The sequence below is a fragment of the Bubalus kerabau genome, chromosome 21, assembly GCF_029407905.1.
Source record: "Bubalus kerabau isolate K-KA32 ecotype Philippines breed swamp buffalo chromosome 21, PCC_UOA_SB_1v2, whole genome shotgun sequence".
NCBI lineage: Eukaryota > Metazoa > Chordata > Mammalia > Artiodactyla > Bovidae > Bubalus > Bubalus kerabau.
The window spans coordinates 45962882-47116314 of record NC_073644.1 but is presented as its reverse complement, the minus strand read 5'-3'; the positions used below and the strand labels follow the sequence as shown (position 1 = coordinate 47116314).

General features: G+C 42.2%; 15 protein-coding genes, 4 long non-coding RNA genes and 1 pseudogene across 62 annotated transcripts; 10 read left to right on the top strand and 10 right to left on the bottom strand.

Moving 5' to 3' along the window:
• Nucleotides 1-313813: 313813 nt before the first annotated feature.
• Nucleotides 313814-320085, top strand: LOC129635892 (uncharacterized). Its single transcript, XR_008706519.1, has 3 exons — nucleotides 313814-313989; nucleotides 314981-315069; nucleotides 319508-320085. It is a non-coding gene; the product is annotated as an uncharacterized LOC129635892 (long non-coding RNA).
• A 3549-nt stretch (nucleotides 320086-323634) lies between these two features.
• Nucleotides 323635-405648, bottom strand: LOC129635924 (uncharacterized). 2 transcript variants are annotated; one of them, XR_008706540.1, is made up of 5 exons: nucleotides 405420-405648; nucleotides 401191-401294; nucleotides 376837-376908; nucleotides 333869-334030; nucleotides 323635-324112 (listed from the first exon to the last, which is right to left on the bottom strand). It is a non-coding gene; the product is annotated as an uncharacterized LOC129635924 (long non-coding RNA). The 2 variants fall into 2 exon arrangements; XR_008706539.1 differs by lacking the exon at nucleotides 323635-324112 and having other exon boundaries at nucleotides 333751-334030.
• Nucleotides 386731-387624, top strand: MC2R (melanocortin 2 receptor). The gene has a single exon (XM_055559159.1). The coding sequence runs from the start codon at nucleotides 386731-386733 to the stop codon at nucleotides 387622-387624; it is 894 nt and encodes a 297-aa protein (XP_055415134.1).
• Nucleotides 405649-410862: 5214 nt separating the features above from the next.
• On the bottom strand, nucleotides 410863-411925 carry MC5R (melanocortin 5 receptor). Its single transcript, XM_055559569.1, has one exon. The coding sequence runs from the start codon at nucleotides 411838-411840 to the stop codon at nucleotides 410863-410865; it is 978 nt and encodes a 325-aa protein (XP_055415544.1). The 5' UTR covers nucleotides 411841-411925.
• Nucleotides 411926-428684: 16759 nt separating this feature from the next.
• Nucleotides 428685-454050, bottom strand: RNMT (RNA guanine-7 methyltransferase). 6 transcript variants are annotated; one of them, XM_055559135.1, is made up of 12 exons: nucleotides 453796-453877; nucleotides 452490-452777; nucleotides 447935-448392; nucleotides 445695-445830; nucleotides 442525-442650; nucleotides 439121-439236; nucleotides 437880-438061; nucleotides 437234-437398; nucleotides 434241-434358; nucleotides 433127-433228; nucleotides 432082-432115; nucleotides 428685-429013 (listed from the first exon to the last, which is right to left on the bottom strand). In XM_055559135.1, exons 3-12 carry the CDS (start codon nucleotides 448349-448351, stop codon nucleotides 428976-428978), a joined length of 1434 nt encoding a protein of 477 aa, XP_055415110.1. In that variant the 5' UTR covers nucleotides 448352-448392; nucleotides 452490-452777; nucleotides 453796-453877; the 3' UTR covers nucleotides 428685-428975. The 6 variants fall into 6 exon arrangements, with proteins under 6 accessions (XP_055415110.1, XP_055415107.1, XP_055415109.1 ...); XM_055559132.1 differs by lacking the exon at nucleotides 452490-452777 and having other exon boundaries at nucleotides 447935-448215; nucleotides 453796-454022; XM_055559134.1 differs by lacking the exon at nucleotides 452490-452777 and having other exon boundaries at nucleotides 453796-453926.
• Nucleotides 453961-468305, top strand: FAM210A (family with sequence similarity 210 member A). Of its 2 annotated transcripts, XR_008706527.1 has the most exons (5): nucleotides 453961-454100; nucleotides 459759-460275; nucleotides 464123-464234; nucleotides 466320-466617; nucleotides 468120-468305. XR_008706527.1 is itself a non-coding variant. In XM_055559147.1 (4 exons), the coding sequence occupies exons 2-4, from the start codon at nucleotides 459800-459802 to the stop codon at nucleotides 466551-466553; spliced, it is 822 nt and encodes a 273-aa protein (XP_055415122.1). In that variant the 5' UTR covers nucleotides 453961-454100; nucleotides 459759-459799; the 3' UTR covers nucleotides 466554-468305. The 2 variants fall into 2 exon arrangements, 1 of the variants encoding a protein (XP_055415122.1); XM_055559147.1 differs by having other exon boundaries at nucleotides 466320-468305.
• A 384-nt stretch (nucleotides 468306-468689) lies between these two features.
• LDLRAD4 (low density lipoprotein receptor class A domain containing 4) lies at nucleotides 468690-634207 on the bottom strand. Of its 9 annotated transcripts, none has more exons than XM_055559138.1 (7): nucleotides 634068-634207; nucleotides 598758-598855; nucleotides 531756-532206; nucleotides 522469-522609; nucleotides 488565-488719; nucleotides 478536-478586; nucleotides 468690-477199 (listed from the first exon to the last, which is right to left on the bottom strand). In XM_055559138.1, exons 3-7 carry the CDS (start codon nucleotides 531793-531795, stop codon nucleotides 476663-476665), a joined length of 924 nt encoding a protein of 307 aa, XP_055415113.1. In that variant the 5' UTR covers nucleotides 531796-532206; nucleotides 598758-598855; nucleotides 634068-634207; the 3' UTR covers nucleotides 468690-476662. The 9 variants fall into 9 exon arrangements, with proteins under 9 accessions (XP_055415113.1, XP_055415120.1, XP_055415114.1 ...); XM_055559145.1 differs by lacking the exon at nucleotides 531756-532206 and adding an exon at nucleotides 493248-493312; XM_055559139.1 differs by lacking the exon at nucleotides 634068-634207 and adding an exon at nucleotides 633520-633866.
• Nucleotides 634208-650325: 16118 nt separating this feature from the next.
• On the bottom strand, nucleotides 650326-724542 carry CEP192 (centrosomal protein 192). 4 transcript variants are annotated; one of them, XM_055559087.1, is made up of 44 exons: nucleotides 724404-724542; nucleotides 723963-724133; nucleotides 719830-719997; nucleotides 718603-718728; nucleotides 716384-716559; nucleotides 714356-714405; nucleotides 713404-713524; nucleotides 711808-711956; nucleotides 708472-708832; nucleotides 707900-708043; nucleotides 706707-706771; nucleotides 705929-706138; nucleotides 703922-704048; nucleotides 702677-702795; nucleotides 699250-700081; nucleotides 699024-699150; nucleotides 693554-693725; nucleotides 691807-692722; nucleotides 691022-691170; nucleotides 689206-689436; nucleotides 684668-684793; nucleotides 684333-684476; nucleotides 684169-684232; nucleotides 683610-683749; nucleotides 683420-683512; nucleotides 682855-682973; nucleotides 682036-682212; nucleotides 680680-680770; nucleotides 680356-680532; nucleotides 677691-677951; nucleotides 677343-677458; nucleotides 675700-675812; nucleotides 672805-672955; nucleotides 670338-670513; nucleotides 669690-669813; nucleotides 668239-668344; nucleotides 667627-667831; nucleotides 666580-666659; nucleotides 665642-665737; nucleotides 660547-660666; nucleotides 660040-660161; nucleotides 658493-658622; nucleotides 657993-658051; nucleotides 650326-650756 (listed from the first exon to the last, which is right to left on the bottom strand). In XM_055559087.1, the coding sequence occupies exons 2-44, from the start codon at nucleotides 724070-724072 to the stop codon at nucleotides 650615-650617; spliced, it is 7485 nt and encodes a 2494-aa protein (XP_055415062.1). In that variant the 5' UTR covers nucleotides 724073-724133; nucleotides 724404-724542; the 3' UTR covers nucleotides 650326-650614. The 4 variants fall into 4 exon arrangements, with proteins under 4 accessions (XP_055415062.1, XP_055415064.1, XP_055415065.1 ...); XM_055559089.1 differs by lacking the exon at nucleotides 682036-682212; XM_055559090.1 differs by lacking the exon at nucleotides 705929-706138.
• On the top strand, nucleotides 715148-844702 carry PTPN2 (protein tyrosine phosphatase non-receptor type 2). 4 transcript variants are annotated; one of them, XM_055559092.1, is made up of 12 exons: nucleotides 715148-715157; nucleotides 777008-777194; nucleotides 797224-797314; nucleotides 797858-797974; nucleotides 810666-810766; nucleotides 815858-815956; nucleotides 821529-821666; nucleotides 827637-827846; nucleotides 829059-829211; nucleotides 833966-834147; nucleotides 837847-837948; nucleotides 844334-844702. In XM_055559092.1, exons 2-12 carry the CDS (start codon nucleotides 777126-777128, stop codon nucleotides 844353-844355), a joined length of 1284 nt encoding a protein of 427 aa, XP_055415067.1. In that variant the 5' UTR covers nucleotides 715148-715157; nucleotides 777008-777125; the 3' UTR covers nucleotides 844356-844702. The 4 variants fall into 4 exon arrangements, with proteins under 4 accessions (XP_055415067.1, XP_055415066.1, XP_055415069.1 ...); XM_055559091.1 differs by lacking the exons at nucleotides 715148-715157; nucleotides 844334-844702 and having other exon boundaries at nucleotides 777001-777194; nucleotides 837847-838624; XM_055559094.1 differs by lacking the exons at nucleotides 715148-715157; nucleotides 797858-797974.
• SEH1L (SEH1 like nucleoporin) lies at nucleotides 727380-747234 on the bottom strand. Of its 2 annotated transcripts, XM_055559095.1 has the most exons (9): nucleotides 746984-747234; nucleotides 744180-744230; nucleotides 741073-741219; nucleotides 738651-738862; nucleotides 735026-735124; nucleotides 733023-733163; nucleotides 732158-732315; nucleotides 730741-730891; nucleotides 727380-729767 (listed from the first exon to the last, which is right to left on the bottom strand). In XM_055559095.1, the coding sequence occupies exons 1-9, from the start codon at nucleotides 747092-747094 to the stop codon at nucleotides 729755-729757; spliced, it is 1083 nt and encodes a 360-aa protein (XP_055415070.1). In that variant the 5' UTR covers nucleotides 747095-747234; the 3' UTR covers nucleotides 727380-729754. The 2 variants fall into 2 exon arrangements, with proteins under 2 accessions (XP_055415070.1, XP_055415071.1); XM_055559096.1 differs by lacking the exon at nucleotides 741073-741219.
• LOC129635880 (uncharacterized) lies at nucleotides 777485-797194 on the top strand. Its single transcript, XR_008706509.1, has 3 exons — nucleotides 777485-777549; nucleotides 794311-794328; nucleotides 796561-797194. It is a non-coding gene; the product is annotated as an uncharacterized LOC129635880 (long non-coding RNA).
• LOC129635879 (prefoldin subunit 4-like) lies at nucleotides 836932-837319 on the bottom strand (annotated as a pseudogene).
• Nucleotides 844703-859081: 14379 nt separating the features above from the next.
• Nucleotides 859082-869088, bottom strand: PSMG2 (proteasome assembly chaperone 2). Of its 2 annotated transcripts, XM_055558955.1 has the most exons (8): nucleotides 868939-869010; nucleotides 867800-867874; nucleotides 866329-866500; nucleotides 864479-864537; nucleotides 863109-863227; nucleotides 861644-861817; nucleotides 860174-860294; nucleotides 859082-859380 (listed from the first exon to the last, which is right to left on the bottom strand). In XM_055558955.1, the coding sequence occupies exons 1-8, from the start codon at nucleotides 868993-868995 to the stop codon at nucleotides 859288-859290; spliced, it is 870 nt and encodes a 289-aa protein (XP_055414930.1). In that variant the 5' UTR covers nucleotides 868996-869010; the 3' UTR covers nucleotides 859082-859287. The 2 variants fall into 2 exon arrangements, with proteins under 2 accessions (XP_055414930.1, XP_055414931.1); XM_055558956.1 differs by lacking the exon at nucleotides 867800-867874 and having other exon boundaries at nucleotides 868939-869088.
• Nucleotides 868845-890992, top strand: CEP76 (centrosomal protein 76). 2 transcript variants are annotated; one of them, XM_055558953.1, is made up of 13 exons: nucleotides 868845-869465; nucleotides 870067-870222; nucleotides 871268-871349; nucleotides 871958-872182; nucleotides 873314-873499; nucleotides 875346-875443; nucleotides 876010-876138; nucleotides 877560-877748; nucleotides 879913-880079; nucleotides 881113-881446; nucleotides 883258-883475; nucleotides 883873-883915; nucleotides 887115-890992. In XM_055558953.1, the coding sequence occupies exons 1-13, from the start codon at nucleotides 869403-869405 to the stop codon at nucleotides 887316-887318; spliced, it is 2094 nt and encodes a 697-aa protein (XP_055414928.1). In that variant the 5' UTR covers nucleotides 868845-869402; the 3' UTR covers nucleotides 887319-890992. The 2 variants fall into 2 exon arrangements, with proteins under 2 accessions (XP_055414928.1, XP_055414929.1); XM_055558954.1 differs by lacking the exon at nucleotides 887115-890992 and having other exon boundaries at nucleotides 868863-869465; nucleotides 883873-885822.
• LOC129635783 (cytochrome c oxidase subunit 7C, mitochondrial-like) lies at nucleotides 873510-875069 on the top strand. The gene has a single exon (XM_055558957.1). The coding sequence runs from the start codon at nucleotides 873890-873892 to the stop codon at nucleotides 874079-874081; it is 192 nt and encodes a 63-aa protein (XP_055414932.1). The 5' UTR covers nucleotides 873510-873889; the 3' UTR covers nucleotides 874082-875069.
• Nucleotides 890993-895247: 4255 nt separating the features above from the next.
• On the top strand, nucleotides 895248-1072053 carry SPIRE1 (spire type actin nucleation factor 1). 4 transcript variants are annotated; one of them, XM_055559163.1, is made up of 17 exons: nucleotides 895248-895739; nucleotides 911535-911569; nucleotides 975277-975510; nucleotides 983847-983972; nucleotides 1029437-1029514; nucleotides 1031330-1031494; nucleotides 1039294-1039380; nucleotides 1040472-1040601; nucleotides 1052083-1052255; nucleotides 1057186-1057276; nucleotides 1061460-1061602; nucleotides 1063626-1063799; nucleotides 1067243-1067380; nucleotides 1067925-1067995; nucleotides 1068499-1068526; nucleotides 1068619-1068755; nucleotides 1070439-1072053. In XM_055559163.1, the coding sequence occupies exons 1-17, from the start codon at nucleotides 895463-895465 to the stop codon at nucleotides 1070695-1070697; spliced, it is 2346 nt and encodes a 781-aa protein (XP_055415138.1). In that variant the 5' UTR covers nucleotides 895248-895462; the 3' UTR covers nucleotides 1070698-1072053. The 4 variants fall into 4 exon arrangements, with proteins under 4 accessions (XP_055415138.1, XP_055415141.1, XP_055415139.1 ...); XM_055559166.1 differs by lacking the exon at nucleotides 1063626-1063799 and adding an exon at nucleotides 1044695-1044736 and having other exon boundaries at nucleotides 895249-895739; XM_055559164.1 differs by lacking the exon at nucleotides 1063626-1063799 and having other exon boundaries at nucleotides 895258-895739.
• Nucleotides 1072054-1073424: 1371 nt separating this feature from the next.
• PRELID3A (PRELI domain containing 3A) lies at nucleotides 1073425-1122333 on the bottom strand. 14 transcript variants are annotated; one of them, XM_055559172.1, is made up of 8 exons: nucleotides 1122177-1122333; nucleotides 1100903-1101137; nucleotides 1099532-1099762; nucleotides 1086314-1086482; nucleotides 1085633-1085722; nucleotides 1084509-1084579; nucleotides 1084318-1084420; nucleotides 1075478-1076546 (listed from the first exon to the last, which is right to left on the bottom strand). In XM_055559172.1, exons 4-8 carry the CDS (start codon nucleotides 1086449-1086451, stop codon nucleotides 1076169-1076171), a joined length of 780 nt encoding a protein of 259 aa, XP_055415147.1. In that variant the 5' UTR covers nucleotides 1086452-1086482; nucleotides 1099532-1099762; nucleotides 1100903-1101137; nucleotides 1122177-1122333; the 3' UTR covers nucleotides 1075478-1076168. The 14 variants fall into 14 exon arrangements, 13 of the variants coding, with proteins under 13 accessions (XP_055415152.1, XP_055415150.1, XP_055415147.1 ...); XM_055559174.1 differs by lacking the exons at nucleotides 1075478-1076546; nucleotides 1099532-1099762 and adding exons at nucleotides 1080785-1082004; nucleotides 1083440-1083516 and having other exon boundaries at nucleotides 1122177-1122330; XR_008706544.1 differs by lacking the exons at nucleotides 1075478-1076546; nucleotides 1099532-1099762 and adding exons at nucleotides 1081889-1082004; nucleotides 1082824-1083114 and having other exon boundaries at nucleotides 1122177-1122329.
• On the top strand, nucleotides 1120093-1122149 carry LOC129635931 (uncharacterized). Its single transcript, XR_008706545.1, has 3 exons — nucleotides 1120093-1120167; nucleotides 1121106-1121267; nucleotides 1122015-1122149. It is a non-coding gene; the product is annotated as an uncharacterized LOC129635931 (long non-coding RNA).
• A 91-nt stretch (nucleotides 1122334-1122424) lies between the features above and the next one.
• On the top strand, nucleotides 1122425-1141404 carry AFG3L2 (AFG3 like matrix AAA peptidase subunit 2). 3 transcript variants are annotated; one of them, XM_055559161.1, is made up of 17 exons: nucleotides 1122425-1122683; nucleotides 1126725-1126824; nucleotides 1127206-1127283; nucleotides 1127589-1127695; nucleotides 1127837-1127989; nucleotides 1130002-1130076; nucleotides 1131056-1131177; nucleotides 1132874-1133147; nucleotides 1134582-1134719; nucleotides 1135181-1135334; nucleotides 1135635-1135742; nucleotides 1135843-1135968; nucleotides 1136465-1136575; nucleotides 1136992-1137107; nucleotides 1137482-1137682; nucleotides 1138910-1139104; nucleotides 1140781-1141404. In XM_055559161.1, exons 1-17 carry the CDS (start codon nucleotides 1122567-1122569, stop codon nucleotides 1141018-1141020), a joined length of 2415 nt encoding a protein of 804 aa, XP_055415136.1. In that variant the 5' UTR covers nucleotides 1122425-1122566; the 3' UTR covers nucleotides 1141021-1141404. The 3 variants fall into 3 exon arrangements, with proteins under 3 accessions (XP_055415136.1, XP_055415135.1, XP_055415137.1); XM_055559160.1 differs by having other exon boundaries at nucleotides 1131053-1131177; XM_055559162.1 differs by lacking the exon at nucleotides 1137482-1137682 and having other exon boundaries at nucleotides 1131053-1131177.
• Nucleotides 1141405-1142892: 1488 nt separating this feature from the next.
• TUBB6 (tubulin beta 6 class V) lies at nucleotides 1142893-1151623 on the bottom strand. 2 transcript variants are annotated; one of them, XM_055559167.1, is made up of 4 exons: nucleotides 1151493-1151623; nucleotides 1151162-1151270; nucleotides 1149466-1149576; nucleotides 1142899-1144763 (listed from the first exon to the last, which is right to left on the bottom strand). In XM_055559167.1, the coding sequence occupies exons 1-4, from the start codon at nucleotides 1151547-1151549 to the stop codon at nucleotides 1143700-1143702; spliced, it is 1341 nt and encodes a 446-aa protein (XP_055415142.1). In that variant the 5' UTR covers nucleotides 1151550-1151623; the 3' UTR covers nucleotides 1142899-1143699. The 2 variants fall into 2 exon arrangements, with proteins under 2 accessions (XP_055415143.1, XP_055415142.1); XM_055559168.1 differs by lacking the exons at nucleotides 1149466-1149576; nucleotides 1151162-1151270; nucleotides 1151493-1151623 and adding an exon at nucleotides 1144968-1149378 and having other exon boundaries at nucleotides 1142893-1144763.
• Nucleotides 1151624-1153433: the final 1810 nt, after the last annotated feature.

The following is a 1153433-nucleotide window of genomic DNA, read 5'->3' as shown; positions in this document are numbered from 1 at the left end:
AGTTGGTGATGGACAGGGAGGGCTGGCGTGCTGAGATTCATGGGGTTGCAAAGAGTCAGACACGACTGAGCGACTGAACTGAACTGAACTGAAAGTTCTTTCTCACTTGTCATTTTTCCTATCCTGACTTGAACTTCAGTTTGAACAGTATGCATTAAGCTTCTGAGTGGAGGAACATATTGTTGTTGTTCAGTCAACTCAGTCATGTCCAGCTCTTTGCAACCCCATGGACTGCAGCATGCCAGGCTTCCCTGTCCTTCACTATCTCCACAAGTTTGCCCAAACTCATGTCCATTGAGTCGAAGATGCCATCCAACCATCTCATCTTCTGTCATCCTCTTCTCCTCCTGCCCCCAATCTTTCCCAGCATCAAGTTCTTTTCCAATAAGTCAGCTCTTTGTATTGATAGCCAAAGTATTGGAGCTTCAGCATCAGTCCTTCCAATGAATATTCAGAGTTGATTTCCTTTAGAATTGATTGGTTTGATCTCTTTGCTGTTCAAGGGACTCTCAAGAGTCTTCACCAACACCATAGTTCAAAGAACATAGAAGGATGTCTAAGATTGAGTGTGTGTGTTCAGTCACTTCAGTTGTGTCTGACTCTTTGGACCCCGTGAACTGTAGCCCAGCAGGCTCTTCTGTCCATGGGATCTCCAAGCAAGAATAGTGGAGTGGGTTGCCATGCTCTCCTCCAGGAGATCTTTCCCACCCAGTGATTGAATCCCATTTCCTGAATCTCCTGCATTGCAGATTTTGACTACTGAGCCACCAGAGGAGCCTGTCTAAGGTGAGAGAGAAGTTCAAAGTCATGAGCCATTAATGAAGCAACTGGGGTTTGAGATTTTTGTGACGACAAGACCAAGAGAGAATATAATCATTTATTCAAAGCATTGATAGGTTTTCATTTAGAAGTTTTCCCAGAGAACTAGAAACTAGGACTAATAAAGCAAAAATACTGGGAAAAGATTTCAGTTTGACAGAAGAAGGAAAAAAAAAATACTGGCTAGAAGATCCCAAACTAGAACAGGGTAGTGGCCTTCTCCTTTGTGGTGCTCAGATCAAACTATGTTATCCCCTATTAGGGACATTTTGTTCAGGGGATTCTTAAACTGGTCTGTAGCAAGGTACAAGATTAGACTATTTTAATGATTACTTCTAAATATAAGGCTCATAATGTTAAACATATAGTATAAATAAATATTTTAAAAATTTATAAAAGTAATCCATATTTATGCTAAAATTAAAATACTGATAAAAATGAAGAAAACATTTGTATGAATTATTAAGACTTAAACCCACTTATACTCTGTATAAATCATTCCAGGATTTCATTTCTAAATAACTGAAATTATTTTCATTCATTTTCAAAGAATGGATTCATATTCCATATACCATTCTCCAGTCTGCTCTTGCATCTCATCAGTATAGCATGAGCATTTTCCTATTTCAAAAGATTAGATATGCAACTTGCATAGTTTTATTGTATATGAATCAATTTCTTTTAATTAAACATTAAGGTTAAATCTTACTTTTTCACTATGTAAATAATGGCACAATGAAAGTTCTTATACATATGTGTTTTAAAATTTGTCCAATTATTTCTTTAGAATACCTTTAATAAGTAAAGCTATTAGAAAAACTTTATGTGCATTCTTAATACATAAGATATGAAAAGTTATTGCCCTCCCAAGAAGTGACACAAATTCTAACATTCCATGGCTGTATATGAGTGTCCACTTACCAAAAACCTTGCAAAAAGTAAATATTATCCTTATTTCTGAACTCTGCCAATTTGACAGGTGAAAAATATTTTATTTTCTAATCATTACTTTTAAAAATGAGCATTTTTTCATGTACTTAAAGTCACTTATAATTACTCCTCTATGAATTGTCTATTTATACCCTTTACTCATTTCTTCTGGGGCATTTATATTGATTTATGACAACTGTATATTAATAATATTACTCATTTTTACTTTTGTTCTTGCATTATTTTTATTTTAACAAAATAAATTTGCCTTTTAAATATATATTTTTCCTAGATAAATATTGCATTTCTATTTGTTTTAACAAATATTAGTATTTTCTTTCATAATTTCTGGTTTCACACCATGTTTGGAAAGTTCTTTTCACCTAAATTCTGTTCAGTTCAGTTGCTCAGTCATGTCCAACTCTTTGTGACCACCAGGCCTCCCTGTCCATCACCAACTCAAACTTGTGTCTGTCAAGTCAGTGATGCCATCCAACCATCTCATCCTCTATCATCCCCTTCTCCTCCCATTTTCAATCTTTCCCAGCATCAGGCTCTTTACAAATCAGTAAGTTCTTCACATCAGGTGGCCAAAGCATTAGAGTTTCAGCTTCAGCATCAGTCCTTCCAGTGAATTTTCAGGACTGATTTCCTTTAGGATGGACTGGTTGGATCTCCTTGCAGTCTAAGGGACTCTCAAGAGTCTTCTCCAACACCACAGTTCAAAAGCAGCAATTCTTTAGCACTCAGCTTTCTTTATAGTTCAACTCTCATATCCATACATGACTACTGGAAAAACCACAGCTTAGACTAGATGGACATTTATTGACAAAGTAATGTCTCTGCTTTTTAATATGCTGTCCAGGTTGGTCATAACTTTCCTTCCATGGAACAAACGTCTTTTTTTTTTTTTTTCCAGTCAATAATTTTATTTGTATATTCAAACAAAACTGTTAAAATTAAATCATTGAATGCCATCATCAGCATTATGATTAGGATTGCCAGATAAAGTTTCAACCATAAATAATATTTTATTTATTTCTTTTTTGGATTTGTAGAAGGTTTTATTTAGTCTGAAAGCAGGTTTTTTCCATAACCAATTAGGTCCCCACATTTAATTTCATGGCTGCAATCACCATCTGCAGTGATTTTGGAGCCCCAAAAATAAAGTCTGACATTGTTTCCATTGTTTCCCTATCTATTTGCTATGAAGGGATGGGACCAAATGCCATAACCTTAGTTTTCTGAATGTTGGGTTTTAAGCCAACTTTTTCACTCTCCCCTTTCATTTTAATCAAGAGGCTCTTTAGTTCTTCTTTGCTTTGGGCCATAAGGGTGGCATCATCTGGATATCTGAGGTTATTGGTATTTCTCCCAGCAATCTTGATTCCAGCTTGTGCTTCATCCAGCCCAGCATTTTGCATGATATACTCTGCATATAAGTTAAATAAGCAGGGTGACAATATACAGCCTTGACATACTCCTTTTCCTATTTGGAGCCAGTCTGTTGTTCCATGTCCAGTTCTAACTGTTGCTTCTCGGCCTGTATACAGATTTCTCAGGAGGCAGGTCAGGTGGTCTGGTATTCCCATCTCTTTCAGAATTTTCCACAGTTTGTTGTGATCCACACAGTCAAAGGCTTTGGCATAGTCAATAAAGCACACTAGATGTTTTTCTGGAACTCTCTTGCTTTTTTGATGATCCAACAGATGTTGGTAATTTGATCTCTGGTTCCTCTGCCTTTTCTAAAACCAGCTAGAACATCTGTAAGTTCATGGTTCACATACTGTTGAAGCCTGGCTTAGAGAATTTTGACCATTATTTTGCTAGCGTGTGAGATGAGTGCAATTGTGTGGTAGTTTGAGCATTCTTCGGCATTGACTTTCTTGGGGATTGGAATGAAAACTGATCTTTTCCAGTCCTGTGGCCACTGCTGAGTTTTCCAAAATTGCTGACATATTGAGTGTAGCGTTTCACAGCGTCATCTTTTAAGATTTGAAATAGCTCAACTGGAATTCCATCACCTCCACTAGCTTTGTTCATAGTGATGCTTCCTAAGGCCCACTTGACTTCACATTCCAGGAGGTCTGGCTCTAGGTGAGTGGTCATACCAATGTTATTATCTGTGTCATGAAGATCTTTTTTGTATAGCTCTTCTGTGTATTCTTGCCATCTCTTCTTAATATCTTCTGCTTCTTTATCCCATTTCTGTCCTTTATGGAGCCCATCTTTGCATGAAATGTTCCCTTGATATCTCTAATTTTCTTGAAGAGATCTCTAGTCTTTCCCATTCTATTGTTTTCCTCTATTTCTTTGCATTGATCGCTGAGGAAGGCTTTCTTATCTCTGCTTGCTATTCTTTGGAACTCTGCATTCATATGGGTATATCTTTCCTTTTCTCCTTTGCCTTTCATTTCTCTTCTTTTCACAGCTATTTATAAGGCCTCCTCAGACGACCATTTTTCCTTTTTGTATTTCTTTTTGTTGGGGATGGTCTTGATCCCTGCCTTCTGTACAGTGTCACAAACCTCCGTCCATAGTTCTTCAGGCACTCTTTCAGATCTAATCCCTTGAATCTATTTCTCACTTCCACTGTATAATCGTAAGGGATTTGATTTAGTTCATACCTGAATGGTCTAGTGGTTTCCCCTATTTTATTCAATTTAAATCTGAATTTGGCAATAAGGAGTTCATGATCTGAGCCACAGACAGCTTCTGGTCTTGTTTTTGCTGACTGTATAGAGCTTCTTCATCTCTGGCTGCAAAGAATATAATCAGTTTGATTTCAGTATTGACCATCTAGTGATGTCCATGTATAGAGTCTTCTCTTGTGTTGTTGGAAGAGGGTGTTGCTTTGACCAGTGCATTCTCTTGGCAAAACTCTATTAGCCTTTTCCCTGTTTCATTCTGTACTCCAAGGCCAAATTTGCCTGTTACTCCAGGTGTTTCTTGAATTCCTACTTTTGCATTCCAGTCCCGTATAATGAAAATGACATATTTTTTGAGTATTAGTTCTAAAAGGTCTTGTAGGTCTTCATCAGTTCAGTTCAGTCACTCAGTCATGTCCAACTCTTTGCAACCCCATGAATCACAGCATGCCAGGCCTCCCTGTCCATCACCAACTCCAGGAGTTTATTCAAACTCATGTCCATCGAGTCAGTGATGCCATCCAGCCATCTCATCATCTGTCGTCCCCTTCTCCTCCTGCCCACAATCCCTCCCAGCATCAGGGTCTTTTCCAATGAGCCAACTCTTCGTATGAGGTGGCCAAAGTATTGGAGTTTCAGCTTTAGCATCAGTCCTTCCAATGAACACCCAGGATGGATCTCCTTTAGGATGGACTGGTTGGACCTCCTGGCAGTCCAAGGGACTCTCAAGAGTCTTCTCCAGCACCACAGTTCAAAAGCATCAATTCTTCAGTGCTCAGCTTTCTTCACAGTCCAACTCTCACATCCATTCATGACCATTGAAAAAACCATAGCCTTGACTAGACAGACCTTTGTTGGAAAAGTAATGTCTCTGCTTTTGAATATGCTATCTAGGTTGGTCATAACTTTCCTTCCAAGGAGTAAGTGTCTTTTAATTTCATGGCTGCAATCACCATCTGCAGTGATTTTGAAGCCCCCCAAAAATAAAGTCTGACACTGTTTCCACTGTTTCTCCATCTATTTGCCATGAAGTGATGGGACCAGATGTGAAAGTTGGACTGTGAAGAAGGCTGAGCGCCGAAGAATTGATGCTTTTGAACTGTGGTTTTGGAGAAGACTCTTGAGAGTCCCTTGGACTGCAAGGAGATCCAACCAGTCCATTCTGAAGATCAGCCCTGGGATTTCTTTGGAAGGATTGATGCTAAAGCTGAAACTCCAGTACTTTGGCCACCTCATGCAAAGGGTTGACTCATTGGAAAAGACTCTGATGCTGGGAGGGATTGGGGACAAGAGGAGAAGGGGACGACAGAGGATGAGATGGCTGGATGGCATCACTGACTCGATGGCCATGAGTCTGAGTGAACTCCGGGAGTTGGTGATGGACAGGGAGGCCTGGCATGCTGCGATTCATGGGGTCGCAAAGAGTCGGACACGACTGAGAGACTGATCTGATCTGATCTGATCTGATGGGACCAGATGCCATGATCTTAGTTTTCTGAATATTGAGCTTTAAGCCAATTTGTTCACTCTCTTCTTTCACTTTCAAGGGGTTTTTTAGTTCCTCTTCACTTTCTGCCTTAAGGGTGGTGTCATCTGCATATCTGAGGTTATTGATATTTCTCTTGGCAATCCTGATTCCAGCTTGTGCTTCTTCCAGCCCAGTGTTTCTCATGATGTACTCTGCATATAAGTTAAATAAGTAGAGTGACAATATACAGCCTTGACGTCCTCCTTTTCCTATTTGGAACCAGTCTGTTTTTCCATGCCCAGTTCTAACTGTTGCTTCCTGACCTGCATATAGGTTTCTCAAGAGGCTGGTCAGGTGGTCTGGTATTCCCATCTCTTTCAGAACTTTCCACAGTTTATTGTGATCCCCAGGTCTTCATCAGTTGAGTTCAGTCACTCAGTGGTGTCGGACTCTTTGTGAACCCTTGAACCACAGCACGCCAGGCCTTCCTGTCCATCACTGACTCCCGGAGTCCACCCAAACCCATGTCCATTCTGTTGGTGATACCATCTAACCATCTCATCCTCTGTCGTCCCCTTCTCCTCCTGCCCTCAATCTTTCCCAGCATCAGGGTCTTTTGAGTCAGCTCTCCACATTAGGTGGCCAAAGTATTGGAGTTTCAGCTTCAACATCAGTCCCTCCAATGAACACCCAGGACTGATCTCCTTTAGGATGGACTGGTTGGATCTCCTTGCAGTCCAAGGGACTCTCAAGAGTCTTCTCCAACACCACAATTCAAAAGTATCAATTCTTTGGCACTCAGCTTTCCTTATAGTCCAACTTTCACATCCATACATGACTACTGGAAAAACCATAGCCTTGACTAGATGGACCTTTGTAGGCAAAGTATTGCCTCTGCTTCTTAATATGCTGTCTAGGTTGGTCATAACTTTTCTTCCAAGGAGTAAGTGTCTTTTAATTTCATGGCTGCAGTCACCATCTGCAATGATTTTGGAGCCCAGAAAAATAATATCAGCCACTGTTTCCACTGTTTCCCCATCTATTTGCCATGAAGTGATGGGACTGGATGCCGTGATCTTAGTTTTCTGAATGTTGAGCTTTAAGCCAACTTTTTCACTCTCTTCTTTCACTTTCATCAAGAGGCTCTTTAGTTCTTCTTCACAGGTCTTCATAGAACTGTTCAAATTCAGCTTCTTCAGCATTACTGGTCAGGACATAGACTTGAATTACTGTCATATTGAATAGTTTGCCTTGGAAATGAACAGAGATCATTCTGTCGTTTTTGAGATTGCATCCAAGTACTGCATTTTAGACTCTTTTGTTGACTATGATGACTACTCCATTTCTTCTAAGGGATTCTTGCCCACAGTAGTAGATACGATGGTCATCTGAGTTGCATTTACCCATCCCAGTCCATTTTAGTTTGCTGATTCCTAAAATGTCAATGTTCACTCTTGCCATCTTCTGTTTGACCACTTCCAATTTGCCTTGATTCATGGACCTAACATTCCAGGTTTCTATGCAATTGCTCTTTACAGCATCAGACTTTACTTCTATCACCAATCATATCCACAACTGGATTTTGTTTTTGCTTTGGCTCCTTGTCTTCATTCTTTCTGGAGTTAGTTCTCCACTGATCTCCAGTAGCATATTGGGCACCTACCGACCTGGGGAGTTCATCTTTCAGTGTCCTATCTTTTTGCCTTTGCTTACTGTCATGGGGTTCTCAAGGCAATAATACTGAAGTGGTCTGCCTTTCCATTCTCCAGTGGACCATGTTTTGTCAACTCTCCACCATGACCCGTCCATTTTTGGTAGCCCTACATGGCATGGCTCATAGTTTCACTGAGTTAGACAAGGCTGTGGTCCATGTGATCAGACTGGTTAGTTTTCTGTGATTGTGGTTTTCAGTCTGTCTGCCCTCAGATGGAGAAGGAGATGAGGCTTATGGAAGCTTTCTGATGGGAGAGACTGACTGAGGGGGAAACTGAGTCTTGTTCTGATGGCTGGGGCCATGCTCAGTAAATCTTTAATTCAATTTTCTGTTGAAGGGCAGGGCTGTGTTCCCTCCCTGTTATTAGACCTGAGGCCAAACTATGGTAAAGGTAATGAAGATAATGGCAACCTCCTTCAAAACATCCCATGCACACACTGCTACACTCAATGCCCCCAACCCTGCCACAGGCCACTGCCTACCCATGCCTATGCCAGAGATTCCTGGACACTCACAGGCAAGTCTGGATCAGTCTCTTGTGGGGTCACTGCTCCTTTCTTCTAGGTCCTGGTGCACACAAGGTTCTGTTTGAGCACTCCAAGAGTCTGTTTCCCCAGTTCTGTGTAAGTTCTGGCGTCTCTATGGTGGGGTTAATGGTGACTTCCTCTAAGAGGGCTTATGCTATACCCAGGTCTACTGCACACAGAGACTCTGACCCTGCAGCAGTCCACTGCTGACCTGTACCTTCCCAGGAGACACCCAAACACAGCTCTTTCAAAGTCTCTGTGGCATCTCTGGGTCCTGGTGCATACAAGGTATGTTTGAGCCCTCTGAGCATCTCTGATGGGTATGGGGTTTGGTTCTAAACACAACCTTGCCCCTCCTACCGTCTTGCTGGGTCTTCTCCTTTGCCCTTGGACGTGGCATATCAAAGTAACTCCCACACTTCACAGCCATGGCTCCAGTGCCGAGCACCAGACGTGGGGTATCTCCACACAGTCACTCCAGCGCTGTGCAGCTGCTGCTCCAGCACCACGAATATTAATTTCTAAAGACAAGATCTGTGTGATTTACTTCTTTGTATGCCTTAAAATGCTGCATGCAGTTCTAAACTTATGTTCATTGATTGAGGAGAAGATTATTGATAAAACATACATATAGGCACATAAATAGATCTTTTCCATTTGTACTTTCTAATCTGAGCAGATTGTATTATATATACATATATTATATTTGGGCTTCCCAAGTAGCTCAAGTAGTAAAGACTCCACCTGACAATGCTGAAGATGCAGGCAGGAGACGTGCATTCAATTTCTGAGTTAGGAAAATAACCCAGAGGAGGAAATGGCAACCCACTCCAGTATTCTTGCCTGGAAATCCCAAGGACAGAGGAGCCTGTTAGGCTACAGTGCATGAGGCCACAAAGAGCTGAACATGACTGAACATACACATACATGTCTTTTACATTTACATTCTAAGATAGAAGTTTAGGTAGGCTCGTGAAATAAATCTCCCTAAGAAATTTTGCATCGTTTGAAGAAAAGGGTTTTGTCCAGACTGTGCTTAGTTGTTCAGTTGAGTATGACTCTTTGTGACCCCATGGACTGTTGTCTGCCAGGCTCCTCTGTCCATGGGATTCTCCAGGCAAGAATACTGGAGTGGGTTACCATTCCCTCCTCCAGGAGATCTTCCCAATCCAAGAATCCATTGCAAGTGGATTATTTACTATCTGAGCCACCAGAAAAATCCTTATCCAGACTAGTTTTATTATTATAGGATGAATCGTTCATATTTGTGTGTGTGTGTATTGGTTTTCCTACATGAGCATATGCACACAGATACAGCTATACAACTTACACTTATAATTGTTTTCTCAATGGTACCTCTAAGATCTTTAAATGTTTAAGAACATTTCAAGTTCATTTGTGGTAATCACCTTCATTGATTCCCCTATAATATGTAGGCTTTATTAGTATATCTAGATAGTCACTTGCATTATTTAATAGGTATCATTGAAATTGTTAATAACAAAGTAATTTATTAAGTACCTTTTCTCTATAAGTTATTATGTAGGCCACCATGAAGACAAAAGGAGAAAAATATAACTTTCTGAAAGCAAAGATGAAATATATTGAAGAGGGAATGGCTAGAGGGTATGAAGACACTGGAGTGCTCAGGATAGGAGTGCTGACAATCTGAATCCTACCACTTCCATGGCCATGGGAAAAGGGAGAGGAAACACTCCTGAGCTGTGCTGCCAAAAGAGCAGTATCACACCAGATAATAAGGGTCTTAAAAGGAATAGTATAATGAAAAGTTCAATTTAATTTTTAATATAATTAACTGAATGAGAAAAATGCTCATTTCTTCTCATTGTATTGAATATATTAAAACTAAGATCATGGCATCCGGTCCCATCACTTCACATCAAATAAATGGGTAAACAATGAAAACAGTGACAGATTTTATTTTCTTGGGCTCCAAAATCACTGCAGATGGTGACTGCAGCCATGAAATGAAAAGACGCTAGCTCCTTGAAAGAAAAGTGATGACAAACCAGACAGCATATTGGGCTTCCCAAGTGGTTCTAGTGGTAAAGAGCCTGTCTGCCAATTCAGGAGACCTAAGAGATGTGGGTTCCATCCCTGGGTCGAGAAGATTCCCTGAAGAAGGAAACGGCAACCTGCTCCAGTATTCTTGCCTGCGAAATCCCATGGACAGAGGAGGCTGGCAAGCTACAGTCTGTGGGGTCACACACAGTCAGACATGACTGAAGCAATTTAGCATGGAGGCAGTGTATTAAAAAGCACTGTTGGTGCTTACACTGCTGGTGGGAATGCAAACTAGTCCAGCCACTATGGAGAACAGTGTGGAGATTCCTGAAAAAACTGGAAATAGAACTGCCTTATGATCCAGCAATCCCACTGCTGGGCATACACACTGAGGAAACCAGAAGGGAAAGAGACACGTGTACCCCAATGTTCATCGCAGCACTGTTTATAATAGCCAGGACATGGAAGCAACCTAGATGTCCATCAGCAGATGAATGGATAAGAAAGCTGTGGTACATATACACAATGGAGTATTACTCAGCCATTAAAAAGAATACATTTGAATCAGTTCTAATGAGGTGGATGAAACTGGAGCCTATTATACAGAGTGAAGTAAGCCAGAAAGAAAAACACCAATACAGTATACTAACGCATATATATGGAATTTAGAAAGATGGTAACAATAACCCTGTGTACGAGACAGCAAAAGAGACACCGATGTATAGAACAGTCTTATGGACTCTGTGGGAGAGGGAGAGGATGGGAAGATTTGGGAGAATGGCATTGAAACATGTAAAATATCATGTATGAAATGAGTTGCCAGTCCAGGTTCGATGCACGATACTGGATGCTTGGGGCTAGTGCACTGGGACGACCCAGAGGGATGGTATGGGGAGGGAGGAGGGAGGAGGGTTCAGGATGGGGAACACATGTATACCTGTGGTGGATCCATTTTGATATTTGGCAAAACTAATACAATTATGTAAAGTTTAAAAATAAAATAAAATTAAAAAAAATAAAAAGCAGAGACATTATTTTGCCAACAAAGGTCCGGCTAGTCAAGGCTATGGTTTTTCCAGTGGTCATGTATGGATGTGAGAGTTGGACTGTGAAGAAAGCTGAGTGAGAAGAATTGATGCTTTTGAACTGTGGTATTGGAGAAGACTCTTGAGAGTCCCTTGGACTGCAAGGAGATCCAACCAGTTCATTCTGAAGGAGATCAGTCCTGGGTGTTCATTGGAAGGACTGATGCTAAAGCTGAAACTCCAATACTCTGGCCACCTCATGCGAAGAGTTGACTCATTGGGAAAGACTCTGATGCTGGGAGGGATTGTGGGGAGGAGGAGAAGGGGACGACAGAGGATGAGATGGCTGGATGGCATCACCAAATCGATGGGCATGAGTTTGGGTGAACTCCAGGAGTTGGTGATGGACAGGGAGGCCTGGCATGCAACGATTCATGGGGTTTCAAAGAGTGGGACATGACTGAAGGACTAAACTGAACTGAAGGTGAGTATATAATTGTTAGGATTCTTTATGTATGTGTTTATGTATGTATGTATTGAGATATAGTTGATTTATAATATATTAGTTTTAAGCATACAACATAGTGATTCAGTATTTTTATAGATTATATTCCATTTAAATTATTACCAAAAATGTAGCATATATCCTTGGTACTTAGCTGGTTGCCACTAGTTTGTTCTTTGTATCTGTGAATCTGTTTCTATTTTGTTATGTTCATTCATTTACTTTACTTTTTAAGATTCCACATATAAGTGATAACATATATTGTCTTTTTCTGTCTGATTAGTTTTACTAAACAAATACTTCCTAGGTCCATCCATATCGTTGCAAACAGCAGAATTTCATTCTTTTTCTGGCTGAGTCATATTCAATTACATGTGTCACATCATCTTGTCAGTGAATTATAGTGGTTGTGGTTTATTCAGGCAATATTCAACTTTTTTCTGGCTCCCCAGCAAGGAAGACACAGTAGAGGCTAGATTTACCTTTCTCCATACCAGCTCAATGATTCTTTTAACTTCTCTACTTTGGTTAGCCTCTGTGCCCCTTTCTTTGGTATAAGATCTAGGCTGGTATTCTTTAAAATTCCCTGAGATCTGTGGGAAATCAGTATTGGGATATACAACCCTCCCTGTCTCCTCCATTCCCATCCACATTGAGTCAGGAGATAGATGGCCCCCAGACTAAGCATCTGGAGTCCATCCTCTCTGGACAGATACTCCAAGGTAAAGATAATAGCAGTAGCAGGGAGGAGGTGGGACTTGACCAGATAAAAGATAAAGAGGCTACATATTCTTCATTCTTGAGGTAAAGAAGACCTTCATGACTATATGTGCTCCATGGAAGTCAAAAGAAAGTGAGCATCACCCCATAGTAGATGATGTCAATCTACCCATAAGCCTCTTTGCTAGAAGCCATCTTGGCTAAGAGATGAGCGTGCATACAGGGGAGGACCTTGAGTTAAGCCAAACATGGTATGGAGGCTGAACAACACACTGCTGAATAACCAAAAAATCACAGAAGAAATCAAAATAATAATAATAATACACATAGAAATGAATTAAAATGAAAACACAACAACTGAAAACCTGTGGGACACTGTAAAAGCAGAGCTAAGGGGAAGGTTCATAGCAATACAGGTATACCTCAAGAAACAAGAAAAAGGTCAAATAAATAACCTAACTCTACAGCTAAAACAACTATAAAAGGAAGAAATGAAGAACCCCAGGGTTAGTAGAAGGAAAGAAATCTTTAAAAATTAGGGAAGAAATAAATGCAAAAGAAACAAAAGAGACCATAGCAAAAATCAACAAAGCCAAAAGCTGGTTCTTTGAGAATATAAATAAAGTGGACAAACCTGTGGCGGATTCATTTTGATATATGGCAAAACCAATACAATATTGTAAAGTTAAAAAATAAAATAAAATTTAAAAAAGAAAAAAAAAAAGAAACAAAGGGAGAAAAATCAAATCAATAAAATTAGAAATGAAAATGGAGAGATCACAACAGACAACACAGAAATACAAAGGATCATAAGAGACTACTATCAGCAACCATATGCCAATAAAATGGACAACTTGGAAGAAATGAACAAATTCTTAAAAAACTACAACTTTCCGAAACTGGACCAGGAAGAAATAGAAAATCTTAACAGACCCATCACAAGCACGGAAATTGAAACTGTAATCAGAAGTCTTCCAGCAAACAAAAGCCCAGGACCAGATGGCTTCACAGCTAAATTCTACCAAAAATTTAGAGAAGAGCTAACACCTATCCTACTCAAACTCTTCCAGAAAATTGAAGAGGGAGGAAAACTTCCAAACTCATTCTATGGGGCCACCATCACTCTAATACCAAAACCTGACAAAGATGCCACAAAAAAGAAAACTACAGGCCAATATCACTGATGAACATAGATGCAAAAATCCTTAACAAAATTCTAGCAGACAGAATCCAACAACACATTAAAAAGATCATACATCATGACGAAGTGGGCTTTATCCCAGGGATGCAAGGATTCTTCAATATCTGCAAATCAGTCAATGTAATACACCACATTAACAAATTGAAAAATAAAAACCATATGATTACCTCAATAGATGCAGAGAAAGCCTCTGACAAAATTCAACATTCATTTGTGATAAAAAAAAAAAACCCTCCAGAAAGTAGGAATAGAAGGAACATACCTCAACATAATAAAAGCTATATATGACAAACCCTCAGCAAACATTATCCTCAATGGTGAAAAATTGAAAGCATTTCCCCTAAAGTCAGGAACAACACAAGGGTGCCCACTTTCACCATTACTATTCAACATAGTTATGGAAGTTTTGGCCACAGCAATCAGAGCAGAAAAAGAAATAAAAGGAATCCAAACTGGAAAAGAAGTAAAATTCTCACTGTTTGCAAATGACATGATCCTCTACATAGAAAACCCTAAAGACTCCACCAGAAAATTACTAGAGCTAATTAATGAATATAGTAAAGTTGCAGGATATAAAATCAACACACAGAAATCCCTTGCATTCCTATACACTAATAATGAGAAAACAGAAAGAGAAATTAAGGAAACAATTCCATTCACCATTGCAACGGAAAGAATAAAATACTTAGGAATATATCTACCTAAAGAAACAAAAGACCTATATATAGAAAACTACAAAACACTGGTGAAAGAAATCAAAGAGGACACTAATAGATGGAGAAATATACCGTGTTTATGGATTGGAAGAATCAATACAGTGAAAATGAGTATACTACCCAAAGCAATCTATAGATTCAATGCAATCCCTATCAAGGGTATTTTTCACAGAGCTAGAACAAATAATTTCACAATTTGTATGGAAATACAAAAACCTCAAATAGCCAAAGCAATCTTGAGAAAGAAGAATGGAACTGGAGGAATCAACCTGCCTGACTTCAGGCTCTACTACAAAGCCACAATCATCAAGACAGTATGGTACTGGCACAAAGACAGAAACACAGATCAATGGAACAAAATAGAAAGCCCAGAGATAAATCCACACACCTATGGACACCTTATCTTTGACAAAGGAGGCAAGAATATACAATGGAGAAAAGACAATCTCTTTAACAGGTGGCACCAGGAAAACTGGTCAACCACTTGTAAAAGAATTAAACTAGACCACTTTCTAACACCATACACAAAAATAAACTCAAAATGAACTAAAGATCTAAACGTAAGACCAGAAACTATAAAACTCGTAGAGAACATAGGCAAAACACTCTCTGACATAAATCACAGCAGGATCCTCTATGACCCACCTCCCAGAATATTGGAAATAAAAGCAAAAATAAACAACTGGGACCTAATTAAAATTAAAAGCTCTGCACAACAAAGGAAACTATAAGCAAGGTGAAAAGACAGTCTTCAGAATGGGAGAAAAATAATAGCAAATGAAGCAACTGAAAAAGAATTAATCTCAAAAATATACAAGCAACTCCTACAGCTCAATTCCAGAAAAATAAATGACCCAATCAAAAAATGGGCCAAAGAACTAAATAGACATTTCTCCAAAGAAGACATACAGATGGCTAACAAACACATGAAAAGATGCTCAACATCATTCATTATCAGAGAAATGCACATCAAAACCACTATGAGGTACCATTTCACACCAGTCAGAATGGCTGCGATCCAAAAGTCTACAAGTAATAAATGCTGGAGAGGGGGTGGAGAAAAGGGAACCCTCTTACATTGTTGGTGGGAATGCAAACTACTACAGCCACTATGGAGAACAGTGTGGAGATTCCTTAAAAAACTGGAAATAGAACTGCCTTATGATCCAGCAATCCCACTGCTGGGCATACACACTGAGGAAACCAGAAGGGAAAGAGACACGTGTACCCCAATGTTCATCGCAGCACTGTTTATAATAGCCAGGACATGGAAGCAACCTAGATGTCCATCAGCAGATGAATGGTAAGAAAGCCGTGGTACATATACACAATGGAGTATTACTCAGCCATTAAAAAGAATACATTGGAATCAGTTCTAATGAGGTGGATGAAACTGGAGCCTATTATACAGAATGAAGTAAGCCAGAAAGAAAAACACCAGTACAGTATACTAACGCATATATATGGAATTTAGAAAGATGGTAACAATAACCCTGTATGTGAGACAGCAAAAGAGACACTGATGTATAGAACAGTCTTTTGGACTCTGTGGGAGAGGGCGAGGGTGAGATGATTGGGGAGAATGGCATTGAAACATGTATATTATCATATGTGAAACAAATCGCCAGTCCAGGTTCGATGCATGATACAGGGTGCTTGGGGCTGGTGTACTTGGATGACCCAGAGGGATGGGATGAGGAGGGAGGTGGGAGGGGGCCTCAGGATGGGGAACACATGTACACCCATGGAAGATGCATGTCAATGTATGGCAAAACCAATACAATATTGTAATTAATTAGCCTCCAATTAAAATAAATAAGTTTATATGTAAAAATATTAAATAATAAAATAAAATTAAAAATTAAAAAAACATCAAACATGGACTCAGAACCAGGCAAAGTAAGATGATTGGCCAGAGGAAACCTGGAAGAAATGCTCTATATAAGCAAATCAAACTACCACAACAGGGCAACTCTTTCTCTGAGCCCACCAATGTATGTCTATTCACGTGTTCTTTTTTCCTCCTAATGAGTACTTTACTTATTTCACCACTATCCATCTCTTTGTGGAAATTCATTTCTGCAAAGCTGATGGGTCAGGGCCTTGTCACTGGCCACTTGTTCTCATGGTCCAGTACTTAGGATTCGGTGCTCTCACTCCAATGTCCTGACTTCAGTCTCTGGGAACTGGGATCCTGCTTCAAGCTCCTGCAGATTGAGACCACCCAAGATCAATTTTAGCAACTATAACATGTTTCCTTTATGCTTCACTGACACAAGATGCCTCCATGAACTTCATACTTCAGGAACCTCCAGAGGAAAGAAAACGATAGTTCTTGTGCTTACTAACACATTCTGACTTCAATGAATATGTTCATTATAGTGATCCACATATCTTGTGCTTTGTCCTTGGATGTGGCAAAAGGGTGCTGGAGAATAAGGAAGAGGGGCACTGGTTAATAGTTAATATTGTTACATGAATTTCTAAGTATCCATAATACAGGGAACAGAATATTTATCTTTAGATATCTCTCTATTTTGACCAGAATGCCTGGCAAACATTTGGAATATAATAATTGTTTGTGGAATAAAGGAATGTTCTGAACCCCTGTAAGTGATTTCCTAAGAGTATATATGTCCAGACTTTAAGGGATCTCACTTAGTGTTAGAAAATTTGCCATCAGTGATTGAAGTCAGAGATTCATGTAAAAGAATAAATCTCAAACTTGGTAGTTTTGGAACAATAATGCCAGACTAGAAGTTGGAAGTACTGTGGCTACTGATTAATTAGGGAATCTAGGAAAAAGATTTCTAGCATTTCTTGTTCTCAGCTTCTTTTTTTAAATGAATGATGACATAGGATGATTCGAAGTATCTTTTCAATTTTAACTATTTATGAGTATATGGCACCTTGTTTATAAGTTCTTCTGGCTTTAATGAGTTACTACTGACTCACAATCTCAGGTACTCAATAAAATAATAAACTAGCTGAAGCATGTGTTTACCTATCCATCCTTCAATTCATTTATTCCACAACAATATTTTGTGTGCGTGGTAGAACTTCTGCTTTATAATCCTAACCAAAACAGAAAAAAGTCTTTGTGGGTGTGTCCAACTGGGATTTCTAATGAGGCAACGTGTTCTACTCCTCACTTGTTCCAGAGACTTAGTGACAAGTGGGATTGTTTCAGAAGTAGAACTTTTATAATATGAAAGACTAGGTATAGACTCTAGATTCTATGCCGCAATTCAAAGTTGCTCCACTTTCTTGCAGACCCTTGTGCTTAGAGTCATCCCAGAAGTAATATAATTAGCAAGTTAGAGAGGGGCTCTCAGCAATCTAGACTTTAGCTCAAGGCTTTCTTAATACAGGTCCCCTAGGTTAATAAGTTTCTCCTACAACAGGCACTGAGGGTCTACGAGATCTATCTTTCTGGAACTTGTCAGGGAGAAGTAAAGACACTCTCCTTCATATACCACCTTTCTCACAGGGCTTTTGTTATCAGCTCTTTCTGAGTCAGGTTCATTGTGAACTGCCTTGATCAAATATTTTTTCAGCCTTATTATGTACCAGGTAAGGTATACTATAGTGACAATGTTTTTTAAGTCCTAATTTTACTTCTTCAAGAAGCCCAGTCAGAAATAGAGAAAAATATAAACAAACAACTATATTATAATAGACGAAATGATGTAGTAGAGGTCTGATCAGAGGGTTATAATGATGTAGAAGGCAAGCTCGACTGAAAAAGTGCTAACTTAGTGCTAGGTTTTATTTAAGTAGGAGCTTTCCAGGAAGATTTTTAAGGCCCATTCTGAAGTTGGTGTAAATGTGGGAGCTGAGCGCTTATACCAGGTGATCCCAGCCCAAGGTGGTCAATGTTAGGACCTGAACCCAAGGCTACAGAACCCAGTCCATTAGTCTTATTAGTAATAATGCTGTTGCTGCTAAGTCACTTCAGTCGTGTCCTACTCTGTGCGACCCCACAGATGGCAGCCCACCAGGCTCCCCCGACCCTAGGATTCTCCAGGCAAGAACACTGGAGTGGGTTGCCATTTTCTTCTCCAGTGCATGAAAGTGAAAAGTGAAAGTGAAGTTGCTCAGCTGTGTCCGACTCTTAGCGACCCCATGGATTGCAGCCTACCAGGCTCCTCCGTCCATGGGATTTTCCAGGCAAGAGTACTGGAGAGGGGTGCCATTGCCGTCTCCGGGTAATAATGATGACACATTAATTTCCCTAGTGAGTTTAGCTATAGTTCTACCTGCATTTTAATAGGATCTATTGATAATTGGGATAGATAACAATAGGCCGTCCCTGGTGGCTCAGACGGTAAAGCGTCTGCCTACAATGCGGGAGACCCGGGTTCGATCCCTGGGTCGGGAAGATCCCCTGGAGAAGGAAATGGCAACCCACTCCAGTACGCTTGCCTGGAAAATCCCATGGATGGAGGAGATTGGTTGCCCACTGTCCATGGGATCGCAAAGAGTCAGACACGACCAAGCGACTTCACTTCACTATCACTAACAATAGCTATATTTTATTTTTATATATAATAAGACATGGAAAAAGATTTCAGATTCAAATTCCAAGTAATAAAATGTTACTGCTAAAAGGGGCTTCTTGAAGACTGTCTTCACTAACTCCTTGGTTTTGTTGGTAAGAGCCCTATATAAGGCAAGAAAATTTTAAGAAACAGGAATCATGTAAAATGCTCAAGCTTACACCGTTAACCTAGTGTGCAGGATTCAGGTAATATGATTCTAAGGTCGAGAGATTTCCACTAAACAATCTGCTTCTTTAGGCAGAGGGCTAAACTGCTTCTATTCTAAAGAAAACATTCTTCAAGGTCATATGATAGCAGGAGAACAAATTAAGTGCTGCAAAATGCCTCAGCATTGGCTCTGATTTGGAGAAAGACAAGGGCAGAGCTCAGGGGAGAAGTGGGTACCCAGGAAGCCAGCTCAGGCAGCACCTCAGTGGAGCAATGATGGTTGATATCCCAGTTTTCAAAATCAGCTCTCCTTATCTCCCATCCTGGCCAATAGAGTAGCCAGACAGTAAAGCACTTAATTTAAATTATGTTCTCATCTCAAGGAATATGGGACACAATTCTCTTCTATTTTCTGATAAGGTTGATAATGAAGCGATCAGTCTGTAGGATTCCCCAGTGGCAGTGAACCTGTATTTGCATAATGATATTATAGCATCTGTCAAATCTGCTAGTGATGATCCATCCATATTGGAGAAATATAGAAGAGCAAAGATGCAGCAGCAATGAGAGAGGCAGGGCTGTTCACTTATTAGAGTAAGAAAAGTCTTCTCTATCCTTTAGTACAGCATGGCAGAAATAAATGGAATGGAATAGATCAGAGAGTTCTATTGGCTATTGAACAAAGAGATGCATCAGTTCTATCTCATGGATTACATTCAATTCAAAGTCTACTTAACCCTTTTGTTTCCAACGGTATCCCTTCTATACTTCTTTAGCTCTGAAAAGGTAGCGTGCTATAATAATATTATGAGAGATCAGGATTCTTAAAGGCCCACATTTGATTGAGGAGAGGGTGGAAGATAAGGAAATTAGTTATTATGTTTCTCTCTTGTGTTCCCTGATCTCTAAGATCTGTGATATCTCCATCCCACACATGTTATTCAGTTTTGAACTTTTTATTATTCTATGTATTGTCTTTATTGTCATTTTAGCACCTCATTTATTTGCCATACTTTCCCTGTGTTTTTATTTGTGCTGTGTCTCTAAATCTTGTGTGTAAGATAATAAATCTTCATTCTCTTATTAGAATTGTACATTCACCAGTGGCAAATATCTTGCCTCATCTTTTCCCCTGAAAAGCACTTTCACAGCACCTACTAAGACTACACACATGGAAGGCCTTCTAAGAGTCCATTGAATTGAACTGATGTTATGGTCTTATCATAGAATTAACTACAAGGAAGCAAAGGGATCTTGAGAAATCACTTACAGCATCTTAGACTCAGGCAGTAGTGCAGTGACAACATTTGGGGAAAATGGTAAGATACTTTATCCTTAAAATTCTAATATGATGTGCACATTATTTCAACTAAAAATAACTCTTCTAACAGTTATTTTAACCCATCTTAGCATTTAAAAATGTGTGCTCCATCGGTAACAAACTATATAAATGATCTCTGAAAGTATACTCCTTCGTGCTCCATCAGTATGTCAAGAAACTGTGATTATCCTCTAATGGCTTAATGGTTATCCACAAATGGAAATTGATTTTTATAACTGTGTGAATACAGATGAAGTGCGAGAAAGGATAGTGTGCATAAGAAAAGATATATCTATTGGCACATTCTCTATGTGACTATTGTATTAAATTGACATGCTAAATTACTCTAATGGAAAATACACATTCAATATATACATGCAGTATATATCCACATGCACTTACATACATACTTATACAGTGCTCTCAAGTCACTTTAATTGCAAGGGCAACAGTTTAGAATAACTGGAAGGGAAAACTTCTTGCTGAGAGTAACTTTGATGAGATGATTTTGTGGACAATGATTTGGGGTACAGTGATTAGCACAAGATTGATTTCCAAGGTAAAAATGCTAACCTAAAAAATAAAAAGCAAAGCCCAAACAACTCTAATTTTTGGCTCAAAACTAACAGGGCTGTTTAACTTCAGTTAGCTTGAGGCAAGGGAAAGAACTTGAGGTTTGACCAGTTCCCAGGAATTCTGCAAGCTGGATTACCCCAAATGAAAGAGTTGAATTAGAATGGAATACAAAAGTTTATTTCTCTTTTGGTTTGGACCTCAGTCTTTGTTCTTGATCTCTGATCTTTGGGCTGCCTTCCATCATCTCCAGGCTCTATAGCTCTTGCCAGTCTGGATCTTGGCCACAGACTGGAGTCAATAAAGAAAATGTCTGAACATGTCTGAACCTGGGAACATCCAAAGCCAAAATGTAATAAATCACTGCCACCGAAGAAGAAGGAAATTATGTTTTCCAGTTCTTAACTATGACTGAAAAATTTATGCTGTCTGCCTATCACTCTGAACTATGAGATCATACTTTGGAATTATACATTTTGGCCTCTCCTGTAGCCATTGTTTCCATGGTGGTGGTCAAAGTATTTCAGCTGCCTTTAGTTCAATTTGCTGACCCAGGGTCTGGGGCCTATATCTGATGATAGTGAGCATTTTGTGTGGAATTTGGACAATGCAATTATAAATGTGATGGTTTTGTTTGGAATCATAAACATGCCACCCCTTCCTCTCTTTCCCACCATATTTTCAAAAGAACAATATACATCTGACCATCATGCATACTACAACTATGTGAAACTGTAATGACTATTTCCTTAGTCTGATTGCCTTGTTTTAGAGCAAATGGAGAAAAAAATGGAATTTGAATGCTAGTGAAACCATCTGTTTATTGATCGTCTAAAACACTTAAGTACTTGCCTCAGAATTTTAGATAGAAAAGAAACTTGGAACTTCCTTGTCATTATCTATTGTGTGTCAGAATTTTTGTAGTGACTAAAATGTCGTGATTTTTCTTGGAACAAAATTCCTCTGGCATCATTTGGTTTCTTTATTTTAACTTATGATTTTCATTTCTCATTTTGTATCCAACTACCTCTGATAATGTATCTTATCTAGCAGATAAGAACTTTGTGGGAAATTATTTAGTTTATGGGTCTTTTTCTTATATGATATATTCAGTTTATTTTGAAGTAGAGGGATGTGGGAGAAGAGGATGGGAGTTTGGCTTATTTTCACAATCATTGCCTTGGTATTTTGTAAGATTGCTGGTTTCCTTTCTTCAAAGACATTGGTGGCCTATTTTCACAAGACAGTCAAATCTGACTCAAGACTTAAAGAAATCTCGGTGACTCATTCCACTGCTTCTTGATCATTTTGCTATTATGTTGATATGAGTATCACACAACAACATAGGACAAGAATTTTGTTACTGTTGTTATAAGCTTAACCCATGCTAACTTCATAGTTTATTCCCTCATGATGCAATACTGCTTCACTTCAGATATCTTCATTCTCATCTTCATTTTGATTTGGTATTAGGAAAAAATTTAAAACATTTTTCAAAATCAACTTCTGGAGCAGAAAACATACATTTTATATTTGATCTTAAAACATATTCTTGCTTTATGTAATTTTGTTTGGATTTTTTGAAAGTGGGTGGGGTGAGAGGAACTTTTTGTTTTGCATTGTTTTATATATTTAATTATTTTTAATTGGAGGATAATTGCTTTATAATATTATGTTAGCTTCTGCCAAATATCAACATGAATAAGCCATAGATACACATGTGTCCACTCCCTATTCAACGTCATGGGTTTGAAGACAACTAGTTATGTTACTTATTACAGAATTCAATAGAGTAATTTGTTTATTGCATTGTATTGTTCAATTGCTAACTCATGTCCAACTCTTTGTGACCCATGAACTACAGCCCACCAGGATTCCATGACCTTCATTATCTCCCACAGCTTGCTCAAACTCATGTCCACTGAGTCAGTGATGCCATCCAAACATCTCATTCTCTGTTGCCTCCTTGCCATCTTGCCCTTAGTCTTTCCCAGCATCAAGATCTTTTCTAATGAGTTGGCACTTCACATCAGGTGGCCAAAATACTGGAGCTTCAGCTTCAGCATTGGTCATTACAATGAATATTCAGGTTGATCTGTTTAGGATTTATTTCTTTGATCTCCTTGCCATTCAAGGGACATTGAAGAGTCTCCTAGAGCACCACAATCTGAAACATCAATTCTTCAGTGCTCAACTTTCTTTATGGTTCAACTCTCATATCCATACATGACTACTGGAAAAACCATGCCTTTGACTATATAGATCTTTGTAGGCAAAGCAATGTCTCTGCTTTTCAATATACTGTCTAGGTTTGTCATAGCTTTACTTCCAAGAAGCAAGCATCGTTTAATTTAATGGCTGCAGTCATTGTCCACAGTGAAATTGGAGCTCAGGAAAAAAAAAAATCTGTCACTGTTTCCAATTTTTTCCCATCTATTTGCCATGAAGGGATAGGACTGGATGCTATGATCTTCATTCTTGAATGTTGAGTTTTAAGCCAGCTTTTTCACTCTCCTATTTCACCTTTATCAAGAATCTCTTTAGATCCTCTTTCCTTGCTGCCATTAAAGTAGACAATCAGGTCAGTCACTTAGTCATGTCCAACTATTTGAGACCCCATGGACTGCAACACACCAGGCTTCCCTGTCCAACACCAACTCCCAGAGCTTGCTCAAACTCATGTCCATTGAGTTGGTGATGCCATCCAACCATCTCATCCTCTGTCATTCCTTTCTCTGGCCTTCAGTCTTTTCCAGCATCAGGGTCTTTACCAATGAGTCAGTTCTTCATATCAGGTGACCAAGTATTGGAGCTTCAGCTTCAGCATCAGTCCTTCCAATAAATATTTAGGACTGATTTCTTTCAGATTGACTGGTTTGATTCTCCTTGCAGTCCAAGAGACTATCCATATCCAGAGTCTTCTCCAACACGACAGTTCAAAAGCATCAGTTCTTCAGCTCTCAGCTTTCTTTATGGTCCAACTGTTAAAACTATCCATGACTACTGAAAAAAACATAATTTTGACTAGAGGGACCTTTGTTAGTAAAGTAATGACTCTGCTTTTTAATATGCTGTCTATGTTTGTCATAGATTTTCTTCCAATGAGCAAAGCATCTTTTAATTTCATGGCTGCAGTCATCATCTGAGGTGATTTTGGAGCACCAGAAAAATAAAGCCTGTCACTGTTTCCATTATTGCCCCATTTATTTGCCATGAAGTGATGAGGTTGGATCCCATGATCTTAGTTTTCTGAATGTTGAGTCTTAAGCCAGCTTTTTCACTCTCCTCTTTCACTTTCATCAAGGGGCTCTTTAGCTGACCCTTTAAGTGCCTGATTTGGGGATATACAGAATAGGACCCCAACCAAGGGGGCATCTCTATGTGCCTGACACCCCGAACAACAGAGAAGGAACCCAGGCAAGGGAGCCTTCTAAGTACATTAAGGAGAGGAGCTACAGAGAAACACTGGCCAAAGAGGCCTTCTGATCGCCAGCTACAAGAGGCTCTAAAGAAGACTCTTATATGGCCATAACTCTTATGGTGGAGGCAGTCCATGTCCCTGCATACTTGGTGCCACATGCCAAGCAGCTGTGCCACCTTCAATCTCAACTCTCACTGGGGCAGAGCTGCCACAGGCAAAAAAATGTCTTGTGTGTATGCCCACAGGGTCACTTTGGTAGTGTCCAACTCTTTGTGACCCTGCAGACTGTGGCTGGCCAGGCTTCTCTGTCAGGGAGGGGAGTTCTCCAGGCAAGAATACTGCAACGTATTGGCCAATACTGGTTGTCATACCCTTCTAGAGCACTATATTTCCTGCTGCCCTAGCCGCCAACTCCCCTGAGTACCTGGTGCTGCCGGAACTCCTGTGACCCAAGCAGCTGCCCTACCTCCACATCTGGCCTTCACAGGAGCAAACCCAAGTCCTCCAGAGCAGCCTCAGGAGCAAACCCCAGTGGGCGACCCACATGCAGAGGTGAAAATAAAACCACAATTGATACCCTGGGGCAGTGTGGCTAAAGAAGAAGACCCAAAACCTTCCCACCAGCTGTACGAGCTGCAGATTAAATTCACATGATCAACTAGGCGACTCTGTGTCTATGGAATATATAAAAGGACATTGAGAGCTCCCACAAAAGAAAACACACTAGTTCTGATAGCTGTGGACATTGAACGCAAGAACACATAGGAGCAAGACAATATTAGAATCTGAGCTGCCTCCACAGCGGGTCCAGAAATCAGCATAATGTTGGAGGGCATCCTAGGAAGGTGAGGTGGACTGTGACTCCCAGTGAGGGAAAAGACTCTGACAGCAGTGACTCAAGAAAAACATTTATTATTCTTGTGTTTTTACTTGCTCTGTAGATTCTCTTGGATTTTCCCTCTGTTGTAGTTGTCAATATTATTGGCACTATAAAATCTAGTTAAGCTTTTGAACTTATTTTTTTCAGTCACATTTTTTATTGTTGTTATCAGCCTCTCCATTGGGATTTTGCAGTTCTGTGAAGTTTTCCTTTTTCTTTTCCTTTTTCTTCCTTCCTCCATTTTTAAAATATTTTCTTTTCTCTTTTTTATAATTTTAATTTTTTAAAACCTATTATTTTTTTCTTCATGTATTCCTTTTTTTTGCCTTTCCTACTGTTCTTTTCCCCTTGCTATTATCCTTTAATGTATATAAATATTCTTCATCTCCCTCTATTTTACTTTGCATACCTATTGTTTCTTTATTTTTTTCTCTCCTTTCCTCTCAACATATTTGTTAGTTTTGCTTTCATTGCTTTATTCTCCAATTGGCACCTTGCTTTAGTTCTGTTTTCCAGTTTGTGTTTTAGTTAGTTTTGTTCTTAACTGGTAAATACAATTTTTTATTTACTTTGTTTGCCAGGTCAATCAACTGTACTTTATTTTTGTTGCACTATTTTCACTTTGCACATGGGTATACATGTATATGTGTATGTTCCATTATTTTAATTATTATTTGCTTGAGTTTGTAACTGCCATTTGGGGTTCATCTTTCATTTCTCATTTTTGCATATTTGTTTTAATCTCATTTAATGCCATAACAAACCACTTGTGGAAACTTCATTCCTGAGCAGAGATAAAGCCCTGAGCCTTTGGAGTGGGAGCACTGACTCCAAGACCATAGACTACCAGAGAACTAACCCCAGGGAGTATCAAATAGTGAGAACTCACACAAAGGAAACCATTTGAATTCAATACCCCAAATCACTGAACCACCAGTAGCACCCTGGGCAGGTTTTACTGCACAACAAACAAAAAACAAAAATACAAACCCAATCATCAGCAGACAAGATTACCACCTCACTCAACCTTGCCCATCAGAGGAAAAACAAACAAACAAACAAAACCTCAGCACAAATATCACCCTATACTAAACTTGCACAAACCACTGGACCAACCTTAAGAGGGCAGAAACCAAACCAAAAAACAACAAAAGAATTCAACCTTGAAGCCTGGGAAAAGGAGACCTCAAACAAAATAAGTTAAAAAAAATAATGCAAAGGCGGAGAAATACTACACAAATGAAGGAACAAACTAGAAACAAAGAAGTCCAAATAAATGAATAGGAAATAGGCAAACTACCTGAAAAAGAATTTAGAATAATGATAAAGATGACCCAAAACCTTGAAAACACAATGGAGTAAATACAAGAAGCAATTAATAAAGACCTAGAAGAATTAAAGAATAAACATAGAGACAAACAACACAATTACTGAAATTGAAAATACTCTAGAAGGAATCAATAGCAGAATCTCTGAAGCAGAAGAATGAATCAGTGAGCTGGAAGATAAAATGGTGGAAATAACTTCTGAAGAGCAGAATAAAGTAAAAAGAATGAAAAGAACTGAGGATAGTCTCAGAGACCTCTGGGACAATATCAAATACACCAACATTCAAATTAAAGAGGTCCCAGAAGAAGAGGAGAAAAAGAAAAGTTATGAGAAAATGTTTTTAGACATTATAGTTAAAATTTCCCCAACATGGAAAAGGAAATAGTCAACCAAGTCCAAGAAGTGCAAAGAGTCCCATATAGGATAAACTACGGAGAAACATGCCAAAACATGTACTAATCAAACTAACAAAGACTAAACACAAAGAAAGAATATTAAAAGCAGCAAGGGAGAAGCAACAAGTAATACACAAGGGAAATCCCATACGTTTAACAGCTGATCTTTGAGTAGAAACTCTGCAGGCCAGAAGGGAATGGCAGGATATATTTAAAGTACTGAAAAGGAAAACTCTACAACAAAGATGATAGTGCCTAGCAAGGATCTCATTAAAAATTGATGGAGAAATAAAAAGCTATTCAGACAAGTAAAAGTTAAGAGAATTCAGTAACACCAAGACAGCTTTACAACAAATGTTAAAGGGACTTATAAAGTCAAGAAATAAAGAGAAGAAAAAAGATCTACAAAATCAACCCCAAACAAGAAAATGACAATAGGAACATATATATCAATGATTGCTTTAAATGAAAATAGAATAAATGCTCCAACCGACAGACACAGGCTGGCTGAATGGATTAAAAAAAAAAAAAAAAAACAAGACCCATATACATGCTGTGTATAGGAAACCCACTTCAGACCTAAAGACACATATAGACTGAAAGTGAGGGGATGAAAAAATATATTCCATGCAAATGGGAAAGCAAAAAAAAGCTGGAGTAGCAATACTCATATCAGACAAAATAGACCTTAAAATAAAGAAGATTACAAGAGATAAGGAAGGACACTACCTAATGATCAAGAAATCAATCCAAGAGGAAGACGTAACAATTGTAAATATCTATGCACCCAACATAGGAGCACCTCAATACATAAGACAAACACTAAAAGACATAAAAGGAGAAATTGATAGTAACTCAATAAAAGTAGGAGACTTTGACACCCCACTCACACCAATGGACAGATCACCAAACAGAAAATTAATAAGGAAACACAAGTCTTAAATGATATATTAGATGACATGGATCTCATAGGTATCTCTAGGACAATCTATCCAAATGCAGAAGAATACACCTTCTTCTCAAGTGTGCAAGGAACATTCTCCATGATACACCATATCTTGGGTCACAAATAAAACCTCAGTAAATTTAAGAAAATTGAAATTGTATCAGGAATCTTCTCTAACCTCAATGCTAGATATCAATTACAAGAAAAAAACTGTAAGAAACATAAACACATGGAGATTAAACAACATGTTTCTAAATAAACAACAGGTTACTGAAGAAATCAAAAGGGAAATCAAAAAATTTCCAGAAACAAATGACAATGAAAACAGGACAACTCAAAAGCTATGGGATGCAGCAAAAGCAGTTCTAAGAAGGAAATTTATAGCAATACAATCCTACTTCAAGAAACAAGAAAAACATCAAATAGACAACCTAACTTTATACCTAAAACGACTGGAAAAAGAAGAAGAACAACAACAAAAAACCCAAAATAGGTAGAAGGAAAGAAATCATGAAGATCTTAGCAGAAATAAATGAAAACCAAATAGAATAAGCAATTGTAAAAATTAATAAAACTAAAAGCTGGTTCTTTGAGAAGATAAACAAAATTGACAAGCCTTTAGCCAGACTCAAGAAAAAAAGAGAGGAATCAAATCAACAAAATTAGAAATGAAAAAGGAGAGGTTACAACAGGCAATGCAGGAATACAAAGGATTATAAGAGACTGTTTTGAACAACTATATGACAATAAAATGGATAATCTGGAAGAAATGGACAGATTTTTCAAAAAGTTTAATCTACCAAGACTGAACCAGGAAGAAATAGAAATTATGAACAACCCAATTACAAGCACTGAAATGGAAGCTGAGATGAAAATCTCCCCAAAAGCAAAACCCCAGGACCAGATGGCTTCACATGAGAATTCTATCAAACATTTAGAGAAGAGATAATGCCTATCCTTCTAAAACTCTTTCAAAAGATTTCAGAGGAAGGAACCCTTCCAAGCTCATTCTACGAGGCCACCATCACCCTGATACCAAAACCAGACAAAGACAACACAAAAAAAGAAAACTACAGGCCAATATCACTGATGAACATAGATGCAAAAATAATCAACAAAATTTTAGCAAACAGAATTCAACAACACATCACAAAGCTCATACACCATGATCAAGTTGGGTTTATTCCAGGGATGCAAGGATTCTTCAGTACATGCAAATCAATCAATGTGATACACCATATTAACAAATTGAAAGATAAAAACCATATAATCATCTCAATAGATACAGAAAAGCCTTTGGCAAAATTCAGCACCCATTTATGATTAAAACTCTTCAAAAAATGGGCATAGAAGGAACCTACCTTAACATATTAAAGGCCATATAAAATAAGCCTACAACAACCCTTGTTTTCAATGGTTAAAAACTGAAAGCATTCCCCCTAAGATCAGGAACAAGACAAGGGTGTCCACTTTCACTACTATTATTCAACATAGTTCTGGAAGTCCTAGATACAGCCATCAGAGAAGAAAAAACAATAAAAGGGATCCAGATTGTAAAGGAAGAAGTAAAGCTCTCACTGTTTGCAGAGGACATGATACTGTACATAGAAAACCCTCAGATAGTATCAGAAAATTACTAGAGCTAATCAGTGAATTTAGCAAAGTTGCAGGATATAAAATCAATACAAAGAAACCACTTGCATTTCTATATACTAACAATGAAAAATAAGAAATAGCAATTAAGGAATCAATCCCATTCACCACTACAACAAAAAGAATTAAACATCTAGGATTAAACTTACAAGATGAAAGAACTGTACACAGAAAATTATAAGACACTAATGAAAGAAATCAAAGATGACATAAGCAGATGGAAACATACTCCATGTTCCTGGGTAGGAAGAATCAATACTGTGAAAACAACTATACTACCAAAAACAATCTACAGATTCAATGCAATCCTTATCAGATTACCAATGGCATTTTTCACAGAACTAGAACAAAAGATTTCACAATTCACATGGAAACAAAAAAGACCCCAATTAGCCAATGCAGTCTTGAGAAAGAAAAATGGAGCTGGAGGAATCAACCTTCCTGACTTCAGATTATACTACAAAGCTACAGTCATCAAGACAGTATGGTACTGGCACAAAAACAGAAATATAGACTAATGGGACAAGATAGAAAGCTCAGAAATAAACCCATGGACCTATGGGTACTTAATTTTTGACAAAGGAGGCAAGAATATACAATGGGGCAAAGACAGCCTCTTCAATAAATGGTGCTGGGAAAACTAGATAGCTACATGTAAAAGAATGAAATTAGAACACTTCCTAACACCATACACAAAGATAAACTCAAAATGGAATAAAGACCTGTATGTAAGACCAGAAACTATAAAACTATTAGAGGAAAACACAGGCATAACACTTGATGACACAAGTCAAAGCAAGATCCTCTATGACCCATCTCCTAGAGTAATGGAAATAAAAACAAAAGTAGATATGTGGGACCTGATTAAACTTAAAAGCTTTTGCACAGCGAAGGAAACTCTAAGCAAAGTGAAAACACAACCCTCAGAATGGGAGAAAATATTAGCAAATGAAACAACTGACAAAGGATTAACATCCAAAATACACAAGCAGCTCATATAACTCAATAACAGAAAAACAAACAACCCAATCAAAAAGTGGGAAAAAGACATAGATGGACATTTCTCCAAAGACATACAAATAGCTAACAAAAACAGGAAAAAATGTTCAACATCGCTCATTGTTGGAGAAATACAAATCAAAATTACAAGATATCACCTCACACCTATCAGAATGGCCATCATCAAAAAGTCTAAAAGCAGTGAATGCTGCAGAAGGTCTGGAGAGAGGGGAACGCTCTTTCACTGTTAGTGGGAATGTGGGTTGATACCGGCCGCTATGGAAGATGGTATGGAGATTCCTTGGAAGACTAGGAATGGAGCCATCATATGACCCAGCAGTCCCACTCCAGGCATATACCCTGAGAAAACAAAAATTGAAAAAGACACATGTATTCCATTGTTCATTGCAGTACTATTTATAACAGCTAGAAAATGGAGGCAACCTAAATGTCCATCGACAGATGAATGGATAAAGAAGTTGTGGTACATATACACAATGGAATGGAATATTACTCAGCCATAAAAAGGAATGCATTTGGCTTAGTTCTGATGAGGTGGATGAACCTAGAACCTATTATACAGAGTGAAGTGAGTCAGAAAGAGAAAGAGAAATATCGTATTCTAACGCATATATACAGAATCTAGAAAAATGGTACTGAATTTTTTTTTCTTATGTCATGCTCAAGTTTAATTGGGTGTTTTTTGTTTTTTTTCCAGAACAAAGCCTGGTAGACTCACAGTTGACTTTTTTTTTTTTTTTTCTTTTAAAAACTTTTTATTTTGTATTGGGGTATAGCCAATGAACAATATTGTGATAGTTGCAGGTGGCAACAAAGGGACTCAGTCATACATATACATGTATCCATTCTCCCTTGAACACCCCTCCCATCCCTCAAGGCTGCATAACATTGAGAAGAGTTCCATGTGCTACATAGGAGCACGTGGTTATCCATGTGGTTATCCATTTTTATTTTATTTTATTTTTTAACTAACAGCAATTGACAAACAGACATAAAGAATAGACTTATGGACATGGGGAGAGGGGAGGAGAGGGTGAGATATATGGAAAGAGCAACATGGAAGCTTACATTACCATATGTAAAATAGATACCCAACTGGAATTTGCTGTATGTCTCAGGAAACACAAACAGGGGCTCTGTATCAACCTAGAGGGGTGGGATGGGGAGGAGATGGGAGGGAGTTTCAAAAAGGAGAGGATATATGTATACCTATGGCTGCTGATTCATGTTGAGGTTTGACAGAAAACAAGAAAATTCTATAAAGCAATTATCCTTCAACAAAAAAATAAATTAGAAAAAAAAAAGAGGCACTTTATTTCCTCTTCATTTCCTACCATAAGGGTGGTATCATCTGAAAGTCTGAGGTTATTGATATTTCTCCCTGAAATCTTGATTCCAGTTTGTGCTTTATCCAGCCCAGTATTTCACATGATGTACTCTGCATATAAGTTAAATAAGCAAGGTGACAATATACAGCCTTGACATACTCCATGCCCAATTTATATCAAAATAAAGTTGGTGAATTTTACCAATCACCTGAAAACTATCCCCTTGTGCTATTCAGAAAACAATTTAACATCTGTTTCAGAGTAATCTGAGGATAAAGGCAATAAAGCTAAAGTTCAGGACAGGACAATCTCAGCACAATGGAAATAGGCACCAGCTCCTTACTGCAAAATTCAGGCTTAAATTGAAAAAATAGGGAAAACCACTAGGGCGTTCAGGCCATTCACGAACCTAAATCAAATCCCTTATGATTATACAGTGGAGGTGACAAATAGAGTCAAGGGATTAGATCTGGTAGACAGACCGCTTGAAGAGCTATGGACAGAGGTTCATAACATTGTACAGGAGGCAATGAAGAAAATCATTATCAAGAAAAAGTAATGAAAGAAGGCAAAGTGGTTGTCTGAGGAGGTCTTACAAATAGCTGTGGAAAAAAGAGAAGCAAAAGGCAAAGGAGAAAGAGAAAGATTTACCCAACTGAAATGCAGAATTCAGAGAATAGCAAGGAGAGATAAGAAAGCCTTCTTAAGATAACAACGCAAAGAAATAGAGGAAAACAATAGGATGGGAAAGAGTAGAGATCTCTTAAAGAAAACTGGAGATACTTGTAGCTCACTAGAGAATCTGCATGCAATGTAGGAGAGCTCCACTCCAGTATTATTGCCTGGGAAATCCCATGGACAGAGGAGCCTGGTGGGCTAAAGTCCATGTGGTCACACGATTTGGACATGACTTAGTAACTAAAGCAGCAAGGGAACATTTCTTGCAAAGATGGGCACAATAAAGGACAGAAACAGCAAAGACCTAAAAGAAGCAGAAGATATTAAGAAAAGGTGGCAAGAAATCACAGAAGAACTGTACAGCAAATGCTTTAATGACCCAGATAAGCATGATAGTGTGATCACTCACTTAGAGTCAGACATCCTGGAGTTAGAAGTCAGATAGGCCTTAGAAGCATCACTATAAACAAAGCTAATGGAGGTGATGGAATTCCAACTGAGCTATTTCAAATCCTAAAAGATGATGCTGTGAAAGTGCTGCACTCAATATGCCAGCAAATTTGGAAAACTCAGCAGTGGCCACAGGACTGGAAAAGGTCAGTTTTCATTCCAATCCCAAAGAAAGGCAATGCCAAAGAATGTTCAAACTACCACACAGTTACATTCATTTCACACACTAGTAAAGTAATACTAAAAATTCTCCAAGCTAGGCTTCATCAGTATGTGAAACCAAGAACTTCCAGATGTTCAAGCTGGATTTAGAAAAGGCAGAGAAAGTAGAGATCAAATTGCCAGCATCTGTTGGATCATAGAAAAAGGAAGAGAATTCCAGAAAAACATCTACTTCTGCTTCATTGACTATGCTAAAGCCTTTGACTGTGTGGATCACAAGAAAGTGTAGAAAATTTTTTAAAGAAATGGGAATACCAGGGTACCTTATCTGCCTCCTGAGAAACCTGTATGCAGGTCAAGAAGCAAAAGTTAGAACCGGACATGGAACAACAAACTGGCTCAAAATTGGGAATGGACTATGTCAGGGCTGTATATTGTCACTTTGCTTATTTAACTTTTATGCAGAGTACATCATGTGAAATGCCAGGCTGGATGAAGCACAAACTGAAATCAAGATTGCAGGGAGAAATACCGATAACCACAGATGTGCAGATGACTCCACCCTTATGGCAGAAAGTGAAGAGGAACTAAAGAGCCTCCTGATGAACATGAAAGAGGAGAGTGAAAAAGCTTGCTTAAAACTCAACATTTGAAAAATAAGATCATGGCATCTGGTCCCATCACTTCATGGCAAATAGATGGGCAGCAACGGAAACAGTGACAAACTTTCTTTGTTGGACTCCAAAATCTCTGCAGATGGTGACTGCAGCCATGAAATTAAAAGATGTTTCCTAATTGGAAGAAAAGCTTTGAAAAACCTAGACAGTATATTAAAAAGCAGGGACATTACTTTGCTAACAAAGGTTTATATAGTCAAAGCTCTGGTTTTTCCAGTAGTCATGTATGCATGTGAGAGTTGGACTATAAAAAAGGCTGAGTGCTGAAGAATTGATGCTTTTGAACTGTGGTGTTGGAGAAGACTCTTGAGAATCCCCTGGACTGCAAGGAGACCAAACCAGTTGATACTAAAGGAAAAAACCCTGAATATTCATTGGATGGACTGATTCTGAAGCTGATCCAATACTTTGGCCACCTACTGCAAAGAGCCAACTCATAAGAAAAGACTCTGATGCTGGGAAAGATTGAAAGCGGAAGGAGAAGGGGATGACAGAGGATGAGATGGTTGGATGGCATCACCGACTCAATGGACATGAATTTGAGCAAGCTCCAGGAGATAGTGAAGGGCAGGGAAGCCTGATGTGCTGCAGTCCATGCAGTCTCAAAGAGTTGGACACAACTGAGCATCAACAGAGGTTATTCTACAGGAAGTCATTATTTAATCTTAAGCTGAATGCCAGATAACCCAAAAGCCCAGAAAAATAAAATGGGATGAGCCTAACTCTATTAGGGGCACAGTATCAGGGAGAATAATTTTCAGCTGAGACAAAATGCAAAAGTAGATTTGGAAGACCTGCTATGATACAGCTTTGATCATGGAATAATGACAGCAGTTAAAATTGAATCTCTAGGTTAGGGCTCCTGGATTTGCTCTCATAAGAAATAAAAGGGAGTGGAGAAAATGTAGGAAGACCAGGAAGACAGGCCAATAAATAAGGCTGCATTACTGGGTCACTGTGTGGTGGAAAAGGGAGTGGGTTAAGAGTCTTCCATCAAATGTGGACTAGAAGACAGATTCTACTACTCTGTAAAGTAAGGAATATGCCTCTATTTTTGAATTTATCATATTATTCATGGAATAATTTATCATGATTATGATTATTTTTTACATATTGCTAGATTCAGTTTCTTAATATTTTATTTTGCATCTATATTCAACAGGGATAATGGCCTGTAATTTCTTTTTTGCAGTGTCTTTGTCCCATTTTTATATCAGGGTTGCTGCTGCTACTGCTAAGTCGCTTCAGTCGTGTCCGACTCTGTGCAACCCCATAGACGGCAGCCCACCAGGCTCCCCCATCCCTGGGATTCTCCAGGCAAAAACACTGGAGTGGGTTACCATTTCCTTCTCCAATGCATGAAAGTGAAAAGTGAAAGTGAAGTCGCTCAGTCGTGTCCGACTCTTAGCTACCCCATAGACTGACCAGACTCCTCCATCCATGGGATTTTCCAGGCAAGAGTACTGGAGTGGGATGCCATTGCCTTCTCTGATATGTCAGGGTAATGGTACCCTAGTAGAATGACTTGGGAGTGTTCCATATACTTCAACGTTTAGGAATAATTAGAGAAGGCTCTGGAGAAGGAAATTGCAGCCCATTCCACTATTCTTGCCTGGGAAATCCCATAGACAGAGGAGCCTAGTGGCCTACAGTCTACGGGGTGGCAAAGAGTCAGACACGACTCAGCGACTACGCACAGCACAGGACAGAGAAGTACAGCGCGGTGAGGGAGCAAATCAGCCAAGAGGGCATGTTCAGGCTCTCTCCCCTCATGTTTTGTAAATAATGATGATATAACAGCTGAGATCATCTATAGCACTTTTTCCCCATCTATTTGCCAGGAAGTGATGGGACCAGATGCCATGATATGAGTTTTTTTGAATGCTGAGTTTTAAGCCAGCTTTTCCACTCTTCTCTTTCACTCTCATCAAAAAGCTCTATAGTTCCTCTTCACTTTCTGCCATTAAAGTGGCATCATCTGCATATTTGTGGTTGTTGTTATTTCTCCCAGTAATCTGGATTCCAGCTTCTGAGTCATCCAGCCTGGCATTTCATATGATATACTCTGCATATAAGTTAAATAAGAAGGACAATAATACACAAATTGATGTACTTCTTTCCCAATTTTGAACCTGTCAGTTGTTCAAAAAATCAATCACAAAAATTAAAAAAATATATATGGAATTTGTTTTTTAAAAATAGGGTCTTTTTTTAAAAGTAGGCTTTTATATAATAGGCTATACAGATGCAAGTTTTAAAAATTAAAAGGTTTAAATAGTAAAATTATTTACTATTACTTACCACCCTTATGGTAGAAAGTAAAGAAGAACTAAAGAGCATCTTGATGAAAGTGAAAGAGGAGAGTGAAAAAGTTGGCTTAAAGCTCAACATTCAAAAAACTAAGATCATGGCATCCAGTCCCATCACTTCATGGGGGTGGGGAAACAGTGGAAACAGTAAGAGACTTTATTTTGGGGGGGCTCCAAAATCACTGCAGATGGCGACTGCAGCCATGAAATTAAAAGATGCTTACTCCTTGGAAGGAAAGTTATGACCAACCTAGACAGCATATTAAAAAGCAGAGACATTACTTTGCCAACAAAGGTCTGAAAGGTTGTTGTTGAATCACGCGAATACACCAGGATTCTTGGCTCCCGGAGGAGAAGAATTCAATCCGGGGCCACAGACAAGGCTTGATTGCTCAGAGCTTTTGTGTAATAAAGTTTTATTAAAGTATAAAGGAGATAGAGAAAGCTTCTGACATAGGCATCAGAAGGGGGCAGAAAGAGTACCCCCCTTGCTAGTCTTCAGCTGGATGTTATATAGTCACTAGCAGTCTGTTAATGAAAGAAAGGAATGTCTTAAAATTTAGAATGGCACCAAATGGTTTCTCTTGGGCCATAAAATAATTAACTTGAATCTTAAAGAAGGGCAGACCACCATACAAATAGTTTCATTTACATAGATTAGGGGAACAATATCTGAGTATAACATACTGGTTTGTCAAGTAGGTTTTGTGCCCAGAGGCGGAACTGACTTGGAGCCCTAGTTTGGGGTAAAGGCGTAGTACATTAGCATAGCTTAAGACAAACATTTCCATAAGAAAAAGGCATTGGTTATCTTTAGGCTCAAGAATAGCTAACTTCAGGTGAAACCAGGTGTCATTATGGCAACACAGTATTTTAAGAGAAACCTCTCTTTAAATTTGTATAGAGAAGGAAAAAAATATTGCTAGTTTGTTTCCTCCTGCCGCTTAAGAGAGATAAAAATGTCTGACACTTGCAGGCTATTTCCTCCATTTGGAGACCCCTGGCCTTCCTGCCTGTTACCCTCTCAGGTCCGTCTCGTAAAGGCTATGGTTTTTCCAGTAGTCATGTATGGATGTGAGAGTTGGACTATAAAGAAAGCCGAACACCGAAGAATTGATGCTTTTGAACTGTGGTGTTGGAGAAGACTCTTGAGAGTCCCTTGGACTGCAAGGAGATCCAAACAGTCCATCCTAAAGGAGATCGATCAGTCCTGGGTGTTCATTGGAAAGACTGATGTTGAAGCTGAAACTCCAATACTTTGGCCATCTGATGCGAAGAGCTGACTCATTTGAAAAGACCCAGATGTTGGGAAAGATTGAAGGCAGGAGGAGAAAGGGATGACAGAGGATGAGATGGTTGGATGGCATCACCGACTCAATGGAGATGAGTTTGAGTAAACTCTGGGAGCTGGTGATGGACTGGGAGGCCTGGCGTGCTGTGGTCCATGGGGTCACAAAGAGTCGGACAGGACTGAGCAACTGAACTGAACTGAACTGAACTGTGTGAGGGGGGTTCAGGATTGGGGGGACATGTATACCTGTGGCTGATTTATGTTGATGTATTGCAAAAATGATCACAATATTGTAAAATAATTATTTTCCAATTAAAATAAATTAATTAACTTTAAAAAGAGGTGTAAAAACCCCATAGGCTGCTATTACTATGTTGCTATAATCATTCTAATGGTCTAAAATGTTGCAACTAATTTACCCAAGGTCTGCATACCAGAAATGCTGAAATTTTCTTACAGTTTTATTCTACACCAAGCCACTATGTGAAGGAGGATATATTACTTCTCATTTCTTTACAAGTGTCAGTGCAAATCCAACAGTTGAACTAAAGTTGAACTTAAAAGTCTTTAGATTACAGCAATTATTACTGATTTTACATGAGATAAAAATGTAATTGCTCCATTTCTTTCATTCTTTCTTTTTTTCCCTCCTTCACTGCATATTTTAGACCTTCCTGCTTGACTGCCAGGTCAGACCCAGCACAAGATGACACTGGTCATAAGACAGTGGAACTGGAGTGTTCCTTTTCATAAGAAATGAAATGCTTGAAATTTCCCTCACAAATTGATCACGAACTTTCCATTATCATTTCTGTTTTTAAACTCTATTATGTCTATGAAAACTCATGCATTGCCTATAAAGGAGTATCTCTAGCCATTTGGATAGTTACAGAGAATGCACTAAGGCAGCTACTCCCCACAAGCAAAATCGTACACACATTTTTCTATTCTCTTTCTTTCCTTCTCCTATATTCATTCACTCTTTTAAATTCTTTGAATCTCTTCTAATTTTTCTCACTCATTTCTTCTTTTCTACTTACCTCTATACATTTGTCCCTCAGTAACTCCCTGTCTTCCTTCTCTCTAGAATTGGATATTGGTATATCTGTCCATCATTCTCTTTCACATAGACTCTCTCTCCTGTAAGTTTTAAGATGTCTCCATTTTAAAATTAACTCTATGCTTTATAAGACATATTTATATGCTGCTTGGATGGGCTTCCCTGGTAACTCAGTTGGTAAAGAATCTGCCTACAATGCAGGAGACCAGTTCAATTCAACCCAGGTCAGTTCCTGGGTTGGGAAGATCCCCTGGAGAAGAGAAAGACTACACACTCCAGTATTCTGGCCTGGGGAATTCCATGGACTATACAGTCCATCGGAGAAGGCAATGGCACCCCACTCCAGTACTCTTGCCTGGAAAATCCCATGGACGGTGGAGCCTGGTAGGCTGCAGTCCATGGGGTCGCTAAGAGTCGGACACAACTGAGTGACTTCACTTTCACTTTTCACTTTCATGCATTGGAGAAGGAAATGGCAACCCACTCCAGTGTTCTTGCCTGGAGAATCCCAGGGACGGGGAAGCCTGGTGGGCTGCCGTCTATGGGGTCGCACAGAGTCGGACACGACTGAAGTGACTTAGCATTGCATAGTATACAGTCCATGCAAAGAGTTGGACATGACTGATCAACTTTCACTTTTTGTATGGGAAGGACTATTGCCTAAACTAACAAAGATATCCTTTCAGAAATGTTGATTTTTCACTCTTCCACATACAGGAACAGTGCTATATCCCTAGGATGTGGCAGACCAGGTTTTAAATTATTTTGCCCTTTATTAAGTCTATGACTTTGAACTAGATTTTAAGCTCTTTGTCATTAGTTTCTGATTTATAAAGTGGGGGAAATATTAGTTCTTAATTCTTAGGATTATTGTTTTTGTTTTTCCTTTTTTTTTTTTTTAATTTTATTTTATTTTTAAACTTTACATAATTGTATTAGTTTTGCCAAATATCAAAATGAATCCACCACAGGTATACATGTGTTTCCCATCCTGAACCCTCCTCCCTCCTCTCTCCCCATACCATCCCTCTGGGTCGTCCCAGTGCACCAGCCCCAAGCATCCAGTATCGTGCATCGAACCTGGACTGGCAACTCGTTTCATACATGATATTTTACATGTTTCAATGCCATTCTCCCAAATCTTCCCATCCTCTCCCTCTCCCACAGAGTCCATAAGACTGTTCTATACATCAGTGTCTCTTTTGCTGTCTCGTACACAGGGTTATTGTTACCATCTTTCTAAATTCCATATATATGCGTTAGTATACTGTATTGGTGTTTTTCTTTCTGGCTTACTTCATTCTGTATAATAGGCTCCAGTTTCATCCACCTCATTAGAACTGATTCAAATGTATTCTTTTTAATGGCTGAGTAATACTCCATTGTGTATATGTACCACGGCTTTCTTATCCATTCATCTGCTGATGGACATCTAGGTTGCTTCCATGTCCTGGCTATTATAAACAGTGTTGCGATGAACATTGGGGTACACGGGTCTCTTTCCCTTCTGGTTTCCTCAGTGTATATGCCCAGCAGTGGGATTGCTGGATCATAAGGCAGTTCTATTTTCAGTTTTTTCAGGAATCTCCACACTGTTCTCCATAGTGGCTGTACTAGTTTGCATTCCCACCAACAATGTAGGAGGGTTCCCTTTTCTCCACACCCTCTCCAGCATTTATTACTTATAGACTTTTGGATAGCAGCCATTCTGACTGGTGTGAAATGGTACCGCATAGTGGTTTTGATTTGCATTTCTCTGATAATGAGTGATGTTGAGCATCTTTTCATGTGTTTGTTAGCCATCTGTATGTCTTCTTTGGATTATTGTTAAATAATATATGCAAAATATTTTGTACAGGGTTTGGTCACATGGTGAACACAGTATATGTTATTAAATATTATGTTTCCCTACTCCTATGTAATAATGTGCAGCAGAAATTAATTTCCATTTTCCATTAATGTCTATTTTCCACTGAGTTTACCTGGGTACATTTTCTAGTTTAATTTGCAAACGTGTGGCCACATAACTAGGAACTTCTCTTGGAGTAGGAAATAGCAACCCACTCCAGCATTCTTGCCTGGAAAATTCCATGGACAGAGGAGCCTGTAGTCCTACAGCCCACAGCATTACAGAGAGCCAGACATGACTGAGCACACACACACACAACTTCATTTATATAATATAGACATTTTATATAGTTTCTGGGATGACCCCTTAAATAGAGAAGGAAGACTGTTCTTTCCTCCATTCTCCATCTTGCTTACATAAATGCGTGTATGATAACAGATACTCCAGCAATCATTTTTTATCACTAAAACAAGGGTCTTCTCCTAGGTGAGATGGAACAAAAATAACTCCATGGATTTCCATAGTTGTCCTGAATTGTTTATATTTGGACTATAAAAAAATCTGCAAGTTTTTTCTACTTTTAAAAATTATTGCATTCATTTATTCTATGCAGCTGAATAACTGATAAATTTAGCTTTTCCTAACCCCTGCTCCCCTACCTTCTTATTTTAGTTTCTTGCATTACTTATTTTGTTGTTCCATTTCTACATGTCCCTATTTCTGAGGGTACTTATTTTGGCTTTTGCCAATAGGGAAAGTTTTAGTGTTGGAATATTACTCTTCCTTTCTGTTGGTCTTTTTTTTCCTTACCCAACTAGCCTGACTTCTAGTCTATCATCATTTCTGCTTCTCTGGCTGGTTTTGCTCCACCTCCTTTAATGCCTGTAAGGTATGTCACTAAGTAACACACATACCATTGACCATTGGATCCTGTTTATCCATTTGGAATATTCCTTTAACATTTCTCATATGCAAATCTGAGCTCTTAGTGTCTATTTTTTTAAGCTTAGTGTTGCCTCTTTTACATTTATCTTTTCCTTTGTAAAAAAAAATATTATTTCCCTCTCTCTATTAGTATTTTTTCCTGTGTGCCCTATGTGCAATATTAGCAATCTACTACTTGTTAAGTATAAAAATGCTGAAAATTTTTATTAACATATATTATACAGCATATTTTGCATCTAACAGTTTCACCTTCCTCAGTAATTTTGGTGAATGCCCTTTAAAATTAGAAAGATAAAATTTCTACCTAATTATAGTCATTTACATATGCAAATGTTATCAGATTTAATAATCACATTTCCCTAGAAATGAAGAATAAAGCCACGTATATTTTAGCTGACTCCTGTGTGATTAAGTTACTATCCTGTGTCATTTACTACAAAGAAAATCATTTGAGTTTGAATCTGTAGCTTAGTCTATTGCTTAAGCAGACATTTCTGTGCTTAAATGTGGGCATGGCTAACCAAGAAGAATCATTTCAGGGAAATTTAGGAGAAAATAATCTCTAATCACATATTCTTTTAATTATTGGGAACTTTTACCCTGGTCCAAACTTCATACCTTAACACTATGAGCTCATTGACACTGAAAATAATCTTTAATATAATTTAAGAATGAGGAGAGCTTAATACCTTCTATAGTATGTACTATGCACCTATATATGGGTTGAGAAGATCCCCTGGAGAAGGAAATGGCAACCCACTCCAGTATTCTTGCCTAGAGAATCCCACGGACAGAGGAGCCTGGTGGGCTACAGTCTATGGGGTCGCAAAGAGTCAGACACAATTGAGAGACTAATACTTCGACTTTTCTATTTAATATAGCTGGCTTTATTTTCCTGTGGAGAACATGGACAGCTTCATCAAGCCAAATGAGAAATTGAGGTCTTATATGTATATACATATATATATAATATGCAATATAATATGTGAATGAGAGAGTGAAAGTCACTCAGTCGTGTCCAACTCTTTGCGACCCCATGGACTATATAGTCCATGAAATTATCCGGGCCAGAATACTAAAGTGGGTAGCTGTTCCCATATATGTACATATATGTATGTACATATATGTACATATATGTTCCCATATATGTATGTATGTATGTATATACATATAAGACCTCAATTTCTCATTTGGCTTGATGACGCTGTCCAAGTTCTCTACAGGAAAAGAAAGCCAGCTATATTAAACAGAAAAGTCAAAGTATTAGTCTCTGAATTATGTCTGACTCTTTGCGACCCCATAGACTGTAGCCCACCAGGCTCCTCTGTCCATGGGATTCTCCAGGCAAGAATACTGGAGTGGGTTGCTATTTCCTTCTCCAGGGGATCTTCTCAACTCAGGGATCAAACCCAGGTCTTTTGTATTGCAGGTAGATTCTTTACCAACTGAGTCACCCAGAAAAGCTTGGGTATTAAACAGAGAATTGGCAATAAGGAAGGGGCTGATTTTAGCACTGAAATGCTGCATTGAAAATAATCTAATAAATGTGAGAACAATGGATGTTGAGTACTCCTGGAAAAAATTCAAAAGGGGACATTCAGTTTGAATTAAGACTCATTAACAATATGCCATGTTTACAGTGTGTTGAAAGAGTACATTCCACAGATTTTCTCAATATAACTAACACAAAAACCTAAGGAAAGGTGTAGCTTGTGTATCTTTACCTACAGTACTCTCCTGAAAGTAGAAAGTACTCTCCTGGCATTGGAAAGCAATATCTAAGATAAGAGAATTGAAACCAAGTTTTCAGATCTAAGCACAGTGCTACACAGCCCCTAGACTGAGCAGTCAACTGAAGAAGGCAGTGTGCTTGGGAAGAAGGATATATCATATAAAGGAGGGAAATCAATTCATTCTATATTCACTCTGAAAATCAATTCATTCTGCATTTATTCTGTATTTATAATAATTAGTGGGTAGAAATTACAGGGAGGCTGATTTTGCTATGACTTGAGGAAGAACTTTGCAACAGTTAGTTAGCTGGCTAAGGAACAATTTACCTTGTCAAATGAATAGCCTGTCTCTAAAGACATTTATGGAGAAGGCAATGGCACCCCACTCCAGTACTCTTGCTTGGAAAATCCCATGGACGGAGGAGCCTGGTAGGCTGCAGTCCATGGGGTTGCTAATAGTCAGACACGACTGAGTGACTTCACTTTTACCTTTCACTTTTATGCATTGGAGAAGGAAATGGCAACCCACTCCGGTGTTCTTGCCTGGAGAATCCCAGGGATGGCTGAGCCTGGTGGGCTGCCGTCTATAGGGTCGCACAGAGACGGACATGACTGAAGCGACTTAGCAGCAGCACCAGCAGCAGCAGCAAAGACATTTAAGCCAACATCTGAAGACCACTTCACAGAAATGTTGGAGAAAATATTCCTGCATGGATGACATGAATGACATATAAGAATTTATCTAACAAAGATACTGTGGATGGGGCAGAATGACATTAGGAGGGATGATCTATATCTTTGAGCATCACAGTCTTCAGAGTCATATCTAGACAGCTCTGATGTACAATCGTGTTTGTGTGTGTGTGTGTGTGTGTGTGTGTGTATGTGTGTTGGTCACTCTGTCATGTCTGACTCTTTGTGACTCCATGGACTATTTCCTGCCAGGCTCCTCTGTCCATGGTTTTACCCAGGCAAGAATATTGGAGTGGGTAGCCTTTTCCTTCTCTAGGAGATCTTCCCAATCCAGGGATTGAACCTGGGCCTCCTGCATTGCAGGTAGATTCTTTACCATCTGATCCACCAGGGAAGACAATCTGATGTGCTATGGAACAATGCAATTGTATATCAAGCAGAAGCTCCTTGTGAACAGATTTTCAGTTCAATTGGCATAACCAGAGTGGTTGAACATGATGAACTAGATCTCTACTTTCTAAAATATTTAAGATTTCTTATTATTGATGCTTCCAGATGTCCAAGCTGGATTTAGAAAATGCATAGCAACCAGAGATCAAATTGTCAACATCTGTTGGGTCACTGAAAAAGCAAGAGAGTTCCAGAAAAACATCTACTTCTGCTTTATTGATTATGTCAAAGCCTTTGACTGTGGATCACAACACACTGTGGAAAATTCTTCAAGAGATGGGAATGCCAGACTGCCTTACCTGCCTCCTAAGAAAATTGCATGCATGTCAAGAAGCAACCAGCCATGGAACAGCAGACTGGTTCCAAATTCGGAAAGGAGTACATCAAGGCTGTATATTATCACCCAGCTTATTTAACTTCTATCCAGAGCACATCATGCAAAAGGCTAGGCTGGATGAAGCACAAGCTGAAATCAAGATTGCCCAGGAGAAATATCAATTACCTCAGATACGCAGATGACACCACCCTTATGGCAGAAAGTGAAGAAGAACTAAAGAACCTCTTGATGAAAGTGAAAGAGGAGAGTGAAAAAGCTGGCTTAAAACCCAACATTCAGAAAATGAAGATCATGGCATCTGGTCCCATCACTTCATGGCAAATGGATGGGGACACAATGGAAACAATGACAGACTTTATTTTCTTTGGCTCCAAAATCACTGCAGATGGTGACCATGAAATAAAAATATTCTTGGTCCTTGGAAGAAAAGCTATGACCAACCTAGACAGCATATTAAAAAGCAGAGACATTACATTGCTGACAAAGATCCATCTAATCAAAGCTATGGTTTTTCCAGTAGTCATGTATGGATTAGAGAGCTGGACTATAAAGAAAGCTGAGCACCGAAGAATTGATGCTTTTGAACTGTGGTGTTGGAGAAGACTCTTGAGAGTCCCTTGGACTGAAAGGAGATCCAACAAGTCCATCCTAAAGGAAATCAGTCCTGAATATTCACTGAAAAGACTGATGCTGAAGCTGAAACTCCAACACTTTGGACACCTGATGCAAAGAACTGACTCATTTGAAAAGACCCTGATGTTGGGAAAGATTGAAGGCAGGAGGACAAGATGATGACAGAGGATGAGAAGGTTGGATGGCATCACCGACTCAATGGACATGAATTTGAGCAAGCTCTGCAAGTTGGTGATGGACAGGGAAGCCTGGCACACTGTAGTCCATGGGGTCACAAAGAGTTGGATAAAATGTTATCACTTCTGGAGTAATTAGATGTGAGTATTTCATATACTGAAATAGCACCTCAAGTTATGCTTTTGAATTTCTTGTAAAGGGTTAAAAGTTCTCGTTAGGTACACCTGAAATAACTTACCTAGAAGTGTGGCAGTGGGGAATTGGGTAATTACTTTCACCTGGGATATACAGACTTCCCTGGTGGCCCAGTGGCTAAGGCTCTGCATTCCCAATTCAGGAGGTTGGAATTCAATCCCTGGTCAGGAAACTAGATCCCACATGCCACAACTAAGAGTTTAGATGCCACAAGTAAAGATCTTGCATGCCACAACTAAGACCAAGAACAGACAAATTTAAAACAAACAAACAACAACAACAACAAAAACCTGGGAGAACAAGATGGCAGAGAAGTAGCTGGATGTAGAGTACCTCTCGCTCCACGGAAACATCAGGAATACACATTCAGACACATCAGTGCATGCTCAACACCGGCTGAGAATGGACAGGACTAACTGACCAGCAGAAAAGAATATATAGAACCATGCAAAACTCGAGATCAAGCCCTGAGCCTTTGGAGTGGGAGCACTGACTCCAAGACCCTAGACTGTCTGAGACCTAACCCTGCTGCTGCTGCTGCTGCTGCTGCTGCTGCTAAGTCATGTCAGTCGTGTCCGACTCTGTGTGACCCCATAGACAGAAGCCCACCAGGCTCCTCTGTCCCTGGGATTCTCCAGGCAAGAACACTGGAGTGGGTTGCCATTTCCTTCTCCAATGCATGAAAGGGAAAAGTGAAAATGAAGTCACTCAGTCGTGTCCGACTCTTAGCAGCCCCATGGACTATAGCCTATCAGGCTCCTCTGTCCATGGGATTTCCCAGGCAAGAGTACTGGAGTGGGGTGCCATTGCCTTCTCCAAGACCTAACCCTAGGTAGTATCAAATATAGAGAACTCCCACAAAGGAAACCACTTGAATACAACAATACTGACATCACCCAGCCACCAGTAGCACCCTATGCAGGACGCTTCATCCAAATAAAATACAGAACAAAAATATAAACCAAATTATCAACAGACAGGATTACCACCTCACTCAGCCTTGCCCATCAGAGGAAACACACACACACACACACACACACACACACACACAAAAACTCAGTAAATCTCACTCTATATGAAGCTTACACAAAACACTGCACCAAGCTTAGAGGGGCAGAAACCAAAAGTAAAAAAGAATTCAACCTTGAAGCTTGAGAAGGAGACCTCAAACACAATAAGTTTAAAAAGAAATAATGAAAAAGGAGAGAAATACTGCACAAATGAAGGGACAAACTAGAAATCAGAAGTCCAAATGAATGAAGAGGTAACAGGCAAACTACCTGAAAAAGATTCAGAATAATGATAGTAAAGATGATCAAGAAAAGAAAATGGAGAAAATGCAAGAATACAAAAACAAAGAGTTAGAAGAATTAAATGATAAACACACAGAGACAAACAACACAATTACTGAAATTGAAAATACTCTGGAAGCAATCAATAGCAGAATCTGTGAAGCAGAAGAATTAATCAGTGAGCTGGAAGATAAAATGATGGAAATAACTTCTGAAGCACAGAATAAAGTAAAAAGAATGAAAAGAACTGAGGATAGTCGCAAAAACCTCTGGGACAATATCAAATGCACCAACATTCAAATTATAGAGGTCCCAGAAGAAGAAGAGAAAAAGAAAGGGTATGAGAAAATTTTTGAAGAGATTATAGTTGAAAATTTCCCCAACATGGAAAAGTAAACAGTCAGTCAAGTCCAAGAGGTGCAAAGAGTCTCATACAGGATAAACCCATGGAGAAACACGCCAAAACACATACTAATCAAACTAAAAAGACTAAACACAAAGAAAGAATATTAAAAGCAACAAGTAATACACAAGGGAAACCCCATACACTTAACAGCTGATCTTTCAGAAGAAACTCTGCAGGCCAGAAGGGAATGGAAGGATATATTTAAAGTACTGAAAGGGGAAAATCTACAATAAAGATGATAGTACCTAGCAAGGAACTCACTCAAAACTGATGGAGAAATAAAAAGCTTCTCAGACAAGCAAAAGTTAAAAAGAATTCAGTATCACCAAACCAGCTTTACAACAAATGTTAAAGGGATGTATATAGTCAAGAAATACAAGAGAAGAAAAAGAGCTACAAGATCAAACCCCAAACAACTAAGAAAATGGCAATCAGATCAGATCAGTCGCTCAGTTGTGTCTGACTCTTTGCGACCCCATGAATCGCAGCACACCAGGCCTCCCTGTCCATCACCAACTCCCGGAGTTCACTCAGACTCACGTCCACGGCATCAGTGATGCCATCCAGCCATCTCATCCCCTGTTGTCCCCTTCTCCTCCTGCCCCCAATCCCTCCCAGCATCAGAGTCTTTTCCAATGAGTCAACTCTTCACATGAGGTGGCCAAAGTACTGGAGTTTCAGCTTTAGCATCATTCCTTCCAAAGAAATCCCAGGGCTGATCTCCTTCAGGATGGACTGATTGGATCTCCTTGCAGTCCAAGGGACTCTCAAGAGTCTTCTCCAACACCACAGTTCAAAAGCATCAATTCTTCAGCGCTCAGCCTTCTTCACAGTCCAACTCTCACATCCATACATGACCACAGGAAAAAATGGCAATAGGAACATATATATCAATGATTACTTTAAATGCAAATGGATTAAATGCTTCAACCAAAAGACACAGACTGGCTGAATGGATATAAAAGCAAGACCCATATATATGCTCTCTACAGGAAACCCACTTCAGACCTAAAGACACATATAGACTGAGAGTGAGAGGATGGAAAAATATATTCCATGCAAATGGGAAGCAAAAAAAAGCTGGAGTAGCAATACTCATATCAGACAAAATAGACCTTAAAATAAAGTAGATTACAAGAGATAAGGAGGGACACTACATAACGATCAGGGATCAATCCAAGAGGAAGACATAACAATTGTAAATATCTATGCACCCAACATAGGAGCACCTCAATATATAAAACAAACACTAAAGGACAGAAGGAAAAATTGACAATAAAACAATGCTAGTAGGAGACTTTCTAATACCACACTCACATCAATTGACAGATCATCAAAACAGAAAATTAATAAGGAAACATAAGTCTTAAATGATACATTAGATGACATGGATCTCATTGGTATCTCTAGGACATTCCATCCAAATGCAGAAAAATACAACTTCTTCTCAAGTGCACATGGAACATTCTCCAGGATAGACCACATCTTAGGTCACAAATCAAACCTCAGTAAATTTAAGAAAATTGAAATCATATCAAGCATCTTTTCTGACCACAATGCTATGAGACTAGATATCAATTACAAGAAAAAAAACTGTAAGAAACACAAACACATGGAGATTAAACAATACGTTTCTAAATAACCAACAGGTTACTGAAGAAATCAAAAGGGAAATCAAAAAATTTCTAGAAACAAATGACAATGAAAACAGGACACCTCAAAACCTATGAGATGCAGCAAAAGCAGTTTTAATAGGGAAGCTTATAGCAATACAATCCTACCTCAAGAAACCAGTAAAACATCAAATAGACAACCTAACTTTTCACCTAAAACATCTGGAAAAAGAAGAAGGAAAAAAAAAATCCAAAAATGAGCAAAAGGAAAGAAATCATGAAGATCCAAGCAGAAAAAAAATGAAAAAGAAATGAAAGAAATAGTAAATATTAATAAAACTAAAAGCTGATTCTCTGAGAAGATAAACAAAATTGACAAAACTTTAGCAAGACTCATCAAGAAAGAAAGAGAGAAGAATCAAATCAACAAAATTAGAAATGAAAAAGGAGAGGTTACAACAGACAATGCAGAAATACAAAGGATTATGAGACTATTTTGAACAACTATATGGAAATAAAATTGATAACCTGGAAAAAATGGACAGATTCTTATAAAAGTTCAATCTACCAAGACTGAACCAGGAAGAAACAAAAATTATAAACAACCAATTACAAGCACTGAAATTGAAGCTGTGATCAAAAATCTCCCCAAAGCAAAAGCCCAGGACCGGATAGCTTCACAGGAGAATTCTATCAAACATTTAGAGAAGAGCTAATGCCTATCCTTCTAAAACTCTTTCAAAAAATTTCAGAGGAAGGAACCCTTCCAAGCTCACTCTATGAGGCCACCATCACCCTGATACTAAAAGCAGACAAAGACAACACAAAAAAAGAAAATTACAGGCCAATATCACTGATGAACATACATGCAAAAATCCTCAACAAAATTTTAGCAAACAGAATTCAACAACACATCAAAAAGCTCACACACCATTGTCAAGGATGGTTCATTCCAGGGATGCAAGGATTCTTCAATACAATCAAATCAATCAATGTGATACACCATATTAACAAATTAAAAAGTAAAAACCATATGATCATCTCAACTGATGCAGAAAAAGCCTTTGACAAAATTCAGCACCCATTTATGATTAAAACTCTTCAAAAAATGGTCACAGAAGGAACCTACCCCAACATAGTAAAGGCCATATATGATAAGCCTACAACAAACATTCTCAATGGTGAAAACCTGAAAGCATTTCCCCTAAGTACAGGAACAAGACAGGGGTGTCCACTTTCACCACTATTATTCAACATAGTTCTGGAAGTCCTAGCTACAGCCTTCAGAAAAGAAAAAGAAATTAAAGGAATACAGATTGGAAAAGAAGTAAAGCTGTCACTGTTTGCAGATAACATGATACTGTACATAGAAAACCCTAAAGATAGTATTAGAAAATTACTAGAGCTAATCAGTGAATTTAGCAAAGTTGCAGGATACAAAATCAATACACAGAAATCACTTGCATTTCTGTATACTAACAACGAAACATCAGAGAAATTAAGGAATCAATCCCATTCACAATTGCAACAAAAAGAATTAAATATCTAGGAATAAACTTACCTAAGGAGACAAAAGAACTGTATATTGAAAATTATAAGACAATGATGAATGAAATCAAAGATGACCTAAACAGCTGGAGAGATATCCATGTTCTTCGGTAGGAAGAATCAATATTGTGAAAATGACTATATTACTAAATGCAATCTACAGATTCAATGTGATCCCTATCAAATTACCAATGGCATTTTTTACAGAACTAGAACAAAAAATTTCATAATTCATATGGAAACACAAAAGACCCTGAATAGCCAATGCAGTCTTGAGAAAGAGGAATGGAGCTGGAGGAATCAATCTTCCTGACTTCAGATTATACTACAAAGCTACAGTCATCAAGACAGTATGGTACTGGGACAAAAACAAAACCATAAACCAACAGACCAAGATACAAAGCCCAGAAATAAGCCCATGCACCTATGGGTACCTTATTTTTGACAAAGGATGCAAGAATAGACAATGTGACAAAGACAGCGTCTTTAATAAATGGTGTTGGGAAAACTGGACAACTACATGTAAAAGAATGAAATTAGAACACTTCCTAACATCATACACAAACTCATAATGGATTAAAGACCTAAATGTAAGACCAGAAACTATAAAGCTGTTAGAGGAAAACATAGGCAGAACACTCGATGCCACAAGTCAAAGCAAGATCCTCTATGACCCACCTACTACAGTAATGGAAATAAAAACAAAAGTAAACAAGTGGGACCTGATTGAACTTAAAAGCTTTTGCACAGCAAAGGAAACTATAAGCAAGGTGAAAAGACAGCCCTCAGAATGGAAGAAAATAATAGCAAATGAAACAACTGACAAAGGATTAATTTCCAAAATATGCAAGCAGCACATGCAACTCAATACCAGAAAAACAAACAGCCCAATCAAAAAGTGGGAAAAAGACCTAAATAGACATTTCTCCAAAGAAGACATACAGATGGCTAGCAAATATATGAAAAGGTGCTCAACATCACTCATTATTAGAGAAATGCAAGTCAAAACTACAATGAGATATTACCTCACACCAGTCAGAATGGCCATCATCGAAATGTCTACAAACAATAAATGCTGTAGATGGTGTGGAGAAAAGGGAGCTCTTGCCTGTTGGTGGGAATGTAAATTGATATAGCCACTATGGAAAATGGTATGGAGATTCTCTAAAAAACTAGGAATAAAACCATCGTATGGCACAGCAATCTCACTCCTAGGCATATACCCTGAGGAAACCAAAATTGAAACAGACACATCTATCCCATTGTTCATTGCAGCACTATTTACAACATCTAGAACATGGAAGCAACCTAGATGTCCGTCAACAGATGAATGGATAAAGAAGTTGTGGTACAGATACACAATGGAATATTATTCAACCATAAAAAGGAACACATTTGAGTCAGATATGCAGATGACACCACCCTTATGGCTGAAAGTGAAGAAGAACTAAAGAGCCTCTTGATTAATGTGAAAGAGGAGGGTGAAAAAGTTGGCTTAAAGCTCAACATTCAAAAACCTAAGATCATGGCATCCAGTCCCATCACTTCATGACAAATAGATGGGGAAACAGTGCCTGACTTTATTATTCTGGGCTCCAAAATCACTGCAGATGGTGATTGCAGCCTTGAAATTACTACTTGGAAGGAAAGTTATGACCAACCTAGATAGCATATTCAAAAGCAGAGACATTACTTTGCCAACAAAGGCCCATATAGTCAAGGCTATGGTTTTTCCAGTAGTCATGTATGGATGTGAGAGTTGGACTATAAAGAAAGCTGAGCACTGAAGAATTGATGCTTTTGAACTGTGGTGTTGGAGAAGACTCTTGAGAGTCCCTTGGACTGCAAGGAGATCCAACCAGTCCATCCTAAAGGAGATCAGTCCTGGGTGTTCATTGGAAGGACTGATGTTGAAGCTGAAACTCCAATACTTTGGCCACCTGACGTGAAGACCTGACTCATTGGAAAAGACTCTGATGCTGGGAAAGATTGAAGGCAGGAGGAGAAGGGGACGACAGAGGATGAGATAGTTGGATGGCATCACCAACTTAATGGACGTGAGTTTGAGTAAACTGCAGGGGTTGGTGATGGACAGGGAGGCTTGGCGTGCTGCTGTTCATGGGGTCGCAAAGAGTCATACACGACTGAGCAACTGAACTGAACTGAACACATATGTACAGAATCTAGAAAAATGGTACTGAAGAATTTATTTTCAGGGCAGCAGTGAAGAAACATACATATAGAATAGACTTATGGACTTGGGGAGAGGGGAAGAGAGGGTGAGATGTATAGAGAGCACCACATGGAAACTTACATTAACATATGTAAAATAGATAGCCAATGGGAATTTGCTGTATGTCTCAGGAAACTCAAACTGGAGCTCTCTCTCTATAAACCTAGAGGGGTGGGGTGGGGAGGGAGGGAGGTTGAAAATGCAAGGGATATATGTATACCAATGGCTGATTAATGTTGAGGTTTGACAGAAAACAGCAAAATTCTGTAAAGCAATTATCCTTCAATTAAAAAATAAATTAATTAAAAAAAAAACTAACATATGATCCAGCAATTCCACTACTGAGTGTAAACTTGTTAGGGAAATTAAATAAATAAATAATCTTCTTTAGGGTTCAGAGACAAAGCAGAGCAGCCCTTTGACCTTGCTTCTAACCTACCTGGACCCTTGCTCTGACTGTGAGTGATCTGAATGTCTGATGTGAGTGGAAGAATTGTGGCACCATAGTTAAGATAGGGGACAAATCTTGAAATTGTTGAGCCCTCAGAGGGGCACTGGCCAATGGAGCCCCAGGCTAACAACGTTCCAAATTTTACAGGACAAAACAAACAGCATTAACGTGAAACCAGAGCTGCAATTTGCTCACAGATTGATGATGATATCAGTTTGCACTCTGGGATTATAAACAGGAACACTGAACTGCAATCTTTGAAGTCCCCCACAGAGTTGATGTGCTGTCTGGGACCTTTTCCCACGTGGAACTCTGGACTGCTGTCACAAGAGACTTCCCAGTGCTGTTTAAGTCTGTATGTTGGCAAATTCAGTTTGGTGATGTATGTACTATTGCTCTCCTCTGCTGTTTCCATTTCCCTTTTCTTTTGATGTTATTATATTGAAAGTAAGCTAGACAATTCTCTAAAAAATATATGTATTACTTATTTGTAAAAAAAAAAAAATCTGAAGCATAATCAAATTTAAGAATTTTAGCATGGAATTCTACATTGCTAAAGTAAATCTTAGTCTGCCTACACATCCATTTCTCACTTCTTTTTCTTTGTACCACTGTGAAACACAAAAATTCCCTTATTCATCTTGTACATTTCTATGAGCATACTTTTTTCCTCCTAAGGAGAATTTTGTGTCCTAAAAAAAACTGCATTCATACATAAGAGTCAAACTTTAAAGTTTTTCACTGGTGACCTCATGATGGTATTTAAGTAACTTGTAGGGTCGTCTAAACTGCTGTTAAATTTTATCCTGTACCTCAAGAAGGAAAGTCATAAAATAGTGACTCAAGTCAACAAAACAATTTTAGATCATATCCAGGGAATCATTCTCCACCTATTTTACACCTATTTGATGAAAAGAAGAGTCACATTTATGTCTGATTTTGTGTTGAGTATAACATGTTATATAATAATGTTCTTGTTCAGTCACTAAGTTATGTCTGACTCTTTGGGACCCCATGGACTGTAGCATGCCAGTCTCCCCTGTCCTCCACTATCTCCAGGAGTTTGCTCAAATTCATGTCCATTGAGTCGGTGATACTATCTAACCAACTCATCCTCTGCCATCCCCTTCTCCTTTTGCCTTCCATTTTCCCAGCATCAGGGTCTTTTCAATGAGCTGGCTATTTGCATCGGGTGGCCAAAATATTATAGCTTCAACAACAGTCCCTCCAATAAATATTCAGGGTTGATTTCCTTTAAGACTGACTGGTTTGATCTCCTTGTATTCCAGGAAACTCTCAAGAGTCTTCTTTAAAAAGCTGTAACAAGTGGGAGTCCCTCTCTCTTAAAATAACAATGTGTGGAATTATTGTAGTTAACTATTACCATATTTAGCTATACTTAACTATTATTATAGCTAAATATAAGTTTATTATGTAATATATATTATAATATTTATTATTATTATAATAGTTGAATATAATAGTTTAACCCATCGTTTATAATCCTCATAGACATCTTTTAAGTAGGTTTAAGGTATCTTTTAAAATAGATTTTACCATCCTCATTTTACTAATTTAATTAACTTCTGCTAAGTCACTTCAGTCGTGTCCGACTCTGTGAGATCCCATAGACGGCAGCCCACCAGGCTCCCCCGTCCCTGGGATTCTCCAGGCAAGAACACTGGAGTGGGTTGCCATTTCCTTCTCCAATGCATGAAAGTGAAACGTGAAAGTGAAGTCGCTCAGTCGTGTCCAACTCTTAGCGACCCCATTAACTACAGCCTACCAGGCTCCTCCGTCCATGGGATTTTCCAGGCAAGAGTACTGGAATGGGGTGCCATCGCCTTCTAGCCTCCACTAATTGAGAAAGACCAGATCCAAACTTTTAACAATAAGGATTTTTCTATTATTTCAAGTGAGAGGAACTCCACTTGATAAAATTTTTTTAAAGAGACTTCATCAATGGGAAAGGATGTAGCTGAGCATCAGTTCAGGTGCTAGGGACTTGCCTGCCGCCAATGTCCCCTGTTCTTTTTTATCTCTTTTATTCTGTTTCTTCAACAGTGCCAATGAAATAAATGGGATCTACAGTTTTCTGTTTTAATATTTAGGAATGGGTACAATTTCTTTAGCCCAATAAATATAGGGCTATTCAAATTTCTTTATGTTTTCTGGCAGTTTAGATTAGTCGAAGGGAACTTGTTAATTTAGTGTAAGTTGACAAATTATTATTATAAAATGACTCATAATAATTCTCTAGGATTTTCCTCTAGGATCTTTTGAGTATATTATCTTATATTCCAATATTTATGTCTTGTTTTTGTTCAGTCACTAACTCATGTCTGACTCTTCACTACCCCATGCAGAGCATGCCACACCTCCCTGTCCCTTACCATCTACTGGAGTATGCCCAGGTTCCCATTGCATCAGTGATGCCATCCAACCATTTCATCCTTTGTCACTCTCTTCACCTCTGCCTTCAATCTTTCCCAGCATCAGGGTCTTTTCCATGAGTTGGCTCTTCGCATCATGTAGCCAAAGTACTAGAGCTTCAGCTTCAGCATCAGTATTTCCAGGGAGTATTCAGGGTTGATTTCCTTTAAGACTGACTGGTTTTATCTCCTTGCTGTCCAAGGGATTCTCAAGAGTCTCTTCCAGCACCACAGTTTGGAAGCATCAACTCTTTGGTGCTCTGCTTTCCATATGGTCCAGCTCTCACAACTCTACATGACTACTGGAATGACTGTAGCCTTGACTATGTGGACTTTTGTTGGCAAAGTGATGTCTTTGCTTTTTAACACACTGCCTAATTTGTCATAGTTTTCATGCCAAGAAGCAACTGTTTTCTAATTTCATGGCTGTAGCCACCATCTGCAGTGATCTTAGAGCTCAAAAAAAGGACATTTATCATTGCTTTCACCTTTTCCCCTTCTATTTGACATGAAGTAATGGGGTTGGATGCCATGATCTTAGTTGTTTTAATATTTAGATTCAAGCCGACTCTTTCACTCTCCTCCTTCACCCTCATCAAGAGGTTCTTTAGATCCTCTTCACTTTCTGCCATTAGAGTGGTATCATCTGCATATCTAAGGTTGTTAATATTTTTCCCTGCAGTCTTGATTCCAGCTTGCAAATCATCCAGCCTGGCATTTCTCATGATGTGCTCTGCATATAAGTTAAACAGGGTGACAATAAACATCCTTGTTGTACTCCTTTCTAAATCCTGAACCAGCCAGTTGTTTCATATAAGGTTCTAACTGTCATTTCTTGACCGGCATACAGGTTTCTCAGGAGACAGGTAAGGTGGTCTGGTATTCCATCTCTTTAAGCTTTCCACAGTTTGTTATGATTCACAGAATCAAAGGCTTTAGTCAATGAAACAGAGGTAGATGCTTTCCTGGAATCCCCTTGCTTTCTCTATGATCCAGCGAATGTTGGAAATTTGATCTCTGGTAGCTTCATTGACTGTAGTGCTTCCTAAGACCCACTTACTTCACACTCCAGGATGTCTGGCTCTGGGTGAGTGACCACACCATTGTGGTTATCTGGGTCATTAAGATGGCTTTTTTTACAGTTCTTCTGTGTATTCTTTCCATTTCTTATGTATCTCTTCTGCTTCTATTAGGTCTTTACTGTTTCCTTTATTGTCCCCATTCTTGGATGAAGTGTTCTTTTGATATTTCCAATTGTCTTGAAGAGATCTCTAGTCTTTCCCCTTCTGTTGTTTTCCTCTATATCTTTACATTTTTCATTGAAGAAGGCCTTCTTATCTCTAGTTTCTATTCTCTGGGACTCTGCATTTAGTTGGGTATACCTTTCCCTTTCTTGCTTGCTTTTTGCTTCTCTTCTTTTTTCAGCCATTTGGAAAGCCTCCTCAGACAACTACTTGGCCTTCTTGCTTTTCCTTTTCGTTGGGATGGTTTTGTTCACTGCCTCCTGTACAGTATTATGGAACTCTGTCCATAGTTCTTCAGGCACTCAGTTTACTAGATCTAAGTCCTTGAATCTACTAGTCACCTCCACGCTATATTCATAGGGGATTGATTTAAATCATACCTGGCTGGCCTAATGGTTTTCCACACTTTTTTCAGTTCAAGCCTGAATTTTGCTATGAGAAGCTGGTGACCTGGGCCACAGTCAGCTCCAGGTCTTGTTTTTGCTGACTGTATACAGCTTCTCCATCTTCCACTACAAAGAATGTAATCAACCTGATTTCGTATTAACCATTTAGTGATGTCCATGTGTAAAGTCATCTTTTGTGCCAGTACAAAAGATGGCTTTACACATGGGCATCACCAAATGTTCAATACTGAAAGACAGAAATATAGATCAATGGAACAAAATAGAAAGCCCAGAGATCAACCCATGCACCTATGGACACCTTATCTTTGACAAAGGAGGCAAGAATATACAATGGAGAAAAGACAATCTCTTTAACAAGCGGTGCTGGGAACACTGGTCAACTACTTGTAAAAGAATGAAACTAGAACACTTTCTAACACCATACACAAAAATAAACTCAAAATGGATTGAAGATCTAAATGTAAGACCAGAAACTATAAAACTCCTAGAGGAGAACATAGGCAAAACACTCTCCGACATAAATTACAGCAGGATCCTCTATGGCCCACCTCCCAGAGTAATGGAAATAAAAGCAAAAATAAACAAATGGGACCTAATTAAACTTAAAAGCTTCTGCACAACAAAGGAAACTAAAAGCAAGGTGAAAAGACAGCCTTCAGAATGGGAGAAAATAATAGCAAATGAAGCAACTGACAAACAACTAATCTCAAAAATATACAAGCAACTCCTACAGCTCAATTCCAGAAAAATAAATGACCCAATCAAAAAATGGGCCAAAGAACTAAACAGACATTTCTCCAAAGAAGACATACAGATGGCTAACCAACACATGAAAAGATGCTCAACATCACTCATTATCAGAGAAATGCAAATCAAAACCACTATGAGGTACCATTTCACACCAGTCAGAATGGCTGCTATCCAAAAGTCTATAAGCAATAAATGTTGGAGAGGGTGTAGAGAAAAGGGAACCCTCTTACACTATTGGTGGGAATGCAAACTAGTACAGCCATTATGGAGAACAGTGTGGAGATTCCTGAAAAAACTGGAAATAGAACTGCCTTATGATCCAGCAATCCCACTGCTGGGCATACACACCAAGGAAACCAGAATTGAAAGAGACCCGTGTACCCCAATGTTCATCGCAGCACTGTTTATAATAGCCAGGACACGGAAGCAACCTAGATGTCCATCAGCAGATGAATGGATAAGAAAGCTGTGGTACATATACACAATGGAGTATTACTCAGCCATTAAAAAGAATACATTGGAATCAGTTCTAATGAGGTGGATGAAACTGGAGCCGATTATACAGAGAGAAGTAAGCCAGAAAGAAAAACACCAATACAGTATACTAATGCATATATATGGAATTTAGAAAGATGGTAATGATAACCCTGTATGCGAGACAGCAAAAGAGACACAGATGTATAGAACAGTCTTTTGGACTCTGTCAGGGGAGGGGGGGGGGATGATTTGGGAGAATGGCATTGAAACATGTATAATATCATATAAGAAACGAATCACCAGTCCAGGTTCGATGCAGAATACAGGAAGCTTGGGGCTGGTGGACTGGGATGACCCAGAGGGATGGGGAGGGAGGTGGGAGGGGGGTTCAGGATTGGGAACATGTGTACACCCGTGGCAGATTCATGTTGATGTATAGCAAAACCAATACAATATTGTAAAGTAATTAGCCTCTAATTATAATAAATATATTTAATTTTAAAAAAAAAACTGGAAATAGAACTGCCTTATGGCCCAGCAATCCCACTGCTGGGCATACACACCGAGGAAACCAAAATTGAAAGAGACCCGTGTACCCCAATGTTCATCGCAGCACTGTTTATAATAGCCAGGACATGGAAGCAACCTAGATGTCCATCAGCAGATGAATGGATAAGAAAGCTGTGGTACATATACACAATGAAGTATTACTCAGCCATTAAAAAGAATACATTTTAATCAGTTCTAATTTATTTATTTTAATTGGAGGCTAATTACTTTACAATATTGTAGTGGTTTTTGCCATACATTTACATGAATCAGCCATGGGTGTACATGTGTCCTCCATCCTGAACCCCGCCTCCCACATCACTCCCCATCCCATCCTTCAGGGTTGTCCCAGTGCACCAGCCCTGAGTGCCCTGTCTTATGCATCGAACCTGGACTGATGATCTATTTCACATATGGCAATATACATGTTTCAATGCTATTCTCTCACATCATCCCACCCTCACCTTCTCCCACAGAGTCCAAATGTCTGTTCTTTACATCTGTGTCTCTTTTGCTGTCTCACATATAAGGTCATCACTCTTTTAATCACATTTTTAACACTAAATCTCACTACATTTTCCCAAGGATTCTATCTAATTACACTACATTGGCAAGCCCTAATTTTTTCTGCTTTTTTCCCCTTCTTTGTGAAGTTCCTTTCTTTGATCTTTCTCTACACTGAGCTCTTCCTATGAAAATTCTTTTCATACATTTATAACATGCATTTGTATTCAGCATAATTCAAAAATTTTGTTTTATTCTCATTTGTATTCTTATTAACATATAGCATGGTGCCTTACACACTTATTAGCCACATAGTAAATATTTATTAATTTAATCAACTTGAATTTCAAAGACCTCACTAGAAATCTTTGCACACACACAGGACAAAATCAAGGCATATTTTGAGTGATTTACAAGGGTTGACAGAAAGGAGCAACATCAATATGGACCAATGTCACAAAACAAGTTTCCTGGAAGAGGTGGTTCTTGATGCAATCCTTGAAGGTAGCACTCTCTTCTTACTAAGTAATAAGCCAATTAATATGGTAATACCACAGTTCTACTTCATCAGTGAATATGTTTGTATACCATAGGAAGATTCAGAACAGAGCATATTCATAAGTATTTTGGAAAACATAGGAAGAAGATGGAGAAGGAGAGAAGTCAGTACTATAGAAAGTTGCAGGTAGGAAGAAGTATTCCAAGTATCCACAGCAAGGGAATCCTGGACATTAATTTGAGTCTGTGCCTTCTCCATCAAATCACACTTTCATCTGAGCTTTGCTAGTCACCCCTGCACAACAAATCCATTTAACTTTCTGTCTCCAGGTCTTTCAGCTGTAAGATTTGGGGATTTGCTGATGCCAGCACTGGTTAATAGCTTAAGAGAAAATTATCCCAGGTTTTTTTCTAAAGGGCTAATTAAAGGCAAAACATTAGAGTCATGGAAAGGCATTCACCCCTCTTGAAGTACTCTGAATATTTCCACACGCTTGAGACTTCTGATTTATACAGTATGGGAGTGGAGGTTTAAACCATTATTTGCAGTTAACACATACTGCCTAAGAAATAAAACGATCCCTAACTATGATTTCTGTGTATAAACTCCCTGTAGCTATTATTGGACTCACAATAGGTTCCCCGAAGTTCTATTAAAATATCAATAGTATTTTTCAGAGCTTAAATTGAGCGGTGATTTTATTTCAGGCTGATCGTATAAACCACTTTTCTTCAAAGATTCTCTTGTTGCTAAAAATGAAAGTCATTCAAACGAGCAGTGATTGAAACAGTGGAAAGAAGGGGGGAGGAAAATCAATATCGCATTTTCCAGGGCACTATCTCTACTTTTGAAAAGACACCATTAATAACGTGCTTACAAGAGAAGCAGCCAGTTGCTCAAAGTGCATTCATAGGTAAGCTAAATGGATGGATTTCTGAGAAGTCTCTCTCTCTCTCTCTATTGCTAAGAAGTCAAAACTCACTGATAGAATCTGGAACAAGCTGACTCAAGACACTTTCAGATTTTACATTAGGATTCACTTTTTGTATAAACCTAAAACTTCTCTAAAAAATAATAAAGTCTATTAATTAAAAAGGCACTCTCAGAACCTGAAGCTAGACGGACTGCTCTGCAGCCTTGGAAGTACTTCTCTCTCCTATACTTTGTCTGCACTTTAAGACAAGAATGACATGGGGGTGAAGAGGGAAGAATAGCCATCAATTCCTAGTGATTCATAGGCTTATTGTGCTTCCAAATCTGGTTCATTAAATCAAGACCAAACTCATCAGCAGAGAATCTAACTCTTTAGTGATGACATGATGACCCTGCCTACACTTAACTCCATTTCTTGACAATGTTCCATCTCTGCTCCAGGATATTTCCTAGGCACAAGAAAGAGAAAGTTTTGGACAAGAAAAAATTTGTGGTTACACTTGAAAAATTGACAGGTTTAGGATTAAAATGTTTTGTAACTGCCAACTGATATCTCCCTTCTAGGGAAGGAATTTGAGAAAAGCTATTTGAAAAAAAAAAAAAAAAAAAGCCTGGCTTATTATCAAGCAAGAAGGATTTAAAAACATGAAAGAAGATGCCAAATAAGAATGCTGAAAAGAGGAAGATTTTGAGGAAGTAGAGGGGGATTAAAGCCAAGATCAAGAAGGATAAAAACTCACCATTGGAAGAATGAGTCGTACAAATTCATAGCAACAAGAACTATAATACAAGTGAAGTGAAAGTGTTAGTCGCTCGGTCCTGTCTAATTCTTTGCAGTCCCATGGACTGTAACTCTCTAAGCTCCACTGTCCATGGAATTCTCCAGACAAGAATACTGGAGTGGGTAGCCATTCCCATCTCCAAGAGATCTGCTCAACCCAGGTAACAAATCTGGGTCTCCCATGTTGTAGGCAAATTCTTTACTGTCTGAGCCAAAATGGGACCAAAGAGTGCAATATTCTGGTGGCTCAGACGATAAAGAATCCACCTGCAGTGCAGGAGACTTGGATTCAATCCCTGGGCCAGGAATATCCCCCAGAGAACAGAATGTCTACCCACTCCAGTATTCTTGCCTGGGAAATCCCATGAACAGAGATGCCTGGTCCATGGGGTTGCAAAGAGTTGGACACGACTGAGCGACTAACACTTTCATTTTCACTTTCACTTCCATGCTGTAAAGAATGATAGGATTTAAAGATGCCAGAGAATGCCAAAGCCATTGTTACTGACAACAAGGAAGAGATGTGCACTATTCATGGCCTATATATTTAGACTGTTTTGATTGTAAGACACCTGACACAACTTCTAGTTCAGCAGTAATAAATAGTAATTATTACTATGGGAATGTAATTTTGTCAGTTCTTAACCTGGGCCTGAGAGGTAAAGTGTCCCTGAGTTCAAGTCCCCGATCAGCACTTGTTTCATTAATTAGGTGACGTAATATCAATTTCTTGACCTTTTTAGGTCTTTCTTTGTTCAAATTCAAAATTGGCATAGTGTTAGCACCCAGGTTGTTGAATTGTTAATGAAGATAGATGATATAATGTAGGCTAATATGTCCAGCCACCAATTAATATATTTAAAAATGGTGTTCCAGATATTTTCTATTCCTGCCCCAGGGAAACCAGCTTCTCTTGTAGTCTTGTTCATATCAGTTAATGGCCTCCAGTTTTTGAGGGAAGAGCACACAACAGCAACAATGACTCACCATATCAAAACAAAAATAGCATATAAGCTCAACCTTTAAAATATTGATATATCTATTAATAGATTACAATCACTGCTATAGTTTGGTCCAAGCCATTATCATTCCTCCCTAGTATTTGTTTTTTGTTTTTTTATTTTTTTATTTTTTTCCAACTACAATTTTATTTTATTTTTAAACTTTACAAACTTGTATTAGTTTTGCCAAATATAAAAATGAATCCACCACAGGTATACATGTGTTTCCCATCCTGAACCCTCCTCCCTCCTCTCTCCCCATACCATCCCTCTGGGTCGTCCCAGTGCACCAGCCCCAAGCATCCAGTATCGTGCATCGAACCTGGACTGGCAAATCATTTCATACATGATATTTTACATGTTTCAATGCCATTCTCCCAAATCTTCCCACCCTCTCCCTCTCCCACAGAGTCCATAAGACTGTTCTATACATCAGTGTCTCTTTTGCTGTCTCGTACACAGGGTTATTGTTACCATCTTTCTAAATTCCATATATATGCATTAGTATACTGTATTGGTGTTTTTCTTTCTGGCTTACTTCATTCTGTATAATAGGCTCCAGTTTCATCCACCTCATTAGAACTGATTCCAATGTATTCTTTTTAATGGCTGAGTAATACTCCATTGTGTATATGTACCACTGCTTTCTTATCCATTCATCTGCTGATGGACATCTAGGTTGCTTCCATGTCCTGGCTATTATAAACAGTGCTGCGACGAACACTGGGGTACACGGGTCTCTTTCCCTTCTGGTTTCCTCAGTGTGTATGCCCAGCAGTGGGATTGCTGGATCATAAGGCAGTTCTATTTTCAGTTTTTTCAGGAATCTCCACACTGTTCTCCATAGTGGCTGTACTAGTTTGCATTCCCACCAACAATGTAAGAGGGTTCCCTTTTCTCCACCCCCTCTCCAGCATTTATTACTTGTAGACTTTTGGATCACAGCCATTCTGACTGGTGTGAAATGGTACCTCATAGTGGTTTTGATTTGCATTTCTCTGATAATGAGTGATGTTGAGCATCTTTTCATGTGTTTATTAGCCATCTGTATGTCTTCTTTGGAGAAATGTCTATTTAGTTCTTTGGCCCATCTTTTGATTGGGTCATTTATTTTTCTGGAGTTGAGCTGTAGGAGTTGCTTGTATATTTTTGAGATTAGTTGTTTGTCAGTTGCTTCATTTGCTATTATTTTCTCCCTTTCTGAAGGCTGTCTTTTCACCTTGCTAATAGTTTCCTTTGATGTGCAGAAGCTTTTAAGTTTAATTAGGTCCCATTTGTTTATTTTTGCTTTTATTTCCAATATTCTGGGAGGTGGGTCATAGAGGATCCTGCTGTGATGTATGTCAGAGAGTGTTTTGCCTATGTTCTCCTCTAGAAGTTTTATAGTTTCTGGTCTTACGTTTAGATCTTTAATCCATTTTGAGTTTATTTTTGTGTATCCTCCCTAGCATTTGTATAAGTCTCCTTATTTCCATGCTTCTGCTCTTGCCTACACATTATCTGACCTCAACACAACAGCCAAAATGATTCTGTTAAAATGTGTCAAATCATGTCACACTGTTCAATAACCTCAAGTGGCTTGCCATTTTTAATTCAAGAAGGATGAGGTCCTATTACCTCTCCAACTTTGTTTGCAGGTGTTCTCTCCTCTGTCTTTTATTCTCCAGTCACACTGGCCTTCTTTTCTGTTCATTGACTAAACTGGGCTCATTCTTGCCTCAAGGCCTGTAATAAATAAGTCATCTTGCCAGAATTTTCTTTCCCATAAATCTGCAAGGCTAACTCCACCACTGACTCTAGGTGTTTACTCAGTAGTTCATTACTAGGTGAGTTTTTCTCTGTCTACCTAGCTGCCCAACTAATCATTAAATACTATAAATTCTGCTTTTGTAAATTTTTCCTCCTTATTATTTATTACTAATTTACTGTATTTTCTAACTTATTGTCTCTTTTCCATACTATAATGATAGAAGAAAATATAATTTGTTTCCACTATTCTCAGTGACAAAAAGAGTGCTGACAAATATTAAGTGCTGCTGCTGCTAAGTCGATTCAGTCGTGTCCGACTCTGTGCGACCCCATAGACAGCCTCCTACCAGGCTCCTCTGTCTCTGTGATTCTCCAGGCAAGAACAATGGAGTGGGTTGCCATTTCCTTCTCCAATGCATGAAACTGAAAAGTGAAAGGGAAGTCGCTCAGTCATGTCCGACTCTTAGCCACCCCACAGACTGCAGCCTACCAGGCTCCTCCGTCCACGGGATTTTCCAGGCAAGAGTACTGGAGTGGGGTGCCATTGCCTTCTCCAAAATATTAAGTACTCAGTACATATTTGTTGACTGTAAGTTCCGTTCAGTCTCTCAGTCATGTCCGACTCTTTGCGACCCCATGGACTACAGCACGCCAGGCTTCCCTGTCCATTACCAACTATCTGAACTTACTCAAACTCATGTCTGTCGAGTTGGTGATGCCATTCAACCATCTCATTTTCAGTCATTTCCTTCTCCTCCTGCTTTCAATCTTTCCCAGCATCACGGTCTTTTCAAATGAGTCAGTTCTTTTCATCAGGTGTCCAAAGAATTGGAGCTTCAGTTTCAGCATCAGTCCTAATAAATATTCAGGACTATCTTTAGAATTGACTGGTTTGATCTTGCAGTCCAAGTGACTCTCAAGAGTCTTCTCCAACACCACGGTTCAAAAGCATCAATTCTTTGGCACTCAGCCTTCTTCACAGTCCAACTCTCACATCCATACATGACCACGGGAAAAACCATTGCTTGAGTACACAGACCTTTGTTGGTAAAGTAATGTCTCTGCTTTTTAATAAAAATTTATTTATTTTAATTGGAGGTTAATTATTTTACAATATTGTATTGGTTTTGCCATGTTGATGTATGTCTCTGCTTTTTAATATGCTGTCTAGGTTAATCATAGTTTTTCTTCCAAGGAGCAAGCATCTTTTAATTTCATGGCTGTAGTCACCATCTTCAGTGATTTTGGAGCCCAAAAAAATAAAGTCTGTCACTATTTCCATTGTTTCCCCCATCTATTTGCCATGAAGTGATGGAAACAGATGTCATGATCTTAGTTTTTTAAATGTTTAGTTTTAAACCAGCTTTTTTGCTCTCCTCTTTCATCAAGAGGCTCTCTATTTCCTCTTTGCTTTCTGCTGTGAGGGTGGTATCAGCTGCATATCTGAGGTTATCAATATTTCTCCTGACAGTCTTGATTCCAGCTCGTGCTTCATTCAACCTGGCATTTTGCAAGATGTACCCTGCATATAAGTTAAATAAGCAGGGTGACAATATACAGCTTTGATGTACTCCTTTACCAATTTGGAACCAGTCTATTGTTCCATGTCCAGTTCTAACTGTCGCTTCTTGACCTGCATACAGATTCATGAGATAGGTAAGGTGGTCTGGTATTCCCATCTCTTTAAGAATTTTCCACAGTTTGTTGTGATCCACATAGTCAAAGGCTTTGGTGTAGTCAATGAAGGAGAAGTAGATTGTTTTCTGGAATTCTTTGCTTTTTCTATGATCCCGCAGATATTGAAAATTTGATCTATCTTTTCTAAATCCAGCTTAAACATCTGGAACTTCTCAGTTCACGTACTGCTAAAGCCTAGTTTGGAGAATTTTGAACATTACTTTGCTAATGTGTGAGATGAGTGCAATTGTGAGGTAATTTGAGCATTCTTTGGCATTGCCTTTGGGATTGGAATGAAAACTGACCTTTTGCAGTACTGTGGCCACTTCAGAGTTTTCCAAATTTGTTGACTATATATCTTTTCATTCGGATGATTTGCAACATATAGTAAGCAGTCATTAAATTTTATCTATTATTATAATGAATAAAACATTCTCCTTTACATCTTACTAAGTATTCTATGATGAAGAGGTTCCAATTTGGAAATGCTGGATTAAACAAAAACTTTTAAAAAAATATAACTGACATAAAATATTTTGTTAGTCTTGGTGGTTCATTATTTTTGTATTGACTGAAAGATATCTGCATTTTTGTTTTGGGCATACAAGTCTATTCAGCTTTTCTCAGGTTTCTGTAACCATAGAAAACTTTTTGACTGGAGCTTCTCATGAGATTTGTGATACACTGATTGTACTTTGAAGTGCTGTTCTATAACTTCAGAGTTATACATAAGAAATGAGAGTGTGGGTGAATATTTTGCCTTTCATTTGAAGGCCACTATTTAAAAAGTGAAGGAACTTGGAGTAAACAAGCAATTGGTACATAGAAGGATTTTTGTAGCATCATTTATGAAATCAGGGGGGAAAAAGACGTGTAGGAAGGGGTGGAGGGCAATTTACAAAGACTAAAAGAATGTTTGGCAGAAAGTCAACTTTAAAAAATCAGCAAGAAGTTGAAACTTGAAAGAAAAACAAACGAAAAATTGTTTGAGATTTAACTGTAAAATGGGAATAACATAGGGGAGGAGGAATAATCAAGTAAAAACAAATATTGGCATGACCAGTAGTTCTGAGGAAAAAAAAGAGAGAGAGATCATTTTGACTCAACTGTGTCCACAGATGTGAGTGTGAGTAATAAAGTAACCGGAAATAAAAATTCATACTTCTAAACTTCTTAGCAAAAGGAAGCAAATTCAGCCTCCTGAGTTTACATTAAGTGGTACTTATCGGTAGTCCTAGAATATTGAAAAGAAACAAGTTTAACAGAAATAGAGAGATTAATTAACAATATAAATGTGTAAATAAAAATTCAAATTCAACAACATGAGATTTTTCTTAGAGGAGAGGATTTGGATAGTATGAAAGAAGAGAACATGAAAAACTACACTGTAGGAAGTATATTCTAGGCCGCTAACACAGTAAGTTATCAGCTATGAAAGAAGTTCTCATGGTAGAGGACAGATATATCTTGTGCTCAGACGTAGTAGAACGTGGCAGTAGGAGACTTCTCCAGATTACTGTTGGTAGATTCTCTGCTAAAAGAAAAATTTGATAAATTCTGAACTTTCTTTTTTGGCTCTCAGGAAACTAAAGAGGCAATGTGGAGAAATACTGCAATTAATTCTGACTACTCAAGAAGAACCACCTGGCGAAGTGACAGGCACCCAGGAAGTGACAGGCACCCAGGAAGAAAATGACCATGGCATCTCAGAGTTCATAGTAATCTCAGAAGGGAAGGCTGGGGGTAAAGGACTAAATTATGGATATTAGTCAAAGATATTTCAAAGTATTTCAGAATGAATGATCTGTGAAAGAGAAAATGAATGATTACCAATGTAAGAGTTGAAAGGGGAAAAGTAGGTGACAATATTTATACTAAGTTGAGATTAAGTATACTAACAATTCTTATAAATGCATATAAGTTATATTAGCATATATAGCATATAATGGTTTAGGGTACATGTAAATTTGTTAAATTAAATGATCCTGAAGTATGTATTATTTTTTGCCACTTATAAATAATGTGACTGCAGCCATGAAATTAAAAGACACTTACTCCTTGGAAGGAAAGTTATGACCAACCTAGACACCATATTAAAAAGCAAAGACATTACTTTGCCAACAAAGGCCCGTCTAGTCAAGGCTATGGTTTTTTCAGTGGTCATGTACGGATGTGAGAGTTGGACTGTGAAGAAAGCTGAACACCGAAGAATTGATGCTTTTGAACTGCGGTGTTGGAGAAGACTCTTGAGAGTCCCTTGGACTGCAAAGAGATCCAACCAGTCCATCCTAAAGGAGATCATTCCTGAGTGTTCATTGGAAGGACTGATGTTGAAGCTGAAACTCCAATACTTTGGCCACCTGATGCAAAGAGTTGACTCACTGGAAAAGACTCTGAAGCTGGGAGGAATTGGGGGCAGGAGGAGAAGGGGACAACAGAGGATGTGATGGCTGGATGGCATCACTGACTCGATGGACGTGAGTCTGAGTGAACTCCGGGAGTTGGTGATGGACAAGGAGGCCTAGCATGCTGCGATTCATGGGGTCGCAAAGAGTCAGACACGACTGAGCGACTGAACTGAACTGAACTGACTGATAAATAATGTAATTGATTCTCACACAAATTAAAGGATCAAATCAAGGTCAGGGAGTGTCAAAGTTGAGTTTCACAACTATCCTTCTTGCTCTTGAAAAAGCTTTTCCCTTTCTATAAGCAATATTACCTTTCACATACAATTTTATGATCAGCTAGAGATATTTTAGAAATAAAAGCAACATTTACAAAAACACAAAAGGATAACACAAAATGGTTAAAATTTGTCATAAAGACAAAACTGGAATAAATTTGAGATTATAAATATGCCAAAGTTAATTTTCAAATATTTAAATTTCAAATAGAATAAGAGAACATATAAAAGAGAAAAATCTGTGCTTAAGAATAAATGGTGCCAAGTTAATAAATACCAGAGTAAGCAATAGTCTTTCAACTTGGCCTGCTTTTGTACTCTCAATCTCTGAAGAGGCTCTTGTAATTGAATAAGGAAGAATAAATAAATGATTAATGGTTTAAAAATCAAGGAAAGAGTAAGAAGTGATTTGGAAGCTTTAGGTGAATTCAAGGTTCCAGAGCAAGTGAGTTAAATCTCAGAGTAATTTTTTATAGTTGTAATTGAATGTGATTGAAGATTCTCAAGTAATAACTGAGGTTAGAGTTGGCATCAGAAAACTGGAGTTGGGACCAAAACATCCATATGCCAAAACTGTGGGTGGGGCAAGTTGCTGAATTTTATAAAAACAAACAAACAAAAACCAGGATGAAAAGTTAGGGAAATAAATGAAAATCCTGGCACAACTTTGGACTGAATTTCTAAGCACTTTCAAAGAGTTAGGAAAGGAGTCATGATTATTATCAGTCTTCCTATGTTATCTAAAAACATGATTATCCTAAATTTGTTTCAATTATTAGTTAAAAATAGTTTGATAGAAATTTTAGATTGGGAGATCAGGAAATGCTATTATGGTATTACTCCAAATTTCTGAGCATTTGATATGGTGGGAAAAATTATATTACATATACACAGGTAGAAATAGATATGATAAATAATAAATGGATTAAATGCTAAAAAAAAATTTATTTTGAACTCATGAAAATGATGTTCCCAGGCTATCCGATTCAGTGTGTACAATGAATTAACATTCATAGTTAGCACAGATACTTGGAGTTTTTCCCAATCATACTCTCAAATTTTATTCAGCAACGTTTGGGAGTACTGAGGGGTATCTCATATAAACATGGTAACAACTTTCTAAAATATATATTTTACATTTAATAAAGTATAAAATATTTAGAAGAAAGTTACCAAAGTATAAAACTCAATGAATTTTCCATAATTAAGCACATTTCTTTAATCAGAGAAGTCAAATAAAAACTACAATACTAGACTCCAGAAGCATTCCCTAGGCACCCTCACAATCCCTGCCCCTCTTTAGAGAGGTAATATTCTGACATTCAACAGGAAAAATCAGGGTTGCTTGTTTTTGAACTTAATACACACACAATAATATAAATATACTCTTCTGTGTCTGTCTTCTTTGTTTAATATTATGTTTGGGACATTCAAACAAGTCACTCCTTTGGCAATAGCATACAGTTGTCCCTTAGTATCCATGGGGGAATGGTTCTGGACTCACTCATGGATACCAAAATCTGGGGATGCTCAAGATCTCTTACATAAAATGGCATACGGTTGGCCCTCCATATCTGCGGATGCAGACCCTGAAGATACAGAACCCATGGGTTTGGAGTGTTGACTGAATTTTGTTCTTACTATCATGCAGAATTCTCTCTTACGATTAAACCACAACTTACATCTCCATTGTACTATTGATAGATATTTGAGTTGTTTCTACTTTTGGACTATTGTAAACCATCCTGCTATGAACATATTTCTACAAATAATGAATGCTCCCATGGACGGAGGAGCCTGGCTGGCTATAGTCCATGGGGTCATGAAGAGTAGGACATGACTGAGCAGCTAAAACACACACACACACACACACACACACACACACACACAGGATGAAATATATAACCTCAATAATCTGACACCTAAAGAAATTTAATTCATAATTTGACACTTTCAAAAAACAAATTGAGCACTGATTAACTCAAATAAATATTTAAAGAAGAAATATTGCAGTGGGATTGCTGGGTCGTATGGCAGTTCTATTTCCAGTTTTTTAAGGAATCTCCACACTGTTCTCCATAGTAGCTGTACTAGTTTGCATTCCCACCAACAGTGTAAGAGGATTCCCTTTTCTCCACACCCTCTCCAGCATTTATTGCTTGTAGACTTTTGGATAGCAGCCATTCTGACTGGTGTGAAATGGTTCCTCATTGAGGAAACCAGAATTGAAAGAGACACGTGTACCCCAATGTTCATCGCACCACTGTTTATAATAGCCAGGACATGGAAGCAACCAAGATGTCCATCAGCAGATGAATGGATAAGAAAGCTGTGGTACATATACACAATGGAGTATTACTCAGCCATTAAAAAGAATACATTGGAATCAGTTCTAATGAGGTGGATGAAACTGGAGCCTATTATACAGAGTGAAGTAAGCCAGAAAGAAAAACACCAATACAGTATACTAATGCATATATATGGAATTTAGAAAGATGGTAATGATAACCCTGTATGCGAGACAGCAGAAGAGACACAGATGTATAGAACAGTCTTTTGGACTCTGTGGGAGAGGGCGAGGGTGGGATGATTTGGGAGAATGGCATTGAAACATGTATAATGTCATATGTGAAACGAATTGCCAGACCAGGTTCAATGCATGATATAGGATGCTCAGGGCTGGTGCACTGGGATGACCCAGAGGGACGGGATGGGGAGGGAGGTGGGAGGGAGATTCAGGATGGGGAACACGTGTATACCCGTGGCAGATTCATGTTGATATATGGTGAAACCAATACAATATTGTAAGGTAATTAGCCTCCAATTAAAATAAATAAATTTATATTAAAAAAAGAAATATTGAAAAATATTGTAAAAAATACAGCTAATATTGTTTTTAAAAAAACTAACATAAATTCAGAGACAGAATCACATGATAACTCATTTTATAAAGACAATATTACCTTGTTACAAAATAAAAATGTAAGAATTTTAAAGTAGAATCCAGTATTTTTTTAATTTATTTTTTTATTGAAGGATAATTGCTTTACAGAATTTTGTTGTTTTCTGTCAAACCTCAACATGAATTAACCATAGGTATATGTATATACCCTACCTTTTGAAACTCCCTCCAATCTACCACCACATCCCACCCTTCTAGATTAATAGAGCCCCTCTTTGAGTTTCCTGAGCCATACAGCAAATTCCCATTGGCTATCTATTTCACATATGGTAATGTAAGCTTCCATGTTACTCTTTCCATACATTTCATCCTCTTCTCCCCTCTCCCCATGTTCGTAAGTCTATTCTGTATGTCTGTTTCTCCACTGCTGCCCTGTAAATAAATTCTTCAGTACCATTTTTCTATATTCTATATATATGCATTAGAATACAATATTTATCTTTCTCTTTTTGATGCACTTCACTCTGTATAATAGGTTCCAGGTTCATCCACCTCATCAAAACTGATTCAAATGTGTTCCTTTTTATGGCTGAGTAATATTCCATTGTGTATATGTACCACAACTTCTTTATCCATACATCTGTCGATGGACATCTAGGTTGCTTCCATGTTCTAGCTATTGTAAATAGTGCTGCAATGAACGATGGGATACATATGTCTTTTTCAACTTTGGTTTCCTCAGGGTATATACCTAGGAGTGGGTGGCTGGGTCATATGGTGGTTTTACTTCTAGTCTTTTAAGGAATCTCCATACCTTCTTCCAAAGTGGCTATATCAATTTACATTCCCACTTACAGAGCAAGAGCATTCCCTTTTATCCACACCCTCTCCAACATTTATTGTTTGTAGACTTTCTGATGATGGCCATTCTGACTGGTGTGACATGATACCTGATTGTACTTTTGATTTGCATTTCTCTAATAATGAGTGATGTTGAGCATCTTTTCATGTGTTTGTTAGCCATCTGTATGTCTTCTTTGGAGAAAAGTGTGTTTAAGTCTCTCCCACTTTTTGACTGAGTGCTTGTTTTTCTGGCACTGAGTTATAGGAGCTGCTTGTATATTTTGGAAATTAGTCCTCTGTCAGTTGTTTCATTTGCTATTATTTTCTCCCATTCTGAGGGTTGTCTTTTCACCTTGCTTATAGTTTTCTTTGCTGTGCAAAAGTTTTTAAGTTCAATCAGGTCCCACTTGCTTGCTTTTGTTTCTATTTCCATTACTCTAGGAGGTGGGTCATAGAAATCTTGCTTTGATTTATGTCGTCGAGTGTTCTGCCTATGTTTTCCTCTAAGAGTTTTATAGTTTCTGGTCTTACATTTAGGTCTTTAACCCATTATGAGTTTATCTTTCTGTATTGTGTCAGGAAGTGTCCTAATTTCATTCTTTTACATGTAGCTTTCCAGCTTTCCCAGCACCATTTATTGATTAGGCTGTCTTTGCCCCATTGTATATTCTTGCCTCCTTTGTCAAAAATAAAGTACCTATAGGTGCATGGGTTTATTTCTGGGCTTTCTATCTTGTTCCATTGGCCTGTATTTCTGTTTTTGTGCCAGTACCATACTGTCTTGATGACTGTAGCTTTGTAGTATAATCTGAAGTCAGGAAGGTTGATTCTGCCAGCTCCATTCTTCTTTCTCAAGACTGCATTGGCTATTTGGGGTCTTTTGTGTTTCCATGTGAATTGTGAAATCTTTTGTTCTAGTTCTGTGAAAACTGTCATTGGTAATTTGATAGGGGTCACATTGAATCTGTAGGTTGCATTTGGTAATATAGTCATTTTCACAATATTGATTCTTCCTACCCAGGAACATGGAATATTTCCCCATCTGCTTATGCCATCTTTGATTTTTTTCATTAATGTCTTATAATTTTATGCATACGGGTCTTTTGCCTCCTTAGGTAAGTTTATTCTTAGATATTGAATTCTTTTTTTAATTTTAATTGGATGCTAATTACTTTACAATATTGTGGGGGTTTTTGCCATACATTCACATGAATCAGCCATGGGTGTACATGTGTTCCCCATCCTCAACTTTTTTGTTGCATTGGTGAATGGGATTGATACCTTAATTTCTCTAATTTTTCATTGTTAATATATAAAAAATCAAGTGATTTCTGTGTATTGATTTTGTATCCTGCAACTTTGCTAAATTCACTGATTAGCTCTAGTAATTTTCTGATACTATCTTTAGGTATTTTATGTACAGTATCATGTCATCTGCAAACAGTGAGAGCTTTACTTCTTCCTTTCCAATATGGATTCCTTTTATTTCTTTTTCTTCTCTGATGGCTGTAGCTAGGACTTTCAGAACTATGTTGAATAATAGTGGTGAAAGTGGACACCCTTGTTTTGTTCCTGATCTTAAGGGGAATGCTTTCAGGTTTTCACCATTGAGAATAATGTTTGCTGTAGGTTTATCATATATTGCCTTTACTATGTTGACGTAGGTTCCTTCTATGCCCATTCTTTGAAGAGTTTTCATCATAAGTGGATGCAGAATTTTGTCAAAGGCTTTTTCTGCATCAAGAGAGATGATCATATGGTTTTTATCTTTCAATTTGTTAATATGGTGTATCACATTAATTGCTTTGAATATATTGAAGAGTCTGCATTCCTGGAATGAACCATCCTTGACAATGGTGTATGAGCTTTCTGCTGCTTTGTTGAATTCTGTTTTCTATAATTTTGTTGAGGATTTTTGCATGTATGTTCATCAGTGATATTGGCCTGTAATTTTCTTTTTTTGTGTTGTCTTTGTCTGGTTTTAGTATCAGGGTGATGGTGGCCTCGTAGAATGAGCTTGGAAGGGTTCCTTCCTCTGAAATTTCTTGAAAGAGTTTTAGAAGGATAGGCATTAGCTCTTCTCTAAATGTTTGATAGAATTCTCCTGTGAAGCCATCTGGTCCTGGGTTTTTGTTTTTTGGGAGATTTTCATCTCAGCTTCCATCTCAGTGCCTATAATTGGGTTGTTCATAATTTCTATTTCTTTCTGGTTCAGTCTTGGTAGATTGTAGAAACAAATCTGTCCATTTCTTCCAGATTATCCATTTTATTGTCATATAGTTGTTCATAACAGTCTCTTATAATCCTTTGTATTTCTGCATTGTCTGTTGTAACCTCTCCTTTTTCATTCCTAATTTTGTTGATTTGATTCTTCTCTCTTTTTTCTTGATGAGTCTGGCTAAAGGCTTGTCAATTTTATCTTCTCAAAGAACCAGCTTTTAGTTTTATTAATCTTTACTATTGTTTCTTTCATTTCTTTCTCATTTATTTCTGCTCAGATCTTCATGATTTCTTTCCTTCTGCTAGTTTTGGGATTTTTTTGTTCTTATTTTTCCAGTCTATTCAATGGTTTTCTAGTTTCTTGAGGTAGGATTGTATTGCTATAAACTTCCCTCTTAGAACTGCTTTTGCTGCATCCCATAGGTTTTGGGTTGTCCTGTTTTCATTGTCATTTGTTTCTAGAAATTTTTTGATTTCCCTTTTGACTTCTTCAGTAATCTGTTGGTTAGTTAGAAACGTGTTGTTTAATTTCCAAGTATTTGTGATTTTTATATTTTTTTCCTTGAAATTGATACCTAGTCCTATAGCATTGAAGTCAGAGAAGATTCCTGATATGATTTCTATGTTCTTAAATTTACTGAGGTTTGATTTGTGATCCAAGATGTGGTTTATCCTGGAGAATGTTCCATGTGTACTTGAGAAGGTGTATTCTTCTGCATTTAGATGAAAGGTCCTAGAGATACCAATGAGATCCATGTCATCTAATGTATCATTTAAGACTTGTGTTTCCTTATTAATTTTCTGTTTTGGTGGTCTGTCCATTGGCATGAGTGGAGTGTTAAAGTCTGCTACCATTATTGTGTTACTGTCAATTTCTCCTTTTATGTCTGTTAGTGTTTGTCTTATGTATTGAGGAGCTCCTATGTTCGGTGTATAGATATTTACAATTGTTATGTCTTCCTCTTGGATTGATCCCTTGATCACTATGCAGTGTCTCTCCTTATCTCTTATAATCTTTATTTTAAGGTCTATTTTGTCTGATATGAGTATTGCTACTCCAGCTTTCTTTTGCTGGAATATATGGAATATATTTTTCCATCCTTCACTTTCAATCTATGTGTATTTAGGTCTGAAGTGGGTTTCTTTTAGACAGCATATATATGGGTCTTGTGTTTGTATCCATTTAGCCCATCTGTGTCTTTTGGTTGGAGCATTTAATCCATTTACATTTAAAGTAATTGTTGATATATATGTTTCTATTGCCATTTTCTTAATTGTTTGAGGTTGATTTTGTAGATCTTTTTTCCTCTCCTATATTTCTTGACTATATAAGGCCCTTTAACATTTATTGTAAAGCCAGTTTGGTGATACTGAATTCTTTTAACTTCTGCTTGTCTGAAAAGCTTTTTATTTCTCCATCAATATTGAATGAGATCCTTGCTGAGTAATCTTGCTTATAGATTTTTTTCCTTTCAAAACTTTAATTATATCCTGCCATTCCCTTCTGGTCTGCAGAGTTTCTGCTGAAAGATCAGCCATTAAACTTATGGGGTTTCCCTTGTATGTTACTTGTTGCTTCTTTAAGAATATTAAAAGCATTGCGCTTTTAATATTCTTTCTTTGTGTTTAGTCTTTAGTTTGATTAAAATGTGTCTTGGTGTGTTTCTCCTTGGGTTTATCCTGTATGGGACTCTTTGCACCTCTTGGACTTGATTGACTATTTCCTTTTCCATGCTGGGAAAATTTTCAACTATAATCTCTAAAAAAATTTCTCATACCCTTTCTTTTTCTCTTCTTCTTCTGGAACCTATACAATTTGAATGTTGGCATGTTTGATAGTTGTTCCAGAGGTCTCTGAGGCTATCCTCACTTTTTTCTTTTCTTTTTTTTACTTTATTCTGCTCTTCAGAAGTTATTTCCACCATTTTATCTTCCAGCTCACTGATTTGTTCTTTGCTTCAGAGATTCTGCTATTGATTCTTTCTAGAGTATTTTCAATTTCAGTAATTGTGTTGTTTGTCTCTGTATGTTTATCCTTTAATTCTTCTAGGTCTTTGTTAATTGATTGTTACATTTCCTCCATTCTGTTTTCAAGATTTTTTTTCAAGATATCATTATTCTGAATTCTTTCTAAGGTAGTTTGCCTATTTCCTCTTCATTTATTTGGACTTCTTAATTTCTAGTTTGTTCCTTCATTTGTGTAGTATTTCTCTGCCTTTTCACTATTTTTTTTTTTTCACTCTTGTGTTTGAGGTCTCATTTTACCGGGCTTCAAGGTTGAATTCTTTCTTCCTTTTGGTTTTTGCCCTCCTAAGTTTGGTCTAGTGGTTTGTGCAAGTTTAGTATAGAGTGATATCTGTGCTGAGCTTTGTTTATTTGTTTTTCCTCTGATGGGCAAGGCTGAGTGAGGTGATAATCCTGTCTGCTGATGACTGGGTTTGTATTTTTGTTTTGTTTGTTTTTAGATGAGGCATCCTACAGAGGGTACTAATGGTGGTTAAGTGATGCCAGGTCTTGTATTCAAGTGGTTTCCTTTGTGTGAGTTCTCACTATTTGATACTCCTTAGGGTTAGATTTCTGGTAGTCTCGAGTCTTGGAGTCAGTGCTCCCACTCCAAAGGCTCAGGGCTTGGTCTCTGGTCAGGAATGAAGATTCCACAAGTGGTTTGTTATGGCATTGCTGCTGCTGCTAAGTCACTTCAGTCGTGTCCGACTCTGTGCAACCCCATAGGCGGCAGCCCACCAGGCTCCCCCGTCCCTGGGATTCTCCAGGCAAAAACACTGGAGTGGGTTGCCATTTCCTTCTCCAATGCATGAAAGTGAAAAGTGAAAGGGAAGTCGCTCAGTTGTGTCAGACTCCTAGCGACCCCATGGACTGCAGCCTTCCAGGCTCCTCCATCCATGGAATTTTCCAGGCAAGAGTACTGGAGTGGGTGGGCATTGCCTTCTCAGTGTTATGGCATTAAGTAAGATTAAAACAAATATCTGAAAATGAGAAACCAAAGATGAACCCCAGACAAATGGCAGTTACAAAATAAGGCAAATAATGGAATATACACATATTCATACACACCCATGAGCAAAGAGGAAACAGTTCAACAAAAAATAAAGTACAATAGATTGACCAGGTGAACAAAGTAAATCAAAAGATGCAATTACCAGTTAAGAACAAAACTAACTAAAGCACAAACTGGGAAACAAAACTAAAGCAAGGTTCCCTGTGGGGAATAAAGCAATGAAAACAAAACTAACAAACATGTTGAGAGGAAAGGAAAGAAAGAAAAGAAAGAGTAGATACACAAAGTTAAATACAGGTAGATGAAGAAGATTTATATACATTAAAGATTAACAGCAAGGGGGAAAGAACAGTAGGAAAGGCAAACATGGGGATAAATGTATAAAAAAATAATATGTTTTTTAAATTAATATTATAAAAAAGAAAAAAAAAAAAACGGAAGAAAAAGAAAAAAGCAGGGGGCGGGGGGAAAACTCCACAGAACTGCAAAAGTCCAATGTAGAGGCAGAGGTCTTTAGCAACAACAAAAAGTGTGACTGAATATACATATATACCCATAAGCAAAATCAAAACAATCCAACAAAAATAAAGTACAATAGATCAACACGGTGAACAAAAGAAACAAAAAATTATATCTATCAGAACAAAACTAACTAAAGAACCAACTGGAAAACAAAACTAAAGCAAGATGCCAATTGGGTAATAAAACAATTAAAACAAAATTAATAAGTATGTTGAGAGGAAAGGAAAGAAAGAAAAGAAAGAAAGAATAGATATGCAAAGTTAAATAGAGGTAGATGAAAAAGATTTATATACATTAAAGATCAACTGCAAGAGGAAAAGAACAGGAAAGGCAAACAAAGGAATAAATGTAGAAAAAATAATAATAGGTTTAAAAAATTAAAAATTATAGAAAAAGAAAAATGGAATAAAACAGAAAATTCCATAGAGCTGCAAAAGCCCAATGCAGAGGCAGAGGTTTATAATAATAAAAAATGTGACTGAGGGGAAAAAAAAGGCTCAAAAGCTTAATTAGATTTCATGGTGCCAATAAAATCAACAACTACAATAGAGAGGGGGAAAAGCAGGGTTGGGGGGAAGAGAAAAAGTCCAAAAGAATCTACAGAGCAGGTCAAAACATAAGAATAATAAATGTTTCTCTTGAGTCACTGCTGTCAGAGTCCTTTCCCTCCTTGGGAGACACAGTCCACCTCACCTCCCTAGGATGCCCTCCAACACTGTGCTGATCTCTAGACCTGCTGTGGTGGGCAGCTCAGATTCTAATCTGGCCCTACTCCTATGTGTTCTTGCCTCTAATGTCCACAGCTATCAGAACTAGTGCATTGTCTTTTGTGGGAGCTCTCAATGACTTTTTATATATTCCATAGACACAGAGTCTGCCTAGTTGATCGTGTGGATTTAATCTGCAGCTTATACAGCTGGTGGGGAGTTTTGAGTCTTCTTCCTTAGCCACACTGCCCCTGGGTTTCAATTATGGTTTTATTTCCACCTCTGCATGTGGGTCGTCCACTGGGGTTTGCTCTTGAGAATTCCCTAGAGGACTTGGGTTTGCCCAGTGAAGGCCAGATGTGGAGGTGGTGCAGCTGCTTGGGTCGCAGGGGTTCTGGCAGCACCAGGTACTCAGGGGAGTTGGCAGCTAGGGCAGCAGGAAATAAGTGCTCTAGAAGGGTATGGCAACCAGTATTGGCCAATACACTCCAGTATTCTTGCTTGGAGAAACCCCTCCCTGACAGGGAAGCCTGGCCAGCCACAGTCTACAGGGTTGCAAAGAGTCAAACACTACTGAAGCGACCCTGCATGCACAGATGAAAGAGTTTTTTGCCTGTGGCAGCTCTGCCCCAGTGAGAGTTGAGAGTGAAGGTGGGACAGCTGTTTGGCTTGCAGGGACCCTGGTGGCAGGGACATGGACTGCCTCTGCCGCAAGAGTTATGGCCCTATTAGAGTTATTTTTTGAGCCTCTTATAGATGCTGATCAGAAGGCCTCTTTGGCCAGTCTTTCTCTGTAGCTCTGCCCATTCAGGCCCTTATAGGACTCCCTTGTCTGGGGTCCTTCTCTGTTGTTTGGTGCATCAGGCTCATGAACGGGCCCCCTAGGCTGGGGTCCTACTCTGTAGATCAGCCCATCAGACACTTAAAGGAGCACTCTGGGTAGGATCCCGCTCTGGTTCAGTGCATCAGGCATTTATGGGCCAGGCTCTCTATTGTTCAACTGCTGATGCCGGCCTGTGGGGAGAGAAAGGCTATTGTGATGGCTCCACCCTCTACATGTGACTCAGCAGTATCACCTTGCTTCCATGGCTGCCTGGCTTTCTCAACAGGCATTTCCCACCACAATCTGCTCCCTGACATCCCCTCGATTCGTCTTTCCTTAGTCAACAGCAGCCCTCGCCCTGGGATTGTGCCACAATCCCTAGACTCCAGCTCCCAGCTGCTGTGCCCTCCAGGGGACCTGCATCCCTGTCCAGAGTATGTATGGCTGTGGCAAGGACTGTCTGATTCTCATTCCAATTAGGCTGCCACAGACCAGCTGTTTCACTCTCAGCCTTAAATGTTTCTCCTCTGACTCAGACAATTGCTCTGATGTGGGGATCGGACCCCTGCTTCACTTCCGCCACCCGCCAAGAACAGGTCCAGTCCTGCTAACACTCCTGTTTTTCCCCCTCATTCCTTTATCCTACTGAATTTTGAGTGGTTCTATATATTCTTTTCCTCTCATCAGGTACTCCTGTCTGCTTTCAGCTGGTGTTCTGCATGCACTTCTATGTCTGAAGATGTATTCCTGATGTATACGTGGAGAGAGATGTACTCCACATCCACCTACTCCTCCGCCATCTTGCTCTCCTGCCCAGTATTTCTTGATATTTTCAACTCGATGATATCAATAAAGTGAATCCTCCAATATATATAAGTGAAAACATATCATGACCAGCAAGGATTTTACCTGATAATGTAAGGTTGTATCAACATTTTAAAACTAGTGTAATTCACCATACCAATAAACTAAAGAGAAAATGATCATCTCAATAAATGCAGAAAATACTTTTGATTAAATTCATTATAAAAATTTTCAGAAAACTAGAAATGGAGGGGAAGTTTCTGAAATGAACAGAGGACATCTGTCAAAAACTTTCAGTCAACATCAAACTTTATGATGGCCTGATTGCTGCTGCTGCTGCTGCGTTGCTTCAGTCGTGTCCGACTCTGTGCGACCCCATAAACGGCAGCCCAACAGGCTCCCCCATCCTTGGGATTCTCCAGGCAAGAACACTGGAGTGGGTTGCCATTTCCTTCTCCAATGCATGAAAGTGAAAAGTGAAAGTGAAGTCGCTCAGTCATGTCCAACTCTTAGCAACCCCATGGACTGCAGCCTACCAGGCTCCTCCGTCCATGGGATTTTCCAGGCAAGAGTACTGGAGTGGGGTGCCATTGCCTTCTCCGATGATGGCCTGATTACATCCTTACTAAGACCAAATAAAAGGCCTTTTACTCTCACTACTCCTATTCCAGAATTACATTAGAAATCTTAGTCAATATAGTAAAACAAAAATAAAAGGCATACAGATTAGAATTAATAAAATTATACTTACAAGTGATATTATTTTCTACATTGGAATTCTAAATAATCTATTCAAAATCACACTTGAACTATTAATAATAAGAAACACTGAAAGTGGTGATGCAGGGTTAATATGCAAAATGAGTACTGTTTTTAATATATGAATTGAGCTACTGGAAATGTAAATTAAACAGAAACAGAATCACCACAATACTTCAAATACTTAGGTATGAAATGTAACAAAATATTTTCAAGGTCTCTATATTGAAAATTACAAAACACTAATAAAACAAAGAAAGTACAAATAAATGAAAATATATGCCATGTTTATGTGCTGGAAGACTCAGGGTTGTTAAAATGTCAATCCCCCCTCTGGTGTTTCTATAGATTGAATGCAAATCAAAATCTTAGCAAGTTTCTTATGAGTATCAATAAGCTGATTCTAAAATTTATTGGAAAGGTACTAGTGTAATACTTAAACAATGAAGAAGCAAATTTTGGAAAACACATGGTGCCAATTTCAAGAGCTACTATTAATATAAATTTCTAATAGTCAGCTGGTACAAAATTGCTAAAAGTTAGGCGTACAGATTAATGGAGCACAATATAGCCAGGATATGGACCCACAAAAATGTATTCATATGATTTTTGAAAAATAAGCAAAGGCAATTCAATGTAGAAATAATTTCTTTTCAATAAATGGTGCTGGAAAATACGAATATCTATATGTAAAAAACAAACAAAACAAAAATACTTCATAGAGTACAAAAATATTACCTGAAATTAATAGACCTAAATGTAAAATGTTAAACCATAAGATTTCTAGAAGAAAATTTAGGAAAATCTGTATGACGATGTTTGCCAATGAATTTTACATATGACATCAAATGCATGATACAGGGTGCTCAGGGCTGGTGCATTGGGATGACCCAGGGGTATAGGATGGGGAGGGAGGTGGGAGGAGGGTTCAGGATGGGGAACACATGTACACTCATGACGGATTCAAGTCAATGTACGGCAAAAACCAAAACAATATTGTAAAGTAAAATTAATTAATTAATTAAAAATAAAAATAAATAAATATGACACCAAAAACATAGTCAATAATATAAAAAATTATAGGTTGAAGCTTTCTTGTATAGTTTCTTACAAAGTTAAACATATATATAAGACAATAGGACCCAGCAATTTCTACTATTTTTTTTACCCAAGCAAATTAAAAACTATGTTCACATAAAAACTTGTATGTGAATGTTTAAAGCACTTAACTCATAAACTTCCCAAACTAGAAACTGCAAGATATCTTTCAAAGGTGAATGGATTTAAAAATAAATAAACCTGTGGTACTTCTATAAGTATAGAAAGCTATTTAGCAAAAATATTTAAAGTGTAGAATTTAAACACATTTGCTAAGTAATAAAACCTCAAAAGTACACACATTACATGATGTTATTCATAGGATAATTTGAAAGAGTGAAAATTATGGAGATGAAAATTAAATCATAGTTGCGAAAGGTTGCGGAGAGTCAAGTACAAAAAGGCCACATAGGGAATTTTTATAGTGAAAGAAATATTTTTAAAGTTACTATGATTTAAATATGACTATGCATCTATCAAAACCCACTGAACTTCTATACCAACAGAGTGAAACTTATTGCTTAAATCAACAGTCACCAAGATATGAGAGGAATCCCAAGATGGAATGCACACAGTGCCAAATAAAACTGACTGTATTAACAACTGAAGATATAACCTCTCTGAAGGTGCAAACAAAAAGGAAACTGATTCTTTCCTGGAAAGACTGGCTAAAGACCAAAACAACTGTACATAGAAAACAGCATACCCTAGTTGGTAAATTTGCTTCTCACTAACATATAATTTAACATTTCTAAAACTGATTTACATATATACTGGGGTTAAAAAATCAAATAAATTATAGATAATGGAAACCAGGATTATGTCAGAGGAAAAAGCTACAAATAAGCAGTAAATAAAGGAAAATAACAGAATGGAAAAGACTAGAGATTTCTTCAAGAAAATTAGAGATACCAAGGGAACATTTCATGCAAAGATGGGCTCAATAAAGGACAGAAATGGTATGGACCTAACAGAAGCAGAAGATATTAAGAAGAGGTGGCAAGAATACACAGAAGAACTGTACAAAAAAGATCTTCATGACCCAGATAATCACAATAGTGTGATCACTCACCTAAAGCCAGACATCCTGGAATGTGAAGTCAAGAGGGCCTTAGAAAGCATCACTATGAACAAAGCTAGTGGAGGTGATGGAATTCCAGTTGAGCTATTCCAAATCCTGGAAGATGATGTTGGGAAAGTGCTGCACTCAATATGCCAGGAAATTTGGAAAACTCAGCAGTGGCCACAGGGCTGGAAAAGGTCAGCTTTCATTCCAGTGCCAAAGAAAAGCAATGCCAAAGAATGCTCAAACGACCGCACAATTGCTCTCATCTCACACGCTAGTAAAGTAATGCTCAAAATTCTCCAAGCCAGGCTTCAGCAATACGTGAACCGTGAACTTCCAGAAGTTCAAGCAAGTTTTAGAAAAGGCAGAGGAACCAGAGATCAAATTGCCAACATCCGCTGGATCATCAAAAAAGCAAGAGTGTTCCAGAAAAACATCTATTTCTGCTTTATTGACTATGCCAAAGCCTTTGACTGTGTGGATCACAATAAACTGTGGACAATTCTGAAAGAGATGGGAATACCAGACCACCTGACCTGCTTCTTGAGAAACCTATATGCAGGTCAGGAAGCAACACTTAGAACTGGATATGGAACAACAGACTGGTTCCAAATAGGAAAAGGAGTACTTCAAGGCTGCATATTGTCTCCCTGCTTATTTAACTTATATGCAGAGTACATCATGAGAAACGCTGGGCTAGAAGAAACTCAAGCTGGAATCAAGATTACCTGAAGAAATATCAATAACCTCAGATATTCAGATGACACCACCCTTATGGCAGAAAGTGAAGAGGAACTAAAGAGCCTCTTGATGAAAGTGAAAGAGAAGAATGAAAAAGTTGGCTTAAAGCTCAACATTCAGAAAACGAAGATCATGGCATCTGGTCCCATCACTTCATGGCAAATAGATGGGGAAACAGTGGAAATAGTGTCAGACTTTATTTTTTGAGCTTCAAAATCACTGCAGATGGTGACTGCAGCCATGAAATTAAAAGACACTTACTCCTTGGAAGGAAAGTTATGACCAACCTAGATAGCATATTCAAAAGCAGAGACATTACTTTGCCAACAAAAGTCCGCCTAGTCAAGGCTATGATTTCTCCAGTGTCATGTATGGATGTGAGAGTTGGACTGTGAAGAAAGCTGAATGCGGAAGAATTGATGCTTTTGAACTGTGGTGTTGGAGAAGACTCTTGAGAGTCCCTTGGACTGCAAGGAGATCCAACCAGTCCATCCTAAAGGAGATCAGTCCTGAGTGTTCATTGGAAGGACTGATGCTGAAGCTGAAACTGCAATACTCTGGCCACCTCATGCAAAGAGTTGACTCATTGAAAAAGACCTTGATGCTGGGAGGGGTTGGGGGAAGGAGGAGAAGGGGACGACAGAGGATGAGATGGCTGGATGGCATCACTGACTCGGTGGACATGAGTTTGGGTGAACTCCAGGAGTTGTTGATAGACAGGGAGGCCTGGTGTACTGCAATTCATGGGGTTGCAAATGTCAGACACAACTGAGCGACTGAATTGAACTGAACTGAAAGGACAGAATAAATTCTGTGGTAATGGAATGGAGTCAGAAATACAAGTATAAATGTATATCAATCAAAATTAGTTCAACAAAAATGTTTCAAAAGTGAGAAAATAATTGGAAATAACCTAAGAGAAAAAATCACATGGTCCAATATCTTTTTTTCTTGGTGAGCTTCAGGCAACAGGGCTTGCTTCTCTTTTGGTGTGTCCTTCAGTTTTCAGGGTGCAGGTTCTAGACTCAGGTCTGTGACATACTGCATATGTTTGAAAGGCAGAGATATATGATAGAATGCTCATCTCTTGAGGCCTGTGTTCCAGCCTTTAATTCCTATAGTGGCACTCTTTGTGACAGAGTCTTATGACCTTTATTTACATACTTACTGCTGGAATCTTTCTCGCCATAAGAGCTCAAAGTCAGCTACTCAGACTGAGAAGATGAACAGAAGCCATGCAGTCCCTGCAATTTTTATTGTTCTCAAACCTCTCTTCCAGAAGTGTCCGTGTGCTCATTCCCTTGAATCTCCTGCCAGTAGGGAAAAGATTGTCAATCATTAAACTCATGCAAATAAGCACCAGAAGATGGCATAAGTTCCAGAAGCATCTAGAATATTATATCTATTTGGATTTACCTGAAGCTTTTATTATTTAGTATATTTGTTATTATAACAGCAGCAATATCAAATTCATCTACATTAAAGCAACTCATTTTTTTTTTATTTTAAATGAAAGCTAATTACTTTACAGTATTGTGCTGGTTTTTCCATACATTCACATGAATCAACCATGAGTGTACATGTGTTCCCCATCCCTCCCTCAGGGTCATCCCAGTGCACCAGCCCTGAGCACCCTGCCTCATGCATCGAACCTGGACTGGCGATCTATTTCACATATGGTAATATACATGTTTCAATGCTATTCTCTCAAATCATCCCACCCTCACCTTCTCCCACAGAGTCCAACAGTCTGTTCTTTACATCTGTGTCTCTTTTGCTGTCTCACATATAGGGTCATTGTTACCATCTTTCTAAATTCCATATATATGTGTTAATATATTGTATTGGTGTTTTTCTTTCTGACTTACTTCACTCTGTATAATACGCTCCAGTTTCATCCACCTCATTAGAACTGATTCAAATGTATTCTTTTTAATAGCTAAGTAATATTCCATTTTGTATATATACCACAGCTTTCTTATCTATTTGTCTGCCGAGGGACATCTAGGTTGCTTCCATGTCCTGGCTATTGTAAACAATGCTACAATGAACACTGGGGTTCATGTGTCTCTTTCAGTTCTGGTTTCCTCGGTTTGTATGCCCAGCAGTGGGGTTGCTGGGTCGTATGGCAGTTCTATTTCCAGGTTTTTAAGGAATCTCCACACTGTTCTCCATAGTGGCTGTACTAGTTTGCATTCCCACCAACAGTGTAAGAGGGTTCCTTTTTCTCCACACCCTCTCCAGCATTTACTGTTTGTAGACTTTTTGATAGCAGCCATTCTGACTGGCATGAGATGGTACCTTACTGTGGTTTTGATTTGCATTTCTCTGATAATGAGTGATGTTGAGCATCTTTTCATGTGTTTGTTAGCCTTTTGTATGTCTTCTTTGGAGAAATGTCTGTTTAGTTCTTTGGCCCATTTTTTGATTGGGTTGTTTATTTTTCTGGAATTGAGCTGCAGGTGTTGCTTGTATATTTTTGAGATTAGTTGTTTGTCAGTTGCTTCATTTGCTATTATTTTCTCCCATTCTGAAGGCTGTCTTTTCACCTTGCTTAGAGTTTCCTTCGTTGTGCAAAAGCTTTTAAGTTTAATTAGGTCCCATTTGTTTATTTTTGCTTTTATTTCCATTACTCCGGGAGGTGGGTCATAGAGGATCCTGCTGTGATGTATGTCAGAGAGTGTTTTGCCTATGTTTTCCTCTAGGAGTTGTATACTTTCTGGTCTTACATTTAGATCTTTAATCCATTTTGAGTGTATTTTTGTGTATGGTGTTAGAAAGTGTTCTAGTTTCATTCTTTTACAAGTGGTTGACTAGTTTTCCCAGCACCACTTGTTAAGGATATTGTCTTTTCTCCATTGTATATTCTTGCCCCCTGTATCAAAAATAAAATGTCCATAGGTGCGTGGATTTACCTCTGGGCTTTCTATTTTGTTCCATTGATCTATTTTTGTCTTTGTGCCAGTACCATACTGTCTTGAGGACTGTTGCTTTGTAGTATAGCCTGAAGTCTCATTTTTAAAGACCAATATGTCAATAATAAATGCCAGAAAAAGGATTTTAATATCATAAATGTTACACGTTTTGTAGCTATTTTTAGCAAAAAACTTTTCTGATGTCTTTTATACCCCATATTTATTCTTTTTTAAAAAATTGGAGGATAATTGCTTTACAATCTTGTGTTGGTTTCTGCTATACAACAACATGGATCAGTCATAATTATATAAGGATCCCCTCCCTTTTAAGCCTCCCTCCCCCTTCCCATCCCAACCCTATAGGTCATCACAGAGCACCAGGCTGGGCTTCCCATGTTATACAGCAACTTCCCACTACCTATCTATTTTATACATGATAGTGTATATATGTTAATGCTACTTTATCAATTCATCCTACCCTCTCCTTCCCCCACTGTGTCCACAATCCATTCTCTACATCTGCATTTCTTTTCCTGCCCTGCAATAGGTTCATCAGTATCATTTTTCTAGATTATATATATATATATATATATATATATACACACACACACACACACACACACACACACACATGATATCTGTTTTTCTCTTTCTGACTTACTTCACTCTGTATAACTTAGGCTTATCCATCTCACTACAACTGACTCAAATTCATTCCTTTACATGGATGAGTAATATTCCATTGTATATATGTACAACATCTTATTTTTTATTTCATTTGTTGAAGGACATCTAGGTTATCCTATCTCCTGACTATTGTAAATAATGTTGCAATGAACATCAAGGTACATGTGTCTTTTTGAATTGTGGTTTACTCAGGGTATATGCCCAGTAGTGGGAATGTGGGATCAAAAGGTAGTTTTATTCCTTGTTTGTTAAGGAATCTTGATACTGTTCTCCATAGTGGCTGCATCAATAACATTCCAATCAAGAGTGCAGCAGCATTCTCTTTTCTCCACATCCTCTCCAGCACTTACTGTTTGTCATTCTGATTGGTTTGAGGTGATAATTCACTGTACTTTTGATTTGCATTCTCTAACAATGAGTAATGTTCATCTATTTGTTGGCAATCTGTATGTCTTCTTTAGAGAAATGTCTGTTTAGGTGTTCTGCATATTATTTTGATAGGGCTGTTTGTTTTTCTGATATTGAGCTGTATGAGATGCTTATGGATATTAATCCTTTGTCAGTTGCTTCATTTGCAATCATTTTCTCCCATTCTGACTGTTAACTTTTCATCTCATTTATTGTTTCCTTTGCTGTGCAAAAGCTTTTAAGTTTAATTAGGTTCCATTTGTTTATTTTTATTTCCATTACTCTAGGAAGTGGATCAAAGATGATCATCCTATGCTTTATGTCAAAGAGTATACTGCCTGTGTTTTTCTCTAAGAGTTTTATAGTTTCTGGTCTTACATTTAAGTCTGAAATTCATTTCAAGTTTATTTTTACATATGGTGTTAGGAAGTGTTCTAATTTCATTATTTTATGTTAGCCATCCAGTTTTCCTAGCACCAATTATTGAAGTGAAAGTCGCTCAGTCATGTCCGACTCTTTGCAACCCCTGGACTACACAGTCCACAGAATTCTCCAGGACAGAATACTTAGTGAGTAGCCTTTCCCTTCTCCAGGGGATCTTCACAACCCAGGGATCAAACCCAGGTCTCCTGCATTGCAGGCATTCTTTACCAGGTGAGCCACAAGGGAAGCCCACCAATTATTGAAGAGGCTGTCTTTTCTCTGTTGTATGATCTTGCCTTCTATGTCAAGATAAGGTACCCATAGCTTCATGGGTTTATCTCTGAGCTTTCTACATTGTTCCATTGGTCTATATTTCTGTCCTATGCCAGAGCCATACTGTCTTGATGACTGTAGCATTGTAGTATAGTCTGAAGTCAGGGAGCCTGATTCCTCCAGGTCTCTTTTTCTTTCTCAAGATTGCTTTGGCTCTCCGGGATCTTTTGTGTTTTCATACAAATCATAGGTTTTTGTTGTTGTTGTTGTTCTGTGAAAAATGCCATTGGTAGTTTGATAGGGATTGCATTGAATCTGTAGACTGCTTTGGGTAGTAGTCATTTTCACAATATTGATTCTTCCAGTCCAAGAACATGGTATATCTCTCCATCTGTTTGTGTCGACATTGATTTCTTTCATTAGTGTCTTATAGTTTTCTGCAAATAGGACTTTTGTCTCTTTAGGTAGGTTTATTACTAGGCATTTTAATCTTTTTGTTGCAATGGTGAATGAGATCATTTTCTTAATTTCTCTTTCTAATTTTACATTATTAGTGTGTAGGAATGCAAGAAATTTCTGTGTATTCATTTTATCTTGTGATATTCCTAAATTCATTGATTAGTTCTAGTAACTTTTTGGTGGCATTTTTCTGGTGGCATTACTATCATGTAATCTGCAAACAATGGGAATTTTACTTCTTCTTTACAAATCTGGGTTCTTTTATTTCTTTTTCTACTCTGATTGCCATGGCTAGGACTTCCAAAACCATATTGAATAGTGGTGCTTAGAGTGGGCACTCTAGTCTTGCTCCTAATCTTGGAGGAAACGCTTTCAGTGTTTCACCATTGAGAATAATGTTTGCTGTGAGTTTGTCTTTTGTGACCTTTATTATGTTGAAGTAGGTTCCTTCTATGCCAATTTCTTGGAGCGTTTTTATCAAAAATAGGTATTGAATTTTGTCAAAAGATTTCTCTGCTTCTACTGAGATAATCATATGGTTTCTATCATTCAATTTGTTAATATAGTGTATCACATTGATTGATTTGCATCTATTGAAGGATCCTTGCATACCTGGGATAAACCTCACTTGATCATTGTGTATGATCCTTTTAATGTGTTGCTGTATTCTATTTGTTAGAATTTTGTTGTGGATTTTTGCTTCTATGTTCATCAGTGATACATGCCTGTAATTTTTTCTTTTTTTTTTTTTTTCTTTTTTTTTTTTTGGTGGGGGGTATCTTTGTTTTTGGTATCAGAGTGATAGTGGCCTTGTAGAATAAGTGTGGGAGCTTTCTTTGCTCTGCAATTTTCTGAAAGAGTTTTGAGCATTGTAGATGTTACCTTGTCTTTAAATGTTTGGTAGAATTTGCTTGTGAAGTCATTTGGTCCTAGGCTTTTGTTTGTTGGAAGATTTTTGATTACAGTTTTAATTTCTGTGCTTGTATTTTCTATTTCCTCCTCGTTCAGATTTGGAAGATTATACTAATCCAAGGATTTGGCCATTTCGTTGAGGTTGTCGATTTTATTGGCATATAGTTGCTCATAGCAGTCTCTTAGGATCTTTGTATTTCTGTGTTGCTTGTTATAAATTCTTTTTCATTCCCAATTTTTTTGATTTGAGACTTCTTTTTCTCTTGATGAGTCTGGCTAATGGTTTCTCTTTTTTTTTACCTTCTCAAAGAACCAACTTTTAATTTTATTGATATTTGCTATTGCTTCCTTTATTTCTTTTTCATTTCTGCTCTGATCTTTATGATTTCTTTCCTGCTACTAACCTTGGGGATTTATTGTTCTTTTTCTACTTGCTTTATTTGTAAGGTTAGGTTATTTATTTGATATTTTCTTGTTTCTTGAAGTAGGTTTGCATTGCTATAAACTTCTCTTTTAGCACTGCTTTTACTGCACCCCATAGATTTTAAATTGTTATATTTTCATTGCCATTTGTTTATATATTTTTTATTTCCTTTTTTATTTCTTCAGTGACCTCTTGTTTATTCAGAAATATATTGTTTAGCCTTTATGTGTTTTGTTTTTCACCATTTTTGCCTGTAATTTATATCTAATCTTACAGAGTTATGGTCAGAAAAAAATGTTTGATACAATTTCAATTTTCTTAAATTTACCAAGGCTTGATTTGTGACCCAAGAAATCATCTACCCTGGAGAATATTTTCTGTGCACATGAGAAAAAGTGAATTCTACTGCACTTGACCTGACTGTCCTGCTTAGGTCCATCTAACCCAATGTGTCATTTAAGGCTTGTGTTTCCTTATTAATTTTCTGTATGGATGATCTGTCCACTGGTGTGAGAGGGATGTTAAAGTCCCCCACTATTATCATGCTACTGTTGATTTCCCATTTTATATTTGTTAATGTTTGCCTTATGTATTAAAATGCTCATATGTTGGTTGCATATATATTTGTAATTGTTATATCATTCTCTTGAATTGATCCCTTGATTATTATATAGTGTCCTCCTTGTCCCTTGTAATATTCTTTAAAGTCTGTTTTATCTGAGTATTGTAACTCCTGCCTTCTTTTGATTTCCATTTGCATGTAGTATCTTCTTCTAGCCCCTCACTTTCAGTCTGTATTCGTCCCTAGGCCTAAAGTCAATCTCTTGTAGACAGCAAGGGGTCTTTTTGTATGCAGTCAGCCAATCTGTGCATTTAGTTGGAGTATGTAATTAATTTACATTTATTGATATGTGTGGTCCTATTACCATGTACTTTATTGTTTAGGGTTTCTTTTGTAGGTGCTTTATTTTTCTTGTGTTTTGTGTCTAGAGAAGTTCTTTTAGTATTTGTTGTAAAGCTGACTTGGTGGTGCTGAATTCCCTTAACTTTTGCTTATCTATAAAGCTTTTAATTTCTTCATCAAATCTGAATGAGATCCTTCTGGGTAGAGTAGTCTTGGTTGTACTTTTTTTGTACTTTCCACATTTTAAGTGTACCCTGCCACTCCCTTCTGGTCTGCAGAAATTCTGCTGAAATTTCAGCTTTTAGCCTTAAGAGAATCCCCTTGTATGTTATTTGTTGCTTTTCCCTTGCTTCTTTTAATATTTTTCTTTGTGTTTAATTTTTGTTAGTTTTATTAATATGTGTCTTACCATAGTTCTCTTTGGGTTTATACTGTATCAGACTCTCTGGGCTTCCTGGACTTGGGTGGCTATTTTGTTTCCCATGTTAGAGAAGTTTTCAGCTATAACCCCTCAAATATTTTCTCACACCCCTTCTTTTTCTTTTCCTCTTCTGGGAACCCTATAATTTGAATACTGGTGCACTTATGCTGTCCCAGAGATGTCCTGATGTCTGCAAGTGCATGATGTTAGAGGGTCCTCAACATAATAACCTCTTGCCCCTCTGGCTGGCCTAGTCTTTTTCCTGGACTCCCTCAGCTGTGCTGTATTAGCCCCCTCGGAGTATCTTCACCCCAGTCTTCTCTCTGGGGTCCAACTTCTGAAGCCTGAGCCTCAGCACCCAGACTCCATTTGCTGAAGTGGGTGTACTAACAAGTGTCTCAGGCTGGGAAGTGCTGGTCAGCACTGATCTCTGTGGTAAATTTTCTCCACTTTGCCTTCCATGCACCTGTCGCTGTACTCCCTTCTGAGGGACATACCTTAAACTTTAAACAAAATTAAGGATAATAGGATAAAATATAAAATAAAAACATCATGAGATCCTTCCCAGGAAACAATATTCTTGACACCAAATCATAACATTACGGACTTCAGTTGTTTATTTCTTTCCAGGGCAGCCCCTTGTTTTATATCCCAAATAGCATTTCCCTAAATGCATGAAAAAAAATGCCATTATGATTTCTAACATTCATTTCCAGTGAAGTTTCTGTTAGGTTGCAACTATAACTATGATGGAAGGGGTGGATGTAGAGCACTGTGTCTTCATACATCCAACAAAGGATTATAGGAGTAATATCTACATAGAACAGGAAACTAACTGGAGGGGTAATGTCAGGTTGACTTTAAAATGTCACAGAAAATGATCAGAATTTTCACCTTTTTTTTTCACAACTCATTTTATTACAAATCTGCAGAGTTAGGAAGTTTCTACTTTCGACCAACTTTATTTTTCTTACTGTCTTTTGGTCAGAACTAAAGAGACAAGACACAAAAAAAACCTGAACATTGCAAAGTAATCTATCCTCATTTTTATGCCTTATTCACATGAGATAGTATCATGTTTTACATTGTTTAAAAAAAAAAAGGTCAAGGATAACAATGAACAGTTATCCTATTCACATACTAAAATCACATACCAAATTATGAATTTGGTACCTGGGAACAAGTTCAATCTCTCATGTTATAGGCTTTTCCTATTTTTTAATTTCAGTATGATGTCACCAACTTGAGTGACTATGTTAGGATTGGCGAACCACTAGAAGCAAATGGAAGATGGCTATGAACTTCGGACTTGAAGTAACTATGAATTTAAAAACACATGTACGCAATTAAGTGGTTACCTTTTCAGCCTATATAGAAGACTTTTCCAAAATTTTTTTTAAAAGATCAATTAAAAAAAAAAGAATTAGCAAGCAGGTTTACTTATAAAAGAAAGAATTGTTTGTCTATCTAAGAGTATGCCCTTGCATATTATATATGCATACCCTGCATATTGCAAAGACAGAATACAGAAAAGTAACATCTTTCAAAATATCTGGGTTTTGGTTGGGTAGAGGAGGACTTAAGGGGGAGAAGCTCCCTAAACAAGAAAAAAAAAAAAAGTTGCTTTTAAAGTAATACCCTGTTCTGTTTCATCCTTGATAAAACAAATGCTAATTTTGTTTTTAAACTGCCAGCACACAGGGAAGTGATCCAAATCCTCTATACCTTTGAGAGACTTTCATTGTTTACATATTCCAGTTCAACTTAAAATATTGTGCAATTGCCAAACCTCATATTTAAAATATATGCTTATCACCCAACTCAGGGTAACATTAGCATGCTGAAAACTGCATTCTAATTAATAAATCAGAGACTTAAGCACTGAAACATCATTCACACATATGAGATGGCAACAGTGAGAGCTATTAAATATAGTAGCATGCTGTCGCCCTTACAGGGAATATGGAAATATGCCTTTTGGGGAGATACTGGTCTACATTATTTATCAATGTTTGGCTTTAATATATGGATTTACTCAACAATGAATGAATATCATATTTCTCCTAGAAGACACAGTATTAATTTGTGATCTTGCCAAACTGTCACTCTGATAACAAGCCTACTAAGGCGGGGAGGGCGGGTGGAGGGACATGCAATCAATAATTTGTATCCAGTGATTTCTTCCCTTAGGTTGTTTTAGGGAAATACTGCTTTCCCACTTTTACTCATGTTCATAAGCACAAAGCAAGGGGATACAAAAATTACAAAAACAAACAAACAAACTTTTGATCTGGCTCTATGAGAGTTCAAAAAGCAAATTACTTTTATCAATATATTAGAACTCTGCAGTCAACTCTTATTCTATCTTAAAAAACACCACCAAATAAAATGAAATACAAAGAGAACAAATAAAGACTGATGCTTAGGAAGAGAAATCATTGAAAATGTGAAACCAAATTCAAGACTCAAGATTACACTGTGAACCAGTGCAAAAAAATGCTCAAATTGTAATTCCCTCTTTCCCCTCTCCCCACTTTTCTCAACACCTCTAGACTGTGACAGTATTTTTACTGTCTAAGCTTTAGCCTTAACCATAATTATTTCATCTTCATTTATATTCATGTAACTCAGACAGTTCCCAACACCTGGATATCCAGACTCAATTTTTAATCTCCCATGTCGCTTTGCCCAAATTGTAACCAAGCAGAACTCTGTGGGGTCTTTCTAGAACAGACTCCCACCCCTATGTCTTCTGCCTTCCCCTTGTCTGTAGAAAAACTAGCCTCCTAGGCTTCCCTGAGTTCCAAAGAATAAATTTAATCAAAGAAGTGAGAAAATGCAGAAAGAAAGGAAACAATAAAGCAAGACAAAATATAGTTTAGTCATTAACCAGACTCAAAGACCTTTAGTTCCTCATCAAGGGCTATAGATAATTTTCTAAGCCATGCTGTTTGAGCTGTTTTGCAAATACTGAAACTCCCAGCATGTGGAAGAAGTTAACTATATGCTGCCCTTATGCATGTAGAGCCCACTCTGGTTGGACTCAGAAGGTTGATGATATTGACTGCCAGTTACCTCACCATCAACCATTCAGAGGGGCTTCCCAGGTGGTGCAGTGGTAAATTGCCCGCCAATTTAGGAGATGCAAGAGACGTGAGTTTGATCCCTGGGTAGGGACGATCCCCTGGAGTAGGAAATACCTACTCCAGTATTCTTGCCTGAAAAATTCCATGGACAGAGAAGCCTGGTGGGCTACAGTCTATGGGGGTCACAAAGTCAGACACAACTGAGCTACTGCACCATACATTCATGCAACCAATCAGAAGAATGTCCATGAGCTGATCATACACCTCACAACCCCCTTCCCCTAGCCCTGTCTTTTAGCACTAGCTGTCGAGACCTCTGGCTTGATGCCCTAAAGTAAACTGCATTTTTCTTCACTTCAACCTAGGGTCAGTAAATTGGCTTTATTGTGCACAGGGAAGTGGATTCAGGTTTGATTCAGTAACAATAACATCTTATACTTGTCCATTTTTCCTTATCCATGTGCTTGAATTCAAGCTACCTTTCAGCATGCCTTAGCTTTAATCTCAGTATTTGCCAGAACTAATTCTACTAGTCCGATGCCTGTCCACATATCTGATGGGGTTTTTAGTAAGATTATTCTTTTCATATGCAACTAGAAGAAATCGAAACATCTGCACAAGGGGAAAAAGTCACAACTGTTACAGAGTCTTTGCTTATAAACCCAGATTGAGGAGCATGGTTTGAACTTTAGTCTACAATGTGTGGGTGTCCGAATTTCTTTCACCCCGCACACATAATCTAGGCACTTAGAATCACAGAAGGGAGAGTCAACTTAGCAGGGTAAGGTAGCTTCATGATCCTCCCCCAACCCTCACCCAAACACATAAAACAAATGAGCAGAAAACACAAATCAGGCAGGGAGACAACATGAAGTCCATGACCTTTGACATTTGTTGTTGTTCAGTCACTGTCATGTCCAACTTTTTGTGATCCCATGAGCTGCAGTACACCAGGCTTCCCTGTCCTTCATCATTTCCAAGAGTTTGTGCAAACTCATGTCCATTGAGTGGGTGATGCCATCCAACCATCTCATCCTCTGTCATCCCTTTCTTCTCCTGCCTTCAGTCTTTCCCAGAATCAGGATCTTTTCCAATGAGCTGGCCCTTCATATCAGATGGCCAAAGTATTTAAGTTTCAGCTTCATCATCAGTCCTTCCAATGAATATTCAGGGTTGATTTCCTTTAGGACTGACTGATTTGATCTCCTTGCTGTCCAAGGGATTCTCAAGAGTCTTCTCCAGCACCACAGTTCAAAACCATCAGTTCTTCAGTACTCATCCATCTTTTCTCAGTCAATAAATCATCCGCCTGCAATGCAGAAGACCCAGATTCGATTCCTGGGTCAGGAAGATCCCCTAGAGAAGGAAATGGCAATCCACTCCAGTATTCTTGCCTGGAGAATCCCATAGACAGAGGAGCCTGGTGAGCTACAGTTCATGCGGTCACAAGAGTCAGACACAACTTAGCAACTAAACCACCATCACAGCCATCTTTATGGCCCAATTGTCACATCTGTACATGACTACTGGAAAAACCATAGCTTTGAATATACAGATCTTTGTCAGCAAACTGATGTCTCTGCTTTTTAATATGCATCTAGGTTTGTAATAGCTTCTTTTTCCCAAGGAGCAAGTCTCTTTTAATTTCATGGCTGCATTCATAGTTGGCAGTGACTTTGGAGCCCAAGAAAATAAAATTTGTCACGACCTCCACATTTTCCCCATTTATTTGCCATGAAGTGATGGGATTGGATGCCATGATCTTAGGGTCTTTTTAACGCTGAGTTTTAAGCAAGATTTTTCACTCTCCTCTTTCACCCTCATCAAGAGGTTCTATAGTTCCTCTTCACTTCCTGCCATTAGAGTAATATTATCTGCATATCTGAGGATGTTGATATTTCTCCTTGCAATCTTGATTCCAGATTGTGATTCACCCAACCCAGCATTTCAAGTGATGCACTCTGCATATAAGTTTAACAGGGTGACAACATACAGCCTTGATGTATTCCTTTCCCAGTTTTGAACTAGTCCCTTATTCCATGTCTGGTTCTAACTGTTGCTTCTTGATCTATGAACAAGTTTCTCTGCATACAAGGAGACAGGTAAGGTGGTCTGATATTCCTACCTCTTGAAGAATTTTCAACAGTTTATTATGATCCACACAATCAAAGGCTTTAGCACAGTCAATGAAGCAAAAGTCAATTTTTTTTGGAATTCCTTTGCTTTTTCTACAATCCAATGGATGTTGGCAATTTGATCTATGGTTCCTCGGGTTTTTCTAAATCCAGCTTGTACATCTGGAAGTTCTCAGTTCACATACTATTGAAGCCTAGCTTGAAGGATTTTGAGCATTACCTTGCTAGCACTTGACATTTGATACAGCCCAATAGAGAAGCACAGAGTGTTGAACATCAGTCTCAGGCTCCCTACATTTCACCAGATCAAAATTTGATTCTTCTCGTGGAAAGGAAGGAGTAACAGCAGTATTTTCCTCTACTAAGTACCTTTAAAAGTAGGAAGTATTGATAAATTTTCCTATTTTATTGTTTTAGGACTGAATGAAGACAGAGATTAAGAGCAATTTTCTCAAGCCCCCCAGGCAAATTTCTTTGACCCTTCTGCCTTCTTATTGTCTTGATATTCGTGGGTTTGTTACTACTGGATTACTTCCAACTTGAATTTGACCCCATAGAGATTAGAGAAAGGGATACTCGAAGAGCCAGCAAGATTTCCTCCAAAAAGATTTTTATACCTTAGCAAGGTGGAGACAATCTTCGAATATTTCATAACCTCCGTCATTCACACACACACAGAGTAGATATTTCACGTGATGAAAAAAGTAAAAGATATTTTGATTTTTAGTCAGTTTTGGTGGCAAGTAAAAGAGACTGTAAAGTTTAGTGCCATGAGACACATGTGAAAGTATCACAGGAAAAGCTGAACATCTATACCTATTAAATACTAAAGAACAAGAATCCAGCAAAGTGGAGTTACAGAAAGAGTAATGCAAATAACAGAAACAGATTGTGGTCTTCACTCTGGCACAATGGTTTTAGTGTGTGGTGCCTGATTAGCAGCATTAGTATCACCTGGAAACATGCCTCCAGCACATACTAATGCCCTGACAGCTAAGGTTTGAAAATCACTGCTCTAGTTTACCATCATATTTAGGATGACTTGGCTATTTTCTTTAGATGTGTTTCTCTTGTTTTGATAAAGTTTGCATTTTTATGATGACTGGGGCTATATAAACCACATAGGGAAAAAGGAATATATTTTGGTTTATCTGAATCAGAGAGACTGACATTCTTAAAGATCCTAAATGTAAAGTACAAATATTTTATGAACATTCTTTCCAGAAAGTGTTGCTTTTGGGGTTGATCTCTCTTTGTCCTCTCTTTCCAAATAGTGTGGATAATGACTGTCTCCAATAATTGAATACTGTGGGCCTTGCCTCCATGTAACAGAAGGTCCCAATTCTCCCACTGCAGAGGGCTGTCTCTGGAAGAGGAGCTGCCTTTGATGGGTAGGAAAGAACTGTCCCCGGGGGGAAAGATATTTGACAGGCATATATTTTAGAAATGTTTTTCAGGTAAAATTTTCATCCATAAAATTGTATTAACATTTCAAACATGCAACCCTCCAGAATTCAAAAGTATAGTCTCTAGAGAGATTCTCCATCTTTGTAGAGAGTTATATTTTTATAGGGCAAAGAGAACGTGATTTTCTCCAAATGCTTTAACCATGCCCCTGACCTCCATTTCAAAAGCAAACCTTTAACAAGCTAAGGGGGTTGATATAGGGTAACAATAAAGGGAGGGCAAAGGCCAAAAAATATGCCCTCAGAAATACAACTTCTGTCTGGATGATAAAATATGAAGTGCCTGCCCCCACATTCTGCATGGAATCATTCAGAACACTTGGAAATAAATCATAATTATTGTGAAGCAGAAGACCAAAGACCTAGCAAACCTTCAGCCTCACCAGTCCCCTCTTTGATGCTCTTCAACACTCAAAATTGCCCATCTCGTTTCTTTTGAGCATCCTATAAATAACAAATCCATTCAGCATAGGGATGCTTTGTAATAGATGTGAAGCAACTGAAAAGAATGGATAATACCCAGAAAGTCAATGGATTAGAAAGGAATATAGCACAAGTATGGAGTGCCAGGGCTTAATGGCTGGGGCTCTGAGCACCCTATGTGAAAGAGGCTGCTTTGCTGTTATATATGTGCCTTTGTTTTATATCTCAATGCCAGTTTATTAGTCTTGATACGAATTCTGTTGTTTACCTAATATTTTGTATATACTTTATGATGAGCCCATGTTTGACAAGCCCATGTTTTGATATACAGTATGATGAGCCCATGAATTCAGGAGAGAAAAGAGGAGTATAGTTGAATTTAGTTAAATAAAGGTAAAATTATAATTTTATTATTACTAAATGACAACACTCTCCTCCTAACCAAATATTCCCTTGCTTTAAGTGGCTGATGTGATGCTGTGTGATCCCAATTAAACATGCTGCTGAGAACGCAAAACTGTTCAGGTAGACCACGTTAGTGGAAATAACCATTTTGGCCATCATTCACGGAGTATCTACCATGTGCTAAGCACTGCCAAGAAATTTACATGTGTTACCACTAATCCTCATAAATGTGTGATATTATTTATCCCTATTAATCTACTGGTCTAAACGTCCCCTGATATTTGTTTCCAGTGGCACTCATTCACTGTGTAAATACGTACATTGAGCCTCTGCTAGTTGCCAAACACTGAGGTCCTGCTCTTGCTCAGTTTATGTTATCACAAATAATAAACAAGATAATATCTATTACCGATAATGCTGTCTAGAAAGATTGAGTATATAATTTACAATGGACACAAATTACAATGGACAATAAATGAGTAGCTATGTCAGAGTAGTAAGTTAGGGAAAGACTCTAGGAATGCAATATCCAAGCCAAGTCCTAAATAACTAGGGGGGAAAAAAAACATGCAAAGTACAGAGTGTCTTCTAAGCAAGGGGAACAACTAGATTAATTATTCTAAAGTGGAAACCTCCTTTTGGATATATAATGGACACCTAAGTCTTAACATACTCAATATAGATTTTAAAAAATTTTTTACCATTACTTCCCATCAAACTGACTTTCTCTTAGTCTTTACTACTCAGTTAGAGTAGTACCAACTCTACACACCAAAGGCAGCACCTCTCCCAGGTGTCCAAGGGACTAACAAATACTGATCCTTCCCTCAGCTCCCACAGCTGCTGCTGCTGCTGCTGCTGCTAAGTTGCTTCAGTCATGTCCAACTCTGTGTGACCCCATAGAAGGCAGCCCACCAGGCCCTGCCGTCCCTGGGATTCTCCAGGCAAGAACACTGGAGTGGGTTGCCATTTCCTTCTCCAATGCATGAAAGTGAAAAGTGAAAGTGAAGTCGCTCAGTCGTGTCCAACCCTCAGCGACCCCATGGACTGCAGCCTTCCAGGCTCCTCCATCCATGGGATTTTCCAGGCAAGAGTACTGGAGTGGGGTGCCATTGCCTTCTCCAGCTCCCACAGCTAGTGTGTTTGCAAATCCTACTGGCCAGAATTCTAAAGCATATCTGAAGTCCACATTTATCCATCACTACTAAAGTACTTTGAGGAGATACCACACATCCAAGGGCAAAGGAGAACCCCCAGAAGGACAGTAGGAGAGGCAAAATCAAGTTTAGACTCAAACCCCATACCCAACAGAGGTGCTCAGAGGGCTCAAACAAACCTTGTGCGCACCAGGACCAGAGGCCCCACAGAGACTGAGACAGAACTGTGTTTGAGTATGTCCTGTGGAGGTACAGGTCAGCAGGGGACTGCTGCATGGGCAGGGGCTCTGGGTGCAGAGGACTTGGGTATGGCATAAGCCCTCTTGGAGGAAGTCACCATTAACCCCACCACAGAGCTGCCAGAACTTACACAGGACTGGAAATAGACTCTTGGGCTCAAACAGAAACTTGTGCTCGCCAGGACCCAAGAGAAAGGAGCAGTGACCCTACAAGAGACTGACCCAGACTTGCCTGTGACTGTCCAGGAGTGTCCAGCAGAGGTGTGGGTTGGCAGTGGCCTGCTGCACAGTTGGGGGCACTGAGAATAGCACTGTGTGCGTGGGACCCTTTGAAGGAGGTCGCCATTATCTTCATTACCTCCACCATAGTTTCAGTTCAGTCAGTTCAGTTCAGTCGCTCAGTCATGTCCGACTCTTTGCGACCTCATGAATCGCAGAACGCCAGGCCTCCCTGTCCATCACCAACTCCCGGAGTTCACTCAAACTCATGTCCATCGAGTTGGTAATGCCATCCAGCCATCTCATCCTCTGTCATCCCCTTCTCCTCCTGCCTCCAACCCCTCCCAGCATCAGGGTCTTTTCCAATGAGTCAACTCCTCACATGAGGTGGCCAAAGTATTGGAGTTTCAGTTTTAACACCAATGAACACCCAGGACTCATCTCCTTTAGAATGGACTGGTTGGATCTCCTTGCAGTCCAAAAGACTCTCAAGAGTCTTTTCCAACATCACAGTTCAAAAGCATCAATTCTTCCGCATTCAGCTTTCTTCACAGTCCAACTCTCACATCCTACATGACCACTGGAAAAACCATAGCCATGACTAGATGGACCTTTGTTGGCAAAGTAATGTCTCTGCTTTTGAATATGCTATCTAGGTTGGTCAGAACTTTCCTTCCAAGGAGTAAGTGTCTTTTAATTTCATGGCTGCACTCACCATCTGCAGTGATTTTGGAGCCCAAAAAAATAAAGTCTGACACTGTTTCCACTGTTTCCCCATCTATTTCCCATGAAGTGATGGGACCAGATGCCATGATCTTCGTTTTCTGAATGTTGAGCTTTAAGCCAACTTTTTCATTCTCCTCTTTCACTTTCATCAAGAGGCTCTTTTGTTCCTCTTCACTTTCTGCCATAAGGGTGGTGTCATCTGCATATCTGAGGTTATTGATATTTCTCCTGGCAATCTTGATTCCAGCTTGTGCTTCTTCCAGCCCAGTTTGAAACGTGAAGTTGCTCAGTCGTGTCCAACTCTTTGCAACCCCATAGACTGTAGCGTACCAGGCTCCTCCGTCCATGAGCTTTTCCAGGCAATAGTACTGGAGTGGATTGCCATTTCCTTCTCCAGGGGATCTTCCCAACCCAAGGCTCCAACATGGGTCTCCTGCATTGTAGACAGATGCTTTACCATCTGAGCCACCAAGGAAGTCCAGCCCAGTTTGGCCCCAGGTAAATAACAGGGAGGGAACACAGCCCACCCATCAACAGAAAATTGTATTAAAGATTTACTGAGAATTTCCAAATATCCAAGCTGGTTTTAGAAAAGGCAGAAGAACCAGATATCAAATTGCCAACATCTGTTGCATCACCAAAAAAGTGAGAGAGATCCAGAAAAACATCAACTTCTGCTTTATTGACTATGCCAAACCTTTGACTGTGTGGATCACAATAAACTATGGAAAATTCTGAAAGAGATGGGAATACCAGACCACCTGACCTGCCTCTTGAGAAATCTGTACACAGGTGAGAAAGCAACAGTTAAAACTGGACATGGAACAACATACCGGTTCCAAATTGGGAAAGGAGTACATCAAGGCTGTATACAGTCACCTTGCTTATTTAACATATGCAGAGTGCATCATGAGAAATGCTAGGCTGGATGAAGCACAAACTGAAATCAAGAAATATCAATGACCTCAGATATGCAGATGACACCACCTTTATGGCAGAAAGTGAAGAAGAACTAAAGAGCCTCATGAAAGTGAAAGAGGAGAATGAAAAAGTTGGCTTAAAGCCAACGTTCAGAAAACTAAGATCATGGCATCTGGTCCCATCACTCCATGGCAAATAGATGGGGACACAGTGACAGACTTTATTTTTCTGGGCTCCAAAATCACTGCAGATGGTGACTGCAGCCATGAAATTAAAAGACGCTTACTCCTTGGAAGAAAAGTTATGACCAACCTAGACAGCATATTAAAAAGCAGAGACATTACTTTGCCAACAAATGTCCGTCTTAGTCAAAGCTATGGTTTTTCCAGTAGTCATGTATGGATGTGAGAGCTGGACCATAAAGAAAGCTGAACACCGAAGAACTGATGCTTTTGAACTGTGGTGGTAGAGAAGGCTCTTGAGAGTCTCTTGGACTGCAAGGAGATCCAACCAGCCCATCCTAAAGGAAATAAATCCTGAATATTCATTAGAAGGACTGATGGTGAAGCTGAAACTTCAATACTTTGGTCACCTGATGTGAAGAACTTACTCATCTGAAAAGACTCTTATGTTGGGAAAGATTGAAGGTGGGAGGAGAAAGAGACAGCAGAGGATGAGATGGTTGGATGGCATCCCAACTCAACGGTCATGAGTTTGAGTAAACTCCGGGAGTTGGTGATGGACAGGGAGGCCTGGCATGCTGCAGTCCATGGGGTCAAAAAGAGTCAGACACGACTGAGTGACTGAACTGAAGTGAACTGTATTTTGTCTGAAGAGACCATGAGCATCTTTTATTAAATTCAGTCCTTCTATTCAGTTTTTACAGTAATTATAAACTGTATTCATTTTATCATAATTTGTGAATGGTATTAAGGATGAGTGATTTTGATACAATAACTTTGTATTTAATGGTCTTGCCTAATTTGCATCTATAAACCAATAATTAGCTGTAGAATATTTAATATTATCTACATATCGATGTTACTTTAATAGAGCTGGTTTTATTTATTTGCCAAATGTTTTATGTTTCTTTTTCTTGCCCTATCGCACTGTCTAGGAATTTTCACTGTTGCTACACTAACAATGAATAAGCGCTGGGTAAACTACAAACACGTTTTTTCCCTCAAAATTGTCAGACATCTGAAGTTGTAAGACAGTCTGAAAATGAAGGATAGAGCCTTCACCTCTCTCCATAGAGAAAGAGAGGATGTCCATCTCTGTTACTTATGCTAGAGTACAGGTAGTCAAAATAAATGCCATACAAGTGAGTAAGACTAAATCAGTTAAAATAGTAATGAACTGCTAAAGACTGAGTGTGAGCTGTTGTGATAAGAGATTTATATCCACTTGCAGGCTCTTTTCAAAGTAACTCATGAGAAAAGGCAAAAGGCTGGAAAGAGATTCAATAAATGTGAGGGAGGAGTGAATGAAGAAATCGGTTACCACTGTGGGAAATAGATGAACTCCCACCACCTGCTGCTTCCATCAAAAACTTAAGCTATTGCTCCTAGGCACAGATAAAATCCCATTGTTGCTGAGGAAAAGACAGGAGTGAGAAAAACAGTCATTTAATCCAGCCCATAATCCCCAGTCCAAAAGACCTTTGGAGAAATTTGAATCATATGGTGTATGGGTATAAATCGTATGGGTATAAATTAGGAGTACGTCAAGGCTGTATATTGTCACCCTGTTTATTTAACTTATATGCAGAGTACATCATGAGAAACGCTGGGCTGGAAGAAACACAAGCTGGAATCAAGATTGCAGGGAGAATTATCAATAATCTCAGATATGCAGATGACACCACCCTTATGGCAGAAAGTGAAGAGGAACTCAAAAGCCTCTTGATGAAAGTGAAAGTGGAGAGTGAAAAAGTTGGCTTAAAGCTCAACATTCAGAAAACGAAGATCATGGCATCCGGTCCCATCACTTCATGGGAAATAGATGGGGAAACAGTGGAAACAGTGTCAGACTTTATTTTTCTGGGCTCCAAAATCACTGCAGATGCTGACTGCAGCCATGAAATTAAAAGATGCTTACTCCTTGGAAGGAAAGTTATGACCAACCTAGATAGCATATTCAAAAGCAGAGACATTACTTTGCCAACAAAGATTCGTCTAGTCAAGGCTATGGTTTTTCCAGTGGTCATGTATGGATGTGAGAGTTGGACTGTGAAGAAGGCTGAGCACCAAAGAATTGATGCTTTTGAACTGTGGTGTTGGAGAAGACTCTTGAGAGTCCCTTGGACTGCAAGGAGATCCAACCAGTCCATTCTGCCCTGGGATTTCTTTGGAAGGAATGATGCTAAAGCTGAAACTCCAGTACTTTGGCCACCTCATGCAAAGAGTGGACTCATTGGAAAAGACTCTGATGCTGGGAGGGATTGGGGGCAGGAGGAGAAGGGGACGACAGAGGATGAGATGGCTGGATGGCATCACTGAATCGATGGACATGAGTCTGGGTGAACTCCGGGAGTTGGTGATGGACAGGGAGGCCTGGAGTGCTGCTATTCATGGGGTCGCAAAGAGTTGGACATGACTGAGCGACTAAACTAAACTGACTGACATCAGTTTCTCTCATTCCAATCTATCAAGACAATTGTTTTAAATATTTTGTCTAGTTTTTAATTTGTTTTTGATGGGAGGTCAAGTCCAATCCTTTTTTTTTTTTTTAAACTTTACATAATTGTATTAGTTTTGCCAAACATCAAAATGAATCCGCCACAGGTATACATGTGTTCCCCATCCTGAACCCTCCTCCCTCCTCCCTCCCCATACCATCCCTCTGGGTCGTCCCAGTGCACCAGCCCCAAGCATCCAGTATCCTGCATCGAACCTGGACTGGCAACTCGTTTCGTACATGATATTTTACATGTTTCAGTGCCATTCTCCCAAATCTTCCCACCCTCTCCCTCTCCCACAGAGTCCATAAGACTGTTCTATACATCCTTGTTACTTCAACATTTCTAGAAGTAGGAGACCTATATTGTACCTTTTTTTTTTTGAAGTTATATGATTAGATTCTTAAATTTCTAGTAGGGTCAAATATTATACTGAAGGTACAAAAGACTGGAGGAGAAGTGAGGAGTCCTTGAATTTAAAGCACAAGTTCCAATATATATACTTAATTCCATGGCTTTGGGAAAATGTGATACTGTCTCTACAACTCTGTCTTCTCATCTGTAAATTAAGACAGTTATCCTTAATTTCTTCCAATTATCTTCCTAGTGTGACTATTTAAATCTATTGTGAAAACCACTTGCCAATTATTTGTGGGTAGGTTGACCTTCTTACTGTTTACCTGAAAGCCGATTTTCATCATTACTCTAGAGCAAAACAAAAGACTATAATCTCAAACTGCTGTGCTGCTGCAAGTCCTGCTCACACTAAGAAGGATTACAGACAAGCATCTCAGAGATAATGGAGCTGTCAATCTCTTTTATGAACCATGACAAGTATCCAAAGAATTGTGGATTTCAAAGTAAACACCCAGCATTTTAGGACAGGGTAAGCAAGGCTCAGTTCCAAAATTTTTTCATTATTTTCTCCATCCCTCTTAGACTTAAAATACCCATGAAATGTATCCACATCTTAGGCACCTGTTGATTGACTTTGTTGTGATGGAACTAACAACTGAATAACAGGATAGTTAGGCTGGAAATAAAATCTAAGTGATTGATAATCGTTTTTGGTTTCAGAATCCTGCTTATCAGATAACTGCTGATTAAAGGACTCATTCTATCCTTTTGAAGTCGAAGCAAAGTTATTAAAGTTCCTGTTGATCCTCAGTATGAAATGGAATGTCTCCTGCAATATCAATAAACAAGGATATAACAGCCATCAGTGATTTGGGGCCTCTAAATGTGATTTTCTGAGCCTGGAGAGCTCCCAAGAGGGAGAACAATGCCTGTGATCCAGCAGGTATCAGCTGCCACCACTCTCAATGATGAAGGAGGAATTAAGGATGTGAATAATCAAGAAGCAGGATGCTGGCCCCAGATATGAGATACATATGGAAGAAATTATTTCAGTGAGTCCAGAAGCTTGCATCTTCCCATGCATGAAAGAGTACTAAATTCCTTAATTTGAGATATCTGGTTTTCCTTAATTAACAGCAACCTTTTAATATTCAGATTACCTGCCCTTTCCTGAAAACTTCTATATCCTGACTCCTTCCTCAGCCTCCTTGGAGCAGTTTCTCAGGGCTACTTGAGATGTGGTCTCTGGGGCTTGAAGTCCTAAGAATTCTCACTGAATAAATATATCTCTCAACTTTCATGTTGTGACTATTTTTTCAGTCGACACCAGAGAGGAGACTGAGAGGAAATCTCTGATGTAGATGGTTCTCCTGAGATGGAATTTTCTGGGCAAACTAAGAATTCTTAGAGTCTTCTGACCTTCTGTGTGCCTCAGGTGATCCATGTCTGAACATTTGTCAGCTGTTTTTCTATTACCCTAGCTGAGGAAATTTGTCAAGGTAATATTTTAAATAAACTATTAGTGGAAGCATTGTTTCTAGTAAACACAGTAGAGCACATAATGGAATTCCTCCCATCTCTGTTAGTTTATGATGTTAGATTAACGGACATAAAAATGGAAGGGAATTTAGAGCTAACTTGTCCTATTCTATCACTTTATCCGGATTTGTTTTGATGTTTGGCAAAACTAATACAGTGTTTCAGGTTTAAAAATAAAATAAAATTAAAAAAAAAAAAGTGAGTTGTTGGGTAGTATTATAATTCCTAAGGGAGGAAATCATGTTCATACATTTAAATAAAAGATTAAAAACAAAAATGTTTTCTCAGCTAAAGGAGAAATTGAATTAACCAGCCTCCTTTTTCTTTCCAGGTTACTCCAGCTATATATACTCTAACTCAATGTAGAATTACTAAACAAATCTCAGGAGTTTTGTGGGGCTTTTTGCTTATTTTTTATTTGTTTGTTTTGCTTGCAAATGTATTGTAGGTTGAGATGAATGGATGGTAGCTCACTCATGGGCATATGGATGGTGCTGAGAACTTCCTGAACTTGGATGTAGAGTGCGTCATTAGGGAATTATATGCCTCATCTTCAACCCCTTTTCCTATACACCAGAGGTCAGGAATGATATTTTTTACACATTTTGTAATATTGCCCTGCTCTGGAAAACTAAAGATTACACTTGTTTCAGTTCTAAGGAAGTTGGGTTAGTCTGGCCACTTTTACATATATTGAATTCCAGAGAAAAATCTTTTAGCAGAGATGCTTTTAGGAGAGAAGGCATTACCTCTTCTATATAAGTAAAACTTACAGTTTTAGAGTGATTTGAGATATAAAAACTAAGGTCAAGGGGCATTCTCTATATGCATCATAAGCATTAGAATTAGTTTGCATATTTGTTGTTGTTCAGTCACTCAGTTATGTCCAACTCTTTGTGACCCCATGGACTGTATGTAGCATGCCAGGCTTCCCTGTCCTTCACTATCTCCCAGAGTTTGTGCAAACTCACGCCCATTGAGTCAGTGATGCCATCTGACCATCTCATCCTCTCTCATCCCTTTCTCCTCCTGCCTTCAATCTTTCCCAGCATCAGGGTCTTTTCCAATGAGTTGGATCTTCACATTAGGTGGTCAAAGTGTTGGAGTTTCAACTTCAGCATCCGTTCTTCCAATGAATATTCAGGGTTTATTTTCTTAAGGATTGACTGGTTTGATATCCTTGCTGTCCAAGGGACTCTCAAGAGTCTTCTCCAGCACCATAATTTGAAGGCATCAATTCTTCAGCACTCATCCTTTTTTATTGTCCAGTTCTCACATCCATACATGACTACTGGAAAAACCATAGCTTTGACCATACAGACCTTTGAAAGCAAAGTGATGTCTCTGCTTTTTAATACTCTGTCTAGATTTGTCATTGCTTTTCTTCCAAGTAGCAAGCATCTTTTAATTTCATGGCTGTAGTCACCATCCACAGTGACACATAGTTTGCATTTACCTGTTTGGAAATATTAATACATCTGTTCTTCTTGCTGTAGAAAACTTTTTATATTTTTATTATCTAATTTGGCCAAGAAATTTGGTGATGTGTCTTGGATCAGAAACTCTTAAATGAATGAATGAGAATTTAAATGCAAGTCTGACAGATCACCAAACCACAATGAGATGTTGATACTCTAATAATCTAAGATGGGAAAAGAAGTAAACATAGTTTTGTTGAAAAGTCTCAGTGAAGCAACACTGTCAGCACCTTAATTTCAAATATACTCCAAGGTTTTACTCTCATATTTGTATATACACTTCATAATTCATAAGTTGTGAAATTCAGAAAATGAGAGCATCCCAGGAAGCATATCTCCAAAGTCAAGATTTGGCATTTGGAATTTCTGACTGAACTACAGGATGTTTCAAACGTCCCTGCCAGACAACTCCCTTTTGAAAATACAGGCTTTAGAGCATAAATTAGTTCAGCAAGTATCTGTATTAAGTTACCCTGTACACTTTGTCACTCCCAATTGCCTTGATTTTAATGAATGCAAGGAAGATATTCTATGCATTTGGTGGCATATACTTAATTCAGTTCTAATGAAGCCTTTACTTGGCACCTTTTTGAGAGTAAATAATTCAAATCCAGTATTCGGCTTTAGTGTCTCTCAGACAACACTGTGGTGGTTCCTTGCTCTCTGTGAAAAGTTTGTTAAAATGTTTATCTGTGAGGAATTTCTGTTGCTATCTTGGAACCACTGGCATCCTTAATTACTGCTTTGCTTACTCATTTCCTCTGCTTAAATATTTATGTTCCTCTTACCCATTGATTTTGAAAGAGGGTTACGGCAATTGATTGACAGCACCAGCACATAGCTTATGGGAGAATTTGGCCTCTCTACGATACTTACTAATGACAGAACTGTACTGGTGTGACTAATGCATATAGAGTAGGAGAGCGCTGGGATTCCCTTTTTGCATGCAACCTTATGCAGTATTGATGTCAGAGGCAGGGAGAAGTATCTTCTTCACTACAAGGACTTGAGGATATTCATCATTCTTAGTATTCAGTTGAACATACTATAACAAACCATTAATTTCAAGATAGGATATCTGTATGGAACTCACAGAAGCATTAATTTATTGGAGTCATGTCCAGCACTGGAATAGTTAACAGTCTGGGTTGATAGACTTTCGATAGTAGTAGTATGGAATTCTTGATTACAGGGCTTTATTTTCCATGTGGAGCCAAGTGATCATTTCCTCCATTGAAAACCAAATTGCTTTGCACCTATTTCCCATTCATTTCCTATCCTTTTCCATAGGTTTGGGAAATATAAAGAACAATTATTCTTGCTCATTCACATATGAATGTGGTATCCGTAATATGTGAAAAGTAAAAATTTCTATTTATCAAGAGTTCATTTCATATTGGGACAAGAACAACTTTTAAAAAACTGATGTGAGACACCACAGCCCTACACTAAATTGAAGAATCAATATTCATAGAGTATTTTTTCTACCTTTCAATCACATTCATGTGGTAAGCACTTCACAAATATTTGTTGAATAGGTGAATTAAAAAACACATAAATTTATATATAAATTTGAATTCTCTAAGATAACTAGGAGATAAATTTATGTAGGCAAAGTAAGTGTTGCTTTCTTTACATATGGGTGAAGAATAAAGCACAGGTGAGAATGTTCACATGAGGCCACAGAGGAAGATGATAACAGAGCTGAGTGTCAGCTCCATAAAAGCACAATAGCACATTGTGAGCATGGAAGTGACTAATCTGTTCAGTTGAAAAGCCATTTTTCAGTAAGCATAGGGATACAGCCTATGTGTTCTTAGGGAAACTTTCTACCTTTAAAAACAGTATTGAAAAGGACAGAAAGCCAGCAGGAGGGAGATAAACCCCAGATGAGCAGGAAGAGTAAGGTACAAGAACAAGTGGAAGGACAGGTCCCAGAGAAGAAAGTTAGTATGAGACTGGAGAGTGGCCAAAAGGTAGATAGTGACCACATAGGACTGGAAAAGGAAGAGCTCTTGATCTGCTCCCTAGAGTTGTGAATTCTCTCCTAGAGTTCCTCTCTAGTTCCCAAACTCTCAAGTTCCTCTCAAGAAGCTCTACCAACAGCCTCTATTCCATTGATCACTGGTCTTTAGATAGAGCCACCTCTGGTTTCTTTTCTTCATTATGCCAAAGGATAGAGATTCCAGTATGCTCTGTAAAGCAAAAAGTGAAAATGCCACTATTTGTACTTTAATTTTTTTCCCCTTGGGTAACTAAAAAATTATTTTAGCTTGGAATTTGGGTAGATTTATTCTGTACTATAGACAATTGACTGAACCTTTCTACTTATCTCATGACTACCTGGTATCATTTTCATTCCTTTCAGATTACTGTTATTTTCCAGATAAACAAAGATTTTGAGAATAGGACTACTTATTTTCCAAGACACCCACCATCTCTACTCTGTACCTTCAAATCTAAACCACCAATATATACACACTTTTAAATTCTTTCTGCCTTCCTGCCTGCAACTAAATATACCCACATGAGAGCTCATGTATCTGGTCTATAACAGGAATAGATTTATGAAACATAGTTTCTGATCATCAGCCTCCTTGTATCATAATCTCAGTCCCCATTTCCATGACATCCATGTTAGAGATATGTAAATCCTCCTCCTATTTCCTGGGACATCTCTCTCTCAGTGTGTTTTGTGGTTATGGTCATACTGGAATAAAAAGTATCTTCAAAATCCCTTATATAACTAAGACTGACAATTTGAAAACACAGTGTCAAGTGTCCAAAGTATTACCTGGAAATAGAATGCAGGTTCTATTTCCAAGTTCATAGAGCAAGATTCTAAAACAAAACAAAATAAAATCCTGTCTGCCAATGACTGAGCTTTATCCATAAGTAGAATTAATGCATAAGGTCAAGTTCCGAGCATAATTTTAAAGTAGATAAAATTTGGTCCTTCCAACTTAATCTGGCAAAGTGGGAAAGGGCATTTGCCTTTACATTCATATCATAGACTGCTAATTTCAGAGGCTGTGCCAAATACTGGTTGCTGTTGTGCTGTGCCTAGTTGTTCAGTTGTACCCGACTCTTTGGGAGCCCGTGGACTGTAGCCCACCAGGCTCCTCTGTCCATGGGAATTCTCCAAGCAAAAATATTGGAGTGGGTTGCCATGCCCTCCTCCAGGGGATCTTCTCAACCCAGGGACTGAACCCAGTCTCCTGCACTGCAGGTGGATTTTTACCATCTCAGAAGAACATAGTCAAACATGACTGGGAAGGCAGGCCCAGGTCTCTAAGGTAAGAAGAATGTCCACTTGTAGAAGAGTTGACTGAAGAGTAATGTTGGAGTCAAATTTTAATGGTATTGTGGCTGACTTGGTCCGTGGATGATAACTTGCTTTTCTCTGCTGCTGGGTGTTCTGGGAAGGCCAGCTTAATATTTTCTGGACAACTTTTTGCAGATTTCTGTCATGTGGTTTTCACAAGCATGATACAATTTAAAGAGGTGTTCCCTTAAAGTTTGATCTCCCAGATGTGAATTCAGTTTTGACACATTCTACCTGTGTCACATTGTGAAAAATGCTTCATTTCAAGTCTCATTTTTTAACCTGAGGTCAATAATAGTTTCCATAATAGATGGTAGTGCATGTTAACAATACATCAAAATTTTAAAGGATAGGAATTGTTGTTGTTCAGCCACTCAGTCATGTCCAACTCTTTGTGACCCCATGGACTGCAGCACACCAGGCTTCCCTGTCCTTCACCATCTCCTGGAACCTGCTCAAACTCATGTCCATTGGGTCACTGATGCCATCCAACCATCTCGTCCTCTGTTGTCCCTTTCTCCTCCTGCCTTCAGTCTTTCCCAGATCAGGATCTTTTCTAATGAGTTGGCTCTTTGCATCAGGTAGCCAAAGTAGTGGAGTTTCAATTTCAGCATCAGTCCTTTCAATGGATATTCAGGGTTGATTTCCTTTAGGATTGACTGGTTTGATCTCCTTGGAGTCCAAGGGACACAGTTCGAAAGCATTAATTCTTTGACTCAGCCTTCTTTATGGTCCAACTCTCACATCCATACATGATTACTGGAAAACTATAGCTTTGACTAGATGGACTTTTCTTGGCAAAGTAATGTCTCTGCCTTTTAATTTGCTGTCTAGGTTGGTCATAGCTTTTCTTCCAAGGAGCAAGCATCTTTTAATTTCATGGCTGCAGTCACCATCTGCAGTGATTTTAGAGCCCAAGAAAATAAAGTCTGTCATTGTTTCCCCATCTATTTGCCATGAAGTTATGGGACCAAATGTCATTATCTTGGTTTTTTGAATGTTAAGTTTTAACCCAGGTTTTTCACTCTCCTCTTTGACCTTCATCAAGACGCTCTTTAGTTCCTCTTCACTTTCTGCCATAAGGATGGTGTTATCTGCATATCTGTTCAGTTCAGTTGCTCAGTCATGTACAACTCTTTGCAAACCCATGGACTGCACCATGCCAGGCCTCCCTGTTCATCAACCAACTCTCGGAGCTCACTCAAACTCATGTCCATCGAGTTGGTGATGCCATCCAACCATCTCATCCTCTGTCATACCCTTCTCCTTCTGTCTGTCTTCAATCTTTCCCAGCATCAGAGTCTTTTCAAATGAGTCAGCTCTTCGCATCAGGTGGCCAAAGTATTGGAGTTTCAGCTTCAACATCAGTCCTTCCAATTAACACTCAGGACTGATTTCCTTTAGGATGGGCTGGTTGGATCTCCTTGCAGTCCAAGGGGCTCTCAAGAGTCTTCTCCAACACCACAGTTCAAAAGCATCAATTCTTTGGTGCTCAGCTTTCTTTATAGTCCAACTCTCACATCCATACATGACTACTAGAAAAACCATAGCTTTGACTAGACAGAATAGACAGATAACTCTTGGATATCTCTTCCTAAAGAACTAGTCTCTTATTCTCATAGCATATTTTGCAGTTTTTAAGTTCTCCTTTCTCCTTCCCATAGTTGGATGCTTAGAGACCAGTCTTTACTGCTAAAAATTATTTGCCTTTAGCAGACACAGAATATAGACCAATTCTTTTTAATTTATTATAGCAAGATAATTTAAGTTGTTTAATAGCCTGTGGCATTGTGAGTTGAGGATATGGGTTTCACTGCATGGGATCCAAACATTTATTGACCTGCTTGTTTCTGCTTTTAAATTTTATTTTTTAAATTATTTCTTAGTATTTAGGCATGATCACAATAGTTTTAAATGAGTTTTCCAATTAACAAAGGTTATAACACCACTAATATATTAATTTATTATTAATAAACTAACATTATTTATTAGTTTATAAATGTTATTTATAAACTATAAATGAAATCTGGTTATATGTACCTTAGTTTTTGTTGTTATACTAACACTTTTTATTATTATCAGCTTCCATATATTGAACACTTACTATGCACTAGTCACTGTGCTACGTAATTCAATAATCCTCACAACTGCCTTAAGTTAGATTTTGTTCTAAGAAATTTGGGAGTGGAAGAAGATGGCAGAGAATTAAGATGGGGGGATCACCAGCCTCCCCACAAATACATAAAAAACTCATCAAGATATGGAACAACTCTTACAAAGCAAACTTCAGATCACAGCAGAAGACCCCAGGCCTCCAGAGGGCAGGCTAAGCTCCCTGGAATGAGGTAAGAGAGAGGACACAGTTCTAATGAGGTGGATGAAACTGGAGCCTATTATACAGAGTGAAGTAAGCCAGAAAGAAAAACACCAATACAGTATACTAACGCATATATATGGAATTTAGAAAGATGGTAACAATAACCCTGTGTACGAGACAGCAAAAGAGACACTGATGTATAGAACAGTCTTATGGACTCTGTGGGAGAGGGAGAGGGTGGGAAGATTTGGGAGAATGGCATTGAAACATGTAAAATATCATGTATGAAATGAGTTGCCAGTCCAGGTTCGATGCACGATACTGGATGCTTGGGGCTGGTGCACTGGGACGACCCAGAGGGATGGAATGGGGAGGGAGGAGGGAGGAGGGTTCAGGATGGGGAACACATGTATACCTGTGGCGGATTCATTTTGATATTTGGCAAAACTAATACAGTTATGTAAAGTTTAAAAATAAAATAAAATTAAAAAAAAAAAAAAGAGAGAGGACGAAAGACAGAAAAAGGGAAAAGATAGGGAATTTCTGGATGGGAGCTTGTGCCCCAAGGGAGGTAGGGAGTCCTGAAGCAGGAAGAGTTCCATGCACTGGGAAGCCCCCTCACAGGCAGACCCAAGGGAGAGCTGAGGAATCTTGGAAAACTGGGCAAAGCCAGGACTTAGAGGACAGAAAACAGAGAAATCTGCACTTCTCAGCCCATAAGCAGCTCATAACTGTGGCCCCAACCAGAGGGCAGGCTCGGGGAACTGAGAGAAGCCCACAGAAGCCTTGCAATGCAAAGGGCAGGCCAGGGGTGCTGTGATAGACAGAGAGAGGGGCAGAATACAGACCTCTCCAGCACACACAACCCTCAGAGGAACAGTGGGCAGGCCAAGGGAGCAGAAAGAAGAACACACAAGCCCCACAATATAGAGGGTGGGCTGGTGAGCTGAAACAAGTGCACACAAGCCCTATGATTCAGAGGGCAGGTCCAGGGAGCCAAGGCAAGTGAACATAAGCCCTGAGAAGCAGAGGGTGAGCTCAGGGGGGCTGAGGAAAGCCCACACAAGTCTTTGCGACACTTTTCTCGGTCAGGGAGCTGAGAAAAGACCCACAAAACCCCTACCTGGAAAGCTTTAGCCTGCAGTGCAGGGTGAGGCTGGGGAACAAAAGCACTGGCCAAGATTCCAGGGACAAGTAGGGAGGGGGCTGGTGCCAGTGAAGATATGCTGAGAGAGCCACTTCGACGCAGCTGTGGAAGTAGATGTGTCTAACACTGCCAAAGTCAGAAGGACTGCCCAAAGACATACTGAACCATAGACACCCAAAAACATACTACTGGACACTGCACTACCCTTCAAAGAGAAGAGATCCAGCTCCAACAATCAGAACACAGGCACATACCCTCCAACCAGAAAAACATCACAAGACACTAACCCAACCCCATGCATGGGGACAGACTCCACAACCAAGAATAAGATGACCTTGAGACCTTTTTTCTTTCTTATAAATCACTGTTTATTCCCCCTACATATTTCTACCTTCACATTAACATTTGCAGTGCTGTGGAGTTTTCTTCTTTGCTTCTTTAGTTTAAAAAAAAAATTCATTTTAAGATTTTCATTTTCTTTTTCACCCCCTTTTTTAGGTGATTTTTCTGATTTTGTTTTTGTATATTTGACTGCTTTTCTTAGAGTAGCTATTCCTGAGTATATATAAATTGTTTTCACATATGTCTATTTATCTTTGCTTTTCTATTTTTTATTTTCTCTCTCATTTTTACCCTTTTTTCCACCCCTTCCTTTTCTCTCCCCTCTCCTCTTTTTTTTTCTGTGTTTTCTTCTACCTTTTTTCCTTCACTCTTTTTTTCACCAACTTATTTGCTATATTCCCCAATTAGCACTCTGCTTAGGCTCAGTTTTCTGCATTGAGCATTACCTAGCTCTGCTTTTAATTGGTTGATATCAATTTTGGTTTCCCTTGTTCACCAAGTCAATCTCCTGGAGTCTTTAGAATACTTTGGTTATAACTGTGTGTGTGGAAGTGTGTGTATATGTACCATTATTTCTGTAATTACCTGTGTGATCTCCTCTCACTAGAACACCAGCACAAGTCATCCCTAACAAGAAGTCAACACAAACCCATCAACCAACCTTTACCCCCAAGGGTAAAAACTAAAAGGAAGAAGGAATACAACCCTAAATCAGGAAAAGGAGACCTCAAGTGGAGCAAGTTAGGGGGAAAAAATGAGAAGGCAGAGAAATACAGCACAAATTAAAGAACAAGGTAGAAACTCAGACCAAATAAACAAAGAGGAAATAAGCAATCTACCTGAAAGAGAATTCAGAATAATGACAGTAAAGATACTCTGAAGATTTGAAAATAGAATGGAGAAAATGCAAGAAACAATTAAGACAGTTAATACAATCACCAAGGACATAGAAGAAATAAAGAATACGCAAACAGAGATGAATAACACAAGTACTGAAATTAAAAATACTCTAGAAGGAACCAATAGCAGAATAACTGAGGCAGAAGAACAGAGAAGTGAGCTGTAAGATAGAATGGTGCAAATAACTGCTGAAGAGCCAAATAAAGGAAAAAGAATGAAAAGAATTGAGGATAGCATCAGATACCTTTGAGACAATATTAAAAGCACAAACTTTCAAGTTATAGGGGTCCCAGAGGAAGAAGAAAAAAAGAAGGCACTGAGAAAATTTTTGAATAAATTATAGTTGAAAACTTCCCCAACATGGGAAAGAAAATAGTCAATCAAGTCTAAGAAGGATAAACCCAAGGAGAAACACATCAACACATATTAATCAAGCCAACAGAGATTAACCACAAAGAAATATTAAAAGCAGCAAGGGAAAACAATAAGTAACATACAAGGGAAAACCCATACAATTAACAGTGGGTCTTTCAGCAGAAAGTCTGCAGGCCAGAAGGGAATGGCAGGATATATTTAAAGTACTGAAATAAAAAAATCTACAACCAAGATTACTATACCTGGCAAAGATTTCCTTCAAAATTAATGGAGTAATCAAAAGCTTTATAGACAAGCAAAACTTAAGAGAATTTAGCACCACCAGACCAGCCTTACACCAAATGCTAAAGGGATTTACATAGCCAGTGAACACAAGAGAAAGGAAAGACCTACAAAAACAAACCCAAAAGAATTAAGAAAATGCCAAAAGTAACATATATATCAATAATTACCTTAAATGTAAACATTAAATGCACCAACGAAAAGATACAGACTAACTAAATGGATACAAAAGCAAGACATATATATATATGCTGCCCACAAGAGACCCATTTCACACCTAGAGACACATACAGAAAGTAAAAGGAGGGAAAAAGATATTCCACATGAAAGGAAAACAAAATAAAGCAGAATTGCAATTCTTATATTCAGACAAAATAGACTTTAAAATAAAGAATATTATAAGAGACAAAGAAGGACACTACAAAATAATCAAGGGATCAATGCAAGAAGACATAACAATTGTAAATATGTATGCACCCAACATTAAAAGCAACTCAATACATGAAGCAATCACTAACAGGCATAAGAGGGGAAATCGACAGTAACACAATAATAGTAGGGAACTTTAACACCCCCACTTACTACACCAATGGACAGGTCATCAAAACAGAGAATCAATAAGGAAACACAAACCTTAAATGAAACATGAAACCAAATGGGCCAACTTGACATCTTCAGGACTTTCCATCCAAATGCAGAAGAATACAGTTTCTTCTCAAATGCACATGGAACATTCTCCAGGATAGGCCACATCTTGAGCCACAAATCATGCCTCAGTAAATTAAGAAAACTGAAATCATATCAAGTATCTTCTCTGACCACAAGACTATGAGACTCGATATCAACTACTGGAAAATAAAAACTGCAATAAACACAAACTCATTGAGATTAAATAATACATTACTAAATAATGAAGAGGTTACTAGAGAAATAAGAAAGGAAATCAAAAGATTCCTACAAACAAATGACAATGAAAACATGACAACTCAAAACCTATAGCATTCAGCAAAAGCAGTTCTAAGAGGGAAGTTTATAGCAATACAATCCTACCTCAAGGAACAAGAAAAGCATCAAATAGAAAACCTAACTCTACATCTAAAGCAGCTGCAAAAAGAACAACAACAACAACAAAAAAAAAAAAACACCAAAGTTAGCAGAAGGAAAGAAATTATAAAGATCATAGCAGAAATAAATGAAAAAGAAATGAAGGAAACAATACCAAAGATTAATAAAACTAAAAGCTGATTCTTTGAGAAGACAAACAAAACTTGCAAACCACTAGCCAAACTCATCCAGAGAAGGAAATGGCAACCCACTCCAGTACTCTTGCCTGGAAACTCCCATGGGCAGAGGAGCCTGGTAGGCTGCAGTCCATAGGGTAGCTAAGGGTCAGACATGACTGAGCGACTTCATTTTCACTTTTCACTTTCATGCACTGGAGAAGGAAATGGAAACCCACTTCAGTGTTCTTGCCTAGAGAATCCCAGGGACAGGGGAGCCTGGTGGGCTGCCATCTATGGGGTCGCACAGAGTCGGACATGACTGAAGCGAATTAGCAGCAGCAGCAGCAGCAGCAGCCAAACTCATCAAGAAAAAAATGGAGGAAAATCAAATCAACAAAATTAGAGATGAAAAAGGAAAGGTTACAACAGATAACACAGAAACACAAAGGATCATAAGAGAATATTATGAGAAACTACAGGCCAATAAAATGGAAAAGCTAGAGGAGATGGGCAGATTCTTAGAAAAGTTCAACCTCCCAAGGCTGAACCAAGAAGCAATAGAAATTATGAACAAGCTAATTACAAACACCAAAATCTAAACTGTGATCAAAAATCTCCCCAAAAACAAAAACCCAGGGCCAGATGGCTTCACAGGGGGATACTATCATACATTTCAGTTCAGTTCAGTTCAGTTCAGTTCAGTCACTCGGTCCATTTAGAGAAGAGCTAATGACTATTTTTCTGAAATTCTTCCAAAACATTGCAGAGGAAGGAACACTCCCAAAGTCATCCTACAAAGCCAAAATCACCCTGATGCCAAAATCAGGCAAAGACAACACACACAAAAAAGAAACTTACAGGCCAATATCATTGATGAAAATAGATGCAAAAATCCTCAACCAAATTCTAACAAACAGTATTCAACAACACCTTAAAAAGTTCATACACCATGATCAAGTCAGGTTTATACCAAGGATGCAAGGATTCGTTAATATACATAAATAAATCAATGTGATATGCCATATTAACAAATTTAAATATTAAAAACCATATGATCATCTCAATAGATGCAGAAAAGCCTTTAACAAAATTCAGCACCATTTATGATAAAAAACGCTTAAAAAAAATGAGCATAGAAGGAACCTACCTCAACATAGTAAAGGCCGTATATGATTAGCCTACAACAAACATTATTCTCAATGGTGACAAACTAAAAACATTCCCTCTAAGATCAGGAAGAAGAAAAGGGTGGCCACTCTCACCACTATTATTCAACATAGTTTTGGAAGTCCTAGCTATGGCTATTAGAGAAGAAAAAGAAACAAAATGAATCTAGATCAGAAAAGAAGAAGTAAAACTCTCACTGTTTGCAGACAACATGATACTATACATAGAAAACCCAAAAGAAGCTATCAGAACATTACTAGAGCTAATCAGTGAATTCAGCAAAGTCGTGAGAGTCAAGGTCAATACACAGAAATCACCTCCATTCCTATATACTAACAATGAAAAATCAGAAAGAGAAATTAAGGAATCAATCCCATTCACCATTGCAACAAAAAGAATTAAACATCTAGGAATAAACTTACCTAAGGAGACAAAAAAAAACTGTATATAGAAAATTATAAGACACTGATGAAAGAAATCAATGATGACATAACAGATGGAGAGATATTCCTCGTTCCTGGGTAAGCAGAATCAATATTTGAAAATGACTATACTACCAAATGCAATCCACAAATTCAATGTGATCCCTGTCAAATTATCAATGGTATTTTTCACAGAACTAGAACAGAAGTTTTACAATTCATATGGAAACACAAAAGACCCCAAGTAGCCAATGCAGGCTTGAGAAAGAAGAATGGAGCTGGAGGAAGCAATCTTCCTGACTTCAAAATATACTATAGAGCTATAATCATCAAGACAGTATGGTACTGGCACAAAAACAGAACCATAGACCAATGGAACAAAATAGAGAGCCTGAAGATAAACTCATGCACCTATGGGTGACTTATTTTTGACAAAGGAGGCAAGAATATACAATGGGGCAAAGATAGCCTCTTCGATAAGTGGTGCTGGGAAAACTGGACAGTTAATGCAAAACAATGAAATTAGAATATTTCCTAATAACATACACAAAGATAAATTCAAAATGGACTAAAGACCTAAATGTATGACCAGAGATTATAAAACTCTTATAGGAAAACATAGGCAGAACATACAATGACATAAACCAAAGCAAGGTCTTCTATGACCCACCTCTTAGATTAATGGAAATAAAAACAAAAATAAACAAGCAAGACCTAATTAAACTTAAAAGCTTTGCACAGCAAAGGAAACTATAAGCAAGGTGAAAAGACAACCCTCAGAATGGAAGAAAATAATACCAAAGGAAACAACTGACAAAGGATTAATTTCCAAAATATACAAGCAGCTCACACAACTTAATATCAGAAAAACAAACAATCCAGTCAAAAACTGGGAGTAAGACCTAAACAGACATTTCTCCAAAGAAGACATACAGATGGCTAACAAACACATGAAAAGATGCTCAACATCACTCACTATTAGAGAAAAGCAAATCAAAACTACAATGAAATACCATCTGACACCAATCAGAATGGCCATCATCAAAAAGTCTACAAACAAAAAAAAAATAAATGCTGGAGAGGGTGTGGAGAAAAGGGAACCCTCTTGCATTGCTGGTGGGAAAGCAAATTGATCCAGCCACTTTGGAAGACAGTATGGAGATTTCTTTAAAAACTAGAAATAAAACCACCATATGACCCAACAATTCCACTCCTAGGCACATACCCTGAGGAAACCAAAATTGAAAAAGACCCAAGTACCCCCAGTGCTCATTGAAGCACTATTTACAATAGCTAGAACATGTGAGCAACCTAGATATCCATCGACAGATGAATGGATAAAGAAGTTGTGGTACATATATACAATGGAATATTACTCAGCCATAAAAAGGAACACATTTTGGTCAGTTCTAATGAGGTGGATGAACCTAGAGCCTATTATACAGAGTGAAGTCAGAAAGAGAAATATAAATATCATATACTGATGCATATATATTGAATCTAGAAAGATGGTACTGATGAATTTATTTGCAGGGCAGCAATGGAGAAACAGACATAGAGAACAGACCTATGGGCCTGGGTGAGGGGGGAAGGGAGAGGGTGAGATTTAAGAGAGAGTAACATGGAAACTTTTACAATACCATATGTAAAATAGATAGCCAATGGGAATCTGCAGTATGACTCAGGGAACTCAAACAGGGGCTTTGTGACAATCTGAAAGGTTGGGATGGGTAGGGAGATGGGAGAGAGGTTCAGGAGGGAGGGGCCATGGGTGTACCCATGGCTGATTCTTGTTGCTCTTTGACAGAAAATAACAAAATTCTGTAAAGCAATTATTCTTCAATTAAAAAATAAAGTGGCAAGGAGTGGGAAGAAAAAAAAAGAAATTGGAAGTTCAGAGAAGATATGAGGGAAATACACCCAAGGTCACACAGATAATAAGTGACAACTCCTGGATTTGAACCATGGCCCTAATAACCATGCTCTTAACCAGCATAACTATAAGATCAGAAATTGAGAATTTTTAAACCCAAAAAGTAATGTTTTTCACATCTCCAATTCTTAACTTCTCCTGCATTGTACATTCAATCTTGTCCAATAATTACATGTTCTGTTTGAGTTCTAGAGAGAGGATGAGTTGCATGAAGGAGAGTAGTGGAAGTAGAAGAGAGAGGAAGAAAGAGAAATAGGACATGTGATTCAAGCACAGAACAAAACTTCAGGAAAAAAAGAGACTGAAGGATAAGATATCCTCCAGTTACCTTTCTATACCACTCTCTCCTTTTTGCCTGAAACATATTCTGTGTCCTTAAGTTCTTGAAGATATTTAACCTCAGTTTTCATAAACCAACTACCCACTATGAGCTGTGAGTTTAGAAGTTTCTCTGTCCCCCAGGAGACATTTTCATTTAAGTAGAAGACATTTTGCAGACTAAAAATACATCAGGATCAAAACCAATAAATATTTTATGGTAAGTTTCTGGCACCAAGATAATTTGTGAGGAGCATGTTTCTGAACTAATGGCCAGAAAACACAAGTCTTTTTCTTATTATACTCTTGGCCATAACATTTGGAGCCAAGACCATAAGCAAAGGAAGAGATTTGAAGACAGAGGAAGAAGAAGAAGAATGAATGAATGGAAAGGAAAACTGAGGTCTGAAGAAATTTAGATTGAATGGTCTGACTTTCTTTCTTGGAACTCTAAATACTCACAGCTAAGCAAGCTGGCAAGTGTAGAAGAAACCATTGACTATAAAACTCATTTAGCTCCCTGATTTTTGTAGGAAGGCCCAGAAACCACATGAGAAGAATATTATTGTCCATCAAGGAATTGTTTTCTCCTAAAAAGTTCTTTCCTTGGGAGAAAATGAGATGGTCAGATTCCCAAAGCCAAATTTGGAGACAAGTACATATATTGGAAATAGGACAGTTTTCAAAATTCCAGCAAGGCTACACAAAAATGAATTTATTTTTCTTGAAACATAACACAATCAACTATTTTTTTCAATGTATACAATTACATTCCTGGCCTGGTAAATACTGTTGGATAATTAAATAAAGTGAACTAAACTGGTATTTAGACAAACAATATATTTTAATGAAAGCCTTCAAAGTGTAATTAAGCCATTGCTCAGCTTCTTTGAACAAACATGTATTAAATGAAGCCAACACGTGCTTGCCTTTGCAGAAATTGATACTAGAGCAGATACAATTATAATCAAAGGCAGAGCTCTCACTTGATTTTTTTTTCATCTCAATCCCTGCATCCTAATTAAAGCCATATGAATGGACTTAAGCTATTAATTTTACATAATCTGATATATTTATACTGCTGAATAAATCTAGAGTCCTTTAACCAAATTAGAGAAATTAACTATAATGGATATATTTGTTGGCTGGGCCCTAACATATAATTTACTTAAACTAATATTAGAATGAAAATCAATGTATCTGTATCAACCACATACATTTTCCCAACATACTTGATTGTAACATAAATACATATTCCTCTAGATCATTTCATATTCATGAAACCAGTGAATTAAGTTCATTGAGCATATGTGACAGAATAATCACCCCACTTTCCATTTACTTATTTTTTAAACATAAACTATAAAACATACTTTTGTAAAAGAGGTCATCTAGGGAAACAGAAGAGAGTATATTACAAGGCAAAATTAACGAGGGCACGGCTATCTGTTGGGAGGAACGCTAGACTAGGGGTTAGCAGTTGTTGTTCAGTCGCCCAGTCATGTCTAACTCTTTGCAACCCCAGGGACTGTAGCAAGTCAGGCTCCCCTGTCCCTCACCATCTCCTGAAGTTTGCCCAAGTTCATGTTCATTGCATCGGTGATGCCATCCAGCCATCTCATCCGCTGACATCCTCTTCTTCTTCTGCCCTCAATCTTTCCAACATCAGGGACTTTCCAATGAGTTGTCTGTTCACACTAGATGACCAAAATACTGGAGCTCCAGCTTCAGCATCAGTCCTTCCAGTGAATATTCAGGGTTAATCTCCCTGAAGATTGACTAGTTTGATCTCCTTGCTGTCCAAGAGACTTTCAGGAGTCTTCTCCAGCACCACAGTTCGAAGGCATGAATTCTTTGGCCTTCTGCCTTCTTTACCATCCAGCTCTCACAATGGTACGTGACCACTGGGAAGACCATAATCGTGACTATATGCTCTGTTGGCAGAGTAATGTCTCTGCTTTTCAACACACTGTCTAGGTTTGTCATCGTTTTCCTGCCAAAAAGCAATCATCTTCTGATTTCATGGCTACAGTCACCATTCGCAGTGATTTTAGAGCCCAAGAAGAAGAAACCTGTCACTACTTTCACCTTTTCCCCTTCTATTTGCCATGAAGTAACAGGGCTGGATGCCATGATCTTAGTTTTGTTAACATTTAGTTTTAAGCTAGCTCTTTCACTCTCCTCCTTCACTCTCATAAAGAGGCTCTTTAGTTCCTCTTTGCTTTCTGACATTAGGGTGGTATCATCCAGATATCTGAGATTGTTGATGTTTCTCCTGCTTATCTTGATTCCAGCTTGTAACTCATCCAGCCCAGCATTTCTCATGATGTGCTCAGTGTATAGATTAAACAAACAGGGTGACAGCAGAGAGCTCTGTTGTACTCCTTTCTGAATCTTGAACCAGTCAGTTGATCCATACAGGATTCTAACTATTGCTTCTTCTTTTTTTTTTTTTTTTAATTATAGTTGGCTATTTTTTTTTATTTTATTTTTAAACTTTACATAATTGTATTAGTTTTGCCAAATATCAAAATGAATCCGCCACAGGTATACATGCTTCTTGATCTGCATACAGGTTTTTCAGGAGACAGGTAAAATGGTCTGGTATTCCCATCTCCAATTTTGCAACTAACTTCTATGTTCTAGGACAAATCATTTAACTCATCCTGGCCTCATTTTTCTCATCTGTAAAAATGAAGATAATACTTCCCTAATCATACAGAGCTGTTATAAGAATTAAAAGGAGATAAATATGTAAATGTACTTTGAAGTAGTCTTTTAATCATGGCACAAAAAATAGGCAATATTGTTGTTGGTAATTACCATGTCCTCAGTATCAACAAATGGTTGTCAGTGGCCAGATAGAAGCAGTCATACCAATTCCATTGAATGTTTCTCCGTTTTCTATGACAATCTCAGGTTAGAATGATATTCTGAATGGTCAGACAAGTGCACTGGTTCTATTCCATATATTAAGCCACATTACACTTCTCCTTGACCTCTTTGACTGGCAGGAGTAACAGCCAAGAAAGAAGTATAACTGCTACTTGCTATCCATTGGGTTGGCCAAAAAGTTCATTTGGGTTTTTCATAACATCTTACAGAAAAATGCAAATGAACTTTTTTGCCAACCCAACATTATATTCTTGTGATCCAAATGGGGAAGACAATGTAGCAGGATTTTTTTTTCCTAAACAAGTGAGAAAATAAAGAACATACAGCATCTAAGCAAGTTCTGAGATAAAAGTAAAAATCAAGTATAAACCAATCAGAATTAGAGTCCAGACTTTCTGATGCTCTACTCAAGTAAGTTTTCTACTGTATTATACTGCTCACTTCAGTTGCTCAGTCAGGTCTGACTCTGTGAGACCCCATGGACTGCAGCACACCAAGCTTCCCTGTCCATCACCAAATCCCAGAGCTTGCTCAAACTCATGTCCACTGAGTCAGTGATGCCGTCCAACCACCTCATCCTCAGTTCTCCCCTTCTCCTGCCTTCAATCTTTCCCAGCATCAGGGTTTTCTCCAGTGAGTCAATTCTTCGCATCAGGTGGCCAAAGTATTGGAACTTCAGCTTCAGTATCAGTCCTTCCAATGCATATTCAGAACTGACTTCCTTTAGGATTGACTGTTTTGATCTCCTTGTAGGCCAAGGGACTCTCGAGTCTTCTTCAACACCACAGTTCAAAAGCATCAGTTCTTCAGTGTTCAGCTTTCTTTGTGGCCAACTCTCACATCCATACATGACTACTGGAAAAACCATAGCTTTGACTAGACAGACCTTTGTGGGTAATGTCCCTGCTTTTTAATATGTTGTCTAGGTTGGTCATAGCTTTTCTTCCAATGAGCAAGCATCTTTTAATTTCATGGCTGCAGTCATCATCTGCAGTGATTTTGGAGCCCAAGGAAATAAAGTCTGTCACTGTTTCCATTGTTTCCCCATCTATTTGCCATGAAGTGATGGGACCAGATGCCATGATCTTTTTTCTGAATGTTGAGCTTTAAGCCAACTTTTTCACTCTCCTCTTTCACTTTCATCAAGAGGCTCTTTAGTTCTTTTTCACTTTTCTGCCATAAGGGTTGTGTCATATGCATATCTGAGGTTATTGATATTTCTCCTGGCAATCTTGATTCCAGCTTGTGCTTCCTCCAGCCCAGCGTTTCTCATGATGTACTCTGCATATAAGTTAAATAAGCAGGGTGACAATATACAGCCTTGACATACTCCTTTTCCTATTTGGAACCAGTCTGTTGTTCCATGTCCAGTTCTAACTGTTGCTTCCTGACCTGCATACAGATTTCTCAACAGGCAGATCAGGTGGTCTGGTATTTCCATCTCTTTCAGAATTTTCCACAGTTTATTGTGATCCACACAGTCAAAGGCTAAATTAGCATAGGGCATAGTATATACACATACAGTTAAAAATATTTAAGAATTTACTAGGTTCTACATATTTTCATTTATATTTTTCTCTATTTTCCTGATTTTTTTATATTGTAAAATGCATATTAAAAGTTTAAGTCACACAATCTTTGAAGAAATTTAAATAATGGAAATCAATAAAGTTCAATAAAAAATCTGGACAGAGGTTAGATCTTCCCAGTTATGAATATGCTTATTGTTTCTCCTATATCCACATGATGGTTATTATTGTTGTTCAGTCACTAAGTCATGTCTGAATCTTTGCAAGACTATGGACTATAGTACACCAGGCTCCTCTGTCCTCCACTATCTCCCAGAGTTTGCTTAAATTCATGTCCATTGAGTTGATTATGCTACCAAACCATCTCATTCTCTGCTACTTTCTTCTCCTTTAGCCAATCTTCCAATCTTTCCCAACATCAGTGTCTTTTACAATGAGTAAGATTTTCACATAAGGTGGCCAAAGTATTGGAGCTTCAGCTTCAGCATCAGTCTTTCCAATAAATATTCAGGGTTGGTTTTCTTTAGCGTTGACTGGTTTGACCTCTTTGCAGTTCCAAGGACTCTCAAGAGTCCTCTCCAACACCACAATATGAAAGCATCAATTCTTCAGCACTCAGCCTTCTTTATGGACCAATGCTCATATCTGTACATGACTACTGGAAAAACCATAGCTCTGACTATATGATGTCTATTTGACTGTGCAGCTTTGACACAAAGGTGTCAAAAAATGATGTCTCTGCTTTTAATACACTGTCTACGTTTGTCATAGCTTTCCTCCCAAGGAGCAAGCATCTTTTAATTTCATGGTTGCTGTCACTGTCCAGAGTGATTTTGAGGCCAAGAAAAAAATAATCTGTCACAGCTTCCACCTTTACCACTTCGGATGCTATGATCAAATTTTTTTCAACGTTGAGTTTCTAGTCAGCTTTTTCCACTCTCCTCTTTCACCCTCACCAAAAGGCTCTTTACTTCCTCTCTGCTTTCTGCCACTACAGTGTTATCATCTTAATATCTGAAATTATTCATATTCTCCCAGCAGTCTTGATTCCAGCTTGTGATTCATCCAGCCCAGCATTTTATATAGTGTATTCCACATGTAAGTTAAGCAAGATGAAAATATAAAGCCTTGACTCACTTTTTTCCCCTATTTGACCCAGTCAGTTGCTTCATGTCAGTTCTGTTGCTTCTGACCCACATACATGTTTCTCAGAAGACAAGTAAGGTGTCCTAATATTCCCATCTCTTTAGGTATTTTCCACAGATTTTTGTGATCCACACAGTCAAAGGATTTAGTGTAGTTGATGAAGCAGAAGTAGATTTTTTTCTGGTACTCCTTGCTTTCATCATGATCCAACAAATGTTGGCAATCTGATCTCTGGGTCTTCTGCCTCTTCAACATCCAGCTTGTACAGCAAGAAGTTCTCAGTTCATATACTGCTGAAGCCTAACTCACAACTGAGTTTTTCCAAATTTGCTGACATATTGAGTGCAGCATTTTCACAGTATCATCTTTTAGGATTTTAAATAGCTCACCTGGAATTCTGTCACCTCCACTAGCTTTGTTCACAGTAATGCTTCCTAAGGCTCACTTTACTTCACATTCCAGGATGTCTGGCTCTAGTTGAATGACTACAACATTATTGTTATCCAGTTCATCATGACCTTTTTTTGTAAAGCTCTTATGTGTATTCTTGCCACCTCTTCTGAATCTCTTCTGCCTCCATCAGGTCTTTACCATTTCTGTTATTTTTCAAGCCCATCCTTCCGTGAAATACTCATTAAATAGCTCAAATTTTCTTGAAGAGATCTTTAATCTTTCCCATTCTATTGTTTTTCCACTGTTTCTTTGCACTGTTCATTGAAGAAGGCCTTCTTATCTCTCCTTGCTATTCTTTGAAACTCTGCACTCAACTGGGTATGTCTTTCCTTTTCTCCCTTGCCTTTCACTTCTCTTCTTTCCTCAGATATTTGTAAAGTCTCCTCAGACACCTCTTTTCCTTCTTCCATTTAGTTTTCTTTGAATGATTGTGGCCACTACCTCCTGTACAATGTTACAAACTTCCATCCATAGTGCTTCAGGTACTTTGCCTACCAAATCTAATCCCTTGAATCTATTCATCATCTCCAGTGTTTAATCATAAAGGATATGATTTAGGTCATACATAAATGGTCTAGTGGTTTTCCCTATTTTCTTCAATTTAAGACTGTAATTTGTTATAAAGAGCTCATGATCTGAGCCATAGTTAGCTCCAGTCTTGTTTTTGCTGATTCTACAGAGCTTCTCCACCTTTGCTGGAGATTTTTGGCTGCAAAGAACATGAGCAATTTGATTTTGGCATTGACCATCTGGTTATGTTCATATGTATCATTGTGTCTTGGGTTGCTGGAAAAGAGCGTTTGCTATGAACAGCTTGTTTTCTTAACAAAACTATGTTAGCCTTTGCTATGCTTCATTTTGACTCCACTTGCATGTTACTCTAGGTAAGTCTTAACCTTCTCTGTCTGCATTCCAAGCCCTTATGATGAAAAGGTTAGTTCTAGAAGGTGTTAAGTCTTCATAGAACCAGTCAACCTCAGGCTCTTCAGCAGCATTGGTTGGGGCATAGACTCGGATTATGTGATGTTGAATGGTTTACCTTGAACACACTGAGATCATTTTGTCATTTTTGAAATTGCACCCTAGTAATAGTCATGTGTGGATGTGAAAGTTGGACTCTGAAGAAAGTTGAGCACCAAAGAATTGATGCTTTTGAACTGTGGTGCTGGAGGAGACTCTTGAGAGTCCCTTGGACTGCAAGGAGATCCAACAAGTCCATCCTAAAAGAGACCAGTCCTGGGTGTTCACTGGAAGGACTGATGCTGAAGCTGAAACTCCAATACTTTGGGCACCTCATGCGAAGAGTTGACTCATTGGAAAAGACTCTGATGCTGGGAGGGGTTGGGGGCAGGAGGAGAAGGGGATGACAGAGGATGAGATGGCTGGATGACATCACTGACTTGATGGACATGAGTTTGGGTAAACTCTGGGAGTTGGTGATGGACAGGGAGGCCTGGCGTGCTGCAATTCATGAGGTCGCAAAGAGTTGGACACGACTGAGCAACTGAAATGAAATGAAATGAACTGAACTGCATTTTGGACTCTTGTTGACTATGAGGGCTGCTCCATTTCTTCTAAGGAATTCTTGCCCACAGTAGTACATACAAATTCATGTGAGTTAAAGTTGCCCATTCTCATCCATTTTAGTTCACTGATTCCTAAGACTTCAATGTTCAATCTTACCATTTCCTGCTTCACCATGTCCAATTTGCCTTGATTCATCGACCTAAATTTCCAGATTCTTATGCAATATTGTTATTTTCAGCATTGGACTTGACTATCACCACCAGACACATCCATAGTTCAGCATCATTCCAGGATTGGCCCAACTACTTCATTCTTTCTGGAGCTATTATTAATTGCCTTCTGCTCTTCCCCAGCAGCATATGGGACACCTTTTGCCCTGGGGGCTCACCTTCCAGTATCATATCTTTTTGCTTTTTCATACTGTTCGTTGGGTTCTCCAGGTAAGAATACTGGAATGGCTTTCCATTTCTTTCTCCAGTGGACCACATTTTGTCAGAACTCTTCACTCTGACTTGTCCATCTTGGATGGCCCTGTACAGCATGGCTTATAGCTTCATTGAGTCATGCAAGCCCCTTCACCACAAGGCTATGATGCATGAAGGAGTCACAAGATGGACCAACACTAAATAGAGTATTGTGCACCAAACAGTATAAAAATAAGTGTGGATATTATGAATATTAGGGTCATGAAATTCCTGATAGGATTATTATATACTGAGAACTGGTAGATTCATCATCTTTTAGAACTATTTTAATTTCTTGAATAATTAGAGATATTCAGAATAGTCTCTAAAATACAAACACTTTGGTTTAACTGATAGACTACTTACAATATATAATTTACATAAGTAACTTCATGGATGTTAGCTTAAAGATTTTATATACAGATTTTATATATTTAAAATTAAAGTAAATTTGGAGTAACCAAGATAACTGAGAGACAACACCCTGAGCTCACCTCTTCCCATGGGCACACAAAAATTCAACTATTTACAGAGAAACTATTAATGAGAATGACATGTAGACTAGCAGAAAAGACCTTATAAAGTTTTGAAGAAACCAACAAAGTGGGTGGGAGGAGCAGAGACATGGTACACTCAAGAGTACTACCCTAAGTGGGAAATCACAAATAAGGCATAATTACATTTGCAAAGGTTCTACTCACAAGAGTAAAGGGTTAAAGCCTCACATCAAGCTCCTACATTATGAAGATAAGCCTCCAGAACATTTGGTTTTGAAGGCCAGCAAGGTTTACTTTTGGGATAACCAGACGACTGTTGAAAATAGAGACTCCAACCTTAAAGTGCACACAGAATACATTATGAGATACAAGGAATAGGTAGTCATTTCAAAGGAGCTTGGTTCAAACTCACTTGATGATCTTGGAAAGCCTTCCAGAGAGGCAGTAGGTAGCATTTGGGGGAGCTCTTTCTACTATGAGGGTACTGGTTAGCACCATTTTGGAATTCTATCTCTAGCTTATTAGGACCAGGACTCAGCCCCAACCACCAGCTTGTCAACACCAGTTCTTGCAGAACAGGGATACAGCTCCATCCAAATAAAGCTGTCATAAGACCCCTGAGTTCTCAGCTGCCCTGGGACCATGCCCCATCTACCAGAGAATCCAGAAACTAGCTCCAGAACACCCAGAGGCCTGCATTCAGCCCTATCAGAACTTGACCCAACCAATAAGAGAGCTAGCATCACCCCAGGGTCCCTTGAGCTCACCAATGGGCTAACATCAACCCCATGACACCTTGAGTCCTTCAACAAGCCACATTTAGGTCTAGCTCCACACACCAGTGTGGTGACACCAGTCCTGAGACACCCTGAAACTCACAGCCAGCCATATAATAAACCAGCTCTACCTACCAGCAGGCCACCAGCATCCCAAGAACATTGCCACATCTACCAGCAGGCCAACTCTAATGCTGGGACTTCTGATCCCACAACCAACACCTTGGGGCCTGGACCCATCCACCAGCCAGCCAGGACTAGGACTCCATAGGTTGTGTATCCAGCTGTGCTAATACATTCCCCTGTCCAACAGTGGCTGGTAGCCTCCACACTATGCAAAGACAGACAGACACCAAGACTGGGGACAAGGCATGCCTACCAGTGTATCCACATTAGTCAGCCAACCACAAAAGAAGGCCCTACACAGCTTATATAAAGGGTATGCTTACAGTATATAACTCTGATGACCAGTGGGGAATGTGCTGTTGAGCCCCAAATGATGTATCCTACCTAAGGTCACTTCTTCAAGGTCAAGAAACATAACCAACCTACCAAATACACAGAAATAAAAACAGAGATGTGACATGAAAGAAGAGAGGAATATGTTCCAAATGAAGGGAGAAGATAAAATATAAGAAGAAAAACTAAATGATGTGGAGATAAGTAATCTCATGTGCTAAGTCACTTCAGTCATGTCTGACTCTGTGAGACACTATGGACTATAGCCTACTGGGCTCCTCTGTCCATGGAATTCTCCAGGCAAGAATACTAGAGTGGGTTGCAATGCCTTCCTCCATAGAATCTTCTCATCCAAGGCATCAAACTCATGTCTTTTATGTCTACTTGCTTAGGCAGGTGAGTTCTTTATCACTAGGGCCACCTGGAAAGACCAGAGGCAATCTAGCCATAAAGGATTCAAGGTAATGATCATAAAGATGGTCAGAGAACTTGCGAGAAGAATGGGTAAACACAGTGAGAAGGCAGAATTTTCTAACAAAGTGTAAGAAAATACAAACAACCAAACAGAGCTGAAAAATGCAGTAACATTTTTTAAAATAGAGTAGAAGTAATCAATAGTAGACTAGATTATACTGAGGAATACAGAGAACTGGAATACACAATGGTACAAATAACTCAAATTGAACAGAAAAAAAAAAAGAATTTTAAAAAATGAGGACTGTTTATAGACCTGTGAGACAACATTAAGCATATGAACATTTGCATTATAGGAGTCCCAGAAGAAGAGGGAGAGAAAGGGGCAGAGAATGTATTTGAAGACATGGCAGCTAAAAACTTTCCTAACATGGGAAAGGAAAGACATCTAGGACCAGGAAGCACAGAAATTCCCAAAAATCAGGACAAAAAAAGAACAAAGACACATTATAATTAAAATGGCAATAATTAAAGAGATAATATCATAAACAGAAGGGAAAAGGAACTATCTTCACACAATGGAATTCCCATAAGACAATGTGCTAACTTTTCATTAGAAACTCTGCAGGCCAGAAAGGAGTGACATGGGAGATTTAAAGTAATGAAAGGAAAAATTCACATCCAAGAATACTGTACCTGCCAAGCATATTATCTAGATTTGATGGCCAGATCAGTAGTTTTACAGACAAGCAAAAGCTAAAAGAGTTCATCAGCATGAAACCAGCTTTACAAGGAGTGTTAAAAGAGATTTTCTAAGCAAAAGAGTCTACAACTAGAAATGAGAACATTACAAAATGAAAAATCTCATTGGTAAAGGCAAATATACAATAAATGTAACATATACACCACTTATAAAGCTCAGTCGTGCCTTACTCAGAGTAGCTCTCCAGGCTGCTCTGTCATAGGATCCTCCAGGCAAGAATACTGAAGTGGGTTGCCATTTCCTACTCCAGGGGATATTCCCCTCCCAGGGATCAAACCTATGTCTTTTATGTCTCCTGCATTGGCAGGCAGGTTCTTTACCACTAGTGCCACCTGGGAACCCCACTCATAAAGCTAGTAAATTTAAAATACAAAAGTAGTAAAATAATTTATTAATGTATCTACAATAAGGAGTTCAGGGATACACAAAATGTTAAAAATGTAAAATATAATGTCAAAAACAGTTAACGTGAGATGAGTGGGAAGTAAAAATGAAGGGTTAAAATAAATTCAAAGTTAAGAAATAGGCAGATTAAAATAATCATGCACATATACATATATAGATTGATATCTATAATTGATATATAAACTCATGGTAACAACAAATTAAAAATCTATAATAGACACACACAGAAAGTATGTAAGAAATCCAAAAATAGCACTAAAATAACCATCATATCACAAAAGAAAATGGTAAAAGAAGACAGGACGAAAAATACCCTATAAAAGGGTGAACAAAATGGCAATAAATGCATACCTATCATAATTACTTTAAATGCAAATAGATTAAATACACAAATCAAAAACATGGAATGGCTGAATGGATACAAAGATCAATATTTATGCTCTCTACAAGACTCAATTCAGATCTAAAGACACACAGAGACCAAAAGCAAAGGGCTGGAAAAAGGTAGTCCTTGCAAATGTAACCAAAAGATAAAAGGGGTAACAATACTTCTGTCAGACAAATAGACTTTAAAACAAAGACTGTAATAAGAGACCACAAAAGAATTAAATTAACATCAAGGGGTCAATACATGAAGAAGATATAACAATTGCAAATACATACAAAACCCAAACTTAGAGTACCTAAATACATTAAGCCGGAGAAGGCAATGGCACCCCACTCCAGCACTCTTGCCTGGAAAATCCCATGGACGGAGGAGCCTGGTGGGCGGCAGTCCATGGGGTCGCTAAGAGTTCGACACGACTGAGCGACTTCACTTTCACTTTTCACTTTTCACTTTCATGCATTGGAGAAGGAAATGGCAACCCACTCCAGTGTTCTCGCCTGGAGAATCCCAGGGACAGGGGAGCCTCGTGGGCTGCCGTCTCTGGGGTCGCACAGAGTCGGACACAACTGAAGTGACTTAGCAGCAGCAAATACATTAAGCAAATATTAACAGACATAAAGGGGGTAATTGCTAGTAACGCAACAATAGTAGGGAACTTTAAGATCCCCCCTCCATCAATGAATAGATCATCCAGACAGGAAATCAATAAGGAAACACTGGCCTTAAATAACACATTGGAGCATATTGATTTAGTAGATATACTATAGAACATTCCATATACTATAGAACATTCCATCTAAAAGCAGTTTCACACCAGTCAGAATGGCTGCGATCCAAAAGTCTATAAGTAATAAATGCTGGAGAGGGTGTGGAGAAAAGGGAACCCTCTTACACTGTTGGTGGGAATGCAAACTAGTACAGCCACTATGGAGAACAGTGTGGAGATTCCTGAAAAAACTGGAAATAGAACTGCCTTATGATCCAGCAATCCCACTGCTGGGCATACACACTGAGGAAACCAGAAGGGAAAGAGACACGTGTACCCCAATGTTCATCGCAGCACTGTTTATAATAGCCAGGACATGGAAGCAACCTAGATGTCCATCAGCAGATGAATGGATAAGAAAGCTGTGGTACATATACACAATGGAGTATTATTCAGCCATTAAAAAGAATACATTTGAATCAGTTCTAATGAGGTGGATGAAACTGGAGCCTATTATACAGAGTGAAGTAAGCCAGAAAGAAAAACACCAATACAGTATACTAACACATATATATGGAATTTAGAAAGATGGTAAGAATAACCCTGTATACAAGACAGCAAAAGACACACTGATGTATAGAACAGTCTTATGGACTCTGAGGGAGAGGGAGAGGGTGGGAAGATTTGGGAGAATTGCATTGAAACATGTATAATATCATGTATGAAATGAGTTGCCAGTCCAGGTTCGATGCACGATACTGGATGCTTGGGGCTAGTGCACTGGGACGACCCAGAGGGATGGTATGGGGAGGGAGGAGGGAGGAGGGTTCAGGATGGGGAACACATGTATACCTGTGGCGGATTTATTTTGATATTTGGCAAAACTAATACAATTTCGTAAAGTTTAAAAATAAAATAAAATTAAAAACAAAAACAACAACAACAAAAAAAGCAGTAGAATATACATTCTTTTTGAATGCACATGAAACATTCTCTAGGCTAGATGACATTCTAGGCAATAAATTTCAGTAAATTTAATAAGATTGAAATCATATCAAGCATCTTTTCTGATCACAATACTATGATACTGGAAATCAACAGTAAGAAAAAAAACTGGAAAAAAACACACAAATGCATAGAGGCTATATAACATGCTACTAAACAACTAATGGGTCAAGAATAAATCAAAGAAAAAAACTTTTTTTTTTCTTCCCTCCTGGCTTTTTTTTTTAATTTTATTTTATTTTTAAACTTTACATAATTGTATTAGTTTTGCCAAATATCAAAATGAATCCGCCACAGGTATAGAAAAACACTTTTTAAATAACATGGAAACAAAGGAAAATATAAACACAATGATCTAGAATCTATGCGATAGAGCAAAAGAGGTTCTAAGAGGGAAGTTTAAGTGATATAAGTCTGCCTCAGGAAACAAAAAAATTCTCAAACAGCCTAACATTATACCTAGCAAAAATAGAAACTGTAAAGCAAAATTCTAAGTTAGAAAAAGAAAAGAAATGATAAAAAATCAGAGGTAAATGAAATAGGGGTTGAAAAACAATAGAAAATATCAGTAAAACTAAGAACTGGTTCTTTGAAAGGATAATAAAATTGATTAACATTTAGTCAGACTCATCAAAAAAAAAAAAAAAGTAGAGCCCAAATAAGTAAAATCAGAAATGAAAAAGGAGACATTACAACCAACACCACAGGAATACATTGGATTTTAAAAGACTACTGTTAGCAATTATGCACCTGTAAAATGGACAATCCAGGAAAAAAGAGAAAATCCCTAGAATGCACAATCTCCAAGAATGAGCCATGAAAAACAGAAAATATGGACAGTATGAGTAATGAGTAATAAGTAATTATGAGAAATGAAATTGAATAAGTAATTTTAAAACTCTATAGACAAATGTACATCCAGGAGCAATGGTTTCACAGGTGAATTCCACCTAACACTTAAAAAGAGTTAACAACTATCCTTCTCAAACTACTGGAAAAGTTTGCAGAGGGAAGTAATGTTCCTGAACTCATTCTGTGATGCCATCATCACCCTGATACCAAAACCAAACAAACAATCACAAAAAGATAACTACAGTCAAACACCACTTAACAAAATAGACACAAAAATCTTCAATGAACTATTAACAAGCCCAACTTAACAATACCTTAAAAGGATCATGAACCATGAATTAAGCAGGGTTTATTCCAGGGATGCAAGGATGGTTAAAATCTACAAATCAATCAATGTGATGCACCATACATGGCATTCAGTCCCATCACTTCATGGCAAATTGATGGGGAAACAGTGTCAGACTTTATTTTGGGGGCTCCAGAATCACTGCAGATGGTGACTGCAGCCATGAAATTAAAAGACACTTACTCCTTGGAAGGAAAGCTATGACCAACCTAGACAGCATATTAAAAAGCAGAGACATTACTTTGCCAACAAAGGTCCGTCTAGTCAAGGCTATGGTTTTTCCAGTGATCATGTATGGATGTAAGAGTTGGATTTTAAAGAAAGCTGAGCCCCAAAGAATTGATGCTTTTGAACTGTGGTATTGGAGAAGACTCTTGAGAGTCCCTTGGACTACAAGGAGATTCAACCAGTCCATCCTAAAGGAGATCATTCCTGAATGTTCATTGGAAGAACTGATGTTGAAGCTGAAACTCCAATAATTTGGCCACCTGATGCGAAGAGCTGACTCATTTGAAAAGACCCTGATGCTGGGAAAGATTGAAGGCAAGAGAAGAAGGGGACAGCAGAGGATGAGATGGTTGGATGCCATCACCGGCTCAATGGACATGAGTTTGGGTGAACTCCAGGAGCTGGTGATGGACAGGGAGGCCTGGCGTGCTGCAGTCCATGGGGTCACAAAGAGTCAGACACGACTGAGCGACTGAACTGAACTGAATTGATGACAAAAAGGAAAGAATATACAATGGAGACAGCCTCTTCAAAAGATAATATTGGAAAAACTGATTTGTTGCTGCATTATCATGAATCGTGCCTGACTCTTTTGTGGCCCCATGGACTGTAGCCCACCAGATTCCTCTATCCATGAGATTTCCAAGCCAAGAATACTGGAGCAGTTTGCCATTTCTTTCTCCAGGGGATCTTCGCAACCCAGGGATCGAACCCACATCTTTTACACCGACAGGCAGATTCCTGAGCCACCAGGGAAGCCCAGGAAAACTGAGTTGTCATATCCAAAGGGGTCAAGCTGGAGTACTCTCTTCCACCATGTACAAAAGTAAATTTTAAAAAGGATTTAAAACTTTATTTATTTTTTTTTAATTTTATTTTTAAACTTTACATAATTGTATTAGTTTTGCCAAATATCAAAATGAAAAAAAAAATAAAACTTTAGTAATCTATTTTTTAGCTATCTATCCTTAGTCAAAGGAAAGAAAGGTAAACAATAAGAAAATGGGAGCAAATCAAACTAAAAAGCTCTTTCCCAGCATTGAAAACTATCAACAAAACAAAAACGCATCCTACTAAATGGGGGAATATCTTTGCAAACAATGTATCTGATAAGAGGTTAATATTCCAGATATACAATGAACTCATACTACTTAACAGCAATAAAAAAGCAACCTAATTTTAAAAATTGGCAAAGGACCTGAAAAGACATTTTTCAAAAAAAGACATGTAGATTGTCAACGAGCACATAAAAAGAAGCTCAACCTCACTATTCATCAGAGAAATGCAAACCTAAACCACAACGAGATATCACTTCACACCTGTCAGAATGGCTATCATCAAAAAGACAAGAAATATCAACTGGTGAGGATGTGGACAAAAGAGAACTTTCATGCACTGTTGGTGGGAATGTAAATTGGTGCAGCCACTATGGAAAATACTGTGAAGTTTCCTCAACAAAATGAAAATAGAATTACCATATGATCCAACAATTCCATTCCTGGGTATTTATTGGAAAAGGAAAACACTAATTTGAAAAAAAAAAAATGCATCCCAATGTTCATTGCAGTATTATGTATAATAGCCAAGATATGGAAGCAAAGTAAGTGCCCATCAATTACATAAATGAGTTAAGAAGATTTGGCATATAACTATATACAATGGAATATTATTCAACCATAAAAAGAGTGAAATCTTTCCATTTGCAACCTGGAGACCTAGAGGGTAAAATGAAAATAATTCAAACAGAGAATGATAAATATTGCAGGATTGCACTCATTAGTAGAATCTAAAAAGCAAAACAAATGAACAAACACAAAACGGAATCATGGATATAGAGAAAAAACAGGTGCTTGCCACAAGGGAGGTGGTGAGAATGGGAGAAATAGGTGACAGAGATTATGAAGAACAAACTTTCAGTTTCAAAATAAACGCATTAGTGGTACAAAATATAGAATGCAGGGGAAATAGTCAATAACTATGTAATAATCTTTGTATGGTGCAGATGGTAATGAGTTATCATGGTGATTATTTTGAAATACATAAAACATTGAACCACTGTGTTGTGTAACAGAAACAAACATAGTGTTGTAGGTCATTTATGCTAAAAACAAACAAACAAATTCATAGAAAAAAAGATTAGTATTGTGGTTACCAGAGTTGGGTGTTGAGGAGCAGAGTTTGGATGAAGATAGTCAAAAGATACAAACTTCTAGTTATAAAATAATTACTAGAATTTAATGTGCATGTGTGCATGCTCAGTCACTTCAGTCATGTCCAACTCTTTGCAACCCTGTGGACTGTAATCTACCAGGCTCTTCTGTCCATGGGATTCTCCAGGAAAGAATAATGGAGTGAGTTGCCATGCACTCCTCCAGGGGATCTTCTCAACCCAGGGATTGAACTCAGTCTCCTGCATTGCAGGAGGATTCTTTACCTCTGAGCCACCAGGAAAGTCCCAGGAATTTAATGTACACATGACAAATATAATTAAAATTCCTGTATGTTATATTTGAAAGTTATTAACAGATTAAATCCTGAGTTCTCATCACAAGGATATTTTCTTCTATTTCTTTAACTTTGTATCTATATCAGATGACGATGTTCACTAGACTTACTGTGGTAATCATTTAATGATGTATGTAAAGTCAGATAATTATTCTGTACACCTTAAACATATGCAGTGTTATGTCAATTATATCTCCATAAAACTGGAAGAAAAAATTAAAATAAATGAAAGCAACCTCTTACTGTATCAGGTTGTTGGAGGATTGAGATTATGTGTAAAAAGTGATTATGTAACCTATAAAGAGTTATAAAATGTAAGGTGTCAACTTTACCTAAAGTTATTCCGAGGGTACTGAAGAGCAGCAATGTTTTTCTATTTTGAGATCATGATAGATTTATGGGTATAGAGTGGCAGCTCTTAAAATTGTTATTTTGGCACATTTCACTTAATGACTATATAAGTTTCTCTACTTCCTAAATGTAGATGCTTCATTATTTTCAAACTTATTTTTTAACATAATGTCCCAACCTGAAGGTTTTTACTTATAACTTGTTAATGAAAATTTATCCATGTAAATTAAATCATACTTTCCAAACCAGAGTTCTAGGATATTTCCCCTGGTGGAGAGTTTTGTTTAATTTCAGTCCCATGAAAGGAAGCTTGAAAATAATTGATTGGGCTGGAAATGGGTCCCATCTGTGTCTTTGAATCAGAATTGCTCTTAGGTTTCTCCTCTTTACAAAAGTCAAAGCTCACAAGTACACTTTACAACCACCGTTAGGTAGACAAGACACCTATGTTCCCTCTAGATTAGAGATTAGAGGACAGAGATTTATTATGCCTGCTTTTGCAGGCATATAGAATGTTTTTTTTTTTTTTTGAGGAATAGGAATACAGTTAAATTGTATTTCTTGCATTGGCTTACATACTTCTCCAAAAGTGCATTTGATGATTGGCAGATAAGAGGCAAGCTTGAGAGTGAACTGATCAACAATAACACCCTAGTTTTGCTTTAAGTTTCTCATCTAATATTTTACCATCCAAATTTTCTAATAATTTTTCTTCATTCTTAATTCTCATTAGAACCCTATAATGGGGCAATGTCCACTCCAATAGCATTGGATTTGATTATGCTTTAATTAATTGAAATGGAAAGGAAAGTAAGGAAATTACTTTCTTTCCAAACTCTTTTCCTTTCTTTGTTCCAAGAGCCAGACACAACTGAGCAACTAAGAACAGCACAGCACATATTAAATGCCAGGCTTCCCAGTTGGTGCTAGTGGTAAAAAAAACAAAAACAAAAAAATAACCCGCCTGCCAATGCAGGAGACATAAGAGACACAGGTTCAATCTCTAGGTTGGAAAGATCCCCTGGAGGAGGGTATGGGAACCCACTCCAGTATTCTTGCCTAGAGAATCCCATGGACAGAAGAGCCTAGCAGAGTACAGTTCATAGGGTTGCAAAGACTCAGATGAGACTGAAGCAACTTAGCACATGCATATTAAATGCCTTTAATATGCCAGATATTGGAGTTGGTAAAGGAAGTTAGTGGCTGACAGACACAGTAACTGCATTACAGGGTTTAGCATATGGGAGTTTTTGATAAATGTTAAATATCCAAATAAATATTAATATAGGGATAAAACCTTTGATAAGGCTGAGGAAGGAGAGGCACAAGGGACTATGAAAGAATACACTAAGGGGAAAAATATAGCTGAGAAGTGAAGTCAAGGAAGACTTCTCTGAGAAATGAATCTGAGAACATAATCTAGAGAATGAGAAAGAGTATGATAAACAGGCAGCGGTAAGAGAGATAGAGGGCATACGCAAAGGAACAGTTGTTGTAGTGCAACTGAGATAAGAAGGCTAGGCCAGTAGGAAAGTCGAAAGTGAGGAGAAAATGTTAGCACAGGACTCCAATTTTACCCTAAGAACAAAATGAAGCAATAAACAGACTTTTAAGAGCGGTGGGAATAGGTTTTTAAAATATCATTCCTGGCTGATATTAAGAAAATGGTTTAGAGGAGGACAAGAGTGGATTCAGGGAGCAATATTGTGTCAGACTGAGCAAAAAATGAAGTGATGATAGAGGCTTAGATTTGAGTGGTGACCCTAAAGTTAGAGGGAACTGGATGAACTAAAAATGCACTTTATATATGAAACTGAAATAACATTTTGAAGTATTAGAGTCCTAAGGAAATTTTCAAGTCCTTTCTCTACCCATCTACAGTTTTAAATATTTCTCTATCATCTTTCTAACCACACTCTGTTGTATAAGATCATGATCATCTATATTGGTTTGTCTCCTTTCTCATTCCCATGTGTCTAAAAACAAGATCTAATAATCTCCATTGACATGATTAATCTCTCAGTGTTATATGACCCACATGAGATTTTTAAAAGAGCAAAGATGGCACAAAACAATTCAATATTCAAAGGGATAAATGTCTTTTCAAAATGATATATTCTGTCTGTGAGAGCCTTAAAAACACAACTCTTAAGCTTTAAAACAACTCCTGTTCATAGTAAAATGAGATTAGATGAAAAATGTTTAACATCCCTACCATCATTCTAGGATTTAAAATCGTATGTTTATATAAGACTTAGCTTTAAAAAATTAATTCCTCTTTGTGTGCCAATTTAGTTTCTTTTTGATCTAGTTTAAAGAACAAGAAAAGGCTTTCCACACCAGGTTTCATTATCAATAATGGTCAGCTTGAAGCAACATGTCCATTACCATAGGATTTCTGTCTTACCATTTCAATCCACTTCCCCAATTAGTAAAACAGCCTAATTTTTTTAACATATAATCTTATATGAACACACACCCACACACACACACACATACACAGATTTTCCTGAACAGCCACAGGTTGAAATGACTAGAAATAATACGTTTCCAGTTTAGACCTCAGACCTCAGTGTGCCAAAGATTTTTTTGGAGAAAATAACCATGGAGAAATTTCTTCAAGGATATAAATCAAGAGAGACTTTTACTTTCATTGAAGATGGGATAGTGCCCTGAAAGCTGCCTTCGGCTCTGTTTTATAGCATGCATGTTTTTTCCCCCTAAAAAAAGATGCCCTCCATTTTCCTTTCCATTATCTGTATGAATCCCACCTCTCCTTTAGGAGTTAACCTAGCTTAAGTTTCTCATTTCAAGATGACAGAAGAGTAGGAGGATACAGAGTTTGTCTCTCTTCACAAATGCATCAATAATGCATATAGAGATGAAATAGTGCTCTCAGAGTACCAGCTGAACACAATCAGAAGGGCTTGGACACCAGAAAGGATAGGAAAGATTCCTGTGTAACCAGGTAGATGAAACAAAGAAGAAGGGGGAAAAGAAGAGGAGAGAAAAAGTGATAAGACGAGCCCCTGGGGGTGATGAGGAAAAGGAGAGTTTCCCACATTTGGGAAACCTACTCACCAATTGGGAAATCATTTAGGACAGAAGGGAAGCATCTGAGGCTGTTAGAAGAAGATGAAACAGCTAGTCTGTGGCAGATAGGACAGAGTAAACCTAAACATATAGCCCATGCCACAGCCCTGCATGCCCCAGACCAGGACATGTGTCTACTGGTGTGCATGAGGGCTGGGAGCTGGAGTATGGAAACTGGTGAGCAAAGCCAGGAAGAAGACTGCCATTGACTATGAGGAGACAGCCTGAGGGGATGGGAAGGAGGTAAACTGCAACTGGGAAAGCTTCTAGAGAAAACCTAGACTGCCACAGAAGCAAGGTGCTGTTGAGTGGCACACAGGGGTGGAGCTGCCATTGCAGATGCTCTCACCCCATGTGTCAGTTCCTTTCCCCCAGGCAATGGGAGGGCTCCATACCAGGGTTGATCTTCTCATGCCTGCCACTGGACACTAGGAAAGACCTCTACCAGGGCTGGCCCTCACCCACCTGCAGCTGGGCCCTGGGAAAGTTCCCTGCCAAGGCTCACCCTTGCCTACTGGCCACCATGTAGGAAAGGCCACTACTAGTGCTGATCCTTTCATGGTGGCCACTGGGCATTAGGAAAGGCTACTGCTAGGGCCAGATCTCTCATGTCCATGGCTGCCAGCATCCCCATGGACCTATTCACTGGCAGGACCAGATCATCCAAGACTACTGACCATTCAATGCACCTATCACCAACAAGGCTCCCATGAGGCTCTCAGCAGCCATGCCACCTCCACCCTGTCCTCCCTAGGGCAGACTCAAGTGCTCCAGGGCAGTCTCAGTAGCTCACCCTTATAGGTGGTCCACATGCAGAAGTGGGGCTAAAACCACAGCTAAGCCCCATGGGTGGAATGACTAAGAAAGAAGAATGAAAATCATTTCTTGTAGCTGCACAAGCCACAGATTAAATCCCCACACTTGACTTGGTAAACACTATGTCTATAGAATATCTGAATAGACGAGTGTTCCCAAAAATGAGACCAGTCTTTGGGGGCAAGTACACATGAACATAGAGCCAGATCAGAGTCTGAACTATCCCCACAGTGCCCACAGAGGGCTTGCTTAAAACTCAATATTTAAAAAACTAAGGTCATAGCATCTGGTCCCATCACTTCATGGCAAATAGATGGGGCAACAATGGAAATAGTGACAGACTTCATTTTCTTGGGCTCCAAAATCACTGTGAATGGTGACTGCAGCCATGAAGTTAAAAGACACTTCCTCCTTGGAAGAAAAGCTATGAGAAATCTAGACAACATATTAAAAGCAGAGACATTACTTTGCAACAAAGGTCCCTATTGTCAAAGCTATGGTTTTTCCAGTAGTCATGTACGGATGTGACAGTTGGACCATAAAAAAAGCTAAATGCCAAAGAGTTGATGCTTTTGAACTGTGGTGTTGGAGAAGACTCTTGAGAGTCCCATGGACTGCAAGGAGATCCAACCAGTCCATCCTAAAGGAGATCTGTCCTGGGTGTTCATTTGAAGGACTGATGTTGAAGCTGAAACTCCAATACTTTGGCCACCTGATGCAAAGAGCTGACTCATTAGAAAAGACCCTGATGCTGGGAAAGGTTGAAGGCAGGAGGAGAAGAGGACAACAGAGGATGAGATGGTTGGATGGCATCACCAACTCGATGGACATGAGTTTGAGCAAGTTCCAGGAGGTGGTAAAGGAAGCCAATCCATGGGTTCACAGAGTTGGACACCATTGAGCAACTGAAAAATAACACATTTATATGTGTGTGTGTGTGTGTATGAAGGGGATCACTTCACAGATCACTGTCTTGTTGTGCAAATGGGGTTGCATAACTCAGTGAAGCTATGAGCCATGCTGTGTAGGGCTACCCAAGATGGACAGGTCATAGCAGAGAGTTCTGATAAAATGTGATCAACTGGAGGAGGGAATGCCAAACTACCCCAGTATACTTGCCCTAAGAACCTCATAAATTGTATAAAAGGACAAAAAGATATGACACCAAAAGAGAGTTCCCCAGGTTGGAAGCCGTCTAATATGCTACTGGAGAAGAGCGAAGAACTACTAATAGCCTCAGAAAGAATGAAGCAGCTGGGCCAAAGTGGAAACAGCGCTGTGGATGTTTCTAGTGATGTAAGTAAAATCTGATGTTGCAAATAACAGTATTCTGTAGGTACCTGGAATGTTACGTCTGTGCATTAGGGTAAATTGGACATGGTCAAGCAGGAGATGGTAAAAATAAACATCGACATCTTAAGGATCAGTGAACTAAAATGGACGCAAATGGGTGAATTTAATTCAGATGACCATTATATCTTCTACTGTGGGCAAGAATCCCATACAAGAAATGGAGTAGCCCTCATAATCTGCAAAAGAGTCTGAAAACTGGGTGCAGCCTCAAATATGATAAAATGATCTCATCTTGTTTCCAAGGCAAGCCATTCAACATCACAGTAATTCAAGTCTATGCCCCTACCACTGATGCCAAAGAAGCTGAAATTGATCAATTCTGTGAAGACCTAGAATACCTCCTAGAATTCACACCCCAAAAAAAGATATTCTATTTATCACTGGGGATTGGAATGCAAAAGTAGGAAGTCAAAAGGTATCTGGAGTAACAGGCAAGTTTGGCCTTGGAGAACAGAATGAAGCAGGGCAAAGGCTAACTGAATTCTGCCAAAAGAATACACTGGTCATAGCAAACATCCTTTTTCAACAACACAAGAGATGACTTTACACATGGACATCTCCAAATGGTCAATACTGAAATCAAATTGATACATTCTTCGTAACCGAGGATGGAGAAGCTATATACAGTCAGCAAAAACAAGAATTGGAGCTGACTGTAGCTCAGATCATCAGCTTTTCATACAAAATTCAGTCTTAAATTAAGAAAGCAGGGAAAACCACTAGGCCAGCCAGGTACAACTTAAATCAAATCCCCTATGAATATGCAGTGGAGGTGATGAATAGATTACAGGGGTTAGATCTAGTAAACAGGGTATCTTAAGAACTATAGATGGAGGTCCATAATATCATACAGGAGGCAGTGAACAAAGCCATCCCAAAGAAAAAGAAAAGCAAGAAGGCAAAGTGGTTATCAGAGGAGGCTTTACAAATAGCTAAAGAAAGAAGAAAAGTGAAAAGTAAGGAAGGAAGGGAAACGTACACCCAACCAATGTGGAGTTTCAAAGGATAGCAAGGAGAGACAAGAAGGCCTTCTTCAATGAATAGTGCATAAAACTAGAAGAAAACAACAGAAGGGGAAAGGCTAGAGATCTCTTCAGGAAAATTGGAAATATCAAGGGGTGGAATATCACATTTCACCCAAAGATGAGCATCATAAAGGACAGAAATTGTAGAGACCTAGTAGATGTTGAAGAGATCAAGAAGAGATGGAAGAACTGCACAAAAAAGATCTCAATGAACTGAATTATTGTCATGGTGTGGTCAGCCACCCAGAGCCAGACATTCTGGAGTATGAAGTCAAGTGGGTCTTAGGAAGCACTACAGTTAATAAAGCTAGTGGATGCAATGAAATTCCAGTAAAGCTATTCAAAACCCTAAAGGATGATGCCAACAAGGTGTTCCACTCAATGTCAGCAAATTTGGAAGACCCAGCAGTGGCCACAGGACTGGAAAAGGTCAATCCTTGTCCCAATTCCCAAGAAGGGTAGTACTAAAGAATGTTCTGACCATTGTACAATTGCACTCATATTCTATGCTAGTAAGGTAAGGCTTAAAATCTTGCATGTTAGGCTTTAGCATTATGCAAACCAGGAACTTCTAGATGTCCAAGCTGGGGTAGAAAAGGCAGAGGAACCAGAGATCAAATTGCCAACATTTGTTGGATTATAGAGAAAGCAAGGGAATTCCAGAAAAACGTCTACCTCTATTTCATTGACTACACTAAAGCCTTTGACTGTGTGGATCATAACAAACTGTGGAAAGCTGTTAAAGAGATGGGAATACCAGACCATCTACCTGTCTCCTGAGAAGCCTGTATGTGGATCAAGAAGCAACAGTTAGAACACTGTATGGAACAATTGGCTGATTCAAGATTGAGAAAGGAGTACAACAGTGCTCTCTGCTGTCACCCTGTTTGTTTAATGTATATGCTGAGCACAGCATGAGATATGCTGGGCTGGATGGGTTACAAGCTGGAATCAAGATAGCGGAAGAAATAGCAACAAACTCAGGATGACAACAACTGGATGATACCACTCTAATGGAAGAAAGCAAAGAGGAACTAAAGAGCCTCTTGATGAAGGTGAAGGAGGAGAATGAAAGAGCTAGCTTAAAACTAAATGTTAAAAAAAAACTAAGATCATGGCATCATGGCAAATAGAAGGGGGAAAAGTGGAAGTAGTAAGATATTTCCTCTTCTTGGGCTCTAAAATCACTGCAGATGGTGACTGCAGCCATGAAATCAGAAGACGATTGCTTCTTGGCAGGAAAGCAAATGACAAACCTAGACAGTGCGTTGAAAAGCAGAGACTACTCTGCTGACAAAGGTCCATATAGTCAAAGATATGGTCTTCCCAATGACCACACATGGTTGTGAGATCTGGACCATAAAAAAGGCAGAGCACGAAAGAATTGATGCCTTGGAACTGTGGTGCTGGAGAAGACTCCTGAAAATCCCTTGGACAGCAAGGAGATCAAACAGTTAATCTTCAGGGAAATCAACCTTGAATATTCACTGAAAGGACTGATGCTGAAGCTCCAGTATTTTGGTCATCTGATGAGAACAGCCGACTCAATGGAAAAGTCCCTGATACTGGAAAAGATTGAGGGCAGAAGGAGAAGAGGGTGTCAGAGGATGAGATGGCTAAAAGGTATCACCGATGCAATGGACATGAACTTGGGCAAACTTCAGGAGATAGGGAGGGAAAGAGAGTCCTGGCATGCTACAGTCATATGGTCGCAAAGAGTCAGACATTACTAGGTGACTAAACAACAACAGCAATATATATACATTCTTGATTCCTTTGTTATGGATTAATTGACCATTAAATACATGGATTTATTTCAAGACTTTTTTATCCTGCTTCAGTTCAGTTCAGTCGCTCAGTTGTGTCCAACTCTTTGCGACCCCATGAATCGCAGCACGCCAGGCCTCCCTGTCCATCATCAACTCCCAGAGTCTATCCAAACCCATGTGCATCGAGTTGGTGATGCCATCCAACCATCTCATCCTCTATTTTCCCCTTCTCCTCCTGCCCTCAATCTTTCCCAACATCTGGGTCTTTTCAAATGAGTCAGCTCTTCGCATCAAGTGGCCAAAGTATTGGAGTTTCAGCTTCAACATCAGTCCTTCCAATGAACACCTAGGACTGATCTCCTTTAGGATGGACTGGTTGGATCTCCTTGCAGTCCAAGGGACTCAAGAGTCTTCTCCAACACCACAGTTCAAAAGCATCAATTCTTCGGCGCTCAGCTTTCTTCACAGTCCAACTCTCACATCCATACATGACCACTGGAAAAACCATAGCCTTAACTAGACAGACCTTTGTTGGCAAAGTAATGTCTCTGCTTTTTAATATGCTGTCTAGGTTGGTCATAACTTTCTTTCCAAGGAGTAAGCATCTTTTAATTTCATGGCTGCACTCACCATCTACAGTGATTTTGGAGCCCAGAAAAGTAAAGTCAGCCATTATTTCCACTGTTTCCCCATCTATTTGCCGTGAAGTGATGGGACCAGATGCCATGATCTTAGTTTTCTGAATGTTGAGCTTTAAGCCAACTTTTTCACTCTCCTCTTTCACTTTCATCAAGAGGCTCTTTAGTTCTTCTTCACTTTCTGCTGTAAGGGTGGTGTCATCTGCATATCCGAGGTTACTGATATTTCTCCCAGCAATCTTGATTCCAGCTTGTGCTTTCTCCAGCCCAGCATTTCTCATGATGTACTCTGCATATAAGTTAAATAAGCAGGATTACAATATACAGCCTCGACGTACTCCTTTTCCTATTTGGAACCAGTCTGTTGTTCCATGTCCAGTTCTAATTGTTGTTTCCTAACCTGCATACACGTTTCTCAAGAGGCAGGTCAGGTGGTCTGGTATTCCCATCTCTTTCAGAATTTTCCACAGTTTATTGTGATCCACACAAAGTCTTTGGTATAGTCAATAAAGCAGAAATAGATGTTTTTTTGGAACTCTCTTGCTTTTTTGACGATCCAGCGGAAGTTGGCAATTTGATCTCTGGTTCCTCTGCCTTTTCTAAAACCATCTTTAACATCTGGAAGTTCACAGTTCATGTATTGCTGAAGCCTGGCTTGGAGAATTTTAAGCATTACTTTACTAGAGTGTGAGATGAGTGCAATTGTGCAGTAGTTTATCCTGCTTCATTGATCTATAAACATATATTTGTGCCAGTACCACACTGATTGATTACCGTAGCTTCATATTAAAGTCTGAAGTCAGGGAGTGGAATTCCTCTAACTCCTTTCTCCTTTCTCAAGATTGTTTTGGCTATTTGGTGCCTTTTGTGAAGAAATGTTTTTCTTGTGTTGTGTAAAAAATCCATTGATAATTTCATACAGATTGCACTGAAGCTGTCGATTGCCTTGGGTTGTCTGGTCATTTTAACAATATTGATTCTTCTGATCCATGAACATGATATATCTTTTCATTAGTTTGTGTCATCTAATTTATTTCATCAGCATCTTATGATTTTTAGAGTACAGGTATTTTACCATCTTAGATAGGTTTACAGCTAGATATTTCATTCTTTTGATGCATTGGGAGAATATCCTGTCTATCCGGTCATTAACTTTATCCAGTTGATCACAGCACTATAATTCTAGTGTTTATATTTGCTGCAAAATCACTAGACACAATCCTTATCCTGAAGTTTTACAGCAGCTTATCCTGTTTTCTTTGAAGTTTATATTTCTGCTGTTTACATATACTTTCTCATACTGTTGTTCCACTTATTTTTATATCTCTAAGATTTTCTCAAACTTCAATCTGTTTTTTTTAGATCTTTGAACCAATTCCACACTAATCAAGAGATGAAGAAAACTTAGCTAAAAGGCCATCTGTGCATATTGATTAAGTTTCTCCAGAGAAACAGAATAGGAGATGAATATTGAAGGAGAGAAACAAAGAAAGAAAGAAGAAAGATAGGGATAAAGATTTATGATAAGGAATGCATGAAAGTGTGATTATGAAAACTGACAAGTTCCAAGATTTGTGGTCAGGAAACTGGGTACAGCTAATGGTGTAAATTCCCATCTAAGTTCATGTCTGGGACTCAAGAGAGATGATGGTATAATTCCAGTCCAGCTGGAAGGCTGGAGACAAGAAAAGCTGATGTTTCAATTTGCATCCAAAACTCGGGAAAGTTCCCACTCAACATGTTTGGACAGAAAATTCCCCCTTACTCATGAAAAAGTCAATCTTTGTTCTTTTCAGGCCATAAGTTGACTGGATGGGGCCACTTACGTTAACAGGTGTTCTTATAAAATGGGTCTTAGTAGAGTACCAGAGTAGAAGCCCATATGAACACTGAAGCAAGATTCTATGCTGCTAGTTTTTCAGATAGAGGAAGAGGTATGTGCCAAGAAATACAAGGAATGCAGCTCTAGAAGCTGGAAAAGCATGGAAATGGGATTTTCCCTTTTGAAGCCACTGGACAGACTACAGGCTGGCCAATACATTGATTTCAGCCCAGTGAAACTTATTTGGATTTTTTGCTTCCAGAACTACAAGAGAATAAATGAATGTTGCTTTAAGCTGCCAAATTTTTTATGATTTGTTACAGTAACAATAGAAAATTAGTGTAGCACATTATATAGAAGTACCAGCAAATGATATTCTGTATGTCATTTATTTTATGTAAATATATTGCTTTGTATTTACTACTCCATCCCTGTCTCTTGCCTACCAATTCCTTTCTATCACAGATCAATCTGGATGCCAGGAAAAGGAAAAAAGTGATTCTTTCTACTGATTTGTACGCAGTTCAGTGATTTTGTCTCTATTATGAAAGAATGTAAAACTTTCTATTATCCACTCCATTTAAATAATTTATGTCATAGTATTTTCTTTGTTTTACCTTTTATAAATATCATCAATATTATCTAATTATATGTATCAGTAAAGGTCCTGGCAGGAAACACAGTTTCAACTCTGGTGACTTAGGTGAGTATAACACAGAATTAAGTACCAAAAGGTGAATAGAGTTAAGAGAATTGACAAGAAATATAGAGGCATTTCAGAGAAGGCAATGGCACCCCACTCCAGTACTCTTGCCTGGAAAATCCCATGGATGGAGGAGCCTGGTAGGCTGCAGTCCATGGGGTCACTAAGAGTCGGACACGACTGAGTGACTTCTTTCACTTTTCACTTTCATGCATTGGAGAAGGCAATGGCAACCCACTCCAGTGTTCTTGCCTGGAGAATCCCAGGGACAGGGGAGCCTGGTGGGCTGCCGTCTGTGGGGTCACACAGAGTCAGATACGACTGAAGCGACTTAGCAGCAGCACAGTGGCATCTAGAGATGCAGCAGCAGAGATTAGGAAAAAATTGAAGCTATTGTCAAGCTTGGGCCTGAAGAAACAAGGGGGAAGCTAATGATACCCAGCCCATTATGAGAGATGCAGTTGGGGAATATCTGCTGACTGACATGCACTGTAATTGCCCAGAAACATGACTACTACTAGAAAACATGGCTCTGAAGAGGCAGAGTTTAGGGAAGACATATAACAACATAGCTCTCTCCCCTCCCTTTGAGTTCCTGCTAAGGCCTTCTATCAGTCAAAACCAACTAAAAGTTGATGGCTCAGAAGGTAAAGAATTTGCCCACAGTGTGGGAGACTAAGGTTTGATCCCTGAGTTGGGAAAATCCCCTGGAGAAAAGAATGGCCACCCATGCCAGTATTCTTGCCTGGAGAATTCCACAGACAGAGGAGCCTGGTGGGACACAGTCCCTGGTGTCTCAAAGAGTTGGACATGACAGAGCGACTAACAATTTCACTTTTTCAGCTAGAAGCTGAAGGGTAAGGCATGGTGATGGAGTTTGTAAAGTTTTTCTTTTTGTGTCTCAAAGAGCAAAGAATGTTCTAAAAATGCATCTGGCATAGTGAGCAGAAGAAAACAGCATAACCAACATACTACAGAAATAGAGACTGGTAGAATTCAGAGAAAAACAAGTAAAATTGGGTCCAATTTCTTTGTTTTATAAATTAACAGCCAGAGGTCAGAGAGGTACCTAAGGTCCTGTGCAGAGGCAATGTAGATATTGGACATGCTGAATTATGTCTATATGTAGATTGTCTTCTTATGAGTGAAAGGCACTCAATTATGTCCAAGTCTTTGCAACCCCCATGGACTATACAGTCTATGGAATTCTCCAGGACAGAATACTGGAGTGGGTAGCCTTTCCCTTCTCCAGGGGATCTTCTCAACCCAAGGAGTGAACCCAAGTCTCCCACATTACAAGCAGATTCTTTCCAGCTGAGCCACAAGGGAAATCCAAGAATACAGGAGTGGGTTGCCTCTCCCTTCTCCAGCAGATCTTCCTGACCCAGGAGTTGAACCAGGGTCTCCTGCATTGCAGGCAGATTCTTTACCAACTGAGTTAAGCCCTTTTTAGGCTTGATCTGATTTTCTACCTCAAGAAATTAAAACCTACCTTCGTTTGTCTCTTGGTCAGCTCTTCCTCTGAGACTATCAGAGATGCTGAGATTTCTGAGGTATTTGGAATCAATGAAATGGTGTCTTATTGAATTATGTGAGGAGATCTCAAGCTCTGGGGCATAATGTCTTCATTAAGAGTGTGAAAAGTAAAGAACAATCTATGCAGGCTTTTGTAGATATGTTCATTGGAGACAAAACTACTTTGCCCACAGAGAATTACATAAAGACACAGGGTTACAAAGTGTAAAATGCCAAAAACTGTGATTAACCTAACCTTCAATGATCTGAAAGATCTGAAAGAAGTCAACATGACATAATGACCTGATAACAGTGCTTTAGCATCTGTGCTTGTAGGGATGGTCCCAAGAATGGAAGGCTGAAGATGCTTAGAGCTTAAGAAGCAAGAATGGAGCCGATAAAACATTGAGAGAGAACAGAAAGATGTGAGAGTGAAGAGGTAGGTCTGTGAATTCAGAGATGAAAAGCGATGGTTAGATGAGGATGAAAAGACTCAATGAGTCTAGTAGGAGATTTTGAAAGTGAAGTGATAGGAAATAAGGCCAGATGGAAGTTTATGGTTTTGGCAGTGGTGTGATAAAGGCTCTATTAAAGGAGTTGAGTCCACCAACTCTTTACTGAAAAGACTAGAGAAGAGAGTGCCAGAATAGAGGGAGGCCAACTGAGAGCCTGTTACAATAAACCACTGTTTGTGGCTTAAATACACATAAAAATGAATTGTAAAGCCTTAAAAGCATGCATGCTTCTATCATCTTTATAGCATAATAATCTCATTTTGTTTAAAAGGCAACGGAAGATTTCATAATGAAAGTCCCTCTTGTTAAACTTATACACTCACTTTTTTCTCCAATACTTAATCAAGGAACAATCCATGTAGGCAAGAGGGTCTTAATAAATAGTTCCCAGTCTCCTCTTTGGGTTCCATCTTCTCCTTGTGGTTCTCTTATTGTAATTTCTGCTGCTACTTTCTAGAACATTTTTTCAGGAAGGCACTGTTTCTACTCCTGATTTAAAACTAGGCCAAGCAGAAACATACACCATTCCCTGTCTTCCTATATTTACAGTTAAGATGAGCTCCAAAATTAGAAACAAGAAGAAAACATAAATATAAACTTGACTCAATACCAAAGGCTGAAAGAATAGAGACAATTACCCAAATGCAGTAAAGCTTGCAAAGTTCAAGTTTCTAATCCTGAGGTAACTGAACACTTGGCCTAGAGAATTGAACACTTTTGGATCTCTGGTTACTTTCTTCTGATATCTGGCTTCATACTGTGAGTGCCATCTTATACTTTTCTAACAAACCAAAGACATCTCTAGGCTCAAAACTTATAGGCTCCTGATATACTTCAGAGAAGGCAATGGCACCCCACTCTAGTACTCCTGCCTGGAAAATCCCATGGACGGAGGAGCCTGGTAGGCTGTAATCCATGGGGTCGCTGAGGGTCGGACACGACTGAGCGACTTCACTTTCACTTTTTACTTTCATGCATTGGAGAAGGAAATGGCAACCCACTCCAGTGTTCTTGCCTGGAGAATCCCAGGGACGGGGGAGCCTGGTGGGCTGCCGTCTATGAGGTCGCACAGAGTAGGACACGACTGAAGTGACTTAGCAGCAGTAGCAGATATACTTCAGTTAGTTTTGATATGTTATCTGAAGGTCAATATTATACTCTTTCATCATCATTTGCCAGAACTGTGTTTATTTGACATAAGAAATGTTCTCATATTTTTTTACTCTGACAATTCATGGGAGTCTCCCCTTACCCCATACAAAGCAGAAACTATGATCATGGCAGACCAAATTAATCTATACTTAGACTCGAATGAAAAAACTAACAAACAAATAGCATCATAGAAATAAAATGAATATTTAGGAAGTAACATAAAGCTTTTTATACTATAGCCTCTATTATATTGAGAAACCCAGAGCATAACAGAACTTAGGACTCTGCTGATCAGAGTCCTAGATGCATAATATTGTGAGCTTCCTTTTTTTAATTAATTTTTATTGGAATATAGTTGCTTTACATGAGTTTCTTAATATGGTTATAGATGTGGACAATTTAAATTAAGCATGTCAAATTAAGGATTGTGATTACAGTTTGAATGTCCCCTCTAGAAGTGTGTCATGATAAATAAATTAGCATGTCTTAAGCCCAGTATCATGATAGGTGGGAAATGTGGGTTAATCGCCCAGTCATGTCCTACTGTTTGCAATGCTATGGACTGTAGCCCACCAGGCTCCTCTCTCCAGGGAATTATCCAGGCTAGAATACTGGAGTGGGTTGTTAGTCCCTTCTCCAGGGGATCTTCCTGACCCAGGGATTGAACCCAGGTCTCCTGCATTGCAGGCAGATTCTTTACTGTCTGAGCCACCAGGAAAGCCTGATAGGTGGGAAGGGGAAGATGCAAAGCAAAGAAAATCTTGTCTTCAAACAAATATAGAACAGAATATGGCTTAATGGATGAACTTGTAGGAGTCTGAGGAAAGAGTAATTGCAGAGAGACAGAGACAGAGAGGGACAGAAAACATTCTTGAAGACACTTGATGGAAGAAGGATCTACCCCTGGAATTATGTCATATCACTTTAAGAGCCCTGAGATTTTTCTCATGATTGAACCACTTAGCACAGTGCTTTTTAGATTATAGACACTTAATGTTTAACACTAAGTAGACTGGAAAAATATTTGTGATCCATTCTTCCATACCACCCCACTCAACAAGTAGTTGGTATAGACAGTAAATTCATATCAAGCATATTCTAGGTGCTGAGCACGCTGAAGAAGAAAAATAAAGGAGGGCTATAGCTTCTATTATCAATATCTAGAGGAGTCTATTCACAGGATATATTCAGAAAAACACACAAGTTAGTATATAATTAAGTAGCACATGGCATATGAAAGCACTTTTTAAATGTAAAATATTGTACAAATGTTAGAATTATAAATGTCAAATAGAGTGGTGGAAGCTATGAGAAACTCATTATTTTAGGTCAGTGGGTGAGAAGATTCCCTGAGATCCCACCATTCCATTATCAGTAGAAAAGAAACAGTTTAATTCTCGTTTGCCTGGCATATACTCAGAGCTCAATATATGCAGACAAATTTAGATGCATTGAAATTCACTAATAACAGTGAACAAGACTTCTTGAAAGACAACATTGGATACCTGCTGGCCTTGGAGAATGAGTAGCATTCAGACAGGTCAAGAGTTGAGGGGGAAGCAATCTGGGAAATAACAAATCATGGTGTTTGAATTACATGGAGCAGTTACATCGGAAGAGAATATGTCTTAGGAGCCATAGGGACACTAATTAAACATCTATTGAAATATTTATTATGCTAATTTAGGATCAGTCTAGAAAAATAGAATATCAAATGGAAAAGTGATTACAAGACTCGTCGTCTACAGTTTCTGACTCAATTTGTTAAATGTTTGGCTTTTTGACGCACTGCACCTTCTCTTGTCTCCATTTTTGCTTTCAGCAAGCACTGTGGGAAGGGTTATCCTGGCCAATGGGAATCTCCCAAGATGAGATTCCTTCAGGCTCATTTCAAATGCTTCTGTCATTCCCTCTAGCCAACTTTCCTTTTGACCTTAGTAGTCCCCAGTTTCCTTCTCTGGACCTCCCACATCTTAGCTGAAGGGCTCTGGCATGTTGATTTGGATTCAGCCTCCTCTCTATTCTCACAAAGAGTTTCCCGCCAGAGATGTGTTGGAAATCCGCCAAGTCCTTTTGTACTTGAGCATTGCCCTGCTGCCAAAGAATTCTGCTCAAAGTCATCTCTTCTTGCAGGCAACTGGCCCTTCTTTGGAAGGGTGTTATGCTCGATTCATGCAATCTGCTGTATCTAGCTGTCACACAACAAATCACTTTCATTTGGACAGGTACATTTTTCTAAGGAAGCCTCGAGTAGAGGAAAATACGAGGCCCAATAAGTGAGTTATTTGTCCTACATGTCTCTCCAAAGCACATAAGCTGCCTGTTTTTGCATAGCTTGGACCACAGAACTTATTTATCATCTTAGGGAGAGTGGGCAGGATTTTGTGTTACCTACAGATATGAAATGCTTCTGTTTCTAAATAGCAGCACTTGAAGCTGCTTTGAAAAGTGAAAGCGTTAGTCGCTCAGTCGTGTCTGACTCTCTACAACCCCACAGACTGTAGCCTGCCAGGCTTCTTTGTCATGGAATTCTCCAGGCATTCCCTTCTCCAGGAGATCTTCTTGACCCAGGGACCCAGGTCTCCTGTATTGCATGCAGATTCTTTACCCTCTGAGCCACCAGTGAAGCCCTTGAAGCTGCCTTAGGTCTGGACTTTTCTGACATTATGACTATTTTTCCCTAAACACTACCATTGCCTACATTATCCATTATTGAATGAACCATTTCACCACAATAGAATTCAATTTCTCAATTCTGATAGCAAAATTTGCACTGTCTCCTTCATAAGGTTCTCAGAAGCATGAAATATATTAATAGAGGCTAAAGTGCTCTGCAAGCTATATGTTAATAGTTTTTAATGCAGATGCTCCCTAGGTTGAACAGGTAAGGTTGTTACCTGTAGAATTAGTAATGTTATATACACATTAGTTACATCATTTATTTGACCTCAATAACTTTAATGGCAGAATACTAGATCACAAAATGTCTGATTTTTTCCTCTAACACTAATTGAAAGTTTTATGAGTTTTTCCTTCCATAGAGAAAACATGGCCATAACTAACATAGCATAACTCACTGTGAGACTAAGAATTTGTCCTAATTACAAATTCTCCACCTAAACACTGATTTTACTAACAGCTTCAGAAAAGATTCATAAGATTTTTTGAATACTTAATCTGTGAAGTATTGTGTTCATTCTGTGAGTACCGTAGTGATTAAGACATATTCAGATCATGCCATCAAACATCAGTGAGACTGAGGGAAATTCTGTTATAATTTCCTTAATGTACACTCTATTAGCTGCAGCACCTCACAAATTCTAGATACAAAATAGATACAATTGATCAATGAATCAAGCAGTTGAAAGTTCTGACATCTCTGTAAATGCCAGACTCTCCAAAGCAGGCTAGGCTTCTCAAACATATCAGCCTATGAAAAAGATAAGTAGAAGTGAATACTGATTTTATGTAGATTGAATTGGTCTAATTGGGCTATAGTAAGTTTGAATGCAGAACTAATTAGTTTGTATGACTGTGTAATATAGAAACTATATCATACCTGCACATTTATTTTTATGAAATCAGTTAGCAGTAAATGAAGCCCATTGAAATGAATGGAAACTAATTGAAAGTAATAGGGAATTACCTGAACATATATTGCCAGTAAATTAAATTAATTGTAGGTAATTTATAGTGATGGGAATTAATACAATAATGGAAACACATTGTACTTAATTGAAATTTATTGAAATTGGATTAAACTCAATAATTCAAAGTCTATTAAATTTAATAGATTCTAAGTGATATTAATTAGAGACAATGCTGAATAATAGCAGACCATTCTTCAAGGCCTCCAACTGCATTTGTACCATAATATTGTCTTTAATATGTAAAAATAAATTCTAAGGAAAAAAGCATTCATAAGAATAAAATCCTGCTTTAGAATTTTAGATTTCTCTGGAGTAGCTGAATTTGAATTAGAAGGATTTGATTCTGATAACAGAGCTTTCTCTGAAGACATAGAAAGATAAAAATGGCTTTACTTCTTCTAAGAAGGAAAATTTTATTAGAGTTTAATGAGAACATTTTACCTGTTAAAGCATTAGCTTTGCTCTGATAAATACTCTTGCAGTGCATGTTATATTCATCTTTATAGCTGTGTTGTCAGATTTCTTTATTTGTTTTTCTCCCTTTTTCCCTCCATTACAAAAGATCCAAAAACTCCAAGAGTTTTCATAACTTGTATTGGAAGATACAAAGACTTGCATTTTCAGCTTCTACTTCCTCATTCAGGAGTTGGGGGGGTGGGGGGTGGAAATCCCATGCTGGATTTTCTATTGTGGAATTGTATCAGCTGGATCCCTCCATTTTAGTAACAGTACATTGGTGATGTTTACATCCTTCATGTCTTCACTAACCTTGATGTTTACTGAATGGCATTGTTTGGCCAAATAGTAATTTTCTCTCAAAAGAACTGCATCAAGTTTATTTTACATGAAATATTTACTAAACGGTTAGAGGATTGTAAATTAAGCTCATTATGTGGAGTAGAACAAATGCCAAATCTTTCGGCTTACCTCAGGAGAAGCCCAGGATTCAGTATATAAATCAGTGATTCTCATACTAGCCATGTGTCAGAAGCATCTATGTGACATATTGAAAATGCTCTGGTCAGAGGAAGGGTTTAAGCATCAGTTTTCAAATCTCCAGGTGATTATGAGGCAAAACCAGGGAGAATCACGAGGCTAAATGCAGGTTTGTTTTAGCCTTCTGCCTCTTTTTCCATCTGCACATGTTTACTTTTCCTCAATCCTAGAAACCATGGGCCAAATCTTCATCCTTCTTTATTTTAAAAACTGCTTTTAGAGATTTGATTAATTTTAAAGTATACTAAACTCATAAAATTCTAGACTACATTTACTCTCAAAGAAAACTCAACACAGATCAAAATTTGATGAGAATTTTAGGCATGAAAAAGTAGGATAAGATAAAAGCTCAGGGCCCTGAAAAATTTTGACAAATCCTTCATCAGACACACTATGACTCATGGACACACACTGACTATAGGATTCCTTCTCGTCCACACTTCATTACAACCCATGCTGAGGAAATAATACTGGCCCCTCACTAAAGCATTTGAATTTCATAGGCTTTCTCTTAGGGTAGAGGAACACATAGTTTAACAACATATGTGCTTGATTTCTCTCTCTTTTCTCAAAATTACAAATATTCAAAATCTTTAACCTTCTAGTACAAATGTACACAATTTCAGTTCAGTTCAGTTCAGTCGCTCAGTCGTGTCCGACTCTTTGTGACCCCATGAATCTCAGCTTGCCAGGCCTCCCTGTCCATCACCAACTCCCGGAGTTCACTCAGACTCTCGCCATCGAGTCAGTGATGCCATCCAGCCATCTCATCCTCTGTCGTCCTCTTTTCCTCCTGCCCGCAATCCCTCCCAGCATCAGAGTCTTTTCCAATGAGTCAACTCTTCACATGAGGTGGCCAAAGTACTGGAGTCTCAGCTTTAGCATCATTCCTTCCAAAGAACACCCAGGGCCAATCTCCTTTAGAATGGACTGGTTGGATCTCCTTGCAGTCCAAGGGACTCTCAAGAGTCTTCTCCAACACCACAGTTCAAAAGCATCAATTCTTCAGCGCTCAGCTTTCTTCACAGTCCAACTCTCACATCCATACATGACCACTGGAAAAACCATAGCCTTAACTAGACTGACCTTTGTTGGCAAAGGAATGTCTCTGCTTTTCAATATGCTATCTAGGTTGGTCATAACTTCCTTCCAAGGAGTAAGTGTCTTTTAATTTCATGGCTACACTCACCATCTGCAGTGATTTTGGAGCTCAAAAAAATAAAGTCTGACACTGTTTCCACTGTTTCCCCATCTATTTCCCATGAAGTGATGGGACCAGATGCCATGATCTTCGTTTTCTGAATGTTGAGCTTTAAGCCAACTTTTTCAATCTCCTCTTTCACTTTCATCAAGAGGCTTTTTAGTTCCTCTTCACTTTCTGCCATAAGGGTGGTGTCATCTGCATATCTGAGGTTATTGATATTTCTCCCAGCAATCTTGATTCCAGCTTGTGTTTCTTCCAGCCCAGCCTTTCTCATGATGTACTCTGCATATACGTTAAATAAGCAGCACTGTTGCTTTCTGACTGCATATAGGTTTAAAATAAACAATTCATTGGACTATAAACATAACAGGATTTTTATCTAGGTACCTGTTTAAACTTGAAACATAGAGCTTACAAGATATTGTCTAATTGTTGGTTGTACAATTACAATGAAAATTTTAACATTTCATTGCCAACATCCAAATTTGCATATATATTTAACAAAGCAAAAGAATAGAACCTCAGACTAAAAGTAAATTCATCAATAAACTAGGCCAGATGCTAACAAATGTGATAAAATATTCAAATATTTAGAAATCTTACGGGTGGGCACTGGAGAAGAAAATGGCAACCCACTCCAGTATTCTTGTCTGGGGAATACCATGGAAAGAGGAGCCTGGCAGGCTACAGTCCATGGGATCACACGAATCGGACATGACTTAGTGACTAAAACACCACCACCGTGGGTGGGCACAATTGATCATCCTTGCTTTTTAATGTCACAGTGAGATCCTCCTCTCTGTTACCATTTCTCAGGGAGTAGTAAAGAATGGTTTATTCTTCCCAGAAATGCTAAAAATTATTTCCTAGTTCTTAATTCTTAAGAAGCAGTATCATAGGGGCAATGAGTTTCTTGTTTGTATTTTCAGAGGACAATGGATTCTATAAGTGTGGAATTTCCTAACTTCTAGTGCTCTTTCCTGTGGGGAAGAAGCTGAAGATTGCATCAGGGGAAAAATACCTGATATAGACATATTTGGTTTACTTCTGTGTAATTTTCATTATCAATCAGGTTTAAAGGGGTGAATTTTAGCTTATTTTAATGTATATGTTAAGCTTTGGGCTATTTTTTTTAAATCAAACAATTTATATGATATTTGTTTTCTGTGGTTATTATCCTTATACTACTTGTATACTTATATAATTAATTTATATTATGTGTTTAGAGACTTTATTTTTTACCTAGAGGATGATTGCTTTACAATTGTGCTGGTTTTTGCCATACAACAATGTGGATAGTCATGCTGCTGCTGCTGCTGCTGCTGCTAAGTCGCTTCAGTCGTGTCCGACTCTGTGCGACCCCATAGACAACAGCCCAGCAGGCTCCCTTGTCCCTGGGATTCTCCAGGCAAGAACACTGGAGTGGGTTGCCTTTTCCTTCTCCAATGCATGAAAGTGAAAAGTGAAACTGAAGTCGCTCAGCCGTGTCCGACTCAGCAACCCCATGGACTGCAGCCCACCAGGCTCCATGGGATTTTCTAGGCAAGAGTACTGGAGTGGGGTTGCATTGCCTTCTCTGGGATTAGTCATAAATATATATATATATTTATATCATATATATCAATGGCAAATATCATATATATATATATTTATGTATGTGTATATATATATACACATACATATACACACACATACACCAAGTCCTAACCACTGGCTTGGCAGGGAATTCCCCAGACCTTTTTGGCTTAGATGGTAAAGAATTTGTCAGCAATATAGGAGACCTGGGTTCAATCCCTGGGTTGGGAAGATCCCTGGAGAAGGAAATAGCAGTCCACTCCAATATTTTTGCATGGAGAATTCCATGGACAGAGGAGCCTGTTTGGACAGAGGAGCCTGGTGGGGTATCCCTTCCCTCCTAAGCCTCCCTCCTCTCTCCCCTCCATTTCTCTAGGTCATCACAGAGCACCAGACTGGGCTGCCTGTGTTATATAGCAGCTTCCCACTAGCTATCTATTTTATATATGATAGTGTATATATGGAGAAGGCAATGGCACCCCACTCCAGTGTTCTTGCCTTGAAAATCCCAGGGACGGGGGAGCCTGGTGGGCTGCCATCTATGGGGTCACACAGAGTCGGACATGACTAAAGTGACTTAGAGCAGCAGCAGTGTATATATGTCAATACTATTTTTTCAATTAGTCTTTCTCTCTCCTTCTCTCACTAGAGACTTTGCTGCTGCTAAGTCACTTAAGTCGTGTCCGACTCTATGCGACCCCATAGACGGCAGCCCACCAGGCTCCCCCATCCCTGGGATTCTCCAGGCAAGAACAGTGGAGTGGGTTGCCATTTCCTTCTCCAATGTATGAAAGTGAAAAGTGAAAGTGAAGACGCTCAGTCCTGTCCAACCCTCAGCGACCCCATGGACTGCAGCCTACCAGGCTTCTCCATCCATAGGATTTTCCAGGCAAGAGTACTGGAGTGGGGTGCCATTTCCTTCTCCACACTAGAGACTTTATTATATACCAAAGTGTTGCATGCTCTTTTAATCAATTCCATTTACAAAAGTAAGATTTGTCCTAAAATTTAGTTTTGCTTTAATGTTATCTTGAGACAATCTAGGCCTTCTGCCCTTCTTTCTCATTATCCTTGTTAACAAAAGTTGGATGGCTGGATAAATATGTTCATTCAGGTTCTTTATAAGACAGTACCAAAAACCAGAACAGGCTTCTTGGCCAACCCAATAGATAGATGAGATGGATAAATAGTTAGAGAGATTGAGGTTTTCAAAGAAATAAGAATATGCATTTATCCCTGAGAACTCCAAATAACCAACATTTCAATGAAATTTAAGAATATTAATGAAACTGGAGCCTATTATACAGAGTGAAGTAAGCCAGAAAGAAAAACACCAATACAGTATACTAACGCATATATATGGAATTTAGAAAGATGGTAACAATAACCCTGTGTACGAGACAGCAAAAGAGACACTGATGTATAGAACAGTCTTATGGACTCTGTGGGAGAGGGAGAGGGTGGGAAGATTTGGGAGAATGGCATTGAAACATGTAAAATATCATGTATGAAATGAGTTGCCAGTCCAGGTTCGATGCACGATACTGGATGCTTGGGGCTGGTGCACTGGGACGACCCAGAGGGATGGAATGGGGAGGGAGGAGGGAGGAGGGTTCAGGATGGGGAACACATGTATACCTGTGGCGGATTCATTTTGATATTTGGCAAATCTAATACAGTTATGTTAAGTTTAAAAATAAAATAAAATTTAAAAAAAAATTAAAAAAAAAAAAGAATATTAGCATAAGTTTTCATTTAACATTTAACACGTTACTAACTAGTTAATTTGGGTCATCTTCACTCTCACAACAATTAAATACTTTGGATAAAGTTTTATCAATAAGCTGGCTAGAAAGTAAGAAAAGTTTTAAGAACCCACAAAAAAATGAGGATTACAAATCTAAAACAGTGAGACACTTGCCTAACCTGAACCCTAGTGAAATTGAGCTTTGGTCTTTGCTCCATGGAGCACTGCAGGGACTAAGCAACAAACCAAGGTAGGGATGTAATAGAAGGTCCCTTGTATTAAGCTGAGACTACCAGTGGCCACACCCTCGTTGTAAGAGTGACTAGGAAGTAAATCTTAGAGATAAGCATCTTCATATTTCTCATAAAACTCAGCACTTTGTCATACCCATTATGAATGTTTAGCATTTTTTTCAAATAATCATTTTTATTAGATTTTTACAGAAGGAATTTTTCTATTTTGAAATAGCCATTGAGCATCCTACTGTGCCTGAAAATATGTTCAAGCATATAATTATGATAAAAGATTTCTTATTGGAATCTGAAGGTAAAGAAAAACCAATTTGTCCCTCAGAATTTTCTTTTTAGAAATCAATCTTACAAAAAATTATGATAGAGATTTATGGTACTCATTTATTCATTCAACAATCCAAGAAAGCCAAAGCCAAGAGAATTTTATTTCTCAACATTTTTCATAGAACCATTGTCCTAGGGCAACCAAATGTTTTCTGAGAATCAGTCCCACTGAATCTATTAAGTATTATGACCTGGGTTTTGTGCTAAAAATTTTGGAAGTTTTGGTCTTCTTTGTCAGTTCCTTCAGTCACCTCAGCATATTTGGGGGTTTCATTTTTCTTTCTTCATCAAGTTATAATGTTGATATTCTATTATTTTTTGAAAGCTTCATAGTGCAGCAGAGCAATCCTGATTCTATTACCTCTTTCAAAATATCCTCCACCTCACTCTTTCCTCATTTCTTCTTTTGCCTCTAAAATACAGGGACTGAAATTTTACAGCCCTTGTAGATCTTAATCCCAGTTTTATTTATTTATTTAGCATGATATCATTGTAGCCTATATTTTTCATTCAATGCATAAATGAAAAGTACCTTCTATTACCTGTAATGGGACTTCCCTGGTAGCTCAGTGGTAAAAAATCTGCCTGCCAATACAGGAAAGGGCAGTTTGATCCCTAGGTTGGGACGATCTCTTGGAGAAGGAAACGGCAACTCACTTCAGTATTCTTGCCTGGGAAATCCCATGGACCGAGGAGCCTGGTGGGCTATAGTCCATGGGTCTCAAAAGTCGGACACAACTTTTCAACTAAACAACATTATCCCTAATATGAGGGTCTATTGTTAGTTTTGCATCTTTTCACTGACCTTTCCATCTGACTCCATTATGTAGAAATCCTTTAGCTACAAAACACAGTGCAAGTAATGCAACCTAAATTCTCAAAATTTTTAGCTAGTTTGTGATTCCCTTTCCACATGCTTCAATATAAGATTCTGGTAATGCACAGTGAACTTTCTACCTTTAAATCACCCACTCATCAGGAAATAGACTTAGGGCTATGAAATACAAACTTATTTACCTGTGTGATGATACTATCAAATTTTATTAAGTAATATATGCTGGTGTCAAACTATATATTTTCCTCTTATTTATCAATTTTGTAAGTTGTCCTAGAAGGAAATTATCACTTTTATAAAATCTGATTCTCTATTCTCTTCCTCTAAAATTGAGTTATGTGCCCCCACTGCATCTTTTACGTATGTTTATCACACACCTAAAACAATTTACTTTCTTAATTTTCACATATCTCTTTAGCTATAAGCAGTGTAGGGATATGTGATTAAAATATGAATTCCAGATTATAAAGGCTAGTTCAAAGTCCTATTCCTAACTTATGAGCTGTGCAATGTTGGGCACATTACTTCAACTTTCTCTACCTCAATTTCTATGACAATTACCTATGACATAGAGTTGTTGTGAAAAATTAAATAAATTTATTCATGTAAAGAACTTAGCATGGGGAACTCATGTATACCTGTGGCGGATTCATTTTGATATTTGGCAAAACTAATACAATTATGTAAAGTTTAAAAATAAAATAAAATTAAAAAAAAAAAAGAACTTAGCATGGAGTAAGAACTCAAAAATATAAGAGAAATAAAAAGGATGTTGATCCTCTTGAAGGCAAGGGCAGTATCTGATTTCCTACTGTATTGTAAGCATCCATCTAATCTAAGACCATAATACCCCAGAAACGAGAACTCATCATACCTGAAACTCCTCAGTGGTAGAGGTTTAATGACACTTTCTTGTTCATGACTCCCCGAACTCTGCTGCTGCTGCTGCTGCTAAGTCGCTTCAGTCGTGTCCGACTCTGTGCGACCCCATAGACGGCAGCCCACCAGGCTCCCCCATCCCTGGGATTCTCCAGGCAAGAACACTGGAGTGGGTTGCCATTTCCTTCTCCAATGTATGAAAGTGAAAAGTGAAAGTGAAGTCGCTCAGCTGTGTCCGACTCTTAGCGACCCCGTGGACTGTAGCCTACCAGGCTCCTCCGTCCATGGGATTTTCCAGGCAAGAGTACTGGAGTGGGGTGCCATTGCCTTCTCCACCCCGAACTCTAGTTTCTTTCTTTTCTCACTGCTCACCGAGCCAGTACTTTATATATAATAGATAAACATGATGCAGAGTGATACTACATAAGGCCAAATCTGCACCATATCTGAATCTGGATGACACTAAAATAATTTGATTTAGTAAAGTTAGCTTTATGTGATTTTAGACATAAACATTTTGTAAATTAGCCCAAACAAAAATAATTTTTTAAAGTATTTACTTTCTTATTAGATGTTTTGGTATCACAAAACATGTCTCTGGAACAGATGTTTTTAATTCCTTGATGGAATTCCTTGATGGAACACTTACTTTGTTATTAGAAATCTCCATTTTTAATCCAAATATTTTTGTTACAAAAGGTTCTGTCTTTTGCTGACTGAAATAATTTTATAATAAGACTTAAAACTTTATTCCAATTATTATTCTTAGGCCTTGTTATTCTGTTTTGAATCTTTGAAGAGTATTCATCTTAATGTGAGTTTGTAAAAATTTTTATCTGTATTTCTGCACAGATCAGGAATCTTTAATTACTTTAGCTATAAAAGATTCAGCTGAGTTCTACTAGAACATACAAAATTATAACTACAACCCCAGGCTGGTTGACATTTGATTTACTAATTTATTTTTATTTCAGCCTGGAAATTTAACCACAACTAAACATATTTTCCTCAGATTTGGGTGGATAATTTAAAATCATTTTTTGTTTTCCATTCTTGGTGCCACCAGGAAAAATGTCAATAGCAATCTGATTGATGACTCTCGCTTACCAGCTAGCCAGAGAATGGAAAGCTTGATGCACTGAGTCAACTAGAAATGAGTAGTTCTATCAGATCCCTTTTTCAATACTTAAACCATGCTAAAATCCTAATGCATTTCTGAGCCCATTGGTTTTACAAACTTACTTAGAATGGCTTACGTACTTTCTGAATATACTAGTTAATTGCCATGGATAGCTCAGCTCATTTGAAATGGCAGTTCAAATTTTCTAAACTGCCACATAACATCCTCATCTGAAATATACTTTTGCCCTTTCCTATAAATTTTGTGCAGCAGAATACAGCATTATTCATTGAGTTTCTTTCTCTCTCTCTCTCTTCTTGAGATAATCACATCCTTGGGGGCACTGTAAGGGAAGAGATGTATCCAAGTTCCTAAAATCCCCAGGAGTGTGATCTCCTTGTGGTAATTATACCCTCCTTCCAAGATGTCTTATACTATTATTATGGTACTTTATTGATCACGTGTTGCAGAAATATCTGATAATGTAATTACTTCACTTTATCATCCTTGAAGAAATAATGTAGGAAGAATGACTTTTGCAGTGAGCTTGTCTAATGAGGCCAAGCATCCAAAGGAAAAGGATCTGTAATACAGCTAATGTTAACCTGAGGAGCTTAAGGTAAGCAACAGAAACATTAAAATCCTCTTTTGCAATGAACAATTAAACAAGACAGGGTATATCAAACAAGGCAGGGTATATTAGAGTATAGATCCCTCTTCAGACACTTGAAGAACAGTTTGCCCATTTAGATGTGAACATTTGGCAAGTAAGTGTCTTTTGAGGCATGAACATATACCTGAGATTTGTTGTCTCTCTGTTTCTGGACTTGTCCCTACCCTTGTATCTAATGTAGTTAATATAAAGGTGAATCAGTATGTGTTTGAAATATTGCCTTTTATAAAAAGTGAGCTTCCTATGGTCATTTATTTAGTAACATCTAATGATTATTTTTCTCATTCAATTTCTTAAAGAGTCCCTGCTTATCCCTTTAGCTTTTTATATTTCTAAGGACTGTATTCATTAGTGATTAACAGACTATTCTGATTATAATTAAAAATCATCATTGTATACATGTACAGTTCCTTCTTTTCATGGTAGAGTAACATGCTTATTACCTAATTAAGGAATATTCTTCAGAATATAGCCATTATTGTGACTCCGACTGAGCAAAGAATAATCTAATCAGCCTTGAACTGTGTTCAAAAAAACAAAATGAGTACCTGGATATGAAGTTTCATGGAACATAGTATAAGAAATGAGTTTAGCAATATAGGATGGGGCAGGAACCGGGTACTAAACACTGTGTTAGGTGCTGTGCTTTCCAAATTAGGGACAGTGCCTGCCACAAAATCTGTATTTAAGGTATATGAAACAAATGGATGAATTAATGGACGAGCCAAGCGAGTTAGAAAATCTGAGGAAATTAAACACTAAACCATTTGGAGTAAGGCTACATGAATTAATTCACTAAAAAAAATACAGACATACCAAATGTTTAAAAATGTTAGATGATATTATTAGTTGGTTATTATTTCCTTAATTTCATTATATTGTAACTGACTAAGCAATTTCCCAATAGAAAAGACAGAGGAAATCCAAACTTATTCCAAAATAGAGTTGCAAGGGGAAGAGAATACAAAGAAAAGAAAGTAGAGAGTTGGATACAATTTAATAAAGAATATCCATAAGTAATGTTGGCAGTCCAGATTTTAAAGATGAAAATATTGATCTCTCTCTTCTTCTATGTAGCTCAAGACAGAATATAGTCATTGATTATCTACAATGAACAGGCATAGTGCTAGACCTTGATTTACATAGAAAATAAAGTTGGATGATAACTTGTAAATGAGCAGTGCATTAAATTTCTGCTACTGCTATAACAAATAATTAAAACCACAGTTTCAATTAAACAGCATAAATTTATTATCTTACATTTCTACAAGTCAGATATACAACATAGATCTCATTAGGCTCAAATCAAGATATAAGCAGGGCTGAGGAGAATATATTTCTTTGCCTTTTCCAGCTTCTAGAGAATCTTTGCTCCTTTTCTCCATCTTCAAAATCAACATGGTGGGATTTTCTCATACAACATCACCCTGGCTTTCTCTTCTACTTCACTGTTCTGCTCTTCAAGATTCTTGTGATGACATTTTGTGAATATGAATAATCCAAAATAATCTCCCAAGTTTAAAGTCAGCTGATTAGTAAACAATTTCATCTACAAGTTCAATTTCCCTCTGTTAAATATCATGGTCACAGGTTCTGGCAAATAGGATGTGGATATTGGGAGAAGAGAGATTATTATGACTACCACAAGCAGAATCTCAGTATTTATTTTAAATTAGATAATGAATTTAGGACTTTGTTTTCACATCAGCTAATCTCAAACAAAATAGGACGTTAACATTCAAAGTCTTATCCTGTCTAGTCATTCTTATGGGATATTTTTCAAGATACCGATACCTACAGAAAAAGTACAGTAGGTGGATTATACTGGTTGTGAGATATTCAGATCAGATCAGATCAGATCAGTCACTCAGTCATGTCCGACTCTTTGCAACCCCATGAGTTGCAGCACGCCAGGCCTCCCTGTCCATCACCAACTCCCGGAGTTCACTGAGACTCACGTCCATCGAGTCAGTAATAGCATCTAGCCATCTCATCCTCTGTCATCCCCTTCTCCTCCTGCCCCCAATCCCTCCCAGCATCAGAGTCTTTTCCAATGAGTCAACTCTTCGTATCAGGAGGCCAAAGTACTGGAGTTTCAGCTTTAGCATCATTCCTTCCAAAGAAATCCCAGGGCTGATCGCCTTCAGAATGGACTGGTTGGATCTCCTTGCAGTACAAGGGACTCTCAAGAGTCTACTATATATAATTAGTAAATATGGATTTGTGAAATCAAAATGACATGCTTCAAAGAGAAAAATAATAATAAAATAACTATAAAAATATACTGAAATATTTCAGCAAAACCTAGGAGTTGTAAAATACCAAGAAAAGGGTGGGGGATAAAAGAATTCTAAACTTATGTGCTTTGAGCAATGCCAAAGAATGCTCAAACTACCACACAATTGCACTCATCTCACACACTAGTAAAGTAATGCTCAAAATTCTCCAAGCCAGGCTTCAGCAATACGTGAACTGTGAACTTCCAGATGTTCAAGCTAGCTTTAGAAAAGGCAGAGGAACCAGAGATCAAATTGCCAACATTCGCTGGATCATCGAAAAAGCAAGAGAGTTCCAGAAGAACAACTATTTCTGTTTTATTGACTATGCCAAAGCCTTTGACTATGTAGATCACAATAAACTGTGGAAAATTCTGAAAGAGATGGGAATACCAGACCACCTGACCTGCCTCTTGAGAAATCTGTATGAAGGTCAGGAAGCAACATGGAACAACAGACTGGTTCCAAATAGGAAAAGGAGTACATCAAGGCTGTATATTGTAACTGTGCTTATTTAACTTTCATGCAGAGTACATCATGAGAAACGCTAGGCTGGATGAAGCACAAGCTGGAATCAAGATTGCCAGGAGAAATATCAATAACCTCAGATATGCAGATGACACCACCCTTATGGCAGAAAGTGAAGAAGAACTAAAGAGCCTCTTGATGAAAGTGAAAAAGGAGAGTGAAAAAGCTGGCTTAAAGCTCAACATTCAGAAAACTAAGATCATGGCATCTGGCCCCATCACTTCACGGCACATAGATGGGGAAATGATGGAAACAGTAGCAGACTTTATTTTGGGGCGGCTCCAAAATCACTTCAGATGGTGACTGCAGCCATGAAATTAAAAGACTTTACTCCTTGGAAGGAAAGTAATGACCAACCTAGTGAAAGTAAAAGTGAAGTCACTCAGTCGTGTCCAACTCTTGTGACCCCATGGACTGTAGCCTACCAAGCTCCTCAGTCCATGGGATTTTCCAGGCAAAAATACTGGAGTGTGTTGCCATTTCCTTCTGCAGGAGATCTTCCCAACCCAGGGATTGAACCTAGGTCTCACACATTGTAGGCAGACGCTTTACCATCTAAGCCACCAGGGAAGTCCTTAACCAACCTAGACAACATCTTAAAAAAGCAGAGACATTACTTTGCCAACAAAGGTCTGTCTCGTCAAGGCTATGGTTTTTTCAGTAGTCATGTATGGATGTGACAGTTGGACCATAAAGAAAGCTGAGTGTCGAAGAATTGATGCTCCTGAACTGTGGTGTTGGAGAAGACTCATGAGAGTCCCTTGGACTGCAAGGAGATCCAACCAGTCCATCCTAAAGGAGATCAGTCCTAAGTGTTCATTGGAGGACTGATGTTGAAGCTGAAACTCCAATACTTAGGCCACCTGATGTGAAGAGCTGACTCATTTGAAAAGACCCTGATGCTGGGAAAGACTGAAGGCAGGAGAAGGGGATGACAGAGGATGAGATGGTTGGATGGCATCACCCACTCAATGGAGATGAGTTTGAATAAACTCCAGGAGTTGGTGATGGAAAGAGAGGCCTGGTGTGCTGTGGTCCATGGGGTCACAAAGAGTCGGACAACTGACTGACTCACTGAACTGAACTGAAACTTCCGTGTAGGGGACGAGAGTTATGATAGATAAAAGTCTTTTGTTGTACATGATAATAGATAAATGTAAATGATTAGTAGTGCAAGGAAAGCAACCACAGGAAAGGAGTGTCAAAAAAATTAGTCAAATTTCTGACTTAACAAGAAAGAGTAGGCTGAATAGAAAATAAATAAGCTAAAATGAGGAAAAATAAATGAGGACATAGCAAAGTAAATTAAATGATAGACATTAAATAGTGTGGTATCAGTTTTAATATTACCTGCAAGTAGACAGAACTTTTAGATTGAATAGAATGTAAACATTTGATTATATATTGCCTGCAATGATGCTTTAAGTGGAGCAATAAAAAAGTCTAAAACAAAGGATGGGAAAAAAGATATTAGACAAGTCCAAACAAAACAAAGCAGGAGTATTTGACTTAATACCAGAGAAAGTGAGATTTAAGATTAAAAGCACTGAAAAAGATACTGAAGGATATTACAGAAATATAAAAGGAACAATTTATGAAGAAGATATAAAAAACATAAAGTTGCATGCACCAGTAAGTTCAGTTCAGTTCAGTTGCTCAGTCGTGTCCAACTCTTTGTGACCCCATGAATCGCAGCATGCCAGGCCTCCCTGTCCATCACCAACTCCCGGAGATCACCCAGACTCGTGGCCATCAAGTCGGTGATGTCATCCAGCCATCTCATCCTCTGTCGTCCCCTTCTCGTCCTGCCTCCAATCCCTCCCAGCATCAGACTCTTTTCCAATGAGTCAACTCTTTGCATGAGGTGGCCAAAGTACTGGAGTTTCAGCTTTAGCATCATTCCCTCCAAAGAAATCCCAGGGCTGATCTTCAGAATGGACTGGTTGGATCTCCTTGCAGTCCAAGGGACTCTCAAGAGTCTTCTCCAACACCACACTTCAAAAGCATCAATTCTTCGGTGCTCAGTCTTCTTTACAGTCCAACTCTCACACCCATACATGACCACTGGAAAAACCATAGCCTTGACTAGACTGACCTTTGTTGGCAAAGTAATGTCTGCTTTTGAATAGGCTATCTAGGTTGGTCATAAGTTTCCTTCCAGGGAGTAAGCATCTTTTAATTTCATGGCTGCAGTCACCAACTGCAGTGATTTTAGAGCCCCCCAAAAATAAGGTCTGACACTGTTTCCACTGTTTCCCCATCTATTTGCCATGAAGTGATGGGACTGGATGCCATGATCTTCGTTTTCTGACTGTTGAGCTTTAAGCCAACTTTTTCACTCTCCACTTTCACTTTCATCAGGAGGCTTTTTAGTTCCTCTTCACTTTCTGCCATAAGGGTGGTGTCATCTGCATATCTGAGGTTATTGATATTTCTCCCGGCAATCTTGATTCCAGCTTGTGCTTCTTCCAGCCCAGTGTTTCTCATGATGTACTCTGCATAGAAGTTAAATAAGCAGAGTGACAATATACAGCCTTGACATACTTCTTTTCCTATTTGGAACCAGTCTGTTGTTCCATGTCCAGTTCTAACTGTTGCTTCCTGACCTGCATACAGGTTTCTCAAGAAGCAGGTCAGGTGGTCTGGTATTCCCATCTCTTTCAGAATTTTCCACAGTTTATTGTGATCCACACAGTCAAAGGCTTTGGCATAGTCAATAAAGCAGAAATAGATGTTTTTCTGGAACTCTCTTGCTTTTTTTTTTTTTTCATTTTATTTTATTTTTAAACTTAACATAACTGTATTAGATTTGCCAAATATCAAAATGAATCCGCCACAGGTATACATGTGTTCCCCATCCTGAACCCTCCTCCCTCCTCCCTCCCCATTCCATCCCTCTGGGTCGTCCCAGTGCACCAGCCCCAAGCATCCAGTATCGTGCATCGAACCTGGACTGGCAACTCATTTCATACATGATATTTTACATGTTTCAATGCCATTCTCCCAAATCTTCCCACCCTCTCCCTCTCTCACAGAGTCCGGGTAACAATAACCCTGTGTATGAGACAGCAAAAGAGACACTGATGTATAGAACAGTCTCTTGCTTTTTTGATGATCCAGCAGATGTTGGCAATTTGATCTCTGGTTCCTCTGCCTTTTCTAAAACCAGCTTGAACATCTGGAAGTTCACAATTCACATACTGCTGAAGCCTGGCTTGGAGAATTTTGAGCATTACTTACTAGCGTGTGAGATGAGTGCAATAGTGCGGTAGTTTGAGCATTCTTTGGCATTGCCTTTTTTGGGATTGGAATGAAAACTGACCTTTTCCAGTCCTGTGGCCACTGCTGAGTTTTCCAAATTTGCTGGCATATTGAGTGCAGCACTTTCACAGCATCATCTTTCAGGATTTGAAAGAGCTCAACTGGAATTCCATCACCTCCACTAGTTTTGTTCATAGTGATGCTTTCTAAGGCCCACTTGACTTCACATTCCAGGATGTCTGGCTCTAGTTGAGTGATCACATCATCATGATTATCTGGGTCATGAAGATCTTTTTTGTACAGTTCTTCTGTGTATTCTTGCCACCTCTTCTTAATATCTTCTGCTTCTGTTAGGTCTATACCATTTCTGTCCTTTATCGAGCCCATCTTTGCATGAAATGTTCCCTTGGTATCTCTAATTTTCTTTAAGAGATCTCTAGTCTTTCCCATTCTGTTGTTTTCCTCTATTTCTTTGCATTGATCGCTGAAGAAGGCTTTCTTAATCTCTTCTTGCTATTCTTTGGAACTCTGCATTCAGATGCTTTTATCTTTCCTTTTCTCCTTTGCTTTTCACTTCTCTTCTTTTCACAGCTATTTGTAAGGCCTCCTCAGATAGTCATTTTGCTTTTTTGCATTTCTTTTCCATGGGGATGGTCTTTATCCCTGTCTCCTGTACAATGTCACGAACCTCTTTCCATAGTTCATCAGGCACTCTATCTATCAGATCTAGGCCCTTAAATCTACTTCTCACTTCCACTGTATAATCATAAGGGATTTGATTTAGGTCATACCTGAATGGTCTAGTGGTTTTCCCTACTTTCTTCAATTTAAGTTGAATTTGGCAATAAGGAGTTCATGGTCTGAGCCACAGTCAGCTCCTGGTCTTGTTTTTGTTGACTGTATAGAGCTTCTCCATCTTTGGCTGCAAAGAATATAATCAATCTGATTTCGGTGTTGGCCATCTGGTGATGTCCATGTATAGAGTCTTCTCTTGTGTTGTTGGAAGAGGGTGCTTGTTATGACCAGTGCATTTTCTTGGCAAAACTCTATTAGTCTTTGCCCTGCTTCATTCCGTATTCCAAGGCCAAATTTGCCTGTTACTCCAGGTGTTTCTTGACTTCCTGCTTTTGCATTCCAGTCCCCTATAATGAAAAGGACATCGCAGCTAAATATATAATGCAAAATAATATAAATGCACACTGACTTTGATAAAAATACAATTATGGGAGATTTTATTACACCACACTCAAGAATTGCACAGCTATAATAGACAAGAAATAAGTCAGGGCATAGAGGCATAGAATAATGCAATCAATAAATACATAAACAAATATGTGTGGGCATCAGTTCAGTTCAGATGCTCAGTCGTGTCTGACTCTTTACGACCCCATGAACAACAGCACACCAGGCCCCCCTGTCCATCATCAACTCCCGGAGTCCACCCAAACCAATGTCCATCGAGTCGAAAACGCCTTCCAAAAATCTCATCCTCCGTCATCCCCTTCTCCTCCTGCCCTCAATCTTTCCCAGCATCAGGGTCTTTTCCAATGAGTTAGCTCTTCACATCAGATGGCCAAAGTATTGGAGTTTCAGCTTCAACATCAGTCCTTCCAATGAATACCCAGGACTGATCTCCTTTAGGATGGGCTGGTTGGATCTCCTTGCAGTCTCAAGAGTCTTCTCCAACACCACAGTTCAAAAGCATCAATTCTTTGGTGCTCAGCTTTCTTTATAGTCCAACTCTCAAATCCATACATGACCACTGGAAAAACCATAGCCTTGACTAGACGGACCTTTGTTGGCAAAGGAACATCTCTGCTTTTTAATATGCTGTCTAGGTTGGTCATAACTTTTCTTCCAAGGAGTAAACATCTTTTAATTTCATTGCTGCCTTCGCCATCTGTAGTGATTCTGGAGCCCAGAAAAATTAAGTCAGCCACTGTTTCCACTGTTTCCCCACCTATCTGCCATGAAGTGATGGAACCGGATGCCATGATCTTAGTTTTCTGAATGTTGAGCTTTAAGCCAACTTTTTCACTCTCCTCTTTCACTTTCATCAAGAGGCTCTTTAGTTCTTCTTCACTTTCTGCCATAAGGGTGGTGTGTAGGTATACAGATATATAATATGTACATCATGGCATCCTTTAAGAAGAGGAAAGATACTTTTCAGGGCACATTTACAGTAATCATTCATCTCCTGTGCATAATCTTAAAATATTTTCAAAAAATACAGCCTAAAATATCTAATCATAATCTAATGTAATTTTAATATAAAAATCTTTCATATATTAATTTCTTAACTAAAATTTGTCTGCCTGCATAATTCTTAGGACTAAAGAAAAGTCAAAAGTAAAATCACAGTCTAAGAAATGGAGAAAAAGCAAATAAGCACTTCTACAGTGGTTAGGATTATTTTGATAAAAGTACCAGAGAGAACAGAGTCAAATTGCTTTTATAATAATCTCCTATGACAAGGAATGAGTTGGGAACTGCAACAGTTTTAACAAGGAATCCTGAAGTGGGATGTTTCAGGGGATCCTTCAACTGCTCAAGTACATCTCTAGGACACTGTATTTCTTCCAATTGATCTGCCATGCCATTCTTGGTTTGCTGGATTTATTCTCACTCCTCTCTCCTCACAATTGCAAGAGGGCTGCTTCATTTCCAGGTATGATATTAAAATGTGCTAATATCCATTTGAGTGAAGAGACTATTTCTTGTAGAATGTCTCTTTATAAGAACAAACAAACCTTGCCCAAAATCCCCTCAGTTCAGCTCAGTTCAGTTCAGTCGCTGAGTCATGCCCGACTCTTTGCAACCCCATGAATCACAGCATGCCAGGCCTCCCTATCCATCACCCTGTCCAACTCCCGGAGTTCACTCAAACTCATGTCCATCAAGTCGGTGATGCCATCCAGCCATCTCATCCTCTGTCGTCCTCTTTTCCTCCTGCCCCCAATCCCTCCCAGCATCAGAGTCTTTTCCAATGAGTCAACTCTTCACATGAGGTGGCCAAAGTACTGGAGTCTCAGCTTTAGCATCATTCCTTCCAAAGAACACCCAGGGCCAATCTCCTTTAGAATGGACTGGTTGGATCTCCTTGCAGTCCAAGGGACTCTCAAGAGTCTTCTCCAACACCACAGTTCAAAAGCATCAATTCTGCGGCGGTCAGCTTTCTTCACAATCCAACTCTCACATCCATACATGACCACTGGGAAAACCATAGCCTTGACTAGACGGACCTTTGTTGGCAAAGTAATGTCTCTGCTTTTCAATATGCTGTCTAGGTTGGTCATAAGTTTCCTTCCAAGGAGTAAGCGTCTTTTAATTTCATGGCTGCAGTCACCATCTGCAGTGATTTTGGAGCCCAAAAAAATAAAGTCTGAAACTGTTTCCACTGTTTCCCCATCTATTTCCCATGAAGTGGTGGGACCAGATGCCATGATCAAAATCCCCTAGTGGATATCTATTCACATATCATTACCAAGAATTTGATCATATGCCCAAGTATAAACTAATCACAGGTAAAAGTGAATTTGATTCACAATTAACTGACATTAATTAGGATGACTTGATTGGGTTAAGCAAGCCTAATGGGAGAATGTGTGTTTTAGACACCTCAAAATATCTGTAAAACTTATCATAACTGGTAGAAAACATGCAAAAATTTAAATTTATAATTTAAAGTTCAATAAATTCATGCTAAAATTTTTGAAAGAGTACAATATATAAATCAAAAGACAGCATAAAGATAAAAATAAAATTAAAAAGATGAAACCTAGTGAGACATAAACTCAAAAAAAAAAAAAAAAAAGAAAAAGAAAGGTTAAAACTACCTGAAAGTTATTCTAGAACCAGAGTTTCACAGCTGAATTCTATCTAACAATTGAATTGCAGGAAATTCTAATGCTCTATAAATTATCCCATGCTATGAGTGGGATCCTGAACCTTAATAAACATAATATATAAAAAAGAATTGTATAGATCAATCCTAGTTAGGGATATATATATAAAAGTCCAACTAAAAATGAACAAATAGAATCCAGACTGATATCCCAGAATAATACATTTCACAAAAAGGATGTAATCCAGGATTATAGCAGTCAGCTTGTGTCCAGAAGGCTACCAATATAATTAATGAATAAAAATAAAAAGTATGATTATACTAATAATTGCTAACAAAATTTATCCAATAATTATAAAACAAAACAATTCTCTGCTATATCAAAAGACCTATTAAAATAGAGTATGGAAATATAAAAATAAAAATGATGGGAAAATGCATACTATCACAAAGACATAGGATTTTTTTTAATAGAGCTAACAATTAGAATTCACATGCAGTAGTGTGTGCTAAGTTGCTTCAGTTTTGTCTGACTCTTTGTGACCCTGCAGTCTGTAGCCCGCCAGGCTCCTCTGTCCATGGGGGTTCTCCAGGCAAGAATATTGCAGTGAGTTGCCATGCCCTCCTCCAGGGGATTTTCCTGATTCAGTGATTGAATCCACACCTCTTAAGTCTCCTGCATCGGCAGGCAGATTCTTTACCACTAGCACCACCTGGGAAGCCCCAGAATTCAAATACAAAAGGACTAACCAAGGGAAAAACAGATGCCTTATAAAAACTAAAATTATGACTACCACTGCATCAAATAACAACAGTGACACACACAAATTTAAACTACATGAAATATAGGGAGAAATAAAAGTAAAGGGAGAATAGCACTACTGGTCCTAAACATTATTTCACAGCTTTCACTCCATGACAGAGCATATACTGTAAAAAGAAAAGAAAGGTAAGTACTAATAATGTAATTAATAAGCTGCTGCTGCTGCTGCTAAGTCGCTTCAGTCATGTCCAACTCTGTGCGACCCCATAGACAGCAGCTCACCAGGCTGCCCCGACCCTGGGATTCTCCAGGCAAGAACACTGGAGTGGGGTGCCATTTCCTTCTCCAATGCATGAAAGTGATAAGTGAAAGTGAAGTCACTCAGTCCTGTCCGACCCTCAGCGACCCCATGGACTGCGGCCTTCCAGGCTCCTCCATCCATGGGATTCTCCAGGCAAGAGTACTGGAGTGGGGTACCATTGCCTTCTCCATTAATAAGCTAGATTTATATAATATAATAACATATATTATGAATTTTAAATTATATTTAGTATAATAAATAATATATATGATATATATTTATATTATATAAATAAAATTAAATGTATAAATATACATTTATATTATTATATATAACAAATTTTGTACCATCAAAGTAGAGACTATGGCTTTGTTCTTTCAAATTCATGAACATCGTAATAATTGAATATAAATATATAGTATTCTACAAAGAAAATTATTGTAAATTTTAAAAGTTAGAAATATTAAATAGCATCTTTTGTATTCAAAAGAAAATAAAAATTGAAATTAACAGAATCAAAAAGCCAATAAGACCCTCAAATAGAAATCAATAAATTATATATAAAAAAATAGCTATTCAAATCTTGGGTTAAAGTGGAAAAAGAAATTAACTTTGTGAAATTTCTAAAAAATTGTTATATGTATTAAATATTAATGTCTTCATGTTAATCTGCTTTAAGATGGGTCTATCAAGGTAGGTAAATACCTTTTCTGGAAAAGACGAGTTTTCATTCCAATCCCAAAGTAGGGCAATGCCAAAGAATGTTCAAACTACTTACAATTGCACTCATTTCAGATCCTAGCAAGGTAATGCTCAAAATATTTCAAGCTAAGTTTTAATTAACAGCATGTGAACCAAGAACTTCCTGATGTACATGTTGGATTTCGAAAAGGCAGAGGAACCAGAGATCAAACTGCCAACAGCCAGTGGATCACAGAAAAAGCAAGAGAATTCCAGAAAAACATCTACTTCTGCTTCATCAACTATGCTAAAGCCTTTGACTGTATGGATCACAACAAACTGTGGAAAATTCTTAAAGAGATAGGAATGCCAGACCACCTTACTTACCTCCTGAGAAATCTGCATGCATGTCAAGAAGCAACAGTTAGAACAAAATATGGAACAACGGACTGGTTCAAAATCAGGAAAGGAGTACATCAAGACTGTATATTGTCACCCTGCTTATTTAACTTCTCTGCAGAGTACATCAGGTGAAATGCTGGGGTGGAGGAATCACAACCTGGAATCATGATTGCAGGGAGAAATATCAATAAGCTTAGATATGCAGTTGACACTAGCCTAATGGCAGATAGTAAAGAGGAACTAAAAAGCCTCTTGAAGAAAGTGAGAGTGAAAAAACTGGTTTAAAACTCAACATTCAAAAAACTAAGATTAGGGCATCTGGCCCTATCACATCATGGGAAACACCTGGGGAAACAATTAAAACAGTGACAGATTTTATTTTCTTGGGCTCCAGAATGACTGCAAAAGGTGACTGCAACCATGAAATTAAAAGACACTTGCTCCCTGGAAGGAAAGCTATGACCAACCTAGACAGCATATTACAAAGCAGAGACATTACTTTGCCAACAAAGGCCCATCTAGTCAAAGCTATGGTTTTTTCAGTAGTCATGTATGGATGTGAAAGCTGGACCATACAGAAGGCTGAGTCTCAAAGAATTGATTCTTTTGAATTGCAGTGTTGAAGAAGACTCTTGACAGTCCCTTGACAGCAAGGAAATCACATCAGTCAGTCCTAAAGGAAATCAGTCCTGAATATTCATTGGAAAGACTGATGCAGAAGCTGAAGTTCCAATACTTTGGCCACCTCATGCAAAGAGCCGACTCATTAGAAAAGACCCTGATGCTGGGAAAGATTGAAGACTAGAGGAGAAGGGGACGACAAAGGATGAGATGGTTGGATGACCTCACTGACTCAATGGACATGAGTCTGAGCAAACTTCAGGAGTAGGTGAAAGACAGGGAAGCCTGGCGTGCTGCAGTCTATGGGGTCACAAAGAGTCAGACATGACTGAGCAATAGAACAACAACAATCAAGGTAGGTGACTGGTTGAGATAAGGAAAATTGATGATAATATATTAGGATTGTTGAGAATAATACAATGAGACTATAGAAATGTTTTGATCAGTAAAGTCAAGATCTTGTTTATTAAGCAAAAAGCTCACCTAGAGAAACAATTTATTGTTTATCAAAATAGCTATTTTACAAAGTGAGTAAATTGGATAAAATCATTTACAGGCATTTCTGTAAGCTGATAGTCAAGTTTTCTATTGACTTCTCTTTATATTCCTGGAAAAACAAACTTTTTATATCTACAGTAAAGTCAGACCGACATAGGTAGTCTTGGTTCTCAGTGATGGAAATTAACTGTGTGGAAATAAGTGGATTCAATTCTTAACCAAAACTATTCCAAAAGAGAAAGGAATTCTTACTAGACTTCCTTCCAATTCTGAATGAGAACCCATGAGAAAAAAGCAATATCTTTTATTGGTTTCACATTTAAGGAATAGGTAAACTAATGTTATGTAAAATGCTCCAGAAAATAGAGGGAAAAGCACTCAATTTCTTTTAAAGAGAAAAGCATAGTATTAATATTAGAACCCTAAAACCATAACGGAGAAGGCAATGGCAACACACTCCAGTACTCTTGCCTGGAAAATCCCATGGATGGAGGAGTCTGGTTGGCTGCAGTCCATGGGGTCACTAAGAGTTGGACACGACTGAGCGACTTCACTTTCGCTTTTCACTTTCATGCATTGGAGAAGGATATGGCAACCCACTCCAGTATTCTTGCCTGGAGAATCCCAGGGACGGGGGAGCCTGGTGGGCTGCTGTCTATGGGGTTGCACAGAGTCGGACACGACTGAAGCAACTTAGCAGCAGCAGCAAAATCATAAAAGTTCCACACACCAACCTTACTCATGTATTTGTATAAAAATATTAAGTACAATATAGAAAAACAGAATCTGGCAAAATATTAAAAATGATGATGGAGTATTTATTCTAAGACTATAATGATGATTCAATATCAATATGCCAATTAATATATCTTATCAATAGTCTAAGGAGAAAAGTTATGTGAGCATATGCACAGATGCTGAAAAGCATTTGACACCAAAAATTATTCTAAAAAATTTTAATAACATAGCAAAAGATGAATACTATCTTAATACATCTATCTCATCCTCAAAGTCAACATCATGCTAATGAGAAAATATTGGAGTTTATTAAAATCTGAAACATATAACTGCCATATAAGCCAGCCATTATACTTTTTATATTCTCCCAAGAGAAATGAAAGCAAATGGCCAAAGTGTGGCACCCACTGTCCTGGGAATGTGGAAGGACCACCACAAATACACACCCCATACCAAGGGGATAACAGCCAGCACACACTGAAGAAATAGGCAATAGGTATCCATATTTATAAAAAGCCCGCAATTCTGGACAAGACACTGGAGTAGAAGGATTTGAACTCACCTTCTCACACAAAAACAACAAAATCACTACTAACTGCTGAACAACCATTGATATAAAAGATTAGGATCTACAAAAAAATATATATTTTACATTTAAAGACAAGGTGAAATCACAATAAAATGGTAGGAGGGGCACTTTTATGATATAATGAAACCCCATATCCAGTGGGTGTGTGATCCACAAACTGGAAAATAATCATATTGCTGAAGTTCTCCCTCAAGAGTGACAGTTCTGAGCCCCAGCCTGAGGGTGTAGCATTGGAAGGAGGAACCACCACCCTCCAAAAGCAGTTGGCTTTGAAAACCAGCAGGACTTGAGTGTAGAACTCCACAGGACTGGAGGAAACAGAGACTCGACTCTTGAAGGGCACACACAAAGTTTCACATACACTGGGACCCAACACAAAGCAGTAACTCCACAGGAGCCTGGACAGGACTCACCTACACACATTGGAAGGTCTCCTGGGGAGGCAGGGGTAGGCAATGGCTCACTGCGGGGCAGAGTCAAAGAAGCTGGAGGTAGAGGCCTCAAGGAATAAAGTCATCAGTTGATCTTTCAGCAGAAAGTCTGCAAGCCAGAAAGAGGTAGCACATTATATTTAAAGTGATGAAAGAGAAAAATTTACAATCAAGTACATTCTACTCAATAAGGCTCTTATTCAGATTTTAAAGAGAAGTCAAAAGCTTTACAGACAAGTAAAAGCTAAGAGAAATCAATACCACAACCAACTTTAAGAAAAACACCAATACAGTATACTAACGCATATATATGGAATTTAGAAAGATGGTAACAATAACCCTGTGTACAAGACAGCAAAAGAGACACTGATGTATAGAACAGTCTTATGGACTCTGTGGGAGAGGGAGAGGGTGGGAAGATTTGGGAGAATGGCATTAGAGATTTATATTAAATTATAATAAAAAAAACTAACGGAAATTCTCTAGGTGGAAAACAAAAGTCACAATTAGAAGGAGGAAAATTATGAATGGAAAACTCACTGGTAAAGATAAACATAAAATAAAAGTTGGAAATCATCCAAACACAAATATATCAAAATCAGCAATCATGAAAAGAGGAGAATACAAATGCAAGTATTGGAAATGCATTGGAAATTAAGTAATTAGCAACTTAAAATAATCTTGTGTATGTATACAGTCTGTTACATCAAAACCTCCATGCGAACCACAAAATAAAAAGCTACAATAGATACAACATACACACAGACACTAAAAGCAATCAAACACAACATTAAGTGAACTAAATAGGATGGGACTACCAAAACAAATCAGAAAAAGTTAATAAGATGGCAATAGGAACAAACATATCAAAAAAAATTTTTAATTTGAACTTAAGCAACATGTTTCTAAACAATCAATAGATCACTGAAGAAATTTAAAAAAATACTTAGAGACAAATGATCATGAAAACATGAAAATTCAAAACCTATGGAATACAGGTAAAAGCAATTTTAAAAGAGAAGCTTGGAGCAATACAATCTTACCTCAGGAAACAAGAAAAATCTCAAGTAAACAATCTACCCTCACACCTAAAGCAACTAGAGAAAGAAAAAACAAAAGCAGAAGTTAGTAGAACAAACAAAATCATAAAGATCAGAGCAGAATTAAATGAAATAGAGACAAAGCAGTTACAAAGATCAATGAAACTGAAACATGGTTCTTTGAAAAGATAAACAAAATTGATAAGCTTTTAGACTCGCCAAAAAAGGGGGAGGCTAAATCAAGAAAATTAGAAATTAAAAAATGGAGAATTTACAATGGACACCAAAGAAAGACAAAAGATCATAAGAGAGCGCTACAAAAAACTATATGAAAATAAAATGAAATAAAATTTTATATGAAATATAAGAGAAAATAAAACTTGGAAGAACTAGACAAATTCCTAGAAAGTTTCAAAGACAGAACCAGAAGAAATAGAAAATATGAGTAGACCAATCACAAGTATTAAAACTGAAACAGAGATTGAAAAAATTCCAACAAAAGTCCAGGACCAGATGACTTCACAAGTGAATTCTATCAAATATTTAGAGAAGAGTTAACACCAATCCTTCTAAAACTCTGCCAAAAAGTTGCAGAGGAAGGAATACTTCCAAGCTCATTCTATAAGACTATCTTCATCCTGGTACCAAAACCAGGAAAAGATACCACAAAAAAGTAAATTACATGCCAATACCACTGATGAACACAGATGCAACAATACACAACAGAATACTAGCAAACCAAATGCAGTGATTCATGAAAAAGCTCATAGACCATGATCAAGTGGTATTTATCTAGGAATGCAAGGATTCTTCAATATCTGCAAATCAATCAGTATAATACACCCCATTGAAAAACTGAAGAGTAAAAGCTATATGATCATCTCCATACATGCAGAAATTCAACAAATTCCACACCATTTATGATTAAAAAAAAAAATACTCTCCAGAGAGTGGGCATAGAGGGAACTTGCCTCAACATAATAAAGGCCATATGATTCCTAAATGTGCAAAACTGAAAGTATTTCCTCTAAGATCAGGAATAAAACAAAGATGTCTACTCTGGTCACTTTTATTCAACATAGTTTTGGAAGTCCTTGTTTGTTGTTTAGTCACTAAGTCATGCCTGACTCTTTTTCAACCCCATGGTCTGTCCATGGGATTTTCCAGGCAAGAATACTGGAGTGGATTGCCATTTCTTTCTCCAGGATAGTTTCCTGACCCAGGAATCAAACCCACATTCTTGCCAAGTTTCCTGCATTGCAGGTGGGTTCTTTACTGCCCTTTGTGTTTGAAAAATAACATGTTGCTTTTAAAGAGGGCTTTTCCCCTCTCATTTCAAAAGAATGGACAGAAATCTAGGGCTCTGGTTTTTGCCCTGTAATGTAGTCAGGGACAACTGTAAAGAGTTGACAGTTGACAGCTACTTCCCTTGGCCCTGAATGCCATTCCAAAGGGTCCACAGTGGAACCTGGGCTGGAGTGGGCCAGAGGGAACTTGCCTGTTGCCCTTCATCCCACAGGGCTGGGGTCATACCCCCTGCCAGAACACCCACCTGGTCTGCTGCAAACCCAGGGCCAGACTGGCAGGCTACTGGAAGGGCTGGCAGTGTCACACTGCCTCCCAAGTCTCAGGCCTATTCTAGCCCCATTTTACAGAGAAAACAGAGGCTCCAAGAGGCAAGAAGCCTGTGCCAGCTCCGGAGGAAGCTCTGGAGACCCTTGGGCTCTCCAGCAAGTGCTTGGGGCCACAGCTACAGGGGTCTGGGCCCACAGTCTGGTGGATGTTGCTCCCCAAGGTTGCTATGCAAGGATACAGGCCCACCCCAGGAGTGGTGCCAGCTGCTACACAATCAGAGAAGAAAAAGAAGTAAGGGGAATCCAAATTGGAAAATATGAAGTAAAATTGTCACTGTTTGCAGACAACATGATAATACATATAGAAAATACTAAAGATGTACCAGAAAACTACTAGAGCTCATCAGTGAATTTTGTAAATTTGCATGATTAAAAATTAATACACAAAAATCATCTGCATTTCTTACATTAACAACAAAATATCAGAAAGAGAAATTAAGGAAATAATCTTGTTTTGATTGCATCAAAAATAATTTTTTAAAACCTAGAAATAAACCTACCTAAGGTGGCAAAAGACCCATACTCTGAAAACTAAGATATTTGTGAAAGAAATCAAAGATGATACAAACAGAATGAAAGATATACCATGTTCCTTGATTGGAAGAATCATAGCTGAATATGGGATTTCCCAGGCAAGAATACTGGAGTGGGCTGCTATTTCTTTCTTCAGGGGATCTTCCTGACCCAGGGATTGAACCTGGGTCTCTTACACTGCAGGAGGATTCTTTATCACCTGAGCCAGCAAGGAAGCCCTTGTCCAAATGACTATCACTACACAGGGAATCTACGGATTCAGTGCAACTGTTATCAAATTACCAGTAGCATTTTTCTCAGAGCTAGAACAAAAAATAATATAAAATTTGTATGAAAATACAAAGGACCCTAAATAGCCAAAACAATTCTCAGAAAGAAAAATGACTGAATAAATCCAGTTCCCTGGCTTCCAGCTATATTACAAAGCTACAGTAATCAAAACAGTATGGTATCGGCACAAAAACAGAAATGTGGATCAATGGAATGGGATAGAAAGCCCACAAATAAACCCACCTAAGCAGTATTAAGAAACCTAGATAACTATGTATAAAAAATGAAAGACCTAAGAAAAACATAGAACTCTTTGACATAAATCACAGCAAGATCTTATTGGCTCCACCTCCTACAGTAATGAAAACAAAACCAAAAATAAACAAATGGGATATAATTAAACTTAAAAGCTTTTGCATGGCACTGGAAGCCATCAACAAAATAAAAAGACTACCCACAGAATGGGATAAAATAATTGCCAATGAAGCAGTCGACAAGAAATAATCTTTCAAATGTTCAAACAGCTAATGCAGCTGTATGTCAAGATCAAAACACACAAGCTAATCAAAAAATGGAAAGATGACCCAAATCTACATTTTTCCAAAGAAAGCATATAGATGACTGATAGACACATGAAAAGTTGCTTAACATAACTAATGATCAGAGAAATGCAAATGAAATCTACAATAAGGTGTCACCTTACACTGGTCAGAACAGGCATCATCAAAATGTCTACAAACAATAAATGCTGGAGAGATGGTAGATAAAAGGGAACCCTCCTACACTGTTGGTGAGATTATAAATTGGTACAACCATTATGAAGAATAGTATGAAGGTTTCTTAAAATACTAAAAATAGAACTACCATATGACCTTGCAATCCCATTCCTGGACATGTATGTGGAGCAAGCATAATTCAAAAAGATACATACACCTCAATTTTCACTGCAGTATTATTTAAATGGACAAGACACAGAAGTGACCTAAAAGTCCATCAAGAGAAAGATGTATAAAGAAAATGTGATTCATATATACAATAGAATATTACTCAGTCTTAAAAAAGAATGAAATAATGCCATTTTCAGCAACATGGATGGGTCTAGACAGTATGAAGTCAGAAAGAGAATGAGAAAGATCATGTAACATCATTCATATGTGGAATCTAATTTTTAAAAATTATATAAAGGGTCTTATTTACAAAATAGAGATGGAATCACAGATTTCCAAAACAAACTTAGGACAATCAACGGGGAAATGTGGAGGGAAGCAGTAAATTAGGAACTTGGGATTAACATACATACACTACTGTATATAAAATAGTTAGCCAACATATGCCTACTATATAGCACAGGGAACTCGAATCAATATTCTGTAATAACCATATGGGAAATAATCAAAAAAAGAATTAATATATGTATATGTATAACTGAATCACTATACTTGTACACTTGAAACCAACACATTATCAATTATCAGTTCAGCTCAGTTGCTCAGTCATGTCCAACTCTTTGCAACCCCATGGACTACAGCACTCCAGCCCTCCCTGTCCATCACCAACTCCCAGAGGTTATTCAAACCCATGTCCATTGTGTCAGTGATGCCATACAACCATCTTATCCCCTGTCATCTCCTTCTCCTCCGGCTTTCAATCTTTCCCAGCATCAGGGTTTTTTCAAAAGAGTGAGTTCTTCAATCAGGTGGCCAAACTATCGGAGTTTCAGCTTCAGCATCAGTCCTTCCAATGAATATTCAGGACTGATTTCCTTTAGGATGGACTGGTTGAATCTCCTTGCTATCCAAGGGAATCTCAAGAGTATTCCTCAACACCACAGTTCAGAAGCATCAATTCTTTGGTGCTCAGCTTTCTTTATAGTCCAACTCTCACATCCATACATGACTACTGGAAAAACCATAGCTTTGACTAGATGGACCATTGTTGGCAAAGTAATGTCTCTGCTTTTTAATAGGCTATCTAGGCTGTCACAGCTTTTCTTCCAAGGAGTAAGCATCTTTTAATTTCATGTGCAATCAATATCTGCAGTGATTTTGGAGCCCAAAAAAATAAAGTCTGTCACTGATTCCATTGTTTCCCCATCTATTTGCTATGAAGTGATGGAACCAGATGCTATGATCTTAGTTTTCTGATTGTTGAGTTTTAAGCCAGCTTTTTCATTCTCCTCTTTCACTTTCATCAAGGGGTTCTTTAGTTCTTCTTCGCCCTCTGCCATAATGGTGGTGTCATCTGCATATCTGAGGTTACTGATATTTCTCCCGGCAATCTTGATTCCAGCTAGTGCTTCATCCAGCCCACCATTTCTCATGATGTACTCTGCATGTAAGTTAAGTAAGCAGGATGACAATATACAGCCTTGACATACTCCTTTCCCGATTTAGAACCAGTCTGTTGTTCATGTCCAGTTCTAACTGTTGCTTCTTGATCTGCATACAGATTTCTCAGGAGGCAAGTAAGGTAGTCTGGTATTCCCATCTCTTGAGGAATTTTCCAGTTTATTCTGATCCACACAGTCAAAGGCTTTGGCATAGTCAATAAAGCAGAAGTAGATGTTTTTCTAGAACTCTCTTGCTTTTTCGATGACCCAGCAGATGTGGGCAATTTGCTCTCTGGTTCCTTTGAATTTTTGAAATCCAGCTTGAACATCTGGAAGTTCACGGTTCTTGTACTGTTGAAGCCTGGCTTAGAGAATTTTGAGCACTATTTTGCTAGCGTGGGCTGCTGCTGCTGCTAAGTCGCTTCAGTCATGTCTGACTCTGTGAGACCCCATAGATGACAGCCTACCAGGCACCTCCATCCACGGGAGTTTCCAGGCAAGAGTACTGGAGTGGGTTGCCATTGCCTTCTCCATCCTAGCGTGTGAGATGAGTGCAATTGTGAGGTAGTTTGAGCATTCTTTGGCATTGCCTTGCTTTGGGATTAGAATGAAAATTGACCTGACCTTTTCCAGTCCTGTGGTCACTGCTGAGTTTTCCAAATTTGCTGGCATATTGAGTGCAGCACTTTCACAGCATTATCTTCCAGGATTTGGAATAGCTCAACTGGAATTCCATCACCTCCACTAGCTTTGTTTGTAGTGATGCTTCCTAAAGCCCACTTGACTTCGCATTCCAGGATGTCTGGCTCTAGGTGAGTGATCACACCATCATGATTATCTGGGTCTTGAAGATCTTTTTTGTACAGTTCTTCTGTGTATTCTTGCCACCTCTTCTTAATATCTTCTGCTCCTATTAGGTCCATACCATTTCTGTCCTTTATTGTGCCCATCTTTGCATGAAATGTTCCCTTGGTATATCTAATTTTCTTGAAGAGATCTCTAGTCTTTTCCTTTCTGTTGTTTTCCTCTATTTCTTTGCACTGATCACCAAGGAAGGCTTTCTTATCTCTCCTTGCTATTCTTTGGAACTCTGCATTCATATGTGTATATCTTTCCTTTTCCCCTTTGCCTTTCGCTTCTCTTCTTTTCACAGCTATTGTAAGGCCTCCTCAGACAACCGTTTTGCCTTTTTGCATTTCTTTTTCTTGAGGATGGTCTTGATCCCTGTCTCCTACATGTACAATGTCACGAACCTCCATCCATAGTTCTTCGGGCACTCTGTCTATCAGATCTAATCCCTTGAATCAAATTCTACTTCCACTGTATAATCATAAGGGATTTGATTCAGGTCATACCTGAATGGTCTAGTGGTTTTCCCCACTTTCTTCAATTTAAGTCTGAATTGGCAATAAGGAGTTCATGATCTGAGCTACAGTCAGCTCCCAGTCTTGTTTTTGCTGACTGTATAGTTTCTCCATCTTTGGCTGCAAAGAATAGTCCAATAAAAGTATATCAATTATACTCCAATAAAATTTTTAAAAAGGAAAGAAAAAAGCAAAGAGCCATACAAAGACTTGTGCAAGAATGTTCACAGCAGCTTCATTTATAATGAATTCAAAAACAGTACACAACTCAATAATCCACCTAGAGGTGATTAGATAAAGAGATTATTCTTTCTTTTATTCTTTACCATCAACACTATTAGGTTTATTCTAGGGAGAGAGTGTGCCCATGGAGTGGCAATGAGGATGTTAGAGATTACCTGGTGAGAGCATGCCTAGGGATGGCCATAAGTTCAGGCACAGCAGGGCCTGATTCTCTGGCAAGTTGATAAAGGTCCATGTTCTGACCCAACCCAAAGGCAATGAGGAAGTCACTGGTGTAGCAAATTTGCTTTGTTTTTAAGTTACAAGGCCCACTGATAGCCATTTGAGCAAACTTGATTCTCACACACATAGGCCGTACGCTGGTCTTAGAGCTGTCAGGGTACTCCTGAAGAGCAGCTGGCAGAATGGAAGTTTGAGGGCCCCATAGGCCAGAATCAGCCACCTTCCTTGTTAGGGATGTTGACAGAGTGGACACACTGCACCAGATACTTGAAAGGCTGAAGGGGAGGGAGATGGGTTACATAGGGCATAAGGGTGAAGATTTTACAGGTGTACGCATGTGTGCATGTGTGTGCTGAGTCACTTCAATCGTGTTCGACTCTCTGCAACCCTTTGTACTGTAGCACTCCAGGCTCCTCTATCCATGGGGGTCTCCAGGCAAGAATACTGGAGCGGGTTGCCATTCCCTCCTCCAGGGGATCTTCCTAACCCAGAGATCAAACTGCATCTCTTATGTCTCCTGCATTAGCAGGCATTTTCTCTACCACTAGCAACACCTAGGAAGCCCTTACACATATGGCAAAAGTTATTAAATTGTACATCTTAATTATGCACAAGCTGTATCAATTATGCCTCAAGAAATGTTTTAAAATTTTGTTTAAATATCCACAAACTGTTAGCGGCTAATATATTTGACAGTGTAGCTCAGTGTGTCCAATTCTGCAACCCCGTGGACTGCAACATGCCAGGCTTTCCTGTCCTTCACCATCTCCCAGAGTTTGCTCAAACTTGTGCCCACTGAGCCGGTGATTCCATTCAACCATCTCATCCTCTGTTGTCCCCTTCTCTTCTGGCCTTCAATATTTCCCAGCATCAGGGTTTTGTCCAGTGAGTCAGCTCTTCATATCAGGTAGCCAAAGTATTGGAGCTTACCTTCAGCATCAGTCCTTCCAATGAATATTCAGGACTGATTTCCTTTAGGATTCATTGGTTTGATCTCTGTACAGTCCAAAGGACTCTCTAGAGTCTTCTCCAACACCACAGTTCAAAAGCATCAATTCTTCATCTCTCAGCCTTCTTTATGGTCGAACTCTCCCATTTGTACATGACTACTGGAAAAACCATAGCTTTGACTAGACAGATCTTGGTCGGCAAAGTGATGTCTGTTTTTAATACGCTTCTAGGTTTCTCGTGGCTTTTCTTCCAAGGAGCAAGCATCTTTTAAGTGCATGGCTGCAGCCACCACCCACAGTGATTTTGGAACCCAAGAAACTAGTCTGTCATTGTTTCCCCATCTATTTGCCATGAAGTGATGGTACCAGATGCCATCATGTTAGCTTTTGAACGTTGAGTTTTAAACCAGCTTTTTCACTCTCCTCTTTCACCTTCATCAAGAGCCTCTTTAGTTCCTCTTCTCTTTCTGCCATAAGGGTGGTGTCATCTGCATACCTGAGGTTACTGATATTTCTCCCAGCAATCTTGATTCCAGCTTGTGCTTCATCCAGCCTGGCATTTCACATAATGTACTCTGCATGTAAGTTAAATAAGCAGGGTGACAATATACAGCCTTGACCAATTTTGAACCAGTCTGTTGTTCCGTGTGTGTGTGTGTGTTGGTTGCTCAGTCATGTCAGCAACACATGTTGGAATACCATGGACAGTGGCCTCCCAGGTTTCTCTGTCCATGGAAGTCTCCAGGCAAGAATACTGAAATGGATTCCCTTCTCCAGGGGATCTTCCCAACCCAGGGTTCAAACCTGGGTCTCCCACATCACAGACAGATTTTTTACTGACTGAGCCACCAGGGAAGCATTCCGTTGTTCCATATCCAGTTCTGACTGTTGCTTCATGACCTGCATACAGGTTTCTCAGGTGGCAGGTAAGGTGATCTGGTATTCCCAACTCTAAGAATTTTCCAAGGTTGTTGTGATCCACACAGCCAAATGCTTTTGCATAGTCAATGAAGCAGAAGTAGATATATTTCTGGACTTCTTTTGCTTTTTCTATGATCCAGTGGATGTTGACAATTTGATCTCCAGTTCATCTGCCTTTTCTAAATACAGCTTGTACATGTGGAATTTCTCAGTTCATATACTATTGAAGTCTAGCTGAACCCTGTCTCGTCTGATAAGTGCCTCCAAACCTTCTCTTCTCTTTTCTTCTCTCATAGTTTTTCTCCCCCTTCTTGTCAAATAACATTGCCTCTTTTATATATTGTTATAAAAAAAGAACACCAAGTTAGAATTTTGAATATTTTTGTTTTAATCTCTTTTCCATTACTTATTAACTGTGTCTATGGGAAAGCAGCAACCTCAGCTTCTAAGGTGTAAAATATATGATGTATATGTATATAGCCCTGCCCCACTTATTTTGTAGGTCTGTTGTGAATATGAAGTGAGATCATGAATATAAAAGTGCTTTGAAAATTGTCAAGTGTTTTACAAGAGGAAGGGTTTGTTCTTTGCCTTTATAGAAAACTGTTTTATTTTTAATAGCACTTAGAACAACTTGAATGCTTACATAATAGTAAGACAGTACACTTATGTCAGTGAAAAACAGCGAAAACCTAGACTTGCACTTCCAAGTTCATTTACATCATCCACAGCTCCTTCACTGTCCTGCCTGAAGTGAGTACTGAGTAATTTTTCATTACATAGTTTTGATTCCATGTTTGATTACTGAATGCCTTACTTATGAGATACTTTTTCCTAGATTCTTATAGTTTTAAGAATCTCTTTATGTGAATATGTTAACTTCTAAATTTTCTGGAACTGATCTCCAGTGGCCTCGACCTTCAGTGGCTTGGAGTGGGGCTTGGGTTCCCAGCTGGAGATTGAGGCTAGGCATGGCAATGAAAGCACCAGATCCTAGCCGCTAGACCCAGTGGTCAGTGACAAGGGCCCTAGCCCTCAGCTTTTCAGGAAAGAACTTCCACAAAGAGGGAAAGTAGTGAAGCGAGTAAAGTGTTTATTAGGAAGAAAAGGAGTACAGTACATGTGGACAGACACATGGGCAGACTCAGAGAGAAAATCCCTGAGTTGTGCCCATGTGGCAGTTTAAACCACTTACATGGGGCATTTCTTCCAGTTTTCCTTTGCCCAATCATTATGATTCAGTTTAGTTCAGTCGCTCAGTTGTGTCCGACTCTTCTCGACCCCATGAATCACAGCACGCCAGGCCTCCCTGTCCATCACCAACTCCCGGAGTTCACTCAGATTCACGTCCATCGCGTCAGTGATGCCATCCAGCCATCTCATCCTCTGTCTTCCCCTTCTCCTCCTGCCCCCAATCCCTCGCAGCATCAGAGTCTTTTCCAATGAGTCAACTCTTCGCATGAGGTGGCCAAGTACTGGAGTTTCAGCTTCAGAATCATTCCCTCCAAAGAAATCCCAGGGCTGATCTCCTTCAGAATGGACTGGTTGGATCTCCTTGCAGTCCAAGGGACTCTTGCTGCTGCGGCTGCTAAGTCGCTTCAGTAGTGTCCGACTCTGTGTGACCCCATAGACGGCAGCCCACCAGGCTCCACCATCCCTGGGATTCTCCAGGCAAGAACACTGGAGTGGGTTGCCATTTCCTTCTCCAATACATGAAAGTGAAAAGTGAAAGTTGGCTGGGTTCAATTCCATATTTGGCTTTCTCAGGATCCTTCCATGTGTGCAGATGCATCCCTTAGCCAAGATGGATCCTACCAAAAGACATCTGGGTAGAATATCCCTTGACATGATTCCTCTTTGGACTCTAAGGATCCTTTTCTGTGCATGTTTGAGGAAGGTATCCTGACTTCCAGAATGAGAAATATGTGGTCTGTGCCGAGTCCAGCCTCCTGCCTTGGTAGCTCTTCTTATCTTGGAATTGTGGTCAATAGAGAATGACCAAATCTGCCTCCTGCATCAGGAACTCTTGAAGAATATAGGAATCCAGTTATATATAAAGCCAAAATACTGAGTAAGTGTGTGTGTGTATCTTTAGTCGTGTCTATTTGCAACCCCATGGACTATATGGCTCATCAGGTTCCTCTGTCCATGGAATTTCCCTGGCAAGAATACTGGAGTGGGTTGCCATTTCCTTCTCCAGGGGATCTTCCTGATCCAGACTCCAGCACAAATTTTATTAAATAGCAGACTTTTTTAAATGAAACTTGCAGGTTTAATAAATGAGTTTTCTAACACCTAGATGAGACTGAAGGAGAACTGTGTGTTTGCTTAACTTTCTGAAAAATCTTACAAATGAATTAAAATAAATACTCAAAACACACTAGCTGCATTTGCAGAATCCTTAAAAAGAACCTTATCGATGACCCTCTGAAAGGTGAATTCCTACATTCCCTATAATTCTTTAGAGACAAAACTAAAGTTATCAAGAGTGATTTTGTATTCCCATAACAAACAATCTCTCAAAATGTATAATTTGCCTCTTGAGGGTGGCATATATTTAGATCAAACCTCAAAAAAAAAAAAAAGATGTCCTTTTCATCCTAGAGGACTAGAATCCAAAAGTAGGAAGTTAGGAGATACCTGGAGTAACAGTTAAGTTTGGCCTTGGGGTAAAAAGTGAAGCAGAGAAAAGGCTAACAGAGTTTTCTCAAGAGAACACATTGGTCATAGCAAAACCCTCTTCCAACAACCCAAGAGACTACTCTACACATGAACATCACTAGATGGTTAATATTGAAATCAGATTGAATATATTCTTGGCAGCCAAAGACAGAGAAGCTCTATACATCCAGCAAAAACAAGACCTGGAGCTGACTGTGGCTCAGATCACTTTATTGCAAAATTCAGGTTTAAGTTGAAGAAAATAGGGAAAACCACTAGGCCATTCAGGTCTGACCTAAATGAAATTCCTTATGATTATACAGTGGAGCTGGTGAACAGATTCAAGGGATTAGATCTGGTAGACAGAATGCCTGAAAAACTATGGACGGTGGTTCATAACACTGTATAAGAGGCAGTGACCAAAACCATCCCCAAGAAAAAGAAATGCAAGAAAGAAAATTGTTTGTTTGGGGAACTGTTATATATAGCTGAGGAAAGAAGAGAAGCAAAAACAATGGACAAAGGGAAGGATATATCCAAGTGAATGCAGAGTTCCATAGAATAGCAAGGAGAGATAAGGCCTTCTTAAATGAACAGTGAAAAGAAACAGAGGAAAACAATAGACTGGAAAAGACTAGAGCTCTCTTCAAGAAAATTAGAGATACCAAGGGAACATTTCACGCAAGGACGGACATGATAAAGGACACAAATGTTAAGGTCTAAAAGAAGTAGAAGAGATTAAAGATAAGTGGCAAGAATACAGAAAAGAACTATAGAAAAAAGGTCTTAATGACCCAGATGACCACGATGGTACTGTCACTCACCTCAAACCAGACATCCTGGAGTATGAAGTCATGTGGACCTTAGGAAGAATTACTACAAACAATACTCAGAATGTGATGGAATCCCAGCTGAGTTATTTCAAATCCTAAAAGATGATGTTGTTAAAGTGCTGTACTCAATATGTCAGCATATGTAGAAAACTAGGCAGTGGCCACAGGACTGTAAAAGGTCGGTTTTCATTCCAATCCCAAAGAAGGGCAATGCCAAATAATGTACAAACTACCATACAATTGTGCTCATTTTTCATGCTAGTAGGCTATGCTCAAAATCCTTCAAGCTAGGCTTCAACAGTACATGATCTGAAAACTTCCAGATGTACAAGGAGGATTTCAAAAAGTCAGAGAAACCAAAGATCAAATTGTCAACATCTCTTAGATCATAGAGAAAGCAAGGGATTTCCAGAAAAACATCTTCTGCTTCACTTACTACACTAAAGACTTTGACTGTGTGGATCACAAAAAAACTGTGAAAATTCTTAAAGAGATGGGAATAACAGATCACCTTACCTGTCTCCTGAGAAACCAGCATGTAGGTCAAGAAGCAACACTTAGAACCTTACATGGAACAACTGACTGGTTCAAAATTAGGAAAGGAGTATGACAAGGTTGTATATTGTCACCCTGTTTAACTTATGTGCAGAATACATCAGGTGAAATGCTGGGTTGATTGAATCACAAGCTGGAATCATGACTGCCAGGAAAAATATCAACAATCTCAGAAGTGAAGATGATACCACTCTAATGGCAGAAACTGAAGGTGAACTAAAGAGCCTCTTGATGAAAAAGGAAAGTGAAAAAGCTGACTTAAAACTCAACATTCAAAAACTAAGATCATGGCATCCAATCCCATCACCTCACAGCAAATAGAAGGGAAAAAACTGGGGAGGGAGGAGGGTTCAGGATGGGGAACACATGTATACCTGTGGTGGATTCATTTTGATATTTGGCAAAATTAATACAATTATGTAAGGTTTAAAAATAAAATAAAATTTAAAAAAGAAAGGAAAAAAATAAAACAGTGACAGATTTTATTTTCTTGGGCTCCAAACTCACTGTCAATGGTGAGTGTAGCCATGAAATTAAAAGATGCTTACTCCTTGGAAGGAAAGCTATGACAAACCTAGACTGTGTGTTAAAAAGCAGAGACATCACTTTGCTGACAAAGGTCCACATAGGTAAAGCTATGGTTTTTCCAATAGTTATGTATGATTGTAAGAGTTGAACCTGAACCAAAAAGAAGGCTGTGCACCAAAGAACTGGTAATTTTGAACTGTGGTACTGGAGGAGACTCTTGAGAATCCATTGGACTACAAGGAGATCAAACCAGTCAATCCTAAAGAAAATCAACCCTGAATATTCTTTGGAAGAACTGATGCTGACGCTGAACCTCCAATAATTTGGCCACTTGATGGAAAGAGCCAACTCTTTGGGAAAGACCCTGATGCTGAGAAAGACTGAAGCAAAAGGAGAAGAGGGAGGCAGAGGATGAGACGGTTAGATGGCATCATTGACTCAATGGACATGAATTTGAGCAAACTCCTAGAGAAAGGGAAGGACAGAGAAGCCTGGCGTGCTGCAGTCTATGGGGTCGTAAATAGGTGGACATGACTTAGTGACTGAACAATAACATGTATATTTAGAAACTCCTATTAAAAGTAGATAAAATTTTAAAAACAGGGCATTCTACGTTTCTTGATGAACTGAGTGATTTGGTTTCTCTTCATAATTGAATAGCAGTTCCCAGTTGCCTGTAGCATTTGACAAGATACAGTAGTAACCCAGAGTTTATGTTGCAGAACACAAGGCAGGATTCTAAGTCAAAGCTTGAATTCCTGCTTTTTCAATACCAACTGTTAATTAAAGATGGTGTTTGAAATAGAATTGAGGGCATTTGACTTTCAGTTCTCAGCACTAACAGTTTCATGACCCTTATTCATCACACTACTCAAAATGAGACATTTAATTAAGTGTGCTCGGATTTTAATACTCCACTTGATTGGCTATAAACCCTGGAAAGAGTGCAGATTGTATTGTTCTCTTCTTTGTTATCTTTTGCACCATACATTACTTTCCATGTGAAGCCTTAACTGTATGCATCATTATGAGCTCCTCTGCTAGAGATTCAGGCTTCCTCATTCCGCATCCACAGCAGGGTGCTTGCTACAATCAGACAAGCAGACAAGACTTCCTACATTCCTGTTAACATTGCTCATGAAACTTTGTAATACTGGAGTTTCCTGATAGTACTGAAAATAAAACTCAGAGCTACATTTCTCTTCCTGAGTCTACTATTTTATCTAAAACTCTTTGATTTTTGTAAACTAAGTTTTGAAATGTTCTATGTATTTGCAATTAGAGTAATGTTAGTTCTTTGGAAGGACCACTACTGCATTGTTCTATTGTTAATATTGCTACATGGGATAGTCTATAATGTGGAGGAGCTATCAACCAGCACATAAAACAGTGGTTATCACTGTGGTAGTAGGGCTCCTCTCCTTTCAATATATGTGTCTATTTGACTTGACATAACACAAAGTGACTGTGTGTATGTTTGCAGGTGTTAGTTTTACTGATCTGTATACAACTTAGTGACTGAGCATAGGCACACACACAGAAAGTTGTCTGAACCCCATCTCTGGCACTTACTACCTATGTGATCTCAACAAATTGTTATGTTTTCTAGGACTCAGTTTATCATCTATAACTAAGGAATATTAGTACCCATGTCAATGGACTCTCATAAAGATTATAATATCTTGCTATGTATATATGTTGTAAATATTATTCTTAAGTTATTATGCTTTTCTTTATTATCCAATTTACAGAAACTACCACTCTCTCTTTCTGTAAGATTCCACTGAGCTCAGTCTTGTGCTTATATGCCATCTAACCATTGGCAATGTGTTTCTTGGATACCCAAGTACATTGAAAGTCATTAATATTAGACAAAGATAACATATGGCTCTAACCTGATAAGCACTCATGATTGATCTTGGTTTGTCAGAAAGGTCAGTGTAAGCTGGAATGATACCAAAAGACTCGAAAAACAAGGCTTCCCTGGTGGATCAGTGGTAAAGAATCTGCCTGCCAATGCAGGAGATCTTCCTGATCCAGGAAGATCCCACATGCCACGGAGCAACTAAGATCATGTCCACAACTACTAAGCCTGTGCTCTAGAGCCCGGGAACCGCAACTACTGGGTCCACATGCTGCAACAACTGAAGCCCGTACGTCTAGAGCCCTTGCTCTGCAACAAGAGAAGCCACCACAATAAGAATGAGAAACTCATGGACTGCAATGAAAAGTAGCCCTCACGTACCACAACTAGAGAAAAGCCCATGCAGCAACAAAGAGCCAACACAGCCAAAAATAAATAAATAAATAATTTTTTTAAAAAAATAGAAAATAATACTGGAATTTATACCATATTTTCCCTTTCCCCATCAGCTTACCAAGTTATTGGGTCAATAGTCTACCGTGTTGTTGTAGTCATAGCTTATTTTATGAAAATAAAATCATAGAAACCCCTGAAAAATGAAGATTGCTGCATTCTGGTTTCAGGGGCACAGTAGCTTCAAATGAATGAAGACATGTCACAGTCGGGGCTTGCTCGAGGAAAACTTAATCTTGTGTCTTTCTTTCTTCTACATTGCCTGGGAGTTCCAATACCTGCTCTTGAGTCACTCTGAAGCAGAGAGAGACAGCACTTCTCAGTGCCAGACAGGGATGATGGGTGTGATATTGGTAGACAAGTAGCCTCCATCTGGGACTACAAGCATACAATATGTACAAGAAAATCCACAAATCTCTGTGTATATCTACCATTACCCACTTATTCCTAAGCAATGGATAACTATAAATAAGTCACATGTGAAAAATCTTAGCTCCTGCAGCAGAAGGTAACAAGTTCTCTGAAAGGCAATCACCTGTGGGAAAACATATATAAATGAGATTTAGTTGAGCTCTGACACCCAGTCTTCACTGTGAGGCACAATATGCTTCATTCTCATCTTCCCTGGGCTAACTAAAGGGCTTTCCAGATGGTACAGTGGTAAAGAATCTGCCCACCAATGCAGGAGACACAGGAGATATGGGTTTGATCACTGGGTCAGGAAGATTCCCTGGAGGAGGAAATGGCAACCCTCTCCAGTATTCTTGCCTGAAAAATTCCATGGATGGAGGAGCATGGCAGGCTACAGTCCATGGGGTTGCAAAGAGTCAGACACAACCAAGCACGTATACACACATCCATAGAAGCCAACTAAGGAATTTCAAGATGTACCCTGGATGTATCTTTCCTCATGCATATTAGCAAAGCCCCAGATATTGCAGAGGAATATAAGTTAACAGAAAAGCAAACAACAAACCAAAGAGATACATAAGTAGCACCACTGTTATAAAATGTAAAATGTCATGAAGTGAAACAACTTATATCAAACGAAGAATCAGTTGAGTTCAGTCACTCAGTCGTGCCCGACTCTTTGAGACCCCACTCTGCAACCCCATGGACTACAGCACACTAGGCTTCCCTGTCCATCACCAACTCCTGGAGCTTGCTCAAACTCATGTCCATAGAGTCAGTGACGCCATCCAACCATCTCATCCTCTGTCCTCCATTTCTCCTCCCACCTGCAATCTTTCCCAGCATCAGGGTCTTTTCCAATGAGTCAGTTCTTCACATCAGGTGGCCAAAGTACTGGAGCTTCAGCTTCAGCATCAGTCCTTCCAATGAATATTCAGGACTGATTTCCTTTAGGATTGACTGGTTTGATCTCCTTGCAGTCCAAGGATGCTCAAGAGTCTTCTCCAACACCATAGTTCAAAAGTATCAATTCTTCCGCATTCAGCTTTCAGTTAAAAAGTATCAATTCTGCAGCACTCAGCTTTCTTTATGGTCTAATTCTCACATTCATACATGACTACTGGAAAAACCATAGCCTTGACTAGATGGACCTTTGTTGGCAAAGTAATGTCTCTGCTTTTTAATATGCTATCTAGGTTGGTCATAGCTTTTCTTCAAGAAGCAAGTGTCTTGTAATTTCATGACTTCAGTCAATATCTGACATGATTTTGGAGCCCGAAAAGATAAAGTCTGTCACTGTTTCCATTGTTTCCCCATCTATTTGCCATGAAGTGATGGGTCCAGATGCCATGATCTTAGTTTTCTGAATGTTGAGCTTTAAGCCAACTTTTTCATTCTCCTCTTTCACTTTCATCAAGAGGTTCTTTAGTTCTTCTTCACCCTCTGCCATAAGGGTGGTATCTGTGTATCTGAGGTTACTGATATTTCTCCCTGCAATCTTGATTCCAGCTTGTGCTTCATCCAGCCTGGCATTTCACATGATGTACTCTGCATAGAAGTTAAATGAACAGGGTGACAATATACAGCCTTGACATACTCCTTTCTTGATTTGGAACCAGTCTGTTGTTCCATATCCAGTTCTAACTGTTGCTTCTTGACCTGCATACAGATTTCTCAGGAGGCAGGTAAGGTGGTCTGGTATTCCCATCTCTTTCAGAATTTTCCACAGTTTGTCGTGATCCACACAGTCAAAGGCTTTGGCATAGTCAATAAAGCAGAAGTAGATGTTTTTCTGGAACTCTCTCATTTTCGATGATCCAACGGATGTTGGCAATTTGATCTCTGGTTCCTCTGCCCTTTCTAAATCCAGCTTGTACATCTAGAAGTTCATGGTTCTTGTACTGTTGAAGCCTGGCTTGGAGAATTTTGGCCATTACTTTGCTAGCGTGTGAAATTGTGTGATAGTTTGAACATTCTTTGGCATTGCCCTTCTTTAGGATTGGAATGAAAACTGACCATTCTTCCAAATGAAGAATAAGTAACTATTTTGAGCTAGCATGACAAATGTTCTTAATGAATTCGAGGCACCATTTGGCATAAAAAATGTGTATGAAAATAATTCAGTTTGAGTAGAAGAATGTATAAAGCTAGAGAATAAAATAATAAACTTAAACATCAGATCAAAACAAACTTTAAGATATAAAGAAGGCATAAAAATTTAAAATAAAGAAAAAAAGAAGATATAGGTGACAGAAATGGGAATATCAGTGATTGCAAAATATATTTCACAAAAAGAGAAAAATTCATTTGATGCAGGGAAAGTTATTTGAGAAAATATTACCAATAATTTTTAAGAATTAAAGATTAAGTCTAGACTAAAAGTGTTCAACATTATCAAACAGGAGCTATAAGAAAAAACATTAACTTAGAAATATTTGACTGAAATTTAATAGTATCAAATATAAACAGAGAATTTTAAGTTTCTGGAATAAATGAGTAAATAGTCTATAAGGAACAAGTGTCATTTTGATGATAATCTTTTAACAACACAAAAAACAAAAATAAGATAGAGTAACATATTCAAAATGTTAAGAGAAAAACAGTAACTTATATGTAGAAGATTATATCTATCCGGCTAAACTTTTATTTAAGTTTGAAGGTTTAATAAAAGTATTTTAAGTTCTTCAAAGCCTTATACAAGACCTCATTTGTGAAAAATCTCTGGCTTTATAGGCTTCAAATAAATTGACTTTTCTGTGAAAACTCTTGTGGAGAAGTATTGGTGGCACTAGTGGTAAAGAACCCGCTTGCCAATGCAGGAGACATAAGAGACACGGGTTCAATCCCTGGGTCTGGAAGAGCCCCTGGAGATGGGCATGGCAACCCACTCCAGTATTCTTGCCTGGAGATTTCCATCAACAGAGAAGTCTCGTGGACTACAATCCATAGGGTAGCAAAGAGTCGAACACAACTGAAGCAACTCAGCACACACATAGTCTAACAAGAAGACAACTAAATCCCAGATAATGTCCCCAAACCATATATAAAAATAAATAAACAACTAGAAATTTGTGTGTTTTTTTGAGATTTTTTTTTTTATATAGACCGTTTTGAAAGTCTTCATTGAATTAGTTAAAATACTACTTCTGTTTACCTTTTTTTGGCCTTGAGCTATGTGGTGTCTTATACCCCTGATGAGGGATCAAACCCACATGCCCTTCATTGGAAGCCAAAGTCTTAACCACAGGACCACAAGGGAAATCCCTAGAAATCTGATATAAGCATTAATAACAATATCATTGAGAGAATATGATTTCCTAAATAAAAATATGAATCCATCTATCATGAGATCCTTCTATTAGATAAGAATAAACATGTATAATATCATATATGAAACAAATCGCCAGTCCAGGTTTGATGCATGATACTGGTTGCTTGGGGCTGGTGCACTGGGATGACCCAGAGGGATGGTACAGGGAGGGAGGAGGGAGGGGGGTTTAAGACGGGGAACACATATATACCTGTGGCAGATTCATGTTGATGTATGGCAAAACCAATACAATATTGTAAAGTAATTAACCTCCAATTAAAATAAATAAATGTATATTTTAAAAATAAATAAAGGAAAAAGAAAAAAAGAAAAGCTCCACCTGAATAAATTTCCTATTTGTATGGAACTGAATGGCAGAATTCAAACTAATTTGAAACAAGTGAAAAGAAATTTATATCCTAAAGTGTATCTTTTATACTAGTCATCTTTGGAGGCTCACACTTATGACTGTGGTAGTTTCCTTCAAAGCAGTTAATAGGCAATGAATAGTAAGAACAACAACATTAAAAATAATGTGATTAATACTCTCCATCCTCACTTTTGGATGCAAAATTACATCACCTATTGGAGTCCTTCATTTAACTCTGACATAGCAATGTTTTATTATTTCCCAAAATCAAATTTACCATAAATGGACAAAACATGGAGGATGTCAAAAAGTTTACACATTAATCTTGACAAAATTGTGATGGTGCTAGTATACACAAAACTACATCAGTCGTTCCCATCTCCCATAGTGAGGATACTCTCACTATCCTCAGCTCTGAAGCTTCAGATTCTTCTTCCGCCTATTTATTCTTTTTTTTTTTTTGAAGATATAAAACTGTCTTTATTCTCAGGCAACATGCTCATGTATGTAGAAAATCCTAAGGAATCTATTTTATTTTATTTATTTTTTTTGTATTTTTTTTAATTTTATTTTATTTTTAGACTTTACATAACTGTATTAGTTTTGCCAAATATCAAAATGAATCCACCACAGGTATACACGTGTTCCCCATCCTGAACCCTCCTCCCTCCTCCCTCCCCACACCATCCCTCTGGGTCGTCCCAGTGCACCAGCCCCAAGCATCCAGTATCGTGCATCGAACCTGGACTGGCAACTCATTTCATACATGATATTTTACATGTTTCAATGCCATTCTCCCAAATCTTCCCACCCTCTCCCTCTCCCACAGAGTCCATTTTTCCATGTCTAGTCTACTGTTCCGGCCACATGGCAAATCACTAACAAACTGATTCACATCAATTTGTATATGACAGAAGTTGATATTGCTATGTGCCTTTTATAGGAAAACAATCCTTAATATTAGGGAATTAAAATTTATTTGTGACAGGCATAGTTTACTCCTACGGCCAAGAGGAGGGGTGGATGATATTTAAACAGGAAAGACAGAGCTTCTTGTAGTCTATGATCTCTTTACACACACTTGACTAGAAAGCTGGCTCAGGATTCATTTGTTTCTATTTTCACAAACAAAACCATTATGACATGTGAGAAGCTGGTATTTGTGTCCATCTGTAATCAATCTCAATAGCTTGAGGGGATAAAAATCTAACACATGGTTATATAATTATTAGACTTGAAACATAAGCAAGAGAGTCAGACACTCATTTACCAAAATGGAGCAGAAAATCCCAGACTATTTAATGCAAATGAAAGGGTAAATTTCCAAGAATCTAGGTCACTCTAAGAAAGACAAAGTAATAGGTTCCTGAATTCTTTAATAATATAGTTATCCAGAATAGGATCTGATGTAATCCATCAAGCACTCACTTTTTTAAAATCACCAAAGCAATTCATTGTTAAGAGAAAGCTGAGTTTATTGCTTACTAAGGTAAGGATGACCTTGACCTCAAAAAGGAAAAAATGCAAAGTTACTATATTTATTGAGACTAAGCAGTCTAAGTGCAGAAAATTTAGGATTGAGTAGGGATCACAATTGATGCTTTCGAATTGTCGTGCTGGAGAAGACTCTTGACAGTTTCTTGGGCTGCAAGGAGATCAAACCAGTCAATCCTAAAGGAAATCAACCCCTGAATATTCATTGGAAGTACTGACGCTGAGGCGGAAGCTCCAATACTTTGGCCATCTGATACGAAGAGCCAACTCAGTGGAAAAGCCCCTGATGCTGGGAATGATTGAAGGCAAAAGGAGGAACGGATGGCAGAGAATGAGATAGTTAAGATAGCATCACTGACTCAATGGACATGAATTTGAGCAAACTCCTGGAGACAGTGGAGGACAGAGGAGCCTGGCATGTTACAGTCCTTAGCAACTGAACAACAACAAGGATCATGATATAATTGATTAAGACTGGAAGAAATTTGCAACAAAGTGTTAAAGGTCTATAAATTATCAGTTCATGTTTCCTATTGAACAGTTGATGAATCTTTCCAGAGATTGGGGATAAACAAGTTATTTGATATTTTTATCTTTCTGGAAAGGGTCTCCTGGATTAATAAAGTTATCCTAATGAAAACAAAGTGATATCTATTTATGCAGATACCAAACTGTGTAGGGAATTCAAACATTCAGGAATCTTCCAAATTTTTAGTAACCCACCAATGTCTAATGTATTAGTTTTCCATATTTTTTGACTCTTTTAAAGTTTTTAGCATACAAAACATTTAATAACTGATAAATAAATACAACAAATCAATCAAACTAATACTAGTGTGTACATGACCAATACATAAACGGACTATTTTGAAAATAGATTTTGTCACAACTAGTAGGAGAAAGATTTATGGATCATGAAGAATCAGGGGGGAAATCTCACAGAATAAGAGGAAAAAAGGTTATACAATATTTACATTTCTTCATCAGTTTTCTAAGAAGTCTGTCCAAAACCACCATTGTACTCTAGACACCATTAGAAATCAAAAAAATATTACAAATCTTTGGATACATCTTAAGGAAATAGTGCTTCTGTTTCCCTGAGTCAGAGAAAGACCTGGACTCATTGTACAAACAGGCAATCGCTACTTGGCTTCCCCGCATGGGAATGCAGGCAGATGGTGGTGGAGTTTAAGAGGTACCAGGTGTGGACGTGTAAATAGATCCCCCCATTCTCAATTCAATTTAGTAATCCTTTTATACAAACTAAACTTGCCATCCAAATTCAAATTTTTTTTTTTATTTTATTTTTAAACTTTACATAATTGTATTAGTTTTGCCAAATATCAAAATGAATCCGCCACAGGTATTTATGTGTTCCCCATCCTGAACCCTCCTCCCTCCTCCCTCCCCAGTTTTTTCCCTTCTATTTGCTGTGAGGTGATGGGATTGGATGCCATGATCTTAGTTTTTGAATGTTGAGTTTTAAGTCAGCTTTTTCACTTTCCTTTTTCATCAAGAGGCTCTTTAGTTCACCTTCAGTTTCTGCCTTTAGAGTGGTATCGTCTTCACTTCTGAGATTGTTGATATTTTTCCTGGCAGTCATGATTCCAGCTTGTGACTCAATCAACCCAGCATTTCACCTGATGTATTCTGCACATAAGTTAAACAGGGTGACAATATACAACCTTGTCATACTCCTTTCCTAATTTTGAACCAGTCAGTTGTTCCATGTAAGGTTCTAAGTGTTGCTTCTTGACCTACATGCTGGTTTCTCAGGAGACAGGTAAGGTGATCTGTTATTCCCATCTCTTTAAGAATTTTCACAGTTTTTTTGTGATCCACACAGTCAAAGTCTTTAGTGTAGTAAGTGAAGCAGAAGATGTTTTTCTGGAAATCCCTTGCTTTCTCTATGATCTAAGAGATGTTGACAATTTGATCTTTGGTTTCTCTGACTTTTTGAAATCCTCCTTGTACATCTGGAAGTTTTCAGATCATGTACTGTTGAAGCCTAGCTTGAAGGATTTTGAGCATAGCCTACTAGCATGAAAAATGAGCACAATTGTATGGTAGTTTGTACATTATTTGGCATTGCCCTTCTTTGGGATTGGAATGAAAACCGACCTTTTACAGTCCTGTGGCCACTGCCTAGTTTTCTACATATGCTGACATATTGAGTATAGCACTTTAACAACATCATCTTTTAGGATTTGAAATAACTCAGCTGGGATTCCATCACATTCTGAGTATTGTTTGTAGTAATTCTTCCTAAGGTCCGCATGACTTCATACTCCAGGATGTCTGGTTTGAGGTGAGTGATGGGGAACACATGTATACCTGTGGCGGATTCATTTTGATATTTGCCAAATTCAAATTTTAAAGCAAACCTATTTAAATTAATTTGATATAGATGATACAAGGTTTAATTCTACTCTACCTACTAAGGGATCCCAGACTTTCCTTCAAATGTAAATTGAAAACATTTACCCTATTATCATTGTTTTGATATCCACAGGATTTTCTAAAATGAGTTCATGGTTATAAGGATCAATGGTACACTCCTGGCAAGGAAGCATTTAATTGATTTATTCGGGACCTCTTTTTTTTTTTTTTTCCTTCAGCAAAATGTGAAAATGTTGGTTTTTCACAAAAAAAATCCTGTTTATATCCAATTTCACTACTAAGCACTTAAAGATTTATTTATATTCTTAAAACTTATTTTTTAATCAGGTAAGAAAGATGTGAAATTCAAGTTCTTTAAGGAGAAAATTGCTTCTAATATCCTACTATGCTACATAAATGTACACTGTTTCTGCCTGTTTGAGTGGTTTTACAGAATATATATAATTGCTATTCTTAGAAATTTTCAACCCTTGGAATTTTCTAAATTTCTTAGGAATCCATTTATTTAAAGAAACAAAAGGAGGTATTCCAAGAAGGCAGAGTAGGAAATTCTTGAGCTCACTTCTTAACATGGACACACTAAAATTACATCTATTTATAAGGCAACTGTCAATAAGAATGACCTAAAGCTTAGCAGAAAAGATTTTCCAAAACTATATATAAACAGGAAACCACAGTGAGATGGCAGAAGTGACAGAGACATGGTATAGTCAAGACATGCCGACCAGTAACGCTGGAGAAGTTGAACGGTTCTATGAAGACCTACAAGACCATCTAGAACTAACACACAAAAAAGACGTCCTTTTCATTATAGGGGACTGGAATGCAAAAGTAGGAAGTCAAGAAACACCTGGAGTAACAGGCAAATTTGGCCTTGGAGTACAGAATGAAGCAGGGCAAAGGCTAACCGAGTTCTGCCAAGAGAACGCACTGGTCATAGCAAACACCCTCTTCCAACAACACAAGAGAAGACTCTACACATGGACATCACCAGATGGCCAACACCAAAATCAGATTGATTATATCCTTTGCAGCCAAAGATGGAGAAGCTCTATGCAGTCAGCAAAAACAAGACCAGGAGCGGACTGTGGCTCAGATCATGAACTCCTTATTGCCAAATTCAGACTTAAATTGAAGAAAGTGGGGAAAACCACTAGACCATTCAGGTATGACCTAAATCAAATCCCTTATGACTATACAGTGGAAGTGAGAAATAGATTTAAGGGACTAGATCTGATAGACAGAGTGCCTGATGAACTATGGACGGAGGTTCGTGACATTGTACAGAAGACAGGGATCAAGACCATCCCCAAGAAAAAGAAACACAAAAAAGCAAAATGGCTGTCCGAGGAGGCCTTACAAATAGCTGTGAAGAGAAGAGAAGTGGAAAGCAAAGGAGAAAAGGAAAGATATACCCATTTGAATGCAGAGTTCCAAAGAATAGCAAGGAGAGATAAGAAAGCCTTCCTCAGCGACCAATGCAAAGAAATAGAGGAAAACAGCAGAATGGGAAAGACTAGAGATCTCTTCAAGAAAATTAGAGATACCAAGGGAACATTTCATACAAAGATGGGCTCAATAAAGGACAGAAATGGTATGGACCTAACAGAAGCAGAAGATATTAAGAAGAGGTGGCAAGAATACACAGAAGAACTATAGAAAAAAGATCTTCAAGACCCAGATAATCATGATGGTGTGATCGCTCACCTAGAGCCGGACATCCTGGAATGTGAAGTCAGGTGGGCCTTATGAAGCATCACTATGAACAAAGCTAGTGGAGGTGAAGGAATTCCAGTTGAGCTCTTTCAAACCCTAAAAGATGATGCTGTGAAAGTGCTGCACTCAATATGCCAGCAAATTTGGAGCAATTTGCAGCAAAACTCAGCAGTGGCCACAGGACTGGAAAAGGTCAGTTTTCATTCCAATCCCAAAGAAAGGCAATGCCAAAGAACGCTCAAACTACCGCACAATTGCACTCATCTCACACGCTAGTAAAGTAATGCTCAGAATTCTCCAAGTCAGGCTTCAGCAATATGTGAACCGTGAACTTCCAGATGTTCAAGTTGGTTTTAGAAAAGGCAGAGGAACCAGAGATCAAATTGCCAACATCCGCTGGCTCATCGAAAAAGCAAGAGTTCCAGAAAAACATCTATTTCTGCTTTATTGACTATGCCAAAGCCTTTGACTGTGTGGATCACAATAAACTGTGGAAAATTCTGAAAGAGATGGGACTACCAGACCACCTGACCTGCCTCTTGAGAAACTGTATGCAGGTCAAGAAGCAACAGTTAGAACTGGACATGGAACAACAGACTGGTTCCAAATAGGAAAAGGAGTACGTCGAGGCTGTATATTGTCACCCTGCTTATTTAACTTCTAAGCAGAGTACATCATGAGAAACGCTGGGCTGGAAGAAGCACAAGCTGGAATCAAGATTGCCGGGAGAAATATCAATAACCTCAGATATGCAGATGACATCAGCCTTATGGCAGAAAGTGAAGAAGAACTAAAGAGCCTCTTGATGAAAGTGAAAGAGGAGAGTGAAAAAGCTGGCTTAAAGCTCAACATGCAGAAAACTAAGATCATGGCATCCGGTCCCATCACTTCATGGCAAATAGATGGGGAAACAGTGGAAACAGTGGCCGACTTTACTTTTCTGGGCTCCAAAATCACTGCAGATGGTGATTGCAGCCATGAAATTAAAAGACGTTTGCTGCTTGGAAGGAAAGTTCTGACCTACCTGGACAGCATAGGAAAAAGCAGAGACGTTACTTTACCGACAAAGGTCCGTCTAGTCAAGGCTATGGTTTTTCCAGTAGCCATATATGGATGTGAGAGTTGGACTATAAAGAAAGCTGAGCACTGAAGAACTGATGCTTTTGAACTGTGGTGTTGGAAAGACTCTTGGGAGTCCCTTGGACTGCAAGGAGATCCAACCAGTCCATCCTAAAGGAGATCAGTCCTGGGTGTTCATTGGAGGGACTCATGTTAAAGCTGAAACTCCAATATTTTGGCCACCTGATTCAGAGAGCTGACTCATTGGAAAAGACCCTGATGCTGGGAAAGATTGAGGGCCGGAGAAGGGGATGACAGAGGATGAGATGGTTGGATGGCATCACCGACACAATGGACATGGGTTTGGGTGGACTCCAGGAGTTGGTGATGGACAGGGAGTCCTGGCATGCTGCAGTTCGTGGGGTCACAAAGAGTTGGACACAACTGAGTGACTGAACTGAAGTGACACCCTGGTTAGGTAATCCACAAGTGATAGGATGATGACAATTCTAAAGCAAGAAGCAGAGAACATATTTGATGCAATAATAGCTGAAAACTTCCCTAATCAGGGTAAGGAAACAGTCAAGTTCAAGAAGCACAGAGATATCTCAAACAAAATGAAATCAAATAGTTCCATAAGAAGACAAGTATATTTTTTTGTTTTCAGTGGTTTTTTCATTAAAAAAATTTTTTAATTTTGATAATTTTTATTAGAGTGTAGTTACCTTACATTTTGTTTCTACTGTAGAGCAAACTGAATCAACTATATGTATGTATGTATCCCATCTCTTTTAGATTTCCTTCACATTTATGTCACCACAGAACACTGAGTTCCCTGAGCTATACAGTAAGTTCTCATTAGTTATCTATTTTATACATACTATCAATAGTGTATATATGCCAATCCCAACCTCCCAATTTATCCCAGCTTCCCTTACCCTCTTGCTGTCCATACATTTGTTCTCTACATCTGTGTCTCTATTTCTGTTTTGCAAATAAAACCCTCTATACCACTTTTCTAGATTCCACATATATATCAGTTCAGTCTCAGTCATGTCCAACTCTTTGTGACCCCACGAACTGCAGCATGCCAGGACTCCCTGTCCATCACCAACTCCTGGAGTCCACCCAAACCCATGTCCATTGTGTCGGTGATGCCATCCAACCATCTCATCCTCTGTCATCCCCTTCTCCGGCCCTCAATCTTTCCCAGCATCAGGGTCTTTTCCAATGAGTCAGCTCTCTGAATCAGGTGGCCAAAATATTGGAGTTTCAGCTTTAACATGAGTCCCTCCAATGAACACCCAGGACTGATCTCCTTTAGGATGGACTGGTTGGATCTCCTTGCAGTCCAAGGGACTCCCAAGAGTCTTTCCAACACCACAGTTCAAAAGCATCAGTTCTTCAGTGCTCAGCTTTCTTTATAGTCCAACTCTCACATCCATATATGGCTACTGGAAAAACCATAGCTTCAACTGTGTGGACTTTTGTTGTATAATGAAATAAATGGTTGTTATTAAAGGCCTCGGTATCCCACGATACCTGTGATTCCTGCCCACAGTAGTAGATATAATGGTCATCTGAGTTAAATTCACCCATTTCAGCCCATATATATGTTTATATACAATATTGGTATATATGTGTATATATATGTATGTGTATATACATATATGTATATATACAATATACAATATTGTTGTCTCTTTCTGATTTGGTTCACTCTGTATGACAGTCTCTAGGCTCATCCACGTGTCTACAAATGACACAGATCTGTTTTTATGGCTGAGTAATATTTCATTGTATTAATATATATGTACTGTATCTTCTTTATCCATTCCTCCGTTGCTGGACATTTAGATTGCTTTCATGTCCTGGCTACTGTAAAGAGTACTGCAATGAACATAGGAGTACATATGTCTTTTTGAATTATGCTTTTCTCTGGGCATGTGCACAGGAGTGGATTGTTGGGTTATATGGTAGTTCTAATTTTCATTTTTTAAGGAACCTCCATACTGTAATCCATAGTGTCTGTATCAGCTTAGATTCACACCAGCAGTACAAGAGAATTCCTTTGTCTCACACCATCTCCAGCATTTATTGTTAATTTTTTTAATTATGGCCATTCCGATGGGTGTGAAGTGATACCTCAATGTAATTTTGATTTGCATTTCTCTACATCATGAGAAATGCTGGACTGGAAGAAACACAAACTGGAATCAAGATTGCTGGGAGAAATATCAATAACCTCAGATATGCAGATGACACCACCCTTATGGCAGAAAGTGAAGAGGAACTCAAAAGCCTCTTGATGAAAGTGAAAGTGGAGAGTGAAAAAGTTGGCTTAAAGCTCAACATTCAGAAAATGAAGATCATGGCATTTGGTCCCACCACTTCATGGGAAATAGATGGGGAAACACTGGAAACAGTGTCAGACTTTATTTTTCTGGGCTCCAAAATCACTGCAGATGGTGACTGCAGCCATGAAATTAAAAGACGCTTACTCCTTGGCAGGAAAGTTATGACCAACCTAGATAGCATATTCAAAAGCAGAGACATTACTTTGCCAACAAAAGTTCTTCTAGACAAGGCTATGGTTTTTCCTGTGGTCATGTATGGATGTGAGAGTTGGACTGTGAAGGCGGCTGAGGGCCAAAGAATTGATGCTTTTGAGCTGTGGTGTTGGAGAAGAGTCTTGAGAGTCCCTTGGACTGCAAGGAGATCCAACCAGTCCATTCTGAAGGAGATCAGCCCTGGGATTTCTTTGGAGGGAATGATGATAAAGCTGAAACTCCAGTACTTTGGCCACCTCATGCAAAGAGTTGACTCATTGGAAAAGACTCTGATGCTGGGAGGGATTGGGGGCAGGAGGAGAAGGGGATGACAGAGGATGAGATGGCTGGATGCCATCACTGACTCGACGGACATGAGTTTGGGTAAACTCCAGGAGTTGGTGATGGACAGGGAGGCCTGGCGTGCTGCGATTCATGCGGTCACAAAGAGTCAGACACGACTGAGTGACTGATCTGATCTGATCTGAATAATTGATGAAGTTGAGCATCTTTTGATGTGTTTGTTGGCCATCTCTATGTCTTCTTTGGAGAAATCAGAAATTCCTCTGTAAGGCTCAGGAAACTCAAACAGGGGCTCTGTATCAATCTATAGGGGTGGGATGGGGAAGGAGATGGGAGGGAGGTTCAAAAGGGAGGGGACATATGTATATCTATGACTGATTCATGTTGAGGTTTGACAAAAAACAACAAAATTCTGTAAAGCAATTATCCTTCAATGAAAAAATAAATTAAAAGAAATTCCTCTGATTTCTTTGGAGAAATGCCTATTTAGGTCTTCTTCCCATTTTGATGGGATTATTTGTATTTTTGACATTGAACTGCATGAGTTATTTTGATATTTTGGAGACTGATCTCTTGTTGATTGCTTCCTTGGCAAAAATTTTCTCCCATTCTGAGCATAGTCTTTTCATCTTGTTTATGGTTTCCTTTGCTCTACAAAAGCTTTTAATTATGTCCCATTTGTTTATTTTGTTTTTATTTTCATTACTCCAAGAGGTGGGTCAAAAAAAGATCCTGCTGCGATTTATGTCAAATATTTCTCTGCCAACATTTTCCTCTAAGAGTTTTATAGTGTCTGGCCTTACATTTAGATCTTTAATCCATTTTATCTTTGTGTATGGTTTAGAGAGTGTTTTGATTTCATTCTTTTACATGTAGCTATCCAACTTTTCCAGAACCACTTATTGAAGAGGCTGTCTGCCCTCCATTGTAGTCTTGCTTCCTTTGCCATAGCATAGGTGACCATATGTATGTGGATATATCTCTGGGCTTTTGATCCTAGTCTATGGTTTAAATTTCTGTTTTTGTGCCAGTATCATAATGTCTTGATGACTGTAGGTTTGTAGTGTAGTCTGAAGTCAGGGACTCTGATTCCACTAGCTCCATTTTTCTTTCTCAAGATTACTTTGGCCATTCAGGGTCTTTTGTGTTTCCAAACAAATTCTAAAATTTTCTGTTCTAGTTCTGTAAATTAGACAACATAGTATATGATGGACAAAGTTTAATTGTAAAGGCTAAAAATAAAGAGAAATTTTAAAAGAAGCTAGATAAAAGCAAGCAATTACCTACAAGGGACTCCCATAAAACAATGAACTAATTTTTCACCAGAAACTCTGCAAACCCAGGATTTCCCTAGTGATCCAGTGGTAAAAAATCTGCCTGCCAATGCAGGGGACACAGGTTCAATCTCTGACCCAGGAAGATTCCAACTTCCACAGGGCAAACACATGCATCACAACTACTGAGCCCATGCTCTAGAGCTCATAAGCCACAACTCCTGAGCCCACATGTTGCAACTACTGAAGTCCATGCTCCCTAGAGCCCATGCTCTGAACTAGAGGAGTCACTGCAATGAGAAGCCTATGCACTGCAACTAGAGAAAGTCCATGAGTAGTAACGAAGGCCCAGAGCAGTCAATAAATAAATAAAGGTTTTAAAATAAGAAACTTTGCAAATCAGAAGGGAGTGCCATGATATATTCCAAGTGATGAAAGGAAAACACCTACAACCAAGAATATTCTACTTATCAATGAAGAATATTCTACTCATCAACCAAGAATAATCTACAAATCAGATTTTAAGTAGAAATAAGCAGTATTATAGATAACAAAAAGCTAAAAGAGTTCAGCACCACTCTACTGGCCTTAAAAGAAGTGTTAAAAGTACATCTCTATGCAGAAAAGGCCACAGGTAGAAATACAAAAACTACAAAAGGGAAAGTACCATTGGTAGGCAAAAAGCTTTTACAAATGTTTAAAGACAAAGAATTAAAATCATCTACACCCATAATAAGTAGTTAAGGGATTCACACAAAAAAATGATGGAAGATAAAATGTCAAAAACTTTAAAAATTGGTGGTGAGAGTTAAAATTCAGAACTGTTAGAATGATTTTGATCTTAAGAAATTATCAATTAAAAAATAATCACATATACACACTTGTATGTGAACTTCATGGAAACCACAAGCGAAAATAAAACTATAACAGATATACACAAAAAAGGGGGAAAAAGACTATAACACTAGAGATAGTTACCAAAGGGGAAGAGAGCATAATAAGAAAGGACCAAAAGAGAACTGTAAAAGAAACCCCAGAACAATAAACAAAAGGCAATAGTATATACTGAGTGCCGAAGAATTGATGCTTTTGACCTGTGGTGTTGGAGAAGACTCTTGAGAGTCCCTTGGACTGCAAGGAGATCCAACCAGTCCATTCTGAAGGAGATCAGCCCTGGGATTTCTTTGGAAGGAATGATGCTAAAGCTGAAACTCCAGTACTTTGGCCACCTCATGCGAAGAGTTGATTCATTGGAAAAGACCCTGATGCTGAGAGGGATTGGGGGCAGGAGGAGAAGGGGACGACAGAGGATGAGATGGCTAAATGGCATCACTGACTCGATGGACGTGAGTCTGGGTGAACTCCGGGAGTTGGTGATGGACAGGAAGGCCTGGCGTGCTGCGATTCATGGGGTCACAAAGAGTCGGACACGACTGAGCAACTGATCTGATCTGATCTATCAATAATTACTTTAAATGTCATTGAACTAAGTGCTCTAATTATGAAAAATAAAGTGGCTGAAGAATTTTTTAAAAAAGAAGCCTATATATTTGCTGCTTACTAGATACTCACTTCAAATCTAAAGACACACAAATACTGAAAGTGAGGGAATAAAGTCAAGTATTCATGCAAATTGAAATGAAAAGAAACCTGAGGTAGCAATACCTACATAAGACAGCATAGACTTTAAAAGAGAACTGTAAGAAGTGACAAAGAAACACATTACATAATAAAAAGGAATCAACCCAAGAAGAAGCTACAACTATTGCAAACATATTTGGGCCAAACTTATAAACACCTAAATACAAAGAGAAAGTACTAAAAGACATAAATGGAGAAGTTGACAGTAACACAGTAATAATAAGGAATTTTAACACACCAATTACATCCATGAGCAAATTATCCAGAAAGAATATCAACAAGACAACACTGACCTTTAAAGACACATTAAAACATACTGGAATATGTGTGTGTGTGTATATATATAGACACACACACACATATATATACACATATATATGGCATATATGTATTGCATATGTATATATGGCATATATGTGTGTATATAAATAAATATGTCATCCAAAAACAGCAGAATACAAGTTCTATTCAAGTACCCATTGACATTCACCAGTTTATATCAGATGCTATGCCACCAAAAAAGTTTCAGTAAATTTAAGAATATTGAAATCATATAAGGCAACTTTTATGATAACAATACTAAGAGATTTGAAAGCTACTTTAGGAAAAAACCTGCAAAAACATGAATGATAAACAATATGGTGCTAGTGCCTATAGGTCACTGAAGAAATCGAACAGAAAACCAAAAATACCTAAGACAAATGGAAATGTAAGCATATCAATTCAAAAATCAATGAGACATAGCAGAAGCAGTTAGAAAAGGGAAATTTATAGTGACAAAACCTATTGTGGGAAAACAGAAAAATCTCAAATAAACAATTTAAACTTACGCCTAAACAGGGAAATAACCAAAGCTGCATATCAGTAAAACAAACAAAAAATAATAATAAAGATCAGAACACAAACAAGTCAAGACAAAAAAAAAGTGGAAAAGATAGATTAGAACTAATAGCTTGTACTTTGAAAATATAAATACAACTGATAAAATTTTTACCAATCTCATCAAGAAAAAAAGAAGACCCAAATAAATAAAATTAGAGAAGTTACAAATGACACTATAGGAATACAATGAATCATAAGAGATTATCAGCAATTATATGCCTCAAATGGACAGTAAACATAGATGAGACAAATTCCTAGAAATGTACACTCTCAAAGACAGAATAAGGAAGAAATACAAAATATGAATAGATCAATTGCTTGTAATGAAATTCAGTCAGTAATTTAAAAAAAAAAAAAAGCAAAAACAAAGGTTGAGGACCTAATGATTTCATAGGTTAATTCTACTAAATGTTTAAAGAAGATTAAACAACTATCCTTCACAAATTATTTTAAAAAATAGCAGAGGAAGGAATGCTTCTGTACTTATCAACTCTGGTACAAAAATCAGAAAAAAACACCACAGTAAAAGAAAATTACAAATAAATATCACTAATGAATATATATGCAAAAATCCTCAAAGAATATTAGCACATTAGGGCTTCTCTGCTGGCCCAGGGGCTAAAAATCGATGGTGCAATGCAAGGGACATAGGGTAGATCCCTGATCTGGGAAATTTCCCCATGTTGTTATTCAGTTGTTCAGTCATACCCGACACTTTGCAACTCCATGGACTGCAGCACACCAAGCTTCCCTGTCCTTCACATCTCCAAGATTTTGCTCTAACTCATGACCATTTAGCCATTCAACCATCTCATCCTCTGTCCCCTGTTTCTCCTGCCCTCAATCTTTCCCAGAATCAGGGTCTTTTCCAGTGAATTGGCTCATCACATTAGGTGGCCAAAGTATTGCAGCTTCAGCTTCAGCATTAGTCTTTCCAAAGAATATTCAGGGTTGATTTCTTTAGGTTTGACTGGCTTGATCTCCTTGCAGTCCACGGGACTCTCAAGAGTCTTCTCCAGCACCACAGTTCAAATGCATCAATTCTTTGCCACTCACCCTTCTTTATGGTCCAACTCTCACATTCATACATGACTACTGGAAAAACCATAGCTTTGACTATACAGACTTTAACCAGCGAAGTGATGAATCTATGTTTTAATATGCTGTCTAGGTTTGTCATAACTTTTCTTCCAAGGAGCAAATGTCTTTTAATCTCATGGCTGCAGTCACCATCCACAGTGATTTTAGAGCCCAAGAAAATAAAGTCTGTTATCATTTCCATTTTCCCCAATCTATTTGTCATGAAGTGATAGGACCAGATGCCATGATCTTAGTTTTTTGAATGTTGAGTTATAGGCCAGCTTTTTTACTCTCCACTTTCACCTTCATCAAGAGGATCTTTAATTCCTTCTCACATTCTGCCATTAGGGTGATGTCATCTGCATATCTGAGGTTGTTGATATTTCTCCCAGCAATCATGATTCCAGCTTGTGATTCATCCAGCCCAGCATTTCGCATGATGTACTCTGCACAGAAGTTAAATAAGTAGGGTGACAATATACAGTCTTGACATACTTCTTTCCCAATATTGACCCAGTCTGTTGTTCCATGTCCAGTTCTAAATGTTGCTTCTTGACTTGCATACAGGTTTCTCAGGAGGTAGGTAAGGTGGTCTGGTATTCCCGCCTGTTTAAAAATTTCCACATTTTGTTGACATCCACACAGTCAAAGGCTTTAGTGTGTGTAGTCAATTAAGCAGAAATAGATGTTTTTCTGGAATTCTCTTTCTTTTTTTAGATCCAACGAATGTTGACAATTTGATTGCTGGTTCCTCTGCCTTTTCTAAATCCAACTTCTACAACTGGAAGTACTGGGTTCACATACTGTTGATGCCTAGCTTGAAGGATTTTGAGCATTACTTGGCTGGCATGTGCAGTGAGCACAGTGGCACAGTAGTTTAAATACTCTTTGGCTTTACTTTCTTTGGGATTGGAAAGAAAACTGAACTTTTCCACTCTTGTGGTCACTTCTGTTTTTTTCAAATTTGCTAACATATTGCGTGCAGCACTTTAACAGCATCAGCTTTTAGGATTTTAAATAGCTCAGCTGGAATTCCAACACCTCCACTAGCTTTGTTCGTAGTAATGCTTCCTAAGGCCCATTTGACTTCACACTCCCAGATGTCTGGCTCTAAGTGAATGAGAACCACACCACTGTGGTTAACCAGGTCAGTTTTTTTGTACAGTTTTTCTTTGTATTCTTGCCAAGTCTTCTTAATCTCTTCTGCTTCTCTTATGTCCTTCCCTTTTCTGTCCTTTATTGTGCCCATCTTTGCATGAAATGTTCCTTGGTATCTCTAATTTTCTTGAAGAGATCTCTAGCCTTTCCCATCTTATTGTTTCCCTCTATTTCTTTGCATTGTGTACTTTGGAAGGCTTTCTTATCTCTCCTTGCTATTCTTTGGAACTCTGCATTCAGATGGGTATATCTTTTCCTTTCTCCTTTGCCTTTCACTTTTCTTTTCTAAAATATTTATATGCCCTCCTCAGACAACCATTTTTCCTTCTTGCATTTCTTTTTCTTGGGGATGTTTTTAGTCACTGCCTCCTGTACAGTATTACAAACCTCCATCCATAGCTCTTCAAGCACTCTAGCAAATCTAGTCCCTTGAATCTATTTGCCGCTTCCACTGTATAATCATAAGGGATTTTATTTAGGTCATACCTGAATGGCTTTGGTTTTCCCTACTTTCTTCAATCTAAGTCTGAATTTGGTAATAGGAGTTCATGATCTGACCTCCAGTCAATTCCAGGTCTTGTTTTTGCTGACTGTAAATAGCATCTCCATCTTCGGCTGCAAAGAATATAATCAATCTGATTTCAGTAATGACCATCTGGTGATGTCCTTGTGTAGAGTTGTCTCTTGTGTTGTTGGAAGAGGGTATTTGCTATGACCAGTGCATTCTCTTGGCAAAACTCTGTTAGCTTTCTCCCTGCTTCATTTTACACTCCAAGGCCAAACTTGCCTGTTACACCATGTATCTCTTGACTCTCTATTTTTGCATTCAAGTCCCCTATGATGATGAAAATGACGGGGTTTTTTTTGTTAGTTCTAGAAGATCTTGTAGGTCTTCATAGAACCATTCAACTTCAGCTTATTCAGCATTAGTGATTGAGGCACAGAACTTAATTACTCTGATTTTGAATTTTCATTGGAAATGAACCGAGATCGTTCTTTCATTTTTGAGACTGCACCCTAGTATCACCTTTCCCACATACTGCGGGGCAACTAAGCCCATACACCAGAACTACTGAACCTGGCTCTGGAGCCTGTGAGCCTCAACTACTGATCCCACGTGCAGAAACTACTGAAGCCCACAAGGCCTAGACCTGTGCTCCACAACAAGAGAAGCCACCTCAATGCAAAGTCCACACACCACAACTAGAAAATAGCCTGTAGTCTCAGCAAGCAGAGAAAGCCTATGCACAGCAATGAAGATTCAGTGAAGCCAAAGATAAATAAATAAAGCTAATATGTTTTTAAAATTAGCTAATTGAATTCAACAGTAGTTTAAAAGGGTCATACACCTTGATTAGGTAGGATTTATCCCAGGGATTCAAGTATGCTTGAATCTATAAATCAGTGTGATACACCACATAAACAAATTGGTGCAAAGATTTCAATGATATTCAACATCCCTTTATAAAAAGAAAACCAACATTCGCAACAAAACATGTATGTATAATAGAAGCCATTATGTGACAAACTTATAGCCAAAAGTATACTCAATGGTGAAAAAGTAAAAGCATTTCCTCTGAAATCAACAACAAGACTACAATGTCCACTCTTAAACTTTATTTCAACACAGTACTGGATGTTCTAGCCAAGGTAATCAGAGAAGAAAAGGAAATAAAAGGAATCCTATTGGAAGGGAAATAGTAAAACTGTCATTGCAGATGATAGGACATCATATATAGAAAATCTTAATAAATCAAAAAAACTATTAGAACTAATAAATGAATTCAGTAAAGTTGCAGAATTCAAAATTAATATATAGAAATCTGTTGTGTTTCTACATAAAAACAATGGACTATCATAACCAGAAATTAAGAAAATAATCCCACTTACAATTGCATCAAGAAGAATATAATATCTAGAAATAAATCTAAGCTTTAAGGTAAAATTCTTACTCTCAGAAAATGATATAACTGATGAAAGAAATTGAGGATGACACAGGTGAAATGAAAGATATAACATGCTCAATGATTGAAAGATATTAACACTTATTTTTATAATATTAACACTTTTAAAATGATCATACTACCCAGCGTAATCTACAGATTTTAAAATGCAATCTTTATTCAAGCACCAATGACATTTTTTACAGAAACAGAAGAAATTATTCTACAATTTGTGTGGCATGTACACTCATGGCTGATTCATGTCAATGTATGGCAAAAAACACTACAATATTGTAATTAGCCTCCAATTAAAATAAATTAATTAATAAAAAAATAAACAAAATTTATGTGGAAACACAAAAGACTCTAATAATCAAAAAAAAAATTTGATAAAGAAGAAAAAATGTACAGGTATCACACTCCCTGTTTTCAAACTATAATAAATGCTATCATCATCATCAGAGCATGATCCTGGCACAAAGTAGACACATAAATTAATGGATCAGAACAGAGCCCAGAAATGTGTGTGTGCTAAGTTGTTTCAGCTGTGTCTGACTCTTTGCAACCCTATGGACAGTAGCCCACCAGGCTCCTCTGTCTATGGTATTCCCCAAGCAAGAATACTGGAGTGGGTTACCATGTCCTCCTCCAGGGGATATTCCTGATCCAGGGATTAAACCAGCATCTGTTACATCTCCTGCATTGGCAGGCAGGTTCTTTTCCACTAGTGCCACCTGGGAAGCAGGAGTCTATCTGCAATGAAAGAGACCTGGGTTCAATCTCTGGGTCAGAAAGATCCATGGAGAAACGAATGGCTACCCATTCCAGTATTCTTGCCTGGAGAATTCCATGGACAGAGGAACCTGATGGGCCCCAGTATATGGGGTTGCAAACAGTCAGACATGGCTGAGTGACTAACACATACATACAGAGCCCAGAAATAAACCCACACTACTGCTAAGTCACTTCAGTCATGTCTGACTCTGTGCGACCCCATAGACGGCAGCCACCAGGCTCCCCATCCCTGGGATTCTCCAGGCAAGAACAGTGGAGTGGGTTGCCATTTCCTTCTCCAATGCATGAAAGTGAAAAGTGAAAGTGAAGTCGTTCAGTCGTGTCCAACTCTCAGCAACCCCATGGACTGCAGCCTACCAGGCTCCTCCGTCCATGGGATTCTCCAGGCAAGAGTACTGGAGTGGGGTGCCATCGCCTTCTCCAAAACCCACATATATATGGTCATCTATGACAAAGTTTGCAAAAATACACAATGAGGAAAAGACAGCCTCTTCAATGGCTTTCCTTCTTGGAAAAACTGGACAGCTACATGCAAAATAATCAGACTGCACTACTTTTTCAAAACATACACAAAATAAACTCAACATGGATTAAAGTAAAAGTAGGACCTAAAACTTAAAACCCAAAAGTAGGACCTGAAATTATAAAACTCTCCTCAAACAAGGGAAACAGAAGCAGATGTAAACAAATGGGACTGCATCAAACTAAAAATCTTTTGCACAATAAGGGAAACTATCAACAAAACAAAAAGGAAGATGATATTTGCAAATGAGCTATCTGATAAGTGGTTAATACTCAAAATATAAAAAGAACTCATACATCACAACATCAAAAAATCAAAAAACCTGATTAAAAAATGAGAATTGAATAGACATTTTTTTCCAAAGAAGGCACAATTAGGGTCCACAAGCACATGGAAATATGTTTAACATCACTATTCCTTAAGATCATGCAAATCAAAAGCATGAGATACCACCTCACACCTGGCTATCATCAAAAAGACAAGAGGTAACAAGTGTCAGAGAGAATGTGGGGGAAAAAGGCAACCTCTGTACACTGTTAGGATTGTAGATTGGTCAGCCACTATAAAAAATATCAAGAAGTTTCATCAAAAAATTAAAAATAGAACTGCCATGTGAACTAACAGGGCTTGCCTAGTGGCTCAGGAAGTAAAGAAGCTGCCTGCAGTGCACAAGACCTGGGTTCAATCCCTGGGTCAGGAAGATACCTTGGAGAAGGGAACAGCTACCCACTCCAGCAATTCTTGCCTGGAGAATTCCATGGACAGAGGAGCCTGGAAGGCTACAGTCCATGGAGTCGCAAAGAGTTGGACATGACTGAGCAACTAATAAATGAACTTACAATTTCACTGTTTGTTATTTATCCAAAGAAAACAAAAATACTAATTCGAGAAAATAGATGCACAAAAATATTCATTATTGCATTATTTACAATAGGCCACATATAGAAGCATCTTATGTTTCTTTAATAGATGAGTGGATAAAGAAGATTATATATATACATATGCATACATATTATATATATATATATATATATATATATATATATATATATATATAATGGAATGCCACATAAGAATATGAAATCTTGCCATTTGATCACATGGGTATATCTAGAGTATATCAGGCCAAGTGAAATAATTTAATCAGAGAAAGACAAATACCCATGACCTCACTTACATGTAGGATCTAAAAAACAAAGAAATCCCAACAAAACAAAATACAAACTCATAGATACAGAGAACAAATTGGTGGTTGCCAGAGGGAAGGTCTTGATGGAGATGGTAGGCAACATAGGGGAAGGGGTTAAGAGGTTCAAATCTCTAGTTAAATAAGAAATAATTTTCAGGGATGTAATGTATAGTATAAAGAATATAGTTAATAGTATAATAACTTCATATGGGGTCAGATAGTTACTTGACATGTGGTAGTGGTCATTTCATAAGCAAACATCAAAACACTATGTAGTACATTTGAAACTAACACAATATTGTACATCATCAATATGTCAATGAAAAAGAAAAGGTAGAAATGGATATATGAACTGATTACATATAGAAATATTTGTATATATTATAAAAGAGTAAAATATGTATGTATGAATAAAATATGTATCCCCATAGGCATACACACCCTCATAAAAAAGACACATAAGTAATGGATTTTGCACTAGTCAGTTGATATTGAAGGATCTGGTCCTTCAATATCTGGTTTATTGGAATGACAATAGTTTTTTACATGGCATCTCAATTGCCCTAGTGGCTGCAGTAAGTTCCATGGGCCTGCCTCACTGCCATCTGTATCTCTTGTTCCTGGATGCTTGAGTTTGAGCATTAAAGGCATGTCAAAACACTCATAAGCAATTTAGTGAGTCAATGAAATATATGCTCCAGCAGTTTCTTAGGAAAACAATTTTCTATATATTGCACTTCCAATAGTATTAAAGACAAACTACATGATTTCTACATTTACCAGAGAATAGTCTATCATGAAATACAAATAGATACAATAGACACACACACATGCAGACACACACGGCCATGCACACAAACATAAGACAAACGTACACATGTACACACACAAACTAACATTCTTTCTGTTTCTCAGAATGACATGCTTTGAGTGACGTAAAATCATCAGGGTATGTGAGACATCACAGATGAAAATTCAACTGGTTGTGAGCTTTTACTATATATTCCAATCCATCAGGGGCTAGGGCTATTGAACATTACAATAGAGGCAGACTTAAATAGTTTTCTAGCCAACTGGATTTGAGAGTTTATTGCTGCTTCAGTCCTTGCTCCATTTTCCCACAGGAAAACATACCAACTTACACTATTTCTTACACTATCTCTGATCCCCTGAACCCTGACACAGCCTGTATTCCAGAGCTAGTCATATTTGGATAAATGCTTTGAAAGGCTGACTACATTCATGACTGAAGGGCTGGCTCTTTACACTTGCATGTCCTCATTTGTTTGTGTTGTGGTGTTGGAGAGGACTCTTGAGAGTCCCTTGGACTGCAAGGAGATCCAACCAGTGCATCCTAAAGGAGATCAGTCCTGGGTGTTCATTGGAAGGACTGATGCTGAAGCTGAAACTCCAATACTTTGGCCACCTCATGCGAAGAGTTGACTCACTGGAAAAGACCCTGATGCTGGGAGGGATTGGGGGCAGGAGGAGAAGGGGATGACAGAGGATGAGATGGCTGGGAGGCATCACCGGCTCGATGGACATGAGTTTGGGTAAACTCTGGGAGTTGGTAATGGACAAGGTGGCTGGTGTGCTGTGATTCATGGGGTTGCAAAGAATCAGATACAGCTGAGTGACTGAACTGAACTGAACTGAAGGAGAGTTCTATTACTTTGCAAAAATGAGATCTTAAAACTTTATAAAGGAGAAGGATCTTAGATATCATAGAGATAAGCATTCTTCTTTTAAAAACAATGCAACTAAAGCCCTAAGAAGTGAAGTAACTTTTCCAGGGTCACACAGCATCATAGTAGATGCATGATTTGGTGATTTGATGGACCTCCCACACCTGGACAACTTTGAAACACAATCAAATGTGTTGAGCACCATGATGGTGAATTTCATAATATATGATATAATTTACTTATTACAATAATTTCCTAGGTAGATATAATCCTATTTTAGAGATTGGAAATTGCCTAGCTGGTAAATGGAAGGATATGGACAAGAACCTATGTCTCTACGCTGACCTTCCAGTCATAGATCTGTGCCAAGTCTGCCTCTCTAGAATCCTTGATGAAAATGAAAATACACTTGAGAACTATGGTCTTAGAAGCTAATATCCCAGTTACTAAACCTGGTTCAGGGGGATTAGTTGATAATTGGACTGTGATTTTGTGCTTAAAGGCAGATTTTGATGGTGAAATTGAAACTGTGCAACTCAGGACTCAAACCTGGCAGGAACCCAGACTGGGGACTTGAACCCATGGTCTTTTAACTGAGATCACACACCTGGTCTCAGGACCTAATGAAGCTCAAGTTCTTTATGTCTCATTGCAGAAAGAATTCGGTGAGATATGAAGTGATAGGTAAGACGTAGATTTATTTAGAGAGGAACATAATCCACAGACAGATGTGGGCCATTTCAGAAAGTGACAGGCCTCAAAATGGTTAGTTTTTAAGGACTGGATGATTTCAAAGGCCAATGAGTGGAGGATTATTTCAATAATTTCAGGGAAGAGACAGGGATTTCAAGGAATTGGGCCACCACACACTATTTGGCCTTTTATGGTTAGCCTCAGAACAGTCACTGTGCTGGTCAGTTCAGTTCAGTCATTCAGTCGTGTCCTACTCTTTGCGACCCCATGGACTGTAGCACACCACGCTTCCCTGTCCATCACCAACTCCCGGAGCTTGCTCAAACTTATGTCCATCGAGTCAGTGATGCCATCTAGCAATCCCATCCTCTGTTGTCCCCTTGTCCTCCTGCCTTCAATCTTTCCCAGCATCAGGGTCAGGTTCTTCGCATCAGATGGCCAAAGCATTGGAGCTTCAACTTCAGCATCAGTCCTTCCAATGAATATTCAGGACTGATTTCCTTTAGGACTGACTGGTTGGATCTCCTTGCAATCCAAGGGACTCTCAAGAGTCCTCTCCAACACCACAGTTCAAAAGCATCAATTCTTTGGCACTTAGCTTTCTTTGGGCTTCCCTGGTGACTCAGTGGTAAAGAATCAGTCTGCAAAGCGGGAGACCTGGGTTTGATCCCTGGATTGGGAAGATTCCCTGGATTGGGAAGATCCCCTGGAGAAGGGAATAGCTACCCACTCTAATATTCTGGCCTGGAGAATTCCATGGACTACACAGTCCATGAAGTCACAGAGTTAGACATGACTGAGCGACTTTCACTTTCAGCTTTCTTTATGGTCCAACTCTCACATCTATACATGACTACTGGAAAAACCATAGTTTTGACTAGACGGACCTTTGTTGGCAAAGTAATGTCTCTGCTTTTTAATATGCTGTCTAGGTTGGTCATAACTTTCTTTCCAAGGAGTAAGCATCTTTTAATTTCATGGCTGCACTCACCATCTGCAGTGAATTTGGAGCCCAGAAAAGTAAAGTCAGCCATTATTTCCACTGTTTCCCCATCTATTTGCCATGAAGTGTTGGGACCGGATGCCATCATCTTAGTTTTCTGAATGTTGAGTTTTAAGCCAGGTTTTTCACTCTCCTCTTTCACTTTCATCAAGAGGCTCTTTAATTCCCCTTGCTAAATACATGCTAATGTGTTACAATAAGCATATAATGAGGCTCAAGGTCCACTGACATCTTGGACCCAGTTGGTTCTAATCAGTTTTTGTTATATCATACATGTTATTTTTTATGTTATTTTTTAAAGGTTGTTATGCCTATGTTATTTTTTAAAGGTTGCCCCCTGCCTCCCTGCCTCCTGTTTCAAAATGGCAGAGTATAAATTACTTATTTCATAACTTTGCCTTGAGCTATTCCTATTCCATAAAACTATGTGGTAGTCTAGTAGAGGAGCCAAAGGAAAACCAATTGCCAGGCAACAGATAAGTCTGGAGAAAATGAGTACACCTCCTCTCCATTCCCTTTCAAGAGAGCCCTATTTAGAAATAGCTTTACCCTAAAACCCTCAGAGAAACTCATTTTCTAGTGAACAGGACAAGGTTCCTCCAGGCAGGCTTATCGCTTTTTGGCCTCTATAAAGATCATATATTTGTGCTGAATCCATAATTAACTGGGGAGAGTATAATATTCATTATTTTGCTCAGTTGTTAATCAGTAGATTGTTTCCCTCATGCATCCTTCTCCTTGCACACCAACCTGTCAGACTCTAGTAATTGTTGCTTGAACAGGTTTGGGTAAATGTCTCCAAGGAGGACCAACTCTCTTGTTCCATTAGTGAGAACACATATAGATCATTTGCAGTGCTAATCCAGGGCTAAAATCAATTATGTCTCTTGTATTTAAAAATTAAATTGACTTGCCATGGGAGTAGAATGAAGGAAAAATACATTCCTTCTATTATGTGTAATTACAATTGTAAAACATTTTCCTTTGGAATGTAATTGATGCCTGCAGAGGCTGAAGTGGGAGAACTTGAAATGTTTAGTGGAAATGTTGAGCTTTCTTTCAGGTTTTTCTTTGGGTTTTTATTTCCCACCATTCCCCAGCCTTATTCTTCCTCTTCATGCTAAAGCTAATATAAAATTGTGAGGTTCTCTAAGCCTTCCCAACTTTCAAAGAATCCTAACTGTAATGTAGGGTATAAGGAGCAAAAACCAATGTGAAAAAAAAAGAGAGAGCTAATTATGTCTGTAATCTATATACTGAAAATTTCAATCTCACTAATATTTATTTAGTGTTGATTGTGTGGCAAGGTCTGAGGTGCTATGGGAAAGTGAAAGAAAGTGTGAGTTGCTTAGTCATGTCCAACTCTTGTGTGACCCCATGGACTGCAGCCCATCAGGCTCCTTTGTCCATAGAGTTCTCCAGGCAATAATACTGGAGTGGACTGCCTTCTCCAGGGGATCTTCCCAACCCAGGGATCAAACCCAGGTCTTCTGCATTGCAGGCAGATTCTTTATTATCTGAGCCTCCAGGGTCGTGGGAAATACACACACAAATGACATGGTCTTTGCTACCAAAGTCTTCGGTTTTGATGAATGATGTCAAAATCATATAAATTATATGAAAATAAGCAGTTTTTTTTTTAAATTGAAGAGGTAATATTGACCAAGAATAGACATTCTAATACTTTGGGAGGTCAGTAAATTAGATTACAGAATTGATTATGAGTCTCTCCTGAGACTTAATTCTCATACTTGTCTTATTTCCTTCCTCAGAAATGCCATCACTTCTCATAACTGCAATGATTCCATTTTAGGAGTATTTTGATTGCAAAAAAAAACAGTAACCAACTAACTCTGAATGGCTACATACAAGGTTGCTGTGAGACAGGAAGGAAGGAGGCAGGGCACAACCATTAAAATAATGAGTAGGGGATACAGCTCTTATAAAATAATCAGGATGTAACAAAAACCAATTGGAATCAGCTAAAATCAAGATGGCATCAAGGATGGCTTGGTCATTAGCTCATTATATCTTCATTTGTTAGGGAAATTAAATAGTCTTATTTAGGCTTCAGAGACAAAGCAGAGCAGGCCTCTGACCTTGCTTCTAACCGGCCTGGACACTGCCCTGGACATCTGCTGTGAGTGCAAGTCTTGCAATACCATAGATAAGATACGGACAAAACTTGAAATTGTTGAGGCCCTGGAGAGGGTCTGGCCAACCAAGCTCCAGGCTTAACAACATTCCAAGCTTTACAAGATAAAATAAACTTCATTAACATGAAACCAGAGCTACAGTTTGCTCATAGATTGACAATGATATCATTTGCATCCTAGGTGGGAACTGCAGTTTCTGAAGTCTCACCCATGAAGCAGATGCACTGCCTGGGACCTTTTCCCAGTTGCAACTCCAGATGTGCTATGTCAAGGGACTTCCCAGTGCTGCTTGAGTCTGGATGTTGCTCAGATACAAGGTGATGTATCCTTTGCTGTTTCTATTTCTCTTTACTTTTAATGTTAGTATATTGAAAGTAAGTTAGATAATTCTCTATTTATTTGTATAGAATGAGTGGCTTATTTTGTTAACAAATCCTTTGAACTTGAGACAAAAGTGAAACTTTGGCAAAACATCACTATAACACTAAAAGTCACCACCACTCATGCTATGACAGTTCCAAAGATTACCATAAAAGACCAAAAAGTGGGCAGGAGCCCAATTCCTAGAAATCCCCACCCCTTCACTGAAATACTCCATTCCTCCCACTCAAATTACCCAACCATAAAAACTAACCACTCCCACACCCTGTGGCCACTCTCCCTTTCTGAAACAACCACATTCTGCTTATGGAATGTATATCTCCCTAAATATATTTGCTTTCACTTTACCTTGGTTGCTCTTGAATTTTTTTCCTGTTTGAAGCCAAGGTCTCTCACTTGACAACTTGTCTCAGGGACTAGAGCATGTCCCGGAATGTGACATTTCTCTCTGCTGCAAGAGTTATATAAAATATGGGCTACCCAGTTAAATATGAAATTCAGACTGCTCATAAACAAGACAGCAGGCCCCAAATGGGGTTGTATATGCTAAATCTCATCAAAAAATGCAAAATTATTTACCATTTCAGATCTCCCAGAAATAGAATCTTAAACCATCAGGAAGAATCACCTGATCAGCACTAGTTATATAATTTGTCTGATAGATTCCTGCCAGCCCCTAAAGACAGTAAGCTTGCAGTAACCAACCCGCTTTTTTTTCTTTTTCTTTTTTTTTTTTTTTTTGGTCTCAATAGCTCTTATTATGGCCTTCACTTGTGGCTCAGATAGTAAAGAATCTACCTGCAATGCAGGAGACCTGGGTTTGATCCCTAGTTTGGGAAGATCCCCTGCAGAAAGGAATGGCTACCCACACCAGTATTCTTGCCTGGAGAATTCCATGAACAGAGGAGCCTGGCCAGGCTACAGTCCACAGTGTTGCAAAGAACCAAACATGACTAAGCAATTTAACACTTTCACTTTTTTCATCAGTTCAGTTCAGTCATTCAATAGAGTCCAACTCTTTGAGACCCCATGGACTGCAGCATGCCAGACCTCCCTGTCCATCACCAACTGCCAGAGCCTGCTTAAATTTATGTCCATTGAGTGAGTGATGCCATCCAACCATCTCATCCTCTGTCGTCCCCTTCTCCTCCTGCCTTCAATCTTTCCCAGCATCAGGGTCTTTTCTAATAAGTCAGTTCTTCACATCAGGTGGCCAAAGGACTGGAGTTTCAGCTTCAGCATCAGTCCTTCCAGTGAATATTCAGGACTGATTTCCTTTAGGATAGACTGGCTTGATCTCCTTGCAGTCCAAGGGACTCTCAAGAGTCTTCTCCAACACCACAGTTCAAAAGCATCAATTCTTCCACACTCAGCTTTCTTTATACACCAACTGTCACATTTATACATGACTACTGGAAAAGCCATAGCTTTGACAGACAGACCTTTGTCGACAAAGTAATGTCTCTGGTTTTTAATATGCTATCCAGGTTGGTATTAGGTTTTTTCCCAAGGAGCAAGTGCCTTTTAATTTTGTGGCTGCAGTCACCATCTGCAGTGGTTTTGGAGCCCAAAAAAATAAAGTCTGTCACTGTTTCCATTGTTTCCCCATCTATTTGCCATGAAGTGATGGAACCAGATGCCATGATCTTAGTTTTCTGAATGTTGAGCTTTAAGCCAACTTTTTCACTCTCTTCTTTCAATTTCATCAAGAGATTCTTTAGTTCTTCTTCACTTTCTGCCATAAGGGTGGTGTCATCTGTATATCTGAGGTTACCGATATTTCTCCCAGAAATCTTGATTCCAGCTTGTGCTTCCTCCAGTCCAGCGTTTCTCATGATGTACTCTGCATATAAGTTAAATAAGCAGGGTGACAATATACATCCTTGAAGTACTCCTTTCCCAATTTAGAACCAGTCTGTTGTTCCATGTCCAGTTCTAACTGTTGCTTCTTGACCTGCATACAGATTTCTCAGGAGGCAAGTAAGGTGGTCTGGTATTTGCATCTCTTTAAGAATTTTCCACAGTTCGTCGTGACCTACACAGTCAAAGGCTTTAGTGTAGTCAATGAAGCAGAGGTAGATGTTTTTCTGGAAATCTCTTGCTTTTTTGATGATCCAACAGATGTTGGCAATTTGATCTCTTGTTCCTCTGCCTTTTCTAAATCCAGCTTGAATATCTGGAAGTTCATGGTTCATGTACTGTTGAAGCCTGACTTGGAGAATTTTGAGAATTACTTTGCTAATGTGTGAGCTGAGTGTAACTGTGCAGTAGTTTGAACATTCTTTGGCATTGACCTTTGGGATTGGAATGAAGACTGACCTTTTCCAGTCCTGTGGCCACTGCTGAGTTTTCTAAATTTGCTGGCATATTGAGTGCAGTACTTTCACAGCATCAGCTTTTAGGATTTGAAATAGCTCAACTGGAATTCCATCACATCCACTAGCTTTGTTCGTAGAGACGTTTCCTAAAGCCCACTTGACTTCACATTCCAGGATGTCTGGCTCTAGATGATTGATCACACCATCGTGGTTATCTGGGTCATGAAGGTCTTTTTGTATAGTTCTTCTGTGTATTCTTGCCACCTGTTCTTAATATCTTCTGCTTCTGTTAGATCCGTACCATTTCGGTCTTTCATTGTTACCATCTTTGCATGAAATGTTCCCTTGGTCTCTCTAATTTTCGTGAAGAGATCTCTAGTCTTTCCCATTCTATTGTTTTCCTCTATTTCTTTGCATTTATCATTAAAGAAGGCTTTATCTCTCCTTGCTATTCTTTGGAACTCTGCATTCAAATGGGTATATCTTTCCTTTTCTTCTTTGCCTTTAGCTTCTCTTCCTTTCTCAGCTATTTGTAAGGCCTCCTCAGACAATCATTTTGCCTTTTTGCATTTGTTTTCTCATAGCCCTTGTTCTAACCCTGCTTCCTTCTGCCTATAAAAGTCCTCAGAACGCTAATCTATCTGCTAGATGGTATGCTGCCTGATTAAAAGGAATTTTTGCTCAAATAAACTCCTGAAGCTTTTAATGTCTCAGTGTTTCTTTTAATAAGATGTTGACTAAATAATATACTCAGAACCTGAAAGTAGAGTTATTTTATTTGGTGGGACTATTTAGGACTCTGAGCCCAGGAGACAGCATCTCAGTAACTGAGAAAACTGCACCAAGGAGATAGGAGGGGAAGTCAGGCTATATACAGGTTTGCAACAAAGGGAGCAAGCAGTCTGAACATCAAAGATCAGGTATCAGGCCAAGGAATTTAGCATTCTTTGTATGGGAAGACACAAGCCTTGGGCTCACTGAAATCATTCCTTTCAGATGCATGTTAGCTACCTGGGGCCAATCCCGTTTCCTTGTTCACCTTGCTTCCTACTTTCCCCCAGATCCTCAGCAGTCACCATGTGGGGTGGCAGCATCCACTAGATCGCAATTTGGGGAACCCTCATTCACATTTGGAGGCCAGAAATCACTGATGCCTGTGACATTTCTTGTTTATTAATATGGCAGGAAACATTTTCATTTCGCAAAGATTAACTAGTAGAGGTAATTTTCAAGTATAGTATGCCACAAATATTACATGAGACATACTGAAATAAATGTATTTATTGTTTATATGAACTTCACATGTAAATAGGAATTCTACATATTGTCAAATCCAACAAACCTATTTATGTAAAGAGAGCATTATTAGGATATATGTGTCTCAGTTCAGTTCAGTCGCTCAGTCGTGTCCGACTCTTTGCAACCACATGAACCGCAGCACGCCAGGCCTCCCTGTACATCACCAACTCCCAGAGTCCACCCAAACCCATGTCCATTGAGTCGGTGATGCCATCCAACCATCTCATCCTCTGTTGTCCCCTTCTCTTCTTGCCCTTAATCTTTCCCAGCATCAGGGTCTTTTCCAGTGAGTCAGCTCTTTGCATCAGGTGGCCAAAGTATGGGAGTTTCAGCTTCAACATAGTCCTTCCAATAAACACCCAGGACTGATCTCCTTTAGGATGGACTGGTTGGATCTCCTTGCAGTCCAAGGGACTCTCAAGAGTCTTCTCCAACACCACAGTTCAAAAGCATCAATTCGTCGGCGTTCAGCTTTTTTTACACTCCAACTCACATCCATCAGATCGGATCAGATCAGTCACTCAGTCATGTCCGACTCTTTGCGACCCCATGAATCGCAGCAGGCCAGGCCTCCCTGTCCATCACCAACTCCCGGAGTTCACTCAGACTCACATCCATCAAGTGAGTGATGCCATCCAGCCATCTCATCCTCTGTCGTCCCCTTCTCCTCCTGCCCCCAATCCCTCCCAGCATCAGAGTCTTTTCCAATGAGTCAACTCTTCCCATGAGGTGGGCAAAGTACTGGAGTTTCAGCTTTAACATCACTCCTTCCAAAGAAATCCCAGGGCTGATCTCCTTCAGAATGGACTGGTTGGATCTCCTTGCAGTCCAAAGGACTCTCAAGAGTCTTCTCCAACACCACAGTTCAAAAGCATCAATTCTTCGGCACTCAGCCTTATTCACAGTCCAATTCTCACATCCATACATGACCACTGGAAGAACCATAGCCTTGACTAGACGGACCTTTGTTGGCAAAGTAATGTCTCTGCTTTTGAATATGCTATCTAGGTTGGTCAGAACTTTCCTTCCAAGGAGCGAGAATCTTTTAATTTCGTGGTTGCAATCACCATCCACAGTGATTTTGGAACCCAGAAAAGTAAAGTCGGCCACTGTTTCCACTGTTTGCCCATCTATTTGCCATGAAGTGGTAGGACCAGATGCCATGATCTTCGTTTTCTGAATGTTGAGCTTTAAGCCAACTTTTTCACTCTCCTCTTTCACTTTCATCAAGAGGCTCTTTAGTTCTTCTTCACTTTTTGCCATAAGGGTGGTGTCTTCTGCATATCTGAGGTTACTGATATTTCTGCAGGCAGTCTTTATTCCAGCTTGTGCTTCCTCCAGTCCAGCATTTCTCATGATGTACTCTTCATAGAAGTTAAATAAGCAGGATGACAATATACAGCTTCGATGTACTCCTTTTCCTATTTGGAACCAGTCTGTTGTTCCATGTCCAGTTCTAACTGTTGTTTCCTGACCTGCACACAGGTTTCTCCAGAGGCAGGTCAGGGTGGTCTGGTATTCCCATCTCTTTCAGAATTTTCCACAGTTTATTGTGACCCACACAGTCAAAGGCTTTGGCATAGTCAATAAAGCAGAAATAGATGTTTTTCTGGAACTCTCCAGGAGCTCAAAGGGCAGAGTTGCAGCTTGACCGCAGAAATAGACTAAAATAGTGATTGAGGGCACAGAATGCTCTTTCTCTGCCTCCCATCTCTGTTTCTCTTTATCTGTCTGCTTTATTCTTGGCTTTTGCTCCAGGCAAATTGTCTTTATTTACCAATGCCAGTCATGGAAAGTAGACATTACTATTTCAATCTCATTTTTTTGGAGATTTATACTGGAACTGATAAATGCAACTCCAAATTTCTGGACCAAAATATTGATTGAACAAACTTTTGACAGTTTCCCACTCTTGAAACACTGTGAGGTTAATCTCATATTTTACAAATATGACTACTCCTGTAAAGCCTTTTGTGTTAGTAGGCAATCCTCATAAAAGTGGTGATTGTAGAAGAAAAAAATGGTCACACAAAAAAAAATTGGTGTCAATTACAACTTTTAAAATCAGTGAGTCCCTACATTTGGGGTTGCAAAGAGTCGGACACAACTGAGCGACTGAACTGAATTGAAATTTGGAAAACTCAGCAGTGGCCACAGGACTGGAAAAGGTCAGTTTTCATTCCAATCCCAAAGAAAGGCAATGCCAAAGAATGCTCAAACTACTGCACAACTATACTCATCTCACACGGTAGTAAAATAATGTCAAAATTCTCCAAGCCAGGCTTCAGCAATATGTGAACCGTGAACTTCCAGATGTTCAAGCTGGTTTTAGAAAAGGCAGAGGAACCAGAGATCAAATTGCCAACATCGGCTGGCTCATCGAAAAAGCAAGAGAGTTCCAGAAAAACATCTATTTCTGCTTTATTGACTATGCCAAAGCCTTTGACTGTGTGGATCACAATAAACTGTGGAAAATTCTGAAAGAGATGGGAATACCAGACCACCCTGATCTGCCTCTTGAGAAAACCTATATGCAGGTCAGGAAGCAACAGTTAGAACTGGACATGGAACAACAGACTGGTTCCAAATAGGAAAAGGAGTACGTCAAGGCTGTATATTGTCACCCTGCTTATTTAACTTATATGCAGAGTACATCATGAGAAACGCTGGGCTGGAAGAAGCACAAGCTGGAATCAAGATTGCCAGGAGAAATATCAATAACCTCAGATATGCAGATGACATCAGCCTTATGGCAGAAAGTGAAGAAGAACTAAAGAGCCTCTTGATGAAAGTGAAAGAGGAGAGTGAAAAAGTTGGCTTAAAGCTCAACATTCAGAAAACTAAGATCACAGCATCTGGTCCCATCACTTCATTGGAAATAGATGGGGAAATAGTGGAAACAGTGTCAGACTTTACTTTTTTAGGCTCCAAAATCACTGCAGGTGGTGACTGCAGCCATGAAATTAAAAGACACTTACTCCTTGGAAGGAAAGTTCTGACCAACCTAGATAGCATATTCAAAAGCAGAGACATTACTTTGCCAACAAAGGTCCATCTAGTCAAGGCTATGGTTTTTCCAGTGGTCATGTATGGATGTGAGAGTTTGGACTATAAGGAAAACTGAACGCCGAAGAATTGATGCTTTTGAACTGTGGTGTTGGAGAAGACTCTTGAGAGTCCCTTGGACTGCAAGGAGATCCAACCAGTCCATCCTAAAGGAGATCAGTCCTGGGTGTTCATTGGAAGGACTATGTTGAAGCTGAAACTCCCATACTTTGGCCACCTCATGCAAAGAGCTGACTCATTGGAAAAAACCCTGATGCTGGGAGGGATTGGGGGCAGGAGGAGAAGGGGACGACAGAGGATGAGATGGTTGCATGGCATCACCAACTCGATGCACATGACTTTGGGTGAACTCCGGGAGTTGGTGATGTACAGGGAGGCCTGGCGTGCTGTGATTCATGGGGTCGCAAAGAGTTGGACACGACTGAGCAACTGAACTGAACTGAATATATATTATCATAAAATCTCTTTTAGAATTTCTACTTGCTAGAATAATTTAAATTCTTTGAATAACTTGAAATCCTTTGTCATCTTAAAATCACCCTAGTTAAAAACTGTTATCTTAAAAGAAAAAAAAAACCTGTTATCTTCAGTTTTGTATTAAAATTAGCATTCTCATTTAATTTCTTTTTGTCTGTGACAGTATCACATTCCCCCCATTGCCTTCAAGTCATTATTGACTCTTTTCCTTTACTTCTAGTCTTTCACCTATTTTCAGTTTCCAAACTCTACTAATACTTCCATCATGATACTTTTAAAACTTGATTCTTTTTTCTTCTCCATATTACATAATTCTGTAATTCTACTTGTTCCTTCATCATTTGTTTATAAATTACTTGGGTTGTGTAATGCCTTTCATATTCAGACTCTTTTCAATTCAAAAGAATATACACGTATTAGTTTTAGAATAGTTTTTTGTTTTTTAAGCAGGTGACATATTTCATCTTCTCTAATTCAAGAATAAGTCACTACCATTTACAGACTCCAGAATGGTAAACGGAATAATTCTTACTTGAAGACTTAGCTCCTTGATTTAGAATAAATTCTAAGTTTATTTTCCTTATGTCATAGGGCTGCTATCAAGATTAAGTCCTCCAAATTTATTTGCCTATGGTTTTTAGCACCTTATTTGTGTTTTCCGAATGTATATATTAATATCAATATTCAAAGTTTAAACCTAATTCTTCAAACTGCTCACCAGCCTTTTTTTCTGCTATTTATTTATACAAACTTTCTTCTTGATAAAACTAATCTATGCAAAGTCTTCTAAACACAACTTGGACATTGTTAACTCTGTGCTTTTGCATATAATACTACGGTACCTAAAATATCCTCTATTCTCTTATTGTAGTATTTCCTATTTGGTGAGGGTTACCTGAAGCTCTGTGACTTTCACAAGGGCTGTGACAGTTTCAGTCCTCAGTAATATCTCCTTTCTTCAAGAAATTTTGATATCTACAGTCTTTTATATTTAAATAGGAATCTAATAATTTTACTGTATTAATGATTTTAAAGCACATATCATGTTAATACTAAATATATTTCAGACTCCAGCATAGAAGAGACTACAATTTCTATATCTTTGCATGTTTAATAAAAACAAGTATCTAATTAATTGGTATAATTATAGAACTGAATACAGAATTGAATATAGAATTAAAAGCACAAGACACTAGACAGTGTCAATATAGTTTAATATGCCCTCTCTGAAAATAAAAAGAGGTAGAAACTTTACAGTAATTTGGAATACCTTTCATACCGTTGTCCCATACTTCCTATTTACAAATTTACAGTCAGAAGTCTTTTTGAATCACCCTCCAGAAATTTTATTCTATTGATTTTTTTTATTTTATCAAGAAAAGTGATCAATAAAAACAGATCTATCAATCTCTTTAACAAGTGGTGCTGGGAAAACTGGTCAACCACTTGTAAAAGAATGAAACTAAAACACTTTCTAACACCATACACAAAAATAAACTCAAAATGGATTAAAGATCTAAACATAGGACCAGAAACTATAAAACTCCTAGAGGAAAACACTCTCAGACATAAATCACAGCAGGATCCTCTATGACCCACCTCCCAGAGTATTGGAAATAAAAGCAAAAATAAACAAATGGGACCTAATTAAACTTAAAAGCTTCTGCACAGCAAAGGAAACTATAAGCAAGGTGAAAAGACAGCCTTCAGAATGGCAGAAAATAATAGCAGATGAAGCAACTGACAAACAACTAATCTCAAAAATATACAAGCAACTCCTGCAGCTCAATTCCAGAAAAATAAATGACCCAATCAAAAAATGGGCCAAAGAACTAAACAGACATTTCTCCAAAGAAGACATACAGATGGCTAACAAACACATGAAAAGATGCTCAACATCACTCATTATCAGAGAAATGCAAATCAAAACCACAATGAGGTACCATTTCATGCCAGTCAGAATGGCTGCGATCCAAAAGTCCACAAGCAATAAATGCTGGAGAGAGTGTGGAGAAAAGGGAACCCTCTTACACTTTTAGTGGGAATGTAAACTAGTACAGCCACTATGGAGAACAGTGTGGAGATTCCTTAAAAAACTGGAAATAGAACTGCCATATGACCCAACAATCCCACTGCTGGGCATACACACTGAGGAAACCAGAACTGAAAGAGACATGTGTACCCCAATGTTCATCGCAGCACTGTTTATAATAGCCAGGACATGGAAGCCTAGATGTCCATCAGCAGATGAATGGATAAGAAAGCTGTGGTACATATACACAATGGACTATTACTCAGCCATTAAAAAGAATACATTCAGATCATTTCTAATGAGGTGGATGAAACTGGAGCCTATTATACAGAGTGAAGTAAGCCAGAAAGAAAAACACCAATACAGTATACTAACGCATATATATGGAATTTAGAAAGATGGTAACGATAACCCTATATGAGAGACAGCAAAACGACTGAGCAACTGAACTGAACTGAAGAGAGACACAGATGTATAGAACAGTCTTTTGGACTCTGTGGGAGAGGGCAAGGGTGGGATGATTTGGGAGAATGGCATTGAAACATGTATATTATCATTTGTGAAACGGATCGCTAGTCCAGGTTCAATGCATGAGACAGGGTGCTCGGGGCTGGTGAACTGGGATGACCCAGAGGGATGGGATGGGGAGAGAAGTGGAAGGGGGGCTCAGTATGGGGAACACATGTACATCCATGGTGGATTTGCATCAGTGTATGGCAAAACCACTACAATATTGTAAAGTAATTAGCCTCCAATTCAAATAAATAAATTCATATTTTTTAAAAAAACAGATCTATCATCAAAGGCCAATTGTGGTTGACCTAAACTAATTTAGACAATCTCATCACTTCTATGGTGGTGACAGTGAGGACTATGCTCATCAGTGTATGCGCCTTCTCTGGCCACAGAGATGGGCAGTGAGCTTCAACAGTAGACAATCAGCATGACACCCAGAGACACATTTGATGATCATGAAACTTGACCTACTCTCACCACATATCATGAAATTATTGAGAAGAGAAATGAATCAATTTGCTACTGGTGACTGCTTTGTGACCTGAGGCTACCAAATTGAGGATGAAGCTGACATTCCAAAGATGCCAGAGGCAGTGAGCGAACAACAGAGAAATGAAGTCAAAACCCTGAGACAATTAACCCTGAACTTAAAAATTCTCAACTTTCTATCAAATATGAGCAAATATCTACCTCTTTTGTTTAAATAAGTTTGATGTGAGTTTATTATTACCTGCGATGACAAACATTTAATTACCATACATAAGTGTATCATTTTATATTTTATGTTGTATTTATAGGTTTTATCTATCTTGCTCCTATATTGCAATCTGTGAGCTAAATGCACAGATACTATTATCCTTATTTTACAGAAAAGAATTTGGAAGTTCAAGGAGGTTAGAAGATTTTATTAAAATAAGAAGCTTGCTTAAGGTTTTAGCTCAGGATTTTGGAAATTCATCACAATGTTCTTTGTATATTGTTGCTGTTCAGTCACTCAGTCATGTCCACTCTTTGCGACCCCATGGACTACAGCACGTCAGGCTTCCCTGTCCTTCACCATCTCCCAGAGTTTGCTCAAACTCATGTCCATTGAGTCGGTAATGCCATCCAACCAGTTCATCCTCTGTTGTCCCCTTCTCCTCCAGCCTTCAATCTTTCCCAGCATCAGGGTCTTTTCTAGGTTTATCATAGCTTTTCTTCCAAGGAGAAAGCATCTTTTAATTTCATGGCTGCAGTCACTGTCTACAGTGATTTTGGAGCCCAAGAAAATAAAGTCTGTCACTGTTTCCATTGTTTCCCCATGGCACTATTTGCCATGAGGTGATGGGACCAGATGCCACAATCTTCGTCTTTTGAATGTTGACTTTTAAGCCAGCTTTTTCACTCTCCTCTTTCACCTTCAGCAAGAGGCTCTTTAATTCCTCTTTGCTTTCTGCAATAAGGATGGTGTCATCTGCATATCTGAGGTTATTGATATTTCTATAGATATATTGTTCTATAGAAAATATCATTCTTTCTATAGAATTTGCTAAATTGAGTGGGGGCGGGGCATTTGTTGTTGTTGCTCAGGTTGCTAAGTCATGTCTGACTCTGCGACCCTATGGAAGCAGCATGTCAGGCTTCCCTGTCTTTCACTATCTCCCAGAGTTTGCTCAAATTCATTGAGTCAATGATCCTATCCAACCATCTCATCCTCTGCCACCCTCTTCTCCTTTTGCCTTCAGTCTTTCCCAGCATCAGGGTCTTTTCCAGTGAGTCAGTTCTTTGCATCAGGCGACCAAAGGTTCAGCTTCAGCATCAGTCACTCCAATGAAAATTTAGAGCTGATTTCCTTTAGGATTGATTGGCTACAGTCCAAGGGACTCTCAGAAGTTTTCTCCAGCACCACAATTCAAAGGCATCAATTCTTCAGCTCTCAGTCTTCCTTATGGTCCAACTCTCATATACGTACATGACTACTAGAAAAACCATAGCTTTGACTATAAGGATTTTTGTCAGCCAAGTGATGTCTCTGCTGTTTAATGTGTTGTATAAGAGGTTCATCATAGTTTTTCTTCCAAGAAACAACTGTCTTTTAATTTCATGGCTACAGTCACCATCCACAGTGATTTTGGAGCCCAAGAAAATAAAGTCTGTCATTGTTTCCACTTTTTCCCCATCTATTTGCAAGGAAGTGATGTGACCAGATGCCATGATCTTAGTTTTTTTAATGTTGAGCTTGAAGCCAGTTTTTTCACTCACCTCTTTCACCTTCATCAAGAGGCTCTTTAGATCCTCTTCACTTTTTGTCTTTAGAGTGGTATCATCTGTATATCTGAGGTTGTTGATATTTCTCCTGGAAATCTTGATTCCAGCTTGTGATTCATCCGGCCTGGCATTTTGCGTGATATACTCTTCATAGAACTTAAATAAGCATGGTGACAATATACAGCCTTGTCATATTTTCCCATTTTGAAACAGTCCATTGTTCTATGTGAGATTCTAACTTTTGCTTCTTGACCTGCATACAGGTTTCTCAGGAGACAGGTAAAATGGTCTGGGATTCCCATCTCTTTAAGAATTTTTTGCAGTTATTGTGATCCACACAGTCAAAACCTTTTGCAAAGTCAATGAAGCAGAAGTAGATGTTTTTCTGAAATTCCCTTGCTTTCTCTATGAACCAAGAGATTTGTTGGCAATTTGATCTCTGGTTTCTCTGCCTTTTCTAAATCCAGTTTGTACATCTGGAAATTCTCCATTCACATTCTGCTGAAGCTTTGCTTGAAGTATTTTGAGCATAACCTTACTAGCATGTGAAATGAAGGCAACTGTATGGTCATTTGAACATTCTTTAACATTACCCTTCTTTGGGATTGGAATGAAAACTGACCTTTTCCAGTCTTGTGGCCACTGCAGAGTTATCCAAATTTGCTGACACACTGAGTGTAGCACTTTAACAGCATAATCTTATAGGATTTGAAATAGCTCAACTGGAATTCCATCACCTTGAGTAGTTTTGTTCATAGTAATGCTTCCTAAGGCCCACTTGACTTCACACTCCAGAATGTCTGGCTCTAGGTGAATGACCACACCTTCATGGTTATTCTAGTCATTAAGGGAATGGGAATGGCAAATCAGTCCGGTATTCTTGCCATGAGAACCTCATGAACAGTATGAAAAGGGAGGCATTATTAAGGTCATAAAAAACACACGACTATATTTTGTTGGTAGGGGCCAGAAACGTATTTAGGTTGTTCTAGGCATGATTGGCATAGTCAATAATAAGACTTTGGCATAGTCAATAAAGCAGAAATAGATGTTTTTCTGGAACTCTCTTGCTTTTTCCATGATCCAGCAGATGTTGGCAATTTGATCTCTGGTTCCTCTGCCTTTTCTAAAACCAGCTTGAACATCTGGAAGTTCACGGTTCACATATTGCTGAAGCCTGGCTTGGAGAATTTTGAGCATTACTTTACTAGCGTGTGAGATGAGTGCAATTGTGCAGTAGTTTGCGCATTCTTTGGCATTGCCTTTCTTTGGGATTGGAATGAAAACTGACCTTTTCCAGTCCTGTGGCCACTGCTGAGTTTTCCAAATTTGCTGGCATATTGAGTGCAGCACTTTCACAGCATCATCTTTCAGGATTTGAAATAGCTCAACTGGAATTCCATCACCTCCACTAGCTTTGTTCGTAGTGATGCTTTCTAAGGCCCACTTGACTTCACATTCCAGGATGTCTGGCTCTAGGTCAGTGATTACACCATCATGATTATCTGGGTCATGAAGATCTTTTTTGTACAGTTCTTCTGTGTATTCTTGCCATCTCTTCTTAATATCTTCTGCTTCTGTTAGGTCCATACCATTTCTGTCCTTTATCGAGCTCATCTTCGCATGAAATGTTCCTTTGGTATCTCTGATTTTCTTGAGTATGCCAAAGCCTTTGACTGTGTGGATCACAATAAACTGTGGAAAATTCTGAAAGAGATGGGAATACCAGACCACCTGATCTGCCTCTTGAGAAATTTGTATGCAGGTCAGGAAACAACAATTAGAACTGGACATGGAACAACAGACTGGTTCCAAATAGGAAAAGGAGTTCGTCAAGGCTGTATATTGTCACCCTGTTTATTTAACTTATATGCAGAGTACATCATGAAAAACACTGGATTGGAAGAAACACAAACTGGAATCAAGATTGCCGGGAGAAATATTAATAACCTCAGATATGCAGATGACACTACCCTTATGGCAGAAAGTGAAGAAGAACTAAAAAGCCTCTTGATGAAAGTGAAAGTGAAGAGTGAAAAAGTTGGCTTAAAGCTCAACATTCAGAAAATGAAGATCATGGCATCTGGTCCCACCACTTCATGGGAAATAGATGGGGAAATAGTGGAAACAGTGTCAGACTTTATTTTTCTGGGCTCCAAAATCACTGCAGATGGTGACTGCAGCCATGAAATTAAAAGATGCTTACTCCTTGGAAGGAAAGTTCTGACCAACCTAGATAGCATATTCAAAAGCAGAGACATTACTTTGCCAACAAAGGTTCATCTAGTCAAGGCTATGGTTTTTCCTGTGGTCATGTATGGATGTGAGAATTGGACTGTGAAGAAGGCTGAGCACCGAAGAATTGATGCTTTTGAACTGTGGTGTTGGAGAAGACTCTTGAGAGTCCCTTGGACTGCAAGGAGTTCCAACCAGTCCATTCTGAAGGAGATCAGCCCCGGGATTTCTTTGGAAGGAATGATGCTAAAGCTGAAACTCCAGTACTTTGGCCACCCCATGCGAAGAGTTGACTCATTGGAAAAGACTCTGATGATGGGATGGCTTGGAGGCAGGAGGAGAAGGGGACGACAGAGGATGAGATGGCTGGATGGCATCACTGACTCGATGGACGTGAGTCTGAGTGAACTCCAGGAGTTGGTGATGGACAGGGAGGCCTGGCATCCTGCGATTCATGGGATCGCAAAGAGTCAGACACGACTGAGCGACTGATCTGATCTGATCTGATCTGAGGCATGATTGAGAAGAGACTAAAATGCAGGAAAGCAAAATAAAGTGATGAATCCTTTCAGCATTGTGTGGGATTGTGAAGTCTGTGGAGAAAATCTTTTGCATAGCTTTCAGCAGTCCCTAATCTGTGCTTTTTCTCATCTTTTTTTTTTTAGTAATACATGTATGTTCCACACTTCCCCAAATAATCAAAAGATCTTTTATTTAGCCTTATACCTTCTGTCAAGAAGAAAGTGTCACATAAATTCATTAACTCGGAAGCACTAGGGGCTTAATTGAAATGAAAATTGTACCCCACCAAAATTTGCAATTCAGTGAAGAATAATGAAGAGGATGATATTTACCTTAAAGGAATTGAGTAGTACTTATATTTCAAGCTGAAGAAGAAGATTTTGTGGGGACAAAGAGGTATTATCATCTCTTTACAAACCACAATTTTACATAACTCACTACTTAACTCTTTGTAAAGTCCACTAAAGTAGATGGCATTAATCATCACCCAGAGTTGAAGGCTTTAGAAACTTCAATACACATATTTAGAGATATGGTCGGAGCCCTGCACATAAATGTGAATAGAAGCCGTCTTTGAAAGCACCAGCCACACACAAGATTTCAGGCTATCAGATAACTGCAAGAAAGTAAGTGGGTTTAGATTAGAAGTAGTCCGTTATGTCAATTATATATTAATAATATCTAAGGTTTGTGTAGATAGGCAGCATTCATAATACACAGAACACATAAAATTTTAATAAAATTGTTTAAAAGGTATAGCAAGTTCACAAATTATTTGTCTCAATTTTTTTCTAAAGAATTCATCCAAATATGCATGTCTTCATGATCTCATTTAATTCCCTTTTCCCAGAGATAACCAGGGCTTGCCAGGTGGTGACGGTGGTAAAGAACCAGCCTGCCAACGCAGGAGACATAAGAGATGTCGGTTCAATTCCTGGGCTGGGAAGATCCCCTAGAGAAAGAAATAGCAACCCACTCCAGTATTCTTGCCTGGAAAATCCCATGGATAGAGTAGCTTGGTGGGCTATCGTCCATGGGGTCCCAAAGAGTCGGACACGACTGAAGCAGCTGAGCATGCATGCATGCAGAGATAACCACTGTAAGTTTTTATTTTTTGCTAGAATATTCTTATATTTATGTACAGTAAGTCCCCTACATATGAACCTTCAAGCAGAAAACTTTCAAAGATGCAAACATGCATTCACATATCAGTTCACGTGTCTGATGTACCTTGTCATGTGTGTGTATCCTCTACAAGTGGCTGTGTTCTTGTGTGCTTTACTGTACAGTACTGTATGGAGTAGAGTAGTACAGTATCTTTATTTCAAGCCCAGGATGTCTGGAAGTAAGTGGCTATACAGTAGTATATAGCCAACTGTGTTAGTTGGGTACCTAGGCTAACTTTGTTGCACTTACAAATTAACTTATGAACACACTTTCAGAACAGAATTCATGTGTATGTAACAGACTTACTCTATAAATAGAATATTTACTAGATTTTTAAATATTACAGAAATACTATCCTATTTAAACTTATCACTTAGCTACTAGTTGTTTTTTAGCTTGACATTTGTTTGTATTCCATCACATGAACATGTTATAATTTATATGCTCATTTGCTTTTAGGAGGACATTTAAACTGTTCTAACATTGTATAATAGTGACAGATGCTGCAGTATATACCCTTATGTTCACTATTTTGTGCCACTGCACAGGAGTTTCTCAAGGATACACAGGTAGTTGTACCAATTACACTTTTTTGTATGTGTCTATTAAAATTTGTCTTCCCATATTCTTATCAACACTACTTTATCTATTGCATGTATGGATATATACTTTACTAATTTAATGGGGATATAATTTTAAATTTACATTCCCTGAATACTAATGAAGTTGAACAAGTAACATATTTACAGATGTTCTTATTTCCTCTTATGAATGACCTGTTCATAAATTCATTTTTATTTTCATTTTTATTTTCTGGGATCTCATGATATAGATATAGGCATAGACATAGATATAGATTAGCTATATGGGTAAAAAAGTCTCCTTCAATATCATAGCTTTAATTTTTAAGATGCTTTTTGGCACAAACATCTTAAATTTTAATGTAATGAAATGTATCAATGTTATGATCTCATAGTGTGTGCTTCTTCTATCCTAAATCATAAATATATTCTCATACATTCAATAAATATTTGTTAAGCTACTGCTATATAGCTACTGATATATGTCTAGCATTGATCTTGGAAATGTATAGAGTGAGCAACAAACATAATATCTATTTTTAAGAATCTTACATTCTAGTGAGAGGGGAGATACGAACAAATAAACTATGATAACTTGAAAACAATTCAGATTATTATAAAAAAAAATAAAGCAGAACAGGTTGTGAATAATAATAGAGATACTTACTTTAGGAACAGTAGTCAAGGAAGGAATCTCTGAAGAGATAATGATGCATAAGAAGTCCACCTGAATGGCTGAATTCATCTGAAATGAACCAAGAAAAGTTTAACTGTTAAAGAGTTCCAAACAGAAAGAAGAGCAAGAGGAAAGGAGCTTGTGCGCTTGATCAGCAGAGGCTTCCCTGGTGGCTCAGATGGTAATGAATCTGCCTGCAAAGCAGGAGACATGGGTTCAATCTCTGGGTCAGAAAGATCCCCTGAAGAAGGAAATGGCAACCCACTCCAATATTCTTGCCTGGAGAATTCCATGGGGTCACAAAGAGTCGGACAAGACTGAGCAACTAACACTTAAACCTATTTTTTCAGTCTTAACCCCAATGGCAACAGTCTAATGTTTGCCCTGTGCCCCCCCAACTCACCAAAATTCATATGTTGAAATCCTAATCTTCAAGGCAATGATATTAAGAGGTTGAGCCATTAGGAAATGATTAGGTCATGAGGGTAGGGCCCTCATGAATGGGATTAGGGCTCATAAAAGAGACCTCAAGGAATTTGTTTGCCCCTTCCACCATGTGAGACTCTAACAAAAAGTCTGTAGCTTGGAGCAGGCCCTCACCTGACCATGCTGGTGTACTGATCTTGAACTCCTTGTATCCAGATCTGTAAGCAACAAATGTATGTTGTTTCTCTTACTTTTTTTATAGCACCCAAAATGAACTAAAATACATAGCATTCCTGTACATACAGAGTTTTAGCCTAATCGGATAAATTAGTTTAACATATATTATGATTTTCTATCTTTGTGACTTTATAAATATATATTTTTTATATGACATTCTCTCCACTCTCCATTTCACTTACCAAAGTGAATTTCCCTTAATTATTCATTAAAATGTGTACTATTTGTTATTTAATTAATCATTGATGAAATTTTAATTTTCTCAGCCTTCTGAACTAATATGATCTCTTCTTCAGATCTTCAAAGATGTTGGCAAATATCTAAGCATATTTATAATACTTTTTGCCATATCTCTTCTCCTTTTTAAAAAAAAAAATCTTTCCTTCTACATTAGATTGAAACTATAATGAGAACTGGAGAAGGAAATGGCAACCCACTCTAGTGTTCTTGCCTGGAGAATCCCAGGGACGGGGGAGCCTGGTGGGCTGCCATCTATGGGGTCGCACAGAGTTGGACACGACTGAAGCGACTTAGCAGCAGCAGAATGAGAACAGGACCAAGATTTACTTGAATTTCTATGGAATATCATCAATGCCTAGTGTACTGCCTTACAAAAGTCGATGCTTAAAATATAATTAAATTGAATTCATCACCAATGCAGTAGAGACTAGAACCAGTACTGGGGTAATATTCTGGCCTTCTATATTTACTGGAAATTGTAGATGACAGTTACTCATTAGTTGTTTTGCACCTCTCTAGCCTCCATTTCCATCCTGTTTTAAGCAGTGTTTCTTAGTGTTAAACATTGTGTGTGTGTGTGGTGTGGTGTGTACTTTTCCCTTAGGTTGGATCTTTCTAGCTAAAGTATTTATCTGATCTGTGTTGCTGCTCTTGGGAGAAAGACCTAATTCAAGCATTACAATATCAAATGAATGTCACAATTTGCTAAACATGAAAAGCCATTCAGTGACAATGCCTTTATATTTTATGTTTTTTACTCACTACAAGAGATTTTCCTATGTCATTTAATTTCTGTAATTAAATGCTGACCCTTGCAGTTAAAACTCATTTGAGTTTGGAAAATTGCTTGATTTCTCTTCCTCAGTATTTTCATGTGTAATATGGAAATAATAACTGCACAGAGGTTCTCTCCTCAAGTGATATAATATCAGTAAAGTACCTAGACATGTCTAACACATTGTGTACATGACTAAATATTAGCACTTTCACTTCTATGCCTGTCCAAATAAATCTGCTTATATTTACATAGGGCAGCCAAAATTTTATAAATGTGGTAAGAAAGAGACAAGCCAAAACTTTATGATGAACAACGTGACTTCAATCTCTCAATAGGTGTCACCGAGGCACCTATGTTGTGTGTTGTGCCCTATGCAAACTGAGATAATGTTAAGGCACTGAGGACATTGGGCTTCACAGGTGGCGCTAGTGGTAAAGAATCCACCTGCCAGTGCAGGAGATGTAAGAGACGTGGGTTTGATCCCTGGGTCAGGAAGATCCCCTGAAGAGGAAATGGCACCCCACTCCAGTATTCTTGCTAGGAGAATCTCATGGACAGAGGAGCCTGGCAAGCTAGAGTCCCTGGGGTCAAAAGAGTCCGACACGACTGAGCATCTGAAGATATTATAAGATTGAGTTATCTGATTTGGTCTGTAATTAATTATACTGGACTTTTGGCCTGCCTTGCTGGTTTATATTCCTGTTCTAGTGGGAGTTGGAGAGCCATATTATAAATTAAATTCCACTTGGCCAAGGACCTTCTACTTTGCATTGTCTTTCTATTTTATCTGAGGAAAGGTCTTGATACCAGTGACCCATATTCCCAGGCACACCTTGAGGCACTACACAGATAGGTTCATCTGGAAGACTATTTAAGACCATTAAGCTCTGAGTATTATTTTCAGCAACTTAAACTAACCAAACACATTAGGCATCATTAAGTTTGACAAGAGCTTCACAAATACCTCAGAGGGGTATCTTAATTTGGAATCTCTATAATGAATTGTTGGCTACTACTGTTCAGAGAGCCAGCATAGGGATAAATCTCTTCTGTCTCTAGTATATACTACCTCCTATTTTACACTGGCCTATGATAATTAATCTCTGGGATGTCCTGTAACTAACAGCCTTGGTTTGTTTTTTTGTTTTACTTATGGTGGAATGAGCATATTGCTGCAGGAGTTTCTTAATGTGGCCATCTTTCTTGGCCTTTCTAAGAAAGAAACCTCAAGGATAAATTTATTTTAAGTGGCCATTGTCAATTTAGCTGTTTTCTTCATTCAAGGAAGTCCGAGGAGATTCTAAATTTTCTTTACTAAGAGACATCTTAGGAAAGCCTCTTTCATTAGTTTTGTTGATCCTCTAAAGAGTGCCTTGATTTTGGACTGAACAGGTACAATTTCCCCAAGGGACTCAGTTAAATGTTGATTATGTGGCAAAGGTCAGGAATAGGTTTCTCTGCTGGTAAACATAAGGGAAAGAAAATATCTTCAGAGACAATGGGTGACACTGAATGGAACTACAGCAAAGTCCAAATGGGAAAATCAAGTCAAATACTAGTAAGAGAAGAAGCAACAAGTCTTGCAAGGGCAGAGGCTGGAATCCTGATCTTTATGGAGGATATAAAGCTCCTTGCGTTGTGGTGGTAAGAGAATTATAGGAAAGGCAGGTTGAAAACAGCTGGGTGGGAGAGAAAAAGTAGAAGCAGCAGCAGAGTTCAGTTTTAGTGTCCTTGTTTTGCCTGGCCTATTATACTAGGGGCAAACTGGATACATCTAAAGTACCAAACAACTGTGCTCATTTCACATGCTAGCAAAGTAATGCTCAAAATCCTTCAAGGCAGGCTTCAACAGTACATGAACTGAGAACTTCCAGATGTACAAGCTGGATTTAGAAAAGGCAGAGGAACCAGAGATCAAATTGCCAACAAATCTGTTGGATCATAGAAAAAGCAAGGAAATTTCAGAAAAATGTCTACTTCTTCTTCATTGACTACACTAAAGCCTTTGTGTGAATCACAACAAACTATGGAAAATTCTTAAAGTGATGACCACCTTACCTGCCTCCTGAGAAATCTGTATGCAGGTCAAGAAGCAAAAGTTAGAACCTCACATGGAACAACAGGCTGGTTCAAAATCAGGAAAGGAGTATGTCAAGGCTGTATATTGTCACCCTGCTTATTTAACTTCTGTGAAGTTTGAAACCATCAATTGAAAACATCATGTGAAATGTTGAGCTAGATGAATCACAAACTGGAATCATGATTGCCAGGAGAAATATCAACAGCCTCAGATATGCAGATGATACCCCCCTTATGGCAGAAAGTGAAGAAGAACTAAAGACCTCTTTATGAGGGAGAAAGAGGGGAGTGAAAACGCTGGCTTAAAATGTAACATCCAAGAAACTAACATCATGGCATCTGGTCTGATCACTTCATGGCAAACAGATGGGGAAAAAATGGAAACAGTGAGAAACTTTATTTTCTTGGGCTCCAAAATCACTGCAGACAGTGACTGCAGTCGTGAAAGTAAAAGATGCTTGTTCCTTGGAAGAATAGCTATGACAAACCTAGATAGTGTATCACTTTGCCAACAAATGTCCATATAGTCAAAGCTATGGTTTTCCCAGTAGTCATGTACAGATGTGAGTTGGACCATAAAGAAGGCTGAGCACTGAAGAATTGATGGTTGCACACTGTGGTCCTAAAGACTTCTGAGAGTCCCTCAGACAGCAAGGAGATCAAAAAAGCCAACTCTAAAAGAAATCAACTCTGAATATTCATTGGAAGGACTGATGCTGAAGCTCCAATACTTTGGCCACCTGATTCGAAGAGCTGACTTATAGGAAAAGACCCTTATGCTGGGAAAGATTGAGGGCAGGAGAAGGGGGCAACAGAGAATGAGATGGTTGGATGGCATCACCAACTCAATGGATATGAATTTGAGCAAATTCTGGGAGATAGTGAAGGACAGGGAAGCCTGGCATACGGCAGCCAAAATTTGGGAAAAGTTTACAATTATCATCTGCAATATGAGCCTCATTTCATCTCTGAAACAGCCTAACTATGACAGGTTAGGTAGTATATCTAAAACCCTATATCTGCTACTCATCTTTATAGCCTTTAGTCCTCTACCTAGTGAGTCTTAAGTGAGTCCCTTCATGTCCTCAGCCCACTAAACATATTCTGCTTTTTAGTCTCAATTGTGTCAGCCAAGTTTACAATATTAGTTTTCTCTTCTAGCCTGTGTTGCACTATATTTACCTACTAGGACAAAATTACTGCCCAAAACTCTAGCCCATGACATAAAGTCTTGAAAATTAGCATTTACTATGTTACTTTCTCTAAGAATTGGAACTACATAATTAGTGAGGCTCACTGAAAAATAAAAGCATGGATGTTGTTGTGAAATTATTAACAAACTAAAGACAATCACTGCAGGAGACTCAGGTTCAATCCCTGGGTCAGGAAAATCCCCTGGAGAAGAGAATAGCAACCCACTCCAATATCCTGGCCTGGAGAGTCCCATGGATACAGAAGCCTGGTGGGCTACAATCCATAGGGTTGCAAAGAGTTGGGCACAACTGAGCAACTAAAAACAAACAAACAAACAAAAAAAGATGGTCACAGAAGAGCATTAAACTAACTGCTGATCCTTCCCAGCACAGAACTCCATGCAATTGTCTTAAATAAACCCAAGGCTGCCCAAATTTCACAACCCAGACACTATCTTGAGTCCTTTAAAAAAAAAATAACAAAAGGTTTTTTGTCTTGTAACTCTGAAAACAGATAATATCACCCACCTAATTATACTTAAAGACTTAGTTTCCTCGCAGGTAACCAAATAACTAGATCTTCTGTTAGTGAAACCTCCTGGATCTTGCCCAAGCCCCTCAGAGTAGCTGAAATGATGGCATTCTCCTTAAGAACATGACATCATCCAGTTAGCTCACCCTGACCAGTTCCTGTCCCAGCACTGCCCGTCCCCTCTGCTGTAGGGGCATGTACCATCCTCCACTGTCAGCTTGTGAAAGTGAAAGTGACGTCACTCAGTTGTGTCTTACTCTTTTCGACCCCGTGGACTGTAGCCTACCAGGATCCTCTGTCCATGGGATTTTCCAGGCAAGAGTATTGGTGTGGGTTGCCACTTCCTTCTCCAGGGGATCTTCCTGACCCAGGGATTGAACCCGGGTCTCTCACATTGCAGGCAGACACTTTACCATCTGAGTCACCTGGGAAGCCCTTTTTTCAGCTTATTTTCAGCTTAGCCCTTTTTTCAGCTTATTTTCAGTTTAGCTGCCCATTCTTGCCCAAAAATGGTGCTCCTTTCCCACACTCACCTTTTTGAGTAAACCTGAAAGTTTTTAAGTTTCTGAGTGTGTAGTATGTGGCAGAGCAGATTTCTCATTGAACAGCCACATGATTTAATTCAAGGACTTAAGTGTTTCCACTCAAAAACTATACCTTCAGTAATTTAAACCTTTAAGCATAGGCAGTGTGAATTCCCAACTCACTGAATTGCAGACTGCTTGAGTTGGAAGAATTTGGGCTAAGAAATGTGAGATTTTTCTCTGATCCAATGTGGTTTCTGGGCACTGAAACAGCACTTTTCCCAAGGATCCTTGCTCGACTGTCCTAGCTCTTACACTTCTAAGGCCAAAGATGAACTACAAGGCCACTTTCAGGGATGGGATCCAGACGCCCAATGCCCTGGACCAATCAGTATCTTATAAACTTAATTCTTTCCCTCAGAATTGCTTTCCTGTCAAATCTTATTTCTCCTGTTTCTCTGTCATTCTGAGCTTCAATTCAACTAAATAGCACCTAAGCCCAATGTCCTTTAAAAATATAAATACTAAATAAAAATTATTTGCCCTTCCTCAATGATAATAATGGGCTTCCCTTGTGGTTCAGGTGGTAAAAATTCCGCCTGCAACACGGGAGACCTGAGTCCAATCCCTGGGTTGGGAAGATACTCTAGAGAAGGGAAAGGCAACCCACTCCAGTATTCTGGCCTGGAGAATTCCACGGATTAGTCCATGGGGTCACAAGAAGTCGAACACAACTGCATGACTTACACTTTCACTTTTCTTTCAATGATAATTATGGTTACTAGAAACTTCAGTTCAGTTCAGTCGTTCAGTCATGTCCAACTCTTTGCAATCCCATGAATTGCAGCATGCCAGGCCTCCCTGTCCATCACCAACTCCTGGAGTTCACCCAAACTCATGTCCAACGAGTCGGTGATGCCATCCAGCCATCTCATCCTCTGTCATCCCCTTCTCCTCCTGCCCCCAATCCCTCCCAGCATCAGAGTCTTTTCCAATGAGTCAACTCTTCGCATGAGGTGGCCAAAGGATTGGACTTTCAGCTTTAGCATCAGTCCTTCCAAAGAACACCCAGGACTGATCTCCTTTAAAATGGACTGGTTGGATTCCTTCCAGTCCAAGGGACTCTTAAGAGTCTTCTTCAACGCACAGTTCAAAAGCATTGATTCTTCGGCGCTCAGCCTTCTTCACAGTCCAACTCTCACAACCATACATGACTACTAGAAAAACCATAGCCTTGACTAGACGAACCTTTGTTGGCAAAGTAATGTCTCTGCTTTTCAATATGCTATCTAGGTTGGTTGTAACTTTCCTTCTAAGGAGTAAGCGTCTTTTAATTTCATGGCTCCAGTCACCATCTGTAGTAATTTTGGAGCCCAAAAAAATAGAGTCTGACACTGTTTCCACTGTTTCCCCATCTATTTCCCATGAAGTGATGGGACCAGATGCCATGATCTTCGTTTTCTGAGTGTTGAGCTTTAAGCCAAAAAGGTCTTTTTCACTCTCCTCTTTCACTTTCATCAAGAGGCTTTTTAGTTCCTCTTCATTTTCTGCCATAAGGGTGGTGTCATCTGCATATCTGAGGTTATTGATATTTCTCCTGGCAATCTTGACTCCAGCTTGTGCTTCTTCCAGCCCAGCATTTCTCATTATGTACTCTGCATATAAGTTAAATAAGCAGGGTGACAATATACAGCCTTGACGTTCTCCTTTTCCTATTTGGAACCAGTCTGTTGTTCCATGTCTAACCAGTTCTAACTGCTGCTTCCTGACCTGAATATAGGTTTCTCAAGAGGCAGGTCAGGTGGTCTGGTATTCCCATCTCTTTCAGAATTGTCCACAGTTTATTGTGATCCACACAGTCAAAGGCTTTGGCATAGTCAATAAAGCAGAAATAGATGTTTTTCTGGAACTCTCTTGCTTTTTCCATTGTCCAGAGGATGTTGGCAATTTGATCTCTGGTTCTTCTGCCTTTTCTAAAACCAGCTTGAACATCTGGAAGTTCACGGTTCATGTACTGCTGAAGTCTGGCTTGGAGAATTTTGAGCATTACTTTACTAGCATGTGAGATGAGTGCAATTGTGCAGTGGTTTGAGCATTCTTTGGCATTGCCTTTCTTTGGGATTGGAATGAAAACTGACCTTTTCCAGTCCTGTGGCCACTGCTGAGTTTTCCAAATTTGCTGGCATATTGAGTGCAGCACTTTCACAGCATCATCTTTAGGATTTGAAAGAGCTCAACTGGAATGCCATCACCTCCACTAGCTTTGTTCATAGTGATGCTTTCTAAGGCCCACTTGACTTCACAATCCAGGATGTCTGGCTCTAGGTGAGTGATCACACCATCGTAATTATCTGGGTCATGAAGATCTTTTTGTACAGTTTTTCTGTGTATTCTTGCCACCTCTTCTTTATATCTTCTGCTTCTGTTAGGTCCATACCATTTCTGTCCTTTATCAAGCCCACCTTTGCATGAAATGTTCCCTTGGTATCTCTAATTTTCTTTAAGAGATCTCTAGTCTTTCCCATTCTGTTGTTTTCCTCTATTTCTTTGCATTGATCACTGAGGAAGGTTTTCTTATTTCTCCTTGCTATTCTTTGGAACTCCGCATTCAGATGTTTATATCTTTCCTTTTCTCCTTTGCTTTTTGCTTCTTTTCTTTTCACAGCTATTTCTAAGGCCTCCTCAGACAGCCATTTTGCTTTTTTGTATTTCTTTTCCATGGGGATGGTCTTGATCCCTGTCTCCTGTACAATGCCATGAACCTCCGTCCATAGTTCATCAGGTACTCTGTCTATCAGATCTAGTCCCTTAAATCTATTTCTCACATCCACTGTATAATCATAAGGGATTTGATTTAGGTCATACCTAAATGGTCTAGTGGTTTTCCCCACTTTCTTCAATTTATGTCTGAATTTGGCAATAAGGAGTTCCTGATCTGAGCCACAGTCAGCTCCCAGTCTTGTTTTTGCTGACTGTATAGAGCTTCTCCATCTTTGGCTGCAAAGAATACAATCAATCTGATTTTGGTGTTGACCATCTGGTGATGTCCATGTGTAGAGTCTTCTCGTGTTGTTGGAAGAGGGTGTTTGCTATGACCAGTGTGTTCTCTTGGCAAAACTCTATTAGCCTTTGCCCTACTAGAATCTTAAAGGTCAGCAATTCCTTTTTAAAGAGAGGTCATATGTTTTATTTCCTCTAAATACAACAGAAAAGAAAGTGCTTCGAACCTGGACTGGCAACTCGTTTCATACATGATATTTTACATGTTTCAATGCCATGGGCACGATACTGGATGCTTGGGGCTAGTGCACTGGGATGACCCAGAGGGATGGTATGGGGAGGGAGGAGGGAGGAGGGTTCAGGATGGGGAACACATGTATACCTGTGGCAGATTCATTTTGATATTTGGCAAAACTAATACAATTTTGTAAAGTTTAAAAATAAAATTAAATTAAAAAAAAAAGAAAGTGCTTTATTTTTTGTTTGTATATTTTGCTAAATGAGTAACAAAAACTATATTTTCAAGACTTACTGCACCAGTTTACTCCCCATACTGCTTAAATCCCATGTTTCTGTTGCACATTCTGGCTCTGACCTGTCTCTAAGCATCGATTTAAGGATTAAATGGGATAATATATGTAAAATAGTTTTGAAAGTATAAAATGTGATTTTTTAAAATGGTTATACTTGGAAATTTTATTTTTTACCTGGTATTTAATAAAACTGACAAGATAGTAAAATTCTAGAATGTTTAGAAATGAGAAACACACATATATGAAAATACACACAGAGAGATAACACTTAGTTCAAATGCTTCATTTCATAAGTGCCAAAACTTATGGAGCTAAAACTAGAAATTTGTTTTGTAGCTCCTAATTTCTTTCTTTGATATCTATGTGTTAAAAAGATTTATTAGCATAATTTTGAGCAAACACAAAAGGACAAAAACTGAATTGTTCTTATGTGTAATTTCTTTGGTAAAACCATAAATACTGTATTGCAAGACTATAGGCAAAATATAACACCTGATTTTGTCTCTTTCAGTGATGTTAGGAAAAGTTGACAAGCAATGTCTACATCCATTGCCAGGATTGCAAGATGATGACATTTTAATTATATCATTTTATTTACCCTTACAAGTTATATTAACTTTATAAGAAAATGCTTCCCTCACCTCCTGTCTCTACTATTTGATCACCTGCTACTACAATGCACATAGAAAAGTAGAAAAGTTAGAATAACTGTTTTTTTTTATTTTATTTTATTTTTAAACTTTACAATATTGTATTGGTTCTGCCATATATCGAAATGAATCCGCCACAGGCATACATGTGTTCCCTATCCTGAACCCTCCTCCCTCCTCCCTCCCCATACCATGCCTCTGGGTCGTCCCAGTGCACCAGCCCCAAGCATCCAGTATCGCACATGGAACCTGGACTGGTGACTCGTTTCATATATGATATTATACATATTTCAATGCCATTCTCCCAAATCATCTCACCCTCTCCCTCTCCCACAGAGTCCAAAAGACTGTTCTATACATCAGTGTCTCTTTTGCTGTCTCGTATACAGGGTTATTGTTACCATCTTTCTAAATTCCATATATATGCATTAGTATACCGTATTGGTGTTTTTCTTTCTGGCTTACTTCACTCTGTATAGCAGGCTCCAGTTTCATCCACCTCATTAGAACTGATTCAAATGTATTCTGTTTTATCTTTTTTTTAATTTACTCAATTCTCTTTTCTTAAAACGTGAGATTTTAAAATTTGTCATTAGGAATCAATGGATGTAAATATATTTGAAGAGTTTCAGTACATTGTAGTGCTTATTGTTATTGAAGTAAAAACATTCTAGAAACCAAAATTAAAATTTCTCCACAAAGCTCTGCTTCCCTCCTCCTTTTCCCTTCCTTCATCCACCCTCCCTTCCCCACCCCCTTACTCTCTCCTTCCCCTCTTTCTCCCTCCCTGTCTCCCTTCCCTCCTTCCTTCCTTCCTTCTTCCTGCCTTCTTTTCTTTCTTTCTTCATTCCTTCCGTCTTTTCCACCTTCTATTTATTTTCAAGACCATGCTGCTGCTAAGTCACTTCAGTCGTGTCCGACTCTGTGCGACCCCATAGACGGCAGCCCATCAGGCTCCCCCGTCCCTGGAACAAGGGTGCCATTGCCTTCTCCTTCAAGACCATAGGGATGCTCATTGCTACTGGGTTGGTTATTGTTACTAGGCCTTTTGAGTGGTTAGAGTCAAGCTATTTATATTCATATTTTGAATTCAGTTTGAAAGTGAAAGTGAAAGTCACTCAGTTGTGCCCAACTCTTTTTGACCCCATAGCCTATACAGTCTTTGGAATTCTCCAGGTCAGAATCCTGGAGTGGGTAGCCTTTCCCTTCTCCAGGGGATCTTCCCAGCTCAGGGATCAAACCCAGGTCCCCACATTGCAGGTGGATTCTTTACCAGCTGAGCCACAAAGGAAGCCAGATTGATATTTTTAATTCAAGTTCAGAACCATGGAATTTTGAACTTAACTTCTAGTTTACATTTTCTTTCTACTACACAAAGAATTTCAAGGGCAATTTATTTCACTCAAAGGCATTTGTTTGAACTTTTCACACACAGTAGACTGAATAATTCTAATATTACCACTATTAATAATGATTCTTAAAATGTTTTAACACTTTTTGTTGTTGTTGATTTTCTACTCAGATTTTCCCCATTCTTGTACCATTTTTATGGTCATTCTGGGTTAATATTTTCAAACACTGTATGCTATTTCTATAAGTGGTTTCGTTTTTATTGTGGATTTTCTTGATTTATTGTTTCCATATTTTAGGGGTTTGTTCGTTTTGGATTTTTTTCTCCTTCAAGAGCTCCTATTGTTTGTATGTTGGATCTTCACTGTCTCTCTTCAATATTTGTCACTTTTTCTCAAATACTTTTTATCTCTTTATTATTTTTTTATTTTCTTTTCACCTTCCATTTATTTCAGTGTATTATTTGATGGATTTATTCATTCTTTTGTGCTTTATCTTTCAGTGTAGTCTTCAAAAGTGAGTCTTAATTTTTGTTTCTGTTTCCTGAATTCTATTAACTCGTGTCTAAGTTATTAAAATTATGATTTATTCTAATTTTATATAATTTTAAAATTTTGAAATTGCACATTGCAATTATAATCCTATATTTTAATGGTTCATTGCAGCACCTAAAGATACACTATATATATATCAACTATATCTCAATAAAAATTAAAATATAACACTACATTGCAGTATGTCTTTTTTACCTGATTTTATTTTTTGTAAGAATATTTTTCTATTCCTTATTCTTTTTTTTTCTTTTAGTAACTTTTATGAAATTTACCTTGATATCTTTCTGGTGTCTGTCTGTTATATCAAATCAGTTTTCTTAAAACTTTAGAAAAGAGGCACACTTCAAAATTGCCTTTCTAATCAAAATGAGCTCCCTCTATTGCTTGAACATCATTTAAAATATAAGTTTTTATTTTTTGAGTTTTTTAAGATCCTATTTCCCATCTGACTTTTATTTAGATCTTCATTTTTCTTATCTACCATTTCTGTTATGCTCAATTACTCTTTAACGTCGTGTCACATGCCCCCAAAGGAGGGCACACAGTTTAAAGATTACATGGGACCAGACTGCAGGCTCTGTCGTGACCTATTATTGCTCTGTACAATAATCCTTCCATTTTCAATTGCTATTCTCTCATCTTTCCATGCTTTTCAGTGAATACGTGTTGACAGTGTTTGGGGCTTATTATGACCTCATATACATTAGACATCTCATTCCTTTCTCTTCTGTGCAGATGTTTAGAGAATGTAGACTTTTTCACATTTCACAATTTGCTTCTATCTGCTTGTATTTTAGATCTACAAGGATATCCTATTACCCCATTCTGTCATAAATCTTACCAGTTTGGTGCTGTTATTGTTTTGCTATTTCATTACACTTTCCGGCTTTATATGGAATTTGGGGAAACTAGTGTATTTTCTAAGAACTTTATTTTCCTAGAACTATTTCAACTGTAATTATTCTTGCTTATTTATCAAACTAGGCTCAGTCTGACCACCACTTGGTAAAAATATAATGTTTTTATTTAAAACTATATTTATTGAAGATCTAATACCCTAATGGATCATAATAGTCCTTTCAAATTATTCTGTGTATATCATGAAAGTAATATATGTGTGTGTACCTTCAAAGTTTTCCAAGGTAACTGAATCTAGAACAAGCTTCATTTGAAATTTATTTAGAACAAATATTATTTTTCATCTGAACAAATTTCAGATGATATAGAGTTTCACCACTTTTTTTCCAGTTGATTATCATAGGCAAATTTTGATTATATTTTTATCTTTTTTTATAAAGAATGTTGAGCTTACATCTATACATCCACATTTTCTAGTTTCAAAATTGTTCAAAATTTCAGTGGGAGCCAAAAAATTTTAAAATACTTGAATTTGAGGAAATTGTTAATAGAAATATAGGTTATGGTACTGTTTTATTTTATGTTATTAACTTTACCTAGGCACCTTTATCGGACAAGGCAATGGCACCCCACTCCAGAACTTTGCCTGGAAAATCCCATGGATGGAGGAGCCTGGTAGGCTGCAATCCATGGGGTTGCTGGGAGTCAGACACGACTGAGCGACTTCACTTTCACTTTTCACTTTCATGCATTGGAGAAGGAAATGGCAACCCACTCCAGTGTTCTTGCCTGGAGAATCCCAGGGACGGGGGAGCCTGGTGGCTGCTGTCTATGGGGTTACACAGAGTCGGACACGACTGAAGTGACTTAGCAGCAGCAGCAGCAGGCACCTTTATAAAAGTATAAAATCTTTGGCCACATCATAAACCTAATGTGTCAGATTCTTTGGTAATGTGTATCTTGGAAAATGTTTACATATTATTCAAATGCACAAAAGAGTTGAATACCATGTCCTAGAGACTAGACATTTAGTCAGAAATAGGTCAAGTAGCTAAAGCTACCAAAAATTAAAGGAAAAAAATCAGTAGGTGGACTGAAAGTTACAAAGGAGGGAGAATGGAGTACAACAGAGAGTGAGGAAGACAGTAGCTACAAGAAAACTAATGTAGAGTCAGCAGCCAGTGTGAAAGTTCAGGGAATTTGTTGTACTTAATCAAGGAAGGCAGTAATTTAATACTGTGTCTGTGTCATACAGGATTTCTCATAAAATTCAGGAAAAAGGTGGCTCAGATGGTAAAGGATCCTAATGCAATGCAAGAGATCCAGGTTCAATCCATGGGAAGGGGAAATTCCCTGGAGAAGGGAATGGCTACCCATTCCAGTATTCTTGCCTGGAAAATCCCATGGACAGAGGAGCCTGGCGGGCTACAGTCCATGGAACACAACTGGACTAACTGAGGGACTAACACACACACATATAGCATATATATAACATGAGTGCCAAAATCTAGCCCTCAAGAGCTCAGGGCATACTTTAGTAATCAGTCATAAAACTCTTTCATAGTGTTTTGAATATTGCCTCATATAATTCTTATTTTTAAAAATACAGCTCTGTGCAAATATTTCCAACAGGTTTTAGTTGGCCTCTCAGTCAAGTCAGAAAGAGAAACACCAATACAGTATATTAACACATATATATGGAATTTAGAAAGATGGTAACAATGATCCTATATGCAAGGCAGCAAAAGAGACACAGATGTAAAGAACAGACTTTTGAACTATGTGGGAGAAGGCAAGTGTGGGATGATTGGAAAAAATAGCATTGAAACATATATATTACCATATGTAAAAATTCAATGCATGAAGCAGGGCACTCAAAGCCGGTGCTCTGGGACAACCCAGAGGGATGGGGTAGGGAGGGAGGTGGGAGGGAGGTTCAGGATGGGGGAGACACATGTGCATCTGTGGCTGATTCATGTTGGTATATGGCAAAAGCCATGTACAATATTGTAATTATCCTCCAATTAAAATAAATTATTTTTAAAAAAGAATGATTACATAGTTTTTTTATATTATGAAAAAATATTTGTCATTATCATTTGTTATCTGAGAATTTAATACATACAAAAATAGAAGCCATGGATGAATCTTAGAAAGGCGACAACTGGGTTTAGCTTGAGTAGCTTAAGATACAATGAGGGATATTTTATGAACAAAGACTCAGGGTGCTTGATTAGCATGACCTATAAAGTATCAGACTGATCTAAAGCCTTAGTTGCTTGGTAGTTTGTTGTTTCTTTTTTGTTGTTGCTATTGCTTCTTTTTTACAGAGGTAAGTGTATGATACTATTCAGAATCAGTGGGAAGTGAGCAGAGTCTGGAATATCTACATAGAAAGAGCCCATTCCATTGAAAGTTAAGAGGAGACTGGTTGTGGAATACAATAGAGAGCTCAGATAAACCCATAAATCTACAGTCAATTAATCCATGACAAAGAAGCCAAGAATATACAATGGAGAAAAGACAGCCTCTTCAACCAGTTTTGCTGGAAAATTTGGACAGCCACATATAAAACAGAAGATTAGAACATTCTTTCACACCGTGAACGAAAATAAATTCAAAATTATTTAAAGGCATAAATATAAGACCAGAAACCATAAATCCCTAGAAGAAAACATATGCAGAACAGTCTCTGATATGAATAGTAGAAATATTTCCCTGGACCAGTCTCCTAAGGCAACAGACATAAAAGCAAAAACAAACAAATGGGACCTAATCAAATTTAAAAGCTTTTGCACAGAAAAGGAAACCATCAACAAAATAAAAAGACAACCTATGAAATGGGAAAAAATATTTGCAAATGATGTGAATGATGAGGTTAATATCCAAAATATACAAAGAGCTCATGCAACACAACATCAAGAAAGTAAGCAATCCAATTAAAAATGGGCTGAAGACTTAAACAGACACTTTTCAAAAGAAAGCATACAGACATTCCATCCAAATGCAGAAGAATATACCTTCTTCTGAGGTGTACATGGAACATTCTCCAGGATAGACAATATCTTGGGTCACAAATCAAACCTCAGTAAATTTAAGAAAACTGAAATCATATCAAGCATCTTCTCTGACCACAACTCCATGAGACTAGGTTTCAATTACAAGAAAAAAACTGTAAGAAACACGAATACATGGAGATTAAACAACACATTTCTAAATAACCAACAGGTTACTGAAGAAATAAAAAGGAAAGTCAAAGAAACAAATGACAATGAAAACACAACAACTCAAAACCTACAGGGTGCAGCAAAAGCAGTTCTAAGAGGGAAGTTTATAGCAATAAAATCCTACATCAAGAAATACAACATTGAATAGACAACCAAACTATACATCTAAAACAACTAGAAAAAGAAGAAAAAAACACCTCAAAATTAGAAGGAAATAAATCATAAAGATTCTAGCAGAAATAAATGAAAAAGAAATGAAAGAGGCAGTAGTAATGATTAATAAAACTAAAAGTTGTTTCTTTGAGAAGATAAACAAAATTGATAAACATTTGGCCAGACTCATTAAGAAAAAAAGAGAGAAGAATCAAATCAACAAAATTAGAAATGAAAAAGGAGAGGTTACAACAGACATTGCAGAAATACAAAGGATTATAAGAGACTGTTATGAACAACTATATGGCAATAAAATGGATAACCTGGAAGAAATAGACAGATTCTTAGAAAAGTTCAATCTTCCAAAACTGAACCAGGAAGAAATAGAAATTATGAACCCAATTACAAGCACTGAAATGAAAGCTGTGATCAAATATCTCCCAAAAAAACAAAAGCCTAGGACCAGATGGCTTCACAGGAGAATTCTATCAAACATTTAAAGAAAAGCTAATGCCTATCCTTCTAAAACTCTTTCAAAAAAATTGCAGGGGAAGGAAACTTCCAAGCTCATTCAACAAGGCCACCATCACCCTGATACTAAAACCAGCAAAGACAACACAAAAAAGAAAACTACAGGCCAATATCACTGATGAACATAGATGCAAAAATCCTCAACAAAATTTTAGCAAACAGTATTCAACAACACATCAAAAAGTTCATACACCATGATCAATTTGGGTTTATTCCAGGAATGTGAGGATTCTTCAATAAATGCAAATCAATCAATGTGATACACCATATTAACAAATTGAAAGATAAAAATCATATGATCATCTCAATAGATGCAGAAAAAGCCTTTAACAAAATTCAGCACCTGTTTATGATTAAATTAAAACTCTTCAAATCATGGGCATATAAGGAACCTACCTCAACATAGTAAAGGCCATATATCATAAGCCTACAGCAAACATTATTCTCAATGGTGAAAAACAGAAAGCTTTCTCCCTAAGATCAGGAACAAGACAAGGGTGTCCACTGTCACCACTATTATTCAACATAATTCTGGAAGTCCTAGCTACAGCCAGAGGGGAAGAAAATGAAATAAAAGGAATCCAGATTGGAAAAGAAGTAAAGTTCTCACTGTTTGCAGATGACATGATACTGTACACAGAAAACCCTAAAGATAGTATCAGAAAATTACTAGAGCTAATCAATGAATTTAGCAAAGTTGCAGGATATAAAATCAATACACAGAAATCACTTGCATTTCTATATACTAACAATGAAAAATCAGAAAGAACAATTAAGGAATCAATCCCATTCACCACTGCAACAAAAAGAATTAAATATCTAGGAATAAACCTACCTAAGGAGACAAAAAAACTGTACATAGAAAATTTAAGACACTAATGAAAGAATGGAGCTGGAGGAATCAACTTTCCTGACTTCAGATTATACTACAAAGTTACAGTCATCAAGACACTATGGTACTGGAACAAAAACAGAAATAGAGACCAATGGAACAAGATATAAAGAAAGCTCAGAAATAAACCCATGTATCTATGGGTACCTTATTTTTGACAAAGGAGGCAAGAATATACAATAGGGCAAAGACAGCCCTTCAATAAATGGTGCTGGGAAAACTGGACAACTACATGTAGAAGAATGAAATTAGAATACTTCCTAACACTATGCACAAAGATAAACTCAAAATGGATTAAAGACCTAAATGTAAGACCAGAAACTATAAAACTCTTAGAGGAAAACATAGGCAGAATATTCGATGACATAAAGCAAGATCCTCTATGACCCACCTCCTAGAGTAATGGAAATAAAAACAAAAGTAAACAAGTGGGACTTGATTAAATTTAAAAGCTTTTGTATAGCAAAGGAAACTATAAGCAAAGTGAAAAGACAACCCTCTGAATGGGAGAAAATAATAGCAAATGAAACAACTGACAGAGGATTAATTTCCAAAATATACAAGCAGCTCATACAACTCAATGACAGAAAAACAAACAACCCAATCAAAAAGTGGGGAATACAGTCCTTGGAATTCTCCAGGCCAGAATACTGGAGTGGGTAGCCTTTCCCTTCTCCGGGTTAGGTCCATGAATAAAGGTAAATTGGACGTGGTCAAGAAGAAGATGGCAAGAGAAACATCAATATTTTAGGAATCAGTGAACTAAAATGAGTGGGAATGGTTTAATTTAATTTAGATGACCATTATATCTACTACTGTGAGCAAGATTCCCATAGAAGAAATGGAATAGCCCTTATAATCAACAAAAGAGTCCAAAATGTAGTACTTGGGTGCAATCTCAAAAATGAGAGATCTCAGTTCATTTTCAAGGCAAACCATTCAACATCACAGTAATCCAAGTCTATACCCCAACAACTTATGCCAAAGAAGCTGAAGCTGATCAGATATAGAACAAGCTACAAGACCTTCGAGAACTAACACACAAAAAACGATGTCCTTTTCATCACAGGGGATTGGAATGCAAAAGTAGAAAGTCAAGATATACCTGAAATAACAGGCAGTTTTGGCCTTGGAGTACAAAATGAAGTAGGGTGAAGGCTAACAGTTTTTCCAAGAGGATACACTGGTCATAACAAACACACTTTTCCAAAAACACAAGAGATGACACTACAAATGGACATCACCAAATGATCAATACTGAAATCAAATTGATTATATTCTTTGAATTTGAAGATGGAGATCTATTGTTGTTGCTCTGTCAGTCCTTCGTGTCTGACTCCATGGACTGCGGCACACAGGCTTCCCTTCCCTTCACCAACTCCCAGAGTCTGCTCAAACTCATGTCCATTGAGTTGATGATGCCATCCAACCACCTCATCCTCTATCATCCCCTTCTCCTCCTGCCTTCAATTTTTCTCAGCATCAGGGTCTTTTCCAATGAGCCAGCTTTTTGCATCAGGTGGCCAAATTATTGGAGCTTCAGCTTCAGCATCATTCCTTCCAATGAATATTCAGGACTGATTTCCTTTAGGATTGACTAGTTTGAGCTTCCTGCAGTCCAAGGGACTCTCAAGAAGTTTTCTCCAGCCCCACAGTTTGAAGGCATCAATTTTTTGGTGCTCAGCCTTTTTTTATTGTCCGAGTCTCACATCCACACACGACTATTGGAAAAACCATAGCTTTGACTATATGGACCTTTGTAGGCAAAGTAATGTCTCTGCTTTTTAATATGCTGTCTATGTTTGTCATAGCTTTTCTTCCAAGGAGCAAGAATCTTTTAATTTCATGGCTGCAGTCACCTTCCACAGTGATTTTGGAGTCCAAGAAAATAAACTCTGTCACTGTGTCCATTCTTTCCCCATCTCTCTACCATGAAGTGATGGGACCAGATGTCATGATCTTCATTTTATGAATGTTGAGCTTCAAACCAGCTTTTTCAATCCTCTCTTTCACCTTCATCAAGAGCCTCTTTAATTCCACTTCACTTTCTGCCATAAGGGTGGTATCATATGCATTTCTGAAGTTATTGTTATTTCTCCTGACAATCTTAATTCCATCCAGCTTGTGCTTCATCCAACCTGGCATTTTGAATGATGTACTCTGCATGCAAGTTAAATAAGCAGGGTGACAAAATACAGCCTTATACCCCTTTCTAGATTTTGAACCAGTCCATGGTTCCATGTCTAGTTCTAACTGTCGCTTCTTGACCTGCATACAGGTTTCTCAGGAGGCAGATAAGGTAGCCTGGTATTCCCATCACTTTAAGAATTTTCCACAGTTTCTACACAGTTAAAGTCTTTAGCAGAGTCATTGAAGCAGAAGTAGATGTTTTTCTGGAATTATTTTGCTTTTTCTATGATTCAACACATGTTGGCAAATTGATCTCTGGTTCCTCTGCCTTTTGCAACACCTTTTTACAGTATGAAAAGGCAAAAAGAAGATCTATGCAGTCAACAAAAAACAAGACCTGGGGCTGATTGTGACTCAATCATCAGCTCCTCATAGCAAAATTCAGGCTTAAACTAAAAAAGTGAGGAAAATCACTAGGCTATTCATATATGACCTAAATCAAATCCCTTACGATTATACAGCGAAGGTTAAAAATAGATCAAGGGATTAGATCTGGTAGACAGAGTGCCTGAAGAACTATGGACAGAGGTTCATAACATTGTACAGGAGGCAGTAAATAAAACCATCCCACAGAAAAAGAAATGCAAGAAAGCAAAGTGGTTGTCTGAGGAGCCTTTTACAAATAGCTGAGGAAAGAAGAGAAGTGAAAAGCAAGGGAGAAAGGGAAAGATATGCCGAACTGAATGCAGAGTTCCAGAGAATAGCAAAGAAAGATAAGAAGGCCTTCAATGAACAATGAAAAGAAATAGAGGAAAACAATAGAATGGGAAAGACTAGAGATCTCTTCAAGAAAACTGGAGATATCAAAGAAATATTTAATGCAAGGATGGGCATGATCAAGGACAGAAAATTTAAAGACCTAACAGAGGCAGAAGAGATTAAGAAGAAGTGGCAAGAAAACACAGAAAAAATTTACAGAAAAGGTCTTGATGACCTGGATAACAATGTTGTGATCACTTACTTAGAGCTAGACATCCTGGAGTGTGAAGTCAAGAGAGTCTTAGGAATCATTACAACCAATAAAGCTAATGGAGGTGATGGAATTCCAGCTGAGCTATTTCAAATACTGAATTTGACAATGCTGTTAAAGTGTTGCACTCAATATATCAGCAAATTTGGAAAACCCAGCAGTAGCCACAGGACCAGAAAAGGTCAGTTTTCATCCCAGTTCCAAAGAAGTTCAGTGCTAAAGAATGCTCGAACTACAGGGCAATTTTGCTCACTTCCCATGCTAGTAAAGTTATGCTCAAAATCCTTCAAGTTGATTTCAGCAGTACTTAAATCAAGAACTTCCAGATGTACAACCTTGGTTTAGAAAAGGCAGAGGAACCAGAGATCAAATTGCCAACATCCATTGGATCATAGAGAAAGCAAAGGAATTCCAGATAAAAACATCTACTTCTGTTTCATTGACTGTGCAAAAGCCTTTGATTGTGTAGATTACAACAAACTGTGGAAAGCTCTTAAAGAGATGGGAATCCCAGACCATCTTACCTGTCTTCTCAGAAGCCAGTATGCAGGTCAAGAAGAAAACAGTTAGAACCTTACATGAAATAACTGACTGGTTCAAAATTGAGAAAGGAGTACAACAAGGCTCTGTATTGTCAACTCTGTTTATTTAACTTATCATATGCAGAGTACATCATGTGAAATGCTGGGCTGGATGCGTTATAAGCTGTAATCAAGATTGAAATATCAATAACATCCAGATAGGCAGATGATACCACTCTAATGGCAGAAAGTGAAGAGGAACTAAAGAGTCTCTTGATAAGGGTGAAGGAGGAGAGTGAAAAAGTTGGTTTAAAATTCAACATTAAAAAATCTAAGATCATGGCTTTGGGTCCCCTCACTTCATGGCAAAGAGAAGGGAAAAAAGTGGAAACAGTGACAAATTTTCTCTTCTTGGGCTTCAAAATCACTGCAGATAATGACTGCAGTTATGAAATTAGATATTCAATTCTTGGAATGAAGATTATGACAAACCTAGACAGCACATTAAAAAGCAGACACCATTTTGCCAACAAAGGCCCACATAGTCAAAGCCATGGTCTTTCCAGTAGTCATGCACGGATGTGAGAGTTGGATCATAAAGAAGGCTGAGCACTGAAGAACTGATGCTTTCAAACTGTGGTGCTGGAAAAGACTCTTGAGAGTCCCTTGGACAGCAAGGAGATCAAATCAGTCAATCCTACAGGAAATAAACCCTGAATACTCATTGGAAGGACTGACGCTGAAGTTCCAATACTTTGGCCACCTGATGGGAACAGCCAACTCATTGGAAGAGACTCTGATGCTGGGAAAGATTGGAGGCAAAAGGAGAAGATGGCAGCAGACAAGATGTTTGGCTAGCATCACCAATTCAATGGACATGAACTTTGACAAACTCAGGGAGGCCCGGTGTGCTGCAGTCTGTTGGGTTGCACAGAATCAGACAGGACTTGGTGACTGAACGATTTGAATAAATGACATAGTATTTCACTAACTTTAGACTTAAAAGTGCTTAAATGTACTAATGAGCATTTTAAATGTCTAAGAGGGAAAAATAGTATATAAGATGAAAGGGTATTTGATCATGGAATTCTCCCAGTTCTTATTTTATTTGTAGAGGGATACATAATTGTTGTAAACATTCAAATAATATGGTATTATATGGAGTAAAATATTAAATTCTTTCCAAATTATTCCATCTTCTGTTATCTAACTCCTCTTCCCAGAAAAAAAAAAAAAAAAAACCTTAGTTAAAAGTTTTGTGTGCTTCCTCTCAAGATTTTGTTATTTTCTAGATATTGCCAAATTACCATCGAAAGAAGTTCTTACTAATTATTCTCCCATAACCGTGTGAAGGGCTTCCCCAGTGGTTCAGTGATAAAAGAATCCCCCTGCAATGCAGGAGCCTCAGAAGACATGGGTTTGATCCCTTTTCCAGGGTCAGAAAGATCCCCTAGAGAAGGGCATGGCAACCCATTCCAGTATTCCTGCATGGAAAATCCCATGGACAGAGGAGCCTGGTAGGCTACAGTCCATAGGGTCACAAAGAGTCAGACACACCTGAAGCAACTTAGCACACATGCACACAATTGTGTAAGAAGATATTTGTTTGCCTATGTTCATATTATGCCAGACATCATCAATTATTTACATTTATTGGCAATATTAAGAGGGTGAAAAATTTATCTAAGATGATAATGCATTAAAAATTGTTTCAACATTGTGTTATAATAAAACATTATATGTAAATCAAAACCACAATGAGGTATCATCTCATGCTGATCAGAATGGCCACCATCAAAAAGTCTACAAACAATAAATGCTGGAGAGAGTATGGAGAAAAGGGAATCCTCTTACAATGCTGGTGGGAATGCAAACTGGTACAGCCGTTATGGAGAACAGTATGGAGATTCCTTAAAAAACTGGAAATAGAACTGCTGGGCATACTCAGCAAGGAAACCAAAATTGAAAGGGATACATGTACCCCAATGTTCATTGCAGCACTGTTTACAATAGCTAGGACACGGAAGCAACTTAGATTTCCATCAGATGAATGGATAATGGAGGTTGTGGTACATATACACAATGGAATATTACTCAGCTATAAAAAAAGAACGCATTTGAGTCAGTTCTAATGAGGTGGATGAAACTAGAGCCTATTATACAGAGTGAAGCCAGAAAGAGAAACACCAATACTGTATATTAATGTATACATATGTAATTTAGAAAGATGGTAATGATGATCCTATATGCAAAGCAGCAAGAGACATAGATGTAAAGAACAGACTTTCAGACTATGTGGGAGAAGGCAAGGATGGGATGATTTGAGAGAATAGCACTGAAATATGTATACTACCATATGTAAAATACATGACCAGGGCAAGTTCAGTGCATGAAGCGGGAACTCAAAGCCAGTGCTCTGGGACAACCCAGAGGGATGGAGTGGGGAGGGAGGTGGGAGGAGGGTTAAGGATGAGGAGATACATGTGCACCCATGAGTGATTTACGTCAATGTATGGCAAAAACCACCACAATGTTGTAAAGAAAGTATCCTCCAATTAAATAATTTTTTTTAAGTTATAGAGATGCTTAATGTTCTTGGAATTCTCCAGGCAAGAATACTGGAGCGGGCAGCCATTCCCTTCTCTAGGAGATTTTCCAGACCCAGGGGTCAAACACTGGTCTCCTGCATTGCAGGCAGATTCTTTACTGTCTGAGCTACCATGGAAACCCATCAATAAAGGAATGGTTAATGAAATTATAAATGCATTTATGTTTATAATTTTAGAAAATATAATTGACTTACATAAAAACACCCCTAGGAAAAGACTCCTATAACCTGTACAAGAAAAAAACTAATAGAGCCTTTCCCCTTAGAAAAATAAAACTGGCTACCATCACCATAAATCCAAGGATCTCAGTATTATGTATTTGTTCACAGATAAATATCCAGAAGAATAAATTCCATACTTGAAAAAGTAGTTACCTTGGGGGAAGAACTACAAGATACACTTTTTTTGATGAGTATTTGTTTTTAATTGAAGTCATACAAAAACATTATATTTAATTGCTTTTCTAATTTTCATCTCTCAATTACCAATGAATTTCCCCAACATTAGCCTTAGCATTTTTAGTCTTATAAATTGCCTTTACATTCATTGTCCTTTTTCCTATTGGGCTACCTTTCTTTTTTAATCATTTTCTTTGTCAGCGATTTCCAGAGATTCTTTTTTTATTATGGATTTTTAAACACAAACTATGTATTTGCTCTGCTACCATCCATGCATATTTCATACTACCTCATTGCCTCTATATCTGTACAAATGAAGTCCCTTTTGTGTTAATTATTTCTGTAATGTCCTATATTTATCCAAAGAGATGTAAATACCTTTAACCAATTCCTCAGCCATTTATATAATGAACTTTATAAATATGCACTTGTAAAATAAAGTATATGTATTATATATTCATTGTGTGTGTGCTAAGTCACTTCAGTTGTGTCACGACCCTATAGATTATAGCTAGCCAAGCTTCTATGTCCATGGGATTCTCCAGGCAAGAATACTGGAGTGGGATGCCATTTCCTCCTCCAAGGATTATATATTCACTACCAAACACAAATTCCATCAAATTGCTTATGTGAGTTTATATTTGAACAACTTTCTGGCAACTGTGAATACTGTTCTGTATACTATATACACAAAATCTGATTCATTTGAGTACAGTTAGATTAAAAGGAAATTGTTGATTGCTAATAGAAAAAGGAGATAAAGCAAATGTCAAAAATTTTAATTTTTACCAAAAAGCTTTAAAAAGGAAAAGGAATATGAGGGGAACAAATTCAGAGCCTACAAGAACTCTCTGTGACTAGTTATTTAAGAGCTGAAACAATGCAGAAAGGTGACAGAGGAAACCTGGAAGGTCTGGTATTAGGGCACATAGTGGAATTCGAGGAACAAGAAGGGCCTGCTCTCCAATACTAAAAGATACTAAGGATCAGGCAGACAAATATGCCTCATGTCTTCATGTCTTATCTATTTGCAAGAATTAAAAAACATTTATATTGACCTCTTTAACACTATAGAGCAATCATGAAAAACTTCTAATGAGCCAAGAAATAATAGAAATGTATAGTTCTGTCTACTATTATTTGTGTAAAAAAGCATTGACATTTTCCTATTTTTTTTTTCTATATTGTTATATTATTTTGCTTCTGGGAAGGTACCTGATATTTATAATGGTTTTCCACAAGTTAACCATACACATTTCTTCTCTTAACTGTATTCCTCACAGAAGATTTTAAGTTCATCAATGTCTAATTGTCCTGCCATGGTGGCAGTCAGAAATCTGAACTCTGAAGTTGGGGAAAGTTTCTTTCAAGTTCCAAGCAGTATCTTATGAGGGAATAGAGAAAATTAAGACTGGAAAATAGACTGAGCAAGTCAATGTGCTAGTTGCATATTCTTACCCTTTAACATATAATTAGACCTGGCAGGCATATGGTAAATGCTCTCTCAGTGTTCTCTGTCCACAATGCTCAAAACCGCTTCCAAATGGGGATTTCTGGTCGCTCCATTCAGGTGCACCATTTTCTGTGAGTGTCCTGTGTAATTCTGACCCCTAGTGGTTAAGGAGGCTAATAGACACACTTCTATTAACACATTCATAAGGTGTGTATGTGTGCGCATAAGATGCCATGTACCAAACAGCTAACCTTTTTTTTTTTATTTCACATCTAAATCTGACTTGAATTCAACTTCTCCTCACTGTTTCATGATGCAGTGTGCCTTTTAATCCATCTAACATATATATAAAACCATAAAATCAAAACTGCTTCTTTTCCCAGTTTATAGATGCAAGTTTAATGTAAGGAAGAATGGTTTAATTTTTATGCTAAGTCAGGAGTCATCCCTGCCTAAAGAAAGCTGACAATAAACTATGTTATGACACAAAAGGCCAACCTGTGTCAAATATATTCCCCAGAATTTTCTAATATGAGTTCAGAGACAACTCTTATTTTCACTAGATCCCATCCTGATAGGCACATTTGTACCTTGAAGCCTTCCATTAAAATCCAAATATTCTACCTAGGTTGCATTATCAACCATTAAGTAATTAAGTACCAATCAACACTAATAACACCATTAGATAGCTATGTGATAAAAATAATTAAACCAAAGACGGAAGAAATGCACACAGAACTGAATCATTTCAAAAGATAAATATTCACAAAGGCATAATCTGGAGCATTAAATATAATAGAATGCCTAACATTTAGACATCATCATAGATGTCAAGTGTATTCATAAACAAAAATAAAATTTTTATTGCATTCAATCTTTACAAATTTCTTGTGAGAAAATTGGGAATTTTTACCCCATTTTGCCATTATATAAACTACGGCGCAGAGAGGCTACCAGTCTTATCTAAAGTTACAGAGCTGACTTATGGTAGAGCTGAAAACCAAGTGGATGTTTTTTGATGATAAACCTACCACCTTTTTTATGCTTGATGTACGAGAAGGAGTACTTCCATGGGGTTTCTTGGAAGTTACCTTAATTTCAGGGTGTTATGGAACAACTGGGGTTGAGGAGTTAGAAGAGGCAGGAGACTGGAGTGTGAAATGAGGAAAAATGAACTGAATTATGTCACCACTGGTTTTGGTTAGCCAATTGGATCACACAAAATTCAAAAACAAATGTGGAGTTTTCTGGGGAATTGAAACGGTATTACTAATTAATACAGAAAGGAACAAGGATTGGAATTTTTAATCTTTCTTGAGACTTTGTCATCATCAAAAGATCTTTGAGAATTTTATTTTAGGTATTGTGGGGTGTGTGTGTGTGTGTGTGTGTGTGTGTTAGTCACTCAGTCATGTGCAACTCTGCGACTCCATGGACTGGAGCCTGTGGAATTCTCCAGGCAAGAATATTGGAGTGGGTAGTCACTCCCGTCTCCAGGGGATCTTCCCAACCCAGGGATCAAACCTGGGTCTCCTGCATTACAGATGGATTCTTTACCTCCTAAGCCATGGAGGAAGCCCAGGTGCTGTGTTCCAGTGTGTTAGTTGCTCAGTCATGTCCGACTCTTTGCGACCCCATGGAATATGGCCTGCCAGGCTCCTCTGTCCATGGAATTCTCCAGGCAAGATTGAGAGAGTCATTTCCTAGGTGGGTGATAAGTCTAGGGGTCCTCAAGGAGAGAGGGGTCTGGAATTCTCAAGGAGGAAGAAAGGACAAACTTTTTTTCCTCTACATTCCTTAGGATTATGTATCCTGCCTGAGGACAGTCTATGGATTAAACCTGGCTAATCATGTTATTTCTTCTAAGGGCAGAAATCCCTTAGAAGAAATGGAGTAGCCATCGTGGTCAACAAAAGAGTTTGAAATTCAGTACTTGCATGCAATCTCAAGAATGACAGAATGATCTCTGTTCGTTTCCAAGGCAAACCATTCAATATCACAGTAACCCAAGTCTATGCCCTGACCAGTAATGCTGAAGAAGCTGAAGTTGAACGGTTCTATGAAGACCTACAAGACCTTTTACAACTAACACCCAAAAAGATGTCCTTTTCATTATAGGGGACTGGAATGCAAAAGTAGGAAGTCAAGAAACACCTGGAGTAACAGGCAAATTTGGCCTTGGAATATGGCATGAAGCAGGGCAAAGACTAATAGAGTTTTGCCAAGAAAATGCACTAGTCATAGCAAACACCCTCTTCCAACAACACAGGAGAAGACTCTACACATGGACATCACCAGATGGTCAACACCAGAATCAGATTGATTATATTCTTTGCAGCCAAAGATGGAGAAGCTCTATACAGTCAGCAAAAACAAGACCAGGAGCGGACTGTGGCTCATCATGAAATCCTTATTACCAAATTCAGACTTAAATTGAAGGAAGTAAGGAAAACCACTAGACCATTCAGGTATGACCTAAATCAAATCCCTTATGATTATACAATGGAAGTGAGAAATAGATTTAAGGGACTAGATCTGATAGAGTGCCTGATGAACTATGGATGGAGGTTCATGACATTGTACAGGAGAAAGGGATCAAGACCATCCCCATGGAAAAGAAATACAAAAAAGCAAAATGGCTGTCTGAGGAGGCCTTACAAATAGCTGTGAAAATAAAAGAAGCAAAAAGCAAAGGAGAAAAGAAAAAATGTTAGCACCTAAATGCAGAGTTCCAAAGAATAGCAAGAAGAGATAAGAAAGCCTTCCTCAGCGATCAATGCAAAGAAATAGAGGAAAACAACAGAATGGGAAAGACTAGAGATCTCTTCAAGACAATTAGAGATACCAAGGGAACATTTCATGCAAAGGTGGGCTTGATAAAGGACAGAAATGGTATGGACCTAACAGAAGCAGAAGATATTAAGAAGAGGTGGCAAGAATACACAGAAGAACTGTACAAAAAAGATCTTCACAACCCAGATAATCACGATGATGTGATCACTGCCCTAGAGCCAGACATCCTGGATTGTGAAGTCAAGTGGGCCTTAGAAAGCATCACTATGAACAAAGCTAGTGGAGGTGATGGCATTCCAGTTGAGCTATTTCAAATCCTGAAAGCTGATGCTGTGAAAGTGCTGCACTCAATATGCCAGCAAATTTGGAAAACTCAGCAGTGGCCACAGGACTGGAAAAGGTCAGTTTTCATTCCAATCCCAAAGAAAGGCAATGCCAAAGAATGCTTAAACTACCGCACAATTGCACTCATCTCACATGCTAGTAAAGTAATGCTTAAAATTCTCCAAGCCAGACTTCAGCAATACATGAACCGTGAACTTCCAGATGTTCAAGCTGGTTTTAGAAAAGGCAGAGGAACCAGAGATCAAATTGCCAACATCTGCTGGATCATCAAAAAAGCAAGAGAGTCCCAGAAAAACATCTATTTCTGCTTTATTGACTATGCCAAAGCCTTTGACTGTGTGGATCACAATAAACTGTGGAAAATTCTGAAAGAGATGGGAATACCAGACCACCTCACCTGCCTCTTGAGAAACCTAAATGCAGGTCAGGAAGCAACAGTTAGAACTGGACATGGAACAACAGACTGGTTCCAAATAGGAAAAGGAGTACATCAAGGCTGTATATTGTCACCCTGCTTATTTAACTTCTATGCAGAGTACATCATGAGAAATGCTGGGCTGGAAGAAGCACAAGCTGGAATCAAGATTGCCAGGAGAAATATCAATAACCTCAGATATGCAGATGACACCACCCTTATGGCAGAAAGTGAAGAGGAACTAAAGAGCCTCTTGATGAACATGAAAGAGGAGAGTGAAGAAGTTGGCTTAAAGCTCAACATTCAGAAAACGAAGATCATGGCATCTGGTCCCATCACTTCATGGCAAATAGATGGGGAAACAGTGGAAACAGTGTCAGACTCTATTTTGGGGGGCTCCAAAATCATTGCAGATGGTGACTGCTGCCATGAAATTGAAAGACGCTTACTCCTTGGAAGGAAAGTTATGACCAACCTAGATAGCATAGTGAAAAGCAGAGACATTACTTTGCCAACAAAGGTCTGTCTAGTCAAGGCTATGGTTTTTCCAGTGGTCATGTACGGATGTGAGAGTTGGACTGTGAAGAAAGCTGAGCGCCAAAGAATTGATGCTTTTGAACTGTGGTGTTGGAGAAGACTCTTGAGAGTCCCTTGGACTGCAAGGAGATCCAACCAGTCTATTCTGAAGGAGATCAGTCCTGGGTGTTCTTTGGGAGGAATGATGCTAAAGCTGAAAGTCCAATCCTTTGGCCACCTCATGCGAAGAGTTGACTCATTGGAAAAGACTCTGATGCTGGGAGGGATTGGAGGCAGGAGGAGAAGGGGACAACAGAGGATGAGATGGCTGGATGGCATCACAGACTCAATGGACGTGAGTTTGAGTGAACTCTGGAAGATGGTGATGGACAGGGAGGCCTGGCATGCTGCAAATCATGGGGTCGCGAAGAGTCGGACATGACTGAGCAACTGAACTGAACTAACAATAATGTGTCCTGCCTGAAGGCAGTCTCTGGACTAAACCTTCTGGCTAATTCTGTTATCTTATAATGTAAATTATGGGAGTAGGTCTAGTGAGGTCTTTATAACCTCCAGACACTCTTTGGATTCTTTGGAGAGTATATAACTCCATTGCTAACAGTAGCAAGTGGGTACTTTTTCTACCCACTTATGATGTCTATGTCAGAAGCTTTCTCTATCTCCTTTATACTTTAATAAAACTTTATTACACAAAAACTCTGAGCGATCAAGCCTCGTCTCTGGCCCCAGATTGAATTCTTCTCCTCCGGAGGCCAAGAATCCCGGCATCTTTCCGTGATTCAACAACAACCTTTCAAACATAACAAAAACTGTTACAAAATTAATGTTTTCAGTAAGTCCCCTAAGATGAACATTCAAGTTGCAAACTTTCAAAGATGTGAGCCCGCATTCCATCAATGTCAGGTGTGAATAAAATTGTAGCTTCCTCTCCATCTCCTATTGCTGATGACCCTTCAGCTTCTCCCTCCTCCTGTCCCTCTTCCAATCAGTAACTCTTCTTGCCTGTTCACTCAATGCCAGCTCCTGTATACCAGCTGATGAACTGTACTACTGTACTTTTCAGGGTACTGTACTCTAAGATTTTTTAATGTTTTATTTTTTTGTTTTTTTTTATGTATTATTTGTGTGAAAAGTATTATAAACCTATTACAATATAGCCAATTGTGATAGCTGGGTGCCTAGGCTAATTTTGTTGAACTTACGAATAAATTGGACTTACAAATGCTCTCTAGGGATGGAGCTTGTTTGCATGTAGGGTACTTACTATACTCTTTTATTGAGAGTTCAGTATCTGTTTTAAATAACTTATGCCATGTAATCTTATGACCAGCCATGAGGTAAGTATTATTATTCCCTTTCCATAAATGAAAAGCCTGAGACTTGGAAATGCCAAGGAAATTGTCCAAGGTATTAAATTTATAAATAGTACAGCTTACCTTAATGACCATAACACATGCTGTAAACACATATTAAAATACTGTAACAACAAATACATGAAGATAGGGTGTCCCTGACTCCTTCTAGGGGCTTTTAAGATGTATATATGAAGTACAAGCAGTCCAAATACCACTGCAAGATACTCAGAAATAAATTAGATAAAATATGAAAATAAAGGAGATCAAAACACAGTAACCTTGAATTTCAATGTCTAATAAAATTGGACCATTAAAAGCATATTATGTAAAGAGAGCCATTTTGTTACATCATGCTAAACACTGAGATAAATTATTTTGGGTAAACTTTATCAAAGGAATGGGTACAAAGAGAATAACAAAGGGTTATATTATTTACCATGCATATCAGAAATGTGGAGGATTTCTTGACTCTAATTTCATCATATAGAGGAATTCTGATACAGAAAAGTCATTGGAACAGAAAGTGTTTGTTTATGACCAAACTGATGAATAGGACATGGAGAAAGAATATTATAATGATCTGAGGAGAAAAGAGTAGAAGTAGTTGAGCAGAATAGAGAAAAAGAATCTACTGAGATCACTTTTCATTACCTTAACAAGTGGGTATGGCAACAAACAAACCAAAAAAAAAAGAATGTAAAATCAACCATTTCTAAATCATGCTGATTGAATATTAACCTGTTATTTGGAATTCTGCTGAGTCTTAAGGATCTAGGGATGAAATTAGCAGGATTTTCTATTCTTGAATCGTCAGTAGCACATTTGACATATTATCCTTGAAGAAAAGTTTTTGTTTCTTTATGTACTTAAACAAATACATTGAATTTAAATACACATTTATGTATTTAAATGTGGCCATAATAATTGTTCTCTAGGACTATTTACCTCTAGTAAGATTAGAAGTATATGCCAGAAAATTTGGAAAACTCAGCAGTGGCCACAGGACTGGAAAAGGTCAGTTTTCATTCCAATCCCAAAGAAAGGCAATGCCAAAGAATGCTCAAACTACCGCACAATTACACTCATCTTACATGCTAGTAAAGTAATGCTCAAAATTCTCCAAGCCAGACTTCAGCAATACATGAACCGTGAACTTCCAGATGTTCAAGCTGGTTTTAGAAAAGGCAGAGGAACCAGAGATCAAATTGCCAACATCTGCTGGATCATCAAAAAAGCAAGAGAGTTCCAGAAAAACATCTATTTCTGCTTTATTGACTGTGCCAAAGCCTTTGACTGTGTGGACCACAATAAACTGTGGAAAATTCTGAAAGAGATGGGAATACCAGACCACCTGACCTGCCTCTTGAGAAGCTATATGCAGATCAAGAAGCAACAGTTAGAACTGGACATGGAACAACAGATTGGTTCCAAATAGGAAAAGGAGTACATCAAGGCTGTATATTGTCACCCTGCTTATTTAACTTCTATGCAGAGTACATCATGAGAAATGCTGGGCTGGAGGAAGCATAAGCTGGAATCAAGATTGCTGGGAGGAATATCAATAACTTCAGATATGCAGATGACACCACCCTTATGGCAGAAAGCCTCTTGATGAAAGTGAAAGAGGAGAGTGAAAAAGTTGGCTTAAAGCTCAACATTCAGAAAACTAAGATCATGGCATCTGGTCCCATCACTTAATGGCAAATAGATGGGGAATCAGTGGCTGACTTTATTTTTCTGGGCTCCAAAATCACTGCAGATGGTGATTGTAGCCATGAAATTAAAAGATGCTTACTCCTTAGAAGGAAAGTTATGACCAATCTAGACAGCACATTAAAAAGCAAAGATATTACTTTGTCAACAAAGGTCCATCTAGTCAAGGCTATGGTTTTTCCAGTGGTCATGTATGGATGTGAGATTTGGACTATAAAGAAAGCTGAGCACTGAAGAATTGATGCTTTTGAACTGTGGTGGTGGAGAAGACTCTTGAGAGTCCCTTGGACTGCAAGGAGATCCAACCAGTCCATCCTAAAGGAGATCAGTCCTGGGTGTTCATTGGAAGGATTGATGTTGAAGCTGAAACTCCAATACTTTGGCCACCTGATGTGAAGAGCTGACTCATTGGAAAAGACCCTGATGCTTAGAAAGATTGAGGGCAGGAGGAGAAGAGGATAACAGAGGATAAGATGGTTGGATGGCATCACCGTCTCAATGGACATGGGTTTGGGTGGACTCCGAGAGTTGGTGATGGACAGGGAGGCCTGGCGTGCTGCGGTTCATGGAGTTGCAAAGAGTCAGACACGAGTGAATAACTGAACTGACCTGAAGATTAGAGCATTAGGATACTTTTAAATTCCATTTACAGATTTACAAGCATATATCCCCTCAATGAATTCATTCCAAACCAGCTCTAAAACTCAAAGATGTAATCAAAATTACATATTTAAATTAACATCTTGAACTTCAGATACATGATTTATGTTGAATATGCTTCCTGATTACTTGAATCCTTTCTCTCTTCATTTGTTAACTAGAACAAGCTACTTCAGCAGGGTCTTTGAAAAGAGTGAGTGACATAAACATGTGAAGAAAACCTAGTGCTCAAATGCTACTTGACTCTTGTCTATTCTGTATGCCTCTTACATTCTACTGTGCAGGCTCCTAAGCTATGCATTCTTTATCCCTCACACTGAGAAACTTCTGAATAATATGGGGTTTTGTATATGTCCATCATTATTTTATGTGGACTTGTATAATTTTTTACAGTTTCTGTCAGTCTTTCATTTTTTTCCCCTTTCTTATTTTTCTGTGTGCTTTTTCACCCTCCCCTTTCTGTTTAATTCAGTTCAGTTGCTCAGTCGTGTCCAACTCTTTGCAACCGCATGAATCACAGCACGCCAGGCCTCCCTGTCCATCACCAACTCCCGGAGTTCACTCAGACTCATGTCCAACGAGTCAGTGATGCCATCCAGCCATCTCATCCTCTGTCGTCCCCTTCTCCTCCTGCCCCCAATCCCTCCCAGCATCAGGGTCTTTTCCAATGAGTCAGCTCTCTGCATCAGGTGGCCAAAGTACTGGAGTTTCAGCTTTAGCATCATTCCTCCCAAAGAACACCCAGGGCTTATCTCCTTCAGAATGGACTGGTTGGCTCTCCTTGCAGTCCAGGAGACTCTCAAGAGTCTTCTCCAACACCACAGTTCAAGAGCATCAATTCTTTGGCGCTCAGCTTTCTTCACAGTCCAACTCTCACATCCATAAATGACCACTGGAAAAACCATAGCCTTGACTAGACAGACCTTTGTTGGCAAAGTAATGTCTCTGCCTCTGTTTAATTAGCCTCTTCTAATTTTCTAAAAGCATAAGAAACAAGTTACATACTTGTCAGAGCTGCTTTTGAAATAATGAGCACATATATTTTGAAAGGGGCTTCCCAGGTGGTTTTAGTGGTAAAGAACCCACCTGCCAATGCAGGAGACATAAGAGACACAGGTTCAGGCCCTGGTCAGGAGAGCCCCTGGAAGAGAGCATGGCAACCCACTCCAGTGTTCTTGCCTGGAGAATCCCAGAGGAGCCTGGTGGGCTACAGTCCATAGGGTTGCAAAGAGTTGGACACAACTGAAGCAACTTAACACACACATACAAGTACTTGGAAAGAAGGCTTGAGTGCATCTGTGGATTTCAGTGGCTGGGTGGAAGGGTACCTATTCTTGCCCCTAATAACCATTTTAGCTCATCTTTATTGAACCTCCCCCTTGGGTCATAACTGTGCTCAACACAGATTACTTTTATTATTTTTCTTTTTCTTTGTACATTTCTGGAGGGCAGGAACTATCTTGTAAACCTCTATCTTCTCTGCACCACGCAGTTTTTCTTTTTTCCATAAACAATCTTCAAATACACAAATGAATGAAAGCTTGAATTCTAAAATCAGAAGCCTCTCCTGCTACTGGTTGGGCATCTTTTGCAAAATTGTATCATTGATTATCTCTACTGTGAATCCTCCTGCCAATGAAGGAGCTGCAGGAGACATGGGTTTGATCCCTGGTTGGAAAGATTCCCAGGAGAAGGAAATGGCAACCCACTCCAATATTCTTGCCTAGGAAATCCCATGGACGGAGGAGCCTGGCAGGCTACAGTCCATGGGTTGCTGAGTTGGACATGACTGAGTGACTGAGCAACAGAGCATGAACAGGTTGACCCACACAAAGTTGTGCTTGTATCAACTCAGTAATAAAAAATAAAATGCTGTGTGAAAGCTATTTACATAGCATATCAATTCCTTTGCTTATTTGCTTCTTGCAGATACTCTGTGCTATCAGTGTAAAGGTGGAAACCCACTAACTCACTGAAATGAATTTCATTGTGAAACCAATGATCAGCAACATTAACAGAAATTAAATCAGAAGCTATGAAGAAAAATGACACACTAATTCTGCAATCTAAAAAAAAAAAAAAAAAGTAGGCTGGAATAATCCTGGCAACTACATGCTTCAGCTTCATTTCAGAAATAAATGCAAGGTTGGACTAATGGTAGAGAGAAGCTTAGATGAAGATGAATGTAAAGAAGTGATTTTCTTCAAAAAGAAGCCCCTTCTAACTTTATGATAAGGTCTTTATGATGGAAAATGTACCCCTAAAATGTTTGAAATTTTCTTTCACTGTACTTTGAATGTGATGAATAGTGTAACCTGAAATCTCTGAGGTGGAGGTAACAAGAATCAGAGATTGTCTGATGGCATATAATCCAACTGAATGCACATGTATCAGACCCCTGCTATGCATGTATATGTACAGGACTTCTACCACATTCTTAGAGGTATTTCAAACTCTATAGCTGATAATACCTACAGATGAAACTGATACAAATAAAAGTTTCCTAGGCATTATGTGTAAAGTGTAATGTAAATTGTAAGTTGCCCGAGTAAGCTGTCAAAAGATAATATAGAAAATAAGTACCCTGACTTGTCAAAAATAAGTATCACTTTGAGTTATTAGGGAAATTTTCAGGAAAGAATTCAGAAATTGGTATTTTAAAACTGAAAGGGAAGTTAGAAATCAACCAGATAAAAGCTTTTACATTTTTTCTACTATGTGAAATTTGTCTTTAAACTCATAATTAGAAACTTAACATATAACTGTTACAAATGGATGAAGTTAGGGTAAACAGTATGATTCTCAGTTCAGTCGTTCAGTCATGTCCAACTCTTTGCAACCCCATGAACCACAGCATGCCAGGCCTCCCTGCTGCTGCTGCTGCTGCTGCTAAGTCGCTTCAGTCGTGTCAGACTCTGTGCGACCCCAGAGATGGCAGCCCACCAGGCTCCCCCATCCCTGGGATTCTCCAGGCAAGAATACTGGAGTGGGTTGCCATTTCCTTCTCCAATGCATGAAAGTGAAAAGTGAAAGTGAAGTCGCTCAGTCGTGTCTGATTCCTAGCTACCCCATGGACTGCAGCCTACCAGGCTCCTCTGTCCATGGGATTTTCCAGGCAAGAGTACTGGAGTGGGTTGCCATTGCCTTCTCCAGCCAGGCCCCCCTATCCATCACCAACTCCTGGAGTTTACTCAAACTCTTCTCCATTGAGTTGGTGATGCCATCCAGCCATCTCATCCTCTGTTGTCCCCTTCTCCTCCTGCCCTCAATCTTTCCCAGCATCAGGGTCTTTTCCAATTAGTCAGCTCTTCGCATCAGGTGGCCAAAGTATTGGAGTTTCAGCTTCAACATCAGTCCTTCCAATGAACACTCAAGACTGATCTCCTTGCAGTCCAAGGTACTCTCAAGAGTCTTCTCCAACACCACGGTTCAAAAGCATCAATTCTTCAGTGCTCAGCTTTCTTTATAGTCCAAATCTCACATCCGTACATGACCACTGGAAAACCATAGCCTTGACTGGATGGACCTTTGTTGACAAAGTAATGTCTCTGCTTTTTAATGTGCTGTCTAGGTTGGTCATAACTTTCCTTCTAAGGAGTAAGCATCTTTTAATTTCATGGCTACAATCACCATCTGCAGTGATTTTGGAGCCCAGAAAAATAAAGTCAGCCACTGTTTCCAGTTTCTCCATCTATTTCCCATGAAGTGATGGGACCAGATGACATGATCTTCGTTTTCTGTATGTTGAGCTTTAAGCCAACTTTTTCACTCTCCTCTTTCACTTTCATCAAGAGGCTCTTTAATTACGATTCTCAGTGCCCCACAATTATACACTTCACCTATCCCTCATAGCATTCTTAGTACAACTTTCTGCAGCCCCAGACTTTTCCTCAGTCTAATTTTAAGACCTCTGAATGAAACTGGAGCCTATTATACAGAGTGAAGCCAGAAAGAAAAACACCAATACAGTATACTAACGCATATATATGGAATTTAGAAAGATGGTAACAATAACCCTGTGTACGAGACAGCAAAAGAGACACTGATGTATAGAACAGTCTTATGGACTCTGTGAGAGAGGGAGAGGGTGGGAAGATTTGGGAGAATGGCATTGAAACATGTAAAATATCATGTATGAAATGAGTTGCCAGTCCAGGTTCGATGCACGATACTGGATGCTTGGGGCTGGTGCACTGGGACGACCCAGAGGGATGGAATGGGGAGGGAGGAGGGAGGAGGGTTCAGGATGGGGAACACATGTATACCTGTGGTGGATTCATTTTGATATTTGGCAAAACTAATACGATTATGTAAAGTTTAAAAATAAAATAAAATTTAAAAAAAATAAATAAAGTATACAATTCAATGGCTTTAAAAAAAAAAAAAAAGACCTCTGAAAATAAAGCTGGAAATGCTTCAGTTAATACTAATATTTAATAAGGCCCAAAAAGCTGTACAAGTGTAGTAGTATGTCTCCATTACGAAAAAGCCTGGAAAATTGCTGGAATTAATTCAAATGTTCAACAGTTCCATCAACAATGCAAGATTTTTGTTTTACTTTTGCAATTGTTAATATATTGGGAACTTTTTATTGCCTAACTATCAAAATATGCCTGCTGCATCTCTGGGTATAGCAGCTGTCTTGAGGACAAGAAAAGGGGAAAATAGTAATGTCAAGTCCAAGTGTCTTTTTCTCTCTGCCACAATAAAAAAGCAAAAAATATATCCAGAACAAATAGTAGGTGCTTTCTTATATCTTATTAGCATTAACTTTGCCACATGACCATCCTTAACACTAAGGCATCTGGGAAAGTAAGTTGTCTCCGCTAGTACTGTGTATGTTATATCTCTGGACAAAAGTGGGACTCTATTTGCCAGGAAGCAGTGATGTTGGTTCATCAGTTGAGAGTGTCTGCTCCTCTACACCTAACCACAAATCTTTCTGTAACTGGGAACACCTATGTTCTTTGACTTGGTTAACATCACCAGCAAATTGATTGTGGGGTTTGTATCCACATTTTCAAATTGGACCTTGACAAATGAACCAAATTTTGAAAAATAGAGAGACAGGGAGAAAACATTTCAAGTGGAAGATTAGTGGTTCAAATGAATGGAACTGTACTTTGTGTTCTTGATCCCTTCATATCTAATGACTTACTTTCATTTTCAGGCCTCATTCAAAAATTCATCTTTTCTGAAGTCCATTCATATCTGAGTATGTCTTCAATATTTTCCAGTTTTAAATATCTTAGTGTATGAAAACCCTCTCTCTTCATTCATAAGTATTTAACTTAGCTAAGTTTTCCCCCTTTGGATGGTGATTGTATGAATGTATTTGCCAGAATTACTAAGATTAACTAAATTAGAGAATTTCTTAACAGTCTTTGACTTTCTAAACTCAAATTCCAGCTCCGTATTTTTCCAGGTATATAAACCTGAGTTAAGTTATCTAACACTTTTGTGACTCAGCTTCATCATCAAAAAGATGAGGGTAATAATAGTGCCTTCCTTATAGAGTTAATGAGAGTTATCTCTCATTAACTGTAAGTCTGTCCTTGGATGAATAACAAAGACAGGCACACCCTGTGCACTCACCAAATAGTGGCTATTATTATTGGGTGGTGAGCTTCCAATGTGCTGGAATGTGCTCTTCTAAGGCTTTTTGACAGAAAATATCACTGTTGACATAATACTTTCTAAGGGGAAACTCTGAACATAAGGAAATTTACCTTTAATACAATTATGTCTAATTCTCATGCCGCTTTTCATCTCAGAGAGCTAGTTTCTTTTTCCTGCTTCATTCTCCCTTAGTTGAAAAAATCCATATGATGAACAAGATAACTTCACTGTCTTATTATAGATCACCAGATGTACAAGCTGGATTTAGAAAAGGCAAAGGAACCAGAGATCAAATTGCCAACATCTGTTGGATCATAGAAAAAGCAAAAGAATTCCAGAAAAACATCTACTTCTGCTTCATTGACTATGCTAAAGCCTTTGAATGTGTGGGTCACAACAAACTCTGGAAAACTCTTAGAAGTGATGGGAATACCAGACCACTTACCTTCCTCCTGAGAGAACTGTACTCAGGTCAAGAAGCAACAGTTAGAACCAGACATGGAACAACAGACTGGTTCCAAATTGGGAAAGGAGTACGTCAAGGTTGTATATTGTCAACCAGTTTATTTAACTTACATGCAGAGTACATCATTCAAAATGCCAGGCTGGATGAAGCACAAACTGGAATCAAGATTGGTAAGAGATATATCAATAACCTCAGATATGTAGATGACACCATCCATATGGCAGACTAAGCACATATATAATAAAAATATATTTTGAATTGAACTAAACTGCATGAATACAGTTTACCAGCTGAGAAAAACAGTAACAATTTTAAGGGCAAGAGACTATTTCGGAAATTCAATTTAATGTGTTAAATTCTGGAGAAATTAAGATGAATGAAGCAAAGACCTATTGTTTATTGTTGTTTCATTTTGCTTTTGTCTTAGATTTTTATTTTGAAACCACTCTTTTTGATGTATAGTTAATTAACAGTGTATTAATTTCAGGTGTGCAGCAAGGTTATTCAGATTCTTTTTCAGATTTTTATTGTAGGTTATTATAAGATACTGAATACATATTCCTGTCTACACAATAGGTCCTGTTTATTTATCTCTTTTTTATATAGTACTATGTATATGTTAATTCCCAAATCCTAGTTTATTTCTCCCCCCTCCCCTTTTTGCTTTGGTAGCTGTATGTTTGTTTTCTATGTGTGTGAGTCTATTTCTGTTTTGTAAATAAGTTTGTTTGTGTCATTATTTTAGTTTCCATATACATGTAATATCATATGATATTTGCCTTTGTCTGACTTGCTTCACTTAATCTCTAGGTCCATCTATGTTGCTGCAAAACAATTATTTCATTCTTTATGACTGAAAAATATTCCATCTTACATCCTTTTGAACCATGTTTTTCTCCAGATATATGTCCAGGAGTCAAACTGCTGGATCATATGGAGGCTCTATTTTTAATTTTTTAAAGGAAGAAATCTCCATATTCTTTTTCCATAATGGCTAGATCAATTCACATTCCCACCAACCCAGTGCAGGAGGGTTCCCTTTTCTACACAAGTTCTCTAGTATTTATTATGTATAGAGTTTTTAATGGTGACCATTAAAAAATGGTGTGAGGTGACACTATTTTAGTTTTGATGTGCATTTTTCTAGTAATTCACAATATTGTGCATCTTTTCATGTGCCTGATGCCCATCTGTACATCTTCTTTTGGAGAAATGTCTACTTAGGTGTTCTGCCTATTTTTTGGTTGGGTTGTTTGTTTTTCAATATTAAGTTGTATGAACTGTTTGTTATTTTGGAAATTAGTTCCTTGCCAGTAGCATCATTTGCAATATCCACAAATCAATCAATGTGATACACCACATTTACAAATTGAAGGGTACAAACCATGTGATCATCTCAATAGATACTGAAAAAGCTTTCAATAAAATTCAACACATACTTATGATAAAAAAAAACTTTTTAGAAAGTGGGCATAGAGGGAATATACATCAACATAATAAAAAGGTCATGTATGACAAACCCACAGCTAATATCATGCTCAATGGTGAAAATTTAAATGCATTTCTTCTAAGATCAGGAACAACATAAGAATGTCCACTCTTGTTACTTTTACTCAGTGTAGTTCTGAAAGTCCTAGTCACAGCAATCAGAGAAAAAATAGAAATAAAAGGAATACAAATTGGAAAAGGAGGACATATTCTTAACAGATTCATTATCAAACTATGACAAACAGAATGATAATATAGTGCAATAACATTGGAAGCTTGTAAGTATATCATCAGAGAAGTAGTCAAAGATAGTCACTCTGGTTGCAAATAAAGGCAACTTGAATATAAATAGCTTATGTGCAGAGCTCATTTATTAACTCATGGAACCAAATGACAACCTAACAGGGCCAGCTGGTTTTATAGGATGCTCCCATGCAGAGACCCAAATCTTTTCAGAATTCTCTTTCTTTGTATCTGTATCTTTAGTATATCCCCTGTTTTTGGTTTTTTTAATATGTCAATAAACATGGCTATTAGTTGGTTTAGTGCACATAGTCTAGGTTTATATTAATACATGGAAAGAATGACACTTTCTTTAAAAGTTTTATTTATATTTAATTGGCCATCTTTCATTAGGTGTAACTTAATAGTAGTTGTGAATCAACAATACTCGTGCAAATAACATGTTTGATCCCTGAGTCAGAAAGATCTCCTGGAGAAGGAAATGGCAGCTCATTCCAGTATTCTTGCCTGGAAAATTCCAAGGACAGAGGAGCCTGGCTGTCTACAATCCATGGGCTGGCAAAGAGTTGGACACAACTAAGCAACTGAGAACACACAGTGATAAAATTAAACATGCATATTAGAATCCATGAAGCTGGATTTAGAAAAGGCAGAGGAACCAGAGATCAAATTGCCAACATCTGCTGGATCATCAAAAAAGCAAGAGAGTTCCAGAAAAACATCTATTTCTGCTTTATTGACTATGCCAAAGCCTTTGACTGTGTGGATCACAATAAACTGTGGAAAATTCTGAAAGAGATGGGAATACCAGACCACCTCACCTGCCTCTTGAGAAACCTATATGCAGGTCAGGAAGCAACAGTTAGAACTGGACATGGAACTACAGACTGGTTCCAAACAGGAAAAGGAGTACGTCAAGGCTGTACACTGTCACCCTGCTTATTTAACTTCTATGCAGAGTACATCATGAGAAACGTGGGGCTGGAAGAGCACAAGCTGGAATCAAGATTGCCCGGAAAAATATCAATAACCTCAGATATGCAGATGACACCACCCTTGTGGCAGAAAGCCTCTTGATGAAAGTGAAAGAGGAGAGTGAAAAAGTTGGCTTAAATCTCAACATTCAGAAAACGAAAATCATGGCATCTGGTCCTATCATTTCATGGCAAATAGATGGGGAAACAGTGGAAACAGTGTCAGACTTTATTTTGGGGGGCTCCAAAATCACTGCAGATGGTGATTGCAGCCATGAAATTAAAAGAAGCTTACTCCTTGGAAGGAAAGTTATGACCAACCTAGGTAGCGTATTCAAAAGCAGAGACATTACTTTACCAACAAAGGTCCGTCTAGTCAAGGCTATGGTTTTTCCAGTAGTCATGTATGGATGTGAGAGTTGAACTGTGAAGAAGGCTGAGCACCAAAGAATTGATGCTTTTGAACTGTGGTGTTGGAGAAGACTCTTGAGAGTCCCTTGGACTGCAAGGAGATCCAAGCAGTCCATTCTAAAGGAGATCAGTCCTGGGTGTTCTTTGGAAGGACTGACTGATGCTAAAGCGGAAACTCCAATACTTTGGCCACCTCATGCGAAGAGTTGACTCATTGGAAAAGACTCTGATGCTGGGAGGGATTGGGGGCAGGAGGAGAAGGGGACGACAGAGGATGAGATGGCTGGATGGCATCACCGACTTGATGGACATGAGTTTGAGCGAACTCTGGGAGTTGGTGGTGGACAGGGAGGCCTGGCGTGCTGCGATTCATGGGGTCACAAAGAGTTGGCCACGACTGAGTGACTGAACTGAACTGAACTGATTAGAATCCCTTAAATAAAACATTGGAGGATTTTACTCAACGAGAGAAAAAAAATCTCAAGATAGAAAGTCAAGTTAATATATCACGGTAAAATGTTTATGGGTAAGAAAACAGATAGAAAACCCACAATTTCCTCTTCCCTTACCTTCAATATCTTATCAGATTGACAACCAAAATAACAAAAATTTAAATCAGGAAAAAAATTGTCAAAAGCAACTGTGGGAGTAGGAAAAAACTTTCCCTCTATCCTTTCTAGGTTAGACTGACATGAGTCAGATTAACTGGGGAAAAAAAAATTAGTTACATATGTATGAGAGCTCCACAAGAATATGAATCCCTAGGACAAGTTTGGCAATTGAGGCTATGTGCTACCTGAGAGGACAGGAGGTAGGGGTTTGAGACTTCAAAGAGAAAGGAAATTTACATGGAGATGAAAAACAAATGTTTGGTAAACAAATGTTTACTATGCCATGCAGAGACAGTGGGGTACAGGATGCACTTTGGTCTTCAGGCCCTGCTAGGTTCCCCCTACTACCCCTATCCCACAGTGCTTTTCCTGGAACAGATCCTATATCTAAATTATTTTAGGCAGTTAAGGAGGAGGTAATAGAAAGACCTCCCAAGCGTGCTGTTTCTTAGAAACAATCAATCCAAAATATTTCTCAAGCCAAAAAGACTCACTCTGCGGTGGCAAGTTATATTTCCCTACATAACCAAATAACATCATACCTCATACAACTCACTTTTAAAAGTGTCAGCCTAGGAAATAAAGTGAAAATGCAGGTGCAGCTTAGACAACTATGCATCTTATACCTACTCCCTCTATCCCCATGAAAAAGTACTGAAGAAATCAAGAAAATCCTGAGACTGCTCATGAATAATTCCCAAATTGAAATTAAGTAGAATGGATGTGTTTACACAGTCAGTGGAATGAGTAGAATTGTTTCACTTATACTTCCTGTGATCTTATCAGAAGCAGTAAAATCTTTTAGGACTCTCCATTTTTCAGTGTTTTACAGTAAAGTTGTGGAATAATCTACAAGATTGGATTGTCCCATCCCATTAGATGATAATCTACAAGATCGGATTGTCCCATCCCATTAGATGATATTCTTCTTACTCTACACCTCATTGGATGAATCCCAGTAAAAACATTGACAGACTTGAGAAGAGAACCCAAAAAAAAAAAGAGAGAGAGAGAGAAAGAGAGAGAGCACACGCCAGGCTCTATGACAAAGGCTGCACACTGCCCTAGTGGAATGCACCTCTCATTTCTTTTTTTTTTTTTTTCATTCTCAGGTTTAAAAGTTTAGAGTGAACAAAATTATTCCAGTCCTCAATGTAAAGCTTGGGACATAATACAAAGATTCCCTAAAGTTAAGGATATTATCTTGGATTACCCAAACAAATTATGAAAAAATAAAGCAAGGGCATGGCAACTATCCAAATGTTTTAGGGAAAAAAATTGAAAATGAGAATTAAATAAAAGCACATATCATGTTAATAAAACAAAAAAAAAAGGTCAGTGCAAAAAGCTCAAGTCAAAGAATCTGAATCCAAACTTTCAAAGACCGCTAGATGGGATAATTAGGTATTTTATGTACGCATTTTATTTAAACTGTATTTTAATTAAACAGTTATGTATTTTAAATACAGAATATGTAATGTGTAAAATCAAATACAGAATATGTATTTTAATTAAACTGAAAGAATAACCACAGGAAAAATAATAAAAAAACTACAGCATTAGAGGACATGATAAGATGATAAGGAATAGTTGAAATACTAATATTAAGTTAGTATATTTTTCCCAATATAAATAAATGGCTTTTATAGGTCCAACTGTCTTGTTGACAACTGTAAAATCTGGAAGAAATACACACACATAAAACAAAACCTACTTGAAACAGGAAAGAGTTACCAAAAACAGCCAAATAATGCACAAGGGTCTACACACTGGATAAATTTTATAGTTTCATAGTTTTTACAGTGAGAGTAGGCTCAGTTTGAACCATATGAAGTAAATAAAACTCAGAAAATACAGTTGTTCTTGTGTGTAACACCAAAGAATAAAATAAAAGGTAGCAACAGTCAACAGAAATTGCTGTTGGAAATCCAGGAAAGGGATAACCAGAGAGCAAAATCTCCAAATTTTGTGTGTACATTCTTTCCAAATCTCTTGCTGATGTCTGACACTTACATGAATGACATGGACACTGAAGGAGAGCAGCATAGCCCACCTGAAAGGCTACCAATTTGGCACACTGATTATTTTGAATCAGAATTACTTAAGAAACAACTGGCAAGGATACTCTGACCCTTTTTTGTCCCTTGAAAGGAGGAAATAAATTTCACATGTGATAGCATCCTCCCTATACCTGGAAAGTAGAAAGCATTCTTATCACCAGGGAGGGATTTCAAGGCCAAGAAGGCCATATAAAGAAATTTTGTTACTTCTTTATTAGTTTGCGGCCCCAAACCCCTTTGTTCTGTTAAATCTTCATAAATAAATGTTTCTCTGTCTAAAAGGTATGAAGTCTACCTGCCTTGGCCACCTCTTTGATTTCATATCCATCAGAATTTCATAAACACAAAATTAAATTTGTCTTTCTCCTACTAATCTATTTTATGTCAATTTAATTACTAGATCAGCTAAAGAACTCAGAAGGGAAGAAGGAAAAAGATTTCCTTCCTGAGTTTTTTAATCTGATGATGAATGAACTCAAATACCTTAGTATAAGGAACAGAGAAAAAACTGTTCAAAAAAAGAAAAATATTTTCAAGAGCTCATGAAATAATATAAAAAGATTTAAAATGCATGTATTCAGAGGCAGTTCAGAATAACATGTATTAATCATTCAGTTATGTCAGATTCAGGCCATCTTCCCGACCCAGGGATGGAACCCAGGTCTTCTGTATTGATGGACTTCCCTTGTGGCTCAGATGGTAAAGAATCCTGCTGCAGCACAGAACACTCAAGTTCTATTCCTGGGTTAGAAAGATTCCCTGGAGAAGGGAATGGCTACCCACTGTAGTATTCTTGCCTAGAGAATTCCATGGACAGAGGAGCCTGGCGGGCTACAGTACGTGGGGTCGCCAAGAGTCAGACACAACTGAGCAACTAACACTTTCACTTTTTCAGAATAGAGAGGAGGAGACAGAAAAATACCTGATGAAATAAGGACCAAAAATTTCCCAGATTTTGGCATTGACATAAATATATAGATTTGAGAAGCTCATCAAATTAAACCAGGATAAGCATATAGAACATCATACCTTGATATAACATAATCAAGTTATTGGGATCCAAAAATAAGAAAATAAAATCTTGGAAACAGCGAGAAAAAAATGATGCATTACGCAATTTAAGTCCATTGACTTTTCATAAGAAATTCTATATTGGAAAATGATTATTGCAAAGAGATTAAAGAATCAAAATTCTGAAGTATGGGGAGTAAAAATAAAATAAGACTGTAGTCAGAATATTCTTGGCCTCCTCATTCTTCATCCAATAATCATGATATTCAGAAGTCTATTGGAGGCAAATGAGTTCACATTTTGGAGTTAAGGTTGAATTGGAATTCATAAACTCTAATGGAATTGGTGCAAAATGAAAATCCCACCTTAAGTTTACTCTTGCTACCTATGCCAAACCAACTATTTCCATTTGAACTATTTTCTCCAGTGAAAAACTGATCTTCTCCATTTTTCTTCTGTTATTTTTTTCTTCAAACGTACTTCCCAGTGCTGACTTTGCATTTTCAAGATAATATGGGGATCTTTCAGAGAAGGCAATGGCACTCCAGTACACTTGCCTGGCAAACCCCATGGACAGAGGAGCCTGGTAGGCTGCAGTCCATGGTGTCGCTAGGAGTCGGACATGACTAAGCAACTTCACTTTCACTTTTCCCTTTCATGCATTGGAGAAGGAAATGGCAACCCACTCCAGTGTTCTTGCCTGGAGAATCCCAGGGACAGGGGAGCCTGGTGGGCTGCCATCTATGGGGTTGCACAGAGTCAGACACGACTGAAGCAACTTAGCAGCAGCAGCATGGAGATCTTTATAAAAATATAAAGATATCTTGGGCAAGGTGGTATAGGCAGAAAGAAAGAGAAAGAGAGGAAATAAAGAAAGGAGAGAAAAAAGGAAGAATAAAATAAATGAAAGAAAGACAATGAAATAATATCTGAGATAATTTTAAATGCCAAAACCTGTCAATCAGAATTCTATATTCAGAGAAAACATCCTTAACAAAGAAATTGATAAGTGATTACCACTGAATGGTTGTGTTTGCTGAACCAAGTATAACATCTCTAAAGACCAAATCAATTAATTGTACCTTGTCATCTCAATAGGAACAGGACTAGACCAGGTGCAACATAAATATGATAAATGATTCAGGAAACACCCAGACCTGTGGTTTCATCTTGCCTGGGGGGTGGTGGGAGGGCCGGGAACAGTACCTGACTTTCTCATATATCCAGTTGCCATCTTGAAAAATAGAGAAAGCAGAAGAATCCAAAAGGTTGAGCATTGATCAAACAAAAAGAAACAATATTAAACAATAAACAAGCTATGAGAAAGAAAGGAATTCTGAATTCATTGAATATTTTAACAAATAAATCATTTAATCCAGGGATAATTTGAATATCATTAATAAACAAATTCAAGCTGTCTTGAAGACTGGTTAAGTGGAGTGAGGATTGAAGGAAAGGGCTTGTGAGGGAGATTACACCAGTTAAAGAAAAAAATAATAATAAAATCAACTTTCTTGAGTATAATTGTGTATGTATATTTGTATCTATGATATACATGTTTATAACAAAATATTTTGGGCTTTTCTACTATTAGTGTAACACTATACTTTTCTCCCAAAGCAGTTCTGTTCTCAAGTGTCTGTTTTCCTTAATATGCATGGGGTATGTTATGTTTAAAAATTGGCAGAGTATAGAAGGGTAAAGAAAAAGCAAAACTAAGAGGAAATAAAATGTCTATTCTCTATCAGGTTTTTAAACTTTGTTTTCCATGAAAAGACAGTGGAGAGAAGGATCGTGGGATCTGTTGAGATTCAGGCAGAAGAAGAGCTGTTTGGGGACTTAAGCAAAGAAATCTTGCACAGCATTAGGGGAACAGGCTTCTTCTGGTGCGACTTTTCAGGCCTGACACAATTCTGGCACCCAGAATATTAGAACATTAGAAGCATCCAGAGTTAGCAACCAATCCAGCTACACAAATATTTTTTTGATAGGCAAGATCAGCGGTTAGATGTCTCCAAGTTGTCTCCAGGCAGCAGACTGAGACTGTGTGTTTGTGTGTTAGTCGCTCAGTTGTGTCCAACTCTTTGCGACCCCATGGACTATAGCCTGCCAGGCTCCCCTGTCCTTGGAATTCTCCAGGCAAGAATACTGGAGTGGGTTGCCATTTCCTTCTCCAGGGGATCTTTCTGACCCAGGGATCAAAGCCAGGTCTCCTGCATTGCAGGCAGGTGCTTTACTGTCTGAGCTACTGCTGCTGCTGCTAAGTTGCTTCAGTCATGTCCGACTCTGTGCAAACCCATAGATGGCAGCCCACCAGGCTCCGCCATCCCTGGGATTCTCCAAAGTGAAAGTCACTCAGTCATGTCCGACTCTTTGGGAACCCACGGACTATACAGCTCATGAAATTCTCCAGGACAGAATACTGGAGTGGGTAGCCTTTCCCTTCTCCAGCATATCTTCCCAACCCAGGGATCGAACCCAGGTCTTCCATATTGCAAGCAAATTCTTTACCAGCTGAGCCACAAGGGAAGCTTAAGACTGAGACTAGGAGAGTATAGAAGAGGGTAATGATGCAAAGAGATTGGAGTAGATTAAAAGTTAGTGGTTCTGTGTAAATCTTCCCTTTGAAGATGTTCTAAACATAATTAGATGATATAACTAATTGAAGTCACTCAGGTATGTCCGACTCTTTGCGACCCCATGGACTGTAGCCCACCAGGTTCCTCCGTCCATGGGATTTTCCAGGCAAGAATACTGGAGTGGGTTGCCATTTCCTTCTCCAGGGGATCTTCCCGACCCATGGATCAAACCCAGATCTCCTGCATTGCAGGCAGACGTTTTAACCTCTGAGCCACCAGGTAAGCCAGATAACTAAACAGATAACTAAATTCCTGCTATATGTGTGATGGCTATGGGGCCAGAAAGCATGTAGGACATGTGCAGAATGAGTGAACATATAGAAAAGGAATCCGAAAGTTAGAGAACAAGAATTATAACTGTTATAATAGTAGTAATAGTAGTTTATTCTCACACAGAGAAGGCATATTCTGTTAAAAAAAAAAATTACCTCTGCCCATTTTTTAGATAGGAAGAAATAGGTTCTTAAAGAAAAAATGATATTGCCTTAAATTTTTTCTGTACAGTTTTCAAGTCATGTCTATGTGCATTACATTATGATTTAATCCTCCCAGAAATCCAGCTTTAATGTATCTCTGATTCAGAGAATTGACATGAGTTGCTTGAGACCACTTGATTAATGCAGAGCATAAGCTACACTGGTGTCTGAGCCTCCTCATTCCTTGTCCTGGTCCTTTCTGCTAAGTTTTATCTCTAGGATCATATTTCTCCCTATCATATCTGCCCACAGCCACCTGAGATCTAAATTAGTGTCCTGGAGTTTGGAAACAGGAAGTACATGTTTTTTTATAAAATGCCTCCATTTGTTTATGACTTCAAAGTTTCCTTTCATCATCCACTATTTTATTACTTCTATCAGTCATAGCTAAGAACAACCGTTATCTATCCACTCGATGAAATCTAAACATGTGATTTTCTTCTCTGCAAGAGCAGATCATTAAGAAAAAATTTGAACAATTTTGGGGTTGGGAAGAACACACTAGATTATGAGGACTTTAAAGCTTTCAAATCTTCAGGAGAGAGCAAAGTTTCAGAGTTAGAAAAGAAGATAGCAAAATTCTTCACTTTAATATGACTTCAAGGCTACAAGACAACATTTTACCCTACAAATGCTTCTTATCACATGTGTATAATCTTTTTTTTAATCAGAAGACAAGACCTTTCCTTTTTCAAGAAAGAAAAATTACTTTCTAAGTCTTCCTGGGGAGGATAACACTGGCCAACTGCAGGGATACAATAATAAAGCTAAGGTATTTATTATAACTCTTACTCTTCTCAACAACTTTCTGCTTTAGATTTTATTGTCCTCATCTGTCAGATGAGGAGAAAAGTTAAATGACTTGCCAAACATAATGCAGTTAAGGAGTGCTCAAGTTGGCATTCAAATCTATGTAATTTGGCCCCCAAGTTCTTTTGTTTAAGCACTACACTATATTTTAGTGTGAAAATGTTAGTCACTCAAATAGTCGAACAACCATGGGGTTCGACTATTTGTGAGCCCGTGGACTGTAGCTTGCCAGGCTCCTTTGTCCATGGAATTCTCCAGGCAAAAATACTAGAGTGGGTAGCCATTCCCATCTCCAGGGGATCTTCCCTACCCAGGGATCAAGCCTGGGTCTCCTGCATTGTAGGCAGATTCTTTACCATCTGAGCCATGAGGGACTACCTCTTTACAATAAGATGAAAGAAAGAGAAGCATGTTTCTTGTTCTCAGGAAAAATAGGACAGCAAAAAATGAGAGTTCCTGTTGCTCCACATCTTTGCCAGTCTGCTTTTGTCAGTATTCTAGATTTTGACTTTCTAATAGGCGTGGCATGGTATCTCATTATGTAAATTTACACATTTCTGATGATATATAACTTTGAGTTTCCTTTCATATGCATCTTTTTCATCTGTATGTAGCCTTTGGTGAGGTGTTTATTCAGATCTTTTGTCCATTCTAAAAACTAAGAACTCTTAGATCCCCAAAATAATGAAACAACCTAGTTTTTAGAATGGACAAAAGATCTGAACAAACACCACACCAAAGGCTACATAGAGATGAAAAATATGCATATGAAAGGAAACTCAAAGTTATATATCATCAGAAATGTGTAAATTTACATAATGAGATACCACTCCACACCTATTAGAAAGTCAAACTCTAGAATACTGACAACAGCAAACAGGCAAAGATATTTAGGATATAGTTTTTGTCAGATATGTCTTTTGCAAATACTTTCTCCCAGTCTGTGACTCGTCATCTCATCTCTCAAAAGTGTCTTCTACAGAACAAAGTGTTTTAATTTTAATGAAGCTCAACCTATATAGTATATATTTCTTGGACTGTGCTTTTGGTGCTGTACCTAAAGAGTCATTGCCAAACCCCAGGTCTTCTAGATTTTCTCCTATGTTACCTTCTAAGACTTTTATGGCTTTGTATTTTACACTTAGGCCTAGGTCCATTTTAAGTTAATTTTTATAAAGGATGTATGCAACATCAGCCACCATAGAAGAATTGTTACACTTTCATGAAAACATATTAGTAATTGTTTTCTTAACCAGTTCATTAGTACTTTATATTATCTCACTTTTGCTGACAACAAAACTCACACACACTAGCACAATAGACACACAAGAATTAGAGACTATCTGAACAATCTTACAAGCTATTATCTTAATCTTAATTGCCCTACCATCGTTACAAAGTTTATATGTAATAGACAAAATTAACAATCCATCCCTTACAGTAAAAACTATAAGTCACCAATGATACTGAAGCTACGCATATACAGATTATGAAGACTTGAATTTCGACTCCAATATAATTCCAATATCAGAGTTAAAGCCAGGAGAATTGCGACTATCAGAAGTAGTCGTTTTATCTAAAGAGATAGCTACCCGCATGTTAATTTTCTCAGAAGATGTGCTATACTCATGAGATGTGCCTTCTCTAGGACTAAAAACAGATGCAATCCCAGGGCATCTAAATCAAGCAACTCTTAACCTGATCAGGCCTGTATTATGGACAATGTTCAGAAAATTGTGGATCAAATCATAGTTTTATACCAATTTTCCTCAAATTGGTACTGCTAAAACACTTTGAAAAATGATCTGCATCAATACTATAGACTCATTAAGAAGCTAAGCTAGCACTAGCCTTTTAGGTTGGAGATTGGGAAATAATAGTCCCCTTAATGGTATGCCATATAGTTAGATAACATCAACATGATTTATTACTATTTTATCAGTGTTCTTCATCCTATTTATTATACTTCAATTAAAATTTTCAAAATACAATTACTCAAACCCAGAAGTTACATCTACAAAAACACAAAAACAAAACACCCCTTGAGAAGTAAAATGAATGAAAATTTATTTGCCTCTTTCATTACCCCAACAATTATAGGACTCCCTATTGTCATCCTAATCATTATATTTCTGAGCATGTTTTTCCAAACATCTAACCAACAAATTAATAATCGTCTGATATCTTTTCAACAGTGGTTAGTCCAACTTACATCAAAGCAAATAATAAACATTCATAATCATAAAGGACAAACTTGAGCACTAATATTAATCTCATTTACTGGGTCAATAAATTTACTAGGATTGTTACCTCACCCATTTACACCAACTACACAATTATCAATAAATCTAGACATACGAGCAGGAACTGCAGTCATGAGCTTTTGCAATAAAACTAAAGCATCATTAGCCCACTTTTTACCTCAAGGGACTCCAATCTCCTTAATCCCTATACTAGTTAGTATCAAAACAATTAGCCTATTTATCCAATAAGTATCCTTAGCTGTTTCTAACAGCCAACATTAGACCAGACACTTGCTAATTCACCTAATTGGAGGAGCTACTCTGACACTAATCAGCACCACCCTCATTTCATTTATTATCCTTGCTTTATTCACCATTCTTGAATTTGCTGTTGCTATAATTCAAGCCTATGTGTTTATGCTGTTAGTAAGCCTTTATTTACTTGACAACACATCATGATCCACCAAACCTATGCCTATCATATAGTAAACCCTAGCCCTTGACCACTTACAAGGACTTCTCAGCCCTTCTAATAACATCGGGTCTAATATGATTTCATTTTAACTCAACAACATTACTCCTACTTGACCTATTAACTAATATTCTTACAATATATTAATGATGATGAGATATCATTCAAGAAAGTACTTTTCAAGGTCATCACACACCAATTATTCAAAAAGGACTTTGATATGGAATAGTTCTTTTCATTATTTCAGAAGTCGAATTTTTACAGGCTTCTTTTGGGCTTTTTATCACTCAAGCCTCACTTCAACACCTGAACTAGGCAGGTGTTGACCACCTACAGGAATTCGCCCTCTCAATCTCTTAGAAGTCCCACTTTTGAATACCTCTGTACTATTAGCCTCTGGGGTATCAATCGTCTTGAGTCCATGACAGCCTCACAGAAGGAAATGAAAAGCACAGCTTTTTTTTTTTTTTTATCACAATCACCCTGACATTTATCTCACACCTCTGCAAGCCTCAGAGTACTACAAAACATCATTTACCATTTCAGATGGAGTATATGGCTTGACTTTCTTCATAGCCACATGATTTCATGGATTACATGTATTTATTGGATCAAACTTGGTCGCTTGCTTATGTCAATTAAAATTTCACTTTACATCTAACCATTTTGACTTTGAAGCTGCTGATACTGTTATTTCATAAATGTGGTATGATTATTCCTTTATGTATCTATCTGTTGCTGAGGCTCATATTCTTTTAGGATTAAACAATACCTTTGACTTCCAGTCAGTTTTGGTACAACCAAAAACAAAATAATTAATCTAATATTAACACTATACATAGCTGTAGTCGCATTAATTGTTATTATTGCATTTTGACTCCCCCAACTGTTTACTCAGAAAAAACAAGCCGCTATGAATGTGGATTTGACCCCATAGGATCAGCCCATCTTCCCTTCTCCATAAAAGTTTCCTAGCCATCCCATTCCTCTTCGATCTAGAAATTGCACTTCTTTTACTGTCCTTGGCCATCACAAATAATATAAACACCATACTTATCATAGCCCTCTTCCTAATTCTATTATTAGCAGTAAGCCTAGCCTATGAATGAACCCAAAAAGAGTTAGAATGAACTGAATGATATTTAGTTTAAAACAAAATGATTTTGACTCATTATATGATTAAATTCATAATGCCCAAGTGTCTTTAGTCTATATAAATATTATCATAGCATTTACAATCCTAACAAAGGTATTAGGATTACTAATATACCAATCCCAGCTCAGAGGATAAAGCATCGGCCTGCCATGCGGGAGACTCGGGTTTGATCCAGGGGTTTGATCCCTGGTTTGGGAAGATCCACTGGAGAAGGAAATGGCAACCCACTCCAGTATTCTTGCCTGGAGAATCCCATGGATAGAGGAGCCTGGCGGGCTACAGTCTATGGGGTCGCAAAGAGTTGGACACGACTGAGCGGGTTCACTTCACTATTATGCTTAGAAGGAAAACTATCCTTATTTATTACGGCAACCCTGATAATCCTCAACCCACATTTCACCTTAGCTAGCATAATACCCATTGTGTTATTAGTTAGTGTTTAATGGCTACAGAGTCACTTGGGGAAAATGAAAAGATTCTGGAGATGAATGGTGAGGACATTTTTACAACAATGTGAATGCAGTTAATGCTACAGAGGTGCATACTTAAAATGATTCAAATGATAAATGGTCTATGTTTTTAATCACAACAAAAATGATGCATGTTACAACATGGAAAAGCACTGAAAACATCCTCAGTGAAAGAAACCATACAGAAAAAGCCACCCAGATCACACTCATCTTGTACACTTTAAATCCATGAAGATTTTTAACATGTGGGAAAGCCCCAGTGATGGTTCCAGAAAAAGAAAACTGCATTAGAATAGAGAAAGATATTTGCACAAAGCTTAGGCAGCTGGTGAAAGTTGAAGTGGTCCTGTGGTTAGGATTGTAATGTGGAAACCATAATTATCCCCCATTTAGGGGTTACATGTTGGTTACCTGGAAAAGTGACCCTGTTTTGGGTAAAACTCTGCAGTTTTAGTGTGAATGCAGAAAATTTGTACTGCTATTTAAAGCTGAAACATTTGAAATTTGCTAAAAAGTAAATTACCTTTCAATAAACCATGTAAGTCACATGTCAGAAAATCAGAGATGACATCAAACATTGCAATAGAGGCCAATACTTAACCAGACCAAATTCAACTGAAGTGGTGATGCTAATTGCCTTGTAGGAGTCCACATGGTTTTATAAGTCACCATGGTGGTTTAGTCGCTAAGTCGTGTCCGACTCTTTGCAACCCCATGGACTATAGCCCACCAGGCTCCTCTGTCCATGGGATTTCCCAGGCAAGAATACTGGAGTGGATTACCATTTCCTTAAGTCACCATAGGAAGGGTATATTAGTAGCCACCAAGTCTTGAGTGCTATGGGTGACCCTGATAGAGCCAAAATCATGAGATTTCTGAATTCTAGTTTTCCACATAAAACAACCAAAACAACTGTCAGAACTAAAACATGAATTCAGGGAGTCCCTGGAAGTCCAGTGGTTAAGATTGCATTTCCACTGCAGAGGATATGGGTTTGATCCTTGGTCAGGGCACTAAGATCCCATAGCCAAGTCACATGGCCAAAAAAAAAAAATCAGTAAAATTGCAAGATCATTTGTGATTCTCTATATTAATAATGAACTATCAGAAAGAGAAATTAAGAAAATAATCCCACTTACAATTGCATCACCTGCAAAACAAGGAATTTAAGCAAGGACTTGAAAGACCCACAAGCTAAAAACTGCAAGACATTCATCAATTAAAGTGAACAGACACAAAAAGATATCCTATGGTCATGGGTAAAAATGCCATTAAAATGTCCATTCTAACCAAAACAACAGACACATTCATGCAATCACTACCAACGTTTCAATGACATTTTTCACAGAAACAAAAACAATCAACATTTGTGTGGAGCCACAAGTGACCAAGAGAAAAGAGAAAGCCTGGACACATCTTCCTCCCTAACTTCAATCTACATGACACAGCTAAAAGCACCACAAAGTGTGGAATTGGCCCAGAAACAGGCATAGAGACAGAGAGCCCAGAAGTAAACCTATAGGAGCATGGTCAGTTAATTCATAAGAAAGGAGCGAAGAACATACACCCGGGAAAGGACATCCCCTCAATAAACCATGCTAGGAAAAATGGACACCACACACCAAGGAACAACTTGGACACCATCCTTTACCACAGATAAAAACTGACTAAAAGCCGCAAGTTTCAATATCAAGCCCTAACAGTCCTGGGTCCTCTGAAGACAGACACCCTCATCATCAGCCACCCACAGGAATCTTCTCCCCAATTTTACTCACCTTTTCCTTCAGCTTCACCACCTCCCTGCAAGTCCTGAGGAGACCAGACTCTCGTTAGCATGAACCCCACAATGTCCCAAAGCTGACGCCCTAATGGGTCCTGAAGAAACCAGACTCCTGACAGCAGCCACCCAGAGCCAGGAGCTTGGTCAGAGCGGGAATTTCCCCTGCGGGTCAGGGTAGGGTCAGGGAGGCAGGCTCCTCTTCTTCTGCCAGCCAATGAGAACATGGAGAGCAAGTCTCCCTCACAGCCTAGTGGAGTCTGCCCGCTGAGGGCAGTTCTGCTAGCTCCATTAAACCATGGAAATTCAAACTGAAATAGAGCTAAGTATTGAAAACTTCTCCCAAATACTTAACAATCAACTTGAAACATTAGGGAATGAAATGTAGACACCAAAATCACTCAGATTTATTAACAAGCATTTAAAATTCAAAACTGTCAAATTGTAGACATAAACACGGAAAACATACATGACCTTGGGTTTGGTCTGTATATCATGAATTTTAACACACAAGCTGTCAGTCCACAAGAGAAAAATATTGTGGACTTTATAAAAGTAAAGAGATCTATTCTGAAAGATCTTATTCAGAAAAATCAAGAAAATAATTCCACTTACAACTACATCTCCCCGCAAAACTGGGAATTAAACCAAGGAGTTGAAAGACCTGAAGCTAAAAACTACAAGACATTTATGTATTAAACTGAACAGACACAAAAACATCTCCCATGTTTGTGGGTGAAAATACCATTAAAATATCCAGTCTAACCAAACAACATACACATTCATACAATCACTACCAACATTTCAATGACATTTTTCACAGAAACAGAAAAAATCTTAACATCTGTATGTAGCCACAGAGGACCCAGAAGAGCCAAAGTGACCCTGAGAAAGGAGAACAGGCTAGTGTCATCTCCCTCCTTGACTTCAATCTACATTATGCACTTAAAGGCACCACAAGATGTGTAGAATTGGCACAGAAATAGGCACAGAGATAAGAGAGCCCAGAAATAAACCTACAGGCACATGGTCAGTTAATTCACAAGAAAGGAGCCAAGTACATACACTCCCTTTTATTGAAGGAAAAGGACAGTCCCCTCAATAAGCCATGCTGGGGAAAATGGACACCACACACCAAAAAACAACACTGGACACTGTCCTATATCACAAAAACTGACTAAGCCCATGACCTTCCACATAAAGCCCTGACAGTCCTGGGTCCTCTGAAGACAGACACACTCCACAACAGACACACACAGAAACCTTCTCCCCAATTTTACTCACCTTTTCCTTCAAGGGCACTATTCCCTGCAGGTCCTGAGGAGACCAGACTCCCATCAGCCTGAAATGATCCCCACAATATCCCAAACCTGAATCCCCAGCAGGTCCTGAGGAAACCAGGCTCCTGTCAGCCTGAACTGAACCCCACAATGTCCCAAAGATGAAACCCAAGTGGGTCCTGAGGAGACCATAGTCCTGTCAGTGGCCACGCCCAGCCAGGTGCTCTGTCAGAGAGGGAATTCCCATTGGAGTCGGCGAAGGTCAGGGAGACGGGCTCCTGTTCCCTGCCAGCCAATGAGAACTGGAAATCAAGCCTCCCTCACTCAGGCATGCACAGCTTAGTGGAGACAATTAACTTGAAACAGTAGAGAATGAATGTTAAGGAACAATTAACTTGAAACAGAGAATGAAATGTAGACACCAAATTCACTCAGATTTATTTTTTTTCTTTTTTAAATTTTATTTTTAAACTTTACAATATTGTATTGGTTTTGCCAAATATCAAAATGAATCCGCCATAGGTATACATGTGTTCCCCATCCTGAATCCTCCTCCCTCCTCATACCATGCCTCTGGGTCATCCCAGTGCACCAGCCCCAAGCATCCAGTATCGTACATAGAACCTGGACTGGTGACTCTTTTCATATATGATATTATACATATTTCAATGCCATTCTCCCAAATCATCCCACCCTCTCCCTCTCCCACAGAGCCAAAAGACTGTTCTATACATCTGTGTCTCTTTTGCTGTCTCATATACAGGGTTATTGTTACCATCTTTCTAAATTCCATATATATGCGTTAGTATACTGTATTGGTGTTTTTCTTTCTGGCTTACTTCACTCTGTATAATAGGCTCCAGTTTCATCCACCTCATTAGAACTGATTCCAATGTATTCTTTTTAATGGCTGAGTAATACTCCATTGTGTATATGTACCACTGCTTTCTTATCCATTCATCTGCTGATGGACATCTAGGTTGCTTCCATGTCCTGGCTATTATAAACAGTGCTGCAATGAACATTGGCGTACACGTGTCTCTTTCCCTTCTGGTTTCCTCAGTGTGTATGCCCAGCAGTGGGATTGCTGGATCATAAGGCAGTTCTATTTCCAGTTTTTTAAGGAATCTCCACACTGTTCTCCATAGTGGCTGTACTAGTTCGCATTCCCACCAACAGTGTAAGAGGGTTCCCTTTTCTCCACACCCTCTCCAGCATTTATTGCTTGTAGACTTTTGGATCGCAGCCATTCTGACTGGTGTGAAATGGTACCTCATAGTGGTTTTGATTTGCATTTCTCTGATAATGAGTGATGTTGAGCATCTTTTCATGTGTTGGTTAGCCATCTGTATGTCTTCTTTGGAGAAATGTCTATTTAGTTCTTTGGCCCATTTTTTGATTGGGTCATTTATTTTTCTGGAATTGAGCTGTAGGAGTTGCTTGTATATTTTTGAGATTAGTTTTTTGTCAGTTGCTTCATTTGCTATTATTTTCTCCCATTCTGAAGGCTGTCTTTTCACCTTGCTTATAGTTTCCTTTGATGTGCAGAAGCTTTTAAGTTTAATTAGGTCCCAGTTGTTTATTTTTGCTTTTATTTCCAATATTCTGGGAGGTGGGTCATAGAGGATCCTGCTGTGATGTATGTCGGAGAGTGTTTTGCCTATGTTCTCCTCTAGGAGTTTTATAGTTTCTGGTCTTATGTTTAGATCTTTAATCCATTTTGAGTTTATTTTTGTGTATGGTGTTAGAAAGTGGTCTAGTTTCATCCTTTTACAAGTGGTTGACCAGTTTTCCCAGCACCACTTGTTAAAGAGATTGTCTTTAATCCATTGTATATTCTTGCCTCCTTTGTCAAAGATAAGGTGTCCATAGGTGCGTGGATTTATCTCTGGGCTTTCTATTTTGTTCCATTGATCTATATTTCTGTCTTTGTGCCAGTACCATACTGTCTTGATGACTATGGCTTTGTAGTAGAGCCTGAAGTCAGGTAGGTTGATTCCTCCAGTTCCATTCTTCTTTCTCAAGATAGCTTTGGCTATTCGAGGTTTTTGGTATTTCCATACGAATTGTGAAATTATTTGTTCTAGCTCTGTGAAGAATACCGTTGGTAGCTTGATATGGGTTGCATTGAATCTATAAATTGCTTTGGGTAGTATACTCATTTTCACTATATTGATTCTTCCAATCCATGAACATGGTATATTTCCCCATCTATTAGTGTCCTCTTTGATTTCTTTCACCAGTGTTTTATAGTTTTCTATATATAGGTCTTTAGTTTCTTTAGGTAGATATATTCCTAAGTATTTTATTAATTCCGTTGCAATGGTGAATGGAACTGTTTCCTTAATTTCTGTTTTCTCATTATTAGTGTATAGGAATGCAAGGGATTTCTGTGCATTGATTTTATATCCTGCAACTTTACTATAATCATTGATTAGTTCTAGTAATTTTCTGGTGGAGTCTTTCGGGTTTTCCATGTAGAGGATCATGTCATCTGCAAACAGTGAGAGCTTTACTTCTTCTTTTCCAATTTGGATTCCTTTTATTTCTTTTTCTGCTCTGATTGCTGTGGCCAAAACTTCCATAACTATGTTGAATAGTAATGGTGAAAGTGGGCACCCTTGTCTTGTTCCTGACTTTAGAGGAAATGCTTTCAATTTTTCACCATCGAGGATAATGTTTGCTGTGGGTTTGTCATATATAGCTTTTATTATGTTGAGGTATGTTCCTTCTATTCCTGCTATCTGGAGAGTTTTTTATCACAAATGGATGTTGAATTTTGTCAAAGGCTTTCTCTGCATCTATTGAGATAATCATATGGTTTTTATTTTTCAATTTGTTAATGTGGTGTATTACATTGATTGATTTGTAGATATTGAAGAATCCTTGCATCCCTGGGATAAAGCCCACTTGGTCATGGTGTATGATCTTTTCAGTGTGTTGTTGGATTCTGATTGCTAGAATTTTGTTAAGGATTTTTGCATCTATGTTCATCAGTGATATTGGCCTGTAGTTTTCTTTTTTTGTGGGATCTTTGTCAGGTTTTGGTATTAGGGTGATGGTGGCCTCATAGAATGAGTTTGGAAGTTTACCTTCTTCTGCAATTTTCTGGAAGAGTTTGAGCAGGATAGGTGTTAGCTCTTCTCTAAATTTTTGGTAGAATTCAGCTGGGAAGCCGTCTGGACCTGGGCTTTTGTTTGCTGGAAGATTTTTGATTACAGTTTCAATTTCCGTGCTTGTGATGGGTCTGTTAAGATTTTCTATTTCTTCCTGGTGCAGTTTTGGAAAGTTGTACTTTTCTAAGAATTTGTCCATTTCTCCCACGTTGTCCATTTTATTGGCATATAATTGTTGATAGTAGTCTCTTATGATCCTTTGTATTTCTGTGTCATCTGTTGTGATCTCTCCATTTCTAATTTTATTGATTTGATTTTTCTCCCTTTGTTTCTTGATGAGTCTGGCTAATGGTTTGTCAATTTTGTTTATCCTTTCAAAGAATCAGCTTTTGGCTTTGTTGATTTTTCTATGGTCTCTTTTGTTTCTTTTGCATTTATTTCTGCCCTAATTTTTAAGATTTATTTCCTTCTACTAACCCTGGGGTTCTTCATTTCTTCCTTTTCTAGTTGCTTTAGGTGTAGAGTTAGGTTATTTATTTGACTTTTTTCTTGTTTCTTGAGGTGTGCCTGTACTGCTATGAACTTTCCCCTTAGGACTGCTTTTACAGTGTCCCACAGGTTTTGGGTTGTTGTGTTTTCATTTTCATTCGTTTCTATGCAAATTTTGATTTCTTTTTTTATTTCTTCTGTGATTTGTTGGTTATTCAGCAGCATGTTGTTCAGCCTCCATATGTTGGAATTTTTAATAGTTTTTCTCCTGTAATTGAGATCTAATCTTACTGCATTGTGGTCAGAAAAGATGCTTGGAATGATTTCAATTTTTTTTGAATTTACCAAGGCTAGATTTATGGCCCAGGATGTGATCTATCCTGGAGAAGGTTCCATGTGCACTTGAGAAAAAGGTGAAATTCATTGTTTTGGGATGAAATGTCCTATAAATATCACTCAGATTTATTAATAGACATTTAAAATTCAAAACTATCAAAATTGTAGACATAAACGGAAAACCTACATGACCATGGGTTTGACCTGTATATCATAAGCTTTGAGTTTTAACACACGAGCTTTAGTCCACAGAAGAAAAATATTGTAGACTTTATAAAATTAAAGATGTCAATTCTAAAAGACCTTATTCCGAAAATCAAAAGACAAGCCACAAACTGGTAGAGAAGTATTTGCAAAATTTATATCCGATAAAGGATTTGGACTCAAAATAGACAAAGACCTCCTGAAAAATCCCATAGAAAATGAGCAAAGATCTGAACAGACTTCCAGCCAAAAAAAAAGATACAGATAGTAAAAAACAAAAATATGCTCAATATCATGCACCATTAGGAATTACAAATTAAAATCATGAGATATCACACCACACAAATTAGGACTAAACTCTAAATATAAGACAATACCAATTGCTGGAGGGTAAGGAACAACAGGAACACTCCCTCACTGCTGGTGGGATGTATGACAGCTACTTTGTAACATAAATGGGCAGTTATCTCCAAAGCTAAACAAACCTCACCTTGGGATCCAACAATCGTACTTCCAGTATTTAGGGAATGGCTTTGAAAAATCTATGCCCAAATGCAAGCAAAGATAGACTTACACACAGCAGCACTATCCATAACAGTTAAAAATTTGAAGAAATCAGGACATCCTTCAATAGATGAATGCATAAGTAAATTGGGGTGTATCCATGTCAAGGCAAGTAGAATATGCCATCCCAAAATATGCCTCCCTGGTATGAGGATTTCTTAAGTCTGCTAGGGGGGGAGTGGGGGGTACCAGGGAGGAATCTCAGGAATCTAAATAGCAATTGCCTTTTGTGAAGGACATCTACAGAGAAATCTCTGCATTTAAGGGTTGTCCCTATTTGCACCAGAAATAAAAGGACTCAACTTATCAATGAAGAGGTCCTGGCTTAAATTTGCAAGCAATCATACCCTTCTTTACTGTATTTTGCATGAAAATCTTCCATAACTGGCTTATCCCATAAGGTCTTACTTCAGTTTTTAGCCGAAGATGGTATTTAAGGTGATGGCTTAGGACATTTCAGGGAATGACTCAGTTTTCTTTGGTAGCTCCCTTGTATACAGGAGATATTTGTTGTTGTTTTAGTCACTAAGTCATGTTCAACTCTGTGAGCACATGGACTGTAGCCCACTAGGCTCCTCTGTCCATCGGATTCCCCAGGAAAGAATACTGGAGTGGGTTGCCGTTTCCTTCTCCAGGGGATCTTCCCAACCCAGGGATCAAATCCATGTCTCCTGTATTGCAGGCGGATTCTTTACCACTAAGCCACCAGAGAAGCATACAGCAGGTATGCTTCTGTTTTTTCTCCTGGTAATTTGTCTTTTATTATGGAAAGCGAAAGTTGCTCAGTCATGTCCGATTCTTTGTGACCCATGGAATATACAGTCCATGGAATTCTCCAGGCCAGAATACTGGAGTGGGTAGCCTTTCCCTTCTCCAGGGGATCTTCCAAGTCCAGGGATTGAACCCAGGGATCCCACATTGCAGGCAGATTCTTTACCAGCTAAGCCACAAGGGAAACCCAAGAATACTGGAATGGGTAGCCTATCCTTTCTTCAACGGATCTTCCTGAGCCAGGAATCAAACAGGGTCTCCTGCATTGCAGGCAGATTCTTTACCAACTGAGCTATCAGGGAAGCCCTTTTATTATGGAAGAGCAGAATGAAAATTGTTTTTCCTCCCATACACATGCAGTGAAGTATTACTCAGCAGTAGAAAGGAATGAATCACCAACCCTTGAATATGCTAATATGCTAACCCTTGAAAGACATGGTTAAATCTCACATGCATATTGCTTAGTGAAAGAATCCAGTCTGAAGAGACAGCACACAGTATGACCCCATTTATGACATTTTAGGAAAAGCTAAGCTACATAGATGATAAGATCATCTGCTGAAGGGGGTTGAAGTACTCCTTGTGATGCTTTAGGATGGACACCTGTCACTATGCCTTTACCTATGCTCATCAATATGTATAGCCCAAGGAATCAGTCATAATCTATTCAAGTTTAGTTATTTAGGGTGTAGGCATGTCACAGGATGGAATACACAACGCAACAGAACCCAACTGTATTAGAAACGCTCAGAAAAAAATCTAACTGTAGGAGATGGGGCAAAATGTGTTGACTTTGGAAATGAATGCAATCTATACACAAAAGGCAAAATGGCCTGCACATAAACAGTGGGCTTCATTTTATGGAGTTCTTTCCAGAGTGTGGTAGCTAGCATTTCTGAGACCACTGTACATGCAATCTGAAGAGGAGAAATGAACTGACAATCAGCAGATGGTGGGGGCCAGGCTCCTCACGTAGGACTGGGAAGTTACAGATAAGCAAAAAAACAAGGGAATGGAGCTGAGCCCCTGACAGCCACTCTTTCTGGCTCTGAGTTGCTTCCAACAGGACCACCATCACCTGCACATCAGTGCTATAACCCACCTGCCCCCTCCTGGCCTTTCTTCTTCCTCCCTGCGATGATTTCAGTGACATTTCCAGCCTGGATCCCTCCCCCAGGCCAGATGCACCTGTCCATCCACTGCCTCCCCATCTCACTGTGGGGGCTAACAGGCCCCTCAGAGGACTGTGATCCTGCTGCACCCCACACTCAGGAGGCAGCCCCACCTTCCCCAGCTGCTGAGCCCAGGCATCTGGTGTAACCAAGCAGGAGCCTGTGGAGCCTTCCCAGGGCAGACCCCATTCCGTATCCTCTGCTGTAGCTCCTCTCTGAAGTACAGAGGTAACAGTATCTGATGCACACTCCCTGAGTTGTTTTATAGATGCTAAAACCCCCACCAAACGTAAGAAGTTAACTACTTGATGAGCACGAACATGTAGTCCCCAGAGCTTCCAGTGCCTAAGAATTTGTGATTTTAGCTGCCTGTTACCTGACCAACCAGAGAACTGTGCACCAGTGGATCACATACTCTGATCACCTCCCTCATGTGGCCTGTACAACTGCTTTGCTGAAACCTTTGGGAGAGTTCAGGGTTTAGAGCACGAGCCACCTGCCCTCCACGTATTGGTGCCTTTACAATTAATGCCGCACTTTCCTTCACCCCAACTTGTGTCAGGAGACTGGCTTTACTGCACTCAGGCGTGTAGACTCAAGTTTGGTTCAGTAACATGGAGGCCTCCCAGGCTCGCAGTTCCTTGTGCCCCAGTGACTGTCAGCTCCTCCTCCAGAGCATATGGCCAACCTCCACACCAATTCCCCTCTACACGCACAGCCCTGGCCCAAGCGTAATCCCTCCATCAGGCCCTGACAAAGGTCCCTGCCCCGGTGCATCTCACATCCCACCCCAACATGGTCTTTTTGAAGCCTAAACAAGACCATGACCCTCTCCTCCCTGTGATTTCCCTCACCTGATGAAGCCAGGCCTTGATCTGTTCTAGGTGATTCCAAGGTCCTCATTCTCTCCAGTGAAAGTGAAAGTCACTCAGTCATGTCTGACTCTTTGCCACCTCATGGACTATGGAGTCTGTGAAATTCTCCAGGCCAGAATACTGGAGTGGGTAGCACTTCCCTTCTCCAGGGGATCTTCCCAACTGTCTGTGCCAGTCTATATGGGACTCTGGTGGTCTCCTAAAATGAGCATTATTTTATACACAGAGAATAGGGTGAATGGTGGCCCCAAAAGGTGTGCCCCCCATCCAGAACACGTGAACAGGGCCTTATCTGGGAAAAGGGTCTTTGGAGATGTAATTAAGGATCTCAAGTTAAGTTCATCTAGGGTTAGGGTGACCTTTAATCCAATTAAGAGAGTCCTTATAAGCAACAAAAGAGGACATAGAGGAGAGGCCTCGTGAAGATGGAGGCAGAGATGGGAGGGAGAGGGCCACAAGCCCAGAGACGCCTGGAGCCCCAGAAGCTGGAAAAGGCAGAAAGGATTCTATCCTGGAGCCTGTGGAGGGACCTCAACCCTGCACCACCATGATCTCAGACGTCTGGTGTCCAGGACTCAGGGAGGATGAACTCCTACCGTTTCAAATCACCAAGACTGTGGTCATTTGTTAGAGAAGCCACAGAGCAGTCACACAGACCCTGCTCTGTAGGATCCTAGAAGTGTGGGTCTCACTAAAGGCAGAAGGCGGCCAGAATACAGCCCACCTGGAGTCAGCACCGGGCTCCCACCAAAATCCTAAAGCAGTGGCTGGACACCAGAATGTTGAGCAGTCAAGTCTGAAGCCTGTCCCTAGGGGCATTGGCTGCACACGCCTCCCCAGGTTCTTACACCCGTGCATGTGGTGTAATATCTCAGTCCTGACTGAGGACACTTAATGTCACTGTTCACATTGCTCAATAAGAACCCACCAGTTACACAGGTGAAAACCCAGTTAGGACGCTTGCTACACAGATAAAAATTTTGAAGAGGGTCAGGGATGGGGACTTACTCATGAGCAGCCAGCCCCTCCCCACCCCCTCCTTCCACCCTCCCACCCCCCCTTCACCCTCCCCACTCCCAAGGAATGTCCTCAGTGGGAAGCTGGGAGACCCCACAAAGGCATCTCTAAGTAAATGCTGGCTGACCCCCAGGCTAGCTGCTTCTGAACCTCCTCCACCCTTCCCAGGTAAAAACTCGAATATGTGCAAAGACCTCAAAGGCTGGAGAAAAGGGCTTGGAGCCGCCCCAGCGACAGCACCCTTGCCAAGTTGGCTCCTGCAGGCCAGGCAGGACGGTCCTGGCCTGGATGCTCTTCTGGAAGCTTTCCATTTTTCTGAGTTACCCCTCCTGTTTTCTTGCTTCCTCACCTCTGCCTGGGAAGACTTCCAACAGCAGGTACAGGCGACACAACCTCTTCCTTAGCAAGTGGCAGCCTAGCAACTCCTGTGGAAGGTCCAGCAGAGCCCTATGCAGACAGGACCCCCCCCGAAACGTCATGGCCCCTCACTGTCTCTCTCTCGCCAGGCCAGCCCCGCAGCTTCTGATGGCAGAGAAGATGTCATCGAGTACAGCTGCAGGCACTCTTGCTGCCTCAAGGGGGTATATATAAACCTCAACTCAGGCACATGTGCAAAGGGTGGGCTGGCCAGGTAAGCCAATCATTGCCCATCCAGGCTCGTGGTTTCAGAAAATGGGCCTCTGTGTGCCGGCCAAGTTTCCAGGAACAGGTGTGGGTCCTATGGGTCAGGATGGACACAGGGCCACAGCTCTGGCTTGTTTTCTAATCATTTTATCTGGCCCACAATTGGGAGAGAATTTCAAGAAGACCGTCTCTTAAGGAGAGGAACCTAGGGGTCAGGGAGTGGAGGGGTGGTGGGTGGAGATGGAGGCCCAGTGCCCAGGTGCTATGGAAGCTTCTGGAAGACCCGCTGGAAGGAGGCTGCACACAGTGAAGCCCAGGGTCACAGACCTGTTCAGAAGCTGCTCTTTGTTACCTCAGGTCCTGCTCTGAGGGGCTCAAGGTCAGATCTGTCCAACAGGTAAGCTGGGGGTGCTCTGCAATGAGGGCTCTGTGCATGGTTCCTGGGTGCTGAGCCCTGCAGGGGTACCTGCCCAGGTAAGCCCCATATCCTTAGAGGATTCTGCCCATGAGAACCCCATGCTCCTGGGAGGAGTGTGTGAATGAGCATCCCCTCTGCGCACCCAGCACAGAGTTAACTTAGCGACTCCCCCGTGGGCAGCACTGGGATGAGAGCAAGGACATGCTGGGGTGCCCCTGAACTCCACGTGGGCCCATCCAGAGTGAAGAAGTCAGTAGGTGCGTGCTGGTTCCTGTGCTGGTGTGGGCGGCCTCATGGGTACCTCTTGTTCCTTCCACCTGACACCTGAGAGGCCTCCCCAGGACACAGCAGACAGCCTGCCCAGGGGTGGTGGGAGCTCCTGGTGACCCTGCAGGGGACGTGATTGGGAAGGGCCAGACAAGAGGGGAGAGGGCTCCAGGCAGAGCCGGGGGCTCAGGGCCCAAGCGGACCTTTCTGGCCTGAGCTGGGAGTGGACAAACAGGTGCCGAGTATGATCCAGGAAAGTGGCCCTGGTGACGTGAGACTTGTTGAAGCAGTCTGAGGGTGAGTTGGAAAAGAATTTCCAGACATAGAGCATTTCAGAAGAGAGTAAGTTTTTATTAAGAACAGAGAACAGAGATAAAGCGGGCACTAAGAGCACAGCGGGCTGACCTCCTGACAGACCAGGGAAAGCTGACAATTTTTGTGGGTTAGTATCCAATTTTCATAGCCTCAAGACAAAGAAAATTCCTGCTGGAAGGTTAGTGTTAGGTGATTCGCTGGGGCACTATAGGATGTTTACCGGAGTGGACATCTTTGCCTAGTTGGAAGTCAGGAAGCTTCTTAGTGATGATCAGGGGCTTTTGCCAGCAGTTACAAAGGGGCTCAGCCAGCTTCAGAGGTGACCTTGTTTCTGGGGTCCTCTTCTGTGGCCTTGATGCAAGGCCTCCCACCTGTGACCTTGGGCCAGGACTCAACAAGACCGAACCCTGCTTCAGAGTGACAAGCCTTGTGGATGATCCCAGAGACAGGATGTGAGACAAGCCCTGGTAAAAGGAGGTAAGTGAATCCCCCTAAAGGAGGCTCAGTGAGCTGGCCCCCAGAAGTGAGAAATGTGGACGTGCTGTGAATGGGCAGTCACCTGGGTGGGCAATGGGCACAGACCCCACTCTGTGGCCTCAGTCTGTCCTGGGTGGGCTACTTGGCTTCTCAGAGCCTCAGCCTCCCAGTCTGCTTGTGGGGTGATGGTAGCATGGATTGATGAGTAATTTGCTCAGAACAGGGCAGAAAGAGGTCTCATGGAAATTCCACAGAACACCATCAGTATGGGACTCACAGGCCATTTCCCACAGGTCTGTCTTCAGGATCCGGAGAGCAAATGTGAGCAGACTTGCAGCAGAACCCGGGATAGGGTCAGTTTGGTGGGTCCTCCTGTTTCCTGAATTTGAGAGGGAGCAGGCTCCAGGGGGCAGTGGTGGTTCATCCCACACCCAGAAGCATCCAGACCTCAAGGCCCAGCAGCCCCCCGTGTCACCTGAGTCCTGTTTCTGGGCCCCTAGGAAGCAGTTGGGACAAACCAGCCTCCCCCTCGGCCCTCTTCCCACCCAGAACAAGCGAGGAGAAGGCCGTCATTAGGGAGAAGCGGGGCCAGGGGTTGTCCCGTGTGGGAAGGGGACATGGGGCAACTTGTATACTTGGATGTCCACACGAGGAATGTGAGTCTGTGGGACTTGGGCACCAGGAGGGGCAGACAGTGGGCCTGAGTAAGCAGAGCAGGGCCTGGGGCCCCCATGGAGAAGTGCATCCAGCTTGGCCTGTGCCATCGGCCTTGCCTCTCCTGGGTCCCCAGGGAGGAGGAATTGAGCAGTGTTGGTGGAGTGACCACTCTCGTCCCCAGGCCCTGCCAGCACTGGCCCTTCAGGCTCTGGGTCAGGGATCCCATGGAGTGTGGGTCCCACTGTGCCCAGCAAGGAGGCCTGGAGGACTTGGCAAGGAAGCACTGATGCACACATCACCTGTGCAGAAGCTTCCAAGTCAAGATCCGGTGGGAACTTTTGCCCTGCACATGGATTTCAAGTCCAGAACACACATCAGCTTCTAGCAGCTCAGTTTATTTTCTAGATACAGAGTCTTAAAACCCAGTACGTCCACAGCCTGCGAAAAGGCATGTCTGATCTGGCTCCAAGTGCTGCTTCTGGGTCCCTCCTGACTGGACACCGGCAGCCAGTGTCACCAAGTCAGACTGTAAATGGAGCTGGTGCTGCAGCTGTGGGTGCCCTCCACTCACCCCAGGCAGAGACCACCGTCCCCTCACAGGCTGTCACCAAGTTAAGTCCTATGGACCCTGCTCAGGCCCTACCCTGGCTAGGGGGTCTCTGTCTCAACAGGGAGGGTTTCCTTTTTCCATTCAGGTTCAAGTAGGTGATGATGAAACCAAGGCTGAGACCAACACAACACAGGCTTTATTCAATGGCCAAAGAACAGAGAAGCAGGAACTAAGCTCCCAGCTTAACTTCTTGCCCACCTGGAGAAAGCGGTTTGATTTTAAACAGTAAAGACAGAGGGAGGAGGAGTGAGACTAATGCTGAGGAGGCAGGTACGTCTGAGGGAAGGGCAGGGTTTTTCCGAGTTAGTGGAGTACCACCTCCTTTTTACCTTTTTTTGGTTCTTCATGTTGGGTTATGAAGCTTCCCTGGTGGCTCAGAGGGTAAAGCGTCTGCCTGCAAGGCAGGAGACCTGGATTTGATCCTGGTTCAGGAAGATCCCCTGGAGAAGGAAATGGCAACCCACCCTGGTACTCTTGCCTGGAAAATCCCATGGACAGAGAAGCCTGGTACAGGCTACAGTCCATGGGGTTGCAAAGAGTCGGACATGACTGAGTGACTTCACTTTCACTTTTTTTCATGTTGAGTCATGGCCACCAGGAGATGTGTCTCTTAATATAATGACTGAGTTAGCAGAAAGCGGTGATATGAAGTGAGATCTTAAATTCCCTGCCCAGGAATTGAACCTGGAAAGCCTGGATGAGAACCAGAAATCCTAGCCACCAGACCAACAAGGGCTAAAGGCTAGAAGCTACTTTTCCCTGGATCTTTGCCCCCAGTGAAAAATATATTTATCATAGAGGCAGAAACAGTAAATGCAGGTATAAAATTATTAGAGACATAGAAAAACAACAAGTGGTACAGCACTCAGAGAAATGGTTTGTTAAGAGAGAAGCACAGCAAAGAAAGGGTGTGGGCGAACCCCCTAGTGAGCAGGAACTTCTTCCGGGTCTTTGACTTCCTTCAGGCCAATTACCTGGTTTCTTTTCCCACACCTGACCTACCCTGGGACCTACCCCTGGGTGCACACTCAACCCTCAGCCAAGATGGATCTCGAAGTGAAGATTTCTGGGAGGAGCAAGACTCATCATGGCTTGGCATTATCTTGAGTTTTGAGCCACAAGAAGCCTTTCTGTGCGTGTGTGGTGTCTCCCTTGTCTCAAGAGTTGGGGGCCGAGATCCCTGAATCCTTTACACATACAGGGTTTTGTCCCCTCTCTGTCCTTACCTTGACTTTTACCGTAAGGTGTTTACAAGAGACAAACAATGACTATTTACTCTCTGTTGTTACTTCTATTTCGGAGGGCAACCAGGAGGCTGATTGTAAATACCTAGACTGAAGCCCACCTCTCTCTTCTCTCAGAAAAGCTAACAGTTGTTAAGTATCCACCCTGAAGCCCACTTCTTTGTGTCCCGTGACATGCAAACAGGAGGCCAGTTATAAATGTCTAATTTGGAGCCCATCTATCTCCTACATCAGTAATATAGTAAAATCAACTTACAATGAGACAGGCTGTAAACAAGGACACCCGTATTATAGGAGGGTTCAGAAGCTGCTACAGAACCACCTGATCCATTCCTGACAATACTGAGTGGAGGGAGGGGGGCATTCAGGCAGCAGGGCAGAAAGTTTGCTCTGGGTGCTCATGTGGGGAGCACAGCCACAGGGGCTCAGCCTGCAAACCCCAGAACCACTTGCAGATTGGCTCCAGAACTACTCCTGGAGTGGCAAGGAGAAGGGATGTCCCTTGCCTGCTAGACATGGAGGAAGGGGGGGGGTCTGCTGGGCCACCTCACCTCGGGGACTTGCTGGGAGGCTCCAGGCTGGTGTGCTCACAGCTGAGACAGGCCTCAGGGCGCAGTGGGAATGCATGGGTGGGAGGGGCCCTGAGCCAGTCACTCACGACCCTTCATGCCCCTCCTCCCTCGAGAGTGTCTAGGGTATCTCTTCCCCCAGTGATGAAAGGCAGAACCCTGACAGTCACCCCCGACCCCCAGGGAAGCTCACTAGAGACTTGGCACCCAGCCGGGGGCTTATCACGTGGTGGTGTCTGCCCTCACCCTCCAAATGCCAGTGTCCCGAAGCAGAGCTGAGGCTCAGTGTGAACCTCGTGTTTAGTGCAAATGGCATAGGTGCAGGGGGCTGCCCCTAATGGGAAGGAGGCTTTAGATCAGAGCAGGGCACTTCTCACCAGCTGCATGAGCTTCCTGGGGCAGCTGTGACAAATGAGCACACACACAGGCTCAGAACAAAAGAAGCCTGTCCTCTCTCAGTCCTGGAGACCAGATGTCTGAGGTCAGGGGATCCCAGTGCTGTGCTCCCTCCAGAGGCTCCAGTGGAGGGTCCTTCCCGCCTCTTCCAGTTTTTTGGGCTCCAGGCATCCCTGGGCTTGTGACCGCCTCCCTCCCATCTCTGGCCCATTTCCACCTGGTGTCTCCTCTGTGTCTACATCTGTTAGAAGGATGCCCTCTTTGATTTAGGGCCACCCCCATCCAGGATGACCTCATTTCTACATCCATAATCAATTATACCTGCAAAGACCTACTTCCAAATAAGGTTCCATTCACAGATTCTGGGGTCATGTCGTGGACATAGCATTTGGGAGCCCCCCATTCACCCCCACTATAGCACCCAGTTCCCAGACACCAGCCTGCCTTCCTCAGGACAGTGTTCAGTCTGCTGACATTCTGTCTTCCTGCACGGAGGCATCTTTTGTTTCTTACTGTAACTTAGTGAGGCTGGGTGGGGGACCCTGTAGGCTGACCTCCCAGTGATTCCAGGGACCATGCTGAGTGTCCTCCCGAGAGTGTGGGAGCTTTGCCAGGGCGCCCTGTGCATATTCTGTACTGACCACTTGGTGGTCAGGCACCTGCACAGGCTGGACTGGTCCCATCAACAGCCTGGTGCTCCGTGTGCAGGCCTACATCTGTGATGTGTGGACCCACAAGATCGGTGGGAGCCCTCCTGCCTGCCCTGGGGCCTCCAGCTCCCAACAGACCCTCCAGTCCTGGTGTGGGCACCTGCATCCAGTCATGGACTCCTGTTCCTGCCGTGGACACCCTATCCCATTGGCCCCCAAGAGGGAGGGGTGAGAACTTGGCCATGAAGAAGACAGGGCAGTGGTGGGCTCGGACTCCAGGCCTGGAGATCAACCATCTTCTGTCCCATCCAGGTCAGCTCTAAGAAGTCTACAGAAGCCAAGCCATGGATCCACCTGCACATAAACAAAAACCCAGAGTTAAAGAGCCTGTCAGCAGAGTGGAGAAGACCAAGCAGAGGTCAGCCCAGCAGGAGCAGAAGCACACAGAGAGCAGAGGTCTGTGCCCTCAAGAGTCATGACAGGACTGGGGCGCCCGGGAGCTGCTTGTGGCTTCTGTAAACAGACGCAGCCTCCTGGAGAGTGAGTCAGCCCTGTGTCCATAACACACGGGACCCTAGAGGCTTGGTTGTGTTACCAGTGTTGAGCTGAAACAGCCCATTAGGAGCTTTACACAACTAGAACAAGAAGACATTCATCTTATTCCTACAACTGGATTAATCGGAACTTCCTGCATACAACTTGCCTCACTAGTTCCTCCAATCTGAATTGCCCCTCCTTGCAAAAGAGACTTCTTCTATTCTCCCAAGATAATAGATTCTGTCTTTTTAAAACTTTTGTGTGGGGAAAAAAAAAATCAGTGTTTCTTGTGAAACTAAATCTTCCCCAAAAATGCAAATAAAATATTAATAAAAAAGAAGACGAAGACAGAGCCGGCCCTGACTGCAGCAGGTGTAGACAAGAACTGGGGATGCTTGGATACTTGTCCCCCAAGGGTCCAGAATGTGATGTCTGACCTGTGAGGGCTCTGACTAGAGGGGTCCCCCTCCACCTGGGCTTACCTGGGGGGTCGCTGCAGGGAGAGCGTGTCCTCGGGTGACTTTACAACTTGCCCCACCCCAGCTTCACCCCCCAGCCCACTCCACCCCATTAATAGTCTTTAAATGGTGTCTCTCACCCAACAGGCCTGCGCGGGAGGTTTTAACCCTGAGTGAAGGTCCAATGAACATTGTCCCATGTGTCCTGCATATCTTGGGAGGGGAAGGAGCCTCACTCTCATGATCCTGCCCCATGCACCCGGGGCTGGTGGAGGTGGGGGTGCGGCAGCCCCAGGTTCTGTTCTGACAGAAGCTCCCTTTCTGTGGACAAGCCTTCTCTCACTCCTTATCCTCCCTGGAGACTCAGGAGGCCACAGCATGGGGGCACCTGTGGCACCAGGACCCCACCCTAGGAAATTTCTCAGAAGCAAGGACCAGGCCTGCGGGCTGGGGGGAGAAGGGAGCCAGCCTCTTGGTGATGCAAGGGGCTAGGATGCCTCATACCCAGGAGGGCCTTGGACTCAGCTAACTACCACCTGGGGTCTCCTGGCCCTCCCCTGGTAGAGGGGCTCTTCAGATTCCAGGGACCCAAGACCCCCCACTTCTGACCCCAACTACAGAGTCAAGGTCCCAGAGACCCCCTCCCAGCTGCTTTTCTTGGAGGCTCCCAAAAGTCCCTGAAGCTGTTATACTTGGGGTTAGTTATGGTGAAGGATGCAGATTAAACTCAGTGAGGACAGAGGTGTGGAGCAGGGTCCATCCTCCTTGGCTGTGGCAGCTCAGGAAGATCACCAGAGTCCTGAGGTGCGGGATTTATTGGGGTCTGTCACAGCAACGTGGGGCCACGACGTGCCCAACCTTGGCCTCCAGCCCCCACAGGAGACTCAGGAAGCCCCACCATGCACCACGCCATCAACACAGAGCAGCCTGGAGCAAGGCCCAGGGAGCCGGGGACACGCCTGTCAGACTCAAGGTGAACTCTGGAGCCAAGAGCAGAGGCATGGCCTCTCTGCGGGCAGATGACCCCACACCAAACAGGCCCCAGTGCAGCGCCCGATCCATGTGGCCAGCAGGGGGGCACATGGGTCAGCCAGAGTCCATGTGCCTCAGCCTGTGACCCCTGACCACATTGCCCTGCTCTGCTCACAGAGCGAAGCCAACAGAGGGACAAGAGGAAGGGAACAAAGCCTGCTCAGGGTCAGGTTGGGTTGGAAAGGGTCCCAGGAGCGAGCACCCGGTTGCCCTTGCCCTGAGCTGAGAGCTGACGTCCACCCTGTGGTCAGTCACATCTCCCCACAAAGGGGAGGGCTGCCTTTCCCATGTCCTGTGGCAGGGTCATGACTGCGTATACAGCGGGAGGCACAGCAGTGCACGCAGCAGGCCTGATGCCTACCCTCCTCATGCAGTCGGAGCCTGGTGAGGGTGGACCGACCACACAGGACCCGGGGCCAATCCCCGGGAGGATGTTGCGGTGAAGCGTTTAGGAGCATCTGGAGGGAACCCTCACCCTTAAGCACAGGTGACTGAGGACACGACCAAGGGTGGGCAGGAAGGGGAGCCCAGGGAGGGTCCTGGGTCATCCCTGATTTTGGACGAGCTGGAGGTGAAGGGGGTGGGGGCAAGAAACTGATCCCTCGACAGATAATCCCAGGCAGAGAGGGAGGGGGAAGACTGTGCCCAACGGGAGGACGGAGACTCCAGCAGGTGGCGCTGCAGGCACAGGTGCCAGGGCTGCTCCCTGCTGGGAGGCACCCAGCCCCGCACCCCTGGGAACCACGCGGAGTCCAGCTAGACGCGAGCCAGGAAGAGAAGGGAAGCCCGTCCACACTGCTGAACACAACAGTGTAGGCGTTCCCACTCCTCTTCACCCGGCGCGGGAAAAGGGCAGATGGAGAGAGATGGGGTCGAGGTGGTTAAGTGTGGGCACATGGAGCCTAGAGAGGAGGGCTTCCAAATGAGGCGGTGAGGTCACAGGGAGCGGGAGAGGGGCAGGGTGACGCCAGTGGGACGGTCAGTGAGTGCTCGGCAAGGGAGCCCGTCCGTCCTCCCTGAGGCCAGCCCTCCTTCCCGAAGGCCGCGGGATCTATGAACACAGCCCATCCCCGCCCCCCACCCCCGCCCCGCCCCGCCCCCGCCGCCCAAGGCGGTTTTCTGGCTGCCTGGTTCCCTGACGCTGCATGTTTGTGGGGACACGGGCCAGTCTGGCAGCCCTCGTGAAGACATCGCTCTCTCTGAGGGAGTGAGGTGGACACTCAGCCCCTGGTCTGTGGATGGTCGGGTCCTCTGGGTGTCATGTCTCTTCTTGGGGGTCACTAGGGCCTTATCCTCACTCCGAGGGGTACGGAAGGGGAGGGATGGATCTGTCCCGGCCCAGCTGCGCCTGGGCTCTTGGGGAGGACCTCTCTGGCCAGATTCACAGGCCTCACCACCACTGCCCACTGGATGCCCCGCTCCAGGAAAGGACCTGTCCCGTGAAACTAGGCACCTGGGTCGGGGGAAGAGACTCAGATGGCTACACTCAGGTCAGGAGGTGGGATGGGGGTGGCCTGCAGCCAACTGCCGTGGTCACCACAACACTGTGGCTTCTTTCTGAGGCCTGAGATGCCCGGCGGCAGGGGGTGGGGGGAGAGGTAGCCATAACAGGGATGAGTAGAAGGTTCTTGGACCCTGGGTTCTAACCCCAGGAAGAGTGGGGGTTATGTCTAGAGGGGAAGCGGCCAGTGACTGTCCTGGGTTTCAACAAACACAGCGTCCCTCCCCCACAGGCCAGATATCTGCTTCTTGAGCCCCCATCACACATACCAGACCCTGGGGGAAGTGGGTATTGGAACAGGGGATGCTTGTTCTCAGGCCTGGAGCCTGAGATCCAGGTGTTGGGCACCGGCTCCTCTTGAAGGTTCTGTGGTCAATTGGCCCAGGGTCTCTCCCTGCCCGTCTCTGTCTCCTGCTCTCATCTTGCCTTCTCCCCCGTGAGTTCTGCTCCCTCCTCACACACAGGTCAGTGACCTCATCTCAACCCAGGGGAGTCCGTGATCCTGGGGCCTCTTGAGGTGACAAACCCTGGGGGTCAACACAGCTTGTGGGGACATGTGGGGGAGGGGAGGATGCTCCAAGGCCGGAATCCAGGAGCCTCATGGAGGAAGTGGTGTCCTGACTCAGGGAGGATGGATGGACATGCAGAGGCAGGAGGGATGCCAATGGGGGTGGTCACCCTTGCCCTCTGGGGAGTGAGGAGTCTCTAGAGGGCTGGGCAGGAGCTGGCAGGACAGGCATGTCACAGGAGGGCAGCCTGGGTTGCTATGTGCAGGGTCACATAATGGCAACCATAACCCATAACCCAGCTCTCACGCCACTTCCAGCCCTGATGTCAACCCTCCAAACCAACACCAAGAAAAATCTAATCAAATCACACAAATACATCAGAAAACTAAAACCACACCAGCATACTTTATGAACACAAAAATCCTCCACAAAACTGGAGCAACATGAAACCAACAGAACATTGCATGGATGATGCCATAAGCAAGTATCTTGACACCACAAATGTCAGGTTGTTTCACATATTAAAACTAAGCAATGCAGTGAACCACTGTAAGGGCACGATGTAAAAACAGACTATCATGTCTGTTATTTGACACATGTCATTTTTTGACACATTTGACACATTTGACACATGACATATGACACATGTCAATTATTGCAGAAGAAACTATAATCAAACCCTAATGCTATCTCATGACACAAACACTCAAGAAAGTAGGAATAAAAGAATATTTGTGCAATATTAAAAAGAATAATATACAAAGCTATAGCAAACTTCATGCTCAGTGTTAAAAACTGTAAGATTTACTCCTGAAATCAGGAACAAGGCCAGGAAGCTGACCTTCACCACTGTTACTCAATAGGGTACTGGAAGTTCAACCTAGAGTTTTAAGGAAAGAAACAAAATTTTCAATGTGTGAATGGAAAAATTAAAACTATATGAATTCACAGAATACAGATCACACCATCTTACAGATAAAACTTCCTAAAACAACAAAAAATTATTTGACCAATCAACTAATTCAGCAAAGTTACAGGAAAAAAATATCAATTCATAAACATTTATCTTATACATGTACATAGTAATAAATAATCTGAAAAAGAATTTATGAAAGCAATTCCACTTTAAATAATGTCAACATATACATTTAGGAATATATTTAATCAAGTACAAAATTTGCTTTTATGTTTGTAAAGTTGTCTGTACATTTGAAATTACTAGTAAATTACTTTTCAAAACACCATGTCAAAACCATTCCAGAAAAACAGCATCAAACTTCCAGATAGAGGCCAAGGCATACCCAGATCCAGTTCACCCAAAGTCCACATGGAATTTAGAGGCACTGTGGGAAAATCATATTAGGAGCCACTGTTTTCTGTGTTGTGGATGACCTGGATGTGGTAGTTTTGGAATTCCAATCTTCCACATCATTCCACCAAAAAAATTAGAAATGAATTCAGTAAAGATGCAAAATCAATATATACAAATCAACTGCATTTCTAAACACTAATGTTGAGCCATCAAAAAGAGAAAAACCAAAACTATTTACAACTGCATCAAAAAGAACAAAATACCAAGGAATAAATTTAACAAAGGATGTTAGATACCTGCATACTGAAAATTTTACAATGATGAATAAATTGAAGAAGACACAAATCACTGGAAAGATACCCCTGCTCATGAAATGCAAGAATTATTATTGTTAAAATGTCCATTCTACCCAAAGTATACAGTGAAGGCAAACCCTCCTAAAATTCCAATGAAATTTTTCACAGAAAAAGAGCAAATCCTTCTAAAATTTGTGTGGAATCACAAAGGATCCCAAAGAGCTAAGGGGACCCTGAGAAAGGAGACTAGGCAGGAGGTGTCTCCCTCCCAGACTTCACACTGCACTTGGTGAAGCTACAGTCACCAAAACTGTGAGCAACTGGCACAAGAGGAACACCGCCCAGAGGAACAGGACAGACAGCCCAGAATTCAGCCCACACGATGGGTCTGTTAATCTATGACAGCGAGGCCAATGACTCACCAAGGGGAAGGATAAACAGTGCTGGGAAAACTGGACACCACATACCAAAGAAAGAACTTAGACATCATCTATGCTGCACACAAAACTGACGAAAAACCCAGCTTTCCACGCCAAATCCCTCTGGATCGACTGAGAACAGCAGTCATTCACACAAAGACGCCTCTCCAAACTTCTCCGTTTTCCTCACCTTTTCCTCCCCGGGTTGCCTGGGTCGTCAACAAACGACCCGGCGTGGACGCAGCCCCGTGTTGGCCTCCCTGAGGCCAAAACCCAGGGAGTCGTAAGGAAACTGAGCTCCTGTCGGCAGAGAAGCTGACCCGGGAGTTCCAGGTGGAAGCCCTGCGGTGCCTCAGAAGACACAGCTCCTCTCAGCTGCTGCTGCTGCTAAGCCGCTTCAGTCGTGTCCGACTCTGTGAGACCCCATAGACGGCAGCCCACCAGGCTCCCCCGTCCCTGGGATTCTCCAGGCAAGAACATTGGAGTGGGGTGCCATTGCTTTCTCCGCCTCTCAGCTGCGCTGGGAGCCAAATCCACCGGAAAGCAGAAGCGCTGTGAGTCAGCGCCGCCCCGTGGTCAGTGTGGGAGGTGCAGGCCATGCCTCCCTCACACTTCATGGAAGACAGCACTCCTGCAGGTAGAACTGCTGAATCCCTTAAACTGTGGAAATTCGAACTGAAATGGAGACAATAACCCAAAACTTTTCTAAAACTTAAAAGCAATGAATTGGAAACCATATGAGATGAAAAAAATGTAGGTACAAACTTTACAACTTACACCAAATGCACTCAAAATTATTCATGTTGTTGTTGTTTAGTCACTAACTCATGGCTTTTGTGACCGCATAGACTACAGCCCCCAAGCCCCTCTGTCCATGGGATTCTCCAGGCAAGAACTCTGGAGTGAGTTGCCATTTCCTCCTCCAGGGGATGTTCCCAACCCAGGAATCAAACCCACATCTCCTGCACTGACAGGCAGATTCTCTACCACCAAGCCACCAGGAAAGCCCCAAATTATTCATAGACAAATTTTAAATGCAAAACTATTCAAAATTCTAGAAGAAAATATAAAAGAAAATTGACATGAGCTTGGGTTTGGTCATGTACATCACAAGCTTTGCAGTTTTAAAACACAACACAAAAAAAGCAATCAGAAAGTAAAACAAGGGATTCTGTGGCCTTACTAAAATTAAAGATTTCTACTGTATGAAAGACCTTGTTCAAAAAATCAAAAGCACAATATAACTGGGGGAAAAAATTTGCAAACAAAATATCAAATAATATTTGCAAACAAATATCTCAAAATATACAAAGAACTCTAACACAAGCAACCCCATTAAAAATAGGAAAGCTCTATTCAATGGCTACTCCAGTATTCTTGCCTAGGGAATCCCGCGGACAGAGAAGCCTGGTGGGCTGCTGTCCATGGTGTCTCACAGAGTCGGACATGACTGAAGCGACTTAGCATGCATGCATGCATTGGACAAGGCAATGGCAACCCACTCCAGTATTCTTGCCTGGAGAATTCCAGGGACAGAGGAGCCTGGTGGGCTGCTGTCTATGGGGTCACACAGAGTCAGACATGACTGAAGCGACTTAGCCCCAGCATTCAATGGCTAAGTCAAAGATCTCTCTTGGTAACTGTAACATTGTACTTGAAAATATGTGGTTATTTTCAAATATCTTTTGATAATGATTTTAACATAATTCTACAGTGATAAGAGATAGACTCTGTATGATTTCAATACAAAATCATGAAATTTTTGTACCTTGTTTTGTGGCCCTGGATATGTTCCAATGTCTCCTGGTTTATAGTCTATGGGAACTTGAATAGAATTTGTACCATGCTGTTGTGTGAAAATTTTATAAATCTTAATTATGTTGAATTGGTTCATAGTGCTTTTCAGGTCTACTATATCCTTCTACTTTTCTGTATATTCATGCTATTAATCTTTGAGAGTTTGATATTGAAACTCCAACTAAAATCTGAATTTATCTACTTAAAAAATAATTGTAATATATAGTTGAACTGTATGTAACTTTGTTTTGTATTTTCCAAGTCTCCTATAAATGTATTATCACACTTTAAAAATTTTTTAAATAAAAAAGAAAGAGAAAAAAATAGGAAAGCTCTAAGTGGATACCTGGTCAAAGAAGATACATGATACACAAAACTATGCCCAAGCCTGGGGGGGTGGGGGCAGAGAAATAATGGTACAGTTCACCTTGCTGAGTCATGTGTGACCCTGGACCAGTCCTGTCCTTCCTGGAAGCCTCAGAGAGATGGAGAGGGAAGAAGAAAAAGAGACCCAGTTATGCTTAAACCCAACTCTAACACTGACTGACTGACCATTCTCACCACTTTCATTCAACATGATGTAGGAAGTCCTAGACATAGTAACTAAATAAAAAAAAGAAAAAGAATCCAATGGCAAAGGAAAAAGTAAAACTGTCACCGTTTATAGATGTTTTATATAGAAAATCCTTAGGAAGACTCCCCAAAGCAAATACAACTCATTGGAAAATTCAGTTAAGTTGCAAGATACAAAGTAGTTATTGTTCAGTCACTAAGTTGTAGCTTACTTTTTGCAACCCCAGGGACTGTAGCACGTCAGGATTCCCTGTCCTTTACTATCTCCTGGAGTTTGCTCAAATTCATGTCCATTGAAATGATGCCATCCAATCATCTCATCCTCTGTTGCCCCCTTCTCCTCCTGCTTCAATCTTTCCCAGCATCAGGGTCTTTTTCAACAAGTCGGCTCTTCACATCAGGTGGTCAAAGTATTGGAGCTTCAGCTTCAACATCAGTCCTTCCAATGAATATTCAGGACTGATTTCCTTTAGGATTGACTGGTTTGATCTCCTTGCTATCCAAGGGACTCTCAAGAGTCTTCTCCAGCACCACAATTTGAAAGTATCAGTTTTTTGGCACTCAGACTTCTTTATGGTCCAATTCTCACATCCATACATGACTACTGAAAAAAACCATAGCTTTGACTATATGGACCTTTGTTGGCAAAGTGATGTCTCTGCTTTTATCGATTACATGGCTATACGTTGGCAACAAACAATCAGAATGAGAAATTAAGACAAACAACCCTATTGACAATGACATTAACAAAATTAAATACCTAGGAACACATCTAAACCAGTAGGTAAAAGACCTATACTTGGAAAACTGGAAGACACTGAAGAAAGAAATTAGAAATAACACAAACAAATGGACAGATATAATGTGTTCCTGGATTAGAAAAAATTCGTATTGTTAAAATGATTCCACACCCCATAGTAATCTAGAGATTTGGTGCCATTCCTGTCAAAATATCAATAGAATTTTATGGAAAACTAGAACAAACAATTCTAAAATGTGACAGAAAACACAAAAGAACCTGAATGGTCAATACAAAAAGCAGCACAAACTTGGACATATCATGCTCCCTGATTTCAAACTGTACTACAAATCTAGAATAATAACGACAGTATGCTATTGGGACAAAAGTATTGTCTAGATTCATGGGACGTAATTGAAAGCCCATAAATAAACACATGCATATATTCATCAATGACAAAGGAGGTGAGACTATACAATGGGGGGAAGATAGCCTCTTCAATGAACAGTATTGGGAAAACCGACGGCTGCATGCACAAGAATCAACCTGGAATCCTTTCTCGTACCATCTACAAAAGCACCCTCAAAATGAATCAAACGCTTCAATGTAAGGCCTGAAGCCGTGAAACTCCTAGAAGAAAACATAGGAAGTACACTCTGACATCAGTCTTAGCAATATTTTCTCGCTCTGTCCCCCAAAGCAAGGGGAACAAAAGAAGAATAAACCAATGGGACTCCATTCAACTGAAAAGCTTTTCAATGGCAAAGGAAAGCATCCACAAAATGAAAAGGCAGCATACTGAACATGACAAAATATTTGCAAACAATATATCTGAAAAGGGGTTCCTATCCAAAATAGATGAAGAACTCACGCAACTGAGCCTCCAAAAACCAAAAATCCAGTTAAAAGTTGGAACTGAACATTTTTCCAGAGTATGTACAGCTGGCCAAGAGACACATGAAACTATCATCAATATCACTTATCATTAGCAAAAGAACAATGAGATTATCACCTCACACCTTAAAAAATGGCTACCATCCAAAAGACAACAAATAACAAGTAGTAGCAAGGATTTGGAGGACCCTCATGCATTTTGTTGGGAATATTCACTGGTACAGCCACTATGGAAAACAGTACAGAAGTTCCTCAAGAAATTAAGACTAAAACTACCATATGATGCAGGAATCACACTTGGGGTCTCTTTCTGAGGGAAACAAAAACACAAATTCAAAAATATATACACACCACTATGTTCATGGCAGCTTTACTGACAATAGCCAAGGCATGGAAGCCACCGAAATGTCCATCGACTGACAAATGGATAAAGAAGTTTTCATATATATACATACATACACAATGGTTTAGGACTCAGTCACAAAAAAATGATACCACAACAACATGAATGGACCTAGAGGGTATCGCGCTAAGTGAGATACAGCAGACAGAGAAAGAGATACCTTATGATGTCACTTGTACACAGAAACTACAAAATATAACAAGTGAACAAACACAACATAAATGGACTCATCCCAAGAACATGCTGGTTGACAGAAGGGAGAAGGATAGGGGCATGAGTGCAAAGGGTGAGAAAGGTTAAGGGGTACCGAATTCCAGTTATAAGACAAATGTCACAGGGATGGAATGTACAGACTCAGGAGTAGAGTCCATGACCCCATAATAACATTGTTTGGTGACAAATGGTAACTAGACTTATCTTGGTGATCATCTTATAATGCACAAAAATATAGAAGCACTATGTTGTGTACCAGAAAATTAATATAATATTGCCAGTCAATTATAAAACAATTTTTTTTAAATGGTAGGGGGAGAGAAAAGGAATCTCCTGGAGATTCAGTGGTTAGGACTCGGTGCTTTAACTGCGAGGGCCTAAGTTCAATCCTTGGTTGAGGAATTAAGATCCCACAAGACGTGTAGTATAGCCAAAAAACAATTAATTTTTAAAATAAATTTTAAAAAGAAGAAAAAGTACTATCTTAAAAAACAGAAAAGTGTGCGGTGAGATTAAAAAGTAGATGTCAGATGAAACTTGGAAAGGGTGCAGGTTTAAATGACAATATCTGCTGAAGTTTAACTCTCAAGTGGCCCAGCCAAATTGAGGACTTGAAGAGGAGCAGCCATGGAATACTACTGGGATTGTTTTTGTTGTTTAAATAGGCTTTTTTTTCTTTTTTAAAGAAGTTTTGCATTCACAGCGAAATTGGACAGAGAACAGAAAGGGACTGTGTGCCCCCAGTGCTGCTGTTGCTTCTCCCACCCTGCCACCCCACCCCCTCCACACAGGCGCTCAACCATCCCAACTATTCTCCAACATCCCGGTGTCAGTCACTATGGATGAATCCACATGGATACATCATGATCACTAGAGTCCAGCATTTACATTAGGCATCACTCCTAGCGTCATACATTCTATGGGTTTTGACAAATGTATCTCACCATAAATGTATCACACCCTACGTTCCCTGCCATAAAATTCCTCTATGCTTGACCCATTTATTACCCCCCACCCCTCAGCCCTGCCACAAACTCCTGGCTATGCACTGATTTTTCACCCTATCTATGGTTTGCCAACAAAGGTTCGTCTAGTCAAGGCTATGGTTTTTCCTGCGGTCATGTATGGATGTGCGAGTTGGACTGTGAAGAAGGCTGAGCACCGAAGAATTGATGCTTTTGAACTGTGGTGTTGGAGAAGACTCTTGAGAGTCCCTTGGACTGCAAGGAGATCCAACCAGTCCATTCTGAAGATCAGCCCTGGGATTTCTTTGGAGGGAATGATGCTAAAGCTAAAACTCCAGTACTTTGGCCACCTCATGCGAAGAGTTGACTCATTGGAAAAGACTCTGATGCTGGGAGGGATTGGGGGCAGGAGGAGAAGGGGACGACAGAGGATGAGATGGCTGGATGGCATCACTGACTCGATGGACGTGAGTCTGAGTGAACTCCGGAAGTTGGTGATGGACAGGGAGGCCTGGTGTGCTGCAATTCATGGAGTCGCAAAGAGTCGGACACGACTGAGCGACTGATCTGATCTGATCTGATGGTTTGCCTTTTCCCAAATGTCATATGTAATTGGTACCCCAAGCTTTGCCCCTTTCCCAGATTGGCCTCTTTCAATGAGTAATATGTTAAGGTGCCCCACTTGTCTTGCCAAGACTCCATGCTTTTCAGCACCATTCTGTTGAATGGATGGAGCCCAATCTCTATCCCCATCCACCTTCTGAAAAACATCTTGGTTGCTTCCAAGTTCTGCCGGTGATGGACAAATCTGCCCTACGTGTCCAGGAGCAGCTTTATGTGCAGATATAAGCATTTGACTCATTTGAGCATTGATACCAAGGAATTCAAGGACTGGATCATATGGTAAGATCATGAAGAAAAGTGATGACTATTTTCAAAGACCTATAAGTACTCTGTGTTCTTCTGGAGGCATACTGAAGTGCTCAGCCTTTGAGGGCAGTGATGAGAAGGAATCTGGGCTCAAAGCAATCCAGCACTCACTCCCCAAGGGTGCAGAGGAAGATGACCATCCCTCAGGTGCTGTGGGACCTGCAGTCCCTTCATCACCTGGGACAGGAGGGGCCATACAGGCACCCCACTGCACCAGCAGGGGCATGGGCTGGGTGGCTATAGACCTGTGTCAGAGATATGATTTGCAACAGCCAGTGTCATTTTGGATGGTGGATTATCTTTTTCCTTTCTCCTTTTATCAGTTCAGTTCAGTTTCTCAGTCATGTCCGACCCTTTATGACCCCATGGACTGCAGTATCCCAGGCTTCCCTGTCCGTCACCAACTCCCAGAGGCTGCTCAAACTCATGTCCGTTGAGTCAGTGATACCATCCAGCCATCTCATCCTCTGTCGTCCCCTTCTCCTCCTGCCTTCAATCTTTCAGGGTCTTTTCCAATGCGTCAGTTCTTTACATCAGGTGACCAAAGTATCGGAGTTTCAGCTTCAGCATCAGTCCTTCCAATAAATATTCAGGACTGATTTCCTTCAGGATTGACTGGTTGGATCTCCTTGTAGTCCAAGGGATCCTCAAGAGTCTTCTCCAACACCACAGTTCAAAAGCATCAATTTTTTGTTTTGAGGAAGTCCGATTTATCTATTTTGTCTTTTGTTGCTGGCGCTTTTGGCATCAGGTCTAAGAAATCATGGCCAAATCCAAGGTTATGAAGATTTACTCTCGAGTTTTCTTCTCAAGTTTTATAATGCTGATTTTTATATATAGGCCTTGGGCCCATTTTGAGCTAACCTTGAATATGGGGTGAGGTAAGAGTCCCACTTCATTCTTTTGCATGTGGGTATTCAGTGGTCCCAGTACAAAAATATCTTCTGTTTGAGAGAAGATATTTGCAAATGATGTGACCAACAAGGGTTTAACTTCCAAAATATACAAACGGCTCCTACAACTCAATAACCACCACAACAAAAGACAGCAACCCAATGATTCTCCAAAGAAGATATACAGGAAGACAACAGGCACATGAAAAGAGGCACCATACTGCTCATTTTTGTGTGTCTCTTTCAAGACTGAATCTGAGAGAATTTAGATGCTGTTGAACCTAAAGACTGACAATACGAAAAGGCATTATAGCAAATTTCCAGGATATTCATAAATACCAGTTATACTAGTATTATGTACATTAGATATGTGATTCGCACTATATGTGCTATTGTGATATAATGCTACTATTATTCTAAATTACTTTTCTTAACTACAAGTAAACTGTAATAATATTCCAGGCTTTTGGAACAAAATTAATACCTCATGTTATTTACTCTTACCAGAGCTCTGACGAACTGCTGAAATTTTTGTTTTATTCAATCCAACTAAAAATGAGTCTGCTGCTGCTTTGATGCTATGAAACTGTTTTTTTAGTCAGTTTCTTAATTTTCTTTTATAAATTCAAAAGCCACAAGAGTACAAAAGTTTCTTTTGCAACTGAATCACTGCTTCCAATCATGAATAATGAGAAACAAAGCATGTTAACAGTAAGAGGCTCAGTTAATAAATGGTGACAAAGGGCACGGGAGGCAGCCTAGAATGATTCTACAGAGGGATTGGGGATGGTATGGAAAGATGGTCCCAGTATCCTAAATATTAAATGTGTATTTTAAGACAGTACACGTTGTCCATTTTTATTTTAACAAAAATGTAGATACAGTCTTACATAAACAGGATAAATGGAAAGATAGCCTTGGGTTTATCTGCAAGTGATAAATGCATGGGTTTTCTTGTTTTCGTTTCTTTCACTTTTCTAAATTTGTATGACACGTAAGAAAAATACTTGATGTATCTCTACTATTTTTATTATTGTGAACTTTTATCACTTCCTGAAAAGTGCAAAATATTATCAAAATCCTATCATGATATACGATTTAGGCAGAAAACATTAAAAATGTGATTTGTTACAGGACATGTTGTTAATAAAAAACACACTGGCTGAGGAGATGGGTTTTCTGTTGCTATTCTGAATACTCACAAAACTTCCTTTTTGGTGACACTGAGTCAGCCCTTGGGAGGTGAGATGAGTGGTCCAACATGGGCCTACGTGGGGCTGAAAGGACAAGTGGGACGAGGACCTGGGCCGGCCATTCCCATCTCGGACTCACTGGGCTTTAGGCACATTCACACCAGTGTGTCTCTGCAAAATGCAACAGGGATGTTACTGCAATAAAATTCTGCTTTCTGTTTTGAGTTTCCTATAAAGTGTGGGATTTTTCAACCAACAAACGAAGGCTAAAGTGATCTTGCGAAAAAGTCTGAAAGGCTAACTAAAGCTAGACTATCTTAGCCAGTTTCTCTATTGAGTAAAATTAAGCACCTCAGAGCTAATTTCCAAATGTCCCTATTTTTAACACTGACATTAACAAATCCATTGGAGAAACTGTTGCCACGTGCTCTTGTGGCTCTCACAGCTTTTTAAAAGCATTTTTTCACACTATCCTTGTAAAAAGAAAAATCCTCAGTTTTTTCCCCCTCCTGAGTCTCCTTTGCTCTGTGAACACACTCACCCCCCACCACCCCCTGACACCAGACATGTGATGCCAGCTCGGCATCTCACCATTTAACTCGGTTTTGACACTCTTCTGGAGAGCCCTGTGTCCTCCAGGGTAAGGGCTCAGGTCCACGAGACAGCCCGCTTCAGGTGGCAATCACTGTGAGGTCCCCAGGTGACCCACCACTCTGCCCCACTTGACTGCAGACCAGAAGTTCCCATGCCCTCCTGCCCCTTGGACTCAGTTATTTGCTAGAACAGCTCACAGAATTCAGAGAAATGCCAACTTAATGTTTACTGGTCTGTTACAGGATGTGATAAAGGACGCATATGAGTGTCCAGGTGAAGCAGTGTCCCCAGGGCGAGGTCTGGGAGGGTCCTAAGACAGCAGCTCTGTCCCCATGAAGCTGGTGTCCCCCTCCTAGCATGTGGAAGTGTCCACAGCAAGGAAGCTCTCCCATCCCCTGCTGTTGGGACTGTTGGGGAGGCTTCCTCAGGTGGGCATGACATTCACCCAGCCTCCAGCCCCTCCCACTTCCTGGAGGGTGGAGGTGGGGCTGAAAACCCCAAGCTTCTAATCCCAGGTCAGGCTTTCTGGTGAGCAGCCCTCACCCTGGAGTTATCCAGGAGCCTACCCAGAGTCATCTCATTAGGACAAAAGAAGCTCCTCTCAGGAAATTAAAAGGATTTCAGGAGCCCTGCATCAGGAGGTGGAGAAAGACCAATATACATTTATTACTATAAAATCACAATATCATAATCCTACAGTTACTTATGAACTTCCCTGGTGGCTCAGATGGTAAAGCGTCTGCCTACAATGCGGGAGACCACAGTTACTTATAAACACGTGTGTCCATAGGCCACTTTATCCCCAGCAATGAGCAGGTTCTGGGCATCTAGAAAGAATTCGTGTTTGAGGAAGGCAGAAGGGGCAAAGATAGCTCTTACAAGTTTAGGAAATCTGGACTAAGCAGGAAACAGGGGTTCATACCACCCCTCAAATCCACTATAAGGTTACTTAGACAATTCATAGGAGGAGCTAGAGAGCTGGGTTACTCAGAGAAGAGTAACAGAGAAGAAAGGTTTGCTGCTTGTGTTAGGTCCTTTATAAAAGCAAAATAAATGGAAAAACATCTCCAACATTAGATGAATCAGTAAGAAAGCAAGATAAAGCCACAAGGGAATGATCCACCTCTTTATTAGACTGTATCATTTTTAAAAGTCTAGTCTTGAATTTTGAGCATTATCTTGCTAGCATGTGAAATGAGTGCAATTGTGCGGTAGTTAAAGCATTCTTTGGCATTGCCATTCTTGGGACTGGAATGAAAACTGACCTTTTCCAGTCCTGTGGCCACTGCTGAGTTTTCCAAATTTGCTGGCATACTGAATGCACCATTTTAATAGCACCATCTTTTAGGATTTTAAATATCTCAAAATCCTTCAAGCTAGGCTTCAACAGTACATGAACTGAGAACTTCCAGATGTACAAGCTGGATTTCAAAAAGGCAGAGGAACCAGAGATCAAATTGCCAGTATCTGTTGGATCATAGAAAAAGCAAGATTTCAGAAAAACATCTACTTCTGCTTCACTGACTATGCTAAAGCCTTTGACTGTGTGGATCACAATAAACTGTGGAAAATTCTGAAAGAGATGGGGATACCAGACCACCTTACATGTCTCCTGAAACACCAGTATGCAGGTCAAGAAGCAACAGTTAGAACGAGACATGGAACATCAGACTGGTTCAAAATTGGGAAAAGAGTACATCAAGGCTATATATTGTCACCCTGCTTATTTAACTTCTATGCAGAGTACATCATGCAAAATGCCATGCTGGATGAATCATAAGCTGGAACCAAGATTGCTGGGAGAAAAAAAAAAAAAGATTGCTGGGAGAAATATCAATAACCTCAGATATGCAGATGATACCACCCTAATGGCAGAAAGTGAAGAGAAACTAAACAGCCTCTTGATGAAGGTGAAACAGGAGAATGGAAAAGCTGACTTAAAACTCAGCATTCAAAAAACTAAGATCATGACATCCGGTCCCATCACTTCATGGCAAAAAAATGGGGAAACAATGAAAACAGTGAGAGACTTTATTTTTCTGGGCTCCAAAATCACTGCAGATGGTGACTGAAGCCATGAATTAAAAGACACTTGCTCCTTGGAAGAAAAGCTATGACAAACAGACAGTGTTTTTAAAAGTAGAGACATCACTTTGCTGACAAAGGTCCATATAGTCAAAGCTTATTTTTCCAGTAGTCATGTATAGATGTGAAAGTTGGACCATAAAGAAGGCTGAGCACCAAAAATTTAATGCTTTTGAACTATTAGTGCTTTTGAACTATGTTGAGAATAATTCAGGAATGAGCAATGAATAAATTTTGCTCACTTCTGTCAGCTAGGAGCACTTTTTAGCTCACATGATGCTTGACCCAATTTCTATGCTCTAAGTGTTATGGAGCTAACCACAATCAACCTTCCAATTATCACAATGTCTGAGGGTGTTCTGAAATTTTCTCCAGTTACAGTGTTGCTTTCTAAAGACCACCATTCCAATTGTATGTTATTTTCCATGTTACAGAAGAATACTCTCAACCAACAAGTAACTTACAGCATGGCATCCATTTCCTTTGGGAATTGGTCATGGGGTTGACTGGTCCTCCACACTTAAAACAACCTAATTTGACAGCCCACAAATGAAAAAGGATCTTTTATTGGTAGAAGGCTGACATTAATAAATCCATACAACTGATACATAAAAGCAGTCACCAAGGGAGATTAGACATTTCCAGGATCAGATGGAAAATACTTGGAGATTTCTCCCTGTGTTTAAGAAAACCATCCACCAATTGTGCCCCTTATCATATAAACGTCACAACAGCCCATTACCATGGCAACACATATACAGATAGATGATGGTGTGTGCTGCGAAAGGAGCTCTAGTCACAAGACTTTTTTTTAAGTATAGATATAAACAGAGTAGTGATGCCAGAGCTATGGTTTTATTTTGCATTTTGTTTGATTGGTTATGTGGCTTTAATTTTGTGATAAATCTTCAACAGAATTAATCTTTAATAAACTAGGCAGATTTGTTCAATCTTCTCATGACTTGATCACTATGACAAGACCAAAGTGGAAATCTAGCAATCAAACCACATCCCACTCTATTGAAAGAAAGAAAGAAAGAAGGAACCAAGAGAGGAAGATGAGAGAGAGGGGTGATGACAGAGAGGAAAGAGGTGATTTCTGATAGCAAATCTCACTGATGCCCACATTCCTGCAGCTTTACCATAAATAATATGAAACTATTTTCTCTAACTGTGACCAAGCTTTGTTTCTATGACAAGAATATTAAAATATGAACTTTTAGCTCAACTGTGACTTCTTCCATTATGAGTATACTTATCTTTATCTGCATTTCAATTCCAGGAATAATACACCAGCTTTAGAGGGGAGTCAAAATACACAAAGTAGACAAAACAAACAAAACTGAAAGAAAAAAAAAAGGCAGAAATTAGAACAGGTAGAAAAGCTCATTAGGCAGAAATAAGGATGGAGGCTCAGTAAATGAGTGATTATACTACTAATGAGACCTAGTAAAAAGTAGAAGATAAATTTGCTGGAAACCAAGAATGAAATTCGGAACCATGCCGACAACCCAGTGCTGGAAAAGAACAGCACCTGCCCTTCAGTGTTCCCCACGCATCGAGGAGGAGGGACACCCTCCCTGGTGGGACACTTCTTCACAATACCTGCTCAAAAATGAAACAAAGAACACCATCTGATTCAAGTGCTGGCTCACTGGGTTTTGCAAAGCTATTCATCCTACCTTGTGATGAGTGGTATCTTCTTAAGATCTGCCAAACTCAGCAGTTGGGCTGTAACTGTTTTAGCAGAACAGCCAGACCTGCCGCAGCTGGAAGCAGGGTCAGTGTGGCATTTCCTGCTGCTGTCTCATTTAAACCTTTTCCACTGTAGGGCATATCTATAATTTGTTCTTTTAAAAACTTGTGAAGAGGTTCTGTGTGGTGATGTTGTTGTCAAATAGGGAAAGTATCTAGTCATTTGGTAAGAAAATTGGTTGCTTTCTTTGCCTGGGACGTTACCCAGGGGAAACGGTGGGCACGCTGTGTTCTTGCCTGCAGCACAGTCCCTGTCTCTGTGGGTTTTATATGGACACTTTCCTTCCCAACTTGGATTCCATTCATCCTAGGCTCCCACCCTTATCATGTCACATGACCCGGCCTCCATGGTCTGCATCCTCTTGCAACTAAGCACCTTTGCTACACATCTCTGTGGATGTTTTTTTCTCTCCCTCATCAGGTTATATACATACTGAGAAATATCACTTAGAAACCTCAAAATATTTTCTAACCAACTTGACTTCCTAATTTTCTCCTTGTTCTTTATTTTTTAAAATCAAATCCAAAGGTGATTTTGTAATAAAATGTTTCACAATAAATTAAAATAAGAACAAAGGATATTTATCTTTTTTAAGCACACTAATTGGCAGTAGCTTTAGATTTAATGAAAAACATCTGGAAATTTTTATTTTCCAAGTGCAAAATATCTGAGATTAAACATCATTACACAGGCTCTCTTTCTGGAAAGTCTGATGATAACCCATGAAACAGCAATGGGAGAAAAACATGAAAGGTCTCCCACATTTTTTGTGAGGTCTAATACATACAGCTTGTGCACATCATCTCGGGGGGCCGGGTCACAGCCTCGCCCCTCAGAGGAGCACCTAGGAGAGCCCTGGACAGGTCCACACTGACCCGGGCCAAGTGTGCACGCTGAGGATCAGAGTGAAACAACTCAGTCATAGAGATGGAGAGCCTGCCCAAAGCTTACAGAAGTGAAGTGAAGTGAAAGTCGCTCAGTCGTATCTGACTTTGCGGCCCCATGGACTGTAGCCCGCCAGGCTCCTCTGTCTGTGGAACTCTCCAGGCAAGAACACTGGGGTGGGTCGCCACTTCCTTCTCCAGGGGATCTTCCCAACCCAGGGATCGAACATGGGATTTCCCAGGCAAGGATACTGGAGTGGGCTGCCATTTCCTTCTCCAAGCTTATAGAACACAGGGATTATCTCAGCAAGAGAAGGCACCCATCCTGCCCCTTGTCTCTGCAACTTATCTCTGACATATTCCTACTTCCAAGGGGCTAGAAAATGCATCCTCAAGCAGACATTTAAAAATACTGCCCCCCTGAAACTTCTGTCCACCCCTTCATATGCTGTCTTACATCTGAGGATATGGAAATCTAAAACTTTACATACTGCTTTAGGGGTAAATTCCAGCAGAGACTCCCTAACTTATACCATGAGGCTCACGCCACAAAAAAATAGAAAATTAGAGACTTTCTTTCAATGATTAAAAAAGAAGAAAAAAAGATAAAGAAAGTTTATTCCCAAGCTATAATGTTAAGGCTGATGTGGGACTGTACAGGGAACAAGAAGTAGAGACCATGGAGCAGAACAAAGAGGCCAGGACAGACCCACTTCACAAGAAACATGCCATGTCTCAGGGAAAGATTCATCGGGAGGGGGCTGACTTTTTGAAAAAATGGTTATTTTTTAAACAATTTGCGTTCCATCCATTTTCATAATAGCAAAGCTGGAAACAGCTCAAATATCCCTTAATATTCAACTGGATAGATTTGGGTATGTTTAAAGTTGTTATGGGCCTCCCTGGTAGCTCAGATGGTAAAGAATCTGCCTGCAATGTGGGAAATCCGAGGTCAATCCCTGGGTTGGGAAGACCTCCTGGAGAAGGGAATGGCAACCCACTCCAGTATTCTTGCCTGGAGAAGTCCATGGACAGAGGAGCCTGACAGGCTACAGTCCATGGGGTCCCAAAAAGTTGGACACGACTGAGCAACTAATACACACACGCAAAGTTGTTATCGTTCAGTCACTAAGTTGTGTCCAAGTCTTTGCGACCCCATGGACTCCTCTTCCTCCATTATCTCCCAGAGCTTGCTCAAATTCATGTCCATTGAATTAGTGATGCTATCTAACCATCTCATCCTCTTTCATCCTCTTCTCCTCCTGCCCTCAATCTTTCCCATCATTAGGGTCTTTTCCAATTACTTGGCTCTTTGCATCAGGTGGCCAAAATATTGGAGCTTCAGCTTCAGCATCAGTCCTTCCAATGAATATTCAGGGTTGATTTCCTTTAGGATTGACTGGTTGGATCTCCTTGCAGTCCAAGGGACTCTCTAGAGTCTTTTCCAGCACCACAATTCAAAAGCGTCAATTCTTCCGCACTCAACCTTTTTATGGTCCAGCTCTTATGTACATTATGTACATTCGTAGTACATAACTACTGGAAAAACCATAACTTTGACTATGTGGTCTTCTGTCAGCAAAGTGATGTCTCTGCTTTTTAATATGCTGTCACGTTTGTCATAGCTTTCTTTCCAAGGAGCAAGTGTCTTCTAATTTCATGACTGCAATCACCATCTGCAGTGATTTGGGAGCCCAAGAAAATAAAATCTGTCACTGCTTCCACTTTTCCCCATCTATTTGCCATGAAGTGATGGGACCAGATGCCATGATCTTAGTTTTCTGAATGTTGAGTTTCAAGCCAGCTTTTTCACTCTCTTGTTTCACCTTCATCAAGAGGCTCTTTTAGTTCCTCTTCACTTTCTGCCATTAGAGTGGTATCATCTGCATATCTGAGGTTGTTGAAATATTTGGGGTCTAAAAATGTGGATCCATCCTGTAGTTAATGTCATCAATGCATGCTGTTCTTTTCTAGAGACTTCCTTTCCATATGTCAGGCCAGTTTTCTAGATTGCATCTAGAGAGAGATTGCATCACTGTAATATTTTTCCTTGAACACCCTTAGGGTTTCTTCTCAGAAATATGGCTGTCAGCTTTTTCAACTGAACTTTACTCTTCTTTTCAAAAGAAACTCAACATTTCAAACATTTCTGTCCCCAAGAAAACAACACATTACTTTTCATGCCAGGCTGCTGCTGCTGCTAAGTCACTTCAGCCGTGTCCGACTCTGTGAGACCCCATAGACAGCAGCCCACCAGGCTCCCCCGTCCCTGGGATTCTCCAGGCAAGAACACTGGAGTGGGTTGCCGTTTCCTTCTCCAATGCAGGAAAGTGAAAAGTCAAAGTGAAGTCGCTCAGTCGTGTCCAACTCTTCGCGACCCCATAGACTGCAGCCTACCAGGCTCCTCCGTCCATGGGATTTTCCAGGCAAGAGTACTGGAGTGGGGTGCCATTGCCTTCTCCTATGATGCTATAATTCAGCAGGGGGATCTTTTCTCTAATGGCAACCCTTAGTTGGTCATTCCAGCTTAATAACCAATCAAAGCTGCCCTTTGCTACAAAGAAAAGAGGCAAAGTTCCTCCTTGGCTCCTGATCGTGTATACCAACAGACACAAAATTTCAGAAAACCATTGATCCACCCTAGAAGATTTTGCCACTCTGTCTTGACAGCCATGTGACATTCTATGAGGAAATTGCCTTGTTGTACAGGACTGGGAATTCCACTGGTTCCGTTACACATGCAGTGCTGGATTCCAAAGACAGCAGGAAAATCTGCTCTTAAGGAATCTTCACTGATTGCCTCATTGATGATTCTGCTGTGGAACACTGGATCAGTAAATTGAGTCACAGAAAATTCCACAATACTTGAAATTTCCCTTTAAAATATAAATAAGGAATTGTCCAAATGCCTCATGGAAGTTAATAAGAAATGACTTTTTTTTTAAGTTATAGTAATAATCATTTCAACTTTTGCAATTAAAAAATCACTTAAAAATCATTACTTACTTATTTACAGCTGTGCTGGGTCTTTAGTGCTGCACAAGGGCTTTCTCTAGTTGCAACAAGCAGGGGCAACTCTCTAGTTGTAGGGCACAGACGCCAGGGTATGTGAACTTCAACAGTTGTGGCCTGTGGGTTCAGTGGCCGCAGCACACGGGCTCTGCAGGCTCAGTAGTTGTGTCACAAGGGCTTAGTTGCCCCTCAGCATGTGGGATCTTCCCCACCCAACCAGGGATCAAACCTGGATCCCCTGCATTGGCAGGCAGAATCCTAACCACTGAACCACCAGGGAAGCCTCATAATATTTTATATAATAAACATTATACTTCTCTCTTTTCTCTTGAAAATATTCTTATGTTTCACTGAATAAATAATTACATAAGTTATTTAATAAATAAATAATCGGGGGATTCATCCTAAAAAGGACATGAGTTTGAGCAAACTCCAGGAGATAGTGAAGGACAGGGAAGCCTGGAGTACTGCAGTCCATGGGGTCGCAAAGAGTCAGACATGACTTAAGGGGCATGACAAAGAGTCGGACAGCGACGCGTGTCATCCTTGAAATAACCACCAGGAGGAGCCATAGCCCTTTGGTATTACTATTAGTGGCCAAGGACTATTTCTGGAGGTACAAGCTCCTTGCAACTCTGTCAGCACAAGCTTGTCCATCCACCTTGCATATCCCCATTATAAAACTTCTTATAGTCCGTAGAGTGGCAGAGGAAGATGGTGGAGTAGAAGGACATGCACTCATCTACTCCTGTGAGAACTCCAAAATTACAACTCTCTGCTGAACAACCATCAACAGGAAAATGTTGGATCCCACCAAAAAAAGATACCCCACGTCCAAGGGCAAAGGAAACAAACACCCCAGCAAGATGGTAGGAGGGGTGAAATTGTGTTTAGAATCAAGCCCCATACCCGCCAGAGACACTCGGAGGGCTCAAACAAACTTTGTGCGCACCAGGACCCAGAGACCCCACAGAGACTGAGACAGAACTGTGTTTGAGTATCTCCTGTGGAGGAGCGGGTCAGCAGTGGGCTGCTGCAGGGGCAGGGGCTTTGGGTACAGCAGACCTGGATATGGCATAAGCCCTCTTGGAGGAGGTTGCCATTAATCCCACGATAGAGCCAACAGAACTTACACAGGACTGAGGAAACAGACTCTTGGAGGGCACAAACAAAACCTTGTGCACACCAGAACCCAGTGACCCCAAAACAGACTGACCCAGACTTGCCAGTAAGTGTCCAGGAGTCTCTGGCAGAGGCGTGGGTCAGCAGCAGGCATGCAGAGGCCTGCTACAGGGTGGGGGGCACTCAGTGCAGCAGTGTATGCATGGGACCTTTTGAAGGAGGTCACCATTATCTCCATTATCTTCATTACCTCCACCATAGTTTGGCCTGAGGTCAAACAAAAGGGAGGGAACACAGCTCCGCCCATCAACAGAAAATTGGACTAAAGATTTACTGAGCATGGCCCCACCCATAAGAACAAGACTCAGTTTCCCCCTCAGTCAGTGTCTCCCATCAGGAAGATTCGATAAGCTTCTTATCCTTATTCATCAGAGGGCCAACAGAATCACAGAAAACTAATCAAACTGATCACATGGACCACAGCCTTGTCTAATTCAATGAAACTATGAGCCATGCTATGTAGGGCCACCCAAGACACATGGGTCATGGTAGAGAGGTCTGACCGAATGTGGCCCACTGGAGAAGGGAAAGGCAAACCACTTCAGTATTCTTGCCTTGAGAACCCCACAAACAGTATGAAAAGGCAAAATGAATGATGTGAATGAACACTGAATGAACAGCAAAATGAACAGTGAATAATGATGAACTCCCCAGGTCAGTATGAAGTCCCCAGCCCAATATGCTACTGGAGATCAGGGGAGAAATAACTCCAGAAAGAATGAAGAGACAGAGCCAAAGCAAAAAACAAACAAACAAACAAACACCCAGTTGTGGATGTGACTAGTGATGGAAGTAAAGTCCAATGCTGTAAAGAACAATACTGCATAGGAACCTAGAATGTTAGGTCCATGAATCAAGGCAAATTGGAAGTGGTCAAACAAGCGATGGAAAGAGTGAACATCAACATTTTAGGAATCAGTGAACTAAAATGGACTGGAATGGATGAATTTAACTCAGATGACCATTATATCTACTACTGTGGGCAAAAATCCCTTAGAAGAAATGGAGTAGCCCTCATGGTCAACAAAAGAGTTCAAAATGCAGTACTGGAATGCAATCTCAAAAATGACAGAATAATATCTGTTTGTTTCCAAGGCAAACCATTCAATATGACAGTAATCCAAGTCTATGCCCTGACCAGTAATGCTAAAGAATCTGAAGTTAAACAGTTCTATGAAGACCTACAAGACCTTCTAGAACTAACACCCCAAAAAGATATCCTTTTCATTAAAGGGGATTGAAATGCTAAAGTAACAAGTTAAGAGATTCCTGGAATAACAGGCAAATTTGGCCTTGGAGTAAAGAATGAAGTAGGTCAAAGGCTAACAGAGCTTTGACAAGAGAACATACTGGTCATAGCAAACACCCTCTTCCAACACACAAGAGAACACTCTATACATGGCCATCACCAGATGGTCAATACCGAAATCAGATTGATTATATTCTTTGCATCCAGAGATGCAGCAGCTGTATACAGTCACCAAAAAATACAGGGAGCTGACTGTGGCTCAGATCATGAACTCCTTATTGCCAAATTCAGATTGAAATTGAAGAAAGTAGGGAAAACCACTAGACCATTCATGTATGACCTAAATCAAATCTCTTACGATTATACAATGGAAGTGACAAATAGATTCAAGGGATTAGATCTGATAGACAGACTGCCTGATGAACTATGGACGGAGGTTCATGACATTGTACAGGAGGCAGTGATAAAGACCATCCCCAACAAAAAGAAATGCAAAAAGGAAAAATGGTTGTCTGAGGAGGCCTTACAGATAGCTGAGAAAAGTAGAGAAGCTAACCTAGACAGTATATTAAAAAGCAGAGACATTACTTTGCCAACAAAGGTCCGTCTCATCAAGGCTATGGTTTTTCCAGTGGTCATGTATGGATGTGAGAGTTGGACTATAAAGAAAGCCAAGCACTGAAGAATTGATGCTTTTGAACTGTGGTGTTGGAGAAGACTCTTGAGAGTTCCTTGGACACCAAGGAGATCCAACCAGTCTATGCTAAAGGAAATCAGTCCTGAGTGTTCATTGGAAGAACTGATGTTGAAGCTGAAACTCCAATACTTTGGCCACCTGATGCGAAGAGCTGACTCACTGGAAAAGACCCTGATGCTGGGAAAGATTGAAGGCAGGAGGAGAAGGGGATGACAGAGGATAAGATGGTTGGATGGCATCACTGACTCAATGGGGATGAGTTTGAGTAAACTCCGGGAGTTGGTGATGGACAGGGAGGCCTAGCATGCTGTGGTCCATGGGGTCACAAAGAGTTGGACATGACTGAGTGAACTGAACTGAAAGGCAAAGGAGAAAAGGAAATATATACCCATTTGAAATCAGAGTTCCAAAGAATAGCAAGGAGAGATAAGAAAGCCTTCCTCAGCGATCAATGCAAAGAAATAGAGGAAAACAATAGGATGGGAAAGACTAGAGATCTCTTCAACAAAATTAGAGATACCATGGGAACATTTCATGCATAGATGGGCACAATAAAGGACAGAAATGGTATGGACCTAACAGAAGCAGAAGATATTAAGAAGAGCTGGCAAGAATACACAGAAGAATTATACAAAAAAGATCTTCAAGATCAAGATAATCATGATGGTGTGATCACTCACCTAGAGCCAGACATCCTGGAATGTGAAGTCAACTGGGCCTTAGGAAGCATCACTATGAACAAAACTAGTGGAGGTGATGGAATTCCAGTTGAGCTATTTCAAACCCTAAAAGATGATGCTGTGAACGTGCTGCACTCAATATGTCAACAAATTTGGAAAACTCATCAGTGACCACAGGACTGGAAAAGGTCAGTTTTCATTCCAATCCCAAAGAAAGGCAATGCCAAAGAAGGTTCAAACTACTGCACAATTGCACTCATCTCACACACTAGCAAAGTAACGCTCAAAATTCTCCAAGCCAGGCTTCAACAGTACATGAAACATGAACTTCCAGATGTTCAAGTTGGATTTAGAAAAGGCAGAGAAACCAGAGATCAAATTGCCAACATCTGCTGGATCATCGGAAAAGCACAAGAATTCCAGAAAAACATCTATTTCTGCTTTATTTATTGACTAAATCAAAGTCTGACTGTGTGGATCACAGCAAACTGTGGAAAATTCTTCCAGAGATGGGTATACCAGACCACCTAACCTGCCTCCTGAGAAATCTGTATGCAGGTCAAGAAGCATTTACAGTTAGAACTGGACATGGAACAACAGACCAGCTCCAAATTGGGAAAGGAGTATGTCAAGGCTGTATATTGTCACCCTGCTTATTTAACTTATATGCAGAGTACATCATGTGAAATGATGTAGCTGGATGAAGCACAAGCTAGAATCAAGATTGCCAGGAGAAATATCAATAACCTCAAATATGCAGATAACAACACTCTTATGGCAGAAAGTTAAGAAGAACTAAAAAGTCCCTTGATGAAAGTGAAAGAGAAGAGTGACAAAGTTGGCTTAAAGCTCAACATTCATAAAACTAAGATCATGGCATCCAGTCCCACCACTTCATGGCAAATAGATGGGGAAATAATGGAAACATTGAGAGACTTTATTTTCTTGGGCTCCAAAATCACTGCAGATGGTTACTGCAGCCATGAAATTAAAAGATGCTTGCTCCTTGGAAGAAAACCTATGACCAACGTAGACAACATATTAAAAAGCAGAGACATTACTTTGCCAAGAAAAGTCCATCTAGTCAAAGCTATGGTTTTTCCAGTAGTCATGTATGGATGGGAGAGTTGGACTACAAGGAAAGCTGAGCACCAAAGAATTGATGCTTTTGAACTTTGGTGTTGGAGAAGACTCTTGAGAGTCCCTTAGACACCAAGGAGATCCAACCAGTCCATCCTAAAAGAAATCAGTCCTGAATATTCATTGGTAGGACTGATGCTGAAGCTGAAACTCCAACACTATGGCCACTTGATGCAAAGAGCTGACTCATTGGAAAAGACCCTGATGCTGGGAAAGATTGAGGGCAGGAGAAGGGGACAACAGAGGATGAGATGGTTGGATGGCATCACCGACTTGATGGACCTGAGTTTGAGTAAGCTCGAGGAGTTGGTGATGGACAGGGAAGCCTGGTGTGCTGCAGTTCATGGGGTCACAAAGAGTTGGACATGACTGAGCATCTGAACTGAACTGATAGTCCATTTGACCAATGGTCATATCATTTTTCTCTCATCCTACAACAAATAGTTGTTCACTGTTCTTTTATCCATGACTTAAATATAATGACAGTAAGATAATGATTATAAAAGCTTATAGTTACTAAGTATTAACTATCTTCCAAAAATTGTACTTACATGGATTATATTCAATCCATGTCACAAGGCTAAAAGTTGAGTATATGGACTCTCCACATTCTCTGGATGAGGGCGCTAAGGCTCAGAGGCAAGGACTCCAGGACCAGGACTCAAGCACACACTCCCTCCCCAACCCTGCACACCCTCCCCCCCAGGATTGGTCAAGCACAGAAAACAAATAACTGAGTAAGGTTTCTATTTCAAGTCTCCGAAGGAAAAAATTTTGTACATTTTAGCATTCTCGCCAGAAAAGAAAGAAGGAATACTAAGAAAGCAAGTCATTGAAAGGCCAAGAGATAGTATTATAGACAGACAGATGATCAATAGACAAACATAATGGATGATAGACCGAGATAGAGATATTCACCGATAATAAATGCAATACAGAGATAAATTTGCCAGCAAATCCCACCACAATTACCTCAATGCCAGTAATTTTTTACAGCTCCCTGGAGAGAATATTAATTCTGAATAACCAGCAAATATTTAAACCAACAGACATGAGAGAATATAACTTGTATTCAATTAGTGCCAAAGAAGTGTAAAAAAAAGAAAGAAAGAAAGAAAAACACACTGTATGTTTTAATGCCCTTACATTTTTCAAAAAATGCCAACTCTAGACTTCAACCTGGGCTTCCCAGGTGGCACGGTGGTAAAGAATCTGCCTGCCAATGAGATGCAAGAGACACAGGTTTGATTCTTGGGTCAGGAAGATCCTCTACATAAGGAAATGGCAACCCACTCCAATATTCCTGCCTGGAAAATTCCATAGACAGGGGAGCCTGGCGGGCTACAGTCTATGGGGTCGCAAGGAGTTAGAAAGACTGAACACACACGCACCTACAGACTCACCCTAAAGTTTGCAGCATGCTTACAAGCACACTAAACTGGGAGCTCTAGGACTTCACAGAGAATTTTTTATTTTCCTAAGGAATGTTGCTTCAGAAGCCTCTAAGAGGCAAGGAGAAGGCAGTATTGCATCTGCTATCAGTGGCAGCTTTCAAATGAAGATCCCTCTCATATATGTACAAATATATGGAACAGCCTAACCTTGTTTCAACATGACTGATACAAGTTCATATGTTTATCCTAATTCTCAAGTGGCCTTAGAGTTGTGTCAGGTGCAATGGTCAAAGCTGCACTGCCCATGTGATTTAACCAAATCAGTGTCATGATTATCCAAATCAAATTTAACAATCAATTCTGATGCCAGAAGCCAAGGTGCTGTAGGATCAAAGGGAGGATGACAGGCAGCCCCAGTCTTCTGTCGGTCTCTTGTGCTTTTACCTGTTTTACAGTGCCAAGAACGCAAGGTCTCACTCACTCTTTACCCAGGCCATTTGTTGTGGCAGGTGGTGGTTTAGTCGCTAAGTCATATCCAACTCTTGCGACCCCAAAGACTGTAGCCTGACAGGTTCCTCTGTCCATGGGATTCTCCAGGCAAGAACACTAGAATAGGTTACCATTTCCGTCTCCAAAGACCTGGGACTATAGCCAAAAAACCTTAAGAGATAAGGTAACGTCTCCCTTTAAGACAAAGAACAATCTTGCTTACTTCTCACCACAAAGTGATTAATTCCCTAGGCTCAGGGTTCCTCAGCTGCAATGCAGTAAAACATACAAGTATGGAATCCTGACGAAGAGAAAGACAAAATGGATCAGGAAAAATACTGGAACAAATACTGGCTACAAATTTTTCAAAGTTAATAAGGGATGTCAAACCAAAGACACAAGAATCTCAGAAAATAGCTAGTGGCACAAACAGAATAATAAATCCAAGAGATAAATAGCAGGTATATTTTATTCAAATTTCTAAAAATTAAAAGACAGGAAACTTTGGAAATAAGCAAAGAGAATGACATATTACACAGAGAGGAACAAAGATAAGAATTTAAGGCTTCTTTTTAGAAACCATGCAACTTTAAAGACAATGGAATTACACCTTTTAAGTACTGAAAAGAAAAAAGCTGTTAACCCAGATTTCTATATCCTCCCCCCCAAAATAAAACTTTCAAAAATGAAAGAGAAATAGGGACCATCTCCTCAAACAAACAATAATTGTGGGAATTTATTGCCAGTTGTTCTACTTTACAGGAAATGTTAAAAGTTCTTCAGGTTGAAGACAAATTACTTCAGAGGAAAATTTAGATCTCTACAAAAGGATGAAGTGCACTAGAAATGAGATAAATAGAGGTAAAATAAAATAATTTTTATCTTATTTTTGTTTTAAAGGACAATTGTCTAAAACAAAAAATAGTAGTAATGCATTGTGTGTTTATATGATGCACAGAAGTAAAAGTTGTGACAATAATAACAAAGCTTGAGAGACAGAAAACAGAAAAGTACCCCTGTAAGATTCTTATAGTATATCAAAAATGGTATAATATTATTGGAAGGTGGGTTTACTGAATAAAATATGTATACTGTAAACTCCAGGGTTTAGCACTAAAAATGTTTAAAGAGATACAAATAATAATCCAATAATGAAAATAAAGTGGAATTTAAAAAACAACCCAAGAGAAGGTAGAAAAAGATCAGAAAGAGAAGGACATATGTAACAAAGAGAAAAGGGCTATAAGATGCTAAGTGTGGCAGATGGGATTCTGATAACCCCCTTCAAGATTGCTGTTTCCTGTAATATGTATACCTACTCCCAGTTATTCAATCAAACAGTAATCTAGGTGCTGCTTGAAGGGATTTTGTTGATGTTTCAGTATCTTTAATCAGTTATGTCCAAGTTAGGGAGCCTATCGTCCATGAGCCAGACCTAATGTGATGAACTCTCTAAAGGGATGGGGCTCTTCCTAGTTGAAGATATTTACGTGAGGGAGTCTCCACTGGCGGCTGTAATGATGAAAGGAACTTTGTCAGAAGGGACTGAGGCAGCCTCTCAATGCAGAGAGCAGCCCTCAGCCGAGAGCCAGTAAGGAGTGACTTTAGTCCCACAGTTGCAAGGAATGAAATTCTGCCAACAACCCAAACGATCTTGGAAAGAGATTCTTCACTAAAGAATTTGGGCAAGAATGTAGCCCAGTCAACACCTTGATTTCAGCCAAGACTTCTGAGCTACATAACTCTGGCTAATAAATGGGTATTATTTTAAGTTGCTAAATTTGTGGTAATTTGATATGGAGCATAGATGACATACTGCTGCTGCTAAGTCGCCTCACTCGTGTCCGACTCTGTGTGACCCCAGAGACGGCAGCCCACCAGGCTCCCCCGTCCCTGGGATTCTCCAGGCAAGAACACTGGAGTGGGTTGCCATTTCCTTCTCCAATGCATGAAAGTGAAAAGTGAAAAGTGAAAGTGAAGTCGCTCAGTTGTGTCTGACTCTTATCAACCCCATGGACTGCAGCCTACCAGGCTTCTCCATCCATGGGATTTTCCAGGCAAGAGTACTGGAGTGGGGTGCCATTGCCTTCTCTGAGATAACATACAGCAGATATTAAAACAACCATATAAATAATCACAGACATTAAAAGACAATTTGACTTAACAACAACAACAACAAAACTACTTACTTTCTACAAGAGATCCACCTTTAAAATAAGAACATTGATAAGTTAAAAGTAAAGGATGGAAAAGGTCTACTATACAAATATTAACCAGAAGTCAGTTCAAGTAGTTTTATTAATGTCAAAGTAAGTACAGAAAAAGGATTATTATGAGGGATATGGAGGGATATTACATAAAGAAATTACTTCTTCAGGAAGATATAACAATCCTAAATATTTAAATATATAAATAAATACATAACAATCCTAAATATATTAAATATAAATCCTAAATTTATAAATATATAACAATCCTATATATATTAAATATAAATCCTAAATTTATAAATATACAAACAATCCTAAATACTTGGACTTCCCTGGTGGTTCAGTGGTAAAGAATCCACCGGCCCATGCAAGAGACACCAGTTCAATCCCTGATTCGGGAAGATCCCACCTGCCAAGGGGAAACTAAGCCCATGTGCCACGACTATTGGGCCTGTGCTATACAGCCCGGGAGCCACAACAACCGGAAACACGTACCACAGCTACTGAAGCCTGTGTGCCCCAGAGCCTACGCTCCGCAACCAGAGAAGCCACCGCAGTGAGCAGCCTGCACACTGCAACTAGAGAGCAGCCCCTGCTCGCCGCAACTGGAGAAAAACCCGCACAGCAACAAAGACGCAGCACAGTCAAAAAATATATATATATACACACACGTATATATGTAAACACGCACACACCTAACAACAATTCAAAGTGCATGAAACAATCTGAAGAAGTAGAAAGGAGAAATAAACAAAATGATGATTTTAGATTTTAACACTCCTTTCTCCACAATGGAAATAACAATTAGAAGCAAGTAAGGACAAGGAACATTTATCAAAGTAGACCATATTTGAGGCTAAAATAAACATCTTAAGAAGTTTTAAAAACTAGAATTCATATAAAGTAAGTTTTCTTAGTATAATGATATTAAACTAGAAATCAGTAACAGAAAGCTGACATATTCCCCCAAATACTTGGAAATTATTTATAACATACTTGTAAATAATACATACATTGTATTATATAATTATGTAACAATAATACATTGTAGTAAATGTATTAAATACATGTATTTACTAAATACATTTAGAGTGTAGGTGGAAATTTTAACAGGAAATAGAAAATATCTTGAAGTGAAGAATGGGATGCAGTTAAAGCAGTACCTAAAGCTATTCAGATCAGGAAGCAACAGTTAGAACTGGACATGGAACAACAGACTGGTTCCAAATAGGAAAAGGAGTACATCAAGGCTGTATATTGTCACCCTGCTTATTTAATTTCTGTGCAGAGTACATCATGAGAAACTCTGGGCTGGAAGAAGCACAAGCTGAAATCAAGACTGCCAGGAGAAATATCAATAACCTCAGATATGCAGATGACACCACCCTTATGGCAGAAAGTGAAGAGGAACTCAAAATCCTCTTGATGAGAGTGAAAGAGGAGAGTGAAAAAGTTGGCTTAAAGCTCAACATTCAGGAAACAAAGACCATGGCATCTGGTCCCATCACTTCATGGGAAATAGATGGGGAAACAGTGGAAACAGTGGCAGACTTATTTTTTGGGGCTCCAAAATCACTGCAGATGGTGACTGCAGCCATGGAATTAAAAGACGCTTACTCCTTGGAAGAAAAGTTATGACCAACCTAGATAGCATATTGAAAAGCAGAGACATTACTTTGCCAACAAAGGTCCGTCTAGTTAAGGCTATGGTTTTTCCAGTGGTCATGTATGGATGCGAGAGTTGGACTGTGAAGAAGGCTGAGTGCCGAAGAATTGATGCTTTTGAACTGTGGTGTTGGAGAAGACTCTTGAGAGTCCCTTGGACTGCAAGGAGATCCAACCAGTCCATTCTGAAGGAGATCAGCCCTGGGATTTCTTTGGAAGGAATGATGCTAAAGCTGAAACTCCAGTACTTTGGCCACCTGATGCGAAGAGTTGACTCACTGGAAAAGACTCTGATGCTGGGAGGGATTGGGGGCAGGAGGAGAAGGGGACGACAGAGGATGAGATGGCTGGATGGCATCACTGACTCAATGGACATGAGTTTGAGTGAACTCTGGGAGATGGTGATGGACAGGGAGGCCTGGCGTGCTGCAATTCATGGGGTCGCAAAGAGTCGGACACGACTGAGCAAGTGAACTGAACTGAAAAGCAAAATCTATTACTTTAAATGCTTATTTTAAAATATTAAAGTTCTCAAAATCAGAAATCTAAGGTTTCACCTTAAGAAACCAGAGAAGAAAGACTGGATACAAAATAAGGAAGAATACAATAAAGATGAAATTAGAAGCCAGTGAAATTGAAAACAATAATAATAGAGAATTTCACTAAAAAGTAAAGCAGTTTCTTTTAAAGAAAACAATAAAGTTGATAAACTTCTAGCCAGACAGAAAAAATACAAAACTCAAATCACCAATATCAGGAAGGTAGAAGGTCATTACTACAATCTTCTCAGATATTAAAAGGGTTATAAAGGAATATACAAATGACTATATACTGAAAAACTTGCATGATGTGGATCAATTCTTTTGAAAGACATCAATAAAAAATCAAGGAAAGAGTAAATTGAATAGTCTTATGTCTATTAAAGAATTAAATTCATAGTTGAGAATCTTCCAACAAAAGAAATGCTGTTTGTGAATTCTGCAAAGCACTGAAAGTAGAAATAGTATTAATTCTACAAATCTTTTCCAGAGCATAAAAAAGGAAGAAATACTTCATAACTCATTTTATGATATAGCTACCCCCTCCAGTATTCTTGGGTTTCCCTTGTGGCTCAGTTGGTAAAGACTCTGTATGCAGTGTGGGAGACCTTGATTTGATTCCTGGGTTGGGAAGATCCCTGGAGAAGGCAAAGGCTACCCACTCCAGTATTCTGGCTTGGAGAATTTCATGGACTGTATAGTCCATGGGGTCGCAAAGAGTGGGACACGACTGAGCGACTTTGACATGACCTTAACACCAAAACCAGGGAGTAATATTATAAGGAAAAGCAAAACAAAATAAACACAGGCACAAAAATCCTCATCAAAGTATTAGAAAACTGAGTCCAACAATGTACATAAAGGATAACACAATTTACCCAATTCGGGTTTGATAGATAACCAACTCAGGTTTATCCCAGGAAGGCAAGGCTGCTCCTACATTTGAAAATCAATCGATACAATCCACCATATTAATAAACTTAAAAAGGAAAACTATATGATCAACTCAATTGACACAGAAAAAGCCTGTGACAAAATTTAACATCCATTCCCAGGCAAACTGGGAATAAAAGGGATGGTATCACAGGCGAGGAAAATAGGAAAACAAAGACAAAGCACGGCGCCCACCAGCTCCCCTTCCTGGATAGAATCCCACCAGGCCCCTGCGCCGCAGACCTACACTGTGAGCAACACGACTGGGCCCTGTTCAGGTGGCTGCCCCTGTGCTGGGCCCTGGGGAGGCACTCAGCACACAGCCTGGGAAAGCCATTCCTCTGTTCACCTGGCCCCTCTGGTCAGTCTTCAAACCCAGACACTGGGGGCTCATCTCTCAGAAACAGGTCTTAACAGCTGGCTTCCCGGGGAGAAACTCTGGGATTTGAGTTCCCTCATGGCTGTGAGTCGCTGGGCCACGGGTGGGGTCGGGGGGAGGTGGCGTCTGCCCCTCCTGCCCACTTCTGGGTGCTTTCCCTCTCATTTGCCCAGTGTGGAAGTGTCACTCTGCTTTTGTTTTGGGGGTTTTTTTCAGAGGGAAGTTTTCCTCTGAAAACTTACCGGCTTAGCGCCAATGAGTCTGTGGGAAGAAGTGGGTTTAGTATTTCCTACGCTGACATCCTGAACCAGATCTGCCAGGAGCCGGCAAGAGACATTCCACTCGTGACAAAGGTCATGAGGAAGGAGGCTCGGCATACGCAAAGGCGGGATCGAGCCTCGGGAGTCCCCCCGGATATTCTCGAGCATCTACCCCCAAAAACCAGAGTCTGCCTACTTTATTGCTTTGTGCTCTCACCTCTGACTTTACTGGGGGCTGTCCCCCACCACCATCTCGCTCTCTCTGTCAAAGAGTTAACTTACAGCTCCAATTAATAAAGTTCCTGGGCAATTAGGAGTGTTTAAATCCAAACCCCTCAGATGGCTCTCTAACTCGCCTGACAAGTTTACCCGGACACCTACAGCTATGCATACGATTGTTTACAGTCTCCCAGCCTCGAGAGGCACAGGAAGCCTAAGATATTCATATAGTTTAGAGCCTCTCAGAGAGTTAGAAACTGTCAGAATAAAACTAGTAAAAGATTTCATTGATGAGCCAATGCTTGTTGCCAAGTTTTCACATCCCCTGAATTGTATCCTTGAATGTGTATTAATTAATATAGTTGGTATGTAGAAAAAATAAGTAGTGGCCTTGGTGCTAGTAACTTTAGACCCTTAAGGTAATAAATTCTTTCCTTTGTAAACCCATTACACATCCACCCTATAGGAATGTAATTTTATCTTCGAAATATGGCGCCAAACCTTAAAATAATTACTCTTAGAGAAAATAAGTCTTTGTTGATAAGTCCTTGTCAAGAGTCATAAAATGGTAATAGGCCTTCTGGCCAGAAGATGATGTAAATCACCTAAACCATTTGTATACGATAAATTTGCAGGAAAGAAACCCTGATTTTTGATAAGGTTCAAAGACTGCTGACTTTGCATCCCCTATTATCCTCTATGTGTAACTTAGGGTATAAAAGCCCCTGTTAAAAATAAAGCTATGGGCCTTGCTCACCAACGCTTGGTCTCCCCATGTCATTCTTCCCCTCAATTTTCAGCTGAGTGTCCATCTGGAGCGCGGATATCCTCTGCGACCATTTATATGCCTGGGCTTCTAAGACCCACTCGAGAAGGTGTCTAAGGTGGGGCACCTTCCGCTATTAGAGAGGGCGCCTGCAGCCTCCGTGGTCAGAGCTAACCTGGTGTCACGGGTTATATTGATTTTCCACGTAAACCAAGCCACTTGGCTTCTTTTCTCCACTGAATTTTCCTACTGAGCTATCCTCATTCTATTACTCTTTATTATCTCTAATTAACATTTGAATAGGTTGCCTAGCCGGCTCTCCTTCGAATACCCTGGATCAGCCCGGGCTGGACCTCGTCACAGATCCTAGATAACTCATGTTTCTTAATGTTTCTGAGCCCAAGACTGATCTCCAGATAATCTGATGAACGCTCTGGGCGGCTCCCAGGAGAACACACACACACATCCGTGTGGCACTTCACAAAACATCTCTGGGGTGATGAAGCCCTTGCAGCCCATGCCCCAGCATGAAGCCCTCTCAGCCCCCTCCCCTCCTCCCACTGCCCTGCTTCCGGTATAACCATAAGGCTCTCTGGCCTCCTTTCCACCCTTCAAAGCCCATGCCTGCTCTTGCCTTCCTGAAACCTTTCTAACAATCCCACCCTAAGCTGATCTGCACCCCCTCCAGAATCCTTTATCTGCACAAGCCAGTGTGTATAAAATGATTATAAGACTCTTGCTTTTCTTCCCCAGGACTTAATGTTGTCTCCAGCCCACAAACTTTGCACACAATAGGTTCTCAGTTTTGTCATCTGTCAATATTGTTTGGGTTAATCCCTCAGTTACACTTCACAGAGGCTCAGCTCAGTTCAGTCGCTCAGTCGTGTCCAACGCTTTGCAACCCCATGGATTGCAGCACACCAGGCTTCCCTGTCCATCACCAACTCCCAGAGCTTGCTCAAACTCATGTCCATTCAGTCAGTGATGCCATCCAACCATCTCATCCTCTGTCATCCCCTTCTCCTCTCGCCTTCAATCTTTCCCAGCATCAGGGTCTTTGCAGTCCAAAGGACTCTCAAGAGTCTTCTCCAACACCACAGTTCAAAAGCATTAATTCTTCAGCGCTCAGCTTTCTTTATAGTCCAAACTCTCACATCCATACATGACTACTGGAAAAACCATAGCTTTGACTAGATGGACTTTTCTTGGCAAAGTAATGTCTCTGCTTTTTAATATGCTGTCTAGGTTGGTCATAGCTTTTCTTCCAAGGAGCAAGTGTATTTTAATTTCATGGCTGCAGTCACCATCTGCAGTGATTTTGGAGCCCCCAAAAATAAAGTCTGTCACTGTTTCCACTGTTTCCCCATCTATTTCCCATGAAGTGATGGGGCTGGATGCTATGATCTTTAGTTTTCTGAATGTTGAGTTTTAAGCCAACTTTTTCACTCTCTTTCATTTTCATCAAGAGACTCTTTAGTTCTTCTGAACTTTCTGCCATAAGAGTGTTGTCATCTGCATATCTGGGGTAATTGATATTCCTCTCAGCAATCTTGATTCCAGCTTGTCCTTCATCCAGCCTGGCATTTTGCATGATGTACTCTGCATATAAGTTAAATAAGCAGGATAACAATTATCAGCCTTGACATACTCCTTTCCCAATTTGGAGACAGTCTGTTGTTCCATGTCCAGTTCTAACTGTAAATGCTTCTTGACCTGCATACAGATTTCTCAGGAGGCAGGTAAGGTGGTCTGGTATTCCCATCTCTTGAATAATTTTCCAGTTTGTTGTGATCCACACAGTCAAAGGCTTTGGCATAGTCAATAAAACAGAAGTAGATGTTTTTCTGGAACTCTCATACTTTTTCAATGATCCAATGGATGTTGGCAATTTGTCTTTCAATATACATTTCCATTCAGTTAAACTCTCTTAACTAGCTTGGCTACTCCAAGGTCACCTTCTTTTAATGACATTTCACATGCTCCATGCAACATGGTCCTGAGCTTTGATTACTCTGGGAAATGCTTTTAGGGCTCGGCACAAAAAAAGCCTTTGGGAGGAAAACTAAGACAGCTGGGTAGGAAATCACATCTTTAAGATATTAGAGGCAAGCATTGCCTTTACCCAAAACAGTTTGTTTTTCTTGTATTTTTCTTTTCTTCACACCAGCATACAAACAGGCACATAGATATGTGCTCCCAGTCCCATAACATAGCTCTAAAGCCCAAACTAGATTGAAAGTGGGCAGCCGTGGGTGACCCTTTCAGTTTCTGGATTCTAAAATGCTACTAAGTAAAAGCAATACAAAATGCCAAATGCCAAGAAGCACGTAGCAGCGTCTAGGGAAACCCTTCCTTGATGTGTAAACAGAATAAAGGCCGAGGTGGGGGTCCTAAGATCTACGCACTTGACAGAGAGAAAGTGCTTACCTAGGACACCTGGAACCAGCAGGAAGGAAGCTTTCCTTTGCTGGGAAGCAAGCAAGGAGCAGGCAGGAAGGTTTCCCTGGCAACAAGGAAAGAACTTTGGAGAAGTGTGCGATCACTCTGCTTCACTCTGTTTGGGGACAAGAGCCCCAGTCTTGGTGCCCGAGGCTGGAGGTAAACTCAAGGTGAAAGTAAGAGTTGCCACCTCCAGGAAGCTGACCAAGCTTTAGCACAATGCTGACCTCTCTGCCAGGGGTCCCATGAAAACACAGATTGAGATTACGGCTTCCAGGATGAAGCAGGTCTGGATTTAAGTCTCATTTTTCTATGACTTGACGGTTAGTGATTTTGGCATCGTTCATTGACTTGCTAAAGCCTCTGTTTCATTATCTGTAAATAAAGATCTGAACAGTAACCACCTCACAGGTTTGTGAGGAGCACCACATGAAATAAGGCAAAGCACTGAGCCCCATGCCAAGAATGCTGCAAGGCCTTCCTGTGCATAGGCCACCTTCTCTCATAACAGTCCCAGGCAGTGGTATAGGGGGCTGGACGCTGGCACAGGGATGACACCTCACCCACTGCTCAGAGTTCAGGGAAGTATAATGAAGCACTGGTGGGTCCAAGAATGGTCTCAGACAAGCAGACAGTGCAGACGGCTGAATGGGAGCTTCAAACCCCAGGGGAAAGGACACGCATCTCAGAATGGTGCAAACAATGGATATGAAAGTCAAAGGGGGCAGGGCCACCCGGGGAAGGAGTCCAACCCGGTAAACCTCAGCGGGGCCCTGAGCTGGGGTTGTGAGAGCTGAGACTCCTGGTGCAACCAGGTGTTTTGGGACAGACAGCCCGAGGACAGCCTCCAGGCTGACCTTGGTCGGCATCTGAGGAACAGAGTAGCTAATCAGAATTCTGGTTTTTAGATGGAAGGGATTAGAGAATAAAGGTGTGAGAATTTTGAAATGCTGAGTTTTAGCCACAACTTCCAGCATGTCGTCGGATTGTACTAATTGACTAGAGGTGGAAAGTGAGTCTTGCCTGGTCTGCCAGTAAATCAGAGGGAAAATGTGGAAAAGGCAGGCTTCTGCAGAGCAGCAAACTCAGCTGAGCCCACCACCCAGGTCTCCTGCTCATGGCACAGTCATCAGGGTGTGATGTGGGAAGAGGAGAGGAGACATAGAGGACGCCCCCACCACGTTTGCCTCCAGAACATGTTCCTTCTCCTCAAGACTAAGCTGGCAACCCTGGCCTGTCCTTCCAGCTATGTGGTCTGGAACGTGCCCTCCCACAACTCGGAGCTGTGATGCCTGTGGCAAGCAGAAGATGGCAATGCCTGTGACCAGGGCTCTAGGCTTCCACCGTCCTGCAGGGCAGGCCAGCCAGAGCCATCAGCACCAGGAACCCGCCTGACATGGAAAAGCTGGCCTGGTATGTGAGCTCCCGAAACCTCCCTGGAGGTCTGCCCTGGGAGGCCAAGGACCCTCCCGCAGGAAGGCAATTAGACACAGCAAATGAAAACACAGTTGGCCGCAAGATTCTATTGAGCATGGAGGCATATTGCAGGCTGGTCTCAAACCCCAGCGCAGACCCTGCCAGGCCCTCTGCAGACCCTGACTTCTGTTCATCAACCCAGACTCAGTCCACCCTGCCCACAGCCCTGCCGGTGGCTATGGCAACCAGTCCTGCTCACCAGCGGTCTCGGAATCAGCCCCAAACCTGCCCTTATCAGCAAGCCCTTCCAGTCAGGATGCACATGAGCCCTGCTGATGTGGGGATGGGAGAGGGGGAATCCCCACCCCCAGCTCGGCACCTCAGGCCATGTCCTCTGCCCCTGTTCACACTGGCTCATCTGCACTGCCTCCAAGGCTCAGGCATGACACACTGAAACCTTAAACCAATTGCATTTAGCAGATGAAGACTGATACCACATGCCACCATTGGTTTCAAAGGTGACTGCTGTCAATAGAGCTTGTCAGAGGAGGCCCTGAACCCCAGGACACAGTCCTGAGAAGCCCAGGGAGGCTGGAGCTGTCCTGGGATGTGACAGCCCACCAAGAGGGCTACCCCATCCTCCTCAGATGGAGAGCAGCTGCAAGTTCAAGTCCCAGATTTCACATGGTTCCTCCAAAGGAGACACAATGAAGAGGGAAAAACTTGGGTCAGGCTGGGAGACAGGTAAGGTGTTCCAGCTATGCACATCCAAAGAGTCCCTGAGAAAGCAGAGGAAGCATCACGGGGGAGAAACCATGGAGACCACAGGAGCAGAACAGCCCCACAGAACAGTCCTGGAAGGCTCTTAGACATGGACAGTGGCCTCAGGGATACCCCTCTAGGAGGTACAACCTAGACAGTCCTAAAAATGGGAAAACTGCCTTCCCCTCCATCTCAGGATACAAGAATTACTCATTTTTCAATCAACAAGTGTTTTAAGTACCTTCTGTGTGCATTCAGTTCTGGAGAAGGCAATGGCACCCCACTCCAGCACTCTTGCCTGGAAAATCCCATGGACGGAGGAGCCTGGTGGGCTGCAGTCCATGGGGTCGCTAAGAGTCGGACACGACTGAGAGACTTCACTTTCACTTTTCACTTTCATGCATTGGAGAAAGAAATGGCAACCCACTCCAGTGTTCTTGCCTGGAGAATCCCAGGGATGGAGCCTAGTGGGCTGCCATCTATGGGGTCACACAGACTCGGACACGACTGAAGTGACCTAGCAGTAGCAGCAGCAAGCAACTTCACTTTCACTTTTCACTTTCACGCACTGGAGAAGGAAATGGCAACCCACTCCAGTGTTCTTGCCTGGAGAATCCCAGGAATGGAGCCTGGTGGGCTGCTGTCTATGGGGTCGCACAGAGTCGGGCACGACTGAAGCGACTTAGCAGCAGCAGCAGCAGTGTGCATTCAGTTCAGTTCAGTTCAGTCGCTAGGTCGTGTCCAACTCTTTGTGACCCCATGAATCGTAGCACGCCAGGCCTCCCTGTCCATCATCAACTCCCGGAGTTCACCCAGACTCACATCAATCGAGTCCGTGATGCCATCCAGCCATCTCATCCTCTGTCGTCCCCTTCTCCTCCTGCCCCCAATCCCTCCCAGCATCAGAGTCTTTTCCAAGGAGTCAACTCTTTGCATCAGGTGGCCAAAGTACTGGAGTTTCAGCTTTAAAATCATTCCTTCCAAAGAAATCCCAGGGCTGATCTCCTTCAGAATGGACTGGTTGGATCTCCTTGCAGTCCAAGGGACTCTCAAGAGTCTTCTCCAACACCACAGTTCAAAAGCATCAATTCTTCGGCGCTCAGCCTTCTTCACAGTCCAACTCTCACATCCATACATGACCACTGGGAAAACCATAGCCTTGACTAGACTAACCTTTGTTGGCAAGGTAATGTCTCTGCTTTTGAATATGCTATCTAGGTTGGTCATAACTTTCCTTCTAAGGAGTAAGCGTCTTTTAAGTTCATGGCTGCAGTCACCATCTGTAGTGATTTTGGAGCCCCAAAAAATAAAGTCTGACACTGTTTCCCCATCTATTTCCCATGAAGTGATGGGACCAGATGCCATGATCTTCATTTTCTAAATGTTGAGCTTTAAGCCAACTTTTTCACTCTCCACTTTCACTTTCATCAGGAGGCTTTTTAGTTCCTCTTCACTTTCTGCCATAAGGGTGGTATCATCTGCGTATCTGAGGTTATTGATATTTCTCCTGGCAATCTTGATTCCAGCTTGTGCTTCTTCCAGCCTGCATTTCTCATGATGTACTCTGCATATAAGTTAAATAAGCAGGGTGACAATATGCAGCCTTGACGTACTCCTTTTCCTATTTGGAACCAGTCTGTTGTTCCATGTCCAGTTCTAACTGTTGCTTCCTGACCTGCATACAAATTTCTCAAGAGGCAGATCAGGTGGTCTGGTATTTCCATCTCTTTCAGAATTTTCCACAGTTTATTGTGATCCACACAGTCAAAGGCTTTGGCATAGTCAATAAAGCAGAAATAGATGTTTTTCCTGAACTCTCTTGCTTTTTCGATGATCCAGCAGATGTTGGCAATTTGATCTCTGGTTCCTCTGCCTTTTCTAAAACCAGCTTGAACATTTGGAAGTTCATGGTTCACATATTGCTGAAGCCTGGCTTGGAGAATTTTGAGCATTACTTTACTAGCGTGTGAGATGAGTGCAATTGTGCAGTAGTTTGAGCATTCTTTGGCATTGCCTTTCTTTGGGATTGGAATAAAAACTGACCTTTTCCAGTCCTGTGGCCACTGCTGAGTTTTCCAAATTTGCTGGCATATTGAGTGCAGCACTTTCACAGCATCATCCTTCAGGATTTGAAATAGCTCAACTGGAATTCCATCACCTCCACTAGCTTTGTTCGTAGTGATGCTTTCTAAGGCCCACTTGACTTCACATTCCAGGATGTCTGGCTCTAGGTCAGTGATCACACCATCGTGATTATCTGGGTCGTGAAGCTCTTTTTTGTACAGTTCTTATGTGTATTCTTGCCATCTCTTCTTAATATCTTCTGCTTCTATTAGGTCCATACCATTTCTGTCCTTTATCGAGCCCATCTTTGCATGAAATGTCCCCTTGGTATCTCTAATTTTCTTGAAGAGATCTCTAGTCTTTCCCATTCTGTTGTTTTCCTCTATTTCTTTGCATTGATTGCTGAAGAAGGCTTTCTTATCTCTTCTTGCTATTCTTTGGAACTCTGCATTCAGATGTTTATATCTTTCCTTTTCTCCTTTGCATTTCGCTTCTCTTCTTTTCACAGCTACTTCTAAGGCCTCCTCAGACAGCCATTTTGCTTTTTTGCATTTCTTTTCCATGGGGATGGTCTTGATCCCTGTCTCCTGTACAATGTCACGAACTTCATTCCATAGTTCTTCAGGCACTCTATCAGATCTAGGCCCTTAAATCTATTTCTCACTTCCACTGTATAATCATAAGAGATTTGATTTAGGTCATACCTGAATGATCTAGTGGTTTTCCCTACTTTCTTCAATTTAAGAGTTTATTATTAAATAAATGTGTATTACATGTGATATTGAATAGACATATGCGTGTAAGCTAAGTCGTTTCAGTCGTGTCCAACTCTTCGTGACCCTATGAACTGTAGCCAGCCAGGCTCCTTTGTCCATGGGATTCTCCAGGCAAGGACAGTGGAGTGGGTTGCCAAGCCCTCCTCCAGGGAATCTTCCCAACCCAGGGATAGAACCTGCAACTCTTATGTCTCCTGCATTGACAGGCAGGTTCTTTACCCCTAGTGTCACCTGGGAAGCCCCCTCCACAACACATATTTATTGCTTTAAGACACTGAATTTGGGGGTGGTTTGTTATGCATCAGTAGATAATTGATACACAGCCTGTGCTAAGTCACTCAGTCCTGTCTGACTCTTTGTGCCCCCGTGGACTGTAGCCCACCAAGCTCCTCTGTCCATGGGGATTCTCCAAGCAAGAATACTGGAGTGGGTAACCTATCCTTCTCCAGGGGGTCTTCCCAACCCAAGGACTGAACCCAGGTCTCCTGCATTGAAGGCGAATTCTTTACCACTTGACCTACCAGGGAAGCCTAACTTTTATTGAATTCTAATTCCCTAAAATTGCCATAGGATTACAGTATATGGTACCTTTCTGTTACTTATTGTATCTACATAATTATAATCTTAATATATCATATTCCCCTAAACCTCTAGGCCTCTGAGACATGATTTTTAGGGCTGGTCACATTAGCACAGTATTTATCTATTACTAGAATGGAGGGTCTCCAGAAAACATAATCACCTATGGATACAACTTACTCTGAACGTGCTTCCTGAAAATCTGTCAACATTTTAGTTGCCTTCTAAGTAACATGTTACAGTTCTAGAGCTCACATTCCAGAGCTTTCTCCTTCTCCAGGCCAACCATCAGAAAGTAGCCATGGTAAAGCAGAGACTAACAAGCCACAGCACCCAGTGCTGAACCATGGAGGCCCGTATACAGCAGTGGAACCTCTCATCTCATGGTCCCGTATTGCATCCCTTTAGAATTGGCAGTACAGACCAGGTGGGAGATAATGACGGTCATCTAGAACCTGGACACCACTTAAGTTCTAGCTCTGCCCTCACCACCTCTAAGACTGAGGGCTTCTCACTCTAAGTTCTTTGAAGCTTATAAATGAAATGGTTGAACTTTTCTAGAGACTTCATGATTTAATGTGCTATAGTTTCTAAAACTATATCTTTTATCTTAAATTGTCTTTTTAAAATATTTTAATTTTCCACCAAACTTCCCTATTTTACCAAAGTTCTCTTTCTTGCCTCCTATATTTTTCTTGCACATTTAAAAGGGTGAACATCTGTGCTCGCTTTGGCAGCTCATATACTTAAAAGGGTGAACACCCATGGGTTGCTTACAACAGACACCGTTGCAAACCCATCACATGACCTATTTTCTTCACTCCTCACAACATCCCTAGTAGATCTATTATTATTGTTTAATAATAAGACTATTATTATCATTTCCATGTTATAGGTGAGAACACTGAGGCTTAGAGAAGGAAGTAGTCTGTCTGAGTTCTCACGAACATTTAGTTGCACAAATATATTTTTAAACCAATTAGCATCACTCCAAACCCCAAAATTCACCATCATGCATGCCCCCACACTCCATACTGCCTCCTTCAAGCCATCCCATAAACACACAAGGAGTACCTTGGGGCATTAATTGTCCGTTATTTTAATACCAAGAAGAAGAAACAAGAAAAAAGGAAAATTTCAGTAGAAAGTCTCTTACATGGCTGGAGGGAGATAGAGTAAGACAAGATGATTAATGACAATAGGATAATCAATCCTCAAGCTCTAAAAACAATATTCAGGTAGCAATCAGTATTTTCTGTTCATGGCGTTTGTTTTATCAAATATTTATATACATTTAAATATCATTCTTACTGCACAGAAAAAACCGATATATTTATAGCTCATTGGACAGTGAACCCTTGAGGGCAGAGAACAATTGCGCCCTGGCACCAAGCACAATCTCTGGTACACAGATCCCAGTGAGCGCTGGTTTGGTGAGTGATTCTTTAACCACATCTGCACCTGAAAATAGGGAGACTGGGCATAACTACGCCTCCTGCAGCACCCTTCTTATCCCCAGTCACCAGGGTCTCTAGACCCGCAGCTAGCCTGGGAACTTTTCCATCTATGAAAGGATTTACCAAATGTTCATCATTGTCACTGTCGCCAGCCTGCTGCCAAGGCCACAGTTCCCCCACACTTTTGGTGAATGGTCCCTGCATTTGGTTGCAATTGACAATTAATATTTATGCTAGTTCCCATATTTACTCCTCATTCCTTCTTTTACTATTAAAAAAATAATTGAAAATTTCATAACTATAAGCCTTAGGGTACATGATGAGAGGTTGTTGCTAAACCACAGGATGCCAGGATTCTTGGCCTCTGGATCCAGGGCCAGTGATGAGGCTTGATCGCTCAGAGTTTTTGTGTAATCAAGTTTTATTAAAGTATAAAAGAGACAGAGAAAGCTTCTGACATAGACACCAGAAGGGGGCAGAAAGAGTACCCCCCTGCTAGTCTTTAGCCGGATATTATATAGCTGCTGCTGCTTCTGCTGCTGCTAAGTCATGTCAGTATGTCTGACTCTGTGCGACCTCATAGACTGCAGCCCACCAGGCTCCCCCATCCATGCGACCCCATAGACAGCAGCCCACCAGGCTCCCCCGTCCCTGGGATTCTCCAGGCAAGAACACTGGAGTGGGTTGCCATTTCCTTCTCCAATGCATGAAAGTGAAAAGTGAAAGTGAAGTTGCTCAGTCGTGTCGAACTCTTAGGGACCCCATGGACTGCGGCCCACCAGGCTCCACCGTCCATGGGATTTTCCAGGCAAGAGTGCTGGAGTGGGGTGCCATTGCCTTCTCCGATATAGCTACTAGCAGTCTGCTAATTAAAGAAAGAAAATGTTTCAAAACTCAGAGACTGGCACCAGGCCCCTCACCCACAACATGCATTTTGAGGTAACACGGGCACCAGGTGAGTTGTCCAAGGCCATATAGTGATAGACACAAATCTTAAAGAAAGGCAGGTTTCTAAGCAAATACAGTCTCATTAACATAGCTTATGAGAACATTTGCATGAGTAAAACATACTGGTTTGTCAAGTCGATTCTGAGTCTTAGCGAGAACCTACTTGAAGCCAGAGTCTAGGGTAAATACATAGTTCATTAACATAGCTTAAGACAAAAATTACTTCAGTGCACCCCTCTTTCTGCCTGTCGTATCTTTCACCACACCCCATGTGTGTACTATGCACACTCAGATGTGTGTCTTGAGTACAAACATAAGCAAACCATATGTACTGCTGCTGGCTGCTCCTTGCTGGTGGCCCTTCTTTCAGATCCTTCTCTCCACACCCGTTCAGCCTCCTTCCCAGTCACCTCCTGTGAAACCCATACTGTGTCTCCTGATGTTCACTTCTCTCAGGACACGAGTAATGACAGCAAACTGCAAACACTCCCATGGGGTGTGCCACCACACTCATCACGCCTTGGAAGAAATATGCCACTGATCTAAGACACCATCTCATTACCTCAGAGATCCTAGGTTGTCCAGTAACTGCACACATATGTAAGGAACATGTATGCGTGCATGATAAGTCGCTTCAGTTGTGTCCAATTCTTCGTAATCCTATGGACTATAGCCCGCCAGGCTCCTTTATCATTTAAAAATGATTATATTACTTATGGGATTCTCTAGGCAAGAATACTAGAGTGGGTTGCCATGCCCTCTGCCACGGGATCTTCCCAACCCAGGGACTGAACCCGTGTCTCTTGCATATCCTACATTAGCAGGTGGATTCTTTACCACTAGTGCCACTGGGGAAGCCCCATCACTTATATTCAGGAATGTCTAAATACTATGCAATTTGGTATCTACCTTGATAGCCATTTTCAAAAATACACAAACACAAAAAAAAAAACACACGAACAGCATGTTTCTAAAAGTAAGAAATTTTACAATTTCTTTCTTTTTTCTCCCTTGCACTTACTGAGAGTAATTTTTCTTCCCTGGGAAGCACTTCAGTGGTTTCCTTGGTTACTTAATGAGAAGCCCAGGCCTGGGAGGGGCACATGGAGGAGACAGGTGGGATTAAGCAGCTCTGCAGCTGAGGTTCTTGAAGCTTCAGGACCAACTAGAGGGACTGGGAGACTCAGGTGGCCAGATCCCCGCATCCTGGACACATTTCCAGGTCATGCTTGACAGAACCAAGCAAAGAGGGGTTTTCTTAGGCAGATTTTTATTAGTTGTTCAAGGAGATTGTCTATTTTTCTCTGACTCAGCGAAAATAAAAGAATTGTAGGAGGCCACGGGTCCAGCTACAGAGAGTGTAACGTAAAGAAGTATACCCTGAGGGCCACTCCCACCCCAAGTGGTGTCAGGCAGGAGGGAGAGACAGCGGAGTCTTCCAGGTAAAGACGACCAGCCCTGGAGCAGAAACTCCATGAAGGGGGCCACTGTGTGTATTCATATCATGAACTGCCGGCACCAGCAACACTGCCAGGTACATACAGGAGGCTCTCAACAAATGAGTGAGTAAACAGTGCAGCTTGGCTGATGAACTGAGCTTTCCTGCTTTCATTCTGCTCTTCCCAAGCTTTGTTTCCTGTCACAGGAGCCTTGCGCTGGTGGGATGAGGCCTCTCTGTGCGCGCTCTGCTCCTGGCGGAGCAGGAGAGTTTGGCTCAGGCCTGACAGACAGGCTGAGGCAAAGGTGAGATGCCGAGGGCAGCAGCTCGGAGCCCTCGGAGGCTGGCAGCAGCCCTGGGAACACAGGTTATGAAACCCCAGCAGGAACTGGGTCTGGAAGAAGCCAGACCTCCAAACAGTATTGCAGAATGGTAGCTGTATAGTTTACTTTTAGTAGTTGATATTATTTGATATTTTACATTTGGGCCTCTGATCAAACACGTTAGGTATGAAAGACAGCCGGCCTAACCGAAGGACTCTGGAAGAGCATTTCACCTCCCCCTGGCCTTGGTTTCCTTATCTGCAAATCAACCTTTCTAAACTAAAGGGCCTCTGGGTCCCCTTCAGCTCTGAGGTCTGGGATCTGCGAGAGGTTTTTTATTAAAAGCCATAGTGACTGGCCCTGAGCACATGGACTTGCTCTGCTGCTGCTGCTAAGTCGCTTCAGTCGTGCCCGACTCTGTGCGACCCCATGGGGCAGCCCACCAGGCTCCGCCGTCCCCGGGATTCTCCAGGCAAGAACACTGGAGTGGGTTGCCGTTTTCTTCTCAAATGCATGAAAGTGAAAAGTGAAAGTGAAGTGGCTCAGTCGTGTCTGACTCTTAGCGACACCATGGACTGCAGCCCACCAGCCTCCTCCGTCCATGGGGTTAAGCAAAGTCAAAACCTACATTTCCATTTTTGGGGTAAAAGCCAAAACTGAAAGCAACTAACAGATGCCCATGCCAGAGCCAGGCTTTCCCCAGCAGTTCCCTGTGTCCCTAAGTTTGGGGAACCGTATTGTTCTTCAGTGTAAAGAATAGTACAGGTAGGCTGTGCTTTCTGGTAGGAATTGTTTCTCTCAGGCAAATACAGGTAGCACTAAGAGAAGCATTTCAGACACGTGCAAAGGGAGCGCCCTGGGAGGCTGTGTGACTCAAGCACGAACACTCCCCAAATGTCCTTCAGGAGCAGAAAGCGCCCTGGCCCCAGCTGCAGACCTCTCAGGTGACCTCTGTGATGTTAAGCTATAGGACTGCAGTGCATTCTTGCTACAGAACTGCCTCCTGCTGTGTGATGAAAGCGAGAGAGGCAGACACACTGAGTGAAAGTGGCACCGAAAAAGACAAGTGAGCCCCCGGACCGGGCTGAGATGCAGCAGCAGTGCTGGGAGGCCAGCCTGTCTGGCCGAGGGCACACATCTGACCCCTCTGCAAACCGCCCTGCTCCTTCCCCACGGAGCAGATCAGGGAGGAAGGTGGAGGACGGGTGCGCTCCCAGCTCCTCCCGCGGGGTCACCTTCTGGGGGTGGGTCACCACTCCCTCTGCTTAGCCCTCAGACCTGGGGCTGCAGCAGGCATGCCTGTCGCCAGGCCCTGTGCTTCCCCACGGTTTACTACACACGCTGTAAACGGTCCTTTCACTCAGCTCTTCTCACTCAGTCCATTTGACAGAGACTCCAAGACCCTGGGTGTCTCCCTGTCTAAGGGAAGCTCCGGAATCTGGGAGGGATGTGGGAATGCCAGAAGAGTTCAGGAGAGGAGCGTGAGGGGTGGGAGAGTGGAGGGCTCCTTGCAGAAGAGAAGGTGGGGAGACAGCTGGCAGGCCCCCAGCTTTCCCAACTAGCTCATCAGATCTTTCTGTGAAACTGCAGGTCTGAGGATTGAGGACAGGTGTCTCTTCTTTCTTAGGTGGTTTTGGACACACTGCCCTGCTTTTACATACTGTTCAACTGTGTGGCTCTGGTGGGAAAGAGGCCCTCAGAACAGCCTCCTGTGGGCCCCAGGGTCTATCGTGGGGCCCACGACTGTCCACAAACATGCCTAGACTGGACTGGAGTGACCCTGGTGCTGGCAGCACTCAGGAGAACATGCTTCGCCTCAGGGACAGAAGAGGAAAGGCAGTTTATAAAAATGTTTCCCCAGTTGGGAAATCAAACTCGGTCCTCTGTCCTCAGTCTTCCCCAGACCACCCATGTGGGGACACTGTTCAGCTTGAAGCTAGAGCTGATATTTTCAGAAACGGCCACTAATTTGGACTCAGCCCCAAAGCCCCAGGTCCACCCGGACTTGGCCCCACCCACGCTGCATTTAAACACGCAGGTCCACAGTGCCTGGGAGCAACAGTAGTCCTCTCTTGGAGGCACTGGCAAACAGAAAGCCAACAACACTGTATCTAAAATTAAACAGTTTTGCTGAGAATAATGGGGCTCTGGACTGTGGCTTCTGTGAAGCTTAATGACAGAATTGGCAGCACACGAGGTTTTCTTCTTGCGGCGGCCCATGCTCCGCGGGCCTTGGGCACACAGCCCAGCTCACTGTTCGATCTTGTGAAACTCGGATGATGGGTTACTTCCCCTCTTCTTAATGAGATTAACGAGGTAAGTATTTGCAAGATATCTTGAGTAGTTTGATGAAAATTTTAAAACAAATTCTTCCAAAACCATTTCCCCAAAATCCAACTTCACTGAATTCCTTGATTGAAAACTAACCCAAAATGATGTTAAAAATGAGCAAGGTCACAGTTCTGCAGTTTGCCATAAACCTTGTCGTGAACATTGGAAGCACCCTTATCCAGCTGAGCCCACAGAAATTGTGTCTAAATCTAACGGTTTCTTTCCATTTCTCCCAATTTCACATTACCAGAAGTATGCAGTGCCTTTCGAATGACATTTATCCAAGGTTATGATAACAAACAACTGTCCCTCCAGTGATGCATTTGTTCCGCACCTCCCAGCCCAAGGCCCTGCTCTTGCTTTTCTTTCAAATCTCATTTAGTCTCAGTCATCTCGGCCAGAAAGTTCCTGCTTCAGAGCAGAAGGTAAGTACATTTTTTACTAATTTCTCAGGTTCTTGAGTGCTTTGGACTCATAAATAGAGCAGTTAGGGAAAAACCTTGAGAAAAGATTATATTCAGAATTCCTAGTAGCTCATCTTTCAAATTATGGTCTTTCATCCTCATGTGGAGTACATTATTTTCTAATTAAACTGCAACAACAAAATCTCCTATGTGTGTATCAAACTAAATCCAATTTCCCTCCTGATGAATTTATTCTAAAGTCTTAGTTTTAAATCATCATCGAGCTCTAGTCAAGGCCGACAGGCAGGTTTTCCTAACGGGATTATGAGTGGGAAAAGTCATGCTTCTTTTACCCCTGGAGAGTCACCCTTTTACCTGATTAACCTTCTGTTTTCACTCTGGCACTAGCACCTAAGCATCTCTGCCATCGACATTCACATGTGGACTTTTTGTGATCTGCGGCAATTAACACTTTGCCTTTCCCATCTGTTAGTTCAATGGTCCTCTGCCTTCCTTGGCAAAAATATAGGGTGTAGGATAAACAAGAGTTAAAAGCACATTCCGGATCCCATTCTCCTCCAAAGCCCTAATCACTTGGAGAGCCATGCACCCACTACAGACTTGAGACTCTTTGCTCAGTTGGCTCCATCACGGGAGAAAAGCATTCTCCAGAAAGGATGGCCCAGTCTTTTTATAAAGACAGAGAGTCGTCCTATTTTTATTTCCGTAAACTGCCTTGAGATAATCCTACTATTCATCCTCCTCCTAAACACACACACTTACGCACACATGTACATGCACACACACACATGTATACACACGCATATTCCTGTACACACATAGGCACACATGCAAAGCCAAGGGGAGAAAACCAAAAGAGGGATGCGAGGTGACGCTGAGAGCTGGGCCTTGACCAGGATCAGGATGGGCAGAGGGCTGGTCATGAGCCTCACACACTGACCGGAAAGGGCTGCTCACGCTGAGGAGCCAACCTGCGGCCACTAGCCCACTGTGGCTGGGACAGCAGGTCACACTCAGTCCTCAAGAAGAGCCCCCTTGGGGCTATTCTCTGTGGGAACACAGAGAAGGGGGCGCCCAGCAGAGGGGGCAGGACACCTCCAGCGAGTGGAGGGGACATCTTGGAGCACCCTGACTTTTTCAGTGTCCTGGGTTTTGGGGATTGGTGTGAGGGTAGGGGTGTTCCCTTTTAGCACCATCGCCCTCTCACCCCTCTGGGCAACCCCAGGCAGCTCAGTGTAAAGAAAAAAGCCAATCTACCTTCATCTCACTAGTTTTCCAGGCATGTTTCCCACCTACACACTTAAAGGCCACATTGTACAAACATGGGCAGGTCTGTGCTGGGGGTGGCGTCTGAGGCCAGGGAGTAAGAACAGGCAGTGGGAGCACAGGTAAGGCAGCTCAGGGACAGGGTTTCCAGGAGGCTCTGTGGGGTGGGGGCAGGTGGCCCTGGGGCCCCGGGAGCTGAGAGATAAGGTATGTAAAGGGCGTGAGTGTCATCTCAAGAAGTGTGGCTGATGTTAAAATGATACTAAAATTCAGAAGACAGCTTACACCCAGGGCTCCACATGCACTTGCCAATGTGCCGGCAATGCATGTGGAGCCCTGGAGCAAGATTTAGTGGCTGGAAGACCTTGAGCAAGTTCGTCTCTGAACCTCAGTTTTCTTATCTATGAAATGGGTCCTGGAGCAGGGCACAGGAGTAGAACCTGCCCTCATACTTAACTGAAGCATTGAAGGAGAACCTCTCTCACCCTACATTCTCTCTGACCTATATCATAGAGACAATTGTAAGAAAAGCTTGGTGAAATCAAACTGCTTTTAAAGTACAAATTTTAAGGAAGTACTGATGTACTGGGGAGTTTGCTCTTTTATATGTTAGAATATTAATTCAAAATGCTAATTACATGTTTTGAGCTCTACACTACTGCTGCTGCTAAGTCACTTCAGTCGTGTCCGACTCTGTGCGACCCCAGAGACGGCAGCCCACCAGGCTCCCCCGTCCCTGGGATTCTCCAGGCAAGAACACTGGAGTGGGTTGCCATTTCCTTCTCCAATGCATGACAGTGAAAAGTGAAAGTGAAGTCGCTCAGTTGTGCCCGACTCTTATCGACCCCATGGACTGCAGCCTACCAGGCTCCTCCGCCCATGGGATTTTCCAGGCAAGAGTACTGGAGTGGGGTGCCATTGCCTTCTCCACACAGTAGACAACAAATCAAGGCGACAGAAATCAAGACAAAAGAATAGACAAAGATCAGTTGAAGCAAATAGACAGCCCATAAACAGACCCACACAAACGAAGCCAACTGATTCCAACAAAAGTGTGGGGGCAACCCAAGGGAAAAGGATAGATCTTACAACAGGTGGTGCTGGGAGAAATACTTGCAAAATACATATTGGAAATGACTATTTTTCCCCAAATCTTCAAGGAAATAGTAAACTCAGCAGTGAGAAAACAAAGAATTTTAAAATGAACAAAAGATAAGAACCGATGTCTCACCAAAGGAGATCCACATATGGTAAGTAAACATAGAAAATAATACTCATCACCATTTATCATTAGAGAAATGAAAACTAAAATGATAATGAGATTAGACACTTATTAAAATGGCTGAAATCCAAAATGCTGACAACACCAAAGGTGGTGAAGCTGTGGAGCATCTCATTCCTCACTAGTGGGAATGCAAAATGGTACAATCACTTTGGAAGACACTGTGCTGGTTTGATACAAAACTAAACAGACTCTTTCCATATGATCCAACAATTGGGCTCCTTGGTATTTACCCAAATGAGCTGAAAACTCACGTTCATCCCAAATACCTGCACATGGATATTTATAGCAGCTTCATTCATAATTGCAAAAATCTGGAAACAACCAAGAAGCCCTTGAACTATCTTTTAGCTGCTGCTGCTAAGTCGCTTCAGTCATGTCTGACTCTGTGAGACCCCATAGACGGCAGCCCACGAGGCTCCCCCGTCCCTGGGATTCTCCAGGCAAGAGTACTGGAGTGGGGTGCCATTGCCTTCTCCTATCAAGCCTAAAAAAGACAGGGGTGAAACTTAAATGCATATTACTAAGTGACATAGCCAGTCTGAAAAGGCCAGCTGCTGTATGATTCTGATTATATGATGTTCTACGAAAAGGAAAACAAGACAGTAAATAGATAAGATGTTACCAGTAGTTTGGAGAGGGACTGAGGGCTGTGAATAGATGTAGTACAAGAGGATTTTTGTACCACAGAATAGTGAAACTATTCCGTAAGACACTCTGATAGTGAATATATGACACCATGCATTTGTCAAAACCTATAGAAATTTATGGCATAAATTGTGAATCTTATGTTTTCAAAATTTTTTTGAAAAATCATTTTGGAAGTTAGACCGTCTCAGAATGCAATGTAAGCAAAGAATCTGACTGTACCATCATAAATACATGAAAAAATCTCAATGCATGGGGTGTGGGGAAGGTGCTGATGTAAGTGACCTTGAAAATGAGTGAAAACGGAAAGATACAGACAATCTGCTCTCTAGATGACACAGTTCACCACAAGGATGTGGCCTATTGATTCTGAAAACCACTGCAAGTGTTTCTGTGGTGCACCTGCAAGTGTGCACCTGGACCCAACAATTAAAAGATGCCCTGCACATGGCAGGAGCTGGTTCTTCCCTGTTGGAACAGAAGGTTATACATAAGTAAGGAGAAGAGGCCGGAAGGAGCCACATGGCAACAGACTGGAGCTGGAAACTTCAGGGTGAGCTCGTGCTTATCTTCATATAGACATGGATGGAGAAGTATTTGCAGAGGTGTGTGCACATATGGATAGTGTACACACACATGTCTCCTTGCTCTGAGTGGAAAGGGCTTAGGAGCAGCAGCATGCAAGAAACAACACACACTTTACCCCTCAGATCTTGGTTTTTAAACACCATTTTCCAATAAAAGGAGTCAGTGATCCTCTCAGAACAATGGCTCATTTCATGATGATGGCACAAAAGAACAAAAGTGAGCTGGGAACACTGTGCAGTGCAAAAGATAAATAATTGTTCCAAAAAATCACAGTGGTGAGGGCATGTTCAAAGGACATGTGCCAACTGCAAGAAGTTGGAATGATATAAGCAACAAAATAAGTAAAATAATACTAGGTTATAACCTAAAATATAAATATCCATGTATCCATGGATGACCAGCCCATCTTGGGTGGCCCTGCGTGGCATGGCTCATAGCTTCACTGAGTTATACAAGGCTGTGATCCATGTGATCATTTTGGTTAGTTTTTCTGTGATTGTGATTTTTCGCTCTGGAGGCTGTGGGATGGTAGTTCTTGCTTCTTCTGTCTGCCCTCTGAAGGATGAGGATAAGAGGATTGTGCAAGCTTCCTAATGGGAGGGACTGGCTGTGGAGAAAACTGGGTCTTGCTCTCATGGGTAAATTTTTAATCCAATTGTCTGCTGATGGGTGGGGCTGTGCTCCTTCCCTGTTAGTAGTTTGGCCTGTGGCAACCCAGTCCTGGAGTCTAAGGGCTCTATGGTGGGCTACTGGTGACCTCCAGGAGGACTTACGCCAACACACGGCTGCCAGGACTGCTGTTGCCAGTGCCCCTGTCCTCACAGCAGGCCACTGCTGGCACACATTCCACGAAGATCCTCAGACACTCCCAGGCAGGTCTGGCTCAGTGTTCACTGAGGTCAGAGCTTTTTTCCCCTGGGTTGTGGTGCATACGAAGTTTTGTGTGTGTCCTCCAAGAGTCTCTGTTTCCCCCAATCCTGGGGAAGTTCCGTAATCAAACCCCACTGGCCTTCAGAGTCAGATTCCCTGGGGATTTCCGGTCCCTTTGCCGGATCCCCAGGTTGGGAAGTCTGATGTGGGACCTCACATGGGAAAATGAGTGCGCTGTGTATGGGAACTCACTATACTATCTTTGTAACTTTTCCATGAATATAAAATTGTTCTAAAATAAAAGGTTTATTCTTTTAAGAATGTCCAAGCTCCATCACCCAAATAAAATCTGAAACGTTTTTCAGGGATTTTTCGATTTTTTTTGATGCTTTTGCATCAGTGTGTATGTGTGTATATGTATATATATATACACATATATATACACTCTGCACCACTGAACCATGATTTTAACCATAGAAGGGGGGTCTACCCTATGGGCCTTCCAGAATTTATTTAACCCATTATTTATATGGTTATAATTGGTTTATAATTATTTATAAGGTCACCAGTTATTTACATGGTTTTTCAGTTTTCCACTGAAAAATTTGTATATACTGTGAGCATCATTGTATGTACATCTTTGTTCCTATCATTGACAATATGTTCAGAGCCATTGAGTCAGACTGGTCAGGTTGGCAGATCCTAAAGGCAGAGTGTCACAGTGGAACTCTATCAGTCACCTTCTATTGGGTTAGGGTGTGTGACTAGGATCCTTAGATTTTTTAGTGATAATACACTTTCTAATTAAGGGTCAGTACCTAGATTTTGAACACTTTATATTTATTTAAACAAATAAATCAGCTGTGATTATGATCTTTCACAACACCTTCATTTCTTTTATTAATTTATTTATTTTAATTGGAGGCTAATTACTTTAAAATACTGTAGTGGTTTTTGCCATACATTGACATGAATCAGCCATGGGTTTACATATGTCCCCCATCCTGAACCCCCCTCCCACCTCCCTCCCCAAACGCCTTCATTTCTAACTATTTTTTTCATCTTTTCACTTGTCTCAAGTGTCATTAGTGAGTTAGGCTACAATGTTAATAGAAAACTGTTTGCTTTAACCATGTATTTCTTTTCCCCCTCCAACTTTCACCCCAACCCAATATCAGTATCTTCTCCTGTATGAAAAGGAGTACCAAGTACTGAAGTGAAAATGGACTGACCTGTTTCCAGGAGAAGCCTTTCTCAACTCACCAGACCACCTTTTGATTTGCACCAAATGGAAACCAGGGGATCTGAAATTACAATGATAACAATGGGCTTACACTTTTTTTTATCTTTTTCTCTCTATTTCTGTTTGTTTGTTTGTTTTGGGGGGAGAAGGCAATGGCACCCCACTCCAGTACTCTTGCCTGGAAAATCCTATGGAGGAGCCTGGTAGGCTGCAGTCCATGGGGTCGCAAAGAGTTGGACACAACTGAGCGACTTCACTTTCCCTTTGGGGGGAGGGACTTACACTTTTTGATCAGGGTGTATTTCCTAAGTTTTACTCATTAAATTGATCAGTGCTTTTTATCCTGAGTATCTCATAGAAGTCATGTCTTAAAATGAACCTCATATAACCAGTATGGGTTGTGCAAAAAAGTAATGGTAGAAACAGTCACATGTCTTAATATTCGGATTATATATTCAAGCATAAACCTGCTATGTAGGGGGAAAAGGCTAGTGTCTTCCTCTGGGCTGTCTCCTACTCTGGATGTTCTGTAATCCCAGGGTTTACGGACTCCAGAAATGAGCCAGGAGTCTGGCATGCATCCATCTAGTGCTGTCTGGACTCCTCACTGCCACCTGGTGCCGACATTGGGAACTGCTCCACTGTTCACAGGGGAGCTGGCCCAGATGGGCGTAGCTCCTGGCACAACCAGGGCAGAGCCTGCCTCAAGGGACTGCCAGACCATGACCTATGGTCCTCAGCACTTTTAATCCCATCACAGCCAACCCAGGGTACTAGCCACCTTGGAGTTCTGGGACAAAACTGGATTTGATGTTCCCTTCTCTCTTCCAAGAGGAAGACTGTCCAGAGTCTCTTTCCCTTACTGAGAGCAGACATTCTCAGAGGTTAGGCAATTCTTCCTTCCCGACATTCAAATAAGAGGTCTGATTTCAACTCCTTTCTACTGACAAAGGCTACTCACTTTCCCCTTCTAAGAAAAAGCCTCTTCCTTTCTGTCCTGCACCAAAGGTCTCATTATTTCCTGCTTTTACTGCCCAGGAGAACGCTGGCCCTTCACATGCTCCTGCAGATAAAGCCATGTTCCTGGACTCCAGGGAAGCGGATCCCTTGCCCTTTCTAAGGGGAGAGCGAGGCTGCTCATTTTACAGGCACTACTTCAAATAAAAAGACACCAAGAAATTAATCTTTAGCAGAAGTGCTCATTTTCCCACAAATTCTAACTGAAATTTTGTCTGCCAATGAAAAACTAAAACCACTAACTCTTATTCCTTGCACATTTTATATATCTCTCCCAAACATATCTTTCTAGAAATACAAACTGTTGCTTATTCGATTGATGACATTCACATTCTAACAAACACATCAAAAATAGTTCCTGGACATCTCAGTGAGTCACTAGAGCGGATCAGAGAGGAGGAAGGAGAACCTGCCAGCCCCCACAAGGGGTTACCTGCTGCTCAGGAGACATAACACAAACACCGGAAACTGACCTTTCACACAGGCAGAGGGTACCGCACACCAAATGCAAGAACAAACCACGCTTCAGGACATGAGAGCAGAGCGGTCATATGGGTCAACGGCATGGAGACACTCAAGATGTTTGGTCTTGACTTGGGGCTAAAACAAAAGCAGGATTTAGACAGAGGAGAGATTGGGGAATTCTAGCAGGAAAACAGTAGTAAAAATGTGGAAGGCAAAAATGTGCTAAACTTCCTGGAGACAATAAGAAACCTGGGCTGGCTGGAATATGGATTCTACATAGAATACTGGGGAATATGGCAAGAAAACATTAGCCTGGAACACAGTGTAGATAGCCTGAAATGCCAAGTGACTTAATAATGGGATTTTATCCTGTAGACAATGAGAACTCCTTGATGGAGCCCACACTGCATGATGGCTCTGGGTTGGGTTATTTGCACATAATGTCATATATGACCCAAACCTAATGTAAGAACTCTGAACTAAGTAGTCTTGTTCCCATGTGCATGTGTAGGAACTGAATAGGATAAGGTTTGCTGTTGCTGCTGCTAAGTCGTTTCAGTCGTGTCCGACTCTGTGCGACCCCATAGACGGCAGCCCACCAGGCTCCCCCGTCCCTGGGATTCTCCAGGCAAGAACACTGGAGTGGGTTGCCATTTCCTTCTCCAATGCATGAAAGTGTAAAGTGAAAGTGAAGTCGTGCAGTCGTGTCGGACTCTTAGCGACCCCATGGACTGCAGCCCACCAGGCTCCTCCATCCATGGGATTTTCCAGACAAGAGTACTGGAGTGGGATGCCATTGCCTTCTCCGAGGATAAGGTTTAAGGACATCTATATCTTTGATGCTTTTTCTTGATTTTGATGATTATTTCTCTTAAACTAAAACAAAATTAACTTTCACAAAATGTTTATATTTTCAGGATAAACCAGACATAGGACTCTATAGTAAAACCAAGGAGGTCACTTGTCTCTAATTAAAATCAAACCTTAGTCTGATCTTAATATATCATTTGTCCCCCCTGCCAATCACACACACACACACCACTATTTCTCAGATTTCCCTTCCAAGAATATTGGAAATTTTCAAAGAACATTAGAAATTGTTTTAAAGAGAAAGATAAATGAGCAAAAACACAAAGATATATCATCGCCGAAACCCTGAACTCTTCCAGAGGTCAAGCACCTGGTCATGATCAGATTTAACACTTTCTAGGCAATCCTTCTAGTGAGCATCGTCAACTGTACTCTTATGAACATATCCAGCTCTCTCACCAGAAAAGTGAACCACTTCTGTGGAATATAGTTAAACAAGGCACCAGACTTAAATATCCTACAGGTTCGGCCTTTCCACTTCAGTGACTGTGCCTTTTAATCTTTATTTGCATTGTATTATATAATTTGAGAAAAAAAAAAAAAACCTCATTTAGTTGTATATATAAAACTCAAAATCTCCTACTTTGTTAGTAATTTGAGTTTTCCCTGGCCAGTGAGACAGCATGTTTATATCAAACTCCAAAGTAAATAAAAATGGTAAGGCCAGCCAAATGACAGTTGAGACTATGTGAGATTATTGCTACCTCAAAGGGGAAAGGGGAAGCAAAAGCTATGATAAATAATACAAAGACCTTTTTTACCAATTGATGGGGAAAACAACCCCCGACCCCCCAAAAAAAAAAAACTCAGTGAAAACATTCTCAGCAGCACACCTAACAAGCTTAGGTGTCTCCAAGGCCCTTCTGCCTCAGCAACTCAGTTCTGCTGCTCCCTTTACATACTAATCAGGCTCCAGAGTTCAGTTAAGTCCAGTTCATGTCCAACTCTTTACAACCCCACGGACTGCAGCACACCAGGCTTCCCTGTCCATCACCAACTCCCAGAGCTTGCTCAAACTCATGTCTGTTGTGTTGGTGATGCCATCCAACCATCTCATCCTCTGTTGTCCCCTTCTCCTCCTGCCTTCAATCTTTCCCAGCATCAGGGTCTTTTCTAATGAGTCAGCTTTTCACAACAGGTGACCAAAGTATTAGAGCTTCAGCTTCAGCATCACTCCTTCCAGTGATTATTTAGGACTGATTTCCTTTTAGGATTGACTGGTTGGATCTCCTTGCAGTCCATGGGATTCTCAAGAGTCTTTTTCAACACCGCAGTTCAAAGCATCAATTCTTCAGCACTCAGCTTTCTTTATGGTCCAACTCTCACATCCATACATGACTACTAGAAAAACCATAACTTTGACCAGACAGACCTTTGTTGGCAAAATAATGTCTCTGCTTTTTAATATACTGTGTGTTGGTCATAGCTTTTCTTCCAAGGCGCAGGTCACTTGTCTTTTAATTTCATAGCTGCAGTCACCATCTGCAGTGATTTTGGAGCCAAGAAAATAAAGTCTCACTTTTTCCATTGTTTCATCTATTTGCCATGAAGTGATGAGACCAGATGCCATGATCTTCATTTTTTGAGTGTTGAGTTTTAAGCCAGCTTTTTCACTCTCCTCTTTCACTTTCATCAACAGGGTCTTTGGTTAATCTTCGCTTTCTGCTGTTAAGAGTAGTGTCATCTGCATATCTGAGGTTTTTGCTATATCTCCCTGCGATCTTGATCCAGCTTGTGCTACATCCAGCCCAGCATTTCACATGAAAGGCAATGGCAACCCACTCCAGTACTCTTGCCTAGAAAATCCCATAGATGGAGGAGCCTGGTGGGCTGCAGTCCATGGGGTCACTAGAAGTCAGACACAACTGAGCAATTTCACTTTCACTTCTCACTTTCATGCATTGGAAAAGGAAATGGCAACCCACTCCAGTATTCTTGCCTGGAGAATCCCAGGGACGGGAGCCTGGTGGGCTGCCGTCTATGGGGTCGCACAGAGTTGGACACGACTGAAGCGACTTAGCAGCAGCAGCAGCACTCTGCATATAAGTTAAATAAGCAAGGTGACAATATACAACCTTGATGTACTCCTTTCCCAATGTGAAACCAGTCTGTTGTTCTAGAACTAGCAATTTCAAATCGAAAGTTCTCTGTGCTTCAGGTGATTCTACAAGAAGCAATGGCACAGTGGGAGAGAAAACTTCTCTGATTTTAGTATCAATCTCAGCACTCTTCAGACTCCTCACCACCCCACACGCCACAGCCCAACATGCATCCTTCAAGCCATCTGTCAATCATACAAATACATTAATTCCAGAAGGTTGCAAATAAGAAAGCAGGCAAACCCTTCACAAACCAGTCCACAGCAATTAATAGTCCTTGTGTCTTAAAAGCACCAGCTCAGGGTCCGTGGTGGACATGTGTATACAGGGGGAGACACCGGGGAGTGGGATCCCAGCCATACAGACTGCACAGTTCCATCTCTTACAAAGTCCCTCACAATAAGCAGATCTTTTCAGTTTGTTCACTTGTTCAATTTTATAAGAAGTCCTTCAAAGTGCTCTGCCCTATTCAAGTCAAACTTCTGGGATTGAAGGTATGAACTGGCAGGCACTCAGCTCCTCAAGGTGACTGGGGAACTGCCATGGCAAGATAGCTGATTGGTTACACATACTCCTACTGACTGCCACCCGGACTTCTGCCAGGAACTGCCAGTGCTCAGCGGAGTTGGGTGCAGGCCGAAGGGAAGGTTGTTGAGCTTTCCCCTGGGGAGACAGAAGCTCCCAGACTAACCTACATCCTCCGCCCTGCCCCATTCCCACACCACACCCTCATTTTGGCTACTTGTAATTTATGTAAAAACTAGCCTACATGTTGGTTTTTAAGATTTTACTATTGTTTCCAATTTTTTATCTCTTCTTTTTTTACTGAGTCATCTTTAGCTTGTCTTACTACTCAGCTTTTCTACTCTTTTTCTTTTTTTTTAATTTTATTTTATTTTTAAACTTTACATAATTGTATTAGTTTTGCCAAACATCAAAATGAATCCGCCACAGGTATACATGTGTTCCCCATCCTGAACCCTCCTCCCTCCTCCCTCCCCATACCATCCCTCTGGGTCGTCCCAGTGCACCAGCCCCAAGCATCCAGTATCGTGCATCGAACCTGGACTGGCAACTCGTTTCATACATGATATTTTACATGTTTCAATGCCATTGTCCCAAATCTTCCCACCCCCTCCCTCTCCCACAGAGTCTACTCTTTTTCTTATTGAATTTAAGACCAAGAAACAGAAATACAAATAAGGACAGTTTGTACCCAAGAAGAATTGACTGTTTGAACTGTGGTGTTCTTGAGAGTCCCTTGGACTGCAAAGAGATCCAAGCAGTCCATCCTAAAGGAAATCAGTCCTGAATATTCATTGGAAGGACCGATGCTGAAACTAAAGCTCCAATACTTTGGCCACCTGATGGAAACCACTGACTCATTGGAAAAGACCCTGAGGCTGGGAAAGAATGAAGGCAGGAGGAGAAGGGGACAACAGAGGATGAGATGGTTGGGTGACATCACCAATTCAATGGACATGAGTTTGAGCAAGCTCTGGGAGTTTTGCAGTCCATAGGGTCGCAAAGAGTCAGACAGGACTGAGCTACTGAACTGAACTGTACCCAAGGAGAAAACGGTGGATGTCTCTCTCAGCCACATTATCAGGGGAAGGTAGGTCTGGTGTGTTTGTGGGCACCGGGACAGAAGTAGGAAGCTAAGACCAGAAGGCCCAAGCATCCTGAGAGCACAGGAACGGTAGGGAGCCTGCCCAAGCCAAAACCTACCAGCTGTTCCACTGGCAATAAGCCTCCTTCATTAAGGAGGCTACGTGGGGCAGCGCACCACTGGTAAGGATGTAAACTGGTACAACCCTCCAGGAAGGCAGTTTGACCTTATCTGTGCATATACTGATGCACACACACTCTCACATGCATATATATTTTCTCTCAACAATTCCTTTTCTGTGAACTTATCCAACTCACTAGGCACATGACATCTTACATGATTATTCATTACAGCATTCTTTATACAGCAAAATGTTTGAAACAACCCAAGTGACTATCAAAACACAGATGAAATAACTCAGGACATATCCACCCAATGGAATACATTGTAGTAGCTTTTTTAAATTGGAAAAGGAAATGGCAACCCACTCCAGTATTCTTGCCTGGAGAATCCCAGGGACGGGAGCCTGGTGGGCTACCATCTATGGGGTTGCACAGAGTCGGACACGACTGAAGTGACTTAGGAGCAGCTTTTTTTAAAATGGAAAAATGAGGAGCAGAAAGAATGAGAAAATGATCCATCTACTTTGTGCAAAGTGTCCAAGATGAAATAAGGTACAAAACACTAGGTATAATATACCGACCACTGAACACACAGGGCAGGGGGTATCCTGCTGGCCAGAAATGGGCTGACTGGTGCCCAGTGTTACTGAGATCAAGCCCACTCTGCTTGCCACACCATAGACCAATGAATCTGAGAGACGAGGGGTTGAGGCAAGGGAGAGATTTAATCGAGGAGACCGAGAAGGTGGCAGGCTAGTGCCTCAAAATAAGCATCTTACTGGGGTCTGGATGTCAGGTTCTTTTATACATCAGAAGCAGTGAGGAACTAAAGTCAAAAGGCAGAATAGAGAAGGAGATGCAATGGGGAAGTAAAGTGAAAGGGTCTTCAGTCTGGCAAAACATCTCCAAGGGAGTGGCCAGTCTTTGGAAGGGATGTGTTAATCTCTTCTTTTCACAGGTGGGCAGGGACAAACTATCTCTCCACAAACTGAACAAAGGCAATGTAGTTTACAGTCCAGCAGAGGGGCAGGGCCCTCCAGGCAAGCCACTGAGTATGATTATAATAAAAGCAATGAAAAGCAAGTCAAAGAAACAGTTTCCAACATGAAGCCAGAATTGGCTTTCTCCCTGCAACACAGTGCTCTGTGTCTGGGTCCCCAGCATCTTTCCTCCCAGCTGCCCCCAGTCCATGACTGGGCTCAGTCTACTTCTGCAGGAGCTAGGACTCCTCTAATTGGCAGCTGACTCAAGGACTCTCCACTGACCAGCTCAAAACTTTCCAGAGCTGTGCTGTGGTGAGAGACTGCCTACCCAGTCCCCCTTTCTTCCTCTTCTTTGCCCCAGGAGTCGGGCCTGCCTCACAGCCTGAAGACTTCCTTGCTGCTCTTGCTGCCTCTCCCTTTCACCCTAACAACTGGGAGAAGACGTACACACTCCTATTGTTTTATGGGCATAAAGAAACTCCAGAAGAAGACTGGCCACTTCTTTGAGGAGTAGTAATGGGGCACACAAGATGAAGGGATGGGAGGGAGACTCTTTAATATTTTCATGTATCTATACATACACACAAATACACATATATAAATATATATGACAGTAATACCTATTCAAAAATGAAGTCAAAACGTTACATGCATCTAGTGAACACAGGGAGAGGGGGCCTCACTGAGCTGGGATGCAGGCAGGAGCCCTGTGGCACTGTGACATTGTGATTTATAAGAAGACACATATGCGGTCTGCCTCCTCTTGTCTGGCACAGAGTTCACAAGATCGCTGGAATTCTCTAAGTGAGAAGAACAACCAAGTTGTCTCTTGTTATGTTAATGATGTGACTTTTGGGAAGCCACTCCTAAAATCTCAAGAGGGGGCCATTTGGGAACCCAGACCTCAGTTCCTCACTGGCTCTTTCTGAAGTCTGGATTCTAAAACTCCATCAACTGGAAAAGCCACATGATACAAACCACTCATTCACTCAACAGAAAAATAAGCCTTGTTACCCTCCTCCCCAGCCATTCTCCCCAGAAGCCATACAACAACCCCAAAGCACAGAGAGTATGATGCGGGCTGCTGACTGTCTCCAGGGAGCCTGCAGCCCTTTTACTCAAGGCCTCGTGCCATCTGCCTCCCTCCTGAACTGAAGGAGGGGATTGTGGGGCCACACTCTCCTCTGAATTTCTTTAATATAAGCTTCTAGAGAGAGCTGGGAAAACAATTTGGTCAGTTATATCTGACTTGGTCAGATACACAGGTTTTTTACTTATTTTATTTTCATTTCTACTAAAGCCGATAAAATTTCTTTATCAGATGAATACTTACAGAAGCACTAAGATAAGTGATTTATTTTAGCAGATATTCATCTTTGGAGCCAAAGAGACCTTGATTTAAATCCTAACTCTCAGTATCTTGGCCTTTCCATCCCAATTCCTTAGATGCAAATTGGGGGCAACAGGACTACCTGTATTGTTGACAAGAGGATTAAAATGAGATGCCACGCATAGCACATGGCATAGTACTGCTTGGCACGTAACAGGAATTTCACAAATGAAAAAGCCTTCTCCTTTCTCTCAGAGCCCTGCAAAAATATGAAAATTAGACTTTACATTTTCTGGCCAAAGACAATAATCAGTATAAAAAAACCTCATTTTACAGTTGCCCATGTTCCCTTTTCTTTTGCAAAGAGCATCTGCCAGTTACCCCATGTAACTGTTGTTACAGCCACAATCATTTGCTACACTGTTGGTGGGAATTGGGGGTTCCTTAGAAAACTAAAATAGAGTTGCTATATGATCCAGCAGTTCCACTCCTGGGCACATATCTGGAAATGATGAAAACTCTCATTTAAAAAGAAATATGCACCCTAATCTTCACAGCAGGACTATTTACAACAGCTAAGACATGGAAGCAACCTAAGTGTCCATCGACAGATGAATGAATGGATACAAAATATGTGTTATACACACACACACACACACACACACACACACACACAGAAAGAAAGAATATTATGCAGCCATTAAAAAGAATGAAAGAATGTCATTTGCAGCAACATGGATGGACATAGAGACTGTCATACTAAGTGAACTAAGTTAGAAAGAGAAAGAAATATATCACTTATATGTGGAATCTAAAAAAAAAAAAAATGAAACACATGAACTTATTTACAAAACAGAAACAGGCTCACAGACATAGAAAACAAATTTATGGTGACCAAAGAGGAAAGAAAGGAAAGGATAAAAGGAGTTTGGGATTAACAGCTTTATGTTACTATGCATAAAATAAACAATAAAGATCTACTGTATAGCACAGGGAACTACATTCAAGAATCTGAAAAAATATATGTATACACACATATGTATAACTGAATCATTTTGCTGTACACCTGAAACTGACACAACATTTTAAGTCAACTATACTTCAATTTTAAAAATATATATTTAGGAAGGATTTTTTAAAAGATGAGGGTCCAATAAATTATTTTATTTAAATATTCCACCATTGTATTTTGCAGAGGCAACAGAGCTTCCTCAAAGGTATCATGGCTTGTTTTTATTTTGTGATCTATTTTGTAACTAATATTCCTACATATACTTTTTTACCTCAGATCTTCAGCAAGAACTACAAAGAAGAAAAGATTCTGGAGAATCAATCAAGTTTCCTGTCAAGTTCCAGTAACGTTTCTGTCTTAACTGCACACAGGAAAGATGAAACACATTCTCAATCTGTATGAAAACATCAACAGTACAGCAAGAAATAACTCAGACTGTCCTGCTGTGATTTTGCCAGAAGAGATATTTTTCACAGTATCCATTGTCGGGGTTTTGGAGAACCTGATGGTCCTTCTGGCTGTGGCCAAAAATAAGAGTCTTCAGTTGCCCATGTACTTTTTCATCTGCAGCTTGGCTATTTCCGATATGCTGGGGAGCCTGTACAAGATTTTGGAAAACGTTCTGATCATGTTCAGAAACATGGGTTACCTCGAGCCTCGAGGCAGTTTTGAAAGCACAGCAGATGATGTGGTGGACTCCCTGTTCATCCTCTCCCTTCTCGGCTCCATCTGCAGCCTGTCTGTGATCGCCGCTGACCGCTACATCACAATATTCCACGCTCTGCAGTACCACCGCATCGTGACCCCACACCGCGCCCTCGTCGTCCTGACGGTCCTCTGGGCAGGCTGCACAGGCAGTGGCATCGCCATCGTGACCTTCTCCCATCACGTTCCCACAGTGATCGCTTTCACAGCGCTGTTCCCACTGATGCTGGCCTTCATCCTGTGCCTCTACGTGCACATGTTCCTGCTGGCCCGCTCCCACGCCAGGAGGACCCCTTCCCTTCCCAAAGCCAACATGAGAGGGGCCGTCACACTGACTGTCCTGCTCGGGGTCTTCATTTTCTGTTGGGCACCCTTTGTCCTTCATGTCCTCTTGATGACATTCTGCCCGGCTGACCCCTACTGTGCCTGCTACATGTCCCTCTTCCAGGTCAATGGTGTGTTGATCATGTGTAATGCCATCATCGACCCCTTCATATATGCCTTCCGGAGCCCAGAGCTCAGGGTCGCATTCAAAAAGATGGTTATCTGCAACTGGTACCAGTAGAATGATTGGTCCCTGATTTTAGGAGCCACGGGGATATACTGTCAGGGACAGAGTAGCGTGACAGACCAACAACGCTAGGACTCCAACTGTCCTCCCCTTCCCTAGAGCACGAGGATAATTCCACTGCTCTTGTTGTAATAGCTCAATTCCACGTGAACAGCCTTGCTATAGGGTACAACTTCTATAGCTTAGAGAGGCAAAATAATTACTGAAAAGGCCAGAATACAAAGCACATACAGCAATACACATGTGAGAACTCTGAGCTAAGGAAAAGTTTGCTCTTCTATAGATAACTTGGAGAAGGAAATGGCAACCCACTCCAGTGTTCTTGCCTAGAGAATCCCAGGGATGGGGGAGCCTGGTGGGCTGCCGTCTATGGGGTCACACAGAGTTGGACACGTCTGAAGAGACTTAGCAGCAGCAGCAGCAGTATCACAGGGTGGCCTCTCCTAAGTGCTAGGACAAGCACTCAGGGTATGGACTACAGGGTTTTTGTAAGCCAAAGGTACCAATAAGTTGCTGCGGCTGCACTGCCACACAGAGCCCCTGCCCGCAGCCTGCTCTCCTTTCTGCTTTGCTGTGCACCATCTCCAGTCTTTCTACAAGCAGGCAGGATGCATCTTATAGTCAAATAACCAGCTTTGAGTTTCCAATAATAAAGGAAGCTTCTCCATTAGTCTTCTTGGCTAACTCAGCATCCCACTGGCTTTAAAGTATTTTCCTGGTTAAAACTCCTTATGCTTTAGAAGCATAAATTTCAAAGGAGGAAATAAATATATAATCCATTTGGTTCTTATGTAGGAATAAACAAAGGCCAGAGGAAAACTGTGGCAAAATGAAGAAGGTATACCCAACCCTTGTGAATCTGTCCAGTGCGCGTGTGCTCAGTCACTCAGTCGTTTCCAACTCTTTGAGACCCCATGGACTGCAGACCGCCAGGCTCCTCTGTCTGTGGGATTTCCCAGGCAAGAATACTGGAGGGGGTTGCCATTTCCTCCTCCAGGGGATCTTCCCAACCCAGCGATAGAACCTGCATCTCTTGTGTCTCCTGTATTGGCAAGCAGATTCTTTACCACTGCACCACATAGGAAGCCCATACCTGTCCAAACATAGAGGTAAACGAAAAAAGTCGACATGTCCCAAAATGCATTTTAAGGAGAGAATGTGTGTTCACCAGGTTTTTGGACTATGAGGGAAACCAAGACCAAAACAACATTTCAAGACAGAGCTGTTACGGAGACTCAAGCCAGAGACTGGTGAAAAACATTTAACCTCATTCCCTAGATGAATCTGAGGCAGACAGCATCACTGAAGAATTTCCTCCTACTAGAGCCACAGGAAAGATGCCAGATACTGACAAGTGGCGTCCCCAGCAGGATAAAAGAAACACAAACTGTAGGTTCGTCTGTTTTAAAGACAAAGCTTAAAGAAGAAGCAGATTCTGATCCTAAGTCTTTGCTGAGTCACAGATTAATTTACAGGGATGAGCGATGGAAGGGACAGAGGCCAGATCTGCAGGTACAAAGCGCTGAGCAGCTCAGGAGCCAGCAAGAGGGACGGTGTCTTGGGAAGAGGCACTTCTTGGCGCCCAGAGTTTCCCTGAGCTGCTGAGAGGAGAAGCCAGCCATGAACAGGACTGATGGTCGGGTGATGGCTAGAGTATTCAGTGTGGGGAGGGCAGGAGCTTAAGAAGCAGAAGGGAAACACAAGAGTTAATGGGGAGGCTGCTGGGGTAGGTATCCAAAAGGTCAATAATTCAGTTGAAGCCGAAACCCAGTGTCTTCTGCACCTCCATCCTCCAGAAATCCTTCTTTGATCCTTCCCCCTCACCAAATAAATGACAATACCCCTTTCTCCTCTTACTTCTCTTGAGAGAACATCCAGGACAAAGATGAAAAGAAGCAAAGACTGAGGAATTTCTTATACTTTTCTTCACTTTAATAGATAAGCTTTAAAAACTTCACCAATATGCTTACTTTTGAAAATTAACTTTTATCAAATTAAAAATATTCTTTTCCTGCCACTTTCCTAACAATATTTTTATCATTGATCAATGTTGAATTTTATTTAATGCTTTTTCAGATGATCATTTTTTCCTCCTTTAATTTATTAATGTACATCAGATTAATAAATTTTTAATAATTGGGCTATCTTTCCAAACTTCAAATGAAGATCAATATGTATTATAGCAACCATGGACATATTTACAAAACGAAAATATGTTGTTTTAGAAAAGATTTATTTTGATTTATTTTTTACATACTTAAAATTACCTTAAAGGTATAATTTAATTTATATTTCATGAATGACCTTTAGTGAATTTTATGAGAAATGAGAACAGTACCAAAAAATAAAAACTCAAGGCACATGCTTTCCAGGGAATTCCCTGTCAGTCCAGGGGTTAGGACTGGGTACTTTTACTGCTGGGGCCCAGGTTCAACCCCTGGTCTGGGAATTAAGATCATTCAAGCTGCATGGTGCAACAACAACAAAAGGTATGTGCATCCCATAAATATTCTTTTTAAAATAAAGGAAAAGAAATTATACATGGGCTATTTAGTTGGCTACTCCTCTATGTATATTTAGTGATTTTTAAAACCTATTTTGTGCAGATCCATATTGCTACACATGCAACAGTTTGTAGCTAGCAATTCTCACAATCGGGATGACAATATCCCACTGATATTACAACATGATCATTAAAGAAACAGCAAACAACTGTTATTTATTTTACTGACATGTATATTTAAGATCTGTTATTTGCAGAGTATTGCTGAGAAACTAATCCAGTTATTCCTCTTTGCATATCTACTTGTATGCTTCTTTATCCATATAAGTACAGTTTGTACTATAATTAAAAGTTCTGATAGTATGTTGCTGCTGCTGCTGTTAAGAGACTCTAAACACATGTATATTCTCGTTCAGTAAAAGTACATCTTTCTTCCCATGCAGTAAAAGTACATCTTTCTTCACATCCCCTAATGTCTCAGGTCAGACTGACCAAGTTCCCCAGAACTCTGTGAAAATAAGGAAGGCAGAGGGCAGGAGGACCTACAAAAATTAAGTAGACTCCAGAACAGTGTCTCTTGCTTCCATTAGGATATTAATAAATGTACCTAATTTAATTCCTTAAGAAAGTTTTATGTTAGTAGAAGCTATATGATATCTGAGGTAATAAATCCCATGAGCTTTAAATCTGTTAAAAGTCTTCATTTTATCTGTCCACTACTCTTGCCTAGAAAACCCCATGGATGGAGGAGCCTGGTAGGCTGCAGTCCATGGGGTCGCTAGGAGTCAGACACAACTGAGCGACTTCACTTTCACTTTTCATTTTCATGCATTGGAGAAGGAAATGGCAACCTACTCCAGTGTTCTTGCCTGGAAAATCCAAGGGATGGGGGAGCCTGGTGGGTTGCTGTCTCTGGGGTCGCACAGAGTCAGACACGACTGAAGCGACTTAGCAGCAGCAGCAGTTAATCCTTTACTGTTTTCTGCAGGTTTTAGCAGTCTGGAGTTTGTTGGATAAGACTATGACGTCATATAGACTTTAAGCAGGATGTCTCGCAGCACTTGCTGAAGAGTGCTAAAACTCCTCTTGGGCTCCCTTCCTCTTGCCTTTTTGATGATATCCAACCCAAGAGTGCTGAGATCACTGAAAATTGTCCCAATACTAACAAAGCTAAAACACTGATCAAATAAATTCATAGAATATGTCTAGAAGTGGCAAGAACTTCCTTTTACAGATAGAAAAGCACTGTTAGGAGAGGTGAGAGTGATTCAAAATCCACATCACTGAGTCCTAATCCCAGCTCCATGTGTACTATTTATATAACCTTGAACAAGATATTTAACTTCAGTAAGGTTTCATCATTCCACCAGCTATATAGGGACCACAGTACTGCCTGTCACAGAGAATTCTGTGAGAAATAAATTTTAAAATACAAGTTTAGTACTATGCTTGGAGCATGCTAAATGCTTGATAAAAGTTAGTGTCTACTGTCATTGTCATTGCTATTATTATTATTATCATGGGCCTTGGTAAAGTATCTGCCTGAAATGCAGGAGACACGAATTCGATCCCTGGGTCGGGAAGATCCCCTGGAGGAGGAAACGGCAATCCACTCCGCAGGATTCTTGCCATGGAAAACCCCATGGACAGAGGAACCTGAAGGGCTACAGTCCATGGGGACCCAAAGAGTCAGACACAACTAAGTGACTGAACATACACACACTGTTGTTATTACTCCAGTGTCAGACAAATGGGCAGAGCCTTCTGACCACAGTGTAGAAATGCTGCTGCTTAACTTAGTGCTTGGGCTTCCCAGGTAGCTCAGCTGGTAAAGAATCCACCTGCGATGCAGAAGACCCTGGTTCGATTCCTGGGTTGGGAAGTTCCCCTGGCAAAGGGATACGCTACCCACTCCAGTATTCTTGGGCTTCCCTGGTGGCTCAGATGGCAAAGCATCCACCCACAATGCAGAGACCTGGGTTCAATCCCTAGGTTGGGAAGATCCCCTGGGGGAGGGCATGGCAACCCACTCCAGTATTCTTTCCTGGAGAATCCCCATGGACAGAGGAGCCTGGTGGGCTACAGTCCATGGGGTCACAAAGAGTCGGACACAACTGAGTAAGCACAGCACAACTTAATGCTTCCTCTTCTGATTCTCTCACTATAAAGGGCCTGCCCACATCCCCTGTTCTCTTAATCTCTAATTCCAAATACTTAAATATACTCATAATCAAAAAGGCCATCTCTAAACTCATCATAACAATTAGCAAGAATTTAGATCTAAAAATCATGCTTTCAGCATCTACATAACCATGGCAAAGGAAAATGTCTAGTTCTAGGAATCCTGAGTGCTTTCCTGATAACTATTTGCATCCTTCTAAGTATTTCCATGACACATTGTCACTACAGCTCTATACTTACAGATTATTTTGTACAGCTTTCACTAGTTTCTACCTCTAAAAATTGTCCTAGCAGGCACATTGATTAGTGCTTAAAAGTTCAGTTTCTGGAGTCAGAAAGAGCTGGATTCATGCCTAGGGAAAATACTGAAGGTCTTCAAAGCCCTTTCTCTCATCTATAAACTGGGCTATGACTCTACCTCTGTAAGGGTTCAGTTCAGTTCAGTCGCTCAGTCCTGTCCAACTCTTTGCGACCCCATGAATCGCAGCACGCCAGGCCTCCCTGTCCATCACCAACTCCCGGAGTTCATTAAGACGTCCCAAGCCTATACAGTGATCTAGTGAGGACTTCATGAGATAATGCATTTAAAGCACTTACCATACATAACACATTAGTTGATAAATAGATAGTTAAATGACAGCATGCTATTTTTTATTATTTCTAACATTCAGATAATTAAACAAGGATCTGAGAGTTTAAGCTACCAATTCTTAATCTTAGGTTGTGACCAAATTTATTGCAGAGATAAATATTTCTATCTCTGCAATAAATAAATTTAAAATTTTTATTTTTATTTATTTATAAAAAAAATATTTCAAACATCCTAAGACATATTTAAAATAAAGCCTTGACTTCCACAGGTATGCTGGAGCAGACTCCTAGAAACCAGCCCTTTAGCAATATAAATTCTGGACACAATTTTAAATATTCAGGGCTCTAAAAAGTGAACAAAAGCAGGGAAGTTTTAGAGAAGAGTTACATCTTGAATGAAGGGACAGACATAGGTGAGTCTCTATTTTTTTAGTTTTGAGCTGAAAGGTGAGAGCCTCAGTGCAGTGCAAAGTGATTAAAATTCTCTTATAAAGTCCACCATCTTTCTTGCCTGAGGTACAAGGCCACCAAAGCTGCCAGAAAATGAAGGGAGGTGTCTCGGAGAGGATAAGCCAGAAAAAAGGAGGCCTAAATCTTGTGGACAAACATTGCCCAAGTAAGGCTGACTCCTGAACCAAGCATGTAGACAGCAGACTCAACACAGTTTGCATTAAGGTTTAAAGAACTAAATTGGCATTTGAACTCTCGGCATTATAGGTGATAAAGGGTTTGCAAGACAATTGCATACTACATAAAACCATCAAAATCCCTAGAGGCATATAAAAAAATCAGAGTTTCTACAACATAATACTTACAATTTCTAAAATCGAATTCAAAATTAATCAATATATAAACTAGGAAAGTATATCCTCACTCAAGGAAAAATTCAACCAACAGAAGCAAACCCTGATGACTCAGATGTTATCAATATCAACAAAAACATTATAACTGCTACTGAAACAATGTTCAATGGGGTAAGGGAAAATATATGCACAATGAATGAACAAAAAGGTAGAAAATATCATTAGAGAAATAGCAATTTTAAAAATAAAAATGAAGTTTCAGAAATAAAACATACAAAATCTAAAATGAAACATTCACTGGATGGGCTCAGTAGTAGAGTGGAGATGACAGCAGAAGAGTTTATAAACTTGAAACTATGTCAGGACTTCCCTGGTGGTCCAGTAGTTAAGAATCCACTTGCCAATGCAGGTGCCATGGGTTTGATCCCTGATCCGGGAAGATTCCACATGCCTTGGGGCAACTAAACCCACGTGCCACAACTACTGAGCCTACGTTCTAGAGTCCATGAGTCACGACTACTGAGTCCACATGCTGCAACCACTGAAGCCTGCACGCTCACTCTACAGCCTTGCGTCGAAACAAGAGAAGCACCCACAGTAAGAAGCCCACACGCCACAAGTGTGATAGAGTACCCCAACTCGTACAGCAAATAGTGAAAGCACATGCACAGCAACAAAGACTCAGCACAGTCATAAATAAATTACTTCAGGAAAAAACAACTGTGTCAGTAGAAATCATCCAATTTAGAAAGAGAAAGAAAAAAAATATGTTTGTAAAACCATAAATAGAGCTTTAGGAACCTGTTACACAACATCCAAAGGTCTAGCATAGGTAATTCAAATACCACAAGAAGAAGAAAGAGAACTGGGCAGACAAAAAAAAAACACTAGCCAAAAACTTTTCAAAGTTGGAGAAAGGCATCAATTTAAATGTCCAAGAGGCTCAGCACACCCAAACAAGAAATATTAAGAAAACCATATTTAGCTGCATCCTAGTCACCTGTTGAAAAGTAAAGAGACAACTCTTCAAAGGAGACAGAGTAAAAGAACACATTACACAGATAGGATCAATGAGTCAAATAACAATACACTCACCATCAGGAACAATGAGAGCAGGAAGACAGTTGCACAACATCCTATAAGTTTGCCAAAAGAAAAACCTACCAATGCAGAAGTGCATATCCAGTAAAAATATTCTTTAAGAATGAAGCAGACTTCCCTCGTGGTACAGTGGATAAGAATTGGCCTGCCAGACTTGTGCACACAGTGGGGGAAGGAGAGGGTGGGACAGATTGAGGGAGTAGCGTAGAGACATATACATTACCATATGTAAAGTTGGATAGCCAGCGGAAATATACTGTGTGATGCGGGGAGCTCAACCCAGTGTTCTGTGACAACCTAGAGATGGGATGGGAGATGGGAGGGAGGTTCAAGAGGAAGGGAGCATATATATATACCTATGGCTGACTCATGTTGATGAATGGCAGAAGCCAACACAACATTGTAAAGCAATTATCCTCCAATTAAAATTCAAAAATTCTAAAAAAAAGAATCTATCTGTCAATGCAGGGGACATGGGTCCAGGGATTGGTCCAGGAAGATTCCAGATGCCAAGGAGCAACTAAACCCATGCTTCACAAGAGAAGCCACCGCAATGAGAAGCCCGTGTGCCACATCCAAGAGTAGCTCCCCATCACCGCAACCAGAGAAATTCCGCACGCACCACCAAAGATCCAGCACAGCCAAAAATAAAAGAAAAATAAATAATTTATTTTAAAAATGAAGGAAAAACACAGACATTTTCAAGTAAAACAAACTTTAGAGAATTTTTCAACAACAGAAATGCACTATAAGAATTGCCAAAAGAAATTCTTCAGAGTACAGGGAAATTATATCAGAGGGAGTGCATTGCTTCAAGAAGGAACAAAGAACATTTGCAATTGTAAATGTGTGAGTAAATATAAATAACAACTTTCTCGTAGTTTACTTAATATATACATGACTGTTTAGAGGAAAACTTATATAACATTTTCTTGCCAGACTTATATATGAATAGAATACACAGGATAGCTACGACATAAAGTATTGGGGTGGTAGATGGACTTCTATAGTTGCAAGGCTGCTACATTTCTCTAAATTGATACTACATTAGCTCTAAATATATTGTTAGAAGCTAAAGATGTATATTTAATCCCTAAGTCAACTACTGAAAAAATAATGCAAAGAGAGCTAAAAAGTGAATAAAGAAACTAAAATGAAATTCATTTAAAAATACTCAATAATCCAAAAGAAGATGCAAAAGGAAGAGCAGTAGAAGAAAAAAGAATGAACATAAAATCTTTAAATGGTAATACTGATTAAAAACATATCAGTACTTATATTAAATATTAATGAACTAGCCATATCAATTAAAAGGCAGAGGTGATCAGAACATATAAAAAGTAAAACACAATTATAGTCTGATAAGAAGAGAATCTCTTTAATTTACAAATACATGTATGTTAAAAGAAGATGGATAGAAACGTACCATGTAAAGAATAAGCATAGAAAAGAGCAATCAAACTAGAAAAACAAACCACAGGAAAAAATATTACAAGATAAAAAGTGAGATGCCATAGAAATGAGCATGCTGTAGAGTTCTCATTCTGGGAAGATAAGAGTAGATGTACTTTTCCTCATTCCTTCTGCTAACTACAACTAAAACCACTAGAAGTGAGGCATAATACAAACATACAATTCTGAAAGATGGTGAGAAAAAAAATCAACTAGATATTGTTGGGACCCAATGAACAGCACAATGATAGTTGTTGTAAATAATGATGGTTGTTGTCATTTATATTTCTCTCTGCCTTGAAATTCCCAGATGTGAGCTGAAGCTAGCAGCTTGAAAGTTCCAGTGGTCATAGGACCAACACACACATACATATCCACAAAGGCCTGATCTCTCTAGTCAAAGGACAAGGAAGAGGACAGGCGAGCAAGAAGGAAAAATTTAGGTAATATCTGGTCTGCTGCTGCTGCTGCTAAGTCGCTTCAGTCGTGTCCAACTCTGTGACCCCAGAGACAGCAGCCCACCAGGCTCCCCTGTCCCTGGGATTCTCCAGGCAAGAACACTGGAGTGGGTTGCCATTTCCTTCTCCAATGCATGAAAGTGAAAAGTGAAAGTGAAGTCGCTCAGTTGTGTCTGACTCCTAGCGACCCCATGGACTGCAGTCTACCAGGGTCCTCCGTCCATGGGATTTGCCAGGCAAGAGTACTGGAGTGGGTTGCCATTGCCTCCTCCGAATATCTGGTCTACTCAAGCAAAAAAAACAGAAAAAAAATTATGAGCCAGAGATTTTATCCCTACCAGGCAATAAAGAGCCTCCATCCTCTCCCCTGTGGAGATCACACAGGCATCCTGGACTACTCCTCACCAAGCATCAAGGAAGTGGCATCAGAGTAGGCCTACTGTAGAATGAGGCAACCTCCCCCATAACCTGGTATTCTCAGATACCACATAAGGGGCACTAATGAGACACGCGACACATACATGTCAGGGTGGCATCATCAGAATCAAAACTCTTACCCACACCCAGAATAAATAGAAGGCTCTCCCTAGGTCAGGGGAAGCTTAGTGAAGACTCTGGAATTCTACCATCACCTGGAGGCAGGGCCTCCCCTCTTTCCTTGCTGGCAGCATTAGAGAAAACCAGTAGTCAAGCTCAATACTTATTTATGCCAGAAGGTTTACATAAAATTTTAAAAATCACATAAAATAATACCCAAAATATCCAGGTTTCAATTCCAATCACTCATCATCCCAAGAACCATGAAACCTCAATTTGAGTGAAAAAAAGATAATCAACAGATATTAAGAGGTGTTAGAATTGTTTTTAAAATATATTAAAGCCGTCATCATAAAAATACTTAAATAATGAATTGCAAATACATTTAAAACGAATGAAAAAAAAATTCCACAAAAAAAGACATAAAGAACCATATGAAATTTTTAGAACTGAAAAGTAAAATAACCAAAATTTTTAAAAGCTCAACACGATGAACCCAACAGTAGACTGTAAGAGATAGGAGAAACAACCTGATAACTTTAATATAGAAAAATAGAAATTACCCAATCTGAACAAGAGAGAAAAATAGACTGAAAATAAGTGAACAGAGCCTCAGAGATTTGTGGGGCCATAAAGATCTAAAATTCACGTCAAAGAACTGGAAAAGGAGAAAAAAAGGGGGCTGAGAAGTGCTTGAAAAATAATGGATGAAAACTCCCTATGTAACAAAACACATAAGCCAACAGATTCAAGAAGTAGAGCAAATCTCAAACAAGATAAACCTAAAGAAACACACACCAAGACAAATCACAGTCAATCGTCTATAAAACTAAAGGCAGAAGGAAGGGAGGGAGGGAGGAGGGAAGGAGACGGAAGGAAGGAAGGAGAAAAGAAAAGGAGGAAGGTCTTGAAAGCAGCAAGGGAGAAATATTTCACCTATTAGGAAAAAAAAAACCAATTTGAGTGATAAGAATTACTAATCAGAAAAAGTTAGAGGTCAAAAGGAACAGCACAATATTTTTTAACTTTTGGTGGGAGGGAGAAACTTTCAGCGCAGAACCCTACATCCAGCAAAAATATCCTTTAGGAATGAAGGCAAAATCAACAGTCTCCATTTAAGGAAAACTAAGACAACTGTCACCAGTAAATCTGGAATAATGGCTGAAATTCTCTAAACAGAAGGAAATGATAAAATAGGGTATCCTGGAAAGCTAGAAGGAAGAAAAATGGAAGGAGTAAAAGTAGGGATATAGACAATAGATTTTCCTTCTCCTCTAGAGTTTTCTGCCTCACAGATCCAGTATTTCACAGTTATATTTCACAATACTCTGATGTCAAAATTATAATTTTATTTCTTTTTAACTAATTTTAATGTCTAATTGCATGATTACCATGCTTACTGTCTAATATACCCAGTGTAACCATTTAATCTGGTTCTTTGCAGACAGATTTGTTTCGATTCACTGCTTTATCCATCATTGCACCATCAGACTCTCTGGGTTCATGCCTGGGCCCTGCCTCCTCCCAGTAGGTTTCAGGGAATCATGGAGGCAGGCATCTGCCCACTGCGCTTAGCTAGAGCCAACTGACATCCTGGGCCCTCTGGTCTGTGTCCCTGTGGCTTGCCCACAACTTCAGTTGTCAGTCCCTGCAGGACACCTGCGTCTGATTCTGTTCCCTGCTCAGCCCCGGGCAGCCCACTTCACTCTCACTGAGAATCAGCCATCATTTTCCAGAAGCCCCAGCAGAGTGACCCAAAGGGGCTTGGGATCCCACCTCCATGGGGAAGCTGTGATGGTGCCCCCCTCCCTCGCCACCTGTGAGGCCAGAGGACAGGCCCCCAGGCCCACATCGAAGCCACAACACCCCTTCGTCAGTCTTTGGGTCTCAAGGCTTCCCATTCAAACAAGACAGGCAAGCCACTTCTGGCAATGAAATCCCTTCGCATTCCTTTCAAAACCCATTATTACCACCATTATTGATCTGACAGAATTTTCCGGCTGACGTTTACAGCAAAGGTTATCCAGTGAGCAGGCTGTCTTCCGAACCTCGTCTTCTCAGCTTTGCCCCTTGGATGACTCACCTAAACACCAGCTGCAATTATCCCTTATCTGGCCCCTGTGTGAGGCCCACTGCAGATGCTCTTCCCTCCCCAGGCTGCTTGCTCTGCTCTCTGCAGGGAAAGCCGCCTGTCACAATCACCAGTTCATCCCACCCACTCACTACACTGGACCCATGAGGAGAAACGTCTGCTTAAAACCGGTGGACTGCTCGGAACTGGGAAGAAAGCCACTGGCTTTCCCTGGGACACACATCGTCTGTCTGTCCTTGCCTTCCTGCTCCCTGAATGCCAAACCTGGGCTAACTGCACCTCACCAGATCATTTGCTGATGAACAGCTGTGTCTGGAATCCTTGATATAATATCCATCACTTCACAGCTTTCTATGTATCAAATTCTCTCAGGTTTTACTATATTTACACACCTACACTGACAGAGGAGAACTATTTTACAGTGTAAGAAACTGAATTTACCTTACAGATGAGAATATTGAAGCTCAGGGAACCGTTGCTGAGCACAAGAGGGCTTAGGATTGGTGGGCAACAGGTGTGGAGTGCAGTCGTCCAGTGCAGCCTGGGTCTCCTCTCAGCGGCATTCGGACTCCAGGGAGACCAGCTTTCTCTGGATTGCTTTTTTGCTATTGTTTTCTTTTTTTCCTACCAATTCAAGGGAGTATATTCAATCTTTGACCTTCTTTGACCTTCTTTGTCACATTTTAAAAAACTGTTCTCCTCACCCAGGAACTTGGCATGGGGGAGGGGGACAGACAGGAATACTACTGTTATACCTGGTGTACTGACTTCTCACGTATTTTCTGTGAAAGAAAGGTTTCTACCACTTTAAGGTAGGAGGCGGGGAAAGGCAGGGATAGTAGGCGTGAAAGAAAACAGGTGATTCTGGATTTTCTTAATCAATATTTTCTACATCTCTAATTTCAAAGTCTGAGGAGGAAGAGGAGTCGTTTAGTCTAAGTCGTTTCCGACCCCCACAGACTGTAGACCGCCAGGCTCCTCTGCCCAAGGGATTCTCCAGGCAAGAATACGGAAGTGGTTTGTCATTTCCTCCTCCAGGGCATCTTCCCGACCCGGAATCGAACCCTGTTCTCCTGCATTGTAGGCAGATTCTTTACCCACTATAAGCTAAAAGTCTGAGAGTGAAACAAAAATAAATAATAACAAAGAGTTGCCTAAAAATCAGTGCTTTGGCACCCCTCTCGCGTTCTTCATTTTCAGCTCCAGCAAAGAAAGCAAGAAAGAAGGGGAGCAGAGAAGCAAGTGCTCAGTACATAGCTGGTGAGTCACAGCGGTAAAAACAACTTAATTCATCCGCACTGGTAGAAAGTTCCCAGCCGCCTCATCTAAGCTTCAGGTGTCCAAACATATCAAGCATGTTTCCAGATGAAACCAACCCAGAAGTCTTTAAGTCAACATGAAAAAACAGAAAATAGCAGTTCTCTGAGTATCTACGGGCTTTGCCGGGAACAACCGGCTGCTCATCCCGCGAGTGGGAGGCGCCTCGTGGGGCCGGGCCAGGCGCTGGTGCCCGCTCACCTGCGCGCTTCGCGCGGTCCAGGCGCGCCGGTCCGCCGCCCCAACCAGGGTGTCTGCGCTGGGCCCAGGAACAGGGCGCGTGGCTTTGGTGGGCCGCTCTGCAGCCTCCTTTCCCTGTGGCACCAGCACCAGCGACGAAGGTGGAGTGGGAGGCCGCGGAAAGACAGACACCAGCCGCGTTAGCAGAATCTCTGGCCCTTGATGCCTCCACCATCCTTCACGTCCGTGGAGCAACTCGGGGGCGGTTTTCTACACAGAGGAGCCTCAGAACTTTACGCCAGAGCCACATGGGGAGCAGACACGCGCACACCCACCTCAACTCACCTGCCGCACCCAGGCAGGTCATTCTAGAACCCAGCCTTCCTATCCAGTGGTTCCATCACACCCTGGGACTTGGAGTCCTTCCCTGGTTCCTCAGCGTTTGGCATCTGAGAAGCGAAGAAAGAGGTTCTGAGAAGTAAGCTTGTAGGTAACCTGCCCACATGTCACTGGCTATACAGGACACATGGCTGCTTCCACCTGCAGAGTAAGCTAGAAAAGTGTGTCCAGCAGGGAATGGGGGAAGCTTAGGCAGCATCTACAAGTTCTACAAAGAGAAGTGGACATCAGTGTGGGTGCTGATGTGAGTGTAGATAGGGGTGCAGGAAGGGATGTGGATGTAGGTGTGGCACAGGCCAGATGGCTGGGACATGCCTGTGTAGTGTGGGAACAATGTAGGTGCAGGCATGAATATGCTTATGGGGGTGCATAAGATAGATTCTTTCCATAAAAAATGATTCATAGCCTTCATTCCTTTTAATCTAAAATATCTTGAGTGTTTTTCTAAGTCATTAAATGCTTCAGAAAGCAAATACTGTAATAACATGTAGTGAAAACATGTACAGTCTCTCTCTTAAATAGGAAAGTGAAAGTATTAGTCTCTTAGTCCCCTCTGGCTCTTTGCAACCCCATGGACTATAGCCCACCAGGCTCACTGTCCATGGGATTCTCCAGGCAAGTGGAATGGGTAGCTGTTCCCTTCTTCAGGGGATCTTCCCAACCCAGGGATTGAACCTGGGTCTCCAGCATTGCAGGCAGATTCTTTACCACTTGAGCCACCAGGAAACAGGAGAAGACCCTACTTGTTCAAGGCCTAAGGTTCCCCCTGCCTGGCCTGCCCAACCCAGGTATCACGATGGTGGCACTAATGTTGGTGAGGTCCTCCTGGGTCACAGACTTAATCAACCTGACTCAGAATTTATGAGGTCAGCAAGAAGATTGGGGCTTCCCAATCTTCAGTGGTAAAGAACTTGCCTGCCAATGCAGGAGATGCAGGAGAGGTGGGTTCAATCCCTGAGTCTGGAAAATCTGGAAGAAGGAAATGGAGAAGGAAATGGCAAACCACTCCAGGAATTTTGCCTGGAAAATCCCATGGGCTACAGCCCATGGGGTCACGAAGAGTCGGACACGACTGAGCATTCAAGCACAAGATTAGTTTAACAGAAAATAACCCTATGAAACACACTGAGGATGTACAGGTCTCCACCAGGTGGGGAGGGTGGACGTGGATGTCCCAAGGAAGCAAAACCCTGGAGGCCAGGGACAGAAAACACAATTCCAGCCCAGGAGCAAGAGCCCAAAGCTCATGGACAGAGGGACACGACCGAGGGTGGAGAGGCAGCACCATGAGCTGCCACGGAATCCAGTGAGGATTTCTGAGATGTATAGGGAGGTTTCTGGGACCTGCTGGTGTGCTGCTGTAGGGTGAGCTGTTTGGAGGTGGGAAAGCGAGAAATGCCGGAGCCAGTTTGTTACCAGTGGGTGTGAACAAGGAGTGGAAGCATGTCCTGAACCGCTATCTCTGCAGACATTAGGCTGCAGCCTGATTCCCCACTGCAGCCAGCCAGTCCCCTGGGTCCAGTTGGTGAGTGGCTGTGAATTTTCTGAAGCACCCCCACCCCAAGTTTCCCCAAGGGAAACCAGCACCCTCACCACCGACTCCCTCTCCCACACTCAGCCTCAAGCACTAAGGAAGAAAGAGAAGAGACAGAAGTGCAGGAGAACAGGGCGAATGTTTGTCAGTGGAGACCAGGAGCTCCTTCATCAGCTTCAAACCCAGGGTCCCAGGGCAGCCTTCCCCCTTCCCAGCCGCCTGGCTCTGCCCTTGGCCGCCACCCATCCCACTCCTGCTTCAGCTTGTATCTCTCTCTCCGGGCTTCTGCCTCCTCTTGGGTAAGAATGGTAATGTTTAACTCTTATTTAAGGTGATTGGAGATTAAAAAAAAAAAATGACAACTCTTTTAAAGACAAAGAGCACTGCCATTTGCACTCAAAGTATTTTTAAGCAACTTTGGAACACTGAGGTTTCCGAAGAACGCCCCTGGGGTTTACTTTAGCTCCTTGACCTGCTGGTCAGAGGGTGGGATGAAAAGTGGAACTGTGGGCTTCCCTGGTGGCTCAGAGGTTAAAGCGTCTGCCGGCAATGCGGGGAACCTGGGTTCGATCCCTGGATCAGGAAGATCCCCTGGAGAAGGAAATGGCAACCCACTCTAGTATTCTTGCCTGGACAATCCCATGGACGGAGGAGCCTAGTAGGCTACAGAACACAGGGTCGCAAATAATCGAACACGACTGAGAGACTTCACTTTTTCACTTTATTTCAATTCTGAGACATGTTCACTGCCATCTGCTGACTTTAGAAGGGCCACTAACCCCTGAACTGTTGGGGGAGGGGACACCTCAGGGACCCTGCCCTCTCCTCTGCCCTGGATTATGGTCTTTGAACTGACCATGGCTTTGCTCACTCTAGTCAGGAGTCAAGACAAGAAAGAGGCCAACAGAAGCATGATCAAGGGGCCAGGGTGAGGCAAGGTTCCTGCCTCACTTCATGGTGGCAAAACTCTCATCCAGGGAATGGCCATGTGCTTGTGCTAGAACCACAGTTAGGCAGTGTCCTGCCTTTCTGCTTTGCACAGGAAGCTCGTCCTGCTAGCCACAAATGCAGCTCGAATCGACTTCTCATTCAAGTATCTATCTCCATTTCTTCCTGAAAATCCATGGAAATGACCGCCAAAAAGTATAAAGGGGAAGGAATTCACAAAGGTACTGAGAACAGGTTGGGAGAGGATGTTTCTGTAAGGCCTGCTTTCTTCTCTGTCATTCCCAGTGATTTGTGTCCAGCTCTGCCCACGTGGTCAGGGCTGCTGTAGAGTGAAGCAAAGAAGCCCCTTGTGGATGAGGCTCCCTCCATGAATCACACCCTCCACTCCAATGCACACGTGACTACCAAGGACAAAGCCCACATGTGGGAAACACAGTTGTCTTTTCCTTAGAACTAGAAAGTTCATTTGTTCTCCAAGTGAGCCCAGTGATTCAAGGAAAAAAGGAAGGGAGGGTGAATAAGAAGGGATGGGACAGATGCAGGATGTTGGGATCTGAAAGGTCTCTGGGAAAGGACAGTTAAGAGTCGCTCCCAATCAGAGGCCAGAAAGTGAAAGTCGCTCAGTCGTCTCCAACTCTTTGTAACCCCATGGGCTATACAGTCCATGGAATTCTCCAGGCCAGAACACTGGAGTGGGTAGCTGTTCCCTTCTCCAGGGGATCTTCCCAACCTAGGGATCAAACTCAGGTCTCCTGCACTGCAGGCAGATTCTTTACTGTCTGAGCCACCAGGGAAACCCAGAGGCCATAAACCTTGCCAAAATCTCAAGGAACCTATGGTAGGCAATAGGAACAATAATAGCAAACTGGAATTCGAGTCCCTCTATGTAAAGCTTGGTAGTTAGTTGGGTATCAGACAGAGAGACCCCTCCTTCAGCCTGACTTCCTGCTCACAACTAGTCCAGGCCCTCGGGCCGCACCCACCCAACTGTGACAGCCTCCTCCCCTCCCCACTGCCCCGGCAGTCACTTGAATTTGCCCTCAAACTCATTGACAAGCCCTGTATTTTTAAAGAGAGAAGAGAAAGAAAAACTTTCAGTGTCTCCCTAGGGAGACAAGTGTAAAACAGTGTAAAATAGATACTTCTTGGCCCTCAAGGCACACATAATCCCCCCTCTATAACTTCCAGCACACTTGAGTGGCTTTCCTCTTCTAACCCAACTTATTCCCTCAGCTCTTTTTTCTTCTTAGTCACTCAGTCGTGTCCGACTCTTTTCAACCTCATGGATTGTAAGCTGCCGGGCTCCTCTGCCCATGGGATTTCCCAGGCAAGAATACTGGAGTGGGTTGCCATTTCCTTCTTCATGGGATCTTCCCAAACCCGGGTCTCCCGCATTGCAGGCAGACTCTTTACCACCTGAGCCACCAGGGAAGCTCTTCGGCTAGATCTAGTCAGGCTGTTTCACCATAAACCCAAGTAGCTCCCCATCCCTTGGCCCCTCTTCTCCACAGCGTGCAGACCCGCCCCATCCTGCAAGGCCTTACGGAACATGCCTGCGCACAGATCACCTCCCCTGACTTTACTAGCTCTCGTGTTCCCTCCCTCAATTTTTACACAACAGAAGGTGAAAGGACGCTAACCCTCGGGGCTCTTCCAGCCGTGGCCCTCGCGCGCCCAAGGGCCCCACACCCACCTGTGGGAGTCAGTCCTGCCGAGGGGAGCGCACAGCCCCGCCCCACAGACAGATGTGTTTCCACACAGCACCCTATGGGTCCCGGGCGCCAGCCCACTTCTGACACAACAGGCCTGGGGGCAGCCTCTGAGCCGAGATGGCACCCCTCCCATGTCACACACCAGCCGGAACTCCAGCTGTCCTTTCTAGAAAGTCACACAGAACTCTGACACATTTTACTTACTAGAGTGTGCCCTTATGACTCAAGGGCAGCAGCTGAAAGAGACAAGGAGGGCAAGGTGTGTGGGAGGGGGGTGGAGCTCCCATGCCCTCAAGGTGCCGCCAGGTCTCCAGGTGTTCTGCATCCCAGAGGCTCTCAGAACCCTGTCCATTAGGGGGTTATGGAGGCTCCCTGACACAGGAGTGATTGATTTAAACCGTAGCCCTCGGCAGCTGAACTCCATCTCCAGCTGCTTTCCCCTCCCTGACCGTGGCAGAGGGGGTAGGACTGAAAGTCCTAACCTTTGCCTGTGACTGATTCCTCTTAGATGATTCCAGCTCCTTCAGTTCAGTTCATTTCAGTCACTCAGTCGTGTCCCACTCTTTGTGACCCCATGAATCGCAGCATGCCCCTCATCAACATAACAAAAGACACATTAATTGATCTCAAGGCTTAGTAAATTCCGAGGGTTCTAAGAGCCCTGTGCCAGGAATGGTGACAAAAAAAAACAGATACATATTTCCTGTTATACATCACAGTATAACTTTGTGCCACACAAGTGCATTTGTAGTTACACGGAGTGCACTTGCCCTTGCAAGGGCCTGTTAGAGTGGTTCTTGGCCTGTCAGCTTCTCGAGGACAAGACACTGACCAGCCACACTCCTGGCCTTGTGAGAGGTACTGCTTACCCCCGTTCAGCTCACCCCTTCCAGTGCCATAGTAGGGTTGATTTCTCCAGCTCACTTTGATGTTGGGTCACAGATGGTGAACATGTGAGCAGAAATAGGAACTCACATCTGTGTGTCAGGATGGGGCTTCTATCGTCCTATGTCCCAAGTAACTAGGAGACTCCTTGCTGATGTGTGCTCAATACATAACATGATGAAAACTAAATCTTTGTTAAGATGCTGAGACTTGGGAGTTGTTTCTTCTACAGAATAACCTTGGTTCTCTAAGTGGGAGTCTTTGACCAACAGCATCTAAGAGGTTATTCAAAAGGTGAAATCTCAGTTCCTGCCCCAGGCCCACCAGATAAGTATCGAAATTGTTACTTCAAAGTGGCTGAATCAAAACCAAAAATGGGTGTTCAGAGAGCATGGAGGACAGTGCCTGTTATGTGGGGGCAGAGAGCGTGGCTGATGGATAATCTACACAGTCATACAAGGACAGGTGGGAATAGGGGTCATGTGCACTGGCTACAGTTGGCTGTATTTGATGAGATCCTCCAAGGAGATGAGCTATGGAGACAGTGACCTGAATACCAGCAGGAGTGAAAGGGACTCAAGATGAGAGCACAACAATGAGAATGCGCCTAACACCCTGTAGCTGCTGGCCTGAAAATAGTTAAGATGATAGGTTTTATGTCATGTGTATTTTACCACACATTTATAAATAAACAAATATGATTCATCAATGATGCATCTAAAACCATCTTTAAAAAATTTTTTTTCAGGAGAATCCGAAGTCAGGGGCTTGAGAGTGGGGAGATACAGCTTTTTGGATTCAATAAGTAAAAGTAAGCAAGTTGAATAAGTAGATCAATTAAATCTCAGATGTGGCACAGGATTAAATCAAGGGGGTGGCTTTCACCACCATCACAAATCCTCTGAGTGGTTCCAAGGAAGCTGTCAGTGTAAAGTCCTCAGAGTTTATCAGAAAGATCCAGTAAGTCTTTCAGCAGGGCAAAATGGCTCAGGAAAAAGAAACTAAAAGCATGACTCCCTCTGAGTTGGATAGACTCAAGCATACATATTTAAGATGAGAGCAAGAACAAGTCTTGAGGGCAAAAAGGAGAGATGTACAGCAAGCCTGGGAAATAAACAGGCCAAGGTGGGCCCTGAACAATGGGGCTGCACTGGCCACAGGCTGCCACTGAGCCCTGGGCGGGTGAGGCCGAGTCTCCTTCTCACTGCTTCTGGGAGGGGTTCATGTCTGTGTGGCCCCTCTCCCACCATCGTTACACTAGGAAAAATATCGGATAAGGTGGCCTTTCAGTTTATTGGTCTCCAGATCAAGAGGAGCCACATCTGGGCCCGATGTAGAGACTACCTACCGTTTTAGAGTTATTCCCTCTCTGGAAATCTCCACATACACCTGCCACCCACCTGTGAGAACTCAGCCACAGCCCTCGTTCCACAGCACACACAATCCGTGCCTCCTGAATTCACGTTTAGTTGTAGGTAGCACCTTGGACTTTGGACAATGCTTCTACAAGTCTTGAAATAATTCATGGCCCCCAAACTGTAATGGCAGAGATCCCTGAATGGCACTTTCTCTACCTCCCTACTGAGAACAGATAATAACACCAAAATACTTCCTGAAAGACAGAATTCTGGACAGGATATAATGTCACATGTACAATTTTATTTTATTACCAGGAGTTAAATCATTTTGAACTGATAAATGACTATCCTATAGGCGATAAATACTGTCAAGAAAACACCATCACACCTCACCAGTGAACGTCCCTCCTCATTTTGCAGCAGCTGCTGACAAATAGAAGACCTAAGACCCTCTGATTATCAGAGGTCAGAATGGCCAGTTAAAACGGGTGGTCTGGTCCTTCCGTTTTATTAACCTTTTTTTGAACACAAGTTTTTACATCAAATAAAGTTGCTACAAAAGCAGAAATAGTTAATATACAATAGTGTACAACAGTTCTGTAGATTTTTTTTGATCTGGGGGCTGTGGGCTGGGATTCCAGGCTCATTTAGATATTTACTGAGTCTCTGCATTCCCAATATTTCTTCCAAGTGAAGACTCATCAGAACACTTGGCTATTTCTGCACTACTATATAGAGATTACAAGACCTTTGAGCATTTCCTCAAGGACCTTTGTAGAGAAGGTCAGACCTTGTCTGCAGCCAGTATCCACCCAGAGCAGCGAGTCAGCCTGATGAGAGTGAGTCCCCAGCAGAGCCACAGGGCAAACCACGAGGGCTAAAGTGTGATCCGCCTATGGGATTGTGGCCATGGTGACCTCAGTTAGCACCCTGAGGGTGCTGGCGGGCAGCAGGCTAAGTACACATTTGGTTAGCAACAACGACACAACAGCCAAGCACCGAAACTGCTGTGGCAACAGGGCCCCTGAGGCAAGTTGGGCAGCGAGAAGCCCATGTTCCTGGAGCCGGGGATCCTGACACGACCCACATAACTCAGACCCGTGGTTCCCAGCAAGTCATATGGAGCTCACTCATGCCCCTGGGTATACAGGGGAATGTCAGCTAAAAGGACAGGACACATTTGAAGGGTTAGTTGCCTCCTCAAACCTCAACTGTCAACAGCCTGCTAATTTGCCCTTTCTAGAAGATTCATATGTTTTATGCACTTTCCTACTTGAGCTGGCACCAGGACTCTGAGCTGCTGAGTGGGGGTCGTGTCTATAGGTTGTGCTTGTGCGTGGGGCCCAGGGAGGTCTCCTGGTCAAGAGACCCTCACACTCACCACTCTGTGACCCTAGTGGGCCACTGCTTGTTTACATATATTCCTTCACTGGGGGTAGTCTAGATGTGAATATCCACAACAAAAGAGAAGCTATTAACATCAAAGACAAGAGAATGGAATTCAGAGCCATAAGAACCAAGCCATTCAGATGAGAGCCCTGGGACACAGAGGTTAGAGCCATGCCCAAGGCCCACATCTGCTCCGTGGCCAGGCAGGCCTCCTGGCTTTCAGACCACTGCTTTGACAGCCCTCTGCATCCTCTCCTAGCACCACCCATCTGCAACCTTCCTTTAAAATAAACAGACAATCTCTAGGGTACTTTCCTGGAGAAGGAAATGGCAACCCACTCCAGTATTCTTGCCTGGAGAATCCCAGGGATGGAGGAGCCTAGTGGGCTGCCGTCTATGGGGTCACACAGAGTCGGACACGACTGAAGTGACTTAGCAGCAGCAGGGTGCTTTCTGAGTTTCAAGTGTTCTCACGCTTTTTCATGCCTGCCCTGTGGGGTCAGCACAGATGCGACCTGAAATGAGACGATTAAGGTGACACTGCCCATTAGTGTCACCCCACTCCAGTACTCTTGCCTGGAAAATCCCATGGACAGAGGAGCCTGGTAGGCTGCAGTCCATGGGGTCGCTAAGAGTCAGACACGACTGAGCGACTTCACTTTGACTTTTCACTTTCATGCATTGGAGGAGGAAATGACAACCCACTCCAGTGTTCTTGCCTGGAGAATCCCATGGACAGAGGAGCCTGGTGGGCTGCCGTCTATGGGGTCACACAGAGTCGGACACGACTGAAGTGACTTAGCAGCAGCAGCAGCCCATTAGGGGCAGAGTTAGGACTGAACTCCACTTTCCTAGTCCATTCTGCACTGGAAAAGATTTGACTTAGCGGGGCTAGTGCTGGGCACCTGGACTTCTGGAGTCAGGCTGCAAACTGCAGACTGTACAGGATCAGGGCTTCAGACTCCAAGACAGACCCCGTCAGAGAAGGTCAAAGATAGCTTGCCTGTGGGGTGTGTTCATGGCAGGTACCTCGGGGCCCCCCATGCCCCCAAAACACTCACTTGGAAACTCTGGACCAAGTCAGAATAAGACAGTAAGAAAGAGTCACAAAGATGTTCACGCCATGTAAGGCAAAGTTTGTGGCAAGAGGTTTTCTGTCTGGATTAGTGCAAAAACATGATTGACAGAAATATAATTAAAGAAACGTCATCCCTGTACAATCATGGACACAAGCCACGAAACCAGGAGTTCAGGAAAGGAGAGCTGTGGAAAATTCCCACAGCAATTAGACAGAAAATTTCAAATGGAAAGAATCTAATCGCTCTACTCTGCCCCAAAAAGCATGCCGAACTCCCAGGGGCATCACAAAAAGTTAGGGAACTGCTTCTGGGACAGAAAGTGATCACGCACCGTAGTGTGTTCACAGCTTTTCTCCCAGGTCCAGCCACACTCATCATGCTTAGACTTGCTCATGGAGTGTCACCTTCCCTGAGGACACACTCAGAAGATGGAGGGTGCCGGGGACCCCAGAAGTGGGTGGGAACGGCAGAAAGTGCAGGAGGAAAGCAGGCTGTAAGAAACTGTCACGGGCATTCTCAAGGCAGAGAAGTGGCACGTGCACCTTTGGCCCAACGACTGCCGATCAGGGAAAAGCTGCCTCTTAGACACAGATTCGAGGTGGAGAAAAGATGAAGGGAACGCATAGTGTAATTTCCAGTTCCGACTCTTTCTAACCCACCTTGGCATAAGGGCGATGAAGGAGAGAAGAGCTGCAGAGAGAAGGACTTTTAGTTTAGTACCTGCTCGGGAACCTACAGGGTGTTCTGAAGCTCTGAAAACAAACAATCTCCTTAAAGGTCTTCCGCATCTCTTGGCTGCGGAAGGCGTATATCAGAGGGTCAATCACAGAGTTACACATGATGAGGATGAGGTACATGTTGAAGTGAGACATGAAGCAAGAGCAGTAGAGGTTCTGAGGACACGAAATCATCAGGATGAGGTGGAGGAAGAAGGGGGCCCAGCACACGATGAAGACACCCAGCAGCATGGCCAGGGTGATGGCGCCCTTCACGCCAGTCCTCTGCCGCACAGAGCTGTGCCCAGGCAGGGTGGCGATGCGCCGGATGTGGGTTCGAGCCAGGAGGAACATGTGGGTGTACAGAGACGCCATGAGGAGCAGCATGGTGAGGAACATGGCAATGAGGCAGATGACCACATATGTGGACTCATAGTACACAATGAAGACCGTGCCGCAGCTGGTGCAGAAAGCCCAGATGCCCGCGATGATGGCCCCCGAGCGCCGCCCCGTCATGATGCGCTGGTAGCGCAGGGCGCAGAAGATGGTGACATAGCGGTCCACAGCGATGGCCAGCAGGCTGAACATGGAGGCCACCACAGAGATGCAGATCATGGAGTCGAACATGTTGTCCAGGTGCCGCACGGAGGCGTCGGCCATCACCAGGTGCTTGTTGGCGAGCAGGTAGATGGTAATAGTCTCCCAGGAGTTGGACAAGCTCACCAACATGTCGGCCACTGCCAAACTGCCCACAAAGAAGTACATGGGGGTGTGCAGGTTCCGGTTCCTCACGATGGCCCCAATGACTAGGATGTTCTCCAGCAGGCTGATGAGACCCAGGGCCAGGAACACCTCCACCGCAATGCCCATGTCCTCACATGGTGAGGACGCATTCCGGACACTCAGTCCTGAGAGGTTGCCATCCGTGGCATTCAGCCCAAGATCCAAGAAGTGCAGGTGGAATGAGGAGTTCATCACTCCTCTTCTGAGCAGCAGATCACTGTAAAACAGGTTTTAATTCGTGATCCAGAGGGGTTAACAGTCTATAGAAGTACATGCACGTGGAGAGCAACCACACCATGAGCAACGTGCCCTGTGTGCCTGGGTCCTGGATCCCGGATCCTGGAATAGCGTCCCTCTAATGTGAAGCCCCCTCTGCCCTTCTCTCCTCTTTCCACAGCCCTCCTAGCAGAGTCATCAGACACCTTAGCATGCACAAGACACTTTGAGTCTTGTTCTTGTCGTCTTGGTGCCCATGCTTACTCTCAAAAGTGCCACAGCTCACAACTTGCAGAACCTCTCCAGTCTCCTGGTTCCACACACACGGTGACTGCCCCACGTTTCCTGAGTAGACTCTGAGTCCAGAAGGACCTGCAGGTCTCAAGAGAGGCAGACAGGTACCTCCTGTTCATCCTGAAGCCCCGAGGATTCATCTCTACAGTCATCATTAAGGTTGTAACCAAGGTGATCAATTAACTTGAACATAATCACAAATAAAAGTTACCGTCTTCAGTTCATAAGTTTAGGTTTCATATACACACTAAAATTGAAGCCCTGAATTAAAATTTCCCTAACTTCTGTGTTTGAAAGTCCATGGAGTCAGATTGACAGACAGTTGTATAAGTTCCACAGAAACGAAGTACAAAGAAATGAGGCATTTAGATTTACCAAGAACTAGAGCAAGATACTTTCCTCCTCTGTTGCCCGATTCCTCTCCCACGATTTATATTCAAAACTCTCTTTGCCCTCAAACTCAGAGCATGACTGAGTTTATGTGACTCATGTGATTCTAGGGAGAGAGTCACAATTTCTGTCATCACCTCCATCGTCAAGAGTCACTGTGTGTTACTTGTCTAGTTCGGTTTCAGGGATAACGGCCACCACACTGACGTTTGAGTCCCCAGCCAGCTCTTCTCCACACGCAGGTAAGGCATGGTTTGCATCCATTCAAGCCAACTTGAAGCGAATAGAAAGCGCGGCTATTTACCCGTCTCCCTTGTCTCCCTGGCACGGCTCCTCTTGCACAGCAGCCGTGAGGCTGCACTCAGGACCGGGGCTCGGCCTCAGCACCAGGGGGAAGTGCCATCCCCGCAGGATGAGGTCTGGGTGGCAGAGGCACTGCAGCCTCCCTGCGGCTCATCCTTTATGCCGCTTCGCAGGACCGCCTCCTGCCCGCCGCCGCCCCTTCTGTCCCTGCTCTCCAGTCGCGGCCTGAGGTACCACCTAGTGGCCAGAGCAGGGCCCTTCCTCTCCTGGCCGACACCTGCACCTTCTGTTTGTGGAAAATCCTTCCCCCAAAGTGTGTTCAAATGTGTTCTCCATCAGGTTGTTCTTTTTGACTCTGCTTGTCTCTTCCTCTTTGAACTATGGAAATACTATGGGATCCTGTGACAGCCTAGGACACCAGTCACTGGTCCCTTGATGGCTGTTCTCTGGAACTGACCGTGGCGACCCTCAGCTGTGAGCCTGATCCACCCCTTGTGGGACCAAGATTAGCCCTCCTGCAAGGACTCTGACAGGTCAGGTCTAAGACAACAAATGTAATTTTGTTGTTGTTCAGTCACCAAGTTGTGTCTGACTCTTCACAACCCCATGGACTGCAGCACACCAGGCTTCCCTATTCCTCACCATATCCTGCTGCTGCTGCTGCTGCTGCTGCTAAATCGCATCAGTCGTGTCCGACTCTGTGCGACCCCATAGACGGCAGCCCACCAGGCTCCCCCGTCCCTGGGATTCTCCAGGCAAGAACACTGGAGTGGGTTGCCATTTCCTTCTCCAGTGCACGAAAGTGAAAAGTGAAAGTGAAGTCGCTCAGTCGTGTCCGACTCTTCAAGACCCATGGACTGCAGCCTACCAGGCTCCTCCATCCATGAGATTTCCCAGGCAAGAGTACTGGAGTGGGGTGCCATTGCCTTCTCCATATCCTGAAGTTTGCCCAAGTTCATGTCCATTGCATTGGTGACGCCGTCCAACCATCTCATCCTCTTTGTTACTCAAGTAAAAAGGGAAAAGAGACTTTCCTTTTGCCGAACATCCTGGACTTGGGCAAGTCCCATTTCTCTGGGACTTAGAACACTGACCTGCAGTCCTGCTGGACCAGACCTGGTAGAAATACCCGGGGCTGCTTTGCTGTCAGAGATGTGACCAGACGGCCTTTCCAACCAAGTCTTTGGAACCAACACACTGGTGTCCTGCGGCTGTGCCAAGGGTTGCAGGATGGAATGGTAAGAGTGGAGCCGTGTACACACAAAGGGACGGTTGACAGAAAATGGATGATTCAAGCCTCCCTTACTTGTTTCTCATGCTCCATCGCTTGGGCTCTACAGAAGATTTTGGCTTCCCAGTAAAGTGGTAAAAGTGGAGACTTCTGTTAAAGATCGTTAACCATCCAGATGACACAGCACAGCTGCCATAGGTGCAGCCCTCCCAGCTTGCGTGCTGGTGACTTTGTGTGTGCTGTACATGAATTGGCTTCCCCCATGTCTCAGGGGGTAAAGAATCTGCCTGCAATGCAGGAGACACAGGAGATGTGGGTTTGATCCCTGGGTTGGGAAGATGCCCTGGAGAAGGAAATGACAACCCACTCCAGTATTCTTGGCTGGAAAATCCCATGGACAGAGGAGCCTGGCAGGCTACAGTCCATGGGGTCACAATGTGTCAGACACAACTGAGCGAATAACACATATACATGAGTTACCTTCATCATAACAGGAGCTTTAGGAAGTGGGTCCTCCCATCACCCCATTTCACAAAGCAGCAAACCCAAGGTCCCAGCGCTGGAAAGGAGCACAGTTGGGGCTCAAATTGACGGCACGAAAATGCCACCAGAGGGGCCCTTGTAGTCATGGGGCTCACTCTGCACCAGCCCCGGTGGTCACTGGTTTCCTACTGTTTTGGTGCTGCTAAATTTGGTGTCCAGCATTCTTGTTTTGTTCTGTCTTTATCAGGTTTCGGTATTCAGGTTACCCTGGCTTGGTTAAGTAAACCGGGGACAGATTTCAATTATTTCCTATTCTGAGCCAGTTTGAATGAGGTGGGATTTATCATTTTCTTGCAGGAGAGAGATCCCATCAATGCCAACAGGGCTGAGAGAATGTAGACTAAGCTCTTGCCTCCTGGATCCTCCCTCATAACAGCAAATACACCACACACAGGGCACCCCGAGAGCACCAACTGCACTGGGGGGCCCCTCCTCTGTGAAGGATCCTGTGTCCTTCTGTTTTGTTGCCCAAGCAGGGACGATGCGACAACCGTCGATTCAAAGGCACAGGGGAGACGCTTGGGCGGTCCATGAGGCCCAAGGGTGGGACCTGCTGGACGCCCTGCAGCACAGCTGGTTCCCAGATGCCGACTCGGGGGGTTTACTCCACAGGGTCCATCAGGAAGCACCTGGGCTCAGAACCTGGGGGGATGGGAGGGGAGCGGTGGGGCAGTTGGGCTACAGAGCGGGCCCACAGCTCAGTCAACCCTACTCAGAGCTCTGAGAGGTGAGTGAGACAGCCTCTCTGCTCTGCCTGGAGGGGTCACCAGAAGCCTTCCCCCGCCCTGGAGAGGTGTGAGGTCTGGCAGGGACAACGGAGGGAACGACACGGCACATGCTGTTGACCACCCCTGCAGCTGGGTGGCATGGCCTCCTGAAGGGGTCTGGGCAGCACGCGTCCATGTTCATGGCTCACAGCATCAGTCTGCTTCCCCAGCTTTACTGAAATATTATTGTCACATGACTTATGTAAACTTAAAGCATACAAGGTGATGATTTGATACATGTAGATATTGCAAAATGATGACCATAGTAAAGTATTAACATATCCATCAAGTCATTTAATTACCTTTTGATAACACTGAAGATCTTATATTAACAACTTTCAAGTATACAGTACAGTGTTGTTAATGACAGTCACCAGAACTTATTCTTCTTACATCTAGAGGTTTGTACTCTGATCAGCATCCCTATTTCCCCCACCGCCTTCTCTTGGAAACCACCAACTGATGCTACTTCTATGACTTTGGCTTTGTTAGCTTCCCCTTATCAGTGAGATCATATAGCATTTTTCTTTCTCTGACTTATTTTATTTAGTATAATACCCTTCAAGTCCATCCATGTTGTCACAAAAGGCAAAATCTCATTATTAAGGCTGAATATTATTCCGCTGTGTGAGGAATATTTTTCTTTCTCCATTTATCTGTCAATGAACACAGGTTGTTTCCATGTCTTTGCTATTGTGGGTGATGCTGCACTGAACATGGGGGTGCAGATGTCTCTACGTGACACTGATTTCATCTCTTTTGGATAAATATCCAGGAGCTGTTGTTCAATTGCTAAGTTGTGTCTGATTCTTCATGACTGCATGGACTGCAGCATGTCAGGCTTCCTGTTCTTCATTGTCTCCGAGTTTGCTCAGATTCCTGTCCATCCATATAATGATGCCATCCAACCATCTCATCCTCTGTTGCCCCCTTCTCCTCATGCCTTCAATCTTTCCCAGCATGAGGGTCTTTTCCAATGAGTTGGCTCCTGGCATCAGGTGGCCAAAGTATTGGAGCTTCAGCTTCAGCAACAGTCCTTCCAGTGAATATTCAGGGTTGATTTCCTTTAGGATTGACTGATTTGATATCCTTGCAGTCCAAGGGACTCACAGGAGGCTTCTCCAGCACCACAGTTCGAAAGCTGGATTGTATGGTAGCTCTATTTTTTAATATTTTGAGGAATCTCCATTGTTTTCCCCAGTGGCTACATCAATTTATATTCCCACCAAGCGTGAACAAAGGGTTCCTTTTCTCCACACTCTTGCCAGCATTTATCTCCTGTCTTTTTGATGACAGTCATCCTAACAGGTGTGAAGGGATAGCTCATTGTGGGTTTGATTTTCAGCAAACTCTTCTACATGACATCTCTGTGCTGAGGCTCCCTAGACGCCATTTTGAGTCCAACCACAGAGGCAAAGCTTACCTGGGTGAGACACAGGAGAGAGCATCATGTATTCACAGAATTTGGGTTACAGATTTTTTTTTTTAACTCCAAGGTGTGTAAAACATTTTCATATATCAACTCACCTGATCCTCCCAGCAGCCCTGGGAAACAGTTTCTGTGTCACCTTCTCTGCAGATGTGGACTCAGAGGCTCTGAGAAGCTGAGTGGATTTTCTGGCACTGCTGGGCTGAGAAGTGATGCCACCAGCTGTTAAGCCCAGATCTTGCTTCAAAGTCCAGGTTTATAAATACACACAAGCCCTGTACACTAGGTATGAGCACTAGACAGTGGAGTCCTAGTAAAGTAAGTAAAAAAGTAAAGTAAAAAGTAGCTCAGTCGTGTCCGACTCTTTGCGACCCTGTGGACCGTAGCTTACCAGGCTTTTCCATGGGATTCTCCAAGCAAGGATACTGGAGTGGGTTGCCATTTCCTTCTCCTAAGGAAGCAAGCACCAAATCTCCTATGAACATTTGTTGAGAGCCTACAATGCCTGTGACTGGTCCACAGGTCTAGAATCTCAGCAAATCCTCCAGCAACATATGAAGTCAAAATCTTTAGCACTGTCTTCCATACAAGAAAACCGAGGCTCAAAGGAGAGTGTGACACAGCTATTGATGAAAGCAGGACCTGAATCCAGGCTTTTCACCACATCTATGCTTCATACAGAGTCTGGTGTCTTCTTGTGACTCAGTCACATGCCATAGGTGGAAACTCGGGTGCGACAGGACTGCAGAGGCCATGGGAGAGCAGCAGAGAGAACATGAAGCCAAGGGGCGGAGGAGGGCACTGAGGGCAGGGGGCAGGGCCCAGCCATGGGGCCAGAGGGGGGCCCTTGGTTGGGGTGCTAGCTGCTACTTGAGGGGTGATTCCCAGCCCCAGGGCCATCATAGGGGAAGGAGGGCCAGTCACGACATGTCCTGTGGTTGGCTGGAAGGTTTGGGCCTCGTTCTAAGAGCAGAAGGAAGGCCTGCAGGGTTTCAAGCAGCAGATGGAAGCAGCCGCAGTGAGGAGTGAAACAGGATCAGGAGGGGAGAGAGCTGTGAGTCGACAGCAGTGCCTCATGGTGAGAGGTTTAGATCCCTGGGCAGAATTTATCACCCAGGATCCTGCGATCTAGTTAATTCATGCTCAGACCATGCTCCCCTGAATATCAAGCCTGAAAACCAAGGCAGCCCTGAGCCAACAGCTTACAGAGCCCAGACACTTAAAATGCCACACCCACCCCTGTGTGTCCACAGGCAAGAAAGGGACAGCTTGGGGTTCAGGGATTCAACGTGGGGCTGGGCGGGGGGAGAGGGGGGTGGCAGCGGTGGTAATTTTATTTGTCGTGTCAGGTTTGTTTGGGCTGCCAGGACAGGGTCTGTGGGTTCTCACATTCAGTGCGTGAGTCAAGGTTCTGTTAGTTCTTGGGAAGCTTATTTTTCAAATCCTATGCACTTTTCCTTTGAAAAGGACTCAGTAATCATCCTTTGATTCAGTATAAAGCTAAGAATCTTAGCAGAAATCTGAGTAGACAGTCCTTTCCTTCTAGAAGTGTATAAAGCCTAATAAGCAGCTTGAACTCACTGTGTTCATGTCAGAGGGCGTTAGTTACATTTCTCCAGGATTCTTGGCCTGGCACTTGGATGATTGTTGGGACATTAGCCACAAGCTCTAGGAGGAGGTCTCTGCAGGTTTTAAGTCTTGCCTTCCTGTTCATGTAGTTTCCTCACCAGCTTTGTTCAGGAAGGGCTTCTTCACTGCCTGCTACTTCAGGCTGCACAATAAGACTGCTGTTTCATAACACGAAATTTGGGGTTCCCTCTACCTTTTTCTCCTCCTGTGGCCACTGAACTCTTATTCATTCATTTAGATCCAGGCACAGTATTGGAGTAGGAGGGTATGGCAACCCACTCCAGTACTATTCCTGGAGAATTCCATTGACAGAGGAACCTGGTAGGCTACAGTCCATAGGGTCACACAGTCAGACACGACTGGAGCGACTAAGCAGCAGCTACCCCAAATTCCTCCCTTCTCTCCTCCTGTGGCCACTGAACTCCTATCCATCCTTTTAGATCCAGGCCAGCACCTCTTGCTGGGAACCTTTGGGACCAGGTGCTGTGCCCTCTGACCTGTGTGACATCTGTCTGACACCTTCCTGGTTGACTGTGAACTGCCTGGTGCAGGTCTCCCCTCTGGGCCGTGAGTACTTCAGAATCCTGCTCAATCACTAATAAATGCATTCTTTAAATGTTTCATAGTAATCTCTGCCATTGTGTAAGTTCCTTCTCAGAAAAGTCATTTCAGAAAATGAGGTCTGACATCAGCTGCCAAATAACAGAAAATTCTCCTGTTTATAATCTGGATACTGAAGACACTATGGTGACATTTCTTTCTTATCCCCTTTCTAAACCCGAAGAAATTTAGTTTAGGATGTAGGGAGGGAAATGAAAAAATTTTATATATAAATAAACAGTCCTTAGAAATAGGATATGATGAGGTCACAGGGTAGGGAGTCTAATCAAGTGGAGGAGTTGAAGACTTATCATTCAAGGAACTTAGGATCTACAACAGCATTTCTAAAGAGCAGTCTACGAACCATCAGCATCAGATTTACTGTGGAGCTTCTTATGGACAGGTTGCAGGCACCTCAATCGGAACTTCTGGGAGGATTTTGTGGTTTTAATTAGCTTCTAGCTTTGCTGCTGCTAAGTCGCTTCAGTCGTGTCCGACTCTGTGCGACCCCATAGACGGCAGCCCATCAGTCTCCCCCGTCCCTGAGATTCTATAGGCAAGAATACTGGAGTGGGTTGCCACTTCCTTCTCCAATGCATGAAAGTGAAAAGTGAAAGTGAAGTCGCTCAGTAGTGTCCGACCCTCAGGGACCCCATGGACTGCAGCCTTCCAGGCTCCTCCATCCATGGGATTTTCCAGGCAAGAGTACTGGAGTGGGGTGCCATTGCCTTCTCCAGCTTCTAGCCTTAGGCTCAGTCAAATTTGGGGATAACTGCATTGAATGCATGTTATTGCCAGGCACACAATGTGTGTGTCCTTATGTGTAATATCTGTAAGACAGGTGTTACCCCATTTTACAGGTGTGGAAGCTGAGGTTCAGTATTATCCACTCATAGGCCAAGGTCACACAACTAGGAGGTGGTGGCACTAGAATTCTCAAAGTCTAACTCCAAAATTGCTTATGGAAGAAACTCGGTTCTAATAAAGAAAAGGTAAATGGGATGAATTGAGATCTTCCTCTTCTCCTTCAAATGTTTTGTTTATGCTATTTTGAACAATTTGTTTTCAAAGAATTTTGTGTTTCTAAGAAATAGCAGCAGCGACCTCTGTGTATAGCTTCTAATTCATGTGAATGGGATTTAAAATGACAGCCCTTCTCCACTGGAATGAAGTGACTGAGCCTTTAGTGGAGTAAAATGACCTTGAGATAAACAATTAAACAAGGAAGCATCTTGACATGAATTTCTATTTTCAGAAAATAGAGATGAAGTGGAAGAAAGAAGAAAAGCGTAATATTTAGCAAACATCCCCTCACATTAAAATCTCTGCATCCTCAGAGTAGAGTATCCGTCTCATGGGTGATCTATAAAAGTACAGACATCTATGTTTTATCCTCTATTTCAAGATCTGCCCTTTCTCGGCAAATGGGAGTCCTGCCCACAGCCTGGTGCTGGGTTGTAGGAGGGGCCCAGGGCCGAGGAAGCCCCACCACGTCCCCTGGGAGTGTGAATCAGGCCCAGTGGGATTCTTCTGTGTTGCACACTGCAGACCCTGGGCCCTACAGGAGGCACCAATGCAGGGTGGAGGCTGCAGGAGTCTGGGCTGGAGGCTGGGGAGACAAGGGGTTAGGGTTAGGGCTTTCCTGGTAGTTCAGATGGTAAAGAATCTGCCTACAATGCAGATCTGGGTTTGGTCCCTGGGTCAGGAAGATCCCCTGGAGAAGAAAATGGCAACCCACTCCAGTATTCATGCCTGGAGAATCCCATGGACAGAGGAGTGGGTTGGGTACAGTTCATGGGGTCACAAAGAGTTGGTTACAACTGAAGTGACTTAGTACAAGCATACTAGGGGAGGTGCCCTTGAGGCAACTCAGGGGCTAGCCAACTCCTCTGAGCACCAGGGTCAGCCTCCTGGAAATGTGGCGCCCATGCTTAGTTGCAGCTCATGAGCTCAGAAGCTGCGGCTCATGGGCTAAGTTGCTCGGTGGCATGTGGAATCTTCCTGGCCCGTGTCCCCTGCATCAGCAGGCAGGTTCTTATCCACTGTGCCACCAGTAAACTCCTATCCTGTTATTAAGACCATTATAAAGATATAAACTGATCAGTGAAACAGAAGAGAGTCCAAAAACAAACTCACACATATATGATCACCTATTACATAACAAAGGTGGAAAACTGGTGTCATAAGGATGGTTTTTCTCAATCAATGATGCTGTGTCAGCCAGAAATCTGAGAGAAAATTTATACCCTAAATCCTAATTTACACTATTAGCAAAAATCAACTCAGTAAGATTTCTGATTTAAAAGTGAAAGGTAAAACAAAAAAGACTAGATGAAAACACAGGACACCCTCACGATCTTGGAGTAGACAAAGATTTCTTAAACAAAAAATGCCAACTATAAAGAACATCAGTAAATTGTATATTAAAACTCAGAGCTTTTCACTTGGAATATACAGGCTCTGTGGTGGGGTTAATGGCGACCTCCAGGGCTCACTTTCCAAGGGGTATCTCCCAGGACTGCTTCTGCCAGTGGCGCTGTCCCCATGTTGAGCCATTGATGATCCACACCCCTACATGAGACCCTCCAACACAAGCAGATCCATTCAGCCCCTGCTCCACCTGCTGTATCAGGAGGTGGACACGTGCAAATCACATTGATGGGCCCTTGTGCACTTGGACTGCTGGTTACTTTGGTCAGGGGGAGGCAACAGCAGAAGTGGAAGCAGCATCCACAGGTGAGATCAAGGAATGTCATGGGGACTGTGAAGCTGGCCTGAGTGTCCACTCCATGCAAGCAGTGATGTCTACCTTAATCTGTGCTGCATCTCCAGCCCCTTGCCTGTAACCTGGATAGTGAATGAATATACATAAAACAGACTTAAAAAATGAACAATTATGAAATGGATGAAAAAAATGAAATACTACATGAGCTCTGAAAGTGGTGTTCAATATAAAGGCATATATCACAATTCAAAAACAAAAAAGAAGAGCTTTTTGCCAAATATATTCTCACAATACATTCAACAAATGACTTGTATCCAGAATATACAAAAAAGACAGTCCACCCAATAGAAAAATGGGCAAAACTTGAACAGACATTTCACAAGAGGACAAAGGCCAACAAGCATATGAAAAGTGCCCAGTCTCACTGAGTGTGCGGTTTGCATGATAGTCGCTCAGTTGTGTCCAACTCTTTGTGACTCCATGGACTGTAGCTTGCCAAGCTCCTCTGTCCATAAAGTTTTCCAGCCAAGAATATTGAAGTGGGTTGCCATTTCCTTCACCAGAGGATCTTCCCGACCCAGGGATCAAACACGGGTCTCCTGTATTGCAGGCAGATTCTTTACCATCTGAGCCACCAGGGAAGCTTATTAAAACAGACATTTTTAAGTATAAAGACAGGTCAACTTAAGAAAGTATCAGCAGATACATGCTTGACTTTATCTTATGATCTATAGACAATACATTAGAATATGTAATGAATCCATACACAATCTCATTAAGAAGCATTAAAATGAAACCTAAAGCCAGTGACATACCGCTATGTGCCTGCCAGAATAAAATGAAAAGACTGACACTACTGAGTGTTGGTGAAAAAGTGGGACAACTGGAACTTAGAAAACCCGCGGGGGCAAGTCCAATAAAGCTGAGCACAATGTATGCACAGTGACCCCGCAATTCCACTCCGAGGCAAAGAAGAGTACCCATGCCCCAAAGTTCACAGACTAGAATACCTGAAGCAATACTATTAACACGTTAATGACCAGAGACTTATTAATATGTCTTTTGTTACCCAAACATTATTGACCCAGAACTTATCAGTAAGTTTTTATGACAGTGATACAATTAACATCACCATGCAACGTTTCAGGGCTCAAAATTGATCAGGGGTTCATCATACAACTTATGATTGTCGTTATCATTCACATTTTGCTCCATCAGTTTTTTGTTTCAACCTTGTACTATAAATGCAAGTTTATTACCGGGAAAATTTTCAAAAATGACATGTGGCTAAATTTTCAGTGAAGAATTTTTTGGTGAATTTTATGCAGATACTTTGCTTGATTATTCAAGAGACATATATACTGGTGTCTCAGAAGATAACAGTTCTTCAGAATATAGTTCTGACTTACATGATGTGATTATTATACCAACAAAAAGACAAAAAACTTCAGTGATTGACTCTGATAGAGAAAGTGGGGGAAAAAAAAAAAACCAGCAACTCACCATACTGGAGAAGGCTTTACAGGTATGTCAGGCTTAACTATTGAATGTAATAACCCATAAAGTGTTAGTCAAATAACAGAATTAATTTTTGGCCAGCCACAGGCATTAGTTTCTGCAAAAATCCCCCAGTCAATAATGAGTTAATAGTATTTCCAAACTGGGAATGAACCAAACATCCATTAGATAAATAACATGTGGTTTATTCATGTGACGGAATACTATGCAGTCATGAAAACCAACCGTGTATAAATACATGCAACAGAAATCTACATAGTGTTGAGCAAATAAGCCAATACAAAGAAAAATATATTGTTTGATTCTATTCATAAAATGTCCCCAAACAGACAAAACTATCCCATGCTCTTGGAAGTCCAGACAGTGGTTACCCATGGGAGGCAGCAACTAAAAGGGAGAAAGGGACTTCCACGGTGCTGGGAACATTGTTTGATATAGGTGCTGACTGTATGCATGTTTTCCATCTGTGGCTTGCCAGGCCAGCCTGGGAGAGTATTGCTGAGTGCCCCATACCTGTTTAGTAGTGCAGTGAGAAGCAAAAAACAAAGGAGAAAAGGAAAGATATAAGTATCTGAATGCAGAGTTCCAAAGAATAGCAAGAAGAGATAAAAAAGCCTTCCTCAGCAATCAATGCAAAGAAATAGACAAAAACAACAGAATGGGAAAGACTAGAGATCTCTTCAACAAAATTAGAGATACCAAGGGAACATTTCATGCAAAGATGGGCTCGATAAAGGACAGAAATGGTATGGACCTAACAGAAGCAGAAGATATTAAGAGGTGGCAAGAATACACAGAAGAACTGTACAAAAAAGATCTTCACAACCAAGATAATCATGATGGTATGATCACTCACCTAGAGCAAGACATCCTTGAATGTGAAGTCAAGTGGGCCTTAGAAAGCATAACTACGAACAAAGCTAGTGGAGGTGATGGAATTCCAGTTGAGCTATTTCAAATCCTGAAAGATGATGCTGTGAATGTGCTGCACTCAATATGCCAGTAAATTTGGAAAACTCAGCAGTGGCCACAGGACTGGAAAAGGTCAGTTTTCATTCCAATCCCAAAGAAAGGCAATGCCAAAGAATGCTCAAACTACTGCACAATTGCACTCATCTCACACACTAGTAATGCTCAAAATTCTCCAAGCCAGGCTTCAGCAATATGTGAACCGTGAACTTCCAGAATTCAAGCTGGATTTAGAAAGGCAGAGGAACCAGAGATAAAATTGCCAACATCCGCTGGATCATGGAAAAAGCAAGAGAGTTCCAGAAAAACATCTATTTCTGCTTTATTGACTATGCCAAAGCCTTTGACTGTGTGGATCACAATAAACTGTGGAAAATTCTGAAAGAGATAGGAATACCAGACCACCTGATCTGCCTCTTGAGAAATTTGTATGCAGGTCAGGAAGCAACAGTTAGAACTGGACATGGAACAACAGACTGGTTCCAAATAGGAAAAGGAGTATGTCAAGGCTGTATATTGTCACCCTGCTTATTTAACTTATATGCAGAGTACATCATGAGAAACGCTGGGCTGGAAGAAGCACAAGCTGGAATCAAGATTGCCGGACGAGATATCAATAATCTCAGATATGCAGATGACACCACCCTTATGGCAGAAAGTGAAGAGGAACTCAAAAGCCTCTTGATGAAAGTGAAAGAGGAGAGTGAAAAAGTTGGCTTACAGCTCAACATTCAGAAAACGAAGATCATGGCATCTGGTCCCATCACTTCATGGGAAATAGATGGGGAAACAGTGGAAAACAGTGGCAGACTTTATTTTGGGGGGCTCCAAAATCACTGCAGATGGTGAGTGCAGCCATGAAATTAAGAGGCACTTACTCCTTGGAAGGAACGTTATGACCAACCTAGATAGCATATTCAAAAGCAGAGATATTACTTTGCCAACACAGGTCTGTCTAGTCAAGGCTATGGTTTTTCCAGTGGTCATGTATGGATGTGAGAGTTGGACTGTGAAGAAAGCTGAGCACCGAAGAATTGATGCTTTTGAACTGTGGTGTTGGAGAAGACTCTTGAGAGTCCCTTCAACTGCAAGGAGATCCAACCAGTCCATTCTAAAGGAGATCAGCCCTGGGATTTCTTTGGAAGGAATGATGCTAAAGCTGAAACTCCAGTAATTTGGCCACCTCATGCGAAGAGTTGACTCATTGGAAAAGACTCTGATGCTGGAGGGACTGGGGGCAGGAGGAGAAGGGGACAACAGAGGATGAGATGGCTGGATGGCATCACTGACTCGATGGACGTGAGTCTGAGTGAACTCCGGGAGTTGGTGATGGACAGGGAGGCCTGGCATGCTGTGATTCACAGGGTCGCAAAGAGTCGGACACGACTGAGCGACTGAACCGAACTGAGAAGTAGGCATACATGCCGAGGCTAAACGGGAACAGAGAAGGATGTGAGGTGAAGACCTGGCTGTTAACCAACTCCAGTCCCGTGTATATCTGCTGAAATAAGTCTATCACTAAATAAATGAGTGTAGCAGCCACTGTATCAACTACCTTCAAAGAATCAGGAATAATGTTGCCAGAGGGCAGCAAACGAAGAAGCTTCCTATCAGATGTGCAGCATTTGATGTCGACCAGGGAGGTAGTGATTATATACCCATGCTTCCTGTTTGACCAAAGGGACAGTAGGTGTCACAGGCATTATGGTATAACTGTGATTACAGGGCCACGTTCCCCGGGTCTGGCCTCAGGCAGAGGTAGACAACAGAAAGTCAGTTCATAAAAGTCATGCTCAGTAGCTTGAATATTTACACTGGCAGTTCTTCCCCGTACAAAGATTTGCACAGGAAGCCAAATTCTCATTAGAAGGATACTTGAAGACTTACCAAACAACACAATGACAATGAGCTAAGACAGGCTGAATCAGTTCCCAGAAGAGCTAAAGGGACTGCAGAGCTGGACAGCCAACAATGCTCCTGCGGTCTCTCCTGTGCTAACCCGTATCACACCCTGCCTCCAAGCCCATCTCACTTGTACCTCTTTGCTCTGATGCTCTAGAAACACCATTAACATGAATGTAGACAGCAATCATACTTCTTAGAATTCCAAGTTTGGGGAGGGGTGAGTAGGAAACCCTGCACTGATAATCTAGCTCTCAAGAGTCATCACAGCCTCTAATCAATTCTTCTCTCCCTGGATGCAGATTTCTCTGGGGAGTCACACTGGAGTGGAGGCCTGGCGGCCTCAGGGCACGGTTGCCACCTGGTAGGCTGCTGCAGCCGCAGGTCAGGACACTCTCCTTTTGGTGCAGTGGGAAATGGCCAGTTTCTCCCCCTTCACACTGGCCATGTGGTGCCGTTGCTTTACAAGATTCCAGGCCCAAAGAATTAAATTTGATTGCTCTTAGTTACACACAACCAGCCAGGTTCCCAGTCCATTCCTCCCAACTTCTTTCCACAGAGGCTGTATCTGATCCTCATTTCTACTTCTTTTCACAGAGGCTGTATCTGATCCTCATTTCTACTTCCATTCTCAGAGGACAAACCTAATAGCAGGTCTGAAAGTACCCTTCAGTCACTCCCATGAGCGCCTGACATCACTGGCCTGATAATGAAAAGCCCCCTCTCCTAACAGTTTCCTCATGTCTTGGATGGAAAATCACCAAATATTTAGACTGCAAATGTGTGTGGGAAGTCCCATCAGCTTTTACCCTGGTGATGGGAATTCTTCTTCAGTCACTGCCCACCGCTAGCTGCAGCAGGAGATGTCAGGGAGGAAGAGCAGGGAAGGCAGTGTCATAAACGCGCAAAGTGCAATGGCCAGGACGCCACACCTTCCGGGGAGGCTCCAAGCACACGCCAGCTCGCTCAGACTCCAGAGCCCACCCAGCTCTCTCTGCTCCTTTTTATCCTTCTTTTCCACTTGGCTTTGCCACCACAAATTTTTCCACCCAAATTTTCCATGGAATGGAGAGAGCAGGAGGCGGCTAAAAATATGTCTTATTACTTGCTTGGAATACACTGAGATCACTGCATGAGGACAATGATAACAGAGAAGCTTTTCATTCTATACCAAACTATCACAGTACTTTCTGGCACTTTCCCCCAGAACTGACGTAATACTAGAGAGCTCACAAGCCCACCTCCCAGCACCGTCACCAAACCTCAGCTGGCCAATGGCAGCCACCAGTCAGAAGTTATGTTATTTATTTCCTCCAATAACTTATGGTGGACCACCACATTTTTGTAAACTGGTAACAGCTGGAGATGGACAGATTGTGGAAAGAACAGAAATGAGGTAACCTGTGTTACCTAATAGCTGAAATGTCTGCTATTCTAACACGATGAACAATCAACACATGTAAACAAACTAAGAGACAACAGTTTTTTAACAAGTACTCTGGATAATCACAGAAGGACATGTCTTTTAAAACCATGCATGAAAGAAATGATTTTTAAAAGAGTATGTATAAATTCTCTGCTTTGCTTTTTAAATTTTTTGCTATATATCAAAACTGGTAAGTTTTCTAAGTGGTGATAAATCAAGGACAACAGTTCACTTTGGTGTCAGTTTAGCAAGAGTCATGCAAGAAGCCAGGGGTGACAACTCTTAAGGGTTCTGAAATGGCCAATGCAAACTCCAAGTGGGGATGAGACACCAGATCCTACTGCGCCAAGCACAATGCTATGATGGAGAACACGTACTGGTTCTTTCTGGGCCAAAGAGGGGAAGGGATCGACAGCACACAGCGCCGTGGCCCAGACCTCCATCAGAAGGATCCCTCAAGCCTCTCTGTCAGCTCCCTTCACAGCCACACACTGCCCACTGGCCCAGCCCCACGCCTCCATCCCTGCGGATCCTTGCCCCTGCCCCCCATCCCCCCCCCCTTATATAAATCTGAAGAAAATGTCCAAACAGGTTCACATGGGAGATGGCCACTAAATCTTGAGAAAAATACCCACAGCATTTTGGTTCAGTAAAGAAATGAATTACATCCTTGATAACTAGAAACATTAACTGCTATCATCGGGAACTCCTATGAGAAAGCCCCCCAAATGCAAAACAATTTTATGCTGGAATCTGAAATATTTTGTCCAGTTCTAGAATTCAATCATGTTAGCAAATGAACTAGTTGCTACTTAAAATGAAATTTAATAACTGGCTAGAATCCTAAGTTAAAAGTTAATTAACTTTTATCCCCATGTAAATTTTAGTTTTAAACTTATATTGAACACTGACATTCAGTTGTACAGAGAGCAATTATTTTAACCCTGAAAAACACTTAACAAAACTTCGGAAATGAGCACATATCCCTGTGAATTAGTACACTCCCACCAATTCTACAACTGCAATATGTTTAATACTGTAAATAAACACTGGACGAAGCAGAGCACTGGTGAAAGAACTCAGGCTTTAACACGTCATTTCATAATTTTTATGAGCTACCAGAGTGGAGGCAAATGGAATTCTTAGAACATTACTTAAAAATAGATTTTTAAAGACAAAGGTCCCATCTCATTCTTATATACACACACAAAGTTCATCTGTCACAGACAGCAAAAGTTCCATTTATACACTGACGTTTCCAGCAGCATCCTGCCCGCTGAGAATAGTTACATTTAACAAGGGCGTCAGATCTATGGAAGGTGGACCGTTCAAATCTTTATAAGACAGAACACAGTTGCTCTGGTGCCACTGCACGTGTGACGTGCTCACTGCTGCTTCTCAAATGCAAAAACCAAGTAAATACCTAAAAAGAAAACAAATAAAATTAGAGGTTGGTTTCTTATATCCTCAGGGCAACAGTCTTGGTCTTATTCATAATTTGGTGAAAATTCTCAAGCAGCTTTTGAAAGAAAAGTTCCATTATTTATTTCTAAGAGTTCTTCAATAATTGTGAGTCATACTTAGGTAGATATGGGATCGTATCTATTTACTTGAAAACAAATATCCACCTACTGTAATACTCTGACATCATAGCCATGGAGCAATCCAACTCAACAGCTCTAAAATCTCTACTGACAGGTTGAGGGAAAAAAAGCATAGAAGCAAAGAAAATGAAAACTGGAAACTTTATGATTTAATTATTTTAACCGGAATAACTACACTACTGTGAGTGCAGGGTATTCTTAAGTTTGCTACTTGTGGGTGGGTGAACCCTAAAAAATACTGTAAAGGAATATAACGTGCATGTTGAAGTTCATCCAATTATCCAGCTGTAATGCTAAGGGCATGATAAGAAAAGTGGGCCAAGGCTACCTGAGGACTCACAACCCCAGCAGAGACACACCCAGCCTCAAAGGCATGCTCCCTGAAACTGGGCCTCCTGCTCCACGTGTGTTCACTCAAACATCCAAATGCACCCGCAGCTCCTCATCCTGAATCACTGAGGTTCAAACGTATCTTCTTCTGAGATACTGACAGACATTATAGTTATGAAAACAACAGAGATGACAAAGTCTCGATATCACAAGCATGTTCAGGATGTTCACTAGGACATTCAAGCAGCAAGTCAAGATAAGAAGCCATATGACAAGGAAGCCTTGCCCCTTGGGTCAACTGTGGGACAGGGGACAGACGAAGGATGGTAGACCATGTAAGGGCCTCCCAATCCTCGAGCTCTCTGTCCCTCAATCCAGTCTGCACAGAAACATGAAGGCAGTCTCCCCAACACCTCTCTGATCATGCTGTTCTTTACTTCTCATCTACTACCTCCCGAGTCTTTTAGGAGTAATGAAAGATGGCTGGCAGCAGAGCAGACAGACGGGCAGAAAACAGGCAGAGTGATCATCAACACTGTAAATTCCTCTTGAGGGTCAGATAGTGCAGCAACCTAAAGCTCTCATGAGCAAGTACTAAGGCTCAGGACAGTTCGGCATCAGAGCTTGCTCTGCATTCCAAGTACTCTGTCTACAACCAACCCTGCCAAACCCACCCCAAATACTTCTGCACCTACTGCAGGTAACCTGGCTGTCCTGAGCTGCTCTGATGTAGGGTCACTGAAAACTAATGCTCGATTTCAGATCAGCAATGAGTAACTTTCTCTCTTTTCTAACTCAAAAATTCTGGAAGTCTCACTAATTATATATAAAATGCCTTCTGTGCCAGCATTTCAATTAGGATTTACACAAACAAAACTTGAACCACTTCTGATTTGTCAGCAACGCATTAAAGCATCTTCTAGAGGAGCAGCAAGCTCTGGAAATACAAGCTCATGATTAGACCAGTAGGAGTTTAAAATACAGCTTCTCAGACTGTGGCACAACCCACAAAGCCCTCTAGATTGTAAAAGTGTTAACTCGTCACAGAGCAGACAGCCCTGACACGATGATCCTGGCTGCCCTGTGGCCACTGATCCTTTCCTATTGCTCTTCTCATCTCTAACCCCCTTCTTCAAGTGTCTGGAGGCATCTAATTCACCTGCACAGTATCACTAAAGTCCACATTTAGTATAAAAAAACTGTCCTGATCTGCAGCCAGCACCACCACCACGACCTCTGCCCAAGGTTATCCTGCTGTACCGCTCTTTGGCACTGACAGGACAGCTAAGGCAGCTGTGTATCTGCACTCCAAGGAAGCCAAAGAAATGTGTCGGTTTCTGCACACATTCCCACATTCATCACAGATGACGTCTCTAATATCTTCCAATCCCATTTCTACTAAAGGAAACAATATTCTGAGACAAACAAGCTCAAAGTGTTAGCCTTTGTCTTCCCTTTTCCTCTCTTTCCATTCAGCTAGTCCTAAGACTCCTCCTTTCACGTGGGCTTCTGTGAGGCGAAGGTTGCGAGTGTGAAGCACCTGGGTTAGCTCTCTGACCTTAGCCAAGCTATCTGCCTGATTTCTTATCTGTGAAAAGGAGGCATGATTAACAGTAGTCTGCTCATGAAGCTGTGAGGACAGAATGAGGCATAACACATGAAAGCTTCCAACAGCGACCAGGCCCAGGCTACACATTCCATAACACCATCTGTTATTCCAATTTCTCTAGTTTTCACTGAGTGCTCCTTCATCTGTTTTCCCCATTACAGGAACTTCAACGTGTAGAACAATTTGCCTAGAAGTCACTTATTTATGTTTCTTCCACTGCGAGGCAGAGAGGTAGTATTTATTTTTTGTATCCCCCAAAGCCCTTTCATAGATCTTTATGTAACTCAATATTCAAAGTGTTCATCTCTGAATACCTCTGATTTTCTCTTCAATATAATCAACAAATATTTAAGCGAAGAATGGGAACTACCTTGTAAGTCCTCAGGGTGACCATATGGGGCACCACCATCACCCTGGCAGGGAGGGTCTGGGACCTTGAGAACTGGCCAGGCTTCTGACTGCTCAGCCAGACATGCACGCCTCAGTTCAGAATGCCTCCACATCATGGCCGTTCCCAACCACACATCCTCCAAGACATCCTGCTCAGTGCTGCCTAACTGAACATTTTAGCATTTACTAAACCTTCACTGTTAACATCAGAAAGGCCACAACCAAGTGAAACACAAGGAAGTGGTCCATAAGCCAAAATTCCCAACAGAAATGTGAGGTAAAGATGTAAAATACAGATGGCTTTGTAGTAACGAGCAGACAAGGGAAATATTTAAGAACGCTCAAAGTTTACATTAAGGAACACCCTGCATATGCTTTCTTTTGGCACTGAACAGCCTTGCAAGACAAGGGGAACTAGACATTTATAGGAATTTTGTGTGAACACAATCATCCCCTCACAATCTGTGTCATAAGAATTTCTAAAGTCTTCCAATTTTAACAATCACTTTAAAGCAATCTTTGCAAATGTCAGTAAATCTGCACTGACGATATACTCACTTGTAGCTTCCCATTCTGATTTACTTAAGGTCCCCTAAAATTAAAAAAAATAAGGAAGAAAATTTCAGATTGAATATAGAAGTACACGTATACTTATTTTTCAATAACAGTCAGAGGTGCTCCAAAACCCTAACTTCACTATAAATATACATACAATTCACTGTTAATATTACTGTGATCTGAATATAAAATAAGTCAACAAGATTAACTTTTAATGCCATCTTCTCATCACTTTTGTGCTCCTGCCAATTCTCTAAACCACTGATTCTCAATCAAAGGGTGAATCTGCATAAAAGTGTATTCATTTGTAACTGGAAAAAGTACTGAGCTTACATTTTTAACTTGGCAGAAAAAAGGCCTATCTTGAAACATCAAATAATACTGCGGGAGGGAATAAGACTTTTGTGTTTTTACAAAGGAAATCACAAAGGAACTAAACTGCATTTAGTAACATACTTGCTATTTTGCAAAGACACTAAGTAATAAGATACAGTGACAAGCCTAATAACTAAGGAAATAAGAAGTGATAAATGTTGAATAAGTGATAAATAAACATCAATACTATAAGATGTCAGCAAAAATGTGTTACACAAATATCTATAATTTCTATTGATAACAAAGTCACAGCTACAACTAGTAATACCACTATGGTTGTGGAGCATTCATAATTAAGGAAAATGTGAACTTCCACATAGAAGTCTGTGAAGATGTCATCTTCCCTCATCTAAGTTCATAAGCCCCTGAATTATATCTACGGAACACTGCTAGTCAGTAGTGTCCAGGCTAAGATACAATGATACAGCAAGAAAACTCTCAAGCCAGGCTAAGAACATTCCTCCCATCCTACTTTCTCAAATACAGCACTACATTTCTCAGCATTAAAGTGCATTTTATTCTGTATTCTACAATTATAAAAAGTCATAACTTAAGAGAAATAGGCTAAAGTGTATCTGATTTATAAGTCAGTGAACCCAAGTATTGTAAACCAGTGAAATAATTTAAGTTTCCATTTTCCTGTAAGACTTGTTAAAGAATGAAACCTTACCAAAGGTAGCTTCACTTGACCGTTCTTCATGTACTTCGCTGCATGTTCATAGTCACCCACCTTCTCAGAGGCAAGTCTGGAATTCTCGTTTGCAGGATATGGCTAAGGAGTCAAGGGAAATTCCTAGTTGAGTTGTTACATTGAAATTTACAATTCAGAATGAAATACCCTAAATCACTGAAATGAGACAATAATCTTTAAGTATTACTTCAGAAATAAAAACTACACATACTTTTGAAATATTAAAAAAAAGGAGTGAAGGGAATCCTCTCTGAACAAAGAAGCTGCTGTGGTTAACAATGAGCATGGCCGGAGTATCTACAATTACAGAGTGTCACAGAGGGACTGAACAGTGTGCTGAATCGCTGCCAAGACCACTTGGCAGCAAACACCTGCTGTATCTCTGTGACTCCCGGGCAAAGGTTTTTTCTGCCACAACTCAAACCTGAAGGAAGTTATCAACACAAGAGTTAAAACATTCATCTGAATGTTACAGTGACTTAACCGCCATGGAAGTACGAACAGCAACTGGAAATAATATAAATAAAATACAGTCAAAAGAACCTCGGGAGTTTCGGAAGAGAAGGAAAACATCCAGTCTCCAATACAGATCGTCTCCACAATTACACAGAATATGAAGAAGGGCCTCAAAAAAATGCTGTGTTTTTAAAGATATGGTGACCAAATGTCTGATATTCAAATTACTTCAAGCATTATTTTTAATCCATTTTAAGTATTAGGTTGGTGCAAACGTAACTGCAGTTTCAGACCGTGAATTTTAAATCATTGTAACTAGGCTCAAACACATCATTATTAATCAAAAGACCATTCTGGAACCATTAAAATCAACACATTTTTGCTAATGAGAAATAAATTTGCTTATTCCTGTAGTGTAAAAATTCATGCTTCAGATACAGAGCAGCCCCAAATGCCGACAGTCCTGACAGCCTGTGTTAAAGCTCTGTCCTAGGTGCTGAACAGTCTAGCATTGGCACCAGTTATCTGTGCAATTTATATAAATACTGAATGTGTCCATGGCCTTGAAAGGAATCTCAGAAACAATCAAACAAGTCTGCAACAACCTGGGATTTTTACACAATTTCTAAATACTCACCTCCAGGGCCTGCATTCGTTTTAACAGCATTTTATTTTCATTGTTCTTAATCTTTTCCTCATAGAATTCCAGAAATGTTTTTTTGTAGACTAATTTCATATTGTACTTCTTTGCCATTCTGTCCAAAAAAGATTTTCATGAAAAGGCTTCCAAAATATTTATAATTCTTTACGCAACAGTAACATCTTCTGGGCTTAACTAAAAACCTTACGAATTCACAAGAGGACCATGCAAAATAAGTGAAGGGCAACACCCTAGTGACCTGAAAAAAACATGCAGTTAGATCTCCCTGGGTCACAGGGAACTCCAGTAACCTAACAAACAGGCCAGGAAGTGAAACGAAAATATTCTCTTTCATCTTCTGGATTCCCTGGCAAGACAAACTATTAGTTTTTATCCTACATCTTGAACTGCGTCTTCACAAGTTTTTACAGGTCTCTTTTCCCAACTCTTAGATGTCATGGTTCTGAAGAAAGTGGCCCAAATCCTTGCTCGATGTCACTCCCTGATGTACACAGCTTGCCAGCAGTGGTGGCAGCTCAGTCCTGGCTTTTGTCACATTCACTCCATGTTCCCCAGAAATCTCCACCAGAACGATCCCAGGCCTGCAGGACTGAATCCCACCAGCCTGTTCTCCTGCCAGTCTTTGCTATTTCAGTAAACCATCTAATCCTCCTTGCCACCCAACCCTTTGCCCAGTGTTCAGCACACCACTGCATCCTCTCCATTAACCTGCAAAACATACTTGGAACAAGCCCACTTCCAATCCCGACAGTGGCCACCAGCCTACTCTATCACCATCACCATTCAATGTGGCACCACTTCGTTTGCTTGTTTCCCTGCTTTTATTCTTACCCTCCCTCAACCAATATTCCAAATGCAGTCAGATGAAGCTTCAAAAGTGCACAGGTCATGTCCTTTTAAAACCCTCGTTGGCTCCCCAGCACACTTAAGGCAAAACTGGCCAACTAGACACCCTTTAGATATTGACTTAGACGTCACTTTCTCCCAGGTGGCTTCCTCAAGTCCTAATTACATTAGGTCTCCCTTTGCTCTGTGTAATATCTTTCCCAGTGCAATTGCCGAAGCAGACTACTGCACATCTGTAGACAACAAAAGGGAACCTGAGGATGATTTCAGGCAACAGATAAAAAGATGAGAGGAGGAACAGGACAAACCCTGAAAGGGGACCCTTGATGTGACAGATGAGGGGACAGAGCGAGGGAACATCAGAGGGCCACTCAGCTTTGCAGGTAAGAGCCGCGTGGATGGCAGGAATCCCTGCCACTTCCATCAGGCCCCTTGGGAAGACAACACAGGTCAATATAAAGCCTCTTCTATTCCAGGCAGTTCATTTTCTATCAAAAAATATCCAAAATAAGCCTTTACGAGGGAAACTGAGCTTTACATCTACAAATATCATAACTACAAAGAACAGAGACTCAATCTGAACCGATTTGAATATGTCTGCATATGAAAGCTAATTAACAAGACAGCAAAGGCGGCTTGGATCCCTATGCATTTTCAGATTGTCTCTCCAAACAAATACCTATCTCGATAAACAATTTATAAAAATTTGAAAATTAAAGTGACAATTTATTACTTGATATGTTTATCATCATTAGCAATACAAGCAGAAAAGATTGCTAATGTGTGCTTAGCCATTAAAAAAAAAACAAAAAAAAACTTTCGTTTCATTCTTTATCTTTTGGGGTATACTCAAATCACCGTCAACCAAAAGCACCAAGCTAACATAACAAACATATAAAATAACATACTAAAAACGTTTTAATTTCTTCAAGCATAACATTTCCCCAGTTTGCTAATTATAAGGAAAATCTGATATAAATTTTTTAACTTTCAGATTTATAAATTGTGCATAGTATTTTCCATGTTTAATCACATGCTACTTCATTTTCTTATTTTATTTTTATTTTATATAAAAGTTTTATACACTGTAGAACTCCTGAAAATCCTACATCCATAAATTTACAAGCTGACTGAGACACAGTTCAAACAAATAATCACCATCTAAAAATAAGTAAAAAAATAAAGCTCAACCTTTTCCTCAGTTAATGAAGGCTTTGTTTTAAAAAGAAGAAAAAATAAAAAGAAGGAAATACACTTTGGTCAGCTGTGACATGGCCCACATTTAACTTGACTCTTCCACACTTGCTCTCAGGGAAACCCCCAAGACCAAGGTATCTCATTAGGCCTTGGAGCCCTACCTGATAAAGCCTGAAACCTCAGCTTTCCCTGGGGTTATGGTTTGCCAGGACTCCTAAGAATTCAGGTTCATGAATACATTCCTGAATCAGGATTTTACTATCACCACTGCCATGAGTCACAATTTCATAAACTATAGTGAAATATAAACAACTTTTAATATACCTATTCCCGTCAAAAGGAGGATCCCTACTTTGGGAGGACTAATTTTAGTTACCCAAGTACCAGTAGTTACTTAAAAACAAATCTTTGCTATTTCTAGTTGTCAGTTATTTCATGCCACAAGTTGTAGGCAACAGGCTCCCTTTTCTTGCTTACAGGATAAAATAGTTTCAGGAATAAAAGAAACTAAATGAGTAAGGCTGTAAGTGACCTATGGCACCAACCGTTGAGTCTTAGTTTTGTCATTATTCAGGCTATACTTCTTAAGATCCCACTTAAAATAAGAGACAAACAGAAATACTGATTTTCCCCCCTTTACCTTCATTCTTATGCAAAAAGAGAATGTGCTATGTGCTAAGTCTCTTCAGTCGTGTCTGACTCTTTGTGACTCTATGGACTGTAGTCTGCCAGGCTCCTCTGTCCATGGGATTCTCCAAGCAAGAACACTGGAGTGGGTTACCATGCCCTCCTCCAGGGTATCTTCCTGACCCAGCGATCAAACCCTCATCTTTAATGTCTCCTGCACTGGCAGGTGAGTTCTTTACCACTAGACCCACCTGGGAAGCCCCCAAAAGAGAACAGTAACAGATTAATGACATTCTTACTCATTTAACAATGGAAAGTAGACCAAGAATTCAGGGACATCCACAACACCTTCCAAGTTGAAGTCATATTTGCAGCCAAATAAAGGATAATCTCCTTTCTTCTGAAATTTCACAGTATATATTTCATTTCCAAATGATTCTGTTTCTGAAGCTTCAAGGCGTCTTCTGTAAGTTACACGCCCCCCCCCAAAAAAATCAAATCTATTATTAGGTCAAATTTATTTTGATCAGATTAAATATGGGGGGGGGGGGGACACACATGATGCAATTGATAGCTGTGAAGTGGGTCTGAGCTACTTTTAAGAAGCAATATGCTAAAATCATTAACAATCTCACTAACAAAATTATGCTAGAAATAGGCTTCATTATCATGACAGCTGGTTAAGTCTCATCTGATCTGGAGTTTATCTAGCAATACCACCTCTGGCTTTTTGGCTCAATGCAACATCAGTCCCCAACTAACACACAAAGATGTTTTAAAGGCTCATCTGTAAGTCTGACTTTTTAACTTAAAGCCAGATTATCTACACAAATACATTATCAAAGCACTCAGCCCTTCTATAAACTATTTCTGATAAATATCTGCTGCTCTAAGATAAGCTTAATTTTGAATATTTTATAAACCACAATATATGAAAGTACTTACATCAATTCAAAGCTATTGGGAGTGGTACCAATAAAATAGCCTCCAGGGCTCAGTCTCTCACACGCATTTCTGAGCATGATGTCAGCTTGCTCATAGGACTCGAATGAGTAATGGCAGACAAACTGACAACTGCAGATGTCAAAGCACATTTCTCGGTCACAAAACTTATCAGTCAGGAGTTCCTGAAACAAATTATAATGGGTCAAGATTTTGAAATTGGCTGCAACATAATTAGTGAATTTCTAATGTTAGGATCCTTAAAATAAAAGTTGACATGCCCCCCAACCAACCTATCCTCTATCATTATGCATCTTAAGGATCATAATAAAAATGTTCTCTCTTTCTGGTTCAATATAATTTGATTCCCACTTTCATACTAATATTAAAAACTAGAGATTCTGGAATCATACTAAAAATTCATCAAACAAACATATGACATTTAAAGGAACTGATTCTTTAATTGGCTTTACTGGAAAAAAAAGTAAAATGATGTTGACCTATATACTTGGGTTTATGAAAAACACAAAGCCGGCCTTTGAGACATTTTTTATTTTTTAGGCTGTGCTATGCAGCTAACAGGCTCTTAATTCCCCAATCAGGAACTGAACCTGGGCTACAGCAGTGAAAGTGCCAAATACTAATCACCAGACCGCCAGAGAACTCCCTGGGAAATGTTGAAAAATGCAAAATGTTTTTTAAAGGTTTCTAACTTTCTAGCAGTATACTACCACTCCTTTCCACCTTTACAACTGCAAACAAAACGTGTAGTTAAACGTATCTATAATAATTTAACGAGCTAACAAGTCAGGAAAGAGAGATAAAGTTTAAGGGGGAGATTTCCAGCACTTCAAGTGCCTCTGTAGTCTTGAACTTCAGCTGTCAAAGAGATTCGGAAACAGGTGTCACCAGACTGTGACATGTTGGGAAGCCGGTCAAAGAAATTACAAGGTAAACAAAACCTAAGTGCAGATCTATTCCAAAATAATAGAAAAAAGTGTCCAAACAGAAAAGCAACAAACGATTTCCAAAGTAAAAGTATTAAAAGCTAAAAATTACCAGAAGTATTTGGTGGGTCATTTAAGGAAATGTATCATTAATGGAATTTCTAGCTGAAATTAAAAATGCCATGTCCTAAGATTTTTAATGTTTCAAAGCACATTTTTAAAAAATGAGCTGATTTTTAAAACAAATCACTTATTCAAACTAAAAATATAAAGACATACTTCTAAAAAAACACATACCTTTGAACAATCAGCAGTTATAAACTCTGCACTGAAAATATACTCATTATCACGACAACGGTTTTTCATGTCCTCATACCGCTGCTGACACTGTCTGACAGAAACATCAGCGATATCTGGAAGGGGAAGGGGCATCAGTGATGTCAGCAGAGGCCCACATTACATCAGAAACACAAAAATGGCACAATCTAGATTTCATCTCAACTGTTAAACTCTAGCAAGGAATCTAGCCTTAGAAAAGCAAAAAGGTTCTATTTCCTTCAAAACAAGGGAGAAGAAAGTCTTCTGTACCAATGCAAATGACCCATATTTTTCAGAATGAATTAAAACACTTTCTCAATAAGTACTGACAACAGAGAAATTCTATCATGATTTTTAAATGCTTATTCAAAGTTTACAGCAGAAAGTTTAGATTCCAATTTGAATTATAAAACCTAACTCTGTACACTCAGCTCTTTGTATTTTCTTAATAAAATGTTATTTGTTTTTTCCCAGTGTTGAGACTTGCACTGCAGGTACAGAGGCACCAGTGGATGCTGTTGTTCAGTCCCTCAGTCGTGTCTGACTTTTTGCGACCCCATGGATTGCAGCACACCAGGCTTCCCTGTCCATCACCAACTCCCGGAGTTTACTCAAACTCATGTCCATCAAGTTGATGATGCCACCCAACCATCTCATCTTCTGTCGCCCCTTTCTCCTCTTGCCCTCAATCTTTTCCAGCATCAGGGTCTTTTCCAATGAGTCAGTTCTTTGCATCAGGTGGCCAAAGTGTTGGAGCTTCAGCTTCAGCATCAGTCCTTCCAATGAATATTCAGGGTTGATTTCCTTTAGGATTCACTGGTTTGATCTCCTTGTAGTCTAAGGACTTGCTTGGTGGCTCAGTGGTAAAGAATCTGGCGGCAATGCAGGAGACCCAGATTCAATCCCTGGGTCAGGAAGATCCCCTGGAGAAGAGAATAGCTACCCACTCCCATATTCTTGTCTGGAGAATTCCATGAACATAAGGGCCTGATGGGCTACAATCCATGGAGTTGCAGAGTCAGACATGACTGAGTGACTAACACAAAGAAATAACAGTTGATACTGTGTCATGAATATCAGGTAGGAGCACCAATGATACTGGTAATTCTTGATATATTTTTCACTGCTATAAACCAGCTCAGAAAGAAAAAAAGGGGAAGGAGGGAAGCCAATTTCATTTAGCAATGTCCTTGATAGAGCAGTAAACATTAACTTTATAAAATCTTCAAAACATTTCTGTTAGATAATGAAGTCTATCAGAATAGGACTGGTGTGACTGTCTGTGAGCTGCACTGGCCAATTTTTTATACAAAAATTGTTTTCACTTGAAGAACAACAGACAGACAAACTGGTTATTCAGAGCTGGTAATCTGGCAGACCTTTTCTTCAAAATGAAAAAGGTGAAAACTACAGATGGTATTTGTTACCAATGATAAACCTGAGCTTTCAAGTGAAAACTACAACTCTGAAAAAAATGTTTCTATCACGATGGGCTGGGCATTGTCCCAATACTAAAGACTTTTCTGATTATGGTGATATTAAACCAATGTGATTTCTTGATGCCAACGTTTAAAAGATTTGCATAATTTTAGTGAACAAAATCTCACAGGGCAAAGTGCAAGATAGATTTAATGGAGTTTCACATCAAATAATTCCATTTCACTGCTCATCAAATAACACATCACAACATACTGATGCAGAAACAGGGGAGCAAATTCATCTGTCTTTTATTATTACAGACTTAAGAATCTGCAAAAATACTTTTAAAATGCTAGTCTTCTCACTAAATTTTACTTGTAATAAATTAAAGCTATTTTTAAAATTGTCGGTTTTAATTTCCATAATCAATAGATGTAACTACATACACAAAAGCTTCCTGGGGTCCTTAATCATTTTTAAGAGTGTACTGACCCCATGAATTGCAGCACACCAACTCCTGGAGTTCACCCAAACTCATGTCCATCGAGTCGGTGATGCCATCCAGCCTCTCATCCTCTGTCGTCCCCTTCTCCTGCCCCCAGTCCCTCCCAGCATCAGAGTCTTTTCCAATGAGTCAACTCTTTGCATCAGGTGGCCAAAGATTGGAGTTTCAGCTTTAGCATCAGTCCTTCCAAAGAACATCCAGGACTGATCTCCTTTAGAATGGACTGATTGCATCTCCTTGAAGTCCAAGGGACTCTTCCTAAGAGTCTTCTCTAACACCACAGTTCAAAAGCATCCATTCTTCGGCGCTCAGCTTTCTTCACAGTCCAGTTCTCACATCCATACATGACCACTGGAAAAACCATAGCCTTGACTAAATGGACCTTTGTTGGCAAAGTAATGTCTCTGCTTTTGAATATGCTATCTAGGTTGGTCATAACTTTCCTTCCAAGGAGTAAGCGTCTCTTAATTTCATGGCTGCACTTACCATCTGCAGTGATTTTGGAGCCCCCAAAAATAAAGTCTGACACTGTTTCCACAGTTTCCCCATCTATTTGCCATGAAGTGATGGGACCAGATGCCATGATCTTCGTTTTCTGAATGTTGAGCTTTAAGCCAACTTTTTCACTCTCCTCTTTTACTTTCATCAAGAGGCTTTTTAGTTCCTCTTCACTTTCTGCCATAAGGGTGCTGTCATCTGCATAGAGTCGGACACGACTGAGCGACTGAACTGAACTGAACTGAGGTCATAAACCAGAAACTGTGAGAAGTGCCGATTTAGGCAACCTGACTCCACAGGCAGCGCTGTGCGCTTCCATGACTCCTCAGACAGGAAGGAACATGTTGTCTGCCTGCCCCTCTTCTGGGTTAAGAATGACTGGGAGGTTCAGGTGCTTGATTAATCCAGTTAAGTTCCTTTCAACTTTTCTCCTAATAGCTTCAGCATCTTTTAATGACTGCAACTAGAGCCATTATTTCATTAAGGGTGGAAAAATGTATTCATTGTGATTTTTCAATACCATTTGGTTATGCTGAAATATGGTTCATATAGGGTTAGAAAAGATAAATACGTTCTACCTTTGTTTATACATTACAGAATAATGAGTAAGTTCCCTTGCTCCCTCCAAGTCTGAACAATGAGATTTTCCCCTTATTTCATGTGTTTCAACCCACTATAATTACTGTTTTTTTTTTAATTTATGAAGCTGCCCTATCTGTGACCAGTGAAAGCCTTTCCAAGTTTGTGCTTCAAACATGGAGTCTGACATGACTTCAATCATCTGTGGTCTTAACACCATCAGTGAATTCTCATTCCTCATTTAAAAAACACCTGTCTCATGAGCAGCTCCCAGACATCTTGTGGTATGGTATTTCAGTGTTATGCCCATAATATATCTTTCTTATTTCCATTTACCTGGCTGACCACAAAACATTCCTTCCCATGTCATTCTCTCTCTTACCAGTACAAACTAGCTTGTCAATTCTTCCTTTTTTCCACTTGAGCAAATCTCCACCTTTACCACATCCTAGGTCCAAAACCGTGATATTACGTTTCTTTTTCTGTCTCACCTTTTCTAAAAATTCCCCTAAAAGAGAGAAATAAGTTATAATAAATGCTCTTCCCCATTTTTGCTAAAGCATAAACTGTTACCCTTAATAATCTAGTAACTTCTGCATGACGTGTAATATAAACACATTCATTTATGTAATTAATTCATAACTTTCGGGAAATATTTCAAATTTGACTAAGAGTTAATTAACTTGACTCTTCTTCAGCATTAAAGAAGAAGGAGTATGTCTCTGGTATTTCAGAAACTAAGACAGGTTTTTGAAGGTTATTTTCAGAATTTGATTCAATATTATATAGCAAACATTTTCTCTCATTTGATTAAACAGAAGTTTAACAGTATAGAAAAGCTGCATGATCTTGGCAGGTCAATAGCAAACATTTTAAATTCTAATTAATACAAGAATACCCAACACTTGTTCCTGATAAGAGAAAAATTAATTCATAATTTGTTGTAGTTCTCTTTCCAAAGCTAAGTGTTTGGCTTTTTATACACTTAATAAGATGAAAATAATTATGGGATCATAAGAGCTTGATTTTGATAAAAGATGCCAGGCTTACCTCCAAAAGAAACACAAGAACTAGTCAAAAAACTATATAAACCTCTTTACTGCCATCAGAATTCTTAAAACTCTGAAGTAAAAATGGAATCTTTTATCTCAATCTACCAAATCTCATTAATAATCAATGGATGATATTAGTAGGCTCCCTACATCAATAGCCAAATGGTTCAAATATCAGTTAAAGGCATATTAATATTCTTAGACAATGAAATATTCAGCAATTCTAACACTGGATAAAATACTGAATCCTAGATCTATTCTACCTTTATCATTCTGAGCTTAATGCTTTTTATTTCCTATGTAATATTTTGACTGCTAGAATATTCTGTATAAATACTTCTGCTTTCACCGTTCATAGGATTTTTAACTGATTTCAACAGATGTACAAATGTTCAATATTTAACTTTCTGCTATAAATCTTTAAAAAACAGCATAATATGCAAACAGTAAAAAGCAGCATGAATGATAAAACCTCTTTATTTCCACAAAAAGATTAATGAGAGGGGAAATCTTCATGAAACATTATTCAAGTTACCTTTATCACATTCAAGCATCACACTCAACTATCACTAGCTATAAACAGCAAGGAAGAGAAAGTGAATGGCAAAGAATGGGTGTTGAGAAAACACACACAAAAAAAGACAGCAAAGGAATCTGGCACAGAGCACATCGATTACAGCAAGACCAGAAAGACAGGTGCAGACCGCAAAGCACCCGTTAAGAGAGCTGCTGAAACAGCTGAAGGAGAAACCACCATCAGGAATATGCTGAGAGATACGTTTTTGCCTGACATTTTTGCCTGACATAGTGTTTTTATAATAAAAACTACCTATTTTCCTGTTTATAAAAATAATACAATTAACAATGTGAAAAATACGACTGAACTTAAAAATATTTATTCAATGAATAAATACATGAATAAGTGACTAAGAAAAAATATTCAATGATAAGTCATCTACATTACTAAGGATGATGAAGAAAGGAAGAAAAAAATTGAGAAATTAGCAATAGGGTCCAAAGATTATTTTATGAGTATAGATTTTAAAATGCCATAATAGTAACCCTAAAAAACCCTTTTTTTAAAGAGTTTATTCATTTATCCTAGATGACAAGTAGCAGAAACAAATAAGCCTTATTTTTGTAATAAAACATAAATATTAAAAACAAAAGTGAGAAAGAAAAATATTAAAATGTATCTGAAATGAGTCTAGTTCCCATTCCTAACACTTTTCAGGATGGATAATTTATTTTTTAAAATTACTAAAATATTGTCAAAACGATAGAAAGTAGTCATAAATGGCACATTACTTTTTTTAGTTTAACTATGAAAGCATTCTCACTTTTTCTGAGGCTGGCTTTTTAAAAAAACAAAACAGAAACCAAAACTAAATAAACTTTTTGTGAAAAACTTCAACACTTACTGGCTTTTATAAATTCTCTAATCTCAGGTAAGTGGCTGACTAATATATTTGATACAGAAAGCAATAAATATTTTCAGAATTAAATTTCCTCCATTGACTTCCATTTTAAATTCAAAAATGAGTTTTCATAGACAAAAATGATGTTCAAAAAGCTGAATTTCTCCATCAATCCTCAAAGTAAACTTTATTTCTCCCCAGAAGAAAAGAACAAGTTCAATGGACAATCAATACAAATGATGACCTTTACCAACTCATTAAAGACCCAGAGATAAAAAATCATGCCACTGCCCATCTTCTTTGGAGAAGGCAATGGCACCCCACTCCAGTACTCTTGCCTGGAAAATCCCATGGATGGAGGAGCCTGGTAGGCTGCAGACCATGGGGTCACAAAGAGTCGGACACAACTGAGCAACTTCACTTTCACTTTTCACTTTCAGGCATTGGAGAAGGAAATGGCCACCCGCTCCAGTGTTCTTGCCTGGAGAATCCCAGGGACGGGGGAGCCTGGTGGGCCACCGTCTATGCGGTCGCACAGAGCTGGACACGCTGAAGTGACTTAGCAGCAGCAGCCCATCTTCTTAACTTAATGGAACCCAAATGTTTCATTCAATAATATAAGATTGCTCCAAAACTACTAGAGTAAAACAGATTATTTAAAAGCACTGCTGCTGCTAAGTCGCTTCAGTCGTGTCCGACTCTGTGCGACCCCATGGACAGCAGCCCACCAGGCTCCCCTGTCCCTGGGATTCTCCAGGCAAGAACACTGGAGTGGGTTGCCATTTCCTTCTTCAATGCACTAGGTAACCTTAATTCTAAATATAAAAGCACACTGCCTTCTGAAAACCTAAATAACTCCATATTAATATCTATGTAGTCAGCCATTAGTAAATATGAAAATAATTTATCTCAAAGGCCTAATTTCAGTTTGGCTCCGGTTTTATAAAGCCAAGGTTTAATGATTAAATGAACAGTAACTAAAGATCTAGTCACTTTGTATATGATTAACCACTTAGGGAGAAAAAAAGAAAACATAAGCTGAAATTAAAAATTCAAAACTGTAAATCAAAAAACAAACATACCAATGAGGACACTTTTCATCCAATTATTAAAATTTCTTAGGTAAAAAATTCTGCTTTGGCTACGCTTCTCCAAACCAACTTCCTGGAGTTCATTGTAGTGAGCGGCCACTGCTGAGCTGTGTCCTTCTTCCAAGTTCTGAAAATAGAAGAATGGCACAAAATTAAGAAGCTGAACATGAAACAAATAAGTCTAAAAGAGCATCTGGCCTATATATGGATAAAATACTGAGATTGGTATACTTCACGAAGCTGTAGTAGAATCACAGAAATCCCACTAATTATAATCACATGAAAGATTTTCCCCTGCTCCCTATTTTTAAAAACATCTCCTAAGAAATCTATAGAATTTTGGTGTTAATGTGTTAATAAAACCAGTATATTTCCAGAGTTCTGATTTATTCAGTTCAGTAAATGTCAGTAGTGAATGAAGTTCCTACAAGAAAATAAAATGGAAATAATATACTTACTATATTATTATAAAATTATGTGGGCATTACAGGAGCTAATATTCACAAAAAGATGAGAACACAACCGTCTACGTTCGGTGTCAATGATTTCTATTATTTGCTATTAACCTAACTCAAATTTCAATTTGTACTCTCTAAGACCTTAAGCATTCTGCAAAAATGCCACATAAGTAAAGGGCCTCAGATTCTCCCACTTTCTGCTCAACCAAAGTGTTTCACCTGGTATGTAAAATAGGTAAAAGGTTGAAGATTTTCCCTTGCAAAAAGGGTTCCACTGCTAGTAAAAATTTGAAAACTATGTTTACAATACAAGCTTCTCTCTATTAAAAAGGTTTGCAATTCACCAATGACAAACACCTGGCTTATCTGCCACTTTCTTCCTGAGGAGTAATAACAGAATTTTACTCATTCATTGCATAATGCAGACTCCACTTCACGTCCCATCACAAAATAGTATTCCCAGATGAAAATGATTTGCTATCCCTTGCTTTACAATACTCTTGTTAAATACCAGGCTTCAAGTAACTACCTTCACATAAGAAGCGGAAATAACATAGTCTAAGGAATTACATTAAGAAAGAAATGTAAAAGTGGGTATCATCTAGAACTTTATCATTTTAAAAGATAATCTCAAATACTTCAAACACAAAAAAGAGATAAACACCTAATTAAAAAGGAAAAAAGGTAAATCATTTGAAACTTACACTGGTGTCTTTTTAAAAACACTAAGAAAAAAGCAAACTATAAAAACTCCCTTTCAAGTGTTTAGTCAAGATTTCCAAATAAGATTAAAATTATCTCATTAGCAGAAATTTTATCTAAATAAAAGAGAAATGAAAATCAAAACTACAGTAAGGTATCACCTCACACAGGTCAAAATGACCATTATCAAAAAGTCTACAAATATAAATGCCTGAGAGGGTGTGGAGAAAAGGGAACCCTGTACACTGCTGTTGGGAATGTAAACTGGTACAACCACTATGGAGAACAGTAGGAGGTTCCTTAAAAAACTAAAAATAGAACTCGTATATGATCCAGCAATCCCACTCCTGGGCATGTATGAGAATAAAACCAGAATTTGAAAAGATACATGATCTCCATTGTTCACTGCAGCACTCTTTACAATAGTAAAGATGGGAAAGCAACCTAAATGTCTACTGACAAAAGAATGGATAAAGAAGATGTACACAATGGAATATTATGCAGCCACAAAAAGACGGAAATAATGCCATCTGCAGTAATGTGCATGGAGCTAGAGATTATTATACTAAGAGAAATCAGAGAAAGACAAACATATAACATCACTTAAAGGTGGAATCTAAAAAAATGATACAACTGAACTCATTTACAACACAGACACAAACTCATAGACTTTGAAAACAAGCTTATGGTTACCAAAGGGGAAAGGCAGGGGAAAGTGGTAAATTAGGACTTTGGGATTAACATATACACACTACTATATATAAAACAGTCAATCAACAAGGACCTTGCAAGTTCCCTGCTATACAGGGAACTCCACTCAATATTCTGAAATAACCTATATGGGAAAAGTATCTGCAAAAGAATGGATATATGTATAACTAAATCACGCTGTTGTATAGCTGAAACTAACACAATATTGCAAATCAACAATACTTCAATATAAAATAAAGTTAAAAAAACAGAACCCTTAAGTTATTAAAATTATGTTTTTAAAAAAAGGTATTTCATAACTGCTCCACGTTTTAATCTGACATATTCCATTATGAATTTTAAAAAATGCATTCCAAATACCTTTTGCTTTTCAGGAACATCTTCAAGTTCTATTTTTCTCCTTTTCTGAGTGCCATCTCCAGTAGGTTCATCTTTTGGAAAACCATCAGTTTCTATTCTTCTTCTCCTTGAAATGCCTTCATCATCACCAGAACCTTTTTCCTCTGGGGCAATTTCAGCATCAAGTTTTCTTTTCTTGGGTGGAGTGTCTTCCCCACAACTAGAACTTTCCTTTACAAGATCATCCTCAAACTCCATTTTTCTCTTTTTTGGTGTGTTTACTTGCCCACAAGTAGGAGCCTCTGCAGAAAGACCAGTGTCAGGAAAGGCTGTATTTTCATTAATAATGAATGATGACTCTGTTTCTGAATCTAATGATGTTTTCACTTCTTTATGAAAGATTTTTTCATGTTCTTCTGCTTTTGCAGAATTTTCCATTTTTGATTACTTAAATGATGGTCAAACTTCATGAACTGATACTGAAATGGTAAAAATTTGATATTACTTGTAAACATAATGCTGAGACTTTAAAAACAATTTAAATCAGAAGTTCGCCATTTAATTTCAGTGATCAAGAATTTTAAAAAACTTATTAGAGAATACTGAAAACAATAATGATACATATTGCACATGAATTTCTGAAAATGCTAATGAAGTACTAATTATAATCCCCATATACTTCCAAAATCTAATCCATAAAAGTCACCACTGACATTAAAACTGACAAAAGTCATCACAGTAAATGAAGTTAGTTCCATTTCTATCCTGACCCTTACTCTACAGCCTTGGCTCGCAAAATGTGTGCTGGACACTGTAACAAATTCATATGTGCACAGCAGGGTATTTTAATGAAAACTTAGTGATATCTGACACCTGGAAGATATCACAGATACACCATCAAGTAGAGCACAGTTTTAACTGAGTAGCTTGCACTATATTTTTCTTTAAATGACAACAGAACCTTGTGAAGCTAAGACTTTGGTGGTACCACAGAAAATAAATGTAAAACAAGAAGTGCAGTTGGTGTCAAATCTCATCTCAAGGCTTGAGAAGTCTAGTCCTCAATAGATGTACACATTCCATTACTATGCATTTGTGGTAACTAAGAACTAAAAGGCAGAAGAACCAGAGATCAAATTGCTAACATCTGCTGGATCATGAAAAAAACAAGAGTTCCAGAAAAACATCTATTTCTGCTTTATTGACTATGCCAAAGCCTTTGACTGTGTGGATCACAATAAACTGTGGAAAATTCTGAAAGAGATGGGAATACCAGACCACCTGACCTGCCTCTTGAGAAATTTGTATGCAGGTCAGGAAGCAACAGTTTGAACTGGACATGGAACAACAGACTGGTTCCAAATAGGAAAAGGAGTATGTCAAGGCTGTATATTGTCACCCTGCTTATTTAACTTATATGCAGAGTACATCATGAGAAACGCTGGGCTGGAAGAAGCACAAGCTGGAATCAAGATTGCCAGGAGAAATATCAATAACCTCAGATATGCAGATGATACCACCCTTATGGCAGAAAGTGAAGAGGAACTCAAAAGCCTCTTGATGAAAGTCAAAGTAGAGAGTGAAAAAGTTGGCTAAAAGCTCAACATTCAGAAAAAGAAGATCATGGCATCCGGTCCCATCACTTCATGGGAAATAGATGGGGAAACAGTGGAAACAGTGACAAACTTTATTTTTTGGAGCTCCAAAATCACTGCAGTGGTGATTGCAGCCATGAAATTAAAAGACACTTACTCCTTGGAAGGAAAGTTATGACCAACCTAGATAGCATATTCAAAAGCAGAGACATTACTTTGCCAACAAAGGTCTGTCTAGTCAAGGCTATGGTTTTTCCAGTGGTCATGTATGGATGTGAGAGTTGGACTGTGAAGAAAGCTGAGCACCAAAGAATTGATGCTTTTGAACTGTGGTGTTGAAGAAGACTCTTGAGAGTCCCTTGGACTGCAAGGAGATCCAACCTGTCCATTTGTCTTTGGAAGGAATGATGCTAAAGCTGAAACTCCAGTACTTTGGCCACCTCATGCGAAGAGCTGACTTGTTGGAAAAGACTCTGATCTGGGAGGGATTGGGGGCAGGAGGAGAAGGGCACGACAGAGGTTGAGATGGCTGGATGGCATCACCGACTCAATGGATGTGAGTTTGAGTGATCTCTGGGAGTTGGTGATGGACAGGGAGGCCTGGCGTGCTGCAATTCATGGGGTCACAAAGAGTTGGGACACGACTGAGCGACTGAACTGAAGAACTAGACACTATTCCTTTCAATCTGTGTATTTATTTTTTAAAATAAAGTTGTTAGGACACACTTAAATTGTTTGGACTAAACCACTTAGGGAAACTGTTAGGTATTTCTTTTGGCCTAGGGACACTGAAAACCAAGAGCAGGAAAAGCATGGGACTAGTAAAATCCTTAGTTTGCAACGGATGTCAGAATCAGGTACAGAGTGAAGAGAGTAGAAAGAAGTTTCAAGACCCAGCCTGCTACTTAATGACCATTGTTGTTGTTCAGTCACTAAGTCATGTCCAACTCTGCAACCCCATGGACAGGCTTCCCTGTCCTTCACCATCTTCCAGAGTTCAAACTCATGTTCATTGAGTAGATGATGCCATCCAACCATCTCATTCTCTGTCATCCCCTTCACCTCCTGCATCTTTCCCAGCATCAGGGTCTTTTCCAATGAGTGGGCTCTTCACATTAGGTGGTCAGAGTATCAGAGCTTTAGCGTCAGTCCTTTTAATGAATATTCAGGGTTGATTTCCTTTAGGATTGACTGGTTTGATCTCCTTGCTGTCCAAGGAACTCTCCAGGGTCTTCTGCAGCACCACAGTTCGAAAGCATCAATTATTCACCACTCAGCCTTCTTTATGGTACAGCTCTCACATCTATACATGACTAATGGAAAAACCATAGCCTTGACTAGACGGACCTTTGTCAGCAGAGTGATGTCTCTGCTTTTTAATATGCTGTCTAGGTTTGTTATAGCTTTTCTTCCAAGGAGCAAGTGTCTTTTAATTTCATAGCTGCAGCCACCATCTGCACTGATTTTGGAGCCCAAGAAAATAAAGTCTGTCACTGTTTCCATTTTTTCCTCATTTGCTATGAAGTGACGGGACCAGATACCATGATCTTGGTTTTCTTTATGTTGAGTTTTAAGCCAGCTTTTCATTCTCCTCTTTCACCTTCATCAAGAGGCTCTTTAGCTCCTCTTTCCTTTCTACCATTAGCAGGGTATCCTCTGCATATCTGAGGTTGTTGATATTTCTCCTGGCAATCTTGATTCCAGCTTGTGAGTCATCTAGTCTGGCATTTTGCCTTATGTACACTGCATAGAAGTTAAATTAGGGTGACGATATACAGCCTTGACATACTAATTTTCCAATTTTGAACCAGTCCATTGTTCATGTCTGGTTTTAATTGTTGCTTCTTGACCAGCATACAGGTTTCTCGGAAGGCAGGTAAGATGGCCTGGTATTCCCATCTCTTTAAGAATTTTCCACAGTTTTTTTTGATCCTCACAGTCAAAGGCTTCAGCCTAGTCAATAAAGCAGAAGTAGGTATTTTTCCGGAATTCTCTTGCTTTTTTCTATGATCCAACAGATGCTGGCAATTTCATCTCTGGGTCCTTTGCCTTTCAATTCAGCTTGTACATCTGGAAGTTCTCGGTTCACATACTGTTGAAGCCTAGCTTGAAGGATTTTGAGTATTACTTTGCTAGCATGTGAATAGCAACTGAGCAGTACTTTGAACATTCTTTCACACTGCCATTCTTTGGGACTGGAATGAAAACTGACCTTTTTCAGTCCTGTGGCCACTGCTGAGTGTTCCAAATTTGCTGACGTATTGAGTGCAACACTTTAACAGCATCAGCTTTTAGGATTTTAAAGAGCTCAGCTGGAATTCTATAGCCTCCACTAGCTTTGCCCCTAGTAATGCTTCCCTGAGGCCCACTTGACTTCATGCTCCAGGATGTCTGGCTCTAGGTTAGTAACCACATTATTGTGGTTATCTGAGTCATTAACACCTTTTTTGTACAGTTCTGTGTATTCTTGCCACTTCTTTTTAATTAGGTGCCTCTCCTAGGTCCTTACTGTTTCTGTCCTTTATTGTGCCCATCTTTCCATGAAGTGTTCCCTTGGAATCTCTAATTTCCTCGAAGAGATCTCTAGTCTTTCCTATTCTATTGTCTTCCTCTATTTCTTTGTTCACTTACGAAGGTTTTCTTATCTTTCCTTACTATTGTTTGGACACTGTATTCAGTTAGGTACATCTTTCCTTTTCTCCTTTGCTTCTCGCTTCTCTTCTTTTTTCAGCTATTTGTAAGGCCTCTGTTTAGTCTCTTTCAAATGTTCTCAGGCTTGCGGATGAAATGGGGGGGTAAAAAAATAAATGAGCTATTAACTGGACAAGAATTTATTAAGCCACTCAACAAGTTCAGTGAAGTACTACAGAGAAGCTCAATAAGGGACTGTGTGAATTAGTCCTCAAGAAGTTGATTCCCCCCCACCCCAGGCTTCTTTTTTTTTCGCAGGGAGTGGGGGCTACTCTGTAGTTGTGGTTTACCCGCTTCTCATTGCAGTGGCTTCTCTTGTTGTGGAGCACAGGCTTCAGGGTGCCCAGGCTTCAGTAGCTGAGGCACATGGGCTCAGTAGTTTTGGTTCCCTGGCTCCAGAGTACAGGCTCAAAAGTTGTGGCACAGGGGCTTAGCCACTTCATGGCATGATGGATATTCCCAGATCAGGGATGGAACTCATGTCTCCTGCGTTGGCAAGCGAATTCTTTACCACTGAGCCACCAGGGAAGGCCAGTCTTCAAGAAGTTTACAACTGATACACGACTTAAAATGTTGGGCTGTATTATTCAAACCAGAGAAGAAAAAGCAAAAGTCGGAAAATTAGTGAGATTCCGCAAATTCAGAACCTGAAAGTTATGAAGTGTTCCAACAGAATAAGAAATAAATTTGTTTAATGGAATGGGTAAAAACAAGAGACTCTAAATCAGGAAGGGTTTCAAGGGCTATTAACTTTCATTGTCCAAGGTTTGAGGTAACAAGATATTAATAAGTGACAAAACAAGAATTGAATCAAAGAGGAAAAAAATTACCCAGAAACTTAATTTTCTAAATAACTGTTTAAAATGATTATCTAGTAATCATTTTCCTAATAAGGAAATAAAACTGGCTTTAATTTCAAATAAAACGATGTAACTTTTCCCTGGCTATAATTAATTCTCTCTGGAAATGTACTATCTAAACTCACTATTGAGAATAAAAGTTAATTTATATTTATCTGTGACATTTCCACCAACGAAACGTTCCACAGACAATTCGGTCAGAATAAGCGACACAGATTTCCAAACGACCCAACAGATGGATAAGACTGTGAGAGTCCAAGCTGAGTAATGAGTTAGGTCCCGACACAAGAGGTTTGCCTCTCGGGAACCCTCAGGGAAGGACTGAGTCAACAGGTACAAGAAGGCGCATAAACGACCAAACCTGCCTCTCGGTGATCTGCGCAGCAGTCACACCCGAGGTTCAGGTGTGAGCCCTCCACCGGGCTGAGGGCTAGAGCTCATGCAGGTGAGCTCTACGCCGGACCCACAGATGGGCCGATGGTGTCCTCGGACTCGAGGACGCATCGAACCGCCCCAGCACGGCACGGCTCAGGTTCCGGCCCACCACGCAGGGCAGGCGGCCGGCCGCTCCGGCAGACGGCCGGGCCTGAAGCGGCTCTCGGGCCTCTCGAACCCGGGCTGGCTCCAAGCAGAGCAGCCGCCGAAGTGGCACAGCCAGTGGTTGGAATGCCCCTTCCACCCCGGCGGCCACCGCTACACAAAAAGACGTAGCCCAGCGCTGCGACCCCACACTTACCTTCCAGCCATCCGCGACTCTGTTTGCGGAAGCGGCGCCACGCCACGCGCGCGCTATGACGCCACTTCCGGAGAGCGCGGGTCGCTTGGCCCGGAATTCCGAGTCCCGGCGTGCCGCGCGCGGCGTGCGGAGGGCGACGGCTCGAAGGGACGCTAGAGCCTGGTTGGAGGGACGGCGTGGCGGGCGGGTGGGAGGCTGGTCGCCTGAGCCCACAGCTTCCGGCGGCCAGACTCACGTTCTGCTGGTCGCTCTGAGGAGTGACGCGGAGGGGTCTCCGAGCGGCTCCTCCGGGCTCAGGTCCTGAGGTAACGGGGGTCGAGGCCTCTGGGGGAGGGGCGGTCGGCGGGGCCTCCTTAGCGTGGTGCGCGGCGCGAGCGCCCCTGGACGGACAGAGGTCACCCCGCCCTTCGCAGTGGGCCGGTGTCCTGCTAACCCTGTCCGTGGGGCGGTTTTCCAGCCTTTGGTTTGCCCTTCTTCGGACGCCGGTCGGGAGGGGCCGGGAGCCCCCGAGCACGGACTTGCCTCGGAAGCGTGCGGCATCCTGCTTCTCGCTGCCTCGCGGGTCGCTCCATTCCGCCGCACTTGGAAGTTCCGGCCAGACCTCCCTCGAGAGGGCTGTGCTCGGTCGGCCTCTGGAGGAGCGCGACAGCCCATACATGTTTTTGAGAAACGCTTCAGTGATAGTATCTGTTGGCTGGACTTTGGTATGGGGTGGTTGGGGAGTCAACTCATTTGGTTCATCCTTCCCCCCACCAGATTTCCACCCCAGTGTCGCTCGTTCTTGCTTTCCACCCCCTACGCTAGGGTCAAAACTGTGCCTGTGGACTAAGATGGTTGACGCGTTGCGCCTCAGCACTTCCCACCAAGATGGTGTAAAGACTTGATCAGAAATATGTCTTCGATTCTTCGTTACCAAACTTGAGCCCTTTAAAAGCAGCTGTGGAAACAGGTGTGCTGGCCTGCATACCTGTCAGTAGGCGCAGTTACAGCAGCCGGTAGACTTCGCTTGGGGGAAAGCAAGCAGTGTCTGCAGCATGTACTTTAGAATCCAGTCACTTCTAAACTGTGGGCTTTAACCTTTCTGAGGTTGTTGACTATAAGCTTTGGCCCAAGAACGAAGCTTGTTTTTAACAAATGAGGATGAGCCATCAATTTCAGATGACTATTTTTTTATTATATGCAGTTAGCTAAGTTGAGAATTAACTTCAGTTCATTTTTTTTCGAAGTTGATTGTTTTTATTACTGTACTGATGCATACACCTTTTAGATCATTACTATCCTCATATCACAAGGTTACTTTGAGTATGTTTGAAAATACTCCATGCATAAAAAATAGACAGTGATCCTTCCAAGAAAGTTTAAGCATCAAACCTAAAAATTCAACTAAACATCTTGTTTATTTTTCTATACATAAATTAGTGGCCTGCCACCGCTGACATCTGTAAAAAAATCACTATGACAAACAAAATGTGTCTTTTCTTGCCTGGAGAACTCCATGGACAGAGGAGCCTGGCCTACACTCAAAGGAAGTCACAAAGAACCTGACACGACTGAGCAACTAACACTTTCACTTTTTCACTTAAACTGTGATTTAAAAGTACTTGTTACTTTGCACAACACATTGGGGAAATAGGTTTTTCCACATGGCATATTCTTATTTTGATCCTTATTTTTATAGTAGATTTTTTGCTCTCCACCTAAAGTTCATTTGCTCTCCACGTAAAGCAAAGGTATAGTGCTGGAGATTGTGCTATCTACATATTCATGCATTTAGAACTGGGTAATTACGTATCCATATTTGCTGGTTCTGATGCTTAAGTTTCTTAAGAGAGTTGCTACTGTAATTTTGACTTAAGAAATTTTCTCATAAGATTAAAAGCCTCCTAACTATATTATCCTGGAGAAGGCAATGGCACCCCACTCCAGTACTCTTGCCTGGAAAATCCCATGGACAGAGGAGCCTGGTGGGCTGCAGTCCATGGGGTCGCTAAGAGTCGGACACGACTCAGCGACTTCACTTTCACTTTTCACTTTCATGCATTGGAGAAGGAAATGGCAACCCACTCCAGTGTTCTTGCCTGGAGAATCCCAGGGACGGGGAAGCCTGGTGGGCTGCTGTCTGTGGGGTCGCACAGAGTCGGACACAACTGAAGCAACTTAGCAGCAGCAGCAACTATATTATCCAGACTCCACCATGAATTGTTGTGCATAAGATATATAGGGGCCTACCTGGTGGCTCAGATGACAGAGAATCTGCCTGCAATACAGGAGACCTGGGTTCAATTCCTGGGTTGGGAAGATCCCCGTGGAGAATGCAATGGCTACCCACTCCAGTATTCCTGCCTGGAGAATTCCATGGACAGAGGAGCCTGGCAGGCTACAGTTCATGGGGTCGCAAAGTCGAACACAACTGAGTGACTCACGTTTCACCCTAAGGTGAAGGGCTCTGGGTATTTATGGGATAAAGAATAAAGAAGTAGGGCACTCTGAGATGGCAGGAGGAGTGTAGAGAAAGGTGACTGGAAAGTGGTGTAAGGCAGGATATAGGTGAAATGAATTTAACGATTACTCATTGGTTTCAAGAACAGGAAGAACTCTTGAGGATAGTAGAGATGGAGGGAGTAAATTATTGTTTAGTCACTAAGTCATGTCTGAATCTTTTGTGACCCCATGGATTGCAGCCCACCAGACTTCTCTATCCATGGGATTTCCCAGGCAAGAATACTGGAATAGGCTGCCATTTCCTACTCCAGGGAGGGAGTAAATGAGCTAAATAAAACCATTGATGTTATTTTTCCCCACTATTGCCTGAGTAATAACTGCTTTTCTGGAAATTGAGTTAAAAGAGTAATAGCTGATAGTCTAGTAGTACCTTTTACTACCTTTATATATTTGAATTCATTTTTAACTTGTACATGATACAGTGGGATTGTTGTTATTATTTTGTTTTATAGATGAGTGGTAAGTAACTTGCCCAAGGTCATGCAGCTGGGAAGTAGTAGTGGGCTAGGTTTTGGATCCAAGCAGCCTGACTCCAAAGACCATGGTTTGTGCATGCTCAGTCATGTTCCACTCTTTGCGACCCTATGGACTGAAACAGGCTCCTCTGTTCATGGGATTTTCCAGGCAAGAATACTGGAGTGGATTGCCCTTTCCTTCTCCAGGGGATCTTCCAGACACAGGGATGGAACCAGGGTCTCTTGCAACTCCTGCCTTGGCAGGCAGATTCTTTTATCACTGAGCCACGTGGAAAGCCCAGAGACTGTACTGTGCTAATGAAACAGTGCCTATTTAAGGCCAGACTGAGAACTGGAAGTTATCTGGCACATAGTAGATTTTCAGAAAATGTTTTGATATTTCTTACTGCTTGGGTTATTATGTTCAGAGAGAAAACAGCTGGATAAATGTCTTGCTAGCATGTGAACTCTAGCAAGACAGGGATCATCATTTTGTTCAGTGATTTAACCCAGGTGCCTTGAACAGTTCCTGGCACATAGTGGGATGGTTATGGACGAATGAATCACCTAGAAAGATTTTTCAAAATCTCATTTTTTTTGAAAGGACTTACAGGATTTATTTCAACCCATTTATAAGATAATTCTTTATGTGCTGTTTTGATTATTTGGTCCATTCACCCAGACTGGTTTGGAATTCTCCTGTTTTGTATTAGACTTTTGTCCTTTGAGAGAAAAATGAAGTGGTAACTTATAATCTTTCTGGTCAAAGGCAAGCAACAAATTCCGTAGATACAATCCCTTAAAGTGAGAGCGCTCAGAAGTGTGTAATTTTAAGGTGTCATTTCTATTGTAGGGTTGAATATCACATTTTTTGAAACATAAAAATTGTTTTTAAAATGTAGATACAATGTTACAGTTTCCCAGGAATGATAGATACTATTCTTGGAGGTAGGAAAAAGAGGTGGTTGTAGAAGGTGTGTTTCTCTAAACAGTTTTGGAAGAACTGTTCATTCCTCCAGTTCACTCAACCAAAGTGTCCCTATTGAAATTGTATTGCCTTTTTTTGAGCACATAAGATATCATTGTTTAAAAGGTTTTTACTATAGTAGAAAGTAAAGATTTATTTGGTTGAGAAATCTATAGGCTTGTATGTGTGATGAGTAGCTTCGTCAACTAAACCTGGCTATGGATGGCTTCCCTGGTAGTTCATTAATAAAGAACCTGCCTGCTAAGGCAGGTAGACGTGGCTTTGATCCCTGGGTCAGAAGATCCCCTGGAGAAGAAAATGGCAAGCCAGTATTCTTGCCTGGAAAAATCCCATGAAGAGAGAAGCCTGGTGGTCGCAGAGAGTTGGACAAGACTGAGCAACTTAACAAGAGATCTGGCTATCAGTTCAGTTCAGTCACTCAGTCGTGTCCAACTCTTTGCAACTCCATGGACAGCAGCACACCAGGCCTCCCTGTCCATCACCTACTCCTGGAGCTTACTCAGACTCATGTCCATAGAGTCAGTAATGCCATCCAGCCATCTCATCCTCTGTCGTCCCCTTCTGCCTTCAATCTTTCCCAGCATCAGGGTCTTGTCCAATGAGTCAGTTCATTGCATCAGGTGTCCAGAGTATTGGAGTTTCAGCTTCAGCATCAGTCCTTCCAATGAATATTCAAGACTGATTTCCTTTAGGATGGACTGGTTGGATCTCCTTGCAGTCCAAGGGACTCACAGTTCAGTCTAAATTTCAAACTGAGGCATCTCAAGAAGAAAAAAAAAAAAATCTCAAGACTGTGGCATCAGTTCTTGTCTGAGTTTCCAGCCTGCAGATCTACCCTACACATATCAAATGTGTAGCCCCCACAGTTGTGTGAGCTAGTTCCTTAACATAAACATGTATCTATTTAAACAACCTTATAATAGATACCCAAAAGATAGAAATATCTATCTAGATAGAGATAAGCCAAAAAATAGGTGCGTGCCTGTTAAGTCGCTTCAGTCATGTCCGACTCTGTGACCCTATGGACTGTAGCCTACCAGGTTTCTCTGCCCATGGGATTCTCCAGGCAAGAATATTGGACTGGGTTGCCATTTCCTCCTTTAGGGGACCTTCCCAACCCAGGAATCGAACCTGCATCTCTGTGTCTCCTGCATTGGCAGGCAGGTTCTTTACCACTAGCGCCACCTGGGAAGCCCTATAGAGATAGGTAGATAAACATGTTTTTTCCTGTTGTTTCAATATCTCTGGAGAACCCTTCTGATTCATATTTTGGTACTAAGAGTGATTCTAAAGGAACAGAATTGTAAGGATGAATTTTCTGAATTGGTTATGGTGTTCCTGGAATTGCTGCTCTAATCTGATTATAGACTTAAAAGCACTCTTCACTATTTTCAGTGGTAAAGAAGGCACTATAGCCCATATATACAATAGAGATATGCAAGATATCACCACTGGATACCACTACTCAGATACTTAACAAAAGACCAGGTTCTGGATGACCATGTATTTGAAAATTTAAAGCATTTTTGCCAAATAAACAAGTATAATGAGACTGATTGGTTATTCTGTTTTCAGAGAAGGGGGATGTGGAGAGTGATGAATTCAGGTCTTGAAATTCCCATCTCAAGTCCAGTCTAAAAGATAATTGCACAGAATTATGACCCCAGAACATTACAGCCCAACTCTTTTACTTCCAGATCTGATTTTCCTGTTATATTACACTACTTGTTTGTAGAATGAGAGAAGCCCTGCAGGTATCCCTTTTGTAGCAATAAAACAGCCCTGAAACCTTACCCTTCATGATGTCTGCTGCCGTGGTTTACTGTATCATATTTAAATGATGTGTTTTAATGAAATTTTAAAATTGTGGTATATTAGAACTATATACCTTAACATTAATTTCTGTGGATTTGGTAACAGTGTCTGACTTTTAACTTCCTAATAGTTAACAATTTATGTTTAAGTGGATTGGTTTACAATGGAAATCTATGTACAATCTAATTTTTTTTTTAATCTAGTGTCTATAGAAGCTGAGGTCCATCAATCTCCATTCTTCAAAATGCAATGGAATGTACCAAAGACTGTATTCCGACTGGCACATAGGACGTGCATGGAACCACATAAAGCCGGTCTTTTGGGACACTGTCAAAACATAAAGGGACCATTACTTTTGTATACCTTGGAATCCAGAGTGGTTGTGGTACAAGGCCCTCAGAAACAGTGGCTGCACTTACCCACTGCCCAGTGTGCTGCAAAGGAAAGGAAGCCATTCACTGCTGTTCAGTCCCAACCAGGGGTCTTTCACCATAAACAGTGGGAACAGGATATCTTATCCAAGAGAGTTCTGTCATCCAGTGCCACGTCCTCAGGACCTCCCTCCGAAAAAAAGGAAGAACCTGATCCGTTACAAGACAGATCTATTAGTCTTTATCAACGATTTAAGAAAACATTTAGACAATATGGAAAAGTTTTGATTCCAGTGCATCTAATAACCTCTGCTGTTTGGTTTGGAACATTTTACTATGCAGCCATGAAGTAAGTTTCTGCTTGATTGAGGCTGTTTTATCAGAATGTTAATTATACTAATGAAAGCCTTTAAATAGTTTTTTAAATGCTTTAATGTCTTCAACTTGATAGAGGATGACTTTTTCATAGCTGTTTTCCACATTTTAATAACAATAGCTAACATTTGCTTACTATGTACAGCAGATATTATACTAAAATTTTTGTAACTGTATCATCTTATTTAATTCTCAGAGCAACCATATGAAATAGGTAATGTAATTATACCCATCTTATTAAGTAGAGAGCAGATTAAACAAGAATAAGTCAAAATAACTTAGTTTTTCCCCAAAATAACTCAGTCTGATTTCAAATCTTAATCACTGTGCTCGTGTCCCATCAGCATCGAGGATAGCACAGAAATAAAATAACCGATTCCAGAAATTTGACAGCACCATAAGTTAGCTTTGTATTTAAGTAAGATATTGCTAAAAGTGCTAATCACTGTGAAAAGAACTTATTTTGCCACATGTATGATTTTGGTTGGAAATTAGTAAGATTTTTACAAAGCCTGACTTGTATCTGTTGTAGACACAAAAATGAACAAGTTATAGACTTATACCTTAATGTTAGATCTGATGAATGTCAAGGTAAGGTCTTTTGTTCTGATCGGAAGTTGATTTGTTGTGCACTTAAAACATAGAATTTCTAAATATACCTTTCTTGATAAATACTGTTCCTTTCTTTAAAAGTGAGTTGTGTTATTCACATTGTTTTAGGAGCAGGAGTTTCACGTACAAGCCAGATTCCCTATGATTTCCAGTTTGTTTCTGCCACCAGCAGAACTGGGTGTGCCAGCGTGTGCCTGTTCCCTGAGTGCTGTGTGGCTTTTCTTGCTGTGGCCTGGGTGTGACCAAGCGGGCAGCGTGCTCATCATCCTGCAGGCGATGAGATGCACAGTGAAGACCATTTTGATGTTTTCGGGAACTCCCCTAGTGGGTTTAGAATTATTCTATACTTTCCAAAAGACTGCTGATTTTCAGTTTTGGGTTATATTTAATGTTTGATAGGTATTAAGTATTATAAAGCTCACTTGTTGGAAAGAGCTTATCCTTTACTAAATTAAAAGATGATGGAATGGAGACTCTTCTTAGGAGACACAAGTCTAGAAATGTTTCTTTGCCAGTGTTCTAAAAAGGATTATTTTTAATCGGTGTGATGCTATTTTGTTTCTTTTCGTATCTTTCTCTGCGTTCTGTTCTTGTTACTCAGTTACTTCCTTCTTCATTATGTTATCATTTTCTTTAACTGTTGTTCCTTTCTTTGCAGAGATTTTGTATGTGCATTTTATGGAGTTACCTTTTTGTTTATTAATGACATTTTCTGGACATGTGTAATATAGAAATCTTCAGAACTGCATGTAGTTTTTTAATGGAGCCTAAAATTGTGTACCATTTTACATAAAAATTTCATAGGCATTCATTTCTTCTATTTAATGAATGGCTTTCTACATACCAAATTTTCTTTTTGGAGCCATTGAGAATTTTTCTGATTTGGTTTTGTGACTGATGATGAGTTTCTTCCTTGTCTCTTTTGCCTTCCCTACGTTGCGTTTAATAAGCATTCAGCCTCCTGACCTGAGGGGGAGAAATTTAATTAATTGAATATGAGATTCTTATTTGGACTATTAAGAGTACTTTTTTTCCATTTATTTTTCCTTGCTTTCAGTAAAGAAGTTCTATAACCAAAAAATTAGACCCTGAAATAACCTACTGATGTTAATTTATTAGGCTTTAAAGTCCTATCCCTCATCCACCACCACTTACCTTTGGCTTTCTGTCAGCATGGAAATTTGTTTGCCAGACCCAGCTCTATTGCCCAGCCATGACTGCTGGTCCAGTTCTGTTACAGCATCACATAGCTCAGTTACATTAGGTAGGATGTGTTGCTTTCCAGAACAGCCCCTAATGTTTTTGTTAGATCCTCAACACTTGAGAAATTAAGTCAGTTTGTTCTAAGGGAAGTCATACTTAGAAAATATTAGTGTATGTTTGAATGGCAGTAAATCTTACTGTGTAATCTTTGAGATGATTTTATTGTAATGTTGGAGTTGTGTTAAATACAGGTTTTCAATTCAGCCAACTAGATGCTGGGTTTATCTGATTTGATTTTAGCTGATCAAAAAGTTCTCTTATCTCCTAGTATTATATTGTAGGATCAGAGAGGAACAACTTTTCCCAGTTAAACAAATTAATTTTTAATGTTAAAAATAAACTAGGAGATTACAACCAGTATAATAATAATGAATCCAGGCTGTTCCCTTTCTTTATTATAAAGAGCAAGAATACTTGTACAGAGGAGTAACCTGTGGACCAGACCTTAACCACAAGTCAGATTCACATCAGGGATGGGACTGACTGATCCTGGGGCTCCTGCTGTGATGCTCTGACGACACAGAATCAGCTCTGCAGCTTTCTTGTCAGGAAACATTTACCCCAAATCTAATCATGAGCAAACAATCAGACAAATTCAAGTTGGGGGGCTGTTCTACCACATGAATGGCCCAGGAGCTTCAAAAGTCTCAGCGTCTAAAAAAGACATCCTGCCTTCCTCCTCAACAGAATATGCTGGGTAGCACTTCTGGAGAAAAACTGGAAAACACGGAGAAGATAGTGACAAGGGACATGGGACAATACAGGGAATTTTAACATTAAATAATGTACTGTTGTATTAACTATATACTATCCTATATGTTAAGTTTCCTGTGATGATTGTGCTTATGAAGGAGAAGCACAGAATGAGAACCTTGTCATTTAAGGGTGAAAGCCGAACATCTGCAAAACTACTGGGTTGGTCAGAAAGTTTGGGTTTTTCTGCAATGTTTTGGAAACATTTGGCTAACCCAGTATGGATAATGAGGGAGAGAGCAGGAGAGCACAAATAGGTCAGCGTGGCAAACTCAACACTCAGGGAAACTAAAAAGCAATTAGGGTTTACCAGCTAGATTAGCAGAGAAGGCAATGGCACCCCACTCCAGTACTCTTGCCTGGAAAATCCCATGGGCGGAGGAGCCTGGTGGGCTGCAGTCCATGGGGTTGCTAAGAGTCAGACACGACTGAGCAACTTCACTTTCACTTTTCACTTTCATGCATTGGAGAAGGACATGGCAACCCACTCCAGTGTTCTTGCCTGGAGAATCCCAGGGACGGGGGAACCTGGTGGGCTGCCGTCTATGCGGTCGCACAGAGTCGGACACGACTGAAGCGACTTAGCAGCAGCAGCAGCTGCAGCCAGATTAGAAACTATATCTGCCTTCTCTCCCTCCCTTCAAAAATTTCTTGCAGTTTATGGTAATTGCTTCTTCAGTTGCCTTCTGAGCCTGATAGTAGAAGCATCTTTTTAGAATCATTGAAGTTTTATCAAACCCATAGAATCATTTATTCTTTGCATAACACAGTAAGTGATGTTATTAATATCCCTTGCTTTTATGGTAATAGTATAGTTTGACGTGTAATTTTAGAGATGAAAATTAGGTCTTAAAAGTTTGAGTTGGATCATTCTAAGGAACTAAAGATTCCAAGATGAGGTGAATGATTCTGATCCTTTTTTCTCAGGTTACCTAGTGCTATTAATTTTGCTCTGATAAATGATTCTATTTTTCTCAGTGTGCTAATGAGGGATGTCCATGAGCAGGAGCTGTGAACAGTGGGATGCTGGTGTTCATGCACGTTGTTCCTTTAGAGTGAAGTTAGAGTGTGCTTGGTGATGCTGAACTGACTTTTAAACAAAAATTTGGTTTTGATGTTTTCAGGTAATCTTTTGAAAATAATTACCCCCAAAAGTTTATATACATATAAATTACTTTCTGTTTCTTTCTTAGAGGAGTGAATGTCGTTCCTTTTCTAGAACTTATTGGGTTACCTGACAGTATAGTGAACATTCTGAAAAATTCCCAGAGTGGAAATGCACTAACAGCATATGCCCTGTTTAAGGTAGGTACTGCTGTGGGTGGATGGCGCCTCACACTGAACCTTCACAACACTCCCTGCCTGTTCCCAGGCTTACCTTTATAACTTAGTGTATTTCATCTCTTATATGTCTATTGACTAAAAGTAAAATATACATTTTTTAAGGGTACATAAAATGATGGCTAAGGAAGAAGAGCCCTAAGAATAGGTAGGTTGTTCACAGCCTTCTGTGCTGAGACACATGTGAGACTAATGAGTTCCTAGCAAGCAGGTCATCGCTGACATTTCTCCTACTGACAGTACATTAATTTTCCTTAATCAGAGATCCATATGCCACCTGACATACTAGTGAAATTTAGCATTTATTTTACTGTTTATAATAGTTCATCTTCCTAAAAAGTAAAATAGTAAAGTTTAAATCAAACTGATTTCCGTGACAAACCTCAGACTTAGTTGTTGATGTTACATATATTTCATTTGTTTATTGTCTTTACAACTGTTGTCTAGATTCAGACAATGACATCTTTGTAAATAGTTTTTATACTTGTGGTTATTTTGGAAGACTCATTGTAAATTGTGGAGTTTAGCTATATTAATGTAGTTTTTCTCAATTGACAAAAAATTATGAGGTTCTTTGTAGCTTTATTCTAAGAAACCAGGTAGAAAACATTGGGAAACTAGATGTTAATTTATCTTTGTTATAAAAATACGTAGAATTATAGGTTTATAGTAGTACTTTAATCCTCATTAAAGTCCTCTGAAATACTAGATTTCTTATATGATAATTTTGACTATAGGCCTAAAGCTTAATTGCTGAGTTTTTCCAACATTAAAACTTATTGAATTCATAAATTATCAATTTATGAATTTGCAGTTTGTGTAGTTTAACTTTAATAAATCCAGCTGTCCTGATGGTTTAAACCATGTCCCTAATTATAACTGTTTCTTATCCCATACTCTCATATCAGAATCTGTGTGTCTCTTCTTTTCTGAATGTCTGTTGTCTTTGCTCATGAGTGCCTAGGGGTTCAGAGTTCTGTCTTCTTGGGCTGCATTTCCTGTGCTGGTGCTGTGCTCTGAAGGAGCATCAGTGCTCAGTGCCTGCTGGTCTGCTTAGAATTGAAACACGGGGCTGGCACGCAGGTGGGCTGATGTCAGCAGTGGCTCTACTCAACGTTCCTCTGGGAGGAGGGAGGTGTGAATTGTCCACTTGGGGTTTCCTGTAACCTGACTTCTCAGGTAGAACAGCAGATAGGGAGGATCCTTGCCTCAGAATGTGATGCAGCCTCTGCTGTTACAGTTCTCCCTTTGAACCAATTAGTCTACTAGTTAGTTCGGGACTAACCTCTGGTCAGTTGACCTGTACTTGTCTCCTACATGTGTGCCATTTTACCATTTGTTCGCCTCACGAAGTTCCTGGTTGGGATTCCAGACTCAGTGTGGACTGTAATGATAAAGTATCATAAAGCCTGGAGAAGTTAAAGAAAAGAGATTTACAAGTGAAACAAAACTCCATGAAGAACAAACATTTGGCTTGTGTTTGCCCCTCAGTTTGGTATAGTGTGTGCAGGTTGACAGGGTTTCTGAGAATGGAAATGCATATGCCTTTGTTGTCGGAGGGTCCTGAGCTGTCACTGATTTCCGGACTTCTGCCCCCCGGTTCATTAGCATGTGGGGTACAAACTGTGGTGCTGCTACTGTGTATGTTCTCTGATCCTAGGTCAGTGTCTAGGTGACAGATACTTATGGAATGTTAGGAGGGAAAACCATATAGCATGTAACTGTTTTAGCCTTGTGAAGCAATAAAGTAATTGATAGTTATTACCAAGAGTTTTAATTTTACACTGTTTTTGCTTATGTGTGCTCAATAGTGTCCGACTCTTTGCGACCCCGTGGACTGTGTGGCCCGCCAGGCACCTCTGTCCATGGGATTGTCTCAGCAAGAATACTGGAGTGGGTTGCCATTTCCTCCTCCAGGGGATCTTCCTGACACAGAGATGTGGAACCCGTGTCACCTGCATTGCAGGCGGAGTCTTTACCACTGAGCCAGCCAGTTTTTGCTTAAGATGGTAGTTATAATCAGTACTAAACTGTCTCGTTTTCCTGCAGATTGCAACGCCTGCGCGGTACACTGTAACTCTGGGGGGGACCTCCTTCACTGTGAAGTATCTGCGTAGCCGGGGCTACATGTCGACACCACCCCCCGTGAAGGAGTACCTGCAAGACAAGATGGAGGAAACCAAGGAGCTCCTCACAGAGAAGATGGAAGAGACAAAGGACAGACTCACTGAAAAACTGCAAGAAACCAAAGGAAAGGTTTCTCTTAAGAAAAAAGTGGAATAGGGTGCCTTATATACCAGGTTTTAGACAGTTCTTGCACTTGAACCTTTGGAGACTATGGACAAAGGTACATGCTCTTGATTTTTTTTTTTTTGTTGTTAGCAGCCTAAATATAGCAGTTCTCTTGAATTAAAGAACTGAGATAACTTTAAACATTACTAGAGAAAAAAGGAACCCAGTAAAAGAATTTCATGGCAGTAGCAGCATTAAGCAGTGGTCCATGTCTTCAGTCATCCTTGCTTTGGACTTAGTTGCAGCTGCTGACTCCTTGAATAGCTGGTGTGGCTATAAGCAGATTTAACACTGGATCTTCATCTTTATTATTCACTGAGGCTTTAACTGTGTTCAGTTCTCAATGTGGAGACAAAGGATTATCATCAGAACTGCCTGTGAATAAGAGGATATGTAGTCCTTCTGTGAAGACTATATAATGGTTACATACCAGTTAAAATGTAGACTTCAAATGAAGAAAACTGAATGAAAATTGAGTCATATATATGTAAATAAGATGTATGGTTACATGTAAATGAAAAATCGACCCTTTAAAAATGACTTTTACCTGAAGCTTGTCATAATCAAATTTTTAAGCAAATCTGTGTGGCCATAGCACTTTGTCACCCAGCACATAAAACTGTTGTTATTCCTGCATCATGTCCTCTCCAGCTGATCTCTCAGAGGAAAAGAGGAATCATTATACCTGAAGTTTATAGTGGGGATCAAATGCCCACAGCAGGGCCTGGAGCTTGTGTTCTCAGCAGTGCAGTTCTGGGAGGGTGGGACCTTCATGTCCCTGCCATCTGGTCTCCACCTGCCAGAGTCCAGCTTGATTCCATCATGGAGTACCATTTAAGATTATAAATGCTGTTTGCTCCTTGCATTGAAACATTCTTACTTGAATATTTTACTTAATTTTTTTTAAATAGCAAAGCTATCATTAAAACCAGCTTGAAATGAAATTTAGTCATGGTCAGATGTGAAAGTTGTCACATCTGAGTGAGTGTGATTCCTTTTACTCTGACTGCCTTTACTCCAGTTCTAACCTTAGAATTGAAAGTGGGAACGGCCTCTTTCTAGCTTGTCTGTTGTGAGTGATCTGATTCAGTAAGAGAATGCCAGAGGGATTGCCAGAAATAGTCCCACAGGCGTCACCGTCACTTCGTGTGCCAAAGTGGCCAAATTTAGAGAATATTTTGAAGGGAAAAAACGTTTACGTTTGATATGTCTCACATTTGATATGTCTCTTGTGTTGGATATGCTGTGGTGACCCTTCTTGGTGGGGGAGGGCAGAGTATGAAGGGGCAGAACTCACTCTGCCATACGCAGGGTTCATCAGGCAGGATGGTTTATCTGCTAATGCAGATCAAATGTGTGATTCCAAATTGACCGCCCTTTTTCAAATCCAGACACAGTGAACCTGTTTTAACTTATTAAATAATTCACATCTTCTGAATGTTAAATGCTGAGATAGATATTAACAAATTTCTTGTTTATTTTTAGTCACTGAGACTGCCTGGTTTAAAATCATGTGTTAAATGAAACTTTTTTTTTTTTACTTTTCACGTTGCATAGGGCATGTTTTCCAATGAGGATAAATCGTGGGTCTAAGAAGCTGCGTTGTCCACCTTTGGTTCAGTCCAATGGAGATCTGCTGCCATCCAGTCTCATAACTCTGTTGTGTTTATTCAATTACAGAAAGTGAGACACTGGGGAATGCTTTGAAATTCTCTAGTAAAATGTTCTCTGAAGGTGTAAGAAGTTCTTTTATCATATTTGGTATCAGAAATACTTGATCTTGTCAAACACTGCTGCTCTCATCTTGCCAACCTAGTCCTTAAGGAAAGCTACAGAGAGCCTAAAGGGGGACCCCTGGAGTGTCTATGTGGAGTGTTTGTAGCAGGCCAGTGGGCACTGAGTTAAATTATCCAGAGTGTGTATGTGTGGTAAGTATCACGACCCATTTCATTTACAGTAAGCCTTAAACTTGCTGTGTCTGGTGTGTGCATCTGTTTTTAAGTAGGATTGCTGACAAGGTAAAGAGGGAGTCATAGCTGAGACTTAACGTCTACCAAATGGAAAAAAGTGCTCAAAAAATTAACAATTGAAATGAAAAACAGATTAGGTTAAAAAAACAGAGACCATTCAAGGAAAATAGTGAAACCAACCTTTTAAAGTATCAAAACAATTTTTTTTTTTTTTTTTACTGAATCAACATTTTGCATGTAGCAGGGTGCTGTTTGCAGCTCCCAACAAAGGGAAAAGAGTACATGTATTAAGGTCACCTTCCTGCCACTAGTGAAAATAATGACTATGCCTTCAAATACAGTCTTTAGTTTGTTTTAGAATCTACCTTCTATTTATTTATGGACAGAAGATGTTACTGTAGTCCTTTATGCTCCAGTAAGATATGGAGCTATTGGCTGTCTCATTTCAGTGATAAAGTGTCTGTTCCAAGGCCACTGTGAGTGGATCGCTGAAGGTTCTTTTTCAAAGATGTCTCCCAAAGGTTCAGTGAGAGGGCTGCCTGAATTGCTAGTCCATTTGCTTAGCAGTTGGCAGCTCTGCTGTTTCACAAACGATCCAATGCACAGAAGTCAGTCCAAGAAAGCCAGAGACTGGGGAGTGGGGGTGGGTCTGGGATCCAGTGCCGCCCCCAAAGTGCAGTGGGAGCTCCCACGTGTGGAGGGGAGGGGAGGAAGGAGCCCATTCCCCACCAAGGAGGGAGGCGTTAGGCTCTGTCACATCTTGTGCCGAGTGTAGCCCAAGTGGAAAATGGCAGGTCCAGACCTTGGCATTTCCATCCCTGGCTGGGCAGCAAGCAGTACCTGGGCTTTGGAGAACCCACGTGGGGTTCCTTGGCCTCCAGTGCTTCAGCTCCAGCCCGACAGACAGCTCCTGGACCCCCAGCAGCTTCCCAGCCTCTTGTCTGCTTTTGGCCTGGGGCTTCTGTAATCTTCAGGGTCTTGCAATGCATAGCCAGCCAGGGCTGCAGGAAAGGTCCCACAGGCCCCTGACGATGGAGATCAGCGTCCCACCTGCTGCCCTCCAGCACAGACTCTTGTTCCTCAGGGCTACACAGAGCCCTGCTGCCTAGATGGACACCAGTGGACCCACACTGACTGTCTCCTGCCACCCCCGGAGCAGCTCAAGGTAGCCTCCCTGCACCCGGATCTTAGACCCAGCCAACCAGGCAACCACACATAGAAAGGGGTTTACTGAACCCAATCCAGTAGGAATCAAACCCAACTGTGAGGAGAGTTTATATACTGGTCTTACTTGACTGAGGGATATAAGTCTGGGGAAAAGTCTTTAAATTTTCTTAACTGCTGAGTAAGAAATTATAAAATGTATTCAATAGCATAATGTGGTTTGTCAGTGACTGCTATTTTAAGAGAAAGAAATCCTTTTCTTACAGTTAATTTCCTCCTTATAGTTTTCTAATCCCCTTTCCAAAATAATCTAAAAAATAATTCAGAATCTGCAATGAGTGTTATAGGAGCTCCTTGGCAGTCTAGTGATTAAGACTCCGTGCTTTCACTGCCGTGGCCATTTTAAGCCCTGCTCAGGAAATGAAGATCCTGCGACCCACGTGGTGTGACCAAAACAAAAATGGGTTTATAACTAGAGTATTAGGCCCAGGCATTTATTTAAATGGTACTTTAAGATTTCAGTTTCCAAAGTTCATTTACTAATGTATAGAAATGCAAAAATATATTAATTTTTTATATTTTTTTCCTGCAATCAAGCTAAACTCAGTTATATGCATTTCAATATTCTTGCTTGGAGAAGTCTATGGACAGAGGAGTCTGGTGGGCCACAGTCCATGTATTGGAAAAAGCTGGACACGACTGAACAACTAACATTTACACTTCACTTTTGGTGGACTGTATGAGGTTTTGTACATTCTCAATCATGTGATCTATGAATCTATGTACTTATTTGGAGCTTAGAGTTATCATTCTCATCTCTCAGTGAAGGAATCTTGAATTCCTTTTGCTCCACCATCACAAACTGAAAACTGATAGAAACGACCTCAGCCTCTGAGGGCACCTGCTGAACAGTTCCTATTAGTTTCATTCACGTTTTCTTCTGAGTTGTCTCCAGTTTGTGACAGCATCCAGAAGCCTGAAGTGACACCTGTCAGGTGACAATCCCTGAATGTCCTGTGTAGAAATCAGAACTGTATGATGTGATCTACCAGTGTTGTTTATAGCAGAATATAGTGATTTCTGAAAAGTCAGAATAAGAACCAAATAAGCATCAGAAACATTTCTGAGACAATTTTTTAAGTACTTACAGTCCCCACCACCCCCGGCCAATATATATTGTGAAAAGATTTTTTGTTAAAAAAAAAAAAAAAACGAGACACATGTATCACTGATTATTTTTAATGATTTTAAGCTGCAGTTCAACCACAGCGTTAAAAACAGTCAGAAAGGGCTGATTTCATAATACACAGCACTAGAGCATCATCGTCCTTTAAGGATTGCGATTACAGACCTTGGGTCTAGGAACTGTATCATCACTCAGGCAGGTACAAAACAGCTGGAAATCTTTCTCTGTGTATAACTGGGAATTATGTTGAACAGTAAGCACAAATGGCTGTTTAAAAAAAGACCATGACTTTGGATTATCATAGGTCATGTGAACCTATGATACTGAACCTAACGACTATTGAAAAGTTCAGATACAGCTGTACGTGTCATTATAAAGCAGCCTAATGAAAGGGAACTAAATGCTATTAATAGTATTACACATACTTAAAAATAGCTTTTATATTAGAAAATGTGATTTTTGAAAGCTATGAAATGAAGAATAGTAATACAGGAGGCAAGCACATTAAAATGAACCGGCATCATTAACAGTAAAGTTTAAGCCTCAATTAGTCCTGTAGAAAGGAAGCCATGCTGTGTACCAGCTTTAGTGCTTCGGACAACAACCTGCTCAGCGTCCTGTGCGGGGGAGGGGTTCTGACAGGGAGGAGCCTCCACCCTTGACTTGAGCCACCAGGACCCTGCTGCTAGCAGTGAGCAGACAGCAGGGGCTGTGAGTGCAAAACACAGACCCTCATCATCTTGTGGCCCCTGAAAAGTACAGCTGGAGGACTGACCTCTGGTCTGTTAGCATCAAGAGCTGCAGAGGCACTTGCAGTACTTATTTTGTGGATGAGAGTAATTCTGTCGTGATTTTCAAATCAGAACACATACTGCAGAACAAACAATTAACCAGAATTAACATCCTCTAATGACAGAATAAACTGGAAGTATGGATCAGCTGGGCAGTATTTCACCAATGACCTCCATGGACAGAACTTGGAAGGAGGCCCACACCCAGAGTTTCGTCAGTGGTTTTAGTGAATGTTGTCACTTCTTTCTTTTTTGACTATTAGAATATTTGAAGATAAACACAAAGGTCACTATCAGAATCTCGAGACCTGAAAGTAGATGCTTTGTCAGGGGGAATGACGTGGTCCCTGGTCAACGGCAAAGCCTAGTTTGGTTCTGGGGTAGTTATCACCAGGATATATCAAAGGGAAGGGATTTAAGACTTCACTTTGCTGGCTGACTGCCAGTCTGTTCATTATAACCCAGAACAGACATTTTTCTGAGAATGGGGTCTTCTCAGGTGGACTGGTTTGTTCAGAGTTATTTTTCTCCAAACACTACTGCTCATTCAGTGGTTCACAGCTTCCATTTGTCAAAAAGGCACAGAGAGATAGTCACAAATGCATCTAGACTGCACAATCCTTGCTGCAGGCCACTGTGCTCACTCTGACCTAAGTTTTGCAAAGTTTTAAATTTTAATGAAAGTGCATTCTTCACTGGGTCTGCCCTCTTCATTCTAAAATGTAAGATAGAATATGTTTTCATAAAGCAAGTTGAAAAAATCAGCATTTTTCCTGACTATAAATACTGGTCCAGCTGAACTTGAAGGGATTAAAAATAAGCATCTGGTGGCCCCAGAAGGCTACAGAATTTTAAAAACTTATTTCTTAAGTGTTTTCACAGCAAAGATGCAACTCGGATTGCTGTACATAGGCTGCGCTTGCTTGTTCACACTTATTTCTTTGTGTTATAATATTGATATTTAATAAGAAAATAAATGACATAGACTTTATCTGTATGCATCCACTCAGATTTCCTTACAAAAGAGGACAAAAAACATAGGCATTCACAAATTCTATGCCATTTCTGTTAAATCTGGTACCTATACATTATATTGCAGTACCATTTTTGTTCCACCCATTGGGTAGGATATGTGCATAATCTAGTCAAGTTATATATACAGCACCTTACAAAATGAATACGTGACAGACACTGAAAGCACCACCATGAGTGAGGCATGACAACGTGTCAGCTGAAGTTAGAACATGTGGCACTCAGTCACTCTAAAACTGCTGCACTCTGAGCTCTGTGGAAGGATGTGGATCCTCATCACCTGCATCTCTGGACAGCTCTCACCCAGCACCGTGCACACTGAGGACAGCACCGCTCACAAGCCCCTCCCCCCCCACCCCGAGCCAACCTGAAGGCAGTAGCAGCAAATGACCGTCTAACCCTGGCCGTGAATACAGACCCAAGATGCAGCACTTGGGGAGTAAAATAACCTAAGCTGAGATCCTGATTTCTAAGGAATCCACACAAGGCAGGTGAGCCGCTGGGACCTTTTCATGGTTGGGGTGAGAGTAGGTGTTTCATCTGCCTTTGTTGGGCCCCTTTAGACACAGAGTCCTCACACTGGGGGGACTTGCCAGTGCATCTCCACTTCACCAAAGCCATGGTAACCAAGGCGACCATGCAAAGGGGGAGCCTGGTCACTGCTCTTCCACCAAGAAGTGGGGAGCAGGTGTCTGTCACTGCAAGGCCACACACCCAGCACCAGTATCCTTCCCAGTTTTTTCCTCATAGACACTGCTGAGCTTTGGAAATTTTAAGAAAAATGCAGGGTACACCAACGTGTTGTCATTGGAAACAGCAGACCTCAAGCAGCAGCCTCAGCACCACAAACACAAGGCTTGGGGAGCAGCCCCCAGCTGCCATGTCTCAGCCAGGCTGACCCACACATAAGCCATGTGGCCAGCAGCAGACGGAAGCTGCTTTGGAGGGGCATACGGCCCCAGCCAGTGTCTGCAGGGACACCCCCACCAGAGAGCAGGCGGAGGTAAGACCCGGGCCTGCCTGTCAGGATGCAGCCTCTGGCTCTGAGGAAGGCAGAGACTGGAATGGATTCTGCCAGGTCTGAGCACTTCTGCAAAGTGCTGGCCTCTGAGCCCTTCTTAAGACGATAAAATACAGGTAAAGAGCAGTAACTCAAAGTTGGAGACATGCTTATCTAAGCACAGATCCCTGTGCTGGGGTGAAAGGCCTGCAGTTTCCTGCTGGCCCCTTCCTACTAGCCCCTGTGCTCCTCTCCCAGCTGCAGTTAGTGGATTTAAGTGTTACTCTCAGGACAAACCTGCCTGTGTTTTGCATGTTTCCCTCTGCTGATTGGGCTGTGTATCCAAGTGTATTTGTGGTGTGGAGGACAGAGAGTAGGGCTGTCAAGCTTTTTAAACACTGAATTTTGGTCACAGAAGAACTCTAAATGCGTGGCTTGTTTAGCAAAATCTCTTTTGTAGGAAAGGACAACCTCAGTGAGGAACACCAGGCTTCCTGAAAAAGTCAACAGATGCATGAATCTTCCTGTAGGTGGGCCTGCTCAAGGCTCACACCCAGGGTGTTGCTGAGACTGTGGAGCCCAGCTTCCACCCACTGCTCCCCGGTCACCTGACTCTGGTGTCTAACCTGGATGCCACTGACTAGGCTGCAGCTTCAGAGCCATGTCTCCTTTCCATGCCAGGCCACACAACTTTCGAGAGAGCAGAGACCTAAATCACCTTATCCCTGTATGGAAGGGAGACTGACCTAATTCAGTTTAGGACCTCAGCTTCTAAACTAATTCATTACAGAGGCCCAGCCTCAGAGACCATCCAAGTCATGCTTTGAATAGTTACAGATGTGGACATCTTTAACTATTTACATTAGAGGCAGTTATCTAATAGGGTGGCTGAAAGGGAGCAATCTCTGTTTTAAAGGACAATTAAAGTTATTTGAATTATTGTTTTGCCAGCACCATGGACAGATGCCAGATGTTCAGGTACTTGCAGAAATTTACCAATTTCTGAGCATAACTCATCATTTTGAGCTAGAACCATAGACTGGGCTCACCCACTCTCCCAAAAGTGCTGGCGAAGTTTGGAATGACGACACCATCAGCCAACCTCGTTCTGCACCTGGGAGGATGCCTGACTGAATCTGCCGCAAATGAAGAGGACAGGCACTTCCCCATATTCACCACCAACTCAAGGTGAAGCTTCCATCAAGAAAGCATAGGCTCGTGGCCAAGGCCGTCGGACCTCGGGAGATGAAGGGGTCCTCTGGTCAAGTCCCCCAGAGCTCTGCCTGTCCTAGAGCTCCCACTGTGGCCCTCAGGAGGCACACTGCCCAACAGGATCTGAAGCATGAGTGACAACCGCTGACCATTTTCTCCTAAGGTAGACCAACTACTTGTGTGGATGTCACTGTGAAATGGATGAGGATTCCAATCCTCCAGACAAAACCCGGGACTTACCGGCCAAGAAGGGCCTCAGAAAGGGCAGCAGACAGGACCTGAGGTTGACAGTGCTCTGCCAGCAGTGCAAGGGCACCTCACCAGACAACCACACCCAAGACGACAACACTAAGAACTGAGTGGACACTTGGACCTGCAGGTCAGAGACCCTGCAAGACCAGGTAGGGACTGCACAGAAGCCCCCACCTGGGTGCAGGAAAGGCAGATGCTCTGCAGAAGGAAGTTACTGTTAGGGGAGAATGGACGTTACAAGATTGAAGTCTTCTGGCCAAGTTTAGCTGCAGGTTGTGCTTTTCAGTTTCACCCAAGGCTCTGAGTCACTCCCTGCCCAGCTCTGCTCTCCAGGAGAGGCTGAGTGGCCCAGCAGCATGGCTGGTTCTGAGCCCTGCTTCTCTCCCAGGCGCTGGTTCCCATATGGGGCTGGTTCCCTTCCTCAACTCAGGAGTTTCTACACACAGAGAACCCCCAGCCAGTGTTGGGCAACACCAGAGCAGCAAGCACATCGGAGCCACTGCTGAGTCTCACTGATCAGCCATCCAGGCCTGAACTCAACTATCCAGGGAAAGACAGACCACAGGAAACACTGAAATCACATGTTTCAACAGTATAGAAATAACCACCTTGCATTTTAAACAATTTATTGCATAAAATAGTATATTATCTGAGTATATTTCATGCTACAGTGAAAAAAAAATCAATTACTACAGAAAGTGCCCTGCTGGAGCACTAGGGCAGCACTGTGTGATGTGTGAATGCAGGCGTAAAACACACAGCCTGAGGCTGGAGGCACTCGACCCACCAGGGATGCGGGAGTTTCCTCTGCTCCATCCAGTCTGCAGGTGCCTTGGTGATGCATGCCCTGTGATGACTCTCTTCACAAGTGTAAGTTAGCAGTATGTTAGGCTACCTCCCCAAACACCCTTTCCTGCACAATTATGGGGGGAACATTATTATGGGGCCTAATGATGCATAGGTGAGAAAACAACATACAGGACTTCACATAAAGCTTCCTCATGTTAAACAATGAAGATAGTGCAATTTCTAAAAACACGGCATCACAACACAGATTTAACTCCTTGCATTCATCTGACTTCACTTTATACCTTGGCACACAAAGCAGAAACTTAGAATCATATTTTTTTAAAACAAAAGTTCCACAGTTCGGGTGGGAAGCAAACTAGCGAATCTTCCCCATAATGTATAACATTTTCCTCTGTATTCGGTTAATTGTAAAACAGGCATTCTGGCCTCTGCTTTCACATTAAAGTCAAATACCTCGTGGGTTTTATTTCATGGTGTCTTCAAAGCACCCTTTTGTGTTCTCATGCCCACACTTCGCCAAAACCAGCCCTGTCCCGTCTCTGCCGCAGGTGAATACTGTTGTGGCCAGACTGGAGGTTTACACTATTCCCTTCTGCGTGTGGTTCCCCTGAAAAGAACTGTTCTGTTTTACTGAGTTCTGCTGTGATGCGACGCCCCCATTTCTTTTCTCACATCAGGTGTGCTCACAGGTCAGACGCACTCCCTGGGCTTCCTGTCCGTGCCCTGGTCGGGCAGCTCCGTGCTCCAGGGCCTTCCCGCTGGAGCAGCAGTCTGCTCCCGCTGTGTGCGCTGCTGTGCTGGGGGTGGGAGGGAGTGGCAGCCGGGTAGTGGCCCATCGCCTCACTGTAGGCCGGGGGCGGCCCCGCCATCCTCCCAGTACTACTGCAGGTGCTGGCACTGATGCCTGAATTGCTGCTGGGTGGGCATGGGCCCCCACTGTACACGGATACACCTATCAAGTCGCTGTCAAATACAGTTCGGTTGGGCGGTGCCCGCACCGACTCTCGGTTGAGTTCCATCTGCTGTTCAGGGTCCCGGAGCTGCAGGGTGCAGGGCCCTTGGTAAGGAGGCGGCTCCTCCCCGTCCGACAGGGAGATGGTGGGGGGAAGGTCAATCTCGTGCTGCACGTAGGGGTAGGTGGGCTGGAAGCGGCTGAACCGATCCCTCTGGAGAAAAGGTGGGGCAGTCACCCCATCCCTGGACCGCGGGGCATACATGGTCTGCAGGGAAGAGAGGAACGGCTGCGAGATGTTCTCAGCACAGTGATGACCACGGACGTGACGGCCGCAGGGAAATTCACGCCTGGTCTGTTCTCACCCATCTGACAACTTCCCCCGCCAAAAAAACAAGTAAAGACTATTCCAGGAAAAAAAGTTTTCTCATTCCTAATGACTTACATCACTCACCTTGCCAAACCCAGGATGGTTCAGCAACGGATAATTGCAGTTACCTGAAAATGTAGGTTTAATGGAGTTATTGTATGTGCTATGTGTACATTTCCCACTGGGTTAAGAAGAATACAGGAGCCCCCACCCCCAGGCCAGCCCCCCACATGACCTGCTCCAGGTCCCACTCTTTTTTATAGAAAGTAAGGACAGCCCCTCTGCTTTCTCAAGCCCCTTCCAGCTCCTAGACCTGTGATTCAGAGGAGTGGGGAAAGGGACAGAATTTCCTTTGTAATTGAAAGTTGCAACTTCACGGGCCTGTACTTGGAGCAGATACAAGGCTGGGACAACTTATGACTTACTTATAGGAACCTGTTGCCCTATCAGTTACTTTAAAATATGAAACAAGTGACTTTTTCTTTCTGGCTTCTAGACTTATCCAGTTATTTTGGATAAAATTTCCTGTAATTTTTAGCAAACAACATGAAAAATGTTTTATATTCCAAAGTAAAGATGATTATAGATTTTTTTCCCCAAAAGAATCCAGACATTTTATTTAACATAACTTATTCACCATTCAACTTTCTTCTAGAGGAAAGACATACATATATAAAGATATATATTCATCCATCGACTTCTCTCATACCATATTTTTAACTTAAAAGCAAAAAACTTATTTTCCCAATTGTATGTGTGTGCATGCTCAGTCGTGTCCAACTCTTTGCAACCCCATGGACTGTGGTCCACCAGGATCCTCTGTCCATGGAATTTTTCAGGGAGGAATACTGGAGTGGGTTGGCATTTCCTACTCGAGGGGATCTTCCCCACCCAGAGAACGAACCTGCATTGGCAGGCAGATTCTTTACCACTGCACCACCTAGAAAGCCCCTTCCCGATCATACTAAGTCTTTATTGAATCTGTTACAACACTTTTATGTTTTGGTTATATTGGCCTCCAGGTATGTGGGATCCTAGCTCCCTGGCTGGGGATTGAACCCCTTGCATTGGAAGGTGAAGTCTTAATACCACTGGACCACCAGGGAAGTTCCTCCCCCACCTCTTAAACCAGGTTATTAGCACACATCTTAGTCTTTGTGTTGACACATTCAACCCTTCCACCAATCCTGTTCATCTCCTGCCACCCACACCTCGCCAGTCTCCAATCCCTTACCTCTGAGGTGGGCCGAGGTTCAGAGCCGTCTGAAGGCCACAGGCACCCTTCCTGGGTGGGGAGCAGGGAGTGGACATCACAGGAAGATAATTAGTTTCACGTAGCAGCACCCAAAGCCAAGGCATCACACACAGTCTGCTGAACACAGACTGTTTAACACCCAGGACCACAAAGCCCAGCCCTTAATCTGCACCTCGAGGAAACCTGTGGCCACAAGTACAACAAATCTCCCCACAGTAGCATTGAGAAAGGTCTGGAGTCTCTCAATCTACACATGTGTGTGTGCAACTCTGGTATCAAGCCTTCCGAGCTGGGGCTGCCCATTAACAGCAGCAGAAGGAAAGCACTGCCCATCTACACCAGTGAGCTTTCAAACTAAAAACTGAGTTTCCCAAACCTAAGAGCCTTCTGGGCATCTTCCAATGAACTGATTCTTCAGTACAAACATTCACAAGGTAAGTAGAACCTGAGATTGAGTTGTAGTATCTTGTTTCACAAATGTTTGGCCAGGCTGACAAGCAAACAGTAGGCATGACTAAGGATCACTTCTAAGACCATGAACCTATCAACCGAGTATTTCCATGTGGTATCCCTTCTGAACTCACTGTTGGCTACAGCAGGGTCTGCTGGGCTGTTGCGATTGATAAGAACTGCATCAGAGTGAGGGTAGTGCCCACATTTTTGGATTCCAAAAGAATACGCACACATGATCTGCCATCGTAGCCTCCTGTGATCTGAAAGTGACCACAGGCAGACCTAGGAGGCGAAGGTGACCTTCAGAGGCAAAGGTGACCTTCCCTGCTCCCTGCAGGCCAGCGTCCAGCACAGACAGCCCCCCTCACTGCAAGCAGGTGGCATCCTTAGGTCTGACTATACAACCATGTAATGGCGACAGGCCACAGAGTGACTAACCAGGTGTCCAAGCCCCAAGCGTTGAAACAGCACAGAACACCCTCCACTGTTTCCAGGACTCAGAATTCTACTCTTGGTGACAACAGCAGTAGATTAAAGCATAGGGAACAGCCTGATGGCCAGAACTCACGCCAGATGAAGCAGGTGAGGAAGGACCCAGAAGGGTGGCGCATTTTCTGAAAATGGCAGTAACCATTCTCAATGGTTTTATTTCCCTAGAAATTAGCAAAACTGAAAAAATGCCTGAAAAAGATTCACACCAAGCCCTGTACACACTCAGTCCGTATTTCACCAAATTCACATCAACCTCTCTGTTTCTAAATCCACATGCTTCCCAGCCCTGCTTCTCACAGTCCCTCCTGTCAACCCCACCCCTCCAGACCTCCCCTCCCCCTGCTTCTCTGGCCACTCAGCCTGTTCCCCCTGGGGACACGTCTGCATCACCACCACCACAGTGACCACAGCAAATGCCCCGGGGAGCCAGGTCCTCTGACCACGGTGGAGTAAGCTGAGAAATAAGTTAGCAGTTTATAGAATTTACAGCAACAGGAATGAAATCAAGCCAGCATCACTGCCCAGGCCCATATGCACTGCATCTCTCCTAGCTGTGTGCTTGTGAGAACTGTTCACTCAAGCTGTGTCCACAGAGCACCTCTTGGTGACCTAAAGATGCCCCCATGGGTGCCGCGGGGAGCAGGGCCACCAGGACCCAGGCCCACAATGGCCTTGGGCCACCATGAGGGGCTCCAGGGAATCTGCATGTTGTGGAGAAGGAACAGGACAGATCTGGATCTCACAGGCTGAAGATGTGTGTTTTCAGACTCCTTTATCCTCAAGGAATCTGCTTTATATTTTACTCCTCCAGCCACATTGGCAAGAAACTTTCCCCTAAGTTGAACCTGACACTAAAACATCTGTATTAAAGATTAAAAAATCACGTGCTCTTCCAAGTGATTGTCTTTACCATCCCAATGATCCAGATATGCCCGCTGCAGACCTAGAACACAATGACTGCATTTTTTCCTTTTAAATCTGGCACTTTTTTCGGGCTGGATGGTGAGTGGAAAATCAAAATTGTCTTTTTTAAAGTTGTGATAAGTTATATGTAACATTTACTATTTTAATCTTTTGAAAGCATACGGTTCTGTGGCATTAAGTCCATCCACTTGCCATGCACTGATCGCCGCACCCATCTCCAGAATTTGTCTTCTTCCCAAACTGAGACACCACACCTACTAAACACCAACTCTGTATTCCTTCCACCCAAGGCCCTGGTGACCAGCACTCTACCCTCTGTCTCTATGAATCTGACTGTTCTAAGGACCTCATCCAAGTGGAATCATGCAATACTGTCCTTACTTCACTGAGCATAATGACTTTATGGCTTATCCATGGTGCAGCGTGTCAGCATTTCCTTCCTTTTTAAGGATGAATAATAATCCACTGCAGGGACATACTGTATTTTGTTACTCATAGGTATCTTGGTTGGGTCCACCTTTTGGCCATCATGAATAATGCTACTGTAAACGGGGGTATACAAATCTCTCTCTGAATCTCTGCTTTTCATGGAGGAGAACTTTTGGGTCATGTGGTAACTCCATGTTTAATGTGGAGGGGTGGTGGGAACCACTACTGTTTCCCATAGTGGTGGTACCATTTCACATTCTCACCAACGAGCACAGGGTTCCAATTTCTTGCCAATCCTGATCTTCTAGTTTCTTGATAACCAGTCCAAGTGGGTGTGATGTGGCATCTCACTCTGGTTTTGGCCTGTGTATGGTTAGTATGTTAAGTCGGGGTTCTCCAGAGAAACAGGAGACAGATTGATTATAGGCACCAACCACGTGTTCATGGAGGCAGAGAGGTCCCACATTTGCAATGTGTAAGATGGAAAACCAGGAAAGCCAGTGGTATAATTCAGTCCAAATAATGAAGAACTGAGAACCGGGGAGGCCACTGATATATGTTGTGGATTTCCAAGGCCCCCAAACCAGGAGCTCTGATGTCCAAGGGCAGGAGAAAATCAACATCCCAGCTCAAGAAAAGAGAGGAAGAAAGAACGTGTCCATCCTCCACCTTCTTGTTTTACCCAGGCCCTCAGGGATTGGATGATGCTCACCCACACTGGTGAAGGCAGATTTTCTTCACTCTGTCCACTGAGTTGAATGGCTATCTCTTCTGGAATGACTCTGACAGACACACCCAAAAGTAATGCTTTATCCAGGCATTGTTTAGCTCAGTCAGGTTGACACATAAAATTAACCATCACAATTAGTGATCCTGAGCTCTTCTCATGTGCTTGTTGGCTATTTGTATTATCTTCCTTGGAGAAGTATCTACTCAGGTTCTTTGCCTATTTCAAATCTGCCTAAATTAAAATTATGTTGACTTACTTTGTTGTTATAAAAGTTCTTTATGCTTTTTGAATATCGATATGTGATTTGCAAATATTTTCTCCCATTCTGTGAGTTGCCTTTCAATCTCTTGATAGCGTCCTGTGATAAGGTTAAGATTTTAATTTTTGAAGTCCAATTTACCGATTTTTTTTCTTTGGTTGCCTGTGCTTTTGGTGTCAGATCCAAGATACCATTGCCAAATCCAATGTCACGAAGCTTTTTCCCTATTGTTTTAAGAGTTTAATAGTTTTAACTTGTACATTTAGGTTTTGATACGTTTTGAATTAACTTTTTGTATATGCTAGTAGATAAGGGTTCAATTTTTGCAGTTATTTTTTGCAGTGTTTTTTTGCAATGAACACTCAGTTTTCCCAACACATTTTTTAAGTGTCCTTTCTCCTTGAATGGTCTTTGGAACCCCTGTTGGAAATCACCTGACCATACATGGTAGTTGAGTCGCTAAGTCATGTCTGACAAATCTGCAACCCCATGGACTGTAGCCCACCAGGTTCCTCTGTTCATGGAATTTTCCAGGCAAGAATACTGGAGTGGGTTGCAAATTCCTTCTCCAGGGGATCTTCCGGACCCAGGAATCGAACCCAGGTCTCCTGCATTGCAGGTGGATTCCTGCATTACTGGCAGATTCTTTTACTGACTGAGCTACAAGGGAAGCCCCTCTGACCATACATGGGGGAGTTTATTTCCAGGCTCTCTATTCTATCCTATTGGTCTAAATGTTTGTCTTTATTGCATTCTGGTAATTTTTGAAATCAAGAAGTATGTAATTTCCAACTTCGTTATTCTTTTTCAACATTATTTTGGCTATGGGCGAAGTGGAGTCCCATGAATTTCAGGATGGGCTTTTCTATTTCTGCAGAAAAACATCGCTGTGATTTTGACAGGGCTCATACTGGCTCTGTGGATTGCTCTCGGTAGTTCCCATATCTTAACAGTATCAAGTCTTTCGGTCCATGAACCCAAGATACCTTTCCATTTACTTGAGAATGATTTTCTTTCAGCAACACTACAAACCATTCATATTCGTGGTTAAGTTTACTCCTAAGTATTTTATTCTGTTTGATGTTAGAGTAAACTGAACTGTTTTCTTTTTGGATTGTTTGTTGTTAGTGTAAACAAACACAACTGATTTTGGGGGAGGGGGTTGATTTTGTGTCCTGCAACTTTGCTGAACTTATTAGTTCTAGTGGAGTTTTTGTTTATTAGTTAATTGGAATGCTTAGGGTTTCTTACATATCATGTCATCTACAAAGAGAGGTAAGTTTGCTTTTCCCTCTCCTACTGCGATGCATTTCTTTCTTGCCTTGCTGCTCCAGCTGTGTTGGACAGAAGTGGTGAAAGCACACATCCTCCTTCTTTGTCCAGGTCTGGCAGGGAAGCTCTCAGTCATTCACTGCTGTGTATCATGTTCACTGTGGGCTTTTCACAGATGACTTCACTATGCTGAGGCAGCTTCCCTGTATCTTAGTTTGTTGAATGTTTTTATTATGAAAGGGTGTTGAATTATGTTAGATACCTTTTTTGTATCAATGAGACGATCATGTAGTTTTTTTCCTTTCACTCTGTTAGGTGAATTACATAGATTGATTTCATAATGTGGAACCCTCCATGCATTCCAGAAATAAACCCCACTTGGTCATGGTGATATAATCCTTTTATTATGCTGCTGAATTCTCATTTGTTAGTGCCGTTGAGGATTCTTGCATCAGTGTTTATTTGGGATGTTGGCCATTGGTTTCTTTTCCTGTTGTGTCTTTGTCTGGTTTTGGTACTGGGGCAATGCTGGCCTATAAAATGAGTTCAAAAGTGTTCCATCCTTTTCAATTTTGGGGGAGGAGTCTGAGGACTGGTGTCAATTCTTTGAATGTTTTGTAGAATTCACCAGTTAAGCCATTTAGTCTAGGAAATTTCTTTGTTGGAAGGTCTTTGATTATTGATTCAATCTCCTTACTAGTTATAGATCAATTCATATTTTCTCTTTCTTCAGGACTCAGTCTTAGGAGGGAGTTTCTAGGAATCTGTCCATTTCACCTGGGTTATTATTTTTATTCAATATGTTGATATATAAGTGCTCAGAGTACTAATACTCTTTTTTTGTCTGTATCTCTTAGATTTTTTCCCACCCAAAGGATACCATCCTTATAGCACTGAAAGAGAGTCATCTGTGACCATGATTCACTGGCTGGTGCTGTGAGCTGCAGCTGAAGCCCACTTGCTGCTGTAGGGCCATGGGCACTGTGACCACATGAGACCACCCCATGCCCCCAACGTTCTTGGTGTAGCTTTCAGCTAAACTCTCCTTTCAATACACAGAGGACCACAGGGATCATCAGATTTGGGAACTGGAAACACCCAGGACAGTGTTTTCCACACTGTGAATTGCAGCCTCTTGAAGAGCTAAGTGGTATGTCTAAGTGGTATCAATTTAAGTGGTATGTCTTTCCTACACATTCGGTTAAAGTGGTCAGACATTCTGAAGGTCTCTGATCTGAGCCAATTCTCACTCATTTTGGATGGGAGGAAACTGAGGCCCAAGGAGGATACATGACTCGCTGGAGGTGACACAGCCAGTGTGTATAAAGCAAGATCACTGCTGGATATTTCAGTTTCTACCCAAGGGTTCCTCACAGCAAATGAACATTATCATATGGCCTCAAATATTTGAAATTTTATTTTACTCCCTGTTCCAGGATGAAAAGCATAGCTAAAACTGATGTTTGGGTATTTAGCAACAACTTTGCCATCTGATAAAGAAGCCTGAGTGCCAAAGAACTGATGCTTTTGAACTGTGGTGCTGGAGAAGACTCTTGGACAGCAAGGAGATCAAACCAGTCAAACATAAAGGAACTCAACCCTGATTATTATATTGGAAGGATTGATATTGAAGCTGAAGCTCCAATACTTTGGCCATCTGATGCAAAGAACTGACTCATTGAAAAAGACCCTGATGCTGAGAAAGAGGGCAGGAGAAGAAGGACGACAGAGGATGAGATGGTTGGATGGCATCAGTGACTCAACGGACATAAGTTTGAGCAAACTCAGGGAGATACTGATGAACAGAGAGGCATGGCATGCCATTCATGGGGTCGCAAAGAGTCAGACACAACTTAGCGACCAAACAACAACAAAAGTCCATTTTTTCTTGTTTCTTCCCTATTCCCAGACAGATTCTTCAGTCGTACTGACTTTTCCACCCAGGCAACACTAACAGCTTAGGCGCTGGTGACTGTCCTCTCCAGCACTTCCCCTTATCCACCTTGGGCATCCATCATCAGACTTCTCAAGACTTCTTCCCTCCCAACTTGATTCAGTGTAGACCACATCCCCTAAGGGAAAGACAAACCATGAAGGAAGTTCTCCTGGGAGGAAAACAAAGGGACTCCTTTACTGTCCAGAACAATCAACAGCTAGAGAAAGCCTACAGGCCCAGAACCAAATCCAAGAGGAGGACTGTGATGCCTCCTGGGCTGGGGGCAGGGCCAGTGAGCAGTCAGGCTTCCAGAGGAAGTAGCCTGGGAACCAGAGAGCTCAGGGCCAAACACTGTGAGCCTCCTTTCAGGCCACGTGCCTTCCCGCCGTGGAGCTGGTCGGGGAGGAGCAGAGCCATCCTAGCCACCTCCCTTAGATGCCCAGGTCAGCCTCCCCAACAGGGACCACTCAGAATCAAGATAATTCAGAGAACACTTTTCTTCCCCAGAACAAACCACATCAATTTTTAAGGACTAAGTAAAAGCAAACTTTACCAGCAGATGAACAGAAGTAACACATGAACATAGCCTTATCACAAGAGCCTTAACAATGGGGACCAAGCTTCTGTCCACCACCCCCTCCTGGGTCCTTCCTGGCCTTCCTCTGCAGCATTAGTTTGTAGCCCGAACAACATCAGGCTTACTATTGGTCACACTTGACTTTATACCAAAATCGTATCAGTAACTTGATCAACTGCATCTTGAGATTTAACTCTAAATGGATTTTGGCGGGTACCAAAAATCAAATCCATCCTCAGAGAACAAATAAGAAAATTCCAAACTCACATAAACCAGGCTCTATAGGGATTCCCTGATGGAGCAGTGGATAATAATCTGCCTGCCAAAGCAGGGGACATGGGTTCGATCCCTGGTCCAGGAAAATTCCACATGCCATGAAGCAACTAAGCCACGTGCCACAGCTCTTCAGCCTCTCTAGAGCCCACAAGCTGCAAGTGCTGAAGCTGGAGCAAATAAAGCCAGTGCTTCACAACAGAAGGAGCCACTGCAGTGAGGAACCCACGCACCACGACTAGAGAAAGCCCACTGCACAGCAACGAAGACCCAGTGTCACAGCCAAAATAACGAAGTTTAAAGAAAATGGTTCTACATACTAAGAGCAGACTCCCTCAGAAAGAACACATAGCTTTTTATCACAAACCCACTTAACTGCTGCTACCACTACTGAAGCATTTCCTTTTCTTGTAACTTAACTGTAGCCAATTGACTGATAGCTCTTTTTCATTTTCATCCAGAAATGGCTGCTTCCACCAAATTTAGCACTGGTCCCTCCTACTGCCCTGGCCCCCTGGAAAGGCATTTCAGGGACACTGTGGTGATGCAGGCTCACTAGCCTTGCCAAAACAGCCTCCATCTGTCCCTCTCTTGGCAAAGAAGTGTGTCCTTCCACAGGTCTTGGGGGCAGCAAGGGGCCACATGAGGAAAGGGCTATGACTGCACAAAGCAAATCCTTCAAAACTGAGCAAGCTGGGCCCAAAGGGGCCACTGATCCAACCCACCTTTTCCCAGAGGGCTCTCTGTGAGAACCCGGGCTGTCACGGCTACTGAGGCCCCAGCTTGCCTTTCCCTTCTGGATAAAGGGAAAGCCCATTAGTGCAGAAAAGGAGTCAAGTTTCCTCAACCACATCAGAACATCTACATGTCCAGCCTCTCCTCAAAAACAAAAGCGGACTATTGGGCTTCATTGTTCCACCTTGACTATCAGCTCTTCCCCCAAGAAATATATAAAACTAACATTAACCAATAGTGTTAAATCAAACTTTCTAGAAGATGATAAATTAGATGCCCAGCCCTTCTCACACCCCTTTAAAATAAACACACTCTTTACTAACATGGTTGTGGAGACCTCACACGGTTCCAAAACAAATGGGCCAAAAGGCCCACAGAAGTGCGGGAGTCCCAGCAATGCATTGGCTCAGAGCCCTGGATGCTCACGCACGGGGAGGCCGGCAGGGGGTGCACCACACCTACCAGCTGCCAACAGCAGGCACGGTGGCTTCTGGGATGCAGATAGCAGACACCGCACCTCCAAACCCTGGCCACCTCCAAAGAAGCACAAACCACACGAGGCCATGGGTAGCCCGGCCCCTCTAGGCCCCTTGTGGGGAGGCTGGCTGCGTGTTGGGGCATCCAGAAGGGCACCTTGAAACTGCCTCACCCCACAGCCTCCTACAGTTTTCAGCCTCCTGCTCTGCACCCCTCCCCACACACAAATGGACTCTGGAGACCCCCAGCCTCCCACAAGACAGAAAATACCACCAAAAATAGCCACAGCACTGCTGATGGGGGGAGGCTGGGGTTCACTGTGACGTTTCTTCGACTGGTGGGTACCAGGCCCACGTCCACTAAATGACCCAGGGAACGAAGGCAGGCAGAGCCCACACCAAGACCCTCTGATGAGGCAGGTTCCCTGTGGACACGCCTAGCTTGGGGAATGCGGGCAAAGGCTCTCGTCACGGCTCTCGTCACTGCTGTCGTCCCCAAGGCAGCCACGAGACCCACGTGTGTAGCAGCATCAGTGCGACTACCTAAGGGCCCCTAGGGAGGATGGGGCGGGGCTGAGGGGGTGCACTCAGGCTCAGAGCATCACTACAGCAGCGTCCCTGCACCGTGACAGCCACAGATGGTCCCCGGTGGGACCCTGACTGTGAGCGGGTCACACTGTTCTCCCAGAGCCACGTGAAGGGCGGTGGTACCTCTCAGGAGCCCTAAGGGAAGAGGTAGTAATTAGGGGGAAGAAGTGCCGCCAGGTGGGGGACACGTTCCTGGGCAGCGACCCCCAGCACTCCAGGATCCCATCTGTGTCATGTCCCAACTAGACATGAAACAGAGCCCTGGCCTGGACTGAACAGTTTCTGGTCACTGTGTAAACATGCATCATGAGTTTGTGAAACCTCTGGGAGCGGTATTCACACCTCCCTGGTTTTATCAGAAGAAAAATCCAAGCCCTGGGATACACAGGCCCGGCACAGGGACTCAGGGAGGAAATGCGGCAGGAAGGGGATGTAGAGGGCGAGGGAAGGCAGAGGCCTCCCTCAGGGCTGACCTGAAGGCCCCTGTCCCTGTGGGTCTGGAGGCACAGACACTGTCCCTGTAGGTCTGGGGGCAGCACCCAGCCGTCCCACTCTTTCCCAGACTCTGGCTGCCAGGGACACAGGACACTGGAGAAACCTCAGCTCCACTCACGGGGACAACAGATCTGAAGCCCATATAACCCACCAGTCTTCATGCCCTGGCAGCTGGCACCCTCACAGCCCTTCCCTGCTGAGCCACCGTCTCACGGTGCAGGCAGGGACGCAGGATGCATCGGTGACCATCGCACCCTGACCTGGGCATTCCGTGAGGTGGATTTATGAGCTGAGCCCAGTGCCATCCTGTGCCCGTGCTCCCAGCCCCAGCCTTACCCCCAGGGAGACCCAGCCCCAGCCCACACTTACCAGCTGCGGCCTGTCCTCCTGCCTCTGGCCCTGCCCCGGGCGGTGGATGAAGGACCGGGTGGATGCTCTGTAGTGGTTCAGCAGGCAGAAGATGACCACGACCATCACTGTGACCACCACCACCACCACAACCACCTGAGCGAACTCCAGCTCCGCTGCGACGAAGAGGAGAGTTGTCAGCCAGGCATGGGGCCACCCCCTCCCAGACCCTCCAGGGACAGAAACTTCTCCAGGCCTGCTGCCTGAGGGTATCGCCATATGGCTAACAGGTGAGGGAGGAAGGCCCCAGCTGCTTAGACAGGTTCTGTCCTGAGATGGACCCATGTCACATGGGACAGGCAGCCACCACTCGGGGACCTTTCCCAGGGCAGGCAGCTCCTGGGTTCCATCTCCCGGGACACGAGAGGCTCAGGGCCCGGTCCCTGGCAGACCCCCCCCACCCCTAGAGGTTGAAACTATGATTCCCAAAGCATCTCCCCATGGCCGCGCAGCACCCTGGAGGGAAGAGGCACCACCCAGAGAAAGGACAGGACACATCTCCACTGGGTTCCCACTGCGCCGTTACATAAGTCTGTCTAAACCACACACTCCCCACCCATGCATTCACCAGCAGTGTGTGGGGGCGTGGGTGCCAGTGCTTCTGTGGGAAGCGGAGCCCAGGGCCAGCCCTGTGTAATCCTGTGGGGTTAGAAGGAGGGTCTTCCTGAACCCATGAGTCCCATCCTGTGGCACCATCCTCCACCCCACCCTTGGCTCCCCCTTCACACCTGAGGGACAGAGACTGACAAATGCGCCTGCCAGGCCAGGCAGGGGATGGGGCGGCAGCAGGGCCCAGGTGGGTGGGCTGGATGCACCCCGGCCCATGACTGGGCTCCCTACGGTAGCTGTCCGCTCTGCTCTGTTGTGCTCTGGACACCCAAGGCCTCGTGGCTGGTGGGCAGGGGCTTGTCTGCACTTGTACATCCTCGGGGAGGAAGCCCCCAGAAGCTACAAAGCACTATCAGAATCATCATGGCAGCACCTCCGGGAAACTGAAATCACTGCCTGTCTGAGGGCCAGGGCTGGGACTCTGCAGCTGGGCTGCAGACACCAGCGTGACCTCGTTTATCCTCACATGCTGTGGGCATGACACACGTGTGAGGCAGAAACACTTCTTCACAACGCTCTGCCTGCACACAACTGTCCGTGTCTAGGACTCAGTGGTGCCCGTGTGACTGAACCCCAAAACCCATCCCCGAGGACACAGATGAGGCTGCGTGAGCAATGAGGAGCCCACCTCCATCATCTTGTGCTCCTGACGGCAGGCAAAGTGGTGGACTGAGGACAGACTCCAGAGCCCAAACTGGGTTCTGGGGCACCCACTGCATAGGTGCCCACCTGGAGGATCGCTCCTGCAGGCAGACTGAGGCCCATCCTGGCCGCCAAGCACAAGGTGGGCATCTTAGGAAGGGGACCACTGTTCTGGGGACAAGCAGACAGGAAGCATGGAATCAAGGGCTGCCAATGTGGCACCGAGACTGAACCTAAGAAAATGCCTTGTTTTACCGACTTTTATTTCTATTTTGTGAATGAACAGCAGTGCCGGGAGCCATCTCCCAGCATATTGCATATTGAGTGCAGCACTTTCACAGCATCATCTTTCAGGATCTGGAATAGCTCAACTGGAATTCTATCACTGCCTTGAGCCAGCGTGAGGAACTCCGCCCGTGGCAAAGGTCATGAGGAAGGAGGCTCGGCATACGCAAAGGCCGGATCGAGCCTCAGGAGTCCCCCTGGAAATTCTCGAGCATCTACCCCGAAAACCAGAGTCTGCCTACTTTACTGCTTTGTGCTCTCACCTACACCTCTGACTTTACAGAGGGCTGTCCCCCACTACCTCTCTCTGAAAAAGAGTTAACTTACAGCTCCAGTTAATAAAGGTCCTGGGTCTGATAGTGTTTCAACCTAAAGTCTCCTTTGGAAGTCCTCTAGCCTGCCTGAATAGGTTTTTCTGGCCACATGTGATTGCTCAGAGCCTCCCAACTGTGAGAGGCATGAGATGTTCTAAACTGTCTAAATACAGATTCCTTTGAGCAGTTAAAAGATTGATTAGAAATTGTATTGGTGAAGGGTTTTTCACTTGTTGGGCCAATGTTTGCTGCTAAGTCTCCATATCCCTTACCTGCTGTGTCCCTGGCAGTGTTTGTAACCTTGGACCCTTGAGTTAATTCTTTTATTTGTTATAGCCCACCACACCTTTGCCCTATAGGAATGCAACTTTATCCAATGCTTTTGGAGCGTGGCTCCTGACCAATCACCTTTAGAGAAAAATAAGTTTTCTGAAGAAAGGGTCTTAAAATGTTAACAGGCCTCCGGGCCAGAAGATGATGCAAATCACCTAAACTTTTGCATATGATAAGTTTGCAGGAAAAAAGCCTGGCTTACTGCATGACTCTACCCCTTCCCCCATTATCCTCTATGCATAACTTAAGGTATAAAAACTACTTTGGAAAGTAAAGTGCGGGCCTTGTTCACTGAAACTTGGTCTCCCCATGTCGTTCTTTCTCTCACCTTCTGGCTGAATTATTCAGCCTCTTTTCTCCACTGAATTTCCTCACTGAGCTATCCTTATTTCAGCCTCTTTTCTCCACTGAATTCCCTCACTGAGCTATCCTTATTCTATTACTCTTTATATCCTTAATTAACGTTTAAATAAACTGTTGTTTCCTGATCGCCGATGCCGTCTCCTCTTCGAAACCCCTGACTCCACCGGGGCTGGACCCCCACAGAGCAGAGTATTCAAAACTTGCCTTTCAGGCTGCCTTGTGCCCTGGAATTGATAAATGTTTTCTCTTCTCAAGAAAACTGTACTGCTTTTTGGATGATGACTTCAGTGAGGGGCCTTACACACCTCTACATGCGTTAAGGCTTCACTTGGAAGCTGTCAGCCCATGTCATCTTGTTCTGAATATGGAAGGCTATGCAGATGACCATTTGCAGCAAATCAATCAAATTACATTGTCATACTTCTATGGACATTTGCGGAGATATATTTGCTTCACTTGAAAAGTATTTTTATTATAAAAAAATAATGAAGATGCCTTTAAAATGTAAAGAACATATATGGAAATAGTGTACAACATACAAGTTCCCCGCACGAGCCAGCAGCTCTCACCGCGATGCCATGTCATCCAGGGCACAATTCAGCCACTGTGTGTACCTGTCTTTCACGTCTTGAATAAGGGCTTTCTTCTTGTCAATGAATGGAATTGCTGTACAAATATATTGTTCTTTTTTTCCACTCAATACTTCACAAACATCTTTAAACAAGATCTCATTCCCCAGTTCCTAAACACGAAACACTGGACCTTGCATTCTCTAAGTGGCTGCTCTTTACACGGCTGGATTTCTTTTTTCTACCATGATCAAAAATATTTGTGTGTGACCCACACTTGTGAGCATCCCTAAGCAGAGATTCCACACACTGACACGACCTTCTACACTTGCTCTTGTCAGAGAGAGGGAAGGGAATCTCCTGCCTCATGGCTCCAGACGCTGGGCCCTTTCCATTTGTACTAATTTGCAGGGGAGGTGGGGGCGGAGGGCAAAAACATGTATCTTGTTGTCATTTGTATTTCCCTGGTTACTAGTGATTGTGATCTTTCCCTATGATTAGTGGTAATTTGTATTTTTTATTCATATTAGTTCATATTATTTTATTTGTAGCTTTCTCATTTGTAAGCAGTCTTTACATATTATGGCTATACATCTTATCTGCTACACGTGTTACAAATATTTTCTCCTGGTCTGTCACTTCTTGAAACTTTTCTGTGGGTTTAGAGATAATATAAATTTTTATGCCATCATATATTGTTATAATCTTTTTCCTTTATGGCTTCAAAGCTTCTCATTGATTAGAAAGGTCTTCTCTCCAATACTCTATAAATATTTTTCTTCTAAGATTTTTATAGCTTGTTTTTTATTTGCTCTGGATCTTTATTTCTTTTGGTCTGAACAGGACAACAGCACCTAGAACCTTATGTATTATCTGACAAACATGACTCTTCTGACCTAATATCACACTAAAAAGTTCAGTACAAGCAAGGGGAGATAGTCTTCAGCTATGGGGACTGCACAGAAGCCTTCGTCTTTCTTTCAGAGGGAAAGAACTATTTAAACACCACCTGCTCTCAGGCTGTGCTGAGCCAGCTCTCTGGTCAGTGTGCTCCCTCTCGGGCCCTCCCTCCTGCACTGCTGAGGCTGGCGGCCCTCCAGGGCTATGGTCCCGCTGTACCCTTAAACATGACTCATTACCCCAAAGAGCTCTATGTGGATGACATCTACCAGCATTTACCATATTTGAAATTAAAACTGAAGATGTTAAATATTTTTTCATTAAAAATAAACTCACCACATGTTAACACAAGTAACAAAATAACTCCCCGGTACCATCTCACTTAACACCATGCACATCTCCACCCCTACATGCCGCCCAACGGCTTCACCTGTACCCACGGGATGTGTGGCTAACCATGACAGATGAGTGGTTCTTGTCTGCTTGTCCTTTCATGGGGGCTGTGGCGGCCACCAGGGCTGAGCCCCCACCTCCGGCCCCAAGGTTCCCTCTGTGAAGGCCCTCCGTTCACTGACCTGTGTGACACACACAGTCCTGGAGAAAACGCACAGACCTTGAGCATGACTGACCTGCAAGCATTCACAGTTGGGTGGGATTCGTCCTGGGTTCTGTCTGCAGACAAAGGGCCCTGAAACTAATCAAAGCAGGTCAGTGGTTTCCGGGGGACCTATGTACATTCCACTGAGGCACTAACTCTCAAAATCTGTAAAGACTCTGTGTCTCTACATGAACCAGAGGCCCTTGGAGACATTTATGTGTCTTGTGTGCCTGTTAGGGCGACTCTGGTCAGAGGTGATGGCTCTGTCCATTACAGATTCCCATTCTTTGAGGTTTATGACTATGCTATAAAATTCTGCCCTGAGATGAAATTTTCCACATAAAACTTACACCCTGGAATTTGGCCTTTAAAACACAAAATAGTACATTTTAGTAAGTTTGCTACATTTAAAGTCATGAATGAGGATTTTAAAAGAACACGAACTTTACATTCCTACAGACTCAAAACATAGTAGTAGTTTATTTGACATTTGTGGACATCAGCCTATAGCAAAGAATAATTCACTAATGTATTTTTAGTGTTTAAAAAACTAACACAGAGAGCTATTTATCTAGAAATGTTCAATGCCCTACATGTGTTCCAACCACTGTGCCTCACGCCCCATCATTTTGTAAAAATGTTACATGGTTTGACTCAGCTACCAAGCTGACAGCAGATTAAACATTTCTTAAATAAATCAGTCTAAGTTAAATAACCCTAAAACAGCTGCATAACAGCAATGAAGTCCCTGTATTAATGCACTATGGAGTTGACCTGCACACTATTGATACCATGACAGTACTTTTTCCCTCTATTGAAAAAAAGAATTATTATTATCCTGTGTTTGTCTCAATATTTATTTTCACAACAGTTAAGCTTCTCCCTAAGTGGCTTTTACTTAGAGAACCACAGTTACTCTTGCAAACCCAGGAGAAAATGGAAAGCAGTATGAAGTTTATACTTTACGTGGATAAATTCAGGGCCAGTTAGACCCCAGTCTGGTTCCAGTTCTGCCATCTGACTCCATCAGCTGCAAAAGCTGTTTTCTCATGTGTAAAATAAAGCCAAGTCCTCCACTGTATAGCCAGTGGGAGCATGAAATAAAATAACCCCTTGAAACTGTGTACTCAAAGTGTGGTCCAGAGTGATGGATGGTTAGAAACACAGGAAATTGGGTGCCATCCCACACTGGCTCAACCAGAGCCTGCATTTTAACAAAACCCCTAGGTGGCTTCTGAAACTTTGGACTAATCCAGAGTCCTCATCTGGATTAAACAAGCAAACTGAAGTTCAGAAAACCTGTGACCTGTGCGCCATACAGAAGAAACAAGGTGGAACCAGGGCCCACGACTGCTACTCAACACGACTTTCAAGAGTGGAGCTCTCTTAAGATTGCAAGTATCAAGGGAACATTTTATGAAAGAATGGGCACAATAAAGGACAGAACCAATAAGGACCTAACAGAAGCATAAGAGATTAAAGAGGTGACAAGAATACACAGGAGAACCATACAAAAAAAAAGGTCTTAATGACTTGGATAACCATGATAGTGTGATCATGTACCTAGAGCTTGATATCCTGGAGTATGAGATCAAGTGGGCCTTAGGAAGCATTACTATCAACAAAAGCTAGCAGAGGTGATGGAATTCCAGCTGAGCTATTTCAAATCCTAAAAGATGATGCTGCACTCAATATATCAGCATATTTGGAAAACTCAGCAGTGGGTTCAGGACTGCAAAAGGTCAGTTTTCAATCCTAAAGAAGAGCAAGCCAAAGAATGTTCAAACTTCTGTAAAACTGTACTCATTTCACATGCTAGCAAGTTATGCTCAAAATCCTTCAAGCTAGGCTTTGGCAGTATATGAACCGAGAATTTCCAAATGTACAAGATGGATTTAGAAATAGCAGAGGAACCAGAGATCAAATTGCCAGCATCCACTGGATCACAGAGAAAGCAAGGGAATTCCAGAAAAATATCTACTTTGCCTTCATTTACTACACTAAAACTTATGACTGTGTGGATCACAATACACTGTGGAAAATTCTTAAAGAGATGGGAATACCAGACTACCTTACCTTCTCCTAAGAAACCTGCATGTGGGTCAAGAAGCAACATTGAGAGTCAGACATGGAAGCACTGACCGGTTAGAAATTGGGAAAGTGAAAGTGAAAGTCCCTCAGTCACGTCCAACTCTTTGCGATCCCATAGAGTGTAATCCCCATGGCCTGGAGTTCTCCAGGCCAGAATACTGGAGTGGGTAGACTTTCCCTTCTCCAGGGGATCTTCCCGACCCAGAAATCGAACTGGGATCTCCTACATCACAGGCAGATTTTTTTACCAACTGAGCTATGAGGGAAGCCCTGAAATTGGGAAAGGAGTACATCAAAGCTGTATACTGTCACCCTGCTTATTTAACTTATATGCAGAGTACATCAAGCAAAATACCAGGTTAGATCAATCATAAGCTGGAATCAAGATTGTCAGGAGAAAAATCAACAACCTCAGGTACGCAGATGACACCACTCTAATGGCAGAAACTAACGAGGAACTAAAGAGTCTCTTGATGAGGGTGAAAGAGGAGAATGAAAAAGCTGGCTAAAACCCAGCATTCAAAAAACTAAGATCAAAGCAGCTGGTCCCAACACTTCATGGCAAATAGAAAGGGGAAAAGTGGAAGCAGTGACAGATTATATTTTCGTGGGCTCCAAAATCACTGTGGATGGTGACTGCAGCCATGAAATTAAAATATACTTACTCCTTGGAAGGAAAGCTATGACAAACCTAGACAGCATATTAAAAAGGAGAAACATGACTTTGCTGACAAAGGCCCATATAGTCAAAGGTATGGTTTTTCCAGTACTCATGTATGAACTAAGAGTTGGACCATAAAGAAGGCTGAGCACCAAAGAACTGATGCTTTCAAATTGTGGTGCTGGAAAAGACTCTTGAGAATCCCATAGAAAGCATGGAAATCAAACCAGTCAATTGTAAAGAAATCAACCCTGAATATTCACTGGGAGGACTGTTGCTGAAGCTCCAATAACTTTGGCCAACTGATGCGAAAAGCCGACTCATCACAAAAGACTCTGAGGCTGGGAAAGATTGGGGGCAGGAGGAGAAGGGGGAGACAGAGAATGAGATGGCTGGATGGCATCACTAACTCAACAGACATGTTTTTTCAGTCGTTCAGTCATATCTGACTCTTTTGAGACCCCATGGACTGCAGCACACCAGGCTTCCCTGTCCTTCACCATCTCCTAGAGCTTGCTCAAACTCATGTCCATTGAGTTGGTGATGCCATCCAACCATCTTATCCTCTGTCATCCACTTCTCCTCCTAACTTCCATCTTTCCCAGCATCAGGGGCTTTTCTAATGAACTGGCTCTTCGTATTAGGTGGCCAAGGTATTGAAGCTTCCGTTTCAGCATCAGTCCTTCCAATGAATATTCAGGGTTGATTTCCCTTAGGACTGACTGGTTGGATCTCCTTGCAGTCCAAGGGACTCTCAAGAGTCTTCTCTAACACCACAGTTCAAAAGCATCAATTCTTCGGCACTCAGCTTTCTTTATGGTCCAACTCTCACATCCATATATGACTACTGGAAAAACCATAGCTTTGACTAGATGGACCTTTGTCAGTAATGTCTCTGCTTTTTAATATGCTGTCTAGGTGGGTCCAGAGAAGGCAATGGCACCCCACTCCAGTACTCTTGCCTGGAAAACCCCATGGATGCAGGAGCCTGGTAGGCTGCAGTCCAAGGGGTCGCTAAGAGTCGGACACGACTGCGCGACTTCACTTTCACTTTTCACTTTCATGCATTGGAGAAGGAAATGGCAACCCACTCCAGTGTTCTTGCCTGGAGAATCCCAGGGACGGGGGAGCCTGGTGGGCTGCCGTCTATGGGTCGCACAGGGTCGGACATGACTGAAGCAACTTAGCAGCAGCAGCAGCAGCTAGGATGGTCAGAGCTTTTCTTCCAAGGAGCAAGCGTCTTTTAATTTCATGGCTGCAGTCACCATCTGCAGTGATTTTGGAGCCCAAGAAAATAAAGTCTGTCACTGTTTCCATTGTTTCCCCATCTATTTGCCATGAATGGGACCGGATGCCATGATCTCAGTTTTTTGAATGTTGAGTTTTAAGCCAGCTTTTTCACTCTCTTACCTTCATCAAGAGGCTCTTTAGTTCCTCTTTGCTTTCTGTCAGATGGGTGGTGTCATCTGCATAGCTGAGGTTATTGATACCTCAATGGACATGAGTCTGAGCAAACCCCAGGAGATAATGAAGGACAGGCTGCCGAGCTGCAGTCCATGGGGTCACAAAGAGTCAGACATGACTTAGCAACTGAACAACAATAATGTATCATGACCAATTGGGATTTTTTCCAGGACTGAAAGGTTAGCTTAACATCCAAAAATCATTTAAAGTGATATACTATTATAAGTAAACAAATGAAAAAAAGCTGGCTTAAAGCTTAGGGGAAAAAAAAAAAACAGAGAAAGTATTTGGCAAAAACGCAACACCTTTTTATCATAAAAACACTCAACAAACTGGGAACAGAAGGGCATCAACCAAAGCTCACAGCTAATTATTATACTTGTGGTGAAAAGCTGGCTTTGAAACTAGATCAAAATGAAGCACTAATACATGCTACCACATGAGAAAACCTTGAAGATATCATGCTACGTGAAAGAAGGCTGTCACAAAAGACACTGATGTGAAGTATCCCAAGCAGGCAGATTCAGAGACTAGTAGGAGATGAGTGGTGGGCTAAAGCTGGGAGCTTGGGAGAAAAGGTGGATGGCTAGTAATGGGCTTCAAGTTTCTGTTCAGACTGACAGAAATGTTCTAAATTTAGATCACGGTGATGGTTTTGCAATTCTGTGAATATACTAAAAACTACTGAATTCTATACTTTAAATAGAGGAATTGTACTGCATATGTGAAATATCTCAATAATGGTGATATAATAAAAAGAACTATGAAATGAAAGTATTCGGCAAATAGCACTTCATAAGTTTAAAAACACCTCTACATGTAAACGCTGATTCATAAAACCAAGTTTTACCTATGCAACTCAGATAATAAACTCCTAAGAAACACCTCGAACTTGGACCACTTCACCAAGTTCTGGTTTCCTTCTATACTCCAACTGGGAACCATGACTTCCTGATAAACTATTTGTAGATGACAAGTTTTCTTTTTCATGGCCTTGTTTCTCATCTCGGAATTCCAAGAGTGAAATACAACATTAAAAACTGAAGGGAGCACACCACTAATCACCCCACCATGGAAAAATCATACCTACACTCTTTACTGTGTAAGAATTTCCTTAAAAGGGTTAAAATCCAGGCTGACTACCCAGTGCCAAGCCCATCAAGCACACAAGTGACAATATGTCTTATCCACTCTACCAAACACTACTCATGCTTCGGCCCACGGCACATCTCCACGTGGCTGTGGAAGACAGCTCATTCCCTTCCCTAACCGTGGGGTTACCCATCTGGCCTTCAGAGAGAAAGGAAACTAAACAGTGATTTTAAGCCAACTCACAATCCACAAGGCAGTCAGTGCAATAGTGAAGGTATGCTTGGGCTCTGCACGTAAGGGTCTGTGTTTGTCCTGGGCTGGGGTAAGAGATGTATTTCTCCCTCTAGGTCAGAGTTTAAAAAGTCAGAAAGACACCCACTGAAAAAGTAACTGACTATTCAAGTATTTCATTTTTCCCAATTAAACAAGGTAAGTCATCTTCTTCCCCAAAGCTCCATCATCATGGGAACATACTAGAAACACACTGATGAAGGTCTGACTTGCATCAGTCACACCACCTTCTTCCTCATCACCCCCTGATGCCCTAAGAGTGTCAAAGGTCCAACAAAGCCACTCGTGCATAGTAAGTGGCAGACAATACCGAGTGCTGTTGAGTCTCACTGGCCTCACTCACAGGTGACCGCTCAGCTCTGCAGTATTGCTTTCATGCCTGCTAACACAGCATACATTCTGCAGCCCATGGGTCAAGGAATAAGTTTTGATTTCAAGTCTCAACATTTAAGAAATACATTTCATAAGATGATAGCTACCATAGTGATTCCTCTGATGGATCTAGCCACAGAAAACTGAAAGTCTTCTTGAAGAGATTCACACTCCAGATGCCATTAAGAATACTCATGAATCATGAAAAGAGCTCAAAAGACCAACATTAATAGGAGTTTGAAAGAAGTTGATTCCAGCCTTCATGGATGACTTTCGACAGGTTCAAGATTTCAATGGAGGAAGTTAACTGCAGATGTGGTAGAAACAGCAACAGGTAAGGTTCAGTGCATGAGCTCTGAATGAGTGTCACCACGCTACGTGCCTCTGGAGAGCCTTCCTGCAGTGCAGTCAGGACAGTCCTTGGGACCATGAAGAGCACTCCCACAAACACCTCCTCCACTCATCAGGTTCCTCAGCTGCGGTGTTTAATCACTGGCAGAAATGGTTTATCCTCTCATGTATTTCTTTAAAAATCTTAATTATCTCATTTACTCAGAAACAGTGCTCAACAATTTAACTACAAGCAAAGGCACCCCACTCCAGTATTCTTGCCTGGAAAATCCCATGGATGGAGGAGCCTGGTAGGCTGCAGTCCATGGGGTCGCTAAGAGTCGGATACAACTGAGTGACTTCACTTTCATGCATTGGAGAAGGAAATGGCAACCCACTCCAGTGTTCTTGCCTGGAGAATCCCAGGGACGCGGGAGCCTGTTGGGCTGCCGTCTATGGGGTCGCACAGAGTCGGACACGACTGAAGTGACTTAGCAGCAGCAGCAACAAGATCTTAAGGAGCTGTAAAGTGTGCATCTATTTCTCACTGAGAAATTTTCAAAATTCCAAATTCTATGACTTGAGGAAATGTAAGTGGGTGGTGCCCTAAAGAAAGGGTAAACTGCAACAGCTACACTGACTGAGGTCCATTTCGAAAGGACCAACAAGACTCATTATCTGCATGCTGTCACCCAAATAACTGCAACAGTCCATGTCCAGTTAAAAGCCCCCAAATCTTTCAGCTTTTCAAACACAGAACCTGAAGAACAGCTACAGGATAGGGCCTATAATACCAAATTGGGTTGCCCCCTGAGATGTAAGATCTGCAAACTGGGAGGTTTTACACACCCCTGACACAATCAAGGCCAGTGGCCCAGGGACACAATCAAGGCCAGTTTACAAGTGTAAAAACAGAATCACAGACATTCTCCTAAAGTCACAGCGGTCATGTGGAAACACAGGACTAGGATCATGGTTTTCCTTTATTCCACACATACTTGAACCATCTGACAAAACAGCCAGTCACAGCACCAAACAGCTCACAGCTCACCTGCAGACTCTTGGTGGTAATTTCGACTCCAGGTCTGCATTCCAGGTCCTACGTCTCATCAACCACATCAATAGGAGCTGCTGCATCCTGAACACTGATGCTGAGATTGGAGTTTTTAAAAATTATTCTCAAGATAAAAGGTCAAAAATGAAAAAGGAGGCTTGATCGCATGAAGACCCTTTCACAGACAAACTAAGATAAACTGTCTGATTTCTCATCTTGTGGAAAAAAGATTAAATTCAAAACTCATAGAGGAGAAAATTTTTCTGTTTTCAAAATCCTGTCACTTCAGTGACCTACTCAGACTGCTGGGTCATGTGAAATGCGCCTTCTCAGGGGTCCCTGGAAAAGGAGTGAGCTCTACTTCTTCCTGCCAGCCTGTTGGGGCTAGCGAAGCAGAGTCCTGGCCCAGGAAGCAAGAGCCCGACTCCTTTGGGTCTGAGACGGTGCCGAGTTACCTATCACTCCAAACACCTGCGCAGAAGCCACAGAGGGAAAGCCAGTGATCTGAGTTCTTCCTACAGTTGCCTTGCCTACGAAGCAAAAGGGCACTCTTGCCATCACCTCATCCACTGAGGGCTTCAAATCCTTGAAAATCATTCCCTGATTCCTCTATTTGAACAACATAATTTTGGAAAGAAAAAATAAAAGCAAACCAGGAACTGAGGAGTTCTACTCTTTCTGCTTCCCTGGTAGCTCAGATGGTAAAGGGTCTGTCTGCAATGTGGGAGACCGGGGTTCGATCCCTGGGTCTGGAAGATCACCTGGAAAAGGAAATGGCAACCCACTCCAGTATTCTTGTCTGGAGAATCCCATGAACGAAGGAGCCTGTCGGACTACAGTCCATGGGGTCACAAAGAGTCGGACATGACTGAGCAACTAACACAACACTTTCACTCTTTCTGCTAACACTTAATTTAAAATCCAAGCAGATGGAGAGACCAATCAAGGGGATCCTTGGTTCTAACACCCAACCCAGTCTATCCTGAATGGCAGACTGGGCATTTTACAGGCAGAAGCTGATGCCCTGCCCTGGTTAGAGGGCGCTAGGGCTCTGACCAGATGCAGCAGTAATCTCAAAAACCACGTGATATCTTGAAGCTCGAAGAGGCCTAACTAACCAGCTCCTGAGCCAAGGAATTTGAAGCCAGGAAAAGGCATGATTTGGCCAAGGTCACTGAAGAAGTAATTTGTGTAGCTTCTACGAGAACTCAGCTTCCCCACTCTCAAGCAGTGTGACCTTGGTATCCAGACTTTGAAGAAATAATCCAGACTCTGAAGAAATCCAGACTTTGTACATATATACATATATGCACATATATACATAAATGTGTTTATACATATGTGTATATTTACACACAAACATGATATGCACATACATATATTTAGAAATTCTAAAGAGGCTAACATGCTCATTGCAGTTTTAATGGACTGGGTCGCACATGTAATTAACAGTTCATAAAAATTACTCGGCTGGAGCATCCAGACATTCTCCATGAATGCTGTTTCAAGGCAAGTGCCATTCCCAGGTCCCTGATGTTCCTTCATTCCTTCACAGGTCAGGGGGTGAGTCCCAGAAGCAAGCGGCAATGCTTCAGAGTCCTGTTACAAAGCAGATGTTGTTCTAATTGGGCTGGAGAAACAGTTTGTTATTAATTAGTCAACAATTATTCATTGAGGAAAAATCAAAGTAGGGATTCTCTCTTTCTTTCAAGAGACCTTTAGAGTCATTAATGACTGGGGATCACCATCAGGACTCAAGTGTTCCTTTCATCCACAGTAATAACCCTCAGTGGCCTTGGCAACCATGGAGGCGATCACATTCTCCAGCAGTAGCACCTCTGACCTGCTTCAACAGCCTGCCCTGCTGGCCAGAGCAGCCAGGGAAGACGGAGAAACAGGGCCACAGATAGGCCCCATCCTGAGTGGTCTTTCAGGAGTCTTTCTCCTCGTGAGGACTCACTGCTTCTTGTTTTCTCCTGCCAGAGAGACGCCTCCAGAAGGGATGCTTGAATGCACCCCACTGCCATGGTACAGTCCTGCTCCATCCTCCCTGGTCTATTTTGGTACAAGGGTAAGAATTCCAGACAGCTTGGATAATAAACAAATTGTGTGATGTGCAGACAAATTTGGCAGTGGTTGCTTAGGAACTGACAACAGTGCAATCAAGAGGCGATCTCCCAGAGCAGCCCACACCAACACCTCTTAAAGAGACAATCAAAGTTCACAAAAACCATTCATTATATTTCAATAAGGAAATTTGTTATACCTTGAAAAATGATTAAATTTTTTGTCTTAAAACTTTTTTAGAAATTCAAATTCAACGTGGAAATAATGAGACCGGTTGTTAAGAATCTGGATGCACTGGTGTCCAGTGTACAGGATCTTCAGTGATTCAAGGACAAGGAAGATGGTGATGATGGAAGTGTTGCCTGACATTTACAGAGTGAGGACTTCACACCAGACACTAAGACAAGTGTTAACCTCTTAACTCGCTTAACTACTCCTTGTCTCCCTATTAAAACCTCATCTAAAGGAAACTACCTTTAGGTACCAGTTTCGGAGGTCAACTTTAGATGAGGATCTTTTTCAAAATGCAGGTAAAGTCTAGCATTTGTTTGCCATTTTCCTAGGCCTGATAACTGGTCTGGAATATCCATGATTTTCATGGATTGGTTTTTATCACAATATGTTAATAATACCTATATTTTATACAGCATCAGTCACCCCTTAAAGGGTGGCTCTCTTTGAATAATGGGAGGAGAGTGACTTTACAGTGAAGAGAGCTGACTAACATACACGACCTCAGCCAGGGTGAGGGCCCCATAACAGTCATAAATCACATCAACAGTATCACCCTTCATCTATTACAAAGACTAGGATTCAGCAACAGTCAATCCCCCATCATGGAATTTTCCAAATATATTTCAACTTTTCCTACTGGCATGTCTTTCTTTAACAGCTGAAATTCCTTTCTCCCCAAAGGCATCTCACACCTCTGGAAACCTCCAGACACTGAAGACCCAGCCTCTAGGCCACCAGCTCCATGGAGCCATCCTTGCTCTCAGCTACAAGACCCTACGTGGCCATCTGATCTGGGCCTGTAACTCCTCTTATGAAAAGCCCATCTGTTCACCCAAAGCCAAGCACCATGCCCACCTCTCCCAGAGCATCCTCGTTACCCCTGTACTCTGTATTTCACACAATTCAAGAGATATACAGTACAAATAACCACATGCTTATCTGGACAGCAAAGTTCTTGAGAGCAGAGTTTATCCCTATCTCATTTCTGCCAGTTCAGACACACTCACTCCAGCGAGGCCCTGTGGCCTCTTGGAACATGTAAGAAGAATGAGGACCCACCGTAAGAAGGAAAATGCTGCTCACGAAAAATGTTCCCCGACTGCCCAGAAATGATAGCCAGTAGTCTCAGAAATTCACAGTGACAATAAATAACTCATACTTAAATCAAGCTTCTGGACATGATGAATGATGAAAAACAACATCCATTAATGCTAAAGAAAACAGGTGTTTTTACCCAATTTGTGGTAATTTATGCAAGTTGTCACTCTCAGCGACTGGCCAGGTAGGGCAGGAATGCTTTCCAAAATGACCATCAGCCTCAGGCCAGATGAGTAATAAATATAATGCTCAACACAGACTTACATTCTCTCTAAAATTACGAAGTCAGGAGGAAGACACTGATGAAGCTACTAAAATGGAAGAGACTAATCCACACACAAAAAACTACTTACCCACCTTCTTAGTAAACAATACAACTGTCAAAAGAGCTCTGAGTCATCATCTAAGTCTTGATTCACTCCATCTATAAAGTAAGATAACATATATATATATACACCCTATATATATATACCCTATAAGCTTCTCTCTCGACTTGTAATTCTGTGTCTTTGTATGAATACAGTTAGTTTCTCTGAGACATGCCTGGCTTGCTTATTAGGACAGACCAAGTAATTTTTCAACTCAAATACGACTTATTTACATTTCTTTGTGTCCTAAGGTAACAACTGCTATTCACCTGAGACATACAACAAAATTTAGATACTTAAAGACTGCTATCTTCCAGCCCACTTCAAATGAAAATAGCAACCCCAAAATCATCTATTTATCTAATATTTCATCTCACAGGTAAGAAAAGAGCGACATTTCATCACAAGTAATCTAGCAGAACAGTTTAAAAACACAGAAGAGGAGTAGAGGAGATGAGGAAGAGGAGATGAAGAGGAGGAGATGAAGATGATATGGAGGAGAAGGAGAAGAGGAGGTGAGGAGGAGGAGGAGATGAGGCAGCAGCAGTGGGTCACAGCGGATCCCATCACAGCTGCTCTGGATGCTATGATGAGCTCAGAAAGGCAGCAAGACTGATGTCAACCTTCTTCTTATGGATTGTAACTCAAAGAAAAATCCCCTGCAACCCACAGTGTATTTGTATTTGCTTTCTTACATAATGTCCTCTTTCTGCTCTAGTACCCCACCCAGGACACCGCATTACATGCAGTCACACATCTCCTTAGGTTCCCTGCTGTGAGAGTTTCTCAGACTTCCTTGTTTTTCATGACCTTGGCGGTCTTGAGGAGGGATGGTTAGGCATTTTGTTGAATTCCCCTTGCATGACCCTTTCAAAATATGTGATGACTTAAGCTTTCTTTTATTAACTGTTATGGATTGAATTATGTCCCCCAAAAAGATATGTTAAAGTTCTAACCCCTAGTACCTTCGAGTGTGACTTTATTTAGAAAGAGCATCTTTATAGAGGACTTGAGGGTGGATCCTGATCCAGTATGATTGATATCCTAACAAAAAGGGGAAATTTGGACACAGATAATATAACCAAGCAGTACCTTATGGGACCTTCCTGGAACAGACTCAAAGTAATTATTTGCATGATTTGAACTTTAAATTCTTGTCTCACATCTTCAGGGCTTCCTGATAGCTCAGTTGGTGAAGAAGCCACTTGCTATGCAGGAGACCCCACTTTGATTCCTAGGTCGGGAAGATCCACTAGAGAAGGGAAAGGCTACCCACTCCAGTATTCTGGCCTGGATATAGCCCATAGGGTTGCAGAGTTGGACACAACTGAGCGACATTCACTTTTTCTCACATCTTCAGACGCTTTCCTGTCACTAGACCCCCAAATTAAGGACTGCAAACCTGGCAACAACCAAAACGTCCTAGTGCCTTTGTGTGTACACAAGGTCATAAACGCTTCGGTGGACAAATATTTTCAATGTGCACAACACAGGAAACCTTAATTTGTGGACAAAAATATTGATGCTGCTAAGTGATACTGAACAAATCACCAATATGAATCTTTACTTTCATCTGTTTCCCATTCATAAACAATTTTAACACTGTTTCAGGTCTACAAATATTTAGACTCAACTAGAACAGCACATTTACTAAAAATACGTAATAACAAAATACTAACCTTTTATCATTTTTCAATCCTTTCCTAAGAATATTTTTAAAATGGGGTAAGTCCTAACTGACCCACATGATAAAGTAAATAAAAAAGAGACTTTCACAATGGTCCAGTGATTAAGAATCTGCCTTGCAATGCAGGGGACATGAGTTCGATGCCTGAATGGGGAACTAAGATCCCACACGCCATGGACCCATCAGCAATTCAGTTTCCTTTGCTCAGACACATAAAAACACAATTAGGTATCAATATTTGCTATTCAACACAAATGCCTCTGTGAGTAAAATAATTTAACAAAAATATTGGTCTTTCTGAATCTTACTCACAAAACCTCCTGCCCTTCAGTGCCCAAAACTCCAACTTCTTATTATGTTTAATAAAATCAGCAGGTCATTAAAAACTGCCAGCAGGGAACTTAGTCTTTAAATGCTTGCATGGTGCCTCCCTTTACACCTCAAGGCAAACGTTGTGCCTGTTGAGGGGGGAAACCCTCTCAACTCAGCTTTTCTGAGGCACCACTGTGCTGTCCCAACCAGGCATCTCCCAAAGGTGACGGCCTCAGGAGCCCATTACAATGACAGTCAAATTCAACTAGGTGGCTGCCTGCTCTGGGGAAATGCAGGAAGTTGCTCTAGCTGGGGGCGGGGGGGGGGGGGGGGGCTGCAGCAGAGGCAGCACTCAGTATTCTGTCCAGGATGCCACCCAGGACTCAGCATGGACCCACTGCTGGACAGTGATGGATTTTCCAACAAGCCTAAGACCTGCTCTTGCACTCGAGCAGCATGTGCAGGAAGTTAATTTTTCAAATAGTTCTAGCTTTCAAAGAAGACCAGAATCTGCAATTCCAACTTTAAGGTATAAAGCACACTGTGTTTTAAATGGATGCCAGTCAAGTAAATAACAAAATCCTACATGCTTCCTTCCTTTTACCTCAGAGGACGATTTAACTGAAGCTAAGTCAGTACAGAAAGGAGATTAATCAAGGGAGACACAGTAGCTGAGAGACGTCTGTGCGTGCTGTCATCTTGCAATCTTACCAGCACCAGCACATTTCAAGATAACAAAAACAGTCACAAGAGTGCACAGCTATACTCACCAACCAGAATTTCAAATGAAACCATTCAAAGTGGCATAAATTCAAGAGAAGGGGATGCCCGCGTCAAGAGAAATGGAGTCCCAGCTCCTTCAATGCTCCTTTCCTGGGGTTTCAAATCCTGGGACCCACCAGCATGCAGCCCTGCACCCCCTCTTCACCTCTGCAGGTCAAGTGAGCAGTGGGGTGGGCCAGCCCTCGACAGCAGCAGACCTGGCCAGTCCTGCACCCACAGCGCACCCACGCCCCCTACCGGTGGCATAGAGGTTAGCATTTTTGCTCCAGATGCCAATTTGTTGTTTAGTCGCTTTAATCTAACCCTTGTAGATTAGCTGGTAAGGAATCCGCCCACAATGCGGGAGACCTGGGTTCAATCCCTAGGTTGGGAAGATCCCCTAGAGAAGGAAAAGACTACCCACTCTAGTATTCTGGCCTGGAGGATTCCTTGGTCTGTAGCATGACAGGCTCCTCTGTCCATGGAAATCTCCAGGCAAGAATTCTGGAGTGGACTGCCATTTCATTCTCCAGGGGATTTTACCAACCCAAGGACTGAACCTATGTCTCCTGCATTAATAGGCAGATTCTTTACCAACTGAGCTACCAGGGAAGCCTGAGTTTACTTAACATCGACTCAATTTTATATACAGATTCACTTTGCTTCCTAGGTGCTGCAAGTGGCAAAGAATCCACGTGCCAATGCACGAGATACAAGAGACAAGGGTTTGATCCCTAGATTGGGACAAACCCCAGAGAAGAATGGCAACCCACTCCAATATTTCTTGCCTGGAAAATTCCACGGACAGAGGAGCCTGGCAGTCTGTGGGGGTCACAAACTAAACAAAGAATTACAGAATCCTCAGCTTCTTGGCCCAGGTCTCTTACCAGTTTTTCTTGAACTTACATCTTTTACAAAAAAAACACACAAAAAGCCAAAAGCAAATACAAATCAATCAAAAAGATCTGGTGCAAAAACTAAAAAAAATCAAACCAAACCAAAAACCAACCCTGTTTTACATAACCTCCACTGGCAGCTGGTCGTTTCATTTTATTTCCTTGTTCCTGGGCCAGGGTTAGGGTTAAAACTCATTTGCTCAGTGACAGTCTCCGTGGTCAAGGGCAAAGGCAGTAATCTTCTGGGGGAAGTCTCCAGAGTGTTCAGTGGACAGGGTGGCTTCTCAACCCTCATCAGAGAGACTTCTACGTTTGTCTCTCTGCCTACCGTTCTTCCCTTTAAAGGAGCCAACTGACATGTAACTAAAAAGGATGAGGACCCGATGTGCGACCCCTCCATGGACAGTGTGAGCAGTGTGGCTCGACAGACCCGTGGGAAGGGATCTGACTCCAGCCTCCACCATTGGAGGTGCAGCTAGAGCATTTCTGCTCTTCTTCAAGAAAGATTATAAAACCTCTAGGTCTCTTTCTTCAAGTCCTCCCTATTTCAAGGTATTTTCCTCCAAACTACAAGGGAAAATAAGCAAACCTTCTCATTTATTTAGATTAAAAAAGTAAATAACATTCTTCTTTATAAAAAAAAAAGATAAAATTTCTGTTTACAGGATGATTTAACTATGGGCTGCATTAAAATTTTAACCAGCTTTCTGAAAATAAGTTTGACACATGTGGAGCATCATCAGGAAGCCCAATTACCAAACATCCCCAGACCTGCAGTGAGGCAATCACCCTTTGATTTTAAAAAACACTGATACATTCATGCGGATGCTACATTAGGAAGAAAGAGAGTTATAGGAAAGCGCAGGTAAGAACTGCCTTGAAATAAGCATCCGTAAAATGTGAAGAAGGCAGCAAAGTGTAAAACCACGAGGTGTTTCAGTGGCAGAAACCAGAAGGAAATGACTGGTTCTGACAACCCACAGGAAGCAAGGAAGGCCGGCCACAGGAGAGTCAGGAGGTGCACCTGAAGCTCTTCCAGTGAACTAAACACAAACAGGAATGCAGCAACCCCATGCACCATTCAAATCAAATGAATTTTAAATAATCTTGCATTTTAAATAACTGTTTCATAGTTTTCACAGCATCATTGTACTTTGCCTCTTAAGAGTCAAGTTAAGAGAGATGAGCACATTTCCTTGGGCCTCCCTCACCTCAGGGAAAGACACAAGATGTTCAAGAGAAAAATGGAGAAGTCCTTTTAATTCCCAATGTGGAACATCACTCACCTACTGAGGTTAGTCATTAAACTCAATTCAAAAAAAAGCCCACTTCTTTCTCCCTCCTTCCAGCTATAGACAGACACCTTCAAGCCTTTATCACATAAATTCAGACATATTGAATGCTACTTCATGGTAAGGATTATAGCACAATAACAAATCATCAACAGTCCCAGGCAACTGGGGTACCACTCATAAATAAAATCAATATTTGAACTAAACCCAGATTAGTAAAACCTTGCTAGGCATAAAGGGGAAATGCTCTGGTTTTGTTGCAGGAAGGGGAACCCCTTCCAGGGCCTGAAAGTGGGCTCTTGTCTAACACTGGAAATGAACTGTTCAAGGAGACATGTGCTGACAAAGCAAGAGATTTTATTGGGAAGGGGCAACCAGGAGGAGAGCAGTAGGGTAAGGAAATCCAGGAGGACTGCTCTGCCACATGGCTTGAACTCTTGGATTTTGTGGTGATGGGATTAGTTTCCAGGTTGTCTTTGGCCAATCGTTCTGACTCAGGGTCCTTCCTGGTGGCACACACACCGCTCAGCCAAGATGGATGCCGGCGAGAAGGATTCTGAAGGGTGGTCAGACATGTGGTGTCTCCTTTTGACATTTCCCGAACTCTTCTTGTTGGTGGTGGTTTATTAGTTCCAAGTTCCTTACCAGGACCTCCTGTCAGAAAGTAACTCATACAAATAGTTACTATGGTGCCTGGCCAGGGTGAGCGGTTTCAGTCAGTGTGTGCCCTGTGCCGCTCCCCACCAAAAAAAATGTGAAAAATTAAGATAAGCTAAATGTAAATCCTTAATTCTTTCTACTTTCTTTCCCATTAAGCCTTTCTCCTTGAGATGTTCTACAATCCCCAAATCTACTAGTTTCAATGTTGTTTTATCCTCCCTTCTTACTCTTTCAAAGAAATCATGGAAATCATCAAATGTTTGACAATAGTTGGAGACCAAAAATACATCCAAGTGGACTGATAGATTATCAGTCTGAAATATCAACTCTGGTAAGAAAAATATCCCTCTCTGCAGATTAATGTACACAATTCAGTCAGAGGCTCTTCAGGCTGACACCAAACTTAAGCCTGTAACTAGAACAGAGAGTGTCAGAGAGAACCTGTTCACCAGTTTATCCCTGAACCCCCAACACATAGCAGGTGCTCAGAAAATATGATGGATGAATTAATAGCTGTTATTGACCAAAACCAAGAAAAACATGATGCACACTAATTTGGCAAAGTGAAGCTCACTTCTATTTCACTGTTCTGCCTTCCAGCCAACAGACTTGACAGGGGGTCTCAGAGCTCCTGATCAAGGGCTCCTTCTGCTGTCCCCACACTGGATGGGATCCACTGGCCCTGGCCTTGGGCCAAGTGTGCCCTGCCTGGTAAGAACTCAGGAGCAAAGAGGGCTTCACTGAGTGACTAGGAAGCCAGGATGTTCACAAGCACTCCTGCTATTAAAGTTGTTACACTGATGAACACGCCTCTGCCCTGCTTCTGCCAAGCCTGCCAGCAGCCAAGTCTTCTCCATGAACATAAAACCACTCTCCAAGTGATAAGCATCAAAATCTGGGGTGAGATCAGCCCAGTTGACAAGGTCATCTGGCTGCTTGACCACTGCACTCCTTGAACAAATGTCCTTATTCCACTCCCATCCACCTGCCTCCTTCACACTTCTTCAGCCCTGAACGTTAACATTCAGTGGCATTGGTAACGTTTCTCTATGACCAGTGAAGTTTATGGGAATATGTTTTCCTGGGGACCCTGAAATTACTGAAACTCCAGAATTAAAACCAAAAGCACCCTAGGATTCAATGCTGGGTTTTTATGAATTTGGGCTCATTCAAAGAAGTAAAGTTATCTTTGCCCCCAATAAAGAAGCTGGCTATGGCTTTGGGCTGACGTCACATCACCACCCCTTTCCACTGTGGGTAAGCCTCCCCTGAATGATGTCGACAAGGACCGGCAAGGACTTCCAGCCGGTGCCCGGCCCCCAGCACCACAGGACACACATACGGTGGTTTCTTAGGTGGAATTCAGTCCTCAGGGCCATCAAGTGCAGACACGCTGCTAAGCACAGTATCATCTACACAGTATGAAACTGGTCTGGTGTTGAGACTTTCTACCTTTTGTGGATAATCCATCTTGAGGGGCTGCCTGGTGGTGGCACCAGAGGCCCATTTGTTCCGCATCTCAGCAAGGCTACCAAATAAGCTGATCGTGGGAGCAACGACTAGCCTGATACAGCCAGTGCTCAAGAACAGATTAGACAGGAAAACGGAAGCACTTCTTACTTTAAGCCAACTGATAAAACTAAGTCACTCAGCAGTAACAGCACAAAACCTAAACGACATGAAACTGAGAGTCAAGATCTAAGGAAAATAAAGGGTGACTTGGTCCCAGCAGTAGACGGACAGCGTGGTTCTCCACAACCTGTATGGAAACTTATGGAAGAATATTTGGTACTTTAGTGACAACTCAAAGCCTTCCCAGTACTTTCAACTCAAAGACTTTACTTTCCAGCCCAGATCTGTCTCCTGTGCTGACCCAGAACTTCTATACTATATGTAGTACTAATTTCAAAGAGATCTGATGCCAGTGGAATAGATGGTTTCAAGTATGTTTTCCTAGAAGCGTCAAAAACCACATTTTTAGTATAACTTCAAATGTTTCAAAATATTATTTAAGTTGCCATTAATCCTGAACTAAAACATCCTTTACTGTGGAACACCCCCTTGTACTAATCATGAATTAAAACAAACCACAACAAAACAAGAACCCTGTTTCATTCACCAGTTCCTGGCTCTTAATAAGTAAGAAGGGCATGTGTGTCTGTGTATAGGGACATTTGCACACACACACGCACACATACACACAGGTACCTCACTTTTCCTCCTGATAATTCTGACCTTTCAGGTTTCCGTGTGTATTAATACCTGCCCACCTGGCTGGCAGACCTTTTCACAATATGCCCTTCAAGATTAACAAAAACAAACACAAAACCCAGCAATTTGAAAATAGACAATGACAACCCTAGGGAAGGCTAGAGAAACAAAGAAAGGAACTAAGGGCAAGACCTAGACAGACAGACAGACAGATACACTCAAAGAAATCACTTCCCACCAGGGTCTGGGCTGTGCAGCCAATCAGGCAGGTACACGCAGCTCTTCACTCTGCAGACTTGCTTAGTGCTGAAGTCGGCTGTCTGCCCAGGAGAGTGAGGTAATGTCTAGGTTTAATGCCAAAATCTCTCTCACTGGCAGGACATATCGGGTAAATATTTCTACTGCAGGAGACCACATTCATTCGCGCTGCTGCCAGTTTTATTGTTGTTGTGCTCATTAATATTTACACTTAGTCCATCGTACCTGGTTAAGGCTGGAGATGGGAAAATCAGGGTTTCGCTGAAACCATGTTACCAGGTTTGGGAGAAAAAGAGTCCATCTCTCACCCTGCTCCCCACCCCCCAGTCTCCCTGAACCATGAGGGCGGCAGCACAGGCCTCCTGCATCCCTTCACACACCCTGGGTCACACACAGACCCCCCTCCATCAGCCTGTCCTGGTGGCTGTAAATCTGTAAACTGCTGGGGTTTCCTCCATGCCATCCTCTCAGCAAGAACAGGAAGGAGCCGTGAAGCCCACTTCATGCTGCCTTGGTAGCTGCAGTATGTGGAAGCCTCGTAGACTGCCAGGGGCGGGCAGGCAGGGGGCTCCCCCCAGCTGGGGCAGCTCTCACTACCCATCTACCCATCTTCTGATGTGCTTTCACACATTCCTTTCAAAATTTTATTGTGATAATCATCACAGCAATAAGACTCTTTTCAAAATCTGTTGAAAAGCCAATCCTTCCCCTCCATTGCTATGTCTCCTTAGGCAGCTGCAAGTTCACCTAAAGCCAACCTGCTCCGTGGGCAAGGCTAGTCCTTCCAGGGGCTCTCCCTCCGTAATGTTCCCCTGCCTGTAAAACGGGCTCAGAGCTGGTGCTCCTTAGCACTTGCCCACGTTAACTGCCTCGTCTCACAGCCTCACTTGCCTCCTCAAAAATCCTCAACAGGGCTTCCTGGTGGGCCGGTGGTTAAGAGTCTGCCCGCCAGTGCAGGGGACACCAGTTCGATCCCTGGTCTGGGAAGATTCCACACGTCTTTGGGCAACTAAGACCATGTTCCTCAATTACTGAACCTGCACTCGAGAGCCTGGGAGCCACAACTACTGAGCCCGTGCTCCATAACAAGAGAAGCCACTGCAGTGAGAAGCCCACGCATCACAACTAGAGAAACACCTTGCCGCAAAGAAGACCTGGTGCAGCCAAAAATCAAATTAATAAATAAATCTTTTTTTTTTAATCTTCAATGAGTTCCTTCAGAAAAGAGAATAAAAACTGCTTAGACTTACATCCTGATTTTCTAGAATCTGACCCCAATTTACCTCTCCAGTAATGCTCCTTAAACTCAGCCTTTATCTCCAAGTAAGCTGGCTTTTCGTGACCAATTCCCAATTCCCCCACCTGTCAGGCTGCTTGGGAAAGACAGTTCTACAAGACACCCCAACCCCAACAACAGGGTCTGCCTGGGCACCACCCACCAGTGCTGTCCCACACCCAGCACTGGAGAAACTGCCAAAACCTTGAGGATCTTCTCAAGGCCAGTGGGTTAGCATTAGATGGAGACCATACTGCATGCCCGCACCCACACCACCTTCCCTGCATACGCTGCACCCTATACTCCTCACAAACCCAACACTCACAGAAACACTCTCCACAAGACAGCCCCAAAGGATGTGCTGGACACCATCTTCTACAGGTAACCACCCAAACACATTTTCTCTAGAGCACTCTCCAGCTCCCTGTCCTGTTCTTTTCAACAATCTGAACATGAATCATTTCTGGCACCTGGTTTTTCTGGGAGATGCTACCTGCACTGTCCACTGTCCCTGTACTCCAGCTTAAAGGTCCTGAGCGCAAACACCAAACCACAAGGGCCTAAGGAGGCAGCCACCATGGCTTCTGCAGCCTCATGGGGTTGAAGGTGCCCCAGGACGTCTTCTAAGGTCAGACCGGCTTTTAAGAACTTAGATCCAGGTCAGTCGCCTCCCCAAGGAGCAGACTTGGCATTTCTATCTCCCAAGCACATGTAACAGGAAGGGGTTGCATTTTCTTGGTTGTCCTGTGGAAACTATGTCAAATTCAAGAAGGGACATCACTGTCTCTGCCTCGCTCAGCCACACCTGCCTCCGGCCACATGGAGAGCCGCTTGCTTCCAGCCCAGACGGCGGGAGAGCCTGCCAGTCTGGGCGCCTTCCCAGGAACAGTACCTGTGTCTCCCCCGCCTCCCCGCAACGTGTGCCTCCCCTCTTTGGGATCTAAGGAAAAAAGGGTCAGAGGTTTAGTTCAAGTTCCTTTTTCTCCCATTTTTAGAATAAGTTAGTAAAGGAAGCACAGAAACTACAGTGAAGATGGAGAGATGAAGAAAGGAAGCAACATGCCCTGGCACCCCTTCAGAACAGGTGCTGCCTACCTGAGGCAGGGCCTCTCCCCAGGAAGGGGGCCACATCCCGGTCCCAGCCCATTCCCCCAGGAAAGCCCAGGAGAGCTGACTCAGGTACACCACATCTGCTGATGTGGACAGAACCAGTGTGTTGGGGTTCACCCTCTAGACGCCCAGGCTGTGGTCAGCTGGCATTGCTCCCTTCAGCTTGTCCAAAGTGAGGAGATTTACACTCTCTATGGAGCTGACAGGATGCAGGCAAGAAGTTCAGGGAAAGACAAGACTTTCTGAAAGACAGCTGTGCCTTGGGGACGCCTGGGAAGATCTGAGAACAGCTCTGGGAGGCCGGCCCACTCACTGCCTGGAGCTCTGATTCCTCCTTCTCCAGGGATCCTGTGCTACAAGATGTTTTCATCTCTGATCTTTTCCTTTCCAGGCAGGAAGATGCAAAAACCATCTAGTTTCCCCTCTGTTGTTCACTCTCAGGACACAAGAAGAATGGATGAAGGAGCAAAAAAACAATTATTGCTAAATTTAGGTTGCTGGAAGATTTTTTCCAAATTAAAAGCCTTCCCGGGTGTCTGCACTGAGATGTAACTATTAATGAAAGATCCCAGGTGGCTGACTCTGGGGTCAGGCCCATAGGGTCACTGCACCTCTGCAGAACAGGACACATGCTATGATGACTGAATTTCAGCTCTATTTCTGCAACTCCTCAAAGAGGGCCCCTTCCAAGGTTTACAGCAGACCCTTCTGGGTAATTTTTTTGAGGCAAATATTGATGCATGACTATAGACTTAAAGTCCAGCAACCAGGCCCCTCTCTCCCAGTGGAGCAGAGTGGGCTCCCGCTGTGGATGCCCTGCCCCATTCAACCACACTCAGTGGGTAGAAACGCACTACTTCCATCCTGTAAGCCCCACACATGAGTGAAGTGACCCTCAGAAGGTGCCCATATCCCTGCGAGGCCAAGCGGGCTCCCTGCCTCTAGCACCACTAGCTAGAGCTGCCATGACAAGATCTAGCTCTGCAAGGTGCTCAGAGATTCAGTAGAAAAGAAAGCCAGCCAGGTGAGTCTCTAAGACCTTCTATAATTAAGAGACTAAACTCTAGAAACCAATAGTCAGGGCAGACAGTGTCAACCGGAGCAGCATGGGGCTCAGCAATACACAGGGCTCACTGGTCTCGCACCTGCGGCCTGCTGTCCAGGGCCAGGTCTGTCTTGGGGCGGTCACCCCACATCCGGCGGCAGAGGACGACCCAAGTCCACAGCGCCATCCTCTGCACCTCTCCCAGCTCGCACCCCTAACGCCCATGCTAGCCGAGTTTGCACAAAACTGACCTGAAAAAGAGCGCATCTTTTCTCCCCCACCGCACGCCCACATCCCCCCTCCCGCAGGAAGCCGGCGCGCATTGATTTCTGTCTGATTACACAGAGCCTGCCCTGACTTTCCCGTTACTCGAGCCGGCGTCTCGGTGCGTGTCCTCAGAGACCGGGCTCCGCAGGCAGGGCGTCTAGACAGTATTCATGACCCATCTGTCTGGCAGGCCCGCGGCCGGCCGGCAACTCCATTAGGACTGCAGCCGCGTCTCCGCCTCCGCCCCTCCCCTGCCTGCTCTCCCCTTGCAAAGCAGGAATCTGACACTGAAAATTACTATCATTGTTGCAGTTCTCAAAATAGCACTGCCAGACTGTCATTAACATCCACGCTAGACTACTAAATATTTAAAGAAGTGGATAAATCTCATCTGAAGTGGGACAGCCCGCACACAGGAAAGCAGTAACAGAATCAAAACGTGAATCTTAAGAGGTTGTTTTCATCCAGTAAATTTAGTGTCACAGCAGAAGAAAGGGTGCCTGGGTTTACTGAAACCCCTTCCTTTGCTCTCTGCCTTTGTTTACTTGTAAACGCTGAGTGGCCTTTCAAGACTTTACAAGATTTTAACTGATCAGAAATCCATCTAGAGAAACAGAGGCACAAACCAAAGGGGCAGGTGAAGGGGCCCTCTTGGCTGGGGAGGGGGATAAGCCTGCCCTTCCCAACCCAATCTTCTTTAAATGCCATCTTGGGTCATTTACACAATCCAGGTAAGGGTTTTGCCATGGATTCTTTTTCCTTTTTTTAACTTGACACTGGGGCGGGCAGCCCTGTGTAAAGAACACACAGTGCTGCGAGGACAGCATGGCTCAAGGCCAGAGGCTTCTCCTACTGGCCTTGACTGAGGCAGGACCACCCCAGCCTCCGTGCCTGGGGCAACACAGCATTCTGGGGGACCTCCCACCCTCCCTGTGGAGGCCACACCAGTCTGATCACAGGGCGTCTGGAGGGGCATCAGGGGACGAGAGCTAACAGCCCACGTCCGACTAAGGGGCCCTGTGCACACAGCCAAGAGGGGTGAACAGTGGCAGAAATGCACACGCTCTGCTCACTGGATCCCACCAGGTGGGTGTTCACATTCTCACCTCCTGGCAGGAAAGGAGAGCGGAAAGGGGAATGGATTTCCTGCAGGACACGTAAACAGGACACAGCCGGGCAGAACTGAAGGACAGATTCAGCACTCCACCTCAACAAAACCAATGACCCTTGATATCTGAGGGCTTCTGGGTTCACGTTTCAGAATCTATTTGAAAATCCAGGATGAATCCAAGAATACCATTGTCTATGTATCAATCAAAAACTGCCATATAAACAACTGTCTTCCCTGGTGACTCAGACGGTTAAGAATCCACCTGCAATGTGGGAGATAGGGTTTATTCAGTGGGTGGAGAAGATCCCCTGGAGAAGGGAAGGGGAATCCACTCCAGTATTCTTGCCTAGAGAATCCCATGGACAGAGGCACCTGGAGGGCTACTGTCCATCGGTTTGCAAAGAGTCGGACACAATTGAGCAACTAACACACACATATACACACACACACTAACGATTGTGGGGCACTCACTTATATGGTCTTTCATAATAATGCACTGTTTGATCTTTACCCGACAAACCTTTAAAAACTGAAGTGTAAATTCTTAACTTATTAAAAAAAAATCATGAAAAAAACAAATACCTAGAAGCTAAAACCAAAAAACCCACAGCCTGAGTTCAGTTCCTTGATCCAATATGCAAGAGCTATGTGACCCTGAAAAAATTATTTAACCTATCTGAGCAATGTTTCCTAGGCAACCTTTCTAGACTTGCAGGTTTTGAGATAAATGACAAGATGCATATAAACAGCCAGCACTCAGCAAATGGCAGTTCTCTACCCACCTCATCCCCAGCCTAAGGAAGCCTGCATACAATACAGGCCTTCAGATAAACTCGCAAGACTAATCGCCAGAGAAATGGGACTGCGACGCCTCTGGTAAGTGAGGATGAGACTCAGGGGAAGCAGCAGTGAGGGAAGGCTCCACCCCGGCCATCAACATTTAAGAAGAGGAGACAGTGGAAGGAGGGCTCTCCCAGCACCATGCCCTCTGCAGCCCTGTTCCGCTACTCATCCTAGGCCCTCTGCTAAAAACATGACAACTACTTGGAAAGACAAGACAGGCCACCAGCAAGAGTTTAAGGGGGCCGCCTGTCAGAAAGTAGGACTGTATCTACATTACGTTTTCTGGTCCCTGGTAACTATACTATGGTTATGGATCAGAATGTCTTTTTCTTAGGAAATACACATTGAAGTACTGTCAGGTAAAGAGACGTGGTGGGTGCAACTTCCTATGTGCCAGGCATTATTCTAACTGCTTTACCTGGACTATTTTAGTAAATCCTCAGAGCAATCCTCTGAGGGAGACGCCAAAACTAGCACTGTCTTCATTTCAGAGGAGAAAATCCAGGCATGAAGAGGATGAGCAACTTGCCAAAAGCCACAGCTAGTGAGGGGAGACTGAAGCCTGCCAACTCAAGGCCTCACCCTGGACTCTATACTTGGAACAAACTGTGGGTTGTCCCCAGAAGCCAGCAACAGTATGAAGGTGGTGCCAGGGACACTCTGGTAGGAGGTGGAACCTGTGCTGGGAGACTGACCAGGTCACTGATGTGACAGGCAGTGCATCTGCCTCATTTAGTCATGTTTCCTCTGGGGCCCACAGGAGTCAGCCCTTCCTGAGCCCCACAGGACTTGTCTCCCAGACAGGGCCACAGGGGGGCACAGCCTGGTGACAGGGAGGGAGCTAGTCCCTTTGGAAAAAAACTGAGAAAGGTGGAAAGAAAGACATCTAGCTCAGAATTTAATGTGCTGAATTTATCTTATTTGTTATTACCCTAAATGACACTGGGCAAAAAAAACGTTTCCTTCTGAAAAGTCCTGGCTTAACATCCTGGCTGAATCCAGGAACCTAATCAACTTCAGCTCATTTCACTTTGAGATTTCCAAGGCCACCAATCAAGACCCCAGTATGGGCACAAGTGCCACGCCCTTGATTGGGACCCCATCACTCACTGGAGGCAAAGCTGTTGCAGGGACCCTCAGTCCCCCACTCTGAGGTCTGTGGGGGACTGAGGAAGGCCTGCCTTCGCCAACGCTGTCAAAGCGCACAGCTCTTTCCACGCTCCTCAAATCCTGTTTCTCAGAAGCGAGAGCTGTGGAGTACAGGGGCTTCAAAGGGCAGGTTCACGGAGCCAGAGCCCAGCGCACAGGGCCAGCATCGAGGGCAACAGGCAGGCCGTGCAGCTGGGGACCCACAGGCCGTCTCTTCAGCAACAAGGACAGAAGGAAAGTGGCATGACCAGCTTGCCTTCCCCCTCCAGTCACCCTGCCATCCTTGACCCTGACACCCCACTCGCCTCCTCCGTGAAGCCACCATGACCACGTCCTAGCAAAATGGTTCTCTGTAGACTCCGGGACCACAGTCCCTGGGACTGCTCGGCCCAGTACCCTGTGTCCATGCTGAGTCATCTTTGCACGAGTGTGTTTTAGTTCCCCAATCTGCCTGTCGGCACCTTGATAATGAAATCTGTTGTCCTTCATTCCCTAGAACGCTGGGTACAATGACCAAAGAAGGCACTTAATACATATACCTGTAAATATAATAATTTGTATTGTAAAATTTTATTTTTATAAATAATAATTTTATTTGTTTGATTTGTATTTTCAGTGCTCAGGAATACAATGTTTTGATAGAGGAAGACATGGAAAAGCTGACACTGAGGCTGACAGTATAGCCCTCTTCCTTGAAAAGATACACCAACCACTCTCCCTGCAAGATACTCACAACAGCCCACACTCACATTTGCAGAGCGTGGGGCTCAGACCCAGGGACGTGCCTCAGCGAGGCAGAGGAGCAGGTGAGACACACAGTCTAGGTTCCAAAATTGTTTTCAGAAGGAAAAGTTTCTTAGAGCTGTTACTGTAAGGGTTTCTACTGTCATTAGCACTGCTGCCTCACAAATGACAGTGGCATTTTCTTTCTAACCTTAATTCATGCTAAATTTTAGCAAATACAAAATGAGAGAGATAATCAAGACACCTGAGTCAGGGCGCATGCCCACAGCCAACAACACAGGCAAAAAACCGATTCCACTGTGCTTGACCCTAAGTGCAATCAAAGAGTAGAACACGAGGAGCTTCCTCTATGCAGACACAGAGCAGACTGAGTAAGTTGACTCCTATGCAGGAGTAAGGAGAAAGCATGCTTTGTTCTCCTGCACTACACTGACTTAGAGACAAGAAGTCCTGTGACATTCCAAGTTCTGAAGGCGGAGAGGAAGTGGCACCCCCACAAGCAATCCCCCTAGAGATGCTGTCCACCTGCTGCAGACGCAGGCTGGTGGGGCCTGCAGACTCCCCCAAGCCTCACCGTGCAGCTGAGGGTGGAAGCAGACACTCTCTGCTCTTGGCTACAGACCAAGGGGAGGAAAGTGCACTGATATGATACCAGATCACCCTCAGTACCACAAAGAACAGACCAGCCATGGCAAAACCAAATGTGACAAGCAGGTCAGCTGCCTGTGAGCTGGCAGAGAGGCCAGGCCCAGCAAGCCCCCTTCAGCCCTTCCCCAGGGGACAGAGGAGGCGGGAAACACCCAGCACCTCTGAGGATGAACTCGCCTTTGGACACCTGAGCCTATGCTTCATGTGAAGGAGGTCCGGCCGTGCAGACAGCAGCAGGCACACAGCAAGCAGCAAGATGATGATGCAGACCGCACTCTTCATGTGAACCCCCAGAGCAGCTGTACACGGCAGGAATCATTCCCATTTCATGGACAGAGACACTAAGCCTTAAGGAGTTCAGCCACCTTCCATAAGCAAGAGCATGAACCCAGGTTCACGTGAAGCCAGAGCCCTCATCCTGCCCTTTGTCGTTCTGTCTCTAGACTCTCCCATCTTCTTAAAAGACAGCATGTTGTCAACAACCTCCCATTTTGGCTACAAGGGAACAAGCCTAGTTACACCTGAACAGTAGGGACCAACAGTTTGCCAACAGGATCTTAAGATTCCTCTGTTAGGATACAAAGTACTACAGCATATGTAAGACAGACAACAAGGTCCTCCTGTAGAACATAGAGACCTGTATTCAATATCCTGTGATAAACCAACATGGAGAAGAGGAGGAAAAAAATATATATATAACTGAATCACTATTGTACAGCAGAAATTAAGACAACATTGTAAATCAACTATCAGTTCAGTTCAGTCGCTCAGTCATGTCCGACTCTTTGCGACCTCATGAATCGCAGCACACCAGGCCTCCCTGTCCATCACCAACTCCCAGAGTTCACTCAGACTCACGTCCATGATGCCATCTATACTTCAATTTATACTTCATCTATACTTCAACTATACTTCAATTTAAAAAGAGATTCTTCTCTTAGCACAGACTCTCAGAGGTCTTTGGGCAATGCTGAGCCATTTATAGATGGAGAAGCTTCACTTGGCTTCTAAACAAAACTAAAGAGTTCATATTTTTAAAATGAAAAGATATTTGGAAATTGGCTTTAAACACCAGGAAATACTGAGGAGAAAGTGAGAGAGGCAGGGAGGAAGGGACCTGAGGCAGGGAAAAAGACCCCTGGCGAGGGTCAGTGCTGTGAAGCATCCTTGACCTCGACACACTTCCTTAGGCCCAGGAAACAGGACACAACGAAACACAGGATGCAACAAGCCACTCTCAGAGTCGCCCAGCCATGTCTCCAGGTGCCTTCTCTCTCCTTCCTCTTCACAAAAGCCACCAGATCAGTCAATGAACTTTGTACTTGGACCTCACCTTCTTCCAGCTCAAGAAATGCTCACAGCCTCAACCTGGGGCTTTACCTGAGAAACAACCCACTCCAGTACCAAACAGAAAAAATACACAATTACAACCTTTTTAAACCCCCAACAAACTTTTTTTTCCTATTTTCTTGTTTTAATTACATGCTTGAACACAGACTCTATATATCCTTCTTTATTTAAAATTATTTTAAAATAGTGGCTTAAAATTACTTCCAAAAATTCTCTAAAACCAGTATGAAGAATACTGTCAATAATTACTTCTTGGGATCAGTCAGTGCTTCTCAGATATGCAGCAGAAAGCCTCTCCCAAACAAAACACAGGCCGCTCAAAGTGGAAGGAACTTCTGACTCTCAGACATACCCTCTTTCTATCCTAAAAGAAAACATTGCCTTTGTGACAACACAAACCTCTTCTCTTAACCAAAAACAACATCTTTCCCACATCCCAGGGTCAGGGCCGCCTACCATTTGCAAACACACCACAGCTGAATGGCGCGAGGTGGGCAGGAAGGACTTACAGCTGAAGATGCCCGGAGGGGGGTGCTCTGTCACCAGGAGGCAGTTTTCTTCGTCACTGTTGTCCCCACAGTCGTTCTGCTGGTTACAGACCAGGGAACCCAGATACAAGCACTGCCCGCTGGTGCAGGTGAATTTGCACTCTGAAAAAGCACAACACAAAGCATGGAGTTGTCAATGCCAGCCTGAGGCTCCTCAGCTGCCGCTTCTCCGCCCCCGTCTGTATGCTGTGATGGTCTGGGAACCCATCTACCTAGAGAACCCAGGGAACCGAGCTCAGACAGGGCCCAGGAGCACTCAGGCCTGCCGGACCTCACTCACCCCCTACCTCTGACCCACATAATAATAGCACAGGTGCTTTCTTTACACAACATGCCCAGCAAGAGTCACAGTTATGGAGCTCTTTGCTTGAAAAAAATCCTTGTCAGTCTTCACTGCCACCAAGGAAGAAGGATCCAGTGCAGCAGCAGTGAAAAATGTGCTCTGAACAGTCCAAGGTACTCTGCCTCAGACTTCCAGTCCAAGTACCCTTCAGAGCAGCCTGAAAAAATTACCCAACTGTCATCAGAACACCATCAGGTATTTTAAAAGTCCTTCAGAACTGGAACTGGCAAATAGCACTATTTCTCTTCTACGTTCAAAAGCACTGAATGAAAGAATGTATGAATGCTTTTCTGTGTTTTCCTGTGTACAGAATGTGCAGAAGTGTTCTCATTAGCTTCTTAGAACTATCATAGAAGCATTCATGGAAGCAGGTAAGAATGCCTTAACATTCTCTGCAAACAAAAGGCATATCAATACATGCAAGGTATCAAATACATGGGAAACAGTCTGAAAGGATGCTCGCCAAAACACAAACAGTGACACTTCTGGGTGCTGGGATCATTGGTAATCTGTAGTTCCTTCTGACTTGTGTGTACCATTTTATAATCAGGAAAATATAAAGCCTATTTTAAAGTGAGAAAAATCTCTGAAACCAAATGTTCATAGAATTCTAAACCCACAATAATGAAGTACCTATAACATCATACAAACAGAAATCCAGACACACAGTTCCAGCCCCACTGTCTCAGTCACACTATGAGGCACGGAGCTCAGGGGGGCACCCCAAGGAAGAGCAGCAGTAAAAGCACAGACACCAGCTGGCAGTTCCTGCCTGAGGACCTGCTGCAGAGCGCTGGGGTGGAGAGGAGCGCAGATCCCGCAGAGCCACGGCCTGCAGTGCAGGAGTAATGTTGAGGGCCGGACGGCGTGCTGATGACCAGGCTGGTACTGTATCTATAGGCTTTAATAAGTAAATGTTAGTCACTCAGTCGTGCCCAACTCTTTGCGACCCCATGGACTGCAGCCCACCAGGCTCCTCTGTCCATGAGATTTTCCAGGCAAGGATACCGGAGTGGGTTGCCTTTTCCTTCTCCAGGGGATCTTCCCGACCCAGGGATCTAGGGCCTCTGCTAAGTCGCTTCAGTCGTGTCGACTCTGTGCGACCCCATAGATGGCAGCCCGCCAGGCTCAGCCATCCCTGGGATTCTCCAGGCAAGAACACCAGAGTGGGTTGCCATTTCCTTCTCCAGTGCATGAAAGTGAAAGGTGAAAGTGAAGTCGCTCAGTCTAGGGCCTCTAAAAAGGATCTAACTGCACAGCCCTGAGCATTTAACGCACATCCATCAAGACTAACCCTGCACACCCCACTCACAACAGCTCCACGGAGGAGCAATAAGAGTTCTGAACTGCCCACTAACATGTGTGCACGTCCCTGAGGACCACAACCAACCTGCAGGACCCACTAGATGGCTGCACAGGCGTTCACAGCACAAACCTGGGCCCCAACAGGGGAAACAGGGGTGAAAGTGCAGCGGTGACCCTCAGGTATTGTGACCACTGAGCCTCAGGACTCTTTCCCTCAAGCCACTCTTTCATTCATTCATTCAAGAGTCCTCACTACTCTGGCAAGGAGCGTGGCCACAGGTGCCAAGGATGAAACAGACAGTTCCGTCTACGAGTTTCTCCTTCAGCTCTTAAACTAAACACTGTGTTTTCCTCAGGCAAGAACAAGACTCTTAGCCTCTCAACTGCTTCCTGGTCAACGTGGTGTTGGGATTAAAGCAGTGACTCTGCATCCTCCTCTGATAGCCTAGGGCCCAGAGGATATGGGGTTTGGGGTCAATGAGTGTCCCCACAGGATTGCTAAGTCTGTGCGCAGGTAAGATTCCCTCGAGATTCCTCTGCAAGACAGCATCCTCCAGCTGAAAAATCTGAAAGCTACCTATTGCCTTACATTCTAAAAGTCCTTCCAATTCTTAGAAACCATAATTCAACAGTTTTAAAAAAGAAATGTTATTTGACACTCTACTTGAGCCCTTTGGTACTTCCGGTGCTCATTCTTCATTATTCTAATGATTATCCTAATGACAGGTGCTGAACTCTGGACAGGAATCACACTGATCACCAGTGGACACAGTGATCAATACACCGACTGGACACATTGATCCGAACTGGACACAGTGATCATTCTGGACACACTGATCATCAATACCCCCTCCACGGGATCCTTCGCAGCAGCATCACAAACATGCTGTAACCTCCGCGTCTTTAAAATACAATGCTCTGGGCCACTCTCGCATGTTTCCACTCCCAGGGCTCAGGCCTGTTTCTTCTCAGCAAATCTGGTCAGGCTTTGGCCCCATCACTGCACTCCAGGCCCTGGACGCCCTCCATGTCAACTCCAGGGCAGCACCTAGGCCATGTCTCGTCCACAGGGTCACAGAGTCAGATGAGACACAGTGACTGAACAAGACTGCATGTATGCTTCTGATAAACGTGGAAGTGGAGCAGCCGTAGAAGCATACTCAGGTCGCCTCCATGGTAAGCAGGTGCTGTCCAGTATTGATGCACAGTAGCACATGCAACTGAAACAAGTCCGGGTGCTGTCCACAGAGCTCTCTCCCAAACACTCTTCAGAGGAAAAACTGAAGGAAAACTCCCAGAGAAAAGTCTTAAAATCCCCAGCACCATGTGCTTTATTATCCTCCGTAGTGCATCAGACCACATTAAATTTATGGGCCACATGAAAGAGAAGGGGCCAACAGTCCTGGCCTAAAACTGCCATTAACAAACAGTCATTGTCTTTTATTGCTGAATCAGTGTCTGGGCTCCAAAGGTCAAGGACTCAAATCCGCCTTCAATCATCACACACTGATCTGAGCGCTGTCATCATCATAACTCACCTCATGGACCGTCCGCCTGGAGTACACGCACTTCACCCTGTGAGCCACCCTGCATGTCCCCTACCACTGCACCAGGGGGCCACACACAGAGGTCCCACAGTGAGCAGGGGCGGGTCTGAGCGCTGGGGAGAGTTAGGGTTACGCTCTGCCCCAGCCCATACCAGGCTCCCAGTCAAGGGCAGGCAGGAAGGCCGAATACGCTGGGACTCCAGAGTGGGCCGGTCCAGCACTACCGAGAGCAGGCTCCCTGGCATGGCTGGGACGGACAACAGACTAGTCCCTCAACATCCTGTCCTGTCTGGGTCCTACAGATGCCAGAGCCTCCGTCATCTCCAAGACAGAGAAAATGCCTTGCTGGGATTGGTCACATCACTCATGTCACCACTTAATCAAGATGGTTTACAGGCCACCATCATCTCAGAAAGCCACAAGACCTCAGCACCACTTCCCAGTCAAGACACCTGATCCTCATCAACTGGGGTCTCGAGGTCACCTGAGGGCTGGGGACTCAACAGGTGTCAGCAGTCAGGCGGGTGGTCTGAGTCCCAATCACACCACAGCATGAAACATGATGCACAACCAGACACAACTTTACCAGCTGCCATAAAGAAATAGAAAACTGGTGTCTTGAAAGCTATATAAGGATCATCACAAAACTTCACTCCGTCCAGGGGAAAGGATTAATAAGGGAGGAGCTGTCTCTCACACTAAGCGAACCATCCACTGCAGAGGACAGAGATGTCAGTGGGACAGGGTCCAGGAGCACAGGGTCCTCACACTCACCCTACCAGGTGGGCCAAGGCCAACAGGTCCCCAGTGAGACACCCACACACGTGCATACCGACACCCTCTCACTCGACATAATCTCCATGCCTGTGGTACTGACGTATGAGATGGAGAACAAGACTTGTGGCTGAGATTCAATTATGCCAGCACTGTCTTCAGAGAAGTGGTGATACCCTCTTGTGAGCTCACGGCCTCCATTCTCAGATCGCACATTCTCACCAAGGCTACTGGCCTGGTCACAAACTCCAGCTCTGCCGTCAACCAGCTGCACTGCACAGTCTCCTTCAGGCTCAGTTTCTTCACATATAAAATACCTGCTGTGAAGACTCAACAGATGCCGTACATGCAATGCTCAATACAGTGTCTGACTCGTGGCACATGCACAACCAAACGGAAGCTAACAACATACCTGATTTTTTTTTTCATATCTGATATTATAATCATTATCAGCACCTCAAAAAACAGACTGGGGATCATGGAAGTAACTTCTGGATTTCACCAGAGCAGATGTGAACTTTAAAACTTTTCCAAAGCTAAATGGGTAACAGGTAACAATCACAAAAAAACAGACAGACTGGGAGCCACAGTTATAATGTCCACATGATCTCCACAGGGGCCCCTCTGCATCAGGATTGGCACGTCTGTCCCCCATGAATGAGGGTGCCATGTCACAGCTACTTTTATATCAAACAAAAGTATGTCTTCAACAGGTTTCTCTCAAAACTATATTTTTCTTTCATTACGTTTATAACCCACATATTAATGATTTCCATTCTTTGCATGCATTTCTAAAATATTACAATTGAAATGCACATTAAAACAGTTCCTGAATTTGTATGCATGCAGGCTTAGTTGCTACAGTCAAGTCCAACTCTTTGCAACCCAATGGACTGTAGCCTGCCAGGCTCCTCTGTCCATGGGATTCCCAGGCAAGAATACTAGAGTGGGTTGTCATGCCCTTCTCCAGGCCTGAATTTGTATAATTACTTTTTAAAAATCTAAACGCAAATTTAAAATAACAACTAAACATAGTTTGGGGAAAGAAAGTTTTATAGAGCAATAGTTCCTGTGGACCATGCTCTGACAGCTGACTCACACTGTGAACATCTCCACATCTGGCACAGTGGACGCTCGAGGTGAGCAGTCCAGGCCAGAGAGGGTTCCAAGGCTGAGCCCAGATCCGAGGTCACAGGTCACTGCACCCCATGCCCTCAGACTTCTAGACACAGCATTAGGAGCACAGCAAATGGCACAGATGTAAAGTGACAGCAAAGCTGCTTGAGACACAGCATGCACCTTTGACAAGAAGGGTCAAGTTCACAGTGCAAAATCACACATCTGAAATGTTCAAGAAAGGATTCCAGTTTCCAAAGCGTGTCTTGGCCCTACAGCATACTGATCAAGAAATAACAGAATTTGAAATCTCTGGCTTTTTAGTAAAATATACTTAAAAGAGGAAGTAAAAGTCATTTCCCAGGCCACACTAACCATGGGGGTGGGGGCTGGGACCATGACATTGAGATTTATCATAAGAAATATATATTTGGTCTCAGTCACAAATCACAAAAGCTCTGATTCAGGGCTCCTAAAACCCTTGGAATTTCCTAAATGGTAAGAGCCATGAAGGTGTCTTTTGTTATTCATGCCAAGGCCCTGGTTAATGAGGTGACTTTGGGAAGCCCCTAAGGATAGGACTGGTTGCCAGGGGAACCACCCACAGGATCAGAAGGCTGGCACTTTCAGCCCCACCCTCAGGCCTCTGTTGGAGGAGAAGGGCTGGAGACTGAGCCTATCCCAATGGCCAGTGAGCTCACCACTCCTGCCAGGATGATGAGACCTCCATAACACCCCAGAGTACAGAGTCAGAGGGCTTCCAGGCTGGTGATCATGGGAGGTCTGGGGAAGGTGGTGCCTGAGAGGATGTCAGGCTCCACACCCTTTCCTTACACCACTGTGCCCTGGCCTTTCTTGACCAGTAACATTATTACTCAACTGCATTCCTGAGTTCTGTGAGCCACTCCAGGAAGTCTACCAAATCTCAGGAGGGACCACAAGAACCTCCAATTGATCAGCCAGTTGGTCAGAAGCACAGGGGTGACCACCTGGACTTGGGACTCGTGTCCGAAGAAGGCAGTGCCTCCGGGTCTGGGCCACTTCAGGCATAAAGGGTCAAAACCGACAAAGCTGCAGGACATCAAGCTGTCGCAGTTGCCTGGTGCAGGAAACATCCACATGGCTAGTGGCCAGTGCTGTGTGTAGACACAGAAAACAGAAGAGTTTTTTGCTTTACCAACAAAAACCCTGGCACATAGCCTGCATGTGGCTCTGAAGCTGGCCAGTCTCTTTCACCAAGATGGTCCCTGTCCTCCTCCCAGCCCCTGCCATTCTCCCTTCATCCTGGGACCTATACGCAACAGGAAAAACCCATCTTAAGGCCACAGACTTCCCATGCCTTTCTTGTAGAAATGAAACCTGTGAGGACCAGTCTGAAGTCTGTTGTTTACACTTCAGGTCCTACAAAGACACAACCATGAGGTTTCTACAAAGACACCCTCCAACCAAAGACAACTACTGAACTTTGGGACCCAGAGGTACAGAGTCATCAAATCACACAGGTGACCATCATATTAATTCCTGACTTCACATAGAAACTGAGGCCCAGAGAAGTTAGGAAACTCACCCAAGGTCACACAACTAAATAAGGAAAGAAATAGTAACATACCCCCTCATCGACCTCTGGTATCAAAGCAAATGGCCAGGGGTTTAGTATCTGTCCTCAGATGCACTCTTTTAATATTATAAAGCAGTAAAATTAAACTATACTGGACACATACAAATAATTATTCCTTTTTATCACAAAGGAACAGTTATTTTGGGTTCATTATCTTGATATTTTCGTTTTTACTTAAAAAAAAAAGAAAAATTGTAAGATATGGATAAGTAAATCTAAGAAAGGAAACCTCATTATGTATTGCTATCACCCGGAGGTAGCCACCAGTAACATTTTGGTGCACATCCACCTATACTGTCTTTGTTCTTTGAGTATAAAAATTAAAGGATCGCCTTCTTCCTATTGCTTTATGACCTACTTTTTTCACTTAAAAATACAAGCATTTCTCCAGAACGTGAAACACTAAAACATCCTTTGTAGTAGCTACAGGGAATTTCATCACAATGATATATCATAGTTACTTAACCATGTGTTATTCTGGGACTGGTTTACTCTACCTTTTTTTTTCTTTTTGCCATGCCACAAGGCTTGTGAGATATTATTTCCCCAACCAGTGATTGAACCCAGGCCCTTGGCAGTGACATCATGGAGTCCTAACCATTGGAACTACCAGAGACTTCCTCATCATATTTTAATATTGCTATATTTCTAAATTTAAATTCTGCCACCAGAGTCAGCAATTCCCTTTAGTCTCCAGTCATCTGCAAATTTGATAAGCATGTTTTTTTAATCACTTTTCCCCAAGTGCTTGACAAGAAAGCCTGGGGACACAGCCATTAGAGTCCCTACCTGGCTGATGCTATTCATTCATTGACATGCTTTGGGATCACCAAATAGAAACTCAAGTTATTCAAGGGTCTTCCAGTCATGACAAATATTCAGTGTTTCCTTCATTCACTATATATACTAAATGTATTATAAGCAGCACTGACAAAGGAGCTATAAAAATATCTGCAAAGAGTTAGGAATACTAACATAAATGAGAACTTTTATGACTCCTGTTCACAAAAAAGTACCTAGATTTGGCATTCCAAAAATTGTGTTTTTCACTTAAAAATCAAAAAGGCTTTAAAATATTTCATAAATTTCTTTTTAATTAGAAAAAAAATCCCTGCAATGCCAGAAACTGTTTGGGAAACACATTGAGATTGTTAAAATTGTTTAAGTCACTAGAGATAAAAATCTTTTAATTCAAGATTTAGCTACTGGGCAACTTCCACTGCCAAGCCATGAGCTTCTGGAAACAGATGTTCATATGAAAGCATGAATTCATGCCACAGCAGCAAGTCCTGGAACCAGGGCAGTAGCTTGTCGGTTCTGACCTTGTCTGCCTGGAGCGGCCTGGACCCGCGACACTGCCCCTTCAGACACAAGTCCCAAGTCCAGGTGGTCACCTGTGCTTCTGACTACCCAGCGATCAATTGGAGGACGGGTTTCCGTGCTAGGCTTGGCAGCTGAGGAGGGTTCTGGAGAGCTGAGCTGCACATGCTCCTCTGAAGCAGCCACCACACTCGTCTTCCTGGGCCCTGATCAGCCAGGGGCCCTCCCCAACCTGGGACTCCAGGAGGGGGCTCCTGTGTTTCACATGCTCAGCTGCTCCAGCTGTGCTTCTCCTGTGAGAGCTGCACGTGGCCTTGTTGGCTGTCAAACCAGCAAAGGGAGCAGGGCTGGCCCTGGTGAGCGTCCACGAGCAGGGAGGGCAGCGGGGGCCGAGCCTCAAGCTCTCTCCAGGCACCTGACACCCCAACCTGCCTGCTATACACAACCGGGAAACCAACAAACTCGTGGGACTCTCAGAGTGAGAAACACAGTCACTTCTTATAATTTTCCCACCATCCCTCCCTTAATAGAAAAAAACCTCTTTTATGTAAAACTGTTTTCCCTGGATTCCATGACGTTCTTCAGCTTCAAGTGCCCCATTTTATAAATGAGGAGTCAAAGGCCCATAAGAATTAGTGGCTTCCTGGGATGTTAAGTGATTCAGACAAAGAACCAAGACCCAACTCAAAAGCCCCTGATCATGCCCTGGATCTGTGTACCATCCAGACAGAGCGGTTCCCTTCAAGGGGTGCAGACCAGACGAGGCAGAGAGGGGCACGTCCAAAAGTCCTTACAGGAGCAGGTCAGCGCTCAGAGTTGCCACCCACTACCACCTGCATGGGGGTGAGGCTCAGAGGGAGAACATACACATCGGCCATGATTGTTCCCTCCGAGTCCCCCAGCTCTGGGCAGACAGACCCCCTGACATATGCACCGCAAGGGATGGATTTTTTTCAGGGGCAGTGGCTCGTGGGACACTGTGTGCCCTACGACTCAACAAAGCAGAATCACAAAATGTCTGATGGTGTTTCAAATTCCTCACTACAGAAAAGGATAAAACACCATAGTTTTGCCAAAATCATTCCCCACGGCAGCCTGAGCCCCAAGACACTGTAGGGCTTCAGCTCCTAAATGCAGACACACATTCAGCTCCTAGAACTGCTCAGCGTCTCGTTACCTACTAAGAGTGAAATAACATGCTCAGCTCAGCATAGAGGATTCTCACCTGTGAAAGCATTCGTGGCCTGAGAGCCAGCTTCCTGCATACTGCTCCCCAGCAGGCCTGGCTCCAGCTCCTCAGCTGTCCTGTCCCCAGGAACGTCCAGGAGGCCTCAGGTCACCTCCATCTCAGCTTGCTTGAGGCCATCTGCTGCTGTCTGGCTTCTGGGAGCATCTGACGCTGACCAGCCTGGCTCCCAGCCTGAGAGCAGGTGGTACCTGACACGGCACCCAGTCCAGCAGCACATACGCTGGGGGCACTGGTCACGTCAGCTGTCCAGTCAAAGAATGGAGGCCATGGTGGACCCAGGAGCCAGGAAGCTGTCCCATGGACACCAGCCTTCCCACATCAGAGGGAGGGCCTGACAGCCAGCATTCTCCAGAGGTCTCAGCTGCTCCAGGCAGGGAGGCTCAGGAAGGTCTGATCTGCAGCTCTCTGTGCTTTGCCTCTCCCCTTGCTGAAATTAAAAAGAAAGAGATCACCTTCCTGATGATCTGTAAAACCTGAATTCAGTAGACCACAGAGGCCAAGAAAGAAACGAAGACACCCCCAGAGCTATGCCTGAAACCACACTGCGGGTATGGTGGGGCAACCTCTCCTGCTGCTCTGTGAGGGGCCGGATGAGGGTGTCCTGTCCCCGGAACAAGACGCTGCCAGAGGCTCCGAGCAGCTCCAAGAACAGTGACAAAGGTCACATGCATCCAACACAGACACCTGGAGGAGAAACCCATTTCCTCAGCAGCTTCCCGAGGTCTTGGAAGTGGATCTGAGGTCCACACCCACTGCTGCCGGCACACCAGGAGGGACGGGGGTTGAGCTGCTTCAAAAAGTGACCCCCGAAGGGCAGGGGGTGGGGGGGAACAAAGGCCAGTGATAAATTTCTTGAAAGAATATGAAGGAAAAGCAAATTTAACCTATAAACTGTTTCATATATACTACATAGAACATGATAATAAAAGTACTTTATAAGTACTTATCAGCTATTTTAATGCTGTTAAACTATAGCAACATCAACAACAAGAATGTTAGAAGCCCAAAGGACCAGACTTTTAAAACAGAATCCCAAATATGAATCTCTGGTATTGGAGAAAAGGAACCTTTTTTTCCATTATTATCACTTCATGCTAATCAATTTATAGTCAATTTTTAGAAAATATCACTTTATTCCTTTTTCAAACTAGAGAAAAGAAAAAAATTTAAGCAAACAGCACATAACAGAAAGAAGCCCTCTGTTAAAATCCTCCTGCTATAAACATAAGGTAATAAACATACAGACGAACCGGAAGGAAGGCTTTATGTATTAACGAAGCACCTTAATTATATTACAAAAGAAATTCAACTGCATTGCCCTCATGTACTTGCAGTAATAATCTCAGTTAATGAAGTGCAGCCCAGTAGGAGCCCTTAAATTTAATGAATAGGTAAAAAATTTAATTCAAAATCATTTATGTAATTGGTGGGTCTGAAGTGCTTGAAAAATGTGAGAAAATGTTCTTTCTCTGAATTTAAACATTCCATACCAAATGACTAATACCCACAGTTATCAGCATCCCACAGGCCAACACCAGCGTCTAAAGTGCCATGTGCCCTCGAGCCATCCACCTCAGGGAACAGAACTGCCAGATAAACAGAAAAGTCCACCTGCCCTACAACCCTGATAACCTTTTCTCTGGTCTAGGATGCTTTCAATGCACAGGAATACCAGACTGTATTTGTTCTCTTTCCCTGATCTCAAAGAGAAACACAAGTGCAGTAAGGCTTTTGCTGTTTTAATGAGGAGTTTTGTTTAATTATCTTGTTTTGTTACAAAAAGCATGCTACCTCAATTAAAAAAAAAAAACACACACACAACAACCACCAAAGGATTTTTTGGCTATAGGAAAGACTGAGGCTGGTGTGGACTGAAACAGAAGAAACAACACACTCTTCCTTTCTTTTCTCTTCCTGTCTGTCACAATCACTAATGCTTAACTTTGCTTCTTCAAAAAAGAGAGATGGAGACAGGTGCGTAACAACTCCCTGAGGTCTTGGGCATAGATGGTCTTGGCCTGGATGTTTAGGGAATGACATGTGTGATTCCCAACACAGGCTGAAGGGACAGCATTTATTTTGATTATCTTGACTGACTGATGACAAGCATATTCCTACATACATTTGAAGTCTCCTTACAAGCATTTTCAAGCAAAAATGGAACTGTTAAGTGCCATAACAGTTTTCTTCCTAACCACTAACACAGAAAAGATGCCCTTTCTAAAAACACACAGAAAGAGGGGTGGGTCTCCACTGGGCTGAGAAACGAGGCGGGGGTGACTGGGACCCAGAGTCAGCAGAGGCACCACATGTCCATTTTCACAATTCAGTAACCAGTCAATAATCAGGAAAAAGCTGCAGAAGCTGAACACATCTCAGTCCTGCCTGCCTCCCACCATTACAGGCCCTACTTACCTTCTGGTCTCAGAGGTGGCCCCTCGCCCACCCCTGGGGCTACATGCAGACAGAGCCAGGTGATCTGGCTCAGGGCCCTAGAAGAGCTGCGGGGTGCTCACAGTTCAGCCATCCCTCCATGGGGCAGCAAGCTCCATAGGGGTGTTTCCCTTGGGCACCTAAGGCGCTGCCTGGCAGGCATCAGTAGGATGAGCCTATTAACAATGGAGGAGTGGGCCGAGGCCGCTGGTCTACTGGACAGGTGAGTGGACCAAGGCGACTGGTGCTGGGAGGAGGAGTAGAGAGGCTCGGCTGACCCTACAAACCAGCCTGCCGCCCCGAGAGGAGCTGACAGCATCCAGGCTGAGAGGCTGTTCTCCTCTGGCTCTCATCTCTGAAGGGGCAGGGCCTGTGTGACCACCCCACGGTCACTACATAGCAAAGCACCCACACAGGCCCATGGAGCTCACTGCTCTGAAACTTCTCGAACCACAGGGACGACTCTAACCCCACAGAGGCCACAGACTCTGCCCTGAAATGAGTGCTCAGGAGTTGGGATCAGCACCTGGTCTCTGACCCTTCCAACCACTGTTTTTCCCATACTACTTCCGAGTCTCAGGTCACTCCAACACCCTGGTAACACTCAAATCAGGAAAACCTGGAGGGAAGAGGAAGAATAGAGAGAGAAAGAGGCAACTTACCCAGGATGCAAGGTCACAGAGTAACCTGGACTCATTCAAGAGCCCCCTCTATACAAGCACACTACCATCACCCTGTCATGGACACACTCACACACACATGTGCTGTTTACACCAAGAACATGGGCAGGACTAACCAGGAAATAAATCAATTCAACATTACACTTGAAATATATGGTTAAGTCCCTCCCATAACAGAGCAACAGTTACTAAGGAAATAGAGCACACAAGATGGAAAAACACTCCCACAGGAAGAGACATTTTTTAAAACGTGAACACCCACAAAACCTAACTAAGCTGCAGAATATGTTTACCACTTGTTCACAAAAATTCATATGAAATGCAGTGTCCCTAGAATCACTGAGGAGAGAAAAGAACTGCATTCCACAGACAAACCCTATCCTGAAAGCTCAATTGCAGAGACACGAGGTTTAGGCAACACAAGGTCACACACTGGGCACAGAGGCCAAAGTCAACAGAGAAGTCAAATCTCCTTTTCTAAAAACCTAGCAACATGAGTGCAAGCGCAGTGCATCAAGGATCAGCACCTCAGTTTCGTTTCTGATTTCCACACACCATGGACTGCTGGCCTCTTGGGCGTGCCGGTTACCTGGGTGACGGCCAGACAGACCAGCCCCAGGCTCTGGGTTGAAGAGGCCCCGCCTGAGGCCCCACACTGCTTGACCCTCAGAGTAAGGAGCACCAAGGGGTGAAGGGATGGTCCCACCCTCGACAAATCAAAGCACTGTAGCAGTGCGCCACACTGCTTACCAGAGGGAAAAAAAACTCAACTACCTACTGGTTGGCTTCCCTCATGGCTCAGCTGATAAAAAATGCACCTGCAATGCGGGAGACCTGGGTTCGATCCCTGGGTTGGGAAGATGCCCTGGAGAAGGGAAAGGCTACCCACTCCAGTATTCTGGCCTGGAGAATTCCATGGACCGTACAGTTGCAAAGAGTTGCAGCCATGTCTCTGGTCAAGGGAGATAGGACAGATGTGCACAAAAAGGACACAGCAAACGGGCCCAGAAAATCTGCATAGAAACCAAGTCTGAGACAAAGGGCTGTCTGCAAAGGGTTGCAAAGTCAGATGCAACTTTTACTTCACTCACTGGCTTGTTCATCGAAGGTCAAAATGGCAAAGGACTCTGAGTGAGACAGAGGTGAGAAAAAGAGGGACAAGAAACCTGAGGGTCTGCTTCTGGCCCAAGCCTGAAGCCCTCCACCCCACAGACAGACATGCAGACCTGGGCAGTGCCCGTCCATCTAGGACTTGCTCACAGGAGCCACCAGCCTGCCCTGGGTCAGGTTCAGCCAGGCTACAGCATCCTTGCACACCAGGAAGCGGCAGAGCTAAAGGTCCCTTCTGATCCAAGCAGGCCCCAGCGGCCATGTCTCTGGTCAAGGGAGATAGGACATATGTGCACAAAAAGGACACAGCAAACGGGCCCAGAAAATCTGCATAGAAACCAAGTCTGAGACAAAGGGCTGTCTGCATGACAGTACAGCTCTTTCTCACTGTTCTTCATCTCTGGAATTTGAGTGTACGACAATCTGCAGCTGTTATAACACAACCTCAAAGCCATCGAGCTCTGGGCAGCTCGATGGGCTCCAAGTAGTCAGAGGTAAAACATGCTTCAAATATGCACATAAGATGCAAACAAGGAAGGAGGCAATTCCATTAGACCATCCTTTAAAATGTCACCTCAGCAAATCCAAACACTTGATAAAACCTAAAGGACCTCCTTATTGCCAAATTCAGACTTAAATTGAAGAAAGTGGGGAAAACCACTAGACCATTCAGGTATGACCTAAATCAAATCCCTTATGACTATACAGTGGAAGTGAGAAATAGATTTAAGGGACTAGATCTGATAGACACAGAGTGCCTGATGAACTATGGAATGAGGTTCATGACATTGTATAGGACACAGGAATCAAGACCATCGGCAAGAAAAAGAAATGCAAAAAAGCAAAATGGCTGTCTAGAGAGGCCTTACAAATAGCTGTGAAAAGAAGAGAAGCGAAGAGCAAAGGAGAAAAGGAAAGATATAAGCATCTGAATGCAGAGTTCCAAAGAATAGCAAGGAGAGATAAGAAAGCCTTCCTCAGTGATCAATGCAAAGAAATAGAGGAAAACAACAGAATGGGAAAGACTAGGGATCTCTTCAAGAAAATCAGAGATACCAAGGGGACATTTCATGCAAAGATGGGCTTGATAAAGGACAGAAATGGTATGGACCTAACAGAAGCAGAAGATACTAAGAAGAGGTGGCAAGAATACACAGAAGAACTGTACAAAAAAGATCTTCACGACCCAGATAATCATGATGGTGTGATCACTGACCTAGAGCCAGACATCCTGGAATGTGAAGTCAAAGGGGCCTTAGAAAGCATCACTACGAACAAAGCTAGTGGAGGTGATGGAATTCCAGTTGAGCTATTTCAAATCCTGAAAGATGATGCTGTGAAAGTGCTACACTCAATATGCCAGCAAATTTGGAAAACTCAGCAGCGGCCACAGGACTGGAAAAGGTCAGTTTTCATTCCAATCCCAAAGAAAGGCAATGCCAAAGAATGCTCAAACTACTGCACAATTGCACTCATCTCACACGCTAGTAAAGTAATGCTCAAAATTCTCCAAGCCAGGCTTCAGCAATACGTGAACCATGAAATTCCAGATGTTCAAGCTGGTTTTAGGAAAGGCAGAGGAGCCAGAGATCAAATTGCCAACATCTGCTGGATCATCGAAAAAGCAAAAGAGTTCCAGAAAACATCTATTTCTGCTTTATTGACTATGCCAAAGCCTTTGACTGTGTGGATCACAATAAACTGTGGAAAATTCTGAAAGAGATGGGAATACCAGACCATCTCACCTGCCTCTTGAGAAATCTGTTTGCAGGTCAGGAAGCAACAGTTAGAACTGGACATGGAACAACAGACTGGTTCCAAATAGGAAAAGGAGTACATCAAGGCTGTATATTGTCACCTTGCTCATTTAACTTATATGCAGAGTACATCACGAGAAATGCTGGGCTGGAGGAAGCACAAGCTGGAATCAAGATTGCTGGGAGAAATATCAATAACCTCAGATATGCATATGACACCACCCTTATGGCAGAAAAGTGAAAAAGAACTAAAGAGCCTCTTGATGAAAGTGAAAGAGGAGAGTGAAAAAGTTGGCTTAAAGCTCAACATTCAGAAAACGAAGATCATGGCATCTGGTCCCATCACTTCATGGCAAATAGATGGGGAAACAGTGGAAACAGTGGCTGACTTTATTTTTTTGGACTCTAAAATCACTGCAGATGTTGACTGCAGCCATGCAATTAAAAGACGCTTACTCCTTGGAAGGAAAGTTATGACCAACCTAGACAGCATATTCAGAAGCACAGACATTACTTTGCCAACAAAGGTCCGTCTAGTCAAGGCTATGGTTTTTCCAGTGGTCATGTATGGATGTGAGAGTTGGACTGTGAAGAAAGCTGAGCGCCGAAGAATTGATGGTTTTGAACTGTGGTGGTGGAGAAGACTCTTGAGAGTCCCTTGGACTGCAAGGCGATCCAACCAGTCCATTCTAAAGGAGATCAATCCTGGGTGTTCATTGGAAGGACTGATGTTGAAACTGAAACTCCAATACTTTGGCCACCTGACGTGAAGACCTGACTCATTGGAAAAGACCCTGATGCTGGGAAAGATTGAAGGCAGGAGGAGAAGGGGACGACAGAGGATGAGATGGTTGGATGGCATCACCAACTCAATGGATATGGGTTTGGGTAGACTCCAGCAGTTGGTGATGGACAGGGCAGCCTGGCGTTCCGCAGTTCACGAGCTAGCAAAGAGTCGGACACGGCTGAGCGGCTGAACTGAAAGGACCTATAGCCTGAGCTCTACACAAACCAAGCTGGAGAACACTTCCCAGATACTTAAGCAGGAAAACTGTCCCTAATAAGTCAGCACAGATATCACCACCTGTTCATATCATCTTAGAGCAGGGGTTGGGGGGGGGGGCGGGGGGTGCCCATATGTTTCCGTCTTCCCTTCATTCCAGGGAGGAGGACAAGGAGGCCCAGGAGGATAGCACACACTCAGGGGATGCGGGACGAGGACACAGCCAGACCAGAACTGGCTGTCAGTCTTGACTTGAGCTCCAGGTTCTCCCATAGACACAAACCAGCCAAAGGAAGAGGTTGAGGAGGGGCACAGTGCACACATGAACTTCCCGCCTGGGGGGGGTCAAGGGATCCTGAGACAATCGCCACTGTCCCAGGCCCAGCTCAGGCCATGCCCACGACACCAACATGCCCAAAGGGGAAGGTGCAGAAGGGCCAGGGCCTTGGTGCAGAGCCAGAGTCCTTAGGTGCACATACTCTGACCGAAGGGCCCCTGATCTAGGCTGAGCGTGTCAGGTCACCTCAAGAGTAGATGCCAGCCAAAGTCACCTCTCCCAGCCTGGAGTGAGGGGGCAGGCCAGCTCCTCAGCTAGCACTCTCCCTCACCCCTTTTCCACAGATAAAATCAGCTTACAATGGGCATGGTAGGGCCACGAAAAGGGGGCCCCGCAGGAGTAACGAGTGTGAGAAGCAAGGGAAGGCGGCTGGGAGCAGAAGAGAACAATGGGTCACGGAGCCCACCATCCACACATACTCCCACACCCCTGTCACCCGTCACAGCCACTGGGCCAACGCCTGCACGCCCATGCCTCCCTCATGACCTCCTCACACTCTGGCCTACAGAACACCTCACAGGCTGCATCTTCTCGTTCAGTAACTTGTAGGGTCCTGACTTGCACGGCATTGTTTTAGGTGCAGGGGAGACAGCAGTGAGCAAAAGAAACCCAGTTCCCGTCCCCATGGCACCTGTACCTATCTCTGTGGAGGTGTTTCTAATGGAAACTTTTCTTGCTCATCTTTGCAGTCATAGCACTGACTATGCGGACTAGCATACAGCAGGTACCCAATAAATGCTGGTTCTACTGCACTGATCACATTGGGTCTTCGGTCAGTCACCCACTTGTCACTCTAATCCCTCTGCCCTGCCTCAGCTGCACAAAGCGCCAACAGCCTAGGACCCAAGGAGGCTCTGGCCACAAGGTATGCACACCAAGAGGGTGCTCCTCGTGGAGGGTCAGTCTGGACATCTGGAGCACAGGCAGGGCCAACCTCCACTCAAAACACACTGGAAGGACAGCTGTCCATACAGACAGGCCAGAGGGCAAAAGGCCAGGCTCTGAGGCAGCCGGCCCGGGATTTACCCTGGTCTAGGCCTCCTGCAGCTCTGCCGTTACTTAACCCTGAGCCTCAGCTTCCTCATCTGTCAAGTAGATGGCACCACCCTCAGAGAACTGCTGCTCATTTAATAAGAAGCCACGTATAAAACACACCACCAGTCAATGCTAAAGAAACAGTGCAGGACTTCCCTGGTGGCCCAGTGCCTTTGACTCCATGCTCCCAACGCAGGGGGCCCAGGTTCGATCCCTGGTCAGGGAACCAGATCCCACAGGCTGCAACTAAAAGATCTCACATGCCACAACAATGAACGAAGATCCCACGTGCCACAACTAAGACCCGGACAGCCAAAGACTTTTTTTTTTTTTTTTTTAATGACAAAAAAGGAAACTTGCCTTTAAAAGGCAGAGCCAGCCATTACAGAAACACTGAGAGAGTTTCCTGGCTCCCTGGAAGGCTGGATGGGACAGTGCACCTGTCCTGAAGAGCAGCTGCTGAAGGGGCAGAGAATTCAGGGAAAGGCTGCATGGTATCTGACTAATGGGACTACACAACCCATTGCCGTGCACCTAGAGGCCTCTGGCCAAGCAAACAGGGCTCATCAGACCCAGTTTCCCCTGCCTTGGTAACAAAGGCCAGCGTGTGTGCCATCACACCAGAAGCAAATGAGTGTTATCCACGAGGGAAGCACCACTGCAGGTACAGTGAATCCCATCAAGCGTCCCCAGCAGGGGAGACAGACCTCCTGTAACACAGGACCAGCCTTCCCACCACCCAGGGGTGGGCAGTGCTGTCCTGCAGCAGCTGGACCGGTGTGCCTACCGTTGCTGAGTTTCCAAGGCTTCAGAGCATGCACCACACCACAGAAACCACTGCGTCCGCAACAGTGCACTCAGCCCGCTTCAGTGCTCACAGCACTGAGTGAAGCTGCCTGTCTTATGCGGCCCCCGTCAGATCTGGACAAGAGAATTCTAGGAATCCAACCAAGAAAACCACAGGGCTCTGGCAGCAGGAGGAAACTGTAAGCACCGAGTCTGGAGCCTGAGGTCACTGCCCCTGCTCCCAACACTTGCCACAGCGGGCCAGGGTCTGGCGGCCCCAGGACTGAGGGCCCCCCATTGCACTGATACTGAAGGGCGACCTTCTCCACCCTGAAAGAAGCGTCTTCTTTCCCTCTAAAACCAGCCCTTTTCTATTCCCTTCTTCCCCAGAGCCTCTTCCTCCAGATGGCAGCCCTCCTGAGGGGACGGGAGGGTCACAGCAGCATCGTCATCCCCCCACCCGCTCCGCGTGCTCTGGCAGCGAGAAGGAGGCGGCTTGATCGCGCTCCTCACAGGAGGGCAAGCGCTACTGCTTTTTACCCAAACAGCTTCTAGGCTGGTGTTCCCCCAAATATCCCAAGAGGAAGCATGAAATCATTAAAACTAAATTTTGTCTGTTTTGACTGAAAAATTGAATATACCGATAAATACATTGGAAATACAAAAATAACTGTAAGTAAATATGCAAGACTAATGTCAAAGAGCAAGGAGCTGCCTGTTCATTTGGGTCGGAGTCAGCGGCCACGACAGAGGATGAAGGTGGGGTTCACCCGGCTTTGGCTTTGACACAGCCACTCACGCATGGAGGTGCTGTGTTCAGAGGAGTAAGCATGGCTCTGGGGTCAAACAGACGGGGCTCAGAATAAGCATTCTGCTGAACACCCACCGCTCCCCCGATCAGGCCACACAACCTCTCTGAGCCTCAGTTACCTCATCTATTAAGGGGGCCGTTCATGTGACCGCAAGGCAGCAGTGCTGAGAACATATATGGTGGCATGCGTGTAGCCTCAGAACACCCGAGAGGCCCTCAAACACAGCCAAGGCAGGAATGGGGAGTAGGGAAGAAGGGCACGGACAACAGATCCTTGGGTGCGATGAGGATGGTGTGGTAAGTCGACTGGGCTGTGAGTGGGTGGGGTTCACTGAACATCACTGTGGGGATGAACAAACACTCAGTTCCAATCCAGGGCCTCCTAGACTGGAATTTAATATTCTCATCTTCAAACAATTACTTAAATGGGTCACCATCAGGTACACTTCTTTTTCCTTACCACAGACCAAATGTCCACCTGACTTGGCACCACCCATCAGCCCTGCTGTTCACCCCACAAGGCCCTTGTCCTTCCCAACACATGAGCCAGGCTCACAGATCACCCGCCAGCCACAGGTAATCCCTACATCAGAGAATCACTCCTATTAAAATGATTCATATCTTCACCTCCTTTGAATAAAAATGTTATTACATTCAACAAAATCATAAAAGAAATAATAACAAAGGGTGACATCTCAATAACTTAAACCAACACCCAGAAACAGTGGCCTGGGGGAAAAGGCAGTGACTGGCACCTTCAAGGGTGCTCTAGGAGCCCCACTTTTTCCCTGCCACACACACTGTCTCCAGGGCGAGTCCCAGCCACATTCAGCGGCTTGCATCCTGAGCTCAGAGGTACACTGGGCAGAAGAGGGTTGGGTGTGAGATGGGGATGCCACTGAGACTGGAAAGCAGTCTAGCTGCTCCACTACCATCCGTTTCCCTCCCGGTTCCCATAGTAACAGAGACCTCAGATCCCAGAACAGAGTAAAGACAGCACCGTGCCCAGTTTCCCTGCAATCTGTTTCCATGGGAACTAGAAGAGAAGGGATGGAGGCTGGGCAGCGGGACTGCCTGAGACATGCATCTCCGTCAGCTGGAGCCCCAGACAGGCTGGCACCCTGGGCCAGTGGTCTGCAGGCCTCCTCAGGAGTGCCACGTCCACTCAGGGATGGAGGCCCAGAGACAAGGATATTCACAGAAGGCTAGACGTAGGCCCTCTCAACACATTCGGCAGGTGACATCCCCTCTCTCTAAAAGGCCCCACAAGCCAGGGGTGACCCACTTCAGACCAGCAGTTACACATCTGGCCAGTTTACCCCAGATCTAGTCATCGGTCTGTCAGGAAACTGGGTCAGGATTCTACGGTTTTAACGAGCTCCACAGATGACTGTGATGCTCAGCCATCTGGGAAACCAATGACCTGGACCTGAACTCCCTGAAGTTGAAGGTGCTTGTGCACCCTGAGGAGCCTAGTGGGACACAGGTTTTAGACCAGCAGGTCTTGGAGGCCTGAAACCCTGCATTTCTAACCAGTTCCCAGACTGTACTGTTGCTGATGGTCCCTGGACCACATGTGAATAGTAAGATCTAGACTCCAATGCGGAGAAGGCAATGGCACCCCACTCCAGTACTCTTGCCTGGAAAAATCCCATGGATGGAGGAGCCTGGTGGGCTGCAGTCCATGGGGTTGCTAAGAGTCCAGCACGACTGAGCGACTTCACTTTCACTTTTCACTTTCATGCATTGGAAAAGGAAATGGCAACCCACTCCAGTGTTCTTGCCTGGAGAATCCCAGGGACGGGGGAGCCTGGTGGGCTGCCGTCTATGGGGTCTCACAGAGTCGGACACGACTGAAGCGACTTAGCAGTAGCAGCAACAGACTCCAATGAGTTTGGCCCTAGAACCTTTCCAGAGACCCAGACAGAGACTCTAACCATTCCCACGGGGCAGCCTACTCCATCTTCAGCCAGCAGTCCACTCCAGGTTGGGTCACAAAGGCTCTGGGGTCGCGCCTGCAGAGGCTGGAGTCATGGTTCACATTACTCCCTTGGCCTGTTTTCTCAGCCTCTGGAGACAATCCTGTCTGGATAAGGTTAACGGATAATCGGATTCTACATATAATCATCAGGGAAAACATGACTGCCTCTTCCAATTCTGATTACTCTAAGAAAAATAAAAGTAAATTCTGCATAGTTGAGCATTAAACTAGTGGTGGAAATGCTTAGAAAGTTAGAATATTTATTAATACAGATGTATTATCAAAGAAGAATGGAACTGTTCATGTACCATTGTAAAAGATGTAAAATTTTTGAAAAACTCTACAATTATTGTATGGAAGTAGCTCAGCTAGCCTTAAAATCCCTGTTCTTAAAAAAAAATAAAAATAAAAAAACTCAGAGTAAATAAGACAGCCTTCACATTTCAGCTAAAAGCTATTTATTTCAATATTGAACCCGCAAAATAGTTTAAAACACGTAAAATGCCAGTGTGTTACTCAAAAGCAAGTTACTGATTTTCTATTTTAAGAAACCTCCATTTTGCTTATGTATAAAAAAGGGAGCTATTTCAGTCTTTCATTACATATACTTTACATCTCTCTTAAAAAAGCCTAATATATATCAATCTTTGAAAATTAAAATATGAACAAAGAATCCAACTATAAACACCGAATTATGCTGTAGCTTATTTGAAAGATAATCTTCTAATTCTAAACACAAAAAAGGGAAAGAAATCCGCACACAAGTCGGCACACAAGTAGCAACAAGAACCCAGAGTCTGCGGTCCTGGCTGGAGGGTCCGCAGGGGGGTGTCCACTGTGTCCATGGGTCCACTTCGGGTTGACATAAAGAAGCAATTCTTCCTGTGAAGGGCTGGATGGCAGGTGGCTCCGCGGGGCCTAAAGTTCTGTCCCCACGCCCCACGCTGTCCTCACAGTACAGACCACATGGTCAAGCATGACATGTCACAAGGACTTCACTTCACACAGATGACAGCGGCCTTCGAGCCCTGACTTAGCACCACAGGCCTAGAAGAGTGTCTCACTCAGCCTCTACCCACAGCTTCAGGGATGGGGAGGGTGGGCAGGCCGCTGGATCTATCCCAGATCTGGTCCCATAGCCCCAGGAGCCCTGGGCTCTCAGGAACCCAGTGACCTAGTGCTTCCCGGCACCTGCACCCCAGCCCTGAGCAGCCACTACTGACAAACCTTCGACGGTCTGCTGTGCCCTGTGCTCCATTCACCATGTCTCCTTCACAAATTCTAACGGTTTCAAGGACAAGACCATTTTACTTGCCTTTTCCCTCTGAATTTAACAGTGTTCAGCAAGACACAGCAGAAGTGAAATTCTCCATTCTTCTCAAAAGGCAGGTAAAAATGTGGCTAGACAGAAAAACCACCGCCTTTGACTGTGACCCCACACACCTGCAGCAGAGAGGACAATGGCAAGGCTCCTGCTCGTGGAAAACACCTTGAGCTCAACAACACGCCCACAGATGAGGAACTGCCTGGTGAACTAATGTGGGGTTTGGGAACAGGAAATGCTCCAAGCTATCATCCATCTCAACTCATCCTCCCCAGTAAGTAGAAATGACAGCTCAGTTATCACAAGTCATACCGAGCTGGGCCGAGAACAGAGTATAAAATGGGCTACATCCAACGCCCTTTTAGGCATGACACAGGCATATCTCATTTTATGGTATGCTGCTGTACTGAGCTTTTGCACATACTATATATATTTTTTTAAATAAATCGAAGGTTTGTGGCAATTCTGCTTCTGGTAAGTCTATCAGCACCATTTTTCCAACAGCAACTGCTTATTTTGTGTCTCTGTGTTACATTTTGATAATTCTTGAAACATTTCAACTTTCTCATTGCTGTTATGTTTGTTTCTGTGACCTTTGATATTATTACTACAATAATTTTGGGGTGCCATGAACCATAGCCATGTAAGACGTCGAGCTTAACTGGTAAATGCTGGATGTGTTCTGACTGCTCCCCCATCCCCCTCCTCAGTCTGGTCTAATTCCTGAGACACAACAGGATTAGAATTAGGTTGATGAGAAACCCTGCAATGGCCATGAAGCATTCAAGTAAAAGGAAGAGTCACACATCTCTCACTTTAAATCAAAAGCTCGACATGATTAAGCTCAGTGAAAAAGCCAAGACAGCCCAAAAGCTAGGCCTCCTGCACCAAACAGCCAGCCATGTTGTGAATGCAAAGTAAAGCTCTTGAAGGAAATTGAAAGTGCTGCTCCAGAGAACACAGGAATGATAAGAAAGCAAAACAGCCTTACTGCTGATACAGAGAAAGTGTTAGAGGTCTAGATAAAAGACCAAACCAGCCATATATTTCCTTCAGTCAAACATAATCCAGAGTAAGATCCTAACTCTCTTCAATTCTGTGAAGGCTGATAGGTGAACACGCTGCAGAAGATAAATGTGAAGTTAGTGGAGGCTGGTCCATGAGGTGGAAGGAAAGAAACTGTCTCCATGACATACAAGTGCAAGGAGAGAAGCAGTAAGTGCTGATGGAGAAGTCATCGTAAGTTATTCAGAAGATCCAGCTCAGATCATTAATGAAGATGCTACATTAAACAATAGATTTTCAGTGCAGATGAAACAGGCCTCTACTGGAAGAAGATAGGTCTTTCACAACTGGAGAGGAAAAGTCACTGGCTTCAAAGGGCCAGTGTTGACTCTCTCATTAGCAGGCAATACAGCTGGTGACTAAGGTGAAGCTAGTGTTTATTCGCCATCTGAAAATCCTAGGCCCCTAAGAAGGATGCTAAGTCTGCCAGCCAGGATGACAGCCAATCTGTTTACAACATGATTTACCTAGTTTTAAGCCCTCCAATGAAAAAAAGGTTCCTTTCAAAATATGACTGCTCATCAACAATGAACCTAGTCACCTGAGAGCTCTGGGGGAGATAGACAATGGGATTCATGTCTCCAAGCCTGCACACAACATGCACTCTGCAGCCTATGGGTCAAGCAATCATATCCACTTTCATAAGCCAACACTGCCACTGACAGTAACTCCTCTGATGAATCTGATCACAGTCAACTGAGTCTTCTGGAAAGGATCCATCCTTCTAGAAAGGATCCATCCTTCTAGAAGCCATTAAGAACACACATGACTCACGGGAAGAGGTCCAAATACCAACAGTAACAAGAGTTTGGAAGAAGTGGATTCCAGCCCTTGCAGACTACTTTGAGGGGTTCAAAACTTTGGTGGAGGAAGTAACTACAGATGTGGTAGAAAGAGCAAAATAGTAGAAGGGTAGCCTGACAAATGTGACTGAATTGCTTCAATCTCATGATAAAACTTGAACAGATGAGGAGTTCCTTCTTATGGATAAGCAAAGAAAGTGGTTTCTTAAAATAGACTCTACTCCTGGTGAAGATGCTATGAAGACTGTTGCCATGACAACACAGCATTTAGAATATTCCATAAGCTCAGTTGATACAGGAGAAGCAGGGTTTGAGACAACTGACTCCAATTTTGAAAAGAAACTTGACTGTGGGTAAAACACTGTCATCTGTATCTCTGAGGTTATTGATATTTCTCCCAGCAATCTTGATTCCAGCTTGTGCTTCCTCCAGCCCAGTGTTTCTCATGATGTACTCTGCACATAAGTAAAATAAGCAGGGTAACAATATACAGCCTTGACGTACTCCTTTTCCTATTTGGAACCAGTCTGTTATTCCATGTCCAGTTCTAACTGTTGCTTCCTGACATGCATACAGGTTTCTCAAGAGGCAGGTGAGATGGTCTGGTATTCCCATCTCTTTCAGAATTTTCCACAGTTTATTGTGATCCACACAGTCAAAGGCTTTGGCATAGTCAAGAAAGCAGAAATAGATGTTTTTCTGGAACTCTCTTGCTTTTTCCATGATCCAGCAGATGTTGGCAATTTGATCTCTGGTTCCTCTGCATGGGGTCGCAAAGAGTCAGACACGACTGAGTGACTGAACTGAACTGAACTGAACTGGAAACACTGTCAAACAGCATTGCATGCTACAGAAAAGTAATTCCTGAAAGGAAGAGGCAATCAATGCAACAAACATCACTGTCTTAAGAATCTACCGGAGTTACCCAACTCTCCAACCACCACTGCCCTTATGAGTCGGCATCTAGCAACACTGAGATAAGACCCTCCACCAGCAAAAAAATTGGGACTCACTGAAGGTTCAGATAATGGTTAGCATTTTTTAGGAATAAAGTATTTTTAAATTAAGTTATATAACTTTTTCCTTTAGACTTAATGCTATTGCATACTAATAGACTACAGTTTAGTATAAACATAACTTTTATATGTGAAACCAAAATATTCATGCAACTTGCTTTATTATGATATTTGCTTTATTATGGTGGCTAGTCCCATCACTTCATGGGAAATAGATGGGGAAACAGTGGAAACAGTGGCTGACTTTATTTTTGGGGGCTCCAAAATCACTGCAGATGGTGACTGCAGCCATGAAATTAAAAGACGCTTACTCCTTGGAAGGAAAGTTATGACCAACCTAAATAGCATATTAAAAAGCACAGACATTACTTTGCCAACAAAGGTCCATCTAGTCAAGGCTATGGTTTTTCCAGTGGTCATGTATGGATGTGAGAGTTGGACTGTGAAGAAAGCTGAGCGCCGAAGAATTGATGGTTTTGAACTGTGGTGTTGGAGAAGACTCTTGAGAGTCCCTTGGACTGCAAGGAGATCCAGCCAGTCTATTCTAAAGGAGATCAGTCCTGGGTGCTCTTTGGAAGGACTGATGCTAAAGCTCAAACTCCAATACTTTGGCCACCTGATGCGAACAGCTGACTCGTTGGAAAAGACTCTGATGCTGGGAGGGATTGGGGGCAGAAAGAGAAGGGGATGACAGAGGATGAGATGGCAGGAAGGCATCACCAACTCGATGGACGTGAGTTTGGGTGAACTCCAGGAGTTGATGATGGACAGGGAGGCCTGGTGTGCTGCGATTCACGGAGTCGCAAAGAGTCGAACATGACTGAGTGACTGAACTGAAATGAACTGAGAACCAAACTTGCAATATCTCCAAGGTATGCCTGTATAGAAATTCCTTCTGTCTTAAGGAATCCTATAACAAATCTTTCCTCATAAAAATATACACTTCATTCAACACAGCTGCAATGAGATCCTATCACAGCATAGCTTCTAATCTTGCCAAAGAGAGCAAGTTCTGATCAAGCTTCTGGACACAGCTGCAACTTACAGGAATTACAGAAAGGACAAACGTGCCGGGACAACTCTGAGTGAAGTAAACTATGGGTGAACAGGCCCCAGATTTTTAACAAATAATCTTCAAGGAAAACAAAAGGATAGAGGACCTGTATACTAAAAGAAATTTAAAAGACATCAGAGGCTTTTTTTAATCAGGGAAGATTACACTTATTAAAGTCACTAGCGGCTGCTTTCCGAAGGAAAAAGGGAGGAATGGGATGTGATGGAAACTCTTGGGGAGAGGGCAAAGCTCTACCAGACTTCAGAGGTGGTCACAGGCATATTCACCAGAGAACATTTTACTAATTATTTGCTTGTTTTACATGTCTACCTGTTTATTTTATAATAAAAAGGCAATTTTTTTCATTAGAAGAGAACTTATTTTTAATTTTAAATGATCATTCTCTAACCACATGATAATTCCCTATCTCTCAACACTGACGAGATGCACAGTGAGGAAGACTTTAGCAAACCCTCCACAAAAGGACTACGGAATCTATTTTACAAGAAAGTCTGCTTTAGATCCATTAAATCCATTAACAGATTCTGGGTTCAGAACACCAGCTGAATAATCTCTGAATCACACAACCAGAGACTTCAATGGTTATTTCCACATTCCCCTTCCTCCAAGACAGTAAGAAGTCAGCACCCAGTTCTGCCGGCACCTTGATTTACTGGAGCCACAAATTAGTTTGGACTGCCCTAAGTTCTCCTCATCTTCCGTAACACAAAAAAATGTAAGTCCTAAATCATAGCATCCAACAGCAGTGAAAGAAGAGTCCTGACTTATGTCCATTCCATGCTGTTTGTCCCCCAAATCAGACAGAAATTCATACCACTTCTAAGAACAATTCCCTTTTCTTGAATAAAAAGAAATGTTGCAGCTAAATCAGCAGAATGAAGATTTCAGTATGAGAAATTTTAGTGTAAAAAACTGACAACTTCATACTGCATTTCCCAAAGTATTGATAGTTGAGTAAATCTAACTTTAAATGCTTTTAGTCCTTTGAGTTCAGTCAGTTCAGTTCAGTCGCTCAGTTGTGTCCAACTCTTTGCGACCCCATGAATCGCAGCACACCAGGCCTCCCTGTCCATCACCAACTCCCGGAGTTCACTCAGACTCACATCCATTAAGTCAGTGATGCCATCCAGCCATCTCATCCTCTGTCATCCCCTTCTCCTCTTGCCCCCAATCCCTCCCAGCATCAGAGTCTTTTCCAATGAGTCAACTCTTTGCATGAGGTGGCCAAAGTACTGGAGTTTCAGCTTTAGCATCATTCCTTCCAAAGGAATCCCAGGGCTGATCTCCTCCAGAATGGACTGGTTGGATCTCCTTGCAGTCCAAGGGACTCTCAAGAGTCTTCTCCAACACCACAGTTCAAAAGCATCAATTCTTTGGTGCTCAGCTTTCTTCATCACTCTTCCATCAACACAAGAGAAGATTCTATACATGGACATCACCAGATTGTCAACACCGAAATCAGATTGATTATATTCTTTGCAGCCAAAGATGGAGAAGCTCTATACAGTCAGCAAAAACAAGACCAGGAGCTGACTCTGGCTCAGACCATGAACTCCTTATTGCCAAATTCAGACTTAAACTGAAGAAAGTAGGGAAAACCACTAGACCATTCAGGTATGACCTAAATCAAATCCCTTATGATTATACAGTGGAAGTGAGAAATAGATTTAAGGGCCTAGATCTGATAGATAGAGTGCCTGATGAACTATAGAATGAGGTTCGTGACATTGTACAAGAGACAGGGATCAAGACCATTTCCATAGAAAAGAAATGCAAAAAAGCAAAATGGCTGTCTGAGGAGGACTTAAAATTGCTGTGAAAAGAAGAGAAGCGAAAAGCAAAGGAGAAAAGCAAAGATATAAACATCTGAATGCAGAGTTCCAAAGAATAGCAAGAAGAGATAAGAAAGCCTTCTTCAGCAATCAATGCAAAGAAATAGAGGAAAACAACAGAATGGGAAAGACTAGGGATCTCTTCAAGAAAATCAGAGATACCAAAGGAACATTTCATGCAAAGATGGGCTTGATAAAGGACAGAAATGGTATGGACCTAACAGAAGCAGAAGATATTAAGAAGAGATGGCAAGAATACACAGAAGAACTGTACAAAAAAGATCTTCATGACCCAGATAATCACGATGGTGTGATCACTGACCTAGAGCCAGACATCCTGGAATGTGAAGTCGAGTGGGCCTTAGAAAGCATCACTACGAACAAAGCTAGTGGAGGTGATGGAATTCCAGTTGAGCTATTCCAAATCCTGAAAGATGATGCTGTGAAAGTGCTACACTCAATATGCCAGCAAATTTGGAAAACTCAGCAGTGGCCACAAGACTGGAAAAGGTCAGTTTTCATTCCAATCCCAAAGAAAGGCAATGCCAAAGAACGCTCAAACTACCGCACAATTGCACTCATCTCACACGCTAGTAAAGTAATGCTCAAAATTCTCCAAGCCAGGCTTCAGCAATACGTGAACCATGAAATTCCTGATGTTCAAGCTGGTTTTAGAAAAGGCAGGGGAACCAGAGATCAAATTGCCAACATCCGCTGGATCATGGAAAAAGCAAGAGAGTTCCAGAAAAACATCTATTTCTGCTTTATGGACTATGCCAAAGCCTTTGACTGTGTGGATCACAATAAACTGTGGAAAATTCTGAAAGAGATGGGAATACCAGACCACCTGATCTGCCTCTTGAGAAATTTGTATGCAGGTCAGGAAGCAACAGTTAGAACTGGACATGGAACAACAGACTGGTTCCAAATAGGAAAAGGAGTTCATCAAGGCTGTATATTATCACCCTGTTTATTTAACTTATATGCAGAGTACATCATGAGAAACGCTGGACTGGAAGAAACACAAGCTGGAATCAAGATTGCCGGGAGAAATATCAATAACCTCAGATACGCAGAAGACACCACCCTTATGGCAGAAAGTGAAGAGGAACTCAAAAGCCTCTTGATGAAAGTGAAAGAGGAGAGTGAAAAAGTTGGCTTAAAGCTCAGCATTCAGAAAACGAAGATCATGGCATCCGGTCCCATCACTTCATGGGAAATAGATGGGGAAACAGTGGAAACAGTGGCAGACTTTATGTTTTTGGGCTACAAAATCACTGCAGATGGTGACTGCAGCCATGAAATTAAAAGACACTTACTCCTTGGAAGGAAAGTTATAACCAACCTAAATAGCATATTCAAAAGCAGAGACATTACTTTGCCAACAAAGGTCCGTCTAGTCAAGGCTATGGTTTTTCCAGTGGTCATGTATGGATGTGAGAGTTGGACTGTGAAGAAAGCTGAGCGCCGAAGAATTGATGCTTTTGACCTGTGGTGTTGGAGAAGACTTTTGAGAGTCCCATGGACTGCAAGGAGATCCAACCAGTCTATTCTAAAGGAGATCAGTCCTGGGTGTTCTTTGGAAGGAATGATGCTAAAGCTGAAACTCCAGTACTTTGGCCACCTCGTGCAAAGAGTTGACTCATTGGAAAAGACTCTGATGCTGGGAGGGGTTGGGGGCAGGAGGAACAGAGGACGACAGAGGATGAGATAGCTGGATGGCATCACCGACTCGATGGACGTGAGTTTGGGTGAACTCCGGGAATTGGTGATGGACAGGGAGGCCTGGAGTGCTGCAATTCATGGGGTCGCAAAGAGTCAGACACGACTGAGCGACTGAACTGAACTGAACTGAAAGTAAAGTAAAAATAGGGATCATAAGAAAGTGCATGTGTGCATGCTAAGTCCCTTCAGTCATGTTCAACTCTTTGCAACCCTATGGCCTACAGCCCTCCAGGCTCCTCTGTCTGTGAGATTCTTCAGGCAAGAATACTGGAGTGGGTTGCCATGCCCTCCTCCAGGGGATCTTCCCAACCCAGGATTGAACCAGTGTCTCCTATGTCTCCTGCATTGGCAGGCGGATTCTTTACCACTAGCACCACCTACGAACAATTAAATGCCACATATTGGATACAAAGAAGAAATGCACAAACTCCTAGAAACACACAACCTTACCAAGACTGAATCATGGAAGAAATGAAGAATCTAAATAGACATTTAACCAGTAAGGCAACTGAATCAGCAATCCAAAAAAACTTCCATTAATAAAAGCACCAAATTAGATGGCTACACTGGTGAGTTCTACCAAACATTTAAAGAATTAATACCAGCCTCTCCCAAATCCTTCTAAAATATTGAAGATGAAAGAATACTTTCTTAACTCATTCTGTGATACCAGAATTACTGATACCAAAGCCAGATAAAGACACTATAAAGGGGGGGGGAGGAAACTACAGACTAATATCCATTATGAACATTGATGCAAAAATCCTCAACAAAATACTGCTGCTGCTAAGTCACTTCAGTCGTGTCCGACTCTGTGCGACCCCATAGACGGCAGCCCACCAGGCTCCCCCGTCCCTGGGATTCTCCAGGCAAGAACACTGGAGTGGGTTGCCATTTCCTTCTCCAATGCATGAAAGTGAAAAGTGAAAGTGAAGTCGCTCAGTCATGTCTGAACCTCAGTGACCCCATGGACTGCAGCCTACCAGGCTCCTCCGTCCATGGGATTTTCCAGGCAAGAATACTGGAGTGGGGTGCCATTGTAAAATACTAGCAAACACAAATTCAACAGCATATTTAAAAAACTGTACAACATGACAAAGTAGGATTATTCCCTGAATGTAACGACTATTCATATAGTTGATTAAAAAAATCAATGTGATATAACAGATTAACGAAATGAAGGGGGAAAAAAACACATGATCATTTCAACTAAATGCAGGAAAAAGAATTTAACAAAATCCAACACTCATCTATGATTAAAAAAAAACAATCAACAAACCAAGGAATAGAAGGAAAATATCACATTATAAAGGCCATTTATGAAAAACAGATACTATCACACTCAATGACGAAAGAGTGCATCAAAATACACTTATCAAACAAATGAAAAGGCACCCCACAGAACAGGCAAAAACACTGCAAATAATGTATCTGATAAGAGATTTATAGTAAGAACAAAACTCAACAGAGTAAACTTGAAAATGTCTTACAGGCTCTATTCAAGAACTCATGAATTGGGAAACACCCCGTCTAACAAGACAGAAAGGAGCTCAGACAAGCTACACAGCATGAAAGACATTTACATGCAGAATGGGATGGAGCAAGGAAGCTACAGCAGAGTGGATTGTCTGTGACAAGGTCACCTTCCTTTAGGGGTGCAGGGGTCTATTGGTCAGATTACCTCAAGTAATTCCAAACTGACTAGACTCCACAGGTGGGAGAAGCTGAAACTGTAATAAAGTTAGGTATTAGGTCTTGGTTTGGTGATGTGAACTTAGCACAAGTGACTCCACTTTAGCCCTGTTGTTTCTTTTTTAACAATATTCAAAATATATATTTAAAAAGAACACCTACAACTCAAAAATTTAAAAAGCAAACAACCTGATTAAAATATGCACAAAGCACTTGAAGAGACATTTCTTCAAAGGAGAGAGCAAATAAGCACATAAAAAGATGTTCAATGTCACAAATCATTCAGAAAATGCAAATCAAAACCACGAGGAGACACTAATGCACCATCCATGGACTGGTTATCATCAAAAAGAAAACAATGAAATAGGAAGTAACAAGTGTTAGCAAGGACATGTAGAAATAGGCTGGTAGGAATAAATAATGGTATAGCTGCTTTGGAAAACAGATTTTTTTTCTTCAAAAAATTAAACAAAATTATCATATCCTCCAGCAATTTGACTTCTGGGTATAAGCGGTAACTTGAACAAATATATTTACAGCAATGTTCACTGCAGCATTATTCACAGTAACCAAAAGGCAGAAACAACTCAAGTGCCCCTCAAAGGATGAATGGATAAACAAAACAGGATACACACACAACAGAGTATTATTCAGCCTAAAAAAGAAGGAAATTCTAACATTTGGTACAACATGGATAAACCTTGAAGACATTACACTAAGTAAAACAAACCAAACAGACGACAAATACTATGATTCCACTCAGATGAGTAGTCAAATTCAAAAAACAAAAGCAGAATGGTGGTTGCCAAGAGGTTAGTGGAGGAGGGAAGGAGGACTTAATGGTGAATGGAAACTGTGTCTCATGGGAAGAAGAAAAGTTCTGCAGAGGGACAGTTGCACAACTCTGTGGATGTACTTAATGTAATGAAGTTATACAATCAAAATTAGTTAAAATGGTAAATTCTGTTATGTATATGTAATCACAATGTTAAAAATTAACAATTTAAAACATTAAGATTGAGTGATCTTTATTTCCTTTTTAAAACTATATTTTCAAAGTGTTTTCATAAACTTTTATTATCACCTTAGTAATAAAGAAAAAACCTTCTTGTTTCATTACTTTTCAAAAAAGAGTATCAGCATTACACTTTGGCACTCTATTCTAGCCCTATATAGTTTTACTTGTGTTTTTAATGCTAACTTTTTACCTTTACATATGAAAAGGACACAAAACTTAAGAAATAGATATATAAAAGGAAAACAGATTCAAAGAGGTGGAATGTTCACTATATAATGCCATTAATTTTTTAAAAGCCATCATTTTGATCAGTGAATGTTATTCTCACTTGCAATAGAAAATAGTCCCTGAAACATGGGAAATAAAAATTTCAAATGCCTCCCTCTTGCCTACGGATATACGGAGCTATGTCACACCTATGCCACAGGTATTATAAATTAAGCATACACAAAAATTTAAATTATCTTATGAATTCTTTAAAAAAATGTGTCTTCTCCCTCGTCCAATCCCAAACACATACTCACAAAAATAATATTAATAATCCCTTAGACTCACCGTTGTCCTCTTCAGAGGAAATAGTCAATGGGATACATCATTTTGAAGCACCATCATTTTCCCTGTCTACTCTCCACCCTGAGTCTCTCACAAATCTTCCCAGGTAAAACCAGAAAAACACACAAGTCAGAATTTATATACAAGACCTGTATGTATAAGCAACTAAATCTGACCCACAATGACCTTAACTGTTAGCAATCAAGCCTTCTTTTTCTTTTTTTTTTTTTTTTAATAGAGTAACAACTACCAATAATCTCTGAAAACTAGACTGGTCTACACAGAAATACTAAGATGGAGAACATGGCACAGTTCAATTCTATTTTCACCAGAATCTTATCTTCACAGAGTAAACATATGTGTGAGAGTAACCTTTACACTCTCAGAAACATTCACAAACAAATCCACCAACACTGTATTCAAGAAGGGCACAGCAATGTTCAGGGCTGAGGAGGCTGTCAGAGTCAACAGCAGCAGTTACTGGTTTTAGATCTTTCTGTTTCAGGAAACTCAAGCACTCTAAACTTGTGAAAACAGATAAGAAAAGAAACTTGATTTTACCCACTTATCCCTCAGCTTCACAGAAAATCTGACTAGAGGTCCCCTTTAACAAAACAAAAGGAGAACACATATTACATTAATGAGTCCTGTTCTAAAAAGGAAAAATCAAAAGAAAATAAAAAATGAGAATAGAAACTTTATCTACCTACAGTCTCCGTTTTGGGTCACACAGAAGAAAGGAAAAAATGAAAGAAGAGGGTTGGGGGCAGTAAGAAGCGAGGAAACTTGGAAGCTGTAAAAGATCATGAAGTTCCTAGTGGTCCATCAAGCGAAATTTGAAAAATGTTTCAGGACATCACTTGCTGCTTAAGATGTACCCACCTCTGTGACAAATATCCAGTGAGACCAAGGTTCCTTTGATCATACAACTACGCTCTCCTGTGACTACTCCCAGCCCTGAAGAAACACCATGGTATGTATAAGTAACAGAACATAAGCTTTTAAACTCAGTTTTGAATCCTCACTCTGCATTTTGCTGGCTGACAAGGATCAAGTTACTTAACCTCTGGGAAACTACTTTCCTTATCCAGAATCAAATAAACAACAGAATGACTTCCTATCTCATCTGGATATCAAAAAGACAATGAAAACAAGTTGTATGAAATTTCAAACTCCATTTTCAACGGAACGAGGAGACTTAAATCTATGTAATAAAAGGCCACACAGGGCACCCCATGTGACAAGGAAACTGATCCAGAATGCTCAGCATGCAGTAAAATCTAGTAAAATTGGACTTACTAAGTTTGGACTTTCAAAATAATAAACAACTCCTTGAGCTGGACAAAAAGAAAGAAATCAAGTCACATATCAGAGGTAAAAGCATTAATCTGGCCTCGTATTTCTTCACAGTAATATGCAATGCCATATATCAGTGGAATAAAACTTCAAAATTCTTACAATATTTAAGCAAAGTGTGAGTAAAGGATTTCATATCCAGTCTGGCATTCCTTCAAGTATAATGACCACAGACTAATAGTTCTGAACACACTGGGACTCAGAAAATATGGTTCCCTTGAATCCAAAAGACAACTGGAGAAGCAAAGCCAAAAGAACTGGCAACTGAATTCATTTCACTGTAGAACTAAGATTACAACAAATATAAAGATGAAAGTGATAAGCCAAATGTAAATTTTATCATGTGTGATAATGTAAAAATGATACAACTGACAAAAATGATGACTCTGCAGGAGAGCGGAAAAAGATGGCAGGGGACAGGGTAATGCCACTGCCTAGTGGCTGAGAATCAAAAGATATCAAATGTACCAAAAAAGGTACAATTCAGAGTATCAGAAAAACAATCAAATTTTTTAAAAGACCCCATAATAAGAGTCTTAAAATTTTTTAACAGAAAACATAAAACAGCATGACAGAACTTAGGCCAAACATATGAGCATAAATAAACATGTCACATAATGAAAAAGACTTAAAGAAAACATAAAAACATAGAACAGATTTAGACAAAATATATCCATCAAATCAATAACGAACTTAAATACAAAGTTAAGTAAACTTAATTCACCAATTTAAAATATTTTCAGATGAGGCCATGAAGCAAAATTCAACTCATTGTCACCATACTAGGTATAGAGGGGAACTTCCTCAATTTAATACAGAACATCTACAGGAAATCTGCAGCTAACATCATACTTAATGGTGATAAACTGCCTTTCCTGCTAACATCAGGAACAAGGCAAGGGTGTCTTCTCTCAACACTCCCTTCTAAAACTGTACTGGAAGTTCTAGCTAATTTAGCAAGACCCAAAAAAAGGGGGCCAGGGAAGGTAAACAGACTGGGACAGAAGAAATAAAACTGTCTTTGCAGAGGACATTGTCTACGTAGAAAATTTTAAGAAAGATGAAAAACTCTTGAAACAAGCGATTATAGCAAGGTGGCAGGACATAAGGTTAATAAAAAAAGTCAGTCACTTTCCCAGTACCAGCAATAAGCAAGTAGAATTTGAAATTAAAAACAATATCATTTAGATTAACAATATCATTATCAATATCTTTAGAGTACATCAAGGCTGTATATTGTCACCTTGCTTATTTAACTTATATGCAGAGTACATCATGAGAAAAGCTGGGCTGGATGAAGCACAAACTGGAATCAAGATTGCCGAGAGAAATATCAATAACCTCAGATAAGCAGATGACACCACACTTATGGAAGAAAGCGAAGAGGAACTAAAGAGCCTCTTGATGAAGGTAAAAGAGGAGAGTGAAAAAGCTGGCTTAAAACTCAACATTCAGAAAACTGAGATCATGGCATTCAATCCCATCACTTCATGGCAAACAGATGGGGAAACAGTGACAGACTTGATTTTCTTGGGCTCCAAAATCTCTGCAAATGGTGACTGCAGCCATAAAATTAAAAGACACTTGCTCCTTGGAAGAAAAGCTATGACCAACCTAGACAGCACCTTAAAAAGCAGAGACATTACTTTGCTTTCAAAGTAATGGTCCATCTAGTCAAAGCTATGGTTTTTCCAGTAGTCATGTATGGATGTGAGAGTTGGACCATAAAGAAAGCTGAGCACCGAAGAATTGATGCTTTTGAACTGTGGTGTTGGAGAAGACTCTTGAGAGTCCCTTGGACTGCAAGGAGATCCAACGAGTCCACCCTAAGGGAAATCAACTCTGAATATTCATTGGAAGGACTAATGCTGAAGCTTAAGTTCCAACACTCTGGCCACCTGATGGGAAGAACTGATTCAGGGGAAAAGACCCTGATGCTGGGAAAGATTGAAGACAGGAGAGAAGTCCATACTCCTGGAAAGAAAGACTCAATATTGTCAAGATGTCAGTTCTTTCCAACTCAATTTATGGATTCAATTAAATCTTAATGTCTCAGGGAACTCAAATAGGGCTCTGTATCAAACCTAGAGGGGTGGGATGGGGAAGGAGATGGAAGGGAGGTTCAAGAGGGAGGGGACATATGGACACCTATGGATGATTCAGGTTGATGTTTGACAGAAAACAACAAAATTCTGCAAAGCAATTATCCTTCAATTAAAAAATAAATAATTTTTTTAAAAAAAGCCAAAGTACAGAAGTAAAAGTTCCTAACCAACACAATACTAAAGGAGAAAAACAAAGAGAATTAGACACTACCTGACTTCAAGATTTATTATAAAGCTACAGTATTCAAGACTGTATGATACTGATGGAAGGACAGACAGATAAACAGGACAGAATAAAGAGCCCAGACAGATCCACAAAAACACAGTTAGCTGATCTTTGACAACGGAGCAAATGCAATACAATAAGGGGGGAAAAATACTCTTTTCAACAAATGGTGCTGGAACAACTAAACGTCAATACTGTATGATTCTAAAAAAAAAAAAAATACTGTATGATTCTAATTTTATGACTTTCTGGAAAAGACAAAATTATGGCAACAATGAAAGAGAGTGGTTAGCAAGGGTTAGAGGAGGAATGAATGAACAGGCAGAGCACAGAGCACTTTTAGGGAAGTAAAACTATTCTGTGAGGTACTATAATGGTGGATATATTTATCAAAACCCACAGAATGCAAAAAAACCAAGAGTGGACCACAATGTAAACTAAGGACTTTAGTTAAGAATTTCGGGTCACTGACAGGAAATCCTCGAACAGCATAAGAAGTAACTCTGATTCTGAACAATGTGGACAACACTGTTCTGAGTCAAAACAAAAATATTTCAAGACTTAGCTAGTGGTCCAATAGGTAGGACTCTGCACTTTTACTGCAGAGGGCATGAGTTCAATCCTTGGTCAGGGAACTAAGATCCTGCAAACGACACAGCACAGCCTAATTATGGCCTGTGAACTAGCCATAAACAGGTTGTTTTGGTCTTATTTTCTTCTTCATCCCTTCTTTCATTTGGGAATATAAGTCAAGAATTCTTTTATTTGTAAAAGCATTATTAAAAACAATTCAACATAGTGATCCTAATGTCTCCTGATCTGAGCATCAAATCCATCAGTTTTAGAACCATAAGCCAACCATGTCTTGAAATACACATATTTAGAGATCATTTCATTCAGAGTTCCAAATATTTCAGTCACTTGGGTGCCCTTTTTTTCTAACAATAGTTACAGACCAACTGTACTAGTTACTATCAATCTGATTGCTTTGGGGCTGAAAATAAGATTATGTAAAAGGAGAGTTCTTGGTCCCAGAGCTAGAGGTGCCCTAGCTGTTTGGTTTCAGGATCAAGCTCTGTGTGAATTACTGCCCCAGTAAGCACAGATGCAACCATGAAGGCTGAACATCTTTCAAAAGCAACTGCATCTGCTCTGAGAAGGACATCAAGCAGAGGACTTCTGATGCTGAGCTCCTGAAGAAGTACAGCTTTGAGCCCACACAGGAAGGAAAGCTCTTCCAGCCAAACCCCAAGAGCTTCCCGTGCCAGAAGCAGAGAAGCAGTGACATCTGGGTTTATGCGTGACGTGATGATTGCTCAAAACAAGCCTCACCAACCACTAAACCCAGGGAGGGCACGGTATGAATGGGGAGACATTTCCCTCATTTAGTTTCTGTTAAAGATCTTGACTGCAGTACCAAAAAAAAAAAAAAAAAAAAAAAGGAGATGTTTATCTGTACATAAATAGAATTCTAGTATACCAATCAAATTAAAAGCAAACCTAAAAAGAGAGATAACAATGAAAAAAATAATCCAGTAATAACTTTTAGGAAGAAACATTTAAACTATTAACAAGTGTCTCAAATGAATAATGCACTTGGCTTCTCTGCAGGGAGAGCATTCGATTCTTGCTGCCATCAGCCTCTGAAACTCCAGCTCCCTCAATCCACCAGACGTCCAGAGGTGTAGCCACAAAGTACCACCAGATCAAAGCAAGAAAACTCAGCACTCCCCCAACTCCTTCTCAGAAGCCGCAGGGCCCTGGGCAGGCCACTCTTCCTCCACACACCTGATTCTTGCCAGTGAACTGGGACTACCACCACCTTCTGTGGCTACTTCACAGGACTGTTGTTCACTATGAAGATCAATTCATGCTTTTATAAACTGGTAAGCCCACACCAAAAAATGTGGTACTACAGAGAGGAAGTGAAGTGAAAGTCACTCAGTCATGTCTGACTCTTTGCAACCCCATGGACTATACAGTTCATGGAATCCTCCAGGTCAGAATACTGGAGTAGGTAGCCATTTCCTTCTCCAGGTGACCTTCCCAACCCAGGGATCGAACCCTGGTCTCCCGCATTGCAGACGGATTCTTTACCAGCTGAGCCACCACGGAAGCCTGAGAGGAACAGCAGTAAATTAATCGATACATGTAAAGTATTAAACCAATACAAAGGACTTTATGAAGAATAAGAGCATTTCTAAAAATTCAGTGAATGACCTCACATACTAACCAGCTGGATACGTTACAGATGGCAATGGGACCTGAGTTCACCAACAATTCCTGCTAGCACTGATTTCTCCCTTTTAGCTCTGGGCTTTCCTCATTTAAACCCTGAGTTGTTTCTGCAATAGTCAAGTGCTCCTCCACTTCCAAGCCAAGATGAGTGCGTATTAGGGCCAGAGCAGGGCCAAGCTAGGGAGTCAATGAAGTCGTCAATTTGCAAATGAAGTGATGTGCCTGCAGCCATCCTATCTCCATGAAAAGTGAGCTTCACAGAAGACAGTAGGAACTGCCCCAAGAGATGTAACTGCAGGAGAGCTGTGCCCCTAGCCAGTAACCAGAACCACGAAAAACAAGGTTCTGAGGCCCCTCAGAAAAAAAAGTGGACACTGAGTCAAGAGAAAAGAGGGGAACACTATCCTTGATGGGAAGGAGACATGATTTAGTCTAAAGCAAGAGGGCTTTTCTAACCTGGTGTATATGCAATGCACACATTCACCCACAAGCCCAAGGGACACAACTCCATCAACAGCTCCAGCATCCTCCGTGGGTCTGTGGCCTTTGTGGCACCACACGAACACACTGGTTTGTAACTGCTCCAACACCTAATACCATATTAAAAGTTGCATGAAGCTTCCCATTGTCATCCAGGCCCATTTAACAGACAGATGAAGGAAAAACAAGAACTTTTAGTCTTATTGATGGACACTTATTCTAATCTTTGAGGACACATTTAAGATCCACCATGAATCAAAGCTCCATGCCTGAAAATGCAGATGGCCACAGGCAGAAGAGAGTGTACCCCTCACTCACAATCTGCATCTTAGTCTGATACACAAAGCTTCCCTCTGGGTGCAGAGAAATCCCTTGCAGTAAGGTGCATATACTCAAAGGTACTCATTGCATAACATGAACAAGGTGACCCTATTACAAGATGAGCGATTTGTTTGTGGTTGACTTAGCTCTGCAATCAGTGTAAACACCTTTAAAAATGGAATCACAGTATATCATTATTTTACCAGGTCCTGTGAATTGAGCTTTGGGTAAAATAAAACACTTTCCCATTTCTCCAAAGACCATAATTCAAATTTAACAAGGCTCATGACAGACAATGCACTAAGACACGTCCTGCTTCACCTCCCAACACAACAGCACTGGTTGGTCAGCTACAGGCTGAAAAGATTTAGTCGGAGATAAGAACCTCCTCTGAATTCTGACTCCAGTAGAAGTCTTTCTGATTACCAAGGTATGCTCAGCAGTTATTATCACTTTGAGCACATCGCTGTCTATTCATCTATGAACTGTTCCTGAGGACACTCTGCTTAAGGCTTTGACAGTGTTTACTTTCTATAAATCAGTACACACAACTGCTGCCCTGACACCTATGGTACCCAAGTCACCATTTATGTGGTAGGTGAATCAATACCCCCCACTTAAAAGATGTATGTACCAAGATAATTCCAAAAGAAAATGAACATTACCCATTGAGAGGGTCAAAATGCAGGGGATCTGGAAGATGAAAGCCACTGGATTATTTGAAGGTCCAGATGGCTGAAGGCCAAGCTGGCTGGACAAACAGCAAAACACCATATGAACATCATTCAGAACCTCCTGACAGCCGTATCATTAAAGCTACATCAGTCCCAAATCGAAGTTTAACCACCAGCTCGATATGCCTAGTTCTGAAGTTGCTCAAAAAGTGAAAGAGATGGAATTCCAAGGAAAGATGTGGGGGAGTGGTGAGACACAAGACAATGGTGAGAATTATTTAATGCATTTCCTGGTCCACACTCACAGGTGGAACAAGACGGGGACGAACGAAAACTGAATACGAATCCAAGTCCATTCTGTCTAGGTAAGAAAGCTTCCAGCAAGAGAAATATCTCAGAGCTTGGGGGCTCCAGGGTCCACAGCCACCCCAAGGGCCTCCTCGCCACTCCAGACTCTGGCTACCCACCTCTGAAGCCTCAGGAATGGGTTCAGTGAATTTATTCTTGGCCAGGGTGGGGGGTGGGGGTGGTGGCAGCTACCTACTTACATCTCTTAAGCAGGTCTCTTCTTCCCCACAGACTCCATGACACACATGCCCATGATCCACTGCTCCAATCACCATGTTTTCTGCTAGTAAACCCACTGTACTACATACGCTAGCACACACCGCTGGCTGCAAAGCCTGCCTTACACATAAAAAAAGAGGGGAGTTCCAAGGGACCTGGGCAGTCAGCAATCTGGTGTTCTGAAGGCTTGTTGACTCATTACTATCTCTTATGGCCTGATGGAAATACACAAAGAAAAGTCAGTGGAGCATGCTTTCTCAAGCCAGTGACCCAAGACGCCATGAAGCGCATCTAGCAAAGGGATCAGCTCTGCGGGTCACACAGAGCCAATCTGTGCCCAACCTGGCAGAGGTCTGCTGACTGGATGCACAGTCACAGGCTTCTGATGGGAAGTCAAACAGCTGGTTTCACGGTCATCCCCGTAACATGCAGCCAACATGCTGAGCTACAGCCCAGGCAGTTCTGAGGTGCGCCGAGCCTATGGGACTACTAGAGAACTCTAGCTGATGACACCTTCCCAACAAATGTGTGACTTTTCATGTTAATTTTTAAAAAACAGTTAAGTCATTTTTATTTCTCATACACACATGCATATTATTCTAAGATTAACAGCCATATCACCAAACTGTTAAACTTTTAAACTAAATTATTTGGCATGATATAACTATAAAAACAACTACTTAAAACTTACAAAAACACAACTCACAGTCCCTTGCTAACTCTAATACGTAGAACATTTCACTGCTGCTGCTACTGCTAAGTCATTTCAGTCGTGTCCAATTCTGTGCGACCCCATAGACGGCAGCCCACCAGGCCTCACTGTCCCTGGGATTCTCCAGGCAAGAACAATGGAGTGGGTTGCCATTTCCTGCTCCAATGCATGAAAGTGAAAAGTGAAAGTGAAGTCGCCCAGTCATGTCCGACTCTTAGCGACCCCATGGACTGCAGCCTACCAGGCTCCTCCATCTATGGGATTTTCCAGGCAAGAATACTGGAGTGGGTTGCCATTGCCTTCTCCTAGAACATTTTACTGACTCAGGTCAAAACAGTCTCCTTTAAAATGTCTCTTTAGACAAATCACTTGGCAATGGAGAAATCCCAAGCCATTGGAAAATGCAACAAAACCACCATAAATCATACCAAGACATTTTCCCTCCAGCTCCACCTCTCAAACTCATTACCAAGAAGACAAGAAGGTATTGCTTCTTCACCTGAACACAGACGTCTAAACACTGACTTTGGGCTGAATTTCTTCTGGCCACATTACTAAGGTATCAGTTCAGTTCAGTTCAGTTCAGTCACTCAGTCGTGTCCGACTCTTTGCGACCCCATGAATCACAGCACGCCAGGCCTCCCTGTCCATCACCAACTCCCAGAGTTCACCCAGACTCACATCCATCAAGTCAGTGATGCCATCCAGCCATCTCAGACTCTGTCATCCCCTTCTCCTCCTGCCCCCAATCCCTCCCAGCATCAGAGTCTTTTCCAATGAGTCAACTTTTCGCATGAGGTGGCCAAACTACTGGAGTTTCAGCTTTAGCATCATTCCTTCCAAGGAAATCCCAGGGCTGATCTCCTTCAGAATGGACTGGTTGGATCTCCTTGCAGTCCAAGGGACTCTCAAGAGTCTTCTCCAACACCACAGGTCAAAAGCATCAATTCTTCGGCACTCAGCCTTCTTCACAGTCCAACTCTCACATCCATACATGACCACTGGAAAAACCATAGCCTTGACTAGATGGACCTTTGTTGGCAAAGTAATGTCTCTGCTTTTGAATATGCTATCTAGGTTGGTCATAACTTTCCTTCCAAGGAGTAAGCATCTTTTAATTTCATGGCTGCAATCACCATCTGCAGTGATTTTGGAGCCCCAAAAAATAGAGTCTGACACTGTTTCCACCGTTTCCCCATCTATTTCCCATGAATTGATGGGACCGGATGCCATGATCTTCGTTTTCTGAATGTTGAGCTTTAAGCCAACTTTTTCACTCTCCACTTTCACTTTCATCAAGAGGCACTTTAGTTCCTCTTCACTCTCTGCCATAAGGGTGGTGTCATCTGCATATCTGAGGTTACTGATACTTCTCCCCACAATCTTGATTCCAGCTTGTGTTTCTTCCAGTCCAGCGTTTCTCATGATGTACTCTGCATATAAGCTAAATAAGCAGGGTGACAATATACAGCCTTGACATACTCCTTTTCCTATTTGGAACCAGTCTGTTGTTCTATGTCCAGTTCTAACTGTTGCTTCCTGACCTGCATACAGATAACTGAAGAGGCAGGTCAGGTGCTAAGGTACAGGTGGAGATCAATGGAAAGACATTTTTTGTTGCATTTAGTTCATAATAAAACAATGATTTCTCATGCTTTCTGATTTCTACGATATAAAAACTGGGGGGAAAAAAACTCTCCTGAACCAACAGACTCAAATATGGAGGAAGGAGAAGAGCAGGCCACCCCAGCATGCAGCGGGGTTGAGAACACGGCCATGCAGACTGGCATGAAACCGTCACAAACTGTCACTGTCCTCAACATCCTTGTGGTTTACAAGAGGAAACATTTCAAAGAAAACAACTGCGAAGAATCAAAAAGCAGCACATCAACAGGTGCAAAATGTTCCTGTTCAAATGAAATGTACACAGGAGTGCCAAGGAGACTAACATCATGTTCCCCAACGGGGAGGAAGGCAGTCCTTTAAACAGCTATTTACCTCAGGGAAATCAGTGTCACTCAGCTATGCAAACACTCCAAACTTGCACTCTTGACACAGGAAAAAAACAGCTCAAGGTCAAGTCTGAGTGGTTCTGGCAGCCCACGTCCATCCCCTTTTCACTGCTCAGCTGAGGCCCGGGGAAATCAGCATGCTGTCTGCTAGCTGGCTCTTTGAGGCACAGTCAGAATCAGGAATAACTGACTCCAGCGTCTGCTGCCAGGCTAGCAGAGCATCCTAACCCCAACTGACTGGCCAGATCTCACTCACTGACTCACATGGGCCTCTGTGCAAATAAGGACACACAAAGTTTTGCAAGCCTGTCCTTCCAAAGACCAGAGGTAGTGTGAAATGAACCAAATAACAGATCCCTTCCAGTAGCCCCAAAATTCTATAAAGCATGCGGCCCTCTTTAGCCCTTGGTCCTCAAAACTCCTTCCATATGTAGATCAAGTCCCACAGCTGAATGCAAAGCAGACCACCTCCCTCCTATTCTTAACCCAAGTTAGTAAAAAGATCACAAAGAACTAAAAACACACAAACAGAATTTTGTGTTATATTATTACCATGTTTTTCAAGCTCCAGGATTAAATAGTCCAAAACAGGTCTTTTAAGACACACACAAAGCAACGGAGGCTTAAGAGTTTCGCCAGTGGTTTTATGATTATGATTATTTGAGATTTGTCATTCGTATAAACATAAGAGGAAAATTATCCAGTGTTATTTTAACCTTGAAATCACTTTCTTAACAATGCTGTCCTACAGTTCCTCTAGGTACACAGCTATTCCTATGGACTTTTATCTTCAGGTCAGCCAGGGCAGCCTGAATGACCCCCTCTGGGCAGGCCTGGAGCACTTCCTTCACCACCAGGTTAACCCACCACCTTCCCTAAGAGGGTGACAAGGAAACCAGAGGCACTGCCACGTTGTCACTGTGCCAACACGGTCAGCTTTTGACCTCCAGAAAGGTGATTTTGGAATCCTCCCTGAGAAAACTGTAATTACCAACTGAAAACAGCATTCCATTCAGTATGGTTTGCATTTTTGAGGATGACACTGGAGTCAAAGTCGCCTCTGCTGGCCAAAGCAAGGGGTGCCCCTATAACCAGGAAGAGCAACAAGACCTGAGGGACATCAGATGGTCCTGCCACCACCGCCACTCTGCCCAGCGCTGCCACCAGGACACACAGGCACCTCTCCCACGAAGGATGCCTCTGCAGGCCAAGTTATCACCCACTGCCCCACGCTGACAAGACTGGAGTGGGCCCCTGGGCAGCCCCTCGTCAGGGGGACAGAATCTTATCTGTGTCTGAATCCCACCCATCACAGGTCCTGGCATAGAGGAGGCACCTCATAAACTGACTCAACAGTAAACTGAACAGATGAAGGAAAGATTCTGAAATGTAAATAGAAAAGGTCATGTGGACCCCTGGCTTACCCCAAAAATATAGTCCTAGCTTTTCATCTGTTCTCATCTTTACAACAGCCCTCCAGTAGGCACTGCTCTCCACATTTTGTGGAGCAGGGACCCAGGTTTAGTGAGTTAAATAAATTATCTAAGGCCTCAGTAATGCTACCAGTAGAGCACAAATGTGAATTTATGTATTTCTAGTTCCAAAACCTTTCCAACATGCCAAATCATCTTCTTAATAAAAGTTTGCCTCTCTAAAGCTTCCCAAGTAAATCAAAAGAATAAGCAAAAGTAAATATGCTAATTTCAGAATTTAAAAATATTTCTCATACTGTCCACTATAAATAATACAAACAAAAAAACGTCAAAACACAAAACTAAATGGATTCAAACAGTGACTGAAGCCCCGAAACTCTGGCCCCCTGAGGAAGGGCTCAGGTCCAGGTGAATGAAGAGGAGGTGTCGGGGGGGTGAGGAGGGAAAGCACACAGCCCTCCCCCCAAGGAAGGGTTTACCGCTGTTCCATGCCACGCCAGCACCTCTCTGAAGGAACTGTGTCTTCTACTTATGTGTTTTTTCTGACCAGATCTATCACCGCACTGTACATACCATAAAGGTTCAAAAACAGCTGGATTAGAATTAGCACGTAAATAAACAAATAGTGAACTCTGTAAGCAAACTGAATAAAGTAAAAGCAAGAAAGAACTGAGGTGCTCCTCGGTAACAGAAAGCGTTATGCTTCTCTGGGGTTATTGGGAGCAAACACAGTCCTGTGCCTCCCTCTGCTCTGCCTGCAAGCCCAAGCAGACATGCCAGCAACTCCTCTCGGTTCTGACAGAAAAGAAATAGGTAAGGCCAGCAATGCAAACCACAAGGCCAGGCACCTTGGCCATTCATCCAGTGACGAGTGCTGACGCATTATTTGGTGATCCTGTCGTCCCTGCAATGATTGTCTGAAGTTTGGTGATGGGATGCTTTGAAGTAGGTGTACCCTTGGAGTGAAGGCCACGACAAAGGGCAATGATCCCCCCAAATTCACTCCTGGGTGTCCTCATAAATCTCAAGTAGAAACTATTTTTTTTAAACTCGATGTTTGGCAGTCAGCTGGAGGTGGGTCACATGGGAATTGTACATCTCACCAGAAGGTCCAAGGACAGCTCTGTGAGCATTTATAAAGCAGTTCAAAGCACGGGCACTCATCCAAGAACAGCCTCCACAGGTCAGCCTTTCCTTCCAACAGTGTCTGTGAGGCAGGAACTCTGCCTGCAACCCACAGCCAGGCTTCTGGAAGTGCTCTGGCAAAGCTCTCAGCACCCTCCTAAGTTCCAAACCGGACAAGTCTCATCGGGTCCCCACCATGTGCCCTCTCAGAAAGTATGTTATGCGCTAATACCACTGCCCGGCCCTCCATGGGTCCCGTCTCCCTCTGACCATCCACGGCTCTGACACCCTCACCAGCACCTCTTCTTCCACTGGAGAAATGCTACCTGGAGAGAGAGAAGAAGGGAGTGCAAGGAGGAGGAAGCAGGAGAAGATGGACCATGGGTTCACTCGCTACACCCCGATAACTGCACCACACAGTCAACCGTGTACAGATTTCCTTTTGACTGTCCTATGGTAGAATTCAGGGCCCAACACTGAGAAACAACCTTCAGTTGCTTTATCACTGTATCTGCTTAAATGATACCCAGTTAAAATAGCCACAGGCTAACAGACAAATACAACAAGAGCCTCACTACAACTGACACGACAGCGTCCAGGACAAGCCAGCAGGAAGCCAAGAGTAAAGGCTGAGTCCTCAACAGATCATTCTTCAGAAAGGCGGGCACCAGACCAACTGGTGTTTGTCACTCTTAAAATATAATCATCTCAAAATCCACCTCTCCCACATCACTCCCTGAGTCCCTCAGACCTACTCTCATCCCATCTTCCAAGTCCCAGAAAAATGCTTACTCCGCAAAGACGGATCCCACATAAGACCGTATGTGGTCAAGATCTAAACAGTTTTCTGACTGACCCTATAGCTAAGGAAAGAAGAGAAGTGAAAGACGAGGAAGATTGGAAAAGATATACCCAAATTAACACAGGGTTCCAGGGAATCGCAAGGAGAGATAAGAAGGCCTTCCCAAAAAGAACAGACCAAAGAAACAGAGGAAAACAATAGAGTGGGACAGACTAGAGATCTCTTCAAGAAAATTGAAGATATCGAGGGAACATTTCATGCAAGGATGGACACAATAAAGAACAGAAGTGGTAAGGACCTAACAGAAGCAGAAGAGATTAAGAAAACATGTCAATAATACACAGAACTAAATAAATAAAGATCTTAATGACCCAGACAACAACCATAGTGTAGTCACTCAACGAGAGCCAGACATCCTGGAGTATGAAGTCAAGTGGGCCTTGTGAGGCATTACTACAAACAAAGCTAGGAGAGGTGACAGAATTCCAGCTGAGCTATTTCAAATCCTAAAAGATGATGCTGTGAAAGTGTTGCACTCAATATGCCAGCAAATTTGGAAAACTCAGCAGTGGCCAAAGGACTGGAAAAGGTCAGTTTTCATTCCAATCCCCAAGAAGAGCAGTGTCAAAAAATGTTCAAACTACAGTACAATTGGCCTCATTTCACATGTTTGCAAGGTCATGCTCAAAATCCTTCAAGCTAGTCTTCAGTAGTACGTGAACTGAGAACTTCTAGATGTACAAGTTGGGTTTAGAAAAGGCAGAGGTAAACTAAAGATCAAAACTGCCAATATTTGTTGAATCATGGAGAAAGCAAGGGAATTCCAGAAAAATATCTACTTCTGATTCATTGCCTAAGCTAAAGCTTTCAACTGTGTGTTGGTCACTCAGTCATGTCCGACTCTTCATAATCCCATGGACTGTATCCCGCCAAGGATTCTTCAGGTGAGAATACTGGAGTGGGTTGCCATTTCCTTCTCCAGGTGATCTTCCCAATCCAGGGATCAAACCCGGGTATCATGCACTGCAGGCAGATTCTTTACCATCTGAGCCACCAAGGAAGCCCTTGGATCACAACAAATTGTGGAAAATTCTTAAAGAGATGGGAGTACCAGACCACCTTACCTGTCTCCTGAGAAACCTGTACGTGGGTGAAGAAGCAATAGTTAGAATTGGACCCTAAACAACGGCCTGGTTCAAAATTAGGAAAGGAGTACGTCAAGGCTATATACTCTCACCCTGCTTGTTTAACTTCTATGCAGAGTATATTATGTGAAATGCTGGGCTGAATTACTCACAGGCTGGAATCAAGATTGCAGGGAGAAACACCAAATACCTCAAATATGCAGATGAGACCACTAATGACAGAAAGTGAAGAGGAACTAAAGAACCTCTTGATGAAGGTGAAACAGGAGAGTGAAAAAGCTCACTTAAAACTCAACATTCAAAAACTAAGCATCCAGTCCCATCACTTCAGGGCAAACAGATGGGGAAAAAATGGAAACAGAGACAGACTTTATTTCCTTGGGCTCCAAAATCACTGAGAACGATGATGACAGCCAGGAAATTAAAAGACACTTGCTCCTCGGAAGAAAAGCTGTGACAAACCTAGACAATGTATTAAAAAGCAGAGGCATCACTTTGCCAACAAAGGTCCATATAGTCAAAGTCATAGTTTTTTCAGCACTCAGGTATGGATGTGAGAGCTGGACCATAAATAAGTCTGAGTGCTGAAGAACTGATGCTTTTGAATTGTGCTGCTAGAGAAGACTCTTGAGAGTCCCTTGGATTGCAAAGAGATCCAACCAGTCAATCCTAAAGGAAATCAGTCCTGAATATTCATTGGAAGGACTGTTGCTGAAGCTGTAGCTGCAATACTTTGGCCACCTGATGAGAAGAGCTGACTCACTGGAAAAGACCCTGATGCTAGGAAAGACTGAGGGCAAAAGGAGAAGGGGACGATAGAGGATGAGATGGTTAGACAGCATCACCCACTCAATGGACATAAGTTTGAGCAAACTCCAGGAGATAGTGGAGGACATAGGAGCCTGGCATGCTACAGTCCATGGGGTCACAGAGAGTCAGACACAACTTAGCAACTGAACAATAACAACATCATCATCAAAGTAAGAGTGCTGAGAGCCTGCTGGAGATGGGGTGCTATGTCCTATGGGCCTCATCCCCACAAACCAGCTTCCAAGTCCTCAGTAAACTCACACAGAGAAAAATAAAATTATAAGTAATAAATACAAAAGACTTGGCACATCTAAAAATTAAGGGCAAGAAAACTGAAACCAGAATGCACATATAATAACCTACTAGGAATTGGATTATCATGGACAAGGCAGCCTCTCCCAGCATTCTGAGGCCCTGGAGCCACATTCAGAGCCCACTTCCCAGCAGAGCTCGGTGTCTGCCCATTGATATGGCCCGTGCACACCAGGACACATGGCAGGGCAAGGCCAGTCACTCAGAGGCCTCCAGGTCAGTACACCAACAAGCTTAACCCACCAGACTGAGAGCATATCTGCTCCAGGTGGCAACTATAGTATCTTTCCAATTATGGGAGCTGGAAAAATGCAGTAAGGATCTCTTATTATATTAAATAAAGTGAAGCAGAGCGGACAAAAGCAAAGTATACAAGAAACAAAAGGCAAATACAACTCGAATAACCTGTGTTACTTGGGGGAAACGAATAGAATCTCTAAAACCAGTTAATTCTAAACAATAGAGTGGTTCTACAGCCGTGGTGTCAATTCCTTCCAAACAAGAACACAAAATCCAGAAGCCACAAAAGAAAAGACTGATCATATAATCACATAAACATTAAAACCTTCAGCCTGGTAAAAATCAAAGTTTAAAGACAAATGACAAAAATTTGGAAACAGTAGGTACAAGTTTTATCACAAAATCTACTTCTCAAACATGTAAAATGCTCCTAGAAATTCAAGAGAAAAAAAAAGTGCAACAGCCTACATACACAGAGGGCACTAAAACTCATATGAAAGATACACAATCTCACTCATAACAATAGAAATATAAATTAAAACTACATTTAGATACCATTTTCCACCTACCAGCTTGGTAAGCTCCAAAACCGCACGGCGACACGGTCTATTCCTGAGGATGTGGCAAACAGGCACCCCATCCTAGGGCTGGTGCCACCCCCATGGAGGGCGACAGGCAGTGTCAGCCAAAACCACAAATGCACGTGCTCTTTGACTTGACAACTCCAGTTCTGGGGACTTATCCTGAAGGCACACTTTGCACGCAATTCAATGCAATGAAATTAAGCCACATGTTCATCAATAGAGAAATGAATCAATAAATGACAGAGCACCTATTAAATGGGACATGAGACAGCTGTAAACAGGAGAGGAGGGGAGAGAAGGAGGTTTTTTGTGTGCTCATGTGAAGGATCTCCAAACCACGTCAAATATAAAAAGCAGAAAATGGGGGTGACACCTTCTAGACACACAGAGGTGGTGGTGGTTAACACATTTTCAAGTCCTTCAAGTGAATGAAATGATTCTAGAAAGACACACAATAAATTAATGACCGTGATTTTAAGACAGGACAGGCACAGAGTGGACAGGGTAGGCTTCTGAGTCAATACTTTTTGACACCTCATTTTATTTTTGAACCATGTGATGATACTGTCTAATGAAAACTATAATAATAATAATAGTTTTTAACCTCCGTATCAGCTGCAGCTTAGACTACCCTGTCTCCCACATTGTTTACACCCCTCCTCTTCAGGGGACCCTTAATATCCCCTCACAGTTGGTTTGCCAGTCCTCTACCCTCAAGTCTGTTTCCATGACAAGAAGTTTCAGAAAACATAAATTATTCTTGGATATCATACTTTGAAACTAATAAGGAATACTTTTTCCTAAGTGTGCACCAGGCAAACCTGAAAGGGCGGAACCCTCTTGGGTTAATAGAGAAGCTGGCTGACCTCCTTATACCAAGGGGCTCTGGGAGACACCCACTTCCCAACCCCTCCCCATCACTCTCCCCAGCGCTCCAGCCCACAGCCTGCACTGTGCCAGACCTCCAGAATATCTCAGACCAGTTGCTGTGGAAGCTGCCCACAGCCCTGGTGGGAGAACCTCTGCATTGGGGTCCACAATGAGCATCTGGATACAGGTGCCTACATTTCCACTCCCATAGTACAGATCTGCACCCAAACCCTTTCAACTGTTCACCTTCACCTAAAAACCCAGAAACAACTCTTACTGCTGACAACACGTTCAGGCCATAGTTTTTGCACAACTACCTGGCCTCTGCACAATCTAAGTTAGCTCTTCTTACCACCGTATCTTATACAGAACTAGGACCATTTTAATTCTTTTACTATTAGAGTCCAGCGCCCATATAACTAAACCCTTTTATCAAGAGATGCACAGAACAATACATGTGCATTCCTTTCACAAGAGAATAATCTGCAACAAGTTCAATGATGAAGCCTCTTAAATCTGCCCCCAATTACCTGTTCTCCTCCTGGAAAATCAGGTAGCATCAAACCATCCTGAAGCAGTTGCTTCTAGCGCTTTTCTTGGAAAGTCAACACCACCCCAGCAAGCCGTCACTTCCCTCCACAGGGCTGCTGGAAATGAGTCCCCAGGTTTGGCAAACTACAGCTCCAGAAAACCATTAATTTCGCGATGCCATTCTGGAGATCGCCACAAAATCATATTTCCAAATGAAATAAACCCAGTCTCCCAAACTGGGCTGCTTTGGAACAAGGAAACAAACAGCCGGAGACGGCAATGAATTACAAATGGCATGCTAATTACCAGTTACTTCCAGAAATAGCTGAAGACTGCAGGATTTTTGCTGTTGTTGTTAAAATAACTACAGCCTTTATTCTAGGGCTGGGCAAAAGCATCTGATTTATTCAAATGCTTCAGCTTCTCAACATAATCACATTTATATGTTCTTATCTGAAAGGGGGAGTAGGTGGAGACAAACCTTGGGATCTGGGGGCATGGATCCCCAGAGACAGTGGTGGGGGAATCACCAAGCCCACTGCCAGTGTGGCTGACGGAGGGGGACCCTCCCATTTGCCCTCTAGTGGATAAAGGAGGGGCCAGGGAGGCCAAGTTTCCACACAGCATCTCAGCACCTTCACCATTTACTCCACGGCAGGTGGATAAGCAGCAACTGTGCCTGGCAAGTTTTAGAGTTTAGACTCCTTCCTTCAAGAAACTCACAATCTGTTGAAAACAGGAGAAAGGGCACAAGTACAACAGAAACGTGGTCATTCTGTCCACCGCCCTTTGGTTCACTAAGGACAAAACACACACCTCCCCAACACGAGTTCAGCTCCAGGGATACACACCTCACCCCAGATCCCTGTTTGTGCTGTGGATGCAGAGCCTACCAGGTTTAACTGCGGAATTTGGGGTCTGAGCCCTGTGTAGAGACTAACCCACCATCCCCTACCCATGCCCCAAACCTTCTGCCACCTCATTACCCCTCTAAATACGTCCCATCCTCCCACCCCTGCTCTCAAATTCCAGAATGTTCCAGAAGGAAGTCTCCCTCAAGGTCACCTGGTCTAACAAAAGCTCCCCCAGGCTTAGCGGAGTTGAATGGAGACGGTTCTTGGGTCAAACATGTTTAAGAAGATTCTGGGTTAAACAACACTACTGTTTTCTCTGCTGCCAAACTTCTCAGAGCCTCTAGTATGCTAAAGGTACATTAAGAATCTCCAAGAAGGGGGTTCGACAGGCAACACTTACAAATCTGATGGACTAGAAATCTTTTCTCCTGCCCCCTCCTGAGACCAGACTCCTCTGAGCGCCACACTCTGGGCTCTGCCACCTTCTCTACTGTCTGGCAAACGTCTGGCTGAGTACCCACTCCAATCAGGCACACAGTCTGGCTGCTGAGGACGCAAAAATGGAGAAGATACAGAGGCCTCCAGGTGCTCGCCGTGAGACTCTGGGGAGTGAGCTGCTCAAAGCCATGCGGCTAATTACTGGATGGTCTCCGAGCTCCAACTAGCGGCCAGCTCCCAGTTCACCACACCCGTGCACACCCAGCTCTGACTGGAAGAGGTGTTCAGCTGTGGTGTGATCAGATGGAATTCTCCAGAGAGACTCCAGCAGCCAAGATCCCCCGTTAAAACAGGACACACGGCATCTGCTTCACTTATTTGAACAACCCTGCTTAGCGTTACTACGACAAGAGAATCCTAGGGTATAGTGGTTGATAACAAAAAGATTAAATCATGATACCAAATTCAAACCTGCTATCACTTGAGCTTTCACCTCCTGGCCAGTTCTCAAATACGTGCACCAAAACTAAGCAGAGATGGTCCTAGGCACCTTCACTGGGACAGGTCTGGAGGGAGCTGACCACAGCAGGCAGCAGCCACCCAGGACACGGCCCGGCCCCTGCATCATGGCCCTGTCTCTAGATGGTGCTAGTGGCTGACTCCAGAGACAAGTCCTCAGGACAAAAAGCCATCGGAGCAGAGCTGCCCCTCTGGCTCCCAGGTCCCCACCAAAACCACGAGCCCCACCTCGAGAAGCTGGGCAGGCAAGGAAGGGTGCCAGCATGGCAAGAGAAGCACCAGTCTGCCTTCTACACCCCAAAAAGCCCCACCCGGAAGAAGGCACCTGCTGGCTCTCCTGAGACAAGCCAGGGCCTGAAGCCAGGCCTTGGGAGGGCAGAATTCCTCCGGAGCAGCCAGACAGGCTGCCACCAGCTGTTCCTGTTTCCATGTACTCCGGCAAGGCGGGCACCTCTCTCCAGACATAGCCAGCTACTTGAGCATGGAGGCACCAGGTGAACATAGGCAGGCAGTCTTTCAAACCACCCCTCCCAGGGGAACACCACCCCCTAGGACCCAGAGGCACTGGACTTTCCTTTGTTTCTACACCATTCACTGGGACCCTAAAACATACAGACATCACCGACAGCATCCACTGGAGTCCGTAAGTTGTAATGTCTCATTGGAATTCACTTGTAATTATCACATCAGCCTGGCCTCTGGAGTAAAAACTGAAAGTGGTACCACAGAGGGCTTTAGTCTAAAATCCAGGTCTGATACAAGAGTGCTCTAGTCCCTGTTCTACACACCTCGGACCATGAAGTCAGTTACGGGGCCTTTCTCTTCCTCTGAAGCATGGAGGTTTTGAGGGACAGCTGCCACTTAACTTGATGATGAAAGAAACAGGTGTTCTAAAACCAAACTTCTGAAGAAAAAAATTTTAATGTTTTTGCCTTAAGATATCAAACAGGCACACCCTAATCATGAAAGCTCCACAACTTCTACTGAAATGTGTTTAACTTCCAGCAAGAGGATCTGGCCCAGCATTCCTCTTCCACAGCCACACACACACCCCTCCACACCCACGGCAGGAGTACAGTGCGTGATGAGGGCGACTCGGATGTTCTCACACTCACTGCAGTGGGTTTGGAAAACTAATTTCACTTTTCTAAGGAAATCAGGCTCCACCTTTTTTTAAGCTACAAACCACTTAAAATGCCAACATGCTATATAAAATCATCACTCTAAGCATTCCATCCTAGAATTTGAGAAGGAAATTCCCCCCAGAATTTCAAGAACAGTGTAATTTGGGACAACACATGTTCACGTCACATGTGACTGGCCAGCGTGTGCCCCAGCTGTGCCCAGCCAGGCCTCAACACAGTGTTTGGCAGCAGCAAGAGGGACCCACAGCTCAGCAGCGAGTCCCCAGGAGGGGACTAGCACTGCTCTGAACATCACACGGTTTTGTCTAAGCTCCCCAGAACTTCTCCCAGAGTTTACATGATGCCAGCTTCCTGTTAACAAATACTGCAAGTCTTGTCTGTAAAAGCTAAGCCACTCCTGCACTACCTCATCCGGGGACCAGAGGCCCCTCCTCCCAAACAGGAGCAGGAGGTGCCCCTCCACAGTGACCAGGCTCCCCATGGCTATGCCAGGCCTCTGGCACCACAGTGCCCTGTGCGGCCCATTGCATGCCTGCTCCAGGGAGCCCTCCTGGTCAGCATCTATAAATAGGATAGGTCCCACTCTAGTTCCAGGTTCCAAATCCTGACCCCACACCATACATCTTCTTACCTGAGCAATCAAGGAAAGGCTTGTCCATCACTTTGGACACAGCAGACAGGCCTGGTAAAGACCTGACACCAGACTTGAAGTTCAGGCACCAACATGTGGCTCAGGAGCTCAGGAAACTACGTGTCGGTAACTAGAACACGTATTTCCTTTCAATCTGGCCCCCGTGTTTACCGGGGCTGACTCATCTCAGTCCTCCACAGGATGCTAGAGAAAAAGCTGGATGACTTCCACAGGCTATAAAACACCAAATGACATAGCACCCCCTGCTCCCCAGCACAGGTCAGCAAAGCAAAGACCCCTCCAAAATGCAGAGACTCTCAGGGCCCCAAGTCACTCAGTCCCAACTCCCTGTGTGAACATTCTCTATGGCCAGCCACAGGAAGTAGGGACTCATCTTATAAAGAAGGTGGTCATTTCCTTTCACATCAGGCAGCAAAAAACACATGCAAAGGGAGGACATTAAGCAGTGAAAGGCACACCCTGACAGGCCACAAAGGCCAGGCACTTCCTGTACAACTCCTCTCCACTTTACAAGAATCCTCTGTGAGTTCAAGGTTTGCCTCATTCTGCAGATGGAGAAACTGAAATGCAAAATGAAGGGACCTGCCCAAGGTTGCGGAACTAGGAACTGACAGGCCACATAATCCAACCCAGGTACTTCTGCCTCCAAAGACCATGAACTCTTCTCAAGGCCATGATTATGACCTTGTAGAAAGCATGTATTGAAAAAAAAAAAAAAAAAAAAGAAAGCATGTATTGTAGACTCTGAAATATTAAAAAACTGAAATGTGCAAAAATGAAAATAGTGGTTATGTGACAATAATGAAATAATGGCCCTTATATGAATAATGGCCCAATAATGAAATCTGCCCTTTCCTTTGTATCTAAATTTTCTTGCTTTTATTATTTTAAATGTTAAAAAGATAAAATGCTGTTTACAAATAAAAACTATGTGTTTATGAGTGAAAGGGTATTTTCCATTAATTCTATTATGATTTCCTAAGAAAACAAAGTCACTAGTCACTAGTCAGCGCCACTCCCAGACAGGCACATGGAGGCAAAAGCTCTAGCCTCTATGCTTACAGGTCACTTCTGGACCAGAGCCTGGACTTGCTGGGACAAGACTTTCCAGAGCTCCCACTCCCTGTTTCATGCAAGCTGATCTTTAAGAATTCCAAAGTTTCGTTTTGAGACCATCCTGCTAAGTGAAAGTAACTGACTGCATCCTATTCCTGCCATAATGAACTGGGGCAGGCCACCTTCACCACAGCACAATGCCCGTCCTCCCGCTCCCCACACTGTGAGCTGAATCGCAGGGTTGGCAAGGTGCAGTGCGGGGCGGTGGGGCGGGGGGGGGGGGGCGGGGGGGGGGAGCGGGAACAGCCCTTCAGGGACACCAGGAGCCCTGGACTGGGAGGAGAGAGCTGTGTCTGCTCCTCCCTCAAGACTGGTGGCTACAAGACCCTGCAGTCACTCAGCCTCTCTAGGATTCAGGTTTTCTTCTTTATACAATGTAAAAAGTGAAATCAATGGCCTTCACAGTTACTTGAAGTTCTAAAACTGACTTTATTATTTCTGCCTTTGTCAGCGTGTGTAGTGCTCAGTCTTTCACACAAACATAAATTAAACTCTTTCTGTACAATCATGAGAAGCACACATACCAAAGTATATATTAGAGTTCACTCCTACTGGGTACGTCTTTCAGCCTCATAGAAATTCACATATTAGAAAACGAAAACAAAAACAAAAAAACAACAACAGTGCTATGCCCTTTGTTTCCAATATTCAAGAACAGGTATCACCTGAAACACAATACAAAGATTCTTAACACACCTGGAAGTCAGCGCAGCCCGCTCCCAATGCACTAGACAGACAGGGCCAACCCCTTCCAGGGGCCAGCTGATCCTTTAAATTCATTCTACGTCTACAGGTATAAGCTCACATACAGGCCATCTGGACAGGGAAAGCTGTGTTTCAGGTTAAGTAAAATCCAGTTACAGGCGGCCCTGTACCCACACCCGGGATTCACAGGAGGGGCTGGTTTTCCTGGGTCGAGCTTGGGCACCTTGGTGGGGATGAGTCGACAGAGGGTCAAACTCCAGGTTTCCCCAGCCACCAGGTCCACCACAGCTTCCCAGGATGTTGGGCATACCACACAAGGTCATGTGTGCTGAGGGCAGGAGAGTAAACGTGTTGAGCTTCTACAGAGTCCAGATGCCAGGGGGCTTCACTACTCCTGATGTGTCTGCTGAAGCCACTTCCCCTAAAAAGCACTGGTGTTGGATTCGTCAGTTGCAGACCAAGATGGCACAGCTCATTTAAGGGAAGAAGGGTTCACCTACGAGTCAAATGCTTGATTTTTACTGTGCTTGATTACTACAATATATAGTGGTTTTATGCATGTCCCTAAAATCTGACCCTCTAGTTACCAAAATGCTCTTTGTTCTTATAGCATTTTCTACTAACTAATCAACAAATCTGACAGAATTCACTTTTTTAAAAAAATTAATTTATTTGGCTGTGCTGGGTCTTCATTGCTCCGTAGGCTTTCCTCTAGTTGCGGTGAGTGGGGGCTACTCTCCAGTTGTGGTATGTGGGCTTCTCACCGTGGTGGCTTCTCCGATTTCTGAGCATGGGCTCTAGGGTGCCCAGCTACAGTAGTTGCAGCTCCCAGGCTCTAGAAAGCAGGCTCAACAGCTGTGGCACACAAGCTCAGCTGCTCCAAGGCATGTGGGATCTTCCCAGATCAGGGATCAAACCCATGTCTCCTGAATCGGAAGGCAGATTCTTTGCCACTGAGCCACCAGGAAAGCCCCAGGATTCACTTCTATACCCTGTTGAGAGTACTGACAATCTCACGGCTATTCAGGATGGGGAACACATGTATACCTGTGGCGGATTCATTTTGATATTTGGCAAAACTAATACAATTATGTAAAGTTTAAAAATAAAATAAAATTTTAAAAAAAAGGAATCAAAAATATATATATATAATTGGGGAAAAAAAATAAAAATAAAAGCAACTGGACTATTAAAAAAAAAAAAAAAGACCAAACTAAAAAGATACACATATTTTTACTGAACAACGGGCTGGCAGGCAAATAAGAAGGCAGGCTGTTCTTATATCAATCATGGTAAAAAGTGTGCAACCAGAATTTTCCTAGCAATCATTAAAAATAGCATTTTCACCCGGCCCAGTAACGCGCTTCATCCACATCTTCCAGTGCCGGACAAGGTCTGCAAGGGCACAGGCTGCAGTGACGGGGCTCGTTTCCGGTTCACTCCACCGCTTCATAAGGTTCTGACCTTAGGCAAGTCACTAAGGTCTCTGACTTCCATTTCCTTATTTGTAATGGAAGTTTTTGAATATATGCAATTGCTGTGGTCACTCGTTTCTAAAGAAAAAGACTTAACTTCCTCTCGAGTTAATAACACTACCACAGACATCCTTCTGATGACAAAAATCTCTTGCTAAGTATTCAGATTGAGTGATTATTTTTTTAAGAGGAGACCACTTGTCATAATTATTTCCTATGTAAGCCATTTCTGGTCCAGTCCTGATGTGCTCCCAGCTGACAGCCTCAAAATGACAGTCACCTTGACCAACATCAGCCCTTTCAGGATGGGCCGAAACTAGCGTTTAACATGTATATTCCTCAGCTTACTATATAAAATGAAATAGCCAGAGGTTAAAAGGAGAGCCAGTAGGACAAATCTGTCATTAAAACCTCAGAAATAATTCAGCATGAACTGAGAAAGAGCTAGCACTGAACTTGTATTAAAGGACTCTGCCAGCCCCCAGTCTGTGGGCCTGACTCCTCCAAGATCCCTAAGAAGAATGGAACAAGCTTCAAACAGTGCCATTTACATATGATTTTCCGGGACTGAAAGCAAGGTAAAATGCAATATTTTTAAAAAGTTTAAAAGCAAATTTTAAAAATGGCTTCAAAGGGTGATCAGGACAAATGACAATGACTAATAAAATATCTACTTCTGCTTTATTGACTATGCCAAAGCCTTTGACTGTGTGAACCACAACAAACTGTGGAAAATTCTGAAAGAGATGGGAATACCAGACCACCTGACCTGCCTCTTGAGAAATCTGTATGCAGGTCAGGAAGCAACAGTTAGAACTGGACATGGAACAACAGTCTACTTCCAAATAGGAAAAGGAGTACATCAAGGCTGTACATTGTCATCTTGCTTATTATACAGAGTATTACTTATACGCAGAGTACATCATGAGAAATGCTGGGGGGGGGGATGATGAAGCACAGCTGGAATCAAGATTGCTGAGAGAAATATCAATAACCTCAGATAAGCAGATGACACCACCCTTATGGAAGAAAGTGAAGAGGAACTAAAGAGCCTCTAGATGAAGGTAAAAGAGGAGAGTGAAAAAGCTGGCTTAAAGCTCAACATTCAAAAAACTGAGATCATGGCATTCAATCCCATTACTTCATGCCAAACAGATGGAGAAGCAATGGAAACGGTGACAGACTTGATTTTCTTGGGCTCCAAAACCTCTGCAAAGGGTGACTGCAGCCATGAAATTAAAAGATGCTTCCTCCTTGGAAGAAAAGCTATGACCAATATAGACAGCATATTAAAAAGCAGAGACATTACTTTGCTGACAAAGTAAAGGTCCATCTAGTCAAAGCTATGGTTTTTTCAGTAGTCATGTATGGATGTGAGAGTTGGACCATAAAGAAAGCTGAGTGCTGAAGAATTGATGCTTTTGAACTGTGGTGTTGGAGAAGACTCTTGAGAGTCCCTTGGACTGCAAGGAGATCCAACCAGTCCATCCTAAAGGAAATCAGTCCTGAATATTCATTGGAAGGACTGATATTGAAGCTGAAACTCCAATACTTTGGCCACCTGATGCGAAGAGCTGACTCATTGGAAAAGACCATGATGCTGGGAAAGAATGAAGGCAGGAGGAGAAGGGGACGACAGAGGATGAGATGGTTGGACGGCATCACTGACTCAATGCACATGAGTTTGAGTAAACTCTGGGAGTTGGCGATGGACAGGGAGGCCTGGCGTGCTGCAGTTCATGGGGTCGAAAAAAGTCGGTCACGACTGAGCGACTGAACTGAACTGAACTGAATGAGGTAATACTGACACCTGAAAATTCACTTGCAATGTGAAAAAAAATGAAGAAGGAAGGTGACATTCATCTAAAACTTCTTAGTGAAGCAGTCACTTTTTAAAAGAAAAAATATCCTAAAGTTATGATTTAATCTGAAAGTGAACCATAAGATAATTGTACTCCCATTTCTTCTTCTGTAACACAATGAGGGACTGGTGTGAAACAGTATTCCAATCATGCTGAGCATTTGCACAACTTCTGCATGAGTAGTTCTCTTCACATATCTAAATGTATTTAATTTCTATATCTCTTCGGAGATGGAGGAGAGGAAACACAAGCCATAGAACACCACACTCAAACTACTGCTGATTGAGACATAATACGCACACGCACCAACACACAGGATCAGCTACGGTTTGTCCACCTGGCAAGAGCCTCCCAGCAGCAACCTAGACATTTATAGATGCTAAAAATGTTTTATAACTCAAGTTTCCATCATCTATACTCATCTCAAGCCATATGATCCCCTGAGGGGGTTGGCAAAAGCAACAGGAAAAGACTATGCATCACAGAATCTCATACACACAGAGAACACATCCAGGGATAATGTCAGCAGTCAACCCCCAGGTCACTTTGTTCACACCCAACATTGCTGTTACCGTTTGCCATATCTTGTGAAACGCCTAAGATGCAAGCCAAGCAAAACATTAGGCTTCAGAAATGCCTTATTATTCTCTCCATCCACTCCATCATCCAGTGCCCTGAGGCCAGGAAACTTCTGAACTTCACCGCACTTCTTTGTCTCTAGTTGAGCCCTTAATGGAACACAACAAATACATGAGGACTGTCGGAACTAAAACACCCAACGTCAAGCACTTCATTTGTGGTAGCCTAGAAGGGAAAATTTTGTTTTACTGAACATTTTCTAAAATTTTATCTCACTGGCTAAGAAGTACCCTAATCAGTTAGGCCAACAGACTTTGGGGCAATATTTCCCTGGTAAACAGGAAACACCCTATGACATTGCCTCTCCTTGGGACACCGCGTCCACCTCAAGCCTAACAAACACAGTGTTCAAAAATAAAACTGTAAGCTTAAGGATGCAAAAAAAGGACTCCCCTGGTGGTACAAGGGCTAAGAGTCCTCCCAATGCACTGGGCCAGGTTCCATCCCTGGTCAGGGAACTAGATCCCACATGCCACAGCTGAAGATTCTGTGCACTGCAATGAAGATCAAAGATCCCACATGCCACCATTAAGACCTGGCATGGCCAGATAAATAATCAAAATAAACATTTTTTAAAAAAAGAATGGAAGAGAAAATTACATTGGTCATGAGATGACACATTTTTATTCCTCAGAAACACTGCTTTGTTAAAATTCAGGATTCTTAAACCACATTTACACTGAACGTGGTGCTCACTGCTCCCAGGAATCCTAAGATATGAGCTACTGAGGTCTGGAACAGAGCAGCTGTGACTGAGACTAGGCCAGTCTGCCGGGTCCGCCCTGGGAGAAAGAAAGGCTGGACCTAAGGTGAGGTGACAGGTGCCAAGGCCCCACAGATATGAGCCGGGTCCCTACAGCTCCCTCCACTCATGCGCCCAAGCAAGTCCGCACCTGCCCGAGTCACAGCCTATCCAACCACTTCGCTCCGTCTGTAAAGGCCTTTGCCATGACTAATCAAGTTCTCAGGAATATTTGTTGAGTGAATGAACGAGTGAACGAATTAAAAAAACGAAAAAACCAACAACTAATTTTGCTTTTGAATGCCCCTCCTGGTGGCAGAGGTGCTTTGCTGCTGACAGTACTGTTCATCGTTCTGTTTCCTGGAGCACGTGAGACTGAGCCTGAGTCGAGAGGTGTGAGGACACCTGTGAACACAAACTGGCTGGGGGAGGAGGAGGAGCACGAGTGTTCACGCCACTGCTCACACACACTCTCTGGAGGAATCCAAAGTCCATCCAGCCTTGATACACAGTCCACTGCCTAGAAACTGAGAAAATACCTCAGAGTTTAGTTAGCCTCAGGAAACTAAAATCCCTGTGTGGATGGACTCTCAGGGGCCGAGGTACAAGCAAGGCCTCTGATGTGCCCACTGGTGCTGGCAGTGACAGTCCTTATGCAGATCATTTCCTTTTTGTGGTCTACTGTAACTTCTTAAATATATACACCATTTGACTTCAACTTCGTTTTCTATCTCACTAAGTGTTTTGCTGCTGCCCATGAATAAGCAGATGCTGAGATAGGAGAACACAGACTATAAACACAATCAGGTTAATGAAGAGGTTGCTGCTATAAATTCTCTAGGGAAACGGGACCCATAGGACACACAGAGAAAGGAGAAAGATTTATTATGAGGAACTGGTTCCACAATTATGAAGAAGTCCCTCGATCTGCCGTCTGCAAACTGCAGACCCAGGGAAGCTAGGATTGTCAAAGGCTTGAGAAGAGGCAGAGTCGAAGACCTGAGAGCCGTTAATGTCAACGCCAGCCCAGAGCAGGATATCACACCTGAAGCAGACAGGCAGGAAGCAGAGGGGCGAGATTCCCCCTTCCTCTCCCTTCTGCTCTCTGCAGGCCTTCAATGGACTGGACGACGTCCACCCACAGCAGGGAGGCCATCTACCAAGTCTGACTCATCTGGAAACACTCTCACAGACACATCCAGAAATATTTAATGTGGGCACCCCTTGGCCCAGTCACACTGACTACAAGCTAAACACGTTAAGCACTTCAAGTATTAACACTTTTCTATGGAGAACCATGGAGAGGAAAGGACCTCAGCTCCTCTAACTCTGTGAGGATCATGGGACTAAGGCTGCTGAGAATCATGAGGAAACAAACTCATGCAGTTTGATGATCGGTGGAAGAAACGGACGCCTCCATCATAACTGTCAGGACCTCACTCACTGCTCCAGCCACACACAGTGATGAGGACTCCCCTAGGGCAGTCCCACCCAGTTCACGAGCCCATCATCCACCAGTGCATAAGAACCACACGACTGGACACACACAGAGCCAAAAGCCAATCTTGTGGTCCTAAACTGAACACACAGAATGTCGCAGTGGCTCGCCCAGAAGAGGCTGCACCTCTACCATGACCCCAACACTCTCATAAAAGGTTAGACAGAGAGTGTTTCTTCCTGAGGTGACATGAAGCCTGTTCTTGAGCACGATTCTTCACCCTGAGAAGCTCAAGCACCCAACTTCGTAAGGAAGAGTTTTCATCTTGTGGTTGAAAGCCATCCGTTCTTTCTGTAACTATCTCTGCAGCCATTCCCGTGGCTCAGGACTGGGTAGGTCTGCAGGTGAGCAGCACTCTCCAGGACAGAGACAGATGGAGCCCAGATGGTTTCACCTCATCTGTCTTTCCCTTTGCAAAGTGTTACAGTGGACAACTAACACCTCTCAATCCTGGTCTACTTATGCTTTCTGCACTGACAACTCAAGTTCCCAAAACACGGAGTCAATGTTTTTCATTCAACTGTAAATCAAAGATAACATTCCAGAAGAGGGTTTGAAGTAAGTGATTAGAGAACTAGACAAATAACAGAACTAAGTCTTACATATACTTACACATTTATGAATCCTTGAACAGTTCGATGTGCTGCAACCTATGATCCCTCTAACACTGTAAGAGTCCTCACAGACACCAGGGCACGTCTCAGGTCCTCTCCCATCCTCAGTTTACCCATCATATGACAGAGACAAAGGAGAAAGTGAACAGAATGTGATTTTTTGTGGCTGTGCTGTGTCTTCATTGTGGTGAGTGGGCTCTCCAATTGCCCCTCAGTATGGGGATCTTAGTTCCCCAACCAGGGATCCAACTGTATCCCCTGCTTCCAGGGAAGTCCCAACAGGATATAATTTAAGTCCCTCTGAGAAGTTATCAATATGCACTCTGGAATGGACTTCCTTTATATATACAATATATATTATAGTGCAAGCTCAGAGTATATTTAAAGCAACTGCTAAACAATTCAGGTGATGGGACCCTCACCATAATGCGGAAAACACCAGGCAGCACAGCATCCTGAGCTGTCGCAAAGCAGAACAGAGTCCAAGTTCCTCATGAGGGCTGATTGTGTTTCTAGAAGCCCCCACCTGCCAAAATGCCGAAGTGGTGGCTGCTGTTTTCCAGCGTTTCAGTTCTTCTGCCAAATCTCCATACTTGTTCACTTTTTCCTAGCTGGTGTCTTAAATGCTTCTAAGCAGGACAGTTATGTCAGTGAGTCTTAGTGCTTTGTTACTGTCACCATGGTTGCCAGAAGTGTTATTATGACCTTCAATTCACCTTGTAGCAATGGTTTCTAAAGCATTTTTCATGTGCAGTCACAGTACTAACTGATTCCTTTATGGATCCTTTTTTTAGATTATTAAAACTGTTACTATTTCTGCAATATTTTAGTGTGAAATAGACAAAGTTGTATAATGGATCCTACTAGCATCAATTAAACTTTCCTCTGCTGTAAACTCAAGACAGTTTTAGCGTAAACAACGCTAATATGGATGGCCACATAAATCTTTCCATTTCAACAAACCCTTGTCCTTTAAACAGATATGGAGTAGACCTTTATTGATGTGATCTCGGCTAATGACAGAGATGGTTTAAAAAAACTCTTTTTAGTCATCGGAAATTGAGGTCAGGGTACTTGTCCATTTTATTCTGCGCTATATTCTACTTACATACAATTGAGGAATTGTAAAACTCAGTATGTTTCATCTATAAAAAATTGGAATTGCTACAGAAGTAAATCTTCACTTCAAAATGTGAGAGAAATATAAACTGATTATTCCCTTTCTACTCCCTTCATGGAACAGAGTCAACATTTTGGAGATCACAGTGATAGTAACTAGTCATTTATCTGATGGTTTCTTGGTCTGTATTAGATTTTCTAAAAACTCAACTGATTAAACTGATATTAGCTATACAGGTACATTTTTTCTTAATCTCTCTGCCTCCTTTGATACAGGTTTTTACCATTTTCTCTGAATTGAATCAATGACATCAGTATTCCTTAATTGATCTTCTCTGAATTTTTATTAACTGCAAGAGGTTTATATTAATTACTAGCATTTTCTCTGAAATAAATATTCAATCATCTGATTTTAACCTGGAGTTAAGTCCACTCCTCATAATACACATTTCTCAGTTTCACATGAGATCAAAATGAAAACAGTAATAAGAATTTGGGTGCCCCTTCCACAGTGTGAGGGCAGATGGTGCAGAAAATTTAAGAGCTCACTCAATAAAGTCAAGTCTTCATAGCCGGGACATGAGACAAGCAAGTAACAAGCATGCTTCTTTACTCAAAAGACATCCCCACTCCCTCACCCACCTTCCAAAGATAAGCAAGGGTTCCTTTCTCACATCTTTGTTTATCAGACCCAACCCAGGAGATACAGAACACAAGCCCCATTTTATCCTTACCTTTGGTAGCACGTTAATAAAGTATGTTCATTAAAACGCATTTGTGAAAGAAGAGTTACTGCAAAGTTTCTGAGTATTCTCAATTTCTAATGTTAGAACATCATCAGTGAAGTCTTTCCAATTACATTTAGAGATGAGGTGAGTTTCTTTTTCCTCCAGCTTAACTGAGTTCTCATTGACATATGGGGTGAAATTCTTAAAAGTACTTCTGAGTAGTTTTAGGGGATTTTGAAACTAGGAGTTCACTGGCCAAAATCATCCAAATTGAAGGCTGATGATACTGTGCACTGTCTCGGGTGATTTCTAAGATGATCTATACAAGAGTAACTGTGAGTTGGAACAGGCCTAAGGCATCCAGGTAGAGACAGGAAATACTAGGAATAATGGGAATGCCAAGGGGACAGTCTCTAAGACTGTGCTGACTATGACTAGCTAAAATGATACACAGCACTAAATGTTAAAGCTCAATGTCTGTTTTCTGACAGTTCATGAGAAACAGACAAAAACGTGACAACAGAATCGACCTTCATCACTGTAACAATAAAAAGCAAGTTACGTATCTGTTGTCTTTATACCCGTTCCAGGAGGCCTATCCTTGGATTTGTCCGGTGTCTCTGGGGTGACTGTGCCTCATGCTGACAACCCCGGATCCCTCTTCCAACCCAGCCTCAGCCTGTGGCCTGACTGACCTCCAGCCTCTCGCACCGCCTGTCAGTGAGGGGTCTCATGCTGAACCATCCCCACCTCCTAGCCCATCTGTCTCTGCTCACTTGTCTCCCACTTACCCAAGCCTCGAAGTCATTCTGTGTCTCTCACTGGACACTCATGGCCTCTTGCCACAAGGCCCTCTCCTGTCACCACAGCCTGCTCAGGCCGTCTCACCTCTGCCTTGAGAAGCCTCCTCGCTCTTCTCCGGGCTGCTCTTCTCAGCCTCTGCCTCTCCCTCCACTCACCCCTCCCACAGCTCCCAGACCCAACTTCCTTAACTAATGACACCTTCTTCCCTAAAAGGTCTCCCCTACCACTAACAGCCTACACACATTTAGATACTTGGGGTCTGGCCCCCACTTTCTTGCCCAGCCTTCTGTTTCTCACCTTCCTTCCCAAGCCACCTCAGCCCCAGCCATATTCACCTTCTCATGGCTGTGCCTCTCGCTGAGCCTCCACCTTTGCCCAGAATGCTCTCTCCTTGCACGTGTCCACCTGCAGACACACAGCGTGCTGTAGGCCCCACTTCACGTGTCACGATCTCCATGAGGGGTGTACACAGGCTTCTGTGCCTGGGTCCCCTCGGCAGCACATGCTGAGCACACAGCAATGTGGACTGCAACCAGGGACATGACTGCAGGTCTCTTCCATCAGACCCCCTGTGCTGCAGGACCTGTTTCCCAGCCATCTCTGAGCCCAAGCCCCTCAGAGGGCCCAACATGCAGCTGGAGCTCTGAGGTGGGCACAAGATGAACTTTATCACCAACAGCTGGTCGTGACCCTGCTCACGTCCCCCTGCTCCTCTTCCAACAGCAGCTTTCTGTCTTGGTGACAGAGCATCTTCACACCCTTGTAAAGCCCAGTTCTGCCGAGACTGAGACAACTCCCTGTTCTTCACTCTGAGCATCACCCTTGATCTGCCCCGGTGTCCCCTGCCCTGAAGACAGGCTCCTGAGGGCGGGAGCTGCTACTGCCACACTAAAGCCTTCCTACTGCACAAGATCGCTGTAAATCATTATGGTAAAGAGTTCGTGGAATTCTTAATGCACTATTATCCACAAAAGGCCACAATTTTACGTTTCCAATCTTCAGGAAAAACAAAGAGTCAGACCAGAAATTCTGCAATTTTTCCATTTTTTTTTTTTTTTCATATTTTTTGTCAGTTTCCCTTAGCAGCAGCCCTGACAACACAAGAGCAACTTGTAGGCCAGGTGGGTTTTTCCTGGAAGATGGCCCTACCTGGAGTTTTGTCTAAAGAATAATCCTTCACTCAAGGCAACCCAATCCAGTGTTCTTGCCTGGAGAATCCCAGGGACGGGGGAGCCTGGTGGGCTGCCATCTATGGGGTCGCAAAGGGTCGGACACGACTGAGCGACTTAGCAGCAGCAGCAGCAGAACATTTACGAGAGATTTGTTGGTATAATTATCATTATTAAATGATATTACCTCTAAAATATTATAGGATAACAAAGGATACCTCCCAACTCTGTTTGTTTGTGGGTGTTAAGTCACTTCAGTCACGTCCAAGTCTGTGCAACCTATGGACTGAGGCCTGCCAGGCTTCTCTAGCCATGGGATTCTCCAGGCAAGAATGCTGGAGTGGGTTGCTGTGCCCTCCTCTAAGGGATCTTTCCAAGCCAGGGGCCAAACCTGAGTGTATTATGTCTCCTGCAACGGCAGATGAGTTCTTTACCACTAGTGCCACCTGGGAAGCTGACTGTAAGCAGATCACCTCCCTACTTAAGTATATCTTTCTTTTGGATTCCTAATGGTGTCTGTTTTGCCTTTTCATACTGTTCATGGGGTTCTTGAGGCAAGAATACTGGAGTGGTTTGCCATTCCCTTCAAACTATGTGCTGGAGAAGACACCTGAGAGTCCCTTGGACAGCAAGGAGATCAAACCAGTCAATCCTAAAGGAAATCAACCCCGAATATTCAATGGAAGGGCTGATGCTGAAGTCAAAGCTCTAATACTTTGGCCACGTGTTGCAAAGAGCCGATTCTTTGGATCTGGGAAAAGATGCTGGGAAAGATTCAGGGCAGGAAGAGAGGAGGTAACAGAGGATGAGATGGTTGGATGGATTCACTGACTCAAAGGACACGAGTTTGAGCAAACTCCAGGAGACAGTGAAGGACAGGGAAGCCTGGAGTGCTGAAGTCCATGGGATCAAAAAGTCTGACACAACTTAGCAACTCCATAACAATAGCGTCTAATTGAGAGTGTGCTTTTAAAAATAAATTTTGGAAAAAATAAATAAATTTTAGGACTTTATTTTTAAGTGAGGATATCCAAAGAACTGAAAGCAAGGATTTGAAGAGGTGTTTATGTTCACAGAAGCACTATTTCCAACAGCCAAAAGATGGAAGCTACCCAAGTGTCCATCAACAATGGATAAACAAAATGTGCTCTATACAGACCATGGAATATTATTCAGTCTTAAAGAGGAATGAAATTCCGACACTTGCAATAACATGAGCCTTGAGAACACTATGCTAAGTGAAGTGAGCCAGTCACCAAATGACAAATACTCCATGATCCCACCAGTGCCAGGTCTACAGCAGTCAAGTTCCAAGAGCCAAAGGGCAGAACACTGGATGCTAGGGGCTGGGGTGGGGATAGCAGTCAGTGGTTGATGGAAACAGAGCTTGAGGCTTTCAAGATGAAGCCAATTCTGGGGATGGAACTGCACAACAATGTGAATGTGTTAATACCATTCAACTGTACACTTTAAAATGGTTAAAACAAAAAAATATAAATAAGTAAAATGGTTAAAACATACTGTTTTCCCCGGCAGCATGACCATTTTTCATTACCACTAGCAGTGCACAGTGTTTCAAATTGTTATATATTTTCTACCACATTTTTTGAAAAAAGGGAGCAGCAGAATGTTTGAGAACCAGTTAAAGATTAAAAATTAGGTAACTGACTTAAATACCACAATACTAAGTGGTTCAGTTCAGTTCAGTCGTTCAGTCATGTCCGACTCTTTGCGACCCCATGAATTGCAGCACGCCAGGCCTCCCTGTCCATCACCAACTCCCAGAGTTCACTCAAACTCACTAGTGGTAACAAGTTCTTAATGACAACTGGAAAGCACTCTCATATTTTGCAAAGCACTAAAAAATACTTCCCAGACCCACCTGGACCCGTAAAACTTTTCTCAAATGACTTAAGAACCTGAGCAGATTCTCTTATCTTTACAAAGTCCACAGGGATACACAGAGATGAACAATGAGGTGACAGGACATGGCAGCTGCCCGACTGGCACCCGGGAAGCAGAAATGCCCGCCCAATCACTGCCCTGGGCAATCAGGAATCGACTCAAGCAGACAACTCAAGAGAGCCCACAGCATTATTATTCTCAGAATGTAACTGCTCAGGTAAAATATTACAACAGAACAGAACTTCCATTTCAGGTAGCAGCTGTGGAACTTTTAAAAAGCAAGCACAGATGCAGGTCATGTTCGGGACAAGTCCTGCCTGCTCTAATTCGCCCTGGTTCCAGGGCACCCTGACATTCTGCTCTGGAAGAGAGGTGCCCCAGTAATGTTCCTGGCTCCTCCAGCTCCACTCACAGACTGCACACAAACACTTTTGCTCCCAGTGGACTGTGAGGCCCAATCAACATGGGTACCACTCCCATCCTGGCTGAGGCACTCTCGCCCACATAGTCCTGGGGCGGCTGTAACATTTTGTGTTTGCAAGTCATCGGCATGCTTCCCCATTGATCCTGTCCCCTCAAGGTGACCAGCCATTCAGACAGATCGTGCAGAAGCAGGCACCACCGAGCAGTGCCAAAGCTACGGCGACCTGTGGAAGTGCAGGTGAAGTACTTGTCACCTAAGGTTTCCTCCATGTCCGCTGACAGCTGCTGGCCTATCATAATCATCCCCGAGAGTCTCCAGAAAAACTGTAGAGAACATGGTACTACAGACCCAGCAAGAGAGGGGAAAACTGCTGATTATACATCAGACTGAGGGGCTTCCCTGGTGGTCCAGTGGTTAAGAATCCACCTTGCAATGCAGGGAACACAGGTTCGATCCCTGGTCCTGGAAGATCCCAGATACCAAGGGGCAACTAAGCCTGTGTGCCACAACTACTGAGCCCATGCTCCAGAGCCCGGGAGGCACACCTACTGAAGCCTGCATGTGCTCCACAACAAGAGAAGCCAGCACAATGAAAAGCCCACACACTGCAACTAGAGAGCAGTCCCTGCTCACTGCAACTAGAGAAAGCCCACGTGAAGCAACAAAGACCCAGCACAGCCAAGAAAGGAAAAAAAAAAAAAATCAGTAAAGGTTTTTTGCTTTTTTTTTTAATGTCAGGATGAATCCACAGAGACCCCAAATGATGAGCAAGTAGCCAGGCCCCCCCTCCCAAGCGCCAAGCTTGCAAAGGTAACCAAGCACTGGCAACTGGACTTTGGCAGGAACCACTCCAGTACAATGTTATGGGAAATTCAAGAAAAATGCCCACAAAGAAAAACCCCAGCAGATGGGGGTCCCCTCTTGTGTTGCCACACAACTTAAAAGCGGACATCCTGCCAACACCTCCTCTCCCCACATTCACTTCGTTTCCAAAATGACTTTTCCAAGTTAACTGAACTTTACCTCACCTTTACGGAGATCAAAACCTTACTGAGAATCCCATCAAAGCCCTGGCCTTCTCTACAGTAACAGGCACAATTTCAAAGAATTCACATATTCCTGGGTCCCCTGGGGGTTAAAAAACTCAGTCCCAGTGGCTACCTCCTTCCATTTCCTTCCTGCTTTGAATCTGAGAAACATTGGGAGACCCACCTCCATCTGTAAGAATTACGTAACTCGAACAAATTTCAAGAATCCCTGAGGGCCCCTTCTGAAGGAGTGGCCTGCGCACCGTGCTGAGATTAAGGCTCAAAGGAGAGGCCAGCTCACAGGGACTAGGAGGTCCAGCCAGCAGACACACAGCACCCCCAGAGGATGTCTCCCAGATCACAGCGCCCACGCCTGGCACCTGCCCTCGCACACGCACCCATGTGACTCTGTGGGACCGCTGAGGCTCCATCTGCTCCAGCGGCATCTGCTGCCACAGACAGGTCCCCACAGTAGCCTAACCTTGGAGATCACATTCGCACATGAGCACTGTTCATCTGGGTGATAGCTGCGGGGGTGGGGGTGGGGGGGCGGGCAGGCAGCGGGGTGCAGACAGACAGGCACTGCCTCTACCCTGCAGGCTGCCGGAGCCGCCTCACCCACACACACAGACCAAGCCCACAAAGCCAAATCTTTGAGCTGCTGCTGAGAAACCCATAAAAAGTAATGCTATTTCTAACCTCCTCCACCATGGAAAAATACACACGCCACTAAGCAACCCAGATTCTCTAAAAGATTTATTTTTATACTCTCCTCCACACCCCCCACCTTTACCTCCCCCAGAAAAATTTTAGGTGTAACATTTGCTAGCTTTTTAGCAGTTTGACACTGTGCTAGGCATCAACTGACGAAGTTGTTGTGTGTTTTGGTTTAACACGAAACATAAAGGTGTTTTTCTGAATGTCTACTTGATGAGAAAATAGTCTAGTCTAACAACACAAGGACAGCACCCAGTGCCCAGGCAGAGCAAATGCTCAATTTCCCAGGCCACAGGCAGAGATGGCCAAGGCAACAGGACTCTCCTCCCAGTTTCTAGAAGTGGTGTCTGCCTGCTGGCCTTCCCCTTTGCCTTGCTGGGTCTTCCTCTTTACCATAAAGCATCCCTGGTGCCCTTGCTGAACTCTAGTAGTTTTTCTCCATGCCACTCCTCACCTTCAAGTGGAAGAATGAGGGGAAAGCAGTGAGATGGGACTCAAGCCTGAGTCCCGAGTCCCCTGATGCTACACACATGGCTCGGCGGGGAGAGGGCAGGGAGGGAGGAAGGAAGAACACGGAAGGTGGGAGAGCCTGAATGAGACCTGGAGAACCCCGAAACTCTCACAAGCCAAGAGGGACCCTGGACCTAGTCTACCTAGGATCTGTCCTAGGACACCCGCCCCCGACTGGGAATCTTGGTGTCACCTCCCCTGATGACAACCTCAAAGGCCAGAGAGGCACCAAATGACCCCAACCTAATGGCCAAGACTGCCTGGGTTCTCATGGAGCCAGGATGTCTTGGTGCAGCTTCTGAATGACCCCAACCTAACTGTGAGGCAGAGTTTAAATCCTCCTTCAAGTTAGGGAACCCCCAGCATAAACCTTCCACAGTTTAATATGTTTTACTGGACACTGGCAAAAACACATCTGGAGAAAGTAAGCATTCCTTCAGACAGTGTGAACAGCAGAGACCTGTACTCGGAGGTGATGCTTCTCCCAACACTACTGATCTTCTCTGATGTAGCCTGAAAGTTTAAATGTAACACAAAGACAGAAGCTCAGGTCAGGCTGCATCACCCGTATCTACAGTCATGTTCTGACTGCTAGAGCACGTCCCCACTGCAACCACATGTCTCACACTGGAACTTCCACTTGGCTCCCTGGTCCTCATCATCCACTTCACATACTTTAGGGACCTTGAAGGAAACCAAAATAAGAAGTGGGACGTCCCCGTCTGAACCTTTCTTCTCAGTGCTGGAAGCTGACCATGTCTACGTCTCATGAAGAGGACAGGAGAAGGTACAAGAAACTGCAATTCATGACCTGTTCACCCCCATCCCAGCAGCTCTGTGCTCAGCCAGGGCTCCAGCACTTCACCCTCCTGGCTCCAGAAAGACACCTCATGGAACTCTTCAGCACACCTCTTACTCCTGAAATTGGATGGGAAGATCCACCTCCGCTCTCTTTCTCTGACCCAGACAGCCACGGTCCTTGGGTAAAAGCTAGCATTTGGATGAAAAACAATAGCTGACATTTCATCAAGCTCTGACTATGCACTGAATGCTAAATTAAGAATCTTCACAGTAATTCCACAAAACAATTATTATCCTACATAAAGATGAGAAGACCTTAGCCCCAGAAGGGGTTAGGGTTTCCTAAAGGTGGGGGGTGCGGAGGAGAGTATAAAAAATAAAGTGAGTGAAAGCAGCAAGCACAGAATTTGGGCCAAAGGTCGTGTTTCCAGCTATACCTTATAGACGTGATATGGCAAAGAGGCACCTGTGTTCAGATTTATCAAGGAGGTCTAAAATTTAAAACACGTTTAATAACAACCCAGACATAGGGACTCGACCTGATTTTAAAACCAAGTCCAAAAAATTGCACTGTACAGTAAAACAAGCACATTTTGTAGTTAATGAAAAGCCCAGACCTCCCTGGGCTGTCCCAGCCCAGCAGATAGAGCACTGTGGTAATGCCACCAGTCCTTTCCATCAGCATGCAGGAATGTGTCCCAGCCCAGCTGCGAGCTTCAAGGGACAGAATTTTACAAGTGACAGATCAAGAATAAACTCCAGGACAGTCAGCTGTGAGAACCTTAGAGATAAAAGCTCTTACAACACCTCAGAATCCAAGTATGTGCCTAGAAATGACCTGCACTGCACCGACCTGCTGCCACACTGCACCAGGCAACATGCGGTCCTGCAGATGGGAATTTGCTCTTAACTCCTGTCGTAGTCAGAAGGAGCCATACAGCTTTACTTTTAATTAAAATCCATATACAGTAATGTAGTCAAGAAAAAGTTTTCCATTACCAATTCTGAAAGTTGCTTAAAATAGCTGACAGAATGACGTAACTCCATATATGGGAGAAAACTGGGTACTTATGTAGTTTGCAAGAATTATTTCTACTTCTGTCAAAATTCTGTAAATCAATCACAGAATCACACTCCGTAGGGAATTAGTCCAGTGGTGTGTTTGGTTACCCAGCAAAATTCTACTTAAAAACTGTTCCAGGTTTTGGTGGGTGAAGTCAAAGAGGTCTACATCTGAGATGACAATGAGAAACCACACCGTGCCCACACTCTCTAGGGCTCTGCTGAAAACGAGCTACAACGTTCCACCTCAAGCTGGTGGTCAGTGTGCCAAATTGTAGAAGAAAAACAGTGTAGCTCAGCAACACTCCCCATGTCAGGGAAGGTAAGGGATTTGCCAACATCACACTGCCTGGCAGGTAATGAGAACTTCGAGAACAAGAAGTACTCCATCGGTCACTGACCAGCCACAAGGCCCTCGGCCTGGTGCCCCTATGGAAGCGTACCCCGCCCTGGGAGACTACCAAATGGGCTCCATGTTTGCAGATCCCTGATGGTGAAATCCACTCAGCAAAGAACTACATAGGAACTGCAAGCCACACTGACTCAGAGTGTCTGTTAAGTACAGGATGCTTCTGAGCACCTTCAGGAAGCTTCCAACTTGTGAAAAATCCATGCAAATCCAAGGGTCTGTGTGCCTCAGTAAGGAAGCACATTAAATCCTTCCTGATTCTCCAACTGCTTCATCTATTTCCAACAACCACCATGAATAAGAAGGCTTGCATAAGCTCTTGAGAGACTCTCCATCAATCATTCCATCTAACAAAAGGCTCACTGAACTACTCCAAGCTAGCAGACACCACTTCCAGTCCTAGAGGAAAAAACAAGTGGGAGGGAGGGAGATTCTTGCCCTTATAAAGCTTACATTCTAGCAAGGAATATGGCATAAACAATGAGTCATGCCTGGCACATAAAATTTAGGGGGAAAAGAATCTTGTTTTATAGAACTTTTTTACTTTCCTAAAGTTCTCCACAGCTTGAGAACTAGGGAGAAGACGAATCATTAAAATACTTAAGAGTTGATGAAACAGAGGCACACAAAGGTGAAGAGGCAGACCGAGGCAGGTAGGCTTCTCCTGGCACCACAGTCCCCTCTTCCAGGCACCTTCACTGACTGTCCCCCACGGGGGTTGGCTCTGAATTGAGCTTTGGGTCTGAGGAGGTCCAGAGGTGATCAAAACACATGTGTCATCTAAGCTCCTACTTCCAGATACACCAAGGTCAGGCCACTCATACCCCGCCCTTAAGAAGTAACACAGGAACAAACACAGCAGATTAGGAGGTCAACATCCCCTTACAGTACAGATCACGCCAACACAGAGAAAGGAAAACCTGCCCACTGGCTGCTACAGTAGCCGTTTTGAGTGCACTACCCGCCAGGTGCTGTAGAAAGCATGGTGGCTCCTCACGTCCCACGGCAACCCCAGTATTATTTCCATTTTACAAAGTTGGAAACCAAGCAAAACAAAGAATTTAGAATGAGAAAGAAAGAATCCCACTTCTCACCAATCTTAAATGTGCTTAAACATCTGGGTATTAAATGCTCAGGCAGAGCAATAAAGACAAATTGAATAGCAAGATTATTATTTTTCTTCAGATATTCTAGTAAATCTAGAAATATTTTGTATACATTAACAACCCACCGTGAATAATATTTGGTAATACCTGGGTATTAAACAAAAAAGAAAAAGTCCCATTTAATCTGATACCATGCAACTTTCCTTCAATCCCAGTTACACTGGAAAGATATTAATAGTTTTTGCACCTTGGAGTTGGGACCACATTCTTGAGAGGGACACCATCTCATAACAGTCAGTGGTGTGACAAGCTCTGCTTCACAAACATTATCAAAGAGAAGAGTCTCAAGCTGTACTCACCTTTTTAAGCCTAAGGTATATGAAAACTGATGTCAGTTCCTGAAAACGGTCCAATGAGGAGAGAGCACTTTGATGTTACCAACGTGGAGCTTGAACTGCTGAAAGGAAAAATAAAGAATTTCAGTGAATCATTTCTTGGCTTCCCTTAGTGAACCATCCCCTTCCCCAAATTCCAAAAAATACTAGAAAGGACTTCCTTGGTGGTCCAGTGGTTAAGCAGCCACGAGCTCAATCTCTGGTCGGGGAACTAAGATCCCACATGTTGCAGAGCAACTAAGCCTGTACAATGCAACTACTGAGCTCCCATACTCTGGAGCCTGCCTGCCACAGCTAGAGTCTACACACTGCAACCAAGATCCCACGTGCCGCACCTGAAACTCAAGGCAGTCGAATAAATTTTTTTTAAAAGATGCCCATTTAGGGGCTTCCCTGGTGACTAACTGGTAAAGAATCAGCCTGCCAATGCAGGGGACATGGGTTCAATCCCTGACCCAGGAAGATCCCACATACCATGGACCAACTAAGCCCATGCACCCGCCACAACTATTGAGCCCGTGCTCTAAAGCCTGGGAGCCACAACTACTGGCCCGCATGCCACAACTACTGAAGCCCGTGCGCCCTAGAGCCCGTGATCCACAACAAGAGAAACCCCCCTGGATGAGAAGCCCGCACAATGCAACTAGAGAACAGCCCCTGCTCGCTGAAACTAGACAAAAGTCTGCACAGCAACAAAGACCCAGCTCAGCTAGAAGTAAATGAAAAAAAATTTTTTTAAATACTAGAGGACTGTCACAATAAAAGGCACAAACACCAAAATGAATAAAACAAGCATCAAATAATAGAGAGAAGGAAGAGAGAAGCCCCCAGCACACAATCTGGGGTACATGGCATGAACTGGGGATAAACTCCCCCAAACAGCTCTTCAGCAGCCACAGGGCCATCAGGTTCTCAGTCTCCAATCAAAGGACACAGACTTGTTTCTTCAAAGTCACAGGCCTTTTCTTCAATGATGGGTCGCAAACATATATACTGGACAACGTCTTTATTGGACTAGGTTTTAACTACAGAGATCCTAAATATGGCTGTAGTTTATGAACCCAGAGTGTCTGTCAACCACATGGATCACTGATCCTTAATTGTAAAGGAAAAAGACCGCACCTTTTTCCTCCACTGAAACACGTCTAATTTTGTGGAAGCAACAATGACCTATGCTTAGACCTCGCTGAAGTGCTCACTTCCAAGATTTGTGTCTTCAAGGCTGTCTTCACCTATGCCCTCCACACTGCTGGCAGGACAGACTCCCGACTGTCTAGTTCCAGTTCACACGATCTGTCACCAGCATCCTCCTCCCAGTTTGATGAGCACACTGTCCTTCACATCACTCCAGGTCACATCAGGTGACCACCTAATGCCTGACAAAGCAGTTCCAGGTCAACTCAGTCAGCTCTGTCTCAAATGGCACAGGCACCTCTCAGCACCCAGCCTGCCAACGTGTGGGATTACATTCCTGTCCAAGGGTGAATAAGCCACCATCTGTCTAGCTTGTGTGCCGCAGCAGGAGACCTGCCCCCTGAAGCATGTTCCTGCCATATGTCACTCCTGAGTGATCAGTCAAGACTAAGACATTCAAATAAAAAATGACTGTATCCAGCCAAAGGACCCTGTGAGATTCCTGTGGACATTCACCCTGAACACACAAGCCAAATACCCCTCTATTTTTATGTAACTCCTTCCTACCAATACTGTGAACCTACACTCTCTCCTGCCTTCTACTCACTGAGAGAAGAAAACAACCCACTTCTGACTTTGATGATGGTTTTATTCCTCAACTGAGACTGCTCCTGTCAGTCTTCCTGGGATTCAAATGCTGATTTCCTGGGAACAGAAGTCAGTGGAATAACCAGAAATGTATGTGGTGGATAGAATTCTAAGGTGACTGCCAGTGGGGTCACACCTTTGCATAATTCCCTCCTCGTAAGTGTTGGCAGAATCCGTGACTTGCTTGTGTCAGAACATGACAAAAGCAATGAGATGTCATTCCCTTGATCTGGTTTCACTATTTAAGACTCCATGTCAGCCTACTATTAATAGAAAGTGAGGGACTCCCTTTGCAGCTCTCAAGAAATGCGCAATCATCTCTGAAGGGCCTGTGAGGGGCCACACAGCAAGGAACCACAGGGGCCTCTAGGCACTGAGGACGGTCACCAGCTGACAATCAGCAAAGAAACAGGGACATCAGATCCACAGCTGCAAGGACCTACAGCTACAATTTAACCTGCTCACTTAAATGAGCTTAGAAGTGGATTCTTGCCCCACTCACGCCTCCAGAAGAGAACACAGCTGGGCTGAAGCTTGTTGGCAACCTCAGATCCTGAGTAGAAAACCAGCTAAGACATTCCCAGACTCCCAACCAGTGGAAATCATGAAATAACATGCGGGTGTCAGTTTAAGTTATTAAGTTTACAGTCATTTGTTTTGTAGCAACAGTAAATATATTTACTAATTAAACATAGGAGTTTATAATATATGCATATGTTAAATGCACATACAACTACCAAATCAAAACAGCTCTCCATACCTGACTCATCTGTCCATAAGCAAAAACTCATTTCTCCTATTTGAGTATGAGCTTTTTGCGGGCAAGAATGCAAATCATCATCACCCTGGTATCATCATGCTTGTGAAGAATATGTGGCACATGGGAGGCCTTTAACATTTTTTTAAAATACAGTTAAGTCCCCTACATAAAAACCTTCAAGTTGTGAACTTTCAAAGATGCAAACACGCGTTCCAGCAATGTCAGGTGTGAAACTGCAGGTTGCCCTCCATCTCCCATTGCCACTGATCCTTCAGCTCTACCATCTCCCACCTCCTCCAACCAGTAACTTTTGTTGCCCTTTCACTCGATGCCAGCCTCTGTATGCTAGCTATTGTATTGTACTACTGTACTCTTCAAGGTACTGTACTGTAAGATTAAAAATGTTTTGTTTTTGTGCTTGTTTTTTGTACATTACTTGTGTGAAAAGTACTGTAAACCTATTACAGTACAGTTCTATATAGCTAATTGGTGGGTACCTAAGCTAACTTCACTGCACTTACAAACAAACGGGACTTAATGAGTATGCTCTCAGAATGAAACTCATTTTTATATAAGGGAAGATGATGCTGTGAAAGTGCTGCAATCAATATGCCAGCAAATTTGGAAAACTCAGCAGTGGCCACAGGACTGGAAAAGGTCAGTTTTCATTCCAATCCCAAAGAAAGGCAATGTCAAAGAATGCTCAAACTACCGCACAATTGCACTCATCCCCAAGTAAGATGGTAGGCGTTGCAAGAGGGCATCAGAAGGCAGACACACTGAAACCATACTCACACACTAGTAAAGTAATGCTCAAAATTTTCCAAGCCAGGCTTTAGCAATACGTGAACCGTGAACTTCCAGATGTTCAAGCTGGTTTTAGAAAAGGCAGAGGAACCAGAGATCAAATTGCCAACATCCGCTGGATCATCGAAAAAGCAAGAGAGTTCCAGAAAAACATCTATTTCTGCTTTATTGACTATGCCAAAGCCTTTGACTGTGTGGATCACAATAAACTGTGGAAAATTCTGAAAGAGATGGGAATACCAGACCACCTGACCTGCCTCTTGAGAAACCTATATGCAGGTCAGGAAGCAACAGTTAGAACTAGACATGGAACAGACTGGTTCCAAATAGGAAAAGGAGTACGTCAAGGGTGTATATTATTACCCTGCTTATTTAACTTATATGCAGAGTACATCATGAGAAATGCTGGGCTGGAAGAAGCTGGAATCAAGATTGCCGGGAGAAGTATCAATAACCTCAGATATGCAGATGACACCACCCTTATGGCAGAAAGTGAAGAGGAACTCAAAAGCCTCTTGATGAAAGTGAAAGAGGAGAGTGAAAAAGTTGGCTTAAAGCTCAACATTCAGAAAACGAAGATCATGGCATCTGGTCCCATCACTTCATGGGAAATAGATGGGGAAACAGTAGAAACAATGTTAGACTTTATTTTTGGGGGCTCCAAAATCACGGCAGATGGTGATTGCAGCCATGAAATTAAAAGACACTTACTCCTTGGAAGGAAAGTTATGACCAACCTAGATAGCGTATTCAAAAGCAGAGACATTACTTTGCCAACAAAGGTCCATCTAGTCAAGGCTATGGTTTTTCCAGTGGTCACGTATAGATGTGAGAGTTGGACTGTGAAGAAAGCTGAGCGCCGAAGAATTGATGCTTTTGAACTGTGGTGTTGGAGAAGACTCTTGAGAGTCCCTTGGACTGCAAGAAGCTCCAACCAGTCCCTTCTAAAGGAGATGAGTCCTGGGTGTTCTTTGAAAGGAATGATGCTAAAGCTGAAACTCCAATATTTTGGCCACCTCATGCGAAGAGTTGACTCATTGGAAAAGACTCTGATGCTAGGAGGGATTGGAGGCAGGAGGAGAAGGGGACGACAGAGGATGAGATGGCTGGATGGCATCACCAACTCGAAGGACATGAGTTTTGGTGAACTCCGGGAGTTGGTGATGGACAGGGAAGCCTGGCATGCTGCGATTCATAGGGTTGCAAAGAGTCGGACACGACTGAGCGACTGAACTGAACTGAAAGCCAAATTAAAAGGGTTATGATTTGTCAATCTCCGGTTACTACAATAAGGCCAAAGCAATAGAGTTTGTGCAATCCTTCAAAGCAGAACTCAGAGCCTCAAAATTAATTTCAAAATAGGTGGAAGACACTGAGCATCATGTCTTATCTCCAAACCATGAGTAGACAGTTTTTTGGGGACTGGTTATGTCATTCTACCTGTGAACCTGAGTCACTACTTAGTAGTTCTGCTCCATAGTTACCACTTTTGCCAAATATCCTTCCCAATTCTTGGGCATGTAGCTATTAGCTGAATGTTAAATGAAAAAAAAAAAAATCCCTAAGAAAATTTCCAGTCAGAATCATTCTTAATTTTCCATTTGTATACGTATTCATTCCCAACCAAAATGGAAAAACCTGTGTAGGTCAAATGCCCTGACTCTAAATCTGAAACAAAAGGCTACTATCAACTTCATGACAACCTATTTCAAAGGTTCTTTAAGATCATTTTTTAACTGATTTTAAGATCATCATTTTAACTGATGATCTGTAATTTTTTTAAGCAAGACATTAAGCTGTTTAAAAGCTGAATGCATAAATCATCCAGTTTCTGCTATCCTTGAGATTAAAATTAGTTTTTTTATTACAAAGAATATTGTTACTCAAGTTGTATCTATTTTAAATGTTGAAAGGACTAGTATAAAAATGGGAGATTTTGGAGAAGGAAATGCCAACCCACTCCAGTACTCTTGCCTAGAAAATTCCAAGGATGGAGGAATCTGGTGGGCTATACAGTCCATGGGGTCGCAAAGAGTCGGACACGACTGAGCGGCTTCACTCACTCAGTTCTGTTAATTATTTTTAACTTTATAAATAAAAATGCAATGAAGATCAGTGTGAATAAACCATATATGTATAGATTTTCCCATGCCCTTCCAATAAATTTTAAGAAGTGCAAAAAAAAAAAAAAAAACGGGAGATTTTAAAACATTCAAGTCAGTTAAATTACTAAAGAAAGTACAAAATTAAAACTTCTTTCATCACAGAAACACACCATACTTTCGAAATCTATATTCAGGATCTTATTATATATTCTTCCTCCCTCATGAATCACTCAATAAATCTGAACATTATTTCCAAGATTAATCCCTGGTGCTCAACCTCTTAGGCAGCAGAATGAGCACACTAAAGCCAAGAAAAACTCAAAACACCAATTCCATGACAAACAAGGCAGAGAATTTCAATAAACTCATCACTTCTCAGCATAACTAACTCTCTTGGGCCTATCTCTACATCTAAAAATAGCCAGTGACCCACAGCAGGAAACTCAAGGGGTTACGGAGCCATCCTCCCCCCTCAGGCAGAAGAAGTACTAGGCCTAGAGGACTGAACACATCCAGCTCCCTGCACCCTGAACTCGAATTAAGTGCAGGTCTTTTCCTTCTTCCCACAAAGCACAGCTCCACACAAAGCTCAATGCTTCGGAGAAAGAAGGCTGAGAATGAATAACATGCCCCTACCCATGAAACAGCCTCGCGAGGGGCGGTTCACTTAAGAGAATAAATAAGCACAGGTGCTCACACTAGGTCTGGCAGCGGTCCTCCTGAACCACCCCCGATGCTTGAGCACCTGAGGATGGGTCCACCTCCTGACCTCTGATTTCTAGCAAGCAGAGGCTGCGGCTGGGGGCGGGGCGGCGCTGAAGAGCCGGTGCAAAGCAGGGCCTAGGCACCCCTGCAGAGGAGCAGGCCGCCAGGCCCGTCGTACATGAAGGGGGCACAGAAGGGCACAAGGTTCAAGTTACGGAGAAACCGAGGAACGGGCCATGTCCTTTTTAATTTCTGTTTGGCTGGGTCGAAATGGCAACCCACTCCAGTATTCTTGCATGGAGAATCCCATGGACGGAGAAGCCTGGTGGGCTACAGTCCACGGGGTCACAAAGAGTTGGACACTACGGAGCGACTTCACTTTTCACTTTCACTTTGGCTGGGTCAGGCGTTAGTTGCAGCACGTGGGATCTTCACTGCTGTGTGCGGCTACCATTCATTGCGGCACACGGGATTAGCTGCCCTCCCGCATATGGGATCTCCGTACCACCCCCCATCAGGGATTGAACAGGCATCCTCTGCGTTGAAGGTGGATTCTTAACCACTGAGCCACCGGCGAACGCAGAGCCACAGCCATTCTTAACTTGCACAACCTCGATGAATTCTCTTTAACGTAGTGGAAGACTGAGGCTGGTATGAGGCCTGGCAGTGGGTCCTCTGGAACAGGGGCCCCTGAGTACAGGACGACCCCCGTGCGTGATCGGGGTCTCAGACATCAGCAGTAGCTGCAGGCTCCACTTACTGAGGGACTAGGGAAGCAGAAGACCACTCCTTTCCCAACTGCTCGGGCCCTGGAGGAGCCCACAGGCAGCTGGACGAACGGACACAGGACCAGGTTTCTGGTCCCCGGACCCCGCGATGTTCGCCTTCTCCCTGGGGCTGAGCTGTTCCAGTGCAAACGGCCCGGGGTGGTGCCACTCACTGCCCATCGCCACCACCTGCAAGTCCAGCCAAGGTGGCCCGTGCACAGGCCGGGCCCACAGCCAACGCCAACTCCTGAGGAAGGTCGGGCCTCTCCGAGTGAACGGCCTACGGCCTGACAGGAAACCGGACGGTTTTCCGCTCTGCTCTGGCCCAACTGCCTCAGGCGGCAACATTCAGAAGCTCCATCGCTCAACTTCACACAGGCCAGAACCACCTGTGAGGGAACCAGGCCAAAGAGCCGCCGGGGCAACACTGTACTGCGAAGTCGCGGAACAGCCAAAGTTGCGGCCAGGCGGAGCTTCACAGGGACGCACACAGTACGCAGGGACTCAGGGAGGCACGCACGCACAAGGGCGAGTGCACGCATATGACGCACATGTAGGTGCGCACTTACTTGCTTATGTGCAGCCAAGGCTTAAAGGCCATTAAGATGGAAGCTTGTGGGGCCTAGACAGAGATGTAATGTTTCAAAGGCAGTTGCTACTGCTACTGCTAAGTCGCTTCAGTCATGTCCGACTCTGTGCGACCCCAGAGATGGCAGCCCACCAGGCTCCCCCATCCCTGGGATTCTCCAGGCAAGAATACTGGAGTGGGTTGCCATTTCCTTCTCCAATGCATGAAAGTGAAAAGTGAAAGTGAAGTCGCTCTGTCATGTCGGACTCCTAGCGACCCCATGGACTGCAGCCTACCAGGCTCCTCTGTCCATGGGATTTTCCAGGCAAGAGTACTGGAGTGGGGTGCCATTGCCTTAGGAGAACAGAAACCTAGACAGTCTATTAAAAAGCAGAGACATTACCGACAAAGGTCCGTATAGTTAAAGCTATGGTTTTTCCAGTAGTCATGTATGGATGTGAGAGTTGGACTATAAAGAAAGTTAAGCGCAGAAGAATGGATACTTTTGAACTATGGTGCTGGAAAAGACTCTCAGAGTCCCTTGGACTGCAAGATCAAACCAGTCAATTCTAAAGGAAATCAGTCCTGAATATTCATTGGAAGGAAGCTGAATATTCATTGAAGCTGAAGCTGAAACTCCAATACTTTGGCCTCCTCATGCAAAGAGCCGACTCATTAGAAAAGACCCTGATGCTGGGAAAAATTGAAGGCAGGAGGAGACAGGGACAGAGGATGAGATGGTTGGATGGCATCACCGACTCGATGGACTTGAGTTTGAGCAAGCTCCAGGAATTGGTGATGGACAGGGAAGCCTGACATACTACAGTCCATTGGGTCGCATAGAGTCGGACACAACTGAGCGACTGAACTGAGGAGAACACGAGTTTTCAGCAAAACTAGTAAAAGCACCTTAAAGAAACGTCAAAAAAGACACCGGCTTCCTTTAAGTGATGTTCTGGTCCAAGATGGGGAGTTTACTGCTACAACTGACCTGACCCTTGAACATGACTGAGCAGCGGAACCCCTCAGAATGCAGACTTTTTCCAACTTTCACTTTACATATGTTTAAGGTCACAAAGTGTGCTGGAGTAGAGGTCACAGCATAAGAAATTGAAAAGAGAAGGGTCTGAGTCCTGTTTCCACCCAAACTGTTCATCTTCCTGCCTTTGGCCCTTCACCCATCAGTCCCCTTGTTCTGGGGGCAGTTGTCATCCCAGCCCCAGCAGCTTGATTTCCAAACTCAAGGGAAGAAAAAAAGGCAAAGCCCAATGCCTCCAGAAAAGATCACCAAGCGTAATGAGGACTGCAGGACATCAAGGCCCTTCTCTGCCTTGGAGCCTCCCTGTCGGCCTGCGGCGCCTCCTGGAAGGGCCTCTCATCCAGTGTCCTCCGTGCAGCAGCCTCACTCATATCCAAATGCAGATGCTATGGGCCATGTAGGTGCCAAAGTCCAGACCCTCGAAGGCTGGGGGAGGGCGGGCAAGCGCACAGCAGGTTCAGCGCAGGCTGGAGAAGCAGTGGCATTTAGAAGACCCGTTAAAACATCCCAAACTTCCTGCCATGTACTCTCAGAAAATAAGGAGGACCTAGGTTGTTAGTTCCCTGAAAACCCAAAATGTAACAAGGGAAACAGGACAGACACAAGTAAGCCCATCAATGTCAATGTCAAGACCTGTTTTCAGAAGCCAAAGATGAAAATGTCCTCAGTTTTTTACCAACCTATATTAATAGTTAACATCCAATAGAGACCCAGTTCTTGGTAGAGAGTTGCTCCTACTAGCCAAGTGCCTGGTCCTGGGAGGAAGTGAACACTCAACACTGGGAAGAGACTGGAGGCAGGAGGCAGCAGCATCCCAAGAGCAGCCAAGCCCACCCAAATCCCTAACCCTTGGACCAGCATCCAGCCCGCAGGTGCCATGGAGGTGCCTGTGCCAGCAGACAGGGTGAGCCGGCGCATCCCCCTGAGGCTGGAAGTAGGCCAGGATTTGACAGGAGTTTCTTGGGGGTAGGTTCCAGAACAAGGACAGGTGCTGGATAGTGAACATGAACAAGGGACCCAGAGACAAGGTCAGAGGGGTGGTGGGCCCAGGGCTCCTGCACATTCGTAGCGACTGGCTTTGACTCAAGCAGAAGGAGGAGCCTTCATTCCACATGGGCTTTCAGACTCCAACACCTGGGCCCTGTGCCAAATACTGAAGCCATGGGAAGAGGCAAAACCAGACTCTTCCACCCTCAGTGGTGGCCACAGTCTCCATCAGTAGACTAAGTAGTGGGGGCCTGGGAGCCATCGTCTTGCGGGCTTCTCTCCACCTTTATTCACACAGATGCTGAGCCTCTGCCATAGCAACCAGAGATACAGAAGTCCTGAAAAGTGAAGTCGCTCAGTCGTGTCCAACTCTTTGCAACCCCGTGGACTGTAGCCCACTAGGCTCCTCTGTCCATGGGATCTCCAGGCAAGAATACTGGAGTTGGTTGCCATTTCCTTCTCCAACAGGAAGTCCTAAAGGTGTCCAAACCAGCATGAAGAAGCAAACTAAATTCAAGATCATTTCAGTCTTGACAATGCCTCATGTAATTCTCAACATTTAAGTCTATCAGCAGACTCCTCAGCAGAGAGCACCTGCTTGACAGCAGGTATTCAGGTGACACTGCAGCATGTTCACGTTGGCTTCAGGTGACAGGAGCCACCATGGGGGTAATGGAAGGGCCACCTGGGCAAAGTGAAAGTCAGCACCCAAGTGAGGAAGTGAAAGAACACAGGGAAGAGATCAACTCGAAGGCAGGGCCAGGCCCAGTGTAGAAACCTATAACCTGCCCAAGGATGAAGAGACATTTTATTTAGAAGTCAATAAAACATGTTGTTTATCTGACACTGCAACTCAGATACACTATACACAAGCCACGTTCCATCAGACGCGCTCACAAGAGCTGCAGCAGGCTGGAAAACGTATATTGATGAGGAAACCATTGTTCAAAAGAAACATCCATCTACCCCATTTCATGTGAAAGAAATACAGATGCTCTCAACAATCCCATGTTAATTAATCATTTTAACTGAAAATACATCCATGGTTCCACCACCTAATTAGAGGTCAAGTTCATTAGAGGTCAACGTGGTTGGTCTTCAGCCAACTGCTTATATTCCATTTGGTCACAGTTTTTTCTTAAATTACCACAGTCCTCTTCATTTCAGACTATTCTTAGAAAATATTTCCCAACATCTCCATGAAATCAGCAAAAAATAACTACTGAAGTTGAAATTCTACCCACTTGGAGGCAACTACTAGCCAACTAGAATCTGGACATATTGTTCTACATGCTACTGAATAATTAAGGGTAAAAATAAAATTTCAGAAAACATACACAATTTAGTCTTCTCTTGTTTGATGCCATGGAGTCTTTCCTCAGTCTTTCAGGTTTCATTAAAGAAAGCAAAGAACACTGTAAACTGATTTGCTAGTTTCCATACTTGCTGCCAAATTTCCACTTCTGCAAAACCAATTTCAACCAGAAAAAAAAGTAAAGCTAATCTTCTAGTTCTTCACATGGTTTAATTTATTCAGAATGTGGGGTAAAACGTTGGAAGAAAGAAAATCGATCATTGGCAAACAATGAAAATGTTAATTTATTAGTTTTATTTTTTAATCACTACATTGTCTCAGAATCATTTCCTCCTCTGAGTTCTGGAAAGCTTTAAAAACATGAATGCTGCCAAACAATGACCTTGTTATAAGCCAAAGTTCAGTTATTTTAAGGAATTTACTACCTTTTAGACAGAGTTCTCCTGAAAATCCTTCCAAACCACTAACTTTGTTAAGAATTTATACAGGTTTACAATATAATACTGCATAGCTCCCAAACATTTTAGAGTTACACTCTGTGCATAACAAAGCAGTAAAAGCTAAGATGAATGATACAGATAAGGAGAGGGGAGACAGATCAGGAAGTGACTTCAGCGTACAAGGCTAGTCACAGACAATGAAGCCCAGGGCAGAATGCAATGTGGGAGGGATGCTTCAGCCCCGAAGGACCAGAAGGAAGAGTCATTTGGAAAGCATAACATTTTGCAGCTACTGACTTATCAAAATATCTCCCTTCCTCAGCATCTTCAACAGTATAGTCAATAAGCACGAAGTTTTCAGATCCTCAGGTGAAATTAAGCCCCACTTAGCCAGAGCCCGAACAGTTGGGAAATTCAAATAACTGAAATTTTTGTGAGAAGGGAAATTATTACAACCAAAAGACATAATACAAAAAACAATCAGCCACCTTCCCGGTTCCAGTGGCTGCCAGGACCAGAAGGGAGAGGGGAGAGGAAGGGAAAAGAGTTGAGCCAAGAGCTGAAAGCCAGAGGAAGGGACCAGATGCCCCCACCTGGAGGAGACTGGGGCACAGGGAGAGGAACAGACTGAGTGGAAGGGTGGGGAGTCATCCCGGTCTGCAGTCCGTTCACAGAGCCACAGAACACCCTGCCACTGACAAAGAAAATGACAGAAATCACTGTGGCAGTGGACTCAGCCTGAAAAGTACAAGAATACAAAGTCTGAGGAAAGAATGCCCTGATCTGCAGGTGACCTAAACCCAAGCTCAGAAAGGACAGTTAGTTTGTATCCCATACTCCTAATCTGTTCCTTCTGCACTTCCCCTTTCCCTTTGATAACCGTAAATTTGTTACATACTATACAAAAAATAGGTAGGTAACAAGGATTTACTGTATAGCAAGGGGAATTAAAGCCACAGTCTTGTAAGAACCTATAACAGAATAGAATCTGCAAAAACAAACAAAAAAAAACAAAGACTATGCTGTACATCCGAAACTAACACAATATTGTAAATCGACTACACTTTAACACTTAAAAAGGGAGAGTGACTCACAGTCCAAGGCAAGCCGCTCCCGGGGCCCCAGCACAGCCGCAGGACACTGCCACTTGCCAGGGGTTGGGGGGACCTGACCCCAACCTCCCCAGAGCCGACCCCAAGGAAGAAGGGGCTGAGGCTAAGGGGCACCGAGTGTGAAGGGAGGGTGCTTTTCTCGAGCTGCAGACAGCAGGAGCCAGGTCTGAGCACAGAGGCAGCGTCAGAGGCACAAGAGCTGCACAGGTTGTTTTTAGAAAGTGAATTATCATGCGTAGGCCGCCCTTGGAAACTTAGAATTCTGAGAAAACTGTCCTTGTTCCTCTCAAACCCCATCCTGTGTAATGGAGGAGACCCAGTGCTGCTGCCTGCAAACAAGAGAGACAGAGCACCTCTTGGTGACAGCCGTGCAACAAGGCCGCGTGTGTGCACACACACATATATGCTTCCCGGGGCTGCAAGTACAGTTTTCAAAAGTAACAAGCATTCCTTGATGATTTAAAAGTGCACGGACTTCCCTGGTGGTTCATTGTATAAGAATCCACCTGCCAATACAGGGGACACGGGTTTGAGCCCTGGTTTGGGAAGACCCCACATGCCATGGGACAACTAAGCCCATGTACAACTACTGAAGCTCATGCACCCAGAGCTCGTGCTCTGCAACAAGAGAAGCCACTGCGCTGAGAAGCCCACCCACAGTAACTAGAGATTAGCCCCCACTCGCCAACTAGAAAAAGCCAATGAGCAGCAACAAAGACACACCTCAGCAAAAAAAAAAAAAAAATCAAATTAATGAAAATGCATGACTCTACATAATCACACGCAGAAAATGTTTCAAATACATTTAATTGTTGGGGCTTTCTACAAGTACAGGTATAACTGAAGACTGCCACGCCAGAAGCCACTTCCGTGACTGAGAACTGCAGTGTGAGGAGCTGCTATTTGCCTCCCCCTTACCACGGACACCCTGCAGATTCTCATCATGACCTTGGCGGGGACATGGAAGATGAGGTGACTCCACCTCACCTCTCTCGGCCTCTGGACACAACAAAGGCGAAAACCAGATTCCCTTCTCAGTTTGCGGCAAGCACTTGTCCCCAAGACTATCTGAGCAGAAGAATGGAACAAACGTCCTGCCCTCAGAGAGCCTCTCCAGTCTCTGTAGTAAAGCAGCCTTTTGTGCTTCTGGATCCTAAGGGAGAAAAGGGCAGGTCTGTGCAAGGGCCACTCGCTCGGGCCTAGATCTGGCCTCCACGGCACCAGGCAGGTCTCAGCTCCCAGGTCAGACCATCTGGGGGTGGGATCCAGAAATCTGCATTTCAACAAGCCGCCTAAGTAATTCTTAAACATTACCAACATTTGGAAACCAAAATTTAAACCCAAATGAAACTGACCTATGTGAGGGAGGGAGGCAGGCAGCTTGGAGGTCAGAAGCTGGAGGAGATGGGGGCCCTGGGGCAGCTGAGTGAGGCTGACACCAGGCCACCCTGCCTGGGAGGCTGCCACAGAACCCACAACTGAGCAGGGACACACGCCGTCCCCCAGAAGATTGATGGTTGCCCTCTTACCTTTCTCAATGATGCAACTGCTCTGGAGAAGCAGAGCAGAGGCCTGCCCTGCCCCAAGTGTGTCATTTCCCAAGAAGCTCATTCCTGCTACACCTTCCAGCAGCTGAAGATGTGCCCAGAGGAGCACTCTCCTCTCCAGGAGATACCCAGCCGTGTAGCAGACGACAAGGGCAGCCTCCAGGCAGAGGGGCCAGGGAGGGCGAGGTCTGTTGGGTGGTGCCAGAGAAACAGGGTATCACGGGGAGCAGTGGGAGGGGGCCAGGAGACAGAGTCTCAGGCCAGGTCACTGGGACCGTGTGGTTAGCTGCGAGTTGTTCTGGGGTCCCAGACCAGGGAACATGAGAACATCTGACAGTTAATAAACAGCATTTTAAGGAGCCCTCCCAGTGACTCTTACACACACTGAAGTCTGAGATCCTCTCTCTAAAGCACATACAAGATACACGGGGAGGGGAGGAAAAACCAAAGGTCAAAGGCACAGCAGTCTGTCCCCACGCCGCTGCAGAATCCAAGCAAGAAACACCGGAATCAAACGCAGTTCAGTTCAGTCACTCAGTCGTGTCCAACTCTTTGCGACCCCATGAACTGCAGCATGCCAGGCCTCCCTGTCCATCACCAACTGCTGCAGTCCACCCAAACCCATGTCCATTGAGTCAGTGATGTCATCCGACCATCTCATCTTCTGTTGTCCCCTTCTCCTCCTGCCCTCAATCTTTCCCAGCATCAGGGTCTTTTCAAGTGAGTCAGCTCTTCGCATTAGGTGGCCCAAGTATTACCTACGAGTAAGAATGGAAATGGCCAGGAGGGAATACTCTGAACTACGACCACAGGACTTGATGACCCCAAGATGGATCAGATGACCAGGGAGAAGGAGGCAGAGCCAGGAGAAGTCTGGGATTCTGGCTTTGGGACCCAGATTTAGGTTAGGAAAAGAGAGCTTCTACATCACTGTACAGACAACTCTGCCAACATCTGCCTCAAATTCTCTTAGAAGCTACCCTGAGATGTTCCTGATTCGGAAAGATTTTACTTTAAATGCTTTTCTACAACAGCACAGGTGTGAAAGGCACTCCAGTGCCTTCTCCAGCTACAGTCTCCAGCAAGGATCTTGGGAAGCTTTATAAACAGGAATCAATCCAGATTCAGTCTTGGAAGAAGAGAAAGGCTAGAAAAAAATTACTTGACACGATCCAAATGTAGCCATCTGCAGAGAAAAGTATGAAACAATGCTTAATGCTCACCCCAATTTTGAATAGAAAGGAAACAACACAGGGTCTAATACAAAACACATGTTAAAGGCTTCTCTGCCTAAGAATGTCATTTTCCCAAGTTTCAATAACTTGGGAAATTCAGGATATGTACGGAAAGGTCCATTCTTAATTAACTACGCTCATGAAGGACACTGTATAATTGAACAATGACAAATACGTATTCATTTCTGTCTTTACAGAATGTTTTTATACTCATCATTAAATTCAGGTGTGTCTCATGTTCTGAATATTCTCTCTTTAAAAAGCAGCAAGGCCCACTCTGAGGATGTGGCTCCAGGGAGTGAGGAAGCTGTCCCGTCTTCAGCCTGGGTCCTTCCCTCACAGCTCAGGGGAGGACCAGCTGTCTGGCCTGGAAGAGGAGGCACACTGTGGCCTCAGTGGTGCCTGCAAATGGCCCACGTGGAAGGAAGGCCAGCCTGCTCGGAATCACAGGCACGTTTCATCCGCATGGGCTTCGAAGGGGCTGCTATCAAGGTGATGAGCTCCTGGTCCCCAGGGAGATTCCATCCATGGATGAAGGGATCTCCTCAGTCAAGGGACAAGGCAGAGGGACTTCACACCAATGGGCAGGTGACCACTCCTGTCCACTGAGAAAGAAGGTCAAAAAAAAACAGAGCAAGTCCTGGAGAGAAAGACATCTTTGCAGAGGGAAGGAAATCATGAGAGAAAGAACAGCAGCAGCAAATACTCAGCTGAGTCCAAGATGCTACACGGAGAACCTCGCATCTGCCGCTACTGTCATGCACCCCTACACCCCAGCTGTGAACAAATGTGGTCAAGTTGATGTAAAACTTTATGACCCAGCCAGAGGCCTGGGCAAAGAAGAGCTGAGAACATGCCTGTATCAAGGTATCAAGAGCTGCCAGCTAGAAGGACCTGTCTGCTATTGGGCTTGAAAGAAGCTGAGGCAGCAGAGGGCAGATTTACTAGCTGTGGTGCAGGGGCCACTCATCAGCCAACCAGGGACCTTTGATCAAAATCAGCGTGTGCTCTTAGAAGGTATCTGAAAATAAAGTATAGCCTTTTCTCTTAGAGGGGAAGACAGAATGAACACGCCTTGAGTTGTGTGAGCAGCACACAGACAGGATATGTGGACAGAAATAAATGACAGATAAAGATGACAGAGATGATTGATAGATAGACAGAAGGTTGATATAAATAGAGAATAAAGATGATGTGGATATAAAGTCAGAAAACAAGAAACACTGAGGAAAAAATGAATGAAAAGCATGTAACAACGTAGGACACAGAACACACTAAGGCTTGCAGCTCCTTTTACCAAGGCCCTTACTCAGAGCTACAACCATGGGACATTCACAACTAAACTTCATTTTACCCAATAGTCAGAAATTAGGAAGTTGCCATAGACTATGCAAACTCTTTCGTTGAAGGAGATGTTATGGGATTGTGTAACACCAGTGCTCCAGGAAAACAACAGCAAGTTTCAGGAACACGTGGTCATCCTGATCTGAGAATAAAATGAGGAACTGCTGCCCCTCCGGGGTCGTGGGTCTGTCTGGGGGTGAACACCACAGACCTGCCCTTTCTGCACAAATTATGAGTCTCCTTCAGAGGGCATTTTCTGGGACCTTGTGTTACAGAGCTCAAAAGGCCACTGTTCTGGCCCAGTCCTTTCTCTGCCCGCCTTGGAACACCATTGTGCCCAGCCAGCTAAGGGAAGAGGAATACCTCTCTCGAGAGACCAAACCTGGGCCTCAGAAAAAGTCCAGAAGGAAAGACGATTGGCCTAAACACTGAATTAATGAACAACTAATGTATCAACTGCAGACTTCTACAAGGTGTAATTAGATCACAAATACTTTTTAGAGACCTAGTGAAAGAAAGGAAAGGCAACCGTGAGAAAGAATTTAACCTTCAGGGCACAACGGACGAGTCCATATCCTCAACGTCCCGCTCCATGTTTAAACATCAGTTTGAAGTCAGACAGAGGAAGACAAACACTATATGACCTCACTTACATGTGAAATCTAAAAAATACAACAAACGACTGAATATAACAGAAAAAAAGCAGGATCACCAATACAGAAAACAAACTAGTGGTCTGTTATCAGGGGCAACACAGGGGTGGGGGTGGGGGGTAAAAACTACTGGCTACAAGGATGTATTTATAGCACAAGGAACATAGCCAGTATTTTATAATAACTATAAATGGAGCGTACCCTTTAAAAATTACATAAGACATTTTAAAATAAAAACAAAAGATGGTTTGGGACAATGGAGTCTCTTTTCTGGATATTAAGTGAACAACAAGGAGTAACAGCAGACGCCGAAGCTTTCCCTCTTGCCAGCAAGCTTTCCCTCTTGCCAGCTGCTGCCCGGCCGGCATGTGTGCGCTAACCATGACCCGCTGCTGCCACCTGTCATCTGCGGCAGGGCTCCTGGCCTCGGCAGTGCTGACACCTGGGGCTGGGTGGCCGTCCCCACCCTGGAGGACAGCTGCAGGCTCCCTGGTCTCTACCCACCCAACGCCTGCCCCACCCCTGCCTCCCAGTTATGACAACCAAAGATGTCTTCCCCACACCGTCAGCGTGCCCTGCGGGGAAGAGCGCCTCCATGGAGAACCCGTGCTGGAAAACACCCCACGCAGTGGCTGATTTCTCACAAATCGAGGGCCCGGGCTACACTCTGGACCCCAGAACACCATCCTGCAGTTGCCTGCCATGAACACTTGGGTGGGTGGGTCACGGCAAGTCCACCACCAGGAGGCCAGGCTGACGAAGGGGGCCATAAAGGAGCAAAGGCCGGCGAGGGACCCTCTCTGGCCATCAAAAGAAGGGCTACGTCAGCTAGCACCTTCACACCAGGCCTCTGGGGATTGCTAAAAGGGAAAAGACTTTCCAAACAGCTTTTCCACAGGAACCCGGCCACCTCACCCTTTACCATTTAACTCACCGGCTGAAGACCCTTAGCAGCGTGTGCCCACTGGGCCTCTGGGCCTGCTCAGCAGGTCCCCCCACCACCCCCACCCCCTCCACTTGGCGGCAGCACTTTTAACGGGAAGTGACTTGTGACAGCTCATAAACTGCTCTGAACACAAAGCAGCAGTTTGACCTCCGTTGTCAAAGGAGGTATTAACAAATTTGCACTTCTGAGTTCCCACACAGGCAATTTTCTCATCATTCTGACAAGGAAATGTTTAAGGAAAACAACAAACAGCTCTGAGATCTATGGGCGATGTTTCCAAGTAAGTGCACATGGCAAACAGCTGTGTGTCTCAGCGACTTCCTCACCCTGGCAGGTGCACTGCGCCACAGGCGTGACACCCAGGCTCCCCACCCAGGCAGCCCCTCTCCTGACCCTTTCCATAGAGAAGAGAACCTCCCTGCTGTGTGCCAGGGCACACCCCAGCTCACCCAGCTCCCTAGAGAAGTACCTGCAGGTGCCAGGCCACCGGAGATGCTTGAGGCAGGTGGGACCTTGCTCACAGCAGCCCCACAGACTTGCTGCTGTCCAAGAGTTCAAGCTCAGGGCCGCCGGGGAGATGCCGGCTGGTCCCTCCATCCCCAGGACCCCATTAAGGGGCAAGTTCTGACAGCCCAGGCAGCAGTTTAGAAAGTGAGCAAAATGCCAAGACACAAAATCAACAGAAGAGCCTGATGCAACTACAGGGAGAGGGTGCCAGGAGCAAGGACAGCCCCCCGCAGACCCTTCCCTCCAGAGCACCCCCAGGCTGACTCACACATCAGCCCCCGCATCGCAGCTTCTGTTTCCACATGACTCAGTGGTTGCCACACGCCTCACTATCACCCCAGGCTCTGCTCTGTGGGGTGTGGACTGAGTCCCCCGAGGACAGTGTGACAGGAGCGCACACACGTGTCCGTATCCACCGTGAGGAACTCTTGATGCTTCAGATGACTGAGGGAAAAGGCCAGGCCTCGTCACTGGGACCCAGCAGGCCGGGTTTCCACCCATGGCTGCAACACCGCCAGGGTCTGCATAAGTGCAAGGTGGGCGCCAAAGGCCTCCCGAGGCCAGTCCTCTGGCCAGCACAGGGCTGGGGTGCTGCCAGGGTCCCCAGCACAGTAAATGTCCACAGGGGGACGAACGCACATCTGCAGCTGAGCTTCAGCAATCACATCAGGTTTCGTCAAGCTTCATTCACGGGGAGCAGACTTACTCCATCCACACGCACGGTTCCCGCTGCAAGACCCCCAGACGGTGCCATTTCCAGGGAAGCCCAAAGGAAGCATTCTTTTAGATTTCCCTTCTTTGGTCACCAGGGTTAAGTTTTCATACAAACACTAACTTAACTTGAAGACTAGTAAGAAAAGCACCCCACCTCCTCCACAGCCTGAAACTCCACAACTCAGTGAAGCAATTGTAACATCTTAAAATGTAATAACCCCAAGGGACCAACACTGAGACCTCTCTAGCTATCCCCACCTTGGGGCGAAGCAGCTTACTAGCATAGGCTGGTGGTTCATTCATTCACTCAACTAACAAGTACCAGATAATGCCCTGGGGGGATGTCTGTGTTAGGTACCAGCCATGACTGGGGAAAAGCACCCACAGACAGCTCTTGTGGGGAGAGGAGCATGTCAGGTCAGGGGCATCTGAGCACCTGGAGAAGATGGGCACAGAAGTCAGGCTCTGTGCAGAGGTCAGGCGGAGCTGGAGGAGCTCAGGCTGAATAAGAAACGTGAACTGGCATTTTGCTGAGTGTGGCGAGGGCTCTGGAGTGAGGGCATCTGCCCGTAAACCCTTCTGCTTGACTTCCCACTTTTCCTGGAAACTGGAAGAAGGCAGGAAAGGACCCAACCCGGTTCTCACTTCAGGGTGTCACAGTAGCAACTGCAGAGCACCAGGTCCTTAGTGACCTCGCAGGGCCCCCAGGCGCACATGGGAAGGGCGCTGCTGAGGCCGCAGGCACTGCTCAAGGTCAGTTTGTCGAGCAGGACGTGAGTTCCGGAGGGGACAAAAGTGAACGAGCAACAGGCTGGTCAGAGTCGAGAGGGGGAACCAGTTCAGACGCTCTGCTCTTCTCTACATTCATCGTTTGAAATTTTACCGTAATAAGAGGATGAAGATAAGCAGGAGGAATAAACATAGCAGTGGCTGAACACAACACAAATATGGCATTCGGTCTAGACCTCCCTGGTGACTTAGATGGTAAAGAATCTGCCTGCAATGCAGGAGACCCTGGTTAGACCTCTGGGTTGGGAAGATCCTCTGGGTTGGGAAGATCCTCTGGAGGAGGAAATCGCAACCCACTCCAGTATTCTTGCCTGGAGAAATCCCATGGACAGAGGACCCTGGCGGGCTACAGTCCATGGTGTCACAAAGAATGGGACATGACTGAATGACTAAGCACTGGTAACAGAGGGTTTAGTAGGAGCAGTGATGAAACCCAGCATTCTGTGTGCATTGCGCCTGTGATGCAAGTCACCGTGAGCTGATGCGGCATCAGGCACCAAAGTCAGGGAAGCTGGGTGAAGAGCAGGAGGACTCTGTGTAAACACAGTCACTGCAATGTCACTAATAGAAAGTTTGTTTAAAAAGGCCAAGGCGTAATGGTGGAAAGGAGCGGGGATGTGGATGTTAAAACCCTGCAGACACCCTGAAAACAACCCATAATTCTCACTACCTCCTGGCAACTAAAAAGCTGCCCAGGTTGGAACCTGAAAGTCTGTGTGGTGAGAATGGATGTGTTTCTAGTTACAATGTTTGGAGACCTGGGGTTTGCCTGGGTCTTCCTCCTCCTTGGTTTACCGTCAATGAATAAGCACTTGCTGTTAGGAAAAATCATTAAGAGCCTGTAGATAAAAAGACATTATAGACTTTCAGGAACAAAGGTAACCTAACTTTTAAAATCTTGACATCATTTGTGACCTACCTGCAGGAATGTTCAACCCTAAGGCTAAGTGCATGTGTGCTAAGTCGCTTCAGTCACGTCTGACTCTTTTCAACCCCATGGACTGTATGTAGCCTGCCAGGTTCCTCTGTCCACAGGATTCTCCAGGCAAGAATATGGGAGTGGGTTGCCACTTTCTCCTCCAGGGGATCTTCCCGACCCAGGGATTGAACCCACATCTCTTATATCTCCTGCATTGGCAAGCAGGTTCTTTACTACTAGTGCCACCTGGGAAGCCCCAAGGTTAAGTGGAAATGTTCTCATTTCCAAGTGTGACTAACAGGATGTCAGAGGTACAGAGTATCAGCACCTCCAAACAAACTGGCCTAACACCACACTGGGAGAGGACGGCCCCCAGCACAGCTCCAGAGACGCCAACAGAAACAGGGATTCCATCTCCATGGGCCATGTTTCTTCACAGAACCGCGCCCACTCCTCTACCTACGCCAGCGGGTCAACAGCGGCCAGTTACCCAGAGGGGCTGCAGTGTCTGTGTTCTGCACCATGGACAGACTGAAGGGAAAACCTTACGTGGCCATGGATTTCTGCAAGTGGTTTCAGAGGAGGGCGTTGGAGAACCCACATGTGCTCCAACACAAGGCTACAGAAACACATGGATGTGGAAATTGAAGATCCCTGGGCCTGCTTTCTGAACAGCCTGCTCTCAGTGGGCAAGGATATAGCCTCAGACGACATGCAAGGTGGGCTCACAGGCAACCCCAGATGACCTCAGGTGACCTCAGGCTGAGAGGCAGAGGCTGCAGAGAGCATGCAGGATTGTTCATGCTTTTAGATCAAAGCCAAATGGCGATTTGAGGGGAAAAGATGGAACCGTGATCCTGCGTGTGACTATTTCCACATCTGAGAAAGTCTGTGTACATGGACGCTCCGGGCACCGCTCTCCATGCAGAGTGAACCTCACCATAGCAACTCGTTCCTGCTTCCACGATGCTTAAAAAAGACAGACATCATGTTGTTTTCCACAGTTTTTCAGAAACTGACTTTTTGTTCCATGGCCTGAAGAAATCAAGTTCACTGATGATTTTCTTGTTATAAAAGTGATCACTGTAGCAAACAAGGAAAGGGTAAAAAGACAAGATTTCAAAATCATCCTTGGGCGATGCTGGATACGTCCATTCTTAAGGTCCTGGCCCATCCCCTGCAGGGGTTCTTCAGGGAAGTGCAGTACCTGCCTCATTCCAACAGACTTCTGATGGAGGCAGACTGGAACTCGGCCCTGAGACAGCCCGCCACCGCTGGAGGGGGCAGGACCACAGATGTGTCCCCCGGACGTGGGGAGACTCCCACCTCACCCGCAAGCACCCCCAGTGTCTGTGACACATCACACGGGCTGAAATCCATCACTGGAAATGAATCGCTGTGTAACTTGCCATTAACTGGAATTTGTCTTATTCAGGTTTTTTCCTTGTTCCACCTAAATAATTTTCATATCCTCGTGAATTTGAACTCTAAGGTGTGCTGTGTGTGCTAAGTCACTTCAGTTGTGTCTCTTTGTGACCCCATGAACTACAACCTACCATGCTCCTCTGTCCATGGGATTCTCCAGGCAAGTATACTGGAGTGGGTTGCCATGCCCTCCTCCAGGGGATCTTCCCAACTCAGAGATCAAACCAGGGTCTCTTGTGTCTCCTGCGTTGACGGGTGGGTTCTTTTTTTTTTTTTAGTTTTATTTATTTATTTGGCTGCTCTGGGTCTTAGTTGTAGCATGTGGGATCTAGCTCCCTGACCAGGGATCGAACCTGGGCCCCCTGCACTGGGAGCTCAGAGTCTTAGCCACTGGACCACCAGGGAACTCCCGACAGGTGGGTTCTTTACTGCTAGTGCCGCCTGGGAGGCCACACAGCTCAAGAAGATGAATCTAACACCAGAATAAAAGCACAGTCAGGTGTCTGGAGGATGAGTCAAGCTCCCAGGGACCTGTTCAGGGCTTAGTCTTCTTTGACAAGATGAGAAAATGACTCACAGATTGTAACTTCCTCTACTTTGAACTTTTCCTGATCCCAAGGACAGAAGAAAACAGCTGAGAAGAACCGAGGTTATGACAGACACTTGGTCTAAAGGGAAAAATCTCTGCCTATGATGATTTCAAGAACACTAACAAATCTGATGATCTTCCACAGTTTGATTCATGTGTTTGAAACAAAGAATTTTTCATTCACCAGCAGTTTATTTGGCAAGTGGGTTAAACTGGGAGAGGGGGAGGGAGGGCGAGAGCAGGTCATTTTGGGGAAAACAGTCAAATGAAAGTTAATGTAGATGAGGAAACACCTGGGGGTGGGGGGGTGGTGTAGAGTTGAGCTGTGCCAGCGCCCCCTCGGCCCCCAGCATGAGCTGTGCTTCAGCCTTTCTGATAGGTAGTAGAGGCCTGGCCTGACCCCTGGTGACTGTGGTGGACCCCCAGTGCCCACCCCTCCCCCACCCCAGGAGTGGCTGTCCTGCCGTGTCCTGGCTCTGGCCTGTGCTCCCTGGGTCCTATGCTCGCTGTCCTGGGCAGTGGAGGAAATCTGGACAGGCAGGACACCCAACCGAGGCCTGAGAGAAGTGAGTGATGGACGCACAGCCCTGGGGAGAGGGGTCTCGGTAGCAACCACAAAGCCCTGGGGGTGGAGCTGGACAGTGGGGAGCCCCAGGGGACAGCAGCCCAATCACCAGGCCCGGTTCACTCAGCCACTGGGCTGAAACCAGACTATGGGGAAGGGAGGTGAGTGGCTGGTCAGAGAGCCCTGCATGAGCCCAGGGGAGGGACACACACTGAGCTACTGGTGACGGAGACAAGTGACCAGATTTAGGGCAGATTCTGAAGGCAGAACAAGCCTCTACGTGGGGAGGGGGGGTCCAGGAGGGCTCCTGGTTGTGTGTCTGAATCACTGTGGGGAGAGAGGGGATCAGGACACGGCTCTAGTCACAGGCTTGGGGAGGACCACTGGTCAGTCAGGCCTGAGTGTGGAGTCAGGGGCAAAGGCCTTCACGTAAATACAGAGCCCATTTCAATCCACGCAATGGAATTCTATGCTTTCCAGGCATGGGTGGGAGGCTCAGTAGTCAGAAACCTTCCCCACTGACTGAAGGTCAGACCCCTCAGACGTGGCCAGACCCCCAGGCCATGTCACCAAGCACCCAACCACGTCTCATCATGAAGAGGTTGTCAATAAAACCTCGCCAGAATCAGTAACAAAGAACCACAGGAAGGAAACTCAGATAAGGGGCGCTCAGTACCCCCACCAGCTCGCCGGGCTCTGCTCACTGACCACCTGCCCCTCCTCGCCACAGTCCCCACTCCACCAACAGCAGAGAAGATCCCAGCAACACAGAAGACAAGCACTCTGCTCAGCAAGGAGGGGCCATTTCCCCACACTGTCCTTCAGGGTCAGGCCACCCTCAAATGCCACTGACCCTCCAAGATAGTTACTGATCCACAGCCCAAGAGGGCAGAAAGCACTTCCTTTGCACCAAAACCTCCAAGGGACACCTGGCCCACACTGGCAGTTTAGTGGATGTCCAAGCAGGGAACGCAAGGGACCCTTTGGCCTCTGCCTCCATCACCAGCTCAGGACGCACCTGGACTTGGGGAGAAACAGCACCTCTGGGGCCTGCAAAGGAGAGAGCAGGAAGCCACAGAGCAAGCCTGACTCTGCTTGCAGTCCAAGAAGGTGAAGGGACGGACACATGGTGGCCACAGAAGAGGAGAACCCGAGGAGGAGAGTTGCCGAGGTCGAGGCGCAGGGGTAGCCAGGCACCGCGAGGGCTGGGGCAGCCTGATGTCACGGCTCAAACACTCCTCTGTTAAAAGGGGAGGCAGACCAGCAGTAACCCGCACCCACAGCTGAACAGACAGACACCAAGACAGCATCCAAGCCACAAGGGGAAAACCAGCTGGTCTGAAGGACACAGGACAAACGGGGACGTCGGCTCCATCGTGACCACCAGGTGACACTCCAGGTGTGCCAGGACCTGCTGTGATTTAAGTGCCACAAAGGGCCGCCAGCACAGCGTCCTCTAACTAGGGAGGTGAGAGCACTGTCCCATGCACCTTGCCGCACCCACGTCTCTTTCTGACAACCACGGGGAAATGAGTGTTCAAGCCCTCAAGTTGCCTTGTACTTCTGAATTTGACTAGCATTTGCCCTAACCTCCCAAAATTATGCCTGTCCAGCCAGCAAGCTGCAAAGCCTGGGTTCCTTCAGAAAACCACCCACCATGAGGCCTGGATGACTGCAGGGCACCTCTTTCCATCAGGTTTTGTACGTTAAAATAAACTGTGATCTGAATCCCATATTCAGCTAACAGCTGCATTAGAAATTAATTACATTTCCACATACATCTCATTATTTGTTGCTTAAAGCCAAGGATCATGAGATTAAACACTGTCTTTGAAGAGCCTGGAAAAGCTCAAGTGTTTTGCAAACAGAAGCCACTATTGTCACCATGTGAAAGCGACAAGCCTAACTCCCTGGTATGAGCTCTTTGGAGGACGAACGTTTAAGCATTTTGTGAAATGTGAACAAGTTCCAAGTCGTTCAGCCCTGAGTTGGGGACAGAGCCTCCAGGGCAAACCACCAGGTGTGAAAACAGGTGGAAGGCAGGTGTCCCCACAGCCCCGTTTTACCATCACTGCTGGCTGATTCGGTTTTCAGCAAAGATGGGCAGAAGCTCCATAAGAGACTAAGTCTGCAGACCTCCACCCAGCACCACGAAGTTAGAACCACCGAACTCTCCACTTCCAACAAGGACCGTGCCTCCCGCCTCCGAGACCCACCTCCACTCACACTCGTTCCCTGAGCCCCCCTCCTCCCTTTACCATGCAGGTTACAGCCATGGATCAACTCCCACTTCCTCCCAGCACCTGTGTCCCCTCCCCAGCAACGCCGTCCACCACCAGCCACGTGCACAGACGGGATCTGACCCTTGAAGCGCGACCACCAGGCACACTCTGCGCTAGCAGGACCCGACCCAGGCTTCCCTGTTAGTGTTTCCCTGTGCCCTTCCCCGCCAGGTGCGGTAGAGCCGGAAACGCAGGAGCCATGCAGTCACTGTGGACCCGCCCTCCTGCCACAGCTGCCCGGACACGTGGTCCCACGGCCAACAGTGGCCCCCGACTGTTCACACACATCCCGCTGTGAGCAAGATTGGGCAGCACACACACTGCACAAACGAACTGACCTATAATCCACACACGTGACCGTGCGAGCGGAGCCCATGCTCACAGCGCACGAAGGTCACGCTCAGGTCTGCGCCGTCCGGACTCAGCGCACAGGGTTCTGGGGGCCCGGGACAGAGACCCCTCTCCCTGCCATTCGCCCTGCAAACCACTGTCTGGCCACCTCTCAGCCCAAAGCCAACCTCTCCCTGAAGTCTCCCCCCGGTTGTCAGGAGCAGACCAAGCGCTCGGACGTCGTGGGCCCACGGAGCAGAGGAGGAGGGAGGCCGCGTGCGTGGCCAGCGCTCATAGCTGCAAGCCAGCAGCCTCGCCCCCACGCCCCCGGTACACGCTCCTCCCAGACTAATGGCTCAGACCTGGAGCGTGGTCACAGCGGCCGCTTCTGGTGCCCAGACTCAGGTTTCTGGGTCTCCAGTCCCCGGGCAGGAGCGGGGTCCTCACCGCACATCTGTGCGCCCGCCCCAAATACTCGGTTCACTGGAAGCAGCGCGCTTCATCGAGGCTCATCGAGGCTGGATTCTCCCAGCTGGTCTGCGTGAGCTTTATTCCTCATCTGATCCCCTAGAACCTAAGAAGCAGGCAGATGGCTGTTTTAGGGAAGGGCGCGGCCGGCAGCAGAGAAAAGCAACCTCCTCACCGCAGAACTTCCCTCCATACTATGCGGTGATGCGTCCACCTGAGCGGCCCGGCCCACACTGGAGCCCTGGGGCCTCCGCGGAAGCCGCTCCCTCAGGCACATAAGTGAGTCCCAATTCCTAAACTCCAGAAAGTGAGCCAAGTCAAAACAGGAAAAGGGTGAACGTTCACGCTCCGCGCTCAGCACAAGGGAGTCCATCAAATAACAAAAGCTCCAAGCCACAGAGGGGCCAACTTTGTTTCTACAAAGGCTATCATTTCTCTGGACTAAATTTACTACCTAACTTACACAGTAAAGACTGTGTGTATACACTATTTTTACATTACTCTTCAGATGAAAATAAATAAATAAATAAATCCCAGGACCTCTGGTTTGGAAGTAAAAGACTGGCGCTCATATTTAAATACCAGTAGGATGGAAGCTAAGTTCCAAAGGTATCAGTGTTTATCTTAAGAGCCCAAGTCACAGAAATACAATTGTCCAGCCAAGCCACCCAACTATAACCTTAGCCACCCTTGAAATCATGCTGAATTCTATCCAGAAAGCCCTCCTTTCTGACTGAGGAGCGGCCAGCCCCACACACAGGGACCAGCAGCCTGGTCCGCGAACCACTGTTACTAACTCCTCAAGACCCCACACGGCTGCTCCCCCAGCCACCCCCGCCCCCCACGGTCAGAGAGCTGGGTGGCCACCAGCTAGCCCTCTCAGTTCCTGGGGTCCTCTGGCTCACTACATCTCCAAAGCCCCGACTGCCCCCCTCCCCAGGCCTTGTCCAGGGTGCGTTTGCACCTGGAAAGTGGGGTGTGGCTGCCTGCGTGGCCAGCAGGGTGGGGGTGGGGGGTGCCAAGCAGGCAAGACAACAGCCAAGGGGGCTCCCACAGGCTGCGCCCAGAGTGCCGTGGTCACCCACTCGAGCATCAGCGCCGAAGGAGCCCATGGCCTTTGCTTTCTGCTCAGTGGGTTCACCTGCCAGCGCTCCCAAGCATCCACACCTGCCCCACACCACTGCACGAAGGTGACTGTGACCAAAACAAGCTCGTTGGGGCCCAATTACCCCAAGACGCAGGTGTCATGTCTTGCTCCCTCCAGCTGGTCCCCACGTTTCAACCAATCAGGCTGCCTTTTGAGGAAAACAAAACAGACTTCAGTTAACTGCGATGTACTGAGATGCTTTCCCTTGTCTGGGGCTTCCAGAGCAGCCGGCACCGACACCCTCTGGAGTCTGCACTCAGGACGGGCTCCGGCCTTGGCTGGAAGCAGAAATCTGCAGAAGTGTAGCGAAAGGGGCCACGGCAAAGCCCCCAACCCCACAGAGGACCACCAGGCCAGAGATCTAGCATCAGCCATCAAGTGCAACAGTAAGAAGATGAGTTTCATGTTGGCATCCTTCGGGGAGAGGCCAAGGAAGAGTCTGATCTAAGAAAGCGAGGGCTGAGAGCGAATAGGATGACTGAGGGGGGTGTCACTCAGGTCCTCAGGCACCTGCTAACGGAGCCATCCTGGCCTCCTCGCTCCACCCCCGGGGTCCACACTGCCCTCCCTGCCCCAGTTAGGGTGAGAGGAGCAGGGAAAGATTAGACACAGTCTTTGGCCATAAAATCCCTAATTTTCTCTTTAAAATGTATTATTAGACTGTTTACTGCCCTTAACCTGTCTGCCTAAGTTTAATTCAAATTTAAAATAGTACAAAGGTCTTATCCCCCCCGTGGGGAGCACCCACTAACATCACTGCATCTGCCCACAGCAAAGCCCTGGTGACAGCAAACTTTCTTCACCTGTGGGTCACCGGATGCTACACTGAAGGATGGGATGGAGAATTTAAACATACCATTTCATTGCCAAACTTGCAAAGATTTTTTTTTATAACAATATTCAGCACTGGCAAGGCTGCAGTCACCCATGTCTGTGTGTAGTGCCCCATCCTTTCTGGGGGCCCCTCTGAAAGTTCTCACACCCACTGGCTCCTCCTTGAGGAATCTGTCCAGAGGATGTAACTGGAATGTAAACGGAATGTCTGGTGCAGAATTATTTATAATAGGGAAAACTGCCAGCAGACTCAGTGTCCCAGAACAGGCTTAAGAAAATAACAATATAACCACAGGGTGGAATTTAATACTCATCAGCAGTGGTATTTTTGGAGAATATTTAAATTACATGAAAATATATTCAAGATGGAATGTTAAAGTTTACAAAAAGTATGTAAGTTCGAAGCATGATTTTATAATCAATAAATAAGCCTGGAAAGAATCTACAAAACTGTTAATAGAGGTCATCTCTAAAGGTAGTGGAATTATAGGTAATTTTAGTCATTTTTATTTTCTTCTTGTTTTTTTAAATCAGGGAGAAAAAAAAAAGGATTTCAGAGACTAGGTCTGTGATGCTGATTTCAGTTGGGCCTGAAAGAATCTCTGGAATAAAAAGTCAGGTTCAAACAGAGTGTGGAGTCTGGTCTAGGGCCCTTGGGCCCCCACCACCTGACAGGAGGAACAGACAGGAACTCCTCCAGATAGGCGTGGCCTCCACCACAAATGGATGCCCATCCACCCCCATTGCAGGGACCTCACTAGACTGAGGCCCAACAGTGCCCACAGCCTGTGGGCACCACAGTACCTTCGTGGGGAACAGTACCACCCAGCCACTAGGGGGTATGAAAGGTCTAGAAAGGTCTAGTCCCGCCTGCAGCCTCAGAAGTCTACCAAGGGCTGGGGGTCATCCTGCAGGCTCCGGACATCTGCACCTCCTGGGGCCTCACTTCAGGCCCCATAAGCTCAAACACTTGGGTCTATCCAGGATGGACACAAGAACTGCATGCAGACACGTGTGGTTGATTAACCCAACCCCGCACAAGGCACGACAGAGAATCTGAGAGCTGTGATTATCTTTTCGCTTCATCCCACGTTTGGGGACTAGCTGAGTTCTGCTGCACAGGTAGGGCCTGGGCCACCTCAGTCCAGCCCAAAGGCTTTGGGGGCCAGGAAAATAGGACCGGCCCCCAACAAACCCAGCCCGATAACATCAGCGAGGCAGTCCCATGGAGCCCCGCCCAACCCCAACTCGCAAAGCTGAGGCTGTGACCACAGGCAGGACAGGCACAGGAGCTGGGGTTACAAATGAGGGGTGGGGAGGGACTTCCCCATTGGTCCAGTAGCTAGGACTCCACACTCCAATGCAATTGATCAGGGAACCAGATCCCACCTGCTGCAACTAAGACCTGGTGCAGCCAAATAAGTAAATATTTTTTAAAAAAAGAAAGAAGAGTGAGGCCGGGAGGAGAGGCGTGAGTTGGATCCATGGAGGAAGGCAGGCAGGAAGGAGGAGTGCTGGGCCCTGCTCAGGTCACAGAGAGATTTGGTCCTGCTCCGTTCCGACTGCTGAGAGTGGTCCCCAAAGAAGGCACAGCATTTCTTCATGCCAGCATCTCAGGCTTCTTGCTGTCTGTGTGCCTGTGGGGGGGTTGACGGGTGGCAGTGCCCACATCCTAGGGCTGCTAAGGGATGAAATCAGCTAACAAGAGCTCTCAGGACGCTAAGGATGGCCTGGCACCAAGGTGCTGCTACCTCCCCCACCACTTTGACCCCTGGCCACGGGAGCCCTTCTAAGCACAGCCTGGCCTCCCACCTTCAGAACAGGGGATTTCACTCTGGAAATTCCCTCTCAACTCTGTGCAGAGGCTGCTGGCCCCAAGGCCACTGACTGGCCACCAGGGGTCCAGCCACTCCTGGGGAACCAAGGAAGCAGCACTGGGAGCCTGCACTCTGCAATCCCAGGGGCAGGGCCACACCCCACCATATGGATGGAAGGATATGGGTGGGGAGATTAGACAGAGCAGCCTTCCTTTGAAGAGAAAGTCTGGGTCCACTTAGGGACCGTGTGGCTCACACACACCCAGTTCTCGGCCAGGCCAGACCTTGGATCCCGTCTGCACAGAGAAGGTCCTGCAAGTCCTTTGGCAGAGCCCCCACTTAGGAGCTAGCTTTGTAATATGAGCAGTGTCCCCACCAACAACTAGAGCAAGTCCATTAAGTTCATTACACCTGTCACGCTGCCAGCTGACTCTCCACATGCCAGGGATGAAAGTACACTGTGCCCAAGGAGTGCCACCAGCCCCCTCCCCCGGGCAGCTGGCACCCTTATCTCAGGCAACCGATTCTCAACGTCTACAGCTTCAGAAACAACGCAGCCGTAAACTTGGCTTCGAGACACGTGAGGACCTGAGCGGCTAAGAACACAGTTCAGTGCCATCGAAAGCTGGACCCCGGGAGGAAGATGAGGAACCATGTCCCCTGATGCGAAGGAGAGTTGTGTGGGCCGGAGGCGCCCGCGAGGCAAAGCGTCACCGTGTCAGAAAAAATACAGAGCTGCTCCCTGGATCCTGCCGCCCTGCAGCCCTGCCGAAAATAAAATCAAGAGCCACACCCTTCTTGCTTCCAAAGCGAGTCGAAGAATTCCAGGCAGCGGGCGGAGGCTGTTCACGCACCCCCACGCACCCCACGCACTGCACAGCCTGCAGGCTGCCGGGTGTCCGGCCCCGCCCACCGCTCGCAGACAGCGGTAATTTCTTTTTCCCTGTCATGTAACGTTAGCAATCTGTCTGGAGCTTGGCAAGCACCAACTTGCACTGTCATATAAACTGTCTGACAAACTTTAAGTTTCATAAACGCTTCGCTTTTCCAGGAGACAATAAAGCATCATTAAAAAAAAAAAGTTGTCATCTCCTTTTCTGTTCCTTTTCTCTCTTCCTCTTCCAAAATAAAGGCCGGGTTTTGGGGGTAGGAAGAAGAATGAGAAAACAGAAAGCCAACCACAAAAGAACTCCCGCAAACAGAAAGGATCCCTCACCAGGATCCTTAACCTTGCAAGTCTCCACACTTTTCCAATGCCAAGTGAATGAGCAGATAAATGAATGGGGGAGGGGCGGCACCACGGCTGTGGGTCTTGATGGGTGCAGAACAAAATCTGCAACACAAAAGTACGGTCATTAAAAATGAATAAAGGGTGTGGACAGCAGCCCCCACCCGCTTCTGCTCTTGGGGATCTGAGCCAGACACTCCGCGTCCTCATTAAGTGGTGTCTGGCAGGCTGCCGGGTTTTAGTGGGTTCTGGGAATGCCAATATATTAACCAGAGGACTCTTTGCAAACCCTTTAGAGTTTTTATTCTAGAAAAGTCAACCATTTGGCACAAAACAGCCTTATTTTTGTCCGGGAAAGCTCTCTGCTGCCAATCAAGGGAGAAATTATAGCTGTGTTCTTCGTAATTTCCAAGACTTATCTGGAAAACAAGCTTGGGGGAAAGAAAAGTCCTTACAAAAACAGCTTAAAAGGCCAAAGTACCATTTTTAGTGGAAATTCAAAGAAAAGCAATCCATACTCAAATCACATGGATAGGACACAACACAAGCATTATTTTCACATCCTCCTATGGTAGCGAGAAAAACAGTATTACTTTGAATTACAAACCCAATTATTTCTACAGCAATTAATACAGGTGCTCACTTGTGTCCCCTACTTGCCTAAAAATGAAACTAATAATGTCACCAAAATTTCCCTAAGATGTGGCAAGTCTCGTGGCCTAAAGTTTCAGACGGAGGCAGAAGCTATACATTGCTATTGAAAACTGAAGCTTCACCTTCCTTCACACCCAGGGTACAAGGTCACGGTATAACTCCAGACTAACACACACCATGAAGGCAGAAAGTCACTCTAACATCAGATGACTGGCTTTCCGGAGAATGTCCTGAGACCCCTAAAAGTAGGGGGTGGAAGCAGGAAGAGAGGGCCACTGGGGGGCACTCCACACCATTCTGCACTGCTCACCATAATCCATATGAAGTACATCAAATGTTTCTAAAAATTTTGCAGGTTAACATGGAAAGATCATTTCATTTCTTTCTTCTGTATTAACTCTCACCTCAAAGAACAGATACCTCACAGAAACATCATAAGCCCAGACGCAGAAGAAAGATGAAAATAAACTTGCAAGGGCCACCAGGAAGACCCAACCAGTCATGGGTGCCACTGACAATGCCCCACGCCCTGAGTACCTCCTGCCCAGACCATGAGGGTGACTGCACAGGGATCCAGACAAGCTCAAGGGTCTCTGCTGGACCACAGGCCAGGAACCACAGTGCCCAAGATGCTAACTCACTGTCACTTCCCTAGGCTCCCCTGTCCGGCTGGGAGGTGCCCCTCCAGCAGCCCCAAGGAAGAGTCAATCTCATCCCACGAGCCACCGGTCGCTCTGCCAGGCCACTAAGTCAACCATGACTGCAGCCCAGGACTGTAAACACCTCTGCAGGCGGGTGGATACTGCTCTCAGTGCCAGGCAAGAAAACTATTCTTAGAGCACTGTCAGCAGTCCGGGGGGGTTGGGGGGAGTAACGAAATTTGTCTGTGTATGTATATACTCTGGCAAGTGGGGGCGGAGACTCTGACTTTCGAACGATAGGCCACCAAATTGGCACAAAATCCTTTAGTAAGCAGGTGCCACAGGCCAGGTTCCTCTGCAAGACTGGTCATGCAAACAGCCCCAGAGAGGATTCGAGAGACAGCCCTAAAAGCTTGCTGGGGACAGTTTTCTCCATCGTAAATACAAGCCTCCACCAACTAGAAGACTCCACCAACAGCCAAGACTCTTCCAGGGTAACAGCAAAATATGAAGAAATTGGGGGCGGTGGAGGGGGGGCGGGCAGCTTTTAAAACAAGGGAAGAAGGCAGCTCCATGTCTGCAGCAGCAAATCCCTCACTGGCATTTACAGTCTCAGCCCTATTTCCTAACAATGTGTTCAATGTCAATAGCAAAGGGAAGCTCTTAAAAGAATTAAGCTCTAAAAGATCATGAGGACTATACCCCGTGTTTCAAAAAGCACTTCTTTGCAAAGACCATTAAAGGGCACCCATCCAAGGGTTGACAGGAAACCAAATATTATAATTCAATACATGTACATGGATAAGATCCACTCCTTAGTCCACGGAATGACTCAAATTTGACATTACGACCCTTCACTGAACATAAAGAACATGTTCCAAGATTACTGTGCAGACTCCAAGGGCAGCTGTGCAGAGGAGACGGCACACACAGTATAAGGCCTGGAAAGACTAAACCCTCCTATGAAGACGCAGACCTGACTGGACACCCTGGCAGTTTCTCCGTGCAGGGTCACCAGGACTATTGTGCCACTCCAGGGGACCCGGACTGGAGATCACCCTTAGGGTCAGCCCAACAGGCAGAAGGGCCATTTTCAAAGGAATCTTCCTTTTAAAGGAAGAGATGCACCAATCTTGAGGGCAGCCACCTCCACTGCAAGAAGCCTACTAACACCAGCTCCAGGACCAACTCTGTGCAGCTCACTTCCCTCATCCCACAATGCCCACACACAGTAGGGCATCCAAAAATACTCATCACAGTCATAACCCACATTTAGAACGCAGCACCGAACTACAAGCCAGAGGTCCAGAGATGTGAAGCTACCAAAGTAATACGAGAAAAAGAGAAGAAAATAGATGGGACACAGAGGAAGAGAAATAAGCAAATCAAAAATATCCAATTTCAGCTAATTAAAAGAATCTACGGGGAAAACAAAACTTAAGCTACTGAATCCACCGCATTCACGGACACTCCTGCGCCTGGTTGAGTTTCCTGTGCAAAAACCCTCCCGGGTTCACTCGGCAAGCGGCCCTGAACCCTACCTTCTCCAGGTGCCCCCCCACCTGTCGCGGCCCTCGTTGTCTTCCTAAACCCCCTCGCCCCCCGCCTCATCGGAAGCCTCTTCCTTTTCCAATTAGGAAAAAAGTTTAAAACCAAGCTGATGCTCTGGGGGTCAGCACGGCGAGCGGCCCAGCACCCAGCTTACCCGGCGCGCCCAGCCCCCGGGCAGCGGGCGAGGTCCCGGGAGGCGTCCCGCGCGCTGTGCCCCGCAGACCGCACGACAAAGCGGGACGGCCGGGCTGGGTGCTCGTCGCTTCCTGTTTATTCCGCCGCGAGGGTCACAGAAATCCTGCCCACGCCCGCTTCCTGCGGGCTCGGTGCGCAGCCTAAGGGCCAGCGGCGCCCGGACCAGCGGGAGCCCCTGCAGCCCGCACCCAGCGCAGCGCGCTCAACACCCGGAAGCGCAGGGTCCAGGGTCCTCCCGCCCGCAAACTCGGGCAGGTCCCGCACAACCTGCCCGCGGACCCCGCCTCCCCCACCCCGCCGCGGCGGGGCACCAGGAAGCCGACGGCTCGGTGGGGGCCGCCGTCCGGCGCCCGCCCCCGGCAGCGCCGGACGCCGCCGTGCCCAGCGCGACCCTGGAGAGGGCGCCGACGGCGGGGATCGAGGACATCCTGTTCCAGCGTCCCGTCCTCCCGCCCGCGCCTCCGCCCCGAACTTCGCCGGACGCCGCAGCACCGGGTCAGCCTTTACCTGCGGCCGCGGCTCTGGAGTGAGGCGGCGGGCGCCCGGGGTCGGCAGGGGAGGGCGGGATGCTTTAAGGGCCCGGATCGGCCCGGGCTCCCCGCGCTCCCCGCCCCCTTCCACGCTCGCGGGACACGCAGTCGGCCTGGCGGCGGCGGCTCCTCCCCGGCCCGCAGGGGATCCCCGGCCTCGCTGGCGGGTCCGCAGCGCCGGGCGGGGAAGCGGGAGACAGTACCGTCTCCGCCTCCGCGCCGTCTGTCTCCCGCCGGCCCGCTCGCCGCGGCCGCGTCTGCCTCGCGGTCCGCCGGCCTCTCCACCCTCCCCATCCCCCTCCTAGCGGGACCGGCGGCGGCCGGGCGGGGCAGGAGCGGGGTGGGCCGTCCGGACCCCGAGCGGGCAGCGCCGACCTCCGCGGACTGCGGCCACAGAGCAGGGAGAGCGGGCGGCCAGGCCGCGGGACCCCTGGCTGCGCACAAGGCTCGGCTCGGCCAGGCGGGGCGCGCGCCCACCGCCGGCCGGACTGGGAACTCCATCCCGGAGCGGGAGACGGCGGCGGGAGCCGCGCACGCCCCTGGTAACCTGTCTTCCCAAACAGGCCCAGGCGCACAGTAGGGCTGCAGGACCCTTAGTAGGGCTGATAAATCCTCCTGTTCGCCCGGTCAACCCCTTCGCAGACAGGAAGGTCAGATGGATTCTTCCCACGGCATCCCTTTCTCCTTGGAGGGCCTACATTTCTCCTCCTCTGAAGGCCTTTGGAACTTGAACTCCACCTGAGTGTGGACAGCATAGGTGTTGTTTTCAAAAGTATGAGCTTTCACACCCACTAACCTGACCCGTGTTTGACCGAGATTTGGTTATTGCCACAGCACCTGGGCATTTCAACCCAGCTTTATTACAGCCACGAAAATTAGCCACTCACCTAGAGTCATTCTGGACTGTGAAGTCAAGTGGGCCTTAGGAAACATTATTAGGAACTAAGCTAGTGGAGGTGATGGAATTCCAGCTGAGCTGTTTCAAATCCTAAAAGATGATGCTGTGAAAGAGCTGCAATCAATATACTGGCAAATTTAGAAAACTCAGCAGTGGCCACAGGACTGGAAAAGGTCAGTTTTCATTCCAGTCCCAAAGATGGGTAATGCCAAAGAATGTTCAAACTACCGCACAATTGCACTCATCTCACACGCTAGGAAAGTAATGCTCAAAATTCTCCAAGCTAGGCTTCAATAGTACATGAACTGAGAACTTCCAGATGTTCAAGCTGGATTTAGAAAAGGCAGAGGAGCCAGAGATCAAATTGCCAACATCTGCTGGATCATAGAAAAAACAAGGGAATTCCAGAAAAACATCTACTTCTGCTTCATTGACCTACACGAAAGCCTTTGACTGTGTGGATCTCAACAAACTGTGGACAATTCTTAAAGGGATAGGAATACCAGACCACCTTACCTGCCTCCTCAGAAACCTGTGTGCAGGTCAAGAAGCAACAGTTAGAACTGGACATGGAACAACAGACTGGTTCCAAATTGGGAAAGGAGTACATCAAGGCTGTATATTGTCACTCTGCTTATTTAACTTCTATGCAGAGTACATCATGCGAAATGCGGGGCTAGATGAAGCACAAGCTGGAATCAAGATTGCCAGGAGAATTACCAATAACTTCAGATGCGCAGATGATATCACCCTTATGGCAGAAAGCGAAGAGGAACTAAAGAGCCTCTTGATGAAGGTTAAAGAGGAGAGTGAAAAAGCTGGCTTAAAACTCAACATTCAGAAAACTAAGATCATGGCATCTGGTTCCATCACTTAATGGCAAATAGATGGGGAAACAATGGAAACTATGGCAGAATTTATTTTCTTGGGTTACAAAATCACTGTGTATGGTGACTGCAACCATAAAATTAAAAGATGCGTGCTCCTTGGAAGAAAAGCTGTGACAAACCTAGACAGCATATTAAAAAGCAGAGACATCACTTTACCAACAAAGGTCCATGTAGTCAAAGCTATGGTTTTTCCGGTAGTCATGTACAGATGTGAGAGTTGGACCATAAAGAAGGCTGAGCCCTGAAGAATTGAGGCTTTCGAACTGTAGTGCTACAGAAAACGCTTGAGAATCCCTTGGACAGCAAGGAGATCAAACTAGTCGATCCTTAAAGAAATCAACCCTGAATATTTGTTGGAAGGACTGATGCTGAAGCTGAAGCTCCAGTCTTTTGGCCACCTGATACAAAGAACTGACTCATTGGAAAAGACCTGATGCTGGGAAAGTCTGAGGGCAGAAGGAGAAGGGGACCAACAGAGGATGAGATGGTTGGATGGCATCACTGACTCAAGGGACATGAGTTTGAGCAAACTCCGCGGAGACAGTGAAGGATAAAGAATCCTGGCATGCTGCAGTCCATGGTGTCACAAAAAGTTAGACATGACTTAGTGACTGAACAACAACTGCCAAAGTTAACCCCCTGTGGACATAGCAAAATATGCCAACCTGGGGTAGCTAATTAGAACAGCTCATTTTCAATATCTCCACCCCTTGCCAAAAGTTGACCAGCTCATACTTTCATAATATCAGAGAAAGGAATCTTTTGAAATCTACAATAATTAACCAGTAACTTTATAGTTAGTGAAAGTTAGCTTAATTCAACTTGCTTTAAAAAGTCCTCAGCAGCCCTCAACCAAGATGGTAACTTCCGGGTAGAAGCTGATCCGTGTTCATAGGTGATACCGTTTAATATTAACTGTCAATTATTGGAAGCCATGTGCCAAGCTCTGTACTAGGAACTTCACATAGATTATCTAATTTAATCTTCAGGGTAACTGTGGCAGCTAGAACATCCCCATTTTACAGATAAGAAAGTTGAAGCTATAAATGATTAACTTGTCTCCAGACCACAAAGTTGTTCAAAGTTGTTACTGAGTCGTGTCCAACACTTTGCGACCCCATGGACTGCAGCATACCAGTCTCCCTGTCCTTCACCATCCCCTGGAGTTCGCCCAAGTTCATGTCCATTGAATCAGTGATGCCATCCAACCATCACATCCTCTGCCAGTAGAGGATGAGACTGCAAAAAGGTGAGTGAAAATCCTGGTAGGCACAGTTCAGGAGCTGAACCACACTGCCACCTGCTGGCGGGCTGACATCCCTCAGCTCAGCTCATTCCAACTCCCAGCGAGTCCCGATGGAGGACCTCTACACCTCCATCTAAACTGTGGGACAGTTTAGACTCTGGTTGCCGGGGGAAACCTCTTTAAATGCCATTGAGCTGAGAAGTGCTTAATAGAGGTAATCTTAATCTGACAAGCATTTACTTGCTAGCTTGTTATTTAATGTTCCATGTTAACAACAGCTAGGGGGTTGGAGAAACTGGTCTTGCCCTTCTGAGGTCAACAGAGGAATGGCATTTTCCTTCTAAACCTGACACTGCCCATGGGCAGTGAGGAAAATGTTGTTTCCAAGAACAGGAAACAGTTTGTTCTCCTATTGTGCAATATTTCACTTGTGGATCATTTCCATGTATATGATTTCACCCTCTTGAGACCTGAATTTTAAATCTTGCCCTCAGCTTTACCTTTTATGAGAATCTTAGCTCATCTTGCTTTCCCTTTTCTTGCTGTCTTCCCTCAGTTATCACTAGAAACTGCAGATCTCTATTTCTATTTCTAAAGAGTAGCTAGGGGAGGAGCTCTGTCCTTGTACTTGTTCTGCATTTTAGCTGCTTCCTCCCACAGCCCTGCACACACATACAAGGGCAGCAAGGGCAGAACTAGAGGCATCAGACATATGTTTGTTTTCTGTAAATCTAGCATGAGCAGACCATCCATCAGCTCACCTGGCAGTCAGTGACCCCTCACCTTCACTTGGAGGGCCCAGGCAGAGGCCAAGAGAGCAGGACTTCATTCTGTTCCAAACAGTGGAGCGTGTAAGTCTACCTGACACTCACAAAGGGCTCCGGAGAGATCGAAGGAAAGAATGGAGTCTCATGATGGACGAGTAAATAATACAGAGGTAAACATCACTAAACTGGGTGGAAATCAACTGAAAATGATTTCGAGGAATTGCATGTAGGAAACAGTCTTTCTCAGTATAAATCCACTGCAGTTTACCTGGTGTCCATTAAATCTCAACCATACTTAGCCCACAGAAGAAGGTCAAGTCGTCTGAGGAGACAAAGACAGAAGTATAAACATGAACAAATGATTAAAAAAAAAAAAAAAGATTCTGAGGGCCCGAACGAACCACAAGCTGAATGTGAAACAATTCAGTTATTTAGCTGTCATTTATAATATTTGAATGAAACTTAAGCCATCCAAAAAGATCCACCCCAAATGGAAAAGGAGCAAGAGAAGCGTGATGAAGGGCAGCTCTGCTGGGAACTAAGCACCCCCATTCGGACAGGTTACACGGACAGGACAAGGATGAACTCAGTGCCAGGAGGGAGGCCTCTGCCCCGCGTGTCTTGGCAGTGTCATAGGCACGCTTCATTGTGCCATCTGCACCATCAAACTGTCTCAGTGTCTGGTCTGTAAAATGGAGACAATTCCTACCTCATGTGATCTGTGGTGGGTTGGCCACACAATACCACCTCCATACAAACAGCTCCTCCGGGATCTGGCTGCCCCTCACTGTTCCAGGACCTGCAAACTTCACTCCTTGCTCTAGGGGTACAGATTCAAAATCACCAAAGACAGGAAGGAAAATATTCTGCAGGCAACCTCTGCTTCTAGCCTTGTGCAATACTTTCCTTGGGCCAAATGAAAAACATCTGCTCTCTCACCTTGAAGGGAAGCGGGGAGAAGAAAAAGAAAAATGTGGGAAGAAAAAGATGTAAATGGTCACCTCAAAGACTGTCCATCCAGACACACTTAGGTGTATGGTTTCTGTACATCAGTTATCAAAAGGATGCAACTCCTGCCAATGGTAAAGTTCAGTCTCGTCTGTCTGTTGAGACCAGAGCTCTTCACATCTCTGCCTCCTTTGGTGCCCAAGTGGCCCCCACCCACTTCCCCATGCCCAGCAGAGCCCCTCAGGACAGGATGACTCCCCCCAGTTTGGGGCCTGCTCTCTGCTGCAGTGACCAACAGCTGGGTTAAAAGTGGCCACTGCAGCCCCACCCTCGCCCACTGCTTTCCAACACATGGTCAGTCAGCTGTGTACAAACGGTTAGTAAGTTGTGTTCAAAACAGAACCTGGCCCAAAATATCCTCAGTAAATATCAGCTTCCTTCACCTTTTCTCATCCTTGCCCGCAGGGACAGGTTCTCTGGTGACTTTGTACTGGGTCAGCTTAGCCACAGGGGGCGGGGTCTGTGCTCCCTGGAATTCCCTTCCTCGGGTTCCAGGTGTTGAAATAACTTTCTGGCCCCAAGATACAGCTGCTCGTGGGGTTCCCATCAGCACACCGAAACGTAGATGACTCTCATGTCCTGTCAGCACTCGTTTGACCAGAAACGCAGGGCATCCAGCCAGCAGTCCTCAGACCACAGCCAGCTCTGGGCCTTCTCACTCTATAAGCAGGCTACCTGGGCCCAGGCCCTCGCATGCTTCCTCTCTGTCTCATCTTCATCTCTGTCTCATCTTCGTTCTCTACTCTTTATCCTGAGAAAGCTTCTTGCCTTCTGCCCCACTTTGCAGTTTGAAAGGTCCACTTCATAAGACATGTTTATCACCTGAATTGTTTTCTTTAGTCTTTCTCAGATGCAAGTTAGAAATGCCAGAGAGAGAGTTGTGGGTGACGTGGAAGGAGGCGTGCTTAACGCCTCTGCTTAAGTGGCGGGACTTCCCGAGGATGTGGGGTCCAGGTACAGAGCAGCTTCATACCCCTGACCTGCTCTCCCCTCATCCTATCCCCTTGTCTTGGGTCGGGGGTGCATGCACAACCCCATGGAGAAGGATGCCAGCATCTTCTGCCGGTCACCTGGGTCGTTTAGGCTGAAGGGACAAAAGATAAACAGGGTTTGTTTGCTCTGTGGGCCCAGGGGGCCTGTGAGTACCAGTCTGCCCCCCACCCACCCCTTCACATCCAGTCATACTGCCTGGACCCACATCAGTGCCATTCAGTACGCTGCTCACTACTGCCTGTAGTAAATCTCAACTCCATATCCCTTTCTAAGGTTCTGCTTTTGTGATCCAACTCTGATGACAGAGCCATAGGCCAGGGTATCTCCGCCCCCCAGCCAGAGATCAACTGTTTGTGGACAACAATACCCTCCCAATCTAGCTTCTTTGTTAGGAAAGCTGTTCCCCCAAAACAATCAAACTGCCTGAAAAGGTCCTTTACAAAAGAAGATACGAAATAGCCAACAAATACATGAAAAGGTACTCGTTCATTATTGTTGTTCAGTCTCAGTAGTGTCTGACTCTGTGACTCCATGGACTGTAGCACACCAAGATTCCCTGTTCTTCACTATCTTCCAGAGCTCAGATTCATGTCCATTGAGTCAGTGATGCCATCCAACCATCTCATCCTCTGTCACCACCTTCTCCTGCCTTCAATCTTTCCCAGCATCAGGGTCTTTTTCAATGAGTCACCTCTTCCCATCAGGTGCCCAAAGTATTGGAGCTTCAGCTTTAGCATCAGTCCTTCCAATGAATATTCACGATTGATTTCCTTTAGGTTTGATTGGTTTGATCTCCTTGCTGTCCAAGGAACTTTCAACCATCTTCTCCAGCACCACAATTCAAAAGCATCAATTATTTGGTGCTCAGCCTTCTTTATGGTCCAACTCTCACATCGTACATGACTACTGGAAAAACCATAGCTTTGACCATACAGACCTTTGGTGGCAAAGTGATGTCTTTGCTCCTTAGGGAAATGTATATTAAAGCCATAATGAAAGGTTTTAAATGACTGCAAAGTTTAATCCAAGGAGAGAAATTAATGGGAAACAAGTTTAACTAAGCTAAGCCCTCCTTCTGACCTCTCAGGCATCAGTAAACTGCTTGGAAAGATTCTTGAGCTAACTTCCCTGTGTTCTGGTCATCACTGAGTGTGAGCAGCTGCCCTTATGAGGCCTCAGTCCTGTGAGCACCCAGGACAGAGTGAATGGTAGGCTGAGGCTGACATTTCAGTGGCTGATGACATATTATTTATAGGATATCCAAGTTATCAGTGGGAAACCAAAGTAGAAGTTGGGAATTCTGGTGAAAGTCTCTGATGTACAAGAGGAAGAAATAGGTCAATTATGTTAAAATAATTCTGTGTGGGCTGCCAGCTACTGACCACAGAAACACCCCTACCAGAAGTTACATGGTAATACTAATTTCATCCTTAAAAGCAAACCTCAGTCTCACATATATGTAGTGTGTCAAACCACACAACCAGCATGTTTGGGGGCCCAAAGCAGGTCCTCCTGCCATGCCATGGCTAAATGTCAGCTGCTCACAGTGGCCGCCCATGCTAGCTTCTCTAACGCAGGGGCATCACTTTCTCCTCACACACACACGTAGCATCATGTTATTAGATGAAAAAGCAGTTAAAACCAATAAAATAACTGAATTGCTGCTGAAGCCACCTATGTACACTTAGTCTTGATCATCTCCCAAGCCTGGCCTGCAGGAACATTCTTCTAAAGACAGAGCAGAGCAAAAGGCAGGCAGGGCCTCTCTTGCAAGACGACTGATGTGTAAACAGAGAATTGTCTCCGCACACGAGAACATTCCTCCCCATCCAGGTTTTTATATCTATGCTGCATATAAACATATTCTGAGACCATATACCTATTTATACCGCTTTGTGTGTTTCTAAACTTTATATAAATGCTATTATATGGTACATTTGACCTTTTCACTCATTACACAGTCAAAATTTATTCAAGTTGACACGTAGTTTTAGTTCATTTAACTGGTAATAGTGTTGCACTATGTTACTAGATCTCCTTCTCTTCTTGAGGACATGTAGAGTTCCCATCTTCCCCACTCTTACTCCATTGCAACATGACCATCCTTGTTACATCTCTGTACAGAGGTGTAAGACTTTTTCTCAGTGTTTAGATGCTCAGTACACACACTTAGAATGGGACTGCTGGATCTTAAGGTTTGTTCATCTTCAATTTTAGGTTGCTTCTTTTCTAAGCAGAAACTCGATGGAATTGGATTTTTAGTGGCTGTCTGTGTGCCCTGCTACTGGCAACCTCACCTGCTCTTTAGACAATCTTTCATCATGCCTGCTTGCTGGAGACCTTCCCCTCCCACCCCACTCACCAAAGGGGTGACACTTACTCCCACAGGGCTTACGTGTGAGTTGAAGGATGTGGACACAACTGGACGTCCAGTCCACAGAAGGGGCATGTCTGCTGGCCCCCCATCTGTGTCCAAGCCTATTTCTTTCTCTGCCACTGAGAACATGTGGCAAAATCCCCTCACGCTGAGCATGGGGCTTCAAGTCCTGCTGCTGGCAGATGAGAATGCTGGTTGATGGATTATAGGGAAATGGAGAAAAGAAAGAAAGAAAGTGAAGTTGCTCAGTCATGTCCGACTCTTTGCGACCCCATGGACTATAGCCCACTAGGCTCCTCTGTCCATGGGATTTTCCAGGCAAGAATACTGGAGTGGGTTTCCATTTCCTTCTCCAGGGGATCTTCCTGACCCAGGGATCGAACCCAGGTCTCCTGTGTTGCAGGCAGATGCTTTACCAACTGAGCCACCAGGGAAGCCCATCTGCATGCTGAAGGGGTCATCATTTCTCATTTTGCAGAGGGAAAAACTGGCCCAGAGCGAAAAAATTTCAACAGAAACAGTGCAGCTAAGACCATCCTGGAACCCAAGTATCCTGACAGGGAAAATCAAGGCATTGTCAGAGGTGAAAGGGATTTGGAGATTAATCCACCTCCCTCACTTTTTACAGATGACAGAGGAAGTGTGAAAGTGTTAATCAGTCGTGTACGACTCTTTGTGACCCCATGGACTGTAGTCCACCAGGCTCCTCTGTCCATGGGATTCTCTAGACAAGAATACTGAAGTGGGTTGCCATTCCTTCCTCCAGGGAATCTTCCTGACCCAGGGATTGAAGCCAGGTCTGCTGCATTGCAGGCAAATTCTTTACCATCTGAGCCACCAGGGAAGCCCATAGATGACAGACTGGAGCTCAAATAGAGAAAGATCATTGATCTAACATTTTTTAATTTTACAGAAAAGATGAGTGTAATTGACTGACTGGCCAGCTCCCCACACAGGGTCTGCACTCACTCAAGTGTGGTCATGGTGACAATGGTATACCAGAAGGCTGCAAGGATGCTAGTAAAGTTGGTCTTGTTTGTGCCCTTCTTGGCATAAAACCTAACAGTGGCAAAGATGATGATGGCCATGGTAAGGGAAGAGGATAAAGCGCAACTCAGAGGCACAGTTCTTGAGTGTGTAGTCCAGAATCCACAAGCCCTGTGAGTGCCTGGAGAACTTGAAGATGTGCAATACCCGAATACCTGCAGGGTGACAAGCGTGCCCGAGACATCCTCGTTCTTGGGCATGAAGAGAGGGAAGGAGGAAATAGGAAACAGAGTAAGGATCAGAGGAGAGAGGAGAACAAATGCAACTGCAACTTTTGCCATTTTTTTTTATTCAGAGACAAATGTTGCCAAGTAAGCAGGAAAAAGGTCTCTTCAGCACTATTAGTAAAGCTTTGCTGTCAAAGTTTTAAAACATGTAAAAGGATAATAAAAACCAAGCAATTACAATGCACTGCCTACCAAATTCTACACAATGTAGCTCAATTTTGCAAAAAGAAGATTGTTGCTTCGGTTATGAGTTTTTTCCCCAAACAAATATCAATACTATAATACTTTTTACATAAAAAGTAATACCTTTTCCCTTTGTATCCATATAAATTGCTTGACTCCATTAGTAGATAGATTTTTGGTTAAAAAAAACACCCTAAAAGTAAAGTACCTTAATGTGTTCTATACAAAGGAACTCAATGATGTGAGGGAATAGTGGAATGAGGCTTTTTTCCCTGTAGAAACCAACATTACTGTATAACAAAGGACCTAAAACACTGTTTTGTGCACATTAGCATGGGCCAGGACTCTGGGGAGCGCTCAGCCAGGATGACCCAGTTGTATGGAGGTTTCCTGCTCGCCGGCTGGCCCCACATGCTCTGCAGCCTCTCCCAACACAGCTCTTAACCTCCAGAGCATCTCACAGTATGATGTTTTCAGGATACTGTATTTGCATCTCTTACATGGTATTAACATACATACATACATGTATATTTATACATACATATAGCTATACAAAATGGTGTTTTCTTTTTTAGACTCCCAAATAAGACTAAAAATAGACTCACAAAGTTTGATTTCTGGGTCATCCCCACAACGTTTAAGCAGTTGCACTCCTACCAGCAAAGTAAGGACATTTCTCATTTCCCTTTTGTCAATTTGATGAGCTTTAATTTAAAAAAGTATCCTTCTATTGCTACAATTTGCATTTCTCACACCAATTTCCAGCAATTCATACTCACCAGTGATGTAGGGATGCATTTTAATTTTCAATCTCATGGGTTAAAAAAACAGTATTTCATTCTTGCTTTCATTTGCATTTTCTCAACCAATTTTCAGATGTCTACTTTGTTGTTGTTCAGTCACTCAGTTGTGTCCAGCTCTTTGCAAGCCCATGGACTACAGCGCATCAAGCTTCCCTGTCCACCATCTCCAGGAGCTTGCTCAAATTCATGTCCATTGAGTCAGTGATGGCATCCAACCATCTAGTTCTCTGTCATCACCTTCTCTTCCTGCCTTCAATCTTTCCCAGCATCTTTTCCAATGAGTCGGCTCTTCCCATCAGGTGGCCATAGTATTGGAGCTTCAGCTTCAGAGTCAGTCCTTCCAATGAATATTCAGGATTGATTTCATTTAGGATTGACTGCCTTGATCTTGCAGCCCCAAGGACTCTCAAAAGTCTTCTCCAACACCACAGTTCAAAAGCATCAATTCTTCAGCATTCAGCCATCTTTATGGTCCAACTCTCACACCTGTACATGACTACTGGAAAAACCATAGCTTTGACTAGACGGACCTTTGTCAGCAAAGTAATGTCTCTGATTTTTAATATGCTAAGTTTGTCATAGCTTTTCTTCCAAGGAGCAAGCGTCTTTTAATTTCATGGCTGCAGATCTGCAGTGATTCTGTAGCCTAAGAAAATAAAGTCTGTCACTGTTTCCATTGTTTTTCCTCACTTATTTGCCATGAAGTGATGGGACCAGATGCTATGATCTTTGTTTTTTAAATGTTGAATTTTAAGCCAGCTTTTTCACTCTCCTCTTTCATCTTCATCAAGAGGCTCTTTAGTTCCTCTTTGCTTTCTGCTGTAAGGGTGGTATCATCTCCATATCTGAGGTTATTGATAATTCTCCTGGAAACCTTGATTCCAGTTTGAGTCATCCAGCCTGGCATTTTACATGATGTACTCTTCATATAAGTTAAATAAGCAGAGTGACAATGTACTCCTTTCCCAATTTGGAACCAGTCCATTGTTCCATGTCCGGTTCTAACTGTTGCTTCTTGACCTGCACACAGGTTTCTGAGGAGGCAGGTAAGGTGGTAGGGTATTTTTGTCTCTTTAAGAATTTTCCACAGTTTGTTGTGATGCACACAGTCAAAGGCTTTAGCATAGTCAATGAAACAGAAGTAGATGGTTTTCTGGAATTCTCTTGCTTTTTCTATGATCCAACGGATGTTGGCAATTTGATCTCTGGTTCCTCTGCCTTTTCTAAATCCAGCTTGAACATCTGGAAGTTCTCAGTTCATGTACTATTGAAGCCTAGCTTGGAGAATTTTGAGCATTACTTTCCTAGCGTGTGAGATGAGTGCAATTGTGCGGTAGTTTGAACATTCTTTGGCCTTGCCCATCTTTGGGACTGGAATGAAAACTGACCTTTTCCAGTCCTGTGGCCACTGCTGAGTTTCCCATATTTGCTGGCATATTGAGTGCAACACTTTCACAGCATCTTCTAGGATACGAAATAGCTCACCTGGAATTCCATCATCTCCACTTTGTTCGTAGTGATGCTTCCCTAAGGCCCACTTGACTTGGACTCCAGGATGTCTGGCTCTAGGTGAGTGGTCACATCATTGTGGTTATCTGGGTCATGAAGATCTTTTTTGTATAGTTCTTTGTATACTTGCCACCTTTTCTTAATATCTTCTGCTTCTGTTATGTCCATACTGTTTCTGTCCTTTATTGTGCCCATCTTTGCATGAAATATTCCCTTGGTATCTCTAATTTTCTTAGAGATCTCTAGTCTTTCCCATTCTATTGTTTTCCTCTATTTCTTTGCATTGTTCACTTAGGAAGGTTTCTTATTTCTCCTTGCTATTTTTTGGAACTCTGCATTCAACAGGTATCTTTCCTTTGCTCCTTTGCCTTTTGCGTCTCTTTTCTTTGCTATTTTACAGCCTCCTCAGACAGCCATTTTGTTTGTCTACTAGCCATCTAAAATTATCATTCTGTGAAATGTTGAAGTTTATGTTCTCTTATCCACATTCCTATTGGATTATCTTCCCCCTCCAATTTATAGGATTTCCAGCATTTGGGGCACTAGAAATATCAAGCGTTGTAGACATATTATCTTTGAATGATACCATCACTTTTGTCTTCTACTAAAACTCTTGGTTGCTAACAGCCTCAATCTATTTGCTTTATTCTGATACCTATGTGTATATATAAATATTTTAAATTATATTTAATAAACTTACACAATACAGAAACATACATTTATGTTCTATATTTTGTGTAAAATATAAAAATAGGCTGTCTTCATGTCCAGATAGAAACAGGCAACCTTCTTAGTGGCTTTAACGTCAACATTAAATAACAAAGGGGAAAGCAAACTCATAGTGGAAACAAGTGACCGACTGCCCAGAAGGCAGTGGGCTCGCTGACCCTTCTCCTCCAAGGCAAGCAGGTGTGATGCAGCCCTACAGGCAAGGCTGATGGGAAACATTCTAACCTCAGCCCTGATGGGATCCCACCCACAAGGGATCCTCCCCAAAAAGCCTCTTCAGGGGCTGTCCTGCTTTCTCCTCCTGGACAACAGACTGTAACACACCTCACAGAAAAGTCAAGGAGGAGCATCTGCTGGGAGGACCTCAAGTGCTCCCACCCATGAGCTTCTCCAGAAGGGAAGTCCATCTAGAACTTTACTAAGATATCATTTAAGAACCTTCTGAGAAAGACAGTCAACAAGCAGCATTTGGCTACCCAATACCTACATTAATAAGTGATACATTCCCTTAAGTTAACTAGCATTGGCAGAAAAAGTGATGTTTAGATCTCTATCTTATTAAAACAATTTCTTTTTAAAAAATTATTTACTTATTTTTGGCTGTGCTAGGTCTTTGTTGCTGCACTCAAGTGGGCTTTGTCCAGCTGCAGTAAGCATGGGCTTCTCTTTGTGGTGACTTGTTACAGAGCACAGGCTCTAGATGTGGGGGCTCAGTGGATGTGGCATATGGGCTTAGTTGCTCCCACAGCATGTGGGATCCTCCCTGACCAAGGATCGAACCCACATCACCTGCGTTAGCAGGCAGATTCTCAACCCCTGGACCACCAGGGAAGTTATGTTAACCTCTTTAAAACATTTATTACAAAAATAGTTGAAAATGGTAGAAAGTTCAGACAGTCCCTTGAAAGGCAGCTCCCCCTCCCCACCTTGGGACAGGGTCGTAAGGAGAGGAGGGGCCTCACAGGTGCCATTGCCCAACAGTAGCGCCCAGGTGGTCCAGGCGGAAAGCGCCGGAGGCAGGTCCATCCTCCTCACCGGAGGCACCTGGAGGAAGCGGGGAGGGGAAGGAGTGACTCCAGGATGTGCCTGCCTGGGTGTCCTCTGCTCCCTGAGTCAGAGCCAGGGTACCTGTCAGACCCACCTAGTGGAGTGGGAAAAGTGTGTGCACAGATATTGTTTTGGCAAAAATGTAAAGAAACAGGCACTGTTCACAGAAGTCTGGTAGGACAGCAGTTGGGAACGTCCCCCCACTGACCGTGCTGCCACACTCTACCCAACATAACAGCTACATAGGTGTAGTAGGAAAAGACTGCAATGGCCAACGTGTCCATCAACAAGAAACTTCCAGTTTGTCCTTTGTCTTTGGACTTTGGTTATGCTTTCTCCAGTGTAGGAGATGTAGGTTTGATCCCTGGGTCAGGAAGATCCCCTGGAATGGCAACCCACTCCAGTATTCTTGCCTGGGAAATCCCATGGGCAGAGGAGCCTAGCAGGCTACATGTAAATATTAGACACAGTTCTTCATATGTTTATTCCTGGGGGATTCCTCATGGATCTTTTCTTCCATTACTGTTTTCTTATATAGAAAGACTACTGATTTTTGTGTGTCAGTTGTATATCCAGTTACATTTCTTCGCTTTATGATTTTTAAAGGAAACTCTCTTGGAATCTGAGGTGGACAACTACATCACTGTCCTGTCTCATCTCCTCCCCCTCCACCTGCCAGGGTCATGCCTCACACAGACGGGGGCTAAAGGTGCCTGCTCCTGACTCAGCCCTTCCAGCACTTCTCCATTAGCATGGCCTGCTTCTGACTGGAGATGCAAGTAATTATTGTATACATTTACCATGGACTCTTGATATGTCTATGGAAAGATAAGATACAGACACTCATCCATTTGTTCAGACCATGAACCCTCCTCTCCCCCTCTCCCCGCCTGCACTTCAGGCACTGAGGCTTCAAAGAACCAGCCTTCAGTACAGGTGCCTGTCAGTCAGATGGGCCACCTCACCCGAGCACCTGGAAGGCAGAAAGAGAAGGTTCCCTGTGGGAGGGGAGGGGCTGGGAGCACCGCCCCTGACCTCCAAGAACAGGCCTGTGGAAGAACAAGTGCGGGAGATCAAGCCTAGCCTCAATGCATGCGGGCCTCTGAGAGTTTAGGAAGCTGCTGCAGAATCAGCCTCCGGGACCCAAAGGACCAGGGTGATGCTGACAGCCGTGGCAGCCCCGGGGTTTGGCATGGCGGGTCTGTGGTGCTGTGAGTCAGCTCAGATGATGGGAGTCCCTGCCCGGATTCAAGGCCTCAGGGAGCAGGTCTCACATGCGGCTGAATCCACAACATGGCCTGTCCCCAGGTCAACTCCTCAAAGTGATTTCGTTGGTCAACCCAAGTGCACGGAGAACTTCCTGAGTGAGGGGCGTGGGGCTGCCTGCTGACCTGCGGGGGCACTGAGGGGAGGCCTGGGCCAGCCCTGCTCAGAATGGGCACACGAGCACCTCCACGTGCCCATGGACATCTTCTGGGGGCAGCACCAGACACACAAGACAGAACGTCTATGAGACACAGCCAGCTCCTCCTCCACCTGCTGTCAGAGCCCTGCTGCTCCGAGTCCACCACTGCTCAAAGGGCTCAGAGCACAGGTGAAAACTCACAGGCTCCCTTGGTCCCAGGCCACTTCCTGGGGATGAAATTAAAAACCTAAAGAAGAAACAAAACCAGGAAGTATCTCTGTTAAGACTGAAGGGAACGTTTTAACCAAGAGGATGGGCAGTTGCTGGACCACCTCTGCTCTCACCTGTGGACAACCCACGTGGCTGGCAGGTAAGACGTCCTGAGCTTGCGCACAGGAAGGAGTGCACTTCCCTGTCTCAGGTGTAAACGTTGGGGTCAGAGCCCTCCCAGTGGCAGCTGTGCACATGTTCCATGATCCTCCTGCTCTGTGAGCAACATCAGCCATGCCCCCCATGCCGCTGCACAACACCTACCAGCAATGGCCACAATTAGTGGAACCAGGGAAGTCACAGCACGGGGGCTCTGTCCCTGCCCCTGGGTCCCAGTGGTACCTGATGGCTGTGCCCTTCTACACCAGGTTCTGAAGTCATCCTGTTCACCTTTAACTTCAATAAATGCTCTCCTAAAATACACCATCAACCTCTCCCAAGTGTCTGCACACATAAGGACACTGCCCCACTCTGGAGAAAGACAGCTTCTTTGGAAGGAAGCTTTCCTTTCTATTCTGGGCAACTAGCTAAAAGACCGGAGAAGGCAATGGCACCCCACTCCAGTACTCTTGCCTGGGAAATCCCATGGACGGAGGAGCCTGGTAGGCTGCGGTCACCCCATGTGACCATGGGGTCACACAGAGTCGGACACAACTGAAGCGACTTAGCAGCAGCAGCAGCTAAAAGACAAAGGAACCAAGAAGGAATTGCTTAAGGCAAACAAAACTTTGTGATGGAGGAGAAAATTCACAGAACAGAAACGCAGGAGCTTGGAAATAATTAGCAGAATAAAGTGATATTCTAATTTCTGTATGACATCATATAAAAAAGACAAGTTCAGTGGAAATTAAGTTTATTTCTGGATATCCAACTAAAACATGTCAAATTTATTCAGAGTATCATCATCAATGCAAAAATAGAACTCTTCTCTGTAAAAGTTAAATACAAGACTGTAGGCTAGATACATGATTATTTTAGTCAGGTATTAGCTTCTTAAAGCAACAAATCTACAGTTATAGACATCCAATTTATCATACAAAATATATACAAATGCATAACTGTAGTGTAGAAAAAATGAAATTACCAAAATGTAACTTAGATCATTTACTTTACACACACTGGATTCTAGCTGATGTTTCCAAGAGCTTCCCCAATGAGTCGGACGGCGACACTCTTGCCTTCATCTGTTTGAACAACGAGCAAAGCTTCAAACTTGCCCACGGACTTGGGCTTGAACTGCACGGGCATGTTGATGTAGTGCTGGGCTCTGCAGAGAAAAAGGGGTGTCAACACGGCATCAGGGCACACAGAGCCCCCCAGTCACACGACGCCTGGTGGAGAGTGAGCCTGGTCAAGGAAACAGGAGCTGCAAGGCTTGGAGCCTGGTGCCGCATCTGCAGGAGCAGGAGGCAGCCAAGCCCAGGAAGGCTCAAGGGCGTACGTGCCAGCGGCCGCCCCATGGCTGCAACCAACTTTACTGGGGCTGGCAGGTTTGCTCCAAAATTCTTAGGAAACCTACCAAGAGTTTCCTTGAAAATTTATGATCGTATTCTACTTGAGGCACGGACAAGTATTATGTTAGCGGGTTTGTTTCTGCTCACAAAACGAGGTTCCAAAAGCTTCAAAAATACATCTTTACTCCTGAGGGGAACAAGATGCAGGCCTTTCCCACAACCCATTTGATGCCACCGACCTTCCGTCTTAATGGTTTTCAAGTGAAACCTCACAGCTTTCAGACTCTCCTCAGAGGGCAGGTCCCTCTGAGCTCAGCCACATGTGTATGGGCTCAGTAGAGGGACCGGACTGCACTTCTGTTTCCAGCATGTTTCCTGACCCAGCGCAGTGGGCTAGAAATTCAGAAAACAGGCCAAGTATTTCAAAGCCCTTTTCCTGGAGCTAACAAAATATACATATTGAAAGTCTGGGTCATTTTTCACCAATGCATTTACCTCATTTTTCCACATAAAAGCAAAGCTGCTTTTAAAGAAACTGGTACCTATTGATGGCACTGACAAATGACAACTTTCTCTTTCACGTTAGCATCTTAATCCTCAGAATAATGTAGTACAATCTGCCAACCTAAGAGGCTTCGTAACTTATAAATTACTAAAACGCATTAAAATATCCAAAAATAAATCTTTAGATGATTCCATTATTAGCAAAGTTCAACATGGAATGCAGAACTCTATATTTAACTGAGAAAGAATTTTGAAAAACATACTATGACAAATATGTATCACCTGCTTTAGATTCACACACTGAATAAACTGGGATGCAACCTAGGAAGAACCAGGGTCCACACAGCTACAGCGCCCAGCAGTGTGGTGACCAAGGGGGCTTTACACCCATACATACATACACACAAACACACACGGGAACATGTAACAGGAAAGCATGCTGACACAATGTGGAGATCCTCAGCTGAGGACAACTTTTGCAGCAGAGGCATGAGAGCCAGTGCCTGATGGTGCAGAGGCAGGGCTGGCGGAGTGCCGGAAACACCTCAGCCCCCACAGCCATGAACCTATAAACATCAGCAATCCGAATCCTTTCTCTGTAACTTAGGAGCGTCCCTCTGGCTGCTTGGCCACAAGGCCAGCTCGCAGAATGTATGTGGGTGTGAGCCCGGCAGACGGAGCATCATCTGCAAAGTCTCAGCACACTAGACTTGAATAAACAGTCAGCAGAGGACGCTCTAGGGGCTAAGTGGGAACACAACAGATTCTTCTTAAAAAGTCATGAGAAAGAGGGGACCACCTAGAGCCCACAGCAGAACCTTGACCAAAACCCCACCCGTCAGTGCCCCTCTTCCATCATCTCCACCATCACCCACCTTCTGTGGGCAACAGGATGTGCCCAGTACACGCCCTCGCCCCAGGCAAACCCCCAGAACCTACTGTCAGCTAACAGCCCCGTGGCAGGACAGCCAGGACAGTGAACCTCCTGGTATGGAGCAGAGCTCCCACTCGAGGAGTGGGGCTTCCTAGCCCCAGGGCAGGCAGCCCCCTGAGAAAAACAAGGTGACCATCAGGGACTGGGAGGGGCTCCCCTGGAGCCTCGCACAGACTGTCCACCTGCCGAGTCCAGCACTGTCACTGCACCAGCCTCTACAGCTCACAAGACCGTCCAGTGGCCTCACCCCTGGGAGGAGTACAAGCCCCTATGCTTACACGGGGAGTAGCCCCACCCCTGTTTGTGAGAGGATTCTCAGGTAGCAAGGCTCTACTTCTCCAAAGTGGAAAGAAGCCATTCTTACGTATGAAGAGGCCAGCTTCCCGCCTTCCTCTATGTAAGATCTAAGCCTATGCACGTGTCACAAGGGAAGAGTTTTCTACGACGTAGAGTTTACTTCACCTGGTTGAACAGATCAGAGTTACTGCTTTGCACTCATGGTTTTCTTATTCATATTTCACCAAGTTTATACTGAGTTGCTAATTATTAAAGTTTTTTTGATGCTGGAATTTGTAACATTACATATTTATCCTAAGTTCAGAATAATGAAATGTATCAGAATAACTTCAGTACCTGCCACCAATAAAGTATAAAATTACCTTATTTAAATCTCTTTTCAAAGTATAAAAAGTTAAAGATATTTTAAAGTAATAACATGTTTAAGAATATAAAGCAAACATAATGTATCTTATGAGGCAATTTGAAATGCTACCTTATGTACACTGTCCAAATTTTGCTTCATTAAAAAATATTTTCTCATGTTTCTAAATTCTCTTAGATGCTGTGACATGACCTAGGCTGCACAGAAAAGCTGCTGCTGCTGCTAAGTCGCTTCAGTCATGTTCGACTCTGTGCGACCCCATAGACGGCAGCCCACCAGGCTCCTCCGTCCCTGGGATTCTCCAGGCAAGAACACTGGAGTGGGTTGCCATTTCCTTCTCCAATGCATGAAAGTGAAAAGTGAAAGTGAAGTCACTCAGTCATGTCCGACTCTTAGCGACCCCATGGACTGCAGCCCACCAGGCTCCTTGGTCCATGGGATTTTCCAGGCAAGAGTACTGGAGTGGGGTGCCATTGCTTTCTCCAGCACAGAAAAGCAGTGAGTATTTAATTTAGGACAGCTAAAAATGTTCTAGCACTGGAATGGCAAGTCATCATGTTCAACTGTATAAAAATGTCTACTTTGAGATGGCAAGAATGAACACATCTTAGATTTTAAAACTGTTTTTTAGACAAATTGAAACTAAGCAAAATGCCATCTCACTGATAAAAAGTTCCATGTTAAGAATGCTTTAAGCATCACCCCCGTCACATCTACAACACTACAGACAGCTGTGTGTGAGGAGGAGGAGGAAGACCTCAGGGACAGGAGGACGGGCAGCCAGGCAACCAGAAGAAGGACGCTACCAGCTGGCCACAGGGTCAGATGAGGAAGCTGACGGTGGCAATGCGAAAATACTTTGACCTGTTCACTGCCAAAACTACATTTGCATTTAGGTCGTGTGGTCTCCTGTAAGGCCTCCCAGCTCCCAGGCAACCACAAACTGCCCGTGGACCTCCCTCAGCCAGCCTTCTCACAGCCTGGCTGGGAACAGAGACTGCTGCATGTGATGCTACTAGTATCAAACAGAAACAGGTCTTTTCTCTGCAAAGGATCAAGACGGAGCTGATTTACAAATTTCAGCTATAATAGTTTAAATTTTTAAAAAGTCTGTGAAAGCAAATTAAGTGAAAAATGTGAAACTATAGTGTATTCAGGAACGAAAGTTGGAAAAGGAACATTCATCTCCAGGTACATTGACTGCATCATCCTTCAGTCATAAAACAGGCAACAGTGACATAAGGCCTTTTCCCTGGTAGCTCAGCTGGTAAAGAATCTGCCTGCAATGCAGGAGACCCAGGTTCAATCCCTGGGTCAGGAAGATTCCCTGGAGAAGGAAACAGCAACCTCCTGCAGTATTCGGAGAAGGCAATGGCACCCCACTCCAGTACTCTTGCCTGGAAAATCCCATGGACAGAGGGGCTTGGAAGGCTGCAGTCCATGGGATCACTGAGGGTCAGACACGACTGAGCGACTTCACTTTCCCTTTTCACTTTCATACATTGGAGAAGGAAATGGCAACCCACTCCAGTGTTCTTGCCTGGAGAATCCCATGGACAGAGGAGCCTGGTGAACTACAGCCCACAGGATCACAGAGAGTCAGACATGACTGAGCGACTAACACACAGACATAAGGCCAAACAATTTAACAAGTTATTGTAAGTCCTGAGTCTTTATCAAAACTGTAGATGAAGTGAATGCAAATATTGTTTCATAAAAAGCTGTTAGCTCTTCAAACAAATTTTTTAAAAATCTGAAGGTGTCTTAACTTTTTAAAAAACAAGTTTATTTTTTTAAAGATAAATGCTCCTTGAAACAAAGATCTGAAGCCCCAGATGCATGCCGGTTTACACAAAAGTGTTCCAAGACTCCTATGCTTCATGCTTAAAGACACAATGTCTGCGAAACACTGATCAAGCTCAGGGACGTAAACCAAGCAGACAACAAACAGGAAGCAGAGTTATTTACTACGGCCATTACGATAAGGTTCAAATTCAGATAACAGCAGTGTTCAGGACTAATCACTCACTCAGGATCAATTTGTCTTCAGTCACTAAAAAGGGCCCCAACTGGGAATTCAAATGACTATCTGTGAACAGCGAACTGCTCCTGCAGGTCAGCCTCAGCTCGGCAGAGCCAGCCTGCTCTAAGCACCCTGGAACCTTACCCGTCTCAGGCCCCAGGGGAGGGACCCACAGACCAATGGGAGAGGAGAGCTCAGGGCAGAGAAGCGGGAAAGTTTGGACTGGGAGTGTTTAAGGCTGCCATCGTCCACGTTCTCGATGAAGAGACTGGCTGGGAAAGCGCTGATAGAACTGTGATACTGTCAACACCTGTGGGTCCTGCTGGGGCTTTTCAGGACCCCCAGGACTGCCTCTCACATATCCTGTAACAAGTCCAGGCTGCCGGCACCTTTACAAATTAGGACACTGAGGCTGAGAGAGGTCTAGGTGTATTCACTGCTGACTCCATGCAACTTGTGCCTTTGGCCTGGGCTCCTAAGAGGTAGGTTTCCGACCACAGAGGATGGGTGAATGGGATCGAGAAGGGGAAGAAAGTATGAGGGGTAGAGGGAATGACTTATCTTCCAACAACAAGAGGAAGTGTAAGCTTCTGAGTCAGTGCTGCTGGGCTAGTAACTCAGTCAGCCCTCGATTGCCTACAAGGGGCCTAGTTTTCACAGAATAGAACATGCTTCTAGGACCGCTTCCTGATGCTAAAGTGAAAGAGCTTATAATAAATAAAGTTTAATTAAAGATTCAAACATGAAGATAAAATTATTTTTTAGTATTAAGTGCAATGCAACCCTAATGTTAAAATTGTAAATATCAGTGACAATCCAGTTTGAAATTTCAGCCTTTACAGGTGTCATATGGAAAAATAAAATTAGCAAGACCCCAAAACAATTAGCAAAATTGATAGTACATACCTATCAATAATTACTTTACATGTAAATGGATTAAATGCTCCAATCAAAAGAGTGGCTCAATGGATACAAACACAAGACCAGCATATATGCTGGCTACAGGAGACTCACTTTAGATCTAAAGACTTACACAGACTGAAAGTGAGATGACTAGAAACAATGTTACACAGAAGTAACCCAAGTGCCCTGAACAGATGAAGATACCTACAGACACAGTGGGATACACCCAGCCATAAAAGAGAATGAAATCTTACCATCTGCAACAACATGAATGGACTGAGAGAATATTATGCTAAACTGAAATAAGTCTGAGAGACAAAACATCAAATGACCTCACTTACATGTGGAATCTAAAAAACAAAACAAATGAATAATCATAACAAAACAGAAAGAGTCATGGAGAAAAAGAACAAACAGGTGGCTGCCAGAGGGGATGGGGGTACAGGAGGAAAGAAATAGGTGAGGAAGGTGAGAAAGCACAAACATCCAGTTCCAAAATAAATGAACGGCAGGTATGAGATGTACAGCTAGGGAACACAGTCAGTAACTATGTAATGTCTTTGTGTTGGTAATGTACCATCCTAGACTTAGTGTGGTGAAATCAGTTTGAAATGTACAGAAATAAAAACAGAAATACAGTAACTAAGAGTGTTGTAGGTCAATTACACTTCCCCCTCAGGAAAAAAAAAAAAAAATGGTAAAAAAAGAAATTAAAAGCAGCCAGAAAAAAAGACACATCAGGCAGAGGAATGAACATAAGGATGACAGTAGACTTGTTAGAAACAATGTAAGCCAGACAGTAGTGCAGCAGGTTTATAAGATGGGAACAGGGGATAATACTGTCAGAATTATGTACTAAGCAAGACTGCCTCTCAGAAATGAAGGCAAGGGACTTCCCTGGCGGTCCAGTGATGAAGACTTCGCCTTTTAACACAGGGGGTGCAGGTTAGATTCCTGGTTAGGAAGTTAAGATCCCACATGCCTTGTAGCCAAAAAGCCAAAACATAAAACAGAAGCAATATTGTAACAAATTCAATAAAGATTTTTAAAAAATGATGGTAAGATAAAAATATTTTCAGACATTAAAAAAAAATAAATGCATAGAAAAGATCAGATTTGTGGTTGGAGAAGGTGGTGGGTGGGACTGATAAAAAGTACATCAAAAGTCAGAAAGCAAAAACTTCCTCTTGTAGGATAAATATGCACGAGGCATGTGATATACAACATGGAAAATATACTGAACATGTTGTGTTATATATATGAAAGTTGTTGAGAGAATAAATCCTAATAGTTCATGTTGCAGGAAAAAAAACATTTTATTCTGTTTAATTTTGTATATATATGAGATGAGAGTGTTCACAAAATTTACTGTGATAATCATTTCATGATGTATGTAAGTCAAATCATTATGCTACACACCTCAAATTTACACAGTGCTGTGTGTCAATTACATCAATAAAACTGGAAGAATATATATAAATACCTTAAAAATGAATAAAAACACTAAAAAAATAAAATAAGCAAGGATGGCAAGAAAATGAGGCCCTGATTAAAGAACAATATAGGATTATTTCAAGAATTACACTGGAAAACAGGATAATAAAAGTTTTTCCAATTAATCTGGGAAGATTTTTGTTCAAATTAGTAAAAACTTAAATCCTTGATTATCAGTGTGATTAAAGTAACACCTGATGCAGAAATTACTCTAAAGTTAATCATAAGACAACAAAGGTTCTAGTTAAGTATATGGCTGTCAAAATACTGGGTAACAGGAGTCACACCCTAAGCCCAAACACTGCGCAAATCTGAGTTGTTACTCGCCACGTAAACCCACAGTCAGACTGTTTCCCCTGCAGGCTCCTCATCCCCTTCACCATGCACTTAGTGCTCTGGGTGTTGGTGATGAAGATGAGGGGCTGTAACTGAGGGAGACATCACAGTCCTAGCCCCCAAGAGCAATCTCAGGATCCTGAACACAAAGAGCTGCACCAGGATGAGAACACTTTGATTTATGATAAACTCACCTCAAAGAATATTTTGAATGTTTGACGTAGAAAGGCTCTCTGGGACTTAAAAACTTGAGCTGGAATTTAATATGAAACACTTTATGAAGTTACACAAGTTAGACATCTGTGCATATTTAAATCAACACACCGTGCATTTGCCTATGTATACCCACAAGATGAAGTTAAGACAATAAATGCTCATGAAAGGGAATTTTAATGAATTTACTATAGTTCTGACTGGAGTAAATGTTATCCAGAAATATGCTCATAGGATCATACAGAAGAAAACAAGAACAGAAACTAAAAAATGAAAATATGAAAATACTGGATAATTTTCAGACAAAGGATGATAAACTTTCCATGAGTTTCTCTTCAAACACAATATTAAGATATTTTAAAAATTAACTATTTTACCTTAAATATCATCTATAAAACAATCTTCTAATTCTTAGGAAAATGTTTATCAAATAGTAGAATACATTTATTTTCCACAACCCACAGCAATATTTCCAACTTACCGAGTGTGTAATAAAAGAATTATTTCGCAAATTGACTTTCAATGTCCTTGATTCCCCAACTCTCGTTGGCAGAAATTGATACACGTCTTCTGGGGCATAAACTCCACGGTGGGTCAAGTCAAGTTGCCTTCTATGGAGACAGGTTTGAAAATTAACTATTTACAATCTACAGAAACTTAAACTATTTGTATATAACAAATTATATAACTTGTGTATATGGCTTTAACTTGTGTTTTCTCCCACATTTCAGTTAAAGTAGTTTTGTGAAGGTGACTGTCTGATCAGTACTAATATTGCTGGTGCCAGGAAGCATCCAGGCATGCCTGGCAGCAGCTGATATGGGCAGCAGAACCTCCTCTCTTGGAGAGGTACTTAACATGCTTTTCTTAAAAGCATCTTCCTCCAGAACTAAGTCAAACCTAAGTATGAGTTAACTAAGAACTATAAGAAACATTTTCATGTAAGTTAGAAAGAGAAAGATGAATACTATACGATATCACTTTTACGTGAAATCTAAAATATGACACAAATGAACATACCTACAAAAAAGAAACAGACCCACAGACACAGAGAACAGACTTGTGGTTGCCAAGGGGGAGGGGTTTGGGGGAGGGACGGACTGGGAGGTTGGGTTTAGCACATGTAAGCTTTTATATATAGAATGGATAGACAACAAGGTCCTACTGTATAGCACAGAGAATTATATTCAATATCCTGTGTAACCATATGGATAAGAATGTATGTAACATTGCTTTGCTGTACAGCAGAAATAAACACAATGCTATACATCAACTATACTTCAATAAAGTTATTAAAAAAACACATCCCTGAAAAAAAATTTTTCATTAGGTAAAACATTTACATATTATCATTAAAGCTCTGCAAGCCACTGATATAACATACATTTTATAAAGTTTTTAAGAATCTACTTTCATATACTCTTTTTGGGAATGTAAAATGGAAAGGCTACTTTGGGAACATTCTTCGATTTAAGGTTAAGGTTAAAAAAATTCCTACCACATGACTCAGTAATTCTACTCTAAGACATTTTTACCCAAAAGAAATGAAAGAATATGTCCACAAAAACACACATATAACAATGTTCACTGCATCTTCATTCACAAGGGCTCCAAGGTGGAAGACACCAAATGCCAAAGGATAAAGAAACAATGGTGACGAGCCCCTGTGACGGGGCATGTGAATTCCACACGCACAGGTACCCACCACAGGTGGACTCACCAACACCAAAGATCCCAACATCACCATCTAAGTGAAAGAAGCCAGGCAAAATCTGAGTGCAGGTGTACATGAAATCCACAGAACTAAGGCAACATACAGAACAGAATAAACCCCAGGCGAGGGTGGGGGTGGCTGGAAAAGCCGCGTGAGAACTCCCAGATGAGAGGAACTGGGAGTCAAGTCTCTACCTTGACTGCAGTGGGGTGACACATGTCAATCACAGGTAAGCCACTGGGCATTTTGTCGAATGAGATTATACCTCAATAAAGTACTGGGAAAAACTCATGAGAATGAGAGAAATAACATACCCAGGTATGAGGGCAGAAGCCTCAGATACAGCCTGTCTTCGAAGCTTAAGTAAATTATCTATTTTAATGAGGCTATTTGCAGAAATGCGTGAAATTCCAGGCTCACTTTCTGCTCTGACACTCTGTAGAAAAAAATCACAGGGTGGAGGAGGAGAAATAAATACATGGACATTTACCTAACTGAATTTTACTACTTCCTAATTCTTAAAAAGGACACTTTAGATTTTTAAATTCCTTTAATTACAAATGCTTTATCTTGTACTGTTTCTCTCTGTGTCTCACACACACAAAAAAACCTTACCTAATTAAGGCAAACATAGATTTCACAGAGCCAATAAATAAAGACACATAAGAAAACTAAGATGATAAGCAGCTACAGTAGAATTAATGGGATTATAATAAAACAAGGAACATACTTAGCTTTCTCAGGCCAGTTTTTCAGACCAGTTTCACCTGGTGTCTTCAAAACACACCCAGTAATTTACTTAAATTCAGGGAAACACTCACATGTCCAGACAGCTGGAATCTTAAGGTGTGCTTCAGGTGAGGCTCTTTAAGAGGGTGACATTCAACATCCCAAAACTGGGCATAGTCTCCTCTATCTCTGGGCAAAAACATGACAGAGACCTACAAACAACACATCCAGGAGAGAAATTTAGACTCTGAATCTTACACACATGCACTGAGGTTACCAATTCAAAGTGTGGTATGAAGAAATTAAAGGGGAAAACTGTCTTTGTATTGATTAATTTTGCACTAATGGAAAAAGAATTTGAACATTTTTAGTGGGTTTGTTACTGTACCTGTACCAGATCCAAGTATATTTTTCAAGTCAGGGAGCCAGATTCCTCCAGCCTTATCTTTCTTTCTCAAGACTGCTTTGGCTATCTGGAGCCTTTAGTGTCTCCATACAAATTTAAAAATTTTTTTCTAGTTTTGTGAAAAATGCCATTGAGATTTTGACAGGGATTGCACCTAATCTATAGATTGCCTTGGGTAGTACAGTTGTTTTAACAATACTGATTCTTTCAATCCAAGAACACAGTATGTCTTTCTGTTTGCATCCACTTCAATTTCTTTCATCAGCATCTCATTCTTTTCAGAGAATAGGTCTTTTACCTCTTAAGTAGGTTTATTCCTAAGTATTTTATTGTTTTTGATTCATTGGTAAATGGGATTATTTTCTCAGTTTTCCTTTCTGATAGTTTGTTCTCAGTGTACAGAAATGCAACAGATTTCTGTACGTTAATTTGGTATTCTACAACTTTACCAAATTCATTAGTAAGCTCTGGTTTTCTGGTGGCGTCTTTAGGATTTCTTATGTATAGCAAGATATTCCAGTGAAACCCAAACGAACTTTTTGGCCAACCCAATATCCTGTCAAACAAACAGTGAGTTTTACTTCTTTTCCAATTTGGATCTCTTTTATTTCTTTTTCTTCGCTGATTCCCATCACTAAGACTTCCAAAACTATGCTGAATAAAAGTAGAGAGTGTTCATCCTTGTCTTGTTCCCGACCTAAGAAAGAATGCTTTCAGCTTTTCAGTGTTGAGTATGATGTTACCTGTGAGTTTGTCATATGTGACCTTTATTAGGTTGAGGTATGTTCCCTTTATGCCCACTTTCTGAAGAGTTAATTATAAATGGATGTTGAATTTTGTGAAAAACTTTTTCTGCATCAATTGAGATAATCATAAGCCTTTTATTCTTCAACTTGTTAATGTGGTACATCACATCAACAAATTATTATTTGCAGTCATTGAAAAATCCTTGCATCCCTGGGAAAAATCCCACTTGATGATGGTGTTTGATCCTTCCTATGTATTGTTGGATTCAGTTTGCTAGTGGTTTCTTTTTGACAATTTTTACACCTACATTCAGAGATACTGGTCTGTAATTTTTGCTTTTTGTGTGTGATTATCTTTGCCTGGTTTGGTAACAGAATGATGGTGGCCTCATAGCATGAGTTAGAAAGTGTTTCTTCCTCTGTATATTTTGGAACAGTTTTATAAGGATAGGTGCTAACTCTTCTCTAAATGTTTGGTAGAATTCACTATACTACAAAGCTACAGTAATCAAAATAGCATGGTACTGGTTCCAAAACAGATACATAGATCAATGGAACAGGACAGTTCAGTTCAGTTGCTCAGTCGTGTCTGACTCTTTGCGACCCCATGAACCGCGCAGCATGCCAGGCCTCCCTGTCCATCACTGACTCCCAGAGTCCACCCAAACCCACGTCCTTCGAGTCGATGATGCCATCCAACCATCTCATCCTCTGTCATCTCCTTCTCCTCCTGCCCTCAACTTTCCCAGCATCAGGGTCTTTTCAAATGAGTCAGCTCTTCACATCAGGTGGTCAAAGTATTGGAGTTTCAGCCTCAGCATCAGTCCTTACAATGAAGACCCAGGACTGATCTTCTTTAGGATGGACTGGTTGGATCTCCTTGCAGTCCAAGGGACTCTCTAGAGTCTTCTCCAGCACCACAGTTCAAAAGCATCAATTCTTCGGCACTCAGCTTTCTTTACAGTCCAACTCTCACATCCATACATGACCACTGGAAAAACCATAGCCTTGACTAGAGGAACCTTTGTTGGCAAAGTAATGTCTGTGCTTTTTAATATGCTGTGTAGGTTGGTAGTAACTTTCCTTCCAAGGAGTAAGCGTCTTTTAATTTCATGGCTGCATTCACCATCTGCAGTGATTTTGGAGCCCAAAAAAATAAAGTCAGCCACTGTTTCCACTGTTTCCCCATCTATCTGCCATGAAGTGATGGGACAGGATGCCATGATCTTCGTTTTCTGAATGTTGACCTTTAAGCCAACTTTTTCACTCTTCTCTTTCACATTCAGGAACAGGACAAACAGACCAGAAATAAACCCCCATTTATGGCCAATTACTCGGCAACAAGAGGTAAGAATATAAAATGAAGGAAAAAAGTCTCTTCAATAAGTGGTTCTGGGAAAACTGGACAGCTATTAATACATGGAAAAGAATACAATTGGGACATTCTCTAACATCATATAAAAAATAAACTCAAAACGGATTAAAGACCAGAAACCATAAAACTCCTAGACACAGGCAGAAGACTCTCTGACATTGATTATAGCAGTATTTTTTTTTTAATCTGTCTCCTAAAGTAAAGGAAATAAAAGCAAAAATAAACAAATGGGACCTAACTAAACTCCTAAGCTTTTACACAGCAAAGGAAACAATCAACAAAATGAAATGACAACCTGCTGAATAGAGGAAAATATTTGCAAATGATATGACCAGTAAGGAATTAATATCCAACATATATAAATAGCTCACAGACAAAAAATCAGGCCAATTAAAAAATGAGGAGAAGAACTAAATACACATTTGTCCAAAGAGGAAATGCAAATGGCCAACAGGTACGTGAAAACATGCACAACATTGCAAACCACCAGGGAAATGAAAATCAAAACCACAAAGAGCTATCACCTCACAACTGCCAGGATGGCCATCACCAAGAAGAATACAAATAACAAATGTTGGCGAGAATGTGGAGAAAAGGGAACCCTTGTACACTGTTAGTGGGAATGTAAGTTGGGGCAGCTATGTGGAAAACAGTACAGAAGTTTCTCAAAAAACAAAACTGAACTACCATATGACCCAGCAGGGCTTCCCAGGTGGTTCAGTGGGCTGCCATCTATGGGGTCGCACAGAGTCGGACACGACTGAAGTAACTTAGCAGCAGTAGCAGATATGGAAGAAACCTAAGTGTCCATCAACAAATGAATGGATAAAGAAGGTATGGTATGTGTGTACATGTACACACACACAATATAATATTAGGAAAAAGAATAAAATCATGCCATTTGCAGCAACATGGGTGGATTTGGGGGGCACTGTGCCCAGTGAAAAAAGTCAGAGAGAGAAAGACAAATACTATATGATATCACTTATATATATGGACTCTAAGAAATACAAATAAAAAATAAGCAGACTCACAGATGTATGGAACAAACTAGCAGTCACTGGTGGGGATGGGGGAGGGGCAATACAGGAGTAGAGGATTAAGAGGTACTATTTAGGCATAAAATAAGGTATTGATAGGAGGATGTATTATACAACATGAGGAATATAGCCAATACTGTATAAAAATTACAAATGGATTATTATCTTTAAAAATCAGATCAGATCAGTCGCTCAGTCGTGTCCGACTCTTTTCGACCCCATGAATCGCAGCACACCAGGCATCCCTGTCCATCACCAACTCCCGGAGTTCACTCAGACTCATGTCCATCGAGTCAGTGATGCCATCCAGCCATCTCATCCTCTGTTGTCCCCTTCTCCTCTTGCCCCCAATCCCTCCCAGCATCAGAGTCTTTTCCAATGAGTCAACTCTTCGCATCAGGTGGCCAAAGTACTGGAGTTTCAGCTTTAGTATCATTCCTTCCAAAGAAATCCCAGGGCTGATATCCTTTAGAATGGACTGGTTGGATCTCCTTGCAGTCCAAGGGAGTCTCAAGAGTCTTCTCCAACACCACAGGTCAAAAGCATCAATTCTTCGGCACTCAGCCTTCTTCACAGGCCAACTCTCACATCCATACATGACCACAGGAAAAACCATAGTCTTGACTAGACGAACCTTTGTTGGCAAAGTAATGTCTCTGCTTTTGAATATGCTATCTAGGTTGGTCATAACTTTCCTTCCAAGGAGTAAGTGTCTTTTAATTTCATGGCTGCAGTCACCATCTGCAGTGATTTTGGAGCCCAGAAAAATAAAGTCTGACACTGTTTCCACTGTTTCCCCATCTATTTCCCATGAAGTGATGGGACCGGATGCCATGATCTTCGTTTTCTGAATGTTGAGCTTTAAGCCAACTTTTTCACTCTCCACTTTCACCTTCATCAAGAGGCTTTTTAGTTCCTCTTCACTTTCTGCCATAAGGGTGGTGTCATCTGCATATCTGAGGTTATTGATATTTCTCCTGGCAATCTTGATTCCAGCTTGTGTTTCTTCTAGCCCAGTGTTTCTCATGATGTACTCTGCATATAAGTTAAATAAACAGGGTGACAACATACAGCCTTGACGTACTCCCTTTCCTATGTGGAACCAGTCTGTTGTTCCATGTCCAGTTCTAACTGTTGCTTCCTGACCTGCATACACATTTCTCAAGAGGCATTATATTACACACCTATAACTTACATAATATCATATCATAATCCAAATAAAAGAAATAGAAATACAATGTTAAAATAGTACAAATCCTTTAAAAAAAGTTATTTTAGAGTGCAAGATCAGCACTGGTAGAGCTTTTTGACTGGCTGGTTGACAAAACCACTGTCTGGATCAGTCCCCTGGAAGCATGTTCCCAGCACAGGCTAGCCAGGTGACAAGCTCACACCAGAATGAGTGAGCACCAATCACACACTAACCATGGTGTTGTTACCTAGCAAGACGTCCTGCCACAGGAGCACAGTGCAGATCTGTGCTGCTGCCACTTTCGCAGGAGCCTGGCTATGAGCAGCACCATCCAGGTGGAGTGAACTCTTCTGGGTGGAAATGAGGCACTCCTGGCCAGTTGACACTATGTTCCCACCAGAGAGCTGTGAAAAGATGTCAGAACTCACCTTTTGGACACCATGGCCTTCCACTACACCAGAAATAGGAGAACATCTGAATGCTGCATAGGTAGCTCTAAAAACATCTCCACTCTCATCAACTCCCTACAAAGACACCATTTAAACAATCAAATTTAAAAAAACAAAAAGTCAACAGATCAGGTTCGACAGTGACACCACTGCCTTCACAGGCATCAAGGACAAACCCGTTTCCTGGAGACCGGGAGCACCCAGGCTCCGCTCACACCAGGCCTCACTGGACACAGACCCTCCTCCCACCCTCAGCCGCAGTGCTCTATAGGAGGCTGCTCCCTCGTTGGAGGACTGCTGCTTCCTCAAGAACCTTGCTGAGTGTGCGTTCCAACACCCCCACACAATATCAGCACTTCATTTCCTGTCAGAGGGCCCAGCACTATCTTTTGCACACATCATGTTAACATTATGGCTCAGAACCTTGATGGTCACACCAAGAAGACAGCAGAGAGGCCGTATCACATGTGACAACATGTGACGATGCATGCAGCTTGTGCGGTGCCCACTGGCAGACACCACATGTGGGCACACAGGCTAAGACTCCCTGGCAAGTAAAGTTCAGCCCTGCCTCCAACACATAGCAGCACTCAGAACCAGGAGAAAGAAACGCACACACATGTCTGGGATAAAATCTGTATATATTTCTCAGAATAAAATTATTTCAGATAAAAAACCGTGCTGCAGGAGACAGAACTAAACAGAGCAAGCAGATGTTTTCACATTACATTCTCTAGCCTGACTCTTAAAACCACCATGTGAACAAGACTGGGCAGGTTAGTTCCACTGACAGAAATAATCAAGTAAATGAAGCAGATTAACAAAACCCAGTAATCTCAATTTATGGTCCTAATCCAGATTTTAAAATATGCTACATAAACATTAAAATGAGTATATTCGAGGTAATTATCACTGACCTTGACGTAAGGTGGAGCTAAAGATGATAGGTGCCACCTCACTTCCGTGTCACCATGATTCTCCAGTTCTAGGTAATTTCCTATAAGGAACACATTTCACAACTCAAACTGTTTGAGGGGTAAGTAAACAAGCAGATCCCTATGATAATATGTGATAAATACTGTGATTACCTTACCACAGAGAAGAAATACAATCAGATCCCTTTGAGTCCAACAAGGACACTATTCTCTAACCGTTATGTTAGGTTCTAACAGAACCTAACTTTCTAAGTTCAGATGCTCTGTCTTGTATTTCGACATTATTTTTTAAGTCCTGTTTGACAGATGCCCTATCTTGTATTTAACCAAAGGGAAAAGTTACCAAGGGACTAAAGCATGTTCTTCATCACGTACTGAGGAAGCACAGAGCACCATTCCAGGCCCCTGAGGAAGCTCAGAGGAGCTTCACATAGCACTTCACTGTTCTCAGGCCCTGGATGGAGGGCCAGGTTGGGGTTGAGGTGGAGCAGGCAGGACAGGCCCAGAACCTGCAGTCACAGCCTAAGGGATGAGGCCTGGCTCCATCACCTTCCTCTCCTCTCTGGCCACTAACTTAGCAGCAGCTCTGGTCAAAGATCTAGTGAGAGTTGGGAAAGGATGGCTCTGACAAACAGTCTAAGCCTCCTGGAACAGAGAGAGTTACTAAAGGCCTGGGAGGGACTGAGGGCAGGAGGAGGGGACGACAGAGGATGAGATGGCTGGATGGCATCACCAACTCGATGGACGTGAGTTTGGGTAAACTCTGGGAGTTGGTGATGGACAGGGAGGCCTGGTGTGCTGCAATTCATGGGGCTGCAAAGAGTTGGACATGACTGAGCGACTGAACTGAACTAAACTGAAGGCCTAGTTTTAGCTTCCTTGAATCGAGCTGAAACAATTTGTCACTGAAACAATTTCTGAGAACTGCTGATTTTCTCCTGAAGTTAACACTGTCTCGAACTACGGTTAACTAGGAGCTGTTAGATCCCACCTAACAACATCTGAAGACGTAACCTTGTGATACAATACCTGAGGTCTCACCAGGTTCTGTTGGAGGAAAAGTAACTGTCTTGTTTCTTAGCTCAACTTTTGTGGCAGGTGGTTTTGCTGCTGGTTTTACCAGATTAACTGCACGCTCAGTTTCTTGGGAAAGGATTCCAAGTGGGCTAGAGGTCAAATGAGTGAAAAGTTCTTCTTGGGTCAAGTCTTCTCGAATTTGAACCTTCACAATTTTCTGAAATGAGACAAAGTGAAGTTAATGTTTTTTTCTTAATTCCTATTTTTTAATCATGGTAGACAAAAGTAATGCCAAACAAATGAAACACTGATTAATTTAGAAAGTAAAGTCTATTCAGATCTCAAAGTAGCTATTTGACTTGATCTTTTTCCCTACTCCCCTCTTTTTCAAAGCAGATTTTTCAAGTTAATGGTGGCTTCCAGGCCCTACTCCCCACTGCTGCACCAGGAAACTTACTCAGTTCACTGGTGGAAAAATCTGAACTAAGTGCTCTAGTTACATAAGCTGTTTGGGCTGAAAGGACCTCAATTTGATTTCTGAAATGTAAGTGCCATCAACAGGATTATAACATTTAAATTGCAAAAAAAAATATCGATTAAAAAAAAATTTTTTTTTTTAAGTACCTTCTGTCCATTGTCACAGTGTATATAGATCAAGCCGCTCCAAGGGAACATTGAATGTTTTGTGGATAAGGAGGAATTGGGACTCACAAGAATTTGCATCTTACTCCTTAAAAGAAGAATTGAATACTGAGAACCAAGAATAGTGTAGACTGTAACAGCAATAAAATAACACTGCACCATCAATGACCACCAAGAGTTTCCCCACTGTTCAGAAAGGGCAGAGAACAGCAGTGAGCTCCCATGTGCATCTGATTTTACCTCAGTCCCAACTTGGTGACTGACAAAAAGCTGAGTGGTGTAAAGACAAGAACCTGAGGGCAAAGCTCATGTGAAAATGGACCACACCACAGAAATGCATCTATACAGTAATTCAAACTAAATATTTCTAGAGAAAGACCACTACCATGAATACTCTGAGCTGTCACTCTCACAGAGAGTAACTGGAATGGGGGTGGGGAGAAGAGTGCTTCTTTGCTCCCGCCGTGGGTCAGGTTTCTGTGCTCACTGTGCTCAAGAGCTATGGGACGACAAAGACTGAAATGTGGAGTGTGACCAGATCTGTCACTTAAGAGACACTACCAGTTACAAGAGAGATCTATACCCACATCCAATATAGCCGAGCTAATAGCACGACACGAAGGGCCATGCACAAGTTGCTATGGACAACCTGCCCTGTCACCTCCAGTTTTTCACCCATTAACAAGCAAGTACTTAACTGACTGCTTTGGTTCCAGGCTTTCTCTGGAGTGTCCCTAACCTTACCTCAACCCAGTCTTGGTCAAATAAACTCTCTTTAAGTCCATATGCCATCATTTTGCAAAAGCAAAGAAAACAGATTCCAAGTTGCTCTCATGCAAAGCTGCTACACACACTTTCAGGTGTGTGTGTTTTGTGCCAGTTGGGACTGTTCCCAGGAAGTGGACAGCTGAGGCTTACCCCACCAATAACCATGCTGCACAGAGAGGGCAGCTGCTCATCACCACTCGATCCCCAAAGACTTCTGTTTAATCCTTTGTGGAAAACAGTAAGCTAGACTATAGCTCAGACACAGCAGAAGTCAGGAAGCCATGTCTGTAAAATGTCCTTAGACAAAACCAGCAGAGTAAGCTGCCAGGCCCAAGGTGACAAGCCAGGACCACTGGGCTTCGGGGACCACCACCCTCACCCCATGCACAGATGTATCCCATGCTGTAACTCCGGAGGCATAGCTGTGTCAGGAGATTCCACTCTAGGAATTCTCTCCCGTCTCACTCAGCTCTTGACCCTCTTAGGTTGATACTATAACTGGCTGTGGACGGGCCCCACCGCTAAGAGGTATGAGTCTTGAACTCAGTGTGTTCCCACAGAACCACTCATGGTGCTCTGTAGAGTCAGCACACGGCAAAATCCTACTAAGTTTAAATGGTCTATGAAGCATGTGAATAACATCCAGTGGACAAGGTCATACTTACTCAGGTGCGATAAACCCATGTTGTGGAGTCACTGTAAGACAGTGTGCTGGCCAGTACAGCTCAAATTTCAGCAACCTAATAGAATTATTTAAAATCTGGAAACGTCCAGTTTTTGCCATATCACCTATGACAGCAGATAAAACATTACTCACATTTAGCATTAATAATAAAGACCAAGATTGATAAATAGCAAAAACAAATCCTACATAAATATACTATAATACCAACTTATTTTGCTTTCTCAACTGCCCCTGACAGAAATTTCAAATTCCTGGTAAAGCAAGATCTTCATTCAATCTTGGGAACTACAAAGATACTGAATAAGATCAATACTGAGCAAAGACAAAAAACGAAACCTGGAAATTGTTACCCTTGTGTTATCTTGGGCACAGACATAGGTACTAGAACTTCTTCCTCCTCTGGACCAACGGTACCAATGCTAAGGGTAAGAGGCCAAGTGTCAACTGAATTCTCAGGGTGGGGGGGAGGGGTGGCAGGAGGAAGGGTCTGTTCATGGGAGCTTGGCCTGAGGTCCGTGGCCTCATGTTAGGACAACATTCTGGTCTTCCCTACAAGAGCTGTGTGCACAGAGCAGGGACAGCCAGGGCCCCAGACAGATTTTTGTCCTGGCATTGGGGATACACTCACATGAAGGAGCAACCAAGACCAGGTGCTCAGGGTGGACAGCCCACACTTCCTCTGAGGCCGAGTTATCCTGAGGTGGGTGAACAGCTTGTGAAAGAAGGGGAGAACCCTGAGGACCCTTCACTGGCAAAACATCCAAAGAAATGTTACCACCATGTGCCCCAAAACTGCCAGATTCACTAGAGAGAGAGAGAGAGAGAAAAGAGGTTAAAAATGATAAAAAGCAGATTGTGTCATATTTTTGTATTAATTACCCATAAATGTGAAAACAGATAAAACTACAACTGCATTATATACTGTGTATTTTTCAGCAAATAAAAATCCTTACCATTGGGTATTCTTAAAGTAATGTATAAAACATAAAGTACAGTATAGGTTAAATATTGCGTGTGTGTAAGTGCTTAGTCACTCTGTCATGTCCAACTTTTTGCAACGCCATGGACTGTAACTGTAGCCCACCAGGCTCCTCTGTCAGTTGGACTTCCCAGGCAAGAATACTGGAGTGGGCTGCTCTTTCCTTCTCCAGAAAATCTTCCAGACCTAGGGATCAAACCCCCATCTCTGGTGTCTCCTGAATTGGCAGGCGATTCTTTACCACTGAGTCACCAGGGAAGCCAGGTTAAATATTACTAATCTTTAATTAGAATACACAACAATTTCTTCCCTGCTTTAACTTCTGCATGCAATCTGAAGTATCTTATAAGATTTACTACAAAAATGCCCAATATTAAGAATTTAAGAAAAACAACAAAACTCTTCGTGTATCTTTAAGTGAATAATGATAACTGGCTTCACAATGCTAATAATACTAACAACTATGAGCACATTGCTGCCCGCGTTCAGGCACAATGCAGGTTTCCAGGTTGTAGAGGAAGTGAAGGATGAGTCTGTGGATAAGGAAGTGCCCACAGGTGCTATGGGCACAGGCACAGGACCAGGGAGCAGCTCAGGGAACCAAATAGTGACAAGGGGACTGGTCCTGAATCTGAGTCCACCCTGAAGCACGTGAATAAGAGGGAAAAGGACACTCCTTCCTCAGAATGGAAAGATAACTGCAGAATGGAGAAAGAAAGGTGAGATAGGAAAATCACCAGTCAGCAGCCAAGACAGGAATAACATGGGTCAGGAAGCCATCCATCCTCACTGGGCACACTAAGTCTGGCAAGGTACAAGATCATCTACCATTTTTAAGTCACTTACTCTAACACTCCTTCAAGATATTTATTAACTAACCTTACAGTAGAGACACTTGGCAAGAATCTTCCCAGTAATGGGACAACCAGCACTGCTCAGCACCAGAGACACTACGCTGAGAAACAACTAGCATCACTCTGCGTGTCCTGAAGTTGACACTGAAATTAAAGACTATTTCATTAAGTAATTGGCCTGCACGCTGTAAGAACAGCAAGGTCCCTGGCCAATAGCCTACTTTTCCCCTTTTACCAGGAAAGCCCAGGAGAAATAAAGAAAGATGGCTTGGTCAAATCACCTGTCATCTTGCGAACACCAGATCCCACAGCAAATGGACTCAGGTCCTTACCTACAATAGGCCTGACACAGGCAGCACCTGGTCTGTCTCCCATTGTCCGTGGTAAAGAAATATGAAACTTACTAATTTATGTGGCACAGCTGTTTGAAAAGCTTCACACAGGTTACATAATTATCAAAGTATGAGATACTTTTCATGATCAAAATAGTTCCCTCCTGTGTCACATATCAATCCAGAACTTATGGATGTGGTGTTAAACCTAAGCTAGAGGGGAGAGCTGATACTGCCAAGGGGACCGTGGGCAGTCCCAGGTTCTCCTTGTTTCATCCCAAGTCAGCACCAAAGATTCACTCTGGATAACGCCTTTGACTCTGTAGATCTTACTTGCTAAACAACCCTGTGTTTCCTCAGGTGTGAAAAGAAGACCAAGGAACTCTCTTTATTGAAAGGGAATAAAGGGACACGATAACCAAACACACATGTAATCTCAGATTCTGGACCAAAGAGGAAGTGGAAAGAGGCAGTGTCCTTTCTATTGTTTGCCTTAGCTACACAGGGCACCACTGGGGAACTGACAGGTACATAGGGAATCCACGGACCAGATGGTGGTCCTGGATCACGTCAGTATCCTAACCTTGACAGGTCTGCCATGGCTATGAGGGGGTTAATTTGCAGCAAATTCAGGGCTGACTGGTCATCATGCCTGCTACTCACTCCTAAATACCTTGTTCAGAGAAAGCCACATATACATAAAGAAAAATAATAAAATGTCATCAACCAGGGAATTTCCGTACAGATAGCGTATGGAAGTTCTCTATACTATTTTTAAACTTTTCTGTAAGTTTGGAATTATTTCAAATTTAAAAATAAAGCTGAAATAAACATTTCAAGACAAAAAGCACCAAGTATAAGGGAAAGGATCAGCTCTACTATGAATTAAATAACCTTGAAATCTGGTGAAAGATGTTTTGTTAGTTTTACCTTTTGAATTCCAAGCTAGGTTTGGCAGAAGGTGGAAGAAATTCTCTGCTGGAAATGGAATCTCTAAATTCTCCAATTACTGAAAGTATGATTTTACGCATGTTTCCATAAAAGAGCTGGACATCATTGGGCCGCTGGGGAAGGTCATACACTGAAACAGAAAATAATGTATGAAATACATGAATCTTCACACAATCACACCATTTATATATATTCTTGTACTTTCTTAGTTGGGGTCAGGTGACATTCCGATTTTGACCCTACAGATCAGCATCACTGACTTGCAGCCCAGGTTCTGCCCTGGACTTGGCTGACAGCGGCACCAGTGCTCAGCGGTGAACTGTGGTCACTTCCTTTCCCATCCTGAACTGCAGTCTTCCCCTACTGTAACATAACAACAAGCATCCTGACCCCTGACATAAATTACCCTGCTAGGTTTCTGCAGTGCTCAGAGGCAGCATCACCTCAACTCCAGAATGCAGCATCTGAAGCATGGATCTGAGAGACCGCCTCACAGACACTTAACCTCAGCAAATCCAGAAACCAGGCGGTGTCAGCGTAACTGCATGTATTTAGACTGATCAGACAGTGTATCTAGAGATAAACCCATCTGAATGAATGCACACATACAAGAAATTTTCAGAGAACATGCCTGTATTCTACATAGAAATTAAATATTAAGAATTATATACTTTTAAAATGGAACTTCAGAAAGAACACAGAAGTATAAATTGAGATTTATATTAAGATATCTTGACTATAAAAGCTTAATTGTGAAATTATTTGCCACAATCATTATACATTTTGCAAAAGACCACTATGAATGCTTGTCACAGTAATATGCTCAAACAAATGTTTTTCAAAATAATCATGTAAAAAGTTCAATTGCAACATTCTCATGGGGATCCACTATACCAATTAACACAAAACCAATTGGGCTGCGTTCCCCCTCCACCTGGGCAGCGCGCACAGCACCTCCAGGAGGCCAGTACACCCTGGGGTACAGCCTGGTGCCTGAGAACCCACCCACCTGAAGCCCCCACTCAGCCCCAATGCAGGGGGGCTCAGCAGGTTACCTGAGCACTTGGCTGGGTTTGTTAGCATGACCCTTAACACATCCCCTTCCAAATGCTTGCACACCAGCTCCCTCTGCCAGAACACACCTCCCCAGGCACCGTGGTGCACATCTTCTCTTCCTCACAACCCCTCCCTGCTCTCTCAGCAGGGCACCCTTCTTCAGGCCCCTGAGCCCTACGAAGGGTCTGTCAGAACTTTCCTGCCGCACTTCTCCACCTGTCCTCCTTGGTCTTTTAGCCCCCAGAGGCCAGGCTGCATGCAAGTTCCACCCCTGTGACCGTGCCCTGTACTCCCCACCCACCAAGTCCACCCAATTAGTCCTGTGGCTGAGCCGAGAGCGGTACACGTGACCCTGTTCTCATCGGGACTCACTGCTGCTACACCATGGCGTCCAGGGCACAGTCAGGTTAGCCCTGCCACATGGCTTCTTCCTTCCTCTGAGGAGGGACACGCAAGGTGAAGCTTGGAGGAGCCGAGTTGGCAGAGGTGGGGCTATGAAGTGAGGTTCGGCTCCAAATCCGAGACTCTTTCCAGCTGTTTTCAATCTTTCCACTCTTTGTAACTAACCCACCCTTGAAGCAGATGATCTAGACTCCCAATCTGCCCGAAAGGTCATACACTACTCTCTGTCACCTCTACACAGGAATAAATACCCTTTTTCCTTATCATTTCCCACTTCAGAAGGAGTATGATAAAGTGTTATCATTAAAAAACTAGAAAATAGAAGTTGGGGGAAAAGACAATACTGCCTGAAACTCTACCACCAGAATATAACCATTCTTAGTATTTTGGTGTGTATACTCCTGCAATTTTACCCACTTAACTATAAATAAGATATTATTTTTACTATATGGAGATCTTACATGCAAAATTTAAAAATAACATTTTTCTTAATAAATGAGGAGCTTTTCATGTCACTTAATATAGAATCATATTGTCTGAATGGCTTAAAAATAGTCTTTTGCAAGATTAAACAATCCTCTATTCTTGGACATTTAGGTTACTTCTAACTTCTTCCTATAATGAACACTGTGATGAAAATCTGTACATGTATTTTTACACAATTTACATGTCTCCTTTCTTATATTTTGTATGAGTAATAAATACCACTAAACACTTGAACTGTTCAGCTCAAACAGGTCTAAATATCTAGATTAGAGTCACTCAACCACAATCACATCCTCCAAAAACTGCACACCCAGCACAAGAGCAGAGAAATCTCAAAATGAGCATAAGTGTGAAATCATGAAACCTTAAGCAGTAATAACTTGAGTTTAATCATGACCATTCTCTGCCCACAAGTCCACCCAAACACTAAGTGCAATAACATATTAATATCTAACATTTACAAGGCAAAGCTCTCTCATCTGAACTCACAAGAGTTCACAAGAACTCTGTGCAGACAATACAAATATTATTCCTCTCATTTTATAGCTAAGGAAACTGAATTTCAGTGATGTAATCTGTCCGAAGTCATACAGCAGAGCTGTGACTAATTCAGCCTGACATCACACCTAAACCAAACACTTCTTCCTTATATCACATCACTGAACCCAGAAGATCTAAAATATATTGAGGGACTCCCCCGATGGTCTGATGGTTAAGAATCCACCTTGCAACGCAGGGGATGCAGGTTCGATCCCTGGTTAGGAAATGAAGATTCCACATGCTGTAGAGCAACTAAGCCCGCATGCTCTGGAGCCATAACTAGAGAACCCGTACACTGCAACAAAAGATCATACACACTGCAACTAAGACTCAACGTAGCCAAATAAGAAAATAAATTTAAAATAAAATAAAATACACGAAAATTCCCACCTTCAGTTGTTACAAGCAGCTCGTCCTGAAATGCTTCTGTGAAGTCGATGCTGTGCAGCACACTCTGACTGGGTAGGACCCGCTCTCTCACCTCTGGCATGTGCAGCACGGCTCTGTCAGTAGAGATTTTATTCAAAGGCGTTTTACAGACAAAAAACCTTCATTAGATTTTATTCATACATCTGGCAATGACTGGCAAATCCCACTGACATCATGGTGCATTAGAAAAATAGATATTATGCCTTAGTTCACAATATACGTAATTTTAAACAGAAAACTTGTTTTGGACATTCCCTTAAAAGCTATACATGGTGGTATATATACATCATCATTTTCAGGTAAACACGTTAAAACAACAACTCTCTGACAGAAGAGCAGAAAGAAGAAAAATTAGATTCTTTTCAAGTCATGCATTTACAATACTTGTGATAATTTGGTCAGTTAGAAATTTGTCTCAGGAAAAAACACGCCAAGAATATGATACAAATAATGCATCAAAAGAAAACATTTAAATTGCCATGTAATTCTGTCAGTCTGTCTGACTTGTTCTAGAGACTTTTGAGGTGACAGAACTGAAAAGTGAATTTCTCTACAAAACTGAGTTCACAAACAAAAGAAATCTCATTACCATAAATTAATGGCAAAAAGGATTTATAGAGCAGGACACTGATTTCTATACTCCAATAGAGAGAAAGGGAAAAAAACCAAAAAACTGTGATCTAATTTCTCCAAATGTCAGTTTCTATTTCTAAAATACTCAACTGAGAGACAAAACCACATTCCAAGTTGAACCCTTCACATTTGGTCTGTGTTATTATTATGTACTAACTCAATACTAAACACTTGTTTAAACATTCTAATAGTCCTCCACAGACTGAGAGTACAGTTTCCTGAACTGTGTATCGGCAGAAAACACAGCACAACACAATGCACTGGAAGAAAGCGAGACTGGCCCGCACACACACCACCCTCCCGGGAGGCAGTAACTTCCCGTGAACCATGAATTGGCATGACCTCCATCCACTCAACGCATACTCAGCTTTAGGCAAGGAAAAAGATTTTGTGACATAAGAACTCTGATTTCAACTCATAAGTAAGTCTAAATCATACTTAGACCTAAATAAAAATTTGACAACATGCCAGCATATAAAACTACATTTAAATTGGTGTACTAAATTTTTTTAGAAGCACAAGTTTTAAGTAATTAAACACCCTACAATGTCTAAAATACAGCTTGATGCATTCAAATAATTCTCAACACTCTCAGAACTGTTCCATGTCAGGTGTGTTTACACAATATACTTTCTTCCAGTAGTTTTTAAATCTTTTCAGAAACTGATCTGCCATCATTACCAAGATGGTCCAAGGATGAAGTCCAAGGTCCTATCTGAACAAAGGAGCAGAAGCCACTATATATGTTTAGAAAAGGACACTCAGTGCAAGGAAACCTGGAGACGAGCTATTTCTACCTTTATCTCTCCTACAGGTAGCTTATTGGCCACACAAATTTTACCAAAACTGTTCATCTGCCAGTTTACTAATAAGTAGTAAAACGTCTTCCATAAATTACAAATCCCAACCAGTGTTAAGTCTTCAATACTTCCATGAATGCTCCCCGTCATGGTGTAAGGTAAGTAACCCACCTTCGATACTGCTGACGTGAAATTTCATCTCCACCAAAAAAGTATATAGTTGACAGTTCTGTGGTGGTTTTACAACTGCTTTCTCTGTCTGATGGATTATATATTATAGTAACATCCTGATGCCAAGAAAAAAATCAGGAGTGAATATTAAATATTTCACTCTGAATAAATGTCACAGGAACACAAACAGTGGCTGCAGACACGGATGCACATAAACAGCACCTCCAAGATCAGATAAGATCCTATATTCCTTTCAAATAAGATGTTAGCTTTAGCCATAAAATATATAATTTTTACTTTAACCTAAAAATGAGCTTGTATTTTTAGTGCAGATACTTTCATACTTACTTCCTGTGTTCTCTCCTTCAGCACAAATTTGTCTGGAAAAATCCTTAATACTTTAGGATCCAGCAAAACTTTTTTCTGAGAATCCTTAAAACCTACAGCTTTAACAAAAGCTGCTCGAGAGCCAGTGTTACGGACAGAAATAACAATTCTACTTTCCTGGCCAGGCACTAAGTCATTCACTGTTACCATGTAATTGTCAGATAATTTTTTAACATCTTCCAAAATGAGGTTACTTGTGCCTCCATATCCAGACAAAGGTATCTAAAAACAGAATACAAACATCTGGAATTATTTTTATGTAAGCAGAAAACAGAAGATCAAATTACAGTCAGAGAAGACAATGAGACGGATTTACTGAAATTAAAATTATTCATCTTTGTGTACTTTGGCTAATAGTTACCTCACTGCCAATCAAGCCCTATCTATAGTAAAGACTCTGCTTTAAGAGAAAAACGAACCAAAGAGGTGCAAAATTATTTACCTTCCCATATCCCAAGAATAATTATTTCTCACTGTTACAGAAACCAAGCTTAGATGACAAAGGAAAAATAAGATTAGTATTGATATGCTTGCTTAAGAAGTGTTCAGCATGAAAGACACTGATATTTAAATTTATCTTGAAATGCATAAAAAAGATAAATTGATAAGATGGTTAAATATGTGACAGAAGAAATACAGCACCGTGTTAAGTGCAGAATCTAAGGGGAAGTGTATGTGAATGTTTGCCAAGTAATTCTTTCAAATTTCCAGTAATTTTAAATTTCCAACATGAAAAGTTTTGGGGGGAGAAAAATCTATGAGCATATACTCTTGTTAACTTTTGGTCCAGCAGAGTCAGGAGTGTGCCAAAGAGAAGCCAGAACTCAAATGGGCCTCAGGGGACAGCCAGCCTGGCCATGGGGGTGCAGAGTGGAGGCTCCAGGGTAGACCAGGCACTCTGAGCCATGGGGCTCCCAGGGGTGCAGCACCACCAGGAAATAGGAGTCACAAAACAGACTCTATAAATAGGAGTGCAGGAAACAGGCACCCTACAAGGATACAAACTTTTCAAACTCTTTAAATGCACTCCATTAAATATGCTTTTTCATTCCTAATTATTAAAATAAATTCCAAAGAATCCTTTGCAAACTTGAAAACATCAGTAGCTTATTTCAAGTTGTTATGTATTAAATACAATAACATTTTGAAAAATTAAACTCAGGCTGATGAAAACTCAGTATTGCCTGCCTTGTAGTAAAAATTAACAGCATTTAAAGGGCTTCAGATCTGAACTCCTGCCAAGTCCACCTCATCCATGGTGAGCTCTGTTGGTTCCAAGAGCCAGAAATATTTCTAATTTTTCTTTTCCCATAGAAACTTGCCAGTAAATCTTATATAAGAAGCTAGAAAACAACAAGGAGAATCAGCTTTTGAAAACACTCAATACGAGTATTCTTCCTGTATTTTCAAAGTCTAAGAAGTCACAAATGACTATTGACTAAAAGGTTAAAAGATGAAGAAAGATTAAATAAAATGAAATCTGAGTAATGCTCACAGACCCAAAGATTCAACCAGAAATCTGCTCTAGAGCAGGCTTCTCAGGGACTTCCCTGGTGGTCCTGTGGTTAGGACTCTGTGCTGCCACTGCTGGGGGACCGGGTTCGATCATTGAGGGAGCTAAGATCCCTCAAGCCTACACAGCCAAAACTAAACTAAAATAAAAACCCAACTAGAGCAGAGTCGTCAACCTTGGCACAGTGGACCCTGGGCTGGGCCATCTGATGTGGGGTGGCCTGTGCACTGTGGGAGTGTCTGGCCACACCCCTGGCCTCCACTCATCAGCTACCAAAAGTCTAACTGTGAAAACCACAAATGTCTCCAGAAACCACCAAGTGTGCCTTGGTGGCTGAGAACCACCACTCTGCAGGCTGCTCTGCACATCACAGCTCATGAGGCCACATGAAGAACTCCACAGAGCATGTGTCCACCTCCAGCATCCAATATAGTTAGATTTGCCAAAAGTATCTATTCTTTTTAAAACACCTTTAGGTGGTGTTAATCTTGTGACTTTTCCACATTTCCTCTGTGATACCAGGGCAAAGACCAGCTTTGCAGTCCCAGCTCCACTGCCAAGTAGCTGCTCAGTTCTGAGCTGCTTTCACAGAGCTTAGATTTCATCCAACTACCTTGTCCCTCTTTCCTCCCCTCCAGGGTTTATCACTTTTCTCTCTTAACGCCCTGAATCTAGCTAAAGAAATGACTTGAAATCTTCTGAAATTATGCTGGGAAGAAACAACACAGAAAACTCCTGTCTGTGTCTCCCTAGTGTACAGAACAGTCTAACAAGTAATGTCAGGAGACACCCTGCTGAACTGAAAGAAGAACTGTTACTTGGAAAATCAACAACTTAAACAGTTCAATCTGGACTTAACCCAACAATGGATTCCTGAGAAGTTCAAATCGAAATGAAATAGACAAGACCTATTTTACAGGATTACTACGGCGGCTACTTTTAAAATGGACAATTCTACAAGGTATATAATTACTCTCTAATCTGTCTGTAAATCTAGGTAACCAATCACATATTTTGACTTAAAAAAGAGTACATATTATTTACCAATATTTAACCAATAGTTTTACATCATAAACTCCATGGGAGAAAAAATAGCAGTTAGAATTATCTTACCGTGAACTTAACACCTGGTTGTGATCGAACTCCAAGTTGTTTAATTTCGAGTTTGGCCAACATACAAGACAGGCGAGTAGGTGCAAATAACACGGAGATATAAATGTCTTCTTTTGGACGAATCCTGACCTCACAGTTACTGGTCAATCGCTCTTCTGAGCCAAAAGTGTGCTGCAGCTACAATTCAAAAACAACCTCTGCATAAGACAGAGCAGCAGCACAAACAAAACATGCCAGTAACACAGACTCTTCAAGGACGAACAACGCAAGACAGCCTGAACATAAAAGAACGTGACACAGAACAGAGCTGTGTACTCCACAAACCTGAAAGCAGTCCTGGTCTTGTCCTCTGACAAGCAGGCGTAAATGCTGGGCTGTAGACGCAGAATTGTTTCTTAAAGCTAGTTTCTGAAGCCTAGAAACAATGGCACATTTAAAATGTGGTTTTCTTCCATGGATGCTGCTACGATCATAAAAGCAAAACCAGTTAAAACCGACTGCAATGCATTGAGGCAGATGGACTGCTTAAGCCACGTGGGTGGCGGTCCACAGTCCTGGTATTCCGCATTTCTGAGAACGTGCACTCAAGACTCACCACATTGGAGTGGACTTTCAGTTTAATCTCTCCTGTTACAGCTCCTTAGCTTCCCTTATTATCCACACTCTATGTGTAGGAATTATCTGTTTTACAAAATAGTCATCAGAAAATACAGATGAACTATTTCATTTAGTCAAGACCTTGCTTAGCTCCAAAACCTACCTTTCATGGAAACAAGGGTCCTAAGCACATTGTACAGATTTTTTACTTTAAGAGGTTCATCTGCATAAAGTAGTCTTTTAAACAGCATACTGCAATTAACCTAACTTTTAAAAAACTTACAATGCAAGTAGCACTGCAGCTGGCTGGCAGTATGAAAATCCTCCAGCCTCTGCAAATACATGCATTCTCTCTTCACTGGAGAAGAGAAAATACATGAATAAACCTCTATTTTACACAAATTTTGAAAATTAACAGTTAAATTATCTAAGCTGCGGTCTATGCCTTGTGTACCTGTATTAAAAAGGAAATGCTGCTGAGTTTAATTAACCTCAGAGTAAAATCAAAGACCTTTGGTTATTAGCACACCCAAGAAAAGCCTTCCACAGGTACTCTGCCTGGAAAAGACTTGCAGAAAAAAATTTTTTTCATAAAAACAAAGCTAATTAAAACCAAGTGCAATGTTCAGAGATGGACTGGCTGCATGGGCACAGGAGCCGCTGGGGAAGACGGTCCTAAAACCCAGGGCCATGCAGGACAATGCAGGAGTCTAGCTGAGAGTGCTTTCACTAGAGCTGCCCACGGAAAACCACTCTTCACCAGCTGGACCGTAAAGGCCTCTAAGAGGCAACATTGCTGTTAACCTTCTTCCCACTGGCCCCCAGTGCTTTCCAGAGAAGGAACCAAGATACTTGTAGCTGCCTAAGTTTGGTCATCAGCAGAGAATTCACCAAAGAGCTTAAGAAAACTGAAACCTAATTTTTTTGGCTTGTATTTTAAAAACATGAAAAATGATATGAATTCATGGTAGGATGAATACTGAATATAAGATAGTTTTATTTCAGTTCTAAGAACGTGAACATGGTCGTCATGGAGACAGCGAAGAATAGTAGTCGCTGATGACAGCTGCTGTGCATACTCACTGTGTTCTACCGAGGGGGACACCTCCCCAGGCCAGAAGCTGCTTGTTGGATAAAATCGAAGGAATATCTGAGGTGAGAGATTCAGGTGCCAGAGGCCTATTTCCCGAAGAAACTATTTCACCTTTTAACATCACTTCATACTGAGGGCCAAATGGCTGCACGAATATTTTCAAGATCCTAGCAAAGAAAACCATCTAAGTTCAGTGTTCAGAACTCAATTCTTTCAGCAACTACTGTCCTACCCGCTTCCTTTATCCAAGAGCCTGAGCTGGGTGCTGAGGACACAACACACGCCCTTCCTCAGAGCTGATGTCCCAGAGGAGGAAGCCAGTGGGGAAGGAGACAGGCACGTGCCTGAGTACAGAGGAAAGGAGTTCACAGGCGAGGAATCCGGGTAGGGCTGAGGAAAGCCTCTGGGTGGAGATTCTGCCCAGGCAGGAGGGGGCTGGGCTAAGCTATATGTACCAGGCAAGTTCACAAGCCAGAGACAAGGATGCTCTGACCAGTGTACGGTGATATTCACTCAGGATTTGGAGAAGGAGTGGGGAAATATCTTTAACAACAGACAAGGTCAATGGATGGTGTCCTTGGAGAGGAGAGGTTAGTGAGAAACACAGTAATACTTTCAAATATATTTGAAAATAGTGATTTCTTACTTTCTAGTCAGTTGGTTTACAAGGAGATTTTCAGTGAAGAGAAAGAAAGTCTGTGGCAAAAGGAAAGAGCTGTGCTGTCTGCCACAGGAAGTGAAGCATGTTCTCTGTCCTCCTAGCCACAGACTAGAGCACAAACTCGCCATGGTGAACAGCTTTACATTACCTTTCCTCACAGCCCATGGGATCCTTTGGAGAAAATGAAACTATAACTTCATGCTCTTCTCCAGGTTTAAGGAATAGTTTCTCTGGGTCCACTGAAAAGTGACTTCCTTGATCTGGGATCTAAATGTTGATGTAATAAGTCACAGGTTTCACGCATCCATGCCCTTGTCTCCCACTGACGACCATACATCTTCCCTCCTCCTTGTCCACCAGAGCCCCGCCCATCCTTACTTCCTGACTGCGAACACCCCCTCACATACCCAAACATATCATAAGTGACATCTACACACGTGGATCCTGTCCTCCATCCCACCAGCTACAGGGTAACATGTCTTCAGGAACTAATCTGGGGCTTAGTTCTTGTGTGTACAATGTAAAGCATCCCAGCTGAAGTTCTTTGTCATCTGCCTTATGCTCGGGCAACACTAGCTCTGATTCTTTCTCCTGATCCTGCCACCTCCCTAGCCTCAGACAAGGTTGGCGGACAGCAACCTTCAGAACCCGAGGGGGTCACTGATCATCTCAGTCCAAGAGAATAAGCTACCATCTCCAATGCAAATTCTTACCTTGATATCCAGGTGGACATCAATATTCCCAGCATTTTTCAGAGGTAAGTACTGCCTTGCTGAGGAAGCCACACTGGCAAACAAGTGCAGAGTCTAGGGGACGGAATAAAGCAGGCATTTTTTAAATATCATACTTAGCATGGAATCAATGTGGACATATGGTAACAGCAAAGGGAGGAGCCCAGGGTACCTGGAGGTCTTTTGGGGCATGGATGCGGGCAATTCCTGTTCTTGCTCGAAGACTGATGCTTTTAATGACTGGTGTGGGGTTTGGACTATCAACTTCTATATCGACTCTTGCCAAAAATTCTTCTGCTGAGTCTAGAATCTCTATAAAAGGTCATTCTTTTAGTTCAGACAACAGTTATTTAATCCTAAATGCCACACATGGTCCAACACTATGCCCTTGGGGGTACAAAAAAATCTTAAGTGAAATGACTTTTTAACGAACTCAGAAAGAAACAGAAATGCGTGAAGGAGAAAAAGGAAGAAAATATCTGACAGATGAGATAACATCAGTTAAGACAAAAGATCCCAAAAGGTCTTCAGTGGTACATGCTTAGGTTACCCACATTTGGATGGGTTTGACCCAAAATAGCATGCTGTCTGCCCAATTTTAAAACATCATAAAATATCTGACAAATTACAGGGAACATCTGACACATTCACTGAAGGAAAAAATAAGCCTCAACTTGCTAGTTTATTTAGCTACAGAGTAAAGCAAATACCATAAAATGTAAACATGATACCTGAAGAAGTGATCTGTTTCTTTGGACTATGGAAAAGAACCCAAATTACCAGAAATTCTGGATCCTGTAAAATAAAAAAATTTTTGCATATATAGTGAAAGAAAAGTAGTTTGGAACTTGACTTCCTTCTTAATTCTAAACCAGTCCCTCCACCTCCCAGTTACCTGTCCATCGTCACTGGCAGGCATCATGTGGTTGATCACTGATGGGGCAGCCAGCTGCGCGATCGCGTGGGCATAAGGCAATGCTCTCAGAGCTGCGTGGATGGGCTCCTTGGAAAAGGTGAAGCAGCGCCAGGCCACAGCATTCTGTCAGAAACGGGAGGGGCTACTTCAGCAGAGCCAATGGTGTCGTGCTGGTGGGAGGCTACATCTATTCACAGAGCCTTAACAAAAACACTGACATTCTTGACAGAAGTCAGCCAAGGATGCTACCAGCTGTACCTACAACACTTGTCCACGAAACTCTGTGAAAGATCCCTCATGAGCAGCGTACTTACAGCACTGATAATCAGTCTGATGGGGATGTTGGCATGTGTCTTGTTCACCAGTTTTAGAGGCAAAGCTTTCCAGCTTCCGTAAGTCAAGTCGCCAAAATCAAGAACACCCTTCTTTTCTGTTTCTACCTAATTATGGGGGAAAAAGGGATTTACAGAAACAATATATTACTAAATATGACAGTTTATATCACTGACCTTCTAGCCCAAATAGTCAGTATTAACAGTAAGCTTACCTGAAATTCCAAGGGCTACTTTACAATTGCTACTTTCTACCAAAAAAAAAAATTTTTTTAATGTAGTCCATGTACCCAAATATACTACACAGAACAAAGTTACAGCTAAGCTGAGGCTGCTTTGAGAAGACTGCTAGTCAAGCCCTTAGGCTCTTCACTACCATGGATGTAGTGCTGCCTTCACGTTACCACAAAGCCAAGTCTCCATGTGCATCCACACTGAACCCACGGCACTCCTCAAATCTCCAGGCAATGCTATCACTGGACACGGTTCCAAGAGAAGTCCTCCTTCACAGAACACAGGAAGCTGCCCTGGCTGATTCTGCATGTGATACTCCAGACCTCTCACCTGACCACTTACCACACTGCTTCTTAAGAGTGGAATCTAAAAGGTGAATGTATAACATCCAACATTTACAAAGCACCAGGAATAATCCCTGGATCTGCTTCAATTTCTCAGTCTCCCCCACTTTTTTTAAAAACTAGTTCTATCAAGTGACTTTACTGAGCATTCCACACAGACACCCATTCACATGGTCACAGGAAAGCTAACACTGACCCTCAAGAAGTGAATTTGAAGCACTTTTCCAAGGGTTACTTTTCTGGGGGAGAAGAAAATCAAGCCTTGTTTTATGTGTGGGAGATAGGTTCTTGGCTAACTAGGTTATACTGAAAATTTCAGCACAACGAAAGGGGGGAAAAAGTCCCTAGTGTTGAAGAACCAAGAAATGGGAGAAAATAATCACAAAGCATAACTACTGGCAGGGATTTATACTCCAGAATACAAAGAACATCTACAAAAATTTATAAAGACATTCAAAAATAAATAAAAACTGGCAAGAAATATGAATAGGCAGTTCAGAGAAAAGGAGGCCAGGACAGCCGACAGACATAAGAAACGATGCTCAACACCACAGTCAACATAAGCAGGAGAGTCAAAACTGGAACTTCACATCCACGAAGGAAGCAAACAGTTCACAATCTAACGACAGCACGTCAGCAACAACAGGCACTCACATGTTTCCTCAGGGAACACATGTCAGCAAGCGGCCACAGAGAGCCAGAATAAAAGCACGCACACATAAAATGTCATGTTCACTACAGCCACCTGGGACAGCCTCTAACAAGTCAGGAAGGTTACTGAGCAGTCTCACAGATGCAGCCTCTGTGTGAAGTCCCTGAACCGCCTCTCGTGGGGACATTGCTCCCCCATCACATCCTCCTGCACCTTCAGGTCCAACTACTCCTCCTGGAAGGCTCTGCTCCACTGGGCTAAGGCTGAACCACCCCTTACACTGAGGTCCCCAGGCTTGTCTGTGCGCTGGACTCAGAGCTCAAATGACACCCCAGACCAGTGAAATCGCAGTCTCTAGGGCTGGGACACAGCCATCACTGTTTCTTCAAGTGAGTCATGTGACTCCAAGGAGCAGACGAAGCCACTAAGTGTGACTTACACAAGCCTGTCAAAACACGACAGCCTCAAATACTACTTAGTTTTTGTTTCTGCTACAAAAATGTAGCCTGAATGTAAAACCAGAATTTAAAACTCTTAGAGAAAAACATAGGCAGAACACTCAGTGACATAAATCAAAGCAAGATCTTCTATGACCTACATCCTAGAGTAATGGAAATAAAAACAAAAGTAAACAAGTGGGACCTAATGAAAATTAAAAGCTTTTGCACAGCAAAGGAAACTTTAATCAAGGTGAAGAGACAACCCTCAGAATGTGAGAAAATAGTAGTAAATGAAACAACTGACAAAGGATTAATTTCCAAAATCTACAAGCAACTCATGCAACTCAATACCAGAAAAACAAACAACCCAATCAAAAAGTGGGAAAAAGACCTAAACAGGCATTTCTCCAAAGAAGACATACAGATGGCTAACAAACACATGAAAAGATGCTCAACATCACTCATTAATAGAGAAATGCAAATCAAAACTACAATGAGATATCACCTCACACTGGTCAGAATGGCCATCATCAAAACATCTACCAACAATAAATGCTGGAGAGGGTGTGGAGAAAAGCTCTTGAACTGTTGGTGGGAATGTGAATTGATACAGCCACTATGGAAGATGGTATGAAGATTCCTTAAAAAGCTAGGAATAAAACCACCATATGACTCAGCAATCCCACTCCCAGGCATATACCCTGAGGAAACCAAAACTTAAAAGGACACATGTATATCATTGTTCACTGCAGCACTATTTATAATAGCTAGAACATGGAAGCAACCTAGATGTCCATCGACAGATGAATGGATAAAGAAGTGGTACATATACACAATGGAATAATACTCAGCCATAAAAAGGAACACATTTGAGTCAGTTCTGATGAGGTGGATGAAACTAGAACCTATTATACAGAGTGAAGTAAGTAAAAGAAAGATAAATATCATATCCTAACACATATATATGGAATCTAGAAAAATGGTACTGAAGAATTTATTTACAGGGCAGCAATAGAGAAACAGACGGAGAATAGACTTATGGACATGGGGAGAGGGGAGGAGAGGGTGAGATGTATGGAAAGAGTAACATGGAAACTTACATTACCATATGTAAAATAGATAGCCAACAGGAATTTGCAGTATGGCTCAGGAAACTCAAACAGGGGCTCTGTATCAACCTAGAGGGGTGAGGTGAGGAGGGAGATGGGAGGGAGGTTCAAAAGGGAAGGGATTTATGTATACCTATGGCTGATTCATGTTGAGGTTTGATAGAAAACAACAAAATTCTGTAAAGCAATTATCCTTCAGTAAAAAATAAAGTTTTTTAAATAAAAATTTTAAAAAATGTAGTCTGTTTAAGGACAGGTTCAAAAGCCTGGTCAGTGGAATGTACTGAAACACAGAAAGTCAATGACACTGTCTCAAATAGGGGTGATTTGGTAAAGTCATCACAACTAAGGGAAAGCAGATGCTACTGACACCCAGTGAGCAGAGACCAGGGCTCTGCTAAGATCCCCACACTGTACATGACAGCCTCCACCACATAACCACCACCCAGTCAGACATGGCAATGGTGCCAAAGCTGAGAGTCCCTACCCTGGAACAAGCATGGCACAGCTGATTGAAAAATTCATACAATGCCACTTAAGCATAATATAAAGATCACTAACAGTTGTAATAACAGAACTTCCACAAACTCTACTTCCTTCTCCACACCATGGACAAGTAAACTGCTAAGCCCAGGCAGTAAGCACAGCCCCAGGGAGGACAAAGAAAAGCATGTGCACGCAAGAAAGGAGGCCCACAAGGTCCTCATCAGCCTCCTCAGGGAACCCCACCCATACCTCACCTCGAAACAGAAGCACAGTTAGAGCTTCTCTGAGTCAAAGAACAAAATGGGTGCAGTGGGAGCAGTTCAGAGCCCCAGTGAGGGTGGCTAAACTCACGTCAGGTTCCACCACAGGCCTTTCAGTCTCTAATCACCGGGAAGAATGTTCTGCTCGTCCTGCTCTGCACCCAGCCCACCCCCTCACTGGTTCCCACATCGTGTTCAGGGTGCTAGTTCTGATTCTACTCACAACCAATAAGAATAAGACACTGCATGTGCAGCCACATGTGTTAACTAATGCTACAGTCTGTAATCATCCGGTGAGGTTTAGAAATCACTGCTACTTGGCCACGTCCTCCCCCTCCCATGATTCTGATTAGCTGGTGTGGGTGGGACCAGGTATTGGGGTGCACCTAAAACCCCCAGTTATTTCAATGTCCAGGGTAAAGAGCCACTGTTCTAAGGAGCCTCCTATCCAGAAGGCACTTCATTGTCCCAACTGGGCTAGACCTAATTTTTTTCACTTCCAGAAAAGGGGAGATTGTAGAATAGGAACGTTTTCAGGTATGGAAAAAAACTGGAGGAAAGAATCTGAATGTGGTGCTTTACCTCCACACATCAAACTACAGAATGGAAAGCAGCCGGAAAACTGGGTTTAATGTTATACTTTGTTTACACACTTCTTACCAAGTATACCTGTGCTTCTGTAAAACAACAGAAATAATTTTAAGTGTCTTGTTTTGGGCAGTGCTCTGCAGCTTGTGGGACCTGAGTTCACTGACCAGGGACTGAACCCATGCCCTTGACAGCGGTAGTACAGAGTCCTGACCACTGGACCACCAGGGAATTCCCAGAAATAATTTTAAATTTTGGAATAAGAAGATATTAAGAGCCAATGTTTAGCTTGATTGTAACTTTCTGGCAGTCATCCACAAATTCATTTTACCCAAATATTACTTCTAAGGTTTACACAGCCTCATTAAAATGCCAGGTGTGACAAAGACCCGCTCACAGAGAGTCACCTCGATCATGGGAGTCTCAGCAATGGCAGTGAGGACAACCCTGCTGGCCAGGGCTTCCGCCTGTGCCACGGTCTCTGCGTCGGCTGAGAATGGCCAAGAAGCAACACTGAATATACATCGGAAGATCCCGGGATCAGATGGTATGAAGAGCACTTTAATCTCTTCTGTGGCATGAGGTCTTATGATGACTCTATTCTTGAAAACTAAACAAGGATAAGCTGAAAAATCCACCTTAAAAAGAAGAGACATGTGGTCTGTTAAGAAATAACTTCACACTGAAAATCAGGAGGAAAAAACAATGAGCTTAAGATCTGTTTTCACAAACTACCAAATCTACACGTTAGCTCTACAAAAGCACCTATGTCTCATAATTCGATATCTGGAAAAATAAAACCAGTCAAATTTATCAGGACTTTTTTTTTCTTTTTTTGGCTATGTCACATGGCTCGTGGGACCTTTTCCAACCAAGGACTAAACCCAGGCTGAGGCAATGAAAATGCCAAATACTAACTACAGGACTGCCAGGGAACTCCCATAAGGACTTTCAAGTTATTTTTACCTCCACTTTCTTTGAAAGGGTGCTGGAAATGGCAGCACTTTCAGCCCTGGACATCACCCTAGGACCCACCTCTCACCCTGGACGTTACCTGGTACCTGGTCTCTGCAGCTGTGTCCAGACTCATTTCCAAGGTTCCTCGTCAGGCCTCCAAGTTTACGATTCTGACTCATTCAAACCCCTCCCTCCTCACCCTAAATGAGAATCTTCTTTACTCCCACTTCCAGAGACAACATTACCTCCTACATGCTCCTCCACTCTCACCACCTCTCACCCTCAACCCTTTCTCCAGCCACTTGTTTTCCTCTGCCCTCAGGATCAGAGAGGAAGAGTCGGGGAAAAAAGAGAGAGGGTACAGTCTTATTAATTAGGTAAATCAAGGTCATCACTAGGAGCTAAGAGGAAAGAGTAAACCCGCCCACCAACATCTGTCTGTGAGGAGTTGCTGACAGTACTTCCCATCCTCCCCACTTGCTGAAGCCCGCAGGGTCTAGAGTCTAGAAGTCAGTGGCCGTGATGGATCATGTGAGCGACTCCTATTCTCGTGTTGAAACTGTGTTTCCAGGCATTTCAAACGGTCATGTAAAGGACCTCCCTGGTGGTTCACTGGTTGAGTGCCTGCCTTGCAATATGAGGCATGTGGGTTTGATCCCTGGTCAAGGAACTAGGCTCCCACATGCCTCAAAGCAACTAAACCCATGTGTTGAAACTGAGTCCACATGATGCAATGAAGATTCCAAGTTAGGAGACCTGACACAGCCAAGTAAATAAACAAATAGATATTAAAAAAAAAAAGATCATGTAATAACACATTCAGATAAATTCACTTAACAAAAGCAGGTATAGGGTCCCAACAGTAACTTGTTTCTTTTGGGGGTTTTGTTTTGGTTTTTTGGATAAATGCAGCAATTTATATTCAATCACATTGAAAAAAACCAGCAGAGACCAGAACTCAGAGCTCCAGTCAGGGATTTAAAGGATAGCACAAAAAGCACATTTACATGATTTTATAAACAAGTGACAATGAAGTATCATGGTTAATATATAAACAGGAACACCTGGTAATATCAGAAACAAACTCAGGTTTCACTTTCACCAGAAGTACTACAACAAAACAACCAAGATAAAGACACCTTCCAACACGTCTGTGTCAAGTGCAGGGTGGGGACAAGCTCCCTTCATCAAGGGAAAGGTAGGCAAAGAAGTCCAGATCAACCTTAAGGTGACCACTCAATCAGGAGAAAGACACAGGGAGCTCACCTTTTCACCGTCAACACTGATGCTGAGAACCCCGATGCTGACCTGCAGCCAGCGGTCAGCGGGGTTCAGGACACTGAGGTAAGTTTGCGAAGCAATGCCAACACAGCAAGCATGAGGAAACTTCAATTCCTCGGGCACACTTACTCTCCCTGGAAAGAGAAAAAGCAGAATCAAAACCCAGCAAAGAGAAAAAGCAGAGTAAAAACCACACCCAACTTAATTAAAATAACAAAAGAACTCCAAGTTCAGAGCCTGAGACAGAACCAGAAAGACAAAGACAGTAGTTTTACCTGAGTTTTTACATTTTTCTAGGGCTACTCAGGAGAAGGCAATGGCACCCCACTCCAGTACTCTTGCCTGGAAAATCCCATGGATGGAGGAGCCTGGTAGGCTGCAGTCCATGCGGTCGCTAAGAGTCGGGCACGACTGGGCGACTTCACTTTCACTTTTCACTTTCATGCATTGGAGAAGGAAATGGCAACCCACTCCAGTGTTCTTGCCTGGAGAATCCCAGGGACAGAGGAGCTTAATGGGCTGCCGTCTACGGGGTCGCAGAGAGTCGGATACAACTGAAGCGACTTAGCAGCAGCAGGGCTACTCAGGGACCCTTGCACAGAAATATGGTCGTGTTCCAAATTCAGGATAAAGAAAAAAGCTCACATGAAATTCACTCTAATCATTACTTCCTTGAAACAAATCAGTTTTAAGGTCCTAATTGAGAAAATAATTCAACCTTTAAATAACAGCAACCAACAACAAGTAGCATCAGAGTAAAAGGGTCTTACCAAGTCCTGACACCACTGCTGAATCCCATGGCTCAATTCCACAGTCTGGATGGAGAGATTGCACAGGAAGCACTTTGGCCGCATTCAGAAGGTTCTGACTGAAGGTGTCAGAGTACAGGTTACAAAGGGAAGAGGAGGCCATCAACCCTGAGCCGATATCCTGTCCCAGGCAGAGGCCTGAAGTCACTGAGTGCTGGACATGCTCTCCCACAACGGCAGGGTGACAGCTTCCTGGGAGCCCACAGGAGAGCCCGCAGGCGGTGGCACCACAGGCCCGGCAGCGAGGCAGGGTGGCACTGCTCGCTGCAGGCAGTGCCCCAGAGTGCGGCTGGGCACACGGAGCCACGGGAAGGGGATAGCGCATTGAGACTGTGGGACCTGTGGGGGGCATGTGCTGCCTCATGGGTGCAGGGCCGCAGCCCTCGGTGCAGGGGACAGAAGGGACAGACGTCTGATAAGGACCCTGGCCACTGAACTCACTGTCAGTAGCTGATGTGTCTCTAGGAGTCACGTGCCCACCGTCGAGCACAGGTGCCTGGCGGGACACAGGGAGGCACGGTATGGCCAGTGTGGCTGGGTGGAGGCTGGATTCACTTTGCAGAGCTAGGCTGACCTGCTCCAGGTCACCACGGTCTGAGGTCAAACCCGTCGCACTGGTCTGTGACCGATTTTCACTCTTGGAGGAAGGCAGTCTACTGGAGCTAAAGTCCAGTTTTACATCTTCAGGTCTGCTGCTCAGAGAAGTCGTTTCAGTCACTTTTTCTGTGTCCAAGTTCTTCTGGATAATATACGATAATGCTCCTTTTCCTCTACTTTGAAATGGACTTTTTTCTCCTAACTTATCCGCAGCCGGCTCCTGAGCTGGAACTGGACTGGCCTGGATAATTGTGGTGCTCAACTCACTGGTGATATCACTCTATGGGACAGAAAATGTTCAGAAATTACCCACAGATAAAATGAATATTACAAATGCAGACCATGCTGATATACTCTCAAAGAGCAGAGATCTACATGACATCACGACTCTTAAAAAAAAACCAGGCTATAAGGGTAGTAGCTTCTGTAGCCGTGAAAAGCAGAGTTAAGAGTTAGAAAATCTGCATGCATTGTTTTTTGGCAACCCGCTCCAGTATTCTTGCCTGGAGAATTCCATGGACAGAGGAGCCTGGCAGTCTACAGTCCATGGGGACACAACTTAGTGACTAAACCACCACCACCACATTCCCTGTTTTTACCAATTACAGAACCAGAAACAAGTAGTTTTGTTTAGTAATTAAATGTCTTCAAACACCCAAATTTTACATCTACGACATCGAGGCCTGGCCTGCCTTCCTCTCGCCACGTATACAATTCAGTGTGGCCATGAATCAAATGCAGGTGTGTTCTGTGATTCCCTCTTCCCCACACCTGACTCCAGGTAGGCCTCATCGAGCTCTGCTGGACACACTACCAGCTGAGGCTGTCCGTTGCCTCCTGAAGCTCCCATACTGCACTTCACTGCACAGCGTGTCTTCATGTGCTCCACCAGACTGAGAGCTTTTTGAGGGCAGACACTAAATATGTGTACCTGCAATGCCAACCCAGCACAAGTAGCTCTCTGAGCAAAATATGTGTGCATGCACGCACGCACACTTACTTTAAAGGAAAAAGAGAAACCAAAATTAGTCAGGCCTGAATTCAAGTCTGAGTCTTATAGCAGTAAGACTTCAGAGGTAAGTGTGAGTAAAGAAGTAACAGAAGTGCTTACCTCGCGGTCGTCAAGGCCACGACGTGAGGCCATGGAGGGACTAATGCTCTCCTGCTCAGACACATACGTCAGCCTGCTGACACTGGCCTCTGGACACGTCAGCAGGGACAACTCCCTCTCACAGGGGCCCTTCTGTGGCTGAGCTGCTGAACCAAAAGACTCCAGGGCACACCTGGGAGAGAGAATACCTGTGTCTGGACTTGTCCACCCCTTCACTTAACATCATCTACATGGCAGAAAGCCCTTCCTGCTTGCCTACAACCCCATCAACCTTCACTACTGTCTGTCCTAGTTGCCATATACAACTCAACCCTGGATTCATTCTTCTTACCCTTGATTACACCTTCTTACCCTTATCTAAATCTGTGAATTATAGTCCCATTGAATGAACTATCTGGTAAGCTACTGAAAAAAAAAAAGTCGTGGCAGTTTCATCAATAAATTCCATATAAAATCCCTTAACAGTGTTAGCTTTTCATTCAACAGTTAATGAAGACCTGATATAGACCAATGAACAGAGAACTCGGCAACTCCTGCCCCAAAGAGCAAAGCAAAAACAAGAATCTCGTGGATGAGTACACAGAAATGGGCAGAGCTGCACCATGGTGGGGAGATAAAGGGCCCAGCTCCTGGCTGATCATCAAGCAGGCACAGCCAAACCCCTGTACTCAGGGGCTATACATCAAGAGATGAGTCCTGAGGAAAAAATTAGGGCTAACTATAGAGATTCACTAAAAGGATATGTCATACATCACTATCAGTACTAAAGCAGCGCATCTTATAGGAGAAGGAGGCTATGGCAGTTAGGGTACAGACATACAATAAAACACTGGGCAACTGTTTAAAATCATGCAGCTGAATACTACCAACTGGCTCAGAAAGATGTTCAGGATATATTAAGTTTAAAAAAAAAGTAAGCAATAAATAGTAAGATCCCACATACACGTTCCACATTCCATCCATCCCCAGCACAGAGCCAGGCCAGCCTGACAGAGGAGGGACCAGGCTTCCTCTTGAGGAGGGGTAGGAGACACACTGGGTGGGAAACACCATCAAAGCCACCTTTGCAAACAGCTGCTGCACCCCTGCAAACTCCTCCACTTAGCTTCAAGTCCGTAATTAATAGGACTGAATTTTACTCCCCCCTCTTTTTTTTCCCCCACAAAGTCTGGAATACTCAGGTGGGCAATGGATACAGAGAGAAAATCCTATTTTGAATTCTGGATTTTTACAACAACCAAATCAAGACAGTACTGACCCAACACTAGTGAATCTCTAACCAATGGAAACAAAATACTAATCAACTTGCTTCAGGCCCACTTTAGCCCTGAATCACATGCACCTGCGTGGGTTCTATATGCACATGCACACACATGTGCACAAACGCACACACAGTCATACTCACACAGACAACATGGGGCAGCAGGAAGAAGAGTTCTGGGTACTGTAGTGCATGCTGAGTCTAGCTCCTCTGTTCAAAAGGAACAGAAGCACTGAGGCTTTTATTACCTCAAGCAATGAGAACTGAACTATAAGAACACACAGAAACAAAAGGAGAGCAATTCAGGATGCCAGACTGGTGCCAGCCACACAGAGACTCAAGGCAACACTGGTCCTGCCAGAAGGTGAGTAGACATTAAAGACCAGCAGCAGGAGTGCTGGCAAGCAGCACAGTCAGCAGACAACGCACTCTCACCAGAAAGATGTGGCTGCTCAACAGATCAATGTTCTGACCGACATTTCACCGTGAATGTTAAGAAACTTAATGAATATGAGTTGGAAGAACAAGAAAAAAAAAGACTAAAAACACGAAAGCCATTTTACAGTACAAAAGTACAAGTAGGATTTCAATAAAAAGAAATGAATACAAAATGAATGTTCATACTGGCAGCCATGAAAAGCATAGTTGGTACAGCAGAAAATCAGTAATGCTGAGTAAACACTTGAACAGCTAGGCTACTCCATGATCCAGGGAGAATGCAGAGATATGAAGATGAGGAAAAAGAAACAGGTGGGGATGCCCCGAGAGGCAGTCCCAGCTCTGGGCATCTCAGGAGGAACAGGAAATGAACTCTCCTCAGGGGAGAAGAGTAAATGCAGCCATGAAATTAAAAGACGTCTGCTCCTTGGAAGAAAAGCTATGACCAATCTAGACAGCATATTAAAAAGCAGAGACATTACTTTGCCAACAAAGTTCTGCCTAGTCACTATAGTTTTTCCAGCAGTCATGTATAGATGTGAGAGTTGGACCATAAAGAAAGCTGAGCGCCAAAGAATTGATGTTTTTGAACCGTGGTGTTGAAGAAGACTCCTGAGAGTCCCTTGGACTGCAAGGAGATCAAATCAGCCCATCCTAAAGGAAATCAATCCTGAATATTCATTGGAAGGACTGATGTGAAGCTGAAGCTCCAATACTTTGGCCACCAGATGAGAAGAACTGACTCACTGGAAAAGACCCTGATGCTGGGAAAGATTGAGGGCAGGACAAGGGGACAGAGGATGAGATGGTTGGATGGTATCACTGACTCTATGGGACATGAGTTTGAGCAAGCTGCAGGAGTTGATGATGGACAGTGAAGCCTGGCATGTGGCAGTCCATGGGATCGCAAAGAGTCACATACAACTGAGCAATGGAACTGAACTGAACAAAGGGAGAGACCACCATGCACAGGGAGCACAACCCAAGAAAAGCAACTACAAGACGCAGACATGTACACTTACACTGATGACAGGAAAAGCACAGGTGCAACAGCAGGAAGATAAACTGGAGCCAGAAGTTCGGCCTTGGCAGGAAGGGCTGTCCTGCAGCAGAAAGGACAGGAGGACGTGGCATGCCCACCCGCAGAGCATGGCAGCAGCAAGGAGGACAAGTGACAGCAGAATGAACCTCAGAACCTGCTGTGACCACCTTCTTTCCCACCAAGCCTGCCATCTGGCCCTGGCTGAGCGGTGGGGATGCAGGTGGCTGACCCTCAGAGAGGAGGAAGCTCACCAAACCCATGGTCACTTTAGAAAGGGCAACAATGCTGTTGTCAAAGTATCTGACCACATGCCAAGTTCATGAGAAAATTTAGCATCTCCCTAAGGTATGTTTCCTACACTTAAAGAATGAGTGTATTTTCTTAGGCACACAAGATAAAAACAAGTGGGTCCAAGTGTTAGAGCAGCCAGCCCGGCGTTTTGTCTCTGATCATGCAGTAAAGGGCACGGTGAAGGGAAAAAAACATAATGTCTTTATATGGCACTTAGTTTTTATTAAATGCCTGTATATACAATTTAAAAATATAAAAACCATAGAAAACAAGATAATATTGGAAAGTACACAGGAGTTAAGAAACAATAAAGAGAATACTAAAAGGAATCTAGAAAGCAGAAATGTGAAATGCAAACAAAATGAAAAAGAAATTAAGAAAGAAGCGTTACTATCGTGATGGAAAAGCTCTGTGTCTCGAACTGTGGAGGTGGTTACACACATTCACACCTGTGATAAAATGGCACAATTCTAGCCACACACCATGCCCAGGACAAGTTCCTGGTGGTGATTCCATGCAAGAACTAGAGAAGCTGGGGAAGGACACAGGCTCTCTCTATACTAGCTTTGCAACTTCCTTTGGCTCTAACAAGTGCCTCAAGAAAGGGGGAAAAAATGAAAAAAAGAAAAAAAAAAAGAGAAAGGATTAAAGAGAAAATAAATGCAGAAGTCAAGCAAAATTTGGTCAGGACCAATATTTTAACAACTAAAATAATAATAATAATAATAAACCTTCCTGATAAAAGGAAGCTCGACTCCAAATACTAAAAGGGCACTGTATGACAAGGCACTGCAAGGTGACTGTGAAGTCAACACAGAGACACAGCCCAACGAAGTTACTAGACTCAAAAGATCTCATTATACTCGAAAGCATCTTTAGCCTAAAGCTTACAAAAAAATCATGTCAATTGTGAGGCAAAAACTGCTGCCATATAGAAAGTTTACTTTATTAAATGTAAGGATTCTTTCTTTGATGGCTTTATAAAAGATCTTTTATATGTTTCTTTAAGGAAAGATTTTAGTAAGCTGGAAATTTTACCTAAGCAGTGAAATTATCATGAATATTTGGTATTTTCAAACAAACTGAAATTACATTTGATATCCAAGTTTTACCTACTAAATGCTGCCCAAGCTGTTCCTGGATTTTATATATCTTGGGAAACAGTCTGGGTAAGCTGGAGCTAAGAATTCACAAGAGCAAAAAGTACAAGAGAGAAAAAACTTTCTAAAGACTAGAAACTGTACAATTAATGTCACAAAGGGCCATTCACTCTCTTTAATACATCCAGGGATCCAAGAAATGGAGACAAGAAAGACTAATAGTCCATGAGGGCAACAAACACAAATAGGTATTTGACATAAAACACAAAAAATGCTCATCATTGCTCATGATTTAAAGTTACACTGAAATAGTATTTTTTTCATCTATCAGACTGTTGACAATAAAAAGTTCAATAAGCGTTCTGTTGGTGAGGTTGTAGAAAAGCAGGCTCTTCCCTAAATTGCTGGTGGAAAACTAAACCAACACAACCTCTAGGGAGGGGTTGCACTAATTTAAATAGGAACATAAACAAATATACTCTTTGTCCCAACAATCTCATTTCTAAGAATTTATCCTGTAACACATCCACCTACACACCTATACATAAATACACATAGACACATCTGATAAAGCACTATATTTAAACTGTTCAAAGTTCCATGGAAACACACACATACATATATATGTGTAAACTTTTGAAGCAATGTTGACTTACATCATTTTTGAAAAATTAAAAAGTGTCTATAACTTGAAGATTAAGTTAATCTATAGACTGTGTTCAAACATGTAAAATATTAGCATTCTTATCCTAGCCTTTGAAAAAGCACCTACCAAACTCATTAGTATTAAGAGCACAAACTAACACTGTTAAGATAAAAAAAAAAAATCCAAAATTAAGTTATTTAAAATGCTGATAAGAAAACAGTGAATTGCATACCTTCATCACACACAGATATAAGAGCAAGTCAGTAAGATCCTTTTAGAAAACAGGTTGCCAATCTGGAAAGCCTGAAAATACTCTTATTCCTGACTTGGTAATTTTACTTCTGAGGAAATCAGTTACAACACAGAGAAAAATTTTATGAGGAAAGTTGTTATCTCAATATCATTAAAATGGAAAAAAAAAAAAAAATTCAGCATCCCCAATATCTACCAAAAGCACCAAATAAACCATGACAGATCCATTATGCAGTTTATAACATTAATTTTCTTTTAAATTATTGTAAGTGAAAATAGCAGAGTATGAAAATTTGCAAAGAAATATGACTTGAAAGAAACTCACAAAATATAATTGTTAGGTTTGAGTGAACCTATAGTGACTAGTTTTCTTTACATTTTATTCTGATTTTCCTATACTGAGCGTGTATTACAAAAAAAAAAAAAAAGTAAGCACCTACCCTGATAAACTAGTTCCTGAAATTTCACTAGGAGAAGAATGACTCAGTGGAGAAGTGGAAGGTCGGAAGCTGTCCTCGCCGTTCTCCGAGCTGTGTCCACCGCGCTCAGGAGAGGGACTTTTCAAATCTATCAGACAGATGTATTTTCCAATGAGGACACAGAAAAAAAACAAAACAAAACACTCCATGCAATTTCTTGAGTGTGACCAATTACTCTGACACTTACCAACACGTTTAGGTGAGATTATTGAATGGTTTTCAAAAGCCACGTGCTTTTCACTGTTACTTGTCTCACTAATGCACTCATTTTGCCTCTGGTAGTCTCTACTCTTCTGTAGGCCTTTACACTCTTCTGACAGCCAAAGAGATGCTACTCTGGGGTTCCCAATGACGGAGCAACTATCAGAGGCTGGAATGGGTACGGAGGCAGCTTTTTCGCCATCACCAGAATCTGGGGATTTATGGTCAATGGAATGTGTCTTCACATCAACCGCTGTACCCTCGCTCTCGCCCACATTTGTAAGAACTGAATTTGAAGAGCTAATTGTTCTCAACGATGCCTGATCCACGCCGTCTCCACTTTCACCATAAAAACCGGCTGCAGTGCCTACCTCTGGCTCCCTTACACTTATGCTAGTAGCACCCAGGTCCACCGCATGGATGTCGTGTGTAGTCCGTTCTTTGGACAAAGATAAATCCCAAATACCAGACACACCAGCTCTTGAAAAGTTGTCCAGCCCACCTTCATATTGACTAATGTCTGTTTTCTTAAGGTATCTCTCCATATCAAATGTGCTGGATCCATTACTTTTTTCCAGATCATTAGGTAAGAAATGAGACACAGCAGAATAGTGCCTTTGTTTACCATCCTCCTGACAAGTCTTCTGTCGGGTTTTATTTGAAAGTGCTTTGATCATGGTGGCAAGCTGGAGAGGGTCAGCGCTCACTGACGCTTCCGCAATGGCAGAAGCAATGGTGCTTATCCTCAGCACAGAGTCACTCTCTCTGGGCAGCTCGTCTGTATGTCTCTGAGGTTTGCTGCTGACAAGGAAAGTGTCCTAGAGATCAGAAAGTTCACATCAGTTCCATGCACATGCACATATTAGTTTAATCTTTATTTGTAAGTGCTACATAAGATCTAACAGCAGCAAGAAATTAATAGTATACCAGTTGAATCTCCTAATGAAAAAAAAAAAACAGCTGCTATCAACTGCCGAGTGCTAGTTTACTTACAAGGTCCGATCATCAGCTGTTCAAAAAACACCTTCAGGAGTTAAACGCTAAAACTGAATCAGAGAGTAACTGTAAACCAAAAAAATTAAACTACTGAAACAGAAGCCATTGAGTCACAGTGATTCCAAGTATATTCTTGGTAATTTCAGTCAACTATTAGAATTATTTATAAGCAAGACAGAAACAGAAGCCATGGGTAAAACAATGAAATGGAACCAACAACAAAGCAATATAAACCTATTTAATATTTTTTAAATACAAATTAAGACTTCAGCCTCCAGGAATAGTGGACTAAGTAATGCAAACCAACTCTGGCTGAGAGCAATCAGAACAACACAGCATGTTCAAAAACAATTCTGAGAAGGTACTAGACAGCTAAAAAAACGGAATGAAAAATTATGGGGCCAAAATCCAAGAGAAGAGAGAATCCCAGAGGGGTGAGCCCAGTCCTGGGGATGCTATTCCTCAGGGTCCCTGGTGCTTCAAGAGGGGTCTACGTCAGGAAGCTTATGAAGCTAAGAAAATAATTTTTAAAAAAGAAGCTCAGAAAAGCGGCTCTTAAGGGAGTAAGAGTACAAAAATCAGGTTCAGAGTCTGACAATGATAAGGGAGAGGTGGTAATCACAGTGAACATCCACACTTTAGGACAAGACCACAGAGGGCTACACTCGAGGAGTAAATTAGGTGGCTTAGCTCTGAACAGCTCGATTCCAGGAACTGAATTAAAGCAACCTAAAACTGCTGGGGTTCCTCACTCAGAAACAAGTAAAAATCCTGTCTGGAAGGTATCTCCCTTGGACTCAAATATTTCACCAACTTTTCCTGTAAAAATGTACTCCTCACAATGCTCCAAGGTAATGCGTCCCACATTCCAGAAAAAGAGAACTGCAGAACATGCAGACAATGGACTCTGAGTCTAAAACACATCTAAAACATCAAATCTAACAAAACCTAAACCATACTTAAGGAAATAAAAAGTAACATTAAGGGACTTCCCTGTGGTCCAGTGGCTACATTCCCAGTGCAGGGGGCCCATGCTTGATCCCTGGTTGGGGAACTAGATCCTGTGTGCTGCAACTAAAAAGATCCCATGTGCCATAACCAAATACATACATACATATTTAAGAAAAACAACAATGACACTGAGAACTCAAGACGAGAAATTATCAAGAAAGAACTAAATGTAAATTCTATAATTAAAAAACACAATAACAAATCAAGAACCCAAAGGACAGGTTTCACAACTTGGACACAACTGAAAAAAGAATCAGACTTGGAAGAGAAGTCTGAAAAAAATAATTCAGAATGCAAGAGAAAGTAACAGAAAACACAGCAGAACAGAAAAAATATAAAAGAAAAAGATACTGGAAGTCTAACATACTTTTTAACAAACATACACCAAACAAAAACACGTTTCAAGAATAAAGGTAAAATAAAGATATCTTCAGACTGACAAAACAGGATTCATTACCAGTAGTCCCTCACAAAACAAAATTGTAAGGGTATTCTTCAGGCAAAAGAAAATTAATCTTAAATGGAAGGTCAGAGATACACATTGGTTGTATGTAATAATAGTTATCACCATCAACATCATCATAACCTCTTATGGGGTTTACAAAGAGAAATAAATATAAACAACAGGCAATTATAAGACTGGAATAAAGTAAACTGAATGTTTTATGATACTTTTAATGTTAAGGAAGAAATAGGGAAAGCCAAAAAACCCCAACATGGACACGAATTTGAGCAAACTCTGGGAGACAGTGGATAGGGAAGCCTCATGTGCTACAGTCCATGGGGTCACAAAGAGTTGGACATGACTTAGTGACTTGAACAAAACAACAGGAAAATAGCCAACATACTTTTACTATAAAACTACACTATTTAACAGTGTCATACTGATATAAGAAAGATTTCAAATATCCATCAACAGTAGAGTAGATATATCGATGGCAGAATATTCATGGTAGAATACTATAGAGCAATGAAAATTATCTACTATACTTATCATAGTTGAATCTTACAAACATAAGTGAAAAAAAAAAGAAAAAATATATGCTACATACATGATTTCTTACATATAAAGTTCAAAAAGAGATGAACAGGTGACAGTGTTAGAGGTCAGACAGGAGGAAGCAGTCTTCAGAAGAGACAAAAACATGGCTCCTGGGCTGCTGACAATGTTCTCTTTCTTGACCTTGGGTGTACATGGGTGTATAAGTTTTGATAACTCACTAAGTTTATGTTTTATAAACTCTTTTGTACATTTACTATACACTGATAATTTTTAAATGATACTTGTAATAAAATTGAGTAAAATAAAAAAAAGTTATGCATTTTTACATGTGACCTTATCTTGATCTTGTAAAGAATTATGAGAACATGGGTTTTAGCTCTCCCTCATGAAAGGCTTAAAATACCTCTGCTTTTCCTTTATTGGCAGTTAATGTTACATCATTTTCATCCACTTGTGAAATACTCTCCAGTTCTTCAGCCTGAAGTGTAACTGATCCTTCACTTAGCTGTGCCTTTAAATCTCCTGTAGAAAATATATAATACTCAATTTACATCCATAAACTATGTCACAGAGACAATCCATGCAATGAAGTGTGAGGTGAAAGTCACCCAGTCATGTCCGACTCTTTGCAACCCCATGGACTATACAGTCCATGGAATTCTCCAGACCAGAATACTGGAGTGGGTTGCCTTTCCTTTCTCCAGGGGATCCTCCCAACCAATAGATGGAACCCAGGTCTCCCACATTGCAAGCAGATTCTTTACCAGCTGAGCCACAAGGTAAGCCCAATCCATGGGTAATGACCACTAAATGTAATTAACAAGGAAGAAATCTTTATATACCAAATATCAGTCAGCCTCATAAAAACTGTTTAAATTTTCTTTGTCCTACAGTCACTAGGACAAAGAACCATATCATTGTTCATTTAGCTGGATTCTTCAAAGTCTAAATTTTGAAGAAGATTTTGGATTTTAATCTCTTCCTTGCAAAATACTGACAACTTCATTTAATACTTTCCACTTTGAAACATTTCATGAATATGCAAGTTGAATTTAAAAATGAGTAACTCTTTATAATAATAACAGAAAGTCAATACTATGTACAGCCTCTTTATCCCACCACCCCACCCCACTCCCCAGCCTCTGGAATATAAGCTCTTTAAGGACTAAAGCACATTTTATACCATTTCATAATATAATACACTAGGCATTATATTAGCAAAAAGCAGCTGTATGATAATTGTATATTAATCATGGAAGTCTGGCTTTTAATTCTCAGAGATATTTATCATATTTATACTACCACGGCCCAAATCTGAAAACTCTTCTCTTAAAGTCTACCTAAATAATACATATAGTAAGTTATAATTCATTAACTCAGTAGTTTAACATGCCAAAATTAAGCCAATCGATCACCTGAACAAATTATATTCCATTCACTTTCATTTTTAACAGAAGGATTTAGGTGAATTTTGGCTGAGTTGTTTCAGCTTTAAACTGAAAAGGCAATGTGAAGTTGCATAAAAATCAAATCGGTAACTAATACTCAAAAAATTCAAATACTTTCTTCCTCATAAGAACATGATCACATAACCAATAATTTACAGGTTAAATGAAAAGTTTACTAAAAATTTCATTTAATCCATTACCTGAAAAAAGACCATGGTTAAGATCAGCCACTTCTTTTCCCAAATTACTTCTTGATAGGTCTGATTTTCTTATTAGGGCAATAGGTTCTCTTTTCTCTGGTGATCTAATAAAATAACCAAACGATGGCTACAAAATAAATATGTGAATTATTTTCTTTATGTTCAACTCCTCTGAGAAATCCTAGACTATTTTATCCTAATACTTGTAACCTAGTTAAATGGATTTCAACAAAGTAATTCTGATTTTCTATTTAAATGTAAGTTGCTAGAAATGAACATTACAAGTCCAGACAGGACATTTCCTTACTGCTAGCTATCTGAAATCATCAGAATGAATACTGCCAAATAATTTGCCCTTACTAAGAAATCCAAATGAAAACAACCCAGAAACAACACTCTTCCCTCAGCAATTATTATTGAGCACCTACTATCTGTTAGGCACTGTTAGTAATCATCAGTGACATATCAGTAAGAAAAAAGATAAAATTTTCTGCCTTCCTGGAACTTATAGTACTTAGAAGGGTATTTTATTTTACGCAATAAATATGTCCCTGAAAACCTGTATTAAGATTAGGCATGTTCCTACTGCCTTGGATGAGCATTCAGAAGGTCTGCATTCAAGGACCTTGCTCAGGGGCAGGGAATTCCCCATCCAGCTTCTTTCCAGAGCTCTCACAGAACAGACCTGAAATGCAAATTCACTAAAGGCACTCAATTTTCAACTGATCTTCACTTGGGGATATCTTCCTTTGATTCAGCAACTTGAACCAAGCAACATTTCACAACTAACACAAAGTGATAGATACATCTTTCTAGTACCTGGTGTTTTGTCCAGCTGTTCAGAGAGGAACTGAGTTACTCTTCAATTTCTCTCATAATGTCAAAACCAATCGATCCAGGAAGAAATATCTGCCCAAGTATTTACTCTCATTTTTTAATTCACTGCACAGATAGGACCCTCAGTTCAAATTTTTCTGTAAATCAGCAGTGTTCTAACTCACTGTTACACTCTCAATGAAGCTCAGGTTTAGCATACACTCACTATGACAGCACCAAGTCCCAACACGGAATTCTCCAGAGGCACTCCCGCGCCCTAGACTCTTCTGTTTCCTACTGCCATCCTATTCCCCGGCCTTCGTGGCACCTCCTATGTGGCTCAGTCTCTGCCCACTGATCCTCCTCTGGGGCTTAGGAGACTCCTGCCTCCAGCTCATCTCACATCTGGGCCTGAAAACTACTCCCTGCCTCCCTGTCCCCGTGAGAGGCCCCCAAGCCCTGCGAGGGCCCCTCATGACCTGGCCCTTGTCTACTTCCACCAGCCATCCGCCTGCTGCCCCACTCACAGGAGCTGTTTGCCTGCTCTCTGCTCCTCGAATGTGCCGCTCAAGCTCCACTTGGCACCTCCAGACCTTCACTGAGAACACACCGCCTACTCCCCACCTGTCAGGCACCAGCACAGCGCCCCTCCTCAGACACCACCCTGATCCTAGAGATGACACAGCTTCCCCTCCTGCCTCATACAACTTACCACTACCACTGGCATTTAAAACTTTTTACACGTACATCTTACTAAACCAAAACACTACTATATTTCAAAACATGTTTTTAGAGCAGAGGTTTAAAAATTAATGAATCTCTGAATTCTTCCCACAACCAAAGACATAACAGCAACAAACATCAAGTACTTGACACATGTGAAGCTGTGCTAAACACCGCAGTGCACCAGCACAGTAACCCACAAACCCTGTAAGACAGTATTCCATCCCAGAAATCGGAAAATTAAGGCACAGAGGAGTTACATACATTGTTCCATGATGCAGAACTAGTTAAAAGACAGAGCTAGGACTGGAGCAAGGGTACGACCACTAAAAATCGAAACCTTTTCCCACCATCCCACCACACCCCTATTGTCTCTGCTTTAAAGACACTATGATTTGGCTATACTGTCACTGCATTCAGTACATAAGGGCTGGTGCATTTACCACTCCCAATATACATGGTACTTACTCTTTTCACATTGTAACCACCACCAAGGCAACCGAGAGCTTCAGACCTTTGAGCAAAGAACTCCCCTAAAGACAGACGTAAGTAACTGGCATCATCTCTGTCCACATCTGACGCACTCAGTGATCTCCTCAGTAGACCACAGTTGACCGAAGTTCCCCATGATGTATCTCCAAGGGCAACAGACATGTTCTGGGCATCTATATTTTCTTCCTAGGAAGAAGTTATCATTTCCTTTCTACAGAAAGCCTTCTGTTTTTCTAACACATAAAATACTAATTTAACTAAGGAAATTTAAGTACTTAGATTTTTAAAAAGTTTGGACAAATTCAAGCTTAAGCAGCTAAGAAATGTAATGAAGTCCAGAAGAAATTTTTAATACTTGAGTTACAATACACATTGCTTTAATATACTGCTTAATCAAATACTGATTGTCATTGATACAAATCTTTAGAAAGGAATGTATCTTCAAATAAAAACAAATAGCACTACCTCACTTTAAAACATGATTAAAAACTATGGAAATATCTTTGAAGCCTATTAAGGCAGTTTTAAGTGAATTAATAACCATTATTTCAGTAGGTCATTTATTTTTCAATTAATAATTAAGTATATGAAGGAAAAGGCAGAAACTATCTAAATATAAGGACTATCAAGATGTAATTCTATAGTATGTATCTATGTATTCTCACTATGTATTCTCAGAAAGAAATGAACATTTTACCAACATTTAAATACAAGAAAAATTCTGAACTGTTGTTAATGTCATTAAAATACAAACCTGCATAAACTGATGCTCTTTATTAAATTCTTCTTCATCTTGTGCAATCAAATCCAATGCATCAGCTTAAAAAAGAAGTTTACATAATTATATTGTACTAATGCCCAATTAAATACTAGCATGTACATAAAACTTAGCTAATTAGGAAAATGAAATAGTAAAGAAATAAAACTGAAAGAAATATGTGAAAGCTTCCATCAATGAACTGATGACACATCTGCCTTAAGCACCTAAGAGTACATGGTTCTGGAACTTTTCGTAATGAACCCCCTACTGCAACTGATTTCATCAGGTACTAACTTGCCCTAACTTACTAACAGGGCTCTACAATGTAAGCTTTTTATAAGATTCACATTAATTTCAGCCTTGCAGATCTGGCACACGAGAGTTATAGCAGCTGCCCATGATATGCATGGAATTTCATCTGGAACCATCAGACTGACAAGCCCCTCTATAAATTCATCACAGTGTGAACTACCTATTCGTCCCAACACCCAGGACTGCCCCAGTTTTTGAAAGGCAAAATCCCACATCTCAGTAAACCCCACAGCCTGGGCAAACAGGGACAAGTGATCACCCAGTGTCTGTTCCTCAACGTTTCAACTGAGCAACTCAGTTCACCTTAGGAAACCAATGGGCACACAGCCCTCCATCTCTAGGCCAAGGCCACAAGGCCAGGTGAGTGAGCAGAGGGCCAGGTGTAACACGATGGGGAAGGGGACAGACAGACTGGACAGCAAATGACCCTGCTTAAGGCATTAGAATTAACAAACCTGACTGAGGTTCCTAATGCTCTCATCCTCTGAGATCTCATTTATCTTTCTCGTCACTTTTCTCTCATTTCTACATTATGAACTTTTATTCTAAAATGGATTCGCTTTTGTAACTTCTCATTTATCAGAGTAGTTCTTTTGTTCAAGACAATTTATAAAGTGAGAAAGTACAGCCTAAGGTGTACTAACTGCAACGCACAGGTGCTAAAGTGACTTGCTGTCCTAGATTAGGGAAGGCTCGGCTCAGTCCCAGTGATGAGCAATGATGGACGTGAGCCCCTGTTCCTAAAGAAACAAACGAGGAGCTAAGCACATCCTCCAAAAGGGATTTGATGTGGCCCACCAGGATGACAGACTAACCTCATAAGACCATTAGAAACAATGAAAACAGTTAAAAGCAGAGGCTATCAGAACACTTACAGCCAGATCGGAAGTCTTCACTCAGTTCATTACTGAGAGACACATTGAAATCTTGTTCTTTATCAAAAGGTGTGTAATAGGCGAGATCAGTGACCCATCTGCCCTCCTCATCCTGATAGACCACACTCTGTGGTGGGTCTGCTTCTAGAAAAGAGAATTCCAAACACATCCAATGATACACAACAAACAAAATGATATGATATTCTTAAATGATTTCATTTAGCTGACTTATCTTAGTTATCAATGGTATTGAAATCTGCCCAAAATTAGGAAACCCATTTCCCCAAAAGGAAAGCCTCTCTCTGATGGTGAAATCGCCAGCCTTAGTCCCAGTAAACTCCATCACAGAGGATGAGGGAGGAAGGAGAAGACGACAAACACTGACAAAGGCACTGTTCCACCAGATCTGTGAATAAGTACACCATTTTTAAATCCACAGAACATGTATATACTTTAATACGAAAGATTACACAAGTTCCACTTGGAAATACAGTATATTCAAAATGTGTATAAGTATTTTACATATTTCTTATTTTTATTTAAAAAGAAAAAAGAAACAAAGGCCCACTCACGGTCCTTGGTCTTTCCAACCAACTCGTAACATTCACAGGTTTGCCCTTCACTGGTGGGTGACCACGGAGCATCAGTGGAATTAAATGCATTGTCACTAACAGGCTTCAAAGATGCTACATCCACATTTGTTTGAATGGACACTTGAGATGTTTCAGTGTCTAAAAATCTATCCACAGGCAAAACAGTTTTTGAGTCTGACGTCAAATGCTTATTTTGATGAGGAGACACTTCCTCTAGCTTTAGAGAATCCATCAAATCAAAATCATCTTTACTGGCATTTGTGTCATTAAAGTCAACGGGGTTAAGTTTTGCATTAGGAGTCCTAAGAGACTTCACCAGAACGTCTGCTCTTCCACTTTCCTTTAAAAAATAAATAACAGACCAGAAATAAGTTTTGTTTTTCATAACTTCTTTCAAAAAAAAAAAGTTACGCAGATGACATGAAATATTTATTTCAGAAAGGAACGGACTACACAGTATTCTTCTAGACTGTATGTGAACCAATCGTAAAGAATTTACCAAAATCAATGGCAAATATACACCAACAGACTTGGATACCAAAAGTACGGCCAAGGTGCTCACTATAGTTCAGGATTTTTAGAAGTGTAACTCTTGTAACTACCTTCCTACCCTACCTAAAAGGATAGGAAGCCCATCAGTGTGGCTAGACTCAAAGAATTAATATGATTAACAGACTTTGAAAACATAAATGAATCACATTTAATAGGAGTAAAACAGCAAATACTACAAAAGACCATCAGGAGTCCAAGAACAATTGCATTAGACACGGCAGATTAAGCCATGGCCTCAAAAACACACTCTCCAACAGTCCTTCCCAAATGGCACTCCACTCTTTCCTAGAATAATAGCTGCTGAAAGGGAATTGTGTGCCCACAACACTCTTCTCAGATATTCAGCCACTGCTAACTATCAAGTGCCAGCGAAGCCTTTAATAGGCTTCTCTGCTATGAGATGTTTAACAATAAAAACAGCTTCACAGATAAGGCTTTTCAAAGTCAGAATACTACACAGAGATAGTTCTATAGAAAAGATAAGATACTGACTTTGAAATATGGTCATACATTTAAATTCTAGTGAAATCACTTCTTAACTTGGTGATTTTCCAACAATTTTTTATACAAAAAATAAACAATCTCCACTTTATCTCAAAATAAACTCCAAATGACTTAAAGATTTAGATGTAAAAGCAATAGGAGAAAATACAGATAGACAGTTTTATATTCTTCAGTGAATAATAACTTCTTAGTGGAACACTTTTGTGGGTTAAACTCTTGTCTCTTTGAAAAGATGTGTCCAAGTCTTATGCCCAGGTGGTACCTGCAAACTGTGGCCTTATTCAGAAATAGGGTCTTTGCAAATGCAACTAAGCTGAAGATCTTGAGATGAGAACATCCTGAATTTGGGGTGGGCCTTAAACCCCACAAGCAGTGTCCTTACAAGAGAAAGGAGGAGGAGACCTCAGAGGGAACAGAAAGACAGGAACAGGCCATGTGAAGATGGAGCAGGCAGTGGAGTGATGTGGCCATGAACTAAGGACACCAGGCCCCCAGAGGCTGCAAGAGGCAGGAAGGAGACTGGGGGGCACTTGGCCCTGTCAACATTTTAGAACTGTGAGCAAGTAAATTTCTGTTGTTTGAAGTTACAAAACTTTGGTAATCTGTTCTGGCAGCCCTAGGAAACTATCATAAACACCTGAAAAACTACCAAAAGCCTGAAATACAAGAGGACCAAAAAAGGGAGACCCAGTGAGGTCACAGGAGAAGCTGCCGTCTCCAAGGAGAGAAGCCACAGGAGCCCACCCTGCTCACACCTGGATCCAGACTCCCCACCTCCAGAACTGTGAGGAGATATGCATCTGTTGTTCAAGTCAAAAAAAAAAAAAAAAAAGTGCACAATGATCAAAGTATCTCAACATAGGAAGTTTATAAAAACAAGTTAAAATATGAATATTCCAATGGGGGGAGCGGGGAGACAAAGGAGACAAAGAACTGACATTTAAAACTATCTTTCATATAGAATACTAGCAAAGATGAAAAAGAACCAGAACGCAGGAAACCAGCTGTCTCCTCCACAAAGCACCTGAAAACAATGCTGAAGAAAGAATGCTCTTCAGGCTAACAGGGCAAAGCTACCACCTATGGGACTGTGACTGACAGTGGCATGCAGAGGAGGACAGGACGGCACAGGGAGGAAACCTGGAGCAAAGCCACTGGTTGGCAACCCATTCCAGGTCAGGGCTTCTAACGGAGCAGAGCAGCCCCTCATTGCAACTGAAAGTCACTAGTTAAAAAAAAAAAACAAAGGCAGGGGGTCATTACAGCTGCTCTGACAGCTTGTACACCTAAACACAAAAACAGAGGTCTCTGTACTTGGACACTGTAACCCAGCAAAACTTGAGAGTAAGGAAATGTGAGACGGGAAAAAAATAAAAGCAATCCAAAGGTCTCTCAGGAGACAGGGTTTCAGGAGGATGCAAAGAAAGAACATGAAATCCCACAGACCACCTCCTGATAACAGAGGAGGAGGAGGAATCGAACACCACATTCATCAAGATGGTCAAAGAGCACCACCAACAGGAAACAAATGGAACGACAGGCCTTTCCTGAGGATGTAATCCAAGTGCACAGCACTGCCCTCTATGTTTCAATTGTTCACACAGGGGGTATGTTTAATCAGGAGGGGAAAGCAGTCACATATATCTAGCATATGGATCATTTTACAAAACAACAGGCCTAAACTTTACAAAAAGTTTAATGACATGAAAGACATCCATGTCACGGCAACCAAATACAAGTGTGACCTCCGATCAAAGCCTGGATCCAAAACCAAAGAAATAAAAGGACATCTGTAGACAGTGGATAAATGTGAACATAGACTGTGTATTCATTTAAATCACAACATCAAAGTTACATTAGGCAAATAAAAATTGGGATTATGTAGGAAAATGTCCTCATTCACAGGAAGTAAACACTGAAGTGTTAGGGTAAAATATCTGCAACTTTCTTTCAAATGACTCAGTAAAAAAACTACTTTTTGGAAGGACAAAGAAAACATAAAGATGGCAAAAAATGTTCACAACTGGTTGACCTGGACAGGAGTATACAGACATTCAGTGCATCACTCTTAATTTTTCTGCAGGTGAGGGAAAGGTAAGAAGCAGCAGGAAAGAACAGGAAGGGTATTTCTCATCAGTTTGTATCTGGGAAAATAAAGCCCAAGGAAAACCAACAGAAGTTTTATGTTAATTTTCTAATGAGTCCAGTAATAATTTTCTAATGTCAAATTTCTGAAAAACCATAAAGATTGGAAAATACCTGACTAGGATCACTTGTAGGTAACTTAAAATCATTTTCTGGAGGTTCCTGTCCTTCTAGGTCTTCATACATCATTCCTGGAATTGCCAGTTGCTCAAAATAAGCCTCCAAATGATCATCATAAAACTCTTCATCATCAATATCATCATCTATCAGTAAAATGGAGGAAAAGTAATCAATAAGGTTGATAAATCATTTGCATCAACAGTCCATGTGATTCTGTCTAAACATCTGACATGAAAAAAACCATAGTTTTCATCTATAAATCACTAAAAGCACTCTAATATTTAACCAAACTAAATACTTAACCTTCATTGAGAAGACAACACAGACCAGCCACCACCAAACACCGGAAGTTAGGATAGGGCAAGTGTGGCCATGGGAATAGCGCCGTTTATTCAGAAAGCAGTGTGGCAAATGAGCAACTATCAACCAAGGACAGATGAGCCTGCCCCAGGAGAAATAAAACTAAATCCCAGTGAATTAATGGTTCATGCTAATATGAAACCTCAAACAGTATCTGATCTTAAAAATGAACAACAACAAAAAAAAGATGTAACAAAGCTGAGTACTGATATGATAAAAAAATTTAACTTCCATTAAACCCAGAAAGTTACAAACAGACAAATAAAACAACAGTGGCACTGCTTCTCAATGTCCTACACACAGCCTGGCAAGGGCAGGATAAAACTAGAACTGTCAACCACCTGTAACAACAGTATTGTGAGCCTTTTCAAGAGGGTAATTTTCCTACTGCCTCTGAGAATCTAGCATACTAAAATAAGAACCTATATAAATTCAGGTCAACAATTCCTCATCCACAATTTTATAATCTAAAAGTATTTTTAAAATTTTAGCAGCAAAACCCATTTTGATTTTACAGTTTCAATTTATCCCACTTAGCCCACCAGCGTGGCCTCCAAAGCCATGGATAATTTGGTCTCTGCCTACTTTCTGGGTTTATTCCCAAGTTCATCTTCACATAGGTGCTATAAACCTGCCACACAAAAGCACTGGCTACTCTCCAAATGTTGTCTCTATGCCCCCACCTTAGGGTCTCTGCTAAAGCCGTTCCTTCTTATTAAATGTACATTTATTCCAGTGTCTATGTTAAGGCCTATCAGAGGCCTCCTTTCTCAAAGAGGAAAAATGACCTCTTCTCTCACTGAAGCCTCACAGACATGTTCCTCAGTCAGAATTAACTTGTCACCCTCCTATGACCCCCCCACACAGTTTGTATCATTGAGACACTTCACACAGAGGGGAGCCATGCATCTCTTTGCCCACTTGGCAGGACTTTCAGAGTGCAGGGGCAAAATATTTCATTGAACCCCAATGTCTTAGCATGGTGCTTTATCTGTTTATACGGTAATGATACTCAACAGAGAGATGAGAGTAAGCCTATCAGGAGTGCTATAAAGAAAAAAAAAGTTAACTCCCATCGCTTAACGGAAGTGGCCATTTGAGTGCTGGTGGATAAGCGGTAAAGAAGGCAGAGAAACAGCTGCACAAATCACTACGGCAACAAGGCAGCAGAAACAAATGGAGCGACAAGCTCAGGATGAGGAAAAGATGAGCCAAGTTTCATGACGCTACCAGAAGAATCTTCCAAGCTGGCAAGTGATATCAGTTTCTCGTTTTCTAGGAAACTAGTAAGGCTTAAGTCACTGTTTGGATTCCTCTCTTCAAAATGTTTTCCCACGTCAGGAACACCAATCTGTAAGAAAAAAAACAAAGTGAGAAATAAAATTCAATTATTTTACAAAAATAATGTTAAAAAAATTCTTACAAAAGTAAAATAAAAATTGCATTTCCTTTTTGTAAGATTTTAAAGTACTTTGTTTACATTTATAAACAGGATACTGCTGGACACAAACTGTTTATCTGCTCAGCATCTGTCCTCCAAGGAGTTGGTCTCTTTTCAGTTCAGGGGGGCATGTGATATGGTTCAGTCACATCTCTGTATCTGTATACATACACACACTGATGCCCAGAGGCATGCACACAAAGAAGCAGATGTAAGGTCCAGAGGCTCACAGAATGAAGTTTTACCCCAACCCACCACCTGGTACAGTGATTTACAGAGGGGAGGACGGACCCAAGTAAGCTCATTAAAACTGAGATTTTTTATTAGTTTTTTAACTCTACACTGAAAGAAAGATGATGCTCTTCTTTTTGGTCATGAATGTTAAAAGTGTACACTCAGGTTGCCTACAAACAAATTCATCCTCCCTACCATTCAACAGATGATAGAGTGCCAGCTCTGTGCTGGGGACTCAGAATGCAATAAACCAAACAAAGCAGAACCTTCACCCCATAGAGCCAGTACTCCAGAGGATCCGGCATGGAGCCAGGCAGAGCAGCGGTGCAGATAGCCCTGGAGACTCAGGGAGTCCCAGGCCAGCCCTATTCCCCACTTCCTGGTTATTCATAGCAGTTCACAAGTAGAAGACTTCTACCTAATATTAATGGTACTCAGCATTCATACTTGTGAAACAGGAACTTTCACTCTCCTAACAATAGAAATTGGTAACATATAAAAGATTACCTTATTCTCTTTATTCATCCAGGATTGTGAACAAAAATCAATAGGTGAGTCTGTTAAGAAAATAAAAACAAAAACTGACATACCAAGGTATTTTATCAATACCTAACAACTCTCAAAAATATTAATAGCAAATTAACAAACTAAACAATTTTTCCCTTTAAATAGAATACAGCACTTTTAAATGATAGTATAGAAGCCCATTACTGGCAGTTAAATTTTAAAAAGTTAAATTAAAAATGGTAGAAAAGGGGAACACATGTACACCTGTGGCAGATTCATTTTGATATATGGCAAAACCAATACAATATTGCAAAGTTAAATAAAATAAAATTTAAAAAAAAGGTAGAAAAGCTTAAAAAATTATACACATACCAAAAACACCTGAATAGGAATCTGATTAAGTCTTTAAAGCTAACTTCTGCTTTACAGAGGACGTGGGAAAGACAGAATCAAGGAGAATGACACTGTGAGTGAGCAAACAGTAGGACAGCTCCAGGAGGACAGGCCTAAAGACACCACAGCAAATGAAGCAAAACACAATGGACCCTTCCACAGACCCCAATTCAAGCAAGTCAACCGAGATAATCAGTAAAATATGGACCAGGGTACCATATGCATCAATAATAGCACTGTGGTTATCCAGGAAAATGTTCATATTTTTAGAGATGCAAACCAGTATACATAGGAATAAAATGATGTCTGGATTTCATAAGTATCAGAGGAAAAGGTAATAAAAAACAGAAAAGATGAAGCAAGTGTGACAAAACTTTATACTATCAAACTGTGAGAGAGGTACATGGGGAGGTTTTTTTTGTTTTTTTAAACGGATATAAAACTTTAACCCTTTTAAAGTATACAATTCAATGACTTTTAATACATTTACAAAGTTGCACAACCGTTATCACTAACTGCACAATGTTTTCATCACATCAGAAAGAAATGCTGTGCCCACTAACAGTCACTCCTCCTTCTCCCTGTCCCCCAGACTCTAGCAACCACTAATTTCTCTGTCTAGTGGATCTGCCTATCTGTACCAACAGATAAATTGACTTGTAGTATATGGCCTTCTGAGTCGGTTCTCTTTCACTCAGATGCTTTCAAGGGTCTTCCTATTATAGCACATACCAGTACTTCACTCAGTTTTAAAGCTGAATAATACTTTACTGAACGGACACACTACATCTTATTTACCCATACATTAGCTGATGGTTATCTGCATTGTCTCCACTTTTTAGCTACAGTGACTAGTCAAGTTATGGACATTCATGTATATGAGATTTTTGTAGATACACACTGTCACTTCTTTTGGGTGTATGTCTAGGACTAGACTTGCTGGGTTGTGTGGTGATGCTACATTTCATGTTTTGAGGAACTGTCAAACTATCTTCCACAGCCACACCACTTTACTTCCTAATGAGCAATGTGGTTTCCACAAGAAAGGAGACTTCAGCTTAATCAAAAAGGACAATGAAGAAGAGACTGATTAAGAGATCTTCTCTTACAAAAGTATTACATTAATAAGTAAATGCCAAATCAAAGCATTTTTATAGTATTATAATTTAAGATAAATATTGGTCCAAAGCCAGAAAAACAAGAAAGGAAATTAAAACTGTGTGATATCACTTATATGTGGAATCTAAAAAAATACAACAAACCAATGAATATAACAAAATAGAAGCAGATTCACAGAAATAGAAAATAAACTAGTGGTTACCAGTAGGAGAGAGAAGGGGGAGGGGAATTATAGGAGCAGGGGATTAAAAGGAACAAATTAGTAGGTCTAAAATAAACTACAAAAAAAAAAAATAAATAAAATAAACTACAAAAACATACTGTACATCAAGGGGAATATAGCCAACATTTTATAATAATTATAAATGAAGTATAAGCTTTAAAAATCATGGATCACTATATTATACACCTATAACTTATGTAACTGTACATCAACTACATTTCAATTTAAAAAGATATTTTTAAAAAGGAAATTAAAACACACACATTAAGAAATAATTTCTCCCAGTGGCATACCTTGCTCTTGCCCCAGGGGTGAGGCTCTGTTGGAAGGACCCTGACTCAGGAAGGGCTCTGCAGCTCTGGCCTGCTCCTCTTCTGCTCTTGCTCCATCACTGGGAAAAGCGGACTCTCTGAGGACAGCATCTGACAAACACTGACTTTCTGTCTGGTTCTTTTTCTTAGCGACAGAACTTTTAAATTAGGGAACAGAATAATAATGAAATATTAGTTACCTTGCATTTATCTATAATACCCATTAATCAGTTATTTCACAAAAAGTAGACACAGTGGAAAAAAAACATTTCTGGACCCAGCCATGTCTGAGGGACTACACCATCATTTTGGTCCAACAATGTACATCTACCAAAACCAAATACACTGTTACTCTGCCTCTCAAGTGATAAAGTGAGGGTTTTTTTTTTTTTCTTCTTTCCCAGATCTGTGAATCTATCACATCTAGAGGAAAGCTCAGCTTTTTAAAAAACAAGACAGACTTAAAGGATATTGGGGTATTTGCCAAATAGCTACTTCTCTGAATTACAAATGCTTTTAAGTCATACTTCTGTCCCTGCCACTGTTCTTATCCCTGTCTTCCTTCTGCCTCTGTTGTTTCCTATACGGATGAAAAGGTTCTTCCTTAAAGGCAATTTTCCACCCAACCTACTACAAAAGTTCCTGGTTCTCTCACCATTCCCCATGGCCATTTCACCAGCAAAAGGAGGGGAGGAATGGAACTTCAGGAAAAAGTTGCTACTGTAACAAATTCATCATGTGACAAATGGGTACCCAGGGCCAGGCCATGATGAATGAAAATAAAATAGTTTTTTCATCAATTCCAAGTTCTAACCCTCTGTCCTAGTTTCTCCACCTTTTTATTACAGCTGCAGTAGATTGCTGAATCAAAAAAACAAACCACCTGATAAAAAAATGGGCAGAAGAACTGAATAGACATTTTCCCAAAGACATACAGATGGCCAACAGGTACATGAAAGATGCTCAACACTGATGATCATCACCAGGGAAATGCAACTCAAAACCACAAAGTGGTAAGGCCCTTACACCTGTCAGAACAGCTAGCTTCAAAAAAGACAACAAACAGCAAGTGAAGAGAATGTGGAGAAAAGAGAACCCTCCTACATTGCTGTGGGACTGTAAACTGGTACAGCCACTGTGGAGAACAGCATGAAGGCTCCTCAAAGAGATGACCAGTCCAAGTTCGACGCATGAAGCCGGGAACCCAAGGCCAGTGCTCCTGGACAACCCAGGGAGGGGAGGTAGGTGGGAGGGTGTTTAGGATGGGTGGGGAACACATGTATACCTGGGGCTGATTCATGTTGATGTATGGCAAAAACCATCATGGTATTGTGAAGTAATTATCCTTCAATTTAAATTAATCAATTTTTAAAAATTAATCGATTTTAAAAAATTACTATATGATCCAGAAATTTCACTCTTGGGTATTTATGCACAGAAAATAAAAACACTAACTGGAAAAAATACATGTACCCCTATGTTCACTACAGCACTATTTACAATAGCCAAGATATGAAAGCAACCTAAGTGCCCATCGACAGATAAATGGACAAAGAAAATGTAGTTGTGTGTAGTACTCGGCCATAAAAATGAAATCTTTTGATTCAAAGCAAATCTAGAATGAATATACAGAGTTAACAATTTTTATAAAGTATTTATGCATGTGTGCTAAGTCATTTCAGTCGTGCCCAACTCTCTGCGACTCTATGGACTTTAACCCACCAGGCTCCTTCCTCTGTCCATGGGGATTCTCCAGGCAAGAATACTGGAGTGGGTTGCCACGCCCTCCTCCAAGAGATCTTCCCGACCCAGGTATCGAACCCATGTCTCCTGCGGCTCCTGCACTGCAGGTGGATTCTTTGCTGCTGAGTCACTGGGAAAGCTCCATGTACATGTATATGTGCATAGAAAATCGTCCAGATTAAATAAAAAGATAATCAACATCTATTTTCTAATTAGTAGGTTGACAGGTATTTGCTGTCTTCCTTACAACTGCCTGTATTTTATGATTTTTTTTCCCAATGAGCATGTATTACTCTTAGAAAAAAATTTTGAAAGACTTAATATGTTATTAATATCATATAAAGAAAACGGCTAAAGATTCTTAGAATTGATTAGAGACACAATTAATGTTCATCTTCCATCAAACTGAGTGAGACTCGCTCTTAACACAGTGAAAGCAAGATGAAGTAAGAACTCACTCATCATCCGAGAAGACAAGCCGTAACCTCTCTCTCGGCTCATTTTCACTCTGGCTACTGGGCGATGGCTCCGATGGAACTGAAAACTTCCCTTCCACTAAGTAAGAGGTCTGGACATCAGAATACCTGCACACAAAAATTTTGTTGCAATTGTTAATAATTAAATTACACATATTTAAAATTCACACGACATAGGACTGTGTGACTATAAAATCAATCGCCAGGGGTAAAAACAGGTCCCACAGTGTTGAAAACCATCACCATACCTGAAAGGCACTGAAAACCTGTGTAGCAGCAGCAGAACATATATTTTCAACAAGAAACTCGTGGAAATCGTAAAGCTACAAGTTTTTAGAGAGTTAATCCAACCCCTCCATTCCAAAGGTAAAGATAATGCTCCATACAGAATGTTTAGGTTGGGCAGAAGATGGGAAAGAGGTTAGAGTTTTTGTTTTTTTTTTTTTTTAATTAAAGATTTCTCTGTAGCACGCAAAGCCTTTTTTAAAAAAAAAACACAAAAATATTTATTTTAGTTGTACTGGGTCTTTGCTGCTACAGGGGCTTTGCTCTAGTTGCAGCAAGCAGGAACTACTCTCTCGTTGTGGTGCACCAGCTTCTCACTGAGGTGGCTTCTCTTGTGGAGCACAGGCTCTAGGGCATGCAGGCTTCAACAACTGCAGTGTGTGGACTCAGTAGTTGCAGCTCTCAGGCTCTAGAGCACAGGCTCAATAGTTGTGGTACACAGGCTTAGCTATTCCATGGCATGTCAGATCTTCCTAGATCAGGGATTGAACCTGTGTCTCCTGCATTGGCAGGCAGATTCTTTATCACTGAGCCACCAGGAATACCCAGAAGTTAGATTTTTAAGCCCAGGCAAAGTCACACATTACACAAAATGGGTGAACTATACACATCACATTTGAGGATGTAACTCAAATCACCAGCTACCAGGGGGCTGAACTAATACAAAGCCAAAACACCATGAACAGAAAAACCACTGGTAGGTCAAACGGTCACCAGTCCTCAATTCCAAACCTACCCATCCACCACTGATAAGGTGAAGGAATAGGAAAGAGGGTTTTATCTTCTATGTTGACTTTACATAAATGGTCATCTCCCTCAGATAAAGCAAAAGCTCAAGCTTGGCTGAGAAATTTCACAGAACTATCAATATATCAAAGGCTTTAAGGACCTGTAAAAAAAATCATCTGTTAAAACAATTCGTACCTGTTTTCAGAGCTGGATCTATTTCTAGCAAGTGTGGAAACAGCAACAGGCAAGCCAAGATTTGAAGAAAGAGTGACATTTTCCAAAATCCCACTATTACCAAGTAATGAACTGGTTAAAAAGCTTGGAAATGACTCCTCGGCTATACCTCGAAAATCTTCCATCTCACTGCAACAATAAAAGTATTCTTATATATCAAATATTACTGTAAAAATTTTCAAATGATTAAGAATAGAAGTCTCATAAATCTTAGAAAACTGATAAAATTCTTTTTTTGGAACAGCACTAAGGGGATACTATAGCTGAGAATATAAACCTCAAACTATCTTCTTACAATTAACAAAACAATAAGATACAACAGCTTAATTACTCTTGAATTTTGAATTTACTAATAAAGAATCAAAGAAGACATGACATCAATGGCACATACAGATGATTTTAGGACATTACTTAAAAGTATACCAGTTGAATACACATCCTAACACGGAACAGAAAAAATAGAACTAGCAAAATCTAGCCCCTGAATTCAGAGATTAAGGATGAGTAAACGGTTTAAAAAGTGAGTCTCTTCAAAGAAAAATGTTCAAGTTTATAAAGTATATCTGGCATGTGGACAAGACAGAAACGGTACAAGTGGCACACAAAGGCTAGGTCTGGGGAACCCTGGCACACTCTGTACTGATGGAGAACCTCCACGCACGCTGGCCACGGGCTCCATGGATCTCGACCACAGTACTTAGCAGATGTCACTTCATTTCAAAGATATTTCAGAGTGCTTCTCATGTAAGGGTTGTGAAGAAAATAATTAAATCAGGAAAAACACAATGAGAGGATACTGGCCTTATACTTTGAGGAATGAGAAGGACTTTCATAGGCAAAGTATGAAATAAGGGAGTTTTTAAAAAAGACAAACATAAGCAGTGGTGGGAGAGATTTAAGATTTATTGCATACCCACTACCTTAACTCACTTATCCTCAATTTACTAAAAAAAACAAACTCAGAGACTAAACTAGCTAAATTTATCCAAGGTTGTGCAATTAGTAAGATTCATGCCCAGGACTAATTCCAAACTGTTCTAAACACTAAGTGTATGGTGACCATAGGAGATGCTCCACTGTATTCAGGCAACAGGTAAGCAAAACCATGGAGCAGGTTCCATAAGTCTTAAATGGTGTAATAGGAAGTCTGGCCTAATCCCATCAGCTGAAAGGAGAGGAAGAAAGAGGGCTTAGAGCCTGGAAGGATATTCTAAGCACTGCCACTACTGGTAAGATGGACAACAATGCAGGACTGTGCTAGGTTCAGTGATAAATCACTCATCTGTGAGTTTAGGTATTACAGACTAATCCAATTACTCAACAAAGTAGGAAAAGTCTTAAGATCAGTAGAAACCTACTAAACTTACCTGAGCATAGATGAAGTTATCCACACTCCTGGCAGAAGCCCACCCCTCCCACTCCAACACCAGTCCCTCCTCCTCAACACTGTCCCATCTCTTGGTGCAGTGCCCCCACACAAAGAAGCCTTCCTCAACCTCAGCCCAGCTATCCCCTGGAGCTACCACCACCTCTGTCCATGCTCCCTCTGCCTCTCAGACCTCCAGCAGGAGTCACTATTATCCACCTGGCTCCAGTCCTCACTGGAGCCCACTCCCAGTTGCCTTTCATCCCAGGGCCTCACCAAACACTTGTCAACATCACCAATAACCTCTCTGTTGCCTACCCCATAATCCCATGGTCAAGTTTCAGTCCTAGTCTTGGAACTGACAGAATGAAATTCATGCTCCTTCCTCACAAAAATACTTTTTTCACCTGGCTTCCAAAGCACCTCTGTCTGACCCCCACATTCACCAGGGGCTGCTTCACCTCCTTGCTGGGGCCCTCTTCCTCTCCTGGACCTGCACACAGCAAGGCTCCAGGTTCCCCTATCTATCCAGCCTCACTAGATGACTGCCCTCACTTTGGAAGTTTTATATACCAGCCTGGGCCCCTCCCTTGAGCCTCAGATATTCAACTATCTACCTGACATTTTCACATGGATATCCAACACGCACCTGAAACTTCAACCTTGACTCCACTTCATGGCAACCCCCTCAAGAAAAACCGCTCTTCAATCTTCCCCACAGAGAAAATGACAACTCCGTTCTCCCACTGCTCAGACCAAACCTTCAGGGCCCATGTCCCCACCAGCCAGTACAGTCAGGCACGGCATGCCTGTTTTCTGGCACTGCTTACTCTTCTCTTTACAGTTCATCCGTTTAACTACCCTCTCCCACACCAGAATGTGAGCACCATGAGGGCAGAGACTGGGCCTGTGTCACAATGAATTCCTATCTAAAGCAGTCCCCTACAAAGCAGACCCTCAATAAATCTGCTGAAGGAAGGTTTTCAAACTGAGTTAATACAAGCAAATTCATCACCACCTATCGCGTAAGCACCCACCACATCTCAGATCACGCCCCAGTGTTTTCCTCTCTTTGACAGGTCTAATTCCTCTTCTTGATTCCTATAAAGACGTTCAAATTCTCCCACATTAGGATGCAGGAAGTGGAAAACCTGTCCCATCCTTCCTCTGCACTTTACCCATCCCCACCCCCACCCCCCCACAGCCAAGCATCTCATCTGACAGCCTCCACTTCCATGTTAGGGACACCCAGGACCCTGACCTCAGCTACATAATGCAGTGCACACCTTATACAGACGAATCTCAAACTCAAATGCCTTCAACAACACACACTGTCAGACAACAGGCCTCTAAGAACAGAGATCAACTAGAAACTAGACTCCACTTGAACCAATTTAAATGCAGTGAAAACACCACAGGCAATCAAAACACACTTGTGAATCTTATTTTTGAGGAAAACACAGAGCTTGTCTAAAACAAACCCAGAATCACTCTCCATCTTTCTGACTCTGCTATAACCACTCTACCCAACAGAAAGGCCTCCTGACCAGCCTCAACGCTTCAGTTCTCACCACCCTACAATTAATCTCCTGCACGGCAATCAAAGGGACCATCAAACATAAGCCAGGTACCATACCCTTCCTGAAAACTTCGATGAGCCACCTCATCTTCCACATGTCCCAGCCTCCTGCACCTGTTCCTGTAACACCCAAGCACATCCCTGCCCTGGAGCCTAGAATATTCCTTGAGATGTCTGCACAGCTAGCTCCTTCCCAACATTCACCTCAATTCAAATGTCACTTTCTAAAAGAGGCGATCCCTTATCATTAAGTGAAACCTAGCCCCATAGTCCATCACAGTCATTTTACTTTCTGCTAGACTGATGACTGCCTTTTTGTATTTGTCTGTCTTCTTCCACTAAAAAGATTTCTCCTAAGAGCAGAAGCCTTCCCTATCCATCCATCACACTTTAAAATCCTGACCAAGTCATCCAGGTAGGCTCCTCAAATCTAGTCTTGTAGCTACTAAGTTACGCATTTACAAACATATTTAACACTTCAAAATATACATTAACTCTTTAAGAGTGATCTCAGCTTAGAAGGAAACAAATCCAAGAAAATTGAGATATTAAGCAAAGGTCATTCATACAACAATCACTATCAAACAGAAACCGTGAAAGACAACTTTGTTTGGCTGCATGAAGCAAAGCAACAGTAAATAAGGTGGTTGCCCGCAGGAAGCTAACAATCCACTCCGATACAGTGTTAAGTGTAGAAGAGCTTTGCTGCGGGTGCAAGAGTAATACCATCCAAGGGAAGATTCCTCCAGATGTAATCTAATGCCCAGTCTCTCTTTTCCAGAACAGGATTACACTTATTCTAAGCCATCCTAAAGCTTTCCTAGAAGAGAATCTCCTAATTTCCATCTGTACTGCATTACCAAGCCCCCGTCTCACCTTAAACCAAATCAGTACTAACCAGCCACCTTTGAGATTTTTCTGGATATTTCCCTAAAGCAATAACTTCAAAACTTTTTGCTCGAGTTTACTAATACTTAATTGCTTTCAAGACTAGATACATACAATATCATGGGCTGCAGCTGTGGACCAGAAATCTACGAGCAAAAAAATATCAGCTGTGGGGAAAAAGCAAAGCCAAACTTCCCCAAACTTCTAAGATACTCTTTATCATTAGATAGGCACTTTAGCATAGCAGTTTTCAAAGCTTACCTTAAAGTTTGCCCTAAAAACTGAAGTCCGGAGAAAAAGTTGATCTTAGAGCAGGAAAAGCTCCAGTCGAGTGACCTCAAAATGCTAACAGCGAGTGAAAACACAGTCATAAAAACAGCTGTCCTCCAGGCGACTGCCTCGAAAGGGACCTCATGCCTCGGGGAACAAAGCCTGCCGTCGGGAGAAAACAAAAGTAGAGCTACCTCAAACACTGTCTCCCTTCCCGTTTTTCCGTGAAACGACTCGCACGAAGCCAGGAGCCACTGGGACACGGCCTCATCCGCTGAACCGCAGCGCGTAACCCGCGCCTGGCCCGGCCAGTGAGCGGGGGCCGTCGTGTGGAGAGGGGGGCGGGACCAGGCCCCGAACAAGAAAACCTCGTTCCGGAGGCCCCACTCTTACGGCAGCCCGAATCGCCCTCCCCGACCAACTACCCCTCACCGAGCGCACAACGCCAGCCGCTGCAGCCCAGCCGGCTGAAGGTCCGCTGAGGAACCGGTCAGGCGTCCGTGGTGGGGTAGGGGGGATGGGGGGGTGGTCCCGACAGCGCGCGTACGCGCGTCCCCTCACGGTTGCCGGCCGTACCGCGCGCCCCTCCGATTTACGTCGGTTCGCGGCACGAGCCGAGGGGCGGGGACTCCGAGCCGGCTTTGGATTGGGTGGCGCGAAGGGGCGAGCCCGCTGATTCGGTGAGGGTGAGCGTCCGGATTTGAAGCGGGAAGCCGCGCCCGGCGCAGGGGCGCGGCGCCTGCCTTACCTGTAGCCAGAGCACCGGCACTGTGCGCAGAGACCTACTTCGGGTGGACAGGACAACTGACACACCCCGAGTTCGGGTCGGAAGTGTTGGCATTGTCCCTACGGGAGCAGACACTGACGTGTGTGGCCAACTGCCTCACGTTTACACCTAGAGCGCTCCCGTTAGAAGTCTTATGGGCGCGCGCTACACTGAGTCGCCTGTGTGGGGCAGTAAGGTTGGTCCCAGGTGGAGAGGGACAAGATGAGACGGTCTGTCCCTAATTGCCTTCCTCCGTCTCCGTTCTCCTTAGGTCACGAATCCCATCACCAAAGCCTGCTCAGCATAAGGCCCTATTTTACAGAAACCACTCCTTTCACTTTCCTTTATCCCAGGATTTATTGCATATAGTTCCTCTAACAAATTTAACTCCTTAACTTTATCCAATTCAACGGTTGTTGAATGCTGACAGGCACAGCACACTTCGGACTTTAACAGGCTCTACTCCTAATTTTAGCCTGGTGGGAAAAAGACATCCGCTTACAACTTGACCTTCTACCTCCTCTAAAGTACTGCTCAGTGTGACCCTCCATGGATGCCCTTTTCACTTTTTTGTCTCTACCTTTGGAAACGCTGTATCTCTCTGTGCAGAGAATAAAACACCCACCCTTCCTTCTGTTGATCACACAAAGACCACTCTCTCCTATACTTAATTGCCTCCTTGCACACCTTGTCACTCATCCCATGTTTTCTGGCTTGGCCCTGAACACTACTTGCACACTTGTTTTAATCAGGACTGGCCTGTCAAATTCAGCGACGTCTCCACAGTTCTCTTGCCATCTCCTTGAAACCTGTCCTTGGCATTCAACTACCCCTAATTCTACCTGTGTCCACAATGAACAAAGTTTAAATGGAGAAAAATCTCAAGAGTTTCTCAATCTTGGAAAAATAAACCAAAGACTTAGCTCTAAGAGCTGAAAAGACGCTACCTGAGAGTAAAAAGCAACCCTTTGTCTACACCACACACTAGAAGTGAACTGCTGGACTGTGTCCATGTGACAGACTGTCACCCACCCTGAATCCCTCAGACCCAACTCACTGTCCTTCCATCATAAAGATCAAGTGACCAGAGCTCTCCCCCATGCCACCAAGCAACCTGACCATAACAAAGAACTATGCTCAAAGTATGTACAGGAAAAGAGCCCAGACTCTGATGCCAAACTGCCTAAATCTCAGTGCTCTCACTTCCTAGCTGTGCAGCCTGCATGTGGCCTCATCTGTAAAATGGGGATCATCAGCGCACTTGCCTCAGAGGACTGCTGTGAGGATCAAGTCACTTAACGTGCACCCAGAAGAGCACTGGCACGTGGAAAGCACTCAGGCAACATTAGCTGTTATCTGACCAGCTGAAAGGGAAGAGTAGACCCCCCAGTGAATTTCAAAGCTGTAATTCCAGGTAGAGCTTGAAGCAGCCCCACAGCAGGGATTCAGTTAAGAAAGGTGGATGTCTCACACCCCCTTTACCAACTGCACCTCAACACCAAGATCCAGCACCTTCTAGAGTGTGAACACAAGGTATGTGTGCAGATTCATCTCCCCCTAGCTCCCCAAATGCACCTTATTCTTTCAGTGGATTAACACTTAATCCTCTTGCCTCTTCTATTTGGGCCATCACCCTGGACTCCACCCTCCTCCACTTTAAGTATTCCAACCTGTCAAAATCCCACATCCCTTCCAAATCCTGCTGACTCACATATAAATCCCTTTCTTTAATGCCTCCTGTACCATTCAACCTTTACTGTGAAGCTAAATCTTTATTACTGTTTGTAAATTCTGTAAATGCCTTCTCCTACTAGAATGAATGTGTACGGATTATCTCTTTTTTTACATATCCCAAAGTGTTGGCACAGTGTCTTGCACACAGAAGATGCCCGATATTCACTAAATTATCCCAGACTGCTTTCCTGGTGGCTCAGATGGTAAAGAATCCACCTTCAATGCAGGAAACCTGGGTTCAATCCCAGGGTCAGGAAGAGGCCCTGGAGAATGGAATGGCAACCCACTCCAGCATTCATGCCTGGAGAATCACTTGGAGAGAGGAGCCTGGGAGGCCCAGTCCATGGGTCGCAAAGAGTTGGACACGACTGAGCAACTAACACTTAACGTTTCACTCCAGATACCTCTATAATGATTGAAATCTAACTTGAATTCTTAATTCTGAGTTAGATCCAGACTTAAAGTGAGACCTCTTGCTTTGAAACAAGTAAGTCGATTAGTCTAAAGTAAGTCCTTTAACAGAAGGAAGACTTCACCTTAAATTAAAGCATAATGGACCTTATTTATCCTTGCATGTGGAAAAGCTCTTGGGGTTTAAGAGGAGAGTGTCTATTGATAGGAAAGTGTCTTAGAAAATTAGATTTTAAGTTATACATTTATAACAGCTCTACCATCAATGTGTGATTAGCTGACAGGCACATGAAATGCTGTTCAAATAGTCTAAGTAGACATCTGTTGGATCTAGATGTTAGTCTACATACTAACTTTCTACCTTCTAAATTAATGCCACGATCATCCCTCAGTTTCTGACTGTTGGGATTTTTTTTAGCAATGTGATATTTTAGGAGATATAAGCTTTACAAACCATCAAATAGAATACATTCTATTTTTATAAGGCAACAGATTCATATATTTAAAAATATATTTTATTAAATAATCTACTTGGAGAATAATTACAAAAGCTTTAAACAGTAATTCCAAGTAGTGAAAGGCAGTTTTCTTTAAAAGAAAAAAAAGACCAAACAGTCTTATTATGTTTTGCTGCTTTATACACAGGAATGATTTATTTTACAAACTAGTCAGTTGCAACATTAGCCTGAAAAATCAAAAACAGTTCTTAATATGTCTCAAAGGCAAGATGAACTTTATAATATGCTTTCACATTAACCAGTATGACAAACCATAAGAAACTTAACACCATAACAGTTCAAAATAAAATGTACAGAACAGGCACTTTGAAGTCAACCATTTGTGTGTAACTCACAGTTAATGTTGTGTGTACACGTCTCATTATTTCATCAAAGGTTATCAACCAATAGAACAAATATTCCTTTGATGCAAAAGCACAAACACATTTAGGTTCCAAACACCATGTTCTGGTTGTAATACATGCAAGACACGCCCTAAATTAGAAACATCTTCTGAAAGAAAAACAAAAAGCCAGGAATGAAAGCATTTACAAGCACTTGAATAAGGCCTTTAAGTGTTAAATCAGTGTTTTTTAAACCCCTTCATTCTCAGGTAAGGGATTAAGAGGCCGAGAGAGAGATCGTCTGCGAGGGTGAGGATACTGGAGACTGGCAGTGTCAGCATCGCAAGAGTGCTCTACCAGAGGAGGAGGAGGAGGAGGAGGAAGGAGCTGGGCATAACTGGACCATCTCGATCCAGCCCGTGGGGAATCCAGAGGGGGAAAGAAATACCTGAAACAATGAAGACAGGAACAAAACACCAAAACAAAACAAAAACAACAGAGAGAAAAAAAAAAAAAAAAAAAAAACAGAAGAAAAAGAGAAAAGTAGTAAATACAAAGAGAACCAAAGAGGGGAAAACACATGCTAGAAAAAAAAGCTTTAGTATATTCATGCCAAAACTAACAGAACATAACAGCAAAATCAAGACCCTTACTCAAATCAGGCTTGCTTAAGTAAGTATAGAAACTTGAAAAAAGAAATAGAATCTGTTTAACTTAAAATGTTAAAAAAAAAATCTTCAGTATGAATGTTACAAAAGAAGACATTATATAATTTAAAACATTTTCTAATCTCTCAGAAACATACTGATGCTATCCTGAAATTTACATATCACATAAGCTTTTCTTTAAGCAATGCTTCCCCTCTAGCAACAGCAGTTTTAGTGCACACATGACTCTCGGGACCAATTCAGGGAGACGTTCACATGGTATGGCCAGCTACTGCAACATACTTTCCAAGAAACATAGTCTTTGAACACACTTAGATGTTTTTCTGCAAAAACCTTTGATTAGTACAAAATGTTGATAAATAAAAGGGCTCAAAAATATGTTCTACTGTTAGCCTACTATAACTTACCCGTAATACTTTAGCATTTTCTCAAAAAAAGATTTATAGCTCTGTCATCAGAGGATATGAACTAAATGAAGCAGCCAACAAAATTAAGAAAATTCTGGGACATGGAACCTGGAGGTTTAACATGCATGCACAATTTTAGCAAAGCTTTATCTGCTTCTTATAATATATTTCCAAATTTTGACTTGAAGGAAACCTTAAGCCATGAAATCACACCTTAAAAATATACAAGCACATATTAGAAATATTTACCTCTTTAGTGAATATAAACTGAAAACTTACAACGATGTTTTCATTTTACTACCAAAATAAAAATGAAGCAATACCAAATGTTGTCTGGCTACAAACTGTACAGTCAAGTTACTGTCACTACTATTTCTCTCACTCTTTCACTAATAATAGTTTAAACATTTCAAAGAAATAACAGTTATACTGAATAGTATCATGTATAAACCAATTCTACAAAAAGTAAACAAATTAGCACTCAAAACAATCTTTATGAAAAATACTTATTCAGTCCTCAAATTGAAATTATAAAAATTCATTTTGCCTACTGTTTTAGAAAATAAAAGACAGAAGTCTATATACATTCTCCAGATGGAATAGTGATATTTTCCCTCCTCCCAACTACTGAGGATGGTAACAATCTTTTAATTTTAAAACCCGTGAGTTTCAGAAACATTTCAAAAAATTGTTTTGGTGACAGTGTCTCAACAAAAAGCCTCTCAATTTATATTTCAAAAATTTTAAATAAGTGTCAATAAACTGGCTAGTACAAAAAAAATGATATACACTGTATTTTTAAAGGCCTTTTGGATTGCGTTTAGTAGTAAGCAGGCTGCTGGTGTATCTTGGGAGAGGTCAAACGGCGCTGGGGAAGGGGAAAAGGAGTTCGCTTTCCATTCCTGTGTGCATGCAACAAGCAGCAAAACAGCAAAGTTACTCCAGTTAGCTGGTACTCAGCTGTGCTTTCTGTTAAAGGACATAATACAAATGGAGAAGGGAAAATGCATCACAGATCTAACACACATGGTTATTTGCACAATAAGAACACAGATCAAAACTTCAAAGCTCTTTACAAAAAAAATATGCAGTACAGGCAGCAACCAAACACTAGATTTAAAAAAAAAAAAAAAAAGAATTAACACTAGTATCTTCTGCTTCATGAAATAATTTTGGTACCTGAAGTTGTTTTTATGCAAATACTTAAAAATCAAAAAGCAGGACTTCTTTACAAAAATATAATAATATAAAAATAGGAAATTTAAAATACAATTCTCTTAAATTGACAAAAGAACCATTACAGTATAGTTTGTTAAGGCTGTGCGTTAAATTTTCCTTAATAGTATTCCAAATTATTCACAGACATGTTAAAATAATTTTACCTTACAAATTCATATTTGAAATTTGAATATGAAAACAAAGGATGACTCTAATGACATCAAACATGCTTTGCGAAGCTAAAATATACTAAAAATTCTAAAAATCAATTCAATTTACCATTTCCTCTTACAATCTACATGAAAGTTTTAAACACACACACAAAAAAACACAACTCACTCTTCTACAGCCTTAGTTCATGTGTTTTATATACAATTTTAGTTTAACCTGACTCAAAGGCTACCCTCCCAGCACTAACGACACTGACTCCTCTGGATTACGAGCCCCAGCGCTGTCCCACACTTCCTCTTCATCTCGCTACTTCCCAGTTACAGATGTCCCTGGTAGACCACTAAGTATGACAATATCATAACCTACCTGTAAATATTATGACCAAGTAATAAACCAAATACAGAGATACTAAAGTGCTTTCTCTTCTAGTGTCACAATTATGTGCGAATTTCTTGATTCAATCTAAAAACCCACAAAATAACACACCTTCAGTATGGCTACCTGAATGATTTAAAAAGAAGATAATTGCTAGTTTTCTCACAAAACAGCCTACCTGCCAGCAGAAGATCCATTTAGTGAATTCTGAAGACTTGGGATATTTGAACCTACGGACGGATTTGAGTTTCCCTGCTGAGAACTCCCATTGACAGGGCTCCCATTACCTTTCAGAATGCCAGTACACTTCCAGTTGTCCATATAGTTAGCTGGAAGGAAAGTGGTCAACACATCAACATGACTAACAACTATGTTCCAGTGCACAAATCTACAATTAAAGAAATAAGAGAGACCTACGGGCTATGCATCTCTTAGGATTAATGGCAAAGACTTTTTTTTAATGAAACATTAAATATTTAATGAAACATTAAATATTAGGTATTTAATAAAATATCTCAATTTTAACAATTATTTTTTGAAGTTTTTTAAAGAATTACTAATTTAAAAAACAAAACTTTCACCACTCCTTTACTTACAAGATACATATTGACAGATGTAAGCTACCACATTATCACATTATCATCAAAATAAATTCTGTCTTCATTACAATGAATTTCAGGTATGATGTGTGGGTAACAAAGTCACATTCTCAGTTAAGCAAGTGTAAGTCACATGAGTATCTAATGTCCCCATGGATGTAGGTAACAGAACCTGTGGGGTCTGAGTGGCTTATCCAGCTTGGCCAAATGGTTTGGATGCAAAACTGGTCACTAAAAACACCGAGCCCAGGAAACCCAAGTAGGGAGCCTGCTGGGTGGAGTGGGGCTGTCCTGACTAAAGTCCAGAGGTAGACAGGGCAACAGAGACCCTGAGGCCTGGCTGGTTCTACCACAGCCAAAAGCTGACCCAGGGAGACTCAGTCAAACTGCATTTTGGGAACGGCCACTTCTCAGGGGAAGGGAACTGGGCTGTAATCACATCCTCAGAAAGGGATGCTGCCAACTAGAGTGGTGCACAGACCATGGCACCCTTGCCCAGTGGATAAACATCCATGGAGAAGAGCAGACCACAACACCCACAGTGTCAAATGTCCACAGTGCCTTCTCTCTGCTTGGCATTTGTAAAACTTTTAGAATCACTGGCCTCAAGATTCTCTAACTTTGGGGAGCTGTAGAGAAGTGAGGAAGACCCTAAATTTTCTTTTAAGTGCTAATTGGCTAAAGCAGTTCAATCAAGAGATGACCGTATCCTGAGTCTGTAGAGAACTCATACAAGTTACACCCATAGCAAATGGTATCTTTGGAGGTAGTGTATATTCTGTCACAATTAGTTCTACTTTATTCCACACGGAAATGTAATTCAATTAGTCAATCACTGCTATGAACTAGGTAAAATGATAGAGATTCAAAACAATATGAGACATTAATTTAAAAGTAACCATAGACATTTTTTTCAAAATATTTCAGAGTTTACATTTCTAAGGGAAAATTCTAAAGTAGCAACATACAGCAACAATTCTTCCACTGAACTATTACCTTTCCACAACCTCACACAGCCATCGTCTCCTGAAGATGCCAGCACTGTTCCTGTTATATTCCAACTCACTCGCCAGACCTGAGAATTATGATTATCAAACTGAGCCACGATATGGATTTCAAATTTTGTTGGCCCACCAGAGGAAGTAAGTTCTTTCCTGTTAATAATAATAAAAAAAAAATTCCTAAGGAATTCTGAGTATGGACACACACATACACTCATAGACTCTCATTGTTCTAAATAATAACAATGGTCTCACATACATGCCACCAGAAGGTCATATCCATATCCACCCCCGACCTCTGTAACAGCTTACTGAGAGTTGGGCCAAGCCACTTTCATTTGACTCCCCAGTACCTGGCATGATCCTACCGCATAAAAGATACTCAGCGACTAAAGAGGATTTTATTCCCCACAAAATGCTGAAGAATAAGAGAGATGAAAATGATTACTTTTTAAAAAGAAAAGTAGTAGGAAGAATAAGAAAAGGGAAGAAAGAAGGGAAAAAAAGAAAAAGAACTGAGGTTCAGAACTCCAAAATTAAAGCTAAATAAGTTATTCACAAGAATGTCTCAGTGCTAATTTTCCCTAAGTAGACTGCCACCTCTCATTCCTTCAAACATGTATAGCATCCAATTTTTTTCAGAAGATCTAATTCATTTTTAGTATCTGCCTAAATAAAACACAACTAAGCAAACATCTCTCTCTCTTTACTCTCCCCATTCCCTAAAGTCATATATTGATAGATAAAATGTTCATTAAGAATCTATTATTCAGATCATTCTTGCCTCTACACTTTCCTCCACAAATGCAAATAAAGCAAAAGGTAAGAGAATTTTCAAAGTAGTTGTTTCAGAAACTCACCTCACAGGCTTTAATGTAAAAATTCTCACGTCTTTGGTTGCTATGGCAAGAATGTGGAAAGATCGTCCCAAGTTGGGAGCAAAGGCGATATCATGGACAGGGTCTGTGACAGTCAGGAGAGTTTCAGCTTTTGCATATTTCCTAATGAAAAAACAATTTACCTTAAAATTATCATAAATGAAAATTTTTAAAAGCCATATGTCTAGGTATCTCCATTATTCCATCTTGCTCATATGTAGTAGTGTTCACCTCTGCTGTGTGCAGTACGTCACAGCACCAACCTCCAGGAATTGAAACTGTGACCTAAGGAAAGGGGCATTTGCAGATATAATTAAGGATCTCAGGGTGACAGAGAACAGACATTAGAGGAGAAGCCATGTTAAGACCAGGCAGAGACTATAGTTATGCTGCTCAGCCAAGGAACTCCTGGAGCCTCCAAAAGCTGGAAGAGACAAGGAAAGAGTATGAAGGCAGCAAGCCTTGACAATAAATACCTTGATCTCAGATTTCCAGCCTCCAGAAGTATGAGAATAAACTTCTGATTTAAGCCACCAATTTGTAGTAATTTGTTTCGGGAGCCCTAGGAAAGTAATATAACCTCCCAGGTTTCTTCTTTCAATTTTCTTAAGTTTAGCTTCAAACAGAGTTTACGAAAAATTAGAATGAGATCTTGCTTTGTTAGCTATTAATATCTTTTTTAAGAAAAAGGGTACCTGAATTTCCTAAGATTTGAGTGTAAAGAAAAAAGTTGAGCTAATAACAGGAAGAACTGAATTTTTTTAAGTGATGATAAAGGAAGCTATACCAGAGCTACCCTGGTGGCTAAGTCTTAAAAAATCCGCATGCCAATGCAGGATACAGCGGTTGAACCTCTGATCCAGGAAAAGTCTCACATGCCACGGAACAACTGAGGCCCATGCATCACAACTACTGAGCCTGTGCTCTAGAGCCTGAGAGCCGCAACTACAGAAGCCTGCTTACCCTACAGCTCGGGACTCTGCAAAAAGAGAAAAGCTACTGCAATGAGAAGTCCACCCACTGCAACTAGACAGTACCCCCCACTTGTTGCAACTAGAGAAAAGCTTGAGCAGCAACAAAGACCCAGCACAACCAAAAGCAATAAATAAATAAATAAATAAAATTAAGGAAAAAAAAAAATCTCTAAAAAAGGGAAGCTATACCAAAGTCTATTTCCACATCTCAGGAAGAGTTAAACGACCATCTGATCCTGTTACCCTCCAATTCGGAAGTCTTTTAACAGCTTCAGAATACCCTTAAGATAAAGACTGGACACTAAGCAGGAGGTCTTGAAGACATAAGCCCTGCGGGTTTCCCACCACATGGTCTCCCTTTGACCCATTATGTTCCAACCACAGTGAGATTACACTGGCTCACTCTCTCCACCTAGAAAGTTGCACTGTCTCTGTCTGGCCAACTTCTACTCATTCTACCGTCTTTCTTGAATGAATCTTCCAGTTTATAAAACTCATCACCATTTTGCATTTTTTTGTTTTCCGTGCATGATGGTACATACTGGGAGACCAATTTTACCTTTTCCTCTACATCACTCTGGAGAAGGGAAATGGCACCCCACTCCAGTACTCTGGCCTGGGCGGAGGAGCCTGGTAGGCTACGGTCCATGGGGTCGCTAAGAGTAGGACACGATTGAGCGACTTCACTTTCACTTTTCATTTTCCTGCCTTGGAGAAAGAAATGGCAACCCACTCCAGTATTCTTGCCTGGAGAATCCCAGGGACAGAGGAGCCTGGTGGGCTGCCATCTATGGGGTCGCACAGATTCGGACACGACTGAAGTGACTTAGGAGCAGCAGCAGCAGCAGCTACATCACTCAATTTAGTTATTACCAGAACAGAGAACTTAGTATATCATAGGAAATCAGTAAATATGACAAATAATGCATAACTGAATTAATGAATAAAGAAATAACATTTTAAAAAATTAAATGCAATTCATAACAATAACTAAACCAAAGTACTACTGACCTGGTGTTTTCATTATATTCGAAAATCTGAACCTTGGCCATTGCATTTGGACTACTGTCATCACTTCCTACAGCAATCATGGGAGCATGAGCACGAGAGCTGGAAAGGAATAGAAAAATGTGTTTTCTCAATTATAACATCAACACACATATAGTTCAGAGAATTAAAAACTCATCCAGCAGCTGTGCAACCCACCGGTCAGCTGTGGACTAGACCCCTGCTATGCCCAGTGCTGCACTCCCAGGAAGGGTACCCCAGAGGTCTCATCTTGGGGACCAAGGACACCAGCCTTTCACCATATTTCTACCACATTTTCTTATGGCTGAGATAGAAAGTAGTCCTTTTCCCCAAAGAAAAGGCTTCAAGCATTCAATTGATTAAAAAAAAAAAAAAAACCACTTAAGAGATCTTAGAATTTTTCTTCCTAAAAATATCTGGTCATTAACTATTACATGAAAAGTAACTTTATGGTGACCAAATTCATGGCAAAAAAATTTTTTACATGCTTTGCACAAAAAGAATCCCATCCCAATGGAGGAGGAAAGCAGAAAAGACCATCCCTAGGAAGGCATGCCTATCATTCTTTAAGTCTCCACACTCATTTGTAGCCAACTACATTTTTAAAAGGCAAAAGATAAGCAATAAAAGAATGAACTCTGAGGTGAACTCTAGGTTAATTTTTTTTTTCCATTTCTATGTCTAATTACCTAGATATTGATTTCCCTTGCCTCCCACATTCAGATTAAGTAATACCTCTATGAAAGTGACATAGAGGTACTATTTAACCTTGATGTTTAAAGATTGTTTAGTCTTGATGTTGTGATCTGCCAGTCTCATAAAGCTGAAAACAAAATGTAATTAAAAAAAATTTAGGTCTTTATTACTAAAGCTTCTGATAACCAGATCAAATCACCTAATATAAGGAAAATACCAAATAAACTGTAAAGTGCTATAGTGACAAAATAAAATGACAAGTTATATACTATAATTCTTGGCTATTTGAAGGGGTGTAAATTACAGTAGTTTCTCACAAGATTTTCTTCTTTCAGTGTTCCACAGATTATTCTTTCACAATGTTAAATATCTGAGCAAGGACAAGTACATTTACAATAATAAATTCTAAAATCACTGAAAATATAAATCGTTTGTTAAATATTCTAAAAAATAAATTCTAAAACATCCAGATAGCAACCTGAATTGAGGATTACCTCATTTGTATATTTAGAAAAAAAAGGATCACACTTAAACCATCTGCCAAATATGGCTCATAACTAAACAGTGAGCAAAACCATCCAACTCTCTGAATATGGGAGACTGATCATCTGCAACTCCTTTCTATACCTCCATGAAGAGATGAAAGAATACACTGTAAGAGTGCAGAAATCAGAATATGCCATCAGAAATCAAGAAATCTGGAGGAATATATAAGAGTCTATTGTATTATTACTATATTTGAAATCTTTTCTAATAAATAAAAAATACCTGGAAACATCCTGGTTAAATTTTAGAATTCCATTATCTTAAACCATACAAAGCAATTCCAGGAGGTTTAATGATTTAAGAGTGAAAGTAAAAGTGGCTCAGTTGTGTCTGACTCTTTGCGACCCTCATGGACTACACAGTTCATGGAATTCTCCAGGCCAGAATACTGGAGTGGGTAGCCTTTCCCTTCTCCAGGGGATATTTCCAACCCAGGGCTCGAACCCAGGTCTCCTGCATTGCAAGGCAGATTCTTTACCAGCTGAGCCAGAAGGGAAGGCAAACCCAAAAACCTTTCAGAAGACACTTGATAACATCAAGGTGGGAAAGAATTTCTCAAATAAAAAAAAATAAAAGCACAACAACATAAAAGACTTAAATGTGGCCATATTAAAATTCAGACTTTCTGCAATCAAAAGTCACTGTATTGTCAAAATGGACAAACCCCAAACTCACAGAATATACTTGCTTCTCAAAATAGTAATAAGATAAAATCCTAAAACTTTCCAGAAAGAATAGGCTCCCTACAAAAGATCCAGTATCAGACTGACCACACACTTCCCACCAACTAAAATTTAAAAGATTCAAGAATCCTTTAAAATCTCTGCAATTCTTACATTTTGAACTTAACCAAAGTTCTAGAGCTAGCCAAACTACAATTAAGCATGGAGTAAAACTAAGACATTTTTAGGTGTTCTCGAGTTTATAGTTTGCCATCAACCCCTATGGAGGGAAAAAAAAGAGTTACTTTAAGAGCTGCGTGACCAAAGGAAAACAAAAAATCCAAAGACAACTCATGATATGAAAACTGTGACACCTAAATATAACCCGAAGTAAAGGAATCAATAACGAGAAAAGAGCACCTGTCAAAGTCAATGTCACATTATTCTGTGAACTACAGCTATGAAAACAGATTAATCTGTGTCTAGAATGAATACTATCTAGTCTTACAAATTCAGTTGCTACTTAATATTTTGAATCAATTTATAATCAAAAGATAAAAGTACTTTTATGTGTACTAAATGTTTACAAAACATAAAGACAAATACTATAAATCTTGTCACTATACAAGCAGTGTAACAAAACATTAGGAAATCAGAGAGTGAGTGTGTGACAGAAGCAAAAAAGAACTAATTTCCTCTTTTTTTAAAAGAGAGGTGAGTCAACATACAGTCTGAAAATTGATAAATCACTAAGTGGAGAAGTATTTTAATTATGACAATTACATACAACTGAAGAACAACAAATAAAATATCTTGTCACATCTTCACAAACAGAAAGCTTTCTTAATGTGCTAAAGTCATCTTTCACAGAGTGAGTATAAATTCTGTTTAAAGATAACATGGCAAGACCCAGAGGCACAAGGAAACCACTTAAAATAGTGACAGTCTTAGAATCACACTCTGTGCAGCAAGGAAAGGAGTAAGATAGGACTAGATGCACTAAGACAAAGGAAAACACACATGATGGGGGGACCTCCTTGCTGGTCGAGTGGTTAAGAATCTACCGTCAAAAGCAGGTGACGTGGGTTTGATCCCCAGTCGGGAAACAAAGATCTCACAAGCCAAGTGGCAACTAAGCCTGGGCACCACAAGTACTGAGCCCACACACCTCAACTACAGAGCCCCTGTCCTCTGGAGCCTACATGTCACAACTAGAAAGAAGCCCCCGCACTGCAACGAAAGCTCTCTCGTGCTGCAACTAAGATCCGACATAATCAAAAAGAATTTTAAACTAGAATTTTTTTTTAAAAGCCCACAATGTATTTGTAAGTGTAAGAAGCAAACTGCAAAAAAGGAAAATGTTAGACCTATACACGTCTGTGTGTTTTGGGTCCACTTGTACAGGATAGCATATACCTGGGTGTGTTTGTGTATATATATCTGTGTGTTTACAAAGGCAGTAAATATTTACTTGTATATACATGGGAAAAGTTCAGAAAGTGCACCAGAATGTTTACAGTGGCTAGCTTCTTCTATGGAGTAGAAATAGAGGGATAAGAGACATGACAGGGTGGAGAAAAGAGAATTATTATTCTACATAATATATATTTTTAAAAATAGATAAGACCACTTAAGAAAAGCATATTCAAAAAAATAAAGCATCTGATGCTAAGTGTAATGATTACTAGGCTTCTATCACCTACCTTGAAGGGTTCCACGAAATACAACTACAGCTGAGTTTGCATGATATCTCATGCTGCAGAGACCACTGGCTGAGATTCATGACATCTGGAGCCTCGTAGATTCTAACTATCCCATCTGCTGAACATGTTGCTAACATGAGACCCATATGCTTAGGAGCAAATTTCACATCGGTAACAGACGTTCTGCTGTCCACCAGCGTTGTCCTCTTTACCTGAAAAAAAAAAAAAAAAAAAGTAAATTACACACAAAAAGAAAGGATGTCAGAGTGAAAGAACACAGGCTCTGAATCACAGAGATCCGTTGCCACTTCCTCAGAAAATTGTACAACCTTGAAAAGACACTCAAAACCTGGGGAGGCCTCAATTTCCTCCAAAGGACTTGGCAAAACACCATGTACACAAGCTCACAATCAGTGACCTATAATCAGCTGCTCCTTTAATGCAGAAGTAAGAAGACCTTGTGAAGCCTAACTTTATTAAATTAGATAAATTCTTTCTTCTTAAGCAGTGTGTGTGCACTAAATCAGTTGTGTCTGACTCTTTGCAATCCTATGAATTGTAGCCCACCAGGCTCCTCTGTCCATGGGATTCTCTAGGCAAGAATACTGGAATGGGTTTGCCATGTCCTCTTCCAAGGGATCTTCCCAACTTTGGACTGAACCCAAGTCTCTTACATCTCCTGCACTGGCAGGTGGGTTCTTTACTACTAGCACCCCCTGGGAAGCCCTTAGGCAGATAGGAGAAAAGCAGAAAATGTTAGAATTTTCATATGGGCAGTTTTGTCATGCAAAGCAGGCTGCAAACTGCCTTAAGATCCTTTAACAGCAAAAAGGACGGAGTACAACTTCTCCCGTCAAGTCTAAGTGCTGGTTAACCCTGCTTGGATCAAGAGTATCCACTTTTAAAAGAAGGCATGCAGCAGAGACCAAGAGAATGGTAGGAAGCTGGTGTTCTGGAAATTAGGGAACCCCAGCATGGCAGATACCAACCAGCTACTGCCCGGCTCCTACATGAGCTGACTTTTGACTGAAACTGTCAACAAAAATTTAGAAATCAACAGCTTACTGTCTATAGTTTTGGGACCCAACTCCTGTAAGTTGGGTTTAGGAATGGTAGCAATTACAGGATTATAATATAAATAATTAATATAACACAAATGCTGAAACACTAAATACAAATCATTAAGTTTGAAGAAAAAAATCCTTCATATTGCCACCACTCTCCAAATACACTTGATTTTTGACAAGGATGCCGAAGACCATTCTATAGGGAAAAGACAATCTTCTCAATGAAAGGTGCTCAGAAAACTGGACACTGAAGTGCAAAAGAGTTACGATAGATACCTGCCTTATGTCACATACAAACATTAACTTTATGAGTCAAAGGCCTAAACATAAGCACTTAACTATAAAACTCTTAAAAGAAAATTCTGGCCAGTCTCCATGACAATGGATTTGGCAATGACTTATGATACGAGAAACACAAGGAAACAAAAGAAAAACTAAACTATACTTCATGAAATCCTTGCACACAACCCTTGCACACTCTATCAAGAGACTGGAGAGGCAACTTAACAGAATGAGAAAGAAGATTTGGAAATCACATATCCGTTAAGGAAATAAAGTACATAAAGTTCGGTCAAAAGAACACGAAGCCAAAACCTGTCCAAACTCAGGATGGGCCCATGTCACACGCCACACAGATCCACTGTGTGTCTGAGGAATCAAAAAAAGAAAAAAAGGAAAAAGAGGAGTTTACTCATTTTTCACACATATAAGATGTCACTTGAAGACCTACAACTCAACAACAAAAAATGGACAAAGGACCTGATTAGACATTTCCCTAAAGAAGTAAAAGGGTTCTGGTAACAATTTCAATTCTGGAGAGGGGTTGGGGGCTAATCCTCACACCCACAGACAATTCTGACACCAGAAGGGTGTCCAAGGAGAATTCAACTCAGTTTTGACACTAACTACCTGTAGATAGCATCAGATTTTGGGGCGCAGAGTTCAGTCCCACAAGATCGTCATTCTTCAGGTACCAGTCCAAAACCAGGGTGTTACCTGTGCTTCTCACTGCCTGCTGTAACTCAGGAACAGTCACATGGAAGAGACCCAAGGGGTACAGTCAGGGACAGGCGCAGAGCCCCCACGCTCCTGCCAGCACCAGGTCCCCAGATCTCCACCAGCCCAGGAGCCTCCAAACCCCATCCTTTAGGGTTTTTATGGAGGCCTCATTACATAGGCATGAATGACTAACTCACTGGCTAATGGTGATCAGTCAATCCACAGCCCTCTCCCCTCCCTGTAGGTCAGAGGGGTGGGACTGAAAGTCTCACTTCCCCAAAGTGTCCTCAGAAAGATCACTGCTCTTCCGATGCTCTGGCTTCCACCCACCCACCCACAGCTAATAAATGTCTCACCCAGTGGCTCTGTCCACGCAGTTTATCATTTGATTCTCCTACTATTTCTTCCCAGACAGCAGCTGTTCGGTCAAAAGAACAGGAAGCCAAAACCTGTCCAAACTCAGGATGGGCCCATGTCACACGCCACACAGATCCACTGTGTGTCTGAGGAATCAAAAAAAGAAAAAAAGGAAAAAGAGGAGTTTACTCATTTTTCACACATATAAGATGTCACTTGAAGAAATAGAATACAGATATTTTTACCTCAACAAATGGAAAAAAGCTGCTCAATTTAACATTTAAAAATTTAACTTCTAGGGAATTTCCTGGTGGTCCAGTGGTTAGAATGCCACACTCCACCACAGGGGGCACGGGTTCAATCTCTGGTTGGGAAACTAAGACCCTGCATGCCATGCAGCATGGCCAAAATAAAACAAGATAAATTCTAGAACTTTTAACTTAGAAGATACTTCATCTTTAGGATTACAGCTCTTCTGGAGTCAAGTTCTTCTAACATTTTATGAATTAAAAAAAAAAACCCTTCTGGATAAAGTTGACCTTTTCCAATGCTACTAACAGAGACCTGGTTCAGAGTTTAACCTAACAAAGCTTTTAAACAGAGATTCTATCAGTCCATTATTTTTTTTCACTTGCACATTGCTTCTATAGGGAACATCCACCTAATAAGTAAGATTAATCAAAATGATATGCTTCAAAAGCCTGACAGTATAAGAAACCATAGCAACAAAATGTTTAAAATGATTCTGATGTCTGGCTAGGAAAAGAGGCAATGAGAGGACAAATACAGAGAAGCCTAAATCTCCATATTGTGAGGGAATAATTTAAAGCTCAATAGCACTATCTTTATATATGAAAAACATCAAATTACTATTATTCAACTCTTTATGTTGACCAAGAAAAAAAAGGCAGAAAAGTCTTAAAGCATTTCACATCAAGAGAATTGTCTGTGCTTTCCAATAAAAATACTATATGACCACAAGCACCAGTCCACCCATGATGCTCACAAAATCTGTTTCAGGCTTCCGTGTATCTAACACTTTTTGTACACTCAATCTCAGAACACTTTCATAATTCAATAATTTCTACATGGTAACAATGTCATCATCCAACGGTAAACTCTGCATCTTTTTTTTGGCTGCTGGCATGTGGGATTTTCATTCCCTGACCAGGGATTGAAACTGTGCCCCCTGCAGTGGAAACAGAGTCTTAACCACTGGACCACCAGGGAAGTCCCTGCACCCTTATTTTTATCCTCTGTTCTGTCCAACCTTTTTATTTCACTTTTCTTACTTATATAGGCTATTTAGTCAAAGATGTACTAGCGCAGTGAGACTCTGCTAAATATTAGCTTCCAGGTAAAGCATGATCTAACTAAAGAACAAGGACTGCACAAAGGATTCATCACAATAAAAAGCAAACAAATATCAATTAGTAAGCAAAATAGGGTATATCTTTTGTCATATTTGTTTTGTTGCTGTATTTATGTTTTAAAACATACCTAAGTTACTAATGAAACCTGTTAATTATAAAGCAAAAATACAAGCCTCCTTTTGAAGTGATAAAAATAAGTTTTACAACTAGATACAGGAAGCAATTATACAATATTGTGAATGCAATAAATGCATTTACATTTGTTTACTTGAAATGGTGAACTTTGTGTTGACTCTCACCACAATTTAAGAAATGGGAGGGGAGAACAAAAGATTTCCATAGACACTTCATCATAGATGGTAAATAAGTGACAAACATGCACATGAAAATGCTATCAACACCGGGTTAGTTATTAAAGGCATACAAACCAAGATCCAATGAGACACACTGTACACCCACCAAGATGGCTACTAACATCATCAAAACGACAGACTGGAACCCTCATACATTGCTGTTGGGAACATACAATGGTTTAGGCACTTTGGAAAATGGTCTGGCAGTTTTCAAAAAAGTTAAAAGTATACACAGTCTGATGGAAAATTATGTGGCTCAAAAATAGCCTGGAGTTAAAAACTCCCCTCCAGGTCCTCCCCACCATTCTATGCAAAACAAAGAACTCTCTCACCTGAAGGAAAAAATGGAATTTAAGGTTGATTACGCCCAGCTCCCAGCTGGTCCAGCCTCTGGCCGATCTCCAAAATGCCTATATATACTTACTCTCTTCTTAAGTGCAGCAGCTCGCTAATCTGACTGCTGCCCCTTCTTGCCTCATTAAAGGTGATCTGTTCCTGTGAAGTGCTGCTCTCGTTCTTTTTCTGAACCTCGCCTTCTCTAACTCCCTTACCTTACACAGTCCAGCAATTCTACTCCTAGATATGTAAAAGAATAAAAAATGTCCACACAAAGACTTGTATGGCATGTTCATAACAGCATTCATAATCGTCAAAAACTAAAAACAAACAAATGTCCATCGAATAGTCAATGAGTAAGTAAAATGTGGCTTTATCTATACAATGGACTACTACTCAGCTTTACAAAGGATCAAACCACTGATTCATACCACAACATGGATGAACCTCAAAAACAAGCTAAGGAAAGCAAGTAGAAACAAGTAACTACATACTATAGAATTCCATTTATATGAAATGTCTAGAGAAAGTAAAACTTTATAAACAGAAAACAGTTCAGTGGTTACCTGGGGCATAAGAAGGGAAAGATGATTAACTCCCAAGCTGCCACAAGGGAAATTTCAGGGTTGATGATAAAAGTGTTCTAAAACTAGATTGTGGCAGAGCTGCCAACTGTGTAAACTTACTAACATTCATTGAACTGTACATTTAAAATCGACAATTCTTAAGATATGTAAAACTCTACCTGAGTACAGCAATTTTTTAAAGCAAAAAATAAAGCTATATACAAAACATCACAACTATTAAAAAATATGTAAAGGAAAAAGAAAGACATACTGAGATGCTAAAAACAATTAGGTTAAAATGCTACAGAATTTCAAACTCGTACTTTCAAATTTTCTGAAGCACATTTGCTACTTTAATAGTGGAAAAAAAGTAAAAGGTATAAATTTTATAATTCTCAAAACTGAACACAAAGTCACTAATGCTACCCTACAGTAAGTGTTTCAATTTTTTAAAATCACCATAAAAATAAATACTAACCTTCCAGCTAGCAGTGCAATGCCATTCCCCACTTTCACTTTTATCCCAGACCTGTAAGAAAAAAGATATTTTATACCAAGAATTTCTAAAATTAATTGAGTCAGTGAGGACAAAGGAGGGAAACATAAATTCACAAAAGATAAAATCAGTAAGTAAACATTCATTCATTCAACCAAATATTTACTGAGGACTGAGGACATGTCAGTCAAGGAACCTTCGCTCCAATAGTTAATGGAAATGATAACAGTGCCACTCAAGTCGGGCACTTACGGTGCTGCTGCCCTATAAAGTCACTGGGCCAATATTGACCACTCCCCCCAGGGGAAACAGGTGCAATTCACAGGAGCCTCTGGTCACAATGTATTTATCAACCAACCTATCAATAACCTTGTTTTACCTGTGTATGTTTGCAAACACCTTATTTTGTATACATTATTGATTCACTATCACTGAACACGGAAAAGATCCTGATGGTGGGAAAAGACTGAAGGCAGGAGAAGGGAAGGACAGGGGACGAGATGGTTGGATGGCATCACTGACTCAATGGACATGAGTTTTAGCAAGCCCCAGGAGTTGGTGAAGGACAGGGAAGTCTGGCGCACTGCAGTCCATGAGGTCACAAAAAGTCGGATGCAACTGAGTGACTGAACTGAAATCACACCAACACTGTAACTCACATCTGAATGAAGCTCCCCTAACACACACATTTTTGGGAAGGCACTCACAGACTTCTTGCTGTGGGACACGCAGCACAACACTTGAGGACCACTTCAGCCAGTGAAATTCACCAACAAAAAGAATGAAAATGTGAAAAATGTGGCACCAAACACACACTCAGAAGGGCGCTTGTTTACACTATGAAAGCCTGAATGAAAGGCAGAGTGTCACCTGTCCAACCTCAGCTGGGAACACAACCTGGACAACTCCAATTTTTCTGCCACCTGGTCATGTCTACAAATAACCATGAGCGTTGCTTTGGGGGTTACAAATAAACTTTATAGAATAAGCAAATTCACAAATACAAAACTTGCAAATAACGAGACTTAACTGTACATGTAAGTCAAAGACAAAACACTGAACCTTCATACCAACAAAAAATAGACATTACAATAACATGACGTTTTTTTAAATGTAATATGTCCCCCAAATAAATCAATTTTTTAAAATGTAATGATAAAACAGTATTGTGGCTCCTCAAAAAACTTCAAACAGGACTTCCCCGGTGGATAGAATTTGCCTGCCAACGCCAAGCCCACTTTCTAGAGTTGATGACCCACAACTACTGAAGCCTGCGTGACCTAGAGCCCATCCTCCACAAGGAGAAACGCCACTAATGAGAAGCCTCGAGCACCGCAAGGAAGAATAGCCCCCGCTCTCCTAAACTAGAGAAAGCCCAAGAACAGCAACACATAGATAAAAATTATTAAAATTTTTTCAAATAAAAGTAGAATTGCCATGTGCTTCAGCAATTCCACTTCTGGGTCTGCACCCAGCTGAATGCAGGGTCTCAAAGCTATACTTGTTTACCCACATTCACAGCAGCATTGTTCACAACTAAAATGTAGAAGGAACCAAACTCCACCAACAGATGAGTGATATGTAAAATGTGGTATATGCAGATACATATACTTAGCCTCTTTAAAAGTTTTTGGATTATTTAAACGCTTCCTTTCTCAGAAAGGAAATTATGACAAATGCTACAACACGTATGAACTTCAAAACATTAAGTTAAGTGAAATCAGCCAGTCACAAAAAAGACAAATTCTGTACGATCCCACTTGTATGAGGCCACTGGAGTAGCCAAATTCAGAGACAGAAAGTACAAGGGCGGGGACCAGGGTTGGACGCTTCAGGGATCGGTGAGTCATGCTTAATACGGACAGTGCAAAGTGAGGATGGCGGTGACCGATGCAAAAATACAAACATACTTAATAAAAACGGTTAAGGTGGTAAATTTTGTTACCTGTAGTTCCCTACAATAACGAAAACACTAAAGAAAAAACCGCAATGATAATGCCCGACACGGACAACTATCACACTGATACTCTTCAACGGCAGCTGTAAAACAGTACAAACTTCAAAAAGACAATCTACCAAGTACTCTCAAGAGCTTTTAAAATACTCATTAATTTCTCTACTGGAATGAGCCTAAGGAAAACTTCCAAAAACATAAAAAACGGGATTAACGACGACTTTTCACTGCAACACCTCGACAGACAAAAACTCCGCACACGGGACAATCCTCTAGAAATAGCTCTAAGCGGATAAGGAAACCTACTCGGTTAACGGACGCCAATTATCGCGACGGTCACGTGGCCGCGGAGGGCGGAGAGAAAACCCGGGCCTCGCCACAGACCCGTCAGCGAGGGCCGCGCAGTCGCGGCCCGGCTGTGAGAACATGGAGGGAGAGAGCCCAATCCGACGGGCGTCCGCGGAGCGCGGAGGGTCAGCGCCCCCGGTCCTGAGTCCCGCCGACCACCGCCGAGCGAGACCTCCCCTACCCACAAGGCGCTCCAGACCCAGCCTGGAGCCCAGGGCAAGCCTGGCCGACCGGCGCGCCCTGCTTCTCCCGCAGCGGGAGCGCGCCCGCCGCCGTGACGCACGCACGCACGCAGACAACCGCTGAGAGGCGGCCCGGGCGGCAGTGACCCCACAATACCGGGGAGGAGGGCGCCCGCCTGCCAGGCCGCCGGGCCTCGTGCCCGGCAAGGCGCCTCAAGTCCGGAGCAGTCCCCTCTCCACGCGCCCCTCGCTCGGACAGCGGGCCGCGCAAGGTCCCGCTTGCTTCCAGGCTCGGCCCGCACCTTGACGCTCTGGTCGCTGGAGCAGGTGGCCATCCGCCGCCCATGGAAGTCGAAAGACACATCATGGATGAGATCCTTGTGGTCCGCCGCGATACTGCGCGCCACGAACATGGCTGCGCCGGGCCCCTCCTGCCTCCGACACGGCGGCGCGGCGGCGCGCGGACCGCAGCCCACCCGGACCCGGCGCCGGGGCGCGCACGGCGGTGCTTCCCGCGTGCTGCTCGGGCGCCCCGGGCTGCGCCCGCCCCGCCCCCTGGCCCGTCATACCCCGCGGGGCCCCGCCCCCTAGCCCGTCATACCCCGCGGGACCCCGCCCCCTGCCCGTCACACCCCGTAAGGCTCCGCTCCCGGTCCGCCATACCCGTCAAGGCCGGGCTGCCTGTCAAACACGGCACGGCGAGGGCCGCGTAGTTACTCTGTCGCCCGGCTGCGGCGCAGTCTGTGCCCTGAAGTGAAGTGAAGTAAAAGCCGCTCAGTCGTGTCCGACTTTTTGCGACCCCATGCACTATACAGTCCATGGAATTCTCCAGGCCAGAATACTGGAGTGGGTAGCCTTTCTCTCTTTCAGGGAATCTTCCCAATCCAGGGATCGAACCCAGGTCTCCCCGCATTGCGGGCGGATTCTTTACCAGCTGAGCCACAAGGAGAGCCCGTCTGTGCCCTAAGGGGACTTAAGCAGCTCTCTGTCGAAGTGTGGAGATTAGGGGAATATGAAGGTTAAGACTGTCATCTGCAAGCCTCGGCCCTAAGTCAATCTCATCGCGTTGGGGCGTGTGTCCCCGGGAGACGGGCCGGGCCCCGGCAGTGGGCGCAGAGAGTAGCGGTGCGTAAGGAGCCTGTGTCCAAGACGTGCGATGTGGCGGGGGCGTGGCCCCGGCAGTCCCCGTCCCCCCAGGATCTGCAGAAATGGCTTGGCCTTGCTGGAAACGCCTTCACTTGCCTTTCCCCTCCCGCTAAAAATGGTAAGATTTTATTGGTACTTTAAGAGGACACATACATGTGACAGTGTGGACTGTGGCCCGGTACGTCGAGGGCAAACCCCCAAATCCGTGAGTTGCCGGTATAACTGAGAACTACTGTAACTGCTCTAAGGTCAAAGACACTCATTGCCAGAGAAAGTACTCACAAAAGTCATAAAAACAGAGTGACAGCCTTACAGTCAACGTCACACTTGACCCAGTTTACAGACCCAAAAACCCTTGAATAAAGAGGAGGCCAGATCACCTTGAGGAAAGACCCTACTGTGCTGCCAAAAATACACACTGAATCTTCCAGCCTTCCCTCACGGGACCGGGGCCTTTTACCACGGTGATTATGCTTTGGGGAAAAGGAAATAATTAGACTTTTCAAGAATTCTGAACACGCAGCTCCAAACTGACCCTGATTTCAGGAGACCCAAAACATCACTGTGATCCACCAGTCAGAGCAGGCCTTGAGGAGGTCAGCTGACCAGAGGTTTTCCGGCTCAGGTGTGTCTCACAGTGGGTCCTCAAAGCCATCCTGTGGTTATTTCCCTGGTTCTGGAATGTGGTTGGGGTAGGCATACTCGGCAACAGGCAGAATCCTCAAGTTGGTTCCCTGACCTATGGAAGGAGGGCTATATGCTGGGAAAGGTCAAGTGGACGCCACTAGAGCTGCCCCTGCTGAGGAGAGTAGGGAGCCAGAAACAATACTGCAGAGCTTACTGCCACCAATAACGGCTTGAAGGATGCAGGGCTGGTGGCACCCACCACATCCCAGTGCTGCTTGCCTCTGGCCTGTGCAGAAGGCAGCTGGGTCTTGGAGAATAATGGTGGGTTATTGTATACTTATGCAGGCATTCACTGCAACTGCCCTTGCTATTACAGATGTCGTTTCATTGCTCAAGCTGATTAACTCATCCCATGGGAGCTGGTTCACAGCCGTTGGGTCTGACAGATGCATTTCCTCAATACTTGCTAATTAAGATTTCCACCAGAAACAGTTTGCTTTTAGCAGGCTTGGCTAGCAATGCACTTTCACAGTTGTCCTGGTCTGCTTGGGTACCACAGTAAGATACCACAGACTGGGTGGCTTAAACAACAGAAATGTGTTCTCTCACAGGCCTGGAGTCTGGAAGTCACGGATCAAGGTGCCAGCAGACTTCATTTCAAGGTGAGAGTGCTATTCCTGACTGGAAGACATCCACCTTCTTGCTGTGTCCTCACATGGCCTTTCTCTGTGTGCAGGGAGAGCTCTCAGATGTTTCACTGATGTCTGATGTGGCTTCAACGCTTGAGAACTTACACATCTCTGGCACCTGGTTTGCAGATGTTGATCTGACAGATGCTGTTCTCTCCCTCCCCTGTCAGTAAAGACCCCCAGGAGCAGTTGGCTTTCATCTGGCAAGGCCAGCACCACACCGTCACTGACCTATCTCAGGCATGTGTCACTCCTCAGTCCTGTGCCATAATTTAGTCCACAAGGGTCTCAATTGCTGTTCTCTTCTATGAGCTACCACACTGACCTGTTCATGACACTGTCCTGATTGGATCTAAGGGAGAACTATGCACAGGACAGTTGTATCGTGCTAGGCAGATGCAGAGCATTGGATTGGTCTCATCCATTCCATTTAAAGCCTCAAGAGCAAAGACGGAGGTTTCCCACAGAAGAAGGAAGTCTGCCTCAAGACTGTAGCACAGAAATCCTGCCCGAGTCTTCAGCCCGAGAGCTTGTCCTACAGACCTCAGCTTGCCAGCACCCACAGTTACATGAGCTGATTCCTCAAAATAAATCTCTTTAAATATAAACCATATATAAATATATATTGGCATTCTCTGTGCATTTACATAGGGACTTATTCTATATTATTATTTTATATGAAAGGGATTTATTTTAAGGGATTTAAAGAATATACTGCGGGTTCTGTTTCTCTGCAACACTCTGATACAATTAGTTTCACCTGTTTTTGTACTTTCATAAATTGTACAATATGTACTTTTTGCCTTTAGCTTGTTTAGCTCTGCATTCCATTTGCTGAGCTTCACCTGTGCACGGTCCCCCACCCCACTGGGGGGGCTGTGGGGTACACCACCTGTCCACAGCACCTCCAGAGACAGAGACCTGTAGGTGGCACTAAAACATCTCATGCAGAACTTTGAAATGCACAGCAACTGGGCAGATTCCTAGCTGTGGGCAAGGCAACGTCTGAAAATTTCCATGATTTATAACAGAGCAGACAGCATATCATCAAATTGGAAATGAAATCTTCACATTTCTAAATTCCGTGCTTGTTGGCTAAGTACACTTGAGCTCAGAACACCAAGACTTAGCCTGCAGCTGCCCTGAATCCAGACCCTGGAGGGGACCCGACTGGGAAGGGTCGTGCAGGCTCTTGGGTTCGGCGGGGCTTGGGCTGGCAGGAACCTGTAGCCACAACAATCGCAGCAGTCAGAGCACCTGCAATTTCCTGCATCACTCCCAGAGCCCAGACACTGCTGGGGACAACACTACACAGGGAGTTCAGAAGTATCTCTGAGCTGGGGCACCCGGAATATCTGATGATGAGCAGGAGTTCGTATTTTCTCTACCTTCTAAAGGTGTGGGCACGCTGCCTTTTCTCTGAAGAAAGGCTGCTCATTGGACAGATGTTCTTGAAACGATTAAGCAGAACAAAGGGAAGCCAGTGCCTTGTGTGCAAGACACACAGAAAAGTGAGATCCATGGGAGATCCACTCCAAGAGGAGGAATGTGGGGGCGAGAGAGGGCCCCTCCCAAGGGAGAAAGAGGGGTAACCTCCAGACCGACAGGTGACCATCTGGGAAGAGAGGGGCTGGCTGGGCAAGGCGTCTGTGACCCCTTCCTGAGCATCCGAGAGGCAGCCTTCTCCCTCCCTCTCTCTGCAGCACCTTAGGGAGAAAGCAGTCCTGCAGACAGGCGCCCTCTGCTCCACTGCCCATCTAATACAGGTGCAGAGAGCCCAGGGCAAGTCTTCCTTTGGGTTTGGGCAGAGAAGAAGCCATGCTGGGAAGGGCAGAGGAAGCTGGCAAGGAGGGCACCACCCACATGGGCCCAGCTGAGGCCTGGTGAGGGGGAGGCTGCTTCTGGAACACCAGCCAGGATTCACCTTGCCATTCGAGCCTCCCTCCTGGTGTAGAAGCAACAGCTGGCACTGGGATGAAGGACTCGGCCTCTCTCCTGCACAGGTTCAGAGGACAGCTGTGAACTGAGCTGCCAGGAAGGCTCTGTTTCAGGACTAGGGTGGCTGTGGCTACTGGGCCTAAAGGAAAGCACAGCCTCGGATCTGTTCTTCCCACTCTCACTTGAATTACATGTTAAAAGCGCATGGTAAGGCTTCCATGGTGGCTCAGTGCCAAAGACTCTGCGTGCCGATGCAGGAGACACAGGTTCGATCCCTGATCCAAGAAGATCTCAAATGCCTGTACGCCACAACTATTGAGCCTGTATTCTAGAGCCCATGTGCCACAACTACTGAGGCCCACATGCCCCAGAGCCCGTGCTCTGTAACGAGAGAAGTCATTGCACTGAGAAGCCTGCACACTGCAACTAGAGAGTAGCCCCTGCTTGCTGCAACTAGAGTAAAGCCTGTGCAGCAGTGAAGACCCAGCACAGTCATAAATAAATTTTTTTTTCTTAAAAAAAGCACATGGTAGGAGTAAAATTACAAGATAATGGACTTTTACTGGTGTCAAGGACTGCAGAGAGACCCAGTCTGGGAGTTTCCTAACCGGTGTGCTTGGCTGTTCTCCAGAGGCCCAGCTCCCTCCCAGCAGACCCACTTGACCCTCAGGATGTTTGTCATTTGTTGAGGATCAAACCGAACACCTGGGTGTGGGAAATCTGGGTGGGAAAAGGTTGGTGAGGCCTGGCCAGGCAGGAGGTGGAGGTGTGGAGCCAGAGGATGGAGTCGGTATGGTTGGAACCCTGCAGCTTTGGAATCCTCAACAGGAACATGAGGGCAGGACATTCCTGATGCTCCTTGTCAGGAATTCAGGCAACTAAACAGAGAGGGAGGGAGAGGTTGGGTGTGAGGAAGGAAGAGAGGGGCGGCAGGGATCTCCACTCAGTTCTGGGGCTGAGGGAGAGGCGGGGCCTGACTGTCCTCTAGGCCTCCTGTTATCATGGGGCTTGTTGTCCTGGGATCTGAGGAAAAAAATGGAGTTTTCTGCTACTGTGATCACTGCCTGGAGCAGTTATCTGGGACACTGACGTGTGGTGCTGTGGCGTCTAGGGAGAAGGGGAATCTTTTGGAGGTCGTTTTGCCAAGTAGCTGGAATCAGCTGTGGAAACTTCCCGAGCCCTTTGTGTTCCAAGGTTCCAGGAGAGGAGTAAGTTCTCCTTCTGTCATCTGAAAAACTGCACTTGAGCAGTGGATTCAAGGCCCGTCAGGTCTGTCCACGTCCTAATCCCCAGGACCTGTGAAGAGGTTAACTTCCACGGTGAAGAAACTGCTCAGGTGTGATTTAAGTTAAGGGTCCTAGGATGGGCGAACACCCTGGACTATTCAGGAGGTCAGACAGTCCTCTGGGGGACACAGGAGGGCCAGCATCAAGGGCAAAGGTGACCTGATGAGAGGCAGAAGTTGGCTCGAAGTGGCCGTGAGCCCGGGTACATGGGCACCTCCAGAAGTCGGAGGAGGTGAGGAGCAGAGGCTCTTCTGGACCCTCCAGGAGGAACAAGACATCTTGACACCTTGATTTTAGCCCCTTAAGACTTGTTTTGAACTACTGGCCTCCAGAACTTTAAGGGAATAAGTTTGGGTTGTTTTAAGTTATAACATTAGTGGTCATTGGCTCAGCAGCTGTAGGAAACAAACACAGTGAGCACTGGGTTCTACAAAGAAATTACACAGCCCTCCCTGCCCCTCCTAGGACTGGCCCCTGGCCTGGCACAGATGCCCCCATCTTCACTTTTACACTGGAATCACATGGGGAACTTTTGAAGCTCCTCTTGCCCAGATCACACCCCAGGTTAATTGAGCCACACTTTCTGGCAGTATCAAAACCCAGGCTGTAGCAGCGGCACTTTTTTTTTGTAAATAGAGAAATAGTCCACATGACAGTCCTTTTGTTGTTCATTTGTGAGACAGCCTTAAATATTCCGAATGCAAGGCTTTTGTCAAATAAATGAACTGTGGATATTTTTTCCCGGTGATGTAAGACATTCTTTCTCTCAAAGCTCCCTAGGCAGTGCCCTGGTGATGCCAAGGTTGAGACCACTCACCTGGTGCTTGTTCCCTTCATTTCCTAGAGGATGAGATCTGGGTCCACCAGGCAGGTTTGTAGTCAGACAGCTTGATGCTGATGTAGCTTCGACCCTGGCCTGCCTCGTGAACTTCAGCGAATCCTGAGGCACAGTACACATCTCAGGAGTTGACCTGAGTGCATGTCACTTGGAACGTGGTTAGGAGTGTGCCACAGCGGGACAAGGGGAGGTTCTTGTGGAGAAGGCGCAAAAGCAACCCGAGGGCAGTATTTGCTTGGCTGCAACTTCACGGGGGCTCCATTTGGGGTCGAGCTGTGGTTGTCCTGTTGCTCCTTTCTCTGGCATGCAGATGCCCTGGTTCTGGCTTTGGTGTGGGTTTGCTCACGAAGGCTGCCTGGGCATTACAGCCACCAGGTCTGCTGGCCTCCTCATTGATTAATAATCACTTTACCAGTCAATTAATAGCTCTGTGCCTCCTCTTCTCACCCCTCTGATGGAGTTAGTAATAGTACTAGTAAGAGTGTCCAATAATTAAAGGAACCAAATGCAGAGCCCTTGGTGCTGACTGGCACTCTATGCATGGATTATGATCTCTCCAGACAGTGTCAGGACTTCAAATCAGGTTTTCTCATATTTACACAGAATCTTCTGTCTTAGGCAAAATTTCCAGGTCACCGATATTTGCCCTGCAGGAAAGCCTGGTGTGAGGGGAGTGGATGGTTTTAACACTTTAGATACAGAAGAACATCCCTGAAAACAATGTGCTCCACAACAAGGGAAGCCACCAAAATGAGAAGCCTGCGTGTGGCAATGAAAACCCAGCACAACTGATAGTAGATGAATAAATAATTAAAAAACAAAAAATCTTCCCCGAAAAGTATCCGGGAGTTCAGGCCTGTTGGGCATGAGCTGCCCATTCTTCCTGTTGGTCCTGTAATGAACCTTTTCTGCTCCAAACCCCGATGTTGGGTTCGTTAGGCCTCACTGTGGGTCAGGAGCTCAGACTTGGGCTCGACCACTCTTCTGCCTTGGTTTGGTTCAGATCAGAACACAGCTCCCACACCTCTTTCCTGAGATCTCAGACGCATGGAGTGTCCTGGCTACTCATCCCTGGAGACATCCTGGGGCCAGGTGGCTGGAGGGCTGAGAGGAGGGCGGGGCTCAAGCAGGGAAGACCTTAGCTGACAAGCTCCCCCTACCCTCACTCCCCACAGCCATTCAGCCCACTTAAGGGTGTCTCTCCAGGCCCTTCCACATTTCTGATGCCTCCTCCTCTGGGCCTGGCGATGCCAAAGCATGAGCAGCTCCCAAGAGGGATGAGAGAGGGTGGAGCTGAGCACAGGCTTTGTGGACACAGCTGTACCTGTGTTGTAGACACGCGTTCTGGGAAACAAACTCACTTAGAAGGATAATGCAGATAGTGGAGTGCAGTTTATTACACCAGCGGGCCCAAGGCAGAGTCTCCTCTTAGCCAAGGACCCTGACCAGTTTTTGTGAAAACCTTATATACCCTAAGTGTATAAGGTTCCCTGAAACTAGTCTGAACAACGGAAAAAGAAAGATACAATCAAAGTTAACCCGTGATTCATATGCCTTAAGCCTAGGTAGTTAACAGTGGACAATTATCAATAGGCCTATGGTCATACCCTAACAAGTATAATAGAATGTATGATTCTACCTGGTTACACAGATAATTAGGGTATTCTTTTAGGCTACGGAGAGCCCTGGGGCTCCTCCTTCCAGCCTGGTTTTCCAGTTGGTATGTCGTTTCTATAGATAAGCTCAAAGTCCACAGTCTGGCCCAAGATGGAGTCCTGCTTTCAAGATGGAGCCTGTTCTGTCTGTTTCCTCCTTCACCTGTACCTGGGCCCTCCTGCTGCCACCTGCCTCTCGTGTCATGTCTGTGCTACAGGTGTGTTCAGAGCAGAGGGGCAGACAGAGTGCCAGGACCTGAGCTCACTGAACCTCTCAGCTTGGGAAAGAGTAAGGTGTCTGGGGCTCTTTCCCTTCCGCCCAACTTTAGAGCAATGAGGACATTGCTTCTTCCATCCCCTGAGGCTTTCCTGCGTCAGACACTCCTGATGTGACAAGAATAGCACTGGGCCATCAGAGAATAATTTGCCAGGCAATTGTTGTTTTCAGAAAGTGATGCTGCTTTGCAAAATGTCTTAAATTGAATGTGAACTTCCACTTACAGAGAAAAAGCTTATCATTTGGTTTCATTTAATAATTATTTAGATAATGGTAAGAAGAACAAGTAAATTCAAATTCAGTTATTGATTTTTATGATATTAAACGAGAACTTCAACAAGGATAAACAACAGCTTTCTATCCGACTAAATTCTGATTCTTAGAAAGTAGCATGAAAAATACATATTAGCCACTATATGTGATGAATGGATATGCTGACATTGTTATTTATAAAGTCCTTGTAGAGCACAGGCCTTTGCGTTAGCAGATGGTCATTTTTCTCTGGAGACGCTGAGGATGGCGTCCTGGTTCTTCTGCATTTATTCCCCCTCGTCAGTGGCTGCACCACCTGGTAATAGCTGACGAAACTTGCTAATAATAACTAAGTAAAAATTGAATAATCTGCAATGGCAATGAAATTCAATTCAAAAACAAACCTCAGTCTACATAAATGTTTGTGATTGATCCATCACCATATTGATTCTGTTTCCTATTACAGCCACACTTTTTTTTATTATGGGAGCCCTATTTATACTACGGGTGGAAGACAGCAGTGAGATGGGAGATTTTATACCCACTGAAGTTTACTTCTAGGTGAAATGTGAAATCAGGAACTCTCACCTAGAAACAATGTTTCCACCTCTGGGAGACAAAGCACCAACTGCCAAGGTATTCCATTCCTCGCTGTAGCTAGATCATAGCTTTGTCCACCTGGAAGGAATGATTAATACATTGGCAGTTGCAATGTATTTGTTTAAATCGTAAAGTGAATGACACTCAGTTTCCTATGTTCTTTCATGATAAAATTTTACATTGTACTCTACTTCCTTCCAGTTTGGTTCCTGGCCTTGACCCCTGCTCTCTGCAGCTGCATTTCTGAAAGACAGAGCCCTCAACCTTGTCCCAGACTTTGCCTTCTGAGTCTTCCAGGCAAAAACAGATACATTTCTTTGATTGAGGCTTGGTTTCTCTATCATGAAAATGGGGTAATATAACCCCCCTCAGCGGGTTCTTCAAAGATTCAATATGGGATTATTTAGATGACAGTGTTTTGTAGCAAGTTGTGTTCCTGCTCTACCTATCCTCCACTAAGAACATTCTGGGGTCTCCCTCCTCCCTGAGACGCCCTGAACCCCAGAGTAAAGACCTCTAGCTGCTTGCCTCCACCCCTGTGTTTGTGCGGTTTCTCTGTGGTCCAACTCGGCTGACCCACACGCTGCACCCAGCCTTGCACACCTCAGCTGTTGCCACCATGCACATTTGTTCACATGGGAAACTCATGATCTCCCAGAAGGCTTTGTTCCAAATTCCCGTGCTGCATGTGACATCAACGTCAAGTGACAGGATCTCATTGTATTTCCAAAGCACTTATGGACTGAAGTGGGATTTGGTATATCAGCAAATGACCAAACTAATTCGAAAGTTCTACCTTTTATAGTTGTGCTGGAATTGAAATACTGTACTGTTTGCTATATAAGGAAAAAAAAATTTTTTTTTAACCAAATTTAGTGTCTATCCTCAGGTTTCTTGGGTGCCATCTCAAACACAGGCAACACTATTGGAAAGATATTGGCACCCATGGAAACTACAGGATCTAGAGGATCCAACCTGGAGAAGAGGAAGGACCAGTGGAGCCTTGGGAGCAGCAGAAACTGAAGCAAAGCTGAGGCCATAGGAACGCTTTGGTGCACACAAGTCACCCCAAGCATAACAATTTCCATTTCTTTCTTAGGTTGATTACTGATGAATGTTTCCTCAACAGGCAGAACCAGTCACCGGCTAACTGCAAGGCTGCCAGGAGGACAGTCAGTGGAAGTCAGTGAGCGCTGTCAGTGTCCCCCCATGCTGTTTGTCTTGTTCCCAAGGTGCTCCTCTGCCACCCCTCCTCCTCCCAGCAAACTTTCCTGCTCGCTTCACTGTCCAGCCTGAGCATTCTGTCCTTTGTGAAGCTCCCAGCTACAAGGACAGAATGACGGCCACTCACTTCTCCATGTTTCCAGAAACCTGGTTCACAGCCTGTGGTCCTTAATTTGCAACCTAAGTCTCAGTGGGTCACCCTTTGTTTCAAAGGTAAATAAAATAGGAACTTCCCTGGGGGTCCAGTGATTGGGACTCTGCTCTTCCAATACAGGGGGTATGGGTTCGATCCCTGGTTAGCGAACTAAAATCCCACATGCTGTGTGGGGTGGGAAAATAAATTAATTAAAAATCTTAAAAAAAAAAAAGTAGATAAAATAAGGCTCAAACCAAGATCACTCTAGGAGTGCTGACAAGGCTACCCTGGGAGACCCCCAAAAGTCTCAGTGTTCACTGGGGCCTGACATCCCTCCCAGTCACTTGGCTTCTAAGCTTGGCTACCATGAATCCTCAGCCTCCCTCCCATTTAGCTTCATTTGGTGCGTCGATCAAGTTCCCTAAAATACATGCATGCAAACCATTTAAGTGAGGGGCAGAGTTCAATGAAGGGTTGGGGTTCCTGAGGACATTTGTATCACACAAATACCGCTTAAAATTGAATACCAGACATGTTTGTCCTTTAGTTTTGTTTAACCTTTATATAAACAGTTTACTCTAAATAGCACCACAGACAAAAAACTATATAAACACAAAAGAAGTGATGTGAAAATGAGATTGTTTACTCTTTTTATTATACAAAAGTAATAAACACTTATGATTTTAAAATTCAAAAAGCAAATGAAAAGCTAAATATTTCTTTAGCACTTTCCCTCCTCTGTCATCCATTTCTGCTTCCCATAAATAGCCAGAATTATGGTTTTTTTTTTAAAATGTACCTTTCCAGAAATTCATTACACATATACATTTTTTCAAGAATCAGATTCTATTATAAATAAAATAATTCTGTGATTTTGTTTTTTCACTCAACATTATATATTGACCCTTTCTATAGGTATGTGTATATGTATGTGCATATGTATGTATATTTAAACTGCTATAGATGCTTCATTTTATACAAGTGAATACACATTCATTCATTCAACAGGCATTAGTGAGCGTTTGTATATGCCAGGCATTGGGACCAGTCTCCCACTGATGGACAGTTGGGTCCATTGTGCTGCTTTGAACACAGTGCACTAATGAACAGCCCTGTGGAGCAGCAGATGTGCTGTGTCAGAGCAGTGCACTGTGAGCTCTGGTGGAATCTGGGGACCTTTTGCAACATGCTTGAGTCAGTCTCACCAGCAGCGTTTCTACACCCTGCAGAAGTGCTGGGGGACCGTCGAGCGTTTCCATTTTTCCCATGTAGTAGAAACAGTGGCCTTACCGTTTGACTCTATTCTCTCTTAACAAGTGAAGACATGCATCTGTCCGCAGGTGCTGGAGACCCTTTGTTCTTGTAAGGCTGGAACTCTGTCACCAGAAACCTTCCCCTGGGCCCCTTATGCCCCAGTCCCATTGGGTTGTCGGGCCCCTCTGGCTCCTCCCCAACCTTCTCTTTGTTCTCTAGTTGTTCTACCCCACCTCAAAGCTGGTCTTAAGGGATGTGGGTCAACAGTTGTGAAACTGCTGCTGCTGCTGCTAAGTTGCTTCAGTCGTGTCCGACCCTGTGCAACCCCATAGACGGCAGCCCACGAGGCTCCCCTGTCCCTGGGATTCTCCAGGCAAGAACACTGGAGTGGGTTGCCATTTCCTTCTCCAATGCAGGAAAGTGAAAAGTGAAAGTGAAGTCGCTGAGTCTTGTCCGACTCTTAGCGACACCATGGACTGCGGCCCACCAGGCTCCTCTGTCCATGGGATTTTCCAGGCAAGAGTACTGGAGTGGGGTGCCATTGCCTTCTCTGAGTTGTGAAACTGCTACCATGTAATTGAACAATTTAGTAAATGGAAGATATTTGGTGGGAACCAGGGTTCTCAATGTTGAAGTTAGAGGTCACAGATAAAATGGGAAAGACTAAGATAATTTTCATGGTGATCAAGTGGAGTTGGAAAGCTCCACTTTGGTTTAATGCATGTAGATACAGATTGTTATATTTTGAAATGTTTCTGGATATTAGTAAACACACTTCCACTTCCCTTGTTTATCCTGGCTTCACAAAGTTGTAAGCTTGTTTGTTTCTGTTTAACTTTTCACTTCTTTGCTGTTTTGGGTTTTCAGAGCACAGTTGGTGGTTTGGCAGCAGAACTTTTCTTTATGATTCTTGTTAACATTTAGTTTGACACAAAGATCACAAATGGGCCCAAGGGACACATCACCTCTTTCATTATGGAGGAGTCTAAGTGATTTCAGAAGCTTTTACTAAAAGCCATTAATTTTATAAAATAATGATTCTTTACTGTAACATTTTATATTATCATAGATCACTGCCCCTTTCTCTACAGTAGTAGTGTGTGTGGTGTGAATTTCCTAAACCAAAGAGTTAAATTTCTTTATCTAAATTTAAAAACTTTAGCAGCATATACTGAGCTGAAGGCTACCAAGTTATTCTCAACAGAGGTGGATCGGAAATACCGTTGGCTGCACTCAGGCTTTCTTGTATATATAATTTTACTTATTTATTTATGAATATGCTGTGTTTTTGTTGCTGTGTGGGCTTTTCTCTAGTTGTGGCTAGCAGGGACTACTCTCTAGTTGGGGTGCTCAGGCTTCTCATTACAGTGGCTTCTCTTGTTGCAAAGCACAGGTTCTACGTTGCTCAGGCTTCAGCAGTTGTGGTTTCTGGATCCTAGAGCACAGGCTCAGTAGTTGTGGCATACAAGTTTAGTTGCTCCTCGGCATGTGGGATCTTCCTGGATCAGGGATCGAACCCCTGTCCCCTGCATTGGCAGGCAGATTCTTTACTACTGAGTCGCAAGGAAAGGCTCTACACTAAGGCTTTCTATCCACACAGAACAACCTGCCTGAATTCAGTAAGATCAAACTTTCCTGTGTGTCTGTATAAAGTAAAATAACTTACATGACTGGTAGACTCTAATTCTTTTTTAAAAAATGTAATTCTAATTTTTTTATTGTGTTAAAATACACATAACAAAGTTCACCATCTTAACCATGTTTAAGCACGCAGTTCAGTGATATTCACAGGCTATGCAGCTATCAGTGCCACCCACTCCCATAAGACTTTTACCTTGTAAATCTGAAACTCTATATCTATTAAGCATTAATTCTTCATCTCCTCTCCCTTCAGCCTCTGGCAACCACTGTTATAGTGAAAGTCGATATTATAGTCACTGTTATAGTGAAAGTCATGTCCAACTCCTTTCGACCCCATGGACTATACAGTCCACGGAATTCTCCAGGTCAGGACTGGAGTGGGTAGCCTTTCCCTTCTCCAGGGGATCTTCCCAACCCAGGGATCTAACCCAGGCTCCTGCGTTGCAGCTGTATTCTTTACCAGCTGAGCCACAAGGGAAGCCACACCACTGTTATACTTTCTGTTTTTATGATTTTGACCAGATATTTCACAGTCAAGTCACCTAGTATTTTCTTTTTTGTCACTGGTTTAATCCACTTAAGATTGTGGATTCTAGAATCTTGATGCAATGGAATCCACAGGTAAGTCAAAAACACCTAAAACTGTAGTCCAACTCCCTTACATATCAGATTCTGACAAGACCGCAAGGAGTTGGACAGGACTGCAGAAACTTAGCACTTAGCACGCACAAACAGAAAAATATAAATAAAACCACACCCTGGCATGTTATAGTTCAATTGCTGAAAGATAAAGAGAAAATCTTAAGTAGAGGCAGAGAAAAAAATATTACATGAAAAAAATAATAAGAATTACAGCTGATTTGTCATTAGAAATAATTTAAACCAAAAGGCAATGAAATGACATTTTTGAGGTGGGAGTGCAGAGAGAGTCAATTTAGAATTTGCTATCACTATGAGAACATCCTTCAAAAAACAAAGGTGGTAAAATAATGATCTTTTCAGTGAAACAAAAGCTGAGGGAAATTATACCAGATGGAAACCTGGATCTAAACAAAGATCCAAAGTATCAGAAAAAGATTAAAAAAATGGATAAATGTAAAATACATATAATTTTCTTTTCTTAATTTCTTTAAAGTCAATTTACTACTTCAGTACAGTTCAGTTCAGTCGCTCAGTCGTGTCCGACTCTTTGTGACCCCATGAATTGCAGCACGCCAGGCCTCTCTGTCCATCACCAACTCCCGGAGTTCACTCAGACTCACGTCCATCGAGTCAGTGATGCCATCCAGCCATCTCATCCGCTGTCGTCCCCTCTCCTCCTGCCCCCAATCCCTCCCAGCATCAGAGTCTTTTCCAATGAGTCAACTCTTCGCATAAGAACATAAACAATAAATCAAGAGGGGTGGGTGACTGCAAGATTCAAGTATAACTTCTGGGTTTCATGACTGTGGTTATGGGCATGCCATAAGAAGAAGAAATGGTTGGATGGCATCACTGACTCAATGGACATGAGTTTGAACAAACTCCGGGAGATGGTGTAGGACAGGGAAACCTGTCATCCTGCAGTCCATGGGGTCGCAGAGAGTTGGACACAACTTAGTGACTGAATAACAACAACAATGGCCCTGCTGTTTGCTAAGGCTGGGAGAACTAAGGGAAGACACAGCTGGGGGAGGAAGGTAAAACACTTCTCCTTGGACACTGATGACTTCCTAGTCCGCATCCATTTTAACTCAGCCTAGATTCTTCCTTCTATCTATATTTACCAGACTTTCTTCTACTCCAAGTGATTCAGGAAAAGCTGGCTTCACCTTCTCCTCCAGAGCTGGCCGAATGGCGCTAAGGGTCAGTTCATCTCTCCTGGTTAATGGCTAATTTGGGAAACCTGGCCTGAGGCAATCAGTGCAGGGCGTTCCATGCCAGAGGGCAGGTTTAGGAATGGGTTAGGGGAGAAGTATTGTGGAGACTTATGAGAACAAAGTATATTCTTCCCTGAGAGAAATGCATCAGAAAACAATGTCACTTCTTCCTCTGGACACTGTGGTACGAAGGGATGAAGCTGGTACCCTGACAATTGTCTCGATCCAGTGTGAGGGGGAGCAGACTTCACCCCAGCACAGAGCTCAGAGTAGGCACGTGACTCTTGGAGCTACTGCTGATGCACTGTCTGCATCAGGACTTTCCCAGCGGAGCGTGAAGTTCAAGTTACATCACAGGTAGCCCAGACCATTCTACCTGACACAGACACAGCAGGTTTAAGATGCCTTCATGTTATCTGAATGGAGGTGTCAACCAGGCTGTTGGATATCAGAGGTGAGTTCAGAGGGCAGTTCCAGGAGACAGAAGTTTGCGTGTTAGCAGTGTAAACAGTATCTGAAATCATTAAGGGGTTAATTGTCGACAGAGATAAAAAGGGGGCCCCAAAATAGACCCGCCCCTCAGATTAGGATTAGGATATGATGGGGTAAACGGTAGGGGGGGTAGATTTTCACATTCTTATTTTACATATTTTTGTTGTTGGTTTTTTTAATGATCAGATATTATTTTCCTAATTTCAACTAGAATAAGAGAAAACACTGCAAAACTCTGTGTCAAAAAACATGAACAAAATTTTAAAATTAAACAATAAGAAAAATATTTAAGCTATGTGACAGATAATGGGTTAAGTTGAAAATCTCTTACAGATCAATAAGAGACTGTTGACCACAGCAATGGAAAATAAGCAAAGGTCATGAACTTAAGATATGTACACATGCACGCCCGCATACAAACACACCAATATTATAAGTGCCCATCAATATCTCATAAAAAGTTCAATCAATAAAATGAAAAATTAAAATGAAGGTCTCGTTTTCAACATAACATACTGTCAGAGACAAAAAAAATAAGACTGACAACAAATAGTAAGTTTTGGGAGGACAGATTTAAACAGGGGCTGTCAAATACTGCTCCTCCAAGTATAAAGTTAATTGAAGGCAATAAGCAATACACATTAAAATATCCACACAGCCTAGCAATTCTATTTCTCGGAATTCAGCTCTAGAAAAAAACTGTGGATGCATTCAGAGATATAACTACAAGGATGCTTATAATGCCAAATATTGGAAACAATGGGGGATTTATAAATAAGCCATGCTTGTTTTTGTTGTTCAGTCACTAAGTCCTGTTCGACTCTGCGACCTCGTGGACTCCAGCACACCAGGCTTCCCTGTCCTTCACTATCTCCCTGAATTTGCTCAGATTCATGTCCATTAAATTGCTGATGCCATCCAACCATCTCATCCTCTGTCATCCCCTTCTCCTCCTGCCCTCAATCTTTCCTAGCATCAGGGTCTTTTCCAATGAGTCAGTTCTTCGCATCAGGTGGCCAAAGTATTGGAGCTTCAGCTTCAGCACCAGTCCTTCTAATGAATATTCAGGGTTGATTTCCTTTTGGATTGACTAGTTTGATCTCCTTGCTGTCCAAGGGACTCTCAAGAGTATTCTTCAGCACTACAGCTCGAAAGCATCAATTCTTTGGCCCTCTGCCTTCTTTATGGTCCAACTCTCACATCTGTACATGACTACAGGAAAAACCATAGCTTTGAGTATTGTTGTTCAGTCGCTAAGCTATGCTTGGTTTAGTTCATAAAATGAAACAAGTTGGAGCCTTTACCAACTAGCTGAATATTTAGTGGCATCTCAGGAGAAGGCAATGGCACCCCACTCCAGCACTCTTGCCTGGAAAATCCCATGGACAGAGGAGCCTGGTAGGCTGCAGGCCATGGGGTTGCTAAGAGTCGGACTTGACTGAGCGACTTCACTTTCACTTTTCACCTTCATGCATTGGAGAAGGAAATGGCAACCCACTCCAGTGTTCTTGCCTGGAGAATCCCAGGGACGGGGGAGCCTGGTGGGCTGCCGTCTATGGGGTCGCACAGAGTCGGACACGACTGAAGCGACTTAGCAGCAGCAGCAGCAGGAAGCTTTTGGTCGCTCTAAAGGGATATAACCAGGGGATGCAAGCGTCCTAAGTCCCTTATGACTAAGGACTGGAAAGAACTCAGCTGGGCCACAGTGGGGGTTCCAAGCCATCAGAGAGGCCACCTGTCTCTCTTTCTGGGGCCAGTAGGTCTTCAGTTTCCACGGCCTTTGTGTGGACCCGCTTCTCTCTCAGACCACATTTCTCCTTGATGCGCTGAGCTTCTGTCCTCATCTGGCTGCATCTCCCCAGGGTCTTAGAGCTTCAGGTTACCCTCTGTTGACTGGCTTGGTCTCCAGCCACAAAGTATCATTTTTTGAGAAGGAATATCTGGCTGGCTTTACTGAGCTGGTGGCCTGGTTCCCCTGGTGGGCAGTGTGGTCAAATCTGGAGTTTGTGGCTCTGAAAACGGTCCCTGGGGATCCCAGCCTGGGTGCTTCTGCTTTATGATTCATAGGGACGTGCCTGTGACACTTGCTGGGGTTGGTTAACTGATCTGGGGCCAGTCCTCTTCAACCTGGTGACCACATAGCCCTCATGGCCCCACCATCCCTGGGAGCAGAGAACAGACAGAAGCCAGACTTCTAGGGCGCGAGGCCTTCCCTGGCTGCTCAGCTCGCTCCTTCGCAGGAGCAGAAATCCTTCTCTGCTTTGGTGGAGCGATGAGTTATCAGAATAACAGAGCTCAAGGGGTGGGTGGGTCATCACACAACCAATGTTTCAACATCCTGCAGATGTTCAGATCTGGCCAAGAACCTAAGAGGATTACACATCTTTCATAGACATCTTTCTGTGAACAGAGAACATGTATTTCTGTATAATGCCAACTCTGAATATTCATTGGAAGGACTGATGCTGAAGCTCCAATACTTTGGCCACCTGATACAAAGAACTGACTCATTGGGAAAGACCCTGATGCTGGGAAAGATTGAAGGCAGGAGGAGAAGGGGATGACTGAGGATAAGCTGGTTGAATGGCATCATCGACTCAATGGACATGAGTTTGAGCAAATTCAGGGAGAGAGTGAAGGACAAGGAAGCCTGGAGTGCTGCAGTCCCCAGGGTCGCAGAGTCGGATACAACTGACAACTGAACAATGAATGACAAATAATGCCTATATTCTCAATTCTTCCCAACATACTGCCTGGGACAAAGATGTAGCAAGCATGCAGAAACCACAGCTCCTTATCTTTTCATATCCCTGACTCTGATGCTGGTATAGTTTGAGGATCGGGCTCAATCACTTGAAACTTTTAAACTTTGGTTCAAAATTTCAAAGCTCCACAACTTAAGTGTGTTTAAATCCATATATTTGAAAGAAAGTATTGACTAGGAAAAAGAATTACTTGCTATTTGGAATTAATATTAGTCCACAGAAGCCTTCCCAGGGTTGTGAGGCTTTTTGAGAGCACACGACGTTAGCAGCCCTCTTGCCGGGATGAGGGTGACATCAGAGCAGTGTTTAACTGGGGAATTGAGCAGCTCAGCAGTGCGGGAATTACTTCTGTGATGTCATCTATGTTGTGCTGCCAGTAAGTGTTCTGAAAATACTCTGCTCCGGAAAAGCTATGTCTGAATGAGAGAAGTCAGTTTTCCAAAATGATTCTCATCAGCCCCTGCCCCCAAACAATCTAGTCCAGTAGACCAGAGAGGAATACAACAAGCAGGCTTTGCAAGGGGCACTGCTGAGAACTCTGGGGCAGGGACCGTCCTCCGGTAATGACCATCAAACACAGACACAAATGGATGCCAACACAACACAAATGGATGTCATTAGAAGGATGGCCCATTAACTGTGAACCCAGAAGTTTCTATCTTCCCTCTCTTTCTGTCTCCCTTCCTCCCTTCTTTTCTCTCTCTCTTTCCCCCCACTTCCTCCTTTTTTCTCCTTCCTATCTCCCTCCCTTTCTTCTTTTCTTTCTTCCCTGGAAGAGAATCAGACAGGCAGAACGGCTTTTGTAAAGTTTTCATTTCAAAGCTAATGCTACATGCTGAAGGATGCAGGATGATTAAAGACAAAAACTTTCACCCAGTTTAAAATCTATGCAACAAAGAAACAATTATCATTCTCTCTCACACTATAAGAAAAAGTTCTTACCAGCCCATAAAAGATTAAAAATCAGTTAAAAAATTTATAAACCCTCAGTCTTTTAAACCCCATATTTTTGTTAATTAAACCATTATTTTTGCTTTAAAGCAACCCCCAGAATATTATAGAAAGCATTGAGACAGCATTTTTCACAAATTTGGATTCTGAATCTGTTTGAAAAGGGTCATTATTTGTTTCTGGGAACCCTGGTTTATTTTTTTTGTTTTTTTTTTTAGTCATTCTTATCTGTTTTGGCAGGCTCTGTGAAAACATTACCCTTCCTTGCAACAACACTTTGACGAAAGTTAGTCTGAAAGCCTAGCTAAAGAGAGTAAGTAATCCGTAGCCTATGAAACAGATTCCTAGCTAAAAGAGGATTACTAAAAAAAAATCAACATGAAAAGTTATATTTAGTTGGTGAGACTTATGTGTCCTCCACACTCTCCTCCCTTCCATCATAAGCCATTTCTGTGCATTTTCCAAAAATCTGGTCAATCCAGTGCCTCTGACTGGAGAGTGTGAGACTTCCCACGTTTGCTCAGCTGGTATTAAACTCACTACTGACAGTGGCAGTAAATATAATGGCTCACTCTTAGTGAATACACTGCAGAAGCCATCACCAGCTTTTGCTGTGGGTGGTTGTCTGGACTCTGCCTTTGGATCCGGGATCTGGGGCCTAAAGCTCCCTGCATCCTGCCCTTCCCAACATCTTCTGCCTCCCCCTGAGGTTGGGCCACCTGGGCAGGTGGCCTCCACCCATCCTGGCCCTGTCCTTCAGGGCACACTCTGACTTACTGGCCCTGGGGTGGGGGAGTGGTGGGGAGGAGCAAGGGACCCAGGACAGGACTCTGTTTGAGGGGTGGTGATGGGGGCCGGGGTGGTTGGGGGTCGGGGATCACAGCCCCTCTCTGCTAGCACAGCACTTCTCCAAGGAGGCTGGATGGCTGGGGTCCACAGCAGTGCCAACACGGGTCCGCATGACTCAGCATCACCTTGGTCCATGTGTGTGGCCCCACGTGACCCATCTGGGATGAATGCTACTTTGGTCACAGCCCTGAGGCCAGAGGGCTGACCCCCAAAGTGGTGGCCTCTGCCCCACTGCAGGCTCTGTGCTCCTCTGGGGGCCTCTGCTTCCCAACCCTGGGGTGACCTCCGCTGACTACCAGCCTCTCTTCTCCTCTCACTGTGAGGATTCTGGCTTTACCTGATCAGTTTCAAGTCCTTCAGCAGGAGCTTCTCTATGTCATGCACCACCCCCTCCCCACACACACACCAGCTGGTGGGGAGGCCAGGGTGGTATCTACCATGAAGTGGATCCCATTCTGAGAGGGCCTCGATTAAAGCTTAGAGAACAAGAAAAGACGGGGCTGGGGGTTGTCCTGCTTTGTGGCATAAGATTCCAAAGAGTATCTTCACCCCTAGAAGATGAAGCTTCACCTGAATCCTCCTGTGCACCCTGGGGTACCTGCTCAGAGTGTCTGAGGGGATGAACATCAGCAGAGTGCAGGGGCTCCACAGAAGCCAGGGTGCAGACCCCCCTGAGCGGACTCTACCTGACAGCATGGACAGGCCCCTGGCACTGCACATGGTCACCATGAGGGTTCGTGAAAGTCGATCAGTTGTGTCCAGCTCTTTGTAACTCCGTGGACTATATACAGTCCATGGAATTCTCCAGGCCAGAATACTGTAGTGGGTAGTTTTTCCCTTCTCCAGGGGATCTTCCCAACCCAGGGATCGAACCCAGGTCTCCTGCATTGCAGGTGGATTCTTTACCAGCTGAGCCACAAGGGAAGCCCAAGAATACTGGAGTGGGTAGCCTATCCCTTCTCCAGTGGATCTTCCCAACCCAGGAATCGAACCGGGGTCTCCTGCATTGCAGGCGGATTCTTTACCAACCAAGTTATCAGGGAAGCCCCTACCACGAGGGTGCTCTCTCTCAAATGGGAGTCAGGTGGCCACAGAGAACCTTCATGTGCACTAATGGATGGTGAACAGGTGTGCACTGCATCTCTTCTTTGGCCACTATTCCAAATCTTTATCAGTACATCCATTTACATCACACAGGCCTGTGAATTTTGTGATATATTCCTAAAGCAAGCTGTGCATACATTTGTTTTCAGACAAGTTGTGTCCATTTGTCTAGGATGCCACAGGTCCTGGATTTTCATGGCCAGTTTGTATTTCCAGGTTTCTGGACCTCAGTCACAGAGGGAAGGGAATTAGGACCACATCTCTGTGGTAACACACATTGTTTTACTGCTAGTTTGCCATAGTGAAAAGCTGGAAACAATCTGAATGCCTAATAGTAGAGGACTGGTTCAGTAAATTGTAGTGGGACATTTCAATGGAACTGTCAACCACAAATTGGGACTTGCCATCTACCTCAACAAGGATTAAATCATGTGCTGCTGCAACTGGTGACCTTCAACAACCACTGAAAGGAGTTCAGGGTGGAGAGCAGAAATGAGGCCCTCTGTGCTCAGAGGGGAAAAAACTGGCAGGACTGGTCCTCAGACAGATTTTTGAAGAGCCAGCTTTATGAGTCCAATTCTTGTATCTCCTCATATCTAGAAAAGCACTAAAGCCCTTCAAGGTGACAACTGTTCCTTGTGACTAGCAGTCTTCAAGAGACTAAAAGAAACCTTCTGGAAAAATATGTGCTTGATTGCATGTCAAGAGTCACATCAGAATCACAATCTTCATCAGAATCACATCTATACTGACCTTCCCTCCTGCTTCTTTGGAGCAGTTTCTCAGAGCTACTGTGAGGGGCTATCTCCTGGGCTACAATCTTCATTTTGCCTCAGATAAAACTTAATTCACAACTTTCACATTATACACTCTTTTTTTTTAAGTCGACAGAACTATGAAAATGAAACTGAAGGTCAGCCAGTCTATTTCTAAGTTTAAATTAAGGGGGTTTACTTTGTTTTCACGAGACTCAGCATAAGGCAATTTGATGATCATCTGAACGTTCCTTCTGGCGTCAGCAGAAGGACAGGTGTCCTCCCTGCCCTCCGCTACAGAGATGCCCGTTCAGTAGAAGGAAGGGAGGAGGGGTGGTGTTGGGTCTGTTTTACCACAGTAAAAAAGATAACAAAAAAACCTCCAGACCAATAAGACAAATACCCCTGTACCTATCACCTGGAATGAACAAATATAAATATATTGTGTCTTATTTTACTCAACCTAAGTTTTAAAAGTAAAATATTACGAATTTAAAAAGTGACATAAGGCTTCCCTCGTGGCTCAGTGGCAAAGAATCTGCCTTGTGATGCAAGAGACACCAGTTCCATTGCTGGTCTGGGACGATCCCTCATGCCGAGGAGCAACTAAGTCTGTGTGCCACAACTAGAGTTTGTGCCCTGGAGCCCGGGAGCCAAAACTCCTGAAGCCTGAGGGCCCTAGAGCCCGTGCTCCACAACAAGAGAAACCACAGCAGTGAGAAGCCCAAGCACCACAACTAGAGAGTAGCCTCTGCTAGCCACAATTAGAGAAAAGCCTGAGCAGCAGCAAAGACCTAGCACACTCAAAATAAATGAATAAAAAAGTAAATAAAAATTTAAAAAGTGATACGGAAGTCTTAATTTCAGTTAGGGCCCAAGAAAAAATATATGTGCAAGTAATTCCTACATCCTGAAGTCAGAGAAGGAGGACCCACAGAGAGATCAGAAATACTCTGATTCATTTGGATGAGCAGCTCAGACAGCAAGCAAGTACGGGGGCCGCAAAGATTGAGATCCCAGAGGGCTGTACTGTGAAGGGAAGGCAAGAGCCTGGGAAGCTCAGTGACAGCTCATTTCCAACCCCTTTCTTGGCCAATGTGCAGGCGAGCAGCCAGGTAACAAGTGCTGGAAACCATCCATCGCTCAGTCCTCACTGTGTTGGGTGAGGTGCCTATGGTTGGGTTACTAAGTTCAGTTTATACTTGTCCACCTTTCCCTGCCAATATCCTGCTGGTTTTTGCGCTCCCCCCTCCTCCATCCCTGATGTTTCTTCTGATGGTGCTACTCTCCACAACTCCTCCTAGGATTGCTCTTAACTTTTTTCTTGATGGGTTCAGGCCTTTTCAGAGACTTCTCCCCATGGCTCTTATTCTACACGTCAGGAAATCCTTATAAGGGTTCTGCCAACTACTATGTAAAATCCCAACTATGCACATGGGAGCTGGGAAATAACCACGGGCAGGCCAAGGACCTGGCAGCGCTGTAGGGTGTTCTTGGACCAGAACTCCACTTGTCACCTGCCTTCACAAGCCCCAGCTCTTACTGCAGGAACATAACACTATTTCAGATCAACCCAGATTCTCTACCCATTTCTCTGGGTCATAGTTATCTACCCTGTAGTGGGGTTGCAGCATCCTTCATCAAAGGGAATTGGCACCTTCCTTTCACTCAGTGATCTTTCAGTTCTGTGAACTGATTTGGCTGTGGACAGTGAATGAGAACTGTGATTTTCCATTGCCATGACTCATTTCAAACTTCAGCCTTCCAACACTTGGACCCTACTTGGTCAGCTGCCATCTCTCTCACCCCAGAATGGAGCACCTGGATCTATTGGTCATCAGCACGTGACTTTGAAGGTGGAGGAACTTCCTCTAGTGCTGTTGCCCCTGTGACTCCCCCAACCCACGCTCTTCCAGGATCCCACCATCCCCACTTCCAGCACCTTCTTCTGGTCAGCTCTGGCCCACACAGGATGTGTCCCGCCCATCTCTTAGAGATGCAATGCCCCCCCCTCCCCAGCGCACTCCTTGAGCTTTATGAAAGGAATGTACACTGAGTTCTCCGAAGGAGCAAGTCCAGGCAGTGGGGTCTCCGCTTGCCCAGAGGGTTTCATTCTGAAGTCTGTGCTCCCTGAGCTTTTCCAGTGCTTTGCAAGGAAGTTTAAACCTCACCCCATCCATTGTGGATCACAGTCCTGTCTGCACTTCAGGAAATTTTCCTGGCAGTGAACGAAGAGGGATGCAGGTGCCCCTGCCAGGACTCCCACGTCAGCAGAGTGCATTTCTGTGTTGATACATTCTCCTCTCCTCATCCTCAAAGGTCCGTCCTTCTTTACTCAACACCTTAAGATTTACAACTGCCTATTTCCTTCTCCTTCCTATCAGTGCCTATGAGCCAAGCCCTATGATTCTTTTGATTGTATAAACTTTCTTCCTGGAGCGTGACCTGTTTTCCCAACTAAAGCGGCACTGAGAACAGTCAGGAGGTAACACGTGGTGGTGGTGGGTAATCTGGAGAAATAGAAGCATCATCGTGGGACAGCTCTTCAGGTGAGTCTAGCAAGAAGTTTAGCACTCCAGGGGGCATGCATAGAGAGATCCCAAAGAACCTGGACTCTCAGATGCTATTTGGGAACTATCAATTTGGGCTGCCAGAACCAAAATACCATAGACAGGGTAGCCCAAATGTTTATTTCTCACAGTTCTAAAGGCTGAGAAGTTCAAGATCAAATGCCAGCAGATGTTGTGTCTGATGAGAACCAGCATCCTTCTTGCCCCCCACCCCCCACCATGCAAAGAAAGAGAGCAGCAGAACCTGCTGGGGTTTCTTCTAATGAGGCTTCACCATCATGATGATTCATCTCCCAAAGGCCCCACCTCCATCTCAACATACGGATGTTGGGGGAAGCAGATGCCTATGCAGTCCACAGCAGGGCCACATGCACTCCGATGAGAACCTCTAGAATCTTCTTCAGCTCATGACACATGGGGAGTTGACAGTTAACACCCCATTCTCCTCAGGCTTCAGTCTGGATAACTCAGCAGTAGTTCTGGACTTCCTCTCAGAGTTCTCCAGTGGGACCAGGCCTGGTTGCCTACAGTGGTGACGGGCTGTCAACAAACCTTTCACTGCTTCCTTCCTTGCTTCCTGTTCCTGCATCCCTTCCAGTGTCCTTCACCAGGGGTCCTGGCATCACCCACTGTGGAACATACTTGTACTCAAATCTCCCTCCCAGGGCTTGCTTCTGGGAAAATCTAATGGAGTAAGAGTCATTCCTTTTTGCCCAATAATTCCTATTCTGAGTATTTATCCAAAGGAAATACTCCTTAAAAAGGAGGGGGGGAGTTGTATCCAAAAAGGATATTGCAGCATTTTCATATGATGGGAAAATTTGAAACAATCTAAATGTCCTACAAAGATCCATTTGGTCACATTTATTTTTCATCTATCGTGTACCAGGTACCATGCTGAACGTGGGATTCCCAAATAGAACGTCCCACAATTGGATGGGACAAGAGACAAGGCAGGAAGATGATGAAACCTGAACTAAGGCAGTGGCAGTGGGGACAGACTGGAGCGCAGAGAGGTTCCTTAAGGAAGAATCAACAGAAGCAGGTGACCTGTTAGACACAGAAGAGAAAGGATAGGGAGACAGTGAGGGTGATGGGAAGCATGGTGGGGGGACAATTACTACTTAGGAGACAATTAGGAGGTATTTTTATGACCACTGAAATTTGAGAAGAAGGAGCGATGTCTACAAAGTCCATGTCTACCTGAGTCCAGGTTTCCGGCTTCAGTGAAAGGGAGACAGGAAACAGAATGTAGGTAAAAAACCAGGTCTGAACAATAAGGTCATTTCATTTATTTACTTATTTTTAGCTGTGCTGAGGAGAAGGCGATGGCACCCCACTTCAATACTCTTGTCTGGAAAATCCCATGGACGGAGGAGGAGCCCGGTAGGCTGCAGTCCATGGGGTCATGAAGAGTCAGACACGACTGAGCGACTTCCCTTTCACTTTTCACTTTCATGCATTGGAGAAGGAAAGGGCAACCCACTCCAGTGTTCTTTCCTGGAGAATCCCAGGGACGGGGGAGCCTGGTGGGCTGCTGTCTATGGGGTCACACAGAGTCGGACACGACTGAAGTGACTTAGCAGCAGCAGCAGCAGCTGTGCTGGGTCTTTGTTGCTGTGCAGGCTCTTCTCTAGTTGTGGTGCAGGCGCTTCTCCTTGTGCTGGTTTCTCTTGTTGTGGAGCATGGGCTGTAGGTGCACAGGCTCAGTAGTTGCAGCTTTGGGACTAATAAGGAACTCTAGAGCACAGGATCAAGGGTTCTGTCACATGGGTTTAGTTGTTCTGCAGCATGTGGGATCTTCCTGGATTAGGGATCAAACTGTCTTCTGCACTGGCAGGCAGATTCTTTACCAATGAGCCACCAGGGAAGCCCAAAAATAAGGTCTTGAATCCAGATTTTGTTGAGTTTGAAAAGCTTTACTAGATTGTTTTTGTTTAATCGAAAAGTCGTGTCTGACTCTTTTGTGACCCCATAGACTGTAGCCTGCCAGGCTCCTCTGTCCATGTAATTTTCCAAGCAAGAATACTGGAGTGGGTTGCTTTTTCCTTCTCCAGAGGATCTTCCGATCCAGGGATTGAACCTGCGTCTTCTGCACTGCAGGTGGGTTCTTTACCACTGAACCACCAGGTTGCTTCAAAATTATTTAACATCTGTGGACCCTCAAGCCACTTCACTATATAAGTCAGGCTCCTGGATTCTTGTCTACAAGAAGTTTCATTCAAAAGAAATGAAAATCCAACTACATAACCTTTGAAAAACACTTTAAATCTTTCTTATCAGTTTTGTTCAAGTCTTATTCCAGGAGTTTCCACAGGATAGACCCCAGAAACATTCCCTGAAATCCCTTTTTGCTCATTTCCTCCTCTGCTGTCTCTGCACCCACCATGTGTCTCACCACTGAAGATGCCATGAGGACCAGCAGCCGATGGAGGCCACACTGAGCCTCTCTAGGGAGGCTGATGGAACCACGTAGGCAATGTAGCTGATCTCTGTTCATTTTGTCGTTCACCGTCAATGCACATGTTGCTGGTATGAGAACTGCTTGCTGACTTAGAGTCCTAGCTGCACGCAGCATATGAGAGCAAACCCACAGAGGGCAAGCACTGCACCCCCAACCAGCATTTGCCAGAGTTCCTGAGGGACCATGTGCATCTGGTGACAAGAACTGCTGCTGTGAGATCACGATTTGATGAGCTGTTTGACCCCAACAGCCATGGGGAATCCCAGGAGATATTATGCCTTTAATTTAGTCAGTTTAAAGGATGGAACTTCGGAAACCAGGACACTTACATTGTGGGGCATTTCTTGAGGGAGAGTGTATGTATTCCTCAGTTATATTCTGTCAGGGTTTATTGGCTGCTTAATGTTCTGTGTTACAGTTTCTTCTTGGTCCAACAGCTTGCTGGTTTTCTCTGACCAGTATTTACATTATCTTACTTGTGTAAGGACACTTTAAAATACCCAAGTATTTTAAATCTCTCAGATAGTGCTTTACCACTGAGCCACCAGATTGCTTCAGCATTGTTTAACATCTGTGGACCCTCAAGTCACTTCACCATACAAATCAGGCTCCTGGAGTCCTGAAAATCCCCTGGAGGAGAGAATGGCAACCCACTCCAGCATTCTAGCCTGGAGAATCTCCGTGAACAGAGGAGCCCAGTTCATGGGGTCGCAACGAGTCAGAAACGACTGAGATTAAATGTCAATGTCAAGGACGCTTTAAAATAATGAAGTTTTTCAAACCTCTCAGGTAGCTCTGTTCCACAGAATTTCGATGGTTTGTGTGCTCTGCAATCCTTTAGCCACTAGCCTGTGTGGCTACTGAGATTTGAAATGTGGCTAGTTCAACCGAGGAACTGAATTCTTAATTTCTGTTAAAGAAAAAATCTATGCCTGACACTTGTAGAAGATGATGAGGTAAAAGGAAGACTTTATTCCAGCTGTGTGTGGGGTGATTCCTGTGACAGGTATAGGGGACACCACAATGGGTCTTGTAGTGGGGGAGGGACGGGTTCAACTCCAAATTCTGAATAGGAAGTGGGAATTTACAGTTAAGTGGGGTGTCAGCAGATGGAAAATTACTAAGAGGTGTTAAAAAACAGAATTCAACTGAGTAAAATTTAAAGATTTTATTGGCTTTATTAAATGATTCGTGTTTTGGGCAAATGGACAGAAGCGCCAAGGAGCTACCCAAAACAAACGACTTACAGGCAGAAGGGAGCTGGAACAAGGGAGTTATTCCAGGCAGAGAAGCAACTGGTTACTACAAGGTTGAGGGAAGTCTACCTAGCAGATCACCTACCTAGTGATGATTAGTGAATCTTGATTTACTCCTTTAAATCCCATTTCTGGGAGAGCTGAAACTATCATCAAATCTAGATTGGTGACATGGGACTTTCCATCGACTTCCTTTTGGGCCTGTAGTCTTGTTTTGTTTTTTTTTTAAATTTTATTTTATTTTTAAACTTTACATAACTGTATTAGATTTGCCAAATATTAAAATGAATCCGCCACAGGTATACATGTAGTCTTGTTTTTAACAGAGGCAGCACAGGGGGTTCTGGGTGAGCTGACCTAATAGGATTCTAGGTAAAGGCAGGGCAGGGAGATCAGATGTCACGCGAGGGATGCAAAGATGAGGAACCTGACTAAATATCAAGAGTGATCAGATACTGAGAATGGGGGCTTCTGGCTAACTGACTCAGCAGGATGGCAAAAATTTGACAATGCAGAGAGAAACAGGGCAGTCCAAAACTCAAGACCTAGCTGAAAAAGAGCTCAGAGAATCTTGAGTAGAGTTTGGTCAAGAAGAGAATCTTTGTTATTTCATTTAATTAAAGTTTAAATTTCAGTTTTGGACAGCACAGCTAAATTTTTCTAACACGTCACATTTCTACTGAAGGTGATAAGCTATTCTAAGAACGCAAGTTTCCCTATAATGAATTATCTTACTGTAAAGGGAGATGATTTCCATAATCAGCATGTTTGTTTGTTATGAGATGATTTGTTCTTTTTACAGGTAACAAAAATCTGTATAGTCAAAGCTATGGTTTTTCCAGTAGTCATGTATGGATGTGAGAGCTGAACAATAAAAAAGGCTGAGAGCTGAAAAACTGATACCTTCGAACTGTGGTGCTTGAGAAGACTCTTGAGAGTCCCCTGGACTGCAAGGAGATCAAACAAGTCAATCCTAAAGGAAATCAGCCCTGAATATTCATTGGAAGTACTGATGCTGAAACTCCAATACTGTGGCCACCTGATGAGAAGAGCCGAGAGCCGAGAGCCGACTTATTGAAAAAGACCCTGACGCTCAGTGAGGTTGAAGCAAGCCAGGAGAAGAGGAGGACAGAGGATGAGATGGTTGCCTGGCATCACTGACTCGATGGACTGAATTTTAGCAAACTCTGGGATATGGGGAAGAACAGGGAAGCCTGGCGTTCTGCAGTCCATGGGGCGCAAGGAGCCGGAGACGACTGAGCGACTGAACAACAAAGGTAACACTAACTTTTAAGCTGTATAACGTTTACTTAACAAGCTGTCGTCTCCAACCTCCAGGAGACGTTGCCTCTCCTGGTGTAACAGCGGTTTATTTGGCACAAAACCCGCGGGGGGCCAGGCGCAGGCATCAGTCCCGGTTTACATTATCCTAGAGAAGAAAGTGGGGCACATGCCGCTAAACTGACCTAGATGATGTTCAAAATAAAATTCAAACCCCGAGGCGCTCAACCTGCAACTCTCCCTGAAGCCCAGCCTCTCCGGCCTGCCCGCTCCGCCCATGGGGCTGCCTGGCCCCGCCCCGTCCACCTGGGCACCGCCTGGGCCACGCCTCCCGCGGCGCCCCGCCCCGCGCAGCGCAGACAGCGCGCTGACGTCACGCACCAGGTACTTTCCCCGCGGCCGGGGAGGCGTGGGGGCGGGGCGGGGCAGGCGTGGAGCGCGCATGCGCGGCAGCGGCTGCGCGCTGCCCGGATCGTGCGGGGCCTGAGCCTCTCCGCCGGCGCAGGCTCCCTCGCGACAGCTTGCTCCCGCCGCCATGTCGGCTGCCATCGAACGGGAGTTTGAGGAGTTAGACGCTCAGAATCGCTGGCAGCAGCTGTACCTGGTGAGTGGCGGGCTCGCAGAACCGCCGGCGTCCCCCTCAGAGGACCGGGCTCCCGCTCGCAGGCACCCGCCGCCTCCCCCGCCTCCCGTTGGGGCGGAAGTGGCGGCGCGCTTGCGCCGCCCAGGGCCTCTGCGCTTCGGCGCTCGGGGTGGGGGAGGCCGCATGCGCGCAGGCGCAGTGGGCTCCGAGGGGCGGTGCCGGTGGCGGGTGTGGGCGTGGCCGGGACAGGGCAGGGGGCGGCTGAGGGTCGGGGGTCCTGGGAGGGTCGCGGGACCGTGGCTGGGCGGTGGGCTCGCGGCTGCCTGAGCGCCTTCGGCGCGCGGTCGCCCCCTTAGAGCTTTCCGGAAGGAGCTCGGTGAGTTAGGGGAGGCTCCAAGGGGCTGCCGCGCGACCCCAGGCCGGGCCGGCGGGGTCGGGTCTCCGCACGTCCTGAGGCGGCTTTGCGGACGCCGGCGCCTGGCGTGATTTCTGGTCTCCTCGGGGAGACGTGCCCTGGGACGGTCTCCCGACTCAACCACGGACCTTTTCTGTGCGAGTAGAACTTCATTTTATGTCTTCAAATAATCTAGTTGTCCGCTCCCTCCTGCTAATCATTGCATGTTGTTCCCAGGATTATAGTGAGTGGTGTGAGGTAAATGCTGTTCTGGCTCCTCAGGTCGCTCTCTGTACAGTCAGACGACAAAAAGGGCTTTCCTGTAAATCTACTTGCTCCCGGGTTTTTCCCCCTTCCCGTTTAATTAGATGAAAGTTCCTCTTGTCATTATGTTCGTAATGTAACGTTTTCTTCTTGAGCACGTTAGCAGGACGTGTAATAAATACCCTGATCCACGTGGGTCAGCGTGCGTTAGAATTGGGTACTCACTGCAAAGAATACTGGTAAGGATTTTCCCAGTAATAGGAAGTTTTAAATGCGGATTCTCGTAGGAAGCTTTATGTGAGAGGCTGCCAGCTGTGTCTTCTCTAGTTACATTTGTATTAAAAGAGACGACTGTCCCCAGGTTGCAGGCAGTTTATCAGAATCCAGGTTGAAGAAGAGGTGGTGCTTGCTACAGCTTCATTCACCTGGACATTTTGATAAAGCACTTTTGACTTTTTTTGTTTTCATTAGTAAGTACCCTTGAATATTCCATGAGAACTATAATTCATCTCATCAGAAAAATGCATTTATATCCACTAAAAATTGTATTCAGTGGCATGGAGTTCAGGAAACTCTTCATGGGCTTCTGCCTAGGAGTCCTTTAGTGGGTTGGTCAAAGCTCTTCATTTTTATTTTTTTCCTAAGGGATGGACAAGAGCTTTAGTTAGGTCAGTAAAAATCATGCAGATGGTTTGGAAATGCTGAAGGCCAAGGACAGAATCTTGACAGACAACAGTTTTTAAGGACACAGGTAGAGAAAGGGAAGTTTGCAAAAAGACTAGAGAGGAATAGCCTTAGGAGTGGGAGTAGATCGGTGGTGGGTGTGGAGGGAGCTGATGGTCAGTAGGCATGTGCTGTAGTGGGCATCAACAAGGTCACAATCCAAGAGGCCCATTGAGTTAATGTCTCAAAGATCAACAGGTTCCTTAAAGAGAGCAATTTGAGTGGAAAACAGAAGTCAGATGGGGGACAGAGCTGGAATGGTGCCTTGAAACCCCTGCCACAGCTCCTGAGACCACGGGTCTTGTCTCCCCATGTGTCTTTCTTCCCACTTTTCTACTGGTTTCTTCTGCCCCTTGAAATGTGCTGTCTGTCCTCTTAAGACCTTTGTAGCGACAGTTCTCTTTGCCTGCGCACAACTTTTCTTTCCCTGTTTCTTCCCACCTTTGCTTAACTACCTCCTCCTCGTCCTTGGATTCTCACTTCCTCGAGGAGGGGGGTGATTTCCCGGCCCTCCCTGGCAGGGTGGGATCCCCTGGATGTACCTATGGCCACCCCTTTCAAGGCCGGGCATTGGCTGTGATGCAGAAGCACAGGACTTCAGGACAGCAGTTTCCATTAAGCAAACCACTGTTGTTTGAGTAGGAAAAAGTGTTTCAGTGGACTTTCTGCTTTGTAGATCACAGCAGAGGGTATGTTGATGATAACGTTTGAGAAGAGTTGTGCTTTTTTTGGCAATACTAATTTGGCTAGGAAAAGAAAGGCTTTGTTGTTGAGCAAAAAAAAAAAACTGACTAGAACTAAGAGCTAGACTTGCTTTTAGTGTGTGAGGACTTTTACTTTATACCTTATCAGTCAAAGTCCTGTAAGAAAAGGAGATGTATTATTTTTAGTCTGAACTCTGGCCCCTTACTCCTTTTTGCCCTCTCTGAACAGTTGCTTTTACAAGGTAACTTGTGACATGGGAGGTTTCTGGGAGCGAATGACTGGATTGGAGCTCACTCTTGGTTGCTTGTGTTCAGTGCCTCATCAGGATTCCTGCAGGACATGCATCTATCTAGTGGGCACTTAATATGTGTTTGTTGAACACCGACTTCCTACCACAGTAGGGTGACTTGATGGTTTGCATGATCCGGAAGGAGCGGGGGAGGCTAAAGAGATAGGTTGGAGATTGAAGAAAGAGAAGGGATGAATAGTGGAGCCAGAAGCTTCAGGAAGCAGGGGCTGATGGGACCAGGAGCACAGTGTGGAAAGCCTTGCTGTGAATGGGCGCGGCTGGCAGAAGTGAGATTGCTGGAAAGGTCTAATTTGGTCTAATCGACAAGCTAGTAGCATTAATATAGTCCGAGGTTAATTCTAGCTTTTTGAGAAATGTTCACGATCCCTTTCTGCCTTTCCCTCGTTGCTGCTGATTGCCATGTGAATCAGCAGGGGCATTAGAAGGGCAGAGGAAAGGAATGGAATTGTGTGAGCCTTTCGGGGAAGAGAGTAAAACTGTAGGGAAGTGGCAAAAGCTAAGTTATGGAGTAATGTTTCTTGTAAGTGGTAGTTCAGGAAGAATTCGGGTAATTAATCAGAGTTTGTGGAATACTTAACTGGTCATTTTTCTTCAATAGAAATTCATGGTTCAAATATTGTCAGAGTAAGAGCAGTTTTTATCATTTGTGAGTCAGCTGATTTTTAGAAGTAAAATATCAAATGAACTCCATTCTTCTAGTACTTACCTTGGCAGCCAGTGTGGAGGAAAAATCAAAGCTGTCTTGTTCTAAAACTGTTCCCTTGAGGTATCTGTTCCATGTTCTGCCAGCCTTAATGAAAGTACTCAGGGCTTGCTGCCGTATTAAACTCCTTGATTTCCTTCAGAATCACTTGTGTTTTCACACCTTGGAGTCTGCCTGGACATACTGGACAAGTTGGACATACTCTCTGCCTACCTTACTTGTCTTGGAAAATGTCTTCAAGACTAGACATCAGTCATTTTGTTGTTGTTTAGTCGCTCAGTCATGTCTGACTCTTTGTGATCCTGTGGACTGTAGCCCACCAGGCCCCTCTGTCCATGGGATTTTCTAAGCAGGAAAAGTATGTTGCCATTTCCTTCTCCAGGGGATCTTCCCGTCCTAGGTATTGAACCCACATCTCGTGCATTGACAGGCAGATTCTTTACCACTTCGCCACTGTGGCAAAGCTATTTGTTCCTTCTTTGATTCTGAATGCTCTTTCATTAGCATATGAATCCCATTGTTGTACACCTGTCCGCCAGTCCTTGTAGTTCCTTGGGGACTGCGTCATTTTCCTTTGTTTCCCTACCATCTGCCTGTAGCCTAAGGTGTGCCTGATGCTCAGTTAGCATTCACTAAACAAAAGTACTACTGTGAGATGTCAGCACCTTGGTTCTTCCAGCTCTTCACTTGCCACTGAGGTGACCCCGTCTAGCACGATGTTGTGACTGCTGTAGGGTTACCACATCCACTAGGAACTCACAGCCTGTGCTCCTGAGTCTCACTGCAGCCTGCCCTGCTCTGCCAGCATGACAGCCTCTGTTGCTTCCTTTATGATCTGCTTGAGACAGTGGCGCTGAAAGAATCATGACATTTTCGATGGCAGGAGAGAGTGGGATGTGCTATAATAGGTTGGTCCTTGTGGGACTGGAGGCCTTGAAAACCACGTCTGGGACCCATGGATCAGACTGGAAAGGGATTTCCAAGTGCCCTGAAACTGCAAACTTATTCGAATGCTCCTGGGGATGTGGTTTCTAGGGGATTTCAGGGCTTTGGTCAGATTCTTAAATGGAACTCTCTGATTCCTCAGACGGTCAGAACCACCATTTTAAGGAAAAGCAACCCGGAGAATGATACCCTGGTGAAGGATATAGAACTGGAAACAGTACTGTTTCGCCTTTGACAGGTTCTGTAGGTTGTGTTCATGGTGCTGAGTTGTGTCTGACTTTTTGACCCCATGGACTATAACCCGCCAGGATCCTCTGTCCATGGCATTTCCCAGGCAAGGATACTTGAAGTGGGTTGCCATTTCCTCCTCTGGGGATCTTCCCAGCCCCAAGATCTAACCCACATCTTCTGGGTCTCCTCCGTTGGCAGGCGGATTCTTTACACTGAGCCACCTAGGAAGAAGCCTAGTTCTCTAGGTTATGGATACCTAGAATCATGGAATTCCAGATGGCTGCATTGGCCCTGCACTTTCTAGCTTGCTCTTGTTCAGGGTATTGACTTTAAAACAGAATCTCCAGTAACCCTTTTTGGTTTCTCCTAGATCATTAGTATCCACAAGAATTTGTTATTCCCTGCTGGAAAACTGTCACAGTTCTTTTTTTTTTTTTTTTTTTAATGTATCTATTGATTTGTTTGGCTGCACCGAGTTTTAGTTGTGGCATACGAACAGTTAGTTGCTGCCTGTGGGATCTAGTTCCCTGACCAGGGATCGAACCCAGGCCTCCTGCATTGGGAGCACAGTGCCTTAGCCACTAACACTAGGAAGTAGCTAGCCACTAAGAAGCACAGAGCCTTAGCCACCAAGGCTGAGGAAGTCTGTAGCTCAGCTCTTGGTGTCTCTTCCTGCAGTTCTGATCCCCTGCTTGATTGCTTTGTTTTCTTATTCTGTTCTCTCTCCAGAGAGTAAACCATAGATAAAATCTAGGAAAGCAGAATTAAAATTTACATAAGTGCTAAATTAAGTTAAATGCTCTTCACTTTCTTAGCATTCCTATGATTTGTTTCCCCTGGAAATTCTTACCTAGATTCTCCACACTCTGTTCCCTGTTGGTCGTGCCATTAAAATTTTTATTTCTTACTGGTAAACTGTTAGGGGCAGAGAATATTTAAACCTACTAGTTTATTAGAACCTTTGATAATACCATTACAACATAGCAGCTGATAGCCAAGGAACAAATATGGTTCAGCCGGCTAGTGTTACAGCATGTGAGTTCTGACTCTGCTGTTCTGAGTGGAATATTAAGCTTTTCTGTTACGTTCTTAGTTGGGATGATGTTCTGCCTTGCTGGGCTGTTGTCTGAAATTAGTACAGTGCTATTTTAAATGTATTGAGTATAGTGATAATTTAATGTAGTATTTATGGTGTAGTAAACAGTGAAATCCTTGCTTTTAATGATCGTGGACACATTTAGACACGCAGCAAGATAAAACCTGTGAACAAGAGACATGACCACATACGTACAATTCCCCTAGATTTGGTGTATGATTTCAAGGGCATCATAGGCCCTGAGGACCATTGGGATTGCTGACTTCCAGGAAACTTGTGTCTGTGGATTTCTGGCATCTTTTCTGTTTGTTTGTTTTAATATGCTCCTACTCTTTCACACCCAGTACTCTAACTTAATAAGCTCATTGTTCTGTCCCTTTGTTTGGCTCATGTCTCTATCACTGATAACTTTGTATCACACTGCCTGCATTCCTCTAGAGAAAGTCTCATGCTGAATTACTTTGTTTCTTTCACTGTATTCAAACAGTTTTGTATTCTGAAAGCTATCATTTCCTCTTGACAGTTTGCTTAGTCGTGCTTCCAGGAGTTCTTAAAGTGGGCTGGAGTAAGGTTCCTGGACGGTAGTCCGCTCCTCCTAGTTAAGGTTGGGACCTCAGACAGTCCAGGTTCTCCATGACAGTGGCAACTGTCTCAACCAATGAAATTACAAAATGTAGGTGATGTGATGTTAGGTTAGTTGCTCAGTCGTGTCTGACTCTTTGTGACTGCATGGACTGTAGCCTGCCAGGCTTAGGGTTGCCATTTCCTTCAGGGAATTTTCCCCACCCAGGGATCGAAACAGGATCTCCTGCATTGCATTCAAATCATAAGTTTTTATTTTTTGAAATCCCTATTACTGTAATATCAGGGTAAGAAAATTACACAATATTAAACCATATTTTAGTACTTGGTACATAGCTTTTTTTACATAGTATATGGAAAATGTACCCTTGTACTGTAGAATATTCTATCCTGAGCTCTTGTGATGGAACAGCAAGTAAGAATTTAGGAAATGGGAAAAGAGATGTTAATTTTATAAGGAAAAAAAAATCTTTAAGATAATCCCAAATTGGTTGTTTGTAATTATGGGAGAAATACCAAAATTTCTTCCTTTATACTTAAGATCCCTAAGGGAATCCTGAATTATATGATGGCTCAGTGTTCTCTTTATTAGTCAGATGTTTTTGCCTGTACTCTGTATGAAGGTCCTGTGGATGGACACAGTGAAGTGTGAAGCTAAGTGTCTCACATCCTTCAAACTCCATTACTTAAGAGTGTTCAGGCTTGGTTATGGCTCTGAGAGTGCCCTTCACTGTCTGGGGAGATCAGATTCCTCCTGGTGTATGTCCTGCTGTGTATCATGCTTTCTGAGAGGCCCTCTTTGAGTAAAAAAGTTTAATAAGAATAAAAGAGCTTATCTTGCTTGAACCTCCTCCTTTGTATCAGACAGATACTATGTAACTTCATGTGGATTATCTCACAGGTGGTCGCACATGAGAAAAACTGAGATTCAGCTTCTCCAGATGTATGCTGCAGTTAACCAGCAGGTCCAGATAGGAATCCAGTACTGAATTCTAGAGCTTGTGTTTTAATACCTGAATAAGTAAATGGCTTGGTTGGGGTTTCAGGAATATGGCAAGAATGAGAAAAGTATAGAAGGGCATGCAATGCAAGAGCAAGTCACTGCTCCTACCTTTCCTGGTTCCTTCCTGTGGGCAATCACTGTGCTTCTCCATTCACACCCATCTTTACCTGCCTGCCTGCCTGCCTCCCCTCTCCCTCCCTCTCTTTGTCCAGCACCATTAAAACAAATGTTAGCATACTGTTTTACACCTTGATTTTTCTCTTACATATAGAAAATCCTTCCATATAGATCTCATGTGTTCATTTTAACAGCTAAACAGTGTTCATTATTTAAGCATTCATCTGTGCACATGTAGGTTATTTCTAGCCATTAGCTGTTACGAGCAGTGCTGCAAACAGCATGTACACACATGTCCGTGTCAGTAGTGTAGGAAAGTGCCTGGTTTCCTACACCTTTGTATGCCTAGTTTTTAATCTTTGTTCATGAGGTGGAAAATGGTTTTACTGTTGTTGTATTTTGCAGTTCTTTTCTTATGAATGAAGTTTAACAGTGCTTACTTTTAAAAGTCACTTGTATTTCCTTTCCCTTTCTGGTATGTTAGAGCTCTTTACATATTAAGGAAGTTAAACCTTTGTCATATATTACAAATATTTTTTCAAATTATATTCATAATGGTAATATTTATTTGTAATATTTTTCAAAATATATTTTGCCCTTATTTATGATAGTTTTTCATGTAGAAAATTTAAATATTAATGAAATGAGATTTATCAGCCTTTTCTAAGTTATTGTGCCATAGCTCAGAGAGGCTTTCTCTGTTCTATGATTACAAAAAAACTTTCTCCAATGTTTTTCAACAATTTTATGGTTTTATTTCTTTTACGTTTGAATCATTGTTCAACCAGGGCTTGATTTTGGTATGAGGAATGAGGTAGACACCGTATCAAATTGTTTCTGTGGTTAAATGTAAGTAACAATTTGCCATTTTCACCATTTTAATGTATACAATTCAGAGTCATTTATTCCATTTACAGTGCTGTGCAGCCATCATCCCCATTTGCCAAACCCTTTCAGCACCCTGAACAGAAACCCTGTCCCCAGTAAGCAGTAACTCCCTATTTCCTCCTCTCCCAGTCCCTGGTGACCTCTCCTTTACTTGAGCTCTATGAATCTGCCTCTCTACATCCTTCATACACATGGGCCCATGTAGTACTTTTCTCTTTGTATCTGAATTATTTCACTGAACATGATGTTGTTAAGGTTGAACAATGTCATCTGTAGCAGCCTCATTTGTTTTTATGGCTGAATAATTTTTTTTGTATGGATATACCACATTTTGTTTGTCTGCTAATGGATGTTTGGATTGTTTCCACCTTTTGGCTCTTGTGAATAATACTGCTGTGAACATTGGTGTGCAAGTATTCATTGGCATCCCTGTTTTTTGTTTTTTGTTTTTTCACTGGTCTGGGTCTTTGTTGTGTGCACAGGCTTTCTCTAGTTGCGTTAAGCAGGGACTACTCATTCATTGCAGTGGCTTCTCTTGTTGTGGCTCCTGAGCTCCAGAGCACAGGCTCAGTAGTTGTGGTGCACTTGGTGTGTGGGATCTTCCCAGATCAGCGATCAAACCCGAGTTGCCTGCATTGGCAGGCTGATTCTTATGCGCTGAGCCACCAGAGAAGTCCTGGAGTCCTTGTTTTTAATTCTTTTGGTTTGGACCTACAGGTAGAATTGCTGGATAATATGGTTCAGTTCAGTTCAGTCGCTCAGTCCTGTCAGACTCTTTGTGACCCCATGAATTGCAGCACGCCAGGACTCCCTGTCCATCACCAACTCCTGGAGTTCACTCAAATGCACGTCCATTGAGTTGGTGATGCCATCCAGCCATCTCATCCTCTGTCGTCCCCTTCTCCTCTTGCCCCCAATCCCTCCCAGCATCAGAGTCTTTTCCAATGAGTCAGCTCTTCGCATGAGGTGGCCAAAGTACTGGAGTTTCAGCTTAAGCATCATTCCTTCCAAAGAACACCCAGGGCTGATCTCCTTGCAGTCCAAGGGGCTCTCAAGAGTCTTCTCCAACACCACAGTTCAAAAGCATCAATTCTTCGGCGCTCAGCTTTCTTCACAGTCCAACTCTCACATCCATACATGACCTCTGGAAAAAGATAGCCTTGACTAGACGGACCTTTGTTCTATATTTAACATGGAAGAGCTGCTAAGCTGTTTTCCACAGTGGCAGCAACATTTTACATTCTCACCAGCAATGTTTGAGAATTCTGCTTTCTTCATATCCTCACTAACACTTTTTATTTTCCATTTTAAAAATTATGGTCCTGCCTAGTAGTTATGTCATTGAGGTTTAGATTTGCATTTCCCTCATGACTAAGGATGTTGAACATCTTTTTCATGTGCTTATTGACTGTTTCTATATCTTGGGAGAAATGACTATTCCAGTCCTTTGCCCTTTTTTGGTTTGTTTTTAATTAAGACTTTACTGGAGTCATTTCAGGTTCACAGCAGGATTGAGAGGAAGACAGAGATTTCTTATATACACCCCTGGCCCCATACCATTATCAGCGTTCCCCACCAGAGTGGTACATTTGTTACAATCCATGAACCTACACTGACAATAATCATCCAGATCCATAGTTTAACATTAAGATTCACTCTTGGTGTTGTATAATTGGTGTGTTTGGACTAATGTATTATATGACCTCTGTCCATCACTGTGCCATCATCCAGAGTATTTTCAGAAATCCTCTGTGCTCCACCTTGTCATCCCTCCAACCCCTGACAACCACTCATCTTTTATTGTCCCCATAGTTTTGCCTTTTCCAGAATGTCATATAGTTGGAATCATACAGTATGTAGCCTTTTCAGGTTGGCTTCTTTCAGTTAGAAATATGCATTTAAAGTTTGTCCATGTCTTTCATGGTTTGATAGCTCATTTCTTTTTCACACTGATTAATATTTTGTTATCTGGGTGTATCACAGTTTATTTATCCATTCAGCCTTTGAAGGACATACTGGTTGCTTCCAAGTTTTGGCAATTATGAATAAAACTGATAGAAACATCCATGTGCAGGTTTTTATGTGGACATAAGTATTCAGCTCCTTTGGGTAAATACCGAGGAGCCTGATTGCTAGATCATATGTTAAGAGTTTGTGTGGTTTTGTAAGAAAGCACCACACTGTCTTTCAGAATGGCTGAACCATTTTGTATTCCCACCAGCAGTGAATGAGAGTTCTGTTGCTCCACACTCTTGTTATCATTTGGTGTTGTTGGTATTTCAGATTTTGTCCATGCTAGTATTTGTCTTTGCCTATTTTTTAATTTTTGTTTTGTTGAATTGTAGGAGTTCTTTATATATTCTGGTTATTAATATCTCATCAGATATATTATATATAAATATTTTTTCCCAATCTGTGGGTTTTTACTCTTTAGATAGTGTCATTTTATACAAGTAAGTCTTCAATTTTGATGACATCCAGTTCACCTGTTTTTGCTTTGTTGCCTGTGCTTTTGGTGTCATAATTTAGGATACCTTTTCCAAATTCAAGAGCATGAAGATTTTCAAACCTTACGTTTTCTCCTAAGATTTTCTTATGTTTGGCTCTTATAAATAGGTCTTTGATCCATTTTTAGTTAATTTTTCTGTGAAGTGTATTGTAAAAATCCAACTTCATTCTTTTGCATGTGGTTGTCCAGTTTTCCCAACACTGTTTTTTGAAAAGACTGTCCCTTCTGTGTTGGATGATCATGGCCCATTTGTTGAAAATCAATTGACCACAGATTTGAGGGTTATTTCTGAACTCTCTTCTATTCCACTCATCTGTGTCTGTCTTTTTGGCATACCACATGGGGTTGATGACTGTAGCTCTATAAATATTGTAATCAGGCAAGTGTGATTGCTTCAGCTTTATTGTCCTTTTTCAGTATTGTTTGGCTTTTCTGCATCCCTTGACTTTTCATATAAATTTTGGGATGAGTTTTTCTGTTTCTATAAAATTGTCATTGGAATTTTGATCAGTATTACATTGAACAAATAGGGATTTTGATAGGGATTGCATTGAAAAATCACTTCTTATCGTTTTGTCATCTTAATACTGTCTTCCAGTCGACAAGCATGAGGTAGCTTTCTATTTTGTTTGGGTTCTATTTAATTTATTTCAGCCATCTTTTATAGTTATTAGAGTACGGATCTTTCACCATTTTGGTTAAGTTTATTCTTAAGTGTTTTATTCCTTTTCAGTCTATTATAAACGGGTATGTTTTCTTAATTTCATTTTTTTGGATTGTTCATTGCTAGTATGTAGAAACAGCTGATTTTTGTGTGTTGATTTTGTGTTTTGCAATTTTTCTGAATGTGTATTAGCTCTAACAGTTGTTTTGTGGATTATTTAGGTTTTTCTACACATAAGATCACATCTTTTGTGAGTAGAGGTAATTCATCAACTTTCCTTCCAACTTGGATTGCTTAATATTTGTTTTGCCTCGTTCTCAGGTTGAACATCCATTGCTGTGTTGAATAGAAGTGATGAAGGTGGAAATCCTTGTCTTGTTCCTGATCAATTAATTTTTTTCTGAATAACTGCTTTTATTATACTGTATGTAGAGTAATCCATCTTTCCTTGTCCCTGCCCGTCCATTTACAACACCATTTGCATAATTTGTAGGGTCTTGTGTGTGTGTTGGGTGAGTGAAGCATGAACAAAGGCCTGCATGGTCTGATCTCTTGCCACTTGCTCATCCTTCAGTCTTGCATTTCTCTCTCTTGTGCACCACAAGTGTTGTGTTGCTTATGCTTCTTGCAGGACACCAGTCAGTCATTCTTCATTCATTCCTTATGTATGTTCACATGTCTGTGACTTTGCACAGCTATTTTGTCTACTTGGACCCATCTTCCCCTGCTCCTTGACTTGGCTTCAGCCTGCTCATCTTCAGGCAAATGTAAATCCTCTTTCTGTGTTTTCTTTAAATGTGAACATGCTTTTCTTATGCACTTAATAGACTTGCTCCTTGATAATTTCAAGTCTGAGGTCTGATTTTAAAGAGAAAGTTGTCAGACACAGTTGTGCAAATAGCAGTAAAAATTGACAGTAAGAAAAAAAATTGACAGCAAGAAAAGTCAGAAAATGAGAAACGGATATGATTTTCTAGGTCTTTAATCCCATGCAGTAGAAGATTTTTTTTTGTTGTTGTTCTTTCATATTGAAATGACCAAAACACAGTGATAAGGGGGAAAAAAGTTATTATTTGACACTAGAGAAGGGTCCCACCCACATACTTGAGACTTAGGGAATTTTGATAGTAAAGTGTGAACATCCACAAAAGTTTGGGTAAGGGCACTTTCCTGTAGAGATGAACAAACACAATATTAGAGATATGAAAAACTCAGCACTTGAAGAAAATGAAACTTTGTCCTTTAGGGCATGTGAAATAGTATAAAAAAGAGAGAAAAGTGGAATTCAGATCCCCAATATGACAAGAGAATATTGCAAAAATAAAATAAGCTGAGATCAGGAATGAGTTCTTGAAGTTATAAAATGTGACTGTAAAAAAAATTTAGGACTCCCTAGCAGAATAGATTGTGCAGAATGCCAAGTTAACTTGAAAAACAAAAACCTCACATTTAGGAATTTAGGAGAAAGATTAATAGTAAGAGAGCATTTAAAGCACAGGAATTTCTCAAATGTCTGGTTAAAGTTCTGAAAGAGAGGACAGAGGAGACAGATGAAGCAGGAACTGAGGAGATAGTGAAGAACATCTCTGAGCCAAAGAAAGCCTTGAAACTCAAGGTCAAAGTTTTTACCAGGAATACATTTAAAAAGCATAAAAACTTGGCTCCATTTTGCTGACATTTCTAAGTATTCAGGGTAAAGAAAAAGCAAGACAAGTTATCTTTAGGGAAGAACAGGTCAGATTTGCATCAGATCCCTGGGAAAAGGAGATGTTGGTCAATCTTAACATAGTCAACTCACATGTGCAAGTAACTTTGAAATACAGCTGAGGAGCTAAATGAAAGGTTCTCCCAAATAGCCCAGTTCCATTTATTGATTTGTTAATGCCTTTGTTTATGTTGTGTATTACCATTCCAAGAGAGTATGAGTTTATGTGACTGCTGGCAGGAATGCCTGCATGGGATGTGCCATGATTTGTTCATGGTTCATATTGTTTCCCTGAAGTGGACATTCAGGTTATCTCTAGCCTTTCAGCATCATAAATAACTCCATGAAAGACATTTTGTGCATGAGTTAGATATGTTTTGGATCATTGCCACAGAGAAATAATGAGTAAGTCAATTATTTCTAGCTTTTTTGAGCAAAAATCATATAGAATATAAATTTTGGGGGGTTAAATTCTTTAAAACAAAGATCTTCCCCACTTAAATTTACCTCTGATTAAAGGTGGCCTTGGGTGTTAGATGAGCTCAGTGGTTCTCAGCTGGGTATTGGTGGATGTGTTGTCACAGATGGGGGAGGGTCTGCTGCTGCTAGATGGCCTCCTGGGCACAGAGGACCCCGCAGCAGAGCCAGCCAGCCCGCTGTCAGCACTTTGTGGGGTCAGGAGACCTCAGGTTAACAAGTTTACCACTGACAGAAGTATCCTTGGTCGGTACTTAGGGCCACAGTTCATGGTTCTGTCTGTGGTGGGAGGGGGATGTTTCAGCAGGAGGACATCAGTGGATACTGTGTTGAGTATAGCAGACCTGGGGGGTGGTTTAGCGCTTCCCCTCCCCTCCCCATTTTGAGAAACACCAAGTATTTTATTGCGTACACAAAGTGCTTAAAAATTATTTTTATGTCTTACTCAGTCAGTTCAGTCACTCAGCCATGTCCAGCTCTTTGCGACCCCATGAACCGTAGCATGCCAGGCCTCTCTTTCCATCACCAACTCCCGGAGTTTACCCAAACTCATGTCCATTGAGTCGGTGATGCCATCTAACCATCTCATCCTCTGTGATCCCCTTCTCCTGCCTTCAATCTTTCCCAACATCAGGGTCTTTTCAAATGAGTCAGCTCTTCGCATCAGGTGGCCAAAATATTGGAGTTTCAGCTTCAACATCAGTCCTTCCAATGAACACCCAGGACTTATCTCCTTTAGGATGGACTGGTTGGCTCTCCTTGCAGTCCAAGGGACTCTCAAGAGTCTTCTCGAAAACCACAGTTCAAAAGCATCAATTCTTCGGTGCTCAGCTTTCTTTATAGTCCAACTCTCACATCCATACATGACCACTGGAAAAACCATAGCCTTGACTAGATGGACCTTTGTTGACAGAGTAATGTCTCTGCTTTTTAATATGCTGTCTAGGTTGGTCATAACTTTCCTTCCAATTAAGGAAGGAAACTTAAGAAAAAGTTTCTTCTCCAACTTTGCTTCCTTTTAATTTCATGGCTGCAGTCACCATCTGCAGTGATTTTGGAGCCCCCAAAAATAGTCAGCCACTGTTTCCACTGTTTCCCCATCTATTTGCCATGAAGTGATGGGACTGGATGCCATGGTCTTAGTTTTCTGAATGTTGAGCTTTAAGCCAACTTTTTCACTCTCACTTTCATAAAGAGGCTCTTTAGTTCTTCACTTTCTCCCATAAGGGTGGTGTCATCTGCATAGCTGAGATTATTGATATTTCTCCCTGATATCTGAGGATATTGATATTTATGTCTTAGGTGGTCCTCAAAATCTGTTCTCAGTGTCAGATCTGATTACTGTTGAGATTTGGCACTGTTGTCTGTATTAGTTACGAGACCTGTTCTTTAGCTGCTCGGAAAGAAAAGAAAATCAAGCCACAGCTGACTTAACAAATGGGGACTTCCTTTTGGGATAGGAGTCCAGGCCTGTTCCTGTGGCTCCATCATGCCATCCATGACCGTCTTCTCATTCTGCCTAACCTTCCTCAGAATGTGCTGTCACCATAGGGTCACAGGACAGCTCCTGCCCTTTGCCGCCCCCACATCAGAGCCTGTGCTCAAATGAGCCAGCCCTCTTGCTCACAACTCTCCTGCAAGCCTACCAAGTGATTTTTGCTTATTCCCACTGATTGGCCAGAGAGCACTGCCCCATGACTGTTCTTAGCTGTACTGGAGTTTGGGAAATACAAGCTTTTAATTGGGCTTGTTGTAAGTCAAAAAACTACATTCAGAAACGTTTAGTAAGAAAAAGTCTATTGGAGCAAGCAGCTAGTATATACCTCTACAGCTGTTTTCTAAAGTGCTGGAAAGTGAAAGTGAAAGTTGCTTAGTTGTGTCCAACTCTTTGCGACCCCTTAGACTGTATAGTCCCTGAAATTCTCCAGACCAGAATACTGGAGTGGGTAGCCTTTCTCTTCTCCAGGGGATCTTCCCAACCCAGGGATCGAACCCAGGTCTCCCGCATTCCAGGCGGATTTTTTACCAGCTGAGCCACAAGGGGGAAGGGGTTTTTTCTAAATGCACTGAAATTAAAGGTAAAGGAGAACAAATAATAATGATAGCTTTGGAAGTTTGAGAGATTGGACTCTGTAGAATTCTTTTTTAAAAAATTAATTGAGAAAATAAAATGTGTTTGTTATGAATGTATTTTTTTTTTAATTTTATTTTATTTTTAAACTTTACAATATTGTATAGGTTTTGCCAAATATCGAAATGAATCCGCCACAGGTATACATGTGTTCCCCATCCTGAACCCTCCTCCCTCCCCATACCATCCCTACGAATGTATTTCTTAACCCCAAGCATTTGACTATTTTGTGGCGTTTTGTACATTACAGTGTCCTGTACATGTACATTTGCAGTCCATGGGGTTGGAAAGAGTCGGACACTACTGAGTGACTGAATTGGTGTTTTGTACATTAAGATCACTTCCATACCCCAATACTTGGGACCTTGCCTTTTTCTTCTTTTGTCATATCAGCAGTTTCATTACAGTATACACAAAAAAAGTTTTTTCAAGAAAAAAACGAAACAGCAATGAACAGATGGACTTAACTGTGAAAAATAGTTGTATAGGCATAACAAGTATTGAAGAAGGGCTGGTAGAATGCCCTTTTTAAAATTTGTTGTAATTTTTAGTTGTATGAGGTGTTTTTTTTTAACATATGCTGAATTTTAATCCCATATCAGATGTATGATTTGCAGCTATTTTCTCCCAGTCTGTGGATTGCAACAACTTTTTGATATGATTTTAAAACTACACATTAGCATTAAGACTGATATTATACTAGTATTTATTTGTATTTTAGCTAGTTTATTTTAAAGCATCAGTAATATATAAACTGAAGAATATGTGAACATATGGTTAAAAATTTAAATGGCTCAGAAGGTCTCCAGTAAAAAAAATAGTTGAAAGGATGGAGGGTTACCATAGAAGAGAGAGAAGCAGGATAGAGAAAAACTGTATAGGATGAGCTTTATTCCTTTCCTAAAAAAGGCTAGAAACAAATATGGCAAAAAGTGGTAACAAATGTTTAAACTTACTGGTGGGAACATGGAGTGTCCTGTTACCTATATTTTTCTGAAGGTGGCTTAGATGATAAAGAATCGGCCTGCAATGCGGGAGATCTGGGTTTGATCCCTGGGTTGGGAAGATCCCCTGGAGAAGGGGACGGCTACCCACTCCAGTATTCTTGCCTGGGGAATCCCATGGACAGAGGCACCTGGAGGGCTACAGTCCCTGGGGTTGCAAAGAGTCAGACACGACTGAGTGACTAAGCACAGCACAACACAGTGGTATAAATCTTGACCCTCCTCTTCCTCCCCACAAGTTACTAATGCTTTGACTCCTTCCAGAAGTGTGCCTTGTGTTCTCAGGCACAGTTGTGTCTGCATGGATGGAGGTGGGAACTACTCACCATCTGTGTGCTTGAGACCCCCACGCACATGTTGTAGCGCTTGTGTCCCTTTCCTGGTTCCCACCTGTCCCCCTTCCTCCCCTTACCTCCATGTCACTCCTGATGGGCCCTGAGGTTGCTGCAGATGTCCACTGTTAACGACAGTGAACATCCTGTTACACTGGTGTGTGACTGTGATATAAATTCCTGGAGGTAAAGTTGGTGGGTCAAATTATAACCATATCAGATTGTTCTCACAGAAACATTACAACAGTTCACACCCCTGCAGCATCATGTCTGAGCATCTCTTCACTCTCCTTTCCTGCCTGTTGTTAAAATTTCATATTTTTGTCAACTGTTTCTCTGCATTTGATGCAGAAGAGCTCTCAACAGAAACAGGTGTGTTTTGGTAGTTTTCATGTTTTTCTTTTACATCAGTTACTAATTTGGAATATAAATTTATTTGTACTCTGTAGTGTTTCAACTCTTCATGTAGTGTTTGAAATTATACAAATATAAGCCTAGACCTGAATATGTTTAGCTTTACATATAAAACTTATTGACATTTTAAAACTTTTTAATTGGTAGAAATGAAGCTTTTTTCTCTTTTCACTCAGTCACAGGAATTTGTTATAATATGCTTTCATGGAAAAAGTGTTTGAAACTGAAAGGTAATAATAGTCTGTATGGGACTGGTAGAGCTTTGATACTAAAACTGAATAAATTGTATGGGACAAGAAAATTAGAGGTCAATTCAACTTAAATATGTAGATGCATACATCTTAAAATAATGGTGGTATGACTAGACAGTAGAATATCATTCTGCAGTAGAAAGAAATCAGCTATGAAGCCATAAAAAGACATGGAGAAACCTTAAATGCATGCCCATGCATATCTAAATGAAAATCTATTATTGTAAGTCAGCACATTACCAGATTAAAGGAGAAAACTTATGATTATCTCCATGAATGCAGGGAAAACTGAGTAAAATTCAGCACCCAATCATGATGAAAGAAGCATTCAGTAAACTGGAGACTGAGGGAACCTTCTTAACCTGAAAAAGGATATTGACCAGAAATCTAAACCAAATATTGCACTTTGTGGTTAAACCTTAGAAGTAGTTCTTCCAAAATCAGAGAAAAAAATAATTTCTATTTGACATTGAATAGAAGGTTCTAGCCAATGCAATTAGATAAGAAGAACGTGGAAGCAACCTAGATGTCTATCGACAGATGAATGGATAAAGAAGTTGTGGTACATATACACAGTGGAATAGTCAGTTCAGTTCAGTAGCTCAGTCGTGTCTGACTCTCTGCGACCCCATGAATCACAGCACGCCAGGCCTCCCTGTCCATCACCAACTCCCGGAGTTCACTCAAACTCACATCCATTGAGTCGGTGATGCCATCCAGCCATCTCATCCTCTGCCGTCCCCTTCTCCTCCTGCCCCAATCCCTCCCAGCATCAGAGTCTTTTCCAGTGAGTCAGCTCTTCACATGAGGTGGCCAAAGTACTGGAGTTTCGGCTTTAGCATTATTCCTTCCAAAGAACACCCAGGGCTGATCTCCTTTAGAATGAACTAGTTGGAGCTCCTTGCAGTCCAAGGGACTCTCTAGAGTAATATTCTCAATGGAATATTATTCAGCCATAAAAAGGAACACATTTGAGTCAGTTCTAATGAGGTGGATGAACCTAGAACCTATTACACAGAGTGAAGTTAGAGAAAGATAAATATCTAATGCATATTTACAGAATCTAGAAAAATGGTACTGAAGAATTTATTTTCAGGGCAGCAATGGAGAAACAGACATAGAGAATAGGTTTATGGACATGGGGAGTGGGAAGGAGAGGGTGAAATGTATGGAAAAAGTAACATGGAAACTTACATTACCATATGTAAAATAGATAGCCAAGGGGGCATTTGCTGTGTGGCTCAGGAAACTCAAACAGGGGCTCTGTATCAACTTAGAGGGGTGGAGTGGGGAGGGAGATGGGAGAGAGGTTCAAAAGAGAGGGGATATATCTATACCCATGGCTGATTCATGTTGAGGTTTGACAGAAAACAACAAAATTCTGTAAAGCAATTATCCTTTGATTAAAAAATTTTTTAAAAAAGGAAACGAGGTATGAATTAGAAATGTGAAGTGTTAAGGAGGAGATAGAGTTATTACTGTTTCCTGGTATTGAGAAATTCAGAACCAGCTACCAAACAAAGTCAGTGGCAATGATTGTAGTGTGTGTGTTTCTGTTTCTTTGTGTATGGCAGATTGCATTTTCCAGAAGGGCTGCACCAGCATATGATGCACCCCCTTTCCTGTTCCACAATGAGGCTGTGATTCCTTTCACTGAGAGTTGGTCTCTGTTCCCAATTCTTGTTGGAACACCCAGTGGGTAAAAAGATGAGCTAGAAAGTTACTTGTCCTGGGGCTGTTGGGTGGGGGCAGGCAGGCATGGGAAAATCTTGAATAAACTTATTTATGCTTAATTTACAAAACTGCTTAGTGCCTAATTTTTAAAATACTGTTTCTCCACATGTCGTAGTGTGAGCAGAAGCCCAAATTATTCTTTGCTGTTAATGTGTACTCCTTTTCTGGAAAGGGGATATGCTTCTATTTTTACCTGACTTCTTAGGGTAATGTTCCACGTGGGGAAAAAAAGCTGATCATGATGGACACGCCACGTCGCTGAGTGCCTCATGCAGGCATCCTGGCACGGAATCTTCCGTTGTGGAACGCCGAGAACCAGAAGGGTCCTGAAGTGAGCATTTGTGGCTCTAAAATAAGATATGAGAATATTTCTGGAGCTCAAAATAAAGTAACAGTTATATGGCTTGAAGATAACAAAATAGATTACAATTTTAAGATTGACACTCTGGAGTATAGGCAGATATTATTCGGAGAGTTTAGTTTGGAATTTGGAGTGTGGTGTGGTGACCTGAAATTCCTTCTTTGCAGTGTAGTTACCTGAACTGTTTAATGTGGCTGTGGGTGTGAGCACAGCAGAGCAGTGCAGTGCACGCGTGTGAGAACAGAGCCTTCTGCTTGAAGGGCTGTGTCTAGCCCTGGGGTCCCAGGCTGTCAGCTCCGTGGACCTGGTAGATCATTCAGCCCCTAGCCTGTTTCCCCAACACACACAGTGGGGGAGACAGTGTTTCCATTGGTGTGCTGAGACTTGACAGAGGCGCTGGGCATGTCCTAAGTGCTCAGTGAAAGTTATTTTATACAGGCTGGGAAACTATCTTTTTGCTATATAAAGTTTAAGAGAAATGTTAAAATATGTTTTTGTTATTTTAAGGAAATTCGCAGTGAGTCCCATGACTATCCTCATAGAGTGGCCAAGTTCCCTGAAAACAGAAATCGAAACAGATACAGAGATGTGAGCCCATGTAAGTACTCATGGCGGGGTGGCGTGTGTGTGTTTGTGTGTGTGCTGGTTTGTTGTAGGACATAGGACATGGCAGAAAATGTTGGGGTCAGGGTTGATGAGCATGGTGGGGTTTTTTTTTGTATCGACATATATACGTGCTCTTTAAAGAAAACTTTTGAGGTATGAAATTGTGGAAGGAGGGGAAATTGCCTGTAATTACCTCCTCCTTCAACACAGCCACCATTTACTTTATGTATTTGCTACCAACCTTTTTTTTCCCACTTGATTTTTGTTTTTTCAAAATAATCATAATTATATATGTATGTGTACTCATATATATATACTTTTCATATTATTCTATAGCTTTTATAAGTATTTAAATATTTATTCGTATAGCTTGCTTTTTCTCCCTAAAATGAAAAAGTAGTATGTGCATACTATAGAAAAGTTTTAAAACATAAAAATGTGTAAAGGGAAAACTCCCATGACTTAAAAACAAAAACTTTAAGGTTTATATCCTTTTGGTATTTGTCTGTGTAAATGTGTGTCCTTTTAAATTCAGTTGGATCCTGCAGGTACAGATCAAGCTCTCCTCCCGCAAGGCCACACACTCTGGTGATTTCCTGTCCTGAGCAAGATCTGTCAGTGGTTGGATTTCGATTCCTCTGTGCTCATGCGGGTACACACATACATGGTTTTGTGAACAGTGGTAATATCAGGGCTTTAAAAATGTGTTCAGGTGATTTTATTTTTGTCCTGGTTGAGGCCTCCTTCCGGAGAAGGCAATGGCACCCCACTCCAGTACTTTTGCCTGGAAAATCCCATGGACGGGGGAGCCTGGTAGGCTGCAGTCCATAGGGCCACTAAGAGTTGGACACAACTGAGCGACTTCAGTTTCACTTTTCACTTTCATGCATTGGAGAAGGAAATGGCAACCCACTCCAATGTTCTTGCCTGGAGAATCCCAGGGACGGGGGAGCCTGGTGGGCTGCCGTCTATGGGGTCTCACAGAGTCGGACACAACTGAAGCGACTTAGCAGTAGCAGCAGGCCTCCTTCACATACTGCCTGAGGCGGCTTCACTGGCCACAGGACTCCCCGAGTTTGGTTTCAGTGGGCGAGCGTGGGCGGCGTCCTCCGAGCTGCCTGGGTGCTGGGCATGTCTGTGCCCAGGGCCTTCTCCCGGCCTCCCTGTCTGCCATCACAGCACTACTCTTCCTCCCATCTTCAGCCTCTTTCTAAGAACTCTCTTCCTTTATTATTCACATGTGCTCCAGTGTCTTCTGACGTCATCCCCCATATCCATTGCAGCTGTGACTTAGTCACCTACGTGGACACAGGCACGTGTGTGCCCACACATGTACATACAGTCCTGGAGGAATGCATCACACAGTCTGTCTCTCCAGCCTCATCACCCATGCACTCTTCAGCCCCTGGTTTTACCCCAGCCTCCCTACGGAAACTTTTATTCTGAAGTGCTGTTCACTCTCTGGTTTTCTCTTGCAGTGAGGGACTTTATGCCATTGTCTTTTCTTATCCCTATGTGATTTTTGACATTGGCAGCCATGCCTTCCTTCCTCACGTCAGTCTTAATTTTGCTGGCACTCCTCTGGGCGATCACCCCTTTTCAGAGCTTCTTTCCTCAGTTGTCTTCGACTTGAGGACTCTGTCTGCCCCTCCTGCTCCCTCTCCCATCTTGTGTGAGTTCAGTTGCCATGTTTCTGCTTATGGCTCCGGATCTTGTCTGCAGCCTGTGTCTCCTCAGATACAGACCCATTCATCCACTTCTCGTGACCTATCTCTGTCTTGCTGTCCCATGGCCACCTCAGGCTCAGGATTCCTCCCACATCCCTCAGTCCTGGCCCTACTCCTGCTCTTTCCACCTTATACCCCATATTCGTACTGGACCACTAGCCACACACTTGCTGCAGCTGGAAACCCATACTTCTCTCCCATTCAGTTCCCATGTCTGGTTGGTGACTTGTTTAGTCTCTAAGTTGTGTCTGACCCTTTGCAACCCCAGCAACTGTAGCCATCCAGGCTCTCCTGTCCATGGGATTCTCCAGGCAAGAATACTGGAGTGGGTAGCTGTTCCCTTCTCCAGGAGATCTTACCAACCCAGGGATTAAGCCCAGGTCTCCTGCATTGCAGGCAGATTCTTTACCATCTGAGCCACCAGGGAAGACTGGGGACTCCTGCTAAATCCAGATGACAGAAGAGGTGTTTTTTAAAAGCCCTTAAGGTGGTGCTGGCAAACCTGTCCTGATTGAAAGTCATCCTATCATTTCCATACATAGACTTGTATGGTTGTTGCCTTGTTCAGAAAACCTATACTGAAAACCAGCTCTATGCCTGCTCTGTGTGCAAGGACCGTGAGTCCACATGCCCTGCCCGCTCACCGTATACGTGCGGTGTGGGGGTTCGTACCTGCTATGCTATATGTGTTGGGAGGTGCTCAGTTCTGCTTGGGGAGTTAGGGATGGCTTTTAAGGTAGTAACTTTTGTTTTTTAATAAAATGGTCTATTTTAAACCAGCATTTATTTTTCCCATCCATACAGGAAATAAAAATAGATAATACCTCATGTGGAAAAAAAGATAATACTGAGTGCAAAGCAGACAATGATGTTTGCAAATAATCAAAAAGAATTGGTTGTTTTCTTAATTCAGAGTTTTAGATCTTTCTGAATTTTGATTCACCAAGTCTGGAAATGTATTTTTAAACAAATTCCTTACACAATTGTTATGTATCCAGCTTGAAACTACATTTGGAGGTATGAATATGAGATGCATGTTCAAAGAGGGGTGTTTTGAAATAGAATTTGAAGAAGTCCACAGTCTTTGTGTAATTGCCGTGACTGAAAGATGCCTCATTTGTCTCAGTTAACCATGAGGTGATTGTAGAAGAGATGGGCAGAAAGGTGGTTGACTGAGAAAATAGAGGTTGTAGTAATCTCATTGAGGATTGTATTTGTACTGTCAGAGACAGCTGCCAGGTTCTGAAATCTTCCTCACTATTTGCTTTGCACATAGAAATCCCAGTTTACTGTTTGATATAAGAGGAAGTCCCAGCCTTTTGTTTTCTCTGGCCATGAAAGAATAGTTTTTTGTTTGTTGTTTTTGTGATAAAAACACATACCATAAGTTTACCCTTTTAGCAGTTTTTAGGTGTCTGTCACCCATGTTGGTGGCTGTATGCATGTTGCTGGACCACAGGTCTTGTCATCTTGTGTGGCTGAAATGCCACCCCTCCTCCAGCCCCTGGCTGTCACCATCCTGCTTCCTCTTTTCTCAGACTCTGATCACTTTAGATGCTTCACAGAAAAGGAATCATACAGTGGTTCTTCTTGTGATGGGCTTACTCCTCACAGCATAATGTCCTCAAGGTTCATCCTTCAGTATTTAAAGTAACACATGGACTTCAGATTCTAGGTGTGTGGCAGGTTAGACAGTCCATGGTTTCTTACTGCTGCAAAACAAGATTCTCAATAAGCACACGTTTTAAATAAATTACTCGGTGGGGAGGAAATAAGGAAAAGATTCAGGCTTTCTGTGCTCTCCACCTTCTACAAAAAGATCTCAAGAAATGGCATAGCTTCTCTGAATGCACAGGCCAGTGTCAGCTGTGACATTTGTATTCACCTAATAGTCTCCAGGTAAATATATAAGGCAGAAATGACTAGGATTACAGAAAGACATTGATAATTCTATGTTCACAGATTTCTTAAGGCAAAATAGTAGTAAAGAAGTAGAAGATTTAGACTGCACAGTTAAGCTTAATTTAATAAGAAAAATATAGAACCTTATGTCTAGCTATTAGAGAATTCACATTCTTCTAAGACTGCATGGAATATTTGTAATAAATGGACCATTGACTAGGCTGTAAAAGTAAATCTTGACACAGTTTAAGAATTACTGCCTTACAGGCCATGTTCTTTGACCGTAATATGATTAAATTATAGATTATTAATAAAAAGATAAAAATTCCTATAAATTTGGAGATTTATTTAAAGATTTCTAAATGATTCATGGGTCAAGATGAAATCATAATGGAAACTTAAAAATGAACAATAGGTAAAATCTACTTAGCAAAACTTGCATAAAGCAGCAAAAACAGTACTGTAAAAAAATACTGTTTTAAATGTTTATATTAGAACAGAAGGTTGAAAATTAAAGTGCTAAGTGTCTAACCTAATTTAGAGTAAAAGTAACAGGATAAACACCAAAAAAAAAAAAAAGCAGAAAGGAAATAATACAAAAATAAAAGCAGAATGGAAATCAATGGGACCATACACAGGACCAAATAAAATCAAATGTTGGTTCCTTAATAAGACTAATCAACTAGCAAGATTGAATAAGAAAAATAACACAGATATACAAAAACCAGAGAGACAGAGGCAGATGCATATAAATAGTATTAGGAGAAAAGGGGAACAAAATACAGATGTAAAATGACTTTAAAAGCTAGACTACTGTAAACAATTATGGCAATAAATGTGATCACTTAGAAGAAGTAGAACAGACTCCTGGAAAAATAGCATTTACCATTGTAGATTAAAGGAGAAATAGAGTCTAAGGAGGCCTGTGACAGCTAAATAAGTTAAATTAATTAATAAACAATTTTGCATTGAGAATTCACTGAGACTAGCTGTTTTAACAGGCATGTCTTATAATAATGAAAGCTCTCCCAGAGAACAGAAAGAGAATATTCCCCAGTTCTTTTGTGAGGCTGCTAGATGGGTAATTTGGATATCCAAAGCAGAAAAGTTTAGTAAGAGGAATAAAAGTTACATGCATATCTACGTCATGGATGTAGATGTAAAAATCCTAAAGAAAGGTTAGCAAACTGAATATGGCAATATCTGTATTAGTTTTAGGAATACAAGAGTGGCTTAGCATTAGACAGTCTTTAAATGTAATTAATCTTAGTAACAAGGTAAAGGAGAAAAAGCAGTCTATTATGGCTTTTTCTCAATAGATGGATAAAGATTATTTAAAGTCAATTCTTGCTCCTGATTAAGAACAAAACATATATCAAACAGAAGGAAAGTTCTGTAACTTGAGATGACACCAACAGTCACATCACTGTGTTTTGTTAAAAAAAATATTTAATTAATTTATTTGGCTCTGCTGAGTCTTAGTTGTGGCATGTGGGATCTAGTTCCCTGATCAGGGATCGAACCTGGGCACCCTTCATGGGGAGCTCAGAGTCAGCCTCTAGACCACAGGGGAGGCCCCATGTCACTGTTAATGATAACATGTTACAAACATTTTCTAAAACTTGAGGACAAAACAAGGGTGTCCACGAACACCGCTTCCACTTCATATTGTCCTTTGGTGGGGGGCGGGGAACAGAGCAGACCCCAGAGGCCAAGTACCACCCCCCCGACACCTCCCTGACAACTGTTTCATCTGACCACACTGTTCCAGTCGCCTCTACTAAAAGGTCCTGGAGCTTTCTGAGCTCTTGTTTTGCTGAGTTACTTCACTCCTCAAGTCAGTTATAGTTTCACCTGCTGATGTTTCAGTTCAGTTCGGTTGCTCAGTCATGTCTGACTCTTTGCGACCCCTTGAATTGCAGCACTCCAGGCCTCCCTGTCCATCACCATCTTCTGGAGTTCAATCAAACTCACGTCCATTGAGTTGGTGATACCATCCAGCCATCTCATCCTCTGTCGTCCCCTTCTCCTCCTGCCCCAATCCCTCCTAGCATCAGAGTCTTTTCCAATGAGTCAACTCTTCGCATGAGGTGCCCAAAGTACTGGAGTTTCAGCTTTAGCATCATTCCTGCCAAAGAACACCCAGGACTGATCTCCTTTAGAAGGGACTGGTTGGATCTCCTTGCAGTCCAAGGGACTCTCAAGAGTCTTCTCCAACACCACAGTTCAAAAGCATCAATTCTTCGGTGCTCAGCTTTCTTCACAGTCCAACTCTCACATCCATACATGACCACCAGAAAAACCATAGCCTTGACTAGAAGGACCTTTGTTGGCAAGGTAATGTCTCTGCTTTTGAATATGCTATCTAGGTTGGTCATAACTTTCCTTCCAAGGAATAAGCGTCTTTTAATTTCATGGCTGCAGTCACCATCTGCAGTGATTTTGGAGCCCCCAAAAATAAAGACTGCCACTGTTTCCACTGTTTCCCCATCTATTTCCCATGAAGTGATGGGACCAGATGCCATGATCTTCGTTTTCTGAATGTTGAGCTTTAAGCCAACTTTTTCACTCTCCTCTTTCACTTTCATCAAGAGGCTTTTGAGTTCCTCTTCACTTTCAGCCATAAGGGTGGTGTCATCTGCATATGTGAGGTTCTTGATATTTCTCCTGGCAATCTTGATTCCAGCTTGTGCTTCTTACAGCCCAGCGTTTCTCATGATGTACTCTGCATAGAAGTTAAATAAGCAGGGTGACAGTATACAGCCTTGACGAACTCCTTTTCGTATTTGGAACCAGTCTGTTGTTCCATGTCTAGTTCTAACTGTTGCTTCCTGACCTGCATATAGGTTTCTCAAGAGGCAGGTCAGGTGGTCTGGTATTCCCGTCTCTTGAAGAATTTTCCACAGTTTATTTTGATCCACACAGTCAAAGGCTTTGGCATAGTAGGGAGGTTTAATAGTGATCTGGACTGGAAAAGGTCAGTTTTCATTCCAATCCCAAAGAAAGGCAATGCCAAAGAATGTTCAAGCTACTGCACAATTGCACTCAGCTCACACGCTAGCAAAGAAATGCTCAAAATTCTCCAAGCCAACCTTCAGCAGTATATAAGCCATGAACTTCCAGATGTTCAAGCTGGATTTAGAAAAGGCAGAGGAACCAGAGATAAAATTGCCAACATCCGTTGGATCATCGAAAAAGCAAAGAGAGTTCCAGAAAAACATCTGCTTTATTGACTACGCCAAAGCCTTTGACTGTGTGGATCACAACAAACCCTGGAAAATTCTTAAAGAGATGTGAATACCTGACCACCTTACCTGCCTCCTGAGAAATCTATATGCAGGTCAAGAAGCAACAGTTAGAACTGGACATGGAACAACTGATCGGTTCCAAATTGGGAAAGGGTTACATCAAGGCTATATATTGTCACCCTGCTTATTTAACTTCTGTGCAAAGTACATCATGTGAAATGCTGGGCTAGATGAAGCACAAATTGGAATCATGATTGCAGAGAGAAATATCAATAATCTCAGATGCACAGATGCTTTCACAGCAGAAAGCAAAGAAAAACTAAAGAGCCTCTTGATGAAAGTGAAAGAGGAGAGTGAAAAGGCTGGCTTAAAACTCAGCATTCAGAAAACTAAAATCATGGCATCTGGTACCTTCATGGGTAATAGATGGGGAAACAGTGGAAACAGTGACAGACTTTATTTTCTTGGGCTCCAAAATCACTGCAGACGGTGACTGCAGCTATGAAATTAAAAGACGCTTGCTCCTTGGAAGAAAAGCTCTGACCAACCTAGACAGCATAATAAAAAGCAGAGACATTACTTTGCCAACAAAGATCTGTCTAGTCAAAGCTATGGTTTTTCCAGTAGTCATGTATGGATGTGAGAGTTGGACCATAAAGAAAGCTGAGTGCCAAAGAATTGATGCTTTTGAACTGTGGTGTTGGAGAAGACTCTTGAGAGTCCTTTGGACTGCAAGGAGATCAAACCAGTTCATCCTAAAGGAAATCAATCCTGAATATTCCTTGGAAGGACTGATGCTTAAGCTGAAACTCCAATACTTTGGCCACCTGATGGGAAGAACTAACTCACTGGAAAAGACCCTGATGCTGGGAAAGATTGAAGGCAGGAGGAGAAGGGGATAACAGAGGATGTGATGGTTGGATGGGATCACCAACTCAATGGACATGAGTTTGAGCAAGCTCCAGGAGTTGGTGATGGACAGGCAAGTACTGCAGTCCATGGGGTCATGAAGAATCAGACATGACTGAGCAACTAAACTGAATAGTGATCTGTCATTCTAAAAAGATTCCACCACAACTTAGCAATTTGAATATGAACATTTTGTGGAGTTTATTGTATAAACAATGCTTGAGCACTTGCTAGTCTAGATTGTTCGGATACCGTGCCTGATAGTCGCTATAAGAAAAGGGAAGTAGATTTCCCTTTTTGTGATAGTTGGATTCAGGAGTTGAGGCTAATGAATCAGTTCAGGATTTCTCAACTCTGAACCTGAGTTGCAGGGGCTCCTCTTCCCTTTGTTCTTGGGGCTGGTGGCACAGTCTGTTGTGTCCCCGGACGGGAGGCCCGTACCTGTTGTAGTCTTCAGTCTCTGTGCTTGGCATACTCTCAACCCAGATATTCATGTGACCGACCCCCTCCAAGTCTCTGCTGAAGTGTCAGTGCATGGCGAGGCCCTCTTTGACCACCCTGTTCAGAATCCCAGTGCCCCCCCCTCCCCCACCCCACCAACGCAGCTCCCTTTTATGGGGCTCTTTCTCCCAGGGACTCTTTTTCCCAGAGGATTTATTGCTGTGTGACAGGTAACTTGATTGATTGTTTTGCTCATTGCCATCCCCTTTCTGAGCAAGTGAGCTCTGGGGAATATGGATGGGCTTCAGGGGCTGGGGCATGCATACTTGGTCTGAGAGTTTTGCCAGGTGCTCTTGGGTTTGTGGGTGGAAAGGGAAGATGTCCGTTTTCCCGCTCTCTTTCCCTTCCAACCTTTAGGCTCTTTCTCTGAGGAGAAGTACGAGTTTCAAGGGAAGTGGTGAGCTGCTCATGACTGTGCCAGACCCCTGTGTGGTGTTGGATGGGGAAGGTGTCCATGATCGAGCTGCATTGGGAATCTCACCCATTTTGTGAGGACACTTCCCAAGTCCTGTTTCCATCCCAGAGACTCTGGGGGTAGATTCAAGAGCCCTTTTCAGTTTGGGGGTGTGTGGAGGCAGAATGTTCAGTTAACACTGTTCTGTCAAGTTTAGGAACTTGAAGTCACGGCAGATGGAGAGATGGACACGTGTGTGCAGCTGGCCTCTGGTTGGAGGCTGTGGAACTTGTAATGTCTCTGTCCTGGTTGTCTGGCTTCCAGCGTATGTGTTGAGGGGTGTGGAAGGTGGTCAGTATAGAGAGCAGATTGTCTGGTGAAGGGATGCAGGTGGGGGCCTTCCACGAGAGGAGAAGTCCTGGGCCAGGTGTTCAGAAGGGTGACTGACTGTGTGTGTGCAGGAGGTGGAGGCAGGGAGCAGGGTGGGAGACAGCGCAGGGTTAGGGGGCTCAAGGGCACCTCTGGGCCTCTGCTCCTGCTTCTCTAGGGTGCAGTGGAGACTGAAATGCTCACAGCTCATCTTGGAGGCTGGGGTGGAGGAAGTGAGCTGTTCAGGTGTATCCTGTGGGTCCTGCCCAGACTGTGGTTGGTTATATCGTCAGAGAAGGAACCATTCAGCCAGCAGGGTTTTTTTTCGGGGGGGGGGCAGAGGAAACAACTGCTTTTGGTTCACTGCTTGATTCATGAGGGAAAGTTCATATTACTTGTCCTCGAAAATTCTCCTTGTGGGCTTCCCTGGTAGCTCAGCTAGTGAAGAATCCACCTGCAGTGCAGGAGACCTCAGTTCGATTCCTGGGTCGGGAAATTCCCCTGGCGAAGGGATAGGCTACCCACTCCAGTATTCTTGGGCTTCCCTGGTGGCTCAGACAGTAAAGAATCCACCTGCAATGTGGGAGACCTGGGTTTGATCCCTGGGTTGGGAAGATCCCCTAGAAGAGGGCATGGCAACCCACTCCAGCATTCTTGCCTGGAATGGGGTCTTGAAGAGTGGGACATGACTGAGCGACTAAGCACAGCACACAGCATTCTCCTTGTAGGGTTGAAGGGAGCTAACACAGTCAGATGCTTGCCTCATTTGCCGGGAATTACCATGCCGTATGGAAATCAGTATTGGAAACGTAGGCCCCCACCCTATGCCTGGTTGAGAATGCAGCCTGACTTGCGGGGAGATTGGTCTTCTGCCCAATTTCTGTTAATTATTCCTCATCTCTGCCTCAGCATAAATGTGAGCCCTTCCTGCTTGACCTGAAAGACTTTCCAGAAGGAGATGTCTTTACAATAATGAAAAAGGGTGAAACTGTGGGTGGGGAGGTGGGTGGGGTGGGAGAAAGAGCTCATTGTGGCAGTATTGAAAGAGGAAGCTGATCTGTGTTGTCAGCTCAGGCAGCTCGAGCCAGTCATTTCTTGACAGATGGAACCATTTCTCAGAAAACAGACTGTGAGGTGGGAGGCCTGGGGACTCTTCATCGGAAGTTTGCCTAATCTAACTTGAGGGCCGTGGTTCTGTGGGGCGTGCGTTTCTTTGTCCCCCACGATGATGCCACTGTGCAGGAAAGCATGTGTTCTTGGTCGTCCTGCTGCTGGTGGTATTAGATGTTGAGAAATCAGATTTCCTGTGCAGTGTGGTTTGGTTGCTTTTGTGGCCTCTCATGCAGTACAGTTTGAATCATGTTCATTTGCTCCCTTTGCTGGATCCTGTAGGTGACTGGGGAGAGGGAGTAACACTCTAAGTACACTTAGAATGAGGAGGAGGTGCTGTGGGCTTGGCCCTTGCTGTGGGCTTGCCCTGCGCTGATGCCCCAAAGCTATGGGTCTCTATTGTTTTGGATGTTTAGTTTTTGTTTGCTTGTTTTTAATGTATATTTATTTGGCTGCACTGGGTCTTAGTTTCAGCTTGTGGGATCTAATTACCCAACCAGGGTCGAAACTGGTTCAAACCCTGCTTAGGGAGTGTGGAGTCTTAGCTGCTGGACCCCCAGGAAGTTTGTGGACTCCGGCTTTTGATAGTCTCATCTCAGAGGTCCCTAGGCAGAATCAGCTTCTATGGGAGAGGAGAGAGCAGGTCACTTCCCGGGTTTTTTCCTGAAAAGTCAGAGGTTGGTTTGGAGTGAACTCTTCACAGATTTGGGGCTGACCAGACTTGATGGGCAGGGAGAGGAGACATTGATCTCGGGCTTTAAGGGGACCTGTGTCACCCTCACAGGTATTTCAGACCACATGGTGACTGAGTCTTCAGGGAAGAAGAGGCTTTGTCTTTGTTACCATTGCTAGAGAATATATAAATCATAGAGTCACAATTCCTCATAAAAAGGCTTTGAAGTTTCACTTCCTGAAATGTGTATACTTACTTTGTAGACAGTGTTAATTTAACACAAGAAACTCATGTTTTTTTCTCTGCACAGATTCTCTTCTGAATCAAAAAGTTACATGAGTTTCATTTTTTATTAAAAAATCTTTTTTAGTGGAACAGAAGAATTAAAATGATAAAAGTATAGGGTTTTGTTTTGTTTTTGTTTTTTTTTAATTAGTCCTGAGGCAAAAACATAGGTTCAGCCAACACTTGTAGCCAGTTCTAAATGGCTAGAGTTTGCCAAGGATTTCCTTCCTTTCCGGGGTGCCATTTCTGTAGTGACCTGCTGCTCCCCACCAATTAGAACCGGGGCTCTGGGGACCCCATCTGTGCTTCTTGGGGTATGTGACTCTTGTATTTAATGACCTGGAATGACACCAGGTGTAGAGTAATACAGGAGGGAAAGTAACAGTGAATCCAGTGCAGAGTCCAGAAGGCAGTGGTCAGATGTCCTGAAAACCCCCCTGAAGTCTTTCTCTTGGCTTATGGAAGGGTCTGGATGACCTGCTGGAACTCCCTTTGAGGGGAGACTTGGCGTTTATGGATTCTTGCTTCTTTTGCAAATTGCTTCTTCTCTTGTGGAATAGATAAGATTAGTCTCTGTTTGTGTTCTTACGGAGATTACAACATGAGGAAACACATTCCTTTGGGATTATATTTTAGCGGAATTTGAATTTTAGGGATGCATTGCTCTTCTGATTGGTGTTATCTGGGAGGCATATGGACTTTATTTTGTTAATTATATAGCTGAACTTTTTACTGTCTCACATAACTGTTAAAGAGTGATCAAACTTAAAAAAAAGAAGTGACTGTTTAAAAAAAAAAAGTGACTGTTGACATCATCTTTCCGAGAACACTAGTATAAGTGATTTACTATAACAAGATCTTTGCTTTTCCTGTTGGCCAATGACATGTAATATTTACAGAGGTCTTGGGTTCAATCCAGCAGAAACATTTCATATAAATTATGTGTGAAACTAAAACTGTTTAACATTTTCTTTCATATGGAGATAATATGAACAACTCTTTCAGTTTAAGAGTGGGGAAGAGAATGGTTATTTGGTATTTCCTTGAGGGGCACAGTTTATACCAGAAGTTATTCTGCAGCTAGACATCAGAGATGTGTGTAGGTTGTAATTCAGTCCTGTTACTCTGCCAGGCATGTATTTAATATTCCAAGTGAATGCTAATCCTGTTGTTACATGCATTCTCTCTCTCTCAGCATCTTCCCTCCTACCATAGTGATAGAAGGTAAAGTTCTGTGCTCCATCTGTTTACATTAGCACAAATTCTAAATCTGTGAGATCTTCACGTTTAAAAACTAGAAGTATATGACACAGCCCAAGTAATGAAGCACTTTTAATTGTCTGTTACAGAATTGGAATATTCCAAATGTGTTAAATATAGCTTAACACTTAATCTAATTAGTTCAGTTCGGTTCAGTCGCTCAGTCATGTCCGATTCTTTGTGACCCATGGACTGCAGCACTTCCCTGTTCATCACCAACTCCTGGAGCTTGCTCAAACTCATGTCCATCGAGTCAGTGATGCCATCCAACTATCTCATCCTCTGTCATCCCCTTCTGCCTTCAATCTTTCCCAGCATCAGTGTCTTTTCCAATGAGTCAGTTCTTCACATCAGGTGGCCAAAGTATTGGAGTTTCATCTTCAGCATTAGTCCTTCCACTGAATATTCAGGACTGATTTCCTTTAGGATTGATTGGTTGGATCTCCTTGCAGTCCAAGGGACTCTCAAGAGTCTTCTCCAACACCACAGTTCAAAAGCATAAAAATTATTAAAATATAGCTAAATGCAGATCTGTTGAGGCAGGAAGAAAATGAAATGTAGTTTTATGGTGGGATCTGTCCGGTCTTATTTTTTGGAGGCCGTTGATTTTTGTAGGAAAACTTGTTAGTTCTTAAGCACCAGGAGTCTTAACCATCCTTTTTCTTTTGGGAAGATTGGTACTTTATTCCTTTTACTGTGTTTTACTCTTTGATCAGTTTTTCTACTTAAACAGCAGCTAATCTACCACCAACAGCAGCACTTCCTTCTAACACACAGTAACAAAAGGATTTCATCTTTACACTTTTTAAAAAAAGGAATAATTTGGGATTTGACTCAGTTGTGATGCTAATTTATTTTTCTTTGTTTTTTTTCTGTCATTTTATAAATACCCAGAAAATTAATATTCAAATAAAAAAGAAATGCAAGTTTGAAATGACGGTATGGTTTCTCATTTTCTGTTTCAGATGATCACAGTCGTGTTAAGCTGCAGAATGCTGAAAATGATTATATTAATGCCAGCTTAGTTGACATAGAGGAGGCACAGAGGAGCTACATCTTAACCCAGGCAAGTGGAGTGACATGGAGTGGAGGACTGACCGCCATTCCTGGGGTCTGCTTTAGGATGGAGCAGAAAGTGTGTCCTGACTACTTTTGGCGATCAGGTTTTTCTATCATCTTGTAATGAATGGTAACATAATATTTTACAGCTGTGTATATTTAAGATAAAAGCAATTGTTACTGTTACACATTCTCTGCAGGAAAGTTGTTCATGAGGTCTGGCCAGCTGGTTCTTTTCTGGCCAGCTGTCCTCCTTGCTGTAAGTTTGGTACAAAGTCTCGGTTGGTGGATACTTTGTTCCTTCTGCTTCTCTTCACTTGAATCAGGACCAGAGGCGCGAAAACTCTTCTCTTCCCTGGCCTGGTGTGTATTTTCAGTATGGACAAGTCTTGAGTGTTAGGTGAGGGTGTGAGCAGGGTGCCTGGACCACTGATGGGGTGGCCTGAGAGCCTACTGGCCTCTTGAGCCTCCTCCCTTCTCAACACACCGGCCGCACCCGTGCTCCATTGGCACTGTTCTTTCACTCTGAGATAGCAGAAATGATTTGGGTTTATTCACACCAGCTATCCTTTGTTTATCAGATTACAGATTTAATTAACAGTGCTGCCATTTCCCAGCTAGTGATTTTTAATTATTCCAAATATAAACTGTATTATTAAGTATCTTGTTATAACCTATAAAGGAAAATAATCTGAAAATATATATATATATGTAACTGAATCACTTTGTTGTATACCTGTAACTAACACAGTATTGTAAATCAACTATAATTAAATTGAAAAAAAGATAAACTGTATACTTGTAATGTTTGAGATTTTTAAAGAACCCATTTCAGATTAGAATAACCTGTCACTGAAAGTGAAAACTGTTGAAAATGGTAAGATGTTCAGATGAATGTAACTATCAACTGTTAGGCTATCTATAATTCACAGAAAACAAAAATTCATTACTCTTTTTTACTTGGCATAAAGCAGCTCCTGTAAGTCAAAAACAAAAAGAAAATCTATGAAAAAAACTGGCAAGGAACATAAATTCACAGTTTACAGCAGGGAAGTAAAGGTAGACAATATATATAGAAAAGATGCTCAATTTTTCTAAATTTAAACCAGCAATCAGTTACCACTTCTCACCTGTCCGAACCACATATTTAAAAGTTTATAGTACTTAGAGGTCTAATATGTAAAGACATGAATGTAAATGTGAGAGTATTTGTTATAACTTAATAGCACAGGACCAAAAGTAGGACGGAAACAGTCTGTAAGGAGCTGGCTAAATAAATTATACACATGCTATTAGTACCGATTGTTTCTGGGAATTAGGAAAAAATACAGAATTCACTTTGCCATTTTCTGTTATATTTGAAGTTTTTCTTACGTGCATTCATGATGTTTTTAATAGTCATTTTTAGAGTTGAAAATTTTACTTTCTGTTTTTAAAAACCATGTTAAAAATAGAAAAGAATAATTACCCTAGATTCCTTATCACACCCTTTCTTATTCTCTTTTTTCAGTCTTGTTTATTCTTTCCTCTTTGTCATCTTAGTCTCTAAAAATGTAATTGTTTCTCAAGATTCTGATTCAGATTTCACCCCCACCTAGTCTGTACTCACCACTTCAACTCTCTGGAACCATATTTTGAATCTTTGTTTCTTAAGAAAAAGGCTGGACTCTGGACTCATGGTGTCTGCTTGAATCCTGTTTGTTCATCCAGCAAAGTTTTGAATGCCTGCTTTGTGGTGGCATTGTGTGAATGAAACAGCCATTCATAAAACTGCTAGTATGAACTTCACATCCTAGAGGGAAGTAAAATTAACAGCAGCTAGTTCAGTAAAAAATAAATAAAAGATTTCTAGCTGCTGTTATACATGTATACACGCATACGTCTATATATATTCTTTTTCAGATTCTTTCTATGGTAGGTTATTATAAGATGTTGAATATAGTTCCCTGAGCTACACGGTAAATTCTTGTTGTTTACTTTATATATGGTAGTGTGTATCTGTTAATCCCAAACTCCTAACTTATCCCTCCTCCCATTCCCCTTTGGTAACCAAAAGTATGCTTACGTTCTATGTCTGCGAATCTGTTTCTGTTTTGTGAATAAATTCTTTTGTATCATAGTCTAGAATCCACATATAAGTGATATCATATATTTGTCTTTGAATTACTTAGACTGATAATCTCTAGGTCCATCCACATTGCTGCAAATGGCATTATTTCGTTATTTGTTTATGGCTGACCAATATTCCGATGTATATATGTACCACAGATCTTCCTTATATATGTGTACCACACATCTTCTTTAATCATTCCTCTGTGGATGAACACTTAGATGGCTTCCATGTCTTGACTGTTGTAAATAGTAACAGGTTGCAATTTTTAACATTTTTCTATATTTTATATAACTTAAGCCTCAGGATAACCCTTTGTGGTAAATACTCTTATTATCCTTATGTTAACATGAGGAGTCATCTAAAGAGACAAAGGAACATCAGATAACTTTACAAAGGTCATACAACAAGTAGGGTGAGGCCTCATGGTCTCCATAGGCTGCATGGTTCTCCTTTTAATTATTCAGATCTGCTGCCCTGAAATTGTGATATGCCCTTGGATTCATTCCTCGGTTCCCCAAGGTGCAGCGTCATCCCGTAGCACCATGGGGTTTGCTTCCAGGACCCTCTGCAATGCCAAAGCCCCCAGGTGCTCATGTCCCATCGTTGTCCCTTCTGTCCTGGCCCCACATACACAGATTCATTGAGTCACAGTCATGTATTAAGTTTGCCGTCTGAGGTTGTTGATCCTGTGGATGCATAACCATGGCTAAAAGGGCTGACTGTATATTTATTGAAAAATCTGTCTGTATCTGGACCCCTGTAGTTCAAACCCCTGTTGTTCAGGAGTCAAGTGTGTATGTTATCAATATGTATCTCTGTGGTCTGTAGAATAGTGCTAATAAAAACTCATGTAGTGCCAAGTAATATGGTGAGTACTCCATGGAGTGTTCATTGCGGCATTGTTACTGCTTTTTATTATAGTAGTAATGATAGTAATTACATGGACAGAGGAGCCTGGTGGGCTGCAGTCCACAGGGTCGCATAGAGTCAGACACGACTGAGTGACTTCACTTTCTTTTACTTTCTTTCAATGATAGTAATAATCCTTTTATAAAACATTGTAAATCCCTTCATGAAAAAGAAAATACCCGACTAATACCCTAGTTTAAATCTCCTGTCCATTTGGGCTTTCCTTTGTGTCCTGACCCAGGCCCTCTGCCCTCATTCTAGTGGACTCACTGTCTTCAGCTTTGGATTATTTCCTGAGTCCCCCCTACCCCCTGCCCCAGAGCTTCCAGCATCTACCCACAGGACCACTTAATGTCACAAATTCTTCCTTTTCTGTGTCAAACTCTTTTTTTTCTTTTCCTTCTTTCTTTTACACTAAGCTAGCCCCTGTCCTATTTTTGTCATCTGGGTTAAAGCTGTCCTCATCTGTCGAATTCTCTCCTGTTTTCTGCTGCCCTGCCCTTCTCTGGAGCTCTCTTTCATCTACACCAATGTTGTAGCTTTTCAACTTACTTCTTTGCCACCAGTCCCTCATTTCTAGTCCATCTTTAACAATTCCTCTAGAGAAATTTTTGCGATATACCAATCTGGTCATATTCCTTCATTCTGTAAAGAAAAGATCATTGACTGTTTCCTGGGGTCGAGCACCTCTCACTTGGCAGGTGTGGTTTCCTGTGGGTTCTCTGTGTCACCTTCTTTCCCAGAAGTGCCCTGACACTGGGAATGGACCTGATCCCTCCCCTCTCCCCTCGCTGTGTCAGCACCTGCTCGTTTTTAAGGCTTTGCGCTGGTACCCTTCCTGCTCCTGCATACCCAGGCTCAGCCCTCGCTCTGGTGGGGCTGGGTGTGTTTCTGTTCCTCACCTCCGATGTAAGCTGTGACAGCTGGGACTGCTTTTGCCTTTGCCCCTAGTATCTTGGGACAGAGAACATGCACAGAAAATATTTCAAAGGACAGCAAAAACTAGAGACACTAAATGTTTATTGAAACTGCAGTTATTCTGCTTGTCTTTTGTTGCTTATAATTTTTATCATCCTTTTCCTCTGAGTTTTATGAAAATTAAAAATGTATACCTGCTGATCCTTTGGTATAGATCGCCATTTTGTAGAAGATAATAGGTTGTATTGCTGGTAAGTGGAAGAGCTGAGAACCCCTCTTTCCCTTTTAGAACCACTCTAGAATGTGTGTGTGTGTGTGTGTACACACTAAGCAGTGACTTCATTGGAGACCTGATCCATCCATTTTTTTAGATGAAGGAGAAGGCATTCTTTTTACTGGGGGTCTTCTCATGGCTGTTTTTATCTTTGCACTGTGTGGTTTTGGAAGTAGCTCAAACTTTGAAAAATATGTACTCAGTAAGGGGAACGGCTCCTCAAACCTGAGGGTGCAGCTCTTCAGGGTTCTTGGTCCCTTCTAACATTGGTATAACTGAGAGCATGGAGTTTATTAGCTCACGTAATATTTCCAGAACATCCACTACAGAGCTGGGATACAATGGCCCTGAAGCTGCTTTTAGTGCAGCACCACTTAAATGGCCTTGTCTTCTGTGTGGAGCTGAAGCTCCAGGCACACCCAGCCCCCAGCATCCCACAGGTGACTGCTTGTTGAGTTACTCAAGGAACAGTCAAACCTGTTAACCTGCACCCACTGCAGCCACCTGAGGATGGCAGTGCCCTCAAAGGGTGACAGTGGTGACTGATCGGGAGTGCTGCCCCAAGCCCACACCCCTTGGGACAAAATCTTCTCTTGGCCTTTTTTCCTGCCCAAGCCTCGTTCTCCATCCCTCAATTCAGAGAGCCACCTGATAGCCTGGGAATTTTTCTTTTCTTTTCTGCCTAAGTAAATAAAAGTCAGTTTTGATCGTTGGTAATCAGTAATCCAACTAACAGAGACCTGTTTTTAGTTCAGGTGGGTTTAGAGTCTGGATTGACATTCTGTGACCCGATCTGTTCTCAGATGTGAAGCTTCCTGGAAGGCATGTCCTTGGAGCGTCAGTCCCCTCCTTCTCTCACCTGCTGTTTTTTCTCTGTCTTACAGGGTCCGCTTCCTAATACAGGTTGTCATTTCTGGCTCATGGTTTGGCAGCAAAAGACCAAAGCAGTTGTCATGCTAAACCGAATTGTGGAGAAAGAATCGGTGAGTAATACTTGGTATTTACAACTTACTGTACAGTCTGTGATTGTTAACTTACAAATATTTTCTTATTTCTTTTGGGATAGTCATTCATTAGTCTTGGCCTTTAATTACTAAAAACTAGAGTCAGGGTGATTCTGACTGGAACTAATCTATCATTTTCCTTTATTACCTTAAATATTTAAATAACAGCTGTGGACCACTGCCCTCCAAACATAAGTATAATGGAGTGAGTACTGGCCAGTTGTGGTACTTAGATCTTTGGAATTCGTAGGCTTTATCAGAATCTTTATTATTAACAGAATCCTGGAAATTTTATGAAGAATTGAAGTGACAGGTTTCTAAAACCTTTATAAACTACCATTGGTTCTTATCTCAGGAGGTAGTGAGTATTGATATGTATAGATTTATTGACATTTGAGGTGCAGTTTAAAATCCAATGCTAATTAGTGGTGTGATGGTGGTTAAGTCTTCAGCTTCTGTGGCTTGAGGGTCCTCTTCTGTCAAACATGAAAATTAGAAAGTGTTATCTGTCAGATCTCTTCCAGCCCTGAGATCTAGGCTTTTCTGCTCCTTCAGATCCTGAATTCTTGCTTTTTTCCTGAGTTAATAGCTGCCGGTTTTCAGCGGCAGTGAAGGTGCTTCTAGTCTGTTCCAGTCTGCAGTGTTGTTGCCACACCATGGTGTTCTGCAGTGTCAGCATAGTCTCTGCAGTGGTTTTCGTGCTTGCACGGTGACCCACAGACCCAAGTGATGCGGGTGCTGCTGTTGGGACATTTGAGCATCGTTGTCAGCTGGAGGATTATGGGTTTCATCTCTCATTCTGCAGAATAAATACTGTAATAAAAAGAGAAGATTGCCACCAGCAATCAGAAATCACCTTCATCCAGATGTTCAATAAAAGTCAGGTTTGATTGTTGAGGTCACCTCGTGTGTGGTGATACCCTGTTTGTCAGCATAATGATGTCAGCAGCTGCTGCTGGTCAGTGTTTCGTTCCTTAATTAATTAGGGTTATAGTGATATTCCAGCTTTATTGTTTCTTCTTGAGTTTTGGTTGAAATTCTTCTATTAAAAAAAAACAAAAAAAAGGCTCCCGCTCTAGTTACCTACCACCCTGATGTAGGAAAAGCATTTTTCAAAAGAAGTTGATTCCCACGTATCCTCAATATGTCACTACTTAGGTTTTCTTGGTGTGATCAATGCTGTGAAGTCATGAGTTTATTAAACACCTTGATTCAGTTCACTCCATGGCAGTTATTATCCTTGTTGTTGTTTAGTCGTGAAAGTTGTGTCCAACTGTTTTGCGACCCCATGTACTGTAGCCTGCCAGGCTCCTCTGTCCATGGGATTTCCCAGGTAAGAATACTGGACTGAGTTGCCATGCCTTCCTCAGGGGATCTTGAGGAATCTATGCAGGGATCGAATTGGCGCCTCCTACCTGGCAGATGGATTCTTTACCACTGACCCACCTTGGAAGCCCGTTATTATTCTTACTTGTAGTCAAATTGTCCCTTCATTGGCCAGAGGAAGCTTTTTGGGTTGGGCCCTGAGTTCTTTTAACAAAAACCGAAGAGTCTTACTAGCTCCTTTGATGTCTGGAAGGACTCCCTGTTGCAGGCTTATCTTGCGCTTTCCTGTGCGAATCAGCTGTTTCTTTAAGAAGCCTTGGTTTCTTTTGGTGAGCAGTGGTATTTCAAGATCACAGCAAAAATAGTAATCTTTGTTCTTATGGGTTGGTCTTTTCAGTGAACAGAGTTAAGGAAAATTATGTTTGTATGTTAAGATAACACTAGTGTTCATACTGATACTGATGCTTCTTCCTCTTTTTTTTTTTTTGGTACTGATATTCTGATATTTGATACTGATATTAAAATTTAGGACTGTAGGGTTGATTCACCATGAATTCTGGTTCTCAGAGATACTAGTGATGTTGAATGTCTTATTTACTCTGTCCCATATTGCACACAGAAAGTACTTGTAATAACAAAATCAAGTCCATCACTAAAATAACTACTGAAAATAGTTTAAAATGTTTTCTCTCATCCTCTTTTTCTCAAGTTGTGTTTCACCTCCATCATCAGAGTTTACCGCATGTTTTAGTCTCTCTTAAGTCCCTTTTGTGTAGATATGCATCTGTCGTTGAGTCTCTCTGGTTGCTCTGTGTGTAGCTCACACTCAGAGGATCCTGAGGATGGTGCCCTGGTCCCAGTTTCTTGTGTGTTGATGACAATACCTCTGCTGGCTTGATGCTGAAGAGTCTGTTTGGCAGAATATAAAATCTCTGGCTCACATTTATTTTTTGAGCAACTTGATGGTATTACCCATTTCCTTCTGGCATGTTCCTGTCACAAAGGCACATCTTACTCTGTTTCCTTTATTAGTTACTTAGTCTTTTACCCAAAGGATTTTTTTTTCTTCAGATCCTATTGATTGTACTAAAATGTGTCTGTGCTGGTCATTCTGGGTCAATTTGTCCAGGGACAGAGTGTGCTATTTCATTATGTGATTTCAGGCATTTTTTCTTTCTTTTAAAGAAAAATTTTTATTGAATTATACTTGTTGACATTTATTCTGTTCCCTTGCTTGCCTTACTGTTCTTCTCCCAGGGCCTTCTGTTACACATATGTGTTAGATTTTCATTGCCTACTGGTCTCTCTTTATTTCTTTTTTATTTTAAAAATGTCCTTTTTCTCTTAAGGCATTATCTGTCGTGTTTATTCACAGCCCTGTTCCCTTTAATCAATTAGTCTTTGTTTATGAAATGATGTGTTCTGTTACTTTTGATTCTTTTTTCTCTTCTGGCACATCATTTATGAGTTGTTATAATTTATGCTCTTTCATTTCCTATGTCATTTTGTTTTTTTAATGTCTTTTAGCAGCTTTTGAAGTATTCAGATCAGATCAGATCAGTCGCTCAGTTGTGTCCGACTCTTTGCGACCCCATGTATTGCAGCACGCCAGGCCTCCCTGTCCATCACCAACTCCCGGAGTTCTCCCTGTCCATCACCAACTCCCGGAGTTCACCCAGACTCACGGCCATTGAGTCAGTGATGCCATCCAGCCATCTCATCTTCTGTCGTCCCCTTCTCCTCCTGCCCCCAATCCCTCCCAGCATCAGAGTCTTTTCCAATGAATCAACTCTTAGCATGAGGTGGCCAAAGTACTGGAGTTTCAGCTTTAGCATCATTCCTGCCAAAGAAATCCCAGGGCTGATCTCCTTCAGAATGGACTGGTTGGATCTCCTTGTAGTCCAAGGGACTCTCGAGAGCCTTCTCCAACACCACAGTTCAAAAGCATCAATTCTTTGGTGCTCAGCCTTCTTCACAGTCCAACTCTCACATCCATACATGACCACTGGAAAAACCATAGCCTTGACTAGACGAACCTTTGTTGGCAAAGTAATGTCTCCGCTTTTGAATATGCTATCTAGGTTGGTCATAACTTTCCTTCCAAGGAGTAAGCGTCTTTTAATTTCATGGCTGCAGTCACCATCTGTAGTGATTTTGGAGCCCAGAAAAATAAAGTCTGCCACTGTTTCCACTGTTTCCCCATCTATTTCCCATGAAGTGATGGGACCGGATGCCATGATCTTCATTTTCTGAATGTTGAGCTTTAAGCCAACTTTTTCACTCTCCACTTTCACTTTCATCAAGAGGCTTTTGAGTTCCTCTTCATTTCTGCCATAAGGGCGGTGTCATCTGCATATCTGAGGTTATTGATATTTCTCCCGGCAATCTTGATTCCACCTTGTGTTTCTTCCAGTCCAGCGTTTCTCATGATGTACTCTGCATATAAGTTAAATAAACAGGGTGACAATATACAGCCTCGACGAACTGCTTTTCCTATTTGGAACCAGTCTGTTGTTCCATGTCCAGTTCTAACTGTTGCTTCCTGACCTGCATACAAATTTCTCAAGAGGCAGATCAGGTGGTCTGGTATTCCCATCTCTTTCAGAATTTTCCACAGTTGATTGTGATCCACACAGTCAAAGGCTTTGGCATAGTCAATAAAGCAGAAATAGATGCTTTCTGGAACTCTCTTGCTTTTTCCATGATCCAGCAGATATTGGCAGTTTGATCTCTGGTTCCTTTGCCTTTTCTAAAACCAGCTTGAACAGGAAGTTCACGGTTCACATATTGCTGAAGCCTGGCTTGGAGAATTTTGAGCATTACTTTACTAGCGTGTGAGATGAGTGCAATTGTGCAGTAGTTTGAGCATTCTTTGGCATTGCCTTTCTTTGGGATTGGAATGAAAACTGACCTTTTCCAGTCCTGTGGCCACTGCTGAGTTTTCCAAATTTGCTGGCATATTGTGTGCAGCACTTTCACAGTATTAGCTCATAGCATTCATTTGTTTTAGAAGTATTTCTCTTGATTGTTATTTGTACCTGTTTGTGATATCTAAAAGGAGAAACGACCATATTTTACAGGGATGTTTTCCTAGTGTTTTTCCCAATGAAGTGGCTCTAGCTCACCTCACCACAGCTGCTGACCTCACAGTTTGGCTTTTGGGGGGATGCTTTTATTGTCACAAAATGTTAATTCCACGTCAGTAGTTCTGCCAAAGCGTAACAGTTCTAGGTAAAGGGGGCTTATCTTCTGATTCTTTCCCTTGACTTTTAGTATGTAAGTATTCAATGTTATCACTAGATATATAGTATTTAGTGGCAGATTAACAGGTATTTATGGAAAATGTTGTTGTTCAGTTACTAAGTCATGTCCAATTCTTTGCTACCTCATAGACTGAAGCACACTAGGCTTTTCTGTCCTTCACTATCTCCCAGAGTTTGCTCAAATTTACGCCTTTTGAGTCAGTGATGACATCCAGCCATCTCATCCTCTATCACCCCCTTGTCCTGCCCTCAGTCTTTCCCAGCATCAGGGTCTTTTCTAGTAAGTCGATTCATTGCATCAGGTAGCCAAAGTATTGGAGCTTCAGCTTTAGCAACAGTTCTTCCAGTGAATATTCAGGGTTGATTTCCTTTAGAATTGACTTGGCTTCATCTCCTTGCAGTCCAAGGGACTCTCAAAAGTCTTCTCCAGCAACACAGTTCAAAAGCATCAATTCTTTGGTGCTCAGCCTTCTTTATGGTCCAACTCTCATATCCAAACATGACTACCGGAAAAGCCATAGCTTTGACTTTATGGACCTTTGTTGGCGAAGTGATATCTCTGCTTTTTAATATGCTGTCTAGGTTTGTTATAGCTTATGGAAAGTACTTATAAAATAAAGCCTTTCGGTACTGTTTGAAGATACAATTCTTGCAAGAATTTTATATTTAATGAAACATTGAGTAAATACCAGTATGATGTTAAAATACAGGTTATCCTGCTTTAGAAATGACAACTTGATTTTCATTTTATGAACATGATATCTGTTTTTTTAAGTGTGTAAGTTATAAGAACATTTTACAAACTGCATTTATAAGCTGTCAATCTTACTAAAATACATTAAACATCAAACATAGTGTGACTGTTCCTAGATTTGGGTACTTGAAAAATATATAGCTTGTGTGTGGTTTGTTTTCCTTTCCAGCTTTTTGTGGTTTCATTATGTCTATGTTCTTAACTTTAGGTTAAATGTGCACAGTACTGGCCTACAAAAGATGACCGGGAGATGCTGTTTAAGGAAACGGGCTTCAGCGTGAAGTTCCTGTCAGAGGACGTGAAGTCCTATTACACGGTCCATCTGTTGCAGTTAGGAAACACCAGGGTAAGACTGCTTGTGCCCAGACTATGGGGCTTCATGTGGTGACTTTAAGAATTATTCTTTGTTCTTATATTTGAAGTTTGGGGCAGCCCATTCATTGTAGCAATGCCTGTAATGGTTCACAGCCATAACCATGTCCTCATAGATTTTGTTCCCATATGTGGTGGCACTCTGAGAATTCTTAAGAAATGCTGGAAACTAAGAATTGTGAAGTTCAGGTTGATAACTGAGGATTCTGAGCAACTGATCAGTATTATACTTGGTTGAAGATTGAGGGAAAGGGCTTTAGAATTGGGCAGCCTGGGTTTACATCCAGTGCTGCTGCTCAGTGATCTCTGCCCAGGCCCCCCTTGTCTGTAGGGGGCGGCCGTGGTGCCTCCCTGTTCGCATTTGTGACATCGAGTGAGGACATGGGTATCACGTGAGGAGGTATGTGCAAAGGCGCTGGTACAGAGTGCGTGCCAGGGAAATGCTAGCTCTTGTTCTTGACGCTTGGAGAGAGTTGCTAATTCGAGGGGTTTGTCACATGGAAATGTGTCTTTATTGAACTGGTGAAAATGGTGAAATAAATTTACCGTATGACCTCATCAGTGTTTATTTGGATTTTTTCCAAAAATGTAAGACTCGTTCCTTGGTGCCTGGGTGAGAAACAGGCACACAGTTGGTTGTGACCCTACTGTTGTTGTCTAAGCATCAAGATAGTTCCCCCTCTTCCCATTCACCTCTTTGCTTTCTTTGGTTTGTATTTAGAATAACGAAAAAATATGAACTAAGAGTGATTCTGAGATACACTCAGAAACTAGAAAAACTAGAAAATATGAAAATGTTTGCCCAGAAATGGCTTCAGGGATGTATCTGGTCTATAAAGCAAGATACTGTTTTAGTTAAGTATTAAGTGAATTGAGTATTAATGTGTGATCATTAATCCAAAAGAAAAATTTGTGGAGAAGGGAGGTATATACACTTTTTAGATATGCCGAGTTATCTTTTGTGGTTATCTCCTAAAACACCTGTCCTTTGTGACATAAGCATAGGTGTGTACTGTGTGCATCTGACTGGGTCCAGCTTCCATGAGAACATAACTCAGCTCTGAGGTCATTCAGGAAGGGGCCTTCTTTATGAATCTCCTCACTGTGTGTGTTTTGCACCAGTGATTTCATTTGCGTGTATCTTAAGCTGCACTGAAATATGTCAACTGCTACTTGGTACTGGTTGTCCAGCCCTTATTCCCAGAAATAGAACTTCATTTCCATAAACTTCTCATGGTTCTGGGAATCACCTTCTCTTAGTATTTATGTATCCTAGGTACTGCATCTGCTTGTGGCATTAAAATTGATTTAGCAGGAGATTGGCATAGGTGTTTTTCTCTGTCCTGAGAATTGATTACACTTGAAATAATAAAATACTTTTGTATTTTGTTTATCAGCTTGTGAAGTATTTTCACATGTATATAGTTTGACCTGTGGTCTTCCTACAGTGTAGATAAACTCCTAATCCTGTTTTTCTTACTAAAAGAAAATAACCTAAAAATCTATTAGGTTAATAGATTTTTCCCATAAATAGATTACTTAGCCGAATTCCATATCTCCTAACTTCTGATGACATGGGACCAAGTCTAATTGTTGTGGAAAGAGCCTTGGTTCTAAAGTTTCTGAAGTGGAGGCCACCCTGGGAGTTGGCCAGCCCCTGCGATTCATTTGCAGGCAGAGTGTGGTTTCTTACTGGCCTGTGTTCAGAGTCCACTGTAATTGAACAGCAACAGTTGATGTTCTTCTTCACAGTCTGTAGTGAGAGTGAGCAGTGTTGGAAGGATAAGGTAGCATTTTAGTGAGTGAGACAGGATTGTGTTAGTCACATTCAGACCCAGGAGCCATGTGGCCTGAATCCTGGCTGCTGCTCCTGGCCGTGTGACCAGCCCCGTACTTGATCTCTGTGCCTACTTTCGCTCATCTGTAAAACGAGGGTGATGGCGTGCTTGCCTCATGGGGCTGTCACCTTGACTGCATGAGTTAGTGCTCTGATGGTGCCTGAGGTTCTGGGCTCCCCTGGGTGAGGGCTCCCATGGGAATGGAGTGAGTCAGGAGGGCCTGCAGGAGCCAGGGTGTTGGAGACGGGCGAGCTGAAGGAGAAGGTGCTGATAAAGTAGGACCACCCTCTCTTGTTCCTGAGGTCAGAGCACCAGGTCGCTTCTAGAGGAGTCTCCTGACCGACCTGGGCAGAGCTGCCCTGTCAGGCCTTCTCTAAGGGGACCTTGCATCTGACGTGTCTGATGGAGCAGTGGAGCACCAGCAGTCTTTTCAGCATCATGATGAGAGCTCAATCTGAACTTTTGCCCCCAAGTCCATTCTGCTTTTGAATGGCTTAAGCTGTGGAGGTAGTTTTGAGGGGCTTTTAAAATCCAAGGTCACGTGGAGACCTTGCCTTTCGGGTTTTTCTGTTTACTTGCCCTTTGGTGTTTTCTATGTGTCTTCTGTCAGGTTTAGGTGATTGAGTTCCTGGAAGACAGTGTTGTGCTGAGTTCTGTTTCTTCTGCCCCAGTTTTGCCCTACCAGGCTCCTGTCTGTCCTGTGTACCTTCCGTCCAGTTTGTGCCCATTTCTTGCTTCAGTCACTTAAAGTGTTGGGGTCTTTACAGTGGGTGCACCGAGTCCCCTGTTCACCACTCTGAGTGCTTGTTCTGAAACGCGGAGTCCTTCCCCAGGCTTCTGGAAGCCTTTCCACAGCCCCTGTGGGAGCCCCAGCCCACCTGCCCTTGCCACTCGTCTACCCACCAGTTCTCCTGCCCGTGCCTGTCTCAGGCACACCCTTCCCTCTGCTTAGAACTGGGCCCTAATGCCCCTGGCATATCGCTGTCTTCACCACCTGGGCTTCCGGTCAACTCCCAGAGTGAATTTTGGTGACCATGTATTTTGCATGGCCATTGCAGTGGCCCTGCAGGAGCTAGTTAAGGACTGGACTAGGACAGTGACCTCGAGGGGGACAGGGTCAACACCTTGCTGCTCTCCAGATGGAGCAGAAACACAGATGAGGAGACTGGAATCGTGGAGAGGTCGTAGTTGATTGGAAGTGTTAGGGCTGTGGTTAAGGCTGCCAGCGAGTGTCCCTGCGTCTCTTTAGGCTTCACCGGTGTGGAGGTTGCCTGTTTATTCGTCACTGGAGCCTGTGAAGTAAGTGCTTTCTCAAACCCCATTAACAGATGGTGAAACTGGGTGTATGACAGTCTTAGAAACACAATTCTGCTACCTTCTGCCTGTGCCTAAAGTTGGGTCTGGGCCACAGAGCTTTGTAGATTTTTTAATAATAATTAGAAGATTTATAGTCCTCTTCAGACTGATAATAGTAATAGTTAACCTGAATTTGAATGGCTCTGTATGGCACACACAATTCATCCCCACGCTCATAGCTCTTGCCTGTCCCTACTCAGCTCATAGACCAGCTTCCTGGCCTCCATGGACTCTGAGCTTGTCATCTTATTCAAAGACTAGAGTTAGAATTCTTAAAAAAAAAATGTAAATGAGATTTTGCCCTAAGAACAGTGCGTGCTAACGTCTTTGTGCAGGGGTGGTGTGCACAATGCAATGTTTTCTGAAGAAAACAGTTCGGGGATGTGCAGACTGGCAAGTGTGTGCAGACCAGCTGGAGTCTGGTGTGAGGGGCAGCAGTGAGAAGTGATGGAGGCCTGGACTAGGCATCATAGCAGGAGGACCAAGGGCATGGTGACCACGGAGGAGGAAGGGGTGAGCCCACTGATATGAGACGAGGACTTTGTCAGAAGTTGTGGGATCCGAGTGTAGAAAACTAGGACTCTGTTGGAAATTGTGGGGTCCATGTGTAGAGAACTGGGATTCTGTCAGAAATTGCGGGGTCCGCCTGTAGAGAACTGGGGACTCTGTTGGAAGTCGTGGCTTCGCAGTGTAGAGAATAGGACCCTATTGGAGGTTGTGGGGTCCACGTGTAGAGATGAATTTTAGTTGAGCTCTCCCCGCTCTGGAACCCTTCCCCCTTCTCATTACTTTTCCAACATGAAATGAGGGAAAGGGCCTCCAGTTGTGCACATAAACTTTTTTATACCTCAGCAGTAAACATGTGGCTCCTATTACTTCACATGGCCCTTTGGGAATTAATGTGATTTTTTTTTTTTGTGAGCTGTGTTTTTTGTGTCTTGTTTCAGGAGGGGTTAATTAATTTAAAAAAAAAATTACCTATAAGAAGTTCTTTAGTACATTCCTGTTGGGGAAGAAAAAGATGGATTTTCAGAAATCTATTAGTGCAGAAGACTGTATTATACAAACAGTGGTGAGCATTTCTGGGAACTGGCTTGAGTGTCCCAGACACTGTGACCTGAATTTGGAAGAAAGAAAGAGGCCATTGATCTTAAGCCAACATCATTCAAGCGAAGAAAAAGCAAGTGGTCGCCCAGGATTGTGGGGTGACCTTAGGTTGGGGCCAGGGTGTGATGCAGAGTTGAACTGCACCATATAGGCCACACCCGTGGGAGCAGGGTCCTGGCACCACCCCTGCCCAGCCTGGAGCTCTAGCAGGTCCATCTTGACCTGGCTCAGGCCCTAAGGGACCAAGTCTGGCTAGCTGTGCGTGGTCAGCACAGCGTGGTGGCTGAGGACTGCAGCAGGGTGGTTGTCTGGGAAAGGGTTAAAACACCTCCTGGAACCTCAGGGCGGGAACATCAGGCCTGTTTATAGGAAGATGTATGTTAACCACGTGCCTGGGTTGAAAATTGTGCAGAGACCTGTTAGTGGGTCCCTGCTCCCTCTGAATGAGGAGTAGGAGGCAGAGCAGTGCTCCCGGGGATGGGGGGCCGCTGGCAGAGCTGAGGGATGTTTTATAATGAGTTAGGCAGAAATAAAGGTTGTTGGGAATATCCAGGAAGCAGTGCTGAGTAGCTAGCCAGGCAGGCTGTATGAAACAGGAAGCATTTAGCATGTTGGTAAACCATGTTATCAGCACATCAGCCAAGGCGTGTCAACAGTTCTAGGGTTGGGAATTGTTACCATGTGGAAAACAGCAATTAGGAGAGCAGTTTCAGTTAAAAATGTAAAGATTGTGTATTTAATTCTTGAGTTGTTCCTCTGTGCCTGTGTAGCTGAATCAGAAAGGTAACTTATAAGGGGGACGATTGTATCTTTAAAAAATTTGAAATTGTTTTTTTTAAATAACTTAAAATTTTTTTAAATAATTTTATTTATTTATTTACTTTTGGGTATGCTGATCTTTGTTGCTATGTGGGCTTTTCTCTAGTTGCAGCGAGCAGGGGCTACTCTCTAGTTGTGGTGCGTGGGCTTCTCATTTCAGTGGCTTTGCTTGTGGAGCACAGGCTCTAGGGCACCTGGGTTCAATAGTTGTGGCTCCTGGGCTTAGCTGCTCAGTGGCATGTGGGATCTTCCCAGACCAGGGATCAGTACCATGTCTCCTGCATTGGTAGGCAGATTCTTCACCACTGAGCCACTGGGAAAGGCCCACCCAAAACTTTGAAATTCTTAAATAGGAAACCAGTAAAGATGTGAAATTACACTGGTAGAAATTTATAAAAATAGAGAATTCACTCATCACGATGTGTGATTTGAGAGGACCTGGCAGCGTGTGTGGTGCAGGTCAGTGGTGGAGACCCAGGTGCTGCTCCAGTCCTGCTCTTCCATCTTCTTACGTGTGACCTTGGGTGCATTACTTAACCCTTGCCTCAGTTTCCTCATCTGGAAAATGGATTTTAATGGGATTGTTATATGGGTTAATACATAAAAAGCTTAGAATGTACCTACAAAATAGTAATTGTTACAAAAGTGTTAACTAGTAATATATTTCAAATTCTTCTAAAGAAAATACTCCCAAACTTGTATGTGTGATTATCAACAACCAAATGAAAAGTCATGGTGCATTACACAAAATACATCTTACTGCAGTAGATTTTTAAAACAAAAAACTTAGAACTAACCTTTCCCCCTTAATTTTCACTTTTTAGACTGGTGAAACCAGAACAATATCTCACTTTCATTATACTACCTGGCCAGATTTTGGAGTCCCTGAATCACCAGCTTCGTTTCTCAATTTCTTATTCAAAGTGCGGGAATCTGGCTCCTTGAACCCTGAGCACGGGCCTGCGGTGATCCACTGCAGTGCCGGCATCGGGCGGTCGGGCACCTTTTCTCTGGTGGACAGCTGCCTTGTTCTGGTAAGTGGCCTCGTTTCAAGCTCCCATACGTTTTTGTTGTTTCCACTGGCAGAAGTTAAGTTCAAATGCCAGGATCCCAGAACTGCGCTTTTCAAACTTAAACAGCTGCCTTTTTTTAGAAAAACCAAAAATTCTCTTTCACATCCTTTCAGCTGCCTCTTGCTTGTGATGAGTGGAAGCGGCTGTGACCAGGATAATCCTCAAGCTCTGGGAAGAGACTTGTGCTGGTAGCTTCGTGTTAGTTAAATGATAGGTTGTCTCCCTTGCCCACTGTATTTTTCAGACATCAGTTGGTAGATAATACTGAATTCCTTCTTGCCTTGGTTTCCTTATTTACAAACTGTTGGTGGTGGTGGTATTTCCCTCCCAGGACTGTTGTGAGAATTAAGTGAATCAGTGTATTAGGAACACATACTGTCTAAGCCTCTTGGTCTGTGTGGTGTTGACATCACCCCCTGAGGTTCCTGTGGTGCCCGAGGGCTGTGTGCCGCCCCAGCTCCCCCAGCCCCCACCGGGACACGGGCATGTGCCTGTCCTCTTTTTGGGGTATGTTAGACGTCACTGTATTAACACCGTGTTTAATACCCTGTGCTTCCATCTAAAGCTGATGTTACATGTAAGTGAGCTTTGATGTGTTTAAGAACTCTTAAGCATCTGGTCTGTTGATGGTAAATATTAAAACTGGATCGTGTGTGTGCCAGTTCCCTCCCAAAGTTACTGCAGCAACTGTTCTCCTTTCCACTTGGTGTGGGGTGGGATGGGGTAGGGGCACAGTGGATTCAGCCTGGCTCCTGCAGCAGTGGCCTGCCGTATCATCTGCAGTGTTGTCACCATGGGTCTCTGTCCTCCACCTCCTTGGGTGCTGCCTTCCACAGACTGATGTGTACAGACATGAGGCTGCTGTGTACAGATATGAAGGCAGGGGGCGCCCAATGAAAAGATTTACTCCTTAAAATAGAACACTACTCTCTGTGTATTTATCCTTACGTTAAGCCAGCACTTGGCATAAATCCTTCCTTCGACCAATCACCAGTCGCTAGGCCACCACAAGTGAGATGACTATTGGCTGGAGTCAGCCGTGGGTCCTCCCTGTGCTACCTGGACAGGGAATGGCGGCCTGGGCTGGCTTGCTCTTAGTGGTTATCTTGGACTGCTTCTCTTTTCTGGACTTGTAACAACAAAAGGCTTGAATAATGTTTACCTCTCTTGCAGATAGAAAAAGGAGACAATATTAACATTAAACAACTGTTACTGAATATGAGAAAATACCGAATGGGGCTGATTCAGACACCAGATCAGCTCAGATTTTCCTACATGACTATAATAGAAGGAGCGAAGTTTATAAAGGGAGACTCAAGTATACAGGTAAACCGTGTGTCAAGTGTATTGTCGTCAGGTAACTGCTCTCCATGTAAGCCATGGGGCCTTTCCCTTCCTCCTGAGAAGTGTGTTTACATTAATATGGTGGGCCCAGCTGGCTTCTGAGATGGAAAAGCCTGTGCCCACCTCTTCGTGTGCTCCTCAGCCTCTTGTTAAATCTTGCTTATCTCTCAGAAGCCCAGATGGGAACATGGTTTCATTAAAAAACGTAGAAGTTTCATGTAGAAGAGAGTCTAAGCATTTAATCATTGAAATAACTGGAAAAATTAGGTACTTTTGGCCCATTAAAACCTGGCCTGGAGTTACACAAGAATGCTTAGTTTGTAAATAGATTATTCCATCTGCTACAACAGTGAGCAAGCAGCTTGAGTACTTGAAGCAGATATAATGAACCAAGACAGTGTTGTTTTTCTCTGGTTGGTAGCTTTATTCTCATGAGGGTATTTTTGTTCTGCAAAAGCTAAGATTGATTTTCAGAAACGTGTGTTTATGTACTAACATAAAATGTAAAATAGAAACAGAAGTAACAGTAGACTACCGTTTCTTATCTGAGCCAATCATATAGAATTTTACATAAGCAGGTAGATTTTCTTTTTGTTTCTCCTACATAAAACCACTTACTTGCTCTCTAGCTTCTGTGATTATGGACAAAAGAACAAGATTCTGAATAAGCCCTGTTTTGTAACAGATCACACCATCTGTGGAATGATGTATAAGTAGTTGTTTCGTATAGATTACACAGATATTTAAATACTTGTGAACAATTTTACTTATCAGCTAACGTTTTTGTTGTGATTATTTTAACTATTCAAGACAGTCTATTTATCAATTAAAATTTTAAGTTTTATTTAAAAGATTCCCCCTCTTTAGCCTCAAAGGAAAATTTTTAATGAAGAGAAAGGTGAAGTTCCTCAGTGCCCTCAATCAGTAAAGTGTTTGGTGTGTGAAAATTAAACTCACGAGACATTAGTGCCTCCCCTAGACGCCACCTCAGCATTCAAGATGCGGAGCGTCTCTAACGTGCATGTCCACCAGCTTCAGTGCCAGTGTGTGTGCTGACCCCGTCTGCTGCACTCATTCGCTGGCTCCTCCAGACGGGCGCTTCCTCAGGGCACTGCCCCTCGCTGCACTTAGAACATGGATGTGCCTCCTCTGAGGATTGCTTTCCCCATGGAGATGGGTTTTATGGACGTGATTCCCGTGTGACTGTGGTGTGTGGCTCAGGGGAATTTCCTCTGTCCCAGTTTATCTGTGCTGTGTGGCCATCATGTCCCTGACCCAGCACCTTCATCCCCGCTCAGACCCACAGATCCTTTGCCTCCAGGGCCCATTGGAAATGCCTCTGTTTCTCAGGTGTTCAGGGTCAGAGAGCCTGTTACCTTCCAGGGGGCTCAGTTTCCACAGAACTGGTCTCAGCAATCAGTTAGTACCTACTGAATATATGAGAATTCAGAGACTGTGAAAGTACATCATTTACAAAGTAGAAGTCCTCGCTAACTCACCCTCACCCCCCAGCGTGTAACCACTAACGCGCGTGTGTGTGCTTCCAGGGCTGCGTGGCCGTGCAGCAGTAGTATTTATGTATCAGTGTATGGACTTGTTTATTTTGTGTAGTTATTTTCAGACTGTTTTCTCCTTCTGGAACCCCTGATGTCTCATGCTGTAGCCATGTGTCTGTTTAGTGTTGAGATGAAGCCAGTCTGAATTGAGTTCCGCTTAAAATTTAAGATGTACAAATACAGGGAGAAAGAGTGTAAAAGATCTCAGTAATTTTAAAAATATTATGTGTTCAAATGACAATATTTTTAATATATTGAGTTAAATAAAACATGTTAAAATTCATCTTTTTTTAAAACATGGCTATTAGATATTTTTAAAGTTACATATATATGTGGCTTACATTACATTTCACTAGACGAGTGCTATCCTAGAACCTTAGCTTAGAACAGAACAGAAATCTCAGAGAAATAGATTTCCCTGAAATCTTAAATCATAAAACTGTCCTGTTACAAAGATCAAGAGTTGCTTTGTTGTGTGGAAACCCCAGAACACATGGCTAACCCTAAGTGTCCCGTGCCCCACAAGCATCTCCTAGGACACATAAGGGGGTAATAGGCAATTTATGGGCTTTTTTTTCTCTCCATGCATCTTCCTCCTCCTCTTTGCCTCTGATTTTGGGGGAAATGAGTATTTGTAAGAAGAAAGAAGGAAGCTTCTCTAGTGTGAGCTGATGGCAGTGGGTGCAGGATACTGTCTTTCTGTCCAGTAGCACCTGCACTGTGTAAGCTTTGTCTCTGGTTCTTTTTCCTGAAGGGGGCATCTGTCTCCACCTTCTGTCTTAATCTGGGCTTATGTGACGCGAGTGGTGTTTTCATTGTTGACTATAGTTTCATGTTCATTTTCCTGTGAAAATTTCTGATATATGTGACTAGGAAATGATTTAGAACCTGCCAGGACAAAGGAAAGCTGTTAGTATTTACTCCCAAAATGACCGTACCTGAAACTAGTAACTGTGTGCGATGACCACATAGTGCATGTTCATGCACTGCCATCTCCAGTGGCCTGGGCCCATTGGGAAAGAGGCGATGAGCTCTAGCTGTCTTTAAAAGGACTCTGTTTACCTTCCATCTTTTTGGCCTGAGGTTGTCATAAACGTAGTACCATTGCTGGTGTTTCACATCTTTATTAGCGAATCCTCAGTTCTGCCCAGAGATGTGGCAGAAAGACATTGCTCTTTGTTTTTCTCCTTTGAAGTTCACTAGCATTGACAGACCCCACCCACTACCACCCCTGCACCTTGCTGAGTCTTGGTGGATTCTGGGAAGTGGGCCAGTGAGTCTTGCTTTTGGGCATCATCTTGTTTATTGACATTGTTCAGTTTTGTCCAAGTATGAGGCCAAGTTCAGTAACTAGATCTTGGTGAAAAATTGCTCAGCATAATTCTGGAGACAGTTAACATTTTTGTTGGATACTTAAACTCTCTGGTGTCTGACACTAATGGTTATTTCCAAGATGCAGAGCATCCTGAGGGTTTCTGGCACTGTCAGCCCAGGCTCTCTGGGTTCACATCCCAGCTCTGCAGCTGTGGAGCCTGGGGCAGGATGTTCACTCCCAGCCCACCTCCCTGTATGACAGGAGGGAGCAGCAGAAGGAGCCGCACCTCCTCCGGGGGTCTCATAAGGATAGGGGACCAGTGTAGGTGGAGTCTTAGGTCAGCAGGGGTGTGGTAGTGCTCAGGAAGTAGCTGTCTCTCCACTGCATTTCCTCCAGTATAAAAAAATGCTATTTGGACAGAGAGAAAAATTTTCAACGGGAAAGAACAAAATTGACACAGTCACCTCAGGTGAAAGCATCTTACTCTTGTGTGTTGTTATGTGGGTTCTCAGCTCTTGATGAGATAGTCTTTTTGGATGTGATGGAGATACCGCAGGTCCCTTTCGGGAGAGCGCAGACCCACCCCGGCTGCCTCATGTCAAGGTTGTCTTTCCCTGAGGTCCACCTCCTTCTTGGCCTCACCTGTCTGGCCACGCTTTCCAGGCTCCCCTTCCTCCAGCCATGCTGTTGTGCTCACTGCCCTCCAAACACAACAATTTACAGAGTTGTACTTTCTGAGTCTTTTGTGAGTCAACTTCATAGAACAAAAGGAGATCCATTCACACACTATGCAGCTTCATAGAAGAGCCATGTCAGGGAAGGTGGAGTGTAACAAAATACCTTTTTAATTCCTTTGTTATGTAATAAGACAAGCTGGAAATTAGTTTATCAGTGTGTCAGTGAATTTCCTGAAATTTTAAAATCTAAACATACAGGCATTGTTTAAGTAGTGCCATTTTGTACCACAGTAACTGCAGAGAATGAGTGTTCTTCTGTCAGTCCCAGAAGAATGTGAGTTGTGCAGTATTCCTTCTCTGTCAGAATCCTTGAAATTCTCAGACAGTAGTTTCAGGGAACCTTACTCATTATTAGATCTGAGACTCCACATTTGCAGGATAGATCTCTAAAGAGGGCCTCTCAGGTCTGTGCCGGAGTCAGAGTTAGAGGTCATGGAAGCTGCTGGCTGTCCCAGCCGTGCCTCTGCTCCTCCACAGATGGCCGGGAGCCGGGTGAACATGTTCCAGTCCTTGGAGGACTTGGAGAGCCTGGGTCTTCCTGCCTCAGAGGAGGAAGGTGGATGGCTCTTCATTGTGGTCTGAGTCCTGCCACCCCACATTCCCGGCTGCTGGGGACCTTCCTGCCCTGAGTCAGGCCAGCTGCTGGTGCCCGTGGTGGGCACAGTCTTTGGAGTCCTCTGGCACCGGAGGGACTTGCTGGTTCTCTCTAGACTGGACAGTGGCAACGAGCCGGAGGACATGGGTCACATTCATGGGCCATCTTGGTCACTCTTCCTGCAACAGGTGCCTCTGCATTAGGAACAGTACAGTCAGACCTTGAAGATCTTACCATGAGGTCCTGGTGTAGTTTGTCTCAAATGGGCTAAAGTCACTGTGTTTTATTAAGGTGGTTGTGTTCAACTACATACTGATGTGCATCAGTATTAAATGCTTTATTATTATTATTATTAAATTCAACTTCAAGTAGACATAGCTAGAAGTGGTTTGACAAAACACGTTTTCCTCTTTCATTCATATATTAGCATCACAGGGTTGTCTTCACTATAAAATTACATTCCATAAATTTTATTTAAGGAAAATCAAAACTCGAGTGTTTTCATTTGTTTCTCATTTCTCTTCCCCATGTAGAAACGTTGGAAAGAACTTTCTAAGGAAGATGTATGTCCTGTTTTTGATCATTCGCCAACCAAAATAATGACTGAAAAATACAATGGGAACAGGATAGGCCTAGAAGAGGAAAAACTGACAGGAGACAGATACTCAGGTCTGTCCACTAAAACACAGGAAGCTCTGGAGGAGAGCAGCGAGAGGTAAGGTTACTGCAGCAATGTGCTTGCAAAGATGGGACTCTTATTCTAATAAGTTCGTGGGTATGAATTAATATAGATCCTTTATTGAATTAATGTAACAATTTATTATTGCAGGGCATTTAAATAGTATATGATGACATCCTTGATCTCAAAGAAGACAGTTTATAGACAGAAGCCTGTTGGAAAATGGCTTGACACATATGGGTTTAGCACTGTATTAGAGTGTAAAAGTTAACATAAGTGATGCTAAGGTGTTTAGTATGGCACAGAAAACAAGCGGTAATACCACCATTGAGGGCATGAGTGCTCAGTTGCTAAGTCTTGTCCAACTCTTAATGACCCCATAGACTGTAGCCCGCCAGGCTCCTCTGTCCATGCCTGGCGGGACCTCTGTCCTAGGCAGGAATACTGGACTGGGTTGCCATTTCCTCCTCCAGGGGATCTTCCCGACCCAGGGATTGAACCAGTGTCTCCTGTGCCTCCTGCATTTGCAGGTGGATTCTTTACGACTGAGCCACCTTGGAATCCCATTAATACCATTATGAAATAGTTAAATGAATATTTCAATTTAAATTTGTTATGAAAGGAAAAAAGTCTTTCTAAAAAATCACATAAAATGCCCTGTACTTTTAGAGTTTTGAATGCATATGAATGTGTAAACTATTCAAGTTTTTAAATTCGAAAAATTATACTTCTAGGGCTCCAGATATCTCACATTGTAGTGTGAAGTTGATATCCTGAGGTGTGAGTTTCTTAGAAAAGTGAAGGAACACTTTTTCTTCCTCTCTTCAGTAACTGAGTGAATTTTTTTTTCTTTTTGTCAAACATGCTTTTTCTTGTGGAAAATTTTACATTGTAGTCATATTTGTTACTTTGGGATCTTGGGATATGCTGTGAAAACCATTAAGGTCTCCTTACATTTTAACTTCATTTCTGTGTTTCCCCAAGACATAAGGAATTGCAGTCCATGGCAGTTACATGTTGTACTGCAGAGTTTGTTCTGACTTAGCTGTTATATGTGATGTCAGTGGTTTAGTCACAAGTTAAAGCATAGAGGTGTTTGTCTTTTCTTCTACCTCAGACTTAATGCTTTTAAGTCAGGAAATAATACTGTGGGCTCTGTATCCTTTTATATTTTATATGTGCTTTGCCTGCTCTTGATTACAGGGTATTTTTTTTTTTTTTTAACTGGCAGGTACATACATACTTGTTATATGAATTTTAAGTCCAGAGAGTGAATTTTGAATAAAAGTTTTTACACATCATTGTAGGAAATACTCAGGTGGAGATCATTCAGGCAGAGCTACCTGTGTCTGTGATAAGGAAAAGTGGAAGGAAGACTGCAAGGCATACGGAGATGGGCAAAACATAGTCCCAAGTTGCTAATACACTTAGAGGACAAAACAAGAACCCAGACCAGCATCATAAGTGATTTACTGTAAATGAAGTGCTATAAGATAAGAAGGACTCCAGGGGCTGAGAGAAGCGAGAAGTGTGTTCTTAGTTTAGAAGGAAACAGACTTAGAGAACAGCAGAAAAGCTACTTGGGCGGGACCAAGGCCATACACGGTAGGTGAACACTGGAGAGTCTTTGTGAGCACGCATGCTCTCATCTCCTTTGTGTGTTAACTAGGAGTGGGGCTGCTGGGTCACACGTGGTCACTACATGGGGATCATTTTTAAGCCATTTTTCCAAATGACTGCATCACTTTGCCTTCCCACCAGCAGTGGCTAAAGGTGCCCGTATCCCCAAGAATAATTTAACATTGATAAAATAATCTAATATGTAGACTGTATTTAAAGTTCTCTAATTATTGAAAACCCACCTTATAGCTTTAGAGAAAATAACTGTACTGAGATAATACACATATAAAGTTGACAGATTTAGAGCATACAGTTCACTGTGTTGAGCATATTTACAGAGTTACGTAGTGGTCGCCATAATGTAATTTTGGAACATTTTTATGATCCTGGTCTGTTTAGCTATTTAAAAAAGTAATTCATGATCTTGTCCAGGATCATGCAGCGTATGAGTGGTTCTTCAGGCTCCTCACCTGGGACCATCCACCACCTTCTGTTCACTCCCTGCTGGACATTGTTTGCAGCTTTTAGATGAGTTGCCTTCTAGGACACCCCATGATCTGGATCCCTCTGACTGTTTCTCATTATTAGATTTAGGTTAAACACTTGAGGCAAGAAGAAAGCTGGCTGGTGATATAGTAGACACTGAAGAGGCATTCAGGACTCTTAACCAAGCAGCAAGTCAGGGCTATGCCTCACAGCGATTGCTGTGGCATAGGCAGCCTGACTCTGAAGGCAGGGAGGCTGGCTAGGCTTCCGCTGTAATACAGCAGTACCTGAAGGAAGATGGGGTTTGTGAGATTTAGTTTTTTTGTAACTAATTTTAATAGCCCTTACACTTGATGTAATTGTTATGCAAAACATATAGATGAATACTCTCTTCTTTTAAAAATATATGTTAAATAGGCAAGTTTCCATCCAGTTCACTTCAGTCGTTAGTCTTGTCCAGCTCTTTGCGACCCTATGGACTGCAGCACGCTGGGCTTCCCTGTCCATCACTAACTCCCAGAGCTTGCTCAGACTCATGTCCATCGAGTTGGTGATGCCATCCAACCATCTCATCCTCATAAATTTCCATGAGTTTCCATTAAGTAAGTGAAAAAAAAAATTTAAGTTTTGCTTTCCATATCATTTGAAGAAGGGAAATTATTTTAAACACTACTCAAGCTTATTAAAACACATTTTTAAAGTATTATAAAATGGTTAACTTTCATCAGCTTCAGGGCTTGTATTGCTCCCAGAGTTTGCATATAACTCAACTCTGAGATCTGCTTACACCTGCTGAATTGATTCCACTTTGCATTCTAAGGTGTCAGTTTCTTCATGCAAAGTTTTTTTTGCTTCTTCCAGCATTTCTCATGTTTTTCCTCAAGAGTGCCTGATGGGAAGATTGCCAGTCTGATATCATTAAGCAGTCCTCATCTACAAGCATGATGTCCTCATAAGCATCTCTGAGTTTTAGAACTGTTTCCTTTTTCTGTTTCTTGCTTCAGCTCTGTGATTCTACTTGTGTACTGTGAAAATGTGTCTTTTGTTGATTTTTAAAAGTAACAGTGTCTGCTACTGCTGCTTTCTTCATGGTGGCTGTCATCTTGGGCTTTTGAGATTTTCTTCTTAAGGGGGAAAAATAGTAAGGTACATGTTGCCATCAACTGTTCTTTGCCTTGTTCCAGGACTGTGATGTTGGGAGTCAGATAACTTCCATTGAAACAAAAATTTCATATTGAACAGGAAAATGGGAGCTAGAAAAGAGTGTGGGCAGACAACAATAGGCACCACACAGTGGAACATTCAAGAAAATGTTAAGTTTAGGGGTTTTTGTGGAAAATCAGATGTAAACTCCAGAGGGGACCAGATGCTGAATCCTCTGCTGACTGGTTAGCAAAGAAGGATAGAACACTGACACCATGGTTCTTTTCAGGTCCCACTAAAAGTAATTATTAGCACAGAGTTGAACTGGCAATTGTTGTTGAACAATCGGAGTGTATCTGTGGACCATTCAGACCATTGAGGCCTTTCCCCTTCTTGCAGCAACTTAAGGAGTTGGGGGGGGGCGGAATGTGGGCTGAGTCCCTGCCTGCAGCTGAGCCTGCCTGCTGATGCTCTGTCTGTTCACAGTGCTCTGCGCAAGCGCCTCCGGGAGGACAGGAAGGCCAGCACCGCCCAGAAGGTGCAGCAGATGAAGCAGAGGCTGAGCGAGACCGAGCGCAAGAGGAAAAGGTGGTTATATTGGCAACCTATTCTCACTAAGATGGGGTTTGTGTCAGTCATTCTGGTTGGCGCTTTTGTTGGCTGGACACTGTTTCTTCAGCAGAATGCCCTATAAGTAACTAATTCTGCCCCGCAAGCTTCGGCCCTAGCAGCTGACAGTGTTGCGTGAGTCACAGAGTTGGTCTGTCACAGACTCCTCACCCAGATGGTGCGCGTGACTTGACACCCACAGAGAAGTGTGGTGTCTGGTCCCCCCAGCACCCCAGGGCACTGCCCACACTACCCACCCCCTAAGTAAAGACTTGAATGCTTCTTAAGAACTGGTACATTTTCCACTGTGTTCATACATGCCAAGTGTAATATTTCACCTGACCAGACTGAGAAATCCTTTACCATAAGGGTTCATTTTTGGAGGCTGTCTGGATTTTAACCTGCACTTGATATAAGCAATAAATATTGTGGTTTTATTGACATTATTATTGGAGAGAAAATTACCATAAAGTAATGCGTGTAATGTATAATGTACTGTTGACATGGGCATCAACATTTTATATTCTTAACCATTTCAGGGTAAATATATTTTATAAGTACCTATTTAATCTTACTTTTGTAGTTAAATGTACTTTTTAAAAGCTCAATTTGAAAAAATCTGTTACCATAAAAATAATGATAAATTGTATGTTGATTCAATTGTACTGGATACGTTTTCTTAAAGAGAAGTTTGATATGAGCAGGTAGAGCTCTGAATAAGTAATTTTTACTATATATTTGCATTTCTTTTATGTTTTACAGTCTTCCCAATTTTAAAAAGAAAAACAAACAAAGAAACAAAAATTTTCTCTAAAAATATCTTTGAAGGAAGGTTCTCCTTACTGGCGTAGTCAGGTAACAGTTGGTCAAGACTTTGTAAAGAAACTGGTTTCTGTAAAGCCCATTATTAATACTGTTTATCTTTCAGGAAAATTTCAATGTAATTACCCTAAGTTATAATTGGGGTAAATCATGATTTAGGAAATCAAAATAAGGAGCAGCATTTTATTATCCATGATTTCCATTTATTTGACTGAAGTTTTGCAGTAAAAAAAATTTTCAAGTTCTTTCTACTTCAATAAATAGTATAATGATGTTCAAACTTTACACTGTCCCTTTAACTTCTTAATGAGTATTTTTAAAGCATATTGTTTAATGAATTTAACTGCTCATTTGAGTTCTAGTGTTTTAACTTGTTTTATTTAAACTTTAGGTGTTATAAATTTAGTTGCTGAAATAATGAAATCACATTATTTTGGTGGTTTCAAACTATGCTGGTGGGATATCTCAGGGGTCACCAGGAAGGGATAGGGGGGACGCTGAACTTCCAACCAGGCGTCTCTGCTTTATCCACTTAACAGGGTAAGATTGCTGCACCAGGCTGAATTATTTTCAGAGAGCAGTTACCATTTAAACAACAGTTTGAAAAATGTCAGTATAGATAGACTTTTGAGTGGGTTTGAATAGCCTTCTAAGACTGTGAGAGCAGGACACATGTTGTGCTCTTTGTGGAGGACAGTTGTGTCTGGAGCATGCCCTGCTCAGCACCACTGCATCCTGTTAGCTTTACACTGAAGGAGGGAAGAGGGACATTTCTGTGTCTGCCTGCTTGACACCTGTATTCAGGCACCAAGGTCCTTACGTTTCAGGTCATTATTGGTTTAAAATCTTTCTTTCCAATTTGCCTTGGTTTACTTTTGCTAAAATACAGTAATTACTATGCAAATAAAATACAGGTAGACCTGTTCAATTCCAACTGCAGCTAGCCTTGCTTTCAGTAGAAGAAAAGTAAAAAGACTTTATGGGAAACACAAGCTGGTAATGATGCCCTTGTTCCCAGGCAGAGCAGGGCGACTGCTCTGTGGGGTTCAGTGCTTCAGCTTTGCTGTCTGTCTGCTTTCTGTCCTTCTGGAGCTGTGTGTCCTAATGTATTCTTCGGGTCACATCCAGGGCAGCAGACCCTTGTTAATCAACTTCTGCATAGGTTAGTTGTCTTCCTCCTCTCGGCAGATGCTTGAGGCGAGCATGTCGGTTTTTACCAGGGGTCGTGTTTTTTTACCATTTGCTAGAAATGGGTGGCAAGGTGCCTGACCTTTATTAAAGGAGGTGTCTGGTTGAGGGAGGGTGGGCAGGCGGGGTCCTGGCATCAGGTAAAAGCCGCCGGGGTCAGCGGCCACGGCGGTCTGTGTCTTCCCAGGATGTGGTCTCCATGGTGTTTCCTAATTAGAACAGATGCTGAACATCAGTTCTATGTTTGACTTTGCTGAGGTGGTATTTTCTTAATAAAAAAAGCCAGAAGCTTTATTGTTTTTAAGAAAGAATATTTGCATTAATACTTGGTTCATTTTGTGTTCGTGTCTGTTTCTGCTCGTAAGCAGGCAGCCCTGATTCAGAGCCGTCTTCTCCGGTTGCACCATGGGCTCCGACCTTGTGTCCACGTTCATCCGAGCACTTTATGTCATCCTCCTGCTGGTTTTTATCTATGATTGCATGTGTGGAATATCCACAAACCCAATTCTCCATATTTAGTGGGTCCATATGTATCTTAATGTGAAAGTGCAGAGAGGACTGTGGTGACACAGACCGTTTCTTGTGTTTAGAGAACGATTTTGTGTTTGTCCTTTTTTTTCTTTGGTCTTTTTGGTCCATTATGTATTGGTATTTCTACCAAGGAATGAACAAAAAAAGAGAAAAGAAGTGAAGTTGATTTTTTTTTTTTTTTAAATATAGCTCTGCCTAACAAGTGTGTCAGAGGAAGGAATTGTGACTCAAATTATTAATTTCATGTACACTTGTGCATGTCCCCTTTGTTTCAGATAAACTAGAATTGATGGTTTGAATCAAAAAACACCTATTAGTTTAAGAAGCAGTTTCTGACACAGAGCCATCCTTCTGTGTTCATCAGTTCCACCTTTGCTTGCAGGGTTCTTGGCAGTGACGGTTGTTCCCACTTAGTGGTGGTTTCCGCTGCTCCGGGCTCCGTGTTTCGGAGTGTTCTCTGTTGACCTCCAGCTGATGCAGGTGTTCGGGTCACTGAGCCAGAGTCACCTGAGATTTGACTTTTCCACCGTCTTGGAAAAGTGGTCCTGGTGCTGAAGAGTCCTGTGTGTTTAGAATTAAATTCTCGGAGAAAGGTATAACTTCTGCAAGTCGCTTCTCTCTTAGAAGAATGTCTCGGACTGGATTCTGTGTGAGCCAACACAGGCCAGACCTGATGACTGGAAATCTTGTATTGACCATTGTATACTCTAGGGAATGCACTTCTGAAGTGCCTACCTGGTTATTATACAGGATTTTTTATTTATTTATTTTTTAATTTTATTTATTAATTTTTGGTATGTGGGATCTTAGTTCCCCAACCAGGGATCAAACCTGTGCCCCCTGTGTTGGAAGCTCACAGTCTTAACCACTGGACCACCAGGAAAGTCCCCTGTACAGGTTTCAGGATCTTGCTGCCTTGATTTTTACTTTCAGACACAGTCTTAACGCTTTGTAAATGTAGCTCACTGCAAGTCGAATGCCCCTGTGCGTGTCATCCACTTTTCCTGAGTCCAGGCAAGAGTGTAGGAATCACGCTATCTGTCAGTGCTGACTGGTTTCTGATTCTGGCAGGTCCGAGCGGGGCTGTCAGTGGGTAGGAAGCATGAGCGTGGGCAGGAGCAGTGAGTCTGGGCCCCCATCCCCACGTCACAGCTGTTTACATCTCTCACATCAGGAAGTTCTTGTTTGGCTTTGACTTGCTTAGATGATGGGATGCAGCATCTTCTAAACACAATTTTTAAAAAACAGAAATGTAGTATTTTTTCACATAATAAAATGCAGTCCTCCTGGCTCGCTGAAAATACAGGTCTTGTCTTCCCTGGATGATGTATTCTGGAGCTTTCCCCGAGTTCGCTGGTTTGAATTTGAGGCTGCTCTCCCTCACATCTGTCTTCAGAGCCCTGTTTCTGGGCCAGCGTCACCACAGCCCCTGCCGCAGCAGACGAGTCAGAAAGGCTGGGCGTCCTCTGTGCTCCTGGGTGTGTACGTGCTGTCCCATCACGGAGGGTGCCTGGGCGAGCGGTGACTCAGCCAGAGGCTTTATCAGGAACAGCCTGACCATGGACATTATCCAGCGCCCTCACAAGCTCTGTGCGGTCCAGTGGGAGAATGAACAGTTCAGTCATTGGAACTCTTGCTGTTTTGGTTTTGTAATTTAGAGTGGAATATAGGACTTATAGGACTCAGGGCGGATATGGCTTGCAGAATCTAATACTTTCTGGTTTTCCACCACATACTATGTTTGGGGAACTGTAAGGAGAATGGCTGGGAGTTTTTATCTTTATGGAGACTGTTTTTTTTCCCCCCAAAGAAAAACATCAGTTCTTTACTGTTGCTTTCATTTGGTTTAGATTTTTAAGACATATGATGACAAATTACTGCTATAAAAAACCTGAAGTTATTTTGAGTTTGGTGAATTCAGGAGAGGGAAACTGGGCAAGCTAATCTTGTCTGTAAGGCAGTGAGTGCCTTGCTCACCCCAGAAAAGTGTGACTCTTTTTAGTGAAACATGAGTGTGAGCATCTGGTGGCTGGAACTACTTCGGGTGCATTTGACTTTGTTCCTTTAGGTGTGGAGATGGCCCCTGTTGAGACCTTAAGTTGTTCTACAGAGTCGTTCATCTAGTGGAGTGTGTCGTTAATGCACTGCCAGTTGTGTCAGTCGGTTTAAATATACCTCCCCTACATATACACACACACTCCACCTCTCCTAAACACACGCACACACTCCGCCTCTCCTAAATACACACACAGACACCCTGAGTCAGAGAACCAGCAACTTGCCTGCGGCTCTACATCTAGTTCATGTCAGAGCTGAGACATGGACTCCCATCTGTAGAATCCCAGTGACTCCGGATCTCATACTTTCCCATTATGTCTCACTGGGCCTGTTTTTATGGAATATTTACATAGAACATTAGATAGCTACTTTTGCCTGTTAAAACCTGAAATAAACCCTCTTTTTATGGTTCAAGTGAAACAAATGTTTTTCCCTACAAAAAACTTTGTGGAGCAGTTTGAACTACTGCTGAATCCTGGAAATCAGACTACCCTGTGACTCAAACCATGGTTCCATTCACTCTGACTTGTGGGCTTTGTTCTTTTGCTTTCATGAGGGGGCTTCTGAAGGTGTGGGGAACACTTCATATTTGCAACAGTCAGGGTTGATCAGGAGCTTCATTTCTTATGTCAGCCACTTTGGTTCAGGGTTTGGTTTTGTTTCGCTTCCCTGCAGGAAGCACCCGTTGTGTTTCTGTGCCCACAGGCATCTAACGAGAATGTTCCCTTGGTGTCTGGACATTTCTGTGTCGGTGCTGGAAACCTGACACCAAAGAGCCAGCACTCAGGAAGAAGCCAACTCGCAGTGTTGGGGGTTTTGATGGAACGTTTTGGATAAAAGTGTGGGTGCAGTTTATGTCTTCTGTTTATATACGTGGGGACACAATAATAACAGGTATTGAGATCTGGGGCTGTTGTGTTTTTTTTTGTTTTTTTTTTTTGTTTTTTTTTGTCATAGCAGAGGAAGTTGGGAAAAACCAGTTACCACCTCAGAAATTCAGCTATTTGCAAATATTGTGAAATAACATTAAAATCTCAGCTGCCCTTAAACTAGTTATTTCATCTCTATTGCTTGTTGAAACTCTTATTTATCTTTACTTTTTGGCATTAAAATACAATAAATCTATCAATTATTTCATGTCTGTGTTTTCTTTTAATACTTAAATCATGTCACTTCAGTTCTGCATTGCTGTGATCATTAGTGTTATCCTTCAGGACAAAATGCATGCTGCTCACAGTCTGTGAGTTAAAGATATAAGCCAACTTTATGTTCAGATGTTACACTCATTAATATTTTTAGCAGTATGATACATTGGAGGTCCAAATTGGATTAGACTTTTGCATTGAATTCCAAAGTATTGGTAAGTCTAGCACATACCATATAATCTTGCTGAACTGTTGTGGGTACATTTTTTTTTTTAACCTGTCTGTCCGTCAGTATTGCTCACATGGAGGTCATTTCTTGAGTAATACAGGATGACCTACAAAATTCATAATTAGTGATTCTTGTAAAAGACTTGAGTTATGGTGCTTTAACATAAGTCTGCCTCACACCACCAGTTCTATTTGAAGAGCAAACACATCAGCAGCTTTACCAAGATAACAGTGAAGCATTCAGTGTGGTTGAGTGTGATGTGTTGGAATGTATTTTTTGTTTTTTACCTTTTTAGTTCATTGTTAGTCCTTTTATGTCTGTGTGTGTCTATGTACGTCTGTGTGTTTGGTAAATATGAATTGAATAGATGACTTCTTATTTTATGTTTTAGGCCAAGATTGACAGACACCTAAATATTCATGCCCTGAGAATATTCTGCAGCTATAAATTTTGAACCATTGATGTGCAAAACAAGACCTGAAGCCCACTCCGGAATCTCAGTGAGGCTTGATAAGCCTATAGATTGCCTCACATGTGTCTGTTTACAAAGTAAACCTTACATCCAGGGAGCGAAGAGCGCCACCAGCGGAAGACTGTGCAGAAGCCTCTAATTCAATGCATTGTTAAGTTTTCTAACGCACGTGTGAAATGTAGAAAGATGTAAAAGAAATAAATTAGGAGAGACTACTTTGTATTGTACTGCCATTCGTACTGTATTTTTATACCTTTTGGCAGCATTAAATATTTTTATTAAATAGACGATGTTGGTTTGTGTGCATTATCTTAGGACAGTTCTGCTTCACATAATGAATGTTCTCCTAAGGGTCTGCTCTCAGGTTTTTATATCCGGCAGTCAACGTTTACAGTGAAATTGGTTCAAAACATTGGTCCCTTGCCTCTTTGAGATTTTTATTTAGTTAGCCATCAGTAGCCTATCAGTGGGCTTCCCTGGTGGCTCAATGGTAAAAAAGAGTCTGCCTGCCAATGCAGGAGACCTGGGTTTGATTCCTGGGTTAGGAAGATCCCCTGGAGAAGGGAATGGCAACCCACTCCAGTATTTTTGTTTAGAAAACTCCATGGACAGAGGAGCTTGGTGGGCTACAGTCCATGGGGTTGCTGAAGAGTTGGGCACGACTGAACTACTAACACACACAGCCTATCAATATAGGTTAGGTGATGCAACAATATCCCTTTTGTTAATTGGAAAAGCATTAATATAGATGATGGTATTAAATGAGTGTTCAGTAAGTGTAGCACTGAAGTGCAGTTTCTGAATCACAGTGTTAGTCTCATGTTGAAGGCTGTGCTTTCCCCAACATGTCCTGTGGTAAAGAGACCAAAGGCTCCTTCCCCAGGGGTTTTTGGCCTTCTGACCATCTTATCTCCCAACTGTGTGGTGGGTTTGGGCTCAGAATCTACTCATTGTCAGGCTCCTGGTGAGGTTCCCGCCTCTGCATCAGGTGAGCATCACATTAACGTGTGACAACTCACTATTGTTTTGCCACTGAAAGTTTTCTAACACCATTCACTGAATAATTGGTATCATCTTTCACAAATTTAATGACTTTCCCTTTTCCTTTTTGCCTTGTTGTCCAGCAAGTTTTGGTCTATTTTAGGAGTAAGCAGACATTACCAATCCCTAGTAAATCTTTACTGAAGAATACATGGAAAATTTGTTAGGCCACAAAGTGCATCAAGATATTCCTTCACTGTGTCAACAGATCTTGAACACATTCTCTGCACTTGGTGCCTCTGTTTTCTGACTTCCCCGTACTCTCCCCAAGCAGTTCGTGGCTTTCTCTGGTGTCTCTCCAAAAATGTCTCATAGAGGTCATCTTCGCTCATGCTCTACCAAGCACAGTGGTCTCTATTTCGTTCTTCCCTTGTTTGACTTATTGAGGGCAGAATCACCTCCTTTGAAGCTTCTCCTTAGGGTCAGTAGGACTTCTTTCTGGGTTTTCTCAGTCCTTCTGCCTGACTCCGACTCCTCCTGGAACTTCAGACCTGTTGATATTAATCTCCCTACCCCTCCCGACCGCCAGTCCCTGGCAACCACCATTCTACTGTTTGACTCTATGATTAGAGTATTTTAGATACTTTTATGTAGGAGGAAAATCTGCTATTTGGCTTTCTGTGACTAGGTTGTTTCACTTAGCATAATTCTCTCAAGGCTCATTTATGTTTTTTAAGGCTGAGCAGTATTTACTTCATTGTATGTATGGACCACACTTTTTTAATCCATTCATCTGTCAGTGGTTGTCGCTATATATCAGCTGTTAGAAATAGCGCTCCAGTGAACGTGGGAGTGCTCATATGTCTATAAGATTCTGATTTGTTGGATTGATACCCAGAAGTTGGATTGCTGCATTGTGTGGTGGTCATGTTTTTAATTTCTTGAGGAACTTCTGTGCTGTTTGCTGCTGCAGCTGTACCATTTTGCATTCCCACCGGCAGTACACGAGAGCTCCAATTTCACCTCGTCCTCACCATCACTTGTCTTTTTGATAACAACCCTGACAGGTATTGGTATATCACATTATGGCTTTAATTTGCATTTCCCTGATGACTAGTGATGTTGAACATTATTCTGTATACGTGTTGGCCATCTGTATGTCCTCTTAGAGAAATGTCTGTTTACGTTAAGTCCTTTACCCTTTCACTGGGTTTGTTCTTTTGCAGCTGCATTGTAGGAGTTCATTGTGTATTTTGGAAACCAGCCCTTTATCAGGTACATGACTTACAAATGTATTCTCCTATTCAGTAGATCATCTTCTTACTTTGTTGATGATTTTTTTTTTTTTGGCTATGCAGAAGTTTTTTAGTTTGATGTCCCACTTGTTTGTTTTTTATCTTGTTGCTTGTGCTTTAGGTGTGACTCCCTGTTTTCCTTCATGGGCACCCAAGTTGAAGCTGTGTCAGAACATTTGGAATTAGTGGAATCTCCCTTACTCATTCATCTGTTAGGTGAATGTCTACTCAACACTTAGGTGCCAGGTGCTGTACTACCCAGGTTCAGTGACAAGGGGACCATGGTTTGGTCTACTGCAGTCTTGTGGGAAGGTCAACAATATACATGTAAATAAGGAAATAAGCATGCAGTTAAGACTGGTGGTGAGCACTATGGTGGAAATGATCAGGGACCTGCTTAGATGTGAAGAAATGGCTTTGGGAAAGCAGAGACATCATACAGCAACTTGGGATCCTTGCTCTGCTGCACTCCTTGGATAAGGATGTGGCCATACCGGAAGTATGGCTCTGAGACACAAAGAGTCCAACATTTGAAGGTGTTGGGTTAAAGTGCATGGTGTTGATTGCCAGCAAATATTCTCACGGACTGTCCATGCGAGCCCCAGTTTGGGAAGGGCCGAGTCAAGGCAAGGGTCAAAATTTCCCAGGTATGGTGAGACCCCACTCCATGGTCTCCATCCCTCTGAGATGTCTGGAGGCCCAGGGAAGCTGCTCTGAAATAAGCTTTAACAACCACTGTTTTGTGTGGTCACCTGCTTGTGATAAATGTTTATCTTCATTAAGTCAAGAATGTAATGTAACTGGTGGCTCTTTGGATGGGGCTTTCCCCAATATTCTCAGCCTATCTGACACGCTGTAGCATCCCACAAATGGCATGGAGGTGAAAACCCCTCCACCGGATGGAATGTGGGCAGAGAGTCAGGAAACCAAAGAGACATGACAGCATGTGGCCCAGGACTTCTGACTGTCTGGTGCACAGGAAGGAAGCTGAGACAGCAGAGCTTGGTGCATGTTTCTCTTTTGCAGCCTCTAAAACAGAACTCCCCAGGGAAGAAGGTCCTGGGAAATGTGTTCCCTGTCTCAGAGGGGAGTGGTGGCACCATGTCACAGCGGGCAGCCAAGCCTGGCCTTGGGGCTAGCATCTAGCATGCACTCGCTTCAGAGCAACAGGAAGTAAAGACCTGAGCACACATACATATCAGATAATCACAGTGTACACTTTGTGCTCAGTCCCTCAGTCGTGTCCAGCTCTTTTTCAACCCCATGGACGGTAGCCCATCAGGCTCCCCTGTCCATGAAGTTGTCTAGGCAAGAATACTGGAGGAGGTTGCTATTTCCTCCTCCAGGGGATCTTCCCAACCCGGGGATTGAACCCACATCTCTTCTGTCTCCTGCATTGGCAGGCAGATACTTTGCCTTTCGCACTACCAGGGAGCCAATACATAATCAGATAATCACAGCGTACACTTTAATATCTTATACTTTTGTCAAGTATATCTTTGCGACCCCATGGACTGTAGCCCACCAGGCTCCTCCATCCAAGGGATTCTCCAGGCAAGAGTACTGGGCTAGGTTGCCATTTCCTTCTCCAGGGGATCTTCCTGACCCAGGGATCGAACCGGGTCTCCTGCATTGTAGGCAGATGCTTTACCATCTGAGCCACCAGGGAAATCCAAGTATATCTCAGCAAAGTACAAAAAAAAAAAAGTAAAAATGAAGACTAGTTGGAAGCACCAGTATTAATTACTCCATCCAGAGGAAAAAGCTGGTCACATTTGGCTGCAGGAATGTTAAAGGTGGGCCTGACAAAGTGGAACCATTTGAATCTTTTAAAGACCAAAAGACTGGTGATGTTCATCAAGGGTAAAGCATGTACAATATTGGGAAGATGAAAAGTTCTGGAGATGGTGGTGGTTGCATGACAGCATGAATTATACTTCATGTCATAGAACCAAGCGGATGAAAATGGTCAGTTTTATATATTTTTAGCACAATTATGTGTGTGTATGTGTTGTGGAAAAGTTCTTCCTATTCATCTGTGAAATAGGAGTAATAGTACCTATGCTTCAGAGAGCCATTAAGAGGGGTGATTAAGAGGATGCAGCTAAGATGCTCAGCTCTTAAATAGTCACTGATTTCAGCGTTCCTATTACCTACATGCGTGCATGTGTGCTAAGTTGCCTCAGTTGTGTCCAACTCCTTGCAACCCCATGGACTATAGCCCACCAGGCTGCTCTGTCCATGGAATTCTCCAGGCAAGAATATTGGAGTAGGTTGCCATGCCTGTCTACAGGGATCTTCCCAACCCAGGGATTGAACCTGCATCTCTTATGTGTCCTGCATTGGCAGGCGGGTCCTTTACCACAGCCGCCATCTGGGAAACCAGTTGCCTAAACGGTGTGTTACTTATATTGTAATAAAAAATGCACTAGGCATCAGCTGGATGATCAAGGTCAGTGTCAGCAGTGATAAGCTGTGTCAGTGGTATGCACTCTTGGCACCATATGGTGAGAAGACAACTTTACTTTTGTGATCCTCGTCCCAGAACACATAAGCCCAGTCTGCTCAAGAGGAAAATGTCAAAATAAATACCAGCTGAGGGTATACCAAACCTGCTCTCCTCAAAACTGTGAAGTCATCAAAAACAAGGGACGTCTGAGAAATTGTCACAGGCCTGAGGAGCCCAGGGACACCTGGTGACTAAAAATAGTGTATCCTGGATGAGATCCTGGAATAGAAAAAGGACAATGGGTGAAAATAAAGGAAAATGAACAGTGTGAACTTTAGGTAATAAGAATGTTTTAATATTGGTTCATTAATTGTGACAAATGTATCTGCTATTTTAATGTAATATGTTATTAGAGAAACAGTGTGGGGTGTATGGGGACTCTCTTGTTCAGTTGCTAAGTTGTGTCTGACATTTTGCAACTCCATGGACTGCAGCACACCAGACTTCCTGTCCTTCACCATCTCCCTGACTTTACTCAAACTCATGTCCACTGAGTTAGTGATGGAATCCAACCATCTCTGTTGTCCGCTTCTCTTCTTGCCCTCAGTCTTTCCCATCATCAGTGTCTTTTCCAGTGAGTTGGCTCTTTGCATCAGGAGGCCAAAGTGTTGGAACTTGAGCTTCAGCATCAGTCCTTCCAATGAATATTCATGGTTGATTTCCTTTAGGATTGACTAGTTTCATCTCCTTGCTATCCAAGGAACTCTCAAGAGTCTTCTCCAGCACCATAATTTGAAAGCATCAATTCTTTGGTGCTCAACCTTCTTTATGGTCCAACTCTCACACCCATAACCTGGCTACTGGAAAAACCATAGCTGTGACAAAATGGACCTTTGTTGGCAAAGTGATGTCTCTGCTTTTTAATACTTTGTGTAGGTTTGTCATAGTTTTCCTTCCAAGGAGCAAGCATCTTTTAATTTCATGGCTGCAGTCACTGTCCACAGTGACTTTGGAGCCCGAGAAATTAAAATCTGCTGCTATGTCCACTTTTTCCCAGTCTACTTGCTATGAAATGATGGGACAGGATGTCATGATCTTAGCTTTTTGAATGTTGAGTTTTAAGCCAGCTTTTTCACTCTCCTCTTTCACCCTTAATCACCCTGTTACCATTACTGACTCAAAGTTTTCTTTTATTTCTGAAGTCATTCTGAGCTCTTCTCTGCAGTCACGCACTCACAGTCCAGAGCCAAAATGCAGTCCACCACACGGGGTCGCTGTCGAGTCCGGGGGTCGGTCACTCCTAGAATTCCCCTCCTGGCGCGGAAGAGCCCCTCTCCTGTGCATGCACATCGGCTTTCCAGCCTCCTGGAGCACGAGGCAAGTGGGTGTAGCCTGGCAACCGCTGTCTGCAAACTCTCCTCCCCCAACTTGTTCGTGGATGACACCAGGCGTCCTTCACAAGGACCAAACACGAGAGATGGCGGGGTGGGGGCTCCACTCAGTGTTGGTCATCACTGGTGACTGAAGGCTCTTGGCCCCAGGCCCACCGGGCCGAGGCCAGGCTGCTCTTCCCGCCTCCACAGATCCATCTCCCCGCGGGAGGAGGGGGCACCCCAGAGGAGCTCAGGAAGGGAGGCCATGGCCTGAGGCCAGCCCAGGGTGCCCGGAGTGGAGGCCGGACCAGGAGGCGCTCGTGGGCACAGTCAGACACTCAGGACTCGGACTGCAGCTGGCGGCGTGAAGAGCAAAGACTGCGGACCCCCCAGAGCTTCACGTTTACCCCGAAATCCGCCCACAGCACCCCTGGAGAAGGTGACAGCAGGTCGGGGTCAGCAAGTTGATGGACACAGAGGTCCGGGGAGGAGGAAGACACATGCCAGCGTGGAGACGGAGCCTTCGAGGCCGCCATGGTCTTCGCCCGTAAGGCCTGCCGAGAGTCTCACGTCCCCCTTTTACCTGGTTCCTGGTCTGCCCTCTCTGGACCGCAGCGGTTGACAAGATTCTTTGTCCACTTGGCTCCTCGGAGCTTTCAAACCTGTTTAAAAAAGGTTTTAACCTTTTTTAAAACCTCATCAATTGGCTCTTTAATTATATTCACTCGGGTTCAAGTCCAGCACAGTTTCCAGCAGGTGTCGTCATCGCCAGGTTGGCCTCAGGTGGGTCTGGGCCCAGAACAGGTGCGGACTCTGCCACACACCTTTTGTAATGTGTTCTCTGTGTCCTTCAAGGACGTGGTCAGCAAAAAGCACTTCCAGGAGGAAGTGTCCTTTAAGGCCTGCTGACTTTTCCTGCCTCTTGAAAAGGCACTTCTCGGTTGTGATTTGTTGTGACCACATTCTGAGATACTGTGTGTCCTTGGCTGTAGCCGGGCACAGTACCCAGAGTCAGAGGGATGTGACAGCCATGGCAGAGAGCTGACTGAATGGGATTCTAATTACTTATCTCCCAGACAGGCCGTGATTTAGTTTTATAAGCAAGCAACCAAAAATCCTTCACAGTGAGGTTCCAGGGAGAAATAATAGTATGAGTGGCTGGAAAATACGCTGTCTTAATGTCAAACCAGTTTTACAAGCAATTGAAAGCCAGTGTTTGGCTGAGAGGATGACAGGACCATCTCTGCCCTTCTGTTCACTCTTCTAAGAGCAGGGTCAAGGTCTGGGACTTTTCAGCTGTGTGCATGTCTCTCCCTTGTATTTTATGCTTCATTCAATAGTAGGTGCTATTCTGGGGCCTGTCACACACCCAGAAAGCAGCAGAGGTAAGTCCTGAGGTGATGCCCGCCCTGTAGGTGGTTCAGCAGTATCACAGCGAGGCCCTCAGTTCAGGGCCTAAATGTGGACAGCGGTCAGCAAACACCAGGGACCACAACACAGTGCTCAGAGCCTTTGCAAAGCTCTGAGTGGTGGGTGTACCCTTGAGTCAGACAATGTGGGCCTGGCTCTGTGTCTGGGTGTGGTAGAAGTCAGTGAGGGCCAGGTCTGTATGGACTTGGACCATCCAGCAGAGGTGGGAGGTAGGCTGGGAGCAGACAGAGGCCTGGTGCGGCACTTAGGGAGGCATCTGAGATGTTTAGCCTGAGAGCAGAGTGGGGACATGAACACCGAGCTGACTGATGATTGGACCCCGACCAACCTCCTTTTCCTGTCGTGCCCCCCTGCCCTGCCAGACGTATTGAACACGTTTTCACTGTGCTTCCTGTTTGTCCTGAATGTTAGCTCCCAACAGGACAGGGATCTGCAGTGCTGAAACCGTGCCTGGCTTGTAGTAGGTGTTCATTTTACCAAAGGTAGTAAGAAAATTTGTGGTTATGTTACAACTTGTTCCTGAGCAACTACATCAAGTCCAGAACTGTCCCCTAAATTGTAATTGTGCTGTGCTGTGCTGTGCTTAGTCACTTAGTTTTATCTGACTCTTTGCAACCCCGTGGACTGTAGCCTGCCAGGCTCCTCTGTCCATGGGATTTTCCAGGCAAGAATACTGAAGTGAGTTGCCATTTCTTTCTCCAGGAGATCTTCCTGACCCAGGGATCAAACACAAGTCTCTCTCTTTTTTTAAAATTTATTTTAATTGGAGGATAATTACTTTATAATATTATGGTGGTTTTTGCCATACATCGACATGAATCAGCCATGGGTGCACATGTGTCCCCCCATCCTTGCGTCCCCTGCATGACAGGTGGATTCTTCACCATTGCAGTTGTCACCTGGGAAGCCCATTTCAAAATGAGTATATGTTAACTGTATATAGTTGAAACAACAGAATAAAGTAAAAAATCACCCATATATAGCTGCTGCTGACATTTTGGCTGCCCCACATTTTCCCAGCCCCCAAATTGAGACTCTGTGATAGTATTTTGTAGCCCTTTTTTTCCCCCCTCTTAACCTCTTAGTTACTGTGCAAATCGACCACAGTCTTGAGCATAGAAACTCCACATCAGCATAATGGGCTGACCAAGTTGGCAAGTCCAGTCAGCTCTTTGTTGAGAACTGCTGTGAAATTAAAATATATATGCCACTCATAAAATATGGTTGAAATACTCATTATAGAATTTGCCATCTTGGGGGGAAAAAGTATTTTCAGAGTATCTAAATAGTCTCTATTCAATAATACTAATCTATTTAGAAGTTTAAATGGAATTACTGCCAGATGAAATATATGTTTTATCTTCACTTCTTGTATTGTTTTATATGGTTTATCTTCCTCTCAAAAGAAAAAAAAAATTATATTTCTGCCAACAGTAAGGGGTTTTTCCCATAAGTGTACTCAATAGCAGTAGCCTTTAAAAACCATGTAATTTCAAGGTCAAAGAAAATGAAACAAGCAAACCAACAAGAAAATTGAAGGGAGAAAATAAGATTTAAGATTTTATTTTAGTTAGAAAGTAGTCAGTAGAAGCAAAGATGTTTATAAATTCTTATACATTCTGCATTGTGTAAATCACATCCTAGACACAGATTTTTTCTTAAAGACACATTGATTTTGCAAAGAAAAAAGTAATATAACGTACATATTAAAAGAGAAACAGTTTCCTCTACTGGATGTTTTAATAGAAAGCTATACACGCTGAATTCTTGCATCACGGGATTGCACAGGAAGGTCTGAGGGGGTGCGACAAGGTGGAAATGATGGTCTCTGCAGGGCGGTGTGGGGTGGGCATGGCAGGAAGAAGCTGACAGAGTACTTCACATTTGTGTTGTTTGAATTTTTTGGTTGCACTGGGCTTTCGTTGCTGCACGTGGGCTTTCCCTAGTTTCGGCCAGCTGGGGCTTCTCTTTGTTGCGGTGCACAGGCTTCTCTGGCAAAGCATGGGTTATAGGCAAAGGGGTCTCAGTAGTTGCAGTGTGTGGACTCCTGGGTGTGCAGGCTCAATAGTTGTGGCACAGGGGCCTAGTTGCTCCATTCTATGTGGAATCTTCCCGGAGGAGGGATTGAACCCTTGTCCTCTGCTTTGGCAGGTGGATTCTTATTCACTATTCCTCCAGGGAAATCCTGTTCAAATTTTTTTACAGTGAAAGTGTATTCATCACTTTCACAAGTAAATAATTTTTAAAAATGATGCAACATTCTACGTCAATATAATGTCACTTAAAATATTTATACATTTATATAGATAATGACAAAATATTTGGGTTGAATCACACTAGAAGGCTGTTTTTTATTTTGGCTGCGAAGATTTTGGATGATATTTATTTTTCCTTATGCTCTTTTGTATTACCTAATATTTTATAATATGCATGCATTGAATTTACAATTATGAAAAATACTCTACTTAGCAATAAAATTAAAAGCCTATTAAAAGTTAGGTAGAAAAAGTGTTTTTGTTCAGTGAAAAGGATCTTGCTTCGATTATTATTATTAACCTACTCAGTTTTTGTTTGACTATTACTTAAGTAAGAGCTTATTCTGTAAGAAATGCATATTGGAAAATATGAAAATTGGATGCTGATAATCTGCCAAGCTGTATAACTGAAATAACTCAAGAAATCATATGTAGGAAGTTATTTGTGGATTGTGTGCTTCCACCCTGTGGTTGTTTAGAACTCAAAGCATTTTACCACAGACATGATCTAAACGTCCTTCTCACATTGGCCAAAAGTATGTTTTGTGCAAAGTGTAGCTAAACCAATATGCTAATTGCAATAAAAAAATAGTAAACAATAGTTGTAGTGAAGAACAGTCAACAGTCTTCCCTTATTAGTAGTATAACCCATAAAAGAGCTGGGCCCCTTGGCCTGTGAGCTGAAATAAAGATTCTCAAATGCCAGCATTTGGTGTGGGGAAACCCAAACCTCTGGAGGATTTCTATGAATCCACAGCCACTTATTCTCTCCTGTTCTCAATGTCAGGAATATGTGTTCACGTTAACGCATGGATGAACATTGTAGGTCTGACTCAAGATCCTGGAAGCAAGTGGGAGGGGGCTTTTATCAATCACTCAGTACCCCCTGAAAAACTCCCTATTACCCCTTCCCACACCCTGACAACCTTTGTCTTCTTTCTGTTTCTATGAGTCTGATTACTTTAGATACTTCATATAAGTGGAATCATGCAGTATTTTTCTTTTTATGACAGGCTTATTTCACTTAGCATCATGTCCTCAAGGTTTGTCTATGTTGTTGTGTATGACAAGACTCCTTTTTTATGGCTGAATAATATCCCATTGTATGGAGAGATGTTTTCTTTATACATTCATCTATCTATGGGCATCTAGGTTGCTTCCAAATAGGAAAAGGAGTATGTCAAGGCTGTATGTTGTCACCCTGCTTATTTAGCTTATATGCAGAGTACATCATGAGAAACGCTGGGCTGGAAGAAGCACAAGCTGGAATCAAGATTGCTGGGAGAAATATCAATAACCTCAGATACACAGATGACACCACCCTTATGGCTGAAAGTGAAGAGGAACTAAAAAGCCTCTTGATAAAAGTGAAAGAGGAAAGTGAAAAAGTTGGCTTAAAGCTCAACATTCAGAAAATGAAGATCATGGTATCTGGTCCCATCACTTCATGGGAAATAGATGGGGAAACAGTGGAAACAGTGGCAGACTTTATTTTTGGGGGCTCCAAAATCACTGCAGATGGTGACTGCAGCCATGAAATTAAAAGACGCTTACTCCTTGGAAGGAAAGTTATGACCAACCTAGATAGCATATTCAAAAGGAGAGACATTACTTTGCCAACAAAGGTCTGTCTAGTCAAGGCTATGGTTTTTCTGGTGGTCATGTATGGATGTGAGAGTTGGACTGTGAAAAAAGCTGAGCACCGAAGAATTGATGCTTTTGAACTGTGGTGTTGGAGAAGACTCTTGAGAGTCCCTTGGACTGCAAGGAGATCCAACCAGTCCATCCTAAAGGAGATCAGTCCTGGGTGTTCGTTGGAAGGACTGATGCTGAAGCTGAAACTCCAATACTTTGGCCACCTTATGTGAAGAGTTGACTCATTGGAAAAGACTCTGATGCTGGGAGGGATTGGGGGCAGGAGGAGAAGGGGATGTCAGAGGAGGAGATGGTTGGATAGCATCACTGACTCGATGGACATGAGTTTGGGTAAGCTCCAGGAGTTGGTGATAGACAGGGAGGCCTGGCGTGCTGCGATTCATGGGGTTGTGAAGAGTCGGACACGGCTGAGCAACTGAACTGAACTGACTGAGGCTGCTTCCACATCTTGGCTATTGTGAGTAATGCTGCAATGAACTGGGTATACAAACATCTCTTTGAGATCCTGTTTTTAATTCTTTTAGATATGTGCCAAGAAGTAGGATTTCTAGATCAAATGATAGTTCTACTTTTAATATACTTAGAAACCTCCATACTATTTTCTATAGTGGCTGCACCGTTTTACTTTCCCGCAAACTGTAAAAGGATTCCACTTTCTTCACCAAAACTTGTTGTTTTATGGGTTTAAAAACAATTTTTTAAAAACTCATTTTATTTTTTATACATTATTTTTGATGGCACTGTCTTCATTGCTGCACACAGGCTTTCTCTAGTTGTGAACAGGGGCTACTTGTTAGTTGTGGTGTGCGGCTTCTCATTGCGGAGGCTTTTTGTTGGGGAGCATGGGTGTGCAGGCTCAGTAATTGTGGCTCGAGGACTCTGGAGCATTTGGACTTTAGTAATGACCAACCTAGCTAGCATATTGAAAAGCAGAGACATTACTTTGCCAACAAAGGTCCGTCTAGTCAAGGCTATGGTTTTTCCTGTGGTCATGTATGGATGTGAGAGTTGGACTGTGAAGAAAGCTGAGCACCGAAGAATTGATGCTTTTGAACTGTGGTGTTGGAGAAGACTCTTGAGAGTCCCTTGGACTGCAAGGAGATCCAACCAGTCCATTCTGAAGGAGATCAGCCCTGGGATTTCTTTGAAAGGAATGATGCTAAAGCTGAAACTCCAGTACTTTGGCCACCTCATGCGAAGAGCTGACTCATTGGAAAAGACTCTGATGCTGGGAGGGATTGGGGGCAGGAGGAGAAGGGGACGACAGAGGATGAGATGGCTGGATGGCATCACCGACTCGATGGACGTGAGTCTGAGTGAACTCCGGGAGTTGGTGATGGACAGGGAGGCCTGGCGTGCTGCAATTCATGGGGTCGCAAAGAGTCGGACACGACTGAGCAACTGTACTGAACTGAACTGAACTTGTGGCGCATGGACTTACCTGCTTGATGGCATATGGAATCTTCCCAGACCAGGGATCAAACCCATGTCCCCTGCTTTGGCAGATTCTTAACCACTGCACCACTAAGGAAGTCCATCAGTTGTAATCTCTTTTTCATTTCTGATTTTTTTTTTTCTTAATCTAGCTAAGGATTTATCAATTTTGTTGGTCTTTTCAAAAAAACCTACTCTTACTTTCATTGACTTTTTTCTATTCTTCTTCTCTAATGTTTGTTGTTTCCTTCTTTTTACTAACTTTGGGTTAAAGTTCTTCCTTGAAGTATAAAGTGAGATTGTTGATTTGAGAAATTTCTTCTATTTTAATGTCATTGTTTACAGTTGTAAACTTCTTTCTTACTACTGCATCCCACAAATCTGTGTATATTGTGCTTTTATTTTCATTTGTATGAAGACATTTACTAGTTTCACTTGTGTTCTTTGACTCACTAGTTGTTCAAAAATGTGTTAATTTGCTCTTGTGAATCTTTTTTTTTTTTTTAATTTTACAGCTATTGATTTAAGTTTCATTCCATATTAGTCAGAAAAGATACTTGGTATGATTTCAGTGTGGTTTAATTTGTTAACTTTCTTTTTTGTGGCCTAATATGTGATCTATCATGGAGAACGTTCCATGTACACTTTAGAAGAACGTGTGTTCTGTGCTGTCATGTGGAATGTTCTGCATGTGTTAGGTCCAATCGATCTCGTGTTTTCAAGTCCTGTTTCCTTACTGGTCTTGTATCTCGTTGTTCTACCCATTACTGAAAATGGGTTATTGAATGTGTCATGGTCTATTTCTCTCTTCAACTTTGCCAAGGTTTGCTTTATATATTTGGGTGCTCTGATGTTAAGAGCCTATATATTAATAATTGTTTTATCTTGTGTATTGACCCTTTTATCTTACAAAATGTCCTTTTCTCTAGTTGAGTTTTTGACTTAAAACTCTGTTTTGTCTGATAATAGTGTAGCCACCCTGCTCTTTTTCAGTTATCATTTGTGTGGAATATCCTTTCCCTACCCTAACCTATAGAAGTTTCCAAAATGGGAACATATCAGACTATAGAACTCAGAGTAATTTATCAGAAATAAATCATTTACTGAATGCTGTGGAGTAGGATGGGGCTTTCCTGGTGGCTCAGCAGTAAAGAATCTGCCTGCAATGCAGTAACCTTGGAGACTTGGATTTGATCCCTGGGTTGGGAAGATCCCCTGGATGGCAGGAAATGGCAACCCACTCCAGTATTCTTGCCTGGGAAGCCCCATGGACAGAGGAACCTGGCAGGCTATACAGTCCATGGGGTTGCAAGAGTCAGACACGACTGAGTGACTAAACAACATGGAGTAGGGTGTGCCCCTTAGCATCATAAGCCCTTGTTTTACAGATTAGAAAGCCAAGGCACAGAGGTAATGTGACAAAATAGCAGGTAAAAAGGGACTGGTATGTATTAGGCATGCAAAAATGAAAACCTTTTCTTTCATACTAAAAGTCTTTGAGATGGGGCAACTATTCTGGATGGAGAAAGAAGCCATGAGCCAAAGAACATGGCAACTTCTAGGAGCTGGAAACGATTCTCTCCAAGACCCTCCTGAGGAAACGCAGTCCTGCCAGCACCGTGACTGGCCCAGGGAGACCTATTCTGGACTTCTGATGTCCACAATTTTAAGATAATAGACTTATTTTGTCTTAAGTAACCCAGTTTATGGTAATTTGTTACAGCAGACATAGGAAACTTATATAGAAGTCTGAGTAAAAAAAAAACACATAAAAGAACACATTTTAGACAAAATTACTTAGAAAACAATTTATTGCACAAAATTTACATTTGTTGTAGATGATGGAAAACATGGTAAAAACAACCTTGTGTTAATCCATTTTTCCTGGAGATTTTTCTGTGGAAAGTAAAGATTTCCTAATACATTCTTTTTATACAGTTGTTTACCAGTTGTGTTGGTAGTAAGCATCTTGGGAAGTAAGGTATAAAACTGAAACAGATCAGAAGAGCGCAGGGGGAAGACCACTGCCGAAGAGTAACCTCCAGGAACTCGGCATTTTCCAGGGCAGGGAAGATGCTGTGGGGTCCTCACACTGCAAGTGAAGAACAGAGTATCGGAGTCCTTCAGCTTTACTGCTCCCTCTCCCTTTAACACATACTACAGAACTCTCTCGTTTGTTCCTTTTGGTTTTGACACTTCTAGCTTTTATTGTAAGGAAAAAACAAAGTAATAAATTTCTGTCTTTATAACAGCTGAAGATAAATTCCCTCAAATTCCAAATCATAAAGATATGCCAGAATGACTGTGAATGGAGTACACAGAGCAAAATCAAATTCAAAAGAAATAGGGGTTAAAAAAAAAAAATCAGTGTTGCATGATTTGCATCAGTTTGTTCAGTGAAAAGGAATGAATTAAGAAGACAGTCACCTGCTATATAAAGCAGGCTTCATTTACTTCTGTTATGCCTAAAGGCTAACTGATTTCCCTGGTGTAATGCTCTTATTTTGTAATAGGGAATGTATTTTAATTATAATGCATGTCCAATAGCTATGGTATTGCTCCCATAACTGTACGTTTTACTTAAAAAAGAAAAAACCATCTGGGATTCCAAAGAGGACTTGTTTATCCTTATAAACAAGTTGCTATAATTAATGCAACACTAAGAATGAATACAGTGAAGTACTTAAGATCTTCCTTTATTTTTTTTAAAAATCAGTCTTAATGGTTAGCTGCTTTCTTTTCAAAAGTTCAATGTAAATTTTATATAAAGATGTCTATATTTAACATAAACTTTCACTTACTTGGTCTACTTATACAGTATGTAAAAATGCAAGTTTATGAATACCTAACCAGAACAATCAGGCTTAAGCTTTAGTAAAACTTACATGTGGTTTGATTATCTGAAGCCATTCATTAAGATATTCAACCAGACCCAGAGCATCTGGGATGTTGTCTCCTTCTGAAACAAACTTCAGCAGAATCGCGATTGGGATTTCTTTAGAACAGCTGCAACAAGCGAAAAGAACAATCAGGTATTCTTTTTGCTTCCCAACGGCAGTTCCACTGTGCCTGAGTTCCTACAGAGATGATCAGCCAGATCGTATGCGAGGAGATGCCACACGTTCTACGTGTGGAGACGGAACCGGGAGCCATGTAGCACTCACCCTGGGCACGTGCACCTTCCTGCCTCACAGCAAGATTTATGTGAGAAAACCAAAAGAACATCAGTTTTGTGAGAAACATCTTTAAACAGCATAAACTCTACAGCTGCAGTATCCTGCAGATGCAAGTATTTACTTCAACTATATTTTAAAGACGATGGGAAGAAAGCAGACCAAAAAACTAGTCATGGTAGTTACTTTTGGTTGACACAGCTGAGTATTTTAAATATTGTTTGTTTGGACGGTTCTATATTTTCCAAATGTTCCATGAGGAGTGTGTTTCTCTCAGCACTTTCTCTAGTGCCGCTAACTTTGTGAGCAAAGTCACAAAGCCGCCCAGGGACTGCTCTCTGGCCTCGTGGTTTCACCCTGTGCTTGTGTGCTCAGGGCTGAGAGGCTCAGGCAGCCCACCGGTCCTCTTCCACGGCTGCCGCCCCTCTGGTTCTGTGCTGCCGCCTCTCCAGCCGTGTCAGCGCCTGAACTCGGTTTAGCCCCCTGAACTGTGAGCAAACACATTCCTGTTATTGCAGCTCCGCAGTCTATGACCTGACAGCAGTGTAGGCACAGGTGACGGGGCCTGAACAGAGCAAGAGAACAGTTCAAAGCTGGTGGTCTGCAGAGCAGGTGGGAGTGACTAGCTGGACGGGGCTTCGTGGCTGTGGTGTGAGAGGAGGTGAAATAATATACTGTGGGTGTAAGCCAGAGAGGAAAGACGGGAGACAGACTAGGCAAAAGAAATGTTGGAGGAAATGATGGTTCTTCAGGTATAAGAAAGGAGTTATTACTTAATGAGTGCAGGTCTATTTAGAATAAAAATCCTGAAGGTGGATGGTGCTGATGGGTATACAACACTGTGAATGTACCTAATGCTACTTAATTGTACACTTAAAAATGGTTTATTTAATGTTATGTACATCTCACCACCACCACCACCACCAAAGAACTGACTATAGGCAGAGAATAAGTGTTAGGACCCCTAACATGCTACACACAATGAAGCATTAAATATGGCTTCTCAGGAACCAATTCTATAACCACATTTCAGTCTTTCCCTTGAAAGTAATACAGCACCTATTTAATAAGGGCATTTTCAGAGTTCCAGCAAGTAATCCAAACACTCCCAGGTACCCTGATTTCATTTTGATTTCATCCTGAAATCATGTGGGGAGCAAAGACACAGGCAGACACACTCACCCTTCGTCATAGAGCAGCTTTGTGATCCCTCCTCCAGGGACACGGACACAAAACTCAGAATCGTCTATTTCAGGAATGCATGGGGTTTTTTCCATTTCTTCCCAGTTGAGGCTCTGTATTTTATTCTGAACACTTTTTTGCATGGAAGGTGTAAGAAGGTACCTGAAGGGGGTACTGTAAAGAAACAATCATATCATTAATTGCTGCTGCTAAGTCACTTCAGTCGTGTCCGACTCTGTGCGACCCCATGGACTGCAGCCTACCAGGTTCCTCCATCCATGGGATTTTCCAGGCAAGAATACTGGAGTGGGTTGCCATTGCCTTCTCATTAACTAAACACTCACAAATAAGAACATTAAGACTAGAGTTCTTTCAGCAAAAATTACCTTGTTTTCCATATATTTTGTTGCAGAAGGCAAAATGCAAGTTCTGACAGTTTATGGAAGAGTAACGTAAAGTGATTGCTCTGACTTGCTACTCACATACTTAGGAGACTGTGCTGGGGACAGGTAAACAACCGAAGGCAAGGCCAGCATGAAGACCCCACGGCCACGCCCCGACAAGGCCTCTAACAAGGGCCTCAGAAATGTGGTCTATTGTGACAGTCTCAGAAATTAACTAGTTTTGAGAGGTTACTCTTCGCTGATATTTCTTCTTCATGATTTTACAGGTGTACAAATGGCAATGCAATAAATAGTATGGATTTCTAACTCTTGAATACTTTATCTTCTATTTAAGAATTCAATCTGACATGCCTGGAAATTGTACTTAAAGGCAGCTGGAGTTCTGCAGATACAAATGGTTGAATACATGGAAATAAATAGAAACACTGATCCAGTCTTTGAAAGACAATCAACTGATAACTTCAGGTACTCTTTCTCCTTTCTCTCCATCAGCTGAGCCCTGAGGTGCTGTGGGCTCATGACACACACAGCAAAGCACAGTCCCAGAGACACACACAGCAGAGCCCAGCCCCTGAAGCACCCCATTGCTACCCTAGACCCCAGTGCTGCGGCCCCGGGAACACCAGGGCCCCCAACGCTACTCCCCCTGCTGCTGCTGCTAAGTCGCTTCAGTTGTGTGACTCTGTGCGACCCCATAGACGGCAGCCCACCAGGCTCCGCCGTTCCCGGGACCCTCCCGGCAAGAACACTGGAGTGGGTTGCCATTTCCTTCTCCAATGCATGAAAGTGAAAAGTGAAAGTAAAGTCGCTCAGTCATGTCCGACTCTTCGCGACCCCATGGACTGCAGCCTTCCAGGCTCCTCCGTCCATGGGGTTTTCTAGGCAAGAGTACTGGAGTGGGGTGCCATCGCCTCCCCACAATCTTTACCTCCTTCTTTCTAAATTCCAGGGAGAAAGGGAAAGGATGCCGTTAAGATTTTGTTTTAACCTTTTAGTAAAGAAATCATCCTAATAACTGTACACATCTTAACAAAAATACTTGTCCAGAGACACAGACCTACCTGCGCAGCTGGAGGTCATTACGGTGATACGAGTGGCTGCTAGAAAGAACCACCACTTTGGTGCAGCCGCTGCATTTCACCCAGGAAAGCAGTTTTTCACAGAATGACTTTGATTTATACTTTGTATACCATGGAAAGAGTACAATGAAAATACAAAGTTAGATCTCAGACTGTAACAAGAGTAGTCTACATAGTATTTCATCAGTCTTTGTGATGATACTATTAACAGTTTACGTATGCTAAACTTATAGTTAGTTTGAGATCCACGTATTGTCCTTGCACTGAAGATGAAAGATGAGCAACAATGACTATAATTTTCTGCCCCAAATCTGATCAGGGGCAGAATTTGGGGCAGAAAATTCTGCCCCAGAAAATTCTGGGTTAGGTAAGCCAGAAGGCAGAATGCCTGTCTGGGTCCCTCAGCACAGTCTGTGTTGTGAATCACAGGAGGAAGTCAGCTCCATGCTGAACACCAGCTAAAAAGGTGTGACAGCCGAGGCAATACTTGAACTTTGCCTGGATGCAGAACTGATGGGTGTGTGGGGAGCAGCTGGGGAAATCTGAGTATTCTCTAATGCTCATCCCCCAGGTGTGTGGTGTGCTGTAGTTGTGAAGGAGACTCTCCTTCCTGTAAGACGTGTGTTATGTGATGCTGGCACCTAGCTGCTTTGGACTGTTTGGCAGAAGGAAACAGTGTGCATGTGCACAGAGGGTCAGCCAGGTGTGGCAAGAGGTGAACAGGCGACTGACCTGGGATGTGGACCTTTCACTCTACTTTTAATGGATGAAACAAAATCTAAATAGCTCCAGGTGTCTAGTGGCTGCCAGGTCAGTGTGGACACATTCCTGCCAGACAGTGGTGAGGGCTATGAACTTGCTTGGAGACAGGAAGCTGAGAGGATCTGACTGAGGTTTCCAGGACCTGGGGTGGAACAGCCTGTGGGGCGGGTGGTGCAGAAGCAGAATCAGGGGCATGAGAGAGGACATGGGCTGGACCAGAGTGGTGACAGCAGAAGGGGAGAGAAGCAGGATTCAAGAATGTTATTTTCAGATACACGTAATTTTTATGCAGGTGCCACAGGTTTGAAATGTAATGCAAATAGAATAAACCTGTAATATTCATATGCTTAAATTTTTTCACCCATGGTACCTGAATCGGGAATATACAGGGCCCAAGCTATATGTCCCATTTCCTTTCAATATATTCAGGAAATAATAGTGACAACTCTGAAATTTTATGAGTATTTCTCTATAAACTCAGACTGCTTAACTGTATAAAGAAAGAAAATGATTTTTGAATCTTAATAATGACTCGGTATTTTCTCATTATACTGTATTTAATAAACTTAAGACAAAAGCAATATACTAACCTTAATAAAAATGGATCTTAACTGAAGAGCCACTAGTTTCTTTGAAGGCAATGCATACACTGCAAGAGAATGAAACCACATGATAGTTAAAATTAAGGAGTCATACATGAGAAATTAATAACAAAACTGAATTAAGAAAAATTCTGTATTTAAATATTTTAAAAATATATTTATTTGGCTGCATCCGGTCTTAGTTGCAACACACAGGCCTAATTGCCCCACTGCTGGTGGGATCTTAAGCTCCCCAAACAGGGATTGAAATCTGTGTTCCCTGAATTGGAAGGTGGATTCTTTACCACTGGACCATCAGGGAAGTCCCTAAAGATTTTTGCCAATTAAAACACAGAACATATGTACTACATCATTTAGCTAAAACACTTTAAAAGTACTTCAGAATTCACCCATGGGCTTTATTCTATGGAATAGATTCATTGCTGAAATTTAACTATAAGAAAATTATCAAAAATTATTTCTCTTCTTTGATTGTAAACCTAGAGGATTCCCCTGGAAATTTCTATCTTTATACAAATGACCTCATTTTCAAGACCATTTTCAAGGTTTGGTTTCTGATATTGTTTCCTCTTTTCTCTAGAGAACAGTCACACTCATTGGGGTTAGAAGGAAGAGTAAAATGCAGGCAAGTGTTAGCTGTGTGATAAAACACAGAAGCTACATTTATTTTCTTCAGGAGATTCAGAAAGACCTGAAATAACATGTAAGAACTCTGTGAGTCAATATGTGTGAATTTATCCTGTGAGGAGGATCCACAGTGTTCACCAGAGTCTACAAGGGGCCCACTTTACTGATGCTTAGGAGGTCCTGCCCAAGTTTACCTCCAAGAATGAGAAGCCCTGACATGACCCAAGGACAAAATACAGTCTCCGAGAACATGTGATTAGGCCTCTGTGCCAGGGCTAAGCTTTCAGTCACTGTAAACATCACAGACAACCCGAGACTCGGGCACTGTGTGTCGTGGGTCATGTCTCTCCTGTTCTACACGTCTGTTGGGATCATCTCACTGGACTGGTGTATGTGGGGTGACTGGGACCGTGTAGCATCCATCAGCAAGGGTGCTGACCACCAGGCGTGTTTGGGACAAAGTGGGCTGGAGCTGGAAGCTCAGGAACCAGGGAAGTGGGCAGGCTGAGTTGACGTCCATGACGCCTCACTTCTGCAGCAGCAGCAGCACTCCTGCTCTCCACCAGAGCTTCACGCACATCTTGTTTTGTTGGTAAGATCCTGTTTCCCAGCGCCTTGCTCGTGTAATGTAACATCACCTTTCACGTATTCTGGTCAAAAATATTTAGCTTCTAAATAATCAAGGCTTTAATACTAAGTCCAGTTTCAGAAAATACAGAGGCCAGAGGAACACAGTGGTCGGTCTGTACGCTGTGAGCCCTGACTAACCCCAACTGACAGCACAGCAGGGAACTGTGGAGATGGGTGGCATGGGAAGGGCCTAGGCCTCCTGCAGTCAAGTGACTCACCTCTCTGAGCCAGGTCAGTGTGCATTACGATGAACGCTACCACTGTGTGACAGATGACTTCAGCCTGAGTGGGGCGCTGCACATTAAACACAAAGGCCTGAGCCCAGTGTGAGCAATGTTACACATGCCAGGAGGACAGAAAGTAAAACTGAGGATAAGAGGGGGAAGCCCTGTGTTAAAAATCATTCTATCCAAGGGTACAAATACAAGCACATCTCTCGAGGGGGCTGTAATCCAGGGTGTGTGCAGGAGAGGAAGGGACCGCTGTGGATTCTAAAGATCCACTCCAGGTGCCAAGAGACACCCAGGGAGGGTCTGGCTGTGACTTGACACAACTCTGCCTTGTGGAAGGATATAACACACCTTCAGCATTTATACTGAGCTCCGCTGAATTCTCTTCTGCAGTTGCATATGGATTGTTTCCAACCATTGGTACAAGACAGTCAGTATAGAAGTAACCGATCTTATGCATGTTCAGTGTGGAAATAATCAGATCTATTGCAAGCTGGCCAACATTTCCAACAGATACTGCTGGCTGAAACAGTTAAAAAAAAAAAAAAAGTTCATGAAGTTATCCAAATCAGCAGCACTTTAAGAAGTTTAGACAGAAGACGACAGTCACAGCAGAGGTACTGGATACCAATGCCCAGGTGCATCACACCTGGGTTCTGAGCTTTTCATTAGCTCCACCTGGAGACTACTGACTGCATACTTACTGAATACCTGCTATGTGTCAACCCCTGTTCTGGGCACAGAGGATGCAGTGAACAAATGGATCAGAGTTCCTGCCCTTGTGGAGTTTCCATCTAGTGAGGGGGTGGTTTGCTGTGGCAAACAAAATAGTAAAATACATAGGGGGAAGTACTATAGAAAACATTTAAGTCAGTAAGGGTGTGTGTGTTTGTGGGTGACTGCAAGTTCAAAAGGGGTGGTCAAGGAAACAGTCACTTCAGGTGACCAGTCACTATAGCCCTGAAAGAGGTAAGGGAGACAGTCACACCAAGACTTGGGATATGACGAGGTCAGGCAGTGGGCAAGCAGGTGCGGAGGCTGTGAGGTGTGAACAACAGAGTTCCTGGGTCTTCTTTCCATTTGCTTCGTTAGTGCCTAAAGATTGGAGGGAGCTTTTTTTCAGGCTGCGCGTGCGCACGCGCGCACACACACACACACACACACACTCTCTCTTTTTTTCATGACTTCAAATAGCCAACTACCATATCTCTACCTACACCCCACTCACCTGAACTCCACAGCCTAATGGCTATCTCCACACTGTTACATCAAAACCAGCAGGTACCAAACAAAGCATCTGCCCAACCTGCTCCCTACTTTGCACTTCAGAAAACAGCAACAATTACTCACCCAGTTACCTAAACCAGGGACCTGCTTCCCTTCCCCTCAGCAGCCACAGCAGGAGAGGACTAATTTTCCTTGATCCTGTCTCCCAAGTTTCTCTTCACTATACCTGCTCCTCTGCACTCTTCTAGCAACTGCTCGTTTTTGGCCTCTATGGGTCCCTCAGAGCAGCCTCCCACTTTATGCCCTCAGGTACCAATCCCATGGTTACCTCCTTTAATTCTTTTTCCCTTTTTTGAAGATTCTGCTACTTTGGTTAGACCCTCACTCTTGGGTATCGTTCATTTCTTCCTCACTACTGGATTCTTCCCATCAGCATATTCACAACCCTCTAAAATCTTTCCTTCTAAAAAAAACTCCCTTTTCACATGCTGTCACTTCTCAGTGTCCCTCCAGAGCCCAAATTCCTTACAGTCCATCCACTAAGACACAAGCAGGAACTTTATCTGTGAATTCAGGAACAAAAGCACAAACATACACATCTCCACGTCTTCTCCCGTTTCTTCAATCCAATATGGCTTCCCTCTTCACCGTCAAGGGAACTGCTAGTAACCTGTGGACATTATTTTCTCTGTGATGTCTTCTTTCTGCCAGGTATCTCCTGCAAAAATACTTTTTCCCTTTTGTGATTAACGAATATTTTTCAGGGAGACACTTTGATATGAAGTCAAATTTTCTTCCTCAGTACATATCAAAGCTGCTTTTTTGCTTTGAGCCGCGCCACAAGTAGGACCTTAGTTCCTCGACAAGGGATCAAACCCATCATGCCCCTTGTAGTGGAAGTGCAGAGTACTAGTTACTGGACCAGGAGGGAAGTCCCCACTGATATTTCTTGCTTTCACTATGATGAAAATTGTCGAAAAGTGACTTTTCTATTACCATCGTCCTTTTAAAAATTGAGGCACAACATTGTGATTCGACATCAGTACACACTGCAATATGATTACCTCAACAGGTCTACTTAACATTCATCACCACTCAGTCAAAAAATTATTTTTTCTTGTGATAAGAACTTTTTAAGATCTACTCTGTTACTTTCAAACATACAACACAGTGTTAACTATAGTTACTACGTTGCAAATTACATTCCAGGACTTATTTTTGACTAAAAGTTTGTACTTTTGACCCCTTTCACCTATTTCATCCAATCTGCTCTATGTTGTTTTTTTTTAATTCCACATACGAAGCTTTTCTTAACAGGTCTTTGTGTCCCTCCCCTTCCCAATAAATCCCAGGGTCTTTCTGTACCCCTTTCAACGTTCTTTATTTATTTACGTGTGTTCCCAACTAGACTGCGAACTCCTTGAGACACAGAACCTGGTCTTAGCATTACACTCGGACACAACACAACGCTCACTTAGGCAATGAATGAACCGCGATAGAACCGCGTGCAAGTCTTTACCAGCCCGTCTGCAGTTTCCTGACTAATGACAATCACTCCCCAGCTTAAGCGCGGTAAGATTTTCCAGGAAGAAAGGTACAGCGAGTGGCCCGCACGCCACCAACGGAGCGCAAGGTCACGTCCCCACACATTCCGCTCTCAGCCACCAGGACCCGGCCCCGCAGACTGCGCGCGTCCAGGGGCCGCTCTGACGCCGGCCCCCTGCCCCGACTCACCATTAAGAGGGTGCACCCCGCGAGGTCGGGGACCGAGTCCCCGGAGGGGACGAACATGGTTTCGCCGGCGGCACGAAGAGCCGGCGGCCGGAAGTGCGGGTGGACGGCTCCTGGGGTCCTTCGAGGCCCGGGTTGCGGGGTCCTTAGGTGCCCGTCCCACTGCCTGCCGGGGCGGCGCGCGGGAGGGGCTGCGGGCGGGGGTGGCGGCCGGGGCGGTGCGCGGGAACGGGCTGGCGGGCACGGCGCGGAGTCTGCGGGCGGGGCCGAGCAGGGGCGCCGGCCGAGGTGACTGACAGGCGGCGCGGGGACAGCCCGGCCGCTGTTTGGAAACAGCAGTTGGAGCCGCCCGGTTCCCCCGCCTGCCTGACGCGGCGGCCCCGGGAGCGCGCGAGGCCAGCGGTCGCGGGCTCTGGCTCCGCCGCGGAGACGCTGCGGCCGCCGGCGCGACCGAGGAGGAGCCCAGCATGTCGCTGCCGCCGGAAAAGGCGTCCGAGCTGAAGCAGCTCATCCACCAGCAGCTGAGCAAGGTGAGGCGGCGGGCGGGCGGGGCTGGGCCAGCGGGCACCGCGGATCCGCGGGGAGAGGGCTTGTGGGGCCGGAGGCCGCCACTTCACGGGGGGCGGCACGGAGGGGCTGCCGGTCCTCGGGGTCGGCCGGGGCTCCAGCCGCCGCCCCGTGCCGAGTGTTAGCGTCTCTCTGCCCCGCGGCGGTCCTGACCCCCACCGTCTTCCCCAGACGCGTAAAGGGTCACTCCGTTAACCCTCGGCCACAACTAAAAGGTTGAGAGTTTACTTTTGGCCTTTGGTCGCTCCTCCACTGCTCTGCTCTACTCTCAAAAGACTGGTTTCAGTCGAGTGTTACTTGTGGGGAAGTGCTAGCAAATGTAATAGATAAGCTTAGAGCTTATTTTTAGAGTTAAAAATATTTATCCTTAGAGGTTTTTTTCCTTTAAAAAATCTTACCTTTATTCTCAGTGATTTCCGTAACAATCTCACACTGTTACTTGAGAAACCTTCCTGAGTTTAACTCCTCTCTCACTGTTATTATTTTGGGGTCAATATTTTGGAAAGATGGCTATCTTTGACTGCTCTATAACGTTTTAAGTCCTAATGCGAGTTTTCTACCTAGATGGATGTCCATGGCAGGATAAGAGAAATCCTTGCTGAGACGATTCGGGAAGAATTGGCACCTGATCAACAACAGCTATCAACCGAAGATTTGATCAAAGCCCTTAAACGCCGGGGAATCATTGATGATGTGATGAAAGAACTTAATTTTGTTACTGTGAGTAATCTTTTAGAGGAAGACATTTGAGAGACTTAAGTACATTCTTATGTTTAACACCACTCTTAGGGTCCAATTTGGGGCCTCTCTTTAGTGAAACTATTTAAATAAGACCATTTTGTTTAGTAATATCTGTGTCTCAGGAATGAGCTACTTTACCCTTGAGTGGAGCAGGTAGGATTATTTATCAGTGAAATGGAAATTATGGACCTAATTATTCCCTTTACAGTGAGAGTTTTCTCTTATTCTCTAGATCTGAAACTTTAAGTGTGTATATTAGTCAAATTAGTTTACTCCAACTGTATTTTTTCTAAATTAATACTCTGAAATCTTTCTACACAAAGCTTATTATTGAAGTAAACACATTGTTTGGTGCTGTGTTCTCTAAGATGAACAGATTGTTTCTTTAAGGAATTGTCTGCATAAGAACTTTCAACTCTTTTCACATAAATAGGTCAGTAGTGAGGTGATGCCTCTCAGTGCACAAATTAGTAAGTAGGTCTTTTGAAAGTGAGGCAATAATGAGAGACTGTGACCTCAATACCTGGGTAACATAATGTGGAAATTGGATGGACTTTGTAATACACCAGAGAATAAGTATTTTAGTCCAGCATCCTTTTTTGGTTTTTGAGGTTTATAAACTCATTTGTTATAAAAACTGACCTAGTAATAGCTTCTGCTGTGTGAATGTCACTTCTTTATTAAAATCAGTTCTGTTCCTGGTGGAACCACAAGCCAGATGTCATATGAGGTTTGGATAAAGTCTAACCTTCTGTAAAGTGTTAAAAATTTGTTTTAGCATTCGGTGGACATGGCTTGAAGATCATGAATTCCTTCATGCTAGACTTTAGGAGTGACCAATTAGTTGCATTGTTGTTTCAGAAGACTTTTCATTATTCTGACTATGTTAGGAGAGTAAGGGCATTTTGAGGGGGCTTTATCCTGTCTACTTTTAGTTCATTTCTTAGTCCCATTATTGGCATTTTATTACTTAACTGTAATTTTTGTTTTCTAATTTGTTTTGATTTTTTTTCTGCCATTCCAGGATAATGTTGATCAAGAACTCCCTTCCTCTCCAAAACAACCTGTTTGTTTTACTGACAGACAATCAACGTTATTAAAAAAAAGTATGTTTATCTCTTTTTAACATTAATTTAGTTGTGGATAGTATTGCATATAGATGTGCTGTAGTGTTTTGTATTTGAGAGAAAGCATTTCGATTTTTTTTTCCAGAATGAGGTACTTATGTTTTTCTGATAAATCATCCAAAAAACTTAGATTCTATTTTGCATGAAGTGTATCAAAGATTTAATGTATAGCTGAGTGGAAGCAAAAGCAGGACTATTTGTTTTTCATGTTTTATTAATATATTTTATATATTGTACAGCCTTTTTTAATGGCACTGTAATTATCTAATAAGTATACTTGCTGAGTTGGTAATTATCCGAAATGATTTCTTGTATAAGAAACTAATGAAAAAAAATAAAGATATCCTAAACCTTGGCTCCAACTCCTGTCTAGCTGGAAGAAAATAGCCAAAATATAAATCACAAAAAGATATCCTATTATGTATTTTTTCTTCCCTGGGTACAAATAAGCCTGGTATATAGTAGATTTGTTACTCTTTCTTTTTTTTAGTCTTTAGTTTTATTCCTGTCAAGTTATTTCCTGTTGTCTTGATCACATTGCTTAAGTTGATTGGCAGTTTCCTCATATGTATTGCTACACTTTACAGCTAATATTGATCCAACACGGAGGTATCTTTACCTTCAGGTTTTGGGTGGAAAAGCTTTCTTGGAACATCTGCAAGAACCTGAGCCTTTACCTGGACAAGCTTGTTCAACCTTTACTTTATGTTTACATTTTCGAAACCAACGTTTTCGTTCTAAACCTGTTCCGTGTGCCTGTGAACCAGATTTTCATGACGGCTTTTTACTTGAAGTACACAGAGAAAATTTAGGTAAGGAGCAATGATAAACTATCATTTAATTTTGTAAATCTTTCTTAAATCTTGTCACAGAACAACTTTAACAGCTTTTGCTTAAGAGATTTATAATGGATGAATCTCCCCAGTCTTTTGTTTTTTCCCTTACTGCTTTTTTCCTACGTAAATTACTACTGCCTACCTTCTTGCTTTATTTTTGGCTAGTTGTCCCTGGAGGTTACTTTTGACTTTTAATGGTTGATTCTTTAGTAGTAAAAATTTAAATGCTTGTTAGGTGGAGAATAAGAGGGGACCCTCTTCATTTCTGAAAGATGACTTGATTTACGACATTAGTAACTTTTACAAGTGAGAGGTTAGACGTGAATCTATAACTCATTTTTAAGACTTTAAAATTATGGTACTTAATTACTATAATTATTTTACATTGTTTCTTCTTGTAAAGGTGTCATATCTTAGTTGTTTTTGATGTCAAAATGTTTATATTTGTAAGCTTAACAAAGTTGTTGTGTTATACATTCAGAATTTTAGATTGCTGAAATGGCTAGTGCACTACTAAAATTTTATTATTTTTTACCCGGTGAAAAGTATTATCTTAATAAGGCAGTTACTGGCTTAAATTGGTAGCTCCAAGGTGCTGAATCTTTTACTTTTGTGTAGATAATACAGTGTTTTTTCCCTTAGAGGTTTCAGTTCAGTTCAGTTCAGTCACTCAGTCGTGTCTGACTCTTTGGGATCCCATGGACTGCAGCACGCCAGGCTTCCCTGTCCATCAACTCCTGGAGCTTTAGGGATAAAGATATTTTGGGGAATAATGTTGACATATTTCAATGATTTTTATAGTGGTAGTATATACTTTATTTATATACTTTTGAAGAATAGACTTAACTTCTTAGAGGTCAGAAAACACCAATATGCATTAAGTAACTAGATAACTTGTCACAGTTCCATGAGTCTTCTGAAAAGTTAGCAACAGAAATGGGACTATACTTTTATTCCCACTCTGTTGTGTGCTTTCTGAGACATTGCTGACTTATTCTATTTGGTTTTATATGTTTATTATTAGTATCCTTTTCAGTGAAAATATTCTTTTACGTTGGCCTAACTGGATGTGTCACGTGGTGTAATGTTTTTGGTTTATGTTGCTAGGTGATGGAACTAGAATGGCTGACTCTACCACAATGTTATCAATAAGTGACCCAATTCATATGGTGCTAATCAAGACAGACATATTTGCTGAGACCACTTTAGTTGCATCCTATTTTCTTGAATGGCGATCAGTGTTGGGTTCAGAAAATGGAGTGACCAGTCTTACTGTGGAACTTATGGGTGTAGGTATGACGATTAATATCACTGTTACCTTTTTATAGCCACAATTCATAAATACATTTTATGTTTTAAAAATGCCTTTGTAAACCAAGAGGGAAACATGTAGAAAGAATTTGTTGGAATTACAGTTGGACTCCAGTATCGGAGTCTGAGGAAGTGTCTTGAGTAGTGTGAATACTGAACTTCTCTGTCACTCTGGCCTTGTTTTAAGGGAAAAAAAAATTCCTGGGAGATACATAAAGAAATCTCGAGGGCTTTTCCTCTCCAAATTTATTTGCTAAAAAGAAAGTTAGGCAGTTAGAGGAGCAAGGTCATGAGGCAAGGAGCGGTAAGTTTGCAGCCGCCATTTCTTCTGCCTCCCGTCTCTGGATCTTTTGTAGAGCGTCCAACAGCACTATGTTGGGACAGAGCATCCGGAGGTTCACAACCTCTGTGGTTCGTCGGAGCCACTATGAGGAGGGTCCAGGGAAGAATATACCATTTTCAGTGGAGAATAAGTGGAGGTTACTAGCTATGATGACTTTGTTCTTTGTGTCTGGATTTGCTGCACCTTTCTTTATAGTAAGACACCAACTGCTTAAAAAGTAATCCATGAGACAGATAGAAAGAGGAGCATATTAAGAGGTGCAGTCTCTTAAAAGGATCAATCCCTTGAACTCAGCATCCTAGATATGTTTGTAAATAAACTTATGGCATAAACCCTTAATGCCTCTTCTCTGAAATATGGAACATGATAATTGAACATGTGCTTACATTTTGTTTGGGTAATATTGCATTATTAGTTTCTTAATTAATTAAATATGTTTTGATTAAAAAAAAAAAAAGAAAGTTAAGATTTCTTTACACAGACATGCAGGCATGCACCCATACATGATAGCTTGTACCCCAGCCCTGCCAGGGTAGGTTCTTATAGAATGTGGAGTAGATGTTCCTCTCACCTTATACAGGTGGGACAGGGGCTCCCAGAAGTGTTCACTTGCTCAGTGCTGGTGTCATCAGTGTACCCTTGGAGATCAGGGTATTGTCACCATTGTGTCCCTGGGTTCTTGCAGATTCCCTGATAATAATACATATTTGCTAGTGGAATGAAAGGCAAAGCTGCACTGTTGTAAGCATTACATATAATGGAATTATTTTGGTATTGAAATTTGATTACAGAGTTAAGTTTGACCGGTGGACAATAGAGCTTTAGTAAGTTAGATTTCGATAGGTTAGACCCAGAAGACATTTTTCCTTAAGTAAATAGTAGGGGAAAAGCTTTATGTAGGAGATTTATTTTCAAAAGAGATACCCATTGTTTGTTTTTAAATATAAGCCTAACACAATAACCATAGTAATGACCTGGAAATTTCTGGTTTATCAGAGAAATATTAAATAGTTATGGTGTGAAGTATATTTGTTTTCTAATTCTTGAAGTCCGGGTGTGGATTAAAAATTTGTACTCATATGTAATGTGAAAAATGGGAAGGGATAAATGGAAATTACTATATGGGGCAAAATGTATAAATGTTTTCTGAGAATGAGGCATTAACAGTTGCTTTGACTTTGTTTTTAATGAAGATAAAAATCAAGAATCATAAATCCTTTAGGTCTGAAAAAGTCCCTTAAAATGTGGTTGAAAAGCTAGGAAAACAGGTAATCTCCTTATAACTCGATAAAAGTTTTTGAACAAAAGAAAAACTAATTTGAGCTGGGTCGTTTTTAATATGAATGTAAAAGGTGAGTTTGAATATTGTCTTTATTCCATGTAAGTGATAAAGCACAAAATTCTTAAATTATTTTGGTTAAGCTTTGATTGACTAAATATACCGAGTATTGAAACTTCTGAAGTTACATTTATTTACATTTACAGGCACAGAATCAAAAGTTTCTGTGGGAATTTTAAATATAAAACTTGAGATGTACCCACCGCTCAATCAAACATTATCTCAAGAAGTAGTGAACACACAGGTAAATAATCCTGAGTTTCTCCTCTTTGTGTGTTTTTATAAATCCTAGGAAGTGTTCTCTTTTTAGAAAATTATCATTTATTAGTTGTAAGCAAGAGAATGATAGTGTAACATTATTTAGAAATTTTTGTCTGGGATCAAAAAAGGTAGCTCTGACTGGTATGGGGGCTTCCCAGGTGTCTCACTGGTAAAGAACCTGCCTGTAATGCAGGATACACAGGGGGCTTGGATTTGATCCCTGTGTCGGGAAGATACCCTGGAGGAGGCAGTGGCAGCCTACTCTAGTATTCTTGCCTGGAGAATCCCATGGACAGAGGAGCCTGGCAGGCCAGAAGCCATGGACTCACAGAGAGTCAGACATGATTGAGCACGATTGGCATGGAGACTGGATTGTCCTGGGAAGTGTGAGAACAGGGAGGCCACTTAGGGGCCCTTAGGGATGAGAGATGATGGTGTCCTGATTGAGTAGTGCTAAAGATGGAGGAGGTGTGTAGACTTGTTCCATATTTTGTGATCATTATTGAAGAGAATGAATGTTAATTGAAAAGTATATTTTTAAATTTCAAGCTTGCTTTGGAACGTCAGAAAACTGCAGAGAAAGAGCGGTTATTTCTTGTGTATGCTAAGCAGTGGTGGAGAGAATATTTGCAAATTCGACCCTCACACAATTCACGACTCGTAAAGATTTTTGCACAGGTTTGTATATTGTATGAGAAAGTTTCACAGCTATATTTAAGATTTACTGGTTGTAAACATCAATTTCAATTAACTTTAATTTGTAAAATGTATTTATTCCAGATAAGTGAAAATTTATTTGTAAAACAAAATGTTGATTTTGTAATAATCTGACAGTAGTAAGTAGGTGAGTGATATTTCACAATCTTTGTTTTATTTTGCTTTTTATTTTCAGTTACTGTTTTTCTAAACCATTTTTGAACATGTTTAATTTAAACTAGATGAAAACTCATTTTGTTTAACTTGGAGTATGTCCTCCATTGATACTTTGTACTAGATAAATAGTAGGACACTTTGCAATTTACGTGTAAATTCAGCTTTCAGGTGCAGAATTGGTAGTGTAGGCATGTATTTTTTTGTTAGGGCATTTTTTAAGACAAAGAGTATTACATGTAATAAGTCTGTTCAGCCAAGATCCCTAAGCTGATAACCAGTCATATTTAACTATAGTATTTCAGTTATGTTTCTCTGCCTCTATTTTTTCTGTATCCTAAGCCCGTTTTCTCTCATTAGTAAACCAACATAAATAATCAGATCCTTTTATGACTTCTGAGGAACCATTCAGATATTTTTCTATGTATTCAGTCTTGTGTAGGTGTTATGAAATCATACGAGTGTAGTGTTGTGAGTACTGTGTCTCAGATCCTGTACATTTATGTAGCTTTTCCCTACACTCCCTGGCTTTTAGGACAGGCTAAAGGTGGTTCACTTTCTAGATGAGGAGCTTGGGAATGGAGGGCATAGTTGGTTGGTGATGGAAATTCGGGAATGTCTTCTGACTTCCTGACAGCCTTGTCTGTATGTTGACTGACAGGGCAGGAAGGGAGCAGCAACATTGGGACAAGGGCGAAGAGAAACCAGCCCAAGTATAACTGGCTCCCTCTTGTTTGTGTAGTCTGGAGTGTAGTCATTCACTGCCCCGTTGGACCAGAGAGGACAGGGAGGGAGGGGGAAGTGGACCAGAGAAGTGGCCCATGGAAGAGCTGAATAATACCCCATGCCTTCTTTATCTGCTCATCCCTTGACATCCACTTTGGTGTTTCCATACCTTGGCGGTTGTGAGTGATGCTTCAGTGATGGGATTGGTATGTAGTTGTGTCTTTGAGACACTGACTTCAGTTGGTTTGGACACATATCCAGGGGTGGGGTTGCCAGGTCATATGATGATTTAAGTTCTTAATGTCATAGGCTTTGAAGAGAAGTTATGAGAATTAAGAGAAAAATTGTATGTACAATACTCAGTAGCCTAGTGCTGGATGCAAGGTAAGCAAGTGCTCAAGTGGTGTCCAGGATTATTTTCTCTCTGATGTGTTCTGAGACAAAGTGTTAAGATTGGGAATGATTAACTGTCACTACAGATAATGTTTTCCCTTCCCCTCCAGGATGAAAATGGGATTAACCGACCAGTCTGTTCTTATGTCAAACCACTTCGAGCCGGAAGGCTTTTGGACACTCCAAGGCAAGCAGCAAGATTTGTCAATGTCCTTGGTTATGAACGAGCCCCTGTTATCGGAGGAGGAGGTAAACAGGAGCAGTGGTGCACTCTGCTGGCCTTTCTCTGTAGAAACAAGGTATCCTACACACATACTAGAACTAAAAACCAGTACCTTGTAGTTACTGTGAGTTGATGGTATATTTGTAAAAGAATTAACTTAGGAAAAAAGTATATATTGGGATATTTTCTAATTTCCTGTGTTCTAAAATTGTTGATAGTATTATAAAAATTAGATTCTTTAGCGTTCCAACTCTTTGGAAACAGAATGAAAAAAAATTTCTTTAATGTATTATTGTTTTGAAATAATTTTTAGTCTGAAGTTGTATAAGTAGTACATATAGGTATTCACAAGGCAGAGCTTACAGAATGGGAAAAACAACTTAGATTAGAGATTGTCGATTGTAAGGATTTTATCTTAAGACAGTTGAAAACAGTTAAACATTATTTATCGAAAAAATTATTTTCAAGTTGTAATTCCAGATTTAAACTTAAAAACTTCAAATATAGTAGGAATATATTGTACATATTTAAAATGATTAGCCAAATAATTCTTTTGTAAAACAAATAATCACCCCTTTTGATTCACTATTTTCTTTTCTTGAGTTCATTTGAGGAGAAAGCACATCTTGAACTTTGAAAATTACTAAAAATATTTTTCTTAAAAAAAATTAGTTTTATAATAGTGAAGGTGAAATTTCACCCATAATTCTATTTTTCATCTATTTTTATATAAGTTTTTCTCCTGTGTATATATTTTTCCCATAACTGCAATTGATATAAATAGAATTGTGTGCCCTGCTTTATAAATTAGCTTTATACTGTGAACATTTTCCCATGTGTTGCTCAGATACTGTGATCTCCAGCTTTGAATGTCTGAGTGAAATTTTTATTAGCTGATACGTGAAATCTGCCTAATGGTTTTGCCATCATAGGAACTGTTTCTTTTGGCTAAGTTAGGCTTGCTTCCAAATTTTTGATATCACTGGGAATGAATGTTTGCATTGAATATCTTTGGTTGTATTGTTATTTTTTTCTTTTGAGATTTTTTTCCTAATACAGAATCTCATTGTACAGAAATGACTGACTAGGTCTAAAAGGTTGGGTATTAATGGTTTTCAAAAGTCAGTTTAACATTTATCAGATGCTGTTTGTTTTATTATTGTTAACTGAAAGACAGCAGTGTAGAGCTACCAGTGCAGAATTTGGGGGCCAAGAGCTCATCCCTCATTCTAACTCTGAAATCAGTAGTTGTTTTGCTTTTGTATGTTACCTGTGCTATGCTATGCTATGCTAAGTCACTTCAGTCGTGTCTGACTCTGTGTGACCCCAGAGACAGCAGCCCACCAGGCTCCCCCGTCCCTGAGATTTTCCAGGCAAGAACATTGAAGTGGGTTGCCACTTCCTTCTCCAATATGTTACCTGTAGTCCTACACTTAAGTACATATCTTCATATAATTATAACCTTACTGTGTAATATTTGAACAAGGTTTTTCACAGAAAATGGACATTTTCTATTATTTTGTAGTTTTTTTGATTTTTTTAAATTGTGGAAGTAATGTAACATTATCAAAGAGAGTTTACACAAGAAAAAGGGAAGCCCTATATAACCTGCCCTAATGACAGCCATTGTTGCTTTTTATCCAGTCATTTTTTGTGTGTATTTCCTTAAAATGATAAAGTATAGATATTTTTTAAATCATTGTTTTGAGTGTTTTCCCATTTATTGGAATTTCTTCCTATATGATCTGTCATCTTGTGTGTTCTTGCCCTTTAGCTGTTTATCTTTAAATTCTTACTGTTTGGGGAGACTTCCCTGGTGGTTAAGGGGATGAGGGTTTGGTCTCTGAAACTAAAATCCTATATGCCTTGAGGCCAAAAAACCAAAACATTAAACAGAAACAATATAGTAACAGACTTAATAAGACTTTAAGAAGAGTCAACATCAAAAAAAAATCTTCAAAAAAATTCTTACTGCTTCTGTGTTGTGTGAGTTCTTTGTAAACTATAGAATCTTGAAGTGTATGTTAGGACTGTCAGTTTTGTAGGCACTGACTTTGTAAAATAGGTGCTTCTAAAATGCACATTCTTTTTCCCCCCTCATTGTTTTAGCTTAACACTGGACTAAATGATTAAAAGTAAAACTTAGTTAATACTTTTTAATTGAAATTTTGTATTTAAATATTTAATGTGGAAACCAAGTGAGGGAGTAAGTACTTCCTGCTACTTCCTTTCATTTGCAGGGAGACTGTGAAGACCATGCCAACCTTCTGTGCAGCCTCCTGCTCGGGTACGGGCTGGAAGCTTTTGTCTGTGTCGGGACCAAGGCCAAGGGCGTGCCGCATGCATGGGTCATGACGTGTGGCACTGATGGGACCGTCACTTTTTGGGACAGTTTAACAGGACACAGGTTTGTCAGCCACGTTTATAGGGATATTAGCATGAAAGTGTAAATGTTGTCAACTGTAGGTTCTGTTTTATTGATGGTATCAGAAGGCACATATTGATAATTTGGGGTATGTTAAGAAAATTACCTCAATTAAGATAGCTATGAACTAAGCTAAGAAAATTTGTATACCAAAAATATTCTTTACCAACATGATGCTAATAAAAAATAAATTATGCTTACTTTTAATTTTGTATAATTGGCATATAGTTTTGGGCTCTTTTTTTGGGTGGGGGGAGTACCATGTGGCATATGGGATCTTAGTACCCAGACCAGAGATTGAACCCACGCCTCCTGCAGTGGAAGCATGGAGTCTTAACCACTGGACTGCCAAGGAAGTCCAGGCATATGTGTTTTCTGATGATTGTTTCTAAGCCTAAAAATAAATTCAAGTTGTAAATCATTTCTTTTGAAAATTTGACACGGTTACCAACTCCTTATTGGTAAATCCAGTTTACATTTTCTCGGTGTCATCAGATTTTGATAGATTGAAATGTTCCCTCCTTCCTGGAACATACTCTCCCTTAGCTTCTCTCATAGCACTGTGTTTCAGCTTTTGTAATTCCTCTCTGGCTGTTCTCTGTTTTCCTTCATTTTGCCTCAGATGTGGGAGTTCCTGAAGGCACAGCCCTGAACCCTCTTCTCATTTTCCTAGATTTTCTCTTTCCCTGGTTGATAATCATTTTAGTTAGTTGTGCCTAAAAATGTGTGGCTAAATTATTTTGTTACCTGGATAATGTTTATGATCTTAATGCTATGCATGGAATATATTCTTATGTTGAAGGAATAAAATTGGTTTCTGTATCATAAGATGTGCCATTTAGTCTATGTGGTGTAATCAAATTGTGGAAATACAAGAAGGAGAAACAAATATTAAACTCTAGTCTTGGGAAGTAGTTATGACCTTAAGTGTTAGAGTAATTTTTTCCCTCAGTAAGCTGCTGTCATCTTAATTTCTGAGTTCTTACTATATAAAACTATGATTAACCTTTTTTAGGTACCTCCACAAACCTATCAACCCTGATGAGCCTCCGGCTGCCGAACAGCCCAAACCATTGTACCCGTATCGAACGATTGGTTGTGTTTTCAATCATCAGACGTTCCTGGGAAACTGTCAGCCCTCTGACTCAGTGGAAACCTGTGTGTTTGATCTGAATGATGAGTCCAAGTGGAAACCCATGAGTGAAGAAGCAGTTAAATCCGTGTGTGCTCCAGGGGCCACCACGTCCCTCCCTCCCTTCCCTCCGCTGTGTGCGTCCACGATTGACGCTTCTGTGACAAGCAATGAGATAGAAATGCAGCTCAGGCTGCTCGTGTCGGAACACAGGAAGGTAATTAACACTGAGGTTTGTGCTTTCCTGCATTTTTCTCATGTTTATGTATTTAAAAGATATATATATTTTTTTGGCATGTAAAATAATTTCGATCACTATTCTAGCCCTAAATAAAACAAATTCAGTCCCTTCCTTTATGAAGGTTGTGGTTTTGAAAGTCATAAAACTCTGAGATTGAAAACTTTCTGAATTCACCAGTACTTACAGAAATTATTACATCCTTGTCCTTGTAGGAATGAAGAACGGTGGACTTGTTCAGACTTTTGTGAATATTACTGTTTGGATTTTCTCTTTGTACTTATTTAAATCATTCCCCATTGACAATATTAGATTACATTTTTTCATTTTCATTTGTTTTCCAGGTTTGTTTAGTTGTTTTGTTTTTCTGTTACATTAAACTAGGTAGATGTAAGATTATAGCCTCATGGTGGCTTTGATTTACATTTCTCTGATTACTAATGAGATCAAGCTTCTTAGTAGCCATTTAGATTTCATGAAGGGCCTTAAAGGAAACATAAAAAAGCACTGATCATAATGGAAAATATTAGTGTATGTTAATAACTTACTTTCATCAGAAGAAATCATTAAGAGAGTGAAAAAGCAGCCTTGGAGTGGTAAAAGTTACTTGCCATGCATATAATCAACCAAAGACTAGAGTCCAGAATTTCCACAGAAGGTTGATTTCTAATTCACCTTTTGGGATTCCCTATTACTCCCCTCCTTGGGTAAGACCTGATTCTCATGTTCCTTGAGACCATCAGCGACGCTCTTGAGTTATCAGCTGTGTTCTCTGGGCTCCCAGTTCCTCTTAGCTTTAGCCTCTGAAATCTTCTTACCTACTTGCCAACTTGAGGAGTGTGTTTTGGGAAGTATTGAATGTGGCACTTGTAGTGTGTTTCCAGCAGTAGGTGGGCCAGGGCTCCATCTCCTACCTCCATCGCTTGTATTGCCTTTTACTTTCTTAGATCCTATTTGAAAATGAAACTGACATTTTAATACATTATAAGAACTACTTGTTTAGAAAAAAGAGAACAGAGCTGAGGTGGATGCCATTGATGGTTGCTTGCTAAGTTAATGGTATCTATAAGCCCACAAGTAAGAGTCACAGGAAGAAGATAGGTGATCCCTTGGGATCACTTGAAACCAGTTATAACAGAATGTGAGATTAGATCCGTTATAATAATCAAAATATTTAGAATTTTTAGTTTGTAGCATTTAAAAAAATTACATGTCAAGGTAGCAATGGTTCATTTGATGTCATAAGTGAAATTATAATTGCCTTCAGCATGTCTTAAGCTCCCAGAGGGCCTGTAGCTTCTGCTTTTTGGTGCTTTTTACAGAATAAATGTTCAGTAAATATTTGAGTTTAATTATATGCACAATTTGTTGACATTTCTCCCCTACTACAGTTCAGTTTATGGTGGGAGGAATCAGGTTAAGCAGATTCAATCTTGTGAAAATCTTTGAAGTTAAATAAGATTTGACCTCAGAATTCCTTGACATGTTGTCTTCCTCAGTAGGACAATTCCTGATGGTCTTTCCTTGTGGGTATTAAGGGAGTACAGGATTTGCAGCCTTCACTAACATCATTGCATTGGCTGCCTTTTGTTATTTCTCTAAGAAGTAAAACCTGATACCTGTTTTTCCTTTTATAATTTTTACTTCTTTGTATCCTTATAATAATTAATAGGAAGTTAAGAAAATTATGACATTTTAAAAATCTTTTCTTGGCATACATTAAAATAATCAACATTATAATTAGTTTTTTAAAATATTGTAATTTGCTTTTTCCATTTCGATTGCTGTAGGACCTTGGCCTCACTACTGTCTGGGAAGACCAGCTTTCTTATCTCTTGTCACCAGCTCTGGCGTCATATGAATTTGAGCGTACGACAAGCATTTCTGCGGGCAATGAAGAGTTTCAGGATGCTATTAGAAGGGCTGTGCCTGATGGCCACACATTTAAAGGGTTCCCAATACACTTTGTGTATAGAAATGCGAGGCGCGCGTTTGCCACATGTCTTCGGTAAGGTGGAATTTATGATGTTTTGGTGTTTTTGACGTAATTTCAGTGAACACTTGGCACTAATTTAGGAATGACTTCAGAGTCACACAGGGAGCTTCTGTAGTGACCTGTCCTCTTGCCTCAGACTGTGATTCATGAGGGCCAGAGTGTAGCTCTGGAGAGCTCAGGGTCGCTTCCCCAGTGATTATATCGAGGATCACTGATCTTGTCTAGTGTAATTTTAAAAACTAAATAGGCTATGAGGAAATAGTTTATGATTTGAATAGTTTTACCACAGTTGCAGAGTCCTTGATAACAGAGACAGGATTTTTAAAAATCATTTTCAATACCGACTTTCTTGGAAATAAAGTAAAACCTAAATTCATTTCTTAATTGAATCCATTTTCTCTCTTCTAAGGTCTCCTTTCTGTGAAGAAATCATCTGTTGCCGTGGAGACCAGGTGCGCCTGGCAGTTCGTGTCCGCGTGTTTACTTACCCTGAATCTGCTTGTGCTGTTTGGATCATGTTTGCTTGTAAATATCGCTCAGTACTATAGGACTAAGTTTCTATAAGACTATACCTGTGTTTTATTAGAGTTTTACACATTGTATTGATAATAATACTAGGTGTTTCAAGGTTGATTACTTTAAAAATCACAATCTGGCTTCGATGTCATATTTAACTTTTGTATAAGCCTCACTAATAATGTTTGAAAAGTATCATGATGTGTGTATAAAAATTAAGGATGAAAAACTTGTATAAATCTGAGAGGATGTTAGTATAAATTAAGTGTTTATCTTATTTTAATAAATACTACTTTGCTTATAAGTAGTCAGTAGTTTAAATATGAAAATAAAATTTACTTAGTTTTCTTTGCATTAACAGGTAATCAGAAAGTTATTTGCCTAAGGATTTGAGCCATAGTGAAGTTAATATGATCATTATTTTTCATAGAGTAATGGGATTATTTTATATAAATTAGGAGAAATTAACTTCACAACATTTATTTATTACATAGGTGAAATACATTTTGATGAATTTACCACTTTTGTGGTTAACTCATAACTACAGGGATATTTGTGACTCTCTAGAGAGTTATGGGAAGACATGGATGTAGGAGCAGAGAAAAAACTCATACCAGAAAAGCATAAATATTAATAACAAACCACACATGAAAGTATACAAATAATTTATAAATATTTGTTAGTTTGATTCATTGTAAAAGCGAATTGTGTATTTTATTTTTTTGGCTTATTTATTTTTGAATTGAGTATTTTAGAAAAAATTTATTATACCCTTTTGTTGTATGTTGAAAATTGTTTTCTGTAATTAATATTGGCAATCTGTTGCTGATTTTCTGTGGTCACAGCATTCTTTACTAGCCTCTCATAGAGTCTATCTTTTGAAATCACAGTTTTTGTTTCTTTTCTCTTTATGATAAAAGCATCCATGTGTATGTGGCGAATGTAAATCAGAGAATCATTATGTGAGGCCACTGAAAAATGAGCATCTGTGAGCGCCTCCATGCTGATGTTTGTTTTTAAGTTGAGAACGTGCACTTTGAAGAGGCTGTAGTGGTTTAAATTTTGTGAGAAGCTGCCTGATGGAATTGCCTTGCCATCTACCCGCCTCTCTGTACAGCTCTCATTCATTCCTGCACCCACTGAGCTTCTTATGAAAGTGACTATACCAAGTGGCTGTGCAAGTTATGCTTTTCATCGCTAATTCAACATGACAAATAAAATTATATTTTAGAAATTAAAATCTAAAGATACTCTAAAATTTACTTTTTAATTTTTACATACATAATTATTTATAACTTGTTTTAAAAGTCTGAAAATATCTCTCGTATCAATTTTTATTGAAAATGACCAGAAATCAAAAGTTTCTTGAGACTGACATGACTTTAGAGAATCAGCAAGATAAGAATTAAGACTTTTTGGTCTGTTACCAGAGTTACTTGCAAAGCTATCAACAGGGAAAATTGCTTGTAATTTTCAACTTTTGGAACAAACTATTTGTGAGGCATGTACTAGGAGGCAGACTGATATATGAGATCACGGCTGTGTTTTCTTTGTGGCCGAGCTTCCTGCATTACTGTGCCAGAGTAACACGTGTACTTGTAATGTGCTTTTGGTGTAAATTCTAAAATAAATTTCCTTTTTATGCACTTTAATAGAGCCTGGTATGAATTAGTATTTTCCTTTAAAGATGGTTTATTTCCAAATATTTCAGTCTTTTTGTCACTAGAATTCTGCTACTACTCTTACTAATAATTTTTCTTTTTAAAAATTAAATTTACATTGTGTATTTAGCTCTGTCATAAGTTGTTTTTCTATTAAAATTGTAAACTTTTTAAAAATATAATGCTTCTAATGTGTTCATTTTGACAGTATGTGCACTAACATAGTTCTCTAAACATATGTAATATATAATAGGTATTTATAATAGAATGTCAGAAATTAGAAACTTCATTACTCAAGCATAAACTTGTTGAATAAAACTTATAAAATTCAGTTTCAACTAACTGAACACTCCAGGGACCCTTAAGATTGTTCCTAACAATGAGGTGGAGATTTTTAGCTATGATCAAAAACATCTTTAACCTGTCAGTTCTGGGAGGTTCACACATTTGAAAATCATTTTTCTACTTCTTAACAAAGACAGGAGTTGAGTCAAAAATGCAGGCTTTATATTTGAAAAATAGTGTTGCTCATAAAATAGTATCCTGTGCTTGATATCTAACCATTAGAAGGCATTAGTTAATGAACATGAGTTGCTTAAACTAATTAATTCACACTTTTGGTTTCTAAACAAGGTAGATTAGACTACAGTTTCGTAATTTTTTTTCTTTACCTCAGATAACAGTTTTGTACTTTCTACTTTAGGTAAGTACAGGAGTTAGATCTGTTTTTAACATGCACATACCTTTTATACCAATGAGAGTAGCATTGCTTTCCAGCCGTTGGTAGCTAAGAAATTATTAGAGACTAGCCAAAACCTATGTAAAATCTTAACAGAATAACCAAACATGTAAACTAGAAAGCATCCAATTTTGAAGAACCTTATCCTATTGTTCATAGCACACTCTGTCTAAAGTGCAAGTTCAGTTATAATCACCAACTCGTAATCCTGCTGTACCAGGCTCTTCTGCTGTGCTGGTACCTGACATTTCGAGTATCACTACTTTGTTATAAGTTTTGAAATTGGGAAGTTTGAGAATCTTCCAACTTTGTCCTTCTTCAAGATTGTTTTGCCTGTTCTGGGTGCTTTGCAAAATGAATTTTATAATCAGCTTGTCGATTTCTACATAAAGGCAGGCAGGGTAGTAGGGTTGTCTCAAGTTTGTGCCTTGTTTTGTGGAGTGTCACTGCCTTAATGAATGCTAAGCCTTAGGATCATGAGCATGAGTTGTCTTCATATTTGTTTTAAATCTTTAATTTCCTTCAATGATGTTTTGTGGTTTTCTGAGTGTGAGTTTTATACTTCTTTTGTTACATTTATTCCTATTTTTGATGCTATTGTAAATGGATTTTTTTTTTGGATTGTTAATTGCAGGTATATAGAAATACAACTGATTTATGTGTATTGATGTATCCTGCAACCTTGCTGGACTCATTTATTCTAACAGTTTTTTTGTCTTTTGTTGGATTCCTTAGGATTCTGTTTATACACAATCATGTCTGCAAGGAGAGAGAGTTTTTCTTCTTTTCCAATCTGGATGTCTTTTACTTATTTTTTCATTTATTTGCCTAATTGCCCTGGCTGCTACCACCAGCACAGTGTTAAATAGAAGTGGTGAAGGTGGACATCCTTGTCTTGTTCATGATCTCAGGGGAAATCATCTATTCTTTTACTATTAAGTGTGATGATAACTGTTTTTTTTCACTGATGCTCTTTATTAGGTTGAAGGATTTCCATTTTACTTCCAGTTTAAAAAAAATGTTATCACAAACATTTACTGGGTTTTGTCAAATACTCTTTCTGTGTCTATTGAGGTAATTATGTGATTTTTGTTTCTTATTCTGTTGATATGCTGTATTATATAAATTGATTTTCAAATGTTAAACCAACCTTGAAATTCTGGAATGAATTGTACTTGGTCAAGGTGTATAATTCTTTTTATGTGTTGCTGTGTTCATTTTGTTAATACTATTTAGTTGAGGATTTTTGTGTCTATATTCATAAGTGATAGTCATTTGTAGTTTATTTTTCTGGTGTCTTTGGTTTAGTTAAAAGATGCTAAATTGGAATCTTCAACTTTTAATAAACCTGATCATAAGAATTGGTTAAATAGCTTGTATATTATAAGTAGAGGTTATTTTAAATACGGTAAATGAAATTAATTCAGTAGTTCCTTCTTTGTAATTTTCCATGGAAATACTAGGTTCTTTTTCAAAGACATGTTCAGAATTAATTGCAGTCTTTTTGACTATGTCTTTACATGGTATATTTTTATTCTAAAATATGTATAATAAGATTCTAATCAGTTGGTACTCTACTTAGTCACCAACTAGTGATTGTTAGAAAATGCAAGTTTTTGTGCTGTAATCTGTACAGGTTAAACCTGATGGGAGGTCTCATGTCTGACTTGATAACTATAACAGCAGCAGGCTGCTCTCTCTGGGCTGGGACTCATTTGCCTGTTTGTAAAATGGGATTATGGGAAGGGCCCTGCCTGGAGTTGTGGGTAATCCCTTGTCATCTTTTATAACACTTCTTTTATGTTATAAACTCTTCTTAGTTATTTTACACATTTTTAGGTGCTTTGAAAGAGTTTTCAGTTTTAATGTTGTATTTAAAATAATTAAGGTAAACTTAAGATGCTAAGTATGTGCTATTAGGCGTTTAATTTTGTCATGTTCATTGTCTTGCATGATGACATTTTTTACTGAGTGGAGAAAAATCAGTGTAGGTATAAATAGGTAGCTGAGAATTTCAAATATCCCTAGATGTGCTTGTAGGAATGTTTTATAAATAAATGTCTTCTATCTTATGTGTTAAATCAGAATAAAGGTTGTGAATAGTTGGCATAAAGTATCTGGGTGCTGACTTCACTGCTCTGCTTTAGATGAGGAAAGTTGACCCAATATTTATAATCCTATAACATAAGTAAAATTAAAATTTGCTTCTGCTAAATAGAAGATAATCTAGTTAAAACTGAAAACTTCATTGGCATTTTGAAAGTGTTACAGGTGAAGAATGATCATTACTTACCACATCTTGCAAGGGAATAATAATAATACCATTAAAAGAATAGTTAGGAAGTTTGTTTAAAATATTGTAGAGCTTCAGGTTGAAATCTGGGAGTCATATCTTTATGAATTTCAATGTCAGTGATTTTCTTCTAAAGACTCTTTAAAAGGGTTTGATGACTAGGCAGAAAGTAGGAGCAAGGGTTGCACTTTCAGCTCCTGAGACGAATGAGCATGCATAGCAAATAGCAGAAGAGAAGACATTGTGCTCCATGAATAACCCTTGAGAAAGGATTAAGTGGCCACAGGAATTCAGGTTCTCAGGACAGTGAGTGAATAGACATGAAAATACAGCTATACCCATAACCTTGCACAAAAATCACCAAGAAAGGCTTAAAAGATAACTAGAAGGTGGTTCATTCATTGCTCAATTTACTTAAAAGGCAAACCATATGTGTGTTGGTTACGTGTTGACTTTGGAAAAGAAATGAGCCTTTCACAGGGTCAGAGAAAAATTCTAGACCTGAGGGCAGCTCACCTTTTATCTGAGTACATTAGGGGAAAAGACAAGGTTTTAGGAGTAAAAAGAAAGGGCCACTTTTTTCTTTCTTTCTTTTTTTTTAATAAAGATATTAACAAAGGTTTGAAAAAAATAGTTTAGCTTCGCCTTATCAGTAAGGTATGACTAGTCTGGAAATGGATTATATCTCTTTATCTTAAACAACCTGAAATTCTGATCTCTTAAAAGTTTTGTTGAGAATTCTATATTTTCAAGTAATTACTGTTGAACATCAACATCTTTCTATCAAATACAGATATTTTTGTACTGTGTGTTATTTTCTGTTTCCCATTGGGATTAAGAGGTAAGCTACTGCTTATCTTAACTTTTGAAATACAGTGAGAACTTTAAGGTAACATGGCTAAAACAGAGGATCTGGAAAGCTTATGTTACAGGAAGTATATTTGGATTACTTTGGCAACTGGCAGTAATTTAAATCATATAACCCCTGCAGACTCAAATTTCCCTAAGAGTGAAATAGTGACTTGGCTAAAAATTTAGGTCTCTTGAGGTCTTTTCCAAATCAAATCTTAACTAATTGAAACTAATAATTTCACTAACGTTCAGGATAAGAATACCATCTTTCTTTCTTGGTTTAGAACTAACTGTTTCAAAGAAGAATCACATTAAGAAGTCGAAATATAACTATTGTTTGACCTTGGGTTTTCCAGAGTCCCCCATGGACATACCAATATGCTACTATTCATATATTTCACCTCACTGCTCTACTTTTCCTCATTTTTTATAGGTGGGTGTGTAACTTCATCTCATCAAGGTGGGTTAGGTAAACTTATAACGTATGATACAGAAAATGTGGGAAAACACTGGTTTAGGTTATAATTTAGTAAAAGGACAGTAATGGATTTTTTTTACATGTTTTCCAATAATCGTATTTCTTTACCATAAAAAAGAAAAGAGCTAATTCTTTACAAGTTTATAGACTTGAGAAAACCAATTTTGTTGTGTTCTTACCTGGGCCAATGTACTTCTAGTTCTGCATATAAGGTTTGCATACTAATTTTAAGGATTTTTGGTTAATATTCAGTCTGATAACCCAGTGACAGATGAGTTTCAAATTGCATTTAGAATTGTTGATAGAATTCGCCTCCTTAGAGGAGTGATCATGTATAGCCTTTGATGGGGATGGAGTTATGTAGATGGTGGTGAAGATGAGTGCTCTGGGGGTAACTGCTCGGGTGAAACTAAAGTGCTGATGAATTCATCAGGGAGATGGGACATCACATCATTTATTTAAAGTATTTAAACTATCAAAAGTTTAATTGCTGCCGCTGCTTAGTCACTCAGTCCTGTCCGACTCTCTGTGACCCCATGAACTGTAGCCCACCAGGCTCCTCTGTCCATGGGGATTCTCCAGGCCAGAATGCTGGTGTGGGTTTCCATTTCCTTCTCCAGGGGATCTTCCTGACTCAATTGATCATATTGGTAGATACGAATTTTATAGCATCTGCTTTTTATTGTACTCTTGATTGGTGCAGGTGGGATGAAGTGTCAGGACTTTTTTCATGCTCTGGGCTAATTGAGAGAGATGTTTTAGTGCAGCAGAAAGAGCTGGGCTGGATAGAAGGTCTGGATCCCAGTCCTGCATCTTTAGTCACCAGCCCTGTGTTTTGTTGTGTCTATGATGTCATCTGTAAGATAAATAATACCTGACCTTCAAGTTGTATAAGTGAGGAAAGCACTTTGAAATTATAAAAAAATCACTGTAAAGTTATAAGGTATTATAATTGTGGGCAGAGAAAATTTAGGTGATAACACTGAAAAAAATATGCTGTTCTATTTTTTTCCTTTTTGGTGCACTTTTCTAGGTGAATGTGCCTCTTAGGAGCAGTTGTCTGAGAATGTCTGGGATAAGCGTGGGCTGCACAGGCAGCGTGTCCCCTGAAAGGCCGTGCTCCCTGAAAGACTTGGAGCTGCTCAGCCAGCATGTCCAGAGTGTGAAACACGAAGTACATTTATTCTGCGAAAATGATAAGTAAATATAAGATGATAAAACGTCTCAAGGATTCCATTGTTTAATAAATATATAACAGCAAAATCAATAAAAACCAAAACTACATTCAGAGTAAATAACACAGGCCACCACTTTTCACAGACCTCACAGCATCTGAAGATGGCATTCAAATGTTGATCTGAGTCATGCAGACATTTTAACTACATAGACTGATTTTTTTAAAGGTGGTGAAGTCACAGAATAAGAAAATAAAATCAATGACAGAAATTGGAACAAAGTGTACTGTACATAAAAATGTTTGAATCTTTGAATTTGAGATGAGAATGAGAAACTGGGAAGGTTCCAAGCTACACCACAGTGTTGGTTGAACCTGCAGAGGTGGTGTCAGCCTCTGAGAGCCTCTGAGTTGTCAGTGGTCACTTTCTAAGAGTCCTGGGGGGTGATGGACAGTTGGGGCTTATCCAGATTGCAAAGGGTTCTAAAAAATCATAAAAATTAGTACAATTACACTGTGTATAAGAAAGCATCAAATGTTCGGGGTATACAATGAAGGGATTTATAACAGAAGATAGCTAGGATTTTTAAGGATTTACCTCTTTTTCTGTGTACAGAAGGAACATCAAACATTTAACTAGTCATCTTCAGTTCAGTTCAGTCTCTCAGTCATGTCTGACTCTTTGCGACCCCATGAATCATAGCACGCCAGGCCTCCCTGTCCATCACCAACTCCCGGAGTTTACTGAAACTCATGTCCATCAAGTTGGTGATGCCATCCAGCCATGTCATCTTCTGTCGTCCCCTTCTCCTCCTGCCCCCAATCCCTCCCAGCATCAGGGTCTTTTCCAGTGAGTCAACTCTTCGCATGAGGTGGCCAAAGTATTGGAGTTTCAGCTTTAACATCAGTCCTTCCAGTGAACACCCAGAACTGATCTCCTTTAGAATGGACTGGTTGGATCTCCTTGCAGTCCAAGGGACTCTCAAGAATCTTCAGTCCTTCCAATGAACACCCAGAACTGATCTCCTTTAGAATGGACTGGTTGGATCTCCTTGCAGTCCAAGGGACTCTCAAGAATCTTGCCACAACTTAATTCAACATATGCTAACAAAGGAAAGAAATTTAAACAATATATCAGTAATGAATTTGTTTGGCAAAAATAAAACAAAGGCCTCTGTTGTATGTAATATGTATATTCCTGTGATTTAGTGCCAAAATATTTTTCTTGCTAAAATCTATTCATATTTTAAAAAATTATCACTTAAGAAGGGAAAATAATCCTTCTGTTGTGAATCTTTTTAAAGACTACATCTTTTAAAGTTAACATTGAAGGTAAAATTTGGATTTCTTTTCCTCACTTCCGCTCTCTTCTTTCTGTCATTGTTCTCCTGAGATTTATTTACTGCCCTATGCCAGGATTAGCAGGTGTCTGGCTCATGGGTTGCTCAGTTGATTAAATCATTTGGTGGTTTTTTTCAGTTCAGTGGCTCAGTCGTGTCTGACTCTTTGCGACCCCATGGACTGCAGCACGCCAGGCCTCCCTGTCCATCACCAGCTCCCAGAGTTTACCCAGACTCATGTCCATTGAGTCGGTGATGCTATCCAACCATCTCATCCTCTGTCATCCCCTTCTCCTCCTGCCTTCAATCTTCCCCAGCATCAGAGTCTTTTCAATTGAGTCAGTTGACCATCATTAGGTGACCAAAGTATTGGAGTGTCAGCTTCAACATCAGTCCTTCCAATGAACATTCAGGTCTGATTTCCTTTAGGATGGACTGGTTTGGTCTCCTTGCAGTCCAAGGGGCTCTTAAAAGTCTTCTCCAACACCACAGTTCAAAAGCATCAATTCTTCGGCACTCAGCTTTGTTTATAGTCCAACTCTCACATCCATACATGACTACTGGAAAAACCATAGCCTTGACTAGATGGACCTTTGTTGGAAAAGTAATGTCTCTGCTTTTTAATATGCTGTCTAGGTTGGTCATAACTTTTCTTCCAAGGCAAGCGTCTTTTCATTTCATTGCTGCAGTCATCATCTGCAGTGATTTTGGAGCCCCCCAAAATAAAGTCTGCCACTGTTTCCCCATCTATTTGCCATGAAGTGATGGGACTGGATGCCATGATCTTAGTTTACTGAATGTTGAACTTTAAGCCACCTTTTTCACTCTTTCACTTTCATCAAGAGGCTCTTTAGTTCTTTGCTTTCTGCCATAAGGGTGGTGTCATCTGCATATCTGAGGTTATTGATATTTCTCCTGGCAATCTTGATTCCAGCTTGTGCTTCATCCAGCCCAGCGTTTCTCATGATGTATTCTGCATATAAATTAAATAAGCAGGGTGACAATATACATACAGCCTTGATGTACTCCTTTTCCTGTTTGGAACCAGTCTGTTGTTCCATGTCCAGTTCTAACTGTTGCTTCCTGGCCTGCATACAGATTTCTCAAGAGGCAGGTCAGGTGGTCTGGTATTCCCATCTTTTTCAGAATTTTCCACAGTTTGTTGTGGTTTTTTGAGGAAGGACAAAAATGTTTGTGACTTTTGGCTGTAGTTGTCCAAGTGCAACACTGCAGCAATATTCCATAAGGCCAGAAGATGGTGCTATTGTCTATCAAAGACCATTCCTCTGTTTCTCTTCATTATTCAAAACCAGTACTTTAGGGGCCTCCCTAGAGGCCAGTTGTTAAGACTCCAGGCTTCCATGGCAAAGGGTTGGGGTTTCATCCCTGGTAGGGGAACTAAGATGCCACGAGGCAGAGTCAAACAAAAACAAAACAGTAATCTTTTAAAGTCATCTGTATTTTCAAAATTCACACGGGGTCTAAACTTTTAAAACAGCAAAAATTTAGCATTAGTTTCTATGTTTTTAATCAAGAGGTTTTGTATATCTACATCTATCTTATGTCATCATGTAAGGAATTAGACCTTTGTCTTTTCGGGGATGTGGCACACACACATAGTGCATTTTTTACAAATTGGATTATGAACCGGTAATTAAGTGACATTACTTTAAAGGTTTGTTTTGTATCTCATGTAATGAAATTATAATAGAGTGCCCAGGGAGAAGCTTTTCCTTCCTCTTTCAAAGTCTTATCTGTTCTTGCTTTTTGTCTTCTCCCTATTCCTGCTTTATGTACTGTGGTGTCTTAGGCATTAAGAATAGACTTGTATTAATAATTTCTACTATAAGATGCAGTTGTTGAGGGTGCAATATCTAACACTGCACATAAAACTGCCTTAAAATGTTTATTGGTATTTACGATTAGATACATATCTTACTGATTGATGCTTTCAACTCTGTAAGCTTCTCATACAGGACTAGTCTGAGAGTGGAGTGTTAGCAATTAAACTCATTTGCCAAGGAGCGGTTGTTTTATCCAAGAACTCTCTTTTATCGCACACTTAATGGTCCATCGCGGCCCAGGAGGATTTTTTCCTTTTCTTCTATGGCTAAATGCCCGTGTGATAGCGGTTCATGAGGTATGAACAGACTGGGTTAGCTGGGCTATGAGGCGTGTGGTCACTGGGAACATTATCTTGGTGAAGAGTTGTACAAACGTCACAAACGAATCCGAAGGACGTCTGCGATTGTTTGCTACAAGCTTGTACCCCAGGCCTTGATCCGTGCGCTTGGGAGAAGCCAGTGAGCAAAACCCATCAAGACCCTGTCCTCCTGGGGCTTCAACTCCCTCGTGAAGTTGGGAGCGGAGAAGGAGGTTATCCGAACGAACGGTCCGGTGCGTTGATGGCGACAGTACCCAACCGAGCAAAACAGGACGCGAGGGGAGAGGCCAGGCGACTACGAAGTCTGTCCCGGGGCTGAGGCTGGCGTGGGTGTGATGCAGGTGCGGCTGCAGGCGAGGGGCGACTCCTGGCGGCGGGGCCAACCTGGGGGCGGGGCTCGGAGGACGCGGAGAACCCGGGACAGAGGCGGGGCGGAGCCAGGCAGCCCATGGAGGCGGGGTTCTGGGCGGGGCTCGCCCCTGGGGTGGGGCTTGGAGGGCGGGGCGAACCCCAAGGCTGTGCGCCGCGGGGCGGGGCCGCGGACGCCATTGCGCCGCTACCGGCTGGCGGTGGTCTCGTCAGGCGCGCGGGCCCACGCCTAGTCCCTCGGCCCTCCCCCAGCTCATTCTGCAGCCCGGTCCCGGCCTGGTCTCCGCCCTGTCCCCGCGGCGGCGCGCGCGGCACGCGGGGCGGGGTTCCGGGGATGAGGCGGCGGTGGCGCGCAGAGACGATGCTCTACAGCTGAGGAGACGCGGCGCCCGGAGCGCGGCGCGACCCGCGGGATGGCTCAGCCTGTCGGCCCGGAGGGCGGCGAGGGGCCTCCGGACGCCGGGGCGGCCGCGGGCTCGCAGGACGCGCTGAGCCTGGAGGAGATCCTGCGGCTCTACAATCAGCCCATCAACGAGGAGCAGGCGTGGGCCGTGTGCTACCAGTGCTGCGGCTCCCTGCGCGCCGCGGACGCCGGCCGCCGCCAGACCCGCCGCCGGGTGCGCTCGGCCGCGCAGATCCGCCTGTGGAGGGACGGCGCCGTCACCTTGGCGCCCGCCACCGGCGACGCGGGTGAGCCTTCCCCCGCGACCCGCTTCGCCCGCAGGAGGCCCCGCCGCAGGCCCTTTCCCCACCGTTCGCGACCCTCAGTCCCGAGCTCTGGACCCCGGACCCTTCCGCCTCGCGCCCCCATTTCCCACGGTCCACGGAGGACCCTCCCCCGGGCGCCGGCCCCACCAGGACCCTCCCCTACCCCAGCCTTCTGTCTCCCACTGGAGGACCTTGGCCGAGGCCCCGGGCCCTTCCCCCACCGCGGCCCCCCATCTCCCGCGGAGGACCCCCGCCGCGCCCCGGGCCCTTCCCCCCAGCGCTCCCTCCCCCGCCCCGGGAGGCCGGGGACGCGAGCCAGGTCTGCGGCCAAGCGCCGCCGGAGTGGGTGGGTGCGTGGGCGAGGGTCTGGCGGCTGCCCCGGGAGGGGGACGTGGGTCTGAGGGTCAGTTTGCGGCCTGTCGGGGCGACCAGCCGGCGGCCGGGCGGGGAGGAGCGGGGTCAGTCGTGGGACGCGCTCGTGCGGCTCGCGGCCGAAGCCAGGTTGGATGCGCTGGGCGCTGCCCAGGTTCGCCCGCACCTGGTCCCCGGCCGCTGTGTCTTCGCGGGGAGCTGTCAGCAGATCATGCTTTTCAGAGATGGGCAGCGATATTCCCTCGGTTGGAAATGTAAAGAAATGAGCCCTGAGGAGAATTCTGCTATTTGGGGAGAAATGAAGAGACTGGTTAAAAACACAGAATATAATACGATTTCTCTGTACGTTAACATTTATTGTAATAAAAAACAGGCTTGTAAAGTAAAAAGTTGACGGGATGTCAGATAGAATGGGTTTTACTTAGGTTATTATCCAATGTAAATTATTTGGGATTATCACCTGCCCATCAGCATATAGCTGCAGTTTACCCAAATATCTGTCGATGTTAAAGAGATTGGTAATAGGTTTTTTCTATTAGTTTTTGTCTAATTCAGTCTTCTGAGAGACAAATATGTTAAAAACATTTAAAAAATCTACTCTTTGTTTTAGAAAGTTGATGAAAGTATCAGAATGCTTAAAGTGAAAGATGTGCTTCAGAATAGTTTTAATGAAAATCCTTATTTAATTGATTAAAATAGAGAACAGTCAAAAGAGTGTGTTATCAGTTCTGTCAATTCCAACAGAACATTTATTATTTATATTTGGTGTTGGGTAAACAGATTTTTAGAATTTTATTTAAAGCCAGTCTTTTAGTGATTGTTTTGAAATTATTTCAAACAAATTTTTAGTTTATTTGATGTGTCTATTGCTTTTAAACTTGGACAATATTAGTGGGAAATAGTTGCAGTTATAATTTATTTACAGTGTATTAATATGATGTGAAAATATACTTTTATAAAATACAGCAAAACCATGCCTGGAGATCCAAGATTTCAAGGGGAAAAGTGTTTGTGTGCAACCTGCCTTTAGAAGTCACTTTAGTTGTGATGACTTCTAGAAAGAACAAACTTCTTTTTGTTTACATTATTCTTGAATTTAATCCCAGATTTCAAGTTGTGTTTGTGAACCTACCAGTAGTTTAGTTGTCAAAGATTGATGGATTCTGGTGGTAGGTTTTTAAAAAGCCATAACCTTATGTTGGAATGATTTACATTTTTCATCATTGGTATGAATGATAATGTATTGATCTCTTGTAATACATTCTGGCTCTCTGGAGAGAATGGCAGAGTTGTTTCCCACAACAGCAGTATTGGACTTGTAATCCATCCTTTTCCTCCTCTGTTGTGGAGAGAGCCCCATCAAAGTTGCTGAAATGGTCTTGAGCTTTTTGGGTCAGTTGATTGAAAATCTGGGAAGTTCATACAAAAATATTGTTTATATTAGATAATTTCTTTCTTTCTAGTATTAAGAGTAGTTGTGTGGTGGTGGACAGCACCATATCTTCTGAACGTTTACTCTTGATTCTTAAAAACGCTGTACAACTTGGTACTCTGCACCCTTGTATAAATTCTGTTTTTAAGGAGAAATGGTAATCATGAACTTCCATTCTAAGAAGCACTTTGTTTTTTGTTATAAGATGTTCAACATAATTGTTGGGATTTGACAGCATTTGTATTTTCAGATGTTATCCATTAACTTACTTTCTAAATGCAGGTTGAGGAAGTTAAGTGATGTGCTCAAATTAATATTGGTAACTCTGAATCAAATCCTGGTCTTTTAACCTCTAGCCTTTGTGGAAAGGAACAGATTTGGTTTGATTTGGAATCATGATTCCTTCCATTTCTGGATGAGTGACCTTGAATAAGTTCCTTAATTTCCCTGAGTTCAACCTTCTCATCTGTAAAATGAGAATAGATCACTTTTCTCCCATGGGATGGAGGTTTAAATGAGATGGTATGTGTAAAGTGCCTAATGCAAGGCTTGATAGGTAGCAAATACTCAGTAAAATTTAGTTCCCTCCCTCCCCTGATCTTGTGGTCCTTTCACAGCACCATGGTACTTCTGTATTGTTTTACCCGGAGTTGGAACACATGTCGAGTTTATGGATTCTTAGCCTATGCACTGACATTTTTGACTGAATAGCTCTTTGTTGTGGGCGCTCTCCTGTGCCTGTGTAGGGTGTTGAGCATCATCCCTGGTGTCTGCCCACCAGATTGCTGGTCATCACCTGCCCCCTCTCCCAGCTGAAGTCTCCAGGCTTGGCCATCTGTCCCTGGTTGAGAACCCCTGGTCTGGGAGGTGACAGGTGGTATTTGTGGGGAATCTTTCTGCTGGTCACTGTTCTCTGCCGTTGTTGAATAGTTGGTTCTTACCACTATCAGCAGTGTCACTCCGTTTAGTCCCATAGAAAGAAATAGCACTTCCCATTAATTCTTGACTGGTTTTGGAATTGAATATAGCAGCAGTAATTGAATTTAGTCCTTGTTTTCTTTTAATAGTATCAGTACATACAGAATATCCCCATTTGGGTTGAATTAAAAAGTTAGAAATGCATTGTAAGAGAAATAGAAAAATGTAGGAGGCATGGAAATGAAACCAATATTAGAAGGAAACAAGAATAGATAATTTTATTTAGCATTCAGATGTAACTTTAAGTCATTTACTAATGTGTCCATGATAGGGCTGAAGGAGATTAAAGAAGAAGGAAAAATTAGTTCTTTAGAGAATATTTTAAGAGGGAGAAAATTATATTATGAATCAGGATCTTAAAATGGGTAGTATGTTTATGAAGTATTTCTGTGATGACAGAAAGGTGATTTGTTGGTTAGAATCAAGAGGGTATGTGATTTATCTTAGGTGGCTTACTTAAAATTTTAATTTTCCCCAGTGTTTATGTGTTTGTAGTCATAAAAAGACCTTACTGCCTGGTAAAAATTTCTTATATACATGTTGATGAAGTTTTCATTCACATCATTAATTCAGAAGTTAGACATTCACTCAGGCTCCTGATACACAATCTGTTATCACCGGTGCACTTGACTGACCTTCAGACAAGTTTTAATATACCCGTTCTTTAGAGAGTAGTCATTGATAGGATTTAGGTTGTATTCCCGGCTCCGCTAGAGTAGAATGTGTTTTTCCTGGGATCCACAGGAGTTATTAACAGTAGTTCTAGAACTGAGAACTGCTGTATGATCTTAGCAGCCCTGTGGATCTTAAATATCCATCTGATGAAAATACTTGTTTCAGATTTGGTTTCAAAATTTTTGATGTACATTTAGCTTTAGATATATAAAGAACACTTTCAAAATTATGAGCACATCTTGGTTTAAAATAATGGTAAGATTGGTAATAGGTTTTCCCAGGAAGAGCAGTGGAATGCATATTATTAAAGACATCACTTGATGTAGGGGCCACTGGGGCTTTGTTTGGAATTTGAGAAGAGATGTGATCAGTGAGGCTTCTCAGCAGGGTTCATGCCATTTGGTGGGTATTGAATAATATCCTTTTTGAATTTAAAGAGAGACAGTAGTGAAAACATGTTTAAAAACATTAATTTTTGTCAAAGTAGTGAAAAGTAGTGAAAGGTCAAAGTAGTGAAAACATGTTTTAAAACATTAATTTTTTTTACTCTTGATATTTTTTCTTGAGTGTACGCATCCTTATTGTTAAATGAAAGGAATACTTGAGACGTATGTGACCAGGGTAGAGGTCAGGGGTGAATGACAGTGTTATGGGTTCGTGAAATACCTTGTCATTTATATCAACAGATAAGAATTATTATATTTGAACAATATGTCCAGATACGTGGTCTAAATTCAATTTTAAAAACATGCATTGAGTCCTTTCTACAATACAAGACTTGTGCACGTGATGTTCAAGTTTCCATGGGTGATGTAAACGGTTTAGTCATTATAGAGGAGAAAATAGAACAAACAGAGTGACCAGTTTACCATGAAGCTAACACAGCTGAACTTGGAACCTGCTTCTCACACAGTCCCCTTCCAGGCCTCTGGAAGGGGTTTTAACCATGTGTTGAGATGATTGTTTGCAAGATTAAGATATTTTAGCTGTAATCAGTTAAGATTGCTATCATCGTTGGCTCCAGTTTACTTTTCAACAACCAAAATCCCATAGACAGAGGCTACATTCCATAAGTCACAGAGTTTATCATGACTGAGCCCACACACACACACACACACACACACACACACACACAACCTTCCACTTGGGTCTTGTGAGAGTGGCCACAGACACTTTTGGAAGAGATTTTGGAATAATGAGAGCCCGATGTGGCTTAGATTTAGATAAAGAACCTGCCTGCAATGCAGGAGACCCGAGTTTTATCCTTAAGTCAGGAAAATCCCCTGGAAAAGAGAATGGCAACCCACTCCAGTATTCTTGCCTGGACAATTACATGGACAGAGGAGCCTGCCGGTCTACAGTCCATGGGCTCGCAGAGAGTCGGACACCACTGAGCGACTAACGTTAAGGTCTGGAAATAATTGGTTTGTGGTTTTATATCTGTATTTATGCCTCATGCAGAGGGTGGGCAAGTATTAGTCATATATAGATACTGGTTCCTAAGTAAGTGTGGGGAAGTGTGGGGAAGCTCTTTGTTTTACTAAGAGTTTTTGACTAAGTTTAGAAGGAAAAAAATCATTGATCTGCCAAGGACTGTGGGTTGATAAGAGACAGTGAGTTGCACTCTGCCTGTCTTGTCTGTAAACTCGAAATCACGTTCCTACTCAATTTCTGCACAATGGCAACAGTTCCCATCCCACCTTCACAGTAGTGTCACTGAGTCGTATGGTATTTTCCATTTGCTTCCTGTTGGCTAAGTAGAAAAAAGGAAACTTCCCTCTCCCAGATCCAGTACTTGTTTAAAACTATGAGGAAGATATCCCTGTTGCCAAATTGCCAAATGTAATTTTTTTTAAGTAATTTAAAAAACAAGATAATTTTAGAAGAAAAGTTGTACAGATAGTGCAGAGGGTTCCTGTGTGCCTCTTACCCTGTTCCCTCCTTGTTAACATCTTATATTTCTGGGTACATTTGTCAAAACTAACCATTAGCATATTACTGTTAACTAAACTCCAGATTTCATTTGGATTTCGCTAGTTTTCCATTCGTGTCATTTTTCTGTTCCACAGTCCCGCCCAGGACAGCTGAGTGCATTTAGTCGTTATGGCTCACTAGTCTCTTCTGCTCTGTGGCAGTTTCTTAGACTTGCCTTGTTTCTCATGACCTTCACAGTCTTGAGGAGGGTTGGCTGGGGGTTTTGCAGAATGTCCTTCTGTTTAGGTTTGCCTGATGTTTTCTTGACTGGACTGACGTTTTGCACTTGTGCAGAGAGTACTAGGAAGGGGCAGGGCTCCCCTTGTCACATCGGACTTGGGCATGTGGTGTCCAGACAACACCTCTAGCAATGTGAACCTTGTTTGCCAGGCTTCTCCACTAAAATTTTTACTGTTTTTGCCTTTTCTATATTTTAACCTTTAAGCTGCATTCACTGGGGCCTCCTTCTGAAGTGGTGAATATTTACTTAGTATTTTTTGAAATTCTTTTGTAAGGAAGATTTGACTCTTCTTCCTGTTTGCTTATTTATTCTATCATTTATTAAGTCTGGAATCTTGTATATTTTATACTTTGTTACCAGGTTATTTCTTTTGTTGCTCCAGTTGTTCCAACTGTGGCCATTGGAGGTTCCTTCACGTTGGCTCCTGTGTCCCTCTGTGCCCCTCCCTCTTGTGTTAAGCACTTACTTTCTGCACTACACAGTGTTTCAGGGCTTATCCTATATATTTTCTGCCCCAGCCCTGGAATCAGATGTATCTCCAAGGAGCTCAGGGGTGGTGTCCCCGTTGCTACTGAGGTTGTTTTATTTTTAATACAGAAGAATGAAGTGGTAAAAGGCTTCATTACTTTTGTTGTTCAGATTTCGTTAGATTTGAAAAGCATCTCTGTCTGGTACCTCGCCTTTACTGACTTGCACCACTGTCTGCCTGTATATTCATTCCTGTGTTCAGCAGTTGTTTACTAAATACCACAGAGCCAAGTTGAATAGGAAGGTTCAGAGAGCAGTCTGCCCAAGCTGTTTATCGTAAGCCAGCGATACCTGGGAGCTGAAGCCAGAGGAGCCTGTATTGGGGTACAAACTTGGATGGACTAGACCTGATGGGAGGTCAGTGAAATGTGGCCTGGGGTCAAGTTTGGATTAACTGAGATACTTGGATGCTCAAGAACTGGTTTGGGATAAATCTTGGGGACATCCTTCTTGCATCTCTGGGCTAGAGGTGTCCCCGAAGCAGCAGCAGAACCATGCAGAATGGTGACTGGTAGCACAGCTACCAGATGCGAGGTAGTTCCCTGTTTTGTGAACATTGTCTTCATTACAGCTCTGAAATGCAGCATGCAGATAAAATGTACTCATCCTGATGTCTTAAACCAAACAAAAGAGATGAAAACGAAATATCATTGGGCAAAATGGTTTTTGGTGTTGTCTACATACTTTACACCATTACATGGGATCTTGATTACTTACAGACTAGAAAAATACTGATATATATAAATAGTAGTGCAAGTTTATTAGGAAAGGTAGTAATGTTTTCCCTACTTCTAACTTCTATATAATTATTTTTGGGTAATTATTTTTGAGTGGCAGTATAATAAGGTCAGGACTAGACAAGATTTTTTTTTTCTTGCATGGCTTTTGAGTTTATTCAACTTATCTGGTCCAGACTCTGCTGTTCTCAGGGCAATATCTAACTGGGATTCTATTGATTTGAAATAGACATGCTATTTTGCTGCTTACACTGTCCTCATTATACAAAGAAAATACATCAAGAAAATGTTATACCAGATTTTTATGCAATTTGAGCAGGTGTCACCTAGGTGCTCTAGAGTTCAAAGCCGTTCTTGGTTTTAGTGATGATAGGCTGGTAATCAGAATCTATTAAAGACTCTTTGGTATGTGTTGTGTCTATTTGAAAATAATTAAACTATTTACTACTCCTCTCCCGTCTAAAAATCTAATTTGACATTTCTTCCTCAAAACTTATTTTCTTTTTTTTTTTTGAAAGTCAGTATACATACAGAAAAGTGCACAAATCATTAATGACACAGTCTTGTAAATACTAACCTGATTAAGAACAAAAGAATATTGCGAGTAGCTCTCCACATATAATCAGTGTCTTAATTTATCACCATACCTTGGACTTGCTTGCTTGTGAACTCTTTATTTGTGTGTAATCTTACATTTTGTGATATGTGTGTGTGTGTGTGTGTGTGGCTGGCTGGCTGCTTTTGTTCAACATCTTGTTAGATAAATTATTTGTTGTTGCATGTTGCTTTACATTGTTTTTATTGCTGTACAGTATTCAGTTGTATGAAAATACCAAAGTTGATATACCCGTTCTGTTGCTGATAGACATATGAATTGTTTGGAGTTTTTGGCTATTTCAGATAGCATTGCTATGAACTCTTCTGAATATCTGTATGTACTTCTGTTAGGTGTGTGTCTAGTAGACTTGCTGGGTTGTTTGCATGTGTCTCTTGAGTTTTGGTAGATGTGCCCAAGCAGTTTTACAAAGTGCTGGTTTGTGTTTACCTTTCTTACTAGCAGTGTATCTGTCGCTCTGCATCCACCCTAATACTTGGAAATGTGGTTAACAAATGAGAAGTGTAGCTATTTGGGTTGTACGTATCTTTTAAATCTTCTAATGGTTTGAATTTTCATTTATCTGATGGCTAGTCAGGTTGAGTGCTTTTTTATGTTTATTTTTCATAAGGATGAAAAGGGACTTTTATGAAGCTCCTGTTCAGGTCTTTTGACCATTTTTCTATTATTATTATTATTATTTAATATTTGGTCTCACCCACCTCTCTGCATGTGAAACTTAGTTCCCCAATCAGAAATTGAACCTGTGCTCACTGCTCCTTTGGAAGGTAGAGTCTTAACCATTGGACTGCCAGGGAAGTCCCAGGTTTTTTTCATATATAGTTAAGGTTTTTTTTTTTCATATAAAGTTAAGGTTATAACTAACTTACTGGGATTAATTACATTCACAGTGTTTTACAATCATCACCACCATCTGTTTCCAAAATTTTTCATCACCCAAACTGAAACTGTAACCGTTAAACAATAATTGTCCATTCTTCCCTTTTTAAGCCCCTGGTAACTGCTAATCTACTTACGTTACGTTTTTTGTGTCTTCTTCTTTTCATATGTTCTGATTTTTGTGTACTCTGGATTCCAGCCATTTGCTAGCTAAGTGTACCTTCTCCAGCTCTGTGACTTTCCGTTTCACCTTGTTAGTGTTGTGTTTTGATGAATAGAAGTTTTTCACTTTTTCTGACATCATTCTCCTAGAAGTTTTGGTATATCATCACACTTTTATTATTAAGTTCAAGTATTTTTCAGATTTTCATTGTAATTTCTACTTTGATCCATGGATTATTCTGTCCATGGATTATTTTTATTTCTATTGAGACTGTATTTTTAGGTGCATTAAAATTTAGAGTTGTGATAACTTCTTGGTAGATTGATCTGTTAGTCTGTGTGTTTATAGTTAACGTGTGTACAGTTACATTGGCTTTCTTTGACTAAAATATACTCAGTGTGTTCCTTTTCCATTATTTCACTATCACTTTTTAATGTTCTTACATTTAAGGTGTGTCTTTTACAAGGAGGATATAGTTTGGATTTGTTTTTTATCTAATGTAATCATACGTAATTTAAGTTGGATTGTGTATTTTATTTACATTTAATATACTGATTTTTAAAATCAGTAATTTTCTTTATTTATTTGGCCTCACCATTCAGCCTTTGGGATTGTAGTTCTCTGGAGTAAAAGCAATCTATAGATTCAGTGCAATCCCTATCAAGCTATCAATGCTATTTTTCAGAGAACTAGAACAAATAATTTCACACTTTATAATACAAAAAACCTCAAATAGCCAAAGCAATATTGAGAAAGAAGAATGGAACTGGAGGAATCAACCTGCCTGACTTCAGGCTCTACTATAAAGCAACAGCCATCAAGACAGTATGGTACTGGCACAAAGATAGAAACATAGATCAATGGAACAAAATAGAAAGCCCAGAGATAAACCCACGCATCTATGGACACCTTTTCTTTGACAAAGGAGGCAAGAATATACAATGGAGAAAAGACAATCTCTTTAATAAGTGGTGCTGGGAAAACTGGTCAACCACTTGTAAAAGAATGAAACTACAACACTTTCTAACACCATACACAAAAATAAACTCAAAATGGATTAAAGATCTAAATGTAAGACCAGAAACTATAAAACTCCTAGAGGAAAACATAGGCAAAACACTCTCTGACGTAAATCATAGCAGGATCCTCTATGACCCACCTCCCAGAGTAATGGAAATGAAAGCAAAAATAAACAAATGGGACCTAATTAAACTTAAAAGCTTCTGCACAACGAAGGAAACTATAAGCAAGGTGAAAAGACAGCCTTCAGAATGGAAGAAAATAAGAGCTAACAAAGCAACTGACAAAGAATTAATCTCAAAAATATGCAAGCAACTCCTGCAGCTCAATTCCAGAAAAATAAGCAACCCAATCAAAAAATGGGCCAAAGAACTAAACAGACATTTCTCCAAAGAAGACATACAGATGGCTAACAAACACATGAAAAGATGCTCAACATCACTCATTATCAGAGAAATGCAAATCAAAACCACAATGAGGTACCATCTCACGCTGGTCAGAATGGCTGCTATCAAAAAGTCTAACAATAAATGCTGGAGAGGGTGTGGAGGAAAAGGAACCCTCTTACACTGTTGGTGGGAATGCAAACTAGTGCAGCCACTATGGAGAACAGTGTGGAGATTCCTTAAAAAACTGGAAATAAAACTGCCATATGACCCAGCAGTCCCACTGCTGGGCATATTTTCCGAGGAAACCAGAATTGAAAAAGACACGTGTACCCCAATGTTCATCGCAGCACTGTTTACAATAGTCAGGACATGGAAGCAACCTAGATGTCCAGCAGCAGATGAATGGATAAGAAAGTTGTGGTACATATACACAATGGAATATTACTCAGCTATTTAAAAGAATGCATTTGAATCAGTTCTAATGAGGTGGATGAAACTGGAGCCTATTATACAGATATTTAAAAGAATGCATTTGAATCAGTTCTAATGAGGTGGATGAAACTGGAGCCTATTATACAGAGCGAAGTAAGTCAGAAAAATACCAATACAGTATACTAATGCATGTATATGGAATTTAGAAAGATGATAGCGATGACCCTATATGCGAGACAGCAACAGAGACACAGATGTAAAGAACAGACTTTTGGACTCTGTGGGAGAAGGCGAGGGTGGGATGATTTGAGAGAATAGCAATGAAACATGTATATTATCATATATGAAATAGATCGCCAGTCCAGGTTTGATGCATGAGACAGGTTGCTCAGGGCTGGTGCACTGGGATGACCCTGAGGGATGGGATGGGGAGGGAGGGTCAGTATGGGGAACACATGTGCATCCATGGCTGATTCATGTCAATGTATGGCAAAAACCACCACAATATTGTAAAATAATTAGCCTCCAATTAAAATAAATTAAAAATAAAGGGAGTGAAAGTTGCTCAGTCGTGTCCAACTCTTTGCGGCCCTATGGACTATATATATAGTCCATGAAATTCTCCAGGCCAGAATACTGGAGTGGGTAGCTAGCCTTTCTCTTCTCCAGGGGATCTTCCCAATCTAGGGATCGAACCCAGGTTTCCCACATTGTGGGCAGATTCTTTACCAGCTGAGCCACAAGTGAAGCCCAAGAATACTGGAGTGGGTAGTCTATACCTTTGCCCCCGGATCTTCCCGACCCTGGAATTGAACCTGGGGCTCCTGCATTGCAGGCGGATTCTTTACCAATTGAGCTATCAAACCCAGGCCCCTTGCAGTGGCATTAGTGTAAATATAATAAGGATTTGACTAGTGTCAAGTATATGGACAGGCTGTATCCCTAATAATAATAAGATTTAGTGGTCCATATTTAGCTTCTGAAAACTGACTCTTAGATGTTTTTATATTACTTGTGCTAGAGCACTTTTTAAAGAAATTGAGTCAGTTTTTTCCCCTTGTATTTCCCATTTTCTCCGCTGACTAATCTAATTGGAAGTCAAATTCCTATCTAGTATACTCCCTTAGTAGTTCATATTTCTGAGAGATATAGATATATATGGAAATATATGATGAGTAGTGGTAGAATGCCAGTGACAGTCCCCATAGGTTGTCTGGTCCTGGCTTTGCCATATCTTCCTGGATTTTAGTGAAATAGCATGTTAGAGGAATCCCCATTCATGTCTTCATGTATTCGTTTCACCAGTACTTGGGTGTCTTCTAAGTGTACTGGACTAAATGTTGAAGATACAGAGGGAAAGGAAGTGCACTCATACCTTCAAGAAGGTCACAGGAGCATAAATTAACACTTACAGTCTAATGATTCCAAATAATAGAGACATACAGAAAGCTGTGTGAGTCCAGGGAGAGAGGGACTGACTCTGCTGGTGTGACATCAGGCAGGTTTCACAGGGGATCTCTGTTGATGGGTTCTGATCTGAGCAGTGGGATCCCAGGAGAAGAGCATGCTCAGCAGAAGCAGCAGTCAGCACAGAGGCTTAGAAACGTGGGAGAACTGTCCGAGAGCAATAGTACACGAGTTGTGGTATGGCATGTGTGTGACACCCACGTCCCTATACCAAAAGCAGGCGCTGCGTAATCATTCAGTACATTTTTGCTGCTAAATATAAGTATCTTCAGTTCTCAGCAGGGTGCCTCAGGCAGTCACTGCCAATTGTTTGGAGTTGGCACATGAGACTGAACCTGTCTGTCCTCTCTGCAGTGGGTGTCCACTGTGCCTGGAGCGTCGGATGTATGTGGGAAGGGTGGACGAGGAGATCAGCTAGAAAGGTATGTGGGAGGGCTCAGGTGATGAAGGCCTTTTTGTGCATCACGACTGAGTTTGTATTTATAGTCTGTATAGGTGTTGGATAGTTACAGAAGCATTTTAAGCAGGAAAATGATGTAAGCAGACTCCTCTGTTTGGGAAGATAAACTTTGTAGAAGATGGATTGAACTGAGTAAGCTGAGGGCAGAGACACCACTGGCCATTTCATACTATCATTAGGTCTTAGCAGCCTCTAAGTTACCAAACCAGTTAGGAGTATTATGGCTCTTCAGACCAGAGGTAATGAAATAGGGAGAAAGAGTCTGAGGGTGATTTAAAAAATAGAATGGCACATGGCTATTTAGCTTTTGACATGGCAGTGGGAAGAAGGAAGGAATCTTGGGAGGCTCTCGGGCTTACCGCCTGGGTGCTTACGGGGTGGGGAGGGTGGGATGCACAGGAAGGGGTGGGAAGATGGTGACTTAACTCTTGCTGGAAACTAAGTTGGCCCAGAAAAAATATTTTTCTTACGGAGTCATGTTGATTCCTATCAAGTTCCTTAGCTCTTCCAAAAGGTTGCAAATCAGCTGTTTAATGTCACATGGTATTGTGGTAAGAACATAAAGAGTTGCCTGTAGAAGATGTGTTTTGATTCTTGGTCTAGAGACTGTCACTTAGTTCTAACCTCAGGCAATCCATATTACCCCTCTGACCCTATTTCTTTGTCTGTAAAGGGGAAATAATATATGTCCAGCCCTTCTTACAAAATTGTTAGGAGAATCAAATGAGGAAATTTATGTGAGGGTATTTTGTCAACATATATATTGCACATATATTTTAACTGAGTCATTTCTTCCTTTTATAAAAAGATGAATGTTTCAAGATACTTTGATTCCAGATTGATAAAGAACCACTAAAACAGTCTTAAGTAAATATGTATATTTGGAGTCTGTAAAGTGATTCTTGAGTTTGAAAAAAATCTGGTGTTTTTCATATTGTAATTAGATCTTAGTTGCCTTAGGTCTTGCACTAGGGTTTTAGTATAGATTATAAGGGTCTGAGAAGAGTTTAGCAGAATGTCAGAGAAAGTTAATTAGTGTTTGACCACCATGTATACTAGCTTTAAATTGAAAAATCATATAATATTCTTGAACTTAGCTTTCTTTCACTTTATCACTTTCTAACTTGATAGTCACTTATTCACACTTTAATTTAGCCTGTTTAAATCCTTGGGAGAGTATTGGGGAGCTTATTTACATTAATAGTAAAAAAGAATGTAAGTACAACTTTTTGCCCTGAACTGGGCAAATTTCATTTGGGAACTGTAAGACAAGAAGTAGTTTCGATGAAACACTTAGTTCATTCTGTTGTCTGATGTGTTTAAAATTAAGTTGTATTGGTGGGAAATGATGAAAATCTGTTTAAAAATTCTCTAATGATAGTTGCTCCCTAACTCTGACCTCCTTTCACGATTAAGAATCGTTTTGATTCTATTTGCATTTGAAGAACTTAGTATGTTATTCATAAAATACTCATAAAAGTGTATATATGGAGTAAAATTTAAATAGTGAGATTTTGTCTAGGTAGTTTTCGTAGTGTAAATCAGATATACTCAGTCCTGATAGAGGATAGGTAACTCACTGGGGCAGATGATCTGGATGGCAGTTTAGGGTGCTGTGTCTAAAGGACGTGCCTCTTGGCTAGGAGGGTCTCGGCCTTGAGCAGAGGCCACCGTGGGGAGGAGACTTTTAGGAGAATATATTTAGGAGAATATATTGATAGGAAGTACGAGAACACACTTGCCAGTTGACTTTGTTTTATGATTTGCTGTCAATTTTGATTCCCCTCCAAGTTCTCCTTGTTCTTGAAGAAAGTGGTATAGTGCTGTGAGGTCTCATGAAATTTAGACAGTTACTGTCTGGATTAATGTCACAAGGGGAATTTTTGTAACCCAAATCCACACTGTACATAAAAAGAACCACAACTCTGGTCATCTCATCCCAGCACAGGAGTGTCAGAAGTGTGGCCTCCACAGGGCCCGTCCCTTCCGTGCCAGTGGAAATATCGTTGAGTGGTCCCGGGCTCCTACTTGCAGTCCCCCTCAGAACTCCTCTGGAGGCAGCATGCTGAACAGCCGCTACCCTTCAGCTAGAATCTGCACAGAAGGGAAACCTCTGGGCTATGCAGACTTTGAGTGTTGCCAAATTACGTGAGGTAGACAAAGATAATTTTTGACTTTTGTTGAAAATATGCTGAAACTGAAGTAATTATTTTCAGTGGAAAATACTTGTCATTTAATGATACTTGTTCTATGAGATAATATAAAGTTTAGTTATTAAGGTTGCTAAATAGAAAGAAAAAAATAACACTCTTGATAGTTAGCAAAGCGTATTATCAGACCTTTCATTTCAGAACAGGCTGTTATATTTGGTTCCTCTGGTGCCACAGAATAGGTTGGGAGGGTTTGGTGTTGGAGCGGGGACAGACATTGGAGTGTTAGCTCTGTGAGGCTGTCAGCTGGTCTTACTCACTGGTGAGCTCACAGAGCCAGCAGTATCATTGTAGACTCTAAGGTATATAAATCAGACTGATGAACATTCCCTATAGGGTAGGTGTAGGGGTCCTGGGCTGGAGAAGAGGAGGAGTGAGTGAGGAGGGGAGGGAAAGAGGTCGAGATAAATGTGTATTTGAACTTAGGACGATGAGATTTAAGACGTGTAGACTGGGAAAATTAAGTTTTTTACTATCCAATGTAAATATATGCTATTTACTCTTTTTGTTCAAACATTTTCATGAATGGTTCTCCTTTAAAATAACTTTATGTTTTAACCACCCAAGTTAACAGAAATACATAACTATATGTGCTCTCTGGTATTATGTCTCCGTGATGAGAAAATATTAATGTTAGTACGGCAAAATACTATTCAGTCTGGTTATTCTTTAGTTGATCTTCTATTGGGAGCATTGATAAATTAGTTATAGTGTTGTGTCTATATATTATAGAAAAACTACTGTTATATGTTAAATAAGAATTTAAAACATTTCTGCCTTAATTGAAATGATCACTGTACCTTTAAACTAGAAATGTATTTAGGGAAGACACCAAGAGTCTTTTAAAGACTTTTCTTAAAAGCGTTTTAAATGGTAGCTTTTAAATGCCTTTAAAGTAAAGAAAGCAAGAAAAAGTATTTTTGTTTTAATTCTTTATATATGTGTAATATGTTTTATATTTTATTACAATTAAGTGTGTTCTTTCCATCTTTTTCTTGATTATTCTCTAATGAAACTTTTTTAAACTTAAATCTCTGAGCAGGAACTTCTAAAATATTTGGTCACACTAGAACCTTTTTGTGGCACAGATTTTCACAGACATAATGAAGCTATAGTCAGAATAACTCAGATATTTTTTTGTCAGTGATTTAAAAAAAAACACCCCAAATCCTCTGAAAAGTAACTTTTTGTATTTTTATTACAGGTAAAGTGGAATATTCACATTGTACAGAAACTGAGGTAAGAGAAATGTTAAAATATTTCTTAGTAATAACCCAGCTTTACACTTCTGTTTATACTATCTTGAGTACTGAAATATCTCACTGTGGGTTTTGGTCTTCTGATAAGGATGTGTTGAGAACAGGTATATATTTATTATATTTAGGAAGAGTAAAATGTAAAGAAAAATCAGTTAATCATGTCCATATATTTAAAATATCAAGGTATGTTATAAAGATAAGCTTTATTATAATTTAAAAATTTTCCTGTGTTGTTTGTGAAATGGAGTTAAGATTCAGACCCCTTAACAAGAAATAGGGTAAGTTTTTAAAATAATCTGATCTAGTGTGTCGTATAAATCATTAAAATGTGTTGGACTCCTGTGGAGTCACTTTGGAGTGGGAAAAAATAGGGACTTAGGAAGTCATTCAGTAACATTACTGATGAATTAAATGTTTTGTCTTTGTATAAAAGTATGTTTATTATTTTTAAAATAATTTAAAATTCAGTTTGTGAAATTTAAGGGATTTCCATGTGGCTCCATATGTCCCTTGCAGAAATTTCACTGGTAATGCTGAAGTATGAGGGCAGCATCAATGATTTATGTATATGTGGAGGTATTTTCTGTCTGGAGCTGTTACATCATTACATGTGGAGTTTTAGGTCTTATGTTAATACCTAATTAAGAATTTAAGATGTTATTTTTCTAATCTTATAATGCATCTACAGGTTGATGTAAGTTTTATTAAATTTTGATTGTTATTTTAAGTAAGATGCAAGCTTCCCAAGGGATTATATTGTATAACAAGCAAAAATACTTTATTTTTTGCATTCAGAAGTTATTCAACTTGTTTTATATTTTCTATTAAACTTTAGAAGTAGACATAATTTCTTCCAGGTTAGCAGAAAAAATATGCAAGAACTTAGTATTTTTGTTTTCTGACAGCTTTTTTTAAAAAAATTATTTTTGTTTTATTTTTGGCTGTGCTGAGTCTTCAGTGCTGTGTGCTAGGGCTTTCTCTAGGTCCGGTGAGCAGGGGCTACTCTCTGGTTGTAGTCACGGGCATTTCATTGTGGTGACTTCTATGATTGTGAAGCACGGGATCTTGGGCTCAGTAGCTGTGGTGCTTGGGCTTAGTTGCTCTGCAGCATGTGGACTCTCCTGGACAAGGAATCTAATTTATGTCCTCTGCATTGGCAGGCGGATTCTTAACCACTGGACCACCAGGGAAGCCTTATTGTGACAATTTTTGATGTATTGTTCAATGTGATATGAAGGAGTGGAATATGATTTGAGTCAAAAAATAAAAGTTCTGTCTGTGGTTTCTGATTTGCATCTTTCTAGCTATGTAATTTTGAGCAACTAATTCTTTTTCTCTCATAATTTTGGCTTTCTTTATTAAGTGTTAAAGATAATTTCTATTAATCGCATGGGTTGTGAAATTTTGAAGAGATTATATGGGTGAAAATGTTTTATAAACTCTGAAGACACTTTTATTGATATCAAATTGATACAAATTAATCAGCATTGATCTGCATTTAGGTAATGAAATGTGCTGACTTTACATACAAAGCCTAGTCATAAGTCTCATATTTTGTTGCCATAAAATTAACATGGTTGTAACATTTTGTTTCACACTTGTTTGTGTAGGCATGTCACTCTGTCATCTCCTACATGATAGCTGTATCCTTTGATCCATAACTTATCATCAAAAGAATTGAAATCTAAACAGAACTCTTTTTCATAACTTTTTTTTTTTTTTTTTGGTCTAGCTATTTGAAGAGGGAAAATCATGAGAAAATGAGAAGTTTGGTCTGATAGTTAGTTTACAAAGTGAGTTTGGAGTATCTTTTACAGTAACAGTGGTTTTTACCTCTAGGGAAGATATTGGGGTTTGGATGGCGATTTATCTTTATTACTTAGATTTTTTTGAAGTGACAAAGTCTCTTTGTATTACTTTGGTAATTAAAATAATAAAAAGGAGGGGCAGTAGGAGGAGTGGGAACTTTAAAAAAAACTTAATCTAGTGAAGAAATGGCAACCCACTCCAGTGTTCTTGCCTGGAGAATCCCAGGGACGGGAGAGCCTGGTGGGCTGCCATCTATGGGGTCTCACAGAGTCGGACACGACTGAAGTGACTTAGCAGCAGCAGCAGTGAAGAAGGAGATAGTTTAAGTAGGAAGTTGTGTTTTTTAGGTTGGGGAAGATTGTCCATTTGGTGCTGGTAATGGTAGTTTTCCCTGATGGCTCAGATGGTAAAGAGTCTACGTTCAATGTGGGAGATCCAAGTTCAATCCCCTGGGTCAGGAAGATCCCCTGGAGAAAAGAATGGCAACCCACTGCAATATTCTTGCCTGGAAAATCCCACGGACTGAGGAGCTTGGCAGGCCCCAATCCATGGGGTCGCAAAGAGTTGGACACGACTGAGCAACTAACACACACAGTGATAGTAAGGGCTTCCCTTGTGCCTTAGTGGTAAAGATCCCCTGAAGGAGGAAATGGCAAGCCCATTCTAGTGTTCTTGCTGGGATAAACCTATGGACAGAGGAGCCTGGTGGGTTGCAGTCCATGGCGGTCGCAAAGAGTCAGACATGACTGAGTGACTGAGCATGCATGCATGCATGCAGTGATAGTAAAGGGGAAGAGAAAGTGAGAAAGAAGTTGGGGGAGAGAGAAGGGGAAAGAGAGAGGGGGTCGGAAGAGAGGTGGAGAGGGAGAGATCCAAGGGAGAGTGGATGCCTGCCAGTACCAGAAGTGGTTGCAGCTAGAGGTGGCCAGGCTAGAGCAGTAGTTCTCCAAGGACAGTGGGGTTCTCCAAGGCTCTGGGGGGTTCTGACACCCTTTTGTGGTCAGATTATCTTCAAAGTATTACTGAGACATTATTTGTCCTTTTACTCTTATTCTGTCATGAGTGTACAATGGTGTTTTCAGAGGCTTCATGGCTGCACGACCTTGACTGTCCTATTGGAGTGGCTGCAGAAGAGCAGGTGTAGCTGGATTTTATTAAGCATAACCTTTTACCACCCCTTTCACTATTTTATTGACTTTTTTTTTTTTTTGCCACCCTGAGTGGCATGTGGGATCTTAGTTCCCCTGCTGCTGCTGCTGCAAAGTCGCTTCAGTCGTGTCCGACTCTGTGCGACCCCATAGATGGCAGCCCACCAGGCTCCCCCGTCCCTGGGATTCTCCAGGCAAGAACACTGGAGTGGGTTGCCATTTCTTTCTCCAATGCATGAAAGTGAAACGTGAAACTGAAGTCGCTCAGTCGTGCCCGACTCCTAGTGACCCCATGGACTGCAGCCTACCAGGCTCCTCCATCCATGGGATTTTCCAGGCAAGAGTACTGGAGTGGTGACCAAATCTGAGTCTCCTGCATTGAAAGCTCAGAGTCTTAACCACTGAACCACTCAGGAAGTCTATTTTTTTTGGAAAATTTTTAGCGTTTCTTTCTATAAAAATGTTACATGTATTAACATTTAATAATTATTTTTCTTTAATCATTTTATTAAAAAAATTTTATTGGAGTGTAGTTTTACAATGTTGTGTTAATTTCTGCTCTACAGCAATATTATTTTTGAACAATTTGAACAATTCAATAAAAAACTCTCAGTTTTAATTTCTGATACAGTAAATGTTTGACTATAGCTCATAGACACAAAAGCTCCTTGGACTCCCTGGTAATTTTTGAAAGTAAAAGGGCCCCAAAACTAACCAGTTAGAGTTGGGCTGGGTCTGGAGAGCAGAGGGACTTCTTCCTGAGAAATGGAGTTGAGGGTTGGGAGAGGTCAAACCAGAGCCCTAAGCTGGGTTGGTGGAAAGCGAGGAAAGCCTTGGCATGTGGATGAAGCCAAAATTTTTTACTTTAATAAGCAATTTAACTTTTTCTTACACTGTTGTTTCTATTTTTTTGAATATATAGTTTATATACAGTAGAATTTAAACTTTTTAGTTAAAATTCTTTAAGTTTTGACAAATACCATCACTACAGTCAAGCCTTATCACCCCCTAAGGTCCCCCCACTCCTCTTTGTTGTCTGCCCCCCATCCCCAACCCCCCAATAACCACTAATCTGTGTTCTGTCACTTTGGTTTTGGGGAGGACCTGTAATGTACACAGTGTGTTACCTACCTTGGCCTCCTCTCTGGGAGTGGTCATTTATAAACTGTCACATGACTGACCTGTAGTTGGAATTTTCTTGTCAAGGGAAGTGGTTCCAATTCACAGTTTAGGAAAACTTTCATTCCTAGTTTACAAGTTTTTCCTTCTGCCATTACTTAAATACTCTTGCGGGTGATACTCTTATATTTGAAGAAAAGGCTAAGCACTTAAAAATACTAAAACATAAAAAAGATTGGAATTTCTAAGTATCTTAATTGAGACTTTTTCCTTGTTTTTAGCTTTCTAAATTTCATTCCATTCTGTCTTCTATTAACTACAGTTAATTATGTAGCATTCAGAGGCCCTTTCCCTTTAGCAGGCAAGAAGGTTGAATGAGTAACCAGAACAATCCTGTTCTGTTCTCCTTGATGGATTTGCTGTATTTTATGTGAAATTGGTTAAAGCATTATATGAAGTTAGATAACTTTTGTCGATCCTTTAATCTTGATAGAGCTAGTTCGTAAAAATCATAGCATAGTAGAAAGTGTAAGCTTTACTGAGGGGAAGTATGGAAAAGATTTATATTCCTATCTTAGAAATAAAGTTCGTATTTATGAAGTTCAAATAAAGTACCATATATAAGTACTTACTGTCTTTCATTCCCACATCTTTAAAAAACACTTTAGCCTCCTCTGTGCTGAGTACTGTTAGATACCTTAATTTAATCCTCACAACCAGGTTATGAAGTGCGTTCTATTGCTAATGAAATCTGAGGTATGGCGAGATTGAGGGACTTGCCCTGTGCTATAGAGCCAATGTGTTGCACAACCACCTCTCTTAGCTCTTTCCTCTTTGTCTGAATCCAATCCTTGGTTGTCTGCATCTGCAGAACGCTGACAATTTTGTGCCCGTAAAATTGTCCTTGTCCTTTATGTTTCTCACCTGTGACTCATTTGGTCCTGGCGTTATGCAGTGAGGGAATACGATCTTGTTGGATGGAAACCAGACAAAGAAGGAACAGACTCTATCTATGAACCCCCAGCCCCACTGTTAGGTGAACACAGTCTGTACTGGAGCAATCTGTGAATTAGTCTGATCTGAATTACTCAGAACGACTCAAGAATTTTGCTGCATATTTGAACCTCCTGGGAAATCACACCTGGAATTAGTCTGCTTTGTGGGGAAACCCAGAGCTTTTGGAAATGAACCAAGGAACACATCAGAAGTAGTATTTGGACTTATTCCATTCTCGTTATATACAGATTTTGATAGAAACTGGACTATGTGAAAATTTTCATGTTCCCTGCTGCTGCTGCTAAGTCGCTTGAGTCGTGTCCGACTCTGTGCGACCCCATAGACGGCAGCCTACCAGGCTCCCCTGTCCCTGGGATTCTCCAGGCAAGAACACTGGAGTGGGTTGCCATTTCCTTCTCTAATGCATGAAAGTGAAAAGTGAAAGTGAAGGCGCTCAGTCGTGTCTGACTCTGTGCAACCCCATAGACGGCAGCCTACCAGGCTCCCCCGTCCATGGGATTTTCCAGGCAAGAACACTGGAGTGGGGTGCCATTGCCTTCATGTTCCCTGAACAGCCTAAAATAAACTGCCAAAGGTAGTATGTGGGTGCTGACTGCTTTAACAGAGTACAATACAAAATAAAAAAAAACCATTTTTGTTAAAAAAAATTTTTTTTTTGGCTGGGAGACTTGTGGGATCTTTGTTCTCTGACCAGGGATTGAACCCAGGTCCTCAAGCAGTGCAAGCAAAGAGTCCTAATCACTGGACTGCCACGGAATTTCCCCGTTTTGTCTTTAGCTGAATTAGCCCCTGTACTTTGATTTTACATCTGGCTCATGTAGACTCACAGTGATAATTTCTCACAGTGATAATTTGATGAGTAGTCCTTTTTTAAATTGACATTTGATAGCCCTGAATTAATTTCAAAAGTAACTGAAAAATTAGCATGAAAGAAGTATGTAATATTTTTACAGAAATATTTGTGTAAATTGTAGCTGCATAGTAAGCCTGTTTTATATGGTTGTAAAATTAGTATTTGATACCAAACTAAGTAGATCTAAGAATATCTAGCGGAAATATAAAGGAATTACTATCAACCTATCCTTTTATTGGAAGGCTTTGTCTGATCTAAAATCTTGATTTAAGTGTTTATAAGTAGGATTGTGTGGCAAGAAGTTAAAATGATATGTGTTCTTTAAAAGGGTTGGGAGGGTAAATGTTATTTAATTGTTGGTGACAACAGCATTTTCTCCTTGGTCAGCAAGCTGAAAGGAACAAGAAGTACACACATTCTGCTTCCTCTTTTTGGATTAAAGACCTCAAACATGCCTGATTTTACATGGCTGTTTGATTGACATTAATTTATATGGCCTGGAAATTGGTTTGTGTGTCCTTAGGGTAAATTGTGCCTACCCATGAGTTGTTACTTCTGAGTGTCAATACTAACAGAGGTTGGTAGTGAGATATTGATGATGTGAAAAATAGTTAAATCTCCAGTTAGATTTTGTGTATCTTCATATGCAAACTGGAGCCATTGTGGCACCTCCTCTGACTCTCTCCCCTGTCTCCTCTGTCCTTTGTCTCTCTTCTCCGTCTGTCTCAGATAATATTTGTTACCAAAATGGCCTTTCTCTGGTACAGTCATAGATGTCTTAAATCCTGGCAACATTGTTTGACCATAGGACACAAAATTTATAACAAGTAGTGTTCCTTTGTACAGTTTTTACTGTATTTGAAGACCAGTGACAGTTGTACTCTGTCTCGCAAAGGATTTCAGAGTAACCAAATTATCTGAGATTAAACATTTTATTCCTGAAGGAACAGAAAATTTACCTTTCAAGTAATTTAAGTACTTCTAAATACTTGGATAATAGAGTAGAAAGTTTTCTTAATAATTTGCCTTATCCAGGGGCCAGATCAATCTGCTTTAATGAATAGCTTGAATTTTAAATGTTTTTAAGATTAAACAATTTTTTTTTATTTTGATAGGATCAAAGTGGGAATGGGCTCGACTTTTATTTTCTTTTCAAAGTACCTTTATTCATTTGTAGAAATTGCTTATTGTATTTTATATCACAGATACAGAGAAGAATGTAAAAGTAACTTCATACTCTACTATCTAGTTATAATGACTGTTTAGAATATTCTTCTAGACATCTCTTCCTATATGTACATGATAGAGGTGATTTACCATTGAGCATCCTTTATGGGCTGCTCTTAGGAGTACGTGCATCTTTGCGTAAATGACAAACTTGGCTTTAAGGAGTCAGCCAGGCTGATGGAAAGGGTTTAGACATGAAGTGGAACTTTCCAGGCGAAAGGACATCATTGTGAAGTGTCAGAGAGCAAGCTGTTTTTGAAACTAACAGAACAGCAGGATGCCAGCATGGTGTGTGTGAGGGGAAGGTGTAGGAATTGGAGGGGAACAAGTGATGCCAGTTCTCTTTTTTAATGTTAGATCAATGATTTTTTTTTTTTTTTTTAATTTGAGTCTGCTGGCTCTTAGTTGCCAAGTGTGGGGTATTCATTGCAACATGTGGAATCTTTAGTTGCAGCATTTGGGCTCTTAGTTTTGGCCTGTGGGATCTACTTCCCTGACCAGGGATCAAACCCTGGTTCTCTGCATTGGGAGCATGGAGTCTTAACCACTGGACCACCAGAGAAGTCTGGTGCAAGGGCTTATATGCTGTATTAAAGATTGTATGTAGGTCCAGTTTCTCCTCAAGGGAAGAAACATTTCTTTCTGAAATTTTCTTCTGTTTCACAGGGTCATTCTTCATTTGCTGTTTGCATGTAGTTTGGCAGGGAAATGTGAATACATATATACATTTCATCAGTTAATACATCATTTAATTGAACTATTTTTGTAATCATATCAGTAGAGTTGCACGAATAGGTTTGGGAACAGACCCAACTGTGTGGTAAAAGTTCAGCTCCCCTACCAAGTGACCTGAATGCACTGATGACTCATGTCTAGTAGTTGTCATGGAGATCAGTCAGTCTGGTTGCTAGAGGACTGGGAACTGTGAGATAGGTCAGCCAGCTAGATAAAGGCTGCTTAAGAGAGCTTCTGCTGTTTCGAGTGGTGTCTTTTAACGTCTTCCCTCAGTTTGGTAGAGGTTTTACTATATTTGGCAGATATTTAAAAGATACTTAAAAGAAAAATTTGGTATCAGTAAATATGGGTATTAGTGTTGTGATAATTACCTAATGTCTTTTGATGATTAGTGTTTGTTAATTTTTTGTTAGAAGTTTACTAAAATGTAATTCACAAACTTTACAAGTCAACAAACCATTTTAAAGTGTGTGACTCATTGGTCTTTGGTATTTTCACAGAATTATGCAACCATCACCACAATCACTTTTAGAACATTTTTGTCAGCTCTGAAGGAAATCAGGTGCCATTAGGTATCTTCCCCATCTTCCACCCTATCAGCCCCCAACAATTCAGTTCAATTCAGTCGTTCAGTCATGTCTGACTCTTTGCGACCCCATGGACTGTAGCACACCAGGCCTCCCTGTCCATCACCAACTCCCAGAGTTTACTCAAACTCATGTCCATTGAACTGGTGATGCCATCCAACCATTTCACCCTCTGTCATCTTCTCCTCCCGCTTCAGTCTTTCCCAGCGTAAGGGTCTTTTCAAATGAGTCAGTTCTTCGCATCAGGTGGCCAAAGTATTGGAGTTTCAGGTTCAGCATCAGTCCTTCCAATGAATATTCAGGACTGATTTCCTTTAGGATGGACTGGTTGGATCTCCTTGCGGTCCAAGGGACTCTCAAGAGTCTTCTCCAATGCCACAGTTCAAAAGCATCAGTTCTTCAGTGCTCAGCTTTCTTTATAGTCCAACTCTCACATCCATATATGACTACTAGAAAAACCAACCATAGCCTTGACTAGACGGACCTTTTATGGCAAAGTAATGTCTCTGCTTTTTAATATGGCGTCTAGGTTGGTCGTAACTTTTCTTTCAAGAAGTAAGCGTCTTTTAATTTCATGGCTGCGGTCACCATCTGCAGTGATTTTGGAGCCCAAGAAAATAAAGTCTCTCACTGTTTCCACTTCTATTTGCCATGAAGTAATGGGACCAGATGGTGATCTTAGTTTTCTGAATGTTGAGTCTTAAGCCAACTTTTTCACCTTTCTCTTTCACTTTCACCAAGAGGCTCTTTAGTTCTTCTTCACTTTCTGCCATAAGGGTGGTGTCATCTGCGTATCTGGGGTTATTGATATTTGTCCTGGCGATCTTGATTCCAGCTTGTGCTTCATACAGCCCAGTGTTTCTCATGATGTACTCTGCATATGAGTTAAATAAGCAATATACAGCCCTGACATATTCCTTTTCCTATTTGGAACCAGTCTGCTGTTCCATGTCCAGTTCTAACTGTTGCTTCCTGACCTGCTTACAGATTTCTCAGGAGGCAGGTCAGGTTGTCTGGTATTCCCATCTCTTGAAGAATTTTCCACAGTTTGTGGTGATCCACCCAGTCAAAGGCTTTGGCATAGTCAATAAAGCAGAAATAGATGTTTTTCTGGAACTCTCTTGCTTTTTCGATAATCCAGCGGCAATTTGATCTCTGGTTCTTCTGCCTTTTCTAAAACCAGCTTGAACATCTGGAAGTTCATGGTTCACGTATTGTTGAAGCCTGGCTTGGAGAATTTTGTGTATTACTTTGCTAGTGTGTGAGATGAGTGCCATTGTGGTAGGTTGAACATTCTTTGGCATTGCCTTTCTTAGGAATTGGAATGAAAACTGACCTTTTCCAGTTCTGTGGCCACTGCTGAGTTTTCCAAATTTGCTGGCATATTGAGTGCAGCACTTTCACAGCATCATCTTTTAGGACTTGAAATAGCTCATCTGGAATTCCATCACTTCCACTAGCTTTGTTCGAAGTGATGCTTCCTAAGGCCCGCTTGACTTCATATTCCAGGATGTCCAGCTCTAGGTAAGTGACATACCATCGTGATTATCTGGGTCGTGAAGATATTTTTTGTATAGTTCTTCTGTATTCTTGCCACCTCTTCTTAATATCTTCTGCTTCTGTTAAGTCCATACTGTTTCTGTCCTTTATTGTGTTCATCTTTGCATGAAATGTTCCCTTGGTATCTCTAATTTTTCTGAAGAGATCTCTAGTCTTTCCCATTCTATTGTTTTATTCTGTTTCTTTGGGTTGATCACTGAGAAAGAGTTTCTTATTTCTCCTTGCTCTTCTTTGGAACTCTGCATTCAAATGGGTATATCTTTCCTTTTCTCATTTGCTTTTCACTTCTCTTCTTTTCACAGCTATTTGTAAGGCCTCCTCATACAGCCATTTTGCTTTTTTGCATTTCTTTTTCTTGGGGATGGTCTTGATCCCTGTCTCCTATATAGTGTCACGAACCTCTGTCCATAGTTCAACAGGCACTCTGTCTATCAGATCTAATCTCTTGAATCTATTTCTCACTTCCACTGTATAATTGTAAGGGATTTGATTTAGGTCATACCTGAATGGTTTAGTGGTTTTCCCTCCTTCTTCAATTTAAGTCTGAATTTGGCAGTTATTTTCTTCATCTGTAGATTTGCTTATTCTGGGCATTCCATGTAAGTGAATCATATAATATGCAGTTTTGTGTTACTGATTGTGATTATCATTTAACATAATGTTTTCAGGCTTCATCCGTGTTATGGCGTGTATCAGTACTTAATTCAAATGAATGGATATACCGTATATTTTTAATCTAATCATTAGTTGGTAGATGTTTGCATTATTTCCATGTTTGAATAATGCTCTTACAAACATTTCTGTACAAGATTTTGTGTGGACATAAGTTTTTATTTCTCTTGGGTATATATGCAAGAGCAGAATTGTTGGGTCAACTGTTAATTCTGTTTTAACTTTTGAAAAACTGCCAAACCATTTATGAGAGTAGCTCCAGTATTTGACAGTCCCGCCAGTAGTCCTTGCTTAACACCTGTTGTCATCTTACTTTTTTATTCTGGCCATCTTGGTGGGTATGAAATGGCATGTGGTGATATGAATTTGCATTTCCTGATGACTGATTAAGTTGAGCATGTTTTCATGTGCTTATTAGATGTTTGTATATCTTTATAGAAATGTCCATTTGGATCCTTTGCCCATTTTTAATTGGGTTGTCTTTTTACTATTAAGTTGTAACAGTTCTTTATGTATCCTAGCTACAAGTCCCTTGTCAGATACATGATTTGCAGATATTTTCCCCATTCTGTGGGTTTTCTTTAAATTTTTTGATGGTATCTTTTCAAACACGTAAGTGTTTTTTGGTTTCAATGATGGATTTACTTTTTTTTTTCCCAAGTTCTCATTTTCTTTTTTTTTAGCTCAAACACATAAGTTTTTAATTTTGATGAAGTCCTGTGCTGTGCTTAGTCACTCAGTCATGTCCTACTGTTTGTGAACCTGTGGACTGTAGCTCTCCAGGCTCCTCTGTCCATGGGGATAGTCCAGGCAAGAATACTGGAGTCGGTTGCCATGCCCTCCTCCAGGGGATCTTCCCAACCCAGGGATTGAACCCAGTCTACTGCATTGCAGGGGGATTCTTGACCATCTGAGCCACCTTCTGTTTTTTCTTTCTTGTTTTGGTGGCATATCAAAATCCATTGGCAGGGACTTCCCTGGTGGTCCAGCGGTGAAGACTCTGTACTTTCACTTTTGGAGGTGTGGGTTGGATCTTTGGTTGGGGAACTAAGAGCATGCCACATGGTGCTGCCAAAAAATAAATAAAAATTAATTTTTGGATATGGTATTAAGTAAGGATCCAACATCATTCTTTTGCATGTGGGTATCTAGTTGTTCCAGCACTGTATCTTTTTTTTTTTTTTAATAAAACTTTTATATGGGAGTATAGTCTGTTAGCAATGTTGTGATAGTTTCCGGTGGACAGTGAAGGGACTTAGGCACACATATAAACATGTATCCATTCTCCCCCAAACTCCCCTCCCATCCAGGCTGCCACATCACATTGAGCCGAGTTCCCTGTGCTATACAGTAGGTTCTGTTGGTTATCCATTTTAAATACAGCAGTGTGTACATGCCCATCCCAAACTCCTTAACTGCCCCTTGCCCACATCCTTCTCCCCAGCCCCCACAAGTAAGTTCATTCTCTTAAGTTTCAGTGCTGTATCTCGAAGATACTTGAAGAGACTATTTTTCTTTATCCCTTGTCAAAAATCAGTTGATCTGATTCTATTATAAATGGAATTATTTTCTTAATTTCACTTTTGGATTGTTCACTGCAGGTATTTAGAAGTACAGTTGATTTTTGTGTGATGATTATGTAGCTTGCAATCTTGCTGAACTCATTTATTAGTTTTATAGTATCTCAGTAGATCCCTTAGAATTTCCTATGTACAGGATCATGCCATCTATGAAAAGAGATAGCTTTACCTTCTTTATTTCCAGTTTGGATGTCTTTGATTTCGTTTTCTTGCTGTTTCTTTTTAAAAATTGTTTTTATGTTACTCACAGGCCAAGGGTAGAGTGAATCCCCAAATTCTTTAGATAATTTCCTCCAGGTCTGTTTTGTGAGAGAATATTTAGATATTTGAATACTGAATCAGGGACTTTGTAGATAATCTTTATATAATTTATATTTCAAGTAGAAATATACATTTTTTTATGTGTTGGGACAAACTTTAGTTTGGTCGTCTTGTTCTGTTGCTCTGTCATGTCCAACTCTCTTCAACTCTATGGACTGCAGCATGCCAGGGTTCCCTGTCCTTCACTATCTCCCAGAGCTTGCTTAAACTCATGTCCATTGAGTCGATAATGCCATCCAACCATCCTGTCTTCTGTCATCCCTTCTCCTCCTGCCTTCACTTTTTCCCAGCATCAGGATCTTTTCTCATTAGTTCGGTCTAGTATAATTGAAATTTGAGCTGTTGTTTTGTTTCCCCTTAGGATCATTTTCTATTTAGAGTATCAAATTTATTGCAAGAGTATTTTCTAGAATATAAGATTGGTGCCTGACTTTGTTTGTTGGACTCCCATGGTTTTATTCATAAAGATTTTATATGACATAACTGCTTATTTTCTTGAGAAACAAAGTTCATGAGGCAGTTTTATTGATGTGAAGATTGTGGCCTTCACATCTGTGGATAACTAATAAGCACCTTGCCTTGTGGTTTGGATTATTATCTGGGGGAAGCTTTCATGAGTAAATAGAAATGGATCTTAGGAAAATGAAAAGTTGTGAAAAGGAGGAGGAATTAAAGGTAAACAAGTCAGAGCTTTCCTTAATTCAGCCATCGCTGGTTGAGCTCTTGCTACGTATGGACTCTGCTGGGCATCAGGACACAGTTCTGTCCTTGAGAAATCTTGTTGCAAGAGAATTACCTTTATAAAATGAGTAAAAAGAATTGTTGCTTTATTAGGAATCTTAACAAAAGGCTGCACAGTGAAGACATTATGTAGCTGAATAGGAGGACAGAGCCTGAACTTGTTCAGTCAACCACTGTCTTTCCTAGTTTTACTTTTTCCTTCACGTAGGTTTTGAATTCAGACACTTGGTCAGTCCTGAGGCTCTCCCTTGCTTGCTACTTACGCAGCATAGCAGATAAGCACAGTGTAGCAGTGGAAGGTATTTAAGAAGAGTCTCTGAAAGAATCTTAGAGCGAATACAGTTTATAGGTTATAACAACATTTAATAAAATTATCAAATTTTCCTTTTTAAAATTCTTTAACTCCCTCATCCCTCTAGCTACTCTGGAACCTTCCACTTACCCCACCCCACCCCTCCTCCTTCCCTGAAGGCACACTTGTCCATCACCTTCTCTTTCCTCTGCATTTGTTCTTTCATTTCAACTGATACCTAGATTCTCCATTCCAAAGGAGTGTCCAAACAAGAGTGCTGACATCTTGTTTCCTTTTCCCTTTCATTTTCTTCTTCCTTCACATTGGTCCTGGGTCTTTCTTTCTATTGTCTCAATTCTGCTCCTCAAAAAAGTTAGAAACTGTTACCTGACAAGAGCTCCTGTGCCTTCGGTGCAGAAAGCCAAACTCTTGACAGTGGGTGTTTACAGCAAAGGATTTATTTGCTGGTGCCAAGCAAGGAGAGCAGGCAGCTCATACTCCAGAGACCCACACTCCCCAATGGCTTTCAGGGTTTTTAAAGATGACATGAGGGGAGAGGGTTGAAGGCTGCACAAGCAGCTGGCGGACCTTCTTCTGATGGGTTGTTGTGAGGTAATGGGGTGATGTTCCAGCCAGTCTGGGTTTTGCATGCTGCAGTCAGCATGTGGTCATCATCCTACACCTGGGTGGGGGTCTTAGTTTCTACAGAACATCTTACAGGTATGCATCGGGGTCTAACAACCTGTATTCCTTCAGGAGGAGCTTGGACAGTAAGGTGACTTGCTTATCCTAATCATGAACTGCTAGAGCCTGCTCTTTGGAATTTGGGGAAGGCCTGGGAGACTAAAGCCTTCTTTTTTCCTTCTATAAATAAGAATTGAGACACAGGGGCTTTTGTCCCGGGAAGGCCCCACAAGGTTTTGGTTGGATTCAGTCCTATTTTTTCTTTGATGCTTCTCAATCCTGAGGGGAACAGGGGGCAGGACAAGAAGGGGAATAAAGTTTTGTAGAGAGAGAGAAGCAAGAGGACTCAGTTTTAGGGGGAATTGGCTTCTGCCAGACTGGCAAAAGGAGAACTCTTCTTAGGTAGTGGGGAAGAGTGATGTTGTGTGTGTGTATATATAGGTGGCTGGGGATAAGGTAATGCATCCTATTCCGTTAGATTTTATAAATAAATAGTTGGAATCATATTAACAAGGCCATGCCCACCAGCCTGTCCATTTTGCATTGGTGGCATGGTGACTGTGTGAATGTGTCTCATTTATTTTAGTATGAGGTGACCTTCTACCCTTTACTCCTGTGGCTGCCCCCCTATTTCACATTCAAGCCCAGAGAGGTAAAATAGGAGAAAACGATGCTTTTAGGGGTGTGGCATAAAACTGGAGCCTGGGCACTGGCCCTAATTTAGTACATGCTTTGGACAGAAATACTCCCTCTTTACTCTAGAGGCAGTAGTACCTGTTTTCTTAAACTTATTTATATGAATTTTGGTTTATTAAACTTAGAATCATTTTTCCTTCAGCATGGCTAATTAGGTAGTTAATACGAATGTAATAAAAATGAGCAAGACAATTAATATTTGTATTATTTGATACTTAGTAAGCTGTTTCCAGATACATTCTATTACTGTTATACAGCTTACACATGAACCAAATTGAATAAATTAAAAAATGGATCAATAACCTGTAATTGTGAAACAGGCTTAGAATCTCATGGTATGGACCAACAGGTGTGACCTTTAATTATAATTGCAGGTGTTGTTAGAAGTGTCCATTCTTGTTTTTGCAGAGGCCATAGCTATCAGATCTGATTTTTACCTTGGAAAGGGAGGTTGGCAGCATGCTTAGAGCAAAGGAGCTGGCAAAGAACTGAAGGAGACTGTGAAGCCTCTTTAAAATTTTCATTTAAAGAGCTTGTTTTCTGTTTTAAGTTCCTTTGTTCTGGATAGGACATGGGCCTTTTCAAGACTGGGAGATTGGGAAAATTCTGCAACCCATGACAAGCCGTAAAAGGTTGCTAAGGAGATTCCTGTGAGCAGGGGCAGTATTTAAATGGTCTGTTACTGAACTCTGACTTTAAAGGGAGGAAAAGAAAGGAGGAGGGTGCTTTTATTTCACTCCTTTTAAATTTTAGGAAGCATGTAAAAGCAAGAGTCTTCTTTTTCCTTAAACATAGAATCACTTAGTTTGGATTAAATTAGTGTGGTGTTATTTAACATTAAAATATTTAAGTATAGGACATTGAGAAAAGTGCATGAATCATTAGGTTATAGCAGCTTCATGAATTTTTACAGATAGTGATAATATTGAATTATAATGTCACTTAAATATACTCTATTATTAATATGTGTCTTTGAAAAATATTATCTTAAAATATTCAATTTGAAGTGACAATCAGAGTGATAATTTCAAAGCATTACAGGTTTTGTTTAGTTTTTATTTTTAAATTGCATGTTGCATTTCCTCACATTCTTTCGCAGTCTCCTGCTTGTTAAAAGCTAGGGGAAGAATTTCTTCCAGGAAGGAAGGAATTATTTTGTTTGAAAATGGTTTAGAGCAGTGCTGTCCATTAGAAATATAATGGGAGCCACATGAAAAATAAAATGAAACAGGTGAAATAAATTATCATAATATATTTTATTTAACCCAGTATTTCTTTTTTTTTTTTTTGGTCTTGTTCTTTGTGTTTATTGAGGGTTAGATTTGGGTACAGATTTTTCTTCAGTGAGAAGAATTCTTAAGTTGTCTTAAGAATTAAGAAATGGGACAAAAGTAAAAATTGTCTAGGACTTCCTTCTTTTATGGGCAAATGCAAGAACTGTTTTTCAGAAGTTCATTTTTATTTATTTTTTGTTTTTTTAAATTAACTTATTTAAATTGCAGGCTGATTACAGTATTATGGTTGTTTTTGCCATACATTGACATGAATCAGCCACATTAACCCAGTATTTCTAAATTATATCAACATGTAATCAGTATGAGAATTATTGATGAACTGTTTTGTATCTTATTTTCATATCAAGTCTTCCAAATCTGGTGTGTATTTTAACTTCTCACTTTGGGCAGCCACTCTTCCAAGTGCTCAGTAGCCACATTTGGTTAATGGAATAGGGAGAAAGGAAATGTTTAGCAGTTTGAAGGGACCAGAAAAGTTTTAGTTCTGAATTATCTTTGAAACAATCGTGAGGCTTAGTGGGGAGGCCGTTAACAGAATGTTGAGGGGCTTGGTTAAAGCCTGGTGAAGCAGGAGATGGCTAGTCTCAAAGACACTGACTGGTTCCAGGCAGGTGAGGGAAGGATCACAGGCGTGAACAGCTGTGCTAGTGGAGGAAATGATTTCAGGGGCACCGAGTCAGAGTCGATGGCCAAGCCCTGGAAGAAGCTATGGAGGGCTAGAGTCCTTTCACAACATATATTTCTTGAGCCCCTGCTGTGTCTAGGCTGTCTTCAGGATTTGAGATACACTGGTGAACAGAACAGACAAAAATCTCAGCCCACAAATACTTGCATTATACTCGAAGAAGATAGAGAATAAATATGATAAGTAAAGGTTAGTATGTGGAAGGTTATGTGTATGTTGGAGAAAAGTCGTATGGAGAACTGTGATGGGGAGCATGGTGGTAGTAGTGATGATGGGTTTGTACTTTTTAACAAGGTGATTAGCATTGACCTCCCGAAGTGGTTACAAATGATCCAAGTCTTGATGGAGGTTAGGGAGCAAGTATCTGGAGAAGAGCATTTCAGACAGATGGGATGGTACTGTTCTGGTCCTAAGGGTGGTGCTGAAATCCCTAGATGGCCGCAGCCCAGTGTGGTGGGAGCAGAGAGCAATGGGGTACCAGATCACAAAGGCAGTGCCTCTCAAACTTTAATATACATACATACCCCCAGCGGTCTTTAGATTCTGATTTGGTTGGTTTTGAGTGGAGCCAGAGATAAACTCTCAGGTAATGCTGCTGCCAATGGACCACACTTTGATTAGCAAGGATGTGAGACCTTAAAGGCCATTGTCGGACTGTATGAGTTTTTTAAGGTCACTGAAGGAATGTGGGAAGACAGAGAAGAGAAGGGGCTAAGGGCTGAGCCCTGGGATACTCTAGCATTAAGAGAGTGGTGAAATGAGACACCAGTAGAGAATCGACCAGAAAAGCAGAAGAACCATTAGAGGGTTGTGTCCAGGAAACCGAGTAAATAAAGTCTATCCAGGAAGAAGAGATCTACTGTATGAAATATTTAACAGATAAGTAAGATGAGAACTAAGAATTGATTATTGAGTTTGACAATGTGGTGGTTACAGACAAGTGGTTTTGGTGTAGTGGTGTGGGGGCAAAAGCTGTACTAGAGTGAATTTAAAAGAAGAAAGAAATTGGAGACAGTAAACAAAGCTTATTGAGGCATTTTTCTGTAAACTGTAGGTTAGTTATCTACTATAGGACAAATAACTCTGAAACTTAGTGGCTTAAAACAGTAAAAATTTGCTGTGCCACCATTTCTGTGGGTCGAGAATTCAGGAATGGCTCTTGTGAGTGCTTCTGGCCCAGTTTCTCAGGAGGTATTAGTTAGGATATTGGCCAGGGCAGCAGTCATCTGAGGGCTCGGCAGGGCTGGAGGCTCTCTTCCATGGCAGCTCCTCCCGTGGCTGCTGATGGGGCCTTGGTTCCTCACTGAACAGGCTCCCCAGTTGGCAGCATGGCAGCTGGCTTCCTCCCAGACATGTGGTCTGAGAGATCCAGAGGCTAGACTGTCTCTGATGACCTGGCTGTAGAAGTAACAGGCCGTCACCTGAGCTTTTTTCTGTAGATCCCGGGGACACTGGGAGGGACTGTGTAAGAGTAAGGGAGCCAGGCATGGGGATCACTGGGCCACCTTGGAGGCCAGCTGACCCTGGGCAGCAGGGGAGTTGGGATGAAAGCTGGAGAGGAAAGTGGGAGCCCAAATAGTTGCTAGCTTTGATTTATTTTTTATTAATAATATTATTATTAATAAAATTAATAAAAGAAGTAACTGTATTTGTACCTTGATCCAGGAACGATTCAGCATAGACAGGAATACTGCTGGTGCAGAATAGAGGGGAGAATTGTCCTTGGGGGGTGGGGGTCGAGCACAAATGAAGGCCCTGGGAATTGGAGTCACACAGGGTGAGGATGGTCCAAGCAGAGTACGGAAGACAGAGAGATGTGTATGGAAGGTGTTCAGGACGGTCAGACGTGATGGGGGCATTTGTGTTTTGTTTCTTCTTTTTTTTGTTTTTTGTTTTTTTTATCTTTTTATGGGGGCATTTGTGGATGTGCTCTTCTCAGGACTGCAGCCCTCACAGTGTCCTTGGCACCAGGGTCCTTGTTGGTGCTTGGGGGATGGGAGAGGAGGCAGGAAGATAGTGAGGTGGGACAGCGGGGCAGTCGATGGGCTGAGGAAGTGTTGGTGGCTTCTGGGCTGCATTAACCAGCCATGTAAGATGCAGGATTGTAAACTTAAATGAATTTAAAGCAAGATCAGTTGGTATAGTTTTCTGTTTTACTCCAGCCACATTCACTTGTCAAAGGCAGGTGGTGAGTTGGTGAAGAGTGGGGTTTAAGCAGAGTGTGGTGTAGCCAAAGAAGGTGAGAGAGTGAAAAGAGCACAGGATTGGTGATCATAAGTCCTAGTGGGGTCAAGAAATGATTAGTCAAATCCTAGAGGGAATAATGGCACCCCCCTCCAGTACTCTTGCCTGGAAAATCCCGTGGATGGAGGAGCCTGGTGGGCTGCAGTCCATGGGGTCGCTAAGAGTCAGACACGACTGAGCGATTTCACTTTCACTTTTCACTTTCATGTCTTGGAGAAGGAAAAGGCAACCCACTCCAGTGTTCTTGCCTGGAGAATCTCAGGGACAGGGGAGCCTCATGGGCTGCCATCTATGGGGTCGCACAGAGTCGGACACGACTGAAGCGACTTAGCAGCAGCAGCAGCAGAGGGAATAATGGAGAAGGAAATGGCAGCTCACTCCAGTGTTCTTGCCTGGAGAATCCCAGGGATGGCGGAGCCTGGTGGGCTGCCATCTATGGGGTCTCATAGAGTCGGACACAACTGAAGCGACTTAGTAGCAGCAGCAGCAGCAGAGGGAATAAACTGGAAAGCTGGAGGGGCACCCTTGAGATTGGGGTGATGGGTAGCCGTACTTTTGGGGAGAGAGGAAGTCACCGTATTGCCATGGTGCTGGCTGGCTGAGGTTGGGTGGAAGAGACCTTACTAGAGCAGAGGAGGGGCCAGGGTGTGAAGGGTTCCTTTGACACCATGGAGAGTGGAGGGGGAGCAGGACATTGAGGCAGCAGGTCACGTCCTGGTGCTGAGAGGAGTGTGAATGTGGTCTGGGATGGGAGAGGGAGAGCAGGAGGGCTTCAAGGAGAAGGCACAGAGGAGGCAGGGAGAAAGTGAAGAAGCACCTGGGAAGCAAGGAGCATGTCTTCCCAATTCCAGGCCAGTGATTGAGAATTGTTACAGAAAGGCCAGCCAGGGCCAGCACTGCCCTTTGGGGAGATCAGACTCAGGTTAGAGGAAGCAGGGAAGGGGGAGGCTCAGAGAAATGAAGGTACAGGGAACCCCTAGTGTGCATGACAGGAGGATTCCAAGAGTAGGGAGGAGAGGGCGCTGACCTAGAGGGGGGCCTATGGAGCCCTGTGGGATGCGAGGTGGCGAGATACGTCATGGGGCCTGTGGCTTCTGTCCCCGTTGCTGTCAGTGGAACACGGGCAGGGGGCTCTTAGTGCTGGTGCTCTCATGGCAGGTGAGGTGCTGGGGCAGTGGGTGCTGGAGAGGAGTGGTTGGGGCTTCCTGTGACACTTGGATGTGGGGACCCTTCTCCTCCCTGGCTGTGGAGCCAGCAGCTGCTTAGGGAAAAGATGAGCAGCCCTTCTCTCCTGGGTAACGTCCAGGTTGGTGAAGTCAGACTTCATCACTTGAATTTGCTGTGTTGGTGAATGGGCTTTCAGAACAAAGCAGCACTGATTTCTGTGGTCTGAATACTGCCACTTGGCCAGTTTTAAGCTATCAGAAGTTTAACCAGCCAGCTCCAAAGTTCTGAAATTTTGCACCCAGGCTTCTGACCAGCAAGGTGGGCTCTGCTGTACTCCTTGTGCTGTGGGGCTGACTCCTGTCTTCTCTTTGAAGTCTTTTCACCCCATTGGGAGCTCTGGAGTTAGGCAGGCCTGGGACTAGGGCTAATCCTCAACTCTACTTTTTAAAAAAATTTTACTTTTTTATTTTTGTCTGTGCTGGGTCTTTGTTGCTGTTCAGGCTTTTCTCTAGTTGTGGCAAGCAGGGGCTATTCTTCAATGCAGTGGGTGGCTTCTCACTGTGACCGCTTCTCTTGTTGGGGAGCACTGAATCGTGGGCTTCAGTAGTTGTAACTTGGGCTCAGTAGTTGTGTCTTCCAGGCTCTAGAGCACAGGCTCAGTAGTTGTGGCTCATGGACTCAGTTGCTCTGCGGCATGTGAGATCTTCCTGGACCATGGATCAAACCCCTGTTTCCTTTGTTGGCGGGTGGATTCTTTACCACTGAGCCACCAGGGGAGCCCTCAACTTGGCTTCTTTATAACCCTTGCCTTAGCCCCAGTTTCCTGTCAACCAAGGGTTTTACTGTTTGTCCCGGCTGGCCTGGGTGGCTGTAAGGATTATAGAGATAAGGTAGGGAAAAGTGCTTCCACAGCTCCTGGGATGGCAGATGCTACTGCTAGGGTTATCATCATCATCTTAATGTAAAGCTTTTTTGTAAAGAATTCACAAGCCCGAGTATATACCTGTATTTTCACATGCAGATGCAGGAGAGACTGCAATTAATGTTTTGAAGGGCAGTTTATCACACATTGAAAATGATGGATTTAATCCATTAATTTTACTGCTAAGAACTTTTCCAAAGAAAATAACTCAATGTGTGTAAAAATGTAGCAAGAAGATATTTATTTAAAGCACTTAATTTTTTAAAAATTTTATACTAGAACATTGTCGATTAACAGTGTTACGTTAGTTTCAGGTGTACAGGTAAGTGATTCAGTTATAATGCAGCACTTTTTATAAGAGGAAAGTTAACATCTGTTTAGATGCCTCACTGTAGTGTAGCAGAAGACTCTACAGTATTAAAAATAAATGGATGGAATAGAATTGTTAATGTGAAAAGATGGTCTGTATGGTATAAAACAGGTTCTAAAATAGTGCGTACTTAATGATCCAATTTTTATTAACAAATATGCACAGGAAAAAATAATTAAACTGTTAACAGTGAGATATATATGATATATATATAAAGTTCTTTTGTTTTTATTTTTTAATGTTGAAAATATATTTTTAAAAAGTTAGGGATTATGCTTCCATTTATTGGGTCATGTTTTTCATTAAATATTTTTTTTTCCATTTGACTATAGTTGATTTTTATTGGGAAAGGGCACCTGGGTAAGGGAACCCAGGAGAACTGCTCTGCCGCGTTTGTCAGCACATGTGTCTCCTCGGACAACTCATTTCCGAGTGTTAGACAAGAGCCCAGTTTCGGGCCCTGGAAGGGGTCCTCCTTCCTGCAACAAATGGCGACTCTGGTGGGGACTCTTCTTTACTGAGACTGACATCCTGACCACTTTGGGTACACAGGGGCCAGCTTGCCTGCCAATGGACCAGACCCAGCAGCCGCAACTGGGACCCTTTAGTCCCTGGTCTCCTCCTGATGTGGACAACTGGCCAGAGTGCCCCGACCAGTAAGGAACAAGAGACTTTATTGACCTCTCTCCCTTTCCCTCTCTTTTCTCTCCTTGACCCTTCCTATCCTTCCCCGTTTTCTAGTCCCCCAGTCCTGGATGCAGGAATCTGGTCGAAGGGCCCTCAGCCTGAGCTGAGGATTGGAGACTGGATCACCTCCTCTTGGCAGAGAACTCGAATTCTGGTTCTGGTCTGGTCTGATTTCTGGTAGGGCCGCGTTCCAGTTCTCCCTTCTCTGGAGGCCCAGGGAAAAGTCCCATAACGCCTGGGTATCTGTAGGTGGCAGGAGACGTCTGTAAGGCCACCCCTTTTGCCCCCTCTCTCCCGCCTCCTCCCCCTTCTTCTTTCAACCTGGCTTCCTTTCCTCCGTTGAAGTCTTTGATGTTAGTACTTGGATCTGAAGTTCTGTGTCTCTATAGGAGGTTTTCTGAGAGACTGTCTTCTTGTATTTAAGGGCTTCCCTGGTGGTGCAGAGGTTAAAGCGTCTGCCTGCAATGTGGGAAACTAGGTTCAATCCTTGGGTCGGGAAGATCCCCTGGAGAAGGAAATGGCAACCCACTCCAGTATTCTTGCCTGGAGAATCCCATGGACGGAGGAGCTTGGTGGGCTATAGTCCACGGGTAGCAAAGAGTCAGACATGACTGAGCAACTTCACTTTCACTTTCATAGTTGATTTTTATAGGGGCTTCCCTCATAGCTCAGTTGGTAAAGAATCTGCCTGCAGTGCAGGAGACCCGGGTTCGATTCCTGGGTGGGGAAGATCCTCTGGAGAAGGAAATGGCAACCCACTCCAGTATTCTCACCTGGAGAATCGCATAGACAGAGGAGCCTGGCAGGCTACAGTCCATGGGATCGCAAAAGTTGGACATGACTAAGCGACTAAACCACCACTACTTAGTTGATTTACAGTGTTGTCTGAACTTCTGGTGCAGAACAAAGTGATTCAGTCATGCATACATACATGTATTCTTTTTCATTATGAGTTATTAGGGAATCATGGGAGTATAGTTCCTTGTCCTATACAGTATAGGACATTGTTGTTTATTTTATATATAGAAGTTTGTATCTACTTAATCTCAAACTCCCAGTCCTTCCCTTACCCCTCTCCCCCTTGGCAATCACACAGTTCTATTCTCTATGTCTGTGAGTCTGTTTCTGTTCAACAAATTCATTTGAATCGTATTTTAGATTCCACGTATAAGCAATATCACATGGTATGTGTCTTTCTCTGACTTCACTTACTATGATAATCTCTAGGTTCATCCTATAATGTTCTTTTTGATTTCTTGTATGTTCTGAGATTTACACTGGATGTGTTTTGCTTTTGTGATAAGAGATATCATGGGTGTGTATTTGTGTGTTGGGTGGGAAGGAGGTATGTGAGGTGAGCATACACCTTGTTTTCTTGTTAGTCCCGAATGACTCGAGCAGTCTGCACTGTTTGTCCCATCTCAGGCCCAGTCCTGTGACTGAGCCAGTGATGAGCAGGGGGTGCAGCGAGCCGTGCTCAGAGCCTTAGAGCCTGACCACAGGCCAGTAACAGTTTAGCTGATTCCCATAAAGTTCAGCGTCCTTAGGAATTCCGATGATTTTCACTAGTAGAGAAAATCAAAATAGGGCTGTGGAAAACACACCTTTTGAGTCAAGGTGACTCAAAAGCATGTGAGACATGAGGGAAAGTGAGCAGTTCCAGGCCTTTCTAAAAAGAGATGCTGTTTCCTTTAAAGTCTGTCCAGGAATGTTGTTGAATTAGCACAGTCCATGTTCAAGAAACAGGACCTTGTGATTGTCACAAGTTACTCAAGCAGTTAGAAAGCAGGAAATTTGATCTTATGTAAACCAGTGCATGAGTCACAGTTCAACAAGTACAGTAACGAAGCCGTGAGATCCAGTGTGGTTCTTATATCAGATGACTTCTCAGATAATTAAAATATTTTCTGAAATTTGTTTACCTTGAGCTAAGTAAAAAATAAGTTGCATGTCTTAACAAAGTTATATTTTATTCCATTGTTCAGCAGATGTGAGAGGAAGTCATGTTTTTAATTATGTGTATAGTACTAATAGAAGTGAACATTAGCATTGTTAATTGTGAAAGTCAGGTAATTAAAGGGAGAAAATAATTGACTGGTTTTAGTAAAATAAGCAGCCCAGGAAACAGGTTAGACCAGGGGAGAAGTCCTGAGCTAGGGGGGCACAGAGACACCCAATTCCCCTGCCCTCCATCCCTCCTCCCCCTTTTTCTCCTACTTACCCTCCTCCCTCCCTGTATCTCTTTCCTTTTCCTTCATTCTACAGGAAAGCTCCTACCCTGTTGGACACCATTCTTGTCATTGAGAGCATAATACTAGACGAGACAGATGAAACTTCTGCTCGAGTGGATTTACTTTCTATTATCTATAGCTGATAATATGCAAATAAATATATAAAATAACATGTGGCATTAAGTGCTAGGAAGGAAAATAAAGGAGGCCAAGGAGATAGAGCATATGTGGATGGGGGTGGAGTGGACAGAGAAGAGAGGGTGTATTTTGGAAGTGAAGTCTCTTTTATGGTGACAGTGGAGCAGAGATCAAATGAGGTGAGGGAATAAGCCAGGCAGGTGTGTGAAGACCTGCAGGGAAAGGTTCCAGGTGGTCACAGAAGGTCAGGGAGGCTAGTGTGGCTTGGCGACCTGGTGGTGAGGTCAGCCAGGTAGCCGCTTGCCTGATGCTGCAGGGCCCAGCAGCCACAGGACATGCTCACCCAGCGAGCTGTGTCTGTTACAGCAGCAAGTGCTGCTCTCACTGGTACAAACACAGATGCACCTGTGCAGCAGAGATTTATTGCAGGCCTACTGCATATTCCCTCTTCAGTTCAGTCGCTCAGTTGTGTCCGACTCTTTGCGACCCCATGAATCGCAGCACGCCAGGCCTCCCTGTCCATCACCAACTCCCGGAGTTCACTCAGACTCACGTCCATCAAGTTGGTGATGCCATCCAGCCATCTCATCCTCTGTCGTCCCCTTCTCCTCCTGCCCCCAATCCCTCCCAGCATCAAAGTCTTTTCCAAGGAGTCAACTCTTCGCATGAGGTGGCCAAAGTACTGGAGTTTCAGCTTCAGCATCCTTCCCTCCAAACAAATCCCAGGGCTGATCTCCTTCAGAATGGACTGGTTGGATCTCCTTGCAGTCCAAGGGACTCTCAAGAGTCTTCTCCAACACCACAGTTCAAAAGCATCAATTCTTCGGTACTCAGCTTTCTTCACAGTCCAATTCTCAATCCAACTGACATATAATATAATTGTATTATTACATACAGGTCACTTATCTTGATAATTGGTAATGCATGAGATTTTTAATCGCATTTCTGAGTTTTTCTCTTATTGCTGATTTGTTGTTGGACATTTGTTTTGTCCTCTAGGATTGTTAGCAAACGTGATTTAAAAAACATAAAATGTACCACCTTAACCCTTTCTAAGCTTACAGTTGAGTAGTGTTAACTGTGTTCACATTGTTATGCAGCAGGCCTCCAGAATATTTTCATCCTGTAAGTGTGAAACTATGAACCACTACCCAGAAGCCCCCTTCCCACAGTCCCTGGCAACCACATTCTACTTTGTGTCAGTATGAAGTTGACTGTTTTAGGTACTTCATATAAGTGGGATCATAGAGTGTTTGTTTTTTTGTGATTGGCTTATTTCATTTATTGTACTGTCTCAAGGTTCATTCACGTTGTAGCATGTATCAGAATTTTCTTCCTTGATAGAATTGAATAATACTCCTCTGTATGTATGGACCACATTTTGTTCATTTATTTATTGGTGGTCACTTGGGTTGATTCCCCACCTTGGCCATTGTATCAATAAATAGGACTGATGTGGATGTGCAACCATTGGAGAGTTTTGAGCAATATGATCTGGTCTGTCTTTTGTTCACAAAAACAGACTGCACTCTGGTTCTTCTCTTTCTCAGGCAGAGATCTTGTGTTTATTTCTACAAATTGTCTAACACTCAGACATATGAGGAAATAAATGATGGAACTAAACACTGAGCTGCAAACCCTGGAGGCCATTAAGTGACTTGTGTTGTGTCAACTCACACATGTATTGTGTCAGTGGTCCTTTACCATTTGGGCATCACAGACCTCGTTGTGAAAATCTGAAAAACACGGCACTGTGCAGAGTTATAAAATAGAATGAAATTAAAACTCTAATCTTTTTTTTTTTTTTTTGAACTGCCCTTTCCTTCTTAACTGGAGAAAGGAAGGGGTTTTTATCTCATCTCTGATGTTGCTGTCTGTGTGAGCTAGGATGCTTTCAAATGCAAGAAACAAAAAGTAGGTCAGCCGTTTATGTCTGTCTGTATGTGTATATGTGTGTGTGTGTTCATAGAAGCACATTTACATGTATACATACACATATTACCAAAGGGCCTGGAAGCAGTAGGGGCACCCTGGTAACACTGAGCACTTCTGACCACCTAGATCTTGGTTTCCAGACAGCCTTCCCCACTAAAAGTAGCCAAGGTTCCTTGGAGAAATGGAAGATCCCAGGGCTGGGGCAGGAAGTGATAACAAATTAAAATTTGAGAATTAGATTGTGGTGGTGGTTGCACAATTTTGTAAATATACTAAAATTCACCAAATTGTATACTTTAAATAAGTGAATTTTATGGTAAGTAAATGACACCTTATTCAGGCAGTTTAAAAAAAGTTATAGGACTTGTCAGAAGAACTCAGGAGTTAGCTTGAATTAGTTCCCACTGGAATCTGGTTATCTCAGTATCCCAGTAAATCCTGAGAGTTAATTAAATCTGCTAGGGAATGAAATAAGTATGAGTGTGTTTGACGTGTAAATAAGTACATGAGTAAACAAATGGGGGAAGGGAAAGTTCTTCTTTCCCCATTCTGCCAACTAATAAATGCAGAAGGAAGAATGGACAAGACATCATCATTTCCAGACACGGTGGTAGTAGCTGGCCAAGGCAAGAATCACCAGTGATCATTAAGGCTGTGAAAGTTTGATGAGGCCTATGATGTTGGCATAGTTACAGAGGATTTTCCCATAAATTATATATTGATTTCAAATGGAAAAATAGTGCACTGGGGTAATCTGGCAGACCTACCTCAAGTATGACTGTGTTTATTTTCTATTGCTGTGTAACAATGCCCTGGAAGATATTACCACAAATATAGCAACTTAATATTACCTCATAGTTTCTCTGAGTCAGAGGCTTGGGTGTGGCTTTGCTGGGTCCTCTCTCTGCTCAGGGTCTGGTGCAACTGGAATCCAGGTGTCAGCTGGGGCTGGCCTTTCTGGAGGCTCGACTGTGGCAGGTCCACTTCCTGCTTGGGAGCTTGTTGGCTGCATTCCATTCCTTGTGGTTAAAGATTGACAGCTGCTGTATTTTGCTGGCCATTGGTGGAGGATACCCTCTGCACATAGAGGCCGTCTCTGCTTGTTTGCAGGCAGCCTCCCCAGCATGGGCACTGGCTTCTTCACAGGCAGCAAGGTGGAAGGTAATCGCTTATTGTAGTCATGAATATCCTGCTGTCTTTGTTCTCTTGGTTAGAAACAGGTCACAGGTCCTATCCACGCTCAAGGGAGGGCACACAGGGTATGAACACCAGAGGTTGGGGCCACTGGGGCCACCTCAGAGTCCGACAGCCACAGTATCAAAGTTCACATCACCAGTATTGAGACAGACCAGCACCTGTGCCTCCTTCCCATCGAAAGGGACACAGCACCACTTTTCAGGGATCCTGCTGGGTGTGCAGAACCCAAAGAGAGAGTCTGGGCTGTGCTTCTCCCTGTTGTCACTGGCAGGCAAGACAGAAGAACTGCCCCAGGGTGAAGGAGATTGATGAGATATGACAGCAGACGTAATGTGTGACCCTAGGTTAGGAGAAATAAAGGCAAAGGACATATTGGGACAGCTGGTGAAGTTTGAGTATAGACCGTGGATTAGATTGTATCAGTGTTAAGTTTCCTGATTTTGATAATTGTACTGTGGTCCTTATTTTTAGAAAATAAATGCTACAATATTTGGAGACGACTGGGCAATGATATATGTAATTTACTCTCACATGGTTTCTAAAGATTGTGTGTGTATTTGAGAGAGAGAACATGAAGCAAATGGGCAAAATGTTAACTGTTGAGAAATTTGGGTGAAGGGTATACAGGAAAGGTTAGGACTATTGTTGAGACTTTTCTATCAGTTTAAATTTATATATAAATGAAAAGTTCAAAAAAACTCAAACTGATTTAAATGATAAGGGTGTTATTGGCTCAAGAGCTGGAAGTCCAGAGGTGTGGGCTTTAGGGTTGGCTTGGTGTAGCGACTCAGCCGTCTTAGGAAATAGCCAGGTTCCTTCTGTCCTTTCACTCTGTAGCCCACAGGGTCTGCCTTGTCCTGAAGCTGGTGCTCTTGAGGTTGTAGAAGTTGCCAGGAGCCGCTAGGACTGCCTGCTTTCTCATTGAGCCAATAAATAACCTTGCCATTTATCTCAGTTCAGGTTTTTTAGAAGTTTTCATTTTGACATAATTTTAAACTTAAAAGTCTCAAGAAAAATCTAGAGAATTTATGTATTTCCTTATCTGGAGTTACCCAACTGGGCAGTTACTCCCAGCAAACCTTTGTCTCCAGCTGACGTGGATATTGTGACCTGCCTGTTCTTGAACCAGCTCTAATAATAGATAGAGGATTCCATTGTGTACCCTTCCAGGGGTGTGTGTGTGTTTAAAATGTGTTATACATGTAGGGAGTTAGACATATTGCTTTGGAAATACCTTTTTCACTTGATTCATTGTAAATATTTTACATATCATTAAATATCTGATAATATAGCAGTTATGCAGCATTAACTTGTAAGGCTGTACATTTATCCAGTTTTTTGGGGTAAACAATGGGATTCCAGTTTTTTTATATTGTAAGTAATTCTTTGGTAGATCACAACACACTGTGGAAAATTCTTAAAGAGATGGGAATACCAGACCACCTTATCTGCCTCCTGTGAAACCTGTAGGCAGGTCAAGAAGCAACAGTTAGAACTGGACGTAGAACAATGCACTGGTTGCAAATTGGGAAAGGAGTAGGTCAAGGCTGTATATTGTCACCCTGCTTATTTAACTTGTATGCAGAGTACATCATGAGAAACGCTGGGCTGGATGAGGCACAAACTGGAATCAAGATTGCTGGGAGATATATCAATAACCTCAGATATGCAGATGACACCACCCTTGTGGCAGAAAGTGAAGAGGAACTAAAGAACCTCTTGATGAAGGTGAAAGAGGAGGGTGAAAAAGCTGGTTTAAAACCCAACATTCAAAGAACGAAGATCATGGCATCGGTCCCGTCACTTCATGGCAAATAGATGGTGAAACAATGGAAACAGTGACAGACTTTATTTTCTTGGGCTCCAAAATCACTGCAGATAGTGACTGCAGCAATGAAATTAAAAGATGCTTGCTCCTTGGAAGAAAAGCTCTGACCAACCTAGACAGTGTATTAAAAACAGAGATATTACTTTGCTTCAGTTCAGTCACTCAGTCATGTCCGACTCTTTATGACCTCATGGACTGCAGCACTCAAGGCTTCCCTGTCTATCACCAATTCCCGGAGCTTTCTCAAACGCATGTCCATTGAATCAGTGATGCCATCCAATCATCGCGTCCTCTGTCATCCCCTTCTCCTCCTGCCTTCAATCGTTCTCAGCATCAGGGTCTTTTCCAATGAGTCAGTTCTTCACATCAGGTGGCTAAAGTTTTGGAACTTAAGCTTCAGCACCAGTCCTTTCAATGAATATTCAGGACTGATTTCCTTTAGGATGGACTGGTTTGATCTCTTCTCAGTGCAAGGGTCTCTCAAGAGTCTTCTCCAACATCACAGTTAAAAAGCATCAGTTCTTCAGCACTCAGCTTTCTTTATGGTCCGACTCTCACATCCATACATGACTTCTGGAAAAACCATAGCTTTGTTGGCAAAGTCATGTCTCTGTTTCTGCTTTTTAATATGGTGTGTAAGTTGGTCATAGTTTTCTGTGATCCAATGGATGTTTGCAATTTGATCTCTGATTCCTCTGCCTTTTCTAAATCCAGCTTGAACATCTGAAAGTTCTCAGTTCATGTACTTTTTGAAGTCTCACTTGGAGAATTTTGAGCATTACTCTGATAGCGTGTGAGATGAGTGCCATTGTGTGGTAGTTTGAACATTCTTTGGCATTGCCTTTCTTTGGGATTGGAATGAAAACTGACCTTTTCCAGTCCTGTTTCTGGCTACTGCTGAGTTTTCCAAATTTGCTGGCATATTGAGTGCAGCACTTTCACAGCATCATCTTTTAGGACTTGAAATAGCTCATCAGGAATTTCATCACCTCCACTAGCTTTGTTTGTAGTGATGTTTCCTAAGGCCTAGTTGACTTCGCATTCCAGGATGTCTGGCTCTAAGTGAGTGATCACACCATCGTGGTTATCTGGGTCATGAAGATCTTTTTTGTATAGTTTTCTGTGTATTCTTGCCATCTCTTCTTAATATCTTCTGCTTCTGTTAGGTCCATACCGTTTCCATCCCTTATTGTGCCCATCTTTGCATGAAATATTCCCTTGGTATCTCTAATTATGTTGAAGAGATCTCTAGTCTTTCCCATTCTGTTGTTCTTCTCTATTTCTTTGGATTGATCACCGAGGAAGGGTTTCTTATCTCTCCTTGCTATTCTTTGGAACTCTACATTCACGTGGGTGTATCTTTCCTTTTCTCCTTTGCCTTTAGCTTCTCTTCTTTTCTCAGCTATTTGTAAGGCCTCCCCAGACAGCCATTTTGCTTTTTGCATTTCTTTTTCTTGGGGATGGTCTTGATCCCTGCCTCTTGTACTATGTCACAAACCTCTGTCCGTAGTTCTTCAGGCACTCTATCAGATCTAATCCCTTGAATCTGTTTGTTACTTCCACTGTATAATCGTAAGGAGTATGATTTAGGTCATACCTGAATGGTCTAGTGGTTTTTGCTACTTTCTTCAATTTAAGTCTGAATTTTGCAATAAGAAGTTCATGATCTTTGTAGACTTTGCCTACATAGGTCCATATAGTCAAAGCTATGGTTTTTCCAGTAGTCATGTATGGATGTGAGAGCTGGACAATAAGAAAGGCTGAGTGACAAAGAATTGATGCCTTTGAACCTGTGATGCTGGAGTAGACTCTTGAGAGTCCATTGGACATCAAGGAGATCAAATCAGTCAATCCTAAAGGATATCAACCTTGAATATTCACTGGAAGGACTGATGCCTAAGCTCCAATACTTTGGCCACCTGATGGGAAGGGTCGACTCATTGGAAAAGACCATGATGCTGGGGAAGATTGAGGGCAGGAGGAGAAGGGGACGATAGAGGATGAAATGGTTGGATAGCATCATCAACTCAATGAAGATGAATTTGAGCAGACTCTGGGAGATGGTGAAGGACAGGGAAGTCTGGTGTGCTGCAGTCCATGGAGTCACAAAGAGTCAGACGTGACTGAGTGACTGAACAGTTTTCAGTAAACAGACTAAATCTTTTTATCTATGAATTTATCATAAGGAAATATTCAGCGAAGTGGATTAACTAGACCAAAGAGTATACACATTTTTTAAGAGGACATATTCCTAAATTGTTCACCAAAAAGATTGTGACAATTTATAATCTTACAAATGATGTGAAAGAGAATGTTCTTTTTCCTGAACAGTGATAATTTTGAGTATCAGCATTTAAGAATATTTTTCTAAATGACTAGGCATAAATGACATCTCATTAAAAAAACACACACTTCTCTTACTGTCAGTGTGATTGAACTTTTAATAACAACAAAAACCTTATTTTTGATTATTTAAATATTTAAGTGATTTGTTCCTTCATGACTTTTGCTTATGTTTCTGTTTTGATATTCATCTTTGTGTTGGGTAAGAGCCCATTATTTGTTACATCTAATTTCTTTGTTCTATCAATTTCTTGGCATTTTTACATTAATAGGGTATTTTTTGTCCTATAGAATATTGAAAATGGATTATTTATTTCTTCTTAAATAGGTGAGAACCCTTGTCCATAGCACTTGCAGATAAATTTTCATGTTTTTCTAGTACTTTCAGTTCAGTTCAGTTCAGTTGCTCAGTCGTGTCCGACTCTGCGACCCCATGAATCGCAGCACGCCAGGCCTCCCTGTCCATCACCAACTCCCGGCGTTCACTCAGACTCACGTCCATCGAGTCGGTGATGCCATCCAGCCGTCTCATCCTCTGTCGTCCCCTTCTCCTCCTGCCCCCAATCCCTCCCAGCATCAAAGTCTTTTCCAAGGAGTCAACTCTTCGCATCAGGTGGCCAAAGTACTGGAGTTTCAGCTTCAGCATCATTCCTTCCAAAGAACACCCAGGGCTGATCTCCTTCAGAATGGACTGGTTGGATCTCCTTGCAGTCCAAGGGACTCTCAAGAGTCTTCTCCAACACCACAGTTCAAAAGCATCAATTCTTCGGCGCTCAGCCTTCTTCACAGTCCAACTCTCACATCCATACATGACCACTGGAAAAACCATAGCTTTGACTAGACGAACCTTTGTTGGCAAAGTAATGTCTCTGCTTTTCAATATGCTATCTAGGTTGGATATAACTTTCCTTCCAAGGAATAAGTATCTTTTAATTTCATGCTTCAGTCACAATCTGCAGTGATTTTGGAGCCCCCAAAAATAAAGTCTGCCACTGTTTCCACTATTTCCCCATCTATTTCCCATGAAGTGATGGGACCAGATGCCATGATCTTCGTTTTCTGAATGTTGAGCTTTAAGCCAACTTTTTCACTCTCCTCTTTCACTTTCATCAAGAGGCTTTTGAGTTCCTCTTCACTTTCTGCCATAAGGGTGGTGTCATCTGCATATGTGAGGTTCTTGATATCTCTCCCGGCAATCTTGATTCCAGCTTGTGTTTCTTCCAGTCCAGCGTTTCTCATGATGTACTCTGCATAGAAGTTAAATAAGCAGGGTGACAGTATACAGCCTTGACGTACTCCTTTTCCTATTTGGAACCAGTCTGTTGTTCCATGTCCAGTTCTAACTGTCCAGTCTAACCTGCATATAGGTTTCTCAAGAGGCAGGTCAGGTGGTCTGGTATTCCCATCTTTTTCAGAATTTTCCACAGTTTATTGTGATCCACACAGTCAAAGGCTTTGGCATAGTCCATAAAGCAGAAATAGATGTTTTTCTGGAACTCTCTTGCTTTTTCCATGATCCTAGTACTTTAAAAAGTAAATTTTATTCTTACATGAAAATTTGGGGCTAGTTCATTGTGAAGGATATTATTTTGTTTTCTAAGATGTTAACTGATGATTCTTCTACTTTTCTTAAGTGACTTGAAATGGAAAGTTTTGTTATCTACTATATTTATGTTTACTAAGGTTAATTTATGGGCTTTTGTTTTTGCCCTGTTGATCTTAAGGTAGTAACCTTAATTTGGGTCATCTATTTACAGATGAATTATGTTAACTTAAAACTGTGTATTTTCCATCAAACTAGATTTTACTGGTATTATTATGTAATAATTGCATTTAAAAAGCTTATTCTGTCATTTATACCTTTATTAAATTGGTAGTTATTTTTGCTGGTGAAGTTTTGTTGTTATTTTTTTTAAAAACCAAAAAACCATGTAGCTAGTGATTTATTAAAGATACATTGGAACAGATACAGCCGGAAATCTAGTGGTGATTAAATACACCTCTTCTGTGTGATCATTAAGATGTACTTTGAATTTTATGTGCTCCCCAAAGGAGATCTTAGGTAGAATTCAAAATACTGTTTTTAATAAAGAATCAGGAATTTAGGGAGTATTCTTAAAAGAATTATTGCTTCCAGCATAATTTGAAAGGAATTTTAGATTTGCAGTATCTTAGAATTACTGTAAAACTTTAGTTTGAAAGCAACCCCATGGACTGCAGCCCACCAGGCTACTCCATCCATGGGATTTTCCAGGCAAGAGCACTGGAGTGGGGTGCCATTGCCTTCTCCTAGCAGCAGCAGAATTACTGTAAAATTTTAGTTTGAAAAATAAATGTATATATTTAGGGACATAATTATAGACACAAGACACAAGAAAAATATGTTAGGAGTAAATGGTATAGGTATTAGTTTGTTTTCTTATTTTATACCACATAAAATTTAGTTGACTGTTTAGTTAAAATGTTTTACTGTCTCAAGATAACATACCCTCTAGTGTGGTGACTCAAGTTAGTGTCTTGTGCAGAATCCGAAGTATGTGGTGACTCTGCCGCCTCTGCACATGCGCGCTGGCCCATGGCCTTGGCGCTCCTCCCGCCGCCTCCTCGCGGGGCTGTCCAGTCCAGGCTGGACGGGAGCGGAGGTGGGAGCAGGGCAGGCAGGGCCCACACACCGAGCTATGCCGTCATGTGGTCATCTGGGCCATCCTGACTCCACTCTTCTCTGCTTCCTCCAGCCTGCATGTTTAGTTAGGCCCTCTAGACTGCAGAGCAAAGAAATTAAGCAGCTGTTTTAGGCAGGTGAGCAGATGTTTAAAAAAAAAAATAGTGGGGACCATACCTACTGAGCTTTTTTTGAATACTCTGAGTGCAAGGGAAGCCAGCTGTGGAGGTTTAATTCTCAGCAGATTGTCACTGTGCAGCATTGTTTCCTGTTTTCCCCAAACATTCCTTTAAGCAGTTTTTTTGGAGACCCTGAGATGAAACCATTGTTTGAGAAATGCTGAAAAGTGGCAGGTACAGTGATAATAGTAGTTTCTCCTTAGTTTTTGGCATCAGTTTGGCAGAGGAAAGCCGTTCTGGATCATACCTGTTTGGGTGAGTCTTCAAGCCATCACAGGGATTCCTGTCCAACCTCAGATGGACATGTGGAGTCCTTACATTACACCCCTGATGTTCTGTGGGTGGTGCGGGATTTGCTGGGGTTTCTCACCTGTCCCCGTCTTTAATTCTCTTTCCTGCTGGTTCCAAAACAGGCCCAGGAGAGCGGGAGTGGCCCAGTGGGTGGGCTCTGTTCCTGCAGGGGACTGCAGAGAAGCTGGTTAATTGAGAGAAGGGGTGTGTGTGTGTGTGTGTGCACATGTGTGTGCACGCACGCGCGCAGAGAAGCTAATCGAGAGAAGGGGTGCGTGTGTGTGCGCGTGCGCGCATGCGTGTACAGAAAAGCTGGTTAATTGAGAGAAGGTGTGGGTGTGTGGTGTGTGTGTGTGTGTGTGTTGAGGACTGGGGCAGGTTTCTTGTGGTCCCTCCTTTCAGAGGAAGAGGAAGAAACAGAAGTGCAGTGGCAGGGCATTGCTGCACCTGTGCTGTTAGGTCTCACCTCCACGTGGATCTTCAGTAACATGCAGTAGACAATCACAAAGTCAGTGACAGAAGTCATGTCTCCCAGCTGTGTGTTTTGTGAATTGACACATCATTTTAAGTATTAATATTAACCACATCAGAACAAAATTAGGTGTGATTTTTAATTAGGTTCATTTACACAGTTGTTACACTATTTGAATTTTATATGAGTCATGGATTTCTCCTTCTAATATTTCCAGTGATTGACATGAGTAACAAATTACAACTGCCTTATGTGATTTACATTGTTAGGCTATTTCCTATTTCTCTTTGGACTTTGTAAGAAAAAAAGATTTCTTCCAAAGTTTGTGTATAACAAAGTTTTAAATATTCAAGGTGGCCACATTTGATTGTTCCTACCTTATTTAAAAGAAAAGTGGAAGTCGTATGGTAAAGGAGAAAAATGAAGTGTCTGTGAAATGAAAAGGCAAAACAAATGTAGGAAATTAAAATTACTTCAAGCGTTAGTGATGATTTAGGGTGAAAGCAAAGGAAAATTATTATTTTGGTTTATTTAGCAGTTGAAATAAGAGCAGACTAGCCTTCTTTCCTGGTTTTTGTTTTACCCCTCACTTCTGTATTCTTTCACTGAAAGATGGGTAATACTGGGCTTCCTCTTTTCTGGCAGGTTGGCTTTACTAGAACAGTCCCTGTCCCCATACATTCAGGCCCAGCTGCGTGTCTGCCCTTGACCTCCAGAGTGCTGGGGACGAGAGGAGGCTCTGATTCCCCTGGGGGGCCGTTGGGCCACTCCCTCAAAGGCTCCTTGTGAAGCAGGCTTACTATGTCGTGAGCCCCATTAGTTTGTGTCATTTGCGCTCTCCTCCAGTCCCTCCCACCTTTGTTTTCTTGCGACACATTGGTCATGGTGATGTGGGATAAATGTACCTTACTGGGTACGTGTGGCACATTTTTAAAAATTGATGTGCAGTTAATGTATACTATTATATGTTTCAGGTATACAATGTAGTTATTAACAACATTTTAAGGTTATATTTCATTTATAATTATTGTAAATATTGGCTATATTCCGTATGTTGTAGTATATTTCTTTGTAGCTAGTTTATTTTGTGCATAGTAGTTTGTACCTCTTAATCTGGCACCCCTATGTTGCCCCCCCTTCCCTGTCCTCACTGGTAACTGCTAGTTTGTTCTCTATGTCTGTGAGTCTGTTTCTTTTTTGTTATATTCTCTAGTTTGTCATGTTTTTTAGATTCCACATATGAATGATATTACACAGTACTTATCTTTCTCTGACTTGTTTCACCTAGCATAATGCCCTTCAGGTTCTTCCCTGTTGTTGCAAATGGCAAAGCTTCATCTTTTTTATGATCAAGTAGTATTCTGTGTGTGTGTGTGTGTACACACTGCATTTTCTTTACTCATTCATCTGTTGATGGACACCCAGGTTGCTTCCATATCTTGCCAACTGTAAATAGTGCTGCTGTGAACATTGGGGTCCTTGAACCGTTCCAAATTATAGTTGTGCTTTTTTGGATACATACCCAGGAGTGGAGGTTGTCATATAGTAGTCCTGTTTTCAGTATTTGCGGGAACCTTCAGGCACACTCTAAGAGCAGCTGCAGCATTGCTGGAAGCAGTGTGTGTGTCACAGCTCTGACCTTCTCGCACAGGCTTTGTCCTCAGTGCTCCCATAGCACTGTCATCTCGGCCGCATCCCTTACCCTGTCATGCTTCCAGTTTGCATGTCTGTCTTCTCCATTTGACTGTGAACTCTTTCAGGGCAAGGACTGTACCTCATTTATCTTTGTGTCTGTATTTTGGTGCTTGGACAAGACAGGCGTTCAATAAAGTTTAGTTGGATAGTTATTGTCAGAGCAGAGATACAACTCTAGGTATCTGCCCTGTGTGAGAGCCTGTGACAGACGATTTACCTGTGTAGTTTTCTTTAAATTACGCTTGACCCTATGGAAAGGCTTCTAATCTACTTTGGATTATTTATACTATGATAATAAGTGGGAAAGATTAGAAAATAAAGATAAAAGAAAATCAACTGTAACTCCATTTCCCAATGGTAATGCTGTTAGCATTTTGTAATTTTATCTTTGTTCTCAAGGACATTTGTATGTTTTCCATAGAGTTACATCATATGTGGACATACTGGTTTGCAACTTGAGTTTTTTGGTTTTTTTTTTGGTCTAACTAGCTCAGTGAATAATAGATGCTCAATAGATACTTGTTTAAAGAATACTTTCCATGTTATCAAATATGTTTTACCATCATACTTTATTGTTGTATATTATGGTATTCTGTTATATGGATATAATTTATTCAACTAATCTTGCATTACTGTTTAGTTATTTATTAATTTAATCGTGCTTGTCTCCCCAGCTTCACCTCTTTCCCCTCCTATTCTTTACTTTAGTAATACTGATCCATCTGAAGGCTTTGAAAGCTTCATCTTTCTTTCACTTCCAGATATTTGCGTTGCTGTTCCTTCTGCTCATAACACACTTCCTGCTTTCCCTAAGTAATGCACATTTTCTAAGCCTAAGCTTATTATTCCTTCCTGAAAGTTTCCCCAGGCTGGATTAGTTGTCCCTTCAGTGTGCTTGATAGGTGGCATTTTGTACTTACTCCTAGAGGTGTTTAGTCTGCTATGTTTTAATTGCATGCTTTCTTAAGTATGTCTCCCACTGGACTGTGAACTCCTTTAGGAAAGAACTATGTCTTATTTCCACTTGTATTACCTAGTCCTAAGTGTGGTGCGAGTGTGTTGGAGGATCTCACTAGGAAATACATTTTTGAGTGAATGAATGAATGCGCAAATGACCCCTCAGTTTCTAGTGTTTATCACTCAGCAATGATCTTTGTCTTGTATTTTTATTTATCGGATAAGCATGATAATTGATAATACCTTTCATTTGTAAAGTGGTTTATAGTATTATAACCATTTTATATTAAAATATAAAATATTTTCAGAGCTATTATTATTTTTTGATGTGTTGAACTTTATTTCTGATGCTTTGGGAAAGTAGGAGAAAAAATACACGGAGGTAGTTCTTTCCTTTCTTGAAAATGGAGGCAGTAATGGTGAGGAGGAGGAAGCAGCTGAGGAAACTTCTCTCAAGGTCAAGGGATTGAGCAGTCAGGTGCATGTGTGTGCACGCGTGCACGCACTTCTGACTCTGCAACCCCATGGACAGACTTGCCAGGCTCCTCCATTCATGGGTTTCCCAGGCAAGAATACTGGAGGGGGCTGCCATTTCCTTCCCCACAAAGCTATTATTTTAGATTGTTAAAGTTATTGGTATGCATTATCAAATGAACTGATCTGTTTTGTAAGTAATATATTAGTCTTTATTGATAGTTAAGTAGTCATGTTAGTAATTCTTATATCTGTGCAGTTTTAACTTTTTTAAGTAGAGAATTTGCTTTCTAAGAAAATTTCAATTAATAGGTTATAGCATTTATATTTTAAGCCTGTCTTAAGTAGGAATTAGATATTAACTCTAATGAAACTTTATTTTGGTTTTAATTCTTAAAACTACAGCACGAAGCTGAAGGCTCTTATTTTTTGTACCTAATGGCTCATGATAATTGGGGTTTGCTCAGATAACAAGAAGAATAACCATAAAACAAATATTTGGATAGGGATCAGGGAACCTAACAGTAACAGAAAATAAGAGTGCTTGATTAGGCTTATGAGATAATAGAAATGAATTCCTCACGGTTCTCTGTATTGTCATTAAATGACAATTATCCTTTCTTCTTTTTTTTTTTTTCATCTAAATAACTCCTTACAGTAGTGATTCCCACTGGGAAGCGGCATACCTTGGGGGTGAGGGCAGTTCTGAGAAGAGGGGTCCCCAGAGGAGACTGTCAACTGCTCTACTCTCTGCCAGTAGGGGCAGTAAAGTGGCCAGCCGTGGTGAGTGTGGACCAAGCTCAGGTGTATGCACACACGCTGGGAGCCATTGCTCTGCAGGAAGACTGGCGCGTCAGGAAGAGCCTTGTGGTAGGGTAGAAGGGACGCTGGGCATGGGTCTGCCCCTGGTGGTTGTGTGAACAGGTTGTCCAGCCTGTCTTCACCTTCACCTTCCTTTCTGTAAAAGAAAGGAATTGGATTAGATGATCTGTAAACTCACTCTTTGGAGAAGGCAATGACACCCCACTCCAGCACTCTTGCCTAGAAAATCCCCTGGACGGAGGGGCCTGGTGGGCCGCAGTCCATGGGGTTGCTAAGAGTCGGACAAGACTCAGCGACTTCACTTTCACTTTTCACTTTCATGCATTGGAGAAGGAAATGGCAACCCACTCCAGTGTTCTTGCCTGGAGAATCCCAGGGACAGGGGAGCCTCATGGTCTGCCATCTATGGGGTCGCACAGAGTCGGACACGACTGAAGCGACTTAGCAGCAGCAGCAAACTCACTTTTAGAAATATCTGATTTTTCTGATGGTCAAATATACAAGAATCTTGCTCTTGAGAGAAAACATATGAATGAAAAATGAGATGGTTCCTTTCGTAAAACTTGATAATATTACATTTGTTTACCAGATGATTAGCGTTTCTATACATTTTTGAAGCCCTTCAAATGAATCTTCTGTAATTAAAAATCACTGAAAATTCTTTATTATCTCAGAAAAAGGAAAATCCTGGTGAATTATTTCTCTGTGCTCAAGCACTTGAATCTAGGACAGTGATCTCATCTGGCCTCATTGTTTTAAATATCATCTCTGTGCTGACGACTTACAACTTGTTATCTGTAGTCTGTGTTGCTCCCCTGAAACTACCTGCCAGTTTACTGGTCCTCTGAGAAATCTAGTGGGCGTCTCAGACTTAATCTGCCTAAATCTGAATTCCTGTTTTGCTTCCCGAAAAGTCTGCTGTTCATGGAGTTTTCCATATTTGATCAGAACAGAGCTCTGGCGCCCTCCTTAGTCCCTGGTACAGCCAGCACTGCCCACCTGTCTCTGGTACCCCTTCCCCCTGTCCTTATTCCCTGTAGTCCAGAGCCAGCGCTCTCATTTTTAGTTGTAAGTTGTCATTGTCACTCCTCTGCCCCCAACCTTCAGTGGGTCCCATCTCCCCCAGCAGACAGGCAGGGCCCTCACAGCGGTCAGTACGGCCCCCCGCGCCTTGTGCTCCTGACTCCTCATTCACACTCTCCCTTGCTTTTCTTCACACATCCTGGCCATCTTGCTGTTCCCAGGACATTCCAGGCACACTTCCTCCTCAGGGCCTTTGCACTGGCTGTTTCCTCTGCCTTACAGTCTCTCCACAGGCCACCCTCTCATCTCCTTCCAGCTGCCCTGTGCAGCCCTCTACTGGAAGGTATACACTGACAGTTCTGTTGAACCTGCTCCCCACCGCCACCCCCACGTCCCCCACCATGCCCTGGCTGCATGCAGCCTTTTCCTCCACAATGCATGGTGCCTTCTAGAAACCCTGTAGTTTATTAGGCTTGTTTATTGTCTGTCATCTAGAGTATCAGCTTTGGAGGGCAGGGATTTTTGTTTGTGTCACTGCTGTATCACTGGCTTTGGGATATTTGGTGAATAAATCTGTACAGTTTCTTTCCTATCTGTAAAAATAAAGATAATACAGGATTGTGTGTTGTTTATAGACATCGTACTATAAACCTCATACTCCCCAGTGAGTGTATAATGAGGCTGAAGAGACCATGGGTGTTGCTTTGACCATTTCACAAACCGTATATACGGTGGCCCCTATAGAGAGAGGTCCTTGACTGAGAGAGGCTGTCCACCCCCCACCTTGCCAGTGTGACTGGGAAGCTGAGGGGCTCCTGGTGCTGGGAGGCTAGCCCCCCTCCCTCGCTCCCCCCTTCCCCACTGCTGTGCCTACCGGGCCTTCTGTGCTCGGGTTTCAAAGTGGACATGGGCCCAGACAACTTTTGCACTTTATTTTCAATTTAAACATTTGATTGTGGCCTAATACTGGAATCATTTATAGCATTTTTTTTCTATTGGAAAACTAATTTCTAGTTTTCAGACTGCATTGAAAGGGAACTTTGGAACATAACTCATTTAGAAGCTAGGAGTTACATTTTAGAATGACGTTTCTGTGGTTATATAGGAAAAACATCAGTAAAAGAGGCAAGATTAAAATATCATCATATCCCAACCAGTCCTGAAAGTGTATTTATCACGCATCTAAGCTTTTAAAAATGCAATCTCTGTTCTTTATCAGTACAAATTTGCTTTATGAAGGTAAGTTGAATATAAACAGACATTGGAAAGTACTTATTTTGATAACCTAATGTCATTGTTGCATTAAACCCCTCTGTGTAGCAAAAGTAATTTAATCCTTAAAAACACGTATTCCCTACTTCTGCGTCTTGACACAGATGAGTGCGAGTGTTGAGGTGCTGGCTGTGTCTTGCTTGGAACCAGAAGGAGCTGGAAGTTGGCTCCTAGCAGTTGTCCTTGCCCTGACTCTTCTCAGATTGTCCCTTTCTGTTTGTTTTTTCAGTTTAGCACAGAAGCTTTTTGCTTCTGTGAGCCATTCACAGAAGTTATGAGGTGTGAGCCACTAAGAATGTGTTCTTTTACGTAAGAGCAACTGCAGTAGCCCCTGGGGCTGAGAGAGACATTTCGTGTATTGTGGAAATTTTTGTGCTTCCTTTGTCCTATCCGCATTTGAAGAAAGGTCGTAGGAGTATGCCTGCCTCCTCTACTGAAACCCCAGAGGGCCAGGCGGCCTTCGGACCTCCTCCTCAGTCCCCAAGCACTGTGATCTGTGGTCACGGGTGTTTTCCGCCTTTTGTGCTTGCCTGTCTGGCTTTAGCTCTGTTGCCTTTGACTTTGTGACTAGAGCTGCATAGGTGGTTAAACTCACTGGCTTTGAGTTCTGACTCTGGCTTACTGAATCTCAGTTTCTTCATCTTTTGAGTTGGGGGGCTGGTGGTAATACGCTATACTGCTGAAGGGTACTGTAATGAGAATTCAGTAAGAAGTGCATGCAAATATGTAGGGCAGGCCCATTCCTGTGTAGGTAAGCTCCCTAGATATTAGCTGTACGATGGAAATCTGCCATAAGCTATGTTTCTGTTACTCCTTCAACAAGGCTGTGGCCAGAGTAGGTGTGTCCCAACCACAGTGAATCCAGCGAAAGGGGTGGTTGTGCCATGGAACTTGTCAGTTAATTAGAAGCAAGCTTTTGACCTAATCTCAAGTGGGAAAATGGAGAAGGAAATGGCAACCCACTCCAGGTTCTTGCCTGGAGAATCCCAGGGATGGGGGAGCCTGGTGGGCTGCCGTCTAGGGGGTCGCACAGAGTCGGACACGACTCAAGCGACTTAGCAGCAGCAGCAAGTGGGAAAAAATGTAAATTGAAGCAGGGATATGGTTTTAAATTCAGTCTAATAAAGAATTCCGGAATTAAAAAAAGATTTAGGCATATCTGTAGTTTTCCACAGTTTTGAATAAAAGTGCTTCCACAAACTGACAGAGTTGCCTGTCAGGACAATTAGTAGGTCAGCACTAGACAAATAAGAAAGGGAATAGAGAGAACAAGGTCTCTGAAGTAGACTGGAGCAGGTCCATGGAGCTTAAAAAAAGCAAAGTGGGACAAGGAGAGCGATTGTTCGCTGGAAAGTGAAGGTAGTAGTTTTCCAGCACAGAAGCCGTAACCTCCGGTGGCAGTCACAATTTAACAACTGGTTTTGAAAGAAAGTATTCGGTTTAGGAATAAAAACCTCTTCTATTAAACATACGATAATCATATTCATATTAAATATTTTTGTAGCCTATTTGAGTAGTGTGTGAAGGTGTGCTATTAACTTAGGTAGTACATTTATTTACACTGCAGTAAGATTTACTGTAGTGAACATATTGAGTACATTGATAAATTTACCTGGAAAAATCTTAATGCAAAAATTTTTTAATCTAATCTCCTTTTTTATATTAAAATTAGGCAATCTTAGAAACAGCTAAATAGTCATCAGCTGATAAATGGATGACTAAAATGAGGTCCCTTCACAAAGTGTAATGTTGTTTGGCAATAAAAAGAAATGAAGTAGTGATACATGGATGGAGCTTGCAGTGAGGCGTGCTAAGTAACAGAAAATTGAAGTTGCTCAGTTGTGTCCGACTCTTTGCGACCCCATGGACTGTGGCCCACCAGGCTCCTCCACCCATAGGATTTTCCAGGCAAGAATACTAGAGTGGGTTGCCATTTCCTTCTCCAGGGGATCTTCCCAACCCAGGGATTGAACTTGGGTCTCCCGGATTGTAGGCAGATCCTTTACTGTCTAAGCCACCAGGGAAGTTGAATAACAGACTTGTATGACTTCATCTGTATGAATTGTTCAGAACAAGTACCTCAGTAGAGACAAAGTAGTCTGATAATTGTCTACCAGCAGGAAGAGGATGGGGTTGGGGGAAAATGGTGAGTGACTGCTGTTGGGTGTGGGGTTTCTCTAGGGTGAAGAAAACATTCTAGAATTGATGGTGGTCATGATTGCATAACTCTTAGGATTTGGAAAACCACTGAGTTGTATACTTTAAATGGGTGAATTGTATGGTATGTGATTATATCTTAAGAAAGCTGTTAATTTTTAAAAATTAAGCAATTTTAGACAGTCCCTGACTTCAAAAAGCAAAGGCATTGAATAGATCATTCACACTGAACTAGATCCTCCCTAATACCTAACCCAGGGGGCACCAACTCCAGTGCATGCTGGTCACTGAAGGAGTGGTTCCAGTGTGGAGCCCAGACCCACCCTGCAGGTTCCAATCCATTGGTGTGCAGGCCTGGGAAGGGCTGAGACACTCACTTTCAACAGGCACCTGAGGAATCCGCTGTTCTGTGTGTTAGAAATTGAGAGCCACTCAGGGAGAGTTCTCTTAGAATATTTTCCTGTGTCCATTGATCCAGTCTTTATTTTTATTCAGTTGCTTTGGCTGCCTTATCAGTACTAAAATACATATATTTAGCAGTTTATTTAGAGTTTGAAATTACATCAGAACCACTCGAGCATTGCCTTATTATAGACCAGGTAGCTGAAGCCAGGTAAGTTGAGTTTTTCTTGATAGTCTCAAAGCTGCTAAGTGGGAGAATTAGAATCCAGGTTTTGGTCTGCTTAAGTCCAACCCAGTACTCTTTTTTTTTTTTTTCTCAGTTGTGTTGGGTCTTCACTGCTGTATGGAGGCTTTCTCTAGTTGTGGCGAGTGGGGGCTACTTACTAGTTGTGCTGTGTGGTCTCTTCATTGGGGTGACTTCTTTCATGGAACACAGGCTCTAGAGCATGGGCTCAATAGTTGTGGCACACAGGCTTAGTTATCCCACAGTGTATGGAATTTCCCTGGATTAGAGATCGAACCTATGTCCCCTGCATTGGCAGCCAGATTTTTCACCACTAAATGGTCAGGAAAGTCCCAATCCAGTACTCTTTTCATTTGTGTTTCAGAATCTTGTTTTGTATCTAATAATAATCCCTTAACCGGGCTGAGACCACCACAGGTTTAGGTTCTTTCTACCTGCTGTTTAGCGGCTCTTCCTCTTTATGTGCTCTGAGAGTTTGAACAGATTGCTTAACTTTTCTGTGCTTCAATTTCTTAATCAGAAGGAAGCAGGGTAATAATAATGCCTACTTGATAGAATTGCTGTGATGATTTAGTGATTCAGTGCTTGTGGAGTGCTTGGGAGAGTCATTGACATGGTTCTTGCTAAGTAAATGTTAGTTATCATTTCTGATCAAAGACTCAGACTCTTTCAGGGTCTAGATTCAGGAATATCTTTAAAAGGACAGTTAAATGAAATATGTATTTTCCTCAACATATCTGTTATAATTTTTCTAATGGGCCTTAGTAGGTAAAACCTAGAGCAGCGATTGTCAAATTTATTCAGAGGATGGGGAGCTACTATGCCTGTTACAGAACACATGATAAACTGTCTTAAAAATTGGAAATAATTTTACTAGCAGAGAATGACTTTATTCTATCTATACAACGTGAATTCACTTTAAGCATACATAGTCATGAGAAGGCTGTGGAATAAGCCTAATCAATCAGTTCATTGTAAATAGATGTTAAATTTGCATATTGTTAATTTGTTTGATCATCTGCCAGTAAGTGTATTAGATGGCTTTGAGAGAATTGTCCTCATTAATTCACGTACTTCTGTGATTTGGAAAAAGTTGTTAATCTTGGATCTTGGGGGTGCTTCGTGCCAGCCTGTGGGATGGCATGGTAACCCAGGGCCTTGAGAACCATTGTTTTATGGGCATAGGAGTGAGGGTAGACATGGGTCAAGCCAAATTATTTCTGGTAATAATAGCTTGCTCTGTAGGGCTTAATGTTTTAAGACTATGATGGCAAAAAACTTGAGTTGTAAAAAATGATTTTTATGGTTTTTGTAATTTAAAATTTATAAAAGTTTTATATGTTCTTTAAAAATGTTCACATAATACAGAAAGAGACTGTTTGCCAAGCTCTCCTGGCCTCATTTACAGAAGTAACTTAACAATTTGTCTATTCTTCTAGATAAATATATAGTACCTGTATACACAGTCATATGTTTATTCTGCACATATTTATCGTGTGTATCAGTGTTCTTACGCAGCTGCCTTTTGAACCATGATACACGCTGGGCATCTTTTTACATGTTGCTACATGTAGAGCTGCCCCATTGTGTACCTCATTGGTGGCACACTAAGTTTCAAAAGCTACAGTATGCTGCTGCTGCTAAGTCACTTCAGTTGTGTCTGACTCTGTGCGACCCCGTAGACGGCAGCCCACCAGGCTCCCCCATCCCTGGGATTCTCCAGGCAAGAACACTGGAGTGGGTTGCCATTTCCTTCTCCAAGACATGAAAGTGAAAAGTGAAAGTGAAGTCGCTCAGTCATGTCTGACTCTTCGCGACCCCATGGACTGCAGTGCACCAGGCTCCTCCATCCATGGGATTTCCAGGCAAGAGGACTGGAGTGGGGTGCCATTGCCTATGTCTAGGCACTGTTCTAAGTTCTTTGCGTGTTATTACCTCACTTAATCTTCACAAGAACCTTATGAAGTAGGTACAGCTACTATCCCCATTTTGTACATGAGCTGACAGGCACAGCGATATATGAGGCAGTTTTTCCAATAACACATGAGTAATGGAGCCAGGATGTGAACCCAGGCAAGTAACTTCAGAGACTGCCTTTTTAACCAAAGCATGACATTTCCCCTGTGAATAGATATCACATTATTATCTGTTTTTCATTGTAACTTATTTTTTTGTAAATGGTTTATTAAATTTTCTAAACTTACTCTTATTTTTATATGTGTAGAAGGAATAACTAGCTTTTAGCAAAGGAGAGAATTATCTGATTGTTTCCATTTCACTCTGACATCTCAATTATTACCATCTGTGAAAGCCTTCTGTCTGGTTGGATCCTAGTTGGCCCTTTCTCTTCCTCTAAAAGTTTTACTTTATTAGTTTCTCTAACTTTTGCTTATCTAATGAAAAATCAGGCTTATTCTTTGAAAGGTGAAATGTTCTAGTACTCTTAAGTCACATACAAGCTTGCACATAGATGTACGTGCATGTTTTTCATTTGGCTTGTTGATCATATTACAAGTCTCATATTGCAAGATCACACAGTCTTCATCATAATTTTTTGTTGTTGTTTTATAAGTTTATGAGGGAAATGTTTTAAAATTTCCTACTGTGATAAGGGCTTATCATTTTTAATTAGTAATTATGACAGTTTTAGGTAAATCATTTGTGGTTATATTTTAGAGCTGTATTGTTTGGTACATGAAAGTTCATAATATTTTTGAGATGCCTCTTTTTGCCCTTTTAAATACTGCTTTTATTTAACATTATTACTGTGGTTTTCTTCTCATTTGTATTTTTCTGGAATGTACCTTTCCATCCTTTTAATCTTTCACCTGTTTTGCCTGTCACGTTTTACCTGTTTCCATTTATTGTGATTTCTGATGTATTTGAACTCATTTCCTTCACCTTATTTTGTGCTGGCTGTTTGTCATGTCAGTCACACTGTCCTGCAGAGAAACATTCACCTGAAATACTGAAGCTGCTGCCTCTTATTAGGAGCTGCATTCTCCAGTGTGCCCAGTCCTCACCTGGCCATTCACTTTATCTCTGTGATCCCAGTACTAAGTTCCATGAGTGTGGGATCCAAACTGTACCTGTTTTCTTCACCACTGCACGCCGCACCAGGTATGGGACCTGGTACAGAGGTGCTCAGTGAACATTTACTGAATGAATCGATGAATTTTCAGTTCAGTCGCTCAGTCCTGTCTGACTCTTTGTCACCCCATGGACTGCAGCATGCCAGGCTTCCCAGTCCATCACCAACTTCCGGAGCTGGCTCAAACTAGCGTCCGTCGAGTTGGTGATGCCATCCTACCATCTCGGCCTCTGTTGTCCCCTTCTCCTCCTGCCTTTGATGTTTCCTAGCATCAGGGTCTTTTTCAGTGAGTCAGTTCTTCGCATCAGGTGGCGAAAGTATTGGAGCTTCAGCTTTAGCATCAGTCCTTCCAGTGAATATTCAGGACTGATTTCCTTTAGGATGGACTGGTTGGATCTCCTTGCAGTCCAAGGGACTCTCAAGAGTCTTCTCCAGCACCACAGTTCAAAAGCATCAATTCTTCAGTGCTCAGCTTTCTTTACAGTCCAACTCTCATATCCATACATGACTACTGGAAAAACCACAGCTTTGACTAGAAGGACCATTGCTTTGTCAGCAAAGTAATGTCTCTGCTTTTTAATATGCCGTCTAGGTTGGTCAGAGCTTTTCTTCCAAGAAACAAGCATCTTTTAATTTCATGGCTGCAGTCACCACCTGCAGAGATTTTGGAGCCCCAAAAAATAAAGTCTCTCACTGTTTCCATTGTTTCCTGAACTTTTGGCCATGAAGTGATGGGACTGGATGCCATGATCTTAGTTTTTTGAATGTTGAGTTTTAAGCCAACTTTTTAACTCTCCTCTTTCACCTTCACGAAGAGGCTCTTCAGTTCTTCATTGCTTTCGGCCAGAAGGGTGGTATCATCTGCATATCTGAGGTTCTTGATATTTCTTCCAGCAATCTTGATTCCAGCTTGTGCTTCATCCAGCCTGGCATTTCGCATAATGTACTCTTCATAGAAGTTAAATATGCAGGGTTACAATATACAGCCTTGATGTACTCCTTTCCTAATTTGGAACCAGTCTGTTGTTCCATGTCCAGTTCTAACTGTTGCTTCTTGACCTGCATACAGATTTCTCAGGAGGCAGGTAAGGTGATCTGGTATTCCCATGTCCTTAAAGAATTTTCACAGTTTGTTGTGGTCCACACAGTCAAAGGCTTTGGTGTAGTCAAAGTAGAAGTAGATGTTTTTCTGGAACTCTCTTGCTTTTCTGTGATCCAGTGGATGTTGGCAATTTGATCTCTGGTTCCTCTGCCTTTTCTAAATCCAGCTTGAATATCTGGAAGTTCATGGTTCACATACTGTTGAAGCCTAGCAGGAGAACTTTGAGCATTACTTTGCTAGCGTGTGAGATGAGTGCAACTGTGGGGTACTTTGAACATTCTTTGGCATTGCCTTTCTTTGCGACGGGAATGAAAACTGACCTTTTCTGGTCCCGTTTCTGGCCACTGCTGAGTTTTTCAAATAATCACCTATCCATTTATCAGCCCCACCCATCAACAGAAAATTGAATTAAAGATTTACTGAGCATGGCCCCACCCATAAGAACAAGACCCAGATTTCCCCATCAGTCAGTTTCTCCCATCAGGAAGCTTCCACAAGCCTCTTACCCTTAACCATCAGGGGGCAGACAGAATGAAAATCAAAATCACAGAAAACTAACCAAATTGATCACATGGCTCACAGCCTTGTCTAACTCAATGAAACTATAAGCCATGCCATGTAGGGTCAATCCAAGACAGATGGGTCATGGTAGAGAGTTCTGACAAAACATGGTCCACTGGAGAAGGGAATGTAAAATTATTTCAGTATTCTTGCTCTGAGAACCCCATGAACAGTAAGGAAAGGAAAATAGATAAGACACTGAAAGATGAACTCCTTAGGTCAGTAGGTGCCCAATATGCTACTGGAGAAGAGTGGAGAAATAACTCCAGAAAGAATGGAGAGATAGAGCCAAAGCAAAAACAACACCCAGTTGTGGATGTGACTGGTGATGGAAGTAAAGTCCGATGCTGAAAAGAACAATATTGCCTAGGAACCTGGAATGTTAGGTCCATGAATCAAGGTAAATTGGAAGTGGTCAAACAGGAGATGGCAAGAGTGAACATCAACATTTTAGGTATCAGTGAACTAAAATGGAATGGAATTGATGAATTGAACTCAGATGACCCTTATATATACTACTGTGGGCAAGAATCCCTTAGAAGAAATGGAGTAGCCCTCATAGTCAACAGAAGAGTCCAAAATGCAGTACTTGGGTGCAGTCTCAAAAATGACAAAATGATCTGTGTTTATTTCCAAGGCAAACTGTTCAATATCACAGTAATCCAAGTCTATGTCCCAACCGCTAATGCCAAAGAAGCTGAAGTTGAATGGTTCTATGATGACCTACAAGATCTTCTAAAACTAATACCAAAAAAAGATGTACTTTTCATCATAGGGGACCAGAATGCAAAAGTAGGACTGGAATGCAAAAGTAGGAAGTCAAGAGGTACCTGGAGTAACAGGCAAGTTTGGCCTTGGAGTGCAAAATGAGGCAGGGCAAAGTCAACAGAGTTTTGCCAAGAGAATACACTAGTCATAGCAAACACCCTCTTCCAACAACACAAGAGACAGCTCTACACATGGACAACGCCAGACGGTCAATACTGAAATCTGATTATTTTCTTTGCATCTGAAGATGAAAAAGCTCTATACAGTCAGCAAAAACAAGACTCAGAGCTGACTGTGGCTCAGATCATGAATTCCTTATTGCAAAATTCAGACTTAAATTGAAGAAAGTAGGGAAAACCACTAGACCATTCAGGTATGACCTGAATCAAATCCCTTACAATTATACAGTGGAAATGACAAAGAAATTCAAGGGATTAGCTCTGACACAGACCGCCTGAAGAACTATGGATGGAGATTCATGACATTGGCAACCCATTCCAGTCCTCTTGCCTGAAAAATCCCACAGGCGGAGGAGCCTGGTAGGCTGCAGTCCATGGGGTCGCGAAGAGTCGGACATGACTGAGTGACTTCACTTTCACTTTTCCCTTTCATGCATTGGAGAAGGAAATGGCAACCCACTCCAGTGTTCTTGCCTGGAGAATCCCAGGGACGGGGGAGCCTGGTGGGCTGCTGTCTACGGGGTCGCACAGAGTCGGACACGACTGAAGTGACTTAGCAGTAGTAGTAGTAGTCAAGTGCTTTAAGCAACTTTAGTGAAAGTTACTTTAGTTCAAAGTACTATAGGAGTTATGTTTTAAATAAGTAGTTTGAGAACTTTCAGTGGAAATGACTAGCATAGGATTGTTGTCTTAAATGTCAGGATTATTTTGGTGACATGGGACATATTCCCCATTTTCAGGAATTCCTGGTCTTATCTGTGGGTTGTTCTTGAGTTCTCGTCTGTCATCCTTGGCTTGGAAGCTCAGTAAAGAGCTGCTCACTGTAGTTTAACAGCCGTTTATGGAGTTCCTGCCATGTGCGTGGTGATTATACCCTGCTCTTCATTTTGTCTCTGGATTGTGTAGACTCACCAGAAGGCGTTGTTTTCCTTTCTCTAGATTTGCACTGCCCAGGATGGCAGCCACTACTTCTGTGTCTTTTAAAGTTTAAATTAATTAAAATGAAATAAAGTTAAAATTTTATTTTCTCAGTCCTACTAGCTATATTTCAAGTGTGACTATGGTTACAGTATTGGGCAGCACAGATTCAGACCATGCTGTCACCCAGAAAGTCCTACCAGACAGTGCTGCAGTTTAGAATAACCATGCTGCTTGTTTGTATCTATACCAGTCGACTCCTGTGGACTCTCTCATCATATCTGTACTCTGAGTTACGATTTAGACAAATCATCCTATAATGCTTAGCCTTTTTCCATTTCTTATCTCAGTATTCCTTTTGCAGTATTAAAAATACTTTTTTTTAATAGGGTGCTTAGATTTTAGTTATGACACCACATCATTCCATTAATACTGAGTTTCATTCTAGGGTTTTTTGACCGCTATATTTCAACTATATTAACATTCTGAGTCCCATGCTTTGGAATTATCCTGATTTCAGTTCATTTTGTGTGTGTATGTCATTTTTTTCCTCTCAAGAAGGAAAAATTCCTGTTTTGGTCTTAGCATATTTCAGATTTGATCATCCTTGAAGTGTTTTTGAAGGTATGGTTTTCTTTTTTTTTTCCCTCTCCTGAAAAGTCCTTTGTTAGCTGTGTTAATCGCTCAGTTGTGTCTGACTCTTTGTGTCTATACACCTCATGGACTGTAGTCTGCCAGACTCCTCTGTCCGTGGAATTCTCCAGTCAGGAATACTGGAGTGAGTAGCCATTCCCTTCTCCAGGAAATCTTCCTGACCCAGAAAGGATTGGGTTTTTTATAAATTAATTACTTTATATTTGGTTGCCCTGGATCTTTGTTGCTGAGGATGGGCTTCTCATTGCAGTGGCTTCTCTTGTTGCAGAGTGCAGGCTCAGTAGTTGTGGCCCACAGGCTTAGTTGCCTCATGGCATGTGGGATCTTCCCAGACCAGGGATCAAACCCGTGTTCCCTGAATTGAAAGGCAGATTCCTAACCATTGGACCACCAGGAAAACGTCCTAATATTGTTTTTTGTTTTTTTTGAAAATTTTATTTTATTTTTAAACTTTACAATATTGTATTGGTTTTGCCAAATATTGAAATGAATCCGCCACAGGTATACATGCGTTCCCCATCCTGATCCCTCCTTTCTCCCCCATACCATCCCTCTGGGTCGTCCCAGTGCACCAGCCCCAAGCATCCAGTATTGTGCATCGAAGCTAGACTGGCAACTCGTTTCATATATGATATTATACGTATTTTAATGCCATTCTCCCAAATCATCCTACCCTCTCCCTCTCCCACAGAGTCCAAAAGACTGTTCTATACATCAGTGTCTCTTTTGCTGTCTCGTATACAGGGTTATTGTTACCATCTTTCTAAATTCCATATATATGTGTTAGTATACTGTATTGGTGTTTTTCTTTCTGGCTTATTTCACTCTGTATAATAGGCTCCAGTTTCATCCACCTCATTAGAACTGATTCCAATGTATTCTTTTTAATGGCTGAGTAATACTCCATTGTGTATATGTACCACAGCTTTCTTATCCATTCATCTGCTGATGGACATCTAGGTTGCTTCCATGTCCTGGCTATTATAAACAGTGCTGCGATGAACATTGGGGTACACGTGTCTCTTTCCCTTCTGGTTTCCTCAGTGTGTATGCCCAGCAGTGGGATTGCTGGATCATAAGGCAGTTCTATTTCCAGTTTTTTAAGGAATCTCCACACTGTTCTCCATAGTGGCTGCACTAGTTTGCATTCCCACCAACAGTGTAAGAGGATTCCCTTTTCTCCACACCCTCTCCAGCATTTATTACTTGTAGACTTTTGGATCGCAGCCATTCTGACTGGTGTGAAATGGTACCTCATAGTGGTTTTGATTTGCATTTCTCTGATAATGAGTGATGTTGAGCATCTTTTCATGTGTTTGTTAGCCATCTGTATGTCGTCTTTGGAGAAATGTCTATTTAGTTCTTTGGCCCATTTTTTGATTGGGTCATTTATTTTTCTGGAATTGAGCTGGAGGAGTTGCTTGTATATTTTTGAGATTAGATCTTTGTCAGTTGCTTCATTTGCTATTATTTTCTCCCATTCTGAAGGCTGTCTTTTCACCTTGCTTATAGTTTCCTTTGTTGTGCAGAAGCTTTTAAGTTTAATTAGGTCCCAGTTGTTTATTTTTGCTTTTATTTCCAATATTCTGGGAGGTGGGTCATAGAGGATCCTGCTGTGATGTATGTCAGAGAGTGTTTTGCCTATGTTCTCCTCTAGGAGTTTTATAGTTTCTGGTCTTACATTTAGATCTTTAATCCATTTTGAGTTTATTTTTGTGTATAGTGTTAGAAAGTGTTCTAGTTTCATTCTTTTACAAGTGGTTGACCAGTTTTCCCAGCACCACTTGTTAAAGAGATTGTCTTTAATCCATTGTATATTCTTGCCTCCTTTGTCAAACATAAGGTGTCCATAGGTGCGTGGATTTATCTCTGGGCTTTCTATTTTGTTCCATTGATCTATATTTCTGTCTTTGTGCCAGTACCATACTGTCTTGATGACTGTGGCTTTGTAGTAGAGCCTGAAGTCAGGTAGGTTGATTCCTCCAGTTCCATTCTTCTTTCTCAAGATAGCTTTGGCTATTCGAGGTTTTTTGTATTTCCATACAAATTGTGAAATTATTTGTTCTAGCTCTGTGAAGAATACTATTGGTAGCTTGATAGGGATTGCATTGAATCTATAAATTGCTTTGGGTAGTATACTCATTTTCACTGTATTGATTCTTCAATCCATGAACATGGTATATTTCTCCATCTATTAGTGTCCTCTTTGATTTCTTTCACCAGTGTTTTATAGTTTTCTATATATAGGTCTTTAGTTTCTTTAGGTAGATATATTCCTAAGTATTTTATTCTTTCCGTTGCAAGGGTGAATGGAATTGTTTCCTTAATTTCTCTTTCTGTTTTCTCATTATTAGTGTATAGGAATGCAAGGGATTTCTGTGTGTTGATTTTATATCCTGCAACTTTACTATAATCATTGATTAGTTCTAGTAATGTTCTGGTGGAGCCTTTAGGGTTTTCTATGTAGAGGATCATGTCATCTGCAAACAGTGAGAGTTTTACTTCTTCTTTTCCAATTTGGATTCCTTTTATTTCTTTTTCTGCTCTGATTGCTGTGGCCAAAACTATGTTGAATAGTAATGGTGAAAGTGGGCACCCTTGTCTTGTTCCTGACTTTAGAGGAAATGCTTTCAATTTTTCACCATTGAGGATAATGTTTGCTGTGGGTTTGTCATATATAGCTTTTATTATGTTGAGGTATGTTCCTTCTATTCCTGCTTTCTGGAGAGTTTTTATCATAAATGGATGTTGAATTTTGTCAAAGGCTTTCTCTGCATCTATTGAGACAATCATATGGTTTTTATTTTTCAATTTGTTAATGTGGTGTATTACATTGATTGATTTGCGGATATTGAAGAATCCTTGCATCCCTGGGATAAAGCCCACTTGGTCATGGTGTATGATCTTTTTAATGTGTTGTTGGATTCTGATTGCTAGAATTTTGTTAAGGATTTTTGCATCTATGTTCATCAGTGATATTGGCCTGTAGTTTTCTTTATTTGTGGGATCTTTGTCAGGTTTTGGTATTAGGGTGATGGTGGCCTCATAGAATGAGTTTGGAAGTTTACCATCCTCTGCAATTTTCTGGAAGAGTTTGAGCAGGTGTTAGCTCTTCTCTAAATTTTTGGTAGAATTCAGCTGGGAAGCCGTCTGGACCTGGGCTTTTGTTTGCTGGAAGATTTTTGATTACAGTTTCAATTTCCGTGCTTGTGATGGGTCTGTTAAGATTTTCTATTTCTTCCTGGTCGAGTTTTGGAAAGTTGTACTTTTCTAAGAATTTGTCCATTTCTTTCACGTTGTCCATTTTATTGGCATATAATTGTTGATGGTAGTCTCTTATGATCCTTTGTATTTCTGTGTTGTCTGTTGTGATCTCTCCATTTTCATTTCTAATTTTATTGATTTGATTTTTCTCCCTTTGTTTCTTAATGAGTCTGGCTAATGGTTTGTCAATTTTATTTATCCTTTCAAAGAACCAGCTTTTGGCTTTGTTGATTTTTGCTATGGTCTCTTTTGTTTCTTTTGCATTTATTTCTGCCCTAATTTGTAAGATTTCTTTCCTTCTACTAACCCTGGGGTTCTTCATTTCTTCCTTTTCTAGTTGCTTTAGGTGTAGAGTTAGGTTATTTATTTGACTTTTTTCTTGTTTCTTGAGGTATGCATGTATTGCTCCGAACTTTCCCCTTAGCTAATATTGTTTTTTGAAGAGCTGAGTTTTTTCTTTTTTTGGCCTCACTGTGTGGATTGTGGGATCACAGTTCCCTGACCAGGGATTGAACCTGTGCCTCCTGCATTGAAAGTGTGAAGTGTTAACTGCAGAACCACCAGGGAAATCCAAAGAGCAGAGTTTTTATTTTTTATGAAATCTAGCTTGTTAATTTTCTTCTTTTATGACGAATGATGTCTCTTCTTCTTTTATGACGAATACATTTTTAAATTAGTTTGTCAGTTTTTCCAAAAGTCCTAGTAGAGTTTTGGTTGTGATTTTATTGACTTTTTGATCAACTTGAAAGAACTGACATTGTAACAATGTTTAGTCTTTCAATCATGAATTTGGTGTATGTCTCTGCTAGCTTTGATTTTTAATTTCTTTTAGCAATGTTTTATAGTTTTCAGTGTTGGGATCTTGCAAATTTTGATAAGCTGTGCCTTCTAGGGAGTTTGTCTATTCATCTGAAGCTATAAATGCATTAGTTGCTTCCCACAAATTTGTTTGTATGTTTTCATTATCATTAAATATTTTTAAATTGGCCATGAGATTTCTTCTTTGACTCAAAAGTTTAGAAGTGTGCTATTTAATTTTTTAGTACTTAGTACTTTAGTATAAAATAACTTAGTATAAATTACTTTGTTAGCTGATTTCTGGTTTCATTTCTTTGCCAGAAAACATAATTTTTGATATTTCAGTTTTGAAATTTATTGAGACTTATTTTTTTTCAAACAGCATAGGCTTTGTCTTGGTGAACATTCCAGCTACACTTGAATGATTATTTTATAGTTTTGGATGCAATTAACAAACAGTCACGTGTAAAAGTTGGATAAACAGAGCAGGCAAAGATGGTAAGGTTGAAAATAATCAACTCTGGTCATAGGGCTCTGGGTCTGAAGAATAAGAGTACTGGTAGGATTTGTCAGACACAGGTGGGGAGTGACATGAGTAAAGAAAGGTAAGCAGAAGGAAAGTGAGCAAAGTTATCAGCTCATTGTGGGGTTGTGAACAGAAAAGTTCACTGGGCTCAGAATGTAAAAGGCTTAGAATGGCATGTTAAAGAATTTATCACCTAGAAACTGCTTAGGAGGTAATATTGAATAGAAAGATAACTCTCAGGCATGGATAAATGGACTTTTTTTTTTTTTTTTTTTTTTGCTGCTTTATAAAAGGAAAAAAGCATATCTAGATTTCATGGAAAGATTTTTTTTGAGGAGTGACCCCTTTTAGAGGTCTGACACTTCAAACAAAGGTCACTGTTGGTAATTCTGATCCCTTATCTTTGCATCTTCTTCAGTGTTTTCCTTTCTGTATTTTTTCCATCACCCTTTAAAATGCTTAAGACTTGAAGTCTTCAAAGAAAAAGTAATAATAATAATAATAAAAACCCTACCTCTGCCCTGTCTTCCTCTCTAGCTGCTACCTTGTATTTCGCTCCTTTTCCTAAACATTTCTGTGTGTGCTGGGTACACATGGCACTGTTTGCTCACACAGTCTGGCCCTTGCTGAGGTCACCGTGGCTTCCTTCTGGAGGAATCCAGCGGTGTGCCCTAAGTCTCTTCTCCCCTCTAATCCACATTCCGTGCCAGGACCATGACCTGCTTTTGAAAGTTTTTTCTCACTCTGATTTTTGTGACTTTCTACTTTCCTCCTTTCTTTCATACTCTTGCTCCTTTACAGTCTAGTCTTTTGATTTCTCATCCTCTGGCTAGTCATTAAATGTTTGGGTCTGCATTTCTTATGTAGTTTTTCTCCTTAGACTGTCCCATACACTTTCATGGGAACAACTGATCTTTTTATTTTCTCTATAGTTTTGCCTTTTCCAAAATATCATGTGGTTAGAATTTAGCCTTTTCATATTGTCTTCTCTCACTTAGTAATCTACTTTAAAGTGTCCTCTATGTCTTTGTAGTTTGACAGCTCATTTCTCTATCTTTGAATAATAGTTGGTTGTATGGATTTATCATAGTTTATCCCTTCACATGTTGAAAAACATCTTGGTTGCCTCCAAGTTTTGACAGTTCTGAATAAAGTTACTTTAAACATTTGTGTAGGACTTCCCTGGTGGCTCAACAGTAAAGAATCCACCTGCTAATGCAGGGGACATTGGAGATGCAGGTTCGATCCCTGGGTCAGGAAGATCCCCTGAAGAAGAAAATGGAAACCCACTGTAGTATTCTTGCCTGGGAAATCCCATGGACAGAGGAACCTGGCAGGCTACACTTGATGGGATTGCAGAGTCAGACATGACTTAGTGATTAAACAACAACAAACATTTGTGTACAGATTTTTGTGTGGATGTAAGTTTTCAGCTTGAGTAAATATCAAGGAGTGGAATTACTTGATTGTATGGTAGGAGTATGTTCGGCTGTGTGAGCAACCGCCAAAATGTCTTCTATGGTGGCTGAACCATCAGCATTCCTACTAACCATTGATGAGAGTTCCTGCTGCCCCACATTCTCATCAGCATTTGATGATATCATTGTTTTGGATTTGACGAAGATCATGGCATCTGTTTCCATCACTTCATGGGAAATAGATGGGGAAACAGTGGAAACAGTGTCAGACTTTATTTTTTGGGGCTCCAGAATCATTGCAGATGGTGACTGCAGCCATGAAATCAAAAGACGCTTACTCCTTGGAAGAAAAGTTATGACCAACCTAGATAGCATATTGAAAAGCAGAGACATTACTTTGCCAACAAAGGTGCATCTAGTCAAGGCTATGGTTTTTCCAGTGGTCATGTATGGATGTGAGAGTTGGACTGTGAAGAAGGCTGAGTGCCGAAGAATTGATGCTTTTGACCTGTGGTGTTGGAGAAGACTCTTGAGAGTCCCTTGGACTGCAAGGAGATCCAACCAGTCCATTCTGAAGGAGATCAGCCCTGGGATTTCTTTGGAAGGAATGATGCTAAAGCTGAAACTCCAGTACTTTGGCCACCTCATGCGAAGAGTTGACTCATTGGAAAAGACTCTGATGCTGGGAAAGATTGGGGGCAGGAGGAGAAGGAGACGACAGAGGATGAGAAGGCTGGGTGGCATCACTGACTCGTTGGACGTGAGTCTGACTGAACTCCGGGAGTTGGTGATGGACAGGGAGGCCTGGCGTGCTGCGATTCATGGGGTCGCAAAGAGTCAGACATGACTGAGTGACTGAACTGAACTGAACTCAGTAGGTATATAGTGGGATCTTACCGTTTTAATTTGTAAATCCCTGATGACATATGATTTTTTTTACATTCTTTTATATATGCTTTTCCATTATGATTTTTCACAAAATATTGAATACACTTCCCTGTGCTATATAGTAGGACTTGTTGTTTATCCATTCTATATATAATAGTTTGCATCTGCTAACCCCAAACTCCAAATCCATTCTTCCCACTCTCCCTTGGCAACCACAAGTCTGTTCTCTATGGCTGTGAGTCTGTTTTGTAGATAAGTTCATTTGTGTTGTATTTCAGATTGCGCATAGAAGTGATATCACACAGTATTTGTCTTTCTGACTTAACTGATTTAATATGACAATCTCCGAGTTCATCCATGTTGCTGCAAATGGCGTTATTGTTCTGTTTCATGGTTGAGTAGTATTGCATTGTATATCTGTACCACATCTTCATCCACTCATCTTTTGATGGACACTTAGGTTATTTCCATGTCTTAGCGGTTGTGAATAGTGTTGCATTGAAGATTGGGGTACATGTGTCTTTTTGAATTACAGTTTTGTCCAGATATATGCCCAGGAGTAGGACTGCTGGGTCACTTGACAACTCTATTTTTAGCTTTTTGAGGAATTTCCTGATAATTTTCATAGTGGCTACATCAACTTTCATTCCCACCAGCAGTGTAGGAGGATTCCCTTTTCTCCATACCCTCTTTAGCATTTGTTATTTGTACACTATTTAATGATGGCCATCTGAGAGGTGTGAAGTGGCGCCTCATAGTTATGATTTGCTTTTCTCTAATAATTAGTGATGTTGAGCATCTTTTCATGTGCCTTTTGGCTGTCTGTGTGTTTTCCTAGGAGAACTGTCTATGTAGGTTTTCTACCTATTTTTCTATTGGGCTGTAAGTTATTTTATTGTTAAATTGTATGAGCTGTTTGTGTATTTTGGATATTAAGCCCTTGTTGGTCACATCACTTGCAAATATTTTCTCCCAGTCTGTAGGCTGTCTTTTCATTCTGTTGATGATTTCCTTAGCTATACAAAAGCTTGTAAATTTAATTAGGTCCCACTTGTTAATTTTTGCTTTTATTTCTGTTGCCTTGGGAGAGTGACCTAAGAAAACGTTGGTACAATTTATGATGACACATTATCTTGAGCATCATTTCACATTTTCATTGCCATTGGTATATCTTCTTTGGTGAGGTGTCTATTCTGATCACTTTCCCATTTTGTAACTGGGTAATTTTTTTTTCAGAGGGTGGGGTCAGGTTAGATAGCTTGTGGGACTTGAGTTCCCTGACCAGGGAGTGAACCTGACCTCCGGCAGTGAAAGTCCAGAATCCTAACAACTAGACCACTAGGAAACTCCAGGAGTTATTTTCTGTTTGAGTTTTAAGGTTCTTTGTCTATTTGGGATACCAGTCCATTATCACACATGTGTTTGGCAAATATTTTCTTCCAGCTGTGGCTTGTTGTTTTAGTCTTTGAACAGTGCCTTTCATGCAGCAGAATTTGTTAATTATAATGAAGTCTAACATACCAATTTTTTTCTTTCATGGATCACTGCTTGTATCTTTAAAAAAATCATCAAACCCAAAGTCAACTAGATTTTCTCCTATGTTATCTTCTCATTTAATAGTTTTGTATTTTACTTGTGACTTTGTGAAAGGTGTAAGGTCTGAGTCTAGACTCATATTTTTGCATGTGGATGTTGTTGCTCCAGCACCGTTTGAAGAAAAGCCTGTTCTTTTACGTTGCGTTTACTCCTTTGTCAGTGCTCAGTTGAGTATCCTTGTGAGTCTGTTTTGGGCTCTGTATGCTGTTCCGTGAATCTCATTGTCTGTTCTTTTGCTAGTACCACCCTGTCTTGATAACTGTGGCATGATGTATTTTAAAAATACTGAAAAGACCCTGATGCTGGGAAAGATTGAAGGCGGGAGGAGAAGGGGATGACAGAGGATGAGATGGTTGGATGGCATCACTGACTCAGTGGACATGAGTTTGAGTAGGCTCTGGGAGTTGGTGATGGACAGTGAAGCCTGATATGCTGCAGTCCATGGGGTTGCAAAGAGTCAGACATGATTGAGTGACTGAACTGACTGACTGAACTTTAAAAATATCTTACTGCCTCACTTCCCAAAACCCTTCAGTGGCCCGCTATTACTTGATGAAGATTCAGGCTTCCCTGGTAGCTCACATGGTAGAGTCTGCCTGCAGTGCGGGTGACCCAGGTTCAGTCCCTAGGTGGGGAAGATCCCCTGGAGAAGGAAACGGCAACCCACTCCAGTATTCTTGCCTGGAAAATCCCAGGGATGGAGGAGCCTGGCAGGCTACAGTCCAGGGGGTCGCAAAGAGTTGGACACGACTGAGGGACTTCATTTGCACTTTCCTTTCAGACCTGTCAGGTAGCCTTTGAGGCCTCATGTGATGTGTGAATATATTCCCACCTCACAAAACTCATCCTAACCGTCCTCTTGTCATTAGGAGTTTTTTCTTTGTTTTTTCTTCAGTCACTCATTCCATGCTCTTTCCTATCTCTAGGTCTTCATACTCACTGTTTTCCTATCTTTGGAATTCTTTTCTAACCCCCTTCTTCTTGTGGTTAACTCTACTTAGATTCATTTTCTTAACAAAGGCTTCCCTGATCTTTGGACTAGTTAGGGCTCCCTATTAAATTATTCTCTCATAACACCCTTCCCTTCTTTATTATAATGTGTAGCATAGTCATTTAGCTTATTAATTATCTGTTTTCCCTAGGACAAAACCATTATGAAGGCCACAGGTCTCTTCTCCTCATCTGTTTCTTCATTGGCACATACACTTGATTCTTAGTAAATATCTGTGGACTGAATTCATGAGAGAAAGGAAGGGTGCTTAGTATAGTGGATAATAGCTAGATTAATAGAAAAGTATGCTTTGAGGGGATAAATTTTACTAGATAAGAGAGTACCACAGTTAGTATTTAGATATTGCAGCAAGAAAGTATAGTAAGTCTTTTATAATATTTTTGTGAACAAGATGGAGAAATGTCAGGTTGATATTTATACAGGTAGATTATAATCAGTGTCAACATGGAAAAAACGTCTCTAATTTTCTGAAGGGGTTCTTAGTTGGAGCTCTCCTACTTAATACTTAAATCACTATTGGACATGACTTAGCTACTGAACAACCACCACAAGTTTTGGAAAATGAATTTCTAAAATTAGTATAAGTAAGTATATATGTAGGCAAGTTGATGTGTCCAGGTACTGTTATGTTTCAGTTGTCTTTTGAGTGCTCATCTGTTATCACCAGCTCCAGACTGTGTAGAACTAGGTAGATGCTTCTCTAGCACAAGGCTAGAAGTTTCTGGAATCTGTGAAAGTGATGAGTCAGCTACTATACGTGTCAGTCTAATAATGCCCAGCCTTGTTATGTTGTATTTCTGAGAGGTTGGATTACATATAGTACTGTGTCATGGTTCAGGTTTAAATCAGGAAAGGTAATAGATTTGGGACATTGAAACCAGGTGCACGTAGTTTATCCTGGAGCTGGGAGACCCTGCAGAATGTTTTAGGACACCCTTTCCAAGGCCCTGACTGCAAACAGAAAAGAAGCACAAAGCCTGGTGGACTCTGGATTTTGAAGGCACATATGCCTCGAAGTGTGTTGTATTACTCTAGCCCATTTGCTGAAGGACCCAGAAAGCTGCTAGTTCTGAGTAGGACCCGGGACAGGAAGAGCTCCTCCACAAATGCAGCTGCCAGGCTGGCTCCTTTGCTGCACGGGCCACCTGACCCCGCAGATGTGTCGGTGCTTGCGGTGTCAGTGGCAGAGAGGGCTACAGTCTGAGCCTTGGGCAGCCCTGCGGGTGAGTCGTAGTGCAGGCCCTAGGGTTCTGGAGCAGAGCCCTGCAGCTCTTTGTGGAGAGCTCCTTTCCTTTTGGTAGCTCTAGATCTGATGCTGGGCCACAGTCAATACTGAACACTCAATGGTGGGCCTGAGTTTACCTGAGTCCTGAGCTGCTCATCATAAACTGGGGATTATTGACCCTTCTAGCCATGAGTTTGGGTTTGTAGAGAGGCATCCCATCATCCAATGGGAGCATTTTGCACGTGTTTGGCCCAGGTTGGCCCTGGAGGCATCACCAAGTGCATGCTGCTGAGCCACTCTTGTCTTTCCAGCCTGTAACTGTTGCCTTGAGGGAGTTCTCCAATCAGTTGACAGAAGACTCCAGCCTGGTTTACAGATGGTTCCGCCTGATGTGCAGGCAGCACCTTAAGGTGGAAGTTGCAGCACTGCCAGCCCCTGTCAGAAGGACATGGCTGTAAATAGATTTGTTTGTTTAAGCTTAAGTTAGCTGCTACCAGTCACTGAGTTTTCAGTCTCAGATCCTTGATATGTCTATGAAATCCCTAATTAGATAAGTGTTGTCATAACAGTTCTGAATGGATATGTTCTTCGGTAACGCTGTCTATTCTGAAAAAATATGGTTTGAAAATATGGAAAATCAACCTGGTTGGTATTGCTGGTATTTTATATAAATGGAAAATATAGATTCTAGTGTTTAACATAAATCTAAGAAAACATGAAAAGACTTTGTGTATGTGTTACATACTGGTTTGAAGAAATTACACAAATATTTCCATCTGAGATTTTTTAAAAAAACACAGGTGAGACTTCTTAAGCTCCTCAAATTTAATGTGTCACATTTCTGAAATGGAATAGATTAGACGTAGCTTAAATATCGTACTAAATATTTTATGCCTCACAGTTCTATAAAGCTGTTCAGTTGTCTCTATTAACCACCTTCCTTAATGTTCCTAGGTTATAGAATCTTTGGGAATTATTATTTATAAGGCACTGGACTATGGCTTGAAGGAGAATGAAGAAAGGGAGTTAAGCCCCCCACTGGAGCAGCTCATTGATCGCATGGCCAACACGGTAGAGGCTGATGGCAGCAATGACGAGGGCTACGAGGCTGCGGATGAGGGTCTGGAGGAGGATGACGACGTAAAGAGGAAGGTCTCAGCCATCCGGTCCTATAGAGATGTCATGAAGGTAAAGTTTACAGCAGTATCTCTTTCTTTCAAGAGTTGTTATTTCACTTTAAAAAATTGATTAGCATTTGATAATAGTCCCTAGACTTTCAGCTTTCAATGAAATACATTGTTGTTGTTATTGACTCACTAAGTTGTCTTCAGCTCTTTGCAACCCCATGGACTGCAGCATGCCAGGCTTCCTTGTCCTTCACCATTTCCCAGAGTTTGCTCAGTTTCATGTCCATAATGAAATGCATAAGGGTGTTCTAATTTCATTCTTTTACATGTAGCTGTCTAGTTTTCCTCCTACCATTTATTGAAGAGGCTGTTTTTTCTCCATGGTGTATTCTTGCCTCCTTTGTCATAGATTAGTTGACCATAGGTGTGTGAGTTTGCCTCTGGGCTTTCTTTCCTGTTCCATTGATGTGTGTCTGTTTTTGTGCCAGTGTCCTACTGTTTCTATTACTGTAGCTTTGTAGTACAGTCAAAGCTCCTGAAGTCAAGGAGCCTAATTCCTCTAGCTCTGTCTTTGTTGCTTTTCTTTTTTTCTCCCCACAAAATTGCTGTGGCTATTTGGGGCCTTTTGTGTTTCCATACAGATCTTAAAATTTTTTGTTCTAGTTCTGAAAAAGTGAAGTGAAAGTCTCTCAGTCGTGTCCAACTCTCTGCAACCTCGTGGATTATACAGCCCATGGAATTCTCCAGGCCATAATACTGGAATTGGTAGCCTTTCTCTTCTTCAGGGTATCTTCCCAACCCAGGGATCGAACCCAGGTCTCCCACATTGCAGGCGGATTCTTTACCAACTGAACTACCAGGAAAGTTCTGAAAAAGGCTGTTGGTAATTTCATGGGGATTACATTGAATCTATAGATTAGAACAGTCTCTAATACCATACATAGAAACAAACTCAAACTGGATTAAAGACCTAAATGTAAGTCTGGGTACTATAAAACTTTTCAAGGAAAACATAGGCAGAACACTCTCTGCCTATCTTTTTGCTCCACCTCCTAGAGTAATGAAAATAAAAATGAACTGTGGATATATTTGAGATAATCAGGAAAATTTGACCTTTTACTCTATAGTTGACGATATTAGGAATTATTCATATTTTTAGATATTATAATAGAATTGTGAGTATATTTTTTAAAAACTCATTTAATGAGTATATGCTGAAATATCTACATGTGAAATTCAGATGTCTGAAATTTGTTATAAAATTATCCTGGAGGGTGAGGCTTAAGTGGATGAGGATGTAGATAAAGTAAGATTGGCCATGAATTGATCATCGCTAAATTGGGTGATGGATGGTAATTCATTATACTGTCCACCTCATTTTGTGCATGTTCAAATTTTTCCACACAGTAATACTATTAGAAATTTTTCAAAGAGGTCAGGTTTTTAAGCTCAGATATAATTGACATATAACATTATATTAGTTTCAACTGTACAAGGTAATGATTCCTTGTTTGTATAAATTGCAAAATGATCACCACAGTAAGTTAACATCCATCACTACACATGATTACAGATTTTTTTCTTGTGATGAGAACTTTTAAGCTCTATCTTTCAGCAACTTTCAAATATTCAGTACAGTATTGTTAACCTTAGTTGCCATGCTGTACATTACATTCCTAGGACTGACTGACTTTATAACTGGAAGTTTGTACCTTTTGACTACCTTCAGCCATTCCACTCTGTACCCCCCAAGCCCCAACCACTGGCATCACCAGCCTGTTCTCTGTACAAGGAGATGATTTTTAAAATGAAATGTTACATAGATACAAGGAGATGTGTATCACAGCATTAATTATACTGTTTTGAAACTGGAAATAAATGACTTCCAGAAAAATGGTATATCAGCTACATAGATTATCATATGGTCTTTAAAATTATAATCATGTAGGTTAAGTAGCAGTGTGGGAAATTTTTAATAAATGGAGAAAAGACCACAAAGTTCTGCATGTACTGACTGGTGTATGTATAAAGGAAAGACTGTGTACTCAGACATAGAGAACAAACTTGTGGACACAAGTCTGTAGAATTTCCACTCCTCCACAAGCGTCACTTGTTTGGTAACTGTAGAGGTCATTTGGGGCATGCTGCCTGTATGCTGTGTTCTAAGTGTTTCATCACTTGAAGAATATTGCTTCTTTTAGTGTAAGAACATTACTTCCTTTAGTGTAACTCATTCTGCAGTTAGACTGCCTGGGTTCACTTCCAATTCTGCTGGCTAGGTGTATGGCTTGGGTAAATCCTTAGCTATTGTAAATCTCTATTTCTTAATCTCTAAATTGGGTTGACATAAGAATTAGATGTGCTGATGCATATAAACACAAAGAATAAAATAATTATCAGGTAATTCATTGAAACTGAAATAATCACTGGGGTTATTTTTCCTCTAAGGGATTATTTCTCATCTGTCTCAGTGGAAACTTCATGAAATTTCATTGGCTTTAAAAAAAAATTTTTTTGTACATTAAAAAATTGTGGTAAAATACACATAACAGAGTTTACAATTCACAATTTAATTCCATTAAATAATTCACGATACTATCCAGCTATCAGCACTATCTCAGTCCAAAGCCTATTCTTTATCCCAGATGGAAACCTATCCCTTCTCCTTCAGCCCATGGCAGCCACTGATCAGCTTTCTGTTTCTGTGGATTTATGTATTCTGGTATTTCATGTAAATGGAATCATATGGTATATGACTTTTGGTGTCTAGCTTCTTGGACTGAGTGTAATGTTTTTAAGGTTCGTCCATGTCGTAGCATGTGTCAGTACCTTTTTCTTTTTTATGGGTTAATAAGATTCCATTTTGTGAATATACCACAGTTTGTTTATCTGCTCCTCAGCTAAGAATATTTGAATTGTTTTTACCTTTTTTTTGGCTGCTGTGAATGGTGCTGGTATGAACATTTGTGTTTCAGTTTTTGTTTGAATACCTACTTTAAATTCTTTTGGAAATACACCTCAGAAACGGAATTGCTGGATCACATGGTAATTCTATCTTTAACTTTTTGAGAAACCATCAAGCTGTTTTTCACAGTGGCCTCACCATTTTCATTTCTACTAGCAATATACAAGGGTTCCAATTTTTCCACATTCTTGCTAACACTTACTTTCCATTTTCTCTTTGCTTTTATAGCCATCCTAGTGGATGTGAGTGGTATCTAATTGTGGTTTTGATTTGCATTTTCTTAATGACTCATGATGGTGAGCATCTTTTTATTTGCTTTTTGGCCATTTGTCTACCTTCTTTGGAAGAATGTCTATTCAGGTCCATTTTTAAATTAGGTTGTTTATCTTTTGTTGAGTTTAAGAGTTCTTTATGCATTCTGAATAGTAGATCCTTATTAGATATATGATTTGCAAATATTTTCTCTGATTCTGTGGATTGTCTTTTCATGCTCTTGATAGAATTCTTTGATGTACAATTTTTTTTTAATTAGAGGATAATTGTTTTCACAAAGTAGTATTAGTTTCTGCTCTACAATAATGTGAATCAGCCAGAAGTATACATATATCCAAGTTAGGCATTACTCTGCCAACGAAGGTCCGTATAGTCAAGGCCATGGTCTTCCCAGTGGTCACATATGGTTGTGAGAGCTGGACCATAAAGAAGGCAGAACACTAAAGAATTGATGCCTTCGAACTGTGGTGCTGGAGAAGACTTTTGAAAGTCTCTTGGACAGCAAGGAGATCAAACCAGTGAATATTAAGGGAGATCAACCCTGAATATTCACTGGGGGGACTGATGCTGAAGCTGAAGTTCCAGTATTTTGGTCCCTGATGTGAACAGATGACTCATTTGAAAAGTCCCTGATGCTGGGGAAGAGCAAGGGCAGAAGGATAAGAGAGCATCAGAGGATGAGATGGCTGGACGGCATCACTGATGCAGTGAACATGAACTTGGGCAAATTCTGGGAGATGGTGAGGGACAGGGAAGCCTGGCATGCTGCAGTCCATGGGGTTGCAAAAAGTTGGACCTGACTGGGCAACTGAACACCATACATATATCCCCTCCTTCTTGAACCTTCCCACCTCTTCCCACCCCTCTAGGTTGTCACAGAGCACTGAGTTGAGTCCCTCTGGTACATAACAAGTTCCCAATAGCTGTTTTACATAGGATAATACAAATGTTTCTGTGCTGTTCTCTCAATCCATCCCACCCTCTCCTTCCCCCACTGTGTCTACAAGTCTGTTCTCTATGTCTGTGTCTCTACTGCTGTCCTGCAGATAGGTTCATCTGTACCATTTTTCTAGAATCCACACACACACATAGATATATATATATATGTCAATATACAATATTTGTTTTTCTGACTTACTGCACTCTGTGTACAGTCTCTAGGTTAATACACCTCAGTTAAACTGCCTCAAATTCATTCCTTTTTATGGCCAGGTAATATTCCATTGTATATATGCACCACAACTTCTTTATCCATTCATCTGTTGATGGACATTTAGGTCACTTCCATGTCCTGGCTATTGTATATAGAGCTGCAGGGAAAGTTGGGATACATGTGTCTTTTTGAATTTTGATTTTCTCAGGGTATGTGCTCAGTAGTGGGATTGCTGGGTCATATGGTAGTTTTATTCCTAGCTTTTTAAGGAATCTCCATACTGTTCTCTATAGTAGCTGTACCAATTTACATTCCCACCAACAGTGCAAGAGGGTTCCCTTTTCTCTCCAGCATTTATTGTTTGTAGATTTTTTGATGATGGCATTTTTGACTAGTGTACAATTTTCACTTTGAAGTCTAATCATTTACAGCCGTACCTTGGGGGTATTGCAGGTTTAGCTCGAGACCACTGCAACAAAGCAAAGGTTGCAGTAAAGTGAGTTACATGAATATTTTGGTTTCCCATTGCATATAAAAGTTAGGTTTATACTATATTATAGTCTATTATGGGAGAAGGCAATGGCACCCCACTCCAGTACTGTTGCCCGGAAAATCCATGGATGGAGGAGCCTGGTAGGCTGCAGTCCATGGGGTCACTAAGAGTCAGACACAACTGAGTGACTTCACTTTCACTTTCCACTTTCATGCATTGGAGAAGGAAATGGCAACCCACTCCAGTGTTCTTGCCTGGAGAATCCCATGGACGGAGAAGCCTGGTAGGCTGCAGTCCATGGGGTCGCAGAGTCAGACACGACTGAAGCGACTTGGCAGCAGCAGCCTAGTCTATTATAAAGTGTATAATAGCATTATATCTAAAAAACAATATATACTTTAAAATGTAAAACAAAAAACCAGTTACAATACTAACAGCAAAGATGACTGATCACATTACCACAACAAATAATAATAAAATAATACAAATAAAATAATAATAATAAAATAAAGTAAATAAATTATAAAATAATGATAAGAAAAAGTTTGAAATATTGCAAGAATTATTAAAATGTGCCACAGAGACAAGAAGTGAACAAATGCTGCTGGAATAATAGCACTGATAAACTTGCCTAATGCACAGGGTCACTACAAACCTTTAATTTGTAAAAAACACACTATATGCAATGCATAATATAGTGCTGTAGTAAAGTAAGATATGCTGTATCTAGTGCTTTTGGTATCATGTCTTAAAAACTGTTACTAAGTTCATGACCGTGAAGGTTCACCCCTATGAAGGTTCACTTCACTTTTGAAGAGTTTGAGTTTTGACTCTTAAATGTAGGTCACTGATCCATTTTGAGTTAATATTTCATAATGTATGGTGTGACGTAGGGGTACAACTTTTTTTTTTCCCCCGTGTGGATATCCACTTTTCCAAGCATCATTTGTTGAAGAGACTATTCTTTCCCTCCATAATGGTCTGGGCACTTTCATCAAAAATCAATCAACCATAGATATATGGGTTTATTTCTGGACTCTCAGTTCTGTGTCATTAATCTATGTTTGTTGTTCTGCAAGTTCCACTTTGTTTTGATTACTATAACTTTGAGGTAAGTTTTAAAATTTGGAAGCTGGAGTCTCTAGCTCTCTTCTTTTCAAGATTGTGTCAGCTCTTTGGGGCCCTTGCAATTTCACGTGAATTTTAGGATCAGCTTTTCTATTTCTTCAAAAAGGCCTTTGGGATTTAGTTAGGAATTGCATTCAATCTGTAGATCATTTTGTATAGTATTATTATCTTAACTCAAGAGAAGACTCTTGAGAGTTACTTGGACTGCAAGGAGAGCAAACCAGTCAATCCTAAAGGAAATCAACCCTGAATATTTATTGGAAGGACTGATGCTGAAGCTGAAGCTCCAGTATTTTAGCCACCTGATGCAAAGAGCCCATTCATTGGAAAAGACCCTGATGCTTGAAAAGATTGAAGGCAGGAAGAGAAGGGGACGACGAGGATGAGATGGTTGGGTGGCATCACCAACTCAATGGACATGAGTTTGAGCAAGCTCTGGGAAATGGTGAAGGACAGAGAAGCCTAGAGTGCTGCAGTCCATGAGATCGCAAAGAGTCGGACACGACTGAGTGACTGAACAACAACAACCATCTTAACAATATTAAGCCTTCCAACTCATGAATACAGGATGTCTGTCCATTTTTTTGTCATCTTTAATTTCTGTCAGCAATACTTTATAGTTTTCAGTGTGTAAGTCTCACACCTCCTTGGTTAAATTTATTCCTTAGTATAATTATTATTTTTTTACTATTAAAAAAATGGAAATAGAATGTTTTTGTGTTGATCATGTATCCCCCAACTTTGCTAAAATTTCTTAGTGCTAATAATTTTTGTGGATTATTTACATATACGATTATATCATATACAGTAAAAAGATTTTAGACTTTTACACCAGGTTTTCCAAGTTGCCGGGCACAACCTGATAGTGGGTTGTGAAATCAGTTGATTGTGTAAGTTTCATTTTGTAAAATGTTTGTGTATAAAACATACACTTATGCATATGTTTGAATCCTTATGCATAGTAAGGATGCATAAGTAAGAAATCCATAGCATTTCTTACTATGAATTACAGTAAAAAATGTTATGCCATATTTCACAGCATGTAATTGGAGTATAAAATTGTGGAACTAGTGAAAGATGGAAGTCCTAACAGTTGCCTTTCATCACCTTGGAAATGATAATTTTATGTGAGAAGCTCTTTTCTGCATATAAAAATAATTGAGCAAAAAATACACTCTGTTCATTGGTTGCTCTGTGAATAATGAAACTTGTGCGATTTTGCTCTCATGCTGCCATTGCATCAGTTCTTAGCCTGTTTGTGAAGGTTTGTTGCTGACATACTTGCTGAAATATTTTCCTGAGAATGTATTTTATTAAAGATAGTAATCTATTAAATTGCATACAATACTTATTACAAATGAAAAATAACAGAAAGCCACATTACGAAGGATATTACAAGCTACAAAGATATCTCTTACTCTCCAAAAGATACAAGTTACTAAATAAATATATATTAATGTCAAGCATATGGTAAAGAATAAGGGAGAACTTACAACTTTTTAATGCAAATACATTAAAACATAACTACTGTACACAGATGCAAAATTATTATAGAAAGATAAAATTATCCTAATGCATTATAGTCTCGAGAGGATGTGCCTTCCAATATAGTAAATTGTTTGATTTTTCTTAATTGCTTGCATGGTATTAAATTGCATCTTTGACCCAGAAGTGGTTATGGGCTGTGTACTGTTGATGACATCAGGACTGGAGGTGTCACAGTTGCCCTCTGCCCTCTTTCCACCACTGCCCATCTAATGATGAGGCATCTTCCCAGTGGTCCACTTGTCTTCCTGGCATTCTTGCTACCAAATTATACAACTCCGCGTGTTTTGGCATGAGCTTGGGCTTCAGAATCAAGTATGACTGTGTTGAATCCTCCTCCCTTACGTTAACTTCATGACTGTAGACAAGTCACTAGCTTCCTCTGAAGCATCAGTTTCATTGCTGTAAAGTGGTGCTAATTCAGGGCTACATGGAAGAGTAAATGATGTTATGCTGTGTATATATAATATGCAAATATAGGACCTGGTGTGGTAAATAATAAATGGTAGCTATTAAAATACCTGAGTTATGATCAGTACTCTGTAAGAGGTCGTCCCTCTTCTAGTCCCAGGCCACACTTTTACACGCGTGCTGTCATTGTCAAGTAGAAGCTAATTCTGGAAGCTCACCTGTGCTGGGGGATTGTTAGTCACAAACCTCTTTCTGTATAATTGTGTGGACTTCCCTGGTGGTCTTGTTGTGCATTCAGCTTTGGGTCATGGTAATCATGGGGTTGCCTTGCCATGTGATGTGAAAATGGGCACTACCAGGTTTGTCTGTATTTCAGGTACCTTAAAACCACAGATAATAAGCAGGCACCATTGTTTTCCTCTTCTGTAGTTGTGTGCTGCTCATCTCCCAACTGAAGCAGAGGCACCAAATCATTACCAGGCAGTATGTCGTGCACTGTTTGCAGAGACGATGGAGCTGCATACGTTTCTGACCAAAATCAAGAGTGCGAAGGAGGTGAGTGCTGCTGCTCCCTATTTCGGGCATTGTGAAAGACAGACCTGATTTCCAACATTGCCCATCATGTTATTTAAAGTATTTATCTCTATCCTTCTGATGAGTGCTGAAAATTATTCAGGAAAGAAGCAACTTAGGCAAAATGAAATCTGTTCCTTAAAATGTTACCATGTGAATCCATGTGATAAAACAGATTTTCATAAAGCTTCCTTACAAATGGAAAATAAATATTGCTGAACTGGTTGAATCAGTTTCCCATATGACTTGATTTTTTTTTTTTTAACTCTTTCTGCCTCTCTTTTTTCCATTTTAAAGCATGTTAGCGTGTCTTTCAGGAAGGGGTACGGACTCGGAAAGAAAGATGCACTTCTGGTAATTTAACTTATATAGTAGATGTGATTAGATATTTAATGCAGAAGATGTGAATTAATGTTAAGATAATCCAGAGTCTCATGTTAGCTATTTTATTATTTATCATTGTCTATAAGTTAAAAATACTATGTGTGGAGTCCAAAGAGAATCACACTCGTTTATTTACAAGGTGAATTGCCATGTTTTACATCCCACAGACACAGTTGTGAAGATTCTTGAGGTCTGGGTAAGGCACCTGGCACATAGTAAGAGCTTAGTATATGATCAGTGGTGGTTATCATTTCTTTTGTGACTAAAGTATGGAGTTTATCTGAGACACTAGTTTAAAACTCACAATGACACACAGCTTGGGGAGAGACACATGAGATTTGTAAGGGAAGAAGGACAATACTAACTTGTATTAAAGTGAGACTGCTTAGCTGTGCTAATATGGAAGATTTGGGTGTCTGAGCCAGATTACTCTTCGTAAATCACCCTGAATGGATCTGTTTTGTTAATATATTTGTGAATGAGAGCTCCAAGCATTCTTATTTAGGTCTAACCAGGATTCTGCTTGTAATTTGTCTTTTTTTGATAAGCTAATGAAAAGTTATGTCTGTTTTTCTAGGAATTTATAGAATTGGACCCAAGGGGAAAGTCTTTAACAGGGTGGAAAGGGTGAACTGCATGTTGTTTGAAGAATAAATATAAACATGTCTCATGGGCTAGCTTTTCCTCCTGGAGAGGACCAGAGGACAGAGGGTCTGAGGGCACACCCGAAAGACAGCCTCAATTAAGGTTTGGTGAATAATAGGTTTTCTAGAAAGATCACTTTTGGTAATTATCTTCCCCAGCTTGTTGGAATTGAGATAGTCTTCTTCAGAGAGGCTCCTGTTATTTTCAGAGTGCGAGTAGAGTCCTGTGCAGTTAGGGTCAAGTAAATGAGTTTGTAGAATCCTCCCAACACAGATGTTCTTAGGAATCATTTCTGAATTAAAGAACAGTACTAATAAATATTTTTTCTATTCCAGTGAGCATAAACAATTGTGTTTCTTTTTTACTCTTGATGAAAACTTTGTTTTGCCAAACAAATTCTCAGGGATTTTTTTTTTTTTTTTAAGTAAAAGTCTGTTTAAAGAGACATCTCACAAATGGAGTAAAAGAACATGAGTGTTTGGGACCATTAGTGGCTTTGATGCCCGTAGAGACTGGCCAGGCCCTGGTAAAGGTTGGGGACCTTGGGTCAGGGTTTTGGCTTTATGTCCCACTGTCACCTCCAGCAGCACCTGATGTCTGGGTCATTATATATACTGGTTCTGTCCAGTTTGATCATCTCCTGCTCTGGTTCCTTACTTTGCTGATCTCTTCTCAGCTTTTTCCATCCTTCTTTCTAGAAACTGTGTTCCATGTTTAGAAAGATCTCCTCTGAACCTCAGTCTCCTCTGAGGACTCCTGCTCCCCCAGGCAGTGCTTTCTCTGCTTCCTCTGTGCAAGGCTGCTCTGCCCTCATGGCTGCAGGTCCCCAGACTGGGTGGATGGGTGATGTTCTCGGTCTGCTACTTCTTAATCAGGACTCCTCACACTTGTACCAGAACCCCACACCATCCACTTCTGCTACTCTTGAGCCCATTGACACTGTCATCTGCCATCATCTCGACTGATTTGTTTGATGAAGAGCAACTCTGGCTGTGTATCCTTGACCCTCCTCTACCTCAGCACTCTGCATTCCTGAACATACCTTTGAAAGTGAAAGTCACTCGAGTCATTTCCAACTTTCTGCCACCCCATGGACTATACAGTCTGTGAAATTCTCCAGGCCAGAATACTGGAGTGGGTAGCCTTTCCCTTCTCTAGGATATCTTCCCAACCCAGGGATCGAACCCAGGTCTCCTGCACTGAGGGCAGATTCTTTACCAGCTGAGCCCCAAGGGAAGCCCGAACATACCTTTGTCCTCATGATAACCTGCTATCATTCCATCTTGGAAATCACCCCTGATGCAGCTCTGTCCTTTGAACTCATCCCTCACTGCCAGCTGAACTGGTCTTGTCTCTTGACCCCCCTACCCCTTTTCTTCCAGTTTATCAGCCCTTCCTGGATTCACTCTGTGTCCTCTGTGGATGAGAGTCTGTTTATCAAGAGTTCAGTCCACATGTGCAACCTGGAGTATTCCAGTAGCTGCCTGCTGGCCTGATCACTGTGAATCCATCCAGTTCCGCTTCCACTGTGTCTGGGAGTGATTCCTGCAGATCACAGATCTGACCTGAGGGGTCTGACTCCAGGCCCAGGTCTCCATGTGGTTTTCCAGGCCTGAGCCGAGGCCTGCTTTCCCTGGCAGGCCACCCTCCCTGCACAGGACTTGGGTGCTGCACTCTGGTTTTCTGAAGGGGACAGTGAGGACTCAGGTGCTCTGCCCATGGCTATTCATGTGCACCTGCCCTCATCGTCCAGCGCCTCCACTCCAAGAGCCTCGGCTGAGGCACTTCCCTCCCCTCTTTCCCTCCCAGCAGCCCGGGGCATGACGTGTTTGCAGTGAGGAAGCCCCCGACCTGCACTCCCCATCATCTGACCGTACTGGTGCCGCTTGGGAGGACATGAAGCAGGGAAGCAAAATACCCTTGTTGGCTTCTTGGCTGCACGGATGCAGAGGGGAGTAAGGGCCAGTTGCCACTTTCAGTTTGGCTGGCCCTTCTGACCCTTGAACACCTGGCAGCTTGACACAGGCAATTTGCTTCCTGGTTAATGTGATTCCGATTGCCTGTAGGGTGAAATGAAACTCGATTGTGTTGCCTGTGAGGCCTTCTTGGCATTTCACTTACTCATGTTTTATTCTCCTTTTCAACTCTCCTTTTGTTGCATTTTTATGCTATCCAGTCAGAATTACTTAGTTTCTTTTTTTTTTTAACTTAGTTTCTGAATATGCTGTGCTTGCTGTATGTCTGAGACCCCAGTATAATAACTTCATGCTTTCTGTCTGGAGTTCTCTCCCTGCCTTGTCTTCTTGGTGGTCTCCTGTTGACCCATCTAAACCCTGCTCATGTGTCATCTCCCTCCACCCTTCACTTCCTCTGTGTCCTGTACTCCCCATACTTCTCATGCTTCCTGGGAGTTCTTATGTCTTTGAGCTCTTTCTCCACAGCTGGGCTAGACACTTCTTGAGACAAATGACTGTGCTTTAAGTCATCTTCCTGTTAATGACTCACTGAGTGTTTGCACGCAGGAAATACGCTGGAAATGTTTGTTGAACTGAAATAATCTATGCATTGTATCTGTGTTTTTTTAGATTATCAGAATTTTCTGGTGGAAGGCATTGTTGACTTTTGGAAACATTATGATCCAGATATTTCTTGTAAATATGAGAAGTTTTATGGCTGTCATTGAGGTCTTGGAATGCTCTCCATTCAATTGACATGGGAGAGATATTTAACAGGGAGTCTTGAGAAGGCAGGCTGTGAAACCTGTGGAAATTCTGTACAGTTCTGTACTGTAATGTTCTATACTGTTTCATTACAGACTTTATACTCATGCATGGCCTGTCAACACTGACGTTTTAGGAGTAAAGTTTTACTGGATCCAAGTAGATTTCCCCTTCCTCTTTGATGTATGCAGTTTTCTTGAAATTAGAGAAAATTTTTATGCATATTGGTTCATGCTTCTATGTTAGTCATTTTAACCTTTAACCTAGTCTCAGGAGTACTAAGTCCACACTAATAAAATACTCTGTGCTAATTTGGTATTTTCCCTGAAGATCTCAAAATATACAATTTAAGAATCAGACAGTCTTTCTTCTGTATCTATGAGTTTGTACATATCAACTGGAATTTTCAAAGTAATAACCTGATTCAACAGGTTGATTATGGATTATCAGTGATGTTTCGAGCAACCAATATATCTGTGTATATGTGCATGTGTGTATATAAAATTAGGGTAAAATATTAGTGTCAGAACATTTGAGCTCAGTGTTGATGTTCTTGATTTGATAGACCAAAAGTATTTTAATTATGTTAAACTTCTCATATGCTCAGTTGGCAGTTTATTAAAACATAAAACCTATAATCAATTTCCAAGTGTTGTAATTGTATTAGAGGTCATTACATTTGCTAGACCTGGCTGCTCTGCAGAGCACAAGACCTTTAGTTCATCTATTTATTTAGGAGGCAAATTCATTTCATTCTAATCCCTTTTCATAATGCAATGATTTCCTTCTTAAACAATGAATGAGACCCTTGAAGATTATTCTGTAAATGATAGGATTTGGATTGGCTGCTGTTACCCTGTCTCAGAGGCAATTTGATACCCTGGAAAATGAGCACATAGTCCAGTGTCTCCTAAGCAGTTGATACTCTGGGACACAAGTATAGATGGAGGGACTGTCCTTTCAGTGCCATACACTCAGTGCAGCAGGTCATATGAAAGATGAGAAAGCCATGCCCTCATGCCAGTGAACCCCCTACCCCACCACAGCCTGGTCCCAACTGGCTGGTGTGGCTGGTGAGCAAGTACAGTGGGGAGGGGAGAATTGAACTTGGCAATTTCAAGTGTAAATTATTTTGGTTGAAAAAAGGAAATTATAATAATGGCAGTGTGCTTTAGTTCAGTGCTGTCTAAGTAGTTTTTGAGCATCCGTCCCTGATTTTGTTATTGTTAAATGAAATTATCAATTCCTCAGACTTTAAGCCCTGCTGCTTCCCCAATTATTTACGCCCACAGCTGCAAAGTGGCCACTCTTGCTTGCTTCATTTAGTCTCCATGAACAGCCCTGTGATGCCCACTTTGCAGATCAGTAAACTGACACTTAGCTTAATGGTTCCCACAGAGCAACACTCTCAGCATTTCTGATGGCTGCCTTTCTATCCCACGTGCTCTCCAGCCTGGCACTGGCACCCTTAGCAGTTATTGCTGTCTCCCTGCAAGGACAGTCACCTGTAGCACACTGTCCTGGAAGGTGGCTGTCTAGAGTCCTTGGAAGAGATTCCTCATGTGCACTCAGATTCAGGCTCCTGAGCAGCAGGGGAAAAGGGCATGTGAGTCAGAATAGAATTTGGTGTTGAGAAACAAGGAGGCTCATGAGGGAACATGTGTGCAAGTGTGTGTGTCTGCCTCACACATGCACACAGATGGAAACAGGAGGGGAGGAGTGGTGTCATTTAAGTTTAGGTGTGAAGTAATATGGAAATGAGAAAAGAGAGGAGTGGCACAGAAATGTCAGAGATGAGATAAAATTGTGTTCAGACTAGAAAGTCAGTTGACTGGTGTGATGTGTTCCTAGCTGCTCTGACACTACTGTCTCCATGTAGAGTGTGTGGTGAGCCCCAGCCCCATTCCCCAGGAGGCACTTTGTTTCACAGAAGAGGTTTAGCTCTTTACTGTAGTAGGAAAAACTTGATGTGTCAGAGAAGTATGCTGTTTAAAGATAATCTTTCTTTTGAAAAAAATCTTTTTCTCAAGCAAATAACTCATTTTTTATTTATAGTTTAGCTAAAATATTTATATCAACATTGACCTTTTTAATTAATTAATTTTAATTGGAGGATAATTACTTTACAATATTGCGGTGGTTTTTGCCATACAGCGACATGAATCAGCCACAGGTGCACGTTTGTCCCCCCTTCCCTGAACCTCCCTCCCCACCCTATCCCTTTGGGTTGTCCCAGAGCACTGGCTTTGAGTGCCCGCTTCCTGCATTGAACTTGCACGGGTCATCTGTTTTACATAAGGTAATACACGTTTCAATGCTATTCACTCAAATCATCCCACCCTCACCTTCTTCACATAGTCCAAAAGTCTGTTCTTTACATCTGTGACTCTTTTGCTGCCTTGCGTATAGGAGTGTTGTTACTGTCTTTCTAAATTCCATATATATGCGTTAAAATACTGTATTGGTGTTTCTCTTTCTGACTTACTTCATTCTGTATAATAGGCTCCAGTTTCATCTACCTCATTTCATCTACCTCATTCACTGTTCAAATGCGTTCCTTTATATAGCTGAGAAATATTCAACATGCCATTGTGTATATGTACCACAACTTTGTTGTCCATTCGTCTGCCAGTGGACATCTAGGTTGCCTCCATGTCCTTTCTATAGTAAACCGTGCTGCAATGAACATTGGGGTACATGTGTCTCTTTCAATTCTGGTTTCCTTAGTGTGTCTGCCCAGTAGTGGGTTTGCTGGGTCGTATGGCAGTTCTGTTTCCAGTTTTTTAGGAAACCTCCACACTGTTCTCCATAGTGGCTGTACCAGTTTGCATTCCCACCAGCAGTGTAAAAGGGTTCTGGTTTGCTTTTCTCCACACCCTCTCCAGCATTTATTGTTTGTAGACTTTTTGATGGCGGCCATTCTGACTAGTGTGAGTTGATACCTCATTGTGGTTTTAATTTGCATTTCTCTAATAATGAGTAATGTTGAGCATTTTTCATGTGTTTATCAGCCATCTGTATGTCTTCTTTGGAGAAATATCTGTTTAGTTTTTTGGCTCACTTTTTGACTGGGTTGTTCATTTTTTGGGTATCAAGCTGCATGAGCTGCTTATATATTTTGGAGGTTAATTCTTTGTCAGGTGTTTCATTTGCTGTTATTTTCTCCCATTCTGAAGGCTGCCTTTTCACCTTGCTTATAGTTTCCTTCATTGTGCAAACGCTTATAAGTTTATTTTAAAGTCCCACTTGTTTATTTTTGTTTTTATTTCCATTACTCCAAGAGGTGGATCATAGAGGATCTTGCTGTGATTTATGTCGGAGTATTCTGCCTATGTTTTCCTCTAAGAGTTTTATACTTTCTGGTTTTACATTTACATCTTTAATCCATTTTGAGTTTATTTTTGTGTATGGTGTTAGAAAGTGCTGTAGTTTCATTCTTTTACACGTGGTTAACCAGTTTTCCCAGCACCACTTGTTAAAGAAATTGTCTTTTGTACATTGTATATTTTTGCCTCCTTTGTCAAAAATAAGGTGTTGATAGGTGCATGGATTTATCTCTGGGCTTTCTATTTTGTTCCATTGATCTATATTTCTGTCTTTGTGCCAGTACCACACTGTCTTGATGACTGTAGCTTTGTAGTATAGTCTGAAGTCAGGCAGGTTGATTCCTCCAGTTCCATTCTTTCTCAAGATTGCTTTGGCTATTCAAGGTTTTTTGTGTTTCCATAAAAATTGTGAAATTATTTGTTCTAGTTCTCTGAAAAATACCATTGATAGCTTGATAGGGATTGCATTGAATTTATAGATTGCTTTGGGTAATATACTCATTTTCACTATATTGATTCTTCCAATTCACAAACATGGTATGTTTCTCCATCTATATGTGTCATCTTTGGTTTCTTTCATCAGTGTTTTATAGTTTTCTATATATAAGTCTTTTGTTTCTTTGAAGTGAAGTGAAGTGAAAGTCGCTCAGTCATGTCCGACTCTTTGCAACCCATAGACTGTACAATCCATGGAGTTCTCCAGGCCAGAATACTGCAGTAGGTAGCCTTTCTCTTCTCCAGGAGATCTTCCCAACCCAGGGATTAAACCCAGGTCTCCCACATTACAGGAGGATTCTTTACCAGCTGAGCCGCAAGGGACGCCCTTTGTTTCTCTAGGTAAATTTATTCTTAAGTATTTTATTCTTTTTGTTGCAATGGTGAATGGGATTGTTTCCTTAATTTCTCTTTGCTTTTTCATTGTTAGTATATAGGAATGCAAGGGATTTCTATGTATTAATTTTATATCCTGCAACTTTACTATATTCACTGATTAGCTCTAGTAGAAGAGTTAGCACCTATCCTACTCAAACTCTTCTGGAAAATTGCAGAGGAAGGCAAACTCCCAACTCATTCTATGAGGCCACCGTCACCAGAACTAGACTAAGATGCCACAAAAAAAGATAGCTACAGGCCAATATCACTGATGAACATAGATGCAAAAATCCTCAACAAAATTCTAGCAAACAGAATCCAACAGCATATTAAAAAGATCATACATCATGACCAAGTGGACTTTATTCCAGGGGTGCAAGGGATCTTCAACATTTGCAAATCAGTCAATGTTATGCACCATATTAACAAATTGAAAGGTAAAAACCGTATGATTATCTCAATAGATGCAGAGAAAGCCTTTGACAAAATTCAACACTCATTTATGATAAAAACTCTCCAGAAAACAGGCATAGAAGGAACATACCTCAGCATAATAAAAGCTATATATGACACACCCACTGTAAATATTATCCTCAATGGCAAAAAATTGAAAGCGTTTTCTCTAAAATCAGGAGCAAGACCCATACTCACTACTCACCACTGCTATTCAACAGTTTTGGAAGTCTGAGCCACAAGCAATCAGAGAAGAAAAAGAAGTAAAAGGAATCCAGATTGGAAAAAAAAGTAAAACTCTCACTGTTTGCAGATTATATGATACTCTACATAAAAAATCCTAAACATTAATCATTTTTAAAAGCCCCTTTATTTTTGGTGATTCGTATTCTTTCACATAGAGCTTCCCAGGTGGTGCTGGTGGGAAAGAACCCACCTGCCAATGCAGGAAACATAAGAGATGAAGGTTCAGTCCCTGGGTTGGGAAGATCCCCTTGAGGAGAGCATGGCAACCCACTCCAGTGTTCTTACATGGAGAATCCCATGGACAGAGGAACCTGGTGGGCTACGGTCCATAGGGTCACAAAGAGTTGGACATGACGAAAGTGACTTAGCATGCGTGCATTCTTTCACTCATTATTTATATGACTGCATAAGTCAAATAGACATTGTTAGATTTCTTTATTCTTCATTTTATAAAGGGAAAAGGGGCCAATTAGACATGGTAAGATTCCTTCTAGTCTTAAAATGCTCTGCAGAAAGTACAATTCATGTGACTAAGTATTCAATAAGATTTTCCTTATTTTTGTACAAGTCTTGTTTTGTGTAGGTAAAATGTATGCAGATACACATTTTAAGTGCATTCCCACTAAAATTTGTTCTGAATTTAGTGTACACTATTTTATATATTTTATGCTGTTTAATATTTTAAATTTGAGATGAATTTTATAAGAAAGCTCAGTGTTGTCAATGTTGAGCTCTAAAGTCAGTACTGATTACTACTGTACTGATGTCAGATCAGATCAGTCGCTGAGTCGTGTCCGACTCTTTGCGACCCCATGAATCGCAGCACGCCAGGCCTCCCTGTCCATCACCAACTCCCGGAGTTCACTCAGACTCACGTTCATCGAGTCAGTGATGCCATCCAGCCATCTCATCCTCTGTCATCCCCTTCTCCTCCTGCCCCCAATCCCTCCCAGCGTCAGAGTCTTTTCCAATGAGTCAACTCTTCGCATGAGGTGGCCAAAGTACTGGAGTTTCCGCTTTAGCATCATTCCTTCCAAAGAAATCCCAGGGCTGATCTCCTTCAGAATGGACTGGTTGGATCTCCTTGCAGTCCAAGGGACTCTCAAGAGTCTTCTCCAACACCACAGTTCAAAAGCATCGATTCTTCGGCGCTCAGCCTTCTTCACAGTCCCAACTCTCACATCCATACATGACCACAGGAAAAACCATAGCCTTGACTAGACGAACCTTTGTTGGCAAAGTACTGATATCAGTGGGGACTAAAAACTTGTGTATTTTTAAAATCTAGTGGTAAACCAATCCCTGGAAAGAAGAAATTCCTAAAACAATTATCAGTCACAACTGAGTGAGTAAAAATAACCAAGCATTCTGAAATATTATATGTTCATATTGTTGAAGTAAGAATGCTAAATAGAAGGCATGTGAAAGATTTTTAGAGTCTTAATTTCTGTTAGAAGATTATATACTCCAAATGATGAAAATCTTCTCTCCTTGAAGTGTTTTGTGCCATACATACAATCCACCTTGGAATGCAAGTAGAATACCCTGAAACATTTTGATCCCCGAGGGATGAGACGTTTGATAAGAGTAGAGCCATCTTGGATTTCTTCAGAGGCAGGATCTCACAGTGTAGATTGTCATTTCTAATTATCGCATCAGAATGATCTTGAATCTCTTCTCAAGTGTAGCTGCATCTCTGGTGCTTCATTATTAAGTTTCTTGCTGACACCTTAAACCCTTCTTACAAATGCTGTGTTCATTCACCCTCTAAGTTATGGTTCTTCTCTTTTATCCTCCGTCCTCAGCTGAAGGGTGTCCGAGGCCTCCTCAGACACCCTTATAGGGTGAGTGCACTCCCTGTCTCCTTGAAAGTCACATTGCTCTGTGTATTTCCTCTCTAGCAGCCATCACAGTCCAGAGCTGTCTTGCTGGTCTCTCTTCCTGCTCACTGATAACCTGCCACCAGGACACATTCTCAGAGAGGACAGAGACCTTCTCTCTCCAGTTCACTTGCTGCATCCCTAGTGAATTAATAATAGAGCCTCTGTAAATATTTGATCAGTGGTGAATGATGTGGAGAACTTGTGGTTTGGATGTTCTACCTCTAGTTTCTCACCAGGTCTTTAGAACCCTGGTGCCCTGACCCCTGACTTGTCTGCAGATACAGAGCTTCTTTAGTGTCCCTGTGCTTCCTTGGGCAGAGGTCTGACCTCTTGCACCTGAGCTGTGGCACAGCTTCCTCATGTAGTTTCCCTCTTCACATATGGAGCCTGTCCTCCAGTGCTCTGTGCCCATGGGAGGATGGTGCTGGCTTCTCAGTGCGTGTAGATGGGACATTTAGACCGGTGAGCATGGCATCAAGACTGTGCACAGTGAGGCCCCATCTGAGCTGTGTGGCTCTTCATTCCCTGTGCAGGCTTTGCTGCCCTCCCTCCAGCCCCTGATGCTAAGAGCCTCTGCACCTGCTGGGACTGTCCTTTTCCTCTCTCACTTAGAAAGTGCCTCCTTACTCTTAGGACCTAGCTCAGATGCCCACTGTCCTGAAATGGTGTTACTGATGGAAGTTAATTTCTTTATTCTCTGTGTTCATTCATAGAGCACTCTGCTCTGGCTTCTGTCACTTATCACACTGTATTGGGATGACTGTTGACATATGTCTCCTCTCTAGACTGAACTTCTTAGGACAAGGACCATGTTTATATTGCCAACCCTGTCAGGGACTTAGGGACCAAGGACGCATCTCCTATTGTCTTTTTAGGTGTGCTCCCCTGGCTGCTTGGCCTCATGCAACATTAGGGTCCTTCAATAATGAGATTTTTTTTTCAACCTGATTGATGGCGTGTTTTTTCTATAGTTCAGTTTTTCTAAGTGTTTAATGCATTAACTTTCAAGAAGAAATGGAGCAAAAGAGAATTAACCTTTAACTCGTTTATAGTCACCACTGCTGCTGTCCAGGTAACCTGAGGAGTATGGTAAGATGGAGTGCTCCTGGATTTTTATTAATTTTTCGGAGCTATCCACTCTAAGGAAATTTATGTAGTTTGAAGGGAAAAAGACCCAAAGTCCTCAGCTGCAGCTCTGGGCTCAAACGGTTTATGTCACTTTCACATGAGCACTTAAAATCCCTGAGTGTCTCTTGCTCATTGCTCTGATAAGGACGTTAACCCGCACGAAGTCCTGAGAAGTAGGCAGTACTACCTTTTGCCTCCTGCTCACTTCACAGAGAGGAGTCTGAAGCCCAGTTCAGCAGAATACGCTGTTAGCTGCCCATGGTGACAGAAGTGGGATTAGTGCTCTTCTCGTGTTGTAGGAATAGTGACAAATGCCAGAAGTGGATCTGGCGATAGGAGATGAGGATGTATGGGAGGAGTCTGTAAGCCAGAGTGTTGGACTATGCGGACCTGTAAGGATGCAGCAGTGTGTTCAGCCATGCAGTTCCTGGTGACTGAGGAAGACCTAGGTCCCAAAGGAATTAGGATCAAAGGGCAGAATTTCATTTTTCATGTGATACGTCTCTCCTGTTAAGCAGTTGCAGTGAATGACAGCCAATATTTCTTGCACACTCACCATGTGTAGACAAGGCTCTGAGATTGCAGTGCACATTAGCTCCGCAGCTCTCCCAGCAGCCATGCATCTGCTGGGGACACAGGCTGAACACGGTGCTCCAGTAGGAGCTAGGATCCAGGAACAGCTGCCCTGGCAGTGGGTGTGGGCTGTGGCGTGGGAATGGAGGTGCAGTGGGGCCCCTTTCCTGTGCTCAGAGCTCCAGAAGAAGCAGCATTACTCCAGGGCCTCAGTTTTCTAAGCGTTTGAGTGATTCTCACTCACATATGACTGTTTTACTCCTTTTTAGTCAGATTCTTCTGATTGGATAAATCTTATCCTATGTATAATAAAACCCTGTAATGGGAGGATGATTTCTCAGTGTCCAGATTAGAGCCAGTCTGTTTTTAGCTGCTAGTTTTGACCATATATTGAAATTGTGGGCTAAGAAGGTGAGTGGGAAATCAGCATGGTTTGTTATGAATTTTCCAAAGATTACTTGAGTAATTTTACACTATATCATCAAAGCTATTGGTGTAATACATTATTGAGTGATTTACATATATTATTTCATAATTTTATGATGAAATCCTTGAGCTCAGTTAATCTTAAATAAGATATTGCTAAAATATTTTACTTAAAATATTATATATGCAATAAAGTATCTTTTCTTTGCTGAGGGGAAAAACACTTTTTAGAAACAATCAGGCTGTTATGAAACTGTCCTTTGTCTGCTTTTTTAAGTTAAATAACCACATTTTATAACCTGTAATTGGTTGAAAAAAACAAATATTCCCCCTCCCAGTATCTCACAGCCAATAATCACATCCACCTGTATCCTGGTGCCATCACCAGTCAGCACACTGACACCTCGGACATGTACCGTGATGTGGCTTCAGGCTGTTTTCTGTTTGAGCACACTCACAGAGATAAGCCACAAGACCTCTGTCTCATTCACATGTTGAAGTATATTTTAATTAGTTTTCTCATATTCCTGGCCTACCCTCTCATGTCTGCTCCCAACACCTCTAATAATAAAACTGCGACAACATTTAGTTCAGTTCAGTTGCTCAGTCATGTCCAGCTCTTCGCAACTCCATGGACTGCAGCATGCCAGGCCTCCCTGTCCATCACCAACTCCTGGAGTTTATTCAAACTCATGTCCATCGAGTCAGTGATGCCGTCCAACCATCTCATCCTCTGTCGTTCCCTTCTCCTCTCTCCTTCAATGTTTCCCACCATCAGGGTCTTTTCAAATGAGTCAGTTCTTCACGTCAGGTGGCCAAAGTATTGGAGTTTCAACTTCAGCGTCAGTCCTTCCAATGAATATTCAGGACTGTGACGACATTTAAGTTAACTGGAAATTTCTCCCTACAGCCAAAACGGAATTCTAGTCCTCCAAGTGGTGAACATATTTTTTGAAAGAAAGAATCTACCACCAGATGTCTGTCTGTAAGGTTGCCATTTGTTCGTTTTAATTAAATCATCTATCACTGTAACTTTTTAGAATCCTTGTCAAAGTCTCTCTCTTTTCTGTTTGATTTGTTGTTTTGTGAATGTGAGCAAATCCCAGAACACGCACCTCAGCAGCAACGGTGAAATTACCTTCTCTTTGCCTTTAGGTTTCTTTGCCTTCGTTACTGCCCTCCCTATTAAAATGTTTCAGAAGAATCCTTTCTGTGAAAGATCATGTCAGAACTCTTCTACCTGTCAGGTCCTGTAACTTCTTGAACTGATTAACTTTGACAAATAAACAAATTCACATACTTCCAGGAATCCAGGAGTAGTTCAGGAAGCCTCACCCTGTCTCAGCCACTCATAGTCTCTCCCACAGAAGAAACCATTAATTTCTTCTGTGTCCTCGCACAGACAATATATGTATAACTAACAGAAAAATAGCAATATTTTTTCTTCCTTTTTTATGTTATTCTGAACCTTCCTTTTTTTCATTTAATATTGTATCTTGTAGATCATTTTATGTCAGCGTGTAGTGTTCACATTTAGTGTGTCTTCATGATGTTCTGTTGTCTGGTTAAGCTGTAATTGATGTAATCTGTCATCTATTGACAACAAATAAGTTGCTTCCAGTCTTTTGCTTTTTACAAACAATGCTGCAATAGATAGTTTTTAACTTATTTTTCATGAGTGCGATTTTCATGTGTGTCTTACATGTGTAAGACAAATTCCAAAAAGTAGAATAGCTGGGTCAGAAAAATTGTGCATTATATTTTTCATAAAATATTAAATTATCCTCCATAGATGTTTACTAATTGATACTCTCTGAAAATGTGTAAGAGTTGCTATTTTTCTACATCTTCACAATGTGTTTCCTAAGTGATAAGTAAAAATTTATCTTTCATAGTTTTAGTTTTTGTTGTTCAGTTACTAAGTCTCTTTGTGACCCCGTGGACTGCAGCATGCCAGGCTTCCCTGTCCTTCATTGTTTCCCGCAATTTGCTCAAATTCATGTCCATTGAGTCGGTGATGCCATCCAACCATCTCATCCTCTGTTGTGCCCTTCTCTTCCTGCCCTCAATCTTTCTCAGCATCAGGATCTTCTCCAGTGAGTCAGCTCTTCACATCAGGTGGCCAGAGGTACTGGAGCTTCAGCTTCAGCCTTCATCCTTCCTATGAATATTCAGGATTGATTTCCTTTAGGATTGACTGGTTTGATCTTGCTGTCCAAGGGACTCTCAAGAGGTTTAGTTTACATTTTACTTTTAGTTTACATTTTCCTTATTATGAATGTTATTGGGTACCTTTTCACATGCTTAAGAGCTGTTTGTATTTTTAAATTACCTACTCATATTCTTTGCCCATTTTTCTAATGGAGTATTGGTTTTTCTTATTGGATTGGATTTGTATTTACTAAGAAAATAGCTTTTTGTAATATAATTTGTAAATATTGTCTCTGATATTTCAATGATTATTATACAGTGATCATCACTGATGTCTATAGGTATGAATAGTTGATGAGTATAAAAACTGAAAAGGCAGAGAGATACGTTTAGGGAGATACTGTGAGTCCAACCATCTGTGGCAGAGACAGGCATTACACTCTTGACCAGTGTGTGTGTGTGTGTGTGTGTGTGTGTGTGTGTCTGTCTACAACAGTATTGGGAGAATCGAACAACAGTATTCCTTTTCTAGAACCTAGAAATGAATTTCTTTTATTTTGAAGACTTCATCTGCTGCTGCTGCTGCTGCTGCTGCTAAGTCGCTTCAGTCGTGTCCGACTCTGTGCGACCCCATAGACGGCAGCTCACCAGGCTCCCCCATCCCTGGGATTCTCCAGGCAAGAATACTGGAGTGGGTTGCCATTTCCTCCTCCAGTGCATGAAAGGAAGACTTCATCTATACTTTTCCTAATTTCTCTAGTGAACCGTAGAAATCCAAATTAAGCTTTGTTTGGTCAGTTGCTCAGTCGTGTCCAATTCTGTGTGACTCTATGGGCTATAGTCAGCAAGGCTCCTCTGTCCATTGAATTCTCCAGGCAAGAATACTGGAATGGGTTGCCGTTTCCTTCTCCAGGGATCTTACTCAAGAATTAAACCTGCATCTCCTGCATTGGCAGGCAGATGGATTCCTTTACTGCTGTGCTATCAGAATATAAATTTATAGTTTAGTATCTTAATTTTTTACATTTTTCATTAAGTACAATGCTCTGATTCTCAAATGTATTCTTTTTAATGGCTGAATAATACTCCATTGTGTATATGTACCACAGCTTTCTTATCCATTCATCTGCTGATGGACATCTAGGTTGCTTCCATATCCTGGCTATTATAAACAGTGCTGCGATGAACATTGGGGTACACGTGTCTCTTTCCCTTCTGGTTTCCTCAGTGTGTATGCCCAGCAGTGGGATTGCTGGATCATAAGGCATGTCTATTTCCAGTTTTTTAAGGAATCTCCACACTGTTCTCCATAGTGGCTGTACTAGTTTGCATTCCCACCAACAGTGTAAGAGGGTTCCCTTTTCTCCACACCCTCTCCAGCATTTATTACTTGTAGACTTTTGGATCACAGCCATTCTGACTGGTGTGAAATGGTACCTCATAGTGGTTTTGATTTGCATTTCTCTGATAATGAGTGATGTTGAACATCTTTTCATGTGTTTGTTAGCCATCTGTATGTCTTCTTTGGAGAAATGTCTATTTAGTTCTTTGGCCCATTTTTTGATTGGGTCATTTATTTTTCTGGAGTTGAGCTGTAGGAGTTGCTTGTATATTCTCGAGATTAGTTGTTTGTCAGTTGCTTCATTTGCTATTATCTTCTCCCATTCTGAAGGCTGTCTTTTCACCTTGCTAATAGTTTCCTTTGATGTGCAGAAGCTTTTAAGGTTAATTAGGTCCCATTTGTTTATTTTTGCTTTTATTTCCAATATTCTGGGAGGTGGGTCATAGAGGATCCTGCTGTGATGTATGTCAGAGAGTGTTTTGCCTATGTTCTCCTCTAGGAGTTTTATAGTTTCTGGTCTTACATTTAGATCTTTAATCCATTTTGAGTTTATTTTTGTGTATAGTGTTAGAAAGTGTTCTAGTTTCATTCTTTTACAAGTGGTTGACCAGAGTTCCCAGCACCACTTGTTAAAGAGATTGTCTTTAATCCATTGTATATTCTTGCCTCCTTTGTCGAAGATAAGGTGTCCATATGTGCGTGGATTTATCTCTGGGCTTTCTATTTTGTTCCATTGATCTATATTTCTGTCTTTGTGCCAGTACCATACTGTCTTGATAACTGTGGCTTTGTAGTAGAGCCTGAAGTCAGGTAGGTTGATTCCTCCAGTTCCATTCTTCTTTCTCAAGATCGCTTTGGCTATTCGAGGTTTTTTGTTTTTCCATACAAATTGTGAAATTATCTGTTCTAGCTCTGTGAAGAATGCTGTTGGTAGCTTGATAGGGATTGCATTGAATCTATAGATTGCTTTGGGTAGTATACTCATTTTCACTAGATTGATTCTTCAATCCATGAACATGGTATATTTCTTCATCTGTTAGTGTCCTCTTTGATTTCTTTCACCAGTGTTTTATAGTTTTCTATATATAGGTCTTTAGTTTCTTTAGGTAGATATATTCCTAAGTATTTTATTCTTTCCGTTGCAATGGTGAATGGAATTGTTTCCTTAATTTCTCTTTTCTGTTTTCTCATTATTAGTGTATAGGAATGCAAGGGATTTCTGTGTGTTGATTTTATATCCTGCAACTTTACTATAGTCATTTATTAGTTCTAGTAGTTTTCTGGTGGAGTCTTTAGGGTTTTCTATGTAGAGGATCATGTCATCTGCAAACAGTGAGAGCTTTACTTCTTCTTTTCCAATTTGGATTCCTTTTATTTCTTTTTCTGTTCTGATTGCTGTGGCCAAAACTTCCAAAACTATGTTGAATAGTAATGGTGAAAGTGGGCACCCTTGTCTTGTTCCTGACTTTAGAGGAAATGCTTTCAATTTTTCACCATTGAGGATAATGTTTGCTGTGGGTTTGTCATATATAGCTTTTATTATGTTGAGGTATGTTCCTTCTATTCCTGCTTTCTGGAGAGTTTTTTATCATAAATGGATGTTGAATTTTGTCAAAGGCTTTCTCTGCATCTATTGAGATAATCATATGGTTTTTGTTTTTCAATTTGTTAATGTGGTGTATTACATTGATTGATTTGCGGATATTGAAGAATCCTTGCATCCCTGGGATAAAGCCCACTTGGTCATGGTGTATGATCTTTTTAATGTGTTGTTGGATTCTGATTGCTAGAATTTTGTTAAGGATTTTTGCATCTATGTTCATCAGTGATACTGGCCTGTAGTTTTCTTTTTTTGTGGGATCTTTGTCAGGTTTTGGTATTAGGGTGATGGTGGCCTCATAGAATGAGTTTGGAAGTTTACCATCCTCCGAAATTTTCTGGAAAAGTTTGAGCAGGATAGGTGTTAGCTCTTCTCTAAATTTTTGGTAGAATTCAGCTGGGAAGCCGTCTGGACCTGGGCTTTTGTTTGCTGGAAGATTTTTTATTACAGTTTCAATTTCCGTGCTTGTGATGGGTCTGTTAAGATTTTCTATTTCTTCCTGGTCCAATTTTGGAAAGTTGTACTTTTCTAAGAATTTGTCCATTTCTTTCACGTTGTCCATTTTATTCGCATATAATTGTTGATGGTAGTCTCTTATGATCCTTTGTATTTCTATGTTGTCTGTTGTGATCTCTCCATTTTCATTTCTAATTTTATTGATTTGATTTTTCTCCCTTTGTTTCTTTTTTTTTTTTTTTTAAATAACCAAATATATTTTATTTTATTTTTTTTTTTTTTTACTTTACATCCACTCGGATGGCTTTTATTTATTTATTTTTTTTTTTTCTGGAAGAAAATTTTTTTTATTTTATTTTATTTTTAAACTTAACATAACTGTATTAGATTTGCCAAATATCAAAATGAATCCGCCACAGGTACACATGTGTTCCCCATCCTGAACCCTCCTCCCTCCTCCCTCCCCATTCCATCCCTCTGGGTCGTCCCAGTGCACCAGCCCCAAGCATCCAGTATCGTGCATCGAACCTGGACTGGCAACTCATTTCATACATGATATTTTACATGTTTCAATGCCATTCTCCCAAATCTTCCCACCCTCTCCCTCTCCCACAGAGTCCATAAGACTGTTCTATACATCAGTGTCTCTTTTGCTGTCTCGTACACATGGTTATTGTTACCATCTTTCTAAATTCCATAAATATGCGTTAGTATACTGTATTGGTGTTTTTCTTTCTGGCTTACTTCACTCTGTATAATAGGCTCCAGTTTCATCCACCTCATTAGAACTGATTCAAATGTATTCTTTTTAATGGCTGAATAATACTCCATTGTGTATATGTACCACAGCTTTCTTATCCATTCATCTGCTGATGGACATCTAGGTTGCTTCCATGTCCTGGCTATTATAAACAGTGCTGCGATGAACACTGGGGTACACATGTCTCTTTCCCTTCTGGTTACCTCAGTGTGTATGCCCAGCAGTGGGATTGCTGGATCATAAGGCATGTCTATTTCCAGTTTTTTAAGGAATCTCCACACTGTTCTCCATAGTGGCTGTACTAGTTTGCATTCCCACCAACAGTGTAAGAGGGTTCCCTTTTCTCCACACCCTCTCCAGCATTTATTACTTGTAGACTTTTGGATCGCAGCCATTCTGGCTGGTGTGAAATGGTACCTCATAGTGGTTTTGATTTGCATTTCTCTGATAATGAGTGATGTTGAGCATCTTTTCATGTGTTTGTTAGCCATCTGTATGTCTTCTTTGGAGAAATGTCTATTTAGTTCTTTGGCCCATTTTTTTATTGGGTCATTTATTTTTCTGGAGTTGAGCTGTAGGAGTTGCTTGTATATCCTCGAGATTAGTTGTTTGTCAGTTGCTTCATTTGCTATTATCTTCTCCCATTCTGAAGGCTGTCTTTTCACCTTGCTAATAGTTTCCTTTGATGTGCAGAAGCTTTTAAGTTTAATTAGGTCCCATTTGTTTATTTTTGCTTTTATTTCCAATATTCTGGGAGGTGGGTCATAGAGGATCCTGCTGTGATGTATGTCGGAGAGTGTTTTGCCTATGTTCTCCTCAAGGAGTTTTATAGTTTCCGGTCTTACATTTAGATCTTTAATCCATTTTGAGTTTATTTTTGTGTATGGTGTTAGAAAGTGTTCTAGTTTCATTCTTTTACAAGTGGTTGACCAGAGTTCCCAGCACCACTTGTTAAAGAGATTGTCTTTAATCCATTGTATATTCTTGCCTCCTTTGTCGAAGATAAGGTGTCCATATGTGCGTGGATTTATCTCTGGGCTTTCTATTTTGTTCCATTGATCTATATTTCTGTCTTTGTGCCAGTACCATACTGTCTTGATAACTGTGGCTTTGTAGTAGAGCCTGAAGTCAGGTAGGTTGATTCCTCCAGTTCCATTCTTCTTTCTCAAGATCGCTTTGGCTATTCGAGGTTTTTTGTTTTTCCATACAAATTGTGAAATTATTTGTTCTAGCTCTGTGAAGAATGCTGTTGGTAGCTTGATAGGGATTGCATTGAATCTATAGATTGCTTTGGGTAGTATACTCATTTTCACTACATTGATTCTTCCAGTCCATGAACATGGTATATTTCTCCATCTGTTAGTGTCCTCTTTGATTTCTCTCACCAGTGTTTTATAGTTTTCTATATATAGGTCTTTAGATTCTTTAGGTAGATATATTCCTAAGTATTTTATTCTTTCCGTTGCAATGGTGAATGGAATTGTTTCCTTAATTTCTCTTTCTGTTTTCTCATTATTAGTGTATAGGAATGCAAGGGATTTCTGTGTGTTGATTTTATATCCTGCAACTTTACTATAGTCATTGATTAGTTCTAGTAATTTTCTGGTGGAGTCTTTAGGGTTTTCTATGTAGAGGATCATGTCATCTGCAAACAGTGAGAGCTTTACTTCTTCTTTTCCAATTTGGATTCCTTTTATTTCTTTTTCTGCTCTGATTGCTGTGGCCAAAACTTCCAAAACTATGTTGAATAGTAATGGTGAAAGTGGGCACCCTTGTCTTGTTCCTGACTTTAGAGGAAATGCTTTCAATTTTTCACCATTGAGGATAATGTTTGCTGTGGGTTTGTCATATATAGCTTTGATTATGTTGAGGTATGTTCCTTCTATTCCTGCTTTCTGGAGAGTTTTGATCATAAATGGATGTTGAATTTTGTCAAAGGCTTTCTCTGCATCTATTGAGATAATCATATGGTTTTTATTTTTCAATTTGTTAATGTGGTGTATTACATTGATTGATTTGCGGATATTGAAGAATCCTTGCATCCCTGGGATAAAGCCCACTTGGTCATGGTGTATGATCTTTTTAATGTGTTGTTGGATTCTGATTGCTAGAATTTTGTTAAGGATTTTTGCGTCTATGTTCATCAGTGATATTGGCCTGTAGTTTTCTTTTTTTGTGGGATCTTTGTCAGGTTTTGGTATTAGGGTGATGGTGGCCTCATAGAATGAGTTTGGAAGTTTACCATCCTCTGCAATTTTCTGGAAGAGTTTGAGCAGGATAGGTGTTAGCTCTTCTCTAAATTTTTGGTAGAATTCAGCTGTGAAGCCGTCTGGACCTGGGCTTTTGTTTGCTGGAAGATTTTTTATTACAGTTTCAATTTCCGTGCTTGTGATGGGTCTGTTAAGATTTTCTATTTCTTCCTGATCGAGTTTTGGAAAGTTGTACTTTTCTAAGAATTTGTCCATTTCTTCCTCGTTGTCCATTTTATTGGCATATAATTGTTGATAGTACTCTCTTATGATCCTTTGTATTTCTGTGTTGTCTGTTGTGATCTCTCCATTTTCATTTCTAATTTTATTGATTTGATTTTTCTCCCTTTGTTTCTTGATGAGTCTGGCTAATGGTTTGTCAATTTTATTTATCCTTTCAAAGAACCAGCTTTTGGCTTTGTTGATTTTTGCTATGGTCTCTTTTGTTTCTTTTGCATTTATTTCTGCTCTAATTTTTAAGATTTCTTTCCTTCTACTAACCCTGGGGTTCTTCATTTCTTCCTTTTCTAGTTGCTTTAGGTGTAGAGTTAGGTTATTTATTTGACTTTTTTCTTGTTTCTTGAGGTGTGCCTGTATTGCTATGAACTTTCCCCTTAGGACTGCTTTTACCGTGTCCCACAGGTTTTGGGTTGTTGTGTTTTCATTTTCATTCGTTTCTATACAAATTTTGATTTCTTTTTTGATTTCTTCTGTGATTTGTTGGTTATTCAGCAGCGTGTTGTTCAGCCTCCATATGTTGGATTTTTTAATAGTTTTTCTCCTGTAATTGAGATCTAATCTTACTGCATTGTGGTCAGAAAAGATGCTTGGAATGATTTCTATTTTTTTGAATTTACCAAGGCTAGCTTTATGGCCCAGGATGTGATCTATCCTGGAGAAGGTTCCATGTGCGCTTGAGAAGAAGGTGAAATTCATTGTTTTGGGATGAAATGTCCTATAAATATCAATTAGGTCTAACTGGTCTATTGTATCATTTAAAGTTTGTGTTTCCTTGTTAATTTTCTGTTTAGTTGATCTATCCATAGGTGTGAGTGGGGTATTAAAGTCTCCCACTATTATTGTGTTATTGTTAATTTCTTCTTTCATACTTGTTAGCATTTGTCTTACATACTGCGGTGCTCCCGTGTTGGGTGCATATATATTTATAATTGTTATATCTTCTTCTTGGATTGATCCTTTGATCATTATGTAGTGACCATCTTTGTCTGTTTTCACAGCCTTTGTTTTAAAGTCTATTTTATCTGATATGAGTATTGCTACTCCTGCTTTCTTTTGGTCTCTATTCGCATGGAAAATCTTTTTCCAGCCCTTCACTTTCAGTCTGTATGTGTCCCCTGTTTTGAGGTGGGTCTCTTGTAGACAACATATGCAGGGGTCTTGTTTTTGTATCCATTCAGCCAGTCTTTGTCTTTTGGTTGGGGCATTCAACCCATTTACGTTTAAGGTAATTACTGATAAGTATGATCACGTTGCCATTTACTTTATTGTTTTGGGTTCGAATTTATACACAATTTTTGTGTTTCCTGTCTAGAGAATATCCTTTAGTATTTGTTGGAGAGCTGGTTTGGTGGTGCAGAATTCTCTCAGCTTTTGCTTGTCTGAAAAGCTTTTGATTTCTCCTTCATACTTGAATGAGATCCTTGCTGGGTACAATAATCTGGGCTGTAGTTATTTTCTTTCATCACTTTAAGTATGTCTTGCCATTCCCTCCTGGCTTGAAGAGTTTCTATTGAAAGATCAGCTGTTATCCTTATGGGAATTCCCTTGTGTGTTATGTGTTGTTTTTCCCTTGCTGCTTTTAATATTTGTTCTTTGTGTTTGATCTTTGTTAATTTGATTACTATGTGTCTTGGGGTGTTTCGCCTTGGGTTTATCCTGTTTGGGACTCTCTGGGTTTCTTGGACTTGGGTGATTATTTCCTTCCCCATTTTAGGGAAGTTTTCAACTATTATCTCCTCAAGTATTTTCTCATGGTCTTTCTTTTTGTCTTCTTCTTCTGGGATCCCTATGATTCGAATGTTGTAGCGTTTAATATTGTCCTGGAGGTCTCTGAGATTGTCCTCATTTCTTTTAATTCGTTTTTCTTTTATCCTCTCTGATTCATTTATTTCTACCATTCTATCTTCTAATTCACTAATCCTATCTTCTGCCTCTGTTATTCTACTATTTGTTGCCTCCAGAGTGTTTTTAATTTCACTTATTGCATTATTCATTATATATTGACTCTTTTTTATTTCTTCTAAGTCCTTGTTAAACCTTTCTTGCATCTTCTCAATCCTTGCCTCCAGGCTATTTATCTGTGATTCCATTTTAATTTCAAGATTTTGGATCCATTTCACTATCATTATTCGGAATTCTTTATCAGGTAGATTCCCTATCTCTTCCTCTTTTGTTTGGTTTGGTGGGCATTTATCCTGTTCCTTTATCTGCTGGCTATTCCTCTGTCTCTTCATCTTGTTTAAATTGCTGAGTTTGGGGTGTCCTTTCTGTATTCTGGCAGTTTGTGGAGTTCTCTTTATTGTGGCGTTTCCTCACTGTGTGTGGGTTTGTACAGGTGGCTTGTCAAGGTTTCCTGGTTAGGGAAGCTTGTGTCGATGTTCTGGTGGATGGAGCTGTATTTCTTCTCTCTGGAGTGTAATGAAATGTCCAGTAATGAGTTATGAGATGTCTATGGTTTTGGGGTGACTTTGGGCAGCCTGTATCTTGAAGCTCAGGGCTGTGTTCCTTTGTTGCTGGAGAATTTGTTTGTTATGTCTTTCCCTGGAACTTGTTGGCCCTTGTGTGGTGCTTGGATTCAGTGTCGGTATGGAGGCGTTTGATGAGTTCCTGTCAATTAATGTTCCTTGGAGTCAGGAGTTCCCTGGAGTCAGGGTTTGGACTTAAGCCTCCTACTTCCAGTTATCGGTCTTAATTTTACAGTAGTTTCAGAACTTCTCCTTCTGTACAGCACCACTGATAAAACATCTACGTTAAAGATGAAAAGTTCCTCTACTGTGAGGGTCACTCAGAGAGGTTCACAGCGTTACATGGAGAAGAGAAGAGGGAGGAGGGAGTTAGAGGTGACCCAAATGAGATGAGGTGGAATCAATAGTGGAGAGAGTGGGCTAGCCAGTAGTCACTTCCTTATGTGCACTCCACAACTGGACCGCTCAGAGATGTTCACGGAGTTATACAGGGAAGAGAAGAAGGAGGAAGGAGACAGAGGTGGCCAGAAGGATAAAAGGGGGAAATGAAAAGGAGGGCGACAGATCCAGCCAGGAATCAGTTCCTTAAGTGTTCTCCACCGTCTGGAACACACACAAATTCACAGAGTTGGGTAGAGTAGAGAGGGGTTAGGGAGGAGATACAGGTGACCTGGTGGAGAAAATGGAGAGTCCAAAGGGAGAGAGAGCAGTCAAGCCAGTAATCTCGTACACTAGTGAAAAATGGGTCCTGAAGATTGGGTTCTTAAAGGTATAAAATTGGTAACAAATACATAAAAACAAAAATTAGAAATCTAGAGTAGAGTTTGGAATTTCAAAAATGCGATGTTAATGAGAAGAAGAAAGAAAAGAAAGAGAGAAAAAACGAACAAAGAAAAACAAACAAGGTCGTGAAAGTAATAAAGAAACTACAGGTACAAAATTGATAACTAATACCAAAAAGCAAAAATTAAAAATCTAGAGTAGAGTTTGGAATTTCAAAAATACCACATTAAAAAAAAAAAAAAAAAAAAAAGAAGAAGAAAAATAAAGAGAGAAAACAAACAAACCAACAAAAACAATGTAGCAAAAATTATAAAGAAAATACAGGTACAAAATTGATATCAAATACCAAAAAGCATAAATTAAAAATCTTGAGTAGAGTTTGGAATTGCAGATATACAATGTTATATAAAAGAAGAAGAGAAAGAAACAGAGGAAAAAAAAAGTCACAGAAATTATGAAAAAAACTATAGGTACAAAATTGATAACATATATCAAAAGGCTAAAATTAAAAATCTAGAGTAGAGTTTGGAATTTCAAAAATACAATGTTAAAGAAAAGAAGAAAAAGAAAAAAGAAAAAAAAAAAAAAAAACCATGGTCAAAAAATTATAAAATATATATATGAAGTTTGCTGAAGAAGAAAAAAAAAAAAATAGGGTCTTTTTTTTTTTTTTTTGCAAAGTAATAGTTATAAAAGTGAAAATTAAAGGACAATAGAGGACTTAAAAAAAATTTTTTTTTTTAATAAAAAAAAAAGAAAGATTGATCGTAAAAATAGTAAAAATATATCTAGGTCTTTCTCTGGTTTTGTTGTGAGTATTGTGGGTTCAGTTCATTTTTGGCAGTTCCTTAGTCCGACTTATATTTCTCAAGATCTATAGGCCCCTTCCTATGTAATCCGTAGTAACCACAGGGTTTTAATCTATGGCCTGTAGCTTCCAAGGCGTTTCCCTCTGTTATAGCTTCTTCTGTTTGCTGGTCTCTTCAGTGTCTGGTTCCCGCCCTGACACAAAGGGGATGGTTGAGGACACTATTTTTTTTTTTTTTTTTAATTTAGGCTCACTTGTTCAGCTGCGCTGTGGGGAGGGAGGGAGGGATGCTGCAAACAGATAACACTGGCGTGCGCTCGCAGTGCCTCAGGCACACTGGTCTGCCCCCGCTCAGCGTAGCCTTCCTGCCCACACTGCTTGGGCTCTAGGTTGTTCCGCCGGGAACAATCAGAGGCCGGCCCTGGGCTGAGCTCCCAGGTCCAAGCCGCTCAGGTTCAGGCACTCGGGTAGTCCTCAGAGGCGCAGACTCGGTTGGGCCTGCATTTTGTGTTCTTCCCAGATCTGAGCAGCTCAGGTGATGTGTTTGGCGGGCGCCAATGCTGCGACTTATCGCCTCCCCGCCACTCGGTTATCTGGGTGTAAAACCGGCGCACCTTCTCAGGCAGATGTTGACCGTCCAGACCCCCAAGAAGTTTTAGTTAGCAAAGAAGCCTGCTTACAGTTTTATAGATAGTGTCTCTCTGGGGCTGCGATTGCCCCCTTCCGGCTCTGGCTGCCTATCACCGGAGGGGGAAGGTCTGCAGCCGGCTATCTCTGTTCAGTCCTTTGTTCTGTGCGCGGGCCTGGCGGTGTCTTAGGTTAGGGCTGGCTTTTCGCGTGGTAGATATCCCACAGTCTGGTTTGCTAGCCCAAATTATTTCGCTCAGATAGCGCTCAGGACATTAGGCCCGATTCTTACTCTAAGGGACACAGCCCGCGCCGCGCTTCCCTGCCCAGCCCCCGTCTCCCTTTGTTTCTTGATGAGTCTGGCTAATGGTTTGTCAATTTTATTTATCCTTTCAAAGAACCAGCTTTTGGCTTTGTTGATTTTTGCTATGGTCTCTTTTGTTTCTTTTGCATTTATTTCTGCCCTAATTTGTAAGGTTTCTTTCCTTCTACTAACCCTGGGGTTCTTCATTTCTTCCTTTTCTAATTGCTTTAGATGTAGAGTTAGGTTATTTATTTGACTTTTTTCTTGTTTCTTGAGGTGTGCCTGTATTGCTATGAACTTTCCCCTTAGGACTGCTTTTACCGTGTCCCACAGGTTTTGGGTTGTTGTGTTTTCATTTTCATTCGTTTCTATGCAAATTTTGATTTCTTTTTTGATTTCTTCTGTGATTTGTTGGTTATTCAGCAGCATGTTGTTCAGCCTCCATATGTTGGATTTTTTAATAGTTTTTCTCCTGTAATTGAGATCTAATCTTACTGCATTGTGGTCAGAAAAGATGCTTGGAATGATTTCTATTTTTTTGAATTTACCAAGGCTAGCTTTATGGCCCAGGATGTGATCTATCCTGGAGAAGGTTCCATGTGCGCTTGAGAAGAATGTGAAATTCATTGTTTTGGGATGAAATGTCCTATAGATATCAATTAGGTCTAACTGGTCTATTGTATCGTTTAAAGTTTGTGTTTCCTTGTTAATTTTCTGTTTAGTTGATCTATCCATAGGTGTGAGTGGGGTATTAAAGTCTCCCACTATTATTGTGTTATTGTTAATTTCTTCTTTCATACTTGTTAGCATTTGTCTTACATACTGCAGTGCTCCCGTGTTGGGTGCATATATATTTATAATTGTTATATCTTCTTCTTGGATTGATCCTTTGATCATTATGTAGTGACCATCTTTGTCTCTTTTCACAGTCTTTGTTTTAAAGTCTATTTTATCTGATATGAGTATTGCTACTCCTGCTTTCTTTTGGTCCCTATTTGCATGGAAAATCTTTTTCCAGCCCTTCACTTTCAGTCTGTATGTGTCCCCTGTTTTGAGGTGGGTCTCTTGTAGACAACATATGTAGGGGTCTTGTTTTTGTATCCATTCAGCCAGTCTTTGTCTTTTGGTTGGGGCATTCAACCCATTTACGTTTAAGGTAATTACTGATAAGTATGATCACGTTGCCATTTACTTTATTGTTTTGGGTTCGAATTTATACACCATATTTGTGTTTCCTGTCTAGAGAATATCCTTTAGTATTTGTTGGAGAGCTGGTTTGGTGGTGCAGAATTCTCTCAGCTTTTGCTTGTCAGAAAAGCTTTTGATTTCTCCTTCATATTTGAAAGAGATCCTTGCTGGGTACATTAATCTGGGCTGTAGGTTATTTTCTTTCATCACTTTAAGTATGTCTTGCCATTCCCTCCTGGCTTGAAGAGTTTCTATTGAAAGATCAGCTGTTATCCTTATGGGTATTCCCTTGTGTGTTATTTGTTGTTTTTCCCTTGCTGCTTTTAATATTTGTTCTTTGTGTTTGATCTTTGTTAATTTGATTAATATGTGTCTTGGGGTGTTTCGCCTTGGGTTTATCCTGTTTGGGACTCTCTGGGTTTCTTGGACTTGGGTGATTATTTCCTTCCCCATTTTAGGGAAGTTTTCAACTATTATCTCCTCAAGTATTTTCTCATGGTCTTTCTTTTTGTCTTCTTCTTCTGGGACCCCTATGATTCGAATGTTGTAGCGTTTAATATTGTCCTGGAGGTCTCTGAGATTGTCCTCATTTCTTTTAATTCGTTTTTCTTTTATCCTCTCTGATTCATTTATTTCTACCATTCTATCTTCTAATTCACTAATCCTATCTTCTGCCTCTGTTATTCTACTATTTGTTGCCTCCAGAGTGTTTTTAATTTCACTTATTGCATTATTCATTATATATTGACTCTTTTTTATTTCTTCTAAGTCCTTGTTAAACCTTTCTTGCATCTTCTCAGTCCTTGCCTCCAGGCTGTTTATCTGTGATTCCATTTTAATTTCAAGATTTTGGATCCATTTCACTATCATTATTCGGAATTCTTTATCAGGTAGATTCCCTATCTCTTCCTCTTTTGTTTGGTTTGGTGGGCATTTATCCTGTTCCTTTATCTGCTGGGTATTCCTCTGTCTCTTCATCTTGTTTAAATTGCTGAGTTTGGGGTGTCCTTTCTGTAATCTGGCAGTTTGTGGAGTTCTCTTTATTGTGGCGTTTCCTTGCTGTGTGTGGGTTTGTACAGGTGGCTTGTCAAGGTTTCCTGGTTAGGGAAGCTTGTGTCGATATTCTGGTGGATGGAGCTGTATTTATTCTCTCTGGAGTGTAATGAAATGTCCAGTAATGAGTTATGAGATGTCTATGGTTTTGGGGTGACTTTGGGCAGCCTGTATCTTGAAGCTCAGGGCTGTGTTCCTTTGTTGCTGGAGAATTTGCTTGGTATGTCTTTCCCTGGAACTTGTTGGCCCTTGTGTGGTGCTTGGTTTCAGTGTCGGTATGGAGGCGTTTGATGAGCTCCTGTCAATTAATGTTCCTTGGAGTCAGGAGATCCCTGGAGTCAGGGTTTGGACTTAAGCCTCCTACTTCCAGTTATCGGTCTTATTTTTACAGTAGTTTCAAAACTTCTCCTTCTATACAGCACCATTGATAAAACATCTGCGTTAAAGATGAAAAGTTTCTCTACCGTGAGGGTCACTCAGAGAGGTTCACAGCGTTACATGGAGAAGAGAAGAGGGAGGAGGGAGTTAGAGGTGACCCAAATGAGATGAGGTGGAATCAGTAGTGGAGAGAGTGGGCTAGCCAGTAGTCACTTCCTTATGTGCACTCCACAACTGGACCGCTCAGAGATGTTCACGGAGTTATACAGAGAAGAGAAGAAGGAGGCAGGAGACAGAGGTGGCCAGAAGGATAAAAGGGGGAAATGAAAAGGAGGGAGACAGATCCAGCCAGTAATCAGTTCCCTCAGTGTTCTCCACCGTCTGGAACACACAGAAATTCACAGAGTTGGGTAGAGTAGAGAGGGGTTAGGGAGGAGATACAGGTGACCTGGTGGAGAAAATGGAGAGTCCAAAGGGAGAGAGAGCAGTCAAGCCAGTAATCTCGTACCCTAGTGAAAAATGGGTCCTGAAGATTGGGTTCTTAAAGGTAAGAAATTGGTAACAAATACATAAAAGCAAAAATTAAAAATCTAGAGTAGAGTTTGGAATTTCAAAAATGCGATGTTAATGAAAAGAAGAAGGAAAAGAAAGAGAGAAAAAACGAACAAAGAAAAACAAACAAGGTCGCGAAAATTATAAAGAAACTACAGGTACAAAATTGATAACTAATACCAAAAAGCAAAAATTAAAAATCTAGAGTAGAGTTTGGAATTGCAGATATATGATGTTATACAAAAGAAGAAGAGAAAGAAACAGAGGGAAAAAAAGAAAAAAAAAATCACAGAAATTATTAAAAAAAAACTATAGGTACAAAATTGATAACATATACCAAAAGGCTAAAATTAAAAATCTAGAGTAGAGTTTGGAATTTCAAAAATACAATGTTAAAAAAAAAAAGAAGAAGAAGAAAAATAAAGAGAGAAAACAAACAAACCAACAAAAACAATGTCGCAAAAATTATAAAGAAAATACAGGTACAAAATTGATATCAAATACCAAAAAGCATAAATTAAAAATCTTGAGTAGAGTTTGGAATTGCAGATATATGATGTTATACAAAAGAAGAAGAGAAAGAAACAGAGGGAAAAAAAAGTCACAGAAATTATGAAAAAAACTATAGGTACAAAATTGATAACATATACCAAAAGGCTAAAATTAAAAATCTAGAGTAGAGTTTGGAATTTCAAAAATACAATGTTAAAAAAAGAAGAAAAAAAAAAAAAAACACAGTCAAAAAATTACAAAATATATATATGAAGTTTGCTGAAGAAGAAAAAAAAAAAATAGGGTCTTTTTTTTTTTTTTTTTGCAAAGTAATAGTTATAAAAGTGAAAATTAAAGGACAATAGAGGACTTAAAATTTTTTTTAAAAAAATTAAAAAAAAAAGAAAGATTGATCCTAAAAATAGTAAAAATATATCTAGGTCTTTGGTTTTGTTGTGAGTATTGTGGGTTCAGTTCATTTTTGGCAGTTCCTTAGTCCGACTTATATTTCTCAAGATCTATAGGCCTCTTCCTATGTAATTCGTAGTAACCACAGGGTTTTAATCTATGGCCTGTAGCTTCCAAGGCGTTTCCCTCTGTTATAGCTTCTTCTGTTTGCTGGTCTCTTCAGTGTCTGGTTCCCGCCCCAACACAAAGGGGACGGTTGGGGACACAATTTTTTTTTTTTTAGGCTCACTTGTTCAGCCGCGCTGTGGGGAGGGAGGGAGGGATGCTGTAAACAGATAACACTGGTGTGCGCTCGCAGTGCCTCAGCCACACTGGGTCTGCCCCCGCTCACGGCGCGTGTAGCATCCCTGCCCACACTGCTCGGGCTCTACGTTGTTCCGCAGGGAACAATCAGAGGCCGGCCCTGGGCTGAGCTCCCAGGTCCAAGCCGCTCAGGTTCAGGCACTCGGGTAGTCCTCAGAGGCGCAGACTCGGTTGGGCCTGCGTTTTGTGCTCTTCCCAGATCCGAGCAGCTCAGGTGATGTGTTTGGCGGGCGCCAATGCTGCGACTTATCGCCTCCCCGCCACTCGGTTATCTGGGTGTAAAACCGGCGCACCTTCTCAGGCAGATGTTGACCGTCCAGACCCCCAAGAAGTTTTAGTTAGCAAAGAAGCCTGCTTACAGTTTTATAGATAGTGTCTCTCTGGGGCTGCGATTGCCCCCTTCCGGCTCTGGCTGCCTGTCACCGGAGGGGGAAGGTCTGCAGCTGGCTATCTCTGTTCAGGCCTTTGTTCTGTGCGCGGGCCTGGCGGTGTCTTAGGTTAGGGCTGGCTCTTCTCGTGGTAGATATCCCACAGTCTGGTTTGCTAGCCCAAATTATTTCGCTCAGATAGCGCTCAGGACATTAGGCCCGATTCTTACTCTAAGGGACACAGCCCGCGCCGCACTTCCCTGCCCAGCCCCCGCTTGCTAGTGCCGTGTGCAGGCGTCTGCGCTGCTTATCTGCTGGGGGAGTTAGCCTAGGGCTCACAATCTGCGATTTTTAATTGTTTATTTATTTATTTTCCTCCCTTTTATGTTGCCCTCTGTGCTTCCAAATCTCGGCACAGATTCGGCAGAGAGAAGGTTTCCTGGTGTTTGGAAACTTCTCTCTTTTTAAGACTTCCTTCCCGGGACGGAACTCCGTCCCTCCCTCTTTTGTCTCTTTTTTTTTCCCTTTTATATTTTTTCCTACCTCCTTTCGAAGAGTTGGGCTGCTTTTCTGGGTGCCTGATGTCCTCTGCCGGCATTCAGAAGTTGTTTTGTGGAATTTATTCGACGTTTAAATGCTCTTTTGATGAATTTGTGGGGGAGAAAGTGTTCTCCCCGTCCTACTCCTCCGCCATCTTGGCTCCTCCCCCAATGCTCTGATTCTCATATCTTCTCCCTCTTCATCCCTCTGGGAGAAGGAGCATGTTACATCTTTAAGAAAGTGTCATAAAAGTTGAAGAAAATATAAATAATATTCTTTCGTAATTATCCATTAGCTCTTTAATATGCATGAAAAACTTCCATTTATCACAAGATTTGCTGTAACTGGGGGCTTTTTATGCTATAATTTCAAAAATATTAATTTGGCCTTGCCGGGGACCAGCCCTGGCTGATCCAGGGTATTCGAAGGAGAGACGGCATAGGCGAGGGTCAGGAAACAACTGCTTAATTACACTTTAATTAAGGATACAAAGAGTAATAGAATGAGGATAGCTCAGTGAGAAAATTCAGTGGAGAAAAGCGGCTGAAATAAGGATAGCTCAGTAGGAAAATTCAGTGGAGAAAAGAGGCTGAGTAGCTTGGTTTACGCGGGAGACCAATAAAACTTCAAGACAAGAAGTTTGCACCACTTACGTAGGCCGCAGGCGTCCTTCAGTTCTCCCGAAGGAGAGGAGACACTGAGGCCTCCCCGGTTGGATCTTAGAAGCCCAGGCATAATTAGCAAGCATGGTGGGTTCCGCGCTCCAGATGGAGACTCAGCCGGAAGTTGAAAGAGAGAGCGACGTGGGGAGACCAAGTTTCAGTGAACAAGGCCCGCACTTTATTTTCCAAAGTAGTTTTTATACCTTAAGTTGTGCATAGAGGATAATGGGGGAAGGGGTAGAGTCATGCAGCAAGCCAGGCTTTCTTCCTGCAAACTTATCATATGCAAAAGTTCAGGTGATTGACATCATCTTCTGGCCCGGAGGCCTGTTAACATTTTAAGAAACTTATTTTTCTCTAAAGGTGATTATTCCAAAGTCAGGCACCAGCCTTCCAAAAAGCATTGGACAAAGCTGCATTTTACATTTCTATACACCCATTATATCAATCAATACACTGCCAAGGACACAGTAGGTAAGGAGTATGGAGACTTAGCAGCAAACATTGGCCCAACAAGTGAAAAACCCTTCACCAATACAATTTCTAATCAATCTTTTAACTACTCAAAGGAATCTGTGTTTAGGCAGTTTAGAACATCTCCTGCCTCTCACAGTTGGGAGGCTCTGAACAATCACATGTGGCCGGAAAAACCCATTCAGGCAGGCTAGAGGATTTCCAAAGGAGTTTGTAGGTTGAAACACTGTCACATCCAAGAATTATTAACTGGAGCTGTAAGCTAACTCTTTTTTCAGAGAGAGGTAGTGGGAGACAGCCCCCCGTAAAGTCAGAGGTGTAGGTGAAAGCACAAAGCAGAAAGTAGGCAGACTCTGGTTTGGGGGTAGATGCTCGAGAATTTCCAGGGGGACTCCTGAGGCTCGATCACGCCTTTGCGTATGCCGAGCCTCCTTCCTCATGACCTTTGTCATGGGCGGAGTGCCTCACGCTGGCTCCCGGCAGTGATAGAATTCCAGTTGAGCTATTACAGATCCTCACTCAATATGCAATATGCCGGCTCCCAGCAGGCCTGATAAATATGATAATAAAGTCCTTTTTCCTGCTTTTCTGTGGTGAAGGTATCTGAATTAGGAAGGACATCATGGCTCCTACTCTGTGGAGCTGATATACATGTTCTATTTATTATAGGCATTATTTATATTAGCAACTTTATCACTTGAAATATGCGTTTAATAATCTCTACATAAGTAATTTCTTTAAAAGTATATTAGTATCTTTTAACTGAGTAAATTTTTTCCGAGGAATTCTTGAGACACTCATTTTTACACATGTAAAAGTTTCTAACTGAAAATATACCCATTTCACAGAGAAATACCATTAAATAACAGTTCTAAATGGTTAACAACATGGAGGAAAAGGGTGATTATTCAAATGTTATTGTTAAAATCCTATTTTAATATATGAATTGTATATTATATTCACGTATATATTGTATTATAATAATAAAATTTAATATATTAATATAATTGTATTGTATATTCGTATTTTGTATAATTTGTATATTGTATATTAACATATTTGTATTATATTCATGTATATATACATGTGTGTATATCATAAGGTGGTTTAATCTAAAAAGAGGTATTTATGTGTGAGCTGATGTTGAATCTATGCAAATACATTAAAACTACTCTGAGCATTTGATGTACTTGTGATTCCCAGGGTAGATTTTATTTATTTTTAAGATGCTGGGAACTAAAAATGTTGGCAGAGAGCAGTTCTAATTGCAAGCTTGAGAATGGTTATGTCAGAAATGGGGAGAGTTAATTGCTATGTGGGTGCTCTCTGTTAGGACTTTCTCACCGTATTCCAAGCACAGGTTGGCATCTGTTATTAAATTTGTGCGAGCAAAAAAAAAAAACCAACTATTCAGAAACTAGACTATAACTGACAGAAGCTTGTCTCTAAAACTATAAAAATCTGTAATTTATTTTCTAATAACTCATTTGTTTTTGCTGCTAATGACAAAACCGGAGATTCTTCATTGCACATTTGTTCAGATTTGTTCAATTATAGTATTTACAGATTCTCAGCTATTTTATGTTGATTTATTGCTGAGTTAAGATTTTTACTTCACAGAAGGCTAAAGAAATCCTATTTGGTAAAGAAATTTTTTTTTTTTTAAAGACATGTTTTTGTGATAGAGTGAAAGTGTTCACAATCAAGTCTTCATAGATATTCATTGGCTTATAGTAACTTATCTCTCCTTGCTATTCTCTGGAGCTCATTTGGGTATATCTTTCCCTTTCTCCTTTGCCTTTCATTTCAGTTCTTTTCTCAGCTATTTTTAAGGCTTCTTCGGATAAATACCTTGCCTTCTTGCATTTCTTTTTTGGGGGATGGTTTCGGTCACCATCATCTGTATAATGTTATGAACCTCTGTCCATTGTTCTTCAGGCACTCTGTCTACCAAATCTAGTCCCTTAAATCAATTCATCTCCTCCACTGTATAATCATAAGGGATTTGAATTTAGGTCATACCTGAGTGGCCTAGTGGTTTTCCCTACTTTCTTCAATTTGAGTATGAATTTTTCAGTTCAGGCAAAGGATAAAGGGAAAGATATACCCAACTGAATGCAGGGTTCCAGAGAATAGCAAGGAGAGATAAGAAAACCTTCTTATCTTTGCAAAGAGACAAAGGAAAACAATAGAATGGGAAAGACTAGTGATCTCTTCAGGAAAATTGGAGCTACCAAGGGACCATTTCATGCAAAGATGGGTACAATAAAGGACATAAATGGCAAGGATTTAACAGAAGCAAAAGAGATCAAGAAGAAGTGGGAAGAATACACAGAAGAACTGTACAAAATAAGTGTTAATGCCTCAGATAACCACGATAGTGTTGTCACTCACCTAGAACCAGACATGCTGGAATGTGAAGTCAAGTGGGCCTTAGAAAGCATTACTGTGAACAAAGCTAGAGAAGGTGATGGAATTCCAGCTGAGCTATCTATCAAATCCTAAAAGATGATGCTGTTACAGTGCTGCACTCAATATGCCAGCAAATTTGGAAAACGCAGAAGTGGCCATAGGACTAGAAAAGGTCAGTTTTCATTCCAGTCCCAAAGAATGTTCAAACTACTGCACAGTTGCACTCATTTCACATGCTAGCAAGATTATGCATAAAATCCTTCAAGCTAGGCTTCAGCAGTAGGTGAACTGAGAAATTCCAGATGTACAAACTGGATTTTGAGAAGGCAGAGGAACCAGAGATGAAATTGCCAGCATCCACTGGGTCATAGAAAAAGCAAGGGAATTCCAAAAGAATGTTTACTTCATTGACCATGCTAACGCCTTTGACTGTGTGGATCACAACAAACTATGGAAAATTCTTTAAAGACATGGAAATACCAGACCACCTTACCCACTTCCAGAGAAACATGTATGCAGGACAAGAAGCAATATTTAGAACTGGAACTGGACATGGAACAGCAGACTGGTTCAAAAATGGGAAAGAAATATGTCAAGGCTGCATATTGTCACCCTGCTTATTTAACTTATATGCAGAGTACATCATGTGAAATGCAGGGCTGGATGAAGCACAAGCTGGAATTAAGATTGCCAGGAGAAATGTCACCAACATCAGATATACAGATGATACCACTTTAATGGCAGAAATTGAAGAGGAACTAAGGAGCCTTTTGATGAAGGTCAAAGAGGAGAGTGAAAAAGCTAGGTTAGAATACAACATTCAAAAAATGAAGATCATGGCATCTGGTTCCATCACTTCATGGCAAATATATGGGGAAACAATGGAAACAGTGACAGACTCTATTTTCTTGGGCTCCAAAATCGCTGAGGATGGTGACTGCAACCACAAAATTAAAAGGTGCTTGCTCCTTGGAAGAAAAGCTATGGCAAAACTAGATAGCATATTAAAAAGCAGAGACATCACTTTGCTGACGAAGGTCTGTAGAGTCAAAGCTATGGTTTTTCCAGTAGTCATGTGTGGATGTGAGAGTTGGACCATAAAGAAAGCTGAACACTGAAAAACTGATGCTTTCGAATTGTGGTGTTGGAGAAGACTCTTGAGAGTCTCTTGGACTGCAAGGAAATCAAACCAGTCAATCTTAAAGGAAATCAACTGTGAATATTCATTGGAAGGACTGATGCTGAAGCTCCAATACTTTGGCCACCTGATATGAAGAACTGACTCATTGGAAAAGACCCTGATGCTGGGAAAGGTTGAAGGCAGGAGGAGAAGGGGATGATAGAGGATGAGATGGTTGGATGGCATCACCAACTCAATGGATATGTGTTTGAGCAAACTCCAGGAGATAGTGAAGGACAGGGAAGCTTGGAGTGCTGTAATCCATGGGGTCTCAAAGAGTCAGACATGACTGAGTGACTGAACAACCACAACAGTAGTAACTTATGTCTACCAAATAACTGCTCAATTACTTATATTTAATGTGCTTAATATGAGCCAATTCACATGCTGCATTTCTTGGGCATTATTTTATGTAATATTAAAATAATTTAAAAGGTATTTATGAGCATCTGCCTTTTACAGTGAGAAGATCAAACTGAGGACTGGAGCAGTTGTGACTGTCCAAAGTGACACAGCGAGGAAGTGTCTGTTCAGAAAAATGAAGAAGCATGAAATACTCAGGCCATTCATTTACGTTATCACTATTACAGAGAGCAGATGTTGGATCTTAGCAGCAGGGAGCTGAGAGTTTTGTCAGAGCACAGGTGAAGACAGCGATGTGTGGAGTCCTAACAGTGAGGCCGTCCTGGCTACAACCCCTCTCGGGGACGTGTCAGAGCAGTAACGACCATGGTTGGATGGAAGGAGGGCCTGTGCTATTTGTACTGTTCCACCAGACCACCCCAATGACACGGAAGCATGAATTCATGTTTCTGAATTAAGGGCACATGTTAGATCATAATTCTTTCTGTTGAAAGTGACAGAAATTCACTCAGATTAGCTTGAGGGGAGGTGCTGCTGCTAAGTCACTTCAGTCGTGTCCGACTCTGTGTGACCCCATAGACGGCAGCCCATCAGGCTCCCCCATGCCTGGGATTCTCCAGGCAGGAACACTGGAGTGGGTTGCCATTTCCTTCTCCAGTGCATGAAAGTGAAAAGTCAAAGTGAAGTCACTCAGTCGTGCCCGACTCTTAGCAACCACAGGGACTGCAGCGGCAGGGCTGGATCCAGTACCTCACACCCAGTAATCAGGATAGCATCCTCTCTCCGGATGCCCCCAGCACAGGCTCTTCCTAAAAAGGCTGGCCAGCTGACAGTCTGCACACATCCTCACTCTGTCAGCGCAGTAACTCCAGCAGGAAGTCTTTTCTGTGAACTGAGGTGAGAAAGTCTGGGAGGAAGACAGGTCAGGTACCTACTCGGGAGCCAGCCACTGCAGGGGGAGATGGCCTGGACTGTCTGTCAGGGTGCTGTCCCCACCTGTGATGGCGATGAGGTTGTGGGCCTGGGCCTGAGCCCAGTCATGTGTCCCCAGCAAGAGGGACTGTTGTCAGGGGGCAGAACAGGGCTTCTGAACCAACAGCAGTGCCCACTCAGGGTCTCCAACACTCGACATGAGTCAGAATATCTTCAAATAGTGACTTCTGCCTATAAAATTCATGTCAGTTTTGTTTCTGATATATGCACATTACCATATTTGTAAAATGTTCCATCTGTGGACAGAGTCCCACCAGGAAGTAGACTCTGAGTTGAAATTTGAATTCAGAAGGTTTATTGGGGTTACTTGGGCCACAACTGCAAGGGGTGAGGGAAAAGATAACTGTGATGTAGGACAGCAGGTCTTGGATGATCCCACGGGGAGCTTGGGAGCTTGGGTTGGGGGCCTGACCTGTGTACTTCTGCAGGGACCAGTGACTGGAGGGGCTGCCCAGAGGGTAGGACTCCTTAAAGGGCAGCTCCCTTGGCTAAGCCCACCTCCCAGGGGTGTTATATATTCTCTGTGTAGATGGTCAACCCCAGATGCTGAGAAGCTAAGAATAAATGGTTTAGAAATGTTTCGTAGTAAGTATTCATTCAGTATTTTCATATAGAGTAAACCAGATTTCATACAATGCCTTTAAACCCAGTCCAGACATAGTCAGACAAATAGGCTTAGCAAGTATATTAGGGTTGAATTACTGTGAGTTGAAGTGGTATAGCACAGATTTATGACTAACATGTGAGTGTGGCTGAGCCTTGAGCAACACAGGTTTGAGCTGTGAGGATCCATTTATACACAGTCCTTACACGATGCATCCACGGATGCAGAACTGCAGATGCAGGGGGCCAACGAGGTACTTGAACACCTGCAGATTTCAGAGTCCACCAGCAGTCCCAGAACCAAGCCCCAGGAGTACTAAGGGATGGTTGTGTATGTCCTGCCTACCAGTGTTTTCTTAAAATTACAAACATTGAATTGATGCAACCGGAAGGGTACAAACTTTCATTTTTAAGTTCTGGGCATGTAATGTACAACATGATGATTGCAGTTCAGGAGAAAACTGCTAAGAAAGTAAGTGTTAATGTTATTACAAAAGCAACAACAAAAGGTAATTGTATTACAAATTAAATTGTTATTACAAAAGCAGCAACAGAAGGTGGCAGAAGTGGTCGCTAACCTTATTGTGCTAGCCATTTCACAGTATATACAGATTCCATCAGAAATAAAGGGCATTTTATATATTGAAATTCCTCCATTAAATTAATAGATATTGAGCTTCAAAAATGCCAATATTTGTATTAGCTTCTGAGAGTAGAATTCTGCCTCGTGAAGTCTAGAGAGAAGGTACAAACGTAAAATTATAGAGTTGGTGATGGCTACAGAGGAGAGGTTTATGGTGCTGCAACTTGTATGATAGGAAGACTTGGCTTAACCAGGAAGGAGGGGAGGGCTTCCCTGGAACACTAAAGATTCTTTTGAGCCTGCTTTGGAGGAGGAGTGGGAGGAAACAGTGAGGGAGACAAGGCTGGGGGCAGGGCAACAACCAGACATCCAGGCAGAGTCAGATGGTGTTTGGATTAAGGGATTTGCAGTGGAGATGAAAAGAGGACTTTAGTTAAGAAAAAAAAACAACAGAGAGGAAGTTAAATCTATGTGATTAATGATGGATACAATGTTGAGTTGATTGAGATGCAGACGTCAATACAGCTGAAATGTGAATTAATGTTGTGACTGGTTCAACCACAAGGCTGAAAAGGAAACCAGAAGAAACTCCTAGTCTGTCCCTCTGTGGTCCACCGTCTATTTTATATTTTTAATAATTTTATTTATTTATTTATGACTATGCTGGGTCTTCATTGCTGCACAGGCTTTTCTCTGGTTGCGGTGAGTGGGGGCTACTCTCTAGTAGTAGTGTGAGGGCTTCTCATTGCTGTGGCTTTTCTTGCGGAGCACAGCCTCAAGGCACACAGGCTCAGTATTTGCAGCACGTGGGCCCAGTAATTGTGGCTCCCAGGCTCTAGAGCACAGACTCAGTAATCACCATCTGTTGAAATTGGCTGAAATTCACACAGGAGTAGATTCTGTACTATCTGCTTCAGTATGTTTTATCTGAAGGTGGTGGTGATGGTTCAGTCGCTCACTCATGTCCGAGTCTTTGTGACCCCATGGACTGCAGTACGCCAGGCTTCCCTCTTCTTCACCATCTCCTGGAGCTTGCTCAAACTCACACCCACTGAGTTGGTGATGCCATCCAACCATCTCATTCTCTATCGTCCCCTTCTCCTCCCTCCTTCAATCTTTCCCAGCATCAGGGTCTTTTCCAGTGAGGTGGCTCTTCCCATCAGATGGCCAAAGTATTGGAACTTCAGCTTCAGCATCAGTCTTTCCAGTGAATATTCAGGGTTGATTTCCTTTAGGATTGACTTGGCTTCATCTCCTTGCAGTCCAAGGGACTCTCAAGAGTCGCCTGCAACACCACAGTTTAAAAGCATCAGTTCTTTGGCGTTAAACCTTCTTTATGGTCCAATTCTCACATCCATACATGACTACTGGAAAAACCATAGCTTTGATTATCTGGACCTTTGTCGGCAAAGTATGTCTCTGCTTTTTAATATTCTGTCTAGGTTGGTCATAGCTTTTCTTCCAAGGAACAAGCGTCTTTGAATTTCATGGCTGCAGTCATCATCTGCAGTGATTTTGGAGCCCAAGAAAATAAAGTCTGTCACTGTTTCTATTGCTTCCCCATCAATTTGCCATGACTTGATGGGATTGGATTCCAGGATCTTCGTATTTTGAATGTTGTGTTTTAAGCCAGCCTCTTCACTCTTCTCTTTCACTTTCATCAAGAGGCTCTTAAGTTTCTCTTCGCTTTCTTCCATCAAGAGTCTGAAATGCAGGACTTGGATGCAATCTCAAAAACGACAGAATGATCCCTGTTCATTTCCAAGGCAAACCATTCAATATCACGGTAATCCAAGCCTATGCCCCAACCAGTAACACTAAAGAAGCTGAAGTTGAATGGTTCTGTGAAGACCTACAAGACCTTTTAGAACTAACACCCCAAAAAAGATGTCCTTTTCATTATAGGGGACTGGAATGCAAGAGTAGGAGTCAAGAAACACCTGGAGTAACAGGCAAATTTGGCCTTGGAGCACAGAATGAAGCAGGGCAAAGGCTAATAGAGTTTTGCCAAGAGAACACATTGGTCATAGCAAACACCCTCTTCCAGCAACACAAGAGAAGACTCTACACATGGACATCACCAGATGGTCAATACCAAAATCAGATTGATTATATTCTTTGCAGCCAAAGATGGAGAAGCTCTATACAGTCAGCAAAAACAAGACTGGGAGCTGATTGTGGCTCAGATCATGAACTCCTTATTGTCAAATTCAGGCTTAAATTGAAGAAAGTAGGGAAAACCACTAGACCATTCAGGTGTGACCTAAATCAAATCCCTTATGATTATACAGTGGAAGTGAGAAATAGATTTAAAGGACTAGATCTGGTAGAGTGCCTGATGAACTATGGACGGATGTTCGTGACATTGTACAGGAGACAGGGATCAAGACCATGCCCATGGAAGAGAAATGCAAAAAAGCAAAATGGCTGTCTGGGGAGGCCTTACAAATAGCTGTGAAAAGAAGAGAAGTGAAAAGCAAAGGAGAAAAGGAAAGATATAAGCATCTGAATGCAGAGTTCCAAAGAATAGCAAGGAGAGATAAGAAAGCCTTCCTCAGCGATCAATGCAAAGAAATAGAGGAAAACAACAGAATGGGAAAGACTAGAGATCTCTTCAAGAAAATTAGAGATACCAAGGGGACATTTCATGCAAAGATGGGCTCAATAAAGGACAGAAATGGTATGGACCTAACAGAAGCAGAAGATATTAAGAAGAGGTGGCAAGAATACACAGAACTATACAAAAAAGATCTTCACTACTCAGATAATCACGATGGTGTGATCACTCACCTAGAGGCAGACATCCTGGAATGTGAAGTCAAGTGGACCTTAGAAAGCATCACTACGAACAAAGGTAGTGGAGGTGATGGAATTCCAGTTGAGCTATTTCAGATCCTAAAAGATGAAGCTGTAAAATTGCTGCACTCAATATGCCAGCAAATTTGGAAAACTTAGCAGTGGCCACAGGACTGGAAAAGGTCAGTTTTCATTCCAATCCCAAAGAAAGGCAATGCCAAAGAATGCTCAAACTACCGCACAATTGCACTCATCTCACAAGCTAGTAAAGTAATGCTCAAAATTCTCCAAGCCAGGCTTCAGCAATACATGAACCGTGAACTTCCAGATGTTCAAGCTGGTTTTAGAAAAGGCAGGGGAACCAGAGATCAAATTGCCAACATCCGCTGGATCATGGAAAAAGCAAGAGAGTTCCAGAAAAACATCTATTTCTGCTTTATTGACTATGCCAAAGCCTTTGACTGTGCATCATAAAAATCTTTGGAAAATTGTGAAAGAGATGGGAATACCAGACCACCTGACCTGCCTCTTGAGAAACCTGTATGCAGGTCAGGAAGCAACAGTTAGAACTGGACATGGAACAACAGACTGGTTCCAAATAGGAAAAGGAGTACATCAAGGCTGTATTGGAGAAGGCAATGGCAACCCACTCCAGTACTCTTGCCTGGAAAATCCCGTGGATGGAGGAGCCTGGTAGGCTGCAGTCCATGGGGTCGCTAAGAGTCGGGCATGACTGGGTGACTTCACTTTCACTTTTCACTTTCATGCATTGGAGGAGGAAATGGCAACCCACTCCAGTATTCTTGCCTGGAGAATCCCAGGGACGGTGGGGCCTGGTGGGCTGCTCTCTATGGCGTCGCACAGAGTCGGACACGACTGAAGCAACTTAGCAGTAGCAGTAGCAGCAAGGCTGTATATTGTCACCCTGCTTATTTAACTTATATGCACAGTACATCATGAGAAACACTGGGTTGGAAGAAGCACAAGCTGGAATCAAGATTGCTGGGAGAGATATCAAGAACCTCAGATATGCAGATGACACCACCCTTATGGCAGAAAGTGAAGAGGAACTCAAAAGCCTCTTGATGAAAGTGAAAGAGGAGAGTGAAAAAGTTGGCTTAAAGCTCAACATTTAGAAGACGAAGATCATGGCATCTGGTCCCATCACTTCATGGGAAATAAATGGGGAAATAGTGGAAACAGTGTCAGACTTTATTTTTCTGGGCTCCAAAATCACTGCAGATGGTGACTGCAGCCATGAAATTGAAAGATGCTTACTCCTTGGATGGAAAGTTATGACCAACCTAGACAGCATATTGGAAAGCAGAGACATTACTTTGCCAACAAAGGTTCGTCTAGTCAAGGCTATGGTTTTTCCAGTGGTCATGTATGGATGTGAGAGGTGGACTTTGAAGAACGCTGAGAGCTGAAGAAATGATGCTTTTGAAGTGTGGTGTTGGAGAAGACTCTTGAGAGTCCCTTGGACTGCAAGGAGATCCAACCAGTCCGTTCTGAAGGAGATCAGTCCTGGTTGTTCATTGCAAGGACTGATTAGTTTCAGCTAAAGCTGCAACTCCAATACTTTGGCCACCTCATGCAAAGAGTTGACTCATTGGAAAAGACTCTGATGCTGAGAGGGATTGGGGGCAGGAGGAGAAGGGGACGACAGAGGATGAGATGGCTGGATGGCATCACCTACTCGATGGACATGAGTTTGAGTAAGCTCCGGGAGTTGGTGATGAACAGGGAGGCCTGGCATGCTGCGATTCATGGGGTCACAAAGAGTCGGACACGAATGAGCGACTGAACTGAACTGAACTTCTGCCATAAGGGTTGTATCATCTGCATATCTGAGGTTATTGATATATCTTCCTGCAATCTTGATCCCAGCTTGTGCTTCATCCGGCCCAGCAATTGCTCATGATGTACTCTGCATAGAAGTTAAATAAGCAGGGTGATAATATGCAGCAGTAGCAACCCAGTCCAGTACTCTTGCCTGGAAAATCCCATGGACGGAGGAGCCTGGTAGGCTGCAGTCCATGGGGTCGCGAAGAGTCAGACCTGACTGAGCGACTTCACTTTCACTTTTCACCTTCATGAATTAGAGAAGGAAATGGCAACCCACTCCAGTATTCTTGGCCTGGAGAATCCCAGGGACGGGGAGCCTGATAGGCTGTTGTCTATGGGGTCTCACAGAGTCGGACAGGACTAAAGCGACTTTGCAGTAGCAGCAGCAGCAATATACAGCCTTGACCTACTTCTTTCCCAATTTGGAACCAGTTCATCGTTCCATGTCTGGTTCTAACTATTGCTTCTTGACTTGCCTACAGGTTTCTCATGAGGCAGGTAAGGTCTGGTATTCCCATCTCTTTAAGGATTTTCCACAGTTTGTTGTGGTCCACACAGTCAAAGGCTTTGGTGTAGTCAATAAAGTAGAAGTAGATGGTTTTCTGGAACTCGCTTGCTTTTCTGTGATCCAATGGATGTTGGCAATTTGATCTCTAGTTCTTTTGCCTTTTCTAAATCCAGCTTGTACACCTGGAATTTCTCAGTTCACATACTGTTGAAGCTTAGCTTGGAGGATTTTGAGCATTATCTTGCTGGTATGTGAAATGAGTGCAGTTGTGTGGTAGTTTGAATATTCTTTGGCATTGTCTTTCTTTGGGATTGGAATGAAAACTGATCTTTTCCAGTCCTGTGGCCACCACTGAGTTTTTCAAATTTGCTGGCATGCTGAGTATAGCACTTTCACAGCATCATCTTTTAGGATTTGAGATAGGTCAGCTGAAATTCCATCACCGCCACTACCTTTGTCCTTAGTGGTGCTTCCTAAGGTCCGCTTGACTTTGGTCTCCAGGATGTCTGGCTCTAGGTGAGTGATCACACTGTCGTGGTTATCTGGGTCTTGAAGATCTTTTTTGTATAGTTCTGTGTATTCTTGCCACCCCTTCTTAATATCTTCTGCTTCTGTTAGGTCCATACTGTTTGTCTCCTTTATTTTGCCCATCTTTGCATGAAATATTCCCTTGATATCTCTAATTTTCTTGAAGGGATCTCTAGTCTTCCCATTCCATTGTTTTCCTCTATTTCTTTGCACTGATCACGTAGGAAGGCTTTCTTATCTCTCCTTGCTGTTCTTTGGAACTCTGCATTTAGATGGGTATATCTTTCCTTTTCTCCTTTGCCTTTCACTTCTCTTGTTTTCTCAGCCATTTGTAAGGGTTCCTCAGAGAACCACTTTGCCTTTTTCCATTTCTTTTTCTTGGGGATGCTTTTGATCACTGCTTCCTGTCCAGTGTTACAAACCTCCATCCATGGCTCTTCAGGCACTCTGTCTTCTGAAGATATCTAGAGCTTCCCTGGTGGCTCAGCTGGTAAAGAATCTGCCTGCAATATGGGAGACCTGGGTTTGATCCTGGGTTGGCAAGATCCCCTGGAGAAGGGAACAGCTACCCACTTCGTATTTTGGCCTGGAGAATTCCATGGGGGTTGCAAAGAATCAGACATGACTTTCACTTTCATTCAGAATTTTAATTTGAGAAGGTAGTTCAATGAAATTTTATGTTTACATGTTTTATTTGAATTTTAATTGGTAGAATCTGAAGAAAATTCAAGAAATGGAGAAGAGTGATGAATCTAACACAGACTTGGAAGAGCTGAAAAATGCTGACTGGGTAAGATGGCTGGGTATTCTCTCTATTCTGTTTAGTGTTGGAGAAATCATATCATGTGATTATAATGCTAGTTTATCTTAAGGAGTACTGTATGAATTAATATTATACCAAGTTGAAAACTATCTGATTTTATTAGAAACCCCCCCCCCCGCCAGAGTCTCTGAGAATTTCAGTGTTTTACACTATTGACCTTTCTAAGTGTATTGGTATCTTAGTATCTTATGTGTAAGTCAGAGTTGAAGCTCTGTTTAAAGCTTTAGTGAGGCGGTAGTGAGGCCTGTTTGTTATCCAGTGAATAGTCAAACTGGATTGGGGCCTGGGAATGCAGACGGGTCATGCAGCGTTTCTGCCCCCATGAGAAAGAAGACAGATTTCCAGGACAGATGACTGGTGTATTCATGTGACCCCACCGAATGTCTGCTGTTTCTCTAGCAAGGTGCTAAATCCTAGGCCTGCTGACCTCGAGGGTCACTGCCTTCACAGAGGACTCAGAGTTGGGACAGGACAGTGAGTATGTGAAGCTGGACTGAGCTGTGTGTTCAGGTGTTAGTGGGAAGGCACATGGTAGGGCTCTGACTTTTCATGTTAAGGGTCCTGGGTAAATAGTGACACATAGAGTGAGGAAATCAGAAAACACAGTTTAGGAGGAAAGGAACAAGTTGCTTTTGCCCTTGTTAGATTTTATTTGTCATTTTCTAACAGATTTATTAAGGTGTAGTGTACATAACAGTTGCATTATATTTTTAAAGTACAGTTCGATCGGTTTAACATACATTTATGTAGCTATTTGAGCTACTTGTTAATTTTTAACACTGTATAATATTTCAGTTAAATATATTTTCTCTTTACTGAAGTTGAGACTATGACAGCTTACAGGCAGGATAACAAAAGGGTAAAGTATAATAATAACATATTTAATATGTTTTATTATAAATACTTCACATATATCTCATTTTCTTGAAGGTCGGGCAGTAAAGCAACTTGGTGTTACTTATAGATAAGGAATTTGATATTAAATAATTTGTAAAAAGACAGTAACAACACAAAAATTGTCATTTTTGAGCATTTTCTTTGTGTAGAACACTATACCTCAGCTCTCCACAAGTTATAAAGTATCACTTTTTTTTTATTAATGAGGAAGCCAGGGTTCAGAAATGGGAAACAACTTGCTTGGATGTCCACTGGCAGTTGGTGGTTGTACCAGTTAGCTGTGATCACAGTAGTGCTGTGTAACTGAACATAACACTGTACCTCAGCCTAAAGCAGTAGTGTTTACTCAGCTCATGCATCTATAGACGAGAGTGGTGGTTCCACTCTGCTTCGTCTCTCTCCTGGATAATCCTGCCGGAGGGCCTTGTGCCAACCCACGCTAGGTGTTTCCATGGAGTGACAGGAGCAGAGTGACATGCCCTTGTACATTTGCTGTTGAAGCCTTTGGTTGTGTCATGTCCACTAATATTCCAGTGGCCAAGCCAGTCGTAGAGCCAAAGCCAGAGTCCAGTGTGAGAAGCCACACCTTTGCAGTGCACAGAGCCACATGACAGGTGGGACGCGAGGGGCACTGAGGCTGGATGCAGGTGGCACAGGGGTGAGTTAGGGTTTTATCTAGGCGTCTCCACAGTTAGAGCTGGTGGATTCTCGACTGGCTTTCTACCTGCTTTTTAGTCCCTAAAATCTGATTTTTAAAATAGTTTTTGTTTGGTTTATTTGGTGTTTTGTAATCCAAGCTCTTAATTTCTTCTGTATGACTGTTAACTATTTAGAGTAAATTAGTAAATTTACTCACAAATGTTTTTCCACCCTTGGCTCCTTCAGGCTCGGTTCTGGGTACAGGTGATGAGGGATTTGCGGAATGGAGTAAAGCTCAAGAAGGTCCAGGAGCGGCAGTACAACCCGCTGCCCATTGAATATCAGCTTACCCCATACGAGATGCTAATGGATGACATTCGATCCAGAAGATACACTTTGCGAAAAGTGATGGTAAGTAACAGGAAACTATTCATGGATTCAAATGGTTGGTTTTTGGTAATCTTACTTGTTAAAAATTTTCTCACTATTACATTTTAAAAATTTTTGCTTCTCATACAATTAATGCATGGTCTTTATAGAAAAGTTGGTAAATATAATAAGCTCAAGAAGAAAAGTTACAAATGTGTAATTTCACAGGTGAGACAGAAGTTTGCTAACATGCTGGTGCATAACCTTCAGTCTTTTCTGTCCACTTTATTTGGGCAAAGTGGATTAATATTGAATACTTCATCCTGTGACCAGTTGTTTTCACGTAACATGTGAGTGTTTTCACATAACATGTGAGTGTTTTCCCGTGTCATTGTATATTCAACATCATCATTTCTAAGTGACTGCATCTTTCTCAGCTGCAGCTGCACCAGAGTTTATTAAGCTGATCAAGTTGTCTTGTTATAAGTAGGCTGTTTTGTATAACCTTGCATATAAGTCTTTTTCAAAAGCTCCAGTGAAATCCTGAGTTAAGCTCTTAGAATTGGAACCCTGCTAGCTTTACCTCTGCACCGTGTCCTGAATCTCACCACCTCCATTTCAGAGCCCATCATCACCTCTCATTTAGACTATTACTGTGGCCTCCAGGTGGTCTTCTTCTCTTACTCTCGTCCCCAAAACAGCTTGAGTAAACCTGTTAAATTGAAAATGTGACCATGTCATTGCCCTTCGTAAAACCTTCCACTCTTTCCATCACACTCAGAATAAGCAGCCATTTTGACCTTGGTCTCAGAGTCTGGTGCGGGTTGCCTCTCAGCCCTCACCTTCTGTCACCTTCCTGGCTGGTCCCCTCTTTACCCCCCTGGTCTCTGCCACTACCTAAAAGGCGCCTCTTGTGACCTGCAGCTGAGCCCTTGCTGGAGGCCTCCTCTCACATGTCTGCGTAATTCATTTCTCTTCACTTCTCAGGTCTCTGCTAAAACCACCCACTCGTTAGAAGAGTCCTTACCTAGATGTGTCCTTGGCTCATGTTGCCATGTATTTTCAAATTTACTCTTTCTTACAAGTACAGGGACATGGTGACAACAATTTTTTTGCTCTTTTTGCTGAGTTTATTAGGTAAAATAGTTTTCTTGATTAGTTATTTAGGGTATTTTATTTGACATGTATATTCATGTCATCTGTGAAAAGGGATCCATTTATTTCTTCATTTCCAATCTGGATGCCTGGTGGTCACCCTGGTTAGAACCTTCAGTTCTTTGTTGAATGGATGTGGCAAAAGCATGCATCCATAGTATTGTTGGATTCCTGATTTTAGGGGGAATGCATTCAGTTTTTTCACAAGTGACTGTTATCATGCTGAGGTTTCTTTTCAGTCCAAGTTTGTTGTGTGTTTTTATCATAAAAGTGTGTTGGATTTTGACAAATCCTTTTTCTGCATCAATAAAGACAATCATGTGGGCTCTTTTGTTTCATTCTGTTAATGTGACATATTACATTGAGTGATTTTTCGTGTGTTTAAACCACCCTTGTGTTTATGGGATAAATCCCACTTGGTCATGATGTACAATCCTTTTAACATGCTGCTAGAGTACTTCCTGATACTTTCTTAAGGATTTTTGTGTCCATGTTCAGAAGGAGTTTCGTCTACTATTTTCTTGTGATGTCTTTGTCTGCCTTCATACTGGGGTAAGACTGGCCTCACAGAGTATAAGGGGGAGTGATGCCTCTTTTTCTAATTTTTGAAACAGTTTGTGAAGGGTTGGGACTAATTCTTTAAATATTTGAGTAGAATCCACAAGTGAAGTCTTCAGGTCCTGGGATTTTCATTGTTGGGAGATTTTTGATTGTGGATTTAATCTCTTTCCCTATTACAGGTCTGGTCAGGTTCATGTCCTTCCTTTCTTTCCTCCTCCCTCCTTCCTTCCCTTTGTTCCTTCTTAGTTTTGGTAGTTTGTATCTTTATAAGAACTTGTCTGTCTCGTCTAGATTGTCCTATTTGTTGTGTACAGTTATCACAGTGTTCTCTTATGGCTTCAAGTTAATGGTCTACTGTTCTTTTCTTTAAGCCTAAGTGACTTCCTTTAGCATTTCTTATAGGGCAGAGTTACTAGTGATGAACTCTTTTAGTGCTAGTTTGCCTGAAGATGTCTTAATTTCTTCTTCATTTTGAAGTAGAGTTTTTCTGGGTATAGGATTCTTGGCTGAAATTGTTTTTGTTTATCTTTAAACGTTATCACACTGCCTTTGGCCTCTATGTTTTCTGATGAGAAATCACCTGTGAATCTTTTGAGGATTCCCTGGTGGCTCAGACGGTAAAGCGTCTGTCTACAGTGCGGGAGACCTGGGTTCGATCCCTGGGTTGGGAAGATTCCCTGGAGAAGGAAATGGCAACCCACTCCAATACTCTTGCTTAGAAAATCCCATGGACAGAGCAGCCTGGTGCATGCTACTGTCCGTGGGGTCACAAAGAGTCGGACACGACTGAGAGACTTCACTTTCTATGTGATAGTCATTTTTTGCTGCTTTCAATATTTTTGTCTATCAATAATTTGACTACGTGTTCTGTTATGGCCCTCTTTGAGTCTTTTGCTTGGAAGTTATAGAAGTGACTCAGATGGTAAAGAATCTCCCTACAATGCAGAAGACTGGGATTTGATCCCTGGTTCAGGAAGATCTCCTGGAGAAGGGAATGGCAACCCACTCCAGTATTCTTGCCTGCCAGACCCCATGGACAGCAGAGCCTGGTGAGCTACAGTCCATGGGGTTGCAAAGAATCAGACATGACTGAGCAGCTTACACTTACACTTCATTTTTCTTGAATGAGTAGATTTGTATTATTTTCAAATTTTGCAAGTTTTCAGCCATTGGTTCTTGACATTTTCTTTATCTTTTCTTGTCTTTTTAGTCCCTGTGGGACTCCTCTTATGTGAATGTTTGTACAGTTTGGAGTTTGTGAGTAGTAAGTAAGGAAAAATGTTACTGCTTTATGGTACCCATTGTTTTTTTCCTTTTTCTGGCATTCTATGGCTAATTCCATGCAGTTCACTTGACTTAAGTTTATACTGAGCCCCCCTGCAGGGAACTGGGCAGATGGCAGTTCAGTGGTGATTGGTTTTGTGTGGGGTAAATTTTCATGTTTAGTCTAACAGGCTAAGATTCTAATTAATTCCTTATTATATATATTTGTACCTCCTAAATGAGAGTGGAAAGTCAACTACTCATATTTAATCAGTCAAAAACCAGATGTATTTTTTTAAACTTTACTGTTATCAATTTTATGCCACTTTCTAATTTCTTTAAAAACAAATATTGTTGTAAAGAATAAACACACACACACACAAAGGATTTTCACATACAGTCTGTATCTGAGGCAGTATGTTAAGATGGCCTTAATTTAATCTTCAGGTTTAAAATGCATAACTACACCATAGTAATTCACCTTTTTCTGTATATTTGTGAAGCTGATGGTGGGAATTGAATGACTTAGCCATATTGGATCATGTTCAGAATATTAAGTTAGAGAAGTGCAAAACATTTCAATGGACTTCTTTCAAAGTGTTTTAGTAAAATAATTGTAACAAATAACTTCAAATAAGTCACCTTTAAAAATAAAGATGTATATTCTTTAGGTAGAAATATACCATGTTCATGGATTGGAAGAATCAATGTAGTGAAAATGAGTATACTACCCAAAGCAATCTATAGATTCAATGCAATCCCTATCAAGCTACCAACAGCATTCTTCACAGAGCTAGAACAAATAATTTCACAATTTGTATGGAAAAACAAAAAACCTCGAATAGCCAAAGCGATCTTGAGAAAGAAGAATGGAACTGGAGGAATCAACCTACCTGACTTCAGGCTCTACTACAAAGCCACAGTTATCAAGACAGTATGGTACTGGCACAAAGACAGAAATATAGATCAATGGAACAAAATAGAAAGCCCAGAGATAAATCCACGCACATATGGACACCTTATCTTCGACAAAGGAGGCAAGAATATACAATGGATTAAAGACAATCTCTTTAACAAGTGGTGCTGGGAACTCTGGTCAACCACTTGTAAAAGAATGAAACTAGAACACTTTCTAACACCATACACAAAAATAAACTCAAAATGGATTAAAGATCTAAATGTAAGACCGGAAACTATAAAACTCCTTGAGGAGAACATAGGCAAAACACTCTCCGACATACATCACAGCAGGATCCTCTATGACCCACCTCCCAGAATATTGGAAATAAAAGCAAAAATAAACAAATGGGACCTAATTAAACTTAAAAGCTTCTGCACATCAAAGGAAACTATTAGCAAGGTGAAAAGACAGCCTTCAGAATGGGAGAAGATAATAGCAAATGAAGCAACTGACAAACAACTAATCTCGAGGATATACAAGCAACTCCTACAGCTCAACTCCAGAAAAATAAATGACCCAATAAAAAAATGGGCCAAAGAACTAAATAGACATTTCTCCAAAGAAGACATACAGATGGCTAACAAACACATGAAAAGATGCTCAACATCACTCATTATCAGAGAAATGCAAATCAAAACCACTATGAGGTACCATTTCACACCAGCCAGAATGGCTGCGATCCAAAAGTCTACAAGTAATAAATGCTGGAGAGGGTGTGGAGAAAAGGGAACCCTCTTACACTGTTGGTGGGAATGCAAACTAGTACAGCCACTATGGAGAACAGTGTGGAGATTCCTGAAAAAACTGGAAATAGACATGCCTTATGATCCAGCAATCCCACTGCTGGGCATACACACTGAGAAAACCAGAAGGGAAAGAGACATGTGTACCCCAGTGTTCATCACAGCACTGTTTATAATAGCCAGGACATGGAAGCAACCTAGGTGTCCATCAGCAGATGAATGGATAAGAAAGCTGTGGTACATATACACAATGGAGTATTATTCAGCCATTAAAAAGAATACATTTGAATCAGTTCTAATGAGGTGGATGAAACTGGAGCCTATTATACAGAGTGAAGTAAGCCAGAAAGAAAAACACCAATACAGTATACTAACACATATATATGGAATTTAGAAAGATGGTAACAATAACCCTGTGTACGAGACAGCAAAAGAGACACTGATGTATAGAACAGTCTTATGGACTCTGTGGGAGAGGGAGAGGGTGGGAAGATTTGGGAGAATGGCATTGAAACATGTAAAATATCATGTATGAAATGAGTTGCCAGTCCAGGTTCGATGCACGATACTGGATGCTTGGGGCTGGTGCACTGGGACGACCCAGAGGGATGGAATGGGGAGGGAGGAGGGTGGAGGGTTCAGGATGGGGAACACATGTATACCTGTGGCGGATTCATTTTGATATTTGGCAAATCTAATACAGTTATGTTAAGTTTAAAAATAAAATAAAATAAAATAAAAAAAAAACATATAAAATTCCAAAAAAAAAAAAAAAAAAAAAGATGTATAGAAACTTCACATCTTTTATTTAGAAGTTACTTGTTTTTTTTAAGGCATTGTGACTCAAAAGTAAGATCAAGTTATATAACTGTCTTATTTGCTTATAGGTCTACAATATGTGTTCTTTCTAGAAATTATTTATCCTTGCAGCTCAGATAACTTGTTTCAGAATGTATTAAAAAGTAATCTCACTGACCCAGTAGCGGAGTGGAATTTGCACACTTTCCCTCCTCCCTATATGGAATAAGACTGACTCACGTCTGCACTGGCCTGCCGTTTCTCTCATGAGCACTGACACAACACTGGATAACTGGGATCCAGGATCCAGCTTCTGACTAGTGAAGACACTGACATTACTTTGTTGTTTGGGGAATGGAACTTACAACTTTGGCCTTATTTCAAGCATTTTCTTCCTCAACCCTGCTGTTATGATAGAAAGGACATTAAAATAAAAGCAAGTGAAAAATAGCGGGAAAGATATGTATTATCCTGTTCAGGAGTACAGAAGAAAATTCTGATAAAGTTGTTCATACAAGGTTTAAAGAAAAAAATCATGTAACCTGAGGTCCATGGGTAAAGAGTGGTGCAGTGGCGGGCCTTCAGTTCCACTGCTGGTGTACAGGCCTCCTTACACCAGAGACTAGCAATCCCAAGTTAGCTTGGTTCAGGTGGCTTTCACTTCTGACTCTTACATGGGGCATCCAGTCCTCACTGGGGCTGGTGGGGTGGGCACAGGAAAGAGGGCCCTGGATGTCAGGAGGCTTGTCATACACCTGAGTGGTCACATTTGCAAGGGGGTACTGGGTCTGGAGCAGCAGTTCAGGTCCTTTTTTTTTTTCTTTAGTCAGCTTTATTTCTCACTTCAGTTCAGTCACTCAGTCATGTCCAACTCTTTGCAACCCCATGGACTGCAGCACGCCAGGCCTCCCTGTCCATCACCAACTCTCAGAATTTACTCAAACTCATGTCCATTGAGTCAGTGATGGCATGCAACCATCTCATCCTCTGTCATCCCCTTTTCCTCCTCCGTTCAGTCTTTCCCAGCATCAGGGTATTTCTCAGCTGACACAAAAATAGTGACATTAACAGAAAATAATGCAAGAGTATACAGCTACAATAAAAAATTAACAATTGACTAATGACCATGATCAATTAAAATGTATTTAAGACTGGGAGACACATAAGAAAATTGTTCATGCCCAGAAATCTTACAGTTCAGATAAGAAAATACTTCTAAAAAGTTTGACCAAATTTTATGATAATTATAAAGTTTTACATGACATTTCCAATAACGAATTGTGAAGCTTAAAGAAACCTTTCTAACCTGTCCAAAAAAAATGAAAATCAGCCATAGGTGATAGAGGAGTAACCTAATTATCTTTTTTCCCTCCAATAAAATTGATGTATTATACAATTATTAGAATATGATAAGATAAAAGTGTGGGTCACCAAAGTAGAGGGGAAGGTACAGAGGCTTTCCAGACAATTCATTAATCAAAGCAGCATGCTCATTTTCTGATCTTTGAGAAGTTTAAAGTGTTCACCAGTTTTCAAAATGTATAATTTGTTAACATTTGTTTTTCATCATTTATGAGAAGCACAACAGAAAATGTCTATCAGGACTGTCTGTGTTTTCATGTGAGACTGGGAAATAAGTTTGACTGACGGTCACAACTGTGCCTCCTGGGGGGGGTGGTCAGGGTGTGAGTTTACTAAGGTGGGATTTTATGGATTTCTGGAGTTTTCTTAAATTTCTTAAAAAATCTTTGTGACATGTTGCTTTAAAAAGAGAGTACATTAAAGCAGGAGTCAGACAGACCAGGACTCTGCCAAACTCTGCTTCTTACCAGTTCTGTTGATATAGCAGACACCTTCCTTGACCTGAACCTGAATTCTGTCTACAGAACATGAACTGTCCCCAGCCCTTCCCCTTAATTTGTATTCCCAAACTTTGTACAAGGATGAAAACAAGAGGTGAAAGACTTTCTAAATTATATAATAATTAAGCATAGTATTATTTATTCCATTCATATTCATAATTTTAGAAAGTTTTTGTTGAAAGCATGTATCTTACATATAATTTCCCAGAATAGTAAAACTGCAGTGTGCTTGGCATTTCTTCAGTCCTACAGTTGTTTTTGCTCTGAATTGCTCAGCCGTTTACTCTCCATTTTATTGATTTGAAATTTGTCCTTGGTGGAGCCAGATTCCACTGCAGTGGCTTTGAAGTGATGTGTGTGGATGTGTGTGCCCAGAAGCTTGTACAGACAATCCTGTCATCACATGATGTATGTGGACGTGTGTGGATGTGTGTGCCCAGGCGCTTGTACAGGCAGTCCTGTTGTCACATGGATCTTCTGCTTTCTGTCTCCTTTCAGGTGAATGGTGATATTCCCCCTCGGTTGAAAAAAAGTGCTCATGAAATCATCCTGGACTTCATCCGATCAAGGCCTCCTTTAAATCCAGTATGTGATCTGACACCTCCCCATGGCTGGCATACACGTGGCAACATGTTCCCCCCACAGCCCGTGCCACAGAACACAGCTCCTGGAGAACTGTTGACGCTGAGCTTTTCTCTCTGATTGTGAAGCCTGACTGTGAACACAATGCCACATAGCTTCCATTTGCACTGCCGCCCTGTACTTAAGGGTACAGACACCTCACTTTGGTTACAGGAAACCCACACTACTGCCTCCTCTTTCGCAGTAGCCATGGTCCCCTGTTCGTGGGGTTCTTTCTGGAGACCCTGGATCAGGGTGTTCTGATCAGGTCTGAGTGTTGGTTTGTGTTTCCTCTGCTCTCCGCTTACCTCCCCTGGCTCCACAGCCAGCACTCACCAGGGCCTCTCAAACCCCTTGTATGTTCAGTAACTTCAGTAACTAGAAAGAAAGGATATTTCCTTCTTAGTTTGTATACATCTTAAACATAGTTAATCATTCCTCTTGTAGATCTTTCTATAAGGGAAAGAGGCCACGTAGGAAATGGTTTTAGGAGGGCAGGTTGTATAGAGCAGAGAGTGTGGAGTCACAGCCCAGCTCTGCACACCCACGCACGGTGTGGTGATCTCACGTTTTTTAGCAAATTCATCTTTTTGAGCAAGTTCATCAGCCTTCCCAAGCCTTTATTTCCTCAGCTGCAGACTGAAATGAATGATCTAAGAAGGTTGTTACGACTTAACTCAAAAACGTTACGTTCAAAAACAATAATAGAGATGACATACTGCTTGCATTGCAGCAGCTTGCCTGTCATGGTAGAGTGTAGGGAGCATGACAGCAGTTCAGTTCAGTCGCTTAGTTGTGTCCGACTCTTTGCGACCCCATGGACTGCAGCACACCATGACAATAGCTGGAGACAACTGACTCATTAGTGTGGCCTGAGTTCATGTGCCTGAACCACTGTGCAATCCAGTCATCTTCTTATGGCTTGAAAACTCTTTTATCAAGCAGTGTGGCAGTCAGTAAAATATAATTTCATAATACTGTGTTGTATGAGTAGACTTCAGTAAGAATTATTTAAGGATAACTACTCCAGCTCTAGCTATTACTTTTTTCCCAAGGCCTCAGCCAGAAAACTGAAACCTACTCCACCTCGGCCCCGGAGCCTCCACGAAAGAATCCTGGAAGAGATCAAGGCTGAGAGGAAGCTGCGGCCTGTGTCCCCCGAGGAGACCAGACGCAGCAGGCTCGGTGAGTCCCAGGCAGAAGAGTCGCCCACCCTGGAAACACACTTGCCTCACTCCTCTCCCTTCCTGTCTCTCCTTCTCCCCACAACACACACACCCTTACAAGTGACATTCATTCTCGAAATAACATGGAGTAGGAAGTTCCTCCCTGAGATGCCAAGTATAAGGGCACCACACTGCAGTGTGGGCGGAGCTTTGCAGATCCCCGGATGTGGTTTTAGGACAGCCCTTTGCCTCTTTGATCTCCCATTCCTTGGTTGGCAGGAGGAGGATACAGATTCCTCCACATGTTAATGTGACTTCCATGTAAGAATGAATCAAATAGGATACTTTATAAATGGTAGTACACACATGGATAAGTAACTACATTTTAGAAATAGAAATAATAGATACATCAAGTTTCTATTGTCTTAATTATGGTTTAAAGTTATGTGTTATGTGATGAGGGACTCTACTGATAGCACTTATTACTAAACTTCCTTTATAGTTATTTTATGTTTTTTATAAGCACACACTGATTTTCATTTAGAGCAAGACCATATTATGATATGTAAACAGCTCTCCTTCAGTTTGTAAAATGAAAGATTCCCAAGATATTCAGGGAGATAGTGTCTGGTGGCACCTGCCTGGGAAAGGAGCTGGTGCCAAGATCCTGTCTCCTGGTTTCTCTTCTCATCTCTTCCCTCCCCGACGCCCACTGAGGCCTCAGGTTGCTACTACGGCTCCTCCTCCTCGAGCAGCCACACACTCCCCTTGGTGTGTTTCTGATTTCCTCGGCTGCCACCCTGCGCACAGGCTTCTCTGAAAGTTCAGACCCACGTGTGCAGCCAGCCATCACTGGGCAGGACCTCCTCCCCACCACTTGCAGGACAAGCCCCACCACAGGTGACCTTACCTGCTTTTCCCCAAAACTGTCTGCCACTGCTCCCATCTCAAAGCCCAGGGCCAAGAGTGCAGTGTCCCCTGCGACTGGGTCCAGCAGCCAAGCCCTTGATCTGACTGCTTCTGATCTTTAGGGTCCTCCTCTCCTCTGAGCCAGGTCTCCCCTCCTCTATCTGCTCAATTGCATCAGCTCTGATGGCTCCCCCACCTCCTGTGACTCTCGGTCACTATGTGGTGATGCTTTCTGTCTGCCGCTGGGCCATGGCCACAGAGCCCACTTCCGAATTGCTAGCTGCTGTGTCCCCGTCTGCACTATAGGTAACCGCAATGGAAAGTGCTTCCCGAGGTGCTAAAGCAGTAGAATAGCTTCCCTGGCCAGAGCTGGAGAGTGAGGAGAGGCCAGGTGCGTATATCCCTGTTGATTTTATGCCAGTGAGTGTTTCCCTTTAAAATGATTAAAACAAATCCATACGAGCATTTATATAGTATTGAGCCAAAACTGCACCGGATGTAAGTGGAAAGTTCTTATCCTGGGAGTCCCTGAATGAGCCTGAGGAAGGTCTGTGCATCCTTGCAGTGTAACACATTTGTACATATTTCCCAGAGGGCATGTGTGTGTGGGCGGTCCATAGTTTTCCCCAGATTTCTAAAGAGTGCACGGTCTCAAGGAGCAAGAACCACTGTGGAAATGTAAGGAGATGGTATTATAGAATGTCAGCTTAAGACAAGATTGTAAAAGAATTACTGTGTCTTGAGATGGAATAATAGGGTAATAGGAAATATTTAACAGAACTATAAGATAAAATCCACATATTATCATGAGAAAAGTAAGCTTCATGCTTTACAAGAGTAAATTCCAGTGGAAGCACCAGTGGGACAGAGGAGCAGGACATAAAGGGCCAAGTGATGAGATGGTGCTTCCCACACAAGTGCTCTGAACCCGGGGTGAGGGGCGAGCAGGTAGGAGTCCTGCCCACAGGCACTGACCAGAGAACATCCTCGGCAGGGGTGCCTGTGAGCCCTGACAGCAGCCAGTCAGGTGTGCGGTGCGGCCAGGGGCCGAGTGTGCGGGAGACCGGCAGTCCTTGTGGGCAGCAAAGGGACACTGCATGTGGTGTCACATGCCCTCATTGTGTACATGTTCTTCTGTTTCGCTTAAACAAATTAGATGCTAGCTAACAGGAAACCTGCTTTAGAATAATTAAATGCCAATTTTGTATTTAGTATGTCTTACTCTTTTGTTTTATCCTTATGAATTAGTGTTTCACAACAACCAGAATTGAGTTGTTGTTGAAAGTGATTGTTCTATGAGAGTCTTACTTTTAAAATTGATCTTGACCCTTAACTAGAAAATAAGACATTGGGCTCTTCTCGTTCTGCTGATCTACATTGGTTCTTACTACACAATTTCACTTTGAGAAGTTTAGATAAAATTGACAGGATTATCTTGAAGAAAAGAAGTGAAAGTGTTAATCACTCGGTCATGTGCAACTTTTTGCAACCCCATGGACTGTAGCCCACCAGGCTCCTCTGTCCATGAGATTCTCCAGGCAGGAATACTGGAGTGAGTTGCCTTTTCCTTCTCCAGGGGATCTTCCTGACCCAGGGATCGAACCTGAGACTCCTGCGTGGCAGGTAGATTCTTTACCATCTGAGCCCATCCTGAAGAAAAGTTTCCCTAAATAGTTTTATAACCTTTCCTCTCCTTGTAATTGCAAGTAGAAACCCACTATCTAGAAATTGGGCAAATGTTTAAAGAAGAGATGTGCCCCATGATTTCAGCAGTAGCAGCGCGCTGTGACAGGGCTCGCGCGTCATGTGTTGCACACAGGAACTGCATCCTCACACAGGATTGTGGCAGCAGGAGTGTCTTCCCGTGGGTGAATGTGACCCACCGCATGGTCTATGAGGATGTGATGACCAACGTGTGTCCAAGTTGTCTTATATGTGTCCCTATTATTTTACAGGCTAGTTCCATATTGTTTTCCTATTAAGTCTGAATTTACTGTTCTTGTGCATCAGTCTTTGTTCACAACTGATCATTTTCTTTTTCCTAACACTTTTCTGACATCTCATACTATATTGAGATTTGAGGTTGTAAATGGTTCCTTTAACATCTGCCAAAAACATATGAAGAGACTTCATTCTGTTACATATGGGAATTAGAACTCTACAGTTCTACATCTGCCTCAGAAACATGAGGACCTTCGGGTCTGCCCGCTTCTGACTACACAGGCACCTGTCCTCCCTGATGGTGGTGGGGTGGGGTAGGAGGAATGGAGCTGGTAAGAGCTTGGGACTGCAGTGAAAATGGGTAATTTTCACTCTTACAAATACCCAAATTCTTTTATCAGCTTTATTGAGATATAATTTACCTACCATAAAATTCACCCGTTCAATGTTTTTTAATGTATATAATAAAATTTTTAAAACAAATGACTTCCAACAGGAAATAAGTAAGTTTATTCTTAAGAAATTCCATTTGTTTAACTGTTACTAGGTGCACTGCTCTGAGCACCTTTTTATTTGGTATGGAATTGTTTAATTTTTCTAACAATCCCTTGAAATAGGTACCATTATTCCCATTTTACACTTGAAGTAATGGAAGCACAGAGAGGTTAAGTACCTTGCCCAGAATCACACTACATGTAAGTGGCAGAGCTGAGGTTCAAACTCAGGCTCTCTGGCTCCTGAGGCCTTGCTTTAAGTGCCAGGTCTAAGGGCCTACAGTGGAGAATTAGTGACACTTTGTGATGCTGGTAGTGCCTGAATGAGATTTTTACAAGATGTTTGACCTGTATGCAGAGAGCCAACTTCTCATTCTGAAATAAATTAAGAATACGTTTGTTCTTAAATTTTAAGATTTTGTATATTCCCTAAAGGCGTGTTTTAAAACATGGCTTGTTTTTTCTTTTGAACTCTTCTATATTTAAGTAAAAAGTCCTTGTGATTCTAAACTGTTTTTATCTTTATCATGCTTTCGTTCTTAACATGTTCTTAAAAAGCTTTTTTTTTCTTTTATTGTTACTCCATTTCAAGTCTTAGAGATATAGTTAAAACTAAGGTGCCATATTGCAGATAGTTTCTCGCTGCCTTCTGCCTTAAAAGTATGGAGTGTGCCACTGCAGGTCTTGAACCCTCCTCTCTTTTTTGTCCTTCCTGTAAAGCCTAACATCTGAATTACTTTCCTTTTATTGTTTGTTTTCTTTTTTCAGCAACGCGGCCACTTAGCATGTCTTACAGTTTTGACTTGTCAGGTAAAGCACTTTCACACCTGACGTGGGTTTTGTGGTCTCTGTGAAATACATTTCATTCATCTGCTTGTTCAAACATGTCAGAAAAGAAAATTGAAAGGCTTCTAAGCTGTGGTCAGTCATATAAAACAGACTTTCTTTGAAAATGGTTTAAAAAAATAAAACTGTAATAAATCGGTTGCTTCCCAAGGGCCTGTGGAAGAACCCTGATGCTTGTGGTTGTGAAATGTGCTGCCCATTACACCCAGTCTCATAAAGCAGTGGAGAGTCTAAGAGAACTCTGCCTTCAGAGCCTAGAAACAAGAGTTTTGACCCTTGTTACTCTTTGAAGCGTTCAGTTATTCAAGCAGCTAAACTTGGAAGTGTCAGCTGCTTCCGAAGACGAGTGCTCCACAGTTGGGGGACAAGAGCCAGTCGTATACCCGGGGCTTCTGTACATGGGCCCTCGTCATGCTGGTGGTGTGCTGGTTAAGAGACTTTGGTTGTAAAACACAATCATGTGTCCTGGGTTTGTAGTACAAGTTTAGAGCCCTTCTGTTAAATAGACAGGGATTAATGGTGAAACAAGTAACTATTCATGGCACAATTTGATCTGTAAAATCAGCCCCTTTTTAAATTGAGTTTTTAAACTGTATATGAGCGAATTTTCAAAGCCAACTTAGTCCCAAATTAAAATGTTTTGCACATTAGAATTTTGGAGTTTGGAAGCTGCTGCTTTCAATGTGAAATGAGATAAGACATTGGCACTAGTATTTCCTTCCAGAATTTGTGTGCTATGAGATTGTTGGCATATCTTACACACAAATTCATATTTAAAGAACCTGAGAGTTCTAGTATCATGTTCTGTCTGAATATTTGCTGAACATCTTCCAACTGCAAAACTAGTTCCCATCTGCTTTTTAAATTTCTGTATATTTGTGGTTCCCTTAGGCATGACTAATATTTCCCTCTCAAGAAACTAAAATACATCAGTCTTCACTTACTACTTCTGACTGACCACTGAAGAGCTTGTTCTGTTTTCTTTATCCATTCGACAATTTTTATTTTATCAACCATTTGCAGAGTAACTTTGTTAAAAAAAAAAAAATTTATCTGGAAAATAAACTCAGCAGTGTTTGAGAACATATGTGTTACTGCTAATCTCCAAAAGTTGGCAGTCCATATTAAGATCTGTCTCTTCTAAATACCTATTAAAGATGGTCCTCCCCAGTGGACTCGGGGAGTAGCCGGCTCCCGAAACACCCTGACTGTAGGCACAGGTGGCTGCCCTGGACTGTCTGCATGCCCACACACGTGTAATTGTATGTAGGTGTGTTTGTGTCTTACCAGTTATATGATACTTTCCTGTGCTGGGAAGAAAATTCTTGGTGCTGAGCCTCCTTGATGTGGAGCAACAGGAATTTTGATTTGCTCTCACTGCTTGCCATTTGATTTGCCGTCACTGCTTATCATTTGCCATAATCTGTTTTGTGCCTTAATGTACTTTGTAGTTTTCACATGCTTCATTTTCTGTTTCTTGTGTTTTCATGTTTTCATTGTGATCTGTTGACTAATCAATAATGTTCCAAATTATAAATGGAAAAGATTGATCCATTCTTCTGACCTAAATACAAGAGCTGGAATGTGTTTCTAATTTAAGTTGAGACATTAGCAAACTAAGGAGTAAATATTTAAATATATAGTATAGATAATGCACTCTAGAATAAGACAGAATTGATATGTGTCCTATGCTTAGGTATGTTTTAGAAATACTAATCCTTAATGGAAATCTTAATCCATCAACCTTAAGGTAAGTATAATTTATTTTTCTGATGGAAATAAATATACAGTCTGTATTTCAGTCATATTTCCTCCAACTAAATAAGGCAGTAGCAGCTGGGTGTATCTAATAGACATAATTATTACACTATGTAAAATAGAAGTTATTATGTATTTAATACTGTGGTTATGCGTTTTAGATTCTGAACCTAAGGCATGTGACTTCTAAAGCTATATCTAGCATCTTGAATAGTTTGCTTACTTATAAATATCATCAGAAATTGTCTTATGTAGAAGAAGTATAAAATCTTATCCAAGGGTTTGGTTTTCTCATCAGATACATTGAAGTAATGAGGATTTATTCATTTGAATGGAAAGTATAGTCAAACTGCTAAAAATACCTCTTAAAAGTATGTTTAGCCAGAGCTTTTACAAATATGCAGTGTTAGAGAAGATCACACGTACTTAGTCTTACATATGGAGATCACCCTGAAGCCTGACTGACATAATGTATTTTTCTATTAATTCCATTTATCTCGAAGCTTTGATCTTAGTATGAGGTTTATTTCAGTAGTTTGAGTCACCAAGCTCAAATACAGTTATGAACCTCAGCAAGGTCTCCAGGCAGAGAGAGAGCTGTCAGGTAATTTCTCAGATCCCTGTGTTGAGAATGAAAGTAGCTCATGGCAGCCACAAACCTTCAGGGTAGGCATTACCCTCACAACTTTACCAGACTTATGTGACACCAGTACTGTTCAAACTTTTAAAATCTACCGTGTGTGTGTGGTAGTCTCTCAGTCGTGTCTGACTGTGTGACCCCATGGAATGTAGCTTGCCAGGCTCCCCTGTCTATGGAATTCTCCAGGCAAGAATACTGGAGTGGGTTGCCATTCCCTTCTCGGGGATCTTCCCAACCCAGGGGTCAAACCCCGATCTCCCATACTATAGGCAGATCCTTTATCATCTCAGCCACCAGGAAGCCCAAATCTACTATCAGTTCAGTTCAGTCGCTCAGTCATGTCCGGCTCTTTTCGACCCCATGAATCACAGCACGCCGGCCTCCCTGTCCATCACCAACTCCCGGAGTTCACTGAGACTCGCGTCCATCGAGTCGGTGATGCCATCCAGCCATCTCATCCTCTGTCGTCCCCTTCTCCTCCTGCCCCCAATCCCTCCCAGCGTCAGGGTCTTTTGCAATGAGTCAAGTCTTCACATGAGGTGGCCAAAGTACTGGAGTTTCAGCTTTAGCATCATTCCTTCCAAAGAAATCGCAAGGCTGATCTCCTTCAGAATGAACTGGTTGGATCTCCTTGCAGTCCAAGAGACTCTCGAGTCTTCTCCAACACCACAGTTCAAAAGCATCAATTTCTTCGGCACTCAGCTTTCTTCACAGTCCAACTCTCACATCCATACATGACCACTGGAAAAACCATTGCTTTAGACGGACCTTTGTTGGCAAAGTAATGTCTCTGGCTTTTCAATATGCTATCTAGATTGGACATAACTTTCCTTCTAAGGAGTAAGCATCTTTTAATTTCATGGCTGCAGTCACCATCTGCAGTGATTTTGGAGCCCAGAAAAATAAAGTCTGACACTTTTTCCCCATCTATTTCCCATGAAGTGATGGGGCCAGATGCCATGATCTTCGTTTTCTGAGTGTTGAGCTTTAAGCCAACTTTTTCACTCTCCTCTTTCACTGTCATCAAGAGGCTTTTGAGTTCTTCTTCGCTTTCTGCCATAAAGGTGGTGTCATCTGCATATGTGAGGTTATTGATATTTCTCCTGGCAATCTTGATTCCAGCTTGTGCTTCTTCCAGCCCAGCGTTTCTCATTATGTACTCTGCATAGAAGTTAAATAAGCAGGGTGACAGTATACAGCCTTGACGTACTCCTTTTCCTATTTGGAACCAGTCTGTTGTTCCATGTCCAGTTCTAACTTTTGCTTCCTGACCTGCATATAGGTTTCTCAAGAGGCAGGTCAGGTGGTCTGGTATTCCCATCTCTTTCACAATTTTCCACAGTTTATTGTGACCCACACAGTCAAAGGCTTTGGCATAGTCCATAAAGCAGAAATAGATGTTTTCCTGGCACTCTCTTGCTTTTTCCATGATCCAGCGGATGTTGGCAATTTGATCTCTGGTTCCTCTGCCTTTTCTAAAACCAGCTTGCACATCTGGAAATTTACGGTTCATGTATTGCTGAAGCCGGCTTGGAGAATTTTGAGTATTACTTGACTAGCGTGTGAGATGATACAAATAGCTTACAAATAGCTGTGAAAAGAAGAGAAGCAAAAAGCAAAGGAGAAAAGGAAAGATATAAGCATCTGAATGCAGAGTTCCAAAGAATAGCAAGGAGAGATAAGAAAGCCTTCCTCAGGGATCAATGCAAAGAGATAGAGGAAGACAGTAGAATGGGAAAGACTAGAGATCTCTTCATGAAAATTAGAGATACCAAGGGAACATTTCATGCAAAGATGGTCTCGATAAAGGACAGAAATGATATGGACCTAACAGAAGCAGAAGATATTAAGAAGAGGTGGCGAGAATACACAGAAGAACTGTACGAAAAAGATCTTCATGACCAAGATAATAACAATGGTATGATCACTCGTCTAGAGCCAGACATCCTGGAATGTGAAGTCAAGTGGGCCTTATGAAGCATCACTATGAACAAAGTTAGTGGAGGTGATGGAATTCCAGTTGAGCTATTTCAAATCCTGAAAGATGATGCTGTGAAACTGCTGTACTCAGTATGCCAGCAAATTTGGAAAACTCAGCAGTGGCCAAAGGACTGGAAAAGGTCAGTTTTCATTCCAATCCCAAAGAAAGGCAATGCCAAAAAATGCTCAAACTACCGCGCAGATCTACTATAAATGACTTTAAAATTTTTCTTAAGTAAAAGCATCCATAAAATCATGTATCTTATGTAGTAATTACATTTTTTTCTGAAACATTAACTATATAACCATTAGAAATGTTGTGATGTCCCTCCTCGCTCCACTGGGGATTTCGCCCTGGGAGCCTGGACTGTGAGCACCACCCCGGGGATGCTCACCCCTCCAGCAGAGCTGCGGCTGGGGCATGGAGAGCCAGGCTGCAGGAGAAGCCTTCTGCTGAAGCGCAGGCCCTGGAAGAAGTATATGGAGAGTGCATGCTGTGGAATACAAATTTTCAGAATATACTTCAAGATCATTTTTAAACATTGTCTTTTTTTCCTTCACTAGGAATTAAGCAGTTAGCCCAGTCATTTTCTCCCTTCTCTCTGGAGAGCTTTCCTGGTACTCCTGTGAGTGTGGCAGCCTGTAGTTCTCCTCCAATGAAACGTCTGTTGAGGGGTTTAAGCTTTACAGTTTGTGTGAAAACCTGATGCTGCTTCCTCTTTGTCCCCTTCAGCATACCCCTCCCCCAATTAAATATTTTTTCTAGCTGCTTAATACCTGGAGAGGTGATAACAAAGTTAACTTGTGCGTTGTCAGATTTTCTACTCAACATTTTATGTAAAATGATAAATGATTGACAGGTCTGTCTCCTTCTCTTCCTCATTCCTTTCCTCTGCTCACTCAAACCCTTCCTTCTCGTTCACAAGGACAGTTCTAGTTCTGGCCTTCTTGAGCTCTAAAATCAGGCAGAAATTGTAAATATTAAGTTAGATATACATCATTTATAATAAATAGTTTATATAATTCTTTTAAATCATGTCAAGGAAGGCTGTACTAGAGTACACTTTATGAATGTTACCTGGAAGCCCACGTCTTCCACTTGAAGCCTGTGAATATTATACAGTGGGGGAGCTACTGTAAACAGAACCTTATATTTTATGTTAACTTCAGGTACAACGCTTCCTGCCAGAAATGAGCAATAGCCATGTCTTTTCAGTGCTTAGTACACTCTTCACCTCTGACTCATCAGGGGAGTTTCACACACTGCTCCACGGCTGTGGGCATACTGGAACTGCTTTTTCTCATTTTTAAATACTCTAGTAGTTAGTTATTAAAAATATTAGTTATTGAAACACTGAAGAAATTTATCTCCACTTGCACTGGAAGATTACAGGCTTTTGGAACTGGTGCTGCCAAGGCTCCTGTGTCGGCTCTGCTGAGTTGGCCGTGAGCGGCTGAGTCACACTGAGCCTTAGTCCACTCGCTCACGAGTGGAGATAAAAGTCAGTGTTAATAACTGCTAACATTTATTGTGCGCCGCCTTTATTACACACACTATCAAGTGTTTTATATGCAGTTGTTGACTTATGTAATCCTCACAGCAAGCCCACTTCTGCTGTTAGCCCTATTTAACAGATGAGGGCTGAATTTGCTGTAATTGCTCAAGGTCAGACAAGTAGCAGCAGAGTTAGACTCTGAATCCGAACCGTCCTCGCCCTGCTGTTCTGTGTGCTCTAAGCCTTACACTCCCTACACAGTAGCTTGTGCTGTGCAACGTATGCTACATAACATTCGCACTGTGCTCTTGCCCTGTGCTCACACCCTCTGGCCTCCCTCCTGTGCTCTCTATATAATCTGCAGTCTGTACTCCCAACTCTGTGCTCTGCACTCCGTGCCCTGTCCTGGACACACACTGCTCTGTGCTCCCAGCCCTGTGCTCTAGTCTCTGTAGTCTAGTCTGTGCTCCGCACTCTGTGGGCTCACACCCTCTGTGCCGTGTGCTCTCTGCTCTGGCCTCTTCCCCCCTGTCCTCTATAGTCTATATAGTCTGTACTCTGCACTCCGTGCTTGGCACTGTGGGCTCGCACCCTCTGTGCCGTGTGCTCTCTGCTCTGGCCTCTTCCCCCCTGTCCTCTATAGTCTATATAGTCTGTACTCTGCACTCCATGCTTGGCACTGTGGGCTCGCACCTCTGTGCCCTGTGCTCTCTGCTCTGGCCTCTCCCCCCTGTCCTCTATAGTCTATATAGTCTGTACTTTGCACTCCGTGCTCGGCACTGTGGGCTCATACCCGCTGTGCTATGTGCTCTCTGCTCTGGCCTCTCACCCCCTGTCTTTTATAATCTACAGTCTGTACTCCGCACTTCGTGCTCTGTATCCTGCTCCCACACTTCTTTCACTGCCTTTCCATCCAGATTTGAGCTTGGGATAATCTGTATTAGCTTTATCAGAAGGAATGTATCCCAGATTCTGTGTGTTCATGTTTATATGTGTATAGATAATTGACTTTTTATTTTAGACTCAAACCGCCCTCAGTCTTGCAGCCCCATGCCGGAGGCTCGTGTACACTGTCACTTCCATCAAGTCCATCACTCACTCTTCAGAGGCTCAAGGGAACTCGAGCCTCCCTGGGCCTCTGGGAAGTAAAGCAACTGGAGTTGGTTTTCTGTAGGATTTCTCCCAGTTCTAAATTTTAATCTACACATATAGTGAATATATAGTTATTCATGGAAGGTTTCCTTTATTTGAGTGTGACAGTTAATGTCAAATACACATGTGTTATATGCCCAGGTATTACTGTGTGTGGCCTCTGTGCTGTCTGCATGACATAGGAATGCCTTTCAGCTCAGTGCAGGTGCTTGAAGACTCCTTTTGAACCACTGACCACCTTTCTGTGCTTAGGGAAAGGTCAGCTTTTGCCTTTTTTTCCCCAGAGGTGACAACCGCTGAATCTCCCAAGAATGTTGCAGAATCATCCATGGTAAATGGAGGTGTGGCGTCACAGTCCAGAGAAGGTGGGTCAGGAGCCGCCCAGCAGGTGCCTGTGCCGCGGAAGAAACTCCTCAAAGCCCCGACTCTGGCTGAGCTGGACAGCTCCGACTCAGAGGTGAGGCCCGCGCCTGTTCAGGGTCAGCCTCCTTGGGCCCTTGTGTTGCTCCAGCCTCTGCTTGCCCTCCTCCTAGTTTTCAGCCAGTACAATTGAGTCACTCAGTCATGTCCAGCTCTTTGTGACCCTTTGGACTGCAGCACACTAGGCTTCCTTGTCCATCACCAACTCCTTGGAGCCTGCTCAAACTCATGTCCATTGAGTTGGTGATGCCATCCAACCATCTCATCCTCTGTCTTCCTTTTCTCCTGCCTTCAATCTTTCCCAGCATCAGAGTCTTTCCAGTGGATCAGTTCTTCACATCAGGTGGCCAAAGTATTGGAGCTTCAGCATCAGGTCTTCTAATGAATATTCAGGACTGATTTCCTTTAGGATTGACTTTTTGATCTCCTTCCAGTCCAAGGGACTCTCAAGAGTCGTCTCCAGCTCTCACATCCATACATGACTACTGGGAAGACCATAGCTTTGAGTATCTGGAACTTGGTCGGCGGTGTAATCTCTCTGCTTTTTAATATGCTGTCTGGGTTGGTCATCGGAGAAGGCAGTGGCACCCGACTCCAGTACTCTTGCCTGGAAGAGGATCCTGGTAGGCTTCAGTCCTTGGGGTCACTGAGTCGGACACAACTGAGCAACTTCACTTTCACTTTTTACTTTCATGCATTGGAGAAGGAAATGGCAACCCACTCCAGTGTTCTTGCCTGGAGAATCCCAGGGACGGAGGGGCCTGGTGGGCTGCCATCTATGGGGTTGCACAGAGTCGGACACGACTGACGTGACTTAGCAGCAGCAGCTGGGTTGGTCATAGCTTTTCTTCCCGGGAACAAACGCCTTCTAATTTCATGGCTGCAGTCACCATCCGCAGTGATTTTGGAGCCCAAGAAAATAAAGTCTGTCACTGTTTCCACTGTTTCCCCATCTATTTACCATGATGTGATGGGACCGGAAGCCATGATCTTAGTTTTTTGAATGTTGCATTTTAAGCCAGCTTTTTACTCTCCTCTTTCACCTTCATCAAGAGGCTCTCTTTAATTTCTGCCATTAAAGTTGGTGTCATTTGCATATCAGAGCTTGTTGATATTTCTCCCCGAAATCTTGATTCCAGCTTGTGCTTCATCCAGCCTCTCATTTTGCGTGCTGTACTCTGCATATAAGTTTAATAAGCAGGGTGACAATATACAGCCTTGATGTACTCCTTTCCCAATTTGGAACCAGTCTGTTGTTCCATGTCCAGTTCTAACTGTTGCTTCTTGACCTGCACACAGGTTTCTCATGAGGCAGGTAAGGTGGTCTGGTATTCTAATGTCTTTAAAGAATTTTCCACAGTTTGTTGTAATCCACACAGTCAAAGGGTTTAGTATAGTCAATGAAGCAGATGATATTCTGGAATTCTCTTGCTTTTTCTGTGATCAGTGGATGTTTGCAGTTTGATTTCTGGTTCCTCTGCCTTTTCTAAATCCACCTGGAAGTTCTCAGTTCACGTACTGTTGAAGCCTAGCTTGGAGGATTTTGAGCATTACCTTGCCAGTATGTGAAATGAGTGCAGATGTGTGGTAGTTTGAACATTTTTTGGCATTGCTCTTCTTTGGGATTGGAATGAAAAGTGACCTGTGGCCACTACTGAGTTTTTCAAATTTGCTGGCATATTGAGTGCACACAGAAAGGTTTTGTTTTTGAACTAAGATTGTTAAAAAGTAAATTATAGAGACAGATCTAAAACCCAAATCTAAGCCCAAAATCTTCATATCTCATAAACTTTCTAGTATTCCAACTAGCAGTATATGAGAATGCCTAAATGAAAATAATTTAAACTGGAAAGGGGCTTAGAAATTGTGTTCAGCATCATTACTTTGCAGTAAGAACACAGCTTAGTGGAGGTAGAGGCTCAGTTTACAAAGTCAGACAACAGAAAAGTAACAGAATCCCTGCCAAGCTATGAATAGACCTCCCACCACCAGGTCTGCTTCCACTGCTGTTTTTTTCTTTTCTCAAAATTCTTAATCTCAGTGGGTTTTTTTTGGTCTGTCTTTAATAACCTCTACTAGCCTGACCCAGGTAACATTGTAAAAGTCAAGATAAGCTTTGATTGGCACTATATCAAAGCTTTCAGTAGGGAAGCGAAGCTCAGGAGCTGTATCTGTGCCTTAACTGGGCGTCTTGTCAAAAAAAGGGAGATTTTCCTTCCTGCCCAGTGAGTTCGGTGCCCAGGCTTGTATCTGAGATGACTCTGGTGGCCTCAGGGACAGCCTCACCCTGGGAGCACAGCTGTGGGACTTCTGACAGTGATAGGGACTTCTGACATTGGTGAGTGTCAAAGACTAGTATAATGCTGCTGTGAATAATGGAGTGCATGTATCTTTTTGAATTAGTGTTTTTGTTTTTTTCAGATACATACCCAGGAGTGGAATTGCTGGGCCATATGGTAGTTCCACTTTTAGTTTTTTGAGAAACCTCCATACTGTTCTCCACAGTGGCTGCAGTGATTTACATTCCGGCAAACAGTGTACAAGTGTTCCCACTTCTCCTCATCCTCTCCAACATTTATTGTTCATGTTTTTTTGTTTTGTTTTTGATCATAGCTGTTCTGACAGGTGTGAGGTGATAGCTCCTTGTGGTTTTGATTAGAATTTCCCTGGTAGTTAGCAGTGTTGAGCATCTTTTCATGTACCATGTTGGCCATCTGCATTTCCTGTTTGGAAGAATGTATGTTTGGTTCTTCTGCCCATTTTTTAATTGTTTTTTCTTGATGTTGAATAAGATGAACTGTTTAAGTCCTATTTATTTATTTTTGCTTTTATTTCCTCTTTTAGGAGATGGATCCAATAAAATATTGCTACAATTTATGTCAGTGAGTGTCCTCCTTATATTTTCCTCTGGGAGTTTTATGGTATCCGGTTTTACAGTTAGGTCTTTAATCCACTTTGAGTTTATTTTTTAATGGTAGGATTAGTTTTCAAGTAGTCTGAAGGTGGATCAGCTCCCTCAGCTGGGCAGGCAGAAGCAGGGAGCCGTCCACGGCTTCTGGGAGAAAATCCCAAGAAGCGCTGAGCCACACCCCTCCCCACAGCAATCCCATGTCCACCCTGCCTGCCCAGGGCGGGATCCTCACTGCTCTCAGGGGAAGCATTTCAGACCCTTAGGAAGGAGGGAGGCTGCACAGCATGGACATGCCTTAGTAAAGTCAGCTGTAACAGTGGTTCTTGGAAGGTTGGTTGAAGGATGTACAGCGGGGATGGTTTCTGCTGTTTGAATCAAGAGCTCCCACCTCATAACTGCTGAGAAGTCCTGTGTTTGACATTTTCTTTTTGAGATACTTAGAGCTTTTACTTCCTTTTGACCTGCCAGAAGCAGGAGATAAGCTAGTTCTCACTGACTTTTCTGGAGATGTGTACGATGTCCTGTGCATGACCTCTGGGTGAGGCTTGGCTGATGTCGCCTGGTTTGTTCTTGGCAGTGAGCACCAGGAGGAGGTGGCCGCTCAGACCGTCCTTGTGTGGGCTCTGTGGTCTACACGGCTTTTTTCTTCTTCTGTTCCTTGACTAGGTCCTTTGTAGTGGGGCTTGTTCGAAACTAATGCTTTCCACACTAAGTAGGTCAGAAAGGATTTTCACTGTTTGTCTCACATGATCATAGATTAATATATTAACCTAACTTTGTTCTATATTTAAAAATATTTAGCAGTTTTCTCTATGTATTATGGAATTGAGTTGTCTTCCAGTTAATATATATCTCATGTCACATAATAAGTAGTAAATTTTTCATGAATAAATATTGTACTTCACTTTGGTATAAGTTCAGTTCAGTTCAGTCGCTCAGTTGTGTCCGACTCTTTGCGACCCCATGAATCACAGCACGCCGGGCCTCCCTGTCCATCACCATCTCCCGGAGTTCACTCAAACTCAGTCCATAGAGTCGGTGATGCCATCCAGCCATCTCATCCTCTGTCGTCCCCTTTTCCTCCTGCCCCCAATCCCTCCCAGCATCACAGTCTTTTCCGATGAGTCAACTCTTCACATGAGGTGGCCAAAGTACTAGAGTTTCAGCTTTAGCATCATTCCTTCCAAAGAACACCCAGGGCTGATCTCCTTTAGAATGGACTGGTTGGATCTCCTTGCAGTCCAAGGGACTCTCAAGAGTCTTCTCCAACACCACAGTTCAAAAGCAACAATTCTTTGGCGCTCAGCTTTCTTCACAGTCCAACTCTCACATCCATAAATGACCACTGGAAAAACCATAGCCTTGACTAGACAGACCTTTGTTGGCAAAGTAATGTCTCTGCTTTTGAATGTGCTATCTAGGTTTGTCATAACTTTGCTTCCAAGGAGTAAGCATCTTTTAATTTCATGGCTGCAGTCACCATCTGCAGTGATTTATAGTCTAAAACAAATTAAGGTCTCTTCTCACAAGTAATAGGAATTTAAATTTTGACACAGTGTAGACATATTTCTTATAAATATGTTTTCATTCATTCAACAAATATTTATGCATTACTTAGTAAGGGATGGACTTGGTAGTAGGCAACAACAGTGAACAAAACACACCTACCTCTGTAGGGGTAGTAAGTCTGTTAGTTTTTTAAATGTGTTAAATACTTGACTGATGATGTTAATCACCATTTGTTGTGTGCAGGTGATGTGTTAAGCATTTTAAATGTGTTCTCAGATTTGTCCTTGTAGTAATCCTATTGAAATTATGAAACTGAGATAAGAAACTTGCTGTATGTCACATCACTCTAATTAGGAACAAAGCCGGGGCACACACCCAGATATGTCTAATTTTAGATCCCTTCTAGTTTGTCTCCAACTTGCTTTGAACCTTGGACATTAAAATGTGGTGCCTCAGTTTACCTCTTATGAGTGAACACTGCTAATGAGCATTAGAGCACTAGTGTCTAAGAAATCTGTGTCTCCCCCTTGCCCTGTGTCTTTTTCAGGAGGAGACCCTGCCCAGGTCTGCCAGCAGCAGCAGTGCGTCTCCCTCCTTCCTGGAAGACCCCTTCCTGGAGACCATGTCCACAAGGAAGAGTGAGTATTTGTGGTACAGAGAACCAGTGTCAGATGCCTTAAAAAAAACATGTTTAACCTAGGAAAGGAAATCCCAAAGTGCCTTGTTGTCATTTGGGGTAACTAGTTAAAGAACCAACCCTGGAATTGCCCTGGTCAGGAGCAGAAATAATTGGTTTTTTCCTAGAATAACATCATAAGGTAGGGCTAAACTGGTAATTGGGTCTCAGGTTCTCAACTTACAATAAACCAGTCACCTTTAGGTTTACAGATGGTAGCTGTAGGGAGTAGGTCAGCCTATGTGTACTTTTTAGAATTACCTCATTATCTAAATTTAAGCCAGAAGCCCTGAATAATCACACTTGTTTTCATTCTTGCTACACACACACAAATATACCCCCACACACCCTTCCCCCTTACCCACGTACAAGTATAGATAATAAAAACACCTTTATAACTCTCCAGGTAATAGGTTCTAATATAGAATCTAAAATGAAATGATTTTGAAAAGTACTGTTGGCCATCTTTTTGAAAGTACTTACTTGGCCATGTTGGGTCTTCACTGGGGTGTGTGGGATCTCCATGGTGTCATGTGGGATCTTTCCTTGAGGTGCAACTGTCTAGTTGTAGTGTGTGGGCTTAGTTGCTCCAACAGATGGGATCTTAACTTCCCAAACCAGGTATTGAACCTGTGTCCATGGCATTGCAAGGCAAATTCTTCACCAGTGGACCACGAGGGAAGCCCCCGTGTTGGTAATCTTTTCATTTGTAAGATTAATATAAAGGGTTAAAAATTCTATATTAGCAGGGAGGATTCTGGGAAGCTGGCAGAGTAGCAGGCACTGTGTAGTCATCTTCCCACCTAGACAGTAACTGCAACGGCAGAATCTGTCTGATATATTCGGAATGCTAGAATCTGTTGAATGCTTACAACTTCCAGGGGAAGATGGTGAATTGTGGTTAACTTCAGTAGATTTCAGCTCTTAGTGAGTGGCAGCCATTCATTCCCCTGTCCCCGTCCATGTGACAGGCAGCTGTGTGCCGTTCCTGAGGCAGCTTGCACACAGCTGGCGGGGCCAAGGCAGACAGAATGACCTGGCCGTCCAGATCTTGGGGCTCTGTGTTCTGGTCACTGCTTCTGATATCAGAGGTGCAGACAGCGGTAGACGGCTGTTGCTGAGCTGTTGTCAGCTTCCCCCTCCCCGCTCCATATCTCCAGGGGATATGCGAGAATTGGAAAGTGACCATGAATGCCCAGGGAATGGCTCATCAAGGACCTGAGGAGATGTTAAGTTTACATCAGGCTGATCTTCAAAGATCAGCCTTCAACAATAAGAGAAACAGTGACTAGGGACAGTAACAAAACTCTGCTAACTCTGGGAACGGGTAGAATCTAATTTCCAGAGTTATCACATTGATAAATTCAAATGTCCAGTGTTCAACAAAAAATCACAAGGCACATAAAAAAACAGGAAAGTATGGCTCATTCAGAAGAAAAAATAAGTCAACAGAAACTGTCCCAGAGCAAAAGGGAAGTTTATTTCTATAAGCATTTATGTTAAAAACAAGACTTGTGTTGAAAAACAGTATTTCAACAGGTAGTCGCACAATAAATGTTCTGGTTTTAAAAACAAGAATGATGTCAAATCAAATATATATATATAATTTGCAAATAAATATCTTCTTTTGTTTTCGGTGTTATTTTTTCACTGTCTTTTTTTAACTTTTTATTTTGTATTGGGGTATAGCTGATTCACAGTGTTGTGACAGTTTCAGGTGAACAGTACAGGAGCTCAGCCATCCATATGCATGTATCCATTCTCCCCCAAACTCCCCTCCCATCCAGGCTGCCACATGACACTGAGGAGAGTTCTATAGCACTCTGAAGCTTTCAATTGGAACATTTAGTCCATTTCCCTTTAAAGCAATGATTAATATTTGTGCATGCGTGCTTAGTTGCTCAGTCATATCTTACTCTGCAGTCCCATAGACTGTAGCCCACCGGGCTCCCCTGTCCATGGACTTGTCTAAGCAAGAATACTGGGGTGGGTTGCCATTCCCTTCTCCAGGGTATCTTCCCAACCCAGAGATCAAACCCAGGTCTCCTGTATTGCAGGCAGATTCTTTACAGGCCGAGCTACCAAGAAAGCCTGTTTTTGGTATTTATTGATATTAATAGGTATGTATGTACTGTCATTTTGTTCATTGTTTTGTGGTTGTTTTTATTTCCTTTTATTCCAAGAAAAAAAGAAATCTTTTTCCTTGATGACTGTCTTTAGTGTTATGTGGAGTCCTTTGTCTTTTCTGTGTATGTATCTGTTATATAGGCTTTTGGTTTGTGGTTACCAGACAGGTGAATATTTTAAGTTGATGACCTCTTACATTTAAACACATGATGCTAAAGCTGAAACTCCAGTACTTTGGCCACCTCATGCGAAGAGTTGACTCATTGGAAAAGACTCTGATGCTGGGAGGGATTGGGGGCAGGAGGAGAAGGGGACGACAGAGGATGAGATGGCTGGATGGCATCACCGACTCGATGGACGTGGGTTTGAGTGAACTCTGGGAGTTGGTGATGGACAGGGAGGCCTGGCGTGCTGTGATTCAGACACGACTGAGCAACTAAACTGAACTGAACAGTACTACATTTTTACCCTGCCACACACATTTTGTTTTTAATAATCACATTTTACATTTTTATTTATATTTTTAGCCCTTTAGACCAATTTATTTTATATCCATTTAATATATCATCTGGGACTTCCCATGGTCCAGTGGCTAAGACTCTGTACTCCCAAATGCAGGGGGCCCAGGTTTGATCCCTGGTCAAGGAACTAAATCCCACATGCCACAACTAAGACCTAGCTCAGCCAAATAAATAAATAATAAATATTAAAATATATATGTAACATCCAACAATAAAGTTTACAACCGGGTGCATAACAAGGTAACTGTAAACAATTTAATACCACTGAATTGTATGTTTTAAAATGGTATAATTGGTAAATTTTTACAATGACCAGTTGGGTAAGATGGTAAATATGTGTATCTTACTGCAATTATTTAAAATTTTACTAAGAAAAAACAGAGTATCTTTAGTATATTGATTTCATTTTTTGTACATGTACATGTGGAGGTTTCAGTGGTTAAAATTCTTCAAATAGTATTTTGATCTACTTAAACACATTACATCAAAAACAACAGAAGCTGATCTTGGTTATTATCTGTAATTGGTATTTGACCAGACTCATTAAATATTATAGAGACTCCATTAAATCACATGATGGATTTCTGTACCTTTTCTTGATTGAGGGAAGTATATTCTGGTTTTTTTAATGATTTATTGCTAGGACAGTCCAAGTAGATGGTCATCTCCTCCTCACTGTGCTGACTTTCACTTTTCCTCACCTTCTTACTGCGCAGAGGGTGGGAGGAAGGACAGACAGACAGCAGAGTTCTGTGATGTCCTCCTGTGTTTCCACAATGTGAATCAGAACCTGAAACATTGCCCCTTTAAACTCTGTCCCCAGATATTCCTAGACAGAGGAGCAGTGGCATATATAGTATTAACATTGAAGCTGAAACTTAATTTTTTTAAATAAAGCTTGATTTAAACTAAGGATAAAATGTCTTGATACACATCAAGAAGAAAGAGTTTTCATATTTTATCTTTTAAAAGGAAGGTATAAACTTGACAATTTTGGTATGATGTGACACAAACAATACATAATTTTCACATGCTTTTAAAATAAAGCCCAAGATCTATTCCTTGAATTCTTTGCCCTTGAAATTGTTTATTGAATACAAGTCTTTTGCCCAATTAAAAAAAATTTTAAATAAAGCCTAAGACTCTTAATTGCAAAATTCTGTGGAAAATAACAGGATGGCATTTGTATTATGAATCTGAGATTCCATTTATGTTGCATTTTATGCATGAATTTGAATATTGAACACTTTTTCCTTTTCCTTGCTATTTCAGTAGTAAGTTTATCTTGCAAAAATTATTCTGTAACAGTCTTCCAGGGTCCCCTTGGGGCCTCCAGTCCTAATGTATCAGTCCGACAAAATCAACACTCCATCTTTGAATGCAGTTTGTCACACATGGCAGAGGGTTTTCTGTTAGAAATTTGAAACCTAAGTTGCCTTTTGTTTTTTTTCTTTTATAAGAGAACTGATTTCAGTTTGGTTCATCCTGTTTCTTCAGACCCTCCCAAGTTCTTGCCCATATCCTCCACACCTCAGCCTGAGCGACGGCAGCCACCCCAGAGACGACATTCCATTGAGAAGGAAACACCCACTAATGTGCGACAGTTCCTGCCGGCATCCAGGCAGAGCTCCCGGTCTCTCGTAAGTAGCCCACAGACTTTGCAGAGCAACTTGTAAGCAGTTAAGAGACCTGGAATCATTAGTTTCCTTGAGAAGCTTTCAGAAGCTAGAATGAACTTTATAATAACCTTATTTGTTGTTACTAGCTGAAGAAAACCAATCCTAAAAGTAACCAAGTGAAATCTGACATTCTTTGTTCATTTAAAGTACTTTTTTCCCCCAAAACACTTATTTATGGTTGAAAGTATGGATATTTTATTAAAGAAACACTTTTTTCCTTTCAAATGCCACTTAAAAATTGTTGAAACTAAACAGAAAACTTAGTGAAGTCTGACTGCAGTAGACTTTTACTGAGGCAGATATCCAAAGGGAGAATTTTGATTCATAAAAATCCATTGTTCCTTGTTTTCAAGCATGTTTTGTGATACTGGAGTCACTGCAGCTGTTTGGATGGGTTGACAGTTTGCGCTGTTTTCCAGAGACGTCCAGACTCACGTCATGGCTATTCACTTATCAGGCAGGGGATGTAGCCCACAAGGTCCTTCCAGGAAGAGGCAGCAGATCTGCCAGAGGAAACCTGCGAGGATTCTATCTGTCCCACCTGACTTCCCAAATACCTACACTGTTGAGGTTAAACTTAAAATTAGCAGTGTAAAGACACTGTCAGATTAACTACAAGGAGTACTTGGCTGGTGCATGTGTGCTAAATTGCTTCAGTCATTTCAGACTCTTAGCGACCCCCATAGACTGTAGCCCACCAGGCTCCTCTGTCCATGGGATTCTCCAGGAAAGAATACTGGAGTGGGTTGCCATGCCCTCCCCCAGAGGACCTTGCCGACCCAGGGATTGGACCCATGTCTCTTACGTCTCTGGCGTCGGCAGGCGGGTTCTTTCCCACTAGCACCACCTGGGAAGCCCTATTGGCTGGTGATAGAAACTTTACCAAGGAAGGCCATGAGGTGTCTTCCTGGCGCAGGGGAGCTCAGTGTGTATGGTCAGGCCGTGAGCTGTTTTTGTGGAGAAGAGCAAGGTACAACCAACATGCCTTTGCAGAGAAGAGGTTTAGTGAGCAGGCAGGGGAGCCCGTGGTCTGTGCAGACTGGTAATTTGTTCACAGAACTCCGCCCCCTCCGCCTGCCTCTAGGTCCCAGCTGAGATGCAAGAACCTCCAGATCAAAGTCCTGACTTTTCTTGCCAGTAGCTTATCATGGGAAGTCCATAAAATCCCACTCCTTTACTGGCAGTGGCATCTAGTTTTGTAAGTATTGTCTTTAAAAGTATGATTTAGCTATTTTTTTTTAAGAAAACACTGAATCATTTTGCATTCATAAGGTCTCAACTAAAGACAGCAGAAACGTCTTTTGTTGTTACTGATTTTCATTTATATTGGACCTTCCTCCCTTTCCTCCTGAGGTTTCCCAGGTGGCGCTAGTGGTAAAGAACTTACCTACCAATAATGTAGACACAGGAGATGCCGGTTCAATCCCTAGGTCAGGAAGATCCCCTGGAGGAGGGCATGGCAATCTACTCCAGTGTTCTTGCCTGGAGAATCCAATCCCATGGACAGAGGAGACTGGTGGGCTGCAGTCCATGGGGTTACAAAGAGTCGTACACAACTGAAGAGACTTAGCACCCTTTCCTCAGGATGTTGGAAGTGTACTTTTTTTCATCATTTGGTCAGATGATTGGGGGCGGCGCCCTCCAAGTAGGGTAGGGGTGGCTGCTGGGTGTGTGTTTCTACCGTCGCCTTGGGCCTCCATCCCGCAAACCTGTGTGGCAGATAAGAGTTCACAGGACAGCTGAAGTGTTGCTTTGTGAACTCAGATTCTCCAGCTGTGACTTCGTGGTTGATTTCCTTTTGACACACATAGATGCAGATGATGGCCTGGAGACTCATGTGGAATCTAACATTAATGCCCTCCGTGGTGTTTTTGTCTGTTTTTCTTTCATGCTTTATAATGGTTCTGTATCAGTCACTCATGTTCAGCAGTATTTTCTCCATTTCTTCTCCCCTGCCGTTCTCTTCCCCATACGTATTGTTCAGGTTCCAAGGATGACCAGAGCATGGCCAGCGCCGCCTTTCCGACCACTTTTTTCTACCCTCCAAACAGCTTCTCTGCTCGGCTCTCACCCTTTGGAGGCAGCCATGCTGGGGGTAGCAGGGGCTGTTTATTATCTGTGTGAGAGAGCTTTTACCAGCAGGTGGAGACACACACAGGTTGGCCTCCTTCTGCGGGCTCTGGGAATTACCTTCCTCTGTCTCTGGTTGTGATGCCTCAGCTGCCGCACTCTGCACAGATTAACAGCTTAGATGGACACTTTGCTTCTGACCGTTGATTCCAATCTTTGGTAGATGCATAGATCACACCATGATCTCAAATGACAGGATGATAGTGAAAGGACAACAAACTGAGAATGCAGCAGCGTCAGGGGGCCTGTGGGCAGAGCTTCTGAGGGGCCTGATGGAAAGGCATTCCCGCTGGTCTCCCCCAGAAGCAGTCATCCACACTCAGCTGCCCAGCCAGGGAGCCACAGGGACCCTTCCTCTTCTCCAGCTCCCGTACAGCTGTGTTACGATGGTCAGGATGGTTGTTAGAAAAACCCACCCTGCTTCTCTGTACAGAGAAATCAAGTTTTATCGATGAGATTATTTAAAATATTTTAAATACTCATTTTGTATTGTCTTTGAGATTTTCATACAGAGTACACTTTTTATAGAAAGTATAATCTCCAGACCTCAGTAGCATAAAAAGCCTTGGGACCGTCTACAGGCTTCCCCTGCCCACAGTGCGACCTGTGTGGCAGCAGCCCGCCTGGCTCCGGGGTCCTTCCAGTTGACCAGACCTGTTTTTGATAAGCAAACAGCCTCTAAATTCTTTGTTATTCTTTATTACCCATCTTGGTTCAGAAAATAAACTGAATGTAAATGAGGTACAACAGATTACTTTCTCTTCATTTGGCATGAAATTCAGGCTCAATCCTGTTTTCTGTTTTTGATCTGGCCATGTGAGCACGTGGTCAGATGCAGGAGTGGCATTTAGTACCACCCCTCTTGCTGTTTCTGAAGATCTCTGACATTTTGTTTTTATTTTCAACCTCCCCAGTCTTGTCTACTAAGTCTACAGATGACTTTAGATAGATAATTTACCTTGAATTTTAAAGATGAACTTGAAAAAAGAGTAATTAAACTTAATATTTGCTCTTTTTAAGTGTGCTTTCCTTTGGTTTATTAAAAACTCAAAAGGCTGTTTTGGATAATTGTCAAATCTCTCCTACTTATTTATGAAGTTTGGGCTAACCACAAACACTATAAAATGTGCCTGTTTCTGTTTCTCCAGCTCAGTAACAGATGACACACTGTGCTCTCTAATTTCTGTGCTGGCTTAACTCCGACGCCTTTTGAATGGTAAATATAACCAGAATATTTAACAGAAATCCAGCCATTTTAGTGACATATGTACAGTGAGTTCTAAAGGCACCACAGCTGCTCCTCTAGTATATTGTAATCTTTGAAAATTTAAGATTTAGCTTCCCATTTCTAAATTTGGGAGCTACCCTGCAGCACAGAGCAGCCAGAGAATCTGAGTCGTGCCGCTCTGGCCCCTGGCATCCGTGCCGGGCCAGGACCCAAGTTCCATGCCTGCTGTAGTGTGACCAGCCCCTTATGACAGGGGGGACAGGGGCTCAGCTCGGGGTGGAGTGCAAACCCTGAGTGCTCTTCACATTTTGCAGCATGAGGATCTCAGCAAGATCTGGGGTAATTTGATTTTGGGGATGTTGAATCAATATTTTTTCATCAGTTGAAAAAAAATAATGAAAGCTAGCCTATGATTATTTATTTTCTTTCATGTTGCATTAAAGTTTTGTTGTCCTTGGGAAAGCACCAGATTTAAAACATTAGCATTTGACCTGATAGAAGCTGTTTACCAAAGGATAATCTGCTTGAAATTCTAAAAAAAACATGAACACCAAAAAAAACCACCCTTTCTTATTTCATCTGACAGAGCAGTGGATTTGGGTATGGTTCAAAGCAGAAAATTGAAAGTAGACTCTGACTGAGCCCGTCTGTGACTCGAGGCTGAGGAGAGGGCAGTGCCTGCTATCACCACCTGTGTTACGCTGTAAGGCTGCCATCTTCCTAACACACGGCACCAATCTCCGGGAGCAGTCTTCTGCTTGTTTGCTAGATTCATATATAAGTAGTCATGCTCGTCACTGATGAATAAAGATGACTGTAAAGACTTCTTAATGACACATCAGAACCTGAGAAAAGTTGCTGTTCAGTGTGTGCAGCTGGCGCATTAGTCTGAGCACAGTTGTGATGTCCAGCTCTCAGAGGCTGTCATGTCCCAGTAGACATACACACACTGTTCTCAGGGCCAAGCAAAGCACAGTAAATATTGGACATGCCAATTGAAGCCTGTTATCTTTGAAAGCTCTTCCTACTGAGAGAAAAGTGTGTGATGGTGGGATTTCTTGAGTATTTAGACATTCTAGAGCACATGATATAATCTAACAAGCTATCCTCCCATCCTCCAGATACTAAGCTGTTCATCTTAAAAATTCAACTGCAGGATCTTTTCTAAAACATTTTTAGCAAATTTAATCTTCCCTAAGTTAGCTTGAACAGAGATAATTTTGTAATGACTATAAGAAGTAGTAATTCTGCAAATTTTCTTTTATAGTAAATGCTAATGTTTGTCAAGTTTGCAACCTAGATTTGTTTTTTTCTCTGATTAGAAAACTGAACTGAATGTTAAATCTCCATGAACTGCATCCATAGTCTCGTGCTTTCTTGTTTGGCTTGTCTGAGTCCAGAATGCCTGTGCACAGCACTGCTGTGTGTGTGGGTGTGAGTTCCAGTGTGTGCACACCGAGGGCACAGGTTTGAGGCCCACATGCTGTGGGCGCACAGGACATTTCTGTCTTTCTGCTGGGTCCACAATCAGTGCAGGGCCAACTGGGAGCAGGCGAGAGGCTCTTTATTCAGTGGGATCAGTTACATCAGCGTCATTCTCCACAATCCGTGTGGAAAAGTGACAAGGGCTCTGGAGTGCATAGGGCAGCCCAATGGGAGTGTCTGCTGGCCTCCGGGTCCAGTTCACTCACACCATTAGGAGTATTCAGGCTGTGCTGATGTAACTTACCACTAAATAACGTTTCTCAATGTCAGTTACTAACCGTCTTCTTTGGGCTGTTCTGGGTACCACAAATCAGTGTTTAAAACTGTACCAGTAGCGTAGATTTGCTGTTTACCTTTGAGCAGATAGTATACAACAGAAAGCTACATACTGTCTTTGTGTATCAGGAGAAAATGCACATAAATTTGGTTTAGAGCAGCAACATTTCCCTCAGATTTCAGGACACAGATACTCAGCTCCCCTTCAGGGACTGGAGATGTTTGAGATGCATCTGAACACACATGAGAAACTTCTGTTACTGGAGGTCTTGGTCGGCTAGTGCTACCTGGGACCCAGCAGTCTCCAGCTGCCTTCTGGGTGTGATCAGAGATTGTGGTCCCCAGAGCGAGCCAGCTCTGCCCCAGGGTTTCCTGGGAGCCTCTTTCTTCTTTGGAGCTACTAACCAGGGCCCTGAAGTGGAGGGGACATGGCCTTGCTGGAGGGGGTGGGGCTTCTTGCTCACATGGATTCTGACTTTCAGGAGGAGTTCTGCTACCCGGTGGAGTGCCTGGCACTGACCGTGGAGGAGGTGATGCACATTCGTCAGGTCCTGGTCAAAGCAGAGCTGGAAAAGTACCAGCAATACAAAGATGTCTACACGGCTCTGAAAAAAGGAAAGGTAGAGCCCTTTCCAGTTGGCGGGTCACGCGGGCACTATCTGCTGCCAGGTGGCACAGGGCTTTGGGGGCTCCAGGGGCCAGAGGCTCACCCTCTGCCAGGCAGTCCCTGTTCCCTTGCTCAGAGAAGCAAGTATTATTTCTCCCATAGAAATAGAAACCCATAAGGTTTAAAACCACTGTAATAAATAATGGTGTGCCTTCCTAAAACCAGGTCTGCTCTTAGTTGTTAAACCTTTAAAAGATTATTGAAAAAATATATCTGAGAAACACAGGACACTTTTTTAGAATCTTCTTCAGATTGCTTCCATGATGGCAAGACCCTTAAGAGCTGTGGCCTTTTTCTCCCATTTGAAAGTAGAATTATAATCAAATAGAGAGCCAGATTGTAACTGTCACAGAATCAAACTTAGTAAAACGGTCTCTAAATGCTCTTCTCCCTTTGTCTACTAAGACTTTCCACATATAAATACGTGTTTAGATGTACAAATTGGGAAATTAACTGTTGGCAATTCTTTTTTCTCCTTTATAATTTCTGTTTTTTAGCTCTGCTTTTGTTGCCGAACCAGAAGGTTTTCCTTCTTCACCTGGTCTTATACCTGTCAGTTCTGTAAGAGGTAAGGCTTTTTGTAATTGATGACAGTAGTCAAGGAAACACTTCCACTGTTTCATCATTTTTCTCACAGGAACAATAGTAGAAATAATCCAGTGTGTGATCATGTGCCATGCTTACGAGTTACAACAGCAGTTGCTTCAACAGTGGATGGTTATTTGATATTAAGCCTGGAAAGTTTTTTTTCTGCATGTGTTTCTTTTATGTATTTAAGACAGTTCTAATAATAATATGTCAGAACAGAAAAAAATAGATGTGACTCTCAGGTGAACCCACAATAGACAAGAGAATCCCAGACATTAAGTTGATCCTTTCATAGGACATAGCATTAAGTTTTACAGATTGATGGTCTTTTTGGCAAGCCAGTTGTATCAGTTTGTTTCATTCTGGTAGAACTGGAGTTTGGGGGACCAACTGTAGACAGGTGCATGCAGCCTTTGGCTTCTCTTAACTCTCCAGTCATATCCATGGAATCACACTAAGTAACTCTTCTGATTTTGTATACAGGCCAGTGTGCTCACAGTGTTGCAAAAAGGTAAGCCGAGCTCAGTAAAGTCACAGCTTGTGCTGATTTCACTCTGCCTCTCCAGCAGTCCTGCTCATTCTCAGTTTTATTTGGGATCATAGATGCGGCTGCCCTCCAAGCCATACTCCACCCTTCCTATCTTTTCACTGGGACCGTCTGCCTTGCAGAGAGGGGAAAGCTGTATGAGGGCAGAAAAACCCTCCACTGGCCACCATCGGCCACTTCGGAGCATTGCCAGGTGAGCAGGAGGCCTGGGTCTCCAAAGTGTCCTTTGTGAAAGAAGAAAGCACTTTCAAGGACTGTGGTGACATGGTGGGATATTGGCTTGAGGAGGGGCACATGGGTGGGTTAGTTTTAATAGTTTTGACTTATACAAATTTCCAAAAGTAGCATGTCAAGGATAATGGCTAGCCCCTTGAAAGACACAGTCTCCTAGTTTAATATTTTTTCTACTTTGGAAATAATTACTTTTATGTATCCTTTAAAAGTCATCTTTAAAACTATCCTTTTCAGTGGAGTTGAAAACTTGCACGTAAGAGTCTTTCTTTCCTGTAGTTTTGAAAAAAATATTTTTAATCCTGTGTTTACAGTGGTCTGCAATAGCTGACTTACATTCCTAACATAAAGACAGAAATAAAGCTTTATGCCAAGAGCTGGCATTTTAAAAGGAAAACATGCCTGGGTATCAGTCACTTTGTGTTCAGGTTAGTGTTGGTCTTTAAGAAAGACAGGAGGAAGGCAGACCAGCTCAGGTTCCAAGCTGGCAGGGCCCAAGGGACAGGGTTTTACACACCAGTGGCCCCTCCATCTGTGAGGGCCACTAGCATTGGTGCCACATGCTGGATGGTGGCCATTCAGCATGTCAAGGTCAGCGAGGTGAGGGAGTTGGAAGCTCCTCAGACCTGTGTCCGAGGCTTCTGCCCTGTGCTCAGCCCCTATCCTGGGCTCTTGAGTTTGGGCTGCTGTCCATGGGCTCCGGACAAGCAAACATGGCTGCTGTTCTTTCCTGTGCTTAATTCTACGTTCCTGTTTGGTTTAATTAAAATAGTGAGTAGATGATTCCTAGTTATATCCAAAACATCTACGGTGATGTTGATCTAGTTAACTCCAGCTCTCTAGAATCCAAATAGTCACCTGCTGCTGCTAAGTCACTTCAGTCGTGTCGGACTCTGTGTGACCCCATAGACGGCAGCCCACCAGGCTCCCCCATCCCTGGGATTCTCCAGGCAAGAACACTGGAGTGGGTTGCCATTTCCTTCTCCAATGCATGAAAGTGAAAAGTGAAAGGGAAGTCCGACTCTTCGCGATCCCATGGACTGCAGCCTACCAGGCTCCTTTGTCCATGGGATTTGCCAGGTAAGAGTACTGGAGTGGGGTGCCATCACCAAAGACAATTGCTGTAGTCAGGGAGAGGTATATTTGATAAATACGAAAATAAGAAAGCTAGTCCAAAGATAAATTTTTCAGGTTGTGTCATAGGATTAAGATAAATTGACTTCAGTTTCCTGTAGTTTTCTGACCTACCATCAAGAGTTAAGTAATGTTCATTAACCGTGACATGGGGTCACTGAGAAAGAACTTGGAAGTTTTCTCTGCATCATCAGTGGGGCGTTAGCAACATGTACTTCATTTCAGTTGTTAGTGTTCATGAACTGTGTGCAGAAGGTGAATACTCTGAATACCCTATTTTACAAAAATTCTATAAGGGGTACTAAGATTCTTAATAAAACATGTTTCCTGGTTTTTTAAAAATATTTTGAATGTTGTCACCAGTTATAACTTCTTTGGATGAATCTGACATGGCCAATCACCACCCATTCCATCATATTTTGGCAACAAATTTGCTTTTTCTGCATGTATTTTCTTAGTATTGCAGTAGAATTCTTAATAAAGGATATTTTAAAATGTTTTTTTTTTTAAGATTGTCCTCAAAATCCAAGTCTGTGGACAAATCAGATGAAGAACTCCAATTTCCCAAAGAGCTGGTGGAGGACTGGAGTGCTATGGAGGTGTGTGTGGACTGCAAAAAGTTCATTTCTGAGATCATCAGCTCAAGCCGCCACAGTCTGGTGTTGGCCAACAAGAGAGCTCGATTGAAGAGGAAGACGCAGTCATTCTACATGTCCTCAGCAGGCCCCTCAGAGTACTGCCCCTCAGAGAGGACCATCAGTGAGGTTTGAGCCCTGTGCCTTCCTGTGGGAGTCGCGTTCCTGTGAGGACACTGAGCGGGCTGTCACTGTCTCCTCACTGTGGTTAACTGGCTTGGGTTTGCATGAGAATCAGGGTTTTGCTGTGTCGCATTGTTCCACAGACTAAATGCTGTGTTCATGTCAATTGAGAACACATGACCAGTCGCCAGTTGCTCATCTGCACTAAGAGGACAGTAGTTTGAAACTTGATTTTGTGTGATTATAGATTTGGAGGCCAGAAACGTTCCTATTAGTTCTTTACTGTGCCTGAAATAATGTTCTAAGGCAGAAAGGTTCTCGTGTGAGGAATCAGTCTAGCACAGGCCTAGAGGCCAGCAAGGTCTAAGCAGTAAGTCACATTGGCATTTCCACTGACAGTGTTCCTACCTGATGGACACAGGCCCCTGGAGGCCTCACAGCACAGAACCTGCAAGGGTTTGCTTGTGCGTCAAACTGGTTTTAAGTTATTGTTGCTCTGAGACACTTGGGAAGGGCTCTCCACTGCCTCCCAGGACAAAGCATCTGAGCTGTAGGCCTGGGGGTGGGGGGGGGGTGCCTGTGTCCCTGGGCAGCTAGGCAGTGTCTTCTGAGCAAGTGCTAGGCTGTCTTTACCTTGTATGTATTACTGTTGCTAGTAGTTGCATATTGGAGGTCTAAGAAAGTTTTGTGGCATCATGGGACAAAGGCAGGCTAGAAGTCTGTCCAGAAGCTCAGTACTTTGACCTCTTAGAAGAAGGGCTGTGAGCACCCACCTTTCCAGCAGCAATTTTCATAACTTTACAGTCTCACCATCATGACTAAATTAAGCCACAATTTGGTACATAAGGTCTCAAACTGAAATTTATTTTTATAAATGAATTTTAAAGGAAAACCATGGTCTAGTCTTTTAAAATTACTAGAAAATTAACCTGCCGATAAGCTTTTTGGATGCTTTTTTGCACACATTTTCCTTTTAAGCGACTTGAGTGGGTAGGGTGGGCTTTGATGAAGCCGAGCTGGAGGCAGCACCGTACACCTGTCATTTCTCAGCTGTGTGGTCTGTTCCGTGGCCTCTCTCTCTGTGGTTCTGGTTGGCTCAGTGGTGACCAGCCAGTCACATTCACAAGCCTGGTTAATGCGCCAGGCCACTTTCTGATAGACTCTGGGACACGTCTGCAGTCAGCACTGGAGACAGCACTGCTCACCAAAAGGCATGGCAGTCACTCTACGCCCCCTCAACATTTCTATAGGGAATTAACAGTAATACCTCAGAACTGCTCTGGTAGTGGTTTTTCATGGTGGAAATTTATAAGTTAGTAAATTGCTTAAAATTACTTACAAAATAAACTTTACCAATTGACTAATTAATGCATGTTAACAATTTGTATTTGCATGTAAAAGTGGGCCACCAGAAAACCCTGATTATGGAAATATTTACTGTTTTAAAGAGGCTCATGCGAGAGCTTCAAATGTTACATTGAGTGAATCTTGTTTGTACAGTTTTCCAAGGGACAGTTTCAACTCTAGACCATCCCAGGACAGGTGCAAGGAAGACAGAGGGGCGAGGGCGGGTGTTTGTGTCCGTGGAAAAAACAGACCCAGGGGAGTGTGCTTTTTAAAATAATGACTAGTTTATAGGTGTTTCTAAAATACAAAAAGCTAACCCCTCCCCCCAAATGAGAATCCCATTCACATGGCAAAATCTAGCCCATGTGGTCCTTGACTTCACTGCTCCGGGTTTGTGACACTGTTCAGCTATTGGGACATGGTGAGTGGCAGGTTTCCATGGGACAGTTTGCAGGAAGAGTAGAAAAGGGCACATGGCACAGCTGAGATTGTAGAAATCAAATCTGCATCCCTTTCTGGTGCCAAACAAATTCCCACATCCATGGCGTGTATCCGCCACCTCAACCAAACTGGATAAATCCAGAGGGTCACCCACTGCTGGCCTGTGGGGCATGCTTTCACAGTCCTTAGCCTTGCCCCCCGCCCTCCCTCGTTCCTGGGATCCCAGGCTGCTCTTTGTGCTGCTTCTGGCACTTATTTCTGGCTGGCCTCGAAATTCTGGTGGAATCTGATGCGTGTCTGCGCGCTGGCCCTCATTCTCACCCTCTCCCTCCAGGCTGAGAACACTTTCAATTCACTTTACAGTTTAACTTTCTGTCAGTGTCAGGAAAGATAGCAAAGCTTGTAAATACTGTAATATATTTATTGGTATGAATGAATGAGGGCATTCATTCAGTGGACAATGAGAATTAACTCTCCCAAGTAAAAGTTAAGTACATCAACTTAATAGTCTCACTAGATTTCAAGTCTTAAGCCTTTCAAATTAAACCAGAAAGTTGTCATGTAGGAGTTTTTAAAATGATCTTACATTTGATGAGATCCCATGATCTCATAAACTCACATCATGGTCAGCACCATGAACTCATGCCATGAATTTTTTAAGACTCTTATTTTTCTAACTGTATTAATAAATGTCAGACTGGATTTTAGGTGTCACATAGGAAAGTTTTAAATTATATTGCTATTTGCTAGAGCAAAACAGCAGACAATTTTGTACGTGCAGAACTGTTGTAGGGCCATGGAGAAATGTGTACACGTTGACCTGGCTTCTTGCGTGTATAAAGTCCAGGCACTGCTGGCATTCAGCGTAACATGACACTACCAAACATTTTCCATTAAAGTCTTTTAAAATTTACTGAGGAGAAAATAAATGACTTTCCATCATACATTACGTGTGGAGTTCCTATTATAAAATCGTGCTATCTTTTGGTGACTAGCTGTTTGAAACCACCTAGGTTGGAAACACAAGATACATTTATGTGACATCAACAGTTTACGATCAGCTTGAGAAATACAACCTGCATGGACCACACTGAGAACATAAATGAAAATGAGCTCCCACTGTAACTCTGCTGTGTCACCAAGCAGCCTGCTTCCTTTGTCACCTTGCAGAGTAGGAAACTAAAATCTACAGATAATTTGTCTCCATAGTTATACAATATTTAGAAAGCATTTCTTCCTAAATAGAATTCCTTATGCTATGTGTTCTTATAATGTCCCATGAAACAAAATTTCTTGTTGTAGCTCTTAAAGGCTTGAGTTTAAACCCAGAATGAATTTAGGAAGGTTCTGTCTTTATGTTAATTAGAGAGCATCCTTGGCCTTTTACGTGCCTTAAACCTTAGGTGATACTGAGTGTGATATTAATCCATTACTTATTTGCCAGATGTATTTTAAGCTCTTCTTGCAGTAGGTTTCTGTGACAGGTGTGTGATAAGACCTCAGCTCATAATCCACATGCTCACTGACTTGAGTCCAGGGCACAGCCCTTGCCTTGCTGCTCCTAGGTTCTGGAGACATCGTGACCAGGAAGTAAGCTCCGGCCCTTGGTGAGGAGAAGCTGTAGAGTTGCAAATCATTAGTCTAGAACTCCATAAGGAGAACTGTTGTGGGTAAGGGCTGGATTACACACTGATGTGTCAGGACTCCAGTTCTGCTCTCTGCAGGGTGTGCATACATACATACACAGAGCCATCAGAATGCACCTTTTCCCCTCATGTTGACCTCAGGCCCACATCTAGAAACGTCTCCTTTGGCTCATCCAAAAAAAAAAAAAAATTAAGAGCTAAGAACCTACTTAATATAAAACTCTGCCAGGTAACTGCACCTGAGCATTTAACTAGTGTAAGCAGATTGAATTCACAGTGCTGTCCCACTAAAATGTGCATGGTGTGTATACTGATGTATTTTAGAATAGATGTCACTATGTGGAACATTCTCCAGCTGTTTTTGCTGTGGGGTTTTGATGCCAGTGGCACAACCTGAGCCTCTTAACATGTGCACTATGAAGCAGAGGACGTGAAAGGGCTCCAGCACTGACAGGACACAGTACTCGTGAAGTAGGCTCCTGAAAGCTGGGGCATCAAGGAGGTCACTTGTGTCCCTGGGGCTTAGAAGCTGAGGGGATCACCTGGATGTTCCACTCACCTGGGGGCCCAATGCTGGTTCCTGTTCTGGGATGCTCTCAGAGTGGCTCTGATGCGTCTATAAACTGAAGGAAGGAGGGCACTTCCTCCCTAGGGAGCAGTCAGCACAGAGGGGCAACCTCACTGGAAGGCGCCCTTCTGCATGTTCTTGGCTTTGGTGTCCTGTCATTGCAGGAACTGTCAGTCAGTCCTGGCCTACCGCCCCTGTTCCTGCCCCTGCGGTGACACAGCAGAAAAGGTCACATCCAAACTTTGCTGGGAGTGCAGTGTTTGGAAGAGTGGGAATGCCAGAGAGGATTTCTGGAAAGCTTACCTGAATATCAAATTCCTCAGCAAATGTGGTGTAAAAGCTGTGGGCAATCACAGAGAAGGAAGGAGCAGCAGCACGATTCTGCAAAGGTGGACAGACCTCCTTAACCGTGTAGCTCCTACAGAAGAGCCGAACGTGAAACAGAAAACAGAGTAGCTTCTCGTTTAAAGGGAAGAAACTTTGATCTTTAACACCCCAAAAGCAGAAGATGCCTGAGAACATTTCAGCTGTCCATAAGAAAGGGAAGATGACTTGGGTCATCCTACCACAAGGTCATCTCAGGAGTCAGACCCATAGACTGTGAACTTGAACTGAGCACCGTGAACTTAATGGCTAGACATTCCTCACGGTGCATCTGGTGGTGGACACAGCTTCATGGTAGAAACTGGGGCTCACTCTGCTCCACAATGGTAGCCACTGGCAGAAAGAGCTCTGTAGGACCTAAGGGCTTCCACCTTGATAATTGGAAAAAACAACCACAATTAGTGAAGCAGAGCCTGGTCTCAAGCATGTGAACTGGCTCTGACTCAGTTGCTCCAGCTTAGCAATGGTACAACCCTCAGTCCTCAGACGTTGGGAAAGCCACGCAGTGCTTCCTGACTTCAGCAGTGAGGGTGCCGGATGTGGTGGTCTCCGGGTCACTTTAACCAGGAGAAATATGATGGGTCAGAGTATCCATGCTGCAGACACTGAGCAGTGAGTCACTGAGAGCCTGAGTCATGGAAAAGAAAGTGGGAGGAATCTCTGCAATTCACACTCACCCTTTCACTGAAGCCAAGTGTCATTAAACAGTACTTCTCTGTACTGACAAACCTGATTATGGCAAAGAGAGATTCAGTTTTACTATTTGCTATAAAAAAAATCTGAGTTCATCTCCCCAAATTTAAAAAGACAGATGCATTGACACACATTAACAACAAGCAAAAAACAACCCCCTTTTCACCTGCTGTTTTGTGCCAGCACCATCCAATTACTGTGGTTCATTCCCAACCTGCTGGATGCAAAGGCATGGTCTATTTTGGTAGGTCTTGTCCTGCAGTGTGACATGTGCCCCGCTGTGTGACGTGTCCCACTGCAGATGTGAAGGGAAGCGAGTGGCTGGGTAGGGTGGGGAGTGGGTACATGTAACACACAGTTTAACTGCATTAAATGGAAACAAATGTACAGACAAATCTTGCTGTTCAGCTTAATAAAAAAAAAAAAACGGTTACTACAGCCACGGCGGAAGTGGGGGTCCCCACTCTACACACCTCCCATTGTGGTAAGGGATCCCCAGCCCAGAAGCTTATTTCTTTGGCCTTCTCAGCCCTGATTAAAAACATCCAGGGCCAGGCAGATGCTCTTTCCCTGCGAAACTCCATCAGTGAGCAGGTGCAGTAGTGGATTGGAGCCCTCGTGTCATTCATGCCACTGTTCACCTCCTGCTTCTGCCTCACATGACTGCACAGAATGTGCCCCGTCCCCTGGCACAGCTGCTTCCGGTAGCTTCTGGACTCCCATGTCTGCAGTACTTGCTGCTGCTCTTCCTCTTTCCTCCACCGCACATAGCATCTACTACGCTGTTTCACGAAGACACGGATCTTTGTCAGATTTCTTCACTGCTACATCCCTAGATTTGGCAAACTATCTTGCATGCAACAGGTGCTCAATAAATGTTTCTGGAGTGAATGGATGAAATGAGCAGGTTCAGTATGGAAATAAGTCAGCAATACAAAGACAGAACCATTAACATGTCTTCCAAACAACTGACATAGTGTGTAGTCAGTGCTCTTTACCACGTAAGTGCCATGCACAGCCATATTCTTCCTTTAAGGCAGGAGTAAGACCCAAAGTCAGAAGTCACTGCAGCCCAAAGGTGGCTGATCAGAATTGGAAGGCCTGAGGCAGCAGCTTCTGCAGCTGCTGGTTCCCTGAAGCCCGCAGAAACCCCACTCTTGTAAATGCCACTCACTACATGCTCCTCTCCAGGCTCCCGTCCAGTCCAGATCCCTGGCGGAGCCACCATGCACAGCCCAGCCTCCAGACTGGCTTTTATCATTAACACATTGGTGGGCAGATATCAGAGACCCTGGAGACCTATAATTGAACTGCTGTGTGAACGCAAATCGTGTGTTCATCAGCACTGAGCTCATACTCAGGACCTTTTTACTAATGCCCCTTTCAAAGGATGATAGTTAATGCTTACTAATCATAACATTTTGATTAAAATGTATGTGCCAACTGGGCTGAAATAAAACATCCCAAATGACTTCAAATTTGTCATATTAAAACAGTTTGGCCAAGAAAAGAAAGATATGAAGATAAAGCTTTACATTAGATAATACGTTTTTAAATGTTTTGCTGGGTTTTAGTAGCCAATACTAGCTCCCAGTAGTTGAGCATGTTACTGATTTCACTCGCCTGACACACAGCAAAACCACCCTGCCAACTCCAGGCTGTGAGGAAAAGTGCAGCATTTACTGCAGGATACCAGCACGGAGTTAGCACAGAGGATGGGCAGCTTGTGACCAAACAGCCAAACTCTGACAGCTTTCAGGTAAGCATTTTTATTTTTTAAATATATATTTTAAAATATTTCTTTATTTTATTTGTGCCAGGTCTTAGTTGTGGGATGCAGGATCTTCAGTTGCAGCATGTGGGATCTAGCTTCCTGATCAGGGATTGAACCCAGGCCCCTTGCATTGGGAACATGAAGTCTTAGCCACTGGACTGCCAGGGAAGTCCCCAGGGAAGCGTTTTTAAAGGCAAGGTGAGGGAGAGGTTCAGGGGTGCCTGATCACTTCTGGACGTTTGTCCTGACTGGTGGGTGCAGTAACAGGGTGGTAAATCTACATCATCACCCATCTGGTTCCAACCACTCGAGGGGTCTGCCTGCTGATTGTCAGCATGCAGCTAACTTCTCCACTTGATGGGGTTACTATCAGCCAACCATCTCAGGACAGGGCTCAGAATATTACCTATAGCCCTTGGGGAGGAACTAAAGGTCCCTGACTTTGTTTAATGGCTCAACTATCATTGCTTTGACTTGCTTGACTGTTGCACTTGCTTCTCCATTTTTCCACTTCTCTGATTAAATTTGCTCTTTGGAAATTGGGCAAGGGCTAGGAGGCTAACGTTTTTCTACCAGTGAGAGGCGGGGAGCACAGGATGGTGGGGTCTGTCACCAGGAAAGCCCCACAAGGTCCTGCTTGGTTTCAAGCACTTTTCCACACCAGGTGCTGTGTAAAGCACTCTCAGCCACAATCCTGATACTCAGCTCTGAAGTAGGTGCTGTGCATACACTTGTTGTCTACCTGAAAGATGGGAATATAGCCAGGTAGACATTTGCCCAAGGTCAAACCACTAGCCCAGCATCACATGTGAGGTCCAGCCCTGTGCTCATAACCCTGCTTTCTGTCCACCTGCCTTCCCCACTGAGGGCTATGATTCTGAACCCAGTCCTCAAGTTACCATATACTCAGTGAGCACCCAGGGCTGTGCATGCAAAGTAAACATCCCATCTCTGCTTTTAATCAGAAAAATATGTATGTGAATAGTTTAGAAAAATGGTCCAAAGTGATATAAAACTCTAGGAATTTATAGTAAGTTGTGAGCTGGTGTCAGTCAAGAACACTTTCCTGGAAACAGATTTCACGAAGAGAGGGGGCCCAACATCCCCCAAAGTGTGGTCTGATGACACCTGGATCAGAATCGTCCGGGCCTGTGCTTAGGCCTTGGTTTTGATTCCTTCCAAAAGGTAATGAGAGTAGTCACTGAGGAAACTGACCACAACATATTAAGCACCACATACAACAAACCTACAGCTAACATCATTCTCAAGGGTGAAAAGCTAAGAGCATTCCCTCTAGGATCAGGAATAAGACAAAGATATCCACTGTCGTGACTTTCATTCAACATAGTGTTGGAAGTCCTAACCATGGCAATGAGAGAAGAAAAAAAGAATCCAAATTGGAAAAGAAGTAAAACTGTTACTGTTGGCAGATGACATCATACTACACAAAGAAAATCCTAAAGATGCTACCAGAAAACTGCTAGAGCTTATCGATGACTTTGGTAAAGTTGCAGCATACAAAATTAACATACAGGAATCTCTTGTATTCCTGTGCAATAACAGCAAAAGATCAGAAAGAGAAATTAAGGAAACAATCCCATCTACCATCTCATCAAGATAAATAAAACAGGAATAAACATATCTGAGGGGACAACAGACCTGTACTCTGAAAATTATAAAATGCTAATAAATGAAATCAGAGATGATACAAACAGATTGAAAGATATATATCATGTTCTTGATTGGAAGAATCAATATTGTCAAAATTACTGTATTACCCAATGCAATCCCTACCAAATTACCAATGGCAGACTTCCCTGGTGGTCCCGTGGTTAAGACTCCACTCTTCCAAAGCTGGGGTCACAAGGGATTAATCTACAAAATACACAAACAGCTCATGCAGCTCCATATCAAACAGAACAACCCAATCAAAAAATGGACATAAGATCTAAACAGACATTTCTCCAAAAAAGGGATACGGATGGCCAAAAAACCCATAGGACACCAACATCACTATCAGAGAAATGCAAATCAAAACTTAATGAGGTATCATTTCACATTGGTCAAAATAGCCACAATTTTCTTCCAGAGTTTTCTTTCACATACACAGGGATTTATTTTAAGGAATTGGCTGCCCTAATTTTGAAGGCTGCCAAGTCCAAAATCTGCAGGGTGGGTTAATTAAAATTCATTTAGCACCCTACTGGTTAGTTTAGGTATCTTGACTAAAATCCAGAGTGCTACAAAAGTTTATTCCGTTGTTTTGGTTTTGGTTTTTTTTTTGGCCAGCTTACTGTTTGTTTCAATGTGGGGATTGATTCTCAGAGCACCCACCTCTGCCATTTTCCATGATGTCACTATTTTTGAAATTTTCTAACCTTTAATTTTGAAATTAATGTAGACTTACTGGAAGCTGCATACCCTTCACCCACTTTTTCAGTAACGTGACATAATTGTAGCACAGCACCACAGCCAGGAATTTAACACGCGCAGTGCAGCACAGAGCGCTTTTAAAAGATCACTTCAACAAGGCTTGGCTGTATGAAATTTCACATCAGGGACAAAGAGACCCTAAAAGCTTTCAGAGAGAAAAAAAAAATAAAGCCATATACAGAGACTCAGGAGTGAAATGGAAAACAATGGAGCTGTGCCTTCAAAATTCTGAGAACAAGTATTTTTATCTGCATTTATATGTCCAACCAGCTTTTGAGTGAAGAGTGGGAAGAGAAGGGACATTTTCAGATGTGCCAAGTCCTGGAAGCTACTGTGGCATGTCCTTCCCCGTTTTATGGTGGAAGAGAAGGCAGGGAGGCCAGGAGACAGGGCTCCAGGAAGGGAGAAAGGCCAAAAGCCATTCAGCTGCTGGTCAGAGAGTGAGACGGGCCTCCAGAAGGACAGCACCAGGGAAGTGAGAAAGGGGTGCGCAGCCTATGGGGTTTGAGCTGTAGGAGAGGACGCTGTGAGGTGCTGCAGAGAGCAGGGGAAGAATGTGGGGGCATTCAGCCAGGGACTTTGAAAAAATAAACAGATGAAAAGGAAAAGACAATTATTACCTTCCAGGGGAGAAAAGCTACATAAAGAAAATATAGAGACTTCCTTGGCGGTCCGAAGCAGGGGCTCAGGTTCCATCTCAGGTCAGGGAACTAGATCCATATACCACAACTAAAGATCCCTCGTGCTACAACTAAGACCAGACCCAGTCAAATAAATGGTTTTTTTCTTTTAAAAGAAAATGTAATTAACGTATAGCTTTTCACTTGGTAATAAATAGTAGTTATGTATATTTTAATTATAGAAATAATTAACCATAAGTTACAACACAGCTATACTGGAGATGGGAAGATGTGAGAGAGAAAATAACCATCTATCATAGCAGGAAGTCAACAGATTTAATCTAAAATTGTTGAATCAAGAAATAGCAGAGTATGCTCATTTATTTTAGGAATCTAACAGTAAACGCCAAAACTGCCAAGAGAGTCTACAGAAGGGTAGAAGCATGCTCTGTGGAAAGGGTAAGAGGGACTGTTTTTGTCATAAATCTTTTAACTATTTTACCTTTAAAGCTATGTGCATAAAAGTCTCAAAAATAAAAATGAATTTTAATTTTGGATTGGAAGTATTAATATCAAAGGAAAAGCAGTATCTAAAAAAAAGTGGTAGAATACAGTTCCAACCTTCCTTTATGGAGAACAGCTTGTCTAGAATTATCATTTAAAACACAAAATTTTTTATTTTTGAAAATTGAGAAAATTAAAACTCCCAGTTGGAGGTACCTTGATGTCAGCAGAACAGCTGAGAGCTTGGAACCACCAGCCCAGGCTGCAGTCCAGGCGGGGGGTCCCAGATGGTGCGCAGTCTCATCGCAGCCACAGGACAGAGCAAATGGCTCTCCAGGCCAATCCTAACTATCCCCGTGTCACCATCAGGGTGGATGCCTGACTCTCTAGCATGTGCAGATCCATGAAGGGGTAAGACAGGGACACATGTCAGCTACGTCTGAGGTAACAGCTGGTGGCCAGATGTGTGAAGAGATAGGCAGTGAGCCTGTGGATCAAGGGCAAGGGAGGGGAATGGGGCATCCTCTGCAAAGAGAAAGCTCTTGCGAGACCCCAAGAGTCGGCAGGAGAGCTGGCACTGAGGGGAGGACAGATGAGACTGAGGGAAGGACAGAGGAGGCCCCACAGCCATCTGAGAAAACCAGGCTCAGGCGCAGCAGAGCAGGCGCGTAGGCTCAACGTGCAGTGGGCAGCAAGGCAGCCTGCCCTGCTCCCAGCAGGTCTGCCCCATGGGCAGTGCCACTGGTCAGGCCTCCTGTCCTGTGAGGTCACAGCCGACCAGCCTGATGATGGCTGTGACCCGGGAGCTCCCGCCTCTCCCAGTCCAGCCAGGACCATGCTCCGGACTCACTTCTTCTCTTCTGTTTCTTTTTTTGGTGAGGCATCATTAAAGATTGAGGCAGTTGAGCTCTAGATTGTGAGGCAAGAGAATGTGATAGGGTCCACAATTCAAAGCAACAGCATCAGACACACACCAAACACACATGCACACGCACAAGTAGGATGCTCAGCAGTCAGGTAGGCTCTCTGCTTGTGATCAGCTTAGTGGTGCATTCAAGGAAGAAGGTCATGACCTTGGGTTCAAGGTGAAGGTTCTGGCAAACCTATGCATCAGTGCCTTAGGCAAAAAGCAGGAAGCTCTTTAAAGAAGCCCAAGCCACAGGGCTCATGTCTGCTGACTGAAGCGCCAAGCGTGCATATGTGCTGCAGACAGACCAACTGAGGGTGGGAAGCGGGGCCAGAGCTTGAAAAGCCAAGAGTAGGAGGAGTTCCAGGGCAAGGAGAGTAAGGATTCTCTCAGCAGAGGGAGCAGTGAACTCTGACCTTATGAAGCAGAGATGACTGCTGACCACGCCAGCGTCAAATCTGCCCTGAAACCCCAGACGCTCAGGGGAGGAAAACAAAGAGTATTTGAGAAGCTCAAAGAGATGCTGGGAAACGACTTTGAGCACTAAAAACGAAGGGCCAGTGATGGCACACGGCTGGCAGCAGCAGGAAGGGCAGCCTACTGGCCACAATGCTGACACCTGAGCCTGGGGCATCCGCACAAGATCGTGGGCAGGCACTCCAGTCTTACTCCCAATAAAATCCCCTTCAGATCAGCCCTCCACACTGGACCTGCTGGTGAGACCCTCCTGCAAAGGACACAGCAGTCCCAGAACACATGACTGCGTGCTGAGAACCGCTTGCAGGAAAAGCCAAACTGCCCTTGGAGACGAGATGACAAACCTGAACACAAATATCGCCACAAAACGAGCTGGTGCGTCAGGAGGAGGATGAAACCAGTTCGGTCTTTCTCTACAGGGCAGGGCCCCACACAGAGCTGCATCCCGCAGACCCCTCCCAGCACGCGGGCCGCACACGCCGCTGGGAGCCCAGTGGGCGCCACATCCTCCTGGTTCAGGAATCCTGTAGCTACCGCCGCTAAGCACGGGGAGGGAGGGGGGGGGGGCGCTGCAGGCCTCGTTAGCTCAGCGCGCGTTCCGCATTTTCAATTATCCACTCAATAGCGGCCCAGCCCTGGAGCAACAAAGAGAGAAGCCAGTGCGCTGTCAGAGGTCGTCCTGCTGTCTCACCGAGGAGCAGACAGCGAGCTACGCAGGTCAAGTGAACGCAAAGGAGACACCAGGCCGAGAAACAAGGCAGGCGGCACACACAATTCCAGCCCCAGCCAGAGCTCCAGGGAGCCTCACCCCATCCCTGCTGTCACCTCCTGAGGCCCCTCAAACCCCTCCATGAGCGGCCCCTAACCTCCGCTCCTGAACCTCGGGCGTGGGGTAACCCCCTCTCCACCTCCATCTCCCCCACCATCAGCAGGTAGCTAGCCACCCCGGGCGCACCTGACCTGGTCTGGGGTGCTGTGGGATGGTAACGACAGCTGGAGAAGCCGTGATTCTCCACAGGCCTCCAGCACAGCAGCCCCTAAACACAGGAAATAGGCCTGGATTTAGCCTGAGTCTCCCCTGACTTTTCTCATAAAGGGCTAAGGGACTCTGTCCTTGCTGAGAGTTGCCTTCCTTGTAGAATATTCTTCTCAGCAAACACTCAGGCCTGCCCTAAGCTAGACCATGGACACACAAAGTGGGTCGTGCCAGCTCTGTCCTCTGGGCTCGAAGTGTGGATGTGATGAGTGCTGCTCTGGGTCAGAAGCGGGGGACACTACCCTGAGCTAAGCTACGCTCAACCTTCCTCAAATCTGGATTTTTCTAGAAACACGGCAGACTGGTCCTATATTGTGACTGGACAAATGCGCCTAAATGCAAGCATAAACGGCTCTCAGCCAAGCCCTGACCTGAGTGCACTAGGAAGGGAATGCTTAGGTGCGGTGCCATTGGTTGCAGACAGAAACCAAGGGGGAAGGGAGAGCGGGGGATGGCAGAGGGGACTGCATGCCCGGATAAAGAGTTGGGCCCTGGCACCCACACAGCCTGGGACCCATCCCTCCCAGGGTCCCTCCACAAGGCTCACGCCCAAATCCTGCCAGAGGTACTCAAAATGCCAGTTAAATACAAAACTGCTGAAAATCTTGAGTGTCCTGCATGCCCACGCCCACACTTGTCCTGGATGTGTGGGGTCTGTCTTGTTTAAGAGCCCAGGGAGCTCAGCTGCTGCTGGAAGTGGTGGCTTGCCTCGCTGGCCTCTGTCCCCCGCAGGCCTGGGGCCCTCCCCACTGCATATGCCTGCTCCTTTGGCCACCACCCCTCCAAGAGTGAGAGGTGGTACCTTCTTTGCGTTGGACGATATCGTGTTGGCCATTAAACTCTCCAGATAGCTGCCGAGGCTGACTCCCTTCACGGTGATGACAGCTTCCTGGGTGAGCACGGTCCTGCAGGAGAGCGCACTGGAGGTGAGAGGCTGAGCAGTCTGGAGGGGGAGCCCCCATCCCGCCCCGCCCCAGAGTTCAGTCCACTTACTTTCCTGGGTCCTCCGGGTGGGGTGTGTACACCAGCCTCTCACTCACTGACACCAAGTTTGTGAGTGTGATCTTTAAAAAGGACACAATGGCTATAGGTTCTACTTCTCTTGCATTTCTTCCCAGACTGCCCACACTCTCACAACTCCACACCTGCACTTACTGGAGCCAGAGCAGAAGGAACGCCGAGGCCCACAGATCCTGGCCACTGTTCTGGTGACACCACCCTCCCTCCACACCCTACCCAAACCTGAGCCTGGCTCATGAGCAGTCACCACTGTATATGCAATGTTTTTATGCAAGACGCTGTGCTTAATAAACCTTATTTTCTTTCCTTGATCCTCAACCACACTGTGAAGTCTGTTCTTTCTTTTTTAGATGACGAGCATGAGACTCAGAAAGGCTGATCACTAACACTTGCAGCCACACAGCAACTTGGTGATCACCTGTCCTCCCCAAAGCCTCCCCTTCGACCTTCCTCCTCCCCTTCCTCCTGAGCCAGAACTAGTCCCCTCTATTGACAACTCGGCTTTCTGCAAAGAGGAAGTGGAATTTTCTAAGTAGAGAGAGAACAATATATAAACAGTCAGGAATGGCCAATGTACAAACACCCGCCCAGCTCACCCTGCCTCTGTGGAAGGGCTGCCTGGCCTGAGGGAAGGGGCCGCTGACTAAGGTCCAGGGGGTCAACTGGGAGCTTGCACCTGCAGTGACCCCACCCACAGGGTAAGGGGCTAGCATAACCATGCTCCAGCCCACCCAATTCCCCCAACACTCTCTCTGAAATTGCTTCAAGCCAATATCAATGGTTCCTGATTGTGAGACAGGAGAGAGGAAGGCAGGAAGAAGTGGCTGTTTCAGTGGCTGCTAAGAGACACGTGTGCTGCTGCGGGCAAGGCAGCAGCTGAGAGGGGGCGGGGGGCAATAGGGAGGCAGGAGTCTGTCCCGTGGTTACAAAGGTGTGTTCACATCATTATGTGTGTTCTTCAATATGTTTTTACACTGGAATAAAAAGACAAGATACTGCTAAAGCAAACTCAGCCTTTCTATTAAAAGATCACAGACCAAAGGTGGGCTGGAAACAATTAAATGAAGACATTATGCACCATTGTGGCTATTGCTTACATTGGTGGAGCAGAGCTCCATTTTCTTTTCCACTGGATCCACAACAGAATGTTCTCTGATGTATGTCAAAGTCCTACTGGTCCCCAAAATCTGAAAAACAAAGTGAAACCAGCATGGTGACATAGTCATACCCTCAAACACTGCATGTCACTTCAGATCAGCTACTAACTTCTTCAATCAGGCTGCAGCAGCTCCTCCAGCAGCTGCTGTCCAGCAGGTGGGACAGACAGACACATAAATCAGGGATGGAGGGACTGGCACTGAGATAGAGGAGAAAGTGGAGCAGGACCTGGGGCACTGAAGCCAAGGTCTGGCTGGTAAGTCAGCTGAGGACCAACCTTGTCCCCTGCCCCATCCCCCTGACCACCGCTGTGCAGAGCCAGCTCTGGGGCTCAGGCCATACCTGGCAGGGCGATGGAGCTGAAGTGGGGCATTTAGAGGTGGGAAGGGGGGCTGTGGGGGTTTGGGTTTCCTGTGGGGGGGTTTCACTGCCACAGGTGAGTGAGTCAGTGGACATGGTGAACACTCAAGTGAACAATTAATTCAGAGAGAACAAACTATCTCTCAGGCTTCCCAGAAAGCCCAAATGGGAAGGTTGACACTCCCTACGTATGGGTGCCAGCCAGGCTGGCAGGTGTAGACAAGGCTGTGTTGGTGTAGCTGGGCTCCCAAGGGGCTCACCGCTCTCACGAGGCTGGGCAGCCCCCACTCGGTACTGAGGAGGCGGTGGCTGTGAAGCCGGCCCCGGCCATCCACACTGCGCTCCAGCACGTCGACACCCACAACACAGGGATTCATGGGATTCGGGTACTTCCTCATGGCCGCCTTGATGACCGTGTCCCACGGGTGGCTGGAGGAGACACAACCACCAGCATTGAGTGGCAGTGTGTTCAAAGTCAGGTCAACCTGATCCTTGAGCTTGTTCCAGATCCTGGATCCCTGATCCTCCCAGCGACCAGGGGGTAGGCAGGGGTGCAAAGCAGGCTCAGGTTGGGCCAGCCCTGCTGAGCCCTCCTTCGCCAGTCTCCCATAGCCTAAGGAGGCAGGACACTTTGGTATGGGGCTTCTGGACAGTGACACAATGTTCCCATCCCCTACCTGTCACCGCCACTTACCTCAACACACACACACTAACTATGCTGCTCCGCAGGCTGCAAGGCCAGGGCCCATTTCTGCCTCTGCCCACACAGCCGCAGTGACTGCTGGGGCCCTCTGCTGACCGCCCACCTGCTTCCGCACTGCAGCCTCGTGCCACTAGCTAGGACGGCACACCTGCCTAGCTATGAGGTCCAGAGCAACTGCTTTGCTCCAACTTCTAAGCAGTATGTGACCTGAAATGGCTACATATTTTTTTCTATTTAAGTGTCTGAATTTTGAAAAATAATGAAAAAGATGAGGAAAACAAAAATCCACAATTCCACTATCTGGAGACAAATTTGTGCGTGTGTTCCCATGCCGCCCCCAAGGCTTGTCCTGCAGATGCCACCCCTCCCTCTGGTCCTGAGCCCTGGAGAGGGGTGGACACCAGTGTCTCTGTTGGTTTCCTGCCATCAGAGCCTGCACAGCTGCCCCTGCTCCCAGGGCTCCAGGCCCACTGAGCCCGAATGCCGTAGGGCCACAAAGGGCGCAGAGTCAGTTCCTCAGGGAGGACATTCCCCAGGCCTTGCTGTCCTGACCGTTCCTCCAGGAGGTACCCAGCAAGCATCCGGCCCCAGAGGCAGGTGACTCCAACCACCAAGGCAGGTGTCTCCGCAACATGTCCTTCCCCAGATGACAGTCCAGACTCAAGACCTGGAGACATGCATCCATGCACAGACATGCACACACTTAGAAATTAAACTGGGGTCATGCTCCATGCATGCACAAATCACCTGCTTTTTATATGGAACAGATGATGAGCACTTTCCTGCATCATGAGGCTATTTTCAGAAATAGAGGACTGTAACTAGCTGCACAAAAGGTCACCCTGTGGTATAGCCAGTCCCCTCTGGCAGATTATTTTGATTGCGTCCAACCTTTACTTTAAATTGAAGGCAGTAGTGAACAGGTGTGTACACCAGCCTTTCAACATGTCTATCTGTCCTTAGGATATATTTATACAGTGGAATTACTAAATTAAACATCAAAGATCATGAACATATTGAAGAATGTTCCATGTTTGATGTCCTTTTTAAATATAACTTTATCATTGGTCATTGACCATTAAATTTACTTTGTCAAATTCACTGACCATGAATTTATTTTATCCTCATAAAAGGCTCAGTTCAGCCGCTCAGTTGTGTCCGACTCTTTGTGACCCCATGGACTGCAGCACACCAAGCTTCCCTGTCCATCACCAACTCCCGGACTTTACTCAAACTCATGTCCATCGAGTTGGTGATGCCATGCAACCATCTCATCCTGTCATCCCCTTCTCCTCCCGCCTTCAATCTTTTCCAGCATCAGGGTTTTTTCAAATGAGTCAGCTCTTCGCATCACATAGCCAAAGTATTGGAGTTTCAGGTTCAACATCAGTCCTTCCAATGAATATTCAGGACTGATTTTCTTTAGGATGGACTGGTTGGATCTCCTTGCTGTCCAAGGGACTCTCAAGAGTCTTTGCCAACATCATAGTTCAAAACCATCAATTCTTCGGTGCTCAGCTTTCTTTATAGTCCAACTCTTACATCCATACATGACTACTGGAAAGACCATAGCCTTGACTATGCCAAACCTTTGTTGGCAAAGTAACGTCTCTGCTTTTTAATATGCTGTCTAGGTTGGTCATAACTTTTCTTCCAAGGAGAAAGCGTCTTTTAATTTCATGGCTGTAGTCACCATCTGCAGTGATTTTGGAGCACCAAAAAATAAGTCTGACACTGTTTCCACTGTTTCCCCATCTATTTCCCATGAAGTGATGGGACCAGATGCCATGATCTTAGTTTTCTGAATGTTGAGCTTTAAGCCAACTTTTTCATGCTCCTCTTTCACTTTCATCAAGAGGCTCTTTAGTTCTTCACTTTCTGCCATAAAGGTGGTTGTCATCTGCATATCTGAGGTTATTGATAGTTCTCCTGGCAATCTTGATTCCAGCTTGTGCTTCTTCCAGCCCAGCATTTCTCATGATGTGCTGTGCATATAAGTTAAATAAGCAGGGTGACAATATATAGCCTTGACGTACTCCTTTTCCTATTTGGAACCAGTCTGTTGTTCCATGTCCAGTTCTAACTGTTGCTTCTTTACCTGCATACAGACTTCTCAAGAGGCAGGTCAGGTGGTCTGGTATTCCCATCTCTTTCAGAATTTTCCATAGTTTATTGTGATCCACACAGTCAAAGGATTTGGCATAGTCAATAAAGCAGAAATAGATGTTTTTATGGAACTCTCTTGTTTTTTCGATGATCCAGTAGATGTTGGCAATTTGATCTCTGGTTCCTCTGCCTTTTCTAAAACCAGCTTGAACATCTGGAAGTTCACGGTTCACGTATTGTTGAAGCCTGGCTTGGAGAATTTTGAGCATTACTTTACTAGCATGTGAGATGAGTGCAATTGTGCAGTAGCTTGAGCATTCTTTGGCATAAAAGGCTCATCCCAGGTCAAAAAGTTAGCAAGAGGATGCAGATGACAGTCAGGCCTCCCAGCCCCTACTTCATGATCTTTCAGTCACACCAATGGCCTCTGCACTCAGGTCCAGACACCCTGCTCTTTAACACAGAAATGTTTTTCCAAGCTGTGGAATTGTGTCATTGTGCTAAACGCATCCACCAGATCCAACATAAGGGGACGAAGGAGCAGAGACAAGACTGGTCCTGATCACTCAGCAGAGTACAGGGAGACTTTCTTCTTGGGAAACCACCATCAAGGCCACAGTGCACCACACTCTGGGGAAGAAGGGAGCACTCACAGACTCATGAGAACAGAAGGGGGAGCTTTCTCAGTGAGTGAAGCTGTATGTGCACTTTGTAAATCAAGCTCCCAGAGAGGTCCCATAAAAATCATTATGCAGAATAGGCTATGCCTTATAAAATTACTTGAAACTATCTAAAAGTTGACAAATATTTATAATCAAGCACATCTCACACAAAGTTTCTTTTATATAGAAACCTTGCATCTTTCTAACAGATGATTTCAACTAAGCACAATGTGTTTAAAATATTCACAAAAATAATTCCATACATCAATAGAATGATGCAGGAAAAGAATAAACATAGTATTTTTTTTAATTACAAGGTTTAAGTACACAAGTTAGTATCACACACTTCTTGGTTAAAGAAAATAGCTCAGGGACTTGTCTTATGGTCCAGTGGTTAAGAATCTGCCTGCCAATGCAGGGGACATGAGTTGGATCCCAGGTCCAGGATGATCCCACTTGCCACAGAGCAACTCAGCCCATGAGCAACAACTACTGAGTCTGCGTACCTATAGACTGTGCTCCACAACGAAAAAAGCTACCACAATGAGAAGCCTGCACATCACAACAAAGGGCAGCCCCTGCTTACCACAACTAGAGAAAGCCTGAGCGCAGAAATGAAGACTCAGCACAGCTAAAATAAATTTTTTTAAAAAAAGAAAAGAAAATAGCCCAATACTCATTTGATTGGCTAAAGCTGAGGAGTCAAAAATGTCAAGTGTTGGGAGAACATGAGAGCAGGAAGCCAGGCCCATGGGTGAATATATGGACCGGCCCCATCCCTGGGAGACTCTGGTTGATGAAATTCATCCTTGGGATAAAGGTCCCCAGCCGAGGCTCAGTGATACAGAGGCCTGGGAGCTGCCCCAGGAAGGCCTCTATGCCTGCATTTTGAGGACACATCAGCAGCAGCACTGAGGGCTGGGGGCACATGGCTGGGCTAGCAGCCAGGGAGGGGGCAATTCTGGGTGTCACACCAGGGTACTAGAAAGGAAGAACAAGGCAGCTCTATGCTCAGAGAGAGTGTAGGAAAGAGCAAGTGGGGTGAGGTCTGAGGTCTTGCCTACAGCAACCCACGGTAAGGGGCAGTGGGCTGAGCAATTAGCGGTCATGAGACTCCCACAGCCCAGGGGAGGGTGCTGGTGCTCATTATTCCAGCCTCCTCTTTTGAATAATTCCAAAACATCCATAATGACTCAAAAAAAAAAAAAAAAAAAAGGATGTAGGATAAGTCCTTGAAGCCCAAGCAATCCTGGGCCAGCCCAGCAATTCTTGAAGTAAGGACAACAAAGCTGGTTCCCAGGCCCCTCGGGGAGCCTGGCCGCTGCTGAGAGGGCCTGCCCTCCTCGCTGCAGGACACCGGCCGAGGCTGCAGAGCCCCAGGGAGGCCACAACTGTTGGCCAAGCCAGGCTGTTTGGTGCTCACTGCTGAGCTGTGCACTCAAAGTCCACCAGCACCAGGGTCTGTCCCTGGTAAAAGGCCTCATTTCCCACACCGGGACCCCTGGGTCTGGGCAAGGGCACACGAAGGACTGGGAGGCCTCGCTGTGGTTGGAAGCTCTTGTGGCTACGGGATGGGGGGGTGGTGCTGGGTTGGGGGGAGTCCAGTGGTCCAGTCCAGTGCTTCCCGGCTATCACTTCTCCGCTAAACCACTGAACACAAACTGTAGTCATTCAGACATGGGTGTTAGACAGGAGTCTGCTCAAAGATCAATGAAGTGATCCTGTTACTTAGAGGAAAATACCTGACAGCATTTGCTGCCAAAGATAGAAGTTGAGCTTCACAGAGACAATTGGACTTTTAGAAAGCTGGCATCACTACCCAGTGCTTGCCCCACGTTGTACCTGGTAACCACACAGCCTAGTGACCAGTGCAACACGTCACAATTCACAGGGAAAAGGAGTCATTCAAAGTACCAGACAGGCCAATTACTCTGGTCAGTCGTGGTGTTAGGTTTCCCACTGCAATTAATCTGAGAAACTATGGTTTGTTTTGCTGTAGTAGCAAAGAACAGCCATGACTATTTTTAAAAATTTCTGAAATACTGCTACCTTTCCCACGTAGGTTTTACTCACATACAGTGTGTGAGGCCGCGTTTTAATCATTTACTTTAGCCAAAACAACAGACTGCAACACTGAACACAGAAGCTGACGGGAGCATCAAGTCAGTATCTATGCTGCCTGACATTATAGAAATTAGCAAAAAAAATAAACAGTGCCACTCTTACTACTTTGAAGGGTTTTGGAAGCTACAGGTTTTTTTAATTTAAAAAAATGTTATTTATGTTAATGTAATATGTTTATTATGGTTAATTTTAATAAATATTTTAAAGTTTATCAGTCTTAATTTCTAATATGGTAAATATTAGTAGGTTTAACCCACACCAAAATGGTGCTGTGAAAATGCTGCACTGAATATGCCAGCACATTTGGAAAACTCAGCAATGGCCACAGGACTGGAAAAGGTCAGTTTTCATTCCAATCCCAAAGAAAGGCAATGCCAAAGAATGCTCAAACTACTGCACAATTGCACTCATCTTACACGCTAGTAAAGTAATGCTCAAAATTCTCCAAGCCAGGCTTCAACAATACGTGAACTGTGAACTTCCAGATGTTCAAGCTGGTTTTAGAAAAGGCAGAGGAACCAGAGATCAAATTGCCAACATCTGCTGGATCATCAAAAAAGCAAGAGAGTTCCAGAAAAAATATCTATTTCCATCTATCTATTTCTGGTTTATTGACTATGCCAAAGCCTTTGACTGTGTGGATCACAATAAACTGTGGAAAATTCTGAAAGAGATGGGAATACCAGACCACCTGACCTGCCTCCTGAGAAATCTGTATGCAGGTAAAGAAGCAACAGTTAGAACTGGACATGGAAAAACAGACTGGTTCCAAATAGGAAAAGGAGTACGTCAAGGCTATATATTGTCACCCTGCTTATTTAACTTATATGCACGGTACATCATGAGAAATGCTGGGCTGGAAGAAGCACAAGCTGGAATTGAGATTGCCAGGAGAGGTATCAATAATCTCAGATATGTAGATGATACCACCCTTATGGCACAAAGTGAAGAGGAACTCAAAAGCCTCTTGATGAAAGTGAAAGAGGAGAGTGAAAAAGTTGGCTTAAAGCTCAACATTCAGAAAACTAAGATCATGGCATCTGGTCCCATAACTTCATGGGAAATAGATGGGTAAACAGTGTCAGACTTTATTTTCTGGTGCTCCAAAATCACTGCAGATGGTGATTGCAGCCATGAAATTAAAAGACACTTACTCCTTGGAAAGAAAGTTATGACCAATCTACATAGCATATTAAAAAGCAGAGACATTACTTTGCCAACAAAGGTCCGTCTAGTCAAGGCTATGGTTTTTCCAGCGGTCATGTATGGATGTGAGAGATGGACTGTGATGAAAGCTGAGCACCGAAGAATTGATGCTTTTGAACTGTGGTGTTGGAGGAGACTCTTGAGAGTCCCTTGGACTGCAAGGAGATCCAACCAGTCTATCCTAAAGGAGATCAGTCCTGGGTGTTCATTGGAAGGACTGATGCTGAAACTGAAACTCCAGTACTTTGGCCACCTCATGTGAAGAGCTGACTCATTGGAAAAGACTTTGATGCTGGGAGGGATTGGGGGCAGGAGGAGAAGGGGACGACAGAGGATGAGATGGCTGGATGGCATCACCAACTCGACGGACATGAGTTTGGGTAAACTCCGGGAGTTGGTGATGGACAGGGAGGCCTGGTGTGCTGCAATTCATGGGGTCGGACAGAGTCGGACACGACTGAGCAACTGGACTGAACTGAATATTTTCTAAGAGTCTAAAGAAGTCGTGACTTCTGAGGATGTTTGAGGACTTCTGGCCTAAGTAAGGCCTTGATTACATGAATCACAAATAGATACAGAAGTGGTCACCACAGCATGATTTTTAAGAGAAATTATGCCCCTTCAATAAGAGAAAGGATAAATGGTGTATGTATATACATATATGCACAGATCTCAAACAGATACACACATACATTTCAGGAACACACTGTTGAGAAGAAAAGGAAACTGAAAAGCACTGTATAAGATGGTGCCAGTCATTTCTATTTTAAAACAATGAGAACAATAGTCCATTCTGTTTAAGGGTAAACACAGAAAGGTCAAGTGGACCTTCAGGAAGCTGCCCAGCAGGTTCATAACTGAGACTGCATGTGGGAGCGAGGAGGGAACAACACTGGGGTGGGGACAGCAGACACTGGGCACTGCAGCTCCTGCCTGCAGAGCCTCATTTCTCTTATTTAAAAAGGGTGGAGGGCCCTTCCCTGCTCCCAGCCAGAGAGCAAGCCTGCTTTAGGGCAGCCTCTCCTCCAAACCCTACTTCCCTGAAATGACACTGCCTACTAGATCAGATCAGATCAGATCAGATCAGTCGCTCAGTCGTGTCCGACTCTTTGCGACCCCATGAACTGCAGCACTCCAGGCCTCCCTGTCCATCACCAACTCCCGGAGTTTACCCAAACTCATGTCCGTCGAGTCAGTGATGCCATCCAGCCATCTCATCCTCTGTCGTCCCCTTCTCCTCCTGCCCCCAATCCCTCTCAGCATCAGAGTCTTTTCCAATGAGTCAACTCTTCGCATGAGGTGGCCAAAGTACTGGAGTTTCAGCTTTAGCATCATTCCTTCCAAAGAAATCCCAGGGCTGATCTCCTTTAGAATGGACTGGTTGGATCTCCTTGCAGTCCAAGGGACTCTCAAGAGTCTCCTCCAACACCACAGTTCAAAAGCATCAATTCTTCAGCGTTCAGCCTTCTTCACAGTCCAACTCTCACATCCATACATGACCACGGGAAAAACCATAGCCTTGACTAGACAAACTTTTGTTGGCAAAGTAATGTCTCTGCTTTTGAATATGCTATCTAGGTTGGTCATAACTTTCCTTCCAAGGAGTAAGCGTATTTTAATTTCATGGCTGCAGTCGCCATCTGCAGTGATTTTGGAGCCCAGAAAAATAAAGTCTGACACTGTTTCCACTGTTTCCCCATCTGGATAGCCATCATTAAAAGTCTTGGGGTCAGCTAGAACCCACGCAGCATACAGCCTTGACTCTGTCAGAAATTTGCTCATACTGGTTGTGCCAGTAAAGATTTTGTTATAGGTCCACCTGAAACCTCAGTCAGTACTATGAAGATGGGATTTATAAACCTGCAATTATAAGCCTGTTAATTTTTAAGGCCCCTTTCTGTATGTTTTTATTTCAGTCCTGTGTTTTCCACTGCTATTTTAGCTACTTTAAACCAAAGAGCTCTCCACTACTTCGGGTTTACACTGCTCTCAGCTCTGTCTGGTCTCCATTCCTAGGGTTTCTTCGGTGCATGAACACTGGAGGAAAACTTGACAAAATCAAAATTTTTTGCACCTCAGCAAAGGAAACCATAAACGAAAGGACAACCTAGAGAATGGGAGAAAATTTTGCAAATGATCCAACTAGTTAATTTTCAAAATATACCAACAGCTCAATACAGAAAAGGGGGGAGAGGCAGAAGACCTAAGTAGACATTTTACCTCCAAAGATGACATACAGAGGGCAGCAACTATACTCCAAAAAAATTGTTAAAAACTTTAAAAAGATGACATACAAATGGCCAGTAAGCACATGAAACGATGTTCAACATTGCTAATTATTAGAGAAATGCAAATCAAAACAACAATAAGGTACCACTTCACGCTGGTCAGAATGGCCATCATTAAAAGTCTACAAATAACAAATGCTGGAGAGGGTAGAAGAAAACAGAACCCTCCTACAGTGTTGGTGGAAACGTAAAGTGATACAGCCACTATGGAGAACAGTATGGAGGTTTCTCAAAAGCTACCATATGATCCTGCAATCCCACTCCTGGGCATTTATCTGGAGAAAACTATAATTCTAAAAGATACATGCACCCCAATGTCCACAGCAGCCCTATTTACAATAGCCAAAATATGGAAGCAACCTAAATGTCCATCTACAGAGAAACGGATAAAGAATATACATGATGTAATACTATTCAGCCATGAAAAAGGATGAAGTATTGTCATTTGCAGTAACATGGATGAACTTAGAGATTATTATATCAAGTGAAGTAAGTCAGGTCAAGACAAATATCATAGGATATTGTCTATATGTATACTCTGGGGGAAAAAAATGATACAAACTTACTTACAAAAAGAAACATACTCACAGACATAGAAAACAAATTTATGATTACCAAGGGGGAGAAGGGGATTAAATTAGAAATCTGGGATTAAAATATACACACTAATATATATCAAATAAATAACCACCAGGGGCCTGTGTAAGCATAGGGAACTATATTCAGTATCTTGTAATACCCTACAAAGGAAAAGAATCTAAAACAGCACACACACACACACACACACACACACACACTGCAGTCCAGTGGTTAAGACTCTGCACTTGCATTTCAGGGAGCGCAGATTCGATCCCTGGTCAGAGAACTAAGATCCCTAATGTGGCCACAAAATACAAAACCTCAAAACTAATACAACATTGTAAATCAACTGTATTTCAATTTTAAAAATTTTAAGTCTTTGTGCCTGATTATTTTTGGCCTTTCAAGAGTAAATTTTAATATTTCCAATCAAATATTCAACAAACGTATAAAAAGAGAACAAGTGTAAAAAATAAAAAGAAAAGTATGTAATCCTCAAAGGAAAAAAATCAGACATTTCAAGGGACTAAGCAAGGGGAAAGTCTACAGTAAGCTCAGCTAGAAAGCCAGGCTTCCAACTCTGCACCATCCTGCAGGTGCAGTGCCACCTGCCACACAGCATCTCATGACCCACCCTGGCAGCTGTATGGCCTCCTCTCAGCTGTCTTTCACATTTGTCAATTTTCATCAAGGCATTTGGCTTTTAAATTCACAAATCAGTGACAGGAGATCCATGCCTTCCACAGCAGCTCATGGATTGACAGGAATTCCTCTGGCGGACAGTAGCCCTCATTTCAAAGGGCACCTGGTCCCTGTGATATTCCGCAGTCCCTCAATGAGTAAAAACTACTTGCCAGGACACAAAACCAATGAGGTGAGGTCTGAAACAGGAATGGAGGCTCCCACAACAGTGAAGCTAAATAAAAGCAGCCAGACACAAAAGACCATGTGGTATATGACTGCGTTTATGAGAAACGTCCAGAAAAGGTAAATTCATAGAAACACAGATACTAATGTGCCTGAGAAGGAGACTGGAGTGTGACTGCAGATGGGCATGAGGGGTCTTTGTAGGATGAGGAAATGCTCTAGACTACAGAGATGTTGTACAATTATGTAAATTTACTACAAGTCTTTGATTTGATTGATTTGTATTTGAATTGTATGATTTAAATGGGCGAATATTATCAACAGTGACTTTTCAGAGCTGACAAATCACTTCTGTTTATCAACCAAAATCTCCTGAACTTGTAGGGCAGTTCTGGCCTGAGCTGCACAGGCTGGGCATCCACCATTCCCAGGGACTTAACTTGTACCCCCTGGCATCCAGATGGTGCTGGCATGCCCCATCCTTGGGAGAACTGAGAAAATCTCTAGAGTCGGTCTGGGAATGGAACCCAGTTGAGAAAGGCTGCAGGCTGTACAAAAATCAACACCAAAATTGAATCCCATCAAGTCTAAAGATTTCATTAAAATAATTTCAGAGGTTTTAAACCCACTGATAAATTTTAATTATAATTTTACATGAAAAGGAAAAAGTACTTTTTTAAATTAAAAAATGGAAATGCTATTCTAAGTGGGAGCAGAGGATTTAAAAATCTGTTACTTTAAAAAAAAATGAAAGAGTAAGCTCAGAGTGTCACAGATGAAGTAGACAAGAGACGATACCACCTAGGTTAGGAGAACACTTGTAAGCAGTTGAAGGCTTTCCAGGCCCACCTGCGTTCGCGGCCACAGAGCCCCACGTGCCCAGGCTGGCTCCCTCTGGAACCGGTGGTCAGCCGCACAGCTGGTCCCGCCCCCACGCCCGTCCCAGTGATGGCCCCGCGCGAGGTGAGACCAGGCCTGCGGAGCCGAGGATGCCGTCCCCTCACCCCGGGCCCTGGAGCGCACCACTGCCCACCCCGTGGCGCAGAGAGTAACATAGCCCGCCCTCCTCGAGGCCGCGGGTCAGGCCCAGGCGGGTCTGGACCCACTGTGGCCTCAGCCCGCTCACCCGAACACGTGCTCTGAGCTCCAGACCCTCATCGCACCACAGAGCGCAGCCAGGGATGCTCCAGGACCCGGGATGCTCCGCTCTGTTCGGGGGCGGAGCGTGAGCACGCGGTGGGCGGGGCGGGACTCGGCGCCGAGCCCGCACGTCACGTGAGCAGCGGTCCTGTGGCTCCGCCGAGGGGAGCGGACCGCAGCCGTGTGGTCCGTGGGCGCAGAGCGCCACCTTCCGGATGTGGGCAGGGTTCATTCTTATAGGTCAGATGGTCCAGATTCTCCGAAAGCCCCTTCCAGCCAGGCAGGTTCCCACAGTGGGAAAGGATGCGTAACTGTGTTCTGCCAGGGCGACAAGCCTCTTCACCGAGTGGAGGAGGAAGGAAGCAGAAGGTGTAGAAAGGTCTTAAATCAGAACGTGAGACTCTTCGCAGCCCCTCCGCCTCGGGATTTGAAGACTCCAAGAAGTCCAACCGTTTATGTAGCCACGTTGCTGAGACCCTCGCGACCCGCTCTCAAGTATGAGGACTGACAGCACTACTTGTCAGAGTGCATCCTAAATTCACCCGGCCACTGGAGTGGCCCCTTGGGTTCGCTACTTGTCTTCACCCAAAGGAGAGATACATTTCTCATTCCCATAGGAGGTGGGGTTGCAACTGGAAGCCTGGTGCTCCCTGGAACTTAGGCTGACATTTCAAAAGGATGACTCCTTTGTCATCCAGATCCCTGAGAAGAAAACATTCCTAGGTTGTTCAACTAGCTAAAGGCCTATTTGGCCTTTAAAAATGTTTACATACATCTCAAAAAGACAACCTATAAGGATTCTAGAGTAAATGCTCTAAGAAAAGGGTAAGGAGAGATTCCTTTTACACTGGGAAAAAATGATTTTTTTCGTTTTAGATTTTTATTTACCCCCCACTACCAACAAATACAGTTGAAGTGCAAAGAAGCAAGATGCTAGTTTGAGAACAGGGTGATCCTCTGCTAAATGTACTGGGCACAAGGGAGCACCCACTGCAGCACGCACATGGAGTGGGCGCCCCGGGCCTACCTCTGTGACTAGTCAGTGAATCTGGGAAAGTGAGGAAGCAGCCAGAAGACCTGGGCTAGGAGATCCCAGCCCACCATCTCCACACTCCACACACTCCACCTTCACCACCTGCAGCTGGATGCTCAGGGCGATCTTCCCACAGCAGCACTGTTCCCTGTTTCATTGGTGAGCAGACTGGGGTTCATGGAGGTGCAAAACCACATCCAATGATCACAAGCTGAGGGCTGAGCTGAGCTGACACCAGGTTTGCAGGAGTCCCCCACAGCCATGTGCAGTGACTGGCTGCTGTGGCCAGGCCAGCTGTGAAACATGCCCTGCACTAGGCTCTGAGCACAGGGCTGTCATTTGGCTTTAAAAAGCATCATCTTTTAAAATTAGCATTTCCCACAAATATGTATTGAGCATGAGGCTAAAGAAATCAGGCTGGATGGTGAAAGAAGACATTGTAGTGAGAATATGTGGGGAAACTGAGACCCTAACCATGAACATGACTTTTAGCAAACTCTGGGAGATAGAGAAAGACAGGGAAGCCTGGCATGCTGCAAAGAGTCAGACACAACTGAGCGACTAAACAACAACAAACCAGGAAACATCTGGGCAGAGATACTACTTAGTGGTGGAGGTGGGACCTGAGGGTGGGAGTCTATAGAGGGTGTCCTCCTGGCTCACTGTACCTGCACCTGCCTCACTTTCAAAGCCACCTCACACACAGCTGTCAGGTCCCAGCACCTCAGTGGCTTCATCACTACTTATACGTACTCCCCTCCAAGACTTACCTCCATGTGTTAAGACCACGGAAACTAGGTTACTATCATCCTTGGCAATTCCCGAGTCAGAAAACCAACAGGCGCATAATAAATTGTTGACTGTTGAACACCAGATGAAAGGCACGGCCCTGCTTCAAGTCCTATACCACTACCTCCATTTTTGGTCAAACACCACCCTCTCTCTTGTTCTGTTCCACCAAGTCTGGTCCAGGAGCAGCAGCAGCTTTATCACCTGGGAGCCTGTTAGGAATAGAGACCCTTGGTCCCACCACAGCCCCACCATGCAGCATCTTGGCAGTTTTACCCCACTGGAACAGGCTCCCGAAACCTCTCATCAGTCATCACTGTGCTTCCAGTGTGACAGGTGCTGTTCTGTCGCCCTCCCCATGGGCCTCTGTGCTGCAAAAGAACTACTGGTCTCTCTCTCCTGGAACTCTGCTCCCTCTGCATCCTCTGTTCTGGTCCTTCCCATCTCCCCCGCACACACCTTTTGCCTCTCTGTTCTCCCTCTACACCTGCTCCCCAAGTGACTCACTGAGTATCCTGGTTTCCACTGACTTCTCGCCTGTCTCTCCATCTCATTCCTACCCATCTAGGTCCCACCTCAAACATATCATGGTCATACATCTCCCACCCTAAGCAGATTCCTCTTCCAGGAGTCAATGGCCAGGACCCTGACATCACCCAGATGCACCAAGCTGGAATACTCCCTGACCCTACATCCAGCCAGTTACTGAATCTTTAGGGATTTACCTCCTTTAGATTGTTTTAATCCATTCCATCTTCCACATGCTTTAAGAGCCAATTCGATTTAACAGTTGCAGCTGAAGGCATGTGTTTGAAGAAGAACAAACCTTGGTTTCAGTCCTGGCTCCCCTTTTGCAAATTGCTAACCTCCTGAACATTAGTGTCATCATTCTTGACATGGGAGCGCTACTACTAAAAAAAAAAAAGTCCTTTTCGCCTAGTAGGAATTAATGAGGACAGAGTACATGCTTGTGGTTAAAACTGCTGTGACATCCCTGCTGACCTGGCTCAATCCTAGATGGCCCCTCAGAATGCCATCCCATCAGCCTGCCACATCCCCTCCAAAGCTTTGTTTGGCCATGCTCTGGGGTGCTTCCCGCCCTCTCACCCTCCTGTGGTTGCTCCTGATACCTCTCTCATACGCTCAGCACAGTGTTTTATAAGTACCACACCTGTTTGTGTTTCTGTCTCTCCCACCAGATTACCCTTATTAAGGAAGCAGGTATCTAGGCTTCACCCCTCTTTTAGCTTTTGAATTGGCATCTCTGGGGTGAGGCCTAGGAACAGGCAGGGCTGATGAGCGGTGGAGGCGGTCGCAGCGCTCTGGAGTTTGGAAAGGCATCCTGCACTCACCTGAGCTCTGGGGTGGGACCCAGGCCTGGCTCGTTTCTGTGTGCCCAGGATCGGTCCCTGTACTTGGCCAACAGTGAGCTCCAGATAACTGCTTGTTCAATGAGTCAAGGATGACTCCGAGGGCATCATGAACCTGTGAGAGGCTTGGCCCAGAGGTGGGTGGGGCTCCATCTGTTGTCATCACGCAGAGCCACCTGGTCGAGTTCCAGGAAACCTTGCCATTTTCAGGAATCACCTGTGCGGTAAATCAGGAGACTTTTAAACCAGTGGTCCTAGTCCTTTTTGCTATTTTATTCACATTCTATACATTGAGATTCCATGTTGAAATACCACTGCTACAAGAGTCTGCAGCTAAAAATAAATAAGTTTGAAAACTGCTGTGCCAGAACATATTTTTAAACTAAAAAATTAGGGAGAAAATCAATCTCCCAGCAGGTAAGGAGTCTTGAAGAACGTTCGGAGGTGTTCCTTTCCCACTGTGATGGATATTCTTCACTAGGCTCTGATGTTTAATTGATCCTCAGATACAGTGATCATGAAGATGTGATTTACAGGGACTCCTCAATCTGCCATGCAGTCAGAATAGGAGGGCAGGAGGCCAGGGTTCCAGCTGCTGCCATCAGCACCTGGATCTTCCAAGATCCTATGCAGGAATATTATTGGGATCCGGTGACAAGTTCTCTAACCAGAGTCAGAACTGTCCTGAACTCCAACACAACCAAGATATTCTCATATTTTATTAAAACAGAGTATACCTCTGTGACTCTTTACTTTCTGTGATATATGTTTCTATGTAATTAATTCCTCTTCCCAACCCTTACATACAATTCCTGAACTAAGTCTCTCCCTTAAATAGCCTACGTTCTGCTCTGTATTTCTGCTTCTGGGCACTTTAAATTCTATCCATTTCCCTTATGTTTTCTGGCATTGCAAAGATGGCTCATGACCAAGGGGTCTGGTATCCAAAACAATCATCAGTTTTCTCTCAAGAAGACACAACTAGGAAAAATCTAGGGACTTTATGATTTCTATGCACTATTGTGGCTAAACTTTTAGAAAAATATTTGATCACTACAAAGTAATGTAGTGAAAAGACGCTGATGCTGGGAAAGACTGAAGGCAGGAGGAGAAGTGAATGACAGAGGATGAGATGGTTGGATAGTATGATCAACTCAATGGACGTGAGTTTGAACAAACTCTGGGAGATAATGAAGGACAAGGAAGCCTGGCTTGCTGCAGTCAATGGGATCTCAAAGAGTCGGACACAACAGCAAATGAACAGCAGCAATACTTTACAATACATGGTGATTAGGAATATTCTAAATGTTTGCTATCATCATTCATAAAACTTGCACTTTTAGAGATTGATGTAATTCATTCTTTTATTGGTTGTCACATAGAGGATATTAATACTGTGTCTTTAGATTCCTTTACTTGGGGCACATTACCAGAAACAGCAGCACAGGTTATGACCACTGAAAATATTATATCAGTTTCAACTTACAAAAATAATTAACATTGTTACAAATTAACAACAGTAACATCATTTAGGAGGAAATAATATCCAGACCAGCCTGTGAACAGTTTTCTGAAATGCATGATGCACAGTTGTCAAGATTAATAGACCTCTCCTGCCACCCTGTGGGCACACTGTGCAACAAAGCTCTCCGTAAGTAGTCTTAGGGTCCCTACCCCCTCAAACACATGTAACATTTTTTTTTTAATGTTTACTAAGCGCTATCTGCTGGGAAATTATCCTGTGAATATGTATTGGCAGGTATGTGTGTGTGTGTGTATATACACATATCAATAATGTTCACTGTAGCATCTAAAATACAAATAAATTGGGAGCAGTCTAACTGATCCTTGGTTAGAAACTGTTACACTGTTCCCACAGAATATCAGGAAGCTGATTAAAGAACTGGGGTGGAACTACAGGTTTTTAACATACAAGAAGCATATGTTAATCAAAAAAGCAAAGTGTATAAACTACAATTTCATTCACATTCAAGTATACTTTATATGCTTGTAAATATATGGAAACCATATAGACACATACACAGCACACCAAAAAAATCTCTAAGAAAATTATTTTTATAAGCATTGAGAATGAGAGACTCACTTTCACTCCCTATTTTGTATCCTCAACTTTGCTGAACTTATTTATTAGTTCTAGCAACCTTTTATGATCATGATTTTCTATTAATTATAATCCCATCATATGTGTATAGAGATAGCTTTACTTCTTCCTTTCCCATACAGATGCCTAATATTTCTTTTTCTTGTCTACTTGATGTGGCTAGAACTTCCAGTACAATATTAAATTGTAATGGTGAAAGTGGGTATTTTTGATCCTGTTCTTGATCTCAGAGGAAACAATTTCAGTCTCTTAACACTGAGTAAGACATTAGCTGTGAGTTTTTCACAAGTGCCCTTTATTATGTTGAGAAAGTTACCTTCCCTAGTACTCCAAGTGATTTCTCTCATGAAACAGTGTTGGATTTTTGTCAAATGCCTTTGCTGTCAATTGAGAATATCATGTAATTTTAAAACATCATTCTATTAACCTGATGTATTACATTGACTAATTTTCTTATGTTGAACTATCCTATCCTGACATTCTGAGATAAATCCCTCTTGGTCATGGTATAGAATCCTTCAAATATGATACTGACTTTGGTTTGCCAGTATTTTGTTGAGAATTTATGCATGTATATTTGTGAAAGATATTGCATTATCTACAAATACAGTCAATTGGAAGTTGGGGCTTCAAATAAGAATGTTGGGGCAATCTACAGATTTAATTCAATTCCTGTTAAATTACGATATTCTTCACAGAACTAGAATAAATAATCTTAAAATGTATATGGAACCATAAAAGACCCAGAATTGCTAAAGCAATCTTGAAGAAAAAGAAGAAACCAGGAGGCATAACCCTCCCATACTTCAGACAATACTACAAAACTAGAGTAAGCAAAAAATGTGAGGATTTCCCTGATGGTCCAGTGGTTAAAAATCCATCTGCCAGTGTAGGGGAAGCAGGTTCAATCCCTGGCCTGGTAAGATGCCACATGCTGTGTGGCAACCAACCCCACACGCTCTAGAGCCTGTGCTCTGCAACAAGAGAAGCCACTGCAACTAAAGAAAGCCCATGAACAGTAATGAAGACCCAGCACAGTCAAAAATAAATTAATTTTAAATTTTATTTTTTAAAATATGGTATTGGAACAAAAACAGGCACAGGAATCAATGGAACAGAATAGAGAGTCCAGGAAAAAATCTCGACACCTATGGTCAATCAGATGGCTGGATGGCATCACTGACTCAATGAACATGGGTTTGGGTGGACTCTGGGAGTTGGTGATGGACAGGGAGGCCTGGCGTGCTGTGATTCATGGGGTCGCAAAGAGTCGGACATGACTGAGCGACTGAACTGAACTGAACTGAATGGTCAATCAGAAGGCAAGAATACAAAAAGGGGAAAAAGTCTCTTGAGCAAGTGGTATTGGGAAAGTTGGACAGCTGCAAGTAGATCAATGAAGTTAGAACACATGCTCACATCCATCACACACAAAAATAAACTCAGAATGGCCTAAAGACCTAAATATAAGACATGACACCATAAAAATCCTAGAAAATAAAGTCTCCAAAACATTCTCTGACATAAATTGTACCCAAGTTTTCTTAGGTTAGTCTTCCAAGGCAATAGAAATAAAAACAAACAAACAAAAAAAAAAGAAATAAAAACAAAAATAAACAAATGGGACCTAATCAAACTTAAAAACTTGCTCAAAGAAAACCATAAACAAAAGGAAAAGACAACCTTTAGAATGGGAGAAAATATTTGCAAATGATGCAACCAAAAAGGGCTTAATTTCCAAAATATACAAACAGCTCATAAAACTCAACAACAAAAAAAGCAAATGACCATATCCAAAAATGATCAGAAGACCTAGATAGACATGTCTTCAAACAAAAAATACAGATGGCCAATATGCACATGAAAAGATGCTCAACATCGCTAATTATTAGAGAAATGTAAATCAAAACTATAATAAGATACCACCTCAGAATGGTCAGTAAAAAGTCTACAAGTAAATGCTGGAGAAGGTGTAGAGAAGAGGGAACCCTTGTACACTGTTGATGTGCATGTAAGTTGGTGCAGTCACTATGGAAAACAGTATGGAAGTTTCTCAGAAAACTAAAAATAGAATTACCATACAATTCAGCAATCCCACTCCTGAGCACGTATCTGGTTGTTGTTTAGTCACAAAGTCATGGCCAACTCTTTTGCAACCCCATGCAGTGTAGCCCGCCAGGCTCCTCTGTGCATGGGATTTCCCAGGCAAAAACACTGAAATGGGTTGCCATTTCCTTCTCCAGAGGATATTCTCGACCCAGGGATCAAATCTGTTTCTCCTGCATTGGCAGGCAGACTCTTTACCTCTGAGCCACCTGGGAAGCCTGGGCATATATCTGGACAAAACTGTAATTTAAAAAAATACATGAACCCCTGTGTTTATAGCAGCACTGTTCACAACAGCCAAGACATAGAAACAACCTAAATGTCCATCAACAGATGAATGGATAAAGAAGATGTGGTACATATACACAATGGGATACTACTCAGCCATAAAAAGAATGAAATAATTCCATTTGCAACAACCCAGATCCAACTACAGGTTATTATACAGAAAAAAAAGACAAATACCATATAATATCACTTAGATGTAGAATCTAAAATATGACACAAGTGAACCCATCTATGAAACAGAAAAAGAATCACGGACATAAAGAACAGACTGGTGGTTGCCAAGGGGGAGGGGGTTGAGGAAGAAGAGGAGTGGGAAGTTGGGATTAGCAGATGTAAGCTTTTTATATAGGATGAATAAACAAGGTCCTGCTATATACCAAACAGAACTATACTCAATCTACTATATAGCACACAAAACTATATTCAATATCCTATGATAAACCATAATGGAAAAGAATATATACATATATATGCCTGAATCACTTTGCTGTATAGTAACTAAGACATTCTAAATGAAGTACAATTAAAAAAAATACTACTAAAAAAATTGGTAATGGAAACTTATGATTCAAAGACAGGGAAAGCTATCCCATGCTCCTGGATTGGAATAATACATATTGGTAAAACGGCCATATTACCCAAAGCAATTTACAGATTTAATGCAATCCCTATCAAATTACCCATGAGATTCTTCACAGAACTAGAACAAATAATCCTTAAATTTATATGGAACCATAACAGATCCAGAATAGCTAAAGCAATCCAGAAGAAAAAGAACAAAACAGGAGGCATAACCCTCCCAGACATGAGACAATACCACAAAGCTACAGAAATTGAAATAGTGTGGTACTGGCAAAAACAGACCTATGGATTAATGGAACAGAATAGAGAGCCTAGAAATAAACCCACATACCTATGGTCAATTAATTTTGGACAAAGGAGACCAGAATATTCAATGGGGAAAAGTCTCTTCAGCAAGTGGTGCTGGGAAAGTTGGACAGTCACATGCAAGCCAATGAAGTTAGAACACACCACACACAAACTCAAAATGGCTTAAAGACTTAAATATAAGACATGACAACATAAAACATCTTAAAGAGAACATAGGCAAAACATTCTCTGACATAAATTAACTGATGTTTCCTTAGGTCTCCTAAGGCAATAGAAATAAAAGAAAAAGTGAACAAATGAGATCTAATCAAATGTAAAAACTCTTGCACAGCAAAGGAAACCATAAACAAAATGAAAAAACAATCTATGGACTGGCAGAAAATATTTGCAAATGATGCAAATTTCTTAACAAGGAAACCTTAACAAGGGTTTAATTTCCAAAACATACTAACAGTTCATACAATTCAATAACACAAAAACAAACAACCCAATAAAAAAAATGAGCAGAAGGAGGGCGTTTAGGGGAGAATGGATACATGTATATATATGGCTGAGTCCCTTTGCACTCCACCTAAAACTATAAAACATTGTTAATTGGCTAACAAAATTGTTAACTGACTGTGCATGCTCAGATGCTTCAGCAACTCTTTGTCCCTATGGACTATAGCCCGCCAGGCTCCTCTATCCATGGGGCTTCCCAGGCAAGAATACTGGAGTGGGTTGCCCCCGCTCCTCCAAGGGATCTTCCCAACTCAGGGAATGACCCCACATCTCCTGCATAAAAGGCAGATTCTCTACCACTGAGCCACCAGGGAAGTCCCTAACTGACTATAGTTCAATACAAAAATAAAAAGTTGTTTTTAAAAATATGAGCAGAAGATATAAATAGACATTTCTCCAAAGAAGACATACAGCAGATGGCCAATAGGCACATGAAAAGATTCTCATCATCACTAATTATTATAAAAATGCAAATCAAAAGAACAATGATCAAACCACCTCACACTGGTCATAATGGTCATCAAAAAGTCTACAGGAATTTCCTGGCAGTCCAGAGGTTAAGAATCTGCCTGCCAATGCAGAGGACATGGGTTTGATCTCTTGTCTGGGAAGACTCCACATGCTGTAGGACAACTAAGTCAGTGTGCCCCAACTACGGAAGTCAGCACATGCCCTAGAGTCCACACTCTACCAAAGAAGCCAAGGCAATAAGAAACCCATGCACCAAGACTAGACTGTAGTCCCTGTTCAATGCAACTAAAGAAAGCCTGCATGCAGATAGTTTTTATTTTTTTTTTAATTTTATTTTTTAACTTTATAAAATAAATAGTTTTTAAAGTCTACAAATAATAAATGCTAGAGAGGCTGTGGGGAAAAGTAAACTCTCTTATACTGTTGGTAGGAAAGTAAATTGGTCCAGCCACTATGGAGAGCAGTGTGGAGATTCCTCAAAAAACTAAAAATAAACACAATAATAGTTGGGGACTTTAATACCCCACTTTCATCAGTGGACAGATCATCCAGACAGAAAATTAATAGCGAAAACATGGGCCTTAAATGACACTTTAGACCAGATGAACTTCACTGATATTTAGAGAGCATTCCATCCAAAAGCAGCAGACTACACATTCTTCTCAAGTGCACACAGAACATCCTCCAGGATAGATCACATGCTGGGCCAAAAGGCATGCCTTGATAAATTTAAGAAAAGTGAAATCATATCAAGCATCTTTTCTTATTACAACACTATGATATTAGAAATAAACTAAACACTGTTATACCGGAAATAAGGAGAACAAGAAGGAGCAGGTGGACATGGAGTACATCTCTCTCCACGGATACATCAGGAATACACCATCAGACAGAGAACTGCATGCACAATGCCAGCTGAGAGCATAGAGGAGTACCTGATGAGTGGAAAAGAATATATAGAACCACGCAAAATTTGGTAGGATGAAGGAACTAGGGGGAAAAACAAGAGTGTTAGTAGGACTGGACCTGCCCTCGGCAGTGGGGGAACTGAAGCAGGGGTCCGATCCCCACATGGGGGCAATTGTCTGAGTCAGAGGAGAAACATTTAAGTCTGACAGTAAAACAGCTGATCTGTGGCAGCCTAAATGGAATGAGAATCAGACAGTTCTTGCCACAGCCATACATACCCCAGAGAGGGATGTAGGTCCCTTAGAGGGTACAGTGGCTGGGAGCTGGAGTTTGGGGATTGTGGAGCAATCCCAGGGCGAGGGCTGCTGTTGACTGCAGAGAGATAGATCAAGGGGATGTGAGGGAGGAGATTGTGGAAGGAGATGCCTGTGGAGGGAGGCCGGGCAGCCATGGAAGTAAGGCAGTGGAGCCATCACCATAGCCTTTCTGTTTCCACATGCCACAATCAGCAGCTGAACAACAGAGAGGCTGGCCCATTAAACCCCTGAGGCACTGAAGTACAGAGTAGACTCCAGTCACGGGGGCCCCTCTATGTGCCTGACGCCCTGAACAACAGAGAAGGACCCCAGGCAACGGAGTCCTCTAAGTGTCTCAATGGGCAGAGCTACGGAGAAAGACTGGCCAAAGAGGCCTTCTGATCCCCAGCTACAAGAGGCTCCAAAAAATTCTCTCATAACTCCTGTGATGGAGGCAGTCCCTGCCCCTGCACACTTGGCATTGCCAGGGTCCCTGAAAGCCAAGCAGGTGTGCCACCTTTATGCTCAACTCTCACTGGGGCAGAGCTGCCACAGGCAAAAAAAAGTCTTGCATCTATGCACACAGGGTCACTTTGGTAGTGTCCGACTCTTTGCCACCCTGCAGACTGTGGCCTGTCAGGCTTCTCAATCAGGGAGGTGGGCTCTCCAGGCAAGAATACTGGAACCTATTGGCCAATACTGGTTGCCATACCCTTCTGGAGCACTATATTTCCTGCTGCCCTAACCGCCAACTTCCCTGAGTACCTCGTGCTGCCAGAACCCCTGCAACCCAAACAGCTGCACCACTGCCACACCTGGCCTTCACAGGGGCAAACCCAAGTCCTCCAGGGCAGCCTCAGGAGCAAACCCCAGTGGACGACCCACATGCAGAGGTGAAAATAAAACCACAACTGAAACCCAGGGGCAGTGTGGCTAAGGAAGAAGACCCAAAACCTTCCCACCAGCTGTACAAGCTGCAGATCAAATCCACAGGATCAACTAGGCCGATTCTGTGTCTATGGAATTTATAAAAAGTCATTGAGAGCTACCACAAAAAAAAGCACTAGTTCTGATAGCTGTGGACATTGGAGGCAAGAACACACAGGAGTAGGACCAGATTAGAATCTGAGCTGTCCCCATAGCAACTCCAGAGATCAGCACAGTGTTGGAGGGCATCCTAGGGTGGTGAAGTGGACTATGACTCCAAGCAAGGGAAAGGACTCTGACAGCAGTGATTCAAGAAAAACATTTATTATTCTTATGTTTCAACTTGCTCTGTAGATTCTTTTGGATTTCCCCCCCTCTGTTAAATTGTCAATTTTATTGGCACTATGAAATCTAATTAAACTTTTGAGCTTTTTTTTTTTGTCACATTTTTTATTGCCGTTATAAACCTCCACCTCTACATTGGGCTTTTGTGGTTCTGTGGAGCTTTCCTTTTTTTTCTTTTCTCTTTTCTTAATTTTAATTTTTTAAACCTATTATTTTTTCTACATTTATTCCTTTGTTTGCTTTTCCTACTGTTCTTTTCCACTTGCAGTTAATCTTTAATGTATTTAAATCTTCTTTATCTACCTCTATTTAACTTTGCATATCTATTCAGTCACACTTTTTATTGTTGCTATAAACCTCTGCCTCTACATTGGGCTTTTGCAGTTCTGTGGAGTTTTCCTTTTTTATTTCTTCTTCCAGTTTTTTTTTTTCCTTTTCTCTTTTTCGTAATTTTAATTTTTAATTTTTTTAAACCTATTATATTTTTTCTACATTTATTCCTTTGCCTTTCCTACTGTTCTTTTCCCCTTGCAGTTAATCTTTAATATATATAAATCTTCTTTATCTACCTCTGTTTAACTTTGCATATCTATTCTTTTTTTTCTTTCTTTCCTTTCCTCTCAACACATCTGTTGGTTTTGTTTTCATTGCTTTATTCCCCACATGGCACTTTGCTTTAGTTTTGTTTTCCAGTTTGGCTTTAGTTTTGTTAACTGGTAAATATAATTTTTGATTTCCTTTGTTTGCCGGGTCAATCTACTGTACTTTATTTTTGTTGGACTGTTTTCACTTTGCTCATGGATGTATAAGTATATGTGTATATTCCATTATTTTCATTATTATTTGCCTAATTTTGTAACAGCCATTTGTCTGGGATTCATCTTTGGTTTCTCATTTTTGGATATTTTTTTTTAATCTCACTTAATGCCATAACCACTTGTGGAATTTTCGTTCCTGACCAGAGATCAAGCCTTGAGCCTTTGGAGTGGGAGTACTGACTCCAAGACCCTAGACTACCAGAGAACTAATCCTAGGGAGTATCAAATAGAACTCACACAAAGGAAACCGCATGAATACGAGTCCTGGCATCACCCAACCACCAGTAGCACCCTGTGCAGGATGCCTCATCTAAACAGCAAACAAACCAAAAATACAAATCCAATCATCAGCAGACAGGGTTACCACCTCACTCAGAGGAAAAACAAACAAAAACTCAGCACAAATCTCACCCTGTAAGAAGCTTACACAAACCATTGGACTGACCTTAGAAGGGCAGAAACCAAAAGGAAGAAAGAATTCAACCCTGAAGCCTGGGAAAAGGAGACCTCAAACACAGTAAATTAGAAAAAAATAATGAAAAGGCAGAGAAATACTACACAAATGAAGGAACAAACTAGAAACACAGAAGTCCAAATAAATGAAGAGGAAATAGGCAAACTACCTGAAAAAGAATTCAGAATAATAATAGTAAAGATGATCAAAAACCTTGAAAACAAAATGGAGAAAATGCAAGAAATCAATTAGCAAAGACCTAGAAGAATTAAAGAATAAACATACAGAGACAAATAACACAATTACTGAAATTAAAAGTACTCTAGAATGAATCAATAGCAGAATATCTGAAGCAGAAGAACAAATCAGTGAGCTGGAAGATAAAATGGTGGAAATAACTTCTCATGAGTGGAATAAAGTAAAAAGAATGAAAAGAACTGAGGATAGTCTCAGAGACCTCTGGGACAATATCAAATGCACCAACATTTGAATTATAGGGATCTTGGAAGGAAAGTTATGACCAACCTAGATAGCATATTCAAAAGCAGAGACATTACTTTGCCAACAAAGGTCTGTCTAGTCAAGGCTATGGTTTTTCCAGTGGTCATGTATGGATGTGAGAGTTGGACTGTGAAGAAGGCTGAGCGCCGAAGAATTGATGCTTTTGAACTGTGGTGTTGGAGAAGACTCTTGAGAGTCCCTTGGACTGCAAGGAGATCCAACCAGTCCATTCTGAAGGAGATCAGCCCTAGGATTTCTTTGGAAGGAATGATGCTAAAGCTGAAACTCCAGTATTTTGGCCACCTCATGCGAAGAGTTGACTCATTGGAAAAGACTCTGATGCTGGGAGGGATTGGGGGCAGGAAGAGAAGGGGACAACAGAGGATGAGATGGCTGGATGGCATCACTGACCCGATGGACGTGAGTCTGGGTGAACTCTGGGAGTTGGTGATGGACAGGGAGGCCTGGCATGCTGCAATTCATGGGGTCGCAAAGAGTCGGACAAGACTGAGTGACTGAACTGAACTTGCGTGGAGAATCCCACGGACAGAGGAGCCTGTTGGGCTGCCATCTGTGGGGTCACACAGAGTTGGACACAACTGACGTAACTCAGCAGCAGCAGAAGAGAAAAAGAAAGGGTATGAGAAAATTTTTGAAGAGATTATAGTTGAAAATCTCCCCAACATGGAAAAGAAAATAATCAAGCCAAGAGGAACAAAGAATCCTATACAGGGTAAATCCAAGGAGAAACACACCAAGACACATACAACTAATCAAACTAACAAAGACTAATCACTAAGTTCAGTTCAGTTGCTCAGTCATGTCCAACTCTTTGCAACCCCATGAACTGCAGCACACCAGGCTGTCCATCACCAACTGCTGGAGTCTACCCAAACCCATATCCATTGAGTTGGTGATGCCATCCAACCATCTCATCCTCTGTTGTCCCCTTCTCCTCCTGCCCTCAATCACTAAGAAAGAATATTAAAAGCAGCAAGGGAGAAGCAACAGTTAACATACAAGGGAAACCCCATACATTTAACAGCTGATCTTTCAGCAGAAACTCTGCAAGCCAGAAGGGAATGGCAGGATATATTTAAAGTACTGAAAGGGAAAAATCTACAACCAAGATTACTGTATCTGGCAAGGATCTCATGCAAAATTGATGGAGATATAAAAAGCTTTTAAAACAAGCAAAAGTTAAGAGAATTCAGTACCACCAAACCAGCTTTACAACAAATGTTAAAGGGACTTATATAGTCAGGAAATACAAGAGAAGAAAAAAGATTTATAAAATCAACCCCAAACAATTAAGAAAATGGCAATAGGAACATATATATCAATAACTACTTTAAATGAAAATGGATTAAATGCTCCAACCAAAAGACACAGACTGGCTGAATGGATACAAAAACAAGACCCACGTATATCCTGTCTACAAGAAACCTACATCAGACCTAAAGACACATATAGACTAAAAGTGAGATGATGGAAAAATATACTCCACACAAATGGGAAGCAAAAGAAAACTGGAGTAGCAATCCTCGTATCAGACAAAATAGACCTTAAAATAAAGAACATTATAAAAGATAAGGAAGGACACTACATAATGATTAAGGTATCAATCCAAGAGGAAGACATAACAGTTCTAAATATCAATGCACACAACACAGGAGTACCTCAATACATAAGACAGACACTAACAGACATAAAAGGAGAAATTGACAGTAACACAAAAATAGTAGGAGACTTTAACACCCCACCCACACCAATGGACAGATCATCAAAACAGAAAATTAATAAGGAAACATAAGTCTTAAATGATACATTAGATGAGATGGATCTCATTGCTATCTTCAGGACAGTCCATCCAAATGCAGAAGAATACACCTTCTTCTCAACTGCACATGGAACATTCTCCAGGATAGACCACATCTTGGGTCACAAATCAAACCTCAGCAGATTTAAGAAAATTTAAATCATATCAAGTATCTTCTCCAACCACAATGTTATGAGATTAGATATCAACCACAAGAAAAAAAACTGTAAGAAACACAAACACGTGGAGATTAAACAACACATTTCTAAATAACCAACAGGTTCCTGAAGAAATCAAAAGGAAAATAAAAACATTTCTAGAAACAAATGACGATGAAAACATGACAATTCAAAACCTATGGGATGCAGCAAAAGCAGTTCTAAGAGGGAAGTCTATAGCAATACAATCCTACCTCAAGAAACAAGAAAAACATCAAATAGACAACCTAACTTTACACCTAAAACAACTGAAAAAAGAACAACAAAACCCCAAAATTAGAAGGAAAGAAATCATAAAAGATCCAAGCAGAAAAAAATGAAAAAGAAATGAAAAAAACGATAGTAAAGATTAATAAAACTAAAAGCTGGTTCTTTGAGAAGATAAAATTGACAAACCGTTAGCCGTACTCATCAAGAAAAAAAGAGAAGAGTCAAATCAACAAAATTAGAAATGAAAAAGGAGAGGTTACAACAGACAATGAAGAAATACAAAGGATTATAAGAGATTATTATGAACAACTATATGACAATAAAATGGATAACCTGGAAGAAATGGATAGATTCTTAGAAAAGTTCAATCTTCCAATACTGAATCAGGGAGAAATAGAAATTATCAACAACCCAATTACAAGCACTGAAATTGAAGCTGTGATCAAAGATCTCCCGAAAAACAAAAGCCCAGAACCAATGGCTTCACAGGAGAATTCTATCAAACACTTAGAGAAGAACTAATGCCTAACCTTCTAAAACTCTTTCAAAAAATTTCAGAGGAAGGAACCCTTCCAAACTCATTCTATGAGGCCATCATCACCCTGAGACCAAAACCAGACAAAGACACCACAAAAAAAGAAAACTACAGGACAATATCACACTGATGAACATAGATGCAAAAATCCTCAACAAAATTTTAGCAAACAATTCAGCAACACATCAAAAAGCTCATACACCATGATCAAGTTGGGTCTATTCCAGGGACGCAAGGATTCTACAATATATGCAAATCAATCAATGTAATACATCATATTAAAAGATAAAAACCATATGATCATCTCAATATATGCAGAAAAAGTCTTTAACAAAATTCGGCATCCATTTATGATTAAAACTCTTCAAAAATGGGCATAGGTGGAATCTACCTCAACATAGTAAAAGCCATATATGATAAGCCTACAGCAAACATTATTCTCAATGGTGAAAAACTGAAAGCATTCCCCCTAAGATTAGGAACAAGACAAGGGAGTCCACTTTCACCACTATTATTCAACATAGTTTTGGAAGTCATAGCTACAGCAATCAGAGAAGAAAAAGAGGTAAAAGGAATCCAGATAAGAAAAGAAGAAGTAAAGCTCTCACTGTTTGCAGATGACATGATATTGTACATAAAAAACCCTAAAGATAGTATCAGAAAATTACTACAGCTAATCAGTGAATTTAGCAAAGTTGCAGGATACAAAACCAATACACAGAAATCACTTGCATTTCTACATACTAACAATGAAAAATCAGAAAGAGAAACTGAGGAACCAATCCCATTCACCATTGCAACAAAAAGAATTAAATATCTAGGAATGACCTTACCTAAGGAGACAAAAGAAACGTACACAGAAAATTATAAGACACTAATGAAAGAAATCAAAGACGACATAAACAGATGGAGAGACATTCCATGTTCCTGGGTAGGAAGAATCAATATTGTGAAAATGACTATACTACCAAACGCAATCTAGAGATTCAATGAGATCCCTATCAAATTACAGGTGGCATTTTTTCACAGAACTAGAACAAAAAAATTCACAATTCATATGGAAACACAAAAGACCCTGAATAGCCAAAGCAGTCTTGAGAAAGAAGAACGGAGCTGGAGGAAACAACCTTCCTGACTTCATATTATACTACAAAGCTACAATCATCAAGACAGTACAGTAGTGGAACAAAAACAGAAATACAGACCAATGGAACAAGACAGAAAGCCCAGAAATAAACCCATGCACCTATGGGTACCTTATTTTTGACAAAGGAGGCAAGAATATACAACGAGGCAAAGACAGCCTCTTAAATAAATGGTGCTGAGAAAACTGGACAGTTATGTGTAAGAAAATGAAATCAGAACACTTCCTAACACCATACACAAAGACAAACTCAAAACGGATTAAATACCTACATGTAAGACTAGAAACTATAAAACTCTTAGAGGAAAACATAGGCAGAACACTCGATGACATAAATCAAAGCAAGATCCTCTATGACCCACCTCCAAGAGTAATAGAAATAAAAACAAAAGTAAACAAGTGGGACCTGATTAAACTTAAAAGCTTTCACACAGCAAAGTAAACTATAAACAAGGTGAAAAGACAACCCTCAGAATGGGAGAAAATAATAGCAAATGAAACAACTGACAAAGGATTAATTTCTAAAATATACAAGCAGCTCATACAACTCAAAGCCAGAAAAACAAACAACCCAAACAAAAAGTGGGAAAAAGGCCTAAAGAGACATTTCTCCAAAGACATACAGATAGCTAACAAACACATGAAAAGATGTTCAACATTGCTCATTATTTGAGAAATGCAAATCAAAACTACAATGAGATATCACCTCACACCGGTCATAATGGCCATCATCAAAATGTCTACCAACAATAAATGCTGGAGAGGGTGAGGAGAAAAGGGAATGCTCTTGCACTGTTGGTGGGAATGTAAATTGATACAGCCACTATGGAAGAGAGTATGGAGATTCCTTAAAAAACTAGGAATAAAACCACCATATGACCCAGCAATCCCACTCCTAGGCATATATCCTGAGAAAACCAAAATGGAAAAAGACATATGTATCCCATTGTTCACTGCAGCACTGTTTACAATAACTAGAACATGGAAGCAACCTAGATGTCCACTGACAGATGAATGGATAAAGAAGTTGTGGTACATATACACAATGGAATATTACTCAGCCATAAAAAGGAACGTCAGTCAGTTCTGATGAGGTGAATGAACCTAGAACCTATTATACAGAGTTAAGTGAATCGAAAGAGAAATATAAATATCATATTCTAATGCATATATGGAATCTAGAAGAATGATACTGAAGAACTTACAGGGCAGCAATGGAGAAACAGACATAGAGAACAGGCAGCAATGGAGAAACAGACAGAGAGAACAGACTTATGGACATGGCGAGAGAGGAGGAGAGGGTAAAATGTATGCAAAGAGTAACATGGAAACTTATATTACCATATGTAAAACAGATAGCAAACTGGGAATTTGCTGTATGGCTCAGGAAACTCAAACAGGGACTCTGTATCAATCTAGAACGGTGGGATGGGGCAGGAGATGGGAGGGAGTTTCAAAGGGGAGGGAATATATGTGTACAGATGACTGATTCATGTTGAGGTTTGACAGAAAACAACAAAATTCTGTAAAGCAATTATCCTTCAATTAAAAAAATTAATAAAAGAAAAATTCTACAAGCTAGGCTTCAACAGTACGTGAACTGAGAATTTCCAGATGTTCAAGCTGGATTTAGAAAAGGCAAAAGAACCAGAGATCAAAGTGCCAACATCCATTGGATCACAGAAAAAGCCAGAGAATTCCAGAAAAACATCTACTACTGCTTTATTGACTACACTAGAGCCTATGACTGTGTGGATCACAACCAACTGTGGGAAATTTTTAAAGAGATGGGAATACCAGACCACTTTACCTGCCTCATGAGAAATCTGTATGCAGGTCAAGAAGCAAGTTAGACCTGGACATGGAACAACGGACTGGTTCCAAATTGGGAATGGAGTACGTCAACACTGTATATTGTCACCCTGCTTATTTAACTTATATGCAGAGTACATCATGCAAAATGCCAGACTGGATGAAGCACAAGCTAGAATCAAGATTGTAGGAAGATATATCAATAACCTCAGATACACAGATGACACCACCCTTATGGCAGAAAGTGAAGAGGAACTAAAGAGCCTCTTGATGAAAGTGAAAGGAGAGAGTGAAAAAGCTGGCTTAAAGCTCGACATTCAAAAAACAAAGATCATGGCATCCAGCCCCATCACTTCATAGCAAATAAATGCGGAATCAATGGAAACAGTGGCAGACTTTATTTTCTTGGGCTCCAAAATCACTGCAGATGGTGACTGCAGCCATGAAATTAAAAGACACTTGCTCCTTGGAAGAAATGCTATGAAAAACTTAGACAGCATATTAAAAAGCAGAGACATTACTGAGCTGGCAAAGGTTCATATAGTCAAAGCTATGGTTTTCCCAGGAGTCATGAATGGATGTGAGAGCTGGACCATAAAGAAGGCTGAATGCTAAAGATTGATGCTTTTGAACTGTGGTGCTGGAAAAGACTCTTGAGAGTCCCTTGGACAACAAGATCATCAACCAGTCAATCCTAAAGGAAATCAACCCTGAATATTCACCAGAAGGACTGACTCTGAAGCTGAAGCTCTAATATTCTGGCCACCTGATGCAAAGAGCCAACTCATTGGAAAAGACTCTGATGCTGGAAGGATTGAGGGTGGGAGGAGAAGAGGGTGACAGAGTATGAGATGGTTGGATGGTATCACACACTCAATGACATGAATTTGAGCAAACTCTAGGAGATAGTAAAGGACAGGGAAGCCTGACATGCTTCAGTCCATGGGGGTCACAAAGAATCAGACACAACTGAATGACTGAACAATACAGCCCAAAAGGCAATTTCAGAATACGGAAATCAGGTTTTTCTGGCCCCCAATCAAGAAACTGACTCCCTTCAGGTTTAGCTGGGTGATTTTGTCTTCCTAAAAACATGGAGAGAAGGGTCTCCCTCTGATCAATTACTGCCCAAGTGGAAGGGCCCTTACTAAGTTCTTCTCAGCACCCCTGTATGTGTGCATGCTAAATCACTTCAGTCATGTCCAACTCTATGCGACCCTATGGACTGTAGCCCACCATGCTCCTCTGTCCATGGGGATCCTTGAGGCAAGAGTACTGGAGTGGGTTGCCATCCCCTCCTCCAAGGGATCTCCTCAGTTCAGAGATTGAACTTGAGTCTCTTATGTCTCCTGCACTGGCAGGTGGGTTCTTTACCACTAGTACCACCTGGGAACACTCTCAACACCCCATGGCAGTAAAATTACATGGGATCAACAACTGCATTCACCTGTTCCAAATCAAGCCAGTTCCTCGAGTCCACACAGGACTCCAGCAATGAAAAGGAAGACACCCCCAAGTGGACCTGTGAGCCCACTGAAGGCCTGAGGTTCCTATTTAAAAATCAACAAGTAGGGACTTCCTTGGTGGCGCAGTTGATAAGAATCCTCCTGTCAATGCATGAGACATGGTAAAGGAAGATTCCACAAGCTGTGGAGCAACTATGTCCGTGTGCTACAACTACGGAGCCCATGCTGTAGAGCCTGCAATCCACAACTACTGCAGTGTGCATGCCTAGAGCCTGTGCTCCACTACAAGAGAAGCCACTGCAATGAGAAGCCCACGCACTGCAACAAAGAGTAGCCCCGCTCACCACAACTTAAAAAAGGTCCAGGCAAAGTAACAAAGACCCAGAGAAGCCATAAATAAATATATAAAGTTTTTTAAAAATTACAAATCAACAAGTTGAATATATATACTTAAAGGACAGACATTGTTGGCAGGTAAGTAAAATGAGTTGGTGAGTTGGACTCCTAGTTGTCATTTTTGCTATTATTCTCTTACTTATTTCAACTCAAGTTAAAGACTATTCACTGAAAGCTCACTGCTGCCACTCCAAAACCATTATTCACCCTAATATTTGTCTCCCTTCTATGCATATCCACACAAGGGGGATGGAAGAGCAACTCCATAGTACAAATATCCTTCACCATAGGAAAAAAATGAAAGTCTTAATAACTGTTGTATCTGCCACAACAACCCTCATGAGGCCCTGGGGTGACCCATCTTATACTCAGCCTCAGCCAACACTTCTTTATACATCCTTAACCAGTCCAACTAGTCTTGGGAACCACGCATAGAAGGGCTTCACTCCATGGTCAACTGGACATGCTTTAACCTGTCCTCAGTCATCTCTGCACTAACTTGACTGGAAAAGTACCCAGCCTTTTCTGAAAACCCACAGGGATCCAACTTTCAAGACTTCAAGATCTGGTGGTCATCTTTAGGGATAGGACATGATGCATATGTTGAAGGTCGGTTCAAATATACAAATGCAAAAGAGGGACACCTAAAGTGATCTCAACAGAGATAGATGGGACCAGAATTCCACCCATTGTATACATCTGGGATCCTGGTAGTGCACGACCTACACCCATTTTTGAAACTGGAAAGGGGGCACTCTACCTCCTTCATTCACAGAATGTAACATAACTGCCTTGCTTGAAGAGGAATCTCTTCCTCCCAGATAAGACCCAGTTGTTAGAGGTGGGGATCCGAAGCAAATCAAGGCCCCAGCTGCACCTACTCAGCAGACTCCACCCTCACCTGGCATAGCCAGCTTCTTCAGGTAAACAGAACCCAGATGTGGCTATGTGCTTCAGGACAGGTTAGTTTTACACTAACCTCAGAAACCCAAAAGGAAGGCTGCAGGGTCCCATTCATGTGAGTCCCCTCTGAGCGGTGGCTACCAATGCATACACAGATGATTAACCATGGTATCCTGCACATTCGCCTTTTTAGCCCCTGGAGGGACACCAGTATATGTCTTCATTCCCTGCCCCTGGCTCAAGTGTGTGGCTGGCCTCTCTTGGCAGGCAGTGTAACTGCTGTTCGTCTAGTGGCCCCACAGGGAGATTTTGCCTACCACAAGGCAAGGCTTCATAAGTAGGGAATTACTCTACCCCAACCAGGAGCACGAGGAATGTACTCTCCAGACTCTCAACCTCCCTTCAGTTCAGGTCAGTCATGCCTGACTCTTTGCGACCCCATGGACTGCAGCACGCTGGGCCTCCCTGTGCATCACCAATTCCTGGAGTTTACTCTAACTCATGTCTGTCGAGTTGGTGATGCCATCCAACCATCTCATCCTCTGTCACCCCCTTCTCCTCCCGCCTTCAGTCTTTCCCAGCATCAGGGCCTTTTCAAATGAGTCAGTTCTTCACATCAAGTGGCCAAAGTACTGGAGTTTGAGCTTCAGCATCAGTCCTTCCAATGAATATTCAACACTGATTTCCATTAGGATGGACTGGTTTGATCTCCCTTAATCCCTAGCCAATGTAGAAGACTGGCCTTGGGCTATCTCCTAGCAGAGCAGGGAAGGGTATTTGCAACAAACCATAAAACCACGTTGCACCTACATCATCACCACTGGCCAGGTGGAAGATACCCAAAACGTATAGAAAGCAGGCTCAACAGCTACACAATTTTGGAAAGGGTAACCGCAGTGCAGACTCCATATGGACCACAGTCAGAGGGGTACTGTTAATACATACCCCTGGTCCTACCCCTATTTGGACCTCTGTTCCCAACAGTACTTTTGCTGAATTTTGGCCCCTGCCTTCTAAACCTGCTTGTTAAGTTTGTTTTTTCCCGATTACAAGTTTTACCTGCAGGTGAAGGTATGCCAGGGATTTCAACCTGGCCCACATGAAGATGGAGACAACCATCATCACCTGGACTGAGCTGCAGCTTCCTATTCCCTGCGCTCCATCCGTGTCCTGGAGGCCCCTACCTCTGACAGCAAGGTGGTCTGGACCCCACAGGTAGGGACAAGCCCTGACTCGGCTTGAAGCAGCTACAGAAGGTGGACCTCCGACCCTTAAAAGATTCTAAGGATCCAGACTCCTTGAGGGGAGCAATGAATGTTAGAGCAGGCAGAATGAGCAGAGAAGGGGGTGTGGGCCACGTGACAGGAGACCTTACATCCTGTGACCACGGGGTTCTTGATGAGACAGACAAGGGCGGGAACCTCCGTGTCGGAAAGTAACCTTCTGCTAGTTAAGCCCTCGTTACAGTAGAATCACCACCGCACCCGGGCATTGCCCGTCCCGCGCCGGCCACCAAGACAGACTCGAAAGACCAAACGACGAACAAAACTCGCTGCCCCCTGAGGAGGCGGCGGCCGGAAGATCCAGAGGAGTCCCCCGAGTCCCGCCCGTTAGCTACCCCTCTTCCCCGCCGTCCCGCCCACGTTACCGACTCGCGGGGAGAAACTTGGGACGGCCCCCCCGCTCCCGCCCCGCAGCCTCTGAATTCTCTCCGTGAGGAAACGACCCAGCCTCCGGGGCCGCGGCCAGGCGGCGAGACTCAACCCTGAACTTAGCTCCCGCTTCCCTGCTCTTCGGCCGCTGAGGAAAGCCCGTGCTGCCTACACCTCAGTCGCGGTCACGCTTGCCTGCTCAAACCCATCTGGGAAAGAACGCGCCCGCGTCCCCGCTCCCCCCAGCAGGGCCCTCACGACTTGACCCGCCACAGTCTCTCAAGCCTCTTTCCTCACTTCTTCCCCTCAGGCCCCGTGGGCCTACCTCGCCCGGGCGCACAAGTTCCCCTCACTGTGGGAGACTGACCGCCGCGCCGCTTCACCTGCCGTCGGCCGGGTTCCTGACGGCACCGCCACTGACAAGGCCCCACAGAACAGACGCTCAACAAAAAGTATGTGACGAGGGACCTACCGAGAGAGGCGTCCGAAGAGTCGAAGATAGCCTCTGCCTGAGGGAAAGATCCACTCCGCGGGGCCTCAGCAGCGTAGGCGGGGCGCACCAACAGGTGCAGCGCCTCGGCTAGCGCCCGACCCGGCCCCGCCCCCTCCTGAGAACGTGTCCCCCCTCGGCCCCGCCTCCGGTCCTGACTGGGGACGCTCCGGAGGCGGGGCCGGGGCGTGGGGCCCGAGGGCACGCCGCCGTGCGGCTGACGTCAGCGCGCTGGGGCGGGGCGAGGCGTGAGAAGACGCAGAGGAGCGTGGGGTCGGGGGTGAGCTGTCCCGTGGCCTCCGTTCCCGGTCCTCTTGGCAGTCCGGTGCCGCCCCCGCGTCCGCTCCCGGCCTGAGCGGCGCGCCGGCGGCCATGGCGCACCGCTGCTTGCTGCTATGGGGCCGGGGCGCCTGCCGGCCCCGCGGGATGCCCCCGATGCTCTTGCCTGGCGGCCGCACGGGCTCCACCGAACGGCTCTACCTGCGGACGGTGAGTCCGGCACCCCCGGCCCGCTTCCGGCCCGGCACCGGGCGTCAAGGTCAAGGGCCCTGTTCTCGGTGTGGGTCCCCGGGGAGCGTGGAGACGGGTTTGGGGGCGGCGGATCTACCCTGCGCCCGGGAGGCCTACGGAGCGGAGAGCCCTGGGTGGGAGCCGGCGTCGCGGGCTCGGGGGTGGGGCTGTCGCTGCCTGGCGGACACGGCACTTGTAGATGGAGTCGTTAACGGTGTCCCCCACCCTAACCCCCGAGGGGCGGTGCTCTGTCGCGGTCAGGGCCGGGATCCTGGAGCCGAAGTTGGCTGTGCCCACGGCGGACCCTCCCGGCGCAGATTGAGCGCGCACGAAGCCCCGGCGGTGGTGGGCGAGCTCGAGGGTCAGCCCAGGAGGTGTTCTCAGATCTCCATGGAAAGGGCGTTCCTGATGTGTTCTCGGAGCCCCCTTCCTTGCCCGGCTGTCGGTCTTCGTCTCCTGCTCGGAATGGCCCTGCACGAGGTCTTTTTTCCGGTTTCTGGCATTGCATCCGTTTCCTTGTCTTACTTGCTCGAATCCCTCCCTCTCTTGCCTCTTGTGAGTATTGGACTCAGACCGGTAACAGGCAGGTAGGGATCTGCCCTGTGAGTTTGCAGGGTTTTTGTCAGGAGTCTTCTCTAAAAGGCCTTGCTTGTGAGTGAACCTCGAATGCCGAGGTGTGAGGAAGCCTGCTTGTGAAGGTGCATGACACACATTCCCTGGTCCTGCCCTGGAGATCTGGGTGGGGACGCTGGAGCATTACTCTGGATTTTCCTCTAGGTTTGTGCATCTGTTAAAAGTCTGTTCTCATAATGAGGTTCTGGGGAAAAAGATTTCTGTGTGTGTTCTCAGGTATAATCCTCAAATGATTAAAACTGATGTTTCACAACTGAAAAATACATCATCAAACATAAAACCTAATTTTCTAAGTGAGGTGCTCTATACTTAAGTTTTGCAAATTCATGTCTTTTATATGTACTATTTGAATGGGCTTAGATTAAATAGGGAAAAAAATTCATCGATGGTTCTTTTGTGGAAAATAATCTTATCATTAAATGCAGTCAGAGGTTATTGCTAGAGGTATCCCTGCTCAACACAATTTGAAAAGATGCTAAAGGGAGCTTATTATTCAGCAAACTAATAATATTTGTTTATACTGTGTACCCAGTTCTGTACTTCATTGTCACACAAAGACTTACTTAGTATGATCATAGTAATATTCTGAAAGCTGCTTACTCTTAAGTGGCTTTCAGAATAATTGGAAGTAATTTCAATGTGAGTATTGCCACACAGTTTTAAAAGTGCTTTTTTATGTCTTATTACTTTTGATTCTCACAGTAGTATCCTGGGGCACTCATCTTCTCCCATTGTAGATGTGTGACTTTGAGGCCCCCAATATCATGAGATGTATTGAAGATCATCATGCAAAAAATCAGATTTCCAGCTTTACCAAAATTGAAAGTTATAACACCATTTGCCGGAGAAGGCAATGGCATCCCACTCCAGTACTCTTGCCTGGAAAATCCCATGGATGGAGGAGCCTGGAAGGCTGCAGTCCATGGGGTCGCTGAGCGTCGGACACGACTGAGTGACTTCCCTTTCACTTTTCACTTTCATGCATTGGAGAAGGAAATGACAACCCACTCCAGTGTTCTTGCCTGGAGAATCCCAGGGATGGGGGAGCCTGGTGGGCTGCCGTCTATGGGGTCACACACAGTCGGACACGACTGAAGTGACTTAGCAGCAGCAGCAGCAACAACACCATTTGCCTGATGAACTCTGGGTCCTTCAAGTCCCAGGCTAGGTGTCACTTCCCTGTGACGTCCCTGGCTCCCTTGCACGTGACCCCTTCCTTCTCTGTACCACCTCTCCACCTTTATACTGAAGGGTTTGTATCGTTGCATGTATGGTACCTTTCTGTCTTTTCTGAGTTTCTTCTGGGCAGCACTGCTTCTGGTTCCCTGGTGGACTCCCCGCTGCTTGGCAGTACCAGGCCTGGAGCAGAAGCTCTGACTTGTTGGCCTGTCCAGCATGGATATCAGGTCATTTCAATCCACACCCTTAATGGATTTGGCATTGGGAAATATTTATTCACATACAACACACTCTTATCCATTATCAATGGTTATCTCTTAGGCCAAGTATTCTCACCCATCAGGGAGGGCCCAACACTACAGAAGCTCCAGGTTCTCAGACCAGCATTGCTGTCAACCAAGAACAGTGTCAGTGTTTCTGTCCTACTTTGCAAGTAATTGTGTGTTGATTTGGAGTTAAGTCAGCTCATTCTTTTTTAATTGACATTTTCTAATTCAGATATCATAAAATCCACCATTTTAAAGGGTACTGTTCTGTGGCTTCTCATATATTCACAAGGCGGTGCAACCATCACTCACTATCTGTTGCCAGAACATTTAGAAGAAGCCCTATGACTGTTAGTGGTCACTCTCTGTTTCTCCCCAACTATTCCTCCAGCCCAGGCAACTGCTGACCTATAGCCTCTATCATTGGCCTGTTTCAGACGTTTCATAAATATGGAATCATGTAATACATGATCTTTTGTGTCTGGTTTTTTTAACTTAGCATGATGTTTTCAAGATTTGATGCTACCATCTATCTACTTCATTCCTTTTTTATGGCTGAATAAAATTCCGTTGTGTGCATATACCACATTTTCTCTGTTCATCATCAATTGATGGACATTGGGTTGTTTACATTTTGGGGCCATTATGAAAAATGATACTATAAACATTCAAGATTTTGAGTGGACATATTTTCATTTCCTTGAGTAGGAGTGAATTTGCTGGATCATGTGGTAACTTAACTCGTCATTTACCATTTTGGAGAATGCCAAACTTTTCCAAAGCGGCTGTGCCCGTCCCCTAAGCAGTGCATGAGGGCTCCAATTTCTGCCCATCCTCACTGGCACTTGATATTGTCTCTCTCTCTTTTTTTTTTTTTTTTAAATTATAGCCACACTATCGGGTGTGAAGTGATTTTTGTATGGTTTTGTGATATTTTATTTTTCTCATGAGACCATAAAGGAGGCAAATGAGGATGGGTCTAATGCACATAAGCTTCACTTTAAACACTCTCACCTGTATGTAAAAGCTTGTCCTCCAAAAAAATGGTGGTGTGAACTTTTCACTTTGCCAAAGGATAGGATCACTTGAACTTAACTGTCAGATTCAGCTATATCCCCTTCAGTGTCTCTACATCTAAACATTTAATAAGGAGCTTGTTCAATTTGTTTACATTATACTCAAATAAACCTAGGCAGGGCTTCCCTTGTGGCTCAGCTGGTAAAGAATCCGCATGCAATGCGAGAGACCTGGGTTTGATCCCTGGGCTGGGGGGATCCCCTGGAGAAGGGAAAGGCTACCCACTCCAATATTCTGATCTGGAGAATTCCGTGGACAGCCTATGGAGTCGCAGAGAGTCAGACATGACTGAGCGACTTTCACTTACTCATATCTAGGCAGTATTTACAGTTTTTAGGAAATATGTTACTTAAAGCAGAGATGTATCTGTAAAGGGACTTAGCAGGATGACAGTGTATCAAATAGCTTCAGCAAATGCTGCTAATTTAAGGACTATCAGACATTGGACCATGGCTTCCTTGTCTTTGAGCCCAGGTAAAGTTAGTATTGTGCTCACAAACAGCATTGTTCTGTAATGTCAGATAAATGACCTTGCAGTGTGATCAACCCTGCAGGTGGGGTGGCAGATATTCATGGCATTTTGCCTTTTGAATGCTACACATCAAGGAAACAAAGCCTGAGCCAATGTGTTGGTAAGGCTGCAGCTCTTAATTAGGTGCCTAGGTTGGAGGTACTGTCTTCTGGGTGAAGTGTGTGTCTCCTAGTTCTCACTGGATTGGAGCGGCCCAGGGCCGGACAGCCCTCGTGCTCCCTTCAAGGGGGGCCGTTCTGTGCTAGTCCATAATCACCTGTTTGAAGGGTAAAATGAAGCTTGCTTTAGACTCACCTTGATGTGACCTTCATGCTTCTCTCTGTTGTCTTGCAGCTTTATCGATATTGCACGACTCAGGCGAAAACCAGCAGGAATTCCCTTCTGACAGATGTGATTGCTGCTTATCAGAGACTCTGTTCTCGGCCTCCAAAAGGTAAGCACTCACATGTGACTGTGACGAGGGACATTCTTACACAGACTCACTCTTGGCCTCAGCAGGGCAGGTGAAGAGGTGTGGTTTCAGTTGATTCCTAACCACCCCACCTCCTCCCTCTCATGTGATCAAAGCTATGACATTATGTCGCCTTCACATGTGGCACCTTTGTCAGTAATGACCTGGGCAGGCCAGCAAGACTTCTTGGACCCCTCAAGGTTGTGACTGTACCATCTAGACTGTGATTTACTCCTGCACAAGCAATCCTATACTTCTAGCTTATTCTTTTTCATGAATCAGCTGCTTTAAAAACAAAGAACATACGTACACAAAACTTGATGAATTTTAGTTTGAAGATAATTTTTTTTCCTTTTCTAACAGGATTTGAAAAATACTTTCCCAATGGAAAAAATGGAAAAAAAGCTAGTGAACCTAAAGAAGTTATAGGAGAAAAAAAAGGTACTGTTTCAAAAGACTATGTTTGAACTTACTGTTTTCCCCTGGTTTATGATGTTGCTGATAGTTGTCACTGAACAAGGAACATCTTAGCTTAAGTCAGTTCTGAGCCCCCTGTGTGTGAAGTGCCTGGAGTGTTCCTGGGGGCTCCCCCCTCTATCTTAGTCTCAGGCTTCCTCACAGCACTATGTTTAGTAACTCATCAATTGCCACAATGCATTTTGCAAAGAGTTCATTAAACGACATTAACGGAAACATTATTGAGAGATTCAGATGCTGCTGTGGACACACTCTCTGTCTGTGAACAGAACCCAAGCCATCTGCTGCCCCACGTCCTTCTGGAGGAGGAGTTGGTGGCGGTGGAAAACGAGGCGGCAAGAAAGATGACTCTCACTGGTGGTCCAGGTTCCAGAAGGTTCGGTTCGTGGCTTTGGCCCCTGCCCACCCCCGGAAAGGCTGAGTGGTGCTCACGGCCCTGGGAGGGTTCACACACTGCACAGCAGAGACTGCGTTGTCTTGTCTCACCCTTCATACAAATATCTGCTTCCTCACTCAGGGTGACATCCCATGGGATGATAAGGAATTCAGGATGTACTTTCTCTGGACCGCCCTGTTTTGGGGAGGATTCCTGTTTTACTTCCTGTTCAAGAGCTCCGGGAGAGAAATCACGTGGAAGGACTTTGCTAACAACTATCTTTCCAAAGGAGTTGTAAGTATCGTGTGGGCCACAGGCAGCAGGGATCAAAGGGTGAGTTCAGGTTAGGCCAATAAAGTGATAAACAGCCAGCACGTTGCCAGGCTTGTTCGTCATCAAGTCCCATATTGTATGTTTCTAATGCTGGAAAGTATAGCAGCCAAGAAACCTGTGAGTTTTGACCCAGCAGTTTCCACATTGACCATGACCCCCCTGTATCGCTTTCCCTGGAGAGCCTAGTTCTGGAGCCACTGCTTCTGATCTGCTCTGGCACCCGGTCTACTCGGTTCTCTCCCTTCCGCCATCAGCTGCCTCTCTTCCCTCCCTGGCCAGCCCCTCTAGGTTCTAGCACGGCATCACCGCTGTGACCTCCTGCACTCCTGGAAGTGGGTGAATAAGTGAATCAGGTTTTACTGCGAGAGTGGACGGGCTCTGAGTGAGGCCCCAGGCAGGAGCTTTGCCTCTGGGCTGGGTCTTTGCCAGTTAGATCCTGTTGTGGCTCATTTAAGATGCAATGGGCTATAAGGCACATGTTATTTTACACGTTACTTGGATTGAGTGGACTGCCAGGGACACTTTGACATCTTGTCAGCTGTCATGTACATTCCATGTCTGAGAGGTTAAAATATGGAAAATGTCCATCTTAGAAGTGAAGAAACAAAGTGATAGTGAGAGAAGCAGGATTTGACGAACTCTGAGCCTTGGGGAAATGACTTAACCTCTCATTAATCCATGAAATGAATAAAATAAGGATATTAATACTTAAAAAATACAAAGAATCTAAAATTATTTTTAAAGATTGTCCAGTAAGGTGAGGACAGACAGAATGGAAACAATCTTTCAGATTTTGAAGCAGGTATCTTGCTCATGAAAGTGAGGCTCCCAGGTTTGTAATTCCCAGGTGTCGTAGAGAACCTGCACTCTGAGCAGTGACTTCTATCCTCTGAGTGTGGGGACAGGCCCCAAGGGGGGTTCTCTGTCATCACATCTCCTCCTGACCCGCTGGCTCTCTGCAGTTGGTCTTTTGTTGACCCAGCAGGTTTATGGGGGACAAGGTCCTCTAGTCAGTGCTTTCCAGACAGCGTGCCCCTGTTCTGGCTCTTCCTGGGGTCTCCCAGGCTCCCTCACTTTACATCCTGGGCTGATACCTTCCAAACTCCCTGCCAGAGCGGACTTGACGGCAGCAGGGAGCAGGCACCCACCAAAGGCACTCAGCTCCCAGCAGCCCGAGGCGTCGGGATGAGGTGTGCAAGTGACCAAAGAGTCCATAGAATTAGGAGGGTCCGGGGAAACAAAGTCAAGCCATCTCAAACCTCAGAGGGGCAAAATTTAGGAAGTTTTGTAACGGCAAGTGAGGACATAGCGCAGTGGGAGCGTTTTAGAGAACGTTTGGCAGGAGCATGAGTTGGAGAGTAGTGTGCAGCGTCCAGCAGAGCTGAGGGCAGTTGTGCCCTACAGCCCAGCCAGCTGTGTTCACCGCAGGCGCGTATCCCAGGGAGTTCCGAGAGACAGGCCCAGGCATGATGCGTAGCAGCGTCCACAGTAGCATTTTTGGTATTGGGGGAGTGTTGGGAATAGTCTAAAGGTCTTTGAACAGAACGCATAAATAACTTGGGGTGTGCTTATAAAATGGGGTCTGTGCAGAACTGACATGTCAGCAAGGAAAGGCCTTACAAATACAGTGATAGAAGAAAAAGTTGTAGAAAAACACATGCCAGACGAGACCATTTGTAAAGTTTAAAAACAGGCAGATGTGAATGTCTGTTTAGGGTTAGGTCTTTGTGGCCCACGACCAGGCCGTGCTTTGGGGTGGCCAGCACCAGTGCGCAGCGGCCACCCCTGGGTGTGGGACACGACTGGGCTTTGTGATGTTTTGTTTCTCAAGCTGGAGGGGAAAACACAGGGTGTCTTTACATTATTCATCATTTTTCTTTGTGTGTCTGAAATATATGCATTTTAGATGAGCTTAGAAGAATGTCTCTAGTCTTTCTGTAAGTTTATGTTTGAATATTTCTTTAAAATTCCAGGTAGACAGACTGGAAGTTGTCAACAAGCGATTTGTTCGAGTGACTTTTACACCAGGAAAAACTCCTGTTGATGGAGTAAGTGATGTTATTAAGTGATGTGAACTAGCTGTCAATTAAGTTCTTATAATTAAAACTGAAAAACCAGCGTTCCCTCACACTGGCTGTGTCAGAGCAGCTTTGATCTGCACTAACAGTGACAGTGTGACCCTTGTGTCCATCACACGTGCAAACCCTTGGGTCAGTGTTTTGGGTTTGGTGATCACATTGGCTGTACATTTAGGAACCAATGAGTAAAACCTGGTTTTCAGTATTCCAGTATCTATGATTTTTCAAGACTGAGAACAGTTGGTTAAGAAAAAAAATGGTAAAATCCGAACTGCTTATGTCTTGAGACAGCTTTTGTCAAATCAGTTTAAGAAGTGTTCTGCTCATATCTCTCCCAACTGTTTTGTGATATTAATTTCTATTTCTGTTCTTATTGTTTAAAAATATTTATATTTCTTGTCCAACCAGTCTGAGCTCTGTTCCAGAGACACCAGGTTGAGTTGAGGGGATTATTGGTAGGGAACAGGTGATTCCCAGCCCTCCCGGGCCAGAGCCCCAGGCCCACCCCCAGTCCTGGGCATCCTGCGATCTTCTAGCTCACCCAGGGCCGGAGCCCATCCTGACACTGAGGAGTATCATCGCAGCTGCACCCTGGTGTGGGACCAGACAGCTGATAAGTCCTGGAGAAAGGACGCTTGTTTGTTTATGAAAAGGGTTGTCTTTTCAAGTGGAGTTTTTGTTTTTCTGAGTTTATAGTATTAGGACCATAGAGGAGTACTGGAACTGTAGAAATGCTTATTGGCCAAGGGTTCTCACTGAGTAAAGCTTAGTCACTCTGGTTGTTAAAGACTGGTTGTTAAACCAGTCTTGCGTTAATCTTAATCTCGTTGGGTTTTTTAGTTTGTAAATTTGCAGTATTTCTGAAAAATTATTAGAAAGTTAAACCCTTTGTTTCCTCTTCGTTCCCCTAACAAAATTAGGACATTTTACTTTGCTGTCTTTACAGCAGTACGTCTGGTTCAATATTGGCAGTGTGGACACCTTTGAGCGGAACCTGGAGACTCTGCAGCAGGAACTAGGCATAGAAGGAGAGAACCGGGTCCCTGTGGTCTACATCGCCGAGAGTGACGGGTGAGCCTTGGGCAGTGGACTTGGGAGGCTGCCTTTGCGCCCGGGGCTTAACGGTGTATTCTGTCACCAGGGGGCGGCACATCGCACTTTATTCTCATCAGGCCTCTCAATCTGGCCTGAGTTCTTTGCAGCCATCAGTAACTTACTAGATTTTGCTAGAGACTGGTTGGTTTTTTGCATGTTGATATTTCTTGATTAAGCAGTGGTGTGGGTTCCATGTCCAATACACTGACCTTGAGTAGGATTGTAGCATAAAAAGCCCCTTTGTGTTAAAGAGCGGCATGCCCACCTTTTAACTGTCCTTTATGTATTTTATATTTCACAGAATTTCCAGGATTTTTAAGTAATGCTTCTTCCTCTTTGGTCAGAGCTGCTTCTTCCCTTAGAGGTTTTTTGTCTTTAGAAAGACCAGCTCTGGGCCTTGAGGAAGGGCTCATTGATTTCAAGGGTTGCCTGTCTTTGGTTTTACTTGGGAACGTATGGCCTTTGAGTTCTGCCCAAAGATGCCCAGGTGGATCTCAAGGTGGTGACTCATTTGCATTAAATGCAGAATGCATACCTTGATTAAGAGTTTGGGAGTGAAAATAGAAATAAAGCTTGATTTTCTTCTACATGTAAAACAGCATGTTAACGGAGCTGATGGTCTTACTCAGCTCTGGGGACTCTGTTGAGTCATGGTTTGTGTAGCCCTACAATCTCCCTGCGGTACTTAGGTCCCGCCAGCTATCAAAGTTGTTTCATACTTTGGGGTGATATGTTGGGGTGATATGTCCCTCAGTCCCTGAGGTTAACATACAGTTCCTTAACTTTACAAGCTGGTGCTGAAACTTTATGCAGAGTCTTATTACATGTTCTTTAAACCTTTATTGCCAGTGCATTGGTTTTTTTTTTGTCTAGAAGTAAACCAAAGGTAAATTGTTCATGGCTCTTGCTGCCTGCTGTAGCAGCCTTTACAGTTTTGTAATAGATGAAAAATTAGAAAGCTAATTCTTATTTTATTCGTTTCATTTTTTTTACCTAAACTATGTGCCAGGTTTTGACCTAAATTTCGTAGGTTAAGTTAAACTAAATTGCTTTATGTTACCAGTATACATCTATGTCCACAGTTTCGTGGAAATTAACTTACGACAAACAGAAGGCAGAGACTGTAAATCATCTCTGAGCCACTCCCCAGAGTGGGTGAGGGTTGGTGGGCACCCTGCCCCTGGGCCTGTGGGAGCCTGCACAAGCCACCCCACCATGCTGGGGAGACAGCACTCCCCACCGCTGCCTTCGCACAGATTAGATATTTAGAAGACATCCCTTCAGAAATAGTTGATCCATTCCAGTAACAGGACTGGAATGTCTACCCAGGCTAATACCAGAATTGTATTAAAATTATTAAGTAAACGAATTTCTTTGAAACTCCTATGTAGTGACTGTAGGTCACAGGTCTAGCCTGTGTGTGTGCTGGTTCTCGGGTGGGAGTGACGCAGCCCTGGAGAGGGTATGCATTAGGAGCAGGTCTTCCTTTGGTCTTACTCTCTGAGCGTCTGCTTCAGTGACACTGATGCACATAGATTCTCCTTGTGCCTCAGGTGAGGTGTTGGGGTACCTGGCTGCCCAGGTAGAGCGTGTGCATGTTCTGCCGAGGCAGGTATCTGGCAGGGCGGTCTGAGCGGGCACCCTCTGAGCTCTCGCTGTCATGTGTCTGCAGCTCCTTCCTCCTGAGCATGCTGCCCACCGTGCTCATCATCGCCTTCTTGCTCTACACCATCCGGAGGGGCCCAGCCGGCATCGGCCGCACAGGCCGGGGCATGGGCGGACTCTTCAGTGTTGGAGAGACCACCGCCAAGGTCCTCAAGGATGAGATTGACGTGAAGTTTAAAGACGTGGCCGGCTGTGAGGAGGCCAAGCTGGAGATCATGGAATTTGTGAATTTCCTAAAAAATCCAAAGCAGTATCAAGACCTGGGAGCAAAAATCCCAAAGGTAAATGAACATTCAGAAGTCAGTTTTCAGCTTAATAACCCTAAATCCTTTGAAGTGTTTCTTGATCTCTGAGGTTATAATTTTATGAAGTTTGATTACTTCCACAGTAGCTGCTCTTCTCTCCTTCCTCTATTGTAACTTGCTGGTCTCTGTTTAACTCCTGAGTCTTTTCAGTCGACTGTCCCTTGTGAATGTGTCTCCTTGAAAATAGTTTGTCTCTTCCCCCAAAGGTGTGTTTCCCCTCCCCTTGTTGTGCTACTTTCTCTCCGCAGTGTGATTTGGACGCCCTATCTCAGCACTGTAGTCCCGGGCAGGCTGCCTCTGCTCTGGCCCTGCCGTCCCTCCCCCAGCAGCTTGAGTGGATGGTCTGCCTGGTCTGGCACTTACATTCCAGGCGAGCATGCCCTCTTCCACCACCACCTACTGCCGGACTCGGGCAGCCTTGCCCATCTCTGCTCCCAGGACCAGGCTCAGGCATTAAGTAATGAAGAGAAAATCTTTAAGGTTCTAAAAAACTCGTTAATAAAGTTACATGAGGGAGTCTTTTCTAAAGGGAATCATCACTTCCTTGATTTCATGTCCTGCCTTCATGGATGAAAAGTTACATTTTACAGTTTTATAATTTGTTGTACTTAATTAAGTATGTGTTCTGCTGCTGCTGCTGCTAAGTCGCTGCAGTCGTGTCCGACTCTGTGCGACCCCATAGACAGCAGCCCACCAGGCTCCCCCATCCCTGGGATTCTCCAGGCAAGAATACTGGAGTGGGTTGCCATTTCCTTCTCCAATGCATGAAAGTGAAAAGTGAAAGTGAAGTCGCTCAGTCGAGTCTGACTCTTAGTGACCCCATGGACTGCAGCCTGTCAGGCTCCTCCATCCATGGGATTTTCCAGGCAAGAGTACTGGAGTGGGGTGCTATTGCTTTCTCTGAAGTATGTGTTCACATCATACTTAAGTATCTCCACGACTTAAGTAGTTAACAGTGTTTGAGCAAACACATATTTTTCTTTTTAAGTTCATCATTGGTTATTAGATATTTACTTCATTTGTGAAATTTTAAAGGAAAGAAAATAAGCAAAATGAAACTGGAAGTATAATATATGAAGTTAACCTCAGGTGGTTTTTTAGTATTGCTAGATTCCCAGCTTAAGTCACCCTTTATATACTGTTAGGTCTAAAAAGCAACACTAAAAATCTTAAAAAGTAAGGGAAGTATTTCACATTCTTGCCAGGTTTTTTAAAACAAAGTAGTCTCTAATAATCTTTTCCTTTCTCTTTTTATTAATAAAAGCATTTTATCTTTGTTTACATGTTGAAGAAATATTTAGGATATGTCACTAAAGTTTATAAACAGATTATACCTTGAAATTATTTATGGGTATGCAGTTTATTTTTCTGAAATTGTAGTTCAGTATACTTTTCCTTTTTTATCTGAAGGGTGCCATTCTCACTGGTCCTCCAGGCACTGGGAAGACATTGCTGGCTAAGGCTACGGCTGGAGAAGCCAATGTCCCTTTCATCACCGTTAGCGGGTCTGAGTTCTTGGAGATGTTTGTTGGTGTGGGCCCAGCTAGAGTAAGTCTCACCTTTCGCTGTGTTAACTCAGCAGGTCTGAAAGTGGGCACAGGACCCCTGCCACAATGGGGTACCGCCCACCTTGGGGCAGTAGCTGGGTGGGCTTGAGGGGTCATGCCTTTGCTGTGTGCCTGCATGGCTGGGTCTGTGAGTGAGTGTTATAAAGTCTACAGCTCTACCCTGTTGCCTCTGAGTAGGACAGAGGTGTGTAGCATCAGTTTGTTGGTGTTTGTGCTTCTTACACAACAGTAATTGATGAGATTTTAGAAATACTTGCTCACCTTATATCGGTTTCACACTATTTGCCACATGACTTCTTTGCTGCTTGCACCTTTTAACATCTGTGCTGTGCAGTGCTGTACACAGATGGTCTTCCTGGGGGCAGGAAGCTTGGTGTCTGTTTTTATTAGGATAATACTACTCACTTGTTAAGTGACCCCAGTGCTTGCGTTTTCATCCAGGTCCGTGACTTATTCGCCCTTGCTCGGAAGAATGCCCCTTGCATCCTCTTCATCGATGAAATAGATGCAGTGGGAAGGAAGAGAGGCAGGGGCAACTTCGGCGGGCAGAGTGAGCAGGAGAACACGCTCAACCAGCTGCTTGTGGAGATGGACGGTGAGTGCTCCATCACCTGTGTCTATCCTGTACTTTCCAGTTGTTCTTCCTGTGTCCAAAGTGAGAGTCCTGTGCTGGTAATTTGTCTTCAAGTAGTTGATCATTAAATCTTTAGGTGTTAGGTATGATGTTAAGGGCAAAATGAATAGTAGGAAAAATCATTTAAACTTGTGACTTAAAAAACCACTAGATAATGGGAAAAAAGCAGTGGTGTATCTGGTGCTCATACATTCTTGACAGGGACACGTTATCTTCCTCCTCACAGCATGTAACAGCAATGATGCCTTTGTCTGTCTCCAGGATTTAACACAACAACCAATGTGGTCATCTTGGCGGGCACCAACCGACCGGATATCCTAGACCCAGCTCTGATGAGGCCAGGCCGCTTCGACAGGCAGATCTTCATTGGTGAGATGGCTTTCTTGCCCTGGATTCAGGCCAGTTCTCACGAGGAGACGTTGCAGCTGTTGCATTATGATTTTTTCTTCCTTAAAAATAATTTCTCAAGGACCGCCGGACATTAAAGGAAGAGCCTCTATTTTCAAAGTTCACCTCCGACCTCTGAAGCTGGATAGCACCCTGGAAAAGGAGAAGCTGGCAAGGAAGCTTGCATCCTTGACCCCGGGGTTTTCAGGTGGGTGAGCTCAACCCTCGGTTCTGTCTACAGGACGTGACCCTTCCTTTCTCGTTCCCTCTGTCCATCCTTGCACATTCAACATGAAGCAGGAGGGACCACCTGCAGCCTGAGAAGAGTGTATTCACGGGCACAGGTGCCTCAGAGTTCCAGGGGCCTGCTTAAAATTTTTTGTTGAGCACATACATTGTGTTATGGCTAATTTGTGTTGCCATATACTTTTTCTAAGTTAATTTACAGAGAACTAAGCATTAATTGGTGGGCATTTTAAAGCACAGTCTTAGTTTGCTTTCATCATGTGGTCTGTGGAGATAGATTACTGCCCATGGGTGTCTGTCCACTCCTGGTCCTTGCAGTGTGCTTGAGGGGCCAGTTGTGCTGGGCAGGCCTGGGCGCTGGAACCTGCTGGTGGTGGGAACCTGGTCTGGTCCCTCTTCAAAACTGTGGCCAGTGAGCTCGGGTGTATCTGATGGAAAGCTGCTGTGTTCTTTCACAGGAGCCGATGTTGCCAACGTATGCAACGAAGCTGCTTTGATCGCTGCGAGACACCTTTCAGATTCCATAAACCAGAAACACTTTGAACAAGCAATTGAACGAGTGATTGGCGGTAAGGCAGCTGGTAGACCGCACATCCAAGGGCTGACAGTGTGACTCTGAAGCCAGGGAGTATGTCCACCCAGGCCTGGAGCTCGCGGGCAGCTTAGAGTGTCTGCACAGAGGCTTCCTTGTCAGATGGGTCTGAGACAGGCTGCAGGCGGGAAGAGGTCTTCCCCTCAATTATAGCAGTCTAGTTGTTTTCTTTTAAAAAGCACTTGTAGCCTCCCTGTTTTCCAAAAATTTCATCGCGTGAGTCTAACATGCTCTGAGCAAGACATAGGTGATGGATAAACAGCTGTAAAACCAGTTAGACTGGGAAGACCTGTGATGTGTGTTCTTTGTGAGGCTCTGAGTGGTGGTGTGTGAGCCTCTCTTGATGTCGTTGTCGCTAAAACAGCAGGCTTTATTTTCTGTTCTGTATGTCAGGCTTAGAGAAGAAAACGCAGGTCCTACAGCCCGAGGAGAAGAAGACAGTGGCATACCACGAGGCAGGCCACGCAGTTGCCGGTTGGTACCTGGAGCACGCAGACCCCCTTTTGAAGGTGAGTGGCTGGGGGGGATGTAGTGGGAACATCTGACAATGGCACTGAGGGGAGGCATCATGCATGGATGAGTTACAAAGTTTGGAAAGAAAAGTGTCTGGAAGCTGAAGGGATTCACTCCAGTGGGTCAAGTTGGCAGGGGACCCTGCTCGGCAGTGGCCCTCCTGTCAGGCCTGGGCATTCGCGGATGGGTTTCATAAGAGACAGAAGCACCATGTAGGAGTCACTTGGGGTGAGGTTATCCCAAGAGGAAATGCTCTCCTAGACCAGCTGCCTGGCTGAGGCCATGGGGTTGCCCGGCCATGGTGCTCTGCTCACCGGTGAGTTTGTCGGCTCCAGCAGCCGGGTGCTCAGTGCTGCTGTTCCCTTGCCAGGTGTCCATCATCCCACGAGGCAAAGGGCTGGGCTACGCTCAGTACCTGCCCCGGGAGCAGTACCTCTACACCCGGGAGCAGCTCCTGGACCGCATGTGCATGACCCTGGGCGGCCGCGTGTCCGAGGAGATCTTCTTTGGCAGGATCACTACTGGCGCCCAGGACGACTTGCGCAAAGTGACCCAGAGTGCCTACGCCCAGGTGAGAGGACAGATGGGCTGCCTCCTCGCCTCCGCGCAGGCTCCGGAGCACCCCGAGGCTCCACTGGCCTGGGCTGACCAGGCAAGGGTTCCTCCTTCAGAGAGGTTCAGTCTAAGGTGATCAAAACTTAGGAATAGAAACTTACATTTTGGTCACTCGGTATTTTGGATTTACTGAGAGTGTGTGAAGCATGTCTGTAGAGTTTAAGTCTAGTTTCAAACCTGCAGGACCCTACGTGGACTCCCCCTAAGCTGGGAGCAGTCACCCCATGCACCCACCCCACCCCATTTGCCTCCATTCCCAGAAACAGTCAGGGTGCTCTCTCGGAGCTCGATGTCAGTGACTTCGGGAACTCCTCAACTGTGATTTTTTTTTTTCCTGTGTTCTAGCACCTCATCTAAGTTTTCCCGACTCTTGACTTCTGTTGTTATTTCATATTTTCCTCACAGTCCTGATTTTGGTTAGTCTTTTCTGAAGTTGGGTCACAGTTTTCATCTGTTTGTGGACGTCCCTACATCCCACTTTCCTTATCTGCATGAAGTTTGTTTTCCTGATCTTCTAGGAAGAAGGTGGATTAAGACAGTGTTTCTAGTTTCATGGTTTTAGAGTATCTTTTTCTGTGGTTTTCATGAACTTTTGAAAAATGTGCTTCCTGCTTTCTGAGCTGTTGCTGCTCCCCTCTCTTACCTGCGCCTCCTCTTTTTTAGTCAGTTTGGATTTTACTTCCAGACATTTCTTCTTAAGTTGGAGTTCTGTATGGTTACTGTGGGGGTCTCTACAGCCCAGCCAGGCCCCGGGGACGCAGGGAAAGTGCAGGCACCCCTCCCAGGTTCCTGGAGCAGCCCAGGTGATGCAGGAGGAGCCGCTGGGTGCCCGAGGTCGTGGCTTCCGTCTGTCACAGGCTCTGGCTCCTCCTTGCCTCCCCTTATGCAGAGTGATCTCATGCACGTCTCGTGACTGCTGGGGTCTGTCCCCACCTGTTTGCTGCCTGTCTTGGTTGTACATATTGTCTGCCCATTTCTGGTCTTGTCCCCACTGCCCCGTCTATGCAGAACACCTGGTCTACTTGGCCGACTCAAGGCTGTCATGTCATTTTGCCGGGTTGAAGAGTAGTCTGCAGTGAAGTGTGTGCATTCAGTGTCCATGTTGCCTTGTTGACATTTTATAAAACCCATGAGCCTGTGAGCAGAAATGGATGCCCACCACTGGCCACGCCTTCTTCTTCAGATTGTTCAGTTTGGCATGAACGAGAAGGTCGGGCAGATCTCCTTTGACCTCCCACGTCAGGGGGACATGGTGTTGGAGAAGCCTTACAGCGAGGCCACCGCCAGACTCATAGATGATGAAGTACGAATCCTTATCAATGATGCTTACAAGAGGACAGTGGCCCTCCTCACAGAGAAGAAAGCTGACGTGGAGAAGGTAGGTGCCGACTGTGGGAACACTCCTCTGCATGGTTTGCAGAGGCCGTTGAGGGTGATTGGTTGGCTGGTTTGCAGACACCGCCATTCCCCCTGTGCCTGCTGATCCTGGTTCCTCCCTCTGTCCTGATGTTCCATTGGTGGGGATGACGGGGAGCAGAGGCGGGTGTGATCTTGGCCCCTGGCTCCTGGGAACTTGAGCGCAGGATTAATGAAGTCTACTTGTAGTACCAGGCATATGGCTGAATCTGCACTCACCTTGCCAGGTGCTTCCAGGTGCAGGCCTGCTGGGGTTCCCCATTGCTTTTCCCCTCTGGAGCAAAGGCGATCTTAGTTGCCTAGCAGGGACTAAACCCGGGTCCTCAGCATTGAGAGTTGAAGAGTATGTGACTCATAGAGTTAGAGACAAACATATGTGGATAAAACGACAGGACATCTGGGATTTTCTCCAAAATAATCCAGGGAGCAGGTGGAACAAAAGTGGTCGTGAACAGTGGTTACATGGGGTTGCATGGGGTTAGTTATCCTTTTTTTCTATATATTTTTGGTACATATTTGAAATGATCCATGCTATGCTATGCTATGCTAAGTCACTTCAGTCGTGTCTGACTCTGTGTGACCCCATAGACGGCAGCCCACCAGGCTTCCCCATCCCTGGGATTCTCCAGGCAAGAACACTGGAGTGGGTTGCCATTGCCTTCTCCAATGCATGAAAGTGAAAAGAGAAAGTGAAGTCGCTCAGTCGTGTCCGACTCTTAGCGACCCCATGGACTGCAGCCTACCAGGCTCCTCCATCCATGGGATTTTCCAGGCAAGAGTACTGGAGTGGGGTGCCATTGCCTTCTCCGGAAATGATCCATAATAAAGTTTTAAAAAAAATTAAAAACAGAAGAAAATTGCTTTATTGTTTGGAATCTTTAAAAACAGCATTTAACATAAACTACACATGTGGTGAGTTTCCAAGTTGGGAGTCACCTGAGGAAACAAGTCTATTACAAGGTCCATTTACAGTTTAACTGGCTTCGTTTCTTGGTGACAGAGGCTCTCATGTGAGCTGTTCCCTGCCCGCTGACACCATCTCTTACCTCCCCTCTTGTAGTTGGTGGGGCCCCTTTTTCTGTGGCCGTGTGTCCTGTCACATTTACAGTTCAGCCACACAGAGACCAGAACTTCGAGATGCATGTTTGTGTTTGTCTCTGTTTCGTCAGCCTCCCTTTGAAATTCTCCATTTCTGTCCTTTCCTCGTCCCCACCCCTGCCACTTGTGCCACTTCTTCCTGCAGCCTCCTGAGAGCTCCTTCTGCTCTGGGAGCCACGGGAGCTCTTGCCTCCTTTGGAAGTAGGTGGAGCCCAGGGACAACTTCTTGCTCTTCCTCGGGGTTGTCCCTCCTCGACATGTGTGCAGAGCTCTTTCCCCACCCTACCTCCCCAGCAGGGCACAGAGTCACACCACATTGCATGCCACCCTGCCGTTCCTGGGGACATGTGTTTTCCAGGATTTTTATACTTCTTATTAAAAGTTAGGGTGAAGATCTATTTTAATAAGATATATTCTTATTAAAAGTTAGAGTGAAGTTCTCAAAGCCCTGGTTTGGAAGGGGGTTGGTTGTAAATAAAAGGTTAGCTTGGAGAGATGGTGCTGGGTAGCTGTATTTAATTGCAGGTGTTCATGTTCCAGGTTGCTCTGCTGCTGTTAGAAAAAGAAGTGTTAGACAAGAACGACATGGTGGAACTTCTGGGCCCCAGGCCATTTGCGGAGAAGTCTACGTACGAGGAGTTTGTGGAAGGCACTGGCAGCCTGGACGAGGACACCTCACTCCCCGAGGGCCTGAAGGACTGGAACAGGGAGCGTGAGGGCTCAGAGGAGCCCACGGGCGAGAAGGTGACCAGCCCGGTCCAGGGTGCCGGCCCTGCGTAGCTCCTGGTGCTGCATCCTTAGAGCCGCCCCAAGGGCATGGCGGGAAGGGGTATTTCGTCCTTGGCCTTGGAGGTCAAAGGGGTGGGAGTGCGTCCCCAGCTTCCAGTCTCCTGTGCCCTCACATGGGGGTGTGCTCACCATCACCCGCCCTTCACTCCCACCTCCCTCAGAGTCTCCCTCTGTGATGGGCTATGAAATTAAAGAGTATTCCTACTTGATTTAATATTTTAAAGACAGAACCCAAGCTACATGCTGCTGTTCTGTGATGGAGTGGTTTTCTAGGAGAGCTGTGTAACATATTTAAAAATATGAATGTATTGTGTAAATACGGCTTCTTTATGTCACAAATAAAGTGTAAATGCTGCGTTTTTCCTTCTGAACACACGAGGGTCACTGGTGTTGCTTGGGAGACATCCCTTCAGAAAACACAATGAAAAGGAACTGAATGATATCCACGTTTAGTCTCAGACTGGTGGTTCTCTTCCAGTCCGACGAGACTCTCAGTGATGCCTCGACCTGTCCGCCCTGAAGGGTTAACTCGGTGTGAGCCGTGCAATGGCATCAGGGCACACACTCACTCAGCCAGTCAGGACCCAGCCTCGGTCCCCCGTGTGCGTCTCCAGTAGACGTGTGACCACCACAGCGGGCTGAACAGCGGAGACAGCATGGCCCCTGGGCTGGAGAGCCTTATGTCTTCATGAGGTCACTTTTGCTGTTAGAAGGGGTGATATGCTGCTGCGTCACCAGAGAAATCAGGGCTGCAGGGTCACAAACCGATGTCAGAACCAGGCGGACCCCAGGAGGATGTTGGTCTCCAGTGCCTTCTCTGGACTTGGGAGACCCCCCCACATCTTTGGGTTTTTATTCTTCTTAGCAGCTTCCTTTCATGCTGTCCTGACTTGGTTGTATGTTCTTAATGCAGAGGAATGCATTGTTGGGCTGACTTGTCCGACCTCACGCACAGAACTCAGGCATCCCTGGAGGGCACTGGACCAATGGGGTGGCCCAGGCGGGCCCTTGTCCTGAGATGGTTCTCCAAGACTCTGGCTCACCAGGCCACAGCAGTATCCTGGGAGCCAGGGCTGTGGGTACTGACCACAGCCCCTATCCCTCAGGGATGACAAGGAGCTCCTTGAGCAGAGCCTGTGGACTGGGAGGGCCCTGTGGGTAGAGGGGCCAGTGGGCGCCATCAAGGCTGAGCTCCCAGGCGGTGCCAAGTGTGAACCTGGCCTGGCTCCAGGCTATGCGTGATGCCCTTCAGGAGGGACTACTTCTCCCCGGCATTATACAAGGGTCCTGCATGGTGCCAGTAAGCCCCAGTGTGGCCACCACAGCCTCAGTGTGGTTCCCATCTATACCTGCAGATTATGAGCAAGTCAGGGCCTGGCAACTAGCACATGCTCAGGACACTGTCTCTCCTCCAAGCTCCATTGGGCCTTGCAATGCAGAGGAATGGGGAAAGATGTTCACTGTGGTAGTTCAGGTTTCTGCAAAATGGGATCTGTTCTTACCTCGGGTCAAGTCATGCTGCGTGTCTGAGGGAGTGCTTTGTGCAAGGCGTGGTGGACACAGAACTGCATAGGGACGCTGTGGGCTGTGGCTCAGCAGTTCCTGGGGGCCTATGGCAGGTTGGGAGGCTGGGCAGGGGTCCAGCACTAGCCTCAAATGCTTCCATGCACCATGATACATCACTTGGGTTGAAGCAGTTGGATTGACACTGCCTACTCAGGGGAGGAGCCAGGCTTTGGGAAGGGAGCATGCTGCCCCAGAGAGACTGAGCCTCAGAGGGCAGAGGGCGCTTAGTGAGCATGGGGTGGGAGGGATCCTTATTTAGAGCCCATTACCCCTCCGGCCCTAGCCACCTCCCAACTCCCCATGGGGCCTGCCTGCTGGCCTACCTCGCCAGGAAGAACCACAGCAACTCCGAGTTGCCGCCCAGCCCCCAACGCCTCGAGCCTGTGCGTCCCCAGCAGGAAGCCTGAGGGTCATTTTCTGTGTCTCCTCCAAATGCCAGCGGGGCTGTTAGGGGAGGCTGGGCAGACTAGCCCAGGGCCACGCGCAGAAGATGAAAGATCCTGTGGGGATTTAAGTGTTGGCTGGAAACCAGGACGCAGGCTTTTATTTGGGGTGCATTGCTTCCCAAGGAGTCATTTGGCCACCAGTAAGTTTCAGGGCCGCCTGAGGGCCTCCAACTGAAAGGAAGCCCTGCCCTCAGTGGAGTGGGCTGCTCCCCGGGAGGTGGGGCACTGTTAGGGAAGCAGAGTCCAAAAGACAGGGGAGCACTTAGGTTAATCGTGTACAGGCTGTCTCTATGTTGAGTGCTGCACGTCCATTAAGAGACGGCACCTGGAAGCCCTGGGTGTAGGGATGAAAGCACACCGTTCCTAGCCCCTAATTCCCAGACACAGGTGAACACGTAAGAGACGGTGAGGTTTACTTATTTAGCCCTTTATTTATGGCCCATGAGTTCTTTCGTGTCCTCTCTGGTCCGATGTTCGGGCAGGGATGCCAGTTCCCGCTCTTCTGACGCCCTCCATCCCAGATGACAGACAGGACAGTCTGCCGCCCCTGTGAGAGGACTGTCCCCACACTTAGACGGGACTCCCCTGGGCGGCCAGGAGACACACCAGGCTTGGAGAAAAGACCTCTGAGCCTCGGTGTCCAAGGCAGGACACGCCTCTACTCGTTGACCTCTTCCTCGTCATCCTCAAAAGCTTCCTCGCTCTCATCGGCTGTGGCGTCCTGGTACTGCTGGTACTCGGACACCAGGTCATTCATGTTGCTCTCGGCCTCGGTGAACTCCATCTCGTCCATGCCCTCGCCTGTGAACCAGTGTAGGAAGGCCTTGCGCCGGAACATGGCCGAGAACTGCTCCGAGATGCGCTTGAACAGCTCCTGGATGGCCGTGCTGTTGCCAATGAAGGTGGCCGACATCTTCAGGCCCCGGGGTGGGATGTCGCACACAGCCACCTTCACGTTGTTGGGGATCCACTCCACGAAGTAGCTGCTGTTCTTGTTCTGGATGGCCAGCATCTGCTCGTCCACCTCCTTCATGGACATTGGGCCCCGGAACACAGCAGCCACGGTCAGGTAGCGGCCGTGGCGCGGGTCACAGGCTGCCATCATGTTCTTGGCATCGAACATCTGCTGGGTGAGCTCGGGGACAGTCAGCGCCCGGTACTGCTGGCTGCCGCGGGCGGTGAGTGGGGCGAAGCCAGGCATGAAGAAGTGCAGGCGTGGGAAGGGCACCATGTTCACGGCCAGCTTGCGCAGGTCGGCATTGAGCTGGCCCGGGAAGCGCAGGGAGGTGGTTACGCCACTCATGGTGGCCGACACCAAGTGGTTGAGGTCCCCATAGGTGGGGGTGGTCAGTTTCAGGGTGCGGAAGCAGATGTCATACAGCGCTTCATTGTCGATGCAGTAGGTCTCATCTGTGTTCTCCACCAGCTGGTGCACGGACAGGGTGGCGTTGTAGGGCTCCACCACCGTGTCCGACACCTTGGGCGAGGGCATCACACTGAAGGTGTTCATGATGCGGTCAGGGTACTCCTCGCGGATCTTGCTGATGAGGAGGGTCCCCATCCCAGACCCGGTGCCGCCGCCCAGCGAGTGGGTCAGCTGGAAGCCCTGCAGGCAGTCGCAGTGCTCACACTCCTTCCGTACCACGTCCAGGACAGAGTCCACCAGCTCAGCGCCCTCTGTGTAGTGGCCCTTGGCCCAGTTGTTGCCGGCGCCAGTCTGTCCTGGGGTCAAGCAAGAGAGGGGACGTGATTCAGACAGGGCTACAGGGGTTGCTGTGAGGGGCCATCAGTACGGTTAAGACAAGTCATGAAGTGAATAGATAACAGAGTGAGAGGTGGGCCCCAGGCCCTCAGCACTGCTGGAGCACAGGAGGGTGGCTGGCCACTTCAGACAAGGGAAATCTGCTAATTTTAAGATGTACTCACGTTCTGACTTGGTAATTTCATTCTTACTCTTAAAAAGATAATTCTCCCACAAAGTAAAAGACAAGGGAACAAAAAGCATAAATTAAGAAAACAAACTTCTTTCCCCTATCCTTTGGGCTCTCTTGAATTTTGAACTAGGTACAAATACTTCCTTTTCAAAACAGTAATATGTTCCCTCCTTAATGGGCCCCTCGTTCATCATCATCAGGAACTATATTTTTTCCATTAGCTCATTTATCCAAGTGTGAACATCAAATATTGCCAGATTGAGACAAGGTTTGACATCCACATTATTCCTTATTCTTTGTTTTTACATATATATCAACAAACACTGAGATATTTTGTTCGCATAAACATATAAATAGAATTAACTGTATTCTAGCAATTTCGTTCAATTATTTGATCTTCAGAGTTAAATGCCAAAAACTAAATACTGATCTACACCATCAGAAAGTATTTTTAACCACCTTTCAGCCCCAAAGTCAAGTTTCTGGAAAGCAGAATTGGAAGCACCTGACTTGCATCAATAACTTTCCTTCTGCAGCAGGAAGATTCCGAAAGGCTTTGCGCCAAGATTTATCTGATGTTCTTTCACTGAAAGGCTCTTTGTGTGGTCTGGTATACTTCAAAAGGTTGGAAAATTTGAAATCTTAATTCCAACACAATGTTGCCAGTATGATTTTTAATGAAATGTTTCAAATATATTTTTGTCAATGCTTTAGGCTGCAGATTTAGCTCATTCAGATAATGAAAACTATTGGCGATGTAGCCTAATTGGCAAGGCAGCCCTGTTACCAGGTGGATAATCCAGATTGCACCTGTGTGGGTGCTCAGTTGCTCAGTCATGTCCAACTCTCTGCAGCCCCATGGGCTGTAGCCCGCCATGCTCCTCTGCCCATGGAATTTTCCAGGCAAGAATACTGGAGTGGGTTGCCATTTTCACCTCCAGCGAATCTTTCCGACCCAGGGACTGAACCAACGTCTCTTGCATCTCCTGCATTGGCATGGGGATTCTTTACCACTAGCACCACCTGGGAAGCCCAGATTGCACCTACTTTCTATCAGAAAAACATGCTTTAGTCTTCAACTCAAATCAATATGTTAATATGCATTTTAAGGGACATTAGAAAAACCATCAAGAACTGAATTCTAGAGCACCATGGTAAGGTACATTACAAAAAGCAATAAAAAAGTAAATGATGCACAGACCTATTTAATGACAAGTTAAAAAGATAAGGCACTGCTGTTTCCTGTTCATTGGTAAGAAGGCAGTGTGGGGTGCAGCTGAAAAACCCAGCTATAGAGGAAGTCAGAAAGGCTGTTCAAGGCAGTATATTTCTTTAGTATGTGGGTATTTCAAATCTGGTTTTGAAAAGAAGAATCATGTATTATGAAAAAATAGATCAGCTTCTTTATCAAAGTTTCCCTCCATATGGAACAAAATAGACTGCGGTGGTCCCATGGCTGAAGGATGAGGGGGCAGGGCGTTTGGCTGTGTCAGGTGGGCTCAGAAAACAAGAGGACCTGAGGGGTCAAGGCATTGCTGGCACTGCACTGTGTGCACCTCTCCCCCTTACACGAAAGACATTACCCTGATTTCTGTCTACACCTTCCGGTGGCAACAATTCACCACCATCCCACCCCAACCCCCATGCAACGATGAGGGAAACAGAGCTGGGGGTGGTGACTCAGCAGGACGGACCACGGAGAATGGTGGTGCCTCCTAGCACCACAGCAGAAGGAGGCACTGGGCACTCGGGGGCAGGGCCCACTCAGGACACCCCTGGAACCTACAGTTACCCCTGGGGGCCGGCCTCAGACCGGGAAGGAGTCTTAGCTCAAACGTCTTTGGATCTTCCACAGCATTTGTCAGTGCTACGTTCAGTGGTGCAAAGTGCAAGTCTATAGAACAAGAACCACCGAAATGCTGTGATTCTTCAGTAAGTTTAAGAGGTACTGACTATTAGTGATGAAACATCTAAAGTCCTACAAAGAGAAGAGGGAACCACCTAAATACTGTGAGCAGAGTGACATCATCAAGGCTAGCGAGCCTGGGCTGAGAGGGACAGACTCCGGAGGGCGGCCCCGCTTCCTACAAGGAGCACAGCCCTTTGGAGGTGCCTCCCCCAGGAGGTGACTGCATTCTTGCTCACAAACATTGCCTCTCCACAGTGAAACCTGGCTGGATGCCTTGTATGAGGCTGGAGTACCGTCATGTCCTGCCTAGGCCCCCAAGACTCCACCACCTCCCCCTGCAAGCCAGCACACAGCTGGGCCAGCTTCCCACCTGGAGCTGGGGTAGAACTGATGCCCCTTCACAGCTGCCCCGAGGACAAGGACTGAAACCACGTGGAAACCAATGACTGGGGGGCAGTGGGGACTCAAAGTGATACACAGCCATGGTCAGTGGAGCCCCTCGGCCCGGACCCTCTGCTGCCTCCAGTTCACACAGTCCCTCGGTCTCCTGGGTGTTTACAGAGTGATCAGATGTGAAGTTTTCTCTGCCTTCAACCAAGAGGAGGAAGCTGGAGGCTTCTGAAAATATTTTGCCACTGTCTCATAGCAACAGACGTTCCCAGTTAAATATTTGGGGGTCAGGAGTTGAACGTCTTCTGCAATCAGAGGTTGGGACATTAACCAGCGGCTCCAGATTGTAGAAGCGATGCTGTAGTGATCCCCGAGGCCTCAGAGCCCAGCCCTGGTTCACCTCCAGCTCACACAGGGTGTGGGTTAAGTCTTGGGGCTCCAGGCTCTTTTGACTCCCTTCCAGCCCTGAATCTGGGAGAGAAAGTTATATGTACAAAGAAGCCTGAGGTCCACCTTCCTAGAGCTTTGCTCTTTCCCACAAAACTCTCTCCACTAACAGGCATAGCTGCCATGCAACGAACAGTTTGTTAAGAAAAAGGTGTGGCTTTCTAAAGCATAAACTCAAATGCAGAGAACTTTCACTTTTAAAATTATAGTTACTTCAAGTCAGTGTTTTTTAAATCACTTCAAACTATATCTGAATACGGAATGACACTTTTTAAAAAATTCACCCACTCTGAAGGCAATGGGGTGAAACTATTTTCACCTACTGTGAATCTGCAGGCAACTCAGACTCTTTTATTAAGTGGATAATGACTTAAAAACAATTGTTGAGCCAACAGCACACACAGTGAGTTCAGACATGCTGGTCCTCTCAGTTCTCCATGGCCAAACATGTTATTTTCTTAGTTAAAAATAGTGTCAGCTGTTAAAAATCACTCTTGTAGCTATTTCATATAGGTACAGTCTTCATTCCCCTAATCTAGTACATATCTTTTAAGGCTGTGAGCACTGCTGTCTGATAACGACTGCAGTGACATTGGACAGGGCATAGCTAGATGTATTTGGGCTATGCCCTGTCCAATGTGGTGGCCACCAACCACACTTGGCTACTGAGCACTGGAAATGTGTGGAGTACAACTGAGGAAGTAGACTGATTTTATTTAACTTTAATTAAATTTAAATAGCCACATGTAGCTAGTGGTGACCATGTTGGTGGCAGGATCTAGAAGCACCTTTGCTTGAGAACAATTACCGAGTCTAGTTTAGGAAAAGATAAAGAATTTAAATGTCCCCACTTGTGGACTATAAAAGTATTAGTAATTTAGATTTTTTTTGCAGTAATAAAAGGGGCACCAGAGCCTTTTCTCCTGGTCTATTTGATTTGAAAATCAAAGGTGACAAAAACCCTTGAACAAAGTACTAGAAGCTTCACCTGTTCCACTGCTTGTGCAGGTTGCCACAGTGATGGGGAAGCAGATGATGCCGCGAGGTCTTTTATACATCATGAGCATGTACCTTGCTGAATCATCTTTATAACAGGTCACAAGGCCTGAGTCCAATCCAAGGGAATCAATTTATGTACCAATAAGATCTCCCAAGATTCTGCCTTGACTCCCCAAAACCATGGCTCCAAGGTGATGGAGGCTGGTCACATTAACAGTGCCACTTCATTTCATTTTACATAATTTTCTTTAGGAGTCTGCAGAGGAACAGGTGCTATAATCATGTTCTGGGTGAAGAAAGAGGAAAGGAAGATTTGCCCAAACCTGATAAAACAATTCATATGGAACTAGCTTTTGGAAAGAAAGCAGAACAGCCTATAGACAATGGAAAAAGAAACACAGGTATAAACACACTGACAACCAACATAGGAACCACAGGCAAATTATTATCGTCTTTTTATGCTAGTAATTTATGAGAGGGAAAAAGAAGTTAATGTCTAAAATGTTTTGAAATCAAGAATTATTACTAGAAACCATCTCATTTAGAGAATCAAAGGTTACTTTCCTTCAAGAGGCTGCCTTGTGATGGGGCTGGCGACTGTTGATTTCCATTCTAAGCTTTTCTTTTTTTTTTTTTCATTCTAAGCTTTTCTATGCCATGTGATGTTTTTAATCTTGCACACAAATTAGCTGGATGTTTAGAAAATAAAAAAGAGGAAGAAGAAAGCAGGAAAGACGGAACCTACCGAAGATGAAGTTGTCAGGCCGGAAGAGCTGACCAAAAGGCCCGGACCTCACGCTGTCCATGGTGCCCGGCTCCAAGTCCACCAGGGCGGCCCTGGGCACATACTTCTGAGCTGGAAGAGAACGGAACCCACCCATGAGAGTCAGTCTCTGGTTCCTGGGACAACACACTTCTGCAGAGCAAGTCCCACCAGCACAGCCGCCTGGATGTACAAAGCAGGCTTTCTTAGGGTCACAGAGTCTCAGCCCTGGGGGAGGGGAGCCTCACAAAACACAATCCACCCTGGACTTGTCCGGGTGAGGAAGCCAGCCCAGGCATAGGGCACAGGAAGTTCCCGGAAAAGGCAGGATGAGAAGCGAGGTCTCTAGACTTCCTGTTGCCTGAATTTCCCAGTCCTCCTTCGTGCACAGTTCAACTTTTTAATTCCGCATTAATAACCCATACCTGTTGCAGTGAGCAGCCATGCTGCCAGGACACTTTTGCATCTCTCTCCCTCACACGCATGTGAAGCCACAAGCAGGTCTGTGCACCTGTTTCAGGTGTGTCCACGGCTGTTTCCTGGGGGACTGTCTCATTTATGGACAAGTGAGCATGTGCTCATGCCAACAGGCAAGAAAGGTTCCTGTGAGGGTGGGGTCACAAGGACTGCACTGGGAACTGTCCTACAACTCCTGTTCTGCTACTCACACACCCAGGCTGAAGACAGGGTGGCCTGGGGGTGACCAGCAAGTGCCATTTATACTGGCCTTTTCTCAGTGCCATCCAGGAATCTCACCACTCACGCCTGCTCTTCCAGACCTTTTGTCATAGCTGCTTAATGAATAAAACCCCATGGTTTATGTGTCCTGCTCTTCCCAGCTCTCCTGTGGATGACCAGCAGTGACTCTAAAGACAGCGTGATTATCTCTGAGGCTGGGGACACAGGTGGGTATATTGAGGGGCAGCACCTGTCACATCCTGGGTGTTCTTTCAACATCTTCCTTTTGTGTTTGTCCTGTGAATGTCATGTATCACTTTTACAATAAACATTGTTACAAAAATAAAGTACATAAGTAACCAGGATACCTATGAAGCTCCCCAGGACAGGGCTGGTACTATTCTTAAACCTGGATAAACCACAGCCTGGAGTTTTTAACTAAACTCGGCCAGACAAAGACCCTGTCCGTCTGAAGGTCCATCTTCCAGTGGGCGTAAAGTCTTTCTGGAGGTCTGCAAAGGGCTAGAACAATCTTTTGAGGTAGTGTTTTTCAAATTTTGAGCCAGAAACCTTCATTAGGAAAGAAATTTTAAACCGGAAAAAAAAAAAAGAGCCGGACGTGCCCCACTAAGCTGATTTCACAGCACTAACAGGTCAGGTTCAAGAGCTCAGACCAGGAGAGGCCAAGAGCCTGTTTGAAATCAACCGACGGCGGATTTCCCGCCCCAGGGGGAGCGAGGGAGGAGCCGGGCGCCGGGCTACATCCGGGAGGATTTTTCCAGCGCGAACCACCCACGCGCCGGGGGGCCCACGGGTGGGGGCAGGGGATGGTAAGGGTCCCACAGGGCGGTGCCGGGGTCCCAGAGAGGGATGGACGGAGGGATGGCGGGGTCCAAGGGGGATGGTGGGGTCCGGGGGGGGATGGCCAGGTCCGGGGGGATGGCCGGGGTCCTGGGGGAGATGGCGGGGTCTGGGGGGTATGGCGGATTGCGCCACTCACACGAGGACTCGTTGTAGTAGACGTTGATTCTCTCCAGTTGGAGCGCAGAGTCACCCACGTAGCCTCCGGCCGGGTCGATGCCATGTTCGTCGCTGATCACTTCCCAAAACTAGCAAAGGGCGGGGCGGGGAACAGACGGTCAGCCAGGGTCCCCCAGGGCCGGCCCGGCGGGCGGGGCGCGGGGAGCGGCTGCCAGATTCCAGGCGCACTTGAGCCGCTCCGGGGCCTCGGGGACGGGGAGCAGGGCAGAGTCCCCGTGACGCCCCCTCGGCCGCCCGTGCCCCGCATGGCCCCGGCCCGAGGGCTTGGCGGGGGGGGAGCGCCCACCCACCTTGGTGCCAATCTGGTTCCCGCACTGGCCAGCCTGGATATGCACGATCTCCCTCATGGCCGCTCAGCGCTCCCTGCTCTGACGGCGCGGCGACTGCTGCCCGGGCATTCGGGTCCCCCACCCGGCGCCGGCCGCCCCTCCCCGGCCCTCCCCCCGCCGGCCGGGCCAATGGCCGGGCCCGCCCCCACCCCCAGGCCGCGCCCCCTCTGCCCTGCGGTCCGGGCGCCCTGCCCACACCCGGCGTCCCCCAGGCACCCGGTCCGCGTGCTCTTTCCTAACTCCTGAGCCAGACCAGGTCCTCCCCTCACGCCCCCGTTCCCCCTGGCCCCTCCGTCCCCGCCCCCACTCCGCCCCATCCGTGGGTGAGCCTCCATCCGCTCTTCCCCGCCTCCTCTCGCCGCCCCCCAGACCTCCCCCCGCCCCAGGCACCCCGCCCCTGCGCGCCCTCGAGCCGTCCTCCCTGGGCAGCCTCCACCCTGCGCGGTCCCAGAGGGAGAGCCGACCAGCGAACAGTGGAGGGATGCCCGCCTGGAGGCCGGGCGGGGAAAGAGCGGGTTCCTGGGGCGCCCATCCGAGCGGGCGGGCGGGGAAGCGAAGGACAACTTTCCCCTAGTGCTCCCCGGTTCGCTACGCCGCCCGGAGGAAGAACGAAGACTCCCCGCGCTTCGGTCCGGCGGAGCCGACTGGGGAGGCGCGCCTGCACGGAGCCGCCGGCGTGGGTCCCAGGACCGCAAGGTCCACGCGCGCCGCGGGTTCAAACCCAGCCGGTGGAAAGGCCGGGGGACTCGGGAGTGGATCTTTTCGGGGTGACTCTGACCCCTGCGCTCCGACTCAGCGGTGGGCACGAGTCCTTACGTCCCCGGCCTACTGCTTCTCCGTCTTGAAATACTAGTGCCCTTCAGTTCTGACGAGTCCGAACCGTTCGTGATGGAGTCAGGTTATAGTGAAAACACGGCTAAACCTGAAACGGAGACACACACACACTTACACACACGCCCTGCACAGCCTAGCAGCCTCTCCCTCCCGAGTCAGGAAGGAAAGCCTCCCCCCTCCCCCACGGTTCCCTCACCCTCCACGCCCCAGAGTCCCGGCCTTCGTTTGCCTGCTGGGGTGGGGGATGTGGACGCGGGCGTCCTGCTTGGGGACAGGCGCGAAGCTGGAGGACGGAGGAAGTGTCAGTCTTAGAGAGATCCGGTGACCCTTCTCTCTCCGGGGCCACGGAGCGTCGGGGATTCCCTGCGGAATGATCTCAGCCCTCCCTGGCCTAGGGGACTGGCCTGCGGTTCCCTGTTGCCTTGTTGACAAGGCGGCAAGGCGCAGCGGGACCCCTCCGCCATGTTTGCCCACAGCCCCTTCAGCGGGGAAAGGCTTCACTCCTCAGCTGCTGGCATCAGGGAGAGTCCTGGGCCCCCACCCTTCCTGCTTAGTGGTCCTTCCCCTTAGGGACTTTCACCCCAGCAGCCTGGACCCCTACTGCGGGCTTCTAGGGCTTGCTCTCAGACTGACACCCAGAACTCTCCAGGCCACTCCTGTGGGGAACCCAGCTGCTCAGGCGGCCCACAGGTATTCTGAGCCACAAATGCCTCTGGTGTGCCAGGCAGGCATGAGTCAGGGTCACTTGTAGGGGTGAGTTAGGCTCTCTGGAGCAGCGGCCCCCTTCCAGATGGCCTTGTGTGGCCAGAAGGAATGACCACTTTTCTGTGAGTCAGGGTGACTTGGATCTCAGCCCCGGCTCTGTTTCCAGTTAGCTGTGTTACCTCAGGTCCTCTGGCCATGTCTGTAAAGGAGAGCTTGTCCTGGGGGGTCTGAGCCCTGTGACATTCCTTCTGAGTATGCCCAGTTTCCCTGTGAATGCTTCAGGTGAGAAGACTGGAGACTTGGGGCTCCATTCACACCCTCCCCAAGGCCAAGTGGAAATGCCCTGTGAAGAGGAAGTGGCTC

What these genes read in the sequence shown, in the direction of transcription:
- MC2R (XM_055559159.1), top strand. Translation starts at nt 386,731, where the DNA reads ATGAAACACATTCTCAATCTGTATGAAAACATCAACAGTACAGCAAGA.
- MC5R (XM_055559569.1), bottom strand. Translation starts at nt 411,840, where the DNA reads ATGAACTCCTCATTCCACCTGCACTTCTTGGATCTTGGGCTGAATGCC.
- RNMT (XM_055559134.1), bottom strand. Translation starts at nt 448,351, where the DNA reads ATGGAAAATTCTGCAAAAGCAGAAGAACATGAAAAAATCTTTCATAAA. An exon ending in ATGTTCCTGAAAAGCAAAAG is followed by an intron (nt 445,831 to 447,934) that starts GTATTTGGAATG and finishes TTCTATTTTCAG; the next exon opens with AACTTGGAAGAAGGACACAG. An exon ending in ATCAGAATGGGAAGCTACAA is followed by an intron (nt 429,014 to 432,081) that starts GTGAGTATATCG and finishes TTTTCTTTTTAG; the next exon opens with GTATTTACTTGGTTTTTGCA.
- FAM210A (XM_055559147.1), top strand. Translation starts at nt 459,800, where the DNA reads ATGCAATGGAATGTACCAAAGACTGTATTCCGACTGGCACATAGGACG. An exon ending in TTTTACTATGCAGCCATGAA is followed by an intron (nt 460,276 to 464,122) that starts GTAAGTTTCTGC and finishes TTTCTTTCTTAG; the next exon opens with AGGAGTGAATGTCGTTCCTT. An exon ending in CAGCATATGCCCTGTTTAAG is followed by an intron (nt 464,235 to 466,319) that starts GTAGGTACTGCT and finishes GTTTTCCTGCAG; the next exon opens with ATTGCAACGCCTGCGCGGTA.
- LDLRAD4 (XM_055559138.1), bottom strand. Translation starts at nt 531,795, where the DNA reads ATGCAGGAAGCTGGCTCTCAGGCCACGAATGCTTTCACAG. An exon ending in CCCTCCGGGCATCTTCAGCT is followed by an intron (nt 488,720 to 522,468) that starts GTAAGTCCTTCC and finishes TCTTCGTCGCAG; the next exon opens with CGGAGCTGGAGTTCGCTCAG. An exon ending in AGGAGGACAGGCCGCAGCTG is followed by an intron (nt 478,587 to 488,564) that starts GTAAGTGTGGGC and finishes CTCCCCACCCAG; the next exon opens with GAAGGGTGCCTGTGGCCTTC.
- CEP192 (XM_055559087.1), bottom strand. Translation starts at nt 724,072, where the DNA reads ATGACTGTGTTTTCACTCGCTGTTAGCATTTTGAGGTCACTCGACTGG. An exon ending in AAGAGCATCAGTTTATGCAG is followed by an intron (nt 706,139 to 706,706) that starts GTTTGTATTTTA and finishes ACTTCTTCCTAG; the next exon opens with GAAGAAAATATAGATGCCCA. An exon ending in AGAACCTGGTGAGACCTCAG is followed by an intron (nt 666,660 to 667,626) that starts GTATTGTATCAC and finishes TGTTCCTTATAG; the next exon opens with GAAATTACCTAGAACTGGAG.
- SEH1L (XM_055559095.1), bottom strand. Translation starts at nt 747,094, where the DNA reads ATGTTCGTGGCGCGCAGTATCGCGGCGGACCACAAGGATCTCATCCAT. An exon ending in ATTGCACTGCTAGCTGGAAG is followed by an intron (nt 741,220 to 744,179) that starts GTTAGTATTTAT and finishes TTGATTCCTCAG; the next exon opens with ACACACAGTGGATCTGTGTG. An exon ending in GAATATAATGAAAACACCAG is followed by an intron (nt 733,164 to 735,025) that starts GTCAGTAGTACT and finishes TTTTTTCATTAG; the next exon opens with GAAATATGCAAAAGCTGAAA.
- PTPN2 (XM_055559091.1), top strand. Translation starts at nt 777,126, where the DNA reads ATGTCGGCTGCCATCGAACGGGAGTTTGAGGAGTTAGACGCTCAGAAT. An exon ending in GAATTGTGGAGAAAGAATCG is followed by an intron (nt 815,957 to 821,528) that starts GTGAGTAATACT and finishes TCTTAACTTTAG; the next exon opens with GTTAAATGTGCACAGTACTG. An exon ending in TGGACAGCTGCCTTGTTCTG is followed by an intron (nt 827,847 to 829,058) that starts GTAAGTGGCCTC and finishes CCTCTCTTGCAG; the next exon opens with ATAGAAAAAGGAGACAATAT.
- PSMG2 (XM_055558955.1), bottom strand. Translation starts at nt 868,995, where the DNA reads ATGTTCGTCCCCTCCGGGGACTCGGTCCCCGACCTCGCGGGGTGCACC. An exon ending in CGGGGTGCACCCTCTTAATG is followed by an intron (nt 867,875 to 868,938) that starts GTGAGTCGGGGC and finishes TAATGTCCACAG; the next exon opens with GTTACTAGCAGTTCCCTTGA. An exon ending in AATGACCTCCAGCTGCGCAG is followed by an intron (nt 861,818 to 863,108) that starts GTAGGTCTGTGT and finishes GTTTCTTTACAG; the next exon opens with TACCCCCTTCAGGTACCTTC.
- CEP76 (XM_055558953.1), top strand. Translation starts at nt 869,403, where the DNA reads ATGTCGCTGCCGCCGGAAAAGGCGTCCGAGCTGAAGCAGCTCATCCAC. An exon ending in GACAGTTTAACAGGACACAG is followed by an intron (nt 880,080 to 881,112) that starts GTTTGTCAGCCA and finishes AACCTTTTTTAG; the next exon opens with GTACCTCCACAAACCTATCA. An exon ending in GCGTTTGCCACATGTCTTCG is followed by an intron (nt 883,476 to 883,872) that starts GTAAGGTGGAAT and finishes CTCTCTTCTAAG; the next exon opens with GTCTCCTTTCTGTGAAGAAA.
- LOC129635783 (XM_055558957.1), top strand. Translation starts at nt 873,890, where the DNA reads ATGTTGGGACAGAGCATCCGGAGGTTCACAACCTCTGTGGTTCGTCGG.
- SPIRE1 (XM_055559163.1), top strand. Translation starts at nt 895,463, where the DNA reads ATGGCTCAGCCTGTCGGCCCGGAGGGCGGCGAGGGGCCTCCGGACGCC. An exon ending in CACATTGTACAGAAACTGAG is followed by an intron (nt 911,570 to 975,276) that starts GTAAGAGAAATG and finishes TAATGTTCCTAG; the next exon opens with GTTATAGAATCTTTGGGAAT. An exon ending in GACCAGACGCAGCAGGCTCG is followed by an intron (nt 1,040,602 to 1,052,082) that starts GTGAGTCCCAGG and finishes TTTTTTCCCCAG; the next exon opens with AGGTGACAACCGCTGAATCT.
- PRELID3A (XM_055559172.1), bottom strand. Translation starts at nt 1,086,451, where the DNA reads ATGAGGAAGTACCCGAATCCCATGAATCCCTGTGTTGTGGGTGTCGAC. An exon ending in CACCCGGAGGACCCAGGAAA is followed by an intron (nt 1,084,421 to 1,084,508) that starts GTAAGTGGACTG and finishes GCTCTCCTGCAG; the next exon opens with GACCGTGCTCACCCAGGAAG. An exon ending in TATCGTCCAACGCAAAGAAG is followed by an intron (nt 1,076,547 to 1,084,317) that starts GTACCACCTCTC and finishes TTCGTGAAACAG; the next exon opens with CGTAGTAGATGCTATGTGCG.
- AFG3L2 (XM_055559160.1), top strand. Translation starts at nt 1,122,567, where the DNA reads ATGGCGCACCGCTGCTTGCTGCTATGGGGCCGGGGCGCCTGCCGGCCC. An exon ending in AGTTATAGGAGAAAAAAAAG is followed by an intron (nt 1,127,284 to 1,127,588) that starts GTACTGTTTCAA and finishes GTCTGTGAACAG; the next exon opens with AACCCAAGCCATCTGCTGCC. An exon ending in GCTGCTTGTGGAGATGGACG is followed by an intron (nt 1,135,335 to 1,135,634) that starts GTGAGTGCTCCA and finishes GTCTGTCTCCAG; the next exon opens with GATTTAACACAACAACCAAT.
- TUBB6 (XM_055559167.1), bottom strand. Translation starts at nt 1,151,549, where the DNA reads ATGAGGGAGATCGTGCATATCCAGGCTGGCCAGTGCGGGAACCAGATT. An exon ending in CTACTACAACGAGTCCTCGT is followed by an intron (nt 1,149,577 to 1,151,161) that starts GTGAGTGGCGCA and finishes GTTCTCTTCCAG; the next exon opens with CTCAGAAGTATGTGCCCAGG. An exon ending in GCCTGACAACTTCATCTTCG is followed by an intron (nt 1,144,764 to 1,149,465) that starts GTAGGTTCCGTC and finishes GCTTGACCCCAG; the next exon opens with GACAGACTGGCGCCGGCAAC.